Source organism: Rhipicephalus microplus, chromosome 2 (genome assembly GCF_043290135.1).
Source record: "Rhipicephalus microplus isolate Deutch F79 chromosome 2, USDA_Rmic, whole genome shotgun sequence".
Taxonomy (NCBI): domain Eukaryota; kingdom Metazoa; phylum Arthropoda; class Arachnida; order Ixodida; family Ixodidae; genus Rhipicephalus; species Rhipicephalus microplus.
In genome coordinates, this window is record NC_134701.1 from 91,799,474 (window position 1) to 92,775,368 (window position 975,895).

A 975,895-nucleotide genomic window follows, 5' to 3' on the forward strand; every position below is an offset into this window, starting at 1 on the left:
ATCCTTTTACAGTCCGCATATCGGCTGTCCATACTGAATAGGTTTTGAATGCGGTGACTGTATTCTCCGTCTAATGCAACTCGGACAGGGTTTTTTTCCCGATGGAGGCGGAAATGTTGTAGGCCGGCGTGCTCAGATTTGGATGCACGTTAAAGAACCCCAGGTGGTCAAAATTTCCGGAGCCCTACACTGCGGCGTCTCTCATAATCATATGGTGATATTGGGACGTTAAACCCCACGTATCAATTGGTCAGGGGTTTCGGTACTGCAACAGCATGATTGAATTGTGTGGTTTAACGTCCCAAAACCACCATATGATTATGAGAGACGCCGTAGTGGAGGACTCCGGAAATTTTGACCACCGGGGGTTCTTTAACGTGCACCCAAATCTGAGCACACGAGCCTACGACATTTCCGCCTCCATTGGAAATGCAGCCGCCGCAGCCGGGATTTGAACCCGCGACTTGCGGGTCAGCAGTCGAGTACCTTAGGCACTAGACCACCGCGGTGGGGCTGCAAGAGCATCGACAGTGCACTGGTGATTTACTGTATAGTTATCGGCGCGTGATGAAAAAGGAGCATGACAGTTCACACGATTATTGCTGTCCTATACCCAATACATGATGGCTGCAAAAAAAAAAAAACCACGACTTCTTGCAGGCTAAGGAAAAAGGAAGGGCCAAACACGACGCTCGTTATAATGCGTGTCTAGTGGCTATGTTTCAGTCGTCATTCGCAACGCTCGTTCTTCCGTTCTTCCCGAGTCGGAGAGCGTTGGCTGGCGAGAGGAATTTCTCCGTTGACATTCTGAAGCGCAATCTCTGCGACAAGGAAAACTCCGTTTCCTGGAGCTGTTTTTTTTTTGTTCTTTATATAGGGTTAAATACAACTGCACTGCGGAGAAGTGAGAAAAGTTCGCTATGCCTTTGACGAAATATTGGCACTCTGTAATAAACGGACATCTCATACCCACAGCGCTCAACGTTTTTGGCCGCAACTATTTAGCTCCCAAGTCTATTGGCCTGACTTTGCTATAGCGGAAAATAAATGCAACTTAATGTTGTGGCATGCCATCGAAGGCACCCCTATTTTTTGATCACTGCATATAAGCTGACCCCGCCGCGGTGGTCTAGTGGCTAAGGTACTCGGCTGCTGACCCGTAGGTTGCGGGTTCAAATCCCGGCTGCGGTGGCTGCATTTACGATGGAGGCGGAAATGTCGTAGGCCCGGGTGCTCATATTTGGGTGCACGTTAAAGAACCCCAGGTGGTCGAAATTTCCGGAGCCCTCCACTACGGCGTCTCTCATAATCACATTGTGGTTTTGGGACGTTAAACCCCACATATCAAGCAATTATGGATATAAGCTGGGCCAGTGTTCGCAAAATGTTAGGCCACGCCCTGCACGCCCGAGACATATCTAAACAATCGATGCGATAGGTGCCCCATTAATGCACGCGAAACTTTGCAAGTGTTTCGCTCGAGCAAAACGCAAAACAAAAGAAAAAGTCAACAAAAATATTCATCGCTACTGCATAGTATTACTTTATTTTTATTTGACAAAAGTTGAATTGCAGTCAATTTTCGACGGAGTGGGTGAAATGTGGTGTCGTTGCTATTCTGGCGTATGTAGTTTTACCCACGAATTACGCGCGTTTATTGCGACAGCCACCGTGAGCAAGATGCATGACCAATTTATTGTTGCATAAAAAAAAAACTATGCCAAGCACCATTCCTTGGCAGAGCATTCAATTCATTTTTTCAGAACCTGTGTTGCGTGGTCTATCATGCCGTCCCACCTCTGCGCTGTTTGAAAAAACTCAGTCAGGTGTTTCGGGACTGCGACAGCATCGACAATGCACTGGTGATATACTGTATAAGTATCGGCGCGTGATAAAAAAGGAGCATGACGCGACCACTGTTAACGATAAATAAAAATGGAAAAAAAAACGATGGTCGCTGTGGCTGCGTTTTCAAAAATAATAATAGCTAACGTGTCCGGGCCGGCACACATCATATTTCTTCAACAGGACTATCGGACTCGAGGTTAGCGACCTGCGCATGGCCCGCCCACTTTTCTCTGTAGTGTCTCGGCCCATACGTGATGGTGTTCATCCCATATACTTTTTCTCTTCTTGTATATGTCCTTTATTACTGCGTTCATGAGCTACACCGGTCTCAGCCACGTTACGTCGTGAGGCACTCCATGCGGTCACTACGCGCTCGAGCAACCACCGAATGAATACTCTATATTTCACAATCAGCGTCCACTGTAGTGTAGGTTCTCTTCACATATAGGAGAGTCATTCTTCTTTCGAATCGCAGCCTAAGCAGACGTTTTGTTCAATCCCCGAGACACCACTCTCCCGTTCCATAAGCGAGACTGTATTTCATGACTGCGACATCCTAGGTGGATAGGTTTCATATATCTGTGACGTGCACAAACACGATACAGGAAATGTCAATGATTGTAGGTTTTTAATGTCCCAAAAGTATGATATTATTATGACAGACGCCGTATTGGAGGGCCTGGAAAATTTGACCGTCTGGTGTACCCTCAGCTGCACTAAATCTGAGTACGCGGACTTTCGTCTTTATCGTCTCTATCGTCTTTATCTTCTCTATCGTCTCTGTCGAAAATATCGTCTCTATCGAAAATGCTCTACTATGGCCGAGATTGCATGCCGCAGCCTGCGGGTCAGAAGATTCAGAAAGTATCTCGATATAAAATTGCCTAAACAAGAGCTGCCTGAGGTGTAACATTACGGGTAATACCTGTAAGGGTACGGGTACCATTAGAAAGTCCATTTTCAACTGTGAGGCTGATTATGAAAAATGAGATAACTAAAATATTAAAAGCGATTGACCAATTTTAGAATAAAATTTGCTTGGACAACGTCCCCTTCGAAACGCGGTCGTGAGCTCTGCCCAACACTGCATCAGCTGATGCTGTAGCATGTTGATCTCACCGATAGAAACTAAATATATGAGTACTGCAAAAAAAAAAGCACCAATTGGGTTAAAGGGACACTATAGACAACTATTAGGTCGACATCGATTGTCTGAATAGCGGTCCAAAAATATCATGCATAGTGTTACTTTTGCGCCAAGGAAGGGCTTATATTGAAATAAAATCATGTTTTAGTGGTGCACATCGAGTTATCACACTTCATATTACCCTCCTCTAGAAGTGGACCGACTTACGTCACTGTTGCCGTGCACAACGTTGGTGCGGTCGCTGACTCTAGTAGACAGAATGAAAGAAGCGGGAGCCACAACAGCAACAATGGCCATTCATCAATTTCCTGCTATTGGCTTCGAGACTGCAGACGTGTTTTGTTGAACTGCGCCCCGCTGGATGGCACGACCTGCAACCACGCAAAAATTGAATTTTTGAACCACTCGTGCCATTCCGCATAGTAACGTCCGGTGGTTCTTTTTTCCATGACTCAAACAGAAACGAACAAGTAGCATTTTATTGCGTCTCTTTATGCACAGAAGGTTCTTTATTTAGTGCAGCTAGATTGATTACTAGTGATTTATTGTAGGCGGTTGGTCTGGCGTCATAGGCATTTAGTTCAAGTTCAAGTTTATTCAACAACAATGTCAGTTTATAGAAAAGTGCGTACAGGATTGGTAATACACACAAGGAACCCCAAAGTTAGAAACTGTTAGCGGGGGGGGGGGGGGCCTCCCATACATGATGTTAACGGGAGAAGAAGCAAAATATATAACATTCAGTTGTTATGGTATCTTCAGTAAAAAAAGCAAAGTGCTAAAAAACGAAAGTACAAAATGCATATATGTTTAGCAAGGCGAAAGAGGAAACTCTGAAGAACAAACAAGCGCAAGTTATATTACAAAACGTATACGGACAACATAACATGTAGAAATTGTTATCGCTACACTAAAAAGCAGTTGCTAAGATGAAGAGAACTGTTGCAAAAATATTTCTCTACTTCGGTTTTGAATGTATGTTCTGTGGTTGATGATTTTATTACGTAAGGAAGGGAATACCACAGCTTAATTCCCGTAAATGTGGTAGTGAACTTGCTGTAGTTTGTGCGAACTTTAGGCAGAAGGCGGTTATCAAGCTCAGAAAACCTAGTAATATTATTCTTTACAAGGCTTTCCACGAGAATGTCATCCATATGCACATTACCGCGAAAAAGCCTATACATCACAACTGATAACTTCAGCTGAAAGAGGTGATAAAGAAGATGTATATTTAAGTTCTGATAAAGTTCTGATAATTTCTGATTTTGAGAATGTCTTACTTCGGCGCATGTATTCATGTGCATTTCCCTACATTTCTCGGAAAGTAGGCACTGCTGCTGATAATATTGTCATTTTAGATGTTGTCATACATTGAGTTGTTCGTGTAAGCACAATAGCTTTTACAGCTTTTGATTTGCCATGCTTCTTATTTTCGTCCTTCAAGATTTTGGACTCATGAGAAAGACTATTTTAGGGGAAAAAAACTGGTGACTAACGCACTCCAGGGATGTCACGAGTTTCAAGGCTGAACCGACTTTATTGCGGACTCGGTGGAAATGAGGCAGCCGCATACTGCAAGGGAAGGTTGCAAAAACTGTATGTTACTTGTTACCTTCACAGAACCACAGTAAGACATGTTATTATGGAGCACCATTGCAAGTGCTTCATTATAATCAAGAATGAGCATTTCGCTCCAAAAGAATTTGCGGAATAATTTAGTGAAGCTCTAGCCATTACTGAGAAAAAGCACGCTGATTTTGCATTTTAGCATGACGCAGTTTTCGTGAATGTAACGTTATATGAATGTCATAATCACTGTGTTACAACAATATCGGTCCTGAATTTGTTTGCTCTAAGCCATGGTGGTCTAGTCGTTATGATACTTGAATGCTGACCCGTCGGTCACAGGATAGAATTTCAGTCTTGGTGGCCGCATTATAAACAGGCGAAATGCCTAAGGCCAATGCACGTAAATTTAGGTGCACGTTAAAGAACACCACATAGTCAGACTTTTCGAAGCCCTACTCTACGGCTCCTTTCATAATTATATCGTGCTTATGAGGCGCAAAGCCTCGTCAGTTTCTATTAGGAATTGTGTACGGTGTTTAGAGCTTGCTTATTTTCAAGTGCAAGGGCACAGAAAAGGTACAAAAAAGAGAGATGATTGGCTGTCGCTTCTTTAGAGGCATCCACTTTGTTCTTGGCTGAACGTTGCGTCCATGTGACTTCTCAGGTGGAACACAAATTTGGCGAACAAATGATGCTTGAAGAGTCTGCCCGAGGCCCTTCCACTTTTCATCCTGATTATCTCAATTACGAAGTGAAACACGAGCTGCACCTTCCGGTCCAGCAACGCTGAGGAGTTTGCGCGAAAACCGTAGAAATTCAAACAGCATGAGCGGACCTCTGTGTAAACACCACAAGTTCTCCAGATTCCAGTTAAACCCCAGATGTTCTTAATATTTTTTCAACAGTCTTAAACCATGCTGGTATTAAGACCATCCATCTGGAATCCTAGTGTCCGCCTCTCGCGAGGGGCTTGGAACACGTACCACCAAAATAAGCCTTGTGGCTTAAGTAGACGTAGCTACTACATTAATCACTTCGTCACGACCACTGTGTGGAACGGTCTTGTCCTGGCTGTTGGATTCGTTAGAGGAAGTGAAATCACGCATTTCACTATACGCGCGCAACGGGGGGCACGCTGGGGCGGGGAAAAACAGGCAGAGGGACGTCTTGAGTGGCACACGTACGTGAAAGACGCGACAATTTGCACCAGGATTTGTTGTGACAGCCACGCTTGACAGCCAGCCTCGTCAGGCTGTCTTTTGTACGCGGAGTATTACTGAAATACAGCGTGCTATTAAAAGCAGTCTGGCCGTGAGCGCGCGTTCGTTCCACAAGCGTTGCTTCCAGGGCAGCCGAGGAAGGAGGAAGCATTAAGAGGCCGGCGTAGGGGGACAACGGACTCTCCTTCTCAACAAACACTTCTCTTCTCCGTTGGCAGCACGCGCGGCGATCTCGGGAGGTGAGTGGCGCATGTAAATGTAGTGGCCCAGTCAAAGAAGGAACGAAAACAAGGTTACACGCGTACGACCCCTGCGCTTACTGAAATCATGTCAATCAGCACTTGTGCGCGATGGGATTCGGCCAAGCGCGCAACGCTAGGCGATGCCGTATTCGCTCCGGTGAACTCACCGCGAAACCGGAGGACGTTGGCTGTGGCGGGACCTTGACCGCCGGAACGAGGGGAGGGTGGTGAGGTGCAACTCGAGGTGGAACAATAAATCATAGAATAAGCAGCGGCGGTGGCCTTGACGACGGCGAAAGTTCCTGGCCAAAGGCAACACCACAGGGGAGGAGTCATTGGCGCGTGTCAGTGGTGGCGCATCCAGCATTCAGGCCGTAGACCCGGGGAAGACCCGGATCACAATTTGGAAGGTCGCCGCACTGAGAAAGCTGTACACTCTCACCCCCTTCGGGGCACCCCGAGTGCCTCAACCAGTGGCATGGGTCGGTGACATAAGTGGGGGAAGTGGCTTATATAAAGAGCCCCGGAGGTGACACAAACGGACACGCACCCGTCGACGGAACAAGATTTCCTTCCGCTTCACAACAAGTGAGTATGCGTGATGTGGAGCGCGTGCGACTCTTGTTTTGGTCCGGAGGCGCGTGCTTCTGGCAAATCTTCTGAGAAAACGCTCCGGCAAAACTAGCAAATGCTTTATGCGTTAAAATAAGCGCTACGTGCGCCCTTCGCGGTAGAGGTTAATTGAGGGAGTTGTCACCCCATGACGAATAGGGGCGCACACTTGGTTCGTTGCCAGCCTCAAATTGGAGTAATTACCTTCGTCTATGCAGGCTGTGCGAAAATCTTCAATTGGTATAATGGTGTTTGATCTGTGACTGCAACCCATGCCAGAGAAGCGATGTGGTCGCGAATGTTCGTAGGTGTTAGGCTGACCGGGCGTCTATTTTTACATCAAAGCTTGAAGGCACACATTTACCCTACTCTTTCCTGTTGCGAAATAGTGAAACAAGTGAGAGTCCTCCAAAGTGTTGAGCTGTCACGAATCTTTCTAAGGCACTTCCTTGAGCTCTGTGCCGCCTTTTTGATTATTGTGTCATCAATGTGTCATTTTCATCAATGTGTCAGAAAAGTAGGCTTTAGTAACTGGTAGTTCACTTTCTTTACGTAATCTGTAGTCACCTTTCAGAGGGTACCTTGTGCTTGAAACGAGGTCCTTAGGTATATAATTCACTACGTAACAGTTGGCATGAAATATTCACTTCAAGGCCTATGGCCCCTGTTTTTGTTTAAGCCTAGATGTGTATGAACTACAGTCGTAAACATCGGACACGCTTTGCAAAATGTGTACTTGTTGGCTGTCACAAATGCTACTGAGAACTACAGGGGGAAGTGAAGGGTACTAATAATGATAGCTTAATGGAGGAATCTGGGCTTAAATTTTAAGGACGTTCTCTCGAAGAAACGTTCTCTATTTCTACCACTGCTGCCTTGCACGATGTCTCTCTCGTAGACGTGAACGTTTCTTGAACGTGATTTCCTGCATGAAGTAAATTGTAAGTGGCCACTCAAAGAAGATTCGAATAAGAGTCACGCGAAAGCAAATCATGTGCCAATTTCAGTAAACGTTCAGCTGAGCGAATGACGTGGCTTTTCAGACATTTATTTATGTCTTCTCACAGAGAAAATAACATCTGCCACTTTTAAAAGTACCATGCTAATAAAGCTAACTCATTAGAGGCAACTCTATGGGAGAGGGGGTAACATGTATGAACTTGTTTATCCCATACACTTCCACTATTCAGCACCATATTATAGCGCCGACGCGGTGGTCTAGTGGATAAGGTACGCGGCTGCTGACCCGCAGGTCGCGGGATCGAATTCCGGCTGCGGCGGCTGCATTTTTGATTTGCTCAGGTTTAGGTGCACGTTGAAAAAACCCAGGTAGTCGAAATTTTTGGTGCCCTCCACTACGGCGTTTCTCATAATCACATGGTAGTTTTGGGTTGTTAAGCTCCACATATCAATCATCAAGCACCATATCATAACGCTGCGAACACTTAGCCTTATTGGAAGGGGGAGTCGGAAATTGATATTCTTTTCAAGCGAGAAAGGTTACTTGAGCTAATGGAAATGACGTGCGCGAGGGAGCACGTGCTGGCACTGCACTACTAAGTTTAAGTCTAATTCACACGCATTTAGGTAATGACGTAATTACAGTCAGTATGGCTGGGCTCCTCGACAGTTATGGGGAATAGTCACCATACACTTCGCATTTACTGGAACGGTACCAGTTATACCTTGGGGTTGGTTGTCAATGCTTGCGCTGGTGTTTTGCATTGGCATCCCGTGTCCATGAATTATCATTAATAAGGATAGTATTATTATTTCTTCAGTGACAAACCAAAAAATGACAAATGCCTATTCACATGCTACGTCGTAGGTTGTCCAATTTCAATGGTGCTTTCTATTCACACAATGTTTATCTTTTATCTTTCCTCCAAAAAATAGCAAATGAAATAGCACACTGTTCCATGAAATTTCTTCATTAGTGGCACGCAAAATACAGCATCTGTTTTAATAACCGAACAATTTTAATAGCTGACTACGTTCAACATTACTGATCTATAACAGGTGCAGCGGCAGAGGTCTAGTATGTACAACAATTTTAACTACTTGTGGTTATTTGAAATTCAGGAACAGCATTTTGAATGAGCGTATGTAATCATATTTTGGGTATTCCCTTCCAGAAGCACAATGTGATAATGAAGACGCCGTGACCATCCGGTGTTCTTTAACGTGCACTGACAATCGCACAGCACACGGGCCATTTGGCCACCACCGAATTTTGACCACCGCGAATCGAAACCGTGACCTGCATGTGAACAGCCGAGCATCGTAACCACTACGCTACCGGGACGGACTGAATGAGTAACTGGGCGTTTGCTGTAGTGGTGGATGCCACTGCTACAAGTAGGATTTGGTCAGCGCAATCGTCGTGCGCTCTGTCTAGACGACAGAATTAATGTAAGGCTGTGCAAAATAATTAATACATCTGCATTACTCGCTCGTTTGCTTAGGATTGGCCGAGATCACGAAGACGCACAGGTAACGTTGCAATTATCCAGGTACCTCAAATTCAGGTGGCTCTCCTTGACCTGGATGGATGGATGGATGGATGCTATGAGCGTCCCCTTTATAACGGGGTGGTGACAAGTATGCCACCAGGCTCGACAAAAAAAAAAAAAAAACCTTTTTTCTTTTTTTTATGTTGGCCTAATGCCTCTACTTCGATAAATTCTATCTTAATGGAAAAAAGGTAAATTTTCAGCTTAAGTTCTCTGCCATTTACGGCACACTGTCCATATTTTATTTTTCCAATATTTATTTTTGTCCTTTCTCTCTAATTTTCTGCCACCAATACTCTAACCGTCTCTTACTTATTTCAATCGCGGGTGTGTTCAGCTTTCCATTGGTGTCCCTAAAACCCAAGGCTTCCTGTAGGCTCGTGCCCAAACGTACACCTGGGTGGATATCTCCACATTCAATCAGAACATGCTCCGCCGTTTCCTTATCTTTCCCGCAGCATGTGCATTGTTCTTCTTCTTTACTGAATCTTGCTTTATAACTACGCGTTCTAAGGCAACCCGATCTCGCTTCAAACAGTAAAGCGCTTCCCCTTGAATTATCGTAAAATGCCTCCCTCCTTATTTGATTTTTGCCCTTTCGGTAGTAACTCAAAGCCGGTTTTTTCTCCATAGCTGCCATCCAGTAAATCCTCTCCGCCTCCCTGACTTTTCCCTTAACGCTCTTTGTTGACATATGGCTCACAATACCAGCCGTATATTTACTAGTGAGTCTTCTAGTTCTTTTTCTCCACTGTGTGTCCACGCTCTTCCTATACAAATAACGGAACACCTTCTCTGCCCATCTACTCTCCTTCATATTTCTTAGCCTTTCTTCGAACCTTATTTTGCTCAGCGCTTCCCTCGCCTCAAAACCTGCCCACCCCATATCGCCCTTTACAGCCTCGTTTGTCGTCTTCCCGTGAGCACCCAACGCGAGGCGTCCCACAGTCCTTTGATTTACATCCATTCCCGATTGCACCTCTGCCCTCATGCACACCACTGAGTTCCCAAAAGTAAGCCCTGGAACCATTACACCCTTCCACAGACCTCGAAGCACCTCATACCTATTGTATCCCCACAACGCTCTGTGCTTCATTATTGCCGCATTCCTCTTTCCTTTTGCTGCCGAGGCTTTTTCCTGTACCTCCATGTATCTATCACTCTCATTTACCCATACTCCAAGGTACTTGTATTCACTTACCATCGGTATTTCTTGGCCTTGTATGGACACCGTCTGATCACAGGGATCATTGAATACCATCAAACCACACTTCGTTACACTGAATCCTAGTCCAAGAGCTTCACCTTCCCTTCCGCATATATTCGCCAGCTGCTGTATATCATCTCGACTGTCCGCAAATAAGATGATATCGTCCGCATAAAATAAACCTGGAAGCTTCTGCTCAATCATCATGCCGCCCTGTTTGTGTGACAGATTAAAACCAATGTTGCTACCTTCTAGCGCTTTTTCCATACTCACCATGTACAGCATGAATAACAGTGGGGACAAAGGACATCCCTGTCTCAGACCCCTGCTAACCTCAACGTTCTCTTTGCTACGCATTCCTTCCCACTCTATGCAAACTGTATTTTCTCGGTATATCTCCCTCAAAAGCTGTATACAGTCGTCGCCCATGCCCATTCCTTTCAATATATCCCACAAAATTTCCTGATTAACGTTGTCGTATGCCCCAGTGATGTCTAGAAAAGCCACGTACAAGGGCCTATTCTCTATTTTAGATATTTCTATACACTGAGTGAGAACAAACAGGTTATCGTCTAACCGCCTGTCGACTCGAAATCCGTTCTGAAGTTCTCCCAAAATATCGTTATGTTCGGCCCATGTTTCTATTTTCATTTTTACTGCTTGCATCGCCAACCTGTATAGTACCGATGTAATGGTTAGTGGTCTATAGGAGCGAATCTTGTCCTTTTCTCCCTTGCCTTTATAGATTAAGTTCATTCTACTTTGTCGCCAACTGTCCGGTATTTGTCCGTCCTTTAAGCTTTTTTCTACTGCTTTTAACAATGCTTCTTTAGTGTTATGTCCTAGTTCGTTAATGAGGCTAACGGGAATCCCATCTAAACCCGCGGCAGTGCGCTTTGGAATTTTTCCTTCGGCCTTTTTCCAGTTGAAATTATCTAGTACTAGCTCTTCCTCTGTTGCTTTCTCCGCCACACTTTTACTCACCGGGGAGATCCCCTGGACGCTCTTTTGAAACGAATCGGCTGTTACCTTTTGGATGTAACCTAGCGCTTCGTACCCTTCCAATTGATTCTTCCTGTGGTACAGCGTTGCAGTGCTGTAGTAGGTTCACGTACAGGACTTTTGCGCGCCCTCTTTTCAGCGATTAAATACAAGCCACAATGCTGAGGAACATCCTCATCGCTGCCCTGCTCTTGGCGGCTGTCTTCTGCATAGCCTCGGCTCAGTTTGGATACGGCCGTGGTTTCGGGTATGGCCGTGGTTTCGGGTATGGCCGTGGTTTCGGATATGGCCGAGGCTTCGGCGTTGGACACGGTTTCGGCTACGGTCGTGGATTCTATGGAGGGTACGGCCGTGGCTTCTACGGCGGCTATGGACGTGGTTTCGGCTACGGCAGAGGATTCTACGGCTGAGCGAGACAATTCTTCTCCACAGTAAGCTCACATTTGAACGTTGTCAATTAAGTGATGACTACGGACGCTTCTATGAAGTACTTTTCACACATTACTCACGCAATGACCACGTGCAAAGGAATCTTCGAAGGATTTCATCTAGATAATGACACATTTTAATTTACTGCGCGTGGTCCTCACAAACTTTCTTTTAGGTAGTATTGTAAATACCTTTTTGATTATTGATTTGTTTGTTTTGATGAACGGCGTTTGGTGAAAGAGCTACCTGATAATTTTTTCCGCGTGTTTTGCGCATAGCGGTCTTCCTATTCGACAATGCACACGAGCTTTAGTTGGCAAGGGCGCATAGTACCACCTTTTGTTCGTATATTCTGTGACACACACACACACACACACACACACACACACACACACACACACACACACACACACACACACACACACACACACACACACACACACACACACACACACACACACACACACACTCACACACACACACACACACACACACACACACACACACACACACACACGCGCGCGCGCGCACGTACACACTAGAAATGTTCCAAGCATGCGTGTACCGCGACGTAGATTGAGGTAGTCTACGTTTTTTGGCAACCTACTGAAAACAAACACGAGCTCCTCCAATGCCAGGACGAACCAGCGGCCTTCGGTGCAATCTTCCAGAAACAGTAGATTACCACACTAAATGCAATAAGCATCAGGTTTGGCCGCCTTTTGGCTCAGCTGTAATTCGCGCGTCATTGTCTATGAATGACGGCACTTTGGCTCACTTAAAAACAATCGTCGCGGAATTTCAATTGGACGGAGAAGATACGTTTTGTTTTTGAGTTCGAACTTTATCTGAAAAGCGCAGGTCATTCAAGTGCCCATTGATAATCCATGAAAACTTTTGCGTTTTGTCTGATATTCATGTTTCTTTTTTTGTTGCAGACGGATATCACTTCATCCATGTCCATGAGTATCCATTTACAACCTAACGTTTCTGGATTTTGTAATAAAAAGTCATTGCACCTTTGAATACGTTGTGCGTAGTGTCCTGTACCTCTCTAACTTAGAAAAAGAACAGACGTTCTTCTTGAAGTAGAGCTCCGTTTCACGGCTAATAGAAAAGAAAATGTTCAAACTTCAAAAGATGTAATTAGGAAGCTACATATACATTTATGAGGTTACAACAAAAAGATAACTGTTTGGAAGACCAAAGCCTCTCCCCAAAGGACCAAACGCGACTGACTTCTTTGCTAAATAATTTATATTTCTTAAGCTTCAGTAAACATCTCTTTCGTGTCGCTTGCCTTTGGCGATGCAAAGTTAACACAAGATAGGAAGTTGAGGGACGGAGATTGTGTTAACACCCATGTGCAGAACAACGATAAAGAGATCCCCCCTTTTTTAGCATCTAAGAGTGGTGATGATAGATTGTATTCACTGGGCAATGCGAATCTTTGTAAGCAATGACGCATGCTATGAAAGCAGACCATAAAGAAAATTTACTAGGGCACAAAGACTTGATTTCTTTTTGTCATGCCATAGACAGGGTTTCACACAATATTATGACGATAAAACTATGTAACTGGAGCCGATATAAAACGTACCCTTTAGCGAAGAGCCTACGTGGATTCTGTAACTCTTATGTCAATACCTGCAGTTCTATAACTTGCATGGTAAAATGAGTGAGATTTTGCGTAATAGTATTATTCTTGCCATTTAATTGTTCTAATCTCAAATATGTTAACCCCCTATCCACTGCTAGGCTCCAGCAAATAACTTTAAGAGGTATCAGTACTCTGTGCCTCTGTGGCACATACGCAGAGAGTGGCGTGATCTGATACTGAGGAAATAAGCAACAATAATCTGCACACACACACATTGTAACGAACTGTGGAATGTAGAGTGAGTCAAATGAGCTGCTGCACTATGATACGTGCCGACACGCTATGTTACGTGATGTGCAGGTTTATGTAGGCATGCTGCATTATGCTGAACAGAAGAGCTGCTTATTGGCACTGCACGGTTGGTAAGTTTGCGGGGTTTACATAAGGTCCTTTGCTGGTAGTCGTGTCATGAGAACGTAGAAGCTTTCTTTTATGCCGTCAAATGGATCTGAGAAGAAAACAAAGAGAGCGTTGCCTTTGAAAGTAAGTCCCACGTGGCCATTATGAGACGTATTATGTCTATATACTATGTAACGTTTCCTATAATTATTTTCTTGTGAAAAGTGCGACGGGGAATTGACGAAATTTGTGGTAATTCACCCGCAAAGATGGAGTTTAAAAGTAGCAGTACGTAAGTCATGCCTACTGAAGCTGGTCAACTGATTATACGTACACTCTCAAGCAACTGTGGTCACTGATAGCAGGCGATAAATACTTCAGCGCCGAACAGGAGTAACACGTAATGCAGCAGAATTTACCTATGTACAGATGAACACTGTGTAGCAGTTATGAAGTGTGTACACGGTGTTTTGTATTTGATATGACAACAAAGTGTAGCTGTCAAGAATTAAAACACGTATTCCGGTGTCCAACACCAAAAAAAGAACGCTGGCCTCACAATGGATCTGACAAAGCCACCAAACTTCAATGTATCTAACTGATGCAGTTGAGTTTTCTTATTGCTGCTATTTTCGATAGTAAAACAATTTTTCGAAAAACTTCCCAGAAACGTCCTTGTGGCTAAATATAACGAAGTCATTTAATGTTAAGCAGAAAAATTTTCGTCATTTCTATGTACTGTGTGCCTTATTATTTACTCGTGTTATTTATGTGAGGAGTTTTAATGCCTCAGTAGTGGAACATTTGGAGATTAATCGGTGAGTAAGAGCGCGATAGAAACAATGGCGCAGAAAGAAACACACAAGACTAAGCGCTGAACTGGCAGCAAATGCGTTTATTTGTGCCAGCACAAATGAGTACTCTTCCTCGCGTGATATGAATGGGAGGGGTATTGAAAAGGTGCATGACCCCTATATACATCGCACCTACTTAATAGTGCACATAGCTAATCTGCATGTCTGTTATTTTATAGAGGGTGCACTGGCAAATGCTGACCCTACATCACTCATTTGGAAGGCTTCATAGATTTCTCGAGTTCGGGAATTTCGATATCTGCGAACGGTGCGCGACTGCTGGAAACAGGGGCTACATCTGTTCCTAACGCAAAAATTTGCCAAATTTATTCCTTTCTGCGTTCCAAGAGTGCTGGCGTGTTCTTGAAGGCGGTTATTAACACACCGGTTTGTCTGACGGGTGTACAAGCCTCCATACGACATCGGAATCTCGTATACCACTCCTGTTTTTCAGGGAAACAAAGGATATAGATGGCTTTTTTGTGTCCTCGTTTTTTCGACGCTGTTCCGCCCCCATGAAGCCATACCAAGAACCTCGAACCCATACCGATTTTAAAGATCATCTGAATAGAATGTGCAACGTGCGTTGAGAGTAGAACCGAAAGAAGGCTTTTTAGTTACAGGCGGAATTGAGATCTCAGGATCCCGCACGCAAAGCGGAACTTAGTAATAGCAAGATCACAAAAAAGCCTCTCATATTTTTTAGAAATACCATAACATCAATTGAGAAAGCACAATCACACAGAGAGATGCATGATCACGCAAAATTGCTGCTACGTGGATCTTAGAAAAAAGAAAGATTGATAATGTTAATAACGTGTGTGACTCAATTTAGATCACGGTAATATGAAGCAGTGAAGTATTAGATCACAGTGGTTCAATAATTTTGTTCTCTACTGCTAACGCGTAGGTCGTGGGATGAAATCGTGGTCACATTTCGATTCAGGCGAAATCTTGGAGCACCATATATATATGTAGACGCAGTTTAAAAACCTCAAGGGGTATAAATTTTTCAAGCCACCCTTTACGGCACGCTCCTAATAATATCGTGATTTGGGGTCTTAGAAGTGGAAGTATTATTACTAATTACTAATCAGGGCTTAAGTCTTGCTAATATGAAGAAAAATGGGATAATGCTAGCTACAAATAGGGGTGTAGACAAAAACGTTTTCAACGGAGCGTTGAAGATTCAAGCCTCCTCTACAGTTTGGACCTTACGAAAAAAAAAAAAACTGAAAAACAAATTGAGTGGAGGGGGTGGGGGGGGGAGGTGCTGAGTTTAAATCCTGAAAACACCGTCTGGCAACTCTTTTAATATATATGTGTTAATTATTTTTATGCATTGAGGTGAAATCAACACTAAACATTGAACGCACCAAGCCGTGCATATTCATGCGTATGCGCAAAAGAACGGTACACTTCACTGTTCTTTAGTTAAAGATACAGAGCATCATAAACAACTGCCCAATATGATGGCATGGTAAGCCATCAGTGAAAACCTTTTTAAATAACACGTTGCAAGAGTTTCAGCGCAACATAGGATTTCCTAGACCCACTCACACACTTAGACTCGCATCCGCTCAAGAAACACACCACGCACCCCATGTGAATGCGTATGTGAATGTGTGAGTTTGTCAAAGGATTCCTAAGGTGCGCTAAATTACACCATGATGAGTTACTAACCAAAACAACAACAAGTTTTATGGAGCTACACCTTATAAGAGAACCAGCCACGATAATGAAATTCGGCAGTGGCATCATATATGTTCACATGCACGAATATGAAAATAAGTTTCAACGTATAGCTGTTTGAATGCTTGAGCCACCATAGAAATTGCTCAAAAATATATACTCAATGAAATGGTTGGGGGGATGGCCACCGTGGTACCTCGGTTGGTAGGGCATTGAACGCGTCATTCGAAGGTCGCAGGTTTGGTTCCTGCCCACGGCAAGTTACCTTTTCACCCAAATTTCTTTCTTAACATTTACATTAAATTTAGTCTAATAACTTCCCCTATACATTCCTTGGCATTATTGTCTATTATATTTTATTAATATTGTGTCAAACACGAAAAAAAAAACGAGCCCTTATGCATACACTTCTTTCCCTTATTCATTAATGACGGTCTCGTACTGGCAGATTGGTACCTTTACGTTGTATACGAGGGACTATTGGTTAGCTGCCCACTCGTAATAAGTTCACGTGCTACGTGACGCCAAACAGGCTCATAAAGAGTGTACCACCATGGCCTTCGAGATTGCGGGCGCGCGGCATGGTTCTCTCCAGCCGTCGCAATCACCGTGCTCCTCAGCAAAACCTGCGAGTGTCGCCTCACGCGTCCGGCTACCGCTAGAGGGCACGTTTATTGTGGGTTCCTCTTGAGGCCGAGACGACGGCAGAAAGCAGAACGCGCGTGATATCACCGTGCGTATGTTTTTTTCTTTTTCTCTCGTGCGAGCGAAAATCACCGACAAATCTTCTGGCTGCACTGAAGAAAGTATATTTTTCTGTTACTGTTTTCATTTTGGTGCAATTGGCGAATAAAAACATGACAACTGCTGAATTTTTCTTGTATAGATCATTGCAAGGAGGTATTATTTAGTCTTGACAGAATCATTCTAGCGTTTCCCCTCTCTGGAGACGCAGATATGAGTGAAAACTGGGCTAATTATTGTCGTTGAATTACATTGCCCTCCTATCGTTAGCAACAGCATTACTATTTTATAGCGCACCGATATTTATCAGGTGGTCAACCGAACTCCACTGATGATCTAGATAAGTAAGTGCCGTGATCGTGTGACTTATTATTGTGATAAGTATTTTTGCTGGAATATTGTGAAAAGCTACAATTAGCCAATCATCATTTACTCCCCATGTCTTTTACAGCGAAAGTGCTTGAGTTACCATTGTTCCCTTTTTTCGTCATCTGTCTTTTGATTATGTTTTGGTAGCACAATGGCAATAGCAGAATCGTGTTCATTTACAGTATTCTGGACTGCATCCAAATAAAAGGGTCACACATGTGGCCGAACGGCGTCTTTCAGAAAACCAAGTACTCGTCGAGGTAGACTACTGAACAATAAAAAGTCTGAATTGTCTGTGCTATGTAACGCGGAGTGTTTCATACCAGATACACAAAACTCGGGACGCGTGCGGGTTCTTCGCCAACAAGCAAAACATCTCGACGTTCGTTCTTACATTCCCCAACATATCCACTGAACACCGTAGAACTCACAGTGCGAATGGGCGACCATAAGTGACCGAAGCGCACCTGTAACGAGCCCGTGGTCGTTGCTGAGCCAGTGACGTTCAGTCTAGCCCTTCTCCCTGTCTCCTGCTTCTGCGGCGCGACGGGAGGTAGTTGAAACGAGAAACTGGGGAAGCCTCGCGGGCGAGCGCGAAGCGTTGTACGCCTTGAGAGCGCGGCTTTCACGCCAGACTTGACGGCGTCGGAACATAGCGAAGGGAAAAAAAACGGTTACTGATGCTGAGCGCCGAGTTTGGTCGGCTCAGCGATCGTTCCTCTCTAGCGGGTGTTATTAAAGACGATAGTCATTCTTGATGATCTTCGACAGGAAAATTTTGGTCTGTCTGTCTGTCTGTCTGTCTGTACATTTGTCTGTTTGTCCGTCCTAACGATACCTAAAACGGAACCAAACAGCCAACCCCATCCGCAGCGCCCACCAATATTGCTCAAGGTTTAGCGTTCATAGTTGTGCAGTTGTCAATTAAAAAGCAAATATTGCGCATATCTGAGGCGCCATAACAACATGTCTATGTTTTGTATGTCGTCTGCCTTTATACTAGAAGAGGCACACACAAGTAACTCTAAGGACTGTAGCGTTTGACGCGCTGCGCTGGCAGTGCAACGCGATGCTCAGGAAGGTGTTTCCAACGCTTTGCTACGACGGCACGATGGTGGCACCTGCCCGTCGCTTTGCATTCTACAGCTTATCACTTCCGTGACTGGCGCACATCTTTCTCCGTGGTCGCGCATGCCAGAAGATAACTGCCAGATGGCGCTCGTGTATAACGTGCCCAGATGCGTTTGTTCGCCTCCGTTACACGCTCGAGACACTCTAACTCAGCGCCTTCAGAATACCATTTACCGATTTTCTTGCGCAGAACATCAAGTAAACGCTTTGTTCACTCTCTCCAGACGCAAGACTATCGTGTTTCGACGACATTTCCAGTGTAACACGTAGATTCGGGCCAATTTTTTTCTTCGTAACGCACTCATGGTGCGGCGTTCGCGTGGTTACCTTGTGAGCATGCGTCACCGGCATATTGCATAGTGAGAAAATTTTGGAGTGGAAGTTAAAATGAATGTTTGATTCAAAAGTAGTGATTTAAAATTAAGTTGCCGACTGGTCACGGTATATACAATTAATGGTATTTCAATGCTGTAGTTTTTTTCCTGTTAGAGGAAGTGACGTTAGGTCTTCTTTCTTCCATTTAACTTCAGAAATACGTGATACGGATGTGTGCCATTCTGTACTTTATATAGGAAAAAAAATTTAGGCACGGGACGCCAGAATGCGCAGTGGTGGTGTCAACGGCACTGCCGACGCCGGATTTGCAAGCAGGTGCGATTATAAAACGCTCCACATTTAACAAAAACAGACAGCCCAATCCACAAGTGAAATCAGAATGCCGTATTCTGTGCTCACGTGTAACACGAAAATAAATTGGTCAATTTGTTGTTCCCTTTGCGGAACTACTCCTGATTTAGATTGGACACTGTTTAGGAAATATTACAGGCGTGCTGATGTAATCACAGCTGCGACGCGTAGCGCGACCTGGTTTAATTGCTTTCAGGAACGAAGCTTGTTATAGCATCACTTGGTCAGTCGTCCTTCTATCCAGCGTAGCCAGCATATCCACGGAGTGAATGATAAGATGAGTGGGGCGAAGCGTCCGTCCATCCGATGCGTGCTGTAGTGTGATAGGAGTCGGCGGACGCATGGACGAAAGAATGCACGGACCGACGGACGTATGAATCAACGGACGCTTAATACCATTCATCATGCGTGCCGTGCATATGCTGTGACTTTGTTTATTTATCCCTCGCGCACCGGACAGTGTTTTGCTTGTCTTTACAAGTCCCACTGAACGAGCGCATCTGGAGGGAAGACCAGTTGTGGTGAGCACGGCTGGACAGCTGGCATGCCAGCCTAAGAAGCGCAGAACGCATCTAAAAAGCAATAAAATCCCGTCGTGGTGCCGCTGTGCTCACATTAGGGCGTCTGTAAGAATTCTCGAAACAGCGTTACAATGAAAAGGAGCGCTACACTCTAAAAAAAAAGAGCTAGTAAAAAGGGAGTCTTTTTGTCCCCCAACAATAATCGTTATCTATATTGCGTTCCGTCCTTGTGCTATCTCCCCGCCCCCGGCAGATTCCGGTCACGATCGACATGCCCATTATCAGGGTTACATTGCATTCTGGATAGGAAAGTGGCCAGCGCCGAGGTTTCAAGAAAGGAAGCACACGCAAGCCTGCACTATAAAAAAATATCGAGTAAAAAGGGTGTCTTTTTGCCCCACTACAATAATCGTCATCAGGCTTGCGTGCGCTTCCTTTCTTGAAAACTCGACGCTGGCCACTTTCCCATCGAGAATGCAATTTAACCCTGATAATGGGCATGTCGATTTTGACCGGAGTGTACCGAGCGCGGGGCGATAGCGCAAGGATAGAGCGCAATATAGATGACGATTATTGTTGTGGGACAAAAAGACACCCTTTTTACTCGCTCTTTTTTTTAGAGTGTGATGACGATTATGGTTGTGGGACCAAAAGACATCCTTTTTACTCGATATTTTTTTAGAGTGTAGTTCAATGAAAGCAAGAATAATACATTCGATGGAGTGTAAAAGGTAATCCATGGACGTAGAACGCTGCAGTCGTCTGACCTCGCTTGTGTATCGGGCTGCCATTTTTCTTTCTTCTTCGACAGTTTTCCCGACCCCCTTCTATACAGCCCGCGAACTTTGAAGTATAGTTTCGAGCACATGCGGATCTCTTGCAGATGCATCGCAATTTCAACTGCTCTAGTATGGGCGGCGCGAATCCATAGAAAAATAGAAACACCATTTGAAAATAAAACACCCCAGTGTGACGTCCCCGCAAACACGGACGGAACCCCGGTCCTTTCAAGATGTTTTTGCTCGTTTCTTAAACCCACGCATAAAAAAAGGAAAAGAAAACCTTCGGTGTAACGAATAGGCATTCTGGAGTGGAGTATCTGGAAGAATTATTTCTACTATTCTCGCGGGTCTCCCCCCCCCCCCCACGCAAACACGAGGACCGGGCGGCGCCTTGTGGTCTACAGACAGTGTGACAGTGTGACAGTCGATAAACCGATGCTGTGTCACAATCATTAGAGGTTCTTCTAAATTGAGATTGATGGTCTTTAACTTCTTACGGGTAAAGCGCAATGCAGCCGTATTTGCGTGCGATTGAGTCATTCGTCTTTCTATTAAAAAGTTGTTGATAATATTTATGCCGTCTTACAATGCAATCTGAATTAACCGTATGTCCATGCCAGATGCTCAAATCAGCCATAACACAATTGAAAAGAAAATGGCTGAGTACGCTTGCTTGTGGCACTCCCTGTCTGATGTCGTATTCCGCACTTTTTTTTCGCTCATCTGAATGAATATTTTGCGACCTGATAAAAATTTAGATACCCACCGAAAAGACCTGCCGGACAGTTGATTTCCAACATACTCAGCAGAACATGAGTGTGACTGACTGTGTCAAATGCCCTTTTGATGTCTAAGAACACTGCGACCGTCAAACTGCCACAGGCGCGTTCATGCTCCACATACGTTACCTTGTCCAGTATTGCATCCATTGTGCATCTCTGTCTCCTAAAACCTGTTAAGTAGTTGGAGAATGCACCAGTTCTGTTGAACAACCATTGAAGTCGTGCATAAATCATTTTTTCCATTACCTTACATCGACAGCTTGTCTGACTGATTGGACGGAAGGATTCAAGGTTCCAGGGCGTCTTAGCCGGTTTTAAGATCGGAATGATGAGAGCAGACTTCCAAGACTTGGGTACAATTTCTTGCGTCCAGATTATTGTAAAGATCTAAGAGAATAGTTGTGCCTGTGGGCCCAAGGTTCTTTAGCATATTGTACGTAATGCCGTCCGGTCCAGAGGTCGACTTTTGACGACATGATGCTGTAGCACAATGCAGCTCACTTAACATAAATACAGGGTCTAGTTGAGAATGCTGGGTCCAAAAGCAAGCATTAATTTTCTGGCTGGCTAACGCAACAGAATTATCAAATAAGGCACATTGTGATGCGGCGGGCCTACTGATAAGTTGACAAAATTCATCTGTGACCACAGCTTCCGGTTTGTCCAAGGCTACAGCAAGAGCACGAAATGGGAAGCTCTGTGATACAGGGCCACTAAATGCTCGAATTACAAGCCAAATTCTTGGAACAGGTGTGCGGGGAGAGAGCGTGTCACAAAAATCACGCCAGCCTGATTTACCAAATTTTTTTAGTCATCTGCGCATTACACTGTGGATTGTCTGTGCATTTTTGTATGCTTCTAAACTCCCGCTGCGTCGATATTCTCTTTCTGAACGTCGTCTGATGGCTCTTAGAGGCTCATACTCTCCATCGACTGCAGCATAGTTTTTAGAAATCGGGACTTTCTTTGTACATTTATTTGCATTATCTTGCAGAAATTCAGTAAAGCTTTCAACTGCCGTGAGTTCACTATTTCGGTTTGTTAGGCAGTGCCGAAAAGCTTTTCAGTTCGTCAGTTTGCTGTAGCGTTTGATGTCGTCATTTCGCAAGTAGGGGTGATTTATAAGAATGGGGAAATGGTCACTCCCACGTGTTCCTACATCCGTTGTCCATACCACACCATTCACTAGATTTCGGGAACACAAGAATACATCTTCCGATGGAGGCGGAAATGTTGTAGGCCCGTGTGCTCAGATTTGGGTGCACGTTAAAGAACCCCAGGTGGTCTAAATTTCCGGAGCCCTCCACTACGGCGTCTCTCATAATCATGTAGTGATTTCGGGACGTTAAACCCCACATATCAATCAATCAACATGAATACATCGATGCAACTCGAGTAATTATGCCCTCGGAGAAAAGTTGGGGAGCCGTCATTTAAAATTGTCAAAGTGCATTTGTCTGTGGCACACTCAACAATGCTCCCACGTGCATCGCATTGATCACTACTCAGATTATGTTGTGCGCAATAAAGTCTCCACATATAAATGTATATGAATTAGAAATATTGAAGATATTTGTTAGCTCTTTCACCGAAATGTGGCTTGAAGGTTGTACGTAAAAATTGATCACTGTTACGCACTGCTCACCAAAGGATACTTTGCAAGCGATGAATTCCGGGAAGTCCGAATCACTTGAGTGAACTTGGTGAGAAGGTAGGTCCTTTCTGACGCACAAATGCACTCGGCTAAGACCACTTCGACGAGATGACATATATTACGTAGTTGGAGAGGCGGAAATCATCATTCATTCCTGCCTCTTGGAGTCAAAGTATTGAAAAGTTATATTGCAAATGGAGTTTACGAAAGTCAGCACACTTCTTTGGAAGACTATTGGTATTCCACTTGTATATGGAGACATCCTCATAGCGCTTATTCATATGTTACTTGTTGCATGTTTGACATGGATTGTTGACACAATAGTGCTTCCAGAGGCAGCAGGGCTTTTACTTTTGGCAGGTTGTTTGCTTCCGGTAGAGCAGACAGGATTGCCTTAAGTGCTGTGAAAAGCATTGGTAGAATCAATTGCATGACTGATGCAGAGGCACGGTCCCCATTGAATAGTTCAGTTTCTGAGGCCTCTTGAGAATGGCGTGACGTTTCGACGTTGCAGTTGGGGCGAACACTGGCACTGTCGGTTCAGCTACTTTCCGGCTGAGGTTGCGTTGGCGTTCACAGCTTTGACGCGTAGGTTGGGTTACTTGAATGTACTTCTCATGAGTGGTCCCTCGGGTGTGCTCTTGGCGTGTTTGTCGGCTGTTGTTGTTGCGGTGTGCGCTGAGGTAAATCACGTACAGGATGAACAATCTCAAGGTTTGAAGAGGGTTAATTGGGGCCTGGTTTTCTTCTATGGAAAAGCTCATGCCGACGCATTTTCGCAGCAGCTTTACTTTGCGGACAGCCTGAATATAAGGCAGCGTGATTACTTCCACAGTTTGCACACTTAGGCTTAAGAACTGACTTGCACTCCTTATGGTGGTGTTCTTCTGAGCAGATGTTATACCGTCGTGTGCTACGGCAACTTTTCGCCATGGGTCCGAATGACTGGCAGTTATAGCACCGAAGTGCTGGACCAAGATATTCTTCCACTGGGTGACTGGTGAATTCTAAGTAGATTCTTTCTGGAATCGGGTGGTCATCTCAAAAAGTCAGAATCACTGAGTGAAGTGGATGCGACGTTACTCCTCCATCTTCCTGGCGGTAGTATTTCATTTGCCGTCGCGCCGATATAACCCCTGCATCTCTCAAGTACTCTAGGAGTTGTTCGTCTGAATACTGCAGAGGAACATGTTTTACTTTCCCAACGTTCCGAGTGTATGACTCTGGGATGAAAGGCTTAACTTCCAGGCCGCCTACATTCAAAAGCATCAGAATACGCTTGGCTGAAGCTAAGGAAGCAACGCTGACACTGAAGCTTCCATCTCTGGTCGTTCTCAATGTCATCACTTTTTTTTAGCAGCGGAAAGTACTTCGACTGACACGCCATCGGGGTTCACTTTCCAGAAGCTAGCACCTTCAGCTGTTGGACGAAAGACGACTGAGATGCCCTCTGCTCGTTTCTTTTTATACGCAACCAACGTAAATGGTTCATCTTCGCCCATGTGTTCTTCATCACTTATGTAATAAGTTGACGTTTTATTCTCGAAATAATTCTCTTCTAAGCGAAGCTTCTTGCTATCAGCTTCATCGTCTTCCATTGCTGCTGTGCTCGCTGGAGCCATTTCGCGGTTGTGAATGAACAAACGGGCCGGCTTTATGATGTTTGGGCGCGCCTGTAAGCCCCCAGGCTTTTCATTGTGTCCTGCAGTATCACTCATGTGGGTTAACGCACTTGGACGAGCATAAGGCTCGTTGCTATGGCTACCAACCACCGTAGTGTTCGCGTACTAGCCAAGTCTTTGATAAAGGAACCTCGTAGCTGTAAGGCGCCAAGCCCTAGAAGTCTTGACACGACGTCTTGGCATACCGCGGAGAAATGGATGTCAGCGTAATAGTCCAAGAAAAGAGCACAAATCGAACACTGCACAAAAAACAGCGACCAAACTGAGTCCCTTCTTCTTCCGACATAATTTATACAGGCCTGAGCCATCCGGGTATTTTACATATACAAGTCATTTTACATATTAAGTGGAGGTGGTCCGACCTTTCAGCGCTTAGCGAAAACAAGGGCATGATAGTGAGTGTCTAGTTCAACGTCATTCTTATAGCTATACTCGGTGACAACTTTCTGTGGCAGCACAGCCAAGGCTACTGGGGTGGAGTTCAGCTCAGGTGTTATTGCGCCAAGTAGTCCGTTTTTGTGCGATTTCAGTTTCGCAAGCGCTTCCATCATGTGCTTTTTCGCGCGACCACCATACAATAAATCTTAAATTTACATGTGAGAAAATAAATAAAATGTTCATTTTTTAGGGGAACAGCGCGAAGCTTCTTTGAAGCGTTGAGATTTATTTAAAAATATGTATGGCCGAGCAGGTACTGGGCGATTGGAACAACGCAAAGCCAAAAAACCATTTCCTAAATTTGAGTTCATACTTGGTGGGCATAATTGTTTTCCATCTTTTAGAGAAGCAATAACTTCCTGGAGACGTTCACATTATATTTTTATGGGACGCGAAGGCAACAATGTGCAACAGAAATCTTGGCACCGGTCGGTCATGAGCGTGCGTCTGAAGTTCGTAAATCCAAGGGGGTGAAACGCAATCTTTACTCGACCGAAAATGCTGTTTTTCCACAGTCAGCAGGGTAATAAAAATGGCAGCATATCCACGGAGTGAATGATGGATAGTGGAGCGAAGCATCCGTCCGTCCATTCGTTCTTGCTTCCGTTCATCCATGCGTGCGTCTGTGTGGCCGCCCGTGCGTCCATCCGCCCGCCCGTGCGTGCGTCTGTTAGTGCGTCCGCACGTTCGTCTGTGCGTCCGTCCATGCTATCGTCCGTGTGTCCGCTCCTGCGTCCGTTCATGCATCCATCCGTCCGTGCAGCCATCCGTGCGTCCGTCCATGCGTCTGTCTGTGTGTCCGTTCGTCCACCTATTCAATGCTCCAAGTACCAACATCTCGCATGTTTTCATCATACATTGCTCATATAGAAGGACCGCCATCCAGCGCACATTCCAAGACTGAACGAGAGGAGGCACACGCGCACTTTCTTTCGGTTTGCGCTTCGGGTCTACTTCCCACCTTTAACCACCTCGAGTTCATGTTATATACTAGTTCACTGTATTCATGGCACTGCAGCCCAACGCTTGCTAAACCTTTTTAAAACCTAGGAGGTTACGCCCAGCGAGTATAACGTAACAACCTTTTCTTGTCTTCTGTGCGTTGTTGAACAACAACAATTTGCAGCGTGCGTGTTAACTAAAAGTCGAATTCTCCGTTCTCTCATTCCCCCTTGGCAGCCATTGGCATGTACATTGAGCACTATCTTTTATTGTTCAACAACACACAGAAGAAATCTCTCACCGGCACCACCTTGGAGGTCAAAATGTTATACTCGTTACACACTACTGCAATGGCTACGGAAGACGAATGGGTGCCACTATAAGAAGCTTCGCCATCAGCGTTCGTGTTTTATTGAGCGTGTGCGGCTTTCGCCGACGCGTGCGTCCAGTGTTTCGGCGGCGTCTCTTCGGCGTCTCACCGCGAAGAGAACATTGTTTGAAGTTTACTGTTCTTGAACGTGCGGTCTCCGTCGATGAGATCATCGAGTGTCTCGAAGAGACGGCTGGAAGCGAAGGGGTGTTGTTTTTGCAACACCTCGGCGCTTTGAAGTTCTTGGTAGCAACGAGGACAGTGGAACAAGCCACCAAGATCATGAAGAATGAAGGTTTTGTCCTACAGAAGAAAAAAGTTCAAGTGGAAGCCGTCGGCCCACCAAGTGTGTTCGTGAGTGGGTACAGGTTGCCGCCGTACGTACCCGATGACGCGGTCATCTCTGCTTTGCAGCCTTTCGGCAAAGTACGTAGTATAACATATGTTACTCTGCAACGACGTCAGTCTACATTTACCGGCACACGAGCGGTGAAGATGGAAATGGCAAAGCCGGCACCGAACTTCATTTCAATCCACGGACACCGCGTTATGTTGGAGTACCGTGGCATGCGTCACGGCTGCGCGCGTTGCCACAACCAAGGCCACATGGCCGAGGCCTGTGCAACACCTTTTTGTCATAGGTGCAGCGCGTACGAACACGCTGTGGAAGAGTGCACTGAAGCCTGCAGAAGGTGTGGAGGTAATCACCCGAGCAAAGAATGTTTCAAGCGCAGATCATACGCAGACGCAGCTCACAAGACGCCGTCACCGAGTGTCCAAGACTTCCCAACAATTGAAGAATCCTCTTCAAGCTCATGAAGTGTGGCCAAGCAATCTAGAACCTTTGAAGTACTGCGTCCTCAAAATAAAACGACACGAGTCAAGACACCAGACCACTGGGAAGAAGAAAGCCTGTCCGATGATTTCGTAGACACGCAGTCGGAAGACGCTACTCTCGTCAAGCCGGCCAGTACGCCAGACGGGGCAACTTCAAATGAACAGACCGCTCAGACGCTGCATGAACACCCAAATGGGAGTTCCACGAAAACGCCCAGTGGTTTTGCTTCACTAGTAGGCAGCATCGAAACTCGACATAACTGCAGCGCATCAATGACGTCCGAGAGAGAGAGAGAAAACTTTATTAAAAAGTCAGTCAATTGTTCAGCCATGGCCGTCACCCCTAGCTGTCGGCCGGAATCCGTTGGGACGCGGCAGCAGCAAGAGCTTGACTGGTAATTTCGCGCTCGACGTTGGGATCTGGGCTGCAGAGCAGGGCCTCCCAGGATTCTACTGTGTGAGAACCATCGTTTTGACTTGGACATGTCCACACCATGTGGACCGAATTCGCTACCTCATCACAAAATTTACACTAGGACTGGAAAACTGCGGGGTGCCACGTGCGGGGTTTGGAAAACCTCCGGTCTGTAACTTTCGCCACAAAACCTCGTTTTTCTTACTTAGTGAGTTGTCCGCTCTCGGGTATACTTGCCGATTCAGCCTGTAGTGTGCGGCGATTTCATGGTATGTGAGCACATACTCGCTTTTTTGTTCGGTAGCTTGGGAGGTTCCAGGGGTCGACCAGTAGGTGAGACCTCAGGCGACCGAATGAGCCTCCTCGTTCCCTCTAAGTCCTTGGTGAGCTGGAGCCCAGACAAGCAGAACCTGCTCTTTGGGTACTCCTACCATGTTTAATATACGGACGGCAGTCTCCGTCACCCTTCCCGATTCATAATTTCTCACAGCGTTTTTGGAGTCGCTGATGACCACCCTGACCCCCTTTTGGCTGATGGCCAAAGCTATGGCCACTTCCTCGGCCTCTACAGTCTCGACACCAAGGACTGTGCAGCACGCAATCAGGCCACCATCTTCCCTGACCGCCACTGCCGTGTGTGTCACTTTGCTTTCATAATCCGCAACGTCTGTATACGCGACGTCCTGTCGACCGGTGTACCTGGATTGTAATGCCTCTGTCCTGGCTTTACGCCTGCCTTCGTGAAAGGTAGGGTTCTTATTTCTGGGTAGCGGAGGTATCTTTATCTTGTCCCTGATCTGTATCGGCATGTCTTTTGAACGCGCTTGCTCACGCGTGGGCTCATAGCCCAATCTCTAATATTGCTTTCCCGTTTTAGATCCAAGTAGTCTTTGATGTTGTGCAGTCACAGTAGCCTCAATTAGCTCATCGAGTGTGTTAGATACCCCCAACTTCATAAGTCTGTCAGTTGACGTGTTTGGGGGAAGTCCGAGCGTGACTTTCACACTTTTCCTGATAATGGTGTCGAGTTTGCCCCGCTCCACTTGGTCTAATTTTAAATAAGGTGCCACGTACACTATCCTACTTATTATGAAGGTCTGCACTAATCTAAGAAGGTTCGCCTCCTTCATCCCAGCATGCCTGTTTGCTATTCGTCGGATGAGGCGACATGTCTGATTAGAACTGGCTTCCAACCTAGCAAGAGTTTCAGAATTCTTACGGTTCACCCGAATCCTTAGTCCAAGGACACGGATACTGTCGACCGCGGGGATCTCTGCGCCATTAACATACAAGTGGATGTTCACTTCAGGCCTGTTGTGGAGCCGCCGTTTTCCGGCGGGCATGAGGAAGAGTGCTTCCGACTTTTCGCCGAGCATTTAAGTCCTTTGGGCTCCAGGTACTCCACGATTTTATCAATGGCGATTTGCAGAGAGCCTTCAATTTGGCCGTCACTGCCCTTGTTCATCCATAATGTTATGTCATCCGCGTAAACGGTGTGATTTAAACTCTCAATATCCTTTAACTGTTCAGGCAGTTTCAACATCACAATGTTGAAAAGGGTGGGTGATAACACCGAGCCCTGAGGTGTTCCCCTGTTGCCTAATTTAATGTCCTCGATGGATTCTTCCCCGATTTTTAAAGTGGCTGTCCTGTTCGAAAGGATGTCCCTGACGTAGTCATAAACTCGCTTTCCGACGTTCAGGGAGCACAGATTCTCCAAAATCGATACGTGCCTCACCTTGTCAACGCTTTTGCCACATCTAACCCCACGATAACTTTTGTGTCTCACGTTGACTTGTCTATAATTTGGTCCTTGAGCTGTAGCATCACGTCGCACGCTGATAGTCGGGGTGGAAAACCGATCATGGTGTCCGGATTGTCAGGTACATGGAAGACCATTGTCTTCCATGTACCTATTGAGCCGCGTCTGAACGACATGCTCCATGAGCTTACCTACGCAAGACGTTAACGATATCGGCCTAAGATTCTCGAAACGGAGTTTTTTACCCGGTTTAGGAATGAAAATTACATTTGCGAGTTTCCACTCCTGCGGTATCGTCCCTTTTTCCCAACACTCCTGCATGTACGTTGCTAGGTTAGTGATGGACCTATCGTCTAAATTACGGAGCATTTTGTTGGTCACTATGTCCGGCCCTGCTGCTGATCTAGTCCTTAGCCGAATAATCTCCGCTCGCACCTCAGCCAGGGAGATAGGGGCGTCTAAGGCTGCGTTTTCCCGTCCTCCATAATCTGGGAGAAGTTCGGAGCCGGCGGGATTAATGTATCTGCTCCGAACTTCTTCCAAGAGTTCCTTCCTAGCGCCTTCAAATTGGTGCGCCATCCGTTCCAATTGCTGTTTAGACGCTGTCTTCGTGCTCTCCGGATCTAAAGGGTGACGAAGAAGTCGCCCCGTCCCGGACGTACTTATATTCGTATCCATCTCCTGACAGACGTTCCCCCACCTTTGCTTCGTGAGCGTGATGGCGTGCTCTTCAATTTGCCTGTTTAAAGCCGCTATTTGTTTCCTGATTTTCCGATCCCATCTCCTCTGTTGGAGTCGGCTTTCCAAAGGTGCCTTTTCTTTCCAAAAATGTACTAATCTCGTGTCTACCACTTCGTTGTCCTCCTCGGTTTCCACCACTTCAGTGGCTTCCTTAACAGTACGCAACACCCCATCGCACCACTCGGCAATGTCGGAAATGGCAGTCGGGTCGCCCCTGAGGTCCCTGAAAGAGTCCCAAATTACGGCCTCTACCCTTCGTTTCCGAGGTATTGCCGGGCCTCCCTCTACCGCTATTTCAATGATCATGTGATCACTGCCTAGGTCCTTGTTTGTTTTGCACCACGTGGCACTAGTGCCACTCCCCGTCAGAGTAAGGTCGGGTGGGGTGTCAACCGCGACACTATTTCCCTTCCTCGTTGGCTGCAAAGGGTCGGTGGTTAAATCCAGATTGCGAGTTTGCATGTCATCCCATAATTTCCTGCCCTTAATTGAAGCCTGCTTTTATCCCCATGCCGTGTGGTGAGCGTTAGTCACCGACGATCAGCAATGGGTTGTTCCTACTCTTACGTCGCGTAGAAGCGAAGAGATCCCCAAAGTCGCATCGCCTTTGTCTGCGAGAGCTGTATATATTGTAACGGATATAACAACCTCACAACCGGGACGTCCTATTTACAAGGTTTAATAAGGGCGAACTTGTGCCCAAAGCCAAAAGAACTACACAGTAGCTGGGAGAAAGCAGCGAACGCTCGTCGTCCTCCTCTTCTTCTCTCCTTTGCTTTTCCGCTGCTCGGTAGCAGCTCGTGCACAGGCTGGGCCGGCTCGTGCCTTCCGGCGGGCTTCATGAGTCGTAGCGATGCCGTCAGCGTCCCTCTTTTAACAACGTCTGCGTTGTACTGCGCCTTAACAATTCCTCGTGGCATTATCCCCCCTCTCAAGCGGCATCGCCCCGATGCTTGCGATGAGGCTTTTTTTTTTTTTTTTTGTGTGTACAAGTTTGTAAAAATGAGGTTGCAGTACGTCAAGGTATTGGGGTGGCTAGGTTTGGAATCGGTCGTAGTACGGTTTCATCCGTACAATGTGTACACGCTCCGTGGGATTGCGTCGCCTCGAATGCAGGTGGCCTGCAGGCTTGACTTCGTAGACGAGGTCATTGTGTCGCTGTACGATCTCGTAGGGGCCAAAATACCGGGAAATGAGTTTTTCGGAGAGGCCTCGTCGTCGTACTGGAGTCCATATCCACACTTTGTCGCCAACGTCATATCGCGTGTCAAGTCTTCCTCGGTTGTAGCGGTCGGCATCGATGCGGTGTTGGTGGCGTATTCGGTATCTTGCTAACTGGCGGGCTTCTTCCGCTCTTTGTAGAAAGTCGTCAAGATCGGGGGGGTAGTCATCTTGGTCTATTGGTAACATAGCATCCAGTGTTGTGGTAACAGCACGACCGTAAACTAGTTCAAATGGGGTGATTTTGGTGGTCTCTTGCACAGCCGTATTGTAGGCGAAAGTGACGTATGGTAAAATTTCGTCCCACTTTTTGTGCTCGACATCCACATACATGGATATCATGTCCGCTTAAGTTCTGTTAAGGCGTTCGGTCAGGCCATTGCATTGAGGATGATATGCAGTGGTTTTCCTATGAACAGTGTGAGTCATGTTGAGCAGGCACTTCAAAAGTTGCGCCGTGAAAGCCGTTCCGCGATCGGTGATTACAACCGTTGGAGCGCCATGTCGCAGGACTATTTTGTGTACGAAGAATTGGGCCACTTCTGCTGCCGTTCCTCGTTCCAAAGAGTCTGTTTCGGCGTATCTAGTTAAATAATCAGTGGCCACAACGATCCATTTCTTGCCGAGTAAAGATGTCGGGAAGGGTCCAAGGAGGTCCATTCCAACTTGGCGGAAAGGCGCTTTCGGTGGATCTATAGGTTGTAGAAGGCCCGCTGGTTTAGAACGTGGTGTTTTTCGTCTTTGGCACTCGCGGCATGTTTTGACGTAGTGTTGCACTGAAGCTAGTAGCTTGGGCCAATAATAATGGAGACTGATCCTTGCAAGCGTTCGCGTCACACCCAAATGTCCAGATGTGGGCTCATCGTGACACGCTCGAAGTATTTCTTGTCGCATAGTTGCTGGAACGACAAGCAGGAACTTTTCGCGGTTGGGCTTGAAGTTTCTCTTGTAGAGAACGTTTCCTCGGAGGCAGAACAATGCGAGGCTTCGAGAAAATATACGGGGTACTTGTACGTCAATTCCTTGCAGGTGTTCGATAAGCGGGAGTAATTCTTTGTCTGTACGTTGGAGTTCGGCTATTTGAGTGGTCTCGACAATTCCTACGAACGGAAAGTCGTCTTCTTCTGATAGTGGTGTTTCTGTAGGAGCCCGTGACAAACAGTCGGCATCTGTATGTTTTTTGCCAGATCGGTATACCACGGTTATATCGTATTCTTGCAGTCTGAGGCTCCACCTTGCTAGTCGTCCAGATGGTTCCTTTATGTTCGCCAGCCAGCAAAGCGCATGGTGATCGCTGACTGCCTTGAATGGTCTGCCATATAGGTACGGCCGAAATTTACTGATGGCCCAGACGACGGCAAGGCATTCTTTTTCCGTGGCCGAATAGTTTGTCTCTGCTTTTGTTAGAGTCCGACTGGCATAAGCTATCACTTTTTCTTCACCTTTCTGCCACTGTATTAGAACGCATCCAAGGCCGATGTTACTGGCATCTGTGTGTATTTCCGTGTCGGCTGTCTCATCAAAGTGAGAAAGAATCGGGGGGTTTTCTAACCTCTTTCTCAATTCGTTGAAGGCGCTTTGTTGCTCGTTTTGCCACTGGAAAGGCACATCTTCTTTCGTAAGTCTCGTTAAGGGTTCTGCGATCTTTGAAAAATTTCTCACAAATCGTCTATAGTACGCACATAGACCTAGAAATCTCCGTACTGACTTTTTGTCTGTTGGCACCGGAAACCTTGCGACGGCGGCCGTCTTATCAGGATCAGGGCGAACACCTTGGGCGCTGACGACATGCCCAAGAAAACGAAGCTCTTCGAAAGCTAATCGGCACTTCTCTGGCTTGATTGTCAAATCTGCCGAACGGATTGCCTCTAACACTGACCGAAGGCGCTTGATGTGCTCCTCAAATGTAGCCGCGAAGATGACCACGTCGTCTAGGTACACTAGGCAACACTGCCACTTCAATCCGGAAAGCACAGTGTCCATCATGCGTTGGAACGTTGCCGGCGCACAACAGAGACCAAACGGGAGAGCCTTAAATTCGTAAAGTCCGTCCGGGGTAACAAAAGCAGTCTTTTCGCGATCACGTTCATCAACCTCGATCTGCCAGTATCCACTTTTCAGATCTAGTGATGAGAAGAACTTGGCACACCGAAGTCGATCTAACGTGTCGTCGATGCGTGGAAGGGGATATACATCCCGTTTAGTCACAGCATTCAGTTTCCTGTAGTCGACACAAAACCGTAGCGTGTTATCCTTCTTCTTGACAAGCACCACGGGAGATGACCACGGGCTGTTAGAAGGCTGGATAACATCATCTTCAAGCATTTCTCGTACCTGCTTCTTGATGACTTCCCTTTCCTTAGGGGAAACACGATACGGGTGCTGGCATACCGGCCTGGTTGTCTCGTCCGTTATGATCCTGTGTTTTGTAATGCTCGTGCGCCGTACCTTTGAACTGTTGGAGAAACAGCTGCCAAATTCCCGCACGAGGTCGTATAGCTGTTGACGTTGAATCTCTGAAAGATTAGGATTTACGTATATTGTGTCGCAGGCATCAGATGGAAGTTTCACATTCGGTGACGTCGTTTCAAGACTGCATATTTCTGTCACTTCACAGAACTCATGAAGAAACGCTATTGCCGTCCCTTTTGCGATGTGCTGGAATTCGTTACCGAAATTCGTCAAGAGGATGTCTGTGCACCCGTTTCGCAGCTGGATAATCCCTCGTGCCACACAAACGCCTCTTTTCAAGAAAACATCCACGTTGCTCTCCGCCACACCCTCGTAGTCGCTGAATGCATCATTATGCACGAGAACCATTATACTGCTCCGTGGCGGTACAGTCACATCATCGTCGACGACGCGCAGTGGAGTGGTACATCGTTCATCTGATCGTGCTACCTTTAAAGCTTGCTCCGTCGAAAAGGACACGCTCGACCTCTGTAAATTGATAATCGCACCATTAGCTTGTAGGAAATCCATTCCCAGTATCACTTCCCTCGAGCACACAGGCAGGACGACAAAGTCACCGACGTAAGTGAAGCCCCGTATCATGACCCTTGCGGTACATCGGCCGGAAGGGGTTATGAGGTGACCACCTGCAGTACGTACTTGAGGTCCACCCCATTCGGTCAGAACTTTCTTGAGTCGCTTCGCTAATTCGTAACTTATCACAGAATAATCCGCACCAGTATCGATCAAAGCATTGAGCTCTAGTCCGTCAATCACCAACGGCAAGTCTGAAGTAATTTTCTCTGTACTGCACTCCTTTACCTGGAAACAGTCGTCGTTATCAGGCTCGTACCGCAGTGGAGGATCTTCATATCCCAAGTCGCCAGCGGCCTCGCCTCCACAGGTCGCCCTCTTCAGTTTCCCGGATTTGGGCTAGGCGAACGCTGCCTAGACGTGCTTGGGAAGGGACGTGGGCTAGACGAGCGGTAGCGCATAGGGGATGGTGAGCGTGGTTGATGACGACGAGGCGGGTCAAATTCCCGACGTGAGCATAGGTATTCTTCAATCTCGGAAGGTCTTTCGCCGTTTCGCGGACACGGTGCATTGATGGCGAATCCCCTAAGACCAGCTTGACGATATCGGCAGAATCGGTACAGGTGGCCAGCCTCTCCACAGTGGAAACACAAGGGCCTACGTGTGGCATCTCGCCACACATCGCTCTTCCGTGGCATCATCTCTCTCGCACGAGGTGGAGTGCGTGTTGCCTCTACGATTTCAGGCGGGCTGCGCATTGTCTGCACATAAGTACTTGGTGTCTCGATCGGCGAACAGTGCAGAGTAGGTCGCCTGAGCACCTCGGAGTACGTTACCGCCCGTCGTGTCGCCGGCACATCACTCCGCGGCTCCCGCATGGCCTGTCGAATTTCGTCTCGGACAACTTCAGCAAGAGACAGCTCGGGGGTGACATCAGGTGACTGCAGTTTCCTTAATTCTTCCCTGACAACAGACCGGACGAGCTCGCGCAATGTGTCAAGATTATCCACGACGCCTGCTGAGTAGACTCCTGCGGATGCACCGGCTACGTCGCGGTTGTACTGTCGGGCTCTCTGCTGAAGCGTCGTTTCGATGGTTGTTGCTTCCGACCGAAACTCAGCAACAGTACGGGGCGGATTGCGGATGAGTCCCGCGAACAATTCTTGCTTTACCCCGTGCATGAGGTGGCGCACTTTCTTGTCTTCCGTCATGCCAGGATCAGCTCGCTTGAAAAGGCGGGACATGTCTTCGATGTACATCGCGACAGTTTCGTTCGTTCGTTGAATCCGTGTGCGGAGAGCTGCTTCCGCCTTTTCCCGGCGATCACTGTTGGCGAACGTACTCAGTAGCTGCCGCCGAAACTCTTGCCACGACGTCAGAGATGCCTCGTGGTTTTCGTACCACACTCGTGCAGAGTCTTCCAACGCAATGTAGACGTTACGCAGCTTGCCTTCCTCGTTCCACTGATTTAGATTTCCCACTCTCTCGAAATGCTCTAACCAGTCTTCGGCGTCCTCGTATGGGTCACCATGAAACACCTTTGGGATGACCGGTTGGCTTACGATGAGTTGTGCCGGCGTAACTTGGCTCGTCATGGTGGTGGCGGCGCTTGTCTCCGTCACCGATGCCCTTGATACAGAAGGGAGTGGCCCAAATTCTGGCAACTCTCCTCGGATACGGCGGCTGACTCGTTGGTGCACCGGTGTAAGCTCCACTGGTTGCGGCTGGTCAGTGCTTGGACTTCGCTCTTGCGTGGGGCTCGGAATCATGTACCCAGGCTCCTCCACCAGAAAATGTAACGGATATAACAACCTCACAACCGGGACGTCCTATTTACAAGGTTTAATAAGGGCGAACTTGTGCCCAAAGCCAAAAGAACTACACAGTAGCTGGGAGAAAGCAGCGAACGCTCGTCGTCCTCCTCTTCTTCTCTCCTTTGCTTTTCCGCTGCTCGGTAGCAGCTCGTGCACAGGCTGGGCCGGCTCGTGCCTTCCGGCGGGCTTCATGAGTCGTAGCGATGCCGTCAGCGTCCCTCTTTTAACAACGTCTGCGTTGTACTGCGCCTTAACAATTCCTCGTGGCAATATTTAATACGAATAGGCTAGCGTTTTCCTTTTTTTGGGGTAATAGTTCTATGAGAATATGGTCGATCTGTGCATTACCAATGTCATGCTGCACTGCCGTAACGCTTCGCCTGACTAAGGTGGCCACCTGCGTACTCGTGCCTTCGCTTACATAGGATTTATAACCCGGTAATGTCGCCTTTCTCCCACATTACTGTAAAGCTATAACATCCCTTTCCTCTGGAATTCCTGCAGAACCGCACGCTTGCGCGTGAAGCCTCTGCAGTTCCATTGCCAAACGGTGTTCTTACTGAATCTGTGAGCCATGATTGCCACTAAGGTGATTCATCGGCCTGCCTAATACTTCTTGGGAGAGCTGTTCATACGCCCGATCCCTCTTCGCGAATTCTGTTTTAAGTTCCTCGGTAAGTTTATTATCCCACTGATGCAACTGCAGTGTCAGATTTTGAAACATCTCGAACATTCGTTTGTCGAAGGCCTTAAGCCATTCATCGTCCTGGGTAGATTTGGCTTCAAAACTTTTTGAACTTTTTCAAGTTCAAAAAGTTTTCCGAGACTACTTTGCAAAACTGTTTACTGCAGACCATGACGCACAGGACGACGAGTTTACTGCTAAACTCTCAGCCTTTTGCCAAGGTTTGCCATCGCTAGGCTTGGAAAACTGTTTAGTATTATGTGCAGAAACTGATAAAGAAGAAGTATGGTACGCCCTAAAATCAATGAATAAGTCCACGTCACCAGGTCCAGACGGAATATTCACGGGATTTTGTCTGCGTTTCTTTGATATCTTGGGAGATGCGATCACCGATCTCGTGAATATTTTGTTGCGTGATGGCCATAAACCACAGTTTTTCAGCGAAGGAAGGGTGATTCTATTACTGAAAGAGGGTATGGAGCCGTCAGATCCTAAATCGTGGAGGCCCATTACCCTTCTAAACACAGACTATAAGTTAGTCACCACGCTGCTATCACGGCGTGTGCGGCCTTTCTTGGAAGAGATTGTGTCCCCCTTGCAGTCATGTGCAGTACCAGGACGTTCCGTCTTCACACCTCTTACAATCATCAGAGACCTCTTTGCATATGCCAAAGAAAAACAAATCTCAGGAGTATATATTTCTCTTGATCAGGCCAAAGCATTTGATAGAGTTGAACATGGGTATCATTTCGCTATTTTGCGCATACTTGGCCTTCCAGAGCAGTATGTGCGACTGGTAGAAATACTTTCTCAGGACCTCTCAAGCTGTCTTTATTTTAACAATGAAGTGACCAGAAGCTTTGTGATTCAAAAAGGGGTGAGGCAAGGCTGTCCGTTGTCTCCGGTATTATTCATTTTGTCTCTTGAGCCTTTGATTAGAAAGCTTGCAAACTGCGAGCGCATACTGGGTTTCCCGAAGCCAGGCAAGGAAACCTTCAAAATTGTCGCATACGCCGATGATATTTCGGTCTTTTTTCGTAAATTGTTTAGCTATAGTACACTCCTTGACATTTTTGCTGAGTATTTCTATCTGTCTGGTGCTCTTTTAAACACCACCAAATCTAAGGCATTGCGCTTTGGAGGCTTCAAAGAACTATTACCAGAAGACTTAGAATACGTTCAAGCTGTTAAGTAGTTAGGTGTTTACTTTGAGAAAGGAGATGTATCGAAAAAGACCTCGGATGACGTGTTTAGGAGATATACCGATGTCATAGCAGCAGCCACTCATTTTAACCTGTCACTAACGACAAAAGCAACAGTCATGAAGACACAGGCATGCGCTTTTGCGTTTTACATAGCACACATCGCCCTGCTACCTCGCCGTGTTACAGGACGCCTCGCCGCTATGGCGGGGACGTTCCACTGGGGAGGAAAACAAGCAAAGGTACGGATGAATTTTTTACAGGTTACCACAAACCGTGGAGGCTTGAGCCTCCCAGATATACCAACGTTCACGAGAACGCTGGCTGCAAAAACAACACAGAAGCTGTTCGATACAGCAACTACCCCGGATATAGGCTCATGATGTACTGGAGCAGTACACTAAAAGGTACTTTCACGGCCAATCCGTACATCGGACCACGAGTAGAAATTCCGCTTAAGTTATACAGAGCTACCAGCGGCTTAAAAAGAACAGTGAAATCAATAGGTTCATGCAGTCTGGAAGATGTTTCATCGCAAGAAATAAGCGAAATGATGACAAGTAGCACACTGAGAAAAAAGGAAGAAACAGCATCCTGCACGAGAAAATGAAAACAATGGCGTTGCAATCACGTACCTAACGAAGTGCGCGAATTTGATTGGTTGAGAAGATGAAGGGAATTGCGCACGCGTGACCGGTTAGCACATTGGGGAGTCGTTCCAAATGACCGATGCCCAAACTGTGGCAAAAGAGAGACGACCCAACATGCTCTGTTTCAGTGCTCAGTGGCGACGGGCGTCTGGCACATGGTACAACGCCTCTTTGGCTTTGGCACGGCGCGCATAAGAACAGAACGTTTGCTGTTTTCAAGACTGGTCTTTACAGTATCCTTGTACGTACAGTGGTGGTGACGCTGTTTAGCGGAAGTACGGCACAAGCCGCACAGAGGCGCCTATCCCGCACTACAGAAAATTCGGCTCATTGTGTGGAATCACCTAGATCAGCAGCTGGAAACGCACGGCAAATAGGCCTTCCTTCGACGATGGCACATACGTTTCCTGAAAGTAAGAGAGGGACAGTTGAGGTTTCCAGTTGTCCCGTACTAGCCATGCGCCCACTCTAGACGCATGCATAAGGTTATCCTGCTAAATGTGAATAACTTGATTCTTTTTAATTTTCCTTTCACTTGTAGCATTTGGATACTCAGTGATCAATTAGATTTTGGTGCTCATTTGTAAGATGTATACACTGTCTTTACTTGTTTTCGATGTTTCTTTTGTGTAGGTACACGTTAAGTGTACAATAAATTTCCCTTTTTAGCCCCGCCCCTAATACGTAAACGCGTCTGTTACCCAGGCAAAGCGCAAGAAACGACTCCCTCCGTAGACGCTGACGAGAGCGGTGTTACGGTACGCGATATTCAGCGTTATTGTATCAACAATACTAGGCAGCCGAAACACGTATGCAACGCCGTTTAGGAAAAAGGTAATTGGTTTTACGGGCAGTTTCCAATCAGTTTCTCGTCCAACCAGCGTTGGTGTTTCTGAAGACTGGCAGGCCGCCGGTGTCACTATTGAGGTGGCAATAGCGTTTAGAGTCTCACTTGCGCTGTTGATATAACTCGCACGCAAATTTTCGGCGATTGCATATGCAGAAAACCAAATATTTCACAACGCACCACTGTCTTCGTTTCTCCATGCTCGACGAATACAGATAACCTAATGAACACGCACTCATGCTTGCTCACAAGCTTCGATGTTAACTTGCTGCAACCGAACGACGCCATCACTGTTTACCGGGGCAGAGAAAATGTGCAATGGCACCAGAAAGCCAGAAAACTAGAAACAGCAAAGAACGAAAAACCTACACGGGTGATTCTTTCTAATTATAATGCGAACAATATTGAACATTATATATATATATATATATATATATATATATATATATATATATATATATATATATATATATATATATATATATATATATATATATATATATATATATATATATATATATATATCTTTTCTGTTTATATTTCCCATTATGCTACGCAGCGTACAAGAGTTAGCGTTCGTCGACTACATGCAGAAGCATAGTAAAAAAGGGCGTGCTAAGGCTTCGTAGCCTTGGCTGTGCTGCCCGAAAAAGCTGTCGCCGAGTATAGAAAAAGATATGAGCGTAGAGCCATGCGTGAGGCACATGCGATACATAGCACGCAAGCTGAACGCGTCCTTGAACGAGGTAGTTTTGAACAGGTAGGGTCGCCACCGGCGCTTTCCCCGGTACGCAAGGTTACAATTGTACATGTCAAAATGAAGTTGATGGGAACCAAGCGTCCGCTCGCAAACACAACACGACAAGTAAAATCTTAAGACCAATTTAGCCCCTACTTCATCACGGAAATCCCCACATGTCACGAAAGTCCCCTCAACAGATCTTGGGCGGCAAAGATGGCGCTAATAGGGCACGTGGCCAAGACGCGTCCTCTTATAAAAGGGCGCATCTAGCTCCTAACTGGTGTTGAACTGCAGTCGCTGACCGGAAGAGACCAGTGGCCACGTTTCCTGTCACCATGAAGTTCTTTCTGCTCATCACTATCCTCGTCGTGGGCCTGCTGTGCGTCCAGGCGCAGTACGGTCGTGGTTATGGCCGTGGAGGAGGTTATGGCCGTGGTTATGGAGGAGGCTTTGGTCGCGGCTACGGAGGAGGCTTCGGCCGTGGTTACGGAGGCGGTTATGGAGGCGGACGTGGCTACGGACGGGGATAGCATACGGATGACTAACGGTGAGAGTGTGTGCAGAGAAGCAACTCAGTTATTACTTTCGGTTTTATTCATAAATAATGTTTTGTACGCATGTCAGGTACGAAGAGGTTTGACAACTACGCTGTAGACAGGAAATGTAACTCCAATGGGCCTCATTATTTCACCTCGACTTGAAATATTAGACTGTATACTTGTATGTTATTTAAATTGAAGGGCCTTTAAAATCTCCTTGAATCTCACACGCAAGATTATAATACTATTGTAAAGAAATATTTCGGGTAGAACACTTCACATGTACTCTGCGATAGCTTTAGGGAGATCTAAATATGACTCAAACGATATTTCACTGGATTATGTGGAAAAAATTACACTTTCTTGGAAAGAACAGCTACGATCACTGGCTATTTCTTCCAAAATATTGTCACCAAGCTGGTTGCCTAAGGTGGTTCGGCCACGTAATGCGAAGTGGGCTCGACACGTGTTCAGTTGTTTCAAGAAGAGCACATGCAAGGGCCATCTCGGAAGCCACGTGCTGTGTCGTGAAAGTACCATGGCAACCCACAAGTCGGCGCTGCTCATGTATCTAACTATAAGCACGTATACGAAAAAAAAATTGAAGCGAAAATGCTCAAAGCCTTGACGCCTGGTGATGAAAACTTCACGGATGCACATCGCCTCTTTGTTCGATGCCACCCAGCGTTGCGTCTGCAGCCTGCGGTACTTGCGTGGCGAACAAAGAGACGAGAAAACGCTTGCCTTGTTCAACAGCTCCGCATGTACTCAAAGAATTTGATACATTTTTGTCACAAAAAATTCGCGGGTGAAAAAAGTGAAAGAACAAAAATCATCTTATAACTCGGAACGATGTATAGTCCCACTTTCAAACCGCACTATAAAACGCTCCCTAATAGTCATCACAGTTCCGAGCGCCTGTGCAGGTACAGTGGTATTAATGTAAAGGGTATAATTTGCGGAAATGTAGCATTTGTCCCCATATTTCTGAGCTCTTCGGTGAAGTGTAATGCTGCCGGTAATAATCTACGTACTTTCATACATTTCCTTATTATTCTAAGCCAAATGCTTGTGCACGTGCAGGTCGTCTCTTTCGCATGGATTAGGTACATATATTAGAATAATTGCATCTAAATGTCTGGCAATATGCGCTCAAAATTCAAGTAAGCAAGATATTCAAACCTTATATTCATTTTTTCGTAGATATGGGAGCACCGCGAAAATCCCCACTTTACCTCCAGGGCATTACTAAACTTGTTTAATTATATTCGGGCAAGTTCTTGTAACGATGCGGAATGAGACATGTTTGTCATCAGTAAAGCTTATATATGCAGGAGTAGCTCATTTCTTTGTTACTTTGCAGAATTCAGCAAAGGACACGGGTCGAAAGTTGAAGACCTGAGAGAGTGACAAATCCACGCACCTCACGAACCTGGAAACTTGGAATAAAGTCGAATAAAACATCTTGAGAATTTACTTGGAGCAGCATTTGACTATGAAGTGCTTACGAAATAAGCAGTCGTAAGTATTTAACACCTTACCACTCTGTTTTTGTAGTGGCTGTAAACTGCACATGCTAATGATTCAGCTGCCATTTTTTGTTTGTTTTTCGCGAGTAAACGAGAACTCACAGCTGCAGTGTCAGCATATGAATCTCATGGCTACTGAAAGCAAAGAGCAACGCCAGGAACCCGAAGCAAACATAGTCTCACAAATGGAACCTTATACGAATATGCTGGGAATTCATATATATGTATACAAGAAAGCGTGAATCAAAGGAACCACAACACTGTGACAACGGTAAAGAACATTTATTAGGGTCGGCCAGTCCAAACATTCTCAGGTCTGCGACACAAAACTAGTGTTGTGGAGTCATTGTTTTGTTCATAGCTTTGGACATAGTGTTTTTTTGTTGCAATTGATACAATCGAATCAGTCAAATTCGGAGTGTCTTTTACCTTAATATGATGTACAAAATAACAGATGTCACGGAAAAGAAAATATTTGGCAGATTACACGTACCTGAGAATCGATGTTATGCGAAGCATGCGGAGGGAAGGGGACCGTCTTGCAATTTTTTTTATAAAGTGACACGCCATTAAACAACGCTAAATATATGGACAAACGTTGCACGCCCAGACCTATGTTGAAGAGTTGCAGATGTTTATATAACCAGTTTTCCGCTCTTGCACAATGATGTCAACTGGAACATGCGTATTAGCAACACCAGAAGGTTATATGAAGAGCTCGTACTCGTGAAGATGCTGGCCATGGACACTGCTGCATAAATCAACTTTAGTGCATGGCACCTAAACAATTGACGTTAACACGACTTGACAGCTGCATCAAAGGAGTACATATGCATTCCTTTGGGTAGGCAACACTGCCACCACTATTAACGCTTCACGAAGATTAGCGTCTGTTTGAAAAATAGGTCTGAAACGTGGCGTCAAGAATGGCAGTCAAGAATGCTTGACTGCCACGCAGAATGCTTGGGTTCGATTCCTGCTGGAACCCTGAAATTTATAATTTGCAATCGTCGGGGGTCCACGCTACCTATTTCAGGTTTTTTTAACACTGACATTTATACTATGTCTTCGTTGGGTCGACGCTACTGATGTCGTGTATTGCTTAATGCTCGAGCGTTAAAAATGTCCTTGTGTGTTCTCGTCATTCCTGAGTAGATACTAAGTGTCAATCACCTTTAGCGAATACCCGCATAGCAGCGGTACATACCCGCTCTTGGGTATGTGATACTTGTCTGGCTTGAAGTTTTTGACGACGTACGTGACGGGATTGTGACATTATTCATGTCTTGACTAGCGTGTCATATTCGTCAAACCATTATACTCTCCCAGGCTAATTTTGATTCAAGCCAAGTTAAAGGGGTGACCTCGAGAGCACCCAAACCTAAGCGGCTTGATAGAGAGATAGATACGCGCAAAGTCACTGAAGTTCATATAAAAATGCTTCGCATTTAAAGCAGAAAGATTGAATGCGCATAAATGGTCACCACCGCCACGATTTGGAAGGGCTCATTAACCTTGTGCTGATTCGAATTCATCCGGCACTGCGGTATCCAGTTGTCACCAAGCCTGTATGTAGGCTAGAAAATGAACAGCCTCGAGGTTGAAAGCGTGTGCGCTGCACTGACGACGACATAGGTGGGTCACGTGGTGTCGTTTACTACGTCCCTGCGACAGCAGCGCCGGCCTCTCTAGTTGTCGCCCTCGACGCCAATAAGCGATGTTGCCGATGAACGGCTCTGCAGAGCGCTTTCAATCGTGGGCGACAGAGTGTTTCCATAGTGAAAGCTATAAGGTGCTCCGGCCTAAGGGACAAGCACTCTATAGGGTCTCAGCGGTTCAGCGTGCATCGTTTGTCGTGTGTTGCTGCTACTGTCTGATGGTCGCTGTGCCAGACCTTTAGTGAGAGATTACCTTCTCTCTCGCAACGTGGCGATAATTTAGGGGATGGGAGAGAGAGCAAATCCTCTTTTTCGAGAGATTGTGGTTTTTATCACTCAAGCAAATCTACCGCCCGACAGCAGTGGCATCAGAAGATGCACTATGCACGCCGAACACTGAGACTCTGAGGTGGTTCGCCCCTAGGATGCGTGCCTTTTAGCCTGGCGTCTTCGCATACGCGCGTTAGAAGTCCGACCGAACATGATGAGCCGCTATCTTCTTACTGCTAACAGCAAACAGAGACGAAGAAGTAAAATTGAAATGTCACTTTAGGAAGTCGCCTCTAGCTCAGAAGTGCACTGATGACCATACTACTGAAAGGACAAAAGGTGATCACGTGGTGACGCACACAGCTAGCACCTACGTGATTTGTCCCGATGCAGAGGCCCGCCTAAAGAATTATAGCAGTGTAGGCCTCACTGCCACTGTCATGGAAGGGATGAAGGCACAGTACTGCAGGCCATGAGATCTGCAGCCTGATGGTCCCAACATGGTCAATATATAGGCTCGATTTCGTGTATTGTCTTGCAAATTATTTCGATAGCCTGAGCAACCATTTTCGGGAGGCGCCACACGTCGCGCAGTAACTCGTCTATGGGTGATTACACGCCGACTGTCCCAAGCTTGCACTCGACAATTTCAGATTTACTTGAAAAAAGTTCGAAACTATCTAACGAAAGCCAAAAGTGTTCCCCCAAAACACTTTCTGCGAAAAAAGCTTCCGGTATACTCCTAGCGCCATATTAATCTTTGCAGTTCATAACCATAGCTCGCAAAACACGTAGTAAAGAAATTCCTTCTTCCTGAATTAGGTTGAGCCAAATTTTTACACTTAGAACAATGGTAGGCGTTTTACTTTACGAACTTTTACTATTTCGAATTTTACGAACTTTTACTATTTCGTGGAAATAAGTACGAAGCATATTTTAGTGAACTTTGGTGACTTGGAGCGTATCTATCTATCTATCTATCTATCTATCTATCTATCTATCTATCTATCTATCTATCTATCTATCTATCTATCTATCTATCTATCTATCTATCTATCTATCTATCTATCTATCTATCTATCTATCTATCTATCTATCTATCTATCTATCTATCTATCTATCTATCTATCTATCTATCTATCTATCTATCTATCTATCTATCTATCTATCTATCTATCTATCTATCTATCTATCTATCTATCTATCTATCTATCTATCTATCTATCTATCTATCTATCTATCTATCTATCTATCTATCTATCTATCTATCTATCTATCTATCTATCTATCTATCTATCTATCTATCTATCTATCTATCTATCTATCTATCTATCTATCTATCTATCTATCTATCTATCTATCTATCTATCTATCTATCTATCTATCTATCTATCTATCTATCTATCTATCTAGCAACCTACGACTTTCAGCTCTCCTGGCCGTTTCAGTAATGGTATCAATACCAAAATTGGTATGACATAACATGACCCTGTGAAGAGTGTAATTGACTAGTCATAACACGAGAATCAGGATATTTATGTCTTAAATGTCATGATTTACATTTCATGGTGTTTCTGCTCTTGCGGTGGTTTCATTCATAGGACATTTGAAAAGCTGGTATGGTATGACATGACATAGTGAACATAAATGGCCAACCCTAACGTGAAAATCATGACATGCATGTCATGATTTTTATGTTTTGACTAGCCGTACCTACACACCATGGTCATGATGCGCTCGTGGTCGTTTCACTGGCTTCACTTACACTAAATTTGGTATTACAGGACGTGAAGGCATGACGAAGGTTGACGACTGGTGCAAAGATGATTGTCATAAAATGCGTCTCATTTATTAACATGAATACATGCCACGCTCATGACTCGCTCATGGCCGTTTTGCTAGCTTTGCATATACCAAATTTGGTGTTATGCGAAGTAATAGATCACGAAGATAAATGACCTGTCAAAACACGATAATGTTGATATGCGTGTCATGTGAAACATTATTACATGCTATGCTCATAGCGTGCTCAATGCCGTTTTGCTAGCTCCACATATACGAATGTTGGTATTACGTGTCGTGATGAGACAACGAAGGTAAATGAAACTTCCAAACTTGATTGATTTGATTGATGATTGAATATTATGTGGGGTTTAACGTCTCAAAACGACCATATGATTATGAGAGACGCCGCAGTGGAGGGCTCTGAAAATTTCGACCACCTGGGGTTCTTCAACGTGCACCAAATCTCAGCACATTGGCCTACAGCATTTTCGCCTCCATCTAAAATGTTGCCGCCGCAGCCGGGGTTTGACATCGCGACCTGCGGGTAAACTTTCAAACTTGACAATTATGGCATGATAGTCATGTACGGCATAACGTACGTCCACCTCGTAACGTTGTGCTCATTTCAAAGTGACATATCAACCTTCTTCATTCATGCTACGTATATCATCGATTCCCACCGTACGGGGTATCAGCCAATTTTTTATGTGGTCTTGAATATGGAGAATATGGCCTTCATTGGAGACTTTTTCATCGAAGGACAACACAATACAAAGTGTGATAGTTGGCATTAGGATACGGTCAGAGTGCTTTACTGTGGACTAAAAATAATTTCAGTCATATATAGTGCGAAATAGAGTTTACAGGTAGCGACAAGGTTGCAAAAATGTTAATTTTTGTACATGTTTGGCAGTGAGTTCCACATTAGGGCGGCTTCATCAAAACTATCTCAATAGCAGATTTAGAAGCAGCTTCATCGCCCACTCACTCAGAATGTTTTATCAAGGCATTTTTTGTTTTAAGCAAGAAGAAATTTATTTTTTAACTTGTGGGTTACCGCTCTAGAAGTTAAAACGCATTTATACGCCTTAGTAATGCGTTCTAGCGGTAAGTGGAAGCTGTAAGGACGTGGGGATGATCTGAAAAACGTAATGAACTTTGTACGTGCCTATATAAAACATTTACAAGCTGTAGTACTACTCTCAGTGAATGAGAAACGCGAGATCTAATAGACTGCATTTAGCGACATCCAGCTGTCCGCAGGCAGCCTGCGTAGAATGCTTGCGCAGCATCGGGAAGTGGTACCGATGTGTGCAACACAGCGCTACCTATACGCTAACATTTACAAGTAGGAGGAGCACTACGATTTAAAAAAATAACCTATAAAAATAAAACAAAATGTTTTGCATCGCAGACAAGTCGCAGTTAGGACCAACATAATCTTATGTAATTAACCATCTGGCAACAGTGACCATATGTTGCAACTTAGCTGCCAAGCAGCACACCTTTTTTGTTTGTTTTCACTTGAATTGATCCTTCCCTTCATTGTGCTCTTACTACTTCCTAATGTCAGCATACAGGTAGCGATGTGTTGCACATATCGGTACCATCTTTCATTACTCGTGCACGTTCGCTATAATAGAAAGGGAAATTTCTGAAGTTAGCAAGTGGCAATTTCTTGCAGAGGATGCAAAGGTTACTTTTGTACATTCACATTTCAACATTTAATGACATTTTATGCAAGGTGGAAGCACTGCGTGTTTGAGGAACCGATGTTAGTGTGGATTTGACTCTTCGTAAAACAATGTTAAGTACCGAATACGTCTTCTTTCTGTATGCAGATACTTCAAATAATATCATTAAAAGTGATCTTCGGCTTTGAAGCGGACAGCTGGCTGTGACTGGCGCCTGCTTCCTCGGGACACAAGAGGCATTCATTCAGTGCCGGTACTGTTAGGCCTGTCCGTGACGCAGCTATTGATCATTGTAATTATGCCTATATACCATGACTCTCAAAAAGTCTAAAGTTGAATTTATCAGTCGTAAGGGTTGCATTATCAAGCTCGACACCATTGAGTCTGTCTGTCTGTCTGTCTGTCTGTCTGTCTGTCTGTCTGTCTGTCTGTCTGTCTGTCTGTCTGTATGTCCACTCCTATCACACTAGAGCATGGATGAACGGATGGACGGTTCGCCATACCAATCATCATTCACTCACTGAATATGCTGTGAATTTTCTTACAATAGTGCCATCTATGCTCTTTATTCGTCAACTATACAAAATCATTAACTTCATCTAGTGATATTTTCAAGGACATACACACACCGGGATCCAGTGAGTAATTCATAAACTAGAAGTGGTTATATACACATACATGTTACTTGTTACATACAAACGGAGGAAGAAATGACCCACACTCTAAGGAGCTTCGCAATTAAACAAATCTTGTAACCCTGCCGCGGTGGTCTAGTGGCTAAGGTACTCGGCTGCTGACCCGGAAGTCGCGGGATTGAATCCCGGCTCCAGCAGCTGCATTTCCGATGGAAGTGGAAATGTTGTAGACCTGTGTGCTCAGATTTGGGTGGACGTTAGCGGCATCGATGGCGTAGTGGTTCAGTCTAGCACCATCCTCGCATGCTAGAGGTCCACAGTTCGAATTCCGGTGACGCGCAGTTCCCAACCGAATTTAAATAAAGTCCGCGTGGTGATGGAACTGCACTAAGAGGCCCGAGGTGCAGCCTCACCGGTGACCACCACCGGTAACGCACTCCCTGCAAAGGAGTAGGACTGGCCACCCTGGTGCAGTATCTGGCCACTACCTCCCACATGCATACGTCAATTAACTGACAGCATTCAGTCTCCAGTGGCTGCGAAGTAACTGACCATGGCGGTGGTCAGATCTGCAACGCATCAGGGGGTGATAAGAATCTCTGGATCCGGACAGGCCGCCGTTGGAACCTGAACTTGGCAACGTTTAACGCTAGAACCTTATCTAGTGAGGGGAGTCTAGCTGTACTATTCGACGAGCTAGAGGGTGTTAAATGGGATATAATAGGGCTCAGTGAGGTTAGGAGGACAGATGAGGCCTATACGGTGCTACAAAATGGGCACGTCCTTTGCTATTGGGGCTTGGCTGAGAGAACAGAACTGAGAGTGGGGTTCCTAATTCACAGAAACATAGCTCGCAACATAGAGGAATACTATAGAATTAATGAAAGGATGGTAGGCATTGTAATTAAACTCAATAAGAGATACAAAATGAAGGTGGTACAGGTTTATGCGCCTACGTCCAGCCATAATGACGCGTCAGTTGAAAGCTTCCATGAAGACGTGGAATCAGCAATCAGTAAGGTAAAAACAAAGTATACTATACTGATGGAAGACCTCAATCCAAAAGTGGGGAAGAAACAGGCTGGAGACAAGGCAGTAGGGGATTATGACATATGTACTAGAAAAGCCTGAGGGGAGTTACTAGTAGAATTCACAGAACGCAATAATTTACGGATTTTGAATACCTTCTACCAAAAGCGAGGGAACCGTAAGTGAACATGGAGGAACCCTAACGGCAAGAATAAGAACGAAATAGACTTTATACTGAGTGCACACCCCAGGATTGAGCAGGATGTGGAAGTGCTTGGCAAGGTACGATGCAGTGACCATAGAATGGTACGGTCTCGAATTCGCCTAGACTTTAAAGAGGAACGACAGAAACTGATACGCAAGAAGCCAATCAATGAGCTAGCACTGAGAAGGAAAGTACAGAAACTTAGAGTCTCGCTTCAGAACAGGTACTCGGCTCTTAACGAGGAAAACAGCCTTAGCGTCGACGCAATGAATGATAATCTGACAAGTATCATTACGGAGTGTGCAGTGAAAGTTGGAGGCAGGGTAGTTAGAAAAGGCACTGGCAAGCTTTCTCAGGAAACGAAGAATCTCATCAAAAAGCGTCAAATCATGAAAGTCTCAAGCACAAGAGACAAAATAGAACTGGCAGAGCTTTCCAAGTTGATTAATAGGCGTAAGGTATGCGATGTAAGAAGGTATAACATGGAGAGAACTGAACACGCTCTGAAGAACGGAGGAAGCGTCAAACAGTGAAGAGAAAACTTGGAATATGCAAAAACCAGATGTATGCACTAAGGAACCAGGAAGGCAAAGTAACTACCAATATGGATTGGATAGTAAAATTAGCGGAGGAGTTTTACAGAGATCTGTACAGTAGCCAGCACTACCTCGACCTTAATACAAGAGCTAGCAGTAACCCAGATGACACCCCGCCCGTAATGATAGAAGAAATCAGAAAAGCCTTGGAGAGCATGCAAAGAGGCAAAGCTGCTGGTGAGGATCACGTAACATCAGGTCTGCTGAAGGTGGAGGACAGATTGTGTTAGGAAAACTAGCGACCCTGTTTACGAGGTGTCTCCTGACAGGACGAGTACCAGAATATTGGAAGAACGCTAACATAATCGTAATACATAAGAAAGGAGATGACAAGGACTTGAAGAATTACAGGCCGATCAGCTATATACTGATCAGTATACAAGCTATTTACAAAGGCAATCGCTAACAGAGTAAAGAAAACACTAGAATTCAATCAACCAAGAAAATCAAGCAGGATTTCTAATAGGCTACTCAACAATCGACCACATTCATACTATCAATCAGGTGACAGAGAAATGCTCAGAATATAACCAAACGCTACACATAGCCTTCATAGATTACGAGAAGGCATTTGATTCAGTAGAAATATCAGCCGTCATGCAGACACTCAGGAATCAGGACATCGATGAAGTATATATAAACATCCTGGAAGAAATCTGCAAGGGATAAACTGCTACCATAGTGCTTCATAAAGAAATCAACAGAATACCAATCAAGAAGGGTGTAAGGCAGGGGGACACAATCTCCCCAATGCTATTTACCGCGTGCTTACAGGAGGTTTTCAGAAGCCTAGAATGGGAACAGTTAGGGATAAGAGTTAATGGAGAGTACCTTAGTAACCTGCACTTCGCCGATGACATTGCATTGCTGAGTATTTTTGGGGACGAATTGCAACTCATGATTACGGAGTTAGACAAGGAGAGCAGAAAGGTGGGTCTTAAAACTAATCTACAGAAAACAAAAGTAATGTACAACAACCTCAGAAAGGAGCAGCGCTTCGAGATAGGTAACAGTCCACTTCAAGTTGTAAAAGACTATGTCTATTTTGGGCAGGTAATAACTGCGGAGCCAAACCACGAGATTGAAGTAACTAGAAGAATAAAAATGCAGGGAAGCACATTCGGCAAGCACTCTCAAATTATGACAGGTAAATTGCCACTCTCCCTCAAGAGGAAGATATGTTTCCCGTCTCTCACATATTGTTGTGTCTGCCTGGTTTTTTATCTCTTCGAGCAAGGCTAACGCTTTCTCGCATAAAACACCATCCTCCGAAATTTTGGCATTAGGTTCCATAATTACCACGCAAACTTATTTAGATTTGTCGCCTTGTTATTAACGTCGAACATGACAACAGAATGGTCACCAAATGACACCGACTGCACGCGATATTCTTGTGCAAGTGCTATTGATTCGGCTGGAACGTACACTCAGTCCAGTCGGGCGTGGCTTGCTGCTTTTAAATGCGTGAAGCGCACATTTCGGTCGTAATTAGGCATTCTGCCACGTCCTGAAGCCCGTATTCATCAAATATTTTGCGAAGCTCAGCCGTGCTGGCGTCTCTATACGCTGTACCTTTTGATTTATCACGTGCTGCCAGTACACAATTGAAGTCCCCCATCAGTAGCGGGTCCCTCCAACGTTGCAGTAATTTCTGACACTTTCGAAGAACTGTCTTCGTTGGTCAAGTAAATTAGAAGCATAAAGACATATCACACGCCAATCAATAGAACCAAAACCAAAATCACACAAAACTATGTGCCCTGCCAAGTCTGACCTCACACCATTCACTACAAGGCCCAGGTGTTGGCGCAGTAAAACAACACACCCCGCAGATCGCCCTACGGCGTGACTAACACCCGCGTAGTACATTGACATGAAAGGTAGCACCATACTCTTGGTCTCATAATCACTTCCAATTTTGGTTTCTTGTATGGCAATGATATCTAAATCTTGTTCCATCACCAGTCTATACAACTGCCGTTGTTTTCTCCTCGCCACAAGCCTTCGAATATTTATTGTAGCAAATCGCTAGGGTTTATTTGGCAGCGCCATTAAAATAATTTATAATAGAGACCCAGAATATGGGCTTACACTCTGGACGACACTTAACCTTGGAGCCTGAAACATATATCGGGCCTTCCCTAGCTTACTGCTACATGACTGCTGATAACGACGGTATCTTCGTCGCCGTCAGCCTCCGATCTTGTGGGTTGTTCGGCCGTGGCCGCACCATCAACCAACGTAGAGGGACTGCTTTTGGTGGAGGTTCACCGGGACCTCTTAGGTCGGTAGAATAACCCTCTCCCTCGGCGCCTTCGTGCGATTGCTTATTCGTCATGGTGCCCTCCCTGAAAATGTCCATTGCTTTCCTGCCGACCACCTCTGTCACGTGGCTTTTTCCTCCTGCATCAGCAGTGCTACCGAGAAATCATTTTTTACCGACAGTGTGTCTTCGGCTTTGGGGTTCGTCGAATTTACGTGGGCTCTCTGGCCTGAGATTTTCTCAGCTTGCGCGCTGTCCGTCGTAGCACTTTCTGCCTCTACTCTCGCTGCTGCTTCAGAATCTGCTTCATCTCTTTGGAGCTCCGACTCGTCACTCCCCACAGGCCCTGCAACACTGGCCTCGGTACACACGCATTCCGACCCCTTGTGTCCAAAGCGACGACACAACGTACAGTGTGATACCTTACAGTGCCGACGAATGTGTCCGGTGCACTGGCAACGAAGGCATAGCGGTGCCCTTTCCGGCACGGCCACAAAGGCCAGCTCACCGGAAATCCTTATCTGATGAGAAAAATCAGCTGGCTTGACTCTCGCCTTTATTTTCATCGTCACATTTCGTGTTGTTCATGCCTTGTGAGCCATACTACTGAAATTCCACGGTTCCTTAATAATGTTCGTCACTCTGCCGTAGTTGACGAAGGCCGCTCGCAAGTTGTCGTCCAGAATGGTAGCCAAGAGTCAGTGCAGCTTCAACCGAAGCTCCTGGTTCGATGGATCGATGAGAATGCAACGCTGGCCCTTCACTTTCCCGTCGGCGTTTTTTAGCAGCCTCTTCGCACCTTCGGCACAATTAAACGCGACGGCCCAAACGTGATTCATGTGATACATTCCCAAGGACGAAATCTCGAAAAGCAGTTTCAAATCACTGAGTGTATCCCTGAAGTCTTCTACATGGTAGGACCGGGCCCTCACATCCGCATGCATGAACACAATATTCAAAACTAAACGTACTGAAGGCAGACTACGCAAAACAACGCGATACTTGTCATCCGAGACAGCTGACACCCTGTTTCTGCGGCCAGAAACAGCCACTGACACCACTCCGACCGAGCCCACTCCAAACGCGTCCCTTATCTATCGCGGCCACAAGTGGAATCCAAACCACCGACGCCATTTCTTTACTCTTGCATTCATGGCATACAATATTGCGTAATAGCACGTGGTAGTTTTTCAAAAAATAACCATGAATCGAACCTGGGTCACCCGCATGGCAGGCGAGTATTCTACCACTGAACCACCGACGCCATTTGCTCACTCCTGTATTCATGGCATGCAATATTGCTCAATAGCACGCGGAAGCTTTTCTAAAAATGATGATGCGTTGGCCGGGAATCGAACCCGGGTCACCCGCGTGGCAGGCGAGTATTCTACCACTGAACCACCAACGCCATTTGCTTACTCCTCTATTCATGGCAAGCAATATTGCTCAATAGCACGCGGCAGCTTTTCTAAAATTAACGATGCGTCTGCCGGGAATCGAACCCGGGTCCTCCGTGTGGCAGGCGAGCATTTTACCACTGAACCACCGACGCCATTTGCTTCCTCCTGCATTCATGGACTGCATATATAGCGTAGCAGCACGCGTGAGCTTTTCTAAAAATAACGATGCGTCGGCCGGGAATCGAACCCGGGTCACCCGCGGGGCAGCGAGTATTTTACCACGGAGCTACTGACGCCATTTGCTGGCTCCTGCATTCATGGCGCGCAATATTGCGGAATAGCACGCAGAAACTTTTTTAAAATAAAGAATGTGTCGCCGGGAACTGAATCCGGGTTACCCGCGTGGCAGGCGAGTATTCTACCACGAAAATACTGACGCCATTTGCTTGCTCCGGCATTCATGACATGCAATATTGCGGAATAGCACGCAGGAACTTTTCTAAAATAAACGATGCGTTGGCCGGGAATCGAACCCGGGTCACCCGCGGGGCAGCGAGTATTTTACCACGGAGCTACTGACGCCATTTGCTGGCTCCTGCATTCATGGCGCGCAATATTGCGAAACAGCACTAAGGAACTTTTTAATGTAAGCGATGCGTCGGCCGGGAATCGAACCCGGGTCACCCGCGTGGCAGGCGAGTATCCTACCGCTGAACCACCGACGCCATTTTCTTTATGGTATTTATTAAAGTACTTGGGCAATGAAGACAAAACCAAGCGAACAACAGTACAATCAAATCGCGAAAGTAAGCGTTCAAGTGTTACTCATAAACACTAAATGACTAACACAGCGCGAGTTCCTCACATGGAGAGTTCTTCACATCGTGTTATACAAAGAAAAAAGGGGTGAGGTCAAACAGTTCTCTAAGACGGAGTACCAATCTGTTCTAAAGTCTAGCTCGTCGTAAATGTTTTTTAGGTGGATAGCCATTTGAATGAAGTGTGCGCTTGAAAAGGTGGTGGGTTCTGCATTGCGGTCTTGCATTCGTGTCTTCCACAAGCTGTGCATACCCATGAGGAAAAACATATCATATGGTACTTCATCAAGCGCTGCTGACAGAAGATAACGTATTGTGTGAGAATTAGTGACGAAACGCTTTTTCAGTGCTTGCTGAAGGACATCCCAAAATAGTATGGCATCTTTGCAGCTAACAAAGCAATGTTCAATCGTTTCCGGCACATCACATAGACGGCAGTTAACAGACGGAATGAAAATACCTTTTTTATTCTAACCATGTGTGTACCGCCAATGTTTCAGAGTGGAGTTTATAGAAGAATGTTTTTGAAATCGGTGGAATGTACATTTTGCGCACTCGCTTCAACACATCATGACCTGGAAGATTGGCGTACAGTGAACGGTACAATGGAGGTGGGAAGAGTGTACTCAGTAGGTCCTTATACAGCACCTTGCGCGATACTGTGTACAGGTATTCTACAGAGAAGCGATCTTTAAGAAACTGGACTGCGAGGTAAACTTCCTGCATGAATCCCCACAAGCATGGGCGTTCGGAGAAGTTGGATGAAACAATTAAATCTGGTAAGGAATCAACAAGTGTAACCTGCAAGAAGGAACGGATTACAGGATGGGAATTGTCTCGAAAAAAGAAGAATCGGGTCACTATTTCCCATAGATAAAGTTGTTTCAGTCCTAACCCACCCTCACTAACTGGCTCTAATATATTATCACGACGCATGTACTCAAAAGTCGAAGACCATATGAAAGTAGCGAAAATCCGATGAAAGCGTTGTATATAGAATGTTGCGCAATGAATAAGTTGCAATACATAGTAAAGTTTTGTCGCTAAGAAAGTATTGCAAGCTTCAGCTCTTCCAAATATCGAAAGTCGATAGGGCACAAATGTCTGGGCCTGTCGTTCAAGCTTAGGGACGCGTTCCTTCCAGTAATGCGCACTGAATCTATATGCATGCAATGGTACACCGAGGTATGTTGGAGGAGTTCTTGTCCAAATAATCCCTGCAAAGTGGCTCGGTGTGCTACCCCACAAGCCAAATCACAGTCCTAAACTTTTAGAGGCATTTAAACGAGCTCCTGATACTATGCCATACTTTTCAATAGTATATACCACATTTTCGACACTTGGTTTATCTGTGCAAAAGAATGCGACATCGTCTGCATAAACCAATACTTTAACCTCACTGCCTAATATTCTGAAGCCACGAATGCAACCCGACTGTATTATGCTTAAGCACAGTGGTTCTATATAAAGTGCAAATAAAAGAGGTGACATCGGGCATCCATGTTTTATTGAAGAGCGAATAGAAACTGGATTGGAGAGTTGACCATTAACTATGAGACGAGTTGAGCATTCATTATAGCATAATTTAACGCCTTTAAGAACAAGTTTGCCAACATAAGCTTGTTCGAGAAGAGAAAAAAGGAAGGAAAGACGAACACGATAAAAAGCTTTTGCAAGGTCTACCTGTAGCATTGCAAGATGTTTTTGAGAACCTGGACAGTATTGAAGCACTGTTCGAGTGACATGTATATTGGTTTGTATGGATCGACCTCTAATCCCACATGTCTGATGAGACCCAATGAGGATCGACATAGCAAATTGCAACCTATTTGCTAATACTTTTGCGAAAATTTTGTAGTCCACATTTGACAGCGATATTGGTCTGTAGCCCTCGACGAAGCGAAGTTTTTCCTTGTCAGTTGTTTTCGGTATTAACACAGTGTGACTTTTGCAAAAAGATTGTGGGAGTGTATCCATGTCATAACTCATCTGAAAAATATTCAGCAATATAGGAGCAAGCGTTTTCTTGAAAGCTTTGTAAAATTCACCTGAGATGCCATCAGGCCCCGGTGTTTTCAATAAAGGCAAGTTGTCCATTGCTTGCTCGATTTCCTGTATAGTAATGGGCCCATTAATGACTGCACAATCATTGTCCTTCAAGCAGTTCACAAGAGAAACAAAACTAGCCTTGAGGTGAGCGTCAAGATCATCAGAGGGAGAGCTAAATAAGCTGTTATAGTACGTTTCGAACGCCAAAGTAATGTCTCCGTTATCTTTTATGAGCACATCGTTAAAGTACAAGTCTGGAATAACTTTAGAAATCGCATGGCGTTGCTCATCAAGTAAAGCTTGGCGCGTCGGTTGCTCAGAATATAAAGTGCGCTGGTTCCGAGATCTAATACGTGCCCCTTGGTAGCGAGCAGCATCATATCTCTGTAGTTGGCACTTAATATTCTCAATATCTTTGATGTACTTTCCCGGAATTTCGCATGCCATCCTATAAAGAATGCAAAGATTTTTAACAAGTATCTTTTCATCACTCTTTCTATAGAAAGACTTAACAGCCCCAATTTCTAAAGCTATAGCACGAACTTCTTGTTTAAAAAGCTCCCAAGCAGCGAAGATATAAAAACCAATCAAAAAAGATTGCCTCAATGCCATCTGGACGCGATTCATGAATTCCTGATCACAGAGGAGCTTCGCATTCATTTTGCAAAGGGCCCACCGGGGACGGAATTGTTTGTGACGATTTTCACCATTTTGCGCTATGACAATACAATGGTCTGAGAATGATACAGCTTCGGTGCTGCAGGAAATTTTACGAGATAGGAGTGATGAGGACACGTAAATCCGGTCAAGGCGAGCATAAGAGCTGACTTGTACTCTTGTATATCCTGTTGCCCGATTCAAGACCCCGATGTCAATTAGTCCTGCATTATCTACAGTACCGGATAAAGGCTCAGCACTCCTGTCTCTCTTTCCAGACGAATTATAACGATCAACAGCTTCACATACGCAGTTGAAATCTCCCATAAGTACCGTGCATCTGTCGACGTCAATTAAATTACGCACTTTTTCAAATAACTCAAGTCGTTTCGGAACATCGATAAACGCATATAGATTGATAATTCTCCATGGCACTCCTTGCAACAAAAAATCACAGCACATATACCTGCCCTCTTCATCAACACTAGTGCAGAATGCTGAACAGGGTAGGCTTTTTCTCAGAAACAACCAACAGTCCGCAGATGAACCTTTAGCATGTGAGACACGCACATTAAACTGAGACAGAAAAGGCCGCAGGGCCTTCTCGGTCTCTTCCTCGCTCTCGATCTTTGTCTCTTGGATGGCGACAAAGTCGAGACTCTTCCGATTGAGAAGTCTACGGAGTTGTGCTTGTTTCTGCGAAGACCTAAGGCCGGGTACGTTCAAGGTGGCAAATATGAGTCGCTTAGACTGCGCCATGGTGACTACCTTCTAATTCGCTTATCGTCCCACTTGATCAGTCCCAAGAGTTGGCGCTGAGCCTTCCCGTGAGCCCCCAGCAGGCCTCCTAGTTTGGGATCAGCGACACATCCCCTTTGGCATGGACTTTCGGCGACGGCGTGACTCCCTAGTCAAAGACGTTGGGTCACTCCCTTTGCTTGAATCCGAGCTGGACGATGCACGACGTTTCAGTATTGCTGTATCCGTAGAGATCTGCATATCATCTTCCGACACTGCATCATGATGAAAAAGCTGCTGCGGAGCTGCAGCGCAATAGGGTGATGAACTCTCTGCGGCATCCAGCCCAGAGTCTCTATATTATACTGGTGGTTCTTCGGCATCTTTATGGGTCAGCGCAACAGCACTCCCCATAGGAACTCTTACTTGTGCTAGGGGTTGTGCGGAGTCGTTTTGGGTATGCTGCGTGCATGATTCACTTGGCTCTTTGCACGCAGAAGTTTCAACTGTGTCAACAGCGAGTGACTTTCTTTCCTCTTCTGGATTCCTTGTGGTAGAGCCTGCAGCATATGACATTGACGGAGTGTCTCCCGTTGCGTCCAAAACCTCCGTGGCATCCATAATATGCCCTTGCAGGTTATCATCTGGATGTTTTGTGTGCTGTCGCAGCTTGTTGGCGTATGTCATAACCCAATCTTCGGCCGAATGACCGAAGCGTCGACAGTTGTCACAGCGAGGGGTCCTGCAGTTTCGACGGATGTGTCCAACCTTACTGCACCGAAGGCAAAGTAGTGGGCGGCCAGGTATCAGACCGAGGCTTTGCACTCCGCAGACAACAAGATTATGAAGAATATCCGCAATGCGAACTCCATCAGCAAGAGACAAAACAACATCCCCATTTAGCGTCCGCATTTGTTCCATGTCCGTTACTTTCCAGCTTTCTTGTGATATTGTCTTGACCTTCCCAAAAGCTTGCAGTGCCTCGCACACATAGGCGTCCTCCAAGCGCTCAAGAAGCCACATAAGCTTCAACTTCACTTCCGTGGGCTCCGGGTCTATAATGAGGCATCGACGACTTTTGACGAAAAATTAGCCTCTTGTGGCCAACTTTGTTTTCGTCAGCGTTGACTTGCATGTGACCATCTAAACATGAGACATTTGAAATTGACCTATGGAGCTTATTTCCTTCAAGTCAATGATGTCCCGAAGAGCATCTCTGAAATATTGAACCCGGTAGCGGCGACCAGCTAAATCTGCATGTAGAAAAACAGAGTCCACAACAAGCTTACCGGTGGGAAGGCGAGGAAGTACAACACGGTAGTCAATGCCTCTGGCTGAAGCCTGAGCAGCACCTCGGCCCTTGGCCGATAAATCCTTCGAAGCGGAGAACATGAAAAACGCGTCCGTTCAGAACGTCGTCTTCGTCTTTCTCCATCACCGACGCCATTTGCTTGCTTCTGCATTCATGGCATGCATATATGGCGTAACAGCACGCGTGAGCTTTTCTAAAAATAACGATGCGTCAGCCGGGAATTGAACCCGTGTCACCCGCGTGGCGGGCGAGTATTCTACCACTGAACCACCGACGCCATTTGCTTGCTCCTGCATTCATGGCATGCATTAATAGCGTAATACCACGCGTGAGTTTTTTAAAAGATATCGATGCGTCGGCCGGGAATCAAACCCGGGTCACCCGCGTGGCAGGCGAGTGTTCTACCTCTGAACCACCAATGCCATTAGCTTACTCCTGCATTCATGACATGCAATATTGCGGAATAGCACGCAGGATTTTTTCTAAAATAAACGATGCGTTGGCCGGGATTCGAACCCGGGTCCACTGTGTGGCAGCCGAGCATTCTATCACTGAACCACCGACGCCATTTGTTTACTCCGGCATTCATGACAAGATATATTGCGTACCAGCACGTGTGAGCTTTCATAAAAATAGCGATGCGTCGGCCGGGAATCGAACCCGGGTCACCCGCATGGCAGGCGAGTATTCTTCCACTGAACCACCAACGCCGTTTGCATTCTCCTGCATTCATGGTGTGCAATATAGCGGAATAGCACGCAGGAACTTTTCTAAAATAAACGATGCGTCGGCCGTGAATCGAACCCGGGTCACCCGCGTGGCAGGCGAGTATTCTACCACTGAACCACCGACGCAATTTGCTTACTCCAGCATTCATGGCATGCATATAGAGCGTAACAGCACGCGTGAGCTTTTCTAAAAATAACAATGCGTCGGCTGGGAATCGAACCCGGGTCACCCGCGTGGAAGGCGAGTGTTCTACCACTGAACCACCAACGCCATCTGCTTGCTCCTGCGTTCATGGCATTCATATATAGCGTACCAGCATGCGTGAGCTTTTCTGAAAATAAGAGTGCGTCGGCCGGGAATCGAACCCGGGTGCCCCGCGCAGCAGGTGAGTATTCTACCACTGAACCACCAACGCGATTTGCTTACTCCTGCATTCATGACATGCAATATTGCGGTACAGCACGCAGGAACTTTTCTAAAATAAACGATGCTTCGGCCGGGAATCGAAAACGGGTCACCCGCGTGGCAGGCGATTACTCTACCACTAAACCACCGACGCCATTTCCTTACTCCTGGATTCTTGACACGCAATTTTGCGGAATAGCACGCAGGAACTTTTCTAAAGTAAACGATGCGTATGCCGGGAATCGAACCCGGGTCACCCGTGTGGCAGGCGAGGATTCTACCACTGAACCACCGCCGCCATTTGCTTGCTCCTGCATTCATGACATGCAATATTGCGGAATAGCACGCAGGAACTTTTCTAATATAAACAATGCGTCGGCCGGGAATCAAACCCGGGTCAGCCGTGTGGCAGGCGAGTATTCTACCACTGAAGCACCGACGCCATTTGCTTGCTCCTGCATTAATGGCATGCATAGAAACCGTAACAGCGCGCGTGAGCTTTTCTAAAAGTAACGATACGTCGGCCGGAAATCGAATCCGGGTCACCCGTGTGGCAGGCGAGTATTCTACCACTGAACCACCGACGCCATTTGCTGACTCCTGCATTAATGGCGCGCAATATTGCGAAATAGCACGCAGGAACTGTTTAAAATAAACGATGCGTCGGCCGGAAATCGAACCCGGGTCACCCACGTGGCAGACGAGTATTCTACCACAGAACCACCGACGCCATTTGCTTGTTCTCTGCATTCATAATTGATTGATTTGTGGGGTTTAACGTCCCAAAACCACGATATGATTATGAGAGACGCCGTAGTGGAGGGCTCCGGAAATTTTGACCACCTGGGGTTCTTTAACGTGCACCCAAATCTGAGCACACGGGCCTACAACACTTCCGCCTCCATCGGAAATGCAGACGCCGCAGCGTGGATTCGAACCCGCGCCCTGCGGGTCAGCAGCCGAGTACCTTAGCCACAAGACCACCGCGGCGGAACGTTCTCTGCATTCATAGCAAGCATATATAGCGTAACACCACGCGTCAGCTTTTCTAAAGATAACGATGCGTCGGCCGGGAATCGAATCCGGGTCTCCCGCGTGGCAGGCGAGTATTCTACCACTGAACCACCGACGCCATTTGCTTACTGCGGCATTCATGACATGCAATATGGCGTAACAGCACGTGTGATCTTTTCTAAAAATAAGAATGCGTCGGCCGGGAATCGAACCCGGGTCAACCGCGTGGCAGGCGAGTATTCTACCACTGAAACACTGACGCCATTTGCTTATTCCTGCATTCATGGCATGCATAAATAGCGTATTACCACGCGTGAGCTTTTTTAAAGATAACAATGCGTCGGCCGGGAATCGAACCCGGGTGACCCGCGTGGCAGGCGAGTATTCCACCACTGAACCACCGACGCCATTTGCTTGCTCCTGCATTCATGGCATGCGTATATAGGGTAACAGCACGCGTGAGCTTTTCTAAAAATAACGATGTGTCGGCCCGGACTCGAGCCCAGGTCAGCGGCGTGGCAGGCGAGTATGCTACCACTGAACCACCGACGCCGTTTGCTGGCTCCTGCATTCATGACATGCAATATTGCGGAAAGGCACGCAAGAACGTTTTTAAAAAAACGATGTGTCGGCCGGGAGTCGAACCCGGGTCAGCCACGTGGCAGGCCAGTACTCTACTAATGAACCACCAACGCCATTTGCTTACTCCGGCATTCATGACATGCAATATGGCGTACCAGCACGTGTGAGCTTTTCTAAAAATAACAATGCGTCAGCCGGGAATCGAACCCGGGTGACCCGCGTGGTAGGCGAGTATTCTACCACTGAACCACCGACGCCGTTATCTGGCTCCTGCATTCATGGCGTGCAATACGGCGGAATTGCAGGCAGGAACTTTTCTAAAATAAACGATGCGTTGGCCGGGAATCTAACCCGGGTCACCCGCGTGGCAGGCGAGTATTCTACCACTGAACCACCAACGCCATTGGCTTACTCCTGCATTCATGGAATACAATATTGCGTAACAGCACGCGTGAGATTTTCTAAAAATAGCGATGCGTCGGCCGGGAATCGAACCGGGGTCACCCGCGTGGCAGGCGAATATTATACCACTGAACCACCAACGCCATGTGCTTACTCCTGCATTCATGACATGCAATATTGCGGAATAGCACGCAGGAACTGTTTCAAATAAACGATGCGTCGGCCGGGAATCGAACCCGGGTCAGCCGCGCGGCCGACGAGTATTCTACCACGGAACCACCGACGCCATTTGCTTACTCCTGCATTCATGGCATGCAATATTGCGTAACAGCACGCATGAGCTTTTCTTAAAATAAGGATGCGTCAGCCGGGAATCGAACCCGTGTCACCCGCGTGGCAGGCGAGTATTCTACCACTGAACCACCGACGCCATTTCCTTGTTCCTGCATTCATGGCATGCATAAATAGCGTAATACCACGCGTGAGCTTTTTTAAAGATAACAATGCGTCGGCCGGGAATCGAACCCGGGTGACCCGCGTGGCAGGCGAGTATTCCACCGCTGAACCACCGACACCATTTGCTTGCTCCTGCATTCATGGCATGCGTATATAGCGTAACAGCACGCGTGAGCTTTTCTAAAAACAACGATGTGTCGGCCCGGACTCGAGCCCAGGTCAACGGCGTGGCAGGCGAGTATGCTACCACTGAACCACCGACGCCGTTTGCTGGCTCCTGCATTCATGACATGCAATATTGCGGAAAGGCACGCAAGAACGTTTTTAAAATAAACGATGTGTCGGCCGGGAGTCGAACCCGGGTCAGCCACGTGGCAGGCGAGTATTCTACCACTGAACCACCAACGCCATTTGCTTACTCCGGCATTCATGACATGCAATATGGCGTACCAGCACGTGTGAACTTTTCTAAAAATAACAATGCGTCAGCCGGGAATCGAACCCAGGTGACCCGCTTGGTAGGCGAGTATTCTACCACTGAACCACCGACGCCGTTTGCTGGCTCCTGCATTCATGGCGTGCAATACGGCGGAATTGCAGGCAGGAACTTTTCCAAAATAAACGATGCGTCGGCCGGGAATCTAACCCGGGTCACCCGCGTGGCAGGCGAGTATTCTACCACTGAACCACCGACGCTGTTTTCTTACTCCTGCATTCATGGAATACAATATTGCGAAACAGCACGCGTGAGATTTTCTAAAAATAGCGATGCGTCGGCCGGGAATCGAACCCGGGTCACCCGCATGGAAGGCGAGTATTCTTCAACTGAACCACCGACGCCGTTTGCTTTCTCCTGCATTCATGGTGTGGAATATTGTGGAATAGCACACAGGAACTTTTCTAAAATAAACATTGTGTCGGCCAGGAATTTAATCCGGGTCAGCCGCGCGGCAGGCGAGTATTCTACCATTGAACCACCAACGCCATTTCCTTGCTCCTGCATTCACGACATGCAATATTGCGGAATAGCATGCAGGAACTTTTCTAAAGTAAACGATGCATCGGCCGTGATTCAAACCCGGGTCACCCGCGTGGCAGGCGAGTATTCTACCACTGAAACACCGACACCATTTGCTTACTCCTGCATTCATGGCATGCAATATTGCGTACCAGCATGCGTGAGCTTTTCGAAAAATAACGATGCGTCGGCTGGGAATTGAACCCGGGTCACCCGCGTGGCAGGCGAGTTAATATACCACTGAACCACCGACACCATTTGCTTACTCCTGCATTCATGGCATGCAATGTTGCGTAACACGACGCGTGAGCTTTTTTAAAAATAGCGATGCGTCGGCCGGGAATCGAACCCGGGTCACCCGCATGGAAGGCGAGTATTCTTCCACTGAACCACCAACGCCATTAGCTTACTCCTGCATTCATGACATGCAATATTGCAGAACAGCATGCAGGAACTTTTCTAAAATTAACAATGCGTCGCCCGGGAATCGAACACGGGTCACCAGCGTGGCAAGCGAGTATTATACCATGAAACCACCGACGCTGTTTGCTTACACCTGCATTCATGACATGCTATATAGCGTAACAGCACGCGTGAATTTTTCTAAAAATACCAATGCGTCGGCTGGGAATCGAACCTGGGTCGACCGTTTGGCAGGCGAGTATTCTACAACTGAAACACCGACGCCATTTGCTTGCATTTATGGCATGCAATATTGCGTAACAACACGCATGAACTTTTCTAACAATAACGATGCGTCATCCGGGAATCGAACCCGGGTGACACGCGAGGCTGGCGAGTATTCGACCACGCAACCACTGACGCCGTTTGCTTGCTCCAGCATTCATGGCATGCATATATAGCGTAACAGCACGCGTGAGCTTTTCTAAAAACAACAATGCGTCACCCGCGTGGCAGGCGAGTATTGTACCACTGAACCACCGCTGCCACTTGCGTGTCCCTGCATTCATGGCATGCATATATAGCGTAACATCACGCGTGAGTTTTCTAAATATAACAATGCGTCGGCCGGAAATCGAACCCGGGTCACCCGCGCGGCAGGCGAGTATTCTACCACTGAACCACCAACGCCATCTGCTTGCTCCTGCATTCATGGCATGCATATATAGCGTAACAGCATGCATGAGCTTTTCTAAAAATAACAATGCGTCGGCATGGTATCAAACCCGGGTCACCCTCGTGGCAGGCGAATATTCTACCACTGAACCGCCGACGCCATTCGCTTACTCCTACATTCTTGACATGCAATATTGTGGAAAAGCACGCGGGAACTTTATTAAAATAAACGATGCGTCGGCCGGGAATCGAACCAGGGTCACCGGTGTGGCAGGCGAGCATTCTACCACTGAACCACCGACGCCATTTATTTACTGTGACATTCATGACATGCAATATTGCGTAACAGCACGTGTGAGCTTTTCTAAAAGTAGCAATGCTTCGGCAGGGATTAGAACCCGGGTCACCCGCCTGGTAGGCGAATATTCTACTACTGAACTACCGACGCCATTTGCTTGCTCCTGCATGCATGGCATGTATATATAGCGTAAAAGCACGCGTGAGCTTTTCTAAAAATAACGATGCTTCGGCCAGGAATCGAATTCGGGTCACCCGCGTGGCAGGCGAGTATTCTACCACTGAACCACCGACGCCAATTGCTTACTGCTGCATTCATGGCATGCAATATTGCGAATCAGCACGCGTGAGCTTTTGTAAAAATAACGATGCGTCAGCCGGGAATTGAACCCGGGTCACCCGTGTGGCAGGCGAGTATTGTACCACTGAACCACCGACGCCATTTGCTTTCTCCGGCTTTCATGGCATGCATATATAGCGTAAGAACACGCGTGAGCTTTTTAAAGATAACGATGCGTCGGCCGTGAATTGAACCCGGGTCACCCGTGTGGCAGGCAAGTATTCTACCACTGAACCACCGATGCCATTTGTATTCTCCGGCATTCAAGACATACAATATTGCGTAACAGCACGTGTGAGCGTTTCTTAAAAAAACGATGCTTCAGCCAGGAATGGAACACGGGTCACCCGCGTGGCAGTCGAGTATTCTACCACAGAACCACCGACGCCATTTGCTTGCTCCGGCATTCATGGCAAGCATATATAGCGTAACAGCACGCGTGAGCTTTTATAAAAATAGCGATGCGTCGGCCCGGAATCGAGCCCAGGTCAACCGCGTGGCAGGCGAGTATTCTACCACTAAACAACCGACACCATTTGCTTATTCCTGCATTATTGACATGCGATATTGCGGAAAGGCACGCAAGAAAATTAAAAAAAAAACACGATGTTTCGGCAGGGAATCGAACCCGGGTCGGCCGCGTGGCAGGCGAGTTTTTTACCACTGAACCACCGACGCCAATTGCTTACTCCTGCATTCATGGCAGGCAATGATGCGTAACAGCACGCGTGAGCGTTTCTAAAAATAACGATGCGTCGGCCGAGAGTCGAACTTTGGTCACCCGCGTGGCAGGCGAGTATTGTCCCACTGAAGCACCGACGCAATTTGCTTGCTCCTGCATTCATGGCATGCATATATAGCGTAACAGCACGCGTGAGCTTTCCTGAAAATAACGATGCGTCAACCGGGAATCGAACCCGGGTAACCCGCGTGGCAGGCGAGAACTTTACCACTGAACCACCGACGCCATTTGCTTACTCCTGCATGTGTGGCATGCAATATTGCGTAACAACACGCGTGAGCTTTTCTAACAATAACGATGCGTCGGCCGAGAATCGTACCTGTGTCACCCGCGTGGCAGGCGAGTATTCTACCACTGAAGCACCGACGCAATGTGCTTGCTCCTGCATTCATGGCATGCATATATAGCGTAACAGCACGCGTTAGCTTTTTGAAAAATAACGATGCGTCAGCCGGGAATCGAACCCGCGTCACCCGCGTGGCAGGCGAGTATCGTACCACCGAACCACCACTGCCATTTGCGTGCTCCTGCATTCATGGCATGCATATATAGCGTAACATCACGCGTGAGTTTTTAAATATAACAATGCGTCGGCCGGGAATCGAACCCGGGTCACCCGCGCGGCAGGCGAGTATTATACCACTGAACCACCAACGCCATCTCCTTGCTCCTGCATTCATGGCAAGCATATATAGCGTAACAGCATGCATGAGCTTTTCTAAAAATAACAATGCGTCGGCCGGGAATCAAACCCGGGTCAACCGCGCAGCAGGTGAGTATTCTATCACTGAACCACCAACGCCATATTCTTACTCCTGCATTCATGACATGCAATATTGCGGAATAGCACGCCTGAGCTTTTACAAAAATAACGATGCGTCGGCCGGGAATCGAACCCGGGTCGCCCGCGTGGCAGACGAGTAATCTACCACTGAACCACCAACTCCATGTGCTTACTCCTGCATTCTTGACATGAAATATTGTGGAATTGCACGCAGGAACTTTTTTAAAATAAACGACGCGTCGGTCGGGAATCGAACCAGGGTCACCAGTGTGGCAGGCGAGCATTCTACCACTGAACCACCGACGCCATTTCTTTACTGTGGCATTCATGACATGCAATATTGCGTAACAGCACGTGTGAGCTTTTCTAAAAGTAGCAATGCTTCGGCAGGGAATAGAACCCGGGTCACCCGCGTGGCAGGCGAGTATTCTACTACTGAACTACCGACGTCATTCGCTTGCTGCTGCATTCATGGCATGTATATATAGCGTAAAAGCGCGCGTGAGCTTTTCTAAAAATAACGATGCTTCGGCCAGGAATCGAATTCGGGTTACCCGCGTGGCAGGCGAGTATTCTTCCACGGAACTACTGACGCCATTTGCTTGTTCCTGCACTTATGACATGCAATATTGCCGAATAGTACGCAGGAACTTTTCTAAAATGAACGAGTTTTCAGCCGGGAATCGAACCCGGATCACCCGCGTGGCAGGCGTGTATTCTACAACTGAACCACCGACGCCATTTGCTTGCTCCGACATTCATGGCATGCAATATTGCGTAACAGCACGCGTGAGCTTTGCTAAAAGTAACAATGCTTCGGCAGCGATTTAAACACAGGTAACCCGCGTGGCAGGCGAGTATGCTACCACTGAACCACCGACGCCATTTGCTTACTCCTGCATTCATGGCATGCAATATTGCGAATCAGCATGCGTGAGCTTTTCTAAAAATAACGATGCGTCAGCCGGGAATCAAACCCGGGTCACCCGTGTGGCAGGCGAGTATTCCACCACTGAACCACCGACGCCATTTGCTTACTCCTGCATTCATGGCATGCAATATTGCGTAACAGCAAGCGTGAACTTTTCTCAAAATAACGATGCTTCAGCCAGGAATCGAACACGTGTCACCCGCGTGGCAGTCGAGTATTTCACCACTGAACCACCGACGCCATTTGCTTACTCCGGCATTCATGGCATGCAATATAGTGTAACAGCACGCGTGAGCTTTTATAAAAATAGCGACGCGTCGGCCCGGAATCGAGCCCAGGTCAACCGCGTGGCAGGCGAGTAGTCTACCACTGAACAACCGACACCATTTGCTTACTCCTGCATTATCGACATGCGATATTGCGGAAAGGCACGCAAGAAAAGTTTAAAAAAACACAATGTTTCGGAGGGAATCAAACCCGGGTCAGCCGCGTGGCAGGCGAGTATTTTACCACTGAACCACCGACGCCAGTTGCTTACTCCTGCATTCATGGCAAGCATATATAGCGTAACAGCACGCGTGAGCTTTTATAAAAATAGCGATGCGTCGGCCCGGAATCGAGCCCAGGTCAACCGCGTGGCAGGCGAGTATTCTACCACTAAACAACCGACACCATTTGCTTATTCCTGCATTATTGACATGCGATATTGCGGAAAGGCACGCAAGAAAATTTAAAAAAAAAACACGATGTTTCGGCAGGGAATCGAACCCGGGTCGGCCGCGTGGCAGGCGAGTTTTTTACCACTGAACCACCGACGCCAATTGCTTACTCCTGCATTCATGGCAGGCAATGATGCGTAACAGCACGCGTGAGCGTTTCTAAAAATAACGATGCGTCGGCCGAGAGTCGAACTTTGGTCACCCGCGTGGCAGGCGAGTATTGTCCCACTGAAGCACCGACGTAATTTGCTTGCTCCTGCATTCATGGCATGCATATATAGCGTAACAGCACGCGTGAGCTTTCCTGAAAATAACGATGCGTCAACCGGGAATCGAACCCGGGAAACCCGCGTGGCAGGCGAGAACTTTACCACTGAACCACCGACGCCATTTGCTTACTCCTGCATGTGTGGCATGCAATATTGCGTAACAACACGCGTGAGCTTTTCTAACAATAACGATGCGTCGGCCGAGAATCGTACCTGTGTCACCCGCGTGGCAGGCGAGTATTCTACCACTGAAGCACCGACGCAATGTGCTTGCTCCTGCATTCATGGCATGCATATATAGCGTAACAGCACGCGTTAGCTTTTTGAAAAATAACGATGCGTCAGCCGGGAATCGAACCCGCGTCACCCGCGTGGCAGGCGAGTATCGTACCACCGAACCACCACTGCCATTTGCGTGCTCCTGCATTCATGGCATGCATATATAGCGTAACATCACGCGTGAGTTTTTAAATATAACAATGCGTCGGCCGGGAATCGAACCCGGGTCACCCGCGCGGCAGGCGAGTATTATACCACTGAACCACCAACGCCATCTCCTTGCTCCTGCATTCATGGCAAGCATATATAGCGTAACAGCATGCATGAGCTTTTCTAAAAATAACAATGCGTCGGCCGGGAATCAAACCCGAGTCAACCGCGCAGCAGGTGAGTATTCTATCACTGAACCACCAACGCCATTTGCTTACTCCTGCATTCATGACATGCAATATTGCGGAATAGCACGCCTGAGCTTTTACAAAAATAACGATGCGTCGGCCGGGAATCGAACCCGGGTCGCCCGCGTGGCAGACGAGTAATCTACCACTGAACCACCAACTCCATGTGCTTACTCCTGCATTCTTGACATGAAATATTGTGGAATTGCACGCAGGAACTTTTTTAAAATAAACGATGCGTCGGTCGGGAATCGAACCAGGGTCACCAGTGTGGCAGGCGAGCATTCTACCACTGAACCACCGACGCCATTTCTTTACTGTGGCATTCATGACATGCAATATTGCGTAACAGCACGTGTGAGCTTTTCTAAAAGTAGCAATGCTTCGGCAGGGAATAGAACCCGGGTCACCCGCGTGGCAGGCGAGTATTCTACTACTGAACTACCGACGTCATTTGCTTGCTGCTGCATTCATGGCATGTATATATAGCGTAAAAGCGCGCGTGATCTTTTCTAAAAATAACGATGCTTCGGCCAGGAATCGAATTCGGGTTACCCGCGTGGCAGGCGAGTATTCTTCCACGGAACTACTGACGCCATTTGCTTGTTCCTGCACTTATGACATGCAATATTGCCGAATAGTACGCAGGAACTTTTCTAAAATGAACGAGTTTTCAGCCGGGAATCGAACCCGGATCACCCGCGTGGCAGGCGTGTATTCTACAACTGAACCACCGACGCCATTTGCTTGCTCCGACATTCATGGCATGCAATATTGCGTAACAGCACGCGTGAGCTTTGCTAAAAGTAACAATGCTTCGGCAGCGATTTAAACACAGGTAACCCGCGTGGCAGGCGAGTATGCTACCACTGAACCACCGACGCCATTTGCTTACTGCGGCATTCATGGCATGCAATATTGCGTAACAGCACGCGTGAGCTTTTCTAAAAGTAACAATGCTTCGGCAGCGATTTAAACACAGGTAACCAGCGTGGCAGGCGAGTATTCTACCACTGAACCACCGACGCTATTTGGTTACTCCTGCATTCATGGCATGCAATATTGCGTAAGAGCACGCGTGAGCTTTTCTAAAAGTAACGATGCCTCAGCCGGGAATCGAACCCGGGTCACCCGTGTGGCAGGCGAGTATTCTACCACTGAACCACCGATGCCATTTGCTTTCTCCTGCTTTCATAGCATGCATATATAGCGTAAGAACACGCGTGAGCTTTTTAAAGATAACGATGCGTCGGCCGTGAATTGAACCCGGGTCACCCGTGTGGCAGGTAAGTATTCTACCACTGAACCACCGATGCCATTTGTATTCTCCGGCATTCAAGACATGCAATATTGCGTAACAGCACGTGTGAGCGTTTCTTAAAAAACGATGCTTCAGCCAGGAATGGAACACGGGTCACCCGCGTGGCAGTCGAGTATTCTACCACAGAACCACCGACGCCATTTGCTTGCTCCGGCATTCATGGCAAGCATATATAGCGTAACAGCACGCGTGAGCTTTTATAAAAATAGCGATGCGTCGGCCCGGAATCGAGCCCAGGTCAACCGCGTGGCAGGCGAGTATTCTACCACTAAACAACCGACACCATTTGCTTATTCCTGCATTATTGACATGCGATATTGCGGAATGGCACGCAAGAAAATTAAAAAAAAAACACGATGTTTCGGCAGGGAATCGAACCCGGGTCGGCCGCGTGGCAGGCGAGTTTTTTACCACTGAACCACCGACGCCAATTGCTTACTCCTGCATTCATGGCAGGCAATGATGCGTAACAGCACGCGTGAGCGTTTCTAAAAATAACGATGCGTCGGCCGAGAGTCGAACTTTGGTCACCCGCGTGGCAGGCGAGTATTGTCCCACTGAAGCACCGACGCAATTTGCTTGCTCCTGCATTCATGGCATGCATATATAGCGTAACAGCACGCGTGAGCTTTCCTGAAAATAACGATGCGTCAACCGGGAATCGAACCCGGGTAACCCGCGTGGCAGGCGAGAACTTTACCACTGAACCACCGACGCCATTTGCTTACTCCTGCATGTGTGGCATGCAATATTGCGTAACAACACGCGTGAGCTTTTCTAACAATAACGATGCGTCGGCCGAGAATCGTACCTGTGTCACCCGCGTGGCAGGCGAGTATTCTACCACTGAAGCACCGACGCAATGTGCTTGCTCCTGCATTCATGGCATGCATATATAGCGTAACAGCACGCGTTAGCTTTTTGAAAAATAACGATGCGTCAGCCGGGAATCGAACCCGCGTCACCCGCGTGGCAGGCGAGTATCGTACCACCGAACCACCACTGCCATTTGCGTGCTCCTGCATTCATGGCATGCATATATAGCGTAACATCACGCGTGAGTTTTTAAATATAACAATGCGTCGGCCGGGAATCGAACCCGGGTCACCCGCGCGGCAGGCGAGTATTATACCACTGAACCACCAACGCCATCTCCTTGCTCCTGCATTCATGGCAAGCATATATAGCGTAACAGCATGCATGAGCTTTTCTAAAAATAACAATGCGTCGGCCGGGAATCAAACCCGGGTCAACCGCGCAGCAGGTGAGTATTCTATCACTGAACCACCAACGCCATATTCTTACTCCTGCATTCATGACATGCAATATTGCGGAATAGCACGCCTGAGCTTTTACAAAAATAACGATGCGTCGGCCGGGAATCGAACCCGGGTCGCCCGCGTGGCAGACGAGTAATCTACCACTGAACCACCAACTCCATGTGCTTACTCCTGCATTCTTGACATGAAATATTGTGGAATTGCACGCAGGAACTTTTTTAAAATAAACGACGCGTCGGTCGGGAATCGAACCAGGGTCACCAGTGTGGCAGGCGAGCATTCTACCACTGAACCACCGACGCCATTTCTTTACTGTGGCATTCATGACATGCAATATTGCGTAACAGCACGTGTGAGCTTTTCTAAAAGTAGCAATGCTTCGGCAGGGAATAGAACCCGGGTCACCCGCGTGGCAGGCGAGTATTCTACTACTGAACTACCGACGTCATTCGCTTGCTGCTGCATTCATGGCATGTATATATAGCGTAAAAGCGCGCGTGAGCTTTTCTAAAAATAACGATGCTTCGGCCAGGAATCGAATTCGGGTTACCCGCGTGGCAGGCGAGTATTCTTCCACGGAACTACTGACGCCATTTGCTTGTTCCTGCACTTATGACATGCAATATTGCCGAATAGTACGCAGGAACTTTTCTAAAATGAACGAGTTTTCAGCCGGGAATCGAACCCGGATCACCCGCGTGGCAGGCGTGTATTCTACAACTGAACCACCGACGCCATTTGCTTGCTCCGACATTCATGGCATGCAATATTGCGTAACAGCACGCGTGAGCTTTGCTAAAAGTAACAATGCTTCGGCAGCGATTTAAACACAGGTAACCCGCGTGGCAGGCGAGTATGCTACCACTGAACCACCGACGCCATTTGCTTACTCCTGCATTCATGGCATGCAATATTGCGAATCAGCATGCGTGAGCTTTTCTAAAAATAACGATGCGTCAGCCGGGAATCAAACCCGGGTCACCCGTGTGGCAGGCGAGTATTCCACCACTGAACCACCGACGCCATTTGCTTACTCCTGCATTCATGGCATGCAATATTGCGTAACAGCAAGCGTGAACTTTTCTCAAAATAACGATGCTTCAGCCAGGAATCGAACACGTGTCACCCGCGTGGCAGTCGAGTATTTCACCACTGAACCACCGACGCCATTTGCTTACTCCGGCATTCATGGCATGCAATATAGTTTAACAGCACGCGTGAGCTTTTATAAAAATAGCGACGCGTCGGCCCGGAATCGAGCCCAGGTCAACCGCGTGGCAGGCGAGTAGTCTACCACTGAACAACCGACACCATTTGCTTACTCCTGCATTATCGACATGCGATATTGCGGAAAGGCACGCAAGAAAAGTTTAAAAAAACACAATGTTTCGGAGGGAATCAAACCCGGGTCAGCCGCGTGGCAGGCGAGTATTTTACCACTGAACCACCGACGCCAGTTGCTTACTCCTGCATTCATGGCAAGCATATATAGCGTAACAGCACGCGTGAGCTTTTATAAAAATAGCGATGCGTCGGCCCGGAATCGAGCCCAGGTCAACCGCGTGGCAGGCGAGTATTCTACCACTAAACAACCGACACCATTTGCTTATTCCTGCATTATTGACATGCGATATTGCGGAAAGGCACGCAAGAAAATTTAAAAAAAAAACACGATGTTTCGGCAGGGAATCGAACCCGGGTCGGCCGCGTGGCAGGCGAGTTTTTTACCACTGAACCACCGACGCCAATTGCTTACTCCTGCATTCATGGCAGGCAATGATGCGTAACAGCACGCGTGAGCGTTTCTAAAAATAACGATGCGTCGGCCGAGAGTCGAACTTTGGTCACCCGCGTGGCAGGCGAGTATTGTCCCACTGAAGCACCGACGTAATTTGCTTGCTCCTGCATTCATGGCATGCATATATAGCGTAACAGCACGCCTGAGCTTTACTGAAAATAACGATGCGTCAACCGGGAATCGAACCCGGGAAACCCGCGTGGCAGGCGAGAACTTTACCACTGAACCACCGACGCCAGTTGCTTACTCCTGCATGTGTGGCATGCAATATTGCGTAACAACACGCGTGAGCTTTTCTAACAATAACGATGCGTCGGCCGAGAATCGTACCTGTGTCACCCGCGTGGCAGGCGAGTATTCTACCACTGAAGCACCGACGCAATGTGCTTGCTCCTGCATTCATGGCATGCATATATAGCGTAACAGCACGCGTTAGCTTTTTGAAAAATAACGATGCGTCAGCCGGGAATCGAACCCGCGTCACCCGCGTGGCAGGCGAGTATCGTACCACCGAACCACCACTGCCATTTGCGTGCTCCTGCATTCATGGCATGCATATATAGCGTAACATCACGCGTGAGTTTTTAAATATAACAATGCGTCGGCCGGGAATCGAACCCGGGTCACCCGCGCGGCAGGCGAGTATTATACCTCTGAACCACCAACGCCATCTCCTTGCTCCTGCATTCATGGCAAGCATATATAGCGTAACAGCATGCATGAGCTTTTCTAAAAATAACAATGCGTCGGCCGGGAATCAAACCCGAGTCAACCGCGCAGCAGGTGAGTATTCTATCACTGAACCACCAACGCCATTTGCTTACTCCTGCATTCATGACATGCAATATTGCGGAATAGCACGCCTGAGCTTTTACAAAAATAACGATGCGTCGGCCGGGAATCGAACCCGGGTCGCCCGCGTGGCAGACGAGTAATCTACCACTGAACCACCAACTCCATGTGCTTACTCCTGCATTCTTGACATGAAATATTGTGGAATTGCACGCAGGAACTTTTTTAAAATAAACGATGCGTCGGTCGGGAATCGAACCAGGGTCACCAGTGTGGCAGGCGAGCATTCTACCACTGAACCACCGACGCCATTTCTTTACTGTGGCATTCATGACATGCAATATTGCGTAACAGCACGTGTGAGCTTTTCTAAAAGTAGCAATGCTTCGGCAGGGAATAGAACCCGGGTCACCCGCGTGGCAGGCGAGTATTCTACTACTGAACTACCGACGTCATTTGCTTGCTGCTGCATTCATGGCATGTATATATAGCGTAAAAGCGCGCGTGATCTTTTCTAAAAATAACGATGCTTCGGCCAGGAATCGAATTCGGGTTACCCGCGTGGCAGGCGAGTATTCTTCCACGGAACTACTGACGCCATTTGCTTGTTCCTGCACTTATGACATGCAATATTGCCGAATAGTACGCAGGAACTTTTCTAAAATGAACGAGTTTTCAGCCGGGAATCGAACCCGGATCACCCGCGTGGCAGGCGTGTATTCTACAACTGAACCACCGACGCCATTTGCTTGCTCCGACATTCATGGCATGCAATATTGCGTAACAGCACGCGTGAGCTTTGCTAAAAGTAACAATGCTTCGGCAGCGATTTAAACACAGGTAACCCGCGTGGCAGGCGAGTATGCTACCACTGAACCACCGACGCCATTTGCTTACTGCGGCATTCATGGCATGCAATATTGCGTAACAGCACGCGTGAGCTTTTCTAAAAGTAACAATGCTTCGGCAGCGATTTAAACACAGGTAACCAGCGTGGCAGGCGAGTATTCTACCACTGAACCACCGACGCTATTTGGTTACTCCTGCATTCATGGCATGCAATATTGCGTAAGAGCACGCGTGAGCTTTTCTAAAAGTAACGATGCCTCAGCCGGGAATCGAACCCGGGTCACCCGTGTGGCAGGCGAGTATTCTACCACTGAACCACCGATGCCATTTGCTTTCTCCTGCTTTCATAGCATGCATATATAGCGTAAAACACGTGAGAGCTATTTAAAGATAACGATGTGTCAGCCGTGAATTGAACCCGAGTCACCCGTGTGGCAGGCGAGTATTCTGCCACTGAACCACCGACGCAATTTGCTTGCTTCTGCATTCATGGCATGCATGTATTCCGTAACAACACGCGTCAGATTTTGTAAAGATAACGATGCGTCGGCCGGGAATCGTATCCGGGTCACCCGCGTGGCAGGCGAGTATTCTACCACTGAAGCACCAACGCCATTTGCTTGCTCCTGGATTCATGGCATGGATATATAGCGTAAAAGCACGCGTGAGTTTTTGTATAAATAGCGATGCGTCAGCCCGGAATCGAGCCCAGGTCAACCGCGTGGCAGGCGAGTATTCTAAAACTGAACCACCGACTCCATTTGCTTACTCCTGCATTCATGGCATGCAATATTGTGAAAAGGCACGCAAGAACGTTTTTAAAGAAAACGATGTGTCGGCCGGGAATCGAACCCGGGAAAGCTCTATGGCAGGCGAGTATTCTACAACTGAACCACCGACGCCATTTGCTTACTGCGGCATTCATGATGCAATATGGCGTAACAGCACGTGTGATCTTTTCTAAAAATAACGATGCGTCAGCCGGAATTGAACCCGGGTCACCCGCGTGACAGGCGAGTATTCTACCACTGAACTACCGACGCCGTTTGCTGGCTCCTGCATTCATGGTGTGCAATATTGCGGAATAGCAGGAAGGAACGTTTCTAAAATAAACGATGCGTCAGCCGGAAATCGAACGCGGGTCACACGCGTGACAGGCGAGTATTCTATCACTGAGCCACCGACGCCGTTTGCTTTCTCCTGCATTCATGGCATGCAATATTGCGTAACAGCACGCGTGAGCTTTTCTAAAAATAGCGGTGCGTCGGTCGGGAATTGAACCCGGGTCACCCGCGTGGCAGGCGAGTATTCTACCACTGAACCACTGACGCCGTTCGCTTTCTCCTGCATTCATTGCGTGCAATATTGCGGAATAGCATGCAGGAACTTTTCTAAAATAACAATGCGTCACCCGGGAATTGAACACGGGTCACCTGCGTGGCAGGCGAGTATTCTACCACTGAACCACCGATGCCATTTGTATTCTCCGGCATTCAAGACATGCAAAACTGCGTAACAGCACGTGTGAGCTTTTCAAAAAGTAACAATGCTTTGGCACGGAATCAAACCCAACCCGCGTGGCAGGCGAGTATTCCACCACTGAACCACCGACGCCATTTGCTTACTCCTGCATTCATGGCATGCAATATTGCGTAACAGCACGCGTGAGCTTTTCTTAAAATAACGATGCTTCAGCCAGGAATGGAACACGGGTCACCCGCGTGGCAGTCGAGTATTCTACCACAGAACCACCGACGCCATTTGCTTGCTCCTGCATTCATGGCAAGCATATATAGCGTAACAGCGCGCGTGAGCTTCTCTAAAAATAACGATGCGTCAGCCGGGAATTGAACCCGGGTCACCCGTGTGGCAGGCGAGTATTGTACCACTGAACCACCGACGCCATTTGCTTTCTCCGGCTTTCATGGCATGCATATATAGCGTAACAACACGCGTGAGCTTTTTAAAGATAACGATGCGTCGGCCGTGAATTGAACCCGGGTCACCCGTGTGGCAGGCAAGTATTCTACCACTGAACCACCGATGCCATTTATTTACTGTGGCATTCATGACATGCAATATTGCGTAACAGCACGTGTGAGCTTTTCTAAAAGTAGCAATGCTTCGGCAGGGATTAGAACCCGGGTCACCCGCCTGGTAGGCGAATATTCTACTACTGAACTACCGACGCCATTTGCTTGCTCCTGCATGCATGGCATGTATATATAGCGTAAAAGCACGCGTGAGCTTTTCTAAAAATAACGATGCTTCGGCCAGGAATCGAATTCGGGTCACCCGCGTGGCAGGCGAGTATTCTAATACTGAACCACCGACGCCAATTGCTTACTCCTGCATTCATGGCATGCAATATTGCGAATCAGCACGCGTGAGCTTTTGTAAAAATAACGATGCGTCAGCCGGGAATTGAACCCGGGTCACCCCTGTGGCAGGCGAGTATTGTACCACTGAACCACCGACGCCATTTGCTTTCTCCGGCTTTCATGGCATGCATATATAGCGTAACAACACGCGTGAGCTTTTTAAAGATAACGATGCGTCGGCCGTGAATTGAACCCGGGTCACCCGTGTGGCAGGCAAGTATTCTACCACTGAACCACCGATGCCATTTGTATTCTCCGACATTCAAGACATGCAATATTGCGTAACAGCACGTGTGAGCTTTTGAAAAAGTAACAATGCTTTGGCACGGAATCAAACCCAACCCGCGTGGCAGGCGAGTATTCCACCACTGAACCACCGACGCCATTTGCTTACTCCTGCATTCATGGCATGCAATATTGCGTAACAGCACGCGTGAGCTTTTCTTAAAATAACGATGCTTCAGCCAGGAATGGAACACGGGTCACCCGCGTGGCAGTCGAGTATTCTACCACAGAACCACCGACGCCATTTGCTTGCTCCTGCATTCATGGCAAGCATATATAGCGTAACAGCGCGCGTGAGCTTCTCTAAAAATAACGATGCGTCAGCCGGGAATAGAACCCGGGTCACCCGCCTGGCAGGCGAGTATTTTACCACTGAACCACCGACGCCATTTGCTTACTCCGGCATTCATGGCATGCAATATTGCGTAACAGCACGCGTGAGCTTTTATAAAAATAGCGATGCGTCGGCCCGGAATCGAGCCCAGGTCAACCGCGTGGCAGGCGAGTATTCTACCACTAAACAACCGACACCATTTGCTTATTCCTGCATTATTGATATGCGATATTGCGGAAAGGCACGCAAGAAAATTTAAAAAAAAACACGATGTTTCGGCAGGGAATCGAACCCGGGTCGGCCGCGTGGCAGGCGAGTTTTTTACCACTGAACCACCGACGCCATTTGCTTACTCCTGCATTCGTGGCATTGAATATTGCGTAACAGCACGCGGGAGCTTTTTTAAAGATAAGGATGCGTCGGCCGAGAATCGAACTTGGGTCTCCCGCGTGGCAGGCGAGTATTCTACCAATGAAGCACAGACGCAATTAGCTTGCTCCTGCATTCATGGCATGCATATATAGCGTAACAGCACGCGTGAGCTTTTCTGAAAATAACGATGCGTCAGCCGGGAATCGAACCCGGGTCACCTGCGTGGCAGGCGAGAATTTTACCACTGAACCACCGACGACATTTGCTTACTCCTGCATTTCTTGCATGCAATATTGCGTAACAACACGCGTGAGCTTTTCTAACAATAACGATGCGTCGGCCGAGAATCGTACCTGGGTCACCCGCGTGGCAGGCGAGTATTCTACCACTGAAGCACCGACGCAATGTGCTTGCTCCTGCATTCATGGCATGCATATATAGCGTAACAGCACGCGTTAGCTTTTTGAAAAATAACGATGCGTCAGCCGGGAATCGAACCCGCGTCACCCGCGTGGCAGGCGAGTATCGTACCACCGAACCACCACTGCCATTTGCGTGCTCCTGCATTCATGGCATGCATATATAGCGTAACATCACGCGTGAGCTTTTCTAAAAATAACAATGCGTCGGCCGGGAATCAAACCCGGGTCAACCGCGCAGCAGGTGAGTATTCTATCACTGAACCACCAACGCCATTTGCTTACTCCTGCATTCATGACATGCAATATTGCGGAATAGCACGCAGGTACTTTTCTAAAATAAACGATGCGTCGGCCGGGAATCGAACCCGGGTCACCCGCGTGGCAGGCGAGTATTCTACTACTGAACCACCGACGCCATTTGCTTACTCCTGCATTCATGGCATGCAATATTGTGTAACAGCATGCGTGAGCTTTTACAAAAATAACGATGCGTCGGCCGGGAATCGAACCCGGGTCGCCCGCGTGGCAGACGAGTAATCTACCACTGAACCACCAACGCCATTTGCTTACTCCTGCATTCTTGACATGAAATATATTGGAATTGCACGCAGGAACTTTTTTAAAATAAACGATGCGTCAGTCGGGAATCGAACCAGGGTCACCAGTGTGGCAGGCGAGCATTCTACCACTGAACCACCGACGCCATTTCTTTACTGTGGCATTCATGACATGCAATATTGCGTAACAGCACGTGTGAGCTTTTCTAAAAGTAGCAATGCTTCGGCAGGGAATAGAACCCGGGTCACCCGCGTGGCAGGCGAGTATTCTACTACTGAACTACCGACGTCATTTGCTTGCTGCTGCATTCATGGCATGTATATATAGCGTAAAAGCGCGCGTGAGCTTTTCTAAAAATAACGATGCTTCGGCCAGGAATCGAATTCGGGTTACCCGCGTGGCAGGCGAGTATTCTTCCACGGAACTACTGACGCCATTTGCTTGTTCCTGCACTTATGACATGCAATATTGCGAATAGTACGCAGGAACTTTTCTAAAAGTAACGAGTTTTCGGCCGGGAATCGAACCCGGATCACCCGCGTGGCAGGCGTGTATTCTACAACTGAACCACCGACGCCATTTGCTTGCTCCGGCATTCATGGCATGCAATATTGCGTAACAGCACGCGTGAGCTTTTCTAAAAGTAACAATGCTTCGGCAGCGATTTAAACACAGGTAACCCGCGTGGCAGGCGAGTATGCTACCACTGAACCACCGACGCCATTTGCTTACTCCTGCATTCATGGCATGCAATATTGCGAATCAGCATGCGTGAGCTTTTCTAAAAATAACGATGCGTCAGTCGGGAATCAAACCCGGGTCACCCGTGTGGCAGGCGAGTATTCCACCACTGATCCACCGACGCCATTTGCTTACTCCTGCATTCGTGGCATGCAATATTGCGTAACAGCAAGCGTGAACTTTTCTCAAAATAACGATGCTTCAGCCAGGAATCGAACACGTGTCACCCGCGTGGCAGTCGAGTATTTCACCACTGAACCACCGACGCCATTTGCTTACTCCGGCATTCATGGCATGCAATATTGTGTAACAGCACGCGTGAGCTTTTATAAAAATAGCGACGCGTCGGCCCGGAATCGAGCCCAGGTCATCCGCGTGGCAGGCGAGTATTCTACCACTGAACAACCGACACCATTTGCTTACTCCTGCATTATCGACATGCGATATTGCGGAAAGGCACGCAAGAAAAGTTTAAAAAAACACAATGTTTCGGAGGGAATGAAACCCGGGTCAGGCGCGTGGCAGGCGAGTATTTTACCACTGAACCACCGACGCCAGTTGCTTACTCCTGCATTCATGGCATGCAATATTGCATAACAGCACGCGTGTGCTTTTCTAAAGATAACGATGCGTCGGCCGAGAATCGAACTTGGGTCACCTGCGTGGCAGGCGAGTATTCTACCACTGAAGCACTGACGCAATTTGCTTGTTCCTGCATTCATGGCATGCATATATAGCGTAACAGCACGCGTGAGCTTTTCTAAATATAACAATGCGTCGGCCGGGAATCGAGCCTGGGTCACTTGCGTGGCAGCCGAGTATTCTACCACTGAACCACCAACGCCAGTTGCTTACTTCTGCATTCATGACATGCAATTATTCGTAACAACACGTCTGAGCTTCTTCAAAAATAACAATGCGTCGGCCGGGAATCGAACCCGGGTCACCCACGCGGCAGGCGAGTATTCTACCACTGAACCACCAGCGCCATCTGCTTGCTCCTGCATTCTTGACATGCAATATTGCGGAATAGCATTCAGGTACTTTTCTAAAATAAACGACGCGTCGGCCGGGGATCGAACCCGGGTCACCCGCGTGGCAGGCGAGTATTCTACCACTGAACCACCGACGCCATTTGCTTACTCCTGCATTCATGGCATGCAATATTGTGTAACAGCATGCGTGAACTTTTACAAAAATAACGATGCGTCAGCCGGGAATCGAAACCGGGTCACCCGCGTGGCAGGCGAGTATTCTACCACTGAACCACGAAAGCCATTCGCTTACTCCTACATTCATAGCACGCAATATTGTGTAACACCATGCGTGAGCTTTTACAAAAATAACGATGCGTCGGCCGGCAGTCGAACCAGGGTCACCAGTGTGGCAGGCGAGCATCCTACCACTGAACCACCGACGCCATTTGTTTACTGTGGCATTCATGACATGCAATATTGCGTAACAGCACGTGTGAGCTTTTCTAAAAGTAGCAATGCTTCGGCAGGGAATAGAACCCGGGTCACCCGCGTGGCAGGCGAATATTCTACTACTGAACTACCGACGCCATTTGCTTGCTCCTGCATTTTGGCATGTATATATAGCGTAAAAGCACGCGTGAGCTTTTCTAAAAATAACGACGCTTCGGCCAGGAATCGAATTCGGGTTACCCGCGTGGCAGGCGAGTATTCTACCACTGAACCAATGACGCCGTTCGCTTTCTCCTGCATTCATGGCGTGCAACATTGCGGAATAGCATGCAGGAACTTTTCTAAAATAACAATGCGTCACCCGGGAATCGAACACGGGTCACCTGCGTGGCAGGCGAGTATTCTACCACTAAACCACTGACGCCGTTTGCTCACTCCGGCATTCATGGCATGCAATATTGCGTAACAGCGCGCGTGAGCTTTTCTATAAGTAACAATGCTTCGGCAGCGATTTAAACACAGGTAACCCGCGTGGCAGGCGAGTATTCTACCACTGAACCACCGACGCCATTTGCTTTCTCCTGCTTTCATGGCATGCATATATAGCGTAACAACACGCGTGAGCTTTTTTAAAGATAACGATGCGTCAGCCGTGAATTGAACCCGGGTCACCCGTGTGGCAGGCAAGTATTCTACCACTGAACCACCGATGCCATTTGTATTCTCCGGCATTCACGACATGCAATATTGCGTAACAGCACGCGTGAGCTTTTCAAAAAGTAACATTGCTTTGGCACGGAATCAAACCCGGGTCACCCGCGTGGCAGGCGAGTATTCCACCACTGAACCACCGACGCCATTTGCTTACTCCTGCATTCACGGCATGCAATATTGCGTAACAGCACGCGTGAGCTTTTCTCAAAATAACGATGCTTCAGCCAGGAATCGAACACGGGTCACCCGCGTGGCAGTCGAGTATTCTATCACAGAACCAACGACGCCATTTGCTTGCTCCTGCATTCATGGCAAGCATATATAGCGTAACAGCACGCGTGAGCTTTTCTAAAAATAACGATGCGTCAGCCGGGAATAGAACACGGGTCACCCGCGTGGCAGGCGGGTATTTTACCACAGAACCACCGACGCCATTTGCTTACTCCTGCATTCATGGCATGCAATATTGCGTAACAGCACGCGTGAGCTTTTATAAAAATAGCGATGCGTCGTCCCGGAATCGAGCCCAGGTCAACCGCGTGGCAGGCGAGTATTCTACCACTGAACAACCGACACCATTTGCTTACTCCTGCATTATTGACATGCGATATTGCGGAAAGGCACGCAAGAAAATTTTTAAAAAACACGATGTTTCGGCAGGGAATCGAACCCGGGTCAGCCGCGTGGCAGGCGAGTTTTTTATTGCTGAAGCACCGACGCCATTTGCTTACTCCTGCATTCATGACATGCAATATTGCACGCAGGTATTTTTCTAAAATAAACGATGCGTCGGCCGTGAATCGAACCCGGGTCACCCGCGTGGCAGGCGAGTATTCTACTACTGAACCACCGCCGCCATTTGCTTACTCCTGCATTTATGGCGTGCAATATTGTGTAACAGCATGCGTGAGCTTTTACAAAAATAACGATGCGTCGGCCGGGAATCGAACCCGGGTCACCCACGTGGCAGACGAGTATTCTACCACTGAACCACCAACTCCATCTGCTTGCTCCGGCATTCATGGCATGCATATATTGCGTAACAGCACGCATGAGTTTTTCTAAAAGTAACAATGCGTCGGCCGGGAATCAAACCCGGGTCACCCGCGCAGCAGGTGAGTATTCTATCACTGAACCACCAACGCCATTTGCTTACTCCTGCATTCATGACATGCAATATTGCGGAATAGCACGCAGGTACTTTTCTAAAATAAACGATGCGTCGGCTGGGAATCGAACCCGGGTCACCCGCGTGGCCGGCGAGTATTCTACCACTGAACCACCGATGCCATTTGCTTACTCCTGCATTCATGGCATGCAATATTGTGTAACAGCATGCGTGAGCTTTTACAAAAATAACGATGCGTCAGCCGGGAATTGAACCCGGGTCATCCGCCAGGCAGCCGAGTATTCTACCACTAATCCACCGACGCCATTTGCTTACTCCTGCATTCATGGCATGCAATATTGCGAATCAGCACGCGTGAGCTTTTCTAAATATAACGATGCGTCAGCCGGGAATCGAACCCAAGTCACCCGCGTGGCAGGCGAGTATTTTACCACTGAAGCACCGACGCCATTTGCTTACTCCGGCATTCATGGCATGCAATATTGCGAATCAGCATGCATGAGCTTTTCTAAAAATAACGATGCGTCAGCCGGCAATAGAACCCGGGTCACCCGCGTGGCAGGCGAGTATTCTACCACTGAACCACCGACGCCATTTGCTTACTCCTGCATTCATGGCATGCAATATTGCGAATCAGCACGCGTGAGCTTTTCTAAAAATAACGATGCGTCAGCCGGGAATAGAACCCGGGTCACCCGCGTGGCAGGCGAGTATTCTACCACTGAACCACCGACGCCATTTGCTCACTCCTGCATTCATGGCATGCAATATTGGGAATCAGCACGCGTGAGCTTTTCTAAAAATAACGATGCGTCAGCCAGGAATAAAGCCCGGGTCACCCGCGTGGCAGACGAGTATTTTACCACTGAACCACCGACGCCATTTGCTTACCCCGGCATTCATGGCATGCAATATTGCGTAACAGCACGCGGGAGCTTTTATAAAAATAGCGATGCGTCGGCCCGGAATCGAGCCCAGGTCAACCGCGTGGCAGGCGAGTATTCTACCACTGAACAACCGACACCATTTGCCTACTCCTGCATTATTGACATGCGATATTGCGGAAAGGCACGCAAGAAAATTTTTAAAAAACACAATGTTTCAGCAGGGAATCGAACCCGGGTCCTCCGCGTGGCAGGCGAGTATTCTACCACTGAACCACCGACGCCATTTGCTTGCTTCTGCGTTCATGGCATGCATATATAGCGTAAAAACACGCGTGAGCTTTTTTAAAGATAACGATGCGTCGGCCTTGAATTGAACCCGGGTCACCCGCGTGGCAGGCGAGCATTCTACCAGTGAACGACCGACGCCATTTGTTTTCTCCGGCATTCATGACATGCAATATTGCGTAACAGCACGTGTGAGCTTTTCAAAAAGTAACAATGCTTCGGCAGGGAATCGAACCCGGGATACCCGCGTGGCAGGCGAGTATTCTACCACTGAACCACCGACGCCATTTGCTTACTCCTGCATTCGTGGCATTGAATATTGCATAACAGCACGCGTGAGCTTTTCTAAAGAAAACGATGCGTCGGCCGAGAATCGAACTTGGGTCACCCGCGTGGGAGGAGAGTATTGTACCACTGAACCACCACTGCCATTTGCGTGCTCTTGCATTCATGGCATGCATATATAGCGTAACATCACGCGTGAGTTTTCTAAATATAACAATGCGTCGGCCGGGAATCGAACCTGGGTCACCCGCGCAGCAGGTGAGTATTCTATCACTTAACCACCAACGCAATTTGCTTACTCCTGCATTCATGACATGCAATATTGTGGAATAGCACGTAGGTACTTTTCTAAAATAAACAATGCGTCGGCCGGGAATCAAACCCGGGTCACCCGCGTTGCAGGCGAGTATTCTACCACTGAACCACCGACGCCATTTGCTTACTCCTGCATTCATGGCATGCAATATTGCGTAACAGCATGCGTGAGCTTTTACAAAAATAACAATGCATCGGCCGGGATTCGAACCCGGGTCACCCGCATGGCAGGTGAGTATTCTACCACTGAACCACCGACGCCATTTGCTTACTCCTACATTCATGGCATGCAATATTGTGTAACAGCATGCGTGAGCTTTTACAAAAATAACGATGCGTCGGCCGGGAATCGAACCCGAGTCGCCCGCGTGGCAGACGAGTACTCTACCACTGAACCACCAACGCCATTTGCTTACTCCTGCATTCTTGACATGCAATATTGTGGAATAGCACGCAGGAACTTTTTTAAAATAAACGATGCGTCGGCCGGGAATCCAACCATGGTCACCAGTGTGGCAGGCGAGCATTCTACCACTGAACCACCGACGCCATTTGTTTACTGTGGCACTCATGACATGCAATATTGCGTAACAGCACAAGTGAGCTTTTATAAAAGTAGAAATGCCTCGGCAGGGAATAGAACCCGGGTCACCCGCGTGGCAGGCGAGTATTCTACTACTGAACTACCGACGCCATTTGCTTGCTCCTGAATTCATGGCATGTATATATAGCGTAAAAGCACGCGTGAGCTTTTCTAAAAATAACAATGCTTTGGCCAGGAATCGAATTCGGGTTACCAGTGTGGCAGGCGAGTATTCTTCTACGGAACGGAACTACTGACGCCATTTGCTTGTTCCTGCACTCATGACATGAAATATTGCGGAATAGTACGCAGGAACTTTTCTAAAATAAACGATGCTACGGCCGGGAATCGAACCCGAATCACCCGCGTGGCAGGCAAGTATTCTACCACTGAACCACCAATGCCATTTGTATTCTCCGGCATTCACGACATGCAATATTGCGTAAGAGCACGCGTGAGCTTTTCAAAAAGTAACATTGCTTTGGCACGGAATCAAACCCGGGTCACCCGCGTGGCAGGCGAGTATTCCACCACTGAACCACCGACGCCATTTGCTTACTCCTGCATTCACGGCATGCAATATTGCGTAACAGCACGCGTGAGCTTTTCTCAAAATAACGATGCTTCAGCCAGGAATCGAACACGGGTCACCCGCGTGGCAGTCGAGTATTCTATCACAGAACCAACGACGCCATTTGCTTGCTCCTGCATTCATGGCAAGCATATATAGCGTAACAGCACGCGTGAGCTTTTCTAAAAATAACGATGCGTCAGCCGGGAATAGAACACGGGTCACCCGCGTGGCAGGCGGGTATTTTACCACAGAACCACCGACGCCATTTTCTTACTCCAGCATTCATGGCATGCAATGTTGCGTAACGGCACGCGTGAGCTTTTATAAAAATAGCGATGCGTCGGCCCGGAATCGAGCCCAGGTCAACCGCGTGGCAGGCGAGTATTCTACCACTGAACAACCGACACCGTTTGCTTACTCCTGCATTATTGACATGCGATATTGCGGAAAGGCACGCAAGAAAATTTTTAAAAAACACGATGTTTCGGAAGGGAATCGAACCCGGGTCAGCCGCGTGGCAGGGGAGATTTTTATTACTGAACCACCGACGCCATTTGCTTACTCCTGCATTCGTGGCATTGAATATTGCGTAACAGCACGCGGGAGCTTTTCTAACAATAACGATGCGTCGGCCGAGAATCGTACCTGGGTCACCCGCGTGGCAGGCGAGTATTCTACCACTGAAGCACCGACGCCATTTGCTTACTCCTGCATTCATGATATGCAATATTGCACGCAAGTACTTTTCTAAAATAAACGATGCGTCGGCCGTGAATTGAAACCGGGTCACCCGCGTGGCAGGCGAGTATTCTACTACTGAACCACCGCCGCCATTTGCTTACTCCTGCATTCATGGCGTGCAATATTGTGTAACAGCATGCGTGAGCTTTTACAAAAATAACGATGCGTCGGCCGGGAATCGAAACCTGGTCACCCACGTGGCAGACGAGTATTCTACCACTGAACCACCAACGCCATTTGCTTACTCCTGCATTCTTGACATGCAATATTGTGGAATAGCACGCAGGAACTTTTTTAAAATAAACGATGCGTCGGCCGGGAATCGAACCAGGGTCACCAGTGTGGCATGCGAGCGTTCTTCCACTGAACCACCGAAGCCATTTGCTTACTGTGGCATTCATGACATGCAATATTGCGTAACAGCACGTGTGAGCTTTTCAAAAAGTAACAATGCTTTGGCAGGGAATCGAACCCGGGATACCCGCGTGGCAGGCGAGTATTCTACCACTGAACCACCGACGCCATTTGCTTACTCCTGCATTCTTGGCATTGAATATCGCATAACAGCACGCGTGAGCTTTTCTAAAGATAACGATGCGTCGGCCGAGAATCGAACTTGGGTCACCCGCATGGCAGGCGAGTATTCTACCACTGAAGCACCGACGCAATTTGCTTGCTCCTGCATTCATGGCATGCATATATAGCGTAACAGCACGCATGAGCTTTTTAAAAGTAACAATGCGTCGGCCGGCAATCCAACCCGGGTCACCCGCGCAGCAGGCGAGTATTCTACCACTGAACCACCAACTCCATCTGCTTGCTCCGGCATTCATGGCATGCATATATAGCGTAATAGCACGCATGAGTTTTTCTAAAAGTAACAATGCGTCGGCCGGGAATCAAACCCGGGTCACCCGCGCAGCAGGTGAGTATTCTATCACTGAACCACCAACGCCATTTGCTTACTCCTGCATTCATGACATGCAATATTGCGGAATAGCACGCAGGTACTTTTCTAAAATAAACGATGCGTCGGCCGGGAATCGAACCCGGGTCACCCGCGTGGCAGGCGAGTATTTCACAACTGAACCACCGACGCCATTTGCTTACTCCGGCATTCATGGCAAGCAATATTGCGTAACAGCACGTGTGCGCTTTTCTAAAAGTAACAATGCTTCGGCAGCGATTTCAACACAGGTAACCCGCGTGGCAGGCGAGTATTCTACCACTGAACCACCGACGCCAATTGCTTACTCCTGCATTCATGGCATGCAATATTGCGTAACAGCACGCGTGAGCGTTTCTAAAAATAACGATGCGTCAGCCGGGAATCGAACCCGGGTCACCCGCGTGGCGGGCGAGTATTCTACCACTGACCCACCGACGCCATTTGCTTGCTCCTGCATTCATGGCATGCATATACAGCGTAAGAACACGCTCGAGCTTTTTTAAAGATAACGATGCGTCGGCCGTGAATTGAACCCGGGTCACCCGTGTGGCAGGCGAGCATTCTACCACTGAACGACCGACGCCATTTGTTTTCTCCGGCATTCATAACATGCAATATTGCGTAACAGCACGTGTGAGCTTTTCAAAAAGTAACAATGCTTCGGCAGGGAATCGAACCCGGGTCACCCGCGTGGCAGGCGAGTATTCTACCACTGAACCACCGACGCCATTTGCTTACTCCTGCATTCGTGGCATTGAATATTGCGTAACAGCACGCGTGAGCTTTTCTAAAGATAACGATGCGTCGGCCGAGAATCGAACTTGGGTCACCCGCGCAGCAGGTGAGTATTCTATCACTGAACCACCAACGCCATTTGCTTACTCCTGCATTCATGACATGCAATACTGCGGAATAGCACGCAGGTACTTTTCTAAAACAAACGATGCGTCGGCCGGGAATTCAACCCGGGTCACCCGCGTGGCAGGCGAGTATTCTACCACTGAACCACCGACGCCATTTGCTTACTCCTGCATTCATGGCATGCAATATTGCGTAAGAGCACGCGTGAGCTTTTCTAAAAGTAACGATGCCTCAGCCGGGAATCGAACCCGGGTCACCCGTGTGGCAGGCGAGTATTCTACCACTGAACCACCGATGCCATTCGCTTTCTCCTGCTTTCATAGCATGCATATATAGCGTAATAACACGCGAGAGCTATTTAAAGATAACGATGTGTCGGCCGTGAATTGAACCCGAGTCACCCGTGTGGCAGGCGAGTATTCTGCCACTGAACCACCGACGCAATTTGCTTGCTTCTGCATTCATGGCATGCATGTATTCCGTAACAACACGCGTCAGATTTTGTAAAGATAACGATGCGTCGGCCGGGAATCGTATCCGGGTCACCCGCGTGGCAGGCGAGTATTCTACCACTGAAGCACCAACGCCATTTGCTTGCTCCTGGATTTATGGCATGGATATATAGCGTAAAAGCACGCGTGAGTTTTTGTATAAATTGCGATGCGTCGGCCCGGAATCGAGCCCAGGTCAACCGCGTGGCAGGCGAGTATTCTAAAACTGAACCACCGACTCCATTTGCTTACTCCTGCATTCATGGCATGCAATATTGTGAAAAGGCACGCAAGAACGTTTTTAAAGAAAACGATGTGTCGGCCGGGAATTGAACCCGGGAAAGCCCTATGGCAGGCGAGTATTCTACAACTGAACCACCGACGCCATTTGCTTACTGCGGCATTCATGATGCAATATGGCGTAACAGCACGTGTGATATTTTCAAAAAATAACGATGCGTCAGCCGGAATTGAACCCGGGTCACCCGCGTGACAGGCGAGTATTCTACCACTGAACTACCGACGCCGTTTGCTGGCTCCTGCATTCATGGCGTGCAATATTGCGGAATAGCAGGCAGGAACGTTTCTAAAATAAACGATGCGTCATCCGGAAATCGAACCCGGGTCACACCCGTGACAGGCGAGTATTCTACCACTGAACAACAGACGCCATTTTCTTACTCCTGCATTCATGGCATGCATTATTGCGTAACAGCACGCGTGTGCTTTTCTGAAAATAACGATGCGTATTCCGAGAATCGAACTCGGGTGACTCGCGAGGTTGGCGAGTATTCGACCACGGAACCACCGACGCCGTTTGCTTGCTCCAGCATTCATGGCATGCATATATAGCGTAACAGCACGCGTGAGCTTTTCTAAAAATAACGATGCGTCAGACGGGAATCGAACCCGGGTCACTCGCGTGGCAGGGAGTATTGTACCAATGAACCACCGCTGCCATTTGCGTGCTGCTGCATTCATGGCATGCATATAAAGCGTAACATCACGTGTGAGTTTTCTAAACATAACAATGCGTCGGCAGCGAATCGAACCTGGGTCACCCGCGTGGCAGCCGAGTATTCTACCACTGAACCACCAACGCCAGTTGCTTACTTCTGCATTCATGACATGCAATTATTCGTAACAACACGTCTGAGCTTCTTCAAAAATAACAATGCGTCGGCCGGGAATCGAACCCGGGTCACCCACGCGGCAGGCGAGTATTCTACCACTGAACCACCAGCGCCATCTGCTTGCTCCTGCATTCTTGACATGCAATATTGCGGAATAGCATTCAGGTACTTTTCTAAAATAAACGACGCGTCGGCCGGGAATCGAACCCGGGTCACCCGCGTGGCAGGCGAGTATTCTACCACTGAACCACCGACGCCATTTGCTTACTCCTGCATTCATGGCATGCAATATTGTGTAACAGCATGCGTGAACTTTTACAAAAATAACGATGCGTCATCCGGGAATCGAAACCGGGTCACCCGCGTGGCAGGCGAGTATTCTACCACTGAACCACGAAAGCCATTCGCTTACTCCTACATTCATAGCACGCAATATTGTGTAACACCATGCGTGAGCTTTTACAAAAATAACGATGCGTCGGCCGGCAGTCGAACCAGGGTCACCAGTGTGGCAGGCGAGCATCCTACCACTGAACCACCGACGCCATTTGTTTACTGTGGCATTCATGACATGCAATATTGCGTAACAGCACGTGTGAGCTTTTCTAAAAGTAGCAATGCTTCGGCAGGGAATAGAACCCGGGTCACCCGCGTGGCAGGCGAATATTCTACTACTGAACTACCGACGCCATTTGCTTGCTCCTGCATTTTGGCATGTATATATAGCGTAAAAGCACGCGTGAGCTTTTCTAAAAATAACGACGCTTCGGCCAGGAATCGAATTCGCGTTACCCGCGTGGCAGGCGAGTATTCTACCACTGAACCAATGACGCCGTTCGCTTTCTCCTGCATTCATGGCGTGCAACATTGCGGAATAGCATGCAGGAACTTTTCTAAAATAACAATGCGTCACCCGGGAATCGAACACGGGTCACCTGCGTGGCAGGCGAGTATTCTACCACTAAACCACTGACGCCGTTTGCTCACTCCGGCATTCATGGCATGCAATATTGCGTAACAGCGCGCGTGAGCTTTTCTATAAGTAACAATGCTTCGGCAGCGATTTAAACACAGGTAACCCGCGTGGCAGGCGAGTATTCTACCACTGAACCACCGACGCCATTTGCTTTCTCCTGCTTTCATGGCATGCATATATAGCGTAACAACACGCGTGAGCTTTTTTAAAGATAACGATGCGTCAGCCGTGAATTGAACCCGGGTCACCCGTGTGGCAGGCAAGTATTCTACCACTGAACCACCGATGCCATTTGTATTCTCCGGCATTCACGACATGCAATATTGCGTAACAGCACGCGTGAGCTTTTCAAAAAGTAACATTGCTTTGGCACGGAATCAAACCCGGGTCACCCGCGTGGCAGGCGAGTATTCCACCACTGAACCACCGACGCCATTTGCTTACTCCTGCATTCACGGCATGCAATATTGCGTAACAGCACGCGTGAGCTTTTCTCAAAATAACGATGCTTCAGCCAGGAATCGAACACGGGTCACCCGCGTGGCAGTCGAGTATTCTACCACAGTACCAACGACGCCATTTGCTTGCTCCTGCATTCATGGCAAGCATATATAGCGTAACAGCACGCGTGAGCTTTTCTAAAAATAACGATGCGTCAGCCGGGAATAGAACCCGGGTCACCCGCGTGGCAGGCGGGTATTTTACCACAGAACCACCGACGCCATTTGCTTACTCCTGCATTCATGGCATGCAATATTGCGTAACAGCACGCGTGAGCTTTTATAAAAATAGCGATGCGTCGTCCCGGAATCGAGCCCAGGTCAACCGCGTGGCAGGCGAGTATTCTACCACTGAACAACCGACACCATTTGCTTACTCCTGCATTATTGACATGCGATATTGCGGAAAGGCACGCAAGAAAATTTTTAAAAAACACGATGTTTCGGCAGGGAATCGAACCCGGGTCAGCCGCGTGGCAGGCGAGTTTTTTATTGCTGAAGCACCGACGCCATTTGCTTACTCCTGCATTCATGACATGCAATATTGCACGCAGGTATTTTTCTAAAATAAACGATGCGTCGGCCGTGAATCGAACCCGGGTCACCCGCGTGGCAGGCGAGTATTCTACTACTGAACCACCGCCGCCATTTGCTTACTCCTGCATTTATGGCGTGCAATATTGTGTAACAGCATGCGTGAGCTTTTACAAAAATAACGATGCGTCGGCCGGGAATCGAACCCGGGTCACCCACGTGGCAGACGAGTATTCTACCACTGAACCACCAACTCCATCTGCTTGCTCCGGCATTCATGGCATGCATATATTGCGTAACAGCACGCATGAGTTTTTCTAAAAGTAACAATGCGTCGGCCGGGAATCAAACCCGGGTCACCCGCGCAGCAGGTGAGTATTCTATCACTGAACCACCAACGCCATTTGCTTACTCCTGCATTCATGACATGCAATATTGCGGAATAGCACGCAGGTACTTTTCTAAAATAAACGATGCGTCGGCCGGGAATCGAACCCGGGTCACCCGCGTGGCCGGCGAGTATTCTACCACTGAACCACCGATGCCATTTGCTTACTCCTGCATTCATGGCATGCAATATTGTGTAACAGCATGCGTGAGCTTTTACAAAAATAACGATGCGTCAGCCGGGAATTGAACCCGGGTCATCCGCCAGGCAGCCGAGTATTCTACCACTAATCCACCGACGCCATTTGCTTACTCCTGCATTCATGGCATGCAATATTGCGAATCAGCACGCGTGAGCTTTTCTAAATATAACGATGCGTCAGCCGGGAATCGAACCCAAGTCACCCGCGTGGCAGGCGAGTATTTTACCACTGAAGCACCGACGCCATTTGCTTACTCCGGCATTCATGGCATGCAATATTGCGAATCAGCATGCATGAGCTTTTCTAAAAATAACGATGCGTCAGCCGGCAATAGAACCCGGGTCACCCGCGTGGCAGGCGAGTATTCTACCACTGAACCACCGACGCCATTTGCTTACTCCTGCATTCATGGCATGCAATATTGCGAATCAGCACGCGTGAGCTTTTCTAAAAATAACGATGCGTCAGCCGGGAATAGAACCCGGGTCACCCGCGTGGCAGGCGAGTATTCTACCACTGAACCACCGACGCCATTTGCTCACTCCTGCATTCATGGCATGCAATATTGGGAATCAGCACGCGTGAGCTTTTCTAAAAATAACGATGCGTCAGCCAGGAATAAAGCCCGGGTCACCCGCGTGGCAGACGAGTATTTTACCACTGAACCACCGACGCCATTTGCTTACCCCGGCATTCATGGCATGCAATATTGCGTAACAGCACGCGGGAGCTTTTATAAAAATAGCGATGCGTCGGCCCGGAATCGAGCCCAGGTCAACCGCGTGGCAGGCGAGTATTATACCACTGAACAACCGACACCATTTGCCTACTCCTGCATTATTGACATGCGATATTGCGGAAAGGCACGCAAGAAAATTTTTAAAAAACACAATGTTTCAGCAGGGAATCGAACCCGGGTCATCCGCGTGGCAGGCGAGTATTCTACCACTGAACCACCGACGCCATTTGCTTGCTTCTGCGTTCATGGCATGCATATATAGCGTAAAAACACGCGTGAGCTTTTTTAAAGATAACGATGCGTCGGCCTTGAATTGAACCCGGGTCACCCGCGTGGCAGGCGAGCATTCTACCAGTGAACGACCGACGCCATTTGTTTTCTCCGGCATTCATGACATGCAATATTGCGTAACAGCACGTGTGAGCTTTTCAAAAAGTAACAATGCTTCGGCAGGGAATCGAACCCGGGATACCCGCGTGGCAGGCGAGTATTCTACCACTGAACCACCGACGCCATTTGCTTACTCCTGCATTCGTGGCATTGAATATTGCATAACAGCACGCGTGAGCTTTTCTAAAGAAAACGATGCGTCGGCCGAGAATCGAACTTGGGTCACCCGCGTGGGAGGAGAGTATTGTACCACTGAACCACCGCTGCCATTTGCGTGCTCTTGCATTCATGGCATGCATATATAGCGTAACATCACGCGTGAGTTTTCTAAATATAACAATGCGTCGGCCGGGAATCGAACCTGGGTCACCCGCGCAGCAGGTGAGTATTCTATCACTTAACCACCAACGCAATTTGCTTACTCCTGCATTCATGACATGCAATATTGTGGAATAGCACGTAGGTACTTTTCTAAAATAAACAATGCGTCGGCCGGGAATCAAACCCGGGTCACCCGCGTTGCAGGCGAGTATTCTACCACTGAACCACCGACGCCATTTGCTTACTCCTGCATTCATGGCATGCAATATTGCGTAACAGCATGCGTGAGCTTTTACAAAAATAACAATGCATCGGCCGGGATTCGAACCCGGGTCACCCGCATGGCAGGTGAGTATTCTACCACTGAACCACCGACGCCATTTGCTTACTCCTACATTCATGGCATGCAATATTGTGTAACAGCATGCGTGAGCTTTTACAAAAATAACGATGCGTCGGCCGGGAATCGAACCCGAGTCGCCCGCGTGGCAGACGAGTATTCTACCACTGAACCACCAACGCCATTTGCTTACTCCTGCATTCTTGACATGCAATATTGTGGAATAGCACGCAGGAACTTTTTTAAAATAAACGATGCGTCGGCCGGGAATCGAACCAGGGTCACCAGTGTGGCAGGCGAGCATTCTACCACTGAACCACCGACGCCATTTGTTTACTGTGGCACTCATGACATGCAATATTGCGTAACAGCACAAGTGAGCTTTTCTAAAAGTAGAAATGCCTCGGCAGGGAATAGAACCCGGGTCACCCGCGTGGCAGGCGAGTATTCTACTACTGAACTACCGACGCCATTTGCTTGCTCCTGAATTCATGGCATGTATATATAGCGTAAAAGCACGCGTGAGCTTTTCTAAAAATAACAATGCTTTGGCCAGGAATCGAATTCGGGTTACCAGTGTGGCAGGCGAGTATTCTTCTACGGAACGGAACTACTGACGCCATTTGCTTGTTCCTGCACTCATGACATGAAATATTGCGGAATAGTACGCAGGAACTTTTCTAAAATAAACGATGCTACGGCCGGGAATCGAACCCGAATCACCCGCGTGGCAGGCAAGTATTCTACCACTGAACCACCAATGCCATTTGTATTCTCCGGCATTCACGACATGCAATATTGCGTAAGAGCACGCGTGAGCTTTTCAAAAAGTAACATTGCTTTGGCACGGAATCAAACCCGGGTCACCCGCGTGGCAGGCGAGTATTCCACCACTGAACCACCGACGCCATTTGCTTACTCCTGCATTCACGGCATGCAATATTGCGTAACAGCACGCGTGAGCTTTTCTCAAAATAACGATGCTTCAGCCAGGAATCGAACACGGGTCACCCGCGTGGCAGTCGAGTATTCTATCACAGAACCAACGACGCCATTTGCTTGCTCCTGCATTCATGGCAAGCATATATAGCGTAACAGCACGCGTGAGCTTTTCTAAAAATAACGATGCGTCAGCCGGGAATAGAACACGGGTCACCCGCGTGGCAGGCGGGTATTTTACCACAGAACCACCGACGCCATTTGCTTACTCCAGCATTCATGGCATGCAATGTTGCGTAACAGCACGCGTGAGCTTTTATAAAAATAGCGATGCGTCGGCCCGGAATCGAGCCCAGGTCAACCGCGTGGCAGGCGAGTATTCTACCACTGAACAACCGACACCGTTTGCTTACTCCTGCATTATTGACATGCGATATTGCGGAAAGGCACGCAAGAAAATTTTTAAAAAACACGATGTTTCGGAAGGGAATCGAACCCGGGTCAGCCGCGTGGCAGGGGAGATTTTTATTACTGAACCACCGACGCCATTTGCTTACTCCTGCATTCGTGGCATTGAATATTGCGTAACAGCACGCGGGAGCTTTTCTAACAATAACGATGCGTCGGCCGAGAATCGTACCTGGGTCACCCGCGTGGCAGGCGAGTATTCTACCACTGAAGCACCGACGCCATTTGCTTACTCCTGCATTCATGATATGCAATATTGCACGCAAGTACTTTTCTAAAATAAACGATGCGTCGGCCGTGAATTGAAACCGGGTCACCCGCGTGGCAGGCGAGTATTCTACTACTGAACCACCGCCGCCATTTGCTTACTCCTGCATTCATGGCGTGCAATATTGTGTAACAGCATGCGTGAGCTTTTACAAAAATAACGATGCGTCGGCCGGGAATCGAAACCTGGTCACCCACGTGGCAGACGAGTATTCTACCACTGAACCACCAACGCCATTTGCTTACTCCTGCATTCTTGACATGCAATATTGTGGAATAGCACGCAGGAACTTTTTTAAAATAAACGATGCGTCGGCCGGGAATCGAACCAGGGTCACCAGTGTGGCATGCGAGCGTTCTTCCACTGAACCACCGAAGCCATTTGCTTACTGTGGCATTCATGACATGCAATATTGCGTAACAGCACGTGTGAGCTTTTCAAAAAGTAACAATGCTTTGGCAGGGAATCGAACCCGGGATACCCGCGTGGCAGGCGAGTATTCTACCACTGAACCACCGACGCCATTTGCTTACTCCTGCATTCTTGGCATTGAATATCGCATAACAGCACGCGTGAGCTTTTCTAAAGATAACGATGCGTCGGCCGAGAATCGAACTTGGGTCACCCGCATGGCAGGCGAGTATTCTACCACTGAAGCACCGACGCAATTTGCTTGCTCCTGCATTCATGGCATGCATATATAGCGTAACAGCACGCATGAGCTTTTTAAAAGTAACAATGCGTCGGCCGGGAATCCAACCCGGGTCACCCGCGCAGCAGGCGAGTATTCTACCACTGAACCACCAACTCCATCTGCTTGCTCCGGCATTCATGGCATGCATATATAGCGTAATAGCACGCATGAGTTTTTCTAAAAGTAACAATGCGTCGGCCGGGAATCAAACCCGGGTCACCCGCGCAGCAGGTGAGTATTCTATCACTGAACCACCAACGCCATTTGCTTACTCCTGCATTCATGACATGCAATATTGCGGAATAGCACGCAGGTACTTTTCTAAAATAAACGATGCGTCGGCCGGGAATCGAACCCGGGTCACCCGCGTGGCAGGCGAGTATTTCACAACTGAACCACCGACGCCATTTGCTTACTCCGGCATTCATGGCAAGCAATATTGCGTAACAGCACGTGTGCGCTTTTCTAAAAGTAACAATGCTTCGGCAGCGATTTCAACACAGGTAACCCGCGTGGCAGGCGAGTATTCTACCACTGAACCACCGACGCCAATTGCTTACTCCTGCATTCATGGCATGCAATATTGCGTAACAGCACGCGTGAGCGTTTCTAAAAATAACGATGCGTCAGCCGGGAATCGAACCCGGGTCACCCGCGTGGCGGGCGAGTATTCTACCACTGACCCACCGACGCCATTTGCTTGCTCCTGCATTCATGGCATGCATATACAGCGTAAGAACACGCTCGAGCTTTTTTAAAGATAACGATGCGTCGGCCGTGAATTGAACCCGGGTCACCCGTGTGGCAGGCGAGCATTCTACCACTGAACGACCGACGCCATTTGTTTTCTCCGGCATTCATAACATGCAATATTGCGTAACAGCACGTGTGAGCTTTTCAAAAAGTAACAATGCTTCGGCAGGGAATCGAACCCGGGTCACCCGCGTGGCAGGCGAGTATTCTACCACTGAACCACCGACGCCATTTGCTTACTCCTGCATTCGTGGCATTGAATATTGCGTAACAGCACGCGTGAGCTTTTCTAAAGATAACGATGCGTCGGCCGAGAATCGAACTTGGGTCACCCGCGCAGCAGGTGAGTATTCTATCACTGAACCACCAACGCCATTTGCTTACTCCTGCATTCATGACATGCAATACTGCGGAATAGCACGCAGGTACTTTTCTAAAACAAACGATGCGTCGGCCGGGAATTCAACCCGGGTCACCCGCGTGGCAGGCGAGTATTCTACCACTGAACCACCGACGCCATTTGCTTACTCCTGCATTCATGGCATGCAATATTGTGTAACAGCATGCGTGAGCTTTTACAAAAATAACGATGCGTCGGCCGGGAATCGAACCCGGGTCACCCGCGTGGCAGACGAGTATTCTACCACTGAACCACCGACGCCACTTGCTTACTCCTACATTCATGGCATGCAATATTGTGTAACAGCATGCGCGAGCTTTTACAAAAATAACGATGCGTCGGCCGGGAATCGAACCCGGGTCGCCCGCGTGGCAGACGATTATTCTACCACTGAACCACCAACGCCATTTGCTTATTCCTGCATTCTTGACATGCAATATTGTGGAATAGCATGCAGGAACTTTTTTAAAATTAAAGATGCGTCGGCCGAGAATCGAACCAGGGTCACCCGCGTGGCAGGCGAGCATTCTACCACTGAACCACCGACGCCATTTGTTTACATTGGCATTCATGACATGCAAATATTGCGTGACAGCACGTGTGAGCTTTTCTAAAAGTAGCAATGCTTCGGCAGGGAATAGAACCCGGGTCACCTGCGTGGCAGGCGAATATTCTACTACTGAACTACCGACGCCATTTGCTTGCTCCTGCATTCATGGCATGTATATATAGCGTAGAAGCACGCGTGAGCTTTTCTAACAATAACGATGCTTCGGCCAGGAATCGAATTCGGGTTACCCGCGCGGCAGGCGAGTATACTTCCACGGAACTACTGACGCCATTTGCTTGTTCCTGCACTCATGACATGCAATATTGCGGAATAGTACGCAGGAACTTTTCTAAATTAAATGATGCTTCGGCCGGGAATCGAACCCGGATAACCCGCGTGGCAGGCGAGTATTCTACAACTGAACCACCGACGCCATTTGCTTACTCCGGCATTCATGGCAAGCAATATTGCGTAACAGCAAGCGTGAGCTTTTCTAAAAGTAACAATGCTTCGGCAGCGATTTAAACACAGGTAACCCGCGTGGCAGGCGAGTATTCTACCACTGAATCACCGACGCCATTTGCTTACTTCTGCATTCGTGGCGTGCAATCTTGCCAATCAGCACGCGTGAGCTTTTCTAAAAATAACGATGCGTCAGCCGCGAATCAAACCCGGGTCACCCGTGTGGCAGGCGAGTATTCTACCACTGAACCACCGACGCCATTTGCTTACTTCGGCATTCATGGCATGCAATATTGCATAACAGCACGCGTGAGCTTTTATAAAAATAGCGATGCGTCGGCCCGGAATCGAGCCCAGGTCAACAGCTTGGCATTCGAGTATTCTACCACTGAACAACCGACACCATTTGCTTACTCCTGCATGATTGACATGCGATATTGTGGAAAGGCACGCAAGAAAATTTTAAAAAAACACGTTGTTTCGGCAGAGAATTGAACCCGGGTCAGCCACGTGGCAGGCGAGTATTTTACCACTGGACCACCGACGCCATTGCTTACTCTTGCATTCATGGCATGCAATATTGCGTAACAGCACGCGTGAGCGTTTCTAAAAATAACGATGCGTCAGCCGGGAATCGAACCCGGGTCACCCGCGTGGCAGGCGAGTATTCTACCACTGAACCACCGACGCCATTTGCTTGCTCCTGCGTTCATGTCATGCATATATAGCGTAAGAACCCGCGTGAGCTTTTTTAAAGATAACGATGCGTCGGCCGTGAATTGAACCCGGGTCAGCCGTGTGGCAGGCAAGCATTCTACCACTGAACGACCGATGCCATTTGTTTTCTCCGGCATTCATGACATGCAATATTGCGTAACAGCACGTGTGAGCTTTTCAAAAAGTAACAATGCTTCGGTAGGGAATCGAACCCGGGATACCCGCGTGGCAGGCGAGTATTCTACCACTGAACCACCGACACCATTTGCTTACTCCTGCATTCGTGGCATCGAATATTGCATAACACTACGCGTGAGCTTTTCTAAAGATAACGATGCGTCGGCCGAGAATCGAACTTGGGTCACCCGCGTGGGAGGAGAGTATTGTACCACTGAACCACCGCTGAAATTTGCGTGCTCCTGCATTCATGGCATGCATATATAGCGTAACATCACGCGTGAGTTTTCTAAATATAACAATGCGTCGGCCGGGAATCGAACCTGGGTCACCCGCGTGGCAGCCGAGTATTCTACCACTGAACCACCAACACCAGTTGCTTACTCCTGCATTCATGACATGGAATTATTCGTAACAACACGTCTGAGCTTCTTCAAAAATAACAATGCCTCGGCCGGGAATCAAACCCGGGTCACCCGCGCAGCAGGTGAGTATTCTATCACTGAACCACCAACGCCATTTGCTTACTCCTGCATTCATGACATGCAATATTGCGGAATAGCACGTAGGTACTTTTCTAAAATAAACAATGCGTCGGCCGGGAATCAAACCCGGGTCACCCGCGTTGCAGGCGAGTATTCTACCACTGAACCACCGACGCCATTTGCTTACTCCTACATTCATGGCATGCAATATTGTGTAACAGCATGCGTGAGCTTTTACAAAAATAACGATGCGTCGGCCGGGAATCGAACCCGGGTCGCCCGCGTGGCAGACGAGTATTCTACCACTGAACCACCAACGCCATTTGCTTACTCCTGCATTCTTGACATGCAATATTGTGGAATAGCACGCAGGAACTTTTTTAAAATAAACGACGCGTCGGCCGAGAATCGAACTTGGGTCACCCGCATGGCAGGCGAGTATTCTACCACTGAAGCACCGACGCAATTTGCTTGCTCCTGCATTCATGGCATGCATATATAGCGTAATAGCACGCATGAGTTTTTCTAAAAGTAACAATGCGTCGGCCGGGAATCAAACCCGGGTCACCCGCGCAGCAGGTGAGTATTCTATCACTGAACCACCAACGCCATTTGCTTACTCCTGCATTCATGACATGCAATATTGCGGAATAGCACGCAGGTACTTTTCTAAAATAAACGATGCGTCGGCCGGGAATCAAACCCGGGTCACCCGCGCAGCAAGTGAGTATTCTATCACTGAACCACCAACGCCATTTGCTTACTCCTGCATTCATGACATGCAATATTGCGGAATAGCACGCAGGTACTTTTCTAAAATAAACGATGCGTCGGCCGGGAATCGAACCCGGGTCACCCGCGTGGCAGGCGAGTATTCTACCACTGAACCACCGACGCCAATTGCTTACTCCTGCATTCATGGCATGCAATATTGCGTAACAGCACGCGTGAGCGTTTCTAAAAATAACGATGCGTCAGCCGGGAATCGAACCCGGGTCACCCGCGTGGCGGGCGAGTATTCTACCACTGACCCACCGACGCCATTTGCTTGCTCCTGCATTCATGGCATGCATATACAGCGTAAGAACACGCGTGAGCTTTTTTAAAGATAACGATGCGTCGGCCGTGAATTGAACCCGGGTCACCCGTGTGGCAGGCGAGCATTCTACCTTTGAACGACCGACGCCATTTGTTTTCTCCGGCATTCATAACATGCAATATTGCGTAACAGCACGTGTGAGCTTTTCAAAAAGTAACAATGCTTCGGCAGGGAATCGAACCCGGGTCACCCGCGTGGCAGGCGAGTATTCTACCACTGAACCACCGACGCCATTTGCTTACTCCTGCATTCTTGGCATTGAATATTGCGTAACAGCACGCGTGAGCTTTTCTAAAGATAACGATGCGTCGGCCGAGAATCGAACTTGGGTCACCCGCGCAGCAGGTGAGTATTCTATCACTGAACCACTAACGCCATTTGCTTGCTCCTGCATTCATGACATGCAATACTGCGGATTAGCACGCAGGTACTTTTCTAAAACAAACGATGCGTCGGCCGGGAATTCAACCCGGGTCACCCGCGTGGCAGGCGAGTATTCTACCACTGAACCACCGACGCCATTTGCTTACTCCTGCATTCATGGCATGCAATATTGTGTAACAGCATGCGTGAGCTTTTACAAAAATAACGATGCGTCGGCCGGGAATCGAACCCGGGTCACCCGCGTGGCAGGCGAGTATTCTACCACTGAACCACCGACGCCACTTGCTTACTCCTACATTCATGGCATGCAATATTGTGTAACAGCATGCGCGAGCTTTTACAAAAATAACGATGCGTCGGCCGGGAATCGAACCCGGGTCGCCCGCGTGGCAGACGATTATTCTACCACTGAACCACCAACGCCATTTGCTTATTCCTGCATTCTTGACATGCAATATTGTGGAATAGCATGCAGGAACTTTTTTAAAGTTAAAGATGCGTCGGCCGAGAATCGAACCAGGGTCACCCGCGTGGCAGGCGAGCATTCTACCACTGAACCACCGACGCCATTTGTTTACATTGGCATTCATGACATGCAAATATTGCGTGACAGCACGTGTGAGCTTTTCTAAAAGTAGCAATGCTTCGGCAGGGAATAGAACCCGGGTCACCTGCGTGGCAGGCGAATACTCTACTACTGAACTACCGACGCCATTTGCTTGCTCCTGCATTCATGGCATGTATATATAGCGTAGAAGCACGCGTGAGCTTTTCTAACAATAACGATGCTTCGGCCAGGAATCGAATTCGGGTTACCCGCGCGGCAGGCGAGTATACTTCCACGGAACTACTGACGCCATTTGCTTGTTCCTGCACTCATGACATGCAATATTGCGGAATAGTACGCAGGAACTTTTCTAAATTAAATGATGCTTCGGCCGGGAATCGAACCCGGATAACCCGCGTGGCAGGCGAGTATTCTACAACTGAACCACCGACGCCATTTGCTTACTCCGGCATTCATGGCAAGCAATATTGCGTAACAGCAAGCGTGAGCTTTTCTAAAAGTAACAATGCTTCGGCAGCGATTTAAACACAGGTAACCCGCGTGGCAGGCGAGTATTCTACCACTGAACCACCGACGCCATTTGCTTACTCCGGCATTCATGGCATGCAATATTGCATAACAGGACGCGTGAGCTTTTATAAAAATAGCGATGCGTCGGCCCGGAATCGAGCCCAGGTCAACAGCTTGGCATTCGAGTATTCTAACACTGAACAACCGACACCATTTGCTTACTCCTGCATGATTGACATGCGATATTGTGGAAAGGCACGCAAGAAAATTTTAAAAAAACACGATGTTTCGGCAGAGAATTGAACCCGGGTCAGCCACGTGGCAGGCGAGTATTTTACCACTGGACCACCGACGCCATTGCTTACTCTTGCATTCATGGCATGCAATATTGCGTAACAGCACGCGTGAGCGTTTCTAAAAATAACGATGCGTCAGCCGGGAATCGAACCCGGGTCACCCGCGTGGCAGGCGAGTATTCTACCACTGAACCACCGACGCCATTTGCTTGCTCCTGCGTTCATGTCATGCATATATAGCGTAAGAACCCGCGTGAGCTTTTTTAAAGATAACGATGCGTCGGCCGTGAATTGAACCCGGGTCAGCCGTGTGGCAGGCAAGCATTCTACCACTGAACGACCGATGCCATTTGTTTTCTCCGGCATTCATGACATGCAATATTGCGTAACAGCACGTGTGAGCTTTTCAAAAAGTAACAATGCTTCGGTAGGGAATCGAACCCGGGATACCCGCGTGGCAGGCGAGTATTCTACCACTGAACCACCGACACCATTTGCTTACTCCTGCATTCGTGGCATTGAATATTGCATAACAGCACGCGTGAGCTTTTCTAAAGATAACGATGGGTCGGCCGAGAATCGAACTTGGGTCACCCGCGTGGGAGGAGAGTATTGTACCACTGAACCACCGCTGAAATTTGCGTGCTCCTGCATTCATGGCATGCATATATAGCGTAACATCACGCGTGAGTTTTCTAAATATAACAATGCTTCGGCCGGGAATCGAACCTGGGTCACCCGCGTGGCAGCCGAGTATTCTACCACTGAACCACCAACACCAGTTGCTTACTCCTGCATTCATGACATGGAATTATTCGTAACAACACGTCTGAGCTTCTTCAAAAATAACAATGCCTCGGCCGGGAATCAAACCCGGGTCACCCGCGCAGCAGGTGAGTATTCTATCATTGAACCACCAACGCCATTTGCTTACTCCTGCATTCATGACATGCAATATTGCGGAATAGCACGTAGGTACTTTTCTAAAATAAACAATGCGTCGGCCGGGAATCAAACCCGGGTCACCCGCGTTGCAGGCGAGTATTCTACCACTGAACCACCGACGCCATTTGCTTACTCCTACATTCATGGCATGCAATATTGTGTAACAGCATGCGTGAGCTTTTACAAAAATAACGATGCGTCGGCCGGGAATCGAACCCGGGTCGCCCGCGTGGCAGACGAGTATTCTACCACTGAACCACCAACGCCATTTGCTTACTCCTGCATTCTTGACATGCAATATTGTGGAATAGCACGCAGGAACTTTTTTAAAATAAACGATGCGTCGGCCGGGAATCGAACCAGGGTAACCAGTGTGGCAGGTGAGCATTCTACCACTGAACCACCGACGCCATTTGTATACTGTGGCATTCATGACATGCAATATTGCGTAACAGCACGTGTGAGCTTTTCTAAAAGTAGCAATGCCTCGGCAGGGAATAGAACCCGGGTCACCCGCGCAGCAGGTGAGTATTCTATCATGAAACCACCAACGCCATTTGCTTACTCCTGCATTCATGACATGTAATATTGCGGAATAGCACGCAGGTACTTTTCTAAAATAAACGATGCGTCGGCCGGGAATCGAACCCGGGTCACCCGCGTGGCAGGCGAGTATTCTACCACTGAACGACCAACGCCATTTCTTTTTTCCGGCATTCATAACTTGCAATATTGCATAACAGCACGTGTGAGCTTTTCAAAAAGTAACAATGCTTCGGCAGGGAATCGAACCCGGGTCAGCCGCGTGGCAGGCGAGTATTTTACCACTAAACCACCGACGCCAATTGCTTACTCCTGCATTCATGGCATGCAATATTGCGTAACAGCACGCGTGAGCGTTTCTAAAAATAAAGATGCGTCAGCCGGGAATCGAACCCGGGTCACCCGCGTGGCAGGCGAGTATTCTACCACTGAACCACCGACGCCATTTGCTTACTCCTGCATTCGTGTCATTGAATATTGCGTAACAGCACGCGTGAGCTTTTCTAAAGATAACGATGCGTCGGCCGAGAATCGAACTTGGGTCACCCGCGTGGCAGGCGAGAATTCTACCACTGAAGCACCGACGCAATTTGCTTGCTCCTGCATTCATGGCATGCATATATAGCGTAACAGCACGCGTTAGCTTTTCGAAAAATAACGATGCGTCAGCCGGGAATCGAACCCGGGTCAGCCGCGTGGCAGGAGAGTATTGTACCACTGAACCACCGCTGCCATTTGCGTGCTTCTGCATTCATGGCATGCATATATAGCGTAACATCACGCGTGAGTTTTCTAAATATAACAATGCGTCGGCCGGGAAGCGAACCTTGGTCACCCGCGTGGCAGCCGAGTATTCTACCACTGAACCACCAACGCCAGTTGCTTACTCCTGCATTCATGACATGGAATTATTAGTAACAACACGTCTGAGCTTCTTCAAAAATAACAATGCGTCGGCCGAGAATCGAACCCGGGTCACCCGCGCGGCAGGCGAGTATTCTACCACTGAACCACCAACGCCATCTGCTTGCTCCTGCATTCATGGCATGCATATATAGCGTAACAGCATGCATGAGCTTTTCTAAAAATAACAATGCGTCGGCCGGGAATCAAACCCGGGTCACCCGCGCAGCAGGTGAGTATTCTATCACTGAACCACAACTCCATTTGCTTACTCCTGCATTCATGGCATGCAATATTGTGTAACAGCATGCGTGAGCTTTTACAAAAATAACAATGCGTCGGCCGGGAATCGAACCCGGGTCACCCGCGCAGCAGGTGAGTATTCTATCATGAAACCACCAACGCCATTTGCTTACTCCTGCATTCATGACATGCAATATTGCGGAATAGCACGCAGGTACTTTTCTAAAATAAACGATGCGTCGGCCGGGAATTGAACCCGGGTCACCCGCGTGGCAGGCGAGTATTCTACCACTGAACCACCGACGCCATTTGCTTACTCCTACATTCATGGCATGCAATATTGTGTAACAACATGCGTGAGCTTTTACAAAAATAACGATGCGTCGGCCGGGAATCGAACCCGGGTAGCCCGCGTGGCAGACGAGTATTCTACACTGAACCACCAACGCCATTTGCTTACTCCTGCATTCTTGACATGCAATATTGTGGAATAGCACGCAGAAACTTTTCTAAAATAAACGATGCGTCGGCCGGAAATCAAACCAGGGTCACCAGTGTGGCAGGCGAGCATTCTACCACTGAACCTCCGACGCCTTTTGTTTACTATGGCATTCATGACATGCAATATTGCGGAATAGCACGCAGGTACTTGTCTAAAATAAACGATTCGTCGGCCGGGAATCGAACCCGGGTCACCCGCGTGGCAGGCGAGTATTCTAATACTGAACTACCGACGCCATTTGCTTGCTCCTGAATTCATGGCATGTATATATAGCGTAAAAGCACGCGTGAGCTTTTCTAAATATAACGATGCTTCGGCCAGGAATCGAATTCGGGTTAGCCGTGTGGCAGGCGAGTATTCTTCCAAGGAACTACTAACGCCATTTGCTTGTTCCTGCACTCATGACATGCAATATTGCGAAATAGTACGCAGGAACTTTTCTACAATAAACGATGCTTCGGCCGGGAATCGAACCCGGATCCCCCGCGTGGCAGGCGAGTATTCTATAACTGAACCACCGACGCCATTTACTTACTCCGGCATTCATGGCAAGCTATATTGCGTAACAGCACGCGTGAGCTTTTTTAAAAATATCGATGCGTCAGGCGCGAATCGAACACGGGTCACCCGTGTGGCAGGCGAGTATTCTACCACTGAACCACCGACGCCATTTGCGTTCTCCTGCTTTCATGGCAAGCATATATAGCGTAACAGCACGCGTGAGCTTTTCTAAAAATAACGATGCGTCAGCCGGGAAAAGAACCCGGGTCACCAGCGTTGCAGGCGACAATTTTACCACTGAACCACCGACGCCATTTGCTTACTCCGGCATTCATGGCATGCAATATTGCGTAACAGCATGCGTGAGCTTTTATAAAAATAACGATGCGTCGGCCCGGAATCGAGCCCAGGTCAACAGCGTGGCAGGCGAGTATTCTACCACTGAACAACCGACAACATTTGCTTACTCCTGCATGATTGACATGCGATATTGTGGAAAGGCACGCAAGGAAATTTTTAAAAAACACGATGTTTCGGCAGTCAATCGAACCCTGGTCAGCCGCGTGGCAGGCGAGTATTTTACCACTGAACCACCGACGCCAATTGCTTACTTCTGAATTCATGGCATGCGATATTGCGTAACAGCACGCATGAGCGTTTCTAAAAATAACGATGCGTCAGCCGGGAATGGAACCCGGGTCACCCGCGTGGCAGGAGAGTATTGTACCACTGAACCACCGCTGCCATTTGCGTGCTCCTGCATTCATGGCATGCATATATAGCGTAACATCACGCGTGAGTTTTCTAAATATAACAATGCGTCGGCCGGGAATCGAACCTGGGTCACCCGCGTGGCAGCCGAGTATTCTACCACTGAACCACCAACGCCAGTTGCTTACTCCTGTATTCATGACATGGAATTTTTCGTAACAACACGTCTGAGCTTCTTCAAAAATAACAATGCGTCGGCCGGGAATCGAACCCGGGTCACCCTCGTGGCAGGCGAGTGTTCTATCACTGAACCACCAACGCCATCTGCTTGCTCCTGCATTCATGGCATGCAATATTGCGGAATAGCACGTAGGTACTTTTCTAAAATAAACAATGCGTTGGCCGGGAATCGAACCCGGGTCACCCGCGTTGCAGGTGAGTATTCTACCACTGAACCACCGACGCCATTTGCTTACTCCTGCATTCATGGCATGCAATATTGTGTAACAGCATGCGTGAGCTTTTACAAAAATAACAATGCGTCGGCCAGAAATCGAACCCGGGTCACCCGCTTGGCAGATGAGTATTCTATCATGAAACCACCAATGCCATTTGCTTACTCCTGCATTCATGACATGCAATATTGCGGAATAGCACGCAGGTACTTTTCTAAAATAAACGATGCGTCGGCCGGGAATCGAACCAGGGTCACCAGTGTGGCAGGCGAGCATTCTACCACTGAACCACCGACGCCATTTGTTTACTGTGGCATTCATGACATGCAATATTGCGACACAGCACGTGTGAGCTTTTCTAAAAGTAGCAATGCTTCGGCAGTGAATAGAACCCGGGTCACCCGCGTGGCAGGCGAGTATTCTACTACTGAACTACCGACGCCATTTGCTTGCTCCTGCATTTATGGCATGTATATATAGCGTAAAAGCACGCGTGAGCTTTTCTAAAAATAACGATGCTTCGGCCAGGAATCGAATTCGGGTTACCCGTGTGGCAGGCGAGTATTCTTCCACGGAACTACTGACGCCATTTGCTTGTTCCTGCACTCATGACATGCAATATTGCGGAATAGCACGCAGGTACTTTTCTAAAATAAACGATGCGTCCGCCGGGAATCGAACCCGGGTCACCCGCATGGCAGGCGAGTATTCTACCACTGAACGACCAACGCCATTTCTTTTTTCCGGCATTCATAACTTGCAATATTGCATAACAGCACGTGTGAGCTTTTCAAAAAGTAACAATGCTTCGGCAGGGAATCGAACCCGGGTCAGCCGCATGGCAGGCGAGTATTTTACCACTAAACCACCGACGCCAATTGCTTACTCCTGCATTCATGGCATGCAATATTGCGTAACAGCACGCGTGAGCCTTTCTAAAAATAAAGATGCGTCAGCCGGGAATCGAACCCGGGTCACCCGCGTGGCAGGCGAGTATTCTACCACTGAACCACCGACGCCATTTGCTTACTCCTGCATTCGTGTCATTGAATATTGCGTAACAGCACGCGTGAGCTTTTCTAAAGATAACGATGCGTCGGCCGAGAATCGAACTTGGGTCACCCGCGTGGCAGGCGAGTATTCTAACACTGAAGCACCGACGCAATTTGCTTGCTCCTGCATTCATGGCATGCATATATAGCGTAACAGCACGCGTTAGCTTTTCGAAAAATAACGATGCGTCAGCCGGGAATCGAACCCGGGTGAGCCGCGTGGCAGGAGAGTATTGTACCACTGAACCACCGCTGCCATTTGTGTGCTTCTGCATTCATGGCATGCATATATAGCGTAACATCACGCGTGAGCTTTCTAAATATAACAATGCGTCGGCCGGGAATCGAACCTTGGTCACCCGCGTGGCAGCCGAGTATTCTACCACTGAACCACCAATGCCAGTTGCTTACTCCTGCATTCATGACATGGAATTATTCCTAACAACACGTCTGAGCTTCTTCAAAAATAACAATGCGTCGGCCGAGAATCGAACCCGGGTCACCCGCGCGGCAGGTGAGTATTCTACCACTGAACCACCAACGCCATCTGCTTGCTCCTGCATTCATGGCATGCATATATAGCGTAACAGCATGCATGAGCTTTTCTAAAAATAACAATGCGTCGGCCGGGAATCAAACCCGGGTCACCCGCGCAGCAGGTGAGTATTCTATCACTGAACCACAACGCCATTTGCTTACTCCTGCATTCATGGCATGCAATATTGTGTAACAGCATGCGTGAGCTTTTACAAAAATAACAATGCGTCGGCCGGGAATCGAACCCGGGTCACCCGCGCAGCAGGTGAGTATTCTATCATGAAACCACCAACGCCATTTGCTTACTCCTGCATTCATGACATGCAATATTGCGGAATAGCACGCAGGTACTTTTCTAAAATAAACGATGCGTCGGCCGGGAATTGAACCCGGGTCACCCGCGTGGCAGGCGAGTATTCTACCACTGAACCACCGACGCCATTTGCTTACTCCTACATTCATGGCATGCAATATTGTGTAACAGCATGCGTGAGCTTTTACAAAAATAACGATGCGTCGGCCGGGAATCGAACCCGGGTAGCCCGCGTGGCAGACGAGTATTCTACACTGAACCACAAATGCCATTTGCTTACTCCTGCATTCATGACATGCAATATTGCGGAATAGCACGCAGGTACTTGTCTAAAATAAACGATTCGTCGGCCGGGAATCGAACCCGGGTCACCCGCGTGGCAGGCGAGTATTCTAATACTGAACTACCGACGCCATTCGCTTGCTCCTGAATTCATGGCATGTATATATAGCGTAAAAGCACGCGTGAGCTTTTCTAAAAATAACGATGCTTTGGCCAGGAATCGAATTCGGGTTAGCCGTGTGGCAGGCGAGTATTCTTCCACGGAACTACTAACGCCATTTGCTTGTTCCTGCACTCATGACATGCAATATTGCGGAATAGTACGCAGGAACTTTTCTACAATAAACGATGCTTCGGCCGGGAATCGAACCCGGATCCCCCGCGTGGCAGGCGAGTATTCTACAACTGAACCACCGACGCCATTTACTTACTCTGGCATTCATGGCAAGCTATATTGCGTAACAGCACGCGTGAGCTTTTTTAAAAATAACGATGCGTCAGGCGCGAATCGAACACGGGTCACCCTTGTGGCAGGCGAGTATTCTACCACTGAACTACCGACGCCATTTGCGTTCTCCTGCTTTCATGGCAAGCATTTATAGCGTAACAGCACGCGTGAGCTTTTCTAAAAATAACGATGCGTCAGCCGGGAAAAGAACCCGGGTCACCCGCGTTGCAGGCGACAATTTTACCACTGAACCACCGACGCCATTTGCTTACTCCGGCATTCATGGCATGCAATATTGCGTAACAGCACGCGTGAGCTTTTATAAAAATAACGATGCGTCGGCCCGGAATCGAGCCCAGGTCAACAGCGTGGCAGGCGAGTATTCTACCACTGAACAACCGACAACATTTGCGTACTCCTGCATGATTGACATGCGATATTGTGGAAAGGCACGCAAGGAAATTTTAAAAAAACACGATGTTTCGGCAGTCAATCGAACCCTGGTCAGCCGCGTGGCAGGCGAGTATTTTACCACTGAACCACCGACGCCAATTGCTTACTCCTGAATTCATGGCATGCAATATTGCGTAACAGCACGCGTGAGCGTTTCTAAAAATAACGATGCGTCAGCCGGGAATGGAACCCGGGTCACCCGCGTGGCAGGCGAGTATTCTACCACTGAACCACCGACGCCATTTGCTTGCTCCTGCGTTCATGGCTTGCATATATAGCGTAACAGCACGCGTTAGCTTTTAGAAAAATAACGGTGCGTCAGCCGGGAATCGAACCCGGGTCACCCGCGTAGCAGGAGAGTATTGTACCACTGAAGCACCGCTGCCATTTGCGTGCTCCTGCATTCATGGCATGCATATATAGCGTAACATCACGCGTGAGTTTTCTAAATATAACAATGCGTCGGCCGGGAATCGAACCTGGGTCACCCGCGTGGCAGCCGAGTATTCTACCACTGAACCACCAACGCCAGTTGCTTACTCCTGCATTCATGACATGGAATTATTCGTAACAACACGTCTGAGCTTCTTCAAAAATAACAATGCGTTGGCCGGGAATCGAACCCGGATCACCCTCGTGGAAGGCGAGTATTCTATCACTGAACCACCAACGCCATCTGCTTGCTCCTGCATTCATGGCATGCAATATTGCGGAATAGCACGTAGGTACTTTTCTAAAATAAACAATGCGTCGGCCGGGAATCGAACCCGGGTCACCCGCGTTGCAGGTGAGTATTCTACCACTGAACCACCGACGCCATTTGCTTACTCCTGCATTCATGGCATGCAATATTGTGTAACAGCATGCGTGAGCTTTTACAAAAATAACAATGCGTCGGCCAGAAATCGAACCCGGGTCACCCGCTTGGCAGGTGAGTATTCTATCATGAAACCACCAATGCCATTTGCTTACTCCTGCATTCATGACATGCAATATTGCGGAATAGCACGCAGGTACTTTTCTAAAATAAACGATGCGTCGGCCGGGAATCGAACCCGGGTCACCCGCGTGGCAGGCGAGTATTCTATCACTGAACCACCGACGCCAATTGCTTACTCCTGCATTCATGGCATGCAATATTGTGTAACAGCATGCGTGAGATTTTCTAAAAGTAACAATGCTTCGGCAGCGATTTAAACACAGGTAACCCGCGTGGCAGGCGAGTATTCTACCACTGAACCACCGAAGCCAATTGCTTACTCCTGCATTCATGGCATGCAATATTGCGTAACAGCACGCGTGAGCGTTTCTAAAAATAACGATGCGTCAGCCGGGAATCGAACCCAGGTCACCCGCGTGGCAGGCGAGTATTCTACCACTGAACCACCGACGCCATTTGCTTGCTCCTGCGTTCATGGCATGCATATACAGCGTAAGAACACGCGTGAGCTTTTTTAAAGATAACGATGCGTCGGCCGTGAAGTGAACCCGGGTCACCCGTGTGGCAGGCGAGCATTCTACCACTGAACGACCGACGCCATTTGCTTACTCCTGCATTCGTAGCATTGCATATTGCGTAACAGCACGCGTGAGCTTTTCTAAAGATAACGATGCATCGGCCGAGAATCGAACTTGGGTCACCCGCGCAGCAGATGAGTATTCTATCACTGAACCACCAACGCCATTTGCTTACTCCTGCATTCATGACATGCAATATTGCGGAATAGCACGCAGGTACTTTTCTAAAATAAACGATGCGTCGGCCGGGAATTGAACCCGGGTCACCCGCGTGGCAGGCGAGTATTCTACCACTGAACCACCAACGCCCTTTGCTTACTCCTGCATTCATGGCATGCAATATTGTGTAACAGCATGCATGATCTTTTACAAAAATAACGATGCGTTGGCCGGGAATCGAACCCGGGTCACCCGCGTGGCAGGCGAGTGTTCTACCACTGAACCACCGACGCCATTTGCTTACTCCTACATTCATGGCATGCAATATTTTGTAACAGCATGCGTGAGCTTTTACAAAAATTACGTTGCGTCGGCCGGGAATCGAACCCGGGTCGCCCGCGTGGCAGACGAGTTTTCTACCACTGAACCACCAACGCCATTTGCTTACTCCTGCATTCTTGACATGCAATATTGTGGAATAGCACGCAGGAACTTTTTTAAAATAAACGATGCGTCGGCCGGGAATCGAACCAGGGTCACGAGTGTGGCAGGCGAGCATTCAACCACTGAACCACCGACGCCATTTGTTTACTGTGGCATTCATGACATGCAATATTGCGTAGCAGCACGTGTGAGCTTTTCTAAAAGTAGCAATACTTCGGCAGGGAATAGAACCCGGGTCACCCGCGTGGCAGGCGAGTATGCTACTACTGAACTACCGACGCCATTTGCTTGCTCCTGCATTCATGGCATGTATATATAGCGTAAAAGCACGCGTGAGCTTTTCTAAAAGTAACAATGCTTCGGCAGCGATTCAAACAGAGGTAACCCGCGTGGCAGGCGAGTATTCTGCCACTGAACCACCGATGCCAATTGCTTACTCCTGCATTCATGGCATGCAATATTGTGTAACAGCATGCGTGAGCTTTTACAAAAATAACGATGCATCGGCCGGGAATCGAACCCGGGTCACCCGCGTGGCAGGCGAGTATTCCACCACTGAACCACCGGCGCCATTTGCTTACTCCTACATTCATGGCATGCAATATTGTGTAACAGCATGCGTGAGCTTTTACAAAAATAACGATGCGTCGGCCGGGGATCGAACCCGGGTTGCCCGCGTGGCAGACGAGTATTCTACCACTGAACCACCAACGCCATTTGCTTACTCCTGCATTCTTGACATGCAATATTGTGGAATAGCACGCAGGAACTTTTTTAAAATAAACGATGCGTCGGCCGGGAATCGAACCAGAGTCACGAGTGTGGCAGGCGAGCATTCTACCACTGAACCACCGACGCCATTTGTTTACTGTGGCATTCATGACATGCAATATTGCGTAACAGCACGTGTGAGCTTTTCTAAAAGTAGCAATGCTTCGGCAGGGAATAGAACCCGGGTCACCCGCGTGGCAGGCGAGTATTCTTCTACTGAACTACCGACGCCATTTGCTTGCTCCTGCATTCATGGCATGTATATATAGCGTAAAAGCACGCGTGATCTTTTCTAAAAATAACGATGCTTCGGCCAGGAATCGAATTCGGGTTACCCGTGTGGCAGGCGAGTATTCTTCCACGGAACTACTGACGCCATTTGCTTGTTCCGGCACTCATGACATGCAATAATGCGGAATAGTACGCAGGAACTTTTCTAAAATAAACGACGCTTCGGCCGCGAATCGAACCCGGATCACCCGCGTGGCAGGCGAGTATTTCACAACTGAACCACCGATGCCATTTGCTTACTCCGGCATTCATGGCAAGCAATATTGCGTAACAGCTTGTGTGAGCTTTTCTAAAAGTAACAATGCTTCGGCAGCGATTTAAACACAGGTAACCCGCGTGGCAGGCGAGTATTCTACCACTGAACCACCGACGCCAATTGCTTACTCCTGCATTCATGGCATGCAATATTGTGTAACAGCATGCGTGAGCTTTTACAAAAATAACGATGAATCGGCCGGGAATCGAACCCGGGTCACCCGCGTGGCAGGCGAGTATTCTACCACTGAACCACCGACGCCATTTGCTTACTCCTACATTCATGGCATGCAATATTGTGTAACAGCATGCGTGAGCTTTTACAAAAATAACAATGCGTCGGCCGGGAATCGAACCCGGGTCACCCGCGCAGCAGGTGAGTATTCTATCATGAAACCACCAACGCCATTTGCTTACTCCTGCATTCATGACATGCAATATTGCGGAATAGCACGCAGGTACTTTTCTAAAATAAACGATGCGTCGGCCGGGAATTGAACCCGGGTCACCCGCGTGGCAGGCGAGTATTCTACCACTGAACCACCGACGCCATTTGCTTACTCCTACATTCATGGCATGCAATATTGTGTAACAGCATGCGTGAGCTTTTACAAAAATAACGATGCGTCGGCCGGGAATCGAACCCGGGTAGCCCGCGTGGCAGACGAGTATTCTACACTGAACCACAAATGCCATTTGCTTACTCCTGCATTCATGACATGCAATATTGCGGAATAGCACGCAGGTACTTGTCTAAAATAAACGATTCGTCGGCCGGGAATCGAACCCGGGTCACCCGCGTGGCAGGCGAGTATTCTAATACTGAACTACCGACGCCATTCGCTTGCTCCTGAATTCATGGCATGTATATATAGCGTAAAAGCACGCGTGAGCTTTTCTAAAAATAACGATGCTTCGGCCAGGAATCGAATTCGGGTTAGCCGTGTGGCAGGCGAGTATTCTTCCACGGAACTACTAACGCCATTTGCTTGTTCCTGCACTCATGACATGCAATATTGCGGAATAGTACGCAGGAACTTTTCTACAATAAACGATGCTTCGGCCGGGAATCGAACCTGGATCCCCCGCGTGGCAGGCGAGTATTCTACAACTGAACCACCGACGCCATTTACTTACTCTGGCATTCATGGCAAGCTATATTGCGTAACAGCACGCGTGAGCTTTTTTAAAAATAACGATGCGTCAGGCGCGAATCGAACACGGGTCACCCGTGTGGCAGGCGAGTATTCTACCACTGAACCACCGACGCCATTTGCGTTCTCCTGCTTTCATGGCAAGCATTTATAGCGTAACAGCACGCGTGAGCTTTTCTAAAAATAACGATGCGTCAGCCGGGAAAAGAACCCGGGTCACCCGCGTTGCAGGCGACAATTTTACCACTGAACCACCGACGCCATTTGCTTACTCCGGCATTCATGGCATGCAATATTGCGTAACAGCACGCGTGAGCTTTTATAAAAATAACGATGCGTCGGCCCGGAATCGAGCCCAGGTCAACAGCGTGGCAGGCGAGTATTCTACCACTGAACAACCGACAACATTTGCGTACTCCTGCATGATTGACATGCGATATTGTGGAAAGGCACGCAAGGAAATTTAAAAAAAACACGATGTTTCGGCAGTCAATCGAACCCTGGTCAGCCGCGTGGCAGGCGAGTATTTTACCACTGAACCACCGACGCCAATTGCTTACTCCTGAATTCATGGCATGCAATATTGCGTAACAGCACGCGTGAGCGTTTCTAAAAATAACGATGCGTCAGCCGGGAATGGAACCCGGGTCACCCGCGTGGCAGGCGAGTATTCTACCACTGAACCACCGACGCCATTTGCTTGCTCCTGCGTTCATGGCTTGCATATATAGCGTAACAGCACGCGTTAGCTTTTAGAAAAATAACGGTGCGTCAGCCGGGAATCGAGCCCGGGTCACCCGCGTAGCAGGAGAGTATTGTACCACTGAAGCACCGCTGCCATTTGCGTGCTCCTGCATTCATGGCATGCATATATAGCGTAACATCACGCGTGAGTTTTCTAAATATAACAATGCGTCGGCCGGGAATCGAACCTGGGTCACCCGCGTGGCAGCCGAGTATTCTACCACTGAACCACCAACGCCAGTTGCTTACTCCTGCATTCATGACATGGAATTATTCGTAACAACACGTCTGAGCTTCTTCAAAAATAACAATGCGTCGGCCGGGAATCGAACCCGGGTCACCCTCGTGGCAGGCGAGTATTCTATCACTGAACCACCAACGCCATCTGCTTGCTCCTGCATTCATGGCATGCAATATTGCGGAATAGCACGTAGGTACTTTTCTAAAATAAACAATGCGTCGGCCGGGAATCGAACCCGGGTCACCCGCGTTGCAGGTGAGTATTCTACCACTGAACCACCGACGCCATTTGCTTACTCCTGCATTCATGGCATGCAATATTGTGTAACAGCATGCGTGAGCTTTTACAAAAATAACAATGCGTCGGCCAGAAATCGAACCCGGGTCACCCGCTTGGCAGGTGAGTATTCTATCATGAAACCACCAATGCCATTTGCTTACTCCTGCATTCATGACATGCAATATTGCGGAATAGCACGCAGGTACTTTTCTAAAATAAACGATGCGTCGGCCGGGAATCGAACCCGGGTCACCCGCGTGGCAGGCGAGTATTCTATCACTGAACCACCGACGCCAATTGCTTACTCCTGCATTCATGGCATGCAATATTGTGTAACAGCATGCGTGAGATTTTCTAAAAGTAACAATGCTTCGGCAGCGATTTAAACACAGGTAACCCGCGTGGCAGGCGAGTATTCTACCACTGAACCACCGAAGCCAATTGCTTACTCCTGCATTCATGGCATGCAATATTGCGTAACAGCACGCGTGAGCGTTTCTAAAAATAACGATGCGTCAGCCGGGAATCGAACCCAGGTCACCCGCGTGGCAGGCGAGTATTCTACCACTGAACCACCGACGCCATTTGCTTGCTCCTGCGTTCATGGCATGCATATACAGCGTAAGAACACGCGTGAGCTTTTTTAAAGATAACGATGCGTCGGCCGTGAAGTGAATCCGGGTCACCCGTGTGGCAGGCGAGCATTCTACCACTGAACGACCGACGCCATTTGCTTACTCCTGCATTCGTGGCATTGCATATTGCGTAACAGCACGCGTGAGCTTTTCTAAAGATAACGATGCATCGGCCGAGAATCGAACTTGGGTCACCCGCGCAGCAGATGAGTATTCTATCACTGAACCACCAACGCCATTTGCTTACTCCTGCATTCATGACATGCAATACTGCGGAATAGCACGCAGGTACTTTTCTAAAATAAACGATGCGTCGGCCGGGAATTGAACCCGGGTCACCCGCGTGGCAGGCGAGTATTCTACCACTGAACCACCAACGCCCTTTGCTTACTCCTGCATTCATGGCATGCAATATTGTGTAACAGCACGCATGATCTTTTACAAAAATAACGATGCGTTGGCCGGGAATCGAACCCGGGTCACCCGCGTGGCAGGCGAGTGTTCTACCACTGAACCACCGACGCCATTTGCTTACTCCTACATTCATGGCATGCAATATTTTGTAACAGCATGCGTGAGCTTTTACAAAAATTACGTTGCGTCGGCCGGGAATCGAACCCGGGTCGCCCGCGTGGCAGACGAGTTTTCTACCACTGAACCACCAACGCCATTTGCTTACTCCTGCATTCTTGACATGCAATATTGTGGAATAGCACGCAGGAACTTTTTTAAAATAAACGATGCGTCGGCCGGGAATCGAACCAGGGTCACGAGTGTGGCAGGCGAGCATTCAACCACTGAACCACCGACGCCATTTGTTTACTGTGGCATTCATGACATGCAATATTGCGTAGCAGCACGTGTGAGCTTTTCTAAAAGTAGCAATACTTCGGCAGGGAATAGATTCCGGGTCACCCGCGTGGCAGGCGAGTATGCTACTACTGAACTACCGACGCCATTTGCTTGCTCCTGCATTCATGGCATGTATATATAGCGTAAAAGCACGCGTGAGCTTTTCTAAAAGTAACAATGCTTCGGCAGCGATTTAAACACAGGTAACCCGCGTGGCAGGCGAGTATTCTGCCACTGAACCACCGATGCCAATTGCTTACTCCTGCATTCATGGCATGCAATATTGTGTAACAGCATGCGTGAGCTTTTACAAAAATAACGATGCATCGGCCGGGAATCGAACCCGGGTCACCCGCGTGGCAGGCGAGTATTCCACCACTGAACCACCGGCGCCATTTGCTTAATCCTACATTCATGGCATGCAATATTGTGTAACAGCATGCGTGAGCTTTTACAAAAATAACGATGCGTCGGCCGGGGATCGAACCCGGGTTGCCCGCGTGGCAGACGAGTATTCTACCACTGAACCACCAACGCCATTTGCTTACTCCTGCATTCTTGACATGCAATATTGTGGAATAGCACGCAGGAACTTTTTTAAAATAAACGATGCGTCGGCCGGGAATCGAACCAGAGTCACGAGTGTGGCAGGCGAGCATTCTACCACTGAACCACCGACGCCATTTATTTACTGTGGCATTCATGACATGCAATATTGCGTAACAGCACGTGTGAGCTTTTCTAAAAGTAGCAATGCTTCGGCAGGGAATAGAACCCGGGTCACCCGCGTGGCAGGTGAGTATTCTTCTACTGAACTACCGACGCCATTTGCTTGCTCCTGCATTCATGGCATGTATATATAGCGTAAAAGCACGCGTGATCTTTTCTAAAAATAACGATGCTTCGGCCAGGAATCGAATTCGGGTTACCCGTGTGGCAGGCGAGTATTCTTCCACGGAACTACTGACGCCATTTGCTTGTTCCGGCACTCATGACATGCAATAATGCGGAATAGTACGCAGGAACTTTTCTAAAATAAACGACGCTTCGGCCGCGAATCGAACCCGGATCACCCGCGTGGCAGGCGAGTATTTCACAACTGAACCACCGATGCCATTTGCTTACTCCGGCATTCATGGCAAGCAATATTGCGTAACAGCTTGTGTGAGCTTTTCTAAAAGTAACAATGCTTCGGCAGCGATTTAAACACAGGTAACCCGCGTGGCAGGCGAGTATTCTACCACTGAACCACCGACGCCAATTGCTTACTCCTGCATTCATGGCATGCAATATTGTGTAACAGCATGCGTGAGCTTTTACAAATATAACGATGAATCGGCCGGGAATCGAACCCGGGTCACCCGCGTGGCAGGCGAGTATTCTACCACTGAACCACCGACGCCATTTGCTTACTCCTACATTCATGGCATGCAATATTGTGTAACAGCATGCGTGAGCTTTTACAAAAATAACGATGCGTCGGCCGGGGATCGAACCTGGGTTGCCCGCGTGGCAGACGAGTATTCTACCACTGAACCACCAACGCCATTTGCTTACTCCTGCATTCTTGACATGCAATATTGTGGAATAGCACGCAGGAACTTTTTTAAAATAAACGATGCGTCGGCCGAGAATCGAACCAGGGTCACGAGTGTGGCAGGCGAGCATTCTAACACTGAACCACCGACGCCATTTGTTTACTGTGGCATTCATGACATGCAATATTGCGTAACAGCACGTGTGAGCTTTTCTAAAAATAACGATGCTTCGGCAGGGAATAGAACCCGGGTCACCCGCGTGGCAGACGAGTATTCTACCACTGAACCACCAACGCCATTTGCTTACTCCTGCATTCTTGACATGCAATATTGTGGAATAGCACGCAGGAACTTTTTTAAATAAACGATGCGTCGGCCGGGAATCGAACCAGGGTCACCAGTGTGGCAGGCGAGCATTCTACCACTGAACCACCGACGCCATTTGTTTACTGTGGCATTCATGACATGCAATATTGCGTAAAGGCACGTGTGAGCTTTTCTAAAAGTAGCAATGCTTCGGCAGGGAATAGAACCCGGGTCACCCGCGTGGCAGGCGAGTATTCTACTACTGAACTACCGACGCCATTTGCTTGCTCCTGCATTCATGGCATGTATATATAGCGTAAAAGCACGCGTGAGGTTTTCTAAAAATAACGATGCTTCGGCCAGGAATCGAATTCGGGTTACCCGTGTGGCAGGCGAGTATTCTTCCACGGAACTACTGACGCCATTTGCTTGTTCCTGCACTCATGACATGCAATAATGCGGAATAGTACGCAGGAACTTTTCTAAAATAAACGATGCTTCGGCCGCGAATCGAACCCGGATCACCCGCGTGGCAGGCGAGTATTTCACAACTGAACCACCGATGCCATTTGCTTACTCCAGCATTCATGGCAAGCAATATTGCGTAACAGCACGTGTGAGCTTTTCTAAAAGTAACAATGCTTCGGCAGCGATTTAAACACAGGTAACCCGCGTGGCAGACGAGTATTCTACCACTGAACCACCAACGCCATTTGCTTACTCCTGCATTCTTGACATGCAATATTGTGGAATAGCACGCAGGAACTTTTTTAAAATAAACGATGCGTCGGCCGGGAATCGAGCCAGGGTCACCAGTGTGGCAGGCGAGTATTCTACCACTGAACCACCGACGCCATTTGCTTACTCCTGCATTCGTGTCATTGAATATTGCGTAACAGCACGCGTGAGCTTTTCTAAAGATAACGATGCGTCGGCCGAGAATCGAATTTGGGTCACCCGCGTGGCAGGCGAGTATTTTACCACTGAAGCACCGACGCAATTTGCTTGCTCCTGCATTCATGGCATGCATAAATAGCGTAACAGCACGCGTTAGCTTTTCGAAAAATAACGATGCGTCAGCCGGGAATTGAACCCGGGTCACCCGCGTGGCAGGAGAGTATTGTACTACTGAACCACCGCTGCCATTTGCGTGCTCCTGCACTCATGGCATGCATATATAGCGTAACATCACGCGTGAGTTTTCTAAATATAACAATGCGTCGGCCGGGAATCGAACCTGGGTCACCCGCGTGGCAGCCGAGTACTCTACCACTGAACCACTAACGCCAGTTGCTTACTCCTGCATTCATGACATGGAATTATTCGTAACAACACGTCTGAGCTTCTTCAAAAATAACAATGCGTCGGCCGGGAATCGAACCCGGGTCACCCGCGTGGCAGGCGAGTATTCTACCACTGAACCACCAACGCCATCTGCTTGCTCCTGCATTCATGGCATGCATATATAGCGTAACAGCATGCATGAGCTTTTCTAAAAATAACAATGCGTCGGCCGGGAATCGAACCCGGGTCACCCGCGTTGCAGGTGAGTATTCTATCACTGAACCACCAACGCCATTTGCTTACTCCTGCATTCATGGCATGCAATATTGTGTAACAGCATGCGTGAGCTTTTACAAAAATAACAATGCATCGGCCGGGAATCGAACCCGGGTCACCCGCTTGGCAGGCGAGTATTCTACCACTGAACCACCGACGCCATTTGCTTACACCTGCATTCATGGCATGCAATATTGTGTAACAGCATGCGTGAGCTTTTACAAAAATAACAACGCGTCGGCCGGGAATCGAACCCGGGTCACCCGCTTGGCATTCGAGTATTCTACCACTGAACCACCGACGCCATTTGCTTACTCCTACATTCATGGCATGCAATATTGTTCAACAGCATGCGTGAGCTTTTAACGATGCGTCGGCCGGGAATCGAACCGGGGTCGCCCGTGTGGTAGACGAGTATTCTACCACTGAACCACCAACGCCATTTGCTTACTCCTGCATTCTTGACATGCAATATTGTGGAATAGCACGCAGGAACTTTTTTAAAATAAACGATGCGTCGGCCGGGAATCGAACCAGGGTCACCAGTGTGGCAGACGAGCATTCTACCACTGAACCACCGACGCCATTTGTTTACTGTGGCATTCATGACATGCAATATTGCGACACAGCACGTGTGAGCTTTTCTAAAAGTAGCAATGCTTCGGCAGGGAATAGAACCCGGGTCACCCGCGTGGCAGGCGAGTATTCTACTACTGAACTACCGACGCCATTTGCTTGCTCCTGCATTTATGGCATGTATATATAGCGTAAAAGCACGCGTGAGCTTTTCTAAAAATAACGATGCTTCGGCCAGGAATCGAATTCGGGTTACCCGTGTGGCAGGCGAGTATTCTTCCACGGAACTACTGACGCCATTTGCTTGTTCCTGCACTCACGACATGCAATATTGCGGAATAATACGCAGGAACTTTTCTAAATAAACGATGCTTCGGCCGGGAATCTAACCCGCGTCACCCGTGTGGCGGGCGAGCATTCTACCACAGAACGACCGACGCCATTTGTTTTCTCCGGCATTCATAACATGCAATATTGCGTAACAGCACGTGTGAGCTTTTCAAAAAGTAACAATGCTTCGGCAGGGAATCGAACCCGGGTCACCCGCGTGGCAGGCGAGTATTCTACCACTGAACCACCGACGCCATTTGCTTACTCCTGCATTCGTGGCATTGAATATTGCGGAACAACACGCGTGAGCTTTTCTAAAGATAACGATGCATCGGCCGAGAATCGAACTTGGGTCACCCGCGCAGCAGATGAGTATTCTATCACTGAACCACCAACGCCATTTGCTTACTCCTGCATTCATGACATGCAATATTGCGGAATAGCACGCAGGTACTTTTCTAAAATAAACGATGCGTCGGCCGGGAATTGAACCCGGGTCACCCGCGTGGCAGGCGAGTATTCTACCACTAAACCACCGACGCCATTTGCTTACTCCTGCATTCATGGCATGCAATATTGTGTAACAGCATGCGTGAGCTTTTACAAAAATAACGATGCGTCGGCCGGGAATCGAACCCGGGTCACCCGCGTGGCAGGCGAGTATTCTACCACTGAACCACCGACGCCATTTGCTTACTCCTGCATTCATGGCATGCAATATATTGTAACAGCATGCGTGAGCTTTTACAAAAATAACGATGCGTCGGCCGGGAATCTAACCCGGGTCGCCCGCGTGGCAGACGAGTATTCTACCACTGAACCACCAACGCCATTTGCTTATTCCTGCATTCTTGACATGCAATATTGTGGAATAGCATGCAGGAACATTTTTAAAATAAAAGATGCGTCGGCCGGGAATTGAACCAGGGTCACCAGTGTGGCAGGCGAGCATTCTACCACTGAACCACCGACGCCATTTGTTTACATTGGCATTCATGACATGCAACATTGCGTAACAGCACGTGTGAGCTTTTCTAAAAGTAGAAATGCTTCGGCAGGGAATACAACCCGGGTCACCTGCGTGGCAGGCGAATATTCTACTACTGAACTACCGACGCCATTTGCTTGCTCCTGCATTCATGGCATGTATATATAGCGTAAAAGCACGCGTGAGCTTTTCTAAAAATAACGATGCTTCGGCCAGGAATCGAATTCGGGTTACCCGCGTGGCAGGCGAGTATTCTTCCACAGAACTACTGACGCCATTTGCTTGTTCCTTCACTCATGACATGCAATATTGCGGAATAGTACGCAGGAACTTTTCTAAAATAAACGATGCTCCGGGCGGGAATCGAACCCGGATCACCCGCGTGGCAGGCGAGTATTCTACAACTGAACCACCGACGCTATTTGCTTACTCCGGCATTCATGGCAAGCAATATTGCGTAACAGCACGCGTGAGCTTTTCTAAAAGTAACAATGCTTCGGCAGCGATTTAAACACAGGTAACCCGCATGGCAGGCGAGTATTCTACCACTGAACCACCGATGCCATTTGCTTACTCCTGCATTCATGGCATGCAATCTTGCCAATCAGCACGCGTGAGCTTTTCTAAAAATAATGATGCGTCAGCCGGGAATGGAACCCGGGTCACCCGCGTGGCAGGCGACAATTTTGCCACTGAACCACCGACGCCATTTGCTTACTCCGGCATTCATGCAATGCAATATTGCGTAACAGCACGCGTGAGCTTTTATAAAAATAGCGATGCGTCGGCCCGGAATCGAGCCCAGGTGAACAGCTTGGCAAACGAGTATTCTACCACTGAACAACCGACACCATTTGCTTAATCCTGCATGATTGACATGCGATAATGTGGAAAGGCACTCAAGAAAATTTTTAAAAAACACGATGTTTCGGCAGAGAATCGAGCCCGAGTCAGCCGCGTGGCAGGCGAGTATTTTACCACTGAACCACCGACGCCAATTGCTTACTCCTGCATTCATGGCATGCAATATTGCGTAACAGCACGCGTGAGCGTTTCTAAAAATAACGATGCGTCAGCCGGGAATCGAACCCGGGTCACCCGCGTGGCAGGCGAGTATTCTACCACTGAACCACCGACGCCATTTGCTTGCTGCTGCGTTCATGGCATGCATATATAGCGTAAGAACACGCGTGAGCTTTTTTAAAGATAACGATTCGTCGGCCATGAATTGAACCCGGATCACCCGTGTGGCAGGCAAGCATTCTACCACTGAACGACCGACGCCATTTCTTTTTTCCGGCATTCATAACATATAATATTGCGTAACAGCACGTGTGAGCTTTTCAAAAAGTAACAACGCTTCGGCAGGGAATCGAACCCGGGTCAGCCGCGTGGCAGGCGAGTATTTTACCACTGAACCACCGACGCCAATTGCTTACTCCTTCATTCATGGCATGCAATATTGCGTACCAGCACGCGAGAGCGTTTCTAAAAATAACGATGCGTCAGCCGGGAATCGAACCCGGATCACCCGCGTGGCAGGCGAGTATTCTATCACTGAACCACCGACGCCATTTGCTTACTCCTGCATTCGTGTCATTGAATATTGCGTAACAGCACGCGTGAACTTTTCTAAAGATAACGATGCGTCGGCCGAGAATCGAATTTGGGTCACCCGCGTGGCAGGCGAGTATTCTACCACTGAAGCACCGACGCAATTTGCTTGCTCCTGCATTCATGGCATGCATATATAGCGTAACATCACGCGTGAGTTTTCTAAATATAACAATGCGTCGGCCAGGAATCGAACCTGGGTCACCCGCGTGGCAGCCGAGTATTCTACCACTGAACCACCAACGCCAGTTGCTTACTCCTGCATTCATGACATGGAATTATTCGTAACAACACGTCTGAGCTTCTTCAAAAATAACAATGCGTCGGCCGGGAATCGAACCCGGGTCACCCGCGCGGCAGGTGAGTATTCTACCACTGAACCACCAACGCCATCTGCTTGCTCCTGCATTCATGGCGTGCATATATAGCGTAACAGCATGCATGAGCTTTTCTAAAAATAACAATGCGTCGGTCGGGAATCAAACCCGGGTCACCCGCGCAGCAGGTGAGTATTCTATCACTGAACCACCAACGCCATTTGCTTACTCCTGCATTCATGACATGCAATATTGCGGAATAGCACGTAGGTACTTTTCTAAAATAAGCAATGCGTCGGCCGGGAATCGAGCCCGGGTCACCCGCGTGGCAGGCGAGTATTCTACCACTGAACCATCGACGCCATTTGCTTACTCCTGCATTCATGGCATGCAATATTGAGTACTGCATGCGTGAGCTTTTACAAAAACAACGATGCATCGGCCGGGAATCGAACCCGGGTCACCCGCGTGGCAGGCGAGTATTCTACCACTGAACCACCGACGCCATTTGCTTACTCCTACATTCATGGCATGCAATATTGTGTAACAGCATGCGTGAGCTTTTACAAAAATAACGATGCGTCGGCCGGGGATCGAACCCGGGTTGCCCGCGTGGCAGACGAGTATTCTACCACTGAACCACCGACTCCATTTGCTTGCTCCTGCGTTCATGGCATGCATATACAGCGTAAGAACACGCGTGAGCTTTTTTAAAGATAACGTTGCGTCGGTCGTGAATTGAACCCGGGTCACCCGTGTGGCAGGCGAGCATTCTACCACTGAACGACAGACGCCATTTGTTTACTGTGGCATTCATGACATGCAACATTGCGTAACAGCACGTGTGAGCTTTTCGAAAAGTAGCAATGCTTCGGCAGGGAATAGAACTCGGGTCACCCGCGTGGCAGGCGAGTATTCAACTACTGAACCACCAACACCATCTGCTTGCTCCTGCAATCTTGACATGCAATATTGCGGAATAGCACTCAGGTACTTTTCTAAAATAAACAATTTGCGGCCGGGAATCGAACCCGGGTCACCCGCGTGGCAGGCGAGTATTCTACCACTGAACCACCGACGCCATTTGCTTGCTCCTGCGTTCATGGCATGCATATATAGCGTAAGAACACGCGTGAGCTTTTTTAAAGATAACGATGCGTCGGCCGTGAATTGAGCCCGGGTCACCCGTGTGGCAGGCGAGCATTCTACCACTGAACGACCGACGCCATTTGTTTTCTCCGGCATTCATAACATGCAATATTGCGTAACAGCACGTGTGAGCTTTTCAAAAAGTAACAATGCTTCGGCAGGGAATCGAACCCGGGTCACCCGCGTGGCAGGCGAGTATTCTACCACTGAACCACCGACGCCATTTGCTGACTCCTGCATTCGTGGCATTGAATATTGCGTAACAGCACGCGGGAGCTTTTCTAAAGATAATGATGCGTCGGCCGAGAATCGAACTTGGGTCACCCGCGTGGCAGGCGAGTATTCTACCACTGAAGCACCGACGCAATTTGCTTGCTCCTGCATTCATGGCATGCATATATAGCGTAACAGCACGCGTTAGCTTTTCGTGAAATAACGATGCGTCAGCCGGGAATCGAACCCGGGTAACCCGCGTGGCAGGAGAGTATTGTACCACTGAACCACCGCTGCCATTTGCTTACTCCTACATTCATGGCATGCAATATTGTGTAACAGCATGCGTGAGCTTTTACAAAAATAACGATGCGTCGGCCGGGAATCGAACCCGGGTCGCCCGCGTGGCAGACAAGTATTCTACCACTGAACCACCAACGCCATTTCCTTACTCCTGAATTCTTGACATGCAATATTGTGGAATAGCATGCAGGAACTTTTTTAAAATAAACGATGCGTCGGCCGGGAATCGAACCAGGGTCACCAGTGTGGCAGGCGAGCGTTCTTCAACTGAACCACCGACGCCATTTGTTTACTGTGGCATTCATGACATGCAATATTGCGTAACAGCACGTGTGAGCTTTTCGAAAAGTAGCAATGCTTCGGCAGGGAATAGAACCCGGGTCACCCGCGTGGCAGGCGAGTATTCTACTACTGAACTACCGACGCAATTTGCTTGCGCCTGCATTCATGGCATGTATATATAGCGTAAAAACACGCGTGAGCTTTTCTAAAAATAACGATGCTCCGGCCAGGAATCGAATTCGGGTTACCCGCGTGGCAGGCGAGTATTCTTCCATGGAACTACTGACGCCATTTGCTTGTTCCTGCACTCATGACATGCAATATTGCGGAATAGTACGCACGAACTTTTCTAAAATAAAAGATGCTTCGGCCGGGAATGGAACCCGGATCACCCGCGTGGCAGGCGAGTATTCTACAACTGAACCACCGACGCCATTTGCTTACTCCGGCATTCATGGCAAGCAATATTGCATAACTGCACGCGTGAGCTTTTCTAAAAGTAACAATGCTTCGGCAGCGATTTAAACACAGGTAACCCGCGTGGCAGGCGAGTATTCTACCACTGAACGACCGACGTCTTTTGATTTCTCCTGCTTTCATGGCAAGCATATATAGCGTAACAGCACGGGTGAGTTTTTCTAAAAATAACGATGCGTCAGCCGGGAATAGAACCCGGGTCACCCGCGTGGCAGGCGACAATTTTACCACTGAACCACCGACGCAATTTGCTTCCTCTGGCATTCATGGCATGCAATATTGCGTAACAGCACGCGTGAGCTTTTATAAAATTAGCGATGCGTCGGCCCGGAATCGAGCCCAGGTCAACAGCGTGGCAGGCGAGTATTCTACCACTGAACAACCGACACCATTTGCTTACTCCTGCATTCGTGTCATTGAATATTGCGTAACAGCACGCGTGAGCTTTTCTAAAGATAACGATGCGTCGGCCGAGAATCGAACTTGGGTCACCCGCGTGGCAGGCGAGTATTCTACCACTGAAGCACCGACGCAATTTGCTTGCTCCTGCATTCATGGCATGCATATATAGCGTAACAGCATGCGTTAGGTTTTCGTAAAATAACGATGCGTCAGCCGGGAATCGAACCCGGGTCACCCGCGTGGCAGGAGAGTATTGTACCACTGAACCACCGCTGCCATTTGCGTGCTCCTGCATTCATGGCATGCATATATAGCGTAACATCACGCGTGAGTTTTCTAAATATAAATATGCGTCGGCCGGGAATCGAACCTGGGTCACCCGCGCAGCAGGTGAGTATTCTATCACTGAACCACCGACGCCATTTGCTTACTCCTGCATTCATGGCATGCAATATTTTGTAACAGCATGCGTGAGCTTTTTCGAAAATAACAATGCTTCGGCCGGGAATGGAACCCGGATCACCCGCGTGGCAGGCGAGTATTCTACAACTGAACCACCGACGCCATTTGCTTACTCTGGCATTCATGGCATGCAATATTGCGTAACAGCACGCGTGAGCTTTTATAAAATTAGCGATGCGTCGGCCCGGAATCGAGCCCAGGTCAACAGCGTGGCAGGCGAGTATTCTACCACTGAACAACCGACACCATTTGCTTACTCCTGCATTCGTGTCATTGAATATTGCGTAACAGCACGCGTGAGCTTTTCTAAAGATAACGATGCGTCGGCCGAGAATCGAACTTGGGTCACCCGCGTGGCAGGCGAGTATTCTACCACTGAACCACCAACGCCAGTTGCTTACTCCTGCATTCATGACATGGATTTATTCGTAACAACACGTCTGAGCTTCATCAAAAATAACAATGCGTCGGCCGCGAATCGAACCCGGGTCACCCGCGCGGCAAGCGAGTATTATACCACTGAACCACCAACGCCATCTGCTTGCTCCTGCATTCATGGCATGCATATATAGCGTAACAGCATGCATGAGTTTTTCTAAAAATAACAATGCGTCGGCCGGGAATCAAACCCGGGTCACCCGCGCAGCAGGTGAGTATTCTATCACTGAACCACCGACGCCATTTGCTTACTCCTGCATTCATGGCATGCAATATTTTGTAACAGCATGCGTGAGCTTTTTCGAAAATAACAATGCGTCGGCCGGGAATCTAACCCGGGTCGCCCGCGTGGCAGACGAGTATTCTACCACTGAACCACCAACGCCATTTGCTTACTCCTGCATTCTTGACATGCAATATTGTGGAATAGCACGCAGGAACTTTTTTAAAATAAACGATGCGTCGGCCGGGAATCGAACCAGGGTCACCAGTGTGGCAGGCGAGCATTCTACCACTGAACCACCGACGCCATTTGTTTACTGTGGCATTCATGACATGCAATATTGCGTAACAGCACGTGTGAGCTTTTCTAAAAGTAGATGCTTCGGCAGGGAATAGAACCCGGGTCACCCACGTGGCAGGCGAGTATTCACTACTGAACCACCAACGCCATCTGCTTGCTCCTGCATTTTTGACATGCAATATTGCAGAATAGCACTCAGGTACTTTTCTAAAATAAACGATGCGTCGGCCGGGAATCGAACCCGGGTCACCCGCGTGGCAGGCGAATATTCTACTACTGAACTACCGACGCCATTTGCTTGCTCCTGCATTCATGGCATGTATATATAGCGTAAAAGCACGCGTGCGCTTTTCTAAAAATAACAATGCTTCGGCCAGGAATCGAATTCGGGTTACCCGTGTGGCAGGCGAGTATTCTTTCACGGAACTACTGACGCCATTTGCTTGTTCCTGCACTCATGACATGCAATATTGCGGAATAGTACGCAGGAACTTTTCTAAAATAAACGATGCTTCGGCCGGGAATCGAACTTGGATCACGCGCGTGGCAGGCGAGTATTTCACAACTGAACCACCGACGCCATTTGCTTACTCCGGCATTCATGGCAAGCAATATTGCGTAACAGCACGTGTGAGCTTTTCTAAAAGTAACAATGCTTCGGCAGCGATTCAAACACAGGTAAACCACGTGGCAGGCGAGTATTCTACCACTGAACCACCGACGCCAATTGCTTACTCCAGCATTCATGGCATGCAATATTGCGTAACAGCACGCGTGAGCGTTTCTAAAAATAACGATGCGTCAGCCGGGAATTGAACCCGGGTCACCCGTGTGGCAGGCGAGTATTTTACCACTGAACCACCGACGCCATTTGCTTACTCCGGCATTCATGGCATGCAATATTGCGAATCAGCACGCATGAGCTTTTACAAAAATAACGATGCGTCGGCCGGGGATCGAACCCGGGTTGCCCGCGTGGCAGACGAGTATTCTACCACTGAACCACCAACGCCATTTGCTTACTCCTGCATTCTTGACATGCAATATTGTGGAATAGCACGCAGGAACTTTTTTAAAATAAACGATGCGTCGGTCGGGAATCGAACCAGGGTCACCAGTGTGGCAGGCGAGCATTCTACCACTGAACCACCGACGCCATTTGTTTACTGTGGCATTCATGACATGCAACATTGCGTAACAGCACGTGTGAGCTTTTCGAAAAGTAGCAATGCTTCGGCAGGGAATAGAACTCGGGTCACCCGCGTGGAAGGCGAGTATTCAACTACTGAACCACCAACGCCATCTGCTTGCTCCTGCATTCTTGACATGCAATATTGCGGAATAGCACTCAGGTACTTTTCTAAAATAAACAATTTGCGGCCGGGAATCGAACCCGGGTCACCCGCGTGGCAGGCGAGTATTCTACCACTGAACCACCGACGCCATTTGCTTGCTCCTGCGTTCATGGCATGCATATATAGCGTAAGAACACGCGTGAGCTTTTTTAAAGATAACGATGCGTCGGCCGTGAATTGAGCCCGGGTCACCCGTGTGGCAGGCGAGCATTCTACCACTGAACGACCGACGCCATTTGTTTTCTCCGGCATTCATAACATGCAATATTGCGTAACAGCACGTGTGAGCTTTTCAGAAAGTAACAATGCTTCGGCAGGGAATCGAACCCGGGTCACCCGCGTGGCAGGCGAGTATTCTACCACTGAACCACCAACGCCATTTGCTGACTCCTGCATTCGTGGCATTGAATATTGCGTAACAGCACGCGGGAGCTTTTCTAAAGATAACGATGCGTCGGCCGAGAATCGAACTTGGGTCACCCGCGTGGCAGGCGAGTATTCTACCACTGAAGCACCGACGCAATTTGCTTGCTCCTGCATTCATGGCATGCATATATAGCGTAACATCACGCGTTAGCTTTTCGTAAAATAACGATGCGTCAGCCGGGAATCGAACCCGGGTCACCCGCGTGGCAGGAGAGTATTGTACCACTGAACCACCGCTGCCATTTGCTTACTCCTACATTAATGGCATGCAATATTGTGTAACAGCATGCGTGAGCTTTTACAAAAATAACGATGCGTCGGCCGGGAATCGAACCCGGGTCGCCCGCGTGGCAGACAAGTATTCTACCACTGAACCACCAACGCCATTTCCTTACTCCTGCATTCTTGACATGCAATATTGTGGAATAGCATGCAGGAACTTTTTTAAAATAAACGATGCGTCGGCCGGGAATCGAACCAGGGTAACCAGTGTGGCAGGCGAGCGTTCTTCCACTGAACCACCGACGCCATTTGTTTACTGTGGCATTCATGACATGCAATATTGCGTAACAGCACGTGTGAGCTTTTCGAAAAGTAGCAATGCTTCGGCAGGGAATAGAACCCGGGTCACCCGCGTGGCAGGCGAGTATTCTACTACTGAACTACCGACGCAATTTGCTTGCGCCTGCATTCATGGCATGTATATATAGCGTAAAAGCACGCGTGAGCTTTTCTAAAAGTAACAATGCTTCAGCAGCAATTTAAACACAGGTAACCCGCGTGGCAGGCGAGTATTCTACCACTGAACCACCGACGTCATTTGCTTTCTCCTGCTTTCATGGCAAGCATATATAGCGTAACAGCACGGGTGAGTTTTTCTAAAAATAACGATGCGTCAGCCAGGAATAGAACCCGGGTCACCCGCGTGGCAGGCGACAATTTTACCACTGAACCACCGACGCAATTTGCTTACTCCGGCATTCATGGCATGCAATATTGCGTAACAGCACGCGTGAGCTTTTATAAAAATAGCGATGCGTCGGCCCGGAATCGAGCCAAGGTCAACAGCGTGGCAGGCGAGTATTCTACCATTGAACAACCGACACCATTTGCTCACTCCTGCATGATTGACATGCGATATTGTGGAAAGGCACGCAAGAAAATTTTTAAAAAACTCGATGTTTCGGCCGGGAATCGAACCCGGGTCACCCGCGTGGCAGGCGAGTATTCTGCCACTGAACCACCGACGCCATTTGCTTGCTCCTGCGTTCATGGCATGCATATATAGCGTAAGAACACGCGTGAGCTTTTTTAAAGATAACGATGCGTCGGCCGTGAATTGAACCCGGGACACCCGTGTGGCAGGCGAGCATTCTACCACTGAACGACCGACGCCATTTGTTTTCTCCGGCATTCATAACATGCAATATTGCGTAACAGCACGTGTGAGCTTTTCAAAAAGTAACAATGCTTCGGCAGTGAATCGAACCCGGGTCACCCGCGTGGCAGGCGAGTATTCTACCACTGAACCACCGACGCCATTTGCTTACTCCTGCATTCGTGTCATTGAATATTGCGTAACAGCACGAGTGAGCTTTTCTAAAGATAACGATGCGTCGGCCGAGAATCGAACTTGGGTCACCCGTGTGGCAGGCGAGTATTCTACCACTGAAGCACCGACGCAATTTGCTTGCTCCTGCATTCATGGCATGCATATATAGCGTAACAGCACGCTTTAGCTTTTCGTAAAGTAACGATGCGTCAGCCGGGAATCGAACCCGGGTCACCCGCGTGGCAGGAGAGTATTGTACCACTGAACCACCGCTGCCATTTGCGTGCTCCTGCATTCATGGCATGCATATATAGCGTAACATCACGCGTGAGTTTTCTAAATATAAATATGCGTCGGCCGGGAATCGAACCTGGGTCACCCGCGTGGAAGCCGAGTATTCTACCACTGAACCACCAACGCCATTTGCTGACTCCTGCATTCGTGGCATTGAATATTGCGTAACAGCACGCGGGAGCTTTTCTAAAGATAACGATGCGTCGGCCGAGAATCGAACTTGGGTCACCCGCGTGGCAGGCGAGTATTCTACCACTGAAGCACCGACGCAATTTGCTTGCTCCTGCATTCATGGCATGCATATATAGCGTAACATCACGCGTTAGCTTTTCGTAAAATAACGATGCGTCAGCCGGGAATCGAACCCGGGTCACCCGCGTGGCAGGAGAGTATTGTACCACTGAACCACCGCTGCCATTTGCTTACTCCTACATTAATGGCATGCAATATTGTGTAACAGCATGCGTGAGCTTTTACAAAAATAACGATGCGTCGGCCGGGAATCGAACCCGGGTTGCCCGCGTGGCAGACGAGTATTCTACCACTGAACCACCAACGCCATTTGCTTACTCCTGCATTCTTGACATGCAATATTGTGGAATAGCACGCAGGAACTTTTTTAAAATAAACGATGCGTCGGCCGAGAATCGAACCAGGGTCACGAGTGTGGCAGGCGAGCATTCTAACACTGAACCACCGACGCCATTTGTTTACTGTGGCATTCATGACATGCAATATTGCGTAACAGCACGTGTGAGCTTTTCTAAAAATAACGATGCTTCGGCAGGGAATAGAACCCGGGTCACCCGCGTGGCAGACGAGTATTCTACCACTGAACCACCAACGCCATTTCCTTACTCCTGCATTCTTGACATGCAATATTGTGGAATAGCATGCAGGAACTTTTTTAAAATAAACGATGCGTCGGCCGGGAATCGAACCAGGGTCACCAGTGTGGCAGGCGAGCGTTCTTCCACTGAACCACCGACGCCATTTGTTTACTGTGGCATTCATGACATGCAATATTGCGTAACAGCACGTGTGAGCTTTTCGAAAAGTAGCAATGCTTCGGCAGGGAATAGAACCCGGGTCACCCGCGTGGCAGGCGAGTATTCTACTACTGAACTACCGACGCAATTTGCTTGCGCCTGCATTCATGGCATGTATATATAGCGTAAAAGCACGCGTGAGCTTTTCTAAAAGTAACAATGCTTCAGCAGCAATTTAAACACAGGTAACCCGCGTGGCAGGCGAGTATTCTACCACTGAACCACCGACGTCATTTGCTTTCTCCTGCTTTCATGGCAAGCATATATAGCGTAACAGCACGGGTGAGTTTTTCTAAAAATAACGATGCGTCAGCCAGGAATAGAACCCGGGTCACCCGCGTGGCAGGCGACAATTTTACCACTGAACCACCGACGCAATTTGCTTACTCCGGCATTCATGGCATGCAATATTGCGTAACAGCACGCGTGAGCTTTTATAAAAATAGCGATGCATCGGCCCGGAATCGAGCCAAGGTCAACAGCGTGGCAGGCGAGTATTCTACCATTGAACAACCGACACCATTTGCTCACTCCTGCATGATTGACATGCGATATTGTGGAAAGGCACGCAAGAAAATTTTTAAAAAACTCGATGTTTCGGCCGGGAATCGAACCCGGGTCACCCGCGTGGCAGGCGAGTATTCTACCACTGAACCACCGACGCCATTTGCTTGCTGCTGCGTTCATGGCATGCATATATAGCGTAAGAACACGCGTGAGCTTTTTTAAAGATAACGATGCGTCGGCCGTGAATTGAACCCGGGACACCCGTGTGGCAGGCGAGCATTCTACCACTGAACGACCGACGCCAATTGTTTTCTCCGGCATTCATAACATGCAATATTGCGTAACAGCACGTGTGAGCTTTTCAAAAAGTAACAATGCTTCGGCAGTGAATCGAACCCGGGTCACCCGCGTGGCAGGCGAGTATTCTACCACTGAACCACCGACGCCATTTGCTTACTCCTGCATTCGTGTCATTGAATATTGCGTAACAGCACGAGTGAGCTTTTCTAAAGATAACGATGCGTCGGCCGAGAATCGAACTTGGGTCACCCGTGTGGCAGGCGAGTATTCTACCACTGAAGCACCGACGCAATTTGCTTGCTCCTGCATTCATGGCATGCATATATAGCGTAACAGCACGCTTTAGCTTTTCGTAAAGTAACGATGCGTCAGCCGGGAATCGAACCCGGGTCACCCGCGTGGCAGGAGAGTATTGTACCACTGAACCACCGCTGCCATTTGCGTGCTCCTGCATTCATGGCATGCATATATAGCGTAACATCACGCGTGAGTTTTCTAAATATAAATATGCGTCGGCCGGGAATCGAACCTGGGTCACCCGCGTGGAAGCCGAGTATTCTACCACTGAACCACCAACGCCAGTTGCTTACTCCTGCATTCATGACATGGAATTATTCGTAACAACACGTCTGAGCTTCTTCAAAAAATAACAATGCGTCGGCCGGGAATCGAACCCGGGTCACCCGCGCGGAAGGCGAGTATTCTACCACTAAACCACCAACGCCATCTGCTTGCTCCTGCATTCATGGCATGCATATATAGCGTAACAGCATGCATGACCTTTTCTAAAAATAATGCGTCGGCCGGGAATCAAACCCGGGTCACCCGCGCGGCAGGCGAGTATTCTACCACTGAACCACCAACGCCATCTGCTTGCTCCTGCATTCATGGCATGCATATATAGCGTAACAGCATGCATGAGTTTTTAAAAAAAACAATGCGTCGGCCGGGAATCAAACCCGGGTCACCCGCGCAGCAGGTGAGTATTCTATCACTGAACCACCGACGCCATTTGCTTACTCCTGCATTCATGGCATGAAATATTTTGTAACAGCATGCGTGAGCTTTTGCGAAAATAACAATGCATCGGCCGGGAATCTAACCCGGGTCGCCCGCGTGGCAGACGAGTATTCTACCACTGAACCACCAACGCCATTTGCTTACTCCTGCATTCTTGACATGCAATATTGTGGAATAGCACGCAGGAACTTTTTTAAAATAAACGATGCTCGGCCGGAAATCGAACCAGGGGCACCAGTGTGGCAGGCGAGCATTCTACTACTGAACCACCGACGCCATTTGTTTACTGTGGCATTCATGACATGCAATATTGCGTAACAGCACTTGTGAGCTTTTCTAAAAGTAGATGCTTCGGCAGGGAATAGAACCCGGGTCACCCGCGTGGCAGGCGAGTATTCTACTACTGAAACACCAACGCCATCTGCTTGCTCCTGCATTTTTGACATGCAATATTGCAGAATAGCACTCAGGTACTTTTCTTAAATAAACGATGCGTCGGCCAGGAATCGAACCCGGGTCACCCGCGTGGCAGGCGAGTATTCTACCACTGAACCACCGACGCCATTTGCTTGCTCCTGCATTCATGGCATGTATATATAGCGTAAAAGCACGCGTGAGCTTTTATAAAAATAACGATGCTTCGGCCAGGAATCGAATTCGGGTTACCCGTGTGGCAGGCGAGTATTCTTCCACGGAACTACTGACGCCATTTGCTTGTTCCTGTACTCATGACATGCCATATTGCAAAATAGTACGCAGGAACGTTTTTAAAATAAAAGATGCGTCGGCCAGGAATCGAATCAGGGTCACCAGTGTGGCAGGCGAGCATTCTACCACTGAACCACCGACGCCATTTGTTTACATTGGCATTCATGATATGCATGCAATATTGCGTAACAGCACGTGTGAGCTTTTCTAAAAGTAGCAATGCTTCGGCAGGGAATGGAACCCGGGTCACCCGCGTGGCAGGCGAATATTCTACTACTGAACTACCGACGCCATTTGCTTGCTCCTGCATTCATGGCATGTATATATAGCGTAAAAGCACGCGTGCGCTTTTCTAAAAATAACAATGCTCCGGCCAGGAATCGAATTCGGGTTACCCGTGTGGCAGGCGAGTATTCTTTCACGGAACTACTGACGCCATTTGCTTGTTCCGGCACTCATGACATGCAATATTGCGGAATAGTACGCAGGAACTTTTCTAAAATAAATGATGCTTCGGCCGGGAATCGAACCCGGATCACCCGCGTGGCAGGCGAGTATTTCACAACTGAACCACCGACGCCATTTGCTTACTCCGGCATTCATGGCAAGCAATATTGCGTAACAGCACGTGTGAGCTTTTCTAAAAGTAACAATGCTTCGGCAGCGATTCAAACACAGGTAAACCACGTGGCAGGCGAGTATTCTACCACTGAACCACCGACGCCAATTGCTTACTCCTGCATTCATGACATGCAATATTGCGTAACAGCACGCGTGAGCGTTTCTAAAAATAACGATGCGTCAGCCGGGAATCGAACCCGGGTAACCCGCGTGGCAGGCGAGTATTCTACCACTGAACCACCGACGCCATTTGCTTGCTCCTGCGTTCATGGCATGCTTATATGGCGTAAGAACACGCGTGAGCTTTTTTAAAGATAACGATGCGGCGGCCGTGAATTGAACCCGGGTCACCCGTGTGGCAGGCGAGGATTCTACCACTGAACGACCGACGCCATTTGTTTTTTCCGGCATTCATAACTTGCAATATTGCGTAACAGCGTGTGTGAGCTTTTCAAAAAGTAACAATGCTTCGGCAGGGAATAGAACCCGGGTCACCCGCGTGGCAGGCGAGTATTCTACATCTGAACCACCGACGCCATTTGCTTACTCCTGCATTCGTGGCATTGAATATTGCGTAACAGCACGCGTGAGCTTTTCTAAAGATAACGATGCGTCGGCCGAGAATCGAACTTGTGTCACCCGCGCAGCAAGTGAGTATTCTATCCCTGAACCACCAACGCCATTTGCTTACTCCTGCATTCATGACATGCAATATTGCGGAATAGCACGCAGGTACTTTTCTAAAATAAATGATGCGTCGGCCGGGAATCGAATTCGGGTCACCCGCGTGGCAGGCGAGTATTCTACCACTGAACCACCGACGCCATTTGCTTACTCCTGCATTCATGGCATGCAATATTGTGTAACAGCATGCGTGAGCTTTTACAAAAATAACGATGCGTCAGCCGGGAATCGAACCCGTGTCACCCGCGTGGCAGGCGAGTATTCTACCACTGAACCACCGACGCCATTTGCTTACTCCTACATTCATGGCATGCAATATTGTGTAACAGCATGCGTGAGCTTTTACAAAAATAACGATGCGTCGGCCGGGAATCGAACCCGGGTCGCCCGCGTGGCAGACGAGTATTCTACCACTGAACCACCAACGCCATTTGCTTCCTCCTGCATTCTTGACATGCAATATTGTGGAATAGCACGCAGGAACATTTTTAAAATAAACGATGCGTCGGCCGTGAATCGAACCAGGGTCACCAGTGTGGCAGGCGAGCATTCTACCACTGAACCACCGACGCCATTTGTTTACTGTGGCATTCATGACATGCAATATTGCGTAACAGCACGTGTGAGCTTTTCTAAAAGTAGCAATGCTTCGGCAGGGAATAGAACCCGGGTCGCTCGCGTGGCAGACGAGTACTATACCACTGAACCACCAAGGCCATTTGCTTACTGCTGCATTCTTGACATGCAATATTGTGGAATAGCATGCAGGAACTTTTTTAAAATAAAAGATGCGTCGGCCAGGAATCGAACCAGGGTCACCAGTGTGGCAGGCGAGCATTCTATCACTGAACCACCGACGCCATTTGTTTACATTGGCATTCATGACATGTAATATTGCGTAACAGCACGTGTGAGCTTTTCTAAATGTAGCAATGCTTCAGCAGGGAATAGAACCCGGGTCACCCGCGTGGCAGGCGAATATTCTACTACTGAACTACCGACGCCATTTGCTTGCTCCTGCATTCATGGCATGTATATATAGCGTAAAAGCACGCGTGAGCTTTTCTAAAAATAACAATGCTTCGGCCAGGAATCGAATTCGGGTTACCCGTGTGGCAGGCGAGTATTCTTCCATGGAACTACTGACGCCATTTGCTTGTTCCTGCACTCATGACATGCAATATTGCGGAATAGTACGCAGGAACTTTTCTAAAATAAACGATGCTTCGGCCGGGAATGGAACCCGGATCACCCGCGTGGCAGGCGAGTATTTCACAACTGAACCACCGACGCCATTTGCTTACTCCGGCATTCATGGCAAGCAATATTGCGTAACAGCACGTGTGAGCTTTTTTAAAAGTAACAATGCTTCGGCAGCGATTCAAACACAGGTAACCCACGTGGCAGGCGAGTATTCTACCACTGAACCACCGACGCCATTTGCTTACTCCTGCATTCGTGGCATTGAATATTGCGTAACAGCACGGGTGAGCTTTTCTAAAGATAACGATGCGTCGGCCGAGAATCGAACTTGGGTCACCCGCGTGGCAGGCGAGTATTCTACCACTGAAGCACCGACGCAATTTGCTTGCTCCTGCATTCATGGCATGCATATATAGCGTAACAGCGCGCGTGAGCTTTTCTGATAATAACGATGCGTCAGCCGGGATTCGAACCCGGGTCACCCGCGTGGCAGAGAGAATTTTACCACTGAACCACCGACGCCATTTGCTTACTCCTGCATTTGAGGCATGCATATATAGCGGAATAGCACGCAGGTACTTTTCTAAAATAAACGATGCGTCGGCCGGGAATCGAACCCGGGTTACCCGTGTGGCAGGCGAGTATTCTTCCATGGAACTCCAGACGCCATTTGCTTGTTCCTGTACTCTTGACATGAAATATTGCGGAATAGTACGCAGGAACGTTTTTAAAATAAAAGATGCGTTGGCCAGGGATCGAACCAGGGTCACCAATGTGGCAGGCGCGCATTCTACCACTGAACAACCGACGCCATTTGTTTACATTCGCATTCATGACATGCGATATTGCGTAACAGCACGTGTGAGCTTTTCTAAAAGTAGCAATGCTTCGGCAGGGAATAGAACCCGGGTCACCCGCGTGGCAGGCAAATATTCTACTACTGAACTACCGACGCCATTTGCTTGCTCCTGCATTAATGGCATGTATATATAGCGTAAAAGCAGGCGTGAGCTTTTCTAAAAATAACGATGCTTCGGCCAGGAATCGAATTCGGGTTACCCGTGTGGCAGGCGAGTATTTTTCCACGGAACTACTGACGCCATTTGCTTGTTCCTGCACTCATGACATGCAATATTGCGGAATAGTACGCAGGAACTTTTCTAAAATAAACGATGCTTCGGCCGGGAATCAAACCCGGATCACCCGCGTGACAGGCGAGTATTTCACAACTGAACCACCGACGCCATTTGCTTACTCCGGCATTCATGGCAAGCAATATTGCGTAACAGCACGTGTGAGCTTTTCTAAAAGTAACAATGCTTCGGCAGCGATTCAACCACAGGTAACCCACGTGGCAGGCGAGTATTCTACCACTGAACCACCGACGCCAATTGCTTACTCCTGCATTCATGGCCTGCAATATTGCGTAACAGCACGCGTGAGCGTTTCTAAAAATAACGATGCGTCAGCCGGGAATCGAACCCGGGTCACCCGCGTGGCAGGCGAGTATTCTACCACTGAACCACCGACGCCATTTGCTTGCTCCTGCGTTCATGGCATGCTTATATGGCGTAAGAACACGCGTGAGCTTTTTTAAAGATAACGATGCGTCGGCCGTGAATTGAACCCGGGTCACCCGTGTGGCAGGCGAGGATTCTACCACTGAACGACCGACGCCATTTGTTTTTTCCGGCATTTATAACTTGCAATATTGCGTAACATCGTGTGTGAGCTTTTCAAAAAGTAACAATGCTTCGGCAGGGAATAGAACCCGGGTCACCCGCGTGGCAGGCGAGTATTCTACATCTGAACCACCGACGCCATTTGCTTACTCCTGCATTCGTGGCATTGAATATTGCGTAACAGCACGCGTGAGCTTTTCTAAAAATAACGATGCGTCGGTCGAGAATCGAACTTGGGTCACCCGCGCAGCAGGTGAGTATTCTATCCCTGAACCACCAACGCCATTTGCTTACTCCTGCATTCATCACATGCAATATTGCGGAATAGCACGCAGGTACTTTTTTAAAATAAATGATGCGTCGACCGGGAATCGAACCCGGGTCACCCGCGTGGCAGGCGAGTATTCTACCACTGAACCACCGACGCCATTTGCTTACTCCTGCATTCATGTCATGCAATATTGTGTAACAGCATGCGTGAGCTTTTACAAAAATAACGATGCGTCGGCCGGGAATCAAACCCGGGTCACCCGCGTGGCAGGCGAGTATTCTACTTGTGAACCACCGACGCCATTTGCTTACTCCTACATTCATGGCATGCAATATTGTGTAACAGCATGCGTGAGCTTTTACAAAAATAACGATGCGTCGGCCGGGAATCAAACCCGGGTCGCCCGCGTGGCAGACGAGTATTCTACCACTGAACCACCAACGCCATTTGCTTCCTCCTGCATTCTTGACATGCAATATTGTGGAATAGCACGCAGGAACGTTTTTAAAATAAACGATGCGTCGGCCGGGAATCGAACCAGGGTCACCAGTGTGGCAGGCGAGCATTCTACCACTGAACCACCGACGCCATTTGTTCACTGTGGCATTCATGACATGCAATATTGCGTAACAGCACGTGTGAGCTTTTCTAAAAGTAGCAATGCTTCGGCAGGGAATAGAACCCGGGTCGCTCGCGTGGCAGACGAGTACTATACCACTGAACCACCAAGGCCGTTTGCTTACTGCTGCATTCTTGACATGCAATATTGTGAAATAGCATGCAGGAACTTTTTTAAAATAAAAGATGCGTCGGCCAGGAATCGAACCAGGGTCACCAGTGTGGCAGGCGAGCATTCTATCACTGAACCACCGACGCCATTTGTTTACATTGGCATTCATGACATGTAATATTGCGTAACAGCACGTGTGAGCTTTTCTAAATGTAGCAATGCTTCGGCAGGGAATAGAACCCGGGTCACCCGCGTGGCAGGCGAATATTCTACTACTTAACTACCACGCCATTTGCTTGCTCCTGCATTCATGGCATGTATATATAGCGTAAAAGCACGCGTGAGCTTTTCTAAAAATAACGATGCTTCGGCCAGGAATCGAATTCGGGTTACCCGTGTGGCAGGCGAGTATTCTTCCACGGAACTACTGACGCCATTTGCTTGTTCCTGCACTCATGACATGCAATATTGCGGAATAGTATGCAGGAACTTTTCTGAAATAAACGATGCTTCGGCCGGGAATCGAACCCGGATCACCCGCGTGGCAGGCGAGTATTTCACAACTGAACCACCGACGCCATTTGCTTACTCCGGCATTCATGGCAAGCAATATTGCGTAACAGCACGTGTGAGCTTTTTTAAAAGTAACAATGCTTCGGCAGCGATTCAAACACAGGTAACCCACGTGGCAGGCGAGTATTCTACCACTGAACCACCGACGCCATTTGCTTACTCCTGCATTCGTGGCATTGAATATTGCGTAACAGCATGGGTGAGCTTTTCTAAAGATAACGATGCGTCGGCCGAGAATCGAACTTGGGTCACCCGCGTGGCAGGCGAGTATTCTACCACTGAAGCACCGACGCAATTTCCTTGCTCCTGCATTCATGGCATGCATATATAGCGTAACAGCACGCGTGAGCTTTTCTGATAATAACGATGCGTCAGCCGGGATTTGAACCCGGGTCACCCGCGTGGCAGAGAGAATTTTACCACTGAACCACCGACGCCATTTGCTTACTCCTGCATTTGTGGCATGCATATATAGCGGAATAGCACGCAGGTACTTTTCTAAAATAAACGATGCGTCGGCCGGGAATCGAACCCGGGTTACCCGTGTGGCAGGCGAGTATTCTTCCACGGAACTCCTGACGCCATTTGCTTGTTCCTGTACTCTTGACATGCAATATTGCGGAATAGTACGCAGGAACGTTTTTAAAATAAAAGATGCGTTGGCCAGGAATCGAACCAGGGTCACCAGTGTGGCAGGCGCGCATTCTACCACTGAACAACCGACGCCATTTGTTTACATTGGCATTCATGACATGCAATATTGCGTAACAGCACGTGTGAGCTTTTCTAAAAGTAGCAATGCTTCGGCAGGGAATAGAACCCGGGTAACCCGCGTGGGAGGCGAATATTCTACTACTGAACTACCGACGCCATTTGCTTGCTCCTGCATTAATGGCATGTATATATAGCGTAAAAGCAGGCGTGAGCTTTTCTAAAAATAACGATGCTTCGGCCAGGAATCGAATTCGGGTTACCCGTGTGGCAGGCGAGTATTTTTCCACGGAACTACTGACGCCATTTGCTTGTTGCTGCACTCATGACATGCAATATTGCGGAATAGTACGCAGGAACTTTTCTAAAATAAACGATGCTTCGGCCGGGAATCAAACCCGGATCACCCGCGTGACAGGCGAGTATTTCACAACTGAACCACCGACGCCATTTGCTTACTCCGGCATTCATGGCAAGCAATATTGCGTAACAGCACGTGTGAGCTTTTCTAAAAGTAACAATGCTTCGGCAGCGATTCAACCACAGGTAACCCACGTGGCAGGCGAGTATTCTACCACTGAACCACCGACGCCAATTGCTTACTCCTGCATTCATGGCCTGCAATATTGCGTAACAGCACGCGTGAGCGTTTCTAAAAATAACGATGCGTCAGCCGGGAATCGAACCCGGGTCACCCGCGTGGCAGGCGAGTATTCTACCACTGAACCACCGACGCCATTTGCTTGCTCCTGCGTTCACGGAATGCTTATATGGCGTAAAAACACGCGTGAGCTTTTTTAAAGATAACGATGCGTCGGCCGTGAATTGAACCCGGGTCACCCGTGTGGCAGGCGAGGATTCTACCACTGAACGACCGACGCCATTTGTTTTCTCCGACATTCATAACATGCAATATTGCGTAACAGCACATGTGAGCTTTTCAAAAAGTAACAATGCTTCGGCAGGGAATCGAACCCGGGTCACCCGCGTGGCAGGCGAGTATTCTACATCTGAACCACCGACGCCATTTGCTTACTCCTGCATTCGTGGCATTGAATATTGCGTAACAGCACGCGTGAGCTTTTCTAAACATAACGATGCGTCGGCCGAGAATCGAACTTGGGTCACCCGCGCAGCAGGCGAGTATTCTATCCCTGAACCACCAACGCCATTTGCTTACTCCTACATTCATGGCATGCAATATTGTGTAACAGCATGCGTGAGCTTTTACAAAAATAACGATGCGTCGGCCGGGAATCGAACCCGGGTCGCCCGCGTGGCAGACGAGTATTCTACCACTGAACCACCAACGCCATTTGCTTCCTCCTGCATTCTTGACATGCAATATTGTGGAATAGCACGCAGGAACGTTTTTAAAATAAACGATGCGTCGGCCGGGAATCGAACAAGGGTCACCAGTGTGGCAGGCGAGCATTCTATCACTGAACCACCGACGACATTTGTTTACATTTGCATTCATGACATGTAATATTGCGTAACAGCACGTGTGAGCTTTTCTAAATGTAGCAATGCTTCGGCAGGGAATAGAACCCGGGTCACCCGCGTGGCAGGCGAATATTCTACTACTGAACTACCGACGCCATTTGCTTGCTCCTGCATTAATGGCATGTATATATAGCGTAACAGCACGCGTGAGCTTTTCTAAACATAACGATGCGTCGGCCGAGAATCGAACTTGGGTCACCCGCGCAGCAGGTGAGTATTCTATCCCTGAACCACCAACGCCATTTGCTTACTCCTGCATTCATGACATGCAATATTGCGGAATAGCACGCAGGTACTTTTCTAAAATAAACGATGCGTCGGCCGGGAATCGAACCCGGGTCACCCGCGTGGCCCGCGAGTATTCTACCACTGAACCACCGACGCCATTTGCTTACTCCTGCATTCATGGCATGCAATATTGTTTAACAGCATGCGTGAGCTTTTACAAAAATAACGATGCGTCGGCCGGGAATCGAACCCGGGTCACCCGCGTGGCAGGCGAGTATTCTACCACTGAACCACCGACGCCATTTGCTTACTCCTACATTCATGGCATGCAATATTGTGTAACAGCATGCGTGAGCTTTTACAAAAACAACGATGCGTCGGCCGGGAATCGAACCCGGGTCGCCCGCGTGGCAGACGAGTATTCTACCACTGAACCACCAACGCCATTTGCTTCCTCCTGCATTCTTGACATGCAATATTGTGGAATAGCACGCAGGAACGTTTTCAAAATAAACGATGCGTCGGCCGGGAATCGAACCAGGGTCACCAGTGTGGCAGGCGAGCATTCTACCACTGAACCACCGACGCCATTTGTTTACTGTGGCATTCATGACATGCAATATTGCGTAACAGCATGTGTGAGCTTTTCTAAAAGTAGCAATGCTTCGGCAGGGAATAGAACCCGGGTTGCCCGCGTGGCAGACGAGTACTATACCACTGAACCACCAAGGCCATTTGCTTACTGCTGCATTCTTGACATGCAATATTGTGGAATAGCATGCAGGAACTTTTTTAAAATAAAAGATGCGTCGGCCAGGAATCGAACCAGGGTCACCAGTGTGGCAGGCGAGCATTCTATCACTGAACCACCGACGCCATTTGTTTACATTGGCATTCATGACATGCAACATTTCGTAACAGCACGTGTGAGCTTTTCTAAAAGTAGCAATGCTTCGGCAGGGAATAGAACCCGGGTCACTCGCGTGGCAGGCGAATATTCTACTACTGAACTGCCGACGCCAATTGCTTGCTCCTGCATTCATGGCATGTATATATAGCGTAAAAGCACGCGTGAGCTTTTCTAAAAATAACGATGCTTCGGCCAGGAATCGAATTCGGGTTACCCGTGTTGCAGGCGAGTATTCTTCCACGGAACTACTGACGCAATTTGCTTGTTCCTGCACTCATGACATGCAATATTGTTGAATAGTACGCAGGAACTTTTCTAAAATAAACGATGCTTCGGCCGGGAATCGAACCCGGATCACCCGCGTGGCAGGCGAGTATTTCACAACTGAACCACCGACGCCATTTGCTTACTCCGGCATTCATGGCAAGCAATATTGCGTAACAGCACGTGTGAGCTTTTCTAAAAGTAACAATGCTTCGGCAGTGATTCAAACACAGGTAACCCACGTGGCAGGCGAGTATTCTACCACTGAACCACCGACGCCATTTGCTTACTCCTGCATTCGTGGCATTGAATATTGCGTAACAGCACGCGTGAGCTTTTCTAAAAATAACGATGCTTCGGCCGAGAATCGAACTTGGGTCACCCGCGCTGCAGGCGAGTATTCTACCACTTAAGCACCGACGCAATTTGCTTGCTCCTGCATTCATGGCATGCATATATAGCGTAACAGCACGCGTGAGATTTTCTGATTATAACGATGCGTCAGCCGGGAATCGAACCCGGGTCACCCGCGTGGCAGAGAGAATTTTACCACTGAACCACCGACGCCATTTGCTTACTCCTGCATTTGTGGCATGCATATATAGCGGAATAGCACGCAGGTACTTTTCTAAAATAAACGATGCGTCGGCCGGGAATCGAACCCGGGTTACCCGTGTGGCAGGCGAGTATTGTTCCACGGAACTACTGACGCTATTTGCTTGTTCCTGTACTCATGACATGCAATATTGCGGAATATTACGCAGGAACGTTTTTAAAATAAAAGATGCGTCGGCCAGGAATCGAACCAGGGTCACCAGTGTGGCAGGCGAGCATTCTACCACTGAACCACAGACGCCATTTGTTTACATTGGCATTCATGACATGCAATTTTGCGTAACAGCACGTGTGAGCTTTTCTAAACGTAGCAATGCTTCGGCAGGGAATAGAACCCGGATCACCCGCGTGGCAGGCGAATATTCTACTACTGAACTACCGACGCCATTTGCTTGCTCCTGCATTCATGGCATGTATATATAGCGTAAAAGCACGCGTGAGCTTTTCTGAAAATAACGATGCTTCGGCCAGGAATCGAATTCGGGTTACCCGTGTGGCAGGCGAATATTCTTCCACAGAACTACTGACGCCATTTGCTTGTTCCTGCACTCATGACATGCAATATTGCGGAATAGTACGCAGGAACTTTTCTAAAATAAACAATGCTTCGGCCGGGAATCGAACCCGGATCACCCGCGTGGCAGGCGAGTATTTCACAACTGAACCACAGACGCCATTTGCTTACTCCGGCATTCATGGCAAGCAATATTGCGTAACAGCACGTGTGAGCTTTTCTAAAAGTAACAATGCTTCGGCAGCGATTCAAACACAGGTAACCCACGTGGCAGGCGAGTATTCTACCACTGAACCACCGACGCCAATTGCTTACTCCTGCATTCATGGCCTGCAATATTGCGTAACAGCACGCGTGAGCGTTTCTAAAAATAACGATGCGTCAGCCGGGAATCGAACCCGGGTCACCCGCGTGGCAGGCGAGTATTCTACCACTGAACCACTGACGCCATTTGCTTGCTCCAGCGTTCATGGCATGCTTATATGGCGTAAGAACACGCGTGAGCTTTTTTGTGTGAGCTTTTCAAAAAGTAACAATGCTTCGACAGGGAATCGAACTCGGGTCACCCGCGTGGCAGGCGAGTATTCTACATCTGAACCACCGACGCCATTTGCTTACTCCTGCATTCGTGGCATTGAATATTGCGTAACAGCACGCGTGAGCTTTTCTAAAGATAAAGATGCGTCGGCCGAGAATCGAACTTGGGTCACCCGCGCAGCAGGTGAGTATTCTATCCCTGAACCACCAACGCCATTTGCTTATTCCTGCATTCATGACATGCAATATTGCGGAATAGCACGCAGGTACTTTTCTAAAATAAACGATGCGTCGGCCGGGAATCGAATCCGGGTCACCCGCGTGGAAGGCGAGTATTCTACCACTGAACCACCGACGCTTTTTTTTCTTTATTGCCTTGCAAATCATGACTGTTCACATTTTACATATTTACATATGGGTCCATATTCAAGTGCGTCACAAAATACACCCACAGAGTTCATTGAGGTACCGTCAGCTCTTGGCTGACTATTAATCAATACTTGGGCATTCGTAACAATCGCTCAATGCACCCAATCCAGTCTGGCACATCCTCTTGGCTTTTCAGCATTTCAAGAAAATGGCACACAGATTTGCAAAAATATTGGCGCACAGCTAGCACTTCTACATCCGCGTTTTCAAAGGCACATCGGGTTTTCCATATACTGTGCAGGCCCAGAAGCATGATAAGATCATAATGTACACGTGCCTCGTTTTTAACCGAAAGAAAACGGATGCCAATGTGGACTTAACGGTAATTCTTTTTTCAAGGTTCTTTGCAGTATATCCCAGAAAAAGACCCCGCTCCAGCAATCTATAAACACGTGTTCAATTGTTTCCGGTTTATTACACAAGTGGCAATTTGTGCTCAATGGCACGAATATTCCCTTATCCTGCAACCACGTTTTAACTGGTAAGGTACCAGTATGTAATTTAAAGAAAAAAGTTTTGACCCCTGGCGCTACAAGCATTCTTTTAACACGTTTCAGAACATCCTGTCCTGGGCCTGCACAATATAGCTGACGGTACAATGGAACAGGCAGTAAAACATCGACAAGGTCTCTATACAATTTTTTACGTGGTACTTCAGCCAGATACTCTAACGAAAATCTTACTGACAAAAAACGGAAAGACGAAACAACTTCTTTTAAATACCCTTGTATTGGTCCTTGCATATTTGATGATGATACGAGAAATCCCGGCAGCACTCTAGATAACCTTAGTTGTATAACAGTTCTCAAAAAGGGGTCATCCACATCACGCAGAAAAAGGAAACGATTGACAAGTTGTCTTATGTACAAATGAACTAATCCGAGTCCACCATCTCAACTTTTCTGAAAAGGTTTGTGCGGCTTGATCTTTCCCATACAGAGCTCCATATGAAAATTGCAAATACACTGTGTATTTTCTGTACATTTATTCTACTGCAGTGCAAAACCTGCATTACGTACCACAGCTTGCTCACCAGAAAGAAGTTGCATGTTGTGGCCCGTGCGAATATCGAAATACCCCAACCTTTCCATTTTTCTACATCATTGCGCAACGCCTGTGTTTCTTTTTTCCAATACGATTCACGGTCATGATAGAACTCCAGCGGCACTCCTAAATACTTCACTGGTGTTTCCTGCCATTTAATGTTCAGAAATACTCTTGGCGTGACGTCCCATTCCCCATGCCAAAAGCCAAGGCACTTATCCCAGTTCACGGCACTACCACTCGCCTGGCAAAAAGTTTTCACGGCATTTACAGCATGCATTATACTCTCATAATTTGTACAGAAAACTGCAATGTCGTCTGCGTATGCGAGGAGGCTAACCTCAGCTTCATGCAGTTTAAAGCCGCTTATTGCAGGGTTATTAATTACACTTAAGCAGAAAGGTTCAATGAAAATAGCAAAAAGCAGGGGCGATAGTGGACACCCCTGTCTTACTGACCGCAGCACAGGTATACGCTCACCCGCAGTTTTATTTAATACTAATCTCGTCGTGCATCCCGTGTAAGCCATGCGCACTCCTTCGCTAATCAAACTCCCTACGTTAATGTGCTCAAGTAATGAAAGGAGCACGTCGTGCGGCACGCGATCAAATGCCTTTTCGAGGTCAATTTGAAGCATGGCAACATTGAGATGCATAACGTCACAACTTTCTAGGATTGATCGTGCTATGTTTATGTTGGTCGTTATTTTCCTTCCCTTTATGCCACAAGTTTGGTGGGGCCCAATCAGTTTTGTCATAACTGTCTGGAGTCTTCTGGCCAATATTTTCATCAATATTTTATAGTCAACATTAGTTAGGCTAATTGGTCTATAAGCAGTAACACTTCTTAACTTCGCGGGATCTTCTGTTTTAGGTATTAAGACCGTGTGGGCTGACAAAAACGATGGTGGAAGTTGTTTACACTTAAAAGCCTCGTTAAATACCTCCCTCAAAATAGGTGAAACTACGTGTTTGAATTCCTTGTACACTGCAGCACTAAGGCCATCTATTCCTGAAAACTTACCATTGTTTAACTTATCAATTGCTTTTTCAACTTCTCGCTCTGTTATAGGCAATTCTAAAATTTTCTTTCTTTCGTCATCAAGTCTTGGCATTAATGAAATAAAATCGCTATTAAAACGTTCTGCGTGTACACTGGTTGATGTGAATAACTCTTTGTAATATTCGAAAAAAGCACTGGCTATTGCTTCTTTCGTATGGCACCTTGTTCCTTTATATTCTATTTCTCTTATTTCATTCTTACAGGCATGTCTCTTCTCAGCTCCAAGAGCTCGTTTTGTTGGCATTTCTCCCGCTACCAAGTTTTCTGCTCGAGCTCGAATCAATGCTCCACGATAACGTTCTTGGTCTATCAACTCTAGCTTCTGTTTAGTTATGTTTATCTCCTCTGAAAATGTTCCGGCCTGAGTACATTCATCCGCTACTAACTGTTGCAAGTTTTCCCGCAAACGCACTTCAAGTTCTTTTTCAGCATGTCTCAGGATACTGGCTCTCTCAAGTGCTTTCAGTTTAATGGTCTGTTTAAATATTTCCCACTTATGTCCCCAGGATTCAAGTGTTCTATTTGCTAAGTCTTCTATGCCCTCTGGAAAAATCCGATTAAACTCTTCATCCTTTAGTAGCTTTACATTAAATTTCCAGAGGTCCCAAGAGAAATGTTTGTTATTCCTTTTATGTTTACCCATTGAGAATGAAACCAAACAATGATCACTAAACGTAACAGGTGTAACTCTGTAATCATGGCACGAAGGAATGATTTCGGAAGACACATATACTCTGTCAAGTCTAGCATGGCTTGAACGCTGAAAGTGGGTAAACATAACCCCTTTTCCACTGCAAAGACATTCACCCACGTCCTCTAGCTGAGCTTTCGCCACCATATCAATTAGAACGGCAGTGCTTGAATCTCTGTATGACCTGGAACTTGATTTGTCTATACTCGAACAAACGCAGTTGAAATCCCCAGCCAAAATTAGTTTACGTTCACATTTTAAATACACATCAAGTTTTTCAAAAAACTCCTTTCGGTCTTGAATCACAGTGGGTGCGTACACACAGATTACTCTCCATTTTTCTCTTGGTAGGGATAAATCACATATAATAAAACGACCCACCTCGCAGGTAGTTACAGACTCCACTTTCGCATTTAGGCTCTGCCGAATTAACAAGAGGCAACCTGCAGACGCACCTACCGCGTGACAAACGCACACATCAAACACTCTCGTGAAAGGCTGCACCATTCGCTCAGCGTGCTCTTCACTCTCTACTTTAGTTTCCTGTACAGCGACGATGTCCAGATCTTGTTCTATAATCAGGCGGTAAAGTTGGTTTTGCCGCCGTTTGGCAGAAAGCCCACGTACATTTAGCGTCGCCAATCTAATAGTCGCCATCGTGATGAGAGAAAGCCGAGCGAAAGACGCTTACCTTACCAACACCTAAACAACTGTCCGGCCGACGCTCACGGCGTCGTCCCGTCGCCGCCGCGTGAAAGCGACGACGAACGCAGGCGGCCAGCACCCCGAGACTTTTTGGAGCCAGCCACTCGCCACTGCCCTTGATCTTCCTGGGTCAGACGCTGCTGGGACGCCGCGTCTCCCTCATTCAGGCGGCGCTTTACTGGCGTAGCTTCAACTGTATCCATGTCCGAAGTAGCGTCGGACCCGATGACTGGTTCAGCCTTGTGCTGGGTTTCCATTTGAGTCGAACGCCGTGGCGTTGGAGTGCCCACAACCGTATTTTCATCTGTGCCTGCGTCTTGCTTGCCCGTGTGGCAGACGAGTATTCTACCACTGAAATACCAACGCCATTTGCTTCCTCCTGCATTCTTGACATGCAATATTGTGGAATGGCACGCAGGAACGTTTTTAAAATAAACGATGCGTCGGCCGGGAATCGAACCAGGGTCACCAGTGTGGCAGGCGAGCATTCTACCACTGAACCACCGACGCCATTTGTTGCTTCGGCCGGGAATCGAACCCGGATCACCCGCGTGGCTGGCGAGTATTTCACAACTGAACCACCGACGCCATTTGCTTACTCCGGCATTCATGGCTAGCAATATTGCGAGACCAGCGAGGTGTCTCCGTCTTTTCCTCGCTGGTCGCCTCTGCATGAGACGCCTCCTCTCCTGCCTTCGACGCCGCGGCCCTCTCTGCTTCCTCTTCATCCATGAGCAATTCACTGTGGTCGGCATTTGTTGCTCGACTTGCTGCACTGGCATAGGAACGAGTACAGTCCGCCTGCTCATGCCCAAAAGCGCGACAACCAGCGCACCTGGGCACCCTGCAGTCGCGACGAATGTGTCCCGTGTTCCGGCAACGCAGGCACAGCGGTGCTCTTCCTGGCACGACCACCAGTGCCATGCCGCTTCCGAGACGCATCTGGTGGGGTATGAGATGCGTAGTAACGCCTTCTTTGAGTAGTAGCCGAACGAATCTTGTGGTTGACTCAACTCCTTCGAAGTCTTCGTCTCTCCACTTGTCGCTGATAACTTCTTTCACTTCACCGTACTCCCGGAAAGCACGCCGTACAGTCTCTGCGTTGACGTCAAAGGCTACAAAATGCAACTTGAGACGCACCTCTTGCCTTTCTGGGTCGACGACGACGCAGGGCCGGTCTTTCACGGAGAGTAGGCCAGCCTCCAGAACTATCTTCTTGGCTTCATCTGTCTTCATGTTTACAAGCCAGACGTGCGACATCTGATACGCTCCTATGCCGCTTACCTCTTGAATGATGCCTAGTTCCTTGAGCGGCTTTCGGAAGTCGTTAATCCCGTACCGACGCGCTGCGATGTCGCAGTGCAGAACCAACGTGCGTCTGAGTCCTTCTCCTGTGGGCAGTGGTGGCAGAATTAAACGGTAGTCCTTGGGAAGCGATGTGCACGAGAAACCGCGGCTAGCGTCGGCCGCTGTAACAGCTCTTGAGGAACCTGCCATCCTGCGTCCGCACGCGTCGGTGACCAGAAGCAGAACGACTGAACCACCGACGCCATTTGCTTACTCCTGCATTCATGGCATGCAATATTGTGTAACGGCATGCATGAGCTATTACAAAAATAACGATGTGTCGGCCGGGAATCGAACCCGGGTCGCCCGTGTGGCAGACGAGTATTCTACCACTGAACTACCAACGCCATTTGCTTCCTCCTGCATTCTTGACATGCAATATTGTGGAATGGCACGCAGGAACGTTTTTAAAATAAACGATGCGTCGGCCGGGAATCGAACCAGGGTCACCAGTGTGGCAGGCGAGCATTCTACCACTGAACCACCGACGCCATTTGTTTACTGTGGCATTCATGACATGCAATATTGCGTAACAGCACGTGTGAGCTTTTCTAAAAGTAGCAATGCTACGGCAGGGAATAGAACCCGGGTCGCCCGCGTGGCAGACGAGTACTCTACCACTGAACCACCAAGGCCATTTGCTTACTCCTGCATTCTTGACATGCAATATTGTGGAATAGCATGCAGGAACTTTTTTAAAATAAAAGATGCGTCGGCCAGGAATCGAACCAGGGTCACCAGTGTGGCAGGCGAGCATCCTACCACTGAACCACCGACGCCATTTGTTTACATTGGCATTCATGACATGCAATATTGCGTAACAGCACGTGTGAGCTTTTCTAAAAGTAGCAATGCTTCGGCAGGGAATAGAACCCGGTCACTCGCGTGGCAGGCGAATATTCTACTACTGAACTGCCGACGCCATTTGCTTGCTCTGCATTCATGGCATGTATATATAGCGTAAACGCACGCGTGAGCTTTTCTAAAAATAACGATGCTTCGGCCAGGAATCGAATTCGGGTTACCCGTGTGGCAGGCGAGTATTCTTCCACGGAACTACTGATGCCATTTGCTTGTTCCTGCACTCATAACATGCAATATTGCGGAATAGTACGCAGGAACTTTTCTAAAATAAACGATGCTTCGGCCGGGAATTGAACCCGGATCACCCGCGTGGCAGGCGAGTATTTCACAACTGAACCACCGACGCCATTTGCTTACTCCGGCATTCATGGCAAGCAATATTGCGTAACAGCACGTGTGAGCTTTTTTAAAAGTAACAATGCTTCGGCAGCGATTCAAACACAGGTGACCCACGTGGCAGGCGAGTATTCTACCACTGAACCACCGACGCCATTTGCTTACTCCTGCATTCGTGGCATTGAATATTGCGTAACAGCACGCGTGAGCTTTTCTAAAGATAACGATGCGTCGGCCGAGAATCGAACTTGGGTCACCCGCGTGGCAGGCGAGTATTCTACCACTGAAGCACCGACGCAATTTGCTTGCTCCTGCATTCATGGCATGCATATATAGCGTAACAGCAAGCGTGAGCTTTTCTGATAATAACGATGCGTCAGCCGGGAATCGAACCCGGGTCACCCGCGTGGAAGAGAGAATTTTACCACTGAACCACCGACGCCATTTGCTTACTCGTGCATTTGTGGCATGCATATATAGCGGAATTGCACGCAGGTACTTTTCTAAAATAAACGATGTGTCGGCCGGGAATCGAACAAGGGTTACCCGTGTGGCAGGCGAGTATTCTTCCACGGAACTACTGACGCCATTTGCTTGTTCCTGTACTCATGACATGCAATATTGCGGAATAGTACGCAGGAACGTTTTTAAAATAAAAGACGCGTCGGCCAGGAATCGAACCAGGCTCACCAGTGTGGCAGGCGAGCATTCTACCACTGAACCACCGACGCCATTCGTTTACATTGGCATTCATGACATGCAATATTGCGTAACAGCACGTGTGAGCTTTTCTAAAAGTACCAATGCTTCGGCAGGGAATAGAACCCGGGTCACCCGAGTGGCAGGCGAATATTCTACTACTGAACTACCGACGCCATTTGCTTGCTCCTGCATTCATGGCATGTATATATAGCGTAAAAGCACGAGTGAGCTTTTCTAAAAATAACGATGCTTCAGCCAGGAATCGAATTCGGGTTACCCGTGTGGCAGGCGAGTATTCTTCCACGGAACTACTGACGCCATTTGCTTGTTCCTGCACTCATGACATGCGATATTGCGGAATAGTACGCAGGAACTTTTCTAAAATAAACGACGCTTCGGCCGGGAACAGAACCCGGATCACCCGCGTGGCTGGCGAGTATTTCACAACTGAACCACCGACGCCATTTGCTTACTCCGGCATTCATGGCTAGCAATATTGCGTAACAGCACGTGTGAGCTTTTCTAAAAGTAACAATGCTTCGGCAGTGATTCAAACACAGGTAACCCACGTGGCAGGCGAGTATTCTACCCCTGAACCACCGACGCCAATTGCTTACTCCTGCATTTATGGCATGCAATATTGCGTAACAGTACGCGTGAGCGTTTCTAAAAATAACGATACGTCCGCCGGGAATCGAACCCGGGTCACCCGCGTGCCAGGCGAGTATTCTACCACTGAACAACCGACGCCATTTGCTTGCTCCTGCGTTCATGGCATGCTTATATGGCGTAAGAACACGCGTGAGCTTTTTTAAAGATAACGATGCGTCGGCCGTGAATTGAACCCGGGTCACCCGTGTGGCAGGCGAGGATTCTACCACTGAACGACCGACGCCATTTGTTTTCTCCGGCATTCATAACATGCAATATTGCGTAACAGCACGTGTGAGCTTTTCTATAGATAACAATGCGTCGGCCGAGAATCGAACTTGCGTCACCCGCGTGGCAGGTGAGTATTCTATCCCTGAACCACCAACGCCATTTGCTTACTCCTGCATTCGTGACATGCAATATTGCGGAATAGCACGCAGGTACTTTTCTAAAATAAACGATGCGTCGGCCGGGAATCGAACCCGGGTCACCCGCGTGGCAGGCGAGTATTCTACCACTGAACCACCGACGCCATTTGCTTACTCCTACATTCATGGCATGCAATATTGTGTAACAGCATGCGTGAGCTTTTACAAAAATAACGATGCGTCGGCCGGGAATCAAACCCGGGTCGCCCGCGTGGCAGACGAGTATTCTATCACTGAACCACCAACGCCATTTGCTTCCTCCTGCATTCTTGACATGCAATATTGTGGAATAGCACGCAAGAACGTTTTTAAAATAAACGATGCGTCGGCCAAGAATCGAACCAGGGTCACCAGTGTGGCAGGCGAGCATTCTACCACTGAACCACCGACGCCATTTGTTTACTGTGGCATTCATGACATGCAATATTGCGTAACAGCACGTGTGAGCTTTTCTAAAAGTAGCAATGCTTCGGCAGGGAATAGAACCCGGGTCGCCCGCGTGGCAGACGAGTACTCTACCACTGAAGCACCAAGGCCATTTGCTTACTCCTGCATTCTTGACATGCAATATTGTGGAATAGCATGCATGAACTTTTTTAAAATAAAAGATGCGTCGGCCAGGAATCGAACCAGGGTCACCAGTGTGGCAGGCGAGCATTCTATCACTGAACCACCGACGCCATTTGTTTACATTGGCATTCATGGCATGCAATATTGCGTAACAGCACGCGTGAGCTTTTATAAAAATAGCGATGCGTCGGCCCGGATTCGAGCCCAGGTCAACCGCGTGGCAGGCGAGTATTCTACCACTGAACAACCGACACCACTTGCTTACTCCTGCATTATTGACATGCAATATTGCGTAACAGCACGCGTGAGCGTTTCTAAAAATAACGATGCGTCAGCCGGGAATCGAACCCGGGTCACCCCCGTGGCAGGCGAGTATTCTACCACTGAACCACCGACGCCCTTTGCTTGCTCCTGCGTTCAAGGCATACATATATAGCGTAAGAACACGCGTGAGCTTTTTTAAAGATAACGATGCTTCGGCCATGAATTGAACCCGGGTCACCCGTGTGGCAGGCGAGCATTCTACCACTGAACGACCGACGCCATTTGTTTTCTCCGGCATTCATAACATGCAATATTGCGTAACAGTACGTGTGAGCTTTTCAAAAAGTAACAATGCTTCGGCAGGGAATCGAACCCGGGTCACCCGCGTGGCAGGCGAGTATTCTACCACTGAACCACCGACGCCATTTGCTTACTCCTTCATTTGTGGCATTGAATATTGCGTTACAGCACGCGGGAACTTTTCTAAAGATAACGATGCGTCGGCCGAGAATCGAACTTGGGTAACCCGCGTGGCAGGCGAGTATTCTACCACATAGGCACCGACGCAATTCGCTTGCTCCTGCATTCATGGCATGCATATATAGCGTAACAGCACGCGTAAGCTTTTCTGAAAATAACGATGCGTCAGCCGGGAATCGAACCCGGGTCACCCGCGTGGCAGGCGAGAATTTAGCACTGAACCACCGACGCCATTTGCTTACTCCTGCATTTGAGGCATGCAATATTGCGTAACAACACGCGTGAGCTTTTCTAACAATAACGATGCGTCGGCCGAGAATCGTACCTGGGTCACCCGCGTGGCAGGCGAATATTCTACCACTGAAGCACCGACGCAATTAGCTTGCTGCTGCATTCATGGCATGCATATATAGCGTAACAGCATGCATGAGCTTTTCTAAAAATAACAATGCGTCGGCCGGGAATCAAACCCGGGTCACCCGCGCAGCAGGTGAGTAATCTATCACTGAACCACCAACGCCATTTGCTTACTCCTGCATTCATGACATGCAATATTGCGGAATAGCACGCAGGTACTTTTCTAAAATAAACGATGCGTCGGCCGGGAATCGAAACCGGGTCACCCGCGTGGCAGGCGAGTATTCTACTACTGAACCACCGACGCCATTTGCTTACTTCTGCATTCATGGCATGCAATATTGTGTAACAGCATGCGTGAGCTTTTACAAAAATAACGATGCGTCAACCGGGAATCGAACCCGGGTCACCCGCGTGGCAGGCGAGTATTCTACCACTGAACCACCGACGCCATTTGCTTACTCCTACATTCATGGCATGCAATATTGTGTAACAGCATGCGTGAGCTTTTACAAAAATAACGATGCGTCGGCCGAGAATCAAACCCGGGTCGCCCGCGTGGCAGACGAGTATTCTACCACTGAACCACCAACGCCATTTGCTTACTCCTGCATTCTTGACATGCAATATTGTGGAATAGCACGCAGGAACGTTTTTAAAATAAACGATGCGTCGGCCAAGAATCGAACCAGGGTCACCAGTGTGGCAGGCGAGCATTCTACCACTGAACCACCGACGCCATTTGTTTACTGTGGCATTCATGACATGCAATATTGCGTAACAGCACGTGTGAGCTTTTCTAAAAGTAGCAATGCTTCGGCAGGGAATAGAACCCGGGTCGCCCGCGTGGCAGACGAGTACTCTACTACTGAAGCACCAAGGCCATTTGCTTACTCCTGCATTCTTGACATGCAATATTGTGGAATAGCATGCAGGAACTTTTTTAAAATAAAAGATGCGTCGGCCAGGAATCGAACCAGGGTCACCAGTGTGGCAGGCGAGCATTCTATCACTGAACCACCGACGCCATTTGTTTACATTGGCATTCATGACATGTAATATTGCGTAACAGCACGTGTGAGCTTTTCTAAATGTAGCATTGCTTCGGCAGGGAATAGAACCCGGGTCACCCGCGTGGCAGGCGAATATTCTACTACTGAACTACCGACGCCATTTGCTTGCTCCTGCATTCATGGCATATATATATAGCGTAAAAGCACGCGTGAGCTTTTCTGAAAATAACGATGCTTCGGCAGGGAATAGAACCCGGGTCACCCGCGTGGCAGGCGAGTATTCTACTACTGAACCAACAACGCCATCTGCTTGCTCCTGCATTCTTGACATGCAATACTGCGGAATAGCACTCAGGTACTTTTCTAAAATAAACGATGCGTCGGCCGGGAATCGAACCCGGATCACCCGCGTGGCAGGCGAGTATTCTACAACTGAACCACCGACGCCGTTTGCTTACTCCGGCATTCATGGCATGTAATATTGCGTAACAGCACGCGTGAGCGTTTCTAAAAATAACGATGCGTCCGCCGGGAATCGAACCCGGGTCACCCGCGTGCCAGGCGAGTATTCTACCACTGAACAGCCGACGCCATTTGCTTGCTCCTGCGTTCATGGCATGCTTATATGGCGTAAGAACACGCGTGAGCTTTTTTAAAGATAACGATGCGTCGGCCGTGAATTGAACCCGGGTCACCCGTGTGGCAGGCGAGGATTCTACCACTGAACGACCTACGCCATTTGTTTTCTCCGGCATTCATAACATGCAATATTGCGTAACAGCACGTGTGAGCTTTTCTATAGATAACAATGCGTCGGCCGAGAATCGAACTTGGGTCACCCGCGCGGCAGGTGAGTATTCTATCCCTGAACCACCAACGCCATTTGCTTACTCCTGCATTCGTGACATGCAATATTGCGGAATAGCACGCAGGTACTTTTCTAAAATAAACGATGCGTCGGCCGGGAATCGAACCCGGGTCACCCGCGTGGCAGGCGAGTATTCTACTACTGAACCACCGACGCCATTTGCTTACTTCTGCATTCATGGCATGCAATATTGTGTAACAGCATGCGTGAGCTTTTACAAAAATAACGATGCGTCAACCGGGAATCGAACCCGGGTCACCCGCGTGGCAGGCGAGTATTCTACCACTGAACCACCGACGCCATTTGCTTACTCCTACATTCATGGCATGCAATATTGTGTAACAGCATGCGTGAGCTTTTACAAAAATAACGATGCGTCGGCCGAGAATCAAACCCGGGTCGCCCGCGTGGCAGACGAGTATTCTACCACTGAACCACCAACGCCATTTGCTTACTCCTGCATTCTTGACATGCAATATTGTGGAATAGCACGCAGGAACGTTTTTAAAATAAACGATGCGTCGGCCAAGAATCGAACCAGGGTCACCAGTGTGGCAGGCGAGCATTCTACCACTGAACCACCGACGCCATTTGTTTACTGTGGCATTCATGACATGCAATATTGCGTAACAGCACGTGTGAGCTTTTCTAAAAGTAGCAATGCTTCGGCAGGGAATAGAACCCGGGTCGCCCGCGTGGCAGACGAGTACTCTACCACTGAAGCACCAAGGCCATTTGCTTACTCCTGCATTCTTGACATGCAATATTGTGGAATAGCATGCAGGAACTTTTTTAAAATAAAAGATGCGTCGGCCAGGAATCGAACCAGGGTCACCAGTGTGGCAGGCGAGCATTCTATCACTGAACCACCGACGCCATTTGTTTACATTGGCATTCATGACATGTAATATTGCGTAACAGCACGTGTGAGCTTTTCTAAATGTAGCATTGCTTCGGCAGGGAATAGAACCCGGGTCACCCGCGTGGCAGGCGAATATTCTACTACTGAACTACCGACGCCATTTGCTTGCTCCTGCATTCATGGCATGTATATATAGCGTAAAAGCACGCGTGAGCTTTTCTGAAAATAACGATGCTTCGGCAGGGAATAGAACCCGGGTCACCCGCGTGGCAGGCGAGTATTCTACTACTGAACCAACAACGCCATCTGCTTGCTCCTGCATTCTTGACATGCAATACTGCGGAATAGCACTCAGGTACTTTTCTAAAATAAACGATGCGTCGGCCGGGAATCGAACCCGGATCACCCGCGTGGCAGGCGAGTATTCTACAACTGAACCACCGACGCCGTTTGCTTACTCCGGCATTCATGGCATGTAATATTGCGTAACAGCACGCGTGAGCGTTTCTAAAAATAACGATGTGTCCGCCGGGAATCGAACCCGGGTCACCCGCGTGCCAGGCGAGTATTCTACCACTGAACAGCCGACGCCATTTGCTTGCTCCTGCGTTCATGGCATGCTTATATGGCGTAAGAACACGCGTGAGCTTTTTTAAAGATAACGATGCGTCGGCCGTGAATTGAATCCGGGTCACCCGTGTGGCAGGCGAGGATTCTACCACTGAACGACCTACGCCATTTGTTTTCTCCGGCATTCATAACATGCAATATTGCGTAACAGCACGTGTGAGCTTTTCTATAGATAACAATGCGTCGGCCGAGAATCGAACTTGGGTCACCCGCGCGGCAGGTGAGTATTCTATCCCTGAACCACCAACGCCATTTGCTTACTCCTGCATTCGTGACATGCAATATTGCGGAATAGCACGCAGGTACTTTTCTAAAATAAACGATGCGTCGGCCGGGAATCGAACCCGGGTCACCCGCGTGGCAGGCGAGTATTCTACCACTGAACCACCGACGCCATTTGCTTACTCCTACATTCATGGCATGCAATATTGTGTAACAGCATGCGTGAGCTTTTACAAAAATAACGATGCGTCGGCCGGGAATCAAACCCGGGTCGCCCGCGTGGCAGACGAGTATTCTATCACTGAACCACCGACGCCCTTTGCTTGCTCCTGCGTTCAGGGCATACATATATAGCGTAAGAACACGCGTGAGCTTTTTTAAAGATAACGATGCTTCGGCCGTGAATTGAACCCGGGTCACCTGTGTGGCAGGCGAGCATTCTACCACTGAACGACCGACGCCATTTGTTTTCTCCGGCATTCATAACATGCAATATTGCGTAACAGTACGTGTGAGCTTTTCAAAAAGTAACAATGCTTCGGCAGGGAATCGAACCCGGGTCACCCGCGTGGCAGGCGAGTATTCTACCACTGAAGCACCAAGGCCATTTGCTTACTCCTGCATTCTTGACATGCAATATTGTGGAATAGCAAGCAGGAACTTTTTTAAAATAAAAGATGCGTCGGCCTGGAATCGAACCAGGGTCACCAGTGTGGCAGGCGAGCATTCTATCACTGAACCACCGACGCCATTTGTTTACATCGGCATTCATGACATGTAATATTGCGTAACAGCACGTGTGAGCTTTTCTAAATGTAGCAATGCTTCGGCAGGGAATAGAACCCGGGTCACCCGCGTGGCAGGCGAATATTCTACTACTGAACTACCGACGCCATTTGCTTGCTCCTGCATTCATGGCATGTATATATAGCGTAAAAGCACGCGTGAGCTTTTCTGAAAATAACGATGCTTCGGCAGGGAATAGAACCCGGGTCACCCGCGTGGCAGGCGAGTATTCTACTACTGAACCAACAATGCCATCTGCTTGCTCCTGCATTCTTGACATGCAATACTGCGGAATAGCACTCAGGTACTTTTCTAAAATAAACGATGCGTCGGCCGGGAATCGAACCCGGATCACCCGCGTGGCAGGCGAGTATTCTACAACTGAACCACTGACGCCGTTTGCTTACTCCGGCATTCATGGCATGTAATATTGCGTAACAGCACGCGTGAGCTTTTCTAAAAGTAACAATGCTTCGGCAGCGATTTAAACACAGGCAACCCGCGTTGCAGGCGAGTATTCTACCAGTGAACCACCGACGGCATTTGCTTATTCCTGCATTCATGGCATGCAATATTGCGAATCAGCACGCGTGAGCTTTTCTAAAAATAACGATGCGTCAGCCGGGAATCGAACCCGGGTCACCCGTGTGGCATGCGAGTATTCTACCACTGAACCACCGACGCCATTTGCTTTCTCCTGCTTTCATGGCATGCATATATAGCGTAACAACACGCGTGAGCTTTTCTAAAAATAACGATGCGTCAGCCGGGAATAGAACCCGGGTCACCCGCGTGGCAGGCGAGTATTTTACCACAGAACCACCGACGCCATTTGCTTACTCCGGCATTCATGGCATGCAATATTGCGTAACAGCACGCGTGAGCTTTTATAAAAATAGCGATGCGTCGGCCCGGATTCGAGCCCAGGTCAACCGCGTGGCAGGCGAGTATTCTACCACTGAACAACCGACACCACTTGCTTACTCCTGCATTATTGACATGCAATATTGCGTAACAGCACGCGTGAGCGTTTCTAAAAATAACGATGCGTCAGCCGGGAATCGAACCCGGGTCACCCCCGTGGCAGGCGAGTATTCTACCACTGAACCACCGACGCCCTTTGCTTGCTCCTGCGTTCAGGGCATACATATATAGCGTAAGAACACGCGTGAGCTTTTTTAAAGATAACGATGCTTCGGCCGTGAATTGAACCCGGGTCACCTGTGTGGCAGGCGAGCATTCTACCACTGAACGACCGACGCCATTTGTTTTCTCCGGCATTCATAACATGCAATATTGCGTAACAGTACGTGTGAGCTTTTCAAAAAGTAACAATGCTTCGGCAGGGAATCGAACCCGGGTCACCCGCGTGGCAGGCGAGTATTCTACCACTGAACCACCGACGCCATTTGCTTACTCCTTCATTTGTGGCATTGAATATTGCGTTACAGCACGCGGGAACTTTTCTAAAGATAACGATGCGTCGGCCGAGAATCGAACTTGGGTCACCCGCGTGGCAGGCGAGTATTCTACCACATAGGCACCGACGCAATTCGCTTGCTCCTGCATTCATGGCATGCATATATAGCGTAACAGCACGCGTAAGCTTTTCTGAAAATAACGATGCGTCAGCCGGGAATCGAACCCGGGTCACCCGCGTGGCAGGCGAGAATTTAGCACTGAACCACCGACGTTATTTGCTTACTCCTGCATTTGAGGCATGCAATATTGCGTAACAACACGCGTGAGCTTTTCTAACAATAACGATGCGTTGGCCGAGAATCGTACCTGGGTCACCCGCGTGGCAGGCGAGTATTCTACCACTGAAGCACCGACGCAATTAGCTTGCTGCTGCATTCATGGCATGCATATATAGCGTAACAGCATGCATGAGCTTTTCTAAAAATAACAATGCGCCGGCCGGGAATCAAACCCGGGTCACCCGCGCAGCAGGTGAGTAATCTATCACTGAACCACCAACGCCATTTGCTTACTTCTGCATTCATGGCATGCAATATTGTGTAACAGCATGCGTGAGCTTTTACAAAAATAACGATGCGTCGGCCGGGAATCGAACCCGGGTCACCCGCGTGGCAGGCGAGTATTCTACCACTGAACCACCGACGCCATTTGCTTACTCCTACATTCATGGCATGCAATATTGTGTAACAGCATGCGTGAGCTTTTACAAAAATAACGATGCGTCGGCCGGGAATCAAACCCGGGTCGCCCGCGTGGCAGACGAGTATTCTACCACTGAACCACCAACACCATTTGCTTACTCCTGCATTCTTGACATGCAATATTGTGGAATAGCACGCAGGAACGTTTTTAAAATAAACGATGCGTCGGCAAGGAATCGAACCAGGGTCACCAGTGTGGCAGGCGAGCATTCTACCACTGAACCACCGACGCCATTTGTTTACTGTGGCATTCATGACATGCAATATTGCGTAACAGCACGTGTGAGCTTTTCTAAAAGTAGCAATGCTTCGGCAGGGAATAGAACCCGGGTCGCCCGCGTGGCAGACGAGTACTCTACCACTGAAGCACCAAGGCCATTTGCTTACTCCTGCATTCTTGACATGCAATATTGTGGAATAGCATGCAGGAACTTTTTAAAATAAAAGATGCGTCGGCCAGGAATCGAACCAGGGTCACCAGTGTGGCAGGCGAGCATTCTATCACTGAACCACCGACGCCATTTGTTTACATTGGCATTCATGACATGTAATATTGCGTAACAGCACGTGTGAGCTTTTCTAAATGTAGCAATGCTTCGGCAGGGAATAGAACCCGGGTCACCCGCGTGGCAGGCGAATATTCTACTACTGAACTACCGACGCCATTTGCTTGCTCCTGCATTCATGGCATGTATATATAGCGTAAAAGCACGCGTGAGCTTTTCTGAAAATAACGATGCTTCGGCAGGGAATAGAACCCGGGTCACCCGCGTGGCAGGCGAGTATTCTACTACTGAACCAACAACGCCATCTGCTTGCTCCTGCATTCTTGACATGCAATACTGCGGAATAGCACTCAGGTACTTTTCTAAAATAAACGATGCGTCGGCCGGGAATCGAACCCGGATCACCCGCGTGGCAGGCGAGTATTCTACAACTGAACCACCGACGCCGTTTGCTTACTCCGGCATTCATGGCATGTAATATTGCGTAACAGCACGCGTGAGCTTTTCTAAAAGTAACAATGCTTCGGCAGCGATTTAAACACAGGCAACCCGCGTGGCAGGCGAGTATTCTACCAGTGAACCACCGACGGCATTTGCTTATTCCTGCATTCATGGCATGCAATATTGCGAAACAGCACGCGTGAGCTTTTCTAAAAATAACGATGCGTCAGCCGGGAATCGAACCCGCGTCACCCGTGTGGCAGGCGAGTATTCTACCACTGAACCACCGACGCCATTTGCTTTCTCCTGCTTTCATGGCATGCATATATAGCGTAACAACACGCGTGAGCTTTTCTAAAAATAACGATGCGTCAGCCGGGAATAGAACCCGGGTCACCCGCGTGGCAGGCGAGTATTTTACCACAGTACCACCGACGCCATTTGCTTACTCCGGCATTCATGGCATGCAATATTGCGTAACAGCACGCGTGAGCTTTTATAAAAATAGCGATGCGTCGGCCCGGATTCGAGCCCAGGTCAACCGCGTGGCAGGCGAGTATTCTACCACTGAACAACCGACACCACTTGCTTACTCCTGCATTATTGACATGCAATATTGCGTAACAGCACGCGTGAGCGTTTCTAAAAATAACGATGCGTCAGCCGGGAATCGAACCCGGGTCACCCCCGTGGCAGGCGAGTGTTCTACCACTGAACCACCGACGCCCTTTGCTTGCTCCTGCGTTCGGGGCATACATATATAGCGTAAGAACACGCGTGAGCTTTTTTAAAGATAACGATGCTTCGGCCGTGAATTGAACCCGGGTCACCCGTGTGGCAGGCGAGCATTCTACTACTGAACGACCGACGCCATTTGTTTTCTCCGGCATTCATAACATGCAATATTGCGTAACAGCACGTGTGAGCTTTTCAAAAAGTAACAATGCTTCGGCAGTGAATCGAACCCGGGTCACCCGCGTGGCAGGCGAGTATTCTACCACTGAACCACCGACGCCATTTGCTTACTCCTTCATTTGTGGCATTGAATATTGCGTAACAGCACGTGGGAACTTTTCTAAAGATAACGATGCGTCGGCCGAGAATCGAACTTGGGTCACCCGCGTGGCAGGCGAGTATTCTACCACATAGGCACCGACGCAATTCGCTTGCTCCTGCATTCTTGGCATGCATATATAGCGTAACAGCACGCGTGAGCTTTTCTGAAAATAACGATGCGTCAGCCGGGAATCGAACCCGGGTCACCCGCGTAGCAGGCGAGAATTTAGCACTGAACCACCGACGCCATTTGCTTACTCCTGCATTTGAGGCATGCAATATTGCGTAACAACACGCGTGAGCTTTTCTAACAATAACGATGCGTCGGATGAGAATCGTACCTGGGTCACCCGCGTGGCAGGCGAGTATTCTACCACTGAAGCACCGACGCAATTCGCTTGCTGCTGCATTCATGGCATGCATATATAGCGTAACAGCATGCATGAGCTTTTCTAAAAATAACAATGCGTCGGCCGGGAATCAAACCCGGGTCACCCGCGCAGCAGGTGAGTAATCTATCACTGAACCACCAACGCCATTTGCTTACTCCTGCATTCATGACATGCAATATTGCGGAATAGCACGCAGGTACTTTTCTAAAATAAACGATGCGTCGGCCGGGAATCGAAACCGGGTCACCCGCGTGGCAGGCGAGTATTCTACTACTGAACCACCGACGCCATTTGCTTACTCCTGCATTCATGGCATGCAATATTGTGTAACAGCATGCGTGAGCGTTTACAAAAATAACGATGCGTCGGCCGGGAATCGAATCCGGGTCACCCGCGTGGCAGGCGAGTATTCTACCACTGAACCACCGACGCCATTTGCTTACTCCTACATTCATGGCATGCAATATTGTATAAAAGCATGCGTGAGCTTTTACAAAATTAACGATGCGTCGGCCGGGAATCGAACCCGGGTCGCCCGCGTGGCAGACGAGTATTCTACCACTGAACCACCAACGCCATTTGCTTACTCCTGCATTCTTGACATGCATATATAGCGTAACAACACGCGTGAGCTTTTTTAAAGATAACGATGAGTCGGCCGTGAATTGAACCCGGGTCACCCGTGTGGCAGGCGAGTATTCTACCACTGAACCACCGATGCCATTTGTATTCTCGGGCATTCATGACATGCAATATTGCGTAACAGCACGTGTGAGCTTTTCAAAAAGTAACAATGCTTTGGCACGGAATCAAGTCCTGGTCACCCGCGTGGCAGGCGAGTATTCCACCACTGAACCACCGACGCCATTTCCTTACTCCTGCATTCATGGCATGCAATATTGCGTAACAGCACGCGTGAGCTTTTCTCAAAATAACGATGCTTCAGCCAGGAATCGAACACTTGTCATCCGCGTGGCAGTCGAGTATTTTGCCACTGAACCACCGATGCCAATCGCTTACTCCTGCATTCATGGCATGCAATATTGCGTAGCAGCACGTGTGAGCTTTTCAAAAAGTAACAATACTTCGGCAGGGAATCGAACCCGGGATACCCGCGTGGCAGGCGAGTATTCTACCACTGAACCACCGACGCCATTTGCTTACTCCTGCATTCGTGGCATTGAAAATTGCATAACAGCACGCGTGAGCTTTTCTAAAGATAACGATGCGTCAGCCGAGAATCGAACTTGGGTCACCCGCGTGGCAGGCGAGTATTCTACCACTGAAGCACCGACGCAATTTGCTTGCTCCTGCATTCATGGCATGCATATATAGCGTAACAGCACGCATGAGCTTTTCGAAATATAACAATGCATCGGCCGGGAATCGAACCTGGGTCACCCGCGTGGCAGCCGAGTATTCTACCACTGAACCACACCGCCAGTTGCTTACTCCTGCATTCATGACATGTAATTATTCGTAACAACACGTCTGAGCTTCTTCAAAAATAACAAGTCGTCGGCTGGGAATCGAACCCGGGTCACCCGCGCGGCAGGCGAGTATTCTACCACTGAACCACCAACGCCATCGGCTGGCTTCTGCATTCATGGCATGCATATATAGCGTAACAGCATGCATGAGCTTTTCTAAAAATAACAATGCGTCGGCCGGGAATCAAACCCGGGTCACCCGCGCAGCAGGTGAGTATTCTATCACTGAACAACCAACGCCATTTGCTTACTCCTGCATTCATGACATGCAATATTGCGGAATAGTACGCAGGAACGTTTCTAAAATAAACGATGCTTCAGCCGGGAATCGAACCCGGATCACCCGCGTGGCAGGCGAGTATTTCACAACTGAACCACCGACGCCGTTTGCTTACTCCGGCATTCATGGCAAGCAATATTGCGTAAAAGCACGTGTGAGCTTTTCTAAAAGTAACAATGCTTCGGCCGCGATTTAAACACAGGTAACCCGCGTGGCAGGCGAGCATTCTACCACTGAACCACCGACGCCAATTGCTTACTCCTGCATTCATGGCATGCATATATAGCGTAAGAACACGCGTGAGCTTTTTAAAAATAACGATACGTCGGCCGTGAATTGAACCCGGGTCACCCGTGTGGCAGGCGAGCATTCTACCACTGAACGACTGACGCCATTTGCTTTCTCCGGCATGCATAACATGCAATATTGCGTAACAGCACGTGTGAGCTTTTCAAAAAGTAACAATGCTTCGGCAGGGAATCGAACCCGGGTCACCCGCGTGGCAGGCGAGTATTCTACCACTGAACCACCGACGCCATTTGCTTACTCCTGCATTCGTGGCATTGAATATTGCGTAACAGCACGCGTGAGCTTTTCTAAAGATAACGATGCGTCGGCCGAGAATCGAACTTGGGTCACCCGCGTGGCAGGCGAGTATTCTACCACTGAAGCACCGACGCAATTTGCTTGCTCCTGCATTCATGGCATGCAATATTGTGTACCAGCATGCGTGAGCTTTTACAAAAATAACGATGCGTCGGCCGGGAATCGAACCCGGTTCGCCCGCGTGGCAGACGAGTATTCTACCACTGAACCACCAACGCCATTTGCTTCCTCCTGCATTCTTGACATGCAATATTTTGGAATAGCACGCAGGAACGTTTTTAAAATAAACGATGCGTCGGCCGGGAATCGAACCAGGGTCACCAGTGTGGCAGGCGAGCATTCAACCACTGAACCACCGACGCCATTTGTTTACTGTGGCATTCATGACAGGCAATATTGCGTAACAGCAGGTGTGAGCTTTTCTAAAAGTAGCAATGCTTCGGCAGGGAATAGAACCCGGGTAACCCGCGTGGCAGGCGAGTATTCTACTACTGAACCACCAACGCCATCTGCTTGCTCCTGCATTCTTGACATGCAATATTGCGGAATAGCACTAGGTACTTTTCTAAAATAAACGATGCGTCGGCCGGGAATCGAACCCGGGTCACCCGCGTGGCAGGCGAGTATTCTACCACTGAACCATCGACGCCATTTGCTTACTCCTGCATTCATGGCATGCAATATTGTGTAACAGCATGCGTGACCTTTTACAAAAATAACGATGCGTCGGCAGGGAATCGAACCCGTGTCGCCCGCGTGGCAGACGAGTACTCTACCACTGAACCACCAAGGCCATTTGCTTACTCCTGCATTCTTGACATGCAATATTGTGGAATAGCATGCAGGAACTTTTTTACAATAAAAGATGCGTCGGCCGGGAATCGAACCCGGATCACCCGCGTGGCAGGCGAGTATTCTACAACTGAACCACCGACGCCGTTTGCTTACTCCGGCATTCATGGCATGTAATATTGCGTAACAGCACGCGTGAGCTTTTCTAAAAGTAACAATGCTTCGGCAGCGATTTAAACACAGGCAACCCGCGTGGCAGGCGAGTATTCTACCAGTGAACCACCGACGGCATTTGCTTATTCCTGCATTCATGGCATGCAATATTTCGAATCAGCACGCGTGAGCTTTTCTAAAAATAACGATGCGTCAGCCGGGAATCGAACCCGGGTCACCCGTGTGGCAGGCGAGTATTCTACCACTGAACCACCCACGCCATTTGCTTTCTCCTGCTTTCATGGCATGCATATATAGCGTAACAACACGCGTGAGCTTTTCTAAAAATAACGATGCGTCAGCCAGGAATAGAACCCGGGTCACCCGTGTGGCAGGCGAGCATTCTACCACTGAACGACCGACGCCATTTGTTTTCTCCGGCATTCATAACATGCAATATTGCGTAACAGCACGTGTGAGCTTTTCAAAAAGTAACAATGCTTCGGCAGGGAATCGAACCCGGGTCACCCGCGTGGCAGGCGAGTATTCTACCACTGAACCACCGACGCCATTTGCTTACTCCTTCATTTGTGGCATTGAATATTGCGTAACAGCACGCGGGAACTTTTCTAAAGATAACGATGCGTCGGCCGAGAATCGAACTTGGGTCACCCGCGTGGCAGGCGAGTATTCTACCACATAGGCACCGACGCAATTCGCTTGCTCCTGCATTCTTGGCATGCATATATAGCGTAACAGCACGCGTGAGCTTTTCTGAAAATAACGATGCGTCAGCCGGGAATCGAACCCGGGTCACCCGCGTAGCAGGCGAGAATTTAGCACTGAACCACCGACGCCATTCGCTTACTCCTGCATTTGAGGCATGCAATATTGCGTAACAACACGCGTGAGCTTTTCTAACAATAACGATGCGTCGGCCGAGAATCGTACCTGGGTCACCCGCGTGGCAGGCGAGTATTCTACCACTGAAGCACCGACGCAATTCGCTTGCTGCTGCATTCATGACATGCAATATTGCGGAATAGCACGCAGGTACTTTTCTAAAATAAACGATGCGTCGGCCGGGAATCGAAACCGGGTCACCCGCGTGGCAGGCGAGTATTCTACTACTGAAGCACCGACGCCATTTGCTTACTCCTGCATTCTTGGCATGCAATATTGTGTAACAGCATGCGTGAGCTTTTACAAAAATAACGATGCGTCGGCCGGGAATCGAATCCGGGTCACCCGCGTGGCAGGCGAGTATTCTACCACTGAACCACCGACGCCATTTGCTTACTCCTACATTCATGGCATGCAATATTGTATAAAAGCATGCGTGAGCTTTTACAAAATTAACGATGCGTCGGCCGGGAATCGAACCCGGGTCGCCCGCGTGGCGGACGAGTATTCTACCACTGAACCACCAACGCCATTTGCTTACTCCTGCATTCTTGACATGCATATATAGCGTAACAACACGCGTGAGCTTTTTTAAAGATAACGATGGGTCGGCCGTGAATTGAACCCGGGTCACCCGTGTGGCAGGCGAGTATTCTACCACTGAACCACCGATGCCATTTCTATTCTCCGGCATTCATGACATGCAATATTGCGTAACAGCACGTGTGAGCTTTTCAAAAAGTAACAATGCTTTGGCACGGAATCAAGTCCTGGTCACCCGCGTGGCAGGCGAGTATTCCACCACTGAACCACCGACGCCATTTCCTTACTCCTGCATTCATGGCATGCAATATTGCGTAGCAGCACGTGTGAGCTTTTCAAAAAGTAACAATACTTCGGCAGGGAATCGAACCCGGGATACCCGCGTGGCAGGCGAGTATTCTACCACTGAACCACCGACGCCATTTGCTTACTCCTGCATTCGTGGCATTGAAAATTGCATAACAGCACGCGTGAGCTTTTCTAAAGATAACGATGCGTCAGCCGAGAATCGAACTTGGGTCACCCGCGTGGCAGGCGAGTATTCTACCACTGAAGCACCGACGCAATTTGCTTGCTCCTGCATTCATGGCATGCATATATAGCGTAACAGCACGCATGAGCTTTTCGAAATATAACAATGCATCGGCCGGGAATCGAACCTGGGTCACCCGCGTGGCAGCCGAGTATTCTACCACGGAACCACACCGCCAGTTGCTTACTCCTACATTCATGACATGTAATTATTCGTAACAACACGTCTGAGCTTCTTCAAAAATAACAAGTCGTCGGCTGGGAATCGAACCCGGGTCACCCGCGCGGCAGGCGAGTATTCTACCACTGAACCATCAACGCCATCTGCTGGCTTCTGCATTCATGGCATGCATATATAGCGTAAGAGCATGCATGAGCTTTTCTAAAAATAACAATGCGTCGGCCGGGAATCAAACCCGGGTCACCCGCGCAGCAGGTGAGTATTCTATCACTGAACCACCAACGCCATTTGCTTACTCCTGCATTCATGACATGCAATATTGCGGAATAGTACGCAGGAACGTTTCTAAAATAAACGATGCTTCGGCCGGGAATCGAACCCGGATCACCCGCGTGGCAGGCGAGTATTTCACAACTGAACCACCGACGCCGTTTGCTTACTCCGGCATTCATGGCAAGCAGTATTGCGTAAAAGCACGTGTGAGCTTTTCTAAAAGTAACAATGCTTCGGCCGCGATTTAAACACAGGTAACCCGCGTGGCAGGCGAGTATTCTACCACTGAACCACCGACGCCAATTGCTTACTCCTGCATTCATGGCATGCAATACTGCGGAACAGCACGCGTGAGCGTTTCTAAAAATAACGATGCGTCAGCCGGGAATCGAACCCGGGTCACCCGAGTGACAGGCGAGTATTCTACCACTGAACCACCGACGCCATTTGCTTGCTCCTGCGTTCATGTCATGCATATATAGCGTAAGAACACGCGTGAGCTTTTTAAAAATAACGATACGTCGGCCGTGAATTGAACCCGGGTCACCCGTGTGGCAGGCGAGCATTCTACCACTGAACTACTGACGCCATTTGTTTTCTCCGGCATGCATAACATGCAATATTGCGTAACAGCACGTGTGAGCTTTTCAAAAAGTAACAATGCTTCGGCAGGGAATCGAACCCGGGTCACCCGCGTGGCAGGCGAGTATTCTACCACTGAACCACCGACGCCATTTGCTTACTCCTGCATTCGTGGCATTGAATATTGCGTAACAGCACGCGTGAGCTTTTCTAAAGATAACGATGCGTCGGCCGAGAATCGAACTTGGGTCACCCGCGTGGCAGGCGAGTATTCTACCACTGAAGCACCGACGCAATTTGCTTGCTCCTGCATTCATGGCATGCAATATTGTGTACCAGCATGCGTGAGCTTTTACAAAAATTACGATGCGTCGGCCGGGAATCGAACCCGGTTCGCCCGCGTGGCAGACGAGTATTCTACCACTGAACCACCAACGCCATTTGCTTCCTCCTGCATTCTTGACATGCAATATTTTGGAATAGCACGCAGGAACGTTTTTAAAATAAACGATGCGTCGGCCGGGAATCGAACCAGGGTCACCAGTGTGGCAGGCGAGCATTCAACCACTGAACCACCGACGCCATTTGTTTACTGTGGCATTCATGACATGCAATATTGCGTAACAGCAGGTGTGAGCTTTTCTAGAAGTAGCAATGCTTCGGCAGGGAATAGAACCCGGGTCACCCGCGTGGCAGGCGAGTATTCTACTACTGAACCACCAACGCCATCTGCTTGCTCCTGCATTCTTGACATGCAATATTGCGGAATAGCACTCAGGTACTTTTCTAAAATAAACGATGCGTCGGCCGGGAATCGAACCCGGGTCACCCGCATGGCAGGCGAGTATTCTACCACTGAACCATCGACGCCATTTGCTTACTCCTGCATTCATGGCATGCAATATTGTGTAACAGCATGCGTGAGCTTTTACAAAAATAACGATGCGTCGGCAGGGAATCGAACCCGGGTCGCCCGCGTGGCAGACGAGTACTCTACCACTGAACCACCAAGGCCATTTGCTTACTCCTGCATTCTTGACATGCAATATTGTGGAATAGCATGCAGGAACTTTTTTACAATAAAAGATGCGTCGGCCGGGAATCGAACCCGGATCACCCGCGTGGCAGGCGAGTATTCTACAACTGAACCACCGACGCCGTTTGCTTACTCCGGCATTCATGGCATGTAATATTGCGTAACAGCACGCGTGAGCTTTTCTAAAAGTAACAATGCTTCGGCAGCGATTTAAACACAGGCAACCCGCGTGGCAGGCGAGTATTCTACCAGTGAACCACCGACGGCATTTGCTTATTCCTGCATTCATGGCATGCAATATTTCGAATCAGCACGCGTGAGCTTTTCTAAAAATAACGATGCGTCAGCCGGGAATCGAACCCGGGTCACCCGTGTGGCAGGCGAGTATTCTACCACTGAACCACCCACGCCATTTGCTTTCTCCTGCTTTCATGGCATGCATATATAGCGTAACAACACGCGTGAGCTTTTCTAAAAATAACGATGCGTCAGCCAGGAATAGAACCCGGGTCACCCGTGTGGCAGGCGAGCATTCTACCACTGAACGACCGACGCCATTTGTTTTCTCCGGCATTCATAACATGCAATATTGCGTAACAGCACGTGTGAGCTTTTCAAAAAGTAACAATGCTTCGGCAGGGAATCGAACCCGGGTCACCCGCGTGGCAGGCGAGTATTCTACCACTGAACCACCGACGCCATTTGCTTACTCCTTCATTTGTGGCATTGAATATTGCGTAACAGCACGCGGGAACTTTTCTAAAGATAACGATGCGTCGGCCGAGAATCGAACTTGGGTCACCCGCGTGGCAGGCGAGTATTCTACCACATAGGCACCGACGCAATTCGCTTGCTCCTGCATTCTTGGCATGCATATATAGCGTAACAGCACGCGTGAGCTTTTCTGAAAATAACGATGCGTCAGCCGGGAATCGAACCCGGGTCACCCGCGTAGCAGGCGAGAATTTAGCACTGAACCACCGACGCCATTCGCTTACTCCTGCATTTGAGGCATGCAATATTGCGTAACAACACGCGTGAGCTTTTCTAACAATAACGATGCGTCGGCCGAGAATCGTACCTGGGTCACCCGCGTGGCAGGCGAGTATTCTACCACTGAAGCACCGACGCAATTCGCTTGCTGCTGCATTCATGACATGCAATATTGCGGAATAGCACGCAGGTACTTTTCTAAAATAAACGATGCGTCGGCCGGGAATCGAAACCGGGTCACCCGCGTGGCAGGCGAGTATTCTACTACTGAAGCACCGACGCCATTTGCTTACTCCTGCATTCTTGGCATGCAATATTGTGTAACAGCATGCGTGAGCTTTTACAAAAATAACGATGCGTCGGCCGGGAATCGAATCCGGGTCACCCGCGTGGCAGGCGAGTATTCTACCACTGAACCACCGACGCCATTTGCTTACTCCTACATTCATGGCATGCAATATTGTATAAAAGCATGCGTGAGCTTTTACAAAATTAACGATGCGTCGGCCGGGAATCGAACCCGGGTCGCCCGCGTGGCGGACGAGTATTCTACCACTGAACCACCAACGCCATTTGCTTACTCCTGCATTCTTGACATGCATATATAGCGTAACAACACGCGTGAGCTTTTTTAAAGATAACGATGGGTCGGCCGTGAATTGAACCCGGGTCACCCGTGTGGCAGGCGAGTATTCTACCACTGAACCACCGATGCCATTTCTATTCTCCGGCATTCATGACATGCAATATTGCGTAACAGCACGTGTGAGCTTTTCAAAAAGTAACAATGCTTTGGCACGGAATCAAGTCCTGGTCACCCGCGTGGCAGGCGAGTATTCCACCACTGAACCACCGACGCCATTTCCTTACTCCTGCATTCATGGCATGCAATATTGCGTAGCAGCACGTGTGAGCTTTTCAAAAAGTAACAATACTTCGGCAGGGAATCGAACCCGGGATACCCGCGTGGCAGGCGAGTATTCTACCACTGAACCACCGACGCCATTTGCTTACTCCTGCATTCGTGGCATTGAAAATTGCATAACAGCACGCGTGAGCTTTTCTAAAGATAACGATGCGTCAGCCGAGAATCGAACTTGGGTCACCCGCGTGGCAGGCGAGTATTCTACCACTGAAGCACCGACGCAATTTGCTTGCTCCTGCATTCATGGCATGCATATATAGCGTAACAGCACGCATGAGCTTTTCGAAATATAACAATGCATCGGCCGGGAATCGAACCTGGGTCACCCGCGTGGCAGCCGAGTATTCTACCACGGAACCACACCGCCAGTTGCTTACTCCTACATTCATGACATGTAATATTTTGGAATAGCACGCAGGAACGTTTTTAAAATAAACGATGCGTCGGCCGGGAATCGAACCAGGGTCACCAGTGTGGCAGGCGAGCATTCAACCACTGAACCACCGACGCCATTTGTTTACTGTGGCATTCATGACATGCAATATTGCGTAACAGCAGGTGTGAGCTTTTCTAGAAGTAGCAATGCTTCGGCAGGGAATAGAACCCGGGTCACCCGCGTGGCAGGCGAGTATTCTACTACTGAACCACCAACGCCATCTGCTTGCTCCTGCATTCTTGACATGCAATATTGCGGAATAGCACTCAGGTACTTTTCTAAAATAAACGATGCGTCGGCCGGGAATCGAACCCGGGTCACCCGCATGGCAGGCGAGTATTCTACCACTGAACCATCGACGCCATTTGCTTACTCCTGCATTCATGGCATGCAATATTGTGTAACAGCATGCGTGAGCTTTTACAAAAATAACGATGCGTCGGCAGGGAATCGAACCCGGGTCGCCCGCGTGGCAGACGAGTACTCTACCACTGAACCACCAAGGCCATTTGCTTACTCCTGCATTCTTGACATGCAATATTGTGGAATAGCATGCAGGAACTTTTTTACAATAAAAGATGCGTCGGCCGGGAATCGAACCCGGATCACCCGCGTGGCAGGCGAGTATTCTACAACTGAACCACCGACGCCGTTTGCTTACTCCGGCATTCATGGCATGTAATATTGCGTAACAGCACGCGTGAGCTTTTCTAAAAGTAACAATGCTTCGGCAGCGATTTAAACACAGGCAACCCGCGTGGCAGGCGAGTATTCTACCAGTGAACCACCGACGGCATTTGCTTATTCCTGCATTCATGGCATGCAATATTTCGAATCAGCACGCGTGAGCTTTTCTAAAAATAACGATGCGTCAGCCGGGAATCGAACCCGGGTCACCCGTGTGGCAGGCGAGTATTCTACCACTGAACCACCCACGCCATTTGCTTTCTCCTGCTTTCATGGCATGCATATATAGCGTAACAACACGCGTGAGCTTTTCTAAAAATAACGATGCGTCAGCCAGGAATAGAACCCGGGTCACCCGTGTGGCAGGCGAGCATTCTACCACTGAACGACCGACGCCATTTGTTTTCTCCGGCATTCATAACATGCAATATTGCGTAACAGCACGTGTGAGCTTTTCAAAAAGTAACAATGCTTCGGCAGGGAATCGAACCCGGGTCACCCGCGTGGCAGGCGAGTATTCTACCACTGAACCACCGACGCCATTTGCTTACTCCTTCATTTGTGGCATTGAATATTGCGTAACAGCACGCGGGAACTTTTCTAAAGATAACGATGCGTCGGCCGAGAATCGAACTTGGGTCACCCGCGTGGCAGGCGAGTATTCTACCACATAGGCACCGACGCAATTCGCTTGCTCCTGCATTCTTGGCATGCATATATAGCGTAACAGCACGCGTGAGCTTTTCTTAAAATAACGATGCGTCAGCCGGGAATCGAACCCGGGTCACCCGCGTAGCAGGCGAGAATTTAGCACTGAACCACCGACGCCATTCGCTTACTCCTGCATTTGAGGCATGCAATATTGCGTAACAACACGCGTGAGCTTTTCTAACAATAACGATGCGTCGGCCGAGAATCGTACCTGGGTCACCCGCGTGGCAGGCGAGTATTCTACCACTGAAGCACCGACGCAATTCGCTTGCTGCTGCATTCATGACATGCAATATTGCGGAATAGCACGCAGGTACTTTTCTAAAATAAACGATGCGTCGGCCGGGAATCGAAACCGGGTCACCCGCGTGGCAGGCGAGTATTCTACTACTGAAGCACCGACGCCATTTGCTTACTCCTGCATTCTTGGCATGCAATATTGTGTAACAGCATGCGTGAGCTTTTACAAAAATAACGATGCGTCGGCCGGGAATCGAATCCGGGTCACCCGCGTGGCAGGCGAGTATTCTACCACTGAACCACCGACGCCATTTGCTTACTCCTACATTCATGGCATGCAATATTGTATAAAAGCATGCGTGAGCTTTTACAAAATTAACGATGCGTCGGCCGGGAATCGAACCCGGGTCGCCCGCGTGGCGGACGAGTATTCTACCACTGAACCACCAACGCCATTTGCTTACTCCTGCATTCTTGACATGCATATATAGCGTAACAACACGCGTGAGCTTTTTTAAAGATAACGATGGGTCGGCCGTGAATTGAACCCGGGTCACCCGTGTGGCAGGCGAGTATTCTACCACTGAACCACCGATGCCATTTCTATTCTCCGGCATTCATGACATGCAATATTGCGTAACAGCACGTGTGAGCTTTTCAAAAAGTAACAATGCTTTGGCACGGAATCAAGTCCTGGTCACCCGCGTGGCAGGCGAGTATTCCACCACTGAACCACCGACGCCATTTCCTTACTCCTGCATTCATGGCATGCAATATTGCGTAGCAGCACGTGTGAGCTTTTCAAAAAGTAACAATACTTCGGCAGGGAATCGAACCCGGGATACCCGCGTGGCAGGCGAGTATTCTACCACTGAACCACCGACGCCATTTGCTTACTCCTGCATTCGTGGCATTGAAAATTGCATAACAGCACGCGTGAGCTTTTCTAAAGATAACGATGCGTCAGCCGAGAATCGAACTTGGGTCACCCGCGTGGCAGGCGAGTATTCTACCACTGAAGCACCGACGCAATTTGCTTGCTCCTGCATTCATGGCATGCATATATAGCGTAACAGCACGCATGAGCTTTTCGAAATATAACAATGCATCGGCCGGGAATCGAACCTGGGTCACCCGCGTGGCAGCCGAGTATTCTACCACGGAACCACACCGCCAGTTGCTTACTCCTACATTCATGACATGTAATTATTCGTAACAACACGTCTGAGCTTCTTCAAAAATAACAAGTCGTCGGCTGGGAATCAAACCCGGGTCACCCGCGCGGCAGGCGAGTATTCTACCACTGAACCATCAACGCCATCTGCTGGCTTCTGCATTCATGGCATGCATATATAGCGTAAGAGCATGCATGAGCTTTTCTAAAAATAACAATGCGTCGGCCGGGAATCAAACCCGGGTCACCCGCGCAGCAGGTGAGTATTCTATCACTGAACCACCAACGCCATTTGCTTACTCCTGCATTCATGACATGCAATATTGCGGAATAGTACGCAGGAACGTTTCTAAAATAAACGATGCTTCGGCCGGGAATCGAACCCGGATCACCCGCGTGGCAGGCGAGTATTTCACAACTGAACCACCGACGCCGTTTGCTTACTCCGGCATTCATGGCAAGCAGTATTGCGTAAAAGCACGTGTGAGCTTTTCTAAAAGTAACAATGCTTCGGCCGCGATTTAAACACAGGTAACCCGCGTGGCAGGCGAGTATTCTACCACTGAACCACCGACGCCAATTGCTTACTCCTGCATTCATGGCATGCAATACTGCGGAACAGCACGCGTGAGCGTTTCTAAAAATAACGATGCGTCAGCCGGGAATCGAACCCGGGTCACCCGAGTGACAGGCGAGTATTCTACCACTGAACCACCGACGCCATTTGCTTGCTCCTGCGTTCATGTCATGCATATATAGCGTAAGAACACGCGTGAGCTTTTTAAAAATAACGATACGTCGGCCGTGAATTGAACCCGGGTCACCCGTGTGGCAGGCGAGCATTCTACCACTGAACGACTGACGCCATTTGTTTTCTCCGGCATGCATAACATGCAATATTGCGTAACAGCACGTGTGAGCTTTTCAAAAAGTAACAATGCTTCGGCAGGGAATCGAACCCGGGTCACCCGCGTGGCAGGCGAGTATTCTACCACTGAACCACCGACGCCATTTGCTTACTCCTGCATTCGTGGCATTGAATATTGCGTAACAGCACGCGTGAGCTTTTCTAAAGATAACGATGCGTCGGCCGAGAATCGAACTTGGGTCACCCGCGTGGCAGGCGAGTATTCTACCACTGAAGCACCGACGCAATTTGCTTGCTCCTGCATTCATGGCATGCAATATTGTGTACCAGCATGCGTGAGCTTTTACAAAAATAACGATGCGTCGGCCGGGAATCGAACCCGGTTCGCCCGCGTGGCAGACGAGTATTCTACCACTGAACCACCAACGCCATTTGCTTCCTCCTGCATTCTTGACATGCAATATTTTGGAATAGCACGCAGGAACGTTTTTAAAATAAACGATGCGTCGGCCGGGAATCGAACCAGGGTCACCAGTGTGGCAGGCGAGCATTCAACCACTGAACCACCGACGCCATTTGTTTACTGTGGCATTCATGACATGCAATATTGCGTAACAGCAGGTGTGAGCTTTTCTAAAAGTAGCAATGCTTCGGCAGGGAATAGAACCCGGGTCACCCGCGTGGCAGGCGAGTATTCTACTACTGAACCACCAACGCCATCTGCTTGCTCCTGCATTCTTGACATGCAATATTGCGGAATAGCACTCAGGTACTTTTCTAAAATAAACGATGCGTCGGCCGGGAATCGAACCCGGGTCACCCGCGTGGCAGGCGAGTATTCTACCACTGAACCATCGACGCCATTTGCTTACTCCTGCATTCATGGCATGCAATATTGTGTAACAGCATGCGTGAGCTTTTACAAAAATAACGATGCGTCGGCAGGGAATCGAACCCGGGTCGCCCGCGTGGCAGACGAGTACTCTACCACTGAACCACCAAGGCCATTTGCTTACTCCTGCATTCTTGACATGCAATATTGTGGAATAGCATGCAGGAACTTTTTTACAATAAAAGATGCGTCGGCCGGGAATCGAACCCGGGTCACCCGTGTGGCAGGCGAGTATTCTACCACTGAAACACCGACGCCATTTGCTTTCTCCTGCTTTAATGGCATGCATATATGGCGTAACAACACGCGTGAGCTTTTTTAAAGATAACGATGCGTCGGCCGTGAATTGAACCCGGGTCACCCGTGCGGCAGGCAAGTATTCTACCACTGAACCACCGATGCCATTTGTATTCTCCGGCATTCACGACATGCAATATTGCGTAACAGCATGTGTGAGCTTTTCAAAAAGTAACAATGCTTTGGCACGGAATCAAACCCGGGTCACCCGCGTGGCAGGCGAATATTCCACCACTGAACCACCGACGCCATTTGCTTACTCCTGCAGTCATGGCATGCAATATTGCGTAACAGCACGCGTGAGCTTTTCTCAAAATAGAGATGCTTTAGCCAGGAATCGAACACGTATCACCCGCGTGGCACGCGAGTATTCTACCACAGAACCACCGACGCCATTTGCTTGCTCCTGCATTATTGACATGCGATATTGCAGAAAGGCACGCAAGAAAATTTAAAAAAAAAACACGATGTTTCGGCAGGGAATCGAACCCAGTTCAGCCGCGTGGCAGGCGAGTTTTTTTACCACTGAACCATCGACGCCAATTGCTTACTCCTGCATTCATTGCATGCAATATTGTGTAACAGCACGCGTGAGCGTTTCTAAAAATAACGATTTGTCAGCCGGGAATCGAACCCGGGTCACCCGCGTGGCAGGCGAGTATTCTACCACTGAACCACTGACGCCATTTGCTTGCTCCTACATTCATGGCATGCAATATTGTGTAACAGCATGCGTGAGCTTTTACAAAAATAACGATGCGTCGGCCGGGAATCGAACCCGGGTCGCCCGCGTGGCAGACGAGTATTCTACCACTGAACCACCAACGCCATTTGCTTCCTCCTGCATTCTTGACATGCAATATTGTGGAATAGCACACAGGAACGTTTTTAAAATAAACGATGCGTCGGCCGGGAATCGAACCAGGGTCACCAGTGTGGCAGGCGAGCATTCTACCACTGAACCACCGACGCCATTTGTTTACTGTGGCATTCATGACATGCATTATTGCGTAACAGCACGTGTGAGCGTTTCTAAATGTAGCAATGCTTCGGCAGGGAATAGAACGCGGGTCACCGGCGTGGCAGGCGAGTATTCTACTACTTAACCACCAATGCCATCTGCTTGCTCCTGCATTCTTGACATGCAATATTGCGGAATAGCACTCAGGTACTTTTCTAAAATAAACGATGCGTCGGCCGGGAATTGAACCCGGGTCACCAGCGTGGCAGGCGAGTATTCTACCACTGAACCACCGACGCCATTTTCTTACTCCTGCATTCATGGCATGCAATATTGTGTAACAGCATGCGTGAGCTTTTATAAAAATAACGATGCATCGGCTGGGAATCGAACCCGGGTCACCCGCGTGGCAGGCGAGTATTCTACCACTGAACCACCAACGCCATTTGCTTCCTCCTGCATTCTTGACATGTAATATTGTGGAATAGCACGCAGGAACGTTTTTAAAATAAACGATGCGTCGGCCGGGAATCGAACCAGGGTCACCAGTGTGGCAGGCGAGCATTCTACCACTGAACCACCGACGCCATTTGTTTACTGTAGCATTCACGACATGCAATATTGCGTAACAGCACGTGTGAGCTTTTCAAAAAGTAACACTGCTTTGGCACGGAATCAAACCCGGGTCACCCGCGAGGCAGGCGAATATTCCACCACTGAACCACCAACGCCATTTGCTTACTCCTGCATTTGTGGCATGCAATATTGCGTAACAACACGCGTGAGCTTTTCTAACAATAACGATGCGTCGGCCTAGAATCGTACCTGGGTCACCCGCGTGGCAGGCGAGTATCTACCACTGAAGCACCGACGCAATTGGCTTGCTCCTGCATTCATGGCATGCATATATAGCGTAACAGCACGCGTTAGCTTTTCGAAAAATAACGATGCGTCTGCTGGGAATCGAACCCGGGTCACCCGCGTGGCAGGCGAGTATTGTACCACTGAACCACCGCTGCCATTTTTGTGCTCCTGCATTCATGGCATGCACATATAGCGTAACATCACCCGTGAGTTTTCTAAATATAACAATGTGTCAGCCGGGAATCAAACCCGGGTCATCCGCGCAGCAGGCGAGTATTCTACCACTGAACCAGCAACGCCATCTGCTTGCTCCTGCATTCATGGCATGTATATATAGCGTAAAAGCACGCGTTAGCTTTTCTAAAAATAACGATGCTTCAGCCAGGAATCGAATTAGGGTTACCCGCGTGGCAGGCGAGTATTCTTCCACGGAACTACTGACGCCATTTGCTTGTTCCTGCACTCATGACATGCAATATTGCGGAATAGTACGCAGGAACTTTTCAAAAATAAACGTTGCTTCGGCCGGGAATCGAACCCGGATCAGCCGCGTGGCAGGCGAGTATTCTGACACTGAACCACCGACGCCATTTGCTTACTCCAGCTTTCATGGCATGCAATATTGCGTATCAGCACGCTCGAGCTTTTCTAAAAGTAACAATGCTTCGGCAGCGATTTAAACACAGGTAATCCACGTGGCAGGCGAGTATTCTACCACTGAACCACCGACGCCATTTGCTTACTCCTGCATTCATGGCGTGCAATATTGCGAATAAGCACGCCTTAGTTCTTCTAGAAATAACGATGCGTCAGCCGGGAATCGAGCCCGGGTCACCCGTGTGGCAGGCGAGTTTTATACCACTGAACCACCGACGCCTTTGCTTTCTCCTGCTTTCATGGCATGCATATATAGCGTAACAACACGCGTGAGCTTTTTTAAAGATAACGATGGGTCGGCCGTGAATTGAACCCGGGTCACCCGTGTGGCAGGCGAGTATTCTACCACTGAACCACCGATGCCATTTGTATTCTCCGGCATTCATGACATGCAATATTGCGTAACAGCACGTGTGAGCTTTTCAAAAAGTAACAATGCTTTGGCACGGAATCAAACCCGGGTCACCCGCGTGGCAGGCGAGTATTCCACCACCGAACCACCGACGCCCTTTGCTTACTCCTGCATTCATGGCATGCAATATTACGTAACAGCATGCGTGAGCTTTTCTCAAAATAACGATGCTTCAGCCAGGAATCGAACACGTGTCATCCGCGTGGCAGTCGAGTATTTTACCACTGAACCACCGACGCCATTTGCTTACTCCGGCATTCATGGCATGCAATATTGCGTAACAGCACGCGTGAGCTTTTATAAAATAGCGACGCGTCGGCCCGGAATTGAGCCCAGGTCAACCGCGTGGCAGGCGAGTATTCTACCACTGAACAACCGACACCATTTGCTTACTCCTGCATTATTGAAATGCGATATTGCGGAAAGGCACGCAAGAAAATTTTTAAAAAACACGATGTTTCGGCAGGGAATCGAACCCGGGTCAGCCGCGTGGCAGGCGAGTATTTTACCACTGAACCACCGACGCCAATCGCTTACTCCTGCATTCATGGCATGCAATATTGCGTAACAGCACGCGTGAGCGTTTCTAAAAATAACGATGCGTCAGCCGGGAATCGAACCCGGGTCACCCGCGTGGCAGGCGAGTATTCTACCACTGAACCACCGACGCCATTCTTGCTCGTGCGTTCATCGCATGCATATATAGCGTAAAAACACGCGTGAGCTTTCTTAAAAATAACGATGCGTCGGCCGTGAATTGAACTCGGGTCACCCGTGTGGCAGGCGAGCATTCTACCACTGAACGACCGACGCCATTTGTTTCCTCCGGCATTTATGACATGCAATATTGCGTAACAGCACCTGTGAGCTTTTCAAAAAGTAACAATGCTTCTGCAGGGAATCGAACTCAGGATACCCGCGTGGCAGGCGAGTATTCTACCACTGAACCACCAACGCCAGTTGCTTACTCCTGCATTCATGACATGCAATTATTCGAAACAACACGTCTGAGCTTCTTCAAAAATAACAATGCGTTGGCCGGGAATCGAACCCGGGTCACCCGCGCGGCAGGCGAGTATTCTACCACTAAACCACCAACGCCATCTGCTTGCTCCGGCATTCATGGAATGCATATATAGTGTAACAGCATGCATGAGCTTTCCTAAAAATAACAATGCGTCGGCCGGGAATCAAACCCCCGTCACCAGCGCAGCAGGTGAGTAATCTATCACTGAACCACCAACGCTTCTTGCTTACTCCTGCATTCATGACATGCAATATTGTGGAATAGCACGCAGGTATTTTTCTAAAATAAACGATGCGTCGGCCGGGAATCGAACTAGTGTCACCAGTGTGGCAGGCGAGCATTGTACCACTGAACCACCGACGCCATTTGCTTCATTGGCATTCATGACATGCAATATTGCGTAACAGCACGTGTGAGCGTTTCTAAATGTAGCAATGCTTCGGCAGGGAATGGAATCCGGGTCACCCGCGTGGCAGGCGAGTATTCCACCACTGAACCACCAACGCCAGTTGCTTACTCCTGCATTCATGACATGCAATTATTCGTAACAGCATGCATGAGCTTTTCTAAAAATAACAATGCGTCGGCCGAAAATCAAACCCGGGTCACCCGCGCAGCAGGTGAGTATTCTATCACTGAACCACCAACGCCATTTGTTTACTCCTGCATCCATGAAATGCAATATTGCGGAATAGCACGCAGGTACTTTTCTAAAATAAACGATGCGTCGGCCGGGAATCGAACCCGGGTCACCCGCGTGGCAAGCGAGTATTCTACCACTGAACCACCGACGCCATTTGCTTAATCCTGCATTCATGGCATGCAATATTGTGTAACAGCATGCGTGAGCTTTTACGAAAATATCGATGCGTCGGCCAGGAATCGAACCCAGGTGACCCGCGTGGCAGGCGAGTATTGTCCCACTAAAGCACCGACGCAATTTGCTTGCTCCTGCATTCATGGCATGCATATATAGCGTAACAGCACGCGTGAGCTTTTCTAAATATAACAATGCGTCGGCCGGGAATCGAACCTGGGTCACTCGCGTGGCAGCCGAGTATTCTACCACTGAACCACCAACGCCAGTTGCTTACTCCTGCATTCATGAAATGCAATATTGCGTAACAGCACGTGTGAGCTTTTCTAAATGTAGCAATGCTTCGGCAGGGAATAGAACCCGGGTCACCCGCGTGGCAGGCGAGTATTCCACCACTGAACCACCGACGCAATTTGCTTGCTCCTGCATTCATGGCATGCATATATAGCGTAACAGCATGCGTGAGCTTTTACGAAAATATCGATGCGTCGGCCGGGAATCGAACCCGAGTCACCCGCGTGGCAGGCGAGTATTCTACCACTGAACCACCAACGCCATCAGCTTGCTCCTGCATTCATGGCATGCATATATAGCGTAACAGCATGCATGAGCTTTTCTAAAAATAACAATGCGTCGGCCGGGAATCGAACCCGGATCACCCGCGTGGCAGGCGAGTATTTCACAACTGAACCACTGACGCCATTTGCTTACTCCGGCATTCATGGCAAGCAATATTGCGTAACAGCACGTGTGAGCTTTTCTAAAAGTAACAATGCTTCGGCAGCGATTTAAACACAGGTAACCCACGTGGCAGGCGAGTATTCTACCACTGAACCACCGACGCCAATTGCTTACTCCTGCATTCGTGGCATTGAATATTGCGTAACAGCACGCGTGAGCTTTTCTAGAGATAACGATGCGTCGGCCGAGAATCGAACTTGTCTCACCCGCGTGGCAGGCGAGTATTCTACCACTGAAGCACCGACGCAATTTGCTTGCTCCTGCATTCATGGCATGCATATATAGCGTAACAGCACGCGTGAGCTTTTCTGATAATAACGATGCGTCAGCCGGGAATCGAACCCGGATCACCCGCGTGGCAGGCGAGTATTCTACCACTGAACCACCGACGCCATTTGCTTACTCCTACATTCATGGCATGCAATATTGTGTAACAGCATGCGTGAGCTTTTACAAAAATAACGATGCGTCGGCCGGGAATCGAACCCGGGTAGCCCGCGTGGCAGACGAGTATTCTACCACTGAACCACCAACGCCATTTGCTTCCTCCTGCATTCCTGACATGCAATATTGTGGAATAGCACGCAGGAACGTTTTTAAAATAAACGATGCGTCGGCCGGGAATCGAATCAGGGTCACGAGTGTGGCAGGCGAGCATTCTAACACTGCACCACCGACGCCATTTGTTTACTGTGGCATTCATGACATGCAATATTGCGTAACAGCACGTGTGAGCTTTTCTAAATGTAGCAATGCTTCGGCAGGGAATAGAACCTGGGTCACCCGAGTGGCAGGCGAGTTTTCTACTACTGAACCACCAACGCCATCTGCTTGCTCCTGCATTCTTGACATGCAATATTGCGGAATAGCACTCAGGTACTTTTCTAAAATAAACGATGCGTCGGCCGGGAATCAAACCCGGGTCACCCGCGTGGCAGGCGAGTATTCTACCACTGAACGATCGACGCCATTTGCTCACTCCTGCATTCTTGACATGCAATATTGTGGAATAGCATGCAGGAACTTTTTAAAAATAAAAGATGCATCGGCCGGGAATCGAACCAGGGTCACCCGCGTGGCATGCGAGTATTCTACAACTGAACCACCGACGCCGTTTGCTTACTCCGGCATTCATGGCATGCAATATTGCGTAACAGCACGCGTGAGCTTTTCTAAAAGAAACAATGCTTCGGCAGCGATTTAAACACAAGTAACCCGCGTGGCAGGCGAGTATTCTACCAGTGAACCACCGACGGCATTTGCTTATTCCTGCATTCATGGCATGCAATATTGCGAATCAGCACGCGTGAGCTTTTCTAAAAATAACGATGCTTCAGCCGGGAATCGAACCCGGGTCACCTGTGTGGCAGGGAGTACTCTACCACTGAACCACCGACGCCATTTGCTTTCTCCTGCTTTAATGGCATGCATATATGGCGTAAGAACACCCTTGAGCTTTTTTAAAGATAACGATGCGTCGGCCGTGAATTGAACCCGGGTCACCCGTGTGGCAGGCAAGTATTCTACCACTGAACCACCGATGCCATTTGTATTCTCCGGCATTCATGACATGCAATATTGCGTAACAGCACGTGTGAGCTTTTCAAAAAGTAACAATGCTTTGGCACGGAATCAAACCCGGGTCACCCGCGTAGCAGGCGAGTATTCCACCACTGAACCACCAACGCCATTTGCTTACTCCTGCATTCATGGCATGCAATATTGCGTAACAGCACGCGTGAGCTTTTCTCAAAATAACGATGCTTCAGCCAGGAATCGAACACGTGTCATGCGCGTGGCAGTCGAGTATTTTACCACTGAACCACCGACGCCATTTGCTTACTCCGGCATTCATGGCATGCAATATTGCGTAACAGCACGCGTGAGCTTTTATAAAAATAGCGACGCGTCGGCCCGGAATCGAGCCCAGGTCAACTGCGTGGCAGGCGAGTATTCTACCACTGAACAACCGACACCATTTGCTTACTCCTGCATTATTGACATGCGATATTGCGGAAAGGCACGCAAGAAAATTTAAAAAAAACACGATGTTTCGGCAGCGAATCGAACCCAAGTCAGCCGCGTGGCAGGCAAGTATTTTATCACTGAACCACCGAGGCCAATCGCTTAGTCCTGCATTCATGGCATGCATATATAGCGTAACAGCATGCATGAGCTTTTCTAAAAATAACAATGCGTCGGCCGGGAATCGAACCCGGATCACCCGCGTGGCAGGCGAGTATTTCACAACTGAACCACCGACGCCATTTGCTTACTCCGGCATTCATGGCAAGCAATATTGCGTAACAGCACGTGTGAGCTTTTCTAAAAGTAACAATGCTTCGGCAGCGACTTAAACACAGGTAACCCACGTGGCAGGCGAATATTCTACCACTGAACCACCGACGCCAATTGCTTACTCCTGCATTCATGACATGCAATTATTCGTAACAACACGTCTGTGCTTATTCAAAAATAACAATGCGTCGGCCGGGAATGGAACCCGGGTCACCCGCGCGGCAGGCGAGTGTTCTACCACTGAACCACCAACGCCATCTGCTTGCTCCTGCATTCATGGCATGCATATAAAGCGTAACAGCATGCATGAGCTTTTCTAAAAATAACAATGCGTCGGCCGGGAATCAAACCCGGGTCACCCGCGCAGCAGGTGAGTATTCTACCACTGAACCACCAACGCCATCTGCTTGCTCCTGCATTCATGGCATGCATATATAGCGTAACAGCATGCATGAGCTTTTCTAAAAATAACAATGCGTTGGCCGGGAATCGAACCCGGATCACCCGCGTGGCAGGCGAGTATTTCACAACTGAACCACCGACGCCATTTGCTTACACCGGCATTCATGGCAAGCAATATTGCGTAACAGCACGTGTGAGCTTTTCTATAAGTAACAATGCTTCGGCAGCGATTTAAACACAGGTAACCCACGTGGCAGGCGAGTATTCTACCACTGAACCTCCGACGCCAATTGCTTACTCCTGCATTCGTGGCATTGAATATTGCGTAACAGCACGCGTGAGCTTTTCTAGAGATAACGATGCGTCGGCCGAGAATCGAACTTGGATCACCCGCGTGCCAGGCGAGTATTCTACCACTGAAGCACCGACGCAATTTGCTTGCTCCTGCATTCATGGCATGCATATATAGCGTAACAGCACGCGTGAGCTTTTCTGATAATAACGATGCGTCAGCCGGGAATCGAACCCGGATCACCCGCGTGGCAGAGAGAATTTTACCACTGAACCACCGACGCCATTTGCTTAGTCCTGCATTTGTGGCATGCACATATAGCGGAATAGCACGCAGGTACTTTTCTAAAATAAACGATGCGTCGGCCGGGAATCGAACCCGGGTCACCCGCGTGGCAGGCGAGTATTCTACCACTGAACAACCGACGCCATTTTCTTACTCCTGCATTCATGGCATGCAATATTTTGTAACAGCATGCGTGAGCTTTTACAAAAATAACGATGCATCGGCCGGGAATCGAACCCGGGTCACCCGCGTGGCAGGCGAGTATTCTACCACTGAACCACCGACGCCATTTGCTTACTCCTACATTCATGGCATGCAATATTGTGTAACAGCATGCGTGAGCTTTTACAAAAATAACGATGCGTCGGCCGGGAATCGAACCCGGGTAGCCCGCGTGGCAGACGAGTATTCTACTACTGAACCACCAACGCCATCTGCTTGCTCCTGCATTCTTGACATGCAATATTGCGGAATAGCACTCAGGTACTTTTCTAAAATAAACGATGCGTCGGCCGGGAATCAAACCCGGGTCACCCGCGTGGCATGCGAGTATTCTACCACTGAACCATCGACGCCATTTGCTTACTCCTGCATTCTTGACATGCAATATTGTGGAATAGCATGCAGGAACTTTTTAAAAATAAAAGATGCGTCGGCCGGGAATCGAACCAGGGTCACCCGCGTGGCATGCGAGTATTCTACAACTGAACCACCGACGCCGTTTGCTTACTCCGGCATTCATGGCATGCAATATTGCGTAACAGTACGCGTGAGCTTTTCTAAAAGTAACAATGCTTCGGCAGCGATTTAAACACAGGTAACCCACGTGGCAGGCGAGTATTCTACCACTGAACCTCCGACGCCAATTGCTTACTCCTGCATTCGTGGCATTGAATATTGCGTAACAGCACGCGTGAGCTTTTCTAGAGATAACGATGCGTCGGCCGGGAATCGAACCTGGGTCACCCGCGTGGCAGCCGAGTATTCTACCACTGAACCACCAACGCCAGTTGCTTACTCCTGCATTCATGACATGCAATTATTCGAAACAACACGTCTGAGCTTCTTCAAAAATAACAATGCGTTGGCCGGGAATCGAACCCGGGTCACCCGCGCGGCAGGCGAGTATTCTACCACTAAACCACCAACGCCATCTGCTTGCTCCTGCATTCATGGAATGCATATATAGCGTAACAGCATGCATGAGCTTTTCTAAAAATAACAATGCGTCGGCCGGGAATCAAACCGCCGTCACCAGCGCAGCAGGTGAGTAATCTATCACTGAACCACCAACGCTTCTTGCTTACTCCTGCATTCATGACATGCAATATTGTGGAATAGCACGCAGGTATTTTTCTAAAATAAACGATGCGTCAGCCGGGAATCAAACTAGGGTCACCAGTGTGGCAGGCGAGCATTGTACCACTGAACCACCGACGCCATTTGCTTACATTGGCATTCATGACATGCAATATTGCGTAACAGCACGTGTGAGCGTTTCTAAATGTAGCAATGCTTCGGCAGGGAATGGAACCCGGGTCACCCGCGTGGCAGGCGAGTATTCCACCACTGAACCACCAACGCCAGTTGCTTACTCCTGCATTCATGACATGCAATTATTCGTAACAGCATGCATGAGCTTTTCTAAAAATAACAATGCGTCGGCCGAAAATCAAACCCGGGTCACCCGCGCAGCAGGTGAGTATTCTATCACTGAACCACCAACGCCATTTGTTTACTCCTGCATCCATGAAATGCAATATTGCGGAATAGCACGCAGGTACTTTTCTAAAATAAACGATGCGTCGGCCGGGAATCGAACCCGGGTCACCCGCGTGGCAAGCGAGTATTCTACCACTGAACCACCGACGCCATTTGCTTAATCCTGCATTCATGGCATGCAATATTGTGTAACAGCATGCGTGAGCTTTTACAAAAATATCGATGCGTCGGCCGGGAATCGAACCCGGGTGACCCGCGTGGCAGGCGAGTATTGTCCCACTAAAGCACCGACGCAATTTGCTTGCTCCTGCATTCATGGCATGCATATATAGCGTAACAGCACGCGTGAGCTTTTCTAAATATAACAATGCGTCGGCCGGGAATCGAACCTGGGTCACTCGCGTGGCAGCCGAGTATTCTACCACTGAACCACCATTGCCAGTTGCTTACTCCTGCATTCATGAAATGCAATATTGCGTAACAGCACGTGTGAGCTTTTCTAATTGTAGCAATGCTTCGGCAGGGAATAGAACCCGGGTCACCCGCGTGGCAGGCGAGTATTCTACCACTGAACCACCGACGCAATTTGCTTGCTCCTGCATTCATGGCATGCATATATAGCGTAACAGCATGCATGAGCTTTTCTAAAAATAACAATGCGTCGGCCGGGAATCGAACCCGGATCACCCGCGTGGCAGGCGAGTATTTCACAACTGAACCACTGACGCCATTTGCTTACTCCGGCATTCATGACAAGCAATATTGCGTAACAGCACGTGTGAGCTTTTCTAAAAGTAACAATGCTTCGGCAGCGATTTAAACACAGGTAACCCACGTGGCAGGCGAGTATTCTACCACTGAACCACCGACGCCAATTGCTTACTCCTGCATTCGTGGCATTGAATATTGCGTAACAGCACGCGTGAGCTTTTCTAGAGATAACGATGCGTCGGCCGAGAATCGAACTTGGATCACCCGCGTGGCAGGCGAGTATTCTACCACTGAAGCACCGACGCAATTTGCTTGCTCCTGCATTCATGGCATGCATATATAGCGTAACAGCACGCGTGAGCTTTTCTGATAATAACGATGCGTCAGCCGGGAATCGAACCCGGATCACCCGCGTGGCAGAGAGAATTTTACCACTGAACCACCGACGCCATTTGCTTACTCCTGCATTTGTGGCATGCACATATAGCGGAATAGCACGCAGGTACTTTTCTAAAATAAACGATGCGTCGGCCGGGAATCGAACCCGGGTCACCCGCGTGGCAGGCGAGTATTCTACCACTGAACAACCGACGCCATTTTCTTACTCCTGCATTCATGGCATGCAATATTGTGTAACAGCATGCGTGAGCTTTTACAAAAATAACGATGCATCGGCCGGGAATCGAACCCGGGTCACCCGCGTGGCAGGCGAGTATTCTACCACTGAACCACCGACGCCATTTGCTTACTCCTACATTCATGGCATGCAATATTGTGTAACAGCATGCGTGAGCTTTTACAAAAATAACGATGCGTCGGCCGGGAATCGAACCCGGGTAGCCCGCGTGGCAGACGAGTATTCTACCACTGAACCACCAACGCCATTTGCTTCCTCCTGCATTCCTGACATGCAATTTTGTGGAATAGCACGCAGGAACGTTTTTAAAATAAACGATGCGTCGGCCGGGAATCGAATCAGGGTCACGAGTGTGGCAGGCGAGCATTCTACCACTGAAAAACCGACGCCATTTGTTTACTGTGGCATTCATGACATGCAATATTGCGTAACAGCACGTGTGAGCTTTTCTAAATGTAGCAATGCTTCGGCAGGGAATAGAACCCGGGTCACCCGCGTGGCAGGCGAGTTTTCTACTACTGAACCACCAACGCCATCTGCTTGCTCCTGCATTCTTGACATGCAATATTGCGGAATAGCACTCAGGTACTTTTCTAAAATAAACGTTGCGTCGGCCGGGAATCAAACCCGGGTCACCCGCGTGGCAGGCGAGTATTCTACCACTGAACCATCGACGCCATTTGCTTACTCCTGCATTCTTGACATGCAATATTGTGGAATAGCATGCAGGAACTTTTTAAAAATAAAAGATGCGTCGGCCGGGAATCGAACCAGGGTCACCCGCGTGGCATGCGAGTATTCTACAACTGAACCACCGACGCCGTTTGCTTACTCCGGCATTCATGGCATGCAATATTGCGTAACAGCACGCGTGAGCTTTTCTAAAAGAAACAATGCTTCGGCAGCGATTTAAACACAAGTAACCCGCGTGGCAGGCGAGTATTCTACCAGTGAACCACCGATGGCATTTGCTTATTCCTGCATTCATGGCATGCAATATTGCGAATCAGCACGCGTGAGCTTTTCTAAAAATAACGATGCGTCAGCCGGGAATCGAACCCGGGTCACCTGTGTGGCAGGGAGTACTCTACCACTGAACCACCGACGCCATTTGCTTTCTCCTGCTTTAATGGCATGCATAGATGGCGTAAGAACACCCGTGAGCTTTTTTAAAGATAAAGATGCGTCGGCCGTGAATTGAACCCGGGTCACCCGCGTAGCAGGCGAGTATTCCACCACTGAACCACCGACGCCATTTGCTTACTCCTGCATTCATGGCATGCAATATTGCGTAACAGCACGCGTGAGCTTTTCTCAAAATAACGATGCTTCAGCCAGGAATCGAACACGTGTCATGCGCGTGGCAGTCGAGTATTTTACCACTGAACCACCGACGCCATTTGCTTACTCCGGCATTCATGGCATGCAATATTGCGTAACAGCACGCGTGAGCTTTTATAAAAATAGCGACGCGTCGGCCCGGAATCGAGCCCAGGTCAACTGCGTGGCAGGCGAGTATTCTACCACTGAACAACCGACACCATTTGCTTACTCCTGCATTATTGACATGCGATATTGCGGAAAGGCACGCAAGAAAATTTATAAAAAACACGATGTTTCGGCAGCGAATCGAACCCAAGTCAGCCGCGTGGCAGGCAAGTATTTTATCACTGAACCACCGAGGCCAATCGCTTAGTCCTGCATTCATGGCATGCATATATAGCGTAACAGCATGCATGAGCTTTTCTAAAAATAACAATGCGTCGGCCGGGAATCGAACCCGGGTCACCCGCGTGGCAGGCGAGTATTTCACAACTGAACCACCGACGCCATTTGCTTACTCCGGCATTCATGGCAAGCAATATTGCGTAACAGCACGTGTGAGCTTTTCTAAAAGTAACAATGCTTCGGCAGCGATTTAAACACAGGTAACCCACGTGGCAGGCGAGTATTCTACCACTGAACCACCGACGCCAATTGCTTACTCCTGCATTCATGACATGCAATTATTCGTAAAAACACGTCTGTGCTTATTCAAAAATAAAAATGCGTCGGCCGGGAATGGAACCCGGGTCACCCGCGCGGCAGGCGAGTGTTCTACCACTGAACCACCAAGGCCATCTGCTTGCTCCTGCATTCATGGCATGCATATAAAGCGTAACAGCATGCATGAGCTTTTCTAAAAATAACAATGCGTCGGCCGGGAATCAAACCCGGGTCACCCGCGCAGCATGTGAGTATTCTACCACTGAACCACCAACGCCATCTGCTTGCTCCTGCATTCATGGCATGCATATATACCGTAACAGCATGCATGAGCTTTTCTAAAAATAACAATGCGTCGGCCGGGAATCGAACGCGGATCACCCGCGTGGCAGGCGAGTATTTCACAACTGAACCACCGACGCCATTTGCTTACACCGGCATTCATGGCAAGCAATATTGCGTAACAGCACGTGTGAGCTTTTCTATAAGTAACAATGCTTCGGCAGCGATTTAAACACAGGTAACCCACGTGGCAGGCGAGTATTCTACCACTGAACCTCCGACGCCAATTGCTTACTCCTGCATTCGTGGCATTGAATATTGCGTAACAGCACGCGTGAGCTTTTCTAGAGATAACGATGCGTCGGCCGAGAATCGAACTTGGATCACCCGCGTGCCAGGCGAGTATTCTACCACTGAAGCACCGACGCAATTTGCTTGCTCCTGCATTCATGGCATGCATATATAGCGTAACAGCACGCGTGTTTTCTGATAATAACGATGCGTCAGCCGGGAATCGAACCCGGATCACCCGCGTGGCAGAGAGAATTTTACCACTGAACCACCGACGCCATTTGCTTACTTCTGCATTTGTGGCATGCACATATAGCGGAATAGCACGCAGGTACTTTTCTAAAATAAACGATGCGTCGGCCGGGAATCGAACCCGGGTCACCCGCGTGGCAGGCGAGTATTCTACCACTGAACAACCGACGCCATTTTCTTACTCCTGCATTCATGGCATGCAATATTTTGTAACAGCATGCGTGAGCTTTTACAAAAATAACGATGCATCGGCCGGGAATCGAACCCGGGTCACCCGCGTGGCAGGCGAGTATTCTACCACTGAACCACCGACGCCATTTGCTTACTCCTATATTCATGGCATGCAATATTGTGTAACAGCATGCGTGAGCTTTTACAAAAATAACGATGCGTCGGCCGGGAATCGAACCCGGGTAGCCCGCGTGGCAGACGAGTATTCTACCACTGAACCACCAACGCCATTTGCTTCCTCCTGCATTCCTGACATGCAATATTGTGGAATAGCACGCAGGAACATTTTTAAAATAAACGATGCGTCGGCCGGGAATCGAATCAGGGTCACGAGTGTGGCAGGCGAGCATTCTACCACTGAACCACCGACGCCATTTGTTTACTGTGGCATTCATGACATGCAATATTGCGTAACAGCACGTGTGAGCTTTTCTAAATGTAGCAATGCTTCGGCAGGGAATAGAACCCGGGTCACCCGCGTGGCAGGCGAGTTTTCTACTACTGAACCACCAACGCCATCTGCTTGCTCCTGCATTCTTGACATGCAATATTGCGGAATAGCACTCAGGTACTTTTCTAAAATAAACGATGCGTCGGCCGGGAATCAAACCCGGGTCACCCGCGTGGCAGGCGAGTATTCTACCACTGAACCATCGACGCCATTTGCTTACTCCTGCATTCTTGACATGCAATATTGTGGAATAGCATGCAGGAACTTTTTAAAAATAAAAGATGCGTCGGCCGGGAATCGAACCAGGGTCACCCGCGTGGCATGCGAGTATTCTACAACTGAACCACCGACGCCGTTTGCTTACTCCGGCATTCATGGCATGCAATATTGCGTAACAGCACGCGTGAGCTTTTCTAAAAGTAACAATGCTTCGGCAGCGATTTAAACACAAGTAACCCGCGTGGCAGGCGAGTATTCTACCAGTGAACCACCGACGGCATTTGCTTATTCCTGCATTCATGGCATGCAATATTGCGAATCAGCACGCGTGAGCTTTTCTAAAAATAACGATGCTTCAGCCGGGAATCGAACCCGGGTCACCTGTGTGGCAGGGAGTACTCTACCACTGAACCACCGACGCCATTTGCTTTCTCCTGCTTTAATGGCATGCATATATGGCGTAAGAACACCCTTGAGCTTTTTTAAAGATAACGATGCGTCGGCCGTGAAATGAACCCGGGTCACCCGTGTGGCAGGCAAGTATTCTACCACTGAACCACCGATGCCATTTGTATTCTCCAGCATTCATGACATGCAATATTGCGTAACAGCACGTGTGAGCTTTTCAAAAAGTAACAATGCTTTGGCACGGAATCAAACCCGGGTCACCCGCGTAGCAGGCGAGTATTCCACCACTGAACCACCGACGCCATTTGCTTACTCCTGCATTCATGGCATGCAATATTGCGTAACAGCACGCGTGAGCTTTTCTCAAAATAACGATGCTTCAGCCAGGAATCGAACACGTGTCATGCGCGTGGCAGTCGAGTATTTTACCACTGAATCACCGACGCCATTTGCTTACTCCGGCATTCATGGCATGCAATATTGCGTAACAGCACGCGTGAGCTTTTATAAAAATAGCGACGCGTCGGCCCGGAATCGAGCCCAGGTCAACTGCGTGGCAGGCGAGTATTCTACCACTGAACAACCGACACCATTTGCTTACTCCTGCATTATTGACATGCGATATTGCGGAAAGGCACGCAAGAAAATTTATAAAAAACACGATGTTTCGGCAGCGAATCGAACCCAAGTCAGCCGCGTGGCAGGCAAGTATTTTATCACTGAACCACCGAGGCCAATCGCTTAGTCCTGCATTCATGGCATGCATATATAGCGTAACAGCATGCATGAGCTTTTCTAAAAATAACAATGCGTCGGCCGGGAATCGAACCCGGGTCACCCGCGTGGCAGGCGAGTATTTCACAACTGAACCACCGACGCCATTTGCTTACTCCGGCATTCATGGCAAGCAATATTGCGTAACAGCACGTGTGAGCTTTTCTAAAAGTAACAATGCTTCGGCAGCGATTTAAACACAGGTAACCCACGTGGCAGGCGAGTATTCTACCACTGAACCACCGACGCCAATTGCTTACTCCTGCATTCATGACATGCAATTATTCGTAAAAACACGTCTGTGCTTATTCAAAAATAAAAATGCGTCGGCCGGGAATGGAACCCGGGTCACCCGCGCGGCAGGCGAGTGTTCTACCACTGAACCACCAAGGCCATCTGCTTGCTCCTGCATTCATGGCATGCATATAAAGCGTAACAGCATGCATGAGCTTTTCTAAAAATAACAATGCGTCGGCCGGGAATCAAACCCGGGTCACCCGCGCAGCATGTGAGTATTCTACCACTGAACCACCAACGCCATCTGCTTGCTCCTGCATTCATGGCATGCATATATACCGTAACAGCATGCATGAGCTTTTCTAAAAATAACAATGCGTCGGCCGGGAATCGAACGCGGATCACCCGCGTGGCAGGCGAGTATTTCACAACTGAACCACCGACGCCATTTGCTTACACCGGCATTCATGGCAAGCAATATTGCGTAACAGCACGTGTGAGCTTTTCTATAAGTAACAATGCTTCGGCAGCGATTTAAACACAGGTAACCCACGTGGCAGGCGAGTATTCTACCACTGAACCTCCGACGCCAATTGCTTACTCCTGCATTCGTGGCATTGAATATTGCGTAACAGCACGCGTGAGCTTTTCTAGAGATAACGATGCGTCGGCCGAGAATCGAACTTGGATCACCCGCGTGCCAGGCGAGTATTCTACCACTGAAGCACCGACGCAATTTGCTTGCTCCTGCATTCATGGCATGCATATATAGCGTAACAGCACGCGTGTTTTCTGATAATAACGATGCGTCAGCCGGGAATCGAACCCGGATCACCCGCGTGGCAGAGAGAATTTTACCACTGAACCACCGACGCCATTTGCTTACTTCTGCATTTGTGGCATGCACATATAGCGGAATAGCACGCAGGTACTTTTCTAAAATAAACGATGCGTCGGCCGGGAATCGAACCCGGGTCACCCGCGTGGCAGGCGAGTATTCTACCACTGAACAACCGACGCCATTTTCTTACTCCTGCATTCATGGCATGCAATATTTTGTAACAGCATGCGTGAGCTTTTACAAAAATAACGATGCATCGGCCGGGAATCGAACCCGGGTCACCCGCGTGGCAGGCGAGTATTCTACCACTGAACCACCGACGCCATTTGCTTACTCCTATATTCATGGCATGCAATATTGTGTAACAGCATGCGTGAGCTTTTACAAAAATAACGATGCGTCGGCCGGGAATCGAACCCGGGTAGCCCGCGTGGCAGACGAGTATTCTACCACTGAACCACCAACGCCATTTGCTTCCTCCTGCATTCCTGACATGCAATATTGTGGAATAGCACGCAGGAACATTTTTAAAATAAACGATGCGTCGGCCGGGAATCGAATCAGGGTCACGAGTGTGGCAGGCGAGCATTCTACCACTGAACCACCGACGCCATTTGTTTACTGTGGCATTCATGACATGCAATATTGCGTAACAGCACGTGTGAGCTTTTCTAAATGTAGCAATGCTTCGGCAGGGAATAGAACCCGGGTCACCCGCGTGGCAGGCGAGTTTTCTACTACTGAACCACCAACGCCATCTGCTTGCTCCTGCATTCTTGACATGCAATATTGCGGAATAGCACTCAGGTACTTTTCTAAAATAAACGATGCGTCGGCCGGGAATCAAACCCGGGTCACCCGCGTGGCAGGCGAGTATTCTACCACTGAACCATCGACGCCATTTGCTTACTCCTGCATTCTTGACATGCAATATTGTGGAATAGCATGCAGGAACTTTTTAAAAATAAAAGATGCGTCGGCCGGGAATCGAACCAGGGTCACCCGCGTGGCATGCGAGTATTCTACAACTGAACCACCGACGCCGTTTGCTTACTCCGGCATTCATGGCATGCAATATTGCGTAACAGCACGCGTGAGCTTTTCTAAAAGTAACAATGCTTCGGCAGCGATTTAAACACAAGTAACCCGCGTGGCAGGCGAGTATTCTACCAGTGAACCACCGACGGCATTTGCTTATTCCTGCATTCATGGCATGCAATATTGCGAATCAGCACGCGTGAGCTTTTCTAAAAATAACGATGCTTCAGCCGGGAATCGAACCCGGGTCACCTGTGTGGCAGGGAGTACTCTACCACTGAACCACCGACGCCATTTGCTTTCTCCTGCTTTAATGGCATGCATATATGGCGTAAGAACACCCTTGAGCTTTTTTAAAGATAACGATGCGTCGGCCGTGAAATGAACCCGGGTCACCCGTGTGGCAGGCAAGTATTCTACCACTGAACCACCGATGCCATTTGTATTCTCCAGCATTCATGACATGCAATATTGCGTAACAGCACGTGTGAGCTTTTCAAAAAGTAACAATGCTTTGGCACGGAATCAAACCCGGGTCACCCGCGTAGCAGGCGAGTATTCCACCACTGAACCACCGACGCCATTTGCTTACTCCTGCATTCATGGCATGCAATATTGCGTAACAGCACGCGTGAGCTTTTCTCAAAATAACGATGCTTCAGCCAGGAATCGAACACGTGTCATGCGCGTGGCAGTCGAGTATTTTACCACTGAATCACCGACGCCATTTGCTTACTCCGGCATTCATGGCATGCAATATTGCGTAACAGCACGCGTGAGCTTTTATAAAAATAGCGACGCGTCGGCCCGGAATCGAGCCCAGGTCAACTGCGTGGCAGGCGAGTATTCTACCACTGAACAACCGACACCATTTGCTTACTCCTGCATTATTGACATGCGATATTGCGGAAAGGCACGCAAGAAAATTAAAAAAAAACACGTTGTTTCGGCAGCGAATCGAACCCAAGTCAGCCGCGTGGCAGGCAAGTATTTTATCACTGAACCACCGAGGCCAATCGCTTAGTCCTGCATTCATGGCATGCAATATTGCGTAACAGCACGCGTGAGCGTTTCTAAAAATAACGATGCGTCAGCCGGGAATCGAACCCGGGTCACCCGCGTGGCAGGCAAGTGTTCTACCACTGAACCACCGACGCCATTTGCTTGCTCCTGCGTTCATGGCATGCATATATAGCGTGAGAAACCGCGTGAGCTTTTTTAAAGATAACGATGCGTCGGCCGTGAATTGAACCCGGGTCACCCGTGTGGCAGGCGAGCATTCTACCACTGAACGACCGACGCCATTTGTTTTCTCCGGCATTCATGACATGCAATATTGCGTAACAGCACGTGTGAGCTTTTCAAAAAGTAACAATGCTTCGGAAGGGAATCGAACCCGGGATACCCGCGTGGCAGTCGAGTATTCTACCACTGAACCACCGACGCCATTTGCTTACTCCTGCATTCGTGGCATTGAATATTGCATAACAGCACGCGTGAGCTTTTCTAAAGATAACGATGCGTCGGCCGAGAATCGAACTTGGGTCACCCGCGTGGCAGGCGAGTATTCTACCACTGAAGCACCATCGCAATTTGCTTGCTCCTGCATTCATGGCATGCATATTTAGCGTAACAGCACGCGTCAGCTTTTCTAAATATAACAATGCGTCGGCCGGGAATCGAACCTGGGTCAGCCGCGTGGCAGCCGAGTATTCTACCACTGAACCACCAACGCCAGTTGCTTACTCCTGCATTCATGACATGCAATTATTCGTTACAACACGTCGGAACTTCTTCAAACATAACAATGCGTCGGCCGGGAATCGAACCCGGGTCACCCGCGCGGCAGGCGAGTATTCTACCACTGAACCACCAACGCCATCTGCTTGTTCCTGCATTCATGGCATGCATATATAGCGTAACTGCATGCATGAGCTTTTCTAAAAATAACAATGCGTCGGCCGGGAATCAAACCCGGGTCACCCGCGCAGCAGTTGAGTATTCTATCTTTGAACCACCAACGCCATTTGCTTACTCCTGCATTCATGACATGCAATATTGCGGAATAGCACGCAGGTACTTTTCTAAAATAAACGATGCGTCGGCCGGTAATCGAATCCGGGTCACCCGCGTGGCAGGCGAGTATTCTACCACTGAACCACCGACGCCATTTGCTTACTCCTGCATTCATGGCATGCAATATTGTGTAACAGCATGCGTGAGCTTTTACAAAAATAACGATGCGTCGGCCGGGAATCGAACCCGGGTCATCCGCGTGGCAGGCGAGTATTCTACCACTGAACCACCGACGCCATTTGCTTACTCCTACATTCATGGCATGCAGTATTGTGGAAAAGCACGCGTGAGCTTTTCTAAAAGTAACAATGCTTCGGCAGTGATTTAAACACAGGTAACCCGCGTGGCAGGCGAGTATTCTACCACTGAACCACCGACGCCATTTGCTTACTCCGGCATTCATGGCATGCAACATTGCGTAACAGCACGCGTGAGCTTTTCTAAAAGTAACAATGCTTCGGCAGTGATTTAAACACAGGTAACCCGCGCGGCAGGCGAGTATTCTACCACTGAACCACCGACGCCATTTGCTTACTCCTGCATTCATGGCATGCAATATTGCGAATCAGCACGCGTGAGCTTTTCTAAAAATAACGATGCGTAAGCCGGGAATCGAACTAGGGTCACCCGCGTGGCAGGCGAGTATTTTACCACTGAGCCACCAACGCCATTTGCTTACTCCGGCATTCAAGGCATGCAATATTGCGAATCAGCACGCATGAGCTTTTCTAAAAATAACGATGCGTCAGCCGGGAATAGAACCCGTGTCACCCGCGTGGCAGGCGAGTATTCTACCACTGAACCACCAACGCCATTTGCTTATTCCTGCATTCATGGCATGCAATATTGCGAATCAGCACGCGTGAGCTTTTCTAAAAATAACGATGCGTTAGCCGGGAATAGCACCCGGGTCACCCGCGTGGCAGGCGAGTATTCTACCAATGAACCACCGACGCTATTCGCTTACTCCTGCATTCATGGCATGCAATATTGCTAATCAGCACGTGTGAGCTTTTCTAAAAATAACGATGCGTCAGCCGGGAATAGAACCCGGGTCACCCGCGTGGCAGGCGAGTATTATACCACTGAACAACCGACACCATTTGCCTACTCCTGCATTATTGACATGCAATATTGCGGAAAGGCACGCAAGAAATGTTTTAAAAACACGATGTTTCTGCAGGGAATCGAACCCGAGTCAGCCGCGCGGCAGGCGAGTATTTTACCACTGAACCACCGACGCCAATTGCTTACTCCTGCATTCATGGCAAGCAATATTGCGTAACAGCACGCGTGAGCGTTTCTAAAAATAACGATGCGTCAACTGGAAATCGAACCCGGGTCAACCGCGTGGCAGGCGAGTATTCTACCACTGAACCACCGACGCCATTTCCTTGCTTTTGCGTTCATGGCATGCATATATAGCGTAAGAACACGCGTGAGCTTTTTTAAAGATAACGATGCGTCGGCCGTGAATTGAACCCGGGTCACCGTGTGGCAGGCGAGCATTCTACCACTGAACGACCGACGCCATTTGTTTTCTCCGGCATTCATGACATGCAATATTGCGTAACAGCACGTGTGAGCTTTTCAAAAAGTAACAATGCTTCGGCAGGGAATCGAACCCGGGATACCGGCGTGGCAGGCGAGTATTCTACCACTGAACCACCGACGCCATTTGCTTACTCCTGCATTCGTGGCATTGAATATTGCATAACACCACGCGTGAGCTTTTCTAAAGATAACGATGCGTCGGCCGAGAATCGAACTTGGGTCACCTGCGTGGCAGGCGAGTATTCTACCACTGAAGCACCGACGCAATTTGCTTGCTCCTGCATCCATGGCATGCATATATTCGTAACAGCATGCGTGAGCTTTTACAAAAATAACGATGCGTTGGCCGGGAATCGAACCCGGGTCACCCGCGTGGCAGGCGAGTATTCTACCACTGAACCACCGAAGCCATTTGCTTACTCCTACATTCATGGCATGCAATATTGTGTAACAGCATGCGTGAGCTTTTACAAAAATAACGATGCGTCGGCCGGGAATCGAACCAGGGTCGCCCGCGTGGCAGACGAGTATTCTACCACTGAACCACCAACGCCATTTGCTTACTCCTGCATTCTTGACATGCGATATTGTGGAATAGCACGCAGAAACTTTTTTAAAATAAACGATGCGTCGGCCGGGAATCGAACCAGGGTCACCAGTGTGGCAAGCGAGCGTTCTACCACTGAACCACCGACGCCATTCGTTTACTGTGGCATTCATGACATGCATTATTGCGTAACAGCACGTGTGAGCTTTTTTAAAAGTAGCAATGCTTCGGCAGGGAATAGAACCCGAGTCACCCGCGTGGCAGGCGAGTATTCTACTACTGAACTACCGACGCCATTTGCTTGCTCCTGCATTCATGGCATGTATATATAGCGTATTAACACGCGTGAGCTTTTTTAAAGATAACGATGCGTCGGCCGTGAATTGAACCCGGGTCACCCGTGTGGCAGGCGAGTATTCTACCACTGAACCACCGATGCCATTTGTATTGTCCGGCATTCATGACATGCAATATTGCGTAACAGCACGTGTGAGCTTTTCAAAAAGTAACAATGCTTTGGCACGGAATCAACCCCGGGTCACCCGCGTGGCAGGCGAGTATTCCACTACTGAACCACTGACGCCATTTGCTTACTCCTGCATTCATGGCATGCAATAGTGCGAATCAGCACGCGTGAGTTTTTCTAAAAATAACGATGGGTCGGCTGTGAATTGAACCCGGGTCACCCGTGTGGCAGGCGAGTATTCTACCACTGAACCACCGATGCCATTTGTATTCTCCGGCATTCATGGCATGCAATGTTGCGTAACAGCACGCGTGAGCTTTTCTCAAAATAACGATGCTTCAGCCAGGAATCGAACACGTGTCATGCGCGTGGCAGTCGAGTATTTTATTACTGAACCACCGACGCCATTTGCTTACTCCGGCATTCATGGCATGCAATGTTGCGTAACAGCACGCGTGAGCTTTTATAAAAATAGCGACGCGTCGGCCCGGAATCGAGCCCAGGTCAACTGCGTGGCGGGCGAGTATTCTACCACTGAACAACCGACACCATTTGCTTACTCCTCCATTATTGACATGCGATATTGCGGAAAGGCACGCAAGAAAATTTAAAAAAAAAAACACGATGTTTCGGCAGCGAATCGAACCCAAGTCAGCCGCGTGGCAGGCAAGTATTTTATCACTGAACCACCGACGCCAATCGCTTACTCCTGCATTCATGGCATGCAATATTGCTTAACAGCACGCGTGAGCGTTTCTAAAAATAATGATGCGTCAGCCGGGAATCGAACCCGGGTCACCCGCGTAGCAGGCGAGTGTTCTACCACTGAACCACCGACGCCATTTGCTTGCTCCTGCGTTCATGGCATGCATATATACCGTAAGAACACGCGTGAGCTTTTTTAAAGATAACGATGCGTCGGCCGTGAAGTGAACCCGGGTCACCCGTGTGGCAGGCGAGCATTCTACCACTGAACGACCGACGCCATTTGTTTTCTCCGGCATTCATGACATGCAATATTGCGTAACAGCACGTGTGAGCTTTTCAAAAAGTAACAATGCTTCGGCAGGGAATCGAACCCGGGATACCCGCGTGGCAGGCGAGTATTCTACTACTGAACCACCGACGCCATTTGCTTACTCCTGCATTCGTGGCATTGAATATTGCATAACAGCACGCGTGAGCTTTTCTAAAGATAACGATGCGTCGGCCGAGAATCGACCTTGGGTCACCCGCGTGGCAGGCGAGTATTCTACCACTGAAGCACCGTCGCAATTTGCTTGCTCCTGCATTCATGGCAGGCATATATAGCGTAACAGCACGCGTGAGCTTTTCTAAATATAACAATGCGTCGGCCCGGAATCGAACCTGGGTCACCCGCGTGGTAGCCGAGTATTCTACCACTGAACCACCAACGCCAGTTGCTTACTCCTGCATTCATGACATGCAATTATTCGTTACAACACGTCGGAGCTTCTTCAAACATAACAATGCGTCGGCCGGGAATCAAACCCGGGTCACCCGCGCGACAGGCCAGTATTCTACCACTGAACCACCAACGCCATCTGCTTGCTCCTGCATTCATGGCATGCATATATAGCGTAACTGCATGCATGAGCTTTTCTAAAAATAACAATGCGTCGGCCGGGAATCAAACCCGGGTCACCCGCGCAGCAGGTGAGTATTCTATCTTTGAACCACCAATGCCATTTGCTTACTCCTACATTCATGACATGCAATATTGCGGAATAGCACGCAGGTACTTTTCTAAAATAAACGATGCGTCGGCCGGGAATCGAATCCGGGTCATCCGCGTGGCAGGCGAGTATTCTACCACTGAACCACCGACGCCGTTTGCTTACTCCTACATTCATGGCATGCAGTATTGTGTAACAGCATGCGTGAGCTTTTACAAAAATAACTATGCGTCGGCCGGCAATTGAACCCGGGTCGCCCGCGTGGCAGACGAGTATTCTACCACTGAACCACCAACGCTATTTGCTTACTCCGGCATTCATGGCATGCAACATTGCGTAACAGCACGCGTGAGCTTTTCTAAAAGTAACAATGCTTCGGCAGTGATTTAAACACAGGTAACCCGCGTGGCAGGCGAGTATTCTACCACTGAACCACCGACGCCATTTGCTTACTCCTGCATTCATGGCATGCAATATTGCGAATCAGCACGCGTGAGCTTTTCTAAAAATAACGATGCGTAAGCCGGGAATCGAACCCGGGTCACCCGCGTGGCAGGCGAGTATTTTACCACTGAGCCACCGACGCCATTTGCTTACTCCGGCATTCATGGCATGCAATATTGCGAATCAGCACGCATGAGCTTTTTTAAAAATAACGATGCGTCAGCCGGGAATAGAACCCGGGTCACCCGCGTGGCAGGCGAGTATTCTACCACTGAACCACCGACGCCATTTGCTTAATCCTGCATTCGTGGCATTGAATATTGCATAACAGCACGCGTAAGCTTTTCTAAAAATAACGATGCGTCAGCCGGGAATAGCACCCGGGTCACCCGCGTGGCAGGCGAGTATTCTACCACGGAACCACCGACGCTATTTGCTTACTGCTGCATTCATGGCATGCAATATTGCGAATCAGCATGTGTGAGCTTTTCTAAAAATAACGATGCGTCAGCCGGGAATAGAACCCGGGTCACCCGCGTGGCAGGCGAGTATTCTACCACTGAACAACCGACACCATTTGCCTACTCCTGCATTATTGACATGCAATATTGCGGAAAGGCACGCAAGAAAAGTTTTAAAAAACACGATATTTCTGCAGGGAATCGAACCCGAGTCAGCCGCGTGGCAGGCGAGTATTTTACCACTGAACCACCGACGCCAATTGCTTACTCCTGCATTCATGGCAAGCAATATTGTGTAACAGCACGCGTGAGCGTTTCTAAAAATAACGATGCGTCAACTGGAAATCGAACCCGGGTCAACCGCGTGGCAGGCGAGTATTCTACCACTGAACCACCGACGCCATTTCCTTGCTTCTGCGTTCATGGCATGCTTATATGGCGTAAGAACACGCTTCAGCTTCTTTAAAGATAACGATGCGTCGGCCGTGAATTGAACCCGGGTCACCGTGTGGCAGGCGAGCATTCTACCACTGAACGACCGACGCCATTTGTTTTCTCCGGCATTCATGACATGCAATATTGCGTAACAGCACGTGTGAGCTTTTCAAAAAGTAACAATGCTTCGGCAGGGAATCGAACCCGGGATACCCGCGTGGCAGGCGAGTATTCTACCACTGAACCACCGACGCCATTTGCTTACTCCTGCATTCGTGGCATTGAATATTGCATAACAGCACGCGTGAGCTTTTCTAAAGATAACGATGCGTCGGCCGGGAATCGAACCAGGGTCGCCCGCGTGGCAGACGAGTATTCTACCACTGAACCACCAACGCCATTTGCTTCCTCCTGCATTCTTGACATGCGATATTGTGGAATAGCACGCAGAAACTTTTTTAAAATAAACGATGCGTCCGCCGGGAATCGAACCAGGGTCACCAGTGTGGCAAGGGAGCGTTCTACCACTGAACCACCGACGCCATTTGTTTACTGTGGCATTCATGACATATAATATTGCGTAACAGCACGTGTGAGCTTTTTTAAAAGTAGCAATGCTTCGGCAGGGAATAGAACCTGAGTCACCCGCGTGGCAGGCGAGTATTCTACTACTGAACTACCGACACCATTTGCTTGCTCCTGCATTCATGGCATGTATATATAGCGTATTAACACGCGTGAGCTTTTTTAAAGATAACGATGCGTCAGCCGTGAATTGAACCCGGGTCATCCGTGTGGCAGGCGAGCGTTCTACCACTGAACCACCGACGCCATTTGTTTACTGTGGCATTCATGACATGTAATATTGCGTAACAGCACGTGTGAGTTTTTCAAAAAGTAACAATGCTTTGGCACGGAATCAAACCCGGGTCACCCGCGTGGCAGGCGAGTATTCCACTACTGAACCACCGACGCCATTTGCTTACTCCTGAATTCATGGCATGCAATAATGCGTAACAGCACGCGTGAGCTTTTATAAAAATAGCGACGCGTCAGCCCGGAATCGAGCCCAGGTCAACCGCGTGGCAGGCGAGTATTCTACCACTGAACAACCGACACCATTTGCGTACTCCTGCATTATTGACATGCGATATTGCGGAAATGCACGCAAGAAAAGTTTAAAAAAACACGATGTTTCGGCAGGGAATCGAACCCTAGTCAGCCGCGTGGCAGGCGAGTATTTTACCACTGAACCACCGACGCCAATCGCTTACTCCTGCATTCATGGCATGCAATATTGCATAACAGCACGCGTGAGAGTTTCTAAAAATAACGATGCGTCAGCCGGGAATCGAACCCGGGTCACCCGCGTGGCAGGCGAGTATTCTACCACTGAACCACCGACGCCATTTGCTTGCTGCTGCGTTCATGGCATGCATATATAGCGTAAGAACACGCGTGAGCTTTTCTAAAGATAACGATGGGTCGGCCGGGAATCGAACCTGGGTCACTTGCGTGGCAGCCGAGTATTCTACTACTGATCCACCAACGCCAGTTGCTTACTCCTTCATTCATGACATGCAATTATTCGTAACAACACGTCTGAGCTTCTTCAAAAATAACAATGCGTCGGCTGGGAATCGAAGCCGAGTCACCCGCGCGGCAGGCGAGTATTCTACCACTGAACCACCAACGCCATCTGCTTGCTCCTGCATTCATGGCATGCATATATAGCGTAACAGCATGCATGCGCTTTTCTAAAAATAACAATGCGTCAGCCGGGAATCAAACCCGGGTCACCCGCGCAGCAGGTGAGTAATGTATCACTGAACCACCAACGCCATTTGCTTACTCCTGCATTCATGACATGCATTATTGCGGAAGAGCACGCAGGTACTTTTCTAAAATAAACAATGCGTCGGCCGGGAATCGAACCCGGGTCACTCGCGTGGCAGGCGAGTATTCTACCACTGAACCACCGACGCCATTTGCTTACTCCTGCATTCATGGCATGCAATATTGTGTAACAGCATGCGTGAGCTTTTCTGAAAATAACAATGCGTCAGCCGGGAATCAAACCCGGGTCACCCGCGCAGCAGGTGAGTATTGTATCACTGAACCACCAATGCCATTTGCTTAATCCTGCATTCATGACATGCAATATTGCGGAAGAGCACGCAGGTACTTTTCTAAAATAAACGATGCGTCGGCCGGGAATCGAACCCGGGTCACTCGCGTGGCAGGCGAGTATTCTACCACTGAACCACCGACGCCATCTGCTTGCTCCTGCATTCATGGGATGCATATATAGCGTAACAGCATGCATGAGCTTTTCTAAAAATAACAATGCGTCAGCCGGCAATGAACCCGGGTCACCCGCGCAGCAGGTGAGTATTGTATCACTGAACCACAGACGCCATTTGCTTACTTCTGCATTCATGACATGCAATATTGCGGAAGAGCACGCACGTACTTTTCTAAAATAAACGAAGCGTCGGCCGGGAATCGAACCAGGGTCACCAGTGTGGCAGGCGAGCATTCTACCACTGAACCACCGACGCCATTTGCTTACTATGGCATTCATGACATGCAATATTGCGTAACAGCACGTGTGAGCGTTTCTAAATGTAGCAATGCTTCGGCAGGAAATAGAACCCGGGTCACCCGCGTGGCAGGTGAGTATTCTACTACTGAACTACCGACGCCATTTGCTATCTCCTGCATTCATGGCGTGTATATATAGCGTAAAAGCACGCGTGAGCTTTTGTAAAATAAACAATGCTTCAGCCGGGATTCGAACCCGGATTACCCGCGTGGCAGGCGAGTATTCTACCACTGAACCACCGACGCCATTTGCTTACTCCTGCATTCATGGCATGCAATATTGCGAATCAGCACGCGTGAGCTTTTCTAAACATAACGATGCGTCAGCCGGGAATAGAACCCGGGTCACCCGCGTGGCAGGCGAGTATTCTACCACTGAACGGCCGACGCCATTTGCTTACTCCTGCATTCATGGCATGCAATATTGCGAATCAGCACGCATGAGCTTTTCTAAAAATTACGATGCGTAAGCCGGGAATAGAACCCGGGTCACCCGCGTGGCAGGCGAGTATTTTACCACTGAACCACCGACGCCATTTGCTTACTCCGGCATTCATAGCATGCAATATTACGTACCAGCACGCGTGAGCTTTTATAAAAATAGCGATGCGTCGGCCCGGAATCGAGCCCAGGTCAACCGCGTGGCAAGCGAGTATTCTACCACCGAACAACCGACACCATTTGCCTACTCCTGCATTATTGGCATGCGATATTGCGGAAAGGCACGCAAGAAAATGTTTAAAAAACACGATGTTTCGGCAGGGAATCGAACCCGAGTCAGCCGCGTGGCAGGCGAGTATTTTACCACTAAACCACCGCCGCCAATTGCTTACTCCTGAATTCATGGCATGCAATATTGCGTAACAGCACGCGTGAGCGTTTCTAAAAATAACGATGCGTCAGCCGGGAATCGAACCCGGGTCACCCGTGTGGCAGGCGAGTATTCTACCACTGAACAACCGATGCCATTTGTATTGTCCGGCATTCATGACATGCAATATTGCGTAACAGCACTTGTGAGCTTTTCAAAAAGTAACTATGCTTTGGCACGGAATCAAACCCGGGTCACCCGCGTGGCAGGTGAGTATTCCACTACTGAACCACCGACGCCATTTGCTTACTCCTGCATTCATGGCATGCAATAATGCGTAACAGCACGCGTGAGCTTTTATAAAAATAGCGACGCGTCGGCCCGGAATCGAGCCCAGGTCAACCACGTGGCAGGCGAGTATTCTACCACTGAACAACCGACACCATTTGCGTACTCCTGCATTATTGACATGCGATATTGCGGAAAGGCACGCAAGAAAAGTTTAAAAAAACACGATGTTTCGGCAGGGAATCGAACCCTAGTCAGCCGCGTGGCAGGCGAGTATTTTACCACTGAACCACCGACGCCAATCGCTTACTCCTGCATTCATGGCATGCAATATTGCATAACAGCACGCGTGAGCGTTTCTAAAAATAACGATGCGTCAGCCGGGAATCGAACCCGGGTCACCCGCGTGGCAGGCGAGTATTCTACCACTGAACCACCGACGCCATTTGCTTGCTCCTGCGTTCATGGCATGCATATATAGCGTAAGAACACGCGTGAGCTTTTCTAAAGATAACGATGCGTCGGCCGGGAATCGAACCTGGGTCACTTGCGTGGCAGCCGAGTATTCTACCACTGATCGACCAACGCCAGTTGCTTACTCCTTCATTCATGACATGCAATTATTCGTAACAACACGTCTGAGCTTCTTCAAAAATAACAATGCGTCGGCTGGGAATCGAACCCGGGTCACCCGCGCGGCAGGCGAGTATTCTACCACTGAACCACCAACGCCATCTGCTTGCTCCTGCATTCATGGCATGCATATATAGCGTAACAGCATGCATGAGCTTTTCTAAAAATAACAATGCGTCAGCCGGGAATCAAACCCGGGTCACCCGCGCAGCAGGTGAGTAATGTATCACTGAACCACCAACGCCATTTTCTTACTCCTGCATTCATGACATGCAATATTGCGGAAGAGCACGCAGGTACTTTTCTAAAATAAACATTGCGTCGGCCGGGAATCGAACCCGGGTCACTCGCGTGGCAGGCGAGTATTCCACCACTGAACCACCGACGCCATTTGCTTACTCCTGCATTCATGGCATGCAATATTGTGTAACAGCATGCGTGAGCTTTTACAAAAATAACTATGCGTCGGCCGGCAATCGAACCCGGGTCGCCCGCGTGGCAGACGAGTATTCTACCACTGAACCACCATCGCTATTTGCTTACTCCTGCATTCTTGACATGCAATATTGTGGAATAGCACGCGTGAGCTTTTCTAAAAGTAACAATGCTTCGGCAGTGATTTAAACACAGGTAACCCGCGGGGCAGGCGAGTATTCTACTACTGAACTACCGACGCCATTTGCTTGCTCCTGCATTCATGGCATGTATATATAGCGTATTAACACGCGTGAGCTTTTTTAAAGATAACGATGCGTCGGCCGTGAATTGAACCCGGGTCACCCGTGTGGCAGGCGAGTATTCTACCACTGAACCACCGATGCCATTTGTATTGTCCGGCATTCATGACATGCAATATTGCGTAACAGCACGTGTGAGCTTTTCAAAAAGTAACAATGCTTTGGCACGGAATCAAACCCGGGTCACCCGCGTGGCAGGCGAGTATTCCACTACTGAACCACCGACGCCATTTGCTTACTCCTGCATTCATGGCATGCAATATTGCGAATCAGCACGCGTGAGCTTTTCTAAAAATAACGATGCGTCAGCTGGGAATAGAACCCGGGTCACCCGCGTGGCAGGCGAGTATTCTACCACTGAACGGCCGACGCCTTTTGCTTACTCCTGCATTCATGGCATGCAATATTGCGAATCAGCACGCATGAGCTTTTCTAAAAATAACGATGCGTAAGCCTGGAATAGAACCCGGGTCACCCGCGTAGCATGCGAGTATTTTACCACTGAACCACCGACGCCATTTGCTTACTCCGGCATTCATAGCATGCAATATTGCGTACCAGCACGCGTGAGCTTTTATAAAAATAGCGATGCGTCGGCCCGGAATCGAGCCCAGGTCAACCGCGTGGCAGGCGAGTATTCTACCACTGAACAACCGACACCATTTGCCTACTCCTGCTTTATTGGCATGCGATATTGCGGAAAGGCACGCAAGAAAATTTAAAAAAAACACGATGTTTCGGCAGGGAATCGAACCCGAGTCAGCCGCGTGGCAGGCGAGTACTTTACCACTGAACCACCGACGCCAATTGCTTACTCCTGAATTCATGGCATGCAATATTGCGTAACAGCACGCGTGAGCGTTTCTAAAAATAACGATGCGTCAGCCGGGAATCGAACCCGGGTCACCCGAGTGGCAGGCGAGTATTCTACCACTGAACCACCGACGCCATTTCCTTGCTTCTGCGTTCATGGCATGCATATATAGCGTAAGAACACGTGTGAGCTTTTTTAAAGATAACGATGCGTCGGCCGTGAATTGAACACGGTTCACCCGTGTGGCAGGCGAGCATTCTACCACTGAACGACCGACGCCATTTGTTTTCTCCGGCATTTATGGCATGCATATATAGCGTAACCGCACGCGTGAACTTTTCTAAATATAACAATGCGTCGGCCGGGAATCGAACCTGGGTCACCCGCGTGGCAGCGGAGTATTTTACCACTGAACCACCAACGCCAGTTGCTTACTCCTGCATTCATGACATGCAATTATTCGTTACAACACGTCGGAGCTTCTTCAAACATAACAATGCGTCGGCCGGGAATCGAACCCGGGTCACCCGCGCGGCAGGCGAGTATTCTACCACTGAACCACCAACGCCATCTGCTTGCTCCTGCATTCATGGCATGCATATATAGCGTAACATCATGCATGAGCTTTTCTAAAAATAACAATGCGTCAGCCGGGAATCAAACCCGGGTCACCCGCGCAGCAGGTGAGTATTCTATCTTTGAACCACCAACGCCATTTGCTTACTCCTGCATTCATGACATGCAATTTTGCGGAATAGCACGCAGGTACTTTTCTAAAATAAACGATTCGTCGGCCGGGAATCGAATCCGGGTCACCCGCGTGGCAGGCGAGTATTCTACCACTGAACCACCGACGCCATTTGCTTACTCCTGCATTCATGGCATGCAATATTGTGTAACAGCATGCGTGAGCTTTTACAAAAATAACGATGCGTCGGCCGGGAATCGAACCCGGGTCATCCGCGTGGCAGGCGAGTATTCTACCACTGAACCACCAACGCCATTTGCTTACTCCTACATTCATGGCATGCAGTATTGTGTAACAGCATGCGTGAGCTTTTACAAAAATAACTATGCGTCGGCCGGCAATCGAACCCGGGTCGCCCGCGTGGCAGACGAGTATTCTACCACTGAACCACCAACGCTATTTGCTTACTCCTGCATTCTTGACATGCAATATTGTGGAATAGCACGCGTGAGCTTTTCTAAAAGTAACAATGCTTCCGCAGTGATTTAAACACAGGTAACCCGCGTGGCAGGCGAGTATTCTACCACTGAACCACCGTCGCCATTTGATTACTCCGGCATTCATGGCATGCAACATTGCGTAACAGCACGCGTGAGCTTTTCTAAAAGTAACAATGCTTCGGCAGTGATTTAAACACAGGTAACCCGCGTGGCAGGCGAGTATTCTACCACTGAACCACCGACGCCATTTGCTTACTCCTGCATTCATGGCATGCAATATTGCGAATCAGCACGCGTGAGCTTTTCTAAAAATAACGATGCGTCAGCCGGCAATCGAACCCGGGTCGCCCGCGTGGCAGACGAGTATTCTACCACTGAACCACCAACGCTATTTGCTTACTCCTGCATTCTTGACATGCAATATTGTGGAATAGCACGCGTGAGCTTTTCTAAAAGTAACAATGCTTCCGCAGTGATTTAAACACAGGTAACCCACGTGGCAGGCGAGTATTCTACCACTGAACCTCCGACGCCAATTGCTTACTCCTGCATTCGTGGCATTGAATATTGCGTAACAGCACGCGTGAGCTTTTCTAGAGATAACGATGCGTCGGCCGAGAATCGAACTTGGATCACCCGCGTGCCAGGCGAGTATTCTACCACTGAAGCACCGACGCAATTTGCTTGCTCCTGCATTCATGGCATGCATATATAGCGTAACAGCACGCGTGAGCTTTTCTGATAATAACGATGCGTCAGCCGGGAATCGAACCCGGATCACCCGCGTGGCAGAGAGAATTTTACCACTGAACCACCGACGCCATTTGCTTACTCCTGCATTTGTGGCATGCACATATAGCGGAATAGCACGCAGGTACTTTTCTAAAATAAACGATGCGTCGGCCGGGAATCGAACCCGGGTCACCCGCGTGGCAGGCGAGTATTCTACCACTGAACAACCGACGCCATTTTCTTACTCCTGCATTCATGGCATGCAATATTTTGTAACAGCATGCGTGAGCTTTTACAAAAATAACGATGCATCGGCCGGGAATCGAACCCGGGTCACCCGCGTGGCAGGCGAGTATTCTACCACTGAACCACCGACGCCATTTGCTTACTCCTACATTCATGGCATGCAATATTGTGTAACAGCATGCGTGAGCTTTTACAAAAATAACGATGCGTCGGCCGGGAATCGAACCCGGGTAGCCCGCGTGGCAGACGAGTATTCTACCACTGAACCACCAACGCCATTTGCTTCCTCCTGCATTCCTGACATGCAATATTGTGGAATAGCACGCAGGAACGTTTTTAAAATAAACGATGCGTCGGCCGGGAATCGAATCAGGGTCACGAGTGTGGCAGGCGAGCATTCTACCACTGAACCACCGACGCCATTTGTTTACTGTGGCATTCATGACATGCAATATTGCGTAACAGCACGTGTGAGCTTTTCTAAATGTAGCAATGCTTCGGCAGGGAATAGAACCCGGGTCACCCGCGTGGCAGGCGAGTTTTCTACTACTGAACCACCAACGCCATCTGCTTGCTCCTGCATTCTTGACATGCAATATTGCGGAATAGCACTCAGGTACTTTTCTAAAATAAACGATGCGTCTGCCGGGAATCAAACCCGGGTCACCCGCGTGGCAGGCGAGTATTCTACCACTGAACCATCGACGCCATTTGCTTACTCCTGCATTCTTGACATGCAATATTGTGGAATAGCATGCAGGAACTTTTTAAAAATAAAAGATGCGTCGGCCGGGAATCAAACCAGGGTCACCCGCGTGGCATGCGAGTATTCTACAACTGAACCACCGACGCCGTTTGCTTACTCCGGCATTCATGGCATGCAATATTGCGTAACAGCACGCGTGAGCTTTTCTAAAAGTAACAATGCTTCGGCAGCGATTTAAACACAAGTAACCCGCGTGGCAGGCGAGTATTCTACCAGTGAACCACCGACGGCATTTGCTTATTCCTGCATTCATGGCATGCAATATTGCGAATCAGCACGCGTGAGCTTTTCTAAAAATAACGATGCTTCAGCCGGGAATCGAACCCGGGTCACCTGTGTGGCAGGGAGTACTCTACCACTGAACCACCGACGCCATTTGCTTTCTCCTGCTTTAATGGCATGCATATATGGCGTAAGAACACCCTTGAGCTTTTTTAAAGATAACGATGCGTCGGCCGTGAAATGAACCCGGGTCACCCGTGTGGCAGGCAAGTATTCTACCACTGAACCACCGATGCCATTTGTATTCTCCGGCATTCATGACATGCAATATTGCGTAACAGCACGTGTGAGCTTTTCAAAAAGTAACAATGCTTTGGCACGGAATCAAACCCGGGTCACCCGCGTAGCAGGCGAGTATTCCACCACTGAACCACCGACGCCATTTGCTTACTCCTGCATTCATGGCATGCAATATTGCGTAACAGCACGCGTGAGCTTTTCTCAAAATAACGATGCTTCAGCCAGGAATCGAACACGTGTCATGCGCGTGGCAGTCGAGTATTTTACCACTGAACCACCGACGCCATTTGCTTACTCCGGCATTCATGGCATGCAATATTGCGTAACAGCACGCGTGAGCTTTTATAAAGATAGCGACGCGTCGGCCCGGAATCGAGCCCAGGTCAACTGCGTGGCAGGCGAGTATTCTACCACTGAACAACCGACACCATTTGCTTACTCCTGCATTATTGACATGCGATATTGCGGAAAGGCACGCAAGAAAATTAAAAAAAAACACAATGTTTCGGCAGCGAATCGAACCCAAGTCAGCCGCGTGGCAGGCAAGTATTTTATCACTGAACCACCGAGGCCAATCGCTTAGTCCTGCATTCATGGCATGCAATATTGCGTAACAGCACGCGTGAGCGTTTCTAAAAATAACGATGCGTCAGCCGGGAATCGAACCCGGGTCACCCGCGTGGCAGGCAAGTGTTCTACCACTGAACCACCGACGCCATTTGCTTGCTCCTGCGTTCATGGCATGCATATATAGCGTAAGAAACTGCGTGAGCTTTTTTAAAGATAACGATGCGTCGGCCGTGAATTGAACCCGGGTCACCCGTGTGGCAGGCGAGCATTCTACCACTGAACGACCGACGCCATTTGTTTTCTCCGGCATTCATGACATGCAATATTGCGTAACAGCACGTGTGAGCTTTTCAAAAAGTAACAATGCTTCGGAAGGGAATCGAACCCGGGATACCCGCGTGGCAGTCGAGTATTCAACCACTGAACCACCGACGCCATTTGCTTACTCCTGCATTCGTGGCATTGAATATTGCATAACAGCACGCGTGAGCTTTTCTAAAGATAACGATGCGTCGGCCGAGAATCGAACTTGGGTCACCCGCGTGGCAGGCGAGTATTCTACCACTGAAGCACCATCGCAATTTGCTTGCTCCTGCATTCATGGCATGCATATTTAGCGTAACAGCACGCGTCAGCTTTTCTAAATATAACAATGCGTCGGCCGGGAATCGAACCTGGGTCAGCCGCGTGGCAGCCGAGTATTCTACCACTGAACCACCAACGCCAGTTGCTTACTTCTGCATTCATGACATGCAATTATTCGTTACAACACGTCGGAACTTCTTCAAACATAACAATGCGTCGGCCGGGAATCGAACCCGGGTCACCCGCGCGGCAGGCGAGTATTCTACCACTGAACCACCAACGCCATCTGCTTGTTCCTGCATTCATGGCATGCATATATAGCGTAACTGCATGCATGAGCTTTTCTAAAAATCACAATGCGTCGGCCGGGAATCAAACCCGGGTCACCCGCGCAGCAGTTGAGTATTCTATCTTTGAACCACCAACGCCATTTGCTTACTCCTGCATTCATGACATGCAATATTGCGGAATAGCACGCAGGTACTTTTCTAAAATAAACGATGCGTCGGCCGGTAATCGAATCCGGGTCACCCGCGTGGCAGGCGAGTATTCTACCACTGAACCACCGACGCCAATTGCTTACTCCTGCATTCATGGCATGCAATATTGTGTAACAGCATGCGTGAGCTTTTACAAAAATAACGATGCGTCGGCCGGGAATCGAACCCGGGTCATCCGCGTGGCAGGCGAGTATTCTACCACTGAACCACCGACGCCATTTGCTTACTCCTACATTCATGGCATGCAGTATTGTGGAAAAGCACGCGTGAGCTTTTCTAAAAGTAACAATGCTTCGGCAGTGATTTAAACACAGGTAACCCTCGTGGCAGGCGAGTATTCTACCACTGAACCACCGACGCCATTTGCTTACTCCGGCATTCATGGCATGCAACATTGCGTAACAGCACGCGTGAGCTTTTCTAAAAGTAACAATGCTTCGGCAGTGATTTAAACACAGGTAACCCGCGCGGCAGGCGAGTATTCTACCACTGAACCACCGACGCCATTTGCTTACTCCTGCATTCATGGCATGCAATATTGCGAATCAGCACGCGTGAGCTTTTCTAAAAATAACGATGCGTAAGCCGGGAATCGAACTAGGGTCACCCGCGTGGCAGGCGAGTATTTTACCACTGAGCCACCAACGCCATTTGCTTACTCCGGCATTCATGGCATGCAATATTGCGAATCAGCACGCATGAGCTTTTCTAAAAATAACGATGCGTCAGCCGGGAATAGAACCCGTGTCACCCGCGTGGCAGGCGAGTATTCTACCACTGAACCACCAACGCCATTTGCTTATTCCTGCATTCATGGCATGCAATATTGCGAATCAGCACGCATGAGCTTTTCTAAAAATAACGATGCGTTAGCCGGGAATAGCACCCGGGTCACCCGCGTGGCAGGCGAGTATTCTACCACTGAACCACCGACGCCATTTCCTTGCTTTTGCGTTCATGGCATGCATATATAGCGTAAGAACACGCGTGAGCTTTTTTAAAGATAACGATGCGTCGGCCGTGAATTGAACCCGGGTCACCGTGTGGCAGGTGAGCATTCTACCACTGAACGACCGACGCCATTTGTTTTCTCCGGCATTCATGACATGCAATATTGCGTAACAGCACGTGTGAGCTTTTCAAAAAGTAACAATGCTTCGGCAGGGAATCGAACCCGGGATACCGGCGTGGCAGGCGAGTATTCTACCACTGAACCACCGACGCCATTTGCTTACTCCTGCATTCGTGGCATTGAATATTGCATAACAGCACGCGTGAGCTTTTCTAAAGATAACGATGCGTCAGCCGAGAATCGAACTTGGGTCACCTGCGTGGCAGGCGAGTATTCTACCACTGAAGCACCGACGCAATTTGCTTGCTCCTGCATTCATGGCATGCATATATTCGTAACAGCATGCGTGAGCTTTTACAAAAATAACGATGCGTTGGCCGGGAATCGAACCCGGGTCACCCGCGTGGCAGGCGAGTATTCTACCACTGAACCACCGAAGCCATTTGCTTACTCCTACATTCATGGCATGCAATATTGTGTAACAGCATGCGTGAGCTTTTACAAAAATAACGATGCGTCGGCCGGGAATCGAACCCGGGTAGCCCGCGTGGCAGACGAGTATTCTACCACTGAACCACCAACGCCATTTGCTTCCTCCTGCATTCCTGACATGCAATATTGTGGAATAGCACGCAGGAACGTTTTTAAAATAAACGATGCGTCGGCCGGGAATCGAATCAGGGTCACGAGTGTGGCAGGCGAGCATTCTACCACTGAACCACCGACGCCATTTGTTTACTGTGGCATTCATGACATGCAATATTGCGTAACAGCACGTGTGAGCTTTTCTAAATGTAGCAATGCTTCGGCAGGGAATAGAACCCGGGTCACCCGCGTGGCAGGCGAGTTTTCTACTACTGAACCACCAACGCCATCTGCTTGCTCCTGCATTCTTGACATGCAATATTGCGGAATAGCACTCAGGTACTTTTCTAAAATAAACGATGCGTCGGCCGGGAATCAAACCCGGGTCACCCGCGTGGCAGGCGAGTATTCTGCCACTGAACCATCGACGCCATTTGCTCACTCCTGCATTCTTGACATGCAATATTGTGGAATAGCATGCAGGAACTTTTTAAAAATAAAAGATGCGTCGGCCGGGAATCGAACCAGGGTCACCCGCGTGGCATGCGAGTATTCTACAACTGAACCACCGACGCCGTTTGCTTACTCCGGCATTCATGGCATGCAATATTGCGTAACAGCACGCGTGAGCTTTTCTAAAAGTAACAATGCTTCGGCAGCGATTTAAACACAAGTAACCCGCGTGGCAGGCGAGTATTCTACCAGTGAACCACCGACGGCATTTGCTTATTCCTGCATTCATGGCACGCAATATTGCGAATCAGCACGCGTGAGCTTTTCTAAAAATAAAGATGCTTCAGCCGGGAATCGAACCCGGGTCACCTGTGTGGTAGGGAGTACTCTACCACTGAACCACCCACGCCATTTGCTTTCTCCTGCTTTAATGGCATGCATATATGGCGTAAGAACACCCTTGAGCTTTTTTAAAGATAACGATGCGTCGGCCGTGAAATGAACCCGGGTCACCCGTGTGGCAGGCAAGTATTCTACCACTGAACCACTGATGCCATTTGTATTCTCCGGCATTCATGACATGCAATATTGCGTAACAGCACGTGTGAGCTTTTCAAAAAGTAACAATGCTTTGGCACGGAATCAAACACGGGTCACCCGCGTAGCAGGCGAGTATTCCACCACTGAACCACCGACGCCATTTGCTTACTCCTGCATTCATGGCATGCAATATTGCGTAACAGCACGCGTGAGCTTTTCTCAAAATAACGATGCTTCAGCCAGGAATCGAACACGTGTCATGCGCGTGGCAGTCGAGTATTTTACCACTGAACCACCGACGCCATTTGCTTACTCCGGCATTCATGGCATGCAATATTGCGTAACAGCACGCGTGAGCTTTTATAAGAATAGCGACGCGTCGGCCCGGAATCGAGCCCAGGTCAACTGCGTGGCAGGCGAGTATTCTACCACTGAACAACCGACACCATTTGCTTACTCCTGCATTATTGACATGCGATATTGCGGAAAGGCACTCAAGAAAATTAAAAAAAAACACGATGTTTCGGCAGCGAATCGAACCCAAGTCAGCCGCGTGGCAGGCAAGTATTTTAGCACTGAACCACCGAGGCCAATCGCTTAGTCCTGCATTCATGGCATGCAATATTGCGTAACAGCACGCGTGAGCGTTTCTAAAAATAACGATGCGTCAGCCGGGAATCAAACCCGGGTCACCCGCGTGGCAGGCAAGTGTTCTACCACTGAACCACCGACGCCATTTGCTTGCTCCTGCGTTCATGGCATGCATATATAGCGTAAGAAACCGCGTGAGCTTTTTTAAAGATAACGATGCGTCGGCCGTGAATTGAACCCGGGTCACCCGTGTGGCAGGCGAGCATTCTACCACTGAACGACCGACGCCATTTGTTTTCTCCGGCATTCATGACATGCAATATTGCGTAACAGCACGTGTGAGCTTTTCAAAAAGTAACAATGCTTCGGAAGGGAATCGAACCCGGGATACCCGCGTGGCAGTCGAGTATTCTACCACTGAACCACCGACGCCATTTGCTTACTCCTGCATTCGTGGCATTGAATATTGCATAACAGCACGCGTGAGCTTTTCTAAAGATAACGATGCGTCGGCCGAGAATCGAACTTGGGTCACCCGCGTGGCAGGCGAGTATTCTACCACTGAAGCACCATCGCAATTTGCTTGCTCCTGCATTCATGGCATGCATATTTAGCGTAACAGCACGCGTCAGCTTTTCTAAATATAAAAATGCGTCGGCCGGGAATCGAACCTGGGTCAGCCGCGTGGCAGCCGAGTATTCTACCACTGAACCACCAACGCCAGTTGCTTACTCCTGCATTCATGACATGAAATTATTCGTTACAACACGTCGGAACTTCTTCAAACATAACAATGCGTCGGCCGGGAATCGAACCCGGGTCACCCGCGCGGCAGGCGAGTATTCTACCACTGAACCACCAACGCCATCTGCTTGTTCCTGCATTCATGGCATGCATATATAGCGTAACTGCATGCATGAGCTTTTCTAAAAATAACAATGCGTCGGCCGGGAATCAAACCCGGGTCACCCGCGCAGCAGTTGAGTATTCTATCTTTGAACCACCAACGCCATCTGCTTACTCCTGCATTCATGACATGCAATATTGCGGAATAGCACGCAGGTACTTTTCTAAAATAAACGATGCGTCGGCCGGTAATCGAATCCGGGTCACCCGCGTGGCAGGCGAGTATTCTACCACTGAACCACCGACGCCATTTGCTTACTCCTGCATTCATGGCATGCAATATTGTGTAACAGCATGCGTGAGCTTTTACAAAAATAACGATGCGTCGGCCGGGAATCGAACCCGGGTCATCCGCGTGGCAGGCGAGTATTCTACCACTGAACCACCGACGCCATTTGCTTACTCCTACATTCATGGCATGCAGTATTGTGGAAAAGCACGCGTGAGCTTTTCTAAAAGTAACAATGCTTCGGCAGTGATTTAAACACAGGTAACCCGCGTGGCAGGCGATTATTCTACCACTGAACCACCGACGCCATTTGCTTACTCCGGCATTCATGGCATGCAACATTGCGTAACAGCACGCGTGAGCTTTTCTAAAAGTAACAATGCTTCGGCAGTGATTTAAACACAGGTAACCCGCGCGGCAGGCGAGTATTCTACCACTGAACCACCGACGCCATTTGCTTACTCCTGCATTCATGGCATGCAATATTGCGAATCAGCACGCGTGAGCTTTTCTAAAAATAACGATGCGTAAGCCGGGAATCGAACTAGGGTCACCCGCGTGGCAGGCGAGTATTTTACCACTGAGCCACCAACGCCATTTGCTTACTCCGGCATTCAAGGCATGCAATATTGCGAATCAGCACGCATGAGCTTTTCTAAAAATAACGATGCGTCAGCCGGGAATAGAACCCGTGTCACCCGCGTGGCAGGCGAGTATTCTACCACTGAACCACCAACGCCATTTGCTTATTCCTGCATTCATGGCATGCAATATTGCGAATCAGCACGCGTGAGCTTTTCTAAAAATAACGATGCGTTAGCCGGGAATAGCACCCGGGTCACCCGCGTGGCAGGCGAGTATTCTACCACTGAACCACCGACGCTATTCGCTTACTCCTGCATTCATGGCATGCAATATTGCTAATCAGCACGTGTGAGCTTTTCTAAAAATAACGATGCGTCAGCCGGGAATAGAACCCGGGTCACCCGCGTGGCAGGCGAGTATTCTACCACTGAACAACCGACACCATTTGCCTACTCCTGCATTATTGACATGCAATATTGCGGAAAGGCACGCAAGAAATGTTTTAAAAACACGATGTTTCTGCAGGGAATCGAACCCGAGTCAGCCGCGCGGCAGGCGAGTATTTTACCACTGAACCACCGACGCCAATTGCTTACTCCTGCATTCATGGCAAGCAATATTGCGTAACAGCACGCGTGAGCGTTTCTAGAAATAACGATGCGTCAACTGGAAATCGAACCCGGGTCAACCGCGTGGCAGGCGAGTATTCTACCACTGAACCACCGACGCCATTTCCTTGCTTTTGCGTTCATGGCATGCATATATAGCGTAAGAACACGCGTGAGCTTTTTTAAAGATAACGATGCGTCGGCCGTGAATTGAACCCGGGTCACCGTGTGGCAGGCGAGCATTCTACCACTGAACGACCGACGCAATTTGTTTTCTCCGGCATTCATGACATGCAATATTGCGTAACAGCACGTGTGAGCTTTTCAAAAAGTAACAATGCTTCGGCAGGGAATCGAACCCGGGATACCGGCGTGGCAGGCGAGTATTCTACCACTGAACCACCGACGCCATTTGCTTACTCCTGCATTCGTGGCATTGAATATTGCATAACAGCACGCGTGAGCTTTTCTAAAGATAACGATGCGTCGGCCGAGAATCGAACTTGGGTCACCTGCGTGGCAGGCGAGTATTCTACCACTGAAGCACCGACGCAATTTGCTTGCTCCTGCATTCATGGCATGCATATATTCGTAACAGCATGCGTGAGCTTTTACAAAAATAACGATGCGTTGGCCGGGAATCGAACCCGGGTCACCCGCGTGGCAGGCGAGTATTCTACCACTGAACCACCGAAGCCATTTGCTTACTCCTACATTCATGGCATGCAATATTGTGTAACAGCATGCGTGAGCTTTTACAAAAATAACGATGCGTCGGCCGGGAATCGAACCAGGGTCGCCCGCGTGGCAGACGAGTATTCTACCACTGAACCACCAACGCCATTTGCTTACTCCTGCATTCTTGACATGCGATATTGTGGAATAGCACGAAGAAACTTTTTTAAAATAAACGATGCGTCGGCCGGGAATCGAACCAGGGTCACCAGTGTGGCAAGCGAGCGTTCTACCACTGAACCACCGACGCCATTTGTTTACTGTGGCATTCATGACATGCATTAGTGCGTAACAGCACGTGTGAGCTTTTTTAAAAGTAGCAATGCTTCGGCAGGGAATAGAACCCGAGTCACCCGCGTGGCAGGCGAGTATTCTACTACTGAACTACCGACGCCATTTGCTTGCTCCTGCATTCATGGCATGTATATATAGCGTATTAACACGCGTGAGCTTTTTTAAAGATAACGATGCGTCGGCCGTGAATTGAACCCGGGTCACCCGTGTGGCAGGCGAGTATTCTACCACTGAACCACCGATGCCATTTGTATTGTCCGGCATTCATGACATGCAATATTGCGTAACAGCACGTGTGAGCTTTTCAAAAAGTAACAACGCTTTGGCACGGAATCAACCCCGGGTCACCCGCGTGGCAGGCGAGTATTCCACTACTGAACCACTGACGCCATTTGCTTACTCCTGCATTCATGGCATGCAATAGTGCGAATCAGCACGCGTGAGTTTTTCTAAAAATAACGATGGGTCGGCTGTGAATTGAACCCGGGTCACCCGTGTGGCAGGCGAGTATTCTACCACTGAACCACCGATGCCATTTGTATTCTCCGGCATTCATGGCATGCAATATTGCGTAACAGCACGCGTGAGCTTTTCTCAAAATAACGATGCTTCAGCCAGGAATCGAACACGTGTCATGCGCGTGGCAGTCGAGTATTTTATTACTGAACCACCGACGCCATTTGCTTACTCCGGCATTCATGGCATGCAATGTTGCGTAACAGCACGCGTGAGCTTTTATAAAAATAGCGACGCGTCGGCCCGGAATCGAGCCCAGGTCAACTGCGTGGCGGGCGAGTATTCTACCACTGAACAACCGACACCATTTGCTTACTCCTCCATTATTGACATGCGATATTGCGGAAAGGCACGCAAGAAAATTTAAAAAAAAACACGATGTTTCGGCAGCGAATCGAACCCAAGTCAGCCGCGTGGCAGGCAAGTATTTTATCACTGAACCACCGACGCCAATCGCTTACTCCTGCATTCATGGCATGCAATATTGCTTAACAGCACGCGTGAGCGTTTCTAAAAATAATGATGCATCAGCCGGGAATCGAACCCGGGTCACCCGCGTGGCAGGCGAGTATTCTACCACTGAACCACCGACGCCATTTGCTTAATCCTGCATTCGTGGCATTGAATATTGCATAACAGCACGCGTAAGCTTTTCTAAAAATAACGATGCGTCAGCCGGGAATAGCACCCGGGTCACCCGCGTGGCAGGCGAGTATTCTACCACGGAACCACCGACGCTATTTGCTTACTGCTGCATTCATGGCATGCAATATTGCGAATCAGCATGTGTGAGCTTTTCTAAAAATAACGATGCGTCAGCCGGGAATAGAACCCGGGTCACCCGCGTGGCAGGCGAGTATTCTACCACTGAACAACCGACACCATTTGCCTACTCCTGCATTATTGACATGCAATATTGCGGAAAGGCACGCAAGAAAAGTTTTAAAAAACACGATGTTTCTGCAGGGAATCGAACCCGAGTCAGCCGCGTGGCAGGCGAGTATTTTACCACTGAACCACCGACGCCAATTGCTTACTCCTGCATTCATGGCAAGCAATATTGTGTAACAGCACGCGTGAGCGTTTCTAAAAATAACGATGCGTCAACTGGAAATCGAACCCGGGTCAACCGCGTGGCAGGCGAGTATTCTACCACTGAACCACCGACGCCATTTCCTTGCTTCTGCGTTCATGGCATGCTTATATGGCGTAAGAACACGCTTCAGCTTCTTTAAAGATAACGATGCGTCGGCCGTGAATTGAACCCGGGTCACCGTGTGGCAGGCGAGCATTCTACCACTGAACGACCGACGCCATTTGTTTTCTCCGGCATTCATGACATGCAATATTGCGTAACAGCACGTGTGAGCTTTTCAAAAAGTAACATTGCTTCGGCAGGGAATCGAACCCGGGATACCCGCGTGGCAGGCGAGTATTCTACCACTGAACCACCGACGCCATTTGCTTACTCCTGCATTCGTGGCATTGAATATTGCATAACAGCACGCGTGAGCTTTTCTAAAGATAACGATGCGTCGGCCGGGAATCGAACCAGGGTCGCCCGCGTGGCAGACGAGTATTCTACCACTGAACCACCAACGCCATTTGCTTCCTCCTGCATTCTTGACATGCGATATTGTGGAATAGCACGCAGAAACTTTTTTAAAATAAACGATGCGTCCGCCGGGAATCGAACCAGGGTCACCAGTGTGGCAAGGGAGCGTTCTACCACTGAACCACCGACGCCATTTGTTTACTGTGGCATTCATGACATGTAATATTGCGTAACAGCACGTGTGAGCTTTTCAAAAAGTAACAATGCTTTGGCACGGAATCAAACCCGGGTCACCCGCGTGGCAGGCGAGTATTCCACTACTGAACCACCGACGCCATTTGCTTACTCCTGCATTCATGGCATGCAATAATGCGTAACAGCACGCGTGAGCTTTTATAAAAATAGCCACGCGTCGGCCCGGAATCGAGCCCAGGTCAACCGCGTGGCAGGCGAGTATTCTACCACTGAACAACCGACACCATTTGCGTACTCCTGCATTATTGACATGCGATATTGCGGAAAGGCACGCAAGAAAAGTTTAAAAAAACACGATGTTTCGGCAGGGAATCGAACCCTAGTCAGCCGCGTGGCAGGCGAGTATTTTACCACTGAACCACCGACGCCAATCGCTTACTCCTGCATTCATGGCATGCAATATTGCATAACAGCACGCGTGAGCGTTTCTAAAAATAACGATGCGTCAGCCGGGAATCGAACCCGGGTCACCCGCGTGGCAGGCGAGTATTCTACCACTGAACCACCGACGCCATTTGCTTGCTCCTGCGTTCATGGCATGCATATATAGCGTAAGAACACGCGTGAGCTTTTCTAAAGATAACGATGCGTCGGCCGGGAATCGAACCTGGGTCACTTGCGTGGCAGCCGAGTATTCTACCACTGATCGACCAACGCCAGTTGCTTACTCCTTCATTCATGACATGCAATTATTCGTAACAACACGTCTGAGCTTCTTCAAAAATAACAATGCGTCGGCTGGGAATCGAACCCGGGTCACCCGCGCGGCAGGCGAGTATTCTACCACTGAACCACCGACGCCATTTGCTTACTCCTGCATTCATGGCATGCAATATTGTGTAACAGCATGCGTGAGCTTTTACAAAAATAACTATGCGTCGGCCGGCAATCGAACCCGGGTCGCCCGCGTGGCAGACGAGTATTCTACCACTGAACCACCAACGCTATTTGCTTACTCCTGCATTCTTGACATGCAATATTGTGGAATAGCACGCGTGAGCTTTTCTAAAAGTAACAATGCTTCGGCAGTGATTTAAACACAGGTAACCCGCGGGGCAGGCGAGTATTCTACTACTGAATTACCGACGCCATTTGCTTGCTCCTGCATTCATGGCATGTATATATAGCGTATTAACACGCGTGAGCTTTTTTAAAGATAACGATGCGTCGGCCGTGAATTGAACCCGGGTCACCCGTGTGGCAGGCGAGTATTCTACCACTGAACCACCGATGCCATTTGTATTGTCCGGCATTCATGACATGCAATATTGCGTAACAGCACGTGTGAGCTTTTCAAAAAGTAACAATGCTTTGGCACGGAATCAAACCCGGGTCACCCGCGTGGCAGGCGAGTATTCCACTACTGAACCACCGACGCCATTTGCTTACTCCTGCATTCATGGCATGCAATATTGCGAATCAGCACGCGTGAGCTTTTCTAAAAATAACGATGCGTCAGCCGGGAATAGAACCCGGGTCACCCGCGTGGCAGGCGAGTATTCTACCACTGAACGGCCGACGCCTTTTGCTTACTCCTGCATTCATGGCATGCAATATTGCGAATCAGCACGCATGAGCTTTTCTAAAAATAACGATGCGTAAGCCTGGAATAGAACCCGGGTCACCCGCGTAGCATGCGAGTATTTTACCACTGAACCACCGACGCCATTTGCTTACTCCGGCATTCATAGCATGCAATATTGCGTACCAGCACGCGTGAGCTTTTATAAAAATAGCGATGCGTCGGCCCGGAATCGAGCCCAGGTCAACCGCGTGGCAGGCGAGTATTCTACCACTGAACAACCGACACCATTTGCCTACTCCTGCTTTATTGGCATGCGATATTGCGGAAAGGCACGCAAGAAAATTTAAAAAAAACACGATGTTTCGGCAGGGAATCGAACCCGAGTCAGCCGCGTGGCAGGCGAGTACTTTACCACTGAACCACCGACGCCAATTGCTTACTCCTGAATTCATGGCATGCAATATTGCGTAACAGCACGCGTAAGCGTTTCTAAAAATAACGATGCGTCAGCCGGGAATCGAACCCGGGTCACCCGAGTGGCAGGCGAGTATTCTACCACTGAACCACCGACGCCATTTCCTTGCTTCTGCGTTCATGGCATGCATATATAGCGTAAGAACACGCGTGAGCTTTTTTAAAGATAACGATGCGTCGGCCGTGAATTGAACCCGGTTCACCCGTGTGGCAGGCGAGCATTCTACCACTGAACGACCGACGCCATTTGTTTTCTCCGGCATTTATGGCATGCATATATAGCGTAACCGCACGCGTGAACTTTTCTAAATATAACAATGCGTCGGCCGGGAATCGAACCTGGGTCACCCGCGTGGCAGCGGAGTATTTTACCACTGAACCACCAACGCCAGTTGCTTACTCCTGCATTCATGACATGCAATTATTCGTTACAACACGTCGGAGCTTCTTCAAACATAACAATGCGTCGGCCGGGAATCGAACCCGGGTCACCCGCGCGGCAGGCGAGTATTCTACCACTGAACCACCAACGCCATCTGCTTGCTCCTGCATTCATGGCATGCATATATAGCGTAACATCATGCATGAGCTTTTCTAAAAATAACAATGCGTCAGCCGGGAATCAAACCCGGGTCACCCGCGCAGCAGGTGAGTATTCTATCTTTGAACCACCAACGCCATTTGCTTACTCCTGCATTCATGACATGCAATTTTGCGGAATAGCACGCAGGTACTTTTCTAAAATAAACGATTCGTCGGCCGGGAATCGAATCCGGGTCACCCGCGTGGCAGGCGAGTATTCTACCACTGAACCACCGACGCCATTTGCTTACTCCTGCATTCATGGCATGCAATATTGTGTAACAGCATGCGTGAGCTTTTACAAAAATAACGATGCGTCGGCCGGGAATCGAACCCGGGTCATCCGCGTGGCAGGCGAGTATTCCACTACTGAACCACCGACGCCATTTGCTTACTCCTGCATTCATGGCATGCAATATTGCGAATCAGCACGCGTGAGCTTTTCTAAAAATAACGATGCGTCAGCCGGGAATAGAACCCGGGTCACCCGCGTGGCAGGCGAGTATTCTACCACTGAACGGCCGACGCCTTTTGCTTACTCCTGCATTCATGGCTTGCAATATTGCGAATCAGCACGCATGAGCTTTTCTAAAAATAACGATGCGTAAGCCTGGAATAGAACCCGGGTCACCCGCGTAGCATGCGAGTATTTTACCACTGAACCACCGACGCCATTTGCTTACTCCGGCATTCATAGCATGCAATATTGCGTACCAGCACGCGTGAGCTTTTATAAAAATAGCGATGCGTCGGCCCGGAATCGAGCCCAGGTCAACCGCGTGGCAGGCGAGTATTCTACCACTGAACAACCGACACCATTTGCCTACTCCTGCTTTATTGGCATGCGATATTGCGGAAAGGCACGCAAGAAAATTTAAAAAAAACACGATGTTTCGGCAGGGAATCGAACCCGAGTCAGCCGCGTGGCAGGCGAGTACTTTACCACTGAACCACCGACGCCAATTGCTTACTCCTGAATTCATGGCATGCAATATTGCGTAACAGCACGCGTAAGCGTTTCTAAATATAACGATGCGTCAGCCGGGAATCGAACCCGGGTCACCCGAGTGGCAGGCGAGTATTCTACCACTGAACCACCGACGCCATTTCCTTGCTTCTGCGTTCATGGCATGCATATATAGCGTAAGAACACGCGTGAGCTTTTTTAAAGATAACGATGCGTCGGCCGTGAATTGAACCCGGTTCACCCGTGTGGCAGGCGAGCATTCTACCACTGAACGACCGACGCCATTTGTTTTCTCCGGCATTTATGGCATGCATATATAGCGTAACCGCACGCGTGAACTTTTCTAAATATAACAATGCGTCGGCCGGGAATCGAACCTGGGTCACCCGCGTGGCAGCGGAGTATTTTACCACTGAACCACCAACGCCAGTTGCTTACTCCTGCATTCATGACATGCAATTATTCGTTACAACACGTCGGAGCTTCTTCAAACATAACAATGCGTCGGCCGGGAATCGAACCCGGGTCACCCGCGCGGCAGGCGAGTATTCTACCACTGAACCACCAACGCCATCTGCTTGCTCCTGCATTCATGGCATGCATATATAGCGTAACATCATGCATGAGCTTTTCTAAAAATAACAATGCGTCAGCCGGGAATCAAACCCGGGTCACCCGCGCAGCAGGTGAGTATTCTATCTTTGAACCACCAACGCCATTTGCTTACTCCTGCATTCATGACATGCAATTTTGCGGAATAGCACGCAGGTACTTTTTTAAAATAAACGATTCGTCGGCCGGGAATCGAATCCGGGTCACCCGCGTGGCAGGCGAGTATTCTACCACTGAACCACCGACGCCATTTGCTTACTCCTGCATTCATGGCATGCAATATTGTGTAACAGCATGCGTGAGCTTTTACAAAAATAACGATGCGTCGGCCGGGAATCGAACCCGGGTCATCCGCGTGGCAGGCGAGTATTCTACCACTGAACCACCGACGCCATTTGCTTACTCCTACATTCATGGCATGCAGTATTGTGTAACAGCATGCGTGAGCTTTTACAAAAATAACTATGCGTCGGCCGGCAATCGAACTCGGGTCGCCCGCGTGGCAGACGAGTATTCTACCACTGAACCACCAACGCTATTTGCTTACTCCTGCATTCTTGACATGCAATATTGTGGAATAGCACGCGTGAGCTTTTCTAAAAGTAACAATGCTTCCGCAGTGATTTAAACACAGGTAACCCGCGTGGCAGGCGAGTATTCTACCACTGAACCACCGTCGCCATTTGCTTACTCCGGCATTCATGGCATGCAACATTGCGTAACAGCAACCGTGAGCTTTTCTAAAAGTAACAATGCTTCGGCAGTGATTTAAACACAGGTAACCCGCGTGGCAGGCGAGTATTCTACCACTGAACCACCGACGCCATTTGCTTACTCCTGCATTCATGGCATGCAATATTGCGAATCAGCACGCGTGAGCTTTTCTAAAAATAACGATGCGTCAGCCGGGAATAGAACCCGGGTCACCCGCGTGGCAGGCGAGTATTCTACCACTGAACGGCCGACGCCATTTGCTCACTCCTGCATTCATGGCATGCAATATTGCGAATCAGCACGCATGAGCTTTTCTAAAAATAACGATTCGTAAGCCGGGAATAGAACCCGGGTCACCCGCGTGGCAGGCGAGTATTTTACCACTGAACCACCGACGCCATTTGCTTACTGCGGCATTCATAGAATGCAATATTGCGTACCAGAACGCGTGAGCTTTTATAAAAATAGCGATGCGTCGGCCCGGAATCGAGCCCAGGTCAACCGCGTGGCAGGCCAGTATCCTACCACTGAACAACCGACACCATTTGCCTACTCCTGCATTATTGGCATGCGATATTGCGGAAAGGCACGCAAGAAAATTTTTAAAAAACACGATGTTTCGGCAGGGAATCGAACCCGAGTCAGCCGCGTGGCAGGCGAGTATTTTACCACTGAACCACCGACGCCAATTGCTTACTCCTGAATTCATGGCATGCAATATTGCGTAACAGCACGCGTGAGCGTTTCTAAAAATAACGATGCGTCAACTGGAAATCGAACCCGGGTCAACCGCGTGGCAGGCGAGTATTCTACCACTGAACCACCGACGCCATTTCCTTGCTTCTGCGTTCATGGCATGCATATATAGCGTAAGAACACGCGTGAGCTTTTTTAAAGATAACGATGCGTCGGCCGTGAATTGAACCCGGGTCACCGTGTGGCAGGCGAGCATTCTACCACTGAACGACCGACGCCATTTGTTTTCTCCGGCATTCATGACATGCAATATTGCGTAACAGCACGTGTGAGCTTTTCAAAAAGTAACAATGCTTCGGCAGGGAATCGAACCCGGGATACCCGCGTGGCAGGCGAGCATTCTACCACTGAACCACCGACGCCATTTGCTTACTCCTGCATTCGTGGCATTGAATATTGCATAACAGCACGCGTGAGCTTTTCTAAAGATAACGATGCGTCGGCCGAGAATCGAACTTGGGTCACCTGCGTGGCAGGCGAGTATTCTACCACTGAAGCACCGACGCAATTTGCTTGCTCCTGCATTCATGGCATGCAAATATTCGTAACAGCATGCGTGAGCTTTTACAAAAATAACGATGCGTTGGCCGGGAATCGAACCCGGGTCACCCGCGTGGCAGGCGAGTATTCCACCACTGAACCACCGACGCTATTTGCTTACTCCTGCATTCATGGCATGCAATATTGCGAATCAGCACGTGTGAGCTTTTCTAAAAATAACGATGCGTCGGCCGGGAATCGAACCCGGGTCACCCGCGTGGCAGACGAGTATTCTACCACTGAACCACCAACGCCATTTGCTTACTCCTGCATTCTTGACATGCGATATTGTGGAACAGCACGCAGAAACTTTTTTAAAATAAACGATGCGTCGGCCGGGAATCGAACCAGGGTCACCAGTGTGGCAAGCGAGCGTTCTACCACTGAACCACCGACGCCATTTGTTTACTGTGGCATTCATGACATGCAATATTGCGTAACAGCACGTGTGAGCTTTTTTAAAAGTAGCAATGCTTCGGCAGGGAATAGAACCCGAGTCACCCGCGTGGCAGGCGAGTATTCTACTACTGAACTACCGACGCCATTTGCTTGCTCCTGCATTCATGGCATGTATATATAGCATATTAACACGCGTGAGCTTTTTTAAAGATAACGATGCGTCGGCCGTGAATTGAACCTGGGTCACCCGTGTGGCAGGCGAGTATTCTACCACTGAACCACCGATGCCATTTGTATTGTCCGGCATTCATGACATGCAATATTGCGTAACAGCCCGTGTGAGCTTTTCAAAAAGTAACAATGCTTCGGCAGGGAATCGAACCCGGGATACCCGCGTGGCAGGCGAGTATTCTACCACTGAACCACCGACGCCATTTGCTTACTCCTGCATTCATGGCATGCAATATTGCGTAACAGCACGCGTGAGCGTTTCTAAAAATAACGATGCGTCAACTGGAAATCGAACCCGGGTCAACCGCGTGGCAGGCGAGTATGCTACCACTGAACCACCGACGCCATTCCCTTGCTTCTGCGTTCATGGCATGCATATATTGCGTAAGAACACGCGTGAGCTTTTTTAAAGATAACGATGCGTCGGCCGTGAATTGAACCCGGGTCACCGTGTGGCAGGCGAGCATTCTACCACTGAACGACCGACGCCATTTGTTTTCTCCGGCCTTCATGACATGCAATATTGCGTAACAGCACGTGTGAGCTTTTCAAAAAGTAACAATGCTTCGGCAGGGAATCGAACCCGGGATACCCGCGTGGCAGGCGAGCATTCTACCACTGAACCACCGACGCCATTTGCTTACTCCTGCATTCGTGGCATTGAATATTGCATAACAGCACGCGTAAGCTTTTCTAAAGATAACGATGCGTTGGCCGAGAATCGAACTTGGGTCACCTGCGTGGCAGGCGAGTATTCTACTACTGAAGCACCGACGCAATTTGCTTGCTCCTGCATTCATGGCATGCATATATTCGTAACAGCATGCGTGAGCTTTAACAAAAATAACGATGCGTTGGCCGGGAATCGAACCCGGGTCACCCGCGTGGCAGGCGAGTATTCTACCACTGAACCACCGACGCCATTTGCTTACTCCTACATTCATGGCATGCAATATTGTGTAACAGCATGCGTGAGCTTTTACAAAAATAACGATGCGTCGGCCGGGAATCGAACCCGGGTGGCCCGCGTGGCAGACGAGTATTCTACCACTGAACCACCAACGCCATTTGCTTAATCCTGCATTCTTGACATGCGATATTGTGGAATAGCACGCAGAAACTTTTTTAAAATAAACGATGCGTCGGCCGGGAATCGAACCAGGGTCACCAGTGTGGCAAGCGAGCGTTCTACCACTGAACCACCGACGCCATTTGTTTACTGTGGCATTCATGACATGCAATATTGCGTAACAGCACGTGTGAGCTTTTTAAAAGTAGCAATGCTTCGGCAGGGAATAGAACCCGAGTCACCCGCGTGGCAGGCGAGTATTCTACTACTGAACTACCGACGCCATTTGCTTGCTCCTGCATTCATGGCATGTATATATAGCGTATTAACACGCGTGAGCTTTTTTAAAGATAACGATGCGTCGGCCGTGAATTGAACCCGGGTCACCCGTGTGGCAGGCGAGTATTCTACCACTGAACCACCGATGCCATTTGTATTGTCCGGCATTCAGGACATGCAATATTGCGTAACAGCACGTGTGAGCTTATCAAAAAGTAACAATGCTTTGGCACGGAATCAAACCCGGGTCACCCGCGTGGCAGGCGAGTATTCCACTACTGAACCACCGACGCCATTTGCTTACTCCTGCATTCATGGCATGCAATATTGCGAATCAGCACGCATGAGCTTTTCTAAAAATAACGATGCGTAAGCCGGGAATAGAACCCGGGTCACCCGCGTGGCAGGCGAGTATTTTACCACTGAACCACCGACGCCATTTGCTTACTCCGGCATTCATAGCATGCAATATTGCGTACCAGCACGCGTGAGCTTTTATAAAAATAGCGATGCGTCGGCCCGGAATCGAGCCCAGGTCAACCGCGTGGCAGGCGAGTATTCTACCACTAAACAACCGACACCATTTGTCTATTCCTGCTTTATTGGCGTGCGATATTGCGGAAAGGCACGCAAGAAAATTTAAAAAAAACACGATGTTTCGGCAGGGAATCGAACCCGAGTCAGCCGCGTGGCAGGCGAGTATTTTACCACTGAACCACCGACGCCAATTGCTTACTCCTGAATTCATGGCATGCAATATTGCGTAACAGCACGCGTGAGCGTTTCTAAAAATAACGATGCGTCAGCCGGGAATCGAACCCGGGTCAACCGAGTGGCAGGCGAGTATTCTACCACTGAACCACCGACGCCATTTCCTTGCTTCTGCGTTCATGGCATGCATATATAGCGTAAGAACACGCGTGAGCTTTTTTAAAGATAACGATGCGTCGGCCGTGAATTGAACCCGGGTCACCCGTGTGGCAGGCGAGCATTCTACCACTGAACGACCGACGCCATTTGTTTTCTCCGGCATTCATGGCATGCATATATAGCGTAACAGCACGCGTGAGCTTTTCTAAATATAACAATGCGTCGGCCGGGAATCGAACCTGGGTCACCCGCGTGGCAGCCGAGTATTTTACCACTGAACCACCAACGCCAGTTGCTTACTCCTGCATTCATGACATGCAATTATTCGTTACAACACGTCGGAGCTTCTTCAAACATAACAATGCGTCGGCCGGGAATCGAACCCGGGTCACCCGCGCGGCAGGCGAGTATTCTACCACTGAACCACCAACGCCATCTGCTTGCTCCTGCATTCATGGCATGCATATATAGCGTAACTGCATGCATGAGCTTTTCTAAAAATAACAATGCGTCGGCCGGGAATCAAACCCGGGTCACCCGCGCAGCAGGTGAGTATTCTATCTTTGAACCACCAACGCCAATTGCTTACTCCTGCATTCATGACATGCAATTTTGCAGAATAGCACGCAGGTACTTTTCTAAAATAAACGATGCGTCGGCCGGGAATCGAATCCGGGTCACCCGCGTGGCAGGCGAGTATTCTACCACTGAACCACCGACGCCATTTGCTTACTCCTGCATTCATGGCATGCAATATTGTGTAACAGCATGCGTGAGCATTTACAAAAATAACGATGCGTCGGCCGGGAATCGAACCCGCGTCATCCGTGTGGCAGGCGAGTATTCTACCACTGAACCACCGACGCCATTTGCTTACTCCTACATTCATGGCATGCAGTATTGTGTAACAGCATGCGTGAGCTTTTACAAAAATAACTATGCGTCGGCCGGCAATCGAACCCGGGTCGCCCGCGTGGCAGACGAGTATTCTACCACTGAACCACCAACGCTATTTGCTTACTCCTGCATTCTTGACATGCAATATTGTGGAAAAGCACGCGTGAGCTTTTTAAAAGTAACAATGCTTCGGCAGTGATTTAAGCAAAGGTAACCCGCGTGGCAGGCGAGTATTCTACCACTGAACCACCGTCGTTATTTGCTTACTCCGGCATTCATGGCATGCAACATTGCGTAACAGAACGCGTGAGCTTTTCTAAAAGTAACAATGCTTCGGCAGTGATTTAAACACAGGTAACCCGCGTGGCAGGCGAGTATTCTACCACTGAACCACCGACGCCATTTGCTTACTCCTGCATTCGTAGCATGCAATATTGCGAATCAGCACGCGTGAGCTTTTCTAAAAATAACGATGCGTCAGCCGGGAATATAACCCGGGTCACCCGCGTGGCAGGCGAGTATTCTACCACTGAACGGCCGACACCATTTGCTCACTCCTGCATTCATGGCATGCAATATTGCGAATCAGCACGCATGAGCTTTTCTAAAAATAACGATGCGTAAGCCGGGAATAGAACCCGGGTCACCCGCGTGGCAGGCGAGTATTTTACCACTGAACCACCGACGCCATTTGCTTACTCCGGCATTCATAGCATGCAATATTGCGTACCAGAACGCGTGAGCTTTTATAAAAATAGCGATGCGTCGGCCCGGAATCGAGCCCAGGTCAACCGCGTGGCAGGCCAGTATTCTACCACTGAACAACCGACACCATTTTCCTACTCCTGCATTATTGGCATGCGATATTGCGGAAAGGCACGCAAGAAAATTTAAAAAAAACACGATGTTTCTTCAGGGAATCGAACCCGAGTCAGCCGCGTGGCAGGCGAGTATTTTACCACTGAACCACCGACGCCAATTGCTTACTCCTGAATTCATGGCATGCAATATTGCGTAACAGCACGCGTGAGCGTTTCTAAAAATAACGATGCGTCAACTGGAAATCGAACCCGGGTCAACCGCGTGGCAGGCAAGTATTCTACCACTAAACCACCGACGCCATTTCCTTGCTTCTGCGTTCATGGCATGCAGATATAGCGTAAGAACACGCGTGAGCTTTTTTAAAGATAACGATGCGTCGGCCGTGAATTGAACCCGGGTCACCGTGTGGCAGGCGAGCATTCTACCACTGAACGACCGACGCCATTTGTTTTCTCCGGCATTCATGACATGCAATATTGCGTAAGAGCACGTGTGAGCTTTTCAAAAAGTAACAATGCTTCGGCAGGAAATCGAACCCGGGATACCCGCGTGGCAGGCGAGCATTCTACCATTGAACCACCGACGCCATTTGCTTACTCCTGCATTCGTGGCATTGAATATTGCATAACAGCACGCGTGAGCTTTTCTAAAGATAACGATGCGTCGGCCGAGAATCGAACTTGGGTCACCTGCGTGGCAGGCGAGTATTCTACCACTGAAGCACCGACGCAATTTGCTTGCTCCTGCATTCATGGCATGCATATATTCGTAACAGCATGCGTGAGCTTTTACAAAAATAACGATGCGTTGGCCGGGAATCGAACCCGGTTCACCCGCGTGGCAGGCGAGTATTCTACCACTGAACCACCGACGCTATTTGCTTACTCCTACATTCATGGCATGCAATATTGTGTAACAGCATGCGTGAGCTTTTACAAAAATAACGATGCGTCGGCCGGGAATCGAACCCGGGTCGCCCGCGTGGTAGACGAGTATTCTACCACTGAACCACCAACGCCATTTGCTTACTCCTGCATTCTTGACATGCGATATTGTGGAACAGCACGCAGAAACATTTTTAAAATAAACGATGCGTTGGCCGGGAATCGAACCAGGGTCACCAGTGTGGCAAGCGAGCGTTCTACCACTGAACCACCGACGCCATTTGTTTACTGTGGCATTCATGACATGCAATATTGCGTAACAGCACGTGTGAGCTTTTTAAAAGTAGCAATGCTTCGGCAGGGTATAGAACCCGAGTCACCCGCGTGGCAGGCGAGTATTCTACTACTGAACTACCGACGCCATCTGCTTGCTCCTGCATTCATGGCATGTATATATAGCGTATTAACACGCGTGAGCTTTTTTAAAGATAACGATGCGTCGGCCGTGAATTGAACCCGGGTCACCCGTGTGGCAGGCGAGTATTCTACCACTGAACCACCGATGCCATTTGTATTGTCCGGCATTCATGACATGCAATATTGCGTAACAGCACGTGTGAGCTTTTCAAAAAGTAACAATGCTTTGGCACGGAATCAAAGCCGGGTCACCCGCGTGGCAGGCGAGTATTCCACTACTGAACCACCGACGCCATTTGCTTACTCCTGCATTCATGGCATGCAATATTGCGTAACAGCACGCGTGAGCTTTTCTCAAAATAACGATGCTTCAGCCAGGAATCGAACACGTGTCAACCGCGTGGCAGTCGAGTATTTTACCACTGAACCACCGACGCCATTTGCTTACTCCGGCATTCATGGCATGCAATATTGCGTAACAGCACGCGTGAGCTTTTATAAAAATAGCGACGCGTCGGCCCGGAATCGAGCCCAGGTCAACCGCGTGGCAGGCGAGTATTCTACCACTGAACAACCGACACCATTTGCCTACTCCTGCATTATTGACATGCGATATTGCGGAAAGGCACGCAAGAAAAGTTTTAAAAAACACGATGTTTCGGCAGGGAATCGAACCCTAGCAGCCGCGTGGCAGGCGAGTATTTTACCACTGAACCACCGACGCCAATCGCTTACTCCTGCATTCATGGCACGCAATATTGCGTAACAGCACGTGTGAGCTTTTTTAAAAGTAGCAATGCTTCGGCAGGGAATAGAACCCGAGTCACCCGTGTGGCAGGCGAGTATTCTACTACTGAACTACCGACGCCATTTGCTTGCTCCTGCATTCATGGCATGCAATATTGCGTAACAGCACGCGTGAGTGTTTCTAAAAATAACGATGCGTTGGCAGTGAATTGAACCCGGGTCACCCGTGTGGCAGGCGAGTATTCTACCACTGAACCACCGATGCCATTTGTATTGTCCAGCATTCATGACATGCAATATTGCGTAACAGCACGTGTGAGCTTTTCAAAAAGTAACAATGCTTCGGCAGGGAATCGAACCCGGGATACCCGCGTGGCAGGCGAGTATTCTACCACTGAACCACCGACGCGATTTGCTTACTCCTGCATTCATGGCATGCAATATTGCGTAACAGCACGCGTGAGTGTTTCAAAAAATAACGATGCGTTGGCCGGGAATCGAACCCGGGTCACCCGCGTGGCAGGCGAGTATTCTACCACTGAACCACCGACGCCATTTGCTTACTCCTACATTCATGGCATGCAATATTGTGTAACAGCATGCGTGAGCTTTTACAAAAATAACGATGCGTCGGCCGGGAATCGAACCCGGGTGGCCCGCGTGGCAGACGAGTATTCTACCACTGAACCACCAACGCCATTTGCTTAATCCTGCATTCTTGACATGCGATATTGTGGAATAGCACGCAGAAACTTTTTTAAAATAAACGATGCGTCGGCCGGGAATCGAACCAGGGTCACCAGTGTGGCAAGCGAGCGTTCTACTACTGAACCACCGACGCCATTTGTTTACTGTGGCATTCATGACATGCAATATTGCGTAACAGCACGTGTGAGCTTTTTAAAAGTAGCAATGCTTCGGCAGGGAATAGAACCCGAGTCACCCGCGTGGCAGGCGAGTATTCTACTACTGAACTACCGACGCCATTTGCTTGCTCCTGCATTCATGGCATGTATATATAGCGTATTAACACGCGTGAGCTTTTTTAAAGATAACGATGCGTCGGCCGTGAATTGAACCCGGGTCACCCGTGTGGCAGGCGAGTATTCTACCACTGAACCACCGATGCCATTTGTATTGTCCGGCATTCAGGACATGCAATATTGCGTAACAGCACGTGTGAGCTTATCAAAAAGTAACAATGCTTTGGCACGGAATCAAACCCGGGTCACCCGCGTGGCAGGCGAGTATTCCACTACTGAACCACCGACGCCATTTGCTTACTCCTGCATTCATGGCATGCAATATTGCGAATCAGCACGCGTGAGCTTTTCTAAAAATAACGATGCGTCAGCCCGGAATAGAACTTGGGTCACCCGCGTGGCAGGCGAGTATTCTACCACTGAACGGCCGACGCCATTTGCTTACTCCTGCATTCATGGCATGCAATATTGCGAATCAGCACGCATGAGCTTTTCTAAAAATAACGATGCGTAAGCCGGGAATAGAACCCGGGTCACCCGCGTGGCAGGCGAGTATTTTACCACTGAACCACCGACGCCATTTGCTTACTCCGGCATTCATAGCATGCAATATTGCGTACCAGCACGCGTGAGCTTTTATAAAAATAGCGATGCGTCGGCCCGGAATCGAGCCCAGGTCAACCGCGTGGCAGGCGAGTATTCTACCACTAAACAACCGACACCATTTGTCTATTCCTGCTTTATTGGCGTGCGATATTGCGGAAAGGCACGCAAGAAAATTTTTAAAAAACACGATGTTTCGGCAGGGAATCGAACCCGAGTCAGCCGCGTGGCAGGCGAGTATTTTACCACTGAACCACCGACGCCAATTGCTTACTCCTGAATTCATGGCATGCAATATTGCGTAACAGCACGCGTGAGCGTTTCTAAAAATAACGATGCGTCAGCCGGGAATCGAACCCGGGTCAACCGAGTGGCAGGCGAGTATTCTACCACTGAACCACCGACGCCATTTCCTTGCTTCTGCGTTCATGGCATGCATATATAGCGTAAGAACACGCGTGAGCTTTTTTAAAGATAACGATGCGTCGGCCGTGAATTGAACCCGGGTCACCCGTGTGGCAGGCGAGCATTCTACCACTGAACGACCGACGCCATTTGTTTTCTCCGGCATTCATGGCATGCATATATAGCGTAACAGCACGCGTGAGCTTTTCTAAATATAACAATGCGTCGGCCGGGAATCGAACCTGGGTCACCCGCGTGGCAGCCGAGTATTTTACCACTGAACCACCAACGCCAGTTGCTTACTCCTGCATTCATGACATGCAATTTTGCAGAATAGCACGCAGGTACTTTTCTAAAATAAACGATGCGTCGGCCGGGAATCGAATCCGGGTCACCCGCGTGGCAGGCGAGTATTCTACCACTGAACCACCGACGCCATTTGCTTACTCATGCATTCATGGCATGCAATATTGTGTAACAGCATGCGTGAGCAATTACAAAAATAACGATGCGTCGGCCGGGAATCGAACCCGGGTCATCCGTGTGGCAGGCGAGTATTCTACCACTGAACCACCGACGCCATTTGCTTACTCCTACATTCATGGCATGCAGTATTGTGTAACAGCATGCGTGAGCTTTAACAAAAATAACTATGCGTCGGCCGGCAATCGAAGCCGGGTCGCCCGCGTGGCAGACGAGTATTCTACCACTGAACCACCAACGCTATTTGCTTACTCCTGCATTCTTGACATGCAATATTGTGGAAAAGCACGCGTGAGCTTTTTAAAAGTAACAATGCTTCGGCAGTGATTTAAACACAGGTAACCCGCGTGGCAGGCGAGTATTCTACCACTGAACCATCGTCGCCATTTGCTTACTCCGGCATTCATGGCATGCAACATTGCGTAACAGCACGCGTGAGCTTTTCTAAAAGTAACAATGCTTCGGCAGTGATTTAAACACAGGTAACCCGCGTGGCAGGCGAGTATTCTACCACTGAGCCACCGACGCCATTTGCTTACTCCTGCATTCATGGCATGCAATATTGCGAATCAGCACGCGTGAGCTTTTCTAAAAATAACGATGCGTCAGCCGGGAATAGAACCCGGGTCACCCGCGTGGCAGGCGAGTATTCTACCACTGAACGGCCGACGCCATTTGCTCACTCCTGCATTCATGGCATGCAATATTGCGAATCAGCACGCATGAGCTTTTCTAAAAATAACGATGCGTAAGCCGGGAATAGAACCCGGGTCACCCGCGTGGCAGGCGAGTATTTTACCACTGAACCACCGACGCCATTTGCTTACTCCGGCATTCATAGCATGCAATATTGCGTACCAGAACGTGTGAGCTTTTATTAAAATAGCGATGCGTCGGCCCGGAATCAAGCCCAGGTCAACCGCGTGGCAGGCCAGTATTCTACCACTGAACCACCAACGCCATTTGCTTACTCCTGCATTCTTGACATGCGATATTGTGGAACAGCACGCAGAAACATTTTTAAAATAAACGATGCGTTGGCCGGGAATCGAACCAGGGTCACCAGTGTGGCAAGCGAGCGTTCTACCACTGAACCACCGACGCCATTTGTTTACTGTAGCATTCATGACATGCAATATTGCGTAACAGCACGTGTGAGCTTTTTTAAAAGTAGCAATGCTTCGGCAGGGTATAGAACCCGAGTCACCCGCGTGGCAGGCGAGTATTCTACTACTGAACTACCGACGCCATTTGCTTGCTCCTGCATTCATGGCATGTATATATAGCGTATTAACACGCGTGAGCTTTTTTAAAGATAACGATGCGTCGGCCGTGAATTGAACCCGGGTCACCCGTGTGGCAGGCGAGTATTCTACCACTTAACCACCGATGCCATTTGTATTGTCCGGCATTCATGACATGCAATATTGCGTAACAGCACGTGTGAGCTTTTCAAAAAGTAACAATGCTTTGGCAGGGAATCGAACCCGGGATACCCGCGTGGCAGGCGAGCATTCTACCACTGAACCACCGACGCCATTTGCTTACTCCTGCATTCGTGGCATTGAATATTGCATAACAGCACGCGTGAGCTTTTCTAAAGATTATGATGCGTCGGCCGAGAATCGAACTTGGGTCACCTGCGTGGCAGGCGAGTATTCTACCACTGAAGCACCGACGCAATTTGCTTGCTCCTGCATTCATGGCATGCATATATTCGTAACAGCATGCGTGAGCTTTTACAAAAATAACGATGCGTTGGCCGGGAATCGAACCCGGGTCACCCGCGTGGCAGGCGAGTATTCTACCACTGAACCACCGACGCTATTTGCTTACTCCTGCATTCATGGCATGCAATATTGCGAATCAGCACGTGTGAGCTTTTCTAAAAATAACGATGCGTCGGCCGGGAATCGAACCCGGGTCACCCGCGTGGCAGGCGAGTATTCTACCACTGAACCACCGACGCCATTTGCTTACTCCTACATTCATGGCATGCAATATTGTGTAACAGCATGCGTGAGCTTTTACAAAAATAACGATGCGTCGGCCGGGAATCGAACCCGGGTCGCCCGCGTGGCAGACGAGTATTCTACCACTGTACCACCAACGCCATTTGCTTACTCCTGCATTCTTGACATGCGATATTGTGGAACAGCACGCAGAAACATTTTTAAAATAAACGATGCGTTGGCCGGGAATCGAACCAGGGTCACCAGTGTGGCAAGCGAGCGTTCTACCACTGAACCACCGACGCCATTTGTTTACTGTGGCATTCATGACATGCAATATTGCGTAACAGCACGTGTGAGCTTTTTTAAAAGTAGCAATGCTTCGGCAGGGTATAGAACCCGAGTCACCCGCGTGGCAGGCGAGTATTCTACTACTGAACTACCGACGCCATTTGCTTGCTCCTGCATTCATGGCATGTATATATAGCGTATTAACACGCGTGAGCTTTTTTAAAGATAACGATGCGTCGGCCGTGAATTGAACCCGGGTCACCCGTGTGGCAGGCGAGTATTCTACCACTTAACCACCGATGCCATTTGTATTGTCCGGCATTCATGACATGCAATATTGCGTAACAGCACGTGTGAGCTTTTCAAAAAGTAACAATGCTTTGGCACGGAATCAAACCCGGGTCACCCGCGTGGCAGGCGAGTATTCCACTACTGAACCACCGACGCCATTTGCTTACTCCTGCATTCATGGTATGCAATATTGCGTAACAGCACGCGTGAGCTTGTCTCAAAATAACGATGCTTCAGCCAGGAATCGAACACGTGTCAACCGCGTGGCAGTCGAGTATTTTACCACTGAACCACCGACGCCATTTGCTTACTCCGGCATTCATGGCATGCAATATTGCGTAACAGCACGCGTGAGCTTTTATAAAAATAGCGACGCGTCGGCCCGGAATCGAGCCCAGGTCAACCGCGTGGCAGGCGAGTATTCTACCACTGAACAACCGACACCATTTGCCTATTCCTGCTTTATTGGCGTGCGATATTGCGGAAAGGCACGCAAGAAAAGTTTTAAAAAACACGATGTTTCGGCAGGGAATCGAACCCGAGTCAGCCGCGTGGCAGGCGAGTATTTTACCACTGAACCACCGACGCCAATTGCTTACTCCTGAATTCATGGCATGCAATATTGCGTAACAGCACGCGTGAGCGTTTCTAAAAATAACGATGCGTCAGCCGGGAATCGAACCCGGGTCAACCGAGTGGCAGGCGAGTATTCTACCACTGAACCACCGACGCCATTTCCTTGCTTCTGCGTTCATGGCATGCATATATAGCGTAAGAACACGCGTGAGCTTTTTTAAAGATAACGATGCGTCGGCCGTGAATTGAACCCGGGTCACCCGTGTGGCAGGCGAGCATTCTACCACTAAACGACCGACGCCATTTGTTTTCTCCGGCATTCATGGCATGCATATATAGCGTAACAGCACGCGTGAGCTTTTCTAAATATAACAATGCGTCTGCCGGGAATCGAACTTGGGTCACCCGCGTGGCAGCCGAGTATTTTACCACTGAACCACCAACGCCAGTTGCTTACTCCTGCATTCATGATATGCAATTATTCGTTACAACACGACGGAGCTTCTTCAAACATAACAATGCGTCGGCCGGGAATCAAACCCGGGTCACCCGCGCGGCAGGCGAGTATTCTACCACTGAACCACCAACGCCATCTGCTTGCTCCTGCATTCATGGCATGCATATATAGCGTAACTGCATGCATGAGCTTTTCTAAAAATAACAATGCGTCGGCCGGGAATCAAACCCGGGTCACCCGCGCAGCAGGTGAGTATTCTATCTTTGAACCACCAACGCCAATTGCTTACTCCTGCATTCATGACATGCAATTTTGCAGAATAGCACGCAGGTACTTTTCTAAAATAAACGATGCGTCGGCCGGGAATCGAATCCGGGTCACCCGCGTGGCAGGCGAGTATTCTACCACTGAACCACCGACGCCATTTGCTTACTCCTGCATTCATGGCATGCAATATTGTGTAACAGCATGCGTGAGCATTTACAAAAGTAACGATGCGTCGGCCGGGAATCGAACCCGGGTCATCCGTGTGGCAGGCGAGTATTCTACCACTGAACCACCGACGCCATTTGCTTACTCCTACATTAATGGCATGCAGTATTGTGTAACAGCATGCGTGAGCTTTTACAAAAATAACTATGCGTCGGCCGGCAATCGAACCCGGGTCGCCCGCGTGGCAGACGAGTATTCTACCACTGAACCACCAACGCTATTTGCTTACTCCTGCATTCTTGACATGCAATATTGTGGAAAAGCACGCGTGAGCTTTTTAAAAGTAACAATGCTTCGGCAGTGATTTAAACACAGGTAACCCGCGTGGCAGGCGAGTATTCTACCAATGAACCACCGTCGCCATTTGCTTACTCCGGCATTCATGGCATGCAACATTGCGTAACAGCACGCGAGAGCTTTTCTAAAAGTAACAATGCTTCGGCAGTGATTTAAACACAGGTAACCCGCGTGGCAGGCGAGTATTCTACCACTGAACCACCGAGGCCATTTTCTTACTCCTGCATTCATGGCATGCAATATTGCGAATCAGCACGCGTGAGCTTTTCTAAAAATAACGATGCGTCAGCCGGGAATAGAACCCGGGTCACCCGCGTGGCAGGCGAGTATTCTACCACTGAACGGCCGACGCCATTTGCTCACTCCTGCATTCATGGCATGCAATATTGCGAATCAGCACGCATGAGCTTTTCTAAAAATAACGATGCGTAAGCCGGGAATAGAACCCGGGTCACCCGCGTGGCAGGCGAGTATTTTACCACTGAACCACCGACGCCATTTGCTTACTCCGGCATTAATAGCATGCAATATTGCGTACCAGAACGCGTGAGCTTTTATAAAAATAGCGATGCGTCGGCCCGGAATCAAGCCCAGGTCAACCGCGTGGCAGGCCAGTATTCTACCACTGAACAACCGACACCATTTTCCTACTCCTGCATTATTGGCATGCGATATTGCGGAAAGGCACGCAAGAAAATTTAAAAAAAAACACGATGTTTCTTCAGGGAATCGAACCCGAGTCAGCCGCGTGGCAGGCGAGTATTTTACCACTGAACCACCGACGCCAATTGCTTATTCCTGAATTCATGGCATGCAATATTGCGTAACAGCACGCGTGAGCGTTTCTAAAAATAACGATGCGTCAACTGGAAATCGAACCCGGGTCAACCGCGTGGCAGGCGAGTATTCTACCACTGAACCACCGACGCCATTTCCTTGCTTCTGCGTTCATGGCATGCATATATAGCGTAAGAACACGCGTGAGCTTTTTTAAAGATAACGATGCGTCGGCCGTGAATTGAACCCGGGTCACCGTGTGGCAGGCGAGCATTCTACCACTGAACGACCGACGCCATTTGTTTTCTCCGGCATTCATGACATGCAATATTGCGTAAGAGCACGTGTGAGCTTTTCAAAAAGTAACAATGCTTCGGCAGGGAATCGAACCCGGGATACCCGCGTGGCAGGCGAGCATTCTACCACTGAACCACCGACGCCATTTCCTTACTCCTGCATTCGTGGCATTGAATATTGCATAACAGCACGCGTGAGCTTTTCTAAAGATAACGATGCGTCGGCTGAGAATCGAACTTGGGTCACCTGCGTGGCAGGCGAGTATTCTACCACTGAAGCACCGACGCAATTTGCTTGCTCCTGCATTCATGGCATGCATATATTCGTAACAGCATGCGTGAGCTTTTACAAAAATAACGATGCGTTGGCCGGGAATCGAACCCGGGTCACCCGCGTGGCAGGCGAGTATTCTACCACTGAACCACCGACGCTATTTGCTTACTCCTGCATTAATGGCATGCAATATTGCGAATCAGCACGTGTGAGCTTTTCTAAAAATAACGATGCGTCGGCCGGGAATCGAACCCGGGTCACCCGCGTGGCAGGCGAGTATTCTACCACTGAACCACCGACGCCATTTGCTTACTCCTACATTCATGGCATGCAATATTGTGTAACAGCATGCTTGAGCTTTTACAAAAATAACGATGCGTCGGCCGGGAATCGAACCCGGGTCGCCCGCGTGGCAGACGAGTATTCTACCACTGAACCACCAACGCCATTTGCTTACTCCTGCATTCTTGACATGCGATATTGTGGAACAGCACGCAGAAACATTTTTAAAATAAACGATGCGTTGGCCGGGAATCGAACCAGGGTCACCAGTGTGGCAAGCGAGCGTTCTACCACTGAACCACCGACGCCATTTGTTTACTGTGGCATTCATGACATGCAATATTGCGTAACAGCACGTGTGAGCTTTTTTAAAAGTAGCAATGCTTCGGCAGGGTATAAAACCCGAGTCACCCGCGTGGCAGGCGAGTATTCTACTACTGAACTACCGACGCCATTTGCTTGCTCCTGCATTCATGGCATGTATATATAGCGTATTAACACGCGTGAGCTTTTTTAAAGATAACGATGCGTCGGCCGTGAATTGAACCCGGGTCACCCGTGTGGCAGGCGAGTATTCTACCACTGAACCACCGATGCCATTTGTATTGTCCGGCATTCATGACATGCAATATTGCGTAACAGCACGTGTGAGCTTTTCAAAAAGTAACAATGCTTTGGCACGGAATCAAACCCGGGTCACCCGCGTGGCAGGCGAGTATTCCACTGCTGAACCACCGACGCCATTTGCTTACTCCTGCATTCATGGCATGCAATATTGCGTAACAGCACGCGTGAGCTTTTCTCAAAATAACGATGCTTCAGCCAGGAATCGAACACGTGTCAACCGCGTGGCAGTCGAGTATTTTACCACTGAACCACCGACGCCATTTGCTTACTCCGGCATTCATGGCATGCAATATTGCGTAACAGCACGCGTGAGCTTTTATAAAAATAGCGACGCGTCGGCCCGGAATCGAGCCCAGGTCAACCGCGTGGCAGGCGAGTATTCTACCACTGAACCACCGACGCCATTCGCTTGCTCCTGCGTTCATGGCATGCATATATAGCGTAAGAACAAGCGTGAGCTTTTTTAAAGATAACGATGCGTCGGCCGTGAATTGAACCCGGGTCACCCGTGTGGCATGCGAGCATTCTACCACTGAACGACCGACGCCATTTCTTTTCTCCGGCATTCATGACATGCAATATTGCGTAACAGCACCTGTGAGCTTTTCAAAAAGTAACAATGCTTCGGCAGGGAATCGAACCAGGGATACCCGAGTGGCAGGCGAGTGTTCTACCACTGAACCACCGACGCAAATTGCTTGCTCCTGCATTCATGGCATGCATCTATAGCGTAACAGCACGCGTGAGCTTTTCTAAATATAACAATGCGTCGGCCGGGAATCGAACCTGGGTCACCCGCGTGGCAGCCGAGTATTCTACCACTGAACCACCAACGCCAGTTGCTTACTCCTTCATTCATGACATGCAATTCTTCGTAATAACACGTCTGAGCTTCTTCAAAAATCACAATGCGTCGGCTGGGAATCGAACCCGGGTCACCCGCGCGGCAGGCGAGTATTCTACCACTGAACCACCAACGCCATCTGCTTGATCCTGCATTCATGGCATGCATATATAGCGTAACAGCATGCATGAGCTTTTCTAAAAATAACAATGCGTCGGCCGGGAATCAAACCCGGGTCACCCGAGCAGCAGGTGAGTATTCTATCACTGAACCACCAACACCATTTGCTTATTCCTGCATTGATGGCATGCAATATTACGGAATAGCACGCAGATACTTTTCTAAAATAAACGATGCGTCGGCCGGGAATCGAACCCAGGTCACCCGCGTGGCAGGCGAGTATTCTACCACTGAACCACCGACGCCATTTGCTTACTCCTGCATTCATGGCATGCAATATTGTGTAACAGCATGCGTGAGCTTTTACAAAAATAACGATGCGTCGTCCGGGAATCGAACCCGGGTCATCCGCGTGGCAGGCGAGTATTCTACCACTGAACCACCGACGCCATTTGCTTACTCCTACATTCATGGCATGCAATATTGTGTAACAGCATGCGTGAGCTTTTACAAAAATAACTATGCGTCGGCCGGCATTCGAAGCCGGGTCGCCCGCATGGCAGACGAGTATTCTACCACTGAACCACCAACGCTATTTGCTTACTCCTGCATTATTGACATGCAATATTGTGGAATAGCACGTAGGAACTTTTTTAAAATAAACGATGCGTCGGCCGAGAATCAAACCAGGGTCACCAGTGTGGCAGGCGAGCATTCTACCACTGAACCACCGACGCCATTTGCTTACTGTGGCATTCATGACATGCAATATTGCGTAACAGCACGCGTGAGATTTTCTAAAAGTAACAATGCTTCGGCAGCGATTTAAACACAGGTAACCCGCGTGGCAGGCGAGTATTCTACCACTGAACAACCGACGCCATTTGCTTACTCCTGCATTCATGGCATGCAATATTGCGAATCAGCACGCGTGAGCTTTTCTAAAAATAACGGTGCGTCAGCCGGGAATAGCACCCGGGTCACCCGCGTGGCAGGCGAGTATTCCACCACAGAACCACCGACGCCATTTGCTTACTCCTGCATTCATGGCATGCAATATTGCGAATCAGCACGCGTGAGCTTTTCTAAAAATAACGATGCGTCAGCCGGGAATAGAACCCGGGTCACCCGCGTGGCAGGCGAGTATTTTACCACTGAACAACCGACACCATTTGCCTACTCCTGCATTATTGACATGCGATATTGCGGAAAGGCACGCAAGAAAAGTTTTAAAAAACACGATGTTTCGGCAGGGAATCGAACCCGAGTCAGCCGCGTGGCAGGCGAGTATTTTACCACTGAACCACCGATGCCAATCGTTTACTCCTGAATTCATGGCATGCAATATTGCGTAACAGCACGCGTGAGCGTTTCTAAAAATAACGATGCGTCAGCCGAAAATCGAACCCGGGTCATCCGCGTGGCAGGCGAGTATTCTACCACTGAACCACCGACGCCATTTGCTTACTCCTACATTCATGGCATGCAATATTGTGTAACAGCATGCGTGAACTTTTACAAAAATAACTATGCGTCGGCCGGCATTCGAACCCGGGTCGCCCGCGTGGCAGACGAGTATTCTACCACTGAACCACCAACGCTATTTGCTTACTCCTGCATTATTGACGTGCGATATTGTGGAATAGCACGCAGGAACTTTTTTAAGATAAACGATGCGTTGGCCGGGAATCGAACCAGGGTCACCAGTGTGGCAAGCGAGTGTTCTACCACTGAACCACCGACGCCATTTGTTTACTGTGGCATTCATGACATGCAATTTTGCGTAACAGCACGTGTGAGCTTTTTTAAAAGTAGCAATGCTTCGGCAGGAAATAGAACCCGGGTCACCCGCGTGGCAGGCGAATATTCTACTACTGAACCACCGACGCCATTTGCTTACTCCTGCATTCATGGCATGCAATATTGCGTAACAGCACGCGTGAGCTTTTCTCAAAATAACGATGCTTCAGCCAGGAATCGAACACGTGTAACCCGCGTGGCAGTCGAGTATTTTACCACTGAACCACCGACGCCAATCGCTTACCCCTGCATTCATGGCATGCAATATTGCGTAACAGCATGCGTGAGCGTTTCTAAAAATAACGATGCGTCAGCCGGGAATCGAACCCGGGTCACCCGCGTGGCAGGCGAGTATTCTACCACTGAACCACCGACGCCATTCGCTTGCTCCTGCGTTCATGGCATGCATATATAGCGTAAGAACAAGCGTGAGCTTTTTTAAAGATAACGATGCGTCGGCCGTGAATTGAACCCGGGTCATCCGTGTGGCATGCGAGCATTCTACCACTGAACGACCGACGCCATTTCTTTTCTCCGGCATTCATGACATGCAATATTGCGTAACAGCACGTGTGAGCTTTTCAAAAAGTAACAATGCTTCGGCAGGGAATCGAACCCGGGATACCCGAGTGGCAGGCGAGTGTTCTACCACTGAACCACCGACGCAAATTGCTTGCTCCTGCATTCATGGCATGCATCTATAGCGTAACAGCACGCGTGAGCTTTTCTAAATATAACAATGCGTCGGCCGGGAATCGAACCTGGGTCACCCGCGTGGCAGCCGAGTATTCTACCACTGAACCACCAACGCCAGTTGCTTACTCCTTCATTCATGACATGCAATTCTTCGTAATAACACGTCTGAGCTTCTTCAAAAATCACAATGCGTCGGCTGGGAATAGAACCCGGGTCACCCGCGCGGCAGGCGAGTATTCTACCACTGAACCACCAACGCCATCTGCTTGCTCCTGCATTCATGGCATGCATATATAGCGTAACAGCATGCATGAGCTTTTCTAAAAATAACAATGCGTCGGCCGGGAATCAAACCCGGGTCACCCGCGCAGCAGGTGAGTATTCTATCACTGAACCACCAACACCATTTGCTTACTCCTGCATTGATGACATGCAATATTACGGAATAGCACGCAGATACTTTTCTAAAATAAACGATGCGTCGGCCGGGAATCGAACCCAGGTCACCCGCGTGGCAGGCGAGTATTCTACCACTGAACCATCGACGCCATTTGCTTACTCCTGCATTCATGGCATGCAATATTGTGTAACAGCATGCGTGAGCTTTTACAAAAATAACGATGCGTCGTCCGGGAATCGAACCCGGGTCATCCGCGTGGCAGGCGAGTATTCTACCACTGAACCACCGACGCCATTTGCTTACTCCTACATTCATGGCATGCAATATTGTGTAACAGCATGCGTGAGCTTTTACAAAAATAACTATGCGTCGGCCGGCATTCGAAGCCGGGTCGCCCGCATGGCAGACGAGTATTCTACCACTGAACCACCAACGCTATTTGCTTACTCCTGCATTACTGACATGCAATATTGTGGAATAGCACGTAGGAACTTTTTTAAAATAAACGATGCGTCGGCCGAGAATCAAACCAGGGTCACCAGTGTGGCAGGCGAGCATTCTACCACTGAACCACCGACGCCATTTGCTTACTGTGGCATTCATGACATGCAATATTGCGTAACAGCACGCGTGAGATTTTCTAAAAGTAACAATGCTTCGGCAGCGATTTAAACACAGGTAACCCGCGTGGCAGGCGAGTATTCTACCACTGAACCACCGACGCCATTTGCTTACTCCTGCATTCATGGCATGCAATATTGCGAATCAGCACGCGTGAGCTTTTCTAAAAATAACGGTGCGTCAGCCGGGAATAGCACCCGGGTCACCCGCGTGGCAGGCGAGTATTCCACCACAGAACCACCGACGCCATTTGCTTACTCCTGCATTCATGGCATGCAATATTGCGAATCAGCACGCGTGAGTTTTTCTAAAAATAACGATGCGTCAGCCGGGAATAGAACCCGGGTCACCCGCGTGGCAGGCGAGTATTTTACCGCTGAACAACCGACACCATTTGCCTACTCCTGCATTATTGACATGCGATATTGCGGAAAGGCACGCAAGAAAAGTTTTAAAAACACGATGTTTCGGCAGGGAATCGAACCCGAGTCAGCCGCGTGGCAGGCGAGTATTTTACCACTGAACCACCGATGCCAATCGCTTACTCCTGAATTCATGGCATGCAATATTGCGTAACAGCACGCGTGAGCGTTTCTAAAAATAACGATGCGTCAGCCGAAAATCGAACCCGGGTCATCCGCGTGGCAGGCGAGTATTCTACCACTGAACCACCGACGCCATTTGCTTACTCCTACATTCATGGCATGCAATATTGTGTAACAGCATGCGTGAACTTTTACAAAAATAACTATGCGTCGGCCGGCATTCGAACCCGGGTCGCCCGCGTGGCAGACGAGTATTCTACCACTGAACCACCAATGCTATTTGCTTACTCCTGCATTATTGACGTGCAATATTGTGGAATAGCACGTAGGAACTTTTTTAAAATAAACGATGCGTCGGCCGAGAATCAAACCAGGGTCACCAGTGTGGCAGGCGAGCATTCTACCACTGAACCACCGACGCCATTTGCTTACTGTGGCATTCATGACATGCAATATTGCGTAACAGCACGTGTGAGCTTTTCTAAATGTAGCAATGCTTCGGCAGGGAATGGAACCCGGGTCACCCGCGTGGCAGGCGAGTATTCTACTACTGAACTATCGACGCCATTTGCTTGCTCCTGCATTCATGGCATGTATATATAGCGTAAAAGCACGCGTGAGCTTTTCTAAAATAAACGATGCTTCGGCCGGGATTCGAACCCGGATCACCCGCGTGGCAGGCGAGTATTCTACAACTGAACCACCGACGCCATTTGCTTACTCCGGCATTCATGGCATGCAATATTGCGTAACAGCACGCGTGAGATTTTCTAAAAGTAACAATGCTTCGGCAGCGATTTAAACATAGGTAACCCGCGTGGCAGGCGAGTATTCTACCACTGAACCACCGACGCCATTTGCTTACTCCTGCATTCATGGCATGCAATATTGCGAATCAGCACGCGTGAGCTTTTCTAAAAATAACGATGCGTCAGCCGGGAATAGCACCCGGGTCACCCGCGTTTCAGGCGAGTATTCCACCACAGAACCACCGACGCCATTTGCTTACTCCTGCATTCATGGCATGCAATATTGCGAATCAGCACGCGTGAGCTTTTCTAAAAATAACGATGCGTCAGCCGGGAATAGAACCCGGGTCACCCGCGTGGCAGGCGAGTATTCTACAACTGAACAACCGACACCATTTGCCTACTCCTGCATTATTGACATGCGATATTGCGGAAAGGCACGCAAGAAAAGTTTTAAAAAACACGATGTTTCGGCAGGGAATCGAACCCGAGTCAGCCGCGTGGCAGGCGAGTATTTTACCACTGAACCACCGATGCCAATTGCTTACTCCTGAATTCATGGCATGCAATATTGCGTAACAGCACGCGTGAGCGTTTCTAAAAATAACGATGTGTCAGCCGAAAATCGAACCCGGGTCACCCGCGTGGCAGTCGAGTATTCTACTACTGAACCACCGACGCCATTTCCTTGCTTTTGCGTTCATGGCATGCATATTTAGCGTAAGAACACGCGTGAGCTTTTTTAAAGATAACGATGCGTCGGCCGTGAATTGAACCCGGGTCACCCGTGTGGCAGGCGAGCATTCTACCACTGAACGACCGACGCCATTTGTTTTCTCCGGCATTCATGACATGCAATATTGCGTAACAGCACGTGTGAGCTTTTCAAGAAGTAACAATGCTTCGGCAGGGAATCGAACCCGGGACACCCGCGTGGCAGGCGAGTATTCTACCACTGAACCACCGACGTCATTTGCTTACTCCTGCATTCGTGGCATTGAATATTGCATAACAGCACGCGTGAGCTTTTCTAAAGATAACGATGCGTCGGCCAGCAATCAAACTCGGGTCACCCGCACAGCAGGTGAGTATTCTATCACTGAACCACCAACGCCATTTGCTTACTCCTGCATTCATGACATGCAATATTGCGGAATAGCACGCAGGTACTTTTCTAAAATAAACGATGCGTCGGCCAGGAATCGAACCCGGGTCACCCGCGTGGCAGGCGAGTATTCTACTACTGAACCACCGACGCCATTTGCTTACTCCTACTTTCATGGCATGCAATATTGTGTAACAGCATGCGTGAGCTTTTACAAAAATAACGATGCGTCGGCCGGGAATCGAACCTGGGTCGCCCGCGTGGCAGACGAGTATTCTACCACTGAATCACCAACGCCATTTGCTTACTCCTGCATTCTTGACATGCAATGTTGTGGAATAGCACGCAGGAACTTTTTTAAAATAAACGATGCGTCGGCCGGGAATCAAACCAGGGTCACCAGTGTGACAGGCGAGCATTCTACCACTGAACCACCGACGCCATTTGTTTACTGTGGCATTCATGACATGCAATATTGCGTAACAGCACGTGTGAGCTTTTCTAAAAGTAGCAATGCTTCGGCAGGGAATAGAACCCGGGTCACCCGCGTGGCAGGCGAGTATTCTACTACTGAACTACAGACGCCATTTGCTTGGCCCTGCATTCATGGCATGTATATATAGCGTAAAAGCACGCGTGAGCTTTTCTAAAAATAACGATGCTTCGGCCAGGAATCGAATTCGGGTTACCCGTGTGGCAGGCGAGTATTCTTCCACGGAACTATTGACGCCATTTGCTTGTACCTGCACTCATGACATGCAATATTGCGGAATAGTACGCAGGAACTTTTCTAAAATAAACGATGCTTCGGCCGGGAATCGAACCCGGATCAATCCGCGTGGCAGGCGAGTATTCTACCACTGAACCACCGACGCCATTTGCTTACTCCTACATTCATGGCATGCAATATTGTGTAACAGCATGCGTGAGCTTTTACAAAAATAACGATGCGCCAGCCGGGAATCGAACACGGGTCGCCCGCGTGGCAGACGAGTATTCTACCACTGAACCACCAACGCCATTTGCTTACTCCTGCATTCTTGACATGCGATATTGTGGAATAGCACGGAGGAACTTTTTTAAAATAAACGTTGCGTCGGCCGGGAATCGAACCAGGGTCACCAGTGTGGCAAGCGGGCGTTCTACCACTGAACCACCGACGCCATTTGTTTACTGTGGCATTCATGACATGCAATATTGCGTAACAGCACGTGTGAGCTTTTTTAAAAGTAGCAATGCTTCGGCAGGGAATAGAACCCGGGTCACCCGCGTGGCAGGCGAGTATTCTACTACTGAACTACCGATGCCATTTGCTTACTCCTACATTCATGGCATGCAATATTGTGTAACAGCATGCGTGAGCTTTTACAAAAATGACGATGCGTCGGCCGGGAATCGAACACGGGTCGCCCGCGTGGCAGACGAGTATTCCACCACTGAACCACCGACGCCATTTGCTTACTCCTGCATTCATGGCATGCAATATTGCGTAACAGCACGCGTGAGCTTTTCTCAAAATAACGATGCTTCAGCCAGGAATCGAACACGTGTAACCCGCGTGGCAGTCGAGTATTTCACCACTGAACCACCGACGCCATTTGCTTACTCCGGCATTCATGGCATGCAATATTGCGTAACAGCACGCGTGAGCTTTTTTGAAAGTAGCAATGCTTCGGCAGGGAATAGAACTTGGGTCACCCGCGTGGCAGGCGAGTACTCTACTACTGAACTACCGACGCCATTTGCTTGCTCCTGCATTCATGGCATGTATATATAGCGTAACAACACGCGTGAGCTTTTTTAAAGATAACGATGCGTCGGCCGTGAATTGAACCCGGGTCACCCGTGTGGCAGGCGAGTATTCTACCACTGAACCACCGATGCCATTTGTATTCTCCGGCATTCATGACATGCAATATTGCGTAACAGCACGTGTGAGCTTTTCAAAAAGTAACGATGCTTTGGCACGGAATCAAATCCGGGTCAACCGCGTGGCAGGCGAGTATTCCACCACTGAACCACCGACGCCATTTGCTTACTCCTGCATTCGTGGCATGCAATATTGCGTAACAGCACGCGTGAGCTTTTCTCAAAATAACGATGCTTCAGCCAGGAATCGAACACGTGTAACCCGCGTGGCAGTCGAGTATTTCACCACTGAACCACCGACGCCATTTGCTTACTCCGGCATTCATGGCATGCAATATTGCGTAACAGCACGCGTGAGCTTTTATAAAAATAGCGACGCGTCGGCCCGGAATCGAGCCCAGGTCAACCGCGTGGCAGGCGAGTATTCTACCACTGAACAACCGACACCATTTGCTTACTCCTGCATTATTGACATGCGATATTGCGGAAAGGCACGCAAGAAAATTTTTAAAAAACACGATGTTTCGGCAGGGAATCGAACCCGGGTCAGCCGGGTGGCAGGCGAGTATTTTACCACTGAACCACCGACGCCAATCGCTCACTCCTGCATTCATGGCATGCAATATTGCGTAACAGCATGCGTGAGCGTTTCTAAAAATAACGATGCGTCAGCCGATAATCGAACCCGGGTCACCCGCGTGGAGGCGAGTATTCTACTACTGAGCCACCGACGCCATTTGCTTACTCCTACATTCATGGCATGCAATATTGTGTAACAGCATGCGTGAGCTTTTACAAAAATAACGATGCGCCGGCCGGGAATCGAACCCGGGTCGCCCGCGTGGCAGACGAGTATTTTACCACTGAACCACCAACGCCATTTGTTTACTCCTGCATTCTTGACATGCAATGTTGTGGAATAGCACGCAGGAACTTTTTTAAAATAAACGATGCGTCGGCTGGGAATCAAACCAGGGTCACCAGTGTGACAGGCGAGCATTCTACCACTGAACCACCGACGCCATTTGTTTACTGTGGCATTCATGACATGCAATATTGCGTAACAGCACGTTTGAGCTTTTCTAAAAGTAGCAATGCTTCGGCAGGGAATAGAACCCGGGTCACCCGCGTGGCAGGCGAGTATTCTACTACTGAACTACCGACGCCATTTGCTTGCTCCTGCATTCATGGCATGTATATATAGCGTAAAAGCACGCGTGAACTTTTCTAAAAATAACGATGCTTCGGCCAGGAATCGAATTCGGGTTACCCGTGTGGCAGGCGAGTATTCTTCCACGGAACTACTGACGCCATTTGCTTGTACCTGCACTCATGACATGCAATATTGCGGAATAGTACGCAGGAACTTTTCTAAAATAAACGATGCTTCGGCCGGGAATCGAACCCGGATCACCCGCGTGGCAGGCGAGTATTCTACCACTGAACCACCGACGCCATTTGCTTACTCCTACATTCATGGCATGCAATATTGTGTAACAGCATGCGTGAGCTTTTACAAAAATAACGATGCGTCGGCCGGGAATCGAACACGGGCCGCCCGCGTGGCAGACGAGTATTCTACCACTGAACCACCAACGTCATTTGCTTACTCCTGCATTCTTGACATGCGATACTGTGGAATAGCACGCAGGAACTTTTTTAAAATAAACGATGCGTCGGCCGGGAATCGAACCAGGGTCACCAGTGTGGCAAGCGAGCGTTCTACCACTGAACCACCGACGCCATTTGTTTATTGTGGCATTCATGACATGCAATATTGCGTAACAGCACGTGTGAGCTTTTTTAAAAGTAGCAATGCTTGGGCAGGGAATAGAACTTGGGTCACCCGCGTGGCAGGCGAGTATTCTACTACTGAACTACCGACGCCATTTGCTTGCTCCTGCATTCATGGCATGTATATATAGCGTAACAACACGCGTGAGCTTTTTGAAAGATAACGATGCGTCGGCCGTGAATAAAACCCGGGTCACCCGTGTGGTAGGCGAGTATTCTACCACTGAACCACCGATGCCATTTGTATTCTCCGGCATTCATGACATGCAATATTGCGTAACAGCACGTGTGAGCTTTTCAAAAAGTAACAATGCTTTGGCACGGAATCAAACCCGGGTCACCCGCGTGGCAGTCGAGTATTTTACCACTGAACCACCGACGCCATTTGCTTACTCCGGCATTCATGGCATGCAATATTGCGTAACAGCACGCGTGAGCTTTTATAAAAATAGCGACGCGTCGGCCCGGAATCGAGCCCAGGTCAACCGCGTGGCAGGCGAGTATTCTACCACTGAACAACCGACACCATTTGCTTACTCCTGCATTATTGACATGCGATATTGCGGAAAGGCACGCAAGAAAATTTTTAAAAAACACGATGTTTCGGCAGGGAATCGAACCCGGGTCAGCCGCGTGGCAAGCGAGTATTTTACCACTGAACCACCGACGCCAATCGCTTACTCCTGCATTAATGGCATGGAATATTGCGTAACAGCACGCGTGAGCGTTTCTAAAAATAACGATGCGTCAGCCGGGAATCGAACCCGGGTCACCCGCGTGGCAGCTCAGTATTCTACCACTGAACCACCAACACCAGTTGCTTACTCCTTCATTCATGACATGCAATTATTCGTAACAACACGTCTGAGCTTCTTCAAAAATAACAATGCGTCGGCTGGGAATCGAACCCGGGTCACCCGCGCGGCAGGCGAGTATTCTACCACTGAACAACCGACACCATTTGCTCACTCCTGCAATATTGACATGCGATATTGCGGAAAGGCACGCAAGAAAATTTAAAAAAAAACACGATGTTTCGGCAGGGAATCGAACCTCGGTCAGCCGCGTGGCAGGCGAGTATTTTACCACTGAACCATCGACGTCAATCGCTTACTCCTGCATTCATGGCATGCAATATTGCGTAACAGCACGCGTGAGCGTTTCTAAAAATAACGATGCGTCAGCCGGGAATCGAACCCGGGTCACTCGCGTGGCAGCCGAGTATTCTACCACTGAACCACCAACGCCAGTTGCTTACTCCTTCATTGATGACATGCAATTATTCGTAACAACACGTCTGAGCTTCTTCAAAAATAACAATGCGTCGGCTGGGAATCGAACCCGGGTCACCCGCGCGGCAGGCGAGTATTCTACCACTGAACCACCAACGCCATCTGCTTGCTCCTGCATTCATGGCATGCATATATAGCGTAACAGCATGCATGACCTTTCTAAAAATAACAATGCGTCGGCCGGGAATCAAACCCGGGGTACCCGCGCAGCAGGTGAGTATTCTATCACTGAACCACCAACGCCATTTGCTTACTCCTGCATTCATGACATGCAATATTGCGGAATAGCACGCAGATACTTTTCTAAAATAAAGGATGCGTCGGCCGGGAATCGAACCCGGGTCACCCGCGTGGCAGGCGAGTATTCTACCACAGAACCAACGACGCCATTTGCTTACTCCTACATTCATGGCATGCAATAATGTGTAACAGCATGCGTGAGCTTTTACAAAAATAACTATGCATCGGCCGGCAATCGAACCCGGGACGCCCGCGTGGCAGACGAGTATTCTACCACTGAACCACCAACGCTATTTGCGTACTCCTGCATTATTGACATGCAATATTGTGGAATAGCACGCAGGAACTTTTTTAAAATAAACGATGCGTCGGCCGGGAATCAAACCAGGGTCACCAGTGTGGCAGGCGAGCATTCTACCACTGAACCACCGACGTCATTTGCTTACTGTGGCATTCATGACATGCAATATTGCGTAACAGCACGTGTGAGCTTTTCTAAATGTAGCAATGCTTCGGCAGGGAATGGAACCCGGGTCACCCGCGTGGCAGGCGAGTATTCTACTACTGAACTACCGTCGCCTTTTGCTTGCTCCTGCATTCATGGCATGTATATATAGCGTAAAAGCCCGCGTGAGCTTTTCTAAAATAAACGATGCTTCGGCCGGGATTCGAACCTGGATCACCCGAGTGGCAGGCGAGTAATCTACAACAGAACCACCGACGCCATTTGCTTACTCCGGCATTCATGGCATGCAATATTGCGTAACAGCACGCGTGAGCTTTTCTAAAAATAACGATGCGTCAGCCGGGAATAGCACCCGGGTCACCCGCGTGGCAGGCGAGTATTCTACCACAGAACCACCGACGCCATTTGCTTACTCCTGCATTCATGGCATGCAATATTGCGAATCAGCACGCGTGAGCTTTTCTAAAGATAACGATGCGTCAGCCGGGAATAGAACCCGGGTCACCCGCGTGGCAGGCGAGTATTCTACCACTGCACAACCGACACCATTTGCCTACTCCTGCATTATTGACATGCGATATTGCGGAAAGGCACGCAAGAAAAGTTTTAAAAAACACGATGTTTCGGCAGGGAATCGAACCCGAGTCAGCCGCGTGGCAGGCGAGTATTTTACCACTGAACCACCGACGCCAATTGCTTACTCCTGCATTCATGGCATGCAATATTGTGTAACAGCATGCGTGAGCTTTTACAAAAATAACGATGCGTCGGCCGGGAATCGAACCCGGGTCACCCGCGTGGCAGGCGAGTATTCTACCACTGAACCACCGACGCCATTTGCGTACTCCTACATTCATGGCATGCAATATTGTGTAACAGCATGCGTGAGCTTTTACAAAAATAACGATGCGTCGGCCGGGAATCGAACCCGGCTCGCCCGCGTGACAGACGAGTATTCTACCACTGAACCAACAACGCCATTTGCTTACTTCTGCATTCTTGACATGCGATATTGTGGAATAGCACGCAGGAACTTTTTTAAAATAAACGATGCGTCGGCCGGGAATCGAACCAGGGTCACCAGTGTGGCAAGCGAGCGTTCTACCACTGAACCACCGACGCCATTTGTTTATTGTGGCATTCATGACATGCAATTTTGCGTAACAGCACGTGTGAGCTTTTCAAAAAGTAACAATGCTTTGGCACGGAATCAAACCCGGGTCAACCGCGTGGCAGGCGAGTATTCCACCACTGAACCACCGACGCCATTTGCTTACTCCTGCATTTATGGCATGCATTATTGCGTAACAGCACGTGTGAGCTTTTATAAAAATAGCGACGCGTCGGCCCGGAATCGAGCCCAGGTACCACGTGGCAGGCAAATATTCTACCACTGAACAACCGACATCATTTGCTTACCCCTGCATTATTGACATGCGATATTGCGGAAAGGCACGCAAGAAAATTTTTAAAAAACACAATGTTTCGGCAGGGAATCAAACCCGGGTCAGCCGCGTGGCAGGCGAGTATTTTACCACTGAACCACCGACGCCAATCGCTTACTCCTGCATTCATGGCATGCAATATTGTGTAACAGCATGCGTGAGCTTTTACAAAAATAACGATGCGTCGGCTGGGAATCGAACCCGGGTCACCCGCGTGGCAGGCGAGTATTCTACCACTGAACCACCGACGCCAATTGCTTACTCCTGCATTCATGGCATGCAATATTGTGTAACAGCATGCGTGAGCTTTTACAAAAATAACGATGCGTCGGCCGGGAATCGAACCCGGGTCACCCGCGTGGCAGGCGAGTATTCTACCACTGAACCACCGACGCCATTTGCGTACTTCTACATTCATGGCATGCAATATTGTGTAACAGCATGCGTGAGCTTTTACAAAAATAACGATGCGTCGGCCGGGAATCGAACCCGGGTCGCCCGCGTGACAGACGAGTATTCTACCACTGAACCAACAACGCCATTTGCTTACTCCTGCATTCTTGACATGCGATATTGTGGAATAGCACGCAGGAACTTTTTTAAAATAAACGATGCGTCGGCCGGGAATCGAACCAGGGTCACCAGTGTGGCAAGCGAGCGTTCTACCACTGAACCACCGACGCCATTTGTTTATTGTGGCATTCATGACATGCAATTTTGCGTAACAGCACGTGTGAGCTTTTCAAAAAGTAACAATGCTTTGGCACGGAATCAAACCCGGGTCATCCGCGTGGCAGGCGAGTATTCCACCACTGAACCACCAACGCCATTTGCTTACTCCTGCATTTATGGCATGCAATATTGCGTAACAGCACGTGTGAGCTTTTATAAAAATAGCGACGCGTCGGCCCGGAATCGAGCCTAGGTACCACGTGGCAGGCAAATATTCTACCACTGAACAACCGACATCATTTGCTTACCCCTGCATTATTGACATGCGATATTGCGGAAAGGCACGCAAGAAAATTTTTAAAAAACACAATGTTTCGGCAGGGAATCGAACCCGGGTCAGCCGCGTGGCAGGCGAGTATTTTACCACTGAACCACCGACGCCAATCGCTTACTCCTGCATTCATGGCATGCAATATTGCGTAACAGCACGCGTGAGCGTTTCTAAAAATAACGATGCGTCAGCCGGGAATCGAACCCGGGTCACCCGCGTGGCAGCCGAGTATTCTACCACTGAACCACCAACGCCAGTTGCTTACTCTTTCATTCATGACATGCAATTATTCGTAACAACACGTCTGAGCTTCTTCAAAAATAACAATGCATCGGCAGGGAATGGAACCCGGGTCACCCGCGTGGCAGGCGAGTATTCTACTACTGAACTACCGACGCCATTTGCTTGCTCCTGCATTCATGGCATGTATATATAGCGTAAAAGCACGCGTGAGCTTTTCTAAAATGAACGATGCTTCGGCCGGGATTCGAACCCGGATCACCCGCGTGGCAGACGAGTATTTTACAACTGAACCACCGACGCCATTTGCTTACTCCGGCATTCATGGCATGCAATATTGCGTAACAGCACGCGTGAGATTTTCTAAAAGTAACAATGCTTCGGCAGCGATTTAAACACAGTTAACCCGCGTGGCAGGCGAGTATTCTACCACTGAACCACCAACGCCATTTGCTTACTCCTGCATTCATGGCATGCAATATTGCGAATCAGCACGCGTGAGCTTTTCTAAAAATAACGATGCGTCAGCCGGGAATAGCACCCGGGTCACCCGCGTGGAGGGCGAGTATTCTACCACAGAACCACCGACGCCATTTGCTTATTCCTGCATTCATGGCATGCACTATTGCGAATAAGCACGCGTGAGCTTTTCTAAAAATAACGATGCGTCAGCCGGAAATAGAACCCGGGTCACCCGCGTGGCAGGCGAGTATTCTACCACTGCACAACCGACACCATTTGACTACTCCTGCATTATTGACATGCGATATTGCGGAAAGGCACGCAAGAAAAGTTTTAAAAAACACGATGTTTCGGCAGGGAATCGAACCCGAGTCAGCCGCGTGGCAGGCGAGTATTTTACCACTGAACCACCGATGCCAATTGCTTACTCCTGCATTCATGGCATGCAATATTGTGTAACAGCATGCGTGAGCTTTTACAAAAATAACAATGCGTCGGCCGGGAATCGAACCCGGGTCACCCGCGTGGCAGGCGAGTATTCTACCACTGAACCACCGACGCCATTTGCGTACTCCTACATTCATGGCTTGCAATATTATGTAACAGCATGCATGAGCTTTTACAAAAATAACGATGCGTCGGCCGGGAATCGAACCCAGGTCGCCCGCGTGACAGACGAGTATTCCACCACTGAACCACCAACGCCATTTGCTTACTCCTGCATTCTTGACATGCGATATTGTGGAATAGCACGCAGGAACCTTTTTAAAATAAACGATGCGTCGGCCGGGAATCGAACCAGAGTCACCAGTGTGGCAAGCGAGCGTTCTACCACTGAACCACCGACGCCATTTGTTTACTGTGGCATTCATGACATGCAATTTTGCGTAACAGCACGTGTGAGCGTTTTTAAAAGTAGCAATGCTTCGGCAGGGAATAGAACCCGGGTCACCCGCGTGGCAGGCGAGTATTCTACTACTGAACTACCGACGCCATTTGCTTGCTCCTGCATTCATGACGTGTATATATAGTGTAACAACACGCGTGAGCTTTTTTAAAGATAACGATGCGTCGGCCGTGAATTGAACCCGGGTCACCCGTGTGGTAGGCGAGTATTCTACCACTGAACCACCGATGCCATTTGTATTCTCCGGCATTCATGACATGCAATATTGCGTAACAGCACGTGTGAGCTTTTCAAAAAGTAACAATGCTTTGGCACGGAATCAAACCCGGGTCGACCGCGTGGCAGGCGAGTATTTTACCACTGAACCACCGACGCCATTTGCTTACTCCTGCATTTATGGCATGCAATATTGCGTAACAGCACGTGTGAGCTTTTTTAAAAAACAGCGACGCGTCGGCGCGGAATCGAGCCCAGGTCAACCACGTGGCAGGCGAGTATTCCACCACTGAACAACCGACACCATTTGCTTACTCCGGCATTCAGGGCATTAAATATTGCGTAACAGCACGCGTGAGATTTTCTAAAAGTAACAATGCTTCGGCAGCGAATTAAACACAGGTAACCCGCGTGGCAGGCGAGTATTCTACCACTGAACCACCGACGCCATTTGCTTACTCCTGCATTCATGGCATGCAATATTGCGAATCAGCACGCGTGAGCTTTTCTAAAAATAACGATGCGTCAGCCGGGAATAGTACCCGGGTCACCCGCGTGGCAGGCGAGTATTCTACCACAGAACCACCGACGCCATTTGCTTACTCCTGCATTCATGGCATGCAATATTGCGAATCAGCACGCGTGAGCTTTTCTAAAAATAACGATGCGTCAGCCGGGAATAGAACCCGGGTCACCCGCGTGGCAGGCGAGCATTCTACCCCTGAACAACCGACACCATTTGCCTACTCCTGCATTATTGACATGCGATATTGCGGAAAGGCACGCAAGAAAAGTTTTAAAAAACACGATGTTTCGGCAGGGAATCGAACTCGAGTCAGCCGCGTGGCAGCCGAGTATTTTACCACTGAACCACCGACGCCAATTGCTTACTCCTGCATTCATGGCATGCAATATTGCGCAACAGCACGCGTGAGCGTTTCTGAAAATAACGATGCGTCAGCCGGGAATCAAACCCGGGTCACCCGCGTGGCAGGCGAGTATTCTACCACTGAACCACCGACGCCATTTCCTTGCTTCTGCGTTCATGGCATGCATATATAGCGTAAGAACACGCGTGAGCTTTTTTAAAGATAACGATGCGTCGGCCGTGAATTGAACCCGGGTCACCCCTGTGGCAGGCGAGCATTCTACCACTGAACGACCGACGCCATTTGTTTTCTCCGGCATTCATGACATGCAATATTGCGTAACAGCACGTGTGAGCTTTTCAAAAAGTAACAATGCTTTGGCACGGAATCAAACCCGGGTCACCCGCGTGGCAGGCGAGTATTCCACCACTGAACCACCGACGCCATTTGCTTACTCCTGCATTTATGGCATGCAATATTGCGTAACAGCACGCGTGAGCTTTTCTCAAAATAACGATGCTTCAGCCAGGAATCGAACACGTGTCACCCGCGTGGCAGTCGAGTATTTTACCACTGAACTACCGACGCCATTTGCTTACTCCGGCATTCATGGCATGCAATATTGCGTAACAGCACGCGTGAGCTTTTATAAAAATAGCGACGCGTCGGCCCGGAATCGCGCCCAGGTCAACCGCGTGGCAGGCGAGTATTCTACCACTGAACCACCGACGCCATTTGCTTACTCCGGCATTCATGGCATGCAATATTGCGAATCAGCACGCATGAGCTTTTCTAAAAATAAGGATGCGTCAGCCGGGAATAGAACCCGGGTCACCCGCGTGGCAGGCGACTATTCCACCACTGAACCACCGACGCCATTTGCTTACTCCTGCATTCATGGCATGCAATATGGCAAATCAGCACGCGCGAGCTGTTCTAAAAATAACAATGCGTCAGCCGGGAATACAACCCGGGTCACCCGCGTGGCAGGCGAGTATCCTACCACTGAACCACCGACGCCATTTGCTTACTCCTGCATTCATGGCATGGAATATTGCGAATCAGCACGCGTGAGCTTTTCTAAAAATAACGATGCGTCAGCCGGGAATACAACCCGGGTCACCCGCGTGGCAGGCGAGTATTTTACCACTGAACCACCGACGCCATTTGCTTACTCCGGCATTCATGGCATGCAATATTGCGTAACAGCACGCGTGAGCTTTTATAAAAATAGCGATGCGTCGGCCCGGAATCGAGCCCAGGTCAACCGCGTGGCAGGCGAGTATTCTACCACTGAACAACCGACACCATTTGCCTACTCCTGCATTATTGACATGCGATATTGCGTAACAGCACGTGTGAGCTTTTTTAAAAAACAGCGACGCGTCGGCGCGGAATCGAGCCCAGGTCAACCACGTGGCAGGCGAGTATTCCACCACTGAACAACCGACACCATTTGCTTACTCCGGCATTCAGGGCATTAAATATTGCGTAACAGCACGCGTGAGATTTTCTAAAAGTAACAATGCTTCGGCAGCGAATTAAACACAGGTAACCCGCGTGGCAGGCGAGTATTCTACCACTGAACCACCGACGCCATTTGCTTACTCCTGCATTCATGGCATGCAATATTGCGAATCAGCACGCGTGAGCTTTTCTAAAAATAACGATGCGTCAGCCGGGAATAGTACCCGGGTCACCCGCGTGGCAGGCGAGTATTCTACCACAGAACCACCGACGCCATTTGCTTACTCCTGCATTCATGGCATGCAATATTGCGAATCAGCACGCGTGAGCTTTTCTAAAAATAACGATGCGTCAGCCGGGAATAGAACCCGGGTCACCCGCGTGGCAGGCGAGCATTCTACCCCTGAACAACCGACACCATTTGCCTACTCCTGCATTATTGACATGCGATATTGCGGAAAGGCACGCAAGAAAAGTTTTAAAAAACACGATGTTTCGGCAGGGAATCGAACTCGAGTCAGCCGCGTGGCAGCCGAGTATTTTACCACTGAACCACCGACGCCAATTGCTTACTCCTGCATTCATGGCATGCAATATTGCGCAACAGCACGCGTGAGCGTTTCTGAAAATAACGATGCGTCAGCCGGGAATCAAACCCGGGTCACCCGCGTGGCAGGCGAGTATTCTACCACTGAACCACCGACGCCATTTCCTTGCTTCTGCGTTCATGGCATGCATATATAGCGTAAGAACACGCGTGAGCTTTTTTAAAGATAACGATGCGTCGGCCGTGAATTGAACCCGGGTCACCCCTGTGGCAGGCGAGCATTCTACCACTGAACGACCGACGCCATTTGTTTTCTCCGGCATTCATGACATGCAATATTGCGTAACAGCACGTGTGAGCTTTTCAAAAAGTAACAATGCTTTGGCACGGAATCAAACCCGGGTCACCCGCGTGGCAGGCGAGTATTCCACCACTGAACCACCGACGCCATTTGCTTACTCCTGCATTTATGGCATGCAATATTGCGTAACAGCACGCGTGAGCTTTTCTCAAAATAACGATGCTTCAGCCAGGAATCGAACACGTGTCACCCGCGTGGCAGTCGAGTATTTTACCACTGAACTACCGACGCCATTTGCTTACTCCGGCATTCATGGCATGCAATATTGCGTAACAGCACGCGTGAGCTTTTATAAAAATAGCGACGCGTCGGCCCGGAATCGCGCCCAGGTCAACCGCGTGGCAGGCGAGTATTCTACCACTGAACCACCGACGCCATTTGCTTACTCCGGCATTCATGGCATGCAATATTGCGAATCAGCACGCATGAGCTTTTCTAAAAATAAGGATGCGTCAGCCGGGAATAGAACCCGGGTCACCCGCGTGGCAGGCGACTATTCCACCACTGAACCACCGACGCCATTTGCTTACTCCTGCATTCATGGCATGCAATATGGCAAATCAGCACGCGCGAGCTGTTCTAAAAATAACAATGCGTCAGCCGGGAATACAACCCGGGTCACCCGCGTGGCAGGCGAGTATCCTACCACTGAACCACCGACGCCATTTGCTTACTCCTGCATTCATGGCATGGAATATTGCGAATCAGCACGCGTGAGCTTTTCTAAAAATAACGATGCGTCAGCCGGGAATACAACCCGGGTCACCCGCGTGGCAGGCGAGTATTTTACCACTGAACCACCGACGCCATTTGCTTACTCCGGCATTCATGGCATGCAATATTGCGTAACAGCACGCGTGAGCTTTTATAAAAATAGCGATGCGTCGGCCCGGAATCGAGCCCAGGTCAACCGCGTGGCAGGCGAGTATTCTACCACTGAACAACCGACACCATTTGCCTACTCCTGCATTATTGACATGCGATATTGCGTAACAGCACGTGTGAGCTTTTCAAAAAGTAACAATGCTTCGGCAGGGAATCGAACCCGGGATACCCGCGTGGCAGGCGAGTATTCTACCACTGAACCACCGACGCCATTTGCTTACTCCTGCATTCGTGGCATTGAATATTGCATAACAGCACGCGTGAGCTTTTCTAAAGATAACGATGCGTCGGCCGAGAATCGAACTTGGGTCACCCGCGTGGCAGGCGAGTATTCTACCACTGAAGCACCGACGCAATTTGCTTGCTCCTGCATTCATGGCATGCATATGTAGCGTAACAGCATGCATGAGCTTTTCTAAAAATAACAATGCGTCGGCCGGGAATCAAACCCGGGTCACCCGCGCAGCAGGTGAGTATTCTATCACTGAACCACCAACGCCATTTGCTTACTCCTGCATTCATGACATGCAATATTGCGGAATAGCACGCAGGTACTTTTCTAAAATAAACGATGCGTTGGCCGGGAATCGAACCCGGGTCACCCGCGTGGCAGGCGAGTATTCTACCACTGAACCACCGACGCCATTTGCTTACTCCTACATTCATGGCATGCAATATTGTGTAACAGCTTGCGTGAGCTTTTACAAAAATAACGATGCGTCGGCCGGGAATCGAACCCGGGTCGCCCGCGTGGCAGACGAGTATTCTACCACTGAACCACCAACGCCATTTGCTTACTCCTGCATTCTTGACATGCAATGTTGTGGAATAGCACGCAGGAACTTTTTTAAAATAAACGATGCGTCGGCCGAGAATCAAACCAGGGTCACCAGTGTGGCAGGCGAGCATTCCACCACTGAACCACCGACGCCATTTGTTTACTGTGGCATTCATGACATGCAATATTGCGTAACAGCACGGGTGAGCTTTTATAAAAGTAGCAATGCTTCGGCAGGGAATAGAACCCGGGTCACCCGCGTGGCAGGCGAGTATTCTACTACTGAACCACCAATGCCAGTTGCTTACTCCTTCATTCATGACATGCAATTGTTCGTAACAACACGTCTGAGCTTCTTCAAAAATAACAATGCGTCGGCTGGGAATCGAACCCGGGTCACCCGCGCGGCAGGCGAGTATTCTACCACTGAACCACCAACGCCATCTGCTTGCTCCTGCATTCATGGCATGCATATATAGCGTAACAGCATGCATGAGCTTTTCTAAAAATAACAATGCGTCGGCCGGGAATCAAACCCGGGTCACCCGCGCAGCAGGTGAGTATTCTATCACTGAACCACCAACGCCAATTGCTTACTCCTGCATTCATGACATGCAATATTGCGGAATAGCACGCAGATACTTTTCAAAAATAAGCGATGCGTCGGCCGGGAATCGAACCCGGGTCACCCGCGTGGCAGGCGAGTATTCTACCACTGAACCACCGACGCCATTTGCTTACTCCTGCATTCATGGCATGCAATATTGTGTAACAGCATGCGTGAGCTTTTACAAAAATAACGATGCGTAGTCCGGGAATTGAACCCGGGTCATCCGCGTGGCAGGCGAGTATTCTACCAATGAACCACCGACGCCATTTGCTTACTCCTACATTCATGGCATGCAATATTGTGTAACAGCATGCGTGAGCTTTTACAAAAATAACTATACGTCGGCCGGCAATCGAACCCGGGTCGCCCGCGTGGCAGACGAGTATTCTACCACTGAACCACCAACGCTATTTGCTTACTCCTGCATTATTGACATGCATTATTGCGGAATAGCACGCAGGAACTTTTTTAAAATAAACGATGCGTCGGCCGGGAATCAAACCAGGGTCACCAGTGTGGCAGGCGAGCATTCTACCACTGAACCACCGACGCCATTTGCTTACTGTGGCATTCATGACATGCAATATTGCGTAACAGCACGTGTGAGCTTTTCTAAATGTAGCAATGCTTCGGCAGGGAATGGAACCCGGGTCACCCGCGTGGCAGGCGAGTATTCTACTACTGAACTGCCGACGCCATTTGCTTGCTCCTGCATTCATGGCATGTATATATAGCGTAAAAGCACGCGTGAGCTTTTCTAAAATAAACGATGCTTCGGCCGGGATTCGAACCCGGATCACCCGCGTGGCAGGCGAGTATTCTACAACTGAACCACCGACGCCATTTGCTTACTCCGGCATTCATGGCATGCAATATTGCGTAACAGCACGCGTGAGATTTTCTAAAAGTAACGATGCTTCGGCAGCGATTTAAACACAGGTAACCCCCGTGGCAGGCGAGTATTCTACCACTGAACCACCGACGCCATTTGCTTACTGCTGCATTCATGGCATGCAATATTGCGAATCAGCACGCGTGAGCTTTTCTAAAAATAACGATGCGTCAGCCGGGAATAGTACCTGGGTCACCCGCGTGGCAGGCGAGTATTCTACCAAAGAACCACCGACGCCATTTGCTTACTCCTGCATTCATGGCATGCAATATTGCGAATCAGCACGCGTGAGCTTTTCTAAAAATAACGATGCGTCAGCCGGGAATAGAACCCGGGTCACCCGCGTGGCAGGCGAGTATTCTACCCCTGAACAACCGACACCATTTGCCTACTCCTGCATAATTGACATGCGATATTGCGGAAGGGCAAGCAAGAAAAGTTTTAAAAAACACGATGTTTCGGCAGGGAATCGAACTCGAGTCAGCCGCGTGGCAGGCGAGTATTTTACCACTGAACCACCGACGCCAATTGCTTACTCCTGCATTCAAGGCATGCAATATTGCGTAACAGCACGCGTGAGCGTTTCTGAAAATAACGATGCGTCAGCCGGGAATCGAACCCGGGTCACCCGCGTGGCAGGCGAGTATTCTACCACTGAACCACCAACGCCATTTCCTTGCTTCTGCGTTCATGGCATGCATATATAGCGTAAGAACACGCGTGAGCTTTTTTAAAGATAACGACGCGTCGGCCGTGAATTGAACCCGGGTCACCCGTGTGGCAGGCGAGCATTCTACCACTGAACGACCGACGCCATTTGTTTTCTCCGGCATTCATGACATGCAATATTGCGTAACAGCACGTGTGAGCTTTTCAAGAAGTAACAATGCTTCGGCAGGGAATCGAACCCGGGATACCCGCGTGGCAGGCGAGTATTCTACCGCTGAACCACCGACGCCATTTGCTTATTCCTGCATTCGTGGCATTGAATATTGCATAACAGCACGCGTGAGCTTTTCTAAAGATAACCATGCGTCGGCCGAGAATCGAACTTGGGTCACCCGCGTGGCAGGCCAGTATTCTACCACTGAAGCACCGACGCCATTTGCTTGCTCCTGCATTCATGGCATGCATATATAGCGTAACAGCATGCATGAGTTTTTCTAAAAATAACAATGCGTCGGCAAGGAATCAAACCCGGGTCACCCGCGCAGCAGGTCAGTATTCTATCACTGAACCACCAACGCCATTTGCTTACTCCTGCATTCATGACATGCAATATTGTGGAATAGCACGCAGGTACTTTTCTAAAATAAACGATGCGTCGGCCGGGAATCGAACCCGGGTCACCCGCGTGGCAGGCGAGTATTCTACTACTGAACCACCGACGCCATTTGCTTACTCCTACATTCATGGAATGCAATATTGTGTAACACCATGCGTGAGCTTTTACAAAAATAACGATGCGTCGGCCGGGAATCGAACCCGGGTCGCCCGCGTGGCAGACGAGTATTCTACCACTGAACCACCAACGCCATTTGCTTACTCCTGCATTCTTGACATGCAATGTTGTGGATTAGCACGCAGGAACTTTTTTAAAATAAACGATGCGTCAGCCGGGAATACAACCCGGGTCACCCGCGTGGCAGGCGAGTATCCTATCACTGAACCACCGACGCCATTTGCTTACTCCTGCATTCATGGCATGCAATATTGCGAATCAGCACGCGTGAGCTTTTCTAAAAATAACGATGCGTCAGCCGGGAATACAACCCGGGTCACCCGCGTGGCAGGCGAGTATTTTACCATTGAACCACCGACGCCATTTGCTTACTCCGGCATTCATGGCATGCAATATTGCGTAACAGCACGCGTGAGCTTTTATAAAAATAGCGATGCGTCGGCCCGGAATCGAGCCCAGGTCAACCGCGTGGCAGGCGAGTATTCTACCACTGAACAACCGACACCATTTGCCTACTCCTGCATTATTGACATGCGATATTGCGTAACAGCACGTGTGAGCTTTTCAAAAAGTAACAATGCTTCGGCAGGGAATCGAACCCGGGATACCCGCGTGGCAGGCGAGTATTCTACCACTGAACGACCGACGCCATTTGCTTACTCCTGCATTCGTGGCATTGAATATTGCATAACAGCACGCGTGAGCTTTTCTAAAGATAACGATGCGTCGGCCGAGAATCGAACTTGGGTCACCCGCGTGGCAGGCGAGTATTCTACCACTGAAGCACCGACGCAATTTGCTTGCTCCTGCATTCATGGCATGCATATATAGCGTAACAGCATGCATGAGCTTTTCTAAAATAAACGATGCTTCGGCCGGGATTCGAACCCGGATCACCCGCGTGGCAGGCGAGTATTCTACAACTGAACCACCGACGCCATTTGCTTACTCCGGCATTCATGGCATGCAATATTGCGTAACAGCACGCGTGAGATTTTCTAAAAGTAACAATGCTTCGGCAGCGATTTAAACACAGGTAACCCCCGTGGCAGGCGAGTATTCTACCACTGAACCACCGACGCCATTTGCTTACTCCTGCATTCATGGCATGCAATATTGCGAATCAGCACGCGTGAGCTTTTATAAAAATAACGATGCGTCAGCCGGGAATAGTACCTGGGTCACCCGCGTGGCAGGCGAGTATTCTACCAAAGAACCACCGACGCCAATTGCTTACTCCTGCATTCAAGGCATGCAATATTGCGTAACAGCACGCGTGAGCGTTTCTGAAAATAACGATGCGTCAGCCGGGAATCGAACCCGGGTCACCCGCGTGGCAGGCGAGTATTCTACCACTGAACCACCAACGCCATTTCCTTGCTTCTGCGTTCATGGCATGCATATATAGCGTAAGAACACGCGTGAGCTTTTTTAAAGATAACGACGCGTCGGCCGTGAATTGAACCCGGGTCACCCGTGTGGCAGGCGAGCATTCTACCACTGAACGACCGACGCCATTTGTTTTCTCCGGCATTCATGACATGCAATATTGCGTAACAGCACGTGTGAGCTTTTCAAGAAGTAACAATGCTTCGGCAGGGAATCGAACCCGGGATACCCGCGTGGCAGGCGAGTATTCTACCACTGAACCACCGACGCCATTTGCTTACTCCTGCATTCGTGGCATTGAATATTGCATAACAGCACGCGTGAGCTTTTCTAAAGATAACCATGCGTCGGCCGAGAATCGAACTTGGGTCACCCGCGTGGCAGGCCAGTATTCTACCACTGAAGCACCGACGCCATTTGCTTGCTCCTGCATTCATGGCATGCATATATAGCGTAACAGCATGCATGAGTTTTTCTAAAAATAACAATGCGTCGGCAAGGAATCAAACCCGGGTCACCCGCGCAGCAGGTGAGTATTCTATCACTGAACCACCAACGCCATTTGCTTACTCCTGCATTCATGACATGCAATATTGTGGAATAGCACGCAGGTACTTTTCTAAAATAAACGATGCGTCGGCCGGGAATCGAACCCGGGTCACCCGCGTGGCAGGCGAGTATTCTACTACTGAACCACCGACGCCATTTGCTTACTCCTACATTCATGGAATGCAATATTGTGTAACAGCATGCGTGAGCTTTTACAAAAATAACGATGCGTCGGCCGGGAATCGAACCCGGGTCGCCCGCGTGGCAGACGAGTATTCTACCACTGAACCACCAACGCCATTTGCTTACTCCTGCATTCTTGACATGCAATGTTGTGGAATAGCACGTAGGAACGTTTTTAAAATAAACGATGCGTCGGCTGGGAATCAAACCAGGGTCACCAGTGTGACAGGCGAGCATTCTACCACTGAACCACCGACGCCATTTGTTTACTGTGGCATTCATGACATGCAATATTGCGTAACAGCACGTGTGAGCTTTTCTAAAAGTAGCAATGCTTCGGCAGGGAATAGAACCCGGGTCACCCGCGTGGCAGTCGAGTATTTTACCACTGAACTACCGACGCCATTTGCTTACTCCGGCATTCATGGCATGCAATATTGCGTAACAGCACGCGTGAGCTTTTATAAAAATAGCGACGCGTCGGCCCGGAATCGAGCCCAGGTCAACCGCGTGGCAGGCGAGTATTCTACCACTGAACCACCGACGCCATTTGCTTACTCCGGCATTCATGGCATGCAATATTGCGAATCAGCACGCATGAGCTTTTCTAAAAATAACGATGCGTCAGCCGGGAATAGAACCCGGGTCACCCGCGTGGCAGGCGAGTATTCCACCACTGAACCACCGACGCCATTTGCTTACTCCTGCATTCATGGCATGCAATATGGCGAATCAGCACGCGCGAGCTTTTCTAAAAATAACGATGCGTCAGCCGGGAATACAACCCGGGTCACCCGCGTGGCAGGCGAGTATCCTATCACTGAACCACCGACGCCATTTGCTTACTCCTGCATTCATGGCATGCAATATTGCGAATCAGCACGCGTGAGCTTTTCTAAAAATAACGATGCGTCAGCCGGGAATACAACCCGGGTCACCCGCGTGGCAGGCGAGTATTTTACCATTGAACCACCGACGCCATTTGCTTACTCCGGCATTCATGGCATGCAATATTGCGTAACAGCACGCGTGAGCTTTTATAAAAATAGCGATGCGTCGGCCCGGAATCGAGCCCAGGTCAACCGCGTGGCAGGCGAGTATTCTACCACTGAACAACCGACACCATTTGCCTACTCCTGCATTATTGACACGCGATATTGCGTAACAGCACGTGTGAGCTTTTCAAAAAGTAACAATGCTTCGGCAGGGAATCGAACCCGGGATACCCGCGTGGCAGGCGAGTATTCTACCACTGAACCACCGACGCCATTTGCTTACTCCTGCATTCGTGGCATTGAATATTGCATAACAGCACGCGTGAGCTTTTCTAAAGATAACGATGCGTCGTCCGAGAATCGAACTTGGGTCACACACGTGGCAGGCGAGTATTCTACCACTGAAGCACCGACGCAATTTGCTTGCTCCTGCATTCATGGCATGCATATACAGCGTAACAGCATGCATGAGCTTTTCTAAAAATAACAATGCGTCGGCCGGGAATCAAACCCGGGTCACCCGTGCAGCAGGTGAGTATTCTATCACTGAACCACCAACGCCATTCTTACTCCTGCATTCATGACATGCAATATTGCGGAATAGCACGCAGATACTTTTCAAAAATAAACGATGCGTCGGCCGGGAATCGAACCCGGGTCACCCGCGTGGCAGGCGAGTATTCTACCACTGAACCACCGACGCCATTTGCTTACTCCTGCATTCATGGCATGCAATATTGTGTAACAGCATGCGTGAGCTTTTACAAAAATAACGATGCGTAGTCCGGGAATTGAACCCGGGTCATCCGCGTGGCAGGCGAGTATTCTACCAATGAATCACCGACGCCATTTGCTTACTCCTACATTCATGGCATGCAATATTGTGTAACAGCATGCGTGAGCTTTTACAAAAATAACTATACGTCGGCCGGCAATCGAACCCGGGTCGCCCGCGTGGCAGACGAGTATTCTACCACTGAACCACCAACGCTATTTGCTTACTCCTGCATTATTGACATGCATTATTGCGGAATAGCACGCAGGAACTTTTTTAAAATAAACGATGCGTCGGCCGGGAATCAAACCAGGGTCACCAGTGTGGCAGGCGAGCATTCTACCACTGAACCACCGACGCCATTTGCTTACTGTGGCATTCATGACATGCAATATTGCGTAACAGCACGTGTGAGCTTTTCTAAATGTAGCAATGCTTCGGCAGGGAATGGAACCCGGGTCACCCGCGTGGCAGGCGAGTATTCTACTACTGAACTGCCGACGCCATTTGCTCGCTCCTGCATTCATGGCATGTATATATAGCGTAAAAGCACGCGTGAGCTTTTCTAAAATAAACGATGCTTCGGCCGGGATTCGAACCCGGATCACCCGCGTGGCAGGCGAGTATTCTACAACTGAACCACCGACGCCATTTGCTTACTCCGGCATTCATGGCATGCAATATTGCGTAACAGCACGCGTGAGATTTTCTAAAAGTAACAATGCTTCGGCAGCGATTTAAACACAGGTAACCCCCGTGGCAGGCGAGTATTCTACCACTGAACCACCGACGCCATTTGCTTACTCCTGCATTCATGGCATGCAATATTGCGAATCAGCACGCGTGAGCTTTTCTAAAAATAACGATGCGTCAGCCAGGGAATAGTACCTGGGTCACCCGCGTGGCAGGCGAGTATTCTACCAAAGAACCACCGACGCCATTTGCTTACTCCTGCATTCATGGCATGCAATATTGCGAATCAGCACGCGTTAGCTTTTCTAAAAATAACGATGCGTCAGCCGGGAATAGAACCCGGGTCACCCGCGTGGCAGGCGAGTATTCTACCCCTGAACAACCGACACCATTTGCCTACTCCTGCATTATTGACATGCGATATTGCGGAAAGGCACGCAAGAAAAGTTTTAAAAAACACGAAGTTTCGGCAGGGAATCGAACTCGAGTCAGCCGCGTGGCAGGCGAGTATTTTACCACTGAACCACCGACGCCAATTGCTTACTCCTGCATTCAAGGCATGCAATATTGCGTAACAGCACGCGTGAGCGTTTCTGAAAATAACGATGCGTCAGCCGGGAATCGAACCCGGGTCACCCGCGTGGCAGGCGAGTATTCTACCACTGAACCACCAACGCCATTTCCTTGCTTCTGCGTTCATGGCAACCATATATAGCGTAAGAACACGCGTGAGCTTTTTTAAAGATAACGACGCGTCGGCCGTGAATTGAACCCGGGTCACCCGTGTGGCAGGCGAGCATTCTACCACTGAACGACCGATGCCATTTGTTTTCTCCGGCATTCATGACATGCAATATTGCGTAACAGCACGTGTGAGCTTTTCAAGAAGTAACAATGCTTCGGCAGGGAATCGAACCCGGGACACCCGCGTGGCAGGCGAGTATTCTACCACTGAACCACCGACGCCATTTGCTTACTCCTGCATTCGTGGCATTGAATATTGCATAACAGCACGCGTGAGCTTTTCTAAAGATAACCATGCGTCGGCCGAGAATCGAACTTGGGTCACCCGCGTGGCAGGCCAGTATTCTACCACTGAAGCACCGACGCCATTTGCTTGCTCCTGCAGTCATGGCATGCATATATAGCGTAACAGCATGCATGAGTTTTTCTAAAAATAACAATGCGTCGGCAAGGAATCAAACCCGGGTCACCCGCGCAGCAGGTGAGTATTCTATCACTGAACCACCAACGCCATTTGCTTACTCCTGCATTCATGACATGCAATATTGTGGAATAGCACGCAGGTACTTTTCTAAAATAAACGATGCGTCGGCCGGGAATCGAACCCGGGTCACCCGCGTGGCAGGCGAGTATTCTACTACTGAACCACCGACGCCATTTGCTTACTCCTACATTCATGGAATGCAATATTGTGTAACAGCATGCGTGAGCTTTTACAAAAATAACGATGCGTCGGCCGGGAATCGAACCCGGGTCGCCCGCGTGGCAGACGAGTATTCTACCACTGAACCACCAACGCCATTTGCTTACTCCTGCATTCTTGACATGCAATGTTGTGGAATAGCACGCAGGAACTTTTTTAAAATAAACGATGCGTCGGCTGGGAATCAAACCAGGGTCACCAGTGTGACAGGCGAGCATTCTACCACTGAACCACCGACGCCATTTGTTTACTGTGGCATTCATGACATGCAATATTGCGTAACAGCACGTGTGAGCTTTTCTAAAAGTAGCAATGCTTCGGCAGGGAATAGAACCCGGGTCACCCGCGTGGCAGTCGAGTATTTTACCACTGAACTACCGACGCCATTTGCTTACTCCGGCATTCATGACATGCAATATTGCGTAACAGCACGCGTGAGCTTTTATAAAAATAGCGACGCGTCGGCCCGGAATCGAGCCCAGGTCAACCGCGTGGCAGGCGAGTATTCTACCACTGAACCACCGACGCCATTTGCTTACTCCGGCATTCATGGCATGCAATATTGCGAATCAGCACGCATGAGCTTTTCTAAAAATAACGATGCGTCAGCCGGGAATAGAACCCGGGTCACCCGCGTGGCAGGCGAGTATTCCACCACTGAACCACCGACGCCATTTGCTTACTCCTGCATTCATGGCATGCAATATGGCGAATCAGCACGCGCGAGCTTTTCTAAAAATAACGATGCGTCAGCCGGGAATACAACCCGGGTCACCCGCGTGGCAGGCGAGTATCCTATCACTGAACCACCGACGCCATTTGCTTACTCCTGCATTCATGGCATGCAATATTGCGAATCAGCACGCGTGAGCTTTTCTAAAAATAACGATGCGTCAGCCGGGAATACAACCCGGGTCACCCACGTGGCAGGCAAGTATTTTACCACTGAACCACCGACGCCATTTGCTTACTCCGGCATTCATGGCATGCAATATTGCGTAACAGCACGCGTGAGCTTTTATAAAAATAGCGATGCGTCGGCCCGGAATCGAGCCCAGGTCAACCGCGTGGCAGGCGAGTATTCTACCACTGAACAACCGACACCATTTGCCTACTCCTGCATTATTGACATGCGATATTGCGTAACAGCACGTGTGAGCTTTTCAAAAAGTAACAATGCTTCGGCAGGGAATCGAACCCGGGATACCCGCGTGGCAGGCGAGTATTCTACCACTGAACCACCGACGCCATTTGCTTACTCCCGCATTCGTGGCATTGAATATTGCATAACAGCACGCGTGAGCTTTTCTAAAGATAACGATGCGTCGGCCGAGAATCGAACTTGGGTCACCCGCGTGGCAGGCGAGTATTCTACCACTGAAGCACCGACGCAATTTGCTTGCTCCTGCATTCATGGCATGCATATATAGCGTAACAGCATGCATGAGCTTTTCTAAAAATAACAATGCGTCGGCCGGGAATCAAACCCGGGTCACCCGCGCAGCAGGTGAGTATTCTATCACTGAACCACCAACGCCATTTGCTTACTCCTGCATTCATGACATGCAATATTGCGGAATAGCACGCAGGTACTTTTCTAAAATAAACGATGCGTTGGCCGGGAATCGAACCCGGGTCACCCGCGTGGCAGGCGAGTATTCTACCACTGAACCACCGACGCCATTTGCTTACTCCTACATTCATGGCATGCAATATTGTGGAATAGCACGCAGGAACTTTTTTAAAATAAACGATGCGTCGGCCGGGAATCAAACCAGGGTCACCAGTGTGGCAGGCGAGCATTCCACCACTGAACCACCGACGCCATTTGTTTACTGTGGCATTCATGACATGCAATATTGCGTAACAGCACGGGTGAGCTTTTATAAAAGTAGCAATGCTTCGGCAGGGAATAGAACCCGGGTCACCCGCGTGGCAGGCGAGTATTCTACTACTGAACCACCAATGCCAGTTGCTTACTCCTTCATTCATGACATGCAATTATTCGTAACAACACGTCTGAGCTTCTTCAAAAATAACAATGCGTCGGCTGGGAATCGAACCCGGGTCACCCGCGCGGCAGGCGAGTATTCTACCACTGAACCACCAACGCCATCTGCTTGCTCCTGCATTCACGGCATGCATATATAGCGTAACAGCATGCATGAGCTTTTCTAAAAATAACAATGCGTCGGCCGGGAATCAAACCCGGGTCACCCGCGCAGCAGGTGAGTATTCTATCACTGAACCACCAACGCCATTTGCTTACTCCTGCATTCATGACATGCAATATTGCGGAATAGCACGCAGGTACTTTTCTAAAATAAACGATGCGTTGGCCGGGAATCGAACCCGGGTCACCCGCGTGGCAGGCGAGCATTCTACCACTGAACCACCGACGCCATTTGCTTACTGTGGCATTCATGACATGCAATATTGCGTAACAGCACGTGTGAGCTTTTCTAAATGTAGCAATGCTTCGGCAGGGAATGAAACCAGGGTCACCCGCGTGGCAGGCGAGTATTCTACTACTGAACTGCCGACGCCATTTGCTTGCTTCTGCATTCATGGCATGTATATATAGCGTAAAAGCACGCGTGAGCTTTTCTAAAATAAACGATGCTTCGGCCGGGATTCGAACCCGGATCACCCGCGTGGCAGGCGAGTATTCTACAACTGAACCACTGACGCCATTTGCTTACTCCGGCATTCATGGCATGCAATATTGCGTAACAGCACGCGTGAGATTTTCTAAAAGTAACAATGCTTCGGCAGCGATTTGAACACAGGTAACCCCCGTGGCAGGCGAGTATTCTACCACTGAACCACCGACGCCATTTGCTTACTCCTGCATTCATGGCATGTAATATTGCGAATCAGCACGTGTGAGCTTTTCTAAAAATAACGATGCGTCAGCCGGGAATAGTACCTGGGTCACCCACGTGGCAGGCGAGTATTCTACCAAAAAACCACCGACGCCATTTGCTTACTCCTGCATTCATGGCATGCAATATTGCGAATCAGCACGCGTGAGCTTTTCTAAAAATAACGATGCGTCAGCCGGGAATAGAACCCGGGTCACCCGCGTGGCAGGCGAGTATTCTACCCCTGAACAACCGACACCATTTGCCTACTCCTGCATTATTGACATGCGATATTGCGGAAAGGCACGCAAGAAAAGTTTTAAAAAACACGATGTTTCGGCAGGGAATCGAACTCGAGTCAGCCGCGTGGCAGGCGAGTATTTTACCACTGAACCACCGACGCCAATTGCTTACTCCTGCATTCAAGGCATGCAATATTGCGTAACAGCACGCGTGAGCGTTTCTGAAAATAACGATGCGTCAGCCGGGAATCGAACCCGGGTCACCCGCGTGGCAGGCGAGTATTCTACCACTGAACCACCAACGCCATTTCCTTGCTTCTGCGTTCATGGCATGCATATATAGCGTAAGAACACGCGTGAGCTTTTTTAAAGATAACGACGCGTCGGCCGTGAATTGAACCCGGGTCACCCGTGTGGCAGGCGAGCATTCTACCACTGAACGACCGACGCCATTTGTTTTCTCCGGCATTCATGACATGCAATATTGCGTAACAGCACGTGTGAGCTTTTCAAGAAGTAACAATGCTTCGGCAGGGAATCGAACCCGGGATACCCGCGTGGCAGGCGAGTATTCTACCACTGAACCACCGACGCCATTTGCTTACTCCTGCATTCGTGGCATTGAATATTGCATAACAGCACGCGTGAGCTTTTCTAAAGATAACCATGCGTCGGCCGAGAATCGAACTTGGGTCACCCGCTTGGCAGGCCAGTATTCTACCACTGAAGCACCGACGCCATTTGCTTGCTCCTGCATTCATGGCATGCATATATAGCGTAACAGCATGCATGAGTTTTTCTAAAAATAACAATGCGTCGGCCAGGAATCAAACCCTGGTCACCCTTTGCAGCAGGTGAGTATTCTATCACTGAACCACCAACGCCATTTGCTTACTCCTGCCTTCATGACATGCAATATTGTGGAATAGCACGCAGGTACTTTTCTAAAATAAACGATGCGTCGGCCGGGAATCGAACCCGGGTCACCCGCGTGGCAGGCGAGTATTCTACTACTGAACCACCGACGCCATTTGCTTACTCCTACATTCATGGAATGCAATATTGTGTAACACCATGCGTGAGCTTTTACAAAAATAACGATGCGTCGGCCGGGAATCGAACCCGGGTCGCCCGCGTGGCAGACGAGTATTCTACCACTGAACCACCAACGCCATTTGCTTACTCCTGCATTCTTGACATGCAATGTTGTGGAATAGCACGCAGGAACTTTTTTAAAATAAACGATGCGTCGGCTGGGAATCAAACCAGGGTCACCAGTGTGACAGGCGAGCATTCTACCACTGAACCACCGACGCCATTTGTTTACTGTGGCATTCATGACATGCAATATTGCGTAACAGCACGTGTGAGCTTTTCTAAAAGTAGCAATGCTTCGGCAGGGAATAGAACCCGGGTCACCCGCGTTGCAGTCAAGTATTTTACCACTGAACTACCGACGCCATTTGCTTACTCCGGCATTCATGGCATGCAATATTGCGTAACAGCACGCGTGAGTTTTTATAAAAATAGCGACGCGTCGGCCCGGAATCGAGCCCAGGTCAACCGCGTGGCAGGCGAGTATTCTACCACTGAACCACCGACGCCATTTGCTTACTCCGGCATTCATGGCATGCAATATTGCGAATCAGCACGCATGAGCTTTTCTAAAAATAACGATTCGTCAGCCGGGAATAGAACCCGGGTCACCCGCGTGGCAGGCGAGTATTCCACCACTGAACCACCGACGCCATTTGCTTACTCCTGCATTCATGGCATGCAATATGGCGAATCAGCACGCGCGAGCTTTTCTAAAAATAACGATGCGTCAGCCGGGAATACAACCCGGGTCACCCGCGTGGCAGGCGAGTATCCTATCACTGAACCACCGACGCCATTTGCTTACTCCTGCATTCATGGCATGCAATATTGCGAATCAGCACGCGTGAGCTTTTCTAAAAATAACGATGCGTCAGCCGGGAATACAACCCGGGTCACCCGCGTGGCAGGCGAGTATTTTACCACTGAACCACCGACGCCATTTGCTTACTCCGGCATTCATGGCATGCAATATTGCGTAACAGCACGCGTGAGCTTTTATAAAAATAGCGATGCGTCGGCCCGGAATCGAGCCCAGGTCAACCGCGTGGCAGGCGAGTATTCTACCACTGAACAACCGACACCATTTGCCTACTCCTGCATTATTGACATGCGATATTGCGTAACAGCACGTGTGAGCTTTTCAAAAAGTAACAATGCTTCGGCAGGGAATCGAACCCGGGATACCCGCGTGGCAGGCGAGTATTCTACCACTGAACCACCGACGCCATTTGCTTACTCCTGCATTCGTGGCATTGAATATTGCATAACAGCACGCGTGAGCTTTTCTAAAGATAACGATGCGTCGGCCGAGAATCGAACTTGGGTCACCCGCGTGGCAGGCGAGTATTCTACCACTGAACCACCGACGCCATTTGCTTACTCCTACATTCATGGCATGCAATATTGTGTAACAGCTTGCGTGAGCTTTTACAAAAATAACGATGCGTCGGCCGGGAATCGAACCCGGGTCGCCCGCGTGGCAGACGAGTAGTCTACCACTGAACCACCAACGCCATTTGCTTACTCCTGCATTCTTGACATGCAATGTTGTGGAATAGCACGCAGGAACTTTTTTAAAATAAACGATGCGTCGGCCGGGAATCAAACCAGGGTCACCAGTGTGGCAGGCGAGCATTCCACCACTGAACCACCGACGCCATTTGTTTACTGTGGCATTCATGACATGCAATATTGCGTAACAGCACGGGTGAGCTTTTATAAAAGTAGCAATGCTTCGGCAGGGAATAGAACCCGGGTCACCCGCGGGGCAGGCGAGTATTCTACTACTGAACCACCAATGCCAGTTGCTTACTCCTTCATTCATGACATGCAATTATTCGTAACAACACGTCTGAGCTTCTTCAAAAATAACAATGCGTCGGCTGGTAATCGAACCCGGGTCACCCGCGCGGCAGGCGAGTATTCTACCACTGAAACACCAACGCCATCTGCTTGCTCCTGCATTCATGGCATGCATATATAGCGTAACAGCATGCATGAGCTTTTCTAAAAATAACAATGCGTCGGCCGGGAATCAAACCCGGGTCACCCGCGCAGCAGGTGAGTATTCTATCACTGAACCACCAACGCCAATTGCTTACTCCTGCATTCATGACATGCAATATTGCGGAATAGCATGCGTGAGCTTTTACAAAAATAACGATGCGTAGTCCGGGAATTGAACCCGGGTCATCCGCGTGGCAGGCGAGTATTCTACCAATGAACCACCGACGCCATTTGCTTACTCCTACATTCATGGCATGCAATATTGTGTAACAGCATGCGTGAGCTTTTACAAAAATAACTATACGTCGGCCATCAATCAAACCCGGGTCGCCCGCGTGGCAGACGAGTATTCTACCACTGAACCACCAACGCTATTTGCTTACTCCTGCATTATTGACATGCATCATTGCGGAATAGCACGCAGGAACTTTTTTAAAATAAACGATGCGTCGGCCGGGAATCAAACCAGGGTCACCAGTGTGGCAGGCGAGCATTCTACCACTGAACCACCGACGCCATTTGTTTTCTCCGGCATTCATGACATGCAATATTGCGTAACAGCACGTGTGAGCTTTTCAAGAAGTAACAATGCTTCGGCAGGGAATCGAACCCGGGATACCCGCGTGGCAGGCGAGTATTCTACCACTGAACCACCGACGCCATTTGCTTACTCCTGCATTCGTGGCATTGAATATTGCATAACAGCACGCGTGAGCTTTTCCAAAGATAACCATGCGTCGGCCGAGAATCGAACTTGGGTCACCCGCGTGGCAGGCCAGTATTCTACCACTGAAGCACCGACGCCATTTGCTTGCTCCTGCATTCATGGCATGCATATATAGCGTAACAGCATGCATGAGTTTTTCTAAAAATAACAATGCGTCGGCCAGGAATCAAACCCGGGTCACCCTTTGCAGCAGGTGAGTATTCTATCACTGAACCACCAACGCCATTTGCTTACTCCTGCCTTTATGACATGCAATATTGTGGAATAGCACGCAGGTACTTTTCTAAAATAAACGATGCGTCGGCCGGGAATCGAACCCGGGTCACCCGCGTGGCAGGCGAGTATTCTACTACTGAACCACCGACGCCATTTGCTTACTCCTACATTCATGGAATGCAATATTGTGTAACACCATGCGTGAGCTTTTACAAAAATAACGATGCGTCGGCCGGGAATCGAACCCGGGTCGCCCGCGTGGCAGACGAGTATTCTACCACTGAACCACCAACGCCATTTGCTTACTCCTGCATTCTTGACATGCAATGTTGTGGAATAGCACGCAGGAACTTTTTTAAAATAAACGATGCGTCGGCTGGGAATCAAACCAGGGTCACCAGTGTGACAGGCGAGCATTCTACCACTGAACCACCGACGCCATTTGTTTACTGTGGCATTCATGACATGCAATATTGCGTAACAGCACGTGTGAGCTTTTCTAAAAGTAGCAATGCTTCGGCAGGGAATAGAACCCGGGTCACCCGCGTTGCAGTCAAGTATTTTACCACTGAACTACCGACGCCATTTGCTTACTCCGGCATTCATGGCATGCAATATTGCGTAACAGCACGCGTGAGTTTTTATAAAAATAGCGACGCGTCGGCCCGGAATCGAGCCCAGGTCAACCGCGTGGCAGGCGAGTATTCTACCACTGAACCACCGACGCCATTTGCTTACTCCGGCATTCATGGCATGCAATATTGCGAATCAGCACGCATGAGCTTTTCTAAAAATAACGATGCGTCAGCCGGGAATAGAACCTGGGTCACCCGCGTGGCAGGCGAGTATTCCACCACTGAACCACCGACGCCATTTGCTTACTCCTGCATTCATGGCATGCAATATGGCGAATCAGCACGCGCGAGCTTTTCTAAAAATAACGATGCGTCAGCCGGGAATACAACCCGGGTCACCCACGTGGCAGGCGAGTATCCTATCACTGAACCACCGACGCCATTTGCTTACTCCTGCATTCATGGCATGCAATATTGCGAATCAGCACGCGTGAGCTTTTCTAAAAATAACGATGCGTCAGCCGGGAATACAACCCGGGTCACCCGCGCGGCAGGCGAGTATTCTACCACTGAAACACCAACGCCATCTGCTTGCTCCTGCATTCATGGCATGCATATATAGCGTAACAGCATGCATGAGCTTTTCTAAAAATAACAATGCGTCGGCCGGGAATCAAACCCGGGTCACCCGCGCAGCAGGTGAGTATTCTATCACTGAACCACCAACGCCAATTGCTTACTCCTGCATTCATGACATGCAATATTGCGGAATAGCATGCGTGAGCTTTTACAAAAATAACGATGCGTAGTCCGGGAATTGAACCCGGGTCATCCGCGTGGCAGGCGAGTATTCTACCAATGAACCACCGACGCCATTTGCTTACTCCTACATTCATGGCATGCAATATTGTGTAACAGCATGCGTGAGCTTTTACAAAAATAACTATACGTCGGCCATCAATCAAACCCGGGTCGCCCGCGCGGCAGACGAGTATTCTACCACTGAACCACCAACGCTATTTGCTTACCCCTGCATTATTGACATGCATCATTGCGGAATAGCACGCAGGAACTTTTTTAAAATAAACGATGCGTCGGCCGGGAATCAAACCAGGGTCACTAGTGTGGCAGGCGAGCATTCTACCACTGAACCACCGACGCCATTTGTTTTCTCCGGCATTCATGACATGCAATATTGCGTAACAGCACGTGTGAGCTTTTCAAGAAGTAACAATGCTTCGGCAGGGAATCGAACCCGGGATACCCGCGTGGCAGGCGAGTATTCTACCACTGAACCACCGACGCCATTTGCTTACTCCTGCATTCGTGGCATTGAATATTGCATAACAGCACGCGTGAGCTTTTCCAAAGATAACCATGCGTCGGCCGAGAATCGAACTTGGGTCACCCGCGTGGCAGGCCAGTATTCTACCACTGAAGCACCGACGCCATTTGCTTGCTCCTGCATTCATGGCATGCATATATAGCGTAACAGCATGCATGAGTTTTTCTAAAAATAACAATGCGTCGGCCAGGAATCAAACCCGGGTCACCCTTTGCAGCAGGTGAGTATTCTATCACTGAACCACCAACGCCATTTGCTTACTCCTGCCTTCATGACATGCAATATTGTGGAATAGCACGCAGGTACTTTTCTAAAATAAACGATGCGTCGGCCGGGAATCGAACCCGGGTCGCCCGCGTGGCAGACGAGTATTCCACCACTGAACCACCAACGCCATTTGCTTACTCCTGCATTCTTGACATGCAATGTTGTGGAATAGCACGCAGGAACTTTTTTAAAATAAACGATGCTTCGGCTGGGAATCAAACCAGGGTCACCAGTGTGACAGGCGAGCATTCTACCACTGAACCACCGACGCCATTTGTTTACTGTGGCATTCATGACATGCAATATTGCGTAACAGCACGTGTGAGCTTTTCTAAAAGTAGCAATGCTTCGGCAGGGAATAGAACCCGGGTCACCCGCGTTGCAGTCAAGTATTTTACCACTGAACTACCGACGCCATTTGCTTACTCCGGCATTCATGGCATGCAATATTGCGTAACAGCACGCGTGAGTTTTTATAAAAATAGCGACGCGTCGGCCCGGAATCGAGCCCAGGTCAACCGCGTGGCAGGCGAGTATTCTACCACTGAACCACCGACGCCATTTGCTTACTCCGGCATTCATGGCATGCAATATTGCGAATCAGCACGCATGAGCTTTTCTAAAAATAACGATGCGTCAGCCGGGAATAGAACCCGGGTCACCCGCGTGGCAGGCGAGTATTCAACCACTGAACCACCGACGCCATTTGCTTACTCCTGCATTCATGGCATGCAATATGGCGAATCAGCACGCGCGAGCTTTTCTAAAAATAACGATGCGTCAGCCGGGAATACAACCCGGGTCACCCGCGTGGCAGGCGAGTATCCTATCACTGAACCACCGACGCCATTTGCTTACTCCTGCATTCATGGCATGCAATATTGCGAATCAGCACGCGTGAGCTTTTCTAAAAATAACGATGCGTCAGCCGGGAATACAACCCGGGTCACCCGCGTGGCAGGCGAGTATTTTACCACTGAACCACCGACGCCATTTGCTTACTCCGGCATTCATGGCATGCAATATTGCGTAACAGCACGCGTGAGCTTTTATAAAAATAGCGATGCGTCGGCCCGGAATCGAGCCCAGGTCAACCGCGTGGCAGGCGAGTATTCTACCACTGAACAACCGACACCATTTGCCTACTCCTGCATTATTGACATGCGATATTGCGTAACAGCACGTGTGAGCTTTTCAAAAAGTAACAATGCTTCGGCAGGGAATCGAACCCGGGATACCCGCGTGGCAGGCGAGTATTCTACCACTGAACCACCGACGCCATTTGCTTACTCCTGCATTCGTGGCATTGAATATTGCATAACAGCACGCGTGAGCTTTTCTAAAGATAACGATGCGTCGGCCGAGAATCGAACTTGGGTCACCCGCGTGGCAGGCGAGTATTCTACCACTGAAGCACCGACGCAATTTGCTTGCTCCTGAATTCATGGCATGCATATATAGCGTAACAGCATGCATGAGCTTTTCTAAAAATAACAATGCATCGGCCGGGAATCAAACCCGGGTCACCCGCGCAGCAGGTGAGTATTCTATCACTGAACCACCAACGCCATTTGCTTACTCCTGCATTCATGACATGCAATATTGCGGAATAGCACGCAGGTACTTTTCTAAAATAAACGATGCGTTGGCCGGGAATCGAACCCGGGTCACCCGCGTGGCAGGCGAGTATTCTACCACTGAACCACCGACGCCATTTGCTTACTCCTACATTCATGGCATGCAATATTGTGTAACAGCTTGCGTGAGCTTTTACAAAAATAACGATGCGTCGGCCGGGAATCGAACCCGGGTCGCCCGCGTGGCAGACGAGTATTCTACCACTGAACCACCAACGCCATTTGCTTACTCCTGCATTCTTGACATGCAATGTTGTGGAATAGCACGCAGGAACTTTTTTAAAATAAACGATGCGTCGGCCGGGAATCAAACCAGGGTCACCAGTGTGGCAGGCGAGCATTCCACCACTGAACCACCGACGCCATTTGTTTACTGTGGCATTCATGACATGCAATATTGCGTAACAGCACGGGTGAGCTTTTATAAAAGTAGCAATGCTTCGGCAGGGAATAGAACCCGGGTCACCCGCGGGGCAGGCGAGTATTCTACTACTGAACCACCAATGCCAGTTGCTTACTCCTTCATTCATGACATGCAATTATTCGTAACAACACGTCTGAGCTTCTTCAAAAATAACAATGCGTCGGCTGGTAATCGAACCCGGGTCACCCGCGCGGCAGGCGAGTATTCTACCACTGAAACACCAACGCCATCTGCTTGCTCCTGCATTCATGGCATGCATATATAGCGTAACAGCATGCATGAGCTTTTCTAAAAATAACAATGCGTCGGCCGGGAATCAAACCCGGGTCACACGCGCAGCAGGTGAGTATTCCATCACTGAACCACCAACGCCAATTGCTTACTCCTGCATTCATGACATGCAATATTGCGGAATAGCATGCGTGAGCTTTTACAAAAATAACGATGCGTAGTCCGGGAATTGAACCCGGGTCATCCGCGTGGCAGGCGAGTATTCTACCAATGAACCACCGACGCCATTTGCTTACTCCTACATTCATGGCATGCAATATTGTGTAACAGCATGCGTGAGCTTTTACAAAAATAACTATACGTCGGCCATCAATCAAACCCGGGTCGCCCGCGTGGCAGACGAGTATTCTACCACTGAACCACCAACGCTATTTGCTTACTCCTGCATTATTGACATGCATCATTGCGGAATAGCACGCAGGAACTTTTTTAAAATAAACGATGCGTCGGCCGGGAATCAAACCAGGGTCACCAGTGTGGCAGGCGAGCATTCTACCACTGAACCACCGACGCCATTTGCTTACTGTGGCATTCATGACATGCAATATTGCGTAACAGCACGTGTGAGCTTTTCTAAATGTAGCAATGCTTCGGCAGGGAATGGAACCCGGGTCACCCGCGTGGCAGGCGAGTATTCTACTACTGAACTGCCGACGCCATTTGCTTGCTCCTGCATTCATGGCATGTATATATAGCGTAAAAGCACGCGTGAGCTTTTCTAAAATAAACGATGCTTCGGCCGGGATTTGAACCCGGATCACCCGCGTGGCAGGCGAGTATTCTACAACTGAACCACTGACGCCATTTGCTTACTCCGGCATTCATGGCATGCAATATTGCGTAACAGCACGCGTGAGGTTTTTAAAAGTAACAATGCTTCGGCAGCGATTTAAACACAGGTAACCCCCGTGGCAGGCGAGTATTCTACCACTGAACCACCGACGCCATTTGCTTACTCCTGCATTCATGGCATGCAATATTGCGAATCAGCACGCGTGAGCTTTTCTAAAAATAACGATGCGTCAGCCGGGAATAGTACCTGGGTCACCCACGTGGCAGGCGAGTATTCTACCAAAGAACCACCGACGCCATTTGCTTACTCCTGCATTCATGGCATGCAATATTGCGAATCAGCACGCGTGAGCATTTCTAAAAATAACGATGCGTCAGCCGGGAATAGAACCCGGGTCACCCGCGTGGCAGGCGAGTATTCTACCCCTGAACAACCGACACCATTTGCCTACTCCTGCATTATTGACATGCGATATTGCGGAAAGGCACGCAAGAAAAGTTTTAAAAAACACGATGTTTCGGCAGGGAATCGAACTCGAGTCAGCCGCGTGGCAGGCGAGTATTTTACCACTGAACCACCGACGCCAATTGCTTACTCCTGCATTCAAAGCATGCAATATTGCGTAACAGCACGCGTGAGCGTTTCTGAAAATAACGATGCGTCAGCCGGGAATCGAACCCGGGTCACCCGCGTGGCAGGCGAGTATTCTACCACTGAACCACCAACGCCATTTCCTTGCTTCTGCGTTCATGGCATGCATATATAGCGTAAGAACACGCGTGAGCTTTTTTAAAGATAACGACGCGTCGGCCGTGAATTGAACCCGGGTCACCCGTGTGGCAGGCGAGCATTCTACCACTGAACGACCGACGCCATTTGTTTTCTCCGGCATTCATGACATGCAATATTGCGTAACAGCACGTGTGAGCTTTTCAAGAAGTAACAATGCTTCGGCGGGGAATCGAACCCGGGATACCCGCGTGGCAGGCGAGTATTCTACCACTGAACCACCGACGCCATTTGCTTACTCCTGCATTCGTGGCATTGAATATTGCATAACAGCACGCGTGAGCTTTTCTAAAGATAACCATGCGTCGGCCGAGAATCGAACTTGGGTCACCCGCGTGGCAGGCCAGTATTCTACCACTGAAGCACCGACGCCATTTGCTTGCTCCTGCATTCATGGCATGCATATATAGCGTAACAGCATGCATGAGTTTTTCTAAAAATAACAATGCGTCGGCCAGGAATCAAACCCGGGTCACCCGCGCAGCAGGTGAGTATTCTATCACTGAACCACCAACGCCATTTGCTTACTCCTGCATTTATGACATGCAATATTGTGGAATAGCACGCAGGTACTTTTCTAAAATAAACGATGCGTCGGCCGGGAATCGAACCCGGGTCACCCGCGTGGCAGGCGAGTATTCTACTACTGAACCACCGACGCCATTTGCTTACTCCTACATTCATGGAATGCAATATTGTGTAACACCATGCGTGAGCTTTTACAAAAATAACGATGCGTCGGCCGGGAATCGAACCCGGGTCGCCCGCGTGGCAGACGAGTATTCTACCACTGAACCACCAACGCCATTTGCTTACTCCTGCATTCTTGACATGCAATGTTGTGGAATAGCACGCAGGAACTTTTTTAAAATAAACGATGCGTCGGCTGGGAATCAAACCAGGGTCACCAGTGTGACAGGCGAGCATTCTACCACTGAACCACCGACGCCATTTGTTTACTGTGGCATTCATGACATGCAATATTGCGTAACAGCACGTGTGAGCTTTTCTAAAAGTTGCAATGCTTCGGCAGGGAATAGAACCCGGGTCACCCGCGTGGCAGGCGAGTATTCTACTACTGAACTACCGACGCCATTTGCTTGCTCCTGCATTCATGGCATGCATATATAGCGTAAAAGCACGCGTGAGCTTTTCTAAAAATAACGATGCTTCGGCCAGGAATCGAATTCGGGTTACCCGTGTGGCAGGCGAGTGTTCTTCCACGGAACTACTGACGCCATTTGCTTGTACCTGCACTCATGACATGCAATATTGCGGAATAGTACGCAGGATCTTTTCTAAAATAAACGATGCTTCGGCCGGGAATCGAACCCGGATCACCCGCGTGGCAGGCGAGTATTCTACAACTGAACCACCGACGCCTTTTGCTTACTCCGGCATTCATGGCAAGCAATATTGCGTAACAGCACGCGTGAGCTTTTCTAAAAGTAACAATGCTTCGGCAGCGATTTAAACACAGGTAACCCGCGTGGCAGGCGAGTATTCTGCCACTGAACCACCGACGCCATTTGCTTACTCCTACATTCATGGCATGCAATATTGTGTAACAGCATGCGTGAGCTTATACAATAATAACGATGCGTCGGCCGGGAATCGAACCCGGGTCGCCCGCGTGGCAGACAAGTATTCTACCACTGAACCACCAACGACATTTGCTTACTCCTGCATTCTTGACATGCGATATTGTGGAATAGCACGCAGGAACTTTTTTAAAATAAACGATGCGTCGGCCGGGAATCGAACCAGGGTCACCAGTGTGGCAAGCGAGCATTCTACCACTGAACCACCGACGCCATTTGTTTACTGTGGCATTCATGACATGCAATATTGCGTAACAGCAAGTGTGAGCTTTTTTAAAAGTAGCAATGCTTCGGCAGGGAATAGAACTTGGGTCACCCGCGTGGCAGGCGAGTATTCTACTACTGAACTACCGACGCCATTTGCTTGCTCCTGCATTCATGGCATGTATATATAGCGTAACAACACGCGTGAGCTTTTTGAAAGATAACGATGCGTCGGCCGTGAATTGAACCGGGGTCACCCGTGTGGCAGGCGAGTATTCTACCACTGAACCACCGATGCCATTTGTATTCTCCGACATTCATGGCATGCAATATTGCGTAACAGCACGTGTGAGCTTTTCAAAAAGTAACAATGCTTTGGCACGGAATCAAACCCGGGTCACCCGCGTGGCAGGCGAGTATTCCACCACTGAACCACCGACGCCATTTGCTTACTCCTGCATTCATGGCATGCAATATTGCGTAACAGCACGCGTGAGCTTTTCTCAAAATAACGATGCTTCAGCCAGGAATCGAACACGTGTCACCCGCGTGGCAGTCGAGTATTTTACCACTAAACCACCGACGCCATTTGCTTACTCCGGCATTCATGGCATGCAATATTGCGTAACAGCACGCGTGAGCTTTTATAAATAGCGACGCGTCGGCCCGGAATCGAGCCCAGGTCAACCGCGTGGCAGGCGAGTATTCTACCACTGAACCACCGACGCCATTTGCTTACTCCGGCATTCATGGCATGCAATATTGCGAATCAGCACGCATGAGCTTTTCTAAAAATAACGATGCGTCAGCCGGGAATAGAACTCGGGTCACCCGCGTGGCAGGCGAGTATTCCACCACTGAACCACCGACGCCATTTGCTTACTCCTGCATTCATGGCATGCAATATGGCGAATCAGCACGCGCGAGCTGTTCTAAAAATAACGATGCGTCAGCCGGGAATACAACCCGGGTCACCCGCGTGGCAGGCGAGTATCCTACCACTGAACCACCGACGCCATTTGCTTACTCCTGCATTCATGGCATGCAATATTGCGAATCAGCACGCGTGAGTTTTTCTAAAAATAACGATGCGTCAGCCGGGAATAAAACCCGGGTCACCCGCGTGGCAGGCGAGTATTTTACCACTGAACCACCGACGCCATTTGCTTACTCCGGCATTCATGGCATGAAATATTGGGTAACAGCACGCATGAGCTTTTATAAAAATAGCGATGCGTCGGCCCGGAATCGAGCCCAGGTCAACCGCGTGGCAGGCGAGTGTTCTACCACTGAACAACCGACACCATTTGCCTACTCCTGCATTATTGACATGCGATATTGCGGAAAGGCAAGCAAGAAAATTTTCAAAAAACACGATGTTTCGGCAGGGAATCGAACCCGGGTCAGCCGCGTGGCAGGCGAGTATTTTACCACTGAACCACCGACGCCAATTGCGTACTCCTGCATTCATGGCATGTAATATTGCGTAACAGCACGCGTGAGCGTTTCTAAAAATAACGATGCGTCAGCCGGGAATCGAACCTGGGTCACCCGCGTGGCAGCCGAGTATTCTACCACTGAACCACCAACGCGAGTTGCTTATTCCTTCATTCATGACATGCAATTATTCGTAACAACACGTCTGAGCTTCTTCAAAAATAACAATGCGTCGGCTGGGAATCAAACCCGGGTCACCCGCGCGGCAGGCGAGTATTCTACCACTGAACCACCGACGCCATTTGCTTGCTTCTGCGTTCACGGCATGCATATATAGCGTAAGAACACGCGTGAGCTTTTTTAAAGATAACGATGCGTCGGCCGTGAATTGAACCCGGGTCACCCGTGTGGCAGGCGAGAATTCTACCACTGAACGACCGACGCCATTTGTTTTCTCCGGCATTCATGACATGCAATATTGCGTAACAGCACGTGTGAGCTTTTCAAAAAGTAACAATGCTTCGGCAGGGAATCGAACCCGGGATACCCGCGTGGAAGGCGAGTATTCTACCACTGAACCACCGACGCCATTTGCTTACTCCTGCATTCGTGGCATTGAATATTGCATAACAGCACGCGTGAGCTTTTCTAAAGATAACGATGCGTCGGCCGAGAATCGAACTTGGGTCACCTGCGTGGCAGGCGAGTATTCTACCACTGAAGCACCGACGCAATTTGCTTACTCCTGCATTATTGACATGCGATATTGCGGAAAGGCACGCAAGAAAATTTTTAAAAAACACGATGTTTCGGCAGGGAATCGAACCCGGGTCAGCCGCGTGGCAGGCGAGTATTTTACCACTGAACCACCGACGCCAATCGCTTACTCCTGCATTCATGGCATGCAATAATGCGTAACAGCATGCGTGAGTGTTTCTAAAAATAACGATGCGTCGGCCGGGAATCGAACTTGGGTCACCCGCGTGGCAGCCGAGTATTCTACCACTGAACCACCAACGCGAGTTGCTTATTCCTTCATTCATGACATGCAATTATTCGTAACAACACGTCTGAGCTTCTTCAAAAATAACAATGCGTCGGCTGGGAATCAAACCCGGGTCACCCGCGCGGCAGGCGAGTATTCTACCACTGAACCACCAACGCCATCTGCTTGCTCCTGCATTCATGGCATGCATATATAGCGTAACAGCAGGCATGAGCTTTTCTAAAAATAACAATGCGTCGGGCGGGAATCAAACCCGGGTCACCCGCGCAGCAGGTGAGTATTCTATCACTGAACCACCAACGCCATTTGCTTACTCCTGCATTCATGACAATCAATATTGCGGAATAGCACCCAGATACTTTTCAAAAATAAACGATGCGTCGGCCGGGAATCGAACCCGGGTCACCCGCGTGGCAGGCGAGTATTCTACCACTGAACCACCGACGCCACTTGCTTACTCCTGCATTCATGGCATGCAATATTGTGTAACAGCATGCGTGAGCTTATACAATAATAACGATGCGTCGGCCGGGAATCGAACCCGGGTCGCCCGCGTGGCAGACAAGTATTCTACCACTGAACCACCAACGACATTTGCTTACTCCTGCATTCTTGACATGCGATATTGTGGAATAGCACGCAGGAACTTTTTTAAAATAAACGATGCGTCGGCCGGGAATCGAACCAGGGTCACCAGTGTGGCAAGCGAGCATTCTACCACTGAACCACCGACGCCATTTGTTTACTGTGGCATTCATGACATGCAATATTGCGTAACAGCAAGTGTGAGCTTTTTTAAAAGTAGCAATGCTTCGGCAGGGAATAGAACTTGGGTCACCCGCGTGGCAGGCGAGTATTCTACTACTGAACTACCGACGCCATTTGCTTGCTCCTGCATTCATGGCATGTATATATAGCGTAACAACACGCGTGAGCTTTTTGAAAGATAACGATGCGTCGGCCGTGAATTGAACCGGGGTCACCCGTGTGGCAGGCGAGTATTCTACCACTGAACCACCGATGCCATTTGTATTCTCCGACATTCATGGCATGCAATATTGCGTAACAGCACGTGTGAGCTTTTCAAAAAGTAACAATGCTTTGGCACGGAATCAAACCCGGGTCACCCGCGTGGCAGGCGAGTATTCCACCACTGAACCACCGACGCCATTTGCTTACTCCTGCATTCATGGCATGCAATATTGCGTAACAGCACGCGTGAGCTTTTCTCAAAATAACGATGCTTCAGCCAGGAATCGAACACGTGTCACCCGCGTGGCAGTCGAGTATTTTACCACTAAACCACCGACGCCATTTGCTTACTCCGGCATTCATGGCATGCAATATTGCGTAACAGCACGCGTGAGCTTTTATAAATAGCGACGCGTCGGCCCGGAATCGAGCCCAGGTCAACCGCGTGGCAGGCGAGTATTCTACCACTGAACCACCGACGCCATTTGCTTACTCCGGCATTCATGGCATGCAATATTGCGAATCAGCACGCATGAGCTTTTCTAAAAATAACGATGCGTCAGCCGGGAATAGAACTCGGGTCACCCGCGTGGCAGGCGAGTATTCCACCACTGAACCACCGACGCCATTTGCTTACTCCTGCATTCATGGCATGCAATATGGCGAATCAGCACGCGCGAGCTGTTCTAAAAATAACGATGCGTCAGCCGGGAATACAACCCGGGTCACCCGCGTGGCAGGCGAGTATCCTACCACTGAACCACCGACGCCATTTGCTTACTCCTGCATTCATGGCATGCAATATTGCGAATCAGCACGCGTGAGTTTTTCTAAAAATAACGATGCGTCAGCCGGGAATAAAACCCGGGTCACCCGCGTGGCAGGCGAGTATTTTACCACTGAACCACCGACGCCATTTGCTTACTCCGGCATTCATGGCATGAAATATTGGGTAACAGCACGCATGAGCTTTTATAAAAATAGCGATGCGTCGGCCCGGAATCGAGCCCAGGTCAACCGCGTGGCAGGCGAGTGTTCTACCACTGAACAACCGACACCATTTGCCTACTCCTGCATTATTGACATGCGATATTGCGGAAAGGCAAGCAAGAAAATTTTCAAAAAACACGATGTTTCGGCAGGGAATCGAACCCGGGTCAGCCGCGTGGCAGGCGAGTATTTTACCACTGAACCACCGACGCCAATTGCGTACTCCTGCATTCATGGCATGTAATATTGCGTAACAGCACGCGTGAGCGTTTCTAAAAATAACGATGCGTCAGCCGGGAATCGAACCTGGGTCACCCGCGTGGCAGCCGAGTATTCTACCACTGAACCACCAACGCGAGTTGCTTATTCCTTCATTCATGACATGCAATTATTCGTAACAACACGTCTGAGCTTCTTCAAAAATAACAATGCGTCGGCTGGGAATCAAACCCGGGTCACCCGCGCGGCAGGCGAGTATTCTACCACTGAACCACCGACGCCATTTGCTTGCTTCTGCGTTCACGGCATGCATATATAGCGTAAGAACACGCGTGAGCTTTTTTAAAGATAACGATGCGTCGGCCGTGAATTGAACCCGGGTCACCCGTGTGGCAGGCGAGAATTCTACCACTGAACGACCGACGCCATTTGTTTTCTCCGGCATTCATGACATGCAATATTGCGTAACAGCACGTGTGAGCTTTTCAAAAAGTAACAATGCTTCGGCAGGGAATCGAACCTGGGATACCCGCGTGGAAGGCGAGTATTCTACCACTGAACCACCGACGCCATTTGCTTACTCCTGCATTCGTGGCATTGAATATTGCATAACAGCACGCGTGAGCTTTTCTAAAGATAACGATGCGTCGGCCGAGAATCGAACTTGGGTCACCTGCGTGGCAGGCGAGTATTCTACCACTGAAGCACCGACGCAATTTGCTTACTCCTGCATTATTGACATGCGATATTGCGGAAAGGCACGCAAGAAAATTTTTAAAAAACACGATGTTTCGGCAGGGAATCGAACCCGGGTCAGCCGCGTGGCAGGCGAGTATTTTACCACTGAACCACCGACGCCAATCGCTTACTCCTGCATTCATGGCATGCAATAATGCGTAACAGCATGCGTGAGTGTTTCTAAAAATAACGATGCGTCGGCCGGGAATCGAACTTGGGTCACCCGCGTGGCAGCCGAGTATTCTACCACTGAACCACCAACGCGAGTTGCTTATTCCTTCATTCATGACATGCAATTATTCGTAACAACACGTCTGAGCTTCTTCAAAAATAACAATGCGTCGGCTGGGAATCAAACCCGGGTCACCCGCGCGGCAGGCGAGTATTCTACCACTGAACCACCAACGCCATCTGCTTGCTCCTGCATTCATGGCATGCATATATAGCGTAACAGCAGGCATGAGCTTTTCTAAAAATAACAATGCGTCGGCCGGGAATCAAACCCGGGTCACCCGCGCAGCAGGTGAGTATTCTATCACTGAACCACCAACGCCATTTGCTTACTCCTGCATTCATGACAATCAATATTGCGGAATAGCACCCAGATACTTTTCAAAAATAAACGATGCGTCGGCCGGGAATCGAACCCGGGTCACCCGCGTGGCAGGCGAGTATTCTACCACTGAACCACCGACGCCACTTGCTTACTCCTGCATTCATGGCATGCAATATTGTGTAATAGCATGCGTGAGCTTTTACAAAAATAACGATGCGTCGTCCGGGAATCGAACCCGGGTCATCCGCGTGGCAGGCGAGTATTCTACCACTGAACCACCGACGCCATTTGCTTACTCCTACATTCATGGCATGCAATATTGTGTAACAGCATGCGTGAGCTTTTACAAAAATAACTATACGTCGGCCGGCAATCGAACCCGGGTCGCCCGCGTTGCAGACGAGTATTCTACCACTGAACCACCAACGCTATTTGCTTACTCCTGCATTATTGACATGCATTATTGTGGAATAGCACGCAGGAACTTTTTTAAAATAAACGATGCGTCGGCCGGGAATCAAACCAGGGTCACCAGTGTGGCAGGCGAGCATTCTACCACTGAACCACCGACGCCATTTGCTTACTGTGGCATTCATGACATGCAATATTGCGTAAGAGCACGTGTGAGCTTTTCTAAATGTAGCAATGCTTCGGCAGGGAATGGAACCCGGGTCACCCGCGTGGCAGGCGAGTATTCTACTACTGAACTGCCGACGCCATTTGGTTGCTCCTGCATTCATGGCATGTATATATAGCGTAAAAGCACGCGTGAGCTTTTCTAAAATAAACGATGCTTCGGCCGGGATTCGAACCCGGATCACCCGCGTGGCAGGCGAGAATTCTACAACTGAACCACCGACGCCATTTACTTACTCCGGCATTCATGGCATGCAATATTGCGTAACAGCACGCGTGAGATTTTCTAAAAGTAACAATGCTTCGGCAGCGATTTAAACACAGGTAACCCGCGTGGCAGGCGAGTATTCTACCACTGAACCACTGACGCCATTTGCTTACTCCTGCATTCATGGCATGCAATATTGCGAATCAGCACGCGTGAGCTTTTCTAAAAATAACGATGCGTCAGCCGGGAATAGTACCCGGGTCACCCGCGTGGCAGGCGAGTATTCTACCACAGAACCACCGACGCCATTTGCTTACTCCTGCATTCATGGCATGCAATATTGCGAATCAGCACGCGTGAGCTTTTCTAAAAATAACGATGCGTCAGCCGGGAATAGAACCCGGGTCACCCGCGTGGCAGGCGAGTATTCTACCCCTGAACAACCGAAACCATTTGCCTACTCCTGCATTATTGACATGCGATATTGCGGAAAGGCACGCAAGAAAAGTTTAAAAAAACACGATGTTTCGGCAGGGAATCGAACTCGAGTCAGCCGCGTGGCAGGCGAGTATTTTACCACTGAACCACCGACGCCAATTGCTTACTCCTGCATTAATGGCATGCAATATTGCGTAACAGCACGCGTGAGCGTTTCTGAAAATAACGATGCGTCAGCCGGGAATCGAACCCGGCTCACCCGCGTGGCAGGCGAGTATTCTACCACTGAACCACCGACGCCATTTCCTTGCTTCTGCGTTCATGGCATGCATATATAGCGTAAGAACACGCGTGAGCTTTTTTAAAGATAACGATGCGTCGGCCGTGAATTGAACCCGGGTCACCCGTGTGGCAGGCGAGCATTCTACCACTGAACGACCGACGCCATTTGTTTTCTCCGGCATTCATGACATGCAATATTGCGTAACAGCACGTGTGAGCTTTTCAAAAAGTAACAATGCTTTGGCACGGAATCAAACCCGGGTCACCCGCGTGGCAGGCGAGTATTACACCACTGAACCACCGACGCCATTTGCTTACTCCTGCATTTATGGCATGCAATATTGCGTAACAGCACGCGTGAGCTTTTCTCAAAATAACGATGCTTCAGCCAGGAATCGAACACGTGTCACCCGCGTGGCAGTCGAGTATTTTACCACTGAACTACCGACGCCATTTGCTTACTCCGGCATTCATGGCATGCAATATTGCGTAACAGCACGCGTGAGCTTTTATAAAAATAGCGACGCGTCAGCCCGGAATCGAGCCCAGGTCAACCGCGTGGCAGGCGAGTATTCTACCACTGAACCACCGACGCCATTTGCTTACTCCGGCATTCATGGCATGCAATATTGCGAATCAGCACGCATGAGCTTTTCGAAAAATAACGATGCGTCAGCCGGGAATAGAACCCGAGTCACTCGCGTGGCAGGCTAGTATTCCACCACTGAACCACCGACGCCATTTGCTTACTCCTGCATTCATGGCATGCAATAAGGCGAATCAGCACGCGCGAGCTTTTCTAAAAATAACGATGCGTCAGCCGGGAATACAACCCGGGTCATCCGCGTGGCAGGCGAGTATCCTACCACTGAACCACCGACGCCATTTGCTTACTCCTGCATTCATGGCATGCAATATTGCGAATCAGCACGCGTGAGCTTTTCTAAAAATAACGATGCGTCAGCCGGGAATACAACGCGGGTCACCCGCGTGGCAGGCGAGTATTTTACCACTGAACCACCGACGCCATTTGCTTACTCCGGCATTCATGGCATGCAATATTGCGTAAAAGGACGCGTGAGCTTTTATAAAAATAGCGATGCGTCGGCCCGGAATCGAGCCCAGGTCAACCGCGTGGCAGGCGAGTATTCTACCACTGAACAACCGACACCATTTGCCTACTCCTGCATTATTGACATGCGATATTGCGTAACAGCACGTATGAGCTTTTCAAAAAGTAACAATGCTTCGGCAGGGAATCGAACCCGGCATACCCGCGTGGCAGGCGAGTATTCTACCACTGAACCACCGACGCCATTTGCTTACTCCTGCATTCGTGGCATTGAATATTGCATAACAGCACGCGTGAGCTTTTCTGAAGATAACGATGCGTCGGCCGAGAATCGAACTTGGGTCACCCGCGTGGCAGGCGAGTATTCTACCACTGAAGCACCGACGCAATTTCCTTGCTCCTGCATTCATGGCAGGCATATATAGCGTAACAGCATGCATGAGCTTTTCTAAAAATAGCAATGCGTCGGCCGGGAATCAAACCCGGGTCACCCGCGCAGCAGGTGAGTATTCTATCACTGAACCACCAACGCCATTTGCTTACTCCTGCATTCATGGCATGCAATATTGCGAATCAGCACGCGTGAGTTTTTCTAAAAATAACGATGCGTCAGCCGGGAATAAAACCCGGGTCACCCGCGTGGCAGGCGAGTATTTTACCACTGAACCACCGACGCCAATTGCGTACTCCTGCATTCATGGCATGTAATATTGCGTAACAGCACGCGTGAGCGTTTCTAAAAATAACGATGCGTCAGCCGGGAATCGAACCCGGGTCACCCGCGTGGCAGGCGAGTATTCTACCATTGAACCACCGACGCCATTTGCTTGCTTCTGCGTTCACGGCATGCATATATAGCGTAAGAACACGCGTGAGCTTTTTTAAAGATAACGATGCGTCGGCCGTGAATTGAACCCGGGTCACCCGTGTGGCAGGCGAGAATTCTACCACTGAACGACCGACGCCATTTGTTTTCTCCGGCATTCATGACATGCAATATTGCGTAACAGCACGTGTGAGCTTTTCAAAAAGTAACAATGCTTCGCAGGGAATCGAACCCGGGATACCCGCGTGGAAGGCGAGTATTCTACCACTGAACCACCGACGCCATTTGCTTACTCCTGCATTCGTGGCATTGAATATTGCATAACAGCACGCGTGAGCTTTTCTAAAGATAACGATGCGTTGGCCGAGAATCGAACTTGGGTCACCCGCGTGGCAGGCGAGTATTCTACCACTGAAGCACCGACGCAATTTGCTTACTCCTGCATTATTGACATGCGATATTGCGGAAAGGCACGCAAGAAAATTTTTAAAAAACACGATGTTTCGGCAGGGAATCGAACCCGGGTCAGCCGCGTGGCAGGCGAGTATTTTACCACTGAACCACCGACGCCAATCGCTTACTCCTGCATTCATGGCATGCAATAATGCGTAACAGCATGCGTGAGTGTTTCTAAAAATAACGATGCGTCGGCCGGGAATCGAACCTGGGTCACCCGCGTGGCAGCCGAGTATTCTACCACTGAACCACCAACGCGAGTTGCTTATTCCTTCATTCATGACATGCAATTATTCGTAACAACACGTCTGAGCTTCTTCAAAAATAACAATGCGTCGGCTGGGAATCGAACCCGGGTCACCCGCGCGGCAGGCGAGTATTCTACCACTGAACCACCAACGCCATCTGCTTGCTCCTGCATTCATGGCATGCATATATAGCGTAACAGCATGCATGAGCTTTTCTAAAAATAACAATGCGTCGGCCGGGAATCAAACCCGGGTCACCCGCGCAGCAGGTGAGTATTCTATCACTGAACCACCAACGCCATTTGCTTACTCCTGCATTCATGACATACAATATTGCGGAATAGCACCCAGATACTTTTCAAAAATAAACGATGCGTCGGCCGGGAATCGAACCCGGGTCACCCGCGTGGCAGGCGAGTATTCTACCACTGAACCACCGACGCCATTTGCTTACTCCTGCATTCATGGCATGCAATATTGTGTAACAGCATGCGTGAGCTTTTACAAAAATAACGATGCGTCGTCCGGGAATCGAACCCGGGTCATCCGCGTGGCAGGCGAGTATTCTACCACTGAACCACCGACGCCATTTGCTTACTCCTACATTCATGGCATGCAATATTGTGTAACAGCATGCGTGAGCTTTTACAAAAATAAATATACGTCGGCCGGCAATCGAACCCGGGTCGCCCGCGTGGCAGACGAGTATTCTACCACTGAACCACCAACGCTATTTGCTTACTCCTGCATTATTGACATGCATATTGTGGAATAGCACGCAGGAACTTTTTTAAAATAAACGATGCGTCGGCCGGGAATCAAACCAGGGTCACCAGTGTGGCAGGCGAGCATTCTACCACTGAACCACCGACGCCATTTGCTTACTGTGGCATTCATGACATGCAATATTGCGTAAGAGCACGTGTGAGCTTTTCTAAATGTAGCAATGCTTCGGCAGGGAATGGAACCCGGGTCACCCGCGTGGCAGGCGAGTATTCTACTACTGAACTGCCGACGCCATTTGGTTGCTCCTGCATTCATGGCATGTATATATAGCGTAAAAGCACGCGTGAGCTTTTCTAAAATAAACGATGCTTCGGCCGGGATTCGAACCCGGATCACCCGCGTGGCAGGCGAGAATTCTACAACTGAACCACCGACGCCATTTGCTTACTCCGGCATTCATGGCATGCAATATTGCGTAACAGCACGCGTGAGATTTTCTAAAAGTAACAATGCTTCGGCAGCGATTTAAACACAGGTAACCCGCGTGGCAGGCGAGTATTCTACCACTGAACCACCGACGCCATTTGCTTACTCCTGCATTCATGGCATGCAATATTGCGAATCAGCACGCGTGAGCTTTTCTAAAAATAACGATGCGTCAGCCGGGAATAGTACCCGGGTCACCCGCGTGGCAGGCGAGTATTCTACCACAGAACCACCGACGCCATTTGCTTACTCCTGCATTCATGGCATGCAATATTGCGAATCAGCACGCGTGAGCTTTTCTAAAAATAACGATGCGTCAGCCGGGAATACAACCCGGGTCACCCGCGTGGCAGGCGAGTATTCTACCCCTGAACAACCGAAACCATTTGCCTACTCCTGCATTATTGACATGCGATATTGCGGAAAGGCACGCAAGAAAAGTTTAAAAAAACACGATGTTTCGGCAGGGAATCGAACTCGAGTCAGCCGCGTGGCAGGCGAGTATTTTACCACTGAACCACCGACGCCCATTGCTTACTCCTGCATTTATGGCATGCAATATTGCGTAACAGCACGCGTGAGCGTTTCTGAAAATAACGATGCGTCAGCCGGGAATCGAACCCGGCTCACCCGCGTGGCAGGCGAGTATTCTACCACTGAACCACCGACGCCATTTCCTTGCTTCTGCGTTCATGGCATGCATATATAGCGTAAGAACACGCGTGAGCTTTTTTAAAGATAACGATGCGTCGGCCGTGAATTGAACCCGGGTCACCCGTGTGGCAGGCGAGCATTCTACCACTGAACGACCGACGCCATTTGTTTTCTCCGGCATTCATGACATGCAATATTGCGTAACAGCACGTGTGAGCTTTTCAAAAAGTAACAATGCTTTGGCACGGAATCAAACCCGGGTCACCCGCGTGGCAGGCGAGTATTCCACCACTGAACCACCGACGCCATTTGCTTACTCCTGCATTTATGGCATGCAATATTGCGTAACAGCACGCGTGAGCTTTTCTCAAAATAACGATGCTTCAGCCAGGAATCGAACACGTGTCACCCGCGTGGCAGTCGAGTATTTTACCACTGAACTACCGACGCCATTTGCTTACTCCGGCATTCATGGCATGCAATATTGCGTAACAGCACGCGTGAGCTTTTATAAAAATAGCGACGCGTCAGCCCGGAATTGAGCCCAGGTCAACCGCGTGGCAGGCGAGTATTCTACCACTGAACCACCGACGCCATTTGCTTACTCCGGCATTCATGGCATGCAATATTGCGAATCAGCACGCATGAGCTTTTCTAAAAATAACGATGCGTCAGCCGGGAATAGAACCCGGGTCACTCGCGTGGCAGGCGAGTATTCCACCACTGAACCACCGACGCCATTTGCTTACTCCTGCATTCATGGCATGCAATAAGGCGAATCAGCACGCGCGAGCTTTTCTAAAAATAACGATGCGTCAGCCGGGAATACAACCCGGGTCATCCGCGTGGCAGGCGAGTATCCTACCACTGAACCACAGACGCCATTTTCTTACTCCTGCATTCATGGCATGCAATATTGCGAATCAGCACGCGTGAGATTTTCTAAAAATAACGATGCGTCAGCCGGGAATACAACCCTGGTCACCCACGTGGCAGGCGAGTATTTTACCACTGAACCACCGACGCCATTTGCTTACTCCGGCATTCATGGCATGCAATATTGCGTAAAAGGACGCGTGAGCTTTTATAAAAATAGCGATGCGTCGGCCCGGAATCGAGCTCAGGTCAACCGCGTGGCAGGCGAGTATTCTACCACTGAACAACCGACACCATTTGCCTACTCCTGCATTATTGACATGCGATATTGCGTAACAGCACGTATGAGCTTTTCAAAAAGTAACAATGCTTCGGCAGGGAATCGAACCCGGCATACCCGCGTGGCAGGCGAGTATTCTACCACTGAACCACCGACGCCATTTGCTTACTCCTGCATTCGTGGCATTGAATATTGCATAACAGCACGCGTGAGCTTTTCTAAAGATAACGATGCGTCGGCCGAGAATCGAACTTGGGTCACCCGCGTGGCAGGCGAGTATTCTACCACTGAAGCACCGACGCAATTTGCTTGCTCCTGCATTCATGGCAGGCATATATAGCGTAACAGCATGCATGAGCTTTTCTAAAAATAACAATGCGTCGGAAGGGAATCAAACCCGGGTCGCCCGCGCAGCAGGTGAGTATTCTATCACTGAACCACCAACGCCATTTGCTTACTCCTGCATTCATGACATGCAATATTGCGGAATAGCACGCAGGTACTTTTCTAAAATAAATGATGCGTTGGCCGGGAATCGAACCCGGGTCACCCGCGTGGCAGGCGAGTATTCTACCACTGAACCACCGACGCCATTTGCTTACTCCTACATTCATGGCATGCAATATTGTGTAACAGCTTGCGTGAGCTTTTACAAAAATAACGATGCGTCGGCCGGGAATCGAACCCGGGTCGCCCGCGTGGCAGACGAGTATTCTACCACTGAACCACCAACGCCATTTGCTTACTCCTGCATTCTTGACATGCAATGTTGTGGAATAGCACGCAGGAACTTTTTTAAAATAAACGATGCGTCGGCCGGGAATCAAACCAGGGTCACCAGTGTGGCAGGCGAGCATTCTACCACTGAACCACCGACGCCATTTGTTTACTGTGGCATTCATGACATGCAATATTGCGTAACAGCACGGGTGAGCTTTTATAAAAGTAGCAATGCTTCGGCAGGGAATAGTACCCGGGTCACGCGTGGCAGGCGAGTATTCTACTACTGAACCACCAACGCCAGTTGCTTACTCCTTCATTCATGACATGCAATTATTCGTAACAACACGTCTGAGCTTCTTCAAAAATAACAATGCGTCGGCTGGGAATCGAACCCGGGTCACCCGCGCGGCAGGCGAGTATTCTACCACTGAACCACCAACGCCATCTGCTTTCTCCTGCATTCATGGCATGCATATATAGCGTAACAGCATGCATGAGCTTTTCTAAAAATAACAATGCGTCGGCCGGGAATCGAACCCGGGTCGCCCGCATGGCAGACGAGTATTCTACCACTGAACCACCAACGCCATTTGCTTACTCCTGCATTCTTGACATGCAATGTTGTGGAATAGCACGCAGGAACTTTTTTAAAATAAACGATGCGTCGGCTGGGAATCAAACCAGGGTCACCAGTGTGACAGGCGAGCATTCTACCACTGAACCACCGAAGCCATTTGTTTACTGTGGCATTCATGACATGCAATATTGCGTAACAGCACGTGTGAGCTTTTCTAAAAGTAGCAATGCTTCGGCAGGGAATAGAACCCGGGTCACCCGCGTGGCAGGCGAGTATTCTACTACTGAACTACCGACGCCATTTGCTTGCTCCTGCATTCATGGCATGTATATATAGCGTAAAAGCACGCGTGAGCTTTTCTAAAAATAACGATGCTTCGGCCAGGAATCGAATTCGGGTTACCCGTGTGGCAGGCGAGTGTTCTCCCACGGAACTACTGACGCCATTTGCTTGTACCTGCACTAATGACATGCAATATTGCGGAATAGTACGCAGGAACTTTTCTAAAATAAACGATGCTTCGGCCGGGAATCGAACCCGGATCACCCGCGTGGCAGGCGAGTATTCTACAACTGAACCACCGACGCCATTTGCTTACTCCGGCATTCATGGCAAGCAATATTGCGTAACAGCACGCGTGAGCTTTTCTAAAAGTAACAATGCTTCGGCAGCGATTTAAACACAGGTAACCCGCGTGGCAGGCGAGTATTCTGCCACTGAACCACCGACGCCATTTGCTTACTCCTACATTCATGACATGCAATATTGCGTAACAGCACGTGTGAGCTTTTTGAAAGATAACAATGCGTAGGCCGTGAATTGAACCCGGGTCACCCGTGTGGCAGGCGAGTATTCTACCACTGAACCACCGATGCCATTTGTATTCTCCGACATTCATGACATGCAACATTGCGTAACAGCACGTGTGAGCTTTTCAAAAAGTAACAATGCTTTGGCACGGAATCAAACCCGGGTCACGCGCGTGGCTGGCGAGTATTCAACCACTGAACCACCGACGCCATTTACTTACTCCTGCATTCATGGCATGCAATATTGCGTAACAGCACGCGTGAGCTTTTCTCAAAATAACGACGCTTCAGGCAGGAATCGAACACGTGTCACCCGCGTGGCAGTCGAGTATTTTACCACTGAACCACCGACGCCATTTGCTTACTCCGGCATTCATGGCATGCAATATTGCGTAACAGCACGCGTGAGGTTTTATAAAAATAGCGACGCGTCGGCCCGGAATCGAGCCCAGGTCAACCGCGTGGCAGGCGAGTATTCTACCACTGAACCACCGACGCCATTTGCTTACTCCGGCATTCATGGCATGCAATATTGCGAATCAGCACGCATGAGCTTTTCTAAAAATAACGATGCGTCAGCCGGGAATGGAACCCGGGTCACCCGCGTGGCAGGCGAGTATTCCACCACTGAACCACCGACGCCATTTGCTTGCTCCTGCATTCATGGCATGCAATATGGCGAATCAGCACGCGCGAGCTGTTCTAAAAATAACGATGCGTCAGCCGGGAATACAACCCGGGTCACCCGCGTGGCAGGCGAGTATCCTACCACTGAACCACCGACGCCATTTGCTTACTCCTGCATTCATGGCATGCAATATTGCGAATCAGCACGCGTGAGGTTTTCTAAAAATAACGATGCGTCAGCCGGGAATAAAACCCGGGTCACCCGCGTGGCAGGCGAGTATTTTACCACTGAACCACCGACGCCATTTGCTTACTCCGGCATTCATGGCATGCAATATTGCGTAACAGCACGCGTGAGCTTTTATAAAAATAGCGATGCGTCGGCCCGGAATCGAGCCCAGGTCACCCGCGTGGCAGGCGAGTGTTCTACCACCGAACAACCGACACCATTTGCCTACTCCTGCATTATTGACATGCGATATTGCGGGAAGGCAAGCAAGAAAATTTTCAAAAAACACAATGTTTCGGCAGGGAATCGAACCCGGGTCAGCCGCGTGGCAGGCGAGTATTTTACCACTGAACCACTGACGCCAATTGCGTACTCCTGCATTCATGGCATGTAATATTGCGTAACAGCACGCGTGAGCGTTTCTAAAAATAACGATGCGTCAGCCGGGAATCGAACCCGGGTCACCCGCGTGGCAGGCGAGTATTCTACCATTGAACCACCGACGCCATTTGCTTGCTTCTGCGTTCACGGCATGCATATATAGCGTAAGAACACGCGTGAGCTTTTTTAAAGATAACGATGCGTCGGCCGTGAATTGAACCCGGGTCACCCGTGTGGCAGGCGAGAATTCTACCACTGAACGACCGACGTCATTTGTTTTCTCCGGCATTCATGACATGCAATATTGCGTAACAGCACGTGTGAGCTTTTCAAAAAGTAACAATGCTTCGGCAGGGATTCGAACCCGGGATACCCGCGTGGCAGGCGAGTATTCTACCACTGAACCACCGACGCCATTTGCTTACTCCTGCATTCGTGGCTTTGAATATTGCATAACAGCACGCGTGAGCTTTTCTGAAGATAACGATGCATCGGCCGAGAATCGAACTTGGGTCATCCGCGTGGCAGGCGAGTATTCTGCCTCTGAAGCACCGACGCGATTTGCTTGCTCCTGCATTCATGGCATGCATATATAGCGTAACAGCATGCATGAGCTTTTCTAAAAATAACAATGCGTCGGCCGGGAATCAAACCCGAGTCACCCGCGCAGCAGGTGAGTATTCTATCACTGAACCACCAACGCCATTTGCTTACTCCTGCATTCATGACATGCAATATTGCGGAATAGCACGCAGGTACTTTTCTAAAATAAACGATGCGTTGGCCGGGAATCGAACCCGGGTCACCCGCGTGGCAGGCGAGTATTCTACCACTGAACCACCGACGTCATTTGCTTACTCCTGCATTCATGGCATACAATATTGTGTAACAGCATGCGTGAGCTTTTAAGAAAATAACGATGCGTCGGCCGGGAATCGAACCCGGGTCACCCGCGTGGCAGGCGAGTATTCTACCACTGAACCACCGACGCCATTTGCTTACTCCTACATTCATGGCATGCAATATTGTGTAACAGCATGCGTGAGCTTTTACAAAAATAACGATGCGTCGGCCGGGAATCGAACCCGGGTCGCCCGCGTGGCAGACGAGTATTCTACCACTGAACCACCAACGCCATTTGCTTACTGTGGCATTCATGACATGCAATATTGCGTAACAGCACGGGTGAGCTTTTATAAAAGTAGCAATGCTTCGGCAGGAAATCGAACCCGGGTCACCCGCGTGGCAGGCGAGTATTCTACCACTGAACCACCGACGCCATTTGCTTACTCCTACATTCATGGCATGCAATGTTGTGGAATAGCACGCAGGAACTTTTTTAAAATAAACGATGAGTCGGCCGGGAATCAAACCAGGGTCACCAGTGTGGCAGGCGAGCATTCTACCACTGAACCACCGACGCCATTTGTTTACTGTGGCATTCATGACATGCAATATTGCGTAACAGCACGGGTGAGCTTTTATAAAAGTAGCAATGCTTCGGCAGGGAATAGAACCCGGGTCACCCGCGTGGCAGGCGAGTATTCTACTACTGAACTACAGACGCCATTTGCTTGCTCCTGCATTCATGGCATGCAATATTGCGTAACAGCACGCGTGAGCTTTTCTAATGATAACGATGCGTCGGCCGAGAATCCAACTTGGGTCACCCGCGTGGCAGGCGAGTATTCTACCACTGAAGCACCGACGCAATTTGCTTGCTCCTGCATTCATGGCATGCATATATAGCGTAACCGCACGCGTGAGCTTTTCTGATAATAACGATGCGTCAGCCGGGAATCGAACCCGGGTCACCCGCGTGGCAGAGAGAATTTTACCACTGAACCACCGACGCCATTTGTTTACTCCTGCATTTGTGGCATGCAATATTGCGTAACAACACGCGTGAGCTTTTCTAACAATAACGATGCGTCGGCCGAGAATCGTACCTGGGTCACGCGCGTGGCAGGCGGGTATTCTACCACTGAAGCACCGACGCAATTTGCTTTCTCCTGCATTCATGGCATGCATATATAGCGTAACAGCACGCGTTATCTTTTCGAAAAATAACGATGCGTCAGCCGGGAACTGAACCCGGGTAACCCGCGTGGCAGGCGAGTATTGTACCACTGAACCACCACTGCCATTTGCGTGCTCCTGCATTCATGGCATGCATATATAGCGTAACATCACGCGTGAGTTTTCTAAATATAACAATGCGTCGGCCGGGAATCGAACCTGGGTAACCCGCGTGGCAGCCGAGTATTCTACCACTGAACCACCAACGCCAGTTGCTTACTCCTGCATTCATGACATGCAATTATTCGTAAACACACGTCTGAGCTTCTTCAAAAATAACAATGCGTCGGCCGGGAATCGAACCCGGGTCACCCCCGCGGCAGGCGAGTATTCTACCACTGAACCACCAACGCCATCTGCTTTCTCCTGCATTCATGGCATGCAATATTGTGGAATAGCACGCAGGAACTTTTTCAAAAATAACGATGCGTTGGCCGGGAATCGAACCCGGGTCACCCGCGTGGCAGGCGAGTATCTACCACTGAACCACCGACGCCATTTGCTTACTCCTACACTCATGGCACGCAATATTGTGTAACAGCATACGTGAGCTTTTACAAAAATAACGATGCGTCGGCCGGGAATCGAACCCGGGTCGCCCGCATGGCAGACAAGTATTCTACCACTGAACCACCAACGCTATTTGCTTACTACTGCATTCTTGACATGCAATATTGCGTAACAGCACGCGTGAGCTTTTTTGAAAGTAGCAATGCTTCGGCAGGGAATAGAACCCGGGTCACCCGCGTGGCAGGCGAGTATTCTACTACTGAACTACAGACGCCATTTGCTTGCTCCTGCATTCATGGCATGTATATATAGCGCAAAAGCACGCGTGAGCTTTTCTAAAAATAACGATGCTTCGGCCAGGAATCGAATTCGGGTTACCCGTGTGGCAGGCGAGTATTCTTCCACGGAACTACTGACGCTATTTGCTTGTACCTGCACTCATGACATGCAATATTGCGGAATAGTACAAAGGAACTTTTCTAACATAAACGATGCTTCGGCCGGGAATCGAAGCCGGATCACCCACGTGTCAGGCGAGTATTTACAACTGAACCACCGACTCCATTTGCTTACTCCGGCATTCATGGCAAGCAACATTGCGTAACAGCACGCGTCAGCTTTTAATAAAGTAACAATGCTTCGGCAGCGATTTAATCACAGGTAACCCGCGTGGCAGGCGAGTATTCTACCACTGAACCACCGACGCCATTTGCTTACTCCTGCATTCATGGCATGCAATATTGCGAATTAGCACGCGTTAGTTTTTCTAGAAATAACGACGCGTCAGCCAAGAATCGAACCCGGGTCACCCGTGTGGCAGGCGAGTATTCTACCACTTAACCACCGACGCCATTTGCTTTCTCCTGCTTTAATGGCAAACATATATAGCGTAACAGCACGCGTGAGCTTTTCTAAAAATAACGATGCGTCAGCCGGGAATAAAACCCGGGTCACCCGCGTGGCAGGCGAGAATTTTATCACGGAACCACCGACGCCATTTGCTTACTCCGGCATTCATGGCATGCAATATTGCGTAACAGCACGCGTGAGCTTTTATAAAAATAGCGATGCGTCGGCCCGGAATCGAGCCCAGGTCAACCGCGTGGCAGGCGAGTATTCTACCACTGAACAACTGACACCATTTGCTTGCTCCTGCGTTCATGGCATGCATATATAGCGTAAGAACACGCGGGAGCTTTTTTAAAGATAACGATGCGTCGGCCGTGAATTGAACCCGGGTCACCCGTGTGGCAGGCGAGAATTTTACCACTGAACGACCGACGCCATTTGTTTTCTCCGGCATTCATAACATGCAATATTGCGTAACAGCACGTGTGAGCTTTTCAAAAAGCAACAATGCTTCGGCAGGGAATCGAACCCGGGTCACCCGCGTGGCAGGCGAGTATTCTACCACTGAACCACCGACGCCATTTGCTTACTCCTGCATTCGTGGCATTGAATATTGCGTAACAGCACGCGTGAGCTTTTCTAATGATAACGATGCGTCGGCCGAGAATCCAACTTGGGTCACCCGCGTGGCAGGCGAGTATTCTACCACTGAAGCACCGACGCAATTTGCTTGCTCCTGCATTCATGGCATGCATATATAGCGTAACAGCACGCGTGAGCTTTTCTGATAATAACGATGCGTAAGCCGGGAATCGAACCCGTGTCACCCGCGTGGCAGAGAGAATTTTACCACTGAACCACCGACGCCTTTGTTTACTCCTGCATTTGTGGCATGCAATGTTGCGTAACAACACGCGTGAGCTTTTCTAACAATAACGATGCGTCGGCCGAGAATCGTACCTGGGTCACGCGCGTGGCAGGCGAGTATTCTACCACTGAAGCACCGACGCAATTTGCTTTCTCCTGCATTCATGGCATGCATATATAGCGTAACAGCACGCGTTATCTTTTCGAAAAATAACGATGCGTCAGCCGGGAATTGAACCCGGGTCACCCGCGTGGCAGGCGAGTATTGTACCACTGAACCACCACTGCCATTTGCGTGCTCCTGCATTCATGGCATGCATATATAGCGTAACATCACGCGTGAGTTTTCTAAATATAACAATGCGTCGGCCAGGAATCGAACCTGGGTAACCCGCGTGGCAGCCGAGTATTCTACCACTGAACCACCAACGCCAGTTGCTTACTCCTGCATTCATGACATGCAATTATTCGTAAACACACGTCTGAGCTTCTTCAAATATAACAATGCGTCGGCCGGGAATCGAACCCGGGTCACCCCCGCGGCAGGCGAGTATTCTACCACTGAACCACCAACGCCATCTGCTTTCTCCTGCATTCATGGCATGCAATAATGTGGAATAGCACGCAGGAACTTTTTTAAAATAAACGATGCATCGGCCGGGAATCGAACCAGGGTCACCAGTGTGGCAGGCGAGCATTCCACCAATGAACCACCGATGCCCCGGGTCCGGGAATCGAACCCGGGTCATCCGCGTGGCAGGCGAGTATTCTACCACTGAACCACCGACGCCATTTGCTTACTCCTACATTCATGGCATGCAATATTGTGTAACAGCATGCGTGAGCTTTTACAAAAATAACTATACGTCGGCCGGCAATCGAACCCGGGTCGCCCGCGTGGCAGACTAGTATTCTACCACTGAACCACCAACGCTATTTGCTTACTCCTGCATTATTGACATGCATTATTGTGGAATAGCACGCAGGAACTTTTTTAAAATAAACGATGCGTCGGCCGGGAATCAAACCAGGGTCACCAGTGTGGCAGGCGAGCATTCTACCACTGAACCACCGACGCCATTTGTCAATGTGGCATTCATGACATGCTATATTGCGTAACAGCACTTGTGAGCTTTTCTAAATGTAGCAATGCTTCTGCAGGGAATGGAACCCGGGTCACCCGCGTGGCAGGCGAGTATTCTACTACTGAACTGCCGACGCCATTTGCTTGCTCCTGCATTCATGGCATGTATATATAGCGTAAAAGCACGCGTGAGCTTTTCTAAAATAAACGATGCTTCGGCCGGGATTCGAACCCGGATCACCCGCGTCCGCGTGGCAGGCGAGTATTCTACAACTGAACCACCGACGCCATTTGCTTACTCCGGCATTCATGGCATGCAATATTGCGTAACAGCACGCGTGAGATTTTCTAAAAGAAACAATGCTTCGGCAGCGATTTAAACACAGGTAACCCGCGTGGCAGGCGAGTATTCTACCACTGAACCACCGACGCCATTTGCTTACTCCTGCATTCATGGCATGCAATATTGCGAATCAGCACGCGTGAGCTTTTCTAAAAATAACGATGCGTCAGCCGGGAATAGAACCCGGGTCACCCGCGTGGCAGGCGAGTATTCTACCCCTGAACAACCGACACCATTTGCCTACTCCTGCATTATTGACATGCGATATTGCGGAAAGGCACGCAAGAAAAGTTTTAAAAAACACGATGTTTCGGCAGGGAATCGAACTCGAGTCAGCCGGGTGGCAGGCGAGTATTTTACCACTGAACCACCGACGCCAATTGCTTACTCCTGCATTCATGGCATGCAATACAGCGTAACAGCACGCGTGAGCGTTTCTGAAAATAACGATGCGTCAGCCGGGAATCGAACCCGGGTCACCCGCGTGGCAGGCGAGTATTTTACCACTGAACCACCGACGCCATTTCCTTGCTTCTGCGTTCATGGCATGCATATATAGCGTAAGAACACGCGTGAGCTTTTTTAAAGATAACGACGCGTCGGCCGTGAATTGAACCCGGGTCACCCGTGTGGCAGGATAGCATTCTACCACTGAACGACCGACGCCATTTGTTTTCTCCGGCATTCATGACATGCAATATTGCGTAACAGCACGTGTGAGCTTTTCAAGAAGTAACATTGCTTCGGCAGGGAATCGAACCCGGGATACCCGCGTGGCAGGCGAGTATTCTACCACTGAACCACCGACGCCATTTGCTTACTCCTGCATTCGTGGCATTGAATATTGCATAACAGCACGCGTGAGCTTTTCTAAAGATAACGATGTGTCGGCCGAGAATCGAACTTGGGTCACCCGCGTGGCAGGCCAGTATTCTACCACTGAAGCACCGACGCAATTTGCTTGCTCCTGCATTCATGGCATGCATATATAGCGTAACAGCATGCATGAGTTTTTCTAAAAATAACAATGCGTCGGCCAGGAATCAAACCCGGGTCACCCGCGCAGCAGGTGAGTATTCTATCACTGAACCACCAACGCCATTTGCTTACTCCTGCATTCATAACATGCAATATTGCGGAATAGCACGCAGGTACTTTTCTAAAATAAACGATGCGTCGGCCGGGAATCGAACCCGGGTCACCCGCGTGGCAGGCGAGTATTCTACTACTGAACCACCGACGCCATTTGCTTACTCCTACATTCATGGCATGCAATATTGTGTAACAGCATGCGTGAGCTTTTACAAAAATAACGATGCGTCCGGACGGGAATCGAACCCGGTTCGCCCGCGTGGCAGACGAGTATTCTACCACTGAACCACCAACGCCATTTGCTTACTCCTGCATTCTTGACATGCAATGTTGTGGAATAGCACGCAGGAACTTTTTTAAAATAAACGATGCGTCGGCTGGGAATCAAACCAGGGTCACCAGTGTGACATTCGAGCATTCTACCACTGAACCACCGACGCCATTTGTTTACTGTGGCATTCATGACATGCAATATTGCGTAACAGCACGTGTGAGCTTTTCTAAAAGTAGCAATGCTTCGGCAGGGAATAGAACCCGGGTCACCCGCGTGGCAGGCGAGTATTCTACTACTGAACTACCGACGCCATTTGCTTACTCCTGCATTCATGGCATGCAATATTGTGTAACAGCATGCGTGTGCTTTTACAAAAATAACGATGCGCCGGCCGGGAATCCCCTGGTCGCCCGCGTGGCAGACGAGTATTCTACCATTGAACCACCAACGCCATTTGCTTACTCCTGCATTCTAGACATGCAATATTGTGGAATAGCACGCAGGAACTTTTTTAAAATAAACGATGCATCGGCCGGGAATCGAACCAGGGTCACCCGCGTGGCAGGCGAGTATTCTACAACTGAACCACCGACGCCATTTGCTTACTCCGGCATTCATGGCAAGCAATATTGCGTAACAGCACGCGTGAGCTTTTCTAAAAGTAACAATGCTTCGGCAGCGATTTAAACACAGGTAACCCGCGTGGCAGGCGAGTATTCTGCCACTGAACCACCGACGCCATTTGCTTACTCCTACATTCATGGCATGCAATATTGTGTAACAGCATGCGTGAGCTTATACAATAATAACGATGCGTCGGCCGGGAATCGAACCCGGGTCGCCCGCGTGGCAGACGAGTATTCTACCACTGAACCACCAACGACATTTGCTTACTCCTGCATTCTTGACATGCGATATTGTGGAATAGCACGCAGGAACTTTTTTAAAATAAACGATGCGTCGGCCGGGAATCGAACCAGGGTCACCAGTGTGGCAGGCGAGCGTTCTACCACTGAACCACCGACGCCATTTGTTTACTGTGGCATTCATGACATGCAATATTGCGTAACAGCACGTGTGAGCTTTTTTAAAAGTAGCAATGCTTCGGCAGGGAATAGAACTTGGGTCACCCGCGTGGCAGGCGAGTATTCTACTATTGAAGTACCGACGCCATTTGCTTGCTCCTGCATTCATGGCATGTATATATAGCGTAACAACACGCGTGAGCTTTTTGAAAGATAACGATGCGTCAGCCGGGAATCGAACCCGGGTCACCCGTGTGGCAGGCGAGAATTCTACCACTGAACGACCGACGTCATTTGTTTTCTCCGGCATTCATGACATGCAATATTGCGTGACAGCACGTGTGAGCTTTTCAAAAAGTAACAATGCTTCGGCAGGGAATCGAACCCGGGATACCCGCGTGGCAGGCGAGTATTCTACCACTGAACCACCGACGCCATTTGCTTACTCCTGCATTCGTGGCATTGAATATTGCATAACAGCAAGCGTGAGCTTTTCTAAAGATAACGATGCGTCGGCCGAGAATCGAACTTGGGTCACCCGCGTGGCAGGCGAGTATTCTACCTCTGAAGCACCGACGCGATTTGCTTACTCCTACATTCATGGCATGCAATATTGTGTAACAGCATGCGTGAGCTTTTACAAAAATAACGATGCGTCGGCCGGGAATCGAACCCGGGTCGCCCGCGTGGCAGACGAGTATTCTACCACTGAACCACCAACGCCATTTGCTTACTGTGGCATTCATGACATGCAATATTGCGGAACAGCACGGGTGAGCTTTTATAAAAGTAGCAATGCTTCGGCAGGGAATCGAACCCGGGTCACCCGCGTGGCAGGCGAGTATTCTACCACTGAACCACCGACGCCATTTGCTTACTCCTGCATTCATGGCATACAATATTGTGTAACAGCATGCGTGAGCTTTTACAAAAATAACGATGCATCGGCCGGGAATCGAACCCGGGTCACCCGCGTGGCAGGCGAGTATTCTACCACTGAACCACCGACGCCATTTGCTTACTCCTACATTCATGGCATGCAATATTGTGTAACAGCATGCGTGAGCTTTTACAAAAATAACGATGCGTCGGCCGGGAATCGAACCCGGGTCGCCCGCGTGGCAGACGAGTATTCTACCACTGAACCACCAACGCCATTTGCTTACTGTGGCATTCATGACATGCAATATTGCGTAACAGCACGGGTGAGCTTTTATAAAAGTAGCAATGCTTCGGCAGGGAATCGAACCCGGGTCACCCGCGTGGCAGAGAGAATTTTACCACTGAACCACCGACGCCATTTGTTTACTCCTGCATTTTGTGGCATGCAATATTGCGTAACAACACGCGTGAGCTTTTCTAACAATAACGATGCGTCGGCCGAGAATCGTACCTGGGTCACGCGCGTGGCAGGCGAGTATTCTACCACTGAAGCACCGACGCAATTTGCTTTCTCCTGCATTCATGGCATGCATATATAGCGTAACAGCACGCGTTATCTTTTCGAAAAATAACGATGCGTCAGCCGGGAATTGAACCCGGGTCACCCGCGTGGCAGGCGAGTATTGTACCACTGAACCACCACTGCCATTTGCGTGCTCCTGCATTCATGGCATGCATATATAGCGTAACATCACGCGTGAGTCTCTAAATATAACAATGCGTCGGCCGGGAATCGAACCTGGGTAACCCGCGTGGCAGCCGAGTATTCTATCACTGAACCACCAACGCCAGTTGCTTACTCCTGCATTCATGACATGCAATTATTCGTAAACACACGTCTGAGCTTCTTCAAAAATAACAATGCGTCGGCCGGGAATCGAACCCGGGTCACCCCCGCGGCAGGCGAGTATTCTACCACTGAACCACCAACGCCATCTGCTTTCTCCTGCATTCATGGCATGCAATATTGTGGAATAGCACGCAGGAACTTTTTTAAAATAAACGATGCATCGGCCGGGAATCGAACCAGGGTCAGTGGTGTGGCAGGCGAGCATTCTACCACTGAACCACCGATGCCATTTGTTTACTGTGGCATTCATGACATGCAATATTGCGTAACAGCACATGCGAGCTTTTCTAAAAGTAGCAATGCTTCGGCAGGGAATAGAACCCGGGTCGTCACCCGAGTGGCAGGCGAGTATTCTACCACTGAACCACCGACGCCATTTGCTTACTCCTGCATTCATGGCATGCAATATTGTGGAATAGCACGCAGGAACTTTTTTAAAATAAACGATGCATCGGCCGGGAATCGAACCAGGGTCACCGGTGTGGCAGGCGAGCATTCTACCACTGAACCACCGATGCCATTTGTTTACAGTGGCATTCATGACATGCAATATTGCGTAACAGCACGTGCGAGCTTTTCTAAAAGTAGGAATGCTTCGGCAGGGAATAGAACCCGGGTCGTCACCCGCGTGGCAGGCGAGTATTCTACCACTGAACCACCGACGCCATTTGCTTACTCCTGCATTCATGGCATGCAATATTGTGTAACAGCATGCGTGTGCTTTTACAAAAATAACGATGCGTCGGCCGGGAATCCCCTGGTCGCCCGCGTGGCAGACTAGTATTCTACCATAGAACCACCAACGCCATTTGCTTACTCCTGCATTCTAGACATGCAATATTGTGGAATAGCACGCAGGAACTTTTTTAAAATAAACGATGCATCGGCCGGGAATCGAACCAGGGTCACCAGTGTGGCAGGCGAGCATTCTACCACTGAACCACCGATGCCATTTGTTTACTGTTGCATTCATGACATGCAATATTGCGTAACACACGTGTGAGCTTTTCTGAAAGTAGCAATGCTTCGGCAGGGAATAGAACCCGGGTCACCAGCGTGGCAGGTGAGTATTCTACCACTGAACCACCGACGCCATTTGCTTACTCCTGCATTCATGGCATGCAATATTGTGTAACAGCATGCATGAGCTTTTACAAAAATAACGATGCGTTGGCCGGGAATTGAACCCGGGTCACCCGCGTGGCAGGCGAGTATCTACCACTGAACCACCGACGCCATTTGCTTACTCCTACACTCATGGCACGCAATATTGTGTAACAGCATGCGTGAGCTTTTACAAAAATAACGATGCGTCGGCCGGGAATCGAACCCGGGTCGCCCGCGTGGCAGACAAGTATTCTACCACTGAACCACCAACGCCATTTGCTTACTACTGCATTCTTGACATGCAATATTGTGGAATAGCACGCAGGAACTTTTTTAAAATAAACGATGCGTCGGCCGGGAATCGAACCAGGGTCACCAGTGTGGCAGGCGAGCATTCTACCACTGAACCACCGATGCCATTTGTTTACTGTGGCATTCATGACATGCAATATTGCGTAACAGCACGTGTGAGCTTTTCTAAATGTAGCAATGCTTCGGCAGGGAATAGAACCCGGGTCACCCGCGTCGCAGGCGAGTATTCTACTACTGAACTACCGACGCCATTTGCTTGCTCCTGCATACATGGCATGTATATATAGCATAAAAGCACGCGTGAGCTTTTCTAAAAATAACAATGCTTCGGCCAGGAATCGAATTCGGGTTACCCGCGTGGCAGGCGAGTATTCTTCCACGGAACTACTGACGCCATTTGCTTGTTCCTGCACTCATGACATGCAATATTGCGGAATAGTACGCAGGAACTTTTTTTAAAATAAACGATGCTTCGGCCGGGAATCGAACCCGGATCACACGTGTGGCAGGCGAGTAATCTACAACTGAACCACCGACGCCATTTGCTTACTCTGGAATTCATGGCAAGCAATATTGCGTAACAGCACGCGTGAGCTTTTCTAAAAGTAACAATGCTTAAGCAGCGATTTAAACACAGGTAAACCGCGTGGCAGGCGAGTATTCTACCACTGAACCACCGACGCCATTTGCTTACTCCTGCATTCTTGGCATGGCATGCAATATTGCGTAACAGCACGCGTGAGCGTTTCTAAAAATAATGATGCGTCAGCCGGGACTTGAACCCGGGTCACCCGTGTGGCAGGCGAGTATTCTACCACTGAACCACCGACGCCATTTGCTTGCTCCTGCGTTCATGGCATGCATATATAATGTAAGAACACGCGTGAGCTTTTTTAAAGATAATGATGCGTCGGCCGTGAATCGAACCCGGGTCACCCATCTGGCAGGCGAGCAATCTACCACTGAACGACCGACGCCATTTGTTTTCTCCGGCATTCATAACATGCAATATTGCGTAACAGCACGTGTGAGCTTTTCAAAAAGTAACAATGCTTCGGCAGGGAATCGAGCCCGTGTCAGCCGCGTGGCAGGCGAGTATTCTACCACTGAACCACCGACGCCATTTGCTTACTCCTGCATTCGTGGCATTGAATATTGCGTAACAGCACGCGTGAGCTTTTCTAAAGATAACGATGCGTCGGCCGAGAATCGAACTTGGGTCAGCCGCGTGGCAGGCGAGTATTCTTCCACTGAAGCACCGACGCATTTGGCGTTCTCCTGCATTCATGGCATGCATATATAGCGTAACAGCACGCGTGAGCTTTTCTGATAATAACGATGCGTCAGCCGGGAATCGAACCCGAGTCACCCGCGTGGCAGGCGAGAATTTTACCACTGAACCACCGACCCCATTTGCTTACTCCTGCATTTGTGGCATGCAATATTGCGTAACAACACGCGTGAGCTTTTCGAACAATAACGATGCGTCGGCCGAGAATCGTACCTGGGTCACCCGCGTGGCAGGCGAGTATTCTGTCACTGAAGCATCGACGCAATTTGCTTGCTCCTGCATTCATGGCATGCATATATAGCGTAACAGCACGCGTTAGCGTTTCGAAAAATAACGATGCGTCAGCCGGGAATCGAACCCGGGTCACCCGCGTGGCAGGCGAGTATTGTACCACTGAACCACCATGCATATATAGCGTAACATCACGCGTGAGTTTTCTAGATATAACAATGCTTCGGCCGGGAATCAAACCTGGGTCACCCGCGTGGCAGCCGAGTATTCTACCACTGAACCACCAACGCCAGTTGCTTACTCCTGCATTCATGACATGCAATTATTCGTTACAACACATCTGAGATTCTTCAAAAATAACAATGCGTCGGCCGGGAATTGAACCCGGGTCACCCGCGCGGCAGGCGAGTATTCTACCACTGAACCACCAACGCCATCTGCTTGCTCCTGCATTCATGGCATGCATATATAGCGTAACAGCATGCATGAGCTTTTCTAAAGATAACAATGCGTCGGCCGGGAATCAAACCCGGGTCACCCGCGCAGCAGGTGAGTATTCTATCACTGAACCACCAACGCCATTTGCTTACTCCTGCATTCATGACATGCAATATTGCGGAATAGCACGCAGGTACTTTTCTAAAATAAACGATGCGTCGGCCGGGAATCGAACCCGGGTCACCCGCGTGGCAGGCGAGTATTCTACCACTGAACCACCGACGCCATTTGCTTACTCCTGCATTCATGGCATGCAATATTGTGTAACAGCATGCGTGAGCTTTTACAAAAATAACGATGCTTCGGTCGGGAATCGAACCCTGGTCGCCCGCGTGGCAGACGAGTATTCAACCATTGAACCACCAACGCCATTTGCTTACTCCTGCATTCTAGACATGCAATATTGTGGAATAGCACGCAGGAACTTTTTTAAAATAAACGATGCATCGTGCGGGAATCGAACCAGGGTCACCAGTGTGGCAGGCGAGCATTCTACCACTGAACCACCGATGCCATTTGTTTACTGTGGCATTCATGACATGCATTGCGTAACAGCACGTGTGAGCTTTTCTAAAAGTAGCAATGCTTCGGCAGAGAATAGAACCCGGGTCACCCGCGTGGCAGGCGAGTATTCTACTACTGAACTACCGACGCCATTTGCTTGCTCCTGCATTCATGGAATGTATATATAGCGAAAAAGCACGCGTGAGCTTTTCTAAAAATAACGATGCTTCGGCCAGGAATCGAATTCGGGTTACCCGCGTGGCAGGCGAGTATTCTTCCACGGAACTACTGACGCCTTTTGCTTGTTCCTGCACTCATGACATGCAATATTGCGGAATAGTACGCAGGAACTTTTCTAAAATAAACGATGCTTCGGCCGGGAATCGAACCCGGATCACCCGCGTGGCAGGCGAGTATTTACAACTGAACCACCGACGCCATTTGCTTACTCTGGCATTCATGGCAAGCAACATTGCGTAACAGCACGCGTGAGCTTTTATTAAAGTAACAATGCTTCGGCAGCGATTTAATCACAGGTAACCCGCGTGGCAGGCGAGTATTCTACCACTGAACCACCGACGCCATTTGCTTACTCCTGCATTCATGGCATGCAATATTGCGAATCAGCAGGCGTTAGTTTTTCTAGAAATAACGATGCGTCAGCCGGGAATCGAACCCGGGTCACCCGTGTGGCAGGCGAGTATTCTACCACTTAACCACCGACGCCATTTGATTTCTCCTGCTTTCATGGCAAACATATATAGCGTAACAGCACGCGTGAGCTTTTCTAAGAATAACGATGCGTCATCCGGGAATAGAACCCGGGCCACCCGCGTGGCAGGCGAGTATTCTACCACTGAACCACCGAGGCCATTTGCTTGCTCCTGCATTCATGGCATGCATATATAGCGTATCAGCACGCGTTAGCTTTTCGAAAAGTAACGATGCGTCAGCCGGGAATCGACCCGGGACACCCGCGTGGCAGGCGAGTATTGTACTACTGAACCACCACTGCCATTTGCGTGCTCCTGCATTCATGGCATGCATATATAGCGTAACATCACGCGTGAGTTTTCTAAATGTAACAATGCGTCGGCCGGGAATCGAACCTGGGTCACCAGCGTGGCAACCCGAGTATTCTACCACTGAACCACCAACGCCAGTTCCTTACTCCTGCATTCATGACATGCAATTATTCGTTACAACACATCTGAGCTTCTTCAAAAATAACAATGCGTCGGCCGGGAATTGAACCCGGGTCACCCGCGCGGCAGGCGAGTATTCTACCACTGAACCACCAACGCCATCTGCTTGCTCCTGCATTCATGGCATGCATATATAGCGTAACAGCATGCATGAGCTTTTCTAAAGATAACAATGCGTCGGCCGGGAATAACCCGGGTCACCCGCGCAGCAGGTGAGTATTCTATCACTGAACCACCAACGCCATTTGCTTACTCCTACATTCAGGGCATGCAATATTGTGTAACAGCATGCAGGAACTTTTTTAAAATAAACGATGCATCGGTCGGGAATCGAACCAGGGTCACCAGTGTGGCAGGCGAGCATTCTACCACTGAACCACCGATGCCATTTGTTTACTGTGGCATTCATGACATGCAATATTGCGTAACAGCACGTGTGAGCTTTTCTAAAAGTAGCAATGCTTCGGCAGGAAATAGAACCCGGGTCACCCGCGTGGCAGGCGAGTATTCTACTACTGAACTACCGACGCCATTTGCTTGCTCCTGCATTCATGGAATGTATATATAGCGTAAAAGCACGCGTGAGCTTTTCTGAAAATAACGATGCTTCGCCCAGGAATCGAATTCGGGTTACCCGCGTGGCAGGCGAGTATTCTTCCACGGAACTACTGACGCCTTTTGCTTGTTCCTGCACTCATGACATGCAATATTGCGGAATAGTACGTAGGAACTTTTCTAAAATAAACGATGCGTCAGCCGGGAATCGACCCGGGTCACCCGCGTGGCAGGCGAGTATTGTACCACTGAACCACCACTGCCATTTGCGTGCTCCTGCATTCATGGCATGCATATATAGCGTAACAACACGCGTGAGCTTTTTAAAGACAACGAGGCGTCGGCCGTGAATTGAACCCGGGTTACTCGTGTGGCAGGCGAGTATTCTACCACTGAACCACCGATGCCATTTGTATTCTCCGGCATTCATGACATGCAATATTGCGTAACAGCACGTGTCAGCTTTTGAAAAAGTAACAATGCTTTGGCACGGAATCAAACCCGGGTCACCCGCGTGGCAGGCGAGTATTCTACCACTGAACCACCGACGCCATTTGCTTACTCCTGCATTCATGGCATGCAATACTTCGTAACAGCACGCGTGAGCTTTTCTCAAAATAACGATGCTTCAGCCAGGAATCGAACACGTGTCACCCGCAAGGCAGTCGAGTATTCTACCACAGAACCACCGACGCAATTTGCTTGCTCCTGCATTCATGGCATGCATATATAGCGTAACAGCACGCGTTAGCTTTTCGAAAAATAACGATGCGTCGGCCGGGAATTGAATCCGGGTCACCCGCATGGCAGGCGAGTATTGTTCCACTGAAACACCAACGCCGTTTGCTTACTCCTGCATTCTTGGCATGCAATATTGCGTAACAGCACGCGTAAGCTTTTCTAAAGGTAGCAATGCTTCGGCAGGGAATAGAACCCGGGTCACCCGCGTGGCATGCGAGTATTCTACTACTGAACTACCGACGCCATTTGCTTGCTCCTGCATTCATGGAATGTATATATAGCGTAAAAGCACGCGTGAGCTTTTCTAAAAATAACGATGCTTCGGCCAGGAATCGAATTCGGGTTACCCGCGTGGCAGGCGAGTATTCTTCTACGGAACTACTGACGCCTTTTGCTTGTTCCTGCACTCATGACATGCAATATTGCGGAATAGTACGCAGGAACTTTTCTAAAATAAACGATGCTATGGCCGGGAATCGAACCCGGATAACCCGCGTGGCAAGCGAGTATTCTACAACTGAACCAACGACGCCATTTGCTGACTCCGGCATTCATGGCATGCAATATTGCGTAACAGCACGTGTGAGCTTTTCTAAAAGTAACAATGCTTCGGCAGCAATTTAAACACAGGTAACCCGCGTGGCAGGCGAGTATTCTACCACTGAACCACCGACGCCGTTCGCTTATTCCTGCATTCATGGCATGCAATATTGCGAATCAGCACGCGTGAGCTTTTCTAAAAATAACGATGCGTCAGCCGGGAATCGAACCCGGGTCACCCGTGAGGCAGGCGAGTATTCTACCACTGAACCACCGACGCCATTTGCTTTCTCCTGCTTTCATGGCATGCATATATAGCGTAACAACACGCGTGAGCTTTTTAAAGACAACGAGGCGTCGGCCGTAAATTGAACCCGGGTTACTCGTGTGGCAGGCGAGTATTCTACCACTGAACCACCGATGCCATTTGTATTCTCCGGCATTCATGACATGCAATATTGCGTAACAGCACGTGTCAGCTTTTGAAAAAGTAACAATGCTTTGGCACGGAATCAAACCCGGGTCACCCGCGTGGCAGGCGAGTATTCTACCACTGAACCACCGACGCCATTTGCTTACTCCTGCATTCATGGCATGCAATATTGCGTAACAGCACGCGTGAGCTTTTCTCAAAATAACGATGCTTCAGCCAGGAATCGAACACGTGTCACCCGCTAGGCAGTCGAGTATTCTACCACAGAACCACCGACGCAATTTGCTTGCTCCTGCATTCATGGCATGCATATATAGCGTAACAGCACGCGTTAGCTTTTCGAAAAATAACGATGCGTCGGCCGGGAATTGAATCCGGGTCACCCGCATGGCAGGCGAGTATTGTTCCACTGAAACACCGACGCCGTTTGCTTACTCCTGCATTCTTGGCATGCAATATTGCGTAACAGCACGCGTAAGCTTTTCTAAAAATAGCGATGCGTCGGCCGGGAACTGAACGCGGGTCACCCGCATGGCAGGCGAGTATTCTTCCACTGAACCACCGACGCCATTTGCTTACTCCTGCATTTAAAACATGCAATATTGTGGAATAGCACGCAGGAACTTTTTTAAAATCATTGATGCATCGGCCGGGAATCGAACCAGGGTCACCAGTGTGGCAGGCGAGCATTCTACCACTGAACCACCGATGCCATTTGTTCACTGTGGCATTCATGACATGCAATATTGCGTAACAGCACGTGTGAGCTTTTCTAAAAGTAGCAATGCTTCGGCAGGGAATAGAACCCGGGTCACCCGCGTGGCAGGCGAGTATTCTACTACTGAACTACTGACGCCATTTGCTTGCTCCTGCATTCATGGAATGTATATATAGCATAAAAGAACGCGTGAGCTTTTTTAAAAATAACGATGCTTCGGCCAGAAATCGAATTCGGGTTACCCGCGTGGCAGGCGAGTATTCTTCCACGGAACTACTGACGCCTTTTGCTTGTTCCTGCACTCATGACATGCAATATTGCGGAATAGTACGCAGGAACTTTTCTAAAATATACGATGCTTCGGCCGGGAATCGAACCCGGATCACCCTCGTGGCAAGCGAGTATTCTACAAATGAACCAACGACGCCATTTGCTGACTCCGGCATTAATGGCATGCAATATTGCGTAACAGCACGTGTGAGCTTTTCTAAAAGTAACATTGCTTCGGCAGCAATTTAAACACAGGTAACCCGCGTGGCAGGCGAGTATTCTACCACTGAACCACCGACGCCGTTCGCTTATTCCTGCATTCATGGCATGTAATATTGCGAATCAGCACGCGTGAGCTTTTCTAAAAATAACAATGCTTTGGCACGGAATCAAACCCGGGTCACCCGCGTGGCAGGCGAGTATTCCACCTCTGAACCACCGACGCAATTTGCTTGCTCCTGCATTAATGGCATGCATACATAGCGTAACAGCACGCGTTAGCTTTTCGAAAAATAACGATGCGTCGGCCGGGAATTGAATCCGGGTCACCCGCATGGCAGGCGAGTATTGTTCCACTGAATCACCGACGCCGTTTGCTTACTCCTGCATTCTTGGCATGCAATATTGCGTAACAGCACGCGTGAGCTTTTCTAAAAATAGCGATGCGTCAGCCGGGAATTGAACGCGGGTCACCCGCATGGCAGGCGAGTATTCTTCCACTGAACCACCGACGCCGTTTGCTTTCTCCTGCATTCATGGTGTGCAATATAGCGGAATAGCACGCAGGAACTTTTCTAAAATAAACGATGCGTCGGCCGTGAATCAAACCGGTTCACCTGCGTGGCAGGCGAGTATTCTACCACTGAACCACCGACACCATTTGCTTACTCCTGCATTCATGGCATGCAATATTGCGTAACAGCACGCGTGAGCTTTTCTAAAAATAGTGATGCGTCGGCCGGGAGTCGAACTTGGGTCACCCACATGGCAGGCGAGTATTCTTCTACTGAACCACCGACGCCGTTTGCTTTCTCCTGCATTAATGGTGTGCAATATAGCGGAATAGCACGCAGGAACTTTTCCAAAATAACGATGCGTCGGCTGGGAATCGAACCCGGGTAACCCGCGTGGCAGGCGAGTATTATATCACTGAACCACCGACGCAATTTGCTTACTCCTGCAGTCATGACATGCAATATGGCGGTATAGCACGCAGGAACTTTTCTAATATAAACAATGCGTCGGCCGAGAATCGTACCTGGGTCACCCGCGCGGCAGGCGAGTATTCTACCACTGAAGCACTGACGCAATTTGCTTGCTCCTGCATTCATGGCATGCATATATAGCGTAAATGCACGCGTTAGCTTTTCGAAAAATAACGATGCGTCAGCCGGGAATCGAAACCGGGTCACCCGCGTGGCAGGCGAGTATTGTTCCACTGAAACACCGACGCCGTTTGCTTACTCCTGCATTCTTGGCATGCAATATTGCGTAACAGCACGCGTGAGCTTTTCTAAAAATAGCGATGCGTCAGCCGGGAATTGAACGCGGGTCACCCGCATGGCAGGCGAGTATTCTTCCACTGAACCACCGACGCCGTTTGCTTTCTCCTGCATTCATGGTGTGCAATATAGCGGAATAGCACGCAGGAACTTTTCTAAAATAAACGATGCGTCGGCCGTGAATCAAACCGGTGCACCTGCGTGGCAGGCGAGTATTCTACCACTGAACCACCGACACCATTTGCTTACTCCTGCATTCATGGCATGCATATATAGCGTAACAGCACGCGTTAGCTTTTCGAAAAATAACGATGCGTCGGCCGGGAATTGAATCCGGGTCACCCGCATGGCAGGCGAGTATTGTTCCACTGAAACACCGACGCCGTTTGCTTACTCCTGCATTCTTGGCATGCAATATTGCGTATTAGCACGCGTGAGCTTTTCTAAAAATAGCGATGCGTCAGCCGGGAATTGAACGCGGGTCACCCGCATGGCAGGCGAGTATTCTTCCACTGAACCACCGACGCCGTTTGCTTTCTCCTGCATTCATGGTGTGCAATATAGCGGAATAGCACGCAGGAACTTTTCTAAAATAAACGATGCGTCGGCCGTGAATCAAACCGGTTCCCCTGCGTGGCAGGCGAGTATTCTACCACTGAACCACCGACACCATTTGCTTACTCCTGCATTCATGGCATGCAATATTGCGTAACAGCACGCGTGAGCTTTTCGAAAAATAACGATGCGTCGGCCGGGAATTGAATCCGGGTCACCCGCATGGCAGGCGAGTATTGTTCCACTGAAACACCGACGCCATTTGCTTACTCCTGCATTCTTGGCATGCAATATTGCGTAACAGCACGCGTGAGCTTTTCGAAAAATAGCGATGCGTCGGCCGGGAATTGAGCGCGGGTCACCCGCATGGCAGGCGAGTATTATTCCGCTGAACCACCGACGCCATTTGCTTACTCCTGCCTTCTAGACATGCAATATTGTGGAATAGCACGCAGGAACTTTTTTAAAATCATTGATGCATCGGCCGGGAATCGAACCAGGGTCACCAGTGTGGCAGGCGAGCATTCTACCACTGAACCACCGATGCCATTTGTTTACTGTGGCATTCATGACATGCAATATTGCGTAACAGCACGTGTGAGCTTTTCTAAAAGTAGCAATGCTTCGGCAGGGAATAGAACCCGGGTCACCCGCGTGGCAGGCGAGTATTCTACTACTGAACTACCGACGCCATTTGCTTGCTCCTGCATTCATGGAATGTATATATAGCGTAAAAGCACGCGTGAGCTTTTCTAAAAATAACGATGCTTCGGCCAGAAATCGAATTCGGGTTACCCGCGTGGCAGGCGAGTATTCTTCCACGGAACTACTGACGCCTTTTGCTTGTTCCTGCACTCATGACATGCAATATTGCGGAATAGTACGCAGGAACTTTTCTAAAATAACGATGTTTCGGCCGGGAATCGAACCCGGATCACCCGCGTGGCAAGCGAGTATTCTACAACTGAACCATTGACGCCATTTGCTGACTCCGGCATTCATGGCATGCAATATTGCGTAACAGCACGTGTGAGCTTTTCTAAAAGTAACATTGCTTCGGCAGCAATTTAAACACAGGTAACCCGCGTGGCAGGCGAGTATTCTACCACTGAACCACCGACGGTGTTCGCTTATTCCTGCATTCATGGCATGCAATATTGCGAATCAGCACGCGTGAGGTTTTCTAAAAATAACAATGCTTTTGCACGGAATCAAACCCGGGTCACCCGCGTGGCAGGCGAGTATTCCACCACTGAACCACCAACGCAATTTGCTTGCTCCTGCAATCATGGCATGCATATATAGCGTAACAGCACGCGTTAGCTTTTCGAAAAATAACGATGCGTCGGCGGGGAATTGAATCCGGGTCACCCGCATGGCAGGCGAGTATTGTTCCACTGAATCACCGACGCCGTTTGCTTACTCCTGCATTCTTGGCATGCAATATTGCGTAACAGCACGCGTGAGCTTTTCTAAAAATAGCGATGCGTCAGCCGGGAATTGAACGCGGGTCACCCGCATGGCAGGCGAGTATTCTTCCACTGAACCACCGACGCCGTTTGCTTTCTCCTGCATTCATGGTGTGCAATATAGCGGAATAGCACGCAGGAACTTTTCTAAAATAAACGATACGTCAGCCATGAATCAAACCGGTTCACCTGCGTGGCAGGCGAGTATTCTACCACTGAACCACCGACACCATTTGCTTACTCCTGCATTCATGGCATGCAATATTGCGTAACAGCAAGCGTGAGCTTTTCTAAAAATAGTGATGCGTCGGCCGGGAGTCGAACTTGGGTCACCCACATGGCAGGCGAGTATTCTTCTACTGAACCACTGACGCCGTTTGCTTTCTCCTGCATTCATGGTGTGCAATATAGCGGAATAGCACGCAGGAACTTTTCTAAAATAAACGATGCATCGGCCGGGAATCGAACCCGGGTAACCCGGGTGGCAGGCGAGTATTCTACCACTGAACCACCAACGCCGTTTGCTTTCTGCTGCATTCATGGTGTGCAATATAGCGGAATAGCACGCAGGAACTTTTCTAAAATAAACGATGCGTCGGCAGTGAATCGAACCCGGGTAACCCGCGTGGCAGGCGAGTATTCTACCACTGAACCACCGACACCATTTGCTTACTCCTGCGTTCATGGCATGCAATATTGCGTAACAGCATGCGTGAGCTTTTCTAAAAATAACGATGCGTCGGCTGGGAATCGAACCCGGGTAACCCGCGTGGCAGGCGAGTATTATATCACTGAACCACCGACGCAATTTGCTTACTCCTGCAGTCATGACATGCAATATTGCGGTATAGCACGCAGGAACTTTTCTAAAATAAACAATGCGTCGGCCGTGAATCGAACCGGTTCACCTGCGTGGCAGGCGAGTATTCTACCACTGAACCACCGACACCATTTGCTTACTCCTGCATTCATGGCATGCATATATAGCGTAACAGCACGCTTTAGCTTTTCGAAAAATAACGATGCGTCGGCCGGGAATTGAATCCGGGTCACCCGCATGGCAGGCGAGTATTGTTCCACTGAAACACCGACGCCGTTTGCTTACTCCTGCATTCTTGGCATGCAATATTGCGTAACAGCACGCGTGAGCTTTTCTAAAAATAGCGATGCGTCAGCCGGGAATTGAACGCGGGTCACCCGCATGGCAGGCGAGTATTCTTCCACTGAACCACCGACGCCGTTTGCTTTCTCCTGCATTCATGGTGTGCAATATAGCGGAATAGCACGCAGGAACTTTTCCAAAATAAACGATGCGTCGGCCGTGAATCAAACCGGTTCACCTGCGTGGCAGGCGAGTATTCTACCACTGAACCACCGACACCATTTGCTTACTCCTGCATTCATGGCATGCAATATTGCGTAACAGCACGCGTGAGCTTTTCTAAAAATAGTGATGCGTCGGCCGGGAGTCGAACTTGGGTCACCCACATGGCAGGCGAGTATTCTTCTACTGAACCACCGACGCCGTTTGCTTTCTCCTGCATTCATGGTGTGCAATATAGCGGAATAGCACGCAGGAACTTTTCTAAAATAAACAATGCGTCGGCCGGGAATCGAACCCGGGTCACCCGCGTGGCAGGCGAGTATTCTACCACTGAACCACCAACGCCGTTTGCTTTCTGCTGCATTCATGGTGTGCAATATAGCGGAATAGCACGCAGGAACTTTTCTAAAATAAACGATGCGTCGCCCGTGAATCGAACCCGGGTCACCCGCGTGGCAGGCGAGTATTCTACCACTGAACCACCGACACCATTTGCTTACTCCTGCGTTCATGGCATGCAATATTGCGTAACAGCATGCGTAAGCTTTTCTAAAAATCACGATGCGTCGGCTGGGAATCGAACCCGGGTAAACCGCGTGGCAGGCGAGTATTATATCACTGAACCACCGACGCAATTTGCTTACTCCTGCAGTCATGACATGCAATATTGCGGTATAGCACGCAGGAACTTTTCTAATATAAACAATGCGTCGGCCGGGAATCAAACCCGGGTCAGCCGCGTGGTAGGCGAGTATTCTACCACTGAAGCACCGACGCCATTTGCTTGCTCCTGCATTAATTGCATGCATATATAGCGTAACAGCGTGCGTGAGCTTTTCTAAAAGTAACGATACGTCGGCCGGAAATCGAATCCGGGTCACCCGCGTGGCAGGCGAGTATTCTACCACGGAACTACTGACGCCAATTGCTTGCTCCTGCATTCATGACATGCAATATTGCGGAATAGCACGCAGGAACTTTTCTAAAATAAACGATGCGTCGGCCGGAAATCGAACCCGGGTCACCCGCGTAGTAGGCGAGTATTCTACCACTGAACCACCGACGCCATTTGTTTACTCCTGCATTTGTGGCATGAATTATTGCGTAACAACACGCGTGAGCTTTTCTAACAATAACGATGCGTCAGCCGAGAATCGTACCTGGGTCACCCGCGCGGCAGGCGAGTATTCTACCACTGAAGGACCGACGCAATTTGCTTGCTCCTGCATTCATGGCATGCATATATAGCGTAAATGCACTTGTTAGCTTTTCGAAAAATAACGATGCGTCAGCCGGGAATCGAAACCGGGTCACCCGCGTGGCAGGCGAGTATTGTACCACTGAACCACCACTGCCATTTGCGTGCTCCTGCATTCATGGCATGCATATATAGCGTAACATCACGCGTGAGTTTTCTAAATATAACAATGCGCCGGCCGGGAATCGAACCTGGGTCACCCGCGTGGCAGCCGAGTATTCTACCACTGAACCACCAACGCCAGTTGCTTACTCCTGTATTCATGACATGCAATTATTCGTTACAACACATCTGAGCTTCTTCAAAAATAACAATGCGTCGGCCGGGAATCTAACCCGGGTCACCCGCGTGGCAGGCGAGTATTCTACCACTGAACCACCAACGCCATCTGCTTTCTCCTGCATTCATGGCATGCATATATAGCGTAACAGCATGCATGAGCTTTTCTAAAGATAACAATGCGTCGGCCGGGAATCAAGCCCGGGTCACCCGCGCAGCAGGTGAGTATTCTATCACTGAACCACCAACGCCATTTGCTTACTCCTGCATTCATGACATGCAATATTGCGGAATAGCACGCAGGTACTTTTCTAAAATAAACGATGCGTCGGCCGGGAATCGAGCCCGGGTCACCCGCGTGGCAGGCGAGTATTCTACCACTGAACCACCGACGCCATTTGCTTACTCCTGCATTCATGGCATGCAATATTGTGTAACAGCATGCGTGAGCTTTTACAAAAATAACGATGCGTCGGCCGGGAATCGAACCCGCGTCACCCGCGTGGCCAGCGAGTATTCTACCAATGAACCACCCACGCCATTTGCTTACTCCTACATTCATTGCATGCAATATTGTGTAACAGCATGCGTGAGCTTTTACAAAAATAACGATGCGTCGGCCGGGAATCGAACCCTGGTCGCCCGCGTGGCAGACGAGTATTCTACCATTGAAATACCAACGCCATTTGCTTACTCCTGCATTCTAGACTTGCAATATTGTGGAATAGCACGCAGGAACTCTTTTAAAATAAACGATGCATCGGCCGGGAATCGAACCAGGGTCACCAGTGTGGCAGGCGAGCATTCTACCACTGAACCACCAATGCCATTTGTTTACTGTGGCATTCATGACATGCAATATTGCGTAACAGCACGTGTGAGCTTTTCTAAAAGTAGCAATGCTTCGGCAGGGAATAGAACCCGGGTCACCCGCGTGGCAGGCGAGTATTCTACTACTGAACTACCGACGCCATTTGCTTGCTCCTGCATTCATGGAATGTATATATAGCGTAAAAGCACGCGTGAGCTTTTCTAAAAATAACGAAGCTTCGGCCAGGAATCGAATTCGGGTTACCCGCGTGGCAGGCGAGTATTCTTCCACGGAACTACTGACGCCATTTGCTTGTTCCTGCACTCATGACATGCAATATTGCGGAATAGTACGCAGAAACTTTTCTAAAATAAACAATGCTTCGGCCGGGAATCGAACCGGGATCACCCGCGTGGCAGGAGAGTATTCTACAACTGAACCACCGACGCCATTTGCTGAGTCCGGCATTCATGGCATGCAATATTGCGTAACAGCACGCGTGAGCTTTTCTAAAAGTAAAAATGCTTCACAAGCGATTTAAACACAGGTAACCCGCGTGGCAGGCGAGTATTCTACACCTGAACCACCGACGCCATTTGCTTATCCCTGCATTCATGGCATGCAATATTGCAAATCATCACGCGTGAGCTTTCCTAAAAATAACGATGCGTCAGCCGCGAATCGAACCCGGGTCACCCGTGTGGCAGGCGAGTATTCTACCACTGAACCACCGATGCCATTTGTATTCTCCGGCATTCATGACATGCAATATTGCGTAACAGCACGTGTGAGCTTTTCAAAAAGTAAAAATGCTTTGGCACGGAATCGAATCCGGGTCTCCCGCGTGGCAGGCGAGTATTCTACTACTGAACCACCGACGCCATTTGCTTACTGCGGCATTCATGGCATGCAATATTGCGTAACAGCACGCGTGAGCTTTTCTAAAAATAACGATGCGTCAGCCGGGAATCAAACCCGTGTCACCCGCGTGGCAGGCGAGTATTCTACCACTGAACCACCGACGCGATTTTCTTGTTCCTGCATTCATGGCATGCATAAATAGCGTATTACCACGCGAGAGCTTTTTAAAGATAACAATTCGTCGGCCGCGAATTGAACCCGGGTGACCCGCGTGGCAGGCGAGTATTCTACTACTGAACCACCGACGCCATTTGCTTGCTCCTGCATTCATGGCAAGCGTATATAGCGTAACAGCACGCGTGAGCTTTTCTAAAAATAACGATGCGTCAGCCCGGAATCGAGCCCAGGTCAACGGCGTGGCAGGCGAGTATGCTACCACTGAACCACCGACGCCATTTGCTGGCATTTGCATTCATGACATGCAATATTGCGGAAAGGCACGCAAGAACGTTTTTAAAATAAACGATGTGTCGGCCGGGAATCGAACCCGGGTCAGCCAAGGGGCAGGCGAGTACTCTGCCACTGAACCACCAACGCCATTTGCTTACTCCGGCATTATTGACATGCAAAACGGCGTACCAGCACGTGTGAGCTTTTCTGAAAATAACAATGCGTCAGCCGGGAATCGAACCCGAGTGACCCGCGTGGTAGGCGACTATTTTACCACTGAACCACCGACGCCGTTTGCTGGCTCCTGCATTCATGGTGTGCAATATGGCGGAATTGCAGACAGGAACTTTTCTAAAATAAACGATGCGTCGGCCAGGAATCTAACACGGCTCACCCGCGTGGCAGGCGAGTATTCTACCACTGAACTACCGACGCAATTTCCTTGCTCCTGCATTCATGGCATGCATATATAGCGTAACAGCACGCGTGAGCTTTTCTAAAAATAACGATGCGTCAGCCGGGAATCGAACCCGTGTCACCCGCGTGGCAGGCTTGTATTCTACCACTGAACCACCGACGCGATTTTCTTGTTCCTATATTCATGGCATGCATAAATAGGGTAATACCACGCGTGATCTTTTTTAAAGATAACAATGCGTCAGCCGGGAATCGAACCCGGGTCACCTGCGCGGCAGGCGAGTATTCTATCACTGCACCACCAACGCCATTTGCTTACTCCTGCATTCATGACATGCAATATTGCAGAATAGCACGCAGGTACTTTTCTAAAATAAATGATGCGTCGGCCGGGAATCGAACCCTGGTCACCTGCGTGGCAGACGAGTATTCTACCATTGAACCACCAACGCCATTTGCTTACTTTTGCATTCTTGACAAGCAATATTGTAGAATAGCACGCAGGAACTTTTTTAAAATAAACGATGCGTCGGCCGGGAATCGAACCAGGGTCACCAGTGTGGCAGGCGAGCATTCTACCACTGAACCACCGACGCCATTTGTTTACTGTGGCATTCATGACATGCAATATTGCGTAAAAGCACGTGTGAGCTTTTCTAAATGTAGCAATGCTTCGGCAGGGAATAGAACCCGGGTCACCCGCGTGGCAGGCGAGTATTCTACTACTGAACTACAGACGCCATTTGCTTGCTCCTGCATTCATGGAATGTATATATAGCGTAAAAGCACGCGTGAGCTTTTTTAAAAATAATGATGCTTCGGCCAGGAATCGAATTCGGGTTACCCGCGTGGCAGGCGAGTAATCTTCCACGGAACTACTGACGCCATTTGCTTACTCCTGCATTCATGGCATGTAATATTGCGAATCAGCACGCGTGAGCTTTTCTAAAAAACAAAATGTTTTGGCAGGGAATCGAACACGGGTCAGCCGCGTGGCAGGCGAGTATTTTACCACTGAACCACCGACGCCAATTGCTTACTCCTGCATATATGACATGATATTTTGCGTAACAGCACGCGTGAGCTTTTCGAAAAATAACGATGCGTCGGCCGGGAATTGAATCCGGGTCACCCGCATGGCAGGCGAGTATTGTTCCACTGAAACACCGACGCCGTTTGCTTACTCCTGCATTCTTGGCATGCAATATTGCGTAACAGCACGCGTGAGCTTTTACAAAAAATAACGATGCGTCGGCCGGGAATCGAACCCGGGTCACCCGCGTGGCAGGCGAGTATTCTACCACTGAACCACCGACGTCATTTGCTTTCTCCTACATTCATGGCATGCAATATTGCGGAATAGCACGCAGATACTTTACTAAAATAAACGATGCGTCGGCCGGGAATCGAACCCGGGTGACTCGCGAGGCTGGCGAGTATTCTACCACTGAACCACCGACGCCATTTGCTTGCTCCAGCATTCGTGGCATGCATATATAGCGTAACAGCACGCATTAGTTTTCTAAAAAATAACGATGCGTCAGCCGGGAATCGAACCCGGGTCACCCGCGTGGCAGGCGAGTATTATACCACTGAACCACCAACGCCATTTGCTTTCTCCTGCAATCATGGCATGCATATATAGCGTAACAGCACGCGTGAGCTTTTCTAAACATAACAATGCGTCGGCCGGGAATCGAACCCGGTAGACCGCGTGGCAGACGAGTATTCTACCACTGAACCACCAACGTCATTATCTTACTCCTGCATTCTTGACATGCAATATTGTGGAATAGCACGCAGGAACTTTTTTAAAATAAACGATGCGTCGGCCGGGAATCGAACCAGGGTCACCAGTGTGGCAGGCGAGAGTTCTACAACTGAACCACCGACGCCATTTGCTTACTCCGGCATGCATGGCATGCAATATTGCGTAACAGCAGGCGTGAGATTTTCTAAAAGTAACAATGCTTTGGCAGTGATTTAAACACAGGTAACCCGCGTGGCAGGCGAGTATTCTACCACTAAACCACCGACGCCATTTGCTTACTCCGGCATTCATGGCATACAATATTGCGAATCAGCACGCATGAGCTTTTCTAAAAATAACGATGCGTCAGCCGGGAATTGAACCCGGGTCACCCGTGTGGCAGGCGAGTATTTTACCACTGAACTACCGACGCCATTTGCTTACTCCGGCATTCATGGCATGCAATATTGCGAATCAGCACGCATGAGCTTTTCTAAAAATAACGATGCGTCAGCCGGGAATAGAACCCGGGTCACCCGCGTGGCAGGCGAGTATTCTACCACTGAACCACCGACGCCATTTGCTTACTCCTGCATTCATGGCATGCAATATTGCGAATCAGCACGCGTGAGCTTTTCTAAAAATAACGATGCGTCAGCCGGGAATAGAACCCGGGTCACCCGCGTGGCAGGCGAGTATTCTACCACTGAACCACCGACGCCTTTTGCTTACTCCTGCATTCATGGCATGTAATATTGTGTAATAGCATGCGTGAGCTTTTACAAAAATAACGATGCGTCGGCCGGGAATCGAACCCTGGTCGCCCGCGTGGCAGACGAGTATTCTACCATTGAACCACCAACGCCATTTGCTTACTCCTGCATTCTAGACATGCAATATTGTGGAATAGCACGCAGGAACGTTTTTAAAATATACGATGCATCGTGCGGGAATCGAACCAGAGTCACCAGTGTGGCAGGCGAGCATTCTACTACTGAACCACCGATGCCATTTGTTTACTGTGGCATTCATGACATGCATTGCGTAACAGCACGTGTGAGCTTTTCTAAAAATAACGATGCGTCAGCCGGGAATCGAACCCGGGTCACCCGCGTGGCAGGCGAGTATTCTACCACTGAACCACCAACGCCATTTGCTTGCTCCTGCGTTCATGGCATGCATATATAGCGTAATACACGCGTGAAATTTTTTAAAGATAACGATGCGTCGGCCGTGAATTGAACCCGGGTCACCCGTGTGGCAGGCGAGCATTCTACCACTGAACGACCGACGCCATTTGTTTTCTCCGGCATTCATGACATGCAATATGGCGTAACAGCACGTGTGAGCTTGTCGAAAAGTAACAATGCTTCGGCAGGGAATCGAACCCGGGGTACCCGCGTGGCAGGCGAGTATTCTACCACTGAGCCACCGACGCAATTTGCTTACTCCTGCATTCGTGGCATTGAATATTGCATAACAGCAGGCGTGAGCTTTTCTAAAGATAACGATGCGTCGGCCGAGAATCGAACTTAGGTCACCCGCGTGGCAGGCGAGTATTCTACCAATGAAGCACCGACGCAATTTGCTTGCTCCTGCATTCATGGCATGCATATATAGCGTAACAGCACGCGTGAGCTTTTCTAAATATAACGATGCGTCGGCAGGGAATCGAACCTGGGTCACCCGCGCAGCAGGTGAGTATTCTATCACTGAACCACCAACGCCATTTGCTTACTCGTGCATTCATGACATGCAATATTGCGGAATAGCACGCAGGTACTTGTCTATAATAAACAAAGCATCGGCCGAGAATCGAACTTGGGTCACCCGCGTGGTAGCCGAGTATTCTACCACTGAACCACCAACGCCAGTTGCTTACTCCCTCATTCATGACATGCATATATGGTGTAACAGCATGCATGAGCCTTTCTAAAAATAACAATGCGTCGGCCGGGAATCAAATCCGGGTCACCCGCGCAGCAGGTGAGTATTCTAACTCTGAACCACCAACGCCATTTGCTTACTCCTGCAGTCATGACATACAATATTGCGGAATAGCACGCAGGTACTTTTCTAAAATAAACGATGCGTCGGCCGGGAATCGAACCCGGGTCACCCGCGTGGCAGGCGAGTATTCTACTACTGAACCACCGACGCCATTTGCTTACTCCTGCATTCATGACATGCAATATTGTGTAACAGCATGTGTGAGCTTTTACAAAAATAACGATGCGTCGGCCGGGAATCGAACCCGGGTCACCCGCGTGGCAGGCGAGTATTCTACCACTGAACCGCCAACGCCATTTGCTTACTCCTGCATTCTTGACATGCAATGTTGTGGAATAGCACGCAGGAACTTTTTTAAAATAAACGATGCGTCGGCCGGGAATCGAACCAGGGTCACCAGTGTGGCAGGCGAGCATTCTACCACTGAACCACCGACGCCATTTGTTTACTGTGGCATTCATGACATGCAATATTGCGTAACAGCACGTGTGAGCTTTTCTAAAAGTAGCAATGTTTGGCAGGGAATAGAACCCGGGTCACCCGCGTGGCAGGCGAGTATTCTACTACTGAAATACCGACGCCTTTTGCTTGCTCCTGCATTCATGGCATGTATATATAGCGTAAAAGCACGCGTGAGCTTTTCTAAAAATAACGATGCTTCGGTCAGGAATCGAATTCGGGTTACCCGTGTGGCAGGCGAGTATTCTTCCACGGAACTATTGACGCCATTTGCTTGTTCCTGCACTCATGACATGCAATATTGCGGAACAGTACGCAGGAACTTTTCTAAAATAAACGATGCTTCGGCCGGGAATCGAACCCGGGTCAGCCGTGTGGCAGGCGAGTATTCTACCAATGAACCGCCAACGCCATTTGCTTACTCCGGCATTCGTGACATGCAATATGTCGTACCAGCACGTGTGAGCTTTTCTAAAAATAACAATGCGTCAGCCGGAAATCGAACTCGGGTGAACCGCGTGGTAGGCGAGTATTCTACCACTGAACCACCGACACCGTTTGCTGGCTCCTGCATTCATGGCGTGCAATATTGCGGAGTCGCAGACAGGAACTTTTCTAAAATAAACGATGCGTCGGCCGGGATTCCAAAACGGGTCACCCATGTGGCAGGCGAGCATTCCACCACTGAACCACCGACGCCATTTGTTCACTCCGGCAGTCATGACATGCAATATTGCGTAACAGCACGTGTGAGCTTTTGTAAAAGTAACAATGCTTCGGCAGAGAATCGAACCCGGGTCAGCCGCGTGGTAGACAAGTATTCTACCACTGAACAACAGACACCATTTGCTGGCTCCTGCATTCATGGCGTGCAATATTGCGGAATAGCACGCAGGAACTTTTCTAAAGATAACGATGCGTCGGCCGGGAATCGAATCCGGGTCACCCGCGTGGCAGCGAGTATTCTACCACGGAGCTATTGCGCCATTTGCTGGCTCCTGCATTCATGACATGCAATATTGCGGAATAGCACGCAGGAACTTTTCTAAAATAAAGAATGCTTTGGCCGCGAATCAAACCCGGGTCACCCGTGTGGCAGGCGAGTATTCTACCACTGAACCACCGACGCCATTTGCTTACTCTGGCATTCATGATATGCAATATTGCGGAATAGCAGGCAGGCACTTCTCAAAAATAAACGATGAGTCGGCCGGGAATCGAACACGGGTCACCCGCGTGGCAGGCGATTACTCTACCACTGAACCACCGACGCCATTTGCTTACTCCTGCATTCATGGCATGCAATACTGTGTAACAGCATGCGTGAGCTTTTCTAAAAATAACAATGCCTCGGCCGAGAATCGAACCCAGGAAGACTGCGTGGCAGGCGAGTATTCTTCCACTGAACCACCGACGCCATTTGCTTGCTCCTGCATTCATGATATGCAATATTGCGGAATAGCACGCAGGAACGTTTTTAATATAAACAATGCGTCGGCCAGGAATCAAACCCAGGTCACCCGCGAAGCAGGCGAGTATTGCACCCCTGAACCACCGACGCCATTTGCTTACTCTGGAATTCATGGCATGCAATATTGCGTAACAGCACGCGTGAGTTTTATAAAAATAGCGATGCGTCGGCCCGGAATCAAGCCCAGGTCAACCGCGTGGCAGGTGAGTATTCTACCACTGAACCACCAACACCATTTGCTTACTTCTGCATTCATGACATGCAATATTGTGGAAAGGCACGCAAGAACGTTTTTAAAGAAAACGATGTGTCGGCCGGGAATCGAACCCGGGTCAGCCCCGTGGCAGGCCAGTATTCTACCACTGAACCAGCGACGCCATTTGCTTACTGCGGCATTCATGACATGCAATATGGCGTAACAGCACGTGTGATCTTTTCTAAAAATAACAATGCGTCAGCCGGAATTGAACCCGGGTCACCCGCGTGGCAAGCGAGTATTCTACCACTGAACTACCGATGCCATTTGCTGGCTCCTGCATTCCTGGCATGCAATATTGCGGAATAGCATGCAGGAACTTTTTTAAAATAGACGATGCGTCGGCCGGAAATCGAACCCGGGTCACCCGCGTGAAAGGCGAGTATTCTACCACTGAGCCACCGACGCCGTTTGCTTACTCCTGCATTCATGGCATGCAATATTGCGTAACAATACGCGTGAGCTTTTCTAAAAATAGCGATGCGTCGGGGGGGAATCGAACCTGGGACACCCGCGTGGCAGGCGAGTATTCTACCACTGAACCACCGACGCCGTTCGCTTTCTCCTGCATTCGTGGCGTGCAATATTGCGGAATAGCATGCAGGAACGTTTCTAAAATAACAATGCGTCGCCCGGGAATCGAACACGGGTCACCCGCGTGGCAGGCGAGTATTTTACCACTGAACCACCGACGCCATTTGCTTAATCCGGCATTCATGGCATGCAATATTGCGTAACAGCACGCGTGAGCTTTTATAAAAATAGCGATGCGTCGGCCCGGAATCGAGCCCAGGTCAACCGCGTGGCAGGCGAGTATTCTACCACTGAACAACCGACACCATTTGCTTACTCCTGCATTATTGACATGTGATATTGTGGAAAGGCACGCAAGAAAATTAAAAAAAAACACGTTGTTTCGGCAGGGAATCGAACCCGGGTCAGCCGCGTGGCAGGCGAGTATTTTACCACTGAACCACCGACGCCAATTGCTTACTCCGACATTCATGGCAAGCAATATTGCGTAACAGCACGCGTGAGCTCTTCTAAAAGTAACAATGCTTTGGCAGCGATTTAAACACAAGTAACCCGCGTGGCAGGCGAGTATTTTACTACTGAACCACCGACGCCAATTGCTTACTCCTGCATTCATGGCATGCAATATTGCCTAAAAGCACGCGTGAGCGTTTCTAAAAATAACGATGCGTCAGCCGGGAATCGAACCCGGGTCACCCGCGTGGCAGGCGAGTATTCTACCACTGAACCACCGACGCCATTTGTTTTGGCCGGCATTCATGACATGCAATATTGCGTAACAGCACGTGTGAGCTTTTCAAAAAGTAACAATGCTTCAGCAGGGAATCGAACCCGGGATACCCGCGTGGCAGGCGAGTATTCTACCACTGAACCACCGACGCCATTTGCTTACTCCTGCATTCGTGGCATCGAATATTGCATAACAGCACGCGTGAGCTTTTCTAAATATAACGTTGCGTCGGCCGGGAATCGAACCTGGGTCACCCGCGCCGCAGGTGAGTATTCGATCACTGAACCACCAACGCCATTTGCTTACTCCAGTATTCATGACATGCAATATTGCGGAATAGCACGCAGGTACTTTTCTAAAATGAACGATGCGTCGGCCTGGAATGGAACCCGGGTCACCCGCGTGGCAGGCGAGTATTCTACCACTGAACCACCGACGCCATTTCTTACTCCTGCATTCATGGCACGCAATATTGTGTAACAGCATGCATGAGCTTTTCTAAAAATAACAATGCGTCGGCCGGGAATCAAACCCGGGTCACCCGCGCAGCAGGTGAGTATTCTATCACTGAACCACCAACGCCATTTGCTTACTCCGGCATTCATGGCATGCAATATTGCGGAATAGCACGCAGGTACTTTTCTAAAATAAACGATGCGTCGGCCGGGAATCGAACCCGGGTCACCCGCGTGGCAGGCGAGTATTCTACCAATGAACCACCGACGCCATTTGCTTACTCCTGCATTCATGGCATGCAATATTGTGTAACAGCATGCGTGAGCTTTTACAAAAAATAACGATGCGTCGGCCGGGAATCGAACCCGGGTCACCCGCGTGGCAGGCGAGTATTCTACCACTGAACCACCGACGCCATTTGCTTTCTCCTACATTCATGGCATGCAATATTGCGGAATAGCACGCAGATACTTTACTAAAATAAACGATGCGTCGGCCGGGAATCGAACCCGGGCGACTCGCGAGGCTGGCGAGTATTCTACCACTGAACCACCGACGCCATTTGCTTGCTCCAGCATTCGTGGCATGCATATATAGCGTAACAGCACGCATGAGCTTTTCTAAAAAATAATGATGCGTCAGCCGGGAATCGAACCCGGGTCACCCGCGTGGCAGGCGAGTATTCTACCACTGAACCACCAACGCCATTTGCATTCTCCTGCAATCATGGCATGCATATATAGCGTAACAGCACGCGTGAGCTTTTCTAAACATAACAATGCGTCGGCCGGGAATCGAACCCGGAAGACCGCGTGGCAGACGAGTATTCTACCACTGAACCACCAACGTCATTATCTTACTCCTGCATTCTTGACATGCAATATTGTGGAATAGCACGCAGGAACTTTTTTAAAATAAACGATGCGTCGGCCGGGAATCGAACCAGGGTCACCAGTGTGGCAGGCGAGAGTTCTACAACTGAACCACCGACGCCATTTGCTTACGCCGGCATGCATGGCATGCAATATTGCGTAACAGCAAGCGTGAGATTTTCTAAAAGTAACAATGCTTTGGCAGTGATTTAAACACAGGTAACCCGCATGGCAGGCGAGTATTCTACCACTAAACCACCGACGCCATTTGCTTACTCCGGCATTCATGGCATACAATATTGCGAATCAGCACGCATGAGCTTTTCTAAAAATAACGATGCGTCAGCCGGGAATTGAACCCGGGTCACCCGTGTGGCAGGCGAGTATTCTACCACTGAACCACCGACGCCATTTGCTTACTCCTGCATTCATGGCATGCAATATTGCGAATCAGCACGCGTGAGCTTTTCTAAAAATAACGATGCGTCAGCCGGGAATAGAAACCGGGTCACCCGTGTGGCAGGCGAGTATTCTACCACTGAACCACCGACGCCATTTGCTTACTTCTGCATTCATGGCATGTAATATTGTGTAACAGCATGCGTGAGCTTTTACAAAAATAACAATGCGTCGGCCGGGAATCGAACCCTGGTCGCCCGCGTGGCAGACGAGTATTCTACCATTGAACCACCAACGCCATTTGCTTACTCCTGCATTCTAGACATGCAATATTGTGGAATAGCACCCAGGAACTTTTTTAAAATAAACGATGCATCGTGCGGGAATCGAACCAGGGTCACCAGTGTGGCAGGCGAGCATTCTACCACTGAACCACCGATGCCATTTGTTTACTGTGGCATTCATTACATGCATTGCGTAACAGCACGTGTGAGCTTTTCTAAAAATAACGATGCGTCAGCCGGGAATCGAACCCGGGTCACCCGCGTGGCAGGCGAGTATTCTACCACTGAACCACCAACGCCATTTGCTTGCTCCTGCGTTCATGGCATGCATATATAGCGTATACACGCGTGAAATTTTTTAAAGATAACGATGAGTCAGCCGTGAATTGAACCCGGGTCACCCGTGTGGCAGGCGAGCATTCTACCACTGAACGACCGACGCCATTTGTTTTCTCCGGCCTTCATGACATGCAATATGGCGTAACAGCACGTGTGAGCTTGTCAAGAAGTAACAATGCTTCGGCAGGGAATCGAACCCGGGATACCCGCGTGGCAGGCGAGTATTCTACCACTGAACCACCGACGCAATTTGCTTACTCCTGCATTCGTGGCATTGAATATTGCATAACAGCAGGCGTGAGCTTTTCTAAAGATAACGATGCGTCGGCCGAGAATCGAACTTAGGTCACCCGCGTGGCAGGCGAGTATTCTACCAATGAAGCACCGACGCAATTTGCTTGCTCCTGCATTCATGGCATGCATATATAGCGTAACAGCACGCGTGAGCTTTTCTAAATATTACGATGCGTCGGCAGGGAATCGAACCTGGGTCACCCGCGCAGCAGGTGAGTATTCTATCACTGAACCACCAACGCCATTTGCTTACTCCTGCATTTATGACATGCAATATTGTGTAACAGCATGTGTGAGCTTTTACAAAAATAACGATGCATCGGCCGGGAATCGAACACGGGTCACCCGCGTGGCAGGCGAGTATTCTACCACTGAACCGCCAACGCCTTTTTTTTTTATTTATTGCCTGGCATGGACATTGTACAGGGCAATCATTGCACACACATATATTACAATACAAAGAAAAAGAAAAAGAAAAAAAAACAAGCATTGCCATCAGTCCCATTTGTACTGATGTTGTCCTCTTAAAAATACTTAAGGTTTGCCAGGGGTTCAACCCTTGACAACCATTCTGGCTCGATATCCTCTATTTTGCTACACTCAATGAATGCAGACATGCTTTGCCTGAAATAAATTACTGCTGGTTTTGCGTCCGGGTCGAAATGGTATCCGGCCATTCGTGCACGCCATATACAGTGGAGACCGGTCAACATCACTACATCGAATGGGACCCCATCATCATTTGTTACTGCGAGGTACCTTATTCCGTGTGGGTCTAGTGGAAAATCCTTCTTTATTGTCCTCTGTAATATGTCCCAAAAATGTACCCCTTCCCAACAATGCAAAAAAACATGGTCTATTGTTTCTGGTTTCTTACATATCAAGCAGTGTGACCCCCATAGTGTAAAAAAACCCCGTTCCTCTGTGAAAGTCTTTACTGATAGTGTTCCTGTGTGTAACTTGAAGAAAAAAGTTTTCACCCCTGTAGGTACCTGCATGTTTCTCACCCGCTTCAGTACGTTTTGTCCCGGTCTTCCACTGTATATGGCCCTGTACAATGGTACTGGCAAAACCATAGCACATACATCTCTGTACAATTCTTTTCTTCTAACACTTGCTAGATAATCTATCGAAAAGCGTACAGATAAAAAACGTACACTGTCTACCACTTCCTTGAGATACCCACGCAACGTCACGGGCCGGCTATCCGTAGTAACAACAAAATCTGGTAAGGCACTGCCTAACCTGAGCTGGCATACCGTACGTAAAAACGGATCCCTGACGTCACGGAAAAACAAAAATCTATTTACTACTTGTCTCACAAATAGGTGCGCCAAACCAAGACCTCCGTCCTTCACGCGCCTGAACAAGTTGGTCCGTCTGCACCTTTCCCATTTCGAGCCCCATATAAAAACTGCGAACACTCTGTGCAGCCTTTGCACGTTGATCCTTGAACAATGTAACACCTGCATCACATACCACAGTTTAGCGATAAAAAACATGTTGCACACAGTAGCCCTAGCGAAAACAGACAGGTTCATGCCTTTCCACCTGTCTGCTTTTTCCTTCGTCTCTTTTGTTTGACGCGACCAATACTCCTCGCTGCCGTTATAACATTCCAGGGGAACACCGAGGTACCTTGTCGGTTTTTCCGTCCAGTGCACATTCGCAAAAAGGTCCGGCTTTGAAGGCCACCTTCCGTGCCAAAGCCCAAGAGATTTCGCCCAGTTTACGCGGCTTCCTGTGACGCTACAAAAATGTTTCACAACACTTATCGTTTCCTCTACACTTTCTTTGTTCGTACAACACACCGCAATGTCGTCTGCATATGCCAGCAGCTTAACTTCCACTGCCGCCAAGCTGAAGCCACGAATTTTTTCATTTTCATTTATCGCTAAGCACATCGCTTCGATGTAAATACAAAACAAAAGTGGACTGAGGGGGCAGCCCTGACGCACAGAACGCATTACGTGAATGGGGGCCCCCAAAGACTTGTTAACAATTAAACGTGTTGTGCAGTTCTGGTACGCCAAGGCCACTCCCTCCTTGATGATGGAACCGACATTAATATGATCTAAGATGACAAACAAAATATCATGCGCAACACAATCAAAAGCTTTCTCCAGGTCTATCTGGAGCACAGCAACGCCAAGTGAATCTTCGTCACAACACTCTAGCACACACCGCATCTTGTGAATGTTTGAGCTAATGGTTCTGCCTTTGATTCCACAAGTTTGGTGCTCTCCAACAATTTCTTTAATGACACCTTGAAGTCGCGCTGCCAGAACCTTCATAAAAATGTTGTAGTCGACATTGGTCAGCGATATGGGCCTATACGATGTCACCAGTTTAAGTTTTTCCCCTTCGTCCGTTTTAGGAATTAATATCGTATGCGCTTTGCTGAAGGAGGGCGGCAGAGTTTTCCGTTCGTACGCCTCATTGAACAGCTCAGCTAACCCCGGGGACAGTTCTATTCTAAACGTCTTATACCATGCTGCGGTTAGGCCATCGGGTCCCGGTGACTTTCCGGGGTTCAGATGACCAATCGCGCGTTCCACTTCACCTTCCGTTATTCTGCCTTCTAAAAGCTTTTTTGTGTCGTCACTAAGCCGCGGCAAGCGCTTGAGAAACTCTTCTTTAAAACCATGTACATTCGCTTTTCGAATTGCAAAAAGTGACTGATAATACGCAACAAAGGCCTGTTCGATGCTTTCATTGTCGCTCGCGAGAGTCCCGTTGCAATAGACCTTATCGATGTGGTTTCGGCGTCCTTGCGCTTTTTCGAGACCAAGTGCCCTTTTTGTGGGCGTCTCACCCGCGGCAAGATCATTTGCGCGCGCGCGAACCCAGGCGCCTCGATAACGCTCTCTGTCATGCAGTTCTAATTTTTCCTTGACACTGCGCACCTCGTCTTTGCAAGTCCCAGGCTCCCGACTTTCTAGGGCTATCAGCTGCTGCAGTGTTTTCTTAAGACTTCTTTCTTTTATTTGCGCTTCGAATTTTAGCGTGCTCGATCTGTCAAGCGCTTTCATTTTCACCTTCTGCTTTAAACACTCCCATTTCTCTGCTACTGTTTCCGTTTTTTCCATAAGCACTTCATTCATGGTCTCGTGCACTGCTTCTAAAAATGGTTCATCTTTTAGTAACAATGCGTTCAGTTTCCATAAATCCCAGTTGAAAACCTTACGCTGTTTCTTCATGCCTATGCGACACACAACCAAACAGTGATCTGAAAACGACACTGGCTCAACCGAAAAATCGTGACACATAGGCAATACATCTAGGGATAGGTATATGCGGTCTAAACGTGCATGGCTATTGCCATGAAATCGCGTGTAGATCACTTCGCGATTTGCTGCCACACATTCATACACGTCTTCCAAGTCATTTTCGGTTATTAATTTGCCTAGCACGTCACTGCTTTTGTCACGAACGCCAGTGCTATTGACTCTATCGCGAGCCCTTAAAACACAGTTAAAATCACCTAACAAAACCACCCTCTTATTACACTTTGTCCACTGAAACAGGTTAGAAAAAAACTGAGCACGCTCTTCTACACTATTCGGTGCGTATACGCATATAACTCTGAATTCAGTGGCACCATAAACAAAGTCACAATAAACAATTCTGCCCGACTGACATGAAAAAACACTTTGCACAAGAAGGCTTTGCAATTTTTTTACAAAAAGAACACAACCCGCGGACGTTCCTATCGAGTGGCTTACGACCGCGTAATATCGGTCAGTGAAACGGCGCACCATGCTCCCGGTCTCCTCCTCTCCGTCTACCTTAGTTTCCTGGACGGCTAGGACGTCTATGTCTTGGTCTGTGAGCAACCGATAGAGCTGACTTTGCCTACGCCTAGCCGCCAACCCTCTGACGTTAAGCGTAGCTATACTGAATGGCGGAGTTAATTCCATAGTGACTTGTTCGCTAAAGGAGTAGGCCCGGAGCATGGCGCTTACCCTTCACGACCAGCCCTCGGCTAGCCGCCTCCAGGACCATCCTGCTTCCCAGCGCTGTTTTCTTTTGCCTTGTCCTCCAGTCTCCGGTACTGAACCGCCAACGCCATTTGCTTACTCCTGCATTCTTGACATGCAATGTTGTGGAATAGCACGCAGGAACTTTTTTAAAATAAACGATGCGTCGGCCGGGAATCGAACCAGGGTCACCAGTGTGGCAGGCGAGCATTCTACCACTGAACCACCGACGCCATTTGTTTACTGTGGCATTCATGACATGCAATATTGCGTAACAGCACGTGTGAGCTTTTCTAAAAGTAGCAATGCTTTCGCAGGGAATAGAACCCGGGTCACCCGCGTGGCAGGCGAGTATTCTACTACTGAACTACCGACGCCATTTGCTTGCTCCTGCATTCATGGCATGTATATATAGCGTAAAAGCACGCGTGAGCTTTTCTAAAAATAACGATGCTTCGGTCAGGAATCGAATTCGGGTTACCCGTGTGGCAGGCGAGTATTCTTCCACGGAACTATTGACGCCATTTGCTTGTTCCTGCACTCATGACATGCAATATTGCGGAACAGTACGCAGGAACTTTTCTAAAATAAACGATGCTTCGGCCGGGAATCGAACCCGGATCACCCGCGTGGCAGGCGAGTATTCTACAACTGAACCACCGACGCCATTTGCTTACTCCGGCATTCATGGCAAGCAATATTGCGTAACAGCACGCGTGAGCTCTTCTAAAAGTAACAATGCTTTGGCAGCGATTTAAACACAGGTAACCCGCGTGGCAGGCGAGTATTCTACCACTGAACCACCGACGCCATTTGCTTACTCCTGCATTCATGGCATGCAATATTGCGAATCAGCACGCGTGAGCTTTTCTAAAAATAACAATGCGTCAGCTGGGAATCGAACCCGGGTCACCCATGTGGCAGGCGAGTATTCTACTACTGAACCACCGACTCCATTTGCTTTCTCTTGCTTTCATGGCAAGCATATATAGCATAACAGCACGCGTGAGTTTTTCTAAAAATAACGATGCGTCAGCCGGGAATAGAACCCGGGTCACCCGCGTGGCAGGCGAGTATTTTACCACTGAACCACCGACGCCATTTGCTTAATCCGACATTCATGGCATGCAATATTGCGTAACAGCACGCGTGAGCTTTTATAAAAATAGCGATGCATCAGCCCGGAATCGAGCCAAGGACAACCGCGTGGCAGGCGAGTATTCTACCACTGAACAACCGACACCATTTGCTTACTCCTGCATTATTGACATGTGATATTGTGGAAGGCACGCAAGAAAATTTAAAAAAAAAACACGATGTTTCAGCAGGGAATTGAACCCGGGTCAGCCGCGTGGCAGGCGAGTATTTTACCACTGAACCACCATTGCCAATTGCTTACTCCTGCATTCATGGCATGCAATATTGCGTAAAAGCACGCGTGAGCGTTTCTAAGAATAACGATGCGTCAGCCGGGAATCGAACCCGGGTCACCCGCGTGGCAGGTGAGTATTCTACCACTGAACCACCGACGCCATTTGCTTGCTCCTGCATTCATGGCATGCATATATAGTGTAGGAACACGCGTGAGCTTTTTTAAAGATAACGATGCGTCGGCCGTGAATTGAACCCGGGTCAACCGTGTGGCAGGCGAGCATTCTACCACTGAACGACCGACGCCATTTGTTTTCTCCGGCATTCATAACATGCAATATAGCGTAACAGCACGTGTGAGCTTTTCAAAAAGTAACAATGCTTCGGCAGGGAATCGAACCCGGGTCACCCGCGTGGCAGGCGAGTATTCTATCTCTGAACCACCGACGCCATTTGCTTACTCCTGCATTCGTGGCATTGAATATTGCGTAACAGCACGCGTGAGCTTTTCTAAAGATAACGATGCGTCGGCCGAGAATCGAACTTGGGTCACCCTTGTGGCAGGCGAGTATTCTACCACTGAAGCACCGACGCAATTTGCTTGCACCGGCATTCATGGCATGCAATGTTGCGAATCAGCACGCAAGAGCTTTTCTAAAAATAACGAAGCGTCAGCCGGGAATAGAACCCGGGTCACCCGCGTGGCAGGCGAGTATTCTACCACTGAACCACCAACGCCATTTGCTTACTCCTGCATTCATGGCATGCAATATTGTGTAACAGCATGTGTGAGCTTTTACAAAAATAACGATGCGTCGGCCCGGAATCTAACCCAGGTCATCCGCGCGGCAGGCGAGTATTCTACCACTGAACCACCGACGCCATTTGCTTACTCCTACATTCATGGCATGCAATATTGTGTAACAGCATGCGTGAGCTTTTACAAAAATAACGATGCTTCGGCCGGGAATCGAACCCGGGTCGCCCGCGTGGCAGACGAGTATTCTACCACTGAACCACCAACGCCATTTGCTTACTCCTGCATTCTTGACATGCAATGTTGTGGAATAGCACGCAAGAACTTTTTTAAAATAAACGATGCGTCGGCCGGGAATCGAACCAGGGTCAACAGTGTGGCAGGCGAGCATTCTACTACTGAACCACCGACGCCATTTGTTTACAGTGGCATTCATGACATGCAATATTGCGTAACAGCACGTGTGAGCTTTCCTAAAAGTAGCAATGCTTTGGCAGGGAATAGAACCCGGGTCACCCGCGTGGCAGGCGAGTATTCTACCACTGAACCACCGACGTCATTTGCTTACTCCTGCATTCGTGGCATTGAATATTGCGTAACAGCACGCGTGAGCTTTTCTAAAAATAACGATGCGTCAGCCGGGAATTGAACCCGGGTCACCCCCGTGGCAGGCGAGTATTTTACCACTGAACCACCGATGCCATTTGCTTACTCCGGCATTCATGGCATGCAATATTGCGAATCAGCACGCATGAGCTTTTCTAAAAATAACGATGCGTCAGCCGGGAATAGAACCCGGGTCATCCGCGTGGCAGGCGAGTATTCTACCACTGAACCACCGACGCCATTTGCTCCCTCCTGCATTCATGGCATGTAATATTGCGAATCAGCACGCGTGAGCTTTTCTAAAAAACAAAATGTTTTGGCAGGGAATCGAACCCGGGTCAGCCGCGTGGCAGGCGAGTATTTTACCACTGAACCACCGACGCCAATTGCTTACTCCTGCATTTATGACATGATATTTTGCGTAACAGCACGCGTGAGCTTTTCTAAAAATAACGATGCGTCAGCCGGGAATAGAACCCGGGTCACCCGCGTGGCAGGCGAGTATTTTATCACTGAACCACCGACGCCATTTGCTTAATCCGACATTCATGGCATGCAATATTGCGTAACAGCACGCGTGAGCTTTTATAAAAATAGCGATGCATCAGCCCGGAATCGAGCCAAGGACAACCGCGTGGCAGGCGAGTATTCTACCACTGAACAACCGACACCATTTGCTTACTCCTGCATTATTGACATGTGATATTGTGGAAGGCACGCAAGAAAATTTAAAAAAAAACACGATGTTTCGGCAGGGAATTGAACCCGGGTCAGCCGCGTGGCAGGCGAGTATTTTACCACTGAACCACCATTGCCAATTGCTTACTCCTGCATTCATGGCATGCAATATTGCGTAAAAGCACGCGTGAGCGTTTCTAAGAATAACGATGCGTCAGCCGGGAATCGAACCCGGGTCACCCGCGTGGCAGGTGAGTATTCTACCACTGAACCACCGACGCCATTTGCTTGCTCCTGCGTTCATGGCATGCATATATAGTGTAGGAACACGCGTGAGCTTTTTTAAAGATAACGATGCGTCGGCCGTGAATTGAACCCGGGTCAACCGTGTGGCAGGCGAGCATTCTACCACTGAACGACCGACGCCATTTGTTTTCTACGGCATTCATAACATGCAATATAGCGTAACAGCACGTGTGAGCTTTTCAAAAAGTAACAATGCTTCGGCAGGGAATCGAACCCGGGTCACCCGCGTGGCAGGCGAGTATTCTATCTCTGAACCACCGACGCCATTTGCTTACTCCTGCATTCGTGGCATTGAATATTGCGTAACAGCACGCGTGAGCTTTTCTAAAGATAACGATGCGTCGGCCGAGAATCGAACTTGGGTCACCCTTGTGGCAGGCGAGTATTCTACCACTGAAGCACCGACGCTATTTGCTTGCTCCGGCATTCATGGCATGCAATGTTGCGAATCAGCACGCAAGAGCTTTTCTAAAAATAACGAAGCGTCAGCCGGGAATAGAACCCGGGTCACCCGCGTGGCAGGCGAGTATTCTACCACTGAACCACCAACGCCATTTGCTTACTCCTGCATTCATGGCATGCAATATTGTGTAACAGCATGTGTGAGCTTTTACAAAAATAACGATGCGTCGGCCGGGAATCTAACCCAGGTCATCCGCGCGGCAGGCGAGTATTCTACCACTGAACCACCGACGCCATTTGCTTACTCCTACATTCATGGCATGCAATATTGTGTAACAGCATGCGTGACCTTTTACAAAAATAACGATGCGTCGGCCAAGAATCGAACCCGGGTCGCCCGCGTGGCAAAAGAGTATTCTACCACTGAACCACCAACGCCATTTGCTTACTCCTGCATTCATGGCATGCAATATTGCGAATCAGCACGCGTGAGCTTTTCTAAAAATAACGATGCGTCAGCTGGGAATAGAACCCGGGTCACCCGCGTGGCAGGCGAGTATTCTACCACTGAACCACCGACGCCATTTGCTCCCTCCTGCATTCATGGCATGTAATATTGCGAATCAGCACGCGTGAGCTTTTCTAAAAATAACGATGCGTCGGCCGAGAATCCAACTTGGGTCACCCGCGTGGCAGGCGAGTATTCTACCACTGAAGCACCGACGCAATTTGCTTGCTCCTGCATTCATGGCATGCATATATAGCGTAACAGCACGCGTGAGCTTTTCTAAATATCACGATGCGTCGGCCGGGAATCGAACCTGGGTCACCCGCACAGCAGGTGAGTATTCTATCACTGAACCACCAACGCCATTTGCTTACTCCAGCATTCATGACATGCAATATTGCGGAATAGCACGCAGGTACTTTTCTAAAATGAACGATGCGTCGGCCGCCAATCGAACCCGGGTCACCCGCGGGGCAGGCGAGTATTCTACCACCGAACCACCGTCGCCATTTGCTTACTCCTGCATTCATGGCATGCAATATTGTGTAACAGCATGCATGAGCTTTTCTAAAAATAACAATGCGTCGGCCGGGAATCAAACCCGGGTCACACGCGCAGCAGGTGAGTATTCTATCACTGAACCACCAACGCCATTTGCTTACTCCTGCATTCATGGCATGCAATATTGCGGAATAGCACGCAGGTACTTTTCTAAAATAAACGATGCGTCGGCCGGGAATCGAACCCGGGTCAACCGCGTGGCAGGCAAGTATTCTACCACTGAACCGCCGACGCCATTTGCTTACTCCTGCATTTATGGCATGCAATATTGTGTAACAGCTTGCGTGACCTTTTACAAAAATAACGATGCGTCGGCCGGGAATCGAACCCGGGTCACCCGCGTGGCAGGCGAGTATTCTACCACTGAACCACCGACGCCTTTTGCTTACTCCTGCATTCGTGGCATTGAATATTGTGGAATAGCACGCAGGTACTTTTCTAAAATAAACGATGCGTCGGCCGGGAATCGAACCCGGGTGACTCGCGAGGCTGGCGAGTATTCTACCACTTAACTACCGGCGCCATTTGCTTGCTCCAGCATTCGTGGCATGCATATATAGCGTAACAGCACGCGTGAGCTTTTCTAAAAAATAACGATGCGTCAGCCGGGAATCGAACCCGGGTCACCCGCGTGGCAGGCGAGTATTCTACCACTGAACCACCAACGCCATTTGTTTTCTCCTGCAATCATGGCATGCATACATAGCGTAACAGCACGCGTGAGCTTTTCTAAAAATAACGATGCGTCAGCCGGGAATTGAACCCGGGTCACCCGCGTGGCAGGCGAGTATTCTACCACTGAACCACCGACGCCATTTGCTTACTCCTGCATTCGTGGCATTGAATATTGCGTAACAGCACGCGTGAGCTTTTCTAAAAATAACGATGCGTCAGCCGGGAATTGAACCCGGGTCACCCGCGTGGCAGGCGAGTATTTTACCACTGAACGACCGACGCCATTTGCTTACTCCGGCATTCATGGCATGCAATATTGCGAATCAGCACGCATGAGCTTTTCTAAAAATAACGATGCGTCAGCCGGGAATAGAACCCGGGTCACCCGCGTGGCAGGCGAGTATTCTACCACTGAACCACCGACGCCATTTGCTTACTCCTGCATTCACGGCATGCAATATTGCGAATCAGCACGCGTGAGCTTTTCTAAAAATAACGATGCGTCAGCCGGGAATAGAACCCGGGTCACCCGCGTGGCAGGCGAGTATTTTACCACTGAACCACCGACGCCGTTTGCTTACTCCGGCATTCATGGCATGCAATATTGCGAATCAGCACGCATGAGCTTTTCTAAAAATAACGATGCGTCAGCCGGGAATAGAACCCGGGTCACCCGCGTGGCAGGCGAGTATTTTATCACTGAACCACCGACGCCATTTGCTTAATCCGACATTCATGGCATGCAATATTGCGTAACAGCACGCGTGAGCTTTTATAAAAATAGCGATGCATCAGCCCGGAATCGAGCCAAGGACAACCGCGTGGCAGGCGAGTATTCTACCACTGAACAACCGACACCATTTGCTTACTCCTGCATTATTGACATGTGATATTGTGGAAGGCACGCAAGAAAATTTAAAAAAAACACGATGTTTCGGCAGGGAATTGAACCCGGGTCAGCCGCGTGGCAGGCGAGTATTTTACCACTGAACCACCATTGCCAATTGCTTACTCCTGCATTCATGGCATGCAATATTGCGTAAAAGCACGCGTGAGCGTTTCTAAGAATAACGATGCGTCAGCCGGGAATCGAACCCAGGTCACCCGCGTGGCAGGTGAGTATTCTACCACTGAACCACCGACGCCATTTGCTTGCTCCTGCGTTCATGGCATGCATATATAGTGTAGGAACACGCGTGAGCTTTTTTAAAGATAACGATGCGTCGGCCGTGAATTGAACCCGGGTCAACCGTGTGGCAGGCGAGCATTTTACCACTGAACGACCGACGCCATTTGTTTTCTACGGCATTCATAACATGCAATATAGCGTAACAGCACGTGTGAGCTTTTCAAAAAGTAACAATGCTTCGGCAGGGAATCGAACCCGGGTCACCCGCGTGGCAGGCGAGTATTCTATCTCTGAACCACCGACGCCATTTGCTTACTCCTGCATTCGTGGCATTGAATATTGCGTAACAGCACGCGTGAGCTTTTCTAAAGATAACGATGCGTCGGCCGAGAATCGAACTTGGGTCACCCTTGTGGCAGGCGAGTATTCTACCACTGAAGCACCGACGCTATTTGCTTGCTCCGGCATTCATGGCATGCAATGTTGCGAATCAGCACGCAAGAGCTTTTCTAAAAATAACGAAGCGTCAGCCGGGAATAGAACCCGGGTCACCCGCGTGGCAGGCGAGTATTCTACCACTGAACCACCAACGCCATTTGCTTACTCCTGCATTCATGGCATGCAATATTGTGTAACAGCATGTGTGAGCTTTTACAAAAATAACGATGCGTCGGCCGGGAATCTAACCCAGGTCATCCGCGCGGCAGGCGAGTATTCTACCACTGAACCACCGACGCCATTTGCTTACTCCTACATTCATGGCATGCAATATTGTGTAACAGCATGCGTGACCTTTTACAAAAATAACGAAGCGTCGGCCAAGAATCGAACCCGGGTCGCCCGCGTGGCAAAAGAGTATTCTACCACTGAACCACCAACGCCATTTGCTTACTCCTGCATTCTTGACATGCAATGTTGTGGAATAGCACGCAAGAACTTTTTTAAAATAAACGATGCGTCAGCCGGGAATCGAACCAGGGTCACCAGTGTGGCAGGCGAGCATTCTACTACTGAACCACCGACGCCATTTGTTTACAGTGGCATTCATGACATGCAATATTGCGTAAGAGCACGTGTGAGCTTTCTTAAAAGTAGCAATGCTTTGGCAGGGAATAGAACCCGGGTCACCCGCGTGGCAGGCGAGTATTCTACCACTGAACCACCGACGTCATTTGCTTACTCCTGCATTCGTGGCATTGAATATTGCGTAACAGCACGCATGAGCTTTTCTAAAAATAACGATGCGTCAGCCGGGAATTGAACCCGGGTCACCCCCGTGGCAGGCGAGTATTTTACCACTGAACCACCGATGCCATTTGCTTACTCCGGCATTCATGGCATGCAATATTGCGAATCAGCACGCATGAGCTTTTCTAAAAATAACGATGCGTCAGCCGGGAATAGAACCCGGGTCACCCGCGTGGCAGGCGAGTATTCTACCCCTGAACCACCGACGCCAATTGCTTACTCCTGCATTCATGGCATGCAATATTGCGAATCAGCACGCGTGAGCTTTTCTAAAAATAACGATGCGTCAGCTGGGAATAGAACCCGGGTCACCCGCGTGGCAGGCGAGTATTCTACCACTGAACCACCGACGCCATTTGCTCCCTCCTGCATTCATGGCATGTAATATTGCGAATCAGCACGCTTGAGCTTTTCTAAAAATAACGATGCGTCGGCCGAGAATCCAACTTGGGTCACCCGCGTGGCAGGCGAGTATTCTACCACTGAAGCACCGACGAAATTTGCTTGCTCCTGCATTCATGGCATGCATATATAGCGTAACAGCACGCGTGAGCTTTTCTAAATATAACGATGCGTCGGCCGGGAATCGAACCTGGGTCACCCGCGCAGCAGGTGAGTATTCTATCACTGAACCACCAACGCCATTTGCTTACTCCAGCATTCATGACATGCAATATTGCGGAATAGCACGCAGGTACTTTTCTAAAATGAACGATGCGTCGGCCGCCAATCGAACCCGGGTCACCCGCGGGGCAGGCGAGTATTCTACCACCGAACCACCGTCGCCATTTGCTTACTCCTGCATTCATGGCATGCAATATTGTGTAACAGCATGCATGAGCTTTTCTAAAAATAACAATGCGTCGGCCGGGAATCAAACCCGGGTCACACGCGCAGCAGGTGAGTATTCTATCACTGAACCACCAACGCCATTTGCTTACTCCTGCATTCATGGCAGGCAATATTGCGGAATAGCACGCAGGTACTTTTCTAAAATAAACGATGCGTCGGCCGGGAATCGAACCCGGGTCAACCGCGTGGCAGGCAAGTATTCTACCACTGAACCGCCGACGCCATTTGCTTACTCCTGCATTTATGGCATGCAATATTGTGTAACAGCATGCGTGACCTTTTACAAAAATAACGATGCGTCGGCCGGGAATCGAACCCGGGTCACCCGCGTGGCAGGCGAGTATTCTACCACTGAACCACCGACGCCTTTTGCTTACTCCTGCATTCGTGGCATTGAATATTGTGGAATAGCACGCAGGTACTTTTCTAAAATAAACGATGCGTCGGCCGGGAATCGAACCCGGGTGACTCGCGAGGCTGGCGAGTATTCTACCACTTAACTACCGGCGCCATTTGCTTGCTCCAGCATTCGTGGCATGCATATATAGCGTAACAGCACGCGTGAGCTTTTCTAAAAAATAACGATGCGTCAGCCGGGAATCGAACCCGGGTCACCCGCGTGGCAGGCGAGTATTCTACCACTGAACCACCAACGCCATTTGTTTTCTCCTACAATCATGGCATGCATACATAGCGTAACAGCACGCGTGAGCTTTTCTAAAAATAACGATGCGTCAGCCGGGAATTGAGCCCGGGTCACCCGCGTGGCAGGCGAGTATTCTACCACTGAACCACCGACGCCATTTGCTTACTCCTGCATTCGTGGCATTGAATATTGCGTAACAGCACGCGTGAGCTTTTCTAAAAATAACGATGCGTCAGCCGGGAATTGAACCCGGGTCACCCGCGTGGCAGGCGAGTATTTTACCACTGAACGACCGACGCCATTTGCTTACTCCGGCATTCATGGCATGCAATATTGCGAATCAGCACGCATGAGCTTTTCTAAAAATAACGATGCGTCAGCCGGGAATAGAACCCGGGTCACCCGCGTGGCAGGCGAGTATTCTACCACTGAACCACCGACGCCATTTGCTTACTCCTGCATTCACGGCATGCAATATTGCGAATCAGCACGCGTGAGCTTTTCTAAAAATAACGATGCGTCAGCCGGGAATAGAACCCGGGTCACCCGCGTGGCAGGCGAGTATTTTACCACTGAACCACCGACGCCGTTTGCTTACTCCGGCATTCATGGCATGCAATATTGCGAATCAGCACGCATGAGCTTTTCTAAAAATAACGATGCGTCAGCCGGGAATAGAACCCGGGTCAGCCGCGTGGCAGGCGAGTATTCTACCACTGAACCACCGACGCCATTTGCTTACTCCTGCATTCATGGCATGTAATATTGCGAATCAGCACGCGTGAGCTTTTCTAAAAATAACGATGCGTCGGCCGAGAATCGAACTTGGGTCACCCGCGTGGCAGGCGAGTATTCTACCACTGAAGCACCGACGCAATTTGCTTGCTCCTGCATTCATGGCATGCATATATAGCGTAACAGCACGCGTGAGCTTTTCTAAATATAACGATGCGTCGGCCGGGAATCGAACCTGGGTCACCTGCGTGGCAGGCAAGTATTCTACCACTGAACCACCGACGCCATTTGCTTACTCCTGCATTTATGGCATGCAATATTGTGTAACAGCATGCGTGAGCTTTTACAAAAATAACGATGCGTCGGCCGGGAATCGAACCCGGGTCACCCGCGTGGCAGGCGAGTATTCTACCACTGAACCACCGACGCGAGTATTCGTGGCATTGAATGTTGTGGAATAGCACGCAGGTACTTTTCTAAAATAAACGATGCGTCGGCCGGGAATCGAACCCGGGTGACTCGCGAGGCTGGCGAGTATTCTACCACTGAACTACCGGCGCCATTTGCTTGCTCCAGCATTCGTGGCATGCATATATAGCGTAACAGCACGCGTGAGCTTTTCTAAAAAATAACGATGCGTCAGCCGGGAATCGAACCCGGGTCACCCGCGTGGCAGGCGAGTATTCTACCACTGAACCACCAACGCCATTTGCTTTCTCCTGCAATCATGGCATGCATATATAGCGTAACAGCACGCGTGAGCTTTTCTAAACATAACAATGAGTCGGCCGGGAATCGAAACCGGTAGACCGCGTGGCAGACGAGTATTCTACAACTGAACCACCAACGTCATTATCTTACTCCTGCATTCTTGACATGCAATATTGTGGAATAGCACACAGGAACTTTTTTAAAATAAACGATGCGTCGGCCGGGAATCGAACCAGGGTCACCAGTGTGGCAGGCGAGAGTTCTACAACTGAACAACCGACACCATTTGCCTACTCCTGCATTATTACCATGCGATATTGCGGAAAGCCACGCAAGAAAATTTTTAAAAAACACGATGTTTTTGCAGGGAATTGAACCCGGGTCAGCCGCGTGGCAGGCGAGTATTTTACCACTGAACCACCGACGCCAATCGCTTACTCCTGCAATCATGACAGGATATTTTGCGTAACAGCACGAGTGAGCGTTTCTAAAAATAACGATGCGTCAGCCGGGAATCGAACCCGGGTCACCCGCGTGGCAGGCGAGTATTCTACCACTGAACCACCAACGCCATTTGCTTGCTCCTGCGTTCATGGCATGCATATATAGCGTAAGAACACGCGTGAAATTTTTTAAAGATAACGATGCGTCGGCCGTGAATTGAACCCGGGTCACCCGTGTGGCAGGCGAGCATTCTACCACTGAACGACCGACGCCATTTGTTTTCTCCGGCATTCATGACATGCAATATGGCGTAACAGCACGTGTGAGCTTGTCCAAAAGTAACAATGCTTCGGCAGGGAATCGAACCCGGGATACCCGCGTGGCAGGCGAGTATTCTACCACTGAACCACCGACGCAATTTGCTTACTCCTGCATTCGTGGCATTGAATATTGCATAACAGCACGCGTGAGCTTTTCTAAAGATAACAATGCGTCGGCCGAGAATCGAACTTGGGTCACCCGCGTGGCAGGCGAGTATTCTACCACTGAAGCACCGACGCAATTTGCTTGCTCCTGCATTCATAGCATGCATATATAGAGTAACAGCACGCGTGAGCTTTTCTAAATATAACGATGCGTCGGCCGGGAATCGAAACTTGGTCACCCGCGTGGCAGGCGAGTATTCTACCACTGAACCACCGACGCCATTTGCTTACTCCTGCATTCATGGCATGTAATATTGCGAATCAGCACGCGTGAGCTTTTCTAAAAAAACAAAATGTTTTGGCAGGGAATCGAACCCGGGTCAGCCGCGTGGCAGGCGAGTATTTTACCACTGAACCACCGACGCCAATTGCTTACTCCTGCATTTATGACATGATATTTTGCGTAACAGCACGCGTGAGCGTTTCTAAAAATAACGATGCGTCAGCCGGGAATTGAACCCGGGTCACCCGCCTGGCAGGCGAGTATTTTACCACTGAACCACCGACGCCATTTGCTTACTCCGGCATTCAAGGCATGCAATATTGCGAATCAGCACGCATGAGCTTTTCTAAAAATAACGATTTGTCAGCCGGGAATAGAACCCGGGTCACCCGCGTGGCAGGCGAGTATTCTACCACTGAACCACCGACGCCATTTGCTTGCTCCTGCATTCGTGGCATTGAATATTGCGTAACAGCACGCGTGAGCTTTTCTAAAAATAACGATGCGTCAGCCGGGAATTGAACCCGGGTAACCCGCGTGGCAGGCGAGTATTTTACCACTGAACCACTGACTTTTTTTTTTTTTTATTTATTGCCTGGCATGGACATTGTACAGGGCAATCATTGCACACACATATATTACAATACAAAGAAAAAGAAAAAGAAAAAAAACAAGCATTGCCATCAGTCCCATTTGTACTGATGTTGTCCTCTTAAAAATACTTAAGGTTTGCCAGGGGTTCAACCCTTGACAACCATTCTGGCTCGATATCCTCTATTTTGCTACACTCAATGAATGCAGACATGCTTTGCCTGAAATAAATTACTGCTGGTTTTGCGTCCGGGTCGAAATGGTATCCGGCCATTCGTGCACGCCATATACAGTGGAGACCGGTCAACATCACTACATCGAATGGGACCCCATCATCATTTGTTACTGCGAGGTACCTTATTCCGTGTGGGTCTAGTGGAAAATCCTTCTTTATTGTCCTCTGTAATATGTCCCAAAAATGTACCCCTTCCCAACAATGCAAAAAAACATGGTCTATTGTTTCTGGTTTCTTACATATCAAGCAGTGTGACCCCCATAGTGTAAAAAAACCCCGTTCCTCTGTGAAAGTCTTTACTGATAGTGTTCCTGTGTGTAACTTGAAGAAAAAAGTTTTCACCCCTGTAGGTACCTGCATGTTTCTCACCCGCTTCAGTACGTTTTGTCCCGGTCTTCCACTGTATATGGCCCTGTACAATGGTACTGGCAAAACCATAGCACATACATCTCTGTACAATTCTTTTCTTCTAACACTTGCTAGATAATCTATCGAAAAGCGTACAGATAAAAAACGTACACTGTCTACCACTTCCTTGAGATACCCACGCAACGTCACGGGCCGGCTATCCGTAGTAACAACAAAATCTGGTAAGGCACTGCCTAACCTGAGCTGGCATACCGTACGTAAAAACGGATCCCTGACGTCACGGAAAAACAAAAATCTATTTACTACTTGTCTCACAAATAGGTGCGCCAAACCAAGACCTCCGTCCTTCACGCGCCTGAACAAGTTGGTCCGTCTGCACCTTTCCCATTTCGAGCCCCATATAAAAACTGCGAACACTCTGTGCAGCCTTTGCACGTTGATCCTTGAACAATGTAACACCTGCATCACATACCACAGTTTAGCGATAAAAAACATGTTGCACACAGTAGCCCTAGCGAAAACAGACAGGTTCATGCCTTTCCACCTGTCTGCTTTTTCCTTCGTCTCTTTTGTTTGACGCGACCAATACTCCTCGCTGCCGTTATAACATTCCAGGGGAACACCGAGGTACCTTGTCGGTGTTTCCGTCCAGTGCACATTCGCAAAAAGGTCCGGCTTTGAAGGCCACCTTCCGTGCCAAAGCCCAAGAGATTTCGCCCAGTTTACGCGGCTTCCTGTGACGCTACAAAAATGTTTCACAACACTTATCGTTTCCTCTACACTTTCTTTGTTCGTACAACACACCGCAATGTCGTCTGCATATGCCAGCAGCTTAACTTCCACTGCCGCCAAGCTGAAGCCACGAATTTTTTCATTTTCATTTATCGCTAAGCACATCGCTTCGATGTAAATACAAAACAAAAGTGGACTGAGGGGGCAGCCCTGACGCACAGAACGCATTACGTGAATGGGGGCCCCCAAAGACTTGTTAACAATTAAACGTGTTGTGCAGTTCTGGTACGCCAAGGCCACTCCCTCCTTGATGATGGAACCGACATTAATATGATCTAAGATGACAAACAAAATATCATGCGCAACACAATCAAAAGCTTTCTCCAGGTCTATCTGGAGCACAGCAACGCCAAGTGAATCTTCGTCACAACACTCTAGCACACACCGCATCTTGTGAATGTTTGAGCTAATGGTTCTGCCTTTGATTCCACAAGTTTGGTGCTCTCCAACAATTTCTTTAATGACACCTTGAAGTCGCGCTGCCAGAACCTTCATAAAAATCTTGTAGTCGACATTGGTCAGCGATATGGGCCTATACGATGTCACCAGTTTAAGTTTTTCCCCTTCGTCCGTTTTAGGAATTAATATCGTATGCGCTTTGCTGAAGGAGGGCGGCAGAGTTTTCCGTTCGTACGCCTCATTGAACAGCTCAGCTAACCCCGGGGACAGTTCTATTCTAAACGTCTTATACCATGCTGCGGTTAGGCCATCGGGTCCCGGTGACTTTCCGGGGTTCAGATGACCAATCGCGCGTTCCACTTCACCTTCCGTTATTCTGCCTTCTAAAAGCTTTTTTGTGTCGTCACTAAGCCGCGGCAAGCGCTTGAGAAACTCTTCTTTAAAACCATGTACATTCGCTTTTCGAATTGCAAAAAGTGACTGATAATACGCAACAAAGGCCCGTTCGATGCTTTCATTGTCGCTCGCGAGAGTCCCGTTGCAATAGACCTTATCGATGTGGTTTCGGCGTCCTTGCGCTTTTTCGAGACCAAGCGCCCTTTTTGTGGGCGTCTCACCCGCGGCAAGATCATTTGCGCGCGCGCGAACCCAGGCGCCTCGATAACGCTCTCTGTCATGCAGTTCTAATTTTTCCTTGACACTGCGCACCTCGTCTTTGCAAGTCCCAGGCTCCCGACTTTCTAGGGCTATCAGCTGCTGCAGTGTTTTCTTAAGACTTCTTTCTTTTATTTGCGCTTCGAATTTTAGCGTGCTCGATCTGTCAAGCGCTTTCATTTTCACCTTCTGCTTTAAACACTCCCATTTCTCTGCTACTGTTTCCGTTTTTTCCATAAGCACTTCATTCATGGTCTCGTGCACTGCTTCTAAAAATGGTTCATCTTTTAGTAACAATGCGTTCAGTTTCCATAAATCCCAGTTGAAAACCTTACGCTGTTTCTTCATGCCTATGCGACACACAACCAAACAGTGATCTGAAAACGACACTGGCTCAACCGAAAAATCGTGACACATAGGCAATACATCTAGGGATAGGTATATGCGGTCTAAACGTGCATGGCTATTGCCATGAAATCGCGTGTAGATCACTTCGCGATTTGCTGCCACACATTCATACACGTCTTCCAAGTCATTTTCGGTTATTAATTTGCCTAGCACGTCACTGCTTTTGTCACGAACGCCAGTGCTATTGACTCTATCGCGAGCCCTTAAAACACAGTTAAAATCACCTAACAAAACCACCCTCTTATTACACTTTGTCCACTGAAACAGGTTAGAAAAAAACTGAGCACGCTCTTCTACACTATTCGGTGCGTATACGCATATAACTCTGAATTCAGTGGCACCATAAACAAAGTCACAATAAACAATTCTGCCCGACTGACATGAAAAAACACTTTGCACAAGAAGGCTTTGCAATTTTTTACAAAAAGAACACAACCCGCGGACGTTCCTATCGAGTGGCTTACGACCGCGTAATATCGGTCAGTGAAACGGCGCACCATGCTCCCGGTCTCCTCCTCTCCGTCTACCTTAGTTTCCTGGACGGCTAGGACGTCTATGTCTTGGTCTGTGAGCAACCGATAGAGCTGACTTTGCCTACGCCTAGCCGCCAACCCTCTGACGTTAAGCGTAGCTATACTGAATGGCGGAGTTAATTCCATAGTGACTTGTTCGCTAAAGGAGTAGGCCCGGAGCATGGCGCTTACCCTTCACGACCAGCCCTCGGCTAGCCGCCTCCAGGACCATCCTGCTTCCCAGCGCTGTTTTCTTTTGCCTTGTCCTCCAGTCTCCGGTCGGTAGGGACTTTCGGCTTAGGTTTGAGACTACGCCGCCTCCCTTGCGGCGCCTTCGCAGGCGGCTCCTGGCTGCTGGTGGACGACGCCCCGTCCTGCTCTACCGAGTCGTCGAGTGGACGCTTTAGCGTGGCGCTGGTCACGCACATCTCGTCGTCGCTGTCCGCCGCCGTCTCTCCCTGACCCTCCGTTGTATCAGCTGTCCCCACTGGAACCACGTCCGTCTCGACCCGCTCAGGCTCGGCCGCTGACGGGGCGCTGGCCGGTGTAGTCGAAAGCTGGCGAGTCTCCGGAAACTTGGGTGTGTCTGCCTGCGCCGCCCCTCCAGTAGTCACAGGGACCACTGGGCTTCCGACCCCTTTGGCGGCGTCCTCTGCCTCGGCCGCGTCCATGACGTGATCAGCCATCGCCTCGTTCTTCGCTGGCCCCATTGCACTGGCGTACGTTCGAACGCAATCCGCCTCGACGTGTCCGAAGCGTTTGCACCGCGAGCAACGGGGAACCTTGCACTCTCGGCGGACGTGCCCTTTGCCTTGGCAGCGCAAGCATTGCATCGGCCGACCAGGCACAACCAGCAAGGCCAGCTCCCCATCGATCCTGATCTGGTGCGGAAGGTCTTCGACCCCGACGCCGCTTTTCAGCTTCAGGAGAGCTGTTCTCGTGGTCGAACACTTGTCGGCCATGCCCGGGACACGCCACCGCTCACGGCTCACCTCCACGACCTTGCCGAAAGCCGACAGCGCCGTCCGTACTTCTTCGTCGCTCACCCCGTGAAGCAGCCAGTGAATTCGTAGCCGCACCTGCTGGTCCTGTGGGTCGACGACGACGCAGCGCCGCCCCTTCACCTGCAGCTCCTTCAAGGCGAGCAGGCGTTTTGTGGGAGCGGCATCATTGAATGTCACCGCCCACAAGTGGTTAACCTGGTATGCACCGAGGCTTACCACATCCGGCAGCAGGCCCGTTGGCGTCAATGCGTCCCTGAAATCTTCGACCTTGTATGGCCTCGCTCGTACATCACCGTGTAAAAACACGGTGTTGATAACAAGTCGTCCTTTTGGCATTTGCGGCAAAATAAACTGGTATTCGCTATCTCCGTTCCTGTTTCCGCGGCTAAGATTGGCCGCTGTCGCCGCTCCGCTGGAGCTCATGATCCTGCGATCCGTTCAGCACGACTGCCGGAAGCAGAATGCCACTGAACCACTGACGCCATTTGCTTACTCCGGCATTCATGGCATGCAATATTGCGAATCGGCACGCATGAGCTTTTCTAAAAATAACGATGCGTCAGCCGGGAATAGAACCCGGGTCACCCGCGTGGCAGGCGAGTATTCTACCACTGAACCACCAACGCCATTTGCTTACTCCTGCATTCATGGCATGCAATATTGCGAATCAGCACGCTGAGCTTTTCTAAAAATAACGATGCGTCAGCCGGGAATAGAACCTGGGTCACCCGCGTGGCAGGCGAGTATTCTACCACTGAACCACCGACGCCATTTGCTTACTCCTGCATTCATGGCATGTAATATTGCGAATCAGCACGCATGAGCTTTTCTAAAAAACAAAATGTTTTGGCAGGGAATCGAACCCGGGTCAGCCGCGTGGCAGGCGAGTATTTGACCACTGAACCACCAACGCCATTTGCTTACTCCTGCATTCATGGCATGCAATATTGCGGAATAGCACGCAGGTACTTTTCTAAAATAAACGATGCGTCGGCCGGGAATCGAACCCGGGTCACCCGCGTGGCAGGCAAGTATTCTACCACTGAACCACCGACGCCATTTGCTTACTCCTGCATTTATGGCATGCAATATTGTGTAACAGCATGCGTGAGCTTTTACAAAAATAACGATGCGTCGGCCGGGAATCGAACCCGGGTCACCCGCGTGGCAGGCGAGTATTCTACCACTGAACCACCGACGCCATTTGCTTACTCCTGCATTCGTGGCATTGAATATTGTGGAATAGCTCGCAGGTACTTTTCTAAAATAAACGATGCGTCGGCCGGGAATCGAACCCGGGCGACTCGCGAGGCTGGCGAGTATTCTACCACTGAACTACCGGCGCCATTTGCTTGCTTCAGCATTCGTGGCATGCATATATAGCGTAACAGCACGCGTGAGCTTTTCTAAAAAATAACGATGCGTCAGCCATGAATCGAACCCGGGTCACCCGCGTGGCAGGCGAGTATTCTACCACTGAACCACCAACGCCATTTGCTTTCTCCTGCAATCATGGCATGCATATATAGCGTAACAGCACGCGTGAGCTTTTCTAAACATAACAATGCGTCGGCCGGGAATCGAACCCGGTAGACCGCGTGGCGGACGAGTATTCTACAACTGAACCACCAACGTCATTATCTTACTCCTGCATTCTTGACATGCAATATTGTGGAATAGCACGCAGGAACTTTTTTAAAATAAACGATGCGTCGGCCGGGAATCGAACCAGGGTCACCAGTGTGGCAGGCGAGAGTTCTACAACTGAACAACCGACACCATTTGCCTACTCCTGCATTATTAACATGCGATATTGCGGAAAGCCACGCAAGAAAATTTTTAAAAAACACGATGTTTTGGCAGGGAATTGAACCCGGGTCAGCCGCGTGGCAGGCGAGTATTTTACCACTGAACCACCGACGCCAATCGCTTATTCCTGCAATCATGACATGATATTTTGCGTAACAGCACGAGTGAGCGTTTCTAAAAATAACGATGCGTCAGCCGGGAATCGAACCCGGGTCACCCGCGTGGCAGGCGAGTATTCTACCACTGAACCACCAACGCCATTTGCTTGCTCCTGCGTTCATGGCATGCATATATAGAGTAACAGCACGCGTGAGCTTTTCTAAATATAACGATGCGTCGGCCGGGAATCGAACCTTGGTCACCCGCGTGGCAGGCGAGTATTCTACCACTGAACCACCGACGCCATTTGCTTACTCCTGCATTCATGGCATGTAATATTGCGAATCAGCACGCGTGAGCTTTTCTAAAAAACAAAATGTTTTGGCAGGGAATCGAACACGGGTCAGCCGCGTGGCAGGCGAGTATTTTACCACTGAACCACCGACGCCAATTGCTTACTCCTGCATATATGACATGATATTTTGCGTAACAGCACGCGTGAGCGTTTTTAAAAATAACGATGCGTCAGCCGGGAATTGAACCCGGGTCACCCGCGTGGCAGGCGAGTATTTTACTACTAAACCACCGACGCCATTTGCTTACTCCGGCATTCATGGCATGCAATATTGCGAATCAGCACGCATGAGCTTTTCTAAAAATAACGATGCGTCAGCCGGGAATAGAACCCGGGTCACCCGCGTGGCAGGCGAGTATCCTACCACTGAACCACCGACGTCATTTGCTTACTCCTGCATTCGTGGCATTGAATATTGCGTAACAGCACGCGTGAGCTTTTCTAAAAATAACGATGCGTCAGCCGGGAATTGAACCCGGGTCACCCGCGTGGCAGGCGAGTATTTTACCACTGAACCACTGACGCCATTTGCTTACTCCGGCATTCATGGCATGCAATATTGCGAATCAGCACGCATGAGCTTTTCTAAAAATAACGAAGCGTCAGCCGGGAATAGAACCCGGGTCACCCGCGTGGCAGGCGAGTATTCTACCACTGAACCACCGACGCCATTTGCTTACTCCTGCATTCATGGCATGCAATATTGTGCAACAGCATGTGTGAGCTTTTACAAAAATAACGATGCGTCGGCCGGGAATAGAACCAGGGTCACCCGCGTGGCAGGCGAGTATTCTACCACTGAACCACCGACGCCATTTGCTTACTACTGCATTCATGGCATGTAATATTGCGAATCAGCACGCGTGAGCTTTTCTAAAAAACAAAATGTTTTGGCAGGGAATCGAACCCGGGTCAGCCGCGTGGCAGGCGAGTATTTTACCACTGAACCACCGACGCCAATTGCTTACTCCTGCATTTATGACATGATATTTTGCGTACCAGCAGGTGTGAGCGTTTCTAAAAATAACGATGCGTCAGCCGGGAATCGAACCCGGGTCACCCGCGTGGCAGGCGAGTATTTTACCACTGAACCACCGACGCCATTTGCTTACTCTGGCATTCATGGCATGCAATATTGCGAATCAGCACGCATGAGCTTTCTAAAAATAACGATGCGTCAGCCGGGAATAGAACCCGGGTCACCCGCGTGGCAGGCGAGTATTCTACCATTGAACCACCGACGCCATTTGCTTACTCCTGCATTCATGGCATGCAATATTGTGAATCAGCACGCGTGAGCTTTTCTAAAAATAAGGATGCGTCAGCCGGGAATACAACCCCGGTCACCCGCGTGGCAGGCGAGTATTCTACCACTGAACCACCGACGCCATTTGCTTACTCCTGCATTCATGGCATGTAATATTGCGAATCAGCAGGCGTGAGCTTTTCTAAAAATAACGATGCGTCGGCCGAGAATCGAACTTGGGTCACCCGCGTGGCAGGCGAGTATTCTACCACTGAAGCACCGACGCAATTTGCTTGCTCCTGCATTCATGGCATGCATATATAGCGTAACAGCACGCGTGAGCTTTCCTAAATATAACGATGCGTCGGCCGGGAATGGAACCTGGGTCACCCGCGCAGCAGGTGAGTATTCTATCACTGAACCACCAACGCCATTTGCTTACTCCAGCATTCATGACATGCAATATTGCGGAATAGCACGCAGGTACTTTTCTAAAATGAACGATGCGTCGGCCGGCAATCGAACCCGGGCACCCGCGGGGCAGGCGAGTATTCTACCACCGAACCACCGTCGCCATTTGCTTACTCCTGCATTCATGGCATGCAATATTGTGTAACAGCATGCATGAGCTTTTCTAAAAATATCAATGCGTCGGCCGGGAATCAAACCCGGGTCACCCGCGCAGCAGGTGAGTATTCTATCACTGAACCACCAACGCCATTTGCTTACTCCTGCATTCATGGCATGCAATATTGTGTAACAGCATGCGTTAGCTTTTACAAAAATAACGATGCGTCGGCCGGGAATCGAACCCGGGTCACCCGCGTGGCAGGCGAGTATTCTACCACTGAACCACCGACGCCATTTGCTTACTCCTGCATTCGTGGCATTGAATATTGTGGAATAGCACGCAGGTACTTTTCTAAAATAAACGATGCGTCGGCCGGGAATCGAACCCGGGTGACTCGCGAGGCTGGCGAGTATTCTACCACTGAACTACCGGCGCCATTTGCTTGCTCCAGCATTCGTGGCATGCATATATAGAGTAACAGCACGCGTGAGCTTTTCTAAAAAATAACGATGCGTCAGCCGGGAATCGAACCCGGGTCACCCGCGTGGCAGGCGAGTATTCTACCACTGAACCACCGACGCCATTTGCTATCTCCTGCAATCATGGCATGCATATATAGCGTAACAGCACGCGTGAGCTTTTCTAAAGATATCAATGCGTCGGCCGGGAATCAAACCCGGGTCACCCGCGCAGCAGGTGAGTATTCTATCACTGAACCACCAACGCCATTTGCTTACTCCTGTATTCATGGCATGCAATATTGCGGAATAGCACGCAGGTACTTTTCTAAAATAAACGATGCGTCGGCCGGGAATCGAACCCGGGTCGCCCGCGTGGCAGACGAGTATTCTACCACTGAACCACCGACGCCATTTGCTTACTCCTGCATTCATGGCATGCAATATTGTGTAACAGCATGCGTGAGCTTTTACAAAAATAACGATGCGTCGGCCGGGAATCGAACCCGGGTCACCAGTGTGGCAGGCGAGCATTCTACCACTGAACCACCGACGCCATTTGTTTACTGTGGCATTCATGACATGCAATATTGCGTAACAGCACGTGTGAGCTTTTCTAAAAGTAGCAATGCTTTGGCAGGGAATAGAACCCGGGTCACCCGCGTGGCAGGCGAGTATTCTACTACTGAACTACCGACGCCATTTGCTTGCTCCTGCATTCATGGCATGTATAAATAGCGTAAAAGCACGCGTGAGCTTTTCTAAAAATAACGATGCTTCGGTCAGGAATCGAATTCGGGTTACCCGTGTGGCAGGCGAGTATTCTTCCACGGAACTACTGACGCCATTTGCTTGTTCCTGCACTCATGACATGCAATATTGCGGAACAGTACGCAGGAACTTTTCTAAAATAAACGATGCTTCGGCCGGGAATCGAACCCGGATCAGTCGCGTTGCAGGCGAGTATTCTACAACTGAACCACCGACGCCATTTGCTTACTCCAGCATTCATGGCAAGCAATCTTGCGTAACAGCACGCGTGAGCTCTTCTAAATATAACAATGCGTCAGCCGGGAATCGAACCCGGGTCACCCGCGTGGCAGGCGAGTATTCTACCACTGAACCACCGACGCCATTTGCTTACTCCTGCATTCGTGGCATGCAATATTGCGTAACAGCACGCGTGAGCTTTTCTAAAGATAACGATGCGTCGGCCGAGAATCGAACTTGGGTCACCCGCGTGGCAGGCGAGTATTCTACCACTGAAGCACCGACGCAATTTGCTTGCTCCGGCATTCATGGCATGCAATATTGCGAATCAGCACGCATAAGCTTTTCTAAAAATAACGAAGCGTCAGCCGGGAATAGAACCCGGGTCACCCGCGTGGCAGGCGAGTATTCTACCACTGAACCACCGACGCCATTTGCTTACTCCTGCATTCATGGCATGCAATATTGTGTAACAGCATGTGTGAGCTTTTACAAAAATAACGATGCGTCGGCCAGGAATCTAACCCGGGTCACCCGCGTGGCAGGCGAGTATTCTACCACTGAACCACCGACGCCATTTGCTTACTCCTACATTCATGGCATGCAATATTGTGTAATGGCATGCGTGAGCTTTTACAAAAATAACGATGCGTCGGGCGGGCATCGAACCCGGGTCGCCCGCGTGGCAGACGAGTATTCTACCACTGAACCACCAACGCCATTTGCTTACTCCTGCATTCTTGACATGCAATGTTGTGGAATAGCACGCAGGAACTTTTTTAAAATAAACGATGCGTCGGCCGGGAATCGAACCAGGGTCACCAGTGTGGCAGGCGAGCATTCTACTACTGAACCACCGACGCCATTTGTTTACAGTGGCATTCATGGCATGCAATATTGCGAATCAGCACGTGTGAGCTTTTCAAAAAGTAACAATGCTTCGGCAGGGAATCGAACCCGGATCACCCGCGTGGCAGGCGAGTATTCTACCACTGAACCACCGACGCCATTTGCTTACTCCTGCATTCATGGCATGTAATATTGCGAATCAGCACGCGTGAGCTTTTCTAAAAAACAAAATGTTTTGGCAGGGAATCGAACCCGGGTCAGCCGCGTGGCAGGCGAGTATTTGACCACTGAACCACCAACGCCATTTGCTTACTCCTGCATTCATGGCATGCAATATTGCGGAATAGCACGCAGGTACTTTTCTAAAATAAACGATGCGTCGGCCGGGAATCGAACCCGGGTCACCCGCGTGGCAGGCAAGTATTCTACCACTGAACCACCGACGCCATTTGCTTACTCCTGCATTTATGGCATGCAATATTGTGTAACAGCATGCGTGAGCTTTTACAAAAATAACGATGCGTCGGCCGGGAATCGAACCCGGGTCACCCGCGTGGCAGGCGAGTATTCTACCACTGAACCACCGACGCCATTTGCTTACTCCTGCATTCGTGGCATTGAATATTGTGGAATAGCTCGCAGGTACTTTTCTAAAATAAACGATGCGTCGGCCGGGAATCGAACCCGGGCGACTCGCGAGGCTGGCGAGTATTCTACCACTGAACTACCGGCGCCATTTGCTTGCTTCAGCATTCGTGGCATGCATATATAGCGTAACAGCACGCGTGAGCTTTTCTAAAAAATAACGATGCGTCAGCCAGGAATCGAACCCGGGTCACCCGCGTGGCAGGCGAGTATTCTACCACTGAACCACCAACGCCATTTGCTTTCTCCTGCAATCATGGCATGCATATATAGCGTAACAGCAAGCGTGAGCTTTTCTAAACATAACAATGCGTCGGCCGGGAATCGAACCCGGTAGACCGCGTGGCGGACGAGTATTCTACAACTGAACCACCAACGTCATTATCTTACTCCTGCATTCTTGACATGCAATATTGTGGAATAGCACGCAGGAACTTTTTTAAAATAAACGATGCGTCGGCCGGGAATCGAACCAGGGTCACCAGTGTGGCAGGCGAGAGTTCTACAACTGAACAACCGACACCATTTGCCTACTCCTGCATTATTAACATGCGATATTGCGGAAAGCCACGCAAGAAAATTTTTAAAAAACACGATGTTTTGGCAGGGAATTGAGCCCGGGTCAGCCGCGTGGCAGGCGAGTATTTTACCACTGAACCACCGACGCCAATCGCTTATTCCTGCAATCATGACATGATATTTTGCGTAACAGCACGAGTGAGCGTTTCTAAAAATAACGATGCGTCAGCCGGGAATCGAACCCGGGTCACCCGCGTGGCAGGCGAGTATTCTACCACTGAACCACCAACGCCATTTGCTTGCTCCTGCGTTCATGGCATGCATATATAGAGTAACAGCACGCGTGAGCTTTTCTAAATATAACGATGCGTCGGCCGGGAATCGAACCTTGGTCACCCGCGTGGCAGGCGAGTATTCTACCACTGAACCACCGACGCCATTTGCTTACTCCTGCATTCATGGCATGTAATATTGCGAATCAGCACGCGTGAGCTTTTCTAAAAAACAAAATGTTTTGGCAGGGAATCGAACACGGGTCAGCCGCGTGGCAGGCGAGTATTTTACCACTGAACCACCGACGCCAATTGCTTACTCCTGCATATATGACATGATATTTTGCGTAACAGCACGCGTGAGCGTTTTTAAAAATAACGATGCGTCAGCCGGGAATCGAACCCGGGTCACCCGCGTGGCAGGCGAGTATTTTACCACTGAACCACCGACGCCATTTGCTTACTCTGGCATTCATGGCATGCAATATTGCGAATCAGCACGCATGAGCTTTCTAAAAATAACGATGCGTCAGCCGGGAATAGAACCCGGGTCACCCGCGTGGCAGGCGAGTATTCTACCACTGAACCACCGACGCCATTTGCTTACTCCTGCATTCATGGCATGCAATATTGTGAATCAGCACGCGTGAGCTTTTCTAAAAACAAGGATGCGTCAGCCGGGAATAGAACCCCGGTCACCCGCGTGCAGGCGAGTATTCTACCACTGAACCACCGACGCCATTTGCTTACTCCTGCATTCATGGCATGTAATATTGCGAATCAGCAGGCGTGAGCTTTTCTAAAAATAACGATGCGTCGGCCGAGAATCGAACTTGGGTCACCCGCGTGGCAGGCGAGTATTCTACCACTGAAGCACCGACGCAATTTGCTTGCTCCTGCATTCATGGCATGCATATATAGCGTAACAGCACGCGTGAGCTTTCCTAAATATAACGATGCGTCGGCCGGGAATCGAACCTGGGTCACCCGCGCAGCAGGTGAGTATTCTATCACTGAACCACCAACGCCATTTGCTTACTCCAGCATTCATGACATGCAATATTGCGGAATAGCACGCAGGTACTTTTCTAAAATGAACGATGCGTCGGCCGGCAATCGAACCCGGGCACCCGCGGGGCAGGCGAGTATTCTACCACCGAACCACCGTCGCCATTTGCTTACTCCTGCATTCATGGCATGCAATATTGTGTAACAGCATGCATGAGCTTTTCTAAAAATATCAATGCGTCGGCCGGGAATCAAACCCGGGTCACCCGCGCAGCAGGTGAGTATTCTATCACTGAACCACCAACGCCATTTGCTTACTCCTGCATTCATGGCATGCAATATTGTGTAACAGCATGCGTTAGCTTTTACAAAAATAACGATGCGTCGGCCGGGAATCGAACCCGGGTCACCCGCGTGGCAGGCGAGTATTCTACCACTGAACCACCGACGCCATTAGCTTACTCCTGCATTCGTGGCATTGAATATTGTGGAATAGCACGCAGGTACTTTTCTAAAATAAACGATGCGTCGGCCGGGAATCGAACCCGGGTGACTCGCGAGGCTGGCGAGTATTCTACCACTGAACTACCGGCGCCATTTGCTTGCTCCAGCATTCGTGGCATGCATATATAGCGTAACAGCACGCGTGAGCTTTTCTAAAAAATAACGATGCGTCAGCCGGGAATCGAACCCGGGTCACCCGCGTGGCAGGCGAGTATTCTACCACTGAACCACCGACGCCATTTGCTATCTCCTGCAATCATGGCATGCATATATAGCGTAACAGCACGCGTGAGCTTTTCTAAAGATATCAATGCGTCGGCCGGGAATCAAACCCGGGTCACCCGCGCAGCAGGTGAGTATTCTATCACTGAACCACCAACGCCATTTGCTTACTCCTGTATTCATGGCATGCAATATTGCGGAATAGCACGCAGGTACTTTTCTAAAATAAACGATGCGTCGGCCGGGAATCGAACCCGGGTCACCCGCGTGGCAGGCGAGTATTCTACCACTGAACCACCGACGCCATTTGCTTACTCCTGCATTCATGGCATGCAATATTGTGTAACAGCATGCGTGAGCTTTTACAAAAATAACGATGCATCGGCCCGGAATCGAACCCGGATCACCCGCGGGGCAGGCGAGTATTCTACCACTGAACCATCGACGCCATTTGCTTACTCCTGCATTCATGGCATGCAATATTGTGTAACAGCATGCGTGAGCTTTTACAAAAATAACGATGCGTCGGCCGGGAATCGAACCCATGTCGCCCGCGTGGCAGACGAGTATTCTACCACTGAACCACCGACGCCATTTGCTTACTCCTGCATTCATGGCATGCAATATTGTGTAACAGCATGCGTGAGCTTTTACAAAAATAACGATGCGTCGGCCGGGAATCGAACCCGGGTCACCAGTGTGGCAGGCGAGCATTCTACCACTGAACCACCGACGCCATTTGTTTACTGTGGCATTCATGACATGCAATATTGCGTAACAGCACGTGTGAGCTTTTCTAAAAGTAGCAATGCTTTGGCAGGGAATAGAACCCGGGTCACCCGCGTGGCAGGCGAGTATTCTACTACTGAACTACCGACGCCATTTGCTTGCTCCTGCATTCATGGCATGTATAAATAGCGTAAAAGCACGCGTGAGCTTTTCTAAAAATAACGATGCTTCGGTCAGGAATCGAATTCGGGTTACCCGTGTGGCAGGCGAGTATTCTTCCACGGAACTACTGACGCCATTTGCTTGTTCCTGCACTCATGACATGCAATATTGCGGAACAGTACGCAGGAACTTTTCTAAAATAAACGATGCTTCGGCCGGGAATCGAACCCGGATCAGTCGCGTTGCAGGCGAGTATTCTACAACTGAACCACCGACGCCATTTGCTTACTCCAGCATTCATGGCAAGCAATATTGCGTAACAGCACGCGTGAGCTCTTCTAAATATAACAATGCGTCAGCCGGGAATCGAACCCGGGTCACCCGCGTGGCAGGCGAGTATTCTACCACTGAACCACCGACGCCATTTGCTTACTCCTGCATTCGTGGCATGCAATATTGCGTAACAGCACGCGTGAGCTTTTCTAAAGATAACGATGCGTCGGCCGAGAATCGAACTTGGGTCACCCGCGTGGCAGGCGAGTATTCTACCACTGAAGCACCGACGCAATTTGCTTGCTCCGGCATTCATGGCATGCAATATTGCGAATCAGCACGCATAAGCTTTTCTAAAAATAACGAAGCGTCAGCCGGGAATAGAACCCGGGTCACCCGCGTGGCAGGCGAGTATTCTACCACTGAACCACCGACGCCATTTGCTTACTCCTGCATTCATGGCATGCAATATTGTGTAACAGCATGTGTGAGCTTTTACAAAAATAACGATGCGTCGGCCAGGAATCTAACCCGGGTCACCCGCGTGGCAGGCGAGTATTCTACCACTGAACCACCGACGCCATTTGCTTACTCCTACATTCATGGCATGCAATATTGTGTAATGGCATGCGTGAGCTTTTACAAAAATAACGATGCGTCGGCCAGGAATCGAACCCGGGTCGCCCGCGTGGCAGACGAGTATTCTACCACTGAACCACCGACGCCATTTGCTTACTCCTGCACTCGTGGCATTGAATATTGTGGAATAGCACGCAGGTACTTTTCTAAAATAAACGATGCGTCGGCCGGGAATCGAACCCGGGTGACTCGCGAGGCTGGCGAGTATTCGACCACTGAACCTCCGACGCCATTTGCTTACTCCTGCATTCGTGGCATGCATATATAGCGTAACAGTACGCGTGAGTTTTTCTAAAAATAACGATGCGTCAGCCGGGAATCGAACCCGGGTCACCCGCGTGGCAGGCGTGTATTCTACCACTGAACCACCGACGCCATTTGCTATCTCCTGCAATCATGGCATGCATATATAGCGTAACAGCACGCGTGAGCTTTTCTAAAGATAACAATGCGTCGGCCGGGAATCAAACCCGGGTCACCCGCGCAGCAGGTGAGTTTTCTATCACTGAACCACCAATGCCATTTGCTTACTCCTGCATTCATGGCATGCAATATTGCGGAATAGCACGCAGGTACTTTTCTAAAATAAACGATGCGTCGGCCGGGAATCGAGCCCGGGTCACCCGCGTGGCAGGCAAGTATTCTACCACTGAACCACCGACGCCATTTGCTTACTCCTGCATTCATGGCATGCAATATTGTGTAACAGCATGCGTGAGCTTTTACAAAAATAACGAAGCGTCGGCCGGGAATCGAAACCGGATCATCCGCGTGGCAGGCGAGTATTCTACCACTGAACCACCGACGCCATTTGCTTACTCCTGCATTCATGGCATGCAATATTGTGTAACAGCATGCGTGAGCTTTTACAAAAATAACGATGCGTCGGCCGCGAATCGAACCCGGGTCGCCCGCGTAGCAGACGAGTATTCTACCACTGAACCACCGACGCCATTTGCTTACTCCTGCATTCATGGCATGCAATATTGTGTAACAGCATGCGTGAGCTTTTACAAAAATAACGATGCGTCGGCCGGGAATCGAACCCGGGTCACCCGCGTGGCAGGCGAGTATTCTACCACTGAACCACCATTGCCATTTGCTTACTCCTGCATTCATGGCATGCAATATTGTGTAACAGCATGCGTGAGCTTTTACAAAATAACGATGCGTCGGCCGGGAATCGAACCCGGGTCGCCCGCGTGGCAGACGAGTATTCTACCACTGAACCACCGACGCCATTTGCTTACTCCTGCATTCGTGGCATTGAATATTGTGGAATAGCACGCAGGTACTATTCTAAAATAAATGATGCGTCGGCCGGGAATCGAACCCGGGTCACCCGCGTGGAAGGCGAGTATTCTACCACTGAACCACCGACGCCGTTTGCTTGCTCCAGCATTCATGGCATGCATATATAGCGTAACAGCACGCGTGAGCTTTTCTAAAGATAACGATGCGTCGGCCGTGAATTGAACCCGGGTCACCCGTGTGGCAGGCGAGCATTCTACCACTGAACGACCGACGCCATTTGTTTTCTCCGGCATTCATAACATGCAATATAGCGTAACAGCACGTGTGAGCTTTTCAAAAAGTAACAATGCTTCGGCAGGGAATCGAACCCGGGTCACCCGCGTGGCAGGCGAGTATTCTACCACTGAACCACCGACGCCTTTTGCTTACTCCTGCATTCGTGGCATTGAATATTGCGTAACAGCACGCGTGAGCTTTTCTAAAGATAACGATGCGTCGGCCGATAATCGAACTTGGGTCACCCGAGTGGCAGGCGAGTATTCTACCACTGAAGCACCGACGCAATTTGCTTGCTCCGGCATTCATGGCATGCAATATTGCGAATCAGCACGCCTGAGCTTTTCTAAAAATAACGAAGCGTCAGCCGGGAATAGAACCCGGGTCACCCGCGTGGCAGACGAGTATTCTACCACTGAACCACCAACGCCTTTTGCTCACTCCTGCATTCTTGACATGCAATGTTGTGGAATAGCACGCAGGAACTTTTTTAAAATAAACGATGCGTCGGCCGGGAATCGAACCAGGGTCACCAGTGTGGCAGGCGAGCATTCTACTACTGAACCACCGACGCCATTTGTTTACAGTGGCATTCATGACATGCAATATTGCGTAACAGCACGTGTGAGCTTTTCTAAAAGTAGCGATGCTTTGGCAGGGAATAGAACCCGGGTCACCCGCGTGTGAGGCGAGTATTCTACCACTGAACCACCGACGCCATTTGCTTACTCCTGCATTCATGGCATGCAATATTGCGAATCAGCACGCGTGAGCTTTTCTAAAAATAACGATGCGTCAGCAGGGAATAGAACCCGGGTCACCCGCGTGGCAGGCGAGTATTCTACCACTGAACCACCGACGCCATTTGCTTACTCCTGCATTCATGGCATGCAATATTGCGAATCAGCACGTGTGAGCTTTTCAAAAAGTAACAATGCTTCGGCAGGGAATCGAACCCGGATCACCCGCGTGGCAGGCGAGTATTCTACCACTGAACCACCGACGCCATTTGCTTACTCCTGCATTCATGGCATGCAATATTGTGCAACAGCATGTGTGAGCTTTTACAAAAATAACGATGCGTCGGCCGGGAATAGAACCAGGGTCACCCGCGTGGCAGGCGAGTATTCTACCACTGAACCACCGACGCCATTTGCTTACTACTGCATTCATGGCATGTAATATTGCGAATCAGCACGCGTGAGCTTTTCTAAAAAACAAAATGTTTTGGCAGGGAATCGAACCCGGGTCAGCCGCGTGGCAGGCGAGTATTTTACCACTGAACCACCGACGCCAATTGCTTACTCCTGCATTTATGACATGATATTTTGCGTACCAGCATGTGTGAGCGTTTCTAAAAATAACGATGCTTCGGCCGGGAATCGAACCCGGATCAGTCGCGTTGCAGGCGAGTATTCTACAACTGAACCACCGACGCCATTTGCTTACTCCAGCATTCATGGCAAGCAATATTGCGTAACAGCACGCGTGAGCTCTTCTAAATATAACAATGCGTCAGCCGGGAATCGAACCCGGGTCACCCGCGTGGCAGGCGAGTATTCTACCACTGAACCACCGACGCCATTTGCTTACTCCTGCATTCGTGGCATGCAATATTGCGTAACAGCACGCGTGAGCTTTTCTAAAGATAACGATGCGTCGGCCGAGAATCGAACTTGGGTCACCCGCGTGGCAGGCGAGTATTCTACCACTGAAGCACCGACGCAATTTGCTTGCTCCGGCATTCATGGCATGCAATATTGCGAATCAGCACGCATAAGCTTTTCTAAAAATAACGAAGCGTCAGCCGGGAATAGAACCCGGGTCACCCGCGTGGCAGGCGAGTATTCTACCACTGAACCACCGACGCCATTTGCTTACTCCTGCATTCATGGCATGCAATATTGTGTAACAGCATGTGTGAGCTTTTACAAAAATAACGATGCGTCGGCCAGGAATCTAACCCGGGTCACCCGCGTGGCAGGCGAGTATTCTACCACTGAACCACCGACGCCATTTGCTTACTCCTACATTCATGGCATGCAATATTGTGTAATGGCATGCGTGAGCTTTTACAAAAATCACGATGCGTCGGGCGGGCATCGAACCCGGGTCGCCCGCGTGGCAGACGAGTATTCTACCACTGAACCACCAACGCCATTTGCTTACTCCTGCATTCTTGACATGCAATGTTGTGGAATAGCACGCAGGAACTTTTTTAAAATAAACGATGCGTCGGCCGGGAATCGAACCAGGGTCACTAGTGTGGCAGGCGAGCATTCTACTACTGAACCACCGACGCCATTTGTTTACAGTGGCATTCATGGCATGCAATATTGCGAATCAGCACGTGTGAGCTTTTACAAAAATAACGATGCGTCGGCCAGGAATCTAACCCGGGTCACCCGCGTGGCAGGCGAGTATTCTACCACTGAACCACCAACGCCATTTGCTTACTCCTGCATTCTTGACATGCAATGTTGTGGAATAGCACGCAGGAACTTTTTTAAAATAAACGATGCGTCAGCCGGGAATCGAACCCGGGTCACCCGCGTGGCAGGCGAGTATTCTACCACTGAACCACCGACGCCATTTGCTTACTCCTGCATTCATGGCATGTAATATTGCGAATCAGCACGCGTGAGCTTTTCTAAAAAACAAAATGTTTTGGCAGGGAATCGAACCCGGGTCAGCCGCGTGCCAGGCGAGTATTTTACCACTGAACCACCGACGCCACTTGCTTACTCCTGCATTTATGACATGATATTTTGCGTACCAGCACGCGTGAGCAGTTTCTAAAAATAACGATGCGTCAGCCGGGAATCGAACCCGGGTCACCCGCGTGGCAGGCGAGTATTTTACCACTGAACCACCGACACCATTTGCTTACTCTGGCATTCATGGCATGCAATATTGCGAATCAGCACGCATGAGCTTTTCTAAAAATAACGATGCGTCAGCCGGGAATAGAACCCGGGTCACCCGCGTGGCAGGCGAGTATTCTACCACTGAACCACCGACGCCATTTGCTTACTCCTGCATTCATGGCATGCAATATTGTGAATCAGCACGCGTGAGCTTTTCTAAAAATAACGATGCGTCAGCCGGGAATAGAACCCGGGTCACCCGCGTGGCAGGCGAGTATTCTACCACTGAAGCACCGACGCAATTTGCTTCCTCCTGCATTCATGGCATGCATATATAGCGTAACAGCACGCGTGAGCTTTTCTAAATATAACGATGCGTCGGCCGGGAATCGAACCTGGGTCACCCGCGCAGCAGGTGAGTATTCTATTACTGAACAACCAACGCCATTTGCTTACTCCAGCATTCATGACATGCAATATTGCGGAATAGCACGCAGGTACTTTTCTAAAATGAACGATTCGTCGGCCGGCAATCGAACCCGGGTAACCCGCGGGGCAGGCGAGTATTCTACCACCGAACCACCGACGCCATTTGCTTACTCCTGCATTCATGGCATGCAATATTGTGTAACAGCATGCATGAGCTTTTCTAAAATAACAATGCGTCGGCCGGGAATCAAACCCGGGTCACCCGCGCAGCAGGTGAGTATTCTATCACTGAACCACCAACGCCATTTGCTTACTCCTGCATTCATGGCATGCAATATTGCGGAATAGCACGCAGGTACTTTTCTAAAATAAACGATGCGTCGGCCGGGAATCGAACCCGGGTCACCCGCGTGGCAGGCAAGTATTCTACCACTGAACCACCGACGCCATTTGCTTACTCCTGCATTCATGGCATGCAATATTGTGTAACAGCATGCGTGAGCTTTTACAAAAATAACGATGCGTCGGCCGGGAATCGAACCCGGGTCACCCGCGTGGCAGGCGAGTATTCTACCACTGAACCACCGACGCCAATTGCTTACTCCTACATTCATGGCATGCAATATTGTGTAACAGCATGCGTGAGCTTTTACAAAAATAACGATGCGTCGGCCAGGAATCGAACCCGGGTCGCCCGCGTGGCAGACGAGTATTCTACCACTGAACCACCGACGCCATTTGCTTACTCCTGCACTCGTGGCATTGAATATTGTGGAATAGCACGCAGGTACTTTTCTAAAATAAACGATGCGTCGGCCGGGAATCGAACCCGGGTCGCCCGCGTGGCAGACGAGTATTCTACCACTGAACCACCGACGCCATTTGCTTACTCCTGCACTCGTGGCATTGAATATTGTGGAATAGCACGCAGGTACTTTTCTAAAATAAACGATGCGTCGGCCGGGAATCGAACCCGGGTGACTCGCGAGGCTGGCGAGTATTCGACCACTGAACCTCCGACGCCATTTGCTTACTCCTGCAATCATGGCATGCATATATAGCGTAACAGCACGCGTGAGCTTTTCTAAAGATAACAATGCGTCGGCCGGGAATCAAACCCGGGTCACCCGCGCAGCAGGTGAGTTTTCTATCACTGAACCACCAATGCCATTTGCTTACTCCTGCATTCATGGCATGCAATATTGCGGAATAGCACGCAGGTACTTTTCTAAAATAAACGATGCGTCGGCCGGGAATCGAGCCCGGGTCACCCGCGTGGCAGGCAAGTATTCTACCACTGAACCACCGACGCCATTTGCTTACTCCTGCATTCATGGCATGCAATATTGTGTAACAGCATGCGTGAGCTTTTACAAAAATAACGATGCGTCGGCCGGGAATCGAAACCGGATCATCCGCGTGGCAGGCGAGTATTCTACCACTGAACCACCGACGCCATTTGCTTACTCCTGCATTCATGGCATGCAATATTGTGTAACAGCATGCGTGAGCTTTTACAAAAATAACGATGCGTCGGCCGCGAATCGAACCCGGGTCGCCCGCGTAGCAGACGAGTATTCTACCACTGAACCACCGACGCCATTTGCTTACTCCTGCATTCATGGCATGCAATATTGTGTAACAGCATGCGTGAGCTTTTACAAAAATAACGATGCGTCGGCCGGGAATCGAACCCGGGTCGCCCGCGTGGCAGACGAGTATTCTACCACTGAACCACCGACGCCATTTGCTTACTCCTGCATTCGTGGCATTGAATATTGTGGAATAGCACGCAGGTACTATTCTAAAATAAATGATGCGTCGGCCGGGAATCGAACCCGGGTCACCCGCGTGGAAGGCGAGTATTCTACCACTGAACCACCGACGCCGTTTGCTTGCTCCAGCATTCATGGCATGCATATATAGCGTAACAGCACGCGTGAGCTTTTCTAAAGATAACGATGCGTCGGCCGTGAATTGAACCCGGGTCACCCGTGTGGCAGGCGAGCATTCTACCACTGAACGACCGACGCCATTTGTTTTCTCCGGCATTCATAACATGCAATATAGCGTAACAGCACGTGTGAGCTTTTCAAAAAGTAACAATGCTTCGGCAGGGAATCGAACCCGGGTCACCCGCGTGGCAGGCGAGTATTCTACCACTGAACCACCGACGCCTTTTGCTTACTCCTGCATTCGTGGCATTGAATATTGCGTAACAGCACGCGTGAGCTTTTCTAAAGATAACGATGCGTCGGCCGATAATCGAACTTGGGTCACCCGAGTGGCAGGCGAGTATTCTACCACTGAAGCACCGACGCAATTTGCTTGCTCCGGCATTCATGGCATGCAATATTGCGAATCAGCACGCCTGAGCTTTTCTAAAAATAACGAAGCGTCAGCCGGGAATAGAACCCGGGTCACCCGCGTGGCAGACGAGTATTCTACCACTGAACCACCAACGCCATTTGCTCACTCCTGCATTCTTGACATGCAATGTTGTGGAATAGCACGCAGGAACTTTTTTAAAATAAACGATGCGTCGGCCGGGAATCGAACCAGGGTCACCAGTGTGGCAGGCGAGCATTCTACTACTGAACCACCGACGCCATTTGTTTACAGTGGCATTCATGACATGCAATATTGCGTAACAGCACGTGTGAGCTTTTCTAAAAGTAGCGATGCTTTGGCAGGGAATAGAACCCGGGTCACCCGCGTGTGAGGCGAGTATTCTACCACTGAACCACCGACGCCATTTGCTTACTCCTGCATTCATGGCATGCAATATTGCGAATCAGCACGCGTGAGCTTTTCTAAAAATAACGATGCGTCAGCAGGGAATAGAACCCGGGTCACCCGCGTGGCAGGCGAGTATTCTACCACTGAACCACCGACGCCATTTGCTTACTCCTGCATTCATGGCATGCAATATTGCGAATCAGCACGTGTGAGCTTTTCAAAAAGTAACAATGCTTCGGCAGGGAATCGAACCCGGATCACCCGCGTGGCAGGCGAGTATTCTACCACTGAACCACCGACGCCATTTGCTTACTCCTGCATTCGTGGCATTGAATATTGCGAATCAGCACGCATGAGCTTTTCTAAAAATAACGATGCGTCAGCCGGGAATAGAACCCGGGTCACCCGCGTGGCAGGCGAGTATTCTACCACTGAACCACCGACGCCATTTGCTTACTCCTGCATTCATGGCATGCAATATTGTGCAACAGCATGTGTGAGCTTTTACAAAAATAACGATGCGTCGGCCGGGAATAGAACCAGGGTCACCCGCGTGGCAGGCGAGTATTCTACCACTGAACCACCGACGCCATTTGCTTACTACTGCATTCATGGCATGTAATATTGCGAATCAGCACGCGTGAGCTTTTCTAAAAAACAAAATGTTTTGGCAGGGAATCGAACCCGGGTCAGCCGCGTGGCAGGCGAGTATTTTACCACTGAACCACCGACGCCAATTGCTTACTCCTGCATTTATGACATGATATTTTGCGTACCAGCATGTGTGAGCGTTTCTAAAAATAACGATGCTTCGGCCGGGAATCGAACCCGGATCAGTCGCGTTGCAGGCGAGTATTCTACAACTGAACCACCGACGCCATTTGCTTACTCCAGCATTCATGGCAAGCAATATTGCGTAACAGCACGCGTGAGCTCTTCTAAATATAACAATGCGTCAGCCGGGAATCGAACCCGGGTCACCCGCGTGGCAGGCGAGTATTCTACCACTGAACCACCGACGCCATTTGCTTACTCCTGCATTCGTGGCATGCAATATTGCGTAACAGCACGCGTGAGCTTTTCTAAAGATAACGATGCGTCGGCCGAGAATCGAACTTGGGTCACCCGCGTGGCAGGCGAGTATTCTACCACTGAAGCACCGACGCAATTTGCTTGCTCCGGCATTCATGGCATGCAATATTGCGAATCAGCACGCATAAGCTTTTCTAAAAATAACGAAGCGTCAGCCGGGAATAGAACCCGGGTCACCCGCGTGGCAGGCGAGTATTCTACCACTGAACCACCGACGCCATTTGCTTACTCCTGCATTCATGGCATGCAATATTGTGTAACAGCATGTGTGAGCTTTTACAAAAATAACGATGCGTCGGCCAGGAATCTAACCCGGGTCACCCGCGTGGCAGGCGAGTATTCTACCACTGAACCACCGACGCCATTTGCTTACTCCTACATTCATGGCATGCAATATTGTGTAATGGCATGCGTGAGCTTTTACAAAAATCACGATGCGTCGGGCGGGCATCGAACCCGGGTCGCCCGCGTGGCAGACGAGTATTCTACCACTGAACCACCAACGCCATTTGCTTACTCCTGCATTCTTGACATGCAATGTTGTGGAATAGCACGCAGGAACTTTTTTAAAATAAACGATGCGTCGGCCGGGAATCGAACCAGGGTCACTAGTGTGGCAGGCGAGCATTCTACTACTGAACCACCGACGCCATTTGTTTACAGTGGCATTCATGGCATGCAATATTGCGAATCAGCACGTGTGAGCTTTTACAAAAATAACGATGCGTCGGCCAGGAATCTAACCCGGGTCACCCGCGTGGCAGGCGAGTATTCTACCACTGAACCACCAACGCCATTTGCTTACTCCTGCATTCTTGACATGCAATGTTGTGGAATAGCACGCAGGAACTTTTTTAAAATAAACGATGCGTCAGCCGGGAATCGAACCCGGGTCACCCGCGTGGCAGGCGAGTATTCTACCACTGAACCACCGACGCCATTTGCTTACTCCTGCATTCATGGCATGTAATATTGCGAATCAGCACGCGTGAGCTTTTCTAAAAAACAAAATGTTTTGGCAGGCAATCGAACCCGGGTCAGCCGCGTGCCAGGCGAGTATTTTACCACTGAACCACCGACGCCACTTGCTTACTCCTGCATTTATGACATGATATTTTGCGTACCAGCACGCGTGAGCGTTTCTAAAAATAACGATGCGTCAGCCGGGAATCGAACCCGGGTCACCCGCGTGGCAGGCGAGTATTTTACCACTGAACCACCGACACCATTTGCTTACTCTGGCATTCATGGCATGCAATATTGCGAATCAGCACGCATGAGCTTTTCTAAAAATAACGATGCGTCAGCCGGGAATAGAACCCGGGTCACCCGCGTGGCAGGCGAGTATTCTACCACTGAACCACCGACGCCATTTGCTTACTCCTGCATTCATGGCATGCAATATTGTGAATCAGCACGCGTGAGCTTTTCTAAAAATAACGATGCGTCAGCCGGGAATAGAACCCGGGTCACCCGCGTGGCAGGCGAGTATTCTACCACTGAAGCACCGACGCAATTTGCTTCCTCCTGCATTCATGGCATGCATATATAGCGTAACAGCACGCGTGAGCTTTTCTAAATATAACGATGCGTCGGCCGGGAATCGAACCTGGGTCACCCGCGCAGCAGGTGAGTATTCTATTACTGAAAAACCAACGCCATTTGCTTACTCCAGCATTCATGACATGCAATATTGCGGAATAGCACGCAGGTACTTTTCTAAAATGAACGATTCGTCGGCCGGCAATCGAACCCGGGTAACCCGCGGGGCAGGCGAGTATTCTACCACCGAACCACCGACGCCATTTGCTTACTCCTGCATTCATGGCATGCAATATTGTGTAACAGCATGCATGAGCTTTTCTAAAATAACAATGCGTCGGCCGGGAATCAAACCCGGGTCACCCGCGCAGCAGGTGAGTATTCTATCACTGAACCACCAACGCCATTTGCTTACTCCTGCATTCATGGCATGCAATATTGCGGAATAGCACGCAGGTACTTTTCTAAAATAAACGATGCGTCGGCCGGGAATCGAACCCGGGTCACCCGCGTGGCAGGCAAGTATTCTACCACTGAACCACCGACGCCATTTGCTTACTCCTGCATTCATGGCATGCAATATTGTGTAACAGCATGCGTGAGCTTTTACAAAAATAACGATGCGTCGGCCGGGAATCGAACCCGGGTCACCCGCGTGGCAGGCGAGTATTCTACCACTGAACCACCGACGCCAATTGCTTACTCCTACATTCATGGCATGCAATATTGTGTAACAGCATGCGTGAGCTTTTACAAAAATAACGATGCGTCGGCCAGGAATCGAACCCGGGTCGCCCGCGTGGCAGACGAGTATTCTACCACTGAACCACCGACGCCATTTGCTTACTCCTGCACTCGTGGCATTGAATATTGTGGAATAGCACGCAGGTACTTTTCTAAAATAAACGATGCGTCGGCCGGGAATCGAACCCGGGTGACTCGCGAGGCTGGCGAGTATTCGACCACTGAACCTCCGACGCCATTTGCTTACTCCTGCATTCGTGGCATGCATATATAGCGTAACAGTACGCGTGAGTTTTTCTAAAAATAACGATGCGTCAGCCGGGAATCGAACCCGGGTCACCCGCGTGGCAGGCGTGTATTCTACCACTGAACCACCGACGCCATTTGCTATCTCCTGCAATCATGGCATGCATATATAGCGTAACAGCACGCGTGAGCTTTTCTAAAGATAACAATGCGTCGGCCGGGAATGAAACCCGGGTCACCCGCGCAGCAGGTGAGTTTTCTATCACTGAACCACCAATGCCATTTGCTTACTCCTGCATTCATGGCATGCAATATTGCGGAATAGCACGCAGGTACTTTTCTAAAATAAACGATGCGTCGGCCGGGAATCGAACCCGGGTCACCCGCGTGGCAGGCAAGTATTCTACCACTGAACCACCGACGCCATTTGCTTACTCCTGCATTCATGGCATGCAATATTGTGTAACAGCATGCGTGAGCTTTTACAAAAATAACGATGCGTCGGCCGGGAATCGAAACCGGATCATCCGCGTGGCAGGCGAGTATTCTACCACTGAACCACCGACGCCATTTGCTTACTCCTGCATTCATGGCATGCAATATTGTGTAACAGCATGCGTGAGCTTTTACAAAAATAACGATGCGTCGGCCGCGAATCGAACCCGGGTCGCCCGCGTAGCAGACGAGTATTCTACCACTGAACCACCGACGCCATTTGCTTACTCCTGCATTCATGGCATGCAATATTGTGTAACAGCATGCGTGAGCTTTTACAAAAATAACGATGCGTCGGCCGGGAATCGAACCCGGGTCACCCGCGTGGCAGGCGAGTATTCTACCACTGAACCACCATTGCCATTTGCTTACTCCTGCATTCATGGCATGCAATATTGTGTAACAGCATGCGTGAGCTTTTACAAAAATAACGATGCGTCGGCCGGGAATCGAACCCGGGTCGCCCGCGTGGCAGACGAGTATTCTACCACTGAACCACCGACGCCATTTGCTTACTCCTGCATTCGTGGCATTGAATATTGTGGAATAGCACGCAGGTACTATTCTAAAACAAATGATGCGTCGGCCGGGAATCGAACCCGGGTCACCCGCGTGGAAGGCGAGTATTCTACCACTGAACCACCGACGCCGTTTGCTTGCTCCAGCATTCATGGCATGCATATATAGCGTAACAGCACGCGTGAGCTTTTCTAAAAATAACGATGCGTCAGGCGGGAATCGAACCCGGGTCACCCGCGTGGCAGGCGAGTATTCTACCACTGAACCACCGACGCCATTTGCTTTCTCCTGCAATCATGGCATGCATATATAGCGTAACAGCACGCGTGAGCTTTTCTAAAGATAACGATGCGTCGGCCGTGAATTGAACCCGGGTCACCCGTGTGGCAGGCGAGCATTCTACCACTGAACGACCGACGCCATTTGTTTTCTCCGGCATTCATAACATGCAATATAGCGTAACAGCACGTGTGAGCTTTTCAAAAAGTAACAATGCTTCGGCAGGGAATCGAACCCGGGTCACCCGCGTGGCAGGCGAGTATTCTACCAGTGAACCACCGACGCCTTTTGCTTACTCCTGCATTCGTGGCATTGAATATTGCGTAACAGCACGCGTGAGCTTTTCTAAAGATAACGATGCGTCGGCCGATAATCGAACTTGGGTCACCCGAGTGGCAGGCGAGTATTCTACCACTGAAGCACCGACGCAATTTGCTTGCTCCGGCATTCATGGCATGCAATATTGCGAATCAGCACGCCTGAGCTTTTCTAAAAATAACGAAGCGTCAGCCGGGAATAGAACCCGGGTCACCCGCGTGGCAGACGAGTATTCTACCACTGAACCACCAACGCCATTTGCTTACTCCTGCATTCTTGACATGCAATGTTGTGGAATAGCACGCAGGAACTTTTTTTAAAATAAACGATGCGTCGGCCGGGAATCGAACCAGGGTCACCAGTGTGGCAGGCGAGCATTCTACTACTGAACCACCGACGCCATTTGTTTACAGTGGTATTCATGACATGCAATATTGCGTAACAGCACGTGTGAGCTTTTCTAAAAGTAGCGATGCTTTGGCAGGGAATAGAACCCGGGTCACCCGCGTGTGAGGCGAGTATTCTACCAATGAACCACCGACGCCATTTGCTTACTCCTGCATTCATGGCATGCAATATTGCGAATCAGCACGCGTGAGCTTTTCTAAAAGTAGCGATGCTTTGGCAGGGAATAGAACCCGGGTCACCCGCGTGTGAGGCGAGTATTCTACCAATGAACCACCGACGCCATTTGCTTACTCCTGCATTCATGGCATGCAATATTGCGAATCAGCACGCGTGAGCTTTTCTAAAAATAACGATGCGTCAGCAGGGAATAGAACCCGGGTCACCCGCGTGGCAGGCGAGTATTCTACCACTGAACCACCGACGCCATTTGCTTACTCCTGCATTCATGGCATGCAATATTGCGAATCAGCACGTGTGAGCTTTTCAAAAAGTAACAATGCTTCGGCAGGGAATCGAACCCGGATCACCCGCGTGGCAGGCGAGTATTCTACCACTGAACCACCGACGCCATTTGCTTACTCCTGCATTCGTGGCATTGAATATTGCGAATCAGCACGCATGAGCTTTTCTAAAAATAACGATGCGTCAGCCGGGAATAGAACCCGGGTCACCCGCGTGGCAGGCGAGTATTCTACCACTGAACCACCGACGCCATTTGCTTACTCCTGCATTCATGGCATGCAATATTGTGCAACAGCATGTGTGAGCTTTTACAAAAATAACGATGCGTCGGCCGGGAATAGAACCAGGGTCACCCGCGTGGCAGGCGAGTATTCTACCACTGAACCACCGACGCCATTTGCTTACTACTGCATTCATGGCATGTAATATTGCGAATCAGCACGCGTGAGCTTTTCTAAAAAACAAAATGTTTTGGCAGGGAATCGAACCCGGGTCAGCCGCGTGGCAGGCGAGTATTTTACCACTGAACCACCGACGCCAATTGCTTACTCCTGCATTTATGACATGATATTTTGCGTACCAGCAGGTGTGAGCGTTTCTAAAAATAACGATGCGTCAGCCGGGAATCGAACCCGGGTCACCCGCGTGGCAGGCGAGTATTTTACCACTGAACCACCGACGCCATTTGCTTACTCTGGCATTCATGGCATGCAATATTGCGAATCAGCACGCATGAGCTTTCTAAAAATAACGATGCGTCAGCCGGGAATAGAACCCGGGTCACCCGCGTGGCAGGCGAGTATTCTACCACTGAACCACCGACGCCATTTGCTTACTCCTGCATTCATGGCATGCAATATTGTGAATCAGCACGCGTGAGCTTTTCTAAAAATAAGGATGCGTCAGCCGGGAATAGAACCCCGGTCACCCGCGTGGCAGGCGAGTATTCTACCACTGAACCACCGACGCCATTTGCTTACTCCTGCATTCATGGCATGTAATATTGCGAATCAGCAGGCGTGAGCTTTTCTAAAAATAACGATGCGTCGGCCGAGAATCGAACTTGGGTCACCCGCGTGGCAGGCGAGTATTCTACCACTGAAGCACCGACGCAATTTGCTTGCTCCTGGATTCATGGCATCATATATAGCGTAACAGCACGCGTGAGCTTTTCTAAATATAACGATGCGTCGGCCGGGAATCGAACCTGGGTCACCCGCGCAGCAGGTGAGTATTCTATCACTGAACCACCAACGCCATTTGCTTACTCCAGCATTCATGACATGCAATATTGCGGAATAGCACGCAGGTACTTTTCTAAAATGAACGATGCGTCGGCCGGCAATCGAACCCGGGCACCCGCGGGGCAGGCGAGTATTCTACCACCGAACCACCGTCGCCATTTGCTCACTCCTGCATTCATGGCATGCAATATTGTGTAACAGCATGCATGAGCTTTTCTAAAAATATCAATGCGTCGGCCGGGAATCAAACCCGGGTCACCCGCGCAGTAGGTGAGTATTCTATCACTGAACCACCAACGCCATTTGCTTACTCCTGCATTCATGGCATGCAATATTGTGTAACAGCATGCGTTAGCTTTTACAAAAATAACGATGCGTCGGCCGGGAATCGAACCCGGGTCACCCGCGTGGCAGGCGAGTATTCTACCACTGAACCACCGACGCCATTTGCTTACTCCTGCATTCGTGGCATTGAATATTGTGGAATAGCACGCAGGTACTTTTCTAAAATAAACGATGCGTCGGCCGGGAATCGAACCCGGGTGACTCGCGAGGCTGGCGAGTATTCTACCACTGAACTACCGGCGCCATTTGCTTGCTCCAGCATTCGTGGCATGCATATATAGCGTAACAGCACGCGTGAGCTTTTCTAAAAAATAACGATGCGTCAGCCGGGAATCGAACCCGGGTCACCCGCGTGGCAGGCGAGTATTCTACCACTGAACCACCGACGCGATTTGCTATCTCCTGCAATCATGGCATGCATATATAGCGTAACAGCACGCGTGAGCTTTTCTAAAGATATCAATGCGTCGGCCGGGAATCAAACCCGGGTCACCCGCGCAGCAGGTGAGTATTCTATCACTGAACCACCAACGCCATTTGCTTACTCCTGTATTCATGGCATGCAATATTGCGGAATAGCACGCAGGTACTTTTCTAAAATAAACGATGCGTCGGCCGGGAATCGAACCCGGGTCACCCGCGTGGCAGGCGAGTATTCTACCACTGATCCACCGACGCCATTTGCTTACTCCTGCATTCATGGCATGCAATATTGTGTAACAGCATGCGTGAGCTTTTACAAAAATAACGATGCATCGGCCCGGAATCGAACCCGGGTCACCAGTGTGGCAGGCGAGCATTCTACCACTGAACCACCGACGCCATTTGTTTACTGTGGCATTCATGACATGCAATATTGCGTAACAGCACGTGTGAGCTTTTCTAAAAGTAGCAATGCTTTGGCAGGGAATAGAACCCGGGTCACCCGCGTGGCAGGCGAGTATTCTACTACTGAACTACCGACGCCATTTGCTTGCTCCTGCATTCATGGCATGTATAAATAGCGTAAAAGCACGCGTGAGCTTTTCTAAAAATAAGGATGCTTCGGTCAGGAATCGAATTCGGGTTACCCGTGTGGCAGGCGAGTATTCTTCCACGGAACTACTGACGCCATTTGCTTGTTCCTGCACTCATGGCATGCAATATTGCGGAACAGTACGCAGGAACTTTTCTAAAATAAACGATGCTTCGGCCGGGAATCGAACCCGGATCAGTCGCGTTGCAGGCGAGTATTCTACCACTGAACCACCGACGCCATTTGCTTACTCCTGCATTCGTGGCATGCAATATTGCGTAACAGCACGCGTGAGCTTTTCTAAAGATAACGATGCGTCGGCCGAGAATCGAACTTGGGTCACCCGCGTGGCAGGCGAGTATTCTACCACTGAAGCACCGACGCAATTTGCTTGCTCCGGCATTCATGGCATGCAATATTGCGAATCAGCACGCATAAGCTTTTCTAAAAATAACGAAGCGTCAGCCGGGAATAGAACCCGGGTCACCCGCGTGGCAGGCGAGTATTCTACCACTGAACCACCGACGCCATTTGCTTACTCCTGCATTCATGGCATGCAATATTGTGTAACAGCATGTGTGAGCTTTTACAAAAATAACGATGCGTCGGCCAGGAATCTAACCCGGGTCACCCGCGTGGCAGGCGAGTATTCTACCACTGAACCACCGACGCCATTTGCTTACTCCTACATTCATGGCATGCAATATTGTGTAATGGCATGCGCTAGCTTTTACAAAAATAACGATGCGTCGGGCGGGCATCGAACCCGGGTCGCCCGCGTGGCAGACGAGTATTCTACCACTGAACCACCAACGCCATTTGCTTACTCCTGCATTCTTGACATGCAATGTTGTGGAATAGCACGCAGGAACTTTTTTAAAATAAACGATGCGTCGGCCGGGAATCGAACCAGGGTCACCAGTGTGGCAGGCGAGCATTCTACTACTGAACCACCGACGCCATTTGTTTACAGTGGCATTCATGGCATGCAATATTGCGAATCAGCACGTGTGAGCTTTTCAAAAAGTAACAATGCTTCGGCAGGGAATCGAACCCGGATCACCCGCGTGGCAGGCGAGTATTCTACCACTGAACCACCGACGCCATTTGCTTACTCCTGCATTCGTGGCATTGAATATTGCGTAACAGCACGTGTGAGCTTTTCTAAAAGTAGCAATGCTTTGGCAGGGAATAGAACCCGGGTCACCCGCGTGGCAGGCGAGTATTCTACTACTGAACTACCGACGCCATTTGCTTGCTCCTGCATTCATGGCATGTATAAATAGCGTAAAAGCACGCGTGAGCTTTTCTAAAAATAAGGATGCTTCGGTCAGGAATCGAATTCGGGTTACCCGTGTGGCAGGCGAGTATTCTTCCACGGAACTACTGACGCCATTTGCTTGTTCCTGCACTCATGGCATGCAATATTGCGGAACAGTACGCAGGAACTTTTCTAAAATAAACGATGCTTCGGCCGGGAATCGAACCCGGATCAGTCGCGTTGCAGGCGAGTATTTTACCACTGAACCAACGACGCCAATTGCTTACTCCTGCATTTATGACATGATATTTTGCGTACCAGCACGCGTGAGCGTTTCTAAAAATAACGATGCGTCAGCCGGGAATCGAACCCGGGTCACCCGCGTGGCAGGCGAGTATTTTACCACTGAACCACCGACGCCATTTGCTTACTCTGGCATTCATGGCATGCAATATTGCGAATCAGCACGCATGAGCTTTTCTAAAAATAACGATGCGTCAGCCGGGAATAGAACCCGGGTCACCCGCGTGGCAGGCGAGTATTCTACCACTGAACCACCGACGCCATTTGCTTACTCCTGCATTCATGGCATGCAATATTGTGAATCAGCACGCGTGAGCTTTTCTAAAAATAACGATGCGTCAGCCGGGAATAGAACCCGGGTCACCCGCGTGGCAGGCGAGTATTCTACCACTGAACCACTGACGCCATTTGCTTACTCCTGCATTCATGGCATGTAATATTGCGAATCAGCACGCGTGAGCTTTTCTAAAAATAACGATGCGTCGGCCGAGAATCGAACTTGGGTCACCCGCGTGGCAGGCGAGTATTCTACCACTGAAGCACCGACGCAATTTGCTTGCTCCTGCATTCATGGCATGCATATATAGCGTAACAGCACGCGTGAGCTTTTCTAAATATAACGATGCGTCGGCCGGGAATCGAACCTGGGTCACCCGCGCAGCAGGTGAGTATTCTATTACTGAACAACCAACGCAATTCGCTTACTCCAGCATTCATGACATGCAATATTGCGGAATAGCACGCAGGTACTTTTCTAAAATGAACGATTCGTCGGCCGGCAATCGAACCCGGGTCACCCGCGGGGCAGGCGAGTATTCTACCACCGAACCACCGACGCCATTTGCTTACTCCTGCATTCATGGCATGCAATATTGTGTAACAGCATGCATGAGCTTTTCTAAAAATAATAATGCGTCGGCCGGGAATCAAACCCGGGTCACCCGCGCAGCAGGTGAGTATTCTATCACTGAACCACCAACGCCATTTGCTTACTCCTGCATTCATGGCATGCAATATTGCGGAATAGCACGCAGGTACTTTTCTAAAATAAACGATGCGTCGGCCGGGAATCGAAACCGGATCATCCGCGTGGCAGGCGAGTATTCTACCACTGAACCACCGACGCCATTTGCTTACTCCTGCATTCATGGCATGCAATATTGTGTAACAGCATGCGTGAGCTTTTACAAAAATAACGATGCGTCGGCCGCGAATCGAACCCGGGTCGCCCGCGTAGCAGACGAGTATTCTACCACTGAACCACCGACGCCATTTGCTTACTCCTGCATTCATGGCATGCAATATTGTGTAACAGCATGCGTGAGCTTTTACAAAAATAACGATGCGTCGGCCGGGAATCGAACCCGGGTCACCCGCGTGGCAGGCGAGTATTCTACCACTGAACCACCATTGCCATTTGCTTACTCCTGCATTCATGGCATGCAATATTGTGTAACAGCATGCGTGAGCTTTTACAAAAATAACGATGCGTCGGCCGGGAATCGAACCCGGGTCGCCCGCGTGGCAGACGAGTATTCTACCACTGAACCACCGACGCCATTTGCTTACTCCTGCATTCGTGGCATTGAATATTGTGGAATAGCACGCAGGTACTTTTCTAAAATAAATGATGCGTCGGCCGGGAATCGAACCCGGGTCACCCGCGTGGCAGGCGAGTATTCTACCACTGAAACACCGACGCCGTTTGCTTGCTCCAGCATTCATGGCATGCATATATAGCGTAACAGCACGCGTGAGCTTTTCTAAAAATAACGATGCGTCAGGCGGGAATCGAACTTGGGTCACCCGCGTGGCAGGCGAGTATTCTACCACTGAAGCACCGACGTCATTTGCTTACTCCTGCATTCATGGCATGCAATATTGTGTAACAGCATGCGTGAGCTTTTACAAAAATAACGATGCGTCGGCCGGGAATCGAACCCGGGTCACCCGCGTGGCAGGCGAGTATTCTACCACTGAACCACCGACGCCATTTGCTTACTCCTGCATTCATGGCATGCAATATTGTGTAACAGCATGCGTGAGCTTTTACAAAAATAACGATGCGTCGGCCGGGAATCGAACCCGGGTCGCCCGCGTGGCAGACGAGTATTCTACCACTGAACCACCGACGCCATTTGCTTACTCCAGCATTCGGAGCATGCATATATAGCGTAACAGCACGCGTGAGCTTTTCTAAAAATAACGATGCGTCAGCCGGGAATCGAACCCGGGTCACCCGCGTGGCAGGCGAGTATTCTACCACTGAACCACCGACGCCATTTGCTTTCTCCTGCAATCATGGCATGCATATATAGCGTATCAGCACGCGTGAGCTTTTCTAAAGATAACAATGCGTCGGGCGGGAATAGAACCCGGGTCACCCGCGTGGCAGGCGAGTATTCTACCACTGAACCACCGACGCCATTTGCTTACTCCTGCATTCGTGGCATTGAATATTGTGGAATAGCACGCAGGTACTTTTTAAAATAAACGATGCGTCGGCCGGGAATCGAACCCGGGTGACTCGCGAGGCTGGCGAGTATTCGACCACTGAACCACCGACGCCATTTACTTACTCCTGCATTCGTGGCATGCATATATAGCGTAACAGTACGCGTGAGATTTTCTAATGATAACGATGCGTCAGCCGGTAATCGAACCCGGATCACCCGCGTGGCAGGCGAGTATTCTACCACTGAACCACCGACGCCTTTTGCTTTCTCCTGCAATCATGGCATGCATATATAGCGTAACAGCACGCGTGAGCTTTTCTAAAGATAACAATGCGTCGGCCGGGAATCAAACCCGGGTCACCCGCGCAGCAGGTGAGTATTCTATCACTGAACCACCAACGCCATTTGCTTACTCCTGCGTTCATGGCATGCAATATTGCGGAATAGCACGCAGGTACTTTTCAAAAATAAACGATGCGTCGGCCGGGAATCGAACCCGGGTCACCCGCGTGGCAGGCGAGTATTCTACCACTGAACTACCGACGCCATTTGCTTACTCCTGCATTCATGGCATGCAAGATTGTGTAACAGCATGTGTGAGCTTTTACAAAAATAATGATGCGTCGGCCGGGAATCGAACCCGGGTCACCCGCGTGGCAGGCGAGTATTCTACCACTGAACCACCGACGCCATTTGCTTACTCCTGCATTCATGGCATGCAATATTGTGTAACAGCATGCGTGAGCTTTTACAAAAATAACGATGCGTCGGCCGGGAATCGAACCCGGGTCGCCCGCGTTGCAGACGAGTATTCTACCACTGAACCACCGACGCCATTTGCTTACTTCTGCATTCATGGCATGATATTTTGCGTAACAGCACGCGTGAGCGTTTCTAAAAATAACGATGCGTCAGCTGGAATCGAACCCGGGTCACCCGCGTGGCAGGCGAGTATTCTACCACTGAACCACCATTGCCATTTGCTTACTCCTGCATTCATGGCATGCAATATTGTGTAACAGCATGCGTGAGCTTTTACAAAAATAACGATGCGTCAGGCGGGAATCGAACCCGGGTCACCCGCGTGGCAGGCGAGTATTCTACCACTGAACCACCGACGCCATTTGCTTTCTCCTGCAATCATGGCATGCATATATAGCGTAACAGCACGCGTGAGCTTTTCTAAAAATAACGATGCGTCGGCCGTGAATTGAACCCGGGTCACCCGTGTGGCAGGCGAGCATTCTACCACTGAACGACCGACGCCATTTGTTTTCTCCGGCATTCATAACATGCAATATAGCGTAACAGCACGTGTGAGCTTTTCAAAAAGTAACAATGCTTCGGCAGGGAATCGAACCCGGGTCACCCGCGTGGCAGGCGAGTATTCTACCACTGAACCACCGACGCCTTTTGCTTACTCCTGCATTCGTGGCATTGAATATTGCGTAACAGCACGCGTGAGCTTCTCTAAAGATAACGATGCGTCGGCCGATAATCGAACTTGGGTCACCCGCGTGGCAGGCGAGTATTCTACCACTGAAGCACCGACGCAATTTGCTTGCTCCGGCATTCATGGCATGCAATATTGCGAATCAGCACGCCTGAGCTTTTCTAAAAATAACGAAGCGTCAGCCGGGAATAGAACCCGGGTCACCCGCGTGGCACACGAGTATTCTACCACTGAACCACCAACGCCATTTGCTTACTCCTGCATTCTTGACATGCAATGTTGTGGAATAGCACGCAGGAACTTTTTTAAAATAAACGATGCATCGGCCGGGAATCGAACCAGGGTCACCAGTGTGGCAGGCGAGCATTCTACTACTGAACCACCGACGCCATTTGTTTACAGTGGCATTCATGACATGCAATATTGCGTAACAGCACGTGTGAGCTTTTCTAAAAGTAGCGATGCTTTGGCAGGAAATAGAACCCGGGTCACCCGCGTGTGAGGCGAGTATTCTACCACTGAACCACCGACGCCATTTGCTTACTCCTGCATTCATGGCATGCAATATTGCGAATCAGCACGCGTGAGCTTTTCTAAAAATAACGATGCGTCAGCAGGGAATAGAACCCGGGTCACCCGCGTGGCAGGCGAGTATTCTACCACTGAACCACCGACGCCATTTGCTTACTCCTGCATTCATGGCATGCAATATTGCGAATCAGCACGTGTGAGCTTTTCAAAAAGTAACAATGCTTCGGCAGGGAATCGAACCCGGATCACCCGCGTGGCAGGCGAGTATTCTACCACTGAACCACCGACGCCATTTGCTTACTCCTGCATTCGTGGCATTGAATATTGCGAATCAGCACGCATGAGCTTTTCTAAAAATAACGATGCGTCAGCCGGGAATAGAACCCGTGTCACCCGCGTGGCTGGCGAGTATTCTACCACTGAACCACCGACGCCATTTGCTTACTCCTGCATTCATGGCATGTAATATTGCGAATCAGCACGCGTGAGCTTTTCTAAAAAACAAAATGTTTTGGCAGGGAATCGAACCCGGCTCAGCCGCGTGGCAGGCGAGTATTTTACCACTGAACCACCGACGCCAATTGCTTACTCCTGCATTTAGGACATGATATTTTGCGTACCAGCACGCGTTAGCGTTTCTAAAAATAACGATGCGTCAGCCGGGAATCGAACCCGGGTCACCCGCGTGGCAGGCGAGTATTTTACCACTGAACCACCGACGCCATTTGCTTACTCTGGCATTCATGGCATGCAATATTGCGAATCAGCACGCGTGAGCTTTTCTAAAAATAACGATGCGTCAGCCGAGAATCGAACTTGGGTCAGCCGCGTGGCAGGCGAGTATTCTACCACTGAACCACCGACGCCATTTGCTTACTCCTGCATTCATGGCATGCAATATTGTGTAACAGCATGCGTGAGCTTTTACAAAAATAACGATGCGTCGGCCGGGAATCGAACCCGGGTCGCCCGCGTGGCAGACGAGTATTCTACCACTGAACCACCGACGCCATTTGCTTACTCCAGCATTCGGGGCATGCATATATAGCGTAACAGCACGCGTGAGCTTTTCTAAAAATAACGATGCGTCAGCCGGGAATCGAACCCGGGTCACCCGCGTGGCAGGCGAGTATTCTACCACTGAACCACCGACGCCATTTGCTTTCTCCTGCAATCATGGCATGCATATATAGCGTATCAGCACGCGTGAGCTTTTCTAAAGATAACAATGCGTCGGGCGGGAATAGAACCCGGGTCACCCGCGTGGCAGGCGAGTATTCTACCACTGAACCACCGACGCCATTTGCTTACTCCTGCATTCGTGGCATTGAATATTGTGGAATAGCACGCAGGTACTTTTTAAAATAAACGATGCGTCGGCCGGGAATCGAACCCGGGTGACTCGCGAGGCTGGCGAGTATTCGACCACTGAACCACCGACGCCATTTACTTACTCCTGCATTCGTGGCATGCATATATAGCGTAACAGTACGCGTGAGATTTTCTAATGATAACGATGCGTCAGCCGGTAATCGAACCCGGATCACCCGCGTGGCAGGCGAGTATTCTACCACTGAACCACCGACGCCATTTGCTTTCTCCTGCAATCATGGCATGCATATATAGCGTAACAGCACGCGTGAGCTTTTCTAAAGATAACAATGCGTCGGCCGGGAATCAAACCCGGGTCACCCGCGCAGCAGGTGAGTATTCTATCACTGAACCACCAACGCCATTTGCTTACTCCTGCGTTCATGGCATGCAATATTGCGGAATAGCACGCAGGTACTTTTCTAAAATAAACGATGCGTCGGCCGGGAATCGAACCCGGGTCACCCGCGTGGCAGGCGAGTATTCTACCACTGAACTACCGACGCCATTTGCTTACTCCTGCATTCATGGCATGCAAGATTGTGTAACAGCATGTGTGAGCTTTTACAAAAATAATGATGCGTCGGCCGGGAATCGAACCCGGGTCACCCGCGTGGCAGGCGAGTATTCTACCACTGAACCACCGACGCCATTTGCATACTCCTGCATTCATGGCATGCAATATTGTGTAACAGCATGCGTGAGCTTTTACAAAAATAACGATGCGTCGGCCGGGAATCGAACCCGGGTCGCCCGCGTTGCAGACGAGTATTCTACCACTGAACCACCGACGCCATTTGCTTACTCCTGCATTCATGGCATGATATTTTGCGTAACAGCACGCGTGAGCGTTTCTAAAAATAACGATGCGTCAGCTGGAATCGAACCCGGGTCACCCGCGTGGCAGGCGAGTATTCTACCACTGAACCACCATTGCCATTTGCTTACTCCTGCATTCATGGCATGCAATATTGTGTAACAGCATGCGTGAGCTTTTACAAAAATAACGATGCGTCAGGCGGGAATCGAACCCGGGTCACCCGCGTGGCAGGCGAGTATTCTACCATTGAACCACCGACGCTATTTGCTTTCTCCTGCAATCATGGCATGCATATATAGCGTAACAGCACGCGTGAGCTTTTCTAAAAATAACGATGCGTCGGCCGTGAATTGAACCCGGGTCACCCGTGTGGCAGGCGAGCATTCTACCACTGAACGACCGACGCCATTTGTTTTCTCCGGCATTCATAACATGCAATATAGCGTAACAGCACGTGTGAGCTTTTCAAAAAGTAACAATGCTTCGGCAGGGAATCGAACCCGGGTCACCCGCGTGGCAGGCGAGTATTCTACCACTGAACCACCGACGCCTTTTGCTTACTCCTGCATTCGTGGCATTGAATATTGCGTAACAGCACGCGTGAGCTTCTCTAAAGATAACGATGCGTCGGCCGATAATCGAACTTGGGTCACCCGCGTGGCAGGCGAGTATTCTACCACTGAAGCACCGACGCAATTTGCTTGCTCCGGCATTCATGGCATGCAATATTGCGAATCAGCACGCCTGAGCTTTTCTAAAAATAACGAAGCGTCAGCCGGGAATAGAACCCGGGTCACCCGCGTGGCACACGAGTATTCTACCACTGAACCACCAACGCCATTTGCTTACTCCTGCATTCTTGACATGCAATGTTGTGGAATAGCACGCAGGAACTTTTTTAAAATAAACGATGCATCGGCCGGGAATCGAACCAGGGTCACCAGTGTGGCAGGCGAGCATTCTACTACTGAACCACCGACGCCATTTGTTTACAGTGGCATTCATGACATGCAATATTGCGTAACAGCACGTGTGAGCTTTTCTAAAAGTAGCGATGCTTTGGCAGGAAATAGAACCCGGGTCACCCGCGTGTGAGGCGAGTATTCTACCACTGAACCACCGACGCCATTTGCTTACTCCTGCATTCATGGCATGCAATATTGCGAATCAGCACGCGTGAGCTTTTCTAAAAATAACGATGCGTCAGCAGGGAATAGAACCCGGGTCACCCGCGTGGCAGGCGAGTATTCTACCACTGAACCACCGACGCCATTTGCTTACTCCTGCATTCATGGCATGCAATATTGCGAATCAGCACGTGTGAGCTTTTCAAAAAGTAACAATGCTTCGGCAGGGAATCGAACCCGGATCACCCGCGTGGCAGGCGAGTATTCTACCACTGAACCACCGACGCCATTTGCTTACTCCTGCATTCGTGGCATTGAATATTGCGAATCAGCACGCATGAGCTTTTCTAAAAATAACGATGCGTCAGCCGGGAATAGAACCCGTGTCACCCGCGTGGCAGGCGAGTATTCTACCACTGAACCACCGACGCCATTTGCTTACTCCTGCATTCATGGCATGTAATATTGCGAATCAGCACGCGTGAGCTTTTCTAAAAAACAAAATGTTTTGGCAGGGAATCGAACCCGGCTCAGCCGCGTGGCAGGCGAGTATTTTACCACTGAACCACCGACGCCAATTGCTTACTCCTGCATTTAGGACATGATATTTTGCGTACCAGCACGCGTTAGCGTTTCTAAAAATAACGATGCGTCAGCCGGGAATCGAACCCGGGTCACCCGCGTGGCAGGCGAGTATTTTACCACTGAACCACCGACGCCATTTGCTTACTCTGGCATTCATGGCATGCAATATTGCGAATCAGCACGCGTGAGCTTTTCTAAAAATAACGATGCGTCTGCCGAGAATCGAACTTGGGTCAGCCGCGTGGCAGGCGAGTATTCTACCACTGAAGCACCGACGCAATTTGCTTGCTCCTGCATTCATGGCATGCATATATAGCGTAACAGCACGCGTGAGCTTTCCTAAATATAACGATGCGTCGGCCGGGAATCGAACCTGGGTCACCCGCGCAGCAGGTGAGTATTCTATCACTGAACCACCAACGCCATTTGCTTACTCCAGCATTCATGACATGCAATATTGCGGAATAGCACGCAGGTACTTTTCTAAAATGAACGATTCGTCGGCCGGCAATCGAACCCGACTCACCCGCGGGGCAGGCGAGTATTCTACCACCGAACCACCGACGCCATTTGCTTACTCCTGCATTCATGGCATGCAATATTGTGTAACAGCATGCATGAGCTTTTCTAAAAATAACAATGCGTCGGCCGGGAATCAAACCCGGGTCACCCGCGCAGCAGGTGAGTATTCTATCACTGAACCACCAACACCATTTGCTTACTCCTGCATTCATGGCATGCAATATTGCGGAATAGCACGCAGGTACTTTTCTAAAATAAACGGTGCGTCGGCCGGGAATCGAACCCGGGTCACCCGCTTGGCAGGCAAGTATTCTACCACTGAACCACCGACGCCATTTGCTTACTCCTGCATTCATGGCATGCAATATTGTGTAACAGCATGCGTGAGCTTTTACAAAAATAACGATGCGTCGGCCGGGAATCGAACCCGGGTCACCCGCGTGGCAGGCGAGTATTCTACCACTGAACCACCGACGCCAATTGCTTACTCCTACATTCATGGCATGCAATATTGTGTAACAGCATGCGTGAGCTTTTACAAAAATAACGATGCGTCGGCCAGGAATCGAACCCGGGTCGCCCGCGTGGCAGACGAGTATTCTACCACTGAACCACCGACGCCATTTGCTTACTCCTGCATTCGTGGCATTGAATATTGTGGAATAGCACGCAGGTACTTTTCTAAAATAAACGATGCGTCGGCCGGGAATCGAACCCGGGTGACTCGCGAGGCTGGCGAGTATTCGACCACTGAACCACCGACGCCATTTGCTTACTCCTGCATTCGTGGCATGCATATATAGCGTAACAGTACGCGTGAGCTTTTCTAAAAATAACGATGTGTCAGCCGGGAATCGAACCCGGGTCACCCGCGTGGCAGGCGAGTATTCTACCACTGAACCACCGACGCCATTTGCTATCTCCTGCAATCATGGCATGCATATATAGCGTAACAGCACGCGTGAGCTTTTCTAAAGATAACAATGCGTCGGCCGGGAATCAAACCCGGGTCACCCGCGCAGCAGGTGAGTTTTCTATCACTGAACCACCAATGCCATTTGCTCACTCCTGCATTCATGGCATGCAATATTGCGGAATAGCACGCAGGAAGTTTTCTAAAATAAACGATGCGTCGGCCGGGAATCAAACCCGGGTCACCCGCGTGGCAGGCGAGTATTCTACCACTGAACCACCGACGCCATTTGCTTACTCCTGCATTCATGGCATGCAATATTGTGTAACAGCATGCGTGAGCTTTTACAAAAATAGCGATGCGTCGGCCGGGAATCGAACCCGGATCACCCGCGTGGCAGGCGAGTATTCTACCACTGAACCACCGACGCCATTTGCTTACTCCTGCATTCATGGCATGCAATATTGTGTAACAGCATGCGTGAGCTTTTACAAAAATAACGATGCGTCGGCCGGGAATCGAACCCGGGTCGCCCGCGTGGCAGACGAGTATTCTACCACTGAACCACCGACGCCATTTGCTTACTCCTGCATTCATGGCATGCAATATTGTATAACAGCATGCGTGAGCTTTTACAAAAATAACGATGCGTCGGCCGGGAATCGAACCCGGGTTACCCGCGTGGCAGGCGACTATTCTACCACTGAACCACCGACGCCATTTGCTTACTCCTGCATTCATGGCATGCAATATTGTGTAACAGCATGCGTGAGCTTTTACAAAAATAACGATGCGTCGGCCGGGAATCGTACCCGGGTCCCCCTCGTGGCAGACGAGTATTCTACCACTGAACCACCGACGCCATTTGCTTACTCCTGCATTCATGGCATTGAATATTGTGGAATAGCACGCAGGTACTTTTCTAAAATAAATGATGCGTCGGCCGGGAATCGAACTCGGGTCACCCGCGTGGCAGGCGAGTATTCTACCACTGAACCACCGACGCCGTTTGCTTGCTCCAGCATTCATGGCATGCATATATAGCGTTACAATACGCGTGAGCTTTTCTAAAAATAACGATGCGTCAGGCGGGAATCGAACCCGGGTCACCCGCGTGGCAGGCGAGTATTCTACCACTGAACCACCGACGCCATTTGCTTACTCCTGCATTCTTGACATGCAATATTGTGGAATAGCACGCAGGAACTTTTTTAAAATAAACGATGCGTCGGCCGGGAATAGAACCCGGGTCACCCGCGTGGCAGGCGAGTATTCTACCACTGAACCACCGACGCCATTTGCTTACTCCTGCATTCTTGACATGCAATATTGTGGAATAGCACGCAGGAACTTTTTTAAAATAAACGATGCGTCGGCCGGGAATAGAACCCGGGTCACCCGCGTGGCAGGCGAGTATTCTACCACTGAACCACCGACGCCATTCGCTTACTCCTGCATTCATGGCATGCAATATTGCGAATCAGCACGCGTGAGCTTTTCTAAAAATAACGATGCGTCAGCGGGGAATAGAACCCGGATCACCCGCGTGGCAGGCGAGTATTCTACCACTGAACCACCGACGCCATTTGCTTACTCCTGCATTCGTGGCATTGAATATTGCGAATCAGCACGCATGAGCTTTTCTAAAAATAACGATGCGTCAGCCGGGAATAGAACCCGTGTCACCCGCGTGGCTGGCGAGTATTCTACCACTGAACCACCGACGCCATTTGCTTACTCCTGCATTCATGGCATGTAATATTGCGAATCAGCACGCGTGAGCTTTTCTAAAAAACAAAATGTTTTGGCAGGGAATCGAACCCGGCTCAGCCGCGTGGCAGGCGAGTATTTTACCACTGAACCACCGACGCCAATTGCTTACTCCTGCATTTAGGACATGATATTTTGCGTACCAGCACGCGTTAGCGTTTCTAAAAATAACGATGCGTCAGCCGGGAATCGAACCCGGGTCACCCGCGTGGCAGGCGAGTATTTTACCACTGAACCACCGACGCCATTTGCTTACTCTGGCATTCATGGCATGCAATATTGCGAATCAGCACGCGTGAGCTTTTCTAAAAATAACGATGCGTCAGCCGAGAATCGAACTTGGGTCAGCCGCGTGGCAGGCGAGTATTCTACCACTGAACCACCGACGCCATTTGCTTACTCCTGCATTCATGGCATGCAATATTGTGTAACAGCATGCGTGAGCTTTTACAAAAATAACGATGCGTCGGCCGGGAATCGAACCCGGGTCGCCCGCGTGGCAGACGAGTATTCTACCACTGAACCACCGACGCCATTTGCTTACTCCAGCATTCGGGGCATGCATATATAGCGTAACAGCACGCGTGAGCTTTTCTAAAAATAACGATGCGTCAGCCGGGAATCGAACCCGGGTCACCCGCGTGGCAGGCGAGTATTCTACCACTGAACCACCGACGCCATTTGCTTTCTCCTGCAATCATGGCATGCATATATAGCGTATCAGCACGCGTGAGCTTTTCTAAAGATAACAATGCGTCGGGCGGGAATAGAACCCGGGTCACCCGCGTGGCAGGCGAGTATTCTACCACTGAACCACCGACGCCATTTGCTTACTCCTGCATTCGTGGCATTGAATATTGTGGAATAGCACGCAGGTACTTTTTAAAATAAACGATGCGTCGGCCGGGAATCGAACCCGGGTGACTCGCGAGGCTGGCGAGTATTCGACCACTGAACCACCGACGCCATTTACTTACTCCTGCATTCGTGGCATGCATATATAGCGTAACAGTACGCGTGAGATTTTCTAATGATAACGATGCGTCAGCCGGTAATCGAACCCGGATCACCCGCGTGGCAGGCGAGTATTCTACCACTGAACCACCGACGCCATTTGCTTTCTCCTGCAATCATGGCATGCATATATAGCGTAACAGCACGCGTGAGCTTTTCTAAAGATAACAATGCGTCGGCCGGGAATCAAACCCGGGTCACCCGCGCAGCAGGTGAGTATTCTATCACTGAACCACCAACGCCATTTGCTTACTCCTGCGTTCATGGCATGCAATATTGCGGAATAGCACGCAGGTACTTTTCTAAAATAAACGATGCGTCGGCCGGGAATCGAACCCGGGTCACCCGCGTGGCAGGCGAGTATTCTACCACTGAACTACCGACGCCATTTGCTTACTCCTGCATTCATGGCATGCAAGATTGTGTAACAGCATGTGTGAGCTTTTACAAAAATAATGATGCGTCGGCCGGGAATCGAACCCGGGTCACCCGCGTGGCAGGCGAGTATTCTACCACTGAACCACCGACGCCATTTGCATACTCCTGCATTCATGGCATGCAATATTGTGTAACAGCATGCGTGAGCTTTTACAAAAATAACGATGCGTCGGCCGGGAATCGAACCCGGGTCGCCCGCGTTGCAGACGAGTATTCTACCACTGAACCACCGACGCCATTTGCTTACTCCTGCATTCATGGCATGATATTTTGCGTAACAGCACGCGTGAGCGTTTCTAAAAATAACGATGCGTCAGCTGGAATCGAACCCGGGTCACCCGCGTGGCAGGCGAGTATTCTACCACTGAACCACCATTGCCATTTGCTTACTCCTGCATTCATGGCATGCAATATTGTGTAACAGCATGCGTGAGCTTTTACAAAAATAACGATGCGTCAGGCGGGAATCGAACCCGGGTCACCCGCGTGGCAGGCGAGTATTCTACCATTGAACCACCGACGCTATTTGCTTTCTCCTGCAATCATGGCATGCATATATAGCGTAACAGCACGCGTGAGCTTTTCTAAAAATAACGATGCGTCGGCCGTGAATTGAACCCGGGTCACCCGTGTGGCAGGCGAGCATTCTACCACTGAACGACCGACGCCATTTGTTTTCTCCGGCATTCATAACATGCAATATAGCGTAACAGCACGTGTGAGCTTTTCAAAAAGTAACAATGCTTCGGCAGGGAATCGAACCCGGGTCACCCGCGTGGCAGGCGAGTATTCTACCACTGAACCACCGACGCCTTTTGCTTACTCCTGCATTCGTGGCATTGAATATTGCGTAACAGCACGCGTGAGCTTCTCTAAAGATAACGATGCGTCGGCCGATAATCGAACTTGGGTCACCCGCGTGGCAGGCGAGTATTCTACCACTGAAGCACCGACGCAATTTGCTTGCTCCGGCATTCATGGCATGCAATATTGCGAATCAGCACGCCTGAGCTTTTCTAAAAATAACGAAGCGTCAGCCGGGAATAGAACCCGGGTCACCCGCGTGGCACACGAGTATTCTACCACTGAACCACCAACGCCATTTGCTTACTCCTGCATTCTTGACATGCAATGTTGTGGAATAGCACGCAGGAACTTTTTTAAAATAAACGATGCATCGGCCGGGAATCGAACCAGGGTCACCAGTGTGGCAGGCGAGCATTCTACTACTGAACCACCGACGCCATTTGTTTACAGTGGCATTCATGACATGCAATATTGCGTAACAGCACGTGTGAGCTTTTCTAAAAGTAGCGATGCTTTGGCAGGAAATAGAACCCGGGTCACCCGCGTGTGAGGCGAGTATTCTACCACTGAACCACCGACGCCATTTGCTTACTCCTGCATTCATGGCATGCAATATTGCGAATCAGCACGCGTGAGCTTTTCTAAAAATAACGATGCGTCAGCAGGGAATAGAACCCGGGTCACCCGCGTGGCAGGCGAGTATTCTACCACTGAACCACCGACGCCATTTGCTTACTCCTGCATTCATGGCATGCAATATTGCGAATCAGCACGTGTGAGCTTTTCAAAAAGTAACAATGCTTCGGCAGGGAATCGAACCCGGATCACCCGCGTGGCAGGCGAGTATTCTACCACTGAACCACCGACGCCATTTGCTTACTCCTGCATTCGTGGCATTGAATATTGCGAATCAGCACGCATGAGCTTTTCTAAAAATAACGATGCGTCAGCCGGGAATAGAACCCGTGTCACCCGCGTGGCAGGCGAGTATTCTACCACTGAACCACCGACGCCATTTGCTTACTCCTGCATTCATGGCATGTAATATTGCGAATCAGCACGCGTGAGCTTTTCTAAAAAACAAAATGTTTTGGCAGGGAATCGAACCCGGCTCAGCCGCGTGGCAGGCGAGTATTTTACCACTGAACCACCGACGCCAATTGCTTACTCCTGCATTTAGGACATGATATTTTGCGTACCAGCACGCGTTAGCGTTTCTAAAAATAACGATGCGTCAGCCGGGAATCGAACCCGGGTCACCCGCGTGGCAGGCGAGTATTTTACCACTGAACCACCGACGCCATTTGCTTACTCTGGCATTCATGGCATGCAATATTGCGAATCAGCACGCGTGAGCTTTTCTAAAAATAACGATGCGTCTGCCGAGAATCGAACTTGGGTCAGCCGCGTGGCAGGCGAGTATTCTACCACTGAAGCACCGACGCAATTTGCTTGCTCCTGCATTCATGGCATGCATATATAGCGTAACAGCACGCGTGAGCTTTCCTAAATATAACGATGCGTCGGCCGGGAATCGAACCTGGGTCACCCGCGCAGCAGGTGAGTATTCTATCACTGAACCACCAACGCCATTTGCTTACTCCAGCATTCATGACATGCAATATTGCGGAATAGCACGCAGGTACTTTTCTAAAATGAACGATTCGTCGGCCGGCAATCGAACCCGACTCACCCGCGGGGCAGGCGAGTATTCTACCACCGAACCACCGACGCCATTTGCTTACTCCTGCATTCATGGCATGCAATATTGTGTAACAGCATGCATGAGCTTTTCTAAAAATAACAATGCGTCGGCCGGGAATCAAACCCGGGTCACCCGCGCAGCAGGTGAGTATTCTATCACTGAACCACCAACACCATTTGCTTACTCCTGCATTCATGGCATGCAATATTGCGGAATAGCACGCAGGTACTTTTCTAAAATAAACGGTGCGTCGGCCGGGAATCGAACCCGGGTCACCCGCTTGGCAGGCAAGTATTCTACCACTGAACCACCGACGCCATTTGCTTACTCCTGCATTCATGGCATGCAATATTGTGTAACAGCATGCGTGAGCTTTTACAAAAATAACGATGCGTCGGCCGGGAATCGAACCCGGGTCACCCGCGTGGCAGGCGAGTATTCTACCACTGAACCACCGACGCCAATTGCTTACTCCTACATTCATGGCATGCAATATTGTGTAACAGCATGCGTGAGCTTTTACAAAAATAACGATGCGTCGGCCAGGAATCGAACCCGGGTCGCCCGCGTGGCAGACGAGTATTCTACCACTGAACCACCGACGCCATTTGCTTACTCCTGCATTCGTGGCATTGAATATTGTGGAATAGCACGCAGGTACTTTTCTAAAATAAACGATGCGTCGGCCGGGAATCGAACCCGGGTGACTCGCGAGGCTGGCGAGTATTCGACCACTGAACCACCGACGCCATTTGCTTACTCCTGCATTCGTGGCATGCATATATAGCGTAACAGTACGCGTGAGCTTTTCTAAAAATAACGATGTGTCAGCCGGGAATCGAACCCGGGTCACCCGCGTGGCAGGCGAGTATTCTACCACTGAACCACCGACGCCATTTGCTATCTCCTGCAATCATGGCATGCATATATAGCGTAACAGCACGCGTGAGCTTTTCTAAAGATAACAATGCGTCGGCCGGGAATCAAACCCGGGTCACCCGCGCAGCAGGTGAGTTTTCTATCACTGAACCACCAATGCCATTTGCTCACTCCTGCATTCATGGCATGCAATATTGCGGAATAGCACGCAGGAAGTTTTCTAAAATAAACGATGCGTCGGCCGGGAATCAAACCCGGGTCACCCGCGTGGCAGGCGAGTATTCTACCACTGAACCACCGACGCCATTTGCTTACTCCTGCATTCATGGCATGCAATATTGTGTAACAGCATGCGTGAGCTTTTACAAAAATAGCGATGCGTCGGCCGGGAATCGAACCCGGATCACCCGCGTGGCAGGCGAGTATTCTACCACTGAACCACCGACGCCATTTGCTTACTCCTGCATTCATGGCATGCAATATTGTGTAACAGCATGCGTGAGCTTTTACAAAAATAACGATGCGTCGGCCGGGAATCGAACCCGGGTCGCCCGCGTGGCAGACGAGTATTCTACCACTGAACCACCGACGCCATTTGCTTACTCCTGCATTCATGGCATGCAATATTGTATAACAGCATGCGTGAGCTTTTACAAAAATAACGATGCGTCGGCCGGGAATCGAACCCGGGTTACCCGCGTGGCAGGCGACTATTCTACCACTGAACCACCGACGCCATTTGCTTACTCCTGCATTCATGGCATGCAATATTGTGTAACAGCATGCGTGAGCTTTTACAAAAATAACGATGCGTCGGCCGGGAATCGTACCCGGGTCCCCCTCGTGGCAGACGAGTATTCTACCACTGAACCACCGACGCCATTTGCTTACTCCTGCATTCATGGCATTGAATATTGTGGAATAGCACGCAGGTACTTTTCTAAAATAAATGATGCGTCGGCCGGGAATCGAACTCGGGTCACCCGCGTGGCAGGCGAGTATTCTACCACTGAACCACCGACGCCGTTTGCTTGCTCCAGCATTCATGGCATGCATATATAGCGTTACAATACGCGTGAGCTTTTCTAAAAATAACGATGCGTCAGGCGGGAATCGAACCCGGGTCACCCGCGTGGCAGGCGAGTATTCTACCACTGAACCACCGACGCCATTTGCTTACTCCTGCATTCTTGACATGCAATATTGTGGAATAGCACGCAGGAACTTTTTTAAAATAAACGATGCGTCGGCCGGGAATAGAACCCGGGTCACCCGCGTGGCAGGCGAGTATTCTACCACTGAACCACCGACGCCATTCGCTTACTCCTGCATTCATGGCATGCAATATTGCGAATCAGCACGCGTGAGCTTTTCTAAAAATAACGATGCGTCAGCGGGGAATAGAACCCGGGTCACCCGCGTGGCAGGCGAGTATTCTACCACTGAACCACCGACGCCATTTGCTTACTCCTGCATTCATGGCATGTAATATTGCGAATCAGCAGGCGTGAGCTTTTCTAAAAATAACGATGCGTCAGCCGGGAATAGAACCCGGGTCACCCGCGTGGCAGGCGAGTATTTTACCACTGATCCACCGACGCCATGTGCTGACTCCGGCATTCATGGCATGCAATATTGCGTAACAGCACGTGTGAGCTTTTATAAAAATTGCGATGCGTCGGCCCGGAATCGAGCCCAGGTCAACCGCGTGGCAGGCGAGTATTCTACCACTGAACAACCGACACCATTTGCCTACTCCTGCATTATTAACATGCGATATTGCGGAAAGGCACGCAAGAAAATTTTAAAAAAACACGATGTTTCGGCAGGGAATCGAACCCGGGTCAGCCGCGTGGCAGGCGAGTATTTTACCACTGAACCACCGACGCCAATAGCTTACTCCTGCATTCATGGCATGATATTTTGCGTAACAGCACGCGTGAGCGTTTCTAAAAATAACGATGCGTCAGCTGGGAATCGAACCCGGGTCACCCACGTGGCAGGCGAGTATTCTACCACTGAACCACCGACGCCATTTGCTTGCTCCTGCGTTCGTGGCATGCATATATAGCGTAAGAACACGCGTGAGCTTTTTAAAGATAACGATGCGTCGGCCGTGAATTGAGCCCGGGTCACTCGTGTGGCAGGCGAGTAATATACCACTGAACCACCGATGCCATTTGTATTCTCCGGCATTCATGACATGCAATATTGCGTAACAGCACGTGTGAGCTTTTCAAAAAGTAACAATGCTTCGGCAGGGAATCGAACCCGGGATACCCGCGTGGCGGGCGAGTATTCTACCACTGAACCACCGACGCCATTTGCTTACTCCTGCATTCGTGGCATTGAATATTGCATAACAGCACGCGTGAGCTTTTCTAAAGATAACGATGCGTCGGCCGAGAATCGAACTTGGGTCACCCGCGTATCAGGCGAGTATTCTACCACTGAAGCACCGACGCAATTTGCTTGCTCCTGCATTCATGGCATGCAATATTGTGTAACAGCATGCGTGAGCTTTTACAAAGATAACGATGCGTCAGCCGGGAATAGAACCCGGGTCACCCGCGTGGCAGGCGAGTATTCTACCACTGAACCACCGACGCCATTTGCTTACTCCTGCATTCTTGACATGCAATATTGTGGAATAGCACGCAGGAACTTTTTTAAAATAAACGATGCGTCGGCCGCGAATAGAACCCGGGTCACCCGCGTGGCAGGCGAGTATTCTACCACTGAACCACCGACGCCATTCGCTTACTCCTGCATTCATGGCATGCAATATTGCGAATCAGCACGCGTGAGCTTTTCTAAAAATAACGATGCGACAGCCGGGAATAGAACCCGGGTCACCCGCGTGGCAGGCGAGTATTCTACCACTGAACCACCGACGCCATTTGCTTACTCCTGCATTCATGGCATGTAATATTGCGAATCAGCAGGCGTGAGCTTTTCTAAAAATAACGATGCGTCAGCCGGGAATAGAACCCGGTTCACCCGCGTGGCAGGCGAGTATTTTACCACTGAACCACCGACGCCATGTGCTGACTCCGGCATTCATGGCATGCAATATTGCGTAACAGCACGTGTGAGCTTTTATAAAAATTGCGATGCGTCGGCCCGGAATCGAGCCCAGGTCAACCGCGTGGAGGGCGAGTATTCTACCACTGAACAACCGACACCATTTGCCTACTCCTGCATTATTGACATGCGATATTGTGTAACAGCATGCGTGAGCTTTTACAAAAATAACGATGCGTCGGCCGGGAATCGAACCCGGGTCGCCCGCGTGGCAGACGAGTATTCTACCACTGAACCACCGACGTCATTTGCTTACTCCTGCATTCATGGCATGCAATATTGTGTAACAGCATGCGTGAGCTTTTACAAAAATAACGATGCGTCGGCCGGGAATCGAACCCGGGTCACCCGCGTGGCAGGCGAGTATTCTACCACTGAACCACCGACGCCATTTGCTTACTCCTGCATTCATGGCATGCAATATTGTGTAACAGCATGCGTGAGCTTTTACAAAAATAACGATGCGTCGGCCGGGAATCGAACCCGGGTCGCCCGCGTGGCAGACGAGTATTCTACCACTGAACCACCGACGCCATTTGCTTACTCCAGCATTCGGGGCATGCATATATAGCGTAACAGCACGCGTGAGCTTTTCTAAAAATAACGATGCGTCAGCCGGGAATCGAACCCGGGTCACCCGCGTGGCAGGCGAGTATTCTACCACTGAACCACCGACGCCATTTGCTTTCTCCTGCAATCATGGCATGCATATATAGCGTATCAGCACGCGTGAGCTTTTCTAAAGATAACAATGCGTCGGGCGGGAATAGAACCCGGGTCACCCGCGTGGCAGGCGAGTATTCTACCACTGAACCACCGACGCCATTTGCTTACTCCTGCATTCGTGGCATTGAATATTGTGGAATAGCACGCAGGTACTTTTTAAAATAAACGATGCGTCGGCCGGGAATCGAACCCGGGTGACTCGCGAGGCTGGCGAGTATTCGACCACTGAACCACCGACGCCATTTACTTACTCCTGCATTCGTGGCATGCATATATAGCGTAACAGTACGCGTGAGATTTTCTAATGATAACGATGCGTCAGCCGGTAATCGAACCCGGATCACCCGCGTGGCAGGCGAGTATTCTACCACTGAACGACCGACGCCATTTGCTTTCTCCTGCAATCATGGCATGCATATATAGCGTAACAGCACGCGTGAGCTTTTCTAAAGATAACAATGCGTCGGCCGGGAATCAAACCCGGGTCACCCGCGCAGCAGGTGAGTATTCTATCACTGAACCACCAACGCCATTTGCTTACTCCTGCGTTCATGGCATGCAATATTGCGGAATAGCACGCAGGTACTTTTCTAAAATAAACGATGCGTCGGCCGGGAATCGAACCCGGGTCACCCGCGTGGCAGGCGAGTATTCTACCACTGAACTACCGACGCCATTTGCTTACTCCTGCATTCATGGCATGCAAGATTGTGTAACAGCATGTGTGAGCTTTTACAAAAATAATGATGCGTCGGCCGGGAATCGAACCCGGGTCACCCGCGTGGCAGGCGAGTATTCTACCACTGAACCACCGACGCCATTTGCTTACTCCTGCATTCATGGCATGCAATATTGTGTAACAGCATGCGTGAGCTTTTACAAAAATAACGATGCGTCGGCCGGGAATCGAACCCGGGTCGCCCGCGTTGCAGACGAGTATTCTACCACTGAACCACCGACGCCATTTGCTTACTCCTGCATTCATGGCCAGATATTTTGCGTAACAGCACGCGTGAGCGTTTCTAAAAATAACGATGCGTCAGCTGGAATCGAACCCGGGTCACCCGCGTGGCAGGCGAGTATTCTACCACTGAACCACCGACGCCATTTGCTTGCTCCTGCGTTCGTGGCATGCATATATAGCGTAAGAACACGCGTGAGCTTTTTTGAAGATAACGATGCGTCGGCCGTGAATTGAGCCCGGGTCACTCGTGTGGCAGGCGAGTATTATACCACTGAACCACCGATTCCATTTGTATTCTCCGGCATTCTTGACATGCAATATTGCGTAACAGCACGTGTGAGCTTTTCAAAAAGTAACAATGCTTCGGCAGGGAATCGAACCCGGGATACCCGCGTGGCGGGCGAGTATTCTACCACTTAACCACCGACGCCATTTGCTTACTCCTGCATTCGTGGCATTGAATATTGCATAACAGCACGCGTGAGCTTTTCTAAAGATAACGATGCGTCGGCCGAGAATCGAACTTGGGTCACCCGCGTATCAGGCGAGTATTCTACCACTGAAGCACCGACGCAATTTGCTTGCTCCTGCATTCATGGCATGCATATATAGCGTAACAGCACGCGTGAGCTTTTCTAGATATAACGATGCGTCGGCCGGGAATCGAACCCGGGTCACCCGCGGGGCAGGCGAGTATTCTACCACTGAACCACCGACGCCATTTGCTTACTCCTGCATTCATGGCATGCATATATAGCGTATTATCACGCGTGAGTTTTCTAAATATAACAATGCGTCTGCCGGGAATTGAACCTGGGTCACCCGCGTGGCAGCCGAGTATTATACCACTTAACCACCAACGCCAGTTCCTTACTCCGGCATTCATGGCATGCAATATTGCGAATCAGCATGCGTGAGCTTTTACAAAAATAACGATGCGTCGGCCGGGAATCGAACCCGGGTCACCCACGTGGCAGGCGAGTATTCTACCACTGAACCACCGACGCCATTTGCTTACTCCTACATTCATGGCATGCAATATTGTGTAACAGCATGCGTGAGATTTTACAAAAATAACGATGCGTCGGCCGGGAATCGAACCCGGGTCGCCCGCGTGGCAGACGAGTATTCTACCACTGAACCACCGACGCCATTTGCTTACTCCTGCATTCGTGGCATTGAATATTGTGGAATAGCACGCAGGTACTTTTCTAAAATAAACGATGCGTCGGCCGGGAATCGAACCCGGGTGACTCGCGAAGCTGGCGAGTATTCGACCACTGAACCACCGTCACCATTTGCTTACTCCTGCATTCGTGGCATGCATATATAGCGTAACAGTACGCGTGAGCTTTTCTAAAAACAACGATGCGTCAGCTGGGAATAGAACCCGGGTCACCCGCGTGGCTGGCGAGTATTCTACCACTGAACCACCGACGCCATTCGCTTACTCCTGCATTCATGGCATGCAATATTGCGAATCAGCACGCGTGAGCTTTTATAAAAATAATGATGCGTCAGCCGGGAATAGAACCCGGGTCACCCGCGTGGCAGGCGAGTATTCTACCACTGAACCACCGACGCCATTTGCTTACTCCTGCATTCATGGCATGTAATATTGCGAATCAGCACGCGTGAGCTTTTCTAAAAATAACGATGCGTCAGCCGGGAATAGAACCCGGGTCACCCGCGTGGCAGGCGAGTATTTTACCACTGAACCACCGACGCCAATAGCTTACTCCTGCATTCATGGCATGATATTTTGCGTAACAGCACGCGTGAGCGTTTCTAAAAATAACGATGCGTCAGCTGGGAATCGAACCCGGGTCACCCGCGTGGCAGGCGAGTATTCTACCACTGAACCACCGATGCCATTTGTATTCTCCGGCATTCATGACATGCAATATTGCGTAACAGCACGTGTGAGCTTTTCAAAAAGTAACAATGCTTCGGCAGAGAATCGAACCCGGGATACCCGCGTGGCGGACGAGTATTCTACCACTGAACCACCGACGCCATTTGCTTACTCCTGCATTCGTGGCATTGAATATTGTGGAATAGCACGCAGGTACTTTTCTAAAATAAACGATGCGTCGGCCGGGAATCGAACCCGGGTGACTCGCGAGGCTGGCGAGTATTCGACCACTGAACCACCGTCACCATTTGCTTACTCCTGCATTCGTGGCATGCATATATAGCGTAACAGTACGCGTGAGCTTTTCTAAAAACAACGATGCATCAGCTGGGAATAGAACCCGGGTCACCCGCGTGGCAGGCGAATATTCTACCACTGAACCACCGACGCCATTCGCTTACTCCTGCATTCATGGCATGCAACATTGCGAATCAGCACGCGTGAGCTTTTATAAAAATAACGATGCGTCAGCCCGGAATAGAACCCGGGTCACCCGCGTGGCAGGCGAGTATTCTACCACTGAACCACCGACGCCATTTGCTTACTCCTGCATTCGTGGCATTGAATATTGCATAACAGCACGCGTGAGCTTTTCTAAAGATAACGATGCGTCGGCCGGGAATCGAACCCGAGTCACCCGCGCGGCAGGCGAGTATTCTACCACTGAACCACCAACGCCATCTGCTTGCTCCTGCATTCATGTCATGCATATATAGCGTAACAGCATGCATGAGCTTTTCTAAAAATAACAATGCGTCGGCCGGGAATCAAACCCGGGTCACCCGCGTGGCAGGCGAGTATTCTACCACTGAACCACCGACGCCATTTGCTTTCTCCTGCAATCATGGCATGCATATATAGCGTAACAGCACGCGTGAGCTTTTCTAAAGATAACAATGCGTCGGGCGGGAATAGAACCCGGGTCACCCGCGTGGCAGGCGAGTATTCTACCACTGAACCACCGACGCCATTTGCTTACTCCTGCATTCGTGGCATTGAATATTGTGGAATAGCACGCAGGTACTTTTTAAAATAAACGATGCGTCGGCCGGGAATCGAACCCGGGTGACTCGCGAGGCTGGCGAGTATTCGACCACTGAACCACCGACGCCATTTGCTTACTCCAGCATTCGGGGCATGCATATATAGCGTAACAGCACGCGTGAGCTTTTCTAAAAATAACGATGCGTCAGCCGGGAATCGAACCCGGGTCACCCGCGTGGCAGGCGAGTATTCTACCACTGAACCACCGATGCCATTTGTATTCTCCGGCATTCATGACATGCAATATTGCGTAACAGCACGTGTGAGCTTTTCAAAAAGTAACAATGCTTCGGCAGAGAATCGAACCCGGGATACCCGCGTGGCGGACGAGTATTCTACCACTGAACCACCGACGCCATTTGCTTACTCCTGCATTCGTGGCATTGAATATTGTGGAATAGCACGCAGGTACTTTTCTAAAATAAACGATGCGTCGGCCGGGAATCGAACCCGGGTGACTCGCGAGGCTGGCGAGTATTCGACCACTGAACCACCGTCACCATTTGCTTACTCCTGCATTCGTGGCATGCATATATAGCGTAACAGTACGCGTGAGCTTTTCTAAAAACAACGATGCATCAGCTGGGAATAGAACCCGGGTCACCCGCGTGGCAGGCGAATATTCTACCACTGAACCACCGACGCCATTCGCTTACTCCTGCATTCATGGCATGCAACATTGCGAATCAGCACGCGTGAGCTTTTATAAAAATAACGATGCGTCAGCCGGGAATAGAACCCGGGTCACCCGCGTGGCAGGCGAGTATTCTACCACTGAACCACCGACGCCATTTGCTTACTCCAGCATTCGGGGCATGCATATATAGCGTAACAGCACGCGTGAGCTTTTCTAAAAATAACGATGCGTCAGCCGGGAATCGAACCCGGGTCACCCGCGTGGCAGGCGAGTATACTACCACTGAACCACCGACGCCATTTGCTTTCTCCTGCAATCATGGCATGCATATATAGCGTATCAGCACGCGTGAGCTTTTCTAAAGATAACAATGCGTCGGGCGGGAATAGAACCCGGGTCACCCGCGTGGCAGGCGAGTATTCTACCACTGAACCACCGACGCCATTTGCTTACTCCTGCATTCGTGGCATTGAATATTGTGGAATAGCACGCAGGTACTTTTTAAAATAAACGATGCGTCGGCCGGGAATCGAACCCGGGTGACTCGCGAGGCTGGCGAGTATTCGACCACTGAACCACCGACGCCATTTACTTACTCCTGCATTCGTGGCATGCATATATAGCGTAACAGTACGCGTGAGATTTTCTAATGATAACGATGCGTCAGCCGGTAATCGAACCCGGATCACCCGCGTGGCAGGCGAGTATTCTACCACTGAACGACCGACGCCATTTGCTTTCTCCTGCAATCATGGCATGCATATATAGCGTAACAGCACGCGTGAGCTTTTCTAAAGATAACAATGCGTCGGCCGGGAATCAAACCCGGGTCACCCGCGCAGCAGGTGAGTATTCTATCACTGAACCACCAACGCCATTTGCTTACTCCTGCGTTCATGGCATGCAATATTGCGGAATAGCACGCAGGTACTTTTCTAAAATAAACGATGCGTCGGCCGGGAATCGAACCCGGGTCACCCGCGTGGCAGGCGAGTATTCTACCACTGAACTACCGACGCCATTTGCTTACTCCTGCATTCATGGCATGCAAGATTGTGTAACAGCATGTGTGAGCTTTTACAAAAATAATGATGCGTCGGCCGGGAATCGAACCCGGGTCACCCGCGTGGCAGGCGAGTATTCTACCACTGAACCACCGACGCCATTTGCTTACTCCTGCATTCGTGGCATTGAATATTGTGGAATAGCACGCAGGTACTTTTCTAAAATAAACGATGCGTCGGCCGGGAATCGAACCCGGGTGACTCGCGAAGCTGGCGAGTATTCGACCACTGAACCACCGTCACCATTTGCTTACTCCTGCATTCGTGGCATGCATATATAGCGTAACAGTACGCGTGAGCTTTTCTAAAAACAACGATGCGTCAGCTGGGAATAGAACCCGGGTCACCCGCGTGGCTGGCGAGTATTCTACCACTGAACCACCGACGCCATTCGCTTACTCCTGCATTCATGGCATGCAATATTGCGAATCAGCACGCGTGAGCTTTTATAAAAATAATGATGCGTCAGCCGGGAATAGAACCCGGGTCACCCGCGTGGCAGGCGAGTATTCTACCACTGAACCACCGACGCCATTTGCTTACTCCTGCATTCATGGCATGTAATATTGCGAATCAGCACGCGTGAGCTTTTCTAAAAATAACGATGCGTCGGCCGGGAATCGAACCCGGGTGACTCGCGAGGCTGGCGAGTATTCGACCACTGAACCACCGTCACCATTTGCTTACTCCTGCATTCGTGGCATGCATATATAGCGTAACAGTACGCGTGAGCTTTTCTAAAAACAACGATGCATCAGCTGGGAATAGAACCCGGGTCACCCGCGTGGCAGGCGAATATTCTACCACTGAACCACCGACGCCATTCGCTTACTCCTGCATTCATGGCATGCAACATTGCGAATCAGCACGCGTGAGCTTTTATAAAAATAACGATGCGTCAGCCGGGAATAGAACCCGGGTCACCCGCGTGGCAGGCGAGTATTCTACCACTGAACCACCGACGCCATTTGCTTACTCCTGCATTCGTGGCATTGAATATTGCATAACAGCACGCGTGAGCTTTTCTAAAGATAACGATGCGTCGGCCGGGAATCGAACCCGAGTCACCCGCGCGGCAGGCGAGTATTCTACCACTGAACCACCAACGCCATCTGCTTGCTCCTGCATTCATGTCATGCATATATAGCGTAACAGCATGCATGAGCTTTTCTAAAAATAATAATGCGTCGGCCGGGAATCAAACCCGGGTCACCCGCGTGGCAGGCGAGTATTCTACCACTGAACCACCGACGCCATTTGCTTTCTCCTGCAATCATGGCATGCATATATAGCGTAACAGCACGCGTGAGCTTTTCTAAAGATAACAATGCGTCGGGCGGGAATAGAATCCGGGTCACCCGCGTGGCAGGCGAGTATTCTACCACTGAACCACCGACGCCATTTGCTTACTCCTGCATTCATGGCATGCAATATTGCGAATCAGCACGCGTGAGCTTTTCTAAAAATAACGATGCATCAGCCGGGAATAGAACCCGGGTAGACCGCGTGACAGACGAGTATTCTACCCCTGAACCACCAACGCTATTATCTTACTCCTGCATTCTTGACATGCAATATTGTGGAATAGCACGCAGAAACTTTTTTAAAATAAACGATGCGTCGGACGGGAATCGAACCAGGGTCACCAGTGTGGCAGGCGAGAGTTCTACCACTGAACCACCGACGCCATTTGCTTACTACGGCATTCATGGCATGCAATATTGCGTAACAGCACGCGTGAGCTTTTCTAAAAGTAACAATGCTTCGGCAGCGATTTAAACACAGGTAACCCGCGTGGCAGGCGAGTATTCTACCACTGAACCACCGACGCCATTTGCTTACTCCGGCATTCATGGCATGCAATATTGCGAATCAGCACGCGTGAGCTTTTACAAAAATAACGATGCGCCGGCCGGGAATCGAACCCGGGTCACCCACGTGGCAGGCGAGTATTCTACCACTGAACCACCGACGCCATTTGCTTACTCCTACATTCATGGCATGCAATATTGTGTAACAGCAAGCTTGAGCTTTTACAAAAATAACGATGCGTCGGCCGGGAATCGAACCCTGGTCGCCCGCGTGGCAGACGAGTATTCTACCACTGAACCACCGACGCCATTTGCTTACTCCTTCATTCGTGGCATTGAATATTGTGGAATAGCACGCAGGTACTTTTCTAAAATAAACGATGCGTCGGCCGGGAATCGAACCCGGGTGACTCGCGAGGCTGGCGAGTATTCGACCACTGAACCACCGTCGCCATTTGCTTACTCCTGCATTCGTGGCATGCATATATAGCGTAACAGTACGCGTGAGCTTTTCTAAAAACAACGATGCGTCAGCCGGGAATCGAACCCGGGTCACCCGCGTGGCAGGCGAGTATTCTACCACTGAACCACCGACGCCATTTGCTTTCTCCTGCAATCATGGCATGCATATATAGCGTAACAGCACGCGTGAGCTTTTCTAAAGATAACAATGCGTCGGCCGGGAATCAAACCCGGGTCACCCGCGCAGCAGGTGAGTATTCTATCACTGAACCACCAACGCCATTTGCTTACTCCTGCATTCATGGCATGCAATATTGCGGAATAGCACGCAGGTACTTTTCTAAAATAAACGATGCGTCGGCCGGGAATCGAACCCGGGTCACCCGCGTGGCAGGCGAGTATTCTACCACTGAACCACCGACGCCATTTGCTTACTCCTGCATTCATGGCATGCAATATTGTGTAACAGAATGCGTGAGCTTTTACAAAAATAACGATGCGTTGGCCGGGAATCGAACCCGGGTCAACCGCGTGGCAGGCGAGTATTCTACCACTGAACCACCGACGCCATTTGCTTACTCCTGCATTCATGGCATGCAATATTGTGTAACAGCATGCGTGAGCTTTTACAAAAATAACGATGCGTCGGCCGGGAATCGAGCCCGGGTCGCCCGCGTGGCAGACGAGTATTCTACCACTGAACCACCGACGCCATTTGCTTACTCCGGCATTCATGGCATGCAATATTGTGTAACAGCATGCGTGAGCTTTTACAAAAATAACGATGCGTCGGCCGGGAATCGAACCCGGGTCACCCGCGTGGCAGACGAGTATTCTACCACTGAACCACCGACGCCATTTGCCTACTCCTGCATTCATGGCATGCAATATTGTGTAACAGCATGCGTGAGCTTTTACAAAAATAACGATGCGTCGGCCGGGAATCGAACCCGGGTCGCCCGCGTGGCAGACGAGTATTCTACCACTGAACCACCGACGCCATTTGCTTACTCCTGCATTCGTGGCATTGAATATTGTGGAATAGCACGCAGGTACTTTTCTAAAATAAATGATGCGTCGGCCGGGAATCGAACCCGGGTCACCCGCGTGGCAGGCGAGTATTCTACCACTGAACCACCGACGCCGTTTGCTTGCTCCAGCATTCATAGCATGCATATATAGCGTAACAGCACGCGTGAGTTTTTCTAAAAATAACGATGCGTCAGCTGGGAATCGAACCCGGGTCACCCGCGTGGCAGGCGAGTATTCTACCACTGAACCACCGACGCCATTTGCTTGCTCCTGCGTTCGTGGCATGCATATATAGTGTAAGAACACGCGTGAGCTTTTTTAAAGATAACGATGCGTCGGCCGTGAATTGAGCCCGGGTCACTCGTGTGGCAGGCGAGTATTATACCACTGAACCACCGATGCCATTTGTATTCTCCGGCATTCATGACATGCAATATTGCGTAACAGCACGTGTGAGCTTTTCAAAAAGTAACAATGCTTCGGCAGGGAATCGAACCCGGGATACCCGCGTGGCGGACGAGTATTCTACCACTGAACCACCGACGCCATTTGCTTACTCCTGCATTCGTGGCATTGAATATTGTGGAATAGCACGCAGGTACTTTTCTAAAATAAACGATGCGTCGGCCGGGAATCGAACCCGGGTGACTCGCGAGGCTGGCGAGTATTCGACCACTGAACCACCGTCACCATTTGCTTACTCCTGCATTCGTGGCATGCATATATAGCGTAACAGTACGCGTGAGCTTTTCTAAAAACAACGATGCGTCAGCTGGGAATAGAACCCGGGTCACCCGCGTGGCAGGCGAATATTCTACCACTGAACCACCGACGCCATTCGCTTACTCCTGCATTCATGGCATGCAACATTGCGAATCAGCACGCGTGAGCTTTTATAAAAATAACGATGCGTCAGCCGGGAATAGAACCCGGGTCACCCGCGTGGCAGGCGAGTATTCTACCACTGAACCACCGACGCCATTTGCTTACTCCTGCATTCGTGGCATTGAATATTGCATAACAGCACGCGTGAGCTTTTCTAAAGATAACGATGCGTCGGCCGAGAATCGAACTTGGGTCACCCGCGTATCAGGCGAGTATTCTACCACTGAAGCACCGACGCAATTTGCTTGCTCCTGCATTCATGGCATGCATATATAGCGTAACAGCACGCGTGAGCTTTTTTAAATATAACGATGCGTCGGCCGGGAATCGAACCCGGGTCACCCGCGGGGCAGGCGAGTATTATACCACTGAACCACCAACGCCAGTTGCTTACTCCTGCATTCATGACATGCAATTATCTGTAACAAGACGTCTCAGCTTCTTCAAAAATAACAATGCGTCGGCCGGGAATCGAACCCGGGTCACCCGCGCGGCAGGCGAGTATTCTACCACTGAACCACCAACGCCATCTGCTTGCTCCTGCATTCATGTCATGCATATATAGCGTAACAGCATGCATGAGCTTTTCTAAAAATAACAATGCGTCGGCCGGGAATCAAACTCGGGTCACCCGCGTGGCAGGCGAGTATTCTACCACTGAACCACCGACGCCATTTGCTTTCTCCTGCAATCATGGCATGCATATATAGCGTAACAGCACGCGTGAGCTTTTCTAAAGATAACAATGCGTCGGGCGGGAATAGAATCCGGGTCACCCGCGTGGCAGGCGAGTATTCTACCACTGAACCACCGACGCCAATTGCTTACTCCTGCATTCATGGCATGCAATATTGCGAATCAGCACGCGTGAGCTTTTCTAAAAATAACGATGCATCAGCCGGGAATAGAACCCGGGTAGACCGCGTGACAGACGAGTATTCTGCCCCTGAACCACCAACGCTGTTATCTTACTCCTGCATTCTTGACATGCAATATTGTGGAATAGCACGCAGAAACTTTTTTAAAATAAACGATGCGTCGGCCGGGAATCGAACCAGGGTCACCAGTGTGGCAGGCGAGAGTTCTACCACTGAACCACCGACGCCATTTGCTTACTACGGCATTCATGGCATGCAATATTGCGTAACAGCACGCGTGAGCTTTTCTAAAAGTAACAATGCTTCGGCAGCGATTTAAACACAGGTAACCCGCGTGGCAGGCGAGTATTCTACCACTGAACCACCGACGCCATTTGCTTACTCCGGCATTCATGGCATGCAATATTGCGAATCAGCACGCGTGAGCTTTTACAAAAATAACGATGCGCCGGCCGGGAATCGAACCCGGGTCACCCACGTGGCAGGCGAGTATTCTACCACTGAACCACCGACGCCATTTGCTTACTCCTACATTCATGGCATGCAATATTGTGTAACAGCATGCTTGAGCTTTTACAAAAATAACGATGCGTCGGCCGGGAATCGAACCCTGGTCGCCCGCGTGGCAGACGAGTATTCTACCACTGAACCACCGACGCCATTTGCTTACTCCTTCATTCGTGGCATTGAATATTGTGGAATAGCACGCAGGTACTTTTCTAAAATAAACGATGCGTCGGCCGGGAATCGAACCCGGGTGACTCACGAGGCTGGCGAGTATTCGACCACTGAACCACCGTCGCCATTTGCTTACTCCTGCATTCGTGGCATGCATATATAGCGTAACAGTACGCGTGAGCTTTTCTAAAAACAACGATGCGTCAGCCGGGAATCGAACCCGGGTCACCCGCGTGGCAGGCGAGTATTCTACCACTGAACCACCGACGCCATTTGCTTTCTCCTGCAATCATGGCATGCATATATAGCGTAACACCACGCGTGAGCTTTTCTAAAGATAACAATGCGTCGGCCGGGAATCAAACCCGGGTCACCCGCGCAGCAGGTGAGTATTCTATCACTGAACCACCAACGCCATTTGCTTACTCCTGCATTCATGGCATGCAATATTGCGGAATAGCACGCAGGTACTTTTCTAAAATAAACGATGCGTCGGCCGGGAATCGAACCCGGGCCACCCGCGTGGCAGGCGAGTATTCTACCACTGAACCACCGACGCCATTTGCTTACTCCTGCATTCATGGCATGCAATATTGTGTAACAGAATGCGTGAGCTTTTACAAAAATAACGATGCGTTAGCCGGGAATCGAACCCGGGTCAACCGCGTGGCAGGCGAGTATTCTACCACTGAACCACCGACGCCATTTGCTTACTCCTGCATTCATGGCATGCAATATTGTGTAACAGCATGCGTGAGCTTTTACAAAAATAACGATGCGTCGGCCGGGAATCGAGCCCGGGTCGCCCGCGTGGCAGACGAGTATTCTACCACTGAACCACCGACGCCATTTGCTTACTCCGGCATTCATAGCATGCAATATTGTGTAACAGCATGCGTGAGCTTTTACAAAAATAACGATGCGTCGGCCGGGAATCGAACCCGGGTCACCCGCGTGGCAGGCGAGTATTCTACCACTGAACCACCGACGCCATTTGCCTACTCCTGCATTCATGGCATGCAATATTGTGTAACAGCATGCGTGAGCTTTTACAAAAATAACGATGCGTCGGCCGGGAATCGAACCCGGGTCGCCCGCGTGGCAGACGAGTATTCTACCACTGAACCACCGACGCCATTTGCTTACTCCTGCATTCGTGGCATTGAATATTGTGGAATAGCACGCAGGTACTTTTCTAAAATAAATGATGCGTCGGCCGGGAATCGAACCCGGGTCACCCGCGTGGCAGGCGAGTATTCTACCACTGAACCACCGACGCCGTTTGCTTGCTCCAGCATTCATAGCATGCATATATAGCGTAACAGCACGCGTGAGTTTTTCTAAAAATAACGATGCGTCAGCCGGGAATCGAACCCGGGTCACCCGCGTGGCAGGCGAGTATTCTACCACTGAACCACCGACGCCATTTGCTTGCTCCTGCGTTCGTGGCATGCATATATAGTGTAAGAACACGCGTGAGCTTTTTTAAAGATAACGATGCGTCGGCCGTGAATTGAGCCCGGGTCACTCGTGTGGCAGGCGAGTATTATACCACTGAACCACCAATGCCATTTGTATTCTCCGGCATTCATGACATGCAATATTGCGTAACAGCACGTGTGAGCTTTTCAAAAAGTAACAATGCTTCGGCAGCGAATCGAACCCGGGATACCCGCGTGGCGGACGAGTATTCTACCACTGAACCAACGACGCCATTTGCTTACTCCTGCATTCGTGGCATTGAATATTGTGGAATAGCACGCAGGTACTTTTCTAAAATAAACGATGCGTCGGCCGGGAATCGAACCCGGGTGACTCGCGAGGCTGGCGAGTATTCGGCCACTGAACCACCGTCACCATTTGCTTACTCCTGCATTCGTGGCATGCATATATAGCGTAACAGTACGCGTGAGCTTTTCTAAAAACAACGATGGGTCAGCTGGGAATAGAACCCGGGGCACCCGCGTGGCAGGCGAATATTCTACCACTGAACCACCGACGCCATTCGCTTACTTCTGCATTCATGGCATGCAACATTGCGAATCAGCACGCGTGAGCTTTTATAAAAATAACGATGCGTCAGCCGGGAATAGAACCCGGGTCACCCGCGTGGCAGGCGAGTATTCTACCACTGAACCACCGACGCCATTTGCTTACTCCTGCATTCGTGGCATTGAATATTGCATAACAGCACGCGTGAGCTTTTCTAAAGATAACGATGCGTCGGCCGAGAATCGAACTTGGGTCACCCGCGTATCAGGCGAGTATTCTACCACTGAAGCACCGACGCAATTTGCTTGCTCCTGCATTCATGGCATGCATATATAGCGTAACAGCACGCGTGAGCTTTTCTAAATATAACGATGCGTCGGCCGGGAATCGAACCCGGGTCACCCGCGGGGCAGGCGAGTATTATACCACTGAACCACCAACGCCAGTTGCTTACTCCTGCATTCATGACATGCAATTATCTGTAACAAGACGTCTCAGCTTCTTCAAAAATAACAATGCCTCGGCCGGGAATCGAACCCGGGTCACCCGCGCGGCAGGCGAGTATTCTACCACTGAACCACCAACGCCATCTGCTTGCTCCTGCATTCATGTCATGCATATATAGCGTAACAGCATGCATGAGCTTTTCTAAAAATAACAATGCGTCGGCCGGGAATCAAACCCGGGTCACCCGCGTGGCAGGCGAGTATTCTACCACTGAACCACCGACGCCATTTGCTTTCTCCTTCAATCATGGCATGCATATATAGCGTAACAGCACGCGTGAGCTTTTCTAAAGATAACAATGCGTCGGGCGGGAATAGAATCCGGGTCACCCGCGTGGCAGGCGAGTATTCTACCACTGAACCACCGACGCCATTTGCTTACTCCTGCATTCATGGCATGCAATATTGCGAATCAGCACGCGTGAGCTTTTCTAAAAATAACGATGCATCAGCCGGGAATAGAACCCGGGTAGACCGCGTGACAGACGAGTATTCTACCCCTGAACCACCAACGCTATTATCTTACTCCTGCATTCTTGACATGCAATATTGTGGAATAGCACGCAGAAACTTTTTTAAAATAAACGATGCGTCGGCCGGGAATCGAACCAGGGTCACCAGTGTGGCAGGCGAGAGTTCTACCGCTGAACCACCGACGCCATTTGCTTACTCCGGCATTCATGGCATGCAATATTGCGAATCAGCACGCGTGAGCTTTTACAAAAATAACGATGCGCCGGCCGGGAATCGAACCCGGGTCACCCACGTGGCAGGCGAGTATTCTACCACTGAACCACCGACGCCATTTGCTTACTCCTACATTCATGGCATGCAATATTGTGTAACAGCATGCTTGAGCTTTTACAAAAATAACGATGCGTCGGCCGGGAATCGAACCCGGGTCGCCCGCGTGGCAGACGAGTATTCTACCACTGAACCACCGACGCCATTTGCTTACTCCTTCATTCGTGGCATTGAATATTGTGGAATAGCACGCAGGTACTTTTCTAAAATAAACGATGCGTCGGCCGGGAATCGAACCCGGGTGACTCGCGAGGCTGGCGGGTATTCGACCACTGAACCACCGTCGCCATTTGCTTACTCCTGCATTCGTGGCATGCATATATAGCGTAACAGTACGCGTGAGCTTTTCTAAAAACAACGATGCGTCAGCCGGGAATTGAACCCGGGTCACCCGCGTGGCAGGCGAGTATTCTACCACTGAACCACCGACGCCATTTGCTTTCTCCTGCAATCATGGCATGCATATATAGCGTAACAGCACGCGTGAGCTTTTCTAAAGATAACAATGCGTCGGCCGGGAATCAAACCCGGGTCACCCGCGCAGCAGGTGAGTATTCTATCACTGAACCACCAACGCCATTTGCTTACTCCTGCATTCATGGCATGCAATATTGCGGAATAGCACGCAGGTACTTTTCTAAAATAAACGATGCGTCAGCCGGGAATTGAACCCGGGTCACCCGCGTGGCAGGCGAGTATTCTACCACTGAACCACCGACGCCATTTGCTTTCTCCTGCAATCATGGCATGCATATATAGCGTAACAGCACGCGTGAGCTTTTCTAAAGATAACAATGCGTCGGCCGGGAATCGAACCCGGGTCACCCGCGTGGCAGGCGAGTATTGTACCACTGAACCACCGACGCCATTTGCTTACTCCTGCATTCATGGCATGCAATATTGTGTAACAGAATGCGTGAGCTTTTACAAAAATAACGATGCGTTGGCCGGGAATCGAACCCGGGTCAACCGCGTGGCAGGCGAGTATTCTACCACTGAACCACCGACGCCATTTGCTTACTCCTGCATTCATGGCATGCAATATTGTGTAACAGCATGCGTGAGCTTTTACAAAAATAACGATGCGTCGGCCGGGAATCGAGCCCGGGTCGCCCGCGTGGCAGACGAGTATTCTACCACTGAACCACCGACGCCATTTGCTTACTCCGGCATTCATGGCATGCAATATTGTGTAACAGCATGCGTGAGCTTTTACAAAAATAACGATGCGTCGGCCGGGAATCGAACCCGGGTCACCGACGTGGCAGGCGAGTATTCTACCACTGAACCACCGACGCCATTTGCCTACTCCTGCATTCATGGCATGCAATATTGTGTAACAGCATGCGTGAGCTTTTACAAAAATAACGATGCGTCGGCCGGGAATCGAACCCGGGTCGCCCGCGTGGCAGACGAGTATTCTACCACTGAACCACCGACGCCATTTGCTTACTCCTGCATTCGTGGCATTGAATATTGTGGAATAGCACGCAGGTACTTTTCTAAAATAAATGATGCGTCGGCCGGGAATCGAACCCGGGTCACCCGCGTGGCAGGCGAGTATTCTACTACTGAACCACCGACGCCGTTTGCTTGCTCCAGCATTCATAGCATGCATATATAGCGTAACAGCACGCGTGAGTTTTTCTAAAAATAACGATGCGTCAGCCGGGAATCGAACCCGGGTCACCCGCGTGGCAGGCGAGTATTCTACCACTGAACCACTGACGCCATTTGCTTTCTCCTGCAATCATGGCATGCATATATAGCGTAACAGCACGCGTGAGCTTTTCTAAAGATAACAATGCGTCGGGCGGGAATAGAACCCGGGTCACCCGCGTGGCAGGCGAGTATTCTACCACTGAACCACCGACGCCATCTGCTTACTCCTGCATTCGTGACATTGAATATTGTGGAATAGCACGCAGGTACTTTTCTAAAATAAACGATGCGTCGGTCGGGAATCGAACCCGGGTCACCCGCGTGGCAGGCGAGTATTCTACCACTGAACCACCGCCGCCATTTGCTTACTCCTGCATTCATGGCATGCAATATTGTGTAACAGCATGCGTGAGCTTTTACAAAAATAACGATGCCTCGGCCGGGAATCGAACCCGGGTCACCCGCGTGGCAGGCGAGTATTCTACCACTGAACCACCGACGCCATTTGCTTACTCCTGCATTCATGGCATGCAATATTGTGTAACAGCATGCGTGAGCTTTTACAAAAATAACGATGCGTCGGCCGGGAATTGAACCCGGGTCGCCCGCATGGCAGACGAGTATTCTACCACTGAACCACCGACGATTTTTTTCTTTCTTTATTGCCTGTTTACATACAACATTCACAAACATATATACATTAAACAAAGTAGAAACATGAAACAAAAAAGAGGTAAAGAACATCATATTTAACAGGCTTTTTAAAATTCCTTCATCGGTAGAAGGCTTTCTACTTGATGAAGCCATTCGGGCACCTCTTGTTGAACCTTTTGTGCTTCCACGAACGAACAGACAGATTGAAAGAAATATTGCCTGACCGGACGTGCATTAATATCAGCATGGCGCACCGCCATTCTAGATTGCCATATACCGTGCAGGCCCAGTAACATAACTAGGTCGAAAGGTATTCCTTCTTCATTTGATACTGGTAGAAATCTGATGCCATAGGCATCGAGAGGCAGATCCTTTTTCAAAGTCCTTTGGAGAACATCCCAGAAAAAGACTGCATCCCAGCAGTCCAGGAAAACATGTTCAATTGTTTCCGGCTTTTTGCAGAGAAGGCAATCAACACCCCAAGGAACGAATAAGCCTTTTTCTTGCATCCATGTTTTCACGGGCAAGGTCCCAGTGTGCAACTTAAAGAAAAAGGATTTCGCTCCAGGTGTTACCTCCATTTTTTTAACACGGCTTAAGACATTTTGGCCTGGGCCTACACGGTATAATGCTCTATATAGGGGAACAGGAAGAACTGTTTCTACTAAATCTTTGTATAACTTTTTACGCGAAACCGTACTGAGGTATTCCAATGAAAAACGCGTTTTTAGAAAGAGACATGAATCAACAACTTCTTTTAAGAAACCTCTAATACTTGCCTTCATGTGAACAGATGCTACCACAAATTCTGGCAACCGTCTTCCAAGCCTAAGCTGTATAACAGTACGTATGAATGGGTCTCGATTATTTCGGAAAAACATAAACCGAATAACTAACTGACGAAGGTACAAATGACACAGACCAAGTCCTCCAGAGCGAACCCGTCTGAATAAGTTAGTTCTACTTGTTCGCTCCCAAGAAGAACCCCACAAGAAAACAGCAAATATTCGATGAAGCTTCTGTAGATTCACACGTGAACAATGCATTACCTGAAGGACATACCAGAGCTTACTGACTAAAAATACGTTACAAAATGTCGCTCTGGCGAAAATTGATAGCTGGAAACCATTGAGTTGTCCAGCTTTTTCTCGTAGCTCCGCGGCCTGACGCCGCCAGTACGGTTCACTGTCACAATAATATTCTAATGGCACACCTAAATATCGTACCGGAGTAGTAGTCCATGAAATACCAGCCACAAATTGTGGAGTCACCGGCCAATCGCCGTGCCAGTAACCCAGGCACTTGCTCCAGTTTACCAAACTACCACTTGCATTACAATAAAGGTTCACAATTTTTATGATTTCAGCGATACTATCATAATCTTTACCAAACACAGCGATATCATCTGCGTATGCCAGTACCCGTACTTCAGCTTCTTGTAGTTTGTACCCCACTATGTTATTGCTTTTCATGATTTTTTTGGCAAAATGACTCTATATAAATTGAAAATAGGAGGGAAGACAAAGGGCAACCTTGTCGTACAGAACGTCTGACATTAATTCGTTTCCCAAGAACTTAGTTGATGATTAGCCGAGTTTTACATCCAGTATATGCCATTCGAACTGTATCTCGAATTACTTTGCCAACATTGACATAGTCTAAGAAAAGAAAAAGAATTTCGTGCGGTACTCGGTCAAATGCTTTTTCTAAATTTATCTGGATCATCGCGATGTGATCATTTGTGGCATCGCAGCACTCCAATACACTTCGTGCCTTGTGAATGTTTGTGAATATAGTGCGCCGTTTGATCCCACATGTCTGGTGGTCGCCTACAATGTTATTATTAACTGTCTGCAGTCTCCTTGCTAGCACAAAAAAAGAAGTTAACTTCTTTGGCGCAAACAATACGGAAAAAGGAAAAAAGAAGGCGAGGAAAGAAACAGAAAAGAAGTTAACTTCTTTTTTTTGTGCTATGTACCAACTAGACCCAACGCAAGTTTTACTGAAGTTCCTTGCTAGCACTTTCATCAAAATCTTGTAGTCGATATTTGAGAGACTAATTGGCCTGTACGATTTTACTTCACGTAATTTAACTGCGTCCTCAGTTTTTGGTATTAAAATAGTATGAGATAGCAGAAAAGAAGGTGGCAAAGTCTTTATGTCTAAGGCTTCGTTAAAAACCGCTTCCAGGATCGGTGCTAGTTCATGTTTGAATTCCTTATAAAATGCGGCTGTTAAGCCATCAGGTCCTGGGGACTTTCCCAAATGGAGGGCAATGATTGCTTTTGTCACTTCCGGTTCAGAAATAGAATAGGACATTCTAGGCTGTCTTTCCTGCAGTCCTCAACCTTTGGCATTAATTTTAAAAATTCATTCTTGAATTCATCTACATTTACTTTACATTTATCAAATAAAGTGGTGTAGTACTCGTTGAAAGCATCCTCTATATATCTTTGTTCACTTGTAACGTTACCCATGTATTCAATCTGATGTATAACATTCCGCTGAGCGTTTCGTTTTTCGAGACCAAGCATTCTTTTGGTCGGTTTCTCTCCTACGGTCATTTTCTCTGCCCTTGCCCTTATTTGTGCGCCACGATACTTCTCCTCATCAATTTGTTCCAATTTGGACTTTACTGACCTTATATCATTTGTGAATAAGCCTGGCGTTTTGCTGTCCTCTGCTAGCAGTTCTTTGAGATTTAAACGTAGGGTTGTTTCTTCTTCACTCTTTCCGTGTTTTATTACACATGAGCGTTCTATAGCTATCAACTTTATATTCTGTTTAAATTGTTCCCACTTCACTCCGTATTTTTGGTCTCCACTATCTATGTTTACCAATGCCTCTCGAACACTGTCCATAAATTTTTCATCTTCCAAGAGATTAGAATTCAGCTTCCACGTGTCCCATTTAAATACTGGTCTACGTCTATTCCTTTTACCTATTACAAATGATACTAAGCAATTATCACTAAATGAAATAGGGAGGACATTGTACTCACTGATAATGGGAATTAAATCCAGTGATACGTAGGCCCTATCTAGGCGCGCATGACTGGAGCCTTGGAAATGCGTATACAGTGTTGGTTTTTTACCAATACACTCTGCAACATCCTCAAGGTCTAAGTCAGAAATTAGATTCGTTAACGCGACTGTGCTTGAGTCGTTGAAATTGGATGTACTTGTTTTATCATCGGCACTGATAACACAATTAAAATCTCCCATAAGGATGACTATGCGATCGCATTCGCAATAAGTACGAATTTCGTCGAATGTTACACACAGTTCATCAACTTTAAGAGGTGCATATAAACAAATCACTCGCCAATTAAGAGAAAAGAAGGTCAAATCACATACAACAAACCTTCCGGATGAGTCAGACGTGACGTTTTGAACACTGGCACCTAAACTATTCCGCACAAAGATCACACACCCTGCCGACCTACCAACTGCATGACTGACGCTGGCAGTGTAGCGTCCGGTGAAACGTTGCAGTAGGCTCTCGGTGGCGTCCACACTCTCCACTTTGGTTTCCTGAACTGCAATAATGTCCAGGTCTTGGTCCATGGCTAGTCTGTAGAGCTGAGTCTGTTTCTTCCTGGAAGCCAGTCCTCGTATATTGAGCGTCGCTGCTTTCACGAACCCGCTCAGCGGCGTGATCGGTGAGCGGGTCCAAGCTGAGAGCCCTGCACGTTCACTTATTGGGCTCTCGTCGTCCAGGGCGGATCCATGTTGTTCACCTTTAGTTTGAGCGGCCATCGTCGCGTTTGAGCGACGACGACCGTTGGCGGGCAGCGTTTCGTTTCTTGCCTCCACTGACCACCTTCCACTGCATTTCCGACTTTACTTGCGTTTCGTCTACTTGAGCACCGTCGTCTGAATCGCGACGGCGTTTTGCAGACGCCGATTCTAATTCCATGTTTAAGGTATCCAAATCAATAGGCAAATCCTCATTTTCGTGTGTTTTGTTCGCCAAAAAGTGCTGTGAAGCCGAGTTTAGAGGAGTCGAAGCAGCGTTGGCCTGGGACGCCAGCGTTTCAGGGTGCGTTGCTTGCAGCTGCGACGTGGCGTGCATCGCAGGCGCAGGACGCGTCTCTTCGCTAGTCGTTGGGGCCGCTTGACTTCCCATCTTCCGTTCGGCGTTCGTGTCCGGGGCTGAAGAAACTTGCTTGCTTTTCCCCAGCACCGGCGTGTCGCCCGATGTCGTCTGCTTCTGTGGTATCGCAGGCAAAGACGCTTGTTCAGATTCCTCCTCATCCATGAGAAGTTCACTCTGTTGAGTCTCTGGTCGTCGCCCTGCAGCTCGTGCGTATGAACGGTTACACTCATCCTGCTCATGACCGAAAGAGTGGCATTCGCTGCACCTTGGGACCTTACAATCGCGTCGCATATGCCCCGTGCTTCGGCACCGCAAGCACAAAGGCGGTCTTCCCGGCACCACGACCAGTGCTGTACTGCTGCCAATACGCACCTGATGGGGCAGTTGATCCACAGAAACGCCATCTCGTAGTTGCATGCGTATTACACGAGTGGTCGATTCAACTCCTTCAAAATCCTCGACTCTCCATCGGTCATCGGTCACCTCCTTGACGTCGCCGTATTCATAGAAGGCACGTCGAATAGCGTCTTTTGTAACATCGAACGCTAGCCAGTGCAATTTCATTTTAACTTCTTGCCGCGTCGGGTCAATGACGAGACATACCCGGTCTTTAACTTTGATAACGCCTGCGTCTGTCAGCGCTTTCTTTGCTTCCACGGTCTTCATTTTCAATAGCCACACGTGCGACATCTGATATGCTCCGATACCACTTACTTGCTGTATGACGCCTAAATCTTTGAGAGGTTTCCTGAAGTCGTCGATGCGGTACGGTCGGCCGCTGACGTCGCAGTGTAGAGCTACTGCTCGACGCATCGCTTCACCTGATGGCAATGAAGGCAGAATAATACTGTAGTCCTTTGGAACGAGGGGAGACGCTGTACCGCGGCCGGCGTCGGCCGCTGTCGCTGCTCGGGAGGAGCTTTCCATCCTGCGTCCGCACGCGTCGGTGACCAGAAGCAGAATGATGAACCACCGACACCATTTGCTTACTCCTGCATTCATGGCATTCAATATTGCATAACAGCATGCGTGAGCTTTTCTAAATATAACGATGCGCCGGCCGGGAATCGAACCCGGGACACCCGCGTGGCAGGCGAGTATTTTACCACAGAACCACCGACGCCATTTACTGATTCCTGCATTCATTACATGCAGTGTTGCGTAACAGCACGCGTCTGCTTTTCTAAAAGCAACTCTGCGTCGGCCGGGAATCGAACTCGGGTCACCCGCGTGGCAGGCGAGTATTCAACCACTGAACCACCACTGCCATTTGCTTGCTCCTTCATTCATGGCATGCATATATAGCGTTACATCATGCGTGAGTTTTTCTAAATATAACAATGCGTCGGCTGGGAATCGAACCCGGGTCACCCGCGTGGCAGGCGAGTATTCTACCACTGAACCACCGACGCCATTTGCTTACTCCTGCATTCATGGTGTGCATATATAGCGTAACAGCACGCGTGACCTTTTCTAAATATTACGATGTGTCAGCCGGGAATCGAACCCGGGTCACCCGCGTGGCAGGCGAGTATTCTACCACGGAACTACTGACGCCATTTGCTTGCTCCTGCATTCGTGACATGCAATATTGCGGAATAGCACGCAGGAACGTTTCTAGAATAAACGATGCGCCGGCCGGAAATTGAACCCGGGTCACCCGCGTGGCAGTCGAGTATTGTACCACTGAACCACCGACGCCATTTGCTGGCTCCTGCATTCATGGCGCGCAATATTACGAAATAGCACGCAGGAACTTTTTCAAATAAACGATGCGTCTGCCGGGAATCGAGCCCGGTTCACCCGCGTGGCACGCGAGTATTCTGCCACTGAACCACCACTGCCATTTGCTTGCTCCTGCATTCATGGCATGCAATATTGTGTAACAGCATGCGTGAGCTTTTACAAAAATAACGATGCGTCGGCCGGGAATCGAACCCGGGTCGCCCGCGTGGCAGACAAGTATTCCACCACTGAACCACCGACGCCATTTGCTTACTCCTGCATTCATGGCATGCAATATTGTGTAACAGCATGCGTGAGCTTTCACAAATATAACGTGGCGTCGGCCGGGAATCGAACCCGGGTCACCCGCGTGGCAGGCGAGTATTCTACCACTGAACCACCGACGCCGTTTGCTTACTCCTGCATTCATGGCATGCAATATTGTGTAACAGCATGCGTGAGCTTTTACAAAAATAACGATGCGTCGGCCGGGAATCGAGCCCGGGTCGCCCGCGTGGCAGACGAGTAATCTACCACTGAACCACCGACGCCATTTGCTTACTCCTGCATTCGTGGCATTGAATATTGTTGAATAGCACGCAGGTACTTTTCTAAAATAAATGATGCGTCGGCCGGGAATCGAACCCGGGTCACTCGCGTGGCAGGCGAGTATTCTACCACTGAACCACTGACGCCGTTGGCTTGCTCCAGCATTCATGGCATGCATATATAGCGTAACAGCACGCGTGAGCTTTTCTAAAAATAACGATGCGTCAGCCGGGAATAGAACCCAGGTCACCCGCGTGGCAGGCGAGTATTCTACCACTGAACCACCGACGCCATTTCCTTACTCCTGCATTCTTGACATGCAATATTGTGGAATAGCATGCAGGAACTTTTTTAAAATAAACGATGCGTCGGCCGGCAATAGAACCCGGGTCACCCGCGTGGCAGGCGAGTATTCTACCACTGAACCACCGACGCCATTCACTTACTCCTGCATTCATTGCATGCAATATTGCGAATCAGCACGTGTGAGCTTTTCAAAAAGTAACAATGCTTCGGCAGGGAATCGAACCCGGGATACCCGCGTGGCGGGCGAGTATTCTACCACTGAACCACCGACGCCATTTGCTTACTCCTGCATTCGTGGCATTGAATATTGCATAACAGCACGCGTGAGCTTTTCTAAAGATACCGAAGCGTCGGCCGGGAATCAAACCCGGGTCACCCGCGTGGCAGGCGAGTATTCTACAACTGAACCACCGACGCCATTTGCTTTCTCCTGCAACCATGGCATGCATATATAGCGTAACAGCACGCGTGAGCTTTTCTAAAGATAACAATGCGTCGGGCGGGAATAGAACCCGGGTCACCCGCGTGGCAGGCGAGTATTCTACCACTGAACCGCCGACGCCATTTGCTTACTCCTGCATTCATGGCATGCAATATTGCGAATCAGCACGCGTGAGCTTTTCTAAAAATAACGATGCCTCAGCCGGGAATAGAACCCGGGTAGACCGCGTGGCAGACGAGTATTCTACCCCTGAACCACCAACGCCATTATCTTACTCCTGCATTCTTGACATGCAATATTGTGGAATAGCACGCAGAAACTTTTTGAAAATAAACGATGCGTCGGCCGGGAATCGAACCAGGGTCACCAGTGTGGCAGGCGAGAGTTCTACCACTGAACCACCGACGCCATTTGCTTACTCCGGCATTCATGGCATGAAATATTGCGTAACAGCACGCGTGAGCTTTTCTAAAAGTAACAATGCTTCGGCAGCGATTTAAACACAGGTAACCCGCGTGGCAGGCGAGTATTCTACCACTGAACCACCGACGCCATTTGCTTACTCCGGCATTCATGGCATGCAATATTGCGAATCAGCACGCGTGAGCTTTTCTAAAAATAACGATGCGTCAGCCGGGAATCGAACCCGGGTCACCCGCGTGGCAGGCGAGTATTTTACCACTGAACCACCGACGCCATTTGCTTACTCCGGCATTCATGGCATGCAATATTGCGAATCAGCACGCATGAGCTTTTCTACAAATAACGATGCGTCAGCCGGGAATAGAACCCGGGTCACCCGCGTGGCAGGCGAGTATTCTACCACTGAACCACCGACGCCATTTGCTTACTCCTGCATTCGTGGCATTGAATATTGTGGAATAGCACGCAGGTACTTTTCTAAAATAAACGATGCGTCGGCCGGGAATCGAACCCGGGTGACTCGCGAGGCTGGCGAGTATTCGACCACTGAACCACCGACGCCATTTACTTACTCCTGCATTCGTGGCATGCATATATAGCGTAACAGTACGCGTGAGCTTTTCAAAAAATAACGATGCGTCAGCCGGGAATCGAACCCTGGGCACCCGCGTGGCAGGCGAGTATTCTACCACTGAACCACCGACGCCATTTGCTTACTCCTGCATTCATGGCATGCAATATTGTGTAACAGCATGCGTGAGCTTTTACAAAAATAACGATGCGTCGGCCGGGAATCGAACCAGGGTCACCCGCGTGGCAGGCGAGTATTCTACCAATGAACCACCGACGCCATTTGCTTACTCCTGCATTCATGGCATGCAATATTGTGTAACAGCATGCGTGAGCTTTTACAAAAATAACGATGCGTCGGCCGGGAATCGAACCCGGGTCGCCCGCGTGGCAGACGAGTATTCTACCACTGAACCACCGACGCCATTTGCTTACTCCTGCATTCATGGCATGCAATATTGTGAAACAGCATGCGTGAGCTTTTACAAAAATAACGATGCGTCGGCCGGGAATCGAACCCGGGTCACCCGCGTGGCAGGCGAGTATTCTACCACTGAACCACCGACGCCATTTGCTTACTCCTGCATTCATGGCATGCAATATTGTGTAACAGCATGCGTGAGCTTTTACAAAAATAACGATGCGTCGGCCGGGAATCGAACCCGGGTCGCCCGCGTGGCAGACGAGTATTCTACCACTGAACCACCGACGCCATTTGCTTACTCCTGCATTCGTGGCATTGAATATTGTGGAATAGCACGCAGGTACTTTTCTAAAATAAATGATGCGTCGGCCGGGAATCGAACCCGGGTCACCCGCGTGGCAGGCGAGTATTCTACCACTGAACCACCGACGCCGTTTGCTTGCTCTAGCATTCATGGCATGCATATATAGCGTAACAGCACGCGTGAGCTTTTCTAAAAATAACGATGCGTCAGCCGGGAATAGAACCCGGGTCTCCCGCGTGGCATGCGAGTATTCTACCACTGAACCACCGACGCCATTTGCTTACTCCTGCATTCTTGACATGCAATATTGTGGAATAGCATGCAGGAACTTTTTTTAAAATAAACGATGCGTCGGCCGGGAATAGAACCCGGGTCACCCGCGTGGCAGGCGAGAATTCTACCACTGAACCACCGACGCCATTCGCTTACTCCTGCATTCATTGCATGCAATATTGCGAATCAGCACGCGTGAGCTTTTCTAAAAATAACGATGCGTAAGCCGGGAATAGAACCCGGGTCACCCGCGTGGCAGGCGAGTATTCTACCACTGAACCACCGACGCCATTTGCTTACTCCTGCATTCATGGCATGTAATATTGCGAATCATCACGCGTGAGCTTTTCTAAAAATAACGATGCGTCGGCCCGGAATCGAGCCCAGGTCAACCGCGTGGCAGGCGAGTATTCTTCCACTGAACAACCGACACCATTTGCCTACACCTGCATTATTGACATGCGATATTGTGGAAAGGCACGCAAGAAAATTTTTAAAAAACACGATGTTTCGGCAGGGAATCGAACCCGGGTCAGCCGCGTGGCAGGCGAGTATTTTACCACTGAACCACCGACGCCAATAGCATACTCCTGCATTCATGGCATGATATTTTGCGTAACAGCACGCGTGAGCGTTTCTAAAAATAACGATGCGTCAGCCGGGAATCGAACCCGGGTCACCCGCGTGGCAGGCGAGTATTCTACCACTGAACCACCGACGCCATTTGCTTGCTCCTGCGTTCGTGGCATGCATATATAGCGTAAGAACACGCGTGAGCTTTTTAAAGATAACGATGCGTCGGCCGCGAATTGAGTCCGGGTCACTCGTGTGGCAGGCGAGTATTATACCACTCAACCACCGATGCCATTTGTATTCTCCGGCATTCATGACATGCAATATTGCGTAACAGCACGTGTGAGCTTTTCAAAAAAAACAATACTTCGGCAGGGAATCGAACCCGGGATACCCGCGTGGCGGGCGAGTATTCTACCACTGAACCACCGACGCCATTTGCTTACTCCTGCATTCGTGGCATTGAATATTGTGGAATAGCACGCAGGTACTTTTCTAAAATAAATGATGCGTCGGCCGGGAATCGAACCCGGGTCACCCGCGTGGCAAGCGAGTATTCTACCACTGAACCACCGACGCCGTTTGCTTGCTCCAGCATTCATGGCATGCATATATAGCGTAACAGCACGCGTGAGCTTTTCTAAAAATAACGATGCGTCAGCCGGGAATAGAACCCGGGACACCCGCGTGGCAGGCGAGTATTCTACCACTGAACCACCGACGCCATTTGTTTACTCCTGCATTCTTGACATGCAATATTGTGGAATAGCATGCAGGAACTTTTTTAAAATAAACGATGCGTCGGCCGGGAATAGAACCCGGGTCACCCGCGTGGCAGGCGAGTATTCTACCACTGAACCACCGACGCCATTCGCTTACTCCTGCATTCATTGCATGCAATATTGCGAATCAGCACGCGTGAGCTTTTCTAAAAATAACGATGCGTCAGCCGGGAATAGAACCCGGGTCACCCGCGTGGCAGGCGAGTATTCTACCACTGAACCACCGACGCCATTTGCTTACTCCTGCATTCATGGCATGTAATATTGCGAATCAGCACGCGTGAGCTTTTCTAAAAATAACGATGCGTCGGCCCGGAATCGAGCCCAGGTCAACCGCGTGGCAGGCGAGTATTCTACCACTGAACAACCGACACCATTTGCCTACTCCTGCATTATTGACATGCGATATTGCGGAAAGGCACGCAAGAAAATTTTTAAAAAACACGATGTTTCGGCAGGGAATCGAACCCGGGTCAGCCGCGTGGCAGGCGAGTATTTTACCACTGAACCACCGACGCCAATAGCTTACTCCTGCATTCATGGCATGATATTTTGCGTAACAGCACGCGTGAGCGTTTCTAAAAATAACGATGCGTCAGCAGGGAATCGAACCCGGGTCACCCGCGTGGCAGGCGAGTATTCTACCACTGAACCATCGACGCCATTTGCTTACTCCTGCATTCGTGGCATTGAATATTGCATAACAGCACGCGTGAGCTTTTCTAAAGATAACGATGCGTCGGCCGAGAATCGAACTTGTGTCACCCGCGTATCAGGCGAGTATTCTACCACTGAAGCACCGACGCAATTTGCTTGCTCCTGCATTCATGGCATGCATATATAGCGTAAGAGCACGCGTGAGCTTTTCTAAATATAACGATGCGTCGGCCGGGAATCGAACCCGGGTCACCCGCGGGGCAGGCGAGTATTCTACCACTGAACCACCGACGCCATTTGCTTACTCCTGCATTCATGGCATGCATATATAGCGTAACATCACGCGTGACTTTTCTAAATATAACAATGCGTCAGCCGGGAATTGAACCTGGGTCACCCGCGTGGCAGCCGAGTATTATACCACTGAACCACCAACGCCAGTTGCTTACTCCTGCATTCATGACATGCATATATAGCGTAACGGCATGCATGAGCTTTTCTAAAAATAACAAAGCATCGGCCGGGAATCAAACTCGGGTCACCCGCGTGGCAGGCGAGAATTCTACCACTGCACCACCGACGCCATTTGCTTTCTCCTGCAATCATGGCATGCATATATAGCGTAACAGCACGCGTGAGCTTTTCTAAAGATAACAAAGCATCGGCCGGGAATCAAACTCGGGTCACCCGCGTGGCAGGCGAGAATTCTACCACTGCACCACCGACGCCATTTGCTTTCTCCTGCAATCATGGCATGCATATATAGCGTAACAGCACGCGTGAGCTTTTCTGAAAATAACGATGCGTCAGCCGGGAATAGAACCCGGGTAGACCGCGTGGCAGACGAGTATTCTACCCCTGAACCACCAACGCCATTATCTTACTCCTGCATTCTTGACATGCAATATTGCGAATCAGCACGCGTGAGCTTTTCTAAAAATATCGATGCCTCAGCCGGGAATAGAACCCGGGTCACCCGCGCAGCAGGTGAGTATTCTATCACTGAACCACAAACGCCATTTGCTTACTCCTGCATTCATGGCATGCAATATTGCGGAATAGCACGCAGGTACTTTTCTAAAATAAACGATGCGTCGGCCGGGAATCGAACCCGGGTCACCCGTGTGGCAGGCGAGTATTCTACCACTGAACCACCGACGCCATTTGCTTTCTCCTGCTTTCATGGCAAGCAGGTATAGCGTAACAGCACGCGTGAGCTTTTCTAAAAATAACGAAGCGTCAGCCGGGAATAGAGCCCGGGTCTCCCGCGTGGCAGGCGAGTATTTTACCACTGAACCACCGACGCCAATTGCTTACTCCTGCATTCATGGCATGCAATATTGCGTAACAGCACGCGTGAGCGTTTGTAAAAATAACGATGCGTCAGCCGGGAATCAAACCCGGGTCACCCGCGTGGCAGGCGAGTATTCTACCACTGAACCACCGACGCCATTTGCTTGCTCCTGCGTTCATGGCATGCATATATAGCGTAGGAACACGCGTGAGCTTTTTTAAAGATAACGATGCGTCGGCCGTGAATTGAACCCGGGTCACCCGTGTGGCAGGCGAGCATTCTACCACTGAACGTCCGACGCCATTTGTTTTCTCCGGCATTCATAACATGCAATATTGCGTAACAGGACGTGTGAGCTTTTACAAACATAACGATGCGTCGGCCGGGAATCGAACCCGGGTCGCCCGCGTGGCAGACGAGTATTCTACCACTGAACCACCAACGCCATTTGCTTACTCCTGCATTCATGGCATGCATATATAGCGTAACAACACGCGTGAGCTTTTCTGATAAGAACGATGCGTCAGCCGGGAATCGAACCAGGGTCACCAGTGTGGCAGGTGAGCGTTCTACCATTGAACCACCGACGCCATTTGTTTACTGTGGCATTCATGACATGCAATATTGCGTAACAGCACGTGTGAGCTTTTCTAAAAGTAGCAATGCTTCGGCAGGGAATAGAACCCGGGTCACCCGCGTGGCAGGCGAGTATTCTACTACTGAACTACCGACGCCATTTGCTTGCTCCTGCATTCATGGCATGTATATATAGCGTAAAAGCACGCGTGAGCTTTTCTAAAAATAACGATGCTTCGGCCAGGAATCGAATTCGGGCTACCCGTGTGGCAGGCGAGTATTCTTCCACGGAACTACTGGCGCCATTTGCTTGTTCCTGCACTCATGACATGCAATATTGCGGAATAGTACGCAGGAACTTTTCTAAAATAAACGATGCTACGGCCGGGAATCGAACCCGGATCACCCGCGTGGCCGGCGAGTATTCTACAATTGAACCACCGACGCCATTTGCTTACTCCGGCATTCATGGCAAGCAATATTGCGTAACAGCACGCGTGAGCTTTTCTAAAAGTTAACAGTGCTTCGGCAGGAATTTAAACACAGGTAACCCGCGTGGCAGGCGAGTATTCTACCACTTAACCACCAATGCCATTTGCTTACTCCTGCATTCATGGCATGCAATATTGCATAACAGCACGCGTGATCTTTTCTCAAAATATAGATGCTTCAGCCAGGAATCGAACACGGGTCACCCGCGTGGCAGTCGAGTATTCTACACAGAACCACAGACGCCATTTGCTTGCTCCTGCATTCATGGCAAGCATAATTAGCGTAACAGCACGCGTGAGCTTTTCTAAAAATAACGATGCGTCAGCCCGGAATCGAGCGCAGGCCAACCGCGTGGCAGGCGAGTATTCTACCACTGAACAACCGACACCATTTGCTTACTCCTGCATTATTGACATGCGATATTGCGGAAAGGCACGCGAGAAAAGTTTAAAAAACACAATGTTCAGCCAGGGAATCGAACCCGGGTCAGCCGCGTGGCAGGCGAGTATTTTACCACTGCACCACCGACGCCAATTGCTTACTCCTGCATTCATGGCATGCAATATTGCGTAACAGCACGCGTGAGCGTTTCTAAAAATAACGATGCGTCAGCCGGGAATCGAACCCGGGTCACCCGCGTGGCAGGCGAGTAATCTACCACTTAAGCACCGCTGCCATTTGCGTGCTCCTGCATTCATGGCATGCATATATAGCGTAACATCACGCGTGAGTTTTCTAAATATAACAATGCGTCGGCCAGGAATCGAACCTGGGTCACCCGCGTGGCAGCCGAGTATTCTACTACTGAACCACCAACGCCAGTTGCTTACTCCTGCATTCATGACATGCAATTATTCGTAACAACAAGTCTGAGCTTTTCTAAAAATAACAATGCGTCGGCCGGGAATCAAACCCGGGTCACCCGCGCAGCAGGTGAGTATTTTATCACTGAACCACCAACGCCATTTGCTTACTCCTGCATTCATGACATAGAATATTGCGGAATAGCACGCAGGTACTTTTCTAAAAAAAACGATGCGTCGGCCGGGAGTCGAACCCGAGTCACCCGTGTGGCAGGCGAGTATTCTACCACTGAACCACTGACGCCATTTGCTTGCTCCTGTATTCATGGAATGTATATATAGCGTAAAAGCACGCGTGAGCTTTTCTAAAAATAACGATGCTTCGGCCAGGAATCGAATTCGGGCTACCCGCGTGGCAGGCGAGTATTCTTCCACGGAACTACTGACGCCATTTGCTTGTTCCTGCACTCATGACATGCAATATTGCGGAATAGTACGCAGAAACTTTTCTAAAATAAACGATGCTTCGGCCGGGAATCGAATCCGGATCACCCGCATGGCAGGCGAGTATTCTACAACTGAACCACCGACGCTATTTGCTTACTCCGGCATTCATGGCATGCATATATAGCGAATCAGCACGCGTGAGCTTTTCTAAAAATAACGATGCGTCAGCCGGGAATCGAACCTGGGTCACCCGTGTGGTAGGCGAGTATTCTACCAGTGAACCACCGACGCCATTTGCTTTCTCCTGCTTTCATGGCATGCATATATAGCGTAACAACACGCGTGAGCTTTTTTAAAGATAACGATGCATCGGCCGTGAATTGAACCCTGGTCACTCGTGTAGCAGGCGAGTATTCTACCACTGAACCACCGATGCCATATGTATTCTCTTGCATTCATGGTGTGCAATATAGCGGAATAGCACGCAGGAATTTTTCTTAAATAAACGATGCGTCGGCCGTGAATCGAACCCGGTTCACCCGCGTGGCAGGCGAGTATTCTACCACTGAACCACCGACACCGTTTGCTTACTCCTGCATTCATGGCATGCAATATTGCGTAACAGCACGCAGGAACTTTTCTAAAATAAACGATGCGTCGGCCGGGAATCGAACCCTGGTCACCCGCGTGGCAGGCGAGTATTCTACCACTGAAACACCGACGCCGTTTGCTTACTCCTGCACTGTAAGCAAAAGTTAGGCGAGGTGGGAGTTTCTCCAGCACATAAGCCCACAAAACTCGCCTGCCTCAATTATTTACTCCCTGGTAGGGAGTGAACTCGGCACATGTCATCGTAAAACGCCCCCTCCTTAATCACAGAGTTTATGAACGACATGACCTTGTTAAACTCCCCAGGGAGTTTCAGGTCACGTGGTTACAAACTCCCTATAGGAGCTTTAAAAACCCTCTTTGGGCGTGACGTGTGTGTGTGTGTGTGTGTGTGTGTGTGTGTTTGTGTATGTGTGTACGGGCATATGTTTGCACGTCGGTGTGAAACACATGTGCTTTGTGTGGCTAACCGTGTAAGCATCTGTCAACAGGCAACGATATTATAAGTGCACCGAAGAATAGCAATGACTGGTTGGTATTTACTGGGAACATTTCAATATATTTCGCACCGTTAAACCACGCTGCACATCGGTCTGATTCCTTAACGAAACGTCGTGAATGCCGCGCTTCAAAGGGCCGAGAAACAAAAAACTTCGAAGAATAAATTAATGGTAGCAAAAGTAAGCTGTTACGATCGTCAGCGGCTGCTCCTGGAGTTTCACCATCAGAAACGTCAAAGTGGTCTGACGTAGGCTTCGCTCGACTACGGCAGGCTGGCCGGCAACCGGTCTGAGAGTTGCGCCGGCAACGCGCTCGCCCCGTCTCCGCCGATAGTGGCTTCTCGGAGTGTCACCGGTACTTCATCGCGGCTGTAACATCTAAGTGGTAAGAAGGCCTCGCTATGCCGTCGGTATCAAGCCGGCATCGTATCGAACTCGCACTGCGCGCCGGCCACCGCGGCAAGCGTTACGAGCTAGCACCGACCACCGGCGGTGCAAAGAATGTGTTTCACAAAAAATGAAGGCTGCTGGGATGTGTAACAGCCTTCTGCGCCTTGCGACCGCAGCTGTCAATGACTAACTACAAGGCGAGCGCCGAACGAGGCGGAGTACGATCGTCGGCGATTGCACCGTAAAACTTCGAAGCGGTTCGAAGTAGGCTTCGCTCGACTACGGCAGGCTGGCCGGCAACCAGTCTGAGAGTTGCGCCGGCGACGCGCTCGCCCCGTCTCCGCCGATAGTAGCTTCTCGGAGTGTCACCGGTATTTCACCGGCTGCAACATCTAAGCGGTAGGAAGGCCTCGCAATGGCGTCGGTATCAAGCCGGCATTGTATCGAGCTCGCACTGCGCACCGGCCGCCGTGGCGAGCTCTGCGAGCTATACATGCAATGCATGCGAGCAACGGGAACAGCGACTGCGAACCGTCTCATTCGTTTAAGTCTATCGCTCCGTAGCTTAAACTGCGTGGATAGCGGACACCTATTTCTGTTCATAGGAAAAACGAGACGTAAACTGCACATCAGCAAGCATTTTGTGATCGCCAGCTCTCATTCATTGAATCACCGTGCCGTACTCGTGAGTGAGGCCTAGTCGTCGAACGCGGTAGCGGCGGTCTACCTCGGTTCATCGCTGGAGCTGCTAAATGTGCCTCGTTATTGTGTTCATTCAAGGCCGCGCGCACTTTGTGTATGATTCCGTGCATTTTACGTGTCCACAAACAGTACTGCTAATGCAAATTCAGCCCGTACGACAGAGCGTCAACTGATGAAACTTTTCGCTATAGTAAAAAATAATAAATATTAGGCAGGCTTAGGATAAAAGGCATGCGTGTTGAAGTGCGTACATCAGACCACCGCAAGTTCATACTTACGCCGTGCGTATTTATTGCCTAATTAATAGCGAAAAAAGGCTTTCACCAGGGCTACATGGGAGGTAAAAATGTGGTGCATATATATACCCGGTGACTATATGGTAGGTGTGTACTGCGTGTGGCAAGCTGTGGTGAGTGCGAGTGTTGTGATAAAACGTGAACGTTGTGATAATGTTTCTGTACTGTAATCATTGTTGTGCGCATTAAATGTTATGTAATTAAAGTTACGCTTGCGCATGGTACGGCTGCTGACGTAATTTTTTTTTCTTTCTCGATGCAAAAAATTTACTCCCATACTGACCTGAAAAAGTTCCCCAATGGATGTAAATGAAAACTCCCCTGGCACCATGCAAAAACCCCCTTCTGATGGGGAGTAAATTTTTTACTCCCCCCGGACGGTTTTTTAAAACTCCCATCTGGGCGTGCGCTAGAGGAGAAGGTCATTTACTCCCATCTCGGCTTATTTCTGTTTACAGTGTGGCATTCATGACCTGCAATATTGCGTAACAGCACGCGTGAGCTTTTCTAAAAATAGCGATGCGTCGGCCGGGAATCGAACCCGGCTCACCCGCATGGGAGGCGAATATTCTTCCCCTGAACCACCGACGCCGTTTGCTTTCTCCTGCATTCATGGTGTGCAATATAGCGGAATAGCACGCAGGAACTTTTCTAAAATAAACGATGCGTCGGCCATGAATCGAACCCGGGTCACCCGCGTGGCAGGCGATTATTCTACCACTTAAGCACCGACGCAATTTGCTTGCTCCTGCATTCATGGCATGCCTATATAGCGTAACAGCACGCGTGAGCTTTTCTGATAATAACGATGCGTCAGCCTGGAATCGAGCCCGGGTCACCCGCGTGGCAGGCGAGAATTTTACCACTGAACCACCGACGCCATTTGCTTACTCCTGCATTTGTGGCATGCAATATTGCTTAACAGCACGCGTTAGCTTTTAGAAAAATAACGATGCGTCAGCCGGGAATTGAACCTGGGTCACCCGCGTGGCAGCCGAGTATTGTACCACTGAACCACCAACGCCAGTTGCTTACTCCTGCATTCATGACATGCAATTTTACGTAACAACACGTCTGAGCTTTTCTAAAAATAACAATGCGTCGGCAGGGAATCAAACCCGGGTCACCCGCGCAGCAGGTGAGTATTTTATCACTGAACCACCAACGCCATTTGCTTACTCCTGCATTCATGACATGCAATATTGCGGAATAGCACGCAGGTACTTTTCTAAAATAAACGATGCGTCGGCCGCGAATCGAACCCGGGTCACCCGCGTGGCAGGCGAGTATTCTACCACGGAACCACCGACGCCATTTGCTTACTCCTGGATTCATTCAATGCAGTATTGTGTAACAGCATGCGTGAGCTTTTACAAAAATAACGATGCGTCGGCCGGGAATCGAACCCGGGTCACCCGCGTGGCAGGCGAGTATTCTACCATTGAACCACCAACGCCATTTGCTTACTCCTGCATTCTTGACATGCAATATTGTGGAATAGCACGCAGGAACTTTTTTAAAATAAATGATGCGTCGCCCGGGAATCGAACCAGGGTCACCAGTGTGGCAGGCGAGCATTCTACCACTGAACCACCGACACCATTTGTTTACTGCGGCATTCATGACAAGCAATATATCGTAACAGCACGTGTGAGCTTTTCTAAAAGTAGCAATGCTTCAGCAGGGAATAGAACCCGGGTCACCCGCGTGGCAGGCGAGTATTCTCGTACTGAACTACCAACGCCATTTGCTTGCTCCTGTATTCATGGAATGTATATATAGCGTAAAAACACGCGTGAGCTTTTCTAAAAATAACGATGCTTCGGCCAGGAATCGAATTCGGGCTACCCGCGTGGCAGGCGAGTATTCTTCCACGGAACTACTGACGCCATTTGCTTGTTCCTGCACTCATGACATCCAATATTGCGGAATAGTACGCAGGAACTTTTCTAAAATAAACGATGCTTCGGCCGGGAATCGAACACGGATCACCCGCATGGCAGGCGAGTATTCTACCAGTGAACCACCGACGCCATTTGCTTTCTCCTGCTTTCATGGCATGCATATATAGCGTAACAACACGCGTGAGCTTTTTTAAAGATAACGATGCGTCGGCCGTGAATTGAACCCGGGTCACTCGTGTGGCAGGCGAGTATTCTACCACTGAACCACGGATGCCATTTGTATTCTCCTGCATTCATGGTGTGCAATATAGCGGAATAGCACGCAGGAACTTTTCTAAAATAAACGATGCGTCGGCCGTGAATCGAACCCGGTTCACCCGCGTGGCAGGCGAGTATTCTACCACTGAACCACCGACACCATTTGCTTACTCCTGCATTCATGGCATGCAATATTGCGTAACAGCACGCGTGAGCTTTTTTAAAAATAGTGATGCGTCGGCCGGGAATCGAACCCGGGTCACCCGCATGGCAGGCGAGTATTCTTCCACGGACCACCGACGCCGTTTGCTTTCTCCTGCATTCATGGTGTGCAATATAGCGGAATAGCACGCAGGAACTTTTCTAAAATAAACGATGCGTCGGCCGGGAATCGAACCCGGGTCACCCGCGTGGCAGGCGAGTATTCTACCACTGAAACACCGACGCCGTTTGCTTACTCCTGCATTCATGGCCTGCAATAATGCGTAACAGCACGCGTCAGCTTTTCTAAAGATAGCTGTGTGTCGGCCGGGAATCGAATCCGGGCCACCCGCGTGGCGGGCGAGTTTATATCACTGAACCACCGACGCAATTTGCTTACTCCTGCATTCATGGCATGCATATATAGCGTAACAGCACGCGTGAGCTTTTCTAAAAATAACAATGCGTAGGCTGGGAATCGAACCCGGGTCACCCGCGTGGAAGGCGAGTGTTCTACCACTGAACCACTTTTAGAAAAAAATACTACTGAACCACCTACGCCATCTGCTTGCTCCTGCATTCATGGCATGCAATATGGCGTAACAGCACGTGTGATATTTTCTAAAAATAACAATGCTTCAGACGGGAATCGAACCCGGGTCACCCGCGAGGCAGGCGAGCATTCTACCACTGAACTACCGACGCCGTTTGCTGGCTCCTGCATTCATGGCGTGCAATATTGCGGAATAGCAGGCAGGAACGTTTCTAAAATAAACGATGCGTCAGCCGGGAATCGAACCCGGGTCACCCGCGTGGCAGGCGAGTATTCTACCACTGAACCACAGACACCATTTGCTTACACCTGCATTCATGGCATACAATATTGCGTAACAGCACGCGTGAGCTTTTCTAAAAATTACGATGCGTCAGCCAAGAATCGAACCCGTGTCACCCGCGAGCAGGCGAGTATTTCACCACTGAACCACCGACGCCGTTTGCTCACTCCTGCATTCATGGCATGCAATATTGCGTAAAAGCACGCGAGAAGTTTTCTGAAAATAGCGATGCGTCGACCGGGAATCGAACCCGGGTCACCCGCGTGGCAGGCGAGTATTCTACAACTGAATCACCGACGCTGTTTGCTTTTTCCCCGATTCATGGCGTGCATATATAGCGTAACAACACGCGTGAGCTATTCTAAAAATAACAATGCGTCGGCCAGGAATCGAACCCGGGTTTTCCGCGTGGCAGGCGAGTGTTCTATCACTGAACCACCAACGCCATTAGCTTACTCCTGCATTCATGACATGCAATATTGCGGAATAGCACGCAGGATTTTTTCTGAAATAAACGATGCGTTGGCCGGGATTCGAACCCGGGTCGCCCGTGTGACAGGCGAGCATTGTACCACTGAACCACCGATGCCATTTGTTTACTCCGACAGTCATGACACGCAGTATTGCGTAACAGCACGTGCGAGCTTTTGTATAAGTAACAATGCTGCGGCAGGGAATAGAACCCCGGTCAACCGCGCGGTAGGCAAGTATTCTGCCACTGAACCACCGACACTGTTTGCTGGCTCCTGCATTCATGGCGTGCAATATTGCGGAATAGCAAGCAGGAACTTTTCTAAAATAAACGATGCATCGGCCAGGAATCGAACCCGGGTCACCCGCGTGGCAGGCGAGTATTCTACCTCTGAACCACCGACACTGTTTGCTGGCTCCTGCATTCACGGTGTGCAATATTGCGGAATAGCAAGCAGGAACTTTTCTAAAATAAACGATGCATCGGCCAGGAATCGAACCCGGTTCACCCGCGTGGCAGGCGAGTTATTATACCACTGAACCAACGACACCATTTGCTTACTCCTGCATTTATGGCATGCATATACAGCGTAACAGCACGCGTGAGCTTTTCTAAAAATAACAATGCGTCGGCTGGGAATCGAACCCGGGTCACCCGTGTGGCAGGCGAGTATTCTTCCACTGAACTACCGACGCGCTTTGCTGGCTCCTGCATTCATGGCGTGCAATATTGCGGAATAGCAGGCAGGAACGTTTCTAAAATAAACGATGCGTCAGCCGGGAATCGAACCCGGGTCACCCGCGTGGCAGGCGAATATTCTACCACTGAACCACCGACACTTTTTTTTCTTATTATTGTCGTACAGCGGTTAGTACTGAACCACCGACACCATTTGCTAACACCTGCATTCATGGCATACAATATTGCGTAACAGCACGCGTGAGCTTTATTAAAAATTACGATGCGTCAGCCAGGAATCGAACCCGTGTCACCCGCGAGGCAGGCGAGTATTTTACCACTGAACCACCGACGCCATTTGCTTGCTCCTGCATTCATTGTTGCATAAATAGCCTAATACCACGCGTGAGCTTTTTTAACGATAACGATGCGTCGGCCGGGAATCGAACCCGGGTCACCCGTGTGGCAGGCGAGTATTCTACCACTGAAGCACCGACGCCATTTGCTTGCTCCTGCATTCGTGGCATGCGTATATAGCGTAACAGCACGCGTGAGCTTTTCTAAAAATAACGATGCGTCGTCCGGGAATCGAATCCGGTAAATCCGCGTGGCAGGCGAGTATTCTACCACTGAACCACCGATGCCATTTGCTTACTCCGGCATTCATGGCATGCAATATTGCGTAACAGCACGCGTGAGCTTTTATAAAAATAGCGATGCGTCGGCCCGGAATCGAGCCCAGGTCAACGGCGTGGAGGGCGAGTATTCTACCACAGAACCACCGACACCATTTGCCTATTCCTGCAATTATGACATGCAATATTGCGGAAATGCACGCAAGAACGTTTTTAAAATAAACGATGTGTCGGCCGGGAATCGAACCCGGGTCAGCCGCGTGGCAGGCGAGTATTCTACCACTGAACCGCAAACACCATTTGCTTACTCCGGCATTTATGTCATGCATATATAGCGTAAGAGCACGCGTCAGCTTTTCTAAAATAACGATGCGTCGGCCAGGAATCGAATCCGGGTCACCCGCGTGGCCGCGAGTATTCTACCACTGAACCACCGACGCCATTTGCTTAGTCTGGCATTCATGGTATGCAATATTGCGTAACCGTACGCGTGAGCTTTTATAAAGATAGCGATGTGTCGGGCCGGAATCGAGCCCAGGTCACCCGCGCAGCAGGTGTGTATTCTAATACTGAACCACCGACGCCATTTGCTTACTCCTGCATTCATGACAGGCAATATTGCGGAATAGCACGCAGGCGCTTCTCAAAAATCAACGATGCGTCGGCCGGGAATCGAACACGGGTCACCCGCGTGGCAGGCGATCACTCTACCACTGAACCACCGACGCCATTTGCTTACTTCTGCATTCATGGCATGTAATATTGTGTAACAGCATGCGTGAGCTTTTCTAAAAATAACAATGCGTCAGCCGGAATCGAAACCGGGTCACCCGCGTGGCAGGGGAGTATTCTACCACTGAACCACCAACACCATTTGCTTACTCCTGCAATCATGACATGCAATATTGCGGAAAGGCACGCAAGAACGTTTTTAAAGAAAACGATGTGTCGGCCGGGAATCGAAACCGGGTCAGCCCCGTGGCAGGCGAGTATTCTACCACTGAACCACCGACGCCATTTGCTTACTGCGGCATTCATGACATGCAATATGGCGTAACAGCACGTGTGATCTTTTCTAAATATAACAACGCGTCAGCCGGAATTGAACCCGGGTCACCCGCGTGGCAGGCGAGTATTCTATGACTGAACTACCGACGCCGTTTGCTGGCTTCTGCATTCATGGCGTGCAATATTGCGGAATAGCAGGCAGGAACGTTTCTAAAATAGACGATGCGTCGGCCGGAAATCGAACCCGGGTCACCCGCGTGACAGGCGAGTATTCTACCACTGAGCCACCGACGCCGTTTGCTTACTCCTGCATTCATGGCATGCAATATTGCGTAACATTACGCGTGAGCTTTTCTAAAAATAGCGATGCGTCGGTGGGGAATCGAACCCTGGTCACCCGCGTGGCAGGCGAGTATTCTACCACTGAACCACCGACGCCGTTCGCTTTCTCCTGCATTCGTGGCGTGCAATATTGCGGAATAGCATGCAGGAACTTTTCTAAAATAACAATGCGTCGCCCGGGAATCGAACACGGGTCACCTGCGTGGCAGGCTAGTATTCTACCACTGAACCACAGACGCCATTTGCTTACTCCTGCATTCATGGCATGCATTATTGCGTAACAGCTCGCGTGAGCTTTTATGAAAATAACGATGCTTCGGCCGGGAATCGAATCTGGGTCACCCGCGTGGCAGGCGAGTATTCAACCACTGAACCACCAACGCCATTTGCTTGCTCATGCATTTATGGCATGCATATATAGCGTAACAGCACGCGTGAGCTTTTCTGAAAGTAACGATGCATCGGCCGAGAATTGAACCCGGGTCACCAGCGTGGCAGGCGAGTATTATACCATGAAACCACCGACGCTATTTGCTTACACCTGCATTCATGGCATGCATATATAGCGTAAGAGCACGCGTAAATTTTTCTAAAAATACCAATGCGTCGGCCGGGAATCGAATCTGGGTCAACCGGTTGACAGGCGAGTATTCTACAACTGAAACACCGATGCCATTTGCTTGCATTTATGGCATGCAATATTGCGTAACAGCACGCGTGAGCTTTTCTAACAATAACGATGCGCCTTCCGAGAATCGAACCCGGGTGACTCGCGAGGCTGTCGAGTATTCGACCATGGAACCACCGACGCCGTTTGCTTGCTCCAGCATTCATGGCATGCATATATAGCGTAACAGCACGCGTGAGCTTTTCTAAAAATAACGATGCGTCGGCCGGGAATCGAACCTGGGTCACCCGCGTGGCAGCCGAGTATTCTACCACTGAACCACCAACACCATTAGCTTGCTCCTGCATTCATGGCATGCATATATAGCGTAACAGCATGCATGAGCTATTTTAAAAATAACAATGCGTCCGCCGGGAATCAAACCCGGGTCACCCGCGCAGCAGGTGAGTATTCTATCCCTGAACAACCAACGTCATTTGCTTACTCCTGCATTCATGACAAGCAATATTGCGGAATAGCACGCAGGTACTTTTCTAAAATAAACGATGCGTCGGCCGGGAATCGAACCGGTGTCACCCGCGTATTCTACGACTGAACCACCGACGCCATTTGCTCACTCCTGCAATCATGGCATGCAATATTGTGGAATAGCACGCAGGCACTTTTTTAAAATAAACGATGCTTCGGCCGGGAATCGAACCAGGGTCACTAGTGTGGCAGGCGAGCATTCTACCACTGAACCACCGACGCCATTTGTTTGCTGGGGCATTCATGACATGCAATATTGTGTAACAGCACGTGTGAGCTTTTCTAAAAGTAGCAATGCTTCGGCAGGGAATAGAACCCGGGTCACCCGCGTGGCAGGCGGGTAATCTACCAATGAACCACCGACGCCATTTGCTTACTCCTGCATTCATGGCATGCAATATTGCGTAACAGCAAGCGTGAGCTTTTCTAAAAATAACCATGCGTCAGGTGGGAATTGAACCCGGGTCACCCGCGTGGCAGGCGAGTATTCTACCACTGAACCACCGACGCCATTTGCTTGCTCCTGCATTCATGGCATGCATATATAGCGTCACCGCACACGTTAGCTTTTCTAAAGATAAGTATGCTTCGGCCGGGAATCGAACCCGGGTCACCCGCGTGGCAGGCGAGTATTCTACTACTGAAGCACCGACGCCATTTGCTTGCTCCTGCATTCATGGCATGTATATATAGCGTAACAGCACGCGTGAACTTTTCTAAAAATAACGATGCCTCGGCCAGGAATCGAATCCGGGTTACCCGCGTGGCAGGCGAGTATTCTACAACTGAACCACCGACGCCATTTGCTTACTCCGGCATTCATGGCATGCAATATTGCGTAACAGCATGCGTGAGCTTTTCTAAAAGTAACAATGCTTCGGCAGCGATTTAAACACAGGTAACCCGCGTGACAGGCGAGTATTCTACCACTGAACCACCGACGCCCTTTGCTTTCTCCTGCTTTCATGGCATGCATATATAGCGTAACAACACGCGTGAGCTTTTTAAACATAACGATGCGTCGGCCGTGAATTGAACCCGAGTCACCCGTGTGGCAGGCGAGTATTCTACCACTGAACCACCGACGCCATTTGCTTGCTTCTGCATTCATGGCATGCATGTATAGCGTAACACCACGCGTCAGCTTTTGTAAAGATAACGATGCGTCGGCCGGGAATCGTATCCGGGTCACTCGCGTAGCAGGCGAGTATTCTACCACTGAAGCACCGACGCCATTTGCTTGCTCCTGCATTCATGGCATGCATATATAGCGTCACCGCACACGTTAGCTTTTCTAAAGATAAGTATGCGTCGGCCGGGAATCAAACCTGGGTCAACCGCTTGGCAGGCGAGTATCCTACAACTGAAACACCGACGACATTTGCTTGCATTTATGGCATGCAATATTGCGTAACAGCACGCGTGAGCTTTTCTAACAATGACGATGCGTCTTCCGAGAAGCGAACCCGGGTGACTCGCGAGGCTGGCGAGTATTCGACCATGGAACCACCGACACCGTTTGCTTGCTCCTGCATTCATGGCATGTAATATTGCGAAACAGCACGCAGGAACTTTTCTAAAATAAACGATGCGTCGGCCGGAAACCGAACCCGGGTCACCCGCGTGGCAGGCGAGTATTCTACCACTGAATCACCGACGCAATTTGCTGGCTCCTGCATTCTTGGCGCAATATTGCGAAATAGCACGCAGGAACTTTTTGAAATAAACGATGCGTCGGCCGGGAATCGAACCCGGGTCACCCGCGTAGCAGGCCAGTAGTCTACCACTGAACCACCGGCGCCATTTGCTTGCTTCTGCATTCATGGCATGCAGATATAGCGTAACACCATGCGTCAGCTTTTCTTAAGATAACGATGCGTCGGCCGGGAATCGAACCCGGGTAGACCGCGTGGCAGACGAGTATTCTACCACGGAAGCACCGACGCAATTTGCTTGCTTCTGAATTCTTGACATGCAATATTGCGGACTAGCACGCAGGATCTTTTTTAAAATGAATGATGCGTCGGCCGTGACTTGAACCCGGGTCACCCGTGTGGCAGGCGAGCAGTCTACCACTGAACGACCGACGCCATTTGTTTTCTCCTGCATTCATGACATGCAATATTGCGTGACAGCACGTGTGAGCTTTTCAAAAAGTAACAATGCTTCGGCAGGGAATCGAACCCGGGTTACCCGCGTGGCAGGCGAGTATTCTACCCCTGAACCACCGACGCCATTTGCTTACTCCTGCATTCTTGGAATTGAATATTGCGTAACAGCACGCGTGAGCTTTTCTAAAGGTAACGATGCGTCGGCCGAGAAATGAACCTGGGTCACCCGCGTGGCAGGCGTGTATTTTACCACGGAAGCACCGACGCAATTTGCTTGCTCCTGCATACATGGCATGCATATATAGCGTAACAGCACGCGTGAGCTTTTCTCAAAATAACGATGCGTCAGCCGGGAATCGAACCCGGGTCACCCGCGTGGCAGGCGAAAATTTTACCACTGAACCACCGGCGCCATTTGCTTGCTTCTGCATTCATGGCATGCAGATATAGCGTAACACCATGCGTCAGCTTTTCTAAAGATAACGATGCGTCGGCCGGGAATCGAACGCGGGTCACCCGCGTGGCAGGCGAGTATTCTACCACGAAACTACTGACGCCATTTGCTTGCTCCTGCATTCATGGCATGTAATATTGCGAAACAGCACGCAGGAACTTTTCTAAAATAAACGATGCGTCGGCCGGAAACCGAACCCGGGTCACCCGCGTGGCAGGCGAGTATTCTACCACTGAACCACCGACGCCATTTGCATACTCCTGTATTCATGGCATGCAATATTGCGTAACAGCACGCGTGAGCGTTTCTAAAAATAACGATGCGTCAGCCGGGAATCGAACCCGGGTCACCCGCGTGGCAGGCGAGTATTCTACCATTGAACCACCGACACCATTTGCTTGCTCCTGCTTTCATGACATGCATATAGAGCGTAAGAACACGCGTGAGCTTTTTCAAAGATAACGATGCGTCGGCCGTGACTTGAATCCGGGTCATCCGTGTGGCAGGCGAGTAGTCTACCACTGAACGACTGACGCCATTTGTTTTCTCCGGCATTCATGACATGCAATATTGCGTGACAGCACGTGTGAGCTTTTCAAAAAGTAACAATGCTTCGGCAGGGAATCGAACCCGGGTCACCCGCGTGGCAGGCGAGTATTCTACCACTGAACCACCGACGCCATTTGCTTACTCCTGCATTCTTGGCATTGAATATTGCGTAAGAGCACGCGTGAGCTTTTCTAAAGATAACGATGCGTCGGCCGAGAAATGAACCTGGGTCACCCGCGTGGCAGGCGAGTATTTTACCACTGAAGCACCGACGCAATTTACTTGCTCCTGCATTCATGGCATGCATATATAGCGTAACAGCACGCGTGAGCTTTTCTCAAAATAACGATGCGTCAGCCGGGAATCGAACCCGGGTCACCCGCGTGGCAGGCGAGAATTTTACCACTGAACCACCGGCGCCATTTGCTTGCTTCTGCATTCATGGCATGCAGATATAACGTAACACCATGCGTCAGCTTTTCTAAAGATAACGATGCGTCGGCCGGGAATCGAGTCCGGGTCACCCGCGTGGCAGGCGAGTATTCTACCACGAAACTACTGACGCCATTTGCTTGCTCCTGCATTCATGGCATGTAATATTGCGAAACAGCACGCAGGAACTTTTCTAAAATAAACGATGCGTCGGCCGGAAACCGAACCCGGGTCACCCGCATGGCAGGCGAGTATTCTACCACTGAACCACCGACGCCATTTGCTTACTCCTGCTGTCATGACATGCATATAGAGCGTAAGAACACGCGTGAGCTTTTTCAAAGATAACGATGCGTCGGCCGTGACTTGAACCCGGGTAACCCGTGTGGCAGGCGAGCAGTCTACCACTGAACGACCGACGCCATTTGTTTTCTCCGGCATTCATGACATGCAATATTGCGTGACAGCACGTGTGAGCTTTTCTAAAAGTAACAATGCTTCAGCAGGGAATCGAACCCGGGTTACCCGCGCGGCAGGCGAGTATTCTACCCCTGAACCACCGACGCCATTTGCTTACTCCTGCATTCTTGGCATTGAATAATGCGTAACAGCACGCGTGAGCTTTTCTAAAGATAACGATGCGTCGGCCGAGAAATGAACCTGGGCCACCCGCGTGGCAGGCGAGTATTTTACCACTGAAGCACCGACGAAATTTGCTTGCTCCTGCATTCATGGCATGCATATATAGCGTAACAGCACGCGTGAGCTTTTCTCAAAATAACGATGCGTCAGCCGGGAATCGAACCCTGGTCAATCGCGTGGCAGGCGAGAATTTTACCACTGAACCACCGACGCCATTTGCTTACTCCTGCATTCGTGGCATGCAATATTGCGTAACAGCACGCGTGAGCTTTTCTAAAGATAACGATGCGTCGGCCGAGAATCGAGCCTGGGTCACCCGCGTGGCAGGCGAGTATTCTACCACTGAAGCACCGACGCAATTCGCTTGCTCCTGCATTCATGACGTGCATATATCGCGTAACAGCACGCGTTAGTTTTTCTAAAAATAACGATGCGTCGGCCGGGAATCGAATCCGGGTCACCCGCGTGGCAGGCGAGTATTCTACCACGGATCTACTGACGGCATTTAGCTTGCTCCTGCATTCATGACATGCAATATTGCAAAATAGCACGCTGGAACATTTCTAAAATAAACGATGTGTCGGCCGGAAATCAAACCCCGGTCACCCGCGTGGCATTCGAATATTCTACCACTGAACCACCGACATCTTATGCTTGCTCCTGCATTCATGACATGCAATATTAGGAATAGCACGCAGGAACTTTTCTAATATAAACAATGCGTCGGCCAGGAATGAAACCCGGGTCACCCGCGTAACAGGCGAGTATTCTACCACTGAACCATCAACGCCATTTGCTTACTACGGCATTCATGGCATGTAATATTGCGTAAAAGCACGCGTGAGCTTTGATAAAAATAGCAATGCGTCGGCCCGGAATCGAGCCCAGGTCAACCGCGTGGCCGGCGAGTATTCTACCATTGAACCACCGACACCATTTGCTTACTCCTGCATTCATGACATGCAATATTGCGGAAAGGCACGCAAGAAAATTTTTAAAATAAACGATGTGTCGGCAGGGAATCGAACCCGGGTCACCCGCGTGGCAGGCGAGTATTCTACTACGGAACTACTGACGCCATTGGCTTACTCTTGCATACATGGCATGCAATATTGCGTAACAGAACGCGTGAGCTTTTCGCAAAATAACGATGCGTCAGCCGGAAATCGAACACGGGTTACCCGCGCAGCAGTTGAGTATTCTACCACTGAACCACCGACGCCATTCGCTTGCTCCTGCATTCATGGCAAGCATATATAGCGTAACAGCACGCTTGAGCTTTTCTAAAAATAACGATGCGTCAGCCGGGAATCGAAACCGGGTCACCCGCGTGGCAGGCGAGTATTTTACCACTGAACCACCGACGCCATTTGCTTACTCCTGCATTCGTGGCATGCAATATTGCGTAACAGCACGCGTGAGCTTTTATAAAAATAGCGATGCGTCGGCCCAGAATTGAGCCCAGGTCAACCGCGTGGCAGGCGAATATTCTACCACTGAACCAACGACGCCATTTGCTTGCTCCTGCATTCATGTCATGTATATATAGCGTAACAGCACGCGTGAGCTTTTCTAAAAGTAACGATGCTTCGGCCAGGAATCAAATCCGGGTCACCCGCGTGGCAGGCGAGTATTCTACCACGGAACTACTGACGCCATTTGCTTGTTGCTGCACTCATGACATGCAATATTGCGGAATAGTACGCAGGAACTTTTCTAAAATAAACGATGCATTGGCCGGGAATCGAACTCGGGTCACCCGCGTGGCAGGCGAGTATTCTACAACTGAACCACCGACGCCGTTTGCTTGGTCCTGCATTCATGACATGCAATATTAGGGATAGCACGCAGCAACTTTTCTAATATAAACAATGCGTTGGCCAGGAATAAAACCCGGGTCACCCGCGTAGCAGGCAAGTATTCTACCACTGAACCACCGACGCCATTTGCTTACTCCGGTATTCATGGCATGCAATATTGCGTAACAGCACGCGTGAGCTTTTATAAAAATAGCGATGCGTCGGCCCGGAATTGAGCCCAGGTCAACCGCGTGGCAGGCGAGTATTCTACCACTCAACCACCGATGCTATTTTCTTGCTCCTGCATTCATGGCATGTATATAGAGCGTAAGAGCACGCGTGAGCTTTTCTTAAAATAACGATGCTTCGGCTGGGAATCGAACCCCGGTCAGCCGCGTGGCAGGCGAGTATTCTACCACTGAAGCACCGACGCCATCTGCTTGCTCCTGCATTCATGGCATGCATATATAGCGTTACAGTGCGCGTGAGCTTTTCAAAAAATAACGATGCGTCGGCCGGGAATCGAATCCGGTACACCCGCGTGGCAGGCGAGTATTCTACCACGGAACTACTGACGCTATTCGCTTGCTCCTGCATTCATGGCAAGCATATATAGCGTAACAGCACGCGTGAGCTTTTCTAAAATAACGATGCGTCCGCCGGAAATCGAATCCGGGTCACCCGCGTGGCAGGCGAGTATTATACTACGGAACAACTGACGCCATTTGCTTGTCCCGGCTCTCATGACAGGCAATATTGCGGAATAGTACGCAGGAACTTTTCTTAAGTAAACTATGCCTCGGCCGGGAATCCAACCCGGGTCACCCACGTGGCAGGCGAGTATTCTACCACTGAACCACCGACACCATTTGCTTGCTCCTGCTTTCATGGCATGCATATATAGCGTAACAAGACGCGTGAACTTTTTAAAGATAACGCTGCGTCGTCCGTGAATTGAACCCGGGTCACCCGTGTGGCAGGCGAGCATTCTACCACTGAACGACCGACGCCATTTGTTTTCCCCGGCATTCATGACATGCAATATTGCGTAACAGCACGTTTGAGCTTTCAAAAAGTAACAATGCTTCGGCAGGGAATCGAATCCGGGTCACCCGCGTGGCAGGCGATCACTCTACCACTGAACCACCGACGCCATTTGCTTACTTCTGCATTCATGGCATGTAATATTGTGTAACAGCATGCGTGAGCTTTTCTAAAAATAACAATGCGTCAGCCGGAATCGAAACCGGGTCACCCGCGTGGCAAGGGAGTATTCTACCACTGAACCACCAACACCATTTGCTTACTCCTGCAATCATGACATGCAATATTGCGGAAAGGCACGCAAGAACGTTTTTAAAGAAAACGATGTGTCGGCCGGGAATCGAAACCGGGTCAGCCCCGTGGCAGACGAGTATTCTACCACTGAAACACCGACGCCATTTGCTTACTGCGGCATTCATGACATGCAATATGGCGTAACAGCACGTGTGATCTTTTCTAAATATAACAACGCGTCAGCCGGAATTGAACCCGGGTCACCCGCGTGGCAGGCGAGTATTCTATGACTGAACTACCGACGCCGTTTGCTGGCTTCTGCATTCATGGCGTGCAATATTGCGGAATAGCAGGCAGGAACGTTTCTAAAATAGACGATGCGTCGGCCGGAAATCGAACCCGGGTCACCCGCGTGACAGGCGAGTATTCTACCACTGAGCCACCGACGCCGTTTGCTTACTCCTGCATTCATGGCATGCAATATTGCGTAACATTACGCGTGAGCTTTTCTAAAAATAGCGATGCGTCGGTGGGGAATCGAACCCTGGTCACCCGCGTGGCAGGCGAGTATTCTACCACTGAACCACCGACGCCGTTCGCTTTCTCCTGCATTCGTGGCGTGCAATATTGCGGAATAGCATGAAGGAACTTTTCTAAAATAACAATGCGTCGCCCGGGAATCGAACACGGGTCACCTGCGTGGCAGGCTAGTATTCTACCACTGAACCACAGACGCCATTTGCTTACTCCTGCATTCATGGCATGCATTATTGCGTAACAGCTCGCGTGAGCTTTTATGAAAATAACGATGCTTCGGCCGGGAATCGAATCTGGGTCACCCGCGTGGCAGGCGAGTATTCAACCACTGAACCACCAACGCCATTTGCTTGCTCATGCATTTATGGCATGCATATATAGCGTAACAGCACGCGTGAGCTTTTCTGAGAGTAACGATGCATCGGCCGAGAATTGAACCCGGGTCACCAGCGTGGCAGGCGAGTATTATACCATGAAACCACCGACGCTATTTGCTTACACCTGCATTCATGGCATGCATATATAGCGTAAGAGCACGCGTAAATTTTTCTAAAAATACCAATGCGTCGGCCGGGAATCGAATCTGGGTCAACCGGTTGACAGGCGAGTATTCTACAACTGAAACACCGACGCCATTTGCTTGCATTTATGGCATGCAATATTGCGTAACAGCACGCGTGAGCTTTTCTAACAATAACGATGCGCCTTCCGAGAATCGAACCCGGGTGACTCGCGAGGCTGTCGAGTATTCGACCATGGAACCACCGACGCCGTTTGCTTGCTCCAGCATTCATGGCATGCATATATAGCGTAACAGCACGCGTGAGCTTTTCTAAAAATAACGATGCGTCGGCCGGGAATCGAACCTGGGTCACCCGCGTGGCAGCCGAGTATTCTACCACTGAACCACCAACACCATAAGCTTGCTCCTGCATTCATGGCATGCATATATAGCGTAACAGCATGCATGAGCTATTTTAAAAATAACAATGCGTCCGCCGGGAATCAAACCCGGGTCACCCGCGCAGCAGGTGAGTATTCTATCCCTGAACAACCAACGTCATTTGCTTACTCCTGCATTCATGACAAGCAATATTGCGGAATAGCACGCAGGTACTTTTCTAAAATAAACGATGCGTCGGCCGGGAATCGAACCGGTGTCACCCGCGTATTCTACGACTGAACCACCGACGCCATTTGCTCACTCCTGCAATCATGGCATGCAATATTGTGGAATAGCACGCAGGCACTTTTTTAAAATAAACGATGCTTCGGCCGGGAATCGAACCAGGGTCACTAGTGTGGCAGGCGAGCATTCTACCACTGAACCACCGACGCCATTTGTTTGCAGGGGCATTCATGACATGCAATATTGCGTAACAGCACGTGTGAGCTTTTCTAAAAGTAGCAATGCTTCGGCAGGGAATAGAACCCGGGTCACCCGCGTGGCAGGCGGGTAATCTACCAATGAACCACCGACGCCATTTGCTTACTCCTGCATTCATGGCATGCAATATTGCGTAACAGCAAGCGTGAGCTTTTCAAAAAGTAACAATGCTTCGGCAGGGAATCGAACCCGGGTTACCCGCGTGGCAGGCGAGTATTCTACCCCTGAACCACCGACGCCATTTGCTTACTCCTGCATTCTTAGAATTGAATATTGCGTAACAGCACGCGTGAGCTTTTCTAAAGGTAACGATGCGTCGGCCGAGAAATGAACCTGGGTCACCCGCGTGGCAGGCGTGTATTTTACCACGGAAGCACCGACGCAATTTGCTTGCTCCTGCATTCATGGCATGCATATATAGCGTAACAGCACGCGTGAGCTTTTCTCAAAATAACGATGCGTCAGCCGGGAATCGAACCCGGGTCACCCGCGTGGCAGGCGAAAATTTTACCACTGAACCACCGGCGCCATTTGCTTGCTTCTGCATTCATGGCATGCAGATATAGCGTAACACCATGCGTCAGCTTTTCTAAAGATAACGATGCGTCGGCCGGGAATCGAACGCGGGTCACCCGCGTGGCAGGCGAGTATTCTACCACGAAACTACTGACGCCATTTGCTTGCTCCTGCATTCATGGCATGTAATATTGCGAAACAGCACGCAGGAACTTTTCTAAAATAAACGATGCGTCGGCCGGAAACCGAACCCGGGTCACCCGCGTGGCAGGCGAGTATTCTACCACTGAACCACCGACGCCATTTGCATACTCCTGTATTCATGGCATGCAATATTGCGTAACAGCACGCGTGAGCGTTTCTAAAAATAACGATGCGTCAGCCGGGAATCGAACCCGGGTCACCCGCGTGGCAGGCGAGTATTCTACCATTGAACCACCGACACCATTTGCTTGCTCCTGCTTTCATGACATGCATATAGAGCGTAAGAACACGCGTGAGCTTTTTCAAAGATAACGATGCGTCGGCCGTGACTTGAATCCGGGTCATCCGTGTGGCAGGCGAGTAGTCTACCACTGAACGACTGACGCCATTTGTTTTCTCCGGCATTCATGACATGCAATATTGCGTGACAGCACGTGTGAGCCTTTCAAAAAGTAACAATGCTTCGGCAGGGAATCGAACCCGGGTCACCCGCGTGGCAGGCGAGTATTCTACCACTGAACCACCGACGCCATTTGCTTACTCCTGCATTCTTGGCATTGAATATTGCGTAAGAGCACGCGTGAGCTTTTCTAAAGATAACGATGCGTCGGCCGAGAAATGAACCTGGGTCACCCGCGTGGCAGGCGAGTATTTTACCACTGAAGCACCGACGCAATTTACTTGCTCCTGCATTCATGGCATGCATATATAGCGTAACAGCACGCGTGAGCTTTTCTCAAAATAACGATGCGTCAGCCGGGAATCGAACCCGGGTCACCCGCGTGGCAGGCGAGAATTTTACCACTGAACCACCGGCGCCATTTGCTTGCTTCTTCATTCATGGCATGCAGATATAACGTAACACCATGCGTCAGCTTTTCTAAAGATAACGATGCGTCGGCCGGGAATCGAGTCCGGGTCACCCGCGTGGCAGGCGAGTATTCTACCACGAAACTACTGACGCCATTTGCTTGCTCCTGCATTCATGGCATGTAATATTGCGAAACAGCACGCAGGAACTTTTCTAAAATAAACGATCCGTCGGCCGGAAACCGAACCCGGGTCACCCGCATGGCAGGCGAGTATTCTACCACTGAACCACCGACGCCATTTGCTTACTCCTGCTGTCATGACATGCATATAGAGCGTAAGAACACGCGTGAGCTTTTTCAAAGATAACGATGCGTCGGCCGTGACTTGAACCCGGGTAACCCGTGTGGCAGGCGAGCAGTCTACCACTGAACGACCGACGCCATTTGTTTTTTCCGGCATTCATGACATGCAATATTGCGTGACAGCACGTGTGAGCTTTTCTAAAAGTAACAATGCTTCAGCAGGGAATCGAACCCGGGTTACCCGCGCGGCAGGCGAGTATTCTACCCCTGAACCACCGACGCCATTTGCTTACTCCTGCATTCTTGGCATTGAATAATGCGTAACAGCACGCGTGAGCTTTTCTAAAGATAACGATGCGTCGGCCGAGAAATGAACCTGGGCCACCCGCGTGGCAGGCGAGTATTTTACCACTGAAGCACCGACGAAATTTGCTTGCTCCTGCATTCATGGCATGCATATATAGCGTAACAGCACGCGTGAGCTTTTCTCAAAATAACGATGCGTCAGCCGGGAATCGAACCCTGGTCAATCGCGTGGCAGGCGAGAATTTTACCACTGAACCACCGACGCCATTTGCTTACTCCTGCATTCGTGGCATGCAATATTGCGTAACAGCACGCGTGAGCTTTTCTAAAGATAACGATGCGTCGGCCGAGAATCGAGCCTGGGTCACCCGCGTGGCAGGCGAGTATTCTACCACTGAAGCACCGACGCAATTCGCTTGCTCCTGCATTCATGACGTGCATATATCGCGTAACAGCACGCGTTAGTTTTTCTAAATATAACGATGCGTCGGCCGGGAATCGAATCCGGGTCACCCGCGTGGCAGGCGAGTATTCTACCACGGATCTACTGACGGCATTTAGCTTGCTCCTTCATTCATGACATGCAATATTGCAAAATAGCACGCTGGAACATTTCTAAAATAAACGATGTGTCGGCCGGAAATCAAACCCCGGTCACCCGCGTGGCATTCGAATATTCTACCACTGAACCACCGACATCTTATGCTTGCTCCTGCATTCATGACATGCAATATTAGGAATAGCACGCAGGAACTTTTCTAATATAAACAATGCGTCGGCCAGGAATGAAACCCGGGTCACCCGCGTAGCAGGCGAGTATTCTACCACTGAACCATCAACGCCATTTGCTTACTACGGCATTCATGGCATGTAATATTGCGTAAAAGCACGCGTGAGCTTTTATAAAAATAGCAATGCGTCGGCCCGGAATCGAGCCCAGGTCAACCGCGTGGCCGGCGAGTATTCTACCATTGAACCACCGACACCATTTGCTTACTCCTGCATTCATGACATGCAATATTGCGGAAAGGCACGCAAGAAAAGTTTTAAAATAAACGATGTGTCGGCAGGGAATCGAACCCGGGTCAGCCGCGTGGCAGGCGAGTATTCTACCACTGAAGCACCGATGCCATCTGCTTGTTGCTGCACTCATGACATGCAATATTGCGGAATAGTACGCAGGAACTTTTCTAAAATAAACGATGCGTTGGCCGGGAATCGAACTCGGGTCACCCGCGTGGCAGGCGAGTATTCTACAACTGAACCACCGACGCCATTTGCTTGGTCCTGCATTAATGACATGCAATATTAGGGATAGCACGCAGCAACTTTTCTAATATAAACAATGCGTTGGCCAGGAATAAAACCCGGGTCACCCGCGTAGCAGGCAAGTATTCTACCACTGAACCACCGACGCCATTTGCTTACTCCGGTATTCATGGCATGCAATATTGCGTAACAGCACGCGTGAGCTTTTATAAAAATAGCGATGCGTCGGCCCGGAATTGAGCCCAGGTCAACCGCGTGGCAGGCGAGTATTCTACCACTCAACCACCGATGCTATTTTCTTGCTCCTGCATTCATGGCATGTATATAGAGCGTAAGAGCACGCGTGAGCTTTTCTTAAAATAACGATGCTTCGGCTGGGAATCGAACCCCGGTCAGCCGCGTGGCAGGCGAGTATTCTACCACTGAAGCACCGACGCCATCTGCTTGCTCCTGCATTCATGGCATGCATACATAGCGTAACAGCACACGTGAGCTTTTCTAAAAATAACGATGTGTCGGCCGGGAATCGAATCCGGGTCACCCGCGTGGCAGGCGAGTATTCTACTACGGAACTACTGACGCCATTGGCTTACTCTTGCATACATGGCATGCAATATTGCGTAACAGAACGCGTGAGCTTTTCGCAAAATAACGATGCGTCAGCCGGAAATCGAACACGGGTTACCCGCGCAGCAGTTGAGTATTCTACCACTGAACCACCGACGCCATTCGCTTGCTCCTGCATTCATGGCAAGCATATATAGCGTAACAGCACGCTTGAGCTTTTATAAAAATAGCGATGCGTCGGCCCAGAATTGAGCCCAGGTCAACCGCGTGGCAGGCGAATATTCTACCACTGAACCAACGACGCCATTTGCTTGCTCCTGCATTCATGTCATGTATATATAGCGTAACAGCACGCGTGAGCTTTTCTAAAAATAACGATGCTTCGGCCAGGAATCAAATCCGGGTCACCCGCGTGGCAGGCGAGTATTCTACCACGGAACTACTGACGCCATTTGCTTGTTGCTGCACTCATGACATGCAATATTGCGGAATAGTACGCAGGAACTTTTCTAAAATAAACGATGCGTTGGCTGGGAATCGAACTCGGGTCACCCGCGTGGCAGGCGAGTATTCTACAACTGAACCACCGACGCCATTTGCTTGGTCCTGCATTAATGACATGCAATATTAGGGATAGCACGCAGCAACTTTTCTAATATAAACAATGCGTTGGCCAGGAATAAAACCCGGGTCACCCGCGTAGCAGGCAAGTATTCTACCACTGAACCACCGACGCCATTTGCTTACTCCGGTATTCATGGCATGCAATATTGCGTAACAGCACGCGTGAGCTTTTATAAAAATAGCGATGCGTCGGCCCGGAATTGAGCCCAGGTCAACCGCGTGGCAGGCGAGTATTCTACCACTCAACCACCGATGCTATTTTCTTGCTCCTGCATTCATGGCATGTATATAGAGCGTAAGAGCACGCGTGAGCTTTTCTTAAAATAACGATGCTTCGGCTGGGAATCGAACCCCGGTCAGCCGCGTGGCAGGCGAGTATTCTACCACTGAAGCACCGACGCCATCTGCTTGCTCCTGCATTCATGGCATGCATATATAGCGTTACAGTGCGCGTGAGCTTTTCAAAAAATAACGATGCGTCGGCCGGGAATCGAATCCGGTACACCCGTGTGGCAGGCGAGTATTCTACCACGGAACTACTGACGCTATTCGCTTGCTCCTGCATTCATGGCAAGCATATATAGCGTAACAGCACGCGTGAGCTTTTCTAAAATAACGATGCGTCCGCCGGAAATCGAATCCGGGTCACCCGCGTGGCAGGCGAGTATTCTACTACGGAACAACTGACGCCATTTGCTTGTCCCGGCTCTCATGACAGGCAATATTGCGGAATAGTACGCAGGAACTTTTCTTAAGTAAACTATGCCTCGGCCGGGAATCCAACCCGGGTCACCCACGTGGCAGGCGAGTATTCTACCACTGAACCACCGACACCATTTGCTTGCTCCTGCTTTCATGGCATGCATATATAGCGTAACAAGACGCGTGAACTTTTTAAAGATAACGCTGCGTCGTCCGTGAATTGAACCCGGGTCACCCGTGTGGCAGGCGAGCATTCTACCACTGAACGACCGACGCCATTTGTTTTCCCCGGCATTCATGACATGCAATATTGCGTAACAGCACGTTTGAGCTTTCAAAAAGTAACAATGCTTCGGCAGGGAATCGAATCCGGGTCACCCGCGTGGCAGGCGAGCATTCTCCCACGGAACTACAGACGCCATTTGCTTGCTCCTGCATTCATGACATGCAATATTGCAAAATAGCACGCAGGAACGTTTCTAAAATAAACGATGCGTCAGCCGGGAATCGAACACGGCTCACCCGCGTGGCTTCCGAGTATTCTACCACTAAACCACCGACGCCATTTGCTTGCTCCTGCATTCATGGCAAGCATATATAGCGTAACAGCACGCGTGAGCTTTTATAAAAATAGCGATGCGTCGGCCCGGAATCGAGACCAGGGCAACCACGTGGCAGGCGAGTATTCTACCACTGAACCACCGACACCATTTGCTTACTCCTGATCATGACATGCAATATTGCGGAAAGGCACGCAAGAACATTTTTAAAATAAACGATGTGTCGGCCGCGAATCGAACCCGGGTCACCCGCGTGGCAGGCGAGTATCTACCACTGAAGCACCGACGCCATTTGCTTGCTCCTGCATTCATGGCATGCATATATAGCGTAACAGCACGCGTGAGCTTTTCTAAATATAACGATGCGTCGGCCGGGAATCGAATCCGGGTCACCCGCGTGGCAGGCGAGTATTCTACCACGGAACTACTGACGCCATTTGCTTACTCCGGCATTCAGGGCATGCAATATTGCGTAGCAGCACGCGTGAGCTTTTTTTAAAAGTAACAATGCTTCGGCCAGGAATCGAATCCGGGTCACCCGCGTGGCAGGCGAGTATTCTACCACGGAACTACTGACGCCATTTACTTGTTCCTGCGCTCATGTCATGCAATATCGCGGAATAGTACGCAGGAACTTTTCTAGAATGAACGATGCGTTGGCCGGCAATCGAACTCGGGTCACCCGCGTGGCAGGCGAGTATTCTACAACTGAACCACCGACACCATTTGCTTGCTCCTGCTTTCATGACATGCAATTTTAGGAATAGCACGCAGGAACTTTTCTAATATAAACAATGCGTTGGCCAGGAATCAAACCCGGGTCACCCGCGTGGCAGGCTAGTATTCTACCACTGAACCACCGACGCCATTTGCTTGCTTCTGCATTCATGGCATGCATATACAGCGTAACACCATGCGTCAGCTTTTCTAAAGATAACGATGCGTCGGCCGTGAATCAAACCCGGGTCACCCGCGTGGCAGGCGAGTATTCTACCACTGAACCACCGACGCAATTTGCTTACTCCGGTATTCATGGCATGCAATATTGCGTAACAGCACGCGTGAGCTTTTATAAAAATAGCGATGCGTCGGCCCGAAATCGAGCCCAGGTCAACCGCGTGGCAGGCGAGTATTCTACCACTGAACCACCGACGCCATTTGCTTGCTCCTGCATTCATGGCATGTATATATAGCGTAAAGGCACGCGTGAGCTTTTCTAAATATAACGATGCTTCGGCCAGGAATCGAATCCAGGTCACCCACGTGGCAGGCGAGTATTCTGGCACGGATATACTGACGCCATTTGCTTGTTCCTGCACCTATGACATGCAATATTGCGGAATAGCACGCAGAAACTTTTCCAAAATAAACGATGCGTTGGCCGGGAATCGAACCCGGGTCACCCGTGTGGCAGGCGAGTATTCAACAACTGAACCACCGACGCCATTTGCTTACTCCGGCATTCATGGAATGCAATGTTGCGTAATAGCACGCGTGAGCTTTTCTCAAAATAACGATTCTTCAGCCAGGAATCGAACACGGGTCACCCGCGTGGCAGTCGAGTATTCTAACACAGAACCACCGACGCCATTTGCTTGCTCCTGCATTCATGGCAAGCATATATAGCGTAACAGCACGCGTGAGCTTTTCTAAAATAACGATGCGTCCGAAGGGAATCGAATCCGGGTCACCCGCGTGGCAGGCGAGTATTCTACCACGGAACAACTGACGCCATTTGCTTGTTCCGGCACTCATGACATGCAATATTGCGGAATAGTACGCAGGAATCTTTGCTAAATAAACGATGCGTCAGCCGGGAATCGAATCCGGGTCACCCGCGTGGCAGGCGAGTATTCTACAACTGAACTACCGACGCCATTCGCTTACTCCGGCATTCAGGACATGCAATATTGCGTAACAGCACGCGTGAGCTTTTCTAAAAATAACGATGCGTCAGCCGGGAATTGAACCCGGGTCACCGCGTGGCAGGCGAGTATTCTACCACTGAACCACCGACGCCATTGGCTTGCTCCTGCTTTCATGGCATGCATATATAGCGTAACAACACGCGTGAGCTTTTTTAAAGATAACGATGCGTCGGCCGTGAATTGAACCCGGGTCACGCGTGTGGCAGGCGAACATTCTACCACTGAACGACCGACGCCATTTGTTTTCTCCGACATTCATGACATGCAATATTGCGTAACAGCAAGTGTGAGCTTTTCTAAAAGTAACAATGCTTCGGCAGAGAATCGAACCCGGGTCACCCGCGTGGCAGGCGAGTATTCTACCACTGAACCACCGACGCCATTTGCTTACTTCTGCATTCATGGCATGCAATAATGCGTAACAGCACGCGTGAGCGTTTCTAAAACTAACGATGCGTCAGCCGGGAATTGAACCCGGGTCACCCGCGTGGCAGGCGAGTATTCTACCACTGAACCACCGACGCCATTTGCTTACACCTGCGTTCATGGCATGCAATGAAGCGTAACAGCACGCGTGAGCTTTTCTAAAGATAACGATGCGTCGGCCGAGAATCGAACCCGGGTCACCCGCGTGGCAGGCGAGTATTATACCACGGAACTACTGACGCCATTCGCTTGCTCCTGCATTCATGACATGGAAACTTGCGGACTAGCACGCAGAAACTTTTCTATTATAAACAATGCGTTGGCCAGGAATCAAACCCGGGTCACCCGCGTAGCAGGCGAGTATTCTACCACTGAACCACCGACGCCATTTGCTTACTCCGGTATTCATGGCATGCCATATTGCGTAACAGCACGCGTGAGCTTTTATAAAAATAGCGATGCCTCGGCCCGGAATCGAGCCCAGGTCAACCGCGTAGCAGGCGAGTATTCTACCACTGAACCACCGAAACCATTTGCTTACTCCTGCATTCATGACATGCAGTTTTGCGGAAAGGCACGCAAGAACATTTTTAAAATAAACGATGTGTCGGCAGAGAATCGAACCCGGGTCAGCCACGTGGCAGGCGAGTACTCTACCACAAAAGCACCGACGCCATTTGCTTGCTCCTGCATTCATGGCATGCATATATAGCGTAACAGCATGCATGAGCTTTTCTAAATATAACGATGCGTCGGCCGGGAATCGAACCCGGGTCACGCGTGTGGCAGGCGAGCATTCTACCACGGAACGACCGACGTCATTTGTTTTCTCCGGCATTCATGACATGCAATATTGCGTAACAGCACGTGTGAGCTTTTTTAAAAGTAACAATGCTTCGGCAGGGAATCGAACCCGGGTCACCCGCGTGTCAGGCGAGTATTCTACCACTGAACCACCGACGCCATTTTCTTACTCCTGCATTAATGGCATGCAATATTGCGTAACAGCACGCGTGAGCTTTTCTAAAAATAACGATGCGTCAGCCGGGAATCGAACCCGGGTCACCCGCGTGGCAGTCGAGTATTCTATCACTGAACCACCGACTCCATTTGCTTGCTCCTGCATTCATGGCATGCATATATAGCGTAACATCACGCGTGAGTTTTCTAAATATAACAATGCGTCGGCCGGGAATCGAACCTGGGTCACCCGCGTGGCAGCCGAGTATTCTACCACTGAACCACCAACACCATCTGCTTCCTCCTGCATTCATGGCATGCATATATAGCGTAACAGCATGCATGATCTTTTCTAAAAATAAGAATGCGTCGGCCGGGAATCGAACCTGGGTCACCCGCGCAGGTGAGTATTCTACCCCTGAACCACCGACGCTATTTGCTTACTCCTGCATTCATGGCATGCATTATTGCGCAACAGCACGCGTGAGCTTTTCTAAAAATAACGATGCGTCAGCCGAGAATCGAACCCGGGTCACCCACGTGGCAGGCGAGTATTCTACCACTGAACCACCAATCCCATTTGCTTGCTCCTGCATTTATGGCATGCATATATAGCGTAACAACACGCGTGAGCTTTTTAAAAGATAACGATGCGTCGGCCGTGAATTGAACCTGGGTCACCCGTGTGGAAGGTGAGCATTCTACCACTGAACCACCGACGCCATTTGTTTTCTCCGGCATTCATGACATGCAATATTGCGTAACAGCATTGTGAGCTTTTCTAAATGTAACAATGCTTCGGCAGGGAATCGAACCGGGGTCACCCGCGTGGCAGGCGAGTATTCTACCACTGAACCTCCGACGCCATTTGTTTTCTCCGGCATTCATGGCAAGCAATATTGCGTAACAGCACGCGTGAGCTTTTCTCAAAATAACGATTCTTCAGCCAGGAATCGAACACGGGTGACCCGCGTGGCAGTCGAGTATTCTAACACAGAACCACCGACGCCATTTGCTTGCTCCTGCATTCATGGCAAGCATATATAGCGTAACAGCACGCGTGAGCTTTTCTAAAATAACGATGCGTCCGCCGGGAATCGAATCCGGGTCACCCGCGTGGCAGGCGAGTATTCTACCTCGGAACAACTGACGCCATTTGCTTGTTCCGGCACTCATGACATGCAATATTGCGGATTAGTACGCAGGAACTTTTCTTAAATAAACGATGCGTCGGCCGGGAATCGAACCCGGGTCACCCGCGTGGCAGGCGAGTATTCTACAACTGAACCACCGACGCCATTTGCTTGCTCCTGCTTTCATGGCATGCATATATAGCGTAACAACACGCGTGAGCTTTTTTAAAGATAACGATGCGTCGGCCGTGAATTGAACCCGGGTCACGCGTGTGGCAGGCGAGCATTCTACCACTGAACGACCGACGCCATTTGTTTTCTCCGGCATTCATGACATGCAATATTGCGTAACAGACCGTCTGAGCTTTTCTAAAAGTAACAATGCTTCGGCAGGGAATCGAACCCGGGTCACCCGCGTGGCAGGCGAGTATTCTACCACTGAACCACCGACGCCATTTGCTTACTTCTGCATTCATGGCATGCAATAAAGCGTAACAACACGCGTGAGCTTTTCTAAAGATAACGATGCGTCAGCCTGAACTCGAACCCGGGTCACCCGCGTGGCAGTCGAGTATTCTATCACTGAACCACCGACTCCATTTGCTTGCTCCGGCATTCATGGCATGCATATATAGCGTAACATCACGCGTGAGTTTTCTAAATATAACAATGCGTCGGCCGGGAATCGAACCTGGGTCACCCGCGTGGCAGGCGAGTATTCTACAACTGAACTACCGACGCCATTCTCTTACTCCGGCATTCAGGGCATGCAATATTGCGTAACAGCACGCGTCAGCTTTTTTAAAAGTAACAATGCTTCGGCCAGGAATCGAATCCGGGTCACCCGCGTGGCAGGCGAGTTTTCTACCACGGAACTACTGACGCCATTTACTTGTTCCTGCACTCATGTCATGCAATATCGCGGAATAGTACGCAGGAACGTTTCTAGAATGAACGATGCGTTGGCCGGGAATCGAACATGGCTCACCCGCGTGGCAGTCGAGTATTCTACCACTAAACCACCGACGCCATTTGCTTGCACCTGCATTCATGGCAAGCATATATAGCGTAACCGCACACGTGAGCTTTTATAAAAATAGCGATGCGTCGGCCCGGAATCGAGCCCAGGTCAACCGCGTGGCAGGCGAGTATTCTACCACTGAACCACCGACACCATTGCTTACTCCTGATCATGACATGCAATATTGCGGAAAGGCACGCAAGAACATTTTTAAAATAAACGATGTGTCGGCAGGGAATCGAACCCCGGTCAGCCGCATGGCAGGCGAGTATTCTACCACTGAAGCACCGACGCCATCTGCTTGCTCCTGCATTCATGGCATGCATATATAGCGTTACAGCGCGCGTGAGCTTTTCTAAAAATAACGATGCGTCGGCCGGGAATCGAAACCGGTACACCCGCGTGGCAGGCGAGTATTCTACCACGGAACTACTGACGCCATTTGCTTGTTCCTGCACTCATGACATGCAATATTGTGGAATAGTACGCAGGAACTTTTCTAAAATAAACGATGCGTCGGCCGGGAATCGAACCCGGGTCACCCGCGTGGCAGGCGAGTATTCTACAACTGAACTACCGACGCCATTCGCTTACTCCGGCATTCAGGGCATGCAATATTGCGTAACAGCACGCGTGAGCTTTTCAAAAAGTAACAATGCTTCGGCCAGGAATCGAACCCGGGTCACCCGCGTGGCAGGCGAGTATTCTACAACTGAACTACCGGCGCCATTTGCTTGCTCCTGCATTCATGGCAAGCATATATAGCGTAACAGCACGCGTGAGCTTTTCTAAAATAACGATGCGTCCGCCGGGAATCGAATCCGGGTCACCCGCGTGGCAGGCGAGTATTCTACCACGGAACAACTGACGCCATTTGCTTGTCCCGGCTCTCAAGACATGCAATATTGCGGAATAGTACGCAGGAACTTTTCTTAAGTAAACTATGCCTCGGCCGGAAATCGAACCCGGGTCACCCACGTGGCAGGCTAGTATTCTATCACTGAACCACCGACACCATTTGCTTGCTCCTGGTTTCATGGCATGCATATATAGCGTAACAAGACGCGTGAACTTTTTTAAAGATAACGATGCGTCGTCCGTGAATTGAACCCGGGTCACCCGTGTGGCAGGCGAGCATTCTACCACTGAACCACCGACGCCATTTGTTTTCCCCGGCATTCATGACATGCAATATAGCGTAACAGCACCTGTGAGCTTTCAAAAAGTAACAATGCTTCGGCAGGGAATCGAATCCGGCTCACCCGCGTGGCAGGCGAGTATTCTACCACGGAACTACAGACGCCATTTGCTTGTTCCTGCATTCTTGACATGCAATATTGCAAAATAGCACGCAGGAACGTTTCTAAAATAAACGATGCGTCAGCCGGGAATCGAACACGGCTCACCCGCGTGGCTGTCGAGTATTCTACCACTGAACCACCAACGCCATTTGCTTGCTCCTGCATTCATGGCAAGCATATATAGCGTAACAGCACGCGTGAGCTTTTATAAAAATAGCGATGCGTCGGCCCCGAATCGAGCCCAGGTCAACCGCGTGGCAGTCGAGTATTCTACCACTGAACCACCGACACCATTTGCTTACTCCTGCATTCAGGACATGCAATATTGCGGAAAGGCACGCAAGAACATTTTTAAAATAAACGATGTGTCAGCAAGGAATCGAACCCCGGTCAGCCGCGTGGCAGGCGAGTATTCTACCACTGAAGCACCGACGCCATTTGCTTGCTCCTGCATTCATGGCATGCATATATAGTGTAACAGCACGAGCGAGCTTTTCTAAAAATAACGATGCGTCGGCCGGGAATCGAATCCGGGTCACCCGCGTGGCAGGCGAGTATTCTACAACTGAACTACCGACGCCATTCGCTTACTCCGGCATTCAGGGCATGCAATATTGCGTAACAGCATGCGTGAGCTTTTTTAAAAGTAACAATGCTTCGGCCAGGAATCGAATCCCGCGTGGCAGGCGAGTATTCTACCACGGAACTACTGACGCCATTTACTTGTTCCTGCACTCATGTCATGCAATATCGCGGAATAGTACGCAGGCACTTTTCTAGAATGAACGATGCGTTGGCCGGGAATCGAACTCGGGTCACCCGCGTGGCAGGCGAGTATTCTACAACTGAACCACCGACGCCATTTGCTTGCTGCTGCTTTCATGACATGCAATTTTAAGAATAGCACGCAGGAACCTTTCTAATATAAACAATGCGTTGGCCAGGAATCAAACCCGGGTCACCCGCGTGGCAGGCTAGTATTCTACCGCTGAACCACCGACGCCATCTGCTTGCTTCTGCATTCATGGCATGCATATACAGCGTAACACCATGCGTCAGCTTTTCTAAAGATAACGATGCGTCGGCCCAGAATCGAGCTCAGGTCAACCGCGTGGCAGGCGAGTATTCTACCACTGAACCACCGACGCCATTTGCTTGCTCCTGCATTCATGGCATGTATATATAGCGTAAAGGCACGCGTGAGCTTTTCTAAATATAACGATGCTTCGGCCAGGAATCGAATCCAGGTCACCCACGTGGCAGGCGAGTATTCTGGCACAGATATACTGACGCCATTTGCTTGTTCCTGCACTCATGACATGCAATATTGTGGAATAGTACGCAGGAACTTTTCTAAAATAAACGATGCGTCGGCCGGGAATCGAACCCGGGTCACCCGCGTGGCAGGCGAGTATTCTACAACTGAACTACCGACGCCATTCGCTTACTCCGGCATTCAGGGCATGCAATATTGCGTAACAGCACGCGTGAGCTTTTCAAAAAGTAACAATGCTTCGGCCAGGAATCGAACCCGGGTCACCCGCGTGGCAGGCGAGTATTCTACAACTGAACTACCGGCGCCATTTGCTTGCTCCTGCATTCATGGCAAGCATATATAGCGTAACAGCACGCGTGAGCTTTTCTAAAATAACGATGCGTCCGCCGGGAATCGAATCCGGGTCACCCGCGTGGCAGGCGAGTATTCTACCACGGAACAACTGACGCCATTTGCTTGTCCCGGCTCTCAAGACATGCAATATTGCGGAATAGTACGCAGGAACTTTTCTTAAGTAAACTATGCCTCGGCCGGAAATCGAACCCGGGTCACCCACGTGGCAGGCTAGTATTCTATCACTGAACCACCGACACCATTTGCTTGCTCCTGGTTTCATGGCATGCATATATAGCGTAACAAGACGCGTGAACTTTTTTAAAGATAACGATGCGTCGTCCGTGAATTGAACCCGGGTCACCCGTGTGGCAGGCGAGCATTCTACCACTGAACCACCGACGCCATTTGTTTTCCCCGGCATTCATGACATGCAATATAGCGTAACAGCACCTGTGAGCTTTCAAAAAGTAACAATGCTTCGGCAGGGAATCGAATCCGGCTCACCCGCGTGGCAGGCGAGTATTCTACCACGGAACTACAGACGCCATTTGCTTGTTCCTGCATTCTTGACATGCAATATTGCAAAATAGCACGCAGGAACGTTTCTAAAATAAACGATGCGTCAGCCGGGAATCGAACACGGCTCACCCGCGTGGCTGTCGAGTATTCTACCACTGAACCACCAACGCCATTTGCTTGCTGCTGCATTCATGGCAAGCATATATAGCGTAACAGCACGCGTGAGCTTTTATAAAAATAGCGATGCGTCGGCCCCGAATCGAGCCCAGGTCAACCGCGTGGCAGTCGAGTATTCTACCACTGAACCACCGACACCATTTGCTTACTCCTGCATTCAGGACATGCAATATTGCGGAAAGGCACGCAAGAACATTTTTAAAATAAACGATGTGTCAGCAAGGAATCGAACCCCGGTCAGCCGCGTGGCAGGCGAGTATTCTACCACTGAAGCACCGACGCCATTTGCTTGCTCCTGCATTCATGGCATGCATATATAGTGTAACAGCACGAGCGAGCTTTTCTAAAAATAACGATGCGTCGGCCGGGAATCGAATCCGGGTCACCCGCGTGGCAGGCGAGTATTCTACAACTGAACTACCGACGCCATTCGCTTACTCCGGCATTCAGGGCATGCAATATTGCGTAACAGCATGCGTGAGCTTTTTTAAAAGTAACAATGCTTCGGCCAGGAATCGAATCCCGCGTGGCAGGCGAGTATTCTACCACGGAACTACTGACGCCATTTACTTGTTCCTGCACTCATGTCATGCAATATCGCGGAATAGTACGCAGGCACTTTTCTAGAATGAACGATGCGTTGGCCGGGAATCGAACTCGGGTCACCCGCGTGGCAGGCGAGTATTCTACAACTGAACCACCGACGCCATTTGCTTGCTGCTGCTTTCATGACATGCAATTTTAAGAATAGCACGCAGGAACCTTTCTAATATAAACAATGCGTTGGCCAGGAATCAAACCCGGGTCACCCGCGTGGCAGGCTAGTATTCTACCGCTGAACCACCGACGCCATCTGCTTGCTTCTGCATTCATGGCATGCATATACAGCGTAACACCATGCGTCAGCTTTTCTAAAGATAACGATGCGTCGGCCCAGAATCGAGCTCAGGTCAACCGCGTGGCAGGCGAGTATTCTACCACTGAACCACCGACGCCATTTGCTTGCTCCTGCATTCATGGCATGTATATATAGCGTAAAGGCACGCGTGAGCTTTTCTAAATATAACGATGCTTCGGCCAGGAATCGAATCCAGGTCACCCACGTGGCAGGCGAGCATTCTGGCACAGATATACTGACACCATGTGCTTGTTTCTGCACCTATGACATGCAATATTGCGGAATAGCACGCAGGAACTTTTCTAAAATAAACGATGCGTTGGCCGGGAATCGAACCCGGGTCACCCGCGTGGCAGGCGAGTATTCAACAACTGAACCACCGACGCCATTTGCTTACTCCGGCATTCATGGCATGCAATATTGCGTAACAGCACGGGTGAGCTTTTCTCAAAATAACGATTCTTCAGCCAGGAATCGAACACGGGTCACCCGCGTGGCAGTCGAGTATTCTAACACAGAACCACCGACGCTATTTGCTTGCTCCTGCATTCATGGCAAGCATATATAGCGTAACAGCACGCGTGAGCTTTTCTAAAATAACGATGCGTCCGCCGGGAATCGAATACGGGTCACCCGCGTGGCAGGCGAGTATTCTACCATGGAACAACTGACGCCATTTGCTTGTTCCGGCACTCATGACATGCAATAATGCGGAATAGTACGCAGGAACTTTTCTTAAATAAACGATGCGTCAGCCGGGAATCGAACCCGGGTCACGCGCGTGGCAGGCGAGTATTCTTCAACTGAACCACCGACGCCATTCGCTTACTCCGGCATTCAAGACATGCAATATTGCGTAACAGCACGCGTGAGCTTTTCTAAAAATAACGATGCGTCAGCCGGGAATCGAACCCGGGTCACCTGCGTGCAGACGAGTATTCTACCACTGAACCACCGACGCCATTTGCTTGCTCCTGCTTTCATGGCATGCATATATAGCGTAACAACACGCGTGAGCTTTTTTAAAGATAACGATGCGTCGGCCGTGAATTGAACCCGGGTCAAGCGTGTGGCAGGCGAGCATTCTACCACTGAACGACCGACGCTGTTTGTTTTCTCCGGCATTCATGACATGCAATATTGCGTAATAGCACGTGTGAGCTTTTCTAAAAGTAACAATGCTTCGGCAGGGAATCGAACCCGGGTCACCAGCGTGGCAGGCGAGTATTCTACCACTGACTCACCGACGCCATTTGTTTTCTCCGGCATTCATGGCAAGCAATATTGCGTAACAACACGCGTGAGCTTTTCTCAAAATAACGATTCTTCAGCCAGGAATCGAACACGGGTCAGCCGCGTGGCAGTCGAGTATTGTAACACAGAACCACCGACTCCATTTGCTTGCTCCTGCATTCATGGCAAGCATATATAGCGTAACAGCACGCGTGAGCTTTTCTAAAATAACGATGCGTCCGCCGGGAATCGAACCCGGGTCACCCGCGTGGCAGGCGAGTATTCTACCACGGAACAACTGACGCCATTTGCTTGTTCCTGCACTCATGACATGCCATATTGCGGAATAGTACGCAGGAACGTTTCTTAAATAAACGATGCGTCGGCCGGGAATCGAACCCGGGTCACCCGCGTGGCAGGCGCGTATTCTACCACTGAACCACCGACGCCATTTGCTTGCACCTGCGTTCATGGCATGCAATAAAGCGTAACAGCACGCGTGAGCTTTTCTAAAGATAACGATGCGTTGGCCAGGAATCAAACACGGGTCACCCGCGTAGCAGGCGAGTATTCTACCACTGAACCACCGACGCCATTTGCTTACTCCGGTATTCATGGCATGCAATATTGCGTAACAGCACGCGTGAGCTTTTATGAAAATAGCGATGCGTCGGCCCGGAATTGAGCCCAGGTCAACCGCGTGGCAGGCGAGTATTCTACCACTGAACCACCGAAACCATTTGCTTACTCCTGCATTCATGACATGCAATTTTGCGGAAAGGCACGCAAGAACGTTTTTAAAATAAACGATGTGTCGGCAGAGAATCGAACCCGGGTCAGCCACGTGGCAGGCGAGTATTCTACCACTGAACCACCGAGGCCGTTTGCTTACTCCTGCATTTATGGCATGTTTATATAGCGTAACAGCACGCGTGAGCTTTTCTAAAAATAACGATGCTTCAGCCGGGATTTGAACCCGGGTCACACGCTTGGCAGGGGAGTATTCTACCACTGAACCACCGACGGCATTTGCTTACTCCTGTATTCATGGCATGCAATATTGTGTAACAGCACACGAGAGCTTTTCTAAATATAACGATGCGTCAGCCGGGAATCAAACCCGGGTCACCCGCGTGGCAGTCGAGTATTCTACCACTGAAGCACCGACGCCATTTGTTTACTGCGGCATTCATGACATGCAATATAGCGTAACAGCACGTGTGAGCTTTTCTAAAAATAACGATGCGTCAGCCGGGATTTGAACCCGGGTCACCCGCGTGGCAGGCGAGTATTCTACCGCTGAACCACCGACGCCATTTGCTTACTCATGCATTCATGGCATGCAATATTGCGTAACAGCACGCGTGAGCTTTTCTAAAAATAACGACGCGTCAGCCGGGAACCAAACCCGGCTCACCCGCGTGGCAGCCGAGTATTCTACCACTGAACCACCAATGCCAGTTGCTTACTCCTGCATTCAAGACATGCAATAATTCGTAACAGCACGTGTGAGCTTTTTAAAAGTAGCAATGCTTCGGCAGGGAATAGAACACGGGTCACCCGCGTGGCAGGCGAGTATTCTACCACTGAACCACCGACGCCATTTGCTTACTCCTGCATTCATGTCATGCAATATTGCGAGACAGCACGCGTGAGCTTTTCTTAAAATAACGATGCTACAGGCGGGGATCAAACCCGGGTCAGCCGCGTGGCAGGCGCGTATTCTAAGACTGAACCACCGACGCCATTTGCTTGCTCCTGCATTCATGGCATGCATATATAGCGTAACAGCACGCATGAGCTTTTCTAAAAATAACGATGCGTTTGCCGGGAATCGAATCCGGGTCACCCGTGTGGCAGGCGAGTATTTTACCACTGAACCACCGACGCCATTTGTTTTCTCCGGCATTCATGACATGCAATATTGCGTAACAGCACGTGTGAGCTTTTCTAAATGTAACAATGCTTCGGCAGGGAATCGACCCCGGGTCAACCGTGTGGCAGGCAAGCATTCTACCACTGAACCACCGACGCCATTTGTTTACTGCAGCATTCATGACATGCATTATTGCGTAACAGCACGGGTGAGCTTTTCTAAATGTAACAATGCTTCGGCAGGGAATCGAACCTGGGTCACCCGCGTGGCAGCCGAGTATTCTACTACTGAACCACCAACGCCAGTTGCTTACTCCTGCATTCATGACATGCAATAGTTCGTAACAGCACGTGTGAGCTTTTCTAAAAATAACAATGCGTCGGCCGGGAATCGAACACCGGTCACCCGCTTGGCAGGTGAGTATTCTACCACTGAACCACCGACGCCGTTTGCTTACTCCTGCATTCATGGCATGCATATATAGCGTAACAGCACGCGTGAGCTTTTCTAAAAATAACGATGCTTCAGCCGTTATTTGAACCAGGGTCACACGCTTGGCAGGGGAGTATTCCACAGCTGAACCACCGACGGCATTTGCTTACTCCTGCATTCATGGCATGCAATACTGCGTAACAGCACGCGAGAGCTTTTCTAAGTATAACGATGCGTCAGCCAGGAATCGAAGCCGGGTCACCCGCGTGGCAGTCGAGTATTCTACCACTGAAGCACCGACGCCATTTGTTTACTGCGGCATTCATGACACGCAATATTGCGTAACAGCACGCGTGAGCTTTTCTAAAAATAACGATGCGTTTCCCGGGAATCAAATCCGGGTCACCTGCGTGAGGGCGAGTATTCTACGACTGAGCCACCGACGCCATTTGCTTGCTCCTGCATTCATGGCATGCAATATTGTGTAACAGCATGCGTGAGCTTTTCTAAAAATAACAATGCGTCGGCCGGGAATCGAACCCGGGTCACCCGCGTGGCAGGCGAGTATTCTACCACTGAACTACCGACGCCATTTGGTTACTCCTGCATACATGACATGCAATATTGCGGAAAGGCATGCAAGAACGTTTTTACAAATAACGATGCGTCGGCCTGGAATCAAACCAAGGTCACCCGCGTGGCAGGCGAGTATTCTACCACTGAACCACCGATGCCATTTGCTGGCTCCTGCATTCAGGGTGCGCAATATTGTGAAATAGCACGCAGGAACTTTTTAAAAAAAACGATGCGTCGGCCGGGAATCGAACCCGGGTCACCCGCGTGATGGGCGAGTATTCTACCACTGAACCACCGACGCTGTTTGGTGGCTCCTGCATTTATGGCGTGCGAGATTGCGGAATAGCACGCAGGAACGTTTTTAAAATAAACGATGTGTCAGCCGGGAATCTAACCCGGGATACCCGCGTGGCAGGCGCGTATTCTACGACTGAACCACCGACGCCGTTTGCTTACTCCTGCATTCATGGCATTCATATATAGCGTAACAGCACGCGTGAGCTTTTCTAAAAATAACGATGCTTCAGCCGGGATTTGAACCCGGGTCACACGCTTGGCAGGGGAGTATTCTACCACTGAACCACCGACGGCATTTGCTTACTCCTGTATTCATGGCATGCAATATTGCGTAACAGCACGCGAGAGCTTTTCTAAATATAACGATGCGTCAGGCGGGAATCGAACCCGGGTCACCCGCGTGGCAGTCGAGTATTCAACCACTGAAGCACCGACGCCATTTGTTTACTGCGGCATTCATGACATGCAATATTGCATAACAGCACGTGTGAGCTTTTCTAAAAATAACGATGCGTCAGCCGGGATTTGAACCCGGGTCACCCGCGTGGCAGGCGAGTATTCTACCGCTGAACCACCGACGCTTTTTTTTCTTTATTGCCTTGCAAATCATGACTGTTCACATTTTACATATTTACATAATGGTCCATATTCAAGTGCGTCACAAAAAATACACCCACAGAATTCATTGAGGTACCGTCAGCTCTTGGCTGACTATTAATCAATACTTGGGCATTCGTAACAATCGCTCAATGCACCCAATCCAGTCTGGCACATCCTCTTGGCTTTTCAGCATTTCAAGAAAATGGCACACAGATTTGCAAAAATATTGGCGCACAGCTAGCACTTCTACATCAGCGTTTTCAAAGGCAAATCGGGTTTTCCATATACTGTGCAGGCCCAGAAGCATGATAAGATCATAAGGTACACCTGCCTCGTTTTTAACCTAAAGAAAACGGATGCCATGTGGACTTAACGGTAATTCTTTTTTCAAGGTTCTTTGCAGTATATCCCAGAAAAAGACCCCGCTCCAGCAATCTATAAACACGTGTTAAATTGTTTCCGGTTTATTACACAAGTGGCAATTGGTGCTCCATGGCACGAATATTCCCTTATCCTGCAACCACGTTTTAACTGGTAAGGTACCAGTATGTAATTTAATGAAAAAAGTTTTGACCCCTGGCGCTACAAGCATTCTTTTAACACGTTTCAGAACATCCTGTCCTGGGCCTGCACAATATAGCTGACGGTACAATGGAACAGGCAGTAAAACATCGACAAGGTCTCTATACAATTTTTTACGTGGTACTTCAGCCAGATACTCTAACGAGAATCTTACTGACAAAAAGCGGAAAGACGAAACAACTTCTTTTAAATACCCTTGTATTGGTCCTTGCATATTTGATGATGATACGAGAAATCCCGGCAGCACTCTAGATAACCTTAGTTGTATAACAGTTCTCAAAAAGGGGTCATCCACATCACGCAGAAAAAGGTAACGATTGACAAGTTGTCTTATGTACAAATGAACTAATCCGAGTCCACCATCTCTAACTTTTCTGAAAAGGTTTGTGCGGCTTGATCTTTCCCATACAGAGCTCCATATGAAAATTGCAAATACTCTGTGTATTTTCTGTACACTTATTCTACTGCAGTGCAAAACCTGCATTACGTACCACAGCTTGCTCACCAGAAACAAGTTGCATGTTGTGGCCCGTGCGAATATCGAAATACCCCAACCTTTCCATTTTTCTACATCATTGCGCAATGCCTGTGTTTCTTTTTTCCAATACGGTTCACTGTCATGATAGAACTCCAGCGGCACTCCTAAATACTTCACTGGTGTTTCCTGCCATTTAATGTTTAGAAATACTCTTGGCGTGACGTCCCATTCCCCATGCCAGAAGCCAAGGCACTTATCCCAGTTCACGGCACTACCACTCGCCTGGCAAAAAGTTTTCACGGCATTTACAGCATGCATTATACTCTCATAATTTGTACAGAAAACTGCAATGTCGTCTGCGTATGCTAGGAGGCTAACCTCAGCTTCAAGCAGTTCAAAGCCGCTTATTGCAGGGTTATTAATTACACTTAAGCAGAAAGGTTCAATGAAAATAGCAAAAAGCAGGGGCGATAGTGGACACCCCTGTCTCACTGACCGCAGCACCGGTATACGCTCACCCGCAGTTTTATTTAATACCAATCTCGTCGTGCATCCAGTGTAAGCCATGCGCACTCCTTCGCTAATCAAACTCCCTACGTTAATGTGCTCAAGTAATGAAAGGAGCACGTCGTGCGGCACGCGATCAAATGCCTTTTCGAGGTCAATTTGAAGCATGGCAACATTGAGATGCATAACGTCCCAACTTTCTAGGATTGATCGTGCTATGTTTAGGTTGGTCATTATTTTCCTTCCCTTTATGCCACAAGTTTGGTGGGGCCCAATCAGTTTTGTCATAACTGTCTGGAGTCTTCTGGCCAATATTTTCATCAATATTTTATAGTCAACATTAGTTAGGCTAATTGGTCTATATGCAGTAACACTTCTTAACTTCGCGGGATCTTCTGTTTTAGGTATAAAGACCGTGTGGGCTGACAAAAACGATGGTGGAAGTTGTTTACACTTAAAAGCCTCGTTAAATACCTCCCTCAAAATAGGTGAAACTACGTGTTTGAATTCCTTGTACACTGCAGCACTAAGGCCATCTGGTCCTGGAGACTTACCATTGTTTAACTTATCAATTGTTTTTTCAACTTCTCGCTCTGTTATAGGCAATTCTAAAATTTTCTTTCTTTCATCATCAAGTCTTGGCATTAATGAAATGAAATCGCTATTAAAACCTTCTGCGTGTACACTGGTTGGTGTGAATAACTCTTTGTAATATTCGAAAAAAGCACCGGCTATTGCTTCTTTCGTTTGGCACCTTGTTCCTTTATATTCTATTTCTCTTATTTCCTTCTTACAGGCATGTCTCTTCTCAGCTCCAAGAGCTCGTTTTGTTGGCATTTCTCCCGCTACCAAGTTTTCTGCTCGAGCTCGAATCAATGCTCCACGATAACGTTCTTGGTCTATCAACTCTAGCTTCTGTTTAGTTATGTTTATCTCCTCTGAAAATGTTCCGGCCTGAGTACATTCATCCGTTACTAACTGTTGCAAGTTTTCACGCAAACGCACTTCAAGTTCTTTTTCAGCATGTCTCAGGATACTGGCTCTCTCAAGTGCTTTCAGTTTAATGGTCTGTTTAAATATTTCCCACTTATGTCCCCAGGATTCAAGTGTTCTATTTGCTAAGTCTTCTATGCCCTCTAGAAAAATCCGATTAAACTCTTTATCCTTTAGTAACTTTACATTAAATTTCCAGAGGTCCCAAGAGAAATGTTTGTTATTCCTTTTATGTTTACCCTTTGAGAATGAAACCAAACAATGATCACTAAACGTAACAGGTGTAACTCTGTAATCATGGCACGAAGGAATGATTTCGGAAGACACATATACTCTGTCAAGTCTAGCATGGCTTGAACGCTGAAAGTGGGTAAACATAACCCCTTTTCCACTGCAAAGACATTCACCCACGTTCTCTAGCTGAGCTTTCGCCACCATATCAATTAGAACGGCAGTGCTTAAATCTCTGTATGGCCTGGAACTTGATTTATCTATACTCGAACAAACGCAGTTGAAATCCCCAGCCAAAATTAGTTTACGTTCACATTTTAAATACACATCAAGTTTTTCAAAAAACTCCTTTCGATCTTGAATCACAGTGGGTGCGTACACACAGATTACTCTCCATTTTTCTTTTGGTAGGGATAAATCACATATAATAAAACGACCCGCCTCGCAGGTAGTTACAGACTCCACTTTCGCATTAAGGCTCTGCCGAATTAACAAGAGGCAACCTGCAGACGCACCCACCGCGTGACAAACGCACACATCAAACAGTCTCGTGAAAGGCTGCACCATTCGCTCAGAGTGCTCTTCACTCTCTACTTTAGTTTCCTGTACAGCGACGATGTCCAGATCTTGTTCTATAATCAGGCGGTAAAGCTGGTTTTGCCGCCGTTTGGCGGAAAGCCCACGTACATTTAGCGTCGCCAATCTAATCGTCGCCATCGTGATGAGAGAAAGCCGAGCGAAAGATGCTTACCTTACCAACACCTAAACAACTGTCCGGCCGACGCTCAAGGCGTCGTCCCGTCGCCGCCGCGTGAAAGCGACGACGAACGCAGGCGGCCAGCACCCCGAGACTTTTTGGAGCCAGCCACTCGCCACTGCCCTTGATCTTCCTGGGTCAGACGCTGCTGGGACACCGCGTCTCCCTCATTCAGGCGTCGCTTTACTGGCGTAGCTTCAACTCTATCCATGTCCGAAGTAGCGTCGGACCCGATGACTGGTTCAGCCTTGTGCTGGGTTTCCATTTGAGTCGAACGCCGTGGCGTTGGAGTGCCCACAACCGTATTTTCATCTGTGGCTGCGTCTTGTTTAGGTGTCTCCGTCTTTTCCTCGCTGGTCGCCACTGCATGAGACGCCTCCTCTCCTGCCTTCGACGCCGCGGCCCTCTCTGCTTCCTCTTCATCCATGAGCCAATCACTGTGGTCGGCATTTGTTGCTCGACTTGCTGCACTGGCATAGGAACGAGTACAGTCCGCCTGCTCATGCCCAAAAGCGCGACAACCAGCGCACCTGGGCACCCTGCAGTCGCGACGAATGTGTCCCGTGTTCCGGCAACGCAGGCACAGCGGTGCTCTTCCTGGCACGACCACCAGTGCCATGCCGCTTCCGAGACGCATCTGGTGGGGTATGCGATCCGTAGTAACGCCTTCTTTGAGTAGTAGCCGAACGAATCTTGTGGTTGACTCAACTCCTTCGAAGTCTTCGTCTCTCCACTTGGCGCTGATAACTTCTTTCACTTCACCGTACTCCCGGAAAGCATGCCGCACAGTCTCTGCGTTGACGTCAAAGGCTACCCAATGCAACTTGAGACGCACCTCTTGCCTTTCTGGGTCGACGACGACGCAAGGCCAGTCTTTCACGGAGAGTAGGCCAGCGTCCAGAACTATCTTCTTGGCTTCATCTGTCTTCATGTTAAGAAGCCAGACGTGCGACATCTGATACGCTCCTATGCCGCTTACCTCTTGAATGATGCCTAGTTCCTTGAGCGGCTTTCGGAAGTCGTTAATCCCGTACGGACGCGCTGCGATGTCGCAGTGCAGAACCAACGTGCGTCTGAGTCCTTCTCCTGTGGGCAATGGTGGCAGAATTAAACGGTAGTCCTTGGGAAGCGATGTGCACGAGAAACCGCGGCCAGCGTCGGCCGCTGAAACAGCTCTTGAGGAGCCTGCCATCCTGCGTCCGCACGCGTCGGTGACCAGAAGCAGAATGCTGAACCACCGACGCCATTTGCTTACTCGTGCATTCATGGCTTGCAATATTGCGTAACAGCACGCGTGAGCTTTTCTAAAAATAACGATGCGTCAGGCGAAAACCAAACCCGGGTCACCCGCGTGGCAGCCGAGTATTCTACCACTGAACCACCAACGCCAGTTGCTTACTCCTGCATTCAAGACATGCAATAATTCGTAACAGCACGTGTGAGCTTTTCTAAAAGTAGCAATGCTTCGGCAGGGAATAGAACACGGGTCACCCGCGTGGCAGGCGAGTATTCAACCACTGAACCACCGACGCCATTTGCTTACTCCTGCATTCATGTCATGCAATATTGCGAAACAGCACGCGTGAGCTTTTCTAAAAATAACGATGCGTCATCCGGGAACCAAACCCGGGTCACCCGCGTGGCAGCCGAGTATTCTACCACTGAACCACCGACGCCGTTTGCTTACTCCTGCATTCATGGCATGCATATATAGCGTAACAGCACGCGTGAGCTTTTCTAAAAATAACGATGCTTCAGCCGGGATTTGAACCCGGGTCACACGCTTGGCAGGGGAGTATTCTACCACTGAAGCACCGACGCCATTTGTTTACTGCGGAATTCATGACATGCAATATTGCGTAACAGCACGTGTGAGCTTTTCTAAAAATAACGATGCGTCAGCCGGGATTTGAACTCGGAACACCCGCGTGGCAGGTGAGTATTCTACCGCTGAACCACCGACGCCACTTGCTTACTCGTGCATTCATGGCATGCAATATTGCGTAACAGCACGCGTGAGCTTTTCTAAAAATAACGATGCGTCAGCCGGGAACCAAACCCGGGTCACCCGCGTGGCAGCCGAGTATTCTACCACTGAACCACCAACGCCAGTTGCTTACTCTTGCATTCAAGACATGCAATATTTCGTAACAGCACGTGTGAGCTTTTCTAAATGTAGCAATGCTTCGGCAGGGAATAGAACACGGGTCACCCGCGTGGCAGCCGAGTATTCTACCACTGATCCACCAACGCCAGTTGCTTACTCCTGCATTCAAGACATGCAATAATTCGTAACAGCACGTGTGAGCTTTTCTAAAAGTAGCAATGCTTCGGCAGGGAATAGAACAGGGGTCACCCGCATGGCAGGCGAGTATTCTACCACTGAACCACCGACGCCATTTGCTTACTCCTGCATTCATGTCATGCAATATTGCGAAACAGCACGCGTGAGCTTTTCTAAAAATAACGATGCTTCAGGTGGGGATCGAACCCGGGTCAGCCGCGTGGCAGGCGCGTATTCTGCGACTGAACCACCAACGCCATTTGCTTGCTACTGCATTCGTGGCATGCATATTTAGCGTAACAGCACGCATGAGCTTTTTAAAGATAACGATGCGTCGGCCGGGAATTGAACCCGGGTCCCCCGCGTGGCAGGCGAGTATTCTACCACTGAAGCACCGACGCCATTTGCTTGCTCCTGCATTCATGGCATGCATATATAGCGTAACAGCACGCGTGAGCTTTTCTTAAAATAACGATGCTTCAGCCGGGATTTGAACCCGGGTCACACGCTTGGCAGGTGAGTATTCTACCACTGAACCACCGACGGCATTTGCTTACTCCTGCATTCATGGCATGCAATATTGCGTAACAGCACGCGTGAGCTTTTCTAAAATAACGATGCGTCCGCCGGGAATCGAACCCGGGTCACCCGCGTGGCAGGCGAGTATTCTACCACGGAACAACTGACGCCATTTGCTTGTTCCTGCACTCATGACATGCCATATTGCGGAATAGTACGCAGGAACGTTTCTTAAATAAACGATGCGTCGGCCGGGAATCGAACCCGGGTCACCCGCGTGGCAGGCGCGTATTCTACCACTGAACCACCGACGCCATTTGCTTGCACCTGCGTTCATGGCATGCAATAAAGCGTAACAGCACGCGTGAGCTTTTCTAAAGATAACGATGCGTTGGCCAGGAATCAAACACGGGTCACCCGCGTAGCAGGCGAGTATTCTACCACTGAACCACCGACGCCATTTGCTTACTCCGGTATTCATGGCATGCAATATTGCGTAACAGCACGCGTGAGCTTTTATGAAAATAGCGATGCGTCGGCCCGGAATTGAGCCCAGGTCAACCGCGTGGCAGGCGAGTATTCTACCACTGAACCACCGAAACCATTTGCTTACTCCTGCATTCATGACATGCAATTTTGCGGAAAGGCACGCAAGAACATTTTTAAAATAAACGATGTGTCGGCAGAGAATCGAACCCGGGTCAGCCACGTGGCAGGCGAGTATTCTACCACTGAACCACCGACGCCGTTTGCTTACTCCTGCATTTATGGCATGTTTATATAGCGTAACAGCACGCGTGAGCTTTTCTAAAAATAACGATGCTTCAGCCGGGATTTGAACCCGGGTCACACGCTTGGCAGGGGAGTATTCTACCACTGAACCACCGACGGCATTTGCTTACTCTTGTATTCATGGCATGCAATATTGTGTAACAGCACACGAGAGCTTTTCTAAATATAACGATGCGTCAGCCGGGAATCAAACCCGGGTCACCCGCGTGGCAGTCGAGTATTCTACCACTGAAGCACCGACGCCATTTGTTTACTGCGGCATTCATGACATGCAATATAGCGTAACAGCACGTGTGAGCTTTTCTAAAAATAACGATGCGTCAGCCGGGATTTGAACCCGGGTCACCCGCGTGGCAGGCGAGTATTCTACCTCTGAACCACCGACGCCATTTGCTTACTCATGCATTCATGGCATGCAATATTGCGTAACAGCACGCGTGAGCTTTTCTAAATATAACGACGCGTCAGCCGGGAACCAAACCCGGGTCACCCGCGTGGCAGCCGAGTATTCTACCACTGAACCACCAACGCCAGTTGCTTACTCCTGCATTCAAGACATGCAATAATTCGTAACAGCACGTGTGAGCTTTTCTAAAAGTAGCAATGCTTCGGCAGGGAATAGAACACGGGTCACCCGCGTGGCAGGCGAGTATTCTACCACTGAACCACCGACGCCATTTGCTTACTCCTGCATTCATGTCATGCAATATTGCGAAACAGCACGCGTGAGCTTTTCTTAAAATAACGATGCTACAGGCGGGGATCAAACCCGGGTCAGCCGCGTGGCAGGCGCGTATTCTACGACTGAACCACCGACGCCATTTGCTTGCTCCTGCATTCATGGCATGCATATATAGCGTAACAGCACGCATGAGCTTTTCTAAAAATAACGATGCGTTTGCCGGGAATCGAATCCGGGTCACCTGCGTGGCAGGCGAGTATTCTACCACTGAACCACCAACGGCACTTGCTTACTCCTGCATTCATGGCATGCTTTCTAGCGTAACAGCACGCGTGAGCTTTTTTAAAGATAACGATGCGCCGGCCGGGAATTGAACCCGGGTCACCCGTGTGGCAGGCGAGTATTTTACCACTGAACCACCGACGCCATTTGTTTTCTCCGGCATTCATGACATGCAATATTGCGTAACAGCACGTGTGAGCTTTTCTAAATGTAACAATGCTTCGGCAGGGAATCGACCCCGGGTGAACCGTTTGGCAGGCAAGCATTCTACCACTGAACCACCGACGCCATTTGTTTACTGCAGCATTCATGACATGCAATATTGCGTAACAGCACGGGTGAGCTTTTCTAAAAGTAACAATGCTTCGGCAGGGAATCGAACCTGGGTCACCCGCGTGGCAGCCGAGTATTCTACTACTGAACCACCAACGCCAGTTGCTTACTCCTGCATTCATGACATGCAATAGTTCGTAACAGCACGTGTGAGCTTTTCTAAAAATAACAATGCGTCGGCCGGGAATCGAACACCGGTCACCCGCTTGGCAGGTGAGTATTCTACCACTGAACCACCGACGCCGTTTGCTTACTCCTGCATTCATGGCATGCATATATAGCGTAACAGCACGCGTGAGCTTTTCTAAAAATAACGATGCTTCAGCCGTTATTTGAACCAGGGTCACACGCTTGGCAGGGGAGTATTCCACAGCTGAACCACCGACGGCATTTGCTTACTCTTGCATTTATGGCATGCAATATTGCGTAACAGCACGCGTGAGCTTTTCTAAAAATAACGATGCGTTTCCCGGGAATCGAACCCGGGTCACCCGCGTGGCAGGCGAGTATTCTACCACTGAACTACCGACGCCATTTGTTTACTCCTGCATACATGACATGCAATATTGCGGAAAGGCATGCAATAACGTTTTTACAAATAACGATGCGTCGGCCTGGAATCAAACCAAGGTCACCCGCGTGGCAGGCGAGTATTCTACCACTGAACCACCGATGCCATTTGCTGGCTCCTGCATTCAAGGCGCGCAATATTGTGAAATAGCACGCAGGAACTTTTTAAAATAAACGATGCGTCGGCCGGGAATTGAACCCGGGTCACCCGCGTGATGGGCGAGTATTCTACCACTGAACCACCGACGCTGTTTGGTGGCTCCTGCATTTATGGCGTGCGAGATTGCGGAATAGCACGCAGGAACGTTTTTAAAATAAACGATGTGTCAGCCGGGAATCTAACCCGGGATACCCGCGTGGCAGGCGCGTATTCTACGACTGAACCACCGACGCCGTTTGCTTACTCCTGCATTCATGGCATTCATATATAGCGTAACAGCACGCGTGAGCTTTTCTAAAAATAACGATGCTTCAGCCGGGATTTGAACCCGGGTCACACGCTTGGCAGGGGAGTATTCTACCACTGAACCACCGACGGCATTTGCTTACTCCTGTATTCATGGCATGCAATATTGCGTAACAGCACGCGAGAGCTTTTCTAAATATAATGATGCGTCAGGCGGGAATCGAACCCGGGTCACCCGCGTGGCAGTCGAGTATTCTACCACTGAAGCACCGACGCCATTTGTTTACTGCGGCATTCATGACATGCAATATTGCGTAACAGCAGGTGTGAGCTTTTCTAAAAATAACGATGCGTCAGCCGGGATTTGAACCCGGGTCACCCGCGTGGCAGGCGAGTATTCTACCGCTGAACCACCGATGCTTTTTTTTTCTTTATTGCCTTGCAAATCATGACTGTTCACATTTTACATATTTACATAATGGTCCATATTCAAGTGCGTCACAAAAAATACACCCACAGAATTCATTGAGGTACCGTCAGCTCTTGGCTGACTATTAATCAATACTTGGGCATTCGTAACAATCGCTCAATGCACCCAATCCAGTCTCGCACATCCTCTTGGCTTTTCAGCATTTCAAGAAAATGGCACACAGATTTGCAAAAATATTGGCGCACAGCTAGCACTTCTACATCAGCGTTTTCAAAGGCACATCGGGTTTTCCATATACTGTGCAGGCCCAGAAGCATGATAAGATCATAAGGTACACCTGCCTCGTTTTTAACCTAAAGAAAACGGATGCCATGTGGACTTAACGGTAATTCTTTTTTCAAGGTTCTTTGCAGTATATCCCAGAAAAAGACCCCGCTCCAGCAATCTATGAACACGTGTTAAATTGTTTCCGGTTTATTACACAAGTGGCAATTTGTGCTCCATGGCACGAATATTCCCTTATCCTGCAACCACGTTTTAACTGGTAAGGTACCAGTATGTAATTTAAAGAAAAAAGTTTTGACCCCTGGCGCTACAAGCATTCTTTTAACACGTTTCAGAACATCCTGTCCTGGGCCTGCACAATATAGCTGACGGTACAATGGAACAGGCAGTAAAACATCGACAAGGTCTCTATACAATTTTTTACGTGGTACTTCAGCCAGGTACTCTAACGAGAATCTTACTGACAAAAAGCGGAAAGACGAAACAACTTCTTTTAAATACCCTTGTATTGGTCCTTGCATATTTGATGATGATACGAGAAATCCCGGCAGCACTCTAGATTACCTTAGTTGTATAACAGTTCTCAAAAAGGGGTCATCCACATCACGCAGAAAAAGGTAACGATTGACAAGTTGTCCTATGTACAAATGAACTAATCCGAGTCCACCATCTCTAACTTTTCTGAAAAGGTTTGTGCGGCTTGATCTTTCCCATACAGAGCTCCATATGAAAATTGCAAATACTCTGTGTATTTTCTGTACACTTATTCTACTGCAGTGCAAAACCTGCATTACGTACCACAGCTTGCTCACCAGAAACAAGTTGCATGTTGTGGCCCGTGCGAATATCGAAATACCCCAACCTTTCCGTTTTTCTACATCATTGCGCAATGCCTGTGTTTCTTTTTTCCAATACGGTTCACTGTCATGATAGAACTCCAGCGGCACTCCTAAATACTTCACTGGTGTTTCCTGCCATTTAATGTTTAGAAATACTCTTGGCGTGACGTCCCATTCCCCATGCCAGAAGCCAAGGCACTTATCCCAGTTCACGGCACTACCACTCGCCTGGCAAAAAGTTTTCACGGCATTTACAGCATGCATTATACTCTCATAATTTGTACAGAAAACTGCAATGTCGTCTGCGTATGCTAGGAGGCTAACCTCAGCTTCAAGCAGTTCAAAGCCGCTTATTGCAGGGTTATTAATTACACTTAAGCAGAAAGGTTCAATGAAAATAGCAAAAAGCAGGGGCGATAGTGGACACCCCTGTCTCACTGACCGCAGCACCGGTATACGCTCACCCGCAGTTTTATTTAATACCAATCTCGTCGTGCATGCAGTGTAAGCCATGCGCACTCCTTCGCTAATCAAACTCCCTACGTTAATGTGCTCAAGTAATGAAAGGAGCACGTCGTGCGGCACGTGATCAAATGCCTTTTCGAGGTCAATTTGAAGCATGGCAACATTGAGATGCATAACGTCACAACTTTCTAGGATTGATCGTGCTATGTTTAGGTTGGTCATTATTTTCCTTCCCTTTATGCCACAAGTTTGGTGGGGCCTAATCAGTTTTGTCATAACTGTCTGGAGTCTTCTGGCCAATATTTTCATCAATATTTTATAGTCAACATTAGTTGGCTAATTGGTCTATATGCAGTAACACTTCTTAACTTCGCGGGATCTTCTGTTTTAGGTATAAAGACCGTGTGGGCTGACAAAAACGATGGTGGAAGTTGTTTACACTTAAAAGCCTCGTTAAATACCTCCCTCAAAATAGGTGAAACTACGTGTTTGAATTCCTTGTACACTGCAGCACTAAGGCCATCTGGTCCTGGAGACTTACCATTGTTTAACTTATCAATTGTTTTTTCAACTTCTCGCTGTGTTATAGGCCATTCTAAAATTTTCTTTCTTTCATCATCAAGTCTTGGCATTAATGAAATGAAATCGCTATTAAAACCTTCTGCGTGTACACTGGTTGGTGTGAATAACTCTTTGTAATATTCGAAAAAAGCACCGGCTATTGCTTCTTTCGTATGGCACCTTGTTCCTTTATATTCTATTTCTCTTATTTCCTTCTTACAGGCATGTCTCTTCTCAGCTCCAAGAGCTCGTTTTGTTGGCATTTCTCCCGCTACCAAGTTTTCTGCTCGAGCTCGAATCAATGCTCCACGATAACGTTCTTGGTCTATCAACTCTAGCTTCTGTTTAGTTATGTTTATCTCCTCTGAAAATGTTCCGGCCTGAGTACATTCATCCGCTACTAACTGTTGCAAGTTTTCACGCAAACGCACTTCAAGTTCTTTTTCAGCATGTCTCAGGATACTGGCTCTCTCAAGTGCTTTCAGTTTAATGGTCTGTTTAAATATTTCCCACTTATGTCCCCAGGATTCAAGTGTTCTATTTGCTAAGTCTTCTATGCCCTCTAGAAAAATCCCATTAAACTCTTCATCCTTTAGTAACTTTACATTAAATTTCCAGAGGTCCCAAGAGAAATCTTTGTTATTCCTTTTATGTTTACCCTTTGAGAATGAAACCAAAGAATGATCACTAAACGTAACAGGTGTAACTCTGTAATCATGGCACGAAGGAATGATTTCGGAAGACACATATACTCTGTCAAGTCTAGCATGGCTTGAACGCTGAAAGTGGGTAAACATAACCCCTTTTCCACTGCAAAGACATTCACCCACGTTCTCTAGCTGAGCTTTCGCCACCATATCAATTAGAACGGCAGTGCTTAAATCTCTGTATGGCCTGGAACTTGATTTATCTATACTCGAACAAACGCAGTTGAAATCCCCAGCCAAAATTAGTTTACGTTCACATTTTAAATACACATCAAGTTTTTCAAAAAACTCCTTTCGATCTTGAATCACAGTGGGTGCGTACACACAGATTACTCTCCATTTTTCTTTTGGTAGGGATAAATCACATATAATAAAACGACCCGCCTCGCAGGTAGTTACAGACTCCACTTTCGCATTAAGGCTCTGCCGAATTAACAAGAGGCAACCTGCAGACGCACCCACCGCGTGACAAACGCACACATCAAACAGTCTCGTGAAAGGCTGCACCATTCGCTCAGAGTGCTCTTCACTCTCTACTTTAGTTTCCTGTACAGCGACGATGTCCAGATCTTGTTCTATAATCAGGCGGTAAAGCTGGTTTTGCCGCCGTTTGGCGGAAAGCCCACGTACATTTAGCGTCGCCAATCTAATCGTCGCCATCGTGATGAGAGAAAGCCGAGCGAAAGATGCTTACCTTACCAACACCTAAACAACTGTCCGGCCGACGCTCAAGGCGTCGTCCCGTCGCCGCCGCGTGAAAGCGACGACGAACGCAGGCGGCCAGCACCCCGAGACTTTTTGGAGCCAGCCACTCGCCACTGCCCTTGATCTTCCTGGGTCAGACGCTGCTGGGACACCGCGTCTCCCTCATTCAGGCGTCGCTTTACTGGCGTAGCTTCAACTCTATCCATGTCCGAAGTAGCGTCGGACCCGATGACTGGTTCAGCCTTGTGCTGGGTTTCCATTTGAGTCGAACGCCGTGGCGTTGGAGTGCCCACAACCGTATTTTCATCTGTGGCTGCGTCTTGTTTAGGTGTCTCCGTCTTTTCCTCGCTGGTCGCCACTGCATGAGACGCCTCCTCTCCTGCCTTCGACACCGCGGCCCTCTCTGCTTCCTCTTCATCCATGAGCCAATCACTGTGGTCGGCATTTGTTGCTCGACTTGCTGCACTGGCATAGGAACGAGTACAGTCCGCCTGCTCATGCCCAAAAGCGCGATAACCAGCGCACCTGGGCACCCTGCAGTCGCGACGAATGTGTCCCGTGTTCCGGCAACGCAGGCACAGCGGTGCTCTTCCTGGCACGACCACCAGTGCCATGCCGCTTCCGAGACGCATCTGGTGGGGTATGCGATCCGTAGTAACGCCTTCTTTGAGCAGTAGCCGAACGAATTTTGTGGTTGACTCAACTCCTTCGAAGTCTTCGTCTCTCCACTTGTCGCTGATAACTTCTTTCACTTCACCGTACTCCCGGAAAGCACGCCGCACAGTCTCTGCGTTGACGTCAAAGGCTACCCAATGCAAATTGAGACGCACCTCTTGCCTTTCTGGGTCGACGACGACGCAAGGCCAGTCTTTCACGGAGAGTAGGCCAGCGTCCAGAACTATCTTCTTGGCTTCATCTGTCTTCATGTTAAGAAGCCAGACGTGCGACATCTGATACGCTCCTATGCCGCTTACCTCTTGAATGATGCCTAGTTCCTTGAGCGGCTTTCGGAAGTCGTTAATCCCGTACGGACGCGCTGCGATGTCGCAGTGCAGAACCAACGTGCGTCTGAGTCCTTCTCCTGTGGGCAATGGTGGCAGAATTAAACGGTAGTCCTTGGGAAGCGATGTGCACGAGAAACCGCGGCAAGCGTCGGCCGCTGAAACAGCTCTTGAGGAGCCTGCCATCCTGCGTCCGCACGCGTCGGTGACCAGAAGCAGAATGCTGAACCACCGACGCCATTTGCTTACTCGTGCATTCATGGCTTGCAATATTGCGTAACAGCACGCGTGAGCTTTTCTAAAAATAACGATGCGTCAGCCGAAAACCAAACACGGGTCACCCGCGTGGCAGCCGAGTATTCTACCACTGAACCACCAACGCCAGTTGCTTACTCCTGCATTCAAGACATGCAATAATTCGTAACAGCACGTGTGAGCTTTTCTAAAAGTAGCAATGCTTCGGCAGGGAATAGAACACGGGTCACCCGCGTGGCAGGCGAGTATTCTACCACTGAACCACCGACGCCATTTGCTTACTCCTGCATTCATGTCATGCAATATTGCGAAACAGCACGCGTGAGCTTTTCTAAAAATAACGATGCGTCATCCGGGAACCAAACCCGGGTCACCCGCGTGGCAGCCGAGTATTCTACCACTGAACCACCGATGCCGTTTGCTTACTCCTGCATTCATGGCATGCATATATAGCGTAACAGCACGCGTGAGCTTTTCTAAAAATAACGATGCTTCAGCCGGGATTTGAACCCGGGTCACACGCTTGGCAGGGGAGTATTCTACCACTGAAGCACCGACGCCATTTGTTTACTGCGGAATTCATGACATGCAATATTGCGTAACAGCACGTGTGAGCTTTTCTAAAAATAACGATGCGTCAGCCGGGATTTGAACTCGGAACACCCGCGTGGCAGGTGAGTATTCTACCGCTGAACCACCGACGCCACTTGCTTACTCGTGCATTCATGGCATGCAATATTGCGTAACAGCACGCGTGAGCTTTTCTAAAAATAACGATGCGTCAACCGGGAACCAAACCCGGGTCACCCGCGTGGCAGCCGAGTATTCTACCACTGAACCACCAACGCCAGTTGCTTACTCTTGCATTCAAGACATGCAATATTTCGTAACAGCACGTGTGAGCTTTTCTAAACGTAGCAATGCTTCGGCAGGGAATAGAACACGGGTCACCCGCGTGGCAGCCGAGTATTCTACCACTGAACCACCAACGCCAGTTGCTTACTCCTGCATTCAAGACATGCAATAATTCGTAACAGCACGTGTGAGCTTTTCTAAAAGTAGCAATGCTTCGGCAGGGAATAGAACAGGGGTCACCCGCATGGCAGGCGAGTATTCTACCACTGAACCACCGACGCCATTTGCTTACTCCTGCATTCATGTCATGCAATATTGCGAAACAGCACGCGTGAGCTTTTCTAAAAATAACGATGCTTCAGGTGGGGATCGAACCCGGGTCAGCCGCGTGGCAGGCGCGTATTCTGCGACTGAACCACCAACGCCATTTGCTTGCTACTGCATTCGTGGCATGCATATTTAGCGTAACAGCACGCATGAGCTTTTTAAAGATAACGATGCGTCGGCCGGGAATTGAACCCGGGTCCCCCGCGTGGCAGGCGAGTATTCTACCACTGAAGCACCAACGCCATTTGCTTGCTCCTGCATTCATGGCATGCATATATAGCGTAACAGCACGCGTGAGCTTTTCTTAAAATAACGATGCTTCAGCCGGGATTTGAACCCGGGTCACACGCTTGGCAGGTGAGTATTCTACCACTGAACCACCGACGGCATTTGCTTACTCCTGTATTCATGGCATGCAATATTGCGTAACAGCACGCGTGAGCTTTTCAAAAAATAACGATGCGTCAGCCGGGAACCAAACCCGGGTCACCCACGTGGCAGCCGAGTATTCTACCACTGAACCACCGACGCCATTTGTTTTCTCCGGCATTCATGACATGCAATATTGCGTAACAGCACGTGTGAGCTTTTCTAAATGTAACAATGCTTCGGCAGGGAATCGACCCCGGGTCACCCGTGTGGCAGGCAAGCATTCTACCACTGAACCACAGACGCCATTTGTTTACTGCGGCATTCATGACATGCAATATTGCGTAATAGGACGGGTGAGCTTTTCTAAAAGTAACAATGCTTCGGCAGGGAATCGAACCCGGGTCACCCGCGCGGCAGCCGAGTATTCTACTACTGAACCACCAACGCCATATGCTTACTCCTGCATTCATGACATGCAATAGTTCGAAACAGCACGTGTGAGCTTTTCTAAAAATAACAATGCGTCGGCCGGGAATCGAACACCGGTCACCCGCTTGGCAGGTCAGTATTCTACCACTGAACCACCGACGCCGTTTGCTTACTCCTGCATTCATGGCATGCATTTATAGCGTCACAGCACGCGTGAGCTTTTCTTAAAATAACGATGCTTCAGCCGGGATTTGAACCCGGGTCACACGCTTGGCAGGTGAGTATTCTACCACTGAACCACCGACGGCTTTTGCTTACTCCTGTATTCATGGCATGCAAAATTGCGTAACAGCACGCGAGAGCTTTTCTAAATATAACGATGCGTCAGCCGGGAATCGAACCCGGGTCACCCGCGTGGCAGTCGAGTATTCTACCACTGAAGCACCGACGCCATTTGTTTACTGCGGCATTCATGACATGCAATATTGCGTAACAGCACGTGTGAGCTTTTCTAAAAATAACAATGCGTCGGCCGGGAATCGAACACCGGTCACCCGCTTGGCAGGTCAGTATTCTACCACTGAACCACCGACGCCGTTTGCTTACTCCTGCATTCATGGCATGCATTTATAGCGTCACAGCACGCGTGAGCTTTTCTTAAAATAACGATGCTTCAGCCGGGATTTGAACCCGGGTCAACCGCGTGGCAGGCGAGTATTCTACCGCTGAACCACCGACGCCATTTGCTTACTCCTGCATTCATGGCATGCAATATTGCGTAACAGCGCGCGTGAGCTTTTCTAAAAATAACGATGCGTCAGCCGGGAACCAAACCCGGGTCACCCGCGTGGCAGCCGAGTATTCTACCACGGAACCACCAACGCCAGTTGCTTACTCCTGCATTCAAGACATGCAATAATTTGTAACAGCACGTGTGAGCTTTTCTAAAAGTAGCAGTGCTTCGGCAGGGAATAGAACACGGGTCACCCGCGTGGCAGGCGAGTATTCTACCACTGAACCACCGACGCCATTTGCTTACTCCTGCATTCATGGCATGCAATATTGCGTAACAGCGCGCGTGAGCTTTTCTAAAAATAACGATGCGTCAGCCGGGAACCAAACCCGGGTCACCCGCGTGGCAGCCGAGTATTCTACCACGGAACCACCAACGCCAGTTGCTTACTCCTGCATTCAAGACATGCAATAATTTGTAACAGCACGTGTGAGCTTTTCTAAAAGTAGCAGTGCTTCGGCAGGGAATAGAACACGGGTCACCCGCGTGGCAGGCGAGTATTCTACCACTGAACCACCGACGCCATTTGCTTACTCCTGCATTCATGTCATGCAATATTGCGTAACAGCACTCGTGAGCTTTTCTAAAAATAACAATGCGTCAGGCGGGGATCGAACCCGGGTCAGCCGCGTGGCAGGCGCGTATTCTACGAATGAACGACCGACGCCATTTGCTTGCTCCTGCGTTCATGGCATGCATATATAGTGTAACAGCACGCGTGAGCTTTTTAAAGATAACGATGCGTCGGCCGGGAATTGAACCCGGGTCCCCCGCGTGGCAGGCGAGTATTCTACCACTGAAGCACCGACGCCATTTGCTTGCTCCTGCATTCATGGCATGCATATATAGCGTCACAGCACGCGTGAGGTTTTATAAAAATAACGATGCGTTTGCCGGGAATCAAATCCGGGTCATCTGCGTGAGGGCGAGTATTCTACCACTGAACCACCAATGCCATTTGCTTTCTCCTGCATTCATGGCATGCATATATAGCGTAACAGCATGCGTGAGCTTTTTTAAAAATAACAATGCGTCGGCCGGGAATCGAACCCGGGTCACCCGCGTGGCAGGCGAGTATTCTACCGCTGAACTACCGACGCCATTTGTTTACTCCTGCATACATGACATGCAATATTGCGGAAAGGCACGCAAGAACGTTTTTAAAATAAACGATGTGTCGGCCGCAAATGAAACCCGGATCAGCCGCGTGGCAGGCGAGTATTCTACCACTGAACCACCGACGCCATTTGCTTACTCCAGCATTCATGACATGCAATATGACGTAACATTACGTGTGAGCTTTTGTAAAAATAACGATGCGTCAGCTGGGATTTGAACCCGGGTCACCAGCGTGCCAGGCGAGAATTCTACCGCTGAACCACCGATGCCATTTGCTTACTCCTGCATTCATGGCATGCAATATAGCGTAACAGCACGCGTGAGCTTTTCTAAAAATAACGATGCGTCGGCCTGAAATCAAACCCGGGTCAACCGCGTGGCAGGCGAGTATTCTACCACTGAACCACCGATGCCATTTGCTGGCTCCTGCATTCAAGGCGCGCAATATTGTGAAATAGCACGCAGGAACTTTTTAAAATAAACGATGCGTCGGCCGGGAATTGAACCCGGGTCATCCGCGTGGCAGGCGAGTATTCTACCACTGAACCACCGACGCTGTTTGCTTACTCCTGATTTCATGGCATGCATATATAGCGTAACAGCACGCGTGAGCTTTTCTAAAAATAACGATGCTTCAGCCGGGATTTGAACCCGGGTCACACGCTTGGCAGGGGAGTATTCTACCACTGAAGCACCGACGCCATTTGTTTACTGCGGCATTCATGACATGCGATATTGCGTAACAGCACGTGTGAGCTTTTCTATAAATAACGATGCGTCAGCCGGGATTTGAACCCGGTACACCCGCGTGGCAGGCGAGTATTCTACCGCTGAACCACCGACGCCATTTGCTTACTCGTGCATTCATGGCATGCAATATTGCGTAACAGCACGCGTGAGCTTTTCTAAAATTACGATGCGTCAGCCGGGAACCAAACCCGGGTCACCCGCGTGGCAGCCGAGTATTCTACCACTGAACCACCAACGCCAGTTTCTTACTCCTGCATTCATGACATGCAATAATTCGTAAACGCACGCGTGAGCCTTTCTAAATATAACAATGCGTCAACCGGGAATCGACCCGGGTCACCCGCATGGCAGGCGAGTATTCTACCACTGAACCACCAACGCCATCTGCTTGCTCCTGCATTCATGGCATGCATATATAGCGTAACAGCATGCATAAGCTTTTATAAATATAACACTGCGTCTCCGCCGGGAATCGAACCCGGGTAACCCGCGTGGCAGCCGAGTATTCTACCACTGAACCACCAACGCCAGTTGCTTACTCTTGCATTCAAGATAAGCACAAATTCGTAACAGCACGCGTGAGCTTTTCTAAAAACAACGATGCTTCAGCCGGGATTCGAACCCGGGTCACACGCTTGGCAGGGGAGTATTCTACCACTGAACCACCGACGCCATTTGCTTACTCCTGCATTCACGGCATGCAATATTGCGTAACAGCACGCGTGAGCTTTTCTAAAAATAACGATGCGTCAGGCGAGAATCAAACCCGGGTCAGCCGCGTGGCAGGCGCGTATTCTACGACTGAACCACCGACGCCATTTGCTTGCTCCTGCATTCATGGCATAAATATATAGCGTAACAGCACGCGTGAGCTTTTTAAAGATAACGATGCGTCGGCCAGGAATTGAACCCGGGTCACCCGCGTGGCAGGCGAGTATTCTACCGCTGAACCACCGACGCCATTTGCTTACTCCTGCATTCATGGCATGCAGTATTGCGTAACAGCACGTGTGAGCTTTTCTAAAATTAACGATGCGTCAGCCGGGAACCGAACCCGGGTCACCCGCTTGGCAGCCGAGTATTTTACCATTGAACCACCAACGCCAGTTGCTTACTCCTGCATTCAAGATATGCAATAATTCGTAACAGCACGCGTGAGCTTTTCTAAAAGTAGCAATGCTTCGGCGGGGAATAGAACACGGGTCACCCGCGTGGCAGGCGAGTATTCTATCACTTAACCACCGACGCCATTTGCTTACTCCTGCCTTCATGGCATGCATATATAGCGTAACAGCACGCGCAAGTTTTTCTAAAAATAACGATGCGTCAGCTGGGATTTGAACCCGGGTCACCCGCGTGCCAGGCGAGAATTCTAACGCTGAACAATCGATTCCATTTGCTTACTCCTGCATTCATGGCATGCAATATAGCGTAACAGCACGCGTGACCTTTTTAAAAATAACGATGCGTCAGGCGGGAATCGATGCCGGGTCAGCCGCGTGGCAGGCGCGTATTCTACGACTGAACCACCGACGCCATTTGCTTGCTCCTGCATTCATGGCATGCATATATAGCGTAACAGCACGCGTGAGCCTTTTAAAGATAACGATGCGTCGGCCGGGAATTGAACTCGGGTCACCCGCGTGGCAGGCGAGTATTCTACCACTAAAGCATCGACGCCATTTGCTTGCTCCTGCATTCATGGCATGCAAATATAGCGTAACAGCACGCGTGAGCTTTTCTAAAAATAACGATGCGTTTGCCGGGAATCGAATCCGGGTCACCTGCGTGGCAGGCGAGTATTCTACCACTGAACCACCAACGCCACTTGCTTACTCCTGCATTCATGGCATGCTATATAGCGTAACAGCCCGCGTGAGCATTTTTAAAGATAACGATGCGCCGGCCGGGAATTGAACCCGGGTCACCCGTGTGGCAGGCGAGCATTTTACCACTGAACCACCGACGCCATTTGTTTTCTCCGGCATTCATGACATGCAATATTGCGTAACACCACGTGTGAGCTTTTCTAAAAATAACAATGCGTCGGCCGGGAATCGAACACCGGTCACCCGCTTGGCAGGTGAGTATTCTACCAATGAACCACCGACGCCGTTTGCTTACTCCTGCATTCATGGCATGCATATATAGCGTAACAGCACGCGTGAGCTTTTCTAAAAATAACGATGCTTCAGCCGGGATTCGAACCCCGGTCACACGCTTGGCAGGGGAGTATTCTACCACTGAACCACCGACGGCATTTGCTTACTCCTGTATTCATGGCATGCAATATTGCGTAACAGCACGCGAAAGCTTTTCTAAATATAACGAAGCGTCAGCCGGGAATCGAACCCGGGTCACCCACGTGGCAGTCGAGTATTCTACCACTGAAGCACCGACGCCATTTGTTTACTGCGGCATTCATGACATGCAATATTGCGTAACAGCACGTGTGAGCTTTTCTAAAAATAACGATGCGTCAGCCGAGATTTGAACCCGGGTCAGCCGCGTGGCAGGCGAGTTTTCTACCACTGAACCACCGACGCCATTTGCTTACTCCAGCATTCATGACATGCAATATGGCGTAACATTACGTGTGAGCTTTTCTAAAAATAACAATGTGTCAGCCGGGAATCGAACCCGGGTCACCCGCGTGGCAGTCGAGTATTCTACCACTGAACCACCGACACCGTTTGCTGGCTCCTGCATTCATGACGGGCAATATTGCGGAATAGCAGGCGGGAACTTTTCTAAAATAAACGATGCGTCGGCCGGGAATCGAACCCACGTCACCCGCGTGGCAGGCGAGTATTCTACAACTGAACCACCGACACCATTTGCTTTTTCCAGCATTCACAACAGTCAATATTGCGTAACAGCATGCGTAAGCTTTTCTAAAAATAACGATGCGTCAGCCGGGATTTGAACCCGGGTCACCCGTGTGCTAGGCGAGAATTCTACCGCTGAACCACCGATGTCATTTGCTTACTCCTGCATTCATGGCATGCAATATAGCGTAACAGCACGCGCGAGCTTTTCTAAAAATAACGATGCGTCGGCCTGGAATCAAACCCGGGTCACCAGCGTGGCAGGGGAGTATTCTACCACTGAACCACCGATGCCATTTGCTGGCTCCTGCATTCAAGGCGCGCAATATTGTGAAATAGCACGCAGGAATTTTTTAAAATAAACGATGCGTCGGCCGGGAATGGAACCCGGGTCACCCGCGTGGCAGGCGAGTATTCTACCACTGAACCACCGACGCTGTTTGGTGGCTCCTGCATTTATGGCGTGCAAAATTGCAGAATAGCACGCAGGAACGTTTCTAAAATAAACGATGCGTCAGCCGGCAATCTAACCCGGGATACCCGCGTGGCAGGCGAATATTTTACCACTGAACCACTGAACCACCGACGCCATTTGTTTACTCCTGCATTCATGACATGAAATGTTGCGTAACAGCACGTGTGAGCTTTTTTAAAAACAACTATGCGTCAGCCGGGAATTGAACCCGGGTCACCCGCGTGGCAGGCGAGTATTCTACCACTGAACCACCGCTGGCATTTGCTTCTTCCTGCATTCATGGCATGCATATTTAGCGTGATATCACGCGTGAGTTTTTCTAAATTTAACAATGCGTAGGCGGGGAATCGAACCTAGGTCACCCGCGTGGCAGCCGAGTATTCTACCACTGAACCACCAACGCCATTTCCTTACTGCTGCAGTCATGACATGCGATAATTCGTAACAGTACGCGTGAGCCTTTCTAAAAATAACAATGCGTCGACCGGGAATTGAACCCGGGTCACCCGCGTGGCAGCCGAGTATTCTACAACTGAACCACCAACGCCATTTTCTTACTGCTGCAGTCATGACATGCGATAATTCGTAACAGTACGCGTGAGCCTTTCTAAAAATAACAATGCGTCGACCGGGAATTGAACCCGGGTCACCCGTGTGGCAGGCGAGGATTTTACCACTGAACCACCGACGCCATTTGTTTTCTCCGGCATTCATGACATGCAATATTGCGTAACAGCACGTGTGAGCTTTTCTAAATGTAACAATGCTTCGGCAGGGAATCGACCCCGGGTCACCCGTGCGGCAGGCAATTATTCTACCACTGAACCACCGACGCCATTTGTTTACTGCGGCATTCATGACATGCAATAGTTCGTAACAGCACGTGTGAGCTTGTCTAAAAATAACAATGCGTCAGCCGGGAATCGAACAACGGTCACCCGCTTGGCAGGTGAGTATTCTACCAATGAACCACCGACGCCGTTTGCTTACTCCTGCATTCATGGCATGCATATATAGCGTAACAGCACGCGTGAGCTTTTCTAAAAATAACGATGCTTCAGCCGGGATTTGAACCCGGGTCACACGCTTGGCAGGGGAGTATTCTACCACTGAACCACCGACGGCATTTGCTTACTCCTGTATTCATGGCATGCAATATTGCGTAACAGCACGCGAAAGCTTTTCTAAATATAACGAAGCGTCAGCCGGGAATCGAACCCGGGTCACCCACGTGGCAGTCGAGTATTCTACCACTGAAGCACCGACGCCATTTGTTCACTGCGGCATTCATGACATGCAATATTGCGTAACAGCACGTGTGAGCTTTTCTAAAAATAACGATGCGTCAGCCGGGATTTGAACCCGGGTCAGCCGCGTGGCAGGCGAGTTTTCTACCACTGAACCACCGACGCCATTTGCTTACTCCAGCATTCATGACATGCAATATGGCGTAACATTACGTGTGAGCTTTTCTAAAACTAACAATGTGTCAGCCGGGAATCGAACCCGGGTCACCCGCGTGGCAGTCGAGTATTCTACCACTGAACCACCGACACCGTTTGCTGGCTCCTGCATTCATGACGGGCAATATTGCGGAATAGCAGGCGGGAACTTTTGTAAAATAAACGATGCGTCGGCCGGGAATCGAACCCACGTCACCCGCGTGGCAGGCGAGTATTCTACAACTGAACCACCGACACCATTTGCTTTTTCCAGCATTCACAACAGTCAATATTGCGTAACAGCATGCGTAAGCTTTTCTAAAAATAACGATGCGTCAGCCGGGATTTGAACCCGGGTCACCCGTATGCTAGGCGAGAATTCTACCGCTGAACCACCGATGTCATTTGCTTACTCCTGCATTCATGGCATGCAATATAGCGTAACAGCACGCGTGAGCTTTTCTAAAAATAACGATGCGTCGGCCTGGAATCAAACCCGGGTCACCAGCGTGGCAGGGGAGTATTCTACCACTGAACCACCGATGCCATTTGCTGGCTCCTGCATTCAAGGCGCGCAATATTGTGAAATAGCACGCAGGAATTTTTTAAAATAAACGATGCGTCGGCCGGGAATGGAACCCGGGTCACCCGCGTGGCAGGCGAGTATACTACCACTGAACCACCGACGCTGTTTGGTGGCTCCTGCATTTATGGCGTGCAAAATTGCAGAATAGCACGCAGGAACGTTTCTAAAATAAACGATGCGTCAGCCGGCAATCTAACCCGGGATACCCGCGTGGCAGGCGAATATTTTACCACTGAACCACCGACGCCATTTGTTTACTCCTGCATTCATGACATGAAATGTTGCGTAACAGCACGTGTGAGCTTTTTTAAAAACAACTATGCGTCGGCCGGGAATTGAACCCGGGTCACCCGCGTGGCAGGCGAGTATTCTACCACTGAACCACCGCTGGCATTTGCTTCTTCCTGCATTCATGGCATGCATATTTAGCGTGATATCACGCGTGAGTTTTTCTAAATTTAACAATGCGTAGGCGGGGAATCGAACCTGGGTCACCCGCGTGGCAGCCGAGTATTCTACCACTGAACCACCGACGCCATTTGTTTACTCCTGCGTTCATGACATGAAATGTTGCGTAACAGCACGCGTGAGCTTTTTTAGAAACAACTATGCGTCGGCCGGGAATCGAACCCGGGTCACCCGCGTGGCAGGCGAGTATTCTACCACTGAACCACCGCTGGCATTTGCTTCTTCCTGCATTCATGGCATGCATATTTAGCGTGATATCACGCGTGAGTTTTTCTAAATTTAACAATGCGTAGGCGGGGAATCGAACCTAGGTCACCCGCGTGGCAGCCGAGTATTCTACCAATGAACCACCAACGCCATTTCCTTACTGCTGCAGTCATGACATGCGATAATTCGTAACAGTACGCGTGAGCCTTTCTAAAAATAACAATGCGTCGACCGGGAATTGAACCCGGGTCACCCGTGTGGCAGGCGAGGATTTTACCACTGAACCACCGACGCCATTTGTTTTCTCCGGCATTCGTGACATGCAATATTGCGTAAAAGCACGTGTGAGCTTTTCTAAATGTAACAATGCTTCGGCAGGGAATCGACCCCGGGTCACCCGTGCGGCAGGCAAGCATTCTACCACTGAACCACCGACGCCATTTGTTTACTGCGGCATTCATGACATGCAATATTGCGTAACAGCACGTGTGAGCTTTTCTAAAACTAACAATGCTTCGGCAGGGAATCGCACCCGGGTCACCCGCGTGGCAGCCGAGTATTCTACTACTGAACCACCAACGCCAGTTGCTTACTTCTGCATTCATGACATGCAATAGTTCGTAACAGCAAGTGTGAGCTTTTCTAAAAATAACAATGCGTCGGCCGGGAATCGAACACCGGTCACCCGCTTGGCAGGTGAGTATTCTACCAATGAACCACCGACGCCGTTTGCTTACTCCTGCATTCATGGCATGCATATATAGCGTAACAGCACGCGTGAGCTTTTCTAAAAACAACGATGCTTCAGCCGGGATTCGAACCCGGGTCACACGCTTGGCAGGGGAGTATTCTACCACTGAACAACCGACGGCATTTGCTTACTCCTGTATTCATGACATGCAATATTGCGTAACAGCACGCGAGAGCTTTTCTAAATATAACGAAGCGTCAGCGGGGAATCGAACCCGGGTCACCCACGTGGCAGTCGAGTATTCTACCACTGAAGCACCGACGCCATTTGTTTACCGCGGCATTCATGACATGCAATATTGCGTAACAGCACGTGTGAGCTTTTCTAAAAATAACGATACGTCAGCCGGGATTTGAACCCGGGTAAGCCGCGTGGCAGGCGCGTATTCTACGACTGAACCAACGACGCCAGTTGCTTACTCCTGCATTCATGACATGCAATAATTCGTAACAGCATGTGTGAGCTTTTCTAACAGTAGCAATGCTTCGGCAGGGAATAGAACACGGGTCACCCGCGTGGCAGGCGAGTATTCTACCACTGAACCGCCGACGCCATTTGCACACTCCTGCATTCAAGGCATGCAATATTGTGTAACATGCGTGAGCTTTTCTAAAGATAACAATGCGTCGGCCATGAATCGAATCCGGGTCGCCCGCGTGGCAGGCGAGTATTCTACCACTGAACTACCGACACCATTTGTTTACTCCTGCATACATGGCATGCAATATTGCGGAAAGGCACGCAAGAACGCTTTTAAAATAAACGATGTGTCGGCTGGAAATCGAATCCGGGTCAGCCGCGTGGCAGGCGAGTATTCTACCACAGAACCGCCGACGCCGTTTGCTTACTCCAGCATTCATGACATGCAATATGGCGTAACATTACGTGTGAGCTTTTCTAAAAATAACAATGTGTCAGCCGGGAATCGAACGCGGGTCACCCGTGTGGCAGTCGAGTATTCTACCACTGAACCACCGTCACCGTTTGCTGGCTCCTGCGTTCATGACGGGCAATATTGCGGAATAGCAGGTGGGAACTTTTCTAAAATAAACGATGCGTCGGCCGGGAATCGAACCCACGTCACCCGCGTGGCAGGCGAGTATTCTACAACTGAACCACCGACACCATTTGCTTATTCCAGCATTCACAGCATGCAATATTGCCTAACAGCATGCGTAAGCTTTTCTAAAAATAACGATGCGTCAGCCGGGATTTGAACCCGGGTCACCCGCGTGCCAGGCGAGAATTCTACCGCTGAACCACCGATGCCATTTGCTTGCTCCTGCGTTCATGGCATGCAATATAGCGTAACAGCACGCGAGAGCTTCTCTAAAAATAACGATGCGTCGGCCTGGAATCAAACCCGGGTCACCCGCGTGGCAGGCGAGTATTCTACCACTGAACCACCGATGCCTTTGCTGGCTCCTGCATTCAAGGCGCGCAATATTGTGAAATAGCACGCAGGAATTTTTTAAAATAAACGATGTGTCGGCCGGGAATGGAACCCGGGTCACCCGCGTGGCAGGGGAGTATTCTACCACTGAACCACCGACGCCATTTGCTTACTCCTGCATTCATGACATGCAATGTTGCGTAACAGCACGCGTGAGCTTTTTTAAAAACAACTATGCGTCGGCCGGAAATTGAACCCGGGTAACCCGCGTGGCAGGCGAGTATTCTACCACTGAACCACCACTGGCATTTGCTTCTTCCGGCATTCATGGCATGCATATATAGCGTGATATCACGCGTGAGTTTTTCTAAATTTAACAATCCGTAGGCGGGGAAGTGAACCTGGGTCACCCGCGTGGCAGCCGAGTATTCTACCACTGAACCACCAACGCCAGTTTCTTACTGCTGCAGTCATGACATGCGATAATTCGTAACAGCACACGTGAGCCTTTTTAAAAATAACAATGCGTCTTCCGGGAATCAAACCCGGGTCACCCGCGTGGCAGGCGAGTATTCTACCACTGAAATACTAACGCCATCTGCTTGCCCCTGCATTCATGGCATGCATATATAGCGTAACAGCATGCATAAGCTTTTATAAAAATAACACTGCGTCAGCCGGGAATCGAACCCGGGTCAACCGCGCAGCAGGTGAGTATTCTACCACTGAACCACCAACACCACTTGCTTACTCCTGCATGCATGGCATGCATATATAGCGTAACAGCACGCGTGAGCTTTTTTAAAGATAACGATGCGTTGGCCGGGCATTGAACCCGGGTGACCCGTGTGGCAAGCGAGCATTCTACCACTGAACCACCGACACCATTTGTTTACTGCGGCATTCATGACATGCAATATTGCGTAACAGCACGTGTGAGCTCTTCTAAAAGTAACATTGCTACGGCAGGAAGTCGAACCCGGGTCACCCGCGTGGCAGCCGAGTATTCTACTACTGAACCACCGACGCCATTTGTTTACTGCGGCATTCATGACATGCAATATTGCGTAACAGCACGTGTGAGCTTTTCTAAAAATAACGATGCGTCAGCCGGGATTTGAACCCGGTTCACCCGTGTGCTAGGCGAGAATTCTACCGCTGAACCACCGATGTCATTTGCTTACTCCTGCATTCATGGCATGCAATATAGCGTAACAGCACGCGTGATTTTTCTAAAAGTAACGATGCGTCGGCCTGGAATCAAACCCGGGTCACCAGCGTGGCAGGGGAGTATTCTACCACTGAACCACCGATGCCATTTGCTGGCTCCTGCATTCAAGGCACGTAATATTGTGAAATAGCACGCAGGAATTTTTTAAAATAAACGATGCGTCGGCCGGGAATGGAACCCGGGTCACCCGCGTGGCAGGCGAGTATTCTACCACTGAACCACCGACGCTGTTTGGTGGCTCCTGCATTTATGGCGTGCAAAATTGCAGAATAGCACGCAGGAACGTTTCTAAAATAAACGATGCCTCAGCCGGCAATCTAACCCGGGATACCCGCGTGGCAGGCGAATATTTTACCACTGAACCACCGACGCGATTTGTTTACTCCTGCATTCATGACATGAAATGTTGCGTAACAGCACGTGTGAGCTTTTTTGAAAACAACTATGCGTCGGCCGGGAATTGAGCCCGGGTCACCCGCGTGGCAGGCGAGTATTCTACCACTGAACCACCGCTGGCATTTGCTTCTTCCTGCATTCATGGCATGCATATTTAGCGTGATATCACACGTGAGTTTTTCTAAATTTAACAATGCGTAGGCGGGGAATCGAACCTGGGTCACCCGCGTGGCAGCCGAGTATTCTACCACTGAACCACCGACGCCATTTGTTTACTCCTGCGTTCATGACATGAAATGTTGCGTAACAGCACGCGTGAGCTTTTTTAAAAACAACTATGCGTCGGCCGGGAATCGAACCCGGGTCACCCGCGTGGCAGGCGAGTATTCTACCACTGAACCACCGCCGGCATTTGCTTCTTCCTGCATTCATGGCATGCATATTTAGCGTGATATCACGCGTGAGTTTTTCTAAATTTAACAATGCGTAGGCGGGGAATCGAACCTAGGTCACCCGCGTGGCAGCCGAGTATTCTACCACTGAACCACCAACGCCATTTCCTTACTGCTGCAGTCATGACATGCGATAATTCGTACCAGTACGCGTGAGCCTTTCTAAAAATAACAATGCGTCGACCGGGAATTGAACCCAGGTCACCCGCGTGGCAGCCGAGCATTCTACCACTGAACCACCAACGCCATTTTCTTACTGCTGCAGTCATGACATGCGATAATTCGTAACAGTACGCGTGAGCCTTTCTAAAAATAACAATGCGTCGACCGGGAATTGAACCCGGGTCACCCGTGTGGCAGGCGAGCATTTTACCACCGAACCACCGACGCCATTTGTTTTCTCCGGCATTCATGACATGCAATATTGCGTAACAGCACGTGTGAGCTTTTCTAAATCTAACAATGCTTCGGCAGGGAATCGACCTCTGGTCACCCGTGCGGCAGGCAAGCATTCTACCACTGAACCACTGACGCCATTTGTTTACTGCGGCATTCATGACATGCAATATTGCGTAACAGCACGTGTGAGCTCTTCTAAAAGTAACATTGCTACGGCAGGAAGTCGAACCCGGGTCACCCGCGTGGCAGCCGAGTATTCTACTACTGAACCACCGACGCCATTTGTTTACTGCGGCATTCATGACATGCAATATTGCGTAACAGCACGTGTGAGCTTTTCTAAAAGTAACAATGCTTCGGCGGGGAATCGAACCCGGGTCACCCGCATGGCAGCCGAGTATTCTACTACTGAACCACCAACGCCAGTTGGTTAATCCTGCATTCATGGCATGCAATGATTCGTAACAGCACGTGTGAGCTTTTCTAAAAATAACAATGCGTCGGCCGGGAATCGAACACGGGTCACCCACGTGGCAGGTGAATATTCTACCACTGAACCACCGACGCAGTTTGCTTACTCCTGCATTCATGACATGCAATATTGCGTAACAGCACGTGTGAGCTTTTCTAAATGTAACAATGCTTCGGCAGGGAATCGACCCCGGGTCACCCGTGCGGCAGGCAAGCATTCTACCACTGAACCCCCGACGCCATTTGTTTACTGCGGCATTCATGACATGCAATTTTGCGTAACAGCACGTGTGAGCTTTTCTAAAAGTAACAATGCTTCGGCAGGGAATCGAACCCGGGTCACCCGCGTGGCAGCCGAGTATTCTACTACTGAACCACCAACGCCAGTTGCTTACTTCTGCATTCATGACATGCAATAGTTTGTAACAGCACGTGTGAGCTTTTCTAAAAATAACAATGCGTCGGCCGGGAATCGAACCTGGGTCACCCGCGTGGCAGGTGAGTATTCTACCAATGAACCACCGACGCCGTTTGCTTAATCCTGCATTCATGGCATGCATATATAGCGTAACAGCACGCGTGAGCTTTTCTAAAAATAACGATGCTTCAGCCGGGATTTGAACCCGGGTCACACGCTTGGCAGGGGAGTATTCTACCACTGAACCACCGACGGCATTTGCTTACTCCTGTATTCATGGCATGCAATATTGCGTAATAGCACGCGAGAGCTTTTCTAAATATAACGGAGCGTCAGCCAGAAATCGAGCCCGGGTCACACACGTGGCAGTCGAGTATTCTACCACTGAAGCACCAACGCCATTTGTTTACTGCGGCATTCATGACATGCAATATTGCGTATCAGCACGTGTGAGCTTTTCTAAAAATAACGATGCGTCAGCCGGGATTTGAACCCGGGTCAGCCGCGTGGCAGTCGCGTATTCTACGACTGAACCACCGACGCCAGTTGCTTACTCCTGCATTCAAGACATGCAATAATTCGTAACAGCATCTGTGAGCTTTTCTAAAAGTAGCAATGCTTCGGCAGGGAATAGAACACGGGTCACCCGCGTGGCAGGCGAGTATTCTACCACTGAACCGCCGACGCCATTTGCACACTCCTGCATTCAAGGCATGCAATATTGCGTAACAGCACGCGTGAGCTTTTGTAAAATAAACGATGCGTTGGCCGGGAATCCAACCCGGGTCACCCGCGTGGCAGGCGAGTATTCTACCACTGAACCACCGACGCCATTTGCTTACTTCTGCATTCATTGCATGCAATATTGTGTAACAGCATGCGTGAGCTTTTCTAAAGATAACAATGCGTCGGCCATGAATCGAACCCGGGTCACCCGCGTGGCAGGCGAGTATTCTACCACTGAACTACCGACGCCATTTGTTTACTTCTGCATCCATGACATGCAATATTGCGGAAAGGCACGCAAGAACGCTTTTAAAATAAACGATGTGTCAGCTGGAAATCGAATCCGGGTCAGCCGCGTGGCAGGCGAGTATTCTACCACTGAACCACCGACGCCATTTGCTTACTCCAGCATTTATGACATGCAATATGGCGTAACATTACGTGTGAGCTTTTCTAAAAATAACAATGTGTCAGCCAGGAATCGAACCCGGGTCACCCGCGTGGCAGTCGAGTATTCTACCACTGAACCACCGACACCGTTTGCTGGCTCCTGCATTCATGACGGGCAATATTGCGGAATAGCAGGCGGGAACTTTTCTAAAATAAACGATGCGTCGGCCGGGAATCGAACCCATGTTACCCGCGTGGCAGGCGAGTGTTCTTTAACTGAATCACCGACACCATTTGCTTACTCCAGCATTCACAGCATGCAATATTGCCTAACAGCATGCGTAAGCTTTTGTAAAAATAACGATGCGTCAGCCGGGATTTGAACCCGGGTCACCCGCGTGCCAGGCGAGAATTCTACCGCTCAACCACCGATGCCATTTGCTTGCTCCTGCGTTCATGGCATGCAATATAGCGTAACAGCACGCGAGAGCTTCTCTAAAAATAACGATGCGTGGGCCTGGAATCGAACCCGGGTCACCCGCGTGGCAGGCGAGTATTCTACCACTGAACCACCGACGCTGTTTGGTGGCTGCTGAATTTGTGGCGTGCAAAATTGCAGAATAGCACGCAGGAACGTTTTTAAAATAAACGATGCGTCAGCTGGGAATCTAACCCGGGATACCCGCGTGGCAGGCGAATATTTTACCACTGAACCACCGACGCCATTTGCTTACTCCTGCATTCATGGCATGCATATATAGCGTGATATCACGCGTGAGTTTTTCTAAATTTAACAATGCGTAGTCGGGGAATCAAACCTGGGTCACCCGCGTGGCAGCCGAGTATTCTACCACTGAACCACCAACGCCAGTTTCTTACTGCTGCAGTCATGACATGCGATAATTCGTAACAGCACACGTGAGCCTTGCTAAAAATAACAATGCGTCGACCGGGAATCGAACCCGGGTCACCCGCGTGGCAGGCGAGTATTCTACGACTGAAATACCAACGCCATCTGCTTGCCCCTGCATTCATGGCAAGCATATATAGCGTAACAGCATGCATAGGCTTTCATAAAAATAACACTGCGTCAGCCGGGAATCGAACCCGGGTCAACCACGCAGCAGGTGAGTATTCTACCACTGAACCACCAACACCACTTGCTTACTCCTGCATGCATGGCATGCATATATAGCGTAACAGCACGCGTGAGCTTTTTTAAAGATAACGATGCGTCAGCAGGAAGTCGAACCCGGGTCACCCGCGTGGCAGCCGAGTATTCTACTACTGAACCACCGACGCCATTTGTTTACTGCGGCATTAATGACATGCAATATTGCGTAACAGCACGTGTGAGCTTTTCTAAAAGTAACAATGCGTCGCCCGGGAATCGAACGCGGGTCACCCGCGTGGCAGGTGAGTATTCTACCACTGAACCACCGACGCCGTTTGCTTACTCCTGCATTCAAGGCATGCATATATAGCGTAACAGCACGCGTGAGCTTTTCTAAAAATAACGATGCGTCAGCCGGGATTTGAACCCGGGTCACACGCTTGGCAGGCAAGTATTCTACCACTGAACCACCGACGGCATTTGCTTACTCCTGTATTCATGGCATGCGATATTGCGTAACAGCACGGGTGAGCTTTTCTAAAAATAACGATGCGTTAGCCGGCAATCGAACCCGGGACACCCGCGTGGCAATCGAGTATTCTGCCACTGAAGCACCGACGCCATTTGTTTACTGCGGCATTCATGACATGTAATATTGCGTAACAGCACGTGTGAGCTTTTCTAAAAATAACGATGCGTCAGCCGGGATTTCAACCCTGGTCACCCGCGTGGCAGGCGAGTATTCTACCGCTGAACCACCGACGCCATTTGCTTACTCCAGCATTCATGGCATGCAATATTGCGTAACAGCACGCGTGAGCTTTTCTAAAAATAACGATGCGTCAGCCGGGAACCAAACCCGGGTCACCCGCGTGGCAGCCGAGTATTCTACCACTGAACCACCAACGCCAGTTGCTTACTCTTGCATTCAAGACATGCACAAATTCGTAACAGCACGTGTGAGCTTTTCTAAAAGTAACAATGCTTCGGCAGCGAATAGAACCCGGGTCACCCGCGTGACAGGCGAGTATTGTACCACTGAACCGCCGACGCCATTTGCTTACTCCTGCATTCATGGCATGCAATATTGCGTAACAGCACGCGTGAGCTTTTCTAAAAATAACGATGCGTCAGGCGAGAATCGAACCCGGGTCAGCCGGGTGGCAGGCGCGTATTCTACGACTGAACCACCGACGCCATTTGCTTGCTCCTGCATTCATGGCATACATATATAGCGTAACAGCACGCGTGAGCTTTTCTAAAAATAACGATGCGTCAGCCGGGATTTGAACTCGGGTCACACGCTTGGCAGGCAAGTATTCTACCACTGAACCACCGACGGCATTTGCTTACCCCTGTATTCATGGCATGCAATATTGCGTAACAGCACGCGTGAGCTTTTCTAAAAATAACGATGCGTCAGCCGGCAATCGAACCCGGGACGCCCGCGTGGCAATCGAGTATTCTGCCACTGAAGCACCGACGCCATTTGTTTACTGCGGCATTCATGACATGCAATATTGCGTAACAGCACGCGTGAGCTTTTTAAAGATAACGATGCGTCGGCCAGGAATTGAACCCGGGTCACCCGCGCGGCAGGCGAGTATTCTACCGCTGAACCACCGACGCCATTTGCTTACTCCTGCATTCATGGCATGCAGTATTGCGTATCAGCACGTGTGAGCTTTTCTAAAATTAACGATGCGTCAGCCGGGAACCGAACCCGGGTCACCCGCTTGGCAGCCGAGTATTTTACCACTGAACCACCAACGCCAGTTGCTTACTCCTGCATTCAAGATATGCAATAATTCGTAACAGCACGTGTGAGCTTTTCTAAATGTAGCAATGCTTCGTCAGGGAATAGAACACGGGTCGCCCGCGTGGCAGGCGAGTATTCTACCACTGAACCACCGACGCCATTTGCTTACTCCTGCATTCATGGCATGCATATATAGCGTAACAGCACGCGTAAGTTTTTCTAAAAATAACGATGCGTCAGCCGGGATTTGAACCCGGGTCACTCGCGTGCCAGGCGAGAATTCTACCGCGTAACCACCGATGCCATTTGCTTACTCCTGCATTCATGGCATGCAATATAGCGTAACAGCACGCGTGACCTTTTTAAAAATAACGATGCGTCAGGCGGGAATCGAAGCCGGGTCAGCCGCGTGGCAGCGCGTACTCTGCGACTGAACCACCGACGCCATCTGCTTGCTTCTGCATTCATGACATGCATATATAGCGTAACAGCACGCGTGAGCTTTTTAAAGATAACAATGCGTCGGCCGGGAATTGAACTCGGGTCACCCGTGTGGCAGGCGAGCATTTTACCACTGAACCACCGACGCCATTTGTTTTCTCCTGCATTCATGGCATGCAATATTGCGTAACAGCGCGCGTGACCTTTTTAAAATTAACGATGCGTCAGCCGGGAACCGAACCCGGGTCACCCGCTTGGCAGCCGAGTATTTTACCACTGAACCACCAACGCCAGTTGCTTACTCCTGCATTCAAGATATGCAATAATTCGTAACAGCGCGTGTGAGCTTTTCTAAAAGTAGCAATGCTTCGGCAGGGAATAGAACACGGGTCACCCGCGTGGCAGGCGAGTATTCTACCACTGAACCGCCGACGCCATTTGCACACTCCTGCATTCAAGGCATGCAATATTGCGTAACAGCACGCGTGAGCTTTTGTAAAATAAACGATGCGTCGGCCGGGAATCCAACCCGGGTCACCCGCGTGGCAGGCGAGTATTCTACCACTGAACCACCGACGCCATTTGCTTACTTCTGCATTCATTGCATGCAATATTGTGTAACAGCATGCGTGAGCTTTTCTAAAGATAACAATGCGTCGGCCATGAATCGAACCCGGGTCACCCGCGTGGCAGGCGAGTATTCTACCACTGAACTACCGACGCCATTTGTTTACTTCTGCACCCATGACATGCAATATTGCGGAAAGGCACGCAAGAACGCTTTTAAAATAAACGATATGTCAGCTGGAAATCGAATCCGGGTCAGCCGCGTGGCAGGCGAGTATTCTACCACTGAACCACCGACGCCATTTGCTTACTCCAGCATTTATGACATGCAATATGGCGTAACATTACGTGTGAGCTTTTCTAAAAATAACAATGTGTCAGCCAGGAATCGAACCCGGGTCACCCGCGTGGCAGTCGAGTATTCTACCACTGAACCACCGACACCGTTTGCTGGCTCCTGCATTCATGACGGGCAATATTGCGGAATAGCAGGCGGGAACTTTTCTAAAATAAACGATGCGTCGGCCGGGAATCGAACCCACGTTACCCGCGTGGCAGGCGAGTGTTCTTCAACTGAATCACCGACACCATTTGCTTACTCCAGCATTCACAGCATGCAATATTGCCTAACAGCATGCGTAAGCTTTTGTAAAAATAACGATGCGTCAGCCGGGATTTGAACCCGGGTCACCCGCGTGCCAAGCGAGAATTCTACCGCTCAACCACCGATGCCATTTGCTTGCTCCTGCGTTCATGGCATGCAATATAGCGTAACAGCACGCGAGAGCTTCTCTAAAAATAACGATGCGTGGGCCTGGAATCGAACCCGGGTCACCCGCGTGGCAGGCGAGTATTCTACCACTGAACCACCGACGCTGTTTGGTGGCTGCTGAATTTGTGGCGTGCAAAATTGCAGAATAGCACGCAGGAACGTTTTTAAAATAAACGATGCGTCAGCTGGGAATCTAACCCGGGATACCCGCGTGGCAGGCGAATATTTTACCACTGAACCACCGACGCCATTTGCTTACTCCTGCATTCATGGCATGCATATATAGCGTGATATCACGCGTGAGTTTTTCTAAATTTAACAATGCGTAGTCGGGGAATCGAACCTGGGTCACCCGCGTGGCAGCCGAGTATTCTACCACTGAACCACCAACGCCAGTTTCTTACTGCTGCAGTCATGACATGCGATAATTCGTAACAGCACACGTGAGCCTTGCTAAAAATAACAATGCGTCGACCGGGAATCGAACCCGGGTCACCCGCGTGGCAGGCGAGTATTCTACGACTGAAATACCAACGCCATCTGCTTGCCCCTGCATTCATGGCAAGCATATATAGCGTAACAGCATGCATAGGCTTTCATAAAAATAACACTGCGTCAGCCGGGAATCGAACCCGGGTCAACCACGCAGCAGGTGAGTATTCTACCACTGAACCACCAACACCACTTGCTTACTCCTGCATGCATGGCATGCATATATAGCGTAACAGCACGCGTGAGCTTTTTTAAAGATAACGATGCGTCAGCAGGAAGTCGAACCCGGGTCACCCGCGTGGCAGCCGAGTATTCTACTACTGAACCACCGACGCCATTTGTTTACTGCGGCATTAATGACATGCAATATTGCGTAACAGCACGTGTGAGCTTTTCTAAAAGTAACAATGCGTCGCCCGGGAATCGAACGCGGGTCACCCGCGTGGCAGGTGAGTATTCTACCACTGAACCACCGACGCCGTTTGCTTACTCCTGCATTCAAGGCATGCATATATAGCGTAACAGCACGCGTGAGCTTTTCTAAAAATAACGATGCGTCAGCCGGGATTTGAACCCGGGTCACACGCTTGGCAGGCAAGTATTCTACCACTGAACCACCGACGGCATTTGCTTACTCCTGTATTCATGGCATGCGATATTGCGTAACAGCACGGGTGAGCTTTTCTAAAAATAACGATGCGTTAGCCGGCAATCGAACCCGGGACACCCGCGTGGCAATCGAGTATTCTGCCACTGAAGCACCGACGCCATTTGTTTACTGCGGCATTCATGACATGTAATATTGCGTAACAGCAGGCGTGAGCCTTTCTAAAAATAACGATGCGTCAGCCGGGAACCAAACCCGGGTCACCCGCGTGGCAGCCGAGTATTCTACCACTGAACCACCAACGCCAGTTGCTTACTCTTGCATTCAAGACATGCACAAATTCGTAACAGCACGTGTGAGCTTTTCTAAAAGTAACAATGCTTCGGCAGCGAATAGAACCCGGGTCACCCGCGTGACAGGCGAGTATTGTACCACTGAACCGCCGACGCCATTTGCTTACTCCTGCATTCATGGCATGCAATATTGCGTAACAGCACGCGTGAGCTTTTCTAAAAATAACGATGCGTCAGGCGAGAATCGAACCCGGGTCAGCCGCGTGGCAGGCGCGTATTCTACGACTGAACCACCGACGCCATTTGCTTGCTCCTGCATTCATGGCATACATATATAGCGTAACAGCACGCGTGAGCTTTTCTAAAAATAACGATGCGTCAGCCGGGATTTGAACTCGGGTCACACGCTTGGCAGGCAAGTATTCTACCACTGAACCACCGACGGCATTTGCTTACCCCTGTATTCATGGCATGCAATATTGCGTAACAGCACGCGTGAGCTTTTCTAAAAATAACGATGCGTCAGCCGGCAATGGAACCCGGGACGCCCGCGTGGCAATCGAGTATTCTGCCACTGAAGCACCGACGCCATTTGTTTACTGCGGCATTCATGACATGCAATATTGCGTAACAGCACGCGTGAGCTTTTTAAAGATAACGATGCGTCGGCCAGGAATTGAACCCGGGTCACCCGCGCGGCAGGCGAGTATTCTACCGCTGAACCACCGACGCCATTTGCTTACTCCTGCATTCATGGCATGCAGTATTGCGTATCAGCACGTGTGAGCTTTTCTAAAATTAACGATGCGTCAGCCGGGAACCGAACCCGGGTCACCCGCTTGGCAGCCGAGTATTTTACCACTGAACCACCAACGCCAGTTGCTTACTCCTGCATTCAAGATATGCAATAATTCGTAACAGCACGTGTGAGCTTTTCTAAATGTAGCAATGCTTCGTCAGGGAATAGAACACGGGTCGCCCGCGTGGCAGGCGAGTATTCTACCACTGAACCACCGACGCCATTTGCTTACTCCTGCGTTCATGGCATGCATATATAGCGTAACAGCACGCGTAAGTTTTTCTAAAAATAACGATGCGTCAGCCGGGATTTGAACCCGGGTCACTCGCGTGCCAGGCGAGAATTCTACCGCGTAACCACCGATGCCATTTGCTTACTCCTGCATTCATGGCATGCAATATAGCGTAACAGCACGCGTGACCTTTTTAAAAATAACGATGCGTCAGGCGGGAATCGAACCCGGGTCAGCCGCGTGGCAGGCGCGTATTCTACGACTGAACCACCGACGCCATTTGCTTGCTCCTGCATTCATGGCATACATATATAGCGTAACAGCATGCGTGAGCTTTTCTAAAAATAACGATGCGTCAGCCGGGATTTGAACCCGGGTCACACGCTTGGCAGGCAAGTATTCTACCACTGAACCACCGACGGCATTTGCTTACTCCTGTATTCATGGCATGCAATATTGCGTAACAGCACGCGTGAGCTTTTCTAAAAATAACGATGCGTCAGCCGGCAATCGAACCCGGGACACCCGCGTGGCAATCGAGTATTCTGCCACTGAAGCACCGACGCCATTTGTTTACTGCGGCATTCATGACATGCAATATTGCGTAACAGCACGCGTGAGCTTTTTAAAGATAACGATGCGTCGGCCAGGAATTGAACCCGGGTCACCCGCGTGGCAGGCGAGTATTCTACCGCTGAACCACCGACGCCATTTGCTTACTCCTGCATTCATGGCATGCAGTATTGCGTATCAGCACGTGTGAGCTTTTCTAAAATTAACGATGCGTCAGCCGGGAACCGAACCCGGGTCACCCGCTTGGCAGCCGCGTATTTTACCACTGAACCACCAACGCCAGTTGCTTACTCCTGCATTCAAGATATGCAATAATTCGTAACAGCGCGTGTGAGCTTTTCTAAAAGTAGCAATGCTTCGGCAGGGAATAGAACACGGGTCACCCGCGTGGCAGGCGAGTATTCTACCACTGAACCACCGACGCCATTTGCTTACTCCTGCATTCATGTCATGCATATATAGCGTAACAGCACGCGTAAGTTTTTCTAAAAATAACGATGCGTCAGCCGGGATTTGAACCCGGGTCACTCGCGTGCCAGGCGAGAATTCTACCGCGTAACCACCGATGCCATTTGCTTACTCCTGCATTCATGGCATGCAATATAGCGTAACAGCACGCGTGACCTTTTTAAAAATAACGATGCGTCAGGCGGGAATCGAAGCTGGGTCAGCCGCGTGGCAGCGCGTACTCTGCGACTGAACCACCGACGCCATCTGCTTGCTCCTGCATTCATGACATGCATATATACCCAGGCAGCACGCCGCCGTTGGACCAATCTTGGACCAGCATCGGCTAACATCGGCACCGACGTCGGGCCGACGTCGGAAGTGCAACTTCTTCCAATGTCGGGCCGACGTTCAAGCCAATGATGGGCTGACGTTTTGCCGATGTTTTAGCCAGTATGCAACCAACATTGGGCCGACGAAGGCCTATCGTATTGCCGACAAAGCTGCCAATGTTCGGCCAACATTGGGCCATATTTCAGCCAATCACATGCCATTTTTACGCCGATGTTTGCTGCACGACGAATATTGGCTACGGATGTACGACCGACATTGGACCAATCCAGGGCCACATTGCAGCCAATCAAATGCCGTTATTACACCGATGTTTCCTGCACGACGAATATTGGCTACTGATTGGCTTGCCATTATGTAACCATTATTAGTAGGGAATTTTTCTTACCGGAAGATTTAAACAATATGCCTCGATGACCCGCTCTTGTAGCTTTGCAGCCCTGTATACTTGGGGCAACAGAAAATTGAATGCTGAGAACTGAAAGCAGTTACTCGATCTATTTCATCTTTTATACCTCATTCCCTTTGCTAACACTAGAAGCGTAGTTTATTTTTTTACCAATTTATCTTTTGCAATAGCGAGTGCTTTATTTGGTACTGGTACTTGGTACAGCAGATCGAAAAAAGTCGTTAGGAAGTAAATGTTGAAAGCGTATGTCCCCCACTTGCAATCCCCACATATGTCCCCCACATGGTAATCGAGAATATTCATAGTTTAAAGCATTTTTTGTAACTAAAACATGGTGATGGTGCTTCCGAGTCAGCATAAGCTAGCCGAACAGTGCACCACCGACAGTCTGCAGACTATTTATTCTTTGTTTTTTTTATTTATTTGGTACAACAAAAAATGTATACATTGAAAAATATATATACACAACTAAAAAAGGCCCGCTCTACTGCAGGTCAGGTTGCGTTGGGGGCACAGTGACAGTGGTGCTGTCAAGGCCCTGGCTGCTGTGGCTGGGCAGGAAGCCAGCCGCCGCGAGCAGCCGATAATCTGCACTCTGAGAGTGGGGATCATCGGGCTGCTCCACAACAAATGCTTCTCTGAAGCGCCGCTTCCTGCCCCCACAGCGATCACCAGACCCTGGCAGCCACCTCTTAATAAAGTTGAGGGCCTCCGCCTGGTCGCACCCTGCTTTTTGGCAGATGACGTCTGCATACAAGAACAGAAATACCATAGTACACATGAAGCACTGCAGTACAGAGAATACACAAGGGTACACACACATAAAACAATGAACAAGTCTAACCGGTCACTAATCTACAGAGCCTCAGGTTCACAAAGGCCCTTTTCCCTTTTCTGCCATGAAGGCTGTACAGCACTTGCACGTCATGTGCCAATACAGCCTTCATGGCATTCACACCAATTTCTCGGAGGCCATGTCCCCCAATCTGCAGGAGGTGCTTGCACTGTAAAAAAATGCAAGAAGCATAGATGGGGTGAACGCAACAGCACATCGAAATGTTTTCATGATAAAAATCTGCAAGAAGAGGACACTGAAAACAACAACTTGAATTTTTGGGCATCACAACATTTCATTGTTTTTTTACGCTAACTTCAACTCACTTGACCTAAAATGGTTTCCACATCAGCCCTCTCACACTCAGTGTGAGAACCTTTCAGAGTCCTTCTCTGAATGCAGTTTCGCTGTTATGAAATCAAATACAACACTGTTATAACCCTTAATAAATATTGATTCTAGCTATGAAATAGTATAATTACTTTGTACAGTGCTCAAACTCCAATACACGTTTCTTCGAGGTTACAATGTCTTTGCCTGAATGTTGACCAGGAGTAGCTTCTACAGGTGAAAAACGATAAAATATGTGGAATTCAAAAAGAAGCTTGGACATGTTTTTAATCAATGCATTGTAAGCAGAGCACAACAAGATAAATGAACATGATCAAGGCGTACTAAGAGGCAACCTTAGAGCGACCAAATCTTGGTCATAGATGAAACTGATAGAAAATTAAAGGTCGCACTAGATGGTCGCACCATTTGCTGTTTATATTTTTCTGTGATAGCCAACAAAGAGGCATGTCGCTATAGAAATCTCATCACAATAAACAAAGGTGCATTTTTCTTCACACTGCGAAATCGGGTGCATGTTAGATTTTTAAAAAAGTAAGAAATCGGCTAACACAAGGCAGGGTGAACTGTAGCTCAAAGTAGAGAGAGCCGCAGCGGACACGAAATAGGGTGATAAATGAACAAAATTACTGAATGTCTGTTTTAAGCAGGCTATTGCTAGTCACTGCCCATCAAACCCACGATGCCACCTACATCGTCTGCTAGCTTAGGACAGTTCACTCGGACTTCACAGACTATAGTAAATACAGTCGAATCTCATTAATTCCAACACAATTAATTTGAACTGTCGCTGTGGTCCTATCAAAGCTATACCGCGCTCCGAAAATGCTCTCAGCACCCCGCCCAATCCTGCGGTGGCACTTCAGACACCTCATCGCTGTGCCTGAAGAAGAAAATGAAGAAAAGGAAAGAAAAGACTGCGGTGGAATGTTTGCCAAATGCCAATCTGCGACATTCCTGTGCCCTGCTTCGGCTTTTTCCATCCCTGCCACGTAGAGACCCTTCTCCTCTTAACGCTGCGCATGAAGAGAAAGAGGGGAAAAAAGCCGTCGCAGAGAGTTGGCTCTCTCATGCCGATCTGTAACGCGCCGGTGTCACGCTTCCCTGTTTTTCGTTCCTGCTATGTAGAGGCTCTTCTCCTTTCAACACCGCGCATGGAGAAAAAAAAAAAAGCTGCCGCGGAGTGTTTCTCTCTCGAATGCCGATCTGCTTTTCTCCAGGTGGAGACGCTCCTCCATTCTCATCATGTGCTGGCCACGCTCCGGCTGCAGCGCAGATGGTAACAATGGAAACACAGTTGTCTTCGAAGAGTGTCAGCACTGGACATTGCCGCGCACAACTTCTTTTGCCAGGAGAATACTGAAGCCGAAGTACAAATGCTTTGCAAACTGCACGCAAAACTTGTTGACTCGTTGCAAGGCCAACGTGTACAGACATGTATTGACTACTTTAATTAATGACGGATGTCCTGTAATTTGTGAATAAAACTTCCCCATGCACATGCATCGCTGTATGGTGAGCCCTCCGCTCGTTTACCGTATTTACTCTATTCTACCGCGCCCTCGATTGTGACGCGCACCCGGTTTCCACGACAAAAAAAAAAAAAAAACCTAAGACATCGGTTGCAACGCGCACCCTTTTTTCTCGTTGGCCCGCTTGATCACACCACATGCGAAAACGACTCTTTTTGAGAGCGTCTTCTGTTTAAATATGAAGTACGGGGGAAGCTTATGCCTATCTGACGTGCAACAGAGCATTGCCGTCCCTCTAGTTTTACCATGGCCCGATGTCAGTACACAAACTTGCTTCGCCCCCTTCTCCTAGACGGTTGTGGTGCCAGGCATGTCGAAGTAAAGAGGCGTGTGATCGGCATTCCCGATTTGCCCAAGCAGGTAGCCGTTGTTGTACCGCAAGTTTAGCAGGAACCTCTGAAGACTCTGAAGCTTTTCTTCGTACTCCTCCGGCAACTTCCGGCATATGCCCGTATGTCTTCGCAGGGAAAAGCCTTTTCTTTTCATAAAGTTCGTTAGCCAGCACCTGTTCGCTTTAAAATGGCTCTGCATTAGCCCTTTTTCTAAGGCTAACTGCATAGCCTGCACTTGGAGCAGTTCTGTCGTCACGAGCCGCTGTACCGCTCACTGCTTAATCACATACTCGCCGAGCAGCTCTTCAATTTGTGGAAACCGACCCTGCTGTGGTCCACTGAAGCCTTTGCGTGAATCTTTGCTGTCGACAATATTCTGCTTTAGTTTCCGCCAGTCCCGCACGCACGTTTCGGGAACTCCGAATGACCGCGATGCGGCCTGATTTCTGTCCGTTCCGGCACACGCGACGACTTTTCTTTTAGAAGCAGCATTGTGGTGCACTCGTCGAGTTTTTGGAGTCGGCCCTACCATGCCGTCGATGCTAATGTACTACAAGATGACGAACTCCTCAGTACACGTATGAAGTGCCGCGCATGGGAAACACATAGGCAGAAATGACCGACGCGCCATGCTGACGCACGTAGGGGGCGCCCATTTTGTAAGTGGCGATGGCAATAGAATGACCATATTCATTTTTTTTTGTACTCGATTCTAACGCACATGCGATTTATGAACTCTCTTAACCGGAAAAAAGGTGCGTTTTAGATTCAAGTAATTACGGTAACTTTCATTATTTTGAACTTCTTTTAATTTGAACAAATTTTCTGGCCTCTTTGAGTACGAATTATTGATATTCGACTGTAGTACAGTGGCTCATGAGATAACCTGACTAGTTTGTTTCCCGAAACACAGTATCTTAAAGCAGTACTAAATTTCTGCATGTTACATAGGCATATTAAAAATCAAGAAATATACACCAAAGCCGCAGCCACAGCTTTACTCTGCACAGCTGCCTCTGCTGCCTCCACTTCTCCAATTGTACCAGCAGGCAGCCGGGGAAGGTCAGAGGGGCGCTGTGCTGGCTGGGCGTGCTGAGGCACGGACAAGAGCCGTACCTTGTGCTTCAGCTGGCGCACCTCCTGCAGAACCTGTCTTTGTTGCTGCCGGATGCCAAGTTGGATCCGCAGGATCCGTAGCAATAGAGCTGAAACATACAAGAGTACATACCATATTTACTCGCACAATTTGCATCCTCACATAATTTGCTCACCAGTATAATTAGCCAGCCTGCTTTACTACAAGAAACTTTTTGCTCGCATACTTTGTCCTCCCCAACCAGCCCGAGCCACCTTGCCAGCACACACACAGACACATTTGACTTCATGATGCTCTTGTCAGGCACATCTCTTGTCGAGCAGGCGAGTGCAGTCTTACACAAAATGGACTGAGTGCAAGGTCCCTTCTTCCATGAACTTTTATGCTTTCCCTAGAATATCGAACTTGAAAACTGAAACCTGTTTATGTGTAGTCCGAAATGCCTAAAGGTTTGCCTCCTATCTTTCCACCTCTTCCACGGCAAGAATGTATTCCCGAGACACAGCACAGATGTTGAACGCGTGCAAGGACTTGTCACATCAACTAGATGAGGCAGGTTTTCGCACTCATTTTTTTTTTCGGTTTCGCCATCTGGCGATTGCGTTTTTACCGTTCCTTGTGATAGGCTACAATAATTATATACGAGGCAGATTGCTGTTATAAAGCTTACCGAAGAAAACTGAAACCATGCTACCGCTAAGCACATCAGCGTGGAGTTCTTCGACATGCAATATTCAGTATGGGAGCCAGCAGAAGAGTGCGTTGAATAAGACTTAGCATAGAAGCTTGGGTGTGTTGGTTAGATATCGGAGGGAACACAACGCAATAGAAGACTGGGACAAGGAACTCCATAAAGTAGCTTTTCTCATAACAGTGTTCACTCTATTGTAACACAAGGAGTGACTTCATAGCATCTAGAAGGAAAAATAGAATCTTCAGTATTTGATAGAAATGTGAGGCTCTACCTTAAAACAACAATAATCTGGAAAAAGAACTCATTACATTCGAAAAAAAAGGTAGCACAGTTGATCCCCTTTACAAGAGACACTGATGTAACAGACAAACGGGGATAAGAGGCACCAGTGTGCAGGCTGACATTTGGCCCATCATGCATCAGGCACTCCGTAGATGCGCCTGTCCAGCCGGGAGCCCTGCAGTCAAGCATGCTGAGCAAGACTGTTGACCACTGTACAATGACACATTGCCACAAAATTTCAAAACTTCATTTCACAGACTTCTGCAAAAGCTTCTTACACTCTTGCATAATTTTTGCACAAGCTTCTCTCATTCTTGCGTGATTTTCGTCAGAACATATGAGTGCTGGAAGTTATATGTCCCCAAAAACTTGCACAATACAAATAGCATACATTAAAGTCTATCACTTAATACGTGCATAGTGTAACAATGAAAGGAAACTCACGCATGGTTTGCTCCGAGCCTTCCCCGTGCCGTGCCTCCCTGAGCCTTGGAGAGCACTGTACAGCTAGAGCAAAGTAGCATCAATCCAGTGTTAATGGCAGGTTAACAAGACAACAAAACTAACCCCCATATTCATAAATGCTCCCCGACTCAACTTTCACCCTTCACTTGACAGAGTTGAGCACTGTGCCGCTGCTCGTTTGAAAGCGACGCTGCGCTACTCGAGAATCACAGCAGATTATTGCTGACATGCAGCAATTTTCTCTGCTTAGAGACGGCGCTCCCATCAGCCATCTCAAGTGAAGGTGAAGCGTTGAGTGGAGGGACGTTCTAGAATACGGGGGTAAGATTGGTTGCAAGAACACTACAATAGACACACTTAATTTTTACACTTCATCTATATTGTACAGCTACACACATTCTGCATCCTTATAATGCAACATATACATTCAGGCTTATAAAGTAAACACTGTAGGCTGCTCAAATAACACCTACAGAAAAAAATTACCCAAAAGTGGCCATGCGCAAAGTACTTTTATTTGAAACTCACAAAACTTTTGCGGTGATGGAGAATAAGACAGGTTACGCTTGGAGGCACATGAGACCTTCGCAGCTTTCATAAAGTACAAAAAACAATATGGTATGTGTGTGTGTATGTACGCATGAAGCTTCAGCCTTTACATACGGTTTCTTGAAAGAATCGACTATGAATTTTATGGCACCTGTGTCCTTCAGCGCAATTGAAAGCCTGCTGATCAGTGTGTGCAATCGTGGAATAGTTACATGGAAAATGGCGTGAAACACCTAAAATCAAATTTTTCTAGCTAGGAAATATGCAGCTGTGTATACACAACACATGCTGCAAACAGTGAGAGGTGACCACAAGAGTGATTTGAGTGTAAGCGGCAGTATTCCGCATTCATGCACCCCGCCATTTTCAACTGTTGCCCAAAAGCAGCACCACTTCAGCGTGCTAATTTTTTTTTTACATCATAAACAGCACGGAATACAGCGAGAATGAAAACAACATATGCAATTAAATTTTGAGCACTATTTATGGTGCACATGATTGATTGATTGATATGTGGGGTTTAACGTCCCAAAACCACTATATGATTATGATAGACGCCGTAGTGGAGGGCTCCGGAAATTTAGACCACCTGGGGTTCTTTAACGTGCACCTAAACTGAGCACACGGGCCTACAACATTCCTGCCTCCATCGGAAATGCAGCCGCCGCAGCCGGGATTCGAACTCGCGCCCTGCGGGTCAGCAGCCGAGTACCTTAGCCACTAGACCACCGCGGCGGGGATGGTGCGCATGAAAAAAAAAGGCCTTTGTACAACGACGAATTCATAATTTGCCTTCACGGACCTTCTGTTAGGCTGCACCACATACAGATTTTTTGTGGCTTTCAAAAAAGATGTGAAAAAAAAATAATAATAACCGTGTTTACTCTCGTCATGAGCGCACTCACTAAGTCACCCTCATTTCAGTCGCCAAAATTTTGAATTTTTTTTTCTTCCACATTATAAACACACACCTTACGTTCATCCGCTGAAGTCCCACGGGCTCCCCCCCCCCCTTGCCGCCTTCGCTCGCTGCCACGTGCCATTTTATTTTTGTTTCTATTTGTTCACGGAATGTCCCCTGTCTTTTTTAATTATCTCTTGTAACATATGTGGCATTATCTTGTTCCCGAGGTGCCACAGGTGCTTTGCTATGTAGATGCACCATTAAACTAGTATTTTTGATCAACTGTGCATTTCTGATGCTTACCTTGCAAGTACGTAAAACTGGCATGCTTCTTGATCTACGATACACATGTGGCTTGTCTCACTTTGAAGGAAAAGTTAGCATACAATGGTGTAAATGCTTAGAATTTGAAATATTGAGGCAGCAGCACACCGGAGATGATCATATGGTAAAGAAACAAGTGCTGCCTTATTACTGGCAAGTTGTCACTTATATGTACAAATAAATTTTGCGAGCTAAAAAAAGTACAAAAGCACAGCGAGGCTATGATGTGGTTCAACCTGTGGATTCGCTTCATTTATCACGCCATATGATGAAGCTTCCTTTGGTAAAACTGCTCAGACAAGGAAAAAAGTTTGCTGTCCAATACAGCAACTATACAAAGTGTGCACGTGCATCTCGCAGCGCCTTTTCGTCACTTCCGAAATGCGCCACCAACATGCCTGGTCACCAACCGAATCTATCGCCTACAACTGCCATGTTGTCTCCTCGTGCTTGCACCCGTTTAGTTTTGCCTCACGATGCAAGTTTGAGAAATTATCAGCTGCTAGTGAGGCAAGTTGATTTAGTAGTCCACGCAGAGGGAGCAGAGCTTAGGGTGTTTCTTCGCTGAAAGTTATAACCTGAAATTGAGAACGCACATTCCGATTTTCCTAAAAGTACTAGTGTATTTGGCTGGTGCAGATTAACAAAAGCTACTTGAAGAAACTTTGCAATATTTGCATCTTCAGGTGCAACTTCATTACGGGTAAGTGCCATAGCCAAGTATTTACCTGCAAACAGATATAGCTTACCAAGATACTGTTTATACAAACTTGTCCGCAGTTAAAATCGTGATGGCGATTGCGGAGATTTGGTATTGCATTGAAACAAACTATAAAGAATGGGAAACAATATTAGTTCACTTTGAAGTATAGCCGATCGGTTCAAGTTGGGCGTCAGGATTTTTTTTAATTAGTCAATTAATTCTACACACGGTCTCTATCATGTTCAGTGACTCCACTGTACATTAGCGTACAACAAAAGCAAAATACAAAGTGAGAAATGTGTTAAAGCATACGCGAAAAATAAAGTGATGACTGGCATTACCGCGGCACACACCACGCAAAGTCGCTATCTCCCTTGTATAATATTTTCCTCGAGTATTTCCACAAATTGCAATCAAAGAGGCTCAAGCTCAACATCAGCACTGTTTAAAACACTGGGGGGGGGGGCATTGCTACTTTGGTGGCGTAGGCCGTGACAATATATTCATAATATTATATCTCTTGTAAACTTGCCTAGCTCTGCACGACTAGTTTTCGATGGGAGCAGCTGCGCTTCGCACATCCACTCTTAAAATTGTGGCTCGAGAGATTTTGAGCTTTCAATTGTTTTTGGGCCAGGCAATTTGTAGTGAAAGCAAGATAATAGGCCCTCATAGGTTGTGGCGGGCAGTCGGTGTACGCCGTGGCTGGTATATGTGTCGCACATCTGGATTATCTGGTCTTGTATCGAGTGAATGAGCGAGGCCTTCCTAATCCAATGAGCTCGTTAAAGTAAGACAACGAAAAACCACAATTCTTCCACATCGTTCACAGCAACAGATGACGAGCCCCCAACAATTCGCACTGCAGCACGTGAACTGCCGTAGGTACCCAGGGAGTTACCCGGGCATGGCGGGAGAGGGCAACAACGGCAGAAGTGACATCACAAGAACACTATGTATAAAGGGGACATTTAAAGACTTTTTTCCCATTTATGAACTTCGTGCACTGTTCTGTCACAATTTATAGCTCAGAATAGTTGTATCTTGAAAAGGGCACTAATTCATAAGCCCAATGGTTCAAGGATGGGTGCATTTAGGGGGCCCATTCTACATTTTACTTATGCCCTTCAAGAACTTGCTTACAGGGCCAAAGTCCTGTTTCAGAAAGAACACGCTAGTGCGTGGCCAGCAGTCCGTCAAGCATTAGTGCTGGTGAGATTTGGAAATGCAGCGCATGAGCATCCTCATCTGCTACTTCTCTGCTCATGCTCTCGGGGCTTACTTGCGAGGCACGGTCCTTCGCACTTTTCATGTTCACACTGTAAATCAACTGATACCAACTCTGCCTTCCATTATTTAATAAACCAATATTTCATGATCACAAGGACGAGCTTAAAATGTTTGCTACATCAGACCTGAGCAGCATTTTGAGTCACCGAAACTTGCTAGTTGCAGCGAGCATTATGCAAAAAATATGATGTGCTTTACGGTGACAACTTGCAAAACACTGCAGCAACGATTAAAATCATGCATTTTTTGTGCTCACAGGAAATCCCTGAAGCAGGAGGCACTGGGCTAGATAAATTGCGCAGCTAAAATACGGATGCGCTTTCCAATGCTGTCATGCGTACAGGCAGAGAAATGGCAGACAAAACTGGGCTCTCCCCGATTCTATGCGCATGCGTCCCATTCACAAGCCTCGCTGCCAGTTAGCACCGCATGGCTCACTGTCCATGAGCTCGCTTGTTTCCTGTAACAGTGGACCATACGGTACACCTTTAAAAACGAGGATAGAATGTATATAATGCAGCATCTGATGAAGCCATGACGATGTGTTGCTGATGAAATCTGGAACTCTAGTTAGTACCCTTATTGTTAACCAGCCGACCGACTAGCAAAAAGATTTGCGACTGAAATGATGGCATCTACACCTGCCCTTAAAGGAACACTGAACAAAGTTTTTGCCGCCGAGATTTGCAGCCAAAGCAAAAGATTGGGCCATGAAATTCATAGACAATAATAATTTCAAGCAGAAACTACGAAAACATACTGAATTTAATGAGCCTTTTACAAAATGCCGCGTCTAGCTCTTAGACACGGCGTTTTCTAAAAGATCGCGACATTTATTTTTCAAGTTTTTTTTGTTATTCAAGACAAATCTACGGTGCATTGTTCACAGAAAACGAAATTGCCTCGGTAAGATTTCTTTGCGAGCAGCTTACTAACTTTAAGGCAGGCGCGTTGATTCGTGAACTGAAGGATGCGAGTGATCGATCTTGCCTGCTAGTGGCTAGGTGACAAAGGCTTTACCTCATGTCCTGGTGTAGCTAAGTCACGCAAATGGAGCAGAAAATGTGCATTATCATTTATTTCACCTAAATATCACACGTATGTGACTTATTGCCGGTGACAGGTGATCAGGATGAAGTCGACAAGTTGCAAATCTGAACAAGAATTCACTCGAATGAAAAACCAACCTATACTCACGTGCACGGTGAAGTCGAACACGTCGTCCGTCAATGTTGTCGCTGATGCCCGAAGGAAAAATTGCCCGCAGCTTCCCTCGGGGGAACACTGAGGAGGATGCGGACCATATAATTGGTTAACGGGGTGTTAAAGTGCGACTTACTTGGGTCGATGGCTAAATTGGTTCACGTGGTTGTGAAATGGGGTGTTAAATTGCGACTTACTTGGGTCGATGGCTAAATTGGTTAACGTGGTTGTAGGAGGGGGTGTTAAATGAGTGAACACGTACACACGTATGCGAAAGGGCGGCGCTGGTCGAAGGGACGTCGATCATTGTGTTTGTGGATTCGTTGGAATTCATTTCACCGCGACCTTGGACGTCGACGCGCCGTACAAACCAACCGACGAGCGGCAACTGAGCGAGCGAGCGCCGACCTTGAGTATATATACAGCACGACGGCGCATGCACTGTCAGCTGTTGAATGTTCTCGAAGCGCGACGCCACATGCGCGTCCACTGGAGAATCAGGAGAATTGTAGATGTCGAACGCGGTGTGTAGAGGAGGAAGGGTGCACAGATGGTGGAGGAGTGAAGCGCGCGCGGTGTGTAGAGGAGGAAGGGATGCACAGATGGTGGAAGAGTGGGCGACGGCGCGACGGCGCATGCGCGCGCGTCAGCTGTCGAATGTTCGAGAAGCGGTGCGGACGGCGCACTACAAGGCGCGAGTATAAGATGCTCCGCATCTAAAAGAGAAGAGGACAAGCGACGGGGTCGTCTCTTTCTATAAAGTCGGCGGAACTGCCAGAACGGCCAACACAAAAGGCATCGGGTTGACATTCCTCCATCTGGGCATCAGTCGCTCCACCCGGGCATGCAGCTGCTACTGGTTCTACTACTATCCTCTTCCCCGTGCCTCTTCCCGACATTGCAGTGTTGCTGCCATACTCGCGAACCTTTTTAAATTAAAGCACGCAATCATGTATTATCGTGCGCCATACTAAACTTAAAAACAGTGCGCCGGTACATGAGATCACGAAGCGCGGTCCACGCCATCACAAGAGCAATTATAGAAATGAAACAAAGAAAACAAAAATGTATAAAATATTTTGTATCCGCACTCCAGTTTCCTGCAGCGGCTTTTGGCTCTGTATGAACGGCCAAGCTAGTGCCAAGCCAAGCTTGCGTCCCTGATCAGCTGTTTGTTTCCATAGAGAATTCAACAGTGAACTGGCAATTTGTTTAGATGATATTGCTAAAGGGCTTGAAATTGAATATTTCTCTACGTACTACTGCTGTACTTTTCCTCTCTGTTTCCTGATCACAGTGATGAGATTGAGGAGGTTACAATTTAGAAAACAGCAAGTGCAGCTCAAGCATTGCTAGTATCGCTGTTTCGGTAATAAAATGTTACAAAGATTTTGCCCCGTGACGTGCTTGCCGTGTTTGAGCACCCAGTAGAAATTTACGGTGCCGCGTTTGAAAGAGTTGAATAAAATTGCAATATTACGAAAGAAAGGCTCTGAAGCAACATCGCATTTTATCAGGCCTACACCTCCAACACCTAGACGAGTAAAACTCGTCGATATTAACTTGCAAAGCTGTGTATAATATTTAAAACACATTCTTTAGCCCACGATGAGTTGTTCTCTCGTGTGGTCTCTCCATTTGGTACTGTCTTGTTAACTTACAAAGGCAACTTTCCATATTTAGTCTCTTTAGATGTTGCAAAAGCTTGACACGTGGTGTGTATGCCATACTGATAATTCTCCTCGTAACCTGGGTCCGCCTATTTAAACAGCGTCGCATTTTATTGTTCGCAATTGTGTTTGTTTTATTCTGTAAGCGAGCTGTGTGATTTCATCAATATTCACGAGTGTTCCCTGACTATACAAACACGTGCGTCTTATTTGGTGCGGTGCACGTTTGTATGTAGCAAAAAATGTCATTTCGCCAGCGTGTGTCTGCATACACTTGCATGCCCTGCAGTACGTGTACATAATTAATGCAGTAAGGACTGCAATGCATAGCCTTGCATGGGACATATATTCCATGCACCCTCAGAGAAATGTTGTTTGTTATGAGCCTACTGTTTATCATTACATTTTTTTTTCGTTAAAGTTTCATCTCCATATAAAGCAGCTGTATACAGGCACGAGCTTCAGCAGCTTCCTCGTTGTTGCATTTTAAATAAAAACACCAAGCCTACCCGAATCAATGATCTGTTTGCTGTCATTACTGTTATGTGTTCTACGATGTACACAAGGACAGTAGTATACAAAAAATAGGGAGGGAATTGAATGCCCTGCCTGCATGGCTGCGCCGTTTCACAAGATCAGGCGCTGCGCTGTGAAGCTTCCTACCGGCCTGCAGAAATTCAAAGGAGCGTACAATAGCGTGGTTCAAGAGGACTTGTGGGGAATACTAGACACACTGGGTGTAAAAGATGGAGTCACTAATCGTTTAAAGGAAATCTATAAAACTAACAAGGTAGTTAAAAAGTGTGAAAAACGGGTATCCAAGCCCACAGTGGTGAAACGTGGACTTAGGCAGGCGTGCCCACTGTCACCCTTCTTATTCATAATGTACCTACAAGGATTAGAGGCCAAATTAGAGGCAAGGGGACTTGGCTTCAACCTCTCTTTAGTCAAACAAGGAAAACTTACTGATCAGGCTCTATCAGCATTAATCTACGCAGATCATATAGTGCTAATGGCCGACAACAAGGAAGATTTGCAGAGGTTGATGGACATCTGCGGTAATGAGGGAGATAGGTTAGATTTTAGATTCAGTTAGGAAAAATCAGTAGTCATGATTTTTAATAATAACAAAGGTAGTGAGCTTAGAATACAGGAAGTCACGCTAGAGATAACAGATAAATACAAATAACTGGGCGTATGGATAAGCAATCGGACCGAGTACATGAGGGAACACGAAATATGCGTGACGACTAAAGATAACAGGAATGCAGCAGTGATGAAAAATAGGGCACTGTGGAATTACAATAGGTATAATGTTGTGAGAGGAATATGGAAACAGGTCATGGTTTCTGGGCTGACGTTCGGCAACGCGGTCTTGTGCATGAGGTCAGAAGTTCAAGCAAGATTAGAAATTAGGCAATGTGAAATATGTAGGCTTGCTTTAGGAGCTCACGGGAATACACCAAACCAGGGAGTACAAGGTGATATGGGATGGACATCATTTGATGGCAGGGAAGCTAGCAGCAAGATAAAATTTGAGAAGCGATTGAGAGAAATGGGGGAGGAGCGTTGGGCTATGAAGGTTTTCAGCTACTTGTACATGAAGAATGTCAATACAAAATGGAGGAAGCGAACCAGGAAATTGACTGGTAAATACTTAGAAAACAGCAGGTGGCCAAACCAGAAAGAACTATCGGTTAAAAAGGAACTGCAGGAAACGGGGACTGACATGTGGAGAATTGGCATGATTAAGAAGTCCGCACTAGAGATCTATCGAACTTTTAAGCAGGAAATTGCCAAAGAAAGAATCTATGATAATACTCAGGGTAGTTCTCTACTGTTTGAGGCCAGGACGGGAGTATTGCGAACCAAGACATATCGGGCCAAATATGAAGAGGTAGACACAATATGCAGTGCGTGCGAAGAGAAAGAAAAAACTGCCGAACACTTGACAATGCTCTGTAAAGGGCTTCACCTTATAGTTCAAGATGATGGCGCAGAGTTTTTCAAAGCACTGGTGTTTAGGGACAGGGAGGGCAAAATAGACTTTAAGCGGGTAGACTTAACTAGAAGGAGGTTATCTGATTGGTGGCTGAAGTCAAGGCACGATTGAAAATTAAACCCTTCACTTCAAAGTACCCGTCCAACTTTACTATTTAAAGGGGAAAAAAATCTAGTGGTTAGTTCACTAAGCATTACGGCTAGGTGACGTTAGCCGCCGCCCGATCTAAAGGGTACGGCCACATCCATCCATCTATCCAGCCAAGAATATGCTCTCTGGCTTGTTGCTCCAGGCCTAGTCAGGTAGATTTTCTGGCCTCACCGTTGAATTGTTTGCTCGGGTTGTGGCTTGCAAACATTGCGGTTTTGGGCTTCGTATCATCTTGTTTCGTCATCATGTCCTCCAAGTGGAGGACATGTCGCAGTGTGAGAAGGGAGTACGACAAGGCGCTGATAGAATGAGCTATCAGTCTTACCAGGCAGGCGGTTGAGAGCGCATTGAGGCAGCTGACGCACACCAGCACTATCCGCTTCCTGTATAATACAGGCTAGGGAATTATAGAAACACAGAGCAGAAATCAACTCTTGTGCCTCTCTCATGCACTCACAAGGCGGAACCTGCTTCGAACACTGAGGACCGAGCTAAGCGACACCATGCGTGACGATAAATCATGGTCTCCTATTGCAATAATGATTAAGGCACGCATGCAACTTAAACCATTGTCACGCAAGATGAATTCACAACACCATCGAAGTGAACCCAAGGCACGTGCTGATTATTATGCACGGTACTAGCGCTAAATTCATGCAGACATTTAGTTGGCGCTGCAGTAGGCCTAGTTGAAGGAATGGCCACAGCTACTGCTGTGATGCAGAACGGGCTCATTAACATCTTCATGTAGATTAAAACGGCTTACCCTGAAATGGCTGGGAGTGTCACGTTATCCCTAGCAGTGGCACATGCAGTTGCATATCTAACGATTACAGAAATGGCGTACCGATTTCCAAAGCACCTATCAATACTTCCGTCAAGGCGTAGCACCAAACACTTTATCGCACATTTCGGGAAACATTCCTTTTTCTCCCAATCTGGTGGCTAGGCATGACTACGCCCAAGAATAAGCATGTTATTATGTATGTCGGAGGTATTTTCATCTGATCACTGAAAAATTATTTCCCTAAACCTATGGAAAAAAAGAAAATGGAATTCGCACCTGCCATCACATTGTACCCCATCACAGGAATGGGATCAGATTGGCCTGGCACTCAATACTCCCTTACGCTTAATCAGAGCTTGGTCTGGCACCAGCTCCAGACAAAACCATTTATAATCTCCTGTCTGGCCCATCTGTTTTACTCTGCTCTCTCTCAACCAGAGTGCACCATGTACCTGTGGTTCACCCCTGGTGGATCTTTTTCACTGTTTGTGAATTGCACACAAAGCCCTTACTGGTACATCCTATTCCCAATTCTTCACTATTCTCACGGGAGGCCACTCTTTGGGCAGCTTACATCACGACATGTGCGTGTCATGATGTCAGTGCCGTCTTTTTCAGAGTCGGCGCCGTCTTTTCTTTCTGTTTTGCTCCTTCCCTGTCCTGTGTTTCTGGTGTTGCGCTGCAAACAAGTGAAGATGTTAAAGAACACCAGATGTTCAAAATTTGCTTCTCGTTAATATATCGTGGTTTTGGGAATTAAAACCCCAGATATATTGAAAGAAGATGCATGAAAAGGGAAGGATGATATTGGAAACTGGCAAAAAAGGGATGACAGACTTCTTAAGCTATACTGCCATTGAGATTTTCAGCTGTTCACGCAATTCTCACACGCGGCTTTGATGCAGCTATGCACATATCACACAAGCATGCTGACTGTGCAGTTAGTATAACTGCAACCTTCATGTACCCAGCCTTCATGTACCCTCTATGACATTTCAGAACATCTGAGTCAGTGTTAGCATCAAGTTATGTTCTTCATGCTGGGGAACCAGTGTGATGAGTTACCATTTCTACAGAATGAAACCCTGTCTACCTGGAACAAGCTGCAAGATATATAACTAAACGGCCCTTTTCAGGGCCAGTCAACCTCTGTCCGGCTTGGATGCACCAACTGATTCCCTTTATCATCAACCCTCAATAAAACTAGCAAATGTTTGTACATGTGCAAGCAGTGTCATTAAATATCTTAGGAAATGCTTGTGAAGCAATTTCAAGAAGAATCGTTTTTCTGATCTCATAGTGAGGCATTAGGAACACCTTAGTCACACCAAATACCATTATTCAATGAGAGGAACAAGAGAAATATTTCACTGGGAACTATGAAGTAAACAAAAAAACAAATGTTTTCAGATACTGCGAGATCATTTCATAAAAAAGCTCAGAAGTTGCTATGTGTGGCCACATTTAATCTGTGCAAGCATCGTGTGGTTACAAAATTCTGTACCAAACATAGGTTCAGCTTTCTGGAATAGACCGCGCTGCACAAGCTAGCTCAGTGCATGCACTTCTGTACCCTGCCAGAGAATATTTTTACCACCAGTATGTTGTAACGTGAAGTGAAATGGTGATTGCATACTAGGGCGCGTCCTGCAGGACCCCAATAAAGTTGTTTAACTTGATCGGTTGGTGTGCTGTAAGCAGAACATTTCCAAGAAAAATCGTATAGTTTGGAGGAGGACTTAAGCAAGGAAAGGTGTAGATAAAACACTGGATTCACTGGCATTATCCTCACCAAGTATAATATTGTTTTTCTGGTGAAGCTTTGTGTCTGAACAGCGAGCAGGATAAGCTGGTAAAAACATGCAAAATGGGAAGTCTAGCACAGCAATCTGTGCAGTACTGCTCATTTCATGGAGAATTAATTTCACAGGCTTTGCTCATTGTTAGCGTTAAGCCTATATTATGTCCACTGCAGGGTGGAAGCCCAATCAATGCTCCCTGTCCTGTTTGAGCCAATTTCATATTATGGCTGATAATTTCTCGATCTCATTGGAACTAATCACCTGCCACCCTCTGCTACATTTCATGTGTCCTAATATAAATTAATTGACATTACTGACCTGTCATCCATCTTTTTTTCTCATTCTCAACTAATGCATTCATTTTTGATAAACTCTGCTTTCTTCCCATGTCTTAATATTATGCTAGCCTTTTTTCATTTTTCTGAAACATTATCTTTGCTCAGAAGCTAGAAGTTATCAGAAAGAACATAACGACATTCTGCCTCCTGAGCATATGGCATCATCAATACAAAAATGTAATAAAAGTGAGAAAACATCCTATCTATATAAGAGGCCCTAAACTACTGCAGGAGGCAACAAATAAACTGGTATTTGTATAAAGGCAGTGACAAAAACTTTGACTACTGTCACTTATTCTGATTCTTGGGACATCTTTTTTAGTACATCATAACACATAATTACACATTTACACAATTTACACAGAGGAATTGCCACCACGTGCATTGAGGCCACCCTTCAGAAGTCATGTGAGCACAAGGATGAGGTAAGCCTTAAAAACCAGATTAAAAGACTAAAGGATGCTGGATATCCCAACAGCACCATCAAACCCGTGTGCTAAACCCTCCTGCAGAAAGTCAAGTTAAACAAAACAGGACCAAAATAAAAACAGAATGACCAAAGATCTTTGCATGCTATACCGTAGGAATATAAGGTATTTCACAGTATAAATAAAATAGCGAGCCGACATGATTTTATCTCGTTATTTGCCATCCCTAGCAAGTTTTCAAAAGTGTGTGTACTAAAGAGCTACAAGAATAGCCATTATTTCACCATTCGTAACGAGAATAGGTATACTGAATGCCAATATAATGTTGTGTATGAGATACTATTGACATGTGGAAACGTAAACATAAGAGAAACTTGGCAATGCCCCAATGTTCGAGCAAGACAGCATGCTTAAAATGTTAAGAATGGCTATGGTAGTCGCATGGCCATACACTGTAAAGAATGTAAGTGCAGTTCTATGTTTCATAAAACACTGTTTTTGAAAAAAGCAAGAACAAGAAATGAAAGAGAGGAATGTGAAAGCATTTTCTTGTCAGGAGGGCCATGGATCAGTGCATCAGTATACCTTCCCTCATCCATTCGGAGAGAGAGTATTCTTTTCTCAGTTAAGATTATATTATCATGGTCTCACATGTGTCCTTGTGCATGAGCACTGTTCTTGTACTCTGTATAAAAGTGGGCGTAGTACCTTCAATAAAATTTAGTTGGCAGTCAGCGCTCTTTCCTGTCCTTTTTGTCTCTTCCTGAACTTCTCTCACTGTTACTAGAACACAACCGCGATGAACCAACTTGCCCAGATTAAGCTATTGTTGACGAAAAGTCAGAGCATGAAAATACTTCAGGGGCTCAGAACCTCCTCACTACCCGTCTAGTTGCGGCCCTGGTCTATGTGTTCCGAGAGTGAAGCACTAGTGGAGCTACCTAACTACCTAACGGTGAGGAGGGTTTGTGTATACTCGAGCTTGGTTCATGACATGGTGAGAGGTGGCGGGTTGTTGAAATAATATGCTGTGTGGGAGGTCAAGATTTTGATTGAGAACGCTGAGTATGAGTCAGTGACATTAGGCGTTCAAGATTTTTTGCGATATTCACTCTAGCATAGGACCTTGGTTGGTGGTTGACGTGTGCATTTGATCACATTGTAGTCTTCCACCATCATTTTTTTGCCACTTGGCGTCGGTGCTCTTGAGTCGTACCAAAGTAATTAAGCATCCACGTATAAGTATCTTCTGTCAGTGTTTCAATGAAGAGCTGAATATGAGTAATAGCTTCCATCGATACTTCTGGCATTGGTGTATACACATTTCTTTTGAAGTTCTCTTGCAAAAAAGGCATTAAAGGTATGTTTTTGTGACTTTTTAGTGTTGGCCAGAACTGCTGGTGTGTCCGAACGGCTCTTCGATTGATTGTGGTGTTGTCTTGTTCAGGGCAAGTGAGCTTTCAGTCTTTTTTTATATTTGCCTTCACAGGAATGCTCTTTGCATGCTTCTTCAGTACTTTGTATTATTCCTAAAGCATTGACTTCCAGATGTTGATTGTGGTTCTTTAATCTTGTGTTCAACTTCACGCTAGCTTCATTTGCACGCAAAGCAAGAACTCAGGAGTATGGTAACTTTTGCTATGGGTTTTCCCTTCTTCAGTCTACTGTATTTTTGCCTGTGTTGTCTAAGCGCTGACAGCCTCGTGCGACAGCTTTTTTTTTGTGCACTTATTGTGTGCGAATGACTTATTTGCCTCCTCAGCTAAAGACTTTTTGTATTATAAGAGAAAGCTCTGTCTGTTTTGGTTTTGTCATTTGCTGATGGTGTATCTTCAGTATCTTTTCTCAGTGTACACTATACTTGAATGGAAGGGCAGCATGACTACCTTCAGCTGTTAGCAGGCTTTTAGCTGCTGTAATACTGATTGATGCTCCTTTCTCGGGCGTTCTATTTTGGATGGTTGGCTTGTCATTGCTTCTTTTAAACTTTAAAACTGCAGGTGCGCCTTTTTCTGGTTACACCTGGTATATTTTTCCAGTAGTAATGTGCTCTATATATATATATATTGCTAACTTGAGAAACAAGGCCTCCTTACGTTAGGTGCACATCAGGTGGGAAGAGTACTTCTATTACTTGCCAAGATTGTGGCCCCTTATGGTGGGACTCATAATGCACTGTTGATGTGTCAAATTCACATAGCATAATTCCAGGGCACTCGATCAATATCCAAGGAAGAAAATTATGTTCTTTTGCGTGAGTTTCAGCAACTCATAGTAATTTGTATGTAAATGAATACTTCATCATTCTTGGCTGTCATGTTTTATTGAAGCACATGTGCTTCGTTAATAACAAAAAAAAACACGCACGCTCATGCCACTGCAGTGGCGTGAGCGTGCGTTTTTTTTATCATTAACGATTTGCCCTATGCATTCACGTTTCTTCTTTTTTTTGTGTGTCGTACTGCTCGTATCGCAGCCTACCGTTTTGGGCACACGTAAAAAAAGTACATAAAAAAGCGTTCCACGCCGAAATTCGCGTTCGCAACGAGCTGGGCACCGACAGGGTGCCCTACGACGCCTACACACTCCGCAACACCTTACCAACCGTTCGCTGCGATGTTGTTAGGAATTCGTGTGGTTGTTGCATGAATATAGCGCGTGCGTGCGTGCGCACGCGCGTCTGTGTGTTAGATCACGGCAACTGCATATGTTGTATGATTCAGTCACCATAACGCAACTGACGACCCCCGCTCTTCCCACACGTCAAGCAGCAGCAAGTGCCGTTAACACGTACTGTGCTGTGAACGCAAAACAGATTCGAATAGGTCGCGTAGATAGCTAGCCCGACACATGATACGATAAGATTTGCGTCAGATATTCGACGTCTACATGCACGCGTAAGACAGCGGTATCCGCAGCAGCTTCGTCATACGTACGGATAGCACCGCATCGGACGTCACGTCTGACAGAGAAACTTGATCGGTAATTTTTTCTCACTTAAAAAGTCTACCTTGCACAACTTCACCCAACGCTTATGCATTTCAACGAGCTGTGCATGGTTTAATGATTGATTGATTGATTGATATGTGGGGTTTAACGTCCCAAAACCACCATATGATTATGAGAGACGCCGTAGTGGAGGGCTCCGAAAATTTCGACCACCTGGGGTTCTTTAACGTGCACCCAAATCTGAGCACACGGGCCTACAACATTTCCGCCGCCATCGGAAATGCAGCCGTCGCAGCCGGGATTCGAACCAGCGACCTGCGGGTCAGCAGCCGAGTACCTTAGCCACTAGACCGCCGCGGCGGGGCATGGTTTAATGACGAAAAGATAGTTCTAATATCGTGCCCGGCACATATATTACTCTCTCTCTAACTTGAAAAATCGGCGCGTGAATTGGGGCCAGAACAGCGCCAAAAAGCAACAGACGCAGAAATTGGCTCATATTCTAATATTATGACATCGTGATGTTGACTTTTCAGCTGACGCCGGCAATAACGGTCAAACGGCGGGCCAATAATGCCGGTCTTATTGGATGGCTCCGCCCATAATGGCTGCTACTTGTACAACCTGGCCCGATGTGTCCGTTCTAATAGGCCGGCACAGCCTATATGGGCGGAAAGTTCTGAAAGCTTGCCCAATATGACCAATCTAATAGACTGGCACAGCCATCATTGGCGGAATGTTGTTAATGCTGGTCCAACATAGCCGTTCTATTCGGCTGGCACAACCAATATTGGGGGTACGTTGTCAACGCTGGTCCAACGTCGCCGTTCTACTTGGCTGGCACAGCCAATCTTGGCGGTACGTTGTGAAAACTGGGCCGTTCATGGGCCAGGCAATGCCGATCTATCCCCAATATTGGGCCAACCTTCTGTGCTGCCTGGGTAGCGTAACAGCACGCGTGAGCTTTTTAAAGATAACAATGCGTCGGCCGGGAATTGAACTCGGGTCACTTGCCTGGCAGGCGAGTATTCTACCACTGAAGCACCGACGCCATTTGCTTGCTCCTGCATTCATGGCATGCATATATAGCGTAACAGCACGCGTGAGCTTTTTTAAAAATAACGATGCGTTTGCCGGGAATCGAATCCGGGTCACCTGCGTGGCAGGCGAGTATTCTACCACTGAACCACCAACGCCACTTGCTTACTCCTGCATTCATGGCATGCTATATAGCGTAACAGCGCGCGTGAGCATTTTTAAAGATAACGATGCGCCGGCCGGGAATTGAACCCGGGTCACCCGTGTGGCAGGCGAGCATTTTACCACTAAACCACCGACGCCATTTGTTTTCTCCGGCATACTTGACATGCAATATTGCGTAGCAGCACGTGTGAGCTTTTCTAAATGTAACAATGCTTCGGCAGGGAATCGACCCCGGGTAACCCGTGCGGCAGGCAAGCATTCTACCACTGAACCACCGACGCCATTTGTTGACTGCGGCATTCATGACATGCAATATTGCGTAACAGCACGTGTGAGCTTTTCTAAAAGTATTAAAGCTTCGGCAGGGAATCGAACCCGGGTCACCCGCGTGGCAGCCGAGTATTCAACTACTGAACCACCAACGCCAGTTGCTTACTTCTGCATTCATGACATGCAATAGTTCGTAAGAGCACGTGTGAGCTTTTCTAAAAATAACAATGCGTCGGCCGGGAATCGAACCCGGGTCACCCGCGTGGCAGGTGAGTATTCTACCACTGAACCACCGACGCCATTTGCTTACTTCTGCATTCATGGCATGCAATATTGTGTAACAGCATGCGCGAGCTTTTCTAAAGATAACAATGCGTCGGCCGGGATTTGAACCCGGGTCACCCGCGTGCCAGGCGAGAATTCTACCGCTGAACCACCGATGCCATTTGCTTGCTCCTGCATTCATGACATGCAATGTTGCGTAACAGCACCTGTGAGCTTTTTTAAAAACAACTATGCGTCGGCCGGGAATTGAACCCGGGTAACCCGCGTGGCAGGCGAGTATTCTACCACTGAACCACCACTGGCATTTGCTTCTTCTGGCATTCATGGCATGCATACATAGCGTGATATCACGCGTGAGTTTTTCTAAATTTAACAATGCGTAGGCGGGGAATCGAACCTGGGTCACCCGCGTGGCAGCCGAGTATTCTACCACTGAACCACCAACGCCAGTTTCTTACTGCTGCAGTCATGACATGCGATAATTCGTAACAGCACACGTGAGCCTTTCTAAAAATAACAATGCGTCGACCGGGAATCGAACCCGGGTCACCCGCGTGGCAGGCGAGTATTCTAGCACTGAAATACCAACGCCATCTGCTTGCCCCGGCATTCATGGCATGCATATATAGCGTAACAGCATGCATAGGCTTTTATAAAAATAACACTGCGTCAGCCAGGAATCGAACCCGGGTCAACCACGCAGCAGGTGAGTATTCTACCACTGAACCACCGACGCCATTTGCTTACTTCTGCATTCATGGCATGCAATATTGTGTAACAGCATGCGCGAGCTTTTCTAAAGATAACAATGCGTCGGCCGGGAATTGAACCCGGGTAACCCGCGTGGCAGGCGAGTATTCTACCACTGAACCACCACTGGCATTTGCTTCTTCTGGCATTCATGGCATGCATACATAGCGTGATATCACGCGTGAGTTTTTCTAAATTTAACAATGCGTAGGCGGGGAATCGAACCTGGGTCACCCGCGTGGCAGCCGAGTATTCTACCACTGAACCACCAACGCCAGTTTCTTACTGCTGCAGTCATGACATGCGATAATTCGTAACAGCACACGTGAGCCTTTCTAAAAATAACAATGCGTCGACCGGGAATCGAACCCGGGTCACCCGCGTGGCAGGCGAGTATTCTAGCACTGAAATACCAACGCCATCTGCTTGCCCCGGCATTCATGGCATGCATATATAGCGTAACAGCATGCATAGGCTTTTATAAAAATAACACTGCGTCAGCCAGGAATCGAACCCGGGTCAACCACGCAGCAGGTGAGTATTCTACCACTGAACCACCAACACCACTTGCTTACTCCTGCATGCATGGCATGCATATATAGCGTAACAGCACGCGTGAGCTTTTTAAAGATAACGATGCGTCGGCAGGAAGTCGAACCCGGGTCACCCGCGTGGCAGCCGAGTATTTTACTACTGAACCACCGACGCCATTTGTTTACTGCGGCATTCATGACATGCAATATTGCGTAACAGCACGTGTGAGCTTTTCTAAAAGTAACAATGCTTCGGCGGGGAATCGAACCCGGGTCACCCGCGTGGCAGCCGAGTATTCTACTACTGAACCACCAACGCCAGTTGCTTAATCCTGCATTCATGACATGCAATAATTCGTAACAGCACGTGTGAGCTTTTCTAAAAATAACAATGCGTCGGCCGGGAATCGAACACGGGTCACCCACGTGGCAGGTGAATATTCTACCACTGAACCACCGACGCCGTTTGCTTACTCCTGCATTCATGACATGCAATAGTTTGTAACAGCACGTGTGAGCTTTTCTGAAAATAACAATTCGTCGGCCGGAAATCGAACACGGTTCACCCGCGTGGAAGGTGAGTATTCTACCACTGAACCACCGACGCCGTTTGCTTACTCCTGCATTCAAGGCATGCATATATAGCGTAACAGCACGCGTGAGCTTTTTGAAGATAACGATGCGTCGGCCAGGAATTGAACCCGCGTCACCCGCGTGGCAGGCGAGTATTCTACCGCTGAACCACCGACGCCATTTGCTTACTCCTGCATTCATGGTATGCAGTATTGCGTAACAGCACGTGTGAGCTTCTCTAAAATTAACAATGCGTCAGCCGGGAACCGAACCCGGGTCACCCGCGTGGCAGCCGAGTATTTTACCACTGAACCACCAACGCCAGTTGCTTGATCCTGCATTCAAGATATGCAATAATTCGTAACAGCACGTGTGAGCTTTTCTAAAAGTAGCAATGCTTCGGCAGGGAATAGAACACGGGTCACCCGCGTGGCAGGCGAGTATTCTACCACTTAACCACCGACGCCATTTGCTTACTCCTGCATTCATGGCATGCTATATTGCGTAACAGCGCGCGGACCTTTTTAAAAATAACGATGCGTCAGGCGGGAATTGAAGCCGGGTCAGCCGCGTGGCAGGCGCGTATTCTACGACTGAACCACCGACGCCATTTGCTTCCTCTTGCATTCATGGCATGCATATATAGCGTAACAGCACGCGTGAGCTATTTAAAGATAACGATGCGTTTGCCGGGAATCGAATCCGGGTCACCTGCGTGGCAGGCGAGTATTCTACCACTGAACCACCAACGCCACTTGCTTACTCCTGCATTTATGGCATGCTATTTAGCGTAACAGCACGCGTGAGCATTTTTAAAGATAACGATGCGCCGGCCGGGAATTGAACTCGGGTCACCCGTGTGGCAGGCGAGCATTTTACCACTGAACCACCGACGCCATTTGTTTTCTCCTGCATTCATGGCATGCAATATTGCGTAACAGCGCGCGTGACCTTTTTAAGAATAACGATGCGTCAGGCGGGAATCGAAGCCGGGTCAGCCGCGTGGCAGGCGAGTATTATACCACTGAACCACCGCTGGCCTTTGCTTCTTCCTGCATTCATGACATGCATATATAGCGTGATATCACGCGTGAGTTTTTCTAAATATAACAATGCGTAGGCGGGGAATCGAACCTGGGTCACCCGCGTTGCAGCCGAGTATTCTACCACTGATCCACAAACGCCAGTTTCTTACTGCTGCTGTCATGACATGCAATAATTCGTAACAGCACGCGTGAGCCTTTCTAAAAATAACAATGCGTCGACCGGGAATCGAACCCGGGTCACCCGCGTGGCAGGCGAGTATTCTACCACTGAACCACCAACGCCATCTGCTTGCTCCTGCATTCATGGCATGCATATATAGCGTAACAGCATGCATAAGCTTCTATAAAAATAACACTGCGTCAGCCGGGAATCGAACCCGGGTCAACCGCGCAGCAGGTGAGTATTCTACCACTGAACCACCAACACCACTTGCTTACTCCTGCATTCATGGCATGCATATATAGCGTAACAGCACGCGTGAGCTTTTTTAAAGATAACGATGCGTCGGCAGGGAATTGAACCCGGGTTACCAGTGTGGCAAGCGAGCATTCTACCACTGAACCACCGACGCCATTTGTTTACTGCGGCATTCATGACATGCAATATTGTGTAACAGCACGTGTGAGCTTTTCTAAAAGTAACAATGCTTCGGCAGGGAATCGACCCCGGGTCACCCGTGCGGCAGGCAAGCATTCTACCACTGATCCACCGACGCCATTTGTTTTCTGCGGCATTCATGACATGCAATATTGCGTAACAGCACGTGTGAGCTTTTCTAAAAATAACAATGCGTCGCCCGGGAATCGAACGCGGGTCACCCGCGTGGCAGGTGAGTATTCTACCACTGAACCACCGACGCCGCTTGCTTACTCCTGCATTCAAGGCATGCATATATAGCGTAACAGCACGCGTGAGCTTTTCTAAAAATAACGATGCGTCAGCCGGGATTTGAACCCGGGTCACACGCTTGGCAGGCAAGTATTCTACTACTGAACCACCGACGGCATTTGCTAACTTCTGTATTCATGGCATGCAATATTGCGTAACAGCACGCGTGAGCTTTTCTAAAAATAACGATGCGTTAGCCGGCAATCGAACCCGGGACACCCGCGTGGCAATCGAGTATTCTGCCAATGAAGCACCGACGCCATTTGTTTACTGCGGCATTCATGACATGCAATATTGCGTAGCAGCACGTGTGAGCTTTTCTAAAAATAACGATGCGTCAGCCGGGATTTCAACCCTGGTCACCCGCGTGGCAGGCGAGTATTCTACCTCGGAACCACCGACGCCATTTGCTTACTCCAGCATTCATGGCATGCAATATTGCGTAACAGCACGCGTGAGCTTTTCTAAAAATAACGATGCGTCAGCCGGGAACCAAACCCGGGTCACCCGCGTGGCAGCCGAGTATTATACCACTGAACCACCAACGCCAGTTGCTTACTCTTGCATTCAAGACATGCACAAATTCGTAACAGCACGTGTGAGCTTTTCTAAAAGTAACTATGCTTCGGCAGCGAATAGAACCCGGGTCACCCGCGTGGCAGGCGAGTATTGTACCACTGAACCGCCGACGCCATTTGCTTACTCCTGCATTCATGGCATGCAATATTGCGTAACAGCACGCGTGAGCTTTTCTAAAAATAACGATGCGCCAGGCGAGAATCGAACCCGGGTCAGCCGCGTGGCAGGCGCGTATTCTACGACTGAACCACCGACGCCATTTGCTTGCTCCTGCATTCATGGCATACATATATAGCGTAACAGCACGCGTGAGCTTTTCTAAAAATAGCGATGCGTCAGCCGGGATTTGAACCCGGGTCACACGCTTGGCAGGCAAGCATTCTACCACTGAACCACCGACGGCATTTGCTTACTCCTGTATTCATGGCATGCAATATTGCGTAACAGCACGCGTGAGCTTTTCTAAAAATAACGATGCGTCAGCCGGCAATCGAACCAGGGACACCCGCGTGGCAATCGAGTATTCTGCCACAGAAGCACCGACGCTATTTGTTTACTGCGGCATTCATGACATGCAATATTGCGTAACAGCACGCGTGAGCTTTTTAAAGATAACGATGCGTCGGCCAGGAATTGAACCCGGGTCACCCGCGTGGCAGGCGAGTATTCTACCGCTGAACCACCGACGCCATTTGCTTACTCCTGCATTCATGGCATGCAGTATTGCGTATCAGCACGTGTGAGCTTTTCTAAAATTAACGATGCGTCAGCCGGGAACCGAACCCGGGTCATCCGCTTGGCAGCCGAGTATTTTACCACTGAACCACCAACGCCAGTTGCTTACTCCTGCATTCAAGATATGCAATAATTCGTAACAGCACGTGTGAGCTTTTCTAAAAATAACGATGCGTCAGCCGGGATTTGAACCCGGGTCACTCGCGTGCCAGGCGAGAATTTTACCGCTGAACCACCGATGCCATTTGCTTACTCCTGCATTCATGGCATGCAATATAGCGTAACAGCATGCGTGACCTTTTTAAAAATAACGATGCGTCAGGCGGGAATCGAAGCCGGGTCAACCGCGTGGCAGCGCGTACTCTGCGACTGAACCACCGACGCCATCTGCTTGCTCCTGCTTTCATGACATGCATATATAGCGTAACAGCACGCGTGAGCTTTTTAAAGATAACGATGCGTCGGCCGGGAATTGAACTCGGGTCACTTGCCTGGCAGGCGAGTATTCTACCACTGAAGCACCGACGCCATTTGCTTGCTCCTGCATTCATGTCATGCATATATACCGTAACAGCACGCGTGAGCTTTTTTAAAAATAACGATGCGTTTGCCGGGAATCGAATCCGGGTCACCTGCGTGGCAGGCGGGTATTCTACCACTGAACCACCAACGCCACTTGCTTACTCCTGCATTCATGGCATGCTATATAGCGTAACAGCACGCGTGAGCATTTTTAAAGATAACGATGCGCCGGCCGGGAATTGAACCCGGGTCACCCGTGTGGCAGGCGAGCATTTTACCACTGAACCACCGACGCCATTTGTTTTCTCCGGCATTCATGACATGCAATATTGCGTAGCAGCACGTGTGAGCTTTTCTAAATGTAACAATGCTTCGGCAGGGAATCGACCCCGGGTCACCCGTGCGGCAGGCAAGCATTCTACCACTGAACCACCGACGCCATTTGATTACTGCGGCATTCATGACATGCAATAATGCGTAACAGCACGTGTGAGCTTTTCTAAAAGTATTAAAGCATCGGCAGGGAATCGAACCCGGGTCACCCGCGTGGCAGCCGAGTATTCAACTACTGAACCACCAACGCCAGTTGCTTACTTCTGCATTCATGACATGCAATAGTTCGTAAGAGCACGTGTGAGCTTTTCTAAAAATAACAATGTGTCAGCCGGGAATCGAACCCGGGTCACCCGCGTGGCAGTCGAGTATTCTACCACTGAACCACCGACACCGTTTGCTGGCTCCTGCATTCATGATGGGCAATATTGCGGAATAGCAGGCGGGAACTTTTCTAAAATAAACGATGCGTCGGCCGGGAATCGAACCCGGGTCACCCGCGTGGCAGGCGAGTATTCTACAACTGAACCAGCGACACCATTTGCTTACTTCAGCATTCACAGCATGCAATAATGCGTAACAGCATGCGTAAGCTTTTCTAAAAATAACGATGCGTCAGCCGGGATTTGAACCCGGGTCACCCGCGTGCCAGGCGAGAATTCTACCACTGAACCAACGATGCCATTTGCTGGCTCCTGCATTCAAGGCGCGCAATATTGTGAAATAGCACGCAGGAATTTTTTTAAATAAACGATGCGTCGGCCGGGATTGGAACCCGGGTCACCCGCGTGGCAGGCGAGTATTGTACCACTGAACCACCGACGCTGTTTGGTGGCTCCTGCATTTATGGCGTGCAAAATTGCAGAATAGCACGAAGGAACGTTTCTAAAATAAACGATGCGTCAGCCGGGAATCTAACCCGGGATACCAGCGTGGCAGGCGAATATTTTACCACTGAACCACCGACGCCATTTGCTTACTCCTGCATTCATGACATGCAATGTTGCGTAACCACACATGTGAGCTTTTTTAAAAACAACTATGCGTCGGCCGGGAATTGAACCCGGGTCTCCCGCGTGGCAGGCGAGTATTCTACCACTGAGCCACCGCTGGCATTTTCTTCTTCCTGCATTCATGGCATGCATATATAGCGTGATATCACGCGTAAGTTTTTCTAAATATAACAATGCGTAGGCGGGGAATCGAACCTGGGTCACCCGCGTGGCAGCCGAGTATTCTACCACTGAACCACCAACGCCAGTTTCTTACTGCTGCAGTCATGACATGCGATAATTCGTAACAGCACGCGTGAGCCTTTCTAAAAATAACAATGCGTCGACCGGGAATCGAACCCGGGTCACCCGGGTGGCAGGCGAGTATTCTACCACTGAAATACCAACGCCATCTGCTTGCCCCTGCATTCATGGCATGCATATATAGCGTAACAGCATGCGTAAGCACTTATAAAAATAACACTGCGTCAGCCGGGAATCGAACCCGGGTCAACCGCGCAGCAGGTTAGTATTCTACCACTGAACCACCAACATCACTTGCTTACTCCTGCATTCATGGCATGCATATATAGCGTAACAGCACGCGTGAGCTTTCTTGAAGATAACGATGCGTCGGCCGGGAATCGAACCCGGGTCATCCGTGTGGCAGGCGAGCATTTTACCACTGAACCACTGACGCCATTTGTTTTCTCCGGCATTCATGACATGCAATATTGCGTAACAGCACGTGTGAGCTTTTCTAAAAGTAACAATGCTTCGGCAGGGAATCGACCTTGGGTCAACCATGTGGCAGGCGAGCATTCTACCACTGAACCACCGACGCCATTTGTTTACTGCGGCATTCATGACATGGAATATTGCGTAACAGCACGCGTGAGCTTTTCTAAAAATAACGATGCGTCAGCTGGGAACCAAACCCGGGTCACCCCCGTGGCAGCCGAGTATTCTACCACTGAACCACCAACGCCAGTTGCTTACTCTTGCATTCAAGACATGCACAAATTCGTAACAGCACGTGTGAGCTTTTCTAAAAGTAACAATGCTTCGGAAGGGAATAGAACCCAGGTCACCCGCGTGGCAGGCGAGTATTCTACCACTGAACCACCGACGCCATTTGCTTGCTCCTGTATTCATGGCATGCAATATTGCGTAACAGCACGCGTGAGCTTTTCTAAAAATAACGATGCGTCAGCCGGGAATCGAACCCGGGAATCCCGCGTGGCAATCGAGTATTCTGCCATTGAAGCAGCGACGCCGTTTGTTTACTGCGGCATTCATGACATGCAATATTGCGTAACAGCACGTGTGAGCTTTTCTAAAAGTAACAATGCTTCGGAAGGGAATAGAACCCAGGTCACCCGTGTGGCAGGCGAGCATTTTACCACTGAACCACCGACGCCATTTGTTTTCTCCTGCATTCACGGCATGCAATATTGCGTAACAGCACGCGTGACCTTTTTAAAAATAACGATGCGTCAGGCGAGAATCGAACACGGGTCAGCCGCGTGGCAGGCGCGTATTCTACGACTGAACCACCGACGCCATTTGCTTGCTCCTGCATTCATGGCATACATATATAGCGTAACAGCACGCGTGAGCTTTTCTCAAATTAACAATGCGTCAGCCGGAAACCGAACCCGGGTCACCCGCGTGGCAGCCGAGTATTTTACCACTGAACCACCAACGCCAGTTGCTTACTCCTGCATTCAAGACATGCAATAGTTTGTAACAGCACGTGTGAGCTTTTCTAAAAGTAACAATGCTTCGGCAGGGAATCGAACCCGGGTCACCCGCGTGGCAGGCGAGCATTTTACCACTGAACCACCGACGCCATTTGTTTTCTCCTGCATTCACGGCATGCAATATTGCGTAACAGCACGCGTGACCTTTTTAAAAATAACGATGCGTCAGGCGGGAATCGAAGCCGGGTCAGCCATGTGGCAGGCGAGTATTCTACCACTGAACCACCGCTGGCATTTGCTTCTTCCTGCATTCATGACATGCATATATAGCGTGATATCACGTGTGAGCTTTTCAAAAAATAACAATGCCTCGCCTGGGAATCGAACACGGGTCACCCACGTGGCAGGTGAGTATTCTACCACTGAACCACCGACGCCGTTTGCTTACTCCTGCATTAATGGCATGCATATATAGCGTAACAGCATGCATAAGCTTTTCTAAAAATAACACTGCGTCAGCCGGGAATCGGACCCGGGTCACACGCGCAGCAGGTGAGTATTCTACCACTGAACCACCAACGCCGCTTGCTTACTCCTGCATTCATGGCATGCATATAGAGCGTAACAGCACGCGTGAGCTTTTTTAAAGATAACGATGCGTCGGCCGGGAATCGAACCCGGGTCACCCGTGTGGCAGGCGAGCATTTTACCACTGAACCACTGACGCCATTTGTTTTCTCCGGCGTTCATGACATGCAATATTGCGTAACAGCACGTGTGAGCTTTTCTAAAAGTAACAATGCTTCGGCAGGGAATCGACCCCGGGTCACCCGTGTGGCAGGTGAGCATTCTACCACTGAACCACCGACGCCATTTGTTTACTGCGGCATTCATGACATGGAATATTGCGTAACAGCACGTGTGAGCTTTTCTAAAAGTAACAATGCTTCGGCAGGGAATCGAACCCGGGTCACCCGCGTGGCAGCCGAGTATTCTACTACTAAACCACCAACGCCAGTTGCTTACTCCTGCATTCATGACATGCAATAGTTTGTAACAGCACGTGTGAGCTTTTCTAAGAATAACAATGCGTCGGCCGGGAATCGAACACGGGTCGCCCGCGTGGCAGGTGAGTATTCTACCACTGAACCACCGACGCCATTTGCTTACTCCGGCATTCATGGCATGCAATATTGCGTAACAGCACGCGTGAGCTTTTCTAAAAATAACGATGCGTCAGCCGGGATTGGAACCCGGGTCACACGCTTGGCAGGCGAGTATTCTACCACTGAACAACCGACGGCATTTGCTTACTCCTGTATTCATGGCATGCAATATTGCGTAACAGCACGCGTGAGCTTTTCTAAAAATAGCGATGCGTCAGCCGGGAATCGAACCCGGGAATCCCGCGTGGCAATCGAGTATTCTGCCATTGAAGCAGCGACGCCGTTTGTTTACTGCGGCATTCATGACATGCAATATTGCGTAACAGCACGTGTGAGCTTTTCTAAAAGTAACAATGCTTCGGAAGGGAATAGAACCCAGGTCACCCGCGTGGCAGGCGAGTATTATACCACTGAACCACCGACGCCATTTGTTTTCTCCTGCATTCACGGCATGCAATAATGCGTAACAGCACGCGTGACCTTTTTAAAAATAACGATGCGTCAGGCGAGAATCGAACACGGGTCAGCCGCGTGGCAGGCGCGTATTCTACGACTGAACCACCGACGCCATTTGCTTGCTCCTGCATTCATGGCATACATATATAGCGTAACAGCACGCGTGAGCTTTTTAAAGATAACGATGCGTCGGCCAGGAATTGAACCCGGGTCACCCGCGTGGCCGGCGAGTATTCTACCGCTGAACCACCGACGCCATTTGCTTACTCCTGCATTCATGGCATGCAGTATTGCGTAACAGCACGTGTGAGCTTTTCTCAAATTAACAATGCGTCAGCCGGAAACCGAACCCGGGTCACCCGCGTGGCAGCCGAGTATTTTACCACTGAACCACCAACGCCAGTTGCTTACTCCTGCATTCAAGATATGCAATAATTCGTAACAGCACGTGTGAGCTTTTCTGAAAGTAGCAATGCTTCGGCAGGGAATAGAACACGGGTCACCCGCGTGGCAGGCGAGTATTCTACCACTGAACCACCGACGCCATTTGCTTACTCCTGCATTCATGGCATGCAATATTGCGTAACAGCACGCGTGACCTTTTTAAAAATAACGATGCGTCAGGCGGGAATCGAAGCCGGGTCAGCCGCGTATTCTACGACTGAACCACCAACGCCACTTGCTTACTCCTGCATTCATAGAATGCTATATAGCGTAACAGCAAGCGTGAGCATTTTTAAAGATAACGATGCGCCGGCCGGGAATTGAACCCGGGTCACCCGTGTGGCAGGCGAGCATTTTACCACTGAACCACCAACGCCATTTGTTTTCTCCTGCATTCACGGCATGCAATATTGCGTAAGAGCACGCGTGACCTTTTTAAAAATAACGATGCGTCAGGCGGGAATCGAAGCCGCGTCAGCCATGTGGCAGGCGAGAATTCTACCACTGAACCACCGCTGGCATTTGCTTCTTCCTGCATTCATGACATGCATATATAGCGTGATATCACGTGTGAGCTTTTCTAAAAATAACGATGCGTCAGCCGGGATTTGAACCCTGGTCACCCGCGTGGCAGGCGAGTATCCTACCGCTGAACCACCGACGTCATCTGCTTGCTCCTGCATTCATGGCATGCATATATAGCGTAACAGCATGCATAAGCTTTTATAAAAATAACACTGCGTCAGCCGGGAATCGAACCCGCCTCAACCGCGCAGCAGGTGAGTATTCTACCACTGAACCACCAACACCACTTGCTTGCTCCTGCATTCATGGCATGCATATATAGCGTAACAGCACGCGTGAGCTTTTTTAAAGATAACGATGCGTCGGCCGGGAATTGAACCCGGATCACCCGTGTGGCAAGCGAGCATTCTACCACTGAACCACCGACGCCATTTGTTTACTGCGGCATTCATGACATGCAATATTGCGTAACAACACGTGTGAGCTCTTCTAAAAATAACAATGCTACGGCAGGAAGTCGAACCCCGGTCACCCGCGTGGCAGCCGAGTATTCTACTACTGAACCACCGACGCCATTTGTTTACTGCGGCATTCATGACATGCAATATTGCGTAACAGCACGTGTGAGCTTTTCTAAAAGTAACAATGCTTCGGCAAGGAATTGAACCCGGGTCACCCGCGTGGCAGCCGAGTATTCTACTACTGAACCACCAACGCCAGTTGCTTAATCCTGCATTCATGACATGCAATAATTCATTACAGCACGTGTGAGCTTTTGTAAAAATAACAATGCGTCGGCCGGGAATCGAACACGGGTCACCCACGTGGCAGGTGAGTATTCTACCACTGAACCACCGACGCCGTTTGCTTACTCTTGCATTAATGGCATGCATATATAGCGTAACAGCATGCATAAGCTTTTCTAAAAATAACACTGCGTCAGCCGGGAATCGGACCCGGGTCACACGCGCAGCAGGTGAGTATTCTACCACTGAACCACCAACGCCGCTTGCTTACTCCTGCATTCATGGCATGCATATAGAGCGTAACAGCACGCGTGAGCTTTTTTAAAGATAACGATGCGTCGGCCGGGAATCGAACCCGGGTCACCCGTGTGGCAGGCGAGCATTTTACCACTGAACCACTGACGCCATTCGTTTTCTCCGGCGTTCATGACATGCAATATTGCGTAACAGCACGTGTGAGCTTTTCTAAAAGTAACAATGCTTCGGCAGGGAATCGACCCCGGGTCACCCGTGTGGCAGGTGAGCATTCTACCACTGAACCACCGACGCCATTTGTTTACTGCGGCATTGATGACATGGAATATTGCGTAACAGCACGTGTGAGCTTTTCTAAAAGTAACAATGCTTCGGCAGGGAATCGAACCCGGGTCACCCGCGTGGCAGCCGAGTATTCTACTACTAAACCACCAACGCCAGTTGCTTACTCCTGCATTCATGACATGCAATAGTTTGTAACAGCACGTGTGAGCTTTTCTAAGAATAACAATGCGTCGGCCGGGAATCGAACACGGGTCGCCCGCGTGGCAGGTGAGTATTCTACCACTGAACCACCGACGCCATTTGCTTACTCCGGCATTCATGGCATGCAATATTGCGTAACAGCACGCGTGAGCTTTTCTAAAAATAACGATGCGTCAGCCGGGATTGGAACCCGGGTCACACGCTTGGCAGGCGAGTATTCTACCACTGAACAACCGACGGCATTTGCTTACTCCTGTATTCATGGCATGCAATATTGCGTAACAGCACGCGTGAGCTTTTCTAAAAATAACGATGCGTCAGCCGGGAATCGAACCCGGGAATCCCGCGTGGCAATCGAGTATTCTGCCATTGAAGCAGCGACGCCGTTTGTTTACTGCGGCATTCATGACATGCAATATTGCGTAACAGCACGTGTGAGCTTTTCTAAAAGTAACAATGCTTCGGAAGGGAATAGAACCCAGGTCACCCGCGTGGCAGGCGAGTATTATACCACTGAACCACCGACGCCATTTGTTTTCTCCTGCATTCACGGCATGCAATAATGCGTAACAGCACGCGTGACCTTTTTAAAAATAACGATGCGTCAGGCGAGAATCGAACACGGGTCAGCCGCGTGGCAGGCGCGTATTCTACGACTGAACCACCGACGCCATTTGCTTGCTCCTGCATTCATGGCATACATATATAGCGTAACAGCACGCGTGAGCTTTTTAAAGATAACGATGCGTCGGCCAGGAATTGAACCCGGGTCACCCGCGTGGCAGGCGAGTATTCTACCGCTGAACCACCGACGCCATTTGCTTACTCCTGCATTCATGGCATGCAGTATTGCGTAACAGCACGTGTGAGCTTTTCTCAAATTAACAATGCGTCAGCCGGAAACCGAACCCGGGTCACCCGCGTGGCAGCCGAGTATTTTACCACTGAACCACCAACGCCAGTTGCTTACTCCTGCATTCAAGATATGCAATAATTCGTAACAGCACGTGTGAGCTTTTCTGAAAGTAGCAATGCTTCGGCAGGGAATAGAACACGGCTCACCCGCGTGGCAGGCGAGTATTCTACCACTGAACCACCGACGCCATTTGCTTACTCCTGCATTCATGGCATGCAATATTGCGTAACAGCACGCGTGACCTTTATAAAAATAACGATGCGTCAGGCGGGAATCGAAGCCGGGTCAGCCGCGTATTCTACGACTGAACCACCAACGCCACTTGCTTACTCCTGCATTCATAGAATGCTATATAGCGTAACAGCAAGCGTGAGCATTTTTAAAGATAACGATGCGCCGGCCGGGAATTGAACCCGGGTCACCCGTGTGGCAGGCGAGCATTTTACCACTGAACCACCAACGCCATTTGTTTTCTCCTGCATTCACGGCATGCAATATTGCGTAACAGCACGCGTGACCTTTTTAAAAATAACGATGCGTCAGGCGGGAATCGAAGCCGCGTCAGCCATGTGGCAGGCGAGAATTCTACCACTGAACCACCGCTGGCATTTGCTTCTTCCTGCATTCATGACATGCATATATAGCGTGATATCACGTGTGAGCTTTTCTAAAAATAACGATGCGTCAGCCGGGATTTGAACCCTGGTCACCCGCGTGGCAGGCGAGTATCCTACCGCTGAACCACCGACGTCATCTGCTTGCTCCTGCATTCATGGCATGCATATATAGCGTAACAGCATGCATAAGCTTTTATAATAATAACACTGCGTCAGCCGGGAATCGAACCCGCCTCAACCGCGCAGCAGGTGAGTATTCTACCACTGAACCACCAACACCACTTGCTTGCTCCTGCATTCATGGCATGCATATATAGCGTAACAGCACGCGTGAGCTTTTTTAAAGATAACGATGCGTCGGCCGGGAATTGAACCCGGGTCACCCGTGTGGCAAGCGAGCATTCTACCACTGAACCACCGACGCCATTTGTTTACTGCGGCATTCATGACATGCAATATTGCGTAACAACACGTGTGAGCTCTTCTAAAAATAACAATGCTACGGCAGGAAGTCGAACCCCGGTCACCCGCGTGGCAGCCGAGTATTCTACTACTGAACCACCGACGCCATTTGTTTACTGCGGCATTCATGACATGCAATATTGCGTAACAGCACGTGTGAGCTTTTCTAAAAGTAACAATGCTTCGGCAGGGAATTGAACCCGGGTCACCCGCGTGGCAGCCGAGTATTCTACTACTGAACCACCAACGCCAGTTGCTTAATCCTGCATTCATGACATGCAATAATTCATAACAGCACGTGTGAGCTTTTCTAAAAATAACAATGCGTCGGCCGGGAATCGAACACGGGTCACCCACGTGGCAGGTGAGTATTCTACCACTGAACCACCGACGCCGTTTGCTTACTCTTGCATTAATGGCATGCATATATAGCGTAACAGCATGCATAAGCTTTTCTAAAAATAACACTGCGTCAGCCGGGAATCGGACCCGGGTCACTCGCGCAGCAGGTGAGTATTCTATCACTGAACCACCAACGCCGCTTGCTTACTCCTGCATTCATGGCATGCATATAGAGCGTAACAGCACGCGTGAGCTTTTTTAAAGATAACGATGCGTCGGCCGGGAATCGAACCCGGGTCACCCGTGTGGCAGGCGAGCATTTTACCACTGAACCACTGACGCCATTTGTTTTCTCCGGCGTTCATGACATGCAATATTGCGTAACAGCACGTGTGAGCTTTTCTAAAAGTAACAATGCTTCGGCAGGGAATCGACCCCGGGTCCACCGTGTGGCAGGTGAGCATTCTACCACTGAACCACCGACGCCATTTGTTTACTGCGGCATTCATGACATGTAATATTGCGTAACAGCACGTGTGAGCTTTTCTAAAAGTAACAATGCTTCGGCAGGGAATCGAACCCGGGTCACCCGCGTGGCAGCCGAGTATTCTACTACTGAGCCACCAACGCCATTTGCTTGCTCCGGCATTCATGGCATGCAATATTGCGTAACAGCACGCGTGAGCTTTTCTAAAAATAACGATGCGTCAGCCGGGATTTGAACCCGGGTCACACGCTTGGCAGGCGAGTATTCTACCTCTGAACCACCGACGGCATTTGCTTACTCCTGTATTCATGGCATGCAATATTGCGTCACAGCACGCGTGAGCTTTTCTAAAAATAACGATGCGTCAGCCGGGAATCGAACCCGGGACACCCGCGTGGCAATCGAGTATTCTGCCATTGAAGCAGCGACGCCATTTTTTTACTGCGGCATTCATGACATGCAATATTGCGTAACAGCACGTGTGAGCTTTTCAAAAAATAACGATGCGTCAGCTGGGATTTGAACCCTGGTCACCCGCGTGGCAGGCGAGTATCCTACCGCTGAACCACCGACGCCATTTGCTTACTCCGGCATTCATGGCATGCAATATTGCGTAACAGCACGCGTGAGCTTTTCTTAAAATAACGATGCGTCAGCCGGGAACCGAACCCGGGTCATCCGCGTGGCAGGCGCGTATTCTACGACTGAACCACCGACGCCATTTGCTTGCTCCTGCATTCATGGCATACATATATAGCGTAACAGCACGCGTGAGCTTTTTAAAGATAACGATGCGTCGGCCAGGAATTGAACCCGGGTCACCCGCGTGGCAGGCGAGTATTCTACCGCTGAACCACCGACGCCATTTGCTTACTCCTGCATTCATGGCATGCAGTATTGCGTAACAGCACGTGTGAGCTTTTCTAAAATTAACGATGCGTCAGCCGGGAACCGAACCCGGGTCACCCGCGTGGCAGCCGAGTATTTTACCACTGAACCACCAATGCCATTTGCTTACTCCTGCATTCAAGATATTCAATAATTCGTAACAGCACGTGTGAGCTTTTCTAAAAGTAGCAATGCTTCGGCAGGGAATAGAACACTGGTCACCCGCGTGGCAGGCGAGTATTCTACCACTGAACCACCGACGCCATTTGCTTACTCCTGCATTCATGGCATGCAATAATGCGTAACAGCACGCGTGACCTTTTTAAAAATAACGACGCGTCAGGCGGGAATCGAAGCCGGGTCAGCCGCGTGGCAGGCGTGTATTCTACGACTGAACCACCGACGCCATTTGCTTGCTCCTGCATTCATGGCATGCAATATTGCGTAACAGCACGTGTGAGCTTTTCTAAATGTAACAATGCTTCTGCAGGGAATCGACCCCGGGTCACCCGTGTGGCCGGCAAGCATTCTATCACTGAACCACCGACGCCATCTGTTTACTGCGGCATTCATGACATGCAATATTGCGTAACAGCACGGGTGAGCTTTTCTAAAAGTATCCATGCTTTGGCAGGGAATGGAACCCGGGTCACCCGCGTGGCAGCCGAGTATTCTACTACTGAACCACCAACGCCAGTTGCTTACTCCTGCATTCATGACATGCAATAGTTCGTAACAGCACGTGTGAGCTTTTCTAAAAATAACAATGCGTTGGCCGGGAATCGAACACCGGTCACCCGCTTGCAGGTGAGTATTCTACCACTGAACCACCGACGCCGTTTGCTTACTCCGGCATTCATGGCATGCAATATTGCGTAACAGCACGCGTGAGCTTTTCTAAAAATAACGATGCGTCAGCCGGGAACTGAACCCGGGTCACCCCCGTGGCAGCCGAGTATTCTACTACTGAACCACCAACGCCAGTTGCTTACTCCTGTATTCATGGCATGCAATATTGCGTAACAGCACGCGCGAGCTTTTCTAAAAATAACGATGCGTCAGCCGGGAATCGAACCAGGGACACCCGCGTGGCAATCGAGTATTCTGTCACTGAAGCACCGACGCCATTTGTTTACTGCGGCATTCATGACATGCAGTATATCGTAACAGCACGTGTGAGCTTTTCTAAAAATAACGATGCATCAGCCGGGATTTGAACCATGGTCACCCGCGTAGCAGGCGAGTATTCTACCGCTGAACCACCGACACCATTTGATTACTCCGGCATTCATGGCATGCAATATTGCGTAACAGCACGCGTGAGCTTTTCTAAATATAACGATGCGTCAGCCGGGAACCGAACCCGGGTCACCAACGTGGCAGCCGAGTATTCTACCACTGAACCACCAACGCCAGTTGCTTACTCTTGCATTCAAGACATGCAAAAATTGGTAACAGCACGTGTGAGCTTTTCTAAAAGTAACAATGCTTCGGAAGGGAATAGAACCCAGGTCACCCGCGTGGCAGGCGAGTATTCTACCACTGAACCACCGACGCCATTTGCTTTCTCCTGCATTCATGGCATGCAATATTGCGTAACAGCACGCGTGAGCTTTTCTAAAAATAACGATGCGTCAGCCGGGAACTGAACCCGGGTCACCCCCGTGGCAGCCGAGTATTCTACTACTGAACCACCAACGCCAGTTGCTTACTTCTGTATTCATGGCATGCAATATTGCGTAACAGCACGCGTGAGCTTTTCTAAAAATAACGATGCGTCAGCCGGGAATCGAACCAGGGACACCCGCGTGGCAATCGAGTATTCTGTCACTGAAGCACCGACGCCATTTGTTTACTGCGGCATTCATGGCATGCAGTATTGCGTAACAGCACGTGTGAGCTTTTCTCAAATTAACAATGCGTCAGCCGGAAACCGAACCCGGGTCACCCGCGTGGCAGCCGAGTATTTTACCACTGAACCACGAACGCCAGTTGCTTACTCCAGCATTCAAGATATGCAATAATTCGTAACAGCACGTGTGAGCTTTTCTGAAAGTAGCAATGCTTCGGCAGGGAATAGAACACGGGTCACCCGCGTGGCAGGCGAGTATTCTACCACTGAACCACCGACGCCATTTGCTTACTCCTGCATTCATGGCATGCAATATTGCGTAACAGCACGCGTGACCTTTTTAAAAATAACGATGCGTCAGGTGGGAATCGAAGCCGGGTCAGCCGCGTATTCTACGATTGAACCACCAAAGCCACTTGCTTACTCCTGCATTCATAGAATGCTATATAGCGTAACAGCACGCGTGAGCATTTTTAAAGATAACGATGCGCCGGCCGGGAATTGAGCCCGGGTCACCCGTGTGGCAGGCGAGCATTTTACCACTGAACCACCGACGCCATTTGTTTTCTCCTGCATTCACGGCATGCAATATTGCGTTACAGCACGCGTGACCTTTTTAAAAATAACGATGCGTCAGGCGGGAATCGAAGCCGGGTCAGCCGTGTGGCAGGCGAGTATTCTACCACTGAACCACCAACGCCAGTTTCTTACTGCTGCAGTCATGACATGCAATAATTCGTAACAGCACGCGTGAGCCTTTCTAAAAGTAACAATGCGTCGACCGGGAATCGAACCCGGGTCACCCGCGTGGCAGGCGAGTATTCTACGACTGAACCACCGACGCCATTTGCTTGCTCCTGCATTCATGGCATACATATATAGCGTAACAGCACGCGTGAGCTTTTTAAAGATAACGATGCGCCGGCCAGGAATTGAACCCGGGTCATCCGCGTGGCAGGCGAGTATTCTACCGCTGAACCACCGACGCCATCTGCTTGCTCCTGCATTCATGGCATGCATATATAGCGTAACAGCATGCATAAGCTTTTATAAAAATAACACTGCGTCAGCCGGGAATCGAACCCGGGTCAACCGCGCAGCAGGTGAGTATTCTACCACTGAACCACCAACGCCGCTTGCTTACTCCTGCATTCATGGCATGCATATAGAGCGTAACAGCACGCGTGAGCTTTTTTAAAGATAACGATGCGTCGGCCGGGAATCGAACCCGGGTCACCCGTGTGGCAGGCGAGCATTTTACCACTGAACCACTGACGCCATTTGTTTTCTCCGGCGTTCATGACATGCAATATTGCGTAACAGCACGTGTGAGCTTTTCTAAAAGTAACAATGCTTCGGCAGGGAATCGACCTTGGGTCCACTGTGTGGCAGGTGAGCATTCTACCACTGAACCACCGACGCCATTTGTTTACTGCGGCATTCATGACATGGAATATTGCGTAACAGCACGTGTGAGCTTTTCTAAAAGTAACAATGCTTCGGCAGGGAATCGACCCCGGGTCACCCGTGTGGCAGGTGAGCATTCTACCACTGAACCACCGACGCCATTTGTTTACTGCGGCATTCATGACATGGAATATTGCGTAACAGCACGCGTGAGCTTTTCTAAAAATAACGATGCGTCAGCTGGGAACCAAACCCGGGTCACCCCCGTGGCAGCCGAGTATTCTACCACTGAACCACCGACGCCAGTTGCTTACTCTTGCATTCAAGACATGCACAAATTCGTAACAGCACGTGTGAGCTTTTCTAAAAGTAACAATGCTTCGGAAGGGAATAGAACCCAGGTCACCCGCGTGGCAGGCGAGTATTCTACCACTGAGCCACCGACGCCATTTGCTTGCTCCTGTATTCATGGCATGCAATATTGCGTAACAGCACGCGTGAGCTTTTCTAAAAATAACGATGCGTCAGCCGGGAATCGAACCCGGGAATCCCGCGTGGCAATCGAGTATTCTGCCATTGAAGCAGCGACGCCGTTTGTTTACTGCGGCATTCATGACATGCAATATTGCGTAACAGCACGTGTGAGCTTTTCTAAAAGTAACAATGCTTCGGAAGGGAATAGAACCCAGGTCACCCGTGTGGCAGGCGAGCATTTTACCACTGAACCACCGACGCCATTTGTTTTCTCCTGCATTCACGGCATGCAATATTGCGTAACAGCACGCGTGACCTTTTTAAAAATAACGATGCGTCAGGCGAGAATCGAACACGGGTCAGCCGCGTGGCAGGCGCGTATTCTACGACTGAACCACCGACGCCATTTGCTTGCTCCTGCATTCATGGCATACATATATAGCGTAACAGCACGCGTGAGCTTTTCTCAAATTAACAATGCGTCAGCCGGAAACCGAACCCGGGTCACCCGCGTGGCAGCCGAGTATTTTACCACTGAACCACCAACGCCAGTTGCTTACTCCTGCATTCAAGACATGCAATAGTTTGTAACAGCACGTGTGAGCTTTTCTAAAAGTAACAATGCTTCGGCAGGGAATCGAACCCGGGTCACCCGCGTGGCAGGCGAGCATTTTACCACTGAACCACCGACGCCATTTGTTTTCTCCTGCATTCACGGCATGCAATATTGCGTAACAGCACGCGTGACCTTTTTAAAAATAACGATGCGTCAGGCGGGAATCGAAGCCGGGTCAGCCATGTGGCAGGCGAGTATTCTACCACTGAACCACCGCTGGCATTTGCTTCTTCCTGCATTCATGACATGCATATATAGCGTGATATCACGTGTGAGCTTTTCAAAAAATAACAATGCCTCGCCTGGGAATCGAACACGGGTCACCCACGTGGCAGGTGAGTATTCTACCACTGAACCACCGACGCCGTTTGCTTACTCCTGCATTAATGGCATGCATATATAGCGTAACAGCATGCATAAGCTTTTCTAAAAATAACACTGCGTCAGCCGGGAATCGGACCCGGGTCACACGCGCAGCAGGTGAGTATTCTACCACTGAACCACCAACGCCGCTTGCTTACTCCTGCATTCATGGCATGCATATAGAGCGTAACAGCACGCGTGAGCTTTTTTAAAGATAACGATGCGTCGGCCGGGAATCGAACCCGGGTCACCCGTGTGGCAGGCGAGCATTTTACCACTGAACCACTGACGCCATTTGTTTTCTCCGGCGTTCATGACATGCAATATTGCGTAACAGCACGTGTGAGCTTTTCTAAAAGTAACAATGCTTCGGCAGGGAATCGACCCCGGGTCACCCGTGTGGCAGGTGAGCATTCTACCACTGAACCACCGACGCCATTTGTTTACTGCGGCATTCATGACATGGAATATTGCGTAACAGCACGTGTGAGCTTTTCTAAAAGTAACAATGCTTCGGCAGGGAATCGAACCCGGGTCACCCGCGTGGCAGCCGAGTATTCTACTACTAAACCACCAACGCCAGTTGCTTACTCCTGCATTCATGACATGCAATAGTTTGTAACAGCACGTGTGAGCTTTTCTAAGAATAACAATGCGTCGGCCGGGAATCGAACACGGGTCGCCCGCGTGGCAGGTGAGTATTCTACCACTGAACCACCGACGCCATTTGCTTACTCCGGCATTCATGGCATGCAATATTGCGTAACAGCACGCGTGAGCTTTTCTAAAAATAACGATGCCTCAGCCGGGATTGGAACCCGGGTCACACGCTTGGCAGGCGAGTATTCTACCACTGAACAACCGACGGCATTTGCTTACTCCTGTATTCATGGCATGCAATATTGCGTAACAGCACGCGTGAGCTTTTCTAAAAATAACGATGCGTCAGCCGGGAATCGAAGCCGGGTCAGCCGCGTATTCTACGATTGAACCACCAAAGCCACTTGCTTACTCCTGCATTCATAGAATGCTATATAGCGTAACAGCACGCGTGAGCATTTTTAAAGATAACGATGCGCCGGCCGGGAATTGAGCCCGGGTCACCCGTGTGGCAGGCGAGCATTTTACCACTGAACCACCGACGCCATTTGTTTTCTCCTGCATTCACGGCATGCAATATTGCGTTACAGCACGCGTGACCTTTTTAAAAATAACGATGCGTCAGGCGGGAATCGAAGCCGGGTCAGCCGTGTGGCAGGCGAGTATTCTACCACTGAACCACCAACGCCAGTTTCTTACTGCTGCAGTCATGACATGCAATAATTCGTAACAGCACGCGTGAGCCTTTCTAAAAGTAACAATGCGTCGACCGGGAATCGAACCCGGGTCACCCGCGTGGCAGGCGAGTATTCTACGACTGAACCACCGACGCCATTTGCTTGCTCCTGCATTCATGGCATACATATATAGCGTAACAGCACGCGTGAGCTTTTTAAAGATAACGATGCGCCGGCCAGGAATTGAACCCGGGTCATCCGCGTGGCAGGCGAGTATTCTACCGCTGAACCACCGACGCCATCTGCTTGCTCCTGCATTCATGGCATGCATATATAGCGTAACAGCATGCATAAGCTTTTATAAAAATAACACTGCGTCAGCCGGGAATCGAACCCGGGTCAACCGCGCAGCAGGTGAGTATTCTACCACTGAACCACCAACGCCGCTTGCTTACTCCTGCATTCATGGCATGCATATAGAGCGTAACAGCACGCGTGAGCTTTTTTAAAGATAACGATGCGTCGGCCGGGAATCGAACCCGGGTCACCCGTGTGGCAGGCGAGCATTTTACCACTGAACCACTGACGCCATTTGTTTTCTCCGGCGTTCATGACATGCAATATTGCGTAACAGCACGTGTGAGCTTTTCTAAAAGTAACAATGCTTCGGCAGGGAATCGACCTTGGGTCCACTGTGTGGCAGGTGAGCATTCTACCACTGAACCACCGACGCCATTTGTTTACTGCGGCATTCATGACATGGAATATTGCGTAACAGCACGTGTGAGCTTTTCTAAAAGTAACAATGCTTCGGCAGGGAATCGACCCCGGGTCACCCGTGTGGCAGGTGAGCATTCTACCACTGAACCACCGACGCCATTTGTTTACTGCGGCATTCATGACATGGAATATTGCGTAACAGCACGCGTGAGCTTTTCTAAAAATAACGATGCGTCAGCTGGGAACCAAACCCGGGTCACCCCCGTGGCAGCCGAGTATTCTACCACTGAACCACCGACGCCAGTTGCTTACTCTTCCATTCAAGACATGCACAAATTCGTAACAGCACGTGTGAGCTTTTCTAAAAGTAACAATGCTTCGGAAGGGAATAGAACCCAGGTCACCCGCGTGGCAGGCGAGTATTCTACCACTGAGCCACCGACGCCATTTGCTTGCTCCTGTATTCATGGCATGCAATATTGCGTAACAGCACGCGTGAGCTTTTCTAAAAATAACGATGCGTCAGCCGGGAATCGAACCCGGGAATCCCGCGTGGCAATCGAGTATTCTGCCATTGAAGCAGCGACGCCGTTTGTTTACTGCGGCATTCATGACATGCAATATTGCGTAACAGCACGTGTGAGCTTTTCTAAAAGTAACAATGCTTCGGAAGGGAATAGAACCCAGGTCACCCGTGTGGCAGGCGAGCATTTTACCACTGAACCACCGACGCCATTTGTTTTCTCCTGCATTCACGGCATGCAATATTGCGTAACAGCACGCGTGACCTTTTTAAAAATAACGATGCGTCAGGCGAGAATCGAACACGGGTCAGCCGCGTGGCAGGCGCGTATTCTACGACTGAACCACCGACGCCATTTGCTTGCTCCTGCATTCATGGCATACATATATAGCGTAACAGCACGCGTGAGCTTTTCTCAAATTAACAATGCGTCAGCCGGAAACCGAACCCGGGTCACCCGCGTGGCAGCCGAGTATTTTACCACTGAACCACCAACGCCAGTTGCTTACTCCTGCATTCAAGACATGCAATAGTTTGTAACAGCACGTGTGAGCTTTTCTAAAAGTAACAATGCTTCGGCAGGGAATCGAACCCGGGTCACCCGCGTGGCAGGCGAGCATTTTACCACTGAACCACCGACGCCATTTGTTTTCTCCTGCATTCACGGCATGCAATATTGCGTAACAGCACGCGTGACCTTTTTAAAAATAACGATGCGTCAGGCGGGAATCGAAGCCGGGTCAGCCATGTGGCAGGCGAGTATTCTACCACTGAACCACCGCTGGCATTTGCTTCTTCCTGCATTCATGACATGCATATATAGCGTGATATCACGTGTGAGCTTTTCAAAAAATAACAATGCCTCGCCTGGGAATCGAACACGGGTCACCCACGTGGCAGGTGAGTATTCTACCACTGAACCACCGACGCCGTTTGCTTACTCCTGCATTAATGGCATGCATATATAGCGTAACAGCATGCATAAGCTTTTCTAAAAATAACACTGCGTCAGCCGGGAATCGGACCCGGGTCACACGCGCAGCAGGTGAGTATTCTACCACTGAACCACCAACGCCGCTTGCTTACTCCTGCATTCATGACATGCAATATTGCGTAACAGCACGTGTGAGCTTTTCTAAAAGTAACAATGCTTCGGCAGGGAATCGACCCCGGGTCACCCGTGTGGCAGGTGAGCATTCTACCACTGAACCACCGACGCCATTTGTTTACTGCGGCATTCATGACATGGAATATTGCGTAACAGCACGTGTGAGCTTTTCTAAAAGTAACAATGCTTCGGCAGGGAATCGAACCCGGGTCACCCGCGTGGCAGCCGAGTATTCTACTACTAAACCACCAACGCCAGTTGCTTACTCCTGCATTCATGACATGCAATAGTTTGTAACAGCACGTGTGAGCTTTTCTAAGAATAACAATGCGTCGGCCGGGAATCGAACACGGGTCGCCCGCGTGGCAGGTGAGTATTCTACCACTGAACCACCGACGCCATTTGCTTACTCCGGCATTCATGGCATGCAATATTGCGTAACAGCACGCGTGAGCTTTTCTAAAAATAACGATGCGTCAGCCGGGATTGGAACCCGGGTCACACGCTTGGCAGGCGAGTATTCTACCACTGAACAACCGACGGCATTTGCTTACTCCTGTATTCATGGCATGCAATATTGCGTAACAGCACGCGTGAGCTTTTCTAAAAATAACGATGCGTCAGCCGGGAATCGAACCCGGGAATCCCGCGTGGCAATCGAGTATTCTGCCATTGAAGCAGCGACGCCGTTTGTTTACTGCGGCATTCATGACATGCAATATTGCGTAACAGCACGTGTGAGCTTTTCTAAAAGTAACAATGCTTCGGAAGGGAATAGAACCCAGGTCACCCGCGTGGCAGGCGAGTATTATACCACTGAACCACCGACGCCATTTGTTTTCTCCTGCATTCACGGCATGCAATAATGCGTAACAGCACGCGTGACCTTTTTAAAAGTAACGATGCGTCAGGCGAGAATCGAACACGGGTCAGCCGCGTGGCAGGCGCGTATTCTACGACTGAACCACCGACGCCATTTGCTTGCTCCTGCATTCATGGCATACATATATAGCGTAACAGCACGCGTGAGCTTTTTAAAGATAACGATGCGTCGGCCAGGAATTGAACCCGGGTCACCCGCGTGGCAGGCGAGTATTCTACCGCTGAACCACCGACGCCATTTGCTTACTCCTGCATTCATGGCATGCAGTATTGCGTAACAGCACGTGTGAGCTTTTCTCAAATTAACAATGCGTCAGCCGGAAACCGAACCCGGGTCACCCGCGTGGCAGCCGAGTATTTTACCACTGAACCACCAACGCCAGTTGCTTACTCCTGCATTCAAGATATGCAATAATTCGTAACAGCACGTGTGAGCTTTTCTGAAAGTAGCAATGCTTCGGCAGGGAATAGAACACGGGTCACCCGCTTGGCAGGCGAGTATTCTACCACTGAACCACCGACGCCATTTGCTTACTCCTGCATTCATGGCATGCAATATTGCGTAACAGCACGCGTGACCTTTTTAAAAATAACGATGCGTCAGGCGGGAATCGAAGCCGGGTCAGCCGCGTATTCTACGACTGAACCACCAACGCCACTTGCTTACTCCTGCATTCATAGAATGCTATATAGCGTAACAGCACGCGTGAGCATTTTTAAAGATAACGATGCGCCGGCCGGGAATTGAACCCGGGTCACCCGTGTGGCAGGCGAGCATTTTACCACTGAACCACCAACGCCATTTGTTTTCTCCTGCATTCACGGCATGCAATATTGCGTAACAGCACGCGTGACCTTTTTAAAAATAACGATGCGTCAGGCGGGAATCGAAGCCGCGTCAGCCATGTGGCAGGCGAGAATTCTACCACTGAACCACCGCTGGCATTTGCTTCTTCCTGCATTCATGACATGCATATATAGCGTGATATCACGTGTGAGCTTTTCTAAAAATAACGATGCGTCAGCCGGGATTTGAACCCTGGTCACCCGCGTGGCAGGCGAGTATCCTACCGCTGAACCACCGACGTCATCTGCTTGCTCCTGCATTCATGGCATGCATATATAGCGTAACAGCATGCATAAGCTTTTATAAAAATAACACTGCGTCAGCCGGGAATCGAACCCGCCTCAACCGCGCAGCAGGTGAGTATTCTACCACTGAACCACCAACACCACTTGCTTGCTCCTGCATTCATGGCATGCATATATAGCGTAACAGCACGCGTGAGCTTTTTTAAAGATAACGATGCGTCGGCCGGGAATTGAACCCGGGTCACCCGTGTGGCAAGCGAGCATTCTACCACTGAACCACCGACGCCATTTGTTTACTGCGGCATTCATGACATGCAATATTGCGTAACAACACGTGTGAGCTCTTCTAAAAATAACAATGCTACGGCAGGAAGTCGAACCCCGGTCACCCGCGTGGCAGCCGAGTATTCTACTACTGAACCACCGACGCCATTTGTTTACTTCGGCATTCATGACATGCAATATTGCGTAACAGCACGTGTGAGCTTTTCTAAAAGTAACAATGCTTCGGCAGGGAATTGAACCCGGGTCACCCGCGTGGCAGCCGAGTATTCTACTACTGAACCACCAACGCCAGTTGCTTAATCCTGCATTCATGACATGCAATAATTCATAACAGCACGTGTGAGCTTTTCTAAAAATAACAATGCGTCGGCCGGGAATCGAACACGGGTCACCCACGTGGCAGGTGAGTATTCTACCACTGAACCACCGACGCCGTTTGCTTACTCTTGCATTAATGGCATGCATATATAGCGTAACAGCATGCATAAGCTTTTCTAAAAATAACACTGCGTCAGCCGGGAATCGGACCCGGGTCACTCGCGCAGCAGGTGAGTATTCTATCACTGAACCACCAACGCCGCTGGCTTACTCCTGCATTCATGGCATGCATATAGAGCGTAACAGCACGCGTGAGCTTTTTTAAAGATAACGATGCGTCGGCCGGGATTCGAACCCGGGTCACGTGTGTGGCAGGCGAGCATTTTACCACTGAACCACTGACGCCATTTGTTTTCTCCGGCGTTCATGACATGCAATATTGCGTAACAGCACGTGTGAGCTTTTCTAAAAGTAACAATGCTTCGGCAGGGAATCGACCCCGGGTCCACCGTGTGGCAGGTGAGCATTCTACCACTGAACCACCGACGCCATTTGTTTACTGCGGCATTCATGACATGTAATATTGCGTAACAGCACGTGTGAGCTTTTCTAAAAGTAACAATGCTTCGGCAGGGAATCGAACCCGGGTCACCCGCGTGGCAGCCGAGTATTCTACTACTGAGCCACCAACGCCATTTGCTTGCTCCGGCATTCATGGCATGCAATATTGCGTAACAGCACGCGTGAGCTTTTCTAAAAATAACGATGCGTCAGCCGGGATTTGAACCCGGGTCACACGCTTGGCAGGCGAGTATTCTACCTCTGAACCACCGACGGCATTTGCTTACTCCTGTATTCATGGCATGCAATATTGCGTCACAGCACGCGTGAGCTTTTCTAAAAATAACGATGCGTCAGCCGGGAATCGAACCCGGGACACCCGCGTGGCAATCGAGTATTCTGCCATTGAAGCAGCGACGCCATTTTTTTACTGCGGCATTCATGACATGCAATATTGCGTAACAGCACGTGTGAGCTTTTCAAAAAATAACGATGCGTCAGCTGGGATTTGAACCCTGGTCACCCGCGTGGCAGGCGAGTATCCTACCGCTGAACCACCGACGCCATTTGCTTACTCCGGCATTCATGGCATGCAATATTGCGTAACAGCACGCGTGAGCTTTTCTTAAAATAACGATGCGTCAGCCGGGAACCGAACCCGGGTCATCCGCGTGGCAGGCGCGTATTCTACGACTGAACCACCGACGCCATTTGCTTGCTCCTGCATTCATGGCATACATATATAGCGTAACAGCACGCGTGAGCTTTTTAAAGATAACAATGCGTCAGCCGGAAACCGAACCCGGGTCACCCGCGTGGCAGCCGAGTATTTTACCACTGAACCACCAACGCCAGTTGCTTACTCCTGCATTCAAGATATGCAATAATTCGTAACAGCACGTGTGAGCTTTTCTGAAAGTAGCAATGCTTCGGCAGGGAATAGAACACGGGTCACCCGCGTGGCAGGCGAGTATTCTACCACTGAACCACCGACGCCATTTGCTTACTCCTGCATTCATGGCATGCAATATTGCGTAACAGCACGCGTGACCTTTTTAAAAATAACGATGCGTCAGGCGGGAATCGAAGCCGGGTCAGCCGCGTATTCTACGACTGAACCACCAACGCCACTTGCTTACTCCTGCATTCATAGAATGCTATATAGCGTAACAGCACGCGTGAGCATTTTTAAAGATAACGATGCGCCGGCCGGGAATTGAACCCGGGTCACCCGTGTGGCAGGCGAGCATTTTACCACTGAACCACCAACGCCATTTGTTTTCTCCTGCATTCACGGCATGCAATATTGCGTAACAGCACGCGTGACCTTTTTAAAAATAACGATGCGTCAGGCGGGAATCGAAGCCGCGTCAGCCATGTGGCAGGCGAGAATTCTACCACTGAACCACCGCTGGCATTTGCTTCTTCCTGCATTCATGACATGCATATATAGCGTGATATCACGTGTGAGCTTTTCTAAAAATAACGATGCGTCAGCCGGGATTTGAACCCTGGTCACCCGCGTGGCAGGCGAGTATCCTACCGCTGAACCACCGACGTCATCTGCTTGCTCCTGCATTCATGGCATGCATATATAGCGTAACAGCATGCATAAGCTTTTATAAAAATAACACTGCGTCAGCCGGGAATCGAACCCGCCTCAACCGCGCAGCAGGTGAGTATTCTACCACTGAACCACCAACACCACTTGCTTGCTCCTGCATTCATGGCATGCATATATAGCGTAACAGCACGCGTGAGCTTTTTTAAAGATAACGATGCGTCGGCCGGGAATTGAACCCGGGTCACCCGTGTGGCAAGCGAGCATTCTACCACTGAACCACCGACGCCATTTGTTTACTGCGGCATTCATGACATGCAATATTGCGTAACAACACGTGTGAGCTCTTCTAAAAATAACAATGCTACGGCAGGAAGTCGAACCCCGGTCACCCGCGTGGCAGCCGAGTATTCTACTACTGAACCACCGACGCCATTTGTTTACTTCGGCATTCATGACATGCAATATTGCGTAACAGCACGTGTGAGCTTTTCTAAAAGTAACAATGCTTCGGCAGGGAATTGAACCCGGGTCACCCGCGTGGCAGCCGAGTATTCTACTACTGAACCACCAACGCCAGTTGCTTAATCCTGCATTCATGACATGCAATAATTCATAACAGCACGTGTGAGCTTTTCTAAAAATAACAATGCGTCGGCCGGGAATCGAACACGGGTCACCCACGTGGCAGGTGAGTATTCTACCACTGAACCACCGACGCCGTTTGCTTACTCTTGCATTAATGGCATGCATATATAGCGTAACAGCATGCATAAGCTTTTCTAAAAATAACACTGCGTCAGCCGGGAATCGGACCCGGGTCACTCGCGCAGCAGGTGAGTATTCTATCACTGAACCACCAACGCCGCTGGCTTACTCCTGCATTCATGGCATGCATATAGAGCGTAACAGCACGCGTGAGCTTTTTTAAAGATAACGATGCGTCGGCCGGGATTCGAACCCGGGTCACGTGTGTGGCAGGCGAGCATTTTACCACTGAACCACTGACGCCATTTGTTTTCTCCGGCGTTCATGACATGCAATATTGCGTAACAGCACGTGTGAGCTTTTCTAAAAGTAACAATGCTTCGGCAGGGAATCGACCCCGGGTCCACCGTGTGGCAGGTGAGCATTCTACCACTGAACCACCGACGCCATTTGTTTACTGCGGCATTCATGACATGTAATATTGCGTAACAGCACGTGTGAGCTTTTCTAAAAGTAACAATGCTTCGGCAGGGAATCGAACCCGGGTCACCCGCGTGGCAGCCGAGTATTCTACTACTGAGCCACCAACGCCATTTGCTTGCTCCGGCATTCATGGCATGCAATATTGCGTAACAGCACGCGTGAGCTTTTCTAAAAATAACGATGCGTCAGCCGGGATTTGAACCCGGGTCACACGCTTGGCAGGCGAGTATTCTACCTCTGAACCACCGACGGCATTTGCTTACTCCTGTATTCATGGCATGCAATATTGCGTCACAGCACGCGTGAGCTTTTCTAAAAATAACGATGCGTCAGCCGGGAATCGAACCCGGGACACCCGCGTGGCAATCGAGTATTCTGCCATTGAAGCAGCGACGCCATTTTTTTACTGCGGCATTCATGACATGCAATATTGCGTAACAGCACGTGTGAGCTTTTCAAAAAATAACGATGCGTCAGCTGGGATTTGAACCCTGGTCACCCGCGTGGCAGGCGAGTATCCTACCGCTGAACCACCGACGCCATTTGCTTACTCCGGCATTCATGGCATGCAATATTGCGTAACAGCACGCGTGAGCTTTTCTTAAAATAACGATGCGTCAGCCGGGAACCGAACCCGGGTCATCCGCGTGGCAGGCGCGTATTCTACGACTGAACCACCGACGCCATTTGCTTGCTCCTGCATTCATGGCATACATATATAGCGTAACAGCACGCGTGAGCTTTTTAAAGATAACGATGCGTGGGCCAGGAATTGAACCCGGGTCACCCGCGTGGCAGGCGAGTATTCTACCGCTGAACCACCGACGCCATTTGCTTACTCCTGCATTCATGGCATGCAGTATTGCGTAACAGCACGTGTGAGCTTTTCTAAAATTAACGATGCGTCAGCCGAGACCGAACCCGGGTCACCCGCGTGGCAGCCGAGTATTTTACCACTGAACCACCAATGCCATTTGCTTACTCCTGCATTCAAGATATTCAATAATTCGTAACAGCACGTGTGAGCTTTTCTAAAAGTAGCAATGCTTCGGCAGGGAATAGAACACTGGTCACCCGCGTGGCAGGCGAGTATTCTACCACTGAACCACCGACGCCATTTGCTTACTCCTGCATTCATGGCATGCAATAATGCGTAACAGCACGCGTGACCTTTTTAAAAATAACGACGCGTCAGGCGGGAATCGAAGCCGGGTCAGCCGCGTGGCAGGCGTGTATTCTACGACTGAACCACCGACGCCATTTGCTTGCTCCTGCATTCATGGCATGCAATATTGCGTAACAGCACGTGTGAGCTTTTCTAAATGTAACAATGCTTCGGCAGGGAATCGACCCCGGGTCACCCGTGTGGCCGGCAAGCATTCTATCACTGAACCACCGACGCCATCTGTTTACTGCGGCATTCATGACATGCAATATTGCGTAACAGCACGGGTGAGCTTTTCTAAAAGTATCCATGCTTTGGCAGGGAATGGAACCCGGGTCACCCGCGTGGCAGCCGAGTATTCTACTACTGAACCACCAACGCCAGTTGCTTACTCCTGCATTCATGACATGCAATAGTTCGTAACAGCACGTGTGAGCTTTTCTAAAAATAACAATGCGTTGGCCGGGAATCGAACACCGGTCACCCGCTTGCAGGTGAGTATTCTACCACTGAACCACCGACGCCGTTTGCTTACTCCGGCATTCATGGCATGCAATATTGCGTAACAGCACGCGTGAGCTTTTCTAAAAATAACGATGCGTCAGCCGGGAACTGAACCCGGGTCACCCCCGTGGCAGCCGAGTATTCTACTACTGAACCACCAACGCCAGTTGCTTACTCCTGTATTCATGGCATGCAATATTGCGTAACAGCACGCGCGAGCTTTTCTAAAAATAACGATGCGTCAGCCGGGAATCGAACCAGGGACACCCGCGTGGCAATCGAGTATTCTGTCACTGAAGCACCGACGCCATTTGTTTACTGCGGCATTCATGACATGCAGTATATCGTAACAGCACGTGTGAGCTTTTCTAAAAATAACGATGCATCAGCCGGGATTTGAACCATGGTCACCCGCGTAGCAGGCGAGTATTCTACCGCTGAACCACCGACGCCATTTGATTACTCCGGCATTCATGGCATGCAATATTGCGTAACAGCACGCGTGAGCTTTTCTAAATATAACGATGCGTCAGCCGGGAACCGAACCCGGGTCACCAACGTGGCAGCCGAGTATTCTACCACTGAACCACCAACGCCAGTTGCTTACTCTTGCATTCAAGACATGCAGAAATTGGTAACAGCACGTGTGAGCTTTTCTAAAAGTAACAATGCTTCGGAAGGGAATAGAACCCAGGTCACCCGCGTGGCAGGCGAGTATTCTACCACTGAACCACCGACGCCATTTGCTTTCTCCTGCATTCATGGCATGCAATATTGCGTAACAGCACGCGTGAGCTTTTCTAAAAATAACGATGCGTCAGCCGGGAACTGAACCCGGGTCACCCCCGTGGCAGCCGAGTATTCTACTACTGAACCACCAACGCCAGTTGCTTACTTCTGTATTCATGGCATGCAATATTGCGTAACAGCACGCGTGAGCTTTTCTAAAAATAACGATGCGTCAGCCGGGAATCGAACCAGGGACACCCGCGTGGCAATCGAGTATTCTGTCACTGAAGCACCGACGCCATTTGTTTACTGCGGCATTCATGGCATGCAGTATTGCGTAACAGCACGTGTGAGCTTTTCTCAAATTAACAATGCGTCAGCCGGAAACCGAACCCGGGTCACCCGCGTGGCAGCCGAGTATTTTACCACTGAACCACGAACGCCAGTTGCTTACTCCAGCATTCAAGATATGCAATAATTCGTAACAGCACGTGTGAGTTTTTCTGAAAGTAGCAATGCTTCGGCAGGGAATAGAACACGGGTCACCCGCGTGGCAGGCGAGTATTCTACCACTGAACCACCGACGCCATTTGCTTACTCCTGCATTCATGGCATGCAATATTGCGTAACAGCACGCGTGACGTTTTTAAAAATAACGATGCGTCAGGTGGGAATCGAAGCCGGGTCAGCCGCGTATTCTACGATTGAACCACCAAAGCCACTTGCTTACTCCTGCATTCATAGAATGCTATATAGCGTAACAGCACGCGTGAGCATTTTTAAAGATAACGATGCGCCGGCCGGGAATTGAGCCCGGGTCACCCGTGTGGCAGGCGAGCATTTTACCACTGAACCACCGACGCCATTTGTTTTCTCCTGCATTCACGGCATGCAATATTGCGTTACAGCACGCGTGACCTTTTTAAAAATAACGATGCGTCAGGCGGGAATCGAAGCCGGGTCAGCCGTGTGGCAGGCGAGTATTGTACCACTGAACCACCAACGCCAGTTTCTTACTGCTGCAGTCATGACATGCAATAATTCGTAACAGCACGCGTGAGCCTTTTTAAAAGTAACAATGCGTCGACCGGGAATCGAACCCGGGTCACCCGCGTGGCAGGCGAGTATTCTACGACTGAACCACCGACGCCATTTGCTTGCTCCTGCATTCATGGCATACATATTGTTACGGGAGAATAACTTTACTTTATAAAACGAGGAATAAACTCGGTGGTGGACAAGATGGCGCCCAGTTGGCTCACAGATCTGACAACATCGTCCTCCTCTTTGTCTTCTTCGTCGTTCTCATCCTACCGTTACATGATTTCCCCGGCGGCTGGAGCACCGACCCGGTGCTAATCAGGAGGCACTGGAGTAATACGGTTTGAGTCGCGTAACATGCACTACGTCAGTGTGAGGGTGAAGGATGGCGGGGTCCGTAGGGGTGATTTCGTATGTGACGTCAGTTACTTGGCGTAAGATACGGTAGGGACCTGAATAGCGTGGGAGTAACTTCTCCGAAAGTCCAACGCGGCGCGAGGGGAACCATAACAGAACGAGATCTCCGGGTGTGAAGTGGACGTCACGATGGCGGGCGTCGTATACGCTCTTCTGATTGTCCTGGGAGTCCAGTAAGCGTCGTCGAGCAACTTGGCGTGCCGCTTGGGCCTTCATTATTGCATCACGAGCGTACTGAGACTTGTCATTTAGTCCGGCCGGCAGGAGGGTGTCGAAAGGTAGCGCAGGGTCACGGCCGAACAACAGAAAAAAAGGAGAGAACCCAGCGGTGTCGTGTCTGGAAGAATTGTACGCGAATGTTACAAACGGTAACGTAGTGTCCCAGTCGCGGTGATCGGCGGAGACATACATGGAGAGCATGTCGGTGAGAGTGCGATTGAGGCGCTCCGTTAGACCATTTGTTTGTGGATGGTAAGCAGTCGAGAGCTTGTGTTTAGTGGCGCAGGAGCGGAGGAGGTCATCAACCACTTTGGAAAGGAAGTAGCTGCCTCGGTCGGTAAGGAGTTGTCGAGGGGCGCCATGATGTAAGATGACGTCCTCCAAAAGGAAATCGGCCACGTCAGTTGCACAGCTGGTTGGAAGGGCCCGTGTGATCGCGTATCGGGTAGCATAATCGGTTGCTACTGCAATCCACCGATTACCCGCAGCTGACGTAGGAAAAGGGCCAAGCAGGTCCACGCCAACACGGTAGAATGGGTCTTGTGGGATGTGCAGTGGCTGAAGACGTCCGGCCGGAGGGGCATTTGGTTTTTTCCGTCGTTGACAAGGGTCGCAGGCTGCAATATAACGGCAGACGTCGCGGTACATGCCAGGCCAGAAGAAGCGCCGGCGAACTCTGTCGTAGGTCCGTGACACGCCGAGGTGACCCGCTGTAGGTGCATCATGAAGCTGGGCGAGAACAGTGTGACGCAATTGAATGGGAACGACGAGTAGTCTTTCGGGGCCGTCAGGACGCATATTGCAACGGTACAATACACCATCATGTATTTCAAACATTCGAAGGGAAGGGTCGGGCCTCACCGATGTGAGCCTTCGGATAATACCGTCCAAGAAAGTATCTCGTCGCTGCTCGATTCCAATGTCATGAAACGCGGATAGAGAGAAAACGTCGATAGGAAGGGTGGTTTTAGAGGAGTCGCCGTCTGGAGGGTCGACAGGATACCGGGACAAGCAGTCCGCATCTTGATGCAGGCGGCCGGTTTTATACAGGACTGAGTAATCAAATTCTTGAAGGCGCAGCGCCCAACGGCCAAGACGGCCTGAAGGGTCTTTAAGGGACGAAAGCCAGCACAAGGCGTGGTGATCTGTGATTACTGTGAATGGCCGGCCGTACAAATAGGGACGAAATTTACCGACTGCCCAAACAAGTGCCAAACATTCCCGTTCGGTTATTGAATATTTTCTTTCAGCAGGCGAAAGAAGGCGGCTGGCATAAGCAACAACACGGTCTCGTCCTTGTTGTTTCTGGGCGAGGACTGCACCGATGCCATAGCCACTTGCGTCTGTACGAACTTCTGTTGGAGATGAAATATCAAAGTGGGCGAGGATAGGCGGAGACGTAAGCAGACACACTAGATTTTGAAACGCATCTGCTTGCTCAGGGCCCCAAATGAAGCCAGCGTCTTTTTTGAGAAGTTGAGTGAGAGGGCGTGCTACGTCGGCGAAGTTTTTAACAAAGCGGCGGAAGTAAGAACAGAGGCCAACGAAACTGCGAACGTCTTTGGTACAGGTTGGTACAGGGAAATCTCTTACTGCGCGTATTTTATCTTGATCAGGGCGAACCCCCACGGAATCAACGAGGTGTCCGAGGACAGAAATTTCACGACGGCCGAAGTGGCACTTTGCCGAATTGAGTTGCAGGCCCGCCTTACGAAAGACAGATAAGATTTTCGATAGCCTTTCAAGGTGCGTCGCAAAAGAAGGCGAAAAAACGATAACGTCGTCCAGGTAGCACAGGCAGATGGACCACTTGAAGCCGTGCAACAGAGCGTCCATCATACGTTCGAATGTGGCGGGCGCATTACATAAACCGAATGGCATCACTTTAAACTCGTAAAGGCCGTCGGGAGTGATAAACGCCGTCTTCTCACGGTCCATGTCATCAACGGCAATCTGCCAGTACCCAGAGCGGAGGTCAATGGAGGAAAAATATTTTGCGCCGTGAAGGCAATCCAGGGCATCGTCTATGCGTGGTAAAGGGTAGACGTCCTTCTTCGTTATTTTGTTTAAATGGCGATAATCGACGCAAAATCTCCAGCTGTTGTCCTTCTTCTTTACAAGTACAACAGGGGACGCCCAGGGACTGCATGAAGGCTCGATGATATTCCGAGAAAGCATTTTGTCGACCTCCTGTTGGATGATGCGCCGCTCTGCATGGGAAACACGGTAGGGTCTCCGATGGATTGGACTCGTATCGCCTGTATCAATCCGGTGCTTAACAACGGACGTCTGGCCGAGTGGGCGGTCGCCAAGGTCGAAGATGTCCCAAAAAGATGCAAGCAGGGAACGCAGGTCGTTAGCTTGTTCTTTCGGCAAGTCGGGGGCAATCATCTTGGTTAACACACTTTGGTCTGATGGAGGAGTAGACGAAGTTTTTTCGGCACTCGGGATGCTGTCATAACTTAGAGTGCAAATATGGCACTCTGCCGCCGGCACGATCTCGGCTAGAGATATACCACGAGGGAGGACTTGTGTACATAGTGAAAAATTCACTAAGGGTAGGCAGGATGCATTGGCCGTAATAGTGATGACGGTGTGAGGAAACGCAACGTTGTGCGAAAGCAGGACGTCAACATTGGGGGACACAATATAAACACCGTCTGGGACAGGTGGAACAGGGGAGACGCCTATGTAAGCTACTGTTCGTTGAGGGAGACGCAGGTGTTCTGTAGAACAAAGCCGACTTGGAGGGCAACTTGGAGGATCAACAACATTAGGTAGAGCGAGTTGCACTATACCGGCAGAGCAGTCTATCAAGGCCGAATGTTCAGACAAAAAGTCTTGGCCCAAAATTATGTCATTAGGGCAGTGTTCTAAAACATAAAACAGAACTGATGTGTGGTGTCCGGCGACGCTGACGCGAGCTGAGCACACACCAATTACGGCGACTTTTCCACCATCGGCCGTTCGGACCACAGGAGTTGGGCCAGGAGTAAGGACTTTCTTCAGCCGTGCTCTAAGGTCAGCGTTCATGATAGACACGTGTGCGCCAGTGTCAATGAGGGCTGTAGTAGGTACACCGTCGACGTCAACATTGATAAGGTTCTGATGTGCGGGCAAGGTCAGTAGAGGATTTTGGGATCGGGTCGGTATTGCAGCATCACCTCCAAGAGCTGCTCCCGTCAGTTTTCCGGAGGTGAACGCCGGAACGAGCTTGGGGACGGCGATCGGCGAGATGGGGGCGAGCGGGAGAAACGGCGTTGTGGCGAAGGGGAGCGGCTGGATCGGGGGCGCGAGGAATTCTCAGGCGTTAGCGGCTCTGTTTTCGGTGATGAGCGTGAATTCCAGACAGGTGGGCGATGGGGCGGAGGGTGAGGCCACGGAGCAGAGCTGGACCAAGCACGGCAGTGACGCGAAATGTGGCCTATACGACCGCAATTGAAGCATATCGGCCGGTCGTCTGGGGTGCGCCATACCGCCGGGTCGCGATAATGTGGGCTGGCAGAAAAACGTCGGTTGGGCGGAACAGTCACGGGTGGATTTGGTGTGGCGTAGTCTGGACGATGAATGGAGCAGACGTTTAAGCCGGCGTTGGCCAGTTCTTGCCTCACGACGGTCTGTATGAGAGAGACGGTGGCGTGATAGCTTTCGGAGTTGGGGGAGGCTGACACGAGTGGAGCTGCGGCTTCTATTTCCCGACGGACAATACGGACAACGTCACCGGGACTTTCCGTAGAAGGCAGGCGAGGGTCTTCGCATGTGGATGTTGCAGCCGTGTTTGGAAGCCGGGCAAACTGGTGGAGAACACGGCGGCTCTTCGCTTCTTCAAAGCGCCGGCATTCAGAAATAATGTCGTGGACCGTAGATGAATTCTTGAACACAAGAAGGTGAAAGGCGTCATCTGCTATGCCCTTAATAATATGGCCAACCTTATCGGCTTCGGACATCTGCGAGTCTACCTTGCGGCACAAAGCGAGCACGTCCTGAATGTACGTGAGGTATGATTCGGTGCACGTCTGAACTCGACGTGCGAGCTCGTTTTGGGCGGCGCGTTGACTTCCCACAGGCCTGCCAAATAGCTCCCGGAGCTTTTGCTTGCATAACTCCCAGCTAGTCAGTTCTTCCTCGTGCGTCTCGTACCAGACCTTTGCGGTACCTCTGAGATAAAAAATCACGTTGGCCAGCATGAGCGTTGGATCCCATCGCATACGTACACCCACTCGTTCGTATGACTTCAGCCAGGCTTCTACGTCAATGCCATCAGTGCCAGAAAAGGTACCTGGATCTCTCGGGGGCTCCAAGATGAGGGTTGACGGTCCAGTTGGAGAAAGCACGGACGTAGTTGGAGAAGGCACGGTAGTCGGGGAAGGGTCGGCATTGTTGACTGCAGTCGCCATGGGGGAGACCACTAGGCGCCCGCTACGAAGCTCCGTTTTGCGTGAAGTGAGTACCCCGCACCTCCCACCAATGATGTTACGGGAGAATAACTTTACTTTATAAAACGAGGAATAAACTCGGTGGTGGACAAGATGGCGCCCAGTTGGCTCACAGATCTGACAACATCGTCCTCCTCTTTGTCTTCTTCGTCGTTCTCATCCTACCGTTACAATATATAGCGTAACAGCACGCGTGAGCTTTTTAAAGATAACGATGCGCCGGCCAGGAATTGAACCCGGGTCATCCGCGTGGCAGGCGAGTATTCTACCGCTGAACCACCGACGCCATCTGCTTGCTCCTGCATTCATGGCATGCATATATAGCGTAACAGCATGCATAAGCTTTTATAAAAATAACACTGCGTCAGCCGGGAATCGAACCCGGGTCAACCGCGCAGCAGGTGAGTATTCTACCACTGAACCACCAACGCCGCTTGCTTACTCCTGCATTCATGGCATGCATATAGAGCGTAACAGCACGCGTGAGCTTTTTTAAAGATAACGATGCGTCGGCCGGGAATCGAACCCGGGTCACCCGTGTGGCAGGCGAGCATTTTACCACTGAACCACTGACGCCATTTGTTTTCTCCGGCGTTCATGACATGCAATATTGCGTAACAGCACGTGTGAGCTTTTCTAAAAGTAACAATGCTTCGGCAGGGAATCGACCTTGGGTCCACTGTGTGGCAGGTGAGCATTCTACCACTGAACCACCGACGCCATTTGTTTACTGCGGCATTCATGACATGGAATATTGCGTAACAGCACGTGTGAGCTTTTCTAAAAGTAACAATGCTTCGGCAGGGAATAGAACCCGGGTCACCCGCGTGGCAGCCGAGTATTCTACTACTGAGCCACCAACGCCATTTGCTTGCTCCTGCATTCATGGCATACATATATAGCGTAACAGCACGTGTGAGCTTTTCTAAAAATAACGATGCGTCAGCCGGGATTTGAACCCTGGTCACCCGCGTGGCAGGCGAGTATCCTACCGCTGAACCACCGACGCCATTTGCTTACTCCGGCATTCATGGCATGCAATATTGCGCAACAGCACGCGTGAGCTTTTCTAAAAATAACGATGCGTCAGCCGGGATTTGAACCCGGGTCACACGCTTGGAAGCGAGTATTCTACCACTGAACCACCGACGGCATTTGCTTACTCCTGTATTCATGGCATGCAATATTGCGTCACAGCACGCGTGAGCTTTTCTAAAAATAACGATGCGTCAGCCGGGAATCGAACCCGGGACACCCGCGTGGCAATCGAGTATTCTGCCATTGAAGCAGCGACGCCATTTGTTTACTGCGGCATTCATGACATGCAATATTGCGTAACAGCACGTGTGAGCTTTTCTAAAAATAACGATGCGTCAGCTGGGATTTGAACCCTGGTCACCCGCGTGGCAGGCGAGTATCCTACCGCTGAACCACCGACGCCATTTGCTTACTCCGGCATTCATGGCATGCAATATTGCGTAACAGCACGCGTGAGCTTTTCTTAAAATAACGATGCGTCAGCCGGGAACCGAACCCGGGTCATCCGCGTGGCAGGCGCGTATTCTACGACTGAACCACCGACGCCATTTGCTTGCTCCTGCATTCATGGCATACATATATAGCGTAACAGCACGCGTGAGCTTTTTAAAGATAACGATGCGTCGGCCAGGAATTGAACCCGGGTCACCCGCGTGGCAGGCGAGTATTCTACCGCTGAACCACCGACGCCATTTGCTTACTCCTGCATTCATGGCATGCAGTATTGCGTAACAGCACGTGTGAGCTTTTCTAAAATTAACGATGCGTCAGCCGGGAACCGAACCCGGGTCACCCGCGTGGCAGCCGAGTATTTTACCACTGAACCACCAATGCCATTTGCTTACTCCTGCATTCAAGATATTCAATAATTCGTAACAGCACGTGTGAGCTTTTCTAAAAGTAGCAATGCTTCGGCAGGGAATAGAACACTGGTCACCCGCGTGGCAGGCGAGTATTCTACCACTGAACCACCGACGCCATTTGCTTACTCCTGCATTCATGGCATGCGATAATGCGTAACAGCACGCGTGACCTTTTTAAAAATAACGACGCGTCAGGCGGGAATCGAAGCCGGGTCAGCCGCGTGGCAGGCTTGTATTCTACGACTGAACCACCGACGCCATTTGCTTGCTCCTGCATTCATGGCATGCAATATTGCGTAACAGCACGTGTGAGCTTTTCTAAATGTAACAATGCTTCGGCAGGGAATCGACCCCGGGTCACCCGTGTGGCAGGCAAGCATTCTATCACTGAACCACCGACCCCAGCTGTTTACTGCGGCATTCATGACATGCAATATTGTGTAACAGCACGGGTGAGCTTTTCTAAAAGTATCCATGTTTTGGCAGGGAATCGAACCCGGGTCACCCGCGTGGCAGCCGAGTATTCTGCTACTGAACCACCAACGCCAGTTGCTTACTCCTGCATTCATGACATGCAATAGTTCGTAACAGCACGTGTGAGCTTTTCTAAAAATAACAATGCGTTGGCCGGGAATCGAACACCGGTCACCCGCTTGCAGGTGAGTATTCTACCACTGATCCACCGACGCCGTTTGCTTACTCCTGCATTCATGGCATGCAATATTGCGTAACAGCACGCGTGACCTTTTTAAAAATAACGATGCGTCAGGTGGGAATCGAAGCCGGGTCAGCCGCGTATTCTACGACTGAACCACCAACGCCACTTGCTTACTCTTGCATTCATAGAATGCTATATAGCGTAACAGCACGCGTGAGCATTTTTAAAGATAACGATGCGCCGGCCGGGAATTGAGCCCGGGTCACCCGTGTGGCAGGCGAGCATTTTACCACTGAACCACCGACGCCATTTGTTTTCTCCTGCATTCACGGCATGCAATATTGCGTAACAGCACGCGTGACCTTTTTAAAAATAACGATGCGTCAGGCGGGAATCGAAGCCGGGTCAGCCGTGTGGCAGGAGAGTATTCTACCACTGAACCACCAACGCCAGTTTCTTACTGCTGCAGTCATGACATGCAATAATTCGTAACAGCACGCGTGAGCCTTTCTAAAAATAACAATGCGTCGACCGGGAATCGAACCCGGGTCACCCGCGTGGCAGGCGAGTATTCTACCACTGAACCACCAACGCCATCTGCTTGCTCCTGCATTCATGGCATGCATATATAGCGTAACAGCATGCATAAGCTTTTATAAAAATAACACTGCGTCCGCCGGGAATCGAACCCGGGTCAACCGAGCAGCAGGTGAGTATTCTACCACTGAACCACCAACACCACTTGCTTGCTCCCGCATTCATGGCATGCATATATAGCGTAACAGCACGCGTGAACTTTTTTAAAGATAACGATGCGTGGGCCGGAAATTGAACCCGGGTCACCCGTGTGGCAAGCGAGCATTCTACCACTGAACCACCGACGCCATTTGTTTACTGCGGCATTCATGACATGCAATATTGCGTAACAGCACGTGTGAGCTCTTATAAAAATAACAATGCTACGGCAGGAAGTCGAACCCGGGTCACCCGCGTGGCAGCCGAGTATTCTACTACTGAACCACCGACGCCATTTGTTTACTGCGGCATTCATGACATGCAATATTGCGTAACAGCACGTGTGAGCTTTTCTAAAAGTAACAATGCTTCGGCAGGGAATTGAACCCGGGTCACCCGCGTGGCAGCCGAGTATTCTACTACTGAACCACCAACGCCAGTTGCTTAATCCTGCATTCATAATATGCAATAATTCGTAACAGCACGTGTGAGCTTTTCTAAAAATAACAATGCGTCGGCCGGGAATCGAACACGGGTCACCCACGTGGCAGGTGAGTATCCTACCGCTGAACCACCGACGCCGTTTGCTTACTCCTGCATTATTGGCATGAATATATAGCGTAACAGCATGCATAAGCTTTTCTAAAAATAACACTGCGTCAGCCGGGAATCGGACCCGGGTCACTCGCGCAGCAGGTGAGTATTCTACCACTGAACCACCAACGCCGCTTGCTTACTCCTGCATTCATGGCATGCATATAGAGCGCAACAGCACACGTGAGCTTTTTTAAAGATAACGATGCGTCGGCCGGGAATCGAACCCGGGTCACCCGTGTGGCAGGCGAGCATTTTACCACTGAACCACTGACGCCATTTGTTTTCTCCGGCGTTCATGACATGCAATATTGCGTAACAGCACGTGTGAGCTTTTCTAAAAGTAACAATGCTTCGGCAGGGAATCGACCCCGGGTCACCCGTGTGGCAGGTGAGCATTCTACCACTGAACCACCGACGCCATTTGTTTACTGCGGCATTCATGACATGGAATATTGCGTAACAGCACGTGTGAGCTTTTCTAAAAGTAACAATGCTTCGGCAGGGAATCGAACCCGGGTCACCCGCGTGGCAGCCGAGTATTCTACTACTGAACCACCAACGCCATTTGCTTGCTCCTGCATTCATGGCATACATATATAGCGTAACAGCACGTGTGAGCTTTTCTAAAAATAACGTTGCGTCAGCCGGGATTTGAACCCTGGTCACCCGCGTGGCAGGCGAGTATCCTACCGCTGAACCACCGACGCCATTTGCTTACTCCTGTATTCATGGCATGCAATATTGCGTAACAGCACGCGTGAGCTTTTCTAAAAATAATGATGCGTCAGCCGGGAATCGAACCCGGGACACCCGCGTGGCAATCGAGTATTCTGCCATTGAAGCAGCGACGCCATTTGTTTACTGCGGCATTCATGACATGCAATATTGCGTAAGAGCACGTGTGAGCTTTTTAAAGATAACGATGCGTCGGCCAGGAATTGAACCCGGGTCACCCGCGTGGCAGGCGAGTATTCTACCGCTGAACCACAGACGCCATTTGATTACTCCGGCATTCATGGCATGCAATATTGCGTAACAGCACGCGTGAGCTTTTCTAAAAATAACGATGCGTCAGCCGGGAACCGAACCCGGGTCACCCGCGTGGCAGCCGAGTATTTTACCACTGAACCACCAATGCCATTTGCTTACTCCTGCATTCAAGATATTCAATAATTCGTAACAGCACGTGTGAGCTTTTCTAAAAATAACAATGCGTTGGCCGGGAATCGAACACCGGTCACCCGATTGCAGGTGAGTATCCTACCACTGAACAACCGACGCCGTTTGCTTACTCCTGCATTCATGGCATGCATATATAGCGTAACAGCATGCATAAGCTTTTCTAAAAATAACGATGCGTCAGCCGGTATTTGAACCCGGGTCACACGCTTGGCAGGCGAGTATTCTACCACTGAACCACCGACGGCATTTGCTTACTCCTGTATTCATGGCATCCAATATTGCGTAACAGCACGCGTGAGCTTTTCTAAAAATAACGATGCGTCAGCCGGGAATCGAACCAGGGACACCCGCGTGGCAATCGAGCATTCTGTCACTGAAGCACCGACGCCATTTGTTTACTGCGGCATTCATGACATGCAGTATTGCGTAACAGCACGTGTGAGCTTTTCTAAAAATAACGATGCGTCAGCCGGGATTTGAACCCTGGTCACCCGCGTAGCAGGCGAGTATTCTACCGCTGAACCACCGACGCCATTTGATTACTCCGGCATTCATGGCAAGCAATATTGCGTAACAGCACGCGTGAGCTTTTCTAAAAATAACGATGCGTCAGCCGGGAACCGAACCCAGGTCACCAACGTGGCAGCCGAGTATTCTACCACTGAACCACCAACGCCAGTTGCTTACTCTTGCATTCAAGACATGCACAAATTCGTAACAGCACGTGTGAGCTTTTCTAAAAGTAACAATGCTTCGGAAGGGAATAGAACCCAGGTCACCCGCGTGGCAGGCGAGTATTCTACCACTGAACCACCGACGCCATTTGCTTTCTCCTGCATTCATGGCATGCAATATTGCGTAACAGCACGCGTGAGCTTTTCTAAAAATAACGATGCGTCAGGCGAGAATCGAACCCGGGTCAGCCGCGTGGCAGGCGCGTATTCTACGACTGAACCACCGACGCCATTCGCTTGCTCCTGCATTCATGGCATACATATATAGCGTAACAGCACGCGTGAGCTTTTTAAAGATAACGATGCGTCGGCCAGGAATTGAACCCGGGTCACCCGCGTGGCAGGCGAGTATTCTACCGCTGAACCACCGACGCCATTTGCTTACTCCTGCATTCATGGCATGCAGTATTGCGTAACAGCACGTGTGAGCTTTTCTAAAATTAACGATGCGTCAGCCGGGAACCGAACCCGGGTCACCCGCGTGGCAGCCGAGTATTTTACCACTGAACCACGAACGCCAGTTGCTTACTCCTGCATTCAAGATATGCAATAATTCGTAACAGCACGTGTGAGCTTTTCTGAAAGTAGCAATGCTTCGGCAGGGAATAGAACACGGGTCACCCGCGTGGCAGGCGAGTATTCTACCACTGAACCACCAACGCCATCTGCTTGCTCCTGCATTCATGGCATGCATATATAGCGTAACAGCATGCATAAGCTTTTATAAAAATAACACTGCGTCAGCCGGGAATCGAACCCGGGTCAACCGCGCAGCAGGTGAGTATTCTACCACTGAACCACCAACACCACTTGCTTGCTCCTGCATTCATGGCATGCATATATAGCGTAACAGCACGCGTGAGCTTTTTTAAAGATAACGATGCGTCGGCCGGGAATTGAACCCGGGTCACCCCTGTGGCAGCCGAGTATTCTACTACTGAACCACCGACGCCATTTGTTTACTGCGGCATTCATGACATGCAATATTGCGTAACAGCACGTGTGAGCTTTTCTAAAATAACAATGCTTCGGCAGGGAATTGAACCCGGGTCACCCGCGTGGCAGCCGAGTATTTTACTACTGAACCACCAACGCCAGTTGCTTAATCCTGCATTCATGACATGCAATAATTCGTAACAGCACGTGTGAGCTTTTCTAAAAATAACAATGCGTCGGCCGGGAATCGAACACGGGTTACCCACGTGGCAGGTGAGTATTCTACCACTGAACCACCGACGCCGTTTGCTTACTCCTGCATTCATGGCATGCATATATAGCGTAACAGCATGCATAAGCTTTTCTAAAAATAACACTGCGTCAGCCGGGAATCGGACCCGGGTCACCCGCGCAGCAGGTGAGTATTCTACCACTGAACCACCAACGCCGCTTGCTTACGCCTGCATTCATGGCATGCATATAGAGCGTAACAGCACGCGTGAGCTTTTTTAAAGATAACGATGCGTCAGCCGGGAATCGAACCCGGGACACCCGCGTGGCAATCGAATATTCTGCCACTGAAGCAGCGACGCCATTTGTTTACTGCGGCATTCATGACATGCAATATTGCGTAACAGCACGCGTGAGCTTTTTTAAAGATAACGATGCGTCAGCCGGGAATCGAACCCGGGACACCCGCGTGGCAATCGAGTATTCTGCCACTGAAGCAGTGACGCCATTTGTTTACTGCGGCATTCATGACATGCAATATTGCGTAACAGCACATGTGAGCTTTTCTAAAAATAACGATGCGTCAGCCGGGATTTGAACCCGGGTCACCCACGTGGCAGTCGAGTATTCTACCACTGAACCACCGACGCCATTTGCTTAATCCTGCATTCATGGCATGCAATATTGCGTAACAGCACGCGTGACCTTTTTAAAAATAACGATGCGTCAGGCGGGAATCGAAGCCGGGTCAGCCGCGTATTCTACGACTGAACCACCAACGCCACTTGCTTACTCCTGCATTCATAGAATGCTATATAGCGTAACAGCACGCGTGAGCATTTTTAAACATAACGATGCGCCGGCCAGGATTTGAACCCGGGTCACCCGTGTGGCAGGCGAGTATTCTACCACTGAACCACCGACGCCATTTGCTTACTCCTGCATTCATGGCATGCAATAATGCGTAACAGCACGCGTGACCTTTTTAAAAATAACGATGCGTCAGGCGGGAATCGAAGCCGGGTCAGCCGCATGGCAGGCGTGTATTCTACGACTGAACCACCGACGCCATTTGCTTGCTCCTTAATTCATGGCATGCATATATCGCGTAACAGCTTCCGTGAGCTTTTTAAAGATAACGATGCGTCGGCCGGGAATCGAACCCGGGTCACCCACGTGGCAGGCGAGTATTCTACCACTGAACCACCGACGCCATTTGCTTACTCCTGCATTCATGGCATGCAATATTGCGTAACAGCACGCGTGAGCTTTTCTAAATTAACGATGCGTCAGCCGGGATTCAAACCCGGGTCACCCGCGTCGCAGCCGAGTATTCTACTACTGAACCACCAACGCCAGTTGCTTACTCCTGCATTCATGTTATGCAATAGTTCGTAACAGCACGTGTGAGCTTTTCTAAAAGTAACAATGCGTCGGCCGGGAATCGAACACCGGTCACCCGCTTGGCAGGTGAGTATTCTACCAATGAACCACCGACGCCGTTTGCTTACTCCTGCATTCATGGCATGCATATATAGCGTAACAGCACGCGTGAGCTTTTCTAAAAATAACGATGCTTCAGCCGGGATTTGAACCCGGGTCACCCACGTGGCAGTCGAGTATTCTACCACTGAACCACCGACGCCATTTGCTTAATCCTGCATTCATGGCATGCAATATTGCGTAACAGCACGCGTGACCTTTTTAAAAATAACGATGGGTCAGGCGGGAATCGAAGCCGGGTCAGCCGCGTATTCTACGACTGAACCACCAACGCCACTTGCTTACTCCTGCATTCTGCTATATAGCGTAACAGCACGCGTGAGCATTTTTAAAGATAACGATGCGCCGGCCGGGAATTGAACCCGGGTCACCCGTGTGGCAGGCGAGCATTTTACCACTGAACCACCGACGCCATTTGTTTTCTCCTGCATTCATGGCATGCAATATTGCGTAACAGCACGCGTGACCTTTTTAAAAATAACGATGCGTCAGGCGGGAATCGAAGCCGGGTCAGCCGTGTGGCAGGCGAGTATTCTACCACTGAACCACCGCTGGCATTTGCTTCTTCCTGCATTCATGACATGCATATATAGCGTGATATCACGCGTGAGTTTTTCTAAATATAACAATGCGTAGGCGGGGAATCAAACCTGGGTCACCCGCATGTCAGCCGAGTATTCTACCACTGAACCACCAACGCCAGTTTCTTACTGCTGCAGTCATGACATGCATATATAGCGTAACAGCATGCATAAGCTTTTATAAAAATAACACTGCGTCAGCCGGCCATCGAACCCGGGTCAACCGCACAGCAGGTGAGTATTCTACCACTGAACCACCAACACCACTTGCTTGCTCCTGCATTCATGGCATGCATATATAGCGTAACAGCACGCGTGAGCTTTTTTAAAGATAACGATGCGTCGGCCGGGAATTGAACCCGGGTCACCCGTGTGGCAAGCGAGCATTCTACCACTGAACCACCGACGCCATTTGTTTACTGCGGCATTCATGACATGCAATATTGCGTAACAGCACGTGTGAGCTCTTCTAAAAATAACAATGCTACGGCAGGAAGTCGAACCCGGTTCACCCGCGTGGCAGCCGAGTATTCTACTACTGAACCACCGACGCCATTTGTTTACTGCGGCATTCATGACATGCAATATTGCGTAACAGCACGTGTGAGCTTTTCTAAAAGTAACAATGCTTAGGCAGGGAATTGAACCCGGGTCACCCGCGTGGCAGCCGAGTATTCTACTACTGAACCACCAACGCCAGTTGCTTAATCCTGCATTCATGACATGCAATAATTTGTAACAGCACGTGTGAGCTTTTCTAAAAATAACAATGCGTAGGCCGGGAATGGAACACGGGTCACCCACGTGGCAGGTGAGTATTCTACCACTGAACCACCGACGCCGTTTTCTTACTCCTGCATTCATGGCATGCATATATAGCGTAACAGGATGCATAAGCTTTTCTAAAAATAACACTGCGTCAGCCGGGAATCGGACCCGGGTCACCCGCGCAGCAGGTAAGTATTCTACCACTGAACCACCAACGCCGCTTGCTTACTCTTGCATTCATGGCATGCATATAGAGCATAACAGCACGCGTGAGCTTTTTTAAAGATAACGATGCGTCAGCCGGGAATCGAACCCGGGACACCCGCGTGGCAATCGAGTATTCTGCCACTGAAGCAGCGACGCCATTTGTTTACTGCGGCATTCATGACATGCAATATTGCGTAACAGCACGTGTGAGCTTTTCTAAAAATAACGATGCATCAGCCGGGATTTGAACCCTGGTCACCCGCGTGGCAGGCGAGTATCCTACCGCTGAACCACCGACGCCATTTGCTTACTCCGGCATTCATGGCATGCAATATTGCGTAACAGCACGTGTGAGCTTTTGTAAAAGTAGCAATGCTTCGGCAGAGATTTGGGTGCACGTTAAAGAACCCCAGGTGGTCAAAATTTCCGGAGCCCTCCACTACGGCGTCTCTCATAATCATATGCTGGTTTTGGGACGTTAAACCCCACATATCAATCAATCAATGCTTCGACAGGAAATAGAACACGGGTCACCCGCGTGGCAGGCGAATATTCTACCACTGAACCACTGACGCCATTTGCTTACTTCTGCATTCATGGCATGCAATATTGCGTAACAGCACGCGTGAGCTTTTTAAAGATAACGATGCGTCAGGCGAGAATCGAACCCGGGTCACCCACGTGGCAGGAGAGTATTCTACCACTGAACCACCGACGCCATTTGCTTACTCCTGCATTCATGGCATGCAATATTGCGTAACAGCACGCGTGAGCTTTTCTAAATTAACGATGCGTCAGCCGGGATTCGAACCCGGGACACCCGCGTGGCAATCGAGTATTCTGCCACTGAAGCCGCGACGCCATTTGTTTACTGCGGCATTCATGACATGCAATATTGTGTAACAGCACGTGTGAGCTTTTCCAAAAGTAACAATGCTTCGGCAGGGAATTGAACCCGGGTCACCCGCGTGGCAGCCGAGTATTCTACTACTGAACCACCAACGCCAGTTGCTTAATCCTGCATTCAAGACATGCAATAATTCGTAACAGCACGTGTGAGCTTTTCTAAAGATAACAATGCGTCGGCCGGGATTCGAACACGGGTCACCCACGTGGCAGGTGAGTATTCTACCACTGAACCACCGACGCCGTTTGCTTACTCCTGCATACATGGCATGCATATATAGCGTAACAGCATGCATAAGCTTTTCTAAAAATAACACTGCGTCAGCCGGGAATCGGACCCGGGTCACCCGCGCAGCAGGTGAGTATTCTACCACTGAACCACCAACGCCGCTTGCTTACTCTTGCATTCATGGCATGCCTATAGAGCGTAACAGCACGCGTGAGCTTTTTTAAAGATAACGATGCGTCAGCCGCGAATCGAACCCGGGACACCCGCGTGGCAATCGAGTATTCTGCCACTGAAGCAGCGATGCCATTTGCTTACTCCGGCATTCATGGCATGCAATATTGCGTAACAGCACGTGTGAGCTTTTCTAAAAGTAGCAATGCTTCAGCAGAGACTTGGGTGCACGTTAAAGAACCCCAGGTGGTCAAAATTTCCGGAGCCCTCCACTACGGCGTCTCTCATAATCATATGCTGGTTTTGGGACGTTAAACCCCACATATCAATCAATCAATGCTTCGGCAGGGAATAGAACACGGGTCACCCGCGTGGCAGGCGAGTATTCTACCACTGAACCACCGACGCCATTTGCTTACTCCTGCATTTATGGCATGCAATAATGCGTAACAGCACGCGTGACCTTTTTAAAAATAACGATGCGTCAGGCGAGAATCGAAGCCGGGTCAGCCGCGTGGCAGGCGTGTATTCTACGACTGAACCACCGACGCCATTTGCTTGTCCTGAATTCATGGCATGCATATATAGCGTAACAGCACGCGTGAGCTTTTTAAAGATAACGATGCGTCGGCCGGGAATCGAACCCGGGTCACCCACGTGGCAGGCGAGTATTCTACCACTGAACCACCGACACCATTTGCTTAATCCTGCATTCATGGCATTCAATATTGCGTAACAGCACGCGTGAGCTTTTCTAAAGTAACGATGCGTCGGCCGGGAATCGAACCCGGGTCACCCGCGTGGCAGGCGAGTATTCTACCACTGAACCACCGACGCCATTTGCTTACTTCTGCATTCATGGCATGCAATATTGTGTAACAGCATGTGTGAGCTTTTCTAAAGATAACAATGCGTCGGCCATGAATCGAACCCGGGTCACCCGCGTGGCTGGCGAGTAGTCTACCACTGAACTACCGACGCCATTTGTTTACTCCTGCATACATGACATGCAATATTGCGGAAAGGCACGCAAGAACGTTTTTAAAATAAACGATGTGTCGGCTGGAAATCGAACCCGGGTCAGCCGCGTGGCAGGCGAGTATTCTACCACTGAACCACCGACGCCATTTGCTTACTCCAGCATTCATGACATGCAATATGGCGTAACATTACGTGTGAGCTTTTCTAAAAATAACAATGTATCAGCCGGGAATCGAACCCGGGTCACCCGCGTGGCAGTCGAGTATTCTACCACTGAACCACCGACACCATTTGCTTATTCCAGTATTCACAGTATGCAATATTGCGTAAAAGCCTGCGTCAGCTTTTTCTAAAAATAACGATGCGTCAGCCGGGATTTCAACCCGGGTCACCCGCGTGCCAGGCGAGAATTCTACCGCTGAACCACCGATGCCATTTGCTTACTCCTGCATTCATGGCATGCAATATAGCGTAACAGCACGCGTGAGCTTTTCTAAAAATAACGATGAATCGGCCTGGAATCAAACCCGGGTCACCCGCGTGGCAGGCGAGTATTCTACCACTGAACCACCGATGCCATTTGCTGGCTCCTGCATTCAAGGCGCGCAATATTGTGAAATAGCACGCAGGTATTATTTAAAATAAACAATGCGTTGGCCGGGAATGGAACCCGGGTCACCCGCGTGGCAGGCGAGTATTCTACCACTGAACCACCGACGCTGTTTGGTGGCTCCTGCATTTATGGCGTGCAAAATTGCAGAATAGCACGCAGGAACGTTTCTAAAATAAACGATGCGTAAGCCGGGAATCTAACCCGGGATACCCACGTGCCAGGCGAATATTTTACTACTGAACCACCAACGCCATCTGCTTGCTCCTGCATTCATGGCATGCATATATAGCGTAACAGCATGCATAAGCTTTTATAAAAATAACACTGCGTCAGCTGGGAATCGAACCCGCGTCAACCGCGCGGCAGGTGAGTATGCTACCACAGAACCACCAAAACCACTTCATTACTCCTGCATTCATGGCATGCAATGTTGCGTAACAGCACGTGTGAGCTTTTTCAAAAACAACTATGCGTCGGCCAGGAATTGAACCCGGGTCACCTGCGTGGCAGGCGAGTATTCTACCATTGAACCACCGCTGGCATTTGCTTCTTCCTGCATTCATGGCATGCATATATAGCGTGATATCACGCGTGACCTTTTCTAAATGTAACAATGCTTCGGCAGGGAATAGAACCCGGGTCACCCGCGTGGCAGGTGAGTATTCTACCACTGAACCACCGACGCCATTTGCTTACTCCTGCATTCATGGCATGCAATATTGCATAACAGCACGCGTGAGCTTTATTAAAAATAACGATGCGTCAGGCGGGAATCGAACCCGGGTCAGCCGCGTGGCAGGCGCGTATTCTACGACTGAACCACCGACGCCATTTGCTTGCTCCTGCATTCATGGCATTCATATATAGCGTAACAGCACGCGTGAGCTTTTGTAAAAATAACGATGCGTCAGCCGGGATTTGAACCAGGGTCATACGCTTGGCAGGGGAGTATTCTACCACTGAACCACCAACGCTAGTTGCTTACTCCTGCATTCAAGACATGCAATACTTCGTAACAGCACGTGTGAGCTTTTATAAAAGTAGCAATGCTTCGGCAGGGAATAGAACACGGCCACCCGCGTGGCAGGCGAGTATTCAACCACTGAACCACCGACACCATTTGCTTACTCCTGCATTCATGGCATGCAATATTGCGTAACAACACGCGTGAGCTTTTCTAAAAATAACGATGCGTCAGGCGGGAATCGAACCTGGGTCAGGCACGTGGCAGGCGCGTATTCTACGACTGAACCACCGACGCCATTTGATTGTTCCTGCATTCATGGCATACATATATAGCGTAACAGCACGCGTGAGCTCTTCTAAAATAAACGATGCGTCGGCCGGGAATCGAACCCGGTCACCCGCGTGGCAAGCGAGTATTCCACCACTGAACCACCGACGCCATTTGCTTACTCCTGCATTCATGGCATGCAATATTGTGTAACAGCATACGTGAGCTTTTCTAAAAATAACAATGCGTCGGCCGGTAATCGAACCCGGGTCACCCGCGTGGCAGGCGAGTATTCTACCACTGAACTACCGAAGCCATTTGTTTACTCCTGCATACATGACATGCAATATTGCGGAAAGGCACGCAAGAACGTTTTTAAAATAAACGATGTGTCGGCCGGAAATCCAACCCGGGTCAGCCGCGTGGCAGGCGAGTACTCTACCACTGAACCACCGACGCCATTTGCTTACTCCAGCATTCATGACTTGCAATATGGCGTAACATTACGTGTGAGCTTTTCTAAAAATAACAATTTGTCAGCCGGGAATCGAACCCGGGTCACCCGCGTGGCAGGCGAGTTTTCTACCATTGAACCACCGACACCGTTTGCTGGCTCCTGCATTCAAGACGGACAATATTGCGGAATAGCAGGCGGGAACTTTTCTAAAATAAACGATGCGTCGGCCGGGAAACGAACTCGGGTCACCCGCGTGGCAAGCGAGTATTCTACCACTGAATCACCGCTGGCATTTGCTTGCTCCTGCATTCATGGCATGGATCTATAGCGTAACAGCACGCGTGAGCTTTTCTAAAAATAGCGATGCGTTTGCCGGGAATCGAATCCGGCTCACCTGCGTGGCAGGCGAGTATTCTACCACAGAACCACCAACGCCATTTTTTTCTCCGGCATTCATGACATGCAATATTGCGTAACAGCACATGTGAGCTTTTCTAAAAGTAACAACGCTTCGGCAGGGAATCGACCCCGGGTCACCCGTGTGGCAGGCGAGCATTCTACCACTGAACCACCGACGCCATTTGTTTACTTCGGTATTCATGACATGCAATATTGCGTAACAGCACGTGTGAGCTTCTCTAAAAGTAACATTGCTTCGGCAGGGAATCGAACCCGGGTCACCCGCGTGGCAGCCGAGTATTCTACTACTGAACCACCAACGCCAGTTGCTTACTCCTGCATTCATCACATGCAATAGTTTGTAACAGCACGTGTGAGCTTTTCTAAAAATAACAATGCGTCGGCCGGGAATCGAACACGGGTCACCCGCGTGGCAGGAGAGTATTCTACCACTGAACCACCGACGCCGTTTGCTTACTCCTGCATTCATGGCATGCATATATAGCGTAACAGCACGCGTGGGCTTTTCTAAAAATAACGATGCGTCAGCCGGGATTTGAACCCGGGTCACACGCTTGGCAAGCGAGTAATCTACCACTGAACCACCGACGGCATTTGCTTACTCCTGTATTCATGGCATGCAATATTGCACAACAGCACGCGTGAGCTTTTCTAAAAATAACGATGCGTCAGCCGGGACTCGAACCAGGGTCACCCGCGTGGCAGTCGAGTATTCTGCCACTGAAGCACCGACGCCATTTGTTTACTGCGGCATTCATGACATGCAATATTGCGTAACAGCACGTGTGAGCTTTTCTAAAAGTAACGATGCGTCAGCCGGGATTTGAACCCGGGTCACCCGCGTGGCAGCCGAGTATTCTACCGCTGAACTACCGACGCCATTTGCTTACTCCGGCATTCATGGCATGCAGTATTGCGTAACAGCACGCGTGAGCTTTTCTAAAAATAACGATGCGTCATCCGGGAACCGGCCCCGGGTCACCCACGTAGCAGCCGAGTATTCTACCACTGAACCACCAACGCCAGTGTCTTACTGCTGCATTCAAGACATGAAATAATTCGTAACAGCACGTGTGAGCTTTTCTAAAAGTAACAATGCTTCGGCAGGGAATAAAACCCGGGTCACCCGCGTGGCAGGCGAGTATTCTACCACTGAACCACCGACAGCAATTGCTTACTCCTGCATTCATAGCATGGAATATTGCGTAACAGCATGCGTGAGCTTTTCTAAAAATAAGGATGCGTCGGCCGGGAATCAAACCCGGGTCACCCGCGTGGCAGGCCAGTATTCTACCACTGAACCACCGACGCTGTTTGCTGGCTCCTGCTTTTATGGCGTGCAAGATTTCGGAATAGCACGCAGGAACGTTTCTAAAATAAACGATGCGTCAGCCGGGAATCTAACCCGGGACACCCGCGTGGCAGGCGAGTATTTTACCACTGAACCACCGACGCCATTTGCTTACTCCTGCATTCATGGCATGCATATATAGCGTAACAGCACGCGTGAGCTTTTTTAAAGATAATGATGCGTCGGCCAGGAATTGAACCCGGGTCACCCGTGTGGCAGGCGAGCATTTTACCACTGAACCACCGACGCCATTTGTTTTCTCCGGCATTCATGATATGCAATATTGCGTAACAGCACGTGTGAGCTTTTCTAAAAGTAACATTGCTTCGACAGGGAATCGAACCCGGGTCACCCGCGTGGCAGGCGAGTATTCTACCACTGAACCACCGATGCTGTTTGCTGGCTCCTGCATTTATGGCGTGCAAGATTGCGGAATAGCACGCAGGAACGTTTTTAAAGTAAACGATGCGTCAGCCGGGAATCTAACACGGGTCACCCGCGTGGCAGCCGAGTATTCTACTACTGAACCACCAACGCCAGTTGCTTACTCCTGCGTTCATGACATGCAATAATTCGTAACAGCACGTGTGAGCTTTTCTAAAAACAACAATGCGTCGGCCGGGAATCGGACGCGGGTCACCCGCGTGGCAGGTGAGTATTCTACCACTGAACCACCGACGCCGTTTGTTTACCCCTTAATTCATGGCATGCATATATAGCGTAACAGCATGCGTGAGCTTTCTTAGAAATAACGATGCGCCGGCCAGGAGTTGAATCCGGGTCACCCGCGTGGCAGGCGAGTATTCTACCACTGAACCACCGACGCCATTTGTTTACTCCTGCATACATGACATGCAATATTGCGGAAAGGCACGCAAGAACGTTTTTAAAATAAACGATGTGTCGGCCGGGAATCGAACCCGGGTCAGCCGCGTGGCAGGCGAGTATTCTACTACTGAACCACCGACGCCATTTGCTCTTTTCTAAAAATAACAATGTGTCAGCCGGAAATCGAACCCGGGTCACCCACGTGGCATGCGAGTATTCTACCACTGAACCACCGACACCATTTGCTGGCTCCTGCATTCATGACGGGCAATATTGCGGAATAGCAGGCGGGAACGTTTCTAAAGTAAAGGATGCGTCAGCCGGGAATCTAACCCGGGTCACCCGGGTGGCAGCCGAGTATTCTACTACTGAACCACCAACGCCAGTTGCTTACTCCTGCGTTCATGACATGCAATAATTCGTAACAGCACGTGTGAGCTTTTCTAAAAATAACAATGCGTCGGCCGGGAATCGAACGCGCGTCATTCGCGTGGCAGGTGAGTATTCTACCACTGAACCACCGACGCCGTTTGCTTACTCCTGCAATCATGGCATGCATATATAGCGTAACAGCACGCGTGAGCTTTTCTAAAAATGACGATGCGTCAGCCGGGAATCGAACCCGGGTCACCCGCGTGGCAGCTGAGTATTCTACCACTGAACCACCAACGCCAGTTGCTTACTCCTGCATTCAAGACATGCAATAATTCGTAACAACACGTGTGAGCTTTTTTAAAAATAACATTGCGTCGGCCGCGAATCGAACCCAGGTCACCCGCGTGGCAGGCGAGTATTCTACCACTGAACCACCGCTGCCTTTTTTCTTTTCTTTCTTTATTGCCCGTTTACATACAACATTCACAAACATATATTCAGCAAACAAAGTAGAATAATGAAACAAAAAAAGAGGTAAAAAGCATCATATTTAACGGGCTTTTTAAAATTCCTTCATCTGTAGAAGGTTTTCTACTAGATGAACCCATTCGGGCACCTCTTGTTGAACCTTTTGTGCTTCCACGAACGAACAGACAGATTGAAAGAAATATTGCCTGACCGGAAGTTTATTAACGTCAGCATGGCGCACCGCCATTCTAGATTGCCATATACCGTGCAGGCCCAGTAACATGACTAGGTCGAAAGGTATTCCTTCTTCATTTGATACTGGTAGAAATCTGATGCCATAGGCATCGATAGGCAGATCCTTTTTCAAAGCCCTTTGGAGAACATCCCAGAAAAAGACTGCATCCCGGCAGTCCAGGAAAACATCTTCAATTGTTTCCGGCTTTTTGCAGAGAAGGCAATCAACACCCCAAGGAACCAATAAGCCTTTTTCTTGCATCCATGTTTTCACGGGCAAGGTTCCAGTGTGCAACTTAAAGAAAAAGGATTTCGCTCCAGGTGTTACCTCCATTTTTTTCACACGCCTTACGACATTTTGGCCTGGGCCTACACGGTATAATGCTCTATATAGGGGAACAGGAAGAACTGTTTCTACTAAATCTTTGTATAACTTTTTACGCGAAACCGTACTGAGGTATTCCAATGAAAAACGCGTTTTTAGAAAGAAACATGAATCAACAACTTCTTTTAAGAAACCTCTAATACTTGCCTTCATGTGAACAGATGCTACCACAAATTCTGGCAACCGTCTTCCAAGCCTAAGCTGTATAACAGTACGTATGAATGGGTCTCGATTATTTCGGAAAAGCATAAACCGATTAACTAACTGACGAAGGTACAAATGACACAGACCAAGTCCTCCAGAGCGAGCCCGTCTGAATAAGTTAGTTCTACTTGTTCGTTCCCAAGAAGAACCCCACAAGAAAACAGCAAATATTCGATGAAGCTTCTGTAGATTCACACGTGAACAATGCATTACCTGAAGGACATACCAGAGCTTACTGACTAAAAATACTTTACAAAATGTCACTCTGGCGAAAATTGATAGCTGCAAACCATTGAGTTGTTCAGCTTTTTCTCGTAGCTCCACGGCCTGACGCCGCCAGTACGGTTCACTGTCACAATAATATTGTAATGGCACACCTAGGTATTGTACCGGAGTAGTAGTCCATGAAATACCAGCCACAAATTGTGGAGTCACAGGCCATTTGCCGTGCCAGTAACCCAGGCACTTGCTCAAGTGTACCGAACTACCACTTGGATTTCAATAAAGGTTCACAATTTTTATGGTTTCCGCGATACTATCATAATCTTTACAAAACACAGCTATATCATCTGCGTATGCCAGTACCCGTACTTCAGCTTCTTGTAGTTTGTAACCCACTATGTTATTGCTTTTCATGGCTTTTTGGCAAAATGACTCTATAGAAATTGAAAATAGGAGGAAAGACAAAGGGCAGCCCTGTCGTACAGAACGTCTGACATTCATTCGTTTCCCAAGAACTTTGTTGATGATTAGCCAAGTTTTACATCCAGTATATGCCATTCGAACTGTATCTCGAATTACTTTGCCAACATTGGCATAGTCTAACAAAAGAAAACAATTTCGTGCGGTACTCGGTCAAATGCTTTTTCTAAATCTATCTAGATCATCGCGATATGATCATTTGTGGCATCGCAGCACTCCAATACACTTCGTGCCTTGTGAATATTTGTGAATATAGTGCGCCTTTTGATCCCACATGTCTGGTGGTCGCCTACAATGTTAATAATAACTGCTGCAGTCACCTTGCTAGCACTTTCATCAAAATCTTGTAGTCGATATTTGAGAGACTGATTGGCCTGTACAATTTCACTTCACGTAATTTACCTGCGTCCTCAGTTTTTGGAATTAAAATATTATGAGATAGCAGAAAAGAAGGTGGCAAAGTCTTTATGTCTAAGGCTTCGTTAAAAGCCGCTGCCAGGATCGGTGCTAGTTCGTGTTTGAATTCCTTATAAAATGTGGCTGTTAAGTCATCAGGTCCTGGGGACTATCCCAAATGGAGGGCAAAGACTGCTTTTGTCACTTCCGGTTCAGAAGTGGGACATTCTAGGCTGTCTTTCCTGCAGTCCTCAACCTTTGGCATTATTTTTAAAAATTCATTCTTGAATTCATCTACATTTACTTTACATTTATCGAATAAAGTGGTGTAGTACTCGTTGAAAGCATCCTCTATATATCTTTGTTCACTTGTAACGTTACCCATGTATTCAATCTGATGTATAACATTCCGCTGAGCGTTTCGTTTTTCGAGACCAAGCATTCTTTTGGTCACTTCCTCTCCTACGGTAATTTTCTCTGCCCTTGCCCTTAGTTGTGGCCACGATACTTCTCCTCATCAATTTGTTCCAATTTAGACTTTACTGACCTTATATCATTTGTGAATAAGCCTGGCGTTTTGCTGTCCTCTGCAAGCAGTTCTTTGAGATTTAAACGTAGGGTTCTTTCTTCTTCACTCTTTCCGTGTTTTATTACACATGAGCGTTCTATAGCTATCAGCTTTATATTATGTTTAAATTGTTCCCACTTCACTCCGTATTTTTGGTCTCCACTATCTATGTTTACCAACGCCTCTGGAACACTGTCCATAAATTTTTCATCTTCCAAGAGATTAGAATTCAGCTTCCACGTGTCCCAATTAAATACTGGTCTACGTCTATTCCTTTTACCTATTACAAATGATACTAAGCAATGATCACTAAATGAAATGGGGAGGACATTGTACTCACTGATAATCGGAATTTAATCCAGTGATACGTAGGCCCTATCTAGGCGCGCATGACTGGAGCCTTGGAAATGCGTATACAGTGTTGGTCCTTTACCAATACACTCTGCAACATCCTCAAGGTCTAAGTCACAAATTAGATTCGTTAACGCGACTGTGCTTGAGTCGTTGAAATTGGATGTACTTGTCTTATCATCGGCACTTATCACACAATTAAAATCTCCCATGAGGATGACTATGCGATCGCATTCACAATAAGTACGAATTTCGTCGAATGTTACACACTGTACATCAACTTTAAAAGGTGCATATAAACATATCACTCGCCAATTAAGAGAAAAGAAGGTCAAATCACATACAACAAACCTTCCGAATGAGTCAGACGGGACGTTTTGAACACTGGCACCTAAACTATTCCGCACAAAGATCACACACCCTGCCGACCTACCAACTGCATGACTGACGCTGGCGATGTAGCGTCCGGTGAAACGTTGCAGTAGGCTCTCGGTGACGTCCACGCTCTCCACTTTGGTTTCCTGAACTGCAATAATGTCCAGGTCTTGGTCCATGGCTAGTCTGTAGAGCTGAGTCTGTTTCTTCCTGGAAGCCAGTCCTCGTACATTGAGCGTCGCTGCTTTCACGAACCTGCTCAGCGACGTGATCGGTGAACGGGTCCAAGCTGAGAGCCCTGCAGGTTCACTTATTGGGCTCTCGTCGTCCAGGGCGGATTCATGTTGTTCACCTTTAGTTTGAGCGGCCATCGTCGCGTTTGAGCGACGGCGACCGTCGTCGGGGAGCGTTTCATTTCTTGCCTCCACTGACCACCTTCCACTGCACTTCCGACTTTACTTGCGTTTCGTCTACTTGAGCACCGTCGTCTGAATCGCGACGCCGTTTTGCAGACGCCGATTCTAATTCCATGTTTAAGGTATCCAGATCACTAGGCAAATCCTCATTTTCGTGTGTTTTGTTCGCCAAAGAGTGCTGTGAAGCCGAGTTTAGAGGAGTCGAAGCAGCGTTGGCCTGGGACGCCAGCGTTTTAGGGCGCGTTACATGCAGCTGCGACGCGGCGTGCATCGCAGGCGCAGGACGCGTCTCTTCGCTAGTCGTTGGGGCCGCTTGACTTCCCATCTACCGTTCGGCGTTCGTGTCCGGGGCTGAAGAACTTGCTTGCTTTTCCTCAGCACCGGCGTGTCGTTCGAGGTCGTCTGCTTCTGTGGTGTCACAGGCAAAGACGCTTGTTCAGATTCCTCCTCATCCATGAGAAGTTCACTCTGTTGAGTCTCTAGTCGTCGCCCTGCAGCTCGTGCGTATGAACGGTTGCACTCGTCCTGCTCATGACCGAAAGAGTGGCTTCGCTGCACCTTGGGACCTTACAATCGCGTCACATATGCCCCGTGCTTCGGCACCGCAAGCACAAAGGCGGTCTTCCCGGCACCACGACCAGTGCCGTACTGCTGCCAATACGCACCTGATGGGGCAGTTGATCCACAGAAACGCCATCTCGTAGTTGCATGCGTATTACACGAGTAGTCGATTCAACTCCTTCAAAATCCTCCACTCTCCATCGGTCATCGGTCACCTCCTTGACGTCGCCGTATTCATAGAAGGCACGTCGAATAGCGTCTTTTGTAACATCGAACGCTAGCCAGTGCAATTTATTCTTAACCTCTTGCCGCGTCGGGTCAATGACGAGACATACCTGGTCTCTAACTTTGATAACGCCTGCGTCTGTCAGCGCTTTCTTTGCTTCCACGGTCTTCATGTTCAATAGCCACACGTGCGACATCTGATATGCTGCGATGCCACTTACTTGCTGTATGATGCCTAAATCTTTGAGAGGTTTCCTGAAGTGGTCGATGCGGTACGGTCGGCCGCTGACGTCGCAGTGTAGAGCTACTGCTCGACGCATTGCTTCACCTGATGGCAACGAAGGCAGAATAATCTTGTAGTCCTTTGGAACGAGAGAAGACGCTGTACCACGGCCGGCGTCGGCCGCTGTCGCTGCTCGGGATGAGCTTTCCATCCTGCGTCTGCACCAACCGGCGTCCAGAAGCAGAATGAACCACCGCTGCCATTTGCTTGCTCCTGCATTCATGGCTTGCATATATAGCGTAACATCACGCGTGAGTTTTTCTAAATATAACACTGCGTTGGCCGGGAATCGAGCTTGGGTCACCGCGTGGCAGCCGAGTATTCTACCACTGAACCACCGACGCCATTTGCTTACTCCTGCATTCATGGCATGGAATATTGTGTAACAGCATGCGTGAGCTTTTCTAAAAATAACGATGCGTCGGCCGGGAATCGAACCCGGGTCACCCACGTGGCAGGTGAGTATTCTACCACTGAACCACCGACGCCATTTGCTGGCTGCTGCATTCATGGCGCGCAATATTGCGAAATAGCACGCAGGAACTTTTTAAAATAAACGATGCGTCGGCCGGGAATTGAACCCGGGTACCCCGCGTGGCAGGCGAGTATTCTACCACTGAACCACCGCTGCCATTAGCTTGCTCCTGCATTCATGGCATGCATATATAGCGTAACATCACGCGTGAGTTTTTCTAAAAAAATTACGGCATATTCACGGGGTGAATGATGATGAATGGGTGAAGCTCCGGAGGGATTCATCGGTAAACTGTGAATCTTCCGTGTAATTCGCCCAGTCGATCATCATGTAAAGACGTGAGAAACGCTGTGTGTGTATATACACCAATCAACTTTTATTTGTTCTTAGACGATGGATGGCTTGCGATGTCCCTTGCCTCGCGCGCTCGCACATCGGGATTCTGTCTGCGAGCGTGCGCTGCTGCCTCCTTGCGCTCTCTTAGCTGTGCAGCCTTATTCATCCGGCGACTCAGAGCGCGCGCCAACAGCGAACGGATTTTATTACAACGCTCCCCCTAGCGTACGTCGCCGCACTAAATCGAACGATTGCCTTCAACCAATGACACGCGCCATATGTGACATCATTCCGATTCTATAAGATTTCGCGTCTTTCATCAATTACAAGTGCCGCTTTCTAGTTTATAACATCTTGCATCTTTTCATCATCAGCTACAAGTACCACCATCTAGTAAACACTACAAGAACTAAACAGGAGGTGGCGACATACAGGAGACGGTACCACCATCTAGTGAACACTGCAAGAACTAAACTAGAGGTGGCTACATACAGGCTACAGGGGACGCACAGCCCACGCCCTAAGGAGCTTCGCCCCTAATATAACATTGCGTTGGCCGGGAATCGAACCTCGGTCACCGCGTGGCAGCCGAGTATTCTACCACTGAACCACCAACGCCAGTTGCTTACTCCTGCATTCTTGACATGCAATAATTCATAACAGCACGTGCGAGCTTTTCTAAAATAACAATGCGTCGACCGGGAATCGAACCCTGGTCACCCGCGTGGCAGACGAGTATTCTACCACTGAAGCACCGACGCCATTTGCTTGCTCCTGCAATCATGGCATGCATATATAGCGTAACAGCACGCGTGAGCTTTTCTAAAAATAACGATGTGTCGGCCGGGTCACCCGCGTGGCAGCCCAGTATTCTATCACGGAACTACTGATGCCATTTGCTTGCTCCTGCACTCATGACATGCAATATTGCGGAATAGTACGCAGGAACTTTTCTAAAATAAACGATGCGTCGGCCGGGAATCGAACCCGGGTCACCCGCGTGGCAGGCGAGTATTCTATCACAGAACCGCCGACGCCATTTGCTTGCTCCTGCAATCATGGCATGCATATATAGCGTAACAGCACGCGTGAGCTTTTCTAAAAATAACGATGTGTCAGCCGGGTCACCCGCGTGGCAGCCCAGTATTCTATCACGGAACTACTGATGCCATTTGCTTGCTCCTGCACTCATGACATGCAATATTGCGGAATAGTACGCAGGAACTTTTCTAAAATAAACGATGCGTCGGCCGGGAATCGAACCCGGGTCACCCGCGTGGCAGGCGAGTATTCTATCACAGAACCACCGACGCCATTTGCTTACCCCGGCATTCATGACATGCAATATAGCGTAACAGCACGCGTGAGATTTTCTAAATGTAAGAATGCGTCGGCCGGGAATGGAACCCGGGTCACCCGTGTGGCAGGCGAGCATTCTACCACTGAACCACCGACGCCATTTGTTTTCTACGGCATTCATGACATGCAATATTGCGTAACAGCACGTGTGAGCTTTTCTAAAAGTAACAATGCTTCGGCAGGGAATCGAACCCGGGTCACCCGCGTGACAGGCGAGTATTCTACCACTGAACCAGTGACGCCATTTGCTTACTACTGCATTCAAGGCAGGAAATATTGCGTAACAGCACGCGTGAGGTTTTCTAAAAATAACGATGCGTCAGCCGGGAATCGAACCCGGACCACCCGCGTGGCAGGCGAGTATTCTACCACTGAACCACCGACGCCATTTGCTTACTCCTGCATTCATGGTATGCAATATTGCGTAACAGCACGCGTGAGCTTTTCTAAAAATAATGATGCGTCAGGCGGGTATCGAACCCGCGTCAGCCACGTGGCAGGCGCGTATTTTACGGCTGAACCAACAACGCCATTTGCTTGCTCTTGCATTCATGGCATGCAATATTGTGTAACAGCATGCGTGAGTTTTTCTAAAAATAACAATGCGTCGGCCGGAAATCGAACCCGGGTCACCCGCGTGGCAGGCGAGTATTCTACCACTGAACTACCGACGCCATTTGTTTACTCCAGCATTCATGACATGCAATATGGCGTAACATTACGTGTGAGCTTTTCTAAAGATAACAATGTGTCAGCCGGGAGTCGAACCCGGGTCAGCCGCGTGGTAGGCGAGTATTCTACCACTGAACAACCGACACCGTTTGCGGGCTCCTGCATTCATGACGGGCAATATTGCGGAATAGCAGGCGGGAAATTTTCTAAAATAAACGATGTGTCGGCCGGGAATCGAACCCGCGTCACCCGCGTGGCAGGCGAGTATTCTACAACTGAAACACTGACACCATTTGCTCACTCCTGCATTCATAGCATGCCATATTGCGTAACAGCATGCGTAAGCTTTCCTAAAATAACGATGCGTCAGCCGGGATTTGAACCTGGGTCACCCGCGTGGCAGGCGAGTATTCTGCCGCTCATCCACCGACGCCATTTGCTTACTCCTGCATTCATGGCATGCAATATTGCGTAACAGCACGCGTGAGCTTTTCTAAAAATAACGATGCGTCGGCCTGGAATCAAACCCGGGTCAGCCGCGTGGCAGGCGAGTATTCTACCACGGAACCACCGACGCCATTTGCTTACGCCTGCATTCATGACATGCAATATTGCGGAAAGGCACGCAAGAACGTTTTTAAAAAAAACGATGTGTCGGCCGGGAATCGAGCCCGGGTCAGCCGCGTGGAAGGCGAGTATTCTACCACTAAACCACCGATACCATTTGCTTACTCCGGCATTCATGACATGAAATATGGCGTAACAGCACATGTGAGCTTTTCTAAATATAACAATGCGTGGGCCGCGAATGGAACACGGGTCACCTGCGTGGCAGGCGAGTATTCTACCACTGAACCACCGATGCCAGTTGCTTACTCCTTCTTTCATGGCATGCATTGTTGCGTAACAGCACGCGTGAGTTTTTCGAAATTTAACAATGCGTCGGCCAGAAATCAAGCCCGGGTCACCCGCGTGGCAACCGAGAATTCTGCCGCTCAACCACCAACGTCATCTGCTTGTTCCTGCATTCATGGCATGCACATATAGCGTAACAGCATGCGTGAGCTTTTCTAAAAATAACAATGCGTCGGTCGGGAATCGAACCCGAGTCACCCGCACAACAGGTGAGTATTCTACCACTGAACCACCGACGCCATTTGCTTATTCCTGTATTCATGACATGCAATATTGCGGAAAGGCACGCAAGAACGTTTTTAAAATAAACGATGTCTCGGTCGGGACTCGAACGCGGGTCACCGGCGTGGCAGGCAAGTATTCTACCACTGAACCACCGACGCCATTTGCTTGCTCCTGCATTCATGGCATGCATATTGTTACGGGGAAGATTTATTCACCGACTGCTGGTCTTGATAACGGCTTAAAGAGCGCACAGTCATGCAGGCCAACGGGAGAAGCTCGAGAGTCCAACCCACTACAACCACGTTGTCGTCTTCTTCATTTGGGTGCCAATTCAGCTGTGTCGGGGTGACAGTTTCATACACGTATCATCACCCCGGCCCGTAAGGCACCGTCTCGGTGCCTGTTAACTGAGCGAGTCGGTGTTGTAGGGCTTGAGACGAGAAACGTGGACTACTTCCGTTCTGGGTGCAGCAGCTGATGAGTTTGTGGTAGCGGAAATCTCGTAGGTCACAGGTTTGACCTGACGAATGACTCGGTAGGGCCCGGCGTATCGCGATAGTAGTTTCTCGCAGAGGCCAACACCTCGAGATGGGAGCCACAAGAGAACAAGAGATCCCGCAGAAAAAACGGCATCTCTATGTCGACGGTCGTAAAGGGACTTCTGTGCTGTCTGCGACGAGGATAACCGAGCGCGTGCTACTGCGCGTGCCGTGAGGGCCCGGGTGATTGCATCCTGAGCGTACGAAGTGGAGGATGGGTGGTCTGATGAAAGCAGTGTGTCGAAGGGCAGTAAGGGATGACGTCCGAAGAGTAGATAAAAAGGGGAGTAGCCCGCTGTTTCATGACGCGACGAGTTATAGGCGAAGGTTACAAACGGAAGAGCTATGTCCCAATCAGTGTGGTCGGTAGATACGTACATGGAAAGCATGTCCGTCAATGTGCGCTCCGTAAGGCCGTTAGTCTGAGGGTGGTAAGATGTGGTGAAGTTGTGACGGGTAGCACAAGATCGGAGTAGGTCATCAACCACACGAGATAGAAAGTAGCGACCACGGTCTGTGAGCAGGTGAGTCGGAGCGCCATGCTGGAGAATAATGTCGTACAGCAAGAAGTGGGCAACGTCGGTTGCGCAGCTGGTTTGTAGTGCTCGAGTGGTTGCATACCGAGTGGCATAGTCTGTGGCCACTGCAATTCATTTATTTCCAGTTGTAGAAGTAGGAAAGGGACCTAGCAAGTCCAACCCCACTCGATAAAATGGCTCGGCTGGAACTTCAATAGGTTGAAGAAGACCGGCAGGGGGAGTCGTAGGCTTCTTTCGGCGCTGGCAGAGGTCACAAGATGTGACGTAACGGCGAACAGAGCGCTACAGACCCTTCTAGAATACTCGTCGTCGATTGCGGTCGTAAGTTCTGGAGACTCCTAGATGTCCAGAAGTTGGAGCGTCGTGGAATTGTCGCAGAACATCCTTTCGCAGGTGATGCGGTACGACGAGTAAAAGTTCCGCGCCGTCGGGGTGTAAATTGCGGCGGTACAAAATGTTGTCTTGAAGGAGGTATCTGCTAAGAAAAGGGTCAGGATAACGCAATTGAAGGCGGTCAATGATGGTGAGCAACGATGGATCTCGGCGCTGTTCGTCAGCCACGTTCAAAAAGTCAGTGAAGGCTAAAACGCAGGCATCGGATTCCAAATCAGTGGAGCTAGGTGGATCAACGGGGTGCCGGGATAAGCAGTCAGCATCGCTGTGCAGCTTTCCAGATTTGTAAACAACCGGGAACGTGTACTCCTGTAATCGAAGAGCCCACCGGCCGAGTCTTCCTGTAGGGTCCTTAAGCGTCGACAGCCAGCAAAGCGCATGATGGTCCGTGATGACTGCGAACGGACGTTCGTATAAATATGGACGGAATTTCGCGATAACCCAAACGAGGGCTAAGCATTCCCGCTCAGTTATAGAATAATTTTGTTCCGCTTGCGACAAAAGGCGGCTAGCGTAGGCTATCACACGGTTGATGCCATTCTGTATCTGAGCGAGTATAGCACCAATGCCATAGCCGCTTGCATCGGTGCGAAGCTCTGTTCGAGCCGTTGGATCAAAATGAGCCAACACAGGTGGTGAGGTGAGGGCGGTAATTAGCGACGCCAAGGAATGTTCTGGGTCCCTTCCCCAAGAGAAGGCCACATTCTTTTTGAGGAGATCCGTGAGGGGCCAAGCAATATCCGCGAAGTTGAAGACAAAGCGGCGGAAGTATGAGCAGAGCCCAATAAAACTGCGAACTTCTTGTGTGGAACGCGGAACCGGGAATTCTCGGACTGCACGGACTTTGTCAGGGTCGGGTTGAACACCACTGGCGTCAACAAGGAGGCCGAGTAGTTTAATCTGCCGACGTCCAAATGAAAATTTCGACGAATTCAGTTGGAGACCAGCGCAACGAAAAACGTCAAGAATTGCCGAGAGACAAGACAGGTGGCTTTCGAAGGAGGGCGAGAAAACTATTACATCATCCAGATAGCAAAGGCAGGTCGACCATTTGAAACCGCGAAGAAGAGAGTCCATCATACGTTCAAACGTAGCCGGGGCATTGCACAACCCAAAAGGCATGACCTTGAATTGGTAAAGGCCGTCGGGTGTGATGAATGCTGTCTTCTCGCGGTCGCAGTCGTCGACCGAAGTTTGCCAGTATCCGGATCGAAGGTCAAGGGTCGAGAAATAGTTGGCGCCGTGGAGGCAGTCGAGCGCATCATCGATTCGGGGTAAAGGATAAACGTCCTTCTTGGTGATCTGATTCAGGTGGCGATAGTCGACGCAAAAGCGCCAGGTGTTGTCCTTCTTTTTAACTAAGACCACAGGGGAGGCCCAAGGAATCGATGAAGGCTCAATGACGTCTTTACTCAACATTTTCTCGACCTCCGTCTGTATAACTTGGCGCTCAGCATGTGACACGCGATAAGGGCGTTTGTGGAGTAGACTGGCGTCGCCGGTGTCGATGCGGTGGGTTACGGCACTTGTGCAGCCCAGGGGACGGTCGTCGACGTCAAAGATATCCAGGTAAGAAAACAGAACACCCCGGAGCGCCGCAATTTGGGGAGGTAAGATGTCGCTGGATATCATTTAGTCGAGGAACGCCTTATTTTGCGACGTGATGACAGGTTTCGCCATGGTCTTAGTGTCAGGTGTAAAAGAACAAATCGAACATTCATCAAGGGTGGAAAGATCGGCTAAAGTGATGCCTTGGGGAAGAACTTGGGTCGACGTAGAGAAGTTCAGAACTGGAAGTAGCACCGTGTTGTAGCAACAATCACTATAGTATGTGGTAGTGTGATGTGGTGCGTAAGGGTCAAATCAATGAGGGGAGCTACCAGATAGTCTCCATCAGGAACGGACGGGAAGGGCGACAGAGGAACGTACATAGCAGCCTGGGGCGGTAGCCGTAGAGACTCCACGGATCATAGCCGAGTGCGACTTGGAGGAGTGAAATCGGAGCGCAAAGGCAATTCGAGCCGTAAGATACCGGTAGAACAATCGATGAGGGCGGAGTGGGTGGTTAAGAAGTCAATTCCAAGGATGACGTCGTGTGGACAAGCATCGAGGACTGCGAAGAGAACGGAATTGTGGTGGCCAGCAACAGTAACGCGGGCAGCGCACATACCAAGTACCGATGTTCGACTTCCGTTAGACTCGAACAGTAGAAAACATAGCTGGTGTGAGAACTTTTTTCAGGCGAGATCGAAGTGTAGAACTCATAACAGATACTTGGGCACCAGTGTCAATTAGAGCAGTAACGGCGTGGCCATCAAGGAACACCCGAAGTAAATTGCGTCTTGAAATTGTAGCCGGTTGAGGGTTTTCGTTCCGAGTCGTCAACGCAGCGCCACCTCCAGGAGCTGCACTCGTCAGTTTCCCGGGGAATGGCCAGAATAAGCCAGTGATGGAGACCGGCGGCGTTGAGGGGAGCGTGACGGCCGACCCTGAGGTGACGGCGAGCGGCTTGACCAGTTTCTTTGGGCGAAGACGTCAGCGTAGGACGGTTCTGAGCGTGGAGATGAACGGCGAGCTGAAGAGTCCTGAATATGGTCATCCGAAAAACCAGTTTGCGAATAGTGTCTACGGTCCTGACGGCGGTCGACATTACGAAAGCTCTGCCAGGAATACCCCCTGTTGCGACAATGGCGGGAGATGTGCCCAACTCGAGAGCAAGAAAAACAGATGGGTCGAGCATCGTGCGTACGCCACTCAGATGGATTTCGGTGGCGTGGTGGACACCGAGGAGTCGAAGCTGCCGCAGCGACAAGTGGGGCAGAGTGGTGGTCAGCGGTGTGGACAGGAGTGCTCATGGGCTGCGGCTGGGGAACCTGGACGCCCAGGTTAGCAAACTCCTGGCGTACGACAGCTTGAATGAGCGAGATTGTTGCCCAGTGGTCTTGCGCAGGGGGCTGATAGGAAGTGGGTGCCATGGCTTCCAGCTCCTGGCGAACAATCCTTGCGATATTGGCAGGAGGCGCAAGTGAACGGGGCGCTGCAGAGTCCTCGCAAGACGAAGTCGCAGCAGTGTTTGGTAGTCTCGCGATGTGGTGGGTGATTCGCCTGCTTTTTGCTTGTTCAAATCGTCGGCATTCGGAGATGATGGAGTCGACAGTGGTGCAGTTCTTGCATATTAGTATGTTGAAAGCATCATCAGCAATGCCTTTCAACACGTTGCTGATCTTGTCCGCCTCGGACATGTTTTTTTCCGTCTTCCGGCACAGTGCCAGTACGTCTTGGATGTACGTGACCTACGACTACGTCGATGATTGAACACGCGACCCGAGGTCTTGCCTGGCTGCCATCTGACGAGCAACTGACCGACCGAACAAATCGCGAAGCTTTTGCTTGCATGTGTCCCAGCTGGTTAATTCTTCTTCATGCGTCTCATACCAGGCGCGTGCCGTACCCCTTAGGTAGAACAGAATATTTGCCAGCATAAGCGTTTCGTCCCACCTGTAGTGCTTGCTGACGCGCTCGAATATAGCGAGCCATTCTTCGACATCCGTGCTGTCCATCCCGGAAAATGTGCCAGGGTCGAGAAGATTGGGGGGAAACACAGGTGATGGAGCCGGCGCGAATGGCGAGGCCTGATTGCCAGTTTCAGGCATCGCGGCTGGAGAAAGCTGGCGTCCACTGCGGAGTTCCAGAGCCGGGTTGTGTGAAGAACCCGCACCTTCCACCAAAAGATGTTACGGGGAAGATTTATTCACCGAGAGCTGGTATTGATAACGGCTTAAAGAGCGCACAGTCATGCAGGCCAACGGGAGAAGCTCGAGAGTCCAACCCACTAAAACCACGTTGTCGTCTTCTTCATTTGGGTGCCAATTCAGCTATGTCGGGGTGACAGTTTCATACACGTATCAAAATATAGCGTAACAACACGCGGGAGCTTTTCTAAAGATAACGATGCGTCGGCCGGGAATCGAATCCGGGTCACCCGCGTCGCAGGCGAGTATTCTACCACAGAAGCACCGACGCCATTTGCTTGCTCTTGCATTCATGGCATGCCTATATAGCGTAACACCACGCGTGAGCTTTTATAAAAATAACGATGCGTCGGCCGGGAATTGAATCCAGGTCACCCGCGTGGCAGGCGAGTATTCTTCCACGGAACCACCGACGCAATTTGCTTACTCTTGCATTCATGACATGCAATATTGCGGAAAGGCACGCAAGAACGTTTTTAAAATAAGCGATGTGTCGGCCGGGAATCGAGCCCGGGTCAGCCGCGTGGAAGGCAAGTATTCTACTTCTAAACCACCGACGCCACTTGCTTACTCCGGCATTCATGACATGCAGTATGGCGAAACAGCACGTGTGAGCTTTTCTAAAAATAACGATGCGTCAGGCGGGAATCGAACCCGGGTCACCCGCGTGGCAGGCGAGTATTCTATCATTGAACCGGCGACGCCGTTTGCTGGCTCCGGCATTCATGGCGTGCAGTATTGCGTAATAGCAGACAGGAACTTTTCTAAAATAAACGATTCGTCGGCCAAAATCAAACCCGGGTCACCCACGTTGCAGGCGAGTATTCTGCCACTGAACCACCGACGCCAGTTGCTTACTCCTGCATTCATGGCATGCATTATTGCGTAACAGCACGCGTGAGCTATTTCTAAAAATAACAATATGTCGACCGGGAATCGAATCTGGGTCACCCGCGTGGCAGGCGAGCATTCTACCACGGAGCAACTGAGGCCATTTTCTTGCTCATGCATTCATGGCATGCATATATAGCGTAACAGCACGCGTGAGCTTTCCTGAAAATAACGATGGGTAGGCCGGGACTCGAACACGGGCCACATGCGTGGCAGGCGAGTATTCTACCACTGAGCCACCAACGCCATTTGCTTACGCCTGCATTCATGGCATGCATCATTGCGTAACAGCACGCGTGAGGGTTTCTAAAATAAACGATGCGTCGGCCGGGAATCGAACCCTGTCCCCGCGTGGCAGGCGAGTATTCTACCACTGAACCAACGACGCCGTTTGCTTACTCCTGCATTCATGGCATGCAATATTGCGTAACAGCACGCGTGAGCTTTTCTAAAAATAGCGATGCGTCGGCCGGGAATCAAACCCGGGTCACCCGCTTGGGAGGCGAGTGTTCTACCACTGAACCACCGATGCCATTTGCTTGCTCCTGCATTCATGGCATGCAATAATGCGTAACAGCACGCTTGAGCTTTTCTAAAGTTAACGATGCGTCGGCCGGGAATCGAACCTGGGTCACCCGTTTGGCACGCGAGTATTCTAGCATTGAACCACCGACGCCATTTGCTTACTCCTGCATTCATGGCATGCAATATTGCGTAACAGCATGCGTGAGCTTTTCTAAAAATAACGATGCGTCGGCCGGGAATCGAACCCGGGTCACCCGTGTGGCACGCGAGTATTCTACCATTGAACCACCGACGCCATTTGCTTACTCCTGCATTCATGGCATGCAATATTGCGTAACAGCATACGTGAGCTTTTCTAAAAATAACGATGCGTCGGCCGGGAATCGAACACGGGTCACCCGCGTGGCAGGTGAGTATTCTTACAATGAACCACACGCCATTTGCTTTCTGCTGCATTCATGGCATGCTTTTATAGCGTAACAGAACGTGTGAGCTTTTCTAAAGATAACAATGCGTCATCCGGGAATCGAACCCGCGTCACCCGTGTGGCACGCGAGTATTCTACCATTGAACCACCAACGCCATTTGCTTACTCCTTCATTCATGGCATGCAATATTGCGTAACAGCATGCGCGAGCTTTTCTAAAGATAACGATGCGTCGGCCGGGAATCGAACCCGGGTCCCCCGCGAGGCAGGCGAGTGTTCTACAACTGAACCACCGATGCCATTTGCTTACTCCGGCATTCATGGCATGCAATATTGCATAACAGCACGCGCGAGCTTTTCTAAAAATAACGATGCGTCAGCCGGGAATCGAACCCGGGTCACCCGCGTGGCAGGCGAGTATTCTATCATTGAACCACCGACGCCGTTTGCTGGCTCCTGCATTCATGGCGTGCAGTATTGCTGAATAGCAGACAGGAACTTTTCTAAAATAAACGATTCGTCGGCCAAAATCAAACCCGGGTCACCCGCGTTGCAGGCGAGTATTCTGCCACTGAACCACCGACGCCAGTTGCTTACTCCTGCATTCATGGCATGCATTATTGCGTAACAGCACGCGTGAGATATTTCTAAAAATAACGATATGTCGACCGGGAATTGAATCTGGGTCACCCGCGTGGCAGGCGAGCATTCTACCACGGAGCTACTGATGCCATTTTCTTGCTCATGCATTCATGGCATGCATATATAGCGTAACAGCACGCGTGAGCTTTCCTGAAAATAACGATGGGTCGGCCGGGAATCGAACACGGGCCACCTGCGTGTCAGGCGAGTATTTTACGGCTGAACCAACAACGCCATTTGCTTGCTCTTGCATTCATGGCATGCAATATTGTGTAACAGCATGCGTGAGTTTTTCTAAAAATAACAATGCGTCGGCCGGAAATCGAACCCGGGTCACCCGTGTGGCACGCGAGTCTTCTACCATTGAACCACCGACGCCATTTGCTTACTCCTGCATTCATGGCATGCAATATTGCGTAACAGCATGCGTGAGCTTTTCTAAAAATAACGATGCGTCGGCCGGGAATCGAACCCGGGTCACCCGCGTGGCAGGCGAGTATTCTAACAATGAACCACCGACGCCATTTGCTTTCTGCTGCATTCATGCCATGCATACTTAGCGTAACAGCAGGCGCGAGGTTTTCTGAAAATAACGATGGGTCGGCCGGGAATCGAACACGGGCCACCTGCGTGGCAGGCGAGTATTCTACCACTGAACCACCAACGCCATTTGCTTACGCCTGCATTTATGGCATGCATCATTGCGTAACAGCACGCGTGACGTTTTCTAAAAATAACGATGCATTAGCCGGGCATCAAAGCTGGGTCACCAGCGTTGCAGGCGAGTATCCAAACACTGAACCAGCGACGCCATTTGCTTGTTCCTGCATTCATGACATGCAATATTGCGGAATAGCACGCAGGAACTTTTTTAAAGTAAACAATGCGTCGGCCAAGAATCGAACCCAGGTCATCCGCGTGGCTGGCGAGTGTTCTACAACTGAACCACCGATGCCATTTGCTTACTCCGGCATTCATGGCATGCAATATTGCATAACAGCATGCGCGAGCTTTTCTAAATATAACGATGCGTCGGCCGGGAATCGAACCCGGGTCACCCGCGTGGCAGGCGAGTGTTCTATCACTGAACCACCGACGCCTATTGCTTACTCCTGCATTCATGGCATGCAATACTGCGTAACAGCACGCTTGAGCTTTTCTAAAGATAACGATGCGTCGGCTGAGAATCGAACCCGGGTCACCCACGTGGCAGGCGAGTATTCTACCACTGAAGCACCGACGCCATTGGCTTGCTCCAGCTTTCAGGGCATGCTTTTATAGCGTAACAGCACTCGGGAGCTTTTCTAGAAATAACGATGCGTCAGCCGGGAATTGAATCTGGGTCACCCGCGTGGCAGGCGAGTATTCTACCGCTGAATCACCGACGCCATTTTCTGGCTCCTGCATTCATGGCGCGCAAATTTTACCATAACAGCACGCGTGAGTTTTTCTAAGTTTAACAGAGCGTCGGCCAGGAATCAAGCCCAGGTCACCCGCGTGGCAACAGAGAATTTTGCCACTGAACCACGAACGCTATTTGCTTACTCCTGCATTCATGACATGCAAATAATCGTAACAGCACGTGTGAGCTTTTCGAAAAATAACAATGCGTCGCCGGGAATTGAACCCGGGTCACCCGCGTAGCAGGCGAGTATTCTACCACTGAACCACCAACGCCATCTGCTTGTTCCTTCATTCATGACATGCAATATTGCGGAATAGCACGCAGGAACTTTTCTGAAATAAAGGATGCGTCGGCCGGGAATCGAACCCGGGTCACCCGCGTGGCAGGCGAGTATTCTACCACTGAACCACCGACGCAATTTGCTTACTCCTGCATTCATGGCATGCAAAATTGCGTAACAGCACGCGTGAGCTTTTCTAACAATAACAATGCGTCTTCCGAGAATCGAACCCGGGTGACCCGCGTGGCAGGCGAGTATTCTACCACTGAAGCACCGACACCAATTGCTTGCTCCAGCATTCATGGCATGTATATATAGCGTAAAAGCACGCGTGAGCTTTTCTAAAAATAACAAAGCGCCGGCCCGGAATCTAACCGGGGTCACCAGCGTGGCAGGCGAGTATTCTACCACAAAACCACCGACGCCATTTGCTTACCCCGGCATTCATGGCATGCATATTTTAGCGTAACAGCACGCGTGAGCTTTTCTAAAAATAACGATGCGTCGCCCGGGAATTGAATCCGGGTCACCCGCGTGGCAGGCGAGTATTCTACCACTGAATCACCGACGCCATTTGCTGGCTCCTGCATTCATGGCGCGCAATATTGCGAAATAACACGCAGCAGCTTTTTAAAATAAACAATGCATCGGCACGGAATCAAACCCGGGTTACCCGCGTGGCAGGCGAGTATTCTGCCACTGAACCACCGCTGCCATTTGCTTGCTCCTGCATTCATAGCATGCATTATTAGCGTAACAGCACGCGTGAGTTTTTCTAAATTTAACAATGCGTCGGCTGGGAATTGAACCCGGGTCACCCGCGTGGCAGGCGAGTATGCTACCACTGAACCACCGACGCCGTTTGCTTTCTCCTGCATTCATGGCGTGCAATAGTGCGGATTAGCACGCAGGAACTTTTCTAAAATAAACGTTGCGTCGGCCGGGAATCGAACCCGGGACACCTGCGTTGCAGTCGGTCGGGAATCGAACACGGGCCACCTGCGTGGCAGGCGAGTATTCTACCACTGAACCACCGAGGCCATTTGCTTACTCCTGCATTGATGGCATGAATATATAGCGTAACAGCACGCGTGAGTGTTTCTGAAAATAACAATGTGTCAGCCGGGAATCGAGCCCGGGTCACCCGCGTGGCAGCCGAGCATTCTACCACAGAACCACCAACGCTAGTTGCTTACTCCGGGATTCATGACATGCAATATGGCGTAACAGCACGTGTGAGCTTTTCTAAAAATAACAATGCGTCAGCCGGGAATCCAACCCAGGTCAACCGCGTGGCAGGCAAGTATTTTACCACTGAACCACCGACGCCATTTGCTTACTCCTGCATTCATGACAAGCAATATTTTGGAAAGGCACGCAAGAACGTTTTTAAAATAAACGATGTGTCGGCCGGGAATCGAGCCCGGGTCAGCGGCGTGGCAGGCGAGTATTCTACCACAAAACCACCGACGCCATTTGCTTACTCCGGCATTCATGACATGCAATATGACGTAACAGCACGTGTGAGCTTTTCAAAAAATAACAATGCGTCAGCCGGGAATCGAACCCGGGTCACCCGTGTGGCACGCGAGTATTCTACCATTGAACCACCGACGCCATTTGCTTACTCCTGCATTCATGGCATGCAATATTGCGTAACAGCATGCGTGAGCTTTTCTAAAAATAACGATGCGTCGGCCGGGAATCGAACCCGGGTCACCCGCGTGGCAGGCGAGTATTCTAACAATGAACCACCGACGCCATTTGCTTTCTGCTGCATTCATGGCATGCATATTTAGCGTAACAGCAGGCGCGAGGTTTTCTGAAAATAACGATGGGTCGGCCGGCAATCGAACACGGGCCACCTGCGTGGCAGGCGAGTGTTCTATCACTGAACCACCGACGCCTATTGCTTTCTCCTGCATACATGGCATGCAATACTGAGTAACAGCACGCTTGAGCTTTTCTAAAGATAACGATGCGTCGGCTGAGAATCGAACCCGGGTCACCCACGTGGCAGGCGAGTATTCTACCACTGAAGCACCGACGCCATTTGCTTGCTCCAGCTTTCAGGGCATGCTTTTATAGCGTAACAGCACTCGGGTGCTTTTCTAGAAATAACGATGCGCCGGCCCGGAATTTAACCGGGGTCACCAGCGTGGCAGGCGAGTATTCTACCACAAAACCACCGACGCCATTTGCTTACCCCGGCATTCATGACATGCACAATGGCGTAACAGCACGTGTGAGCTTTTCTAAAAATAACAATGCGTCTACCGGGAATGGAACCCGGGTAACCCGCGCAGCAGGTGAGTATTCTACCACTGAACCACCAGCGCCATTTGCTTGCTCCTGCATTCATAGCATGCATATATAGCGTTACAGCATGCGTGAGCTTTTCTAAAGATAACAATACGTCGGCCGGAAATCGAACCCGGGGCACCCGCGCAGCATGTGAGTACTCTACTACTGAACCACCAACGCCATTTGCTCACTCCTGCATTCATGACATGCAATATTGCGTAACAGCATGCGTGAGCTTTTCTAAAAATAACGATGCGTCGGCCGGGAATCGAACCCGGGTCACCCGCGTGGCAGGCGAGTATTCTAACAATGAACCACCGACGCCATTTGCTTACTCCGGCATTCATTACATGCATTATGGCGTAGCAGCACGTGTGAGCTTTTCTAAAAATAACAATGCGTCTTCCGAGAATCGAACCCGGGTGAACCGCGAGGCAGCCGAGTATTCTACCACTAAACCACCGACGCCAGTTGCTTTCTCCTGCATTCATGACATGCAATATTGCGGAATAGCACGCAGGAACTTTTCTGAGATAAAGTGTGCGTCGGCCGGAAATCGAACCCGGGTCACCCGCGAGGCAGGCGAGTGTTCGACCACGGAAACACCGACGCCATTTGCTTGCTCCTGCATTCATGGCATGCATATATAGCGTAACAGCACGCACGAGCTTTTCTAAAAATAACCACGCGTCGGCCGGGAATCGAACCCGGATCACCCGCGTGGCAGGAGAGTATTCTACCACTGAAGCACCGACGCCATTTGCTTGCTCCAGCATTCATGGCATGCATATTTCAGCGTAACAGCACGCGTGAGCTTTTCTAAAAATAACGATGCGTCGCCCGGGAATTGAATCCGGGTCACCCGCGCGGCAGGCGAGTATTCTACCACTGAATCACCGACGCCATTTGCTGGCTCCTGCATTCATGGCGCGCAATATTGCGAAATAACACGCAGGAGCTTTTTAAAATATACGATGCGTCGGCACGGAATCAAACCCGGGTTACCCGCGTGGCAGGCGAGTATTCTGCCACTGAACCACCGCTGCCATTTGCTTGCTCCTGCATTCATAGCATGCATTATTAGCGTAACAGCACGCGTGAGTTTTTCTAAAATTAACAATGCCTCGGCCGGGAATTGAACCCGGGTCACCCGCGTGGCAGGCGAGTATGCTACCACTGAACCACCGACGCCGTTTGCTTTCTCCTGCATTCATGGCGTGCAATAGTGCGGAATAGCACGCAGGAACTATTCTAAAATAAACGTTGCGTCGGCCGGGAATCGAACCCGGGACACCTGCGTTGCAGTCGGTCGGGAATCCAACACGGGCCACCTGCGTGGCAGGCGAGTATTCTACCACTGAACCACCGAGGCCATTTGCTTACTCCTGCATTGATGGCATGAATATATAGCGTAACAGCACGCGTGAGTGTTTCTAAAAATAAGAATGCGTCAGCCGGGAATCCAACCCAGGTCAACCGCGTGGCAGGCAAGTATTTTACCACTGAACCACCGACGCCATTTGCTTACTCCTGCATTCATGACAAGCAATATTTTGGAAAGGCACGCAAGAACAATTTTAAAATAAACGATGTGTCGGCCGGGAATCGAGCCCGGGTCAGCCGCGTGGCAGGCGAGTATTCTACCACTAAACCACCGACGCCATTTGCCTACTATGGCATTCATGACATGCAATATGGCGTAACAGCACGTGTGAGCTTTTCTAAAAATAACAATGCGTCTTCCGAGAATCGAACCCGGGTGAACCGCGCAGCAGGTGAGTATTCTACCACTGAACCACCAGCGCCATTTGCTTGCTCTTGCATTCATAGCATGCATATATAGCGTAACAGCATGCGTGAGCTTTTCCAAAGATAACAATACGTCGGCCGGAAATCGAAGCCGGGTCACCCGTGCAGCATGTGAGTATTCTACTACTGAACCACCAACGCCATTTGCTTACTCCTGCATTCATGACATGCAATATTGCGGAATAGCACGCAGGAACTTTTCTAAAAAAAGGATGCGTTGGCCGGGAATCTAACCTGGGTCACCTGCGTGGCAGGCGAGTATTCTACCACTGAACCACCGACGCCATTTGCTTACTCCAGCATTCATGGCATGCAATATTGCGTACCAGCATGCGTGAGCTTTTCTAAAAATTGTAGTGTTCCTACTTAAAATAACGGAACAGCATTAAAGCTTCAGTATGGAACTGGCGTCCATCTTAATCTGCTTTATTTTTCACTTCATCCTCCTCTTCTCTCCTGCCCCGGCCCTCGCGCTTCTTCATCTTCTGTCCAAAGGCTCATACCGCTTCACCCTTCCCGCTTTCTTTTAATTACCCCTCCTGGGGTAATACTTGAAGACATTCCCAATTGAAGCACATTCAACAGATCCACGTTCACCAGTGTACCAGACAGTCTTCAAAATTCCGTTCTGGGTGGCTGTCTTGGTCACAGAGTAAGGCCCATAAAATTTGGCACTGGAATCTCTTATTCCTTTTCTCACTAGTACGAGGTCGGTGACTTGAATGTCTGGCATGTCTGCTCGATGCCTCTTGTCGAAATTCTTTTTCATTCGTTTTCGGTACCTCTCCTCCTGTGATTTTTGTTGCCTCTCCTCGACAATCTTGAGGTTTTCCAAGAGTCCCAACTCACGGTCTGCCTGCAGAATAGGGGTCTCTCCTGTAGAAGCGTACTGTGGACTGCACCCCAAGCCACTTGTGTAGGATCGGTTATGATGTTTTACGGCTGCTTCTAAAGAACATTTCCATCCCCCAGGAAAACTATCGTACATCTTGATGTATTGTTTCACGTCCCGTATGGCACGTTCTGCAAGCCCATTCGCCGCAGGATGGTATGGCGCACAGAACTTGATCGATACATTGTGATCTCGAGCCCATCTTACTAGCTTTTCACTCTTGAACGCGGGGCCGTTATCGCATACGATTGTCCGCGTAGTTCTAAACATGTCCCTTTCGAGAAGGGTTATGACGCTATTTGCATCTTCTTTTCCTGCTCGTGCCGCGACCATCCTGGTGCATTCATCTATGGCCAGCAGAAAAGCTTGCGTTTTTCTGACTCCTTCCCGTTTCTTGTTAAGTTGGGCGAAATCCAGGTGAACTACTTCAAAAGGCACGTTCGAGTGGCAAGGTAGTATCATGGTGTCCGTAGGCTGTTTATACTTGACTTTGTGTACTTGACACACATGGCATGAACGAACGTACTGACTAACGTCTTTCTTCATGTGAGGCCACGTAAACCTCTTGACCAACTTGTTGTAGGTACGCCAAAAGCCGTCGTGTCCTCCAGATTCTGGGCTATCGTGGTACAAGTAAAGCACTTTGGAAACAAGAGTTGGTGGGACTTGATACCGACCTTCCGTAAAAACCAGTTGTTCTGAGCCTTCCCACAGCTTCACTTCATTGATTTCTTCAGATTTTTCTGTGTTGTTTTGTACCATCAATCTTGATAGAGCATCTGCATCGGTTAAAAGCGGTCCGGGTCGGTGCGAGATGGTAAAGTCAAATTGCTGCAAGTAATTCACCCATCTGGCGATACGCCCTTTAGTTTGGGTCATATTCAAGAGATGAGTGAGTGCCTGGTGATCGGTGAACAAAGTGAACTTCGTACCTTCCAGGTACGTGCGGAAGTAGTCAACGGCCTTCAGAACCGCCAGTGCTTCTTTTTCCGTAGTAGTGTAGTTTGTTTCAGACGGCTTGAAAGTGTAACTGTAGTAACCGACTACGTGTCGCTTTTCTCGGCCAGATGCTTCAATACATTTTTGATACAACACTGCACCAGTCCCATAATGTGAGGCGTCAGTGTTCAATTCAAAGGGTAAAGTGAAATCTGGTATACGCAGAACGGGGTCAGAAGAAATTCTGTGCACCAAGTCACGGTAGACTCTCTCACATTCGTCACTCCATTCAAAGGGAACTTCTTTCTGCGTTAAGCGCGTGAGGCATCTAGTTTTGACAGCAAAGTCCTTTATGAAAGATCGGAAATGTCCTGCCAATCCCAAAAACACACGCAGTGAATGGACGTCATATGGTTTCTTCAACTGGGAGATCTTCTCGACGGACTCTTGTTTTGTGCTTTTGGTGTTCCCATCGAAGACTCTTCCAAGAAACACCACTTTTTGTTGAAAGAATACACTCTTCTTAAAATTAACCTTGAGATGTGCCAAGCTCAAGGCGTTTAACACCTGAGACAGATGGTCCTGATGCTCAGCCTCTGTTTTGGAGAAGACTATAATGTCGTCTATGTACACATTACAAAAAACACCAAGGAATGGCTTTAGGACGTCGTTCATGATCTTCTGGAACCACGCTGGCGAGTTTTTCCAACCGAAAGGGAGCCGGTTGTATTCGTAGAGATCGAATGGCGTGATAAAAGCGGTGTACATTTTTGTTTCTTCGGTTAGTGGGATCTGCCAGAAACCTTTGCATAAATCGATGCGGGAAAAATGTCGGCAACCCCCGGTCTCATCTATAATTGTGTCGATCTTCGGCATAGGAAATGGTATGAGTTCTGTCTGACGATTGAGAACCCTGTAGTCGGTGCATAATCTGAAGGTTCCGTCTTCTTTCGGTGCGATCGTTATGGGAGAAGCGAAGGGTGATACCGAAGGTCGTATGATATCAGCATCTAGCATCTCCTGCAACTCTTTCTTGAGCCACATCTTTCGCTCCCTTGACATATTGTAAGGTGCTTTCCGGATGACGGTCTTGTCAGCGAGTTCGAAAGGAACCTTGTGGGACTTCATCGCCTGAGGATAGCTTCCTATGCATACAAGTTCAGGGTAGGTCGTTGCGATATCCTCCGCGCACTTGACAACTCGTAGATTATCTTGTCTACCCTGATTTGTCTCGTTCCTTGCTACTCCTTCTACTAGAACCACATCGTCCCAGTACACGTTGATCTTTAGTTTCTTTATATCTGGTCTTGATAGCAAAAAGTCGTACGTTACCCCCTCTATCACCAACACTTCGCTCTCTATTTGCTGACCCTGGAACTCGATGTTTACCAAGGCCCACTGATCATGCAACGTTACTTTTCCATCATAGCCTTGTACTCGTAGAATTCTTCCACTATGCAAGCGATTTGCATCCACCAGCTTGGCATTTATAATGGACACAGAAGCACCGCTGTCTACCAAAGCCATCATATGTTTGTTTCCTACTTTGACGGGAATGTGAAGTAGGCTAGAGCAACTTAAATAAACAGTCTCATTTGGAGTCATCGGGTGGGACTGATCACCCTCGTTTATTAGTTTTTTTCTGTCGAATACTCCTGAGCTTCAGTGTCGATATTATTCACTCGACCTCTTGGAACACGCCAGGGCAAGTTATCTGTGCGAGTTGCGAGGTGGCTCGGTTCTCGCTGAGCGCGGCTTGACCAGTCCGATTTACTCCGACTGAAACAGCTGCTTGACTCGGCGGTTATGCTTGTTTCCGAAGCTGATGGTATGTTCTGAAGACACGCGAGGAGGTCATCTAGAGTCTTTGGTGACAGTATTTGCACTTGCTTCAACACGTTAGTGTGCAATCCATGCATTATTAAGGCAACTACGGCCGTAGATGGAAGCAAAGGCTCCGCCAGCTTTAAAAGACGGCGTTTCTCAAAGAAGTACTCGACAAGGCAGCTTTGCTCAGACTTGAAATTAAGCGCCGTGTTCCATCTTTCTACTGGATTGCTTCGGAATGCAGTCAAAAACTTTTTCCTCCACTGGCTCCAAGAGTCGTCACTGTCTTCCAGAATGCATGTTTCATACCACTTTCGCGCAACACCTCTCAAGTAAACGCGCATGTTGGTGATTTTAGCCTCATCAGAGAGCCACTTGTTTTTTCCAGCGGCATATTCGTAGAAATCAAGCCAACTTTCTGGATTTGAAGACACACCGTCGAAAGCATCAGGTTCTACGAAATTAGGTGTCGGTCTCTCAGCATTCAGAGAGCTTATAAGAGATGTCATTATTTGGTTTTGTTGAATCATCTGTTCCTGTTGCAGCTGAAAAGCTTTCAAAACGAGGCTCACCTCTTCCGTCGAAGATCGTGATCCTGAGTGTTTTCGACGCGCTGGTTCAAGAACTAGGTCGTTGAAGGTCGCCACACGCAAGTTCACTTTCACAGCACCTTTCCGTCGTAGTTCAGTAGTGTCTACGGCTGCCTTTTCCACAACCAGGTTTACGAGTTCTTCCGAGCTGAGCTCACGAGGTAGGTCTACCGCTGCTTCGTCTTGAACTTGGTACTTCGAAAAGATGATCTCCTCGGAGGTCTCGTCTATGAAGAACGTCACCCACATGATGGCTTCGATGGCCGGCTGCGCCAAAATAATGTAGTGTTCCTACTTAAAATAACGGAACAGCATTAAAGCTTCAGTATGGAACTGGCGTCCATCTTAATCTGCTTTATTTTTCACTTCATCCTCCTCTTCTCTCCTGCCCCGGCCCTCGCGCTTCTTCATCTTCTGTCCAAAGGCTCATACCGCTTCAAAAATAACGATGCGTCAGACGGGAATCGAACCCGGGTCACCCGCGTGGAAGGCGAGTATTTTACCACTGAACCACCGACGCAATTTGCTTTCTGCTGCATTCATGGCATGCATATATAGCGTAACAGCACGCGTTAGCTTTTTAAAAATAACAATGCGTCGGATGGGAATCGAACCCGGGTCACCCGCGTGGCAAGCAAGTTTTTTACCACTGAACCACCGATGCCATTTGCTTACTCCGGCAATAATGACATGCAATATTGCGGAGAGGCACGCAAGAACGTTTTTGAAATAAACGTTGTGTCGGCCGGGAATCGCACCCGGGTCAGCCGCGTGGCAGGCGAGAATTCTACCACTAAACCACCGACGCCATTTGTTTACTCCGGCATTCATGACATGCAATATGGCGTAACAGCACGTGTGAGCTTTTCTAAAAATAACAATGCGTCTTCCGAGAATCGAACCCGGGTGAACCGCGAGGCAGCCGAGTATTCTACCAATAAACCACCGACGCCAGTTGCTTACTCCTGCATTCATGACATGCAATATTGCGGAATAGCACGCAGGAACTTTTCTAAAAAAAGGATGCGTTGGCCGGGAATCTAACCTGGGTCACCTGCGTGGCAGGCGAGTATTCTACCACTGAACCACCGACGCCATTTGCTTACTCCAGCATTCATGGCATGCAATATTGCGTACCAGCATGCGTGAGCTTTTCTAAAAATAACGATGCGTCAGACGGGAATCGAACCCGGGTCACCCGCGAGGCAGGCGAGTATTCGACCACGGAAACACCGACGTCTTTTGCTTGCTCCTGCATTTATGGCATGCATATATAGCGTAACAGCACGCACGAGCTTTTCTAAAAATAACCATGCGTCGGCCGGGAATCGAACCCGGATCACCCGCGTGGCCGGAGAGTATTTTACCACTGAAGCACCGACGCCATTTGCTTGCTCCAGCATTCATGGAATGCATATTTTAGCATAACAGCACGCGTGAGCATTCCTAAAATTAACGATGCTTCGGCCGGGAATTCAATCCGGGTCACCCGCGTGGCAGGCGAGTATTCTACCACTGAATCACTGACGCCTTTTGCTGGCTCCTGCATTCATGGCGCGCAATATTGCGAAATAGCACGCAGGAGCTTTTTAAAATAAACGATGCGTCGGCCCGGAATCAAACCCGGGTAACCCACGTGGCAGGCGAGTATTCTGCCACTGAACCACCGCTGCCATTTGCTTACTCCTGCATTCATAGCATGCATTATTAGCGTAACAGCACGCGTGACTTTTTCTAAATTTAAGAATGCGTCGGCCGGGAATTGAACCCGGGTCACCCGCGTGGCAGGCGAGTATTCGACCACTGAGCCACCGACGCCATTTGCCTACACCTGCATTCATGACATGCAATATGGCGTAACAGCAGGTGTGAGCGTTTCTAAAAATAACAATGCGTCAGCCGGGAATCAAACCCGGGTCACCCGCGTGGCAGGCGAGTGTTCTATCATTGAACCACCGACACCGTTTGCTAGCTCCTGCATTCATGTCGTGCAGTAGTGCGGAATAGCATGCAGGAACTTTTCTAAAATAAACGATGCGCCTGCCGGGAATCGAACCCGGGTCAGCCGCATGGCAGGCGAGTATTCTGCCACTGAACCACCGACGCCGTTTGCTTACTCCTGCATTCATGGCATGCAATATTGCGTAACAGCACGCGTGAGCTTTTCTAAAAATAGCGATGCGTCGGCCGGCAATTGAACCCGGGTCACCCGCATGGCAGGCGAGTATTCTACCACTGAATCACCGACGCCTTTGCTGGCTCCTGCATTCATGGCGCGCAATATTGCGAAATAGCACGCAGGAGCTTTTTAAAATAAACGATGCGTCGGCCCGGAATCAAACCCGGGAAACCCGCGTGGCAGGCGAGTATTCTGCCACTGAACCACCGCTGCCATTTGCTTGCTCCTGCATTCATAGCATGCATTATTAGCGTAACAGCACACGTGAGTTTTTCTAAATTTAACAATGCGTCGGCCCGGAATCGAGCCCGGGTCACCCGCGTGGCAGGCGAGTATTCTGCCAATGAACCACCGACGCCGTTTGCTTACTCCTGCTTTCATGACATGCAATATGGCGTAACAGCACGTGTGAGCTTTTCTAAAAATAACAATGCGTCAGCCGGAAATCGAACCCGGGTCGCCCGCGTGGCAGGCGAGTATTCTACCATTGAACCACCGACGCCGTTTGCTGGCTCCTGCATTCATGGCATGCAATATTGCGTAACAGCATGCGTGAACTTTTCTCAAAATAACGATGCGTCGGTCAGGAATCGAACACGGGCCACCTGCATTGCAGGTGAGTATTCTACCACTGAACCACCGAGGCCATTTGCTTACTCCTGCATTCATCGCATGCATATATAGCGTAACAGCACGCGTGAGCTTTTCTAAAAATAACAATGCGTCGGACGGGAATCGAGCCCGGGTCACCCGCGTGGCAGGCGAGTATTCTACCACTGAACCACCGCCGCCATTTGCTTACACCGGCATTTATGGCATGCGATATTGCGTACCAGCACGTGTGAGCTTTTCTAAATATAACAATGCGTCAGCCGGGAATCGAACCCGGGTCACCCGCATGGCAGGCGAGTATTCTACCATTGAACTACCGACGCCGTTTGCTGACTCCAGCATTCATGGCGTGCAATATTGTGGAATAGCAGGCACGAACTTTTCTAAAATAAACGATGCGTCAGCCGGGAATCGAACCCGGGTCACCCGCGTGGCAGGCGAGTATTCTGCCACTGAACCACCGACGCTGTTTGCTTACTCCTGCATTCATGGCATGCAATATTGCGTAACAGCACGCGTGAGCTTTTCTAAAAATAGCGATGCGTCGGCCGGGAACTGAACCCGGGTCAGCCGCGTGGCAGGCGAGTATTCTACCACTGAACCACCAACGCCATTTGCTTGCTCATGCATTCATGGCATGCATATATAGCGTAACAGCACGCGTGAACTTTTTCTGAAAATCACGATGCGTCGGCCGAGAATCGAATCCGGGTCACCAGTGTGGCAGGCGAGTATTATACCATGAAACCACCGACGCCATTTGCTTACTCCTGCTTTCATGGCATGCATATATAGCGTAACAGCACGCGTGAGTTTTTCTGAAAATAATGATGCGTCGGCCGGTAATCGATCCCGGGTCACCCGCTGGCAGGCGAGTATTCTACCGCTAAAGCACTGACGCCATTTGCTTGCTCCGCATTCATGGCATGCAACATTGCGTAACAGCACGCGTGAGCTTCTCTAAAGATAACGATGTGTCGGCCGAGAATCGAACCCGGGTCACCCGCGTGGCAGGCGAGTATTCTACCACTGAAGCACCAAAGCCATTTGCTTGCACCAGCATTCATGGCATGCATATATAGCGTAACAGCACGCGTGAACTTTTTAAAATAAACGATGCGTCGGCCCGGAATCGAACCGGGGTCACCCGCGTGGCAGGCGAGTATTCTACCACTGAACCACCGACGCTGTTTGCTGGCTCTTGCATTCATGGCATGCATTATTAGCGTAACAGCACGCGCGAGGTTTTCTAAATTTAACAATGCGTCGGCCAGGAATCGAGCCCGGGTCACCCGCGTGGCAGCCGAGTATTCTACCACTGAACCACCAACGCCATTTCCTTACTCTTGCATTCATGAAATGCAATTATTCGTAACATCACGTGTGAGCTTTTCTGAAAATAACAAAGCGCCACCGGGAATCGAACCCGGGGTACCCGCGTGGCAGGCGAGTATTCTACCACTGAACCACCAACGCCATCTGCTTGTTCCAGCATTCATGGCACGCATATATAGCGTAACAGCATGCGTGAGCTTTTCTAAAAATAACTATGCTTTGACCGGGAATCGAACCCGGGTCACCCACGCCGCAGGTGAGTATTCTACCACTGAACCACCAACGCCATTTGCTTACTCCTGCAATCATGACATGTAATATTGCGGAATAGCACGCAGGAACTTTTCTAAAATGAAGGACGCGTCGTCCGGGAATCGAGCGTGGGTCACCGGCGTGGCAGGCGAGTATTCTATCACTGAACCACCGACGCCGTTTGCTTACTCCTGCATTCATGACATGCAATATGGCGTAAGAGAACGTGTGAGCTTTTCTAAAAATAACAATGAGTCAGCCGGGAATCAAACCCGGGTCACCCGCGTGGCAGGCGAGTATTCTATCATTGAACCACCGACGCCATTTGCTTACACCTGCATTCATGACATGCAATATGGCGTAACAGCAGGTGTGAGCTTTTCTAAAAATAACAATGCGTCAGCCGGGAATCAAACCCGGGTCACCCGCGTGGCAGGCGAGTATTCTATCATTGAACCATCGACGCTGTTTGCTGGCTCCTGCATTCATGGCGTGCAATAGTGCGGAATAGCAAACAGGAACTTTTCTAAAATAAACGATGCGTCTGCCGGGAATCGAACCCGGGTCACCCGCGTGGCAGGCGAGTATTCTGCCACTGAACCACCGACGCCGTTTGCTTACTCCTGCATTCATGGCATGCAATATTGCGTAACAGCACGCGTGAGCTTTTCTAAAAATAGCGATGCGTCGGCCGACAATTGAACCCGGGTCACCCGCATGGCAGGCGAGTATTCTACCACTGAATCATCGACGCCATTTGCTGGCTCCTGCATTCATGGCGCGCAATATTGCGAAATAGCACGCAGGAGCTTTTTAAAATAGACGATGCGTGGGCCCGGAATCAAACCCGGGTAACCCGCGTGGCAGGCGAGTATTCTGCCACTGAACCACCGCTGCCATTTGCTTGCTCCTGCATTCATAGCATGCATTATTAGCATAACAGCACACGTGAGTTTTTCTAAATTTAACAATGCGTCGGCCCGGAATCGAGTCCGGGTCACCCGCGTGGCAGGCAAGTATTCTGCCACTGAACCACCGACGCCGTTTGCTTACTCCTGCTTTCATGACATGCAATATGGCGTAACAGCACGTGTGAGCTTTTCTAAAAATAACAATGCGTCAGCCGGAAATCGAACCCGGGTCACCCGCGTGGCAGGCGAGTATTCTACCATTGAACCACCGACGCCGTTTGCTGGCTCCTGCATTCATGGCATGCAATATTGCGTAACAGCATGCGTGAACGTTTCTCAAAATAACGATGCGTCGGTCAGGAATCGAACACGGGCCACCTGCATGGCAGGTGAGTATTCTACCACTGAACCACCGAGGCCATTTGCTTACTCCTGCATTCATGGCATGAATATATAACGTAACAGCACGCGTGAGTTTTTCTGAAGATAACAATGCGTGGGCCGGGAATCGAGCCCGGGTCACCCGCGTGGCAGCCGAGTATTCTACCACTGAACCACCAATGCTATTTGCTTACTCCAGCATTCATGACATGCAATATTGCGTAACAGCACGTGTGAGCTTTTCTAAAAATAACAATGCGTCAGCCGGGAATCGAACCCGGGTCACCCGCGTAGCAGGCGATTATTGTACCATTGAACCACCGACGCCGTTTGCTGGCTCCTGCATCCATGGCATGCAATATTGCGTAACAGCATGCGTGAGCTTTTCTAAACATAACGATGCGTCGGTTACGAATCGAACCCGGGTCACCCGCGTGGCAGGCGAGTATTCTACCACTGAACGACCGACGCCATTTGCTTTCTACTGCATTCATCGCATGCATATATAGCGTAACAGCACGCGTGAGCTTTTCTAAAAATAATAATGCGTCGGACGGGAATCGAGCCCGGGTCACCCGCGTGGCAGGCGAGTATTCTACCACTGAACCACCGCCGCCATTTGCTTACACCGGCATTCATGGCATGCGATATTGCGTACGAGCACGTGTGAGCTTTTATAAATATAACAATGCGTCAGCCGGGAGTCGAACCCCGGTCACCCGCATGGCAGGCGAGTATTCTACCATTGAACCACCGACGCCGTTTGCTGACTCCTGGATTCATGGCGTGCAATATTGTGGAATAGCAGGCACGAACTTTTCTAAAATAAACGATGCGTCAGCCGGGAATCGAACACGGGTCACCCGCGTGGAAGGCGAGTATTCTGCCACTGAACCACCGACGCTGTTTGCTTACTCCTGCATTCATGGCATGCTATATTGCGTAACAGCACGCGTGAGCTTTTCTAAAAATAGCGATGCGTCGGCCGGGAATTGAACCCGGGTCACACGCATGGCAGGCGAGTATGCTACCACTGAACCACTGACGCCGTTTGCTTTCTCCTGCATTCATTGCGTGCAATATTGCGAAATAGCAAGCAGGAACTTTTCTAAAATTAATTTCCGTCGGCCGAGAATCAAACCCGGGACACCTGTGTTGCAGTCAGTCGGGAATCGAACACGGGCCACCTGCGTGGCAGGCGAGTATTCTACCACTGAACCACCGAGGCCATTTGCTTACTCCTGCATTCATGGTATGCATTATTGCGTAACAGCACGCGTGAGCTTTTCTAAATATAACGATGCGTTGACCGGAAATCGAATCTGGGTCATCCGCGTGGCAGGCGAGTATTCTACCACTGAACCACCAACGCCATTTGCTTGCTCATGCATTCATGGCATGCATATATAGCGTAACAGCACGCGTGAACTTTTTCTGAAAATAACAAAGCGCCACCGGGAATCGAACCCGGGGTACCCGCGTCGCAGGCGAGTATTTTACCACTGAACCACCAACGCCATCTGCTTGCTCCAGCATTCATGGCATGCATATAAAGCGTAACAGCATGCGTGAGCTTTTCTAAAAATAACTATGCTTTGGCCGGGAATCGAACCCGGGTCACCCACGCAGCAGGTGAGTATTCTACCACTAAACCACCAACGCCATTTGCTTACTCCTGCAATCATGACATGTAATATTGCGGAATAGCACGCAGGAACTTTTCTAAAATGAAGGACGCGTCGGCCGGGAATCGAGCCCGGGTCACCGGCGTGGCAGGCGAGTATTCCACCACTAAACCACCGACGCCATTTGCTTACTCCTGCATTCATGGCATGCAATATTAGCGTAACAGCACGCGTGAGTTTTTCTAATTTTAACAATGCGTCGGCCGGGAATCGAGCCCGGGTCACCCGCGTGGCAGGCGAGTATTCTGCAACTGAACCACCGACGCCGTTTGCTTACTCCTGCATTCATGACATGCAATATGGCGTAAGAGAACGTGTGAGCTTTTCTAAAAATAACAATGAGTCAGCCGGGAATCAAACCCGGGTCACCCGCGTGGCAGGCGAGTATTCTATCATTGAACCACCGACGCCATTTGCTTACACCTGCATTCACGACATGCAATATGGCGTAACAGCAGGTGTGAGCTTTTCTAAAAATAACAATGCGTCAGCCGGGAATCAAACCCGGGTCACCCGCGTGGCAGGCGAGTATTCTATCATTGAACCTTCGACGCTGTTTGCTGGCTCCTGCATTCATGGCGTGCAATAGTGCGGAATAGCAGGCAGGAACTTTTCTAAAATAAACGATGCGTCTGCCGGGAATCGAACCCGGGTCACCCGCGTGGCAGGCGAGTATTCTGCCACTGAACCACCGACGCCGTTTGCTTACTCCTGCATTCATGGCATGCAATATTGCGTAACAGCACGCGTGAGCTTTTCTAAAAATAGCGATGCGTCGGCCGCCAATTGAACCCGGGTCACCCGCATGGCAGGCGAGTATTCTACCACTGAATCACCGACGCCACTTGCTGGCTCCTGCATTCATGGCGCGCAATATTGCGAAATAGCACGCAGGAGCTTTTTAAAATAAACGATGCGTCGGCCCGGAATCAAACCCGCGTAACCCGCGTGGCAGGCGAGTATTCTACCATTGAACCACCGACGCCGTTTGCTGACTCCTTCATTCATGGCGTGCAATATTGCGGAATAGCAGACAGGAACTTTTCTAAAATAAACGATGCGTCAGCCGGGAATCGAACCCGGGTCGCCCGCGTGGCAGGCGAGTATTCTGCCACTGAACCACCGACGCCGTTTGCTTACTCCTGCATTCATGGCATGCAATATTGCGAAATAGCAAGCAGGAACTTCTCTATAATAAATTTGCGTCGGCCAAGAATTGAACCCTGGACACCTGAGTTGCAGTCGGTCGGGATTCGAACACGGGCCACCTGCGTTGCAAGCGAGTATTCTACCACTGAACCACCGAGGCCATTTGCTTACTCCTGCATTCATGGTATGCATTATTGCGTAACAGCACGCGTGAGCTTTTCTAAAAATAACGATGCGTTGTCCGGGAATCGAATCTGGGTCATCCGCGTGGCAGGCAAGTATTCTACCACTGAACCACCAACGCCATTTGCTTGCTCCTGCATTCATGGCATGCATATATAACGTAACAAAACGCGTGAGTTTTTCTGAAAATAACGATGCGTCGGCCGGTAATCGATCCCGGGTCACCCGCGTGGCAGGCGAGTATTCTACCACTGAAGCACCGACGCCATTGGCTTGCACCAGCATTCATGGCATGCATATATAGCGTAACAGCACGCGTGAACTTTTTAAAATAAACGATGCGTCGGCCCGGAATCGAACCGGGTTCACCCGCGTGGCAGGCGAGTATTCTACCACTGAACCACCGACGCTGTTTGCTGGCTCTCGCATTCATGGCATGCATTAATAGCGTAACAGCACGCGCGATTTTTTCTAAATTTAACATTGCGTCGGCCAGAAATCGAGCCCGGGTCACCCGCGTGGCAGCCGAGTATTCTACCACTGAACCACCAACGCCATTTGCTTACTCCTGCAATCAAGACATGCATATATAGCGTAACAGCATACGTGAGCTTTTCTAAAAATAACTATGCTTTGGCCGGGAATCGAACCCGGGTCACCTACGCAGCAGGTGAGTATTCTACCACTGAACCACCAACGCCATTTGCTTACTCCTGCAATCATGACATGCAATATTGCGGAATAGCACGCAGGAACTTTTCTAAAATGAAGGATGTGTCGGCCGGGAATCGAGCCCGGGTCACCTGCTTGGCAGGCGAGTATTCTACCACTGAACCACCGACGCCATTTGCTTACTCCTGCATTCATGACATGCAATATTGCGTACCAGCATGCGTGAGCTTTTCTAAAAATAACGATGCGTCAGACGGGAATCGAATCGGGTCACCCGCGTGGAAGGCGAGTATTTTACCACTGAACCACCGACGCAATTTGCTTTCTGCTGCATTCATGGCGTGCATATATAGCGTAACAGCACGCGTTAGCTTTTCTAAAAATAACAATGCGTCGGCTGGGAATCGAACCCGGGTCACCTGCGTGGGAGGCAAGTTTTTTACCACTGAACTACCGACGCAATTTGCTTACTCCGGCATTCATGACATGCAATATGGCGTAACAGCACGTGTGAGCTTTTCTAAAAATAATGCGTCGGCCGGGAATCGAACCCGGGTAACCCGCGCAGCAGGTGAGTATTCTACCACTAAACCACCAACACCATTTGCTTACTCCTGCATTCATTACATGCAATATTGCGGAATAGCACGCAGGAACTTTTCTGAAATAAAGCATGCGTAGGCCGGGAATCGAACCCGGGTCACCCGCGAGGCAGGCGAGTATTCGACCACGGAAACATCGACGCCATTTGCTTGCTCCTGCATTCATGGCGCGCAATATTGCGAAATAGCGCGCAGGAGCTTTTTAAAATAAACGATGCGTCGGCCCGGAATCAAACCCGGGTAACCCGCGTGGCACGAGAGTATTCTGCCACTGAACCACCGCTGCCGTTTGCTTGCTCCTGCATTCATAGCATGCATTATTAGCGTAACAGCACGCGTGAGTTTTTCTAAATTAAACAATGCGTCGGCCGGGAATAGAGCCCGGGTCACCCGCGTGGCAGCTGAGTATTCTACCACTGAACCACCGAGGCCATTTGCTTGCTCCTGCATTCATGGCGCGCAATATTGCGAAATAGCGCGCAGGAGCTTTTTAAAATAAACGATGCGTCGGCCCGGAATCAAACCCGGGTAACCCGCGTGGCACGAGAGTATTCTGCCACTGAACCACCGCTGCCGTTTGCTTACTCCGGCATTCATGACATGCAATATGGCGTAACAGCACGTGTGAGCTTTTCTAAAAATAACAATGCGTCAGCCGGGAATCGAACCCGGGTCACCCGCGTGGCAGGCGAGTATTCTATCATTGAACCACCGACGCCGTTTGCTGGCTCCTGCATTCATGGCGTGCAATAGTGCGGAACAGCAGGCAGGAACTTTTCTAAAATAAACGATGCGTCGGCCGGGAATCGAACCCAGGTCACCCGCGTGGCAGGCAAGTATTCTGCCACTGAACCACCGACGCCATTTGGTTACTCCTGCATTCATGGCATGCAATATTGCGTAACAGCACGCTTGAGCTTTTCTAAAATAGTGATGCGTCGGCCGGAAATTGAACCCGGGTCACCCGCGTGGCAGGCGAGTATGCTACTACTGAACCACAGACGCCGTTTGCTTTCTCCTGCATTCATGGCGTGCAATAGTGCGGAATAGTACGCAGGAACTTTTCTAAAATAATCGTTGCGTCGGCCGGGAATCGAACCCGGGACACCTGCGTTGCAGTCGGTCGGGAATCGAACCCGGGTCACCCGCGTGGCAGGCGAGTATTCTATCATTGAACCACCGACGCCGTTTGCTGGCTCCTGCATTCATGGCGTGCAATAGTGCGGAATAGCAGGCAGGAACTTTTCTAAAATAAACGATGCTTCGGCGGGGAATCGAACCCAGGTCACCCGCGTGGCAGGCAAGTATTCTGCCACTGAACCACCGCTGCCGTTTGCTCGCTCCTGCATTCATAGCATGCATTATTAGCGTAACAGCACGCGTGAGTTTTTCTGAAAATAACAAAGCGTCGGCCGGGAATGGAACCCGGGTCACCCGCGTGGCAGGCGAGTATGCTACTACTGAACCACAGACGCCGTTTGCTTTCTCCTGCATTCATGGCGTGCAACAGTGCGGAATAGTACGCAGGAACTTTTCTAAAATAATCGTTGCGTCGGCCGGGAATCGAACCCGGGACACCTGCGTTGCAGTCGGTCGGGAATCGAACCCGGGTCAACCGGTTGGCAGGCGAGTATTCTACAACTGAACCACCGACGCCAATTGCTTACTCCTGCATTCATGGCATACAATATTGCGTAACAGCATGCGTGAGCTTTTCTAAAAATAACGATGCGTCGGCCCGGAATCAAACCCGGGTAACCCGCGTGGCAGGCGAGTATTCTGCCACTGAACCACCGCTGCCATTTGCTTGCTCCTGTATTCATAGCATGCATTATTAGCGTAACAGCACGCGTGAGTTTTTCTAATTTTAACAATGCGTCAGCCGGGAATCGAACCCGGGTCATTCGCGTAGCAGGCGATTATTCTACCATTGAACCACCGACGCCGTTTGCTGGCTCCTGCATTCAAGGCATGCAATATTGCGTAGCAGCATGCGTGAGCTTTTCTAAAAATAACGATGCGTCGGCGCGGAATCAAACCCGGGTAACCCGCGTGGCAGGCGAGTATTCTGCCACTGAACCACCGACGCCGTTTTCTGGCTCCTGCATTCATGGCGTGCATTATTGCGGAATAGCAGGCAGAAACTTTTCTAAGGTAAACGTTGCGTCGGCCGAGAATCGAACCCGGGACACCTGCGTTGCAGTCAGTTGGGAATCGAACACGGGCCACCTGCGTTGCAGGCGAGTATTCTACCACTGAACCACACAGGCCATTTGCTTACTCCTGCATTCCTGGTATGCATTATTGCATAACAGCACGCGTGAGCTTTTCTAAAAATAACGATGCGTCGACCGGGAATCGAATCTGGGTCATCGCGGGGCAGGCGAGCATTCTACCACTGAACCACCAACGCCATTTGCTTGCTCATGAATTCATGGTAGCATATATAGCGTAACAACACGCGTGAACTTTTCTGAAAAAAACGATGCGTCGGCCGAGAATCGAATCGGGGTCACTAGCGTGGCAGGCGAGTATTCTACTACTGAACCACCGACGCCAATTGCTTACTCCTGCATTCATGGCATGCATATATAGCGTAACAGCACGCGTGAGTTTTTCTGAAAATATCAATGCGTCGGCCTGGAATCGAGCCCGGGTCACCCACGTAGCAGGCGAGTATTCTACTATTGAACCACCGACGCCGTTTGCTGGCTCCTGCATTCATGGCTTGCAATATTAGCGTAACAGCATGCGTGAGCTTTTCTAAAAATAACGATGCGTCGGCCGGCAATCGAACCCGGGTCACCCGCGCGGCAGGCGACTATTCGACCACTGAGCAACCGACGCCATTTGCTTACTCTGGCATTCATGACATGAAATCTGGCGTAACAGCACGTGTGAGCTATTCTAAAAATAACAATGCGTCAGCCGGGAATCGAACCCGGGTCACGCGCGTGACAGGCGAGTATTCTATCATTGAACCACCGACGCCGTTTTCTGGCTCCTGCATTCATGGCGTGCAATAGTGCGGAATAGCAGGCAGGAACCTTTCTTAAATAAACGATGCGTCGGCCGGGAATTGAACCCTGGTCACCAGCGTGGCAGGCGAGTATTCTACCACTGAACCACCGAGGCCATTTGCTTACTCCTGCATTAATGGTATGCATTATTGCGTAACAGCACGCGTGAGCTTTTCTAAAAATAACGATGCGTTGACCGGGAATCGAATCTGGGTCACCAGCGTGGCAGGCGAGTATTATACCATGAAACCACCGACGCCATTTGCTTACTCCTGCATTCATGGCATCCATATATAGCGTAACAGCACGCGTGAGTTTTTCTGAAAATAACGATGCGTCGGCCGGGAATCGAATCCGGGTCAACCGCGTGGCAGGCGAGTATTCTACTACTGAACCACCGACGCCATTTGCCTACTCCTGCATTCATGGCATGCATATATAGCGTAACAGCACGCGTGAGCTTTTCTAAACTTAACGATGCGTCGGCCACGAATCGAACCCGGGTCACCCGCGTGGCAGGCGAGTACTCTACCACTGAACCACCGACGCCATTAGCTTTCTGCTGCATTCATGGCATGCATATATAGCGTAACAGCACGCGTAAGCTTTTCTAAAAATAACAATGCCTCGGCCGGGAATCGAACCCGGGTCACCCGCATGGCAGGCGAGTATTCTACCACCGATCCACCGACGCCATTTGCTTACTCCGGCATTCATGACATGCAATATGGCGTAACAGCACGTGTGAGCTTTTCTAAAAATAACAATGCGTCAGCCGAAAATCGAGCCCGGGCCACCCACGTAGCAGGCGAGTATTCTACTATTGAACCACCGACGCCGTTTGCTGGCTCCTGCATTCAAGGCATGCAATATTGCGTAACAGCATGCGTGAGCTTTTCTAAAAATAGCGATGCGTCGGCTGGCAATCGAACCCGGGTCACCCGCGTGGCAGGCGACTATTCGACCACTAAACAACCGACGCCATTTGCTTACTCTGGCATTCATGAATGCAATATGGCGTAACAGCACGTGTGAGCTTTTATAAAAATAACAATGCGTCAGCCGGGCATCGAACCCGGGTCACCCGCGTGGCAGGCGAGTATTCTACCATTGAACCACCGACGCCGTTTGCTTACTCCTGCATTCATGGCATGCAATATTGCGGAATAGCAGGCAGGAACTTTTCTTAAATAAACGCTGCGTCAGCCGGGAATCGAACCCGGGTCACCCGCGTGGCAGGTGAGTATTCTGCCACTGAACCACCGACGCCGTTTGCTTACTACAGCATTCATGGCATGCAATATTGCGTAACAGCACGCGTGAGCTTTTCTAAAAATAGCAATGCGTCGGCCGGGAATTGGACCCGGGTCACCCGCGTGGCAGGCGAGTATGCTACCACTGAACCACCGAGGCCGTTTGCTTTCTCCTGCATTCACGGCGTGCATTATTGCGAAATAGCACGCAGGAACTTTTCTAAAATAAACGATGCGTCGGCCGAGAATCTAACCCGAGACACCTGCGTTGCAGTCGGTCGGGAATCGAACACGGGCCACCTGCGTGGCAGGCGAGTATTCTACCACTGAACCACCGTGGCCATTTGCTTACTCCTGCATTCATGGTATGCATTATTGCGTAACAGCACGCGTGAGCTTTTCTAAAAGTAACGATGCGTTGACCGGGAATCGAATCTGGGTCACCAGCGTGGCAGGCGAGTATTATACCATGAAACCACCGACGCCATTTGCTTACTCCTGCATTCATGGCATGCATATATAGCGTAACAGCACGCGTGAGTTTTTCTGAAAATAACAATGCGTCGGCCGGGAATCGAACCTGGGTCAACCGGTTGGCAGGCGAGTATTCTACAACTCAACCACCGACGCCAATTGCTTATTCCTCCATTCATGGCATGCAATATTGCGTAACAGCACGCGTGAGCATTTCTAAATATAACGATGCGTCTTCCGAGAATTGATCCCGGGTGACCCGCGAGGCAGGCGAGTATTCAACCACGGAACCACCGACGCCATTTGCTTGCTCCTGCATTCATGGCATACATATATAGCGTAACAGCACGCGCGAGCTTTTCTGAAAATAACGATGCGTCGGCAGGGAATCGAACCTGGTTCACCCGCGGGGCAGGCGAGTATTCTACCGCTAAAGCACTGACGCCATTTGCTTGCTCCTGCATTCATGGCATGCATATATAGCGTAACCGCACGCGCGAGCTTTTCTGAAAATAACGATGCGTCGGCCGGGAATCGAACCCGGTTCACCCGCGTGGCAGGCGAGTGTTCTACCGCTAAAGCACTGACGCCATTTGCTTGCTCCGCATTCATGACATGCATATATAGCGTAAGAGCACGTGTGAGCTTTTTAAAATAAACGATACGTCGGCCGGAATCGAACCGAGGTCACCCGCGTGGCAGGCGAGTATTCTACCACTGAACCACCGACGCTGTTTGCTGGCTCTTGCATTCATGGCATGCATTATTAGCGTAACAGCACGCGTGAGTTTTTCTAAATTTAACAATGCGTCGGCCAGGAATCGAGCCCGGGTCACCCGCGTGGCAGCCGAGTATTCTACCACTGAACCACCAACGCCATTTGCTTACTCCTGCATTCATGACATGCAATTATTCGTAACAGCACGTGTGAGCTTTCCTGAAAATAACAAAGCGTCGCCAGGAATCGAACCCGGGTCACCCGCGTGGCAGGCGAGTATTCTACCAGTGAACCACCAACGCCATCTGCTTGCTAATGCATTCATGGCATGCATCTATAGCGTAACAGCATGCGTGAGCTTTTCTAAAAATAACTATGCGTTGGCCGGTAATCGAACCCGGGTCACCAGCGTGGCAGGCGAGTATTATACCATGAAACCACTGACGCCATTTGCTGGCTCCTCCATTCAAGGCATGCAATATTGCGTAACAGCATGCGTGAGGTTTTCTAAATGTAACGATGCGTCAGCCCGGAATCAAACCCGGGTAACCCGCGTGGCAGGCGAGTATTCTGCCTCTGAACCACCGACGCCGTTTGCTGGCTCCTGCATTCATGGCGTGCATTATTGCGGAATAGCAGGCGGGAACTTTTCTAAAATAAACGTTGCGTCGGCCGAGAATCGAACCCGGGACACCTGCGTTGCAGTCGGTCGAGAATCGAACACGGGCCACCTGCGTTGCAGGCGAGTATTCTACCACTGAACCACCGAGGCCATTTGCTTACTCCTGCATTCCTGGAATGCATTATTGCATAACAGCACGCGTGAGCTTATCTAAAAATAACGATGCGTCGACCGGGAATCGAATCTGGGTCATCCGCGTGGCAGGCGAGTATTCTACCACTTAACCACCAACGCCATTTGCTTGCTCATGAATTCATGGCATGCATATATAGCGTAACAGCACGCGTGACATTTTCTGAAAATAACAATGCGTCAGCCTGGAATCGAGCCCGGGTCACGAGCGTGGCAGCCGAGTATTCTACCACTGAACCACCAACGCCATTTGCTTACTCCTGCATTCATGGTATGCAATATTGCGTAACAGCACGCGTGAGCTTTTCTAAAGATAGCGATGCGTCGGCCGGGAGTTTAACCCGGGTCACCCACGTGGCAAGCGAGTATGCTACCACTGAACCACCGACGCCGTTTGCTTTCTCCTGCATTCATGGCGTGCAACAGTGGGGAACAGCACGCAGGAACTTTTATAAAATAAACATTGCGTCGGCCTGGAATCGAACCCGGGACACCTGCGTTGCAGCCAGTCGGGAATCGAACACGGGCCACCTGCGTGGCAGGCGAGTATTCTACCACTGAACCAACGAGGCCATTAGCTTACTCCTACATTCATGGCATGAATATATAGCGTAACAGCATGCGTGAGTTTTTCTGAAAATAACAATGCGTCAACCGGGAATCAAGCCCGCGTCACCTTCGTGGCAGCCGAGTATTCTACCACTGAACCACCGACGCTGTTTGCTGGCTCTTGCATTCATGGTATACATTAATAGCGTAACAGCACGCGCGAGTTTTTCTAAATTTAATAATGCGTCGGCCAGGAATCGAGCCCAGGTCACCCACGTGGCAGCCGAGTATTCTACCACTGAACCACCAACGCCATTCGCTTACTCCTGCATTCATGACATGCAATTATTCGTAACAGCACGTGTGAGCTTTTCTGAAAATAACAAAGCGTCGCCGGGAATCGAATCCGGGTCATTCGCGTGGCAGGCGAGTATTCTACCACTGAACCACCAATGCCTTCTGCTTGCTCCTGCATTCATGGCATGCATATATAGCGTAACAGCATGCGTGAGCTTTTCTAAAAATAACAATGCGTTGGCCGGGAATCGAACCCGGGTCACCCACGCAGCAGGTGAGTATTCTACCACTGAACCACCAACGCCATTTGCTAACTCCTGCAATCATGACTTGCAATATTGCGTAACAGCATGCGTGAGCTTTTATAAAAAATAACGATGCGTCGTTTGGGAATCGAACCCGGGTCACCTGCGTGGCAAGCGAGTATTCTACCAATGAATCACCGACGCCATTTGCTTTCTGCTGCATTCGTGGCATGCATATATAGCGTAACAGCACGCGTGAGCTTTTCTAAAAATAACTATGCGTTGGCCGGTAATCGAACCCGGGTCACTCACGCTGCAGGCGAGTATTCTACCACTGAACCACAAACGCCATTTGCTTACTCCTGCAATCATGACATGCAATATAGCGGAATAGCACGCAGGAACTTTTTTAAAATGAAGGATGCGTCGGCCAGGAATCGAACCCGGGTCACCCGCGTGGCAGGCGAGTATTCTACCACTGAACCTCCGACGCCATTAGCTTACTCCTGCATTCATGGCATGCAATATTGCGTAACAGCATGCGTGAGCTTTTCTTAAAATATCGAGGCGTCGGCTGGGAATCGAACCCGGGTCACCTGCGTGGCAGGTGAGTATTCTACCTCTGAACCACCGACGCCATTTGTTTACTCCGGCATTCATGGCATGCGATATTGTGTAACATCAAGCGAGAGCTTTTATAAATATAGCGATGCGTCAGCCTGGAATCGAGCCCAGGTCAACCGCGTGGCAGGCAAGTATTTTACCACTGAACTACCGACGCCGTTTGCTTACTCCTGCATTCATGGCATGCAATATTGCGTAACAGCACGCAAGAGCTTTTCCAAAATAAACGTTGCGTCGGCCGGGAATCGAACCCGGAACACCTGCGTGGCAGTCGGTCGGGAATCGAACACGGGCCACCTGCGTCGCAGGCGAGTATTCTACCACTGAACCACTGAGGCCATTTGCTTACTCCTGCATTCGGCATGCGTTATTGCGTAATAGCACGCGTGAGCTTTTCTAAAAATAACGATGCGTCAGCCGGGAATCGAATCTGGGTCACCCGCGTGGCAGGCGAGTATTTTAACACTGAACCACCAACGCCATTTGCTTGCTCAAGCATTCATGGCATGCCAATATAGCGTAACAGCACGCGTGAGCTTTTCTAGCAATAACGATGCGTCTTCCGAGAATCGAACACGGGTGACCCGCGAGGCAGGCGAGTATTCGACTACGGAACCACCGACGCCATTTGCTTGCTCCTGCATTCATGGCGCGCAATATTGCGAAATAGCACGCAGGAACTTTTTAAAATAAACAATGCGTGGGCTGGGAATCGAACCGGGGTCACCCGCGTGGCAGGCGAGTATTCTACCACTCAACCACCGACGCTGTTTGCTGGTTCCTGCAATCATGGCGTGCAATATTGCGGAATAGCAGGCAGGAACGTTTCTAAAATAAACATTGCGTTGGCCGGGAATCAAACCCGGGTCACCCGCGTTGCAGTCGGTCGGGAATTGAACACGGGCCACCTGCGTGGCAGGCGAGTATTCTACCACTGAACCACCGAGGCCATTTGCTTACTGCTGCATTCATGGCATGCATTATTGCGTAACAGCACGCGCGAGCTTTTCTAAATTTAACAATGCGTCGGCCGGGAATCGAGCCCGGGTCACCCGCGTGGCAGCCAAGTATTCTACCACTGAACCACCGACGCCGTTTGCTGGCTCCTGCATTCAAGGCATGAATTATTGCGTAACAGCATGCGTGAGCTTTTCTAAAAGTAACGATGCGTCGGCCCGGAATCAAACCCGGGTAACCCGCGTGGCAGGCGAGTATTCTGCCACTGAAACACCGCTGCCATTTGCTTGCTCCTGCATTCATAGCATGCATTATTAGCGTAACAGCACGGGTGAGTTTTTCTAAGTTAACTATGCGTCGGCTGGGAATCGAGCCCGGGTCACCCGTGTGGCAGCGGAGTATTCTACCATTGAACCAACGACGCCATTTGCTGGCTCCTGCATTCAAGGCATGCAATATTGCGTAACAGCATGCGTGAGCTTTTCTAAAAATAACGATGCGTCTGCCCGGAATCAAACCCGGGTAACCCGCGTGGCAGGCGGGTATTCTGCCACTGAACCACCGCTGCCATTTGCTTGCTCCTGCATTCATAGCATGCATTATTAGCGTAACAGCACGCGTGAGTTTTTCTAAATTTAACAATGCGTCAGCCGGGAATCGAACCCGGGTCACCCGCGTAGGAGGCGATTATTCTACCATTGAACCATCGACGCCGTTTGCTGGCTCCTGCATTCATGGCGTGCAATATTGCGGAATAGCAGGCAGGAACTTTTCTAAAATAAACGTTGCATCGGCCAAGAATCGAACCCAGGACACCTGCGTTGCAGTCGGTCGGGAATCGAATCTGGGTCATCCGCGTGGCAGGCGAGTATTCTGCAACTGATCAACCAACGCCATTTGCTTGCTCATGAATTCATGGCATGCATATATAGCGTAAACGCACGCGTGAACTTTTCTTAAAATAACGATGCGTCTGCCGGAAATCAAGCACGGGTCACCCACGTGGCAGGCGAGTATTCTACCATTGAACCACCGACGCCGTTTGCTGGCTCCTGCATTCAAGGCATGCAATATTGCGTAACAGCATGCGTGAGCTTTTCTAAAAATAACGATGCGTCGGCCGGGAATCGAACCCGGGTCACCCGCGTGGCAGGCGACTATTCGACCACTGAGCAACCGACGCAATTTGCTTACTCTGGCATTCATACCATGCAATATGGCGTAACAGCACGTGTGAGCTTTTCTAAAAATAACAATGCGTCAGCCGCGAATCGAACCCGGGTCACCCGCGTGGCAGGCGATTATTCTATCATTGAACCACCGTCGCCGTTTGCTGGCTTCTGCGTTCATGGCGTGCAATAGTGCAGAATAGCAGGCAGAAACTTTTCTAAAATAAACGATGCCTCGGCCGGGAATTGAACCCGGGTCACCCGCGTGGCAGGCGAGTATTCTACCACTAAAGCACTGACGCCAATTGCTTGCTCCGCATTCATGTCATGTAATATTGCGTAACAGCACGCGTGAGCTTCTCTAAAGATAACGATGCGTCGGCCGAGAATCGAACCCGGGTCACCCGCGTGGCAGGCGAGTATTCTACCACTGAAGCACCGACGCCATTTGCTTGCACCAGCATTCATGGCATGTATATATAGCGTAACAGCACGCGTGAGCTTTTTAAAATAAATGATGCGTCGGCCCGGAATCGAACCGGGGTCACCCGCGTGGCAGGCGAGTATTCTACCACTGAACCACCGACGCTGTTTGCTGGCTCTTGCATTCATTGTATGCATTAATAGCGTAACAGCACGCGCGAGTTTTTCTAAATTTAACAATGCGTCGGCCAGGAATCGAGCCCAGGTCACCCGCGTGGCAGCCGAGTATTCTACCACTGAACCACCAACGCCATTTGCTTACTCCTGCATTCATAACATGCAATTATTCGTAACAGCACGTGTGAGCTTTTCTGGAAATAACAAAGCGTCGCCAGGAATCGAACCCGGGTCATTCGCGTGGCAGGCGAGTATTTTACCACTGAACCACCAATGCCATCTGCTTGCTCCTGCATTCATGGCATGCATATATAGCGTAACAGCATGCGTGAGCGTTTCTAAAAATAACTATGCGTTGGCCGGGAATCGAACACGGGTCACTCACACAGCAGGTGAGTATTCTACCACTGAACCACCAATGCCATTTGCTTACTCCTGCAATCATGACTTGCAATATTGCGTAACAGCATGCGTGAGCTTTTCTAAAAATAACGATGCGTCGGCCAGGAATCGAACCCGGGTCACCTGCGTGGCAAGCGAGTATTTTACCAATGAATCACCGACGCCATTTGCTTTCTGCTGCATTCATGGCATGCATATATAGCGTAACAGCACGCGTGAGCTTTTTAAAAATAACAATGCGTATACCTCGAATCGAACCCGGGTCACCAGCGTGTCAGGCGAGTATTCTACCACTGAACCACCGACGCGATTTGCTTACTCCTGCATTCATGGCATGCAATATTGCGTAACAGCATGCGTGAGCTTTTCTAAAAATAACGATGCATCGGCCGGGAATCGAACCCGGGTCACCTGCGTGGCAAGCGAGTATTCTACCACTAAACCACCGACGCCAATTGCTTACTCCTGCATTCATGGCATGCATATATAGCGTAACAGCACGCTTGAGTTTTTCTGAAAATAACAATGCGTCGGCCGGGAATCGAACCTGGGTCAACCGGTTGGCAGGCGAGTATTCTACAACTGAACCACCGACGCCAATTGCTTACACCTGCATTCATGGCATGCATATATAGCGCAACAGCACGCGTGAACGTTTCTGAAAATAACGATGCGACGGCCGAGAATCGAATCTGGGTCACCAGCGTGGCAGGCGAGTATTATACCGTGAAACCACCGACGCCATTTGCTAACTCCTGCAATCATGGCATGCATATATAGCGTAACAGCACGCTTACGTTTTTCTAAAAATAACAATGCGTCGGCCGGGAATCGAACCTGGGTCAACCGGTTGGCAGGCGAGTATTCTACAACTGAACCACCGACGCCAATTGCTTACTCCTGCATTCATGGCATGCATATATAGCGTAACAGCACGCGCGAGCTTTTCTGAAAATAACGATGCGTCGGCCGGGAATCGAACCCGCGTCACCCGCGTGACAGCCGAGTATTCTACCACTAAAGCACTGACGCCAATTGCTTGCTCCGCATTCATGGCATGCAATATTGCGTAACAGCACGCGTGAGCTTTTTAAAATAAACGATGCGTCGGCCCGGAATCGAACCGGGGTCACCCGCGTGGCAGGCGAGTATTCTACCACTGAACCACCGACGCTGTTTGCTGGCTCTTGCATTCATGGCATGCATTATTAGCGTAAAAGCACGCGTGAGTTTTTCTAAATTTAACAATGCGTCGGCCAGGAATCAAGCCCGGGTCACCCGCGTGGCAGCCGAGTATTCAACCACTGAACCACCAACGCCAATTGCTTACTCCTGCATTCATGACATGCAATTATTCGTAACAGCACGTGTGAGCTTTTCTGAAAATAACAAAGCGTCACCGGGAATCGAACCCGGGTCACCCGCGTGGCAGGCGAGTATTCTACCACTGAACAACCAACGCCATCTGCTTGCTCCTGCATTCTTGGCAGGCATATATAGCGTAACAGCATGCGTGAGCTTTTCTAAAAATAACTATGCGTTGGCCGGTAATCGAACCCTGGTCACCCACGCAGCAGGCGAGTATTCTACCACTGAACCACAAACGCCATTTGCTTACTCCTGCAATCATGACATGCAATATTGCGGAATAGCACGCAGAAACTTTTCTAAAATGAAGGATGCGTCGGCCGGGAATCGAACCCGGGTCACCCGCGTGGCAGGCGAGTATTCTACCACTGAACCTCCGACGCCATTTGCTTACTCCTGCATTCATGGCATGCAATATTGCGTAACAGCATGCGTGAGCTTTTCTAAAAATATCGAGGCGTCGGCTGGGAATCGAACCCGGGTCACCTTCGTGGCAGTCGAGTATTCTACCACTGAACCACCGACGCCATTTGCTTACTCCGGCATTCATGGCATGCGATATTGTGTAACAGCAAGCGTGAGCTTTTATAAAAGTAGCGATGCGTCATCCTGGAATCGAGCCCAGGTCAACCGCGTGGCAGGCAAGTATTTTACACACTGAACTACCGACGCCGTTTGCTTACTCCTGCATTCATGGCATGCAATATTGCGTAACAGAACGCGTGAGCTTTTCTAAAAATAGCGATTGCATCGGCCGGGAATGGAACCCGGGCCACCCGCGTGGCAGGCGAGTATTCTGCCACTGAACCACCGACGCCATTTGCTTTCTCCTGCATTGATGGCGTGCAATATTGCGGAATAGCACGCAAGAACTTTTCCAAAATAAACGTTGCGTCGGCCGGGAATCGAACCCGGAACACCTGCGTGGCAGTCGGTCGGGAATCGAACACGGGCCACCTGCGTGGCAGGCGAGCATTCTTCCACTGAACCACTGAGGCCATTTGCTTACATCTGCATTCATGGCATGCATTATTGCGTAATAGCATGCGTGAGCTTTTCTAAAAATAACGATGCTTCAGCCGGGAATCGAATCTGGGTCACACGCGTGGCAGGCGAGTATTTTAACACTGAACCACCAACGCCATTTGCTTGCTCATGCATTCATGGAATGCAAATATAGCGTAACAGCACGCGTGAACTTTTTTGAAAATAACGATCGTCGGCTTAGAATCGAACCCGGGTCACCAGTGTGGCAGGAGAGTATTATACCATGAAACTACCGACGCCATTTGCTTACTCCTGCATTCATGGCATGCAATATAGCGTAACAGCACGCGTGAGCTTTTCTAGCAATAACGATGCGTCTTCCGAGAATCGAACACGGGTGACCCGCGAGGCAGGCGAGTATTCGACCACGGAACCACCGACGCCATTTGCTTGCTCCTGCATTCATGACATGCAATATTGCGGAATAGCACGCAGGAACTTTTCTAAATTAAACGATGCGTCGGCCGGAAATCGAATCCGGGTCACCCGCGTGGCAGGCGAGTATTCTAACACTGAACCACCGGCGCCATTTGCTGGCTCCTGAATTCATAGCGCGCAATATTGCGAAATAGCACACAGGAACTTTTTAAAATAAACGATGCGTGGGCCGGGAATCGAACCCGGGTAACCCGCGTGTCAGGCGAGTATTCTACCACTGAACCACCGACGCTGTTTGCTGGTTCCTGCAATCATGGCGTGCAATATTGCGGAATAGCAGGCAGGAACGTTTTTAAAATAAACAATGCGTTGGCAGGGAATCAAACCCGGGTCACCCGCGTTGCAGACGGTCGGGAATCGAACATGGGCCACCTGCGTGCAGGCGAGTATTTTACCACTGAACCACCGAGGCCATTTGCTTACCGCTGCATTCATGGCATGTATTATTGCGTAACAGCACGCGCGAGCTTTTCTAAATTTAACAATGCGTCGGCCAGGAATCGAGCCGGGGTCACCCGCGTGGCAGCCAAGTATTCTACCACTGGACCACCGACGCCGTTTGCTGGCTCCTGCATTCAAGGCATGCAATATTGCGTAACAGCATGCGTGAGCATTTCTAAAGATAACGATGCGTCGGCCCGGAATCAAACCCGGATAACCCGCGTGGCAGGCGAGTATTCTGCCACTGAACCACCGCTGCCATTTGCTTGCTCCTGCATTTATAGCATGCAATATTAGCGTAACAGCACGGGTGAGTTTTTTTAAGTTATCAATGCGTCGGCCGGGAATCGAGCCCGGGTCACCCTGGTGGCAGCCGAGTATTCTACCATTGAACCACCGACGCCATTTGCTGGCTCCTGCATTCAAGGCATGCAATATTGCGTAACAGCATGCGTGAGCTTTTCTAAAAATAACGATGCGTCTGCCCGGAATCAAACCCGGGTAACCCGCGTGGCAGGCGGGTATTCTGCCACTGAACCACCGCTGCCATTTGCTTGCTCCTGCATTATTAGCATGCATTATTAGCGTAACAGCACGCGTGAGTTTTTCTAAATTTAGCAATGCGTCAGCCGGGAATCGAACCCGGGTCACCCGCGTAGCAGGCGATTATTCTACCATTGAACCACCGACGCCGTTTGCTGGCTCCTGCATTCAAGGCATGCAATATTGCGTAACAGCATGCGTGAGCTTTTCTAAAAATAACGATTCATCGGCCCGGAATCCAACCCGGGTAACCCGCGTGGCAGGCGAGTATTCTGCCACTGAACCACCGACGCCGTTTTCTGGCTCCTGCATTCATGGCTTGCAATATTGCAGAATGGCAGGCAGGAACGTTTCTAAAATAAACGTTGCGTCGGCCGAGAATCGAACCCTGGACACCTGCGTTGCAGTCGGTCGGGAATCGAACATGGGCCACCTGCGTTGCAGGCGAGAATTCTACCACTGAACCACCAAAGCCATTTGCTTACTCCTGCATTCATGGCATGCAATATTGCGTAACAGCACGCGTGGGCTTATCTAAAATAAACGTTGCGTCGGCCGAGAATCGAACCCGGGACACCTGTGTTGCAGTCGGTCGGGAATCGAACACGGGCCACCTGCGTTGCAGGCGAGTATTCTACCACTGAACCACCGACTACGTTTGCTGGCTCCTGCATTCATGGTATGCAATATTGCGGAATAGCAGGCAGGAACTTTTCTAAAATAAACGTTGCGTCGGCCGAGAATCGAACCCGGGACACCTGCGTTGCAGTCGGTCGGGAATCGAACACGGGCCACCTGCGTTGCAGGCCAGTATTCTACCACTGAACCACCGACGCCATTTGCTTACTCCTGCATTCATGGCATGCAGATATAGCGTAACAGCACGCGTGAGTTTTTCCGAAAATAACAATGCGTCGGCCGGGAATCGAACCTGGGTCAACCGGTTGGCAGGCGAGTATTCTACAACTGAACCACCGACGCCACTTGCTTACTCCTGCATTCATGGCATGCAATATTGCGTAACAGCACGCGTAAGCTTTTCTGACAATAACGATGCGTCTACCGAGAATCGATCCCGGGTGACCCCAAAGGCAGGCGAGTATTCAACCACGGAACCACCAACGCCATTTGCTTGCTCCTGCATTCATGGCATGCATATATAGCGTAACAGCACGCGCGAGCTTTTCTGAAAATAACGATGCGTCGGCCGGGAATCGAACCCGGTTCACCCGCGTGGCAGGCGAGTGTTCTACCGCTAAAGCACTGACGCCATTTGCTTGCTCCGCATTCATGGCATGCATATAAAGCGTAACAGCACGTGTGAGCTTTTTAAAATAAACGATACGTCGGCCGGAGTCGAACCAGGGTCACCCGCGTGGCAGGCGAGTATTTTACCACTGAACCACCGACGCTGTTTGCTGGCTCTTGCATTCATGGCATGCATTATTAGCGTAACAGCACGCGTGAGTTTTTCTAAATTTAACAATGCGTCGGCCAGGAATCGAGCCCGGGTCACCCGCGTGGCAGCCGAGTATTCTACCACTGAACCACCAACGCCATTTGCTTACTCCTGTATTCATGACATGCAATTATTCGTAACAGCACGTGTGAGCTTTTCTGAAAATAACAAAGCGTCGCTAGGAATCGAACCCGGGTCACCCGCGTGGCAGGCGAGTATTCTACCAGTGAACCACCAACGCCATCTGCCTGCTCCTGCATTCATGGCATGCATATATAGCGTAACAGCATGCGTGAGCTTTTCTAAAAATAACGATGCGTCGGCAGGGAATCGAACCTGGGTCACCCGCGGGGCAGGCGAGTATTCTACCGCTAAAGCACTGACGCCATTTGCTTGCTCCGCATTCATGGCATGCAATATTGCGTAACAGCATGCGTGAGCTTTTCTAAAAATAACGATGCATCGGCCGGGAATCGAACCCGGGTCACCTGCGTGGCAAGCGAGTATTCTACCACTAAACCACCGACGCCAATTGCTTACTCCTGCATTCATGGCATGCATATATAGCGTAACAGCACGCTTGAGTTTTTCTGAAAATAACAATGCGTCGGCCGGGAATCGAACCTGGGTCAACCGGTTGGCAGGCGAGTATTCTACAACTGAACCACCGACGCCAATTGCTTACACCTGCATTCATGGCATGCATATATAGCGCAACAGCACGCGTGAACGTTTCTGAAAATAACGATGCGACGGCCGAGAATCGAATCTGGGTCACCAGCGTGGCAGGCGAGTATTATACCGTGAAACCACCGACGCCATTTGCTAACTCCTGCAATCATGGCATGCATATATAGCGTAACAGCACGCTTACGTTTTTCTAAAAATAACAATGCGTCGGCCGGGAATCGAACCTGGGTCAACCGGTTGGCAGGCGAGTATTCTACAACTGAACCACCGACGCCAATTGCTTACTCCTGCATTCATGGCATGCATATATAGCGTAACAGCACGCGCGAGCTTTTCTGAAAATAACGATGCGTCGGCCGGGAATCGAACCCGCGTCACCCGCGTGACAGCCGAGTATTCTACCACTAAAGCACTGACGCCAATTGCTTGCTCCGCATTCATGGCATGCAATATTGCGTAACAGCACGCGTGAGCTTTTTAAAATAAACGATGCGTCGGCCCGGAATCGAACCGGGGTCACCCGCGTGGCAGGCGAGTATTCTACCACTGAACCACCGACGCTGTTTGCTGGCTCTTGCATTCATGGCATGCATTATGAGCGTAAAAGCACGCGTGAGTTTTTCTAAATTTAACAATGCGTCGGCCAGGAATCAAGCCCGGGTCACCCGCGTGGCAGCCGAGTATTCAACCACTGAACCACCAACGCCAATTGCTTACTCCTGCATTCATGACATGCAATTATTCGTAACAGCACATGTGAGCTTTTCTGAAAATAACAAAGCGTCACCGGGAATCGAACCCGGGTCACCCGCGTGGCAGGCGAGTATTCTACCACTGAACAACCAACGCCATCTGCTTGCTCCTGCATTCTTGGCAGGCATATATAGCGTAACAGCATGCGTGAGCTTTTCTAAAAATAACTATGCGTTGGCCGGTAATCGAACCCTGGTCACCCACGCAGCAGGCGAGTATTCTACCACTGAACCACCGACGCCGTTTGCTTACTGCTGCATTCATAGCATGCAATATTGCGTAACAGCACGCGTGAGCTTTTCTAAAAATAGCGATGCGTCGGCCGGGAATTGAACCCGGGTCACCCGCTGGCAGGCGAGTATGCTACCACTGAACCACCGAGGCCGTTTGCTTTCTCCTGCATTCATGGCGTGCATTATTGCGAAATAGCACGCAGGAACTTTTCTAAAATAAACGATGCGTCGGCCGAGAATAGAACCCGGGACACCTGCGTTGCAGTCGGTCGGGAATCGAACACGGGCCACCTGCGTTGCAGGCGAGTATTCTACCACTGAACCACCGAGGCCATTTGCTTACTGCTGCATTCATGGCATGCATTATTGCGTAACAGCACGCGCGAGCTTTTCTAAATTTAACAATGCGTCGGCCGGGTATCGAGCCCGGGTCACCCGCGTGGCAGCCAAGTAGTCTACCACTGAACCACCGACGCCGTTTGCTGGCTCCTGCATTCAAGGCATGAATTATTGCGTAACAGCATGCGTGAGCTTTTCTAAAAGTAACGATGCGTCGGCCCGGAATCAAACCCGGGTAACCCGCGTGGCAGGCGAGTATTCTGCCACTGAACCACCGACGCCGTTTGCTGGCTCCTGCTTTCATGGCGTGCAATATTGCGGAATAACAGGCAGGAACTTTTCTAAAATAAACGTTGCATCGGCCAAGAATCGAACCCGGGACACCTGCGTTGCAGTCGGTCGGGAATCGAACACGGGCCACCTGCGTTGCAGGCGAGTATTCTACCACTGAACAATCGAGGCCATTTGCTTACTCCTGCATTCCTGGTATGCACTATTGCATAACAGCACGCGTGAGCTTTTCTAAAAATAACGATGCCTCGACCGGGAATCGAATCTGGGTCATCCGCGTGGCAGGCGAGTATTCTACCACTGAACCACCAAAGCCATTTCCTTGCTCATGAATTCATGGCATGCATATATAGCGTAACAGCACGCGTGAACTTTTCTAAAAATAACGATGCGTCGGCCTAGAATCGAATCCGGGTAACCCGCGTGGCAGGCAAGTATTCTGCCACTGAGCCACCGCTGCCATTTGCTTGCTCCTGCATTCATAGCATGCAATATTAACGTAACAGCACGCGTGAGTTTTTCTAAATTTAACAATGCGTCGGCCGGGAATCGAGCTCGGGTCTCCCGCGTGGCAGGCGAGTATTCCACCACTGAACCACCAACGCCATTTGCTTACTCCGGCATTCATGACATGCAATATGGCGTAACAGCACGTGGGAGCTTTTCTAAAGATAACAATGCGCCAGCCGGAAATCAAGCCCGGGTCACCCACGTGGCAGGCGAGTATTCTGCCATTGAACCACCGACGCCGTTTGCTGTCTCCTGCATTCAAGGCATGCAATATTGCGTAACAGCATGCGTGAGCTTTTCTAAAAATAACGATGCGTCGGCCGGGAATCGAACCCGGGTCACCCGCGTGGCAGGCGACTATTCGACCACTGAGCAACCAACGCCATTTGCTTACTCTGGCATTCATGACATGCAATATGGCGTAACAGCACGTGTGAGCTTTTCTAAAAATAACAATGCGTCAGCCGCGAATCGAACCCGGGTCACCCGCGTGGCAGGCGAGTATTCTATCATTGAACCACCGACGCCGTTTGCTGGCTTCTGCATTCATGGCGTGCAATAGTGCGGAATAGCAGGCAGGAACTTTTCTAAAATAAACGATGCGTCGGCCGGAAATTGAACCCGGGTCACCCGCGTGGCAGGCGAGTATTCTGCCACTGAACCACCGGCGCCATTTGCTTACTCCTGCATTCATGGCATGCAATATTGCGTAAGAGCACGCGTGAGCTTTTCTAAAAATAACAATGTGTCAGCCGGGAATCGAACCCGGGCCACCCGCGTAGCAGGCGATTATTCTACCATTGAACCACCGACGCCGTTTGCTGGCTCCTGCATTCAAGGCATGCAATATTGCGTAACAGCATGCGTGAGCTTTTCAAAAAATAACGATGCGTCGGCTGGGAATCGAACCCGGGTCACCCGCGTGGCAGGCGAGTATTCTACCACTGAACCACCGACACCATTTGCCTACTCTTGCATTCATGACTTGCAATATTGTGGAAAGGCACGCAAGAACGTTTTTAAAATAAATGATGTGTCGGCAGGGAATTGAGCCCGGGTCAGCCGCGTGGCAGGCGAGTAATCTACCACTAAACCACCGATGCCATTTGCTTATTCCTGCATTCATGGCATGCATATATAGCGTAACAGCACGCTTGAGTTTTTCTGAAAATAACAATGCGTCGGCCGGGAATCGAACCTGGGTCAACCAGTTGGCAGGCGAGTATTCTACAACTGAACCACCGACGCCAATTGCTTACTCCTGCATTCAAGGCATGCATATATAGCGTAACAGCACGCGCGAACGTTTCTGAAAATAACGATGCGTCGGCCGAGAATCGAATCCGGGTGACCAGCGTGGCAGGCGAGTATATACCATGAAACCACCGACGCCATTTGCTTACTCCTGCATTCATGGCATGCATATATAGCGTAACAGCACGCGCGAGCTTTTCTGAAAATAACGATGCGTCGGCCGGGAATCGAACCCTGGTCACCCGCGTGACAGGCGAGTACTCTACCACTAAAGCACTGACGCCAATTGCTTGCTCCGCATTCATGTCATGCAATATTGCGTAACAGCACGCGTGAGCTTCTCTAAAGATAACGATGCGTCGGCCGAGAATCGAACCCGGGTCACCCGCGTGGCAGGCGAGTATTCTACCACTGAAGCACCGACGCCATTTGCTTGCACCAGCATTCATGGCATGTATATATAGCGTAACAGCACGCGTGAGCTTTTTAAAATAAACGATGCGTCGGCCCGGAATCGAACCGGGGTCACCCGCGTGGCAGGCGAGTATTCTACCACTGAATAACCGACGCTGTTTGCTGCCTCTTGCATTCATGGTATGCATTAATAGCGTAACAGCACGTGTGAGCTTTTCTGGAAATAACAAAGCGTCGCCAGGAATCGAACCCAGGTTATTCGCGTGGCAGGCGAGTATTCTACCACTGAACCACCAATGCCATCTGCTTGCTCCTGCATTCATGGCATGCATATATAGCGTAACAGCATGCGTGAGCTTTTCTAAAAATAACTATGCGTTGGCCGGGAATCGAACCCGGGTCACTCACGCAGCAGGTGAGTATTCTACCACTGAACCACCAATGTCATTTGCTTACTCCTGCAATCATGACTTGCAATATTGCGTAACAGCATGCGTGAGCTTTTCTAAAAATAACGATGCGTCGGCCGGGAATCGAACTCGGGTCACCTGCGTGGCAAGCGAGTATTCTACCAATGAATCACCGACGCCATTTGTTTTCTGCTGCATTCATGGCATGCATATATAGCGTAACAGCACGCGTGAGCTTTTTAAAAATAACAATGCGTGTACCTCGAATCGAACCCGGGTCACCCGCGTGTCAGGCGAGTATTCTACCACTGAACCACCGACGCCATTTGCTTACTCCTGCATTCATGGCATGCAATATTGCGTAACAGCATGCGTGAGCTTTTCTAAAAATAACGATGCATCGGCCGAGAATCGAACCCGGGTCACCTGCGTGGCAAGCGAGTATTCTACCAATGAATCACCGACGCCATTTGCTTTCTGCTGCATTCATGGCATGCATATATAGCGTAACAGCACGCGTGAGCTTTTTTAAAAATAACAATGCGTTGACCGGGAATCAAACCCGGGTCACCCGCGTGGCAGGCGAGTATTCTACCACTGAACCACCGACGCCATTTGCCTACTCCTGCATTCATGACTTGCAATATTGCGGAAAGGCACGCAAGAACGTTTTTAAAATAAACGATGTTTGGGCCGGGAATCGAGCCCGGGTCAGCCGCGTGGCAGGCGAGTATTCTACCACTAAACCACCGACGCCATTTGCTTACTCCTGCATTCATGGCATGCATATATAGCGTAACAGCACGCTTGAGTTTTTCTGAAAATAACAATGCGTCGGCCGGGAATCGAACCTGGGTCAACCGGTTGGCAGGCGAGTATTCTACAACTGAACAACCGACGCCAATTGCTTACACCTGCATTCATGGCATGCATATATAGCGTAACAGCACGCGCGAACGTTTCTGAAAATAACGATGCGTCGGCCGGGAATCGAACCGGGTCACCCGCGTGACAGCCGAGTATTCTACCACTAAAGCACTGACGCCAATTGCTTACTCCTGCATTCATGGCATGCATATATAGCGTAACAGCACGCTTGAGTTTTTCTGAAAATAACAATGCGTCGGCCGGGAATCGAACCTGGGTCAACCGGTTGGCAGGCGAGTATTCTACAACTGAACCACCGACGCCAATTGCTTACACCTGCATTCATGGCATGCATATATAGCGCAACAGCACGCGTGAACGTTTCTGAAAATAACGATGCGACGGCCGAGAATCGAATCTGGGTCACCAGCGTGGCAGGCGAGTATTATACCGCGAAACCACCGACGCCATTTGCTTACTCCTGCATTCATGGCATGCATATATAGCGTAACAGCACGCGCGAGCTTTTCTGAAAATAACGATGCGTCGGCCGGGAATCGAACCCGCGTCACCCGCGTGACAGCCGAGTATTCTACCACTAAAGCACTGACGCCAATTGCTTGCTCCGCATTCATGGCATGCAATATTGCGTAACAGCACGCGTGAGCTTTTTAAAATAAACGATGCGTCGGCCCGGAATCGAACCGGGGTCACCCGCGTGGCAGGCGAGTATTCTACCACTGAACCACCGACGCTGTTTGCAGGCTCTTGCATTCATGGCATGCATTATTAGCGTAAAAGCACGCGTGAGTTTTTCTAAATTTAACAATGCGTCGGCCAGGAATCAAGCCCGGGTCACCCGCGTGGCAGCCGAGTATTCAACCACTGAACCACCAACGCCAATTGCTTACTCCTGCATTCATGACATGCAATTATTCGTAACAGCACGTGTGAGCTTTTCTGAAAATAACAAAGCGTCACCGGGAATCGAACCCGGGTCACCCGCGTGGCAGGCGAGTATTCTGAACAACCAACGCCATCTGCTTGCTCCTGCATTCTTGGCAGGCATATCTAGCGTAACAGCATGCGTGAGCTTTTCTAAAAATAACTATGCGTTGGCCGGTAATCGAACCCTGGTCACCCACGCAGCAGGCGAGTATTCTACCACTGAACCACAAACGCCATTTGCTTACTCCTGCAATCATGACATGCAATATTGCGGAATAGCACGCAGAAACTTTTCTAAAATGAAGGATGCGTCGGCCGGGAATCGAACCCGGGTCACCCGCGTGGCAGGCGAGTATTCTACCACTGAACCTCCGACGCCATTTGCTTACTCCTGCATTCATGGCATGCAATATTGCGTAACAGCATGCGTGAGCTTTTCTAAAAATATCGAGGCGTCGGCTGGGAATCGAACCCGGGTCACCTTCGTGGCAGTCGAGTATTCTACCACTGAACCACCGACGCCATTTGCTTACTCCGGCATTCATGGCATGCGATATTGTGTAACAGCAAGCGTGAGCTTTTATAAAAGTAGCGATGCGTCATCCTGGAATCGAGCCCAGGTCAACCGCGTGGCAGGCAAGTATTTTACACACTGAACTACCGACGCCGTTTGCTTACTCCTGCATTCATGGCATGCAATATTGCGTAAAGGAACGCGTGAGCTTTTCTAAAAATAGCGATTGCATCGGCCGGGAATGGAACCCGGGCCACCCGCGTGGCAGGCGAGTATTCTGCCACTGAACCACCGACGCCATTTGCTTTCTCCTGCATTGATGGCGTGCAATATTGCGGAATAGCACGCAAGAACTTTTCCAAAATAAACGTTGCGTCGGCCGGGAATCGAACCCGGAACACCTGCGTGGTAGTCGGTCGGGAATCGAACACGGGCCACCTGCGTGGCAGGCGAGCATTCTTCCACTGAACCACTGAGGCCATTTGCTTACATCTGCATTCATGGCATGCATTATTGCGTAATAGCATGCGTGAGCTTTTCTAAAAATAACGATGCTTCAGCCGGGAATCGAATCTGGGTCACACGCGTGGCAGGCGAGTATTTTAACACTGAACCACCAACGCCATTTGCTTGCTCATGCATTCATGGAATGCAAATATAGCGTAACAGCACGCGTGAACTTTTTTGAAAATAACGATCGTCGGCTTAGAATCGAACCCGGGTCACCAGTGTGGCAGGAGAGTATTATACCATGAAACTACCGACGCCATTTGCTTACTCCTGCATTCATGGCATGCAATATAGCGTAACAGCACGCGTGAGCTTTTCTAGCAATAACGATGCGTCTTCCGAGAATCGAACACGGGTGACCCGCGAGGCAGGCGAGTATTCGACCACGGAACCACCGACGCCATTTGCTTGCTCCTGCATTCATGACATGCAATATTGCGGAATAGCACGCAGGAACTTTTCTAAATTAAACGATGCGTCGGCCGGAAATCGAATCCGGGTCACCCGCGTGGCAGGCGAGTATTCTAACACTGAACCACCGGCGCCATTTGCTGGCTCCTGAATTCATAGCGCGCAATATTGCGAAATAGCACACAGGAACTTTTTAAAATAAACGATGCGTGGGCCGGGAATCGAACCCGGGTAACCCGCGTGTCAGGCGAGTATTCTACCACTGAACCACCGACGCTGTTTGCTGGTTCCTGCAATCATGGCGTGCAATATTGCGGAATAGCAGGCAGGAACGTTTTTAAAATAAACAATGCGTTGGCCGGAAATCAAACCCGGGTCACCCGCGTTGCAGTCGGTCGGGAATCGAACATGGGCCACCTGCGTGCAGGCGAGTATTTTACCACTGAACCACCGAGGCCATTTGCTTACCGCTGCATTCATGGCATGTATTATTGCGTAACAGCACGCGCGAGCTTTTCTAAATTTAACAATGCTTCGGCCAGGAATCGAGCCGGGGTCACCCGCGTGGCAGCCAAGTATTCTACCACTGGACCACCGACGCCGTTTGCTGGCTCCTGCATTCAAGGCATGCAATATTGCGTAACAGCATGCGTGAGCATTTCTAAAGATAACGATGCGTCGGCCCGGAATCAAACCCGGATAACCCGCGTGGCAGGCGAGTATTCTGCCACTGAACCACCGCTGCCATTTGCTTGCTCCTGCATTTATAGCATGCAATATTAGCGTAACAGCACGGGTGAGTTTTTTTAAGTTATCAATGCGTCGGCCGGGAATCGAGCCCGGGTCACCCTGGTGGCAGCCGAGTATTCTACCATTGAACCACCGACGCCATTTGCTGGCTCCTGCATTCAAGGCATGCAATATTGCGTAACAGCATGCGTGAGCTTTTCTAAAAATAACGATGCGTCTGCCCGGAATCAAACCCGGGTAACCCGCGTGGCAGGCGGGTATTCTGCCACTGAACCACCGCTGCCATTTGCTTGCTCCTGCATTCTTAGCATGCATTATTAGCGTAACAGCACGCGTGAGTTTTTCTAAATTTAGCAATGCGTCAGCCGGGAATCGAACCCGGGTCACCCGCGTAGCAGGCGATTATTCTACCATTGAACCACCGACGCCGTTTGCTGGCTCCTGCATTCAAGGCATGCAATATTGCGTAACAGCATGCGTGAGCTTTTCTAAAAATAACGATTCATCGGCCCGGAATCCAACCCGGGTAACCCGCGTGGCAGGCGAGTATTCTGCCACTGAACCACCGACGCCGTTTTCTGGCTCCTGCATTCATGGCTTGCAATATTGCAGAATGGCAGGCAGGAACTTTTCTAAAATAAACGTTGCGTCGGCCGAGAATCGAACCCTGGACACCTGCGTTGCAGTCGGTCGGGAATCGAACATGGGCCACCTGCGTTGCAGGCGAGAATTCTACCACTGAACCACCAAGGCCATTTGCTTACTCCTGCATTCATGGCATGCAATATTGCGTAACAGCACGCGTGGGCTTATCTAAAATAAACGTTGCGTCGGCCGAGAATCGAACCCGGGACACCTGCGTTGCAGTCGGTCGGGAATCGAACACGGGCCACCTGCGTTGCAGGCGAGTATTCTACCACTGAACCACCGACGCCATTTGCTTACTCCTGCATTCATGGCATGCATATATAGCGTAACAGCACGCGTGAGTTTTTCCGAAAATAACAATGCGTCGGCCGGGAATCGAACCTGGGTCAACCGGTTGGCAGGCGAGTATTCTACAACTGAACCACCGACGCCACTTGCTTACTCCTGCATTCATGGCATGCAATATTGCGTAACAGCACGCGTAAGCTTTTCTGACAATAACGATGCGTCTACCGAGAATCGATCCCGGGTGACCCGCAAGGCAGGCGAGTATTCAACCACGGAACCACCAACGCCATTTGCTTGCTCCTGCATTCATGGCATGCATATATAGCGTAACAGCACGCGCGAGCTTTTCTGAAAATAACGATGCGTCGGCCGGGAATCGAACCCGGTTCACCCGCGTGGCAGGCGAGTGTTCTACCGCTAAAGCACTGACGCCATTTGCTTGCTCCGCATTCATGGCATGCATATAAAGCGTAACAGCACGTGTGAGCTTTTTAAAATAAACGATACGTCGGCCGGAGTCGAACCAGGGTCACCCGCGTGGCAGGCGAGTATTTTACCACTGAACCACCGACGCTGTTTGCTGGCTCTTGCATTCATGGCATGCATTATTAGCGTAACAGCACGCGTGAGTTTTTCTAAATTTAACAATGCGTCGGCCAGGAATCGAGCCCGGGTCACCCGCGTGGCAGCCGAGTATTCTACCACTGAACCACCAACGCCATTTGCTTACTCCTGTATTCATGACATGCAATTATTCGTAACAGCACGTGTGAGCTTTTCTGAAAATAACAAAGCGTCGCTAGGAATCGAACCCGGGTCACCCGCGTGGCAGGCGAGTATTCTACCAGTGAACCACCAACGCCATCTGCCTGCTCCTGCATTCATGGCATGCATATATAGCGTAACAGCATGCGTGAGCTTTTCTAAAAATAACGATGCGTCGGCAGGGAATCGAACCTGGGTCACCCGCGGGGCAGGCGAGTATTCTACCGCTAAAGCACTGACGCCATTTGCTTGCTCCGCATTCATGGCATGCAATATTGCGTAACAGCACGCGTGAGCTTCTCTAAAGATAACGATGCGTTGGCCGAGAATCGAACCCAGGTCACCCGCGTGGCAGGCGAGAATTCTACCCATGAAGCACCGACGCCATTTTCTTGCACCAGCATTCATGGCATGCATATATAGCGTAACAGCACGCGTGAGCTTTTTAAAATAAACGATGCGTCGGCCCGGAATCGAACCAGGGTCACCCGCGTGGCAGGCGAGTATTCTACTACTGAACCACCAACACCACCTGCTTGCTCCTGCATTCATGGCATGCTTATATAGCGTAACCGCACGTGTGAGCTTTTTAAAATAAACGATACGTCGGCCGGAATCGAACCGGGGTCACCCGCGTGGCAGGCGAGTATTCTACCACTGAACCACCGACGCTGTTTGCTGGCTCTTGCATTCATGGCATGCATTATTAGCGTAACAGCACGCGTGAGTTTTTCTAAATTTAACAATGCGTCGGCCAAGAATCGAGCCCGGGTCACCCGCGTGGCAGCCGAGTATTCTACCACTGAACCACCAACGCCATTTGCTTTCTCCTGCATTCATGACATGCAATTATTCGTAACAGCACGTGTGAGCTTTTCTGAAAATAAGAAATCGTCGCCAGGAATCGAACCCGGGTCACCCGCGTGGCAGGCGAGTATTCTACCAGTGAACCACCAACGCCATCTGCTTGCTAATGCATTCATGGCATGCATATATAACGTAACAGCATGCGTGAGCTTTTCTAAAAATAACTATGCGTTGGCCGGTAATCGAACCCGGGTCACCCACGCAGCAGGCGAATATTCTACCACTGAACCACTGACGCCGTTTGCTTACTGCTGCATTCATAGCATGCAATATTGCGTAACAGCACGCGTGAGCTTTTCTAAAAATAGCGATGCGTCGGCCGGGAATTGAACCCGGGTCACCCGCTGGCAGGCGAGTATGCTACCACTGAACCACCGAGGCCGTTTGCTTTCTCCTGCATTCATGGCGTGCATTTTTGCGAAATAGCACGCAGGAACTTTTCTAAAATAAACGATGCGTCGGCCGAGAATCGAACCCGGGACACCTGCGTTGCAGTTGGTCGGGAATCGAACACGGGCCACCTGCGTTGCAGGCGAGTATTCTACCACTGAACCACCGAGGCCATTTGCTTACTGCTGCATTCATGGCATGCATTATTGCGTAACAGCATGCGTGAGCTTTTCTAAAAGTAACGATGCTTCGGCCCGGAATCAAACCCGGGTAACCCGCGTGGCAGGCGAGTATTCTGCCACTGAACCACCGACGCCGTTTGCTGGCTCCTGCTTCCATGGCGTGCAATATTGCGGAATAGCAGGCAGGAACTTTTCTAAAATAAACGTTGCATCGGCCAAGAATCGAACCCGGGACACCTGCGTTGCAGTCGGTCGGGAATCGAACACGGGCCACCTGCGTTGCAGGCGAGTATTCTACCACTGAACAATCGAGGCCATTTGCTTACTCCTGCATTCCTGGTATGCACTATTGCATAACAGCACGCGTGAGCTTTTCTAAAAATAACGATGCCTCGACCGGGAATCGAATCTGGGTCATCCGCGTGGCAGGCGAGTATTCTACCACTGAACCACCAAAGCCATTTCCTTGCTCATGAATTCATGGCATGCATATATAGCGTAACAGCACGCGTGAACTTTTCTGAAAATAACGATGCGTCAGCCTAGAATCGAATCCGGGTAACCCGCGTGGCAGGCAAGTATTCTGCCACTGAGCCACCGCTGCCATTTGCTTGCTCCTGCATTCATAGCATGCAATGATAACGTAACAGCACGCGTGAGTTTTTCTAAATTTAACAATGCGTCGGCCGGGAATCGAGCTCGGGTCTCCCGCGTGGCAGGCGAGTATTCCACCACTGAACCACCAACGCCATTTGCTTACTCCGGCATTCATGACATGCAATATGGCGTAACAGCACGTGTGAGCTTTTCTAAAGATAACAATGCGCCAGCCGGAAATCAAGCCCGGGTCACCCACGTGGCAGGCGAGTATTCTGCCATTGAACCACCGACGCCGTTTGCTGTCTCCTGCATTCAAGGCATGCAATATTGCGTAACAGCATGCGTGAGCTTTTCTAAAAATAACGATGCGTCGGCCGGGAATCGAAACTGGGTCACCCGCGTGGCAGGCGACTATTCGACCACTGAGCAACCAACGCCATTTGCTTACTCTGGCATTCATGACATGCAATATGGCGTAACAGCACGTGTGAGCTTTTCTAAAAATAACAATGCGTCAGCCGCGAATCGAACCCGGGTCACCCGCGTGGCAGGCGAGTATTCTATCATTGAACCACCGACGCCGTTTGTTGGCTTCTGCATTCATGGCGTGCAATAGTGCGGAATAGCAGGCAGGAACTTTTCTAAAATAAACGATGCGTCGGCCGGAAATTGAACCCGGGTCACCCGCGTGGCAGGCGAGTATTCTGCCACTGAACCACCGGCGCCATTTGCTTACTCCTGCATTCATGGCATGCAATATTGCGTAAGAGCACGCGTGAGCTTTTCTAAAAATAACAATGTGTCAGCCGGGAATCGAACCCGGGCCACCCGCGTAGCAGGCGATTATTCTACCATTGAACCACCGACGCCGTTTGCTGGCTCCTGCATTCAAGGCATGCAATATTGCGTAACAGCATGCGTGAGCTTTTCTAAAAATAACGATGCATCGGCCGAGAATCGAACCCGGGTCACCTGCGTGGCAAGCGAGTATTCTACCACTGAACCACCGACGCCATTTGCTTACTCCTGCATTCATGGCATGCAATATTGCGTAACAGCATGCGTGAGCTTTTCTAAAAATAACGATGCATCGGCCGAGAATCGAACCCGGGTCACCTGCGTGGCAAGCGAGTATTCTACCAATGAATCACCGACGCCATTTGCTTTCTGCTGCATTCATGGCATGCATATATAGCGTAACAGCACGCGTGAGCTTTTTTAAAAATAACAATGCGTTGACCGGGAATCAAACCCGGGTCACCCGCGTGGCAGGCGAGTATTCTACCACTGAACCACCGACGCCATTTGCCTACTCCTGCATTCATGACTTGCAATATTGCGGAAAGGCACGCAAGAACGTTTTTAAAATAAACGATGTGTCGGCCGGGAATCGAGCCCGGGTCAGCCGCGTGGCAGGCGAGTATTCTACCACTAAACCACCGACGCCATTTGCTTACTCCTGCATTCATGGCATGCATATATAGCGTAACAGCACGCTTGAGTTTTTCTGAAAATAACAATGCGTCGGCCGGGAATCGAACCTGGGTCAACCGGTTGGCAGGCGAGTATTCTACAACTGAACAACCGACGCCAATTGCTTACACCCGCATTCATGGCATGCATATATAGCGTAACAGCACGCGTGAACGTTTCTGAAAATAACGATGCGTCGGCCGAGAATCGAATCCGGGTCACCAGCGTGGCAGGCGAGTATTATACCATGAAACCACCGACGCCATTTGCTTACTCCTGCATTCATGGCATGCATATATAGCGTAACAGCACGCTTAAGTTTTTCTAAAAATAACAATGCGCCGTCCGGGAATCGAACCTGGGTCAACCGGTTGGCAGGCGAGTATTCTACAACTGAACCACCGACGCCAATTGCTTACTCCTGCATTCATGGCATGCATATATAGCGTAACAGCACGCGCGAGCTTTTCTGAAAATAACGATGCGTCGGCCGGGAATCGAACCCGGGTCACCCGCGTGACAGCCGAGTATTCTACCACTAAAGCACTGACGCCAATTGCTTGCTCCGCATTCATGGCATGCAATATTGCGTAACAGCACGCGTGAGCTTTTTAAAATAAACGATGCGTCGGCCCGGAATCGAACCGGGGTCACCCGCGTGGCAGGCGAGTATTCTACCACTGAACCACCGACGCTGTTTGCTGGCTCTTGCATTCATGGTATGCATTAATAGCGTAACAGCACGCGCGAGTTTTTCTAAATTTAACAATGCGTCGGCCAGGAATCGAGCCCAGGTCACCCGCGTGGCAGCCGAGTATTCTACCACTGAACCACCAATGCCATTTGCTTACTCCTGCATTCATGACATGCAATTATTCGTACCAGCACGTGTGAGCTTTTCTGAAAATAACAAAGCGTCGCCGGGAATCGAACCCGGGTCATTCGCGTGGCAGGCGAGTATTCTACCATTGAACCACCAATGCCATCTGATTGCTCCTGCATTAATGGCATGCATATATAGCGTAACAGCATGCGTGAGCTTTTCTAAAAATAACTATGCGTTGGCCGGAAATCGAACCCGGGTCACCCACGCAGCAGGTGAGTATTCTACCACTGAACCACCAACGCCATTTGCTTACTCCTGCAATCATGAATGCAATATTGCGTAACAGCACGCGTGAGCTTTTTCAAAAATAACAATGCGTTGACCGGGAATCGAACTCGGGTCACCCGCGTGGCAGGCGAGTATTCTACCACTGAACCACCGACGCCATTTGCTTACTCCTGCATTCATGGCATGCAATATTGCGTAACAGCATGCGTGAGCTTTTCTAAAAATAACGATGCGTCGGCCGGGAATCGAACCCGGGTCACCTGCGTGGCAAGCGAGTATTCTACCAATGAATCACCGACGCCATTTGCTTTCTGCTGCATTCGTGGCATGCATATATAGCGTAACAGCACGTGTGAGCTTTTTAAAATAAACGATACGTCGGCTGGAATCGAACCAGGGTCACCCGCGTGGCAGGCGAGTATTCTACCACTGAACCACCGACGCTGTTTGCTGGCTCTTGCATTCATGGCATGCATTATTAGCGTAAAAGCACGCGTGAGTTTTTCTAAATTTAACAATGCGTCGGCCAGGAATCAAGCCCGGGTCACCCGCGTGGCAGCCGAGTATTCTACCACTGAACCACCAACACCAATTGCTTACTCCTGCATTCATGACATGCAATTATTCGTAACAGCACGTGTGAGCTTTTCTGAAAATAACAAAGCGTCACCGGGAATCGAACCCGGGTCACCCGCGTGGCAGGCGAGTATTCTACCACTGAACCACCAACGCCATCTGCTTGCTCCTGCATTCTTGGCATGCATATATAGCGTAACAACATGCGTGAGCTTTTCTAAAAATAGCTATGCGTTGGCCGGTAATCGAACCCTGGTCACCCACGCAGCAGGCGAGTATTCTACCACTGAACCACAAACGCCATTTGCTTACTCCTGCAATCATGACATGCAATATTGCGGAATAGCACGCAGAAACTTTTCTAAAATGAAGGATGCGTCGGCCGGGAATCGAACCCGGGTCACCCGTGTGGCAGGCGAGTATTCTACCACTGAACCTCCGACGCCATTTGCTTACTCCTGCATTCATGGCATGCAATATTGTGTAACAGCAAGCGTGAGCTTTTATAAAAGTAGCGATGCGTCAGCCTGGAATCGAGCCCAGGTCAACCGCGTGGCAGGCAAGTATTTTACACACTGAAATACCGACGCCGTTTGCTTACTCCTGCATTCATGGCATGCAATATTGCGTAACAGAACGCGTGAGCTTTTCTAAAAATAGCGATTGCATCGGCCGGGAATGGAACCCGGGCCACCCGCGTGGCAGGCGAGTATTCTGCCACTGAACCACCAACGCCATTTGCTTTCTCCTGCATTTATGGCGTGCAATATTGCGGAATACCACGCAAGAACTTTTCCAAAATAAACGTTGCGTCGGCCGGGAATCGAACCCGGAACACCTGTGTGGCAGTCGGTCGGGAATCGAACACGGGCCACCTGCGTGGCAGGCGAGTATTCTTCCACTGAACCACTGAGGCCATTTGCTTACATCTGCATTCATGGCATGCATTATTGCGTAATAGCACGCGTGAGCTTTTCTAAAAATAACGATGCTTCAGCCGGGAATCGAATCTGGGTCACCCGCGTGGCAGGCGAGTATTTTAACACTGAACCACCAACGCCATTTGCTTGCTCATGCATTCATGGCATGCAAATATAGCGTAACAGCACGCGTGAACTTTTTTGAAAATAACGATCGTCGGCTTAGAATCGAACCCGGGTCACAAGTGTGGCAGGAGAGTATTATACCATGAAACTACCGACGCCATTTGCTTACTCCTGCATTCATGGCATGCAATATAGCGTAACAGCACGCGTGAGCTTTTCTAGCAATAACGATGCGTCTTCCGAGAATCGAACACGGGTGACCCGCGAGGCAGGCGAGTATTCGACCACGGAACCACCGACGCCATTTGCTTGCTCCTGCATTCATGACATGCAATATTGCGGAATAGCACGCAGGAACTTTTTTAAATTAAACGATGCGTGGGCCGGGAATCGAACCTGGGTAACCCGCGTGGCAGGCGAGTATTCTACCTTTGAACCACCGACGCCGTTTGCGGGCTCCTGCATTCATGGCATGCAATATGGCGGAATAGCAGACAGGAACTTTTCTAAAAATAACGATGCGTCGGCCAGGAATCGAATCTGGGTCACCCGCGTGGCAGGCGAGTATTATATCATTAAACCACCGACGCCATTTACTTACTCCTGCATTCATGGCATGCAATATAGCGTAACAGCACGCGTGAGCTTTTATAAAAATAACGATGCGTCGGCCGGGAATCGAACCCGGGTCAACCGCATGGCAGGTGGGTATTCTACTACTGAACCAGCGACGTCATTTGCTTACTGCCGCATTCATGGCATGCAATATTGCGTAACAGCACGCCTGAGCTTTTCTAAAGATAACGATGCGTCGGCCGAGAATCGAACCCGGGTCACCCGCGTGGCAGGCGAGTATTCTACCACTGAATCACCGACGCCATTGCTTGCACCAGCATTCGTAGCATGCATGTATAGCGTAACAGTACGCGTGGAATTTTCTAAAAATAACTATGCGTCGGCCGGGAATCGAAACTGGGTCACCCGCATGGCAGGCGAGTATACTGCTACGGAGCTACTGACGCCATTTGCTTGCTCCTGCATTCAATACACGCAATAGTGCGGAATAGCACGCAGCAAATTTTCTAAAGTAAACAATGCGTCGGCCGGAAATCAAACCCGGGTCACCCGCGTGGCAGGCGAGTATTCTACCAATGAACCACCGGCGCCATTTGCTGGCTCCTGCATTCATGGTGCGCAATATTGCGAAATAGCACGCAGGAACTTTTTAAAGTAAACGATGCGTCGGCCGGGAATCGAACCGGGGTCACCCGCGTGGCAGGCGAGTACTTTACCACTGAACCACCGACGCTGTTTGCTGGTTTCTGCATTCATGGCGTGCAATATTGCGGAATAGCAAGCAGGAATGTTTCTAAAATAAACGATGCGTTGGCCGGGAATAAACCCGGGTCACCCGCGTGACAGGCGAGAATTCTACCACTGAACCACCGTGCCCTTTGCTTGCTCCTGCATCTATGGCATGCAAATATAGCGTAACAGCACGCGTGAGTTTCTTTAAATATAACAATGCGTCGGCCGGGAATCGAACCCGTGTCACCCACGTGGCAGCCGAGTATTCTACCACTGATTTACCAACGCCAGTTGCTTACTCCTGCGTTCATTGGATTGGATAAACTTTTATTGGGTCCTCCAAAACGCAGATCACTGTATTGCGGGCCGCTCCTACGTGGGGACTGAGATGCCAAGCTCCTCAGCCGCCTCGCGGTCTTGGTGGACAGCCCAGAACTGATCTGCCAAGGACGAGCTGCGGATTACCGCCTCCCATCTGGCAGAGGTGATGTTCGATATGTGAGCCAATTTCGTGCACTGCCAGTGGTGTGTTCTAATGAAGCTATTTGCCCACAGTGTGGACAAAGAATACTTGGGTATAGGTCAGGGTACATAATGTGTAACATTTTCAAAGTAGGGTACATCCGCGTTTGCAAAAGCCTTAATGTAAGTGCTTAGGGCCGGGTTAGATTTTTGTGAGGTGGAGGGAAAATCCTTTTAGACATCTAGAAATGTTTAGTGAGCTCGTTATATGTTGTAAGAATTTCCCGGTTATCCCCTTCACCGGTAGAACGCATCGCCGGGGAGGCGCGGTTGGAGAGTTCTCGCGCCGCCCCGTGTGCTGCTTCATTGAGATGGCGCGCAATATTGCAAAATAGCACGCAGGAACTTTTTAAAATAAACGATGCGTCAGCCGGGAATCGAACCCGGGTCACCTGCGTGGCAGGCGAGTATTCTACCACTGAACCACCAACGCCTTACTCCTGCATTCATGACATGCAATATTGCGGAATAGCACGCAGGAACTTTTCTGAAATAAACAATGCGTCGGCCGGGAATCGAACTCGGGTCACCCGTGTGGCATGCGAGCATTCTACCACTGAACCACAGACGCCATTTGTTTACTGCGGCATTCATGACATGCAATATTGCGTAACAGCACGTGGGAGCTTTTCTAAAAGTAACAATGCTTCGGCAGGGAATCAAACCCGGGTCACCCGCGTGGCAGGCGAGTATTCTACCACTGAACCACCGACGCCATTTGCTTGCTCCTGCATTCATGGCATGCATATTTAGCGTAACAGCAGGCGAGAGCTTTTCTAAAGATAACGATGCGTCGGCCGGGAATCGAACCCAGGTCACCCGCGTGGCAGGCGAGTATTCTATCACTGAAGCACCGACGCCATTTGCTTGCTCCTGCATTTATGGCATGCATATATAGCAGAATAGCACGTAGGAACTTTTCTAAAATAATTGATGCGTCGACCGGGAATCAAACCTGGGTCATCCGCGTGGCAGGCGAGTATTCTACCACTGAACCACCGACGCCCTTTGCTTACTCCGGCATTCATGGCATACAATATTGTGTAACAGCACGCGTGAGCTTTTCTAAAAATAGCGAAGCGTCGGCCCGGAAACGAGCCCTGGTCAACCGCGTGGGACGCGAGTATTCTACCACTGAACCACCGACGCCATTTGCTAACTCCTGCAATCATGACATGCAATACTGCAGAAAGGCACGCAAGAACGTTTTTAAAATAAACGATGTGTCGGCCGGGAATCGAACCCGTGTCAGCCGCGTGGCAGGCGAGGATTCTATCACTGAACCACCAACGCCATTTGCGTACTCTTGCATTCTTGGCATGCAATATTGCGTAACAGCACGCGTGAGCTTTTCTAAAAACAACGATGCTTCGGCCGGGAATCGAATCTGGGTCACCCGCGTGGCAGGCGATTATTTTACCACTGACTCACGAACGCCATTTGCTTGCTTATGCATTCATGGCATGCATATATAGCGTAACAGCACGCGTGAGCTTTCCTGAAAATAACGATGGGTCGGCCGGGAATTGAACCCGGGTCACCAGCGTGGCAGGCGAGTATTATACCATGGAACCACCGACGCCATTTGCTTACTCTTGCATTCATGGCGTGCATATATAGCGTAACAGCACGCGTCAGTTTTCTAATTATAACAATGCGTCAGCCAGGAATCGAACCTGGGTCATCCGGTTGGCCGGCGAGTATTCTACCACTGAACCACCAACGCTTTTTTTTCTTTATTACTGGTTTCGCACAAAGTACACACATCAATATAAGTCACTGTAAACAGTAACATACAAACAGAAGTGATGAAAAAACAGCCGCGGAACTATTAGTGAATACAGTGCTAAAATTCCTTCAGGTTCACCAGGGGTTCGACCCTGGAGAGCCATTGCGGAACAAAATCTTGTTGTTTGAGTATATCAATGTACTGAGCAATGCTTTCGCGGAAAAGCACACGGGCCGGACGCCTGTCAGGGTCACAGTAGTAACCGGCCATTCCTGCCTGCCAGAGACAATGGAGGCCAAGCAGCATTATTAGATCAAGAGGCAGTCCCTCCTCTTTTTCTACTGTTAAAAACCTGTTACCCAGTGAATGTAAGAGAAGCACCTTTTTTAGAGTTCTCTGTAAAACATCTCAGAAGTAAACTCTTCCCAACAATGCAGAAAAACGTGATCTATTGTCTCCGGCTTTCGGCAGATCAAAGAGTTCGAACCCCATGGCATATAAACTTCTCTATATTCTAAAAAAGTGTTAAGTGGTAGTGCTACGGAGTGTAATATAAAGAAAAACCTTTTTGCACTAGGCTGTGTTTGCATTTTCTTAACACGCTTAGAACATCATTGCCTTTTCCCCCGCTATTAATTAACCTATACATAGGAACTGGAAAAATAATGTCGCATATGTCTTTATGCAATTTCTTTCGCCCGACTAAAAGAAAGGTATTCATTGGAAAACCGAACTGACAAGAACCGGACACTGTCGGCAACTTCCTTAAAGAAACCTCGCGTAGCTCCCGGCATGCTTACGGTGATAACCAGAAAGTTAGACAGAACACGACAAAGGCGTAACTGGCATACCGTTCTTAAGAAGGGGCGTTGAACATCTCGAAAGAAAATAAAACGACTAACTAGTTGTCGCACGGACAAATGCGACAGCCTTAGTCCCCCCTGTTTTACTCTTCGGAACAGATTTGTCCTTCTACATTTTTCCCAAGTAGACCCCCATATAAACACAGCAAATATCCTATGCAGCTTTTACACATGTACCCGCGAGCAACACAAAACCTGCATCACATACCATATTTCCTCATTAAAAACATGTTGCATACAGTGGCTCTGGCAAACATTAAGGGACAGTTGCCATTCCACTGCGCTGTCCTTTCGCGCGTTTCTTTTATTTGTTCAGTCCAGTAATCATTGGTGTCTTTGTAGTGCTGGAAAGGCACACCTAGATATTTTACTGGAGTATTAAACCAGTGAATGTTAGCATAGGTATCTGGGGTTGATGTCTAGTCTCCGTGCCCAAGCCCAGACACTTTCCTCAATTAACCCGACTTCCTGTAATTTCTCCAAAATTTTTAACAACGGACATGTGCACACTCTCTTTGGTGGTGCAACACACTCCTACATCATCAGCGTATGCCAAAACCTTAACCTTGGCGTCAAGCAGTCTGAAACTACGGATGGTCTCGTTTTCTATTATGGCCAAGCATAAGCTCTCGATGTACAATGCAAACAAGAGGGCACTTGCCGGACATTCCTGGCGTACAGAACGTTCCAGCCTTATGGGAGACCCCGGGATCTTAATAATTCGTCATGTAGTAGAGTTCTTATACGCCAAAAATATGCTCTCTGTAATCACCAATCCGACATTGACATGTTCAAGTATGGAGAATAAAACATCCTGCGGGACGCAGTCAAAAGCCTTTTCTAAATCAAGCTGGAGGATCGCAACATGAGAATTAAAAGCATCGCAACTCTCAAGGACACATCGCATTGTGTGTGTGTTCATCAATATTGAGCGCCCCTTGATGCCACACGTTTGGTGCTCCCCAACTATTCCGGTGATTACGGACTGCAATCTACCTGCCAATACTTTCATGAATATTTTGTAGTCAGTGTTGGTTAGCGAAATGGGCCTATATGACGAAACTAGTTTTATTTTGCTTTGTCATCCGTCTTAGGTATTAGAATAGTGTGCGTCTCCGCAAATGAAGGTGGTAACGCTTTGATTGCGTAGGCTTCCTTGAACACAGCTTGTAACACTGGTGAAACTTCTGTTTTAAAAGCTTTATACCACATCGCACCGAGTCCGTCAGGCCCCGGCGACTTCACAGCGGCGAGACTATCTATTGCATATTCAATTTCAGAATCCGTTATGGGCCTCTCTACCGTTTCTTTCGTTTCGAGGGATAATTGTGGCATCCGGCTCAAGAAAGTGTCCTTGAACCTCGTAACATCTTCTAATGCAGCTGCGAAGAGACCCTTGTAATACCGAAAGAAAGCTTCAGCGATAGTGCTGTTAGTATTTAGCAGAATTCCATTTTCCTCTATTTTGTCGATGTGATTACGACGCGCTCGTGATTTCTCGATTCCGATTGCGCGCTTAGTAGGAGTCTCCTCAATAGCCCACGCCTCTGCTCTCGCCCGAATAAGGGCTCCTCTGCAGCGTTCCTGCTCAACTAGCTCAATTTGTCGTTTCACCGTTCGAATATCTTCCTTATATGCACCGGGATCCTTGCTTTCTAATGCTATCAATTGCTTAAGCGTTGTTCTGAGTTCATTTTCTTTCATTCTTTCTTGATATTTTAAAGTACTTGTTGCATAGCCCTGGTGTGCGCATAGCAGCCCCGGACCAGCAATGTGTCAACGTAGTCAGCAGAATGAAAAGAACGTTTATTCAAAAGTGTATAACGTATTTATAGGCAGCGTAGTGTTAGCCAGATGACGATGCGCACGTGGTAGTAGAAAAAGTCTGATGTGGTGCAGGTGGCCAGCTGAGGCGTCAACAGGTGCGCGCGCACACGCACACAAAAACCGCGAAGACACAACATTCCTTCCCCCTTAGAATTGAAAGCGTTGTACTGTCTTGCGTTCTTTTGTTGAACGCCTGAGGGCTTGTTGGGCGACACCGGTACGCATCGGGACGGCCGTGATCTTCGGTGATGCACGTTGTGCAGAACCAGCATCATTAGGGATGAGCCGAGAAGACATGCCTGCACTAGAGCTTACCGTTTCCGGAGGCGATGGTTCCGTTGCTTGGTCCGACTCGCTGGGAGTTGTGGCAGTTGTTACTGGTGGCGAGTCCTGTCGCGGGCGAAGTTGATCAACATGCCGCTGGACGACCCCGTCTGGAGTGTTCACGGTCGCCATTCTCGCTCCAGACGTCGCCTTCACGTTGCCAGGCGCCCATTTGCTCCTCGCACCATAATTGCGGGCGTATACGTCACTTCCTGGTAGCGGCAGCCAGTCCTCTTAGTCTTCTTTTGATCCTGTATCGGCTGGAGGAAAACATGTGTCCAGCCGTGAGCGTATTTGGTAACCCAAGAGCAATCCTGCTGGGGATTTACCGCACTTTTGTGGCGTCCTCCGATAGCTAAACAGCAAGCGTATCAGATTCTCCTCTAGCTTTCCTCTCCTCATTTTTCGAAGGCCATCTTTTATAGCACGCACTGCCCTTTCCGCTGCACCATTAGACTGGGGGTGGTAGGGCGCACATCGAAGTTGCACTATGTTGTTGTTTGCTACGAATTCCTCAAAATCATGGCTGGAAAACTGAGTCCCGTTGTCGGACACGATTGTGCGTAGTACCCCAAACCTGCTGAAAATGGCACGTAAGCAGTTAATGATGGTTTCCGTTGAAGCATGTGACAGAGGTACGGCTTCGAGCCATTTCGTGTAAGCGTCAACTATGACGAGTACCATTTTTCCGCCGATTGGCCCCACGTAGTCAATGTGAATGCGGGACCACCTTTCGCCGGTTTCTGGCCACTTGACAACGGGTGCCGCGGTTGGCATCGGCAAATTTTGAACACAGTTGTGGCACTGAGTAGACACCTCTTCAATATTTCTGTCTAGGCCTGACCACCAAAACAAAGAGCGCGCGACAGATTTTATTGCCGGCGAACCCTGGTGAGTCTCATGTAAAAGATGCAGCACTTGCACTCTTGCTTCGGCTGGTATTATGACCCTATTGCCCCAAGAAACAAGGTCATGTGCAACGAATAGCTCTACCTTATGGTTAAAAATGGCAATATGTACCTTTTCAGCCCGTTGGCGTGTCTGGGCCACCCATGTAATATGTACCGTTTGACTTCTGGCTCACGCGTTGTCACGACACCGTTGTCGAGCTGGTCTAGCGAGAGTACATATTCGGGTGGCTCACCGTCTTTGTCAGTTTCCGTAGTTTTCAGCGGCAGGCGGCTTAAGGCATCAGCATTCAGCGTCTGTCGTCCTGGGGCGTACTGCAGCAGGTACCGGTAGGCCCCCAGCTGAAGCGCCCAACGTTGGATTCGGGCAGCGTCCATTGTGGGCGTCTGCCTGTCTGACCTCAACAGGCCCAGCAACGGTATGTGGTCAGTCACCAAGGTAAATTCCCGACCTAGAAGGTAGTCGCGGAATTTAGTTACGCCAAATACCAGTGCCAGTGCCTCTCGCTCGAGCATTGAATAGTTGCGCTCCGCCTGTGTTAACGTACGCGAGCGAAAGCTGATCGGCCTGTGGACGTTTCCTATCGTGTGAAACAAGACCGCGCCCACTCCGTATGGCGACGCGTCGCACTCAAGTTTTAGTTCCTTCGAAGGGTCGAAATGGATGAGAACCTTGGCTGCTTTGACGCTTTGCTTAGAAACCTTAAACGCAAGCTCTTGAGGCTGTTCCCAGTGCCAGCGCGCATTGTTTTCCTGCAGCTGATACAAAGGAAAAATTGTGGTCGACATGTTAGGCAGAAACCTCGCGTAGAACGTGATCATTCCCAAAAAAAGACCGCAGTTCACCGACATTACGGGGGCTCTGCGCCTGCATGATAGCATCGAGGTTCTTCTCTTTCGGATGAAGCCCATCGCGATCGTTGCGATGCCCGAGATAGGTCTCTGCTGGGCTGCGCAGCTTGCACTCATCGTGTCTCAACTTTACGCCTCTCTCTCGAAACCGCTCCAAAACGTTTTTCAGCCTTTCACCACTGTCGCTTGATTTTTCAGAAATGAGTACATCGTCAAGGTAAGATTGTGCACCCACCAGACCAGCTGGAACCTCATCCATTTTTCTTTGGAATATCGCGGGTGTAGAGGCTATTCCGAAAGGCAGTCGGTTGTAGCAAAAAAGCCCTTTTGGTGTGTTAATGACGCAAATTTTCTTTGCCGACTCATCCAGTGCCACTTGATTGTATGCGTCCCGTAAATCCAGTGTGCTGAAACAATCCCCATCGTGTAGTTGCGCAAACATATCTTCAATTATAGGCAAGGGATATTGTTCAGTGGCGCATGCGGGATTCACTGTGGCCTTGAAATCACCACAGATTCTCACTGCACCGTCTTTCTTAAGAACTACGACTATAGGTGACACCCATTCCGAGTGTGCCACCTGTGATAACACGCCTAAGGACACTAACCGATCAAGTTCAAGTGACACGCGGTCGCGTAGCGCATACGGAATGAGTCTGGACTTAGAGAACTTAGGTACGGCGCCTTCTTTTAGGTGCAGACTGACCGGAGGGCCTGTGATGAGCCCCAGTTCCTCGGAAAACACGTCGTTGAAGTCGTTGAGTTTGCTATTCACACTGGACTTGCCCGTTTGTTCTGTGGGCTCAGAGTCTCCTGCAACGCGAACCACCGGAGCACCATCGGCGTTCAGCAGCTGAATTAAATCTCGACCACAGAGGCTTGGTCCCACACAGTCTAACACGGTCAGCGCACACTCCGCCGTCACTCCCTTATGAGAAACACTGAGCGCAAGCTCCCCAAGCACTGGCAGTCGTACTGTGTAGCAGGATGATTTCACACTGAATGGTCTCAGTTTCGGCCATTGGTCGTGGTGCTTCTCGTACAGTTAACGTGGGATAACACGAACGGGCGACCCAGTATCAACTTCCATGGTAAGCTGCACACCACACCAACAGAACGTTGCGCGAATTGGTGGCACCAGACAACTCTTCCATTCCGAGGCCAAGGCCCAGATGTGCGCTGCTTCGTGTTCGTCGTCTGTCAAACCTTTCGTTCCCGTGAGAATGTTGGTTTGTGCCCTGCTTGCTGTTCCTTGCTCGTGAGGACCGCGGCTTCGACATTTCCTCGCAAGGTGACCGCGTCCTCCAGAGCGATAACAGCGAGCGTTAGACCAGATGCAACCGCTGTCATGGTGCTTTGCACTACCGCACCTTGAGCATTCTTGACGTGTAGCCCTCCGTCTCTCGTCTTGCGGTGTTTTCTGCTGATACGCTTGTACTTTTAACACTGGTGTCAATCCAGATCCGTTCATGTTTTTCACGCCACTATCTGCAGCTTCAGCTGAAAGGACCATCACTTCAGCGTCTTCTAATGTTAATTCCCGCTTCGCAAGTAGCTGCTTCTGTAGTGCACTTGACCGGACACCATACACAATGCGATCTCGTAGCATGCGATTTAATGCACTGCCAAAATTGCAATTATCAGCTATTCGGCGAATGTCGACCAGGAAATTATTAATGGGTTCACCCTCCGCTTGACACCGGCTGAAAAACCTGTAACTTTCTGCAATTTTATGTCGCTTGGGGTCGTAGTGCTCACTCAACACTGCCACGACTTCATAAGTCAGCGCATTCGGCTTGCGTGGAGCCACCTTCCCTGCCAGCACTTGTATCGTGTGCGTGCTCAAGGCAGCAACCAGCAATGCTCTTTTCTTAGTCGAGTCTTCAATGGCATTTGCTTCAAAGTATGCTTCGACTTTGATAAGGTATGGCGTCCACTTATCTTTGCTCTCTTCGAATTCCGGAAGCTGGTGGTGAACCATGATCGTCTTGGTTGCTCGATTTTTACTAGTGTCAGTATCAGGGTCGTCTTTCACTGCATGGGTGGTGAAAATCTTCGTCGCCACTGTAGCATAGCTCTGGTGTGCGCATAGCAGCGCCGGACCAGCAATGTGTCATTGCAGTCATCAGAATGAAAAGAACGTTTATTCAAAAGTGTATAACGTATTTATAGGCAGCGTAGTGTTAGCCAGATAACGATGCGCACGTGGTAGTAGAAAAAGTCCGATGTGGTGACGGCGGCCAGCTGAGGCGTCAACAGGTGCGCGTGCACACACACACAGAAACCGCGAAGACACAACAGTACTAGATCTTGATATGGCTTTCATTTTAACGCTTTGCTTCAAAAGCTTCCATTCCTCGCCAACATTACAGGCTCCAATCACTTTAATGTTCTTAACTCCCTCAATCACAAAATTATTAAAAATGTCATCCCGAAGTAGTTTAGCGTTAAACTTCCATAAATCCCAACTAAATTTGTTTTCTTTTTGTTTAAGCCCCACGTTGCATTGTACAAGACAATGGTCAGAGAAAGAGACAGGTAAGACTGTGTAACTAGTGCTTTTAGCTAGCGTCTCCCCTGCCACGTATATCCTATCAAGGTGGCGTGACTGGTTCACTGAAAATGCGTAAATCGAACTTCGCGACCTGCTTCGAGGCACTCCGCAACATAATCGAGATCAGATCCATTCAGCTAGTCATAGAGCACTTTAACACTTCTGTCTCGCACATGGCGGTTATTAATTCTATCTTTCGCGCTCAAAACGCAATTGAAATCCCCCAATAAAACAAGCTGTTTTGGTGTCCATAAATGTTGCTTAATTAACGAAAAGAAAGTTTCTCGGTCTGCCTCCACGTTCGGTGCATAGACACAAATGACGCGTAATTCAATTTCGCTAGTACTAAAATCAGAAGTCACTGTTCTACCAGAGTCACAAGAAAAGTGACTTTCAACAATCAATCCCGGAATCTTTTTAACAAAAAAACACAACCGGCCGAAGTTGCATTTGCGTGACTAACTATGGCATAATATTTAGACGTAAACCGCAGGATCATGCTCCGGGTCTCCTCCTCACCTTCCACTTTTGTCTCCTGCACGACTAACACGTCAATATCTTGGTCAATTAACACGCGATACACTTGAGCCTGCTTTTTCCTGGAGGCCAAACCTCGGACATTTAAGGCTGCAAAGCTCAATGCCCAGTGACTAGCCATCGTTACTCGCTAAAAAAAGGAGGGGGTAGGCCCGGAGCATGGTGCTTACCGTGTACATCTAGCTCCCGGCTAGACGTCTCCGGGGCCATCCGGTGGTCCGGCATCAGTTAGCTGCTGGTCCCTTGGAGTGCCAACTGGTCGGTCAACAGGTAGATTGGACCTCGCTCTGAGGCCCGAGCGCCGCCCCGGTGTCGCCTTCGCTGGTGGTCCCTCAACTTTGCTCTCGTGAGCAGTGCCCGCAGATTGCTCCAGCGAACGCTTGACCGCCAAGCTCGTGTTGATCCCGCGGGTCGTTCCGTGCGCTGGTATGTCGCGTCCTCTCGCCGCTTGCGTCGACATGTCCACCAATTGGCTTTGTGCGTCTTCAGTGGAATTCTCTTGGCTGGTGTACGCCTTAGCCGTTTCTTTCTGCTCGGGTTCCGACGCTGTATCGTAATCTTCAGGCGAAACCGACCCGCGTTCAACCAGAGAACTAGCCGCGTCTCCTGCCACCTTAGCCGCGTCTTCCGCCTCAGCGGCGTCCATTGTCTGCTCTTCGATCTCATCGCACGTTGCAGAGCTCGTAACTGCTGCATACGACGGGACGCACTGAGCGTCTCGATGTCCAAATCGCCGACAAATTGAACACCGTGGCATCCTGCAGTCTCGCCGTACATGACCAGTCCCTTTGCACCGCATACATTGCATAGGCCTGCCCGGCGCCACAACTAGAGCCAATTTCCCTGCAACGCGCCCTTGGTGCGGAAGGTCCTCCACCGTAACTCCACTCTTTAACTTGAGTAGCATGGTTCTCGTCGTCGACGCTTTGCCGCTGACGCCGTCTACTCTCCAGCGCTCTCGATTCACTTCGGCAACAATGCCGAAGGCTGCGAACGCCATCCGCAAATCCTCATCGGCGACTCCATAAAGCAGCCAATGAAGCCGCAGTTTTATCTGCTGGTCCTCAGGATCAACGATGAGACACTGGTGTCCCTTCACCTGAAGTTTCTTGAAGGCCAGCAGTTTCTTCTTCGCGTCTTCTCCGTTCAGTGTAACCGCCCAGACGTGATTAGTCTGGTACGCTCCGAGTGCTGTGATGTCTGTTAGCCCTCCCATGGGGCCCAACGCGTCTCTGAAGTCTTCAACCCTGTAGGGTCTCGCTCGAACGTCTCCGTGCTAAAACACAGTATTTAAGGCAACGCGTCCTGTAGGCAGATGAGGCAGAATCACTTGGTACTCTTCAGTTGACTTGTTACCACGGCCCTCAAGGGCCGCTGAAGCCACTCCGACGGAGCCCTGCATACTGCGTCCGTTCGCTACCAAGACCGAAAGCAGAACCCACTGAACCACAGACGTCACTTGCTTACTCCTGCATTCATGGCATACATATATAGCATAACAGCACGCATGAGCTTTTCTAAAAATAACGATGCGTCGGCCGGAAATCGAACCCGGGTCACCCGCGTGGCAGGCGAGTATTCTACCACTGAACCACCGACGCCATTTACCTGCTCCTGCATTCATGGCATGCATATATAGCGTAACAGCACGCGTGAGCTTTTCTGAAAATAACGATCCCTCGGCCGAGAATCGAACCTGGGTCTTCCGGTTGGCAGGCGAGTATTCTACCACTGAACCAGCGACGGCATTTGATTGCTCCTGCATTCATGGCATGCGTATACAGCGTAACAGCACGCGTGAGTTTTTCTAAAAATAACAATGCGTCGGCCGGGAACGGCACCCGGCTCATTTGGTTGGCAGGCGAGTATTCTACCACTGAACCACCGACGCCATTTGCTTACTCCTGCATTCATGGCATCCAATATTGCGTAACAGCATGCGTGAGCTTTTCTAAGTATAACGGTGCGTTTGCCGAGAATCGAACCCGGGTAACCCACGAGGCAGGCGAGTATTCGACCACGGAACCACCGACGCCATTTGCTTGCTGCTGCATTCATGGCATGCATATATAGCGTAACAGCACGCGTGAGCTTTTCTAAAAATAACAATGCGTCGGCCTGGAATCGAACCATGGTCATCCAGTTGGCAAGCGAGTATTCTACCACTGAACTACCGACGCTTTTTTTCTTTATTTCTGGTTCAACTTCACAAACGGGTTGCTAAGATAAATATATTACAATTCACAACGAACAATACAATAAACTTAAAAATAACTAAGCCCGTCAAGCATTACTATAACACATCTCGTCCTAAAATTCCTTTATTGTCAGTAGGGCTTCTACCCTTTCTACACATAAAGGTACACATTCGTCTGTTCTTACTACCTCGAGTAATCTTGAGATGCTTTCTTTGAAATACTCTTTTGCTGGTCTTCTGTCTGGGTCAAGATGAAATCCAGCCATTCTAGAGCGCCATATACTGTGCAAGGCAGTCATCATGATAAAATCGAAAGGTAATCTATCCCCATTCTCTATTGCCAAATACCCGATCCCATGAGGGTCTTACGGGAACTCTTTTTTGATTGTCCTTTGTAATACGTCCCAAAAATAAACTCCTTCCTAACAGTGCAGAAAAACATGGTCAATAGTTTCCGGTTTCTTACAGATTAGACAGTGAGATCCCCAAGGCATATAAAACCCCCGCTCTTCTAGGAAGGTTCTTACAGGAAGTGTTCCAGTGTGTAATTTGAAACAGAACATTTTCGCACTTGGAGCTGCTGGCATTTTTTTAACTCGTTTAAGTACATTCTGACCCTTGCGTGCTGTATATAGCGCTCTGTACAGTGGGATGGGGAGCATCGTGTCACATAAATCTTTGTACACTTTTTTCTTTCCAACAGACCACAGGTAGTCAGTTGAAAACCGAACACACAAAAACCGCACGCTGGCCACAACTTCCTTCATGTATCCTTGCACAGCCCCTGTGGTAACATGAGTGCTCACAACAAACTCGGGCCACTGAACCACCGACGCCATTTGCTTACTCCTGCATTCATGGCAAGCAATATTACGTAACAGCACGCGTGAGCTTTTCTAACAATAATGATGCGTCGGCCGGGAATCAAATCCGGGTGACCCGCGAGGCAGGCGAGTATTCGACCATGGAACCACCGACGCCATTTGCTTGCTCCTGCATTCATGGCATGCATATATAGCGTAACAGCACGCGTGAGCTTTTCTAAAAATAATGACGCGTCGGCCGAGATTCAAACCCGGGTCACCCGCGTGGCAGGCGAGTATTCTACTACGGAACCACCGACGCCATTTGTTCACTCCTGCATTCATGGCATGCATATACAGCGTAAAAGCACGCGTGAGCTTTTTTAAAAATAACGAAGCATAGGCCGAGAATAGAACCCGGGTCTCCAGCGTGGCAGGCGAGCATTCTACCACGGAACTAGCCACGCCATTTGCTTGCACCTGCATTCATGGCGTGCATATATAGCGTAACAAGACACGTGAGCTTTTCTAAAATGAACAATGCGTCGGCCGGGAATCGAACCCGGGTCACCAACCTGGCAGGCGAGTATTTTACCACTGAAGCACCAACGCCATTTGCTTACTCCTGCATTCATGACATGCAATATTGCGTAACAGCACGCCTGAGCTTTTCTAAAAATAGCGATGCGTCGGCCGGGAATCTAACCCAGGTCACCCGCGTGGCAGTCGAGTATTCTACCACTGAACTGCCGACGCCATTTGCTTGCTCCCACAACGGCACTCTTTTAAAGCTTTGGCCTTCCATCAAGGAAAAACAGAACTCGAGGTGGCTGAAGAATTTTGCACGAGAGTTGCCGGGAATATTATGAATGAGAGCATCGACGCCGTGATCGTTCCTGAGACGCGATTACCAGAAATGGAGATTCCATTGACCATGGAAAAACTGGAAGGTGCGTTATTCGCTTCTAAGCGCATGTCATTGCCAGGTCCTGATGGTATTACTTATAGTGCGTTGGGACACCTTGGACAAAAACCCAGAAAAGAACTTTTAACATGCTTCAACAACTCCTGGCTCAGCGGCAGTGTTCCCCGAGAATGAAAAATAAGTCGAATAATACCACCTTTGAAATCGGGAAAATCACCATTGGACTTGACAGCGTATCGCCCTATCGCCCTCGCAAGCTGCCTCGGAAAAGTAGTGGAAAGAACGGTTCTATTTCGTCTTGAGTGGTACTTGGAATGATACACCAAATACCCTTCTTGCATGGCAGGCTTTCGTCGGGGCTGCTCCTCCATCGACTGTGTCCTTGACTTATCGACATTTGTTCAACAAGAAAAAAATCGCAAGCGCATATCAGTGGCACTCTTTCTTGACTTGAAGAGTGCATGTGATAATGTAGCTCGCGATGCCATCCTCACTTCTCTCGCAGCAATGGGCATTGGTGGACGAATGTTTCAATGCATAAAATATTATATAACTGGTAGAAATTTCTTTGTGCAAACATATGAGGGTACAACTGCTGAACAATACACCTACTGCGGAGTACCTCAGGGAGGTGTTTGAAGCCCCACATTGTTCAATATTGCCCTCATTGGTCTGGTGAAGGTTCTGCCAAAGTCGGTGTGCCTATCCATATACGCAGATGATATTTGCCTCTGGAGTACTGCAGTTACTCGCCCTCGGGTGCCTGCATGAATACAGCGGGCAGCAACCCTCACAACAGCCTACCTTCAGAAACAAGGCCTAACTATATCAGCTGTGAAGTGCGCGTTGATGGCGTTTGCACGCAAACCAATGACGCCATACCCTGTTTACATCAATGGGCAGAGTGTCAAATATGCGCGGACGCATGGTTTCCTGGGCATAATAATCGACAGAAGTCTTTCGTGGAGCCCGCATTGTGCGTACTTGAAGAAGAGACAGCTATATATTGTGCATATAATAAAATTCATGTGCGCGAAACCATGGGGAACTTCTGTGGCCTCCATGCTACAGCTGTAGAGGGCCCTATTTCTGGGTCTATTGCGCTACAGCTTGCCGGTACTGACTAACACTTGCAAATTCAATACTCATTCATTGGAGAGTTTGCAGGGTCAAGCACTGCGTATCTGCCTAGACTGCCCCGATGCGCTTCTACTTATCCCACAATCATGCTTGCCAAGGACCATCCGGTCAGGACATATAGACTGGTGTATTGCCTCAGAGCGCACATTCGACATGCTAGCCGTGTCCTCGACCACCACTTGGACCTTCTACCCTCCGGAAGACCACGTGCTACGTTTTCAAACGTCATACCCAAGCACCTAAACAGCATTCCATCAAGATATACGCCAGCTGCGAGAATGGCATGTCCTTTGTGGTGCCTCGACCAGCCGCAAGTACGTATAGACATTCCGGGAATCAAAAAGAAAAGCAATCACTCCAGAGTAGCATTGACGCAAGCAACACTGCTATTATTACATGAGTTGTACTTAGACCGAACGCAGATATACACTGATTGGTCCGTCTCGTCCAGCAGCTCATCAGGTGCCGCTGTGATTCCGGCTGCAGCAATGACAATCAAGTTTAAGTTGTCGCATAAGACTACATCTGCGGCATCAGAGCTTGCTGCTATAAGGGCTGCTTTACAATATCTCGTTCAACAACGTCCAGGAAAATGGGTCTTATTCCGTGATTCGAAGGCAGCGCTTCAGAGTTTGCAGTCTGCCATGCGTAGGAGGAGTCATGACCAATCGGTGCAAAAATAAGACATTGCCATCATGAAGCTCTAGCACGAGGGCATGATATTATATATCAATGGCTGCCTGGACATATCGGTATTACCGTAAATCAATTAGCCGATGATGAAGCCTGCTCAGCCCATGAAGGAACCCGTGTAGTCCCGATTACTCTATCAAGGAATGATGCAGCAAGACAACTTTACCTGCTGGCTCGAGATCTCACACGCACGTTCTGGTCGTCTACCAGCTTCCAAAGGTGTCAATTTTATGAACTGGATCCTTCGCTCAAGCTAAAGCTACCATCACAACTTTCCCGCTCCGATGCGACACTGTTATGCCGCCTTTGGTTGGGTGTTGCATTTACAAAGGTGTGCTCCTTTCGCATCGGTATGGCAGACACTCCTACATGCGACTACTGCGGAGCTGAAGAGACCATCGAACACGCCCTGTGCAGCTGCGCTTGCTACGACACGCAGCGATGCCAGCTCCGGATGGTTTTGAATCAACTTGACCACAGACCATTTTGTTGATTTGATTGATTTGATTTGTGGGGTTTAACGTCCCAAAACCACCATTTGATTATGAGAGATGCCATAGTGGGGGGCTCCGGAAATTTTGACCACCTGGGGTTCTTTAACGTGCACCCAAATCTCAGTACACGGGCCTACAACATTACCGCCTCCATCGGAAATGCAGCCACCGCAGCCGGGAATCGAACCCGCGACCTGCGGGTCAGCAGCCGAGTACCTTAGCCACAAGACCACCGCGGCGGGGCCACAGACCATTTTGTTTGCAGAATATACTAGGATCTTGGGTATCCGCCTCAGTTGCGCAGAAAGCGACTAAAGCACTGCTACTTTACCTAAAGTCAACAAACCTGAGCGACCGCCTGAAGACTGTGTGTGCTCCTCGAGTGTGCTCGTGATTGTGTGTACCTTTTCATCTCTCTGCAACCTCTTTTCTCCCCTTTATTCCTTCCCCAGTGCAGGGTAGCAAACCGAATATGCGTCTGGTTAACCTCCCTGCCTTTTCTTGCATCTTTTTCTCTCTCTCTACCACTGAACCACCGACGCAATATGCTTGCTCCTGCATTCGTGGCATGCAATGTTGCGTGATAGCACGCAGGAATGTTTCTAAAATAACGATGTGTCAGCCGGGAATCAAACCCGTGTCACCCGCGTGGCAGGCGAGTATTCTACCACTGAACCACTGACGCCATTCGCTTACGCCTGTATTCATGGCGTGCAATATGGCGCAAAAACACCGGGAGATTTTCTAAAAATAAGAATGCGTCGGGCGGGGTCAAACCCGGGTCACTCACGTGGCAGGCGACTATTCTACCACTGAACCAACAACGCTTTTTCGTTCTTTATTGCCTTTTTAGTACTCCTGTATTCACGGCCAGCATCATTCCGCTCTAGCACAGGGAGGTTTTATAAGAAGAATAATGCTTCAGTCGGGAATCGAACCTGGGTCACCCGCGTGACAACCGAGTATTCCACCACCGAACCACTGACTCTTTTTGTTTCCAAAGAGATGCGTATTACTAATAATTGTATATTTCGACTTGATGCTTTGAAAACACTTCATTCTCAATAGTTCATCAAACACATCCACACCATTTCGAGCTTCATTCAACGTTCAAAATATCTCGCATCCTTATGTTGTACATTGAACGATGTTTTCGCGTGCCTATTTTGCTTTCGTATTCATATGTCTCACGGCCATAAGTGTGATGTATAGACTGATTGGTATGTGGGGTTTAACGTCCGAAAACCACCGTATGATTATGAGAGACGCCATATTGGAGAGCTCCGGAAATTTCGACCACCTGGAGTTCTTTACCCTGCACCCAGATCTGAGCACACGGGCCTACAACATTTCTGCCTCCATCGAAAATGCAGCCGCCGCAGCCGGGATTCAAACCCGCGACCTGCGGGTCAGCAGCCGAGTACCTTAGCCACTAGACCACCGCGGCGAGACGTGATCAATAGACTGTAAAGGCCCAGTGACATTATCATATCATATGAACCTCCGGCTTATCTGTGTAATTAAGTGTAACGTTTTTCATAAGGTGTTCTTGGCAGGTTTCATATAAGGGTTCTTTTGCAACAAATCCCAATAGAATATTGGATCCAAGCTGTCAATCAATGCGTGCTCGACGGTTTCCGGTTTGTTACACAGTGTGCAGTTTGTCGTCCAAGATATTCTTATGCTTCTCTTTTTAGGCCATGTTTTCAAAGGCAATGCGTCGTGCTTAAATGAAAAAAAAATCAGTTTAGAAAACCTCTTTCTATAATTCTCCTCACTAATTTTTATCGCATCTTGCTCATGGGCGTTATCGTTCATGATCTATATACTGGTGTGGGCATCATAATATTAATATAGTTGTTTTATGGCCTTTTTCTTGGTACAATACTGTGAAATTATGCTGTTAGTATACTAAACGCCATCACGACTTCTTTGAAGTAGCCTTTTATGCCGCCATTATCTGTAATTGGACTAGACACAGCAAAATCGGTATTACAGTTTTCAACCTCACTTGAATATATGTTCTCCAAAATGGGTTTTGCTTCTCCCATAAGAAAACAAACCGCGGCACATTTTTATCATGAATAAGTGTGAGAGGTGAAGGCCCCATTCTTTCAATGAACGGAAAAGATTGGTTCTGCTGACTTTTTCCAAGTTGCAACCCGAAACGAAAACATGAAAAATACGGTGCAATGTTTGGATATTTACACGAGACAGTGAAAGAAACTATAACTCATACGACAATTTTGCAATAAGAAAACATTGGAGACACTCGCACGAGCGAACTTCGACAATTGGCATCTTTATCATAGATAAAGTTTTTCTTTCACTTTTGACGTAAGGTTATCTCAGTAACTCCTGTGTATTTATAATGTGTGACGGGCCGACCTAGATACGCAAAAGGAGTGTTGGTCCACTTGTTGGTCGTGTATGTTCGTGGCTTGAAGTCACACGAGCCGTGTTAGCAACCAACTCTCTTCTCCCAGTTCATTGCACATCCTGTCTGTTTGCGAAATTCCTTGGTTACGCTTATCGCTTCTTATACGCTTTAGCGATCAGTGCAAAAGATAACAACGTCATCGGCATATGGAAGAAATTTCACGTGTTGCGTTTGAAGCCTTTAATATAACTGTCGTAAAGTAATCTATTGCAGAAGGGTTCAAGGTAGATCGCAAAATGGAGAGAATACAGCGCACAGCCTTGTTTTATGGATGATTTGACGTAAATACTTCTTGTGAGGTTCTTGTTCGCAATTATTCGTAATGTGCAATCGCGGTAAGCCATCTTTAAACCCTCAAGAACTACTTTTTCAATAATGACATGCTCAATCAGGGAAAAAAGAAACTCGTGGGTGAAGCAGTCAAAAGCTTTATCAAGATTGAGCTGAAGCATGACAACCCTTCCCGCGACAGCATCGCAACACTCTAGAACACGGCGGGCTAGATGTACAGGCGTGAACATAAGTGTGCAGATGACGGGATCGCATGGCCGAAGGCATCGACGCACTATCTAGTGACGAGACGTCTGCTGCGGAGCGTATGCGCGTCCCGTCGTATCAAATGGCCTCTGATGTCAAACTCTTTGACGAGCCAGTATAGCCAAAACGACACTTGGGTGTTGCTGTATTTGCTGTCTCTAGTTTGTGGCGTTTTTTTTATATAACGTAGATGCTACGACGGTGCCGGTCGTAGCACACTATAAAAATCAAGCTAATTTATGTGTAATTAGTGTCAGTTAGGACACCTACTAGTCATGGCTGAATAATTAGTCTGATATCTAATCCCACGCAATACCTACTGGAGTTTCACGTTGCATAATTGGGTAAATATGCATAACTTAGCTGTTGAGGACGCGCTAAGGTAAGCGTACAAAAATATGACTACGTGTGGCTGATCATGGCATCATCAAACTAGTCTGATTATAATTAGGTAAACACTATTAAAGAATCAAAGCTGAATTTTTTTTTGAGCTCAGAGAATCTAAGCTGAGCATGGAAGGTTATTACTAATAACCGAACCTAGTCTCACTGGGCTAAGGTATATGCAATTGACCTTAAAACAAATGTTTATTATGTGTTCGTACTTATTGCGCTTGTTTTGTCATAACTAGGTTCATTTAAGTTCAACTTGACCTAACGCAATAAAAGCATGCTGAACTGAGAAAAACCTAATTTTGCGTGCTTGGCTTCACCAGGTTTCGGAAGGCTGGCAGGGGCATATTATTCAGATTTCAAAGGGTTCAAATAAACCGGGCCCTCAAGATTTTGGAAGCCCCCCCCCCCCCCCAAACGGTATAAAATATGAGCCATCCTGCTGGATTCCCCTGAGAGAAACAGAATATATATTGCAACAATTAATATAAATGCTTCGAAGAGGTTATTTGTTGCATATCGTGCAGAATCTCGAAGTTAGCTCACAGTTCTACAGTCTGTGGTAAAAACATTTTACTTGCCCAAGACCACGCATGATGTAGAGGGAAGGAGCTGTACTATTGCATGGGCACATAGAGCCGCCTTCCGAGGATTTTAGCAGCTACGGTCCAACACGCAAACGAAGGCGTGTAAAAAGTGGTTTCTGTTTGAAGTGTTGAATGCGCTGTATGAAAATAACCGGTATGAAGGTGATGCATAGGTATGCTAAAGTGTGCTTTCATTTTAGTGTAAAAAAAATTAGGCCCACTTGTCAAATTCGGCAGTGCTCGCAAGCAGGCAGCCAAAGTGTGCGCCACCGAACCAGTGAAGCTGTAGAAGACAGAGGAAGCTTTTTTTTTCATGAAAGCGCTCCCTGATTTTCAAGGGAAGATGTATTATTTTTAGAAAAGGTTACAAAATGCTTTAGGTTAAGCTGAACGGGAAAAGCAGACACGGAGCTTGGACTGTACTTCTACGTGGGCCTATGCATTCCTTCTTTTCGTTCTAGTTTCTCGCACAGTTTAGTCTTCTTTCAGTGTGATCCAGCAAACCAGGCAAATCTTAGTGCTGTTGTGTTTTTGTCCCCTCATGTAGTATTATTACGATGACAATCTGTCTACGTGCTCCGCAATAAACAAACCGGCTAGGTTATATTAAACACTCCGAAGAGTCTCACAATAATTATGACTTGTATTCTTTGCAGCCGAATCTAAAAAGCGTCAAGTCTCAAGTATGACTAAGTGATAAACTGGGAAAGAAAGGAGGCGGGGTAAAGGGAGAAGGGAGTCCACCTCATTTTCTCGAAGCGGGCCTTCCGCACTGTTAATCTGGTCTGGAGGCTGGCTATGATTAGTTATGCTAATAAACCGGTATAAATGACGACGTGAGCTGAGCACTGGAACCGGTGCCGTTGCAGCCGCTACGTAAAAAAAAGTAAAAGCAACGGCACAAATTCGATAGAGCAAAGAGAGCGACACCCAGTAGTCGTTTTGACTACGAGTGCGTCGGAAAGAGCAATATGGAAGGCCAACTGATACGACGGGACGTGCATGCGCACCACAGCAGGTGTTTCGTCACCAGATAGCGCATCGACGCCTCCGGCCACGCAATCCCTTGTTCTGCACCCTTATGCTCGCACGTGTACATTTGTACATACAGAACGACCCTTTATGCCGCACGTCTGATGGGGTACAACGAGTCGCGTGAGAACCCTTGTAGCTGTTTGGCTAAGACTTTCGTATATATTTTATAGTCTACTTTTTAAGAGTTATAGAGCGGTAAGCTTTTACTGACGACATTTTTTCTAGATCATCCGTATTCGGTATTACATAAAACCACATGATCGGATAGGAAAGAGGGAGGCAATGCTCTATTTTCATACGCCTTCTTTGATGACCTCATGCAAGATCGGCGCAGTTTCTTCAATAAATGTCTCGCAAAAGGCTGCCCCTAATAAATTGGGTTCAGGCGTATTTACCAAAGTCAGTTCCTTGACAGCACTTTTCACTTCGTTCGCACATTTGGGCACCTCTAGTCGCGTTTTAACTTCGTCATCAAGTTTTGGCGTTAATTTAATAACCTCAGCTTTTTAACCTGTTTCATAGTTCATTTTATTCTCGAATAACTCAATGTGGTACTCTACAAATGCATCTTCAATTTTACTCTTTTCGAACGTGTGAATGTGGCGTATATTATTCTTAACTGAATATCTTACTTCATCGCACAGCGCACGCTTGTTGGGTGTTTCGCCCATCCACAGCCCGCTTCGGTGATCCAGTGGATAAGGTATTTGGATGCTGACCCGCAGGTCACGGGATCAAATCCCGTAAGCGGCGGCCACATTTTTGATGGTAACGAAAATGCTGTAGGCCCGTGTGCTCATGCAGATCGGGGTGCACGTTAAGGAACCGCAGGAGCCAGGTGGCAAAAATTTTTGGAGCCCTCCTTTATGGCTTCTCACGAATCCATATTGTGATTTTCGGGCGTCAAATCCCACATATCAATCAATCACCCATCCACATTTTCAGCTCTTAATATTATCACTTCTGTTTTGTAATTGTGTCTTTTTATTAGTTGTAGCTTGTTTTTTACATTACATATATCTTTGGTATATAATGCTGGAATTGCACTTTCTATGCACGCAAGATAATTTAGCTGACACTGAAGTCTCTTCTCTTTTATCTGTTATGTCTAATAACTTATGCTTCCTCATTCGATGGTCATCATTTTGGCCACGTTTTTAAAGCCCCTCACCTCCGCTGTTCATCCGTGCGTTTTTCTCGTTGCCATTTTATTCAATTTTGTTTTTCACATCTTGCGTAAATGCTTCATCCTCTGAGAGTTTCACGTTTATTTTGCCTAGTTTAACCTACTCTTCTTTATATTGAGTCCAAGCATGGCTGTTATAAGACTATGGTCGCTAAAAGATACGTGCTCAACTTCGAACTTAACACACACTTTGGCAAGGGAGACTGTAGCGTGTATCCTGTCCAAACTTGCACAGCTTCCACGCTGGGAATGCGTGAAAGTGAGTTGGCCTGTTTTTGAAAGCAAGTATCCTAAATCTTACAAGTAATATTCCTCGAGCAGTGAGTTTAAAACTCGCTCACTTTTATCTTGTGCAGGCACACTTATAGTTTTATCTTCAGCCATTCAAACACAGTTGAAATCACCGATTAAGGCATTTTTTACACTCAAGAAATTCTGCTACTTTTTCAAAGAATACAGAACGATAATTATCAGTGTTTGGTGCACCTCTTTTGGCGCCACAAATTTTTCAATCTCAATACTTGGTTTTGCTTACATATATTGGACAGCCACCAGATGTATTTTTAGTGTGGCTCACAACATTTATTATAGTGTGTTTAAAAGGTTCTCACCATACATTGCACGCTCTCCTTCCAATTGGGCTTTCTGCACAACTACAACGTCTAAATTCGTTTCCAGAAAAAGACGATTATTTTAAATTTGGCGCTTCTTAACAGCTAGTATTCGTATGATTTTTAAGGACACGACAAGCTTTTCGTTCTTAGTTTGTGAGGAGCACTAAGATATTTCTACGTTTACCTCGGAGTACAGAGGTGTATGGGAGGGTTCGCCGTGCTGTGGCCATTCATTGTCGGCATCATCAAGCTGTCCTGTCTTTGCCCTTTCAGCAGATGCCCGGTGGCTCTAAATGTTTTTGTTTGTTTTAGAGGAATCATGTCACTGGCTGGCATAAGGGGTGTGAGGCTCTGCCTTGAGTTCGGTGGTTTTTCCACCGGTCATCTGTCAGGCGGAATGTTCGGCCTTGGCTTGAACGGCATTCTTCGTGTCAAAGCCCTCTTGGGTGGCGGTGGGCCACCACTTGCATCTTTAGAAAGGCCGTGTCGTCAACTGTATCGATGTGCCATCATTTGGCAGACGTTGCTTCACCGTCATATTTCGATGAGTCACATGATGCAGTTGCTTCAACCATAGTTTTCGGTCGTATTACATTGGAGTGCCCAACTTTTTGGTTCGACCGACGTTCCTTCCGACTTTTTTTATTGCTCGTTATCATCACCCGTTTTCCTGTCGCACTAAGTGGCGTTATTGGCTTGTTTGCTTTCTCCGGTGCCGTTGCTGCTGGTTCTTTGGCTTCAGCATTGTCCATGTTATTTTCCGGAGAACCCTGGCGCTTCTCAGGCTTTACTGTATTTGGGTACGTAGGCACACACTGAACTTCCTCGGGGCCGCTGGTATTGAGTGATTCGGCAGTCACGGCGAATGTTTTCCTTGGTAGCGCAAGCATAGTGGGTTCTGTTTGGGAATTACAACTACATGAAGTCCTCCAGCGACACGTTTTCCGTTCGGCATGGCTTCAAGTGTGACCACTGGCTTTACTTTCATGCTCAGCATGCGTTTTGTTTATGTTGTTTATGCAGTTCTCAAATAAAGAGAATACTTTCTCTAAATTATTCACTAGCAGGGCTTATATTTACGTCGTCGTTTTGAACAGCCATTCATTTTTTTCATCCACTGTGCATACAAAGTAGCATCAACATGTCATAGGGCGCCGCTCCTGTGTCTTCAAGTGGTAAAAACGGGATTCCGGATGAAGTCCATCAGAATTCTTTTTAAAATGTCCGGAGTATCTCAAAGGAAGACGGAATCGCAGCAATGCGGCAAATTGTGCTCAATCGTTACTGTTTTCTTTTGAAGATGTAGCAGTTAACCCAAAATAAAGGAAAGTTCCCTTCTTTTTTTTTAGCCGCAATTTGACAGGAAGCGTTTCATGGGTAGCATAAAATAAAACGTGTTTGAGGTAGTGCTCAATGGCCTTCTGTGCTAAACCACCAATGTCCAGAGATGCGCCATCTATGCATGGCATAGATTACTACACATTAACTCGACGCTTTTGTGAAAAGCAAAAGAAAAAGACACTGCGTCGGCCGGGAATCGAACCCGGGCCACCCGCGTGGCAGGCGAGTATTCTACCACTGAACCACCGACGCTTTTTTTTCTTTATAACATACGTCGGCGTCGGTGGTTCAGTTCAGTTAGCACTGAACCACCGACGCCGACGTATGTTATGCAGAACAGCACTCCAGATATGGGGTCGAACATTGCGCAACCCTGCTTTGTAAGTGGGTCAATCGGCTCGCGGAGGCGCAGCTGGAAAAATGGACGGATGGCCGTAGAATTGCGTATTCTTAGCGTAAAGCAAGATCTTGATATCCATCTCAGACACCGTATTCATGAGCGCAAAACAATTATACTTTCCCGGCTTCACCAGAATTGAGAGCAAAGGCGGCTAAAGCAAGTGGTAATTTACGTATCGTAAGAAAATAAAATATGTCATGCACGTTACATTAGGCACTGAAATAGGCTCGAAAAAGCACCGACGTGCACCAGAATCGCAGTTCTAACGACGATGTACAATTGATAAGAAATTTCCAGAGCACTCGTGGGGGAAAACAGAACTTCGCGCCCGCGTGCCTGAGGCAAATTTTTTGTTTGTTTGTTGCTCTGTTTTGGTATTTAGGTTTTTCTTCTTTCCAGGAACAGGCCACAGAACATGAAACGGGACACTTCAAATCAAAGGTATTAAAACGATACGAAAGAGTTCTTGATTATGTCCTCTTTAGGTCGGTTATTCCAATCGTTGGTTGTATGAGGCAAAAAAATTGAAAAGAACTTAGTTTTTTTATTAAAGGCTTAATTGTTTATGGATGCCGCATTCTAGATGCGTAACTCGTAGATTGAATGAAGAAATGGGATGTTTTAGTCTATTTGGATCGGTAGCATACGTCGATTGAGCATTGTTTTTGGGCCGAATCAGCATGGCCTTTGTAACGTTCTTTCCAGAATGCGTCAGCCTGTAGAGCCCAACGAAAGCACTATCGCGTGATCATGAAAACGTGGGTTAGGAACTAAAGTTTCTCGTAGCAGAAGCTTTAATAAACGGCGACATTCCAGATATAGGCTTTGAACGTTTCAGGAAAGTCGCCTTTAGTCCGCCAACACGCAATATTTCAACGAAGGGCCCACAGTATGTGTACTGATTTGGAAACTTATCTTTTCTTAGCGTTGTTGGTGGAATACATTTGTGTGCTTTAGTTGAGTTCACATTGGGCCAGCGCGGGTGAGTGGCCTATGCATCGATGCTTCTAGGCCTCCATAGTCTTTGGTTTTAGAGAATGGCCGTGCGTCAGGCCAGTAAGGACGCGGGGCCATTAATCTGTTATTTCCACGTGCCTATTAGTCAAATAATACAGGCTGTATGGCATACTGCAAAAAGCACCAGACAGGCTTGTCATGTCGGAGACTTATGCGCACGCCTGCATTCCGATTGGTAATCCTGACAGCACATGATTGTGTGTTGTGTCTTTGTCTGATGTCTCTGAATAGAATAAATGCAGCAAATAAAGAGGGGCCGCGAGATCTGGTAGTGAAATGATTGATCAATTGATTGGACGTCCCAAAACCACCAGTTCTGGAAGTCAAGGCACTCGCTTAGGATCGTCAGAGAGCTGTGTTAAAGCTACAGTTGCGGACAGCACACTTTCATTCAGTTTCAATCGTTAATTCTTTCGTGCGTGCCAGGTGTAGGTGAAAATTGTTCTCGCGTGACACGGCATAGCGCTCCTTTCCGCGACAGTGGGCTTCTTGGAACACCACCGGCTTCCCAGTGCAGACAACCCAGGCTTCGCTTAAAAGGAAGACACCAGACTGTATTCGGGTCTGCGTTGAGCTGACTGCGTTTTTGTTACTCTACAGCTGTAGTTCCGTGAAGTAAAAAAAAATAAATTCTAATTGTTAGGGAGATAGCACGGCACGCTATTTGTGAGTCTTGCACATGCACTAGCTGTGTCAAGAGAAGAAAGAAACAGGCTTCATGTGTGACCGCGATCTGTCATTTTTTACAAATATCACTTCAATTCAGTCTCATGTAGCCACAGCTGCCACACTGATAATCACGGCCGACTTTCACACTCGTGTGGTTTTCATAATTCAGACAATTATTTATATTCATAGTAATACTGATTACGTGCAGCAGAATAAAATAGTTTTCTAGAGTTGAAAATTGCCAAGTAGAACCGAACATGATAATGATTTAGATACTATGTGCACGGTTTTTGAATTTCCGTGCAGAGTCGTTAAGATAAGCACGCAACCAGAGAGATTCGAAAAGCGCTGCTTCTAGCCGGAAGTATAATTGATTGATTTGTGTGGTTTAACGTCCCAAAACTACCATATGAATATGAGAGACGCCGTAGTGTAAGGCTCCGGAAATTTCGACCACCTGGGGTTCTTTAACGTGCACCCAAATCTGAGTACCTGGACCTACAACATTTCCGCCTCCATCGAAAATGCCTAGCTGCAAGTATAAAATACAGCGGTAAAAAGCGGTGATTCATCTGCTAGGACGTATAAATTGCTCACTAGCTTTACAAAAAACTTTGATAAATTTACATTTCTAGTTCAAAAGACTATAGCATATGTGCCTTTTGATTGTAGGTTTCTTTTTTTTTCAGGTATATTTCGCATTGAAAACTAAAAAAAGAAGCTATAATTATTCGGCAGTGTTGTCGTCAAATATAGAATACTCTAAAATATAGCGAAACGAAGAACGCACTGATAAAAGTCGCAGCTTTGCCACAAAGGCGAAGCAATGAATGCGATAGCAACAAATTGGATGGTCACGCGCAGATTGGCCAGCAGATCGAAACGTGCCCTTCGTTTTCCACACGCAAATTGCGAACGAAACGTACTCTCAGGTACAGATGAACGCGAATAAGCCTCTCAATTGGCACTTCGCTGTGTCTGAACAGCGCGCTCTTCTCTCAAATGGAGACTGTGCAACATTTGCAGGACCTTTGTGCGCCAGGCAACAAAAACCAAATCGTTCCGCTAAAAGACAAAGGCCAGCCAAAACGTACGATCCTCCCCACCACAAGATAAGGGCGCATGAGTGTGCGTCGACCCACTGCTCTTCGCGGGCAAAGTGCGCGCGGAAAAGGAGAGCGCGCGCCACCGCATCGTGACTATGTTGCTACGCGCGCTCTTTGCGCCATCTTGCTGGTAATGCTGAAAACACGACAGTCCCCTCACCCCTTCCTTCGAGATGCCCGTCGGCAGCGGTAAGTGGTAGATATCGATAGCTTGCCTTTTGAACGTTGCACGACGTACTCCTCGGTGGCTCAGTGACTAACGCCTCACAATCACGATTCAGAGGACACAAGTTCGATTCCGTGAGCTGGTGTGGTTTTCTGGATTGTTTCTTTGTTTCTTGCATTTTAATATATATATATATATATATATATATATATATATATATATATATATATATATATATATATATATATATATATATATATATATATATATATATATATATATAGATGTATATATATATATATATATATATATATATATATATATATATATATATATATATATGTGTGTGTGTGTGTGTGTGTGTGTGTGTGTAAGAGAAAGAAGTATATACCTAAGGGCTCGTTTTTCTGTGTTTTGACACAATATTAATGAGGTCTAACAGACAATAATGCCAAGGATTGTATAGGGGAAGTTATTAGGACCAATGTTATGTAAATAAGAAGAAAGCAAAGTGGGTGGAAAAATAACCTGCTCAAGGCAGGTTATAAGTTAATGCGTACTTTGCATCCGGGTCGAAGTGATATCCGGCCATTCGTGCATGCCATATACAGGGGAGACCGGTCAACATCACTACATCAAATGGAACCCCATCATCACTTCTTATAGTGCGAGATACCTTACCCCTTGTGGATCCAGTGGAGAATCTTTCTTTATTGTTCTCTACAAAATGTCTCAAAAATATTTCTTTTCCCGATAATGCAAACAAAAAAACAAACATGGTCTATTGTTTCTAGTTTCTTACATATCAAGCAAAGTGACCCCTATGGTTTAAAAAAGCTCCGTTTCTCTTTGAAAGTACTTACCGATAGTGTTCGTGGGTGTAACTATAAGAAAATTGTGTTCTCCCCTGCAGGTACCTGCATGTTTTTCACCCGCTTCAGGACATTCTGTCACGGTCTTCCACGGTATATGGCCCTGTACAAAGGTACTGGCAAAATTATACCACCTACATTTCTGTACAATTCATTTCTTCTAACGCTTCTTATAGATAGTCCAACGAAAAGCGAACAGATGGAAAATGTACTCTGTCTACCACTTCCTTGAGATAGCCACGCAACGTCACAGGCCGGCTATCAGTAGTGGCAACACGTCCCAGTAAGGTACTGCCTCATCTGATTGACATACCATACGAAAAAGCGGATCAATCGCGTCACGAAAAAACAAAAGTCTATTTACTCATTGTCTCCCAATTAGGTGCGCCAAACCGAGACCCCCGTCCTTAACGCACCTGAACCAAATGGTCCGGCTGCACCATTCCCATTTCGAGCCTCATATAAAAAATGCGAACACTCTGTGCAGCCGTTGCACGTTCAGCTTTGAACAGTGCATTACCAGCATTACGTTCCGCAGTTTATCGATAAAAACATGCTGCACACAGTAGCCCTAGCTAATACAGACAGGTATACCTTTTCATATCTTTTCTCCTGTCTGCTTTTCCGTTCGTATTTTTTGTTTGACGCGACTGATTCTCCTCGCAACCGTTATAACATTCTAGGGGAACACCGAAGTATGTTCGGTGTTTCCGTCCAGTGCACATTCGCAAAAAAGTGTAGCTTTGAAGGCCACCTTCCATGCTAAAGCCCAAGAGATTTCGCCCAGTTCATGCGGCTTTCTGTAACGCTACAAAAATGTAGCACAACAGTTATCATTTCTTCTGTACTTTCTTTGTTCAAAGAACACACCGTGATGTCATCTGTATATGCCAGCAGCTTAACTTCCACTGCCGCCAAGCTGAACCCACGTATTTTATTGCTTTAGTTCATCGCCAAGCACATCGCTTCGATGTAAATACAAAATGAAAGTGGAATGAGGGGGCAGCCTCGATGCACAGAACGCAATACTTGAATAGTGGCCCCCAAAGACTTATTCACAATTAAACATGTTGTGCTGTTCTGGTACGCCAAGGCCACTCTCCCTCTGATGATTGAACCAATATTAATATGATCTAGGATGACAAACAAATATCATGCGCAGCACAATCTAAAGCTTTCTCCAGGTCTATCTGGAGCACAGCAGCGGCAAGTAAATCTTCTTAGCAACACTATAGCACGCACCGCAACTTGTGAATGTTCGAGCTTGTAGTTCTGCCTTTTATTCCACAAGTTTGGTGCTCACCAACAATTTCTTTATTGATACCTTGTAGTCGCGCTGCCAGAACCTTCATAAAAATTTTTAGCGAATATTAGTCAGCCATATTAGTCTATACGATGTCACCAGTTTAAGTTTTTCTACTTCATCTGCTTTAGGAATTAATATCGCATGCGCTTTTCTGAAGGAATGTGGCAGAGCTTTTTCTTCGTACGCCTCATTGAAGAGTAGAGCTAACACTGGGGGCAGCTCTGTTTTAAACGTCTTATACCACGCCATGGTTAGGCCATCGGGTCCCGGTGACTTTCCGGAATTAAAATGACGAATCACGCATTCCACTTCCCGTGACGGTCGTTATAGCGCGAGCACAGAGCAACGACAAAGGGACAAGAAGGAGACGAGCGCTAACTTCTTCTTCATGACTACCGTCATGTCACATCAACTAGTCCAAACCACCACAGTTCCAAGTTCCACTTCTTGCGTTATTTTGCCTTCAAAAAGCTTTTCGTGTCGTCACTAAGCCACGACATGCGCTCAAAAACTCTTCTTTAAAACAAAGTACATACATTCGCTTTTTTGAAATGTAAACAATGATGGATAATAAAGAACAAAGACCCGTCTGTAGGTTTCCTTGTCGCTCGTGAGATTCGTATTGGAATAAACTGCGTCTACATGGTTTCGGCGTCCTTGTGCTTTTTTAAGACCCAACGCTTATTTAGTGGGCGTGTCTCCCGCGACAAGAATATTTGCTTGAGCGCAAACCCGGGCACCTTGATAACGCTATTTGTCATACTGTCATACTGTAATTTTTCTTTAACACTACACACCTCACCCTGCCACGGTGGTCTAGTGGCTAAGGTACTCAGCTGCTGACCTGCAGGTCGCGGGTTCATGGTTCATATCCTGGCTGTGGTGGCCACATTTCCGATGGAGGCGGAAATGTTATAGGGCCGTGTACTCAGATTTGTGGGCACTTTAAAGAACCCCAGGTGGTCGAAATTGCCAGAGCCCTGCACTACGGCGTCTCTCATAATCATACGGTGATTTTGAGACGTTGAGCCCCACAAATCAATCAATCACACCGCGCACCTCGTCTTTACAGGTCCTAGGCTCTTTGTTTTCGAGGGCTATCAGCTGATGCAGTTTTTTCTTCAGACCACTGTCTTTTATATGCGCTTCGAACTTTAGCGAGCTCAATCTGTCCAGCGCTTTCATTTTTACCTTCTGCTTTAAACATTCCCAATTTCTGCTAAAAAGTTTCCGTTCCTTTTTTCATAAGTACTTCTATAATGGTCTCGTCTACTGCTTCCAAAATAGTTCATCACTTAATAACGAATAATTCTGTTTACATAAATCGAAATTAAAAGCTTTACGCTGTTTCTTCATACACACGCAGTGATCAGAAAGGGACACTGGCTCAATCGCAAAATCGTAACACATAGGCGAAAAATCTAGGGACAGGTGCATGCGGTCTAAACGCACGTGGCTATTCCCTTGAAATCGTGTGTACATCGCTTCGCGATAAGCTACAACACATTCATTCACATCAAGCAAGTCATTTTCATTTAACAATTTGTCTTGCACGTAACTGCTTTTGTCACGATCGCCAGTGTTGGCTATCGTGAGCACTTGAACACGGTTGAAGTATCCTAACAAAAAACCTCTTACTATAATTTGTCCACTGAAACATGTCAGAAAAAAAAAAAACTGAGCACACCCTTCTACACAATCCGATGCGTACACGCATATTACTCTGAATTCAGTGGCGCAATTAACAAAGTCACAATAAACAATTCTGTCTGACTGGCATGAAAATACACTTTGAACAAGAAGGCCTTGCGATTTTTTTACAAAAGAACACAACCCGTAGATGTTTTTATTGCAAGGCCAACGACCGCACAATATCGGTCAGCAAAATGGCACACCATGTTCCCAGTCTGCTCCTCGCAGTGTATCTTGGTTCCCTGAATGGCTAGGACGTCTATATCTTTGTCTATGACCAACCTCAAAAGCCAACTTTGCCTATGCCTTGCCGCCAACCCTCTGACGTTAAGCGTAGCTATGCTGAATGGTGTAGTCTGTGCCATGTTGACTTATTTGCTAAGAGGAGTAGGCATGGAGCATGGTGCTTATCTTTCACCGCCAGCCCTCAGCTAGCGGCCTCCAGGACCACCCTGTTTCCCGATGCTTTTTGCCTTGTCAGCGAGTCTCCTGTTAGTAGGGATTTTCGGCTTAGATTAGAGACTAACCCCTGTATTCACAAACGCTACTGAACTCGACTTTCACCCTTCACTTGACAGAGTTGAGCACTGCGCCGCTGCTCGGCTGAAAGTGGTGCTGTGCTACTCAAGAATCGCAGCAGATTATCGCTGAAATGCAGTGACTTCCCGTGCCTAGAGATGGTGCTCCCATCGGCCTCCTCAAGTCAAGGTGAAGCGTTGAGTGGAGGGACGTTCTAGAATACGGGGGTAAGCCGCCTCTTTTGCGGTGCTTTGCAGGCGGCTCCTGGCTGTTGGTAGCCGATGCCCCATCCAGCTCCCCCAGTCGGCGAGGGAATGTTTTAGAGCCGTTCCACGCGCTTCCCGCACAGCCGCAACGCACGTGCCGGGACCCCTACGACACGCAATGGGGGGACAAATAAGCTAATTGGCGACGCTGCGTAGGGTGAAAGAGCGTCACCAATTGGCTCATTTGTGCCCCGCTTGCGTGCAGTAAGGGTCCCGGCACGTGCGTTGCTGCTGTGCGGGAAGCGCATGGAACAGCCCTTAGGGTTGCGTTGGTCACGCACATCTCGTCCTCACTGTCCGCCGCCGTCTCTCCCTGACCCTAAATTGTGCCGGGTGCCACCACTGGAACCACGTTTATCTCGACCCACTCAGGCTCGACCGCTGACGGGGCACTGGCCGGTGTAGTCGAATGCTGGAGAGCCTCAAGAACCTTGTATGTGTCCGCCAGCGCCACTAGTCCGATAGTCGGAAGGACCACTGGGCTTGCAACCCCTTTAGCGGCGTCCTCTGCCTCGGTCACATCCACGAAGTGCTTAGCCATCGCCTCGTTTATCGCTGGCCCCGTTGCACTGGCGTACGTTCTAACGCAGTTGGCTTCGACGTGTCTGAAGCGTTTGCACCGTGAGCAAAGGGTAACCTCGACTTTCAGCGGATATGTCCTACCTTGGTAGCACAAGCATTGCTTCGGCCGACCAGGCACAACCAGCAAGGCCAGTTACCCGTCGATCCTGATCTGGTGCGGAAGGTCTTTGGCGTTGACGCCACTCTTCAGCTTCAGGAGGGCTGTCCTTGAGGTCGATCACTTGTCGGACATGCCTGGGATAAGCTACCACTCACGGCTCACCTCCACCAGCTTGCCAAAAGCCAAAAGCGCCGTCCGTACATCTTCGTTGCTCACACCGTGGAGCAGCCACTGTATTCGAAGCTACACCTGCTGGTCCTGTGGGTCGACAACGGCGCAGCGCCACCCTTTCACCTGCAGCTCCTTGAAGGCAAGCAGGCATTTCGTGGAAGCGGCATCAATGAATGTCACCGCCCACACGTGGTTGACCTGGTACGCACCGATGCTCACCACATCTGGTAGCAGGCCTGTAGGCGTCAATACGTCCTTAAAATCTTCCACCTTGTATGACCTCGCACGTACTATCAGATTCAAATGAAACCTGAACAGCAGCAAGCATTCGCGATGGCATAGTGCACGCCGTCCACTCAACACTACGAACAGGCACGCATATATGCGGAAAGCTGCCGAACAAGATGCGCGCGCCTGTCAAACGTGATAACTGGACGGCACGCACTACACTATCGCAAAGGCTTGCCGCTGTTAGGGTTTCATTTGACGCTAAAGGTACATCACTGTGTAAAAACACGGTGTTGAGCCCCACCGCGGTGGTCTAGCGGCTAAGGTACTTGGTTGCTGACCCGCAGGTTGCGGGATCGAATTCCGGCTGCAGTGGATGCATTTTCGATGGAGGCGAAATTGCTCAGACCCGTGTGCTCGGATTCGGGTGCACGTCAAAGAAACCCAGGTGGTCAAAATGTCTGGAGCTCTCCACTCTGGCGTTTCGCATAATGGTAAGGTGGTTTTAGGAGGTTAAACTTCACATATCAATCAAAACACGGTGTTAATAACAAGTTGTCCTTTGGGCAGCTGTGGCAAAATAGCTTAATATTCGTTATCTCCGTTCCTGTTTCAGCGGCTAAGCATGGCAGCTGTCACCACTCCGCTGGAGTCTACGACCCTGCGATCCGTTCAGCACGGCTACCGGAAGCAGAAACTCAAGCCATGCCAGGCTTCAGGCTCTAATACTTGTGAAACTTCTCTTGTGGCTTCACTGCTGGCTTTCTGATTTCATAAAGCTTACATATACACTCTTTTGATAGAGCAGTTCTATCGGGTTAACGTCAGTTCACTTGAGTGCATTGCGCTGAAGTTGATTTATGTAGTGATATCTAGGGCTATACCATCCTAGCGAGCACCAGCGCTTCATATCGCTTTTCGCTTCTTGTATTGCTAAAGCTCATGTTGCTGTTGTCATCGTTGCGCAAGTGCAAAGGACTAGGAATTATTCAACCTATGCCTGTGCTTACAAAATTTACACAAATATTTAGCCTCAATAATTAGGAAGTATAGCCTAATAGAAAAATTATAGGATGGTCACCATTATGCTTCACTTAATGTCGATTTAGAAGGTCTGTGGGATCTGCCGAATTTTTTACCGAAAGCTACATAATCTATGTGTTTAACCTTTGTAACTATAATTACCTAGAGTTCACACGAGCAACAAATGAGAATGTTAGCCCCGCCGCGGTAGTCTAGTGGCTAAGGTACTCCGCTGCTGACCCGCAGGTCGCGGGTTCGATTCCCGGCTGCGGCGGCTGCATTTCCAATGGATGCGGAAATCTTGTAGGCCCGTGTACTCAGATTTGGGTGCACGTGAAAGAACCCCAGGTGGTCAAAATTTTCGGAGCCCTCCACTACGGCGTCTCTCATAATCAAAGGGTGGTTTTGGGACGTTAAACCCCACAAATCAATCAAAGGAGAATGTTAAAACTTTTCTAACGCTTGCCTAATCTAGAAAAAAAATCATCCATACGGTAGTCAACACACAACATAGAAAGGTGTCTCGGTTGTGTTAGTCTATGCAGAAAATATCCTACATCTTACTAACACTATTGAAGTCATTTCATGAATTACACATCAAAATACTAATAACCTCCGCATGAACACGAGAGAAACGTTTTATCAATACATGTTCACATAGAAAAAAATAGTATGGTCCGGCTATTTTCTTTTTTCTGTCACTGATATGACTTTTTATTTTATGAAATTGTATTATTCTTTTTTGAGAACTTGTATTTTTCAATAAGTGCTCTACTACTTCTTTTTCTTTTTTTCTTTTCGTCGTCAACATGTGTACTATCCCAGCCTGCATTACAAATGTGGCTGCGGGCCTTTGCAAAGACGCTTCAGTTTCAACCGGAGGCTCACAATGTAATTCATCTTTACAATGTCGAGAGTGTAAATGCACGCCGACATTTGATGAACACGCTGTTTTGTACAGGCACACGCGTGATGAAAGGCATCGAATGGTTGAGACATGGCATACCTATATTATAGCCGCAGCGCATGCATGAGTAAATCGTCGATTAACTTGCACGAAAACTTAAACGCTTTAACAGTTATCTCTGCAGGTAGGTTGCTGTGCGTGCCAGAGTGACAAGCATGTTGCTTATTGACTGGGTCTGCTTTTTTTCCCCTCCACTGTGCATTTCTTGAATGGTTGGTCGGCGTTTTTTGGCGACGGCACATGTACTTTCTTTTCTGTACGTGTTTGCCCACCCAGTCATTTAGCCAAGATACGCAGCAGTTACAGCTGCTATCTGTTATTTAAATCATGAAATAAATGTTTCTTTGTATTTGTCAAAGCAAGGCATATGTCTGTCTCCCTCGGAACAGTCTTCCTTTTATTTGGCTACCTGCAATGCACAACATGGACGACGCCCCTGCTTGTCTAAATGAAGCACCTGCTTGTCTGAATCAATGTAACAACCTCTTTCTGCTCATTTTGTGAAGTATATACTTCACACTATAAAAAAATAAGCTCGGTCAGAGCACTTCTTAAGAGCCAAGGAGGAAAAAAAAGATGTCAGTCCAAATAAAGCCGCAACTATATAATCGATCTTAAAAAAAGAAAACAATATATGCGCCGGGCGGGAATCGAACCCGAGCCACCCGCGTCGCAGGCGAGTATTCTACCACTGAGCCACCGACGCTTTTCTTTCTTTATTGGCTGAACCACCGACGCCGACGTCTCCTCTGCAGAACAGCACTCAATAAATCGGGAAGATTATTGCGCAACCCAGCCCTGTAAGTGGGTCAGAGTGTGAGGTCTTCCTTGTTTCTATTCAAGTATTCTCTCTGATTCTTGTTTCTGTTTTTTTTTTGCTGCTGTTGCTTTCTATGTCTCCGTTTCTTTGTCTCTTTCTTTTTTATTCTAGTTATTTCTACCTTCATTTGTATTTCTTTGTGTTTCTATCTTTTGATTTTTATTTGTCCCTTTTTGTTATTTTAGCCCCGCCGCGGTGATCTAGTGGCTAAGGTACTTGGCTGCTGACTCGCAGGTGACGGGATCGAATCGCGGCTGCGGCGGCTGCATTTATAATAAAGGCGGAAATGTTGTAGGCCCGTGTATTCAGATTCGAGTACGCGTTGAAGAACTCTGGTGGTCGAAATTTCCGGAGGCCTCAACTACGGCGTCTCTCATAATCATATGGCGGTTTTGGGACGTTAAACCCCACATATCAATCAATTTTTGTTATTTTATTTTTTGTCTCTCCTGTTCTGATATTGCTCACAGTTTTTTATGTCTTTGTTCCGTTCATTTCTTTCTCTTTCTCTCTCCCTAATAATTTTTTTCTTTAACGGGTTTCACGTGCTCCACAACACCCAGTTGAGTTTTCCTGTAGCTACCCCTCCTGATCATGCCACCTGCGGTTTTCTGCGCGAGGAGTCGTCAACTGTGTAGCTACTGAATGGCGCGCCGATGAGGTTCTGGGCAACAACGATCCCCCTGCGATATACAGTGCACTTACTAAGAACATTTATTAGAGGAGGCAACAGTATCCGCCACAGCCCGGTAAAGTGAAGAGGCCTGGAAGGTCGGGAAATATCTCAGTCACGCACTGTTGCACAAGGTATGTTGAGGAATTCTGACGTCAAACACATGTGTGCGTCACTGCCACTTTTACAGCTTAGATCACATGCTATGGCGGTGCAGTGCGTTACGAATTGAAGACGTGTGTTCCCAGCCGTTAGTCAATTCTGAGAGGCGGTTTGCACATTGTCCCAGTGAAGATAATGTCCTCGACGAATCAAAGAAAGCACAGGTGATATACTGAGCTCCTCTCGGGCGTTCGTGTATATTCGCTGCGTGTACAACTGATTGCATGCGCATAAACGCCGACACTCGATCAGAAGAATGTGATCTCATAAAGAGCACATGCGCAGTGTCATAGCTGACTCCAGCTGCGAGCGCTCACTCTCCCAAGCTCAGCTCTACGGCAGCTGGGCACTTTGGAAGCGCAGCGCGATCCTCCAAGGCGCAATATGACAATTGTAGTAGAATGACGCATTCATATACGAAGGCGTAACTGTGAGGTTCAGAACTGCGTCTCAGTCAAGAAAGTTCGTGATGCCACTGCGTTGCCTTCCAAAAGTCATTTCCGCGGTTACTTAAAAGATAGAAACGCTTTAGGGAAAGTTTTAACTTTCCCTGAAGAAAAAAAAGTTCGAAAAAGGAAAGACTTGAATAACATAGAAAACTCAAGCAATTCTGCTCATGTCATGGTACATTCTGCGAAAGAAGTAAGCGGTTTGTTCTGCTCAGAAAAAAGAAAAAAGTGGCGTCGTCTGGGATTTGAGCCTGACCACAATTGTGGTAGGGGAGTACTATACCACAGAGTCACTGATGCTCTTTTTTTGCCTTAGATTCGGGGTCACTACCACGGAGAATTTTATCTGAGGAGCCAGCTTTTGTTTATTGTCATTTATTATTGTGTAATTTTTCGGAGAGTGGAGATTATAGATGACGTACTTTTATGCTATTGGGAACGTGTTTATTTGTGAGATGTCTTAAAGAGAACGCCAAAGTAACAACTGCCCCTTCATCCATTTGGAACCATGTTTCTGGGTATTGAAAATGGAAAATTGAAATTTCTGGGTGTCTAAAATTTCTGGCTTTCGAAATTTGAGATGGTCGTCAAAATAGCAGGGACGTTTTGCGTGGAGTGAGCCATTACAAGTACTTCCGATAATAACCCATATACTTTCTTTGGCATGATTGTCTGTTAGTTATCATTAATATTGTATCAAACAAAAAACTAACCCTTAAACGCGCGCTTCTTAACCTAATTGTTAGATAGTTTTAATTTGCAGCTCTTAATTCTTGTTTTCCGATAAGAGCAGGGCTGGGCAGGCATACCCGAAAAGGTATTCTTAAGACATATCGAAATACACGGTTTGGAAGCCTAAAATACAGATACTGAGATACATTTGTAATTGAAGTTACCGGATATTTGTGAGATACTTTTCGAAAACAATCAAAAAAACACTCCGGAATACAATTGCAGCAATATAAATACTGAAAAACTCTTCTCTATGTCGGGGATAGTCATACTCCGTACAGACATTTGTTATGTGCAGCATAATACTTAAAACGTGTCTCTAACTTTAACATGTATATCTGACTAAAGAAAGATTGATTGATATGTGGGGTTTAACGTCCCAAAACCACTATATGATTATGAGAGACGCCGTAGTGGAGGGCTCCGGAAATTTGGACCACCTGGCGTTCTTTAACGTGCACCCAAATCTGAGCACACGGGCCTACAACATTTCCGCCTCCATCGGAAATGCAGCCGCCGTAGCCGGGATTCGAACCCGCGCCCTGCGAGTCAGCAGCCGAGTACCTTAGCCACTAGACCACCGCGGCGGGGCCTGACTAAAGAAAGTTAAGTAAGGCTGCTGAATTCCTTGCTGCCGCTGTAATGGCAGCGCTTACTTCAACGACCTTCTGCTTAGTAGACTAATGCTTCAGGCTAGTTGGTTTCCAGTTTTGCTAAAGTGGCCTAGCGCGAAGCAGGAGGGGAGCACATAAACAATGAAGAAGAGAGATTGCTTACAATTAAAAGCTCAGTGTTTGCTAGAAACATAGAAAAACAGAAAGAAGAACGAACAAAAATTATAGGAGTAAAAAAAACGCAAAAACACCTCCTTCCGATCGCCCTGTGGCCACGCTCGCGTCTTTCCGAATTGCTTTGGAGAAAGAAGTATTGTCTATAGATGGCACACGGCGCTACACACCCCATTCTTTGGGTGGTTTGTGCCTTCCGCGATCAGCTCCGGCTTCTCAAATGGGCACCGCGAAAAAAATAGGAAAAAAACGAGAAAAAAATAAAGCACTACTAGTTCCATTGGCATGAGGGAACACATTTCGAAACGACGTTATTCATTGGCGCCCATTGTGCAGTGTACATTACTCCTCACAATGAACATATCATTGCTGAAATTCAAAATGGCAGTATATCATTATTGGCAAGCTCAAGCAGGCGATCATTCATACACATTGGAGTTCTGCCTGAAGGTGCACAATGAGATGCGGGTAGCAAAGCGACTAGCTCGCTTTCAAAAAGATAGTAGTCGGTTTGGCCATCAATATAAATGTAGAAACTGTGGGGGCATAACTCGCCGCGCACTGCCAAGGTCGCAGCAGAAAAAAAAAGTTTGCCCGTTGTACACACGTATGTCTCGGGCCATTTACAAAATAAAGTAGCGAGATACCCGTGTCGAAGATAGTATTGCGATGTGGGCGATACATCGTAAATGTATTTCAGTACTGAGATACAAAAGAAATTTTGAAAAGTATCTCGATACAGCAATACAGATAGTCAAAAGTGTCTCTGAAATACTTTGGCAACATTCTTGTACCGCGATACTGCCCAGCCCCGGATAAGAGTAACGTCTGACATATTCTGGTATAGATCAACATTATGATTATGAGTGAAATAGTGGGCTACTCCGAGTGGTTTGACTTGTTTAAGTAGTTTAGCATGCATTTAAATGTAGAGCATGAGCTTCCCGCGCGATAGAACTGCGATATAACACTCGCGTCTCATGAATGACCATTGCAGTCAAGCATTTTAATGATGCACTGTATACCACCGTTGCTTCGAACCATGGACGTGCATTATAGGAGGAGGCGCTCAGAGCGGTCCTGGTAAATGATATGAAACAGCGCGAAAAAAAACGATGGACACAAGAGGAAACTAGAAATGATAAGGGCTGGCACCCAACCGAAACATTTACAGCGCATAACAAATACTTAAACATCGAAGCTGCATACCACGAGTACCCAAGAGGTCAGTTAGAAAAAAAGCAAGTTACAAAATCAGCAAGTGCATAACCATTTCCACAAGCTTGCACCGTCAATCTTTGTCAGGTAGGCCAGTAGAGGTCTGAGTGATGCTTGCGGCGAACGTAGCAGCGATGCGGGCAGCATCCAGGATTTCCCGCTGCGCCGACACCTTCTGACGATACGGAATGGTGGTGTTGCCAAACAGAGCAACACATCTGCAGTCGTGACAGTGCAGCGACACGTGCGAGCTAGCATGAATATTTAGATAATTATTGTGCTTGCGCATAAGCACACTAACGCAACACCCCAACTGCCTGACATACACATGGTCATGTGAAAGTAGAATCGAGTATACAGCAGACTTAGAGCAAGAAATGTATTCCGCATGCTTATTGACGTGTCTGACTTGACAAGCACTTTCTAGCGACCTGCTAGCGGTAGCAGGTCCCGAATGATCATTTAAACAGGGCATATTAATTGAGCCTTTTAGTCAGAGGCACAGTTTCGCATTAATTGTAGAGCTCACCCAGATTCAATCACAAAATTTATTTTGTGCTATGGACACACTCGGACTCACCTCACCAAAATTTTCTTCAACTGGACTCACTCGCACCAAAGCTAACTGAAATATCACTGCAGACTCACTCAGACTAAGACTCACGGCTCGATCTGAGTGATCCGAGTGAGTCGGAGGAGGAGGAGGAATAAACGAGGAAGGACAGGAATGAATGAGTCGACTCATTAGTGTGTTTGCCGGCCCATCAGAGGGTACCTTTCTTTTTGCGATGGGTCGAGTCATGCACGCACGGGAGGACAACCAAGGTGACACGCTGCTCTGATTGATTGATTTGTGGGATTTAACGTCCCAAAACCACCATATGATTATGAGAGACGCCGTAGTGGAGGGTTCCGGAATTTTTGACCAACTGAGGTTCTTTAACGTGCACCCGAATCTGAGCACACGGGCCTACGACATTTCCGCCTCCATCGGAAATGCAGCCGCCGCAGCCAGGATTTGAACCCGCGACCTGCGGGTCATGCAATGCAATGTCATCGGCGAAGTGCAGGTTACTAAGGTACTCTCCAATAAATCTTACCCCTAACGGTTCCCATTCTAGGCTTCTTAAAACCTCCGGTAAGCACGCGGTAAATAGCATTGGGGAGATTGTGTCCCCCTGCCTTACACCCTTCTTGATTGGTATTCTGTTGCTTTCTTTATGAAGCACTATGATAGCAGTGTATCCCCTGTAGATTTTTCCCAGAATGTTTATATATACTTCATCTACGCCCTGATTCCGCAAGGTCTGCATGACGGCTGGTATTTCTACTGAATTAAATGCCTTCTCGTAATGTATGAAGGCAATGTATAGTGGTTGGTTATATTGTGAGCATTTCTCTATTACGTGATTGATAGTATGAATGTGGTCAATTGTTGAGTAGCCTGTTCGAAATCCTGCTTGTTTACTAATGTTTTCTTTGCTCTGTTAGCAAGTACCTTTGTAAGTAGGTTGTATACTACAGAGAGCCATTGGTACCTGAACTTGGCAACGTTTAACGCTAGAACCCGATCTGGTGAGGGAAGTCTAGCTGTACTATTCGAGGAGCTAGAGGGTGTTAGATGGGATATAATAGGGCCCAGTGAAGTTAGAACGACAGATGAGGCCTATACGGTGCTGCAGAATGGGCCCGTCCTTTGCTATTGGGGCTTAGCAGACGGAAGAGAACTGGGAGTGGGGTTCCTAATTCACTCAAACATAGTTGGCAAAATAGAGGAATACTACAGCATTATTAAAAGGGTGGTAGGTATCGTAATTTAAACTGAATAAAAGATGCAAGATGAAGGTGATACAGGCTTACGCGCCTACATCCAGCCATGATTACGCTTCAGTTGAAAGCTTCTATGTAGACGTGGAATCGGCAATGAGTAAGGTAAAAACACAGTATCTTATAGTGATGGGCGACTTTAATGCAAAGGTAGCGAAGAAGCAGGCTGGAGACCAGGCAGTAGGAGACTATGGCATATCTACTAGAACTGCCAGAGGAGAGCTACTGATAGAATTCACAGAACGCAAAAGTTTACGGATTTAGCATACCTTCTACCAAAAATGAAAAAACCGCAAGTGGGCATGGAGGAGCCCTAATGGTGAAAATAAGAAAGAAATAGTACTTATAATGAGTGCACACCCAAGAATCGTGCAGTATGTGGAAGTGGTTAGCAAGGTACGATGCAGTTACCACAAAATGGTACGGTCTTAAATTCGCCTAGACTTGAAGAAGGAACGACAGAAACTGATACACAAGAAGCCAATCAATGAACTAGCACTGAGAGGGAAAGTACAAGAATTTAGAGTGTCGCTTCAGAAAAGGTACTCGGCTCTTAGTGAGCCGAGTACCTGTTAGCGTAGATACATTAATGATAATCTGACGAGTATCATTACGGAGTGTGCAGCGGAATTAGGAGGCAGGGTAGTTAGACAGGACACTGGCAAGCTTTCCCAGGAAACGAAGAATCTAACTAAGAAGCATCAAATCATGGAAGTCTCAAGTACAACAGACAAAATAGAACTGGAAGAGCTTTCGAAGTTGAATGATAGGCGTAAGGTATGCGATGCAAGAAGGTATAACATGTAGAAAATTCAACACGCTCTGAAAAACGGAGGAAGCGTCAAAGCAGTGAAGAGGACACTTGGGATAGGTAAAAGTCGGATGTATGCACTAAGGGACAAAGAAGGCAAAATAAACACCAATATGGATAGAATAGTTAAAATGGTGGAGGAGTTTTACAGTGATCTGTACAGTGGCCGAGACAATCACGACATTAATACTATAAGAACTTGCACTAACCCAGATGACACTCCACCAGTAATGATAGAAGAAGTCAGAAAAACTGGTGAGGATCAGGTAACATCCGATCTGCTGAAAGATGGAGGACAGATTGTGTTAGAAAAACTAGCCGTCCTGTTTACGAGGTGTCCCCTGACGGGAAGAGTACCAGAGTCTTTGAAGAATGCTAACATCATCTTAATACATAAGAAAGGAGATGACAAGGACTTGAAGAATTACAGGCCGATCAGCTTGATGAAGTAAATGTTGCTTATTATCGGACAAACGAGGGAGCCAAAGCAAAGACCGGTCCACCGGTCGATATTGTTGGTAATAAAATTACGACAACCGCTAAGTCGTGTTTCCTCTCTTCCCAAGTACGTTTGGCCCATCGGACAAACTTCTTTAGTCTATATATATATATATATATATATATATATATATATATATATATATATATATATATATATATATATATATATATATATATATATATATTAAATTTATATGGGCAATAGGTTTTTCACAGTGCTTCCTGGAAGCCTTCGCTACACCTTCACGCCGGCCCCAGCTCAGACCTGACATATTTCGAAAAAAAAATATTACACAAGAAACTACGGAAGTGATCGGGTAAGGAGCCCTTGGACTGCGCTAATCTGGTATTTTCCAGCTTACTCATTTCATGTGGTCACTTTTCAGTGGGCAGACCAGTCGCTGCCTGTGCGAACATTCTTACAATGTAATAGAGTTCCTTGGTGGTTTTCTCTGAAATATATGTAAGGCACCTGGCAGTGGCCACGGTTTGACAGGCGCACATTAATTTGTCGTAGCACAAGACGATATGTAGTAGCGGAAGTGATTAAATCACCGAATTATACGAGAGCATGAATGCCATATGACACACCAAGTAACATGCGGTTGAATTCACTTATAACATTACCGCTTCTAACAATATTAAGGGTATAACAGAAGAAGCTGCCGTACCGTTGAATTTTGGACGTTTACTATGGTGAAATAATCCGCTAACAGCAGTTAGTGCATGCAATATTATCGGTTATAACAAAGAAATCTTGTTTTTTTTTGGTGTCAGTTTTGAGAAGTAATAAAACGGAAAATAGTCTAAAAAAGAAGAAAACGAAAATTCAAGCGGCTTAATTCCCGCCCACTTCCCCAGCATGCTTCAGCACCCCATTGAATTGAATTATGCTTCATGGCATAGCGTGATGGCGTTGCGAAAGAGTAAACTGTGCAACCCGCTAGTGTGCAGAAATGTTGGTCGATTCTGATAATGTCTTTTCGGAACTGCAATTTTAGTGAAAAGTTGACAATAGTTTGAGCGTCGGAAACTTTAGGCGTTGTCATAAAATCACTCTATGTGGCTTGCGGCGGTTCACTGAAAGCAACCGAATTTTCAAACATGTTCAATCGACAGCTTTTTTCTTTGTATCACTAATGTCCATTAGCATATCTCATCCGATATTACGGTTTTCTCTCATAAACCTGCAATCCTACCAGTTAGTTTTTCTTATCAAGCAGCCCGTTTATGGCCATTATTGGTTATATACAATGCCGTTTTCGTGGCACTTGAGTATCGTTGTAAGTGGGTACGAGTGTATTTGTGAATTTTCATGGTCTGCCATCAAGCAATAGAGCCGGTACCTTGGCAAGCTTTTGGTAATAAATCTTGTCTCATTTGGCGCACTCATCAGTGGACATAGCATCAACATTCGTTGTATGCTATGGTGCTAAGTATGTGATTAAATGAACAACATTGCTGAAAATACACATGGCTTGCACTGGCGCCACTGAAGCAGGCATGTTGGAACACGAACATGATGTCAAGTTAGCGTTGCCTGCATGTCGCATGCTTGTTGGCTGTTGCTTTGTTTCTAATGCAAAAAAGCCCAATTACATTCCTTTGACGCCGCTATCACAGTGAAGCAAGTTAACCGCGACGGGATTAGGCTGCCTTGACGTCATCTAAGTCACAATTATGAAGAAATGTTGTGAATTTATTACGTGATGTACAAGCTCTAAATATTGTTTTTTTTGTAATATACGGTGGGATTTATTATCCCCAAACTACGACGGAATTGTGAAAAACGCCGTACTATATAGCTCCGGAAATTCGGACCACTCGGTGTTTTTTACATGCTCCTAAATTCAAGTACATGGGCATCCCACATTTAGGCCTCCAGTGATAACGCGGCCGCCGCGGCCTGCGTGTCAGCAGTCCCGCTCCGTAACTAGTAGAGTGTAGTATAAAACCAGACTACTCGGTACAAGCCTCGAAAAGTGAATCGCAAACAGGGTCAAGGTACCTGTGGCGCTACGATCGGAGGTCAGCCACGTACTTGTTCAGGAGTTGCGTGTGACTCTACCATATTAGTGCAGTGGTAGAATGCCTATTCGCCGGTGAGAAGCCAGGTGTGAATTGCAGCTGTTGATGGTAAGCTTTAATTTTTAGTATCACTCTTCTCAGTATCAGTTTCCTTTTGTTTCTTAACACTAGCTCAGCTGTTATGCATTACTGCTAAAAGTAACATGAACTGACGTAAAATGGTAAAAAAATTTGGAAGTGCGATTGCTTGCTAATCACTGTTATGTTGTCATATTCGTGCTTTTGGCATACCTCACAGCCAATTCCAAATTCACCACTTATGTACGTATATAAAATGAACTACGAGAAACTTGTGAGACCTTACAGGAACCACCGAAAGCCTCGCTAAGCTGAAAAGTCTATCTTCTTAAATGCGAAAACTGCATTTCGGTTGCAGTGGTTTTGCTTTCCATAATACTTGCACGTAGTGTCCAGCTTTCATGATGTTGCTCTCAGGAAGAAAAGAGCCATACTATTTTATGTTGTTTCACTTCAAAGTAAAATAAAAAAAAAACTCTGCGTCGGCCGGGAATCGAACCCGGGCCACCCGCGTGGCAGGCGAGTATTCTACCACTGAACCACCGACACCTTATTTACTATTGTGAAGAATGGCCCAAATATAGCCGCGAAAGTAGTGCAACGTGCACCTGTATGTGGGTCGCTTGGCTGGCGGAGGAGCATGTCGTTTTGCGACGCAAGAATCGCCCTTGCGGAAATGAATGGGCAGCGGTACAATACAACCAAGATTGCGATGTGAATTTGAAGCATTGTATTTGTTGCGGTGAACTTTTCTAACCATACCAAGCTTAATGTGAGCTACGAGACGTTGATTAGCAAATAAGGAAATAACATTTGATGCTCCTTTGCCGGAGTAAGTGAGAGCTAGAAGAACAGAGGAAAACCAACATTACTGCTATTTATTAATAAACAACGCCTCAAGATAAAGTTGCTCTCTTCAACTTCACAAGCGCTAGTTTCGGTCTCAAGGTAGTACTCTTTATTTTAGGAATATTATAATCTTATCTTGCCCAATACGTTGAGTTGATATCTCACATGTGGTATCATTGTATCAAACAGTGTAAACAAGACAACAGAATTTCTGAGTATCTTGTTTAAAAGAAGAAAATTGGTCAAAAATGGTAAACGTTTTCAATATTTACCGTGATAAGCAGTTTTGAAGCATTTTTTTTAAATACCTAATATGGACAAGTACGCACATGTGAAAAAACAGGAACCAATGGAGCCGGTGGTGTTGCCCTCTTTCTAACCTTCAATTCCTTTTTGCGTCCCTCACTGTGCTCTAATATAGAAGACTATTCTAAGATATAACCTCTTGCTTCTTTTCCGCACTTATCGGTTCTTTTTTCCTCCCCTTGGTACACTACACTACACATAGATACGCTGGATCTTTGTTTTTTCTGTCATTCATGTGCCTCTTTCTATTCCATCTATCTGTCAATTCTGTTTTCTGTTTTTCTATGACGGCTAGGCTGTCACGGTCAAGGTTTGCCGTGTGTCGTAGTTGGAAATCATAATTCGACGCATTGTCAATTCCGGCACACACACGCATTCTGTAGGGACGGTTAACGAGAGAAGATGAAACATGCCCGTCATCAAGCCTTGTGCGACTTTTTACTCTCCTCTGCGGAATTAGAAATATATATTTCTCTCCTTCTTACTATCTATTTCTCCCTTTTCTCTGCACTCGTTTTCTTGCCGAAAAAAGTTGTTGCATCACCACGCCGGAGAAATCAGAGCCCTTGTTTCGGGAGTGAAAAAAGAGGTGAGAAAATGGGCCAACATGAAGAAGAAGACAACGAAAACAGTGCGTGCCGGTTTCTCATGAAAATAGTGTATAGTTCACCACACTGCATTACGGAAAGCCTTACAGCTAGCCCTGCTTTAAATGAAAAGGAAAGGCAGACACACGAAAGGAGTTGGTGTGACCACGCTGAACTAGATGTGCAACAGAGTAAAGAGTTGATTCGGGCTGATTGATAACACATGCGTGGACATACAATGGGCTAAAAAAAACTAGTTTATTACCTTCTACACTTTCCCAACGCTTTTCTTAGAGAATATTATGAGCGTAGCATGTAGTCATGCTTACCATGAGACGCATATATTGATTATCATTTTTGGACGTGTCATTTACCTTCGTGTACTCGCGTCACGAGATACCAAATTTGGTATATATCAAGCTAGTGAAATGGCCACGAGCGCACCACGAGCGTGATATGTTGTCATTTTCTTACATGGCACGCATGAATAGATTATCATGTTTGAACGTGTCATTAATTTTCGTATTCCGTTTACATCACGTAATACTCCATTTGGTATCTGTGAAGCTATCGAAATGGCCTCGAGCGCACCATGTGTGTGGTATGTTGTCATGTTCTTACATGACAGGCATAATATGACCATCAAGTTTGAACTTGTCATTTACTTTTGTCGTCCGTTCACGTCAAGTAATACCAAATTTGGTGTATATGAAGTTAGCCAAACGGCCGCGAGCGCATCATGAGCGTGGCATCTTGCCATGTTCTCACATGACAAGCGTTTCATGATTATTTTTGCACCAGTCATATATAGCTTCGTCATTCATTGACGCCCCACAAAACCACATTTAGTATATGTAAAGCTAGCGAAATGACCGCGAGCGCATTATCAACGTAGCGTGTAGTCATGACTTTTATGACATGCATCTCAATGATTTTCACGCTAAGGTCTTCACTTCTGTTCGCCATGCACTCCTGTCATAACACACCAGTTTTGCAATATGTCATGAGAACGAAACCACCGCAACAGCAACAACATTAAACGTAAATTTGGACAATAATGACAAACATATACTGATTTTCAAGTTATACTGCACTTTTGCTCATCATACAGTCATGTTATGCCATAACCATAACAATTTTCGGTATCGGTATAATTAAAAACGGTGAGGAGAGCTGAATGTCTCTCATATTCGTCTCTCATAATCATGAAGTGGTTTTGGGACGTTAAACCCCACATATCAATCAATGAGTGTCGTACACAATGGTTCGTTACATTTCCCGTTTGTGGTCAATGAAACGAACAACATTTATAAAGCGATGATGTTTATTCAAACAAAGGTGTCGCAACGAGGTCGCTAAAGAAAATGGGCGTACGTCAAGTCTGGCAAAGGCGGCACAGGTTCTCGCGCAATCAGAGCACGGAATTTTTTGTTCTCTTCGGAAGGCACATACGCGTTAGTGCGTATGCTGCACTACAATACCCCCGGGGTGTAGAGTAGCCATCCTGGCGACTCAGGGAGTAGACACGATGAGGGGGTCGTAGTAGGGCTTGAGACGGTCGACGTGTACGGTCTCGCGTCCTCGACGGCGCAAATCTGGCGATTGTGTTAGGGGCTCGATGATGTAATTCACCGGCGAGGTTGCGTCAATGACACGGTACGGACCATGGTACCGGACCAGAAGCTTAAAAGAAAGGCCAGGAACGTGCGGGGGCACCCAAAGCCACACAAGGGAGCCAGCACGAAATGTAGGAGCTATGTGGTGACCGTCGTCGTGTCGAGTCTTTTGTAGACCTTGAGCCTCACTTGTCAGAGACCAAGCCAACTGACGGCCGTCTTCAGCGTATCTGGCGACTTCCGAAAGCGGAGAGCACTCCGATACATCAGGGCGGTACGGGAGTATGGTGTCGAGTGGGTGGGATGGTTCGCGGCCGTACAACAGAAAAAACGGGGAAAACCCGGTAGTCGCTTGCGTCGCGGTGTTGTAAGCGAAGGTAACAAAAGGCAAGACAGCGTCCCAGTTAGTGTGGTCGGAGGAGGTGTACATCCTCAGCACGTCGCCAAGTGTGCGGACCACACCAGAGATGGTCGTACTATACCCAGGGTAGACACCATCAAGGTCCTCGGCATGATCATCGAGTCCCGTGGAACCAACACCCAAACAGTACACAAGCTCAGGACTAAGACTGAGAATGCCATACGACTCGTACGTAGAGTAGCCAACAGGCACCATGGCCTCAAAGCAGACAACCTGCTGCGTCTCGTACACGCGTTTGTTTTGTGCCATTTTACGTACGTTGCCGCTATACACAAGTGGCTACGTGCTGAGCGCGATCAACTCAATGCGCTTATTCGCAAGGTGGTCAAACGAGCCCTTGGCCTCCCTATCACCACTCCAACGTACAAACTCCTCGAGCTTGGCGCACATAACACGCTAGAAGAGATCGCCGAAGCTCAGGAACGTGTGCAATTGACCCGACTCACTACAACCAAGGCGGGCCGCCATATTCTGCGCGAGCTTGGCTTCTTCTCCTCGAGGGCCAGGGACCCCCCAGAGTTGACTCTAATTCCCCGTGAAATCCGCGACCTTATTACGATCGCTCCCATACCACGAAATGTACACCCTGAATACAACAGAGGCAGGCGCCTTGCGCGGGCGACCGCCATTCTCAAGCGCATAGACATGGAAGCAGACAACGTCTCGTTCGTGGACGCCGCAGCCTATCGCAACAACCAAGCCTTCGCCGCGGTCGCGGTATCATCCGCGCAGCAGACTCTTAACTCAGCCACAATCCTCACCCGAAACCCCGAAGTAGCGGAGCAAGTAGCCATAGCTATAGCTATGCTCGACAGCAAACGGGAATTCATCTACAGCGACTCCAGGCCGCCCATCAAAGCCTTCGAACGCGGAGTCATCTCCGACCAGGCGTTACGTATCCTGCGCAATGCGGACCCGAGTGCCCTGAAGCACCACACTGTCATCTGGTTCCCCGCCCATCTCGGCCAGGTGCCAGGTGCCCTATCCAACCTCAACGAGATCGCCCATGATGCAGCGCGCGCACTTATCGACCGCACTGCCACAGGGCATCCTCATCTTTTTGGGTTGAATACCAATCGGGATGCACCAATTACGTACAACGAAATTACAAAGCACTTTTACTTGGAACGCCGCATTTTTACACCCCCACATCCGAAACTTAACCGACCGCAGCCATTAACCCTACGCCTATTACAGACACACACGTACCCAAACCTTGCCACGCTTCACGTTTATTATCCCGATGCATGCCCCAGCGACACATGCCCATCATGTGGACACACAGCGACACTCGAACATATGCTCTGGGAGTGTGGAACAACTCCTCCCGACTCTACCTCAAGCAAGTGGGAGAGGTCCCTCAGGAGCTCACTTCTCGCCGACCAGCGATGGGCCGTCCAGCAGGCCCACGAAGCGGCCGCCAGGTACTCCCTGTCGGTCCCTACGTGGGAGACGCCCGCTACGCGCTAAGCGCGTCCTGCAGGACCGAAATAAAGTTTTTTCATTCCATTCCATTCCATGTTGCATTCAGCGAGAATAGCTTGGATGACCTCCAACAGCAACCCTCGACCCCTATCACTGAGTAATTCCCGTGGAGCCCCATGGCGGAGAATGAATCTGCGCAGAATGAAGAGTGAAACTTTGTGGGCGGTCGCTGCCGGTAGAGCTGCAGTCTCAGCGTTGCGTGTCAGATGATCGACGCCGACAATAATCCACCAGTTTCCACAGTGACTATAGGGGAGGGGGCCATAGAGGTGGATTCCCACGCGGTCAAATGGGCGAGCCGGGCATGGGAGCGGCTGTAACATGCCAGTAAGGTGCCGCGGAGGTGTCTTGTTCTGTTGGCAAGTGGTGCAAGACTGAACGTATTTCTGCACGAACCGATACATTTCTCGCCAGTAATATTGTTGACGCAGCCTTTCGTAGGTTTTCAGGGCACCTGCGTGAGCACTTTGGGGCTCAGCATGGAAATTCATGCAGATGTCAGAGCGCATATGAGTTGGGATAGCAAGGAGCCACTTCCGACAACCAGGAATGTAGTTGCGGCGGTACAGAATGTTGTCTCGCACAGAAAAGTGGGCTGCTTGTCGACGTAGCGCTCTCGTGGAAGGGACATCAGACAGATCGGTAAAGTAGTCGAGTAACAATGCAAGGTAAGGGTGTTTATACGCTGCTCCGAAAGCATGTCAGTGGTGTCTATTGGAGACAAGGTGGTAAAAAAGGTGACAGAGAAGCCACATCTGGTGTTAATGGCGATCGCGAAAGTGCATTGGCATCCGCATGCTTGCGACCGGAACAATATACGACACGGATGTCGTATTCTTGCAATCGAAGTGCCCAACGCCCCAGGCGTCCGGATGGGTCTTTCAAGGTAGACAGCCAACATAGAGTGTGGTGGTCTGTGACCACGTCCAAAGGCCGGCCGTAAAGGTACGGGAAAACTTTTTTAACGCCCAGATTATGGCCAAACACTCCTTCTCTGTCACAGAGTAATTCAATTCAGCCTTCTTGAGAGCACGACTTGCATAGGCGACTACGTATTCAGCTTGGGTGCCTTTCCGTTGTGCTAAAACTGCACCAAGATCGATGCCACTTGCATCGGTGTGAGTTTATGTGGCATCAGCGGGGTCGTAGCGGCGAAGGATAGGTGGTGAGGTCAACAGGCGGCGCAGCTGGCGAAATGGGTCGTGACGTGCAGGTGACCAAGCAGGTATACCTTTGCTGTTGGAAAGTAGTCTCGTGAGAGGTGCAATGATGGACGCGAAGTTGCGCACGAAGCGACGAAAGTAGGAGCAGAGAGCGACGAAACTTCTTAGGGCTTTCAGTGATGTGGGCAACGGGAAGTCAGCGACAGCTCTAAGCTTATCGACATCTGGACGAACACCGTCTCTTGTGATGACATGTCTCAAGATGGTTAGTTTTTGTGCTGCGAAGTTGCACTTCTTGGAGTTAAGTTGTAGGCCTGCAGAAGTTAGACACGTCAGAATCTCGTGGAGGCGAACAAGATGTGTCGGGAAATCAAATGAAAAGACTACGACGTCGTCCAGGTAACGCAAGCAAGTTTTCCACTTATGAGCACGCAAGATGGTATCGATCATGTGCTCAAATGTGGAAGCTGCGTTGCAGAGCCCAAATGGCATGACTTTGAACTCATATAGGCCATCCTGCGTCACAAAGGCTGTTTTAGGGCGATCCCATTCAGCCATTGGCACCTGCCAATACCCAGAACGCAGATACAAGGATGTAAAGTACTCGATGCCTTGTAAACAGTCAAGAGCATCGTCTATTCGTTGTAGCGGGTATACACCTTTTTTCATAATCTTGTTTGAGCGACGATAGTCCACGCAAAATCGAATGGTGCCATCTTTTTTCTTTACCAGAACCACAGGTGTTGACCAAGCGCTTTGAGAAGGCTGTATTACTCCACGTTTAAGCATGTCATCTACTTGCTCCGTAATGACGCGGCGCTCTTCGGCGGAAACGTGGGAAGGACACTGTCGCAGAGGCGAATGTGAGCCGGTGTCAATAGTATGAGTGATAGTCGTGGTGCGGCCCAAAGCACGTTCTTGAAAGTCGATAGAAGAGCGAAACTTGTTAAGGAGAGCACCAAGTTGGTGGCGACGCGAGAGAAGAAGGTCTGCGTCAATAGCATTGTCGAAGGCTGACGAACTTGATGACTCAGACGCATGAGTGATTGCGGCAATATGACAAGGCGTTTCGTCGGGAAGAATAATATCATTGATATGGTCGACAGGTTGCACATATCCTAACGTTTCACCACAAAGTAAGCCAATGGGGTAGTTGCAGTAATTGGTAACGAGCATTACGTTTAAACCAGACGCAATTGTAAGAACGGCAAATGGGAGAACGATGCCTTTGCGTTCAGTAAAAACCGAAGATGGCGTAAACACCACCGTGGCGTCAGGTTGCGCCACACATGAAAGGCTTATAGGGGCCGAAGCTTCCGGAGGCAAGGCAACAAGGGACTCAATCGACTATCACAAAGATAAGCACAGAAATACACACGTAAACTACCCAGAAATCCAAGCGGCTACTGCTCAATATACATGGCAGCACGATCACTCATGGTTTGCTGAACCAGCGTCTCAAGGAGGCGAAAGTTCACGCACAGCGACGACCCTTGCCAGTGGCGAGCTCAGGCGCGCAGGTGGAACGTCCCACGTGTGGTCTCAGCAGGAGCCAAGGCCTCCGTCAGGTCTTATGTTTGTAGACGGCTGTCAGCTGTCTCAGGAGGCAGCAGCGTTCCGGAACCCGTCGTCCCTGTCGCGCACGCCTACGTAGCAGGAGCCGCAACCTGTGTCAGTGGCCTTGGATAGGTACCTCTGCTAATTTTACCTCAATCACCAGGAAACAGGCAGAAAGAGCGCCACGAACAGCACCCTTGTCCGGCGTGTCCCAACTGTAGCTTCATCAGAACCAGTAGGCGAGCACCAGGTCCTTTGTACGCACGGCCACAAAACCTACAAAGACAGCGCCTTGGTCCGGCTTGTCCTTCGGCTAGGTTTTGATCGGCCTTCTGCACGTTCGCTTGTCTGTTTGTTTCCCTCGGCTGATGGCTCATACCCACTCAGAGGGATTGACCATGAAAGTGTAGTGCAGTTTTTCTGTGATTATTTAAACTAAGTGTAATCAATTTGTATTATAATATGACTAATGTAAGGAAAAACCACATAAAAAGAGAGCAAACGAGAAAAAAAATAGAAAAGTCAAGTTGAGAAATATTGAGATTTCAGGTGTTCTGATTTCCACTCAGCTGCGTTTACTTCACTTTGCCATGGGTAGTAATAAATAATAATTATTTCATTGAAGATCACAAAGATATACGCTTGGTTGCCTGAATGTAATCACAAACGATATTGAAAGCATCCCTGTGGCAATGTCCCAAAACTGAGGCACCAAAGCTTAGCGCAGTTTCCGCTGCCTATTTTCAGAAATGGAATAACTGGTAATCTTTTTCGAAGTATTAGGTAGCGGCAACAATACAAAAAATAATGTTCTAGTGATTACATTTCTCCGCTGAATGCGCAGAGGGGCAATGTTGTCTGACCAGCTCTGTGTAGATATAGGTTTAGGTGGGGGGGGGGGGGTACGACATAGAAATTTAGTAATTAAAACTTCGAGCTTTCTGAACTGGCTCCAGTGGGGTGCCATGGAAAGTTGAGGTGGTTATATTTTGTCCATGTAGATACTTTTTTATCGTATCATTGGAGATTGCTGATTTTAGACATCTTAATGCTGTAATATATTCAACATCTGGCAGTATAGATAAAACTAGGCCGTCAAGTGCGGCTCGTGCTAAGGAATCGGCCAATTCATTTAATCTTCATCCACAGTGTCCCGGAACCCATAGTAACCTCAGGAGTCTCAACTGCGGGGGTACTAATGTTTTGAATGCCCTTAGAATTTGAGAGTTCTCTGAAGCTGTCAGAGCTGCACAAACTGAAAGAGAATCCGTCATTATGACTGCGTTGTTTTGAATTGACGTAAGTTTTCGAAGAGCTAAAATAATCGCCACGAGCCCTGCTTCAAAACCTGGAGTAAAATCAGGCTGTCTCACTGAAAAGGACCAGTCAAGCGAATCAGAGGCAATGCCTCTACCTGTTTTTTGATTATTTACTGAAGCATCTGTGGCAATTATATATTTAGGTTCTGCATGCTCCAAGTAATCTAATAATATGTTATTTAGGATTTGGGAGATTGTAACTTGGCATTTTGGGGAAATATATCATCATACTCAATTATAATATGACAATTCGAGTAATTAGTCTCAATTACATTTCTAATGTTCACATTTATGCTTTGTAGATTCTTTTGTACAAACATTATCTGAGGTGTGTAAAACCATGGCCAATGAGCCAGAAAGAAGGCGTCTGGGTTTGCGATAAAAGCATATTCAGATCTTCTTGCCGGTAAGCTATAAAATTTTAAAAGTGCTTGTACAGTCAAAATTCGAAATCGACAAAGTAGTGTAGGCATGCGCGCTCCCTGGTAAAGTACGTTGATAGCCACAAACCTAGGGAGCCCCAGACACATTCGCAGTGCTTCTCGTTCCAAGACAACTAGAGGTTTTCTTTTATAAGCAGGGCCACCCGAAAACAGTATGCATCTGAATTCCTTGGCGCATGTACATCTTGTACAACATTATCAAGGTGTGCCTCCGTAACCCACATTTCCGGTTACTTAGCTTGCGCAGTAAGGCTGAAGCCCGCTGTGTTTTGGTAGTTATATACTCTATGTGTGGACTCCAGTCAAGTTTGTAATTATAAATGATTCCCGAATACTCTATAGAGTCTACTTGCTGGATGGGTTCCTGTTTATATAGAATTGTATTTGAAATTGGTTCTGCAAGCGGAAACACCAAGAGCGCACTTTTGTTGACATTTAACGATAAAGAAATCGACTGCAACCAAATTTCTAACATGTTAATATATCTTTGTAATTTAAGTTGTGTGAGTAAATATCACAGTCAGCAGCAAAGAATGCAATGTCTTCAGCATAAATGTAGACAGTTACTTTTTGATCTGTTGGAATTGTGCTCATAAAAGCATTAAATAACACTAAAGATAAGACTGCTCTTTGGGGAACTCCGCGCGTTTGTTTAAATCTAGATGAGAAACATCTATCCCAGACGCAGTTAAATTCTCTTGATTTTAAAAATTCTGCCACCAACTCAATAAAATAATATGGGAAATTCAATCTATTCAGCGTATTTAACAATATGAAGTGCTCCACACTGTCATACACCTTGGCTATGTCAAGCGTTACTAAAGCAGCGTATTGCCTTGTTTTTTGCGCGAGCTGTATTCGGCTCTCTAGATCAGCATGGACACACCAAATAGAGAAATCACTAGGAAAACTGATTTGGTTCGGTTTTATTACTGAATTGTTTGCCATCCAGATACTTACTCAGCTATGTAGTACTCTCTCTACTACTTTGACAATGTTAGATGTTAGAGAGCTTGGTCTGATATTATCGACTATTATTTCTACACCCTGATTTTTTAGTATAGGAATGACCTTTGCTGACTTTCAATCCTGCGGCACCCATGAGTTTTTTAAGGAGTAGTAAATAACATTGGCGACGTCACTAGGTGATAAATTGAATAGAATTTTAATCATGGGTACTGTGATTATATCTGGGCCAGGAGACGCACAGAGTAAATGTTTAATCCTCATACGCCTGTCCTCTTTTTCCCTCTTGTGCCACCGCCACACATGCCACCTGTCGCCACCTGTCGCTGGCTCTTCTTCTTGTCACTGTCCTTCTCTTCCTCTGACGCCCACGCAAACATTTTGAAATTCGGTCAAAGTTCACACGCACACGCGTTTACTTCACACAAGGTTCCTTCATGCATTACAAAATTCCCGCCACTCAATGAAGCTGTTTCAATAAAACAACTTGTCCACAGTCCTGAATACTAACAACACATAATACTATTCACTATGTGTTCATGATATATTCACGACTGATCGAAACAAAGGGGATACACGTTCATTCTAAGACACTCTATCGGTGATGTCATTCGGTTCCCGTCCACTTCTGCCATTTGAGGAGGCTGGCATGAAATTAGCTTACTCGTGAACTCAGGTCTACCGGATAATTATTGCCTTTGCATCTTTCAGTGATTGTGAAGGGACCTTCCCAAGTGAGCACGAGGTCATTCTTGTCAGATGAACAGAGCAGCAACACATAGTCACCTGCAGTAACCTGTGTAAGTTTTCGTTTTCTGTCGCAGCAGTGTTTTATCCCTGAGGCGTTTGTCTTCTGCAGCGTTTTGTGAGCCATCCTACAGGTGTTCCGTAATTTCGTTTTCAGCTCGACGACGTTTGTAGACATTCTTGATCTCAGCCTCAAGATGGTTCATTGCTTGAAAAACTAGTGTCGGATCTTTTCTCTGTAATTCGCACAGTTATTCCGTGCTGACGTCTAACCGTTTGATTTATGGTATGGGTAATTTACTTTGCTCTTCCATATTTCTTGTAGCAGCCATATTTTTTGACTTCCTGCGCTTTTTCTCAGTTTTTTCTCTTTCTATGTTGCTAAACATGTTTGCTTGGCCTCGGGGTTGGCAACCGAAAGAACACGCTCAATGTTGCCAAAATTAGCATCGTACAGAGGGTCCTCCTTGCACACAGTGACAGCAACTCCTTTGAAGAACTTAAAATCATATAATGCTTTGGCCTCTGCCAAACACTATTCAGACCGATCGAGTAAGCGTATAACACGGCGATTACCAGTTAGCTTGGAGTCGAGAATGAGGGTCCGTTCCACTATAACTGTGCTGCAGCCGCAATCATGGAAAACCGTCACTACGTACTTCTCAAGACGCCCCGCGACTGTCTGCATCTGTTGGTCCCCTCCACAGATTGTTGTACAGCTCTGGGTGACGTCGATCATACAAAGCCCATTACATGCACTTTGCTGGGCAGGCTTCGGCTTCTCCTGCTGACTCTGCATCTGGTATGTCTGAGAAAATACATGAAGCTTCATGCCTGCCAGAGCTAGTAGGACACACGTCCGGACTGCGGCCATTCTGCTTGCGTATCTAGCATGGTGATGCCTTCTGTGCTGTAGGTCTGGTCCAACAGTCAGAAGCTTTGTGTTCCGGCTTGCTGAAACGAAAGCAGAGCGGCCATTCTTTGCTTCCTGTCGTCGCAGCGGCTTTATAAGTGCTAGGGAGCTTCCTCTTCTCTTCTTTCGCTTTTGTGATTTCAGCAAGATTACTGATGCATAGGGCTTCCAAGTACTCGTCGACTGTCGTCGACAGTATGTCGAGGTTGTACCTTGCTCTTTCCTTGAGAAAGATTACCAGCTTTTCTTCACAGCAACGTAGAAACGACTCCGACATGATCTTGTCTCGCAGCGCTTCATACGTCTTCGGTGTCTTAGCTAGCTCTTGCCGATGGCCAAAATAGTCAAGAAGATTAACAGCAAACTGTCGTGCTGTTTCGGCATTTTCAGGTTTGGCATCGCAAAACTTTACACGGTAGCCTTCTTCCGTGTAGCGGAACCAATGCAGTAGGGTCTGCTTCAGCTTAGCGTAGTCGGTAACGTCTTTCGCGGGAATTCGACCTATTGCCGTCTGTTCTTTACCCGTCAAACAAACACTGAATGACAAGGCCCATTTGTCGTTACGGCCGACCTTAACTAGGCGCTACTACCTCAAACCTTTCAATGTGAGCGGCTAGCTTGTCCCTATCCTCATTAAACGGAGAAATCATCTTGTGAGGGGTTGCGGAAACTCTGACCACCACTGTTCTCGCTACTAGAGGTTCTTGAATTCGCCTGTTCTGCTTCTAACACACGCCTTCGTGCTTCCAGGAGCAACCACTCTTCCTCCATACGCGCTAATTCTCTTGCGCGTTCTTCTTGCACCGGTACCTTCACTTCTTCCCACTCTTAGCACGCTGGTCTCTAATGTCTTTCTGCTGTGCGCTAACCCATGCTAGCCACACCTCTCCGCTGAGTCCCATCTCCTTTCTTAGCTAAACGAGCGTTCCCTTCTCGTCCATCGTCATCCACCACACACAATCAACTGAGGCTCAAAGATGTATGACAGAGCTTGGTCCTGTCTCGCGGAAGCCAGAAAGTATTGTAACGACAGACACGGCTTGTCACGTTTGCGCGTGCGTTGTCAACGAAACAAATGACACGAGATGACGCAGGAGTAGTTCTCGAACAACATTTATAACAACAAGGGACTCTATCGACTATCATGAAGAAAAGCACAGAAATACAAACGTAAACTACCTAAAGTCCAAGCGGCTACTGATCAATGTACACGGCAACACGATCGCTCACGGTTTGCTGAACAAGCGTCTCAAGGAGGTGAAAGTCCACGAACAGTGATGACTCATGCCAGTAGCAAGCTCAGGCACGCAGGTGGCACGTCCCGCATGCTGTCTCAGCTGGAGCCAAAGCCTCCGTCAGGTCTCACGTTTGTAGACGGCTGTCGGCGGTCTCAGGAGGTGGTGATGTTGTGTTCTGGGTTGTCGGTTTCTGTTTCGGAATGACATGTGAGGATGCCAGGGGGCGTCGCTCTGGCATCCAGGATTTCAAGGCGACTGTAAAATAAAAGGAGTGTGCGTTGGGTAACCGTGGAGTGTGGTTGTTGTTCTTCTCTTTGGCGCTTCGCGCCAACCCGCGTGTTCGGGCTGGTTGGCATCCCCGCCGGCCGTGTTCGTCTCCGTCGGCCGTCTTCTTCTTCTGCTTCGTCGGGACCAGCCAGCCCCCAACACAGCAATGGCGATGAGGACGTGTAAGAACCCCTTTCGTTCTCCGTGTTCGTCTTTTTCTTGCCTCTAACGGACCTACCCTGCCAACCCTAGACGCTCTTTGTTCCCAGCAATGTGGCTGCTGCGTGCTGCGTCGCTTCATTTATTTATTTATTTGCAGAACAAGCTCTACAGTATATTTATTTATTTAATTATTCATTTACAGTACCTCAAAGGCCCCAATGAAGGGGTTTTACATGAGGGCTGGGCTATTACAATCGGTTAAAGGAGTAGATGCTCGATCGCTGCTTTGAAGTTGATGATACTGGAGTGGTGCGCAACGTGAGGAGGAAGGCGGTTCCAATCTTGTGCGGTCTTGACAAAGAAGGATGAAAGGTGCGCAGTGGTGTGAGCTCTTGGCGGGTAAACAGCTTTCCTGTGATTGATGCGGTCTGAATGGCGATGGGCTGGCTTGATGGTGGGAGTACGAGGCGATCCATGATAAAACTTGAAAAACAGGCACAGACGAGCTATACAGCAGCGTGACGAAAGGGTAGCGAGGTTAGCACGAGATTTAAGTTTGGTTACGCTTGACTGATATGAATAATCTGAAAAGATGAATCTTGCTGCCCGGCTTTGCACTGTTTCAAGTGTTTTAATACTGTTACTCTGATGAGGGTCCCAAACAGCGCATGCGTATTCAAGTTTTGGTTTAATTAGTGTCTGATAAGCGAGTAGTTTGACAGGGGTAGGAACTAGATGAAGGTTTCGGCGCAGACAGCCAAGAGCACGGTTTGCTTCGTAAGTAATGTGCGTTATGTGAAGGGACCATGTTAAATCAGAAGAAAAATGGACACCTAGCTTCTTAATTCAGCTACGCCGCCTCTGTCTTCTTCCTCAAACAGTGTACTGGCGTCATTTTCTTCTCGTCTGCACCTCTCCATTCTTCTTACTTGAAATCGCGTCTTCTATTCCACCTCCCCTATTTCTTCCTTCACCCGGAGACCCGCCACTTGCGTGGGCTGACTGGAAATTGGTGTTTCAGGCCTACGCAGACGCGGCCGGGGAGGACGCCAGCAAGCCCGAGCGTCACAAGGCCCTGCTGATCAACGCGTTGGGCCCTGCCGGGTTAAAGCTCTTCTATACTTTGGACGCCACCAACGCGTCGCCGACGCCAGCGTCGGGCGATGCCTTCAAGAATGCTGTTGCTCTTTTCGATGAGCATTTTAAAGATGTCTCGTGCGATTATCTCGCATGCGTAAAATTCCAAGAATGGCAACAATTGCCTGGCGAGCCAGTCGCCGAGTTCATTGCTTCTCTTCGAATGCTCGCCGCGTCGTGCGGCTTCGGCGTGCTCGAGGACGATATGATCCGCCATCAGCTTTTCACCGGGGTAGCCTCTCAAAACGTCCGCTGCCGCATGCTTCAAAAAGGCTCCTCGATTTCATTATCCGAAGCCCTCTCAATTGCGCGAGAGGACGAACTTATTCGCTCCCAGTTGGAGCAATTTGCTCCGCATTCAGTGCAGCAACTTTCTGCTGCGGGGGGCCACGGCGGCGGCTCTTTGTTTCACGGGACGCGTCAACATGATGGCCCTTCATCTTCGTCTCGGCGCGGCGGCCAACATGGACGCCCGCCTGCACAGTCCTTCCGTGCTGGCCAACATGGCGGCCTTTCTGCGTCGCGGGGGTGAGGAAGCCGGCAATATGGCGACCCCATTCCGCCAAATTCTGGTTTTCAGGAACAGCACCGAGCTCCTAACTCGCGTTCGCAATTTTTTTTCTCCAAGAGCAACCGCGCATTGCTTTCGTTGCGGATCGGCTCGGCATTTAGCCAAATTTGCGCAGTGTCCTGCGAGAAACCGCACTTGTCTTGCGTGCGGAAAAATCGGACATTTTGAGTTCGTATGCCATTCCCGTCCAGCAAATCTTCCTGAACTATTTTCTTCGTCCGCTCTATTGAGCACTGCACAGACCAATACGGTCACTGTTTTCAATGTGGATGGCCTTCACACTACGTCCGAGCCCAGCATCGTAGCTTCAGTGGGCCATGTGCCCTTGTCATTTCTCGTGGACACTGGTGCCTCAGTCTCTTTAATCAGTGCCGCTGACATTCATAGTCATTTTTCCAACATTCGGCTTTTGCCTTCACGCGTCGTTCTACAAACATATTCCAAGGATACGATTGATAATTTAGGTCATTTTACAGCTCAGTTCTCCTATCGCAGTCGCACTGCTTCCATTACTTTTTATGTAACTGCCAATGGAAGCTCGCTTTTGGGACGTGATTCCATCAGGTCTTTGTCCATCAACATCGTCGGTGCGTCTATGACGTGTGCTCAATTCGAAGTCCAAGATGATCTTCCGGCCAACGCGCCTTCTGAATTTCACCACCTGTTCACCCGTGAACTGGGTTGTGTGCGTGGTTTTGTGCATAAAATAATGCGTCGACCAGGTGTGTGCCCTGTGCGTGCCAAGCTGCGCCGCATTCCTCTTCTTCTCCGTGAGCAAGTCTCTGCAGAACTGTCTCGCCTTCAAGCCAGCGGAATCATCAAGCCTGTCTCTGCTTCCGACTGGGTTTCTCCACTGATCGTCGTCAAGAAAAACGATGGATCCCTTCGACTGTGCGTCGACTTACGAGAACCGAACAAGGCGATCATCGTGGACGGTTTTCCATTTCCTCACATTGAAGAACTCCTTCATCAGCTCACCGGAGCGGTATGTTTCTCCAAGCTGGACCTCACGTCCGCTTATCACCAAGTAGAACTTTCTGAGTGCAGTAGAGACTTAACCACATTTGTATCGCACGAAGGCTTGTTTCGGTTTCGCCGCGTGTCTTTCGGGCTTGCATCTGCCCCTGCAGTGTTTCAGAAAATGATGTCAATTATTCTTAAGGGTTGTAAAGGCGCTCTTTGTTACTTGGGTGAAATTTTCGTGTGGGGACGTACTCGCGAAGAGCACGATGCTAACTTGCATACTGTTCTCCACCGCATCGGTGAATGTGGTATGAAAGTTAATAACAAATGCATTTTTTTCTGTGAGTGAGTTAAAATTTCTAGGACATAATGTCAGTTCCCGCTGCTTGACACCTGTTGAATCTAAAGTTCAGGCCATTGTCAATGCCCCACGGCCTACTGATGGCAAAACCTTGCAATCTTTTTTAGGTCTTGTTGGTTATTATGCCAAGTTTGTCCCTCACTATGCTAATGTTGTTGAACCACAGCGTACTCTACTTCGACAAGCACAGCTTTTTAACTGGTCAGCTGAAGCTGAGCAGAGCTTCATTCGAGTTAAGTCAATACTGGCCTCAAAGCCAGCTGTTAGTATTTTCAATGAGAAGCTTCCCATTGTCATCAGGACAGATGCGTCCGATGTTGGACTGGGAGCAGTGTTTCAACAACTCAGAGGTGATCAGCTGATCACTATCACTTTTGCATCTCGTACATTGACCCCTGATGAACGCAGATATTCAGTAGGAAAGACACGCGTGAAGCTCTCGCGTGTCTTTTTGCCTGTGAGAAATGGCATGTTTACTTGTGGGGCCGGCACTTCACATTACGTACAGATCACCGAGCACTAGTTGCTCTTCTTTCTGCAGGATCCGAAGGCCACCGCCCCATTCGCATTTCCCGTTGGTTTGCAAAACTCATGTATTATAATTTCAGTGTTCATTATTGTAAAGGTTCTAATAACGTGGTTGCTGAAGCACTGTCGCGCCTTCATCTTCGGATACCGATTACTGAAGAGCGGGATGAGGAAGTTGTTTCATTAGTTACTTCCTGCATTACTAAAGCTGAGCTTCACGCAGCTACAGCTGCAGATTCCACTTTGTCTCAAGTTCTCAAATATTTACGTGAAGGATGGTCTTCCAAATGTGCTCTTGCTTCTGAATTCTTGCCTTACTTCGCAGTCCGGCAGGAACTGTCTTGTGTCGAGGACTTGCTTTTCCGCGATGATCGCGTGATTCCCCCTGCTTCTTTTCGTAACAAGCTAATACAGCTTGCCCATGAGGCCTTTTTAGGCATTGTCCACACCAAACAGAATCTCTGAGACAGGTACTGGTGGCCAGCATTAGACAAGCAGGTCGAGCATGCAGTTTACAACTGCCATTTATGTCAGGCAGCTGACAAGTCTTCCCAACCTGCATTTTCTCCGTTGCAGCCAGTCCAGTGGCCTGATCGGCCTTGGCAGAAACTCGGCATGGACATCACCGGTCCTTTGCATAATGTTCCGCAAAATGCCCCGTTCATCGTTTCTCTCATCGACTATCATTTCAAATGGCCAGAGCTTTGTTTCACACATACGGTTACTTCTGAGGTCATCATTGAGTTTCTGTCTTCGATCTTCAGCCGGGAAGGTTTTCCTGATGCCATAGTTACGGACAATGGTCCACAGTTTCAGTCCCAACATTTCGAGGCTTTTCTTTCACAACGAGGAATTCAGCACTTGAGGTCATCAGTTTTCTATCCCTAATCAAATGGGCAAATTGAGCGCTTTAATTGCGTTCTGAAGGAACATATCCAGATCGCCCAATTAGAGCACCATCCCCTCAAGCAAGTCTTGACTGAATGTTTAGCTTCGTACAGGTTCACATCACAAGGCACCACTGGAGTGTCTCCTGCTCAACTTCGTCATGGTAGGCAACCGCGAGTTGCTCTCGACATAGGCTCTTTGCCTCGTAACATAGCAGTGTCTTCTCCTGATCAAATCCGTACCAGGGTTTTTTCTCATCAACAAGCAATGAAAAAGTATGTCGACAACCGTCGAGGTGCAAAGCAGTCCAAAGTTCGCACTGGAGATCTAGTCAAACTTCGTGTGCCAGGCAAGCGCCTCAAGTATCAAGGTCCTTACAAAGTCTTGGGCCAGGTTAGCCCCACTTCTTTTCGCTTAAGTGTTGGTAACATCAGGAATGCTTCGCGCCTTCTTATTTTTCATACAGATTCGCCTTCAACACCTAAAAGTCTTCCCCATCACGTTACGTCCACGCCTTTCAACTATGCATCAGACTGTTACATGTGGCCTCCATGTACAGGCATTTCTTCTTCAAGGGGGGAGGAGTTACCAGTCGGTGTCGCTGGTTCAAGTACACCAAGTCTTACGGTTCACTTCGAACCTTCAAATACGGCTGAGACCGTTGAACCGGACTCCGGTTCACAAAGTTCTTTCGAAGCTCATGCTGCGAGCTCTGATGAGACTGCGAATTTTAACGCTCATTTAGAGCCTTCACAATCTTCTACAGCTCTTGATGTGTTACATCAGAGCACAAGTGACCAAGGTGCGGAGACACCTGATTCTACACCCAAAAGGGCCCGCCCTAAGCGGAAGCGGCAGAAGCCGCGTCGGTTCGAAGACTACGTGATGTAGAACTCTTGTTCATTACTGTTTGTGAACATTATTGTTCTGTGAAAAGGCCCAATGCATCCAAATCAATATTGTACTGAGTTGTGTACATTTTTTCAGTGCATTTTCAGGACTTCCACCGTACATTTTTTCAGCGCATTTTCAGGACTCATAATGTGTGAGTTTGGTGTGCCGTGCTCTGAATTTTCATGGGTTCTAACGTACATACCTTGTATAATACGTTGGTACCGATCATGTATAAATATAAACAGTGTATAGCTGAACTTCTTTCGATGAGGGCATCATTGTTGTGTTCTGGGTTGTCGGTTTCTGTTTCGGAATGACATGTGAAGATGCCAGGGGGCGCCACTCTGGCATCCACGATTTCAAGGCGACTGTAAAATAAAAGGAGTGTGCGTTGGGCAACCATGGAGTGCGGTTGTTGTTCTTCTCTTCGGCGCTTCACGCCCACCCGCGTGTTCGGGCTGGTCAGCGTCCCCGCCGGCCGCGTTCGTCTCCGTCGGCCGTCTTCTTCTTCTGCTTCGTCGGGACCAGCCAGCCTCCAACACAGCAGGTGGCGTTCCGGAACCCGTCATCCCTGTCACGCATGCCACTGTAGCAGGAGCCGCACCCGTTGTCGGTAGCTTCGCACAGATACCTCCGCTCCTGGACCTCGATCCCCAGGGAACACGCAGGAGGAGCACCACGGACACTGAAGCTCCGGCGTGTCCCCAGCTGGAGCCGCCATCAGGACCACCAGGCGAGCACCAGGTCCTCTGTACGCACTGCCACGAAACCACTAAAGACATCACCCTGGTCCGGCGTGTCCTACGGCTAGGCCCTTGTTCTTGTTCTTGTTCACCTTTTGATCGTGGCGCACACCCGCTATGGGCATTAGTCAAGAATCAAGTGGATTTAAAAATTATTGTTCAGATTTATACGAATGGAGATATGATATAAAGATTACAGATAACACAGGAAAGTATGGTGCTTGATCTAATACATGCAGTTATTTAAATAAAGAAATGCATTTATTCTTATAATTGAGCAATAATCTCCTGATCGGCTTTCAGCACGTTCCCCACGCGCCTATGTTCTTTTTCCTTCTTGTGCCACCGCCGCACGTCCTACCTGTCACCAGCTGTCGCTGGCTTGGCTTCTTGTTACCGTCCTTCTCTTCCTCGGGCGCCCGCGCTAAAATTTCGAAATTACACCAAAGTACACACGCACGCGATTTTACGCCACAGAAAGTTCGTTCATGCATTGCAGATTGGATAGATAGATAGATAGATAGATAGATAGATAGATAGATAGATAGATAGATAGATAGATAGATAGATAGATAGATAGATAGATAGATAGATAGATAGATAGATACGGTCAATGTCACCGAGGTTTGCCAAGAATCGCTTCGCATTTAAAAATCCGCAGATCCCACCTAGCTTGGGAATTTGTGTTATGCGAAGCATGCGGAGGGAAGATGACCGTGTTGTAGTTTTTTTATTGAGCCAAACACTACAAAGTGCACTGAATATAAGCACCACTGCACACACCAACATACGGTAAACAGCCGCATATGTTTTATATAACCAATTGTTTACAGTTGCGTAACGGTGCCAACAGCAAGACGGATATTGGAAATGTCAGAAAGCATAAGCAGATATCAAGCGCTGGGGCTCGCGAAGGTGGTCGCCCTAGACAATGCTATATAAGTCATCTTAACAGGGTACGCTTCACTACAATTGTCCTTTACACACTAAATGGTTATATTGAATCAGTAAATGTGTAATGTTTATAAAACTGGTTAGCCAGCACTACCATTACAATTGACGTTTCATCAACATTAGGGTCATTTGAAGGAAATAGTTTCGAAACCTGGCGTGGCTCTTTGATAGAAAACGTTGAAGTGCTTGCATTATATATATGTATATATTTATATACATATATTTATATATATATATATATATATATATATATATATATATATTTATATATATAAATATATATTATGAAGTCTTGGTTTGGAAGACCTTTATTAGGCCCGAAGAACCGGCAGCCGACAGCTGAGATGAACGGACCAAGATGATGATGCTACGTGACAACGATGAGAATGCATGAGCAACACATGATAACGATGATAATGTACAGATGAAGAGGATTGGTATACTAAATGCCCACACTAATCTCCCCCACGTGAAAGCGGCCAGCCTCTCCCTCACGTGAAAGCGGCCGCGGCAAGTCAAGGGGACAAAGAACGTCGCATGAAGGGCTTCATACGGGAGACATGGACGACCTCAGTAGTTCGATAACGGCGATCAGCTGGGGCTACAAGTGGCGTCACGCGATAATTCACTGGTGAAGTTTCTTCAAGAACTGTGTACGGTCCGATAAACCGTGACTGGAATTTGTCGCACAAACCAGGTGTGCGAATAGGCGTCAAAAGAAGCACTTCGTCTCCAGGTTGAAAGGATACAGCACGATGGGATTCATCATAAACCAGCTTTCTGTCTTGCTGTCGGGCTTCAGTGTTTATACGAGCACGTTGGCGGCTCTCTGCGAGCCGTAAAACGTATTCCTCTGAAGAGGATGGAGATGAATCCACATGGCAGGTAAAGAAAGAGACGTCCAGGAGAGAAGTAGGGGAGCGTCCATAAACTAGGTAAAATGGTGAGTAGCCGGTTGTCCGCTGAATAGCCGTATTGTAGGTGAAAGTGACGAATGGTAGGACTACATCCCAGTTCTTGTGGTCTGGTTGAATGTAGGCGGCGATCATGTCAGAAAGAGTGCGGTGGAATCGCTCAGTGAGGCCGTTAGTTTGGGGATGATAACTAGAGGCAGTCTTGTGAGTTGTGCCAGAAGCGCGAAGAAGTTCGTTCACTAGTTGTGAAAGGAAGGCCCTTCCACGGTCACTGAGCAATACACGTGGAGCACCATGACGCAGTATAATGGCTCGGAGGATGAAATCGGCAATTTCAGAAGCTGAACCGGTAGTGACGGATGCCGTCTCGGCGTAGCGCGTCAAATGGTCAACGGCTGTTACTATCCATCGGTTTCCAGCAGCACTGACTGGAAGGGGGCCTTAAAGATCGATGCCTACAACTTCAAATGGTGTGGCTGGGCACGGAAGAGGCTGTAGTGTACCGGCTGGAGCAGATGTGGGTAGTTTTCTAGATTGACAGGTAGTGCAGGACCCAACGTACCGAGCTACACTAGTGGTAATACCTGGCCAATAAAACCGACTTCGAAGGTGATCGTAGGTTTTGTGGTAACCAAGGTGACCTGCCGTCGGATGGTCATGAAGTGCTCTGAGGACTTCGGACCGAAGCGATCGGGGTAGAACGGGAACCCAGCGCTGACCGTCAGGATGGTAAATTTTGCGGTACAGCACCGAGTTGTCCAGCTTAAACTGCGAGAGTTGGCGACGGAGCCTCGCATTAGGTGGACGGGAACTGCCAGTGAGGTAGCCTATAATACGTCAACAGTATGGGTCAGCCTTCTGTCGAGAAGAAAAATCGTGCGGGTCGTCCGAAGGCAGCTGGTCCATAGAGGCGAGAGAGGCAACCGCCGTAGACGTGGTCTCCGAGGGCGTGTTGTGCAAAGTGATTGCGGAAACGCTGAGGGGAGCCGCTGGTAGTGGGCAGCGAGAGAGAGCATCGGTGTCGCTATGCTTTCTGCCACACTTGTATACGATGTCAAAATCATACTCTTGTAGGCGTAGAATCCAGTGGCCGAGGCGTCCCGACAAGTTCTTGAGTGTCGAAAGCCAACATAAAGCATGGTGGTCGGTCACGATGGTGAAATGGCGGCCATGAAGATAGGGACGAAATTTCTGCACTGACCAAACGATGGCGAGGCACTCCTTCTCGGTGATCGTGTAGTTCCTTTCGGCTGCGGAGAGGACGCGGCTGGCGTACGCAACGACTCGCTCTCGCGAAGAGTTGTCGCGCTGGAGGAGCACGGCTCCTAAACCATGGCCGCTAGCGTCTGTATGCAGGAAGGTTGATGCACCATCGTGAAAGTGAGAAAGTACAGGATCGGTCGTGAGGGCACTCTTCAATTTGTCAAAAGCCGATTCACATACCTGAGACCACTTAAAGGGCGTACCAGAAGCAAGTAGCTTATGTAGTGGTGCGGCTATGGAGGCAAAGTTTTGTATGAATCGCCGAAAGTAAGAGGCGAGACCAAGGAAACTTCGCAAATCTTTCGGCTTGTCAGGGCGAGGGAAGCGAAGCACCGCAGCAGTTTTCTCAGGGTCTGGACGAATTCCGTCCTTGCTCACAACGTGACCGAGGACCTTGATAGATCTGCTGGCGAAATGCACTTCTTGGTGTTAATTTGAAGAGCAGCGCCCGCAAGGCAAGTCAGGACCTCGTCTAAGCGTTGAAGATGTTGAGGAAACGTCGATGAAAATACAACAATGTCATCGAGGTAACATAAGCAAGTCTTTCATTTCAGGCCACGCAGTACGGTGTCAATCAAGCGCTCAAAAGTTGCGGGCGCATTGCATAGACCAAATGGCATAACATTGAATTCGTATAGGCCGTCCGGGGTTGCAAACGCAGTTTTTTCTTTGTCCTCTTCGTGCATGGGGATTTGCCAATAGCCGGAACGCAAGGCGAGGCTTGAAAAGAATTCAGCACCTTGTAAAGAATCGAGGGCGTCGTCGATACGTGGCATGGGGTATACGTCCTTCCTAGTGATCTTATTGAGTGCTCGGTAATCGACGCAAAATCGTACGGAACCGTCTTTTTTACGCACCAGAACCACTGGAGACGACCAAGGACTGGTTGAGGGTTGGATTATATCCCGTTGCAGCATATCGTCTACGTTTTCCTCAATGATTTTTCGTTCGGCTAGGGAGACGCGGTACGGACGACGATGCACAATGGATGTTCCGTCGGTCTGAATACGATGTGCTGTAGCAGTTGTCTGACCCAGGCTGGATGTATGAACATCAAAAGAGTTTGCATGCTTTTGCAACAAATCGAGCAGCTGTTGCTTCTGCGAGTCTGTCAAGTCCTTGTTGATGGCTGCTGTAAAGGCCGAGGAAGCAGCATGATCTCCAGGATGGCCTTTAGAGGAGGCAGGGGTAAGAGGCACGACGCACACAGGCTCCAGATCGGCAACGCAGGCGACAGTAGTGCCCTGCGGCAGTAAAATTTTATCTGGTGTAGTGTTCGTAGCAGCGAGGACAGCTGATCCATCGTTGAAGCGAGCCACACCTGATGCGAGAGCTATGCCTTTATTAAGGCAACGGGGCGATGGAGCGACCAAAATGTCACCAGAGTCGACGTCGTTGGACAAAACTGTGACTAACTGATGTTCGTTCGGGGGTAACTCGATGTCTACAGCAGTGATGAGTCGAAGTGCCCTGTAGGTTTCGTCACTAAGGAAGTGGTCTGTGTCAGTAAGATGGACGACACGTTGTGCACAACAAATAGCCGCGGAAACAGACGAAAGAAAGTCCCAGCCTAAAATTAGTTCGTGGGAGCACGGGGATAGCACAGCGAATTGTATATAATGAAGAATGTCGTCGATTAACACACCGGCAGTACAGAGAGCGGAAGGGCGAATCATTGTTCCCTGGGCTGTAACCAGTGTTGGTCCATCATAAGGCGTCGTGACTTTTCGAAGACGGGTACACAAATCAGCACGAATAATAGAAAACCCAGCCCCAGTGTCCACCAAAGCATCAACGTCCACTCCCTCAACTGAGACTGCAATCATATTGTAAGGGCGCGCTGGAGGAATTAGAGTACTGTGTAGGAATGCAGTTTGTCCTCCAAAAACTGCATTGCTTAGTTTTCCGGACGCCGATCAGAAGCGAGGGAAGCAGGCTGAAGAGGAGAAGAGGAGCGACGGTAGGGCGATGGTGAACGGCGTCTGGTTGATCGAAGACTACTGCGCAGTTCACCGGATGCTGGCGGAGATGGAGACCGACGCGGCGGTGACGAATAACGACGGCCCTGGTACAAGGCTCCTGCGATATAGTCTCGTTCGCGTATGTCGTACCCTCGGCGCTCATCTTGCTGGCGCTTGCGGCAAAAGCGTGAAATGTGACCACGATAGCCGCAATAATAGCACGTAGGGCGAGTCGATCGATAAGGAGGGTGGTAGCTTGTGTTAGATGCACCGGGAGAGAGAGCAGTGAGAGGGACAGATGAAGGCTCAGGCAGTGGTGATGCAAAGCTCGTGGGAAAGCTTCTGGGAGGTGCGGCAGCAACCAACGCGTACGTTGGTGGCGGCGGCGTCGAGCTGACGGTGCCTGATGGTGCGACGATGGCATGCGAGAACGATGGGAGAGTACGATCGACAGTGGGCTGCAGGTGGGCCATATGGGTCATGGACGTAAGCTCCTCTCTGATGACATCCCGCAATGACGTTGAAGAAGGCTGAATGGTACATACTGAAGGTAGTGTGAATCCCATTGATTCTAATTCTTCGCGTATTATCACCCTTATCGTTTCGCGTAGGTTTGGATCAGTCGTAATACGGGCCGCGTCACTGTCCGGTTGTAGGCGCATCGACTCAAGTTCTTCGAGGCGCTGACACGTTGTCGCAACGTCAGCAACGGTAGCCGGATCCTGGATTGCAAGGGCATTGAATGCGACGGGTCCAATCCCCTTAAGAAGCTGGCGTACCTTGTCTGACTCTGTCATTGGGGTGTCAACCCGGCGGCAAAGTGAAAGGACATCCTCGATGTAGGATGTATACGACTCCCCGATGTGCTGTTTCCGAGTCGCAAGAGCTTTCTTTGCGAGAGCTGAACGAACAGCCGGTGTGCCAAAGACATGGCGAAGCTGATCTTTAAAGGCTGACCAGTCGGGGATGTCGATGAAGTGGTTGAGGAACCACGTCTTCGCGACACCCGTGAGGTAGAATGACACGTAAGCGAGTTTGTAGGTGTTATCCCACCGGTTAGCAGCGCCGACACGTTCGAAATCGTCCAGCCATTCCTCCACATCTTCCCCGCGCATACCAGCGAAGGGATGGGGCTCACGCTGGGGGCTGTTAATGACGTGAAAAGGCGCGGCACGCGGTGGTGGAGTGGGAACGGCTGCAGCACCGACCTCTTCTTGGTGCGACATATTTCCGGACACCTGGCCCAAGCGGCGACCTGAACGTAGCTCCAGGGGGTAGAGTGGTCGAGAGGATGACGGGGGATCCAACAGCACGCTCCACCAAGTATGAAGTCTTGGTTTGGAAGACCTTTATTAGGCCCGAAGAACCGGCAGCCGACAGCTGAGATGAACGGACCAAGATGATGATGCTACGTGACAACGATGAGGATGCATGAGCAACACATGATAATGATGATAATGTACAGATGAAGAGGATTGGTATACTAAATGCCCACAATATATATATATATATATATATATATAGATATATATATATATATATATATATATATATATATAAATATATAGATATATATATATATATATATATATATATATATATATATATATATATATATATATATATATATATATATATATATATATATATATATATATATATATATATATATATATATATATCTATTGACGCAAGGGTAGGCTGGCAGCTATAGCAGCCAGCCTCTGAGGAGGACAACGGAGTAGTTATGTGTGCGCGTGCTCTGGTGTTCGCGTTTTCTGGCCCTTGGGTTTCGAAAGAAAACGCCATGTCTTGTACCTGCTTACCTGTGTCTTTGTGACATTTTCTGGTGGAAGTGCGGGGTACGGTAGATGATACAGTCCCCTGAGGGCACCCCTGATGCAAGTCCGTCGAGTAGCTCAGCCGAGCTTACCTTTACACGTACGTTCCAGCCGTCGTCTCCAGGGACTCGAGCCACAGCACGGTTTGCTGCCTGAACATCAGAGGACTATGAATCAAACGCCGCCTAACGTCACCGCGCCAGCAAGAGCACACCTGGTTATCAATTAGCCCAAGACGCCGAAGACATTTCCCGGAGCTGCTTTCGAAGATGCCGATGACTGGCTCGATTATTTCAACCGGGTCGCCATGATCAACAATTGGACCCGAGAGCATAAGCTACGCTATATGTACTGCTTCCTGTAGGAATCCGCGAAAACGTGGTTTGAGAACTATGAAGTAGCGCTTACGTCAAGGGATGAGTTTCACTGGCAGTTCCTCAAGGCCTTTGCCCGAGAGGACAGGAAAGAGATAGCGGAGCGTGCTATAGAGGCAAGGGTTCAAGGCCCTAACGAACGAGTGACGACTTACATAGAGGACATCGATCGGCTTTTCAGGCGTGCGGAGCCCTCTGTGTCCAAATCCAAGAAAGTTCGCCACTTAATGCGTGGTGTTAATGAAGATATTTTTGCCGGCCTGATTCGAAACCCGCCTGCGACACTTGCGGAGTTCTATGAGGAAGCCACTGTCATGGAGAGGGCCCTTCAACAGCGTGCCAGGCAGTATAGCCATGGTGTACATCCAAGTGAGGTCACTTCTGTCACTCTCGGCAATGACATCAGCGCGTTCCGAGAGCTTATCAGAGCTCTAATTAAGGAAGAGCTACAAAAGATGCAGGTAACTGCTTCACCTGTAGAGCAACTCTCCATTCCGGAGATGGTACGCGCCGAGCTACGGTAAGCCGTTCCCGCTCCCCAACCGTTCGAGGCACCACAACAGAGGCACTGCGTCGAAATGAACTACGCGGAATCAGTGCGACGTCCTCGATTGTGCAGTTCCACCAGCGTATTTTACCCAATGCGCGACACGCTCAGCAAATAGAGGTAGGCTTCAGTCGTCGCAGGTCGCCGTTGATTGACGAAGCAAGACAGAGAAAGAGTGACATCTGGCGTACAACCGACCACAGGCCCCTTTGTTTCCACTGCGGGGAAGCCGGATACGTCTACCGAACATTTCCATACCGTCGTGTGGGTCTCCGTGGATTTTCGCCTAATGCCCCTCGTCCGTGACCTGGCGAGCGACCACTGGAAATGGAGAGCTTCATCTCGAATCGTCGCAGTATCGAACATCGGTCACAAGAGCCTGGCTCTTGTGACCTGCTCGCTACAGGTCACCGAGCCCAGCCTATTCACGCGGCGCTCCTAGACGCTGTTCACCCAATCCTGCAAGTTGTGGAAACTGAGTTCAGTGACCTCCGGAGGTGAGGCCGCTGACGCTGACTCTACAGAACATCCTCCAGTACGATGACAGCGATGGCAGCAAAAGAAGTACAGACGCAATCAAACGTGGTACGAAGAGTGGTGACATCAAGCATTGCGGTAACTGTGGACGATGAAGAAGTAATGGCGCTAATTGACACTGGAGCAGACACTTCCGTTATGAGCATGGGTCTTGCCTGCAGGCTGAAGAAGGTTTCCACCCAGTGCGTTGGGTTGCAGATGCGTACGGCAGGAGGCCATCTTCTCACTCCGGTGGGACGGTGCACAGCGCGAGTCATTATTCACGGATTTACGTATCTCGGAGATTTTGTAATACTGCCGAGTTGCTCGAGGGACCTCATTCTCAGACTGGACTTTCTGCGTGATAATGGAGCCGTTATTGATTTGCAAGAGTCACAGGTGACGTTTTCTACGGCATACGCTTTAGCGCGAAACCCTCACGGCAGTTACGTCAACGCTTTGAGAATTGTTGACGATGACGTCACGTTACCGCCGAAGAGTAGCGTGTTGACCTTGGTATCCTGCGACGTTTTTGATGAATTCAACGACTGTGAAGGTATTGCAGAGGCAAATATCCCGCTGCTGCTCAAACAAAACATCTGCACAGCCCGATGCCTTGTTCGGTTAGAGAATAAATGTCTCAAGTTCTGCTGACCAACTTCAGCAATGAGTTTCAGCACGTCCCTAGAGGCACTACTGTCGCTTTCCTCAGAGAAATCGCCGACTTTTCCGATATCGGCACGTTGGATACGACTTCACCGCATGCAAAAGCTTGTGCTGACCTGGGAAGCCGCATTCACGTTAATCCAGGCTTGCCAGATTCCCTCACAAGGAGCGGCTGCTAAACCTTGTGAGGGAATTTTCGGACTGCTTCTCCACAGCATCGAAAGATCAGCGTACCACCGTTACAAAGCACCGCATTGTTACCGAGAAGTCGGCGCAGCGTCTTCGCCAACATCCATACCGTGTGTCCCTGAAGGAAAGAGAGGTGATTAAGCGTCAAGTTCAAAAAATGTTGAATGATGACGTCACTCAACCCTCGACGAGTCCGTGGGCGTCACCTGTTGTCTTAGTAAAGAAAAAGACAACTCACTACGCTTCAGCGTCGACTATCGACGGCTTAACAAAGGCACAAAACTCAACTTTTACCCCCTGCCACAAATTGATGACGCCTTAGACCGTCTACGCCACGCCCAGTTCTTTACATCATTAGATCTCAGGTCAGGGTACTGGTAAATTGAAGTTAACGAGGACGACCGTGAGAAAACTGCGTTCGTGACTCCTGACGGGCTCTACGAATTTAAAGTGCTGCCTTTCGGTCTCTGCTCCGCTCCCGCCACATTTCAACGCATGATGGACACTGTACTAGCTGAACTAAAGTGGCAGACGTGTCTTGTATACTTGGATAATGTTGTTGTGTTATCAAGCACGTTTGATGAGCATTTTTCAAGGCTAAAAAAGTGTCCTCACTGCAATCAGGAGAGCGAACCTTTCTATGAAGCCCGAAAAGTGCTACTTCGGCTATCAGGAATTCAAGTTCCTCGGCCACGTGGTGAGCCCGGGGGGTGTTCGACCAGATCCGGAGAAGTTGGCTGCCTCTGCCGATTTCCCTCGTCCTGGAGGCAAGAAGGCTTTTCAGCAATTCCTCGGACTCTGTGCGTACTACCGCCGTTTTGTCGAAGGATTTTTGAAAATTGCGGAACGTCTTACAAGACTGACACGGCCAGATGTGCCTTTCGTATGGACGAAAGAATAACAACAAGCCTTCTTAGAGCTACGCAGTCGACCGCAGACAGCTCCAGTGCTGGCACATTTCGACGACACTGCTGCCACCGAGATCCACACAGACGCCAGCAACGTAGGAATTGGAGCCATTCTAGTTCAATGGCAGAACGGCGCAGAGCGTGTGATCGCTTACGCGAACCGTAGTCTCACAAAAGCAGAGGCTAATTACTCTACCACCAAAAAAAAAGAGTGGCTAGCAGTCGTTTGGGCCATTAGCAAGTTTCGATCCTACCTATACGGCCGGCCATTTCAAGCGGTCAGTGACCACCATTCGCTCTGTTGGCTTGCCAATCTACGGGATCCATCAGGCCGCCTCGCCCGCTGGATTCTCCGCCTTCAAGAGTACGACATAGCGGTGGCCTACCGATCAATACATAAGGATACATATGCTAACTGCCTGTCTCGTGCTCCTATTTCCCCGACGTCATCTGACACTGAACAAGATTTACCGTTTCTTGGCACCGTCGATGTGGTGCGGATGGCTGAGCTTCAACGTGAGGACACTGAGCTACTTCCTGTCATCCAGGATCTTCAAGTAGAAGACGTTATCATCCCACGCCGGCTCTCGCGAGGTTTAACAACGTATTGCCTGCGGAACAATGTTCTCTACGAGAGAAATCTTGAGAGCAGCCAGGAAACTTTCCTCCTCACCGTTCTAACGGCACTGCGTGAGGAAGTTTTGCAGGCGTGCAACGACGATCCTTCGGCTGGTTACTTAGGCTTTGCTAGGACATTAGCGCCCATCAGATAGAAGTACTACTGGTCATAGCTGTATTCGTCTATTCAGCGCTTTGTCCACACCTGCCGTGACTGTCAGAGGCGTTAAGTTCCACCCGCATAGCCCGCCGGTTTCTTCTAACCTTTAGATCCACCTCGAGCACCGTTTCAGCAAGTGGGAATGGATCTTCTTGGTCCATTCCCTACGTCATCCTCAGAAATTAAGTGGATAATCGTCGCAACCGACTACCTGACTCACCAGATTATTTATCCACGACATTGTTTTGCGTCATTGTGCACCTGCTGTTCTCATAACCGATCGCGCAGCAGCATTTACGGCAGAGTTATTGCAACAAGTCACCAAGCTGACGCACAACAACCACCGAAAAACAACAGCTTATCATCCCCAAACGAACGGCTTGACATAGAAGGTAAACAAAACACTGGTCGACATGCTATCTATGTATGTTAATGTAGAGCACAAAACGTGGGATGAAATTTTGCCGTACGTCACGTTTGCTTATAACACCGCTGTGCAAGAGACCACAGACCTAACACCATTTGAGCTTGTAGGCGGAAATGCTGTAGCCCCTTGTGCTCGGATTTCGGTGCACGTTAAAAAACCCCAGGTGGTCGAAATTTCCGGAGCCCTCCACTACGGCGTCTCTCATAATCATATGGTGGTTTTGGGACGTTAAACCTCACATATCAATCAATGAACCATTCGTGCTTGTTTATGGCCGTCGCGTCACAACACCGTTACACGCTATGCTCCCCCTAGACCAGGACACCAGCGGAAACGACCACGTTGACAACTTCGTCTAGAAAGCCAAGGGAGCCCGCCAGCTCGCACGGAACCGCATTTGCGCGCAGCAAAATATTGACGCTCGCCGTTACAACGAAGGCCGAAGGAACGTCCACTATCAACCAGGTGACTATGTATGGATGTGAACATGAGTTCGACATCGTGGGCTTTCGGAGAAGCTATTGCGACGCTACTTAGGCCTTTACGAATTTGTGCGCTGCCTCAGTGACGTGAATTACGAGGTAGTTCCCCAATGCTCCGACACCAGTTTAAACCGAAGACGTCCACGTCCAGAAGTTCATGTAGTACGGATGAAACCGTACCACGCCCGCGAGTTATGAACCTTCGAACTTTTTCCTTATTATCTACAACTGCTTGAGCTTATAATTTTTTCGTTGACGTGATAATTTTTTTCATGGCCACCTCTAGCATCTCAGTCAATCGACCGGGACGGTCGCTCTTGAAAAGGGGAAATTGACGCAAGGTAGGCTGGCAACTATAGTAGCCAGCCTCTGAGGAGGACAACGAAGTAGTTTGGTGTTCACGTTTTCTGCCCTTGGGTTACGAAAGAAAACGCCCTGTTTTGTACTTGCGTACCTGTGTCTTTGTGGCAATTTTTATATATATATCTATATATATATATTTATATATGTATATATATATATATATATATATATATATATATATATATGTAAGGGAAAGAAGTGTATACCTAAGGGCTCGTTTTTCCGTGTTTTGACGCAATATTAATGAGATCTAACAGACAGTAATGCCAAGGAATGTATAGGGGAAGTTATTAGAACCAATGGAATGTAAATAGGAAGAAAGAAAAGTGGGTGAAAAAATAACCAGCCATCAAATGCGGTCGTAGGTTCGATTCCTGCTCACGGCTGGTTATTTTTTCACCCATTTTTCTTTCTTCCTATTTACATTCCATTGGTTCTAATAACTTCCCCTATACATTCCTTGGCATTACTGTCTGTTAGATCTCATTCATATATATATATATATATATATATATATATATTTATATATTTATATATATATATGTATTGTCAAGTATAATATCACAGAGCCATAGGCTAGTAGAACCTCCGTGAGAATGGAAACAACGGACGAAAAATCCATTCGACAGTTTTAGACAGATTCTGGCGTTAGTGAGGAATGAGGGTAGACGTTGTTCTGTCCTACATTTATAATATTCGGGGTGAAAAAAGAGAGAAAAAAAACAAAAACAGAAAAACACGAAAAATGGCAGCATATCCACGAAGTGAATGAACGAGAGTGGGGCGAAGCATTCGTTCGTCCATTCCTTCTTGCTTCCATCCGTCCATGCGTCCGTCTGTGTGACCGTTCATGCGTCAATCCGCCCGTCCGTGCGTGCGTCGGTTCATGCGTTCGTCCCTGCGTTCATCCATATATCTGCACGCTAAGCAAAAGGCTGTTAAAAGGGTGTCTTGGTCGTCTTTTTTGGGACTAATGGGGCAGCCACTACACTCTAAAAAATATCGAGTAAAAAGGGTGTCTTTTTGTCCCACGACATTAATCGTCATCAGGCTTGCGTGCGCTTCCTTTCTTGAAAACTCGGCGCTGGCCACTTTCCTATCGAGAATGCAATGTAACTCAGATAATGGGCATGTCGATCGTGACCGGAATGTACCGGGCGCGGGGCGATAGCGCAAGGAAAGAACGCAATAGAGATGATGATTATTGTTGTGGGACAAAAAGACACCCTTTTTACTCGCTCTTTTTTTAGAGTGTGCCATTAATCTCTCTAAGGACTAACGGCACCGGGTCTAACAGTTAGTCCCCTTAAGGGACTAACATTTAGTCCTCTTATATACACCTTGGTGAGTAATCGTTAGTCCCAGAGTTCACCCCGAAGGACTAACATTTAGTCCTCGCATTTGCCTCTTTTAGAGCAAGTGTTAATCCTCACATTCACCTTACCGGGCAACCGTTAGTCCTTACAGTTGCACCCTGCCGGATGAACGGTTGATCCATTCAAATACTTCAATCGGATGAAATTTTTTTTGTCCCCAGTTCAAACATTGTATTTTGTTTATTTTCCGCTTAGCCTAATACTTTTTCGCCTGTTTTTCTGCGCAGTGGGTAACAAATTCTACAGAAAAGAACACGCGAAAAAGTAGTTAGCCACCTATGTGTAACTGCTTTCACAGTCACGACAACTACGAAAGACAAAAGTGGGACATCGAAACCATTTATTTTTCTACATACACATGAAGTTTCCCTATTATTTCAAGTGAATTCATGGTGAAGTGTACAAGTCCAGTCTCGTTGTCAAATCTTGTTCACTCCTTGGGGAGCTCCTCCGACGGAAGCGATATATGACAGGCATTGCAGACGCCAGCGCACGCAGCTTTCTGCCTGTTGTGTTCACATGGCTGCACGTACAATAATATAGTAAAAGTAGTTAGGCACACGTCACAGAAGATAAGATGCACGCATATGACAAGTACGTGCACATTAATATACAAACAAGCGTTAAAATATGACACACAAATAACTTTACCTTGACATCTCGCACAGTCCTCGTGAAGCTGCTCTGATGAAAGAGATGGGTAACGGGCATCTCAGACGCCAGCGCATAGTCTTCAGCATGGTGTGTGCCCACGGCTGCACAATAAGTATGTAAAATAGTGAGTCACACATGACAGACGATGAATACAAATGCATATGAAAAATACGTGCAAGGTGAAATGAAAACTTATGTGAGATATGACATGCTAGTAATTTCACCGTGATGGCACACATCGTCAAAGACTCATTTCGATCCCCGTAGCGCAACAGTTTAGGAGCGGCGGCCCCAGTCACAACTCCGCGAACCACCGTGCCACTAACAAGTCGGCGAGTCCTAAGCGAGCGACGTCGTTCAGCTCGAGCAAGCGAACGCGAAAACAAACACAGCGGTGCACGTGGAGTGTCTGCCGCCAGAGAACTTCGAAAAGGAAAGCGAGCGTATACGCTTGGCCGCCGCCACGAACAGCGCCTAGCTGGTTTGGCGCTACCGCCGAAGAAATCGATGGTAATGCGGCCCTTTTCCACAAAGTCGAGCGAGTGCAGCGCGCAAATACGAGTCCGCCGCCGCGGCCAACGGACTGCACCGAGCAGCTTGCGACCGACTGATGGGGAAGCCAACTGTAATGGCGACCGGTTTTCAGTGAGTTTCGACGCTTGCGAAAGCCCCGCTAGCCTGTGCTTGTTGCACTCTAGCGCGCAACACACTACAACCAAGCTCTTTACGAGAACCCGCAACGTGTTTTCGACGACTCCCAATACAGCGACGAGGTCTCAGCCCAATATCGTCAGCACGGAGCTCATCGCGGCGGTGAAGACAAGCGCACACTCGATGAGCGAGCGTACAGGAGGCCGACGACAATGGCGGCCAATGGCCATGCGTTCGCAAAGCGCAGGCGAACTGCAGACGCTGAAGCTGATCTTCGCGATGCATTTCGTGCGTGCGATATACAACACGACCGAGCCCGTTGCCGGCAAGCGCGATCCGTATCGCACACGCGACAAACAGAGTAGAATAAATAATGATAACCTACTTGTCTTAGGATCTAGCGCTGTTTTCTGCCCTGAGTCGGACTGAAGTACATATCCGATAGGCCTGTTCTTCTCGGCCGCCATTTTGGCCTTCCCAACTGTTGCTGTCGTGAGTTGGTCGTGACTATCTTGAAGCCAGATATATACAGCGCGGCGTGGTGACCTGTCGAGGCTTGCTCCAGACTTCATGGGTGCAGCGAAAAGCTAAAGCAGCAGCCCACGCTCATCCAAGCGTACACACAAGTACCACGACGTAATTCTTCGATCGTTGAATTCAGGCGGCCGTGGTCGAGCACCCCGAGCGCGACGCTACGCAACCGCCGCCGGCAAAATACGGAGAAAGACTGAGCCAGCAGAGGAGAAGAAGGACATGTGTTCTGTGGAAAAGGAGGGAGTTCTCCTTGGCAACGCTTTTCGCGCTGCCTGCGACGATGCCTGGGTGGTTCAACTCTAGTGGAGAGTAAATGGTTTCGCGTCGCACGCTTCCCTCTGTGGATGCTCCTTAACGGTCTACTCGTTCATCGCGCGCGCCTATTGGGCTCAGTTACTCCTTTTTCGAGAAATTTCGCTTTAGTGTGTGCCCCTGCGTCCTTTCATGCGCCCATGCATGCATCTGTCTGTGTTGTCATTCGTCCATCTATTCAAAGCTCCAAGTACCACCACCTCGCATCTTTTCATCATATATTCCCCATATAGAAGCACTGCCCTCCAGCGGACATTACAAGGACTAAACGAGAGGTGGCACACGCACACTTTCTTACGGCGTGCGCTTCCGGTCTACTTCCGACCTTTAACCACCTCGAGTTCATGGTATATACAAGTTCGCTGTATTCATGGCACTGCGGCCCAACGCTCGCTAAATCTTTCTAAAACCAAGGAGGTTACGCCCAGCGAGTATAACGTCGCAACCTTTTCCTGCCAGATAGTGCTCAATGTACCATACGAGCACACACCAACGGCAACGAGCATCGGCAACTACAAACCTGTATCGATATGTTTTGATTATAAAACTATTGACTATAAAACTATGAGGAAACAGCTGTCGTCTTTCGTTAAGCAGCTGTCGTCTTCTCTTTGTTTTGCTTTAGAAACATCTGGCGTCTGTTTGTTTTGCTTTTAGAAAACATCTGGCGTCTTTCATTGATTTATTTCATCAATCAACGGCGATTTGAACAAAGCTTTTCATTGTTTATTGACACACAGGAGAAATCTCACCAGGCACTACCTTGGAGGTAAACAATGGCTGCTACTGGGAATGAGAGACAGCAGAAGTCGGCTTTTAACACTTCTACTTCTACAAACATTTCCTACTGGAACATGCCAATGGCTGCTAATGGGGAATGAGAAACGGGAGCATTCGGCTTTTAGTTAACGCGCATGCCGCGAACTTTTTATTGTTCAACAAAGCACAGGGGAAATCTCCCACCGGCACCACCTTGCAGGTCAAAATGTAACACTTGTTACACACTACGACTACGAAGGACGAACGGGTGCCGCTTTAAGGAGCTTCGGCCCTAAAAAAAGAAAAATAAAGAAATAATCTAGGGCTCACTGCCATATTCAAAGTGATCGACGGGTGCCGCTTTATAGAGCTTCGCCCCTAAAAAAGAATAAATAAAGAAACAATCTAGGCCTCACTGCCATATTCAAGGCAATCGACAAGAACGGAAGTATATTCGCCCTCAGTGGCGTCGCACAGACAGTGGCTATACCCAATACACTTTGTACGGTATATATATATATGTGCATTTAATCGAACGAGTTCCAGTCAGCACCACCTGATATTTCAGGTCTTTGGTTCCTGTGCGTGGTCCCCGCGGGGTAGGATCAGGCCTCCGCTACGTCTGCATTAAACGGAACCACAGAGAATTAAGATTCCTTGCCTCTCACGGGAAGAGGTCATTTCTTCTTCAATTATTATGTATACGCTTCCGGTGGTCCCTTCCTGCTTCAATCTAATATTTGTACTTCCTGCGTGGATAATGCTTACAAGGCCGCCAGGCTCGGGAAAGGTGAAATATTTTAGTTCTCAAGAAGCAGAGCTGCACTGAAAGAAGGGTGGAGTGGGTTGAAAGCCAAACCACTGGTGTTGTCGTTTCCTTTAGCAGACACCGTGGCTAGTACAGGCTGGCATGCTTCACTTGGAACGCTAAGATGAACAAATTCTACGTTAAAACAGCGCCCCACCGCGGTGGTCTAGTGGCTAAGGTACTCGGCTGCTGACACGCAGGTCGGGAGATCAAGTTCCGGCTGCGGCGGCTGTATTTACGATGAGGCGGAAATGTTGTAGGGCCGTGTGCTCAGATTTGGGTGCACGTTAAAGAACTCCAGGTGGTCAAAATTTCCCGAGCCCTCCTATATGGTGTGTCTCATACTACTATGGTGGTTTTGGGACGTCAAACCTCACATATCAGATCAAACTTGTTAAGAGAGCATCGTGTATGGTTGTAGTACGCGTTAAGCGTGCATCCACGCTTTACGGACTAACGGGATACGGACTAAATTCCTCTTTTCCGCGGCAAACGGTGGGTCACGTGACTCCGCGTAACGAATTTGTGCCATCCGTGCCGCGATCGTGGACTTCGCGGACGGGAAATGCGAACATCTGTTTCGCATTTGAACTCGCGTGTACCGACACAGGATACTTAGCCGCCACCACTATTCGTATATATATTGCCACGTTCCATTCCTCAAGTTTTGTTATCGCCCCAACACACTACACAATTCTCAGTGCAAACCGCGCCTGCCGCTTTTGAGAAGCTTCAGGACTGTAGTAGATCATTTCGATAAGATCACGCCCACTCCATGAACTGTACAGATTATTCTGGAACTTACGTCACCGCCAGCAATAACGCTAGAACATTCGATGGCAAGAGTCTAAATGCTGACGCGCTTCACCGCTTGTCAGTATTTGATCAATGGCCGACGCTCCGTTCACTGCTATCTGTGCAAGACTGCTACTGTAATCAGACTTTCCATTTACCGAGCACAGGTTCGCCGAAACAAACAGTTGAATCCCAACATAAAGTCTCCTGTCTTCGGCCGCGTCACGACCCCGAGACATCTGGTGGAGGTGCTGCTTCGTTCATGTACCGGACGCCCCCGTCAAGCCGTGAACCCAGCCCACGTCGCGGAGAAGACACCGACGCCAACCAGGAGCAGCGAACAAGCCGCCGACAGTAAGGGCTACCACCGGAGTACGGGCTTCTACAAGACAAGGCGCGGAAGACCAAGGCCATGACCACGACTGCTGCGACAATGACAACCGCAGCGTCCCAGCCCGCGATCGTCATGCATCAACCCAGGGAACCACCAGCTTTGCATGGGTCATCGTCCGAAGACCCGGAGACCTGGCTTGAAACACACGACCATGTGGCCGCCCTCAACCACAGGGACAATGAAGAAAAGCTCCGTCGTGTGTACTTTTACCTTGAAGACAGCGCAAGGACCTGGCTCGAAAATCGGGAGTCCGCGCTTCAAACGTGGGAGGTCTTCGGCGGCGCATTTCTTCGAACGTTCGGGAGTGCCGCTCGCTAAGAGAGGGCCGCTGCTTTACTAGAAACCCGGGTCTGATATGGACCTACTGGGGTCGTTCCCGACGTCGGCTTTCGGAAACAAGTGGATCATGGTAGCTACTGACTACCTCACCCGCTACGCCGAGACAAAAGCCCTGCCCAAAGGGAGTGCATCCGAGGTAGCTAAGTTCTTCGTCGAAAGTATCGTCCTACGTCACGGCGCACCGGAGTTCCTTATTACCGACAGAGGAACGGCATTTACTGCTGACCTAACTCAAGCGATCTGCATACAGCCAGACAAACCACCGCCAGACGACAGCGTACCACCCACAGACCTACGACATCACCGAGCGGCTAAACAAGACGATCGCCGACATGCTGGAAATGTACGTCGATGTCGAACGCAAGACGTCGGACACCATTCTTCCGTACGTGACATTCGCATACAGTACGGCGGTGCAGGAGACGACGCAGATATTTACATACAAACTTATCTACGGAAGGAGCCCGGCAACGCCGCTAGCTGCCATGTTACCTAACGTCACCGACGAAGAAAACAACCATGTGAGTGAGTACCTTCAACGCGCCGAAGAAGCCCGACAACTCGCGCATCTCCGTATCAAGAATCAACGACCGACAGCCGCCGTTACAATCTTCGACGACGCTTCGTGGAATACCAGCCCAGTGAACGTGTTTGGGTGTGGATGCCGATACGCCGACGTGGACTCGGTGGAAGCTTCTGCGACGGTACTTCGAACGGTACAGGGTGGTTCGACGTCTCGGCCCACTTGATTACGAGGTTGTCCCCGACGGCATCACGAACTCTCAACGACGCCGTACGTGACCGGAAGTCGTCCATGTTGCGTGCCTCAAGCGATTTCATGCGCGTTACAAACTGAAACAGTGTTTTTTGTATTATTATGGTATCGTAATTTATTCATTGCACTGTCTTGCATTATTGTATTACCTTCATTTTTAGTTAAAGCATCGAGACGATGCCTTTATCAGATTGGGGCAATGCTAAGTTCCATTCCTCAAGTTTTGTTATCGCCCCAATACACAACCCAATTCTCAGCGCAATCCGCGCCTGCAGTTTTGAGAAGCTTCAGGACTGTAGTAGCTAGATCATTTCAATGAGATCACGCACACTCCACGCACTGTACAGATTATTCTGGAATCTACATCACTGCCAGCAATAACGCTAGAACATTCGATGGCAAGAGTATAAATGCCGACGCACTTCACCGCTTTTCAGTAGTTGATCGACGGCTGACGCTCCGTTCACTGCTATCTGTGGGAGACTGCTACTGTAATCGGAATTACTTGCCGTTCACCGGGAACAGGGTCGCCAATATAAACAGTTGAATTCCAACCTAAAGTCTCCTGTCTTCGGCCACGTGACGACCTCTTGATAATATATATATATATATATATATATATATATATATATATATATATATATATATATATATATATATATATATATATATATATATATATATATATATATATATGGGCAACAAGTGTATACCCAAGGGCTTATTTTTCGCGTTTTTACACAATATTAAGGAGATCTAACAGACAATAATGCCAAGGAAGGTATAGGGAAACTTATTAAGCCAATCGTAATGTGAATAGGAAGAAAGAAAAGTGTGTGAAGAATTGACTTGCCGTTATATATATATATATATATATATATATATATATATATATATATATATATATATATATATATATATATATATATATATATATATATATATATATATATATATATATATATATATATATATATATATATATATATATATATATATATATATATGAATGACTTCAGTTGCCGCAAGGTTATAAGTAAAAAAGTAGATACGCTTTCACATTACAACTTGTTTATTCAGCCGACGTTTCGACGGGAGCCCCGTTTTTTTCAAGGCATGATAATATGTACATATTTTCGTGCCTTCTTAAAGCTTCACGAGACAAGAGAGAAGGGGACAGAAAAAAGATATAAACAACAAAAACAAAAAGAAGAATAAAAGGAGGAGGAAACATTAGAAAGAAGCAAGAGCAACACGGCGGGATTAGGAAGGAAAAGGAGCTCAACAGAGTAAGGTGACCGTGAACGAGTAGTGCCATCTTTGTCAACAACACCTCCGAAGAACTCACCCTTTCCCCGAGTAGACATTGTACCCACTGTTTCTGTATTTCACCCTCCCTTGCAATCTGCTAGTGGCTCCCCCTCCTTCGAAGTTTACGACAAATCGATGGGGAGAGCTTAAGCACTTCAAGTGCATGTTGGTAACGTCGGAAGATATGAAAGAGACGGTAAATGTGGCGCAGCCATCAATATTCATTATATGCATTGGCTCCTGTCAGTCAAAGAAAAAAAGAAAAAGAATAAAAATAGTAAGAAGAGAAATAAAAAAAAAAGAGAAGTAAAGGGGTGGGAGAGAAATTGCACGACACCTAGGACCACTAATCTGTGCGTTCAGGCGGTGCTTGAAGCGGCAAACGATTTCTTTATAGATGTATGCGCTAAAAGCTTTGTTAGGCGGTAACAATATTGTTGTAATGAGAGGCTAGGGGCAGTTTACTGATTAGAGCGGAGCATTTCGTCTTTTAGTTATCCTAACGCTGACAATGTGCCTGGGTGTTCATTTATTCCGCTTTTTATCATGTTGAGTTTGTACATAAATTAAGATTCCCGTTGTTCCCATTCTCTGATTGTTCGAAAATTGCTTTCCAGAAGTGTATTCCTGATGTCATCAAACCTGTGGTCTTTTAATGTACTGCGTTTTGAAAGTGGAAGACCTGGCAGGGAACGTACATGGGCTCGGTGAGTTTTGACTCTAATTCTAAACAGAGTGTCTGTCTGGCCCACGTATTGCATGTTACAAACCCCACAATCCAGAAGGTATATAACGTTATCCGAGTCACAGTCAGGTGCACCTCTTATCCTGTGCCTAAAATCCGAGTGTGTGCTTTCTGCCACTGTCGTTGTCTGCATGTGTTTGCATACATTGCATCTGCTGTTTCCGGAAGGGCGACACCCTGTTTGAGATTTTACGCCTTTCTCTAAATTTATCAATCAAATGATCCTTTATACAGATAAGATCCATAATATATATATATATATATATATATATATTTATATATAGAGAGAGAAAGAGAGAGAAAGAGAGCATTAAACGCGTTGTTTGGAGGTCGTAGGTTCGATTACTGTTCACGGCAAGTTATTTTTTCCCCCACTTTTTTTCTTCTTGTATACTTTACATTGGTTTTAATCACTTCCCCTATGCATGCCTTGGAATTATTGTCTGTTAGATCTCATTATTTTTGTGTCAAAATGCGGAAAAACGAGCCCTTAGGTATACACTTCTATATATATATATCATACAAGCTCAGTTTTTTTACTACGGTGTGTTGAACTTGCAAGCACTCCAGCTAGAGCAAATCTGTGCAGCCATGTTCTTGCAACTGAGGCATTCGCTATGACCCCCGCTCTAAGAAAATGAGTGCGACTCTCTGAAAAGGTTTCAAATCCTGAGAAATTCTTCGTCATCGAAGCTTTCGGATGCAACCTAAAGTGATTAGAAGAGTCATTCTGGGACTGGCAGGCAACGCAATGCACTACGAAGTGCTCAATAATTATTGTTAAGCGGGTAGTACTCGCTTGAGATGGAGCCGCCATGCTTTTTTTATCAGCTGCATTTTTTACTTGCATCGTCTGGCGTCTGGATATGCTTCGCAGAGGGACGGGCAGAGGAAGCACCGTCCACGAAAGAGATTTCCTCCGAGCCGTTCGTCGTGTGGATACACGCAAATAAAAATCGCAACAATAAATATGTTGTTGCAAGTATGCGTATCGAAAACGTGGTTTTCCCGAACAATACGCTATTGTGAGGTCACCGATCCATTTACACAACGCGACGTCCGCGTTGCAGGAAAATAGAGCAGCCCTTCTCCCAGTAGACTGACCTACATACAACTGTAGACGTTGCGCAATATCTCGCACTCTGTTTTCAGGGCTGCTCGCCGCGCTGAACATCTGCGTCGGTGGTTCAGTGGTAGAATACTCGCCTGCCACGCGGGTGGCCCGGGTTCGATTCCCGGCCGACGCACTGTTTTTTATTTTTAAAACTCTGTATGTTACACCTTCTGTGAAGTATTTAATGCACGTATTTTTTTATTGCAGCTTTGGAGACGGAGACAGCTCTAGGGCCAATTATCAAACACAAAAATGAAAGAACCATTTAAAAAAATTATGCGTTTGGTGTAACGCAGGCGAAAACACGCATAAAATAGAACAAGTAAGGGGAAGCAATTGTGAAATACAGAGATAAATTGAAAAGAAAGAAAGAGCAAGAATGCAAAATAAATAAATTGAACTGAAGAAATAAATAAAGAGAAAAGAGAGGATAATTAAGAAAGGCGCACCACTGTGCAGATGTAAACAATTAGTTATATCAAACTTATACAACTGTTCAAAAAACATTTTACACGTATATTCTGTAACGCTTCGCTAAAAAAAAAAACACGAGAATCGCTTTCCATTGCATTGATTCCCATGTTACTATACTTCAGATCTGCCGAACACCTCTTCCCGCCTTTGTTAATCACCCTCCCTTTTCTCTTTATTTATTTATTTATTGGCAATCTACCTGTCATAATTTGAGAGTGTTTGCCGAATGTGCTCCACCCCATTCTTATTCTTCTAGTTATTTCAATATCGTGGTTCGGCTCTGCGTTTATTACCTGCCCTAAGTAAACATAGTCTTTTACAAATTGAAGTGCACTAATACCTATCTCGAAGCGCTGCTTTTTTCCGAGGTTGTTGTACATTACTTTTGTTTTCTGCAAATTAATTTTAAGACCCACCTTTCTGCTCTCCTTGGCTAACTCCGTAATCATGAGTTGCAATTCATCCCCTGAGTTACTCAGCAATGCAATGTTGTCGGCAAAGCGCAGGTTACTAAGGTATTCTCCATAACTCTTATCCCTAACTGTTCCCATTCTAAGCCTCTGAAAACCTCCTGTAAGCACGCGGTATATAGCATTGGGGAGATTGTGTCCCCCTGCCTTACACCCTTCTTGATTGGTATTCTTTCGTTTTTATTATGAAGCACTATGGTAGCAGTTGATCCCCTGCAGATTTCTTTTAGAATGTTTATATATACTTCATCTACGCCCTGATTCCGCAGCGTCTGCATGACGGCTAATATTTCTACTGAATCAAACGCCTTCTGGTAATCTATGAAGGCTGTGTATAGTGGTTGATTATATTCTGAGCATTTGTTTATTACCTGATTAATAGTATGAGTGTGGTCAATTGTAGAAACAAGCAATCCTGCTTGTTTCTTTGGTTGATTGAATTCGAATGTTTTCTTTACTCTGTTAGCAATTACCTTTGTAAATAGCTTGTATACTACAGAGAGCAAGCTGATCGGCCTGTAATTCTTCAAGTCCTTGTCATCTCCTTTTTTATGTATTAAGATGATGTTAGCGTTCTTCTAAGACTCTGGTACTCTTCCCGTCAGGAGACACCTCGTAAACAGGGTGGCTAGTTTTTCTAACACAATCTGTCCTCCATCTTTCAGCAGATTTGATGTTACCTGATCCTTACCAGCAGCTTTGCCTCTTTTCATGCTCTCCAAAGCTTTTCTGGCTTCTTCTATCATTACTGGTGGGGTGTCATCTGAGTTACTGCTAGTTATAGTATTAGGGTCGTGGTTGTCTCGGCTACTGTACAGATCTCAGTAAAACTTCTCCGCTTTTTTAACTATCCTATCCATATTGGTAGTTATTTTGCCTTGTTGGTCACTTGGTGCATACATCCAATTTTAGCCTATCCCAGGTTTCCTTTTCACTGCTTTGACGCTCCTCCGTTTTTCAGAGCGTGTTCAATTCTCTTCATGTTATACCTTCTTACATCGCCTACCTTACGCCTATTAATCAACTTCGAAAGTTCTGCCAGTTCTATTTTGTCTGTTGCACTTGAGACTTTCATGATTTGACGTTTCCTAATAAGATTCTTCGTTTCCTGAGAAAGCTTGCCAGTGTCCTATCTAACTACCCGGCCTCCAATTTCCAATGCACACTCCGTAATAATGCTCGTCAGATTATCATTCATCGTATCTACGCTAAGGTTGGTTTCCTTACTAAGAGCCGAGTACCTGTTCTGAAGCGACTCTCTGAATTCCTGTACTTTTCCTCTCAGTGCTAGCTCATTGATTGGCTTCTTGCGTATCAGTTTCTGTCGTTCCTTCTTCAAGTCTAGGCGAATTCGAGACTGTACCAATCTGTGGTCACTGCATCGTACCTTGCCAACCACTTCCACATCCTGCACGATTCCTGGGTGTGCACTCATTATAAGATCTATTTCTTTCTTATTTTCACCTTTAGGGCTCCTCCATGTCCACTTGCGGTTTTCTCGTTTTTGGTAAAAGGTATGCAAAATCCGTAAACTTTTGCGTTCTGTGAATTATACCAGTAGCTCTCCTCTGGCAGTTCTAGTACAGATGCCATAGTCTCCTACTGCCTGGTCTCCAGCCTGCTTCTTCGCTCACCTTGGCAATAAAGTCGCTCATCAGTATGGTTTACCGTGTTTTTACCTTACTCATTGCCGATTACACGTCTACATAGAAGCTTTCAACTGAAGCGTCATCATGCTGGATGTAGGCGCGTAAGCCTGTACCACCTTTATTTTGTATCTTTTATTCAGTTTATTACGATACCTACCACCCTTTCATTTATGCTATAGTATCCTTTTATGTCGCCAGCTATGTTCCTGTGAATTAGGAACCCCACTTCCAGTTCTCTTCTGTCTGCCAAGCCCTGATAGCAAAGGACGTGCCCATTCTGTAGCACCGTATAGTCCTCTTTTGTCCTCCTAACTTCATTGAGCCTTATTATATCCCATTTAACACCCTCTAGCTCCTCGAATAGTACAGCTGAACTTCCCTCACTAGATAAGGTTCTAGCGTTAAAAGTTGCCAAGTTCAGGTTCCAATGGCGGCCTGTCCGGATCCAGAGATTCTTAGCACCCTCTGCTGCGTTGCATATCTGACCACCGCCGTGGTCAGTTTCTTCGCAGCTGCTGGGGACTGAGGGCCGTGAGTTATTTGACATATGCATGTGGGAGGTAGTGTTCATGATTACAAATAAGCAGCGCACGACGTTTTACACAAAGAGAGACGATAGGGACACCGCTGCACTCTCAACTAGTTTATTTCGTAAACGACCTTGGTTATTATACAACAAGACGGTGTACCACGTGCTACAATGACAACGTATTTTCTAAAAAGCCAACTTCGCAATCGCTCAAAATAATCGATGCTTGGCTTATACAGTAATCTTTTCTTTTTGCGATGTGGAAGGCCTCAATCACTTCCCTTGTCATCTTATCTCTGTGGCTGGAAAGAATTTTAGTCTCAGAGAAAAGCGGGGAACAGCCACATTCTAAGCAATGCCGTCTTAAGTGCGAGTAAGCATTATTAGCTAATGCTCTCTTGTGCTCCGTTAACCTTGTATTTATGCACCGGCCTGTTTGACCGATGTACATTTTCCCACACGACATGAGCAAACAGTAAACCACCGCGGTTCTGCACTCCACAAACAAAACACTGTGCTTAACAGAGCACCGACACCTATCCTTTTTTGTCAATCGCTTCCTATCTAGCCTAGCGCATATCTTTCCTAGTTTGTTAGGTGCAGAAAAAACAACTTGTAAGCCATACCGGCTGCCTACATTCTTTAGATTATGTGATATACTGTGCGCATAGGGTATGGAGACACATTTCTTTTTCCTTTCTTCATAATTCCTCTCAATTTGAGGCTGCTCCGAAGATATATTCTTGCGCACAAGATGAACCAACTTCTGTGCGGTCCTGCGCAGAACATGCTCTTCGTAACCCGCACTAGCCAATCTATCTACTTGTCTGATGAAGCTATCATTAACTTTGTGGGGACAAGAATTGGCCAAGGCAGCGCGGAGACAAGAGAATGCTATGCCATTCTTAACTGTCTTTGAATGCCCGGAAGAATAGCTAAGCAGGGGCTTCTCAGATCGTGGGCTATATAACCAGCAAACATGGTCTGGCTTACGTGATAACAACAAGTCCAAAAACTGAAGCTGACTTTCCTGTGGCACTTCCCACGTAAACTCGAGGCCCTCGCTGCAGTCCCTGAAAACATTTAAGATATCTACTATAGCCCTGTCAAGTACAGTGTGTTCTACAAAAATTAGGTAATCTTCAACATATCTAAATATGGTCTTTGCAAGGCCCTTTATGTTGGCTTCAATTTTTTTGTTCACGTAACCCAAGAAAATGTTGCTAAGTATCGGGGCCACCTTCGAACCAATGCATATTCCCGATCTTTGTAGGTACAACTCATCATGCCATTTGATGAAAGTAGACCTTAAGTAAAAAGACAATAATTCGAGGAAAGCTCCCACTGAAATGCCGCATTTGTTAACAAATTCGATTTCATCATTATCATCTGTAATGCACTTCCTAACAACTGTCAATAAAGGACCATGTGGAATGTTGTAGTACAAATCCTGAACATCAACACTAAAAAAATTGCAAGTACCAGGGTTTGAGGTTGTCAAGAAGGCAACCAACGCCTCCGAGTTCGGTACACAGAAGGGATCTGATACCTTAAGGCTAACTAGCTGCTCTTGAAGAAAGGTAGAAAGATTAAGTTGCCATGAGTCCCTTTCCGATACAATACACCTAAACGGAACGTCAGGCTTGTGAGTTTTTGCTGCAAAAAACAACTCCAGGTGCAAATTTGTCGCACGTTTCACAGTAGAAGCAAGCTTTTCCAGATTGTGGTTCAAAAGTAGCGCGACAGCTTCCTCCTTGACTTTGCTAGCTTTCTTGTTAACAGGAACAAAATTCTTTTTAACTGCCGATAACGCCTTTGTTTGGAAAAGCCCATCAGGTAAAATAACAAAGCAACCCTCCTTGTCAGAGGTCAGAAAACGCAAATTGTTGCTAATGCCAAAGTCCACCAAAGTTCTTACGTGCTGTTGCTTCCCTCTTGTGGTTGACGTCCTCTTTAGAACATCCACGCATTCCGTGATGAAGCGTGGGCGCTCTTCTTCTAACACACGACGAGCAAGGTTCTTGGTGAGCGCCACTTTCTCCGGTGGGGTAAAGGACGGTTCAAAGCAGAACTTTGGTCCTAATCCGAGAATCTTCTTGTAGTCTTTAGGAATGGCACAGTCTCCCAAGGTGATGACTTTCCCATCCGTTGGCTTGGGTTTTTTTGGCCTAGGTAAGTGTGGCCGGCTGTTGTCCCATAACCAGTCCGCTACTTTGTCAGACGTCTTACACCAATCCCTGAAGAACTTGTTGTGCGATCCTCCCTGTTGTGTGGCGCACACTACTCTGAGACAATCCTTGAAATGCCTCGCTTGCCGCCACCATTCCTCATTCAAAATCCTGCATATACGTTTGGCGTGCTTAGACGAAGGTTGTAAGAAACCACACATGCCCTGCAGTTCCTTGGGGCACAAATTATACCTTATATGCCAGGATGCCTCTCTTGCCTTGCACACGCAAATCGCCATCATTGAAGCCAGGGTACACGGGTCATGTTGATTGAAGAAGCCAGAACATATAAAAGAGCCCGATGTAAAGGAAATGAAGTTCAGTAACACCGAAAGTTGGGCGAGTTGGTGATTGTTCATGATTACAAATAAGCAGCGCACGACGTTTTACACAAAGAGAGACGATAGGGACACCGCTGCACTCTCAACTAGTTTATTTCGTAAACGACCTTGGTTATTATACAACAAGACGGTGTACCACGTGCTACAATGACAACGTATTTTCTAAAAAGCCAACTTCGCAATCGCTCAAAATAATCGATGCTTGGCTTATACAGTAATCTTTTCTTTTTGCGATGTGGAAGGCCTCAATCACTTCCCTTGTCATCTTATCTCTGTGGCTGGAAAGAATTTTAGTCTCAGAGAACAGCGGGGAACAGCCACATTCTAAGCAATGCCGTCTTAAGTGCGAGTAAGCATTATTAGCTAATGCTCTCTTGTGCTCCGTTAACCTTGTATTTATGCACCGGCCTGTTTGACCGATGTACATTTTCCCACACGACATGAGCAAACAGTAACCACCGCGGTTCTGCACTCCACAAACAAAACACTGTGCTTAACAGAGCACCGACACCTATCCTTTTTTGTCAATCGCTTCCTATCTAGCCTAGCGCATATCTTTCCTAGTTTGTTAGGTGCAGAAAAAACAACTTGTAAGCCATACCGGCTGCCTACATTCTTTAGATTATGTGATATACTGTGCGCATAGGGTATGGAGACACATTTCTTTTTCCTTTCTTCATAATTCCTCTCAATTTGAGGCTGCTCCGAAGATATATTCTTGCGCACAAGATGAACCAACTTCTGTGCGGTCCTGCGCAGAACATGCTCTTCGTAACCCGCACTAGCCAATCTATCTACTTGTCTGATGAAGCTATCATTAACTTTGTGGGGACAAGATTTGGCCAAGGCAGCGCGGAGACAAGAGAATGCTATGCCATTCTTAACTGTCTTTGAATGCCCGGAAGAATAGCTAAGCAGGGGCTTCTCAGATCGTGGGCTATATAACCAGCAAACATGGTCTGGCTTACGTGATAACAACAAGTCCAAAAACTGAAGCTGACTTTCCTGTGGCACTTCCCACGTAAACTCGAGGCCCTCGCTGCAGTCCCTGAAAACATTTAAGATATCTACTATAGCCCTGTCAAGTACAGTGTGTTCTACAAAAATTAGGTAATCGTCAACATATCTAAATATGGTCTTTGCAAGGCCCTTTATGTTGGCTTCAATTTTTTTGTTCACGTAACCCAAGAAAATGTTGCTAAGTATCGGGGCCACCTTCGAACCAATGCATATTCCCGATCTTTGTAGGTACAACTCATCATGCCATTTGATGAAAGTAGACCTTAAGTAAAAAGACAATAATTCGAGGAAAGCTCCCACTGAAATGCCGCATTTGTTAACAAATTCGATTTCATCATTATCATCTGTAATGCACTTCCTAACAACTGTCAATAAAGGACCATGTGGAATGTTGTAGTACAAATCCTGAACATCAACACTAAAAAAATTGCAAGTACCAGGGTTTGAGGTTGTCAAGAAGGCAACCAACGCCTCCGAGTTCGGTACACAGAAGGGATCTGATACCTTAAGGCTAACTAGCTGCTCTTGAAGAAAGGTAGAAAGATTAAGTTGCCATGAGTCCCTTTCCGATACAATACACCTAAACGGAACGTCAGGCTTGTGAGTTTTTGCTGCAAAAAACAACTCCAGGTGCAAATTTGTCGCACGTTTCACAGTAGAAGCAAGCTTTTCCAGATTGTGGTTCAAAAGTAGCGCGACAGCTTCCTCCTTGACTTTGCTAGCTTTCTTGTTAACAGGAACAAAATTCTTTTTAACTGCCGATAACGCCTTTGTTTGGAAAAGCCCATCAGGTAAAATAACAAAGCAACCCTCCTTGTCAGAGGTCAGAAAACGCAAATTGTTGCTAATGCCAAAGTCCACCAAAGTTCTTACGTGCTGTTGCTTCCCTCTTGTGGTTGACGTCCTCTTTAGAACATCCACGCATTCCGTGATGAAGCGTGGGCGCTCTTCTTCTAACACACGACGAGCAAGGTTCTTGGTGAGCGCCACTTTCTCCGGTGGGGTAAAGGACGGTTCAAAGCAGAACTTTGGTCCTAATCCGAGAATCTTCTTGTAGTCTTTAGGAATGGCACAGTCTCCCAAGGTGATGACTTTCCCATCCGTTGGCTTGGGTTTTTTTGGCCTAGGTAAGTGTGGCCGGCTGTTGTCCCATAACCAGTCCGCTACTTTGTCAGACGTCTTACACCAATCCCTGAAGAACTTGTTGTGCGATCCTCCCTGTTGTGTGGCGCACACTACTCTGAGACAATCCTTGAAATGCCTCGCTTGCCGCCACCATTCCTCATTCAAAATCCTGCATATACGTTTGGCGTGCTTAGACGAAGGTTGTAAGAAACCACACATGCCCTGCAGTTCCTTGGGGCACAAATTATACCTTATATGCCAGGATGCCTCTCTTGCCTTGCACACGCAAATCGCCATCATTGAAGCCAGGGTACACGGGTCATGTTGATTGAAGAAGCCAGAACATATAAAAGAGCCCGATGTAAAGGAAATGAAGTTCAGTAACACCGAAAGTTGGGCGAGTTGGTGATTGTTCATGATTACAAATAAGCAGCGCACGACGTTTTACACAAAGAGAGACGATAGGGACACCGCTGCACTCTCAACTAGTTTATTTCGTAAACGACCTTGGTTATTATACAACAAGACGGTGTACCACGTGCTACAATGACAACGTATTTTCTAAAAAGCCAACTTCGCAATCGCTCAAAATAATCGATGCTTGGCTTATACAGTAATCTTTTCTTATTGCGATGTGGAAGGCCTCAATCACTTCCCTTGTCATCTTATCTCTGTGGCTGGAAAGAATTTTAGTCTCAGAGAACAGCGGGGAACAGCCACATTCTAAGCAATGCCGTGTTAAGTGCGAGTAAGCATTATTAGCTAATGCTCTCTTGTGCTCCGTTAACCTTGTATTTATGCACCGGCCTGTTTGACCGATGTACATTTTCCCACACGACATGAGCAAACAGTAAACCACCGCGGTTCTGCACTCCACAAACAAAACACTGTGCTTAACAGAGCACCGACATCTATCCTTTTTTGTCAATCGCTTCCTATCTATCGCTTCCTATCGCTTCCTATCGCTGTTCTCTGAGACTAAAATTCTTTCCAGCCACAGAGATAAGATGACAAGGGAAGTGATTGAGGCCTTCCACATCGCAAAAAGAAAAGATTACTGTATAAGCCAAGCATCGATTATTTTGAGCGATTGCGAAGTTGGCTTTTTAGAAAATACGTTGTCATTGTAGCACGTGGTACACCGTCTTGTTGTATAATAACCAAGGTCGTTTACGAAATAAACTAGTTGAGAGTGCAGCGGTGTCCCTATCGTCTCTCTTTGTGTAAAACGTCGTGCGCTGCTTATTTGTAATCATGAACAATCACCAACTCGCCCAACTTTCGGTGTTACTGAACTTCATTTCCTTTACATCGGGCTCTTTTATATGTTCTGGCTTCTTCAATCAACATGACCCGTGTACCCTGGCTTCAATGATGGCGATTTGCGTGTGCAAGGCAAGAGAGGCATCCTGGCATATAAGGTATAATTTGTGCCCCAAGGAACTGCAGGGCATGTGTGGTTTCTTACAACCTTCGTCTAAGCACGCCAAACGTATATGCAGGATTTTGAATGAGGAATGGTGGCGGCAAGCGAGGCATTTCAAGGATTGTCTCAGAGTAGTGTGCGCCACACAACAGGGAGGATCGCACAACAAGTTCTTCAGGGATTGGTGTAAGACGTCTGACAAAGTAGCGGACTGGTTATGGGACAACAGCCGGCCACACTTACCTAGGCCAAAAAAACCCAAGCCAACGGATGGGAAAGTCATCACCTTGGGAGACTGTGCCATTCCTAAAGACTACAAGAAGATTCTCGGATTAGGACCAAAGTTCTGCTTTGAACCGTCCTTTACCCCACCGGAGAAAGTGGCGCTCACCAAGAACCTTGCTCGTCGTGTGTTAGAAGAAGAGCGCCCACGCTTCATCACGGAATGCGTGGATGTTCTAAAGAGGACGTCAACCACAAGAGGGAAGCAACAGCACGTAAGAACTTTGGTGGACTTTGGCATTAGCAACAATTTGCGTTTTCTGACCTCTGACAAGGAGGGTTGCTTTGTTATTTTACCTGATGGGCTTTTCCAAACAAAGGCGTTATCGGCAGTTAAAAAGAATTTTGTTCCTGTTAACAAGAAAGCTAGCAAAGTCAAGGAGGAAGCTGTCGCGCTACTTTTGAACCACAATCTGGAAAAGCTTGCTTCTACTGTGAAACGTGCGACAAATTTGCACCTGGAGTTGTTTTTTGCAGCAAAAACTCACAAGCCTGACGTTCCGTTTAGGTGTATTGTATCGGAAAGGGACTCATGGCAACTTAATCTTTCTACCTTTCTTCAAGAGCAGCTAGTTAGCCTTAAGGTATCAGATCCCTTCTGTGTACCGAACTCGGAGGCGTTGGTTGCCTTCTTGACAACCTCAAACCCTGGTACTTGCAATTTTTTTAGTGTTGATGTTCAGGATTTGTACTACAACATTCCACATGGTCCTTTATTGACAGTTGTTAGGAAGTGCATTACAGATGATAATGATGAAATCGAATTTGTTAACAAATGCGGCATTTCAGTGGGAGCTTTCCTCGAATTATTGTCTTTTTACTTAAGGTCTACTTTCATCAAATGGCATGATGAGTTGTACCTACAAAGATCGGGAATATGCATTGGTTCGAAGGTGGCCCCGATACTTAGCAACATTTTCTTGGGTTACGTGAACAAAAAAATTGAAGCCAACATAAAGGGCCTTGCAAAGACCATATTTAGATATGTTGACGATTACCTAATTTTTGTAGAACACACTGTACTTGACAGGGCTATAGTAGATATCTTAAATGTTTTCAGGGACTGCAGCGAGGGCCTCGAGTTTACGTGGGAAGTGCCACAGGAAAGTCAGCTTCAGTTTTTGGACTTGTTGTTATCACGTAAGCCAGACCATGTTTGCTGGTTATATAGCCCACGATCTGAGAAGCCCCTGCTTGGCTATTCTTCCGGGCATTCAAAGACAGTTAAGAATGGCATAGCATTCTCTTGTCTCCGCGCTGCCTTGGCCAAATCTTGTCCCCACAAAGTTAATGATAGCTTCATCAGACAAGTAGATAGATTGGCTAGTGCGGGTTACGAAGAGCATGTTCTGCGCAGGACCGCACAGAAGTTGGTTCATCTTGTGCGCAAGAATATATCTTCGGAGCAGCCTCAAATTGAGAGGAATTATGAAGAAAGGAAAAAGAAATGTGTCTCCATACCCTATGCGCACAGTATATCACATAATCTAAAGAATGTAGGCAGCCGGTATGGCTTACAAGTTGTTTTTTCTGCACCTAACAAACTAGGAAAGATATGCGCTAGGCTAGATAGGAAGCGATTGACAAAAAAGGATAGGTGTCGGTGCTCTGTTAAGCACAGTGTTTTGTTTGTGGAGTGCAGAACCGCGGTGGTTACTGTTTGCTCATGTCGTGTGGGAAAATGTACATCGGTCAAACAGGCCGGTGCATAAATACAAGGTTAACGGAGCACAAGAGAGCATTAGCTAATAATGCTTACTCGCACTTAAGACGGCATTGCTTAGAATGTGGCTGTTCCCCGCTGTTCTCTGAGACTAAAATTCTTTCCAGCCACAGAGATAAGATGACAAGGGAAGTGATTGAGGCCTTCCACATCGCAAAAAGAAAAGATTACTGTATAAGCCAAGCATCGATTATTTTGAGCGATTGCGAAGTTGGCTTTTTAGAAAATACGTTGTCATTGTAGCACGTGGTACACCGTCTTGTTGTATAATAACCAAGGTCGTTTACGAAATAAACTAGTTGAGAGTGCAGCGGTGTCCCTATCGTCTCTCTTTGTGTAAAACGTCGTGCGCTGCTTATTTGTAATCATGAACAATCACCAACTCGCCCAACTTTCGGTGTTACTGGGAGGTAGTGGCCAGATACTGCACCCGTGTGGCCAATCCTTCTCTGGTGAGGGAGTGCGTTCCCGGCGGTGGTTACCGGTGAGGCCGCACCCCAGGCCTCTTAATGCTGTTCCATCACCACGCTGATTTTTTTTTTCCGGCTGGGAACTGTGCGGCACCGGGATTTGAACCACGGACCTTTTGCATACGAGGCGGATGCTCTAACCACTACGCCATCGCCTCTGCCATCGCCGATGCCTTTTTTGTGTAAACACTGCCCATATAGGGTTTGCTAACGCTTTCGCATTCAAATCAACCTCTCCTGTTTCTACCGTTTCTTGGTAGATATTAACTGTTATGGCTCATGGCCACATGCCATGACTCGTGGAATGCAGATATTGAATAAAAATGTAAAAAATGCCGACCACAACCGAATAAAGTATATTTTATATAACGGGCATACGGGTATGTGCCACATGGGTGGGGATGAACGGGTTTGACGCCGTGTGTGACATGATGTTTCCATTATTCATGTCATGTGGCCGCTTCGACCACTTAGTTTCTTCGACAGTTGCCGAAAGCGAAGCTATTGCCGCTGCTCTTCGCAAGCGGAAGATTGGACCCATCCAACAAACTATAATTTTCTCGGGATTGAGTCCGCAGGCCAACAACTTCGTCGAGGGACGCCCACAAGCAAGTTCTGCCACCAGTCGTTAGCATCACTAAAAGACGCTCCTAAAAAGGCGTCAGCATCTTTTTCCAGTGGATACCTTCACACGTTAATATCAGCGGCAATGAAAGAGCAGATACAGAGCCAACCTAGAACCTTCAAGACAACTGACACTCATAGCTCTTATGAACCAACAACTACCAAAACAGTCGATTTGATGACATGTCCACTCTCTATGTAATTGGCCTATCAGCCTTGTGTCGCGCTAGACTTCAGATTAGCCGAGTCAACTTCTGATTGGTATCTGGGGCTTAACGTCCCAAAACCACCACTTGATTAAGAAAGACACCATAGAGAAGGGCTCCAGAAATTTCTACTACTTGGGGCTACTAAACGTGCTTCCAAATCTGAACACACGGGCTTAAAGCATTTAAGCTTCCATCGAAAATGCAGTCGTCACCACCAGAATTTGATTCCGCGACCTGCGGTTCAGCAGCCGAGCAACTTAGCCACTAAAACACAGTGGGATGGTGAGCCGAGTCAACTGTGCTATACAGAATAAAACAGGATTGACATACACTCTTGCATGTTTAATAAATCAGAACATTTCTGGGCGAACTGCAACCATTTCTGGTGTCTATCTGCGTACCTGTCTTTCCGTGTAGCCGCTTACGTCTGGTTGCTCTCGTGATCACCCTTTTAACTTTGTGGGAACGAAAATTAGTAGGGAAGGGTAAGCTGGTTTCACAAATATGACGCGCCGGTCAAGACACGAATAAATTCAAAATCTCGTCACGTACGCCATCAAACACTTCACGCCAAACAGCGGCAGATACTCGCGAGCAGGTATGTGCCACTGGTATGCGGGTATGTGCCACAGCTGATTTACATGCGCTTAGAATTTACCCAGGATCGACGAAAATACACATGAGAAATTTTAAGGAGTAAGCGTTATGAAAACCTGACATCGGCAACGTTGACCGAAAGAATGAAAATATTAAGTGGCAGGGTCCCAGGAGGAATCAAACTCAATCATTCTGCGTGTCTATGAAGCATTCTACCACAGAGCGATACCAGGTCTCAGAACTAGTTTTCAAATAGACTGTAATAATTGTCAAACGTTGATTGTGGTTGCAGTGCTGGCTACGCAATTTTACAAACATTGCTTGTACTCCTATGATACATCTGGGACGTCGGGCTAACATCAACCTTAGTTGAGTGCCATGCACTGAAGTTGATTTATGTAGTAGTGTTAAGGGCCACCACCCTCGGAAGCACTAGCGCTTTATATGAGCTGATCGCTTCTGGTGTTGCTAATACTCGTGTACCTGTTGGCATTGTTGCCTAAGTCCAAAAAACTGGTTATATAAACATCTGCAACTCTTCATCATACGCATACATATATTTAGCGTGATTTCATGGCTTTTCACTAAATAAAAAATTACAACATGGTCAATTTTCCTCCACACGTTTCGCATAACGTCGGTTCCCAATGTACATTGTATCTTCCAAATGGTTTTGAAGTTAGGGTGCTCTTTCTACACTGTGCACTGAATGCAATGAGGTCGTGAATATATCATCACTCTGTGTGGTTGTTCAAGCGTTTCTGCTGTAAAAGAGAGACAATATTGGCCAGCATAAAGGAATGACGGTTTCCGCACGGATGCTATAAAGGGATTGTGCTCCTGGCGCGTGGTTCATGCCAAAGCAAATGACTAACATACTTTTTTCCAACGAGTGATAGAAAAACTACATAAAAAGAGTCGCTCAGGCCGAGCAATTGCAGGCCAAATCTGCCAGGAAAACTTCTTCTGTGACAAAACCACTACCACCATTCAGGCAGTCATAATAATCAAACCTTCTTACTCTGCCTTGCTAATTTTGGTCTAACCCTAAGGTAGGAGGTGATGACGAGATAACCTAGATGTAGGCGGCTAGACAGAGAATTAGATAAATAGATCGATATAAAGATAGCTAATAAATAGAATAATAGATTGATAGATAGTAAACAGACAGACAGACAGACTGACAGACAGACAGACAGACAGACAGACAGATAGATAGATAGATAAATAGATAGATAGATAGATAGATAGATAGATAGATAGATAGATAGATAGATAGATAGATAGATAGATAGATAGATAGATAGATAGATAGATAGATAGATAGATAGATAGATAGATAGATAGATAGATAGATACGCTGAAAATTGCTGAAGTCCGCTAAGAAATGCTTCGCATTTAATACGAAGAAACGGGCCTGTCCAAGTCAGGACTTGGGAGACTAGGCCCGGCAGAGCCGGTTACAGCGATGTGGTTAGAAGGCCACAAAAACAATGTTCGCTTTTTTGCAAATGCACAAACTAATGATGGACACCATTGCTTTTTACAGGCATTAAATAAAAAAGGACAAAGAAGGGAGCCAGATCATACGTAACGTACAAATAGACCGTGTGATTTTACTGCTCAGAGAGTAATTTCTTCATTGTTTTTTTGAACTAGCTGAAAAAACCTCTTCAGGCAGTTCGTTGAAGAACTTCGAAAAATATACGCTTCTACACGCTTCTCCATATCTGGTAAGAAACCGGGGTACTATAAAACAATTTTTTTCGCTCAGGGGTCGATGCGTTGCATATGGCACTTTTAAGTCATCACACCAGTTGCATCTCAGCACAGCTGTATTGGTAAAAAAATCCAGGAACATACAAAAGCCTAAACCACGAAAAACAGAACTGGCATCTACCTCACTACCGTGAGCAACACTTTTGAGATTAATTCGAAAAAAACTGTCTGTGAGTGTTTTCCAGTGCTCGGAGCAAAATGCCAAAACTACAATATCATGTCTCACCGCACTATATGCTAGCGAATGAACTATCTTTTTTTTTCACTAGTAGAGGCACCAAGCTATTCATATTGCAGGGAAGACTTGCCATGCTACTCGGTTTGCAATATAGAAATGCCATGTGATGCTGGCAAGACATACTACATTGAAAATTACGCCTAGGTATATGAATGGCTCAAAATTTCCCACCGTAGAACAACTGCATGCATTGCAATGCTTGGTGTGAAGAGAAATCAGTGTATCCATTTTCTTTGTTTTTAGAGGGCATCGAAAGCAGATCAGTTTGGTTTTTTTTTTCGTTTACAATTTAGCAGTTTTCTTCAAGCCATAGCATTGAATTAGGAATTTCAGTCTGAAGAGCATTATTCGCTTCTTAATAACGTATGTGACATGTTAATAGCACCGTATAATCTGTATATTGGTACACATTGGCTCTACAAACTCCCGAGGTGAAGTTATTCATAAAAAAGTAAATAAAAGCGGTGACAACACTGAACGTTGTGACACACTAGCAGTAATATATTTTGTATTTTGTAAATACTTCTCTACCTCTCTTAACCACCTGCGACCTGTCTTGTAATTATTTATAGAGTGCATCATAAAAATGCCCCCTGAATCCCAAACGAAATAGCTTTGCCAACAAAATGGTATGGGTCACTGTTTCGAACGCTTTCGCCAAGTATAAAAACAGAACACAACAGAACACGTTCTTGTTTGGAGCCGAATATATTTCATGACTAAACTCTTCTAAAAATGTTTTAGTACTGCGATTATCAATGAAACCAAATTACCGGGGTTTCATTAGCAAAAACTTCCGTATGGACGTCATACATTGAAGCAAAAATTTTTTTCTTGTAGCTGGGAGAGTGTAAGTAAAGTAGAAATAGGCCTATAATTTTCTATATGATCTGTTTTTTCCTACTTTAAACAATGGCTTAAGTATTGTCGTTATTAATTTCTCGAGATTTGATGCACTGGTTAAAAGTCCTTTCAACGTGAAGAGAAATATTTCAGCCAATGCTTCAAAGTTTCGTCGAAGCGTGGTCACAGCGAGCCCATCTATTCCTGGTTGTTTATTTGGACGAAAAAAGAAAGCCATTCTCCTAAGATCTCCTTTCAAGAGTGTGGGCAAATAAGCAGGTGCGGGAACAGATTGTTTGATCGTGCACGTGCGTTTAAACGCAAAAGCATACTTGAAAAAACGCGCGAAGAAGTGGTTGAACTTATCAAACACTCTCTGTGGTTTCTCAGAAAATGGTTTGAGTATATCAGTGGGCGTTATCTTTTTGCTTCGCAAATTATATAGCAAAGCCCATGTCGTTGCAGGATTTTTGTATGCTTGGTTGAATTGTTCCGAAGAATACCACTTTTTCGCTGACCTCAAAAGAGCGACGACCCTATTCCTCGCAATCTTGTATTCAATTTGTTTAGAAAAAGTTGTTTACGATTCAGAGTACTTGGTACTCTACTATGGGAGAGCATAAGGCCGTCCCGTTTACCAGTGTACCAGGTCTAGACCCACCTCTGATGTATTCAATTTTAGGGGCGAAGCTCTTTATGGTGTGGTAAGGGCGTCCCTCGTAGTACGTAACCACCAGTGGCACATACCCGATCTAGGTGTAACATTTGACCTCCAAGGTGATGCCGGTGAGAGATTTCTTCTGTGCGTTGTGTAACAATAAAAAATAGTGCTCAATGTACATGCCAATGGCTGCTAATGGGGAATGAGAGACAGGAGCATTCGGCTTTTAGTTAACGCGCAAGCTGCGATCCCCATTAGCAGCCATTGGCATGTACATTGAGCACTATCGGAAAAGAAAGGGTTCCTACACTATACTCGCTGGTTGTAACCTCCTTAGTTTTAGAAAGGTTTAGCGAGCATTGAGCCGCAGGGCCATGAATACAATGAACTAGTATATACCATGAATGAATTCGAGGTAGTCAAAGGGCGGAAGCAGATACGAAGCGCAAGCCATAAGAAATTAAAAGCTGAATCCTCCTGTCTCTCATTTCACATTAGCAGCCACTGGCATGTACATTGAGCACTATCTGACAGGAAAAGGTTGCTACGTTATACTCGCTGTGCGTAACCTCCTTGGTTTTAGAAAGGTTTAGCGAGCATTGGGCCGCAGTGCCATGAATACAGTGAACTAGTATATACCATAAACTCAAGGTGGTTGAAGTTGGGAAGTAGACCCGAAGCGCAAGCCGTAAGAAAGTGTGCGTATGCCACCTCTCATTTAGTCCTTGGCATGTCCACTGAATGGCGGTGCTTCTATATGGGGAATATATGATAAAATGATGCGAGATGGTGGGACTTGGAGTGTTGAATAGATGGACGAACGGACACACAGACAGATGCATGGATGGACGCATGAACGGACGCAGCGGCGGATGCATGAACGAACGCAGGGACGGGCGCACGAACAGACGCATGGATGGTCACACAGACGGACGCATGGACGGACGAATGCTTCGCCCCACTCTCCATCATTCACTCGGTGGATATGCTGCCAATTTTTTAACTTTTAAGTTTTCGATGCCCGTCTGCTACGTGTCCACAGCCAGTATGTATGAGAAATAGCGCTCATAGTATTTGCTGTGAACAACGAATCATTCTTTCTATATTCTTTAGTTTTTACATATGTATTTGAAAAATAAAAATTTTCTAGCTGCTCACAAAATTTTTCGTAGACTGTGGAAGAAATCGACTGATTGATATATGGGGTTTAACATCCCAAAACCACCATATGATTATGAGAGACGCCGTCGTGGAGGGCTCCGCAAATCTTGACCACCTGGGGTTCTTTAATGTGCACCTAAACCTGCGCACATGGGCCTACAACATTTCCGCCTTCATCGAAAATGTGGAATAATTCGATCCCATAGTTAACTGCATCTTGTCAAATTATGCAATCGACTGATCAAATACATTGCTATAAAATATCTATATTTTCAGTTCATTACTAATATTTTTTCTTCTGTATTTTCATCGCTAGGTATAGGCATTCGTCCACATAGGTGGCAGAACCGAGAAAAATGGTCAGCTAACCTTTTCTTAATCACGCAAGACCTTAGTAAATAGTTTGGTGCTCGCATTGTTATTTGGTCTATACAGGAAGACACAAGCTTGGTCTGCATGCATTCTTCCTGTGTTGGAAATAATATGGCCGACTGTACGCCATATTTTGAAAAAATGGAAAGGTAATTAGAAATATTGACTGTGGTAAAATTCAATGTATTGATGTTTAAATCTCCTACCACGCAAATTTGTTCCACCATTGCTTGGCCATCTTGACCTTCATATTTTATTTATTTATTTATTTTAAAAATACTGCCAATCCCTTGTCGGGATTTTCGCAGAAGGGACATCGGGAAAACACACAATAAAAGCACACAATAAAAACATCCATAAGTTATACATCGTTTAGGATACGCGTTACATTGATGCTACCAAGTTCTCACAATTTCTAACAATCAAATTCAAACAAATTCTAACCAAATTCTAACAATAAAGTTCTAACAGTAATTGTACTATATCCAAATGATTACAGTGTGGAAGAGTCAAAATAACACAGTCTAAAACAATGGATTTTGCAAAGATGACCACAATAGCGCAATATTAGGGTTCCAAACGCAAATGTTCTTCAACAAGACGTGAAAAAGTATTTAAAAATTGCTGCTAGTAATCATAGCTGCTAAGCTGTTCCATTCCCTTATTGATGCTGGGAAGAATGAGTGTTTGAAACATTCCGTACGGAATGCGTATTCTTGTAGCATTTCGGGGTGCTTCTTACGGGTGGGTCGTGATTGTTGAAGTGTAATGTACCTGGAGGCATCGATGTTGGTTTGCTTATGGCGTAGCTGGTACATGAATTGTAGGGGTGCTAGTCTTGCTCGTTTTTGCAGCGTTAGCATGCCCGCTTCTTCGAGCATTTCAGTTGGTGAGTCTGTTTGCCTAAACTTGTTAAAGATAAATCGAACAGCTTTTCTTTGCACGCCTTCTAGCTTCGCAATATATTTTTTTGTGTACGGGAACCAAACAATGTTCGCATATTCAAGAACAGATCTCACGTACGTGTTGTAGGCTAACAGTTTAATTTCAGAAGGTGCTAGTCGAAGGCATCGTCTCAGAAAAAAAAGTCGTTTCAGTGCGGTAGCTGTAACGTTAGAAACGTGAGCATCCCATCTCAGATCGCTAGTAAAGGTGAGGCCAAGGTACTTATGATGACTTGTTCTAGGAAGTGGGATACTATTGATGGTATATGAGAACTCTGACCATTCCCTTTTTCTTATCTATATATCTAGCTCATGAAAGAATCGTGAGACACTATTTTTAGGGGGACGATAAAGGGCTAGCGGTATTAGGTCCGTCCATGTTTGCCAGCGTAGTTTTTACCTGTATGCATGAACAAAGCTGGCGACAAAACTATAACGGCCTACCTTGCCGAAAACCACAATTTCCGCAAACGTGTTTTAGACAGGTCAGTGCGCAATAACAAAAATTGTTTGCTATTCCGAGCACATGCTATGCACTGTCAGAAGCACTGCGTTCTACAAGTACAAAATAATACTAACAAACACAACCCATGGATTACACGCGACGTAATTGATTCAAAGTGCAGAATGAATAGACTACGGAGTGATAATGGGTTAAGCCCAGTTGCAGACTTTAGTTCAAAAAGAAATTCACTAAACACACTGCTCAAACAAGAAAGATAGAAAGCAAGACATCGCTTCTGTAGTACTTATAACACTTACTAACTTTATCAAGCACTCACCTCCGAAATCCCGGCGTCGTATCGGACGGAAAGGAAGCCCTACAAAACCATTGTCGCCGGAGGAGGTAAAGCAACAAGCGGAGGCGTTCATCGTTTTTTCCCCGCTCCTTATATTCAACGTTTAATGGAATTAACCAAGCTGACAGGCCAGAATGCATCGAACAAAATGAGACGTTAGGTGCTCCAGTCGTAACCGAAGCAGGGGTGTTGTCACTCTTAATAAAATTAGATGATAAGAAGTCTAATGGCACAGATGGAATACCAAACTGCTTCCTGAAACGCATACGTCGAGCCTGTTAGCAAATGACTGTGCCTTCTGTAGAAGTCAGTTTTAGAGCATTGCTTGCCAGCTGAATGAAAAATAGCAAGAATAGTGTCAGTCAACAATTCTGGTGATGCTTCTTTACTGCCAAAGGAGAGGCCTATTTCTCTCACGTGCACTTGATGCAAAGTTTTGGAGCACAGTCTATTAAATCCTCTTACTGAGTTTGTCTATAAAAATGTGGCTCCACATCCTTATGAACATGGCTTCATGGCTGGTCTGTCTACCGTTACACAACTTCTTGAAATTTCGCACAATTTCATAAAGAAATCAATAACCACACAAAAGAAAATTTAGTTTTCCTAGATTTGTCAAAGGCCTTGGACCGTGTCTGCCATGCTAAAGTTTTTGCAAAGCTTAAACATGTATAAGGGAATAGACCTATTTTTTTTGATGGATGAAGTGCTACTTCACACACCGTTGTCAATTTGTTCGGCTAGGAGCCAGCAGTTCTGAAACTATGCAGGCCCTTTCTGGAGTACCTTAGGGTTCTGTTCTGACCCCTATCCTGTTCCTTCTTTTTATAAATGACATAACTTGCCCGGTTCTATCCAAGATTAGGTTATTTGTAGGTGATGGCGTCCTGTACAAAGAAATACAATCCCAGCAAGATGAAAATTGTCTTAACAACGATTTCGGTTGATTAGTACAATGGTGTCAGAGCTGGCAAATAGCCATCAATTTCGATAAAGCAGTTGCAATGACATTAGCGAAGAAGTCCCGACTTACTTTTCCATACGGTTAGAGATGACAATATCATCGTAAACACCGTCCCATAGTATAATTACTCGATTGTCGTCATATCTTCAGATTTAGGATGGTCGGCACATATAGAACACGTCACAAGCGAAGCATTGCGAATGTTTTTAAAGCGGGCCTTACGGTACTTTACAAGGGAAGCATAGCTTTTGGCCTATACAATATCATCGTGCGCTCTGTTTTAGATTATGCGTGTGCGGAATGATTTCCTTCCTCCCAAACTCACATAGCTACTCTTGAGGCTGTGCAACGAAAAGCCACACGTTTTATCTGTAACAGTCACAGGCGCACCGACTCGCCTACGCAAATGCTATCAGAGCTTGGCCTTCATACTTAAGGTTGTCATGCAGTACTCTTCCGACTCAAAGTTTTGTACCTCATCGTGTATAGCAAAGATAAAATAGATTCAAAAGTCCATATTTTCTACATATTCAGAAAGATTTGTCGTAAGCGCCACCTCAAACTCCTAGAATACTTTTGCTCCAGCAATGCGCTTAGTTATTCGTTTTTTTCCGTGGGCTGTTCGGGAGTGGAACGCCTTATCGGAAACACTGGTCACAGAGCCCACTGTTAGAAAATTTGTGGTACTTACTGGCCAAGCCGTGCTATCAGCAACACGTTAGGGACTTTATACCTATTGCATTTATGATTGTCTTTCCGAGCTGTGTGTTTGTAAAATGAGCGTACTAAAATGACTCTAAAAAGAAATAAATGAATGAAGAGAAGTGAGGTGCGTTTTAAATCTCTTGTAAGAGGGAGAACACAGCAGGAGGGCGCATTGTAACAATATTGTCTTGGGTTGAGAACGAGCCATTGCGTTCAACAGGTTAAATTTCATACCGAGATTCAAGTTGAATTGGTAAAATCTATTGTGTCGCTTATGCAAGTACCGGTCGGAAGGGGAGCGTGGCGTAGGAGAGGGAGCGCTTGCGGACGGACTGACCTACATACTATTACACACCGCACAATTGTTCGCTCTATATGAGGAATGCCATTCGGCACGCTTTTAATCATAGGCTGTTGCGAAGCGCACCTCCGACGACGTTACGAAGGGCGCCTCGAAATATCACCGCTGCAACCACTGTTTCGAAAGACGGCGACGCCAACACGGTCCCGAAGGCGCCACTGCTTCGAATTCCACCGGGAAGGTCACCAGCCGTTTGGTAGCGTGGGTTTTTCAGCTCGCGACTGCTTCTGCGCAGAGCTGATAGACGAGAGGACGAGACGACGGTGAGTTAAACAAGGTTTATGTACAGCATATATACAGAGGCGTTACAAATTCGGCACTGGGGCCGACAGAGACGCAAAGAGCCGAGCTCTTCTCTCGAACACATAGGTCTGCTCTCAAATGGGTCTGCTGTCAAAGGGGTCTGCTAACACATAGCTCAACTACCACATAGCTCAACTCTCCATCACATAGCTCTCTTCTCTGACACACAGCTCAACTGCGACACACATGTCTGCTCGCACATAGGACTGCTGCGACACACATGTCTGCTCTCCAACAGGTCTGCTAGCACATAGCCCAACTCTCTATCACATAGCTCTCTTCTCTGACACACAGCTCAACTCTCTATCACATAGCTCTCTTCTCTGACACACATGTCTGCTCTCCAACAGGTCTGCTAACACATAGCTCGACTCTCTATCACATAGCTCTCTTCTGTGACACACAGCTCAACTGCGACACACATGTCGGCTCTCACATAGGACTGCTGCTCGCGACGCGCCGCAGGGCTTCTTTTATATGCACCGGGTGGATTTTTGAATAACAAAATGTCCAACCAGAAGTGCCGCTGGTCATGAGGTCAGACTCCTCCAATGGGGGTCGCCGCTGGGCCACGTCATTCTTTCTCATCGAATCTGGAGAGGCTGCGCTGCAGGTGGCTGCACTCAAGGACGAGTGACGTCGCCAGGCATCGCGTCAGACCCGCCAGACAGGAAGGCGCCGGTTGCTGGCTCGACGGGCTGCTCGAGTGACTCACTGCACGTGCGTGCCAGAAAGGCGCCGTCGCGTGTTGACGCCGTTGAGTTGTTCATCGCTTCAGGCGGGCTCGCGTGCTGGCCTTGACATAGATTTCCTTTTTCCGAGGCATGCACGTTCGCTGCAGACTCGCAGGCATAACAGGGCGTTGATGGTTCATTGGTACAATGCTCGGCTAGTTCCGTCTCCTAGTGAAATAGCAAGGCATCCTAAGTCTTTCAGGCTGTGCTTTCAGGCCTCTTTGTGGCACATCATTGCGTTTACAAGGGATGTACTGCCGCATAGTCTTGGAAGCCGGGTTAGAAAAATAAAGCCATTCAGTAAAATTGGGACTACGACCGTAAGATGAATGAAAATGAGACATTAGGATACATACGTTGTTCAGGTTCGAAGTTTATCCGCGGTAAATACAACAGTCAAATCTGAAAAATGGACAGATTTACCGAAATGGAATATGCTTTTTCGCCAACTCAGCTTGGCGCAGCACAGTACTGTTCATTGCCATACTGACTATAGAGTAACAAACAACGATGAAGCCGGACCAAAAAGATGGACTGAGTTTGGCGTTAAATCTTGTTTATAAATAAAAGCTTCCAATTTGTAAGGGTTATGCTGTATAGACATTTTTGCACGTGTACGCCTAATGCGATAGGCAAAGATTAAGAGCTCGTTTACTGCGCTACTTTCATAGCCTTGCCGGCGTTGCCTGCAGTGTTCATATATGCGTTCATATATGAGTTAGAGGAAGGGGAGTGGTAATATTTCTTGAAAATAAAATAAAAATTTCTTAGGTTCCACTATGACTTAGAAATATGCAAGGCTAACAATATAAGTTGGTATGCGAAGTTCTGGCTTGAGGTCGCACTGCTAAGAGAAAGGAAGAATTTTATAGTGATGCTCCTAGCTTTGATGATGATGATGATGCCACTACCACCAGTTCTCGGATATTTTGATCGGCTGAGAAAAGGCATGGGGTGTCAGCGATTCCTAGACAGGACGCTGCTAAATCTCTCTTTTATAAGAAAGATTTCTCAGCTGACCTAAGTACACGACCACCTGAGTGCGCGACGAATGCATAGAAAGAAAGAGACATATAAATTGACAAGGGAGGAAATAAAGAAATGGGAGAAAAAATTGAGAAACAGAGAGAGCGAGAGAAAGACAGTGAAGAAAGTGAAGGAACGATACAAGAAGTTCAAATGAGAGAAATAAAAAGTCACGAAAAATAATACACGAAAAAAAAATCACAGCTTATCCACGGAATGAATGAAGATCAGTGGGGCGATGCGTCAGTCAATCCATTCGTTGTTCCGTCCATGCGTTCGTTCGTCTGTGCGTCAGTCCATCCATCAGTGCACCCGTTCGTCTATCCGTCCATCCGTCTGTCTGTCTGTCTGTCTGTCTGTCTGTCTGTCTGTCTGTCTGTCTGTTTGTCTGTCTTTCTGTCTGTCTGTCTGTCCACCTAGTGAACACTTCAAGTACTGCCACCTCGCTTCTTTTTATCACATACTGATCATATACAAGTACCGCCATCCAGCGGACAATCCAGGGACTAAACGGTAGTATGTACCACATTTCTGCTGTCAGCGATTTGTCAACACTGAGGGCGTGATAACGATGCCGTGCTACGTTTTTCGTAACAAGTGGACATGCGGATATGAGCCCGAGGGCGGGTATGTGCCACTGGTATGCGGGTATGTGCCTCAGGTTATGCACTAAGACCACGGGGGATTCACAAGCCACGCCATAAGGAGCTTTAAAGACAGGAATAAATAGAAACAAAAAAGGCCACCTGGTTATGCCCCTCCTTCAGGTGTGGCAGTCTCAGCCAGATGCAGTCATAATTTTTTTTGTGATGCGATTAACACAGCCTTTCCGAATGCTAATGTCGTTATTTTGTATGGTTCACTACCGTGCAAAAGCAGCTGTTGAGTGTTCATGGTGCATTATTTTGTTACAGGTTAACCAAAGGTGGGCTTCCTATACATATTTGAAAAGTGCAGTAGAATAACACTTATATGCAGTAAAGAATATGATGTTTCATCGCCGGTCTTGAGTGTGAGTGAGATTTTATTAGAAGAAAGAGAGGTTGGCCTGAGCTAGTTCGCTCCAGCCTGCTACTCTACACAGGGTATAAGGGAGGGGGGAAGGAAAAAGGGATGAAGGGTGATGATGGGGACAAGAAGAGGTGGTGCGTATATACAGTAGCCACTTGGCATAGTACCCTACAGTCTAGTATCTAGTCCAGTGATTTTGATAAAGTCTAAAACAGCCTTTGTAGCAGTTTTTGACACTGTTTGGTCGTTCATTGCTGAGAATATGTGGCTTTCACTCAATCGCGTTTGTCCGATGCTTGCCAACGTTGGAGTTAGCATTTTTCTTTGTGCCACGTATAATGCACAGTCACAATATATGTGAGCTAAAGTTTCGCGCACTTGGCAACGCTCACAATTCGGACTGTCCGCATGGCCGATTAGGTATGTTAGGATTAGGTATATTAGGAGTGGGCGCGGCGAGGCAGCGGGAACCATGTCGCTCATCCAGAAATTTTTGTTCACCACACAGGTCTGCATTTTTGTCGCAAGTATCGGCCCCAAACCGGTATTTGGAGCGGACGAATATGCCTGCGCAACTCAGGTAGGCGCGTGCACGGGTTCAACGTGTCGAGAAGATTACCACAACGAAGACATCGGCTATCAGCCATTGCTGCTGCCCCAACAACCACAGCTGCGCAGCGTCAGTCTTCTGCACTGGGGTCTTCCAGCGACTATGACGTCATCGGTCCAACCTATAAAGGATCAACCGTGGCTGCAGTTCACCAGTGGGCGCGGCGAGTCAGCGGGTACCATGTCGCTCATCTAGAAATTTTTGTTCACCACATAGGTTAGTGAAACCGTGTCGACACTTCGCTGCGATGATCCAATGCTGATTATTTTGCCGTGCCCACGGTCCTGTGTCTTGTATGTTCAAAACTGCTTGCGTATATGTGTGCTTCTTCTTTGTGGGGACGTGGAAGAGAACCCAGGTCCTACCATTGAGGAAATGTTCGCGAAAATTCAGAGTGGCCAGGAAACCATCTTAAAGGAACTTACTGATGTTCGTGAACGACTAACAATGACTGAAAATACTGTTGCAAATTTCGACACTCGATGGAATGATCTCGACAAACTGCTCCTTGAAATTCGGGAGAAAACTTTACAAATCGACGCACTACAGACAAAGGTATCAAATCTCGATTGGGTCATTGAGCAACAGTCTCAGAAACTTGTCGATTTGGAAGTTCGAAGCCGCCGTTCCAACCTTGTCGTCTTCGGCGTTGAAGAGGACAGCGAAGAAAACGATGAAAGCTTAAGAAGAAAGGTTATGGACGGCATTTTCGAACGGAAGCTTAAACAGAAGTGCAGCTCTGTCGCTAGAATCCATCGCATTGGAAGGCCTGGTGCCACTAAAAGGCCAGTTATTGTTTACTTTCAAGATTTTCTTGAGAAAGAGACAATTTTAGGCCGTGCGAAGAACTTGAAAGGCACAGACATATTTGTGCAAAATGATTTTAGCAGAGCTACGCTGCGCAAGCGTAAGCTTTTGTGGAAAACAGCGAAGGATGATAAAGCTAACGGCAAGGAAGCGTATCTTATTCATGATAAGCTGAAACTTGATGGGACCCTTTATGCGTGGGATGATTCCAAGAACTTCCGTGTTATCATTAATGCTCCTAAGTCACGGAAAACCAATTGACAGGTACAGCAACGTGACTCGAGGCAGCTGCGTGTCCTAAATGCAAATTTCCGCAGTGTTGTAAATATAATTGATAACCTGGAAGATCTGCTTCTGAAATACGACCTGCATGTAGCAATCATAATAGAAACTTGGCTTCACGAAGGGATCACGGATTATATGCTAATTGGCCCCTCGCACCAGATATTTCGCCGCGATCGCGTTTCCCGCGGTGGTGGGGTAGTGATAATATTGAAGAGCACGTTTTATGCTACATTGTTGCCCCAAATTGATTAACATGAAAGTTTATTTCTAAAAGCGAACTGCTGGGGCCACATTCTTACAGTGTGCGCTGCGTATCGTTCGCCCTCATCGCCATCTCAGTGCTTATCTTCTCTGTACAGATACATGTCTTCCCCGGTTCATAAAAAATTATAATGGCAGGTGACTTTAATTTACCGTTAATCGACTGGTCTCGGAAAAATGTTACTGATTTGCTCGATTGCCCATTGGTGGATATAATGCTAGCATGCGATTTACAACAGGTAGTACGCACCATCACGCATGAACATGGTGACAGCGGCTCAATAATAGACCTTGTTTTCGTAAGCAGCGCATTTACCGAGCATGAATTAAGTTTGGAGCTGGGAGTATCGGACCATAAAATAGTACTTCTTACATGCGATTTTGATAAGTGTGTACCTAGTAGGCCTGTACCTAAAACAATCAAAGATTTTACGCGTGCTGATGATCAATCCGTACTTGACAGACTGTGCGAGCTTGTTGACAATATTTCTGATACTGATCCACGAACGCTTTGGGAAACATTCAAGAAAACTCTGAAGGACTGTATTGACAAGCACGTTCCCTTACGCCGCATCAAGTCACGGCGCAAAAGTCCCTGGATTGATCGGAACGTAATACACTTAAAGAGAAGACTAAAACGCGCAAGAAAAAAACAGGTCGTAAGTGTTCTGCAGATATAGACGCTGCAGACTGAGCTCTCCACAGCTCTGGCGACTTCTAGAGACAAATATTTTGGAATAACGCTGCCAAACTTCATCAAAGAAAGCCCGGAAAAATTTTGGCGTTATCTAGCCTCCAAAAGTGGTGAACTAGAACTGAATCTCTTATTACCGATGCCCGTTTAGTGGCCGACAAGGCAAACGACTACTTCTATTCAGTATTTTCCGCACCGCACGATGACCGTTATCCCTTGGTTCCTACAGCCTGCCCTCCTGAAGATTTTATATGTCAAAACGGCGTGTTATCACTGTTGGTCAGTGTGCGAGACAAGTCATCTAGTGGACCAGATGGCATACCCAACGCATTCTTGTGCAGATATGATGAACCAATATCTCACATTTTAACTGAAATTTTTCGTTTGTCCTTAGCGTCTGCCATTTTGCCTTATGACTGGCTAGTTGCTCGCATATTGGCCACACACAAAAAGGGAGATCGATTACGGATAGAAAACTACCGCCTGATCTCTTTAACGTCTACATTCTGTAAATTGATGGATCACATTGTTGCTCACTACATAACAGACTTTCTTGAACGTAAAGGGCTTACTTTCCGAATTTCAGCACGGTTTCCGTAAAGGGCTATCGACGCACACACAGCTGATAGCTACGGTGCACGAAATTGCCTCTGCCCTTGATTCGGCCAGCCAGATTGACTTAGTATTCCTCGACTTCAGCAAAGCATTCGATCATGTTCCTCATGTTAAGCTTTTAGGCAAACTGCTAAACATTGGTATACCCGATTTTCTGGTTAACTGTATTAAATCTTACCTTTTCAACAGGACTCAATATGTGGAGATCTCTGGGTGCTCGTCAGGTGCATTACCTGTCTTATCGGGTGTTCCACAGGGAAGCGTCTTGGGCCCAATTCTCTTTTTAATTTATGTAAATGATATAACTTCAATTGTCTCGTCTGATGTTCAAATACGATAATTTGCAGATGATTGCATAACTTTTAGAAAACTTACGTGTACTGAGGATCAAATATTCTTAAACGACAGCTTGACACGTGTTGGCCAATGTTGCACGTCATGGTCCATGAAGTTAAACTCGGACAAGACTGTTCTACTGCGAATAACAAATAAAAGAGAGCCGCTTAAGTTTTCTTACTGTATCGATGGAGTGACTGTTAAAGAAAACCCGGAATACAAATATCTAGGGGTGACAATTACCAATACGTTATCGTGGTCTAAGCACATTGAAAATACCTGCGCAGCTGCCATGCGCAGGCTTGGGTTCACAAGGCACAAACTTAAAGCTGCCCCTACAGAAGCAAAACTGTTGGCTTGTAAGCCCTTAGTGTTACCTAAGCTTGAATACACCAACATTGTTTGGGACCCCTTTTCTAAGAAAGACAAGCAAAGGCTAGAAATGGTGCAGCGCCGGGCAGTGCGTTTTATTTTCAACAAGTACAGATCCACTGATTCCCTATCTTCGTTGATGGTGCAAAATGGAATTTCAACTTTAGAGCAGCGATGTAAACTAGCCCGCCTAAAATTTTTGTTTTCGCTTTTTCATGGCCACCTGAAGCTTAACGCAAACTCTTATGTCAAGCCGTTCTTACCTCGAGCATCGAGACATCGCCACTCACACAATCTTCTTCCTTACAAAGCTCGCACAAATCTATTCAAATACTCTTTCTTCCCGCGGACAATTGCGGATTGAAATGAATTACCGAGTTCGGTTTTCTCTGCGCGAACTGCGGCCGCTTTTTCAGTGAAGGTGTTTGCTACCCTAGAATAATTATCGTCTTTGTTTCAGAGGTTTGCTGACCGATTGCTGGTGCTTTTCTAGTTTTTGTGTAGCTCTCGAACGGTCGAGGATGTTTTAGTCGTGGGTTTTCATTGTTTGTTAGGAAAAGTGCGTATTTGTCTGATTTTTTTTTTGAAGTTTAAAAATTTAGGGTGGTCCTTCAATGTACGAGCTCTACTGTATATTGGTTTTGTTTGCTTGACCTAGAGTTAGTGTGATCGTTGCAACTTTCTAGTTTACAATGAGTTTTGCACTGTGCAACGTTTTTTTTACCTAGAAATGTGTGTATAAATGTATGTATGTGTGTATTTGTTTATATATCAATACTGTTCGTGTGTATGACCAAAACATGCTAATTGATATGTATTCACCGCTACCATGCGATACATGTAACTTTCCTATCTGCCCTCCTGCTTGGTCCTTATAGGACTGCAGTATGTAATAAATAAAAATAAATAAAAAAATGTCCAGTGGCAAGTGTAGGCGACCCCCAGGCGAATCCGGTGCAGTATATTAGCATGTATTCGGTTGATTTTAGCCGGAAGACGAAAAGTCATACCGGGGCCTGTTTCCCGCAGACGCTTGTTTCAATGATCTGGTAGCGACCAGTAAGTGGCAGCCCATTCGCGCTAGAGCGATCTCAACAATGCGTTGACGTCACTTCGCGAATACGGTACTTTGACGTACATAGGAGCGTTGTCTTGATCCTGATCTGTGCTATGAATGTGCCGTTGTGCTGCCCCCCATTCTTTTCTGCAAAACGGTATTCGCGTTACAAAAATATACTTTGCGATACAAAAGCGCACTGTGCAAGGAAAGTTGCATCTTCGCGAGCCATCTGACCCACATACAGCTGGCGACGTTACGAAATTTTTTACGCTACTTTTCACGTGTTGCTGGTATTGGCGTTGGTGGTTCAGTTTACCTCTTACTCCATATGGAATTCATTTTTTGCCTTGTGATAGTTCTGTGCAAAATTTGAATGTTATATTTTTACTTGCTCTTCTTTCGGTTTGGCAGAGTGTGCTATCGTACAGACACTGTGATGTGAGAGTTCTATCCGTTATTGAGTGTTTTGTGGAAGCTGTTATAAAAGTGCGAGATGTGTATGAGACTACCGACTGTGTTGAAGATGAAATATCTTTGTTCGATGTGTTATCACACATGAAACGCGTGTGATAGTGATTGTGAGATCAGCTTGACCGGTAGTCAAGAAGGCAATAAAGAAAAAAAAGAAAGCATCGGTGGTTCAGTGGTAGAATACTCGCCTGCCACGCGAGTGGCCCGGGTTCTATTTCCGGCCGACGCAGACTTTTTTTTTCTACACTTTGGTGTTGCATCTGTGGCATTAACCGGACAGCCAGCATTTTACTCCATTACTTTTAAGAAGTACTCAGCCCATGCTATCTCCTCATTTCATAAGATTTACGAGACAGTCAAGTACCTTTCCAAGCGTAAGTACGAGGCAACTAACAATAGTTTAGTGGTACTAAAATTAGGTATGTCCTCATTCTGCGTTTGTAAAACGGTCCGGATTATTTAGCCGCACTTGAGAAATTTGATGAGAATATACTAAACATGCTGATGTGACAAGAATTATACTTTGAGCTTAGTGGAATTCAGTTGCACTAAATGCGGCATATGCAATAGTTTCTTCGCCCTTGCTTTTTCTGCAAGCTATAATGGAGAGAACTAAATGGCAGAAGCGGAAAATGACATGAACAGCAGCAACCGCATTCATCCTATATTGCATTAGTGAGCTACTTATTTTTTTATTTTGATATGATTCACAAGTTAAGGCCTATACATAAGTTTCGAATCTGCTTTACGTATCACCTGGAGCACTCGACCATCTCCGTCACAAAGGAAGGACAACATGATTGTTATTGGGAGTGTAATGCTACAGAAACGCCATATGATTATGAGAGACGTCGTGGTGGAGGGCTCCGGAAATTCTGACCACCTAGGGTTCTTTAACGTGCACCCAAATCGGAGCACACGGGCCTACAGCATTTCCGCCTCCATCGGAAATGCAAAAGGACTGCAAGGCAAAATGCTTCCCAGAACGGATTTACATGCAAGTTTCTGGCATGTATGTCCCCCTGAGTACCTAAATGAAGTGCATTGTCTGTCTGTCTGCGCAGGCTCGCAGACATGTATTCCAAAATCGGTCTAACGCATTTCATGTAGGCTGTTTTTATAGGTTTTGTTGCGAACACTTGAATTTCCTCTGAATAAAACTACAGAGGACCCTACCATCTTTTACAATGACGTCATTCAGATTAGCATTTCATGAGCATTCATACAATAACATAACACTGAAGGACTTATAAGTAGGTATGCTTTTATCAGAATATTTTTTATCTGGTAAGCATTTGCAACAATTTTCTCAATAATATTTGTTATATTATTGTAGTTTAACGTCCCAAAACCACAATTTCATTATGAGAGGCACTGTTGTGGAGGACTCCGAAACTTTTGACCACCTGGGGTTCTTTAACTTGAACCTAAATCTAAGCACCCGAACTTCAAGCATTTTCGCATCCATCGAAAATGCGGCCGCCATGGCAGGGACTCGAGCCCGCGACCTGCAGGTGCAATAATTTTATCTTTCTTTCTTTTAAACCGACGCGCACACAATTTTCGGGTTCACCTTCCACGTAGAACATCACATATTACATTCTGAATCCGATTGCAAATCACAGGATTTTGGTCACACTTGTATTCCGTATAAACGATGCAATCAGCTACCAACAGCCATATACACGATTATTGTCCGCTGTAAGTTCATGTATATGAAGTAAAAACAGAGGTGACCCAAACACGGAGCTCTGTGGTACCCCTAACTTCACTTCAACGTTCAGCGAGCTTTTGCCGTTCAAAACACACATTACCGACGACGATACAAATAGATCTGGAGTACACTTGCATTTATATGTAACAATGTAAGTTCACTAAGCAGAAGAGGGTGCGATACAGTGTCAAAGGCTCTACGAAAGTGTTAGAAAAAAATGTCCTCTGTGTGGCCTCTTTCATCGTAATGAAGTGCCAATATTTGATAAAACTCATTGAGTTGTGCAAAAAAAAAAATCTTTGCAAAAGCCATGTCGAACATTAATTAGCCCTTTATTACTTGTTACATGACACGTAATCGTGGTACATAAGAGTAAGTTCAATAATGTTTCACGATATGGATGTCAGTGATATGTACGCTTTATTATGCTCTGTGTTCCTTAGGCAACTAGAACTACTGCTCCAATATACATTCCAATCAAATAGACCATATATTCGTGGTATCTCAGCTAGACATTTTTAGGTATCAAGCCGGGGCAACCATTGTTATACGTTCACATAGTTTGTCTTCGACGCTAAAGCTAAATAGCTCTTCAGAAACCATTCTGGGCTTACCAGAAGTCGAACCACAAAAATATCAATTTTCACAGTCCGCATTTGATGGCGTAGTGTTTGTTATATAATTCAGATACCCTTAAGGCTCAGAAGGCATTACAAGGGGGGGGGGGGGCTGTGTGTATCTATGAATGGGGATAATGATGGAAAAAATAAGCATTCGAAAGCGTGGTACGAATAGATGAATAGGAGTAGGAGAAAAGAGATACATTCGACAGTTATACAATGACAAAAAGAAGCAGTCACAAGGTAAAGGGTAAGTAAAAAATTCAAGCACTTAAAAAAAGATATTTTTTAAGGGGAGGGGGGACAGGTCTTAATACCAATTACCTTAAATTTATAATAATTACATTATATTATTAACAAGCGTATGATGGCTCATAATGTTTGCGATGTCAGCAGGGAGAACATCCCATTCACGAATGTCGATGAGAAGTGGCGCGCCGGAGAATCAATAAGTGCGGGCGAGAAGCAAATGAATTCTATGCTGGCAGTCGTGCCATAATAATATACGACGAGCGGACCTGATGTTGAAAGTATCGTGTTGCCACTTAGTATATTGAAGCTTACTAAAGATGAACAATGTTGCCAGCAACCTGTGCTTTTGTAAAGGAGCTATATTGAGTAAAAATTTGACTTCAGTTACGCTTCCTGCTCGAAAGCATTTGTTCGTGATGAAGAGAACAGCCTTACTTTGTGCAGACTCTCGTTTCTGTTGGAGTTAGGCCTGTTGCAGATTCCAGATTACACTCTTAACCACGTAACCTCAAGTAGAGGTATACATTTTTAAGATTCCTATCTGTCTAATTTAAAGGGTATGCATTACCTTTTAATATGGTTACTTCTGTCATATAGGTCACGGTATTTTTCCAAGTCACAGAGAAACATTTGAAGCAAAAGGTAACTATAGCAACCTCTAAAACTGTAACATTTATTAGAAGTATAGCGTGTTTTTGTCCATATAAGTATTAGAAAAAACTTTTAAACTGAAAGGTTATACTGGAAGCCTTGAAATATAACTTTTATGACAATTACAGCAGACACATCATAGAAATAATTTTATACAACCTCTGCATGCCTCGTACAAAACTCTTCCATTAGAGAAAGAACATTGCACAGGACATGCAAACATTGTGCGTTCATATCTCTTCGATTCAGGAAACTGCATTTTCCTTTCATTCACCTGGAACATAGAAGTGCCATGAGAGAGAGGCACGTGTATCGGCTTACCATGCTTCTTAGCTTGGTAGTAAACAAATTTTCTTATCAAAATATGCTTATAAAACCTGCGTGTGCATGTTATATTTTTGTGAAACTGTGTTAAACTGTTCGGCATACACAAATTCGAAGTTAGCTCATGCAGGAGCATAAGCACTAACATTTTTCCGGATGCAAAGCGAACTAAACGAATTAGTCAAAGAAATATAAAGATGAAGCAGTTTACTAAAAATGCGAAAATGTACAATGATACAGCTATTTGTAACTGAAAAGCTTTCGTGCAAAAGTATTTATAAGAGAACTTCCGAACATCTGCTCAAATATTCTGTGTCAATAAAGTTTGACCAAGCGATTGCCTATGTATTGTATAAACCTTTTTTTCTTCAAAAGCGTCAAGAAGCATTTCAATCGATTTGAAATAAGCCCACGTCAGCTACGTTCTCGAGGTCTTAAAAGTTGTTGAACCATATTCACAGTCTGCGATAAAGCAGACAGGTACATGATAGTATGCGAGAAAGCATATGGTGATGGTGTGCTCACTGTTAAGTTCCTTCAGGTAAATTATTTCTTCCTTGCTGCCTCCGTGTACCCAAGCTTGGTACTTGTGGGAATGTAGCAATCTTTATTTTTCTCAGCAGAGCAGCAACTAGGATCATCAAAGATAAAAAAAATGTTATATGCTAAATGCAGCCATTTGCCAGACATTCCGTATTGGTCCAAGTCTATTTTTCGCACGTCATTTGACACATGAGGACTTACCAGTGCGTCGTTCACGCTTTCTGAATATGGCAGATGCTTATCTACTCAATTAGGCATTATTTCCTGACTGTGCTCACGGTAACACGGTGAGAACAAGGTGGTCGTGGAGAGCGCGAGGTGCCACACAAGTGTGCCTCCGGGAGAACACAAAGCTGCCTTTCATTCGCTTGCGCCTTAGTGAGGTTTGAATAAGTGTTGAGATAAAATACGCTTTCAGCACAAACAGTACAGCGCTAATCCCCACATCAGCGAAAACGTTGTACGTACCACGTTTTATCTAACAGCGTTGCGAAAAGATGCTAAGCTGACACGTGAAGGCAATGCAAGTAATGTGTTATTGGCATGGTTTCTTCTATACAAGAGGCCGCATTTGTCAGGGCACACGAAACAGAAAACGCACAATGCCTGCAAAACAAAGCTTTGCTTACCGAGATCAGCAATCCTGTTGCAGGTGCTGAGACTAAGTTTACAATAGTCGCATCCCATGTGATCCTCGGCATCGTTGACAGCGACCGCCACCATATATCGCTTGCAGTCATATTGAAGCTCATTGCACCAGCCACGTAACACGCCACAATTTATTTCGGCTGAACGTGAATTTTAAATCATGCCGAGCATGCCTCAACACAAGTACAACGGGCGCGTCACGTTAAGGCAGTGGCACAAGACTACGGTGTAGCTTCCCGAGAGACTCGTGTTGACACGAGAGAGCGCTGAGCGCAATGGAAGTGCTGTAATCGCGAAGCATGAACAGCCTTTGTAGCAGTTATTTCGGTGAAACTCCATATTGCGCAATTTATTTGTGATTTTACTAGGAAAAATTACTAAATGGGTTGTTTCAGCCACCGTAAGCTGAATTTAGAGCATATTAGCGTTACTGTTAGCATTTTATTGGCATGGTTTCCTGCAGCTCTCACTGTTGGATGCTAACGTGTGCTTCTGTTCGGCGTTCACACGCACAGACACACACACACACACACCACACACACGTATATATATATATATATATATATATATATATATATATATATATATATATATATATATATATATAGTTGTGTGTGCATGTGTGTGTAAAGAAAGATATAGGCTTTCTGCCACCAGATTTGCGAATAAGGATACAATTATCCCCATGCACGAGGGACCATCGTTATTGACCTGCGTTAGAGATACCGCTGACTTGCGGAATCAGACAGATAACAACGCAGGAGACGAGGTGCCATACATTTTTACTTCTCACCGTGAACGTTGCGCCAGAACGCCTCGATGACACGGCTCTCTAAGTATTTCATAGCTCAAACAACCACATAGCCCACATTGCCGCGTGCCATGGGCGCACTCATAGTAATATAGCGCATGCAAGCACCAAATCTTTTCAAGGCTGCTTGCACGCGGTTGGAGCAACTGAGTTTGTTTTCCTGATAACCCTTGCTAAATCTTTAATCCTTGCCCCTTCAATGTAAACTCCTAAAGGTATACGGCGAACCCTCTGTCAGCTCTAAAGTTCACCGTTGAAAGTACACTTGAGCCAGATACCTTTAAATTTACATGGTACCTTCTGTGAATCCGCATGTGCGCCTTTAGAATTTGGGAAGATAAAAAACACAAAAACATCGACTCATGAAACCTTTAAAATAGAGGATAAATATTGGTAATGGTATACATAGTGGATACGCGGTTAAGAGTGTAGGGAGGCGGATTCAATTTGTGAGCGTACTAAGATCTTATAAACAAGGAGCTTAGTCTCTGAGATTGGCGAATGCGAACTTTACCTTATGAAGCCATGTGACCATTTGCCATCAGACCTATGATAGGTCTGATAGCAAATGAACACTGGGGTACTTCATTGTGGATACATAATCTATAAATATGAGGTTCCTCGTGCAGTATTTCAAGGGGTTGACTATTGCTACAAACCTAGTGGCTTTTCTTTTATTTACGTTAATTTGCATCTTCCACTTGCGCACCATTCACTAAGATTTTTTCGGTCAGACTGAAGGTGACAGGCATCCTGAGGGTTGTAATTTGTCCATAAATCGAACAGTCATTCGCAAATAAATAACCCTAAAATACATGTATATTATTGCTTACATCGTAAATATGAACAAAAACACTGTTGTCCCTATCACGGAACCCTGCGGTACGCCAGATATGACGTATATTATGAAGAGACGTACTTGTGAGTACCTGATAATATCTTGTATAATCCATATGCCTTGTTACTGCAGTTTATTCCATAGTAATCAGTGCCTGCAAACACGGACACAAGAAGAAAGTCGAGCCACCACAAACGCCTGCTAACAACTGAGGAAGCGCACAACTGTGCATGAGAAGAAAGGCACGAAAACGTATCTGCACATGTCCATGCAATACTATCAATTTGGCACACATTGTGGTCTACGTGAAAAATTGCTGTTAAAACATTTGGTTTCCTCTTTATGGAAGTTAATCGACGAATGACTCATGCATGCCGTACCATTATTATTGATAGGTCGTGCTTCAATCAACAGGCGCGTTTCCTGATTCCTATGCTCGTACGAAACTGCACATTCATAGAATTTTGACGTGCACTTGCACTCTTGACAATGCAAAGAAAAATTACACGGCCAGGCTCCGGTTAGTGATTTGTTATGCTACAATATTGTTTGGTTAACGCAGCGACCCGTATTTCTTACGTAGAAGAGACTACAGCTGTTAGGAACCTTACGCACTACACTGCATAGTAATTAGAGTTGAGTCGTTCGTGTGTTTTGCAAAAGGCATATTGGTCCGCTGCTTTATTTTTACTCTCTTATTTTTGCGCAAGGGGTCCCAAAAATCATACCTTATTGGTAGCAATAAAGACAACATAAATACCATGTCTGCTTCCTACTTTCTTTCACCTGTGAAATACAATGAATTTACCTATGACACGTTTCTTCCTGTTGTTTTCTGGGACCGTGCTCGGCCGTACTATGACTTCTCTAACTGTTCAGCGACAGTGGCTACTGAAACAACTTGATAACCTACAACTAAAACACGCAAGACATGCGCCTTCTATAACTCATTTTGTGCTCACACGACTTCGTGAAGGCGGACTTGATGCAAGGCATGGCTGTATTGTGTTTGAAATTTAGATTGCTTCGATGAGAAGTTTAGCAACGGTTCTGAAATACTAAGTAATATTGCCAGCACACGTGGTACTTGTGAAACGTTAACGAAATGTTTAGAGCTTGTATTCCGCAATTTAAGGGGATTAATAAAGTTCAGCCCTCCCACATTTAACTGAAATGTTTCAGTTTCTGAGGTTGCCGCGGTTTCGGAGACCTCACGACTACTTAATTATCAAGTAATCGTCTCCGCGTTACGCAGCAAAAAAGGTAATACTGAAGATTGGTGGGACGCAACTATACATTATAGGAACAGTTATGGGCAGTAGAATGAGCCCACGAAGCGGTTGAAAGGCTAGGTCTTTCGGACACTACGTGGGAGCAGCCCGCTTCGGGTTAGGACACTAGCGCGACCTATTGGATAATAATGAGGTTCCTTCATCCTGCTTGCATCCATTTCTATCCACGTAGTGACAAAGCCTAATAATACAATCACCTGAAACGCCTTTATAACGTTCGTCAATGTTGCTAAGGTGTAAATCACTAAGAATCGGAGCACCCTTAGAACCAATACTTACGCATATTTATCCCATAAAAGCCTTACTTCGCCCCGCCGCGGTGGTCTAGTGGCTAAGGTACTCGGCTGCTGACCCGCAGGTCGCGGGTTCAAATCCCGGCTGCGGCGGCTGCATTTCCGATGGAGGCGGAAATGTTGTAGGCCCGTGTGCTCAGATTTGGGTGCACGTTAAAGAACCCCAGGTGGTCGAAATTTCCGGAACCCTCCACTACGGCGTCTCTCATAATCATATGGTGGTTTTGGGACGTTAAACCCCACAAATCAAATCAAAAGCCTTACTTCAAACCTACCAGAGTCGACTTTTAAAAATAAAAAGTAGTTCTAAATAAAGAAAACCACCTTGGAAACACCACATTTATCTGTGATGGCCATTTCGTTCCTTTAGTTGTTATTACACTCATTACCACATTTTAGCAAGTACCCATGTAGAAAATAGTAATAGAGGTCTTCAATATTCCTGATAAAAGCTTTACAGCTACTTAACCTAACCTAACACGTTAAGGCGAGAGCGGGAATGTCGTCGTCCAGGCAACAGCAATGTTCATGCAAGAGATGCCGAAGCAAAGCACCAACGAGCGGGAAACTTGGATTAGGAGTGTGATATAGCCTGACTAACTGGGATAAGCTTTGCTGTTTTGACAGTGTTCGCAAAGTGGAATTGGCTCGATTCTATATAAAACAGCCATTAAACGTGAACTGGTCTAGCCCAATTACTAGACCATTTACACACCACTGTTTCGAGTTGGGTGTGCCATTTGACTGTTGAGTTCGAGGTCACAAGTTTCATTTTTCTCAAAGCCAACATTATTCAGCTGCATGCCATCGAGCAAAGAAACAGGGGATTGTTCATGCGATAGTTAACCTAACCACACGAACTCTGCCTCATGTTTGTTGCATTGCGCCAACAAAGTCGTAGACGCTAGACATGGCTACCCTCTCCTTCATGTACCAATGTCTTATTTGAGTTCTTTTTTTTGCAGTCACGCGACACTTTGGAAGTGTTTGAAGATAGAAGACATCGCAATCACATCATTGCCAGAGTTTACCTGCCGCAAACGCATTTACTGGTGTAAATAACGTATTGCTCTTGCTTCAAATGTTATCTCTGAAGTCACGTGCCCTGGTGGCTAAACGACAGGAGGGGTATCATGCTATACTCAAAGACGTGGCGTTTCAATTCCGTTCACAACCACCTCAGTACTACTGGGATGTTTACACGAGCTCCATAGTACTTAAAATCAGGTGTGCAACTCATGCTCTGAAAAAAAAAGTAATGACGAGCAAGACCTTGGTATGATGGAGGAGCAGCGATTTTTTTATTTCGTCGAATTGCTTTAGGTTAGAAAGCCACTGCTGGCTGCCAGTCATTCGCTGTCACTGATGGATTTCAGATTTACGGGGTGCCAGTTGTTTGCATTTCTCATGAATGTAGGCAATGTGCAGGGGATGTTTGCGTCATCGCGTTGGCTTGCTGCTGACAACGACATCAAAGCAAAGGCCGAAACTCTCTTTCGTTGCAAATGTTTTCAAGCCACATTCCTGCAGGTTCGAGCAAAAACGAAAATATACTTTCGTGTTGGGAAAATGAACCCACAAGAGGACGTTGTGCTAACCAGGCAATTATTACTGGAGGAGAATCTGTAATTGCCTGTAGTAAGCATGCGCAAACAAAAAAACAATACATATTCAGAATCTAAAAAAAATCCAGTATTTCGCTCTTCCTTGGCAGAGTTTATGAGCTCTCTTGATATGCCTTTAAAAAGAATGATAGCCAGCTAACCCGATTTAGTGCTTACAGAAGTGCCACGTCAGACAGTAGTCCACGATCTTTTTTTAAAGTGGTTGTGTTTGATGAAACCATTGTAAACGACAACTTTATTTTTTAACGGAAATACAAAACGGCTGCTGTGGCCTCCGTAGTCACCGAATGTTCGTAAAAAGTAAACGCGGTACAAAAATGTCACCTTCAAACTAATTCACACATTCGGGAAACCAAGTGACAATGGCCTGCATGGAGCTCCAAAACTCGTTCGAGAAGAGTGGATACGTAACGATTCAAGTTTTGTGCCACTCAATATTTAAAAGGCGATTTCAGTAGCACTCACTCTTGCGAGATTGTTTGATTTATAATTCGTGGCTATTGCAAGCACCATATCTGTTTTTTAAAGGAAGATTGTAACGACTTCTGGCTTGTTATTGATACTGCACCTAGACAGAATGCAATAGATAATTTATGGCACACCATCTCTAAACAAAAATTTTGGCCACTCACTTACTTGTAGGCTCTTCAAGTTCTCGCCTCTAATGCGAAGAGTTATGCTTTTCGCTGTCGCTAAAGCAGACCCTACAGTGGAGGTTCGATGGCATCACATACGCCTCTTCTTTTCCTGAGCACTGCGACAAAAACGGGTTGCTGCTGTAACCGGAGTATGCACTCTTTAATGATTGAAACGAATGGCATACAAAGTTTCTGTTAATGATAAATATTCGGAAGTATTCAGCTTGGTGCGTCACTCCCATCGTACGCTCTGTTTTCTGGGAAGTTAGTTTCCGTGTCAAATCTGCATGAATTTTTGCACTCTGCGCACCCAGAAGGTTGTCTTCAACGTTCTTTTCCCGTCGATGAGAGCCACGTATCTTAAAGTCACATCTCCAGCCTTTCAATATGCTGCTCAGTTTGATCCAACTGGGCAGCTGTAGCTTCGGATATTCCCACGAGAGCGTCAAACATGCACTCAAGATCTTCGATGCGTTTCATTTCTGACAGGCGCATCAATTCCTCCTCGCTTCCGGACCCACCAGGGCGGTTGACACCGCCAGAAACGGCGGCATCATCAACTCGGCGCGGCACCTCGGGAAGGCTGGCGGATGACGATTTGTATTTGCAGCGGCTAATGTAGTGGGCAGCTAGCATATCATTCTTTATGATCTCGCCACATCGTCGACAGGGGAACACGTGGAAGGCACAGCTTTGCTCATAGTGCTCGAGAACCACCGCAATAGGGCCGACAAAATTGCAACCGTAGGGCTCGTTCCAGCAGTATGCCTTAAAAGAAAAAGAAAGAAAAAAAACGGTAAAGGGCAGAGCAGTATTGATAAGCTTACAAGCATCATAAAAAAAGAATAAATTGAAAACCTGTCGCCTACATTTCCGTATAACGTTGCGAAGTACAGCAAATATCAAGGATGTCCGCCATCTGCACCTCCACTTTACATGTCATTCATGTGTAAACTTAAATAAAAAGGAATCCTGGCTTAACTAAGGTATATAAACATGCCGAACTGCTCTGCAAATGAAAAAATTAAGAGGAAGCATGCGCTTTTTCTGATAAACAATCAGGGATACCTAGAAACAATTTTTTTAGGTAACTTTAGAGTCCCAAGGACACTGAAGACCCGCATATACAGAAGATGAACTAAATATTAGGAGCACATGAAAACAACAAAGAAGCTCTTACTTTACTTCTATTTTTTCGGATAAATACGAAACATATCCGGCAAACACTCGCCGGTAAAATGATTCGAATTTATCCAGTAAACACCAATTTTAAGAGCATTCTTAACATTGAAAGGACATTTTGAGGGCTGAGAATAATCAAGCAAAAGCAGTGAACTTCCATCAGTGACAGTAACCTAGTAAGTATAGTCACGTCTATTATAATAAGCATTAAGTTTGTAACCTTGCAGACATCTCAAATAGACTTACTAGGTTCTCATATTTTCGTGCGCAGATGTCAGTTCATCAGTTTTCGCAGTATTATATATACCATATTATAATAAGTCGTGAATTATTCAGCAAGATGAGGGAAGTTAGAAGTAGAAAGCTAAGGAGCAGCTTTGAAAGATCCTGCGCCCCCCACTCCCCGCCTGCTCAAGAAAGAAAAGTCTGCCGATTTTACAGAACTGCATATGAAACCCCTTCTGATCAGGGTAAACAAACAACACGTGAAAAAGAATATGAAATAATGGAAAAGTCGGGATGTCAGCAACAGCGCATGTAATTTAATTGAAAATAATTATTATAAGAACACGTCACAAAAACGTCTAATGAAAAATTAAACCTCGGATTTAAAAGAATTGGAGATTGCCGAAAAATAAACGCCGATAAATGCAACACTTCTTTCTAACCTCCCCGCTAAAAGAAAATGAACTGCTATGAACCATCATAATTTTCAGAAAAATAAGCTCCGAAAATGCGCAGCCCAAGGTCATCGACATCAGCGTGTTGGGACTCATAATTGAAAGTAACGGCCATAATCGAGCGATCATACGCGAATCACACGATGTGCAATCACGGTCTGCAATCACGCGGAAGAAGCAATCATGCCCCGCTGGGGTTTTCCCCCTCCCTCCATACTATATTGGAACTATTTCGTTCAATGAGCCCCCACGAGCTGTGCTACACGTATCACAGGCCACGCGCTCTATGTGTCCTATTTCAATCCGCCTGTAGTTAGGGGTCGAGTGCTGACGTAATTGCTATCGAAATAAATGTTTCTCCGCTAAAGCAACGAGCTCTTTCCGATTCTAGCATTGGTGAGACTCGGTAGGCGTTCTTGATTGCGTGGAGTGACACAAGCTCTGTGATGCACACAAAGGATAATCACAATGTATCTGCCTTTTCTTTTACGCGTCTCTCTCTCTCGTAATAGACAAAAAATAGCACCATATCCATGGAGTGAATGATGGAGAGTGGGGCGAAGCATTAGTCCGTCCATGCGTCCATCTGTGTGACCGTCCATGCGTCTGCTCATGCGCCTGTCCCTGCGTTCGTTCATGCATCCGCCCCTGCGTCCTTTCATGCGTCCATCCATGCATCTGTCTGTGTGTCCGTTCGTCCATCTATTCAACACTCCAAGTCCCACCATCTCGCATCTTTTTATCATATATTCCCTATATAGAAGCACCGCCATTCAGTGGACATTCCAAGGACTAAAGGAGAGGTGGCACACGCACACTTTCTTACGGCTTGCGCTTCGGGTCTACTTCCCACCTTCAACCACCTTGAGTTCATGGTATATACTAGTTCACTGTATTCATGGCACTGCGGCCCAATGCTCGCTAAACCTTTCTAAAACTAAAGAGGTTACACCCAGCGAGTATAATGTAGCAACCCTTTTTTGTACGATAGTGCTCAATGTGCATGCCAATGGTTGCTAATGGGGATCGCAGCGTGTGCGTTGACTAAAAGCCGAATGCTCCTGTCTCTCATTCCCCATTAGCAGCCCTTGGCATGTACATTGAGCAGTATTTTTTATTGTTAAACAATGCACAGAAGGAATCACTCACCGGCACCACATTGGAGGTCAAATGTCATACCTATTTCGGGTATGTGCCACTGGTGGTTATGTACTACGAGGGACGCACAAGCCATGCCATAAGGAGCTTCGCCCCTGAAATTCTAGCTGGTTTCTGACCAATTAAGCCTGTAGCTATGCCACTAACATTCCGATCAAAACAAAAAGAAGACCTTAGAACTAGTAACCCGGCAACAAATTCTGGGTACAAACTTTCAGGTGCCGCTTCTTCCTTGCCGGAAGCTTCAACTCCTGGCATTCGTGGTCGTCGAAAGGCTCTCCGTCCATGGGGCAAACGCTGCGGCCATCTTCGTCGAGGCAACCAACGTGGCACTGCCGGCACACACAGTGTGAACAAGGAAGTACTACCGTCGTGCTTGGAAGAACGTAGCACACACAGCAGGCGTAAAGATTCACCGTCAACTCGTCTGCAAGAAGCATTGGGCGCCAGTTAACGCCACGGACCAAGCCGGTCAGCCGGTGCAGGGCTCCGCCACGACGTTCACGATTCGCAACAGCCATCTGTGACAGCAAACAAGGCAACACGAAGGGTTGGCTAGACAGCCGAGCTCAGCTCAAAGCAGAGGTTCGCTTTAAATACCATGACAACGCGATGGCGTCTTCATTTAATCGAGCTGCAAAAGCAGACGTGCACGTGCTGTCAGCTGGTGCTAGAAGTGAGGCGTTGCTATGATTGATTTCCTTGGCTTCTTGCTTATAGTCAGCTGTTTTTTATAATATTAGCTGCTATCGTGGTGTTTTGGTGGATGAACAAGTGGCACACGGTCCTATCTGCTCGAAAATCTACGCCATAGATACTGCAGTGCTGTCAACGGCGGCACTTCGTACAGTAATGCGTGGCTGCCTGCTTGGTCATCATCATCATCGACTTCACTACGTTCACAGCAGAGAAAAGGCCCCACGCATGTGCCACAAAATTATCTTCCTGCTCTCGTTTGCAGTTTGATTGTTTGGGGCTGGCTTTATTGGACTTCTAGGCTATTTGTGCCTCTTTTACGGGACAACCCTGGTCCGCTTCAGTCCTTTCTGTTAAATCTCATCGCTAGCTGTTCCGACTCTATGGTTTTAACACGAAAGTGTTCTACGCCAAGGTGCAATAAGACTTTCACAACGTACTTTCACAACGTACTTTCACAATGGAAATACCTGGACAATATATATGCAACCTGACAGCAAAGATTAAAAACATGAAGAAAAGCGCTTCAATACCGGAAGTCGAACCAAAGAACTCGCACTTCACGACCAAAGCTTGCGAGCGTTTGACTCACTAAGGTATCACGAAAAAGCATGAAAAAGGTGCCACCTCTCTCTCTCACACACAGAGCTCTTCTTGGCAGGGTGGCATTGGCGTCTGGAAACGGAAGAGTTCTGTTGCGCGTGGCTTCTGCAATTAGCTCAAGCAACGGGCCCTTTTCAATAGATCTTTAGTTTCATCAAGGGTTTTACGCAGCCTGAGGGAGCGCCTGTAACAAACGCCACCTAAAGAAACTTCCTCAAGGCCTGGAAGCTCCTCTCGTTACCTGTCAACAATGGGCCAACGCTTGATTCGCGCAAGCTTAATAGTGATTTAGCTTTTTTAAGTTGCAATTGATTTGTCAGTTACAAAATTGATTTACATATGCAGTTATATTTAGATTATCTTGTCATCCTAATGAATATATTTTTTGTTCTGTGTTCTACAGTTTTACCATGTTTTTATTGCTTGAACTTGCTTGAGTTTTTCTTCTATTAGAGGTAAACTGTGAATTGATTTTCAATATGTCTCCCTGCTCAGTGTTTTGACCGCAGTAAACCGGCAGTTCATGAGATTTCATATTTCGACGGCAGCTTGGGCCACGGCGCTGTTTTTTCGGCGCAGCGCTCATTGACCACGTTTGCTCAGGTTAGTTACTATGAATCTTGTTACCGTGACAATGATGTCTGCCTTTTAGCAGTGCTGCGGCCACCCGAATTTTCGAAGCGTGTTTGTTCGACGGCCCTGTACCTTTGGTGCCTTCTCATGCGTTGTGGCGATGTTGAATCAAATACTAGTCTAATGACTGAAGCGCCAAAAGAGAAGTTGGAGATGGTGCATGGAACTGTTTTACGTCTTGAGGACAATAATGCAAGCGTGCTTGAATCGGTGAATAAGATTTTGCAAATTCACTTAGATTTAAAGAACGATTTGGACACATTGACAAAACGTGTTCAAGTACTTGAATGTGAAATGGAGTTGGTTACGCCAACGGGAGCCTGCGGAATAAACCAGGGTATCTCGAACCTTCATGCCAAAACTGATGACCTGGAGAATCATTCTTGAAGTTAAAACGTAATATGCTATGGAATTGAAGACGGGGAACAGTTTAAAATATGGGAAACGTCGGAGCGCCTTGTGCGAGTTTTTTTGCACGAACCGCCTTGACTTTTCCATCTCGTCGCTAGCTATAGAGCTCACTGAATAAGTCACTTCTCCACAGAGAAAAAGCGCCCTATAATCTTTAAACTGTTCAATGAAAAAGAAGTAGAAACAATCCTGAGCAAAGGCTTCAAACTCAAAAATATGCCCCTCAGTGTTGCACGTGACTACTCTGAGGCTGTGCGGGACAAGCGCAAAAAGTCACTGCACTGTTCAAAAACAGTAAAGAAAGAAAGAGATCGTGTGTGTCTTTTTTTCGACAAACTGTGCCTAAACAAAGATATTTGCTTTTAGGACACAAATGCTAATTTCGCAGCGCACGTCGACGCTCGCGCTGCAACGGACACATCAACATGACGTGCCCCTTCAAAAGTGCAGGAAGCAGCACCATCTGAACGAGATGGAAAGGTCGCTTTTTTTATACTCTAATATCAGAAGTGTTCTTTCTAAAGGTTTTGAGCTATCTTCGCTAATCGACTCATGCTCGCCATCTATCTTCGCACTAACAGAGACATGGCTCAACGATACTGTTTCTGATTGTAATATTCTTGTCAGTCAAGCCGAATTCAATTTGTTTCGCTGTGATATAAAAGATCGAAGAGACGGTGGCGTTCTCATTGCAATTTTTAAAAGTTCATTGCTGTACCCATTATTATAATTCTTTTTTTGAATGTGTATTGTTTCTTTGAGGCTTATTTCTACCGATTTAATTAAGTTGGCGTTTTTTATTGCCCACTTGACATGAATTGAACGTCAGAAAAAGAATTTAATCGTGTTGTTGAAGCATGCACGTGGTTTCTCAATGCAGTTCTTGTCATTTTCGGTGACTTCAACAATCGCAATATTGAATGGTCAACGCTATCTGTTTTATGCACCGACAGCCAGGCACAGGAATTTATAAATTCTTGTCTCGACTTTACGTTGTGCCAGGTTATCGAAAAACCGCCACGTTGCTCGACCACATGCGGAAACATTCTTGATTTACTCTTAACTTCTCATTCCGATCTTTTCACTGATATAGACCATATAGATGGTCTTTCTGATTATGACATTATGACATGATTATGATTATGACAGGTGCTTTTGGCGCACGATAAATCCTAGTAACCAACCTGATGTAACTCTCGCTAATACCGATGGAACCCCTGTTCTGGAATCCACATGTGCTCAGTTATTAAATAATACATTCTTATCAGTCTTTACTCTTGAGGATACTATTTCATGCCCTAACATAGATGTAGTTGCCGGTATTATTATGTCTGAAATAATAATTGACGAAGCTGGTATCATATCTTTACTCGGAAAGTTGAAAACTTTGTCTGCATCCGATCATAATGGCTTCAATAACAAAATGCTGAAAAATATTTTCTCAGGTGTCTATCGCTTTTTGGCAGCGTTATTTTGTCTATCGTTATCAATAGGCACCATTCCCCACGACTGGTGCATAGCAAAAATAGAGCCGCTATTTAAATCTGGGGATCGCTCATCCCCACCAAATTACAGACCCATATCTTTAACTAGTACTATAGTAAACTTTTTGAACACATTTTACGCTCACTGGTAATCTGCTATTTAGAGAAACACATTATCATCTTTATATACCAGCATGGTTTTCGCTAGGGCTATTCATGCGAAACTCTACTCGCGGGATTTACTCATGACTTGCACTCATCATTGGACGCCGGCATTCAAACTGACACCATATTTCTTGATTTTTCAAAAGCATTTGATCGTGTCCCTCACCATCGGCTCTAACTAATACTTAGGCAGCTTAATAGTCATCCACTTGTTCCCGCCTGGCTGCAAGCCTTTTTTTTTCCAGTCAAAAACAATTCACGTCTGTCAATAACTTTAACTCTTTCTTTGTTGAAGCCTCATCTGGAGTTCCCCAAGAAAGTGTGATTGGTCCCTTGCTTTTTCTTATTGATATTAATGACTTACTCTCTTCAGTCAATTCTAAAGTTATGCTATTTGCTGAATATTGTCTCATATACCATACCATTTCATCTGAAACTGATCGACAATCTCTACAATCTGATCTTGTCTTTTTACCTTCGTGGTGCACATCATGGCAAATGACACTTAATCCTTCAAAGACTGAGCTAATGTGTTTTACTTAAAAAGCGTCCCGTATTCCAATGTCTTACTTGCTAAATTATACTTCAGTGGAGCTTACGACCTCTTGTAAATTCCGTGGGGTCAACTTTTGGTCTGACCAGTCATGAACTCACCACATTAACGTGACCCTTATTTCAGCAAGTCGCTCACTCAGGTTCCTTAAACGTAAATTGCAACATACCCCCTCGCACTTGCGTAAACTGGCTTGTGTCACCTTAATTCATCCTAAAATAGAATATGCGTCAGCCATTTGGGATCCCGATCAAGACTACATTATTAAAAGCATCGAAGCCCTGCAGAACAGTGCTGTACGTTTTATTTTTTCTGATTATTCACGTCCCTCCAGAGTCACTTCATTAAAACTTCGTGCTGAACTGAAACTCTTATCACGTCACCGTAAAATCGCTCGCTTATCACTACTCCATAAGCTCTACCATCACACATCACTTCACTAGGACTTCTTTAGGCCACCCACTGCCATTTTTTCACGCCGCGATCATCCCTTTAAAATCGAACGCTTCCCTTGTCGCACATTTCATTATGCTGGATCCTTCATACCGCGCACAATAACCAAGTGGAATGACTTACCATCAAACATTGCAACGGTCACCGATATCACTGTATTTCAGAACCTACTAAGCATCAGTGGAAACGTGTGAACCTTTTGCGGTATTCCCTCCTCTTTCTTCTGATAACCGTGTTTCCTGTATAAACTGCGTATGTTCATGGTTCATGTTATTTATTGCTGTGTTTGCCTAATTCAGTATTTCACACGTGATATTGGCGATGTTGTCATTCTTTTATGCTTTCATAGTGCGTGTGCTTGTAGTAAGCTAGATTGTGTTTTATTATACTCTTTTGACTCTATTCCCTTCCTTGTTTAGAACAATTTTAAAATATGTTTTATAATTGCATTATTGTTTGACTCATATTATTTATTCTGTTCTGTATATTTAAGATTATGCGTTAAAAATATTCACCTTGTATTTACTCTAACATATTTATTAGCTGTATAGTGTTTAGTTTGCGTGTTTTCTTGCCCTATTGACCATTTCATGTACCTGTATGTGTTATAGCCCCCCCCCCCCCTCCTATGTAATACCCTCTTGTGAGAGGGCCCTTAGGGGTATTCCGAATAAAAAGATAAAGAAACAAATAATAAACAAAAGGAAAGAAATAAACGTGTATAAGCTTAAAACAGCTGTGAATGCTTCAAAACATAAACAAACATACACACTTCATTATACACATTCATTCATTCTGATTGCAGTATACTGTAAATAACCAATAAATAAAAAGAAATAAAATGAATGTTTTTGAGCCTAAAACAACTGTGGATGCTTCAAAACATAAACAAACATACACGCTTCGTTTCACACATCCGTTAATTTAGACCGCAGTATATTGTAAATAAAAAATAAAAATAAATAAAGTGAATGTTTATGAGCTTAAACCAACTGCGAATGCTTCAAAACATCAACAAACGTACACACTTCATTCTGATTTACTACTTTTTTTAATTTTAAGCACTTGTACACTAAATGATTGGCAAGCATGTCAAGTTCTCTTTTTTCTGGGCTTGTCTTCACCCTCTTGTTCCCTGCCATTCAGACGTCGATACCAATCATTTAGCAAGCTGCGCCGCGGTGAGCGTTCGATCACTAGTTCGCCATCATGAGCATAGCCACAGCAAGCGAACTTCGTAAAAGGTTCACCTGCAGCAATTTCATCGCTAATTCTGCAACTACTTCGCACTGATCGTTGGTCTCTAAGAAGCCTGGCTTTGTTGCAAGTCGTTTCACAACAAACACGTTGTGCGCAAGTGCATTCACAGCTGACGTTGCAATGTAAAAAAGGCCTCCTTTATTTGTTTTCTTTACGAGACTGTAGAGCGGATGTGCCGGTGAGACGTTGATTGCCATATTCTCGCATTTATTGCATGTTATCGTCTTAGCAATCGTCACATTTTCATTTCTTGAAGGTGACATGCACTGGGTACGCTGTCGCATACACCGAAACCGGCCAAATGACTTTTAGTTTATATATTGCTCAAGCAGTCATAACGACGTTTCAGGCTGCTCGGTGCACTCTTGCTGCTTGTTAATTGCCCTCCCAGTTTTGGTCTTTGTCAGCTGGATTTCCAGAGGACGTGTTAGTCTGTGGTAGCCTGCTCTTGCGAAGCTTATTCCCACTTTCGTGCGCATGCCTGCTAGATACTCCGCGCTGGAACCCAGCCATACGCCCGAACCTTTAAAATTGATCTAAAAAAATATCGAGTGACGGGAGCAAAGTGCATGTCGAGCTCATCAACAAAATACCTGTCGAGCTCATCAACAAATACCACGGTACCTTTGGTCGTCTGATGAAGATTACGATGTATTTTGTTTTTTGTTTTTTTAAGATGAAGATTACGATGGGTCTCTTCACTAAGTCTCCAAGCGTTAAATATGCACGCAGGAGTGCCCGTTGTTGCCACAGCAAAGTCGTGATATCCCCAACATTGTGGCATACACTTCTTTGGTTGCACCTCACAGGCTTGTCTCACTGTGTAAGCCACGCATAAACAAAAAAAAACAGCGCACATCACAAAATGAAGTGGTCCCGTTGCGGTGGTCTAATAGCTGAGGTACTGAGCTGCTGACCCATAGGTCGCGAGTTCGAATTCCGGATGCGGCGGCTTTATTTTCGATGGAGCAGAAAATGCTGTGGACCAGTGTGCTCAGATTTGGGTGCACGTTAAAGAACTCAAGGTGGACAAAATATCTGGAGTCCTCCAATACGGCGTCTTTCATAATCACATAGCGATTTTGAGACGTTAGACCCCACATATCGATCAATCAATTAATCATCAATCAATCACAAAGTGAGGTGACGGATAGAACCTTGAGAGAAATGCTACATTAGACTTTTGTTTAGAAAAAATTTATTGCCACAAACGTGAATAACACTCAACAGAACATTTCCTTCTAAGGCATACTCTAACGATGATGACAAAACAGATGTCATTTACATGAACATGGATATGAGATGACGTTGAAAGAACATGTACATTCGTTGGTTCACACAAACACAACCACAAAACATACTTCAAGGTAAACAAGAGACACAAATAAAACATAAGTATGTACATTTTGTATATTTATATGTTGGCAAACCATTTCTGCTGGTGCATTGAAAGATCAGCCTACCAATACCACGCCAGCCGAAAGACAAGTTTCACTCATCCGTCGTAGACCGACACAAAAGGGCAAGACCAGTGCTGAAGAAATTCTTCTTCACCGAGGAAGAAGAGCTCCTCCAACAAAACAGACCGCAGCTCCGAGTACAATCGTTCTAGGATCGGGTAGAGCGCGCGGTGGCCGCGGCCCGCTGCAACCGCCTCGCAGCGGTTGTGCCAGAGGCAGAAACAGCCGGCAACAATGAGAAGACAAGCGAAGCGGCCTCGCGAACAACGCCCAGAAGAAACGAAGCGATTTACTCTGAGGCAGTGAAATCCGGTATGTACGGCTCTCCGAAAAACGCGAGCAATGACACAATGCCTCAGAAAATGTTGATTTGTTTCCCGAAGGGAGCAGTTCGGACATGTTGCTGACTGGACTATTCTCCACCGTTCGAGGCGGTCGGGAGTGGGAAGCACACCCCATCCCAGGCGCCACATGAACTCCTGGAGGTGTCCAGGCAGAAAAGAAGCCGTTAAGGTGCTACAAGACACCCGTCTAGAGCGAGCACGGCGGGCTGGCGGGACCAACGGAAGCAACAAAGCAGCAGTTGTCTCAACTATGTGGTAGTTCAAAACATCTATGCCAGGACAGCTCGACTTTTCAAGGCGAAAAAATGCAACAGTTGTTGCATAAGACGCAGGAGGTGTTATTGACTGCAGTCCCCTGTTAAGTTGCACATTAGGCATCAAATGCCGAAGGTGAGTACACAGAAAGTAATATGCAAGTGTTCGTGCGGGAGATTCCTCCCCTTGCACTAGGCGCAAAAGGAAGCGCAGTGCCAGCAGCCGACAGTGTATGGACACTGAAGGGAAAGCAAAGCCTCCCTGAGAACGCTGCTGTCCCAGTGCCGCGCGAGATACCAACTCAGTGCCGTCTGACCAAAAAAAAAAGGAACACAAAGCAGACTGCAGTGATCGCACGATACGTAAAGATGGTTTCACGACGTGAGAAAGGTACCAAATGCGACCGCGTACCTGCGCTCAAGAAGAGGGAAGTCAAAATCCCGGGCATCCTGAATTTTCAGTCTTAGTTCTTCGAGAGCACTTAACCAAACAGATTCGCGAATGCCGTAGTTGTATAAAATACCTAAAATACGAAGGGACGCGGCCGGCTGCATGGGAAAACCGGCACTAAGCCTGGAGTTTGGAGAGCCAATGAAGAAATACCAGGATTTGGAGATGTTCAACGCTGCACGTGAAATGTCGCCATACTGGGAAAATACACGCAGGCTGCGTGAAAGGCTATCTTCATCTGAAAGGTACAAGGTTATATCATCAGCGAAAGCTGTGACTTTCACGACACCGCGACCAGGAAGCGCAAGACTCCGGATACGTGAATCCGCGTCAAGAGCACGCAAGTATGGCTCAAGGCTGAGGACAAATAGCACAGGAGACAATGCACATCCCTGACGAACCCCACGTGTTATAGAAAAAGCGGCACTTTCCCAGCCATCCAGAACTAGTGTGCTTTTTAGACCAGTGTACGTATTTTGAACCATTTCCACAAACGAATGAGAAAAGCCAAAGGCTGTGAGCACATAAAGGATGCACGCGTGCTCTATTCGGTCAAACGCTTTTTTCTGGTCCAAAGACACAAGGATACCACGCGCAGATCGCGACAGTGTATAGACTATGATATCCAGTGTGGTTTATGACAAGCTGTGTATTTCTCGTCCAAGCACTGATGAAGTCTGCTGATGACCTACCAGGGTGTTTAACAGACCCCTGAAACGTTGAATGGCTACCACCGCGAATACATTATAGTCAACGTTGAGGAGCGTGATATGTCTCCAATCTTCAGGATTAACAGAGGAAGCATCACCCTTTGGAATAAGCACAATGCGTCCATCTCGAAAACTTGATGGAAAGACACCGTCTTCGTAGCATCGCCGGATTACCGCGGTAAAGGTAGCACCAATCTCATTCCAAAATGTCAAGTAAAACTCAACAGGAAAACCGTCTGGCCCTAGGGCCATTCCACGTTTCATAGATATCAGTGCCGCCTTTACCTCTTCAGCCGACGGAAGGATGTGCAGGCAATCCGCAGCTTCTTGAGAAATACGGGGCAAACTTCTAAGCATTGGCGGTGTTTCATCACAGTTAGTCCGCATGGCCGAACACTAAATTGCTTCAAAATGCGCCAAGAAAACAGATCGATCACGCGTAGGAAGCCTCTGCGCAGGTGGTATTTGTGCTGTCATAGAGACAGATGGCTCTGATTGCCCAAAAAACGAATGCCTCGCGTAGCACAGCAGCTCAGGATGTGCACATGGGTTGTGTCTACAGCGCCATGCTGCTGCCGCCAGGGACGAAGCAGCAGTCAAGCGTTGAAAGCGTTCACGCAGTTCACGCTGCCACGCTCGCATCAGAGGAGAAAGCGTCTCAGCGCGGAAATCAATGCGTAACTTCATCGCGGTATCAGAAAGCTCTTCAGAAACGCGTCGACGAAGCGAACGCCCCTCTACTGCGCAGCGCAGGCGCGACTGTGTTTTAAGCGCATCCCAATCTTCAGGAACAGACGCTGTGAGCGACACACGTATTGCCCGTGACAAATCTGATCTTGAGCGCGCGTCCTGCAGGACACGAACAACAAGACGCCATGGCTTTTCCGAAAAAGAAAATGGAAATACGAGCTTCAAGACAATAGGCCGATGATCAGATACGTACACAAGAGAAGGTGGGAAGGGCGGAACGCATAAATCGGAGACAAACGCTTCTAACACACGTGGCATTTAAGCCTGGTCGGGCCTGCTGGAGAATCGTCCACGTCGCCATGTCCAAACAAAGGTATTTTCGTGCACTACATTGTGTGCGTCCAGTAATGAAAAGTGGTGGACAAGGTGACGCAGCTCGCGTGAATTCCAAGCAGACCGGCCCCAGCCGGGACCTTGTACATCGGTTCGCGTATTTAGAACGCAGTTGAAGTCGCCAATCAGAATGACATCACGACCGTCAAGAAAAAACACATCCAGGTCTTTAAAAAAGTCCTTAGACTTTCCAGCTTCCGCTGGCTCATACACACACAGTATCCTTAGTCTGAAAGAAAAGTAGCTACAGTCGAAAGCCAAAACCCTGCCCATGCCATCGTAAAAAGCATGATGATCCCGTAATAGAGATTGATTAAAAATAATAATACCTACTCCCGTAAAACGAGATGTAGCGAAAGAGAAATACCAATCTAGGTTGAACTTTCGTTTAAAAGCAAGCACGTCGGATAGCGAGAAGAAATTTGTTTCCTGGAGGAACAAAACATCACAATTTGCAGCGCGGGCGACACTAATCACTTCAGCCTGCTTTGCGAGACTGCGAAAACCCTGAACGTTCAATGAAATAATATGCAGTGCAGTAGCCATAATAAAAAGTAAAGACTAACCTGGACGCATAGTTCTAGACGGTGTCCTGGAAAGTGTCCAGGGGACACTTACTAAACCAAATTACAACGCACTGTTCGACCCTCCAGAAGACGGTGGAGGTTTTTTGGACTGTTTGGATTTACCACGGCTATCACTGCGTTCATCGGAGCAAGAGCTGGAAGTGTGCCCTCGCTTTGTTTCACGTAGAGCTCCCATTTCTACGTCAAAATCGGCAAGGTTAGACAGTCCGATGCTATTGTCCAGTCCCAGGCTGAAGCCGTCTTCCGAAGACGTGTCCTGAGGAGGTAGAGACTGAGCCGCCGGCAAGCTTGGATCCACATCCTTGATGTTGGCAGCACTGTCCGTGTTTCGGCAGGCTGGTGTAGGCACCCTTTGTATGGGCGATTTTTTACGTGTACGACACGGTGTCGAAATGGTCGGAGCGGCCGCAACAGAAGAGTCTGTGGTATTTTCGCCACTGTTTTCCGAAATAACAGTGCTCGTAGGGTCAACTCCAACAACAGCAGCCTGAGAACTGGGGTCATTTGCGCACTGAACATCAAGTGGCGTCAGAGAAGAGATGCCGACCCCGTTTTTAGGGCAGTGCGTTGCGTCTTTCGAAGCGCACGGCTCCTGCACCAGCGAGGAGGCCGACGCGCCAAGCGTCGCATCGACAATCGCGCTTTTGTTGTGCGCTTCCTTTGAAGGAACTTGTAGGGGTGAGGCCAGCACAACGTCGGTAACCTCCTCTGCGTCCCCCGAGTCGGTAGTTGGTTCTGTTGCCGGTGTCAGTGGTGGAAAGGCACCAGCTGCAGCGTCTGAGTAAGAGCGGCGGAAAGGGCAAACCACAGTTGGGTGGCCGTCCCCGCAGCGTCGACACGGGCGGTCACATCCTTCACTACGGGACCGTGCACACCGCAGCGACCACAATATGGTGTTGTGCACTGGGCTCGTACATGGTCCCCTGAGCCGCATCTTCGACATACACGCTGGAGAACACGGTAGTCAAACGTAGCACGGTGACCGGAGATGCGCAGGTAGGTCGGCACAGGATTAGCGGTGTTCATCTCCATTCGAACATACCGCGTTCCAGTGAGTACGCCGCGTCGCCCGCTCATCAAACCACTGGTGATAGTGAGCACCTGCCATTAGGAGATAACGCTTGGACGACAGCTTTGTTTGAGACGAAAGATGGCAGGAACAGGCAGGCGACGTTGGTCACTTGTGGGCCAATGGCAACGACTTGAACACGCTCGCCGCCAATCAACAGGCAGCCAGCATTGACGATTAGAGACATGGAGACCATGCTCTTCACGGTGACTTGAAAGTTTCAAGCTCCCTGATGCTGCACGCAGTATACCTCTGAGAGGCCGACTATTGAGGCCGTCGCATCAACGACGGTCTCGGCACTAGTACCCGTAGGGACAACAAAATCGAAGACAAGCGCCTTCGAAGGCGTCCAAGAAGCGACGGGCACCATGACTCGTACTGACGGACGCCCCTGACGTAAAACGATCAGGGACGTCCTTAGCACTTGCAAACCGGGTGAAGCTTTTTATAGCGGCACTCGTTTGTCCCTCGTGGCCGTAGAAGTAGTGTGTAACCAGTATTACATTTAGACCTCCAAGGTGGTGCCGGTGAGAGATTTCTTCTGTGCGTTGTTAAACAATAACATATAGTGCTCAATGTACATGCCAATGGCTGCTGAAGAGAACGATAGAGAGGAAAATTTGGCTTTTAGTTAACGCCCACGCTGCGAATTTTTCATTGTTCAACAACGCACAGAAGACAAGAAAGGGTTGCTACGTTATACACACTGGGCGTAACCTCCCAGGTTTTAGAAAGGTTTAGCGAGCGTTGGACTGCAGTGCCATGAATACAGTGAAGTAGTATATACCATGAGCTCGAGGTGGTTAAAAGTGGGAAGTAGACACGAAGAGCAAGCCGTAAGAAAGTGTGCGTGTGCCTCCTCTCGTTCAGTACTTGGAATTTCCGCTGGATGGCGGTGCTTCTATATGAGGAATATATGATGAAAGATGCGAGATGGTGGTACTTGGAGTGTTGAATAAATGGACGAACGGACACACAGACAGATGCATTGACGGACGCGTGGATGGCTGCACGGACGGATGGACGCATGGATGGGCGTAGGAGCGGATGCATGGATGAAAGCAGGGACGGACGCACAGATGAACGTGCGGACGCACGAACAGACGCACGCACGGACGGGCGGATGGGCGCACGGTCGGCCCCACAGACGCACGCATGGATGGACGGAAGCGAGAATTAATGAACGGACGGATGCTTCGCCCTACTATCCATCATTTACTTCTTGGATATGCTGCCATTTTTTTTCGTGCAAGTTGCTAGCATAAAATGATCATCACATTTCTGCCACCAGTTGAAACAATCGACAAAAGTTTACTGTCGATGACCAGTTGTGCTGAAGTGGCTGAAGTGCCGACGTGAACGCACCGCTGAGCGCAGGCATCGGTGAGGAACTGCCACGTAATACAGCGCTCACCGCAATCAGCGTCACCTCCCTGCAGTGGTAGCTGTGGTTGCTAGCGTCCACAGAGTGAAAGCGGCCATATGAAAGCGGCCCACTGAAAAAACCTGGCCCGCTACCGATGACATCGTTTCACGTATGCAGTGGAGCTTCCAGGCCTTGATGAAAGTTTTTTAGGTGGCGTTGGTGTAACCCAAGCCTGCTCATGAATAACATTTGCCCAGTATCAGCATGTTTCACGGCGAATTTCGCCGAAAGACGATAGTCTTGCGTCTGGAGAGAGTGATGAAAACACTTATATGATGTTCTGTGCGAGAAAATTGGTGAAATGTATTCTGGAGGTGCTGTGTTATAGCTCCTCGATCCGTGTCGTGGAGGCGAACGATAGAGCACATCAAGGCACGTGAGACGCGAGCGCTATCGGGCAGTTATCTTCGAAAACGAAGGATGGCGTGCGCCTTTCTTGGAGGCGATAAGCTGTAGAACGCTAAGCGACCTGCAGGTGCCACCACAGTGTCGTCTTAGCTAAGTTCCCCAGATGAAACAAGTATCCAAGGTAGCGGCACCTTTACGTTTCCTCCTCGCCTATGTTCCTGGAGCGCCCCCTCGAAGGTTAAAACTATCATCAAAAAGCGAAAGTTTAAGTTCAGTTCCAATGATCAATAGTTGTAAATGAACAAAATTGAACGAAATGAGTCGTAGAATAAACGATTACCTTTATGAACATAAACGGTACAACACAAGAGCATGCGGGATGTTTGTTACTCAAATGGCAACGTTGTGCAGTTCTATATTTTACACTACTAGCCATGGCTACAGTGTTCTACAAGGGGGGTAGTGGGATCAGAAAGAGCGCGTGGGTGTGATATCTGACGAAGACGCCGCGCGATGGTGCAAACAGCGCGTGGGCTGTACGGAACGCGAAACGCAGAGCCTCAGCAATGCGGAGAAAGCCGTGTGCCCTTGGTGTTTCACCGAAAAGAGGAAGCGCGGAGTTATTGAGCATGTTTTTGAAAACTTCCTCTAGGTTAACACAAGCGCAGCGAAACCTGGACAGGCGGAACTTTTAAGCTAGGGTGAAAATAAAGCTGACCCAACAAGTACAGAAAACGGGCGCAGGACGATGCGGCCGAATGGTAAGCCAAACGCTCGCGAACACTGTAGACATTAAAAATTGAGTGGTTAAATTGTCCAATTCATTTGACATTGACAATTGTCATACGTTACGTCTCCATCGCATTCACAAGTACAATTAAGCCAAGCAACTGTGGCGCCGAATGTATCACTGACACATTCGGAACATTTGCCCTATATCAATTTTCTTACGTGCGGTTTCGTTTACGTTTGTACATATCCACTGAAAGCTTGGAATTTAATTATTACTAAGACAGTGCCACTATGGCATGGCTGTAGTAGCGACCCGAGATAGCGAAGACTAGCAAAAAAAAACTTTACTGGCACAGAACACCACAGTGTTCTCAAAGTACGCGGCTGCAACGAGAGAGGCACTAAGAGCAACGGCTGATCTTTGCATGACCATTTTACATAAAATTGCAGCATGGTCAGCACATCAAACTTGGTCCACTCTGTCATAAGTGCATACGGACGCTGGCTGCAATTACCTAGGGCATTACAGTTGCTGACCCGCAGGTCGTGGGTTCGAATCCCGGCTGCGGCGGCTGCATTTGCGATGGAGGCAGAAATGCTGCAGGCCCGTGTGCTCAGATTTGTGTGCACGTTAAAAAATCCCAGGTGGTCGAATTTTCCGGAGTCCTCCACTATGGCGTCTCTCATAATCATATGGTGGTTTTGGGACGTTAAACCCCACATATCAATCAATCAATTAGGGCATTACAAAAGTTCGCATTCACCAGCAACATCACATCCACTGTGCGGTCCCTGCAGAGTTTTTCTCCACTGATAAACACAGTGAAGATGTCTTAACTACACTTAAAAGCTCCTGTGAGGGATACAACAAGCCATCCTTGTTGGGTCTTGCATAAAAAGCAGTCACAACGCTTAAGAAACTCAATTTCAAGTAACATACCCTGACATATAATGTATTAGACGGTCATCGCTCTTTAGGTGGTGGTGGTGGTGGTGGTGGTGTTGCAGCAGGCGGGGTTAGCCTGGCCTGCATGGCCAGCAATTGTTCCGCCTGAGCATCTCCTGAATTTGGAAAATGTCACCACGTGTCAGACAGCCCAGTGTCTCGCAGGAAGACCAACAAAATTCGTTGCACGTTCCTCCTAGTTACCGCGGGTCCTTCAGGAAAGATGATGTCATCAACTGTACGGTGCCTATGACAGCCTTTTCGCAAGGTGCGGATCATCGCTGCTCTTTGTGCATCAAACTGTGGGCAAAGCGAAATGAAATGTTCAATATCCCCGATGTCACCACTGAAGGCACAGAACGGGGAAGCGTATCTCCCAGTCTTGAATGACCAGGCCGGGGTGTATGTGGAGCCGGTTCTGATGCGGTACAACAGCGTCGCCTCTTCACGAGAAAGTCCATGAATTACACATGCTTGGTGTGCAAACTTGTAGATCGCCTTGATATGATTGCGTATCACATCTTTGTTGTTGTGGTAAGTCTTGGGAGTTCTTACTTTTGGAAACGATGTACGTGCTTCGCATGCAAGGGCATCAGCCTTTTCGTTGCCCTCAATGCCAACGTGGGATGGGATCCACTGGAACTTTATATTAAAACTCTTGCCATTTAGGTGTTTGATTAGTGCCAGAGATTGCCTGGTGAACTTTTCTTGAGGTAGGCCACGATGCAGTCTTTGTAGCGCCGATTTTGAGTCTGTCAGCACTACAACATCTCGTGTAGGAAAGGATCGCAGTTTTCGCAAAGCCGAAGTAATTGCCGCGGTTTCTACCATTGTGGACGAAAGCACGCGATCCAGGCGGCCCGACCATGACACGCCCAGGCTGGGTATGCAGAAAGCCGCTGCGCAGCTATCCGTCTGCGTGCGCACTGATCCGTCGGTGTACACTTGTAGGTGGCCGCGGTACATGGTGCTCAAGTGGTCCAGCGCAAGAAATTTTGCTTCCGCGGCTTGAATGGTGCGCTTTGCTGGTAGGTTGGGTACGCTGAAGTTGCACGCAACCTCCACAAAAGACCATGGCGGGTCCATAGGGCGCCGTTTAGGCAGTTTCAAGCCTAAATATTAAAATGTGTTTAGTGCCGCGTTGAAATGTGAGCCAGTTCTTGCTCTTAGCCGCCGGAGAAGCGCCGTGCCTGCGAAGGACTCGCCCAGTCTTGACAGCTGCGTCAATAAGGCCTGAAACGCCAAAAGGCGGAGCGGAAGAGACTCGGCTTCATTGGTGGCCTTCGTGTTCGAAGCCGCCTGAGGGACTCCCATCGCCAAGCGAAGACCCTTTCTGTGCACTGCCTCTAGGCGTTCGAACTGGCTTGGTGATGGTGATATCAGGGGCAGCTGATAAAGAATGCGGCTTGTTATAAGCGCATCATTCAATTTAAGCATGGACATAGGATTGTTGCCCCAACGGACCCCTGCCATGCGATGAGGAGCGTTGATCCTTTGCACTGATGCAGTGATTATACCATCAACCGCACGTCGCCATAATAGCTTGTTGTCGATGGTAATGCCCAGAAAACGGACACTTGTTGCACAACGAATTGAGTGGCCTCGAATATTCAGTGACAGACGTGTTGACTTCCGTCGCGCTCCCGGAAGAGAATGAAGGCCGACTTTTCCGCTGATAAAGATAGGCCAAGTGTCAACAAGTGACGCTCAATGATTGAAATAGCGCTCTGTGCTATCCGGGCCAAACGTTTGTGCTGGTACCCTGAGATCCAAATGCAGATGTCATCGGCGTAGATGGATATTTTAACTGCTTCCAGAGCTGAGTGCAGAGTGTCAGGAAGCCTGGTCATGGCAGCGTTAAAAAGCAAGGGATATCGAACAGTTCCTTGTGGGACGCCGAGGGAAATGCGTCTCTCTTCGCTCGTTACATTTCCAAGCTTAACACGGACACAGCGGTCTCTGAGAAATTCACGTACGAACCGAAGAGCATTTCTCGACACACCCATGGCTTGGAGCCCGTTCACGATGTCTGCCTGAAGCACACAATCATATGCCTTCGCAACGTCCATGAAGACGGCGAGTGTCGAGAGTCCACTGACGCGGTGGTGTTCGATGTGGCTTAATAGGTCCAAAACACTGTCCTGGGCACTCAGTCGTGGGCGAAATCCAGTCATACACGGTGGCCATCGTCTTTCTTGTTCAAGGTACCAAGTTAATCTTGTACATATTAATCTTTCCATCAACTTAGATACGCATGTTGTAAGAGATACCGGTCGATATGACGCAAGGTTCGCAGGATCCTTTCCAGACTTTAGGACTGGCACCACCCATGCTGTCTTCCAAACAAGTGGGATCTCTCCCGTGCTCCAGATATGATTAAATATGTCCAAAAGGGCCCTTTTTCGCTCATATGGTAGATTTGTCAGCATTTGATTGCTGATCAAATCGAGACCCACGGCACAGCGTCTTCTTAATTTGCTAAGGGCCATATCCATCTCTCGGAAGGTGAATGGCGTATCCATCGTGTGAAAAAACTGGGGTGACAGAGGAATCGTCGCTCCTGCTGATCTACCAGACATGTACACGACTGCGAAATCCTCTGCAAGGGTTTGCAAATCTATCCCTTGTTTCAAAGCGAGTGCTTCGAATGGACTGGGTGTTCAGATCTTCCCAGAAAGACTATTTATTACTGCCCATATTTTTGTCAAGGGGGTAAACGTTGATAAACTTTCACAGAAAGCGGCCCACTGATTTCGTCTTAATTTTTTTGTATGGCGACCAATCGCAGCGTTTATCCTGTTATATTCGGTTTTCGCAGGCAGATATCCTTTTGTTCTCATTATTTGCCGCTCCGCTCGTCTACGTGCTGCGCAGAGGTTCTTCAATTTCAAGTCAGGAGCAGGAAAATGGTCGGGCAGTTTCAGCAATAAAGTTGCTGATCGCTTGCTTTGCAACATATCTGCGAACAGCTCACCAGTGGATTTGTCCAACACTTCTCTGTAGGTGTCCCAGCGTGTTACATTGCAGAATTGTCGACCAGCAGTTCAAAATCCCAGGATATTGGTGAAGATGGGGAAATGGTCGTTGCCCATCTTGTCTGGAGCCGTGGTCGATGATACCAGAAGGTCCGTGGAGTGACGTACAAGGTCTATTGCACTCCATGAATCTGGTGGCCTGAAAAATGTAGGTTTACCATCGTTCGCCACACAAAAATCGGCAGCATCTGCAGCTGCTAGAAGTTCCTTGCCTCGAAAATCTACACTCTTATCTACCCAGAGTGGATGGTGCGCGTTAAAATCACCACAGATTATTCGAGGAGCGGGACATCGAGTGCAGAGGTCCTTTAGGAAAGTCTCCATAGAGACCTTTTTTCGTGGGCTTATGTACACCGATACCACACTCAGTTTTCGGTTTCCCAGGCACACTTGCACAGCAGTGACTTCCAGAGAGTTGAAACAGAGGTCTTGCACTGGTAAGGTGGCGTGAGGTATTTCCCGCCTTATGTATATCACTGCGCTTCCATTTGCAAACGACGTTATGCTCGGGTTGCCGTGTCGGGTGTACCCTGGGAGCGTCCTGGCATTCGGTAGACCGGCTTCGGAGAGGGCTAGAATCGGTATTGGAATGTCGCGCAGGAAAAGGTTGAGTTCGCACAGGTGTTTTAGAAGACCGGCGCAGTTCCAATGCATTATTAAGGGCACTTTTGAAGGACGAAATAGACCAGGTGGGCGAGACATTGCCATTATTCTACTGTGTGTTTGTGGAAGCAGAGCAAAGTAACACTGACTCTAGAGCCAGGACTGCTTCCAACATATCCTTCGTTGAACTCGCAGGCATCTTAGCGACGTGTGAACGTAGAGCGGTGAACAGAGCGTGAATAACGTGCTCGAGGTTTCCTTGCTTTTGGCTTCCAGATGGTACTTGTGATGGGCTCAGTGCATCAGCGTAGGTGCTCTTGGCGGACTCTTTCGTGATACATTTCTCACCAGCGTTGAGCACTTGCGTTGACTCAGTACCAGCTATTGTCGGATCTAGGCGCGGAAAATTTCCTGCATACTCGTTATCCGAACCGCCATGTTGTGGCGCGCCGGACGTCTTCTTTGTGTGCGATGGTTCGTTCACAGTCTTCGGGCCGAGGACAAACATCTTATTCCCTCGCTGCGCAGCTGTTCGTGCTGGACATCGGCCGTAGCTATTTACTCTACCAACTCTCGGTGCTCTGCAGGAATACTCCGAAACATGCGTTCAGCTGGTACTAGGGTCCATTTCACAGTCAGGTAGTCCACTGCAGGAACCCTGGCTTCCTGAGCAGGAGCATCTTGCGCACTCAGGAGAGAACTATGGTCGCACTAGCTTCGTTAAGGTCAACTTTGCCCGAGCGTACGGTCTTAGCAAGGTTATAAAATTACAAACAACAAATGGCCATTAGAAACAGTGTAGGTCGAGATTGATATATGGGTGCGTTCATCTGTCTGTGCATGTGGCCGTAATGTGGCCAACAAGCGCGCGAAGCCCCAGCGGCAGCCACGCCAGCCAGCCCACGTGACTACAGCGCCGCCACCAGCATCCGGGTCTCGTCCGCACTCGCCGCCTCGATTAAATGCGTAGGGCGCTTCGGCTGTTATCCCACTACCCCCTTTTGGAACACTGTACCATGGCGGCTTGCGTCGTTCATCGTAATTCGTCCAGTTATCCAACTGTATTTTTTTCGTGCTGTGACAAAGGGAACGCGCTTCTTGCTGGGTCCTGTCAGTGACCACAGGGCATGACTTGGTGACGATTGATTACAGGCGGCTTGTGCACACGCAAAAAAGAACTATGGCCAGACTGGTACGAACGCTTGACTAGCAGCCCTGCGATGACGGTTTCTTTAAATGTGGTCATTTGGACAATCGTGATGCCAGGTGATTCTGATGTGGTGCTCGGAACTTCCTAAAAAGTGAGAGTTCTGCTGGTGAGGTGTCTAGAAGCAGCGCGTTTCGGCTAATGCGTCATCTGGTCAAGCGTGAAATGTTCCTGAAGGTTCGTTGATTACACCCTCCAGTTGCTAACACAAATATTTGTACTACATGGCGTGCATCAGACGCGCATTAGACATGCGCTTGGTGACGTTTCAATAAAAACCCACAAATAAACTCGCTTCGCAGATCCACGTCGAAGTACGGTGAATGAGTTGCACGAAAGCGTTCGCGTGAAATGTTTCATAGCTATACTTCACGGCGTGCTTCATTTCGGATAGCGCAAGGTAAGTTGAAGAGAGTGAAACCGTTTTCTGTTGTTTCAAGGCAACGCAGCATTGTTTAAAAACACGAATATCGCATTTACCGAGCACCGCGAAACAATCTCGGTCGACTTGGGGCACACTGAAACGCTCCTCCTCTTCAGTTTATGTCCTGGCCACAATTTTGTCTTTGGTCACGGCAATAATCCGGCTGGAGTCATATGCGCATGCGTACTGGTTTTGAACCTTTTGCATAATATTGAATAACACCACCAGCCATTTGCGAGATAACGTGCCAAAATTGCACCAATCACAGACGAGCATGGCAGTGAAAAAGAGGAGTAATCGAGAGAGTGAGAATGACAACTTGAGAACAATGAGTGATGCTACCTTGGAAACTTGTTTGATCTAGGGTTCTTAGTCTTAGCTACGGAGCTTTTATTTGCGTGCGTCTCCGACACGGACACGCGCGCACATGGAGGCTCCCTTGTCTTAGCAAAGCGTTAGAAACACTTGCCTTTGTGTGCATAGCGTTGCATTGTTAGCACAGCATGGTAAACGCTGCGGTGCTTCAAATTACTTATTTATGCCTTCTCTAGTGTAAAGGCACACATGCATAATATTGACGTGTTGTTAAGGTATTTCAGATATGCACAGTAAGTGATCTTTATTTGACAATCCCTCAAGTAGGAATGCCGAAACTTGAGCAATATTGGTGGGTGCGGCGGATGGCGTTGAGTTCTAGCCGTTTCAAGTATCGTTTTGGTGGACAAACAGACAAACGAACTGAAAGACAGACCAAATTTTTTTGCGTCGAAGTACCCCAATGAAGACTATTGCCTTAAATAATAATTATCCATAATAACAAACACCTCTCTGACGCTCACCCATAGCAGTCATACCAGCGTTCCGCGCTGATTCGTAAGAAAAAATCACAATATATCCACGAAGTGCATGATGATGAGTGGGGCGAAGCGTCCCTCCGTTCTTGCTTCCGTCCATTCATTCATCCATCCGTGCGTCCGTCCGTGCATCTGTCTGTCTCTCTGTCTGTCTGTCTGTCCGTTCGTCCATCAAGTGAAAACAACAAGTACCGCCATCTCGCATCTTTTCATCATATATTCAGCATGTAGAAGTACCGTCATCCAGAGGATATTGCAAGTACTAACCAATAGGTGGCACGCACGCAGGTTTCTACTAAAGTCCCTGAAAAATAAACTAAAGTTGCAGCAACCGCACCCCTTCGCCTCTACCTCCTCTCCCAGCAGCCACAGCAGTGCCTCTAGAGTGTCCCCCAGGAAACTACGAATGCGAAAGCACGCGGGCGCACTGGATGTGCCAGACGCTTGGGCAGCTCGGGCACTGCTGCGCCGTGCGTTTTCCATCAAGCGGCCGTGCCTAGGGTATGCTGAAAGGGTACGCCAGTGGCGTCTGTTCGGGGAGCACGCGCTCGCTTCACAGAAGCAAAGTCTACGGCAGTCAACGTTCCGAGATTCTTCATCGCTTCCCCAGCATGTGTGCGGCGTTGCCAGTATTTCGTATTCGGTACACTTTCTTTGCATTTCATTCGTCGCTGAACAGTTCTTTGTATCGTTAGTGTGGTGACATTACTCGTTTGTTCGTTGGTCGATTCGAAGGAATAGAAAGCTAGCTACCCCTCGCAAAACAGGCAATGGATCGTTCTACGTTTTCAAAGCAAGCGTTTTGTGCGAAGAAGCCAACCTTTCTACTGTAGAAAAAACTACGAAAGCAACTATGGCTTTGGCACGCTCTTCTTGGACCGTCGGTACCGAAAGCTTTAAAAGGTCGCCGCAGCAATATTTAGTACAGCGCCGTGCGCAGCCGAAGGAAAGACTCAGATATACGTTGTCGGCGCGGGGCCGACCAGTTCGAGTTGACCGTCAATTGCATGAAGCGACTGCGTGGGCGAGTTAGGCCATGTGATACTACTGGCAAGTGCTGACAAAATCAGGTCACATGGTCATGCTGATTATTTCTTCGGTCTGTGATGTTATATGCTGCTCGCATTATTCGATGTACAGTAATTTAAACAACTACTGCACATCGTGCGCGTATATTGACAGACGTGGCTTGTTACAGTCCGCATAGAAGGTATATTGATATGTAAACTGGTGTAAAACTGGGTGAGTTCGCTCATATTGGAAAAAAAAGAAAGCGCGGCTGAGGAGGCAATAGAGCCCATAGAAGTATTACGTAAGACAGGCGGTAAACAAACGAAATACTATCTGAAGAATACAAAAAAGGTAGCTTTCGAGCATGCATAGTGCTTTTTAGCATCTCTCTCTAGCAGCTGAATGCGCAACCCAACAAATAAATCATATATGAAGACTGAACTTTGTCCTTTTTCCCTGCATTCCTCTTCTATCCTCCAACGTGTTTGAGAGTTTAACCTCCTCGACAGGACCTAAAAATCTGCATACAAGGGGTGCATGCAGCCCGACCATACTAACATTTGTGATTGCTGTAAAACATATTCCAATTGGAGACTTGCAGTTGTTAGTCCAGCATGTGCCCAATGAAATTTTCTGCCTATGTTCTCGTCCATGCCTTTATTCTTTTAATAGGTGTGTTAAAATACAATCACTAAAAATGAGTAAGCATAGCTTGCTCCATAAAGAATAACGCACCTCAAGCTACTTGGTTATTATTATAAGGTACGAACAGCTCGCATTTCACAAGGACAGAGGTTGGGGTAGTGCGATAATGAATGAAGGGCACAAAACATGACATTTATTCAACATTTCATGAAGATACAGGACTGCCTCAATCATACATAATAATTATGCAGCGTACACAATCAATGACATGAAATATGTGTTAACGGTGACTTGTTGCTGTACGTGCACATCACAATGACAAGAGTAAAGAAAAGCGATGGCATTCGTGGTGCACTCACAACTAGCAACAAGTGGACGCAATTTGTGCCAAACACCTTTATCAAGACTAACACTCTACATGTGGAGTTTAGCGAATGAAATGAAGTACACATATTGAACTTTTGAAAACACAGGAATAGGAAGTAGACATGGAAAGCCCCTACTGGCAATATACAAAACATATTATGCAGATATGTAGCCATGAAACAGGACATTCACGTAAAAGACATAATAAAACAGATGTAATAGGCACAGCAAAACCACGAACCTAATCATAGATAAGTGAGGGTAACAACAGCTCTATCTGAAGACAAGAAGAGCGAAATTAGCCACTAAAATAGAGGCAAACCCAGATGTAGTTGGAATAAAAACACACGAGCTTATAGTTGCCCTCAACAACAAGTGCAAAGCTGTAAAATCATAGGGCAACAATAGCTTCAGCCTCAAGACAACAAGAGGAAAATCAGCCACAGGCCAACCTAGCAGAAGTCAAAATAAAAATACACGAGCTTAGAATTGCGTTTGGCAAGAAATGCAAAGCAAAAAGAGGAAAAACGAGAAAACAGACACAGAGGCAATGAACAAAATCATTACTACACTGACATCTGAAGCAGAAATTTAAGGCGGTAAACCACCAAGGCAGAAAGTAAGCGAAATTTCCCGAGTGACGAGAAACATAATGAAAAACAGGGACACTTGACATAGAATATTAAAAATAGGCTTAGCTAAGTTAACAAAGCTTCTCATCAAGAACTCTAGTCACACCGAATTACAGCGTAAATGAGATCGAGACACCGCCCAAGCTACCTAAAGGGAACTGCTTATAAACGACCAAAATGTACACACTGAAACAAACAGGGCAAACGTGTTAGAAATTTCAATGACATTATGACGGCAACTGAAAACATCTGGTCTGAACTGTACGGATCAAAGATAAGTAATTACTGTTGAAATGAAATCACAATAGGACAAAACACTGCAGTTCCTCATGTACGGTACTTGGGGATTCAAACACAACATCAATTTTTTGGGGATAACTGGTATGCACCCCTGCTCGAAATAACCACGTCATGTCGTGATAAATATAGTCTCTAAGAATAATTTTGGCTCTGATATACACGTTCTAGTCGAAATTATGCCAATATGACCCGAACTTAACGCAGTGTCAACAAAAGTATGTGCGTTACTGAGACCATAATTCCTGCATTTCAATGCGTGAGTACTGTACCTACAGACTAGGTTAAGAGGCCATACCGCATATGCATCATAGAAAAACGGAAGGAAAACACGAAAGAAATGAGGCATACACACTATTTTACATTGGTTGCAGCAGCCTGCTTTCCAATGCTACGACTACCAGTTTTTGCAACTTTAGCTTCATCAGCTGCCAAACGCATATTCTCTTTCCGCAGAAGAATGTTAATTCTGGTTTTAAAGAATGCTCTCAGCAACCTCTCCTGAATGTTGTGGCAAGGTGGAAAACAATTGACAGCTTGCACACTGTCATTAGTAGTGGACACAAGTTGACCAATCGTAACTTCATTGCACAGAAGCTTGTTGCTATTCACTCTAAACATATTCTCAGCTCTTTCGAGCAAATGAAGTACTGCTGGTCGTGGTGATACGAGCTTGCTGTCATCAGTGTAGGATTTTAACTTTTTGAGCACACTAGCATCGTTCGACACTGTGGCAGTTTTGCACTGCTCACAAATCCCTGTGTGCTTTGCAACACTCTTTACCACAAACCCAGCAAGGTAAACAAAAGACTCATGCTCCATCATGTTTATGTCGAGAAGATCACTGGGATATTCAACAGCTTCTGTGTCATTGCTGTTAGGAGCTCTTGCGAGGCAATTTTTGATGCCAACTAGGGAAGGAGCATCGTCGATAGCATAGCTTCCACTTCTACTGGGCCGAAAGAACTGTGCCAAAGTAGCAGCTCGAATAGCACTACGAAATTGAAGAGCTTTTGGTACTGCATTCTTCACCCTCAGTGTGGAGAACAAATGCTCAAGAGCATCTTGGGTAAATCGGCTGAGCAAAACAAAAAAGAAGCCCTTCTCATTAAGATAATAATGCTGCAGTTCCAATGCAATTTTACACACCAAAATTATGCCTGTCTGCACAGGCTTCCACACGTGTTTCGATGGAGAGCCTATCTTCAGATCTGTAAAAAGAGTTACCAGAGCCTTTAAAAAAATCAATGAGTCCTCATACTTCTGATCATTCAACTTGCTGATGCCAAGCCTCGTTGTACGTGATGCCAGTACTTTGAACCACCTATAAATGGTTTCAATGAACAATGCTGTTGTCAACGCTTCTTGGGGCAAATCTCCCCTTTGGACCCTTTGTTCTCCCCTTTGTTGAACAAGCTGGCAGTCCGTCACATTCGGAACTTGAAGGTGCATCTGCAACATGAGATCAACAATAAATTATGTGAAATTTCAAAGTAACATGTCACTGCCATTACCTTTTGGAAAATACGATGGTGCTGAATCAGTGGCAGTGTGATCTAAAAAAGATAAAGACAAATTGAAGAAGACCATCATATCTGTTACATCGCATTTTGGCAAACAAGCATCAACACTACTTGAAGCATTTACAATACGCACAGGTGCATTACAATTTTTCAGTAATAAGAATGCATGCCAAAACCCAAGCGACAATGCTTTCAATGCTTGCAATGTGGTGAACACCATACTGTGGAGCAAAATGTTGTGAATCTGCAGCACACCACCACAGACATGATTGTAAAATATATAAACCAATGGATACAAGTTACAAGCCGTTACAATGCTCTGACTACATGCAGCATGTGTGTTAGCTACGTTACTTTGTGAAGAACCTAACCCTGCTTGAGTGGCATCACTGTTGGCTCCATAGCCTGCAAATAAAACATCAATGAAAACATAAAGCACGTTTGTAATTACGGTAAGTAATAAATGCAGTAAGAACTCACCATCAACAGCAGCTGGTGTCAGAAGCACATTCGTAGCTGATGGGAAGTGTGTCTCTTTGGCTTCTGCATAATCCAAACATGTATTAATGATAACGAAGGGGGAAAAGGCGTGAGATGTCCTTAACCGTCAACTCACCATCAACAAGAGCAGCTGCTGTTAGTAGTAGATTAAGGCCACAAGATGAGCGGGCTGAATCATTGCATTCTGGAGAATGAAAAAAAAAATGCATTAATTATACCAAAGAAAAGCCATTAGCTATACACAAACAGTGCACAACACCTATATGCAAGACGACATGTTTCAGGTTAGTGAAAGGCTGAGAAGTAATTATGGGTGATGCAGAAAACAATGAAGATGGACTAAACATTCTCCAGTTTTTTAACGCGATTAGCTTACCTGACGTTTGCAGATGCTCTTGACTGAAGATCGTAGGCGGCGCGTCTCTCTTCAACTTTTTAGTACCAAACTTGCGCAGCAGTATCGGCTCGAATCGGTCCGCAGTGAAGTGGTTCTAGGTAAGAAAATATTCGCGGCTAGTGTTACACAATGAAACAGCACGCTCTAAAAGAAACTAAAATAACCTTTAATGTCAACACGTACACGACTACGCCCTGTTTGCCATATTCTCTTCCCACCAGACTAGCACACGGTGCGTACAGTATGTAGAAATACGCACCATTTAGCCTTGCGTGTCCTTATTTCAACCACAGAGCTTCTGAATACTGAGCGCGCTCGAGCACATGCTTAAACGAAATGATGCGACATTCAGGTCGCTGCCCACGCCTTTATACATAAAGTCCTTACACCCATACACACATACACGCGGGAGTCATTTAACTATACGTCGGCCAATAAACAAAGTTTTGTTTAGCCCTTGAATGTATCCATTACATTTACTTTGTAACATAGTCGACGATTAATTCTGGATCAAACGAGTAATAATAATAATAATATTATTATTATTATAATTATTATTATTATTATTATTATTATTATTATTATTATTATTATTATTATTATTATTATTATTATTATTATTATTATTATCTGGCGCTTAACGTTCCAAAACCACAAATTGATTATGAGGGACGCCCTTTTGGAGGGCTACGGAAATTTCGACCACCTGGTATTCAATAACGTGCATATAGTGCTAAGTAGACAGTCCCCAACATATCCGCCTCAATCGAAAATGCAGCCGCCGTGGTCGGCATGGATCAAGCCAGAGACGCAACGTTTACACGGCACTAAACGCGGCACGCGTTTCAACTGGCATGCACGTTTACCATCGACGCGGTTACTCTCTTTGTGTGATGCTCGAGCTTGACAGTACCGCAACACTGTAAACACGTGTAAACACGAATACAAGCGAAACGATAGAGTTTAGCTCGCCGGTACTCGCCTCACAAAGCCGTGACAATACAGGGTCCAAGTCAGTCCTTCCGATATGCTGGGGGCCACACTTCTTGCCGAGTGGCATTGTCTTTTCCTCGCGGAAGCGAAAATAGCTTCTTTCCTCTGCTGTACCTGCTTTTCCAACCGCTGGCACAGCAGGTCGGCATCCCGAAACGTGCAGGATTACCGTGCACACACTCACGCGCGGTCGAACTCCGGCTACACAACAATACCAGGCGCGCACGCCTAGCCACAAACAAACACTGCGAAAGTGGACAAACAAAATGGCGTTTGCGATACCTTCACAAAGGCTAGTGCGTCATGCTGCAGATTCTTAGCACCGCCGAGTTTATCACACAGACAGCAGTGGCGCTGCCATCGAGAGCGTCACCGCTGAGCGCGACTGCATGCAAACGGTGGGCTATCGCGTTGAGTATTGCGTGCTTGCGGTGATGTCTTTTGCCACTGCATGCCACTTGCTTATATACACGTCACATCGTCGTATTTAACGTTACTTTTTATATTTTTTTCTTTCTTAATCACTCTTTCGGTGCATCGCCTAGAACCGCAGCGCCCAGTTGTGCTTTAACAGAAACATGAGCACAAGCTCATCTTTGCGGCCAGGAGCCATACAGCCCCTCAACTAGCGTCGTTTACTATCTGCAATGCACGCGAGGGGAGAGGAGTCTGCACATTGACACGAATGGCGCTTCTTTAGTTTATTTTTCAGGGACTTTAGTTCTTACGGCCTGCACTTCTTGTCTATTTCTCACCTTTCACCGCCTCTAGTTCATGGCTGTATATATACTAGTTCACTATAATCATGGGACTCCGGCCCAACCCTCGCTAAACCTTGCTAAAACCAAGGAGGTTACGCCAAACGAGTTTAACGTGGCAACTCTTTCTTGTCAGATAGATAGTGCTCAAAGTGCATCCTTTTGATACTAGTTTTTTTGTAAACATCAAAGTCAAGACAAATTTTATGGGAGATTAAGTCACCAATGCTCGTCTCTGTAAGTTATTTCATCAGAAACAACTATTTGTTTATTCAAGAATAATCAAATAGCAGCCCACCCGGGCGGTTGACACCGCCAAAAACGGCGACATCATCAACTCGGCGCGGCACCCCGGGAAGGCTGGCGGATGACAATCTGTGTTTGCAGCGGCTAACGTAGTGGGCAGCTAGTATATCACTCTTCATGATCTCACCACATCGTTGACAGAGGAACACGTGGAAGGCACAGCTTTGCTCATAGTGCTCGAGAACCACCGCAATAGGGCCGACAAAATTGCAACCATAGGGCTCGTTCCAGCAGTATGCCTTAAAAAAAAGAAAGAAAAAAAACGGTAAAGGGCAGAGCAGTATTGATAAGCTTGCAAGCATCATAAAAAAAGATTAAATTGAAAACTTGTCGCATACATTTCAGTATCACGTTGCGAAGTACAGCAAATATCAAGGATGTCCGCCATCTGCACCTCCACTTTACATGTCATTCATGTATAAAATTAAATAAAAAGGAATCCTGGCTCAACTAAGGTATATAAACATGCCGAACTGCTCTGTAAATAAAAAAACAGAGAGGAAGCATGCACTTTTTCTGATAAACAATCAGCGCTACCTAGAAACATTTTTTTTTCAGGTAACTTTAATGTCCCAAGGATACTGAAGACACGCATATACAGAAGATGAACTAAATATTAAGAGAACATGAAAACAACAAAGAAGTTCTTACTTTTATTCTACTTTTTCGGATAAATACGAAACTAATCTGGTAAACACTCGCTGGTAAAATGATTCGAATTTATCCATTACACCCCAATTTTAAGAGCATTCTTTACGTTTGAAGGACGTTTTCAGAGCTGAGATTAATCAACCAAAAGCAGTGCACCTCCATCAGTGACAGTAACCTAGTAAGTATGCTCGCATTTATTACAATAAGCATAAAATTAGTAACCTTACAGACATCTCAAATATGCTTACTAGGTTTGCATATTTTCGTGCGCACATGTCATTTAATCAGTTTTCGGAGTATTAATAATACAATAATAATAATAGGTCGTTAATTTTTCAGCAAGATGTTGCAAGCTAGAAGTAAAAAGCTAATAAGCAGCTTTGGAAGATTCTGCGTCCCTACCCCCCGCCTACTCAAAAAAAAATAAAGTCTGGGAATGTTACAGAACTGCATTTGAAACCCCTTGTGAACAGGGTAAATAAACAACACGTGAAAAAGAAAATGAAATACTGAAAGAGTCGGGATGTCAGCAACAGTGCAAGTTATTTGAAAATATTTATAATAAGAACACGTCTCAAAAACGTCTAATGAAAAATTAAACCTCGGATTTAAAAGAATTGGAGATTGCCGAAAGTTAAACGCCGATAAATGCAACATTTCTTCTTACCCCCCAAAAAAATGAACAGCTATGAACACTCAGAATTTTCAGAAAAGTAAGCTCCGAAAATGCGCAGCCCAAGGTCGTTGACATCAGAGTGTTGAGACTCATAATTGAAAGTAAACGGCCATAATCGAGCGATCATACGCGAATCACACGATGTGCAATCACGGTCTGCAATCATGCGGAACAAGCAATCATGCCCCGCGGGGGTTTTCCGCCTCACTCTATACTGTAATGGAACACCTTCATTCCACAAGCGCCCACAAGCTGTACTACACGTGTCAGAGGCCACGCGCTCTGTGTGTCCTATTTGATTGATTGATATGTGGGGTTTAACGTCCCAAAACCACTATATGATTATGAGAGACGCCGTAGTGGAGGGCTCCGGAAATTTAGACCACCTGGGGTTCTTTAACGTGCACCCAAATCTGAGCACACGGGCCTACAACATTTCCGCCTCCATCGGAAATGCAGCCGCCGCAGCCGGGATTCGAACCCGCGCCCTGCGGGTCAGCAGCCGAGTACCTTAGCCACTAGACCACCGCGGCGGGGCTGTGTGTCCTATTTCAATCCGCCAGTACTTAGGAGTCGAGTGCTGACGAGTTGCTATCGCAATAACTGTTTCTCCGCTAAAGCAACGTGCTCTTTTTGATTCTAGCATTGGTGAGACTCGGTAGGCATTCCTGATCGCGTGGAGTGACACAAGCTCTGTGATGCACACAAAGAATAATCACAATGTATCTGCCTTTCCTTTTACGCGTCTCTTTCTCGTAATAGACAAACTTCTAGCTGATTTCTGTCAAATTCAGACTGTAGCTATACCACTATCATTCCAGCCAAAACAAAAAGAAGACCTTAGAACTAGTAACTCTACAAAGAATTCTGGGTACAAACTTTCAGGTGCCGCTTCTTTCTTGCCGGAAGCTTCAACTCCTGGCATTCGTGGTCGTCGAAAGGCTCTCCGTCCATGGGGCAAACGCTGCAGCCATCTTCGTCGAAGCAACCAACGTTGCATTGCCGCCACACACTGTGTGAAATAGGAAGTACTACCGTCGTGCTTGGGAGAACGTAGCACACACAGCAGACGTAAAGATTCACCATCAACTCGTCTGCAAGAAGCACTGGGCGCCAGTTAACGCCATGGACCAAGGCGGTCAGCCTGTGCAGAGCTCGGCCACGACGTTCACGATTCGCCACAGCCATCTGTGACAGCAAACAAGGCAACGCAAAGACTTGGCTAGACAGCTCAGCTCAGCTCAAAGCGGAGGTTTGCTTTAAATCCCGTGTCAACGCGATGGTGTCTTCTGTTGATCGAGCTGTCAAAGCAGACGTGCACGTGCTGTCAGCTGATGCTAGAAGTGAGGCGTTGCTATGATTGATTTCTTTGGCTTCTTGCTTATAGTCAGCTGTTTTTTTTATATTAGCAGCTATCATGGTGCTTTGGAGGAAGAACCAGTTGCACATGGTCCTATCTGCTCAAAAATCTGCGCCATAGATGCTGCAGTGCTGTCAGCGGCGGCACTTCATACAGCAATGCGTGGCAGACTACTTGGCCATCATCATCATCGACTTCAGCACGCTCACAGCAGAGCAAAGGCCCCACGCATGTGCCACGAAATTATCTTCCTTTGAATTTCGATTGTTCGGGGCTAGCTTCATTGGACTTCTAGGCTATTTGTGCCTCTTTTACGGGACAACCCTGGTCCACTTCATTCATTTCTGTTAACTCTCATCGCAAGCTGTTCTGACTCTGTGGTTTTAACACGAAAGTGTTCTAATACGCCAAAGTGCCCTAAGACTGTAACAACGTACTTCCACAACGGAAATACCTGGACAATATATATGCAACCTGACAGCAAAGAAAAAAAACTTGAAGGAAAATGCTGTATTACTGGAAGTCGAACTGAAGAACTCGCACTTCACGACCAAAGCTTGCGAGCGTTTGACTCACTAAGGTATCACGAAAAAGCATGAAAAAGGTGCCACCTCTCTCTCTCTCACACAGAGTTTTTCTTGGCAGGGTGCTATTGGCGCCTGCAACTGGAAGAGGTCTGTTGTACGTGGCTTCTGCAATTAGCTCAAGCAACGGGCCATTTTCAATAGATCTTTTTTCATCAAGGTTTTGACGCAGCTTGAGGGAGCGCCTGTAACCAACGCCACCGAAGGAAACTTCCTCAAGGCCTGGAAGCTGCTCTCGTTATCTGTCAACAATGGGGCAACGCTTGATTCGCACGAGCTCGATAGTGAATTAGCGTTTTTTAATGTTACAATTGACTTGTCAGTTACAAAATTGATTTACATCCGCAGTTGAGATTTAGATTATCTTGTTGCCATCCTAATTTATTTATTTTTTGTTCTGTGTTCTACAGTTTTACTGTGTTTTTATTGCTTGAACTTGCTTGAGTTTTTCTTCTATTAGAGGTAAACTGTGAATCAATTTTCAATATGTCTCCCTGCTCAGTGTTTCGACCGCAGTATACTGTAAATAAAAATAAATAAAAGAAATAAATAAACAGGTAAAGCCTAAAACAACTGTGGATGCTTCAAACCATAAACGAACTTACACGCTTCATTATACACATCCGTTAATTTAGACCGCAGTATATTGTAAATAAAAAATAAAAATAAATAAAGTGAATGTTTTTGAGCTTAAAACAACTGCGGATGCTTCGAAACATAAACAAACGTACACACTTAATTTCGATTTAGTACTTTTTTTTTAATTCTAAGCACTTGTAAACTAAATGATTGGCAAGCATGTCAAGTTTCCTTTTTTCTGAGCTTGCCTTCACCCTCTTGTTCCCTGCCATTCAGGCGTCGATATTAATTATTTAGCAAGCGGCGCCACGGTGAGCGTTCGATCACTAGTTCGCCATCATGAGCATATCCACAGCAAGCGAAATTCGTAAATGGTTCAACTTCAGCAATTCCATCGCTAATTCTGCAACTGTTTCGCACTGATCGTTGGTCTCTAAGAAGCCTGGCTTTGTTGCAAGTTGTTTCACAACAAACACGTTGTGCGCAAGTGGATTCACAGCTGACATTGCAATGTGAAAGATGCCTCCTCTATCTGTTTTTTTTACGAGACCGTAGAGCGGATGTGCGGGTGAGACGTTGATTGCCATATTCTCGCATTTATTGCATGTTATCGTCTTTGCAACCGTCACATTTTGGTTTCTTGAGGGTGACATGCACTGTGTACGCTATCGCATATACCGAAACCGGCCAAATAACCTTTAGTTTATATATTGCTCACGCAGCCATAACGACGTTTCAGACTGCTCGGTGCGCTCTTGCTGCTTGTTAAGTGTCCTCCCAGTTTAGGTCTTTGTCAGCTGGGTTTCCAGAGGACGTGTTAGTCTGTGGTAGCCTGCTTTTGCGAAGCTTATTCCCGTTTTCGTGCGCATGCCTGCTAGATACTCCGCGCTGGAAACCAGCCATATGCCCGAACCTTTCAAAGTGATCTAAAGAATATCGAGTGACGAGAGCAAAATGCATGTCGAGCTCATCAACAAAATACCAGTGGAGCTCATCAACAAATACCATGGCACCTTGGGTCGTCTGATGAAGATTACGATGGGTCTTTTCACTGAGTCTGCAAGCTTAAAAAATGCACGCAGGAAGGCCCGTAGTTGCCACAGCAGAGTCGTTATATCCGCAACAATGTGGCATACAACACTTCTTTGGTTGCACCTCAAAGGCACCTCACTGTATAAGCCGCGCACAAAGAAAAAGCAGTGCACATCACAAAATGAAGTGGCCCCACCGTGGTGGTCTAATGGCTAAGGTACTGGGCTGCTGACCAGCAGGTCACGAGTTCGAATTCCGGCTGCGGCGGCTTTACTTTCGATGGAGTAGAGAGAGAGAGAGAGAGAGAGAGGAATAAAGATACAAGGAAAGGCAGGGAGGTTAACCAGACGCACATCCGGTTTGCTACCCTGCCCTGGGGAAGGGATAAAGGGGAGAAAAGAGGTTGCACAAAGATGAGAAGGTACACACAATCACGAGCACACTCGGTGAGCACACACAGTTCACAGGCGGTCGCTCAGGTTTGTTGACTTAAGGTAAAGAAGCAGTGCTTTAGTTGCTTTCTGCGCAACTGAGGCAGATGCCCAAGGTCCTAGTATCTTCTGCACACAAAATGGTCCGGGGTCAAGTCGATTCAAGACCATCCGTAGCTGGCATCGCTGTGTGTCGTAGCAAGCGCAGCTGCAGAGGACGTGTTCGATGGTTTCTTCATCTCCGCAGTAGTCGCATGTAGGAGTGTATGCCATACCAATGCGAAAGGAGTACACCTTTGTGAATGCAACACCCAACCAAAGGCGGCATAACAGTGTCGCATCGGAGCGGGAAAGTTGTGATGGTAGCTTTAGCTTTAGCGAAGGATCCAGTTCATAAAATTGACACCTTTGGAAGCTGGTAGACGACCAGAACGTGCGTGTGAGATTTCGAGCCAGCAGGTAAAGTTGTCTTGATGCATCATTCCTTGATAGAGGAATCGGGACTACACGGGTTTCTTCATGGGCTGAGCGGGCTGCATCATCGGCTAGTTCATTTCCGGTAATACCGATATGTCCAGGCAGCCATTGATATATAATATCATGCCCTCGTGCTAGAGCTTCATGATGGCAATGTCTTATTTCTTGTACCAATTGGTCATAGCTCTTCCTACGCATGGCAGACTGCAAACTCTGAAGCGCTGCCTTCGAATCACAGAATATGACCCATTTTCCTGGACGTTCTTGAACGAGATATTGTAAAGCAACCCTTATAGCAGCAAGCTCTGATGCCGTAGATGTAGTCATATGCGACAACTTAAACTTGATTGTCATTTCTGCAGCCGGAATTACAGCGGCACTTGATGAGCTGCTGGATGAGACGGACCCATCAGTGTATATCTGCGTTCGGTCTAAGTACAACTCATGTAATATTAGCAGTGTTGCTTGCTTCAATGCTACTCTGGAGTGACAGCTTTCCTTTTTGATTCCCGGAATTTCTAGACGTACTTGCGGCTGGTCGAGGCACCACAAAGGGCATGCCGTTCTCGCATCTGGCGTATATCCTGATGGAATGCTGTTTAGGTGCTTGGCTATGACGCCTGAAAACGTAGCATGTGGTCTTCCGGAAGGTAGAAGGGCCAAATTGTGGTCGGGGACACGGCTAGCATGTCGAATGTGCGCTCTGAGGCAATCCACAGCTATATATGTCCTGACCGGATGGTCTTTGGCAAGCATGATTGTGGCATAAGTAGAAGCGCATCGAGGCAGTCCTAGGCAGATACGCAGTGCCTGACCCTGCAAACTCTCCAATGAATGAGTATTCGATTTGCAAGTGTTAGTCAGTACCGGCAAGCTGTAGCGCAATAGACCCAGAAATAGGGCCCTGTACAGCTGTAGCATGGAGGCCACAGAAGTTCCCCATGCTTTACCGCACAAGAATTTCATGATATGCACAATAGATAGCAGTCTCTTCTTCAACTACGCACAATGTGGGCTCCACGAAAGACTTCTGTCGATTATTATGCCAAGGAAACGATGAGTCCGTGCATATTTGACACTCTGCCCATTGATGTAAACAGGGTATGGCGTCATTGGTTTGCGTGTAAACGCCATCAACGCGCACTTCACAGTTGATATATTTAGGCCTTGTTTCTGAAGGTAGGCTGTTGTGAGGGTTGCTGCCCGCTGTATTCGTGCACGCACCTGAGGGCGAGTAACTGCAGCACTCCAGAGGCAAATATCATCGGCGTATATGGATAGGCACACCGACTTTGGCAGAACCTTCACCAGACCAATGAGGGCCACATTGAACAATGTGGGGCTTAAAACACCTCCCTGAGGTACTCCGCAGTAGGTGTAATGTTGGGCAGTTGTACCCTCATATGTTTGTACAAAGAAACCTCTGCCAGTTATATAATCTTTTATCCATTGAAACATTCGTCCACCAATGCCCATTGCTGCGAGAGAAGTGAGGATGGCATCGTGAGCTACGTTATCATATCCACCCTTCACGTCAAGAAAGAGTGCCACTGATATGCGCTTGCGACTTTTTTCTTGTTGAACAAATGTCGACAAATCAAGGATGCAGTCGATGGAGGAGCGGCCCCGACGAAAGCCTGCCATGCAAGAAGGGTATTTGGTGTATCGTTCCAAGTACCACTCGAGACGAAATAGAACCATCCTTTTCATCACTTTTCCGAGGCAGCTTGCGAGGGCAATAGGGCGATATGCTGTCAAGTCCAATGGTGATTTTCCCGATTTTAAAAGTGGTATTAATCGACTAATTTTCCATTCTCGGGGAACACTGCCGCTGAGCCAGGAGTTGTTGAAGCATGTTAAAAGTTCTTTTCTAGCTTTTTGTCCAAGGTGTCCCAACGCACTATAAGTAATACCATCAAGACCTGGCGATGACATGCGCTTAGAAGCGACTAACGCACCTTCCAGTTCTTCCATGGTGAACGGAATGTCCATTTCTGGTAATCGCGTCTCAGGAACGATCACGGCGTCGATGCTCTCGTTCACAATATTCCCGGCAACTCTCGTGCAAAATTCTTCAGCCCCTCCGAGTTCTGTTTTTTCCTGATGGAGTGCCAAATCTTTAAAAGGGTGCCGTTGTTGTGGAGAGGACCGAAGACCACGAACTGTTCTCCAGATATATGACAGCGGTTTACGAGGGTCTAGAGATTCGCAGAATGCTTTCCAGCGTTCGCTCTCCAGTTTGTAAATGCGTCGCTGAATCTTTTTCTGGAGCCGCCTTGCTTCCCTCAGATCGTAAATTGATCTTGTGCGTCTGTATCGTCGTTCTGCACGCCTTCGTATAGCTCGTAATTTTTCCAGTTCGATGTCAAACTGTGTAACTTTAGACGAAAATGGTAATTTACATTTGGACGCTTGCATAGCTTCCACTATGGTATTTTCCAGGCTGCAGGCGAGGCCTTCTTGGCAAGCGTTCTCAACACGCGATGCAAACATCGACCAGTCAGTGCCAATTGCAACACCGGAAGAGAAATTTTTTACGATACCATCGATCGTCACGTAGGTGGGTATGTGATCACTCCCATGAGTCTCAATATCGCAAAACCACTTAACTTTGTGAGAGAAGCACCGTGACACCAATGTCAGGTCAAGGCAACTGCCATACGTGAGACCCCGCAGATATGTCGGGGTACCATCGTTCATGATGGAAAGATCGTAATCGGAAGTGAATGTAGCAATGTTCCGGCCCCTGGCATTCATCCTAGTGCTCCCCCAAAGCATGTGATGGGCGTTGAAGTCACCGATTATGATCCAAGGCCCATCTGTTCTCATTAGAATGTCTTTTAATCTGTCGCAGTCAAATCGCGATGACGGAGATATATATCCACCAATAAGCGTGAACGAAACTGCATTCTTCTTCACACGAAGACACACGTACTGATTGTCGTCATTTGAACCTATTGGGTGCGAAAGATAAGTCAAGTCTGTGCGAATGTAAACAATTACTTTGCTTCGTTCTTCGCAAGCGGCTGAACAAAAAGCTTCATAACCGGACAATCTATAAGGCGTTGACACGTTTGGTTCACATATGACAAGTATAGGGAATTGATTGGCCCGAACAAATTGGCGCAAGTCCGAGATACGGGACTTCATGCCTCTGGCATTCCACTGAAAAATCGACGCACTTTTAACTCAGTGCGGAAGTGGAGATTTTGTTGAGCCATTGTGCTTATACGAAGTTAGCAAGAACTGGATTCAGTGCATCCAGTATTTGCAGTGCGCTCTTAGCAGACGGAGATTGTATGCTGCTCAGTAGCATGCGAATCGAGGCAAATAATGATTGCACGATTGCAGCCACTTGCCTGTCTTGGTTGGAAAGATCTCGAACCGGGACGATTGCAGTCACTTGCCTGTCTTGGTTGGAAAGATCTCGAACCGGGAGCGCGGACTGGCCGTCATGAAGCTCCTTCGGTTCGCTTGATGCTGCTTCCCTTAGAAGTGCAGGCCACTCTGTCGCAGTCAGGGTATGCTCACTGGCTTTGTCCTTTACGGCCTTTCCCGCGGCATGTGGTCTGGGAGGCAAAGGAGGTGGATCTGATGAGAGATCACGCAATCGTATCGAGGAGGTAGAGGGCGTCCTCGAAGACCGACGTCGACGTGAACGACGCCTTCTGACTTTAGCAGCGGCTTCTCGATGAGATGAGTGATCGCGCACCATCTCCTTCAAGATGGCAATTTCCTTCTGAATCCGCGGGCAGTCCTTCGATGTGGCTTCATGGGATCCATTGCAATTAGAGCATTTCTTGACAGTTGCGACGCACTTATCCGCTTCATGGTGCTCAGCGTAGCGGTGGCATACCACCGAATTCTCGCAGACGCTGCTCACATGTCCAAGTTTCATGCATTTACGGCACTGGAGAGGCTTTGGAATGAAAGGCCGCACAGCATGTCTGAAGTACGCCACCTTCACATGAGAGGGGAGTGATGTGCTCTTAAACGCAATCTTCACACAGCGAGACTTGCCTAGCCGGGTGACATCAACAATTGGAGTATCAGTTGTTGACTTGACAAGAAGTTGTAAGTCCTTATTTGAAATAGTGACATCAATGTCGTAGATCACACCGGTTACTACATCACATCCCAAGGGAACATGACAGCGCACCTGGTTGCCGTCCAAGTCAGTTACACTGCGCAGAACGCCCAACGCACTTGCGTGCAAAACGTCCAAAGCCAGTATATTCTTTCTGGCGTTCACTCTTACGTCCGTGATCTCATTTGGCACGAGCGTTTCCAGAGACCTCAACACAGACTGTCTGTTAAGGCGTTTCATGCTGACGGTAGGAAGTGCAGGCAGAAACAGTATGGTATAAGCGTTCGATTTTGGCGCTTCACTTACAGTTTGAATAGTTGAGTATGAGGATGTCCTCATGTTCCTTCTCTTCGCCTTGCGGCTCAGCACAGGTTGGAAACCGTCATCTGAGAAGTCCTCACTGCTGAGATAGTAAGCATGAGTATCTTCACTGTCGCTGTCGCTCGCTTGTCCCATCCGCTTCCTGGAGGCGGTCGCCGCTGACGCTGCTGGTGGCGGCAGGCGCCCGGGGTGGTCTACTTCCATCCCCTCCAAGGGAGCAGTGGAAACTGATCAACAAACTTAAATTACAACTGAAATACGCCGGAGTTAGCAGAAGCAGCTCCTATTCAAAACACACTTCCTTCGATGGAGTAGAAAATTCGGTAGGCCTGTGTGCTCAGATTTGGGTGCACATTAAAGAACCAAGGATGGCCAAATTTCCGCACCCCTTCACTATGGCGTCTTTTATAATCATATGGCGCTTTTAAGACGTTAAACTCTACATATCAAACAATCAATCATCAATCAATCAATCAATCACAAAGTGAGGTGACCGATGGCACCGGGAGAGATATGTAACATTAGCCTTTTTCGTGGAGCTTAATACCACAAAATGATCATTAGATTCCTGCCATGAAATGAAGAAATTGACAAACGTTTAGTGTCGATGACCAGTTGTGCTGAAGTTGCTGAAGTTCCGACGCGAACACACCGCTGAGCGCAGGCATCGGTGAGGAACCGCCACATAATACAGCGATCACCGCAATCAGCGTCGCCTCCCTGCAGTGGTAGCTGTGATTGCCAGCATGCGCAGAGTGAAAGCGGCCATATGAAATCAGCCCACTGAAAAAATCTGGCCTGCTTCCGTTGTCGTTGTTTGACGTGTGCAGTGGAGCCTCAAGGCCTTGACGAAAGTTTCTTTAGGTGGCGTTGGTGTAACCCAAGCCTGCTCATGAATAACATTTGCCCAGTATCAGCATGTTTCACGGCAAATTTCACCGAAAGACGATAGTCCTGCGTCCGGAGAGAGTGAACAAAATGTTTATTTGATGTTCTGCGCGAGAAAATTGGTGAATTGTATTCTGGAGGTGCTGTGTTCCTGGATCCGTGCGGCGGAGGCGAACGATCGAGCGCATCGAGGCGTGTAAGACACGAGCGTTACCTGGCAGTTATCTTTGAAAACGAAGGATGGCGTGCGCGCCTTTCTCGGCGGCGATAAGCTGTAGAACGCTGAGCGACGTGCAGATGCAACCACCGTGTCGTCTTAGCTAAGTTCCCCGGATCAAACAAGTTTTCAAGGTAGCGACACCTTTACCTTTCCTCCTCGCCTATGTTCCTGGAGCGCCCCCCTAGAAGGCTTAAAACTTTCATCAAAAAGTGAATGTTTGGGTTCAGTTGCTATGGGCAATAGATGGAAATGAAACAAAAGAGAACAAAATGAGTCGTAGAATAAACGATTACCTTGATGAACATAAACGGCCCAACACAGGAGCAAGCGGGATGTGTGTTACTCAATCGGCAACGTTGTGCAGTTCTATTCACCTTTTCATAAACGCCTCCCTGAGCGCCGCCATGGCCCTCCTTGGGCTGTGCAAATTGGCGTGTCTCCTCGAAAATACACTGGCAACGCTGCGCTCTTAGTCTTTGTACTCCCGCACACAGCCCATCATGGCGGTGTTTTTTTTCCTTCCTGCGAAAAGGCGTATATTTTACAACGCAGGCCATGGTGTCTCGCGTCAGTCATCGTAGTTCATCCAGTTCTTCGAATGTGTTTTGTTCGTGCTGTGACACAGTGAACGCGCTTCTTGCTGGGTCCTGTCAGTGACCACAGGGCATGACGTTGTGACGAGTAATTACAGCCGGCTTGTTCGTACCAGTCTCGCCAGTCTTGTTCGTACCAGTCTGGCCGTAGTTCTTTCTGTAAGAAAGAACTACGGCCAGACTGGTACGAACGCTTGACTAGCAGCCCTGCAATGACAGTTTCTTTAAATGTAGCCATTTGGACAATCGTGATGCCAGGGATTCTGATGCGGTGCTTAGAACTTCCTAAAATTGAGAGTTCAAGATATACTGCTGAGGTGTCTCGACGCAGCGCGTTTCGGATCATGCGTGAACTGGTCAAGCGTGAAATGTTTCTGAAGGTGCGTTGATTACACCCTTACAGCTGCTCACACAAATATTTGTACTGAATGATGTGCACTAGATGCGCATTAGACGAGCGCTTGGTGGCGTTTCCATCATCATCATCGGCCTGACTACGTCCACTGCAGTACAAAGGCCTCTCCCGTGTTTCGCCAGTTAACCCGGTCCTGCGCTTGTTGCTGCCAATTTATACCCGCAAACTTCTTAATATCATCTGCCCACCTAACCTTCTGTCTCCCCCTAACCCGCTTGCCCTTTGTGAGAATCCAGTTAGTTACCTTTAATGACCAGCGGTTATCCTGTCTAAGTGCTGCAAGCCCGGCCCATGTCCATTTCTTCTTCTTGATTTCAGCTATGATATCCCTAACCCCCATTTGTCCCCTAATCCACTCTGCTCTCTTCTTGTCTCCAAAGGTTACACCTACCATTTTTCTTTTCATTGCTCGCTGCGTCGTCTTTATTTAAGCTGAACCCTCTTTATAAGTCTCTAGGTTTCTGCTCCGTAGCTAAGTACCTGCAAAATACAGCTGTTATATACCTTCCTCTTGAGGAATAGTGGCAATCTACCTGTCATAATTTGACAGTTGCCAAATCTGCTCCACCCCATTCTTATTCTTCCAGGTACTTCAATCTCGTGGTTTGGCTCCGCGGTTATTACCTGCCCTAAGTAGACGTAGTCTTTTACAATAAAAACGTTCCGAAAAAAATCCGCAAATAAACTTGCTTCGCGATTCCGCGTTGACGTACGTTGAAGGAGTTGCACGAAAGCGTTCGCGTGAAATATTTCTTAGTTATACTTCACGGCGTGCTTCACTTCAGATTGCGCAAGATAAGTTGAAGAGAGCCCAACCGTTTTCTGTAGTTTTAAGGCAACGCAGCATTGTTTAAAAATGCAGATATTTCATTTAACGAGCACTGCGAAATCATCTCTGTCAACTTAGAGCACACGGAAACGCTCCTCTTCTTCAGTTTATGTCCTGGCTTTGATTTCGTCTTTGGTAACGGCAATAATCCGGCTGGAGCCGTATGCGCATGCGTACTCGTTTTGAACCTTTTGCATATTATTAACTAACACCGCAAGCCACTTGCGACATCACGTGCCAAGAATGCACCAATTAAAGACGCGGATGGCAGAGAGAAAGAGGAGTTATCAAGAGAGTGAGGATGACGGCTTGAGAATAATGAGTGACGTTACCTTAGAAACTTGTTTTATCTAGGGACCTTAGTCTTAGCTACGGAGCCTTCATTTGCGCGCGTCTCCGACAGGGACACGCGCGCACATGGAGGCTCCCTAGTCTTAGCAAAGCGTTGAAAACACTTGCCTTTTTGAGCATAGCGTTGCATTGTTAGCGCAGCATGGTAAACGCTACAGCGCATAAAATTATTTACGCCTTCTCTAGGCACATATACAGAATATTGACGTGTTATTATGTCTCAGATATGCACAATAAGTAAACTTTAAGTAACGATTCCACAAGTATGAACGCCGAAACTTGAGCAATATTGGTGGGTGCTGCGGATGGCGTTGAGTTCTAGCCGTTTCAAGCATCGTTTTTGTGGACGAACAGACAAACGAACTGACAGACAGACCAAGTTTTTTTGCGTCGAAGTACCCCAATAAAGACTATCGCCCTAAATAATAATTATCCATAGAAACAAAGAACTCTCTGACCCTCACCCATAGCAGTCACACCAGCGTTCCGCGCTCATTTGTTAAAAAAAATCACAGTACATCCACGGAACTCAAGATGATGACTGGGTCGAAGCTTCCCTCCGTTCTTACTTCCGTCCATCCGTCCATTCATCCGTGCGTCCCTCCGTGCATCTGTCTGTCCATCCGTCCATCAAGTGAAAACAACAAGTACCGCCATCTCGCACCTTTTCATCATATTGTCAAAGGTAATGGGTATGAGCCATCAACTGTAGGTGGAATCCCTTGGAAGTGAAGAAAGAAGAGGGCTTTTGCGTCCTGGTCTGAGGGGAAGCAAGACGTCGATTCGCCGCTGTCTGTTATTACGATCGCGGCATTATATTCAGCATATAAAAGTACCGTCATCCAGAGGATATTGCAAGGACTAATCAATAGGTGGCACTCGCGCACTTTCTTACGACCTGCACTTCGTGTCTATTTCCCACCTTTCACCGCCTCTAGTTCATGGCTGTATATATACTAGTTCACTATATTCATGGGACTGCGGGCCAACCCTCGCTAAACCTTGCTAAAACCAAGGAGGTTACGCCAAGCGAGTTTAACGTGGCAACTCTTTCTTGTCAGATAGTGCTGAAAGTGCGTCCTTTTGATACTAGTTCTTTTTGTAAACATCCAAGTCAAGACAAATTTTATGGGAGATTAAGTCAGCAATACTCGTCTCTGTATGTTATTTCATCAGAAACAACTACCTGTTTATTCAAGATTAACGTGCGCGGGTTTTCTCCTCAATTGAAAAGGGTGCGCGCGTGCCGCTCCTCTAATCCAGCCGTGGAGATGGCTACCCCCTCCTCCTCCTCCTCCTCCTCCTCCTTTACTACTACTACTACTACTACTACTACTACTACTACTACTACTACTACTACTACTACTACTACTACCACTACTACTACCACTACTACTACTACTACTACTAATACTACTACTACTATTACTACTACTACTACAACAACAACAACAACAACAACATCGCGGACGCGCGACCCACAGCATAGAGAGCTTCACCTCCAAAAATCACGGCTTGACTACACTTAACACCCGACGCGCGTGGCGTTTCTCTTTGCGTTCAAGAACACTTCAAAGTACTGCATACCGAGTACCCGTGTTTATTACGCGCTTGCAATAAACATGCGCTGTTTAGGAAGCACGTATGTCCCACCCTGCAGTGACAAATGAGCTCGCAGAGCATGCCGAGAAGACGGATCATGAGATAAACTGGGACAAAGAACGCATCGTGCCCACGGAGAAGAATTTGAGAAGAAAACGCAACCTTGAAATACTATTCACTGAGTAGCACAAAGAATAGATCCTCTGGCACGCTAAACAACGTTGTCACCCAAACTATGTGCTATCCGCTCACTACTACATAGGAACCTGTGGCTTCGCCATCATTTCATTGTGAACACAGGACTCATACGGATCCCAAAACGTCATTATTTATTTGTTTTAACAACGCTAAGTGACCAGATTTTTCAACAATGCGTGCTTGTGATGGTAGTTATTTTTAAATAGGAAAGTGAACTAAAAAGTGAGCCCTGGAACCACGTGCATCAAAGTGGGATACCTCAGCAGTAGCTCACAAGAAAAAAGATAAAAAAAGAGGAATTGAACTGGAGAAAGAGAAAAGTAAACATAGAGAGAAAAGTGAAAGATCACGAGATGGTTTTGAGAAGTCCATGCATGGGGTCCCGATCGGTGAGTGGTCGTCGAAAAAAGGGCATAGCAGACAAGTCAACCGTCTGGCACGAAAGACGCGGAGCATATCTTTGCGAGGGATTCACTATGAGTGGTCTCCAGGTATATATTAAATACATCAACCGCAAAGTGTAACCTATTATCATGGGCGTTAGTCATCAGCACTTAGATTCACCGTAATGCATCAAAGTAGGTGGGTCGTAATTAATCTTTGCTATATCTACCCATTGCATTAGCTCTAATTTATTATTTATTGTGCTATACACAACCAACTGCTTCTGTGAAAAGGCGTTTTACTTTCGTGTTATAACGATTCCTATGACGGAGGGATCTGCCATGTTCAATAAAATTTTCAAGTACGCAGTGACTAGCTTTGTATATAAAGCATCGAACTCACACCCCTGTTTACTGAAAATTTATACCTTACTTTATGGTAAAATGTGGGAGCTATGTATCTAGTGCATTTTCTGCCACTATATATATATATATATATATATATATATATATATATATATATATATATATATATATATATATATGTATATATATATATATATATATATATATATATATATATATATATATATATAATTTGTTTATAGCCTGATTTCGTAGCGCCTGCATGATTCCAGAGGTTTGGGCCAATAGAATGCTTTCTCTGCTTTCGGTTAAATTTTTAAACGTTGCATAAGGGTTGGTCACATTTTGCACCTTACTCTATGACCTGATTATTAGCGTGAGTTAGAGTATGCACGGGCCGCCCTTCCGAGCAGGACCAGAGCCCGCTCTAATTGAGTGGAAGGCCCGCCCGAACCCGACGCTAAAAGACTGCGAGCCTGCCGGACCCGGCCCGGCCGTATGAAGACGTGCGCTCGAAATAAGATATTGTATGCCAATTTTTTACAATATCTTGAACACATGAAAGTCAAACGTAAGCAAACGAAGCTTGATCATCCATATGTATAGACAAATAAGTAGTTGCGCAAGTATAGGCTGTCTAATAATTTGGGCCTCAGTGAAGTGCGTCACATATCCCGCCAAACTGAAGTTATGTTGACTGATCTCAGTAGAAGCTGAAAGTTTAGTACCTCAGATGCGTAGTCTCTCAAACAGCGCAGAAACAAGACCACGTTTTGAAGTAAGTTTACCTCAGATTCGGAGCAGGCTGATACTTTTATGGATAGATAAGCTCATCTTATGTGCTTATCACTACGTGCCAGGAAAAAACTCACAGCTTTGCCGCAAAGGCTAAGCAGTGAACGTAATAGCAACAATTAGAGGGTCATGCGTAGAATGACAAGCAAATATAAAAGTGCCCCGAGCTTCTCACGCACAAGTGACGCACAAAACGTACTCACAGGTACAGATGAACGCGAATAAGCGTCTCACCTGTTACCTCGCTGGTTATGGAAAGCGCGCCCTTTTCGCAAACGGAGAAATTACAACGATTGCAGTGACCTTTGCGCCTGGTAAATGCAACGGAGTCATTTCGGTGAAAACCCAAGTAGGGTCAAGATGTGCGAGTGCCCATACCACGAAATGAGCGCATGCGTGACGTCCACCCTGCCCCTTTTCCATGAGGCAAATTAAGCGTGGCAGATGAGAGAGAGAGAATTAACTTTATTAGAGGTCCTGAAGGGGACTGGGCACCCCTTACGGGGGCCAGCCCGGTGGCTCCGCCCATGTGGGGACTGGGAGTCAGAGCTCGCCAGCCACCTTTTCGGCCTTCTCGACGGCCTGGTGTTGAAGAGCCCTGTCGGGGCTCCTGAGGTGGTTGATCCAGTCGTCCTCGGTGGCAGGGGACCCGAAGCTGGCGTTCAGCACGGGAAATTGCCACAGCATGTGACCTAAATTTGCCCTGATTTTGGCATTTGGGGCATTCTGGCCTTATATCTGGGAGGTATTGGCTGCAGATATAGGGGCTGGGGTAACTGTGCGTTTGCAGCAGTCGAAGCGTTAATGGTTGTGCTTTATTTAGTGTTGAGTGAGTTGAGGGGAATTCTTTTCTATGTAACTTATAGTGCGAGCAAATTTCTGATATGATAGGAGTGGCTCCCGGTGCGTGTTGGCGTCCCCGGCCAGTGAGCCGGACCGCGACCCCGCGCGGCACGTAAGATCACGTGCGAGGTTATGGGCCAGCTCATTATCGTTGGGGACCCCTGGTTGAACGTTGATCCCTTCATAACGCGGGAACCAGTGGATGTGCTTGTCTACAGTTATTTGAACAGATCCTACAATTCTTAATGCTGCCTCGCAAAGTGTACCGCGGCAGTATGCCAGTGCAGCTGGTTTGGAGTCGGTAAATATTGTGTCGCGCTCAGGGAGTGCTAGAGCAAGGGCAATGGCCACTTGTTCAGCCTCACGGGCTTTCTGTGTTTTAAAGGTAAGAGTATTAAGAGCTGTCCCGTCTGGGGCAATAGGGTTCGTCCACGTATTTAGCGGCGTCTACGAAAACCACGTCTGTCGCGTGTAGGTTGGCCGCTTTTAGTAAGGCTTGAGCTCGTGCCCTTCTTCGAGGCTGATTGTGCACCGGGTGCATGTTCCTGGGGAAGGGTAGCACTGTGATTTTAGCGTGAAGGTGTTGCGGTAACGGTTCCGGTTCGTTGACTTGAGTTGGGAGAGGAAGACATGTGTGAGAGAAGTTTCTGACCCGCAGCTGTCAAAGACAGGCGTATGAGTTAGGACATTCTTGGTGCTTCGGTGACTTCTTGGAACGTGTTATGTACCACAAGGGTTAGCAGGCGCTGCGTGCTTGTGGATATGGGTAGACCAAGTACTCCTTTCGTATAAAATTGGATGAGGTTGTCTACTTTAGTTTCATCGCATTTGCTCCACGGGTGAGTGCAGGCAACGTAGCGAATGTGGCACATTAAGAACGCATGAAAGATGCGTAGTAAGCTCTCTTCTGTGAGACCTGCGTGTCTATTAGCGACGCGTCGGGCGAGGCGAATGACTGCCTCAGCTTTTTTGGTGAGATGTGTGATGGTTAATTCGTTTTTACCATTCTCCTGCAGGGTAACGCCCAGCATTCGAACCGATGAAACTATCGGGATAACCGAGCCGTCCAATGTAGAGAGGTGTATGTTAGGTTCGCCTTTGTTGCGGCCTACTGCGGTGGCAGAAGCAGCAACTCGGACTTAGATGTCGATAGTCTGAGGCTTGTGGGCTTTAAAAATGTTTGTACTGCAGTGACTGCTTCCTGAAGATTCGCTTCGATTTTTCCATCACTCCCTCCAGTGCGCCAAACAGTAATATCATCGGCGTAGAGCACGTGTTCTATGCCTTCGATGTGTTTCAGCTTTTGCAAAAGTTGTCTGAGGGCTAAATTGAAAAAAAACAGTGAGAGCACCGAACCTTGCGGGGTGCCGCGCGGGCCTAGGTTGTAGGTGTGTGACTTGAGATCCCCTACTTTAAGTGTGGCCGTTCTGGCTCTTAGAGAAGAGCGGACGTATTCGTAGAGGCGGTGGCCTAAGCCTGCCTCCTGAATCTCGTGTAGTATATGAGCGTGGCTTATGGTATGGAAAGCTTTCTCTAAGTCAAGAGCTAGGATTGCTTTGAGGTCTTTGCTCCTTACTCTAAGTAACGTCTCCTAGAGCATGAGAAGTATGTTCTACGTGGCCATAGCTGGCTTGAACCCTACTTGATTGAATGGGAAGAGGTGTTTTCGCTCTGAATATTTTGTGACTCGACAGAGAATGCCGTGCTCCATGACCTTACCACCACATGATGTGAGGGAGATGGGTCGTAGAGAGTCAACTTCCAGGAGTTTGTTCGGCTTGGGAATGAGTATGACGGTCGCGGCCCTCCATTCTGGCAGGACGCTCCTTTGCTCCCAAACCTCATTCAATTGGGTGGCTAGTGATTCAATCTCGTGGTCAGCCTGGTTGGAGAGTAGCTTGTTGGCGACTCCGTCAGGATCCGGGGCTGACTTAGTATTGAGCTCTGCTATTGCCGCGCGTATTTCAGCGCTAGTTATAGCCTGCACAAATGGGTCGTGTGTGGCCCCCGCGTAAGGGGGATAGTCTTCATGTGAGGTAGGTTCTGCATGTGCATAGATACCGGGCTGCTGTAGCATCTAAAATATGCGCATCGGTAAGTTGCTGTCCTCACGCTTTGTGTAACAGCCTATCTAGGGTTATTCGTTGCTCTGACTTGGTGGGTTTGTCGCCGAGCAGATGCCTGAGAAGGTCCCATTTTAGACCCTTTCTCATGCGTGTGTCGAGCGAATCACACACCTCATTCCACTGTTTGCATGCTTGTGTCTGACTGTACTCTTTGATTTGTCGGTTAAGCAACGCGATTCTTTCCCGTGGCCTACGATCGAGTTTATGCCTTCTCCATCCTTCTCGAAGATTTTGTGAGCTTCTAGGAGATGTGCGAGGTGGCTGTCCATGTGGTCTATGTGGCTTGTTGTAGAAATATTTTTTGTAGCTTATTTTACGTCCCGCTGTAGTCTCGCAAAGAGTTCAGAGAGAGAGGCGTTGAAGTCTGCCGCTATGATGAGGGGGTGGTTGCCTGCTGCCTGCGTCACTTTAGTTAGTAGTGTGGTGAATGTTTCTGTGCTGTGTGAAGGCGAACTGTACAGGTTAGGGATAAATACCGATTGCTTAATATAAGCGTTGGGGATGATCTCTATCATCTGATGCTCTAATTTGAGGTCTGGGCGTACTGAATGTGTCGTGTAAGCATAAGGCTTAGCCACACAGACGGCTATTCCGCGAGCTTCGTTCCCACAAACGGCCTCGACTCTGTATCCGCGAAGAGCGAATCGGTCGATACGCGTTTTCTGCAGGAGAATTACGGCCGGTCATTGGGTCTTAGAGCCAATGAATTGTTGTAACGTTTCTCTCCGCGTACGGAGGATACTTGTGTTCCATCGCCAAATTGTGAATGATTGTGACGAAGCCATCTTAAGGTCTAGGTATTAGCCCAGCGTGCTTACTGCGTGTCAGGTCCCCCTCCGACACTTTATTCCTCGCGTCCAGTTGTGCAGGCCATGCAGCCAACTCGATAAGTTGTTTCTGCATGCTCTCTAGTTTAGCGTGAAAAGCGCTATACTCGGCCATGGTCTCTGCATGGTACTGATCCAGTATAGCGTATATATTGGCTGTAAACCGCTAAAATTCGGATTTCTATTCGGCCTGGAGCGTCGAGCCTGCCCGTTTCTTTGCGCCACGTATCGAGACGGGGCCGCTGATAATGCTACCTTCGCTCAATTCGGGGGCCTGTTGTTTTGCTAGCTCTTCTTTAAACAATTTGATTTGTTTACCCTGCTCCGCATACATGCGTTTTAACTGTGCTAGTTCTGGGTCAGGTTGTTGTGGCAAGTGTTCCTGACGCTGAGCTGCGCGGGCCTCACCTTTGCATGCCACCTTGTCGGCCCAGGTAGGCTGGTCAGTAGAAGTAGGATTTTGTGGGCCTAGAGGAGGTCCTTGGGATTCAATGGTCTTGGCAAGAACCGGGCTTGGTGCTGGGGTGAGTGTTTGCTGCTGGGCTTGCTTTCGTTGGCGACGGCACTGACGACGACGGCGCACGAGGTAAGGCAGCTGGTAGCAATGTCGGCATTCGCGGTCGCCCGTGCGGTGTGCTTTGCCGCATAAGGCACACACTGGTTGGTTTCACACGTGTGGGTTGTCCGTTGGTAAGTGTCCGCAGTGGTCGCACACCTTGGTTGAAGGATTGGGGCCCACGTCTCTGCAATGGCCCACTTCGCCGCAGGTGCGGCAGGTGTATATTTGGCGCTTGTACAACGTGCAGCGGTTGATGACCTGGCACCAGTAGACGTAGTTGGGCACTTTGAGCCCATTGAAGATCAGAATCATAGTTTCAGTGTTCTTGATGTGGCGCGCTCCCAGCAGGCTTGAGCTGCGTGGTTGGACTAGCATACGGTTGAGTGCGGCGTGGAAGTCGACGCCGCGAACAACGCCTCGGCTCATGATACCGGCAGGTGAGATGTATAGGCCGTGACCGGTTGTCTCTGGTAAGTGAAGATGATCTCGGTTACTCGATTGTACGCTGCTGCATTAGTAGCGCTGGGCGTACTGACGACAAAAATGTTTTGCATCGAGTTGGGACAAATAATGTCCTCCTCCGTTACCGACGGCGCTAGCTGAGCTGCCATAGTTAGTGCGGTGAGAATACGGTGTGGGCTGCAGGCTTGCACGTTGAGGCCGCCTCCCGGTGGCACGATGACTCGATTGTGACTGCGTGGCATCGCCGGCAGCCGGCTCGCAGCTACGACGCGTCGTAGAGTAGCGTTAGGCGTCGCTGTCGCGCCTCTTTGCGTTCCCGATTGGCGGGCTGCGTGTGACTTCGCGCACAATTCTTGCCTTCTTTTTAGAACGGAGAACCATCCGTTTCCTTGTAATTCCTCAGGGGTGACGTCGTCCCCTTCCATGGCAATCTGCTGCGGCATCTCGCAGCTGGCGTGCGAGCGCCGTAGGCGGGGAGGCTGGCCTAACCTCGCCTAGACTTAGCTCGCCGGTGCAGCAAAAAGGCTTCTAAAATGATGAGAGACGAGCCCACCTTGGTGAACCAGGTGTGGAAGTGTTCAGGTGAACTTCGCAGAAGATGGTCCGTGCAGCTCAGGAAGATTCGATGCCGTTGACAGGTCATAATTGGCATTCGCAGCAGAGCGCGATGGGTCCGCACACCAGTTCGAGGGACGCTCTTCTCGCGTGGCAGATGAGAGCATTGTCCGCCGCGTCGTGACGATGTGGCGACGTGCGTTCATTGCGCCATCTTGCTGGTAATGCTGAAAATGCAATAGTTGTTCTCGAGATGCCCATCACCAGTGGTAGGTGGTAGATGTCTTGCCGTTTGAACACTGAAGGACATGAAGTTTCATACAATAAAACCTAGAGAGAAATATGGCGCTGTGATTGTGTACCCCCATGGGAATTTTGGGAAGTACAGGCTTCGGATTGGAGAGAGTTAGCTAGCGAACTGTCTACAAACCTTCTTCTACACTTTCAGTTTTGTTCTTCACGCAGCACGTGTGGGGTGCGGTGAAAAGCGCTGAAGCAGTGCCTTTATTGTTCGAAGAGGCTGAAGACCACTAGGTCTCTTGTTTAGCTGTAATGTTCGAGCTTTAGGAGTCATATTTGACAATTTAAATAAGGCGTCATCCACTCACAGCTGCGCATAGATGTAGCATTTCTTTTCAGTGCATGATATCGCAGTAAGTTCATCTTTTTTCACAAGCGCGTCCTGCCTAAACTCATTTAAATCGACTGCAAAATGGTGACGAAGCTAAGTAGACGCACCATCACACTCCGCTAACTGGGCTTCATACAGAACCAGAGGCGTGTTGGGAACAGACCAGTTGGACAGACGGAGCTAGCGTCGCAGAAGACAAAACGTTAAGTGATTCTCACTAAATACTGTACTGTTATTTCCATAAATAGATAATGCGCGCTTTCAAGAAAAAAACAAGCGTGCTTGTTTTCAAGTGTTGTAACGAATAATTCAGTAAATATTGACGCCAAATATGGAACGCAAAATGGCAGAGCGATACTTTTGTGGTTAAATTTGCTCAGGTTTAACGTTTGTCTTCTCGTAATGAAAACCTTTTGCAGTAAGGTTTGCGTAGAAGTAAATGGAGTAAGTTTCGTGAAATATAAGTTCATATAACCTTGTCTTACACTAAAAAAAGAAGCGTCGCGAATCTCAAGATTTTAATCTATCTGAAGCAGATCCGAAGCCTCTACTTCCCGTAATTCCCATGGGGGTACACGTGCCGCTCAAGAAGTGCGTGTAGATACTAGCGCCAGATTCTGCTCAAGGTATTATTGTATGAAACACTATGCTGAAGGATGGGCGCCTTCGTGGCTCAGTGGCGAACGCTTCACGCTCACAATTCAGAGGTCCCACGGTCCATTCCGCTAGCTGGAGCTTTGTTCTGGATTATTTTTTTCTTGCGTTTTCATGTATATACTTACGTATGCATATAGGGTGAGTGACGGCGATGTCGACGGTGACGCTGACACCGATGCACGCGGCGAAATTCAGCCGAGAGTGTCCATATAATTGCTATTGTGATAAAGTGATTACGAACAACGTTTTAACGTCTGACTTCATTCAGGATTTGCACCTTGTCTGGAACGGCTGGTAAATAAAATAGTTGCCCTGATAGTCGGACTACCAACTTTTTTTTCCCAGCAGTTTCCTTTTTACCGAAAAAGCCGGAAACTGCTGGGCTCGCGCTTTCTTTGCTACCTGAAGCTCATGAATACATCTGCCGAAAATATGGTCATTGCCGGGTAATCTTTAAAAAATCCTGCTCGTTTCTTTCATTGACAAAATTCAAGATGACCGAATTTCTACTCCCTATTATATTTAGATATAACTTGTAGGCAACAGATAGTAATATGATTGGTCTCTCATTTCTGAAATCATTGACGTGCAGTTTCTGATAGATAAAGATGAGATCAGCATTTTCTAATATTCTGGTACGCTTACAGTCACGAGTCGCTTTGTGTATGCGGTGGTCACTTTTCCTAGCACAATCTTCTCACCATCGTTCAGTAGATTTAATGTTAATGAATATGCAGCGACTGGCTTTGCCTCTTTCCATTCTCAACAAGTTTTCGATTTCCCTGTTTTCACTGGTGGGATGTTCGATTCCTCTGCGTTACATTACTTCTTACACTATCGTCCTGGTTGTCTCGCCTACCGTACGGACGTCCGCAGAAGTACTCAGCCACATTTGAACTATCTTCCACATGGTGGCGCATTCCCAGTATATTAGTGCATACATCTGTTGTCTGGCTGTGCGCAGTTTCGTCTTCACTGTTTTCAGGGCTTTGTTCCTTCTTTACAGCTGATTAAAATTTTTACATGGTACTACACCTCCTCGTGTCGACTGCTTTATGCCTATTGGTAAACTTCAAAAACACTAACAGTTATGCTTTGTCTGTTGGGCTCGGAGATTTCATGATTTAGCCTTTCTTGATAAGCTTTTTTGTCTCCAGGGAGAGATCTCCGGTCTCGTCTAGAAACAATTCCCAGAACTTCTTTCGCTCCGCAAGGACACATGTCAGATTACTGTTGGGTGGGGCCAAGCTGGCTTAGGTGATGCTGCCTTAATTTTTTTTTCACTTCATCCGATTGCTTGTGTCCTCTAATAAAAATGTCACAAGTTTCAATTTTAATAACTACTTATAATAATATTGCCAACCAATCATTAGAGTCCTGTTAAGATGACCGCCTTTCCAGAAAAAGTATGACAAAGGCAGCCAGCTAACAAAAGCTTTCGATTTTGCCAGGATTTTAGGACAGATTGGTTTGGGCACCAGGTGTACGGGATTTGATCCGATGGGCAAATAAAGCTCACAGAGACAGACACTAGGCACACAAACACGTCTTACTGTACTAAGTGTCATCGCTTAGTACATGCCTCAGCTACTTGTCGGGCCAGGCCATGCGCTTAGCGTGCATTGTGTAGCACTGATGGCAGAGCATTCTGATTATAGTCATAATATTGATGAAGCCAGATGGGTGCCCATAATAAAAAAGAAACGCACTTAAACGCTAGTGTACCAGTCCAAGCATGCTTTTTCTAATCTATACCAGGCCTGTGAAGCAGGCTGCTCGAATGAACAAGTCTATTTACGTGTCCTATCTGTACATATGTAGCCGCGGACAATTTCTGTATCAGAGGTTGACGATCGAGGAAAAACAGCGATAATTTCACTCACAAGCAACAATCGGGAAATAACTTTGGAGGAGCGTTAAACCTCGAGCATAGCGCGTACGCGCACATTGCCCTGTCTCCTCCGTGGCTTTTTCGCGACAAGGCTATCTGAAGATATTATCCGGTTGTCACGTGATTCAGAGCAAATGGGCAGCCCAACCTACCAGTGAAGTGGATGCGTTGGTTCTCATTCGCAGCTACTTGAGGGCTTCTGATACGTGAGATCTGCTTGAGGGGCAAAATTATCTGAATGGGGCACCTTGTTACCACTTCATTTAAAGCGAACTTACGGCTCAGCTCAGTGGTATCGAAGCCTCCGTATTTCTTTCACTTGCTGTCACATATGGCTGTTGCGAATCCTGAAACCCGTCGCCAAGCTCTACATCAAGTGACCGACTTGGTCCGCGGCGTCAACTGGCGCCCGACGTTGTTCGCCGACGAGGCGACATTGGATTGCTACGCCTGCTGGGTGTGCCACGCCCTTCCGAGCACAACAGTCCTACTTCCTTGTTCACATGGCGTGTGCAGGCGGTGCCTGGTTAGTTGTCTCGATCAAAATGGCCACAGCGTTTGCCCCATGGACGGAGAGCCATTCTCAGAGGACGAGTGCCAAGAGTTGAATATTCCGGAGAGGAAGAAGGAGGACCTGAAGGTGTGTACCCGTAATTGTTCATCCGGTTGGGACTTCTGAAGGCAAGTAGTTACCGCGAGAGTTGGTGGTGTATCGACAAGCTACCTACGAGAGTTTATTGGGTCGAAACAGGTTAGAATGTTTAATTTGAGCGCTTGCGTCATTGGTAGGCAGTAGCATCCTTCGGGAACATCTTTGAACTGAGTTGTTGCCGGGCGGGAAAGCACCTTTTCGTGCCTTGCATCTTGAGGCAGAAATCAATGTCAGTGTAATCACGTGTCTAGTGTGCCATGCTCAGGCTACGCAACTGAATTGTTAGAGACGCCAAAAACGAAAAGGCCAGTTGGTTCATGCGGTGCGTCAACCTTTGATTCCAGAGTAACTATACGTGATGTTTACCGATCAGAAACTTGGAGGCGCTATCAAACGCCATCAAAATTTTCGACAATGGTTGCGTGGACCTATGCATGTTTTCACACTTAGCGTCTTCCTGCGGGAGCGTGGAGATATTGGTATAGTGAGAGACTACTAAACCTTCACGCAAAAATAATTGCTTTCATGGCATTACCACCTTGTCAGTACAGCAGAGAAAGTGAAATTTCATTCATGACGACGAAAGCTGGCCACGCTATAACAATCTAGAAGACGACGCAAAGCCATCACTGCAGTTTCACTGACTCGCTTCGATGTGCGGATGAGCGCCTACTGCGAGGCGCATGACCATGCGTTTGCACGTTAAGCATGCACAAGAAGTATACGTACCATCTCTATTGTTACGAAAGAGAACACCCAATTGTTTTGCAGGTAGCTACGCCCGTCGCGTGTAGAATCCATAATTTTTTTTCCTTTACCTAAGTACCGACGTATGCCTGCTCTCACAGCCTACTCTCTCGTGCTGCCGGAGTATGCCGCCATATTCTTCCCAACTTCGGAGATTTACAAAGCCGCGTATGTACGTTTAAGTACAGAACGTGAACGCGATGCGTCTTTCTTCTCCCGCTGATCTAGCGAGGGCTTCTTTGACCCTGCAGGGGTTGGAAAGTCATTAGAAACAATGTGTATGCCGAAAACAAGTGATGATATTGAGAGCTGTAAGAGCTGTGGTAATACACAAAAACAAGACAAAGCATCGCAGTCTTCACCAAGAAAAAATAATGTTCGTTTTATTCATAACAAAACGTCGTCCTCTGCTGCAATTTTAATTTTATTTTATATAAATGCACTGTGTGTTGCAAAAGCAGATTGATGCATGATGTGTCACTACAGCTGTTGGCACGCGGCCACTCGCATTTCGCCAGCAGATCAATATAAATTTCATTGGGACCGGGATAATTGAGCACGAAGGGCCTGGAAGACGCATGCGTCGGTGAATTCACAGCGACGGATGGTTCGTACTATCTGTTCAGTGTTTTGAGATTATCATCTTTGGGAGCGTTGTTTATGAAGCATTCTTTGATAATATAACGCCTATTCGGTATCTTCTGAATTCGGCGGTTGTTTGTTCAACCCTTGGTTGTGTACAAAAAGTTTCCTGGTGAGGAATTAGTTAAGATATTACTAATCTTGTCAGTTAGTCCCTCTTGTCGTAGTTGTTTTTGTACATTCGGTATGAACTGTTCTCAGATTATTGAACTTTCAGTCGTTCTGTACTTAATCAATCATCACTTTCAAAACCAATCAATCCCACCGCGGTGGTCTAGTGGCTAAGATAATCGGCTGTCGACTTGCAGGCCGCGAGATTGAATCCCGGCTGTGGCAGCTGCATTTTCGACGGAGGCGAAACTGCTGTAGTCATGTTTCCTCAGATTTGGGAGCACAGCGAAGAATCCCAGGTGGTCGATATTTTCGGAGCCCTCCACTAAGGCATCTCTCATCATGGTATAGTGGTTTTAGGACTTCAAACCCCACACATTTTAGTCAATCAGTCAATCAAATAATCAAAACCAACAATTACAAACAATAGGTGCAAGTGGCTAGCATATGATGATCTTGTCGGAATCTCTATTAGTCTATTCGCACGCTGTGCGTCAACAAAAAAAAATGCAAAATAGTTTACGCACACGTGAAGGCCTGAGTTAGAAACAGTCACTACTTCTGTATCTTGCTGTAGATATCGATGAGAGCGTCGCTCGTGGTTTCTGCTTTTGTGTCCTTGCCATTGCAGTGCTTTCGATGGCGTTTGTTCTGTGCAGTCAGCACTCGTACGCACATCTTAGTGAAGTAGGCGTTATCAATTTAAGTTCTTACATTAGGGATTTTTTCTTGAATATATACTATTTCCAAGAATCAGTTGCACGAATGGAGAATGTTCGATTAGTGTTGTGTGAAATTTAACCCTTATATAGTTGTCGGATGGCAATTTACCCATGGTCGAACTCGGTGCGCTATAGGTGATTTCCACAGCACCTGTGTAACCTAATTTTTTTTTTGCAGGGGTAAGTTTGCGATGACTGCTTAAAGCACATGTTTCGTGCATCTGCAACGACGTTTCCTTTTCGAAACATTCGTAAAAAACCTCATCATCTTGAAGAATTTATTTGTGGCTGTGTCGTTTGTACAGGCTTCTGGGAAACTCCTAGCAAACCAGAGCGCACCACAAGAAAATAGGGGCTCATATCGTGATGCGAACATTATGATTCTACGAGTTATTATACCAGTGTGTAGCGTTCCTGTACTCGACATTGTGAGTTGAAGACGTGTAAGCTGAGTATTACTCTATTTACAGTACAATGAAAAAAAAAACCCTGCGTTATAGCTTTTCCACATGCGCACCTCGCACAGCACAACGCCCTTGAGTATGGTACAGCTGGTGACTGATCGACAAGTGTTTGATTTACTCCACTTGCATGAAGTTCAATAATACTATGTTTAGTATAACTAACTGTCATAAAAGTGAGGCAAACGCATCTTGCGAGTGTGCTGATCTTGTTGGTCTCCTGTTACTAAAGGGTATAGCGCTCAAGCAGCAGGATATGTTGCTGTATGTAAATGACAGTTTTTAGTTTTTTTTCTTTGAGCAGCCGCACGTACACATACTTTCAGAAGCAATTGTCGCTTTTGGGAGGTTCTTGTTTATTGTGAGTGGAGAAAACAGGGTAGTGTCATAGGTACATGTACCTTACATACTATCTTAGATACTTTTATAGTATCTGTATTATGGTACGTCTCATGAAACAAGTAACTGTATTTCCGTTACATTCAATACTGTATCGTGTACCTTAAGATACAAGATGTTGCGATCGCAATGCTCGTGTGAGGCGTTGATCACTCGCCAAACTATGCTTCTCAGACTGGTACTCGTGCCACTGAGCCACCTGAATAAAACCAAGGGTAGTGACATAACTTCATCTTTCCACCTGACTCCACCAGTGAGTGCAGACGATGTAGTGTCTGCATCCCTTTTGATGGAGCAGCCCTCACGACGGAGCTCGCATAGTCTCGACAGAAACTACGTTCGCATGTTTGCCCACGCGACTTCTGTTTTCTCAATTTTTTTTTCTTTTATCTTTCGTTGTGTTCGAGCTATAACACTTACTTTATCCACTTGCAAGTGTCGCTTACCACAATTCGTCTGGCTATGACCACACAGCTTCTGATGCCACCCTCTACAGTGGAGCTATATTACCGCGAGTACTGAATCTGTCCTTATTAGAGGAAATGCTCATCTACGATTTTATATCTTGGCTTACCATGTCTCCTTCTTCCTGGTGTTCATATTCAAAGAGCTCTTGAAACTAGTAGTAGTAGTAGTAATAGACTTTTATTCAGCCAAATTTACAGGCCGAGCATTTCGACCGCCTGTGCGATCAGTCGACGCTGTTCTTCTTCCCCTTCGGCGCCGATCCAGTCGAGCCAGGAGGTGATGGAAAGGGATGGGGGAGAGTAACAGCTGGATTGCTGAGCAGTTGGGCAGTAAAACAGGCAGTGTGACAGGTTAGCGTATGGGGAGGGACAATTAGGACAGCAGGGGTTAGACCTATATTTATAAAGGAAAAGGCGAGAGGAGGTTATCAGGCAGTTCATTTGGATGTGCCGTAGAGTTCGAGCCTCGAGCGCAGTGAGTGATGGATGAGGGGGAGGGTAAAGACGCTTGTCGAGCCGGAGCTGGAGATATACCTCCTTGATAGTGTGACGCAAGGAGATCTGCCCATCGTTATTCGTGAAGCTCTCACTGCCTTCCGAAGGTGTGGGCCAGGGAATGAACGGTGCCCGGTGCAATATATCACTGGCAAGCTGATGAGCTAGCTCGTTGCCGTTAATACCCGAATGCCCAAGAACCCAGCGGAGGAAGACTGTGGAGGGTTGAAGAGCAGATGCCACTCGCTCGACCTCCTGTTGAAGAGCAGGGGGCAACGTGTTATTCTGTATGTGACGGATGGCCTTGAAACTATAATATTGTTACGAGAGTAACGAGTCGCTTACACTGTCGGCTTTTCGCAAAATATATTTGCAAGAGCTGTTCCAGCGCTGGCCAGTCTGGCTCGGAGCTCGAGCAGCAAGCTGCTTTCATCCTCTCCGTCGGGCGCACACGCGCGTCGACAATATGTATTCCGGCAGCCTACATGTAGCAATACGATTGTTAGCAAAAGTACTTTTTCAGTTGTCTATCTGTTACGTCCCATACCAAATCACTCAGTGCCCTGTACTTTGTTATATTTTGCGAATCCAATATATACGTTTTGCAGAGTGCAGCCAAAATAACATCTGTTTCATTTTTTACTTTATGTGTGTACTTTATTTTTGATACTGCTCACGCAATTATATTCGCTTGTGTTTATACTTTCCAGCCATGGCGATTTGGAAAACCATATGTAATTATGAGGACGTGCGTTGAGTGTGCAGCAGTAAACAGTCTGCTTGCTGCTTGATAAAATTACCCAATTGAATTTCCGTCGTAATAATGAAAGCAATTATTGGCAATCTTTAGGATCTCGGAAAGGGGATTTGGGAAACATTTCTAGCATCATCGCCATTCATCATAATCGTCACTTTACTTCATGATCATCAGCATAAAGAACAGCAAAATAGAGACTGCAGCTTGTCCAATACCTCTATCCTTGAAAACTCATTCTGAGCCGCGGCAGAGTTGTAATTCTTGGTTGGCCCTCGTGCGATAACGTTAAGATAGCACGATCGTCAAACTGTACGTGCCATGGTATGAATGTGCGTTGAGGCTGCCAGCGTGAGTCTCAATCATGGTGTAAATGTCTCAGTAAAAAAAAGCACCTCATCTCCTGTTGTTGACGTGTACCTACAAGCACTACTGCCACTTTTCAGTATTTGTGACCATGTTTACGAGCGAGTACATGAACCTCGTGCAAAGCATCACAAGCCAAAATTTGTTTCCCAATGTTTCTTCAATTCGAAACAACAGAGCTAACTGCAAGAAGGATTTCTTCTCTAATGGGTATAAATGGGGTCCAATGAAGTTACGATATTTGTCAAAAACATAGTAAACACATTCACTATAAATGACCATTCCGGCTTTGAATGCTTTATATGCTTTTAGATGAATTCAAGAAGACAATACCGTATTTTGTTGCACTAATGAGCAGGGACAACAAGATGATAATTTTTAGTCTTTAAATGGCTTGGTTTAAAAAAGCTCGAGGTGTTCACCGCCGTTTCATTTATAGCGCACAACAGCCGCTAATGTTCATTGCTACTGGTCACATTTAGAGTTTGGACAAAAAGCACTTGGCTACAGTGAGAATGAGCAGTTTGCTGTTGTACACTGTAGGCATGTGCATCTTGGTCCAACCGATAACTATTTATAAGATACGTAGTTTGCAGGGGTCAGTTAAATAGTAAGGATCCAATAGCAACTGCTTGGAGTGCATCATATGACCATGAATGTTTTTCTCGCTTTAGAGTAATACCAGAATTCCATTCACAAAATTATTATTGGTCACCGCCAATTACATCATTTGGTAGGTGCTTATAGAAACACGTTTTTAATATCGTCCAACAAGTTCTGAAATGCCTGAAAAGAGTAATGTAGCACTTCTGTGATTTTAATTATTTAGTGCATTGTATTTATAATTTAGTGATGACAACATAATCATTCTTCTGTTCAGTGTGACTTCTTCATTGTGTACTTTGATAGTACATAGGTAGGGATATTGAACTGGTTGAGACTATCAACAAAGAGAAGAACAAAAAAACAATACTACGAGCACAAAAAAAACAGCACTTCGTGCTTTTACACACGTTCATCGTTTTTACTTTTTGCTAATACATTCCATTCTTTTATTTCCTTGAGATAATCGTGTTAAAGAAATCGAGCTTCGAAAAGTTTGACAGGAGCATGTCGCTGAATAAAGATGCGTGAAAATGTATTATTCACTGCTTCTCATATTTTTTTCTTCTCTTGAAGGCTTACTGCTGGAACAAGCCCTACGGATGCGATTTCGTCGGCTCTCTTGCGGGGGTTCTCCAACACTTTGAAGAAGAGTGCGGTTTCCACTCGTCCTGCTGTCGAAAATGTGGCGAGTTCATCATGAATGATATGCTAGCTGCCCACTATATAGCCCATTTGGACTACCGACAGCCATTTCCTGACACTGCCCGATTCCCCGCTGAAAGGTGACGGCGCTGCCGTCGCCAGTGACAACTCCGCAAGTGGTTCTGTAATGAATGAACTGATGCGTGTGCTCGAGGCGACCTCTGTCGTCGAGCTTCAGCGCACGATTGATCACTTCAGTGAATGACCGAAACAATACACCTGATGGGGAAAAACAGAGGGGCATGTTGAAAGTTGAAATAGCAACTGAGTTATCCTTTAACACTAAGCAACGAGACGCCAGTCGCCGAGAAAAAAAAAACTTCGAAAACAACCTGCTCTTCTTGGCGGGGTACAGTAGCGTATGTCAATTTGTAACTCAAATAAGCTTGTCTTCAAAGAGAAGATAAAAGAGCGGTGACAGCTCCTGGTGGTGACATAGAGGAAAGCAATAACTACTATGACAAATATTGCTCAGTAATGAAAGTGTTATGTCCGATTCGCACGAGTTATTTTTAAGTGTGAATACTCTCTGAAAATAAAGTACAGGCCTCGGAAAGGGTAGCAAGTTCCCTGCAGCTAAGGAAGGAAAAAATAGGGAAAAAAGTAAAAGCTTGCTGTAAACTCTTATTACTGTAGTGTAAAGCGGATGCTCATGTTACCAGACGGAACGTCTGCAAGATTGGGCACAAGTGCAACGCATCCTGTTCTCCACAATGGGAAGAATGACTACTGACAGAGAATAGAGTATAATCAGGAGAAAACATATGAAGACCGAGACACCACGAGAAAAACGAGACTGAGATAATCGACTCTATAACCTGACGATCTCACGAATAACGATCAAGGTACTGCGAATCTCCCGGAAAGTGCGAAATGCGCGTAGCAGAGTGTGCTCTTTCCGAACAAAGGAATGGTCTGAAAGAGCGAATTTCGTTGATATCCCGAAAAGTGCAGTAAACCGCATGACGCTTCATTCGTCATGCGTGGACATATCGTAGACAGCCGATTCGGAGTCGACCTGTTAATGGGTTACGAAATTTTCAACATGGCATTTTTTCGATGCAGTTTTACTTTTTAAGAACATTCAGAATCTACGACGACCATAGCGATCACTCATTTGGATCTGTGTGAAGAAATAAAGTCACTGTTATACAAAAACTCCGTCGTACAGAGGTACCATGAAACAATCAGCGCGCCGATATTTGTCTAATATTATATTGGAGAGAAAGTGGACGCTTTTCGTGGAGAAACTACAAGAGAACAGAAATCACAGCAAGAACATCACTACAAGAAAACAGAAATCACTGCATCCCCATGAAGTGAATGATAAGTGGGCGAAGCAGTGGAATCGTTACGCTTTGCCATAAGTCCCCCGCGACATTGCCCACTGACACATGTCAATGCATGAACGCGCTGTGTCAAGTTATATAGAATGTTTGAGACAGGCTAGTGAAAACGCTAGAGCGAATTCGATTGGGCCTGAAGGAATGGTCCGAGTGCTGGACGAACTCTGTAGTTGTATGCGATGGTCATTAGTCCTAAATAGTATGTCGTGTTGAATAGTGGATTTCGTATGGCCTTCATTATTACTGCTTCGTGGTCAGTAAAATGTAAAGCCAGTGGCTCTTCTGTGGAATCTGGCCTCAAGCTGACAAAAAGAAGTCCTATGCACCTTCTCCTGGTGGTTGTTTCTAGTCGCACGAACTGAATTGTAGAGCATATCGAGATGTCATATACTGCATGAGCCAGTCATCGTTGCCGTTGGGCTGCCGCTTCCCACGAGTTATTGTCGTGTGGCCGCCCTGGACACTTGAGTAGCTCATCCGCGTTGCCATTGAACCTACGCTTCCGACGCCTTACGTTCGTTTTCATCCATGGCAAAATGAGATTGTTCCATGGTCGTCTTCAGCAATGGGGTGCCTTGCGTATGTTAGCGGACTTTTTCTTCATCTTCATGGCGTACGTATTGTGGGTATAACGGACATCACACAACAAACAAGCCTAGACCCTCTAAGGTTCTTCACACCTAAACACCTTACGCCACTTGCGCAAATGCAGAGAGAGAGAGAAAAACAGCATTTATTTACGCATCCGGCGTGCGGGAAGTCACCGGCCACGCAGGGCGCGGGTATTCTCTATCTGAAGACTATGGCTAATAGAGTCCTATAGTCCCAGGGCCTAGATCTTGAGGACGTTGTGCTCTGTCTAGGCGTTGGATACTCGGGCTCCTCCGCTCCCGTTGTCCGGGGCGTCGGTTCCCTTTCTCCTCTGCTTTGCCAGGGCTTCCTCAAGCCGCTGGATGGCCCTTCATTGCGTCGTTGAGTGATATCGCTCAAATGCTATTTACGAAATGGTGCTCGGAGCTAGTAGTGAGGGAAGTGCTTGGGTGTTTCATGCTGACGGAGATAAATTTTTGCTGACGGGCGAAAATCTTTAGGGTGTAGCCATGTCCACCGTTGTCCCTCAATGACGTAGATGACGAGGGGAAACGCGTGTTCCAGACCACACATCTTTTTGCCATCACGGCACAGCACATGCAAAGTACCCGCTACACTTCACGACGATGAAGCACGCACTATGCCACTGTCCTTCATCGTTCTGCTGATATGCGAGGTACCCGCTACACACATCTGTAAGGCAATATGTGTGTTTTGTGCATATAGGAAGGAAAAATACAGGAGTGGCCGTGACATCTTATTCGTGAAGCCGCCACATCGCTAACACCCGCACTACCTTCTAGCGGAAGTGTAGATAAACACTTCGCGATTTCCGGCAAACAGCCACCGCGGCGGCCTTGAAAGCAGCGCCGGTGAAGTGGAAGCTGGTAGGTGTTCTCTGCTGGCAGCGAGTCGATTCATAAGCACTGCTTCTTTTGCGTGCTTTTTAGGAAAGCTGTGCGATGCCCAGCTGTAGTGTATACTCGGTGCGAATCAAGTGCACCGCCGGATGTACATCGTGGAACTTTTCACGTATTTTCACCTCACTGATGATCAATAATGCATGGTATTTACATGTGGATGTCTCAGCTGTACGCTCCATTGGTTCCTACTCATTGTGTCAACTGAGAACACACGCTAACTTTCGTTTTTAGTGTTGTAGCCATCGTGTCGCGTTCGTAGAAGTTCTGTCGTTCATACTTAAGGAAAATAAACTTTTTTAGTTATCAGACTAAATATCTATGTATTCTACGGTGTGCGCTCTCTGCGTGTTGTGTGCGCACAAGAATTGTTCACTTTACGTGAACGATCGCGTATACAATACAGTGGTGCCTTCTTACCGACGTGAAGTACGTCAAGCACTAGGATGGCATTGCATGGAATAGCTATGAAGCAAGCTCTCAAAATCGTGCATTACCACACTGACATTATATACGAGCAAAGAACTGCTAATCGACCCGTAGATTCGGAAATCTGGCAAAGAAAAAATGCTTTACGGCAAGCAGAACGCGTAAGTCACTGCTGGGTGAGTTCGAATACGATGTTGTAGGGGCTCAATAATTTTGGTTTCGAACGTACCGGTGCTCTCAGCTGTTGCACAAAAACACTCCATGAAGTACTTCAGCACGCCGCGCTCGGGCCTGCCATGCACTAAGAGTCTCAGAAAGGTGTGCTCGGAACATTTGACTGCATGCAAACCATACGATACGCGTCAAGTTTACGCCGGGGCTATAAGTACGCGCAGAAGCGAATCAGCGCTGAGAGCACGACGCGGAGCATCTGCTGTTTTCTTTGCCCCATACCGGTTTGTTTGCCCCATATATTTGACGTTACTTCCGCCACACGTCTTGCAATGCTTTTGAATAGGACGAGGCCTCTTCTCCGTTTTTCCTTCCTCCATGGTTTTGTACTGTGAATGAGGACAATGATGAATAAGCATGTTCGAGACAACACATTCTTTAGCAATGCATCCTTTGCTTCTTCCAGCAATATGTATTTGCTGTACAACATTATACAGTCATACTTGAATGGCAATGGAATATGGCTTAATGGTCTGAGTTTGACTCTGATTGTTAAAAAAGTGCCCTTGCTTTCCCACTGACTTCTTCTGTGCATATTTCACTAACGTATGAACATGCCTATATTGCTCAGGTAGATTCATTGAAGTATCTAGGCATAATTTACACAGCTAAGCTTAATTGAAACCCGCACATTGAGTATATAACAGCTAAAATTTCACGTGCATTTGAATCGCTAAAGGAAACTAGCAGAAGTTGGTTTGGAATGCATAGTAAAATATTGTGAGTGATCTATTGTATGTACGTCCGCCCATTATTAGAGTTTGGATGTGTATTGTTCTCTGGGGTAGCCGCTTATAAATGACGCCCTCTTTTAACTTCAGAACGTGAGGTGCTACGCTTTTGTCCCGGCCTTCTAAAATTTGTAGCCAACAATATACTTTATTACGAAGCATACCTGCCATCTCTTCAAACTAGGTTCCGCATGCTGACAGTTACAACGTATCTGAACATATATTCCTCCCCATGCAGGCGCTCTCAGTATGTGTTCCCTAACGAACTTTCCACAATTTTTTCAATTTGAATGATCTAGGCTACATAGCCCTCAAATATTATTAGCGGAGAAGCTTTTGGAAATATTGAAAGTATCCTTTTGTGATATAATTTGCCGAGACGTACTTACTTCTACACTGGTAATAGAATTTGATGATATATTTCCAAGAAACGCCAATTTAGTACCCACCAGATATTTAAAAGGGTTGTTGGAAGACCATCATAAGAGCGTAAGGATGAAAGGAGTGGTAGCCACAGATGCTTCTGTAACTGACGTGAAGGCTAGAGTGGGAATATATTCAACGTATTTTATAGTTGGTGCTTTTCTCTTCGCTTGTCCGATTTCGCACCAATGTTCCAGGCAAAATTAAAGGCAAATAATCTTGTACTGCGTAAACTCTCATTACATATTTCTTCAGTAGTGGTGCTAACAGATTCCTTGTCCGTCAGCACGATGCTAGTGGCATCTCACTTGTCGAGCTACCTCACACAACTTTACTCGTATATACCAAATCACGTGCGGAACGTCCGTATGATTTAGGTACCAGGCCACACTGGATTAGAGTCAAATGAAGCAGTGGACACCTTAGCGGCCGAATCTGTTAAATATTCCTGTCCGAAATATTTTAAAGCCATCTCCCAATAATACGTCCATGCGATTCAGAAAGTATTGTCTGTACACTCTAAAAAAAAAGGGAGCGAGAATGGAAAAACGGGCTCCATTCCTCCTTCGGCGCAGCGACTTCCTCCCTTTCGGGCGCTTTACCCGTCGCGCCCTCTCGCGGCAAGGACCAAAGGAGCAACGTTCCTCCTTCAGCGTTCAAGTTTCTCCTCAATCACGGGGGTCTTGCTAGCGCTTATGCACACGCCATGCCTATAGCCAGCCGCGGCCAGTCGCGAGTGATTGCTTTTACCTAACATTGTTGTTAGCGATGCAGGAATGACGTTTTCTTTTGTTTTATTAGTGTAGAAAAAGCCTCTCTTTTTTTATCGTCAGGCACTCGCACGATACTCCGCACACTTCCATGTGTGTCTCGTGTTGTTTCACACTACCAATTTGTCACGAATACAAAGAGCTCTGCTCCTTAGAGTGTAACCTTAACCTCCTTAGAGTGTAACCTCAACGATTACCGTAGAGTGTAAAAAAATAAAGATTTTTTGCGGTGTCGACATACTTGGTAAGCCCACGCATTTTTAGTTTCGCACGGCACCAACAGCACTCATGATTTCAACCAGGCGCGTAAAAAAGCATCACACTTAATTTTTCATCCATCTAGGAAACCTGATACCACTGTACAGTCAATGCGTGAAAGTACGATCATATACAATTGATAGAGTTATACTTGCCATACCGCCATATGGATGTTCTTTGCACTTTACCCCCATTTGAATACGGCCGCCGTGGCCGGAAGTCGAACCTGCGTCCTCCAGCATAGTCACATGACACCCAATAAGGCTACGCTACCACGGCAGGTGAAAGCACAAAGGGAAACAGGCGGCGAAGTTTCACCGAGTGTTTATTCGCCAGTCTAGATTACAACCATCAGAAACTTTTTAAACATCATCATAACTAAAGTTTTGTGAAAAGTGAACCAATGACTTCTGTAGGTTAAACCAAATCATGAATCGCAATCGTCTTGAATTGCCCATGCCAGCACTGAGAGGTATATTGGGAATATGCACGCATGCAGTATGCCTTTCTCGTCCATGATTTTCTTTTGTCGTGAAAAACTCAACACAAAATGCCCTTCTAGTAACAGCTGTGCACAACAGGTAGGTACCAACACTCACTCACCTTTGTGAAAAGACTATTCCGAATCCAGAGTAATAGTAACTACCCCAGCCATGCCACGCCGCGTTGGTCTAGTGGCTAAGGTACTCGGCTGCTGACCCGCAGGTCACGGGATTGAATCCCGGCTGCGGCGGCTGCATTTCCGAAGGAGCGGAAACGTTGTAAGCCCGTATGCTCAAATTTGGGTGCACGTTAAAGAACCCCAGGTGGTGGAAATTTCCGCAGCCCTCCACTACGGCGTCTCTTATAACCATATGGTAGTTTTCAGACGTTAAAGCCCGCATATCATAATACCACAGCCACAGCGCTAACAACGAAATTGTGGCACGCACTATGAATGCAACCCCGTGTAGTTAAAATTCCCGGAGCCCTCCACTAAAGCGCTTCTCACCATCATATTGAGGTTTTGGGCCATAAACCTAGGCGATTATTACAGTGCGCTGCTTTCAGGCAAAGCGCTGTTCTGAGATATGAGCAATGCACATTTACTTTGACGGCCGAATCAGTGGTATCGCGGCGCGCTTCAACCATTTTGTTGTTGAATAGATATCATTTTATGAACTCTTCGTGCTGAGGAGAACATAGGTCAACAGGTTGGTAGTGAAATGTTTAGGGACGCTTTATTTACATTCAATGAAAAGGCTAAACACTACTAGCTGAATAGGCATTCATTTCCTACTCCACGCACCAAGTTATCTGAACCTCATGCCATCATGCTTCAGACCAGTGCCTATTCAAGTCTCTTTTTGCTTAGCGTGGCCTCTTCGGAGGCCTTTGAGTTTACTTGTCTTAATTGTGGTGAGGCTAGTAACTTCGAACATATGCATTGACAGTGCCCCCTGTTACGGCACCCAAGTCGGCTCACAAAAGGTGATTGAGAATCTGCCTCAAAGAGTTTAGAGTTACTACCACAGCTACAGGCTATCCAGAAAATCCACGATGCGGTGGCCCGCAACGTTGTTTGAAAGCTGTAGCGTTTCTCAGGACCCACCAAAGTTCTGTGTCTGTCTGTCTATTATAGCGTGTTGGCTTCGTGCAAAGCGCTTATCTGCGGTATGAGTGACACACATTTACTTTGAGGGCAGAATCAAAGCCATCTGGTGCGCTTCGAATGTCGTGTGGTTGAATAGATATAATTTTCTGAGAAATGCTTCAACTGATCGTGTAGGCACGTGTGCTCAGATATGGGTGCACGTTAAATAATCCCAGGTGGTCGAAATTCCCGGAGCCCTCCACTACGGCTTCTCTCATAATCATATGGTGGTTTTGGGACGTTAAACACGACATATCAATCAATACTTCAACTGATCAGTTATTGCTCACAGAGGGCTCTCAAGGAAAAAAACGTAGCTGTGGCTACCGAAAGCACATCGAATAAAATTTTATGGTGTAAAATGCGCGTGTACCTTGAAAAAACAGGCACGGCGTCGATGAAGGGAGCGATGACTTTGTTGGTCATTGCGTTGCTTTCGATAGTCATTGACGTATCGGGAATCCCGTGTAGAGGCCATTGGCCACGCACTGACGTGTAGTCTTTATACTTTTGTGGTTGACTCCACCAACATCTAGAAGCCACTGAAGCCTAAAATGCGTGAACTTTGTGTGAATCACGTTATTGGCAGATTGGTATTTTAGTGCTGTGTGCCATGATCCAGCACCTACGCGAAGGAGGAGGGCCTGTGTTCCCACTTTCAACGCGATAGCATTAAAGAGCTCATTTTGCAGAAATCCCTGTGTCGGCGTTGACGTCATTGGTTTTGAACGAAAAACTATCATTTTACGCGTGACCGAAAATTGGGAACGGTGCAAATAAAAAAATTTAATGATAAAAATTTGGCAGATCTCACGTACCAGAGAATTGACGTTATGCGAAGCATGTGGTGGGAAGGTGACCGTGCTGCAATTTTTTTATTGGGCGACACTTCATCAAATGGCGCTAAATATATGGACAAATGTTGCACACACAGATATATGTTAAAGAGTTGCAGATGTTTACATAACCAGTTGTTTGCACTTTCGCAACGATGCCAACTGGACCATGCGTATTAACAACACCAGAAGCTGGTATTAAGTGCTCATGTTTGCGAGGAGGCTGGCCCTGGACACTGCTACACTAATAAACTTCAGCGCATGTTAACTAACTGCAATTGTCGTTAACCAGACATGACGGCCGTATCCACGGAGTGCATATGTAATGTTTATAAAATTGGGTAGGCAGCCCTGCAACCACTATTAACTTTTCACGAAGATTAGCGTCTATTTGAAAAGTAGTTCCGAGACCTGGCGTAGCTCTGTGGTACCATGCTTCATTGCCGAACAGAATGCTTGGGTTTGATTCCAGCTGCGACCCTGACATTCATTCGTTGCATTCATTGGGTCGACGCTACCGATATCGGGTATTTCTTAACGCTCGCTCGTCAAAATTGCCAATGTTTGTTCTCGTCGTTCCCGGGTAGATACTCAGGGTGAATCACTTGTGGCACATACCCGCATACCAGTGGCACATACCCGCCCGTGGGTATGTGCCACTGTCTGGCGGGAAGTGTTTGACGACTTACGCGAAGGCTCACAATGTTACATATGCATGTCTTGACAAGTGCGTCATATTCGTCAAACCATCTTACCCTCTTATGCTAAATTTGGTTCACGCCAACTTAAGAGGGTGACCACGAGAGCACCCAAACTTAAGCGGCTAGATAGATGAATACGCTCAAAGTCGCCGAGGTTCGCTAAGGAATGCTTCGCATTTAAGATTCCCGGAGCAGAGTAGGGACCAAACCAGGTTGTTTGGGTCCAAGTGCGGATCGAATGCGAGTCGTTTGCGTGGCAAGCGGATGTTCTACCACACTGCCACGCCTCGGCTTGTTAAAACAGTGAGAAGAGCTTAATCTGCTTGGAAATGCAGTGAAAGTAGCTTTCATGCTTCACAAACGCATGCGCCCTGTATGCATGCTTCGTAATGAAACATGAAATATTGTAGTAATAATGCATTGTACAAGCGTCCATTGCCAACGGGCGTCAGAGCATGTGATTATCCGCGGTGGAAAGCAGGTACCCCACTGCAAAGGCACACACGATATTGCGTCTATTCACCTAAGGTCACGTATAGTGGGTGCATTGTAAAGTCGAAAAGGTTTCTTGCACTATGTTCTTGAAGTATACGCACTATAGGAACAAAATGTTGCTATCGCGTTCAACTCCTAAATACAAATCTTTAGGGTGCCCTAGTTTTTTTTTTTACTTCAACAATAAAAACCTTTCCGAAAACGTTGTTCATAAATAATGAAGCTCCGGGTTGGAGTTACACGATATGTTACATCTTGAAGCGTGAGCTAACTGGCCAGAACTTACGATTAGATCTTGGTGTTAGTCAAAAGACTGCGGATATTATAACACATTTTAGCAAACTTTAGAGGGGAGATTGCATGGTTGCCCTCAAATAAACTGCTAATAATTATCGATTAGAAAAGTCCCGTTTTTCTCCCACAAACCTCATGCTTAACAATTAGAAAGCGGGACGCATGTACGCAAATCCGGTGGCATATAGCCACTATTTTGCAACAGTGCACCAAAAGGTGCCACTTACGTGAACAAAGGTTAGACCTATACTGCACACCCTGTGGGCCTGTCCTCAGGGTCACACAATTACTAATCATTAGTACTGGGAGGCCGTGGTGTTCAGCACAGATCAAGTGGTACAGCTCTGGCCAATCCTGCGGGTAGAGGACGCTTCCAGGAGCCCTCCTCCAGGGCCCTGACTCACTCCTATGTGTGGAGTTTGTACTACCGGGACCACCAGATGCTTGCAATAAAATTTCACCCTCATTCCCCTCAAGTTCTGCGTAGGATGTAATGCGTACCATATTTTGATATAATTCAAAATTAAGGTGTGTTTATTGCCAGATTCTAAATTATGTTATCGCCACGTCTCACTGTGTGTAATTCACAGCGCAAACCGCGCTTGCAGTGTTTCAGAAGCTTCAGGACTGCAGTAGATCCTTTCGTTCAGATTGTGCTTCACGAGCACTACAGATTATTCTGAAACCTACGTCACTGTTAGCGATAGTGCTAGAATATTATATGTCAAGTGTTAAATGCCGACGCGCCTCACTGCTTGTCAGTTGATGGCCGGCCGACGCTCTGTTCGCCGATATCAGTACCCATGTGTTGCTGTAATCTGATCTTCAGTTTTATGGCCAGTGCTCGGCTCAATAAAACGTTTTATCTGGACATCCAGTCTGCTTCTTTTGTCCACGTCAGGACCCCGTGGCAATATTATTGTCTATCACTGCTACTTTTGCGCTGATCAGGAGGCAAAAAAAAACGTTGCTCGCTTCGTAGTGGCACTGCCTTTGCGTCAGCTAGTGGACATGTAGAGTCGTGGTGAGTCAGCATGGAGTGCATGCTTGAACAGTGAAACTTCGTGGGTTACTTGTGCTCCTCTCTGGCTACGCCACTGGTACATTACGTAGCCTTCAGGCGTAGCTTAACCAGAAATGTTGGACATCGCTTTTAGTTGGCTGGACGTTTCTCACGCCAGATGACGCACGAGCCTTCCAAATTTCCAAATTCACGTGATGACGCATGACGTGGGGCAGGTGAAGTGACAAGATATAATTAAAATAAAAGCCATCGCGATGTATACTATCGCCACCGAAAGCGAACCACAATCGCCTTCTGATAAGCGCAAGGACGTATACGACTAGCGGTCGGCTGGCTGCTCCCAAGTGAACAAGCAATCTATTTGTCATGAATACCTGTATACATTTGCCTTGGCTATGCTAGAGACGTAGTGAATGTCAAAAGGATGTGCTACGCTTCCTCTGGTCCTTTTAAACACATTTTTTCCGATCATGCTATCCTCCGCCTCCGCAGCTAGGTTTCTTAAAAAAACCTCCAGGGCTGCCCGAACACGCAGCACATTCACAGCAAAAGCTGGAAAAGGGGCCTTTCAGAGCCTTTTACCTTGATAACTGTATATGAAAAGAATAAACGAAAAACCATTTGCAATCACTGTCATGAGTGGTCTCCATTCGCTGTGCTATCAGCTAGGTCGTATAAGTCACGTGTGCTATCAGATACGTCACGTGCTCTGTGAGTGACGTTGCCCATCCAGTCACAGGTGCGGCGTCGAGCGCGCGCGGATGAGCTTCAACTGAAAGCTCCGTCCCGGGTAAGCCACAAATCCTACGAACTCCCGAACAGCGGACAACTTTACAAGAGCGAAGACAGTTGAAACGTGAGAGATCTCGCATTCACCGGGCAGATGCTGCTGCCTGGGCACAAAAGCAGGCCTGAGAGGCCGAGTGCCAGCAGCAAGTGCATACCAATGATCCGTCAGCCTTCCAAGTCGCGCCAAGTCACAAATGGGAGTGCAAGCGCTGGTGGCGGGTGGAGCCTGCAAACCACTCCGCCGAGTTACATCGCGATGTCAAACGTTACCAACAACGCATTGCCGAACAAGCGGCCTTGGGGGCGCAACAGCGTCAACGTGATGACTGCAGGAGCGCGTTCAATAACGCCCGCTTTCACCGGGAGTTTCTCGAGTGGCATTTCGGCTTTGGCGTCGGTGACCGTCTGTGGTTCGAGAGCAACCAATATGATGAACGCATTGCGAAACGCATTTATTCTCTCATTACACTGTTCCATGGGCGAGATCATCCGCGGCACAATGTGCGACATCTGAAATGAACACTGCTGTGAAACTAAGCCAAACCTGTGTCAAACGTAATAAAGAAGCGCGAACATGTATTCAAAAATTGTGAAAGGCTTCAGTGAAGCATTAGCATTGGGTTGAATATACTGGTAAACGTTGAGACCACACGTTTCAACTTTCGCTGGTCAACCTTTGTGTAGAGTGCTTAGGTGACGATCTCTTTCAACAAACTTTGGGTAACCGCTATAAGCACACTTGCATGGTATATTGACTGCGTCATAAATCATAATAATTTTTGTGCAGTATGGAGGCATTAACTATGCCATCCTCGTCTTTCTTCGCAGAAGCGTGTTACTTGCTACACATTGCCAAGTACTCTTGTGTTATATTTTTTGTTCCGTGGCTAACCACAACAAAGCATCTTGACTGAAGCTTTTGTAATCGGTCGGAGCATTTTTAACCCACTCGTTGCGCAATTCGCTTTTGTGTGACGCCTTGTTGTTCATGTGATGTTCTTTGATTGATGGATATGTCGAGTTTAACGTCCCGAAACCACCATATGATTATGAGCGATGCCGAACTGGAGGACTCCGGAAATTTTTACCACCTGAGGATTTTAACATGCAACGAAATCTGAGCACATGGGCTTACAGCATTTTCACCTCCATCGAAAATGCAGTCACCGCAGCTGGGATTCGATCCCGCGACCTGCGGATCAGCAGCAGAGTACCTTAGCTACTAGACCACCACGACGGGGCTCATGCGATTTTCTAATACGCTTTAGTTCCCAAATTATTGCGATTTGATTTGATATATCATTCTTTTCACAAAATCAAGCCTGCTTGAGGCCAGTTTGCGACAGACATTGGCGTGGCACTGTGGTAGAGTACTGGGCTAGCGTTTAGGATACGCGGATTGAAACCCCGTCGCGCATGCCCATAAAGTGTGTAAACCAATTAGTCCGGTACGCGTGAGGGTCACGTGAAAGGTAAAGTGTTGGGGCATATGATTTGGATTGGGTCATGCATGTGCTGTGTGAGCCAACTTACAGTGAGCGGGCGCTTTTAACTTTTCGGGCCTTCAACGTGTCATCCACTCGTTGAAGGACGTCGTGGTTGCTAAATGTGATGAAGGAAACCTCCACGATCATATAATAATAATATTTATTAATGTTATGATTTAACAACCCAAAACAACCATATGATTATGAAACGACGTAGTGGCGTGCCCCGGAAATTTCGACCACCTGGCTTTTTTAACGTGCACCTAAATTGAAGCCCACGGGCCTCTGGCATTATCAACATCAACTCCATCGAAATTGTGGCCACCGGGACCGAGATTTGATCCCGTGGTCTTTGGGTCAGCAACGGAGTGCCTTAGCCATTAGGCCATCGTGGCGGGTCCCACAATTGCCTAAACACGCTTTTTATGGGCGAGGCTTCTGAATGTGTCACCCGATCGTCCTGTGCAGTAATCATTTCTCTCAAGTGTGTTCCAAGGGAGAGTTTAGTTCTTCGAACGTCCAATATATGTGATGAAAATATATGATGAATTCAATATATATGACGAATTCAAGATATGATAAACACATGCGAGATGGTGGTGCTTGGAGCGTTCACTGGACGCATGGACGGACAGATCGACCCATGGTTGGACGGATGAACAGGGGCACGAACGGACGGACGGGTGCTTCGCCCCACTCATCATCATTCAGCCTGTGGATGAGCCGTGATTTTTATTTTAATTTTTTATTCTGGCACATTCTTCCGCATTTACTAAAGATTTCATTGTGTAATATTTTTATAGATCACAACTTGCACACACTTCATTTTTCCTTTTGAGATTACTAACAATGTCTTTCCTCTTTCCTTTCAGCATTACTGTAAGTTGCCTCAGAAATATTGTTCTCTTGAAGTTATTTTGACAACACTGTAAATAAAAAGCGCAATAACTCTTCCCACAAACTTTATTATAAACTGTGTAACTGCAAAAACACTTTCTTGCTCCTTGGGTGTGCTCTACAGTCGGGACCATGCAACATTTTTTGAAACTCTTCTCTCTAAAACGTCATCCTGAAAAGAACGCCCCGCCACGGTGGTCTAGTGGCTAAGGTGCTCGGCTGCTGACCCGCCGGTCACAGGATCGAATCCCGGCTGTGGCGGCTGCATTTCCGATGGAGGTGGAAATGTTGTAGGCCCGTGTGCTCAGATTTGGGTGCATGTTAAGGAACCCCAGGTGGTCAAAATTTTCGGAGCCCTCCACTGCGGCGTCTCTCATAATCAAATAGTGGTTTTGGGACTGTAAACCCCACAAATCAATCAATAAATCTTCCTGAAAAGTTATCGAGAACTCAAGTAAAGTCTGCATTGCTAGTATTCCTAAGGACAACGGGATTGCACGCACGACTGTAGACTGCGATGGTGTATTCCGCACAGAAGTGCCACTCTGCGGTCTGACGTTGTGCGTGCGTGTATGTCACCCTTTTCTTTACTGTCATCCTTTTCTTTCTCTTTACTTTTGTTTTGATCTCCTCCAACTCTACCCCATGTGGAAAACGGCATACTGGTTACGCAATACTGGTTAACGTCTCTGCTTTTCTTCTCTCTCGTTTTTCTTCCTTGCTTACGCAATGCCCATTCCGCAAACCTCGAAAATAAATTGAACAGAAAGAAATAGGAGCTTAACCTGTCGCCTCACCATCGAGCGGTGGCACTACGCAGCTTCACGCCGGAAGTAGGTTGGCAACAAATTACCGCTTTTAAGAAACTGCGCGTACTAGTTATATACTACAGAACATTTTCTAGTGCATAATTCGTCTACGTGTCTTTGCGACTGCGATTGGGGCTTTCTTATCTGTCTTTATCGCCTCGCGTGCACATGGTCGAGCAGAATCTGGCATGAATCAGATGCGAGAGAAGTGCATATGGCGTTGACGCGAAGGCAACATTGTCACACTCCGCATTAAAATTAGGGCAATGAAGAAGTGCGGACAGCAGCAGGGAGACGCAATAAAGATTTGCGATAAGGTGCCCAGCGTGCGTTGTGACCTTCGTTTGCTTCATATGCCTCTCAGCTTGGCTGCTGCTCGATGCGAACGCCATCATTGCTTTATAAAGTGCATATTGCATTCGTCATTGAAGCCTTAAACTAACATTTCTCTCATTGAGCTGTTCGACGCAGAGAGCTACGTTTCGCTCTTCACTTCGCGTATTATTTTAGTGTATTGCTTCACTCAAAAAAAAAAAAAAAGATACGACTGTTTAGAATGCTGCACTGCAAGTTTCGAGAACATTTTCTTGGCTCAAGAAAACGAATCGCCGCGCGCGTAATTACGTTTTTTTGTGCGGGTACATGTAATAGAATTCACTGCATGAGTGAGATTTAGAGAAAAGAGCATATACGCATAGTATTGTTATCTGTGGCGTTCTCAAATCGCTTAAAGCTATAACGAGTGCAACAAGAGAGATGTGGTGACTCTAGAAAATTTTTGAGGTGATACTGGGGCGTAAACTTCGAGTAAACACTCTTGCTTCGTTAGCAGCTTTCATGACACCAAAATTGATTTGTTTTTGCTGCGGCAACTGCTCGTGACTGTTGTTAACGGAAGAGTGATATGAAGTGCATAGAAAAAAAATTGTGCGAAAGCAAAAAAGAAATTGTAGCTAACATTTTTCTTTTTTTTTTCGTTCGGTTTCTGGGGGAGCCAAGTGCTATGGCAAGTACTGACGTGTTGAGTTGTGCACTGAATGTGCAGCTGTGTGTGTTTATTGCAGTTGTACTGTTCTGTGGGTCTTCTTATAATGTTGACTCTATGTTTATTTCTTGTTTGTAATTGATAATGATGGTATGGGCAGCTGTATTTTCGCGTCTCGCAGTGCAATAAACCTCTCTTTATGCCAGCGTTTATCAAAACATTAACAAAGTGGGCATGCGCTTACCAAGGATATCACTTGAAAAAATTTAACTTTTCGCTCCTGCAACGGTTCACATGTTTTATTTAACATGCGTGCCAAGACACATAGTGGCATCGTGTTCTTGCTGCTCTGGCGGTGAAGCTTACACGAAGCGAGTCGATACATACAAATGATGCGTTAAAAAATAGAGTATGACCTAAGAGACAAGCACGAGCGCAAAAGTGGTCTCGGAAGCTGTATAATATTCCTCATCGCTTAAAAAAATATCCTTCGAGACATCGTCTTCTGCGGTCTCTCATCTCTGAGGCTGCGATGGTTCCCAACGACCATTGGGAGCATTACGAACCCCAATCAACTGCAGGGGCCTATGGGAGTGCCCTCTCCTATATTTTCATATATTTCTTCATGGTCTCACGTCTAAGGGTTCAGATTGTCAAATGTGAGCGAAGAACCTGTCACAAGTTGCGCGCCTTGCCTACATTATACTCTGCTTCACAGCAAACGAACACCGTCGAACCAGCTGCCCATCGCATGAAGCTGTAATAAAAAGCACCACCGTGCGCATGCAGGTCCACTCTTCGACAATTTTTCTGCGTCATCAGATGCTCTCGATCAAGCCACACCCTAGTTCTCATGTAGCAAGAGACACATCATCAACTTCCATCTCAGGTTTCTGCGCGAAGCCGCATTCTGTAAATAAATGTCTTTATTATCTCTCTTTCCTGCGGTACATTACTGTCAACAAGCTTGTACCAAGCGAGATCAGCGTCTTGGTTCAATGCTTACACATCGCACTTAGATCAATCCAAAGGTCCTCCAACGTCACGATGTTAGACACTCTGATGGCACCCAGGGCGCCCACGTTCCTCCGTGGTTTTCGGGAAAGCTCATAGGATCAATGGTCTTATTATTCCGCACAGGCAGGGCCGATGCACCAAGCTGCTCTAAACGCTTCTTGAGCGATTTCACCACCTGTTTTAAAGAGATATAGGAAAAATAGAATGAAAGAATCTTACTCTGCTTCGTAGGAAATGCTCTTTGTTAATATATAGAACTCAATGGTGTGGCGGTCTGTTAGAATGATGAAAGCTATATTTTTTTGGTTAGTCACCGAGTGTCACTTTTAACGCTGTAGCATTGAAGAGCTAACTTCACAGAAGTTCCTCCGTCGACGTCGTTGGTTGTCTGCGAAAACCATCTTCTCCGCGACCGAAAAATTGAGGAAGGTGCAAACAAAATAGTCGAGAATTTTGGATCCTATCGGCACGTGGTAGTTTTATTTGCCGAGTTACAAAAAAGTATAATCGTGGCGTAGTCGGCACTTAACAACTGTGCTTGCAATAGACATTTATATATACTTTGAAACGATCCCAATGCAACGTTCACAGTCATTAGCTTCCTTACAGTGCAGTCAAGGTATGCGCCAAGTACCGAAGCAAGCTAGCATTTCAGAAGGCGATCCACACACGTCTAAATTACGCTATCACGATCTGCTCTTGAAGGCGAAGCTCGGGCGTCCTCTTAGTTTTTGTTGATTATTTCCGCAACGGCTTTTAAAAAGTAGTTTGCTCACGCTGATGTAGTTTTTCCAGCTATTGCAGTCTGAGTAGCCTGTAATACACGGCTCTGCACCCATGCATGCAATAATTGGAACCCACTTTCTTCTTTACTTTGTCCCCAGATTTCATGTTCCACTGTTTTTTTTCAGTTCATTCTCCCTCAGCCAAGGCTAAACGCCTGCCTGCATAAAGACTGGGAGGATGAAAGACACATTCAATCGTCGAACTCTCGTTACGTCGGAGGCAGTTCAGCTGTACTTAATCTTAGGTCACAAATCAAGCGACGTTAGGAAAAAAAACCAGTACGCTGATATGAGTGGATTAGCATAATATGTTTTTGGGGATAGATTACATCATGCGCGCAATGAAACTGGAACCTATGGTAAAACTAGGTTATCGCGCAGCGCATTTTCATCTTTTGGGGTGTCGGCTTCCACGAGAAGACGATCATCAAAACGATCGCAAATCATTGCCAAGTAGCTGCTTTTGTTTTTTTTCTTCTTTTGCTATCTAATTATGTTCTCTTGATGTGACGAGACTACCACAGTATGTGTGAATCATCAGCGAACCGTTTCCAGGGTTTTGTGCACGTCCAAAGCCTACAGTTGGGTTCTACGCACACGAAACTCAGTTAAACTATGATAGTGTTACTTTCTAAAAACACTAGCCACTCACTACATGCAAGAACCACACAAAAAGGACATAAACACAAAGAACCAGAAAACATTTCTGTTCATCTCACATCTTGAACGAGAAGTGACAAAAAAACTGTGCAAGAATACGAGGACCAGAGGAAAAATTAATTTTTCGCTCTTTCTTCACATACAGGGGGAAAGCACGCCAACTTGCCGAATTGACAGTTAAAATACCATTCATTCTGATGGTATTAAAAACCTTTCGTTTAGATCCTGCAAAAAGCCTGGATGCAGTTCTCTCTTTGCCACTTTCGCGTTTGGTGTTTTCAACACGGGAATGTGAGAATAACAGTCGCTTACGTTCGGAAGCCTCCCGGCCAAGTTAGTCAGCTCACAAGGATCCGAGACGATGTCGAAGAGGTATACAGATGAGTTTGACGAAAAGTTTGTAGCCTCTCTGTGGCCGCACTTGATGGTCGCCTTTTGTCTCCAACTTTTGGGAAAGTGCAGATTCTTTGTTTTGTAAAAGTCCCTAAGAACACTGGCTACCATTGACTGGGCGACCAATGAGTCCAGGTCGTGGCTCGGACGACTTCCTCCCGGTACGTTGTAGCGATCGGCGAGTTCACCGCTGTCATCAAGCACCAATTTGTACCGGGAGTTCCGCAGTGCCGCGCAGTTAGTAAACGTGTAGTCGTAGTTGTAGAGCATCTCTACACGAGGCGAAGGTAGGCCGTAGGACAAAGACCGCCACATGTCAAATCCGTCCAAGTCAGCCATCTGCGCAGCGTCACCTCCTGAAATCGAGAGAGGATACTGGGTGTATTGCAGACAGAGTTACCGTAGTGATGACTGAAACCAAACAGCCACTCAATACCTTCCCTGCATTCTTGTGTGTCCAGCCCCCAATGAAATTTTGCATCGTGAACTGTGTATGGCTAAGCGAAACAAGAACCGTTCACCGTGAGAATTGCCAAACGTCTCCATTAGCTGCTACGTCAGTTACGTTACTCTCTACATCGCACCTGAGTACGCGCGCCATTGGGAACGCCGTCAGCAACGTCGCTCATTCGCTTGCAGCCATGCCGCCGCGCCGGCGTGCCCCAGTTTCAAACGTTCGATCTCGAAAGAGCAAAGAATGAAGAAAAGTGCAGCGCCGTCTCTCAGTGGAGGTCACCTCAACAGCATTGCGCAGAGATGGAGAGTGGGAAAGAAACAAATGTGGGAGAGAAGAGAAAGAGACTTGATGGGACACGAGGTGATTCATCCCCACCTTGACCACATGCGCGCGCGTCGCCTGCCAGCCAAGCTAAGCGGTCAAGCAGGCCGACAGACAAAAGAGGAATGTAAACACATCAAGTGGTGATTCGCGGGCGCGTGCAGATTTCGACGTTGCAGGCAATTTCAGCATAGGCAGGGTGCCTGATGGTACGAACGCCCACACAGAAACCAACTCTTATGACCTTACTCATCTCACTCTTATTTGAAAGTTCTACATCGATTGGCGCCAAGAAGAGCACCAGTTACATGAATTATTGGTGTTAAAAAGGACAGACACCAAGTATAAAAATGTTGGTTCAAGACGAATGGACTCGTGAATCGACAAATCGGACTCACTCACACGCAGACCAAGCCGTGACTCTGAGTCTGAGTGAGTGCAGATGAGTAAGGTTAAGGTGAGTTCAAGTCCTAGTGAGCTTGGTTAAAGAAAAGTTTCGTGAGGGGGCGTCCGGATGAATCCGTCTCGGGAATATTTTGGTGAGGGAGAGTCCGAGTGAGTACAAAGTGCAAAATATGTTTAACGAGTGAGTCTGACAGCTCCAGAAGTTTTTCCAACCTCTGACCCTAGTTCACCTAATCCTTCTAAGTATGCTGATATTTCTGCTTCTTCGAATGCCAATGGATGGTGCATATCTGTAACAGAAATTCGTTGTACACCGCCGGTGTTACTTCCCCACGTTCCGTTTTCATTCCATTCACCTGGCGTAAAACTTAGTATAGCGGCGCTAAGAAAGAGCAAGCTTTATGAAGTAGTCAATCCCTTAAAGTTGCTGTTCAAAGAAAATCACACAGGTATGCAAATGAAGAGTCACTTGTACTGCAGAAACAATATTGTCACGTGGTGGCCACAATGAAGCACGTGCAGCACTATTGCTCGTACACATGCAAGTGACCGAATCATGCCCAATAAACAATTCACTCAGTGGACAAGCCGTACTCACTTTACAATGATAGCAGTGGGCACACCTACAGGGAAATAGAGAGAGGAGGGGATTTACAAAAGAAATACGAAGAATAGAAAAGGACTCCATTTCTGCCTCCCATAATGGTGGCACGGCTCAGCGTCTTTAGCGATGAGAAAGTGGGTAGGAAAAAAAAGAAAGAAAGAAAGAAAAAAGAAACAGAAAGAAAAAGAAAAAAACAAAGAAAGAAGCGAAGTATCAAGAAGTAGTGAACACAGACAGAGAAGGAGGGACGCAGGGAAGGTGACGCCAAACCATTACGCTCATGCTTTTAATTTATATCGTTACGCGGCTATGAACGTTCACCTGTTTGAACAAAAACTCACAATTGTCAGATGTTTCTTTCCACAACAGACAATAAATCAAGCACAAAGTTCTGAGGGCTACAACTCATGTTTAAGGTTGAGACTCGCATACACTGACCGAATACTAAGGTATGGACATTGTGGTCCAAAAGAGTGAAAAGCTTGGCTCTGAGTCTTCAAAATGAACTAAGCGAAACACTGCGATGACTTTTCTCAGTGACGTATTATAGAACTTGCGTGTTCATCTAACGAAACATAGCCTCTATAATCAGATTTCACGCTTAAAGAAAGCGGATTAGCAGTACCGAGTTTCAGTGCCTGTTGTGGAAGAGAATTTGTGGAAGCCCGATGCTTATTCCCGCTTAACGACAGAAACGAAAAGGGCAGCCACAATGCTTATATTCACCAACTCTAACATAATCTCAAGAAGGCAGCGATATCCGATAAAGGCGAGAGGGTCTGCGTCACGGTGCAGCCTTTGATAACCCAAAAGCTTGAGTGCACTGAAAAGCTCAAAAATTTTTTTATGTTATGCATTTGTAATTTACAGCGTTCCGCTCTGGTGGGCTACACAACGGAGTCTTCTAGCAAGTTACGGATATGCGGCTAGCAAATATGGTAGGAAAGTATGGTAGCGCTCTCCTTTTCCCCTCGTTGCGCTGATGTCACTCCCTATTTTATTAACAGCACCATCCCTCCTCCGAACTACAGTTTCCCTGCTAACAAATGCTAGGCTGTTAGGCAACAATGAAGCGTGAGAACTTCACAGTCACTTAAAAAAAGCATTTATGGTGTCTGGGTGCCTACACCAGAAAACGCAAAACGGCCGTACTTGCGTACAGTATATCCATAACTTGCTAAAGACCAAACCAGCACGTGCACAAATGTGCAAGTCAGTGGTTGGTAGATGAAATGACAAAAAAAGAATAAAAAAAGAAATGAACAACAGTCACAGCATTAACTTCTCTCACTCTACACTCGGTTATGTACCTTTGTTTAACAACATTGTCATAGATGTTATTTAGAAGAGATTCACTATGACAAGGCGATTCACTAGGCGTTCGCTATATAGGTGCTTAGCTCTCTCAGATTTTACGTACTCTTCCATAATTCCTGTTTACTCGAAATACCCGAGTACAAGTATCTAAGGCTTCTAGTTGCTGACGATCTTTTCTGGAGCAAACATACCTTATGTAATAAATCATTATAGAAACTGGGCTTTCTACAGCGCATCCTTAGAGTAGATCCTCAAGAAACCAGCCTGCTCATGCTCAAAACACTAATTTGTCCAGTTCTACAATATGCATCTATTACTCGAAATCCATTGCATAAAAACGACATTAACAGGATTTAGTCTTTAAATCTCTTCATTTTATCGACCGTTGCTACGATAGTCACTTTTCAGCCTCTTCCGAAGTCTCTCATCTAAGTCTGTCCACTTTGGCAACACGTCACGTCGCCACAAGGAAACTTAAAGTTCATGCATGCTTTGATTGAGTCCCCACAATCTGCACACTTGAACCAGTACTTGAGTTTCTTCAACCTTCATGCACTCGTTGCTCACATAATCTTAATCTTTTGCCGTTAAAATCCAGAACTGATTCGTGCAAATATAGCTACTTTCCTGCAAGAAATGAGTGTTGGAATGCTTTGCCTTGGTTTTTCGTGCTTTGCCAATGACCGATTGTTTGTCTGTGCTTGACATGTGATGTTATCACCACTCCTGCCATAGCCCGTGATGGGCTGCAGTATGCAAGAATAAAATAAATAGAAAATTAGTTTCAAAGTTGAGGCCGAATAATTATTAGGAAGCCATCAATAGTATCATCACCGATGGAGTGGACTTTGCTTTATAAGGTATGACTTTTGTTACGTTGTTCTTCTCTTCGGCTATAAAGTTGTTCAGGATATTTTTATCGCGCCTGCATTTCAGTTTATCAACCTCGTTAATTGTACGCCTGGCTTTTGTGCTACTAAGTGGCGCTGTTTTGAAAACAAACGCTTGCTATTACCACTGCGTGAAGCTTCTAGGGGCATTTTCCCGTGGCGTTGTCCTTTCCGGCCACATTACAGTTGTTTTGATGATACACAGTCAAGTCCACATCGGAATATCTGAGTTGCCAACTGCCAGTCATACAATTCACTAACTTGTACAGCGCAACTATAAATCTATAACTTTTTGAGACAGCGATGGAGTCTGCACAAGTGAGATGTTCGGCTACTGGCCCACTAAAATGAGAAAGATTTTATACATGTCCCACCAACCTGCGATCGAGTAGAACGTGGGCAACCAGTCAGTGATTTGCATTAGTCCATTGTATTGCTGGCGTCTCCGAGCAAACAGAGGACTCCAGACGAAAGCGGCCACCTTAGTGCCACCTTCCCAGACGCGTCCTTTGGCACCCCGCAACGGCCAATTGAAACCGCGAGAGCGCCCATGGCCCCACATAGCACCACCGTTGTCGCTGCTGAAGACGATGACGGAGTTCTCCAGCATCCCTGCGTCGCTTAATGCCTTGAACACTTGGCCGACCGACTGATCCAATGCATCCACCATGCCTGCGGTTGATGAAGGATAATGATGGCTGAAACCTAAACCCGGTTACCAAAGGTTATCGCGCGTGAGTAATTTTTATGATTGGCATGTTACGTTTGCTATATCGGCCTTTCTTGATGAAGTGATTCATTTTTTAGCAAAGTTAACTCTGAAGAATTATGTTTAAAGCTAGTCTGTTAATGTTTATGTTTTGAATTCATCACGGATAACATCAAGCAAACGTGCTGCAGAGTTCTGATGAAATCTTTTCAAAATCATGTGGCCGTAAGTTTCATCTGATGCGGCACAGTAGGTCACCTTACATACTATTGATTCAGAGCCTTGAATTATTGACCACGCGTTTCTTGCCAATCCCTTGACACACACCCCATTTTTCTATAAGATACTTCTCATCACTCGCTCATTTATTTGAAGCTATTGAACTTATTCATATAATGCAGTGCTTCACGACAGCGAAAAAGAAGAGGGACACGCAATTACACGCTAACTTTCAACTATTTGTTTTATTGACGATGACTCATGCTATATATACAGTAACATTACATCCACAAAACTGAGAGAACAATATGTACAGATATAGTACAGATCATACAGATGTCATCACTGATAATAACAATCTGAATTCATCAACGTCAAACCAATGGTTCTCGATAATGCTTATTGCAAAGAGCTCTTACTATTACAAGCAATGTGGAAAACGTTTCATGCCGAAAGTAGCAGGAAGCGGGATTGTGTGGTCGAGCATCAGATAAAATGTGTCAATTGCAGTTAAAGCATGGTGCATTATATTCTTTTCAAGCGTGAACGTGTTTACATAGGCCAAACGAGAACATGTGTGAACGAAAAAGTTAGGGAACACCAGTGCAATGTATAATAAGCTTTATCTTTTCATTCGGCAATTAACTCTCAGAGGTGTGGTTGCGCCCCGATGTGTAAAAACACCTGCAGTTTCAATAGAGCCCGCGGCAGAACTACGTGCAAAATAATTTAAACCCGTGATATTAACAAAATGAAAAAAAATGTGTATTTCTGTATATACGTGCGCGTGGGTGGGGGTTCTATCCCCTTAGTGTGGTCTGATAAAGATGATCTGGAATCATCGCTCTGACGTTTGCAGATTCAGGGTGTCGTGATGCATGCAGGTCACATGCATACTGTGAGCTGTATTCCTGCATGGCGTTTTCGGTTTTATTTGATGTGTTATTTTCGAAATAACTTGTGTGACTTCACATAAAAACTATTAGTTGCAATTTACCGCTTTTTTTGCGTGTGCGATTTCTCGGTAACTGCCGTGATAAGCTACGCCTTATGAATTACTGATGCGATAGCGTTAAAGAGCTCAATTGGCCGAAATTCCGATGGCGGCGTCGTTGGTGGTGAGCAAAAGATTATCATCTTATGGATGAGCGAAAAATCGAGAGTGATGAAAAAATTCTGGGGTGGAGTGGTGACCGAACCAGAGATGTTAATTCGGGTACAAGTGGGAATCGAACTACATTCGTTTGCGTTGCAAGCGGATGTTCTACCACACGGCCACGCCTCTGCTTGTGAAAACAGTGAAAAGAACTTCCTCTAGTTAATAATGCAGTGAAAGGATCTTTCATGCTTCGCCAGCATACGCATCCTGCATACATGCCCCACAATGCATCATGAAATATTGCAGTAATAATGCGTGGTGCAAGCGTACATGGCCAACGGGCGACAGAATATGTGATTATCATAATGGCTCCGTGGATGAAAGCCAACACAAAAGGCACACACGTTACTGCGCTTATTCTCTAAAAGCCATATATACTGGATGCATAGCAACTTCAAAAAAGTTCCATTAACTAAATGTTTGAAATAAGCACTAAGAACAGAATGTCGCTGTCTCGTTCAACTCCTAAAAGCGAAGGTTTAGGTTACCCTAATTGTTGATAAATTTTTTATCAAAAATTAGGAGACCCTAAACCTAATTATGAGAGACACCGTAGTGCAGGGCTCCGGAAATGACGACCACCTGGGCTTCTTTAACGCGCACCCAAATTTAGGCACACGGGCAAACAGCATATCGCCTCCATTGAACATGCAGCCGCCACAGTCATGATACGATCCAGCGGCCTGTGGGTTAGCAGCCGAGTACCTTAGCCACCGGGGGGAGGGCACCATATAAATAATGAACACCAACTAACTTGCCCACCAACATGCCTTAGCAAATCTTGCTTTTGAATTTTTGTTTTTTTTACGTCCGGTGACGGCCGAAATGCTCATTTTTACTTCAAATATATTTTTATGGTTCCTCCATCACTAAAAATTTTTGTATTTAGATGTGCTTTATAAGTATGTATGTTAAATAGTTGGTTTCGACGTATCTAGGCAATCGTTAGACGAGTTGCTGCATATGAGCACCAAATCAACAAATCATTTTCTATGTTAGTGAAGAATTTACAACAACGAAAAAAAAACTATTCTGCTAAGCATAAAGTGTCCTATACGAGTTAAGTATTATTCTATAAAGAATATATTTACTAGTCATCCGGTCTTTTTGCGATGAAACACAAACGAAAGAGTGCTTGCCGACTGTCCATTGGAAAGGTTGCCAATAGTAGAAATGGACGAAAGCCTGTCTCTTTCCCCGTAATAAGCACAAGGCTGTGGCCAAAGATTTGAGAAGCCTGCCAGAAAAGACTAAAGCACTTAAAAAGGCAGAAATTAAACACCTAAATAAGACGAAATTTTAACATACTGTTCACAAACGCACGCTGTCACTTGAACAAGTTTACATACCATGTCACAGTCATGTTACCTCAATGCAGCAGTTTTGGCGTTTAAAGCACTTTTTTGTCCGAGCTCTGTGCGGCACGCTCTATTCTATCTTCTCGATGAACATTACGTTCAATTTGATAAGGTTTGCACCGCAGGAAAGCCTGGATAACGTTTTTAGTGAGAAAAAAAAACTCTTCCCTGAATGCTGGTCATAGCACCTGACATTTTATGCAAACTGAAACTAATATATTACAATACAAGCAGTCCTTCTGCACGCGCCATGTTATGGGCGAAAATATTGAAACACCCAAGGAACGCGCACGTGCAGATAAAATAATTCGCTCTCACCGGCATATATCGTTCTGTTCTTCTCTCCTATGTAGGGAAACTTGGCGATGTTTTCTTGTGGTGCCTGTAGTGGCTCTGTCTCCAACGCCGAGTGAGCAGCCATGTGGGACACCAGAAGCAGCAACGGCTGTGAAGAGAAAATACACGTGTAGCCGGCGTGCAAAATCGTGTAAGCTCAGCATTGGCCACAGTAAGATTAATTTTGAGAAGTTAAGTTCAAAAAGATCTGCATGGACTGTTAGGTCCCACTGCTCCGGACTTCATACAAAACACCCGTCACTCATTATGGTCATTTCAGACAATGTTGCTACATAAAAAGTCTGCCAATTAGCGATTTCACGGGTCGAGTTCCTCATGACAGTGAGCGCGTTAACAAATCGACGACATTAAGGAAGAAAAAATGCCCCCACCACCCCTGAGAGATTGTGAGGAAATGCGAATGCATTGCGTAGCGTTCATAACGGCGTTTCACACGTGAGAACCCAGCGGTAGATAAAAAACGCACTGCATTGATGCGGTGGCAAGCCACGCTCAAGTCAAGGAGGCGGGGCTGCGGTTGCTATCGGCGAGGATAATAGTGCGCCCGCCGCTGTTGCCGACGCGGAAGTCTGACATGGTGGGGACTCTGGTTGCAAAGGACGTGTGTGTCCACAGCTGTTGCCATAAGAGAGGGTGGTGGACGGATCCCGACGGACACGTGACATAGCCTGACTAATAAATGCATTCGGATTTAAAAAAAAACAGTGTTTCACTAGAGGGTGGTTGCGTTCGTGTTAAGCAATGTTAGCGTATGGCCGCCATGATTGAACGAGGCCTTAAAGCTGGAAGACGCACGGTTTATTCCTACATGTTTTCAACTCATACACTGGCACGCACATAGTGTCACTCACGGCGAACAATCGTTTTGCTGTTAAGATATCATTTGATGTAGTTCGATAAAGCTTCATTTTTCGTTCCCTCATCCACTTCCCTTGAGCACCTACAATCCTACCAAGAAAGACCTTCAATTATATATATATATATATATATATATATATATATATATATATATATATATATATATATATATATATATATATATATATATATATGTATGTATTATGTACTTTTGGACTGCCATACAAACCTTTTTGTCAAGGGGTAACCGTAGCATACGAGAGTGCCACTGGATAGTCAACATTGCTTACTATTCTTGAGGTGGCACCGAACTAATAAGCCTGTTCCACATGTGAGCGACTGAGTGGTAGTGGCAGCGCCGATGAGCGGCAGCAGGACGCGCGGACGAGCGTTCGATACACATGCGCCACTGCTTCCGCTGCTGTTGCGCGACGCCCACCACTCTGGCAAGCAGTGTAGTAGCCCGTGGAAGCCGCTGGTTAACCGCTATTTTTAGTGGCTTCTAATGCCATGCTTTGGTCTAACTATCCTTCCTTTGGCACCCTTATTTTGCTAGTTTCATCACCAATATCCACTCGACTTTAACGTGTCTGTGCGCTTATTGAGCTAAGTGCGAAGTGAATCTTATGCCAAATAAACGGCGTTTGCAGTCGCTTTTAGTTTACTTGTGGCTTTTCGACGCTTAGTTCTTGCTGTGCACTCAAACAATTGGCCATGGAGAACCAAAAAAAGAAAGAGTTTGCTGGTATGGTTTTTTTTAGACAGCTGTTACAACTGAGTGAAGGCTTAAGAACTGTGACCATGTTGTTCGCAGCCCTTCCCATGTTTCTCCGATTCAATTCTCTTGCTTTCAGCGATCAAACTTTGAGACGGAGAACGTGGTTTCTGTCAGCCCCTCCGGTATACACCTCGCAAACTTCAGATCTAAATTTGTTTCACCTCTTCACTTGAGTAACAATAAATGTTCATAAAAAAAGCCTCAGTGGTAAGCTTTCGCCGTGTTTGTGGACACCCTGTGGCATGTGCGAGCACACTCTTCATCATTATTTTCTGTATGGTCTACATCTGTTCTGGCGCTTGAATTTGTATGATTCCACCCTAAATAGTAAGCCTTTTAAAGTTTTGATTAATTAAGTAAACCACCTCAAGCAGAGGTTTGCCAACAGCAGGCAACATAGTATACGTGATACGCTCATTGTCCCGGTTCATTGGCTGCTTTACCAAACCTGACGTGGGCTGCACTTGTGTGCGGCCCAGGTCAGGCACTACGCAGAAATTCCTACTATAGCGGAATTTCGCGTCCATAACTGCTGCAGTGGTGAGCAGGAAAGCACAAGTATCACATTATTTTACACAACACAACTTTGCCGTTGGAACATAGTGCCATTCAATTGGTAGCGTATGACAGTGTACTATAGGTACATGCCTCTAGGCATGTGTTGCTGCACTGGTGCCTCAAATCAACTGCTGCTCTCTGTTATCTTCGCAGTGTCTGTTGAGCTCACGACTGAATATCTGCCTTTGCTTAGCCATCCACGCATTCCGGCAATGAGTGTTACGGAAAGCAGCTGCCCAGTGTGGCAGTACCTGATGACAGCCTGCAAACTTGAGCGCTGTGCAGCACAACTATTCCTAGCGCGAAAAGCGCCGCAGAGGACGCGGAAGAGTGAGCCTGGGTTTTAGTGAGAGACTGATGTGTTGTTGAAAGGTTGAACAAAAAAAGGTTCAACAAGCACGCTTCGCGCCCCCGCCTTGTTGTGTCACATCACGAAATTTCTTTTTCAGTGACGTGCCTGGAATGATACTTATCAAGTCCACTGACGTACCGCCCGTGCTTGCTCTCTCGATCGTGTGAAATCTGTCAGCTATGCATAGTGTCCCGAAATTGCAACTTTTGTTAAACCTGCAACATTTGCTGAGACCGAGAAGTACGGCGTCCCATGCGGCTCCTCTACGTGGGAGTTACAATTCAATGAAAACAAAAAAAATAAAAAGCACGTGCACAGGATAGTCACTTCGATGGAAGTTTCGTCGTGAGCAATGACAGAAAAAGAGCGGCACTTCAACTTCACCAGTGAGCATTGCCAGTTCAAGCGGCAAGGACTTTTACTTTATGGAAGTATGCTACTTCTTTAAGGTGGTCGTATACTTCTTCGCAAAGAATCTTTTTCTTGTGATTGTTGCGGAGATCCTTCATGTTGACGTCCCAAAAAGAGGACGTTTCACAACTTCTGCAATGGGCATCTTGTTGCAGGTAGCGCGAGACATTTTTGGCCGGGGAGTAGACGGATGCCGTCTGCTACTGAGTTGGAGCGAGTTCTGCGGAGCGGTTTACTCGCAGCGCACGCGTCCACTCCTCAACTCCACCCCTGGCGTCACGTGCTATCCACATCTGTGGACGCTCTGGAGGGGGAAGGGTGAAGTGATGATAAATGAAAAGAAGAGAAAAGTGGGCCCCGTAACTGTCTTTTAGTGGGAGGACACCTCCACAGTTGCCCACGAGGGGTGGAAGTAAAGGAGCGACCAAAAGGATACATTCAAAAGTAGATAGAGAGAGAGCAAGGATAGAGCGAGGTGCAGGGACAGTGAACGACGGAAGTAAGGAGAATAAAGAAATGATGGACGCGGTCAGAGGCAACGTTTTATATACGTTGGGCGGAGGAGTCCGAGGACGGGGCACCACGCGGTGAGAGCTCTTGTCGGCGTCAGGAGATGGTGTAGGCGAGCCCAGTCGGCCAGAGCAACGCTGTCATCGGAGATCGCGAGGGCACAACCGGTTGGCACGAAATACAGCGAGAGAGTCTTGATTTCTGCTGCAAGCGCATTTTTTCATTGTGGTTATAAAAGTGAAAAGAAGAGAAAAGTGAGCCCCGTAACTGTCTACATCTGGTGCGACACCTCAACAGTAGCTCTAGATTACAAGGAATGGGGGTAAGGAGGGAATAGAAGGGTAGGATTAAAGGTATAGGGAGAAAGAGAGATGCGCTAGGACAGTGAGCGACAAAATATGAGAAATAAAAGAGATAGGAAAGATGGAAACACGGTCACAGAAGTCCGAGGCACCACTTTCGAGAGCTCTTGTCGGCGACAGAAATGGCGTAGGGCCAGCCAGTCGGCCAGAGCTGCGCTGACGTCGTCGTAGGCGACCGGCGGCAAGAGGTGGCGTAGGACCAGCCCAGTCGGCTAGAGCTGCGCTGTCGTCGGAGATTGCGAGGGCACAACCGGTCGGCACGGAATCCAGCAAACGAGTCATGCATTTTTACAACTCTGGCGATATTCAGCACAGCGTCTATTCACCGCTCTGGGAACCTGTTTTGGGCTCGCACGACCGCTGCAGCTTCGCACGTGGGGCTAAATCACTCGCATGTGAAACTGGCTCCGGAGAGAGGTGGCCTTTCGTGCGCTCATCTTTATGGAAAGAAATCCAAGTGGGTTTTCGGCAGCATCATACCACTGGAACTAAACATAATAGTGGTTCAAGCGGGCCTGATCGATTGTGGTTAGGCAAAAGGGAACTATGACAACCACCTGTTCGTCGCGCGAAGCCACAAGAAAGACCGCACAGATTTCTCAGGAAAAAAAAGCTTCTTAGTTGCCAAAAATTTGTCCTGGCTCCGACCAGAAGGAATTAGGAAATAATGAAAGACAACATCAATGCGAGTTCAACATATTTACCACACTTGATTGAAAGCTTACGATCCTTATATGCCCATAAGTAACCGCGGCTGTCACACGTTCAACTGTGACTGCCAGAATGTTGTCTCTTTTTAAATGCCCAACAATAAACTTTGTAAGGATTGGTCAAAGCCTTATAACATGGCATTTACTGCTTTGTAGTCAAATGTTTAGTCTGCTACATTGTTTATGGCCCTGTGCGTTAAATGCACGCACGTCACTATTGCAACAGCCATGCATCATAACGCTGATATGAAGCCTCCCTTCATACCTTAGACTTTGACCTGTTTTCGATGACTGACTGCACCCTCTTTGTGAACAGAGATGTAGAGTAGGTCCCATTTTCTGACCACACGGGTTCCTTGTTCTCCCAGAAGTCCAGACCTGAATGGTTTTGCTGAGTAAAAAAGAAATGAAGCAAATCATGACTGCAAGTTCTGAAACTGTGGCTGACTGAAATATTATTTCTCAGCAGCATTTTTCAGAAGTGAAGTTGGATAAAGTGAAGACTTTCATCGAATGTTGTAAAGTATGTAATGTAATAAATAGGAGTGAGAACATGCATTATAATCTTTGAGAATTCACCAAATGTTTGCCAGATAAATTGAGGAAAACTTGAGCTGTAGGTTCTTACGTGTGGCTGGTTAGCTCATCGCTAATGTAATGGTCACAGGCGTCTCCTCCCACCGTTTGTCACAAGGTGCTCACAAAATCTTATTATTCTAACTGGATGAAAATTTCTTTTTATTCATATGCTGCTGGTTATTTAGGACAATGCCACGTTGAAGAAACTACGCTCTTTGCACGCAAGAACTACATCTCCTACACAAGTGTCCGGTGCATTTTAGGTCGAGCTTAATAGGTCAAGTTGCGTTTCACATTTTGCTGCACCAGGGTATATAACGAAATGGCTGCTTTCCGCGTGGCATGCGTGTCATCGACCATTTGCAACTGAATCGATTGAAGTCACTTTTTTTACTTGTTTATAAGTACACAATAGAAGGGTGCCCATACAGTTGCCGCCATTTGCCGATATAAGCACAGTATCTTAGTGAAATCACCTATGTAGTCTTCCTTCGGAAACGGGTGTGTCCTTTTAACATGTCGTATGACAAAATTACCTAGATGTAACTGCTGAGACTGTATGAGGCGAGCGACCCTTTCACTGAAAACTACTACAAAAAAGGAAGAAAAAATGCTTACTTATTACACATGCACAAAACTAAAGAATTTCATTGAGTGTTAAAAAACTTCCAAGTCTACATTGCGCATGAGGCATCCTGTATTCTATAGAACACTGTGACGTATGAAAAAAAAAATAACAAACAAGAAGTTGCATTTTCTTTTTCACCGCTGTGGAGGTGACTGTCCGTATATATTTATTTTATTCAATATTTTATTTTTTTATGTGCCACACCTACTTAGCGCATCTCTCCTTGACTGCTCAAATGTCCAGACACCCGTTTCAAGATTCTGTACTTGAAGATCTTATTAAGATATGGCAAGAAAGTCACACAATGCGCAGGGACCACAAGCATCTTGTTTTTTACGTAACCCATGATTTTAGTATAGGATATATCTATGGAACATAAACCATGCTGCGTTGGCGCAATAACAAATAAAAAACAAATACCCGCCGCAGCTCACGTACATAGTAGATGGTGTGGGAGTAATAGTCTGATTCTCCGTAGTAGAGGCCATAGAAGCTGTCGAAGCCGCGGCAGGGTGGCGTGAGGCTGTCCGTGTAAGATCCCAGGTGCCACTGTGCGTGTAGGAAGAGAGCTTTTAAATACACGCACTAGAACTAAGGCCATCTTTTCGAGACCGGCAAGAAAACGCTACATCAGCCCTAACTGAAAATGTGGCTGCACTCAACATTACGCACTTTTGGCCGAATTGGTATCGGTTTATTGGAACTAAGGTGCAGTAATGTTAAAAAAAACTGACACCTCTTTTTTAAAACAAACTTCATTGAATGCTCCATTCTGTTGATATATACACATGGTATTACGAGAGCTTGATTCAATTGCCTTCATGAAACTTCGAGGGTATTGCGATGCAGAGAGCTAACAATAAATCGGTCGTCGGTATGTCCTACTCGAAGGATCAAGTGAAATGCTATGACGTGACCCGCTGCATAGCACCGCAAAATTTGAAAGCCTGACGGCACAATGCAAATGAAAATAAAATAAATAAAATGAAAATTGGAGGACGCTGAAGCTCGGAAATAACAATACAAGTGATGCTCAGTTTGGTTTCCGTAAAGAAGGGTCGACGCAGCCAGCTTTATTACGCCTTAAAAAATAATTCTAGACCGCATCAACAGCAGGCTTTTTACAGAAAGCTCATTCGTCGATTTCACTAAGGATTTCGATTCCATTGACCTTAGGTCGCTGCTCCATAAGTTAGAAATTTACGATGTCCGGGGCACTCTCGTGGCTCTAACGAAGCCCTATTTATCAGAACGATCACAGTGCGTGTGTTTTGGTAAACATCATTCATCTTCATTGCATAATAATAGAAGTGCCCAATGAGAAATCGCATGATGACCTCTTTTTTTAAATGTTTTTATGAATGATTTTGCTTTTATTACTAAGTCAGCCAAATTTATATTTTATGCTGATGATGCAACTGTATTGTTTCTCAATACAGATACAGAAATGTTGGCTGAAATTTGTAATCGCTTTTTTGTAACATCACATCATGCTAATTATCTAATAAACTTTAAAGAAGCCCTAGGAAACGAAGGTATCTTGTTTAGAGCTAGAATAGGCTTTTGAACTACCTTAGACAAGATATAATGTGTGCAGACCAAAAAAATAGATAACCGAAGAAAATATATTTCTCGGAGTGGTATTTTCATCTCATCAAGGTTGGGATTCTCGAGTAAATCATTTATGCAAGACACTTGCTTTTAGCAGCTCTGTCGCGTTGTCGAGAAATTCTCTCAACAAATGTAAAAGTGAAAATTCATCAAGCACTGCTACAATGACATATAAATTATTTCAGTCTGGTTTAGTTTACTACGAATGAATGCTGAAACATTTTTTGCGCTATGTGACTACGGAATCAGGGTTTGTATGGGCTGTATGCTATCTGGGTTATTGTAATATGGGTCGTTTGGGCTTTGTGAGCGCTTACTGCCACAAAGTCTGTTTGTTTTTGTTGTTTTTGAATATTTTTGATGTCACTATTTCACAGTTTATTACTTCATGTACTTCTTTTTTATTTTCTTTTTCCGAGCTTGTGTTGTGTTACTCATTTATGCCCAACTCCTTCCAGAGGCCTTCATGGAAGGCTGGCAGTATGTAACAAAATAAAAAAATAAATACACTCCACGTGACATAAACAAAATATTGCTTTTGCAAAAGAAAGCTCTCTGTCACATTGCCAACACTGGTTACCTATCTCTGACTTGGACCCATTTTCGGAAACCTAGTATGAATTAAATTTAATATATGCGCAAGTTGTGCATTCCGCGGTCACTTTCCTTATGATATTCGGCACCAAAACAATTTATTCAGTGAAGTGCTGCTCTGCAGTGCCAGAATCATGTTATCGACACACGTAATATAGAATCCTCGCTTATACGGCGTCACACTGGATAAAAACTACAGTCACTGAAATATAACGCCCCATGTAATCTACATAAGCATGAACGTTCACTTAAACCTGCACTTACTACTTTACGTGAAATATTTCAGAGTTACTATTGTTTACAGATTTTCAAATATTTTACGTACTTGAATTCTATATCTGTTTGTATATAGCATAAGAACTTAAAGTACCTTTATTTATTATATTGTAATGATGCTCTGTGTAGTTTACTGCTGAAACTGGGAAAGTAATTTACGCTATCGGTTCCTTTTTTTAAAACTGTGGTCTTGCCACTTTTTTCAGCAAGTAACTTTTGAGCATTCAGTAATTATAGTAAGTTGTTCACAAATGTTCTAACAATCCATGTGCCTATGACGCTTCGTACGAGTATTTTATATGTTCGCTTATGTATAAAATTTTTGACTGCTTTTGTGTTTGAATTTGTTTGTTTTCAGCTGTCAATTTTTTCGCAATGTAGCTGGTCTCCTGGGCTAGTGTCAAAGTGTTTGACAACAGAATTCAGCCTCGGAGACCATTCACAATTTAATATTTGTCAATTATAGAAATTAAGGAGAACAAATCGGTGAAAATAATGAATTAATAGCTTAATCGCTGAGTGTGCTCATGGTCTTCTGAACTGCTAAACTGCTTCGGTTCTGGATGCATGTGTCAACCATGCAGTAAGGTTGTTGGGTTGGTTCCACCACCATAATTCGCCACCGCGGTGAGAGAACAAAGCGTCTGGCCACGAAACAGACAGTATCTTTTTTTATCGGTAAAATTACTTACAACTCGAATATGTTTGAGAACTAATAATAAAAATACAAAGTCGTAGAGACAACGAAGGTATTAAAAATACTAACAAGCCAATAGCGTTGAAACAGCAAAAATTTAAAGATACTTAGCATTGCATGAGCGTCTGTGCGTGTAACAGTGGCCGTTGTAAAGTGTCATTGCGTGGAGTTGGAAGCACAGTCGTTAGGTGCCCACGACGCCATAACCATTTCTTTTGCGAATCAGTGATAGGCCAATTGCGCTTCCGTCCGACCCCATGGGAACTTGCACAGTTGCTCACTTTGTTGGTGGTTCAGTTGCTGATGATGAGTAAACATACTTTAGCGCTTTATAAGGGGTAGGCCTTTATAAAAAAATCCACTGAATGCACCTTACTTTGATCATAATTTTTTTATTCATGCAAAAGCAACTTTTCAGAATTTCAGTCATGAGCAAGATCATCATTTTCAACACACATATGACGACGCTGATTCCGTCAACCACGTTACAATATCCGCGAAACGGGATCTTTAACGCTATCGCGTAAACAAACTTACTTCACACACACACACACACACACATGCACGCACACACACACACACACACACACACACACAAGCACACGCACACGCGCGCGCGCACATAAACACACACATACACACGCACGCGCACATACACACACAAACACACACACATGCACACACACACAGACACACACATACATGCACACACACATACACACACACATGCACACACACACACACACACACACACACACACAGACACACACACTTTTTCCTTATCTCCCTTCTCCGCTGCTCGCTTAAATACCTTTCGCGCTAGATTCCAGAAAATCCATGCACGAAAAGCTCCGCGACGTTTAAGTGTGAATACACTTTATAAGCGACCCCAAACCACGTCGGCGGCGTCGGCAGTCTTCTCTCCATCTTTAAAAGAAAGAGGACTTGGCGGGCCGCAGCGCGACGCTCAACTGAATAAGCCACGGACGCGACGCTGATATCGGTGTCAGTAACGCGCCTTATATCTTTAACGCCGCTGCGCACGTCCCCCTTCCCCTTCGCTCACTCCTCCGCTCTCCTCGCTCACTGCAGCTGCGCGCGCACCCCTCTCTCTCGCGCGCCCGCATTCTCTCTCAGTCTCCCGTCGAAAGCGGGTCGTGCGATAGATGTCCCGGAGGCAATGCTACCATCAACAACGAATGCAGTACAACCGAATGCCATCACTGCACCCGTCGATGGAGGTGACTGTACCGCGGTGGTTTCGCCGACGTTGGAAGAGAAGGCGGCGCTGCGAGGGGCTCGTGAGACCGAACGTAAGCGGACGAAGCGTGCAGCGGATGCCGCACTGCGTGCTCGCGAGGCCGAGTGCAAGCGGGCAAAGCGTGAAGCGGATGCCGAACTGCGCGCTCGCGAGGCCGAGGACAAGCGGGCGAAGCGTGAAGAGGATGCCGAACTTCGCGCTCGCGAGGCCGAGGACAAGTGGGCGAAGCGTGCAGCGGATGGTGAACTGCGCGCTCGCGAGATCGAGATGAGGCGTCAGCATTGAGCCGCGAACGCGGCCCAAGAAGCAGAACGACAACGCAAGCGTCAGGCGAAGAAGGGCGATGAAGGCCGGCGTCAAGACGCCGCTTGCAATCGTCAACGGCGAGTGGACGTTCCCGAAGCCGTTCGAGCCAGTGAACGTGCCGCGCGGGAGAGGGTGTGAGCCCTGGACTTTGCTCGTCCGGACGCGCGTTTCAAACGCGACTTTGTGGATCGCAGCTTCGGTCACAGCGGCGCCGTGTGTGACCGGCTGTGGTTCGATAACAACCTGAGCTGCGTTTCCGGCGTGAGGAACGAGACCAACAGGTTGAACGCGTTGCGGGTTCTATGGAACGAGTTCGGAAGACGGTCGGGCGAACAGCGATGCGATGACATGGATGCGCAAGACCCGCGGCTGGCTCCCTTCGGTGCGTTCCGGGTGTGTGCGGCTTGCCGAGAGTCCCTGCTGGCTGGGCGGGTTCCGCCGTTGAGCAAGAGCCACGGCTACGCGTACCCGCCTCGTCCCGCGGACCTCCCCGATCTGAACCCGGTGGAAGAGCGCCTCATCTCGCCTCGACTCCCCTTCATGAGCATCAGGCGGCTCACGCGGGGCAACGGTCATACGGTATTAAGGGACAGATCGTGAACGTGCCCATTGACGTTCCGATCGTGGTGGAGTGTCTTCCGCGGCTGGTTCCCGAGGACATTGTGATAGACGTGCACGTGAAGCCGAAGCTGGTGAGTCCGGCTACGTACAGGCGCGGACTGGTGAAGTGCAGTAACATCTTGGCGTTGTTGAAGCACCTGGAGCATGTGCCGTTGTATGTCGCTAGCGGTGTGCGCATCAACTGGAGTCGGCTGGGTGTCTTCGATGACGATGATGCGGCCGTTTGTGAAGGTGAACGCGCCCAGGGGGGAGACGATGCGGATGACATCGAGACTGTCCCCGAGAACATAGATTTGGACGACCCCGTGCAACTAGCCATTGCCCTCAATGCCATGTCAAAGACGATCTTCTTTAATGAGGAGGGCGAGCAACGACCGCGCGCTCTCTTGATGAGAGATGATGGGGAGCGAAGCGGTAAACTGGACTATGCCACTGCCGCTGACAAGCTGATCGATCAGTCGCATAGCCTGCACCTCGCTCCAAGTGAGAACCGCGTCCCACTGGCGCTCTCTCACTGGCGAATGCCAACGAATTTTAACTTTACTCCCCCTCATAGCATCCCCACGTGCATTCGCACTTAACCATGTTCACCCTCGGGGAAATGCTTGGGAGTTTTTTCAAAGGAGTCCAATAAAAGCGCGCTTGATAACTGTGTTATTTTCGTAAGTAAGGTTGTTTATAACAAAGTTGTCACTCACACACGCAAGCGAAATTAAAAACTAAACTTAACAAATATTTATAGTGGGCATGAGTATGAAGGAACACAAGGTTACAGCTGTTTGCTCTAAGATAGCTGTTTGATCTCGCTGAAAAGAAAGTAAACAGTTCAATTCTACTTATTACACGTAGACGGGACAACTCTGATTGCAGTCTTCAATTCTAGGAGAAAATATGACGGATAACTACGATATTGATAAAACCAGGAAAGAAGAGGAAAAAAATTGACCTCCTATCTACGTGCTTCGATGCGAATGTCGTGGAAAGGTGATAGTCTTTAGTCGGCCGCACGACATAAGCACTGGCACGTGAGATGTGATCTGGAAGTGGCTTCGGGAAACGTGAATACGAAACACTTGTTCGCGTACTGCAAGCACTTGGAGCATCTATCTATCTATCTATCTATCTATCTATCTATCTATCTATCTATCTATCTATCTATCTATCTATCTATCTATCTATCTATCTATCTATATATCTATCTATCTATCTATCTATCTATCTATCTATCTATCTATCTATTTATCTATCGATTTATCTATCTATATAGCCGCTTACGTATGAATGCTCTCGTGATCACACCCTTAACTTGGCGTGAGCCAAAATTAGCATGGTAGTGTAAGATGGTTTGACGAATATGACGCGCTAGTAAAGACATGAATAATGTAACAATGCCGTCACGTATGTCGTCAAACACTTCCCGCCAGACAGTGGCACATACTCACGGGCAAGTATGCGCCACTGGTTGTCGGGTATGTGCCATAGGGGATTTACACTTAGTATATACCCAGGAGCGACGAGAAAACACTTGGGCTAGTTTAGCGTGCGAGTGTTAAGAAATACTCGACTATGGTAGTGTGGACGCGATGATTGCAAGGAATAAATGTCAGGGTCCCAGCTGGAATCAAACCCAAGCATTATGCTTGAAAATGAAGCATTTCACCACAGGGCTACGCCAAGTCTCGGAAATACTTTTCAAATAGGCGCTGATCTTCGTGAAACATCAATAGTAGTTGCAGGGTTGCCTACCCAATTTTATAAACATTACATATGTCATCGTTTGATACAGCCGTCATGTCGGGTTAAAGTCAATTGTTTTTAGTTGCCATGTGCTGAAGTTGATTTATGTGGCAGTGCCCAGGGCCAGTACCTTCACGAGCATCAGTGCTTCCTAACAGCTTTTGGTATTGATAATACACATGTTCCAGTTGACATCGTTGCGCAAGTGCAAACAACTGGTTATATAAACATTTGCAACTCTTCAGCAGAATTTGTACAGCATGCCGTATTTGTAAATATATATAGCATCATTTTAAGATGTGTCCCTCAATAAAAAAGTTGCAACACAGACACCTTCCCTCCGCACGCTTCGCATAACGTGGATTCCCAGGTATGTGGGATCTGCCATTTTTTTTAAATACTAGGTGAGCAGTCATTTCAGGCATGTTATCGAGAGACGATTTCATTCTGAGATAGTTAGGTGTAAGCTTGAAAGCTGTAATAGGTTAGTGCGTGCAAAAGGCTGCTCAACCTTAAATTTGTAATTGATGCGTGGATTAATCGTTTTCATTGTTGTTAATCAAACTTGTTTTGTATAATAGGTCGTATTGACGCAGGTGGTCAAATGCTTTTGTGAAATCAATAAAGGTGGCATGTGTTTGTATTAGTTCGTGAAGGTAGAGATATATGTCTGTCCTTAACTCAAAAAGCTGCGATTCGCCTTCATATCTCTTCATATCTCTTAATATCTATCTTCATATCTATCCAGCAATAGCGAGTACACACAGGGGTAATTTTAACACGTGATCGAGAGGATAAATCTGACATCGGTTGCGTTGACCGATGTCAGCAATTTCAGGGTCCCAGCAATGTCAAGGCCCCAGGAGCTATCGCACCCAGCATTTTGCGTGGGAACCAAGCATTCAAGTCAAGATCCTTGACAATGTTGCGCACACCCACGCTGGGGAATAGGCCAAGAGCCGGATAGTTTTCCTGAAATACTTCCTTAATAACTGTTCAATATTAATCTATTTACGAGAAAGAGAAAGAAAGATACAAGAAGACGAGTTGGACAGAAGAATAGAAAATAATCTGTAGTGTAAGGCAATGAAGCGGCGCATTCGATTTGAAGGGAGTTTGAAAAAGTGATAAAATATACCCAGGAATGATTTAAACACTTAAACCTTTTTGAAACTTTGACGGACTGCTGCAATGCGTCAACAATCTCCCCGTCGCTGTGGCCAAGAAACAAAGCTCCGAACGAATGCAAATTTTGTGCCTTTAAATATATTTCAAGAAGGTGGCAAAAGGCACCTAAAGTGCTTTTGCGTAGGGCAGACAATCTATCACAAGAAACGAGGTAATGTTCAGTTAACTCATTTAATCCACACACCGGAGAATGAGGAGAGGCTGCCAAACCAGCTCTGTGTAAATATAAAGTTAGCTGCGTAATCCGACAGCGCAGTCTAGCGATTGTGACTTCCATTCCTCGCGTTTGACATATTTTAAACTCCAATGAGGCATTAAGTGCTTGAATTCTGATGTGGCTATTAGTGAAGGTGCAGTAAATTTCTCTAACAGCATTTTTATTCCCAATCTAGCACATATTAAGAATTTCGATGCCGGTAATACCTGAATAACTACCCATTTAAAGATGACTTTGCCAGTACATCTGCCATTTCATTCATATATATGCCCTTATTTCCTGGAACCCAGATTAATTTGAACAGACTGAGATGCGAAGAAACTAATGCTTTAAAAGCACTCTGAGCATGCGAGTTCTCGTCTGCAGTAAGGGAGGCACATGCTAATAGTGAATCCGTTAAAGTTACTGCGGAAGTAACTGAAGCTGTTATTTTAAGGAGAGCAATAATCATCACAAAAAAATTCTCCTTCAAAGATGGACACAAAATCTGGGAGGCGAAGCGAAAAGGACAAACCTATGGCAGTAAAAAAAATACCAATTCCACAATGTTCTTCACTCTGTGACGCATAAGTCGCTATGACTGCCTGTATGGACGTATGAGCCAGGTTGTCTCTTAATACAGCTTCTAGAAAACTGAGCGGCGTTAATTTTGATTTTTTTTTCGGAAAGCTTTCATGAAACTTTAATTTAAGAAAATCGTTAATGGTACTGATTAAAGGAACAGAATTAATTTGAACGCCTAATTCATGTAGAAAGCGCTGTATAACCAGAATTTGGGGTATACGATATCTCTGCTGCTATAGTTCGAAAAACAATTCAGGACAGGCAACGAGAAATGTTTCTAAGCGCCTTACCGACTATTCATACAAGCTGAGAAATGACTGTGTAGCTAACAATTCAAAACGGGTTGCAAATCAGGGAAGCCTATGTTCCAGATACAAGATCTTGATTGCAATAAACTTAGGGAAACCTAAGCATAATCGCAAGGCTTGTCTCTCTATGACTACCAGAGGATGTATCTTGTAAGCAGGTGTCCCCGCGTGTAACACGCACCCAAACTCAAGCACCGGGTGAACATACATACACTACCCTGAAATAAGAGTATTTCTTCACATACATAACCAACTACTACTAATTTTGCTTAATATTTCCACCACACGACTTCCCTTTGCTGCAATGTTCTCAATATGCGTCTTCCAAGACATTCATTGATCATAAATCACCCCCAGGTATTTCACATTCACTACTTGAGTAATAGGATTCAGATGATAAGAGAGCGAGATGTGAAAAGGGTCTTTGAGTGGAAATCCCAAAACAGAACATTTCTTGACATTTATATGACACCTCTTGTTTGCACGTACTTAGAAGACGAGATACCGCTTTTGAAACAGTAAAACACTCTGTAGCGTAAAAATTCTGCTATCCATGAGTGTATATAGTTTAGAAAGTTAAAAATGTGGAGCTGGTTGATTAGCACGATATGCTCGACGCTGTCGTACCCTTTCACTATATCGAGAGTGACGCGGCCACAGCACATTTTTCTTTACGCTTAGCAAATTTTCTGTGACCTTCAAGGTTCTATATGAGCCTGCAATATGGAGCATCCGGATCTGAAGCCGATTTGGGATAGATTCAGAATTTCTCTCTCAGTGATGAAGTTTGTTATTCGAACATTTAAGATTCTCTCAATAATTTTTACAAATTTTGATGTTAACGCAATGGTGCTAATGTTATCCAAAACGCACCCTTTACCGGAAACTTTGAGCAATGGCATTACCTTTGCTATTTTCGAGTCCGATGGGAGCCATGCCATTCTTAATGAAAAGTTGATTACATCCAATAGGTACTCTTCAGACTCTCGTCGAGAAACTTTCAAACACTGAAATGGGTCGAACTCTCAAGTGCTTTCTAGTGGGTCTACCCAAAAGGCATGCTGCTCGCTCTGAGGGTTCGTGCTTGGCCGTTACTGTCGTCATTGTGTATACTGGCTGTGTGCCGGCTAATAAACGCCCTAACAAATTGGTAGAGGTGCTGGTTATTGTCTTTAACGAGAATCTTGCTCAGTGTCTAGAGACTGTCTTCTGGCACGAAATGCGATAATGGTGAGAGTTCAATTTCGATGGTGGCGCAATGAATGACGGCATCGGTGTGGGAGAGAAAATCCGATCCCAGGATGATGGCATGACAGCATGCAGGAATGATGATGAAAATCAGCGACATACAGAACGTCCTGAGCGACAACGCGAGCTGTGCACCCTGCTGTAGGATGAATACGATGCGTACTAGTGGTACGGAGGGACAACCCAGAAATTGGCGTCGTCACTTTTCGAAGCAATCGGCAAAAGTTTTTGTCCATAACTGATACTGCAGCTCCAGTGTAAGTACGAGCAGATGCATGAACGCCGTTCACAAGCACGTCAATGAGATTAGATGGGCGGCTCTGAGGGCTTTCACAATGCGATAGCGTCACAGCCCTGCTTCGGGGACTGTGACGACTGGTTTTTCTGCTCGTGAGCAGCTGAACTTGGCTTCATGGGGGACGGGGAACGACGTCGTGGAGACGGTGACCTTCGAGGAGATGGAGCTAGGCGACACGGCGGTGGCATAGACGGCGGTTCGTCGTGATAGGGACGGCTGATGTGGCTGGAAGCAGACGATGAGGTAGGAGGCGTCAGTACGGAAGGCACCCATCACACACCATCGACACGGTACTCCCGTACACGCCGGATCCATCTGAGTGTGCACCTATTTCTAAGACAGCCAGGCTTCCTGAAGACTGTCGCGAGCTTGCCAAGACTTTTACGACGCATGAGCAAGAGCGGCAGAAGAGTATTCGTGATAGCTCCGCCACTGCTGAGCCCTCGTTCCTTTCTGGTTCACTTGTATGGCTCTCAATCCCGACCTCTTTAGGTGGCCTTTCTTCCAAACTACTTTTGAAATACCATGGCTCCTACCTTGTCATTGAGCGCACATCTCCGGTCAACTATCTGATCGAACCAATTGAACAATCTCCGGACATGTGCAGTCGCGGGCGCGACATAGTCAATGTGGAGCATCTGAATGCTTACTATGATCAGCTCATACTGACAAGTTCTTAGGTCGCCAGGTGGCTCCCTCATCAACCCCGCGGTAATTGAAGAGAAGCCTCCAAACACTGAAATGGGTCGAACTCTCAAGTGCTTTCTAGTGGGTCTGCCCAAAACGGACGCCGCTCGCACTGAGGGTCCGTGCTAGGCCGTTACTGTCACCATTACGTATGCTCACTGTGTGCCGGCTAATAAACGCCCTAACACTCTTTATACATTATTTTCAACACAACCGACGTAACTACGTCAGGGCCAGAAGCCGCTGATGAAACGCTAGTTAACACCTGCGACAATTCATACCTGAAAACTTTCATGCTGCCCCTCTCATGTGAAGGAGGTGATGACAGAGGTGGTTGGCAAGAACAACATTGCTCCCATTCATTACTAATTACTTCCAACGAAGCCATGCCAGCTTTCCTTTTCCTTCATGGTGTTAATTATAATGTGAACGTTATTATTCAAGAGCCCCGCCAAGTTTTGCAAGTACGTTTCAAATTGATCATAATATTAACGAAGCATCAATTAGGAATGCAGTGATGGCTATCCACTTGTATAAACATTACATTTATACTCTTACGATACAGCTGTCATGTCGGGTTACGATAAACTGTATTTAAGCATAGTACACTGAAGCTCATCTATCTAGCAGTGCCGAGGGCAGCCATTTTATTTGGCATAAGTGCTGCATATCAGTTTATCGCTTGTGATGTTGCTAATAACCCTGTTGCTTTTGTAATCTTTACCAAACGGTAAACGTGTGGCTGTTCAACATTTCTGCGCGTACAATATTTGTATATATCGTTAGCGCCATGTTGTAACGTTTCACTCATTAAAAATGACAACTCCTTTTGCTTCCCTCCGGATACTTCGTTAAACATCGAATCCCAAGATACGTGGGATGCTCTCCATTTTGCCCCTGTTTTTCTTCTGAATTTTTCTTCTTTTTTTTTTGCTTCTGAGGTGAAGTCGTGTACCGTGCCAATCCACAGCCGACTGGCGCCTGTGGCTTTGTCGAGCTGTCGATTAACAGCATTTTCCCCAGCCACCGTTTTTCACCGTGAATGTTTGTGTTCGTTGGTGAAATTAAAGCTTTTTGATTCATTGATTGATTGGTTTCTCGCTTGCTTTCGCTCTTTTTTTATATCTTTATTTGTGGACAATGGCAGCATATGACAGTATACTGGAGCCGGGTTCTTAAAGTGCTCCAAATTTTATTTTATCATCAGACCACTTGAAGAAAGAAAAGGAGGAGGAAGGCTTCTTTTTGGCGCAATATGATTATGATGGTGCTCGAAGAACAAGAGAAGTAAGACTTCTTTATGGCGTGAGACAGTGCTCAATATGTCATTGTTGGCTTTGCTACAGCCTATTTTACCGATGGTTTTGAGTGCCGCCATCATGGGCTCTTAACCTTCCTGTTTTGGAGCCTTTACAGCTAACCGAACAGCGTTCAGTAGACGCATGCGAATGAAAAAGGGTGGCTTCGTCGTTACGATGTTTCGTAAACTCAAGTTGCGGAAGGCAAATACAAGAAAATATCGGCACAGCCCAAGAAGGTGGTGGCCGCCTGCCTTACGGAAGTTGGTGGTCTTGCATGCGTTACTTCAAGCGATGATTACAGCGTGTGACAGCCCCACCGAAATGGTCTAGTGGCTAAGGTACTCGGCTGCTGACCCGCAGGTCGCGGGTTCAAATCCCGGCTGCTGCGGCTGCATTTCCGATGGAGGCGGAAATGTTGTAGGCCCATGTGCTCAGATTTGGGTGCACGTTAAGGAACCCCAGGTGGTCAAAATTTCCGGAGCCATCCACTACGGCGTCTCTCATAATCATATAGTGGTTTTGGACGTTAAACTCCACATATCAATTACAGCGTGTGACAGCGTTTGCCCTTGCAGTGTTTTGCCTTTTTTATTTTTTAGTTTGTACATTACTGCAGACTGATTGATTGATACGTAGGTTTTAACGTCCAAAACCACTATATGAATATGAGGGACGCTGTAGTGGAGGTTTCGAGAAATTTCGACCACCTTGGGGTTCTTTACCGTGCACTCAAATCTGAGCACACGGGCCTACAACATTTTCGCCTCCATCAAAAATGCAGCCGCCGCAGCCAGGATTCGATGCCGTGTTCTGCGGGAATACTGCAGGCAGTAGTACAAGCAGGAGATGCACTATCAGCGTCAATTGATACCCAAACAGTGGGAAAGGCTTCACAATGGTACATAATGCGCGAAGTCGAGTTATCACCATTGAGAGGCGCGCGCATGCTGTTCTACTGCGCTGCGCATTTATTCCGTCGCGATAAGTGGACGGCATGCACTATAAGATCGCGAAGGCTTCCCGCTGCTCGGGTTTCCTTTGACGCTGACAGTACGGGGTCAATTTTTAGGAAACAGAACACGGGAGCGCATGGCCTGTGCGCTCCAGCGGCTCCTGGCAGCGCGTTCAAGTGGAAGCGAAAGCAACCTCACTCTCTTTTCGCGCCGTTTCAAGGCGAGCAAAAGAAGCAGTCACTGGTTATACTGATATGAATCCAGCGGAAGAACGGAATTCATTCATTTCAGTTAATTTGCATACAAATGTATTCATTATTAAAAGTATTCATGATGCTCATTGAACTGTGAAGTTCTTGTGCCTTTGTAATTTAGTGCTTTTAGCTTTCTAGTTTTACTTTTTTTACACGTGTATACTTTTAGCATCGTCATTGTATAATTGGCATCAGCGATTCTCTTGAGTTGCTCACACACTTCTTCATCGATGACGTCGTTTATATATCAGTTGTGGTTCACTTGTGCTTAGCATATGCTCACTGTGCTTTATATATATATATATGTATATATATATATATATATAAATATATATATATATATATATATATATATATATATATATATTTATATATATATATACATATATATATATATAGCATGTAGCAATATTTATATTCTAAGATGGCGTCCAGTACCCTCAAGACTCTTCTTTATTGTCTCGAGGATGTGCCCTACAACCTAAACTGGAGTGGTGATGATGAGCATGTACAGATAAAAAGATCGAATGAGTAATAATGCTCACACTTATTTTCCCCGCGCACTTGAGCGGCCGGCCCAGCTGAGACTCAGGCGGGAATGGTACGGTGAACAAAGGGTTTAAGACGTGAAACATGAACTATCTCGGAGGCACGGTAACGACGGTCCGAGGAACCCTTGACGGAAGTGACAAGGTAATTGACAGGAGCTGTTCGTTCACAAACAACGTAAGGTCCGAGAAAGCGTGACTGAAGCTTTTCACACAATCCGGGTGTACGAACAGGTGTCCAAAGTAAACTTCATCTCCAGGACGGAAGGTGACGTCTCGATGAAAGCTGCCATAGCGCTGCTTGCGGTGTAGTTGATTGACCTCCGTGTGGAGCTGAGCACGTTGTCGTGTGTCAGTGAGCCTGGAGAAGAAATGTTTTGGCATAGTCGTGGACTTTTTTGTCGTTACATTGAAGAAAGAGGCGTCAATAGTGAATGTCGGTGCACGACCATAGACGAGGAAGAAAGGTGAATACGCGGTGGTTCGTTGAACAGCGGTGTTGTGTGCACACATTACGACCTGCAAGATTTCGTCCAAGTTATCGTGGTTCGGTCCGATGTACACAAATATCATGTCGATTAAAGTCCGGTGGAATCGCTCTGTCAGGCCGTTTGTCTGCGGGTGGTAAGCCGATGTGGTTTTATGAACTGTGCCACAAGTTTTTTAGAATTTCGCAAAGAATTGTCGACATGAAGGTCTTGCCCTGGTCACTCAACAACGTGCAAGGTCCACCATGACGTAACACAATGGCTTCTAAAAAGAAGGCGGCAACGTCTGAGGAAGAGCTAGTGCGTAGAGGATCGGTCTCCGCGTATTGTGTGAGGTGGTGGACGGCTGCGACGAGCCAGCGGTGGCGAGCTGGCGTTACGGGAAGTGGTCTGACGAGGTCTATTCCAATAACAACAAAAGGTATATCGGGACATGGAATAGGTTGTAATAAGCCAGCAAGAGCTGAAGGTGGTCGTTTTCGGCGTTGACAAAGTGTACAAGAAGCGACATAAGCAGCCACAAAGTAGAAAGACCAGTCCAGAAGAAACGGCTCCTAACGCGGTTGTAGGTCTTCTGAAATCCTAAGTGTCCAGCTGATGGGTCGTCGTGCAGTGCTTCGAGAACTTGTTTTCGCAGTGAACGGAGAAGTACTGGCACCCACCGATGCGCATCCGCATTGTAAGTATAGCGCTGCAGGACATTGTTCTCTAGCTTTACCTGGAGTAGCTGACGACATAGTCTGGCATTAGTTGGGGAAGGCGAGTCATTCAAGTACACGATGATGCGGTTACAGTGTGGGTCGTTATGTTGGCACGCGGCAAAATGAGCGCTGCTGTTTAAAAATTGTGACCCAGCAGCTGCCAGGGGTGATAACGTGAGTGAAGAGGAGGCCACTTGATCACCTGAGGGGCATTAAGGATGCGTGGTTGGAGATGAAAGTGACACAGGCCAGCGAGAGAGAGCGTCGGCATCTTGATGCTGTTTGCAAGACCTGTACACAACGTCAAAAGTGTACTCTTACAAACGGAATATCTAGCGACCGAGGCACCCAGACCAATTCTTCAGTGAGGACAACCAGCATAGGACATGATGGTCGGTAATTACAGTGAAGTGGCGTCCTTACAGATAAGGTCGAAATTTCTGGATAGCCCAAACGACAGCAAGACATTCCTGCTCTGTTATCGAGTAATTCTGCGCCACAGGTGTTAGTGCACGGCTGGCACACGCAACTACTCACTCAAGTGATGTGTCATCACGCTAGAGGAGGACAGCACCGATTCCGTGGCCACGGGCATCTGTGTGCAGGAATGTGGGTGCACTCTTATCGAAGTGACGGAGGACGGGGTATGATGTCAAAGCACGCTTGAGGGCTTGGAAAGCACACTCACACTCGTCATTCCCAAGTGAAGGCTGTTCCTGACGTCAGAAGCTTGTGTAACAGCCCCTAAATGGCAGCAAAGTGACTGATGAAGCGGCGGAATTAAGACGCCAGGCCCACGAAACTTCGCAATTGTTTTTGATTGCCCGGACGTGGAAAACCAACTACTGCAGCAACCTTGTCGGGGTCGGGTCGAACGCCATCTTTGCTGACAAGGTGACCAATACTTTGATGCTTGTGCTGGCGAAGTGGTACTTCTTTGTATTGAGCTGTAGACCAGCGTTCGAAATGCACGTTAGAACTTCGTCCAAACGCTTAAGGTGCTGAGGAGAAGTAGAAGAACAAATTAAGTTGTCGTCTAAGTAACATAGACAGGTTTTCCATTTGAGACCACGTAAGACGGTATCTATCATGCGCTCTAGTGTTGCTGGAGCGTTGCATAAGCCAAAAGGCATGACGTTAAACTCGTAAAGCCCGTGAGGCATTGCAAACGCTGTTTTCTCCTTATCTGCTTCGCGCATAGGTATTTGCCAATACCCGAATTTGAGGTCGAGGCTGGAGAAAAATTTTGCGCTTTGTAGGGAGTCCAGGGCATCATCTATGCGTGGCAACGGATATACATCTATTTTAGAGACCTTGATTGAGCACTCTGTAATCAACACAAAAGCGGACAGAGACACCCTTTTTCCGGACCAACACCACAGGAGACGACCAAGAGCTGAATGAAGGTCAAATAATATCTCATTTGAGCATGTCAGCCACATTTTCCTCAATGATTTGCCATTCCGCCGAAGACAGGCGGTGTGGGCAGTGGCATACAATGGAGCTGCCTTTGGTTTCGATGCTCTGATCTGCAACGCAGGTGCAGCCTAAAACTTTGGAATGTATGTCAAATGAAAAGCTGTGCCTTGGAGAAAGTCTCAGAGGTCTCTCTTTTGCTCAGCAGGGAGATTAGGACTTATGGTGGCATTTAAAGCAATTGTTGTAGTCTTTGATATCAGTTGTAGCAGACAAAAGTGGTGTATCTGCGTGAAGGGGAACCAGCGAAAAGGCTCGCTGACAGCGAAGCCGCTCACAGCAGTGCCCTGGGGCAGCATCACTGGCGAAATAGTTGGGTTCAAGGCGGTGACCAATGCCTTACCGTCGTTAAACCTCACAAGGCCGAATGCAATGGTAAGCCCCACAGGTTTCGAGCGAGCTTATGAGGTTATGAACACGTCACTGTTAACTACAGTATCCGAAGTGATCGTGAGAATTCTTTTATCTCCTGGCGAAATGAAACAATCAGCAGCAGCAACGAAACGGAAGGTGTATGGATCGACATCAGATGAACTCTGAGTAGCTGACATATGAATTACTTGCTGACGACACGATATGAAAACTGATGCTGAAGAAAGGAAGTCCCATCCTGAAATGACTCTGTAAGTGCACAAAGGAAGTACAAGAAACTGAATGTGGTGAAGGAGGCCATCTATGAAAACGCGGACTGTACGAACACTTGAAGGCTGAATAGTGACTCCATCTGCGCAACGAAGGGGAGGGCCATCGTATGGCGTCCTAACTTTTTTCAAGCGGGCGCAAAAGTCTGCACGAATTACGGAAAGTGATGCGCCTGTGTCTACCAGTGCCTCTGTCTGTATACCTTCAACACACACCAATAAAACATTTGATGGGCGGTCCGGAGGAGTTTGACACAGTTCGAAAGATGCAGCTTTCTCTCCCGAAGCTGCACTGTTTAGTTTTTCAGTTGGCGGTCGGGAATCGAAGTAGAAGGTCGAAGGGGAGAGGAGGAAAGCCGCATCAGTGAACGCGAGCGACGACGTGAGAAACGGGAATTGCCAACAGAGCCAAAGTTCTGCGGAGACGACGACCGACGTGTACTGTTCTGATACAGTTGGCGATAGGGTGGTCCAGTGGGGTAGAAGTCGTCCCGTTCAAAGTCATCGTAGCTTCGTCTTTCGTCTTGTTGACGGCGTTGGCAAAACCTTGAAATATGACCACGGATGCCGCAGTAGAAGCAGGTCGGTCGTGTAGTGCGCCAGGTGTTGTAAGGTTGGCAAGATAGTCGCGGTGAGAGTGAGTTGAGCGAACCATGCACTTCGTGTGCTGGTAGCTGCATTGGGTTTTGCTGGGGTGAAGGTGTCCTAGCAGCAACTTGAGCATAAGTTGGCATGGCCACAGAATACGAACTCGGAACAGGTGTGACAGTCATCGAGATCAGGTTTTGGTGGGGCGCAGACGTCGTTGCAGCAACGTGAGCATAGCTGTATAGACACGGGATGGGAGCTCGGAACTGGTGTACCAGTGATCAAGGCCAGTTCCTCCCTCACGACGTCGCGTAAACTAGTAGCAGGTGGCGTCGTTCGAATATCAAGGCGACGAGGTGAAGCCTGTGCATGAAGTTCCTCACGAATGATAGAGCGGATCAATGCACGCAGCTCTGTTGTGTCATGACTCGAGCTCAGATCAGATATATCAGGTAGCACCCAAGTGGTTTGAAGCTACTCAGGTCACTGACAGGTAGCTACAGCATCGGCTACAGTCTGGGGATTCTGCACCACAAGCGCATTAAAAGCGGCAGTGGCAATGCCTTTTAGAAGGTGGCACACACGGTCGTTTCCCGCCATGTAGTTGATGCGGCGGCAAAGGGCGAGAACATCTTCAATGTAAGAAGTGTAAGACTCGCCGGGGCATTCAACATGTGCACCAAGCAACTTCTTGGCGATATCCGAGCGCACTGACGGGTTGGCGAAAATCTGGCGGAGCTAGTTTGTAAAGGCGGGCCATGTCGGAAAATCTGTAGCGTAGCTGAAAAACAACGTTATTGCGACGACGCTCAAGTAGAATGCAACGTGGTTGAGCTTCGCAGGCTCATCCCAGTTGTTGACGACACTCACGTGGTCATACTCCTCGAGCCAGTCTTCAACTTCCTCACCCGGAAGCGCTGCGAACACAGGAGGATCCTTTTGAGCGCTGGTGACCAGGTAAGAAGGCTTTTTTGGCGGTGGGAGTGGTGGCAAAGCTGGTGCGCTGGGCTGGTTGGCTTGCGACATTACCGAACCCAGGTCGTTTAAGCGGTTGCCTGAATGGAGCTTCAGTGATGTGTTCCAGTACACAATCAGGGTGTCTGAGAGCACGAGAGGACGCAGGAACCGGGCAGCACTCTCCTCCACTTGTAAGATGGCGTCCAGTACCCTCAAGACTCTTCTTTATTGTCTCGAGTATGTGCCCCAAAACCTAACCTGGAGTGGTGATGATGAGTATGTACAGATGAAAAAATGGGACGAGTAATAATGCTCACAATATATATATATATATATATATATATACATATATATATATATATATATATATATATATATATATATATATATATATATATATATATATATATATATATAAGGGAAAGAAGTGTATACCTAAGGGCTCGTTTTTCCGTGTTTTAACACAATAATAATGACATCAACAGACAGTAATGCCAAGGAAAGCACAGGGGAAGTTATTAGAACCAATGGAATGTCAAAATAGGAAGAAAGAAAAGTGGATGAAAAAATAACCAGCCATGAGCAGGAATCGAACCTACGACCTTCGATTAACGCGTTCAATGATATATATATTTATATATATATATATATATATATATATATATACATATAAATATGATGAAGGCCTGATGAAGGCCAGACTCTAGGCCGAAACGTCGAAATAAACCACGTTGTGACCGCTCACGGAGGATCTACTAGACTACATGTAAATATATATATATATATATATATATATATATATATATATATATATATATATATATATATATATACACATATATATATATACACATATATATATATAGGGAAGAAGACGCACGTACGAAGTGATTTTATTGAGGTTTCGGCCGCGGGTCTGGCCTTCATCAGAATTCAGTTTATGGCACGAGTGCTGTTTATATACATGTGCATATCAATAAAATACAAATATAAAAACCGGCATGAAAGGCGATATATGGGCATATATATATGCCAGTCCCACAGTTTGAAAGGCACCTGATACACGTGTAAAAAGATATTGTTTCCATGTGCGAGCACGTGGCGAGCACGTTGTTTGCAAATAAAAGATAAAGCGCATAAAAGATAAAGCACATACTATGAAGAGTAGTCCGTCCGGTAAAAGCAAGGGGAAAAAAAGAAAAAAATTATAACGTAATAATAAAAAATCTGGTCTAAATGAAAACGTAGGAAAACTTAGTTGCCTATTTGCGTAACCTGTATCACCCTGTTCATTTTTTTTTTCAACGTTTCTCAGCAAGGCGCGCTACATTGTCTGTATTGGTTGATTACGTAGCAGCTTTGTAACGTCTTTGTGATTTTTTTATATTACTTTATAATTTTTTTCTTTTTTTCCCCTTGCTTTTACCGGTCGGACTACACTTTGTGTTATGTGCTTTATCTTTTATTCATTTTATATTTTATTTGCAAACAACGTGCTCGCCACGTGCTCGCACATGGAAACAATATCTTTTCACTCGTGTATTAGGTGCCCTTCAAATTGTGTGACTTGCATATATATATGCCCATGTATTGCCTTTCATGCCGGTTTTCATATTTGTATCTTATTGATATGCACATGTATATACACAACACTCGTGCCATAAACTGTATTGTGATGAAGGCTGGACCCGCGGCTGAAACGTCAATAAAATCACGTGGTACGTGCGTCTTCTTCCCTACAGATAATCTTACCCGGACTCAGCATCACTTTTGTTTTTGATATATATATATATATATATATATATATATATATATATATATATATATTGTAGGTCTTGCGGAAGCCTAGATGACCGGCAGCAATACCATCGTAGAATGCTTCCAAAACTCAAAACTCGATGGCAAAGGCAGCGGGGAAGAACTGGCGCCCACTTGTTTCCGGCCGGTAGGATTGTAAAAGCAGCGCTTGAGCACACCGTCTTCAATGCAAAATTGTCAAATCTGGCGTCGCAAATGGCTGTTGGGTGTTTTGGTGACACCGCGAAGGCGATCAATGAAAGCCCGACAGTAGGAATCTACCAGCTGAAGTGAACGTAAATCGGAGCTCGAAAGTAGTTGCATTGGGTCCAGCGGGGCGAGCGATACGTGTTGTGAGGCAAGCTGAGTGTCAGAGTAATTCTAAGTCGATGCGGTGGACGTATTGTCAAGAGAGAGCGAAAGTTGGCACCGGAACAGCGCGTTAGCATCATGATGGCATTTGCCAGACTTGTACGTGATGGTAAATTTGCTTCCTTGTAAGCTTAGTGTCCAGTGCGCTAGACGTCGTGACATATTCTTCATTGATGAGAGCCAACAGAGTGCGTGGTGGTCAGTGACGAAGGTGAAGAGCCGACCGTAGAGGTACGGGCAGCATTTCTGTGTCGACCAGACGATAGCCTGGCACCCCTGCTCTGTGATGGTGTAGTTCTGCTCAGCTGCTGAGAGAGTCCGGCTAGCATAGAACACAACCTGCTCTAGAGGTGGGATAACGCATAAGAGGGGCTGCTCCGATGCCAAGAGCACTTGCGTCAGTATGGAGTATAGTTGGCGCTCCCTCGTCGAAGCGGCACCGCACTGGTCTGGAAGTCAGACATTCTTTCAAAATTTGAAATGTGTACTCACATTCGTTGGACCATGACAAATGAGCAACAGTGGCCAATAATTTATTTAGTGGAGCAAAGTTGCGGATAAAGTGACGAAAATAGGACGTGAGACCAAAAGAGCTAAGCAACGTCTTTTGGTTGGATGGTAGAGGGAACTGTAGCACAGCTGCGATTTTCTCGGGATCTGGTTGGATTCCGTCATTGGAAACGACGTTACCGAGGACTTTGATACTTTCGCGGGCAAATGTGCACTTTTGTATTTATCTGAAGGCCAGCCTTGGAAGTACATTGAAATATCCCGTCTAATCGTTGAAGACGTTGGGCAAACACAGATGAAAAAACGATATCATAGAAGCAACAGAGGCAGGTCTTCCATTTGAGGTCACAAAGAACACTATCAATCATGCCCTCAAACGTGGTTGGAGAAATGCACAAGTCAAATGACATTACAATAAATTCGTGAACGCCGTCCGGCATAGCAAATGCAGTTTTTTTGTCAGCCTCGTTTATGGAGATTCGCCAGTAGCCCAATCGTAAGTCAAGGCTCGAAAAATAATTCGCCCCGTGTGTCTAAAGCGTCATCAATTCGAGGCTTAGAATATACTTCCTTGCGTCTGATCTTGATTAATGCGTGGTAGTCAATGCATAAACGAACAGAGCCAATTTTCTTTTTAACTGAAATGACTGGAGATGCCAATGAACTCGAAGAAGGTCGTATTATGTTTCACTATAGCATTTAGTTTTCTTCTTTTTCAAGGATTTCTCTCTCTGACTACGAAACCCGATTTTGCCGACGGCGTATCACACGAGAACCGTCGGTTTCAATGCGTCGTAAAGCCACGGAATTCTGACTCAGTGTTGTCGCAGTTATCAAAGCAGGCTTTGTGGCTAGTTGAAGGGCCCATAGATCTTCAGAGTGTTCTTCAGGTGTGAGGTGTGACAGCTCAAAAACAGAAAGAACGTGAACTTGGAGCTAGTACTGGTGACGAAGACGACCAGAGTGACGCGATGAAGGTCAGTGGAGATGTGTCGATCTTTGGCAATGTCATTCCCTTGCGCAGCAGCATTGATTCTGTACTTGTGTTACAAACGAGCAGAAAAGCGCGGCCACAGGATATATGTGAAATATCAGTACACTTTTGTGCAGTCTGGGCAATGTGGAGTTATGCCCGAGTTGTAACGGCTGAGTCAGCCCCGAGATGAGTACGATCCCGTTTGGAGCATGTGAAAGGCTGCTTTGTGCGCATGCTCGATTTTTGCATGTGGTAAAGTGTATTGGCTTCTGTCGTTTTAAGGTGCGAGGTAATTTCGTGGAAAGTCAGTAAAGGTTTCATAAACAAACGTTTTATTCAATTTTCTTCTCGGTAGGAAGAGGATCACTATACCAGGAAACGTTGACTCGGTAGTTCACACCTCACAAGAACTACAGCGATCATTAAATCAATTGGCTGAAAAACTAGAAAACATGTTCTCAACGTGTCTTCCTACTTTTGTTTACGCATTAGCCATATTTGACTACACAGAAATATCGGCTTCCATATAAATCAGGCTATGGAAAGATTGCCAATTGTAGCACCAGGCCCCGATGGAATAACAAATACAATGCTAAAAATACTACGCCAGGAATATCCGAATGATCTTTTAGGTCTCGTCAATTATTCCCTTATACGAGCACGGATACCTTATGAATGGAAGATTGCGAAAGTTATGCCAATGCTTTAAAAACAAGGGGCAGGCCGTAATGTGGACAACATACGACAGATAGCCTTAACATCTAATGTAGTAACACTTATTAAATTGTACGTCATGGCCTTATAACTGGGTTTTTTACTGAGAAACAACTGTTGAGTTTTTTTACAAATTGGTTTTAGATCTGATTATTCCATATAGCATGCACATGTAGATCTGAAAAGCCGTATTCACATTGCCAGTCACAAAAAGCAGTATGCGGCTTTAGTAACTGTAGACATATGTAAAACATACAATAGTGTAGGGTATCCTATTTTGATTATTCAGTCATAGAGTCATGGGCTCCCAACCTTTATTGTAGAATGGGTGATATAGAATTTTTAAGTGGAAGAGAATTTTATTGTTTTCAACCCGGTTTCTCTTCCGGTAAGCGCAAGCGAACCCGCGGTGTACCTCAGGGGTGAATGCTTTCGCCCGTATAATGCAACATATTGCCTATTGCTGTCTTCATTCAGTCATCTGTCAAAACATATGTTCATGCCGACGATATTGCTTTCCTTGCAATGGCACATGACATGCAGTGTCGTTACAGTACATGGCAAGCATATTTAAATGAACTTGAACATTGGCTGGGAGGTTTGATGTTGAACCTAAACACCAATAAATGTGCTATTTTAGTTTTTCTGTTCAAGATCCTGTGCACATATCTATTATATTACAGATCCAAGATATCCCACAAGTACAATTATTCCAATAACTTGGAGTTATGTATAATCAACATTTCAAACGGCACCCACATATTGAGTACATCGCGACAAAATAAGCACACGCAATTGGCGTATTGCGGAGGTTGAGCTGCTGTAAATCAGAGATGAGAAAGAAGGCCCTTTCGATGATACATAAAAGATATGTCCGACCTACGTTAGAGTTTGGCTGAGTTCTTTTTTCTGGTGCACCACCCTACAAGGTTCGGCAGCTCCTTCTATTGGAAAGGGAGGCTTTACGGATCTGCTTAGGATCTGCTTAGAATTTGCAGTATACCTACTGCATTTGCAGTAGGTATACTGCAAATGCAGTGTTATACCTTGAAGCACAAATACCAACCTTTTTATGTCGCTTTAAGATTTTTACGGTGCAGACGTTTTCACGATTACATGAAGCAACTTTAAACGCTGATCAAACTTCTTTTATTTGCTATCCTGATTACATTTTTCTCATGCATTAGCCCAAATTTCACAAACCCCGAAAAGTATTTGTTCAATCGTTACTTGAGCTTCTATATGTAAAAGTTCGTGATCTGCTTCTTGTAACCGCGCATCAAATTTCTCCAGAAATTGTTGACGATATTATCTCTCGAACTCACGCTAAGCTATCTACAGGCATTTTAAATAATTTACTGCAGTAAGATTTGAGTACTCTGCCAACGGACGCATCGCAGTCAGGTGAAAATTCAGGCGTTGGAATATATTGTCATGTACTTGATTCTTCGTTTTCACTTCGCTTACCAGATTTTCTTCCTGTCTTTCTGGCCGAATTTGTGGCAATATTGTTAGCTTTGCGCAAAGTAAATACCTCGATTCCAGTCGCAGCAATCATAACTGACCCATTATCAATGTGCCCTTCTCTCTCCACATCTGGTTGCTCACCCGTACTGAAAGTTTTTAAGTCATTGATTCCCTGTGATCGCCGAACTATTCATTTATTCTGGGCACCAGAGCACAAGGCTTTCTTGTTAAATGAAATGGCTGATTATCTTGTGAAGGCATCACTTTCCGCACCGATAATTCCTATTTTTCCACTTACAGTACACATTATGGAGGCGCGATTTTGCACGCTTGAAATGAAGCGAAATTTATCAGACCCTGCACTCATGGCTTACCCGGCGTACAACCATTTGTTGTTGTTGTTGTCGTTGTTGTTCCCTTGTGCAAATGGCTCGTACCCAAAGAAGGGGATTGGCCGAGTATAAGGTGAATTTGCCCTAAACTTTCAGCATTGCGTCATTCCTACAAATTTTTTTTGCAACTTAATTTTGATTTGAAATACCGATATTATGTTTGCAGAAAAAAAAGAAGAAAATTAGTGAGACAGCAATTTAGCAAGAAAATCGTTTAGTCGCAGTGATGTATTCTTGAACGGCGAATAAAACATCCCTGTGGCTGAAACCCAGTGTAGAGGCTCCGAATGAAAGAAGATCAGGTTGTGATAGTTGCAAGTCCAGTCTTTGAAGAGGTGGTGCTAGTATGCTTTGCCTGAATAAAATGAAACGGCGACAATGTAATAAAAAATAACTGATCGTTTCCTCTTGATTACAGTAAATGCACATAGGGGAATTCAATATGCCTGATCTATGCAAGTAAAATTGAGGGAGGTAACGCGGCAACGAAATTTGGTGATGACAACTTCCATCATCCTTGAATTAGTCAGTTCACTGCGCTAGGGAAATAACAAGTGTTTGTACTCTGGAGAAGCCGTCGGTGCAGGGCCAGATAAATTTTGCCTAATTTTAAGCGTGCGAAATCGCGCCACCGTAATGTATACTGTATGAGGGAAAATAGGAATAATTGGTGTCGAAGGGGATGCCTTCGCAAGAGAATCAGCTATTTCGTTTAACAACACACCTTTGTGCCCTGGTGTCCAGATTAAATGAATACTTCGGAGATGACAGGGGATCAACGATTTAAAAAGTTTCACTATAGGTGAGTGACTAGATGCGGATAGAGAAGAGCACACTGATAATGAATCAGTTATGACTGCTACGACTGGAATGGAAATATATACCTTTTTCAAAGCTAACATTATTGCCATGAATTCAGCCAGAAAGAAAGGAAGAAAATCTGGTAGGCGAAGTGAAAATGACCAATCAAGTACGGGGCAATATATTCCAACGCCTGATTTTTCATGTGATTGAGATGCGTCCGTTGCTATAATGACATTTGTTGGCAGAGTACTTAAATGGTCCTGCAATAAACCATTTAAAATGCCTGTAGGTAATAGCTTAGCGTGAGTTGGGAAGATATCATGGTAAACAATTTCTGGAGAATTTTGTTGCTCAGTTAAAGGAATCAGATCACTTACGTGTACATTTAGGGGCTCCAGTAACGATTGAACAAATACTATTTGTGGTTTGGTAAATCTGGGCCAATGCACGGAGAAGAATAGGTCAGGATTGGAAATGAAAATAATTTGTTCAGGGTTGAACGGTGCTTCATATAGTCGTAAACAGGTATGCACAGTAAGAGTGTTAAAGCGACATAATAAGGTTGGTATTCGAGCTTCAAGGTATAACACTGCATTTGCAGTATACTTTGGAAGTCCTAAGCACAGCCGTAAAGCCTCTCTTTCCAACAGAACGAGCGGCCGAAGTTTGTGGGCTGGCGCACCTGAAAAAAGAATGCAGCCAAACTCCAACACAGGTCGGACATACATTTTATATATAATCAAAAGTGCCTTTCTTCTCATACCTAATCTACAATTGCTCAACCTCCACAATACGCCCATCGCGCGTACTGCTTTTGTCGCGATGTATTCAATGTGAGGGCGCCAATTTATATGTTCATTATACATAACTCCAAGATATTTCATTGATTGTACTTGTGGGATTTCTTGGAGCTTGTAATTAATAGATATGTGCACGGGATCTTTGATTGGAAAAACGAGAATAGCACATTTACTGGTATTCAGGTTCAACATCAATCCATCCAGCCAATGTTCTATTCTATTAAGATATGCCTGCAAGATAGTGTAGAGACAGTGGAAGTCATGCGCCATAGCAAAGAAAGCAATGTCATCGGCATAAACATAGGTTTTCACATCTGGATGAACGGGGATAGTACTAGGCAGCAATATGTTGAATAAAATCGGGGAAAGTACTGACCCCTGAGGTACACCTCGGGTTTGCTTGTGCTTACAGGAAGAGAAACCGCCTTGATAACAATAGAATTCTCTTCTACTTAAAAATTCTGTCACCCATGCTACTATATAAGGTGGAAGTCCATGACTCCATAACTGATTAGTCAAGATAAAATACTCTACACTATCATATGCTCTACATATGTCTAACGTTACTAAAGCCGCAAAGTGCTTTTTGTGACGGGTAATATGAATACGACTTTCCAGATCTACATGTGCATGCCATATGGAATATCCAGATCTAAAGCCAATTTGGGAAGAACTCAACAGTTGTTTCTCGTTAATAAACCTAATTATACGACCATGAAGTACCCTTTCAATAAGTTTTACTACATTAGATGTTAAGGCTATCGGTCGTATGTTGTCTAAATTATAGTCTGCCCCCTGTTTCTTAAGCAATGGTATAATTTTCGCAATCTTCCATTCAGAAGGGATCCATGCTCTTCTAAGGGAATAATTGACGAGACTTAACAGATCATTGGGATATTCCCTGTGAAATATTTTTAGCATTGTATTTGTTATTCCATCGGGGCCTGGTTCTGCATTTAGCAATCTTTCCATAGCCTGATTTAATTCGGAAGTCGATATTTCTGTGTAGTCATAGATGGTTGTTGTGTAAGCCGAATTAGGAAGATGCGTTGAGAACCTGTTTTCTAATTCTTTAGTTAACTGATTCAATGATTCCTGTAGTTCCTGTGAGGTGTAAACTACTGAGTCAACGTTTCCTCGTATAGGGGTCTTCTTCCCACCACGAAGGAAGTTGAATAAAGCACGTTTGTTATTTGATTTAGACAGGTACTCGAAATGTTCTTGGTCATATTGCTCTTTCGCTCGCGATACTGTGCGTTTAAATGTTGCTGCAATGAGCTGATAATCCTTTCAATTTTTTGGACTCTGATAACATATAAGTCTTTTCCATGCAGCCTTTCTTTCTTGTTATTTCCCAGCCGCAGTGAGCTGTCCAATTCAAAGATGACGAAAGTTGTCATCACAAAATCTCGTTGCGGCATTGCCTCCCTCAATTTTTACTGGTATATATCTGGTTTATTGAATCCTCCTGTATTTATTTACTGTAATCAAAAGGAAGCAGTAATTTTTATTATATTGTCACTGTTTTCATTTATTCAGAAAAAGCTTACTAGCACCACTTCTTCAAAAACTGGGCTTGCAATTATCGGAACCTGCTCTTTTTAATTTGGTCCCTCTACACTGGAATGCAGACAAAGCAATGCTTTTTTTCGCCGTTCAGCCTTACATCACGGCGAATAAAGAATTTTCTCGTTAAATTGTGGGCTCACAACTTTTTTTTTTCAAATTTGCAATTGTCACTTCAAATCTTAATAAAACACTAGCGTTTTTAGGAATGAAGCAATGCAGAAAGTACCGGGCAAATTCACCTTATAATCGGCCCATCACCTCCTTTGGGTACGAGCCATGTGCAGAGGAAAACAACAACAGCAACTATGCGTCTGTGCTCAGTTTTTTGGTGGCTGATTGATCGTCACTCTTGAACGTCGCTCATGATCGTCGCTCAACGATCATGAATGATTTCGTGTAGGTTGGGTTGCTGTGAGTGAACGTGTTTGCCCACGTGTGCAGGGAACCAAGAGAAGTAGGGCGAGCCCTGTATTTGCGTGTTTGTAAAATGTGGGCTGCTTTTTGAGCGATGTTGCCGTTTTCGTAAACCCGAATGACGGCGCGAGAGTTTGTAAAGACATAGGTGTGTGAGGGGTTGATCATCGCTGAAGCTATAGCAACCTGCTCGACAATGGCGCTCGTTGATAGCCCAAGGGCTCGTCCTCACAGCTGTCAAATGTCCCGCCTCGTCACCATGACGTCACTGGTTTTAGTCAGGGTAGAGGATTTCGAACCCGTTTTTTTCTTCGAAAACGTGGTGACGGTGACGTACAGCAATGCTTCAAGTTTCCGTTGCCGGTGCGGGGACAGAGCCCCACTTTTCATTGTACCAGTGCCGGTTCATTGTCGGTGCAGCTAACAAACAGAAGAAAATGCGGAGAGCACAAAAGAACGAGAAGGTAGAACGACTGAGTGTTTGAATGGTCATAAAGAAAGGAACTATCGTGTACGAAAACGTGCTGCTGTTGGCCTTGAAACAACCGTCGCCTGCTCGAACACAGCTCCGTCGCGTATTTTCTACGTAAAATACGCGGCAATAAAATTCTATACAATGAAATCGCCTACAACAGCACAGTAAAAGTCAGCAATTAAGGAAGAATACGATTTCGCGCCATTTAGGAAATCGCAAGACATCACTACTGCTTCAGTTTGTGATGTCATATTATTTTGATTTTTGTTTGCTGTAAGTTATCCCTTTCATACGTAGATGGCGATACTGGCAACAAGCCGCCCAAATACTAGACACATGGTCTTCTATGGAAGGTACGCTAACAGTTTACATATACCTTAGTTATCCGACTAATCTGGCTTGGGCTCATTCGATATTTTGTACAGCACTCTAAATTTTTACAGTGATGTGTACGCACACACTTTCCAGTTATTTACAAAGATATATGATTTCATACGACCGGCAAAGTACCACTGATTCATATTCATGATCCTGTATTGTGACAGGCACTCTTCAAATAAAAAAAAAAGCTGTGGTGATTAGGTAACTATCGTCAAGTGGTGCAACAATATCAACTTGAAGGTAAGCATGTACACTAAAGATGGGTGCACGTACCTTTCCAACCAGGTGTGTCTCGTAGTCGAGCTCCTTTAGGTACTGGGGCAGAATACGCACGTCCGTCGGCAGTCCCCATGGCTCAGCTATATCGATTGGAATTCCCTGCATGCCTGGTAGAAGCGAGTAAAGGGCCATGTAAAGTTTTTCTGGCGCCGAATCAGATAACATTTTGCCTAATGAGGTGATCTTGTTTTCTTGTTCCGTTACTTAGGACAACCAACCTAAACTGGAAGCTCGCTATCTAAATTGTGTGGCAGTCAGTGACATTCATTTCTTTTTAGCGAGGTCTGAAGGTTGATATCGTCTACTTCGAAATCCACGACTTGTGTGAAGGTCTTGTGCTTGTAAGTGTTTTATAATATTCCGTCGCCATTGTGATTGGTATTAGTGTAATCTAAAACGTTTTTTTTGTCTCATTTTAACCTAGGTTACCCGAGCAATCCCCAGATTATTTTAACTTATTGCTCATAATAAGGATCATGCTAAATGAGAAAGTGTTGATTAGAAGCATAATAATGAATACTTTACTAATTTGGCTCGAGGTTATTGTCGCCGTTTCTAAATAAATCTCACCAACACCATTCATTTCATTTCATTTCCTTTATTGAAGCCTTAAGGGCCCGGAGGCATTACATAAGGTGGGGGCAAGCAATATATGACGGACTCTTAATCAAACGCCGAAATAGGAAGAAAAGACGAAGAAAGGGAGAAAAACATCTCTAAGAAAGGAATCAAGCAAGCAGGAAAAAAAAACAACTACCGTAGGCTGGAAATAAAACAGCAATATACATAAGTGATCAACATCAAAATGCAGGAGTCACTAAAAGTTGGCTAGTAACATGGTTCAACTAGGAATTCATTTCAATTGAGGTCAGATGCATTGTTATTTTTTCGCGAAAAGTCGGGCGGTCGGTGGACGAAACAATACTGTGAGGGAGAGTATTCCACAGGGTTATTGCATGGGGAAAAAAAAGAATCTTTTATTGATGATGTGCGGCACTAAATGTGTGCGATTGGTTTGCTGTGGTTGAGGCGCGGCGAAATTCGGGGCGGGGGTTGAAGTCGAGGGTGCCTGGCAAGTGGGTGATGATAGAAAGAGTGAAGCAAGCAGAGACGCGAGATGGTTCGACGTGATTGGAGACATGGAAGGTCAAGTGTGCGTTTGAGTTCAGTGATGCTAAATTTACGCGAGTAGTTTGACGTTATGAAGCGAGCAGCGCGATTCTGGATGGATTCTAATTCGTAGGTCAAGACAAATCTGATCGATCATGTGTTAATTACGCCCTGGATAACTAGCCCCATCAAGCCTAAATTCGTGTTTTTAAGTTCTTCATTTCGAAGCAGAATGAGTAGACGGCCGCCTTAAAACGCTGTAAAAATCTCAATATAATCACAAGCTGCTTTCTAGCTCCAGTCTTGCATAAGTAGCTCAAGCTGAACACATAGTTATAGGCAAAGAAGCTGCTACTTAGCGTCCACCCTATGAAACGCTTAGTCACATCGACACATGACAGTCACGAGTTATACTGGGGTCCCAATGAGCGTATACTCTACCTAACGCGTCAATCACTTTGATGGACAGACGCTCGAGGCGATGATCGGGTCCGCACATCACGCGTGCCGTTGCCGAAAGGCCTTGTCGAGCTGAAGACTATGCACACAGGCACGAAGTAAATGCTATGGTATCGCATTTCTAACATGTCTCGCATTCAATTTCATTGCTTTCACACGTACCACTCACAGCCGCGTTGCCGCCTAGTGTCCCTTAATATGCTAACGTAGGTAGAAGAGTTACGCATAACTTTTTTTTGCGCCACTCCCGCAGCTATTGGATCAACCACGTCGTGAGGTGCGAGATGCAGTAAAATGTTCATGTTGGCCTGGACGAAGCTAGGTTAACGGACACGACAGTGCTGCTCCAACACTGATTCGTTTCAATCTATTTGGTTTTTCGAACACTGAACTCGGTGTAAATTATGGTTAATGAGAAATGTCACTTTGTCGGTGGTCGCCAGCGTAACCGTATCCGTAACTGTCTGTGGCGACGGCCACTTATCAGCTTTCTTAGGCGGTAAGAAGGCACCAACCTGACTGTAAACCATACCATGTCGGAAATTTCTTTTAAATGCCCTTGAATACAAATTTTTTGTGCCTTCCGTGCAGGTGAGAAAGGTTGTAAGCATTCTAAAAATAATTGCGGCGTTTTGAATTGTAAAAAAAAACCCAGGGTAGCAAGGAAACTTTTCAGCTGTTTGACCGTAGATTGTGTTAGAAAGCTATATGTAAGTTGCTGTACATGCAGCTTGGATAACTTATACGCTTTTCGTCGAAGCCTCGCCACATTCAGCTTCACTAACTGCATTATGCCTTCGGGTCACCTGGGGCACATTTGAATGGATTGATAATCTCAATCGCCTAATACTTATTTATTAACTCTGTCATCTTTAGCACACCTAATAGGCTTCTATTCACCTAAATTCTCACTTGGTTCACTGTACTGCGTACGAATGGGCCAGACAGAGAGAAAAAAACATTTATTGATATAAGCTTGTGAGTGAAGGTGGGAGGTTTCCTCATTCTAGGAACTCTCTGGCCTGGGAAGCCCGCCGGTCTCGATCGACGAGTTTACGCTGCTCGACCAGGCCCGGCTGGCAGATCGCAGACTCCCTCGATTCTTTGAGGAGGTCTTGGTCCACATCTGGTGCTGCTGCTTGTAGCCTTGAGAAGCTTACTTTGCACTGCAGTAGAAGGTGCACCAGAGTGTTTGGCACATTGTAGTGAGGACAGATGTAGCTGTGCAACGTTGGCCTCATAAGGTGCAATAGTATGCCGTGGGTTAAAGTGTTGCTTTGAAGACGCCTATAGTCAGTCCCATCGTCTCTTGTGAGTTTTAGATGTGGCGGAGGGTATAACCTGTGTTCGAGCTGATAATGTTGCAGTAATGTATGGTACGTCATTTTGCATTTTGCATTTGTAATGCATGGTACGTCATGGTACGTCATTTGGCAGCAAGGGTTGCGGCAGCGGAAAAGCAACTAATTTCGTCCTTGCACTTCGTACAGGTTGCAATTCACGCCTATGGCCATCGATGGACTGTTCGCTTCAAGTGGCATCGACTGAAGTGACGTCAGCTATCCTGTTCACGTCACAACTCGCGCCTGCTGCTATCAACACTCTGGTGAAGTGAAGCGACGCCTATCGGAGTGACTTCATCAGCTGGACTGCCTACAAAAGCGGTTGTCCTGTGCGCCAGCCCGTCATTTGGCAGCAAGGGTTGCGGCAGCGGACAAGCAACTAATTTCGTCCTTGCACTTCGTACAGGTTGCAATTCACGCCTAAGGCCATCGACGGACTGTTCGCTTCAAGTGGCATCGACTGAAGTGACGTCAGCTATCCTGTTCACGTCACAACTCGCGCCTGCTGCTATCAACACTCTGGTGAAGTGAAGCGACGCCTATCGGAGTGACTTCATCAGCCGGACTGCCTACAAAAGCGGTTGTCCTGTGCGCCAGCCCGTCATTTGGCAGCAAGGGTTGTGGCAGCGAACAAGCAACTAATTTCGTCCTTGCACTTCGTACAGGTTGCAATTCCCGCCTACGGCCATCGACGGACTGTTCGCTTCAAGTGGAATCGACTGAAGTGACGTCAGCTATCCTGTTCACGTCACAACTCGCGCCTGCTGCTATCAACACTCTGGTGAAGTGAAGCGACGCCTATCGGAGTGACTTCATCAGCCGGACTGCCTACAAAAGCGGTTGTCCTGTGCGCCAGCCCATCATTTGGCAGCAAGGGTTGCGGCAGCGGACAAGCAACTAATTTCGTCCTTGCACTTCGTACAGGTTTGTCACATAAACTTTTGCATCTACTAATCCTTCTTAGCCGCTGCCCTGTTGCCATCAGTGTCTCGTGCTTTTTTTCAAGATGCCGTCGTGTGCTGAGCTAGCGAAAGATATAGCAACACTACGTGCTGAATTGGCATCAATGCAAGAAAATCTGAGCATGTTTAATGAACTGTATGAATCCGTGAAAGTTCAGAATTAAACCATCTTGAAGGAAAATAAGTTTCTGAAAGAAGGAAACGCCAAGCTGTCTCAACGTATTACGTCACTCGAGCAGTATTCACGCCTCAATAACGTAGAAATCAAAGGTGTTCCCGTCACGGAAGGTGAAAATTGCCTGGCTGTAATACAAGCTATAGGTAAAAAAATTGGTTGTCCTGTTGTACCTTCTGACATTGACATCGCTCATCGTGTCCCCGCGAAAAAAGACAAGAACATCATCGCGCGTTTCTGCTCGAGATCGAAGCGAACGGAATTCATTAGTAAAACTAGGAAAGCTAAACTCACCACTTCTGCAATTGGTCTTTCGCGAAGCAGTGACTCACCTTTTTTTGTGAATGATCATCTCATGCCAGAGAACAAGCGTCTTTTCGCGCAAGCTCTCGAATTGAAGAAGGCTAAAGGGTGGCGATTCCTCTGGACCGAAAATTGTGTGATTAAGGCCAGAAAGACTGAAAATAGTCGTGTTTATTGTACTTCTAACGCAAACGACCTGGCCATATTTACATAATCAGTGCGCCTGCACATCCTTTTTTTGTGTTTCTACCATGAACAGAGGCATGTTCTCGTGTGACAAAACGAAAGCATTGCTCCATGATAAACCGCCTCAATTTTCATTCCTTCATTGCAATATTCGCAGTCTTCGTAAGCATCACGATGATCTGATCAACTTTCTTTATATACTTGACCATAACTTTTCAATCATCTGTTTGTCGGAAACGTGGCTGACACAGGTAGATGGCAATCTATTTGATCTGCCAGGGTACATCAGTGAACATAGTTACCGTGGAAATCAGAGAAGTGGCGGATCTGCTATCTTTGTGAATTCATCGATTGCGTACACCCGTCGTCTCGATCTTTCATTCCGAAATTTATTGTGCGAGTCTGTATGGTTAGAGTTCGACCGGAATGTCTTGCCACTCAATAACAGGCCTACAATCCTGACATCCATTTATCATTCCCCGTCATCATCTTATTCGGACTTCTGTTCACAGCTAGAAGAAATACTTAATCTCTTAACCAATGAAAATAAGAACATCATCATTTGTGGTGACATAAATATAAACATACTTCCTCCTAGCTGTCAATCGTGCTCTGATTATATTAACTGCTTAGTTAGCTATGGTTTCTCTTCCTTAATTGATGTTCCAACTAGGTGTGACACTGCCGGTTCTTGCACGTTAATAGACCACATATTTTCATCATCAACCTCTGATTACACCACCGGAGTGATTGATTATTCCATTACAGATCATTATCCCCTGTTCTTCGTTCTTGGTACCGGAAAACGTGCACAGCACCGTCAATATACGAAAAATTCCTTCAATGAAGCTTTATTTGCACGAAAAGTGCATGACACATGCTGGAATAACGTTTTTTGAGAAGATTGTCCTGAGAAGGCATATTCGATTTTTCTATCAACAATAACGAATTACATTAACGATTGCACAACCCATGTAACCCATAAGCACACATTCTCGTCTCCTAGGAATCCATGGATTACAAATGCGCTGCTGCGCTCGATAATAAAGAAAAATAATCTTCACAAAAAGGTTAAATTGCAGCCTTTCAACGCATCTTTGCGAGCTAGATTTAAAAATTATAGCAACATTCTTTCTAGCGTCCTCAAACGTGCAAAAACGGGAATATTATGAACGGCGAATAATTGAAAACGGAACAAATACTCGGCGTAATTGGGAGCTAATTAAAGAATTTCTGAATGTTAGGGAGTCCGATGCCAGCATTAAAAAAATAATTTACAAAGACAAGGAATACTCTACCGAAGCTGATATGTCAAATGTTTTTAGCGATCATTTTGCCGCGTGCCAAAATACGCTTTCACTTAGCGTTCCAGCCCATCTTCCACGTAGCCCTCAGTCAAGCTTCTTCCTTCGCCCGGTTTCTTCTTCAGAAGTTTTTAACGTAATTTCTTCCCTCAAAGTTACGGGACCAGGCCTGGACTCCATCTGGCCCTCTAGAATAAAACTGGTTGCTGCAGACATATCATTAGTTTTTGCAGATATTGCTAACAAAATTTTCAGAACCGGTATATTTCCTGAGTTGTTGAAACGTGGTAAAATAATTCCTGTGTACAAAAAAGGCTCTCGTGATAACATTAACAACTATCGCCCCATTTGCATTTTGCCATTTTTCGGCAAAGTCATTGAAAAGCTTATCTACAGTAGTCTGATGCACTATCTAAACAAATTTATTCTTTTTCCCCACACCAGTTTGGTTTTAGGAATGGTTATTCAACGGAACAAGCATTGCTCAAATTCACGGATAACATTAAACAATTTATTGACGAAGGGTTCGTTGTAGGTGCCATATTCATTGATCTAACAAAGGCATTTGACACACTAGAACATTCTATTCTTCTGGATAAGCTCAAGTATTTTGGTATTACTGGCCCAACTCTAAATCGTATTCGTAGCTACTTGTCTAACAGGCCACAAGTCGTATATCTAATGGTCAATTTTCATCGACTAAATTAATTAACTGCGGTGTTCCCCAAGGTTCTATATTAGGTCCGTTGTTATTTCTACTATTCATAAATGACTTACCTAATACGCTTACGTTTTCTAAGTGTTTGCTATATGCTGACGACACGACCATTTACTCACCACATAAATCGCTCACCGCACTTCAAGACACACTTATTGCAGATCTTAACAACGTGCATTCATGGTGTAGAAATAACAAACTTCAGATTAATCCTACTAAAACAACTTTCGTACTCTTTCATAGCCCACAAATTGTGGTTCCTTCCTCCATAACTGTCTTGCTGGATAGTTATACTTTACTGGCATCTGACAATGATAAATTCCTTGGTGTTACTCTCGATAAACATCTTAAATACAATAGTCATGCCAATTCACTTATAAAAAGGGTTTCATTTGGTATCCGCATTATCATTACAACACGTGCATTTTTTCAACCTCATTTTCTCATCTCAGTTTATCATGCTTGTATTAATAGCCATTTATCATACTGCTTATCATCATGGGGTAGTACATACGCCATTCATCTCAAACCGCTTCAACGTCTTCAAAACCAGGCGATCAAGTTAATGACTTTTAGCCCATTCCGTTGCCATTCTCTACCTATCCATCAACATCTTCGAATCCTACCCATTCAACAATTGTTTTATCATAGATTGTCGCTCATCACATACCGTCTCATTCATCGCGAAATATCACTTGATAACATTCCTTTCCATATCTTCAACAACAACAATACCAAGTTTTCAGAGCGTAATAACTTCCTTTTACCTAAAATCAGATCAAACTATGGCAGATACACAGCACGCTTCTTTTGTGTTCATCTTTGGAATAATATCCCTCTTCATGTTAAGTCGTCTCATTCATTGCAGTCTTTTAAACATAACATGAAAAGCATACTGTTAATTGAGCCCCTTGTTCATTTGTAATAAAACATTTTCATTATTACTTCTACGTTTTCAATTCCTGCTTTTACGTATTCTTGTAGTTTTGTATAATGTTGTTCTGGTAAAATAACTTTTTCGATTTGACTATTTATTGTTCTGTGTTGAATGCACTTTTTATTTTTGTTCGCACTTGTAGCTTTTGCTGCTGTTACTTACCTTTTATGTACCCCATTAACGATAGGAGGTCCCCCTGACAGTTTCTTACTTTGGGACCTCCTGACGCTGTGTATATTATGTGAGCTCATTTTGTACTCATGTACGTTAGTGGTATGGCTTCTCTTGCCTCTGATTCTGTTGTTGAGTGGGAGGTGCCTCGGATCTCGTATGGGAATGCCCGGTTGACGCATTCGCGGGCTGCGGTGTGTGCCGCTTCATTTCCCTCGAGACCTTCATGACCCGGAATTCACACGATGCATGTGTAGGGAGGAGGATTGTTAATGCGCTTTAGTAGCCTAATCGCCACCGTTGAGACCCTGTCTTTCAGGTAGTTCCGTGCCGCTGTTTGGGAGTCGGTAAAGACCACGATGGGATCCTCACTCGTCTGCTTGGCGAGTGCTATAGCAGCCTCTTCAGCTGTTTTCGCACGTTTGGAGAGGATAGTCACCGATGCCAGTACCGCGACCTTGTAATCTGTGACGGTAATCGCGAAGGCATCACGTCCCGGATATTTAACTGCGTCCACGTATCGCACCTGCGAGTCATTGCCATGGTTTTCGGATGTTAACCCGTGCGAGCCGCCTTGCTCGGTGATCTTGAAGATGCATGTTTCGAGGAATCTGCTGAATTTCAAGGCATTCTCAGAGCTGTGGCGGTATCTTGCCTTTGCGTTCTTCGTTGGGTTCTAGGGTGGTCTTGTATTCTGTGCGTCGAAGGACGGCTTGTGCTGTGAGTGACAGCTTGAGCCTCTCGACCTGGTTGATGAGGTGTGCTTTGGTCAGTTTTTTTCACGTATTGTGAACTCCCATGCAAAGCAATTGGTCAGTGCAGACAACTGGCGGCAGTCCAAGGGCAAACTTTGTAGCCTTCTGTATCAGCAGATTAGGTTTTTGTTTCTCCTCTGTCTTCAGGTTGGGGCAGGAAGTTCCGCACATTATGTGGTTGTAAAGGAGATGAGCCAAACGCTGTAAAATTGTTGCGCGCGTTACTTTTCCCACAGACGCGATGAAAACTTGTAGACACATACAGCTTCAATATTATAGCCCAATATACGTAGCTGAGTGCACTCGAATAAGTATGACGCATCTCACCCACTCTGGAACATCATGCCGTATTCGTCCCCTCCGCGCTTGGCGAGTGGCGTCGCTGCACAGATGTTAAACGTAATGGCGGATCTAGGTTTCGCTCTGCTACCGAAGGGAGCATACAAAGTAACCCTATCGTCGCCATGATGCGAACGTGTCCATATGTTTACCCACAATATTTGATAGAAGCGAAACGATCTGCACGAGAGTGCTGTGAGTGCACCCTGGTTTCCTTCGAGGGCGAAAATTTTCATGCTGCAGGTGAAACGAAAGATCCTGACTGAAAGAGGACAAACGCCCACGAACACGCCTTTCGAAGGCGCGATGTTTAATTGCCAAAAAGACAGCGCGACAGTCACACGGACGTCACTGCACTGTTGAAATGTTGACCAATTAGCAGCTTTGCCGGTTTCTCACGCATTGTTCCTTCGATAAATACTGCACATGCCCCATATGAGTTTTTACACCACTCTTGTTCTTGTAGCCATTTTTATCTACGCTGCTAATGCGCAATCTGTAGCGTCTTCGTGCCATAGCCGCCGCACTGAGTGCGCGGAGCAAACTCGTGGGCCGAAGAAGTTCGGGCCACCCTGTACAGCACCCCCGCTCTGATGGGCGAGGCTGGCTATAGCGCCTTGGAGGACAGAAGTAGGGCTTGCACATGAACACCATTGACAACACAGTTAGCAGACATATCACAAATTATTCATACTGAAACCCCTTTTGGCGCCATAGCTCAATTTCGCGGGCATCGGTTTTTATCGTGATCATTACTAATGAGGTGCTTCTACGTGTTCTATCCGCTGAGCGAAACCAATGGGGTGATGGCATTGCTCTTTTAGAAGAAAAGTGAGTGGCTTCGTGCTGGTTACGTTGTTTTGAGGCGTCTCTTTCGGCATCCCTTTCTACGAAGTTGTCTTGGGTTTGATGTCTTGGCTATACTGAGTGAGACATCTTGAGTTTTGTGCTCAGATTTGGGTGCACGTTAAAGAACCACAGCTGGTTGAAATTTACGGAGACCTCCACTACGGCGTCTCTCATAATCATATGCTGATTTTGGGACGTTAAACCCCACAAATCAATCAATCTTGAGTTTGTCTTTGCTTCAGCTGGCTCCTTTCAAACGTCTTTCTTTTGAACCACTGCTTTGCTGCCGATGATTTCTTTCATTCTCGGCCTTATCACACGCAGTATCTGTTGACGCTGAAGTTTGTTGAATGTACTTTGCTGTCAATTCTGATGGTGGTTTGAAAATTTATGATAGTGATCCTTGCTGAGCGATTATACACTTGTGCTAGTCTCAGCTAACCTACGGGGAAGGAGAGGGGGGGGGGGTGGATTGTTGTAAGGAACGTAGCAGCTGCCTTTATTTATTGTTGAGATTTTTTCCGGATTTTATTCGTGCCTCTACCGAAGTACGTTGTCGGGAACGTGGCTTCATCCGCTTCCTATTCCTAATGCTTGTTTTTTTTTTTGGAAGAATGAAGCTAAGTTCTCTTAAAGCATGACTTTTTTCTTCGGCATACATGTGGCTTGGCAGCCCATTTTGCTAATAATTAGGTTGGTTTGTCGTGTACGTAGCCATATCGTGAGTCGGGCAGTGAGAGCGACACACAGCAGAAAAGATACTTGTCGACGCAAGATTAGTTGGCGACCTACGTAAAAAAAGATGAAAAATGAAGTCCATTAGGTAATGACGGCTAGGAAATACAATGGCGCCATGTGCCAGAATCTTTCTGCAACACATAAAACGGCACTACGTGGTATACCGACTGCAGTGTTCGACGACTCCAGTGATTCAGGCTCATTGGCCACGGCTTTTCTCACTTTTGAAGCGTTGAATGTGTTCGTATTAGCTGCGAAACAGCGTAGAGTGCCTGCCAACGAAGGTTTTTAGCGAGCCAACGTGCAGTGACCATCACGTCGTGCCAGTTTGATGGAGCGCGTGCACACGGTGCCATGTGCGCCCAACGTGAATAGGTGAATGTGAAGAGGGCGTCCAACGTGAAGAGAAGAGGTGAGTTGTTATAGTAACATTCAAGTAGTCTATTATTCGAACCATTCTCACATCTGGCAGACATTTATGGTTACCGGCGTGAGCGTGACGGTACGCACCTGTCTGTTGCTTTTGCGCGGAAAGTGCGTGGACGATAGTTAATATTTCAATCTGCGTGGACTACCACGCACGTAGCATTCACGGCAACGCCTCCCCGCAGTTTTCAGAGTGGTAGCAAGGGACAGATTATTTCATTTGTGGGGTTTAACGTCCCAAAACCACCATATGATTATAGGAGACGCCGTAGTGGAGGGCTCCGGAAATTTTGACAACCTGGGGCTCTTTAACGTGCACCCAAATCTTAGCACGCAGGCCTACGACATTTCCACCTCCGTCGGAAATGAAGCCGCCGCAGCCGGGATTTGAACCCGCGACCTGCGGGTCAGCAGCCGAGTACCTTAGCCACTAGGCCACCACGGCGGGGCAGCAAGTGGCAGAGGGCGAGCGATGCTTTGACAGTGCGTTAAGTTCATGTGCCCTTTATAAAGATATGGATGAGCTGTGTTGCGCAGTGTCATTACTGTCCACAGCAACCGTGCTTTATGCGGCCTAATACTTCCACCGGAATCATTACCGGACGATTAGATAAAACAAATATAGTTCGATAGGTGGAACTTCACCCGTATAAATTTTTGCCTCATTAATCGTCGCTTTCACTACACATGCCTCCCAACGCGGGACGTATTGACTTACGTGATATTATTATTATTATTATTATTATTATTATTATTATCACTATTGTCATCATCATCATCATCATCATTTATTTGACCCATAAGGGCTCTTTAGGGGCATCACATAAGGGGAAAGAACAGTTTACTAAATACAGGAAAAACAAAGAAAAAAGTAAAAAAGTGGTAAAAATACACGAGCAAAGCTTTTGCAGGATCTAAGAACATACGCTGAAAAATGTGCTGATGAAATATAAAAACATGTGCACACAATTTAGACATACAAGAGCACAAAATTCAGTGACTGAGGTTAAGTTTTAGTAGGCTATTAAGTTTAAATCAGCTTTTGGTAGGTGCTTGAATGCGCACGAGTAACACTCCGAGATGATGGCTTCCGGTGAAATATTCCTTTCCTTCGTGGCGATAGCGAGAAATGAATTGTTAAATGCAATGGTCCTACCAAAAGGATGTCGGAGGATTCAGCAAATAAAACCGCCGAGAGTAGCGAGAAGGACAAAGTGAGAGAGCTATTCAAGTGAGGAAAAGACTAATATAACTAATGAAATAAAGCAAGTCCAGATAACATGCGTCTGTCAGCTAGATTCTGGGAGTCTAAACCCTCCTTCATTAAAGTGATGCTTGATTAGGGATTGTAACTGAACGTGATAAACCGGCCAGCCCTATTCTCAAGGGGTTCCAACAAAATAATGGAGATAGGATTGGTGATGGCTCAAAATAAAAGATGCGTATTCGAGCTTCTTATGAACGTAGGTTACGTACGCAATTTCATGGACTGTAGAAGTGATAGCTTAATGTCCTTCGGATGTAACCAAAATTTTTTTGAGGGGTCAGCGACTTAGTGTAATGTAAACCCACCATGTCAAAGTGTTAAAAATAAGCACGCCAAGATATCTCTAATTGTCGACATATGCCAAGTTCACTAAATTTAAATTATAGACGTATTTCGAGATCGACTGCTTGCGAGATACGCGCATGACTTTGCATGATGCGAGAACGTTGCAACATTTCGAGACATCGCTTGCACGACTTTATATTATAATTAACGTATCTCGTCTTCAGTTACTCTTTCAGTCTGACATCAATCAGTTCGTATATGAGCAGCTAAGCACTTTACCGCTAATAACAGAAGAAGAGGCGTCCGGATAGGCAGCGCAAGGACGAAATCATTCACGCCGCCCTTGGGCTGCAGACAGCTGGAAACAATTTACTGTCCTGATGTGAATAAAAATCGAAGATTCCTATGCTTACTTCCCGATAAGTTCCACGTCATTTTCATCGAATATTTTACGAACGCAAAATGAAGAATCTTTTTCACAAAAGAGCTTGGTGCACATTCGACCATGGACGCTGTGACTGCTCCTATATATCCAGCTTTATCGAACATGCATCCCGATGCTTCTTGGTTTGAGAGTATACATGCAAACTCACATAAAGGTGAGAAGTATAAACTGCATCATTCGATACTTCAACCATCTAAGGGCTGAACTGAATTGTTTCTGCTATACCAATACTTCGAAGACAATACATCGTTCCTTTAAGCATGCTGCAAATGGACGTCATAAATTCCTAAGTGTACAGACTCACGAAGTAGAACTTCGTACTTATCAAAAATAGTTACTCTCCGATCGCTGACGCGAAATCTGTTTTTATCGTAGACCTTTTTTGTATTTGTCGGCACTTCAAGTACACATATAGATGTAGGCTTGCTATGACAAGATATATGTGCTTGAGAAACGTAAATGCCGTGCAGTAGCGTGAAACTTTTTGCTTGCAGGCCAGGTATGGCACGAAGCAGTTGCTAATTACCATGCTCTGGACTTGCTGGCGGCCCATTCACCAGCTTGAGGGACACCTAAATTGGTATTACATGAGTTGACTGTATAGTGAAGTCAAACAACATGTGTAAACTTAAAGATCGTAACATGCATGCTATGCGCTGCATGATCTAAATGCATCACTAATATTGTTCTCGTGGCCGATTCGCCATCCTAATATAAAGCAAAAAATTGTGTTTTGTCACGTTACGATATGACAAAAATTAGGCACAGGTGGTAACATGGAAATATTGACATGCACAATATTAGCGGTGCTTCTTTGACACGCTCCTGGTACACTAACATGGTATATACCAAAATTGGTATGGCGGGAGTGAGCTGTATGACGAATGACGGACATGAATTTGGGGACGAGAAGCATGTTATGTTTTCTGGTTACAACCATTCATTGACGTTCATCATTCAGAAATGTCATGCCTTACCAATTTTGGTGTACCTAAATGTAGCGAACCAGCCTCGAGTGCAGCCCAAGCACGGCAGGTAAATCATCACTTACATGACATCCGCGTCATAATTTTTTCTATTAAAACCTGTTACTTATGTTCGCTATACAGTCACGTCATGCACTACCAGTACGGGCGTATGTGAAGCTATCCAATTGACCGCAAGCGCATGAAGAGCATGACAAACAAATCACGCCAACACTGACATGCATGATTGCCGTACTAACACTTCGCAGTTGTGTACGTCAAATCCCACGTATTATCAAGTTCGGTGAACATCAAGAAAGCCGACCAGCCGCGAGCACACGACGAATGCCGGACGTAAACCATGCAGCAGTTGAAATGCAAGCCATGATTTTTCTGCACCACCTGTCATTCGTATCCATCCTACAGATTTATCTTGTCGAACAAATTTCGTTATATATGCATTTCAGCAAACGACCACCAGCACGGTGACACAGTAGAGAGGCAAGAGAGCTGGACACGATAACGCGCAGCGGCAAAAGAAAACGAGTGTGGTACTTTCCCCGTTTCGCCGACTTTTGAGCTGGGCGCGTGATCTAAACGCTGTCGCCTCTCGCATTTCCATAGGCGCACAGGACATGGCTAGAGTGAGCTAGAATGGGGCCTCTCCTGATCGCGCGCTCAGCCACGTTTACGAAAGAAGCACGCTGCTCCCGCACGAATAAGTAATAATTTTGACAGTTGTTCGCGCTCGTCCTGCATATTCGCAAGTTCCGTAAGGTGTCACGCCGCCCCGTTGCCAACAGCGTAATTTTTTCAGGGATCGTAGTAGCACTGGGGCACCGGCGCTCGTAGCATGTGTATGTACGTTTTGGCGGGTGCTGGGCTTTCACTAGAACGTTTCCGTTGTAGTTACCGGGCGCACAGATGTCACTGTGATCATTGCACAGTCTCCGTTTTCAAAAAGGGAGCGAATTTCAAACACAGCGAAGTAACAATTGAGACGCTGATTCGCTTTTATCTGTACCTGTCAGTATACGTTTCGTGCGTCATTTGCGCATGAGAAACGTGGGGCACGTTCCGATCTGCTTGCGATACCACGCGTTACCTTCCGATTTGTTGTTATCGCGTTCATTGCCCGCCTTTGCAGCAATGTTCTGACTTAATAAAAAAATACGTCAAAAACATCGGTGTCACGATAAATTAGTGAAATCTTAGATCGGTAATACCCGCTTAAAACAGGGGACGTGAAAGGAAATAGAGAATGTTATAGCAGTATTTGGGGTTTCGCGTGACAAACCACGCAATCATCGTGAGGCACGTCTTCAGCGGAAGGCAACGTGCATGGACATTGCACGCCACAACAAGTGATATGTTTGGCATTCACGACCTCATCGCTGTGATAATATTTGCCGTGGTTGTGAAACCGAAGCACCGACCTCGATTGTGTTCTGTGTGGTGGCGAAAATGATGGAATTTATGCGCGTATGTTCAGTGCAAAATCGACGATGAAGACGACGACAGCTCGTGAGCCGTGGCCTCGCGGTTTTGGAACCAAAATGCAGCAGTGTGAGGCGCAGCGTTCGAGGTGGGACTACTTCGTAGGGCGTCTGGCCCATAGGTTTCACTCCGGCCATGTCACTACCTTTCTACCAGCTGGGTGCTCGGCCTCCTCTAGATGACAGGCCCAGGACGGCCGACGTAGCGTTCGACCCGCTCTACCACTGAATGACTGGTCCAGGAAAGCTGGCGCTGGGTTCCTGAGCCTGCCTTCCTGTTCCTGAGCCAGGGTTCTTGAAACCTGGCCTTGTCCCGCTGGTCCAAGAGGGCTAGCGTGAATCTTCGTGCCACACTGCTGGTGTCCATGGGCACAACTACCTGCCACCGCAGCCCGTGTGTCGTCGACTCCGGTTAGCCGACCGTGACGTCGAGACAACCGAGTTGTCACCGCACGTGGCGGCACCGCATCAATGGAACTTCACCACCGCAAGGTTCCGACGAGACTACAACGACGGCCCAGGCAACGATGTCACTAACCTGAACTGTAGGCCGGAGAATCTCTTTATTTCCATATCTTATTCGCGTGCATGTTAGTCCTAGTGTGTATTCATGTAGAGGTGCGAAGCATGTGAAATATACCTGTGACTAGTGTTTGCGTACCACGTACTCTCGACTTCTTTCTGGAGTAGTCCTGCCCCAATATAGCATCACAAACTGGCGAGCCTGCCAGGATCCGCTCGTTGAAACAGTGAAATAAGACAGTTCCGTTCCAGTGCTAACACACACGTCCGGACTACACCATAGAATTAGATAAACTCACAGCTGTAGGGCTCCAAGTACGCTTGGCAGGTGCAGAGTGCCACAAGTAGATTGATGCCCAGCAAGCTAAGCTAAGGGATGAGGGAGCTGCGTAACGAGAGGCAGTGCGAAATTCTTGAGCTTATGCTAAAACTTCAGGAAGGAGCCAAGAATATGCCAGTAGGAGCGACTGAGGATTTGCCTTCGCTTAGCACCTACTCATCCGTGAATCCGCAGAAGTTACTGCCATTGTTCGACGAGACACGCGATGATTTGTATGCGTACTTCAGCGTTTCGAGCACGTCATGACCGTACAGAATTGGTCGGAAGAAAAATGGGGTCTCGCTGTAAGCATGTGCCTAACGGGAGACGCGTTAACCGTGATCGGCCGGACGACTGCCGCCGATTCGCTGTCTTACCAGAAAGTAAAGAAAGCGCTACTGCAGTGATTCCAGTTCACAGCTCAAGGTTATCAGGCGAATTTTAGGAAAGCGCGAGCATCAGATGGCGAAACTGGGAGACAGCAGCAAGACTTTCCAGCTATTTAGACCATTGAATCGACATGGCAAACGTATCCAAAACCTATGAAGGTCTAAAAAAACACGTCATTGCTGAGCAATTCTTGCGTTGTTGCCATCTAAGACTGGTAGTTTTCCTAAAAGAGTCAGGATGTAGATCAATATATGAACTCGCTAACCGTACGGACCGATTCCTTCAGGCCCAGAAATTGCCTAATATGGGAAAAGGTCCTGAAACTGCGAAGGATTCCAAGTGGAAAGCCACCGAAGCGCCGCGGGAGGTAGCTCTGAATTGCATACTTTGTCATAATTTTGGACATTTGGCTCCCGACTTCCACAGTCCGCCTAAGCAGATGCTCAAGTGCAAGTCTTGTGGCGAAACGGGGCACTTGGAAAACAATTACCGAAGCAATTCTCGAGACGACAACACGAGTTCTTCCTGCGCTTTTACCGAATTCGAACCTTCCAAGCTCGTACTAGAAAAGCGTATAGACATCCAGGAAGGAAGGTTCCTTTTTCCAGTCACCATGGCGACGACACCGTGCAGGATGCAATATATTTCCTGGTCGACGGGATGCCAGTGGTTCGAGGTGCATTGCTAGGAAGAGAGGCTCTAGTACTCGGTGACACAGGATACAACACGACAATCGTCCGACAGGAACTCATTCCTGACGTCTGCTTGACAGGTGAGACAATCAGTGTCGTTCTGCTAGACGGGTCATCTAGCCATCTCACGGAAGCTGAGGTACACGTAAACGCACACTATTTCACAGGGAGGATGAGAGTGGCTTGTATGGACCAACCCCTCTATGACCTCGTCTTGGCAAACCTACCAGGCGTCCGAGAACCATATGATCCAGATTCTGAGAGGAGTAGACGGCTCGTACACAAGTGGATGAGTTACTAGTGTAAGCACCTACGACTAAGTTTCCTGTCAACTCAACATTGGTTTCTTCTAGCGTGGTGAACGCCAGACACAAACAACTCGATCAAGAAAAGAGCACACCTTTGTATGTTTCAACAACACTGTTGCCCGACGTTAAAAGAGCACAACTCGTCGAGGAGCGGCGAAAGGATCCGACCCTGGAACCCACTATCGCAAAAGTCAATAAAGAGTTCAAATCGGGAAAGAGCCACTGATATGAGTTTATTGAAGGTAAAGGATTGTTTTATTGTCGCCACCACCTTATGACGGGCAGAACGTTTAAACAAATGGTCACTCCAAAACCATTCCGAGAAGGCATCCTCGACATTGCTCATGCAAGTATCATGGCGAGACACCAGGTCATCAAAAGAACTACTGATCTCGTTCTCGAAGATATTTATTGGCCTGGCCTGACCTGACCAGAGACGTCAAGCGCTTTGTCAAGCCTTGTGACAAATGCCAAAAAACTACCGCGAAACGGAAAATAGGAATCGCACCACTACGCAACATGCATCTTATCCGGACACCTTTTGAAAGGGTCGCGGTTCACTTAATCAGCCTCTTTTCCTCAAGGTATGATCCCGGGAACTGATTCGTCCTAACATTAATTTATTTTGTTGCTCGGTATCTTGACGCTGTAGCACTGCCAACAAACGATGATTTTCATGTAGTGGAAGCACTGATCGAGATTTTTTCTCGTATCGGCTTGCCAAATGAAAAGGTCACTAAGCAAAGGGCAAATTTTACCTCGGAACTAATGAAAGAGGTTAGTCGGCTTCTCTCTTTGAAGTTGCTGAAGACGACGCCCTATTACGCGACGGCGAATGGTCTCATAGAGTAAATTAATGGCACCCTCAAGACTATGTTGAAGAGAATGTGCCAAGAGAGACCCCGCTCTAGGGATAGGTACCTCGCCCCACCGCTCTTCGCGTCAAGAGGAAGTCCCACAGGCAAGCCTCAGATTCTCTCTGTTCCAACTCATTTGCGGCCGCCACGTCCAAGGACCACTGACTATGTTGACATAGCTGTGGACGAATGTGGTGCTTGGCTCTGAAACACGGACGACTTACACCTACGTTTTCAATCTGCGCAATCGCCTAGAGGCTACTTGCACAATAGCACACGAGCAGCTGGATAAAGCTCGGGTCAAACAAAAGACCTATTATGACAGGAAAAGTCGCCCAAAGAAGTTATGCCCTGTCGAAAAGGTTTTAATTTAGCTGCCAACTGACTCCAACAGGCTTTTGATGCTGTGGATAGGGCCGTTTCCTGTCATTGCCCGAAAGAATGACGTTGATTACGTCATCAATGTTTGCGGAAAAAACAAGATCTTCCACATAAACATGCTGAAAAAATACGAAGAGTGCGAGCCGACAAGACCGAAACATATATCAGTTGTTGAGGGGGCCCAAAGCAAATTCTCCGAGGATGAAAAAGTAAAACAAATGCCACTATTGAGCTTGTCTCGTACGCAGTTCTACGCAGATGTCAAACTATCACCGAACCATAGTGCCGAACTAGTTCAAAGTGTGCAAGCCCTATTTCAGGAGTATGCGGACATTTATTCAGACTTACCAGCGAAGACAGCGTTACTGGAGTGTTCGCTACGTCTGACCTCCAATAAGCCCGTGCACGTTCCGCAATACCCTATCCCTCTTGCCTTGCAAGAAAACGTCAAAAAAGAAGTGCAAGAGATGCTGAAATTCAGCATTATTGAGCGGCCTAAGTCACCGTATCATGTTCTCATCGTCGTGGTAAAAAAGCCGGACAACATGATCCGGTTGTGCATAAACTTCCAAGAATCGAACAAGATTGTGGTCCTTGATTGCGAGCCAATACCGCGCATCGATGTAGTTCTTGAACTTGTGGGACAAAAACAGTTTTTATACAAAATTGATTTCACGAAAGGATACTGGCCAGTACCGATGGATCATCAGAGTCGTGAAAAAACTGCTTTCTCCAGCATGTCTGCACTCTTTCATTTCATCTACATGCCGTTCGGTATTAAATTGGCGCCGGCGGTATTCGCACGTCTTATGACATCTGTATTGGGTTGTGTCGGCAACGTTCACGATTATTTCCATCACCTAACTATTGCAACCGACACGTGGAAACAACGCGTTGACACCCCCAGAAAAGTTTTTGAGTGAATCAGGCAAGCTCACCTTACCATAAAACCAAGCAAATATGAAATAGGAGAGCGGAGCATATCCTTTTTGGGACATCGGATTGGGGAGAACGCAGTTCAACCACTTCTCAAAACGCTCGACAATATTCTGGCTTTGAAACGCCCTGCGAACAAAAAAGCAGTGCAGTCGTTCCTTGGTTTGACCGGCTAATGCAGAAAGTTTATTCCTAACTACGCCGAACTGACCAAGCCACTGACGGACCTCACAAGGAAGGGACAGAGCCACACTGTTTCCTGGGGCCCAACTCAAGAACAAATGTTTATGGCCTTGAAGAAGCAGCTCAGTGAGGCTCCCATCCTTGTCGGTCCGGACATCTCGAAAGAGTTCGTGCTTTTTACGGATGTCTCCAACACAAGCCTGGCCGCACTATTGGTCCAGCTGGAGAAGGATCAGGTGCTGCACCCTGTTGCTTACGCAAGTCGTAATTTATTTCCTCGAGAAACCCGTAATTCAACAATCGAACAGGAATGTCGTGCACTTGTAAGGGAAGTGCAAAAATTTCACATCTCTATGGCAAACCCCTTGTCATTCAGTCCGATCACCAGCCATTGCAGTATTCGAATACTGCAAAACGCATGAACGACCGAGCGTTGCGGTGGAGTCTACTCGTGCAGAAGTATTCCTTTTCGGTGCATTACATAAAGCATTGTGACAATGTTGGAGCCGACTACTTGAGCCGCGCATAACTGCCGGCCAGGTAGTCCATGTTTTATGGAAACCACTAACCCTCACTTGTGAATCCAGTCACTCGTAGTTACTATTTAAAATGATAGTTGTCTTGTATAGTTGAACTGTACGCAGCGTTTTGTAAAGCGTCTGCTACCATGTCCTTGAGAACACTACAGTCAGCATATAGAACACTGCCCCTTGCTTCGCCCCGCACCCTCGTAGCAGAATAGCTGTAAACAACTTTCACGAAAAAGGGGTGATGTGATGTGTCGTGTTTGTGAAACTGAAACACAGACCTCGAGTGTTTGCCGTGCGGAACGATGATGAAGACGGCGACAGATCGTAAGCCGTGGCCTCGTGGGTTCGGGACCAAGATGCAGCCGTGCGAGGTGCAGCGTTCGAGGCAGGACTCGTGGATTTGGGACCAAGATGCAGCAGTGCGAGGTGCAGCGTTCGAGGCAAGACTACCTCGTTGGGCGTCTGGCCCATAGGTTCCACCCCAGTCACGTCGCTACCTTTGTACCAGCTGGGTGCTCGGCCTCCGCTAGGTGACAGGCCCAGGACAGCCCACGTGGCGTTGGACTCACTCTACTACTGGACGACTGGTTTAGGAGAGCTGGTGCCATGCTTTTGAGCCTACCTGCTTGTTCCTGAGCCAGGGTTCTAGAAACCTGGCCTTGTCCCGCTGGTTCAGGAGGGCTAGCGTGGATCTTCGTGCCACACTGCTTGTGTCCAAGGGCACAACTACCTGCCGTCGCAACCCGTCTGTCGTCGACTGTGGTTAGCCGACCGTGGCGTCGAGACAACTTAGTTGTCATCGCACGCGCCGGCGCCGCATCAAAGGAGCTTCGCCGCCGCAAAGTTCCGACGAGACTACAATGATGGCCCAGGCAACGATGTCTCTAACCTGAACTGTAGGCTGGATATTCTGATTATTTCGATATCTTTTCCACGGGCATGTGAGCCCTAGTGTGTATTCATATATAGGTGCGAAGTGTGTCATATATCTGTGACGTGTGTTTGTGTACTGGCGTACTGTCGACTTCTTTCTGGAGTGGCCCTGCCCCAATATAACATCAGATTCGCCTTCAACGAGCCATTGAATCCGAGTTTTTAATCGTCTAGGTGGCACGTCTAGGTGACTTCAAAATCCTCTCAAAATCGTCTAGGTGACTTCCAAAAAAGTAGTGCCATCGCAAAGCAAAAAAAAAAAAAACCACAATGCGGGCCACACATGTGCTTAACGACTCCGATACTCTCTGTGGGCGTCATATCGAGCCAGCTTGTGCGCCCCCTATAGGTGACGAAACTTGCGAATAGTTGTGCGTTCGTCTCGTGCGTCTTTCTGTTAGAGCAGTACGCTCTTAATGTGAAGCTGTGACAGTTCTTAGTCCGCGCTCTTCCTGTTTATGCTGATTCTGTGCACACTTTCGGCTTGAGCTGCCCTGTCGTGGTGGTTTAGTGGCTAAGGTACTCGGCTGTTGACCCGCCTGTCTTGGGATCCAACCCCGCCTTCAGAGGCTGCATTTTTGATGGAGGCAAAAATGATGTACGCCCGTGTGCTCAGATTTCGTGTATGGCAAAGAACACCAGGTGGTTGAAGTTTCCGGAGCCCTCTACTACGGCGTCTCTCATAATCGTATGGTGGTTTTGGGACCTTACACTCTACATACCAATCAAGTCGGCTTGAGCTGCACGCTGCACATTTCCAGCGGCTCGCCGTTATTTGTCTGACATTACAGTTGGTTGCTGTAGCGTTCATTCTTCATCCTTGTAGCGAAACAATGCACAAAAAACGCTGACCTGCCTCATCGAAGCCACGTTTCACTTTTGTGCTAACCGATTACACAAAAGGATCAGCTACGTTTTTTTTCCAATTTTTTTATGTTCATCTTCAGCCTAGAAAATTCGTGATCCGCCCCTTGCTCAGAATTGGGCCATTTCACTTACATTATTAGAAGGCTGGATTACCAGCTCAAAGTGTTGAGAGAAAAAAATAGTATTGCATTGTGTTTTTGTAGATGTATTATCGACGTTGTTCATAATCGTATACGTATATATACATACAACACGTATGTGTGTGTTTGGGGAGTAAAATGCCTTGCACCCCCCTCCCTTATTTCCGTCCAACTTTTGTATAGTAAAGATACCCCACAATGATAATGGATTGCTTACGTGATTTTTCACGGCTATGAGGTAACGTTAGATTTCAGCGTTACTTAACCTGCGTTCTCAATGATCGACACAGTGAAACAGTTCGAACAGTGACGCCGATGTTTAGAGAAAATGCGACTAACAAGAGCGCCACAAGACAAGGACTAGATCAAGAAGGCCTGTATTTTTGCACTGTTTTAGGATGAAAGCTGTTATGAGGTCGCAACAACAGTTGTTTGCGGCACTGTAGCTGTCCACCGCTGCCTCCAGTGTTCATAACCGGTATTGAGCGAAAAAAAAACAGAATGAGCAATATATATCTAAAGTTGAACATCTGCCAAGTATCTGCGTGGCAAATGGGGATATACTACAAAACTCTGCGCTGCTTGGATCTCCCTTGAAGAAAGAACTGGTATAGGCTTCATGTCAGAAAGAAACTGCGCCAACATGGGTAATATAGCGTGGTGGAAGATTAAAATAATGACAAGGCTTCACAGAGGTCAAACTTTGTGACCGAATAGGTCGCAGAGTCCTTCTGACTCATTACAAAAGACTCTGTCACCATTCTGCATTGTCCGCAGCTAGAACATCTAAAAAGCGCAACTAATGTCTCTAATTCTTGTAGCGGCTACCTTCCACCTCAGCAGGTTGAAAACAAATGGCGTACTGGGTGGTCCTCAACTTCAGAAAAATTATGGTTCATGGCGTAGTGCTTGGGTACCTTGCAAGTGTATTTGTATTGCTAGCTCTAAGAGATTTTACAACGGGACTTACGAATGCCACTCTTCTAGCTTATGTTTAGTAGCAGGTCTTTCCGGGTAGGCTTGGTGTTTTTCCTTAGCTAGCTTCAAACCTCATATTGTCGAATCAGATGAAGGGAGCTGTTTACCGCGTATAAGTCTTGAAAATATGTGATTTTCTTGTATAGTTAGGAGCTTCAGCAAGTGGCCTCTCATTTTTCACCGCCCCAAACTACCAAAAAGAATTAAAATATTTGAGACATTCTTAAGTGACGGATAACCGCAGAAATCACCGTGTTTCGAAGGCACCTCAAAGCCGCAAAAAGCATCATGTAGCCAAGAGGACACAAAGCCTATAGCACATGAAATGGTCTTAGAAATTACCACGAAATATTACTTCTTTGATTCCTTTTCAAACGTTACAATTCTCTTTTGCCGCCAAATATTACTTCTTTACTCCTTTTCAAACGCTAGAATTGTCTTTTGCTTGTTCCTCATTATATAGTTGGCAGCCACTTCAAGCGAGAGAAACTTTTCGAAGATAAATTAGTCCAAGAAATCTTTGCGCTCCTACACGAGGAATTAAATGCCGTAGAATTGGCCGATATAGACCTCGTACACATAACAAGCGAAGGATATGGGCTTCACTTCTGAAATTGTTCAATCTGCAGAAGCTTGTGGCTGCAAACAGTGATACAAAAGGGAATGAGCAATCATCGGTCTTTAGCCTTTAGTGCGAAACACTCATCATACCACAATTGTTGGCTGTCTTCGTGTACACAGTTTGCCAAAGATCAGTTTAGTATCGTTTCAGTTGGGCTTCTCATAATTTTTTTGTATAATAATTAAGAATACTTATTTCAGCCTAACTGCCACTTTATCATTTATTTCGCTACGTTTCCAGCTGTGTGACTTCGCTTCGCAAATGCACTGTCTTGTTTTAATGGGACCGAAATTTACAAAAAGGTGATTTCATAAAAATAGTCATGATTATTTTACCAGCCTACCTGTTTTCGTAGTCCTAAAAACTCGACATAATAGGAAACACAACTGGTAGGAGCCATAAATATCATTATATAAGTATTTATTATAGATTTTAAAAAAAACATCGCGATTCGAGTTTCTGAGGTCGTGTACTTTACTCAACTAAAGTCTTGTTTCTCGTGTTGCGACGAAAAAAGCCTTGTGCTGGGGGCGACAGCCGGTGATGCTTTCGCATTATGGCCAGCTCTGTATCAGGGCCCCTAATAACTTATACTATCACCCCCAATACGAGCACGAGCTTACAGAGTATAAACCAAGAGTACGTGCGCAGAACTGCAGTGATGAAATTCGCATCAGCTTTCGCTGGCACAGATTTCATCGCAGCCTTCTCTATATGTTCATCGCTTCATATGGTGACGCTATCAATCTATGCGGGGCGAGGTTTATTCTGCTTCCAACTTTGCATTGCGCCAACGCGTCGACAATGGAGTTAGCCGGTAGCAGCAAAAAAAGAAAGGCTTTGTGAATGTGAATAAGTAAAGCATGTTAGTTTCATGCTGTTGGCGCACGTGTTGCAGAGGATCTTTCTGGATGGGAGATTGGCGTAACTGACAGGCCTTTCAATGATAATCCTGATTCAGACTACCCCCAAGACTATAAATACTGCACGCTGTGTTGCGTTTGATGATTTGCGGGTAGTTGTTACGCCTCCTAACCCAACGCAACATGTTAAGTTATAGTGCTCAATCAATGAGTGAGTGACTGAATGAGTGAGTGAACCACTTTATTCAGGCCAGTGGGTTGTGGTCTGGACCCAGGCAGTGTATGAGGTGGTGGAGAAACATTGAAATCTTCCAGCCAGCCGAGTCATGTGCTGGTTGAACAGCCCATGTTTGATCGTGCTGATCTGAGCAGATCAGTGGAGCTTGTCAGCGTGCCCTGAGCTTTTCTGAGCATACTTCGTTTATATTCTTTATATGTGCACATTCCCAGACAGTGCATTATGGGGTGGCGTGTTTTTCGCTGCATAATTACCACGAGCCTTCTTGCTGGTTATACTACGGGCTAGATGCGATTTAGGTGCACTTGGTCAAGAAACATGTTGGTTCGAAGCCGCCTCGAGTTCACCGTGTGAGATCGGTTGAACCATGCCAATAACATTGACATGGAACTTATTTTGTACAAGAAATAACGAAAGTACTAGGAAAACAAAATATAATTTGAATGAAACCAATTTCTTTATTTTTACGGTCAGACCACCACGCAGCCTCTGCCTTTGCTAAGCAGTTCCCTGCATTGTGATGAGTGAAGTGCACTGGCGTGCTAAGCACATGCTATCACAACATGGATAAAAAAAGGAGACAAAATCTGCACGAGTATTCGCACAGCAGACGCTAAAGAAGAAGGAACATTAGTCGAAGAAGGCAACAAGCGCGCGAGCAAGAAACAGCGACGCGTGCACGGTGGTGCAAGGGAGAGTACGAAAAAAGCGGCGAAGAAAATTAGCCATGTTTCTTGATGGTCGTGTTTGGGACCTCTGCCTTGGTGACGAGATGAGCTTGGAGGGTCGTAGCACGTGTCGACAGGTTATGGCCGCGCATCTCTAACGTGCTGCTGCTGCGAGATGTCCTTCGCCCGTGGACATGCTGAGGCGTCAGACCTGCAGGCACGAGCCCGGGTGGAGGTGTCCGGCTGGGACGCACTTACGACGTAGGTGCCTCATCCTAGACCAGCTGCTTTAATAAAAAGGTGCACCGACTATAACCTCAGGTGCACGAATAATAATCGTGCACTGACTTTTACTCTGCAACCTGCCATCCCCAACGGGTCTGGCTGAGACACGCGTCGAGACTCGTGTCTCAGCTAAACTAAAGTTACGTGAAGACTTGTGTAACTTGGTTAGTTTTCTGTTATTTTGAGATTTCCTCAATGTCATGTGTGCTCGACTATAGTGTGTGCGTATTGAATGTTGTGTGCAAATGGGCTCACCATTTCGTGAATGTCTCTGGTGTCCCGGAAAACCGTTGTATAAAGGAACCTGCTCGTTGTAAAAACATTATAACAGCGTAACAGGCATCAAGCGCGGGACGGTTACTTTCAGTTACACTCCTAATTTTGTAAGAATTAGGTTGAACTAGGTGCTCCGATTAAGAAGTGGTAACCTAATAAACACAGGCTATAACAAATTCGTTGTTTTCTCTGGATCAAGGATAAGAACGTTGAGGTGAAGTCGCGCATTTTCTCAGGAATGTGTTGCGCTCGGAATCACTGCAGCCTTACCTGTGTGTATTGGGTGAAGTCCCGTCATTAAGGCAGCCCTCGATGGCGTACAGTACGGCATGGCGTAGTAGTTGTTGAGTATAACACCGTCTGCAGCCAAGGCATCTAGATTGGGTGTCGGAATCTGAGACGAACCGTGAAAGCTGACGTCGGCCCATCCCTGCAATGATGGGGTAAGAGTGAAAGAGATGGTGGGCTTCTGAGCTTTGAAAAGAGATGGCAGCGTAACCAGGCCTCATGCGCACCGCTTTCATCGATGCCATGAGGGAAAAAACGCTTCTGCAATGCACGTAACATTGGCCGTTGCTAAATATCCTAAAATCCCTACTGAGAATAATGTGGCCGTGTGCCCACTGTTTTAAAATATTTCATTTTGTCAATTGCCGAACCCCCACTGCAAATCCCAATGGTGCCAAACACCTATGCAGCTCCGAACATTGTAATCGCTGGGCAACTTAATTGCATACACTAATTGCACAATATATATGTTCTGATGCCAGCAGTGATTGGCACGGCTCTTCTACACAGCATTACATACCTTATGGAGGCTCCTGCCCCTACGCCTGATTCTTATATCATTTTTTTTTCTTTTTTGTGTACGCCGCTGTCTGATGCACTAGCGTGGCTCGGTATAACAACCCCTGCTTGCCACCTACAAGGCTAGAGTTTTAATTTCATGCAGGCAGAATATTACCTTCAATTAATTTTTGTATCTACCCTCCGCATGCTTCAAACCTGGTCGTACCCCAGTCTTCGTTCGCACAGCCAGTTTATTGAAAGCATTAATCCTACATGCCCAGATTGTGGCGCAGTATTCACGTTAGACCACATGCTCTGTTAGTGCCCTCATCACGCGATTCTCGGCACATAATTGAAGAGGAATGGAGCTCTGCGCTAAGGAGCTCAGAACTTGCTCATCAACTCTGGGCTGTCCAGAGGACCCATGACGCGGCGGTGAGGATTGGCCTACCCGTTCTGGCGTGGGAGCGGCCCGCTGCTCGCTGCTCTACCTTCTTGAGGTAGTGTTGCTCAGGACCTCAATAATGTTTTGTGTCTGTCAGTCTATCTATCTCAAACTTTTGTTTGTGGAAGACAGTATAATTTTTCACTTACAATGAATGACAACGCCGCTGATGCCGACACTGACGCTGACGCCGACTTTTCAGCACAATGAGCTTTTCCACGCTATCACGTTATCAACTGGGAACAACTTCCTGTAAACCACCTTACGGTACATTTGTCAAATAAATGAATAGAAATTCAAGCGAATATAACAGGGCGATAATTAAAAGGTGGTAGGCCAATAAAAAAACGCTTGTGAAATAAATATCGTATTTTATGAACAGCGTCAATCTTCCCTACCACGTGCTGCGCTAGAATCGCCTTTTTTCCTTCCGCTCTTTTGCCCCGCCGCGGTGGTCTCGTGGCTAAGGTACTCAGCTGCTGACCCACAGGTCGCGGGTTTGAATCCCGGCGGCGGCGGCTGCATTTACGATGGACACGGAAGTGTTGTAGGCCCATGTGCTCAGATTTGGGTGCACGTTAAAGAACCCTAGGTGGTCAAAATTTCTGGAGGCCTCCACTACGGCGTCTCTCATTACCATATGGTGTCTTGGGACGTTAAACTGCATTTATAAATCAAATCAATCAATCCTTCCGGTCTTAAACCACTTTCACCCTCTCCCAATAACTATGCTTTCTCTAACGGTCTTTCGCTACCGTAAGCTTTCTAACAAACTTTCGCTTCCTTTAGTTTTTCCATCACCTTCTTAGCTTTACATATGCTCTCCTTCTCTCAAGGCTTTACTCTTGCAGGTGGGCTAAAGAGACGCAACGATAATTTCCAGGAATTCAAGCAACCTCGCTGTTGGAATGCAAGCATTATTAGCCGTTCTAGAAAAAAGTTTGTGGATTCCACAAAAAAAGAGATCTTGGTTAATCACCTATGTTTAACTGTTTCTGTATAGTGTCAAGAAAGCGAAACACGTCAGTTACTAGAGATTCGGGTTATTCGTATATGTCAGCCGGCATGCGAAAGCTATTGTTAAGCCACGGCGACCTTCAAAAGTAACGATTAGCCTTTATATTTTGAATAAACAACCGGAAAAGTGTGAGCCATGCTTTTTATAAGCGATGGCCATTTTCGTGTGGTCGTGACAGTGAATGTGATGCTGGGCGAAGGGTGCCTGTTTTTCCTTGCGTTATAAACGATGATCGCGCCAATTCCAGAACGCACTCTATAGATGGTATTGCGCAGCTGGTTTGTCAAATCCAAACTAAATAGCACCAACGCACAGAGGGCGTCTCCCTACCGAGTCTTTTGGCAATGCTGCTCTGTGTTTCCATGCGCGTCGCGTCCTCTGCGCACGAAAATAAAAGGAAGCAGGCGGCAGCGCCTAAATAACTTAATACATGGCGGCACCTCCTTATAACCAAAAACTAGCCGAGGTGGGAGTTTTTCCCACATGAGCCCCAAAATCTCCTCTGCCTTGATTATTTACTGCCCGCTAGAGGAGTTAACTCGGCACATGTCGTAAAACGCCCCATGCCCAATGACAGAGTTTATGAACGACATTACCCTGTTAAACAAACCATGGAGTTTCACGTCAGGGGTTACAAACTCGCCAAGCGAATTTCGAAAACTCTTGATGGTCATGACGTGCGTGTGAGTGTTTGTGTGTATGTACGGGTGTAAGTTAACATGTCACTGTGAATATCCAGTGCCTTGTGTGCACGTGACCTTGTGGGGACTTGTCAACAGGCAACGAAATTATCAGCGCAGCGAAGATTTGCGACGACCGGTTGCTGTTCAGTGTGAAACTTTCAAGGCGCTTTTTACCGTTGAACCACGCAGGACATCGGTCCGATTTGCCAACGAAACGCCGCGTATACCTCACTTCAAATTGTCAAGTAACGAAAAATTGCGAAGAACAACTTAATGGTAGCAAAAGTAAGCTATGCGATCAATTTCACCGTCTAAAACATCGAAGCTGGCCGAAGTGCGATTCGCTAGACCACGGCAAGCTGGCCGGCGACCGGTGTGAGAGTTGCGCGGGCGAGGCGCTCGCTCTGACTGATGCTGATGGTCGCTTCTCAAAGTGTCACCGATATGTCAATGGCTGCAACATCTAAGTGGTATAAAAGGCTCACTACACCGTCGGTATCCAGCTGGCGGCGTAGCGTAGCGAGCTCGCGTGCACTGCAGAGAACTGTCTTTTTCGTTAAGTCTATCGCTCCATAGCTCAAACTGCGTAGATATAGCGGTCACCTATTTCTGGGCGTGTGAAAAATAACGACGAAAAAACTGCACAGCAGCAACCATTTTGTGATCGCCAGCTTTCAGTCATTGCATAGCCGTGCTGTACTTTTGAGCGAGGCCTAGCGATCGAATGAGGAACAGGCAGTGCCTCGGTTTTTTGCTGCAGTGCTTCTGAATGTGCGCCGTTCAAGTGTTTATTCACGGCCGCTCGGGCCTTGTGTACGATTCAGTGCATTTTGCGGATTCACTTCCCACACAGTACTGCCAATACAAATTGAGCCCATGCGACAGAACACCAGCTCCTCAGCTCCTAAATAAATATAGCTATAGCTAAAAATGAAATATTAGGCGGGTTTTAATATAAGGCACATATGGTGAAGATCTTCCTTCAGGACCCCTAAATTCATACTTAACCCACGAATATTCACTGCTCAATCATTCGTAAAAGAAGGGTCCCTCCAGAGCTACGTGGAAGATCAAAATACGTTGTCTTTGTACACCTGCCGATAGAAGTGCGCTTAGGCAGGGAGGGCGGCAAGCAGTGGGAAGTGTGAGTGTTGTAATGAAGCGAACGTTCTGCGCATGTTTTGTGTACGTCTGATCACTAATGTGTGCTTCGAAGGAAATTCAATACAAGGCACGCGCTTGCACAGTCCAGCTAAGGACGCAATTTTTTTTCTAGGTGGTTGTAAAAATATACTACCATACTGACCTGAAGAAGTTTCCCAAAGGATGTAAATGAAAACTTCTCTAAATACACCTAAAAACCCTGTCCTCTCCGGACGATGTTTATAAAACCCCCATCCGGACGTGCGACAAAGAACAAGTCGTTTACTCCCATCTGGGCTTATTTTTCATTGCAGTGAGTTCTAGATGTGGTTTTCTTCCGCCTTGAACTTATCACGCTGACGTTCTGAGCTGTATGGCCCATACGTTCGCAACCAACACATTTATTTGCTTTCTATTGCCAGCCTGAAGCTTCGAGAGCAATTTACTCGGCTGTACCTTGTAGTGTTACTAAAATTGATTCTCAAATTGCTGAAGACGAGGCTTATCCGGCATGACTTTATAAGCACCATGCACTGGCTTCAGACAATAAACACAAACATGCCTTACGCTTTGTCCCCACAGTGAGATTAAACAAAGCGACAGTTGACATCACTATTCACTTATTGCTGTAAGTACAATGCACACTAAAGAAAAATAACCTCAAATAAGCTAAAAAACTGGGCATACCACTCATGCTCTGGCGCACTTTCTTTCCTGGATTTTTTTACTACCTACAAAATCGAGGCAGAAATTTACTCTCATGCTGAATTTTTGAACGTAGCAAAGGTACTAACTATGTATCTCACTCAGGTTCTGAGCGACTACAAGTAGAAAATTTTCACTGCTTTTACAAGATATTCGAGGTGATTTTTAAGAGTTATTTCAGGTGGCAGAAAAATAAAAGTTGATGGGTGCATTCGCAGGAAGAGTCGCCAAATTTATTAAACATTGAATGACGGCAAAATTGATGACACATAGAATAATATACTAACACAAGCACACACAACAACTGCCGAATAAAACACCACCTGAACGGACTGCAGGCATTACCCGACTGTACGACAATTGGGCATATACCGGTACGGCATTTTGACCTGCCATGCAATGTGCCTCTAGGAGAGCTGCTTTTTTTTGGGGGGGGGGGGGGCATAGACGAACGATAACGGTTTAAGTGCAAGCGTAAACTTACGGTAGGCCGTAAGCCATCACGAGTGACACCAACCTTTTTTTTTAAAAAAACCTACCCCTTCTCACCTTTTTGATTATTCAATTAGCTTGCACACCGGCCTGTTGGCCTCACCCGTGTTAACACTGCTCGTCCACAAGTTCAAAAACTATACCTATTCGCACACAAACCACGGCAGCTCAATCGATTTCATTGAGTGGTGATGCATAAGCACATTAGCAGCACGTAGTCAGTGCACGGGCGTAGAAAAGCGGTGCCACGCCTGCAGAAGCTTCTTACCGACGGCGCACTAGGCCTTTTCAAGGAGCACGTGTCTATGCGATGAAAGACAGCTGGCAATCACAGAATGCATCTTCTGTGCAAATTTAATCCTCTTTTCAGACACAAATGAAAAATAGGTGTCCACTATCACGGCACCTTATGGAGCAATGTATGTACGTACTTCCAACGAAAGATGTGGACCACCATCTGAGTTTTCACTAAGCTCACCGTCGGCCCCTTTTTGGCTACGTCTACCTCATACCGGTGCTCACCTTCGCGCTATATATTTGACAATGTTTGGCGCATAGAGCGGACAATTCAGACTGCACTACACTCCAGCAGACCTTGTCTTCTGAGAAAAAAATCTATGGGACGTTTGTTTCACCTACCCCAGCAAGGAACTCACTTTGTGCGCTGGCCGACTCGGTGCCTACGACGTAGCGAAGCATTTTGCTTATCAGTTCGAAGTTGTATGATCACTCTCCAGGAAGGAACCATGGACCATGACGCCAGCTTGTTTTCGTTACCGCTGGGATGTCTTCGCGATTCGGCACGTATGCGAGGTATCCATGACGTCGAGGTTTGGAGGCTGTGTACGCACGGTCGCTCGATGATAAAGGAGCACGCGAGATCCATCATTTCAACCAAACACATACAGCGCGAGCTTCTAACGCCATCCGTCTCTAGAGCCACCGGAATGCAAAAGCCATTGATGTGCGAAAACTTAGAAAATAACTTTTCATTAGATTTTTTTTGAAGCAGGGGTCTCTTTTTGCGTTCACTGAATGCTTTTCTCGCTCGTCGTGCTTATTCAGTTCCAAGTTTCCTTCAAAGTGCGTTGACTCGATGTAAGCCATGAGGCGCGACAATGTCATACCATTCCTCGAAAAAAAAAGAACAAGAAACTTCTGAGGGGCTCGGATATCTTCACGATTACTCAGAGCGTCACTTGCGGAGGGGGGGGGGGTGCAAAAGCTGCCGAATGAGCTGCAGCTTGCAGTCACGTGGGAAAAAAAACATCCCTTCATGTAACAAACGCTTCCCTCCGGGTAAAACTGGATTTTGACATCCTTCTACTACGTGTCTCAGAGGTGGTGGGTGGTGCTAAAACTATGGCATTTACTGCCTTTCACTCCAAGATGACGTAGTAATTTTAAACGCTAGAGAGTTTTCAGAGGTCACGAGCTGCAAAAACCGTAAATTGAGATAGTTTTTGCTTACAGCGGGGGCCAGTAGCAAGCGTGAGTTCGAATCGAAGTGGGTGGTCACGTCTACATGGGTACTTCCATGTTTGCTTCTAACACCCTGCTACTTGCACTGAAGGTCACATCCACTTCGCTGGCCGAATTCGTTGGCTGGGGCAACTTGCTGTGAGAAGGCCAGTTATGGTCATGTGATCAACAATGGCAGCACCCGTGTGCCACTGCAGAAAATTGTCTATACGCGAACGCGCGTCGCGCTGGCAAACGTTAGATTAAGAGGACAAAGTTGCACATGAGAGACCAGTCGCCGAAAATTTCGTCTATATTTCAAAGTGTTCATGCTTAAAGTACTCATAGTAGCGAGACATACCGTATATGAGAGAATTTTCCACAGTTAACGTGAGCTGAGAACATATGCAACTGGAAAAATAGAAGTTCAAACGGAGGAAGCACAGCGGCTGCAGAACGAAGTAGTGTAAAAACGTTTCGATCATGAAATAATAGTAGAATATATATTTATACAAAAGAGATGACATGTTGTAATGAGAAATGTTACTAGTAAAGAATTCACATATATCGTAATGAAAAAAGAATCATTTTGAAATAGAAGAGATACTATTTGGCCATTATGAACGCAAGCAATCTTCTTACCACGTCATCAACCAAAAAGAACACTATGTGTGGTCTAGGTCTCTCGCAGTCTACCGTCGGCAAAGCGCTGAGGAGAAGCGCTAGGTAGCACACGTTGGCTGCTGCTATCCTGCAAGAGAAGCAAAGCTCTTTAATAACCACTTATGTCTGGATGGCATAAAAATTCTGCTAGCTACACTTTAAGAAAAACGCAGCCACCGGCTTAGAGGAAAATTTTCAATCGGCGAACATTATTTTCAGAAACACAAGCAGATAATTTATTTTTACTTGCTAAGCAGTGCACGGAGGCAAAGCGCAAAAAAATCGAAAAGGACACCACTGCACTTGCACCTAGTTTATTTAGCAACAAGTAAATATAAAACATACCTTGTCAACAAATTAAACGTGTCTTATCTCCCTGCACTTCTTCACAAGTAAACATGAACTATTATGAACCCACCCAACTCTCCACGTTATTAAACAGGTAGATAAACACATTACTAATTCTAGCGGACCAATATATACTGAAGTCAGATATATGGCACCATTGTTTTGTTTCTTTCACTTTTCTTGTAGGAGGTCCTCCCTTCTATTTGTGTATTCAAGTGTGAGTGAATAAAATATAGCTGACGCAAAGAAGAAAATTCTATATTGCAAAGCTTATCAAAAAGAGGGTGTCAAACCTCTTATCTAACACAATCAGGAGCTCTCTGGGATAAGCGAATTATGGCACGTAAAGTGCTGCTGATCAGTAAGGAGAGTTGTGAAATATAAATAAACTGAGGAATAGAGGCTTCTACTACGGAAGCTAGCCCAATCTTTCCGTAAGCTGACTCCATCTATTGAACGGGGCGACTGTACGAAGAACAAGAACGAAGACTACCAACCTTTCTTTCCTGGTACTTTTTGTGACCACGAGTATCATGATCAAAGCAAAAAGTGGCCATGCACTACGACTCACTGTCGGAATTGTTGAACCGTGTAAATTAACATTGGCTAAAGGGGCTGTGACGAGGCTAAGAGAAGTGGTGAGTTGTCAGCGGAAATTAGGTAGGCCACA

At 48.3% G+C, this 975,895-nt stretch overlaps 4 protein-coding genes, 1 long non-coding RNA gene and 1522 other non-coding genes across 1530 annotated transcripts in view; 3 read left to right on the forward strand and 1524 right to left on the reverse strand.

Moving 5' to 3' along the window:
* LOC142796316 (uncharacterized) overlaps positions 1–6,463 on the reverse strand; it is an 81,074-nt gene extending 74,611 nt beyond the window's left edge. The window contains exons 1-2 of the long non-coding RNA XR_012893739.1: positions 6,194–6,463; positions 3,203–3,366 (exon numbers count right to left, since the gene is read on the reverse strand). This is a non-coding gene — a long non-coding RNA (uncharacterized LOC142796316). The remainder of the gene's footprint in view (positions 1–3,202; positions 3,367–6,193) is intronic.
* A 47,414-nt stretch (positions 6,464–53,877) lies between these two features.
* On the reverse strand, positions 53,878–53,948 carry TRNAG-GCC (transfer RNA glycine (anticodon GCC)). Its single transcript has one exon. It is a non-coding gene; the product is annotated as a tRNA-Gly (tRNA).
* Positions 53,949–54,594: 646 nt separating this feature from the next.
* On the reverse strand, positions 54,595–54,665 carry TRNAG-GCC (transfer RNA glycine (anticodon UCC)). The gene has a single exon. It is a non-coding gene; the product is annotated as a tRNA-Gly (tRNA).
* Positions 54,666–59,720: 5,055 nt separating this feature from the next.
* TRNAG-GCC (transfer RNA glycine (anticodon GCC)) lies at positions 59,721–59,791 on the reverse strand. The gene has a single exon. It is a non-coding gene; the product is annotated as a tRNA-Gly (tRNA).
* A 74-nt stretch (positions 59,792–59,865) lies between these two features.
* On the reverse strand, positions 59,866–59,936 carry TRNAG-GCC (transfer RNA glycine (anticodon GCC)). The gene has a single exon. It is a non-coding gene; the product is annotated as a tRNA-Gly (tRNA).
* A 217-nt stretch (positions 59,937–60,153) lies between these two features.
* On the reverse strand, positions 60,154–60,224 carry TRNAG-GCC (transfer RNA glycine (anticodon GCC)). The gene has a single exon. It is a non-coding gene; the product is annotated as a tRNA-Gly (tRNA).
* A 73-nt stretch (positions 60,225–60,297) lies between these two features.
* TRNAG-GCC (transfer RNA glycine (anticodon GCC)) lies at positions 60,298–60,368 on the reverse strand. Its single transcript has one exon. It is a non-coding gene; the product is annotated as a tRNA-Gly (tRNA).
* A 74-nt stretch (positions 60,369–60,442) lies between these two features.
* On the reverse strand, positions 60,443–60,513 carry TRNAG-UCC (transfer RNA glycine (anticodon UCC)). The gene has a single exon. It is a non-coding gene; the product is annotated as a tRNA-Gly (tRNA).
* A 74-nt stretch (positions 60,514–60,587) lies between these two features.
* Positions 60,588–60,658, reverse strand: TRNAS-GCU (transfer RNA serine (anticodon GCU)). Its single transcript has one exon. It is a non-coding gene; the product is annotated as a tRNA-Ser (tRNA).
* Positions 60,659–61,164: 506 nt separating this feature from the next.
* On the reverse strand, positions 61,165–61,235 carry TRNAG-GCC (transfer RNA glycine (anticodon GCC)). Its single transcript has one exon. It is a non-coding gene; the product is annotated as a tRNA-Gly (tRNA).
* Positions 61,236–61,709: 474 nt separating this feature from the next.
* On the reverse strand, positions 61,710–61,780 carry TRNAG-GCC (transfer RNA glycine (anticodon GCC)). Its single transcript has one exon. It is a non-coding gene; the product is annotated as a tRNA-Gly (tRNA).
* A 218-nt stretch (positions 61,781–61,998) lies between these two features.
* Positions 61,999–62,069, reverse strand: TRNAG-GCC (transfer RNA glycine (anticodon GCC)). The gene has a single exon. It is a non-coding gene; the product is annotated as a tRNA-Gly (tRNA).
* Positions 62,070–62,430: 361 nt separating this feature from the next.
* Positions 62,431–62,501, reverse strand: TRNAG-ACC (transfer RNA glycine (anticodon ACC)). Its single transcript has one exon. It is a non-coding gene; the product is annotated as a tRNA-Gly (tRNA).
* A 73-nt stretch (positions 62,502–62,574) lies between these two features.
* TRNAG-GCC (transfer RNA glycine (anticodon GCC)) lies at positions 62,575–62,645 on the reverse strand. Its single transcript has one exon. It is a non-coding gene; the product is annotated as a tRNA-Gly (tRNA).
* Positions 62,646–63,005: 360 nt separating this feature from the next.
* TRNAG-GCC (transfer RNA glycine (anticodon GCC)) lies at positions 63,006–63,076 on the reverse strand. Its single transcript has one exon. It is a non-coding gene; the product is annotated as a tRNA-Gly (tRNA).
* A 74-nt stretch (positions 63,077–63,150) lies between these two features.
* Positions 63,151–63,221, reverse strand: TRNAG-GCC (transfer RNA glycine (anticodon GCC)). Its single transcript has one exon. It is a non-coding gene; the product is annotated as a tRNA-Gly (tRNA).
* A 362-nt stretch (positions 63,222–63,583) lies between these two features.
* On the reverse strand, positions 63,584–63,654 carry TRNAG-ACC (transfer RNA glycine (anticodon ACC)). The gene has a single exon. It is a non-coding gene; the product is annotated as a tRNA-Gly (tRNA).
* A 73-nt stretch (positions 63,655–63,727) lies between these two features.
* On the reverse strand, positions 63,728–63,798 carry TRNAG-GCC (transfer RNA glycine (anticodon GCC)). Its single transcript has one exon. It is a non-coding gene; the product is annotated as a tRNA-Gly (tRNA).
* A 73-nt stretch (positions 63,799–63,871) lies between these two features.
* On the reverse strand, positions 63,872–63,942 carry TRNAG-UCC (transfer RNA glycine (anticodon UCC)). The gene has a single exon. It is a non-coding gene; the product is annotated as a tRNA-Gly (tRNA).
* A 506-nt stretch (positions 63,943–64,448) lies between these two features.
* On the reverse strand, positions 64,449–64,519 carry TRNAG-UCC (transfer RNA glycine (anticodon UCC)). Its single transcript has one exon. It is a non-coding gene; the product is annotated as a tRNA-Gly (tRNA).
* Positions 64,520–65,141: 622 nt separating this feature from the next.
* On the reverse strand, positions 65,142–65,212 carry TRNAG-GCC (transfer RNA glycine (anticodon GCC)). Its single transcript has one exon. It is a non-coding gene; the product is annotated as a tRNA-Gly (tRNA).
* Positions 65,213–65,863: 651 nt separating this feature from the next.
* Positions 65,864–65,934, reverse strand: TRNAG-GCC (transfer RNA glycine (anticodon GCC)). Its single transcript has one exon. It is a non-coding gene; the product is annotated as a tRNA-Gly (tRNA).
* A 796-nt stretch (positions 65,935–66,730) lies between these two features.
* Positions 66,731–66,801, reverse strand: TRNAG-GCC (transfer RNA glycine (anticodon GCC)). Its single transcript has one exon. It is a non-coding gene; the product is annotated as a tRNA-Gly (tRNA).
* Positions 66,802–67,162: 361 nt separating this feature from the next.
* On the reverse strand, positions 67,163–67,233 carry TRNAG-GCC (transfer RNA glycine (anticodon GCC)). The gene has a single exon. It is a non-coding gene; the product is annotated as a tRNA-Gly (tRNA).
* A 1,083-nt stretch (positions 67,234–68,316) lies between these two features.
* On the reverse strand, positions 68,317–68,387 carry TRNAG-GCC (transfer RNA glycine (anticodon GCC)). The gene has a single exon. It is a non-coding gene; the product is annotated as a tRNA-Gly (tRNA).
* Positions 68,388–69,327: 940 nt separating this feature from the next.
* Positions 69,328–69,398, reverse strand: TRNAG-GCC (transfer RNA glycine (anticodon GCC)). The gene has a single exon. It is a non-coding gene; the product is annotated as a tRNA-Gly (tRNA).
* Positions 69,399–69,759: 361 nt separating this feature from the next.
* TRNAG-GCC (transfer RNA glycine (anticodon GCC)) lies at positions 69,760–69,830 on the reverse strand. The gene has a single exon. It is a non-coding gene; the product is annotated as a tRNA-Gly (tRNA).
* A 1,227-nt stretch (positions 69,831–71,057) lies between these two features.
* TRNAG-GCC (transfer RNA glycine (anticodon GCC)) lies at positions 71,058–71,128 on the reverse strand. The gene has a single exon. It is a non-coding gene; the product is annotated as a tRNA-Gly (tRNA).
* A 795-nt stretch (positions 71,129–71,923) lies between these two features.
* On the reverse strand, positions 71,924–71,994 carry TRNAG-GCC (transfer RNA glycine (anticodon GCC)). The gene has a single exon. It is a non-coding gene; the product is annotated as a tRNA-Gly (tRNA).
* A 361-nt stretch (positions 71,995–72,355) lies between these two features.
* TRNAG-GCC (transfer RNA glycine (anticodon GCC)) lies at positions 72,356–72,426 on the reverse strand. The gene has a single exon. It is a non-coding gene; the product is annotated as a tRNA-Gly (tRNA).
* A 1,083-nt stretch (positions 72,427–73,509) lies between these two features.
* TRNAG-GCC (transfer RNA glycine (anticodon GCC)) lies at positions 73,510–73,580 on the reverse strand. The gene has a single exon. It is a non-coding gene; the product is annotated as a tRNA-Gly (tRNA).
* A 940-nt stretch (positions 73,581–74,520) lies between these two features.
* TRNAG-GCC (transfer RNA glycine (anticodon GCC)) lies at positions 74,521–74,591 on the reverse strand. Its single transcript has one exon. It is a non-coding gene; the product is annotated as a tRNA-Gly (tRNA).
* Positions 74,592–74,952: 361 nt separating this feature from the next.
* Positions 74,953–75,023, reverse strand: TRNAG-GCC (transfer RNA glycine (anticodon GCC)). Its single transcript has one exon. It is a non-coding gene; the product is annotated as a tRNA-Gly (tRNA).
* Positions 75,024–76,250: 1,227 nt separating this feature from the next.
* On the reverse strand, positions 76,251–76,321 carry TRNAG-GCC (transfer RNA glycine (anticodon GCC)). Its single transcript has one exon. It is a non-coding gene; the product is annotated as a tRNA-Gly (tRNA).
* Positions 76,322–76,969: 648 nt separating this feature from the next.
* Positions 76,970–77,039, reverse strand: TRNAD-GUC (transfer RNA aspartic acid (anticodon GUC)). Its single transcript has one exon. It is a non-coding gene; the product is annotated as a tRNA-Asp (tRNA).
* Positions 77,040–77,256: 217 nt separating this feature from the next.
* Positions 77,257–77,327, reverse strand: TRNAG-GCC (transfer RNA glycine (anticodon GCC)). Its single transcript has one exon. It is a non-coding gene; the product is annotated as a tRNA-Gly (tRNA).
* Positions 77,328–77,828: 501 nt separating this feature from the next.
* On the reverse strand, positions 77,829–77,899 carry TRNAG-GCC (transfer RNA glycine (anticodon GCC)). The gene has a single exon. It is a non-coding gene; the product is annotated as a tRNA-Gly (tRNA).
* Positions 77,900–78,978: 1,079 nt separating this feature from the next.
* On the reverse strand, positions 78,979–79,049 carry TRNAG-GCC (transfer RNA glycine (anticodon GCC)). Its single transcript has one exon. It is a non-coding gene; the product is annotated as a tRNA-Gly (tRNA).
* A 507-nt stretch (positions 79,050–79,556) lies between these two features.
* On the reverse strand, positions 79,557–79,627 carry TRNAG-GCC (transfer RNA glycine (anticodon GCC)). The gene has a single exon. It is a non-coding gene; the product is annotated as a tRNA-Gly (tRNA).
* A 507-nt stretch (positions 79,628–80,134) lies between these two features.
* Positions 80,135–80,205, reverse strand: TRNAG-GCC (transfer RNA glycine (anticodon GCC)). The gene has a single exon. It is a non-coding gene; the product is annotated as a tRNA-Gly (tRNA).
* Positions 80,206–80,278: 73 nt separating this feature from the next.
* Positions 80,279–80,349, reverse strand: TRNAG-GCC (transfer RNA glycine (anticodon GCC)). Its single transcript has one exon. It is a non-coding gene; the product is annotated as a tRNA-Gly (tRNA).
* Positions 80,350–82,006: 1,657 nt separating this feature from the next.
* TRNAG-GCC (transfer RNA glycine (anticodon GCC)) lies at positions 82,007–82,077 on the reverse strand. The gene has a single exon. It is a non-coding gene; the product is annotated as a tRNA-Gly (tRNA).
* Positions 82,078–82,150: 73 nt separating this feature from the next.
* On the reverse strand, positions 82,151–82,221 carry TRNAG-GCC (transfer RNA glycine (anticodon GCC)). Its single transcript has one exon. It is a non-coding gene; the product is annotated as a tRNA-Gly (tRNA).
* Positions 82,222–84,015: 1,794 nt separating this feature from the next.
* Positions 84,016–84,086, reverse strand: TRNAG-GCC (transfer RNA glycine (anticodon GCC)). The gene has a single exon. It is a non-coding gene; the product is annotated as a tRNA-Gly (tRNA).
* A 73-nt stretch (positions 84,087–84,159) lies between these two features.
* Positions 84,160–84,230, reverse strand: TRNAG-GCC (transfer RNA glycine (anticodon GCC)). The gene has a single exon. It is a non-coding gene; the product is annotated as a tRNA-Gly (tRNA).
* Positions 84,231–84,304: 74 nt separating this feature from the next.
* TRNAS-GCU (transfer RNA serine (anticodon GCU)) lies at positions 84,305–84,375 on the reverse strand. The gene has a single exon. It is a non-coding gene; the product is annotated as a tRNA-Ser (tRNA).
* Positions 84,376–84,448: 73 nt separating this feature from the next.
* TRNAG-GCC (transfer RNA glycine (anticodon GCC)) lies at positions 84,449–84,519 on the reverse strand. Its single transcript has one exon. It is a non-coding gene; the product is annotated as a tRNA-Gly (tRNA).
* Positions 84,520–84,736: 217 nt separating this feature from the next.
* On the reverse strand, positions 84,737–84,807 carry TRNAG-GCC (transfer RNA glycine (anticodon GCC)). Its single transcript has one exon. It is a non-coding gene; the product is annotated as a tRNA-Gly (tRNA).
* A 73-nt stretch (positions 84,808–84,880) lies between these two features.
* On the reverse strand, positions 84,881–84,951 carry TRNAG-GCC (transfer RNA glycine (anticodon GCC)). The gene has a single exon. It is a non-coding gene; the product is annotated as a tRNA-Gly (tRNA).
* Positions 84,952–85,024: 73 nt separating this feature from the next.
* On the reverse strand, positions 85,025–85,095 carry TRNAG-GCC (transfer RNA glycine (anticodon GCC)). Its single transcript has one exon. It is a non-coding gene; the product is annotated as a tRNA-Gly (tRNA).
* Positions 85,096–85,745: 650 nt separating this feature from the next.
* Positions 85,746–85,816, reverse strand: TRNAG-GCC (transfer RNA glycine (anticodon GCC)). The gene has a single exon. It is a non-coding gene; the product is annotated as a tRNA-Gly (tRNA).
* A 361-nt stretch (positions 85,817–86,177) lies between these two features.
* TRNAC-GCA (transfer RNA cysteine (anticodon GCA)) lies at positions 86,178–86,248 on the reverse strand. Its single transcript has one exon. It is a non-coding gene; the product is annotated as a tRNA-Cys (tRNA).
* Positions 86,249–86,321: 73 nt separating this feature from the next.
* On the reverse strand, positions 86,322–86,392 carry TRNAG-GCC (transfer RNA glycine (anticodon GCC)). The gene has a single exon. It is a non-coding gene; the product is annotated as a tRNA-Gly (tRNA).
* Positions 86,393–86,465: 73 nt separating this feature from the next.
* TRNAG-GCC (transfer RNA glycine (anticodon GCC)) lies at positions 86,466–86,536 on the reverse strand. Its single transcript has one exon. It is a non-coding gene; the product is annotated as a tRNA-Gly (tRNA).
* A 2,088-nt stretch (positions 86,537–88,624) lies between these two features.
* Positions 88,625–88,695, reverse strand: TRNAG-GCC (transfer RNA glycine (anticodon GCC)). The gene has a single exon. It is a non-coding gene; the product is annotated as a tRNA-Gly (tRNA).
* Positions 88,696–88,913: 218 nt separating this feature from the next.
* On the reverse strand, positions 88,914–88,984 carry TRNAS-GCU (transfer RNA serine (anticodon GCU)). The gene has a single exon. It is a non-coding gene; the product is annotated as a tRNA-Ser (tRNA).
* Positions 88,985–89,057: 73 nt separating this feature from the next.
* On the reverse strand, positions 89,058–89,128 carry TRNAG-GCC (transfer RNA glycine (anticodon GCC)). Its single transcript has one exon. It is a non-coding gene; the product is annotated as a tRNA-Gly (tRNA).
* Positions 89,129–89,345: 217 nt separating this feature from the next.
* TRNAG-GCC (transfer RNA glycine (anticodon GCC)) lies at positions 89,346–89,416 on the reverse strand. The gene has a single exon. It is a non-coding gene; the product is annotated as a tRNA-Gly (tRNA).
* Positions 89,417–89,490: 74 nt separating this feature from the next.
* TRNAG-GCC (transfer RNA glycine (anticodon GCC)) lies at positions 89,491–89,561 on the reverse strand. The gene has a single exon. It is a non-coding gene; the product is annotated as a tRNA-Gly (tRNA).
* Positions 89,562–89,634: 73 nt separating this feature from the next.
* TRNAG-GCC (transfer RNA glycine (anticodon GCC)) lies at positions 89,635–89,705 on the reverse strand. The gene has a single exon. It is a non-coding gene; the product is annotated as a tRNA-Gly (tRNA).
* Positions 89,706–89,922: 217 nt separating this feature from the next.
* Positions 89,923–89,993, reverse strand: TRNAG-GCC (transfer RNA glycine (anticodon GCC)). Its single transcript has one exon. It is a non-coding gene; the product is annotated as a tRNA-Gly (tRNA).
* Positions 89,994–90,066: 73 nt separating this feature from the next.
* Positions 90,067–90,137, reverse strand: TRNAG-GCC (transfer RNA glycine (anticodon GCC)). The gene has a single exon. It is a non-coding gene; the product is annotated as a tRNA-Gly (tRNA).
* A 649-nt stretch (positions 90,138–90,786) lies between these two features.
* TRNAD-GUC (transfer RNA aspartic acid (anticodon GUC)) lies at positions 90,787–90,856 on the reverse strand. The gene has a single exon. It is a non-coding gene; the product is annotated as a tRNA-Asp (tRNA).
* Positions 90,857–91,505: 649 nt separating this feature from the next.
* Positions 91,506–91,576, reverse strand: TRNAG-GCC (transfer RNA glycine (anticodon GCC)). Its single transcript has one exon. It is a non-coding gene; the product is annotated as a tRNA-Gly (tRNA).
* Positions 91,577–91,649: 73 nt separating this feature from the next.
* On the reverse strand, positions 91,650–91,720 carry TRNAG-GCC (transfer RNA glycine (anticodon GCC)). Its single transcript has one exon. It is a non-coding gene; the product is annotated as a tRNA-Gly (tRNA).
* Positions 91,721–93,090: 1,370 nt separating this feature from the next.
* On the reverse strand, positions 93,091–93,161 carry TRNAG-GCC (transfer RNA glycine (anticodon GCC)). Its single transcript has one exon. It is a non-coding gene; the product is annotated as a tRNA-Gly (tRNA).
* A 353-nt stretch (positions 93,162–93,514) lies between these two features.
* Positions 93,515–93,585, reverse strand: TRNAG-GCC (transfer RNA glycine (anticodon GCC)). The gene has a single exon. It is a non-coding gene; the product is annotated as a tRNA-Gly (tRNA).
* A 73-nt stretch (positions 93,586–93,658) lies between these two features.
* On the reverse strand, positions 93,659–93,729 carry TRNAG-GCC (transfer RNA glycine (anticodon GCC)). The gene has a single exon. It is a non-coding gene; the product is annotated as a tRNA-Gly (tRNA).
* Positions 93,730–93,803: 74 nt separating this feature from the next.
* TRNAS-GCU (transfer RNA serine (anticodon GCU)) lies at positions 93,804–93,874 on the reverse strand. Its single transcript has one exon. It is a non-coding gene; the product is annotated as a tRNA-Ser (tRNA).
* Positions 93,875–93,947: 73 nt separating this feature from the next.
* On the reverse strand, positions 93,948–94,018 carry TRNAG-GCC (transfer RNA glycine (anticodon GCC)). The gene has a single exon. It is a non-coding gene; the product is annotated as a tRNA-Gly (tRNA).
* A 217-nt stretch (positions 94,019–94,235) lies between these two features.
* On the reverse strand, positions 94,236–94,306 carry TRNAG-GCC (transfer RNA glycine (anticodon GCC)). Its single transcript has one exon. It is a non-coding gene; the product is annotated as a tRNA-Gly (tRNA).
* A 73-nt stretch (positions 94,307–94,379) lies between these two features.
* Positions 94,380–94,450, reverse strand: TRNAG-GCC (transfer RNA glycine (anticodon GCC)). Its single transcript has one exon. It is a non-coding gene; the product is annotated as a tRNA-Gly (tRNA).
* Positions 94,451–94,523: 73 nt separating this feature from the next.
* On the reverse strand, positions 94,524–94,594 carry TRNAG-GCC (transfer RNA glycine (anticodon GCC)). The gene has a single exon. It is a non-coding gene; the product is annotated as a tRNA-Gly (tRNA).
* Positions 94,595–95,244: 650 nt separating this feature from the next.
* Positions 95,245–95,315, reverse strand: TRNAG-GCC (transfer RNA glycine (anticodon GCC)). Its single transcript has one exon. It is a non-coding gene; the product is annotated as a tRNA-Gly (tRNA).
* A 361-nt stretch (positions 95,316–95,676) lies between these two features.
* TRNAC-GCA (transfer RNA cysteine (anticodon GCA)) lies at positions 95,677–95,747 on the reverse strand. Its single transcript has one exon. It is a non-coding gene; the product is annotated as a tRNA-Cys (tRNA).
* A 73-nt stretch (positions 95,748–95,820) lies between these two features.
* Positions 95,821–95,891, reverse strand: TRNAG-GCC (transfer RNA glycine (anticodon GCC)). The gene has a single exon. It is a non-coding gene; the product is annotated as a tRNA-Gly (tRNA).
* Positions 95,892–95,964: 73 nt separating this feature from the next.
* On the reverse strand, positions 95,965–96,035 carry TRNAG-GCC (transfer RNA glycine (anticodon GCC)). Its single transcript has one exon. It is a non-coding gene; the product is annotated as a tRNA-Gly (tRNA).
* Positions 96,036–96,108: 73 nt separating this feature from the next.
* On the reverse strand, positions 96,109–96,179 carry TRNAG-GCC (transfer RNA glycine (anticodon GCC)). Its single transcript has one exon. It is a non-coding gene; the product is annotated as a tRNA-Gly (tRNA).
* A 1,944-nt stretch (positions 96,180–98,123) lies between these two features.
* Positions 98,124–98,194, reverse strand: TRNAG-GCC (transfer RNA glycine (anticodon GCC)). Its single transcript has one exon. It is a non-coding gene; the product is annotated as a tRNA-Gly (tRNA).
* A 73-nt stretch (positions 98,195–98,267) lies between these two features.
* Positions 98,268–98,338, reverse strand: TRNAS-GCU (transfer RNA serine (anticodon GCU)). The gene has a single exon. It is a non-coding gene; the product is annotated as a tRNA-Ser (tRNA).
* A 74-nt stretch (positions 98,339–98,412) lies between these two features.
* On the reverse strand, positions 98,413–98,483 carry TRNAS-GCU (transfer RNA serine (anticodon GCU)). The gene has a single exon. It is a non-coding gene; the product is annotated as a tRNA-Ser (tRNA).
* Positions 98,484–98,556: 73 nt separating this feature from the next.
* TRNAG-GCC (transfer RNA glycine (anticodon GCC)) lies at positions 98,557–98,627 on the reverse strand. The gene has a single exon. It is a non-coding gene; the product is annotated as a tRNA-Gly (tRNA).
* A 217-nt stretch (positions 98,628–98,844) lies between these two features.
* On the reverse strand, positions 98,845–98,915 carry TRNAG-GCC (transfer RNA glycine (anticodon GCC)). The gene has a single exon. It is a non-coding gene; the product is annotated as a tRNA-Gly (tRNA).
* Positions 98,916–98,989: 74 nt separating this feature from the next.
* Positions 98,990–99,060, reverse strand: TRNAG-GCC (transfer RNA glycine (anticodon GCC)). The gene has a single exon. It is a non-coding gene; the product is annotated as a tRNA-Gly (tRNA).
* Positions 99,061–99,133: 73 nt separating this feature from the next.
* Positions 99,134–99,204, reverse strand: TRNAG-GCC (transfer RNA glycine (anticodon GCC)). The gene has a single exon. It is a non-coding gene; the product is annotated as a tRNA-Gly (tRNA).
* A 217-nt stretch (positions 99,205–99,421) lies between these two features.
* TRNAG-GCC (transfer RNA glycine (anticodon GCC)) lies at positions 99,422–99,492 on the reverse strand. Its single transcript has one exon. It is a non-coding gene; the product is annotated as a tRNA-Gly (tRNA).
* Positions 99,493–99,565: 73 nt separating this feature from the next.
* Positions 99,566–99,636, reverse strand: TRNAG-GCC (transfer RNA glycine (anticodon GCC)). The gene has a single exon. It is a non-coding gene; the product is annotated as a tRNA-Gly (tRNA).
* A 73-nt stretch (positions 99,637–99,709) lies between these two features.
* Positions 99,710–99,780, reverse strand: TRNAG-GCC (transfer RNA glycine (anticodon GCC)). Its single transcript has one exon. It is a non-coding gene; the product is annotated as a tRNA-Gly (tRNA).
* A 73-nt stretch (positions 99,781–99,853) lies between these two features.
* TRNAG-GCC (transfer RNA glycine (anticodon GCC)) lies at positions 99,854–99,924 on the reverse strand. The gene has a single exon. It is a non-coding gene; the product is annotated as a tRNA-Gly (tRNA).
* A 363-nt stretch (positions 99,925–100,287) lies between these two features.
* TRNAG-GCC (transfer RNA glycine (anticodon GCC)) lies at positions 100,288–100,358 on the reverse strand. The gene has a single exon. It is a non-coding gene; the product is annotated as a tRNA-Gly (tRNA).
* A 648-nt stretch (positions 100,359–101,006) lies between these two features.
* TRNAG-GCC (transfer RNA glycine (anticodon GCC)) lies at positions 101,007–101,077 on the reverse strand. Its single transcript has one exon. It is a non-coding gene; the product is annotated as a tRNA-Gly (tRNA).
* A 794-nt stretch (positions 101,078–101,871) lies between these two features.
* On the reverse strand, positions 101,872–101,942 carry TRNAC-GCA (transfer RNA cysteine (anticodon GCA)). Its single transcript has one exon. It is a non-coding gene; the product is annotated as a tRNA-Cys (tRNA).
* Positions 101,943–102,015: 73 nt separating this feature from the next.
* TRNAG-GCC (transfer RNA glycine (anticodon GCC)) lies at positions 102,016–102,086 on the reverse strand. The gene has a single exon. It is a non-coding gene; the product is annotated as a tRNA-Gly (tRNA).
* Positions 102,087–102,159: 73 nt separating this feature from the next.
* Positions 102,160–102,230, reverse strand: TRNAG-GCC (transfer RNA glycine (anticodon GCC)). The gene has a single exon. It is a non-coding gene; the product is annotated as a tRNA-Gly (tRNA).
* Positions 102,231–102,304: 74 nt separating this feature from the next.
* Positions 102,305–102,375, reverse strand: TRNAS-GCU (transfer RNA serine (anticodon GCU)). The gene has a single exon. It is a non-coding gene; the product is annotated as a tRNA-Ser (tRNA).
* A 217-nt stretch (positions 102,376–102,592) lies between these two features.
* Positions 102,593–102,663, reverse strand: TRNAG-GCC (transfer RNA glycine (anticodon GCC)). Its single transcript has one exon. It is a non-coding gene; the product is annotated as a tRNA-Gly (tRNA).
* A 73-nt stretch (positions 102,664–102,736) lies between these two features.
* TRNAG-GCC (transfer RNA glycine (anticodon GCC)) lies at positions 102,737–102,807 on the reverse strand. Its single transcript has one exon. It is a non-coding gene; the product is annotated as a tRNA-Gly (tRNA).
* Positions 102,808–103,025: 218 nt separating this feature from the next.
* On the reverse strand, positions 103,026–103,096 carry TRNAG-GCC (transfer RNA glycine (anticodon GCC)). The gene has a single exon. It is a non-coding gene; the product is annotated as a tRNA-Gly (tRNA).
* A 217-nt stretch (positions 103,097–103,313) lies between these two features.
* On the reverse strand, positions 103,314–103,384 carry TRNAG-GCC (transfer RNA glycine (anticodon GCC)). The gene has a single exon. It is a non-coding gene; the product is annotated as a tRNA-Gly (tRNA).
* A 73-nt stretch (positions 103,385–103,457) lies between these two features.
* Positions 103,458–103,528, reverse strand: TRNAG-GCC (transfer RNA glycine (anticodon GCC)). The gene has a single exon. It is a non-coding gene; the product is annotated as a tRNA-Gly (tRNA).
* A 73-nt stretch (positions 103,529–103,601) lies between these two features.
* On the reverse strand, positions 103,602–103,672 carry TRNAG-GCC (transfer RNA glycine (anticodon GCC)). The gene has a single exon. It is a non-coding gene; the product is annotated as a tRNA-Gly (tRNA).
* Positions 103,673–103,745: 73 nt separating this feature from the next.
* On the reverse strand, positions 103,746–103,816 carry TRNAG-GCC (transfer RNA glycine (anticodon GCC)). Its single transcript has one exon. It is a non-coding gene; the product is annotated as a tRNA-Gly (tRNA).
* A 363-nt stretch (positions 103,817–104,179) lies between these two features.
* Positions 104,180–104,250, reverse strand: TRNAG-GCC (transfer RNA glycine (anticodon GCC)). Its single transcript has one exon. It is a non-coding gene; the product is annotated as a tRNA-Gly (tRNA).
* A 504-nt stretch (positions 104,251–104,754) lies between these two features.
* Positions 104,755–104,825, reverse strand: TRNAG-GCC (transfer RNA glycine (anticodon GCC)). The gene has a single exon. It is a non-coding gene; the product is annotated as a tRNA-Gly (tRNA).
* Positions 104,826–105,619: 794 nt separating this feature from the next.
* On the reverse strand, positions 105,620–105,690 carry TRNAC-GCA (transfer RNA cysteine (anticodon GCA)). Its single transcript has one exon. It is a non-coding gene; the product is annotated as a tRNA-Cys (tRNA).
* A 73-nt stretch (positions 105,691–105,763) lies between these two features.
* On the reverse strand, positions 105,764–105,834 carry TRNAG-GCC (transfer RNA glycine (anticodon GCC)). Its single transcript has one exon. It is a non-coding gene; the product is annotated as a tRNA-Gly (tRNA).
* A 361-nt stretch (positions 105,835–106,195) lies between these two features.
* On the reverse strand, positions 106,196–106,266 carry TRNAG-GCC (transfer RNA glycine (anticodon GCC)). Its single transcript has one exon. It is a non-coding gene; the product is annotated as a tRNA-Gly (tRNA).
* Positions 106,267–106,483: 217 nt separating this feature from the next.
* On the reverse strand, positions 106,484–106,554 carry TRNAG-GCC (transfer RNA glycine (anticodon GCC)). The gene has a single exon. It is a non-coding gene; the product is annotated as a tRNA-Gly (tRNA).
* A 73-nt stretch (positions 106,555–106,627) lies between these two features.
* Positions 106,628–106,698, reverse strand: TRNAG-GCC (transfer RNA glycine (anticodon GCC)). Its single transcript has one exon. It is a non-coding gene; the product is annotated as a tRNA-Gly (tRNA).
* Positions 106,699–107,060: 362 nt separating this feature from the next.
* Positions 107,061–107,131, reverse strand: TRNAG-GCC (transfer RNA glycine (anticodon GCC)). Its single transcript has one exon. It is a non-coding gene; the product is annotated as a tRNA-Gly (tRNA).
* Positions 107,132–107,492: 361 nt separating this feature from the next.
* Positions 107,493–107,563, reverse strand: TRNAG-GCC (transfer RNA glycine (anticodon GCC)). Its single transcript has one exon. It is a non-coding gene; the product is annotated as a tRNA-Gly (tRNA).
* Positions 107,564–108,212: 649 nt separating this feature from the next.
* Positions 108,213–108,283, reverse strand: TRNAG-GCC (transfer RNA glycine (anticodon GCC)). The gene has a single exon. It is a non-coding gene; the product is annotated as a tRNA-Gly (tRNA).
* Positions 108,284–109,077: 794 nt separating this feature from the next.
* Positions 109,078–109,148, reverse strand: TRNAG-GCC (transfer RNA glycine (anticodon GCC)). Its single transcript has one exon. It is a non-coding gene; the product is annotated as a tRNA-Gly (tRNA).
* Positions 109,149–109,221: 73 nt separating this feature from the next.
* Positions 109,222–109,292, reverse strand: TRNAG-GCC (transfer RNA glycine (anticodon GCC)). Its single transcript has one exon. It is a non-coding gene; the product is annotated as a tRNA-Gly (tRNA).
* A 73-nt stretch (positions 109,293–109,365) lies between these two features.
* Positions 109,366–109,436, reverse strand: TRNAC-GCA (transfer RNA cysteine (anticodon GCA)). The gene has a single exon. It is a non-coding gene; the product is annotated as a tRNA-Cys (tRNA).
* A 217-nt stretch (positions 109,437–109,653) lies between these two features.
* On the reverse strand, positions 109,654–109,724 carry TRNAG-GCC (transfer RNA glycine (anticodon GCC)). The gene has a single exon. It is a non-coding gene; the product is annotated as a tRNA-Gly (tRNA).
* Positions 109,725–110,086: 362 nt separating this feature from the next.
* TRNAG-GCC (transfer RNA glycine (anticodon GCC)) lies at positions 110,087–110,157 on the reverse strand. Its single transcript has one exon. It is a non-coding gene; the product is annotated as a tRNA-Gly (tRNA).
* A 217-nt stretch (positions 110,158–110,374) lies between these two features.
* Positions 110,375–110,445, reverse strand: TRNAG-GCC (transfer RNA glycine (anticodon GCC)). The gene has a single exon. It is a non-coding gene; the product is annotated as a tRNA-Gly (tRNA).
* A 506-nt stretch (positions 110,446–110,951) lies between these two features.
* Positions 110,952–111,022, reverse strand: TRNAG-GCC (transfer RNA glycine (anticodon GCC)). Its single transcript has one exon. It is a non-coding gene; the product is annotated as a tRNA-Gly (tRNA).
* Positions 111,023–111,383: 361 nt separating this feature from the next.
* Positions 111,384–111,454, reverse strand: TRNAG-GCC (transfer RNA glycine (anticodon GCC)). Its single transcript has one exon. It is a non-coding gene; the product is annotated as a tRNA-Gly (tRNA).
* Positions 111,455–111,959: 505 nt separating this feature from the next.
* On the reverse strand, positions 111,960–112,030 carry TRNAG-GCC (transfer RNA glycine (anticodon GCC)). The gene has a single exon. It is a non-coding gene; the product is annotated as a tRNA-Gly (tRNA).
* Positions 112,031–112,680: 650 nt separating this feature from the next.
* On the reverse strand, positions 112,681–112,751 carry TRNAG-GCC (transfer RNA glycine (anticodon GCC)). Its single transcript has one exon. It is a non-coding gene; the product is annotated as a tRNA-Gly (tRNA).
* Positions 112,752–112,969: 218 nt separating this feature from the next.
* On the reverse strand, positions 112,970–113,040 carry TRNAG-GCC (transfer RNA glycine (anticodon GCC)). Its single transcript has one exon. It is a non-coding gene; the product is annotated as a tRNA-Gly (tRNA).
* A 73-nt stretch (positions 113,041–113,113) lies between these two features.
* On the reverse strand, positions 113,114–113,184 carry TRNAG-UCC (transfer RNA glycine (anticodon UCC)). The gene has a single exon. It is a non-coding gene; the product is annotated as a tRNA-Gly (tRNA).
* Positions 113,185–113,257: 73 nt separating this feature from the next.
* Positions 113,258–113,328, reverse strand: TRNAC-GCA (transfer RNA cysteine (anticodon GCA)). Its single transcript has one exon. It is a non-coding gene; the product is annotated as a tRNA-Cys (tRNA).
* A 217-nt stretch (positions 113,329–113,545) lies between these two features.
* TRNAG-GCC (transfer RNA glycine (anticodon GCC)) lies at positions 113,546–113,616 on the reverse strand. The gene has a single exon. It is a non-coding gene; the product is annotated as a tRNA-Gly (tRNA).
* Positions 113,617–113,833: 217 nt separating this feature from the next.
* On the reverse strand, positions 113,834–113,904 carry TRNAG-GCC (transfer RNA glycine (anticodon GCC)). The gene has a single exon. It is a non-coding gene; the product is annotated as a tRNA-Gly (tRNA).
* A 362-nt stretch (positions 113,905–114,266) lies between these two features.
* On the reverse strand, positions 114,267–114,337 carry TRNAG-GCC (transfer RNA glycine (anticodon GCC)). Its single transcript has one exon. It is a non-coding gene; the product is annotated as a tRNA-Gly (tRNA).
* A 73-nt stretch (positions 114,338–114,410) lies between these two features.
* TRNAG-GCC (transfer RNA glycine (anticodon GCC)) lies at positions 114,411–114,481 on the reverse strand. The gene has a single exon. It is a non-coding gene; the product is annotated as a tRNA-Gly (tRNA).
* Positions 114,482–114,554: 73 nt separating this feature from the next.
* Positions 114,555–114,625, reverse strand: TRNAG-GCC (transfer RNA glycine (anticodon GCC)). Its single transcript has one exon. It is a non-coding gene; the product is annotated as a tRNA-Gly (tRNA).
* A 506-nt stretch (positions 114,626–115,131) lies between these two features.
* TRNAG-GCC (transfer RNA glycine (anticodon GCC)) lies at positions 115,132–115,202 on the reverse strand. Its single transcript has one exon. It is a non-coding gene; the product is annotated as a tRNA-Gly (tRNA).
* Positions 115,203–115,275: 73 nt separating this feature from the next.
* TRNAG-GCC (transfer RNA glycine (anticodon GCC)) lies at positions 115,276–115,346 on the reverse strand. The gene has a single exon. It is a non-coding gene; the product is annotated as a tRNA-Gly (tRNA).
* Positions 115,347–116,140: 794 nt separating this feature from the next.
* On the reverse strand, positions 116,141–116,211 carry TRNAG-GCC (transfer RNA glycine (anticodon GCC)). The gene has a single exon. It is a non-coding gene; the product is annotated as a tRNA-Gly (tRNA).
* Positions 116,212–116,428: 217 nt separating this feature from the next.
* TRNAG-GCC (transfer RNA glycine (anticodon GCC)) lies at positions 116,429–116,499 on the reverse strand. Its single transcript has one exon. It is a non-coding gene; the product is annotated as a tRNA-Gly (tRNA).
* A 1,226-nt stretch (positions 116,500–117,725) lies between these two features.
* On the reverse strand, positions 117,726–117,796 carry TRNAG-GCC (transfer RNA glycine (anticodon GCC)). Its single transcript has one exon. It is a non-coding gene; the product is annotated as a tRNA-Gly (tRNA).
* Positions 117,797–118,014: 218 nt separating this feature from the next.
* TRNAG-GCC (transfer RNA glycine (anticodon GCC)) lies at positions 118,015–118,085 on the reverse strand. Its single transcript has one exon. It is a non-coding gene; the product is annotated as a tRNA-Gly (tRNA).
* Positions 118,086–118,158: 73 nt separating this feature from the next.
* TRNAG-GCC (transfer RNA glycine (anticodon GCC)) lies at positions 118,159–118,229 on the reverse strand. The gene has a single exon. It is a non-coding gene; the product is annotated as a tRNA-Gly (tRNA).
* A 73-nt stretch (positions 118,230–118,302) lies between these two features.
* On the reverse strand, positions 118,303–118,373 carry TRNAC-GCA (transfer RNA cysteine (anticodon GCA)). The gene has a single exon. It is a non-coding gene; the product is annotated as a tRNA-Cys (tRNA).
* A 217-nt stretch (positions 118,374–118,590) lies between these two features.
* On the reverse strand, positions 118,591–118,661 carry TRNAG-GCC (transfer RNA glycine (anticodon GCC)). The gene has a single exon. It is a non-coding gene; the product is annotated as a tRNA-Gly (tRNA).
* A 217-nt stretch (positions 118,662–118,878) lies between these two features.
* Positions 118,879–118,949, reverse strand: TRNAG-GCC (transfer RNA glycine (anticodon GCC)). The gene has a single exon. It is a non-coding gene; the product is annotated as a tRNA-Gly (tRNA).
* Positions 118,950–119,311: 362 nt separating this feature from the next.
* TRNAG-GCC (transfer RNA glycine (anticodon GCC)) lies at positions 119,312–119,382 on the reverse strand. The gene has a single exon. It is a non-coding gene; the product is annotated as a tRNA-Gly (tRNA).
* Positions 119,383–119,455: 73 nt separating this feature from the next.
* On the reverse strand, positions 119,456–119,526 carry TRNAG-GCC (transfer RNA glycine (anticodon GCC)). Its single transcript has one exon. It is a non-coding gene; the product is annotated as a tRNA-Gly (tRNA).
* A 73-nt stretch (positions 119,527–119,599) lies between these two features.
* TRNAG-GCC (transfer RNA glycine (anticodon GCC)) lies at positions 119,600–119,670 on the reverse strand. The gene has a single exon. It is a non-coding gene; the product is annotated as a tRNA-Gly (tRNA).
* A 506-nt stretch (positions 119,671–120,176) lies between these two features.
* Positions 120,177–120,247, reverse strand: TRNAG-GCC (transfer RNA glycine (anticodon GCC)). The gene has a single exon. It is a non-coding gene; the product is annotated as a tRNA-Gly (tRNA).
* Positions 120,248–120,320: 73 nt separating this feature from the next.
* TRNAG-GCC (transfer RNA glycine (anticodon GCC)) lies at positions 120,321–120,391 on the reverse strand. Its single transcript has one exon. It is a non-coding gene; the product is annotated as a tRNA-Gly (tRNA).
* A 794-nt stretch (positions 120,392–121,185) lies between these two features.
* TRNAG-GCC (transfer RNA glycine (anticodon GCC)) lies at positions 121,186–121,256 on the reverse strand. The gene has a single exon. It is a non-coding gene; the product is annotated as a tRNA-Gly (tRNA).
* A 73-nt stretch (positions 121,257–121,329) lies between these two features.
* TRNAG-GCC (transfer RNA glycine (anticodon GCC)) lies at positions 121,330–121,400 on the reverse strand. The gene has a single exon. It is a non-coding gene; the product is annotated as a tRNA-Gly (tRNA).
* Positions 121,401–121,760: 360 nt separating this feature from the next.
* On the reverse strand, positions 121,761–121,831 carry TRNAG-GCC (transfer RNA glycine (anticodon GCC)). The gene has a single exon. It is a non-coding gene; the product is annotated as a tRNA-Gly (tRNA).
* Positions 121,832–123,058: 1,227 nt separating this feature from the next.
* On the reverse strand, positions 123,059–123,129 carry TRNAG-GCC (transfer RNA glycine (anticodon GCC)). The gene has a single exon. It is a non-coding gene; the product is annotated as a tRNA-Gly (tRNA).
* A 74-nt stretch (positions 123,130–123,203) lies between these two features.
* Positions 123,204–123,274, reverse strand: TRNAC-GCA (transfer RNA cysteine (anticodon GCA)). Its single transcript has one exon. It is a non-coding gene; the product is annotated as a tRNA-Cys (tRNA).
* A 73-nt stretch (positions 123,275–123,347) lies between these two features.
* On the reverse strand, positions 123,348–123,418 carry TRNAG-GCC (transfer RNA glycine (anticodon GCC)). The gene has a single exon. It is a non-coding gene; the product is annotated as a tRNA-Gly (tRNA).
* A 73-nt stretch (positions 123,419–123,491) lies between these two features.
* TRNAG-GCC (transfer RNA glycine (anticodon GCC)) lies at positions 123,492–123,562 on the reverse strand. Its single transcript has one exon. It is a non-coding gene; the product is annotated as a tRNA-Gly (tRNA).
* Positions 123,563–123,627: 65 nt separating this feature from the next.
* Positions 123,628–123,698, reverse strand: TRNAG-ACC (transfer RNA glycine (anticodon ACC)). The gene has a single exon. It is a non-coding gene; the product is annotated as a tRNA-Gly (tRNA).
* A 73-nt stretch (positions 123,699–123,771) lies between these two features.
* TRNAG-GCC (transfer RNA glycine (anticodon GCC)) lies at positions 123,772–123,842 on the reverse strand. The gene has a single exon. It is a non-coding gene; the product is annotated as a tRNA-Gly (tRNA).
* Positions 123,843–124,347: 505 nt separating this feature from the next.
* TRNAG-GCC (transfer RNA glycine (anticodon GCC)) lies at positions 124,348–124,418 on the reverse strand. Its single transcript has one exon. It is a non-coding gene; the product is annotated as a tRNA-Gly (tRNA).
* Positions 124,419–124,635: 217 nt separating this feature from the next.
* Positions 124,636–124,706, reverse strand: TRNAG-GCC (transfer RNA glycine (anticodon GCC)). The gene has a single exon. It is a non-coding gene; the product is annotated as a tRNA-Gly (tRNA).
* Positions 124,707–124,779: 73 nt separating this feature from the next.
* TRNAG-GCC (transfer RNA glycine (anticodon GCC)) lies at positions 124,780–124,850 on the reverse strand. Its single transcript has one exon. It is a non-coding gene; the product is annotated as a tRNA-Gly (tRNA).
* Positions 124,851–124,923: 73 nt separating this feature from the next.
* TRNAG-GCC (transfer RNA glycine (anticodon GCC)) lies at positions 124,924–124,994 on the reverse strand. The gene has a single exon. It is a non-coding gene; the product is annotated as a tRNA-Gly (tRNA).
* A 506-nt stretch (positions 124,995–125,500) lies between these two features.
* Positions 125,501–125,571, reverse strand: TRNAG-GCC (transfer RNA glycine (anticodon GCC)). Its single transcript has one exon. It is a non-coding gene; the product is annotated as a tRNA-Gly (tRNA).
* Positions 125,572–126,220: 649 nt separating this feature from the next.
* Positions 126,221–126,291, reverse strand: TRNAG-GCC (transfer RNA glycine (anticodon GCC)). The gene has a single exon. It is a non-coding gene; the product is annotated as a tRNA-Gly (tRNA).
* Positions 126,292–126,653: 362 nt separating this feature from the next.
* Positions 126,654–126,724, reverse strand: TRNAG-GCC (transfer RNA glycine (anticodon GCC)). The gene has a single exon. It is a non-coding gene; the product is annotated as a tRNA-Gly (tRNA).
* A 217-nt stretch (positions 126,725–126,941) lies between these two features.
* On the reverse strand, positions 126,942–127,012 carry TRNAG-GCC (transfer RNA glycine (anticodon GCC)). The gene has a single exon. It is a non-coding gene; the product is annotated as a tRNA-Gly (tRNA).
* Positions 127,013–127,085: 73 nt separating this feature from the next.
* TRNAG-GCC (transfer RNA glycine (anticodon GCC)) lies at positions 127,086–127,156 on the reverse strand. The gene has a single exon. It is a non-coding gene; the product is annotated as a tRNA-Gly (tRNA).
* Positions 127,157–127,374: 218 nt separating this feature from the next.
* Positions 127,375–127,445, reverse strand: TRNAG-GCC (transfer RNA glycine (anticodon GCC)). Its single transcript has one exon. It is a non-coding gene; the product is annotated as a tRNA-Gly (tRNA).
* Positions 127,446–127,517: 72 nt separating this feature from the next.
* TRNAG-GCC (transfer RNA glycine (anticodon GCC)) lies at positions 127,518–127,588 on the reverse strand. The gene has a single exon. It is a non-coding gene; the product is annotated as a tRNA-Gly (tRNA).
* A 73-nt stretch (positions 127,589–127,661) lies between these two features.
* TRNAG-GCC (transfer RNA glycine (anticodon GCC)) lies at positions 127,662–127,732 on the reverse strand. Its single transcript has one exon. It is a non-coding gene; the product is annotated as a tRNA-Gly (tRNA).
* A 361-nt stretch (positions 127,733–128,093) lies between these two features.
* TRNAG-GCC (transfer RNA glycine (anticodon GCC)) lies at positions 128,094–128,161 on the reverse strand. Its single transcript has one exon. It is a non-coding gene; the product is annotated as a tRNA-Gly (tRNA).
* Positions 128,162–128,382: 221 nt separating this feature from the next.
* On the reverse strand, positions 128,383–128,453 carry TRNAG-GCC (transfer RNA glycine (anticodon GCC)). The gene has a single exon. It is a non-coding gene; the product is annotated as a tRNA-Gly (tRNA).
* Positions 128,454–128,526: 73 nt separating this feature from the next.
* TRNAG-GCC (transfer RNA glycine (anticodon GCC)) lies at positions 128,527–128,597 on the reverse strand. Its single transcript has one exon. It is a non-coding gene; the product is annotated as a tRNA-Gly (tRNA).
* Positions 128,598–128,815: 218 nt separating this feature from the next.
* Positions 128,816–128,886, reverse strand: TRNAG-GCC (transfer RNA glycine (anticodon GCC)). Its single transcript has one exon. It is a non-coding gene; the product is annotated as a tRNA-Gly (tRNA).
* Positions 128,887–129,969: 1,083 nt separating this feature from the next.
* Positions 129,970–130,040, reverse strand: TRNAG-GCC (transfer RNA glycine (anticodon GCC)). The gene has a single exon. It is a non-coding gene; the product is annotated as a tRNA-Gly (tRNA).
* Positions 130,041–130,258: 218 nt separating this feature from the next.
* TRNAS-GCU (transfer RNA serine (anticodon GCU)) lies at positions 130,259–130,329 on the reverse strand. Its single transcript has one exon. It is a non-coding gene; the product is annotated as a tRNA-Ser (tRNA).
* A 361-nt stretch (positions 130,330–130,690) lies between these two features.
* Positions 130,691–130,761, reverse strand: TRNAG-GCC (transfer RNA glycine (anticodon GCC)). The gene has a single exon. It is a non-coding gene; the product is annotated as a tRNA-Gly (tRNA).
* Positions 130,762–130,979: 218 nt separating this feature from the next.
* On the reverse strand, positions 130,980–131,050 carry TRNAS-GCU (transfer RNA serine (anticodon GCU)). Its single transcript has one exon. It is a non-coding gene; the product is annotated as a tRNA-Ser (tRNA).
* A 73-nt stretch (positions 131,051–131,123) lies between these two features.
* Positions 131,124–131,194, reverse strand: TRNAG-GCC (transfer RNA glycine (anticodon GCC)). The gene has a single exon. It is a non-coding gene; the product is annotated as a tRNA-Gly (tRNA).
* A 73-nt stretch (positions 131,195–131,267) lies between these two features.
* Positions 131,268–131,338, reverse strand: TRNAG-GCC (transfer RNA glycine (anticodon GCC)). The gene has a single exon. It is a non-coding gene; the product is annotated as a tRNA-Gly (tRNA).
* A 214-nt stretch (positions 131,339–131,552) lies between these two features.
* Positions 131,553–131,623, reverse strand: TRNAG-GCC (transfer RNA glycine (anticodon GCC)). The gene has a single exon. It is a non-coding gene; the product is annotated as a tRNA-Gly (tRNA).
* A 506-nt stretch (positions 131,624–132,129) lies between these two features.
* Positions 132,130–132,200, reverse strand: TRNAG-GCC (transfer RNA glycine (anticodon GCC)). Its single transcript has one exon. It is a non-coding gene; the product is annotated as a tRNA-Gly (tRNA).
* A 73-nt stretch (positions 132,201–132,273) lies between these two features.
* On the reverse strand, positions 132,274–132,344 carry TRNAG-GCC (transfer RNA glycine (anticodon GCC)). Its single transcript has one exon. It is a non-coding gene; the product is annotated as a tRNA-Gly (tRNA).
* Positions 132,345–132,704: 360 nt separating this feature from the next.
* On the reverse strand, positions 132,705–132,772 carry TRNAG-GCC (transfer RNA glycine (anticodon GCC)). The gene has a single exon. It is a non-coding gene; the product is annotated as a tRNA-Gly (tRNA).
* A 221-nt stretch (positions 132,773–132,993) lies between these two features.
* TRNAG-GCC (transfer RNA glycine (anticodon GCC)) lies at positions 132,994–133,064 on the reverse strand. Its single transcript has one exon. It is a non-coding gene; the product is annotated as a tRNA-Gly (tRNA).
* A 73-nt stretch (positions 133,065–133,137) lies between these two features.
* Positions 133,138–133,208, reverse strand: TRNAG-GCC (transfer RNA glycine (anticodon GCC)). The gene has a single exon. It is a non-coding gene; the product is annotated as a tRNA-Gly (tRNA).
* Positions 133,209–133,426: 218 nt separating this feature from the next.
* Positions 133,427–133,497, reverse strand: TRNAG-GCC (transfer RNA glycine (anticodon GCC)). The gene has a single exon. It is a non-coding gene; the product is annotated as a tRNA-Gly (tRNA).
* A 795-nt stretch (positions 133,498–134,292) lies between these two features.
* On the reverse strand, positions 134,293–134,363 carry TRNAG-GCC (transfer RNA glycine (anticodon GCC)). Its single transcript has one exon. It is a non-coding gene; the product is annotated as a tRNA-Gly (tRNA).
* A 74-nt stretch (positions 134,364–134,437) lies between these two features.
* Positions 134,438–134,508, reverse strand: TRNAG-GCC (transfer RNA glycine (anticodon GCC)). The gene has a single exon. It is a non-coding gene; the product is annotated as a tRNA-Gly (tRNA).
* Positions 134,509–134,581: 73 nt separating this feature from the next.
* On the reverse strand, positions 134,582–134,652 carry TRNAG-GCC (transfer RNA glycine (anticodon GCC)). Its single transcript has one exon. It is a non-coding gene; the product is annotated as a tRNA-Gly (tRNA).
* A 362-nt stretch (positions 134,653–135,014) lies between these two features.
* Positions 135,015–135,085, reverse strand: TRNAG-UCC (transfer RNA glycine (anticodon UCC)). The gene has a single exon. It is a non-coding gene; the product is annotated as a tRNA-Gly (tRNA).
* A 73-nt stretch (positions 135,086–135,158) lies between these two features.
* On the reverse strand, positions 135,159–135,229 carry TRNAG-GCC (transfer RNA glycine (anticodon GCC)). Its single transcript has one exon. It is a non-coding gene; the product is annotated as a tRNA-Gly (tRNA).
* A 218-nt stretch (positions 135,230–135,447) lies between these two features.
* On the reverse strand, positions 135,448–135,518 carry TRNAG-GCC (transfer RNA glycine (anticodon GCC)). Its single transcript has one exon. It is a non-coding gene; the product is annotated as a tRNA-Gly (tRNA).
* A 1,083-nt stretch (positions 135,519–136,601) lies between these two features.
* Positions 136,602–136,672, reverse strand: TRNAG-GCC (transfer RNA glycine (anticodon GCC)). Its single transcript has one exon. It is a non-coding gene; the product is annotated as a tRNA-Gly (tRNA).
* Positions 136,673–136,746: 74 nt separating this feature from the next.
* Positions 136,747–136,817, reverse strand: TRNAG-GCC (transfer RNA glycine (anticodon GCC)). Its single transcript has one exon. It is a non-coding gene; the product is annotated as a tRNA-Gly (tRNA).
* A 73-nt stretch (positions 136,818–136,890) lies between these two features.
* On the reverse strand, positions 136,891–136,961 carry TRNAG-GCC (transfer RNA glycine (anticodon GCC)). Its single transcript has one exon. It is a non-coding gene; the product is annotated as a tRNA-Gly (tRNA).
* Positions 136,962–137,323: 362 nt separating this feature from the next.
* Positions 137,324–137,394, reverse strand: TRNAG-UCC (transfer RNA glycine (anticodon UCC)). Its single transcript has one exon. It is a non-coding gene; the product is annotated as a tRNA-Gly (tRNA).
* A 74-nt stretch (positions 137,395–137,468) lies between these two features.
* TRNAG-UCC (transfer RNA glycine (anticodon UCC)) lies at positions 137,469–137,539 on the reverse strand. The gene has a single exon. It is a non-coding gene; the product is annotated as a tRNA-Gly (tRNA).
* A 71-nt stretch (positions 137,540–137,610) lies between these two features.
* On the reverse strand, positions 137,611–137,681 carry TRNAG-GCC (transfer RNA glycine (anticodon GCC)). Its single transcript has one exon. It is a non-coding gene; the product is annotated as a tRNA-Gly (tRNA).
* A 72-nt stretch (positions 137,682–137,753) lies between these two features.
* Positions 137,754–137,824, reverse strand: TRNAS-GCU (transfer RNA serine (anticodon GCU)). The gene has a single exon. It is a non-coding gene; the product is annotated as a tRNA-Ser (tRNA).
* Positions 137,825–137,897: 73 nt separating this feature from the next.
* TRNAG-GCC (transfer RNA glycine (anticodon GCC)) lies at positions 137,898–137,968 on the reverse strand. The gene has a single exon. It is a non-coding gene; the product is annotated as a tRNA-Gly (tRNA).
* Positions 137,969–138,326: 358 nt separating this feature from the next.
* On the reverse strand, positions 138,327–138,397 carry TRNAG-GCC (transfer RNA glycine (anticodon GCC)). Its single transcript has one exon. It is a non-coding gene; the product is annotated as a tRNA-Gly (tRNA).
* Positions 138,398–139,340: 943 nt separating this feature from the next.
* TRNAG-GCC (transfer RNA glycine (anticodon GCC)) lies at positions 139,341–139,411 on the reverse strand. The gene has a single exon. It is a non-coding gene; the product is annotated as a tRNA-Gly (tRNA).
* Positions 139,412–139,917: 506 nt separating this feature from the next.
* Positions 139,918–139,988, reverse strand: TRNAG-GCC (transfer RNA glycine (anticodon GCC)). The gene has a single exon. It is a non-coding gene; the product is annotated as a tRNA-Gly (tRNA).
* Positions 139,989–140,061: 73 nt separating this feature from the next.
* Positions 140,062–140,132, reverse strand: TRNAG-GCC (transfer RNA glycine (anticodon GCC)). Its single transcript has one exon. It is a non-coding gene; the product is annotated as a tRNA-Gly (tRNA).
* Positions 140,133–140,205: 73 nt separating this feature from the next.
* On the reverse strand, positions 140,206–140,276 carry TRNAG-GCC (transfer RNA glycine (anticodon GCC)). Its single transcript has one exon. It is a non-coding gene; the product is annotated as a tRNA-Gly (tRNA).
* Positions 140,277–141,358: 1,082 nt separating this feature from the next.
* TRNAG-GCC (transfer RNA glycine (anticodon GCC)) lies at positions 141,359–141,429 on the reverse strand. Its single transcript has one exon. It is a non-coding gene; the product is annotated as a tRNA-Gly (tRNA).
* A 1,083-nt stretch (positions 141,430–142,512) lies between these two features.
* Positions 142,513–142,583, reverse strand: TRNAG-GCC (transfer RNA glycine (anticodon GCC)). The gene has a single exon. It is a non-coding gene; the product is annotated as a tRNA-Gly (tRNA).
* Positions 142,584–143,089: 506 nt separating this feature from the next.
* TRNAG-GCC (transfer RNA glycine (anticodon GCC)) lies at positions 143,090–143,160 on the reverse strand. Its single transcript has one exon. It is a non-coding gene; the product is annotated as a tRNA-Gly (tRNA).
* A 217-nt stretch (positions 143,161–143,377) lies between these two features.
* On the reverse strand, positions 143,378–143,448 carry TRNAG-GCC (transfer RNA glycine (anticodon GCC)). Its single transcript has one exon. It is a non-coding gene; the product is annotated as a tRNA-Gly (tRNA).
* A 73-nt stretch (positions 143,449–143,521) lies between these two features.
* Positions 143,522–143,592, reverse strand: TRNAG-GCC (transfer RNA glycine (anticodon GCC)). Its single transcript has one exon. It is a non-coding gene; the product is annotated as a tRNA-Gly (tRNA).
* A 937-nt stretch (positions 143,593–144,529) lies between these two features.
* On the reverse strand, positions 144,530–144,600 carry TRNAG-GCC (transfer RNA glycine (anticodon GCC)). Its single transcript has one exon. It is a non-coding gene; the product is annotated as a tRNA-Gly (tRNA).
* A 1,083-nt stretch (positions 144,601–145,683) lies between these two features.
* Positions 145,684–145,754, reverse strand: TRNAG-GCC (transfer RNA glycine (anticodon GCC)). Its single transcript has one exon. It is a non-coding gene; the product is annotated as a tRNA-Gly (tRNA).
* Positions 145,755–146,260: 506 nt separating this feature from the next.
* Positions 146,261–146,331, reverse strand: TRNAG-GCC (transfer RNA glycine (anticodon GCC)). The gene has a single exon. It is a non-coding gene; the product is annotated as a tRNA-Gly (tRNA).
* Positions 146,332–146,837: 506 nt separating this feature from the next.
* TRNAG-GCC (transfer RNA glycine (anticodon GCC)) lies at positions 146,838–146,908 on the reverse strand. The gene has a single exon. It is a non-coding gene; the product is annotated as a tRNA-Gly (tRNA).
* Positions 146,909–146,981: 73 nt separating this feature from the next.
* TRNAG-GCC (transfer RNA glycine (anticodon GCC)) lies at positions 146,982–147,052 on the reverse strand. Its single transcript has one exon. It is a non-coding gene; the product is annotated as a tRNA-Gly (tRNA).
* Positions 147,053–147,125: 73 nt separating this feature from the next.
* On the reverse strand, positions 147,126–147,196 carry TRNAG-GCC (transfer RNA glycine (anticodon GCC)). Its single transcript has one exon. It is a non-coding gene; the product is annotated as a tRNA-Gly (tRNA).
* A 73-nt stretch (positions 147,197–147,269) lies between these two features.
* Positions 147,270–147,340, reverse strand: TRNAG-GCC (transfer RNA glycine (anticodon GCC)). Its single transcript has one exon. It is a non-coding gene; the product is annotated as a tRNA-Gly (tRNA).
* Positions 147,341–149,432: 2,092 nt separating this feature from the next.
* On the reverse strand, positions 149,433–149,503 carry TRNAG-GCC (transfer RNA glycine (anticodon GCC)). Its single transcript has one exon. It is a non-coding gene; the product is annotated as a tRNA-Gly (tRNA).
* Positions 149,504–149,879: 376 nt separating this feature from the next.
* TRNAG-UCC (transfer RNA glycine (anticodon UCC)) lies at positions 149,880–149,950 on the reverse strand. Its single transcript has one exon. It is a non-coding gene; the product is annotated as a tRNA-Gly (tRNA).
* A 4,012-nt stretch (positions 149,951–153,962) lies between these two features.
* Positions 153,963–154,033, reverse strand: TRNAG-GCC (transfer RNA glycine (anticodon GCC)). Its single transcript has one exon. It is a non-coding gene; the product is annotated as a tRNA-Gly (tRNA).
* Positions 154,034–155,146: 1,113 nt separating this feature from the next.
* Positions 155,147–155,217, reverse strand: TRNAG-GCC (transfer RNA glycine (anticodon GCC)). Its single transcript has one exon. It is a non-coding gene; the product is annotated as a tRNA-Gly (tRNA).
* A 73-nt stretch (positions 155,218–155,290) lies between these two features.
* TRNAG-GCC (transfer RNA glycine (anticodon GCC)) lies at positions 155,291–155,361 on the reverse strand. The gene has a single exon. It is a non-coding gene; the product is annotated as a tRNA-Gly (tRNA).
* Positions 155,362–156,297: 936 nt separating this feature from the next.
* Positions 156,298–156,368, reverse strand: TRNAG-GCC (transfer RNA glycine (anticodon GCC)). Its single transcript has one exon. It is a non-coding gene; the product is annotated as a tRNA-Gly (tRNA).
* Positions 156,369–157,451: 1,083 nt separating this feature from the next.
* TRNAA-GGC (transfer RNA alanine (anticodon GGC)) lies at positions 157,452–157,522 on the reverse strand. The gene has a single exon. It is a non-coding gene; the product is annotated as a tRNA-Ala (tRNA).
* A 362-nt stretch (positions 157,523–157,884) lies between these two features.
* TRNAG-GCC (transfer RNA glycine (anticodon GCC)) lies at positions 157,885–157,955 on the reverse strand. Its single transcript has one exon. It is a non-coding gene; the product is annotated as a tRNA-Gly (tRNA).
* Positions 157,956–158,028: 73 nt separating this feature from the next.
* Positions 158,029–158,099, reverse strand: TRNAG-GCC (transfer RNA glycine (anticodon GCC)). The gene has a single exon. It is a non-coding gene; the product is annotated as a tRNA-Gly (tRNA).
* Positions 158,100–158,748: 649 nt separating this feature from the next.
* TRNAG-GCC (transfer RNA glycine (anticodon GCC)) lies at positions 158,749–158,819 on the reverse strand. The gene has a single exon. It is a non-coding gene; the product is annotated as a tRNA-Gly (tRNA).
* A 218-nt stretch (positions 158,820–159,037) lies between these two features.
* On the reverse strand, positions 159,038–159,108 carry TRNAG-GCC (transfer RNA glycine (anticodon GCC)). The gene has a single exon. It is a non-coding gene; the product is annotated as a tRNA-Gly (tRNA).
* Positions 159,109–159,758: 650 nt separating this feature from the next.
* TRNAG-GCC (transfer RNA glycine (anticodon GCC)) lies at positions 159,759–159,829 on the reverse strand. The gene has a single exon. It is a non-coding gene; the product is annotated as a tRNA-Gly (tRNA).
* Positions 159,830–159,902: 73 nt separating this feature from the next.
* On the reverse strand, positions 159,903–159,973 carry TRNAG-GCC (transfer RNA glycine (anticodon GCC)). Its single transcript has one exon. It is a non-coding gene; the product is annotated as a tRNA-Gly (tRNA).
* A 73-nt stretch (positions 159,974–160,046) lies between these two features.
* TRNAG-GCC (transfer RNA glycine (anticodon GCC)) lies at positions 160,047–160,117 on the reverse strand. The gene has a single exon. It is a non-coding gene; the product is annotated as a tRNA-Gly (tRNA).
* A 794-nt stretch (positions 160,118–160,911) lies between these two features.
* TRNAG-GCC (transfer RNA glycine (anticodon GCC)) lies at positions 160,912–160,982 on the reverse strand. The gene has a single exon. It is a non-coding gene; the product is annotated as a tRNA-Gly (tRNA).
* Positions 160,983–161,055: 73 nt separating this feature from the next.
* Positions 161,056–161,126, reverse strand: TRNAA-GGC (transfer RNA alanine (anticodon GGC)). The gene has a single exon. It is a non-coding gene; the product is annotated as a tRNA-Ala (tRNA).
* A 362-nt stretch (positions 161,127–161,488) lies between these two features.
* Positions 161,489–161,559, reverse strand: TRNAG-GCC (transfer RNA glycine (anticodon GCC)). Its single transcript has one exon. It is a non-coding gene; the product is annotated as a tRNA-Gly (tRNA).
* A 73-nt stretch (positions 161,560–161,632) lies between these two features.
* On the reverse strand, positions 161,633–161,703 carry TRNAG-GCC (transfer RNA glycine (anticodon GCC)). Its single transcript has one exon. It is a non-coding gene; the product is annotated as a tRNA-Gly (tRNA).
* Positions 161,704–161,776: 73 nt separating this feature from the next.
* Positions 161,777–161,847, reverse strand: TRNAG-GCC (transfer RNA glycine (anticodon GCC)). Its single transcript has one exon. It is a non-coding gene; the product is annotated as a tRNA-Gly (tRNA).
* A 794-nt stretch (positions 161,848–162,641) lies between these two features.
* On the reverse strand, positions 162,642–162,712 carry TRNAG-GCC (transfer RNA glycine (anticodon GCC)). The gene has a single exon. It is a non-coding gene; the product is annotated as a tRNA-Gly (tRNA).
* Positions 162,713–163,218: 506 nt separating this feature from the next.
* Positions 163,219–163,289, reverse strand: TRNAG-GCC (transfer RNA glycine (anticodon GCC)). Its single transcript has one exon. It is a non-coding gene; the product is annotated as a tRNA-Gly (tRNA).
* A 73-nt stretch (positions 163,290–163,362) lies between these two features.
* Positions 163,363–163,433, reverse strand: TRNAG-GCC (transfer RNA glycine (anticodon GCC)). The gene has a single exon. It is a non-coding gene; the product is annotated as a tRNA-Gly (tRNA).
* A 218-nt stretch (positions 163,434–163,651) lies between these two features.
* TRNAG-GCC (transfer RNA glycine (anticodon GCC)) lies at positions 163,652–163,722 on the reverse strand. Its single transcript has one exon. It is a non-coding gene; the product is annotated as a tRNA-Gly (tRNA).
* A 506-nt stretch (positions 163,723–164,228) lies between these two features.
* On the reverse strand, positions 164,229–164,299 carry TRNAG-GCC (transfer RNA glycine (anticodon GCC)). The gene has a single exon. It is a non-coding gene; the product is annotated as a tRNA-Gly (tRNA).
* Positions 164,300–164,516: 217 nt separating this feature from the next.
* Positions 164,517–164,587, reverse strand: TRNAG-GCC (transfer RNA glycine (anticodon GCC)). Its single transcript has one exon. It is a non-coding gene; the product is annotated as a tRNA-Gly (tRNA).
* Positions 164,588–164,661: 74 nt separating this feature from the next.
* Positions 164,662–164,732, reverse strand: TRNAG-GCC (transfer RNA glycine (anticodon GCC)). The gene has a single exon. It is a non-coding gene; the product is annotated as a tRNA-Gly (tRNA).
* A 217-nt stretch (positions 164,733–164,949) lies between these two features.
* TRNAG-GCC (transfer RNA glycine (anticodon GCC)) lies at positions 164,950–165,020 on the reverse strand. The gene has a single exon. It is a non-coding gene; the product is annotated as a tRNA-Gly (tRNA).
* Positions 165,021–165,238: 218 nt separating this feature from the next.
* Positions 165,239–165,309, reverse strand: TRNAG-GCC (transfer RNA glycine (anticodon GCC)). The gene has a single exon. It is a non-coding gene; the product is annotated as a tRNA-Gly (tRNA).
* A 650-nt stretch (positions 165,310–165,959) lies between these two features.
* On the reverse strand, positions 165,960–166,030 carry TRNAG-GCC (transfer RNA glycine (anticodon GCC)). Its single transcript has one exon. It is a non-coding gene; the product is annotated as a tRNA-Gly (tRNA).
* A 73-nt stretch (positions 166,031–166,103) lies between these two features.
* On the reverse strand, positions 166,104–166,174 carry TRNAG-GCC (transfer RNA glycine (anticodon GCC)). The gene has a single exon. It is a non-coding gene; the product is annotated as a tRNA-Gly (tRNA).
* A 793-nt stretch (positions 166,175–166,967) lies between these two features.
* Positions 166,968–167,038, reverse strand: TRNAG-GCC (transfer RNA glycine (anticodon GCC)). The gene has a single exon. It is a non-coding gene; the product is annotated as a tRNA-Gly (tRNA).
* Positions 167,039–167,255: 217 nt separating this feature from the next.
* On the reverse strand, positions 167,256–167,326 carry TRNAG-GCC (transfer RNA glycine (anticodon GCC)). Its single transcript has one exon. It is a non-coding gene; the product is annotated as a tRNA-Gly (tRNA).
* Positions 167,327–167,688: 362 nt separating this feature from the next.
* Positions 167,689–167,759, reverse strand: TRNAG-GCC (transfer RNA glycine (anticodon GCC)). Its single transcript has one exon. It is a non-coding gene; the product is annotated as a tRNA-Gly (tRNA).
* A 218-nt stretch (positions 167,760–167,977) lies between these two features.
* TRNAG-GCC (transfer RNA glycine (anticodon GCC)) lies at positions 167,978–168,048 on the reverse strand. The gene has a single exon. It is a non-coding gene; the product is annotated as a tRNA-Gly (tRNA).
* Positions 168,049–168,698: 650 nt separating this feature from the next.
* TRNAG-GCC (transfer RNA glycine (anticodon GCC)) lies at positions 168,699–168,769 on the reverse strand. The gene has a single exon. It is a non-coding gene; the product is annotated as a tRNA-Gly (tRNA).
* Positions 168,770–168,842: 73 nt separating this feature from the next.
* On the reverse strand, positions 168,843–168,913 carry TRNAG-GCC (transfer RNA glycine (anticodon GCC)). The gene has a single exon. It is a non-coding gene; the product is annotated as a tRNA-Gly (tRNA).
* A 73-nt stretch (positions 168,914–168,986) lies between these two features.
* Positions 168,987–169,057, reverse strand: TRNAG-GCC (transfer RNA glycine (anticodon GCC)). The gene has a single exon. It is a non-coding gene; the product is annotated as a tRNA-Gly (tRNA).
* A 506-nt stretch (positions 169,058–169,563) lies between these two features.
* TRNAG-GCC (transfer RNA glycine (anticodon GCC)) lies at positions 169,564–169,634 on the reverse strand. Its single transcript has one exon. It is a non-coding gene; the product is annotated as a tRNA-Gly (tRNA).
* A 73-nt stretch (positions 169,635–169,707) lies between these two features.
* Positions 169,708–169,778, reverse strand: TRNAG-GCC (transfer RNA glycine (anticodon GCC)). The gene has a single exon. It is a non-coding gene; the product is annotated as a tRNA-Gly (tRNA).
* Positions 169,779–169,994: 216 nt separating this feature from the next.
* On the reverse strand, positions 169,995–170,066 carry TRNAG-GCC (transfer RNA glycine (anticodon GCC)). The gene has a single exon. It is a non-coding gene; the product is annotated as a tRNA-Gly (tRNA).
* A 650-nt stretch (positions 170,067–170,716) lies between these two features.
* On the reverse strand, positions 170,717–170,787 carry TRNAG-GCC (transfer RNA glycine (anticodon GCC)). The gene has a single exon. It is a non-coding gene; the product is annotated as a tRNA-Gly (tRNA).
* Positions 170,788–170,860: 73 nt separating this feature from the next.
* TRNAG-GCC (transfer RNA glycine (anticodon GCC)) lies at positions 170,861–170,931 on the reverse strand. Its single transcript has one exon. It is a non-coding gene; the product is annotated as a tRNA-Gly (tRNA).
* Positions 170,932–171,004: 73 nt separating this feature from the next.
* TRNAG-GCC (transfer RNA glycine (anticodon GCC)) lies at positions 171,005–171,075 on the reverse strand. Its single transcript has one exon. It is a non-coding gene; the product is annotated as a tRNA-Gly (tRNA).
* Positions 171,076–171,435: 360 nt separating this feature from the next.
* On the reverse strand, positions 171,436–171,506 carry TRNAG-GCC (transfer RNA glycine (anticodon GCC)). The gene has a single exon. It is a non-coding gene; the product is annotated as a tRNA-Gly (tRNA).
* A 217-nt stretch (positions 171,507–171,723) lies between these two features.
* On the reverse strand, positions 171,724–171,794 carry TRNAG-GCC (transfer RNA glycine (anticodon GCC)). Its single transcript has one exon. It is a non-coding gene; the product is annotated as a tRNA-Gly (tRNA).
* A 217-nt stretch (positions 171,795–172,011) lies between these two features.
* On the reverse strand, positions 172,012–172,082 carry TRNAG-GCC (transfer RNA glycine (anticodon GCC)). Its single transcript has one exon. It is a non-coding gene; the product is annotated as a tRNA-Gly (tRNA).
* A 218-nt stretch (positions 172,083–172,300) lies between these two features.
* TRNAG-GCC (transfer RNA glycine (anticodon GCC)) lies at positions 172,301–172,371 on the reverse strand. Its single transcript has one exon. It is a non-coding gene; the product is annotated as a tRNA-Gly (tRNA).
* Positions 172,372–172,876: 505 nt separating this feature from the next.
* Positions 172,877–172,947, reverse strand: TRNAG-GCC (transfer RNA glycine (anticodon GCC)). The gene has a single exon. It is a non-coding gene; the product is annotated as a tRNA-Gly (tRNA).
* A 73-nt stretch (positions 172,948–173,020) lies between these two features.
* On the reverse strand, positions 173,021–173,091 carry TRNAG-GCC (transfer RNA glycine (anticodon GCC)). Its single transcript has one exon. It is a non-coding gene; the product is annotated as a tRNA-Gly (tRNA).
* Positions 173,092–173,164: 73 nt separating this feature from the next.
* Positions 173,165–173,235, reverse strand: TRNAG-GCC (transfer RNA glycine (anticodon GCC)). The gene has a single exon. It is a non-coding gene; the product is annotated as a tRNA-Gly (tRNA).
* Positions 173,236–173,597: 362 nt separating this feature from the next.
* TRNAG-GCC (transfer RNA glycine (anticodon GCC)) lies at positions 173,598–173,668 on the reverse strand. Its single transcript has one exon. It is a non-coding gene; the product is annotated as a tRNA-Gly (tRNA).
* Positions 173,669–173,741: 73 nt separating this feature from the next.
* On the reverse strand, positions 173,742–173,812 carry TRNAG-GCC (transfer RNA glycine (anticodon GCC)). The gene has a single exon. It is a non-coding gene; the product is annotated as a tRNA-Gly (tRNA).
* A 362-nt stretch (positions 173,813–174,174) lies between these two features.
* TRNAS-GCU (transfer RNA serine (anticodon GCU)) lies at positions 174,175–174,245 on the reverse strand. Its single transcript has one exon. It is a non-coding gene; the product is annotated as a tRNA-Ser (tRNA).
* Positions 174,246–174,606: 361 nt separating this feature from the next.
* Positions 174,607–174,677, reverse strand: TRNAD-GUC (transfer RNA aspartic acid (anticodon GUC)). Its single transcript has one exon. It is a non-coding gene; the product is annotated as a tRNA-Asp (tRNA).
* Positions 174,678–174,894: 217 nt separating this feature from the next.
* TRNAG-GCC (transfer RNA glycine (anticodon GCC)) lies at positions 174,895–174,965 on the reverse strand. Its single transcript has one exon. It is a non-coding gene; the product is annotated as a tRNA-Gly (tRNA).
* Positions 174,966–175,038: 73 nt separating this feature from the next.
* Positions 175,039–175,109, reverse strand: TRNAG-GCC (transfer RNA glycine (anticodon GCC)). Its single transcript has one exon. It is a non-coding gene; the product is annotated as a tRNA-Gly (tRNA).
* Positions 175,110–175,182: 73 nt separating this feature from the next.
* On the reverse strand, positions 175,183–175,253 carry TRNAG-GCC (transfer RNA glycine (anticodon GCC)). The gene has a single exon. It is a non-coding gene; the product is annotated as a tRNA-Gly (tRNA).
* Positions 175,254–175,614: 361 nt separating this feature from the next.
* Positions 175,615–175,685, reverse strand: TRNAG-GCC (transfer RNA glycine (anticodon GCC)). Its single transcript has one exon. It is a non-coding gene; the product is annotated as a tRNA-Gly (tRNA).
* A 217-nt stretch (positions 175,686–175,902) lies between these two features.
* TRNAG-GCC (transfer RNA glycine (anticodon GCC)) lies at positions 175,903–175,973 on the reverse strand. The gene has a single exon. It is a non-coding gene; the product is annotated as a tRNA-Gly (tRNA).
* Positions 175,974–176,190: 217 nt separating this feature from the next.
* TRNAG-GCC (transfer RNA glycine (anticodon GCC)) lies at positions 176,191–176,261 on the reverse strand. The gene has a single exon. It is a non-coding gene; the product is annotated as a tRNA-Gly (tRNA).
* A 218-nt stretch (positions 176,262–176,479) lies between these two features.
* Positions 176,480–176,550, reverse strand: TRNAG-GCC (transfer RNA glycine (anticodon GCC)). Its single transcript has one exon. It is a non-coding gene; the product is annotated as a tRNA-Gly (tRNA).
* Positions 176,551–177,055: 505 nt separating this feature from the next.
* On the reverse strand, positions 177,056–177,126 carry TRNAG-GCC (transfer RNA glycine (anticodon GCC)). Its single transcript has one exon. It is a non-coding gene; the product is annotated as a tRNA-Gly (tRNA).
* A 73-nt stretch (positions 177,127–177,199) lies between these two features.
* On the reverse strand, positions 177,200–177,270 carry TRNAG-GCC (transfer RNA glycine (anticodon GCC)). Its single transcript has one exon. It is a non-coding gene; the product is annotated as a tRNA-Gly (tRNA).
* Positions 177,271–177,343: 73 nt separating this feature from the next.
* TRNAG-GCC (transfer RNA glycine (anticodon GCC)) lies at positions 177,344–177,414 on the reverse strand. The gene has a single exon. It is a non-coding gene; the product is annotated as a tRNA-Gly (tRNA).
* Positions 177,415–177,776: 362 nt separating this feature from the next.
* Positions 177,777–177,847, reverse strand: TRNAG-GCC (transfer RNA glycine (anticodon GCC)). Its single transcript has one exon. It is a non-coding gene; the product is annotated as a tRNA-Gly (tRNA).
* Positions 177,848–177,920: 73 nt separating this feature from the next.
* TRNAG-GCC (transfer RNA glycine (anticodon GCC)) lies at positions 177,921–177,991 on the reverse strand. Its single transcript has one exon. It is a non-coding gene; the product is annotated as a tRNA-Gly (tRNA).
* Positions 177,992–178,496: 505 nt separating this feature from the next.
* On the reverse strand, positions 178,497–178,567 carry TRNAG-GCC (transfer RNA glycine (anticodon GCC)). The gene has a single exon. It is a non-coding gene; the product is annotated as a tRNA-Gly (tRNA).
* A 217-nt stretch (positions 178,568–178,784) lies between these two features.
* Positions 178,785–178,855, reverse strand: TRNAG-GCC (transfer RNA glycine (anticodon GCC)). The gene has a single exon. It is a non-coding gene; the product is annotated as a tRNA-Gly (tRNA).
* A 217-nt stretch (positions 178,856–179,072) lies between these two features.
* TRNAG-GCC (transfer RNA glycine (anticodon GCC)) lies at positions 179,073–179,143 on the reverse strand. Its single transcript has one exon. It is a non-coding gene; the product is annotated as a tRNA-Gly (tRNA).
* Positions 179,144–179,361: 218 nt separating this feature from the next.
* Positions 179,362–179,432, reverse strand: TRNAG-GCC (transfer RNA glycine (anticodon GCC)). The gene has a single exon. It is a non-coding gene; the product is annotated as a tRNA-Gly (tRNA).
* Positions 179,433–179,937: 505 nt separating this feature from the next.
* Positions 179,938–180,008, reverse strand: TRNAG-GCC (transfer RNA glycine (anticodon GCC)). The gene has a single exon. It is a non-coding gene; the product is annotated as a tRNA-Gly (tRNA).
* Positions 180,009–180,081: 73 nt separating this feature from the next.
* On the reverse strand, positions 180,082–180,152 carry TRNAG-GCC (transfer RNA glycine (anticodon GCC)). Its single transcript has one exon. It is a non-coding gene; the product is annotated as a tRNA-Gly (tRNA).
* A 73-nt stretch (positions 180,153–180,225) lies between these two features.
* TRNAG-GCC (transfer RNA glycine (anticodon GCC)) lies at positions 180,226–180,296 on the reverse strand. The gene has a single exon. It is a non-coding gene; the product is annotated as a tRNA-Gly (tRNA).
* Positions 180,297–180,658: 362 nt separating this feature from the next.
* TRNAG-GCC (transfer RNA glycine (anticodon GCC)) lies at positions 180,659–180,729 on the reverse strand. Its single transcript has one exon. It is a non-coding gene; the product is annotated as a tRNA-Gly (tRNA).
* A 73-nt stretch (positions 180,730–180,802) lies between these two features.
* On the reverse strand, positions 180,803–180,873 carry TRNAG-GCC (transfer RNA glycine (anticodon GCC)). Its single transcript has one exon. It is a non-coding gene; the product is annotated as a tRNA-Gly (tRNA).
* Positions 180,874–181,235: 362 nt separating this feature from the next.
* TRNAS-GCU (transfer RNA serine (anticodon GCU)) lies at positions 181,236–181,306 on the reverse strand. The gene has a single exon. It is a non-coding gene; the product is annotated as a tRNA-Ser (tRNA).
* A 361-nt stretch (positions 181,307–181,667) lies between these two features.
* On the reverse strand, positions 181,668–181,738 carry TRNAD-GUC (transfer RNA aspartic acid (anticodon GUC)). The gene has a single exon. It is a non-coding gene; the product is annotated as a tRNA-Asp (tRNA).
* A 217-nt stretch (positions 181,739–181,955) lies between these two features.
* TRNAG-GCC (transfer RNA glycine (anticodon GCC)) lies at positions 181,956–182,026 on the reverse strand. Its single transcript has one exon. It is a non-coding gene; the product is annotated as a tRNA-Gly (tRNA).
* Positions 182,027–182,099: 73 nt separating this feature from the next.
* TRNAG-GCC (transfer RNA glycine (anticodon GCC)) lies at positions 182,100–182,170 on the reverse strand. Its single transcript has one exon. It is a non-coding gene; the product is annotated as a tRNA-Gly (tRNA).
* A 73-nt stretch (positions 182,171–182,243) lies between these two features.
* TRNAG-GCC (transfer RNA glycine (anticodon GCC)) lies at positions 182,244–182,314 on the reverse strand. Its single transcript has one exon. It is a non-coding gene; the product is annotated as a tRNA-Gly (tRNA).
* Positions 182,315–182,675: 361 nt separating this feature from the next.
* Positions 182,676–182,746, reverse strand: TRNAG-GCC (transfer RNA glycine (anticodon GCC)). Its single transcript has one exon. It is a non-coding gene; the product is annotated as a tRNA-Gly (tRNA).
* Positions 182,747–182,963: 217 nt separating this feature from the next.
* TRNAG-GCC (transfer RNA glycine (anticodon GCC)) lies at positions 182,964–183,034 on the reverse strand. The gene has a single exon. It is a non-coding gene; the product is annotated as a tRNA-Gly (tRNA).
* A 653-nt stretch (positions 183,035–183,687) lies between these two features.
* On the reverse strand, positions 183,688–183,758 carry TRNAG-GCC (transfer RNA glycine (anticodon GCC)). The gene has a single exon. It is a non-coding gene; the product is annotated as a tRNA-Gly (tRNA).
* Positions 183,759–183,831: 73 nt separating this feature from the next.
* TRNAG-GCC (transfer RNA glycine (anticodon GCC)) lies at positions 183,832–183,902 on the reverse strand. Its single transcript has one exon. It is a non-coding gene; the product is annotated as a tRNA-Gly (tRNA).
* A 73-nt stretch (positions 183,903–183,975) lies between these two features.
* Positions 183,976–184,046, reverse strand: TRNAG-GCC (transfer RNA glycine (anticodon GCC)). The gene has a single exon. It is a non-coding gene; the product is annotated as a tRNA-Gly (tRNA).
* A 217-nt stretch (positions 184,047–184,263) lies between these two features.
* TRNAG-GCC (transfer RNA glycine (anticodon GCC)) lies at positions 184,264–184,334 on the reverse strand. Its single transcript has one exon. It is a non-coding gene; the product is annotated as a tRNA-Gly (tRNA).
* Positions 184,335–184,407: 73 nt separating this feature from the next.
* On the reverse strand, positions 184,408–184,478 carry TRNAG-GCC (transfer RNA glycine (anticodon GCC)). Its single transcript has one exon. It is a non-coding gene; the product is annotated as a tRNA-Gly (tRNA).
* Positions 184,479–184,551: 73 nt separating this feature from the next.
* Positions 184,552–184,622, reverse strand: TRNAG-GCC (transfer RNA glycine (anticodon GCC)). Its single transcript has one exon. It is a non-coding gene; the product is annotated as a tRNA-Gly (tRNA).
* Positions 184,623–186,567: 1,945 nt separating this feature from the next.
* On the reverse strand, positions 186,568–186,638 carry TRNAG-GCC (transfer RNA glycine (anticodon GCC)). Its single transcript has one exon. It is a non-coding gene; the product is annotated as a tRNA-Gly (tRNA).
* A 360-nt stretch (positions 186,639–186,998) lies between these two features.
* TRNAG-GCC (transfer RNA glycine (anticodon GCC)) lies at positions 186,999–187,069 on the reverse strand. Its single transcript has one exon. It is a non-coding gene; the product is annotated as a tRNA-Gly (tRNA).
* A 649-nt stretch (positions 187,070–187,718) lies between these two features.
* TRNAG-GCC (transfer RNA glycine (anticodon GCC)) lies at positions 187,719–187,789 on the reverse strand. The gene has a single exon. It is a non-coding gene; the product is annotated as a tRNA-Gly (tRNA).
* A 218-nt stretch (positions 187,790–188,007) lies between these two features.
* Positions 188,008–188,078, reverse strand: TRNAG-GCC (transfer RNA glycine (anticodon GCC)). Its single transcript has one exon. It is a non-coding gene; the product is annotated as a tRNA-Gly (tRNA).
* A 218-nt stretch (positions 188,079–188,296) lies between these two features.
* On the reverse strand, positions 188,297–188,367 carry TRNAG-GCC (transfer RNA glycine (anticodon GCC)). The gene has a single exon. It is a non-coding gene; the product is annotated as a tRNA-Gly (tRNA).
* Positions 188,368–188,874: 507 nt separating this feature from the next.
* On the reverse strand, positions 188,875–188,945 carry TRNAG-GCC (transfer RNA glycine (anticodon GCC)). Its single transcript has one exon. It is a non-coding gene; the product is annotated as a tRNA-Gly (tRNA).
* A 73-nt stretch (positions 188,946–189,018) lies between these two features.
* TRNAG-GCC (transfer RNA glycine (anticodon GCC)) lies at positions 189,019–189,089 on the reverse strand. Its single transcript has one exon. It is a non-coding gene; the product is annotated as a tRNA-Gly (tRNA).
* Positions 189,090–189,450: 361 nt separating this feature from the next.
* On the reverse strand, positions 189,451–189,521 carry TRNAG-GCC (transfer RNA glycine (anticodon GCC)). Its single transcript has one exon. It is a non-coding gene; the product is annotated as a tRNA-Gly (tRNA).
* A 1,514-nt stretch (positions 189,522–191,035) lies between these two features.
* On the reverse strand, positions 191,036–191,106 carry TRNAG-GCC (transfer RNA glycine (anticodon GCC)). The gene has a single exon. It is a non-coding gene; the product is annotated as a tRNA-Gly (tRNA).
* A 74-nt stretch (positions 191,107–191,180) lies between these two features.
* On the reverse strand, positions 191,181–191,251 carry TRNAS-GCU (transfer RNA serine (anticodon GCU)). The gene has a single exon. It is a non-coding gene; the product is annotated as a tRNA-Ser (tRNA).
* Positions 191,252–191,613: 362 nt separating this feature from the next.
* On the reverse strand, positions 191,614–191,684 carry TRNAA-GGC (transfer RNA alanine (anticodon GGC)). The gene has a single exon. It is a non-coding gene; the product is annotated as a tRNA-Ala (tRNA).
* Positions 191,685–191,902: 218 nt separating this feature from the next.
* On the reverse strand, positions 191,903–191,973 carry TRNAG-GCC (transfer RNA glycine (anticodon GCC)). The gene has a single exon. It is a non-coding gene; the product is annotated as a tRNA-Gly (tRNA).
* Positions 191,974–192,046: 73 nt separating this feature from the next.
* On the reverse strand, positions 192,047–192,117 carry TRNAG-GCC (transfer RNA glycine (anticodon GCC)). The gene has a single exon. It is a non-coding gene; the product is annotated as a tRNA-Gly (tRNA).
* A 73-nt stretch (positions 192,118–192,190) lies between these two features.
* Positions 192,191–192,261, reverse strand: TRNAG-GCC (transfer RNA glycine (anticodon GCC)). Its single transcript has one exon. It is a non-coding gene; the product is annotated as a tRNA-Gly (tRNA).
* Positions 192,262–192,334: 73 nt separating this feature from the next.
* Positions 192,335–192,405, reverse strand: TRNAG-GCC (transfer RNA glycine (anticodon GCC)). Its single transcript has one exon. It is a non-coding gene; the product is annotated as a tRNA-Gly (tRNA).
* A 361-nt stretch (positions 192,406–192,766) lies between these two features.
* On the reverse strand, positions 192,767–192,837 carry TRNAG-GCC (transfer RNA glycine (anticodon GCC)). Its single transcript has one exon. It is a non-coding gene; the product is annotated as a tRNA-Gly (tRNA).
* Positions 192,838–192,910: 73 nt separating this feature from the next.
* TRNAG-GCC (transfer RNA glycine (anticodon GCC)) lies at positions 192,911–192,981 on the reverse strand. Its single transcript has one exon. It is a non-coding gene; the product is annotated as a tRNA-Gly (tRNA).
* Positions 192,982–193,631: 650 nt separating this feature from the next.
* On the reverse strand, positions 193,632–193,702 carry TRNAG-GCC (transfer RNA glycine (anticodon GCC)). The gene has a single exon. It is a non-coding gene; the product is annotated as a tRNA-Gly (tRNA).
* Positions 193,703–194,064: 362 nt separating this feature from the next.
* On the reverse strand, positions 194,065–194,135 carry TRNAG-GCC (transfer RNA glycine (anticodon GCC)). Its single transcript has one exon. It is a non-coding gene; the product is annotated as a tRNA-Gly (tRNA).
* Positions 194,136–194,497: 362 nt separating this feature from the next.
* Positions 194,498–194,568, reverse strand: TRNAG-GCC (transfer RNA glycine (anticodon GCC)). The gene has a single exon. It is a non-coding gene; the product is annotated as a tRNA-Gly (tRNA).
* Positions 194,569–194,786: 218 nt separating this feature from the next.
* On the reverse strand, positions 194,787–194,857 carry TRNAG-GCC (transfer RNA glycine (anticodon GCC)). Its single transcript has one exon. It is a non-coding gene; the product is annotated as a tRNA-Gly (tRNA).
* A 73-nt stretch (positions 194,858–194,930) lies between these two features.
* TRNAG-GCC (transfer RNA glycine (anticodon GCC)) lies at positions 194,931–195,001 on the reverse strand. Its single transcript has one exon. It is a non-coding gene; the product is annotated as a tRNA-Gly (tRNA).
* A 73-nt stretch (positions 195,002–195,074) lies between these two features.
* On the reverse strand, positions 195,075–195,145 carry TRNAG-GCC (transfer RNA glycine (anticodon GCC)). Its single transcript has one exon. It is a non-coding gene; the product is annotated as a tRNA-Gly (tRNA).
* A 361-nt stretch (positions 195,146–195,506) lies between these two features.
* On the reverse strand, positions 195,507–195,577 carry TRNAG-GCC (transfer RNA glycine (anticodon GCC)). The gene has a single exon. It is a non-coding gene; the product is annotated as a tRNA-Gly (tRNA).
* Positions 195,578–196,082: 505 nt separating this feature from the next.
* On the reverse strand, positions 196,083–196,153 carry TRNAS-GCU (transfer RNA serine (anticodon GCU)). Its single transcript has one exon. It is a non-coding gene; the product is annotated as a tRNA-Ser (tRNA).
* A 506-nt stretch (positions 196,154–196,659) lies between these two features.
* Positions 196,660–196,730, reverse strand: TRNAG-GCC (transfer RNA glycine (anticodon GCC)). Its single transcript has one exon. It is a non-coding gene; the product is annotated as a tRNA-Gly (tRNA).
* Positions 196,731–196,947: 217 nt separating this feature from the next.
* On the reverse strand, positions 196,948–197,018 carry TRNAG-GCC (transfer RNA glycine (anticodon GCC)). The gene has a single exon. It is a non-coding gene; the product is annotated as a tRNA-Gly (tRNA).
* A 507-nt stretch (positions 197,019–197,525) lies between these two features.
* TRNAA-GGC (transfer RNA alanine (anticodon GGC)) lies at positions 197,526–197,596 on the reverse strand. Its single transcript has one exon. It is a non-coding gene; the product is annotated as a tRNA-Ala (tRNA).
* Positions 197,597–197,811: 215 nt separating this feature from the next.
* TRNAG-GCC (transfer RNA glycine (anticodon GCC)) lies at positions 197,812–197,882 on the reverse strand. The gene has a single exon. It is a non-coding gene; the product is annotated as a tRNA-Gly (tRNA).
* A 73-nt stretch (positions 197,883–197,955) lies between these two features.
* Positions 197,956–198,026, reverse strand: TRNAG-GCC (transfer RNA glycine (anticodon GCC)). Its single transcript has one exon. It is a non-coding gene; the product is annotated as a tRNA-Gly (tRNA).
* Positions 198,027–198,099: 73 nt separating this feature from the next.
* On the reverse strand, positions 198,100–198,170 carry TRNAG-GCC (transfer RNA glycine (anticodon GCC)). Its single transcript has one exon. It is a non-coding gene; the product is annotated as a tRNA-Gly (tRNA).
* Positions 198,171–198,531: 361 nt separating this feature from the next.
* On the reverse strand, positions 198,532–198,602 carry TRNAG-GCC (transfer RNA glycine (anticodon GCC)). The gene has a single exon. It is a non-coding gene; the product is annotated as a tRNA-Gly (tRNA).
* A 1,226-nt stretch (positions 198,603–199,828) lies between these two features.
* On the reverse strand, positions 199,829–199,899 carry TRNAG-GCC (transfer RNA glycine (anticodon GCC)). The gene has a single exon. It is a non-coding gene; the product is annotated as a tRNA-Gly (tRNA).
* A 217-nt stretch (positions 199,900–200,116) lies between these two features.
* TRNAG-GCC (transfer RNA glycine (anticodon GCC)) lies at positions 200,117–200,187 on the reverse strand. Its single transcript has one exon. It is a non-coding gene; the product is annotated as a tRNA-Gly (tRNA).
* Positions 200,188–200,694: 507 nt separating this feature from the next.
* Positions 200,695–200,765, reverse strand: TRNAA-GGC (transfer RNA alanine (anticodon GGC)). Its single transcript has one exon. It is a non-coding gene; the product is annotated as a tRNA-Ala (tRNA).
* Positions 200,766–200,980: 215 nt separating this feature from the next.
* Positions 200,981–201,051, reverse strand: TRNAG-GCC (transfer RNA glycine (anticodon GCC)). Its single transcript has one exon. It is a non-coding gene; the product is annotated as a tRNA-Gly (tRNA).
* Positions 201,052–201,124: 73 nt separating this feature from the next.
* TRNAG-GCC (transfer RNA glycine (anticodon GCC)) lies at positions 201,125–201,195 on the reverse strand. Its single transcript has one exon. It is a non-coding gene; the product is annotated as a tRNA-Gly (tRNA).
* A 73-nt stretch (positions 201,196–201,268) lies between these two features.
* Positions 201,269–201,339, reverse strand: TRNAG-GCC (transfer RNA glycine (anticodon GCC)). The gene has a single exon. It is a non-coding gene; the product is annotated as a tRNA-Gly (tRNA).
* Positions 201,340–201,700: 361 nt separating this feature from the next.
* Positions 201,701–201,771, reverse strand: TRNAG-GCC (transfer RNA glycine (anticodon GCC)). The gene has a single exon. It is a non-coding gene; the product is annotated as a tRNA-Gly (tRNA).
* A 1,225-nt stretch (positions 201,772–202,996) lies between these two features.
* On the reverse strand, positions 202,997–203,067 carry TRNAG-GCC (transfer RNA glycine (anticodon GCC)). Its single transcript has one exon. It is a non-coding gene; the product is annotated as a tRNA-Gly (tRNA).
* Positions 203,068–203,141: 74 nt separating this feature from the next.
* Positions 203,142–203,212, reverse strand: TRNAG-GCC (transfer RNA glycine (anticodon GCC)). The gene has a single exon. It is a non-coding gene; the product is annotated as a tRNA-Gly (tRNA).
* Positions 203,213–203,718: 506 nt separating this feature from the next.
* TRNAG-GCC (transfer RNA glycine (anticodon GCC)) lies at positions 203,719–203,789 on the reverse strand. Its single transcript has one exon. It is a non-coding gene; the product is annotated as a tRNA-Gly (tRNA).
* A 218-nt stretch (positions 203,790–204,007) lies between these two features.
* Positions 204,008–204,078, reverse strand: TRNAG-GCC (transfer RNA glycine (anticodon GCC)). The gene has a single exon. It is a non-coding gene; the product is annotated as a tRNA-Gly (tRNA).
* Positions 204,079–204,151: 73 nt separating this feature from the next.
* Positions 204,152–204,222, reverse strand: TRNAG-GCC (transfer RNA glycine (anticodon GCC)). The gene has a single exon. It is a non-coding gene; the product is annotated as a tRNA-Gly (tRNA).
* A 505-nt stretch (positions 204,223–204,727) lies between these two features.
* TRNAG-GCC (transfer RNA glycine (anticodon GCC)) lies at positions 204,728–204,798 on the reverse strand. The gene has a single exon. It is a non-coding gene; the product is annotated as a tRNA-Gly (tRNA).
* Positions 204,799–205,878: 1,080 nt separating this feature from the next.
* On the reverse strand, positions 205,879–205,949 carry TRNAG-GCC (transfer RNA glycine (anticodon GCC)). Its single transcript has one exon. It is a non-coding gene; the product is annotated as a tRNA-Gly (tRNA).
* A 73-nt stretch (positions 205,950–206,022) lies between these two features.
* TRNAG-GCC (transfer RNA glycine (anticodon GCC)) lies at positions 206,023–206,093 on the reverse strand. Its single transcript has one exon. It is a non-coding gene; the product is annotated as a tRNA-Gly (tRNA).
* A 73-nt stretch (positions 206,094–206,166) lies between these two features.
* Positions 206,167–206,237, reverse strand: TRNAG-GCC (transfer RNA glycine (anticodon GCC)). The gene has a single exon. It is a non-coding gene; the product is annotated as a tRNA-Gly (tRNA).
* A 218-nt stretch (positions 206,238–206,455) lies between these two features.
* On the reverse strand, positions 206,456–206,526 carry TRNAG-GCC (transfer RNA glycine (anticodon GCC)). Its single transcript has one exon. It is a non-coding gene; the product is annotated as a tRNA-Gly (tRNA).
* A 796-nt stretch (positions 206,527–207,322) lies between these two features.
* On the reverse strand, positions 207,323–207,393 carry TRNAS-GCU (transfer RNA serine (anticodon GCU)). Its single transcript has one exon. It is a non-coding gene; the product is annotated as a tRNA-Ser (tRNA).
* Positions 207,394–207,900: 507 nt separating this feature from the next.
* On the reverse strand, positions 207,901–207,971 carry TRNAG-ACC (transfer RNA glycine (anticodon ACC)). The gene has a single exon. It is a non-coding gene; the product is annotated as a tRNA-Gly (tRNA).
* A 73-nt stretch (positions 207,972–208,044) lies between these two features.
* On the reverse strand, positions 208,045–208,115 carry TRNAD-GUC (transfer RNA aspartic acid (anticodon GUC)). The gene has a single exon. It is a non-coding gene; the product is annotated as a tRNA-Asp (tRNA).
* Positions 208,116–208,333: 218 nt separating this feature from the next.
* TRNAG-GCC (transfer RNA glycine (anticodon GCC)) lies at positions 208,334–208,404 on the reverse strand. Its single transcript has one exon. It is a non-coding gene; the product is annotated as a tRNA-Gly (tRNA).
* A 73-nt stretch (positions 208,405–208,477) lies between these two features.
* TRNAG-GCC (transfer RNA glycine (anticodon GCC)) lies at positions 208,478–208,548 on the reverse strand. The gene has a single exon. It is a non-coding gene; the product is annotated as a tRNA-Gly (tRNA).
* A 217-nt stretch (positions 208,549–208,765) lies between these two features.
* Positions 208,766–208,836, reverse strand: TRNAG-GCC (transfer RNA glycine (anticodon GCC)). Its single transcript has one exon. It is a non-coding gene; the product is annotated as a tRNA-Gly (tRNA).
* Positions 208,837–208,909: 73 nt separating this feature from the next.
* TRNAG-GCC (transfer RNA glycine (anticodon GCC)) lies at positions 208,910–208,980 on the reverse strand. The gene has a single exon. It is a non-coding gene; the product is annotated as a tRNA-Gly (tRNA).
* A 217-nt stretch (positions 208,981–209,197) lies between these two features.
* TRNAG-GCC (transfer RNA glycine (anticodon GCC)) lies at positions 209,198–209,268 on the reverse strand. The gene has a single exon. It is a non-coding gene; the product is annotated as a tRNA-Gly (tRNA).
* Positions 209,269–209,773: 505 nt separating this feature from the next.
* Positions 209,774–209,844, reverse strand: TRNAG-GCC (transfer RNA glycine (anticodon GCC)). Its single transcript has one exon. It is a non-coding gene; the product is annotated as a tRNA-Gly (tRNA).
* A 73-nt stretch (positions 209,845–209,917) lies between these two features.
* Positions 209,918–209,988, reverse strand: TRNAG-GCC (transfer RNA glycine (anticodon GCC)). The gene has a single exon. It is a non-coding gene; the product is annotated as a tRNA-Gly (tRNA).
* Positions 209,989–210,350: 362 nt separating this feature from the next.
* TRNAG-GCC (transfer RNA glycine (anticodon GCC)) lies at positions 210,351–210,421 on the reverse strand. The gene has a single exon. It is a non-coding gene; the product is annotated as a tRNA-Gly (tRNA).
* A 505-nt stretch (positions 210,422–210,926) lies between these two features.
* On the reverse strand, positions 210,927–210,997 carry TRNAG-GCC (transfer RNA glycine (anticodon GCC)). The gene has a single exon. It is a non-coding gene; the product is annotated as a tRNA-Gly (tRNA).
* A 507-nt stretch (positions 210,998–211,504) lies between these two features.
* TRNAG-GCC (transfer RNA glycine (anticodon GCC)) lies at positions 211,505–211,575 on the reverse strand. The gene has a single exon. It is a non-coding gene; the product is annotated as a tRNA-Gly (tRNA).
* Positions 211,576–211,792: 217 nt separating this feature from the next.
* TRNAG-GCC (transfer RNA glycine (anticodon GCC)) lies at positions 211,793–211,863 on the reverse strand. The gene has a single exon. It is a non-coding gene; the product is annotated as a tRNA-Gly (tRNA).
* Positions 211,864–212,369: 506 nt separating this feature from the next.
* TRNAG-GCC (transfer RNA glycine (anticodon GCC)) lies at positions 212,370–212,440 on the reverse strand. The gene has a single exon. It is a non-coding gene; the product is annotated as a tRNA-Gly (tRNA).
* A 217-nt stretch (positions 212,441–212,657) lies between these two features.
* On the reverse strand, positions 212,658–212,728 carry TRNAG-GCC (transfer RNA glycine (anticodon GCC)). Its single transcript has one exon. It is a non-coding gene; the product is annotated as a tRNA-Gly (tRNA).
* Positions 212,729–213,089: 361 nt separating this feature from the next.
* TRNAG-GCC (transfer RNA glycine (anticodon GCC)) lies at positions 213,090–213,160 on the reverse strand. Its single transcript has one exon. It is a non-coding gene; the product is annotated as a tRNA-Gly (tRNA).
* Positions 213,161–213,665: 505 nt separating this feature from the next.
* On the reverse strand, positions 213,666–213,736 carry TRNAG-GCC (transfer RNA glycine (anticodon GCC)). Its single transcript has one exon. It is a non-coding gene; the product is annotated as a tRNA-Gly (tRNA).
* A 218-nt stretch (positions 213,737–213,954) lies between these two features.
* TRNAG-GCC (transfer RNA glycine (anticodon GCC)) lies at positions 213,955–214,025 on the reverse strand. Its single transcript has one exon. It is a non-coding gene; the product is annotated as a tRNA-Gly (tRNA).
* A 218-nt stretch (positions 214,026–214,243) lies between these two features.
* TRNAG-GCC (transfer RNA glycine (anticodon GCC)) lies at positions 214,244–214,314 on the reverse strand. The gene has a single exon. It is a non-coding gene; the product is annotated as a tRNA-Gly (tRNA).
* A 362-nt stretch (positions 214,315–214,676) lies between these two features.
* Positions 214,677–214,747, reverse strand: TRNAG-GCC (transfer RNA glycine (anticodon GCC)). Its single transcript has one exon. It is a non-coding gene; the product is annotated as a tRNA-Gly (tRNA).
* A 793-nt stretch (positions 214,748–215,540) lies between these two features.
* TRNAG-GCC (transfer RNA glycine (anticodon GCC)) lies at positions 215,541–215,611 on the reverse strand. The gene has a single exon. It is a non-coding gene; the product is annotated as a tRNA-Gly (tRNA).
* Positions 215,612–215,974: 363 nt separating this feature from the next.
* Positions 215,975–216,045, reverse strand: TRNAG-GCC (transfer RNA glycine (anticodon GCC)). Its single transcript has one exon. It is a non-coding gene; the product is annotated as a tRNA-Gly (tRNA).
* A 218-nt stretch (positions 216,046–216,263) lies between these two features.
* On the reverse strand, positions 216,264–216,334 carry TRNAG-GCC (transfer RNA glycine (anticodon GCC)). The gene has a single exon. It is a non-coding gene; the product is annotated as a tRNA-Gly (tRNA).
* A 73-nt stretch (positions 216,335–216,407) lies between these two features.
* On the reverse strand, positions 216,408–216,478 carry TRNAG-GCC (transfer RNA glycine (anticodon GCC)). The gene has a single exon. It is a non-coding gene; the product is annotated as a tRNA-Gly (tRNA).
* A 73-nt stretch (positions 216,479–216,551) lies between these two features.
* TRNAG-GCC (transfer RNA glycine (anticodon GCC)) lies at positions 216,552–216,622 on the reverse strand. Its single transcript has one exon. It is a non-coding gene; the product is annotated as a tRNA-Gly (tRNA).
* A 361-nt stretch (positions 216,623–216,983) lies between these two features.
* On the reverse strand, positions 216,984–217,054 carry TRNAG-GCC (transfer RNA glycine (anticodon GCC)). The gene has a single exon. It is a non-coding gene; the product is annotated as a tRNA-Gly (tRNA).
* Positions 217,055–217,271: 217 nt separating this feature from the next.
* On the reverse strand, positions 217,272–217,342 carry TRNAA-GGC (transfer RNA alanine (anticodon GGC)). Its single transcript has one exon. It is a non-coding gene; the product is annotated as a tRNA-Ala (tRNA).
* Positions 217,343–217,560: 218 nt separating this feature from the next.
* Positions 217,561–217,631, reverse strand: TRNAG-GCC (transfer RNA glycine (anticodon GCC)). Its single transcript has one exon. It is a non-coding gene; the product is annotated as a tRNA-Gly (tRNA).
* A 73-nt stretch (positions 217,632–217,704) lies between these two features.
* Positions 217,705–217,775, reverse strand: TRNAG-GCC (transfer RNA glycine (anticodon GCC)). Its single transcript has one exon. It is a non-coding gene; the product is annotated as a tRNA-Gly (tRNA).
* A 73-nt stretch (positions 217,776–217,848) lies between these two features.
* TRNAG-GCC (transfer RNA glycine (anticodon GCC)) lies at positions 217,849–217,919 on the reverse strand. Its single transcript has one exon. It is a non-coding gene; the product is annotated as a tRNA-Gly (tRNA).
* Positions 217,920–218,280: 361 nt separating this feature from the next.
* Positions 218,281–218,351, reverse strand: TRNAG-GCC (transfer RNA glycine (anticodon GCC)). The gene has a single exon. It is a non-coding gene; the product is annotated as a tRNA-Gly (tRNA).
* A 1,225-nt stretch (positions 218,352–219,576) lies between these two features.
* Positions 219,577–219,647, reverse strand: TRNAG-GCC (transfer RNA glycine (anticodon GCC)). The gene has a single exon. It is a non-coding gene; the product is annotated as a tRNA-Gly (tRNA).
* A 74-nt stretch (positions 219,648–219,721) lies between these two features.
* Positions 219,722–219,792, reverse strand: TRNAG-GCC (transfer RNA glycine (anticodon GCC)). The gene has a single exon. It is a non-coding gene; the product is annotated as a tRNA-Gly (tRNA).
* A 506-nt stretch (positions 219,793–220,298) lies between these two features.
* Positions 220,299–220,369, reverse strand: TRNAG-GCC (transfer RNA glycine (anticodon GCC)). The gene has a single exon. It is a non-coding gene; the product is annotated as a tRNA-Gly (tRNA).
* A 218-nt stretch (positions 220,370–220,587) lies between these two features.
* On the reverse strand, positions 220,588–220,658 carry TRNAG-GCC (transfer RNA glycine (anticodon GCC)). The gene has a single exon. It is a non-coding gene; the product is annotated as a tRNA-Gly (tRNA).
* A 73-nt stretch (positions 220,659–220,731) lies between these two features.
* Positions 220,732–220,802, reverse strand: TRNAG-GCC (transfer RNA glycine (anticodon GCC)). Its single transcript has one exon. It is a non-coding gene; the product is annotated as a tRNA-Gly (tRNA).
* A 505-nt stretch (positions 220,803–221,307) lies between these two features.
* TRNAG-GCC (transfer RNA glycine (anticodon GCC)) lies at positions 221,308–221,378 on the reverse strand. The gene has a single exon. It is a non-coding gene; the product is annotated as a tRNA-Gly (tRNA).
* Positions 221,379–222,027: 649 nt separating this feature from the next.
* On the reverse strand, positions 222,028–222,098 carry TRNAG-GCC (transfer RNA glycine (anticodon GCC)). The gene has a single exon. It is a non-coding gene; the product is annotated as a tRNA-Gly (tRNA).
* Positions 222,099–222,171: 73 nt separating this feature from the next.
* TRNAG-GCC (transfer RNA glycine (anticodon GCC)) lies at positions 222,172–222,242 on the reverse strand. The gene has a single exon. It is a non-coding gene; the product is annotated as a tRNA-Gly (tRNA).
* A 361-nt stretch (positions 222,243–222,603) lies between these two features.
* Positions 222,604–222,674, reverse strand: TRNAG-GCC (transfer RNA glycine (anticodon GCC)). The gene has a single exon. It is a non-coding gene; the product is annotated as a tRNA-Gly (tRNA).
* A 1,225-nt stretch (positions 222,675–223,899) lies between these two features.
* Positions 223,900–223,970, reverse strand: TRNAG-GCC (transfer RNA glycine (anticodon GCC)). Its single transcript has one exon. It is a non-coding gene; the product is annotated as a tRNA-Gly (tRNA).
* Positions 223,971–224,044: 74 nt separating this feature from the next.
* TRNAG-GCC (transfer RNA glycine (anticodon GCC)) lies at positions 224,045–224,115 on the reverse strand. Its single transcript has one exon. It is a non-coding gene; the product is annotated as a tRNA-Gly (tRNA).
* Positions 224,116–224,621: 506 nt separating this feature from the next.
* On the reverse strand, positions 224,622–224,692 carry TRNAG-GCC (transfer RNA glycine (anticodon GCC)). Its single transcript has one exon. It is a non-coding gene; the product is annotated as a tRNA-Gly (tRNA).
* A 218-nt stretch (positions 224,693–224,910) lies between these two features.
* Positions 224,911–224,981, reverse strand: TRNAG-GCC (transfer RNA glycine (anticodon GCC)). Its single transcript has one exon. It is a non-coding gene; the product is annotated as a tRNA-Gly (tRNA).
* Positions 224,982–225,054: 73 nt separating this feature from the next.
* TRNAG-GCC (transfer RNA glycine (anticodon GCC)) lies at positions 225,055–225,125 on the reverse strand. Its single transcript has one exon. It is a non-coding gene; the product is annotated as a tRNA-Gly (tRNA).
* Positions 225,126–225,630: 505 nt separating this feature from the next.
* Positions 225,631–225,701, reverse strand: TRNAG-GCC (transfer RNA glycine (anticodon GCC)). The gene has a single exon. It is a non-coding gene; the product is annotated as a tRNA-Gly (tRNA).
* Positions 225,702–225,918: 217 nt separating this feature from the next.
* On the reverse strand, positions 225,919–225,989 carry TRNAG-GCC (transfer RNA glycine (anticodon GCC)). The gene has a single exon. It is a non-coding gene; the product is annotated as a tRNA-Gly (tRNA).
* A 792-nt stretch (positions 225,990–226,781) lies between these two features.
* On the reverse strand, positions 226,782–226,852 carry TRNAG-GCC (transfer RNA glycine (anticodon GCC)). The gene has a single exon. It is a non-coding gene; the product is annotated as a tRNA-Gly (tRNA).
* Positions 226,853–226,925: 73 nt separating this feature from the next.
* On the reverse strand, positions 226,926–226,996 carry TRNAG-GCC (transfer RNA glycine (anticodon GCC)). The gene has a single exon. It is a non-coding gene; the product is annotated as a tRNA-Gly (tRNA).
* A 73-nt stretch (positions 226,997–227,069) lies between these two features.
* On the reverse strand, positions 227,070–227,140 carry TRNAG-GCC (transfer RNA glycine (anticodon GCC)). The gene has a single exon. It is a non-coding gene; the product is annotated as a tRNA-Gly (tRNA).
* Positions 227,141–227,358: 218 nt separating this feature from the next.
* On the reverse strand, positions 227,359–227,429 carry TRNAG-GCC (transfer RNA glycine (anticodon GCC)). Its single transcript has one exon. It is a non-coding gene; the product is annotated as a tRNA-Gly (tRNA).
* Positions 227,430–228,223: 794 nt separating this feature from the next.
* TRNAG-GCC (transfer RNA glycine (anticodon GCC)) lies at positions 228,224–228,294 on the reverse strand. Its single transcript has one exon. It is a non-coding gene; the product is annotated as a tRNA-Gly (tRNA).
* A 217-nt stretch (positions 228,295–228,511) lies between these two features.
* TRNAG-GCC (transfer RNA glycine (anticodon GCC)) lies at positions 228,512–228,582 on the reverse strand. Its single transcript has one exon. It is a non-coding gene; the product is annotated as a tRNA-Gly (tRNA).
* A 505-nt stretch (positions 228,583–229,087) lies between these two features.
* TRNAG-GCC (transfer RNA glycine (anticodon GCC)) lies at positions 229,088–229,158 on the reverse strand. The gene has a single exon. It is a non-coding gene; the product is annotated as a tRNA-Gly (tRNA).
* Positions 229,159–229,231: 73 nt separating this feature from the next.
* On the reverse strand, positions 229,232–229,302 carry TRNAG-GCC (transfer RNA glycine (anticodon GCC)). Its single transcript has one exon. It is a non-coding gene; the product is annotated as a tRNA-Gly (tRNA).
* Positions 229,303–229,951: 649 nt separating this feature from the next.
* On the reverse strand, positions 229,952–230,022 carry TRNAG-GCC (transfer RNA glycine (anticodon GCC)). The gene has a single exon. It is a non-coding gene; the product is annotated as a tRNA-Gly (tRNA).
* A 218-nt stretch (positions 230,023–230,240) lies between these two features.
* Positions 230,241–230,311, reverse strand: TRNAG-GCC (transfer RNA glycine (anticodon GCC)). Its single transcript has one exon. It is a non-coding gene; the product is annotated as a tRNA-Gly (tRNA).
* A 73-nt stretch (positions 230,312–230,384) lies between these two features.
* On the reverse strand, positions 230,385–230,455 carry TRNAG-GCC (transfer RNA glycine (anticodon GCC)). The gene has a single exon. It is a non-coding gene; the product is annotated as a tRNA-Gly (tRNA).
* Positions 230,456–230,673: 218 nt separating this feature from the next.
* On the reverse strand, positions 230,674–230,744 carry TRNAG-GCC (transfer RNA glycine (anticodon GCC)). Its single transcript has one exon. It is a non-coding gene; the product is annotated as a tRNA-Gly (tRNA).
* Positions 230,745–231,537: 793 nt separating this feature from the next.
* TRNAG-GCC (transfer RNA glycine (anticodon GCC)) lies at positions 231,538–231,608 on the reverse strand. Its single transcript has one exon. It is a non-coding gene; the product is annotated as a tRNA-Gly (tRNA).
* Positions 231,609–231,971: 363 nt separating this feature from the next.
* Positions 231,972–232,042, reverse strand: TRNAG-GCC (transfer RNA glycine (anticodon GCC)). Its single transcript has one exon. It is a non-coding gene; the product is annotated as a tRNA-Gly (tRNA).
* Positions 232,043–232,260: 218 nt separating this feature from the next.
* TRNAG-GCC (transfer RNA glycine (anticodon GCC)) lies at positions 232,261–232,331 on the reverse strand. The gene has a single exon. It is a non-coding gene; the product is annotated as a tRNA-Gly (tRNA).
* Positions 232,332–232,404: 73 nt separating this feature from the next.
* Positions 232,405–232,475, reverse strand: TRNAG-GCC (transfer RNA glycine (anticodon GCC)). The gene has a single exon. It is a non-coding gene; the product is annotated as a tRNA-Gly (tRNA).
* Positions 232,476–233,124: 649 nt separating this feature from the next.
* TRNAG-GCC (transfer RNA glycine (anticodon GCC)) lies at positions 233,125–233,195 on the reverse strand. The gene has a single exon. It is a non-coding gene; the product is annotated as a tRNA-Gly (tRNA).
* A 363-nt stretch (positions 233,196–233,558) lies between these two features.
* TRNAG-GCC (transfer RNA glycine (anticodon GCC)) lies at positions 233,559–233,629 on the reverse strand. The gene has a single exon. It is a non-coding gene; the product is annotated as a tRNA-Gly (tRNA).
* A 218-nt stretch (positions 233,630–233,847) lies between these two features.
* Positions 233,848–233,918, reverse strand: TRNAG-GCC (transfer RNA glycine (anticodon GCC)). Its single transcript has one exon. It is a non-coding gene; the product is annotated as a tRNA-Gly (tRNA).
* A 73-nt stretch (positions 233,919–233,991) lies between these two features.
* On the reverse strand, positions 233,992–234,062 carry TRNAG-GCC (transfer RNA glycine (anticodon GCC)). The gene has a single exon. It is a non-coding gene; the product is annotated as a tRNA-Gly (tRNA).
* Positions 234,063–235,431: 1,369 nt separating this feature from the next.
* On the reverse strand, positions 235,432–235,502 carry TRNAG-GCC (transfer RNA glycine (anticodon GCC)). Its single transcript has one exon. It is a non-coding gene; the product is annotated as a tRNA-Gly (tRNA).
* Positions 235,503–235,719: 217 nt separating this feature from the next.
* TRNAG-GCC (transfer RNA glycine (anticodon GCC)) lies at positions 235,720–235,790 on the reverse strand. The gene has a single exon. It is a non-coding gene; the product is annotated as a tRNA-Gly (tRNA).
* Positions 235,791–235,863: 73 nt separating this feature from the next.
* TRNAG-GCC (transfer RNA glycine (anticodon GCC)) lies at positions 235,864–235,934 on the reverse strand. The gene has a single exon. It is a non-coding gene; the product is annotated as a tRNA-Gly (tRNA).
* Positions 235,935–236,007: 73 nt separating this feature from the next.
* On the reverse strand, positions 236,008–236,078 carry TRNAG-GCC (transfer RNA glycine (anticodon GCC)). Its single transcript has one exon. It is a non-coding gene; the product is annotated as a tRNA-Gly (tRNA).
* Positions 236,079–236,440: 362 nt separating this feature from the next.
* Positions 236,441–236,511, reverse strand: TRNAG-GCC (transfer RNA glycine (anticodon GCC)). The gene has a single exon. It is a non-coding gene; the product is annotated as a tRNA-Gly (tRNA).
* Positions 236,512–236,872: 361 nt separating this feature from the next.
* On the reverse strand, positions 236,873–236,943 carry TRNAG-GCC (transfer RNA glycine (anticodon GCC)). Its single transcript has one exon. It is a non-coding gene; the product is annotated as a tRNA-Gly (tRNA).
* A 217-nt stretch (positions 236,944–237,160) lies between these two features.
* Positions 237,161–237,231, reverse strand: TRNAG-GCC (transfer RNA glycine (anticodon GCC)). The gene has a single exon. It is a non-coding gene; the product is annotated as a tRNA-Gly (tRNA).
* Positions 237,232–237,304: 73 nt separating this feature from the next.
* Positions 237,305–237,375, reverse strand: TRNAG-GCC (transfer RNA glycine (anticodon GCC)). Its single transcript has one exon. It is a non-coding gene; the product is annotated as a tRNA-Gly (tRNA).
* A 73-nt stretch (positions 237,376–237,448) lies between these two features.
* TRNAG-GCC (transfer RNA glycine (anticodon GCC)) lies at positions 237,449–237,519 on the reverse strand. The gene has a single exon. It is a non-coding gene; the product is annotated as a tRNA-Gly (tRNA).
* A 217-nt stretch (positions 237,520–237,736) lies between these two features.
* TRNAG-GCC (transfer RNA glycine (anticodon GCC)) lies at positions 237,737–237,807 on the reverse strand. The gene has a single exon. It is a non-coding gene; the product is annotated as a tRNA-Gly (tRNA).
* Positions 237,808–238,024: 217 nt separating this feature from the next.
* Positions 238,025–238,095, reverse strand: TRNAG-GCC (transfer RNA glycine (anticodon GCC)). Its single transcript has one exon. It is a non-coding gene; the product is annotated as a tRNA-Gly (tRNA).
* Positions 238,096–238,456: 361 nt separating this feature from the next.
* TRNAG-GCC (transfer RNA glycine (anticodon GCC)) lies at positions 238,457–238,527 on the reverse strand. The gene has a single exon. It is a non-coding gene; the product is annotated as a tRNA-Gly (tRNA).
* A 74-nt stretch (positions 238,528–238,601) lies between these two features.
* On the reverse strand, positions 238,602–238,672 carry TRNAG-GCC (transfer RNA glycine (anticodon GCC)). The gene has a single exon. It is a non-coding gene; the product is annotated as a tRNA-Gly (tRNA).
* Positions 238,673–238,890: 218 nt separating this feature from the next.
* Positions 238,891–238,961, reverse strand: TRNAG-GCC (transfer RNA glycine (anticodon GCC)). The gene has a single exon. It is a non-coding gene; the product is annotated as a tRNA-Gly (tRNA).
* A 218-nt stretch (positions 238,962–239,179) lies between these two features.
* TRNAG-GCC (transfer RNA glycine (anticodon GCC)) lies at positions 239,180–239,250 on the reverse strand. Its single transcript has one exon. It is a non-coding gene; the product is annotated as a tRNA-Gly (tRNA).
* A 73-nt stretch (positions 239,251–239,323) lies between these two features.
* On the reverse strand, positions 239,324–239,394 carry TRNAG-GCC (transfer RNA glycine (anticodon GCC)). The gene has a single exon. It is a non-coding gene; the product is annotated as a tRNA-Gly (tRNA).
* A 73-nt stretch (positions 239,395–239,467) lies between these two features.
* Positions 239,468–239,538, reverse strand: TRNAG-GCC (transfer RNA glycine (anticodon GCC)). The gene has a single exon. It is a non-coding gene; the product is annotated as a tRNA-Gly (tRNA).
* A 504-nt stretch (positions 239,539–240,042) lies between these two features.
* Positions 240,043–240,113, reverse strand: TRNAG-GCC (transfer RNA glycine (anticodon GCC)). The gene has a single exon. It is a non-coding gene; the product is annotated as a tRNA-Gly (tRNA).
* A 937-nt stretch (positions 240,114–241,050) lies between these two features.
* On the reverse strand, positions 241,051–241,121 carry TRNAG-GCC (transfer RNA glycine (anticodon GCC)). Its single transcript has one exon. It is a non-coding gene; the product is annotated as a tRNA-Gly (tRNA).
* A 73-nt stretch (positions 241,122–241,194) lies between these two features.
* Positions 241,195–241,265, reverse strand: TRNAG-ACC (transfer RNA glycine (anticodon ACC)). Its single transcript has one exon. It is a non-coding gene; the product is annotated as a tRNA-Gly (tRNA).
* Positions 241,266–241,626: 361 nt separating this feature from the next.
* TRNAG-GCC (transfer RNA glycine (anticodon GCC)) lies at positions 241,627–241,697 on the reverse strand. The gene has a single exon. It is a non-coding gene; the product is annotated as a tRNA-Gly (tRNA).
* A 936-nt stretch (positions 241,698–242,633) lies between these two features.
* On the reverse strand, positions 242,634–242,704 carry TRNAG-GCC (transfer RNA glycine (anticodon GCC)). The gene has a single exon. It is a non-coding gene; the product is annotated as a tRNA-Gly (tRNA).
* A 73-nt stretch (positions 242,705–242,777) lies between these two features.
* TRNAG-GCC (transfer RNA glycine (anticodon GCC)) lies at positions 242,778–242,848 on the reverse strand. The gene has a single exon. It is a non-coding gene; the product is annotated as a tRNA-Gly (tRNA).
* A 73-nt stretch (positions 242,849–242,921) lies between these two features.
* TRNAG-GCC (transfer RNA glycine (anticodon GCC)) lies at positions 242,922–242,992 on the reverse strand. The gene has a single exon. It is a non-coding gene; the product is annotated as a tRNA-Gly (tRNA).
* A 361-nt stretch (positions 242,993–243,353) lies between these two features.
* Positions 243,354–243,424, reverse strand: TRNAG-GCC (transfer RNA glycine (anticodon GCC)). The gene has a single exon. It is a non-coding gene; the product is annotated as a tRNA-Gly (tRNA).
* A 361-nt stretch (positions 243,425–243,785) lies between these two features.
* TRNAG-GCC (transfer RNA glycine (anticodon GCC)) lies at positions 243,786–243,856 on the reverse strand. The gene has a single exon. It is a non-coding gene; the product is annotated as a tRNA-Gly (tRNA).
* A 361-nt stretch (positions 243,857–244,217) lies between these two features.
* TRNAG-GCC (transfer RNA glycine (anticodon GCC)) lies at positions 244,218–244,288 on the reverse strand. The gene has a single exon. It is a non-coding gene; the product is annotated as a tRNA-Gly (tRNA).
* Positions 244,289–244,362: 74 nt separating this feature from the next.
* Positions 244,363–244,433, reverse strand: TRNAG-GCC (transfer RNA glycine (anticodon GCC)). Its single transcript has one exon. It is a non-coding gene; the product is annotated as a tRNA-Gly (tRNA).
* A 218-nt stretch (positions 244,434–244,651) lies between these two features.
* Positions 244,652–244,722, reverse strand: TRNAG-GCC (transfer RNA glycine (anticodon GCC)). The gene has a single exon. It is a non-coding gene; the product is annotated as a tRNA-Gly (tRNA).
* Positions 244,723–244,795: 73 nt separating this feature from the next.
* Positions 244,796–244,866, reverse strand: TRNAG-GCC (transfer RNA glycine (anticodon GCC)). The gene has a single exon. It is a non-coding gene; the product is annotated as a tRNA-Gly (tRNA).
* Positions 244,867–244,939: 73 nt separating this feature from the next.
* Positions 244,940–245,010, reverse strand: TRNAG-GCC (transfer RNA glycine (anticodon GCC)). Its single transcript has one exon. It is a non-coding gene; the product is annotated as a tRNA-Gly (tRNA).
* Positions 245,011–245,514: 504 nt separating this feature from the next.
* On the reverse strand, positions 245,515–245,585 carry TRNAG-GCC (transfer RNA glycine (anticodon GCC)). Its single transcript has one exon. It is a non-coding gene; the product is annotated as a tRNA-Gly (tRNA).
* Positions 245,586–246,235: 650 nt separating this feature from the next.
* On the reverse strand, positions 246,236–246,306 carry TRNAG-GCC (transfer RNA glycine (anticodon GCC)). The gene has a single exon. It is a non-coding gene; the product is annotated as a tRNA-Gly (tRNA).
* Positions 246,307–246,523: 217 nt separating this feature from the next.
* Positions 246,524–246,594, reverse strand: TRNAG-GCC (transfer RNA glycine (anticodon GCC)). The gene has a single exon. It is a non-coding gene; the product is annotated as a tRNA-Gly (tRNA).
* Positions 246,595–246,667: 73 nt separating this feature from the next.
* Positions 246,668–246,738, reverse strand: TRNAG-GCC (transfer RNA glycine (anticodon GCC)). The gene has a single exon. It is a non-coding gene; the product is annotated as a tRNA-Gly (tRNA).
* A 73-nt stretch (positions 246,739–246,811) lies between these two features.
* Positions 246,812–246,882, reverse strand: TRNAG-GCC (transfer RNA glycine (anticodon GCC)). Its single transcript has one exon. It is a non-coding gene; the product is annotated as a tRNA-Gly (tRNA).
* A 1,082-nt stretch (positions 246,883–247,964) lies between these two features.
* Positions 247,965–248,035, reverse strand: TRNAG-GCC (transfer RNA glycine (anticodon GCC)). Its single transcript has one exon. It is a non-coding gene; the product is annotated as a tRNA-Gly (tRNA).
* A 363-nt stretch (positions 248,036–248,398) lies between these two features.
* Positions 248,399–248,469, reverse strand: TRNAG-GCC (transfer RNA glycine (anticodon GCC)). The gene has a single exon. It is a non-coding gene; the product is annotated as a tRNA-Gly (tRNA).
* A 218-nt stretch (positions 248,470–248,687) lies between these two features.
* Positions 248,688–248,758, reverse strand: TRNAG-GCC (transfer RNA glycine (anticodon GCC)). Its single transcript has one exon. It is a non-coding gene; the product is annotated as a tRNA-Gly (tRNA).
* A 73-nt stretch (positions 248,759–248,831) lies between these two features.
* Positions 248,832–248,902, reverse strand: TRNAG-GCC (transfer RNA glycine (anticodon GCC)). Its single transcript has one exon. It is a non-coding gene; the product is annotated as a tRNA-Gly (tRNA).
* Positions 248,903–248,975: 73 nt separating this feature from the next.
* TRNAG-GCC (transfer RNA glycine (anticodon GCC)) lies at positions 248,976–249,046 on the reverse strand. Its single transcript has one exon. It is a non-coding gene; the product is annotated as a tRNA-Gly (tRNA).
* Positions 249,047–249,550: 504 nt separating this feature from the next.
* Positions 249,551–249,621, reverse strand: TRNAG-GCC (transfer RNA glycine (anticodon GCC)). The gene has a single exon. It is a non-coding gene; the product is annotated as a tRNA-Gly (tRNA).
* A 650-nt stretch (positions 249,622–250,271) lies between these two features.
* On the reverse strand, positions 250,272–250,342 carry TRNAG-GCC (transfer RNA glycine (anticodon GCC)). Its single transcript has one exon. It is a non-coding gene; the product is annotated as a tRNA-Gly (tRNA).
* Positions 250,343–250,559: 217 nt separating this feature from the next.
* Positions 250,560–250,630, reverse strand: TRNAG-GCC (transfer RNA glycine (anticodon GCC)). The gene has a single exon. It is a non-coding gene; the product is annotated as a tRNA-Gly (tRNA).
* Positions 250,631–250,703: 73 nt separating this feature from the next.
* TRNAG-GCC (transfer RNA glycine (anticodon GCC)) lies at positions 250,704–250,774 on the reverse strand. Its single transcript has one exon. It is a non-coding gene; the product is annotated as a tRNA-Gly (tRNA).
* A 73-nt stretch (positions 250,775–250,847) lies between these two features.
* On the reverse strand, positions 250,848–250,918 carry TRNAG-GCC (transfer RNA glycine (anticodon GCC)). Its single transcript has one exon. It is a non-coding gene; the product is annotated as a tRNA-Gly (tRNA).
* Positions 250,919–251,280: 362 nt separating this feature from the next.
* TRNAG-GCC (transfer RNA glycine (anticodon GCC)) lies at positions 251,281–251,351 on the reverse strand. Its single transcript has one exon. It is a non-coding gene; the product is annotated as a tRNA-Gly (tRNA).
* A 795-nt stretch (positions 251,352–252,146) lies between these two features.
* Positions 252,147–252,217, reverse strand: TRNAG-GCC (transfer RNA glycine (anticodon GCC)). Its single transcript has one exon. It is a non-coding gene; the product is annotated as a tRNA-Gly (tRNA).
* Positions 252,218–252,290: 73 nt separating this feature from the next.
* Positions 252,291–252,361, reverse strand: TRNAG-GCC (transfer RNA glycine (anticodon GCC)). Its single transcript has one exon. It is a non-coding gene; the product is annotated as a tRNA-Gly (tRNA).
* A 218-nt stretch (positions 252,362–252,579) lies between these two features.
* On the reverse strand, positions 252,580–252,650 carry TRNAG-GCC (transfer RNA glycine (anticodon GCC)). Its single transcript has one exon. It is a non-coding gene; the product is annotated as a tRNA-Gly (tRNA).
* Positions 252,651–252,723: 73 nt separating this feature from the next.
* TRNAG-GCC (transfer RNA glycine (anticodon GCC)) lies at positions 252,724–252,794 on the reverse strand. The gene has a single exon. It is a non-coding gene; the product is annotated as a tRNA-Gly (tRNA).
* Positions 252,795–252,867: 73 nt separating this feature from the next.
* TRNAG-GCC (transfer RNA glycine (anticodon GCC)) lies at positions 252,868–252,938 on the reverse strand. Its single transcript has one exon. It is a non-coding gene; the product is annotated as a tRNA-Gly (tRNA).
* A 793-nt stretch (positions 252,939–253,731) lies between these two features.
* On the reverse strand, positions 253,732–253,802 carry TRNAG-GCC (transfer RNA glycine (anticodon GCC)). Its single transcript has one exon. It is a non-coding gene; the product is annotated as a tRNA-Gly (tRNA).
* Positions 253,803–253,875: 73 nt separating this feature from the next.
* On the reverse strand, positions 253,876–253,946 carry TRNAG-GCC (transfer RNA glycine (anticodon GCC)). Its single transcript has one exon. It is a non-coding gene; the product is annotated as a tRNA-Gly (tRNA).
* A 505-nt stretch (positions 253,947–254,451) lies between these two features.
* Positions 254,452–254,522, reverse strand: TRNAG-GCC (transfer RNA glycine (anticodon GCC)). The gene has a single exon. It is a non-coding gene; the product is annotated as a tRNA-Gly (tRNA).
* A 218-nt stretch (positions 254,523–254,740) lies between these two features.
* On the reverse strand, positions 254,741–254,811 carry TRNAG-GCC (transfer RNA glycine (anticodon GCC)). The gene has a single exon. It is a non-coding gene; the product is annotated as a tRNA-Gly (tRNA).
* Positions 254,812–254,885: 74 nt separating this feature from the next.
* On the reverse strand, positions 254,886–254,956 carry TRNAG-GCC (transfer RNA glycine (anticodon GCC)). Its single transcript has one exon. It is a non-coding gene; the product is annotated as a tRNA-Gly (tRNA).
* Positions 254,957–255,029: 73 nt separating this feature from the next.
* TRNAG-GCC (transfer RNA glycine (anticodon GCC)) lies at positions 255,030–255,100 on the reverse strand. The gene has a single exon. It is a non-coding gene; the product is annotated as a tRNA-Gly (tRNA).
* Positions 255,101–255,318: 218 nt separating this feature from the next.
* Positions 255,319–255,389, reverse strand: TRNAG-GCC (transfer RNA glycine (anticodon GCC)). Its single transcript has one exon. It is a non-coding gene; the product is annotated as a tRNA-Gly (tRNA).
* Positions 255,390–255,462: 73 nt separating this feature from the next.
* On the reverse strand, positions 255,463–255,533 carry TRNAG-GCC (transfer RNA glycine (anticodon GCC)). The gene has a single exon. It is a non-coding gene; the product is annotated as a tRNA-Gly (tRNA).
* A 73-nt stretch (positions 255,534–255,606) lies between these two features.
* Positions 255,607–255,677, reverse strand: TRNAG-GCC (transfer RNA glycine (anticodon GCC)). The gene has a single exon. It is a non-coding gene; the product is annotated as a tRNA-Gly (tRNA).
* Positions 255,678–256,469: 792 nt separating this feature from the next.
* TRNAG-GCC (transfer RNA glycine (anticodon GCC)) lies at positions 256,470–256,540 on the reverse strand. Its single transcript has one exon. It is a non-coding gene; the product is annotated as a tRNA-Gly (tRNA).
* A 506-nt stretch (positions 256,541–257,046) lies between these two features.
* TRNAG-GCC (transfer RNA glycine (anticodon GCC)) lies at positions 257,047–257,117 on the reverse strand. Its single transcript has one exon. It is a non-coding gene; the product is annotated as a tRNA-Gly (tRNA).
* A 794-nt stretch (positions 257,118–257,911) lies between these two features.
* TRNAG-GCC (transfer RNA glycine (anticodon GCC)) lies at positions 257,912–257,982 on the reverse strand. Its single transcript has one exon. It is a non-coding gene; the product is annotated as a tRNA-Gly (tRNA).
* A 73-nt stretch (positions 257,983–258,055) lies between these two features.
* TRNAG-GCC (transfer RNA glycine (anticodon GCC)) lies at positions 258,056–258,126 on the reverse strand. The gene has a single exon. It is a non-coding gene; the product is annotated as a tRNA-Gly (tRNA).
* Positions 258,127–258,343: 217 nt separating this feature from the next.
* Positions 258,344–258,414, reverse strand: TRNAG-GCC (transfer RNA glycine (anticodon GCC)). The gene has a single exon. It is a non-coding gene; the product is annotated as a tRNA-Gly (tRNA).
* A 73-nt stretch (positions 258,415–258,487) lies between these two features.
* TRNAG-GCC (transfer RNA glycine (anticodon GCC)) lies at positions 258,488–258,558 on the reverse strand. Its single transcript has one exon. It is a non-coding gene; the product is annotated as a tRNA-Gly (tRNA).
* A 506-nt stretch (positions 258,559–259,064) lies between these two features.
* On the reverse strand, positions 259,065–259,136 carry TRNAG-GCC (transfer RNA glycine (anticodon GCC)). The gene has a single exon. It is a non-coding gene; the product is annotated as a tRNA-Gly (tRNA).
* A 73-nt stretch (positions 259,137–259,209) lies between these two features.
* On the reverse strand, positions 259,210–259,280 carry TRNAG-GCC (transfer RNA glycine (anticodon GCC)). The gene has a single exon. It is a non-coding gene; the product is annotated as a tRNA-Gly (tRNA).
* A 73-nt stretch (positions 259,281–259,353) lies between these two features.
* On the reverse strand, positions 259,354–259,424 carry TRNAG-GCC (transfer RNA glycine (anticodon GCC)). The gene has a single exon. It is a non-coding gene; the product is annotated as a tRNA-Gly (tRNA).
* A 650-nt stretch (positions 259,425–260,074) lies between these two features.
* Positions 260,075–260,145, reverse strand: TRNAG-GCC (transfer RNA glycine (anticodon GCC)). Its single transcript has one exon. It is a non-coding gene; the product is annotated as a tRNA-Gly (tRNA).
* A 792-nt stretch (positions 260,146–260,937) lies between these two features.
* On the reverse strand, positions 260,938–261,008 carry TRNAG-GCC (transfer RNA glycine (anticodon GCC)). The gene has a single exon. It is a non-coding gene; the product is annotated as a tRNA-Gly (tRNA).
* Positions 261,009–261,514: 506 nt separating this feature from the next.
* On the reverse strand, positions 261,515–261,585 carry TRNAG-GCC (transfer RNA glycine (anticodon GCC)). The gene has a single exon. It is a non-coding gene; the product is annotated as a tRNA-Gly (tRNA).
* Positions 261,586–261,802: 217 nt separating this feature from the next.
* On the reverse strand, positions 261,803–261,873 carry TRNAG-GCC (transfer RNA glycine (anticodon GCC)). The gene has a single exon. It is a non-coding gene; the product is annotated as a tRNA-Gly (tRNA).
* Positions 261,874–262,811: 938 nt separating this feature from the next.
* Positions 262,812–262,882, reverse strand: TRNAG-GCC (transfer RNA glycine (anticodon GCC)). The gene has a single exon. It is a non-coding gene; the product is annotated as a tRNA-Gly (tRNA).
* Positions 262,883–263,100: 218 nt separating this feature from the next.
* On the reverse strand, positions 263,101–263,171 carry TRNAG-GCC (transfer RNA glycine (anticodon GCC)). The gene has a single exon. It is a non-coding gene; the product is annotated as a tRNA-Gly (tRNA).
* A 73-nt stretch (positions 263,172–263,244) lies between these two features.
* Positions 263,245–263,315, reverse strand: TRNAG-GCC (transfer RNA glycine (anticodon GCC)). Its single transcript has one exon. It is a non-coding gene; the product is annotated as a tRNA-Gly (tRNA).
* Positions 263,316–263,532: 217 nt separating this feature from the next.
* Positions 263,533–263,603, reverse strand: TRNAG-GCC (transfer RNA glycine (anticodon GCC)). Its single transcript has one exon. It is a non-coding gene; the product is annotated as a tRNA-Gly (tRNA).
* Positions 263,604–263,676: 73 nt separating this feature from the next.
* TRNAG-GCC (transfer RNA glycine (anticodon GCC)) lies at positions 263,677–263,747 on the reverse strand. The gene has a single exon. It is a non-coding gene; the product is annotated as a tRNA-Gly (tRNA).
* Positions 263,748–264,685: 938 nt separating this feature from the next.
* Positions 264,686–264,756, reverse strand: TRNAG-GCC (transfer RNA glycine (anticodon GCC)). The gene has a single exon. It is a non-coding gene; the product is annotated as a tRNA-Gly (tRNA).
* Positions 264,757–264,973: 217 nt separating this feature from the next.
* On the reverse strand, positions 264,974–265,044 carry TRNAG-GCC (transfer RNA glycine (anticodon GCC)). Its single transcript has one exon. It is a non-coding gene; the product is annotated as a tRNA-Gly (tRNA).
* Positions 265,045–265,547: 503 nt separating this feature from the next.
* On the reverse strand, positions 265,548–265,618 carry TRNAG-GCC (transfer RNA glycine (anticodon GCC)). Its single transcript has one exon. It is a non-coding gene; the product is annotated as a tRNA-Gly (tRNA).
* Positions 265,619–265,691: 73 nt separating this feature from the next.
* Positions 265,692–265,762, reverse strand: TRNAG-GCC (transfer RNA glycine (anticodon GCC)). The gene has a single exon. It is a non-coding gene; the product is annotated as a tRNA-Gly (tRNA).
* A 73-nt stretch (positions 265,763–265,835) lies between these two features.
* TRNAD-GUC (transfer RNA aspartic acid (anticodon GUC)) lies at positions 265,836–265,906 on the reverse strand. Its single transcript has one exon. It is a non-coding gene; the product is annotated as a tRNA-Asp (tRNA).
* A 73-nt stretch (positions 265,907–265,979) lies between these two features.
* Positions 265,980–266,050, reverse strand: TRNAG-GCC (transfer RNA glycine (anticodon GCC)). Its single transcript has one exon. It is a non-coding gene; the product is annotated as a tRNA-Gly (tRNA).
* Positions 266,051–266,553: 503 nt separating this feature from the next.
* On the reverse strand, positions 266,554–266,624 carry TRNAG-GCC (transfer RNA glycine (anticodon GCC)). The gene has a single exon. It is a non-coding gene; the product is annotated as a tRNA-Gly (tRNA).
* Positions 266,625–267,562: 938 nt separating this feature from the next.
* Positions 267,563–267,633, reverse strand: TRNAG-GCC (transfer RNA glycine (anticodon GCC)). The gene has a single exon. It is a non-coding gene; the product is annotated as a tRNA-Gly (tRNA).
* A 73-nt stretch (positions 267,634–267,706) lies between these two features.
* TRNAD-GUC (transfer RNA aspartic acid (anticodon GUC)) lies at positions 267,707–267,777 on the reverse strand. Its single transcript has one exon. It is a non-coding gene; the product is annotated as a tRNA-Asp (tRNA).
* A 362-nt stretch (positions 267,778–268,139) lies between these two features.
* Positions 268,140–268,210, reverse strand: TRNAG-ACC (transfer RNA glycine (anticodon ACC)). Its single transcript has one exon. It is a non-coding gene; the product is annotated as a tRNA-Gly (tRNA).
* A 938-nt stretch (positions 268,211–269,148) lies between these two features.
* TRNAG-GCC (transfer RNA glycine (anticodon GCC)) lies at positions 269,149–269,219 on the reverse strand. Its single transcript has one exon. It is a non-coding gene; the product is annotated as a tRNA-Gly (tRNA).
* Positions 269,220–270,013: 794 nt separating this feature from the next.
* On the reverse strand, positions 270,014–270,084 carry TRNAG-GCC (transfer RNA glycine (anticodon GCC)). The gene has a single exon. It is a non-coding gene; the product is annotated as a tRNA-Gly (tRNA).
* Positions 270,085–270,157: 73 nt separating this feature from the next.
* Positions 270,158–270,228, reverse strand: TRNAG-GCC (transfer RNA glycine (anticodon GCC)). The gene has a single exon. It is a non-coding gene; the product is annotated as a tRNA-Gly (tRNA).
* A 938-nt stretch (positions 270,229–271,166) lies between these two features.
* TRNAG-GCC (transfer RNA glycine (anticodon GCC)) lies at positions 271,167–271,237 on the reverse strand. Its single transcript has one exon. It is a non-coding gene; the product is annotated as a tRNA-Gly (tRNA).
* Positions 271,238–272,031: 794 nt separating this feature from the next.
* TRNAG-GCC (transfer RNA glycine (anticodon GCC)) lies at positions 272,032–272,102 on the reverse strand. Its single transcript has one exon. It is a non-coding gene; the product is annotated as a tRNA-Gly (tRNA).
* Positions 272,103–272,175: 73 nt separating this feature from the next.
* On the reverse strand, positions 272,176–272,246 carry TRNAG-GCC (transfer RNA glycine (anticodon GCC)). The gene has a single exon. It is a non-coding gene; the product is annotated as a tRNA-Gly (tRNA).
* Positions 272,247–272,463: 217 nt separating this feature from the next.
* Positions 272,464–272,534, reverse strand: TRNAG-GCC (transfer RNA glycine (anticodon GCC)). Its single transcript has one exon. It is a non-coding gene; the product is annotated as a tRNA-Gly (tRNA).
* A 73-nt stretch (positions 272,535–272,607) lies between these two features.
* On the reverse strand, positions 272,608–272,678 carry TRNAG-GCC (transfer RNA glycine (anticodon GCC)). The gene has a single exon. It is a non-coding gene; the product is annotated as a tRNA-Gly (tRNA).
* A 74-nt stretch (positions 272,679–272,752) lies between these two features.
* Positions 272,753–272,823, reverse strand: TRNAS-GCU (transfer RNA serine (anticodon GCU)). The gene has a single exon. It is a non-coding gene; the product is annotated as a tRNA-Ser (tRNA).
* A 73-nt stretch (positions 272,824–272,896) lies between these two features.
* Positions 272,897–272,967, reverse strand: TRNAG-GCC (transfer RNA glycine (anticodon GCC)). Its single transcript has one exon. It is a non-coding gene; the product is annotated as a tRNA-Gly (tRNA).
* Positions 272,968–273,040: 73 nt separating this feature from the next.
* TRNAG-GCC (transfer RNA glycine (anticodon GCC)) lies at positions 273,041–273,111 on the reverse strand. The gene has a single exon. It is a non-coding gene; the product is annotated as a tRNA-Gly (tRNA).
* A 361-nt stretch (positions 273,112–273,472) lies between these two features.
* TRNAG-GCC (transfer RNA glycine (anticodon GCC)) lies at positions 273,473–273,543 on the reverse strand. The gene has a single exon. It is a non-coding gene; the product is annotated as a tRNA-Gly (tRNA).
* A 74-nt stretch (positions 273,544–273,617) lies between these two features.
* Positions 273,618–273,688, reverse strand: TRNAS-GCU (transfer RNA serine (anticodon GCU)). Its single transcript has one exon. It is a non-coding gene; the product is annotated as a tRNA-Ser (tRNA).
* A 73-nt stretch (positions 273,689–273,761) lies between these two features.
* TRNAG-GCC (transfer RNA glycine (anticodon GCC)) lies at positions 273,762–273,832 on the reverse strand. Its single transcript has one exon. It is a non-coding gene; the product is annotated as a tRNA-Gly (tRNA).
* A 217-nt stretch (positions 273,833–274,049) lies between these two features.
* Positions 274,050–274,120, reverse strand: TRNAG-GCC (transfer RNA glycine (anticodon GCC)). Its single transcript has one exon. It is a non-coding gene; the product is annotated as a tRNA-Gly (tRNA).
* Positions 274,121–274,482: 362 nt separating this feature from the next.
* Positions 274,483–274,553, reverse strand: TRNAG-GCC (transfer RNA glycine (anticodon GCC)). The gene has a single exon. It is a non-coding gene; the product is annotated as a tRNA-Gly (tRNA).
* Positions 274,554–275,202: 649 nt separating this feature from the next.
* TRNAG-GCC (transfer RNA glycine (anticodon GCC)) lies at positions 275,203–275,273 on the reverse strand. The gene has a single exon. It is a non-coding gene; the product is annotated as a tRNA-Gly (tRNA).
* A 74-nt stretch (positions 275,274–275,347) lies between these two features.
* TRNAG-GCC (transfer RNA glycine (anticodon GCC)) lies at positions 275,348–275,418 on the reverse strand. Its single transcript has one exon. It is a non-coding gene; the product is annotated as a tRNA-Gly (tRNA).
* Positions 275,419–275,491: 73 nt separating this feature from the next.
* Positions 275,492–275,562, reverse strand: TRNAG-GCC (transfer RNA glycine (anticodon GCC)). Its single transcript has one exon. It is a non-coding gene; the product is annotated as a tRNA-Gly (tRNA).
* Positions 275,563–275,635: 73 nt separating this feature from the next.
* Positions 275,636–275,706, reverse strand: TRNAG-GCC (transfer RNA glycine (anticodon GCC)). Its single transcript has one exon. It is a non-coding gene; the product is annotated as a tRNA-Gly (tRNA).
* A 218-nt stretch (positions 275,707–275,924) lies between these two features.
* Positions 275,925–275,995, reverse strand: TRNAG-GCC (transfer RNA glycine (anticodon GCC)). Its single transcript has one exon. It is a non-coding gene; the product is annotated as a tRNA-Gly (tRNA).
* Positions 275,996–276,068: 73 nt separating this feature from the next.
* TRNAG-GCC (transfer RNA glycine (anticodon GCC)) lies at positions 276,069–276,139 on the reverse strand. Its single transcript has one exon. It is a non-coding gene; the product is annotated as a tRNA-Gly (tRNA).
* A 649-nt stretch (positions 276,140–276,788) lies between these two features.
* TRNAG-GCC (transfer RNA glycine (anticodon GCC)) lies at positions 276,789–276,859 on the reverse strand. The gene has a single exon. It is a non-coding gene; the product is annotated as a tRNA-Gly (tRNA).
* A 74-nt stretch (positions 276,860–276,933) lies between these two features.
* TRNAG-GCC (transfer RNA glycine (anticodon GCC)) lies at positions 276,934–277,004 on the reverse strand. The gene has a single exon. It is a non-coding gene; the product is annotated as a tRNA-Gly (tRNA).
* A 361-nt stretch (positions 277,005–277,365) lies between these two features.
* Positions 277,366–277,436, reverse strand: TRNAG-GCC (transfer RNA glycine (anticodon GCC)). Its single transcript has one exon. It is a non-coding gene; the product is annotated as a tRNA-Gly (tRNA).
* Positions 277,437–277,510: 74 nt separating this feature from the next.
* On the reverse strand, positions 277,511–277,581 carry TRNAG-GCC (transfer RNA glycine (anticodon GCC)). Its single transcript has one exon. It is a non-coding gene; the product is annotated as a tRNA-Gly (tRNA).
* Positions 277,582–277,654: 73 nt separating this feature from the next.
* On the reverse strand, positions 277,655–277,725 carry TRNAG-GCC (transfer RNA glycine (anticodon GCC)). Its single transcript has one exon. It is a non-coding gene; the product is annotated as a tRNA-Gly (tRNA).
* Positions 277,726–277,798: 73 nt separating this feature from the next.
* Positions 277,799–277,869, reverse strand: TRNAG-GCC (transfer RNA glycine (anticodon GCC)). The gene has a single exon. It is a non-coding gene; the product is annotated as a tRNA-Gly (tRNA).
* Positions 277,870–278,087: 218 nt separating this feature from the next.
* Positions 278,088–278,158, reverse strand: TRNAG-GCC (transfer RNA glycine (anticodon GCC)). Its single transcript has one exon. It is a non-coding gene; the product is annotated as a tRNA-Gly (tRNA).
* A 73-nt stretch (positions 278,159–278,231) lies between these two features.
* TRNAG-GCC (transfer RNA glycine (anticodon GCC)) lies at positions 278,232–278,302 on the reverse strand. The gene has a single exon. It is a non-coding gene; the product is annotated as a tRNA-Gly (tRNA).
* A 505-nt stretch (positions 278,303–278,807) lies between these two features.
* Positions 278,808–278,878, reverse strand: TRNAG-GCC (transfer RNA glycine (anticodon GCC)). The gene has a single exon. It is a non-coding gene; the product is annotated as a tRNA-Gly (tRNA).
* Positions 278,879–279,383: 505 nt separating this feature from the next.
* TRNAG-GCC (transfer RNA glycine (anticodon GCC)) lies at positions 279,384–279,454 on the reverse strand. Its single transcript has one exon. It is a non-coding gene; the product is annotated as a tRNA-Gly (tRNA).
* A 360-nt stretch (positions 279,455–279,814) lies between these two features.
* On the reverse strand, positions 279,815–279,885 carry TRNAG-GCC (transfer RNA glycine (anticodon GCC)). Its single transcript has one exon. It is a non-coding gene; the product is annotated as a tRNA-Gly (tRNA).
* A 217-nt stretch (positions 279,886–280,102) lies between these two features.
* TRNAG-GCC (transfer RNA glycine (anticodon GCC)) lies at positions 280,103–280,173 on the reverse strand. Its single transcript has one exon. It is a non-coding gene; the product is annotated as a tRNA-Gly (tRNA).
* A 362-nt stretch (positions 280,174–280,535) lies between these two features.
* On the reverse strand, positions 280,536–280,606 carry TRNAG-GCC (transfer RNA glycine (anticodon GCC)). Its single transcript has one exon. It is a non-coding gene; the product is annotated as a tRNA-Gly (tRNA).
* Positions 280,607–281,256: 650 nt separating this feature from the next.
* TRNAG-GCC (transfer RNA glycine (anticodon GCC)) lies at positions 281,257–281,327 on the reverse strand. Its single transcript has one exon. It is a non-coding gene; the product is annotated as a tRNA-Gly (tRNA).
* A 218-nt stretch (positions 281,328–281,545) lies between these two features.
* On the reverse strand, positions 281,546–281,616 carry TRNAG-GCC (transfer RNA glycine (anticodon GCC)). The gene has a single exon. It is a non-coding gene; the product is annotated as a tRNA-Gly (tRNA).
* Positions 281,617–281,689: 73 nt separating this feature from the next.
* Positions 281,690–281,760, reverse strand: TRNAG-GCC (transfer RNA glycine (anticodon GCC)). Its single transcript has one exon. It is a non-coding gene; the product is annotated as a tRNA-Gly (tRNA).
* Positions 281,761–281,978: 218 nt separating this feature from the next.
* On the reverse strand, positions 281,979–282,049 carry TRNAG-GCC (transfer RNA glycine (anticodon GCC)). The gene has a single exon. It is a non-coding gene; the product is annotated as a tRNA-Gly (tRNA).
* Positions 282,050–282,122: 73 nt separating this feature from the next.
* Positions 282,123–282,193, reverse strand: TRNAG-GCC (transfer RNA glycine (anticodon GCC)). Its single transcript has one exon. It is a non-coding gene; the product is annotated as a tRNA-Gly (tRNA).
* A 505-nt stretch (positions 282,194–282,698) lies between these two features.
* On the reverse strand, positions 282,699–282,769 carry TRNAG-GCC (transfer RNA glycine (anticodon GCC)). Its single transcript has one exon. It is a non-coding gene; the product is annotated as a tRNA-Gly (tRNA).
* A 505-nt stretch (positions 282,770–283,274) lies between these two features.
* Positions 283,275–283,345, reverse strand: TRNAG-GCC (transfer RNA glycine (anticodon GCC)). Its single transcript has one exon. It is a non-coding gene; the product is annotated as a tRNA-Gly (tRNA).
* Positions 283,346–283,418: 73 nt separating this feature from the next.
* Positions 283,419–283,489, reverse strand: TRNAG-GCC (transfer RNA glycine (anticodon GCC)). Its single transcript has one exon. It is a non-coding gene; the product is annotated as a tRNA-Gly (tRNA).
* A 74-nt stretch (positions 283,490–283,563) lies between these two features.
* TRNAS-GCU (transfer RNA serine (anticodon GCU)) lies at positions 283,564–283,634 on the reverse strand. Its single transcript has one exon. It is a non-coding gene; the product is annotated as a tRNA-Ser (tRNA).
* A 73-nt stretch (positions 283,635–283,707) lies between these two features.
* TRNAG-GCC (transfer RNA glycine (anticodon GCC)) lies at positions 283,708–283,778 on the reverse strand. Its single transcript has one exon. It is a non-coding gene; the product is annotated as a tRNA-Gly (tRNA).
* A 361-nt stretch (positions 283,779–284,139) lies between these two features.
* Positions 284,140–284,210, reverse strand: TRNAG-GCC (transfer RNA glycine (anticodon GCC)). Its single transcript has one exon. It is a non-coding gene; the product is annotated as a tRNA-Gly (tRNA).
* Positions 284,211–284,284: 74 nt separating this feature from the next.
* On the reverse strand, positions 284,285–284,355 carry TRNAS-GCU (transfer RNA serine (anticodon GCU)). The gene has a single exon. It is a non-coding gene; the product is annotated as a tRNA-Ser (tRNA).
* A 73-nt stretch (positions 284,356–284,428) lies between these two features.
* TRNAG-GCC (transfer RNA glycine (anticodon GCC)) lies at positions 284,429–284,499 on the reverse strand. The gene has a single exon. It is a non-coding gene; the product is annotated as a tRNA-Gly (tRNA).
* Positions 284,500–285,437: 938 nt separating this feature from the next.
* Positions 285,438–285,508, reverse strand: TRNAG-GCC (transfer RNA glycine (anticodon GCC)). Its single transcript has one exon. It is a non-coding gene; the product is annotated as a tRNA-Gly (tRNA).
* Positions 285,509–285,582: 74 nt separating this feature from the next.
* On the reverse strand, positions 285,583–285,653 carry TRNAG-GCC (transfer RNA glycine (anticodon GCC)). The gene has a single exon. It is a non-coding gene; the product is annotated as a tRNA-Gly (tRNA).
* A 73-nt stretch (positions 285,654–285,726) lies between these two features.
* TRNAG-GCC (transfer RNA glycine (anticodon GCC)) lies at positions 285,727–285,797 on the reverse strand. Its single transcript has one exon. It is a non-coding gene; the product is annotated as a tRNA-Gly (tRNA).
* A 73-nt stretch (positions 285,798–285,870) lies between these two features.
* TRNAG-GCC (transfer RNA glycine (anticodon GCC)) lies at positions 285,871–285,941 on the reverse strand. Its single transcript has one exon. It is a non-coding gene; the product is annotated as a tRNA-Gly (tRNA).
* A 219-nt stretch (positions 285,942–286,160) lies between these two features.
* Positions 286,161–286,231, reverse strand: TRNAG-GCC (transfer RNA glycine (anticodon GCC)). The gene has a single exon. It is a non-coding gene; the product is annotated as a tRNA-Gly (tRNA).
* Positions 286,232–286,304: 73 nt separating this feature from the next.
* TRNAG-GCC (transfer RNA glycine (anticodon GCC)) lies at positions 286,305–286,375 on the reverse strand. Its single transcript has one exon. It is a non-coding gene; the product is annotated as a tRNA-Gly (tRNA).
* Positions 286,376–287,168: 793 nt separating this feature from the next.
* On the reverse strand, positions 287,169–287,239 carry TRNAG-GCC (transfer RNA glycine (anticodon GCC)). The gene has a single exon. It is a non-coding gene; the product is annotated as a tRNA-Gly (tRNA).
* A 217-nt stretch (positions 287,240–287,456) lies between these two features.
* Positions 287,457–287,527, reverse strand: TRNAG-GCC (transfer RNA glycine (anticodon GCC)). Its single transcript has one exon. It is a non-coding gene; the product is annotated as a tRNA-Gly (tRNA).
* Positions 287,528–287,600: 73 nt separating this feature from the next.
* TRNAG-GCC (transfer RNA glycine (anticodon GCC)) lies at positions 287,601–287,671 on the reverse strand. Its single transcript has one exon. It is a non-coding gene; the product is annotated as a tRNA-Gly (tRNA).
* Positions 287,672–287,744: 73 nt separating this feature from the next.
* Positions 287,745–287,815, reverse strand: TRNAG-GCC (transfer RNA glycine (anticodon GCC)). Its single transcript has one exon. It is a non-coding gene; the product is annotated as a tRNA-Gly (tRNA).
* Positions 287,816–288,321: 506 nt separating this feature from the next.
* Positions 288,322–288,392, reverse strand: TRNAS-GCU (transfer RNA serine (anticodon GCU)). The gene has a single exon. It is a non-coding gene; the product is annotated as a tRNA-Ser (tRNA).
* Positions 288,393–288,897: 505 nt separating this feature from the next.
* TRNAG-GCC (transfer RNA glycine (anticodon GCC)) lies at positions 288,898–288,968 on the reverse strand. Its single transcript has one exon. It is a non-coding gene; the product is annotated as a tRNA-Gly (tRNA).
* A 73-nt stretch (positions 288,969–289,041) lies between these two features.
* TRNAG-GCC (transfer RNA glycine (anticodon GCC)) lies at positions 289,042–289,112 on the reverse strand. The gene has a single exon. It is a non-coding gene; the product is annotated as a tRNA-Gly (tRNA).
* A 219-nt stretch (positions 289,113–289,331) lies between these two features.
* On the reverse strand, positions 289,332–289,402 carry TRNAG-GCC (transfer RNA glycine (anticodon GCC)). The gene has a single exon. It is a non-coding gene; the product is annotated as a tRNA-Gly (tRNA).
* Positions 289,403–289,475: 73 nt separating this feature from the next.
* On the reverse strand, positions 289,476–289,546 carry TRNAG-GCC (transfer RNA glycine (anticodon GCC)). Its single transcript has one exon. It is a non-coding gene; the product is annotated as a tRNA-Gly (tRNA).
* Positions 289,547–290,484: 938 nt separating this feature from the next.
* On the reverse strand, positions 290,485–290,555 carry TRNAS-GCU (transfer RNA serine (anticodon GCU)). Its single transcript has one exon. It is a non-coding gene; the product is annotated as a tRNA-Ser (tRNA).
* Positions 290,556–291,060: 505 nt separating this feature from the next.
* TRNAG-GCC (transfer RNA glycine (anticodon GCC)) lies at positions 291,061–291,131 on the reverse strand. The gene has a single exon. It is a non-coding gene; the product is annotated as a tRNA-Gly (tRNA).
* Positions 291,132–291,204: 73 nt separating this feature from the next.
* TRNAG-GCC (transfer RNA glycine (anticodon GCC)) lies at positions 291,205–291,275 on the reverse strand. The gene has a single exon. It is a non-coding gene; the product is annotated as a tRNA-Gly (tRNA).
* Positions 291,276–291,494: 219 nt separating this feature from the next.
* Positions 291,495–291,565, reverse strand: TRNAG-GCC (transfer RNA glycine (anticodon GCC)). Its single transcript has one exon. It is a non-coding gene; the product is annotated as a tRNA-Gly (tRNA).
* A 505-nt stretch (positions 291,566–292,070) lies between these two features.
* Positions 292,071–292,141, reverse strand: TRNAG-GCC (transfer RNA glycine (anticodon GCC)). Its single transcript has one exon. It is a non-coding gene; the product is annotated as a tRNA-Gly (tRNA).
* Positions 292,142–292,358: 217 nt separating this feature from the next.
* On the reverse strand, positions 292,359–292,429 carry TRNAG-GCC (transfer RNA glycine (anticodon GCC)). The gene has a single exon. It is a non-coding gene; the product is annotated as a tRNA-Gly (tRNA).
* Positions 292,430–292,646: 217 nt separating this feature from the next.
* TRNAG-GCC (transfer RNA glycine (anticodon GCC)) lies at positions 292,647–292,717 on the reverse strand. Its single transcript has one exon. It is a non-coding gene; the product is annotated as a tRNA-Gly (tRNA).
* A 73-nt stretch (positions 292,718–292,790) lies between these two features.
* TRNAG-GCC (transfer RNA glycine (anticodon GCC)) lies at positions 292,791–292,861 on the reverse strand. The gene has a single exon. It is a non-coding gene; the product is annotated as a tRNA-Gly (tRNA).
* A 218-nt stretch (positions 292,862–293,079) lies between these two features.
* Positions 293,080–293,150, reverse strand: TRNAG-GCC (transfer RNA glycine (anticodon GCC)). The gene has a single exon. It is a non-coding gene; the product is annotated as a tRNA-Gly (tRNA).
* Positions 293,151–293,223: 73 nt separating this feature from the next.
* On the reverse strand, positions 293,224–293,294 carry TRNAG-GCC (transfer RNA glycine (anticodon GCC)). The gene has a single exon. It is a non-coding gene; the product is annotated as a tRNA-Gly (tRNA).
* A 1,946-nt stretch (positions 293,295–295,240) lies between these two features.
* On the reverse strand, positions 295,241–295,311 carry TRNAG-GCC (transfer RNA glycine (anticodon GCC)). Its single transcript has one exon. It is a non-coding gene; the product is annotated as a tRNA-Gly (tRNA).
* A 74-nt stretch (positions 295,312–295,385) lies between these two features.
* TRNAG-GCC (transfer RNA glycine (anticodon GCC)) lies at positions 295,386–295,456 on the reverse strand. The gene has a single exon. It is a non-coding gene; the product is annotated as a tRNA-Gly (tRNA).
* Positions 295,457–295,529: 73 nt separating this feature from the next.
* Positions 295,530–295,600, reverse strand: TRNAG-GCC (transfer RNA glycine (anticodon GCC)). Its single transcript has one exon. It is a non-coding gene; the product is annotated as a tRNA-Gly (tRNA).
* Positions 295,601–295,673: 73 nt separating this feature from the next.
* On the reverse strand, positions 295,674–295,744 carry TRNAG-GCC (transfer RNA glycine (anticodon GCC)). The gene has a single exon. It is a non-coding gene; the product is annotated as a tRNA-Gly (tRNA).
* A 218-nt stretch (positions 295,745–295,962) lies between these two features.
* Positions 295,963–296,033, reverse strand: TRNAG-GCC (transfer RNA glycine (anticodon GCC)). Its single transcript has one exon. It is a non-coding gene; the product is annotated as a tRNA-Gly (tRNA).
* A 73-nt stretch (positions 296,034–296,106) lies between these two features.
* TRNAG-GCC (transfer RNA glycine (anticodon GCC)) lies at positions 296,107–296,177 on the reverse strand. Its single transcript has one exon. It is a non-coding gene; the product is annotated as a tRNA-Gly (tRNA).
* A 506-nt stretch (positions 296,178–296,683) lies between these two features.
* Positions 296,684–296,754, reverse strand: TRNAG-GCC (transfer RNA glycine (anticodon GCC)). The gene has a single exon. It is a non-coding gene; the product is annotated as a tRNA-Gly (tRNA).
* A 217-nt stretch (positions 296,755–296,971) lies between these two features.
* TRNAG-GCC (transfer RNA glycine (anticodon GCC)) lies at positions 296,972–297,042 on the reverse strand. Its single transcript has one exon. It is a non-coding gene; the product is annotated as a tRNA-Gly (tRNA).
* Positions 297,043–298,122: 1,080 nt separating this feature from the next.
* TRNAG-GCC (transfer RNA glycine (anticodon GCC)) lies at positions 298,123–298,193 on the reverse strand. Its single transcript has one exon. It is a non-coding gene; the product is annotated as a tRNA-Gly (tRNA).
* A 73-nt stretch (positions 298,194–298,266) lies between these two features.
* TRNAG-GCC (transfer RNA glycine (anticodon GCC)) lies at positions 298,267–298,337 on the reverse strand. The gene has a single exon. It is a non-coding gene; the product is annotated as a tRNA-Gly (tRNA).
* A 361-nt stretch (positions 298,338–298,698) lies between these two features.
* On the reverse strand, positions 298,699–298,769 carry TRNAG-GCC (transfer RNA glycine (anticodon GCC)). The gene has a single exon. It is a non-coding gene; the product is annotated as a tRNA-Gly (tRNA).
* Positions 298,770–298,842: 73 nt separating this feature from the next.
* On the reverse strand, positions 298,843–298,913 carry TRNAG-GCC (transfer RNA glycine (anticodon GCC)). Its single transcript has one exon. It is a non-coding gene; the product is annotated as a tRNA-Gly (tRNA).
* Positions 298,914–298,987: 74 nt separating this feature from the next.
* Positions 298,988–299,058, reverse strand: TRNAG-GCC (transfer RNA glycine (anticodon GCC)). Its single transcript has one exon. It is a non-coding gene; the product is annotated as a tRNA-Gly (tRNA).
* A 73-nt stretch (positions 299,059–299,131) lies between these two features.
* TRNAG-UCC (transfer RNA glycine (anticodon UCC)) lies at positions 299,132–299,202 on the reverse strand. Its single transcript has one exon. It is a non-coding gene; the product is annotated as a tRNA-Gly (tRNA).
* Positions 299,203–299,707: 505 nt separating this feature from the next.
* Positions 299,708–299,778, reverse strand: TRNAG-GCC (transfer RNA glycine (anticodon GCC)). The gene has a single exon. It is a non-coding gene; the product is annotated as a tRNA-Gly (tRNA).
* Positions 299,779–299,996: 218 nt separating this feature from the next.
* TRNAG-GCC (transfer RNA glycine (anticodon GCC)) lies at positions 299,997–300,067 on the reverse strand. Its single transcript has one exon. It is a non-coding gene; the product is annotated as a tRNA-Gly (tRNA).
* Positions 300,068–300,140: 73 nt separating this feature from the next.
* TRNAG-GCC (transfer RNA glycine (anticodon GCC)) lies at positions 300,141–300,211 on the reverse strand. Its single transcript has one exon. It is a non-coding gene; the product is annotated as a tRNA-Gly (tRNA).
* A 1,080-nt stretch (positions 300,212–301,291) lies between these two features.
* On the reverse strand, positions 301,292–301,362 carry TRNAG-GCC (transfer RNA glycine (anticodon GCC)). Its single transcript has one exon. It is a non-coding gene; the product is annotated as a tRNA-Gly (tRNA).
* Positions 301,363–301,435: 73 nt separating this feature from the next.
* TRNAG-GCC (transfer RNA glycine (anticodon GCC)) lies at positions 301,436–301,506 on the reverse strand. The gene has a single exon. It is a non-coding gene; the product is annotated as a tRNA-Gly (tRNA).
* Positions 301,507–301,867: 361 nt separating this feature from the next.
* On the reverse strand, positions 301,868–301,938 carry TRNAG-GCC (transfer RNA glycine (anticodon GCC)). The gene has a single exon. It is a non-coding gene; the product is annotated as a tRNA-Gly (tRNA).
* A 73-nt stretch (positions 301,939–302,011) lies between these two features.
* Positions 302,012–302,082, reverse strand: TRNAG-GCC (transfer RNA glycine (anticodon GCC)). The gene has a single exon. It is a non-coding gene; the product is annotated as a tRNA-Gly (tRNA).
* Positions 302,083–302,156: 74 nt separating this feature from the next.
* On the reverse strand, positions 302,157–302,227 carry TRNAG-GCC (transfer RNA glycine (anticodon GCC)). Its single transcript has one exon. It is a non-coding gene; the product is annotated as a tRNA-Gly (tRNA).
* Positions 302,228–302,876: 649 nt separating this feature from the next.
* On the reverse strand, positions 302,877–302,947 carry TRNAG-GCC (transfer RNA glycine (anticodon GCC)). The gene has a single exon. It is a non-coding gene; the product is annotated as a tRNA-Gly (tRNA).
* A 74-nt stretch (positions 302,948–303,021) lies between these two features.
* TRNAS-GCU (transfer RNA serine (anticodon GCU)) lies at positions 303,022–303,092 on the reverse strand. Its single transcript has one exon. It is a non-coding gene; the product is annotated as a tRNA-Ser (tRNA).
* A 73-nt stretch (positions 303,093–303,165) lies between these two features.
* Positions 303,166–303,236, reverse strand: TRNAG-GCC (transfer RNA glycine (anticodon GCC)). The gene has a single exon. It is a non-coding gene; the product is annotated as a tRNA-Gly (tRNA).
* A 73-nt stretch (positions 303,237–303,309) lies between these two features.
* Positions 303,310–303,380, reverse strand: TRNAG-GCC (transfer RNA glycine (anticodon GCC)). The gene has a single exon. It is a non-coding gene; the product is annotated as a tRNA-Gly (tRNA).
* A 73-nt stretch (positions 303,381–303,453) lies between these two features.
* Positions 303,454–303,524, reverse strand: TRNAC-GCA (transfer RNA cysteine (anticodon GCA)). Its single transcript has one exon. It is a non-coding gene; the product is annotated as a tRNA-Cys (tRNA).
* A 362-nt stretch (positions 303,525–303,886) lies between these two features.
* Positions 303,887–303,957, reverse strand: TRNAG-GCC (transfer RNA glycine (anticodon GCC)). Its single transcript has one exon. It is a non-coding gene; the product is annotated as a tRNA-Gly (tRNA).
* A 649-nt stretch (positions 303,958–304,606) lies between these two features.
* TRNAG-GCC (transfer RNA glycine (anticodon GCC)) lies at positions 304,607–304,677 on the reverse strand. Its single transcript has one exon. It is a non-coding gene; the product is annotated as a tRNA-Gly (tRNA).
* Positions 304,678–304,751: 74 nt separating this feature from the next.
* Positions 304,752–304,822, reverse strand: TRNAG-GCC (transfer RNA glycine (anticodon GCC)). The gene has a single exon. It is a non-coding gene; the product is annotated as a tRNA-Gly (tRNA).
* A 1,081-nt stretch (positions 304,823–305,903) lies between these two features.
* TRNAG-GCC (transfer RNA glycine (anticodon GCC)) lies at positions 305,904–305,974 on the reverse strand. The gene has a single exon. It is a non-coding gene; the product is annotated as a tRNA-Gly (tRNA).
* A 73-nt stretch (positions 305,975–306,047) lies between these two features.
* TRNAG-GCC (transfer RNA glycine (anticodon GCC)) lies at positions 306,048–306,118 on the reverse strand. The gene has a single exon. It is a non-coding gene; the product is annotated as a tRNA-Gly (tRNA).
* Positions 306,119–306,192: 74 nt separating this feature from the next.
* TRNAS-GCU (transfer RNA serine (anticodon GCU)) lies at positions 306,193–306,263 on the reverse strand. The gene has a single exon. It is a non-coding gene; the product is annotated as a tRNA-Ser (tRNA).
* Positions 306,264–306,336: 73 nt separating this feature from the next.
* TRNAG-GCC (transfer RNA glycine (anticodon GCC)) lies at positions 306,337–306,407 on the reverse strand. The gene has a single exon. It is a non-coding gene; the product is annotated as a tRNA-Gly (tRNA).
* Positions 306,408–306,480: 73 nt separating this feature from the next.
* On the reverse strand, positions 306,481–306,551 carry TRNAG-GCC (transfer RNA glycine (anticodon GCC)). The gene has a single exon. It is a non-coding gene; the product is annotated as a tRNA-Gly (tRNA).
* Positions 306,552–306,625: 74 nt separating this feature from the next.
* On the reverse strand, positions 306,626–306,696 carry TRNAG-GCC (transfer RNA glycine (anticodon GCC)). The gene has a single exon. It is a non-coding gene; the product is annotated as a tRNA-Gly (tRNA).
* A 504-nt stretch (positions 306,697–307,200) lies between these two features.
* On the reverse strand, positions 307,201–307,271 carry TRNAG-GCC (transfer RNA glycine (anticodon GCC)). Its single transcript has one exon. It is a non-coding gene; the product is annotated as a tRNA-Gly (tRNA).
* Positions 307,272–307,344: 73 nt separating this feature from the next.
* TRNAG-GCC (transfer RNA glycine (anticodon GCC)) lies at positions 307,345–307,415 on the reverse strand. The gene has a single exon. It is a non-coding gene; the product is annotated as a tRNA-Gly (tRNA).
* Positions 307,416–307,489: 74 nt separating this feature from the next.
* On the reverse strand, positions 307,490–307,560 carry TRNAS-GCU (transfer RNA serine (anticodon GCU)). The gene has a single exon. It is a non-coding gene; the product is annotated as a tRNA-Ser (tRNA).
* Positions 307,561–307,633: 73 nt separating this feature from the next.
* On the reverse strand, positions 307,634–307,704 carry TRNAG-GCC (transfer RNA glycine (anticodon GCC)). The gene has a single exon. It is a non-coding gene; the product is annotated as a tRNA-Gly (tRNA).
* Positions 307,705–307,777: 73 nt separating this feature from the next.
* Positions 307,778–307,848, reverse strand: TRNAG-GCC (transfer RNA glycine (anticodon GCC)). The gene has a single exon. It is a non-coding gene; the product is annotated as a tRNA-Gly (tRNA).
* Positions 307,849–307,921: 73 nt separating this feature from the next.
* Positions 307,922–307,992, reverse strand: TRNAG-GCC (transfer RNA glycine (anticodon GCC)). The gene has a single exon. It is a non-coding gene; the product is annotated as a tRNA-Gly (tRNA).
* A 361-nt stretch (positions 307,993–308,353) lies between these two features.
* TRNAG-GCC (transfer RNA glycine (anticodon GCC)) lies at positions 308,354–308,424 on the reverse strand. The gene has a single exon. It is a non-coding gene; the product is annotated as a tRNA-Gly (tRNA).
* A 649-nt stretch (positions 308,425–309,073) lies between these two features.
* TRNAG-GCC (transfer RNA glycine (anticodon GCC)) lies at positions 309,074–309,144 on the reverse strand. Its single transcript has one exon. It is a non-coding gene; the product is annotated as a tRNA-Gly (tRNA).
* A 74-nt stretch (positions 309,145–309,218) lies between these two features.
* TRNAG-GCC (transfer RNA glycine (anticodon GCC)) lies at positions 309,219–309,289 on the reverse strand. The gene has a single exon. It is a non-coding gene; the product is annotated as a tRNA-Gly (tRNA).
* Positions 309,290–309,794: 505 nt separating this feature from the next.
* On the reverse strand, positions 309,795–309,865 carry TRNAG-GCC (transfer RNA glycine (anticodon GCC)). Its single transcript has one exon. It is a non-coding gene; the product is annotated as a tRNA-Gly (tRNA).
* Positions 309,866–310,370: 505 nt separating this feature from the next.
* On the reverse strand, positions 310,371–310,441 carry TRNAG-GCC (transfer RNA glycine (anticodon GCC)). The gene has a single exon. It is a non-coding gene; the product is annotated as a tRNA-Gly (tRNA).
* A 73-nt stretch (positions 310,442–310,514) lies between these two features.
* TRNAG-GCC (transfer RNA glycine (anticodon GCC)) lies at positions 310,515–310,585 on the reverse strand. The gene has a single exon. It is a non-coding gene; the product is annotated as a tRNA-Gly (tRNA).
* A 218-nt stretch (positions 310,586–310,803) lies between these two features.
* Positions 310,804–310,874, reverse strand: TRNAG-GCC (transfer RNA glycine (anticodon GCC)). The gene has a single exon. It is a non-coding gene; the product is annotated as a tRNA-Gly (tRNA).
* Positions 310,875–310,947: 73 nt separating this feature from the next.
* Positions 310,948–311,018, reverse strand: TRNAG-GCC (transfer RNA glycine (anticodon GCC)). The gene has a single exon. It is a non-coding gene; the product is annotated as a tRNA-Gly (tRNA).
* Positions 311,019–311,377: 359 nt separating this feature from the next.
* TRNAG-GCC (transfer RNA glycine (anticodon GCC)) lies at positions 311,378–311,448 on the reverse strand. Its single transcript has one exon. It is a non-coding gene; the product is annotated as a tRNA-Gly (tRNA).
* Positions 311,449–311,522: 74 nt separating this feature from the next.
* On the reverse strand, positions 311,523–311,593 carry TRNAG-GCC (transfer RNA glycine (anticodon GCC)). The gene has a single exon. It is a non-coding gene; the product is annotated as a tRNA-Gly (tRNA).
* A 506-nt stretch (positions 311,594–312,099) lies between these two features.
* Positions 312,100–312,170, reverse strand: TRNAG-GCC (transfer RNA glycine (anticodon GCC)). Its single transcript has one exon. It is a non-coding gene; the product is annotated as a tRNA-Gly (tRNA).
* A 793-nt stretch (positions 312,171–312,963) lies between these two features.
* On the reverse strand, positions 312,964–313,034 carry TRNAG-GCC (transfer RNA glycine (anticodon GCC)). Its single transcript has one exon. It is a non-coding gene; the product is annotated as a tRNA-Gly (tRNA).
* Positions 313,035–313,107: 73 nt separating this feature from the next.
* TRNAG-GCC (transfer RNA glycine (anticodon GCC)) lies at positions 313,108–313,178 on the reverse strand. Its single transcript has one exon. It is a non-coding gene; the product is annotated as a tRNA-Gly (tRNA).
* A 73-nt stretch (positions 313,179–313,251) lies between these two features.
* Positions 313,252–313,322, reverse strand: TRNAG-GCC (transfer RNA glycine (anticodon GCC)). Its single transcript has one exon. It is a non-coding gene; the product is annotated as a tRNA-Gly (tRNA).
* A 361-nt stretch (positions 313,323–313,683) lies between these two features.
* TRNAG-GCC (transfer RNA glycine (anticodon GCC)) lies at positions 313,684–313,754 on the reverse strand. Its single transcript has one exon. It is a non-coding gene; the product is annotated as a tRNA-Gly (tRNA).
* Positions 313,755–313,972: 218 nt separating this feature from the next.
* Positions 313,973–314,043, reverse strand: TRNAG-GCC (transfer RNA glycine (anticodon GCC)). The gene has a single exon. It is a non-coding gene; the product is annotated as a tRNA-Gly (tRNA).
* Positions 314,044–314,405: 362 nt separating this feature from the next.
* Positions 314,406–314,476, reverse strand: TRNAG-GCC (transfer RNA glycine (anticodon GCC)). Its single transcript has one exon. It is a non-coding gene; the product is annotated as a tRNA-Gly (tRNA).
* A 73-nt stretch (positions 314,477–314,549) lies between these two features.
* Positions 314,550–314,620, reverse strand: TRNAG-GCC (transfer RNA glycine (anticodon GCC)). Its single transcript has one exon. It is a non-coding gene; the product is annotated as a tRNA-Gly (tRNA).
* A 73-nt stretch (positions 314,621–314,693) lies between these two features.
* TRNAG-GCC (transfer RNA glycine (anticodon GCC)) lies at positions 314,694–314,764 on the reverse strand. The gene has a single exon. It is a non-coding gene; the product is annotated as a tRNA-Gly (tRNA).
* Positions 314,765–314,837: 73 nt separating this feature from the next.
* TRNAG-GCC (transfer RNA glycine (anticodon GCC)) lies at positions 314,838–314,908 on the reverse strand. Its single transcript has one exon. It is a non-coding gene; the product is annotated as a tRNA-Gly (tRNA).
* Positions 314,909–315,990: 1,082 nt separating this feature from the next.
* TRNAG-GCC (transfer RNA glycine (anticodon GCC)) lies at positions 315,991–316,061 on the reverse strand. Its single transcript has one exon. It is a non-coding gene; the product is annotated as a tRNA-Gly (tRNA).
* A 216-nt stretch (positions 316,062–316,277) lies between these two features.
* TRNAG-GCC (transfer RNA glycine (anticodon GCC)) lies at positions 316,278–316,348 on the reverse strand. The gene has a single exon. It is a non-coding gene; the product is annotated as a tRNA-Gly (tRNA).
* A 1,227-nt stretch (positions 316,349–317,575) lies between these two features.
* On the reverse strand, positions 317,576–317,646 carry TRNAG-GCC (transfer RNA glycine (anticodon GCC)). Its single transcript has one exon. It is a non-coding gene; the product is annotated as a tRNA-Gly (tRNA).
* A 649-nt stretch (positions 317,647–318,295) lies between these two features.
* Positions 318,296–318,366, reverse strand: TRNAG-GCC (transfer RNA glycine (anticodon GCC)). The gene has a single exon. It is a non-coding gene; the product is annotated as a tRNA-Gly (tRNA).
* Positions 318,367–318,439: 73 nt separating this feature from the next.
* TRNAG-GCC (transfer RNA glycine (anticodon GCC)) lies at positions 318,440–318,510 on the reverse strand. The gene has a single exon. It is a non-coding gene; the product is annotated as a tRNA-Gly (tRNA).
* A 141-nt stretch (positions 318,511–318,651) lies between these two features.
* On the reverse strand, positions 318,652–318,724 carry TRNAG-GCC (transfer RNA glycine (anticodon GCC)). The gene has a single exon. It is a non-coding gene; the product is annotated as a tRNA-Gly (tRNA).
* Positions 318,725–319,229: 505 nt separating this feature from the next.
* Positions 319,230–319,306, reverse strand: TRNAG-GCC (transfer RNA glycine (anticodon GCC)). The gene is given in 2 exon segments: positions 319,230–319,264; positions 319,271–319,306. It is a non-coding gene; the product is annotated as a tRNA-Gly (tRNA).
* A 505-nt stretch (positions 319,307–319,811) lies between these two features.
* On the reverse strand, positions 319,812–319,882 carry TRNAG-GCC (transfer RNA glycine (anticodon GCC)). The gene has a single exon. It is a non-coding gene; the product is annotated as a tRNA-Gly (tRNA).
* A 218-nt stretch (positions 319,883–320,100) lies between these two features.
* TRNAG-GCC (transfer RNA glycine (anticodon GCC)) lies at positions 320,101–320,171 on the reverse strand. Its single transcript has one exon. It is a non-coding gene; the product is annotated as a tRNA-Gly (tRNA).
* Positions 320,172–320,533: 362 nt separating this feature from the next.
* On the reverse strand, positions 320,534–320,604 carry TRNAG-GCC (transfer RNA glycine (anticodon GCC)). Its single transcript has one exon. It is a non-coding gene; the product is annotated as a tRNA-Gly (tRNA).
* Positions 320,605–321,251: 647 nt separating this feature from the next.
* On the reverse strand, positions 321,252–321,322 carry TRNAG-GCC (transfer RNA glycine (anticodon GCC)). Its single transcript has one exon. It is a non-coding gene; the product is annotated as a tRNA-Gly (tRNA).
* A 217-nt stretch (positions 321,323–321,539) lies between these two features.
* On the reverse strand, positions 321,540–321,610 carry TRNAG-GCC (transfer RNA glycine (anticodon GCC)). Its single transcript has one exon. It is a non-coding gene; the product is annotated as a tRNA-Gly (tRNA).
* A 73-nt stretch (positions 321,611–321,683) lies between these two features.
* TRNAG-GCC (transfer RNA glycine (anticodon GCC)) lies at positions 321,684–321,754 on the reverse strand. Its single transcript has one exon. It is a non-coding gene; the product is annotated as a tRNA-Gly (tRNA).
* Positions 321,755–321,972: 218 nt separating this feature from the next.
* On the reverse strand, positions 321,973–322,043 carry TRNAG-GCC (transfer RNA glycine (anticodon GCC)). Its single transcript has one exon. It is a non-coding gene; the product is annotated as a tRNA-Gly (tRNA).
* A 73-nt stretch (positions 322,044–322,116) lies between these two features.
* TRNAG-GCC (transfer RNA glycine (anticodon GCC)) lies at positions 322,117–322,187 on the reverse strand. The gene has a single exon. It is a non-coding gene; the product is annotated as a tRNA-Gly (tRNA).
* A 217-nt stretch (positions 322,188–322,404) lies between these two features.
* Positions 322,405–322,475, reverse strand: TRNAG-GCC (transfer RNA glycine (anticodon GCC)). Its single transcript has one exon. It is a non-coding gene; the product is annotated as a tRNA-Gly (tRNA).
* Positions 322,476–322,548: 73 nt separating this feature from the next.
* Positions 322,549–322,619, reverse strand: TRNAG-GCC (transfer RNA glycine (anticodon GCC)). The gene has a single exon. It is a non-coding gene; the product is annotated as a tRNA-Gly (tRNA).
* A 73-nt stretch (positions 322,620–322,692) lies between these two features.
* On the reverse strand, positions 322,693–322,763 carry TRNAG-GCC (transfer RNA glycine (anticodon GCC)). The gene has a single exon. It is a non-coding gene; the product is annotated as a tRNA-Gly (tRNA).
* Positions 322,764–322,836: 73 nt separating this feature from the next.
* On the reverse strand, positions 322,837–322,907 carry TRNAG-GCC (transfer RNA glycine (anticodon GCC)). Its single transcript has one exon. It is a non-coding gene; the product is annotated as a tRNA-Gly (tRNA).
* A 649-nt stretch (positions 322,908–323,556) lies between these two features.
* Positions 323,557–323,627, reverse strand: TRNAG-GCC (transfer RNA glycine (anticodon GCC)). Its single transcript has one exon. It is a non-coding gene; the product is annotated as a tRNA-Gly (tRNA).
* A 796-nt stretch (positions 323,628–324,423) lies between these two features.
* Positions 324,424–324,494, reverse strand: TRNAG-GCC (transfer RNA glycine (anticodon GCC)). The gene has a single exon. It is a non-coding gene; the product is annotated as a tRNA-Gly (tRNA).
* Positions 324,495–324,853: 359 nt separating this feature from the next.
* Positions 324,854–324,924, reverse strand: TRNAG-GCC (transfer RNA glycine (anticodon GCC)). The gene has a single exon. It is a non-coding gene; the product is annotated as a tRNA-Gly (tRNA).
* Positions 324,925–325,724: 800 nt separating this feature from the next.
* TRNAG-GCC (transfer RNA glycine (anticodon GCC)) lies at positions 325,725–325,795 on the reverse strand. The gene has a single exon. It is a non-coding gene; the product is annotated as a tRNA-Gly (tRNA).
* Positions 325,796–326,302: 507 nt separating this feature from the next.
* On the reverse strand, positions 326,303–326,373 carry TRNAG-GCC (transfer RNA glycine (anticodon GCC)). The gene has a single exon. It is a non-coding gene; the product is annotated as a tRNA-Gly (tRNA).
* A 217-nt stretch (positions 326,374–326,590) lies between these two features.
* Positions 326,591–326,662, reverse strand: TRNAG-GCC (transfer RNA glycine (anticodon GCC)). Its single transcript has one exon. It is a non-coding gene; the product is annotated as a tRNA-Gly (tRNA).
* A 186-nt stretch (positions 326,663–326,848) lies between these two features.
* Positions 326,849–326,919, reverse strand: TRNAG-GCC (transfer RNA glycine (anticodon GCC)). The gene has a single exon. It is a non-coding gene; the product is annotated as a tRNA-Gly (tRNA).
* A 74-nt stretch (positions 326,920–326,993) lies between these two features.
* TRNAS-GCU (transfer RNA serine (anticodon GCU)) lies at positions 326,994–327,064 on the reverse strand. Its single transcript has one exon. It is a non-coding gene; the product is annotated as a tRNA-Ser (tRNA).
* Positions 327,065–327,137: 73 nt separating this feature from the next.
* On the reverse strand, positions 327,138–327,208 carry TRNAG-GCC (transfer RNA glycine (anticodon GCC)). The gene has a single exon. It is a non-coding gene; the product is annotated as a tRNA-Gly (tRNA).
* Positions 327,209–328,142: 934 nt separating this feature from the next.
* On the reverse strand, positions 328,143–328,213 carry TRNAG-GCC (transfer RNA glycine (anticodon GCC)). The gene has a single exon. It is a non-coding gene; the product is annotated as a tRNA-Gly (tRNA).
* A 74-nt stretch (positions 328,214–328,287) lies between these two features.
* On the reverse strand, positions 328,288–328,358 carry TRNAG-GCC (transfer RNA glycine (anticodon GCC)). Its single transcript has one exon. It is a non-coding gene; the product is annotated as a tRNA-Gly (tRNA).
* Positions 328,359–328,720: 362 nt separating this feature from the next.
* On the reverse strand, positions 328,721–328,791 carry TRNAG-GCC (transfer RNA glycine (anticodon GCC)). Its single transcript has one exon. It is a non-coding gene; the product is annotated as a tRNA-Gly (tRNA).
* Positions 328,792–330,737: 1,946 nt separating this feature from the next.
* On the reverse strand, positions 330,738–330,808 carry TRNAG-GCC (transfer RNA glycine (anticodon GCC)). Its single transcript has one exon. It is a non-coding gene; the product is annotated as a tRNA-Gly (tRNA).
* A 650-nt stretch (positions 330,809–331,458) lies between these two features.
* On the reverse strand, positions 331,459–331,529 carry TRNAG-GCC (transfer RNA glycine (anticodon GCC)). The gene has a single exon. It is a non-coding gene; the product is annotated as a tRNA-Gly (tRNA).
* A 73-nt stretch (positions 331,530–331,602) lies between these two features.
* Positions 331,603–331,673, reverse strand: TRNAG-GCC (transfer RNA glycine (anticodon GCC)). The gene has a single exon. It is a non-coding gene; the product is annotated as a tRNA-Gly (tRNA).
* Positions 331,674–332,468: 795 nt separating this feature from the next.
* Positions 332,469–332,539, reverse strand: TRNAG-GCC (transfer RNA glycine (anticodon GCC)). Its single transcript has one exon. It is a non-coding gene; the product is annotated as a tRNA-Gly (tRNA).
* A 73-nt stretch (positions 332,540–332,612) lies between these two features.
* TRNAG-GCC (transfer RNA glycine (anticodon GCC)) lies at positions 332,613–332,683 on the reverse strand. The gene has a single exon. It is a non-coding gene; the product is annotated as a tRNA-Gly (tRNA).
* Positions 332,684–333,475: 792 nt separating this feature from the next.
* On the reverse strand, positions 333,476–333,546 carry TRNAG-GCC (transfer RNA glycine (anticodon GCC)). The gene has a single exon. It is a non-coding gene; the product is annotated as a tRNA-Gly (tRNA).
* A 361-nt stretch (positions 333,547–333,907) lies between these two features.
* Positions 333,908–333,978, reverse strand: TRNAG-GCC (transfer RNA glycine (anticodon GCC)). The gene has a single exon. It is a non-coding gene; the product is annotated as a tRNA-Gly (tRNA).
* A 504-nt stretch (positions 333,979–334,482) lies between these two features.
* TRNAG-GCC (transfer RNA glycine (anticodon GCC)) lies at positions 334,483–334,553 on the reverse strand. Its single transcript has one exon. It is a non-coding gene; the product is annotated as a tRNA-Gly (tRNA).
* Positions 334,554–335,491: 938 nt separating this feature from the next.
* On the reverse strand, positions 335,492–335,562 carry TRNAG-GCC (transfer RNA glycine (anticodon GCC)). Its single transcript has one exon. It is a non-coding gene; the product is annotated as a tRNA-Gly (tRNA).
* A 360-nt stretch (positions 335,563–335,922) lies between these two features.
* Positions 335,923–335,993, reverse strand: TRNAG-GCC (transfer RNA glycine (anticodon GCC)). The gene has a single exon. It is a non-coding gene; the product is annotated as a tRNA-Gly (tRNA).
* A 649-nt stretch (positions 335,994–336,642) lies between these two features.
* TRNAG-GCC (transfer RNA glycine (anticodon GCC)) lies at positions 336,643–336,713 on the reverse strand. The gene has a single exon. It is a non-coding gene; the product is annotated as a tRNA-Gly (tRNA).
* Positions 336,714–337,073: 360 nt separating this feature from the next.
* On the reverse strand, positions 337,074–337,144 carry TRNAG-GCC (transfer RNA glycine (anticodon GCC)). The gene has a single exon. It is a non-coding gene; the product is annotated as a tRNA-Gly (tRNA).
* A 73-nt stretch (positions 337,145–337,217) lies between these two features.
* On the reverse strand, positions 337,218–337,288 carry TRNAG-GCC (transfer RNA glycine (anticodon GCC)). Its single transcript has one exon. It is a non-coding gene; the product is annotated as a tRNA-Gly (tRNA).
* A 217-nt stretch (positions 337,289–337,505) lies between these two features.
* TRNAG-ACC (transfer RNA glycine (anticodon ACC)) lies at positions 337,506–337,576 on the reverse strand. The gene has a single exon. It is a non-coding gene; the product is annotated as a tRNA-Gly (tRNA).
* Positions 337,577–337,794: 218 nt separating this feature from the next.
* Positions 337,795–337,865, reverse strand: TRNAS-ACU (transfer RNA serine (anticodon ACU)). Its single transcript has one exon. It is a non-coding gene; the product is annotated as a tRNA-Ser (tRNA).
* Positions 337,866–338,227: 362 nt separating this feature from the next.
* Positions 338,228–338,298, reverse strand: TRNAG-GCC (transfer RNA glycine (anticodon GCC)). Its single transcript has one exon. It is a non-coding gene; the product is annotated as a tRNA-Gly (tRNA).
* A 73-nt stretch (positions 338,299–338,371) lies between these two features.
* Positions 338,372–338,442, reverse strand: TRNAG-GCC (transfer RNA glycine (anticodon GCC)). The gene has a single exon. It is a non-coding gene; the product is annotated as a tRNA-Gly (tRNA).
* Positions 338,443–338,660: 218 nt separating this feature from the next.
* TRNAG-GCC (transfer RNA glycine (anticodon GCC)) lies at positions 338,661–338,731 on the reverse strand. Its single transcript has one exon. It is a non-coding gene; the product is annotated as a tRNA-Gly (tRNA).
* A 1,370-nt stretch (positions 338,732–340,101) lies between these two features.
* Positions 340,102–340,172, reverse strand: TRNAG-GCC (transfer RNA glycine (anticodon GCC)). The gene has a single exon. It is a non-coding gene; the product is annotated as a tRNA-Gly (tRNA).
* Positions 340,173–341,256: 1,084 nt separating this feature from the next.
* Positions 341,257–341,327, reverse strand: TRNAG-GCC (transfer RNA glycine (anticodon GCC)). Its single transcript has one exon. It is a non-coding gene; the product is annotated as a tRNA-Gly (tRNA).
* A 73-nt stretch (positions 341,328–341,400) lies between these two features.
* Positions 341,401–341,471, reverse strand: TRNAG-GCC (transfer RNA glycine (anticodon GCC)). The gene has a single exon. It is a non-coding gene; the product is annotated as a tRNA-Gly (tRNA).
* A 651-nt stretch (positions 341,472–342,122) lies between these two features.
* Positions 342,123–342,193, reverse strand: TRNAG-GCC (transfer RNA glycine (anticodon GCC)). Its single transcript has one exon. It is a non-coding gene; the product is annotated as a tRNA-Gly (tRNA).
* Positions 342,194–342,266: 73 nt separating this feature from the next.
* TRNAG-GCC (transfer RNA glycine (anticodon GCC)) lies at positions 342,267–342,337 on the reverse strand. Its single transcript has one exon. It is a non-coding gene; the product is annotated as a tRNA-Gly (tRNA).
* A 74-nt stretch (positions 342,338–342,411) lies between these two features.
* TRNAG-GCC (transfer RNA glycine (anticodon GCC)) lies at positions 342,412–342,482 on the reverse strand. The gene has a single exon. It is a non-coding gene; the product is annotated as a tRNA-Gly (tRNA).
* Positions 342,483–342,987: 505 nt separating this feature from the next.
* On the reverse strand, positions 342,988–343,058 carry TRNAG-GCC (transfer RNA glycine (anticodon GCC)). Its single transcript has one exon. It is a non-coding gene; the product is annotated as a tRNA-Gly (tRNA).
* Positions 343,059–343,131: 73 nt separating this feature from the next.
* On the reverse strand, positions 343,132–343,202 carry TRNAG-GCC (transfer RNA glycine (anticodon GCC)). The gene has a single exon. It is a non-coding gene; the product is annotated as a tRNA-Gly (tRNA).
* Positions 343,203–343,275: 73 nt separating this feature from the next.
* Positions 343,276–343,346, reverse strand: TRNAG-GCC (transfer RNA glycine (anticodon GCC)). The gene has a single exon. It is a non-coding gene; the product is annotated as a tRNA-Gly (tRNA).
* A 73-nt stretch (positions 343,347–343,419) lies between these two features.
* TRNAG-GCC (transfer RNA glycine (anticodon GCC)) lies at positions 343,420–343,490 on the reverse strand. The gene has a single exon. It is a non-coding gene; the product is annotated as a tRNA-Gly (tRNA).
* A 214-nt stretch (positions 343,491–343,704) lies between these two features.
* Positions 343,705–343,775, reverse strand: TRNAG-GCC (transfer RNA glycine (anticodon GCC)). The gene has a single exon. It is a non-coding gene; the product is annotated as a tRNA-Gly (tRNA).
* Positions 343,776–343,848: 73 nt separating this feature from the next.
* TRNAG-GCC (transfer RNA glycine (anticodon GCC)) lies at positions 343,849–343,919 on the reverse strand. Its single transcript has one exon. It is a non-coding gene; the product is annotated as a tRNA-Gly (tRNA).
* Positions 343,920–343,992: 73 nt separating this feature from the next.
* Positions 343,993–344,063, reverse strand: TRNAG-GCC (transfer RNA glycine (anticodon GCC)). Its single transcript has one exon. It is a non-coding gene; the product is annotated as a tRNA-Gly (tRNA).
* A 651-nt stretch (positions 344,064–344,714) lies between these two features.
* Positions 344,715–344,785, reverse strand: TRNAG-GCC (transfer RNA glycine (anticodon GCC)). The gene has a single exon. It is a non-coding gene; the product is annotated as a tRNA-Gly (tRNA).
* Positions 344,786–344,858: 73 nt separating this feature from the next.
* Positions 344,859–344,929, reverse strand: TRNAG-GCC (transfer RNA glycine (anticodon GCC)). The gene has a single exon. It is a non-coding gene; the product is annotated as a tRNA-Gly (tRNA).
* Positions 344,930–345,002: 73 nt separating this feature from the next.
* On the reverse strand, positions 345,003–345,073 carry TRNAG-GCC (transfer RNA glycine (anticodon GCC)). Its single transcript has one exon. It is a non-coding gene; the product is annotated as a tRNA-Gly (tRNA).
* Positions 345,074–347,158: 2,085 nt separating this feature from the next.
* On the reverse strand, positions 347,159–347,229 carry TRNAE-UUC (transfer RNA glutamic acid (anticodon UUC)). The gene has a single exon. It is a non-coding gene; the product is annotated as a tRNA-Glu (tRNA).
* A 216-nt stretch (positions 347,230–347,445) lies between these two features.
* Positions 347,446–347,516, reverse strand: TRNAG-GCC (transfer RNA glycine (anticodon GCC)). Its single transcript has one exon. It is a non-coding gene; the product is annotated as a tRNA-Gly (tRNA).
* A 505-nt stretch (positions 347,517–348,021) lies between these two features.
* Positions 348,022–348,092, reverse strand: TRNAG-GCC (transfer RNA glycine (anticodon GCC)). Its single transcript has one exon. It is a non-coding gene; the product is annotated as a tRNA-Gly (tRNA).
* A 73-nt stretch (positions 348,093–348,165) lies between these two features.
* On the reverse strand, positions 348,166–348,236 carry TRNAG-GCC (transfer RNA glycine (anticodon GCC)). The gene has a single exon. It is a non-coding gene; the product is annotated as a tRNA-Gly (tRNA).
* Positions 348,237–348,453: 217 nt separating this feature from the next.
* On the reverse strand, positions 348,454–348,524 carry TRNAG-GCC (transfer RNA glycine (anticodon GCC)). The gene has a single exon. It is a non-coding gene; the product is annotated as a tRNA-Gly (tRNA).
* Positions 348,525–348,596: 72 nt separating this feature from the next.
* TRNAS-GCU (transfer RNA serine (anticodon GCU)) lies at positions 348,597–348,667 on the reverse strand. The gene has a single exon. It is a non-coding gene; the product is annotated as a tRNA-Ser (tRNA).
* A 73-nt stretch (positions 348,668–348,740) lies between these two features.
* Positions 348,741–348,811, reverse strand: TRNAG-GCC (transfer RNA glycine (anticodon GCC)). Its single transcript has one exon. It is a non-coding gene; the product is annotated as a tRNA-Gly (tRNA).
* Positions 348,812–348,885: 74 nt separating this feature from the next.
* TRNAG-GCC (transfer RNA glycine (anticodon GCC)) lies at positions 348,886–348,956 on the reverse strand. Its single transcript has one exon. It is a non-coding gene; the product is annotated as a tRNA-Gly (tRNA).
* A 73-nt stretch (positions 348,957–349,029) lies between these two features.
* On the reverse strand, positions 349,030–349,100 carry TRNAG-GCC (transfer RNA glycine (anticodon GCC)). The gene has a single exon. It is a non-coding gene; the product is annotated as a tRNA-Gly (tRNA).
* A 75-nt stretch (positions 349,101–349,175) lies between these two features.
* Positions 349,176–349,246, reverse strand: TRNAG-GCC (transfer RNA glycine (anticodon GCC)). The gene has a single exon. It is a non-coding gene; the product is annotated as a tRNA-Gly (tRNA).
* Positions 349,247–349,751: 505 nt separating this feature from the next.
* On the reverse strand, positions 349,752–349,822 carry TRNAG-GCC (transfer RNA glycine (anticodon GCC)). Its single transcript has one exon. It is a non-coding gene; the product is annotated as a tRNA-Gly (tRNA).
* A 217-nt stretch (positions 349,823–350,039) lies between these two features.
* Positions 350,040–350,110, reverse strand: TRNAG-GCC (transfer RNA glycine (anticodon GCC)). Its single transcript has one exon. It is a non-coding gene; the product is annotated as a tRNA-Gly (tRNA).
* Positions 350,111–350,324: 214 nt separating this feature from the next.
* Positions 350,325–350,395, reverse strand: TRNAG-GCC (transfer RNA glycine (anticodon GCC)). The gene has a single exon. It is a non-coding gene; the product is annotated as a tRNA-Gly (tRNA).
* Positions 350,396–350,611: 216 nt separating this feature from the next.
* TRNAG-GCC (transfer RNA glycine (anticodon GCC)) lies at positions 350,612–350,682 on the reverse strand. Its single transcript has one exon. It is a non-coding gene; the product is annotated as a tRNA-Gly (tRNA).
* A 362-nt stretch (positions 350,683–351,044) lies between these two features.
* Positions 351,045–351,115, reverse strand: TRNAG-GCC (transfer RNA glycine (anticodon GCC)). Its single transcript has one exon. It is a non-coding gene; the product is annotated as a tRNA-Gly (tRNA).
* Positions 351,116–354,871: 3,756 nt separating this feature from the next.
* TRNAG-GCC (transfer RNA glycine (anticodon GCC)) lies at positions 354,872–354,942 on the reverse strand. The gene has a single exon. It is a non-coding gene; the product is annotated as a tRNA-Gly (tRNA).
* Positions 354,943–355,304: 362 nt separating this feature from the next.
* TRNAG-GCC (transfer RNA glycine (anticodon GCC)) lies at positions 355,305–355,375 on the reverse strand. The gene has a single exon. It is a non-coding gene; the product is annotated as a tRNA-Gly (tRNA).
* A 362-nt stretch (positions 355,376–355,737) lies between these two features.
* TRNAG-GCC (transfer RNA glycine (anticodon GCC)) lies at positions 355,738–355,808 on the reverse strand. The gene has a single exon. It is a non-coding gene; the product is annotated as a tRNA-Gly (tRNA).
* Positions 355,809–356,170: 362 nt separating this feature from the next.
* Positions 356,171–356,241, reverse strand: TRNAG-GCC (transfer RNA glycine (anticodon GCC)). Its single transcript has one exon. It is a non-coding gene; the product is annotated as a tRNA-Gly (tRNA).
* Positions 356,242–356,747: 506 nt separating this feature from the next.
* On the reverse strand, positions 356,748–356,818 carry TRNAG-GCC (transfer RNA glycine (anticodon GCC)). The gene has a single exon. It is a non-coding gene; the product is annotated as a tRNA-Gly (tRNA).
* Positions 356,819–357,035: 217 nt separating this feature from the next.
* Positions 357,036–357,106, reverse strand: TRNAG-GCC (transfer RNA glycine (anticodon GCC)). Its single transcript has one exon. It is a non-coding gene; the product is annotated as a tRNA-Gly (tRNA).
* A 361-nt stretch (positions 357,107–357,467) lies between these two features.
* Positions 357,468–357,538, reverse strand: TRNAG-GCC (transfer RNA glycine (anticodon GCC)). The gene has a single exon. It is a non-coding gene; the product is annotated as a tRNA-Gly (tRNA).
* Positions 357,539–357,611: 73 nt separating this feature from the next.
* TRNAG-GCC (transfer RNA glycine (anticodon GCC)) lies at positions 357,612–357,682 on the reverse strand. Its single transcript has one exon. It is a non-coding gene; the product is annotated as a tRNA-Gly (tRNA).
* Positions 357,683–357,899: 217 nt separating this feature from the next.
* TRNAG-GCC (transfer RNA glycine (anticodon GCC)) lies at positions 357,900–357,970 on the reverse strand. The gene has a single exon. It is a non-coding gene; the product is annotated as a tRNA-Gly (tRNA).
* A 361-nt stretch (positions 357,971–358,331) lies between these two features.
* TRNAG-GCC (transfer RNA glycine (anticodon GCC)) lies at positions 358,332–358,402 on the reverse strand. The gene has a single exon. It is a non-coding gene; the product is annotated as a tRNA-Gly (tRNA).
* A 506-nt stretch (positions 358,403–358,908) lies between these two features.
* TRNAG-GCC (transfer RNA glycine (anticodon GCC)) lies at positions 358,909–358,979 on the reverse strand. The gene has a single exon. It is a non-coding gene; the product is annotated as a tRNA-Gly (tRNA).
* A 73-nt stretch (positions 358,980–359,052) lies between these two features.
* Positions 359,053–359,123, reverse strand: TRNAG-GCC (transfer RNA glycine (anticodon GCC)). The gene has a single exon. It is a non-coding gene; the product is annotated as a tRNA-Gly (tRNA).
* A 217-nt stretch (positions 359,124–359,340) lies between these two features.
* On the reverse strand, positions 359,341–359,411 carry TRNAG-GCC (transfer RNA glycine (anticodon GCC)). The gene has a single exon. It is a non-coding gene; the product is annotated as a tRNA-Gly (tRNA).
* Positions 359,412–360,061: 650 nt separating this feature from the next.
* Positions 360,062–360,132, reverse strand: TRNAG-GCC (transfer RNA glycine (anticodon GCC)). Its single transcript has one exon. It is a non-coding gene; the product is annotated as a tRNA-Gly (tRNA).
* Positions 360,133–360,205: 73 nt separating this feature from the next.
* Positions 360,206–360,276, reverse strand: TRNAG-GCC (transfer RNA glycine (anticodon GCC)). The gene has a single exon. It is a non-coding gene; the product is annotated as a tRNA-Gly (tRNA).
* Positions 360,277–360,495: 219 nt separating this feature from the next.
* On the reverse strand, positions 360,496–360,566 carry TRNAG-GCC (transfer RNA glycine (anticodon GCC)). The gene has a single exon. It is a non-coding gene; the product is annotated as a tRNA-Gly (tRNA).
* A 74-nt stretch (positions 360,567–360,640) lies between these two features.
* On the reverse strand, positions 360,641–360,711 carry TRNAG-GCC (transfer RNA glycine (anticodon GCC)). The gene has a single exon. It is a non-coding gene; the product is annotated as a tRNA-Gly (tRNA).
* Positions 360,712–360,784: 73 nt separating this feature from the next.
* On the reverse strand, positions 360,785–360,855 carry TRNAG-GCC (transfer RNA glycine (anticodon GCC)). Its single transcript has one exon. It is a non-coding gene; the product is annotated as a tRNA-Gly (tRNA).
* A 73-nt stretch (positions 360,856–360,928) lies between these two features.
* TRNAG-GCC (transfer RNA glycine (anticodon GCC)) lies at positions 360,929–360,999 on the reverse strand. The gene has a single exon. It is a non-coding gene; the product is annotated as a tRNA-Gly (tRNA).
* Positions 361,000–361,072: 73 nt separating this feature from the next.
* Positions 361,073–361,143, reverse strand: TRNAG-GCC (transfer RNA glycine (anticodon GCC)). Its single transcript has one exon. It is a non-coding gene; the product is annotated as a tRNA-Gly (tRNA).
* Positions 361,144–361,216: 73 nt separating this feature from the next.
* Positions 361,217–361,287, reverse strand: TRNAG-GCC (transfer RNA glycine (anticodon GCC)). Its single transcript has one exon. It is a non-coding gene; the product is annotated as a tRNA-Gly (tRNA).
* A 360-nt stretch (positions 361,288–361,647) lies between these two features.
* Positions 361,648–361,718, reverse strand: TRNAG-GCC (transfer RNA glycine (anticodon GCC)). The gene has a single exon. It is a non-coding gene; the product is annotated as a tRNA-Gly (tRNA).
* A 506-nt stretch (positions 361,719–362,224) lies between these two features.
* Positions 362,225–362,295, reverse strand: TRNAG-GCC (transfer RNA glycine (anticodon GCC)). The gene has a single exon. It is a non-coding gene; the product is annotated as a tRNA-Gly (tRNA).
* A 73-nt stretch (positions 362,296–362,368) lies between these two features.
* TRNAG-GCC (transfer RNA glycine (anticodon GCC)) lies at positions 362,369–362,439 on the reverse strand. Its single transcript has one exon. It is a non-coding gene; the product is annotated as a tRNA-Gly (tRNA).
* A 505-nt stretch (positions 362,440–362,944) lies between these two features.
* Positions 362,945–363,015, reverse strand: TRNAG-GCC (transfer RNA glycine (anticodon GCC)). Its single transcript has one exon. It is a non-coding gene; the product is annotated as a tRNA-Gly (tRNA).
* Positions 363,016–363,088: 73 nt separating this feature from the next.
* Positions 363,089–363,159, reverse strand: TRNAG-GCC (transfer RNA glycine (anticodon GCC)). Its single transcript has one exon. It is a non-coding gene; the product is annotated as a tRNA-Gly (tRNA).
* Positions 363,160–363,232: 73 nt separating this feature from the next.
* TRNAG-GCC (transfer RNA glycine (anticodon GCC)) lies at positions 363,233–363,303 on the reverse strand. Its single transcript has one exon. It is a non-coding gene; the product is annotated as a tRNA-Gly (tRNA).
* Positions 363,304–363,953: 650 nt separating this feature from the next.
* Positions 363,954–364,024, reverse strand: TRNAG-GCC (transfer RNA glycine (anticodon GCC)). The gene has a single exon. It is a non-coding gene; the product is annotated as a tRNA-Gly (tRNA).
* A 73-nt stretch (positions 364,025–364,097) lies between these two features.
* Positions 364,098–364,168, reverse strand: TRNAG-GCC (transfer RNA glycine (anticodon GCC)). The gene has a single exon. It is a non-coding gene; the product is annotated as a tRNA-Gly (tRNA).
* A 219-nt stretch (positions 364,169–364,387) lies between these two features.
* On the reverse strand, positions 364,388–364,458 carry TRNAG-GCC (transfer RNA glycine (anticodon GCC)). Its single transcript has one exon. It is a non-coding gene; the product is annotated as a tRNA-Gly (tRNA).
* A 74-nt stretch (positions 364,459–364,532) lies between these two features.
* On the reverse strand, positions 364,533–364,603 carry TRNAG-GCC (transfer RNA glycine (anticodon GCC)). Its single transcript has one exon. It is a non-coding gene; the product is annotated as a tRNA-Gly (tRNA).
* Positions 364,604–364,676: 73 nt separating this feature from the next.
* Positions 364,677–364,747, reverse strand: TRNAG-GCC (transfer RNA glycine (anticodon GCC)). The gene has a single exon. It is a non-coding gene; the product is annotated as a tRNA-Gly (tRNA).
* A 73-nt stretch (positions 364,748–364,820) lies between these two features.
* On the reverse strand, positions 364,821–364,891 carry TRNAG-GCC (transfer RNA glycine (anticodon GCC)). Its single transcript has one exon. It is a non-coding gene; the product is annotated as a tRNA-Gly (tRNA).
* A 73-nt stretch (positions 364,892–364,964) lies between these two features.
* TRNAG-GCC (transfer RNA glycine (anticodon GCC)) lies at positions 364,965–365,035 on the reverse strand. Its single transcript has one exon. It is a non-coding gene; the product is annotated as a tRNA-Gly (tRNA).
* Positions 365,036–365,108: 73 nt separating this feature from the next.
* TRNAG-GCC (transfer RNA glycine (anticodon GCC)) lies at positions 365,109–365,179 on the reverse strand. The gene has a single exon. It is a non-coding gene; the product is annotated as a tRNA-Gly (tRNA).
* A 73-nt stretch (positions 365,180–365,252) lies between these two features.
* Positions 365,253–365,323, reverse strand: TRNAG-GCC (transfer RNA glycine (anticodon GCC)). Its single transcript has one exon. It is a non-coding gene; the product is annotated as a tRNA-Gly (tRNA).
* A 74-nt stretch (positions 365,324–365,397) lies between these two features.
* On the reverse strand, positions 365,398–365,468 carry TRNAG-GCC (transfer RNA glycine (anticodon GCC)). The gene has a single exon. It is a non-coding gene; the product is annotated as a tRNA-Gly (tRNA).
* A 73-nt stretch (positions 365,469–365,541) lies between these two features.
* On the reverse strand, positions 365,542–365,612 carry TRNAG-GCC (transfer RNA glycine (anticodon GCC)). The gene has a single exon. It is a non-coding gene; the product is annotated as a tRNA-Gly (tRNA).
* Positions 365,613–365,672: 60 nt separating this feature from the next.
* On the reverse strand, positions 365,673–365,743 carry TRNAG-GCC (transfer RNA glycine (anticodon GCC)). Its single transcript has one exon. It is a non-coding gene; the product is annotated as a tRNA-Gly (tRNA).
* A 75-nt stretch (positions 365,744–365,818) lies between these two features.
* Positions 365,819–365,889, reverse strand: TRNAG-GCC (transfer RNA glycine (anticodon GCC)). Its single transcript has one exon. It is a non-coding gene; the product is annotated as a tRNA-Gly (tRNA).
* Positions 365,890–366,394: 505 nt separating this feature from the next.
* Positions 366,395–366,465, reverse strand: TRNAG-GCC (transfer RNA glycine (anticodon GCC)). The gene has a single exon. It is a non-coding gene; the product is annotated as a tRNA-Gly (tRNA).
* A 74-nt stretch (positions 366,466–366,539) lies between these two features.
* On the reverse strand, positions 366,540–366,610 carry TRNAG-GCC (transfer RNA glycine (anticodon GCC)). Its single transcript has one exon. It is a non-coding gene; the product is annotated as a tRNA-Gly (tRNA).
* A 73-nt stretch (positions 366,611–366,683) lies between these two features.
* On the reverse strand, positions 366,684–366,754 carry TRNAG-GCC (transfer RNA glycine (anticodon GCC)). Its single transcript has one exon. It is a non-coding gene; the product is annotated as a tRNA-Gly (tRNA).
* A 73-nt stretch (positions 366,755–366,827) lies between these two features.
* Positions 366,828–366,898, reverse strand: TRNAG-GCC (transfer RNA glycine (anticodon GCC)). The gene has a single exon. It is a non-coding gene; the product is annotated as a tRNA-Gly (tRNA).
* A 74-nt stretch (positions 366,899–366,972) lies between these two features.
* TRNAG-GCC (transfer RNA glycine (anticodon GCC)) lies at positions 366,973–367,043 on the reverse strand. The gene has a single exon. It is a non-coding gene; the product is annotated as a tRNA-Gly (tRNA).
* A 218-nt stretch (positions 367,044–367,261) lies between these two features.
* On the reverse strand, positions 367,262–367,332 carry TRNAG-GCC (transfer RNA glycine (anticodon GCC)). Its single transcript has one exon. It is a non-coding gene; the product is annotated as a tRNA-Gly (tRNA).
* A 73-nt stretch (positions 367,333–367,405) lies between these two features.
* TRNAG-GCC (transfer RNA glycine (anticodon GCC)) lies at positions 367,406–367,476 on the reverse strand. Its single transcript has one exon. It is a non-coding gene; the product is annotated as a tRNA-Gly (tRNA).
* A 5,089-nt stretch (positions 367,477–372,565) lies between these two features.
* TRNAG-GCC (transfer RNA glycine (anticodon GCC)) lies at positions 372,566–372,636 on the reverse strand. The gene has a single exon. It is a non-coding gene; the product is annotated as a tRNA-Gly (tRNA).
* A 72-nt stretch (positions 372,637–372,708) lies between these two features.
* Positions 372,709–372,779, reverse strand: TRNAG-GCC (transfer RNA glycine (anticodon GCC)). The gene has a single exon. It is a non-coding gene; the product is annotated as a tRNA-Gly (tRNA).
* Positions 372,780–372,996: 217 nt separating this feature from the next.
* On the reverse strand, positions 372,997–373,067 carry TRNAG-GCC (transfer RNA glycine (anticodon GCC)). The gene has a single exon. It is a non-coding gene; the product is annotated as a tRNA-Gly (tRNA).
* Positions 373,068–373,140: 73 nt separating this feature from the next.
* TRNAG-GCC (transfer RNA glycine (anticodon GCC)) lies at positions 373,141–373,211 on the reverse strand. Its single transcript has one exon. It is a non-coding gene; the product is annotated as a tRNA-Gly (tRNA).
* Positions 373,212–373,284: 73 nt separating this feature from the next.
* Positions 373,285–373,355, reverse strand: TRNAG-GCC (transfer RNA glycine (anticodon GCC)). Its single transcript has one exon. It is a non-coding gene; the product is annotated as a tRNA-Gly (tRNA).
* A 75-nt stretch (positions 373,356–373,430) lies between these two features.
* Positions 373,431–373,501, reverse strand: TRNAG-GCC (transfer RNA glycine (anticodon GCC)). The gene has a single exon. It is a non-coding gene; the product is annotated as a tRNA-Gly (tRNA).
* Positions 373,502–374,006: 505 nt separating this feature from the next.
* Positions 374,007–374,077, reverse strand: TRNAG-GCC (transfer RNA glycine (anticodon GCC)). The gene has a single exon. It is a non-coding gene; the product is annotated as a tRNA-Gly (tRNA).
* A 74-nt stretch (positions 374,078–374,151) lies between these two features.
* TRNAG-GCC (transfer RNA glycine (anticodon GCC)) lies at positions 374,152–374,222 on the reverse strand. Its single transcript has one exon. It is a non-coding gene; the product is annotated as a tRNA-Gly (tRNA).
* Positions 374,223–374,439: 217 nt separating this feature from the next.
* On the reverse strand, positions 374,440–374,510 carry TRNAG-GCC (transfer RNA glycine (anticodon GCC)). The gene has a single exon. It is a non-coding gene; the product is annotated as a tRNA-Gly (tRNA).
* Positions 374,511–374,583: 73 nt separating this feature from the next.
* Positions 374,584–374,654, reverse strand: TRNAG-GCC (transfer RNA glycine (anticodon GCC)). Its single transcript has one exon. It is a non-coding gene; the product is annotated as a tRNA-Gly (tRNA).
* A 73-nt stretch (positions 374,655–374,727) lies between these two features.
* Positions 374,728–374,798, reverse strand: TRNAG-GCC (transfer RNA glycine (anticodon GCC)). The gene has a single exon. It is a non-coding gene; the product is annotated as a tRNA-Gly (tRNA).
* Positions 374,799–374,871: 73 nt separating this feature from the next.
* On the reverse strand, positions 374,872–374,942 carry TRNAG-GCC (transfer RNA glycine (anticodon GCC)). The gene has a single exon. It is a non-coding gene; the product is annotated as a tRNA-Gly (tRNA).
* A 73-nt stretch (positions 374,943–375,015) lies between these two features.
* On the reverse strand, positions 375,016–375,086 carry TRNAG-GCC (transfer RNA glycine (anticodon GCC)). Its single transcript has one exon. It is a non-coding gene; the product is annotated as a tRNA-Gly (tRNA).
* A 217-nt stretch (positions 375,087–375,303) lies between these two features.
* On the reverse strand, positions 375,304–375,374 carry TRNAG-GCC (transfer RNA glycine (anticodon GCC)). The gene has a single exon. It is a non-coding gene; the product is annotated as a tRNA-Gly (tRNA).
* Positions 375,375–375,446: 72 nt separating this feature from the next.
* Positions 375,447–375,517, reverse strand: TRNAG-GCC (transfer RNA glycine (anticodon GCC)). The gene has a single exon. It is a non-coding gene; the product is annotated as a tRNA-Gly (tRNA).
* A 217-nt stretch (positions 375,518–375,734) lies between these two features.
* On the reverse strand, positions 375,735–375,805 carry TRNAG-GCC (transfer RNA glycine (anticodon GCC)). Its single transcript has one exon. It is a non-coding gene; the product is annotated as a tRNA-Gly (tRNA).
* Positions 375,806–376,166: 361 nt separating this feature from the next.
* On the reverse strand, positions 376,167–376,237 carry TRNAS-GCU (transfer RNA serine (anticodon GCU)). Its single transcript has one exon. It is a non-coding gene; the product is annotated as a tRNA-Ser (tRNA).
* Positions 376,238–376,310: 73 nt separating this feature from the next.
* TRNAG-GCC (transfer RNA glycine (anticodon GCC)) lies at positions 376,311–376,381 on the reverse strand. Its single transcript has one exon. It is a non-coding gene; the product is annotated as a tRNA-Gly (tRNA).
* Positions 376,382–376,454: 73 nt separating this feature from the next.
* On the reverse strand, positions 376,455–376,525 carry TRNAG-GCC (transfer RNA glycine (anticodon GCC)). Its single transcript has one exon. It is a non-coding gene; the product is annotated as a tRNA-Gly (tRNA).
* Positions 376,526–376,600: 75 nt separating this feature from the next.
* Positions 376,601–376,671, reverse strand: TRNAG-GCC (transfer RNA glycine (anticodon GCC)). Its single transcript has one exon. It is a non-coding gene; the product is annotated as a tRNA-Gly (tRNA).
* Positions 376,672–376,745: 74 nt separating this feature from the next.
* TRNAS-GCU (transfer RNA serine (anticodon GCU)) lies at positions 376,746–376,816 on the reverse strand. The gene has a single exon. It is a non-coding gene; the product is annotated as a tRNA-Ser (tRNA).
* Positions 376,817–376,889: 73 nt separating this feature from the next.
* TRNAG-GCC (transfer RNA glycine (anticodon GCC)) lies at positions 376,890–376,960 on the reverse strand. Its single transcript has one exon. It is a non-coding gene; the product is annotated as a tRNA-Gly (tRNA).
* Positions 376,961–377,033: 73 nt separating this feature from the next.
* TRNAG-GCC (transfer RNA glycine (anticodon GCC)) lies at positions 377,034–377,104 on the reverse strand. Its single transcript has one exon. It is a non-coding gene; the product is annotated as a tRNA-Gly (tRNA).
* A 362-nt stretch (positions 377,105–377,466) lies between these two features.
* Positions 377,467–377,537, reverse strand: TRNAC-GCA (transfer RNA cysteine (anticodon GCA)). Its single transcript has one exon. It is a non-coding gene; the product is annotated as a tRNA-Cys (tRNA).
* Positions 377,538–377,610: 73 nt separating this feature from the next.
* TRNAG-GCC (transfer RNA glycine (anticodon GCC)) lies at positions 377,611–377,681 on the reverse strand. Its single transcript has one exon. It is a non-coding gene; the product is annotated as a tRNA-Gly (tRNA).
* A 73-nt stretch (positions 377,682–377,754) lies between these two features.
* Positions 377,755–377,825, reverse strand: TRNAG-GCC (transfer RNA glycine (anticodon GCC)). The gene has a single exon. It is a non-coding gene; the product is annotated as a tRNA-Gly (tRNA).
* Positions 377,826–377,898: 73 nt separating this feature from the next.
* TRNAG-GCC (transfer RNA glycine (anticodon GCC)) lies at positions 377,899–377,969 on the reverse strand. Its single transcript has one exon. It is a non-coding gene; the product is annotated as a tRNA-Gly (tRNA).
* A 73-nt stretch (positions 377,970–378,042) lies between these two features.
* On the reverse strand, positions 378,043–378,113 carry TRNAG-GCC (transfer RNA glycine (anticodon GCC)). The gene has a single exon. It is a non-coding gene; the product is annotated as a tRNA-Gly (tRNA).
* A 73-nt stretch (positions 378,114–378,186) lies between these two features.
* On the reverse strand, positions 378,187–378,257 carry TRNAG-GCC (transfer RNA glycine (anticodon GCC)). The gene has a single exon. It is a non-coding gene; the product is annotated as a tRNA-Gly (tRNA).
* Positions 378,258–378,474: 217 nt separating this feature from the next.
* On the reverse strand, positions 378,475–378,545 carry TRNAG-GCC (transfer RNA glycine (anticodon GCC)). The gene has a single exon. It is a non-coding gene; the product is annotated as a tRNA-Gly (tRNA).
* Positions 378,546–378,762: 217 nt separating this feature from the next.
* Positions 378,763–378,833, reverse strand: TRNAG-GCC (transfer RNA glycine (anticodon GCC)). Its single transcript has one exon. It is a non-coding gene; the product is annotated as a tRNA-Gly (tRNA).
* Positions 378,834–378,906: 73 nt separating this feature from the next.
* TRNAG-GCC (transfer RNA glycine (anticodon GCC)) lies at positions 378,907–378,977 on the reverse strand. The gene has a single exon. It is a non-coding gene; the product is annotated as a tRNA-Gly (tRNA).
* Positions 378,978–379,050: 73 nt separating this feature from the next.
* On the reverse strand, positions 379,051–379,121 carry TRNAG-GCC (transfer RNA glycine (anticodon GCC)). Its single transcript has one exon. It is a non-coding gene; the product is annotated as a tRNA-Gly (tRNA).
* Positions 379,122–379,196: 75 nt separating this feature from the next.
* TRNAG-GCC (transfer RNA glycine (anticodon GCC)) lies at positions 379,197–379,267 on the reverse strand. The gene has a single exon. It is a non-coding gene; the product is annotated as a tRNA-Gly (tRNA).
* A 505-nt stretch (positions 379,268–379,772) lies between these two features.
* Positions 379,773–379,843, reverse strand: TRNAG-GCC (transfer RNA glycine (anticodon GCC)). The gene has a single exon. It is a non-coding gene; the product is annotated as a tRNA-Gly (tRNA).
* Positions 379,844–379,917: 74 nt separating this feature from the next.
* TRNAG-GCC (transfer RNA glycine (anticodon GCC)) lies at positions 379,918–379,988 on the reverse strand. The gene has a single exon. It is a non-coding gene; the product is annotated as a tRNA-Gly (tRNA).
* A 217-nt stretch (positions 379,989–380,205) lies between these two features.
* TRNAG-GCC (transfer RNA glycine (anticodon GCC)) lies at positions 380,206–380,276 on the reverse strand. Its single transcript has one exon. It is a non-coding gene; the product is annotated as a tRNA-Gly (tRNA).
* Positions 380,277–380,348: 72 nt separating this feature from the next.
* TRNAG-GCC (transfer RNA glycine (anticodon GCC)) lies at positions 380,349–380,419 on the reverse strand. The gene has a single exon. It is a non-coding gene; the product is annotated as a tRNA-Gly (tRNA).
* Positions 380,420–380,635: 216 nt separating this feature from the next.
* On the reverse strand, positions 380,636–380,706 carry TRNAG-GCC (transfer RNA glycine (anticodon GCC)). The gene has a single exon. It is a non-coding gene; the product is annotated as a tRNA-Gly (tRNA).
* A 361-nt stretch (positions 380,707–381,067) lies between these two features.
* TRNAS-GCU (transfer RNA serine (anticodon GCU)) lies at positions 381,068–381,138 on the reverse strand. The gene has a single exon. It is a non-coding gene; the product is annotated as a tRNA-Ser (tRNA).
* A 73-nt stretch (positions 381,139–381,211) lies between these two features.
* TRNAG-GCC (transfer RNA glycine (anticodon GCC)) lies at positions 381,212–381,282 on the reverse strand. Its single transcript has one exon. It is a non-coding gene; the product is annotated as a tRNA-Gly (tRNA).
* A 73-nt stretch (positions 381,283–381,355) lies between these two features.
* Positions 381,356–381,426, reverse strand: TRNAG-GCC (transfer RNA glycine (anticodon GCC)). The gene has a single exon. It is a non-coding gene; the product is annotated as a tRNA-Gly (tRNA).
* A 75-nt stretch (positions 381,427–381,501) lies between these two features.
* Positions 381,502–381,572, reverse strand: TRNAG-GCC (transfer RNA glycine (anticodon GCC)). The gene has a single exon. It is a non-coding gene; the product is annotated as a tRNA-Gly (tRNA).
* Positions 381,573–381,646: 74 nt separating this feature from the next.
* On the reverse strand, positions 381,647–381,717 carry TRNAS-GCU (transfer RNA serine (anticodon GCU)). The gene has a single exon. It is a non-coding gene; the product is annotated as a tRNA-Ser (tRNA).
* A 73-nt stretch (positions 381,718–381,790) lies between these two features.
* TRNAG-GCC (transfer RNA glycine (anticodon GCC)) lies at positions 381,791–381,861 on the reverse strand. The gene has a single exon. It is a non-coding gene; the product is annotated as a tRNA-Gly (tRNA).
* A 217-nt stretch (positions 381,862–382,078) lies between these two features.
* On the reverse strand, positions 382,079–382,149 carry TRNAG-GCC (transfer RNA glycine (anticodon GCC)). The gene has a single exon. It is a non-coding gene; the product is annotated as a tRNA-Gly (tRNA).
* A 73-nt stretch (positions 382,150–382,222) lies between these two features.
* On the reverse strand, positions 382,223–382,293 carry TRNAG-GCC (transfer RNA glycine (anticodon GCC)). The gene has a single exon. It is a non-coding gene; the product is annotated as a tRNA-Gly (tRNA).
* Positions 382,294–382,655: 362 nt separating this feature from the next.
* On the reverse strand, positions 382,656–382,726 carry TRNAC-GCA (transfer RNA cysteine (anticodon GCA)). Its single transcript has one exon. It is a non-coding gene; the product is annotated as a tRNA-Cys (tRNA).
* Positions 382,727–382,799: 73 nt separating this feature from the next.
* Positions 382,800–382,870, reverse strand: TRNAG-GCC (transfer RNA glycine (anticodon GCC)). The gene has a single exon. It is a non-coding gene; the product is annotated as a tRNA-Gly (tRNA).
* A 73-nt stretch (positions 382,871–382,943) lies between these two features.
* On the reverse strand, positions 382,944–383,014 carry TRNAG-GCC (transfer RNA glycine (anticodon GCC)). Its single transcript has one exon. It is a non-coding gene; the product is annotated as a tRNA-Gly (tRNA).
* A 73-nt stretch (positions 383,015–383,087) lies between these two features.
* On the reverse strand, positions 383,088–383,158 carry TRNAG-GCC (transfer RNA glycine (anticodon GCC)). Its single transcript has one exon. It is a non-coding gene; the product is annotated as a tRNA-Gly (tRNA).
* A 73-nt stretch (positions 383,159–383,231) lies between these two features.
* TRNAG-GCC (transfer RNA glycine (anticodon GCC)) lies at positions 383,232–383,302 on the reverse strand. The gene has a single exon. It is a non-coding gene; the product is annotated as a tRNA-Gly (tRNA).
* A 73-nt stretch (positions 383,303–383,375) lies between these two features.
* TRNAG-GCC (transfer RNA glycine (anticodon GCC)) lies at positions 383,376–383,446 on the reverse strand. Its single transcript has one exon. It is a non-coding gene; the product is annotated as a tRNA-Gly (tRNA).
* A 218-nt stretch (positions 383,447–383,664) lies between these two features.
* On the reverse strand, positions 383,665–383,735 carry TRNAG-GCC (transfer RNA glycine (anticodon GCC)). The gene has a single exon. It is a non-coding gene; the product is annotated as a tRNA-Gly (tRNA).
* Positions 383,736–383,953: 218 nt separating this feature from the next.
* Positions 383,954–384,024, reverse strand: TRNAG-GCC (transfer RNA glycine (anticodon GCC)). Its single transcript has one exon. It is a non-coding gene; the product is annotated as a tRNA-Gly (tRNA).
* Positions 384,025–384,097: 73 nt separating this feature from the next.
* On the reverse strand, positions 384,098–384,168 carry TRNAG-GCC (transfer RNA glycine (anticodon GCC)). The gene has a single exon. It is a non-coding gene; the product is annotated as a tRNA-Gly (tRNA).
* A 73-nt stretch (positions 384,169–384,241) lies between these two features.
* Positions 384,242–384,312, reverse strand: TRNAS-GCU (transfer RNA serine (anticodon GCU)). The gene has a single exon. It is a non-coding gene; the product is annotated as a tRNA-Ser (tRNA).
* A 73-nt stretch (positions 384,313–384,385) lies between these two features.
* TRNAG-GCC (transfer RNA glycine (anticodon GCC)) lies at positions 384,386–384,456 on the reverse strand. Its single transcript has one exon. It is a non-coding gene; the product is annotated as a tRNA-Gly (tRNA).
* Positions 384,457–384,528: 72 nt separating this feature from the next.
* On the reverse strand, positions 384,529–384,599 carry TRNAG-GCC (transfer RNA glycine (anticodon GCC)). Its single transcript has one exon. It is a non-coding gene; the product is annotated as a tRNA-Gly (tRNA).
* Positions 384,600–384,672: 73 nt separating this feature from the next.
* On the reverse strand, positions 384,673–384,743 carry TRNAG-UCC (transfer RNA glycine (anticodon UCC)). Its single transcript has one exon. It is a non-coding gene; the product is annotated as a tRNA-Gly (tRNA).
* Positions 384,744–384,817: 74 nt separating this feature from the next.
* On the reverse strand, positions 384,818–384,888 carry TRNAG-GCC (transfer RNA glycine (anticodon GCC)). The gene has a single exon. It is a non-coding gene; the product is annotated as a tRNA-Gly (tRNA).
* A 73-nt stretch (positions 384,889–384,961) lies between these two features.
* Positions 384,962–385,032, reverse strand: TRNAG-GCC (transfer RNA glycine (anticodon GCC)). The gene has a single exon. It is a non-coding gene; the product is annotated as a tRNA-Gly (tRNA).
* A 217-nt stretch (positions 385,033–385,249) lies between these two features.
* On the reverse strand, positions 385,250–385,320 carry TRNAG-GCC (transfer RNA glycine (anticodon GCC)). The gene has a single exon. It is a non-coding gene; the product is annotated as a tRNA-Gly (tRNA).
* Positions 385,321–385,681: 361 nt separating this feature from the next.
* TRNAG-GCC (transfer RNA glycine (anticodon GCC)) lies at positions 385,682–385,752 on the reverse strand. The gene has a single exon. It is a non-coding gene; the product is annotated as a tRNA-Gly (tRNA).
* Positions 385,753–385,825: 73 nt separating this feature from the next.
* Positions 385,826–385,896, reverse strand: TRNAG-GCC (transfer RNA glycine (anticodon GCC)). Its single transcript has one exon. It is a non-coding gene; the product is annotated as a tRNA-Gly (tRNA).
* Positions 385,897–385,969: 73 nt separating this feature from the next.
* TRNAG-GCC (transfer RNA glycine (anticodon GCC)) lies at positions 385,970–386,040 on the reverse strand. The gene has a single exon. It is a non-coding gene; the product is annotated as a tRNA-Gly (tRNA).
* Positions 386,041–386,257: 217 nt separating this feature from the next.
* On the reverse strand, positions 386,258–386,328 carry TRNAC-GCA (transfer RNA cysteine (anticodon GCA)). The gene has a single exon. It is a non-coding gene; the product is annotated as a tRNA-Cys (tRNA).
* Positions 386,329–386,401: 73 nt separating this feature from the next.
* On the reverse strand, positions 386,402–386,472 carry TRNAG-GCC (transfer RNA glycine (anticodon GCC)). The gene has a single exon. It is a non-coding gene; the product is annotated as a tRNA-Gly (tRNA).
* A 73-nt stretch (positions 386,473–386,545) lies between these two features.
* On the reverse strand, positions 386,546–386,616 carry TRNAG-GCC (transfer RNA glycine (anticodon GCC)). The gene has a single exon. It is a non-coding gene; the product is annotated as a tRNA-Gly (tRNA).
* Positions 386,617–386,689: 73 nt separating this feature from the next.
* Positions 386,690–386,760, reverse strand: TRNAG-GCC (transfer RNA glycine (anticodon GCC)). The gene has a single exon. It is a non-coding gene; the product is annotated as a tRNA-Gly (tRNA).
* A 73-nt stretch (positions 386,761–386,833) lies between these two features.
* TRNAG-GCC (transfer RNA glycine (anticodon GCC)) lies at positions 386,834–386,904 on the reverse strand. The gene has a single exon. It is a non-coding gene; the product is annotated as a tRNA-Gly (tRNA).
* Positions 386,905–386,977: 73 nt separating this feature from the next.
* Positions 386,978–387,048, reverse strand: TRNAG-GCC (transfer RNA glycine (anticodon GCC)). The gene has a single exon. It is a non-coding gene; the product is annotated as a tRNA-Gly (tRNA).
* Positions 387,049–387,265: 217 nt separating this feature from the next.
* TRNAG-GCC (transfer RNA glycine (anticodon GCC)) lies at positions 387,266–387,336 on the reverse strand. The gene has a single exon. It is a non-coding gene; the product is annotated as a tRNA-Gly (tRNA).
* A 73-nt stretch (positions 387,337–387,409) lies between these two features.
* On the reverse strand, positions 387,410–387,480 carry TRNAG-GCC (transfer RNA glycine (anticodon GCC)). The gene has a single exon. It is a non-coding gene; the product is annotated as a tRNA-Gly (tRNA).
* A 218-nt stretch (positions 387,481–387,698) lies between these two features.
* TRNAG-GCC (transfer RNA glycine (anticodon GCC)) lies at positions 387,699–387,769 on the reverse strand. The gene has a single exon. It is a non-coding gene; the product is annotated as a tRNA-Gly (tRNA).
* Positions 387,770–387,842: 73 nt separating this feature from the next.
* On the reverse strand, positions 387,843–387,913 carry TRNAG-GCC (transfer RNA glycine (anticodon GCC)). Its single transcript has one exon. It is a non-coding gene; the product is annotated as a tRNA-Gly (tRNA).
* A 73-nt stretch (positions 387,914–387,986) lies between these two features.
* TRNAG-GCC (transfer RNA glycine (anticodon GCC)) lies at positions 387,987–388,057 on the reverse strand. The gene has a single exon. It is a non-coding gene; the product is annotated as a tRNA-Gly (tRNA).
* A 361-nt stretch (positions 388,058–388,418) lies between these two features.
* TRNAS-GCU (transfer RNA serine (anticodon GCU)) lies at positions 388,419–388,489 on the reverse strand. The gene has a single exon. It is a non-coding gene; the product is annotated as a tRNA-Ser (tRNA).
* Positions 388,490–388,562: 73 nt separating this feature from the next.
* On the reverse strand, positions 388,563–388,633 carry TRNAG-GCC (transfer RNA glycine (anticodon GCC)). The gene has a single exon. It is a non-coding gene; the product is annotated as a tRNA-Gly (tRNA).
* Positions 388,634–388,706: 73 nt separating this feature from the next.
* Positions 388,707–388,777, reverse strand: TRNAG-GCC (transfer RNA glycine (anticodon GCC)). The gene has a single exon. It is a non-coding gene; the product is annotated as a tRNA-Gly (tRNA).
* Positions 388,778–388,850: 73 nt separating this feature from the next.
* On the reverse strand, positions 388,851–388,921 carry TRNAG-GCC (transfer RNA glycine (anticodon GCC)). Its single transcript has one exon. It is a non-coding gene; the product is annotated as a tRNA-Gly (tRNA).
* Positions 388,922–388,994: 73 nt separating this feature from the next.
* On the reverse strand, positions 388,995–389,065 carry TRNAG-GCC (transfer RNA glycine (anticodon GCC)). Its single transcript has one exon. It is a non-coding gene; the product is annotated as a tRNA-Gly (tRNA).
* Positions 389,066–389,427: 362 nt separating this feature from the next.
* Positions 389,428–389,498, reverse strand: TRNAG-GCC (transfer RNA glycine (anticodon GCC)). The gene has a single exon. It is a non-coding gene; the product is annotated as a tRNA-Gly (tRNA).
* Positions 389,499–389,571: 73 nt separating this feature from the next.
* On the reverse strand, positions 389,572–389,642 carry TRNAG-GCC (transfer RNA glycine (anticodon GCC)). The gene has a single exon. It is a non-coding gene; the product is annotated as a tRNA-Gly (tRNA).
* Positions 389,643–389,715: 73 nt separating this feature from the next.
* Positions 389,716–389,786, reverse strand: TRNAS-GCU (transfer RNA serine (anticodon GCU)). The gene has a single exon. It is a non-coding gene; the product is annotated as a tRNA-Ser (tRNA).
* A 73-nt stretch (positions 389,787–389,859) lies between these two features.
* TRNAG-GCC (transfer RNA glycine (anticodon GCC)) lies at positions 389,860–389,930 on the reverse strand. The gene has a single exon. It is a non-coding gene; the product is annotated as a tRNA-Gly (tRNA).
* Positions 389,931–390,003: 73 nt separating this feature from the next.
* On the reverse strand, positions 390,004–390,074 carry TRNAG-UCC (transfer RNA glycine (anticodon UCC)). The gene has a single exon. It is a non-coding gene; the product is annotated as a tRNA-Gly (tRNA).
* A 74-nt stretch (positions 390,075–390,148) lies between these two features.
* Positions 390,149–390,219, reverse strand: TRNAG-GCC (transfer RNA glycine (anticodon GCC)). The gene has a single exon. It is a non-coding gene; the product is annotated as a tRNA-Gly (tRNA).
* Positions 390,220–390,292: 73 nt separating this feature from the next.
* Positions 390,293–390,363, reverse strand: TRNAG-GCC (transfer RNA glycine (anticodon GCC)). The gene has a single exon. It is a non-coding gene; the product is annotated as a tRNA-Gly (tRNA).
* A 217-nt stretch (positions 390,364–390,580) lies between these two features.
* Positions 390,581–390,651, reverse strand: TRNAG-GCC (transfer RNA glycine (anticodon GCC)). Its single transcript has one exon. It is a non-coding gene; the product is annotated as a tRNA-Gly (tRNA).
* A 361-nt stretch (positions 390,652–391,012) lies between these two features.
* Positions 391,013–391,083, reverse strand: TRNAG-GCC (transfer RNA glycine (anticodon GCC)). The gene has a single exon. It is a non-coding gene; the product is annotated as a tRNA-Gly (tRNA).
* Positions 391,084–391,156: 73 nt separating this feature from the next.
* On the reverse strand, positions 391,157–391,227 carry TRNAG-GCC (transfer RNA glycine (anticodon GCC)). Its single transcript has one exon. It is a non-coding gene; the product is annotated as a tRNA-Gly (tRNA).
* Positions 391,228–391,300: 73 nt separating this feature from the next.
* On the reverse strand, positions 391,301–391,371 carry TRNAG-GCC (transfer RNA glycine (anticodon GCC)). Its single transcript has one exon. It is a non-coding gene; the product is annotated as a tRNA-Gly (tRNA).
* Positions 391,372–391,444: 73 nt separating this feature from the next.
* On the reverse strand, positions 391,445–391,515 carry TRNAG-GCC (transfer RNA glycine (anticodon GCC)). Its single transcript has one exon. It is a non-coding gene; the product is annotated as a tRNA-Gly (tRNA).
* A 217-nt stretch (positions 391,516–391,732) lies between these two features.
* Positions 391,733–391,803, reverse strand: TRNAC-GCA (transfer RNA cysteine (anticodon GCA)). Its single transcript has one exon. It is a non-coding gene; the product is annotated as a tRNA-Cys (tRNA).
* Positions 391,804–391,876: 73 nt separating this feature from the next.
* Positions 391,877–391,947, reverse strand: TRNAG-GCC (transfer RNA glycine (anticodon GCC)). The gene has a single exon. It is a non-coding gene; the product is annotated as a tRNA-Gly (tRNA).
* Positions 391,948–392,020: 73 nt separating this feature from the next.
* On the reverse strand, positions 392,021–392,091 carry TRNAG-GCC (transfer RNA glycine (anticodon GCC)). Its single transcript has one exon. It is a non-coding gene; the product is annotated as a tRNA-Gly (tRNA).
* Positions 392,092–392,164: 73 nt separating this feature from the next.
* On the reverse strand, positions 392,165–392,235 carry TRNAG-GCC (transfer RNA glycine (anticodon GCC)). The gene has a single exon. It is a non-coding gene; the product is annotated as a tRNA-Gly (tRNA).
* Positions 392,236–392,308: 73 nt separating this feature from the next.
* Positions 392,309–392,379, reverse strand: TRNAG-GCC (transfer RNA glycine (anticodon GCC)). The gene has a single exon. It is a non-coding gene; the product is annotated as a tRNA-Gly (tRNA).
* A 73-nt stretch (positions 392,380–392,452) lies between these two features.
* TRNAG-GCC (transfer RNA glycine (anticodon GCC)) lies at positions 392,453–392,523 on the reverse strand. The gene has a single exon. It is a non-coding gene; the product is annotated as a tRNA-Gly (tRNA).
* A 217-nt stretch (positions 392,524–392,740) lies between these two features.
* On the reverse strand, positions 392,741–392,811 carry TRNAG-GCC (transfer RNA glycine (anticodon GCC)). The gene has a single exon. It is a non-coding gene; the product is annotated as a tRNA-Gly (tRNA).
* A 73-nt stretch (positions 392,812–392,884) lies between these two features.
* TRNAG-GCC (transfer RNA glycine (anticodon GCC)) lies at positions 392,885–392,955 on the reverse strand. Its single transcript has one exon. It is a non-coding gene; the product is annotated as a tRNA-Gly (tRNA).
* A 217-nt stretch (positions 392,956–393,172) lies between these two features.
* On the reverse strand, positions 393,173–393,243 carry TRNAG-GCC (transfer RNA glycine (anticodon GCC)). The gene has a single exon. It is a non-coding gene; the product is annotated as a tRNA-Gly (tRNA).
* A 73-nt stretch (positions 393,244–393,316) lies between these two features.
* On the reverse strand, positions 393,317–393,387 carry TRNAG-GCC (transfer RNA glycine (anticodon GCC)). Its single transcript has one exon. It is a non-coding gene; the product is annotated as a tRNA-Gly (tRNA).
* Positions 393,388–393,460: 73 nt separating this feature from the next.
* On the reverse strand, positions 393,461–393,531 carry TRNAG-GCC (transfer RNA glycine (anticodon GCC)). The gene has a single exon. It is a non-coding gene; the product is annotated as a tRNA-Gly (tRNA).
* A 361-nt stretch (positions 393,532–393,892) lies between these two features.
* TRNAS-GCU (transfer RNA serine (anticodon GCU)) lies at positions 393,893–393,963 on the reverse strand. The gene has a single exon. It is a non-coding gene; the product is annotated as a tRNA-Ser (tRNA).
* A 73-nt stretch (positions 393,964–394,036) lies between these two features.
* Positions 394,037–394,107, reverse strand: TRNAG-GCC (transfer RNA glycine (anticodon GCC)). Its single transcript has one exon. It is a non-coding gene; the product is annotated as a tRNA-Gly (tRNA).
* Positions 394,108–394,180: 73 nt separating this feature from the next.
* On the reverse strand, positions 394,181–394,251 carry TRNAG-GCC (transfer RNA glycine (anticodon GCC)). The gene has a single exon. It is a non-coding gene; the product is annotated as a tRNA-Gly (tRNA).
* A 73-nt stretch (positions 394,252–394,324) lies between these two features.
* On the reverse strand, positions 394,325–394,395 carry TRNAG-GCC (transfer RNA glycine (anticodon GCC)). The gene has a single exon. It is a non-coding gene; the product is annotated as a tRNA-Gly (tRNA).
* Positions 394,396–394,613: 218 nt separating this feature from the next.
* On the reverse strand, positions 394,614–394,684 carry TRNAG-GCC (transfer RNA glycine (anticodon GCC)). The gene has a single exon. It is a non-coding gene; the product is annotated as a tRNA-Gly (tRNA).
* Positions 394,685–394,902: 218 nt separating this feature from the next.
* Positions 394,903–394,973, reverse strand: TRNAG-GCC (transfer RNA glycine (anticodon GCC)). The gene has a single exon. It is a non-coding gene; the product is annotated as a tRNA-Gly (tRNA).
* A 73-nt stretch (positions 394,974–395,046) lies between these two features.
* TRNAG-GCC (transfer RNA glycine (anticodon GCC)) lies at positions 395,047–395,117 on the reverse strand. Its single transcript has one exon. It is a non-coding gene; the product is annotated as a tRNA-Gly (tRNA).
* Positions 395,118–395,190: 73 nt separating this feature from the next.
* TRNAS-GCU (transfer RNA serine (anticodon GCU)) lies at positions 395,191–395,261 on the reverse strand. Its single transcript has one exon. It is a non-coding gene; the product is annotated as a tRNA-Ser (tRNA).
* A 73-nt stretch (positions 395,262–395,334) lies between these two features.
* TRNAG-GCC (transfer RNA glycine (anticodon GCC)) lies at positions 395,335–395,405 on the reverse strand. Its single transcript has one exon. It is a non-coding gene; the product is annotated as a tRNA-Gly (tRNA).
* Positions 395,406–395,478: 73 nt separating this feature from the next.
* Positions 395,479–395,549, reverse strand: TRNAG-GCC (transfer RNA glycine (anticodon GCC)). Its single transcript has one exon. It is a non-coding gene; the product is annotated as a tRNA-Gly (tRNA).
* A 73-nt stretch (positions 395,550–395,622) lies between these two features.
* On the reverse strand, positions 395,623–395,693 carry TRNAG-UCC (transfer RNA glycine (anticodon UCC)). The gene has a single exon. It is a non-coding gene; the product is annotated as a tRNA-Gly (tRNA).
* Positions 395,694–395,767: 74 nt separating this feature from the next.
* On the reverse strand, positions 395,768–395,838 carry TRNAG-GCC (transfer RNA glycine (anticodon GCC)). Its single transcript has one exon. It is a non-coding gene; the product is annotated as a tRNA-Gly (tRNA).
* Positions 395,839–395,912: 74 nt separating this feature from the next.
* Positions 395,913–395,983, reverse strand: TRNAG-GCC (transfer RNA glycine (anticodon GCC)). Its single transcript has one exon. It is a non-coding gene; the product is annotated as a tRNA-Gly (tRNA).
* Positions 395,984–396,056: 73 nt separating this feature from the next.
* Positions 396,057–396,127, reverse strand: TRNAG-GCC (transfer RNA glycine (anticodon GCC)). Its single transcript has one exon. It is a non-coding gene; the product is annotated as a tRNA-Gly (tRNA).
* Positions 396,128–396,344: 217 nt separating this feature from the next.
* Positions 396,345–396,415, reverse strand: TRNAG-GCC (transfer RNA glycine (anticodon GCC)). Its single transcript has one exon. It is a non-coding gene; the product is annotated as a tRNA-Gly (tRNA).
* Positions 396,416–396,921: 506 nt separating this feature from the next.
* Positions 396,922–396,992, reverse strand: TRNAG-GCC (transfer RNA glycine (anticodon GCC)). The gene has a single exon. It is a non-coding gene; the product is annotated as a tRNA-Gly (tRNA).
* A 73-nt stretch (positions 396,993–397,065) lies between these two features.
* On the reverse strand, positions 397,066–397,136 carry TRNAG-GCC (transfer RNA glycine (anticodon GCC)). The gene has a single exon. It is a non-coding gene; the product is annotated as a tRNA-Gly (tRNA).
* Positions 397,137–397,209: 73 nt separating this feature from the next.
* TRNAG-GCC (transfer RNA glycine (anticodon GCC)) lies at positions 397,210–397,280 on the reverse strand. The gene has a single exon. It is a non-coding gene; the product is annotated as a tRNA-Gly (tRNA).
* A 73-nt stretch (positions 397,281–397,353) lies between these two features.
* On the reverse strand, positions 397,354–397,424 carry TRNAG-GCC (transfer RNA glycine (anticodon GCC)). Its single transcript has one exon. It is a non-coding gene; the product is annotated as a tRNA-Gly (tRNA).
* A 217-nt stretch (positions 397,425–397,641) lies between these two features.
* Positions 397,642–397,712, reverse strand: TRNAG-GCC (transfer RNA glycine (anticodon GCC)). The gene has a single exon. It is a non-coding gene; the product is annotated as a tRNA-Gly (tRNA).
* Positions 397,713–397,784: 72 nt separating this feature from the next.
* TRNAG-GCC (transfer RNA glycine (anticodon GCC)) lies at positions 397,785–397,855 on the reverse strand. Its single transcript has one exon. It is a non-coding gene; the product is annotated as a tRNA-Gly (tRNA).
* A 73-nt stretch (positions 397,856–397,928) lies between these two features.
* Positions 397,929–397,999, reverse strand: TRNAG-GCC (transfer RNA glycine (anticodon GCC)). Its single transcript has one exon. It is a non-coding gene; the product is annotated as a tRNA-Gly (tRNA).
* A 73-nt stretch (positions 398,000–398,072) lies between these two features.
* On the reverse strand, positions 398,073–398,143 carry TRNAG-GCC (transfer RNA glycine (anticodon GCC)). The gene has a single exon. It is a non-coding gene; the product is annotated as a tRNA-Gly (tRNA).
* Positions 398,144–398,503: 360 nt separating this feature from the next.
* Positions 398,504–398,574, reverse strand: TRNAS-ACU (transfer RNA serine (anticodon ACU)). The gene has a single exon. It is a non-coding gene; the product is annotated as a tRNA-Ser (tRNA).
* A 73-nt stretch (positions 398,575–398,647) lies between these two features.
* On the reverse strand, positions 398,648–398,718 carry TRNAG-GCC (transfer RNA glycine (anticodon GCC)). The gene has a single exon. It is a non-coding gene; the product is annotated as a tRNA-Gly (tRNA).
* Positions 398,719–398,791: 73 nt separating this feature from the next.
* Positions 398,792–398,862, reverse strand: TRNAG-GCC (transfer RNA glycine (anticodon GCC)). The gene has a single exon. It is a non-coding gene; the product is annotated as a tRNA-Gly (tRNA).
* Positions 398,863–398,937: 75 nt separating this feature from the next.
* Positions 398,938–399,008, reverse strand: TRNAG-GCC (transfer RNA glycine (anticodon GCC)). The gene has a single exon. It is a non-coding gene; the product is annotated as a tRNA-Gly (tRNA).
* A 74-nt stretch (positions 399,009–399,082) lies between these two features.
* Positions 399,083–399,153, reverse strand: TRNAS-GCU (transfer RNA serine (anticodon GCU)). Its single transcript has one exon. It is a non-coding gene; the product is annotated as a tRNA-Ser (tRNA).
* A 73-nt stretch (positions 399,154–399,226) lies between these two features.
* TRNAG-GCC (transfer RNA glycine (anticodon GCC)) lies at positions 399,227–399,297 on the reverse strand. Its single transcript has one exon. It is a non-coding gene; the product is annotated as a tRNA-Gly (tRNA).
* A 506-nt stretch (positions 399,298–399,803) lies between these two features.
* On the reverse strand, positions 399,804–399,874 carry TRNAC-GCA (transfer RNA cysteine (anticodon GCA)). Its single transcript has one exon. It is a non-coding gene; the product is annotated as a tRNA-Cys (tRNA).
* A 73-nt stretch (positions 399,875–399,947) lies between these two features.
* On the reverse strand, positions 399,948–400,018 carry TRNAG-GCC (transfer RNA glycine (anticodon GCC)). The gene has a single exon. It is a non-coding gene; the product is annotated as a tRNA-Gly (tRNA).
* Positions 400,019–400,091: 73 nt separating this feature from the next.
* Positions 400,092–400,162, reverse strand: TRNAG-GCC (transfer RNA glycine (anticodon GCC)). Its single transcript has one exon. It is a non-coding gene; the product is annotated as a tRNA-Gly (tRNA).
* Positions 400,163–400,235: 73 nt separating this feature from the next.
* Positions 400,236–400,306, reverse strand: TRNAG-GCC (transfer RNA glycine (anticodon GCC)). Its single transcript has one exon. It is a non-coding gene; the product is annotated as a tRNA-Gly (tRNA).
* A 73-nt stretch (positions 400,307–400,379) lies between these two features.
* TRNAG-GCC (transfer RNA glycine (anticodon GCC)) lies at positions 400,380–400,450 on the reverse strand. The gene has a single exon. It is a non-coding gene; the product is annotated as a tRNA-Gly (tRNA).
* A 217-nt stretch (positions 400,451–400,667) lies between these two features.
* On the reverse strand, positions 400,668–400,738 carry TRNAG-GCC (transfer RNA glycine (anticodon GCC)). Its single transcript has one exon. It is a non-coding gene; the product is annotated as a tRNA-Gly (tRNA).
* Positions 400,739–401,244: 506 nt separating this feature from the next.
* Positions 401,245–401,315, reverse strand: TRNAG-GCC (transfer RNA glycine (anticodon GCC)). Its single transcript has one exon. It is a non-coding gene; the product is annotated as a tRNA-Gly (tRNA).
* A 73-nt stretch (positions 401,316–401,388) lies between these two features.
* TRNAG-GCC (transfer RNA glycine (anticodon GCC)) lies at positions 401,389–401,459 on the reverse strand. Its single transcript has one exon. It is a non-coding gene; the product is annotated as a tRNA-Gly (tRNA).
* Positions 401,460–401,532: 73 nt separating this feature from the next.
* On the reverse strand, positions 401,533–401,603 carry TRNAG-GCC (transfer RNA glycine (anticodon GCC)). The gene has a single exon. It is a non-coding gene; the product is annotated as a tRNA-Gly (tRNA).
* A 73-nt stretch (positions 401,604–401,676) lies between these two features.
* TRNAG-GCC (transfer RNA glycine (anticodon GCC)) lies at positions 401,677–401,747 on the reverse strand. Its single transcript has one exon. It is a non-coding gene; the product is annotated as a tRNA-Gly (tRNA).
* Positions 401,748–402,109: 362 nt separating this feature from the next.
* Positions 402,110–402,180, reverse strand: TRNAS-GCU (transfer RNA serine (anticodon GCU)). The gene has a single exon. It is a non-coding gene; the product is annotated as a tRNA-Ser (tRNA).
* Positions 402,181–402,253: 73 nt separating this feature from the next.
* Positions 402,254–402,324, reverse strand: TRNAG-GCC (transfer RNA glycine (anticodon GCC)). Its single transcript has one exon. It is a non-coding gene; the product is annotated as a tRNA-Gly (tRNA).
* Positions 402,325–402,397: 73 nt separating this feature from the next.
* On the reverse strand, positions 402,398–402,468 carry TRNAS-GCU (transfer RNA serine (anticodon GCU)). The gene has a single exon. It is a non-coding gene; the product is annotated as a tRNA-Ser (tRNA).
* Positions 402,469–402,541: 73 nt separating this feature from the next.
* Positions 402,542–402,612, reverse strand: TRNAG-GCC (transfer RNA glycine (anticodon GCC)). The gene has a single exon. It is a non-coding gene; the product is annotated as a tRNA-Gly (tRNA).
* A 73-nt stretch (positions 402,613–402,685) lies between these two features.
* Positions 402,686–402,756, reverse strand: TRNAG-GCC (transfer RNA glycine (anticodon GCC)). The gene has a single exon. It is a non-coding gene; the product is annotated as a tRNA-Gly (tRNA).
* A 73-nt stretch (positions 402,757–402,829) lies between these two features.
* TRNAG-GCC (transfer RNA glycine (anticodon GCC)) lies at positions 402,830–402,900 on the reverse strand. Its single transcript has one exon. It is a non-coding gene; the product is annotated as a tRNA-Gly (tRNA).
* A 218-nt stretch (positions 402,901–403,118) lies between these two features.
* Positions 403,119–403,189, reverse strand: TRNAG-GCC (transfer RNA glycine (anticodon GCC)). The gene has a single exon. It is a non-coding gene; the product is annotated as a tRNA-Gly (tRNA).
* A 73-nt stretch (positions 403,190–403,262) lies between these two features.
* Positions 403,263–403,333, reverse strand: TRNAG-GCC (transfer RNA glycine (anticodon GCC)). The gene has a single exon. It is a non-coding gene; the product is annotated as a tRNA-Gly (tRNA).
* Positions 403,334–403,407: 74 nt separating this feature from the next.
* On the reverse strand, positions 403,408–403,478 carry TRNAG-GCC (transfer RNA glycine (anticodon GCC)). The gene has a single exon. It is a non-coding gene; the product is annotated as a tRNA-Gly (tRNA).
* Positions 403,479–403,552: 74 nt separating this feature from the next.
* TRNAG-GCC (transfer RNA glycine (anticodon GCC)) lies at positions 403,553–403,623 on the reverse strand. The gene has a single exon. It is a non-coding gene; the product is annotated as a tRNA-Gly (tRNA).
* A 217-nt stretch (positions 403,624–403,840) lies between these two features.
* Positions 403,841–403,911, reverse strand: TRNAG-GCC (transfer RNA glycine (anticodon GCC)). Its single transcript has one exon. It is a non-coding gene; the product is annotated as a tRNA-Gly (tRNA).
* Positions 403,912–403,985: 74 nt separating this feature from the next.
* On the reverse strand, positions 403,986–404,056 carry TRNAS-GCU (transfer RNA serine (anticodon GCU)). Its single transcript has one exon. It is a non-coding gene; the product is annotated as a tRNA-Ser (tRNA).
* Positions 404,057–404,129: 73 nt separating this feature from the next.
* TRNAG-GCC (transfer RNA glycine (anticodon GCC)) lies at positions 404,130–404,200 on the reverse strand. The gene has a single exon. It is a non-coding gene; the product is annotated as a tRNA-Gly (tRNA).
* A 73-nt stretch (positions 404,201–404,273) lies between these two features.
* TRNAG-GCC (transfer RNA glycine (anticodon GCC)) lies at positions 404,274–404,344 on the reverse strand. Its single transcript has one exon. It is a non-coding gene; the product is annotated as a tRNA-Gly (tRNA).
* A 73-nt stretch (positions 404,345–404,417) lies between these two features.
* On the reverse strand, positions 404,418–404,488 carry TRNAC-GCA (transfer RNA cysteine (anticodon GCA)). The gene has a single exon. It is a non-coding gene; the product is annotated as a tRNA-Cys (tRNA).
* Positions 404,489–404,704: 216 nt separating this feature from the next.
* TRNAG-GCC (transfer RNA glycine (anticodon GCC)) lies at positions 404,705–404,775 on the reverse strand. Its single transcript has one exon. It is a non-coding gene; the product is annotated as a tRNA-Gly (tRNA).
* A 74-nt stretch (positions 404,776–404,849) lies between these two features.
* Positions 404,850–404,920, reverse strand: TRNAG-GCC (transfer RNA glycine (anticodon GCC)). The gene has a single exon. It is a non-coding gene; the product is annotated as a tRNA-Gly (tRNA).
* A 73-nt stretch (positions 404,921–404,993) lies between these two features.
* Positions 404,994–405,064, reverse strand: TRNAG-GCC (transfer RNA glycine (anticodon GCC)). The gene has a single exon. It is a non-coding gene; the product is annotated as a tRNA-Gly (tRNA).
* A 649-nt stretch (positions 405,065–405,713) lies between these two features.
* On the reverse strand, positions 405,714–405,784 carry TRNAG-GCC (transfer RNA glycine (anticodon GCC)). The gene has a single exon. It is a non-coding gene; the product is annotated as a tRNA-Gly (tRNA).
* Positions 405,785–405,857: 73 nt separating this feature from the next.
* TRNAG-GCC (transfer RNA glycine (anticodon GCC)) lies at positions 405,858–405,928 on the reverse strand. Its single transcript has one exon. It is a non-coding gene; the product is annotated as a tRNA-Gly (tRNA).
* Positions 405,929–406,289: 361 nt separating this feature from the next.
* Positions 406,290–406,360, reverse strand: TRNAG-GCC (transfer RNA glycine (anticodon GCC)). Its single transcript has one exon. It is a non-coding gene; the product is annotated as a tRNA-Gly (tRNA).
* Positions 406,361–406,433: 73 nt separating this feature from the next.
* Positions 406,434–406,504, reverse strand: TRNAG-GCC (transfer RNA glycine (anticodon GCC)). Its single transcript has one exon. It is a non-coding gene; the product is annotated as a tRNA-Gly (tRNA).
* A 73-nt stretch (positions 406,505–406,577) lies between these two features.
* TRNAG-GCC (transfer RNA glycine (anticodon GCC)) lies at positions 406,578–406,648 on the reverse strand. The gene has a single exon. It is a non-coding gene; the product is annotated as a tRNA-Gly (tRNA).
* Positions 406,649–406,722: 74 nt separating this feature from the next.
* On the reverse strand, positions 406,723–406,793 carry TRNAG-GCC (transfer RNA glycine (anticodon GCC)). Its single transcript has one exon. It is a non-coding gene; the product is annotated as a tRNA-Gly (tRNA).
* A 74-nt stretch (positions 406,794–406,867) lies between these two features.
* Positions 406,868–406,938, reverse strand: TRNAG-GCC (transfer RNA glycine (anticodon GCC)). Its single transcript has one exon. It is a non-coding gene; the product is annotated as a tRNA-Gly (tRNA).
* Positions 406,939–407,155: 217 nt separating this feature from the next.
* Positions 407,156–407,226, reverse strand: TRNAG-GCC (transfer RNA glycine (anticodon GCC)). Its single transcript has one exon. It is a non-coding gene; the product is annotated as a tRNA-Gly (tRNA).
* A 74-nt stretch (positions 407,227–407,300) lies between these two features.
* TRNAS-GCU (transfer RNA serine (anticodon GCU)) lies at positions 407,301–407,371 on the reverse strand. Its single transcript has one exon. It is a non-coding gene; the product is annotated as a tRNA-Ser (tRNA).
* A 73-nt stretch (positions 407,372–407,444) lies between these two features.
* TRNAG-GCC (transfer RNA glycine (anticodon GCC)) lies at positions 407,445–407,515 on the reverse strand. Its single transcript has one exon. It is a non-coding gene; the product is annotated as a tRNA-Gly (tRNA).
* Positions 407,516–407,588: 73 nt separating this feature from the next.
* Positions 407,589–407,659, reverse strand: TRNAG-GCC (transfer RNA glycine (anticodon GCC)). The gene has a single exon. It is a non-coding gene; the product is annotated as a tRNA-Gly (tRNA).
* A 73-nt stretch (positions 407,660–407,732) lies between these two features.
* TRNAC-GCA (transfer RNA cysteine (anticodon GCA)) lies at positions 407,733–407,803 on the reverse strand. The gene has a single exon. It is a non-coding gene; the product is annotated as a tRNA-Cys (tRNA).
* A 216-nt stretch (positions 407,804–408,019) lies between these two features.
* On the reverse strand, positions 408,020–408,090 carry TRNAG-GCC (transfer RNA glycine (anticodon GCC)). The gene has a single exon. It is a non-coding gene; the product is annotated as a tRNA-Gly (tRNA).
* A 74-nt stretch (positions 408,091–408,164) lies between these two features.
* On the reverse strand, positions 408,165–408,235 carry TRNAG-GCC (transfer RNA glycine (anticodon GCC)). Its single transcript has one exon. It is a non-coding gene; the product is annotated as a tRNA-Gly (tRNA).
* Positions 408,236–408,308: 73 nt separating this feature from the next.
* Positions 408,309–408,379, reverse strand: TRNAG-GCC (transfer RNA glycine (anticodon GCC)). Its single transcript has one exon. It is a non-coding gene; the product is annotated as a tRNA-Gly (tRNA).
* A 649-nt stretch (positions 408,380–409,028) lies between these two features.
* Positions 409,029–409,099, reverse strand: TRNAG-GCC (transfer RNA glycine (anticodon GCC)). The gene has a single exon. It is a non-coding gene; the product is annotated as a tRNA-Gly (tRNA).
* Positions 409,100–409,172: 73 nt separating this feature from the next.
* On the reverse strand, positions 409,173–409,243 carry TRNAG-GCC (transfer RNA glycine (anticodon GCC)). Its single transcript has one exon. It is a non-coding gene; the product is annotated as a tRNA-Gly (tRNA).
* Positions 409,244–409,316: 73 nt separating this feature from the next.
* TRNAG-GCC (transfer RNA glycine (anticodon GCC)) lies at positions 409,317–409,387 on the reverse strand. Its single transcript has one exon. It is a non-coding gene; the product is annotated as a tRNA-Gly (tRNA).
* A 217-nt stretch (positions 409,388–409,604) lies between these two features.
* Positions 409,605–409,675, reverse strand: TRNAG-GCC (transfer RNA glycine (anticodon GCC)). Its single transcript has one exon. It is a non-coding gene; the product is annotated as a tRNA-Gly (tRNA).
* A 650-nt stretch (positions 409,676–410,325) lies between these two features.
* On the reverse strand, positions 410,326–410,396 carry TRNAG-GCC (transfer RNA glycine (anticodon GCC)). Its single transcript has one exon. It is a non-coding gene; the product is annotated as a tRNA-Gly (tRNA).
* A 73-nt stretch (positions 410,397–410,469) lies between these two features.
* On the reverse strand, positions 410,470–410,540 carry TRNAG-GCC (transfer RNA glycine (anticodon GCC)). The gene has a single exon. It is a non-coding gene; the product is annotated as a tRNA-Gly (tRNA).
* Positions 410,541–410,613: 73 nt separating this feature from the next.
* On the reverse strand, positions 410,614–410,684 carry TRNAG-GCC (transfer RNA glycine (anticodon GCC)). The gene has a single exon. It is a non-coding gene; the product is annotated as a tRNA-Gly (tRNA).
* Positions 410,685–410,902: 218 nt separating this feature from the next.
* On the reverse strand, positions 410,903–410,973 carry TRNAG-GCC (transfer RNA glycine (anticodon GCC)). Its single transcript has one exon. It is a non-coding gene; the product is annotated as a tRNA-Gly (tRNA).
* A 218-nt stretch (positions 410,974–411,191) lies between these two features.
* Positions 411,192–411,262, reverse strand: TRNAG-GCC (transfer RNA glycine (anticodon GCC)). The gene has a single exon. It is a non-coding gene; the product is annotated as a tRNA-Gly (tRNA).
* A 73-nt stretch (positions 411,263–411,335) lies between these two features.
* Positions 411,336–411,406, reverse strand: TRNAG-GCC (transfer RNA glycine (anticodon GCC)). Its single transcript has one exon. It is a non-coding gene; the product is annotated as a tRNA-Gly (tRNA).
* Positions 411,407–411,479: 73 nt separating this feature from the next.
* TRNAG-GCC (transfer RNA glycine (anticodon GCC)) lies at positions 411,480–411,550 on the reverse strand. Its single transcript has one exon. It is a non-coding gene; the product is annotated as a tRNA-Gly (tRNA).
* Positions 411,551–411,623: 73 nt separating this feature from the next.
* Positions 411,624–411,694, reverse strand: TRNAG-GCC (transfer RNA glycine (anticodon GCC)). Its single transcript has one exon. It is a non-coding gene; the product is annotated as a tRNA-Gly (tRNA).
* Positions 411,695–411,911: 217 nt separating this feature from the next.
* On the reverse strand, positions 411,912–411,982 carry TRNAG-GCC (transfer RNA glycine (anticodon GCC)). Its single transcript has one exon. It is a non-coding gene; the product is annotated as a tRNA-Gly (tRNA).
* Positions 411,983–412,056: 74 nt separating this feature from the next.
* Positions 412,057–412,127, reverse strand: TRNAG-GCC (transfer RNA glycine (anticodon GCC)). The gene has a single exon. It is a non-coding gene; the product is annotated as a tRNA-Gly (tRNA).
* A 73-nt stretch (positions 412,128–412,200) lies between these two features.
* Positions 412,201–412,271, reverse strand: TRNAG-GCC (transfer RNA glycine (anticodon GCC)). Its single transcript has one exon. It is a non-coding gene; the product is annotated as a tRNA-Gly (tRNA).
* Positions 412,272–412,344: 73 nt separating this feature from the next.
* Positions 412,345–412,415, reverse strand: TRNAG-GCC (transfer RNA glycine (anticodon GCC)). Its single transcript has one exon. It is a non-coding gene; the product is annotated as a tRNA-Gly (tRNA).
* A 73-nt stretch (positions 412,416–412,488) lies between these two features.
* Positions 412,489–412,559, reverse strand: TRNAG-GCC (transfer RNA glycine (anticodon GCC)). Its single transcript has one exon. It is a non-coding gene; the product is annotated as a tRNA-Gly (tRNA).
* A 361-nt stretch (positions 412,560–412,920) lies between these two features.
* Positions 412,921–412,991, reverse strand: TRNAG-GCC (transfer RNA glycine (anticodon GCC)). Its single transcript has one exon. It is a non-coding gene; the product is annotated as a tRNA-Gly (tRNA).
* Positions 412,992–413,064: 73 nt separating this feature from the next.
* TRNAG-GCC (transfer RNA glycine (anticodon GCC)) lies at positions 413,065–413,135 on the reverse strand. The gene has a single exon. It is a non-coding gene; the product is annotated as a tRNA-Gly (tRNA).
* A 73-nt stretch (positions 413,136–413,208) lies between these two features.
* TRNAG-GCC (transfer RNA glycine (anticodon GCC)) lies at positions 413,209–413,279 on the reverse strand. The gene has a single exon. It is a non-coding gene; the product is annotated as a tRNA-Gly (tRNA).
* Positions 413,280–413,353: 74 nt separating this feature from the next.
* TRNAG-GCC (transfer RNA glycine (anticodon GCC)) lies at positions 413,354–413,424 on the reverse strand. Its single transcript has one exon. It is a non-coding gene; the product is annotated as a tRNA-Gly (tRNA).
* A 74-nt stretch (positions 413,425–413,498) lies between these two features.
* On the reverse strand, positions 413,499–413,569 carry TRNAG-GCC (transfer RNA glycine (anticodon GCC)). The gene has a single exon. It is a non-coding gene; the product is annotated as a tRNA-Gly (tRNA).
* Positions 413,570–413,786: 217 nt separating this feature from the next.
* On the reverse strand, positions 413,787–413,857 carry TRNAG-GCC (transfer RNA glycine (anticodon GCC)). Its single transcript has one exon. It is a non-coding gene; the product is annotated as a tRNA-Gly (tRNA).
* A 74-nt stretch (positions 413,858–413,931) lies between these two features.
* Positions 413,932–414,002, reverse strand: TRNAS-GCU (transfer RNA serine (anticodon GCU)). The gene has a single exon. It is a non-coding gene; the product is annotated as a tRNA-Ser (tRNA).
* Positions 414,003–414,075: 73 nt separating this feature from the next.
* Positions 414,076–414,146, reverse strand: TRNAG-GCC (transfer RNA glycine (anticodon GCC)). The gene has a single exon. It is a non-coding gene; the product is annotated as a tRNA-Gly (tRNA).
* A 73-nt stretch (positions 414,147–414,219) lies between these two features.
* Positions 414,220–414,290, reverse strand: TRNAG-GCC (transfer RNA glycine (anticodon GCC)). The gene has a single exon. It is a non-coding gene; the product is annotated as a tRNA-Gly (tRNA).
* Positions 414,291–414,363: 73 nt separating this feature from the next.
* Positions 414,364–414,434, reverse strand: TRNAC-GCA (transfer RNA cysteine (anticodon GCA)). The gene has a single exon. It is a non-coding gene; the product is annotated as a tRNA-Cys (tRNA).
* Positions 414,435–414,650: 216 nt separating this feature from the next.
* Positions 414,651–414,721, reverse strand: TRNAG-GCC (transfer RNA glycine (anticodon GCC)). Its single transcript has one exon. It is a non-coding gene; the product is annotated as a tRNA-Gly (tRNA).
* Positions 414,722–414,795: 74 nt separating this feature from the next.
* On the reverse strand, positions 414,796–414,866 carry TRNAG-GCC (transfer RNA glycine (anticodon GCC)). The gene has a single exon. It is a non-coding gene; the product is annotated as a tRNA-Gly (tRNA).
* Positions 414,867–414,939: 73 nt separating this feature from the next.
* Positions 414,940–415,010, reverse strand: TRNAG-GCC (transfer RNA glycine (anticodon GCC)). The gene has a single exon. It is a non-coding gene; the product is annotated as a tRNA-Gly (tRNA).
* Positions 415,011–415,659: 649 nt separating this feature from the next.
* Positions 415,660–415,730, reverse strand: TRNAG-GCC (transfer RNA glycine (anticodon GCC)). Its single transcript has one exon. It is a non-coding gene; the product is annotated as a tRNA-Gly (tRNA).
* A 73-nt stretch (positions 415,731–415,803) lies between these two features.
* Positions 415,804–415,874, reverse strand: TRNAG-GCC (transfer RNA glycine (anticodon GCC)). The gene has a single exon. It is a non-coding gene; the product is annotated as a tRNA-Gly (tRNA).
* A 73-nt stretch (positions 415,875–415,947) lies between these two features.
* Positions 415,948–416,018, reverse strand: TRNAG-GCC (transfer RNA glycine (anticodon GCC)). Its single transcript has one exon. It is a non-coding gene; the product is annotated as a tRNA-Gly (tRNA).
* A 217-nt stretch (positions 416,019–416,235) lies between these two features.
* Positions 416,236–416,306, reverse strand: TRNAG-GCC (transfer RNA glycine (anticodon GCC)). Its single transcript has one exon. It is a non-coding gene; the product is annotated as a tRNA-Gly (tRNA).
* A 650-nt stretch (positions 416,307–416,956) lies between these two features.
* On the reverse strand, positions 416,957–417,027 carry TRNAG-GCC (transfer RNA glycine (anticodon GCC)). The gene has a single exon. It is a non-coding gene; the product is annotated as a tRNA-Gly (tRNA).
* Positions 417,028–417,100: 73 nt separating this feature from the next.
* TRNAG-GCC (transfer RNA glycine (anticodon GCC)) lies at positions 417,101–417,171 on the reverse strand. Its single transcript has one exon. It is a non-coding gene; the product is annotated as a tRNA-Gly (tRNA).
* Positions 417,172–417,244: 73 nt separating this feature from the next.
* TRNAG-GCC (transfer RNA glycine (anticodon GCC)) lies at positions 417,245–417,315 on the reverse strand. The gene has a single exon. It is a non-coding gene; the product is annotated as a tRNA-Gly (tRNA).
* Positions 417,316–417,533: 218 nt separating this feature from the next.
* TRNAG-GCC (transfer RNA glycine (anticodon GCC)) lies at positions 417,534–417,604 on the reverse strand. The gene has a single exon. It is a non-coding gene; the product is annotated as a tRNA-Gly (tRNA).
* A 218-nt stretch (positions 417,605–417,822) lies between these two features.
* On the reverse strand, positions 417,823–417,893 carry TRNAG-GCC (transfer RNA glycine (anticodon GCC)). Its single transcript has one exon. It is a non-coding gene; the product is annotated as a tRNA-Gly (tRNA).
* A 73-nt stretch (positions 417,894–417,966) lies between these two features.
* Positions 417,967–418,037, reverse strand: TRNAG-GCC (transfer RNA glycine (anticodon GCC)). The gene has a single exon. It is a non-coding gene; the product is annotated as a tRNA-Gly (tRNA).
* A 73-nt stretch (positions 418,038–418,110) lies between these two features.
* On the reverse strand, positions 418,111–418,181 carry TRNAG-GCC (transfer RNA glycine (anticodon GCC)). Its single transcript has one exon. It is a non-coding gene; the product is annotated as a tRNA-Gly (tRNA).
* A 73-nt stretch (positions 418,182–418,254) lies between these two features.
* On the reverse strand, positions 418,255–418,325 carry TRNAG-GCC (transfer RNA glycine (anticodon GCC)). Its single transcript has one exon. It is a non-coding gene; the product is annotated as a tRNA-Gly (tRNA).
* A 217-nt stretch (positions 418,326–418,542) lies between these two features.
* On the reverse strand, positions 418,543–418,613 carry TRNAG-GCC (transfer RNA glycine (anticodon GCC)). The gene has a single exon. It is a non-coding gene; the product is annotated as a tRNA-Gly (tRNA).
* A 74-nt stretch (positions 418,614–418,687) lies between these two features.
* Positions 418,688–418,758, reverse strand: TRNAG-GCC (transfer RNA glycine (anticodon GCC)). The gene has a single exon. It is a non-coding gene; the product is annotated as a tRNA-Gly (tRNA).
* Positions 418,759–418,831: 73 nt separating this feature from the next.
* On the reverse strand, positions 418,832–418,902 carry TRNAG-GCC (transfer RNA glycine (anticodon GCC)). Its single transcript has one exon. It is a non-coding gene; the product is annotated as a tRNA-Gly (tRNA).
* A 73-nt stretch (positions 418,903–418,975) lies between these two features.
* Positions 418,976–419,046, reverse strand: TRNAG-GCC (transfer RNA glycine (anticodon GCC)). The gene has a single exon. It is a non-coding gene; the product is annotated as a tRNA-Gly (tRNA).
* A 505-nt stretch (positions 419,047–419,551) lies between these two features.
* TRNAG-GCC (transfer RNA glycine (anticodon GCC)) lies at positions 419,552–419,622 on the reverse strand. Its single transcript has one exon. It is a non-coding gene; the product is annotated as a tRNA-Gly (tRNA).
* Positions 419,623–419,839: 217 nt separating this feature from the next.
* On the reverse strand, positions 419,840–419,910 carry TRNAG-GCC (transfer RNA glycine (anticodon GCC)). The gene has a single exon. It is a non-coding gene; the product is annotated as a tRNA-Gly (tRNA).
* A 73-nt stretch (positions 419,911–419,983) lies between these two features.
* Positions 419,984–420,054, reverse strand: TRNAI-GAU (transfer RNA isoleucine (anticodon GAU)). Its single transcript has one exon. It is a non-coding gene; the product is annotated as a tRNA-Ile (tRNA).
* A 73-nt stretch (positions 420,055–420,127) lies between these two features.
* TRNAG-GCC (transfer RNA glycine (anticodon GCC)) lies at positions 420,128–420,198 on the reverse strand. The gene has a single exon. It is a non-coding gene; the product is annotated as a tRNA-Gly (tRNA).
* A 73-nt stretch (positions 420,199–420,271) lies between these two features.
* Positions 420,272–420,342, reverse strand: TRNAG-GCC (transfer RNA glycine (anticodon GCC)). The gene has a single exon. It is a non-coding gene; the product is annotated as a tRNA-Gly (tRNA).
* A 73-nt stretch (positions 420,343–420,415) lies between these two features.
* Positions 420,416–420,486, reverse strand: TRNAG-GCC (transfer RNA glycine (anticodon GCC)). Its single transcript has one exon. It is a non-coding gene; the product is annotated as a tRNA-Gly (tRNA).
* A 73-nt stretch (positions 420,487–420,559) lies between these two features.
* Positions 420,560–420,630, reverse strand: TRNAG-GCC (transfer RNA glycine (anticodon GCC)). The gene has a single exon. It is a non-coding gene; the product is annotated as a tRNA-Gly (tRNA).
* Positions 420,631–420,847: 217 nt separating this feature from the next.
* On the reverse strand, positions 420,848–420,918 carry TRNAG-GCC (transfer RNA glycine (anticodon GCC)). The gene has a single exon. It is a non-coding gene; the product is annotated as a tRNA-Gly (tRNA).
* Positions 420,919–420,991: 73 nt separating this feature from the next.
* On the reverse strand, positions 420,992–421,062 carry TRNAG-GCC (transfer RNA glycine (anticodon GCC)). The gene has a single exon. It is a non-coding gene; the product is annotated as a tRNA-Gly (tRNA).
* Positions 421,063–421,135: 73 nt separating this feature from the next.
* Positions 421,136–421,206, reverse strand: TRNAG-GCC (transfer RNA glycine (anticodon GCC)). Its single transcript has one exon. It is a non-coding gene; the product is annotated as a tRNA-Gly (tRNA).
* A 74-nt stretch (positions 421,207–421,280) lies between these two features.
* On the reverse strand, positions 421,281–421,351 carry TRNAG-GCC (transfer RNA glycine (anticodon GCC)). Its single transcript has one exon. It is a non-coding gene; the product is annotated as a tRNA-Gly (tRNA).
* Positions 421,352–421,425: 74 nt separating this feature from the next.
* Positions 421,426–421,496, reverse strand: TRNAG-GCC (transfer RNA glycine (anticodon GCC)). Its single transcript has one exon. It is a non-coding gene; the product is annotated as a tRNA-Gly (tRNA).
* Positions 421,497–421,713: 217 nt separating this feature from the next.
* On the reverse strand, positions 421,714–421,784 carry TRNAG-GCC (transfer RNA glycine (anticodon GCC)). Its single transcript has one exon. It is a non-coding gene; the product is annotated as a tRNA-Gly (tRNA).
* A 74-nt stretch (positions 421,785–421,858) lies between these two features.
* Positions 421,859–421,929, reverse strand: TRNAS-GCU (transfer RNA serine (anticodon GCU)). The gene has a single exon. It is a non-coding gene; the product is annotated as a tRNA-Ser (tRNA).
* Positions 421,930–422,002: 73 nt separating this feature from the next.
* On the reverse strand, positions 422,003–422,073 carry TRNAG-GCC (transfer RNA glycine (anticodon GCC)). Its single transcript has one exon. It is a non-coding gene; the product is annotated as a tRNA-Gly (tRNA).
* A 73-nt stretch (positions 422,074–422,146) lies between these two features.
* Positions 422,147–422,217, reverse strand: TRNAG-GCC (transfer RNA glycine (anticodon GCC)). Its single transcript has one exon. It is a non-coding gene; the product is annotated as a tRNA-Gly (tRNA).
* Positions 422,218–422,290: 73 nt separating this feature from the next.
* On the reverse strand, positions 422,291–422,361 carry TRNAC-GCA (transfer RNA cysteine (anticodon GCA)). Its single transcript has one exon. It is a non-coding gene; the product is annotated as a tRNA-Cys (tRNA).
* Positions 422,362–422,866: 505 nt separating this feature from the next.
* TRNAI-GAU (transfer RNA isoleucine (anticodon GAU)) lies at positions 422,867–422,937 on the reverse strand. Its single transcript has one exon. It is a non-coding gene; the product is annotated as a tRNA-Ile (tRNA).
* A 74-nt stretch (positions 422,938–423,011) lies between these two features.
* TRNAG-GCC (transfer RNA glycine (anticodon GCC)) lies at positions 423,012–423,082 on the reverse strand. Its single transcript has one exon. It is a non-coding gene; the product is annotated as a tRNA-Gly (tRNA).
* A 217-nt stretch (positions 423,083–423,299) lies between these two features.
* TRNAG-GCC (transfer RNA glycine (anticodon GCC)) lies at positions 423,300–423,370 on the reverse strand. Its single transcript has one exon. It is a non-coding gene; the product is annotated as a tRNA-Gly (tRNA).
* A 73-nt stretch (positions 423,371–423,443) lies between these two features.
* TRNAG-GCC (transfer RNA glycine (anticodon GCC)) lies at positions 423,444–423,514 on the reverse strand. The gene has a single exon. It is a non-coding gene; the product is annotated as a tRNA-Gly (tRNA).
* A 362-nt stretch (positions 423,515–423,876) lies between these two features.
* Positions 423,877–423,947, reverse strand: TRNAG-GCC (transfer RNA glycine (anticodon GCC)). Its single transcript has one exon. It is a non-coding gene; the product is annotated as a tRNA-Gly (tRNA).
* Positions 423,948–424,020: 73 nt separating this feature from the next.
* Positions 424,021–424,091, reverse strand: TRNAG-GCC (transfer RNA glycine (anticodon GCC)). The gene has a single exon. It is a non-coding gene; the product is annotated as a tRNA-Gly (tRNA).
* Positions 424,092–424,164: 73 nt separating this feature from the next.
* Positions 424,165–424,235, reverse strand: TRNAG-GCC (transfer RNA glycine (anticodon GCC)). Its single transcript has one exon. It is a non-coding gene; the product is annotated as a tRNA-Gly (tRNA).
* Positions 424,236–424,597: 362 nt separating this feature from the next.
* TRNAG-GCC (transfer RNA glycine (anticodon GCC)) lies at positions 424,598–424,668 on the reverse strand. Its single transcript has one exon. It is a non-coding gene; the product is annotated as a tRNA-Gly (tRNA).
* A 73-nt stretch (positions 424,669–424,741) lies between these two features.
* On the reverse strand, positions 424,742–424,812 carry TRNAG-GCC (transfer RNA glycine (anticodon GCC)). Its single transcript has one exon. It is a non-coding gene; the product is annotated as a tRNA-Gly (tRNA).
* A 73-nt stretch (positions 424,813–424,885) lies between these two features.
* TRNAG-GCC (transfer RNA glycine (anticodon GCC)) lies at positions 424,886–424,956 on the reverse strand. The gene has a single exon. It is a non-coding gene; the product is annotated as a tRNA-Gly (tRNA).
* Positions 424,957–425,030: 74 nt separating this feature from the next.
* On the reverse strand, positions 425,031–425,101 carry TRNAG-GCC (transfer RNA glycine (anticodon GCC)). The gene has a single exon. It is a non-coding gene; the product is annotated as a tRNA-Gly (tRNA).
* Positions 425,102–425,175: 74 nt separating this feature from the next.
* TRNAG-GCC (transfer RNA glycine (anticodon GCC)) lies at positions 425,176–425,246 on the reverse strand. The gene has a single exon. It is a non-coding gene; the product is annotated as a tRNA-Gly (tRNA).
* A 217-nt stretch (positions 425,247–425,463) lies between these two features.
* Positions 425,464–425,534, reverse strand: TRNAG-GCC (transfer RNA glycine (anticodon GCC)). The gene has a single exon. It is a non-coding gene; the product is annotated as a tRNA-Gly (tRNA).
* Positions 425,535–425,896: 362 nt separating this feature from the next.
* Positions 425,897–425,967, reverse strand: TRNAG-GCC (transfer RNA glycine (anticodon GCC)). Its single transcript has one exon. It is a non-coding gene; the product is annotated as a tRNA-Gly (tRNA).
* A 73-nt stretch (positions 425,968–426,040) lies between these two features.
* On the reverse strand, positions 426,041–426,111 carry TRNAG-GCC (transfer RNA glycine (anticodon GCC)). The gene has a single exon. It is a non-coding gene; the product is annotated as a tRNA-Gly (tRNA).
* Positions 426,112–426,185: 74 nt separating this feature from the next.
* Positions 426,186–426,256, reverse strand: TRNAG-GCC (transfer RNA glycine (anticodon GCC)). The gene has a single exon. It is a non-coding gene; the product is annotated as a tRNA-Gly (tRNA).
* Positions 426,257–426,330: 74 nt separating this feature from the next.
* On the reverse strand, positions 426,331–426,401 carry TRNAG-GCC (transfer RNA glycine (anticodon GCC)). The gene has a single exon. It is a non-coding gene; the product is annotated as a tRNA-Gly (tRNA).
* A 217-nt stretch (positions 426,402–426,618) lies between these two features.
* On the reverse strand, positions 426,619–426,689 carry TRNAG-GCC (transfer RNA glycine (anticodon GCC)). Its single transcript has one exon. It is a non-coding gene; the product is annotated as a tRNA-Gly (tRNA).
* A 74-nt stretch (positions 426,690–426,763) lies between these two features.
* TRNAS-GCU (transfer RNA serine (anticodon GCU)) lies at positions 426,764–426,834 on the reverse strand. Its single transcript has one exon. It is a non-coding gene; the product is annotated as a tRNA-Ser (tRNA).
* A 73-nt stretch (positions 426,835–426,907) lies between these two features.
* Positions 426,908–426,978, reverse strand: TRNAG-GCC (transfer RNA glycine (anticodon GCC)). Its single transcript has one exon. It is a non-coding gene; the product is annotated as a tRNA-Gly (tRNA).
* Positions 426,979–427,051: 73 nt separating this feature from the next.
* TRNAG-GCC (transfer RNA glycine (anticodon GCC)) lies at positions 427,052–427,122 on the reverse strand. Its single transcript has one exon. It is a non-coding gene; the product is annotated as a tRNA-Gly (tRNA).
* Positions 427,123–427,484: 362 nt separating this feature from the next.
* TRNAG-GCC (transfer RNA glycine (anticodon GCC)) lies at positions 427,485–427,555 on the reverse strand. The gene has a single exon. It is a non-coding gene; the product is annotated as a tRNA-Gly (tRNA).
* Positions 427,556–427,773: 218 nt separating this feature from the next.
* Positions 427,774–427,844, reverse strand: TRNAG-GCC (transfer RNA glycine (anticodon GCC)). The gene has a single exon. It is a non-coding gene; the product is annotated as a tRNA-Gly (tRNA).
* Positions 427,845–427,917: 73 nt separating this feature from the next.
* On the reverse strand, positions 427,918–427,988 carry TRNAG-GCC (transfer RNA glycine (anticodon GCC)). The gene has a single exon. It is a non-coding gene; the product is annotated as a tRNA-Gly (tRNA).
* A 73-nt stretch (positions 427,989–428,061) lies between these two features.
* Positions 428,062–428,132, reverse strand: TRNAG-GCC (transfer RNA glycine (anticodon GCC)). The gene has a single exon. It is a non-coding gene; the product is annotated as a tRNA-Gly (tRNA).
* A 74-nt stretch (positions 428,133–428,206) lies between these two features.
* Positions 428,207–428,277, reverse strand: TRNAG-GCC (transfer RNA glycine (anticodon GCC)). The gene has a single exon. It is a non-coding gene; the product is annotated as a tRNA-Gly (tRNA).
* Positions 428,278–428,351: 74 nt separating this feature from the next.
* TRNAG-GCC (transfer RNA glycine (anticodon GCC)) lies at positions 428,352–428,422 on the reverse strand. Its single transcript has one exon. It is a non-coding gene; the product is annotated as a tRNA-Gly (tRNA).
* A 505-nt stretch (positions 428,423–428,927) lies between these two features.
* Positions 428,928–428,998, reverse strand: TRNAG-GCC (transfer RNA glycine (anticodon GCC)). Its single transcript has one exon. It is a non-coding gene; the product is annotated as a tRNA-Gly (tRNA).
* Positions 428,999–429,071: 73 nt separating this feature from the next.
* On the reverse strand, positions 429,072–429,142 carry TRNAG-GCC (transfer RNA glycine (anticodon GCC)). The gene has a single exon. It is a non-coding gene; the product is annotated as a tRNA-Gly (tRNA).
* A 218-nt stretch (positions 429,143–429,360) lies between these two features.
* Positions 429,361–429,431, reverse strand: TRNAG-GCC (transfer RNA glycine (anticodon GCC)). Its single transcript has one exon. It is a non-coding gene; the product is annotated as a tRNA-Gly (tRNA).
* Positions 429,432–429,505: 74 nt separating this feature from the next.
* On the reverse strand, positions 429,506–429,576 carry TRNAS-GCU (transfer RNA serine (anticodon GCU)). The gene has a single exon. It is a non-coding gene; the product is annotated as a tRNA-Ser (tRNA).
* Positions 429,577–429,649: 73 nt separating this feature from the next.
* On the reverse strand, positions 429,650–429,720 carry TRNAG-GCC (transfer RNA glycine (anticodon GCC)). Its single transcript has one exon. It is a non-coding gene; the product is annotated as a tRNA-Gly (tRNA).
* A 73-nt stretch (positions 429,721–429,793) lies between these two features.
* On the reverse strand, positions 429,794–429,864 carry TRNAG-GCC (transfer RNA glycine (anticodon GCC)). Its single transcript has one exon. It is a non-coding gene; the product is annotated as a tRNA-Gly (tRNA).
* A 73-nt stretch (positions 429,865–429,937) lies between these two features.
* TRNAG-GCC (transfer RNA glycine (anticodon GCC)) lies at positions 429,938–430,008 on the reverse strand. Its single transcript has one exon. It is a non-coding gene; the product is annotated as a tRNA-Gly (tRNA).
* A 73-nt stretch (positions 430,009–430,081) lies between these two features.
* Positions 430,082–430,152, reverse strand: TRNAG-GCC (transfer RNA glycine (anticodon GCC)). Its single transcript has one exon. It is a non-coding gene; the product is annotated as a tRNA-Gly (tRNA).
* A 73-nt stretch (positions 430,153–430,225) lies between these two features.
* On the reverse strand, positions 430,226–430,296 carry TRNAG-GCC (transfer RNA glycine (anticodon GCC)). The gene has a single exon. It is a non-coding gene; the product is annotated as a tRNA-Gly (tRNA).
* A 73-nt stretch (positions 430,297–430,369) lies between these two features.
* TRNAG-GCC (transfer RNA glycine (anticodon GCC)) lies at positions 430,370–430,440 on the reverse strand. The gene has a single exon. It is a non-coding gene; the product is annotated as a tRNA-Gly (tRNA).
* A 74-nt stretch (positions 430,441–430,514) lies between these two features.
* On the reverse strand, positions 430,515–430,585 carry TRNAG-GCC (transfer RNA glycine (anticodon GCC)). Its single transcript has one exon. It is a non-coding gene; the product is annotated as a tRNA-Gly (tRNA).
* A 507-nt stretch (positions 430,586–431,092) lies between these two features.
* Positions 431,093–431,163, reverse strand: TRNAG-GCC (transfer RNA glycine (anticodon GCC)). Its single transcript has one exon. It is a non-coding gene; the product is annotated as a tRNA-Gly (tRNA).
* Positions 431,164–431,236: 73 nt separating this feature from the next.
* On the reverse strand, positions 431,237–431,307 carry TRNAG-GCC (transfer RNA glycine (anticodon GCC)). Its single transcript has one exon. It is a non-coding gene; the product is annotated as a tRNA-Gly (tRNA).
* Positions 431,308–431,380: 73 nt separating this feature from the next.
* TRNAI-GAU (transfer RNA isoleucine (anticodon GAU)) lies at positions 431,381–431,451 on the reverse strand. Its single transcript has one exon. It is a non-coding gene; the product is annotated as a tRNA-Ile (tRNA).
* A 74-nt stretch (positions 431,452–431,525) lies between these two features.
* TRNAG-GCC (transfer RNA glycine (anticodon GCC)) lies at positions 431,526–431,596 on the reverse strand. The gene has a single exon. It is a non-coding gene; the product is annotated as a tRNA-Gly (tRNA).
* A 73-nt stretch (positions 431,597–431,669) lies between these two features.
* TRNAG-GCC (transfer RNA glycine (anticodon GCC)) lies at positions 431,670–431,740 on the reverse strand. Its single transcript has one exon. It is a non-coding gene; the product is annotated as a tRNA-Gly (tRNA).
* Positions 431,741–431,814: 74 nt separating this feature from the next.
* TRNAG-GCC (transfer RNA glycine (anticodon GCC)) lies at positions 431,815–431,885 on the reverse strand. The gene has a single exon. It is a non-coding gene; the product is annotated as a tRNA-Gly (tRNA).
* Positions 431,886–431,959: 74 nt separating this feature from the next.
* Positions 431,960–432,030, reverse strand: TRNAG-GCC (transfer RNA glycine (anticodon GCC)). The gene has a single exon. It is a non-coding gene; the product is annotated as a tRNA-Gly (tRNA).
* Positions 432,031–432,247: 217 nt separating this feature from the next.
* Positions 432,248–432,318, reverse strand: TRNAG-GCC (transfer RNA glycine (anticodon GCC)). Its single transcript has one exon. It is a non-coding gene; the product is annotated as a tRNA-Gly (tRNA).
* Positions 432,319–432,535: 217 nt separating this feature from the next.
* TRNAG-GCC (transfer RNA glycine (anticodon GCC)) lies at positions 432,536–432,606 on the reverse strand. The gene has a single exon. It is a non-coding gene; the product is annotated as a tRNA-Gly (tRNA).
* A 73-nt stretch (positions 432,607–432,679) lies between these two features.
* On the reverse strand, positions 432,680–432,750 carry TRNAG-GCC (transfer RNA glycine (anticodon GCC)). Its single transcript has one exon. It is a non-coding gene; the product is annotated as a tRNA-Gly (tRNA).
* A 218-nt stretch (positions 432,751–432,968) lies between these two features.
* On the reverse strand, positions 432,969–433,039 carry TRNAG-GCC (transfer RNA glycine (anticodon GCC)). Its single transcript has one exon. It is a non-coding gene; the product is annotated as a tRNA-Gly (tRNA).
* Positions 433,040–433,113: 74 nt separating this feature from the next.
* TRNAS-GCU (transfer RNA serine (anticodon GCU)) lies at positions 433,114–433,184 on the reverse strand. The gene has a single exon. It is a non-coding gene; the product is annotated as a tRNA-Ser (tRNA).
* Positions 433,185–433,257: 73 nt separating this feature from the next.
* Positions 433,258–433,328, reverse strand: TRNAG-GCC (transfer RNA glycine (anticodon GCC)). Its single transcript has one exon. It is a non-coding gene; the product is annotated as a tRNA-Gly (tRNA).
* A 73-nt stretch (positions 433,329–433,401) lies between these two features.
* Positions 433,402–433,472, reverse strand: TRNAG-GCC (transfer RNA glycine (anticodon GCC)). The gene has a single exon. It is a non-coding gene; the product is annotated as a tRNA-Gly (tRNA).
* Positions 433,473–433,545: 73 nt separating this feature from the next.
* On the reverse strand, positions 433,546–433,616 carry TRNAG-GCC (transfer RNA glycine (anticodon GCC)). Its single transcript has one exon. It is a non-coding gene; the product is annotated as a tRNA-Gly (tRNA).
* Positions 433,617–433,689: 73 nt separating this feature from the next.
* Positions 433,690–433,760, reverse strand: TRNAG-GCC (transfer RNA glycine (anticodon GCC)). Its single transcript has one exon. It is a non-coding gene; the product is annotated as a tRNA-Gly (tRNA).
* Positions 433,761–433,833: 73 nt separating this feature from the next.
* On the reverse strand, positions 433,834–433,904 carry TRNAG-GCC (transfer RNA glycine (anticodon GCC)). Its single transcript has one exon. It is a non-coding gene; the product is annotated as a tRNA-Gly (tRNA).
* A 73-nt stretch (positions 433,905–433,977) lies between these two features.
* On the reverse strand, positions 433,978–434,048 carry TRNAG-GCC (transfer RNA glycine (anticodon GCC)). The gene has a single exon. It is a non-coding gene; the product is annotated as a tRNA-Gly (tRNA).
* Positions 434,049–434,122: 74 nt separating this feature from the next.
* Positions 434,123–434,193, reverse strand: TRNAG-GCC (transfer RNA glycine (anticodon GCC)). The gene has a single exon. It is a non-coding gene; the product is annotated as a tRNA-Gly (tRNA).
* Positions 434,194–434,844: 651 nt separating this feature from the next.
* On the reverse strand, positions 434,845–434,915 carry TRNAG-GCC (transfer RNA glycine (anticodon GCC)). Its single transcript has one exon. It is a non-coding gene; the product is annotated as a tRNA-Gly (tRNA).
* A 73-nt stretch (positions 434,916–434,988) lies between these two features.
* On the reverse strand, positions 434,989–435,059 carry TRNAI-GAU (transfer RNA isoleucine (anticodon GAU)). Its single transcript has one exon. It is a non-coding gene; the product is annotated as a tRNA-Ile (tRNA).
* Positions 435,060–435,133: 74 nt separating this feature from the next.
* On the reverse strand, positions 435,134–435,204 carry TRNAG-GCC (transfer RNA glycine (anticodon GCC)). The gene has a single exon. It is a non-coding gene; the product is annotated as a tRNA-Gly (tRNA).
* Positions 435,205–435,277: 73 nt separating this feature from the next.
* Positions 435,278–435,348, reverse strand: TRNAG-GCC (transfer RNA glycine (anticodon GCC)). The gene has a single exon. It is a non-coding gene; the product is annotated as a tRNA-Gly (tRNA).
* Positions 435,349–435,422: 74 nt separating this feature from the next.
* On the reverse strand, positions 435,423–435,493 carry TRNAG-GCC (transfer RNA glycine (anticodon GCC)). The gene has a single exon. It is a non-coding gene; the product is annotated as a tRNA-Gly (tRNA).
* Positions 435,494–435,567: 74 nt separating this feature from the next.
* TRNAG-GCC (transfer RNA glycine (anticodon GCC)) lies at positions 435,568–435,638 on the reverse strand. Its single transcript has one exon. It is a non-coding gene; the product is annotated as a tRNA-Gly (tRNA).
* A 361-nt stretch (positions 435,639–435,999) lies between these two features.
* Positions 436,000–436,070, reverse strand: TRNAG-GCC (transfer RNA glycine (anticodon GCC)). The gene has a single exon. It is a non-coding gene; the product is annotated as a tRNA-Gly (tRNA).
* Positions 436,071–436,143: 73 nt separating this feature from the next.
* Positions 436,144–436,214, reverse strand: TRNAG-GCC (transfer RNA glycine (anticodon GCC)). Its single transcript has one exon. It is a non-coding gene; the product is annotated as a tRNA-Gly (tRNA).
* A 218-nt stretch (positions 436,215–436,432) lies between these two features.
* TRNAG-GCC (transfer RNA glycine (anticodon GCC)) lies at positions 436,433–436,503 on the reverse strand. Its single transcript has one exon. It is a non-coding gene; the product is annotated as a tRNA-Gly (tRNA).
* Positions 436,504–436,577: 74 nt separating this feature from the next.
* Positions 436,578–436,648, reverse strand: TRNAS-GCU (transfer RNA serine (anticodon GCU)). Its single transcript has one exon. It is a non-coding gene; the product is annotated as a tRNA-Ser (tRNA).
* A 73-nt stretch (positions 436,649–436,721) lies between these two features.
* TRNAG-GCC (transfer RNA glycine (anticodon GCC)) lies at positions 436,722–436,792 on the reverse strand. Its single transcript has one exon. It is a non-coding gene; the product is annotated as a tRNA-Gly (tRNA).
* Positions 436,793–436,866: 74 nt separating this feature from the next.
* TRNAG-GCC (transfer RNA glycine (anticodon GCC)) lies at positions 436,867–436,937 on the reverse strand. Its single transcript has one exon. It is a non-coding gene; the product is annotated as a tRNA-Gly (tRNA).
* Positions 436,938–437,010: 73 nt separating this feature from the next.
* On the reverse strand, positions 437,011–437,081 carry TRNAG-GCC (transfer RNA glycine (anticodon GCC)). Its single transcript has one exon. It is a non-coding gene; the product is annotated as a tRNA-Gly (tRNA).
* A 73-nt stretch (positions 437,082–437,154) lies between these two features.
* Positions 437,155–437,225, reverse strand: TRNAG-GCC (transfer RNA glycine (anticodon GCC)). Its single transcript has one exon. It is a non-coding gene; the product is annotated as a tRNA-Gly (tRNA).
* Positions 437,226–437,298: 73 nt separating this feature from the next.
* TRNAG-GCC (transfer RNA glycine (anticodon GCC)) lies at positions 437,299–437,369 on the reverse strand. Its single transcript has one exon. It is a non-coding gene; the product is annotated as a tRNA-Gly (tRNA).
* A 73-nt stretch (positions 437,370–437,442) lies between these two features.
* On the reverse strand, positions 437,443–437,513 carry TRNAG-GCC (transfer RNA glycine (anticodon GCC)). The gene has a single exon. It is a non-coding gene; the product is annotated as a tRNA-Gly (tRNA).
* Positions 437,514–437,586: 73 nt separating this feature from the next.
* TRNAG-GCC (transfer RNA glycine (anticodon GCC)) lies at positions 437,587–437,657 on the reverse strand. Its single transcript has one exon. It is a non-coding gene; the product is annotated as a tRNA-Gly (tRNA).
* A 74-nt stretch (positions 437,658–437,731) lies between these two features.
* TRNAG-GCC (transfer RNA glycine (anticodon GCC)) lies at positions 437,732–437,802 on the reverse strand. The gene has a single exon. It is a non-coding gene; the product is annotated as a tRNA-Gly (tRNA).
* Positions 437,803–437,876: 74 nt separating this feature from the next.
* TRNAG-GCC (transfer RNA glycine (anticodon GCC)) lies at positions 437,877–437,947 on the reverse strand. Its single transcript has one exon. It is a non-coding gene; the product is annotated as a tRNA-Gly (tRNA).
* A 73-nt stretch (positions 437,948–438,020) lies between these two features.
* On the reverse strand, positions 438,021–438,091 carry TRNAG-GCC (transfer RNA glycine (anticodon GCC)). Its single transcript has one exon. It is a non-coding gene; the product is annotated as a tRNA-Gly (tRNA).
* A 73-nt stretch (positions 438,092–438,164) lies between these two features.
* Positions 438,165–438,235, reverse strand: TRNAG-GCC (transfer RNA glycine (anticodon GCC)). Its single transcript has one exon. It is a non-coding gene; the product is annotated as a tRNA-Gly (tRNA).
* A 73-nt stretch (positions 438,236–438,308) lies between these two features.
* Positions 438,309–438,379, reverse strand: TRNAG-GCC (transfer RNA glycine (anticodon GCC)). Its single transcript has one exon. It is a non-coding gene; the product is annotated as a tRNA-Gly (tRNA).
* Positions 438,380–443,537: 5,158 nt separating this feature from the next.
* TRNAG-GCC (transfer RNA glycine (anticodon GCC)) lies at positions 443,538–443,608 on the reverse strand. Its single transcript has one exon. It is a non-coding gene; the product is annotated as a tRNA-Gly (tRNA).
* A 218-nt stretch (positions 443,609–443,826) lies between these two features.
* On the reverse strand, positions 443,827–443,897 carry TRNAG-GCC (transfer RNA glycine (anticodon GCC)). Its single transcript has one exon. It is a non-coding gene; the product is annotated as a tRNA-Gly (tRNA).
* A 74-nt stretch (positions 443,898–443,971) lies between these two features.
* On the reverse strand, positions 443,972–444,042 carry TRNAG-GCC (transfer RNA glycine (anticodon GCC)). Its single transcript has one exon. It is a non-coding gene; the product is annotated as a tRNA-Gly (tRNA).
* A 360-nt stretch (positions 444,043–444,402) lies between these two features.
* On the reverse strand, positions 444,403–444,473 carry TRNAG-GCC (transfer RNA glycine (anticodon GCC)). The gene has a single exon. It is a non-coding gene; the product is annotated as a tRNA-Gly (tRNA).
* A 73-nt stretch (positions 444,474–444,546) lies between these two features.
* On the reverse strand, positions 444,547–444,617 carry TRNAG-GCC (transfer RNA glycine (anticodon GCC)). Its single transcript has one exon. It is a non-coding gene; the product is annotated as a tRNA-Gly (tRNA).
* Positions 444,618–444,690: 73 nt separating this feature from the next.
* On the reverse strand, positions 444,691–444,761 carry TRNAG-GCC (transfer RNA glycine (anticodon GCC)). Its single transcript has one exon. It is a non-coding gene; the product is annotated as a tRNA-Gly (tRNA).
* A 73-nt stretch (positions 444,762–444,834) lies between these two features.
* On the reverse strand, positions 444,835–444,905 carry TRNAG-GCC (transfer RNA glycine (anticodon GCC)). The gene has a single exon. It is a non-coding gene; the product is annotated as a tRNA-Gly (tRNA).
* Positions 444,906–444,979: 74 nt separating this feature from the next.
* Positions 444,980–445,050, reverse strand: TRNAG-GCC (transfer RNA glycine (anticodon GCC)). Its single transcript has one exon. It is a non-coding gene; the product is annotated as a tRNA-Gly (tRNA).
* Positions 445,051–445,123: 73 nt separating this feature from the next.
* On the reverse strand, positions 445,124–445,194 carry TRNAG-GCC (transfer RNA glycine (anticodon GCC)). Its single transcript has one exon. It is a non-coding gene; the product is annotated as a tRNA-Gly (tRNA).
* Positions 445,195–445,267: 73 nt separating this feature from the next.
* Positions 445,268–445,338, reverse strand: TRNAG-GCC (transfer RNA glycine (anticodon GCC)). Its single transcript has one exon. It is a non-coding gene; the product is annotated as a tRNA-Gly (tRNA).
* Positions 445,339–445,411: 73 nt separating this feature from the next.
* Positions 445,412–445,482, reverse strand: TRNAG-GCC (transfer RNA glycine (anticodon GCC)). The gene has a single exon. It is a non-coding gene; the product is annotated as a tRNA-Gly (tRNA).
* A 74-nt stretch (positions 445,483–445,556) lies between these two features.
* TRNAG-GCC (transfer RNA glycine (anticodon GCC)) lies at positions 445,557–445,627 on the reverse strand. The gene has a single exon. It is a non-coding gene; the product is annotated as a tRNA-Gly (tRNA).
* Positions 445,628–445,844: 217 nt separating this feature from the next.
* Positions 445,845–445,915, reverse strand: TRNAG-GCC (transfer RNA glycine (anticodon GCC)). Its single transcript has one exon. It is a non-coding gene; the product is annotated as a tRNA-Gly (tRNA).
* Positions 445,916–446,132: 217 nt separating this feature from the next.
* On the reverse strand, positions 446,133–446,203 carry TRNAG-GCC (transfer RNA glycine (anticodon GCC)). The gene has a single exon. It is a non-coding gene; the product is annotated as a tRNA-Gly (tRNA).
* Positions 446,204–446,276: 73 nt separating this feature from the next.
* TRNAG-GCC (transfer RNA glycine (anticodon GCC)) lies at positions 446,277–446,347 on the reverse strand. Its single transcript has one exon. It is a non-coding gene; the product is annotated as a tRNA-Gly (tRNA).
* Positions 446,348–446,565: 218 nt separating this feature from the next.
* Positions 446,566–446,636, reverse strand: TRNAG-GCC (transfer RNA glycine (anticodon GCC)). Its single transcript has one exon. It is a non-coding gene; the product is annotated as a tRNA-Gly (tRNA).
* A 73-nt stretch (positions 446,637–446,709) lies between these two features.
* TRNAG-GCC (transfer RNA glycine (anticodon GCC)) lies at positions 446,710–446,780 on the reverse strand. Its single transcript has one exon. It is a non-coding gene; the product is annotated as a tRNA-Gly (tRNA).
* A 73-nt stretch (positions 446,781–446,853) lies between these two features.
* TRNAG-GCC (transfer RNA glycine (anticodon GCC)) lies at positions 446,854–446,924 on the reverse strand. Its single transcript has one exon. It is a non-coding gene; the product is annotated as a tRNA-Gly (tRNA).
* A 73-nt stretch (positions 446,925–446,997) lies between these two features.
* Positions 446,998–447,068, reverse strand: TRNAG-GCC (transfer RNA glycine (anticodon GCC)). Its single transcript has one exon. It is a non-coding gene; the product is annotated as a tRNA-Gly (tRNA).
* Positions 447,069–447,141: 73 nt separating this feature from the next.
* On the reverse strand, positions 447,142–447,212 carry TRNAG-GCC (transfer RNA glycine (anticodon GCC)). Its single transcript has one exon. It is a non-coding gene; the product is annotated as a tRNA-Gly (tRNA).
* A 73-nt stretch (positions 447,213–447,285) lies between these two features.
* On the reverse strand, positions 447,286–447,356 carry TRNAG-GCC (transfer RNA glycine (anticodon GCC)). Its single transcript has one exon. It is a non-coding gene; the product is annotated as a tRNA-Gly (tRNA).
* Positions 447,357–447,430: 74 nt separating this feature from the next.
* TRNAG-GCC (transfer RNA glycine (anticodon GCC)) lies at positions 447,431–447,501 on the reverse strand. The gene has a single exon. It is a non-coding gene; the product is annotated as a tRNA-Gly (tRNA).
* Positions 447,502–447,575: 74 nt separating this feature from the next.
* On the reverse strand, positions 447,576–447,646 carry TRNAG-GCC (transfer RNA glycine (anticodon GCC)). The gene has a single exon. It is a non-coding gene; the product is annotated as a tRNA-Gly (tRNA).
* Positions 447,647–447,719: 73 nt separating this feature from the next.
* TRNAG-GCC (transfer RNA glycine (anticodon GCC)) lies at positions 447,720–447,790 on the reverse strand. The gene has a single exon. It is a non-coding gene; the product is annotated as a tRNA-Gly (tRNA).
* A 361-nt stretch (positions 447,791–448,151) lies between these two features.
* TRNAG-GCC (transfer RNA glycine (anticodon GCC)) lies at positions 448,152–448,222 on the reverse strand. The gene has a single exon. It is a non-coding gene; the product is annotated as a tRNA-Gly (tRNA).
* Positions 448,223–448,582: 360 nt separating this feature from the next.
* Positions 448,583–448,653, reverse strand: TRNAG-GCC (transfer RNA glycine (anticodon GCC)). The gene has a single exon. It is a non-coding gene; the product is annotated as a tRNA-Gly (tRNA).
* Positions 448,654–448,727: 74 nt separating this feature from the next.
* On the reverse strand, positions 448,728–448,798 carry TRNAG-GCC (transfer RNA glycine (anticodon GCC)). The gene has a single exon. It is a non-coding gene; the product is annotated as a tRNA-Gly (tRNA).
* A 73-nt stretch (positions 448,799–448,871) lies between these two features.
* On the reverse strand, positions 448,872–448,942 carry TRNAG-GCC (transfer RNA glycine (anticodon GCC)). The gene has a single exon. It is a non-coding gene; the product is annotated as a tRNA-Gly (tRNA).
* Positions 448,943–449,015: 73 nt separating this feature from the next.
* TRNAG-GCC (transfer RNA glycine (anticodon GCC)) lies at positions 449,016–449,086 on the reverse strand. The gene has a single exon. It is a non-coding gene; the product is annotated as a tRNA-Gly (tRNA).
* Positions 449,087–449,447: 361 nt separating this feature from the next.
* Positions 449,448–449,518, reverse strand: TRNAG-GCC (transfer RNA glycine (anticodon GCC)). The gene has a single exon. It is a non-coding gene; the product is annotated as a tRNA-Gly (tRNA).
* A 218-nt stretch (positions 449,519–449,736) lies between these two features.
* Positions 449,737–449,807, reverse strand: TRNAG-GCC (transfer RNA glycine (anticodon GCC)). The gene has a single exon. It is a non-coding gene; the product is annotated as a tRNA-Gly (tRNA).
* Positions 449,808–450,603: 796 nt separating this feature from the next.
* Positions 450,604–450,674, reverse strand: TRNAG-GCC (transfer RNA glycine (anticodon GCC)). Its single transcript has one exon. It is a non-coding gene; the product is annotated as a tRNA-Gly (tRNA).
* Positions 450,675–450,748: 74 nt separating this feature from the next.
* TRNAG-GCC (transfer RNA glycine (anticodon GCC)) lies at positions 450,749–450,819 on the reverse strand. The gene has a single exon. It is a non-coding gene; the product is annotated as a tRNA-Gly (tRNA).
* Positions 450,820–450,892: 73 nt separating this feature from the next.
* Positions 450,893–450,963, reverse strand: TRNAG-GCC (transfer RNA glycine (anticodon GCC)). Its single transcript has one exon. It is a non-coding gene; the product is annotated as a tRNA-Gly (tRNA).
* A 218-nt stretch (positions 450,964–451,181) lies between these two features.
* TRNAG-GCC (transfer RNA glycine (anticodon GCC)) lies at positions 451,182–451,252 on the reverse strand. Its single transcript has one exon. It is a non-coding gene; the product is annotated as a tRNA-Gly (tRNA).
* A 1,371-nt stretch (positions 451,253–452,623) lies between these two features.
* Positions 452,624–452,694, reverse strand: TRNAG-GCC (transfer RNA glycine (anticodon GCC)). The gene has a single exon. It is a non-coding gene; the product is annotated as a tRNA-Gly (tRNA).
* A 796-nt stretch (positions 452,695–453,490) lies between these two features.
* TRNAS-GCU (transfer RNA serine (anticodon GCU)) lies at positions 453,491–453,561 on the reverse strand. The gene has a single exon. It is a non-coding gene; the product is annotated as a tRNA-Ser (tRNA).
* Positions 453,562–453,634: 73 nt separating this feature from the next.
* TRNAG-GCC (transfer RNA glycine (anticodon GCC)) lies at positions 453,635–453,705 on the reverse strand. The gene has a single exon. It is a non-coding gene; the product is annotated as a tRNA-Gly (tRNA).
* A 73-nt stretch (positions 453,706–453,778) lies between these two features.
* TRNAG-GCC (transfer RNA glycine (anticodon GCC)) lies at positions 453,779–453,849 on the reverse strand. The gene has a single exon. It is a non-coding gene; the product is annotated as a tRNA-Gly (tRNA).
* Positions 453,850–456,142: 2,293 nt separating this feature from the next.
* Positions 456,143–456,213, reverse strand: TRNAG-CCC (transfer RNA glycine (anticodon CCC)). The gene has a single exon. It is a non-coding gene; the product is annotated as a tRNA-Gly (tRNA).
* Positions 456,214–456,863: 650 nt separating this feature from the next.
* Positions 456,864–456,934, reverse strand: TRNAG-GCC (transfer RNA glycine (anticodon GCC)). The gene has a single exon. It is a non-coding gene; the product is annotated as a tRNA-Gly (tRNA).
* A 73-nt stretch (positions 456,935–457,007) lies between these two features.
* On the reverse strand, positions 457,008–457,078 carry TRNAG-GCC (transfer RNA glycine (anticodon GCC)). The gene has a single exon. It is a non-coding gene; the product is annotated as a tRNA-Gly (tRNA).
* A 795-nt stretch (positions 457,079–457,873) lies between these two features.
* On the reverse strand, positions 457,874–457,944 carry TRNAG-GCC (transfer RNA glycine (anticodon GCC)). The gene has a single exon. It is a non-coding gene; the product is annotated as a tRNA-Gly (tRNA).
* A 216-nt stretch (positions 457,945–458,160) lies between these two features.
* TRNAG-GCC (transfer RNA glycine (anticodon GCC)) lies at positions 458,161–458,231 on the reverse strand. Its single transcript has one exon. It is a non-coding gene; the product is annotated as a tRNA-Gly (tRNA).
* A 388-nt stretch (positions 458,232–458,619) lies between these two features.
* TRNAG-GCC (transfer RNA glycine (anticodon GCC)) lies at positions 458,620–458,690 on the reverse strand. The gene has a single exon. It is a non-coding gene; the product is annotated as a tRNA-Gly (tRNA).
* Positions 458,691–458,763: 73 nt separating this feature from the next.
* Positions 458,764–458,834, reverse strand: TRNAG-GCC (transfer RNA glycine (anticodon GCC)). Its single transcript has one exon. It is a non-coding gene; the product is annotated as a tRNA-Gly (tRNA).
* Positions 458,835–459,050: 216 nt separating this feature from the next.
* TRNAG-GCC (transfer RNA glycine (anticodon GCC)) lies at positions 459,051–459,121 on the reverse strand. The gene has a single exon. It is a non-coding gene; the product is annotated as a tRNA-Gly (tRNA).
* Positions 459,122–459,195: 74 nt separating this feature from the next.
* Positions 459,196–459,266, reverse strand: TRNAG-GCC (transfer RNA glycine (anticodon GCC)). Its single transcript has one exon. It is a non-coding gene; the product is annotated as a tRNA-Gly (tRNA).
* A 361-nt stretch (positions 459,267–459,627) lies between these two features.
* On the reverse strand, positions 459,628–459,698 carry TRNAG-GCC (transfer RNA glycine (anticodon GCC)). Its single transcript has one exon. It is a non-coding gene; the product is annotated as a tRNA-Gly (tRNA).
* Positions 459,699–459,917: 219 nt separating this feature from the next.
* TRNAG-GCC (transfer RNA glycine (anticodon GCC)) lies at positions 459,918–459,988 on the reverse strand. The gene has a single exon. It is a non-coding gene; the product is annotated as a tRNA-Gly (tRNA).
* Positions 459,989–460,061: 73 nt separating this feature from the next.
* On the reverse strand, positions 460,062–460,132 carry TRNAG-GCC (transfer RNA glycine (anticodon GCC)). The gene has a single exon. It is a non-coding gene; the product is annotated as a tRNA-Gly (tRNA).
* Positions 460,133–460,399: 267 nt separating this feature from the next.
* TRNAG-GCC (transfer RNA glycine (anticodon GCC)) lies at positions 460,400–460,470 on the reverse strand. The gene has a single exon. It is a non-coding gene; the product is annotated as a tRNA-Gly (tRNA).
* Positions 460,471–461,263: 793 nt separating this feature from the next.
* TRNAG-GCC (transfer RNA glycine (anticodon GCC)) lies at positions 461,264–461,334 on the reverse strand. Its single transcript has one exon. It is a non-coding gene; the product is annotated as a tRNA-Gly (tRNA).
* A 503-nt stretch (positions 461,335–461,837) lies between these two features.
* TRNAD-GUC (transfer RNA aspartic acid (anticodon GUC)) lies at positions 461,838–461,908 on the reverse strand. The gene has a single exon. It is a non-coding gene; the product is annotated as a tRNA-Asp (tRNA).
* A 73-nt stretch (positions 461,909–461,981) lies between these two features.
* On the reverse strand, positions 461,982–462,052 carry TRNAG-GCC (transfer RNA glycine (anticodon GCC)). The gene has a single exon. It is a non-coding gene; the product is annotated as a tRNA-Gly (tRNA).
* Positions 462,053–463,551: 1,499 nt separating this feature from the next.
* On the reverse strand, positions 463,552–463,622 carry TRNAG-GCC (transfer RNA glycine (anticodon GCC)). The gene has a single exon. It is a non-coding gene; the product is annotated as a tRNA-Gly (tRNA).
* A 74-nt stretch (positions 463,623–463,696) lies between these two features.
* On the reverse strand, positions 463,697–463,767 carry TRNAG-GCC (transfer RNA glycine (anticodon GCC)). The gene has a single exon. It is a non-coding gene; the product is annotated as a tRNA-Gly (tRNA).
* A 362-nt stretch (positions 463,768–464,129) lies between these two features.
* On the reverse strand, positions 464,130–464,200 carry TRNAG-GCC (transfer RNA glycine (anticodon GCC)). Its single transcript has one exon. It is a non-coding gene; the product is annotated as a tRNA-Gly (tRNA).
* Positions 464,201–464,274: 74 nt separating this feature from the next.
* On the reverse strand, positions 464,275–464,345 carry TRNAS-GCU (transfer RNA serine (anticodon GCU)). Its single transcript has one exon. It is a non-coding gene; the product is annotated as a tRNA-Ser (tRNA).
* Positions 464,346–464,701: 356 nt separating this feature from the next.
* TRNAG-GCC (transfer RNA glycine (anticodon GCC)) lies at positions 464,702–464,772 on the reverse strand. The gene has a single exon. It is a non-coding gene; the product is annotated as a tRNA-Gly (tRNA).
* A 70-nt stretch (positions 464,773–464,842) lies between these two features.
* TRNAS-GCU (transfer RNA serine (anticodon GCU)) lies at positions 464,843–464,913 on the reverse strand. The gene has a single exon. It is a non-coding gene; the product is annotated as a tRNA-Ser (tRNA).
* Positions 464,914–465,275: 362 nt separating this feature from the next.
* On the reverse strand, positions 465,276–465,346 carry TRNAG-GCC (transfer RNA glycine (anticodon GCC)). Its single transcript has one exon. It is a non-coding gene; the product is annotated as a tRNA-Gly (tRNA).
* Positions 465,347–465,564: 218 nt separating this feature from the next.
* Positions 465,565–465,635, reverse strand: TRNAG-GCC (transfer RNA glycine (anticodon GCC)). The gene has a single exon. It is a non-coding gene; the product is annotated as a tRNA-Gly (tRNA).
* A 218-nt stretch (positions 465,636–465,853) lies between these two features.
* On the reverse strand, positions 465,854–465,924 carry TRNAG-GCC (transfer RNA glycine (anticodon GCC)). The gene has a single exon. It is a non-coding gene; the product is annotated as a tRNA-Gly (tRNA).
* Positions 465,925–465,997: 73 nt separating this feature from the next.
* Positions 465,998–466,068, reverse strand: TRNAG-GCC (transfer RNA glycine (anticodon GCC)). Its single transcript has one exon. It is a non-coding gene; the product is annotated as a tRNA-Gly (tRNA).
* A 218-nt stretch (positions 466,069–466,286) lies between these two features.
* Positions 466,287–466,357, reverse strand: TRNAG-GCC (transfer RNA glycine (anticodon GCC)). Its single transcript has one exon. It is a non-coding gene; the product is annotated as a tRNA-Gly (tRNA).
* A 218-nt stretch (positions 466,358–466,575) lies between these two features.
* On the reverse strand, positions 466,576–466,646 carry TRNAG-GCC (transfer RNA glycine (anticodon GCC)). The gene has a single exon. It is a non-coding gene; the product is annotated as a tRNA-Gly (tRNA).
* A 218-nt stretch (positions 466,647–466,864) lies between these two features.
* Positions 466,865–466,935, reverse strand: TRNAG-GCC (transfer RNA glycine (anticodon GCC)). The gene has a single exon. It is a non-coding gene; the product is annotated as a tRNA-Gly (tRNA).
* Positions 466,936–467,442: 507 nt separating this feature from the next.
* TRNAG-GCC (transfer RNA glycine (anticodon GCC)) lies at positions 467,443–467,513 on the reverse strand. Its single transcript has one exon. It is a non-coding gene; the product is annotated as a tRNA-Gly (tRNA).
* A 1,083-nt stretch (positions 467,514–468,596) lies between these two features.
* Positions 468,597–468,667, reverse strand: TRNAG-GCC (transfer RNA glycine (anticodon GCC)). The gene has a single exon. It is a non-coding gene; the product is annotated as a tRNA-Gly (tRNA).
* A 1,227-nt stretch (positions 468,668–469,894) lies between these two features.
* On the reverse strand, positions 469,895–469,965 carry TRNAG-GCC (transfer RNA glycine (anticodon GCC)). Its single transcript has one exon. It is a non-coding gene; the product is annotated as a tRNA-Gly (tRNA).
* A 790-nt stretch (positions 469,966–470,755) lies between these two features.
* TRNAD-GUC (transfer RNA aspartic acid (anticodon GUC)) lies at positions 470,756–470,826 on the reverse strand. The gene has a single exon. It is a non-coding gene; the product is annotated as a tRNA-Asp (tRNA).
* Positions 470,827–470,899: 73 nt separating this feature from the next.
* On the reverse strand, positions 470,900–470,970 carry TRNAG-GCC (transfer RNA glycine (anticodon GCC)). The gene has a single exon. It is a non-coding gene; the product is annotated as a tRNA-Gly (tRNA).
* Positions 470,971–472,469: 1,499 nt separating this feature from the next.
* On the reverse strand, positions 472,470–472,540 carry TRNAG-GCC (transfer RNA glycine (anticodon GCC)). Its single transcript has one exon. It is a non-coding gene; the product is annotated as a tRNA-Gly (tRNA).
* A 218-nt stretch (positions 472,541–472,758) lies between these two features.
* Positions 472,759–472,829, reverse strand: TRNAG-GCC (transfer RNA glycine (anticodon GCC)). The gene has a single exon. It is a non-coding gene; the product is annotated as a tRNA-Gly (tRNA).
* Positions 472,830–473,047: 218 nt separating this feature from the next.
* TRNAG-GCC (transfer RNA glycine (anticodon GCC)) lies at positions 473,048–473,118 on the reverse strand. Its single transcript has one exon. It is a non-coding gene; the product is annotated as a tRNA-Gly (tRNA).
* A 73-nt stretch (positions 473,119–473,191) lies between these two features.
* On the reverse strand, positions 473,192–473,262 carry TRNAG-GCC (transfer RNA glycine (anticodon GCC)). The gene has a single exon. It is a non-coding gene; the product is annotated as a tRNA-Gly (tRNA).
* Positions 473,263–473,480: 218 nt separating this feature from the next.
* On the reverse strand, positions 473,481–473,551 carry TRNAG-GCC (transfer RNA glycine (anticodon GCC)). The gene has a single exon. It is a non-coding gene; the product is annotated as a tRNA-Gly (tRNA).
* A 218-nt stretch (positions 473,552–473,769) lies between these two features.
* On the reverse strand, positions 473,770–473,840 carry TRNAG-GCC (transfer RNA glycine (anticodon GCC)). Its single transcript has one exon. It is a non-coding gene; the product is annotated as a tRNA-Gly (tRNA).
* Positions 473,841–474,636: 796 nt separating this feature from the next.
* Positions 474,637–474,707, reverse strand: TRNAG-GCC (transfer RNA glycine (anticodon GCC)). Its single transcript has one exon. It is a non-coding gene; the product is annotated as a tRNA-Gly (tRNA).
* A 2,958-nt stretch (positions 474,708–477,665) lies between these two features.
* Positions 477,666–477,736, reverse strand: TRNAG-GCC (transfer RNA glycine (anticodon GCC)). Its single transcript has one exon. It is a non-coding gene; the product is annotated as a tRNA-Gly (tRNA).
* Positions 477,737–479,104: 1,368 nt separating this feature from the next.
* On the reverse strand, positions 479,105–479,175 carry TRNAG-GCC (transfer RNA glycine (anticodon GCC)). Its single transcript has one exon. It is a non-coding gene; the product is annotated as a tRNA-Gly (tRNA).
* Positions 479,176–479,969: 794 nt separating this feature from the next.
* On the reverse strand, positions 479,970–480,040 carry TRNAG-GCC (transfer RNA glycine (anticodon GCC)). The gene has a single exon. It is a non-coding gene; the product is annotated as a tRNA-Gly (tRNA).
* A 73-nt stretch (positions 480,041–480,113) lies between these two features.
* Positions 480,114–480,183, reverse strand: TRNAG-GCC (transfer RNA glycine (anticodon GCC)). Its single transcript has one exon. It is a non-coding gene; the product is annotated as a tRNA-Gly (tRNA).
* A 218-nt stretch (positions 480,184–480,401) lies between these two features.
* Positions 480,402–480,472, reverse strand: TRNAG-GCC (transfer RNA glycine (anticodon GCC)). The gene has a single exon. It is a non-coding gene; the product is annotated as a tRNA-Gly (tRNA).
* A 73-nt stretch (positions 480,473–480,545) lies between these two features.
* On the reverse strand, positions 480,546–480,616 carry TRNAG-GCC (transfer RNA glycine (anticodon GCC)). The gene has a single exon. It is a non-coding gene; the product is annotated as a tRNA-Gly (tRNA).
* A 217-nt stretch (positions 480,617–480,833) lies between these two features.
* On the reverse strand, positions 480,834–480,904 carry TRNAS-GCU (transfer RNA serine (anticodon GCU)). Its single transcript has one exon. It is a non-coding gene; the product is annotated as a tRNA-Ser (tRNA).
* Positions 480,905–481,410: 506 nt separating this feature from the next.
* On the reverse strand, positions 481,411–481,481 carry TRNAV-GAC (transfer RNA valine (anticodon GAC)). The gene has a single exon. It is a non-coding gene; the product is annotated as a tRNA-Val (tRNA).
* Positions 481,482–482,704: 1,223 nt separating this feature from the next.
* TRNAG-GCC (transfer RNA glycine (anticodon GCC)) lies at positions 482,705–482,775 on the reverse strand. The gene has a single exon. It is a non-coding gene; the product is annotated as a tRNA-Gly (tRNA).
* A 74-nt stretch (positions 482,776–482,849) lies between these two features.
* TRNAG-GCC (transfer RNA glycine (anticodon GCC)) lies at positions 482,850–482,920 on the reverse strand. Its single transcript has one exon. It is a non-coding gene; the product is annotated as a tRNA-Gly (tRNA).
* A 73-nt stretch (positions 482,921–482,993) lies between these two features.
* On the reverse strand, positions 482,994–483,064 carry TRNAG-GCC (transfer RNA glycine (anticodon GCC)). The gene has a single exon. It is a non-coding gene; the product is annotated as a tRNA-Gly (tRNA).
* A 217-nt stretch (positions 483,065–483,281) lies between these two features.
* Positions 483,282–483,352, reverse strand: TRNAG-GCC (transfer RNA glycine (anticodon GCC)). Its single transcript has one exon. It is a non-coding gene; the product is annotated as a tRNA-Gly (tRNA).
* A 792-nt stretch (positions 483,353–484,144) lies between these two features.
* Positions 484,145–484,215, reverse strand: TRNAG-GCC (transfer RNA glycine (anticodon GCC)). Its single transcript has one exon. It is a non-coding gene; the product is annotated as a tRNA-Gly (tRNA).
* A 506-nt stretch (positions 484,216–484,721) lies between these two features.
* Positions 484,722–484,792, reverse strand: TRNAG-GCC (transfer RNA glycine (anticodon GCC)). The gene has a single exon. It is a non-coding gene; the product is annotated as a tRNA-Gly (tRNA).
* A 650-nt stretch (positions 484,793–485,442) lies between these two features.
* Positions 485,443–485,513, reverse strand: TRNAG-GCC (transfer RNA glycine (anticodon GCC)). The gene has a single exon. It is a non-coding gene; the product is annotated as a tRNA-Gly (tRNA).
* A 786-nt stretch (positions 485,514–486,299) lies between these two features.
* On the reverse strand, positions 486,300–486,370 carry TRNAG-GCC (transfer RNA glycine (anticodon GCC)). The gene has a single exon. It is a non-coding gene; the product is annotated as a tRNA-Gly (tRNA).
* A 506-nt stretch (positions 486,371–486,876) lies between these two features.
* TRNAG-GCC (transfer RNA glycine (anticodon GCC)) lies at positions 486,877–486,947 on the reverse strand. Its single transcript has one exon. It is a non-coding gene; the product is annotated as a tRNA-Gly (tRNA).
* A 650-nt stretch (positions 486,948–487,597) lies between these two features.
* On the reverse strand, positions 487,598–487,668 carry TRNAG-GCC (transfer RNA glycine (anticodon GCC)). Its single transcript has one exon. It is a non-coding gene; the product is annotated as a tRNA-Gly (tRNA).
* Positions 487,669–488,454: 786 nt separating this feature from the next.
* On the reverse strand, positions 488,455–488,525 carry TRNAG-GCC (transfer RNA glycine (anticodon GCC)). Its single transcript has one exon. It is a non-coding gene; the product is annotated as a tRNA-Gly (tRNA).
* A 361-nt stretch (positions 488,526–488,886) lies between these two features.
* TRNAG-GCC (transfer RNA glycine (anticodon GCC)) lies at positions 488,887–488,957 on the reverse strand. Its single transcript has one exon. It is a non-coding gene; the product is annotated as a tRNA-Gly (tRNA).
* A 793-nt stretch (positions 488,958–489,750) lies between these two features.
* Positions 489,751–489,821, reverse strand: TRNAG-GCC (transfer RNA glycine (anticodon GCC)). Its single transcript has one exon. It is a non-coding gene; the product is annotated as a tRNA-Gly (tRNA).
* A 650-nt stretch (positions 489,822–490,471) lies between these two features.
* On the reverse strand, positions 490,472–490,542 carry TRNAG-GCC (transfer RNA glycine (anticodon GCC)). Its single transcript has one exon. It is a non-coding gene; the product is annotated as a tRNA-Gly (tRNA).
* A 73-nt stretch (positions 490,543–490,615) lies between these two features.
* On the reverse strand, positions 490,616–490,686 carry TRNAG-GCC (transfer RNA glycine (anticodon GCC)). Its single transcript has one exon. It is a non-coding gene; the product is annotated as a tRNA-Gly (tRNA).
* A 937-nt stretch (positions 490,687–491,623) lies between these two features.
* Positions 491,624–491,694, reverse strand: TRNAG-GCC (transfer RNA glycine (anticodon GCC)). The gene has a single exon. It is a non-coding gene; the product is annotated as a tRNA-Gly (tRNA).
* Positions 491,695–492,199: 505 nt separating this feature from the next.
* TRNAG-GCC (transfer RNA glycine (anticodon GCC)) lies at positions 492,200–492,270 on the reverse strand. The gene has a single exon. It is a non-coding gene; the product is annotated as a tRNA-Gly (tRNA).
* A 73-nt stretch (positions 492,271–492,343) lies between these two features.
* On the reverse strand, positions 492,344–492,414 carry TRNAG-GCC (transfer RNA glycine (anticodon GCC)). Its single transcript has one exon. It is a non-coding gene; the product is annotated as a tRNA-Gly (tRNA).
* A 72-nt stretch (positions 492,415–492,486) lies between these two features.
* Positions 492,487–492,557, reverse strand: TRNAD-AUC (transfer RNA aspartic acid (anticodon AUC)). Its single transcript has one exon. It is a non-coding gene; the product is annotated as a tRNA-Asp (tRNA).
* Positions 492,558–493,063: 506 nt separating this feature from the next.
* On the reverse strand, positions 493,064–493,134 carry TRNAG-GCC (transfer RNA glycine (anticodon GCC)). The gene has a single exon. It is a non-coding gene; the product is annotated as a tRNA-Gly (tRNA).
* Positions 493,135–498,595: 5,461 nt separating this feature from the next.
* TRNAG-GCC (transfer RNA glycine (anticodon GCC)) lies at positions 498,596–498,666 on the reverse strand. Its single transcript has one exon. It is a non-coding gene; the product is annotated as a tRNA-Gly (tRNA).
* A 649-nt stretch (positions 498,667–499,315) lies between these two features.
* TRNAG-GCC (transfer RNA glycine (anticodon GCC)) lies at positions 499,316–499,386 on the reverse strand. Its single transcript has one exon. It is a non-coding gene; the product is annotated as a tRNA-Gly (tRNA).
* Positions 499,387–499,460: 74 nt separating this feature from the next.
* On the reverse strand, positions 499,461–499,532 carry TRNAG-GCC (transfer RNA glycine (anticodon GCC)). The gene has a single exon. It is a non-coding gene; the product is annotated as a tRNA-Gly (tRNA).
* Positions 499,533–499,747: 215 nt separating this feature from the next.
* TRNAG-GCC (transfer RNA glycine (anticodon GCC)) lies at positions 499,748–499,818 on the reverse strand. The gene has a single exon. It is a non-coding gene; the product is annotated as a tRNA-Gly (tRNA).
* Positions 499,819–500,468: 650 nt separating this feature from the next.
* TRNAG-GCC (transfer RNA glycine (anticodon GCC)) lies at positions 500,469–500,539 on the reverse strand. The gene has a single exon. It is a non-coding gene; the product is annotated as a tRNA-Gly (tRNA).
* Positions 500,540–500,612: 73 nt separating this feature from the next.
* On the reverse strand, positions 500,613–500,683 carry TRNAG-GCC (transfer RNA glycine (anticodon GCC)). The gene has a single exon. It is a non-coding gene; the product is annotated as a tRNA-Gly (tRNA).
* A 650-nt stretch (positions 500,684–501,333) lies between these two features.
* Positions 501,334–501,404, reverse strand: TRNAG-GCC (transfer RNA glycine (anticodon GCC)). Its single transcript has one exon. It is a non-coding gene; the product is annotated as a tRNA-Gly (tRNA).
* Positions 501,405–501,765: 361 nt separating this feature from the next.
* Positions 501,766–501,836, reverse strand: TRNAG-GCC (transfer RNA glycine (anticodon GCC)). The gene has a single exon. It is a non-coding gene; the product is annotated as a tRNA-Gly (tRNA).
* Positions 501,837–502,054: 218 nt separating this feature from the next.
* Positions 502,055–502,125, reverse strand: TRNAG-GCC (transfer RNA glycine (anticodon GCC)). The gene has a single exon. It is a non-coding gene; the product is annotated as a tRNA-Gly (tRNA).
* Positions 502,126–502,198: 73 nt separating this feature from the next.
* TRNAG-GCC (transfer RNA glycine (anticodon GCC)) lies at positions 502,199–502,269 on the reverse strand. The gene has a single exon. It is a non-coding gene; the product is annotated as a tRNA-Gly (tRNA).
* Positions 502,270–502,341: 72 nt separating this feature from the next.
* On the reverse strand, positions 502,342–502,412 carry TRNAD-AUC (transfer RNA aspartic acid (anticodon AUC)). The gene has a single exon. It is a non-coding gene; the product is annotated as a tRNA-Asp (tRNA).
* Positions 502,413–502,774: 362 nt separating this feature from the next.
* TRNAG-GCC (transfer RNA glycine (anticodon GCC)) lies at positions 502,775–502,845 on the reverse strand. Its single transcript has one exon. It is a non-coding gene; the product is annotated as a tRNA-Gly (tRNA).
* A 73-nt stretch (positions 502,846–502,918) lies between these two features.
* On the reverse strand, positions 502,919–502,989 carry TRNAG-GCC (transfer RNA glycine (anticodon GCC)). Its single transcript has one exon. It is a non-coding gene; the product is annotated as a tRNA-Gly (tRNA).
* Positions 502,990–508,450: 5,461 nt separating this feature from the next.
* Positions 508,451–508,521, reverse strand: TRNAG-GCC (transfer RNA glycine (anticodon GCC)). Its single transcript has one exon. It is a non-coding gene; the product is annotated as a tRNA-Gly (tRNA).
* Positions 508,522–509,170: 649 nt separating this feature from the next.
* On the reverse strand, positions 509,171–509,241 carry TRNAG-GCC (transfer RNA glycine (anticodon GCC)). Its single transcript has one exon. It is a non-coding gene; the product is annotated as a tRNA-Gly (tRNA).
* Positions 509,242–509,315: 74 nt separating this feature from the next.
* TRNAG-GCC (transfer RNA glycine (anticodon GCC)) lies at positions 509,316–509,387 on the reverse strand. The gene has a single exon. It is a non-coding gene; the product is annotated as a tRNA-Gly (tRNA).
* Positions 509,388–510,036: 649 nt separating this feature from the next.
* On the reverse strand, positions 510,037–510,108 carry TRNAG-GCC (transfer RNA glycine (anticodon GCC)). The gene has a single exon. It is a non-coding gene; the product is annotated as a tRNA-Gly (tRNA).
* A 72-nt stretch (positions 510,109–510,180) lies between these two features.
* On the reverse strand, positions 510,181–510,251 carry TRNAG-GCC (transfer RNA glycine (anticodon GCC)). Its single transcript has one exon. It is a non-coding gene; the product is annotated as a tRNA-Gly (tRNA).
* A 218-nt stretch (positions 510,252–510,469) lies between these two features.
* TRNAG-GCC (transfer RNA glycine (anticodon GCC)) lies at positions 510,470–510,540 on the reverse strand. The gene has a single exon. It is a non-coding gene; the product is annotated as a tRNA-Gly (tRNA).
* Positions 510,541–511,333: 793 nt separating this feature from the next.
* On the reverse strand, positions 511,334–511,404 carry TRNAG-GCC (transfer RNA glycine (anticodon GCC)). Its single transcript has one exon. It is a non-coding gene; the product is annotated as a tRNA-Gly (tRNA).
* A 218-nt stretch (positions 511,405–511,622) lies between these two features.
* TRNAG-GCC (transfer RNA glycine (anticodon GCC)) lies at positions 511,623–511,693 on the reverse strand. The gene has a single exon. It is a non-coding gene; the product is annotated as a tRNA-Gly (tRNA).
* Positions 511,694–512,197: 504 nt separating this feature from the next.
* TRNAG-GCC (transfer RNA glycine (anticodon GCC)) lies at positions 512,198–512,268 on the reverse strand. The gene has a single exon. It is a non-coding gene; the product is annotated as a tRNA-Gly (tRNA).
* A 218-nt stretch (positions 512,269–512,486) lies between these two features.
* TRNAG-GCC (transfer RNA glycine (anticodon GCC)) lies at positions 512,487–512,557 on the reverse strand. The gene has a single exon. It is a non-coding gene; the product is annotated as a tRNA-Gly (tRNA).
* A 216-nt stretch (positions 512,558–512,773) lies between these two features.
* On the reverse strand, positions 512,774–512,843 carry TRNAG-GCC (transfer RNA glycine (anticodon GCC)). The gene has a single exon. It is a non-coding gene; the product is annotated as a tRNA-Gly (tRNA).
* Positions 512,844–513,063: 220 nt separating this feature from the next.
* Positions 513,064–513,134, reverse strand: TRNAG-GCC (transfer RNA glycine (anticodon GCC)). The gene has a single exon. It is a non-coding gene; the product is annotated as a tRNA-Gly (tRNA).
* Positions 513,135–513,351: 217 nt separating this feature from the next.
* On the reverse strand, positions 513,352–513,422 carry TRNAG-GCC (transfer RNA glycine (anticodon GCC)). The gene has a single exon. It is a non-coding gene; the product is annotated as a tRNA-Gly (tRNA).
* A 938-nt stretch (positions 513,423–514,360) lies between these two features.
* Positions 514,361–514,431, reverse strand: TRNAG-GCC (transfer RNA glycine (anticodon GCC)). Its single transcript has one exon. It is a non-coding gene; the product is annotated as a tRNA-Gly (tRNA).
* Positions 514,432–514,793: 362 nt separating this feature from the next.
* TRNAG-GCC (transfer RNA glycine (anticodon GCC)) lies at positions 514,794–514,864 on the reverse strand. Its single transcript has one exon. It is a non-coding gene; the product is annotated as a tRNA-Gly (tRNA).
* A 217-nt stretch (positions 514,865–515,081) lies between these two features.
* Positions 515,082–515,152, reverse strand: TRNAG-GCC (transfer RNA glycine (anticodon GCC)). Its single transcript has one exon. It is a non-coding gene; the product is annotated as a tRNA-Gly (tRNA).
* Positions 515,153–515,656: 504 nt separating this feature from the next.
* Positions 515,657–515,727, reverse strand: TRNAG-GCC (transfer RNA glycine (anticodon GCC)). The gene has a single exon. It is a non-coding gene; the product is annotated as a tRNA-Gly (tRNA).
* A 225-nt stretch (positions 515,728–515,952) lies between these two features.
* Positions 515,953–516,020, reverse strand: TRNAG-GCC (transfer RNA glycine (anticodon GCC)). Its single transcript has one exon. It is a non-coding gene; the product is annotated as a tRNA-Gly (tRNA).
* Positions 516,021–516,385: 365 nt separating this feature from the next.
* TRNAG-GCC (transfer RNA glycine (anticodon GCC)) lies at positions 516,386–516,456 on the reverse strand. Its single transcript has one exon. It is a non-coding gene; the product is annotated as a tRNA-Gly (tRNA).
* A 506-nt stretch (positions 516,457–516,962) lies between these two features.
* Positions 516,963–517,033, reverse strand: TRNAG-GCC (transfer RNA glycine (anticodon GCC)). Its single transcript has one exon. It is a non-coding gene; the product is annotated as a tRNA-Gly (tRNA).
* Positions 517,034–517,106: 73 nt separating this feature from the next.
* Positions 517,107–517,177, reverse strand: TRNAG-GCC (transfer RNA glycine (anticodon GCC)). Its single transcript has one exon. It is a non-coding gene; the product is annotated as a tRNA-Gly (tRNA).
* Positions 517,178–517,250: 73 nt separating this feature from the next.
* Positions 517,251–517,321, reverse strand: TRNAG-GCC (transfer RNA glycine (anticodon GCC)). The gene has a single exon. It is a non-coding gene; the product is annotated as a tRNA-Gly (tRNA).
* Positions 517,322–517,825: 504 nt separating this feature from the next.
* On the reverse strand, positions 517,826–517,896 carry TRNAG-GCC (transfer RNA glycine (anticodon GCC)). Its single transcript has one exon. It is a non-coding gene; the product is annotated as a tRNA-Gly (tRNA).
* Positions 517,897–518,113: 217 nt separating this feature from the next.
* On the reverse strand, positions 518,114–518,185 carry TRNAG-GCC (transfer RNA glycine (anticodon GCC)). The gene has a single exon. It is a non-coding gene; the product is annotated as a tRNA-Gly (tRNA).
* A 217-nt stretch (positions 518,186–518,402) lies between these two features.
* On the reverse strand, positions 518,403–518,474 carry TRNAG-GCC (transfer RNA glycine (anticodon GCC)). Its single transcript has one exon. It is a non-coding gene; the product is annotated as a tRNA-Gly (tRNA).
* Positions 518,475–518,691: 217 nt separating this feature from the next.
* On the reverse strand, positions 518,692–518,762 carry TRNAG-GCC (transfer RNA glycine (anticodon GCC)). The gene has a single exon. It is a non-coding gene; the product is annotated as a tRNA-Gly (tRNA).
* Positions 518,763–520,417: 1,655 nt separating this feature from the next.
* Positions 520,418–520,488, reverse strand: TRNAA-GGC (transfer RNA alanine (anticodon GGC)). Its single transcript has one exon. It is a non-coding gene; the product is annotated as a tRNA-Ala (tRNA).
* Positions 520,489–520,561: 73 nt separating this feature from the next.
* On the reverse strand, positions 520,562–520,632 carry TRNAG-GCC (transfer RNA glycine (anticodon GCC)). Its single transcript has one exon. It is a non-coding gene; the product is annotated as a tRNA-Gly (tRNA).
* Positions 520,633–520,703: 71 nt separating this feature from the next.
* On the reverse strand, positions 520,704–520,774 carry TRNAG-GCC (transfer RNA glycine (anticodon GCC)). Its single transcript has one exon. It is a non-coding gene; the product is annotated as a tRNA-Gly (tRNA).
* Positions 520,775–522,000: 1,226 nt separating this feature from the next.
* On the reverse strand, positions 522,001–522,071 carry TRNAG-GCC (transfer RNA glycine (anticodon GCC)). Its single transcript has one exon. It is a non-coding gene; the product is annotated as a tRNA-Gly (tRNA).
* Positions 522,072–522,577: 506 nt separating this feature from the next.
* Positions 522,578–522,649, reverse strand: TRNAG-GCC (transfer RNA glycine (anticodon GCC)). The gene has a single exon. It is a non-coding gene; the product is annotated as a tRNA-Gly (tRNA).
* A 217-nt stretch (positions 522,650–522,866) lies between these two features.
* TRNAG-GCC (transfer RNA glycine (anticodon GCC)) lies at positions 522,867–522,937 on the reverse strand. The gene has a single exon. It is a non-coding gene; the product is annotated as a tRNA-Gly (tRNA).
* A 73-nt stretch (positions 522,938–523,010) lies between these two features.
* Positions 523,011–523,081, reverse strand: TRNAG-GCC (transfer RNA glycine (anticodon GCC)). Its single transcript has one exon. It is a non-coding gene; the product is annotated as a tRNA-Gly (tRNA).
* Positions 523,082–523,586: 505 nt separating this feature from the next.
* Positions 523,587–523,657, reverse strand: TRNAG-GCC (transfer RNA glycine (anticodon GCC)). The gene has a single exon. It is a non-coding gene; the product is annotated as a tRNA-Gly (tRNA).
* A 361-nt stretch (positions 523,658–524,018) lies between these two features.
* On the reverse strand, positions 524,019–524,089 carry TRNAG-GCC (transfer RNA glycine (anticodon GCC)). Its single transcript has one exon. It is a non-coding gene; the product is annotated as a tRNA-Gly (tRNA).
* Positions 524,090–524,739: 650 nt separating this feature from the next.
* Positions 524,740–524,810, reverse strand: TRNAG-GCC (transfer RNA glycine (anticodon GCC)). Its single transcript has one exon. It is a non-coding gene; the product is annotated as a tRNA-Gly (tRNA).
* A 73-nt stretch (positions 524,811–524,883) lies between these two features.
* Positions 524,884–524,954, reverse strand: TRNAG-GCC (transfer RNA glycine (anticodon GCC)). The gene has a single exon. It is a non-coding gene; the product is annotated as a tRNA-Gly (tRNA).
* A 217-nt stretch (positions 524,955–525,171) lies between these two features.
* TRNAG-GCC (transfer RNA glycine (anticodon GCC)) lies at positions 525,172–525,242 on the reverse strand. The gene has a single exon. It is a non-coding gene; the product is annotated as a tRNA-Gly (tRNA).
* A 217-nt stretch (positions 525,243–525,459) lies between these two features.
* Positions 525,460–525,530, reverse strand: TRNAA-GGC (transfer RNA alanine (anticodon GGC)). The gene has a single exon. It is a non-coding gene; the product is annotated as a tRNA-Ala (tRNA).
* A 73-nt stretch (positions 525,531–525,603) lies between these two features.
* TRNAG-GCC (transfer RNA glycine (anticodon GCC)) lies at positions 525,604–525,674 on the reverse strand. The gene has a single exon. It is a non-coding gene; the product is annotated as a tRNA-Gly (tRNA).
* A 796-nt stretch (positions 525,675–526,470) lies between these two features.
* On the reverse strand, positions 526,471–526,541 carry TRNAG-GCC (transfer RNA glycine (anticodon GCC)). Its single transcript has one exon. It is a non-coding gene; the product is annotated as a tRNA-Gly (tRNA).
* A 74-nt stretch (positions 526,542–526,615) lies between these two features.
* On the reverse strand, positions 526,616–526,687 carry TRNAG-GCC (transfer RNA glycine (anticodon GCC)). The gene has a single exon. It is a non-coding gene; the product is annotated as a tRNA-Gly (tRNA).
* Positions 526,688–526,903: 216 nt separating this feature from the next.
* On the reverse strand, positions 526,904–526,974 carry TRNAG-GCC (transfer RNA glycine (anticodon GCC)). The gene has a single exon. It is a non-coding gene; the product is annotated as a tRNA-Gly (tRNA).
* A 793-nt stretch (positions 526,975–527,767) lies between these two features.
* Positions 527,768–527,838, reverse strand: TRNAG-GCC (transfer RNA glycine (anticodon GCC)). Its single transcript has one exon. It is a non-coding gene; the product is annotated as a tRNA-Gly (tRNA).
* Positions 527,839–528,486: 648 nt separating this feature from the next.
* Positions 528,487–528,557, reverse strand: TRNAG-GCC (transfer RNA glycine (anticodon GCC)). Its single transcript has one exon. It is a non-coding gene; the product is annotated as a tRNA-Gly (tRNA).
* A 360-nt stretch (positions 528,558–528,917) lies between these two features.
* TRNAG-GCC (transfer RNA glycine (anticodon GCC)) lies at positions 528,918–528,988 on the reverse strand. Its single transcript has one exon. It is a non-coding gene; the product is annotated as a tRNA-Gly (tRNA).
* Positions 528,989–529,061: 73 nt separating this feature from the next.
* On the reverse strand, positions 529,062–529,132 carry TRNAG-GCC (transfer RNA glycine (anticodon GCC)). Its single transcript has one exon. It is a non-coding gene; the product is annotated as a tRNA-Gly (tRNA).
* A 217-nt stretch (positions 529,133–529,349) lies between these two features.
* On the reverse strand, positions 529,350–529,420 carry TRNAG-GCC (transfer RNA glycine (anticodon GCC)). Its single transcript has one exon. It is a non-coding gene; the product is annotated as a tRNA-Gly (tRNA).
* Positions 529,421–529,781: 361 nt separating this feature from the next.
* Positions 529,782–529,852, reverse strand: TRNAG-GCC (transfer RNA glycine (anticodon GCC)). The gene has a single exon. It is a non-coding gene; the product is annotated as a tRNA-Gly (tRNA).
* Positions 529,853–530,648: 796 nt separating this feature from the next.
* TRNAG-GCC (transfer RNA glycine (anticodon GCC)) lies at positions 530,649–530,719 on the reverse strand. The gene has a single exon. It is a non-coding gene; the product is annotated as a tRNA-Gly (tRNA).
* Positions 530,720–530,793: 74 nt separating this feature from the next.
* On the reverse strand, positions 530,794–530,865 carry TRNAG-GCC (transfer RNA glycine (anticodon GCC)). Its single transcript has one exon. It is a non-coding gene; the product is annotated as a tRNA-Gly (tRNA).
* A 936-nt stretch (positions 530,866–531,801) lies between these two features.
* On the reverse strand, positions 531,802–531,872 carry TRNAG-GCC (transfer RNA glycine (anticodon GCC)). Its single transcript has one exon. It is a non-coding gene; the product is annotated as a tRNA-Gly (tRNA).
* A 650-nt stretch (positions 531,873–532,522) lies between these two features.
* TRNAG-GCC (transfer RNA glycine (anticodon GCC)) lies at positions 532,523–532,594 on the reverse strand. Its single transcript has one exon. It is a non-coding gene; the product is annotated as a tRNA-Gly (tRNA).
* A 215-nt stretch (positions 532,595–532,809) lies between these two features.
* On the reverse strand, positions 532,810–532,880 carry TRNAG-GCC (transfer RNA glycine (anticodon GCC)). Its single transcript has one exon. It is a non-coding gene; the product is annotated as a tRNA-Gly (tRNA).
* A 1,465-nt stretch (positions 532,881–534,345) lies between these two features.
* LOC142785227 (uncharacterized) lies at positions 534,346–535,962 on the reverse strand. The gene is made up of 2 exons (XM_075883671.1): positions 534,796–535,962; positions 534,346–534,698 (listed from the first exon to the last, which is right to left on the reverse strand). Exons 1-2 carry the CDS (start codon positions 535,070–535,072, stop codon positions 534,436–534,438), a joined length of 540 nt encoding a protein of 179 aa, XP_075739786.1. The 5' UTR covers positions 535,073–535,962; the 3' UTR covers positions 534,346–534,435.
* Positions 535,963–555,906: 19,944 nt separating this feature from the next.
* On the reverse strand, positions 555,907–555,977 carry TRNAG-GCC (transfer RNA glycine (anticodon GCC)). Its single transcript has one exon. It is a non-coding gene; the product is annotated as a tRNA-Gly (tRNA).
* Positions 555,978–556,338: 361 nt separating this feature from the next.
* TRNAG-GCC (transfer RNA glycine (anticodon GCC)) lies at positions 556,339–556,409 on the reverse strand. The gene has a single exon. It is a non-coding gene; the product is annotated as a tRNA-Gly (tRNA).
* Positions 556,410–556,482: 73 nt separating this feature from the next.
* On the reverse strand, positions 556,483–556,553 carry TRNAA-GGC (transfer RNA alanine (anticodon GGC)). Its single transcript has one exon. It is a non-coding gene; the product is annotated as a tRNA-Ala (tRNA).
* A 507-nt stretch (positions 556,554–557,060) lies between these two features.
* Positions 557,061–557,131, reverse strand: TRNAS-GCU (transfer RNA serine (anticodon GCU)). The gene has a single exon. It is a non-coding gene; the product is annotated as a tRNA-Ser (tRNA).
* A 939-nt stretch (positions 557,132–558,070) lies between these two features.
* TRNAG-GCC (transfer RNA glycine (anticodon GCC)) lies at positions 558,071–558,141 on the reverse strand. The gene has a single exon. It is a non-coding gene; the product is annotated as a tRNA-Gly (tRNA).
* A 217-nt stretch (positions 558,142–558,358) lies between these two features.
* TRNAG-GCC (transfer RNA glycine (anticodon GCC)) lies at positions 558,359–558,429 on the reverse strand. Its single transcript has one exon. It is a non-coding gene; the product is annotated as a tRNA-Gly (tRNA).
* A 647-nt stretch (positions 558,430–559,076) lies between these two features.
* Positions 559,077–559,147, reverse strand: TRNAG-GCC (transfer RNA glycine (anticodon GCC)). Its single transcript has one exon. It is a non-coding gene; the product is annotated as a tRNA-Gly (tRNA).
* A 361-nt stretch (positions 559,148–559,508) lies between these two features.
* TRNAG-GCC (transfer RNA glycine (anticodon GCC)) lies at positions 559,509–559,579 on the reverse strand. The gene has a single exon. It is a non-coding gene; the product is annotated as a tRNA-Gly (tRNA).
* A 507-nt stretch (positions 559,580–560,086) lies between these two features.
* Positions 560,087–560,157, reverse strand: TRNAG-GCC (transfer RNA glycine (anticodon GCC)). Its single transcript has one exon. It is a non-coding gene; the product is annotated as a tRNA-Gly (tRNA).
* A 74-nt stretch (positions 560,158–560,231) lies between these two features.
* Positions 560,232–560,303, reverse strand: TRNAG-GCC (transfer RNA glycine (anticodon GCC)). The gene has a single exon. It is a non-coding gene; the product is annotated as a tRNA-Gly (tRNA).
* Positions 560,304–561,096: 793 nt separating this feature from the next.
* TRNAG-GCC (transfer RNA glycine (anticodon GCC)) lies at positions 561,097–561,168 on the reverse strand. The gene has a single exon. It is a non-coding gene; the product is annotated as a tRNA-Gly (tRNA).
* Positions 561,169–561,383: 215 nt separating this feature from the next.
* Positions 561,384–561,454, reverse strand: TRNAG-GCC (transfer RNA glycine (anticodon GCC)). The gene has a single exon. It is a non-coding gene; the product is annotated as a tRNA-Gly (tRNA).
* A 217-nt stretch (positions 561,455–561,671) lies between these two features.
* TRNAA-GGC (transfer RNA alanine (anticodon GGC)) lies at positions 561,672–561,742 on the reverse strand. The gene has a single exon. It is a non-coding gene; the product is annotated as a tRNA-Ala (tRNA).
* A 360-nt stretch (positions 561,743–562,102) lies between these two features.
* On the reverse strand, positions 562,103–562,173 carry TRNAG-GCC (transfer RNA glycine (anticodon GCC)). Its single transcript has one exon. It is a non-coding gene; the product is annotated as a tRNA-Gly (tRNA).
* Positions 562,174–562,246: 73 nt separating this feature from the next.
* Positions 562,247–562,317, reverse strand: TRNAG-GCC (transfer RNA glycine (anticodon GCC)). The gene has a single exon. It is a non-coding gene; the product is annotated as a tRNA-Gly (tRNA).
* A 361-nt stretch (positions 562,318–562,678) lies between these two features.
* TRNAG-GCC (transfer RNA glycine (anticodon GCC)) lies at positions 562,679–562,749 on the reverse strand. The gene has a single exon. It is a non-coding gene; the product is annotated as a tRNA-Gly (tRNA).
* A 217-nt stretch (positions 562,750–562,966) lies between these two features.
* Positions 562,967–563,037, reverse strand: TRNAA-GGC (transfer RNA alanine (anticodon GGC)). The gene has a single exon. It is a non-coding gene; the product is annotated as a tRNA-Ala (tRNA).
* A 72-nt stretch (positions 563,038–563,109) lies between these two features.
* On the reverse strand, positions 563,110–563,180 carry TRNAG-GCC (transfer RNA glycine (anticodon GCC)). Its single transcript has one exon. It is a non-coding gene; the product is annotated as a tRNA-Gly (tRNA).
* A 506-nt stretch (positions 563,181–563,686) lies between these two features.
* On the reverse strand, positions 563,687–563,757 carry TRNAG-GCC (transfer RNA glycine (anticodon GCC)). The gene has a single exon. It is a non-coding gene; the product is annotated as a tRNA-Gly (tRNA).
* Positions 563,758–565,128: 1,371 nt separating this feature from the next.
* On the reverse strand, positions 565,129–565,199 carry TRNAG-GCC (transfer RNA glycine (anticodon GCC)). Its single transcript has one exon. It is a non-coding gene; the product is annotated as a tRNA-Gly (tRNA).
* Positions 565,200–565,561: 362 nt separating this feature from the next.
* TRNAS-GCU (transfer RNA serine (anticodon GCU)) lies at positions 565,562–565,632 on the reverse strand. Its single transcript has one exon. It is a non-coding gene; the product is annotated as a tRNA-Ser (tRNA).
* Positions 565,633–565,706: 74 nt separating this feature from the next.
* TRNAG-GCC (transfer RNA glycine (anticodon GCC)) lies at positions 565,707–565,777 on the reverse strand. Its single transcript has one exon. It is a non-coding gene; the product is annotated as a tRNA-Gly (tRNA).
* Positions 565,778–566,138: 361 nt separating this feature from the next.
* TRNAG-GCC (transfer RNA glycine (anticodon GCC)) lies at positions 566,139–566,209 on the reverse strand. Its single transcript has one exon. It is a non-coding gene; the product is annotated as a tRNA-Gly (tRNA).
* Positions 566,210–566,857: 648 nt separating this feature from the next.
* TRNAG-GCC (transfer RNA glycine (anticodon GCC)) lies at positions 566,858–566,928 on the reverse strand. Its single transcript has one exon. It is a non-coding gene; the product is annotated as a tRNA-Gly (tRNA).
* A 493-nt stretch (positions 566,929–567,421) lies between these two features.
* Positions 567,422–567,492, reverse strand: TRNAG-GCC (transfer RNA glycine (anticodon GCC)). The gene has a single exon. It is a non-coding gene; the product is annotated as a tRNA-Gly (tRNA).
* A 217-nt stretch (positions 567,493–567,709) lies between these two features.
* On the reverse strand, positions 567,710–567,780 carry TRNAG-GCC (transfer RNA glycine (anticodon GCC)). The gene has a single exon. It is a non-coding gene; the product is annotated as a tRNA-Gly (tRNA).
* A 219-nt stretch (positions 567,781–567,999) lies between these two features.
* On the reverse strand, positions 568,000–568,070 carry TRNAG-GCC (transfer RNA glycine (anticodon GCC)). Its single transcript has one exon. It is a non-coding gene; the product is annotated as a tRNA-Gly (tRNA).
* A 361-nt stretch (positions 568,071–568,431) lies between these two features.
* TRNAG-GCC (transfer RNA glycine (anticodon GCC)) lies at positions 568,432–568,502 on the reverse strand. Its single transcript has one exon. It is a non-coding gene; the product is annotated as a tRNA-Gly (tRNA).
* Positions 568,503–568,576: 74 nt separating this feature from the next.
* Positions 568,577–568,647, reverse strand: TRNAS-GCU (transfer RNA serine (anticodon GCU)). Its single transcript has one exon. It is a non-coding gene; the product is annotated as a tRNA-Ser (tRNA).
* Positions 568,648–568,721: 74 nt separating this feature from the next.
* TRNAG-GCC (transfer RNA glycine (anticodon GCC)) lies at positions 568,722–568,792 on the reverse strand. Its single transcript has one exon. It is a non-coding gene; the product is annotated as a tRNA-Gly (tRNA).
* Positions 568,793–569,153: 361 nt separating this feature from the next.
* On the reverse strand, positions 569,154–569,224 carry TRNAG-GCC (transfer RNA glycine (anticodon GCC)). Its single transcript has one exon. It is a non-coding gene; the product is annotated as a tRNA-Gly (tRNA).
* A 648-nt stretch (positions 569,225–569,872) lies between these two features.
* On the reverse strand, positions 569,873–569,943 carry TRNAG-GCC (transfer RNA glycine (anticodon GCC)). The gene has a single exon. It is a non-coding gene; the product is annotated as a tRNA-Gly (tRNA).
* A 493-nt stretch (positions 569,944–570,436) lies between these two features.
* On the reverse strand, positions 570,437–570,507 carry TRNAG-GCC (transfer RNA glycine (anticodon GCC)). Its single transcript has one exon. It is a non-coding gene; the product is annotated as a tRNA-Gly (tRNA).
* A 217-nt stretch (positions 570,508–570,724) lies between these two features.
* Positions 570,725–570,795, reverse strand: TRNAG-GCC (transfer RNA glycine (anticodon GCC)). The gene has a single exon. It is a non-coding gene; the product is annotated as a tRNA-Gly (tRNA).
* A 219-nt stretch (positions 570,796–571,014) lies between these two features.
* TRNAG-GCC (transfer RNA glycine (anticodon GCC)) lies at positions 571,015–571,085 on the reverse strand. Its single transcript has one exon. It is a non-coding gene; the product is annotated as a tRNA-Gly (tRNA).
* A 361-nt stretch (positions 571,086–571,446) lies between these two features.
* Positions 571,447–571,517, reverse strand: TRNAG-GCC (transfer RNA glycine (anticodon GCC)). Its single transcript has one exon. It is a non-coding gene; the product is annotated as a tRNA-Gly (tRNA).
* A 74-nt stretch (positions 571,518–571,591) lies between these two features.
* Positions 571,592–571,662, reverse strand: TRNAS-GCU (transfer RNA serine (anticodon GCU)). The gene has a single exon. It is a non-coding gene; the product is annotated as a tRNA-Ser (tRNA).
* A 74-nt stretch (positions 571,663–571,736) lies between these two features.
* TRNAG-GCC (transfer RNA glycine (anticodon GCC)) lies at positions 571,737–571,807 on the reverse strand. The gene has a single exon. It is a non-coding gene; the product is annotated as a tRNA-Gly (tRNA).
* Positions 571,808–572,168: 361 nt separating this feature from the next.
* TRNAG-GCC (transfer RNA glycine (anticodon GCC)) lies at positions 572,169–572,240 on the reverse strand. The gene has a single exon. It is a non-coding gene; the product is annotated as a tRNA-Gly (tRNA).
* A 216-nt stretch (positions 572,241–572,456) lies between these two features.
* TRNAG-GCC (transfer RNA glycine (anticodon GCC)) lies at positions 572,457–572,527 on the reverse strand. The gene has a single exon. It is a non-coding gene; the product is annotated as a tRNA-Gly (tRNA).
* Positions 572,528–572,744: 217 nt separating this feature from the next.
* Positions 572,745–572,815, reverse strand: TRNAG-GCC (transfer RNA glycine (anticodon GCC)). The gene has a single exon. It is a non-coding gene; the product is annotated as a tRNA-Gly (tRNA).
* A 2,363-nt stretch (positions 572,816–575,178) lies between these two features.
* Positions 575,179–575,249, reverse strand: TRNAG-GCC (transfer RNA glycine (anticodon GCC)). The gene has a single exon. It is a non-coding gene; the product is annotated as a tRNA-Gly (tRNA).
* Positions 575,250–575,465: 216 nt separating this feature from the next.
* Positions 575,466–575,536, reverse strand: TRNAG-GCC (transfer RNA glycine (anticodon GCC)). The gene has a single exon. It is a non-coding gene; the product is annotated as a tRNA-Gly (tRNA).
* A 73-nt stretch (positions 575,537–575,609) lies between these two features.
* TRNAG-GCC (transfer RNA glycine (anticodon GCC)) lies at positions 575,610–575,680 on the reverse strand. The gene has a single exon. It is a non-coding gene; the product is annotated as a tRNA-Gly (tRNA).
* Positions 575,681–575,754: 74 nt separating this feature from the next.
* TRNAS-GCU (transfer RNA serine (anticodon GCU)) lies at positions 575,755–575,825 on the reverse strand. The gene has a single exon. It is a non-coding gene; the product is annotated as a tRNA-Ser (tRNA).
* A 74-nt stretch (positions 575,826–575,899) lies between these two features.
* TRNAG-GCC (transfer RNA glycine (anticodon GCC)) lies at positions 575,900–575,970 on the reverse strand. Its single transcript has one exon. It is a non-coding gene; the product is annotated as a tRNA-Gly (tRNA).
* A 1,225-nt stretch (positions 575,971–577,195) lies between these two features.
* Positions 577,196–577,266, reverse strand: TRNAG-GCC (transfer RNA glycine (anticodon GCC)). Its single transcript has one exon. It is a non-coding gene; the product is annotated as a tRNA-Gly (tRNA).
* Positions 577,267–577,628: 362 nt separating this feature from the next.
* Positions 577,629–577,699, reverse strand: TRNAS-GCU (transfer RNA serine (anticodon GCU)). Its single transcript has one exon. It is a non-coding gene; the product is annotated as a tRNA-Ser (tRNA).
* Positions 577,700–577,773: 74 nt separating this feature from the next.
* Positions 577,774–577,844, reverse strand: TRNAG-GCC (transfer RNA glycine (anticodon GCC)). Its single transcript has one exon. It is a non-coding gene; the product is annotated as a tRNA-Gly (tRNA).
* A 361-nt stretch (positions 577,845–578,205) lies between these two features.
* TRNAG-GCC (transfer RNA glycine (anticodon GCC)) lies at positions 578,206–578,276 on the reverse strand. Its single transcript has one exon. It is a non-coding gene; the product is annotated as a tRNA-Gly (tRNA).
* A 73-nt stretch (positions 578,277–578,349) lies between these two features.
* On the reverse strand, positions 578,350–578,421 carry TRNAG-GCC (transfer RNA glycine (anticodon GCC)). The gene has a single exon. It is a non-coding gene; the product is annotated as a tRNA-Gly (tRNA).
* Positions 578,422–578,626: 205 nt separating this feature from the next.
* Positions 578,627–578,697, reverse strand: TRNAG-GCC (transfer RNA glycine (anticodon GCC)). The gene has a single exon. It is a non-coding gene; the product is annotated as a tRNA-Gly (tRNA).
* Positions 578,698–578,913: 216 nt separating this feature from the next.
* TRNAG-GCC (transfer RNA glycine (anticodon GCC)) lies at positions 578,914–578,984 on the reverse strand. Its single transcript has one exon. It is a non-coding gene; the product is annotated as a tRNA-Gly (tRNA).
* Positions 578,985–579,057: 73 nt separating this feature from the next.
* Positions 579,058–579,128, reverse strand: TRNAG-GCC (transfer RNA glycine (anticodon GCC)). The gene has a single exon. It is a non-coding gene; the product is annotated as a tRNA-Gly (tRNA).
* A 74-nt stretch (positions 579,129–579,202) lies between these two features.
* Positions 579,203–579,273, reverse strand: TRNAS-GCU (transfer RNA serine (anticodon GCU)). Its single transcript has one exon. It is a non-coding gene; the product is annotated as a tRNA-Ser (tRNA).
* Positions 579,274–579,347: 74 nt separating this feature from the next.
* On the reverse strand, positions 579,348–579,418 carry TRNAG-GCC (transfer RNA glycine (anticodon GCC)). The gene has a single exon. It is a non-coding gene; the product is annotated as a tRNA-Gly (tRNA).
* Positions 579,419–580,643: 1,225 nt separating this feature from the next.
* On the reverse strand, positions 580,644–580,714 carry TRNAG-GCC (transfer RNA glycine (anticodon GCC)). Its single transcript has one exon. It is a non-coding gene; the product is annotated as a tRNA-Gly (tRNA).
* A 362-nt stretch (positions 580,715–581,076) lies between these two features.
* Positions 581,077–581,147, reverse strand: TRNAS-GCU (transfer RNA serine (anticodon GCU)). The gene has a single exon. It is a non-coding gene; the product is annotated as a tRNA-Ser (tRNA).
* Positions 581,148–581,508: 361 nt separating this feature from the next.
* TRNAG-GCC (transfer RNA glycine (anticodon GCC)) lies at positions 581,509–581,579 on the reverse strand. Its single transcript has one exon. It is a non-coding gene; the product is annotated as a tRNA-Gly (tRNA).
* Positions 581,580–582,227: 648 nt separating this feature from the next.
* Positions 582,228–582,298, reverse strand: TRNAG-GCC (transfer RNA glycine (anticodon GCC)). Its single transcript has one exon. It is a non-coding gene; the product is annotated as a tRNA-Gly (tRNA).
* Positions 582,299–582,791: 493 nt separating this feature from the next.
* Positions 582,792–582,862, reverse strand: TRNAG-GCC (transfer RNA glycine (anticodon GCC)). The gene has a single exon. It is a non-coding gene; the product is annotated as a tRNA-Gly (tRNA).
* A 217-nt stretch (positions 582,863–583,079) lies between these two features.
* TRNAG-GCC (transfer RNA glycine (anticodon GCC)) lies at positions 583,080–583,150 on the reverse strand. Its single transcript has one exon. It is a non-coding gene; the product is annotated as a tRNA-Gly (tRNA).
* A 219-nt stretch (positions 583,151–583,369) lies between these two features.
* Positions 583,370–583,440, reverse strand: TRNAG-GCC (transfer RNA glycine (anticodon GCC)). Its single transcript has one exon. It is a non-coding gene; the product is annotated as a tRNA-Gly (tRNA).
* Positions 583,441–583,801: 361 nt separating this feature from the next.
* Positions 583,802–583,872, reverse strand: TRNAG-GCC (transfer RNA glycine (anticodon GCC)). Its single transcript has one exon. It is a non-coding gene; the product is annotated as a tRNA-Gly (tRNA).
* Positions 583,873–583,946: 74 nt separating this feature from the next.
* On the reverse strand, positions 583,947–584,017 carry TRNAS-GCU (transfer RNA serine (anticodon GCU)). Its single transcript has one exon. It is a non-coding gene; the product is annotated as a tRNA-Ser (tRNA).
* Positions 584,018–584,523: 506 nt separating this feature from the next.
* TRNAG-GCC (transfer RNA glycine (anticodon GCC)) lies at positions 584,524–584,595 on the reverse strand. Its single transcript has one exon. It is a non-coding gene; the product is annotated as a tRNA-Gly (tRNA).
* A 216-nt stretch (positions 584,596–584,811) lies between these two features.
* Positions 584,812–584,882, reverse strand: TRNAG-GCC (transfer RNA glycine (anticodon GCC)). Its single transcript has one exon. It is a non-coding gene; the product is annotated as a tRNA-Gly (tRNA).
* Positions 584,883–585,519: 637 nt separating this feature from the next.
* Positions 585,520–585,590, reverse strand: TRNAG-GCC (transfer RNA glycine (anticodon GCC)). The gene has a single exon. It is a non-coding gene; the product is annotated as a tRNA-Gly (tRNA).
* Positions 585,591–585,807: 217 nt separating this feature from the next.
* Positions 585,808–585,878, reverse strand: TRNAG-GCC (transfer RNA glycine (anticodon GCC)). The gene has a single exon. It is a non-coding gene; the product is annotated as a tRNA-Gly (tRNA).
* Positions 585,879–586,097: 219 nt separating this feature from the next.
* Positions 586,098–586,168, reverse strand: TRNAG-GCC (transfer RNA glycine (anticodon GCC)). The gene has a single exon. It is a non-coding gene; the product is annotated as a tRNA-Gly (tRNA).
* Positions 586,169–586,529: 361 nt separating this feature from the next.
* TRNAG-GCC (transfer RNA glycine (anticodon GCC)) lies at positions 586,530–586,600 on the reverse strand. Its single transcript has one exon. It is a non-coding gene; the product is annotated as a tRNA-Gly (tRNA).
* A 74-nt stretch (positions 586,601–586,674) lies between these two features.
* TRNAS-GCU (transfer RNA serine (anticodon GCU)) lies at positions 586,675–586,745 on the reverse strand. Its single transcript has one exon. It is a non-coding gene; the product is annotated as a tRNA-Ser (tRNA).
* Positions 586,746–587,251: 506 nt separating this feature from the next.
* TRNAG-GCC (transfer RNA glycine (anticodon GCC)) lies at positions 587,252–587,323 on the reverse strand. Its single transcript has one exon. It is a non-coding gene; the product is annotated as a tRNA-Gly (tRNA).
* A 216-nt stretch (positions 587,324–587,539) lies between these two features.
* Positions 587,540–587,610, reverse strand: TRNAG-GCC (transfer RNA glycine (anticodon GCC)). Its single transcript has one exon. It is a non-coding gene; the product is annotated as a tRNA-Gly (tRNA).
* A 217-nt stretch (positions 587,611–587,827) lies between these two features.
* On the reverse strand, positions 587,828–587,898 carry TRNAG-GCC (transfer RNA glycine (anticodon GCC)). The gene has a single exon. It is a non-coding gene; the product is annotated as a tRNA-Gly (tRNA).
* A 1,222-nt stretch (positions 587,899–589,120) lies between these two features.
* On the reverse strand, positions 589,121–589,191 carry TRNAS-GCU (transfer RNA serine (anticodon GCU)). Its single transcript has one exon. It is a non-coding gene; the product is annotated as a tRNA-Ser (tRNA).
* Positions 589,192–590,260: 1,069 nt separating this feature from the next.
* Positions 590,261–590,331, reverse strand: TRNAG-GCC (transfer RNA glycine (anticodon GCC)). Its single transcript has one exon. It is a non-coding gene; the product is annotated as a tRNA-Gly (tRNA).
* A 216-nt stretch (positions 590,332–590,547) lies between these two features.
* On the reverse strand, positions 590,548–590,618 carry TRNAG-GCC (transfer RNA glycine (anticodon GCC)). Its single transcript has one exon. It is a non-coding gene; the product is annotated as a tRNA-Gly (tRNA).
* Positions 590,619–595,796: 5,178 nt separating this feature from the next.
* On the reverse strand, positions 595,797–595,867 carry TRNAG-GCC (transfer RNA glycine (anticodon GCC)). The gene has a single exon. It is a non-coding gene; the product is annotated as a tRNA-Gly (tRNA).
* A 74-nt stretch (positions 595,868–595,941) lies between these two features.
* On the reverse strand, positions 595,942–596,012 carry TRNAS-GCU (transfer RNA serine (anticodon GCU)). Its single transcript has one exon. It is a non-coding gene; the product is annotated as a tRNA-Ser (tRNA).
* A 74-nt stretch (positions 596,013–596,086) lies between these two features.
* TRNAG-GCC (transfer RNA glycine (anticodon GCC)) lies at positions 596,087–596,157 on the reverse strand. Its single transcript has one exon. It is a non-coding gene; the product is annotated as a tRNA-Gly (tRNA).
* A 362-nt stretch (positions 596,158–596,519) lies between these two features.
* TRNAG-GCC (transfer RNA glycine (anticodon GCC)) lies at positions 596,520–596,590 on the reverse strand. Its single transcript has one exon. It is a non-coding gene; the product is annotated as a tRNA-Gly (tRNA).
* A 360-nt stretch (positions 596,591–596,950) lies between these two features.
* TRNAG-GCC (transfer RNA glycine (anticodon GCC)) lies at positions 596,951–597,021 on the reverse strand. The gene has a single exon. It is a non-coding gene; the product is annotated as a tRNA-Gly (tRNA).
* A 217-nt stretch (positions 597,022–597,238) lies between these two features.
* TRNAG-GCC (transfer RNA glycine (anticodon GCC)) lies at positions 597,239–597,309 on the reverse strand. The gene has a single exon. It is a non-coding gene; the product is annotated as a tRNA-Gly (tRNA).
* Positions 597,310–598,376: 1,067 nt separating this feature from the next.
* Positions 598,377–598,447, reverse strand: TRNAG-GCC (transfer RNA glycine (anticodon GCC)). The gene has a single exon. It is a non-coding gene; the product is annotated as a tRNA-Gly (tRNA).
* Positions 598,448–598,663: 216 nt separating this feature from the next.
* On the reverse strand, positions 598,664–598,734 carry TRNAG-GCC (transfer RNA glycine (anticodon GCC)). Its single transcript has one exon. It is a non-coding gene; the product is annotated as a tRNA-Gly (tRNA).
* Positions 598,735–599,385: 651 nt separating this feature from the next.
* TRNAG-GCC (transfer RNA glycine (anticodon GCC)) lies at positions 599,386–599,456 on the reverse strand. Its single transcript has one exon. It is a non-coding gene; the product is annotated as a tRNA-Gly (tRNA).
* A 74-nt stretch (positions 599,457–599,530) lies between these two features.
* On the reverse strand, positions 599,531–599,601 carry TRNAS-GCU (transfer RNA serine (anticodon GCU)). The gene has a single exon. It is a non-coding gene; the product is annotated as a tRNA-Ser (tRNA).
* Positions 599,602–599,675: 74 nt separating this feature from the next.
* TRNAG-GCC (transfer RNA glycine (anticodon GCC)) lies at positions 599,676–599,746 on the reverse strand. Its single transcript has one exon. It is a non-coding gene; the product is annotated as a tRNA-Gly (tRNA).
* A 362-nt stretch (positions 599,747–600,108) lies between these two features.
* On the reverse strand, positions 600,109–600,179 carry TRNAG-GCC (transfer RNA glycine (anticodon GCC)). The gene has a single exon. It is a non-coding gene; the product is annotated as a tRNA-Gly (tRNA).
* A 216-nt stretch (positions 600,180–600,395) lies between these two features.
* On the reverse strand, positions 600,396–600,466 carry TRNAG-GCC (transfer RNA glycine (anticodon GCC)). The gene has a single exon. It is a non-coding gene; the product is annotated as a tRNA-Gly (tRNA).
* Positions 600,467–600,827: 361 nt separating this feature from the next.
* TRNAG-GCC (transfer RNA glycine (anticodon GCC)) lies at positions 600,828–600,899 on the reverse strand. Its single transcript has one exon. It is a non-coding gene; the product is annotated as a tRNA-Gly (tRNA).
* Positions 600,900–601,115: 216 nt separating this feature from the next.
* Positions 601,116–601,186, reverse strand: TRNAS-GCU (transfer RNA serine (anticodon GCU)). The gene has a single exon. It is a non-coding gene; the product is annotated as a tRNA-Ser (tRNA).
* Positions 601,187–601,691: 505 nt separating this feature from the next.
* On the reverse strand, positions 601,692–601,762 carry TRNAG-GCC (transfer RNA glycine (anticodon GCC)). Its single transcript has one exon. It is a non-coding gene; the product is annotated as a tRNA-Gly (tRNA).
* A 794-nt stretch (positions 601,763–602,556) lies between these two features.
* Positions 602,557–602,627, reverse strand: TRNAG-GCC (transfer RNA glycine (anticodon GCC)). The gene has a single exon. It is a non-coding gene; the product is annotated as a tRNA-Gly (tRNA).
* Positions 602,628–602,701: 74 nt separating this feature from the next.
* Positions 602,702–602,772, reverse strand: TRNAS-GCU (transfer RNA serine (anticodon GCU)). Its single transcript has one exon. It is a non-coding gene; the product is annotated as a tRNA-Ser (tRNA).
* A 362-nt stretch (positions 602,773–603,134) lies between these two features.
* TRNAG-GCC (transfer RNA glycine (anticodon GCC)) lies at positions 603,135–603,205 on the reverse strand. Its single transcript has one exon. It is a non-coding gene; the product is annotated as a tRNA-Gly (tRNA).
* A 205-nt stretch (positions 603,206–603,410) lies between these two features.
* TRNAG-GCC (transfer RNA glycine (anticodon GCC)) lies at positions 603,411–603,481 on the reverse strand. Its single transcript has one exon. It is a non-coding gene; the product is annotated as a tRNA-Gly (tRNA).
* Positions 603,482–603,697: 216 nt separating this feature from the next.
* TRNAG-GCC (transfer RNA glycine (anticodon GCC)) lies at positions 603,698–603,768 on the reverse strand. The gene has a single exon. It is a non-coding gene; the product is annotated as a tRNA-Gly (tRNA).
* Positions 603,769–604,129: 361 nt separating this feature from the next.
* Positions 604,130–604,200, reverse strand: TRNAG-GCC (transfer RNA glycine (anticodon GCC)). The gene has a single exon. It is a non-coding gene; the product is annotated as a tRNA-Gly (tRNA).
* Positions 604,201–604,399: 199 nt separating this feature from the next.
* Positions 604,400–604,470, reverse strand: TRNAG-GCC (transfer RNA glycine (anticodon GCC)). Its single transcript has one exon. It is a non-coding gene; the product is annotated as a tRNA-Gly (tRNA).
* Positions 604,471–604,977: 507 nt separating this feature from the next.
* On the reverse strand, positions 604,978–605,048 carry TRNAG-GCC (transfer RNA glycine (anticodon GCC)). The gene has a single exon. It is a non-coding gene; the product is annotated as a tRNA-Gly (tRNA).
* A 795-nt stretch (positions 605,049–605,843) lies between these two features.
* Positions 605,844–605,914, reverse strand: TRNAG-GCC (transfer RNA glycine (anticodon GCC)). Its single transcript has one exon. It is a non-coding gene; the product is annotated as a tRNA-Gly (tRNA).
* A 778-nt stretch (positions 605,915–606,692) lies between these two features.
* Positions 606,693–606,763, reverse strand: TRNAG-GCC (transfer RNA glycine (anticodon GCC)). Its single transcript has one exon. It is a non-coding gene; the product is annotated as a tRNA-Gly (tRNA).
* Positions 606,764–606,837: 74 nt separating this feature from the next.
* TRNAS-GCU (transfer RNA serine (anticodon GCU)) lies at positions 606,838–606,908 on the reverse strand. The gene has a single exon. It is a non-coding gene; the product is annotated as a tRNA-Ser (tRNA).
* Positions 606,909–607,543: 635 nt separating this feature from the next.
* On the reverse strand, positions 607,544–607,614 carry TRNAG-GCC (transfer RNA glycine (anticodon GCC)). The gene has a single exon. It is a non-coding gene; the product is annotated as a tRNA-Gly (tRNA).
* Positions 607,615–607,686: 72 nt separating this feature from the next.
* TRNAG-GCC (transfer RNA glycine (anticodon GCC)) lies at positions 607,687–607,757 on the reverse strand. The gene has a single exon. It is a non-coding gene; the product is annotated as a tRNA-Gly (tRNA).
* A 361-nt stretch (positions 607,758–608,118) lies between these two features.
* TRNAG-GCC (transfer RNA glycine (anticodon GCC)) lies at positions 608,119–608,189 on the reverse strand. Its single transcript has one exon. It is a non-coding gene; the product is annotated as a tRNA-Gly (tRNA).
* A 74-nt stretch (positions 608,190–608,263) lies between these two features.
* On the reverse strand, positions 608,264–608,334 carry TRNAA-GGC (transfer RNA alanine (anticodon GGC)). Its single transcript has one exon. It is a non-coding gene; the product is annotated as a tRNA-Ala (tRNA).
* A 216-nt stretch (positions 608,335–608,550) lies between these two features.
* Positions 608,551–608,621, reverse strand: TRNAG-GCC (transfer RNA glycine (anticodon GCC)). Its single transcript has one exon. It is a non-coding gene; the product is annotated as a tRNA-Gly (tRNA).
* Positions 608,622–609,849: 1,228 nt separating this feature from the next.
* Positions 609,850–609,919, reverse strand: TRNAG-GCC (transfer RNA glycine (anticodon GCC)). The gene has a single exon. It is a non-coding gene; the product is annotated as a tRNA-Gly (tRNA).
* A 73-nt stretch (positions 609,920–609,992) lies between these two features.
* TRNAG-GCC (transfer RNA glycine (anticodon GCC)) lies at positions 609,993–610,063 on the reverse strand. Its single transcript has one exon. It is a non-coding gene; the product is annotated as a tRNA-Gly (tRNA).
* A 217-nt stretch (positions 610,064–610,280) lies between these two features.
* TRNAG-GCC (transfer RNA glycine (anticodon GCC)) lies at positions 610,281–610,351 on the reverse strand. Its single transcript has one exon. It is a non-coding gene; the product is annotated as a tRNA-Gly (tRNA).
* A 649-nt stretch (positions 610,352–611,000) lies between these two features.
* Positions 611,001–611,071, reverse strand: TRNAG-GCC (transfer RNA glycine (anticodon GCC)). The gene has a single exon. It is a non-coding gene; the product is annotated as a tRNA-Gly (tRNA).
* Positions 611,072–611,145: 74 nt separating this feature from the next.
* Positions 611,146–611,217, reverse strand: TRNAG-GCC (transfer RNA glycine (anticodon GCC)). The gene has a single exon. It is a non-coding gene; the product is annotated as a tRNA-Gly (tRNA).
* A 216-nt stretch (positions 611,218–611,433) lies between these two features.
* TRNAG-GCC (transfer RNA glycine (anticodon GCC)) lies at positions 611,434–611,504 on the reverse strand. The gene has a single exon. It is a non-coding gene; the product is annotated as a tRNA-Gly (tRNA).
* Positions 611,505–611,865: 361 nt separating this feature from the next.
* On the reverse strand, positions 611,866–611,936 carry TRNAG-GCC (transfer RNA glycine (anticodon GCC)). The gene has a single exon. It is a non-coding gene; the product is annotated as a tRNA-Gly (tRNA).
* A 73-nt stretch (positions 611,937–612,009) lies between these two features.
* Positions 612,010–612,080, reverse strand: TRNAG-GCC (transfer RNA glycine (anticodon GCC)). The gene has a single exon. It is a non-coding gene; the product is annotated as a tRNA-Gly (tRNA).
* A 74-nt stretch (positions 612,081–612,154) lies between these two features.
* Positions 612,155–612,225, reverse strand: TRNAG-GCC (transfer RNA glycine (anticodon GCC)). Its single transcript has one exon. It is a non-coding gene; the product is annotated as a tRNA-Gly (tRNA).
* A 73-nt stretch (positions 612,226–612,298) lies between these two features.
* On the reverse strand, positions 612,299–612,369 carry TRNAG-GCC (transfer RNA glycine (anticodon GCC)). Its single transcript has one exon. It is a non-coding gene; the product is annotated as a tRNA-Gly (tRNA).
* Positions 612,370–612,731: 362 nt separating this feature from the next.
* TRNAG-GCC (transfer RNA glycine (anticodon GCC)) lies at positions 612,732–612,802 on the reverse strand. Its single transcript has one exon. It is a non-coding gene; the product is annotated as a tRNA-Gly (tRNA).
* A 73-nt stretch (positions 612,803–612,875) lies between these two features.
* Positions 612,876–612,946, reverse strand: TRNAG-GCC (transfer RNA glycine (anticodon GCC)). Its single transcript has one exon. It is a non-coding gene; the product is annotated as a tRNA-Gly (tRNA).
* A 26-nt stretch (positions 612,947–612,972) lies between these two features.
* TRNAG-GCC (transfer RNA glycine (anticodon GCC)) lies at positions 612,973–613,043 on the reverse strand. The gene has a single exon. It is a non-coding gene; the product is annotated as a tRNA-Gly (tRNA).
* Positions 613,044–613,116: 73 nt separating this feature from the next.
* Positions 613,117–613,187, reverse strand: TRNAG-GCC (transfer RNA glycine (anticodon GCC)). Its single transcript has one exon. It is a non-coding gene; the product is annotated as a tRNA-Gly (tRNA).
* A 218-nt stretch (positions 613,188–613,405) lies between these two features.
* Positions 613,406–613,476, reverse strand: TRNAG-GCC (transfer RNA glycine (anticodon GCC)). Its single transcript has one exon. It is a non-coding gene; the product is annotated as a tRNA-Gly (tRNA).
* Positions 613,477–618,764: 5,288 nt separating this feature from the next.
* TRNAG-GCC (transfer RNA glycine (anticodon GCC)) lies at positions 618,765–618,835 on the reverse strand. The gene has a single exon. It is a non-coding gene; the product is annotated as a tRNA-Gly (tRNA).
* A 72-nt stretch (positions 618,836–618,907) lies between these two features.
* On the reverse strand, positions 618,908–618,978 carry TRNAG-GCC (transfer RNA glycine (anticodon GCC)). The gene has a single exon. It is a non-coding gene; the product is annotated as a tRNA-Gly (tRNA).
* Positions 618,979–619,848: 870 nt separating this feature from the next.
* Positions 619,849–619,919, reverse strand: TRNAG-GCC (transfer RNA glycine (anticodon GCC)). Its single transcript has one exon. It is a non-coding gene; the product is annotated as a tRNA-Gly (tRNA).
* A 481-nt stretch (positions 619,920–620,400) lies between these two features.
* On the reverse strand, positions 620,401–620,471 carry TRNAG-GCC (transfer RNA glycine (anticodon GCC)). The gene has a single exon. It is a non-coding gene; the product is annotated as a tRNA-Gly (tRNA).
* A 73-nt stretch (positions 620,472–620,544) lies between these two features.
* TRNAG-GCC (transfer RNA glycine (anticodon GCC)) lies at positions 620,545–620,615 on the reverse strand. Its single transcript has one exon. It is a non-coding gene; the product is annotated as a tRNA-Gly (tRNA).
* A 217-nt stretch (positions 620,616–620,832) lies between these two features.
* TRNAG-GCC (transfer RNA glycine (anticodon GCC)) lies at positions 620,833–620,903 on the reverse strand. Its single transcript has one exon. It is a non-coding gene; the product is annotated as a tRNA-Gly (tRNA).
* Positions 620,904–621,120: 217 nt separating this feature from the next.
* On the reverse strand, positions 621,121–621,191 carry TRNAG-GCC (transfer RNA glycine (anticodon GCC)). Its single transcript has one exon. It is a non-coding gene; the product is annotated as a tRNA-Gly (tRNA).
* A 73-nt stretch (positions 621,192–621,264) lies between these two features.
* Positions 621,265–621,335, reverse strand: TRNAG-ACC (transfer RNA glycine (anticodon ACC)). The gene has a single exon. It is a non-coding gene; the product is annotated as a tRNA-Gly (tRNA).
* Positions 621,336–622,272: 937 nt separating this feature from the next.
* TRNAN-GUU (transfer RNA asparagine (anticodon GUU)) lies at positions 622,273–622,343 on the reverse strand. The gene has a single exon. It is a non-coding gene; the product is annotated as a tRNA-Asn (tRNA).
* Positions 622,344–628,904: 6,561 nt separating this feature from the next.
* TRNAG-CCC (transfer RNA glycine (anticodon CCC)) lies at positions 628,905–628,975 on the reverse strand. Its single transcript has one exon. It is a non-coding gene; the product is annotated as a tRNA-Gly (tRNA).
* Positions 628,976–629,192: 217 nt separating this feature from the next.
* On the reverse strand, positions 629,193–629,263 carry TRNAG-GCC (transfer RNA glycine (anticodon GCC)). Its single transcript has one exon. It is a non-coding gene; the product is annotated as a tRNA-Gly (tRNA).
* A 360-nt stretch (positions 629,264–629,623) lies between these two features.
* Positions 629,624–629,694, reverse strand: TRNAG-GCC (transfer RNA glycine (anticodon GCC)). Its single transcript has one exon. It is a non-coding gene; the product is annotated as a tRNA-Gly (tRNA).
* Positions 629,695–629,767: 73 nt separating this feature from the next.
* On the reverse strand, positions 629,768–629,838 carry TRNAG-GCC (transfer RNA glycine (anticodon GCC)). Its single transcript has one exon. It is a non-coding gene; the product is annotated as a tRNA-Gly (tRNA).
* A 650-nt stretch (positions 629,839–630,488) lies between these two features.
* TRNAG-GCC (transfer RNA glycine (anticodon GCC)) lies at positions 630,489–630,559 on the reverse strand. Its single transcript has one exon. It is a non-coding gene; the product is annotated as a tRNA-Gly (tRNA).
* Positions 630,560–631,065: 506 nt separating this feature from the next.
* On the reverse strand, positions 631,066–631,136 carry TRNAG-GCC (transfer RNA glycine (anticodon GCC)). Its single transcript has one exon. It is a non-coding gene; the product is annotated as a tRNA-Gly (tRNA).
* A 508-nt stretch (positions 631,137–631,644) lies between these two features.
* Positions 631,645–631,714, reverse strand: TRNAS-GCU (transfer RNA serine (anticodon GCU)). The gene has a single exon. It is a non-coding gene; the product is annotated as a tRNA-Ser (tRNA).
* A 73-nt stretch (positions 631,715–631,787) lies between these two features.
* TRNAG-GCC (transfer RNA glycine (anticodon GCC)) lies at positions 631,788–631,858 on the reverse strand. The gene has a single exon. It is a non-coding gene; the product is annotated as a tRNA-Gly (tRNA).
* A 364-nt stretch (positions 631,859–632,222) lies between these two features.
* TRNAG-GCC (transfer RNA glycine (anticodon GCC)) lies at positions 632,223–632,293 on the reverse strand. Its single transcript has one exon. It is a non-coding gene; the product is annotated as a tRNA-Gly (tRNA).
* A 217-nt stretch (positions 632,294–632,510) lies between these two features.
* On the reverse strand, positions 632,511–632,581 carry TRNAG-GCC (transfer RNA glycine (anticodon GCC)). The gene has a single exon. It is a non-coding gene; the product is annotated as a tRNA-Gly (tRNA).
* Positions 632,582–632,654: 73 nt separating this feature from the next.
* Positions 632,655–632,762, reverse strand: TRNAG-GCC (transfer RNA glycine (anticodon GCC)). The gene is made up of 2 exons: positions 632,727–632,762; positions 632,655–632,689 (listed from the first exon to the last, which is right to left on the reverse strand). It is a non-coding gene; the product is annotated as a tRNA-Gly (tRNA).
* Positions 632,763–633,268: 506 nt separating this feature from the next.
* Positions 633,269–633,339, reverse strand: TRNAG-GCC (transfer RNA glycine (anticodon GCC)). Its single transcript has one exon. It is a non-coding gene; the product is annotated as a tRNA-Gly (tRNA).
* Positions 633,340–633,412: 73 nt separating this feature from the next.
* Positions 633,413–633,483, reverse strand: TRNAG-GCC (transfer RNA glycine (anticodon GCC)). The gene has a single exon. It is a non-coding gene; the product is annotated as a tRNA-Gly (tRNA).
* Positions 633,484–634,279: 796 nt separating this feature from the next.
* Positions 634,280–634,350, reverse strand: TRNAG-GCC (transfer RNA glycine (anticodon GCC)). The gene has a single exon. It is a non-coding gene; the product is annotated as a tRNA-Gly (tRNA).
* Positions 634,351–634,712: 362 nt separating this feature from the next.
* Positions 634,713–634,783, reverse strand: TRNAG-GCC (transfer RNA glycine (anticodon GCC)). Its single transcript has one exon. It is a non-coding gene; the product is annotated as a tRNA-Gly (tRNA).
* A 75-nt stretch (positions 634,784–634,858) lies between these two features.
* On the reverse strand, positions 634,859–634,929 carry TRNAG-GCC (transfer RNA glycine (anticodon GCC)). The gene has a single exon. It is a non-coding gene; the product is annotated as a tRNA-Gly (tRNA).
* Positions 634,930–635,146: 217 nt separating this feature from the next.
* Positions 635,147–635,217, reverse strand: TRNAG-GCC (transfer RNA glycine (anticodon GCC)). The gene has a single exon. It is a non-coding gene; the product is annotated as a tRNA-Gly (tRNA).
* Positions 635,218–635,290: 73 nt separating this feature from the next.
* On the reverse strand, positions 635,291–635,398 carry TRNAG-GCC (transfer RNA glycine (anticodon GCC)). Its single transcript has 2 exons — positions 635,363–635,398; positions 635,291–635,325 (listed from the first exon to the last, which is right to left on the reverse strand). It is a non-coding gene; the product is annotated as a tRNA-Gly (tRNA).
* A 5,134-nt stretch (positions 635,399–640,532) lies between these two features.
* TRNAG-UCC (transfer RNA glycine (anticodon UCC)) lies at positions 640,533–640,603 on the reverse strand. The gene has a single exon. It is a non-coding gene; the product is annotated as a tRNA-Gly (tRNA).
* Positions 640,604–641,830: 1,227 nt separating this feature from the next.
* TRNAG-GCC (transfer RNA glycine (anticodon GCC)) lies at positions 641,831–641,901 on the reverse strand. The gene has a single exon. It is a non-coding gene; the product is annotated as a tRNA-Gly (tRNA).
* Positions 641,902–641,974: 73 nt separating this feature from the next.
* On the reverse strand, positions 641,975–642,045 carry TRNAG-GCC (transfer RNA glycine (anticodon GCC)). Its single transcript has one exon. It is a non-coding gene; the product is annotated as a tRNA-Gly (tRNA).
* Positions 642,046–642,262: 217 nt separating this feature from the next.
* TRNAG-GCC (transfer RNA glycine (anticodon GCC)) lies at positions 642,263–642,333 on the reverse strand. Its single transcript has one exon. It is a non-coding gene; the product is annotated as a tRNA-Gly (tRNA).
* Positions 642,334–642,693: 360 nt separating this feature from the next.
* On the reverse strand, positions 642,694–642,764 carry TRNAG-GCC (transfer RNA glycine (anticodon GCC)). Its single transcript has one exon. It is a non-coding gene; the product is annotated as a tRNA-Gly (tRNA).
* Positions 642,765–642,982: 218 nt separating this feature from the next.
* TRNAG-GCC (transfer RNA glycine (anticodon GCC)) lies at positions 642,983–643,053 on the reverse strand. Its single transcript has one exon. It is a non-coding gene; the product is annotated as a tRNA-Gly (tRNA).
* Positions 643,054–643,126: 73 nt separating this feature from the next.
* Positions 643,127–643,197, reverse strand: TRNAG-GCC (transfer RNA glycine (anticodon GCC)). Its single transcript has one exon. It is a non-coding gene; the product is annotated as a tRNA-Gly (tRNA).
* Positions 643,198–643,270: 73 nt separating this feature from the next.
* TRNAG-GCC (transfer RNA glycine (anticodon GCC)) lies at positions 643,271–643,341 on the reverse strand. The gene has a single exon. It is a non-coding gene; the product is annotated as a tRNA-Gly (tRNA).
* A 73-nt stretch (positions 643,342–643,414) lies between these two features.
* Positions 643,415–643,485, reverse strand: TRNAG-GCC (transfer RNA glycine (anticodon GCC)). Its single transcript has one exon. It is a non-coding gene; the product is annotated as a tRNA-Gly (tRNA).
* A 506-nt stretch (positions 643,486–643,991) lies between these two features.
* TRNAG-GCC (transfer RNA glycine (anticodon GCC)) lies at positions 643,992–644,062 on the reverse strand. Its single transcript has one exon. It is a non-coding gene; the product is annotated as a tRNA-Gly (tRNA).
* A 217-nt stretch (positions 644,063–644,279) lies between these two features.
* TRNAG-GCC (transfer RNA glycine (anticodon GCC)) lies at positions 644,280–644,351 on the reverse strand. Its single transcript has one exon. It is a non-coding gene; the product is annotated as a tRNA-Gly (tRNA).
* Positions 644,352–644,424: 73 nt separating this feature from the next.
* TRNAR-GCG (transfer RNA arginine (anticodon GCG)) lies at positions 644,425–644,495 on the reverse strand. Its single transcript has one exon. It is a non-coding gene; the product is annotated as a tRNA-Arg (tRNA).
* A 361-nt stretch (positions 644,496–644,856) lies between these two features.
* TRNAG-GCC (transfer RNA glycine (anticodon GCC)) lies at positions 644,857–644,927 on the reverse strand. The gene has a single exon. It is a non-coding gene; the product is annotated as a tRNA-Gly (tRNA).
* Positions 644,928–645,000: 73 nt separating this feature from the next.
* Positions 645,001–645,071, reverse strand: TRNAG-GCC (transfer RNA glycine (anticodon GCC)). The gene has a single exon. It is a non-coding gene; the product is annotated as a tRNA-Gly (tRNA).
* Positions 645,072–645,576: 505 nt separating this feature from the next.
* TRNAG-GCC (transfer RNA glycine (anticodon GCC)) lies at positions 645,577–645,647 on the reverse strand. The gene has a single exon. It is a non-coding gene; the product is annotated as a tRNA-Gly (tRNA).
* Positions 645,648–646,009: 362 nt separating this feature from the next.
* TRNAS-GCU (transfer RNA serine (anticodon GCU)) lies at positions 646,010–646,080 on the reverse strand. The gene has a single exon. It is a non-coding gene; the product is annotated as a tRNA-Ser (tRNA).
* A 218-nt stretch (positions 646,081–646,298) lies between these two features.
* TRNAG-GCC (transfer RNA glycine (anticodon GCC)) lies at positions 646,299–646,369 on the reverse strand. Its single transcript has one exon. It is a non-coding gene; the product is annotated as a tRNA-Gly (tRNA).
* Positions 646,370–646,442: 73 nt separating this feature from the next.
* On the reverse strand, positions 646,443–646,513 carry TRNAG-GCC (transfer RNA glycine (anticodon GCC)). The gene has a single exon. It is a non-coding gene; the product is annotated as a tRNA-Gly (tRNA).
* A 73-nt stretch (positions 646,514–646,586) lies between these two features.
* On the reverse strand, positions 646,587–646,657 carry TRNAG-UCC (transfer RNA glycine (anticodon UCC)). Its single transcript has one exon. It is a non-coding gene; the product is annotated as a tRNA-Gly (tRNA).
* A 73-nt stretch (positions 646,658–646,730) lies between these two features.
* Positions 646,731–646,801, reverse strand: TRNAG-GCC (transfer RNA glycine (anticodon GCC)). The gene has a single exon. It is a non-coding gene; the product is annotated as a tRNA-Gly (tRNA).
* Positions 646,802–647,344: 543 nt separating this feature from the next.
* Positions 647,345–647,415, reverse strand: TRNAS-GCU (transfer RNA serine (anticodon GCU)). The gene has a single exon. It is a non-coding gene; the product is annotated as a tRNA-Ser (tRNA).
* Positions 647,416–647,633: 218 nt separating this feature from the next.
* Positions 647,634–647,704, reverse strand: TRNAG-GCC (transfer RNA glycine (anticodon GCC)). Its single transcript has one exon. It is a non-coding gene; the product is annotated as a tRNA-Gly (tRNA).
* A 361-nt stretch (positions 647,705–648,065) lies between these two features.
* Positions 648,066–648,136, reverse strand: TRNAG-GCC (transfer RNA glycine (anticodon GCC)). Its single transcript has one exon. It is a non-coding gene; the product is annotated as a tRNA-Gly (tRNA).
* Positions 648,137–648,209: 73 nt separating this feature from the next.
* TRNAG-GCC (transfer RNA glycine (anticodon GCC)) lies at positions 648,210–648,280 on the reverse strand. Its single transcript has one exon. It is a non-coding gene; the product is annotated as a tRNA-Gly (tRNA).
* A 216-nt stretch (positions 648,281–648,496) lies between these two features.
* Positions 648,497–648,567, reverse strand: TRNAG-GCC (transfer RNA glycine (anticodon GCC)). The gene has a single exon. It is a non-coding gene; the product is annotated as a tRNA-Gly (tRNA).
* A 398-nt stretch (positions 648,568–648,965) lies between these two features.
* Positions 648,966–649,036, reverse strand: TRNAG-GCC (transfer RNA glycine (anticodon GCC)). Its single transcript has one exon. It is a non-coding gene; the product is annotated as a tRNA-Gly (tRNA).
* Positions 649,037–649,109: 73 nt separating this feature from the next.
* On the reverse strand, positions 649,110–649,180 carry TRNAG-GCC (transfer RNA glycine (anticodon GCC)). Its single transcript has one exon. It is a non-coding gene; the product is annotated as a tRNA-Gly (tRNA).
* Positions 649,181–649,399: 219 nt separating this feature from the next.
* TRNAS-GCU (transfer RNA serine (anticodon GCU)) lies at positions 649,400–649,470 on the reverse strand. The gene has a single exon. It is a non-coding gene; the product is annotated as a tRNA-Ser (tRNA).
* Positions 649,471–649,543: 73 nt separating this feature from the next.
* On the reverse strand, positions 649,544–649,614 carry TRNAG-GCC (transfer RNA glycine (anticodon GCC)). Its single transcript has one exon. It is a non-coding gene; the product is annotated as a tRNA-Gly (tRNA).
* Positions 649,615–649,831: 217 nt separating this feature from the next.
* On the reverse strand, positions 649,832–649,902 carry TRNAG-CCC (transfer RNA glycine (anticodon CCC)). Its single transcript has one exon. It is a non-coding gene; the product is annotated as a tRNA-Gly (tRNA).
* Positions 649,903–650,691: 789 nt separating this feature from the next.
* On the reverse strand, positions 650,692–650,762 carry TRNAG-GCC (transfer RNA glycine (anticodon GCC)). The gene has a single exon. It is a non-coding gene; the product is annotated as a tRNA-Gly (tRNA).
* A 73-nt stretch (positions 650,763–650,835) lies between these two features.
* On the reverse strand, positions 650,836–650,906 carry TRNAG-GCC (transfer RNA glycine (anticodon GCC)). Its single transcript has one exon. It is a non-coding gene; the product is annotated as a tRNA-Gly (tRNA).
* Positions 650,907–651,918: 1,012 nt separating this feature from the next.
* On the reverse strand, positions 651,919–651,989 carry TRNAS-GCU (transfer RNA serine (anticodon GCU)). Its single transcript has one exon. It is a non-coding gene; the product is annotated as a tRNA-Ser (tRNA).
* A 975-nt stretch (positions 651,990–652,964) lies between these two features.
* On the reverse strand, positions 652,965–653,035 carry TRNAD-GUC (transfer RNA aspartic acid (anticodon GUC)). Its single transcript has one exon. It is a non-coding gene; the product is annotated as a tRNA-Asp (tRNA).
* Positions 653,036–653,108: 73 nt separating this feature from the next.
* TRNAG-GCC (transfer RNA glycine (anticodon GCC)) lies at positions 653,109–653,179 on the reverse strand. The gene has a single exon. It is a non-coding gene; the product is annotated as a tRNA-Gly (tRNA).
* Positions 653,180–653,542: 363 nt separating this feature from the next.
* TRNAG-GCC (transfer RNA glycine (anticodon GCC)) lies at positions 653,543–653,613 on the reverse strand. Its single transcript has one exon. It is a non-coding gene; the product is annotated as a tRNA-Gly (tRNA).
* Positions 653,614–653,687: 74 nt separating this feature from the next.
* TRNAG-GCC (transfer RNA glycine (anticodon GCC)) lies at positions 653,688–653,758 on the reverse strand. Its single transcript has one exon. It is a non-coding gene; the product is annotated as a tRNA-Gly (tRNA).
* Positions 653,759–654,118: 360 nt separating this feature from the next.
* On the reverse strand, positions 654,119–654,189 carry TRNAG-GCC (transfer RNA glycine (anticodon GCC)). The gene has a single exon. It is a non-coding gene; the product is annotated as a tRNA-Gly (tRNA).
* Positions 654,190–654,262: 73 nt separating this feature from the next.
* Positions 654,263–654,333, reverse strand: TRNAG-GCC (transfer RNA glycine (anticodon GCC)). The gene has a single exon. It is a non-coding gene; the product is annotated as a tRNA-Gly (tRNA).
* Positions 654,334–655,453: 1,120 nt separating this feature from the next.
* On the reverse strand, positions 655,454–655,523 carry TRNAG-GCC (transfer RNA glycine (anticodon GCC)). The gene has a single exon. It is a non-coding gene; the product is annotated as a tRNA-Gly (tRNA).
* A 1,879-nt stretch (positions 655,524–657,402) lies between these two features.
* Positions 657,403–657,473, reverse strand: TRNAS-GCU (transfer RNA serine (anticodon GCU)). The gene has a single exon. It is a non-coding gene; the product is annotated as a tRNA-Ser (tRNA).
* Positions 657,474–657,692: 219 nt separating this feature from the next.
* On the reverse strand, positions 657,693–657,763 carry TRNAC-GCA (transfer RNA cysteine (anticodon GCA)). Its single transcript has one exon. It is a non-coding gene; the product is annotated as a tRNA-Cys (tRNA).
* Positions 657,764–657,836: 73 nt separating this feature from the next.
* Positions 657,837–657,907, reverse strand: TRNAG-GCC (transfer RNA glycine (anticodon GCC)). Its single transcript has one exon. It is a non-coding gene; the product is annotated as a tRNA-Gly (tRNA).
* A 1,153-nt stretch (positions 657,908–659,060) lies between these two features.
* Positions 659,061–659,131, reverse strand: TRNAG-GCC (transfer RNA glycine (anticodon GCC)). The gene has a single exon. It is a non-coding gene; the product is annotated as a tRNA-Gly (tRNA).
* A 506-nt stretch (positions 659,132–659,637) lies between these two features.
* Positions 659,638–659,708, reverse strand: TRNAR-CCU (transfer RNA arginine (anticodon CCU)). Its single transcript has one exon. It is a non-coding gene; the product is annotated as a tRNA-Arg (tRNA).
* A 687-nt stretch (positions 659,709–660,395) lies between these two features.
* On the reverse strand, positions 660,396–660,466 carry TRNAG-GCC (transfer RNA glycine (anticodon GCC)). The gene has a single exon. It is a non-coding gene; the product is annotated as a tRNA-Gly (tRNA).
* Positions 660,467–660,538: 72 nt separating this feature from the next.
* On the reverse strand, positions 660,539–660,609 carry TRNAG-GCC (transfer RNA glycine (anticodon GCC)). The gene has a single exon. It is a non-coding gene; the product is annotated as a tRNA-Gly (tRNA).
* Positions 660,610–660,682: 73 nt separating this feature from the next.
* TRNAG-GCC (transfer RNA glycine (anticodon GCC)) lies at positions 660,683–660,753 on the reverse strand. Its single transcript has one exon. It is a non-coding gene; the product is annotated as a tRNA-Gly (tRNA).
* Positions 660,754–661,115: 362 nt separating this feature from the next.
* Positions 661,116–661,186, reverse strand: TRNAS-GCU (transfer RNA serine (anticodon GCU)). Its single transcript has one exon. It is a non-coding gene; the product is annotated as a tRNA-Ser (tRNA).
* A 361-nt stretch (positions 661,187–661,547) lies between these two features.
* Positions 661,548–661,618, reverse strand: TRNAG-GCC (transfer RNA glycine (anticodon GCC)). Its single transcript has one exon. It is a non-coding gene; the product is annotated as a tRNA-Gly (tRNA).
* A 651-nt stretch (positions 661,619–662,269) lies between these two features.
* Positions 662,270–662,340, reverse strand: TRNAG-GCC (transfer RNA glycine (anticodon GCC)). The gene has a single exon. It is a non-coding gene; the product is annotated as a tRNA-Gly (tRNA).
* A 217-nt stretch (positions 662,341–662,557) lies between these two features.
* Positions 662,558–662,629, reverse strand: TRNAG-GCC (transfer RNA glycine (anticodon GCC)). Its single transcript has one exon. It is a non-coding gene; the product is annotated as a tRNA-Gly (tRNA).
* A 217-nt stretch (positions 662,630–662,846) lies between these two features.
* TRNAG-GCC (transfer RNA glycine (anticodon GCC)) lies at positions 662,847–662,917 on the reverse strand. The gene has a single exon. It is a non-coding gene; the product is annotated as a tRNA-Gly (tRNA).
* A 363-nt stretch (positions 662,918–663,280) lies between these two features.
* Positions 663,281–663,351, reverse strand: TRNAG-GCC (transfer RNA glycine (anticodon GCC)). Its single transcript has one exon. It is a non-coding gene; the product is annotated as a tRNA-Gly (tRNA).
* Positions 663,352–664,037: 686 nt separating this feature from the next.
* TRNAG-GCC (transfer RNA glycine (anticodon GCC)) lies at positions 664,038–664,108 on the reverse strand. The gene has a single exon. It is a non-coding gene; the product is annotated as a tRNA-Gly (tRNA).
* A 72-nt stretch (positions 664,109–664,180) lies between these two features.
* TRNAV-GAC (transfer RNA valine (anticodon GAC)) lies at positions 664,181–664,251 on the reverse strand. The gene has a single exon. It is a non-coding gene; the product is annotated as a tRNA-Val (tRNA).
* A 541-nt stretch (positions 664,252–664,792) lies between these two features.
* On the reverse strand, positions 664,793–664,863 carry TRNAG-GCC (transfer RNA glycine (anticodon GCC)). The gene has a single exon. It is a non-coding gene; the product is annotated as a tRNA-Gly (tRNA).
* A 218-nt stretch (positions 664,864–665,081) lies between these two features.
* Positions 665,082–665,152, reverse strand: TRNAS-GCU (transfer RNA serine (anticodon GCU)). The gene has a single exon. It is a non-coding gene; the product is annotated as a tRNA-Ser (tRNA).
* A 579-nt stretch (positions 665,153–665,731) lies between these two features.
* TRNAC-GCA (transfer RNA cysteine (anticodon GCA)) lies at positions 665,732–665,839 on the reverse strand. Its single transcript has 2 exons — positions 665,804–665,839; positions 665,732–665,766 (listed from the first exon to the last, which is right to left on the reverse strand). It is a non-coding gene; the product is annotated as a tRNA-Cys (tRNA).
* A 1,081-nt stretch (positions 665,840–666,920) lies between these two features.
* TRNAG-GCC (transfer RNA glycine (anticodon GCC)) lies at positions 666,921–666,991 on the reverse strand. The gene has a single exon. It is a non-coding gene; the product is annotated as a tRNA-Gly (tRNA).
* Positions 666,992–667,642: 651 nt separating this feature from the next.
* Positions 667,643–667,713, reverse strand: TRNAG-GCC (transfer RNA glycine (anticodon GCC)). The gene has a single exon. It is a non-coding gene; the product is annotated as a tRNA-Gly (tRNA).
* A 217-nt stretch (positions 667,714–667,930) lies between these two features.
* Positions 667,931–668,002, reverse strand: TRNAG-GCC (transfer RNA glycine (anticodon GCC)). Its single transcript has one exon. It is a non-coding gene; the product is annotated as a tRNA-Gly (tRNA).
* A 1,732-nt stretch (positions 668,003–669,734) lies between these two features.
* On the reverse strand, positions 669,735–669,805 carry TRNAG-GCC (transfer RNA glycine (anticodon GCC)). The gene has a single exon. It is a non-coding gene; the product is annotated as a tRNA-Gly (tRNA).
* A 73-nt stretch (positions 669,806–669,878) lies between these two features.
* TRNAG-GCC (transfer RNA glycine (anticodon GCC)) lies at positions 669,879–669,949 on the reverse strand. Its single transcript has one exon. It is a non-coding gene; the product is annotated as a tRNA-Gly (tRNA).
* A 73-nt stretch (positions 669,950–670,022) lies between these two features.
* Positions 670,023–670,093, reverse strand: TRNAS-GCU (transfer RNA serine (anticodon GCU)). Its single transcript has one exon. It is a non-coding gene; the product is annotated as a tRNA-Ser (tRNA).
* A 73-nt stretch (positions 670,094–670,166) lies between these two features.
* TRNAG-GCC (transfer RNA glycine (anticodon GCC)) lies at positions 670,167–670,237 on the reverse strand. Its single transcript has one exon. It is a non-coding gene; the product is annotated as a tRNA-Gly (tRNA).
* A 650-nt stretch (positions 670,238–670,887) lies between these two features.
* TRNAG-GCC (transfer RNA glycine (anticodon GCC)) lies at positions 670,888–670,958 on the reverse strand. Its single transcript has one exon. It is a non-coding gene; the product is annotated as a tRNA-Gly (tRNA).
* Positions 670,959–671,031: 73 nt separating this feature from the next.
* TRNAG-GCC (transfer RNA glycine (anticodon GCC)) lies at positions 671,032–671,102 on the reverse strand. Its single transcript has one exon. It is a non-coding gene; the product is annotated as a tRNA-Gly (tRNA).
* A 218-nt stretch (positions 671,103–671,320) lies between these two features.
* On the reverse strand, positions 671,321–671,391 carry TRNAS-GCU (transfer RNA serine (anticodon GCU)). Its single transcript has one exon. It is a non-coding gene; the product is annotated as a tRNA-Ser (tRNA).
* Positions 671,392–671,897: 506 nt separating this feature from the next.
* Positions 671,898–671,968, reverse strand: TRNAG-GCC (transfer RNA glycine (anticodon GCC)). The gene has a single exon. It is a non-coding gene; the product is annotated as a tRNA-Gly (tRNA).
* A 939-nt stretch (positions 671,969–672,907) lies between these two features.
* TRNAG-GCC (transfer RNA glycine (anticodon GCC)) lies at positions 672,908–672,978 on the reverse strand. Its single transcript has one exon. It is a non-coding gene; the product is annotated as a tRNA-Gly (tRNA).
* Positions 672,979–673,478: 500 nt separating this feature from the next.
* On the reverse strand, positions 673,479–673,549 carry TRNAG-GCC (transfer RNA glycine (anticodon GCC)). Its single transcript has one exon. It is a non-coding gene; the product is annotated as a tRNA-Gly (tRNA).
* Positions 673,550–673,912: 363 nt separating this feature from the next.
* TRNAG-GCC (transfer RNA glycine (anticodon GCC)) lies at positions 673,913–673,983 on the reverse strand. The gene has a single exon. It is a non-coding gene; the product is annotated as a tRNA-Gly (tRNA).
* Positions 673,984–674,669: 686 nt separating this feature from the next.
* On the reverse strand, positions 674,670–674,740 carry TRNAG-GCC (transfer RNA glycine (anticodon GCC)). The gene has a single exon. It is a non-coding gene; the product is annotated as a tRNA-Gly (tRNA).
* Positions 674,741–674,812: 72 nt separating this feature from the next.
* Positions 674,813–674,883, reverse strand: TRNAV-GAC (transfer RNA valine (anticodon GAC)). The gene has a single exon. It is a non-coding gene; the product is annotated as a tRNA-Val (tRNA).
* Positions 674,884–675,424: 541 nt separating this feature from the next.
* On the reverse strand, positions 675,425–675,495 carry TRNAG-GCC (transfer RNA glycine (anticodon GCC)). The gene has a single exon. It is a non-coding gene; the product is annotated as a tRNA-Gly (tRNA).
* A 218-nt stretch (positions 675,496–675,713) lies between these two features.
* TRNAS-GCU (transfer RNA serine (anticodon GCU)) lies at positions 675,714–675,784 on the reverse strand. Its single transcript has one exon. It is a non-coding gene; the product is annotated as a tRNA-Ser (tRNA).
* A 398-nt stretch (positions 675,785–676,182) lies between these two features.
* Positions 676,183–676,290, reverse strand: TRNAC-GCA (transfer RNA cysteine (anticodon GCA)). Its single transcript has 2 exons — positions 676,255–676,290; positions 676,183–676,217 (listed from the first exon to the last, which is right to left on the reverse strand). It is a non-coding gene; the product is annotated as a tRNA-Cys (tRNA).
* A 1,225-nt stretch (positions 676,291–677,515) lies between these two features.
* TRNAG-GCC (transfer RNA glycine (anticodon GCC)) lies at positions 677,516–677,586 on the reverse strand. The gene has a single exon. It is a non-coding gene; the product is annotated as a tRNA-Gly (tRNA).
* A 73-nt stretch (positions 677,587–677,659) lies between these two features.
* On the reverse strand, positions 677,660–677,729 carry TRNAG-GCC (transfer RNA glycine (anticodon GCC)). The gene has a single exon. It is a non-coding gene; the product is annotated as a tRNA-Gly (tRNA).
* A 1,877-nt stretch (positions 677,730–679,606) lies between these two features.
* On the reverse strand, positions 679,607–679,677 carry TRNAG-GCC (transfer RNA glycine (anticodon GCC)). The gene has a single exon. It is a non-coding gene; the product is annotated as a tRNA-Gly (tRNA).
* A 73-nt stretch (positions 679,678–679,750) lies between these two features.
* TRNAG-GCC (transfer RNA glycine (anticodon GCC)) lies at positions 679,751–679,821 on the reverse strand. The gene has a single exon. It is a non-coding gene; the product is annotated as a tRNA-Gly (tRNA).
* A 73-nt stretch (positions 679,822–679,894) lies between these two features.
* Positions 679,895–679,965, reverse strand: TRNAS-GCU (transfer RNA serine (anticodon GCU)). Its single transcript has one exon. It is a non-coding gene; the product is annotated as a tRNA-Ser (tRNA).
* Positions 679,966–680,038: 73 nt separating this feature from the next.
* On the reverse strand, positions 680,039–680,109 carry TRNAG-GCC (transfer RNA glycine (anticodon GCC)). Its single transcript has one exon. It is a non-coding gene; the product is annotated as a tRNA-Gly (tRNA).
* Positions 680,110–680,327: 218 nt separating this feature from the next.
* Positions 680,328–680,398, reverse strand: TRNAG-GCC (transfer RNA glycine (anticodon GCC)). The gene has a single exon. It is a non-coding gene; the product is annotated as a tRNA-Gly (tRNA).
* Positions 680,399–681,193: 795 nt separating this feature from the next.
* On the reverse strand, positions 681,194–681,264 carry TRNAG-GCC (transfer RNA glycine (anticodon GCC)). The gene has a single exon. It is a non-coding gene; the product is annotated as a tRNA-Gly (tRNA).
* A 217-nt stretch (positions 681,265–681,481) lies between these two features.
* On the reverse strand, positions 681,482–681,553 carry TRNAG-GCC (transfer RNA glycine (anticodon GCC)). Its single transcript has one exon. It is a non-coding gene; the product is annotated as a tRNA-Gly (tRNA).
* Positions 681,554–681,626: 73 nt separating this feature from the next.
* TRNAS-GCU (transfer RNA serine (anticodon GCU)) lies at positions 681,627–681,697 on the reverse strand. The gene has a single exon. It is a non-coding gene; the product is annotated as a tRNA-Ser (tRNA).
* A 72-nt stretch (positions 681,698–681,769) lies between these two features.
* TRNAG-GCC (transfer RNA glycine (anticodon GCC)) lies at positions 681,770–681,840 on the reverse strand. The gene has a single exon. It is a non-coding gene; the product is annotated as a tRNA-Gly (tRNA).
* A 73-nt stretch (positions 681,841–681,913) lies between these two features.
* On the reverse strand, positions 681,914–681,984 carry TRNAG-GCC (transfer RNA glycine (anticodon GCC)). Its single transcript has one exon. It is a non-coding gene; the product is annotated as a tRNA-Gly (tRNA).
* A 360-nt stretch (positions 681,985–682,344) lies between these two features.
* TRNAG-GCC (transfer RNA glycine (anticodon GCC)) lies at positions 682,345–682,416 on the reverse strand. The gene has a single exon. It is a non-coding gene; the product is annotated as a tRNA-Gly (tRNA).
* A 217-nt stretch (positions 682,417–682,633) lies between these two features.
* On the reverse strand, positions 682,634–682,704 carry TRNAG-GCC (transfer RNA glycine (anticodon GCC)). Its single transcript has one exon. It is a non-coding gene; the product is annotated as a tRNA-Gly (tRNA).
* Positions 682,705–682,923: 219 nt separating this feature from the next.
* On the reverse strand, positions 682,924–682,994 carry TRNAG-GCC (transfer RNA glycine (anticodon GCC)). Its single transcript has one exon. It is a non-coding gene; the product is annotated as a tRNA-Gly (tRNA).
* Positions 682,995–683,824: 830 nt separating this feature from the next.
* On the reverse strand, positions 683,825–683,895 carry TRNAG-GCC (transfer RNA glycine (anticodon GCC)). Its single transcript has one exon. It is a non-coding gene; the product is annotated as a tRNA-Gly (tRNA).
* Positions 683,896–684,112: 217 nt separating this feature from the next.
* On the reverse strand, positions 684,113–684,183 carry TRNAG-GCC (transfer RNA glycine (anticodon GCC)). The gene has a single exon. It is a non-coding gene; the product is annotated as a tRNA-Gly (tRNA).
* A 360-nt stretch (positions 684,184–684,543) lies between these two features.
* TRNAG-GCC (transfer RNA glycine (anticodon GCC)) lies at positions 684,544–684,614 on the reverse strand. The gene has a single exon. It is a non-coding gene; the product is annotated as a tRNA-Gly (tRNA).
* Positions 684,615–685,497: 883 nt separating this feature from the next.
* TRNAG-GCC (transfer RNA glycine (anticodon GCC)) lies at positions 685,498–685,568 on the reverse strand. The gene has a single exon. It is a non-coding gene; the product is annotated as a tRNA-Gly (tRNA).
* Positions 685,569–685,779: 211 nt separating this feature from the next.
* On the reverse strand, positions 685,780–685,850 carry TRNAG-GCC (transfer RNA glycine (anticodon GCC)). Its single transcript has one exon. It is a non-coding gene; the product is annotated as a tRNA-Gly (tRNA).
* A 74-nt stretch (positions 685,851–685,924) lies between these two features.
* Positions 685,925–685,995, reverse strand: TRNAG-GCC (transfer RNA glycine (anticodon GCC)). The gene has a single exon. It is a non-coding gene; the product is annotated as a tRNA-Gly (tRNA).
* Positions 685,996–686,069: 74 nt separating this feature from the next.
* Positions 686,070–686,140, reverse strand: TRNAG-GCC (transfer RNA glycine (anticodon GCC)). Its single transcript has one exon. It is a non-coding gene; the product is annotated as a tRNA-Gly (tRNA).
* A 10,119-nt stretch (positions 686,141–696,259) lies between these two features.
* On the reverse strand, positions 696,260–696,330 carry TRNAG-GCC (transfer RNA glycine (anticodon GCC)). Its single transcript has one exon. It is a non-coding gene; the product is annotated as a tRNA-Gly (tRNA).
* A 5,265-nt stretch (positions 696,331–701,595) lies between these two features.
* On the reverse strand, positions 701,596–701,666 carry TRNAG-GCC (transfer RNA glycine (anticodon GCC)). Its single transcript has one exon. It is a non-coding gene; the product is annotated as a tRNA-Gly (tRNA).
* A 7,629-nt stretch (positions 701,667–709,295) lies between these two features.
* On the reverse strand, positions 709,296–709,366 carry TRNAG-GCC (transfer RNA glycine (anticodon GCC)). Its single transcript has one exon. It is a non-coding gene; the product is annotated as a tRNA-Gly (tRNA).
* An 11,467-nt stretch (positions 709,367–720,833) lies between these two features.
* TRNAR-GCG (transfer RNA arginine (anticodon GCG)) lies at positions 720,834–720,904 on the reverse strand. Its single transcript has one exon. It is a non-coding gene; the product is annotated as a tRNA-Arg (tRNA).
* Positions 720,905–730,763: 9,859 nt separating this feature from the next.
* TRNAG-GCC (transfer RNA glycine (anticodon GCC)) lies at positions 730,764–730,834 on the reverse strand. The gene has a single exon. It is a non-coding gene; the product is annotated as a tRNA-Gly (tRNA).
* A 42,387-nt stretch (positions 730,835–773,221) lies between these two features.
* TRNAG-GCC (transfer RNA glycine (anticodon GCC)) lies at positions 773,222–773,292 on the forward strand. The gene has a single exon. It is a non-coding gene; the product is annotated as a tRNA-Gly (tRNA).
* Positions 773,293–803,897: 30,605 nt separating this feature from the next.
* On the forward strand, positions 803,898–803,968 carry TRNAG-GCC (transfer RNA aspartic acid (anticodon GUC)). The gene has a single exon. It is a non-coding gene; the product is annotated as a tRNA-Gly (tRNA).
* A 10,152-nt stretch (positions 803,969–814,120) lies between these two features.
* Positions 814,121–817,654, reverse strand: LOC142796318 (uncharacterized). The gene is made up of 2 exons (XM_075886646.1): positions 817,221–817,654; positions 814,121–814,756 (listed from the first exon to the last, which is right to left on the reverse strand). The coding sequence occupies exons 1-2, from the start codon at positions 817,527–817,529 to the stop codon at positions 814,355–814,357; spliced, it is 711 nt and encodes a 236-aa protein (XP_075742761.1). The 5' UTR covers positions 817,530–817,654; the 3' UTR covers positions 814,121–814,354.
* A 54,000-nt stretch (positions 817,655–871,654) lies between these two features.
* LOC142796319 (RING finger protein 151-like) lies at positions 871,655–879,899 on the forward strand. Its single transcript, XM_075886647.1, has 2 exons — positions 871,655–872,257; positions 878,613–879,899. The coding sequence occupies exons 1-2, from the start codon at positions 871,856–871,858 to the stop codon at positions 878,823–878,825; spliced, it is 615 nt and encodes a 204-aa protein (XP_075742762.1). The 5' UTR covers positions 871,655–871,855; the 3' UTR covers positions 878,826–879,899.
* Positions 879,900–895,298: 15,399 nt separating this feature from the next.
* LOC119169810 (arylsulfatase B) overlaps positions 895,299–975,895 on the reverse strand; it is a 188,215-nt gene continuing 107,618 nt past the window's right edge. For 3 of the 4 annotated variants that reach the window (XM_075886649.1, XM_075886648.1, XM_075886650.1), the window contains 9 exons: positions 974,857–974,965; positions 967,749–967,908; positions 941,252–941,364; positions 911,226–911,336; positions 909,846–909,971; positions 905,003–905,129; positions 901,618–901,911; positions 897,165–897,601; positions 895,299–895,582 (listed from right to left, as the gene is read on the reverse strand). In XM_075886649.1, coding sequence (XP_075742764.1) covers positions 895,433–895,582; positions 897,165–897,601; positions 901,618–901,911; positions 905,003–905,129; positions 909,846–909,971; positions 911,226–911,336; positions 941,252–941,364; positions 967,749–967,908; positions 974,857–974,965 — 1,627 coding nt within the window. In that variant the 3' untranslated portion in view covers positions 895,299–895,432. Of the gene's footprint in view, positions 895,583–897,164; positions 897,602–901,617; positions 901,912–905,002; positions 905,130–909,845; positions 909,972–911,225; positions 911,337–941,251; positions 941,365–967,748; positions 967,909–974,856; positions 974,966–975,722; positions 975,890–975,895 lie in introns of those variants that run through there. The other variant, XM_075886651.1, reaches the window with a different exon arrangement.

Excerpts from the sequence above, each read along its gene's own strand:
- LOC142785227 (XM_075883671.1), bottom strand. The coding sequence starts at position 535,072 with ATGCCCAAAAATTCAAGTTGTTGTTTTCAGTGTCCTCTTCTTGCAGAT. Across the intron at positions 534,699-534,795 it reads GCTCTGTAGATTAGTGACCG|ACGTCATCTGCCAAAAAGCA; the intron begins GTTAGACTTGTT and ends TCTTGTATGCAG.
- LOC142796319 (XM_075886647.1), top strand. The coding sequence starts at position 871,856 with ATGGGGCACCTTGTTACCACTTCATTTAAAGCGAACTTACGGCTCAGC. Across the intron at positions 872,258-878,612 it reads GGAAGAAGGAGGACCTGAAG|GCTTACTGCTGGAACAAGCC; the intron begins GTGTGTACCCGT and ends CTTCTCTTGAAG.
- LOC142796318 (XM_075886646.1), bottom strand. The coding sequence starts at position 817,529 with ATGGCTGTTGCGAATCGTGAACGTCGTGGCGGAGCCCTGCACCGGCTG. Across the intron at positions 814,757-817,220 it reads GGAAGAAGCGGCACCTGAAA|GCATACTGCTGGAACGAGCC; the intron begins GTTTGTACCCAG and ends TTTTCTTTTAAG.